At 43.0% G+C, this 1,129,232-nt stretch overlaps 2 protein-coding genes and 1 non-coding gene across 3 annotated transcripts; 2 read left to right on the top strand and 1 right to left on the bottom strand.

The window, feature by feature from the left end:
• Positions 1-32,760: 32,760 nt before the first annotated feature.
• LOC126281663 (ankyrin repeat domain-containing protein 65-like) lies at positions 32,761-106,408 on the bottom strand. Its single transcript, XM_049980812.1, has 4 exons — positions 106,296-106,408; positions 59,858-60,223; positions 50,794-51,364; positions 32,761-33,326 (listed from the first exon to the last, which is right to left on the bottom strand). The coding sequence occupies exons 2-4, from the start codon at positions 60,210-60,212 to the stop codon at positions 32,840-32,842; spliced, it is 1,413 nt and encodes a 470-aa protein (XP_049836769.1). The 5' UTR covers positions 60,213-60,223; positions 106,296-106,408; the 3' UTR covers positions 32,761-32,839.
• A 358,364-nt stretch (positions 106,409-464,772) lies between these two features.
• Positions 464,773-464,847, top strand: Trnal-caa (transfer RNA leucine (anticodon CAA)). Its single transcript has one exon. It is a non-coding gene; the product is annotated as a tRNA-Leu (tRNA).
• Positions 464,848-465,717: 870 nt separating this feature from the next.
• LOC126281940 (gonadotropin-releasing hormone receptor-like) lies at positions 465,718-1,092,156 on the top strand. The gene is made up of 5 exons (XM_049981289.1): positions 465,718-467,951; positions 954,830-955,013; positions 1,028,542-1,028,741; positions 1,072,262-1,072,389; positions 1,088,973-1,092,156. The coding sequence occupies exons 1-5, from the start codon at positions 467,436-467,438 to the stop codon at positions 1,089,193-1,089,195; spliced, it is 1,251 nt and encodes a 416-aa protein (XP_049837246.1). The 5' UTR covers positions 465,718-467,435; the 3' UTR covers positions 1,089,196-1,092,156.
• Positions 1,092,157-1,129,232: the final 37,076 nt, after the last annotated feature.

The following is a 1,129,232-nucleotide window of genomic DNA, read 5'->3' as shown; positions in this document are numbered from 1 at the left end:
GCAAGCGTGATACTTTGTTATACGGAGCATCACATACGATGGACGAGGAAGGAAATAGAATAATAGTCTAAAATTCCAAAATCGGCTGTCAACGGAAGCTACTCACTAGAGAGCTAAACCATACTGTAAAATGGATACAGAGAGATCTGTGATAATGATTAAATTTTTGAATGTTTTGTGAAGACTTGTCGGCTTCAATATTACAAGTGTTATGGTTTTGCGTTTATTAGCTATACCTGAGAAAGTATTATTGTACACATTAATGTAACTAATGTAAACAAGACACGCGTGTTGGGTTAACAAACTGTAGCGACATTATGAAGCAGCGAGTACAGGGTAACCAAAGTTATCTAAAATACTGTGAAGTGGCGTACCAAGTAGCACGTAGCATTTCAGGGCAGCAGCGGTCAGGCGGTTAAGCTACCACGACGTTGTCTGCCGTACTCTCTACGTGAAGGCCCTAGTAGATCCCCGCCTATCGGCTGCGCCGACCTGTTGTCCTTTCCAGGAAGTGCTAGCGGCAACGCGATCGTATCAACAGCGGTGGCGGCTGTCCCTCTGTTTTTCCTGCTCATTTCCACATAAACAGCTACCAGTCAGGCATTCTGCACACGCTAACACGCAGTAGATCGTGCACTTGCTGTAAAAGGGAAATGCCAGCCTTATGAAACTGATGAGGGATGAGGGTAAGTGGCTCGAGGTGGAGTGTCAAATGTCAGTGTGTCAAATGTCCAGGGGAGGTTGTACTATGTTGATTATCACTATTAATAACATGACACATTTCATTACCTAGAAGAGGAGACGGACCTACTTTGAGATGTCCTGTTGTATCCCGGGATTACAATTTCCTTAATTCTTTTTACAATTAATTACAGTACAACATAGATACAATAAAATAAAATTTCTGAAATCTTTCCTTTATTAAAAACACAATTTACAATATTTAAAACACATTTCTCGTACTGAATTACGCTTTAAACTTACGTCCTTAACTATAGCCGAAATTTTTGTATTATTGTTTACAAATTTAGAAACTTAGTGTATTATGATGCAGAAACTAAAATTTTGGGAATTTGTGGTAAGATACTATGGGACCAAACTGCTAAGGGCATCGGTCCCTAGGCTTACACACTACTTAATCTTAGACTAACTTATACTAAGGGCAACACACGCACCTATTTCCGCGGGAGGACTCGAACCTCAGACGGGGGGAGCCGCGCGAACCGTTGTTGTAACCGCAGAAAAGCCAAGTCTAAATGCAGTTGTTCTCAGACGATACACCAGAAATCATACGGGGAGATAGAGTTAACAGGGGACGCCAGGCGTGTCAGAGGGGTCACAAAAGATAACGACGCAGCCAGATAGCCGAGGCGGCGGTCCAAGCGGCCAGGCAGCTGCGCGTGATAAGCAAGGAAGCAGACTCAACTATTAAGATAAAAAGGGCGCTCTGGGCAGGTCCCTTAATAAGCAATAACTTACAGTATCAACACTCTTGGCTAGAGGGAGAAGTCTGGGAGCGGAGAGAGAAAGAAAGAGGGCCCTAGGTGGGGACCGCACTACGTCATGAGGAGCCAACGAAGGGCTCAGGACGCAGTGCGTGACCATATAGGGAGAGGCCCCTCTACCCCTCCACCCAGCTTCTGAAGAAAAGTACTGAAGTTAATACTAAAACAATCTCTAATAAGGAAAAGTTGCACTCGACGCTACGTCATGCCAAGCGCTGGCGGGGTCGAAGGGGAAGAGCTAACAAAACTCGGAGGCACGCCGCTCCGGGGATCTCTCTCTCTCGGGTTTAGGCAGCGACGGTAGTCAGCGTGAGTAGCAGCCGACTTGGGCTGAGGGTGGGCTGCAGGCAGACAGTTGGAGATAGTCGCCGATGAGCGTTTAGGCAGCGACCGCGGGACTCTGACGTAGGGTGCTAGTGTGGGCAGCAAAGTGCTGGAAAGTTCTATCAGGCACCCAGAACGGTGGAAGTCAGTCACCGTCTCTGTAGGTACAATCACTACGCAGTTAGGGTGATCTGTATTCTTTATGAATAAATTAGAACTTTTATAACGTCCATACGAGTTTACTTCTACCAACATCCTAGCCTTGTACCTTCACACCAGGGAATTTAACATCTTAGCCAGATCAAAAGTCTCCCTCTCAATTAGGTCAACCGGCTAATTCCCGTTTACGAACCGTGTCGCTCAATCCCTCGCAAAACCCACGCTTGGGACGCGACACCGTGACAAGGTGACCCTACACCGCACGGCAATCTGTAAAAAGTTCAACGAAACTATGCACTACTGAATATCCTGGTTATGCTGGGTGAACATTGCGTATACAATAGTTTTATACACAAATGATCAGTCGTTGCTCTAAGTGAGAAGAGTCACAATTCAGATAAAGTATCATGATTTCGACGATAAAGAAGAAAGGATCATAAGGAATTTTGGTGACCCCAGTGGGGAGAAGAGAGGTGGGGGGCTCATTCCGGTGGCCTCTTTCTACTCCTGTGTGAGATTTGTGTCTGTTGAAGGTAGGTGACTACTGGAAGTAGCTAAGACGTTGTTGTTGTTGTTGTTGTTGTTGTTGTGGTCTTCAGTCCTGAGACTGGTTTGATGCAGCTCTCAGTGCTACTCTATCCTGTGCAAGCTTCTTCATCTTCCAGTACCTATTGCAACCTACATCCTTCTGAATCTGCTTAGTGTATTCATCTCTTGGTCTCCCTCTACAATTTTTACCTTCCACGCTGCCCTCCAGTGCTAAATTTGTGATCTCTTGATGCCTCTGAACATGTCCTACCAACTGGTCCCTTCTTCTAGTCAAGTTGTCCCACAAACTCCTCCCCAGTCCTATTCGATACCTCCTCATTAGTTATGTGACCTGCCCATCTATCTTCAGCATTCTTCTGTAGCACCACATTTCGAAAGCTTCTATTCTCTTCTTGTCCGAACTATTTATCATCCATGTTTCACTTCCATACATGGCTACACTCCGTACAAATACTTTCAGAAACGACTTCCTAACACTTAAATCTATACTCGATGTTAACAAATTCCTCTTCTTCAGAAAGGCTTTCCTTGCCATTGCCAGTCTACATTTTATATCCTCTCTACTTCGACCATCATCAGTTATTTTGCTCACCAAATAGCAAAACTCCTTTACTGCTTTATCTAGTACCTTCCGCCGCGGAAGTCGAACAGGCGCCAGAACAAATGGATGTGGTCAGCCCATAGAGGGTTCCGCCACAGCGGCGGCTATTCCGCGCAGCGGCTCTCCCGCAGTGAGGGCGCCACCGGTAAGCCACGTGCAGACAGCGGCCAATAGTCGCTCCCTCCGGTATCGTATATAGGGTCCCACTCTGCCCTAGTCCAGCGTTCTCCGGCGGTATTCCGCAAGGTTACCATCCTTCGATTGTGCCATTTCCGCACTAATCGAAAGGCTAGGGTTTCAGGTGCCAGCCAGCCAGCCAGCCCACCAGCAGCAGCAGTGGCCCCGGTCCCGGTCTCGTTTGCGGCAGCTGCAGCAGCATTCCTGCCAGCCGTCTTCGTCTTCATCCGTCTTCGTCTTCTTCCGTCTACGTCTTTGTCTCCGTCTGTTCCCAGTTTTTTTCTTCGTCCTGTGCATTTTGTTTATCCTTGTCATCATGTCAGCCCCTACCACCACAGCCATAGTCTACACGTCCCCCTCTGCCGCCACCACCACCATTACATGGTGCGCCCAGTCTCACCCCCCTCTTTCCATCCCTCCTCTTCTCACTCTCCCTTCGCCTTTCCTCTTTGTCGCCCCCTCTCCAACTTCTTCCTCCCGCTCCTCTCCCTCTGATCCTTTCCCCTCACTCCCCCAGCCTGTCACTGCAGCTCCAGCTAGGGTGGTGGCCCGTCGGGCCACTGCCCATGCCCCACTCTCCCCATCGCCTTCGCCATCACCGCCGCCGCCGTCGCCGTCGCCTTCGCCGTCACCATCTCCGGCGCTGACTGCTGCGTCCACTCCAGGACCTGCCCCTTCCTGCCACCTCCCTATAGCTCCCGTCCCTCATATCACCACCCACCCTTCTGCCACCGTTAAGCACCCTAGTGGCACCACCACCTCCTCCACTCCCAAAAAAGGCCCTGCCCCATCCTCCTTCCCCGCCCCCAGGATGCCATGGATGTCTCCTCGCCTTGCTCTGCTCCCTGCGCCTCCTCCTCCACCTCCCCCCTCTTTATACAAATACCTCCTCTCCCGCCCCGATCCTTCCCTTCTTGAGGCCCAGAATCTCTCCCTCCTCCTCCGCCAACACTTCCCTGGTGCTCCCATCACTCTCCTCACTCCCAGATGGAATTCCTCATTTCCTCCCCCAGCGCTACCCTCCATACTGACATTCTATCGCGCCTCCGCATCACCCGTTTTCGCCCCAATGCTTCCCTCACCCCTGCTCCTTCTCCATATCCAACCTGCCAACCAGAACCCCCGCGTCGCCCTCCGACCCTCACTGCTGTGCTCACTCGGCTCAGTCCACTGATCATGGAGGATGAGGTGTTGGCGGAGCTCAAGGCGCATCCCATGCTGGAGGTGCGGGCGGTCCGCCGCATTTTCAACTCGGCCGGCCCCTTATGCGGGTTTTCTCCGAGGACACCCCCTCCATTGACCATCTCCTGAAGGAGGGTGCCCTCCTCTTCAACCAGCGCTATAATGTAGACCACTCCCATTCCCCTCCTCAATCCCTGCACTGGCAGAGGTGTCTGCGCTATAATGCACACCCAACAGCCGTGGGCCGCGAGGCCCCCACCTGCCCACATTGTAGACAAGCACACTTTCTCCGGCAGTGTCCTAACCTCCAATCCCCTCCCTCATGCAATACCTTCAGTCTCCCCCATCCCACCTACTCCCAAAAGTGTAAAGCCCGACCTCCTCCGACCACTCCTGAACTCACCGTACTTGTCCGTTCTCTGGACACCCCCACCCCTCCTGGCAATTCCCTTCGTCCCCACCCCCCACCGCTGAGGACATCATCAGGCTCCTCACCATTGTCTTACAAAACGTCCACCCTTTCCAGCGCCCTCACACCTTCCAACAGGTCTCCCTCGCCGCTCGTTCCATTTTCCACTTGAAAATGTATGCCATCTACTCCAACAATCAGGCCCATTTCACCTCCTCCGGTCTTGACACCCTTGTCTACATCCCTATCATGGCGCAACAGCACTGTATCCTTTTCAACAACATTCGCTCCCTTCCCGCAAACAAGAACCTCTTCCTGCACACCCTTGCCACCCACTGTGTGGATGCCTTCGTCCTCAATCAAACTTTCCTCCAACACCACCACACCATCCAAATGTTGCCGTACCTTCTTCACCGCTCTGATAATCCCCTCCCGATTGCGCGTGGCGGAGTTGCCATTGGTCACCACCGCCAGATCCCAGTTCAGCTTCAACCTCTCCTTCCCGACCCCACCGAACACCTCTTCTTTCCCGGCCTTACTGTCACCTGCGCCACCATCTACGTCCGCCCTAACGTCCCTATTCCCTTCGACTTCCTCTCCCACATTGACCGTACCTTCTCCTCCTACGTGATCGCCGCCGACCTCAACATCCATAGTCGTTCCGCCGCCCGGTTACGGCGGTGACATCAGTTCCTCTCCTCCCTTCAAGGCGACCTCGTTCCCATCCCCCAGCACACCCGTCCTGAATCCAACTCCACTCCCGATGTTATCCTTTCCTCCCCTAACCTCCATGTCCACATAACGGTGGATGTCCTGGAGCCTATTGGTAGCGACCATCTCCCTGTCCTCCTCACCATTTCAGACTGTCGTCGCCCCCACCCCAACCCTCGCAGTGACCCTCCCCCAAAGTATGTGAATGACTATTCCCGTGCCGACTGGAATGCCTACCAGGATACCCTTTCTACCCAGGTCGATAGCCACCCCTTCACCTACCACCACACTGATGATGTAACCCATGCCACATCCTTTCTCCAGCAGACCTTGTCTGAGGCCGTAGAGGCCCACGTCCCTACTGTCGCCATCCATCCCCACCGTCCTACCTTACCGCCACAGGCTTTCCTCCTCCTCCATGAATCCCGCCTTCTCTACTGTGCCTTCCTCCATACGCGTGACCCGGACACACTCTGATGCCACCGGCAACTCCAGCGACACAATCGAAATCTGCTCGCGGCTAAGAAACGCCGGGACTGGCGACAGACATTCACCCGTTTCAATGCTAACCTACCTATCAACTAGTCCAAGTTCTGGTCAGCCTTCCGTCACCTTACAGAAACTAAGCCCTCCCCCTACTATCCTCTTCTCCATGATGATCACCCGTTCCCTGACTCCCTTAGTAAGGCCAATCACTTTGCCTCTTACCTCTCCGATGTCTTTTCCATCTCTAATGATTCCCAGTTCCCCTCTTAACGGATGTTCGCGATCGAACTGACACCTCTGTCCCTCCACTCGTACCTGGTTTCCAGTACTTGGACAACACTGCACACACGGAACTCAATGCCCCTATCACTACACAGGATCTCATTGCTACACTCCACAAGAAACGCAACACCGCTCCTGGTCACGATCGTGTCACCTTCGTGAAGCTCCTGTCTCTTTTCTCTCCACCCTGGCCACACAACAATGTAGTCCTGTCCACCGGTTACTACCCCGACCTGTGGAAAACCTCCCGTATCCTGATGTTCCTTAAACCTGGTAAACCGCCGTCCGCCGTCTCCTCCTACCGTCCCATCAGCCTTACCTCAGTCTTCAGTGAGGTCCTGGAATCTATCCTCACCCGCGGCATCCACCAGCATCTCCGCCAGCACCGCCTCCTTCCCCTTACCCAGTGTGGCTTTCGGCCATCCTTCTCTTCTGACGACCTTCTCCTTCACCTCACTCATCTCCTTTCCGAACAGCTTAATTCCTGTCACTTCACAATCTTCCTCTCCCTGGACCTCGAATGAGCTTATGACCGCATATGGCATTCCGGTCTCCTCTTCAAGCTCCAAACCTTCGCTCTTCCCATTAGCTACGTCCGTCTGATCAGCTCCTTTCTCTCCCACCATCCTTCCTACGTCACCATCCACAACACGGATTCCTACACCTTTTTTCCCTCCGCTGGTGTGCCCCAAGGCTCCATCCTCTTCCCCCCTTCTGTACCTTTTGTATACGGCGGACATGCCGCCGCCGTCATCCCCCGTCCACCTTCTCCAGTTTGCCGATGACACCGCCATCCTTGCACTTGCCCCACCTTGCAGTGCTCCCAACACCTTCTCCAATCCCATCTTGACCAGTTCACTGCTTGGTGCAACCAGTGGTTGCCCAAGGTCAATCCCTCCAAAACCCAGGCGGTCATAGTAGGCAAAACCACCTCTTCCTTCCGCCTCCTTGATTTCTATCTCACCGTCTATGGCCGTCCTATCGCCCTCACCCCCACTCTCGATACCTTGGCGTCACCCTCGACCGTCGCCTCTCCTGGACCCCCCACCTCCGGACAATCCAAGCCAAGGCACACTTCCGACTCCATCTCCTCCAGCTCCTTTTGGCTCGTACGTGGGGTCTGGACCTATCCACCATCCTCCACACCTATAAGTTCCACATCCGCCCTATCCTTTGTTATGCCCATCTGGCCTGGATCTCCGCCTCCTCCTACCTTTTATAAATCCCGCCAAATCCTTGAACGCCATGCTCTCCACCTCGCCTTTCGCATCCGTCTCCCCTCCCCCACGCGGATCCTGTACGATCTCATTCCGTTCACCCACCTCCTCCTTTTCCTTCAAAGGATACGGATCCTGTACACCTCCCACAAACTCGACCCTCCTCACCTGCTTGTCTCGCCCATCCTTTCCTACCCCTGCCCGCTGCCACGCCTGTATTCCCACGTCCCACCCGGTCTCCATCTCTCCACCCTCCTTACCCTCTCCCAAGGTGGCTTCGGCCATGATGATGTCCTCCTCCCCTCCATCTACCCCTCCTATCAACTTTGATCCTCCCTGCCCCCACTTCCTGTGTCCTTTCCTCTTGGCACCCTCCCTCCCTTCTCCTTCCTTCTCCCCTGTCCCCTTCCTCCACCCCTCTTCCCCCAGGCTCCCCCTCCTTCCAGCCCTCTCCCTATCTCCCCTGCCCACGGCATCTGCCCCCCCCTCTCCCATTCCCCTTCTTCCTCCCCCTCTCTCGGCAGGTCCCCGGACTCGCACATGCTGAGTGAACATTCGCGCGCCGGAGATCATCGCCATCAGTGTCTCGTGTGTGTGCCTTTGTTTTTGTTCTGTGTTCTTTCGCCGTCACGCCACCACTGTTCACGTGTGCCATCGCCGTCATCCGTGTTACGTGCGCCGTGTCAACTAGTGTTAGTGATATTTCTCGTCCAGTGTGAACGGCTCCATGTTTTTTTGTTTTTTAGTGTCTACTTTTTTTGCCCACCGTTTTGATTCTTTTCTCTGTGTCTCCTATATGTCATACTTATTGTCAAACTCAAGGCTGAAGAGCGGCGTCCTCTGCTGCTGACAGCCCGCCACTGTATATGGCGATAAAATAACAATAAAGAAAAAAAGAACCCTAGTCCAGCCAGTCTGGTACTCGCTCTGGATTTCGTTTCTATCTCGGCGGTACTGCGTTCTGGTCGTTGCTCGTTGTTGACATTTGTCTGGGTCCGCTTCCGAGTTGATTTACGTTTGGTGTTGTGGTTTCCACAAGCCACCGTTGTTTATCTCTTCCTTGTTGTGTCGGTCATAGTCGGTCGTGGTCGGTTGTTGTCCATTTTCGTTGCTCTGTCGTCCGACTCGTTCTCTGTTTACCCGGTGGTGCGTGCTCCACCGCCGGCGGCTTCCCCGCCTGGCGGCTCCGATCCGCAGCCCAAGGCGTTCCTGCGGTAGTTTGTGTTTACTACACTTTAAGTGTCTCATTTCCTAATCTAATTCCCTCAGCATCACCCAACTTAATTCGACTACATTCCATTATCCTCGTTTTGCTTTTGTTGATGTTCATCTTATATCCTCCTTTCAAGACACTGTCCGTTCCGTTCAACTGCTCTTCCAAGCCTTTGCTGTCTCTGACAGAATTGCAATGTCATCGGCGAACCTTAAACATTTTATATCTTTTCCATGGATTTTAATGCCTACTCCAAATTTTTCTTTTGTTTCCTTTATTGCTTTCTCACTCCCTTCCCAACCACTGCTTCCCTTTCGTGCCCCCTCGACTCTTATGACTGCCATCTGGTTTCTGTACAAATTGTAAATAGCGTTTCCCTCCCTGTATTTTACCCCTGCCACCTTCAGAATTTGAGAGTATTCCAGTCAACATTGTCAAAAGCTTTCTCTAAGTCTGCAAATGCTAGAAGCGTAGGTTTGCCTTTCCTCAATCTTTCTTCTAAGATAAGTCGTAAGGTCAGTATTGCCTCACTTGTTCCAATATTTCTACGGAATCCAAACTGATCTTCCCCGAGGCCAGCTTCTACCAGTTTTTCCATTCGTCTGTAAAGAATACGCAGTATTTTGCATCATCATCTACATCCTCTTCCATTTCTATAACATTGCTCTCAAGTACATCACCCTTGTACAGGCCCTCCATATACTCCTTCCACCTTCCTGTTTTCCCTTCTTCGCTTAGAACTGGGTTTCCATCTGAGCTCTTGATATTCATACAAGTGGTTCTCTTTTCTGCAAAGGTCTCTTTAATTTTCCTATCTTACCCTAGTGAGATAAGCCTCTACATCCTTACATTTGTCCTCTAGCCATCCCTGCTTAGCCATTTTGCACTTCCTGTCCATCTCATTTTTGAGACGTTTGTATTCCTTTGTGCCTGCTTCATTTACTGCATTTTTATATCTTCTCCTTTCATCAACTAAATTCAATATTTCTTATGTTACCCAAGGATTTGTACTTGCCCTCGTCTTTTTACCTACTTGATGCTCTGCTGCCTTCCCTGCTTCATCCCTGAGGTAGCTAAGTCAGGCTACCAAAAAATACATACGGTGCGAAACAGAATTAAACGATAACTTTTCCGAAACCTCGTAACTGTCTCCCATTCCGACGGATAAGTTTGACATTTGGCTCAAAAATGCCTACAACCTTGCTCTGTAACGGTGCAAAACCGTGGCGCCCTGTGACGTAACACACGCTTTCGGCGACCTTTCAAACAGCAAGGTGTCGGCTCATGCGGTAAACGGTCACAGCCCAGAAGTTCATGTGAGCTTCAAGGCGTGTTAACGATGCTGCGTTAGCACAAAGTTTCACCACAAATGGCTCTGAGCACTATGCGACTTAACTTCTAAGGTCATCAGTCGCCTAGAACTTAGAACTAATTAAACCTAACTAACCTAAGGGCATCACAGGATTCGGACCTGCGACCTTAGCGGTCGCTCGGCTCCAGACTGTAGCGCCTAGAACCGCACGGCGACTCCGGCCGGCCAATTTCACCACAATTCTGATCAACGCCACCGTCGAGATGTTACAAGATGAGAATATTGTAGCAGCCTGTGTTACCCAAATTTCACCCCTTCTTCGGGCGTTTATGCAGCGGAATGCCATTCCGCGACATCCAGTGTGCAAATCACGCGTTTTTTTAGGTGGTTGAGAAAAATGTTTCAGACACACCGATTTTCCAAAGAGAATGATGTTCTTGACAACACTTGACATTGCTGACACTCTCAGACGTTTCAACCCTTCCCTAAGGACATTGTGGGGTTGCGTACCAGCTGAACGTGATGGCAGTCTTTTAGAAAGCACTGAAATCGTCATTTTTACTCTCGTGTACACGTTAGAAAACTAGGGACTGTTCAAAACGACTCGACGCTTTTACAACCCTCTTGTTTCCCTTCTTTCTGTGGCGTGTGAGTGCATCATTAAGATGTGCGTGACTAAAACGACAAAGGGTCACTCTAACACCTCTCCAATACGACAAAACCATCGGCGCCGTAATTTCGTAAGCTTTCCCTGCGTAATAAGTCTGAAAAATCTCTTCAGGTTTGCTGCCGGATCCTAAAACCAATATTCGACAATAGATCTGTTGGCCATCTTCAGGAGAACGCGGCTTCTGCTGGTGAGTCGCGCTGAGAACTGACGCCAGGCTGCTCTGACACTCGTCCAACACTTTCCCCCCTTTAGGGGAAGTATGTGCTTTTACTCCACTGTGTGCTTGTGTGTGTGTGGTTATTCGTGTAATTTTTTGGTGTATGCGTGATGTGATGAATGTTCTGTGTGTGTCTGGTACTTGCCTGAGGTTGGCGAAAAGATTGATATTATTGGGGAGAGAGGAGATCGTAATTGGGCGCTTGTGCTTATCGCGGGACATGTCATACCGACCTAGGGAGTGGATGAGGACGTTTCCTGATCTGGAAGAGCTTTCACAGAAGGCCCTTACCAGATCTTGGAAACGCTCTCTCAAGAGTGGGATTTCAGCTGCTCCGTGCAGATAATCGGTAAGGAATCCGAAGGGTAGATGCAGTGCCCTCCTGAGGGACGCCAGGCTGAAAAATCGACGTCCTATATAGGCCACCGTACCGTAGACGGCGCACGCGCTCCCCATCACAGTTGCTACCCTCCAAGACTGGACAGGCCCTAGTAGAACACCGGCGGCAACGATATATCGCACCCAGAGACGGTTTTCTAGCAGTCGGACTGGCCGGACTAAGGAACGTTCTGTTTTGATGCGGAACAGCACAGGATTCCGAGTACTGCTAAGAGGAAACCCATTTGAGACATGGTAAAAAAAGTAGGAGTCAGTCAAGTGAAGTGGAAGGAAGACAAGGATTTCTGGTAAGATGAGTATCGGGTAATATCAACAGCAGCAGAAAATGGTATAACAGGTGTAGGATTCGTTATGAATAGGAAGGTAGGGCAGAGGGTGTGTTACTGTGAACAGTTCAGTGACCGGGTTGTTCTAATCAGAATCGACAACAGACCAACACAGACAACGATAGCTCAGGTACACATGCCGACGTCGCAAGCTGATGATGAACAGATAGAGAAAGTGTTTGAGGATATTGAAAGGGTAATGCAATATGTGAAGGGGGACGAAAATCTAATAGTCATGGGCGACTGGAATGCAGTTGTAGGGGATGGATTAGAAGAAATGGTCACAGGAGAATATGGGCTTGGGACGAGGAATGAAAGAGGAGAAAGACTAACTGAGTTCTGTAACAAGTTTCAGCTAGTAAAAGCGAATACCCTGTTCAAGAATCACAAGAGGAGGAGGTATACTTGGAAAAGGCCGGGAGATACGGGAAGATTTCAATTAGATTACATCATGGTCAGACAGAGATTCGGAAATCAGATACTGGGTTGTAAGGCGTACCCAGGAGCAGATATAGACTCAGATCACAATATAGGAGTGATGAAGAATAGGCTGAAGTTCAAGACATTAGTCAGGAAGAATCAATACGCTAGGAAGTGGGATACGGAAGTTCTAAGGAATGACGAGATACGTTTGAAGTTCTCTAACGCTATAGATACAGCAATAAGGAATAGCGCAATAGGCAGCACAGTTGAAGAGGAATGGACATCTCTAAAAAGGGCCATCACAGAAGTTGGGAAGGAAAACATAGGTACAAAGAAGGTAGCTGCGAAGAAACCATGGGTAACAGAAGAAATACTTCAGTTGATTAATGAAAGGAGGAAGTACAAACATGTTCCGGGAAAATCAGGAATACAGAAATACAAGTCGCTGTGGAATGAAATAAATAGGAAGTGCAGGGAAGCTAAGACGAAATGGCTGCAGGAAAAATGTGAAGACATCGAAAAAGATATGATTGTCGGAAGGACAGACTCAGCATACAGGAAAGTCAAAACAACCTTTGGTGACATTAAAAGTAACGGTGGTAACATTAAGAGTGCAACGGGAGTTCCACTGTTAAATGCAGAGGAGAGAGCAGATAGGTGGAAAGAATACATTGAAAGCCTCTATGAGGGTGAAGATTTGACGGATGTGATAGAAGAAGAAACAGGACTGGATTTAGAAGAGATAGGGGATCCAGTATTAGAATCGGTATTTAAAAGAGCTTTGGAAGACTTACGGCCAATTCCATCAGAATTTCTAAAATCATTAGGAGAAGTGGCAACAAAACGACTATTCACGTTGGTGTGTAGAATATATGAGTCTGGCGACATACCATCTGACTTTCGGAAAAGCATCAATCACACAATTCCGAAGACGGCAAGAGCTGACAAGTGCGAGAATTATCGCACAATCAGCTTAACAGCCCATGCATCAAAGCTGCTTACAAGAATAATATACAGGAGAATGGGAAAGAAAATTGAGAATGCGCTAGGTGACGATCAGTTTGGCTTTAGGAAAAGTAAATGCACGAGAGAGGCAATTCTGACGCTACGGCTAATAATGGAAGCAATGCTAAAGGAAAATCAAGACACATTCATAGGATTTGTCAACCTGGAAAAAGCGTTCGACAATATAAAATGGTGCAAGCTGTTCAAGATTCTGAAAAAAGTAGGGGTAAGTTACAGGGAGAGACGGGTCATATACAATATGTACAACAACCCAGAGGGAATAATAAGAGTGGACGATCAAGAACGAAGTGCTCGTATTAAGAAGGGAGTAAGACAAGGCTGTAGCCTTTCACCCCTACTCTTCAATCTGTACATCGAGGAAGCAATGATGGAAATAAAAGAAAGGTTCAGGAGTGGAATTAAAATACAAGGTGGAAGGATATCAATGATACGATTCGCTGATGACATTGCTATTCTGAGTGAAACTGAAGAAGAATTAAATGATCTGCTGAACGGAATGAACAGTCTAATGAGTACACAGTATGGTTTGAGAGTAAATCGGAGAAAGACGAAGGTAATGAGAAGTAGTAGAAATAAGAACAGCGTGAAACTTAACATCAGGATTGATGGTCACGGAGTCAATGAAGTTAAGGAATTCTGCTACCTACGCAGTAAAGTAACCAATGACGGACGGAGCAAGGAGGACATCAAAAGCAGACTCGCTATGGCAAAAAAGGCATTTCTGGCCAAGAGAAATCGACTAATAGCAAGTACCGGCCTTAATTTGAGGAAGAAATTTTTGTGGATGTACGTCTGGAGTACAGAATTGTATGGTAGTGAAACATGGACTGTGGGAAAACCGGAACAGAAGAGAATCGAAGCATTTGAGATGTGGTGCTATAGACGAATGTTGAAAATTAGGTGGACTGATAAAGAATGAGGAGGTTCTAAGCAGAATCGGAGAGGAAAGGAATATGTGGAAAACACTGATAAGGAGAAGGGACAGGATGATAGGACATCTGCTAAGACATGAGGGAATGACTTCCATGGTACTAGAGGGAGCTGTAGAGGGCAAAAACTGTAGAGGAAGACAGAGATTGGAATACGTCAAGGAAATAATTGAGGACGTAGGTTGCAAGTGCTACTCTGAGATGAAGAGGTTAGCACAGGAAAGGAATTCGTGGCGGGCCGCATCAAAGCAGTCAGTAGACTGATGACCAGAAAAAAAAAGGTTGCTGTTTGAAGAGTGCGCCGCAGCGCGTTGTGTGAAGCAGACGCCCTCCGTTTCTGGCGGTGGCGCCGCTGTGGCAATCGCAGCTTTGGTGTCTCCCTCCACTGGGAAAGAGGAAAGGTTGCCTGTTCACGTGCATTTAAGGGTATGTCTGTTGTTTGGATCGAACTTCAAGGCAGAAATTGAGAGTCTTGCCACTCCGCCAGTAACAGAACTCAGCTAGTGGTCGTCCGCTCGGGGCTGAGTTCCTGCGTCTGAGTCTGCGCGTTATGCCGCCAGTGTGCTCGAGTTGCTCGGGCAACGGTCACTGGCGATATGATCGGTCGGTTGGTCGGTCGTGCACTGACACGAGATGGCTTGTCCGCCTTGAGCGTCGGCGCATGTGAGGTCCCCACGTGAGTCCAGTGGGCCGCGCCGTATAGCGAGGGGTAGTGGCTTCGCGGTTGCCACGATAGCAACAGTTGTCAACCCACTACATCAGTCTGGCCGGTGCGAGCTGCGACGCCGTGAGACGGCACATCGGCGCGCCTTCCTGCGTCCGTTGAAGCGGCTGGCAGCGGACGGTTCGGGAGAGTGTTTTGGGGGTGCTGCGCCAGGTCTTCGCCGGACTTCGCAGTTTATTAGTAGTTAAGTGATTGGAGATATGTTGTTTCATTTACTTGTTAAATTCTACTTGATTTCTTGGTGAGGTCACTAGCAGCTTTGTTTTGGGGTCGTCCCACCATTCTTCTCCGTTTGCCCACCCGCGGGAAGGTGGTTATTTGTGAATTAGGTGGTCCGTTCTTCCCTAGTGGAGTTGGAGAGGGTTAGAGCAATCTGCGGTTCGGGTTGTTCAGTAATCCCCCTGTCAATCTGCAGTGCATTAATAGCTGCCTCTGTCATGTTTGTCGCATTCGATGTTAACGAATTTACAGAATTAAGATGTAAAGGCCGAATTCCTTAAATATGTTTTTATCTTGCCTATTATCTTGCGAGGCGTTATATGTGTAATGTAGAGTATGTTGTACATTTTATGTAAAACTGAATTTCATGGGTTTAATTTAAATAGTCATTTTATACAGTTGCCACCGTTCCACCGTAAGAGCCCTTTTAAAAACAAATTTCACTTTCGGTGGCAAATAATTTCATAGTGTGAGTGTTTGTACCATTTCCATCCCTCTTACGGGGTGCATGTGTTTGTGTGAGTTGTTAAAATTTTTAGTTTAAAGTAATCTGGTGTGTTGCAGATTGCACCGGTTGTTGTGAGCGGTCGTGGCTCAAATGGTTGAAATGGCTCTCAGCACTATGGGACTTTACATCTGAGGTCATCAGTGCCCTAGAAGTTAGAACTACTTAAACCTTACTAACCTAGTGGCATCACACCCAGTCGTCACGAAGCAGAGAAAATCCCTGTCCCCGCCGGGAATCGAACGTGGGCGCGGGAAGCGAGAACGCTGCCGCACGACCACGAGCTGCGGACGTGAGCGGTCGTGACTACGGCCGTGTTGAAATGGAGTTGCAAGCTTCTCAGCCCGAAGGCTCATACTGTCAGTATTGTTCTTTCTGCCTCTAAGGAAAATTGTAACTTGATATTTCGAGGGTGCTTTTCCGCTTATAAATTTTTAATCTGTTTTGACAAGGCTTTTATGTATAAAATTCACATTTGTTCAAGGTAATTTCATTTTCATCAGTTACTCCCTGGCAACTACTTCCACGCTCACCCAGTGTGACTAAATGTGTTAATGTTCTTGATGAATCGCATGTAAATAAAGTAAATTCTTTAAGAAAAGATTTTGAAAGTAAATTCACGGTTCACCATTGTCTCAATTAAATGATCCGCCAACGTAATTTCAATTGCCTCTTTACAGACACTGTTTGAAAAACCGGAAGCGTCGGCAACTATAATAGTTCCGTCAAATTTCATACCGTCTCCCTCGTTTAAGCAATGTTCTGCTACCCCCGATTTTTCCAACTCTACGAGTTGAGCGGCCGATGTAAACCTTCCCAAACTGACACAGAGGGTTGCACAAACAGGCTTCCTAAGCTCCAAATCATCTTTCACAGAGCCGAGTAGTCTCCTAATCTTGGAAGGTGAACTGAGCACACTCTTAAAGTTAAAACTCCTTAAAATTCTTTCAATGGAGGACTTGGAGAGTATGGCTTTGGAGTCTTCGGCTTTGCAACCAACGTGCTTCTGGAGGTATGTAGATACATTTTTTCGTCTGGCCTTATGGAACGTCGTCAAGGTTCTAGTCGACCACCTCTGACCATCATAAGGAAAGATCGCTGCTTGTGCACCAAGCACGTCATAACCACTTCACATTCCTACAACATTCGGTATCATCCCACACCGATTGTCAGAGACCAGCAGCAACCGGAACTAGACAACGACACTTGCGTAGGCTACAGTTAACACAGCAACAGGGTTGTGTTTGGAGCAGTGCCGTGACAGGGAAGCAAGGAATGCTAATGAACAGCGTCGCGTTTGCGGGCTTTCTAATTAACTACGCACCCTCCGACTCAAAGTAGAAATATTAAACGTTTTGGCTGGTTTCGTTGTCTACGGGATGGGATACGTAGTTGCCGCATCACAGGCCAAAAACTGACGAGTCTACAGTATACAATAAGAAAACACACAACAATCGAAAGGTCGAAGGTTTCTATCACTCGGCAATTGCGAATTATGAATGTAACATATAAATTTATAAATGGAAGATTGCAATTAAATAAAATCTGCAGGTACTATCTTAACGACTTTAAATGAGTACGATAGTAGATGTACTTTTGAGAATGCGGTATATTTCTGCAAAACACTTATTGCTGTCGATGGTCCAGCAATTAAATAAAATATAAGTTGCATAACAGGGAAACAATTGATTCCTACTGCACATAATTACACTACTGGTCATTAAAATTGCTACACCAAGGAGAAATGCAGATGATAAACGGGTATTCATTGGACAAATATATTATACTACAACTGACATGTAATTACATTTTCACGCAATTTGGGTGCATAGATCCTGAGAAATCAGTACCCATAACAACCACCTCAGGCCGTAATAACAACCTTGATACACCTGGGCATTGAGTCAAACAGAGCTTGGATGGCGTGTACTGATACAGATGCCCATGCAGCTTCAACACGATACCGCAGTTCATCAAGAGTAGTGACTGGCGTATTGTGACGAGCCAATTGCTCGGCCACCGTTCACCAGACGTTTCCAGTTGGTGAGAAATTTGGAGAATGTGCTGGCCAGGGCAGCAGTCGAACACTTCCTGTATCCAGAAAGGCCCGTACAGGACCTGCAACATGCGGTCATGCATCATCCTGCTGAAATGTAGGGTTTCGCAGGGATCGAATGAAGGGTAGAATCACGGATCGTAATACATCTGAAATGTAACGTCCACTGTTCAAAGGGCCGTCAGTGCGAACAACAGGTGACCGAGACGTGTAACCAATAGCACCCCATACCACCACGCCGGGTGATACGCCAGAATGGCGATGAAGAATATGCGCTTCTAATGTGCGTTCACCGCGATGTTGTCAAACACGGATGCGACCATCATGATGATGTAAACAGAACCTGGATTCATCTGAAAAAATGTTTTGCCATTCATGCTCCCAGGTTCGTATTCGAGTACACCATCGCAGGCGTTCCTGTCTGTGATGCAGCGTCAAGGGTAACCGCAACCATGGTCTCCGAGCTGATAGTCCCTGCTGCTGCAAACGTCGTCGAACTGTTTGTGCAGATTGTTGTTGTCCTGCAAACGTCTCCATCTGTTGACTCAGGGATCGTGACGTGGCTGCACGATCCGTTACAGCCATGCGGATAAGATGCCTGTCATCTCGACTGCTAGTGATAGGTAGCCGTTGGGATCCAGCACGGCGTTGCGTATTACCCTTCTGAACCCACCGATTCCATATTCTGTTAACAGTCATTGGATCTCGACCAACGTGAGCAGAAATGACGCGATACGATAAACCGCAATCGCGATAGGCTACTATCAGACGTTTGTCAAAGTCGAAAACGATGGTACGCATTTCTCCTTACAAGAGGCATCACAAAAACGTTTCACGAGGCAACGCCGCTCAACTGCTGTTCGTGTATGAGAAATAGGCTGGAAAGTTTCCTCATGTCAGCACGTTGTAGGTGTCGCCACCAGCGCCAACCTTGTTTGAATGCTCTGGAAACCTAATCATTTGCGTATCACAGCATCTTCTTCCTGTGGGTTAAATTTTGCATCAGTAGCACGTTATCTTCGAGGTGTAGAAATTTTAATGGTCAGTAATGTATCATCTTCCCTTGGATGGCTCTGATGTGACCGAAGATATTACCGTGGCTGAGAGAAAATTGTTGAACATTTGAAGAAAGTGGACGTGATCTCATTTTGTTCGTCAGTGTTCGTTGTATTGTTAGGCTGTGGGTGTTATGTTGACGAGCTGCGCAACAGACTGATCTGACAAGTACGCTTTGGCTCCTGCAAGAAGCAATTTCCACTCCACACTACTACAATCAGACAAACGCTCTTAACGTACCGAAAATTTAATGCCTGAAAAACTTTCAGCTATAGGTATCTTCTGAAGTCGTTCGCTCTAAGGAAAAGACACTAAAATATTCTATTTTCTTAAGTAACTAGTGCGATACTTGGGTACTGGAGTATTGCTAGTTGGTGTAAGAAAAACATTAAACTTAAGGAAAATATTATTTATTGGAAAAAATCAAATGAAACTTTTATTTATGAACTGATACACATATTTCCAGGTTCTTTTCGGAATAGGTGGTTACCTCTTACGGATAGGAATCCTTTTAATGACATTTATACAGGGTGTTACAAAAAGGTACGGACAAACTTTCAGAAAATATTCCTCACACACAAATAAAGAACAGATGTTAGGTTGACATGTGTCCGGAAACGCTCAATGGAGCACTTTATCACGATTTCATACGGGATACTGTATCTGTGCTGATAGAACATGTGCCTTTACAAGTACAACACAACATGTGGTTCATGCATGATGGAGCTCCTGCACATTTCAGTCGAAGTTTTCGTACGCTTTTCAACAACAGATTCGGTGACCGATGGATTGGTAGAGGCGGACCAATTCCATGGCCTCCACGCTCTACTGACCTCAACCCTCTTGACTTTCATTTATGAGGGCATTTGAAAGCTCTTGTCTACGCAACCCCGGTACCAAATGTAGAGACTCTTCGTGTTCGTATTGTGAACGGCTGTGACACAATACGCCATTCTCCAGGGCTGCATCAGCGCATCAGGGATTCCATGTGACGGAGGGTGGATGCATGTATCCTCGCTAACGGAGGACATTTTGAACATTTCCTGTAACAAAGTGTTTGATGTCACGCTGGTACGTTTCTGCATCTACATCTACATCTACATCCATACTCCGCAAGCCATCTGACGGTGTGTGGCGGAGGGTACCCTGAGTACCTCTATCGGTTCTCCCTTCTATTCCAGTCTCGTATTGTACGTGGAAAGAAGGATTGTCGGTATGCTTCTGTGTGGGCTCTAATCTCTCTGATTTTATCCTCATGGTCTCTCCGCGAGATATACGTAGGAGGGAGCAATATACTGCTTGACTCTTCGGTGAAGGTATGTGCTCGAAACTTTAACAAAATCCCGTACCGAGCTACTGAGCGTCTCTCCTGCAGAGTCTTCCACTGGAGTTTATCTATCATCTCCGTAACGCTTTCGCGATTACTAAATGATCCTGTAACGAAGCGCGCTGCTCTCCGTTGGATCTTCTCTATCTCTTCTATCAACCCTATCTAGTGCGGATCCCACACTGCTGAGCAGTATTCAAGCAGTGGGCGAACAAGCGTATTGTAACCTACTTCCTTTGTTGTCGGATTGCATTTCCTTAGGATTCTTCCAATGAATCTCAGTCTGGCATCTGCTTTACTGACGATCAACTTTATATGATCATTCCATTTTAAATCACTCCTAATGCGTACTCCAAGATAATTTATGGAATTAACTGCTTCCAGTTGCTGACCTGCTATTTTGTAGCTAAATGATAAGGGACCTATCTTTCTATGTATTCGCATCACATTACACTTGTCTACATTGAGATTCAATTGCCATTCCGTGCACCATGCGTCAATTCGCTGCAGATCCTTCTGCATTTCAGTACAATTTTCCATTGTTGCAACCTCTCGATACACCACAGTATCATTTGCAAAAAGCCTCAGTGAACTTCCGATGTCATCCACCAGGTCATTTATGTATATTGTGAATAACAACGGTCCTATGACACTCCCCTGCGGCACACCTGAAATCACTCTTACTTCGGAAGACTTCTCTCCATTGAGAATGACATGCTGCGTTCTGTTATCTAGGAACTCCTCAATCCAATCACACAATTGATCTGATAGTCCGTATGCTCTTACTTCGTTCATTAAACGACTGTGGGGAACTGTGTCAAACGCCGTGCGGATGTCAAGAAACACGGCATCTACACCCGTGTCTAAGGCCCTCTGAGTCTCGTGGACGAATAGCGCGAGCTGGGTTTCACACGACCGTCTTTTTCGAAACCCATGCTGATTGCTACAGAGTAGATTTATCGTCTCCAGAAAAGACATTATACTCGAACATAATACGTGTTCCAAAATTCTACAGCTGATCGACGTTAGAGATATAGGCCTATAGTTCTGCACATCTGTTCGACGTCCCTTCTTGAAAACGGGGATGAGCTGTGCCCTTTTCCAATCCTTTGGAACGCTTCGCTCTTCTAGAGACCTACGGTACACCGCTGCAAGAAGGGGGGCAAGTTCCTTCGCGTACTCTGTGTAAAATCGAACTGGTATCCCATCAGTACCAGCGGCCTTTCCTCTTTTGAGCGATTTTAATTGTTTCTCTATCCCTCTGTCGTCTATTTCGATATCTACCATTTTGTCAACTGTGCGACAATCTAAAGCACAGTGCAGTCTTCCTCTGTGAAACAGCTTTGGAAGAAGACATTTAGTATTTCGGCCTTTAGTCTGTCATCCTCTGTTTCAGCACCATTTTGGTCACAGAGTGTCTGGACATTTTGTTTTGATCCACCTACCGCTTTGACTTAGGACCAAAATTTCTTAGGATTTTCTGCCAAGTCAGTACACAGAACTTTACTTTCGAATTCATTGAAAGCCTCTCGCATAGCCCTCCTCACACTACATTTCGCTTCGCGTAATTTTTGTTTGTCTGCAAGACTTTGGCTATGTTTATGTTTGCTGTGAAGTTCCCTTTGCTTCCGCTGCAGTTTTCTAACTCGGTTGTTGTACCACGGTGGCTCTTTTCCATCTCTTACGATCTTGCTTGGCACATACTCATCTAACGCATATTGTACGATGGTTTTGAACTTTGTCCACTGATCCTCAACACTAACTGTACTTGAGACAAAACTTTTGTGTTGAGCCGTTAGGTACTCTGTAATCTGCTTTTTGTCACTTTTGCTAAACAGAAAAATCTTCCTACCTTTTTTAATATTTCTATTTACGGCTGAAATCATCGATGCAGTAACCGCTTTATGATCGCTGATTCCCTGTTCTGCATTAACTGATTCAAATAGTTCGGGTCTGTTTGTCACCAGAAGGTCTAATATGTTATCGCCACGAGTCGGTTCTCTGTTTAACTGCTCAAGGTAGTTTTCAGATAAAGCACTTAAAAATATTTCACTGGATTCTTTGTCCCTGCCACCCGTTATGAACGTTTGAGTCTCCCAGTCTATATCCGGCAAATTAAAATCTCCACCCAGAACTATAACATGGTGGGGAAATCTACTCGAAATATTTTCCAAATTATTCTTCAGGTGCTGAGCCACAACAGCTGCTGAGCCCGGGGGCCTATAGATACAACCAATTACCATGTCTGAGCCTGCTTTAACCGTGACCTTCACCCAAATCATTTCACAATTCGAATCTCCGTCAATTTCCTTCGATACTACTGCATTTCTTATCGCTATAAACAAGCCTCCCCCTTCACTGTCCAGCCTGTTTCTGCGGTATGCATTCCAATCTGAGTTTAGGATTTCATTACTGTTTACATGTGTTTTCAGCCAACTTTCTGTCCCTAGTACTATATGGGCGTTGTGACCGTTTATTAATGAGAGCAGTTCTGGGACCTTTCTATAGACGCTTCTGCAGTTTACTATTAGCACATTAATATTGTTATTCCCTGTTGCATTTTGCCTACTCGTGCCTTGCCGCGTCTCAGGAGGCGTCTTGTCGGGCCTAGGGAGGGAATTCTCTAACCTAAAAAAAACCCATGTGCACTCCACACGTACTCCGCTACCCTCGTAGCCGCTTCCGGCGTGTAGTGCACGCCTGACCTATTCAGGGGGACCCTACATTTCTCCACCCTATAGCGGAGGTCGAGAAATTTGCACCCCAGCTCTCCGCAGAATCGTCTGAGCCTCTGGTTTAAGACTTCCATTCGGCTCCAAACCAGAGGACCACGATCGGTTCTGGGAACGATACTACAAATAGTTAGCTCTGATACCACCCCGCGAGCGAGGCTTTCCGCCTTCACCAACTCCGCCAACCGCCTGTACGAACTGAGGATGACTTCTGAACCCAGACGGCAGGAGTCATTGGTGCCGACATGAGCAACAATTTGCAGTCGGGTGCACCCAGTGCTCTCTATCGCCGCCGGTAGGGCCTGCTCCACATCTCGGATAAGACCCCCCGGCAAGCAGACAGAGTGAACACTGGCCTTCTTCCCCGACCTTTCCTCTATTTCCCTAAAGGGCTCCATCACCCGCCTAACGTTGGAGCTCCCAATAACTAATAAACCTCTCCCCCCGTGTGCCTGCTCGGACCTTGCTGAAGGAGCAGCCACATGTCCACTCACAGGCAGAGCGGGCGACGCCACACGGCCAGCCTCCACATTGACCCTCCGCCTCGTGCGCCGCTGAACCCGCCACTCCCCTTGGGGAGAGGGTGGCCCAGCCGCGCCCGGTACCCGCGAAGATGTCTCGACAGCAGGGACAGTGGGTGAAGCATGTAACACCTGCGGTGTACCTTGCGACGCACCAGACTCCCCAATGCCGCTGCCTGAAGACGGCTGACCGCTGCCATCAACACACTCAGCTGTTCGCGAAGAGTGGCCAGCTTCTCCTGCGTCCGTACACAGCAGTCACACATCCTATCCATCCTAAGGAATCAATTTACTGAAGAGACTTAATCAACTTTTAACTAGACTGCTAATTCACTAAAGGCGGCTGATTATTGACTAAACTGTGATTGCTAACCACTTCTTGTAGAAGACAGTGAAAATAGCACTACCTGTCTCTGACCTGTATTCAAAACAAACACTAGCACTATTAGCACTGTGACTGACTAAAGGGACTCTCTCTGACTCTATTCAATGTTTCCATTGCATGATTAATGTGATTTGAAGAGAAGTAATAAAATAAGCTCTAACATGGAAAGTAAGCGTTTCCAGACACATGTCCACTTAACATATTTGCCTTCTTTGCGTGTGAGGAATGTTTCCTGAAAGTTTGGCCGTACCTTTTTGTAACACCCTATATACAAAGTGTGGGAAATATCTTTTATTCCTTTTCTTTAAGAATGTTATTTACTCGTCAGAATGGTTCAGATGCGCGCCTACCCAACTTGAATAATTATCCTATTGAATTTTTCTAAGTACGGTCGAGGCTGTCCCGTGAGAAATGTAATGGAGTGACGTGAATCAAGTGTCATTTCTAATGGAGGAAAAATCGAGCTCGCCTACGCTGTAGTACGCAATACTGTGAGCTGCGACGACTGCTGCCTGCGTCGTTTGCCACTGAAAAATAACAAAACTATCTCTTTCTGGATTGACCTTCGCCAATCGAACTCTCACTATGCCTTGGTGAAGTCAAGGACTCCTATCTGCCCCTAGTCTAACTATTGGTGTGGTACACCGGTCAGATAACCAGTCCACCACGATGCCACTCAATGTTTGCTCGCAGGCACTACTACTCTGTGTTCGCACTGCACATTAAGTGTCGCGGCCAACACAGTGAACAAACACTGACTCAGTATAGAGCATCTCTCTGATTCGCTAGTGACAGAGGTGATCTCTCAGTGCAGTACTGAGTAGAGACTTTGTTCCTCGCTCTCTGCGTGCACACACGAGCGCACTCGCTCCCACTACGTGTTCCCGCTAGAAGAGCATCATCAGAAAGACTTCCCTCCACGCAAAAAGTGAAAGTGTGTATCATCCGCCGTCTTTCCCTCACTCCCCCGGCTCATTGCGTCAGAAATAGGCCACCAATCAGCGTTACTCTTACAAATGGGACAATGGCTAAGCCGACCAATCGAGAAATATATAGCACCTGCATAAGGCATTTACTGTCCACTTGTGAGAACTCTGAAACTGTGCACTAGGTCCGTTAAAAATGGATGTGCTGGGACTCTCCCAGACAATACAGCGGGTTTTGCTTTTAAGGTGAACACACAGGCCATTATCCCTTTTCTCTGGCAAAAACTGTTTTGGTCCATGGGTGGTCAGCTGGCCGGCGCAGCTGCGTGCTAACCTACCCTCTTGTGGACTTTCCAGTGGGCTGGTTGCCTCCACCGAACCAAAACTCCTGTGGCCATCGTGTCTTGAATGTTTGTATACGACAGCCTCCACTTTTTAATCTTGGTGCGCACTTGCGATTTATTTATTAGATTTGCATATAGAGTTTGGGCTCGAATGAAACGTCTTCACACATCACAATACGATGGTGAGGTCGAAATACGTAGGAAATGAAGGTCAGGAGACCGCGCCACCTTACAGTATTTGTTCGAGGCTGACGTCCCCTGATGCTTGTTCATCGTTCATCATTCATCCATTAACTCAGTTTCTTATTACAGGATGCGAGTAACCCTCTGACCGAACACGCTGAACTACCATGCTGACAACCAATCGTCAGCAGTGTCTCTCACACCAAAGCAAGGCAACCTGATAAGAAAAACAATTTCTATGCCCGTGTAGTAATCACATGATTTGTATGTGAGTACTATGGGATGCAGACACTAGGATATATGGAAGTTTGGGTCTGGTCGTCAGACGTGCATGGGTAGCAAAAGTGGTTAATTGCGAAATTCGGGTCCAAGTCCCCATCCGGCACAAATTTCCACATTTTATTAGCAAATCGTATAACTGGTGTGCAATCCTAACTGCAGTTGGCGAATACATTTCATAAATGACGGGGGGCTGTTTTAGCAAGAGTTAACAAAGGCAAAAATAAATCTCTACTCTTTACATTAAGAGTTAACGAAGACAGAACTGAAATTGTCATCCTCACGACAGGCCAAATGCAGCTACTAACTATGCACGTGAAACATTGGCATATTATACATGCAATTGATGTAATGCAACTTTTTTTGCTCCCTGTGCCTTATAACAGTTAATATTTTGCAACCACGAGGCTTGTGTGGTAGCAGAAATTATATCGAGATCTCCTCCTCTGGAGCGTCCTGTCTCGTAGTTCTCCAGCGTCATAAACTTTCCCGTATAGCTGAAAATTTTAAGTAATGAAACCGTGATTGCTGCTGAAGGCAGGTTATGTCCTCATGGGTTTATAGGCAATTAATATGAGTAAACACATGTGGAGGCACGGAACACGTAGAAGATTAATCTCAACAAATAGCTGAGGTGTCCTAGTAAATTCGTAAAAAGCTGAAACTGTGGTCGAACGTAATACAATGACAAAGTACTTGAATCCAAGTCAATATGTCTCATACATAAATACAAGTCAGCGGGCCAGGCGCCTGTAGAGTACCTCCAGGAACAATAAAGAAAAGTTTATTACGACATGTTAACATTAATGCCTCAAACATTACTTTGCGAATTGAAAAGAAAGGAAATAAGAAAAAAAACAGTGGTTCAAATGACTCTGAGCGCTATGGGACTTAACTTCTGAGGTCATCAGCCCCCTAGAACTTAGAACTACTTAAACCTAACTAACCTAAGGACATCACACACATCCATGGCCGAGGCAGGATTCGAACCTGCAACCGTAGCGGTCGCGCGGTTCCAGACTGTAGTGCCAGATCCGCTCGGCTACTCCGGCCGGCAGGAAATAAGCCTTTGCCGCCTTAGTGACCGAAATGTAATTAGATATTGATCGAATAAGTTCTAAAGAAGTTGCAAGCGTGACCAAAACGTTGCATTTCCCAAATTAAATCCTACTAGTTGGAAATTAATCGCGGAAAGAAATTTAATGCTCCATAGTTTTAAGAGCTGTGATATGTTGTCACGTAAATGCAGCGAAATGCGTATATCCGGCAGCAATCTCAGTACAATCCAGAGCGAAGTGAATCTACCCTATTCGTCATCATAAGCCAAAGTATTTACACTATAAGGCAGAATCGGCAATCGGCAATCGGCATCATCAGGATTGCAGGCAGGAGAGACGGGGGAGCGAGTGAGTGAACGTGTGTGTGTGTGTGTGTGTGTGTGTGTGTGTGTGTGTGTGTGTGTGTGTGTGCGCCCGTGCCGGCCACAATACCTCGCCAACCAGTTCTGCCGTCAAACTTTCCTACTAGTTGAGTGTCGTCAAAATTCACATTTCTCGACAAGATACAACCTACAGTTTCCATTCAGAGACGCGGTTAGATAGATGACTTCGAGAATCGCACGTACGAAACGGAGGCGTGCCAAATATTTACCAGCAGGCGCCTTTCAGCATGCTTTGGTAACATAGAAAAATAGAAACAAGTAGCAAAAGATGAATAACTTTTTTTTATCTACAAGGAAAACAGATTACATTTTCTTCAAAAATTCTACTAATTACTTTTGGTCATATATACATAAAAGGTTTCTACAGTGTCAGAAACACAGCCCAAAACGAACATGTTGTCAGTAGAAGCGCGAGCTTCAGTAGAGTACCGAGGGTAGAAGTACCTTGTGGCATGAACACAGTGCTTGTCTCTCCACACAAGCTTTGTCTGGGTATCTTAGGTCCTGACGACAAGTGCTACACGAGCAAAAATATCAGAGTTGGTGAATGCAGGAGGGAACTGTAGAAGCTTCTGTTTGCCATAGAAGCCCGTTCATCCTCTTGAAGCAGCCCGTTGGGACTGGTACTAGGGAGCCGAGTGCGTCTGGTGGAAGGAGGACAAAACGTTAGTGCTGAGCAGTATACATCAACAGAGGTGTACCTGGCATCGACCCGAAGGTATGTTGGAGCACATCAGAGCATAACAAGGTACTATGACGTTACCGTCCTCCGACCTTGGAACTGACTTGCACTGCCACCTGCAGCGTGACCTCGAGTTTAATAAGGTGCTGTTGGTTGTTTTTCAGATCAAGAAACATTCACAGAGGTGACAGAAGTGATAGGCACAAATCCTAGCACTGACCAGGGATCTATCCCGAGGCCTTTGTATTCACAGTGTGGCACTTTGCCAGGCGCCATCTTACATTTCGTATTATTTCTACCTCTTCCGTCTGCACTAACCGAACAACAGATCCACATATTCTGGCATTATTGCACGTAAACAAAATGTAACAGAAGTAGTTGCTTTTCTGACATCGATGCTATTGTTAATTTAGCCAAATTTCTGATGGTAAGATGTCGGCACAGAAGAACCTGGGCGTGAAATATGGCCCATATCCATTACCTGAGCTGCTCCATTCTACCACTGGATATATTCTTTCACCTTGATTTGTATACCGACATCTCAGGAACTCGCACGTGTCTGTTACATAGCAGTAATGGTTTGTGTGATAACATATTTATAGTAATCTCCTTATCTTCAAGGAGCATCTTAAGGCTAGACTGGTCAATTTTCGATACAAATTCTGGTAACCTCTTATACCTCCTTAAAAGTCCTCGGTGAGTGAAGTAATAGAAAATCCTTATCTCCTTATTTCGACGTATAACAAACCCTTTGCATAACTTTTTGATTGAGATTCACCCCAACAGGTATTACTAACAACATCAGGTATAGCAAAACGAAATAGTTTGAAGCTGAGGTTATAAAAAAAAAGTTAACTGCATAAATGTGTTGACGGATACTGAGAAAAATACACACTAACTGATAAAAGTGTGAGGTAGTAGAAGTCTTCTGGCGTCTGTGTAATACAACTGAATGTAGCTTCGTAACGATTGTCGACACTGTCATGAGAGAAATGGGCACATTAAAATAAATCTCTGGGCAGATAATAGCTTTCTAGTGTTGAAGTTATCCAGTCATTAGTGACAGCTTCAATCACTCTGCCACATAGGAAACCCTTGTCCGCAATGACACAAGGAAAACCCTCACACACTTGAACCGAAACTGGTAGCCCATCTCATGATGCTGCCATATAGAGGGTATCTCCCCTCTGATCACAAATTTGCGCACTTAATATTATACGTTTTATTTTTAGCTAGATTTTGCCATGAAATTCGTTTCAGACGAGTAAAACGACAGTTTCCAACTCCTAAAACAACCACCTTCTAAACACTCTCCCTCGTTTCTTGGCGCTGAGACACAGCACAACAGCCGGCCGCGGTGGCCGTGCGGTTCTAGGCACTTCAGTCCGGAACCGCGTGACTGCTACGGTCGCAGGTTCGAATCCTGCCTCAGGCACGGATGTGTGTGATGTCCTTACGTTAGTTATGTTTAAGTAGTTCTAAATTCTAGGGGACTGATGACCTCAGATGTTGAGTCCCGTAGTGCTCAGAGCCATTTGAACCATTTTGAACACAGCACAACAATTGGAAAGCTTCGAAGTAGAGGAAACTTCTGTACCTGAGTAGTGCTTCAAATACTAATTTACTAAATCTCCTTCCATCGGAAAGAAAAAGCGTATTTTAGCATCAGTTTGGTACGACTTGAATGCAAACTTAATTATGAATTTCAGCTTTCATAGAAATTTAATGTGCTATAGTATTCTACATCGTAGCTAGAGTGCATGTGGTATGTAGCCGAATTTTACTTGCTTTCATAAGTAATTGTACCCAATGAGGGCACTGCAACTATAGAATTTCGGCAGCTCATCAATGAAGAATGTATTGTCCAGTGGTATACCCTCATTTAGCCTATAAAATGTTGTACCCAGTGAGGTAAAGAAGTTAAACTATATCTATACCAATCATCGCACTATTCTGTTCTGTAACCAAGGCGGGCAACATTACGGCTTAGCGGATCTACAACGCTTGTACCACTGCTTATAAGCAATGTCTGCAAAGAATTAAAATCCATTGTTTCGTTTATTGGTAGCGAAATGAAACACCTGACTCCGGTTTTGAAAACTTTACTAAAACGTGTCAGGGGCATTGTTGCTGTGCAAGTAGATGTTCTGACACTTGAAAACGCACAAGGTTGCTACGTATTTAAAGAGGTTTCAAATTGTTTACGATTAGTTGAGATGCCGTCTGTGATGGGCAGCAGCATATTAATGATTCAAGCCATTGTCACAAAAAATGGTTCAAATGGCTCTGAGCACTATGGGACTTGACTGCTGTGGTCAGTCCCCTAGAACTTAGAACTACTTAAACCTAACTAACCTAAGGACATCACACACATCCATGCCCGAGGCAGGATTCGAACCTCCGACGGGGGAAGCCGCACGGACTGTGACAACGCTCCCGCTCCTTAGACCGCGCGGCATATTAATCTAACATAAATCAATTATTAGACTTGTTAACTAGAATTAGTTGATATATGGGGTAAAGGAGAGATTCTATTCCTTGCACTCTCGCGGTTTCAATCACCACCTAACACTTTCGTGTGTAATGTTGGGAAATGTGTGTTTTTCTCTTGGTGCATTCACAGTCAACGATATCTGACCTACTCGAAGTACAACTTATATTCTTTGGAAAGCTGTAGATGGTGACAACAAGTTTACACGAGAATATTATGAGCATAGGAATTTTATTTTTTCCTTGAGATACGTTTCATTTCTGACAATTACTGCTTCTGGTCACTTCAACTATTTTTGGCAAAAGAAATGGGTCACTGGAACAAATTCCACTGAAGACGGCTTGACTACCTCAAAATCTGCAGGTTTATGTCATATTGCCATTATATCACAGCTTGCAGTATCACATGTGCTACTGTTTATATTATATATGGTTGTAGTATAGTAGTGCTAGAAAACAATTACATCCTACACTGAAAACAACTGCCTTATGCAGTGACACTGTCCACCACACTAACTCACTAATGTTAACTAGTTGGATACATTTAACTAGGCCATGCAGTCTACTAGTAACATTATGAAATAAAGACCTACAGAACTGTTCATACTAACATACAATGAATAAAACTCATCTCCAGAATTTGGTCGCTTAACTTTCACCCAGACTGAGGACACACAAAATTTCTGTAAGTGTCTACTGCTTTCTTCCTCCACAACTTCATCGTCTGACTGCTATTTTAGTGAAGCAAATTTTTAAGCCCTAACCATGATTATAAATTTAGATTTTTAAAATCTTTCACATTAAAGAAATAGGATATGTCTGTCTGATGCATTTTCATCACATTATCATCAGATTAATTTTATATGTAGTGGAACCTTGTCTTTTGTACATTATTTTTATGTTACATGTCATAAATGCTGGAAGCTAGTAAAGTTCACAACTTCATTCTTTATGCATGTGCATTACAGAATTTTTTTACCACCACATGCAAACAATGAAATAATGTTATAAACTGCTTATGCACAGACTAATCTTTTTAAGTAATTGTGGTGGGCTCTCTAGCCATACCACCACTGAACTACAATGTTTTTGTTTATAACAAATTTCTACTTTATTTAACATTATGTCTTGAGCTAAACATGTAGGTGACTGTGTGTCAGATGGCATATCTGGCATATCATGTGTTGATAAATGGTGTCTGTAACTGTGAATATGTTTACTAATTCAATAACATTACTAAGTTTTTGTATTACAGGTGTGTTGATAGCTTCACTGGGATCGTCATTGCATTGCGTTTTATGTGAGTACATAATTTAGTTTTACATGTACTTGCACTAAGAACCTCACCATGTCAGTGTGCTGCCATCGAGTGCTTGGCTGTGTGGCATACTTGACGATGTGCTGTTCCCTGGCAGGGGTCACTTAATCAGCTGTGGCACAGCTGTCTCAATCCTCCTCATGGCATACATCTCAGCTTTCTTACACAATCACACTGCAGCTCGCCAGTTATGTGTCACTGAACCTTCACTTTTCATGATTTTTCATAAATAAAAACCACAGCTTGTAGCATTACAAGGTTGTAAGAGATGCGACAGTTATTACATAGTAGTCGGCAACAATCCCTGTTTTGATAATTGAGGCTGCTGACTGTATTGTTTTCTCATTACTGTTAGCCAATTGCAAAGTTCTTTCTATCTGCACAGTAATATTGTAAACTGTTACATCCAACATTGGCTTTTATTCTTTAGGAGTGGAGTATCAGTCATGTCTCATGTGATGTATTTTGTTCTGTGACCCGATTGTATGCAAAATTTGTAACCTTACCCCATGGACTGGTTGTCTGAGAAGTAGCTGGACAGACTTCCAGCTGAGGGTAGTGAGGGTGCTTTCAGTAGTGGTGCCTGACTGGCCAGATTTTTGCACAATGACCCACACAGGCTCTGTGCTGACCTGACTTCAGGCTGAGGGGAAATGGTGGGAAATTTGGAAAGAGGGAAAATTTACTGTAGTCCCTTGTACTGTGAGATCAAAAGTCCCATGTCACTTGATAGAAGTTAGTATGTTTTATAATAGCAATATTACAGGTATGTGTATGAGGAATCATTCTTTCATTGCCTTTAATTAAACGTAAACAAACAATATTACTGCGGATGATTGGCCCATATTGTGAAGTAAATATCACACTGCAATTATACATGAACTATTACAATATCTGCATAGCAGACACAGAAGTGAATTTCGCCTGATTTCAGAACTGAAGATGCATTCTTATCATACAGCATATATAGCAGTTATCTGGTTATGGTGTAGTTTACAATAGTTTAACATACATGGCTCTAACCAAATACTTTTCAGAAATCAAATGAGGTAGACGACTGATTTAAACAACTGACAGGAATGCAGCTGGATGTCACATCTTACAACCATTGGTATTTCGCCATTTGTGTGTCGAAAATAATTGGGTGATCACCTGTTGAACTATTGGTCGTTGTCGAAGACAGCACATGGCCGAACTCCTCTACATTGTTTAAACACTTTTTATGCAGTAGAAACTCTCGTTTGAAACAGAGAGCTGGTGTTTATCAGTACTGAAAGATTATTTTTCTATTGTTGAGTTTCCTAATAGTGTTCTGAAGAGCTTTTCAGCCTGTTTTCTCAAAAAAAGTTAATTATATTAAATTATGTGCATACCCCATCGTTACAATAGTTTAGGTGTCATTATAGCGGTTACATACGCTGTGTAATGATGGGTACAAATGAATAATAATAGGAGTAATTTGTTGTATTTACTTAAAAACAATGTCATGTAGAAAGGTTCGTTTTATCCAAGTAAGTTCATGTGACTAGCAGCTTTATGTTAGCATCTCTACAAGTTGCTGGTTGTTTTTACGTTCAGCAAAGTATTTGGGAGTGTTACCATCCTTATCACTTGCCAACCTGTCGGCTCCCGCTTCCAGCAGTGCAGCTGTGGTCTCTGTGTGGCCACGATCTGCTGCAAAGTGGAGTGGCATACACCCACAACAATTGCTGGCATTGGGGTCAGCACTAGACGCCACGAGAAACTGCACCATAGCTGTATGGCCGTTGTATGCAGCCTTGTGCAGAGGTGTCTCCTGCCATGTGTCTCTGGAATCCACCTCTGCTCCACCCTCCAACAGGCACTTCACCACCTCCACGTGTCCTTTGGCAGCTGCATAATGCAGAGCGGTCTGCCTCAGCACATTCTTGTCCCTGGATCCCACATCTGCCCCCGCAGCCAGCAGTTCCTGCAGCTCCTCCACTGTCCCCTCCTGAGCCGCTCGCATCAACCTCTTGGCTTTCTCTTCTGCAGACAAGTTCCTGCACAAAACATCAAGGCTCTTACCCTTTATAATCTCTCAGACTCTCTCAGTCACTCACTCACTAACCAAAGTTTATTTCTATGTATGTGTATGTGCATGCAAATTAGTACACGTGCATCCATCAGCAGATACATCCACTGTAACATGTATGCACACCTCCACACAGTCTCACTCTCAAACACCAAAACGCTCCCTAGCGTAGACACAGACAATCACACATGCTCATGCACTGTTTGACTACATTCTTGAGGCTGCTATGTTTGAGAATGCAGCAGAAAAGCCTGTAGGCTCTGAGTGTAAACCAATATTCCATGCACTTGTGGACTTTACCTTTACACATTCCTGTAAGCCAAGCTTGGCTTCCTGGACACACTGTATGCCTCACGCCACAGGCGTAAGTACTTCGAGGGAGAGAACTTTGCCATTGATACATGAGAATCACTGCAGTGAGCCAAAGGGACAACACCTACCCTCTGATATGTCTAATTGTGTGAAGATGTGGTGAGGAGTAAAATGCAATAAATTCTTTATAACTCAAAGACATTTGAGAAGGTAGTCGTTTTCTTATACTGCCAAGGGCGGTGGTACGTTACGTTTTTTCTATAAATATTGAATGCACATGTAGGTGGTTATGTCATAGTTTCAGTTAAAAATGAGTCTGTACAAACAAATTAAATGACCATTAGCTCATACAGTTCAAATCAAATATTAGACACTGATCATAAATCTTATTATTCTCACAATTATGTCAAATGCTTCTTGATCTTTCCTATCATAGGACAAGCTAGATAAATTCTGAACGACTCTACAGTGGCCAACCACTGCAATGGTTTTGACCACCCCTCTCACTTTCCTAGGTGTGGCGCTGGTGTAGATGTCATGCGTTTGCGTTGTTCTGCAGTGTGCACCAGTATGTACACACCCACACTATGATATGGAATACTAAAGATGACAATACTTCGTTTTAAAAACATGGAATACTGACATAGGTCGAAGTGATCTGCACAATGCTGGAAATGTGAATCAAATGCCACTTTAATTTGGAGCGAACAAGATGGTTTACATACAGGCATCTATATCTATGTCTACCATCAGGGCTTGTGATAGTATTCATGAGAGATTATCACACATCTTGGTTGGCTTCACTGCCTTCCTTCAGTGCCATGGTTCGATGTATGGTTTATAATAATTACACTAGGTATATATATATATATATATATATTAAAGAAAATACAGTTAATATGTATTGGTCTTGTTATGAAAAATACATATATTTGTAACGTGTGTGATTTATTTTAAAATTTGTGTGTAAAGTGCATCGTCGTTTATTTTGTTGCATGGGTTCAAGGATGATGGAGCAATGGCGGTGGATTTGCTATGGCAAGGCATAGTGTCAATGGAAGCTGATTACCATATGCGGCACACCACGCCAAGCTAGAACATATCGTCATAAGGACAGCGGCCTTTAATCATTATTAAAAATATGCTGATTTAGATTGTAAAAGAAAAAATGAAAACGTTTTATATGATTTCAAATCTTCATCAGTTAGTTGCCAGATTGTCTTCACTGCATTAAGTTTAAACTGATATTCTGAAGTATCAGAGTGTTATTACGATAATGGTGTGAAAATGCATTATGAAGACAAAAACTAAATAGAAGATGTTATTTATGAAGATTTCAAAACTGTGTCGGGAAATTACTTGTTTCAAGAGTGTTTGTGCTTAATGCCTATCATGATAAATGCAATATAGATAATTTTACTGAGAAGAATAATTGTTACTTGAGTGAATATGGGATGTACTAAAAATCTTCAGAGACGTGACTCATCAACTGGCTTGAATTTGTGTGTGATACTGGAACCAGTACGGGCATTCAATACGGATTCAAAAGGCAGTTACAGTCTCTCAAGTGATCTCGTGTTTTCAGACGTGGAAAGATGTCATATTTTTGACATGTACACGACGCCAGTTGTGAGATATGAAGTAAGTGACTGATCATGACTGATTAGTTGTATGCAGTGAAGTCACTGGTTGTCTTACAAGGAGAGGCCACGACGTTGGGATCGCAGATTTACTTCAGACTTTATACACCTTTAGCAGGCCATTAAAACAATATAATGTGGAAGTAGTAAGGTACACTACTCTGGAAATTCCGAGAAAATCGTTAAGAGACTTTTTACGCGTCTGTTATGTAATGGACGTGTTTACCCGTAGGTGTCCATGGTTCAGATCATCGTGGTAAAGTGGTTAGTGTTCGAGCTCCGTAAGACGAACGTCCATGAGGCGGCGGTTCGGTTTTTTCATATAGTTACACATACGAAAATTTTATGCTCTTGTGTGCCCAAATGTATGTGTCGTAGACCCTTTAGCAGTCATATGTATAATTCACCTCGTATATCCTTGCTCTCAGCAATCTGTGTGTAATTGATTTGTCCACCAAAATGTAGGATACTACTACACTTCCCATTATTATTCCCATGTATGTTTTCCCCTTGCCACATATTGCGAACATGACTATGTGTGGAGGCTCTGTAACCCTGCGACATAGATGTGGAAACCTAGAAACACTCAATTCAAATCAACAAATCAAAGCAATGAAATTCTGACAGGATGCATAAACACACTATGTAAAAATCACCTTCAGAACAATCACCGAACATCAGCCTACGAATTAAAAAAAAAGGCAGTACAACAAACAAACAAAATACAAGGAGATAATGTCTGTCACCCTATACATATCTGTTTATGTTAAATCCTGTAAATAGAATGGTTCAAATGGCTCTGTGCACTATGGGACTTAACATCTGAGGTCATCAGTCCCCTAGGACTTAGAACTACTTAAACCTAACTAACCTAAGGACATCACACACATCCATGCCCAAGGCAGGATTCGAACCTGCGGCCGGAGCGGTCACGCGCCTCCAGGCTGACGCGCCTAGAACCGCACGGCCACAACAGCCGGCCTGTAGATAAAAGTTCATATACGTTACAAATAAAGAATCTCCCGCTCAAACTTAATTTTTAATCTATATTTTTTCATCGCTGGTCATATTATTTAATTTATGTGAAATTTGAGATGTAATATAACCAAAAAACACGTATTTGCATGAAGTTTTAGTGAATTTCGTCTTATGTGAGTAGTTGATATTTTAAGTAAATTTAATTATTAGGTCAAACATATTTATAACTACCAAGTAAATTAAGAAACGCGTAGAGTTTTCCTGAAACTGTGTGCCCGTCATGATTTGCGAAATCCCTTTACATATAAATTGGTAAGGTAACCGAATCTATTTTGCACCTCGACGCTTCGAGGTGCAATCACAGAGGAAGTCCCACTTGGCAGGTGACCTGGGTAGCGGCAAGACGTTGATAACGTAGCAAGAACAAACAGCGGAAGCGCAAGTTTGAGTATCACGGAACAAGAAGTACAAAAATGAAGGTCTGAGTGGGGGTCGAACCATTGCATCAGACACGTTCATCTTACAATGCTCGGACGCCAACCACTTGGCCACCGTGAGCTCTAACTTCCGGCACCTACGCACAGATACATCAGGTACATAACATACACACAAAACTTCTCTTGTGATTTTCTCGGAATTGCCGGAATAGGGCACCTTAGTACTTGCACATTATCGTGTTTTAATGACCTATTAAAGGGGTACAAAGTTTGAAGTAAATCCGTGGTCCCAACGTCGTGGCCTCCCCTTGTTAGCCATGGACGATAATATCTGCATTTACGAAAAATGTATTAATGCTTGAAATGATATATATTTGCGGCAATTACCTAATTAGTGGCCGCTAGTCGAATTAAACAGGAGCCTGCAGTGATAAACGATTTCTTGGTAAACCCACTGACTATTGGCGTAATAGTCTACAACGATTTCGTGAAGTTACGGCCTCAGCAGACTTATTTTATGGTTAAGTTTAAGGATTAACTAGCTGCCAAGGGCATTCGAAGACCAAATCGGTCAACGTACAGAATCAGAGCTGGGAATGTCGTTGTCGATCTACTGCAATTAATTAATTAAGCAGTAGGACACGGTGAACTAAGTAGCACGTGGTCGCCACGCGTTACATGTTGTTGTAATCAACCGCAAACTCGTTTGGATCAGTGACACTGTAAGACGTTTAGCCAGACATGCACTCACTGTTAATGTGCATTTCCTTGGAGCAGCACATTAATTAGCAGCCGAGTGTTTTGTCATCGCCTGTAATGTGATAACAAGGGGTTCTTTCATTAAAAAGGGGTGAAGAGGGTAATACTGGAAGCGATTTACTCAAAGTCCATGTCCTGTATGCGGAGACTTTAATATAGGTACTTCTGTGTCTCTGTGTATTTGGCTATTAAAACAGCTCTTGAAACAGCCACATAGGCCATTTACAATGGGAGGTGGCTCTACTCTGCACGTGTCTGATTACTGAGACTGACGGTGACACCAACCCATGGTAATGTGTCCGAGGTGCAGACTGACGTCAGCTTCTCTCCTTCCGCTGAGGAGCTGCGTCACGACACTGCGTACCAAGCAGTTTGGTGAATGGCATTCCTGCCATTGATGCCAGAGGGTATGGTGGACCACTTATGTACTGGGCGATGAACAATCACATGTATGGATTTAAAGAACGTCTGTCCTACAAAGTGGTGTTGCAACCCGTCTGAAATCTAGTTTCCCTTATTTTATGTGCATTTTTGGTCAAAAACACACAAAAAAAGGTTCAAATGGCTCTGAGCACTATGGGACGTAACATCTGAGGTCATCAGTTCCCTAGAACGTAGAGCTACTTAAACCTAACTAACCTAAAGACTTCACACACATCCATGCTCGAGGGAGGATTCGAACCTGCGACCGTAGCTGTCACGCGGTTCCAGACTGAAGCGCCTAGAACCGCTCGGCCACATCGGCCGACCACACATACGACACTAATTCAATACAGATTGCTGCAGTGCCACCAAAAGTCAGCTTCTACGTATTACAGGGTTGCTCTGCCGTATATGAATTATTGTATTTACGAATTCTGAGAAAGTACGAAGGGACGGATGAAACTTATCAGTCACAGTAGTACCGAACACGATATCTAAACAAAATCGTTTTACTTCAGGTTTTTTAAGTTTATGATTCTGGAAACAAATATTACTATTCTTTCTTCAATCACTGGTGAAAAAAAATTACAGAAATCAGGTTGGTGATAACGACAGAAACAAGAAGCTAAAGTGATTGTGTCAACTACGATTATGATTTCAGGAAATATACATTACATAAACAACAATGTAAACGATATGATCGAAACACATTGAAAACGAATGAATGAATGAATGAATCTCAAATCAATGACTATGCACTGACACGAAATGTCAGTGCAGACCAGTCAGATACATTGGACCTGCAATGTAATGAACCTGTGGTGACAATTGAAAATGCCAGACCAGAACTAAAATTAGAATTCCTTGTTTCCCATTGCAATTCTCATAACCATTCTTTTTTTTTTTACATCTTTCACTGTGAGATGTAATTAAGGAGTTCCTTATTCCCACACTATTTCGTCAATCCAACCTTTTCCGTCAATCCAACCTTTTCCGTCAATCCAACCTTTTCCGTCAATCCAACCTTTCCCGTCAATCCAACCTTTCCCGTCAATCCAACCTTTCCCGTCAATCCAACCTTTTCCGTCAATCCAACCTTTTCCGTCAAACCAACCTTTTCCGTCAATCCAACCTTTTCCGTCAATCCAACCTTTTCCGTCAATCCAACCTTTTCCGTCAATACAACCTTATCCGTCAATACAACCTTATCCGTCAATCCAACCTTTTCCGTCAATCCAACCTTTTCCGTCAATCCAACCTTTTCCGTCAATCCAACCTTTTCCGTCAATCCAACCTTTTCTGTCAATTCTTGCTTAGTATAAGGATGATCTCTCCAGTTTGATTGAAGAAGGTACTTCAATTCACTGAGCGAGACGGCGCAGTGGTTAGCATACTGGACTCGCATTCGGAAGGACGATGGTTCAAACCCACGTCCGGCCATCCTGATTGAGGTTTTCCCTGATTTCTCGAAATCGCTTCAGGCAAATGCCGGGATTTTTCCTTTTATAGGTCACGGCTAACTTCTTTCCATAATCCGATGGGACCGATCGCCTTGCTGTTTGGTCCCCTACCCCAACCCCAAATCATCCTTCCACCTGCCCTTCAGTTCGATGTGCGTGGCAATTGCTCTGATAACCAGAGATATGCTTCAAAAAATGTTTCAAATGGCTCTGAGCACTATGGGACTTAACATCTATGGTCATCAGTCCCCTAAAACTTAGAACTACTTAAACCTAACTAACCTAAGGACATCACACAACACCCAGCTATCACGAGGCAGAGAAAATCCCTGACCCCGCCGGGAATCGAACCCGGGAACCCGGGCGTGGGAAGCGTGAACGCTACCACACGACCACGAGATGCGGGCAGATATGCTTCCCCAATATCTAGTTCCTTACATTCACTCTACTAAATTATAGGCGTTGCACACTTGGGCGTAATAGAAATCTATAACTTTTGTCTGATAGTAATTTTCTCCTACCAATCAGCTTTCAGTTGTGTGGTCAACACTACGTAGTCAGCATGGAATTATTTATATTACTCCTTGTTAGTAACTGGTGCCCACGTAATACCGTCAAATAAAATATAGTTAGTGATTTATCTAGCCTGCGCTGCTTGGGATGTGTTTGCTAGGGAACTCCAGTGCCACGAGACACATTTGTATACAGAATTGTGGTTGTTATGCAGCACTTTGCCTTCCATCACGTTCAGCAACATTGCTTGAACTCTAATGTCTCACTTCCTGCCGTACTACTGTTCACTGTAGCGTTGTGGTAGCAATGGCAGTCTTATTGCTGTCACATCAGACAAACCATCGTACCATACTGCCTGCGGTTGTTAGCGGAAGGAATGCTGATAAAAATATTACCATTTTGAGCTGACCAAACCACCTCGTGTTGAGAATCTTCATTACTGGAAGTGTTACCTTAATTTTATACTCCCGTCAACAGAAACCATGCTTCGTGATTATATTAAACAGAGAGGAGCTCTTACACCCATGAGCTGGGATGTTTTAATAGTTCATTTTCGCTCCTGTTACTTTGGTTTACGTTGTTAAAATTTCTTTAGTTTCTATCATATACTCCTTGTTGAAAATCATACTGATTTCATCTGGATATTCCTAACATATTGTCTTCATGACGGAAACGTCGCTAACTTATGTTTCGATACGGGTTCCTCGTCAGTTGCGTGTAACTTGGCAGACAGCGCCATCCCCATCGGATCAGGATTTCTGCTTATAATTGTGTTTGTTTACGTTGATTCTGGGGGCCTTATATCATGTTGATTAGCTTATCACACACGGGGTCGAAGGCCGCGAACGTTTGGATATGTGTAATTTGTATCTAAGATAGAAAATATATCTTTATGTTCTAGAAATAAGTCCTACATACTCGTAACTATACTGTACTACGTTAGTATGGGCCTTGTCCCTCTTTCAATAGCAGTTTTTAATCTGCTATTTACTAGGCATGCTAAAATTTGTAATCCGTCGTGAACAACGTCATCAGTCTACAATTTTAAAGTGACAGTCTTCGTTCTTCAAAATCTCTAGGAAATATTGCTTCAGCTGAAAATTTATTATACAGGGTGGTCCATTTGAAGTTTCGAATGACATTATCTCGAAAAACTACACATTCGCTGAATGATACTGTACGTGTCCCCCAGCCCCCGTGGAGCGGGGGCCAACTTTTAAATATTTAATGGAAACACCCATTTCATTGCAGATTCGGATTCTCCATTAAAAAGTATAAAGTTTTGTCTGAAACAGTTTTAAAACATTGACAGATAGAGTTGAAATCGAGAAAACTTAAAATTGGGTAAAGATTTCTTTAGAATGATCCGAGAAGGACGCATCAAATCGATACAAAATGTGCACCAATTCTTTCATTACACCAAATTAAGCTATTTTTTTTTACAAAATGTATCCTACCCACCAAAGTTTATGATGGAAGGAGGCGGAATGGTATTAAAATCTCGTTACGGAACTCTTCACAATTGCATTACTCATCCTACTGTGGCGCTATCGTGGCCAAACTGCGAACTATGGCTCAGTATAAAGGTCCCACTGGAACAGCATCACTTGAATAGTAGCATGTATATAGAAAGGAAATCCAGTACAAGGTGACTTAATGTTTTGAAAAGAGAAATAAAAGAAATAGAATCAATTAGTTTCAAATTAAAATAATAACAGATCGCAAAGTAGTGTACTTAAATATCACGGAATAGAACGAGTGAACTCAAATAATACTCTGAGGACACCGCGTAATACAGAAGAAAAAAGTCATACATTATTAAGGTGCTGCTAGCGCTTGCTGGATCAGGTCGTATCTCGACGTATGCTCTTGTACATAGGCACGGCGAGATTGTTTTTGTGCAGGTAGATCAGCAACCTTAAGTATATCATTACGTAAAGCCAAGAGAGGAAAAGATCCGAACTTGTCTTAAATTGATTATCGTAAAGGGAAGACTGAACTTTACCCCAAAGTAATAGACTGCTAGCAATTTACCGACATAACAAGTGAACACTGGTATTGTATTGTGAGAAAGTACTGAAATTTCGTTAAAGTCGCAAATGAAATCTGGATCCTGTTACAAACTTCTTGACTGAAACTTACGTAATTAAATCCACCCATCTTAGGGAAAAGTTACTTCCTTAATACAATGATAGGACGTGAATAGTATAGGATAAACCAGCATAAAGTGGATTTACTGTGTGACATTCCTTTCAGTCCATTTAATATTGTGTGTTTATCAAATATTTATTTGTGCGACGACAAAGATTAATAATGGAGCGCAGCATGCATAAATATCCTTTGCCGCGGTAGACAGTTATTGTACCTATTCGAACTATTAAGCTTACGTAAACTGAAAACTTTAGGGGAGAAGCTATTGCCGTACATGGACTGTAGCCAAAATTAATACAAGGATAGTCATTGGTGTGCAACTACGGGTAGCTGTGCTCGTACACGTCGGGGAGCATGTAATTATTTGAACTGGTCGGTATCATTAATACGCACTCGGCGTGAATACAATGCAACAGGACTTTTTTTATTTAATGTTCCCCATAAGACAATATTACAGCTAGTTAGCCGGAGCACGAATTTCATCAACGAACATTTCTTATATATCTTAAGAGCAGCAGTTACAATGTGCACAACATCGTACATCGGTAACACATTCGCAGTTATGGAGAGCATAGGCAGCACGGCTCAGTATTTCTGCAGGGGACTTCCATCGGCTTGTTGAGTCCATGCCACGAAGAGCTGCTGCACCTCGCCGAGCAACAGGAGGTCCGACACGATACTGGGAGGTGTGTCGTGGCTTTTGTCAGCGTACGGTGTTGTGTGGCAAAAGGCAGAGAAATGTGTCTTGAAATTTCTTCCTGCGTCTGACGTTGTGTTTCGTTCTTTCCTGTTAACTGTTCTACTGGTGCTTCGTTTGCGCTTTTAATTTACTGATAACGTGTAAATCCGATGTTTCTAATTACTTCCACTTACACTTGCCTCACTTGTAAAAACTATTATGCGTTTGTCTGATTAATCCTCAAAAAATTGCGTTGTTTGTGATCCATCTGTTGATACTGGCCGTGGACATAGTGGAATAATAAGGTTTTTTGCCATTCTGTGCGTTTCTTTATGAATTTGCATTAGGGTTCGTCTGATTTTGTTTTCATAAATCTAGCCACCAATGCACCCTTGTTTGGAAACGTAGAGAAAAATGTCTCAAATAGCGCTTGTGATATGCAGTGATTTGGTAAACTGCATGGCTACATTTCAGACTTTTAGTTCTACCTTCCGTCTTCCACGTCTTTTGGTTTGTTTTGTGCGAGTATTTTAATTTATTGTGCGTATATGTTTCCTAAAAGGAAGGGCACTGTCGTATCGTTGGCAGACAAAAGTCCTTGAACAATTAAACAAAGGCATAGCTAGTAAGCGGTTGCATGAGACGTTTTTCGTGGGAACATCAACAATTTGAGACATAAAAAATATCCTCAGTTTTAAGCTTTGTATCTCCTTCAGAATGAAGGTAGGAGTTCGTCGAGAAAAGGGATGACAACAGCAGAAAACAAAATGATTGAAGAGGCCATGTCCAAGTGGTTTTGCAACAGTTTGCAAGAAATCAAAACTTTTATCCCTGAAATTGCACAGTTTATCTTCATTAGCCACTGTGTGACTATAGGATTTCAAGGGTAGGCACGAGATTCATAAACCAGATTTAAGTGGTGGAGTAGACCCAAAAGTAAGAAAAAATTTTATTGAAAAATTCAAAATTAGTTGAGAATCTTATGAGAACTTCTATACAATGCAGATGAGAAAAGCCTCACTTGGAAGGCTTTACCTGACATCTGTACTTCTGAAAGGTAAACTGATGCTCCTGGCCAAAAGATTAGTAAATACCGTGTGACCATGCTGAACGTCCTAGCCTCGTATCTATTTCGAGGATCGATCAGTGGACCAGAGGCCCGGATTAATGCTGCTTTGTTTTGGAAGGGTACTATTCAGTTTTCGTATCTGAAGTAGAAAATAATACCAAGAGGCCACAGGGGCAGGAGGCAGTAAGGTGTTGTAAAATCTGTACAATGCACCCACCCATCAAACCGAAAGCTTCTTGTTAGAAACAATGGTCAATCCAGAACTTTTTTCCTGCGGCCAAACGTTAACACGCTTGCTGCACCCAATGGACGAATCTGTTATCGAAACTATGAAGCAGGATTAGAGGAGACAACTGCTGAGGAAGCTTTTGTCAGAAGATGGAAATGAAGAATGCGTTCTGGCTCATCACCAAAAACTGAATATAAAAGTCTGCTCTTACACGGTGGCAGAAGCATGGAATTTGGTAAAAACAACAACGTGCAAAACAGAGTGGAGTAATGTGAAAGGCATGTCGTCCAGACTGGTTCAGAAGACAAAGATAAATAGAAGTAGTGTGAAAAAGGAAGGGGATTAACCAGAAGATGACGAAGTATCATTTGAGGACATAAGAAAGAACTTTCTGAAAATCCATGGAGGTTCCGACTGCAGTGCAGAGGATGTATGAGTGGCTTTTTTGTGATTCTTTTGACCCTGGATTACAAATTCTCAGTCACGGTGAAATCGTACGAAACGAAAGGGAAGATACTGACAGTCAGGATGATGAAACATTCGCTGAACCAGGTGGGGGACTGTCAGCGGATGAGGCGCTGGCAAGTCTCGACACTACGCCAACATGGCGGCCGGTGTGAGACCACATAGCAGACGTTCACCGTCAGGTGGGTGCGAGGCTTGGCTGCACGAAAACGACTGAGGACAACAAAACAACTGATTCAGACCGATATGTCCAAGAACCAACGCTGTACGTGTCATTAAATTGATGTTACAGTAGAATACATATCCAAATATCGCTTTTTTAAAAACTAAATCACGAGTTTTCATGATTCATCCAATTATTTGAATTAGCCACATCAGATCCAGCGTTCTGTTGTATTTTATAGTAGTGCATTTTTAAAGGAAGTGCATATCCCATACATAGGCAAAGTATCACAGAAGATTGCAAATGTTTTCAAAAATCACAGAGTAAAAATTGGGTTTTCTACAGCTAATGAACTACAACAAAAACTAATACATAATATAAAGTGTAATCATGATCGATGTTCAGACTCTGGAATACAGAAGGTAACATGCCAGGAGTGCTCCAAGTTCTACGTAGGACAAACAGGCCAAAATTTCAACACCAGGTACACAGAGCACATTGGAGCATATACACACACAAAAAACACACTACACCAGCAATAGCAACACAAATACATACTACAGAACACCCATTTGGAAAAATAGAACAAAATGTCAAAGTACTCCACCGACTAAATAAAGGACACAAAATGGATTTACTTGAACATTACAGAAAACGTGAAAATAAAATATGAAATGAAAAACTTGAAAGTGAATCAGTGAATTTCTTCACATGTGTCGACAATATACTTAAAATAGTAAAACATAGAAATGAGCCAAATTAAGATAAATAACGTCTGTACAAAAACATATAATCTGTGGAAGACCTATAATGTTATCTCTGTGGACTACTTGTAAGAAGACCTTTGTAACTGTTTTTGTTTACATAAGATATTTTCTGTGTGTAAAGTGTTCATCAAGTTGTCTGCGATGTTTAGTGTGTGTGAGATTCTGCACAAATGAACCATTAGGAAACTGTAAGTACAAATTCTTCTAAATTTCGCCACTAGCTTCACAAAAAGAATTGATACCCAACTAAAAATTAGCGTGTTTCGTATATATTGCCGTAAAAGTCAACGAAATGAAGCAGACTCGCACACACTGACAACATCAAAAGAAATGGCTTAATACACACAAATAATGCACTTGAAAATGGGAATTATTTCTCGAAACGCGTCGTGCGAAAAGTAAAATAAAGAAAAATCGTGACTGGTAGCAGAAGATTTATTTATTAATAAACAAACCTATTGTTTCTACAGTCGCAGGCTTTCAAAAACCATTTATAAAGGATCGAATGAGATTTAAAGGAATGGACAGTAAGTTAGTACAGAGGACAATACGAAGAAAATTGAGTTAGTAGCTGGCGATTTGTGTGCTGCTTACACATGAATTTCTCGAAATCAAGAAGGCACAAAATGACTCAAAGATGGATTTACAAAGAGCAACAATCCAGACTGTATGAAGCATAGGGCTATGTACGTGTGAGTTTGTAATAAAGGATATTTGCATCCAAACATCTCATGAATTCTGAGGTTTTTAGAGATCAATTAGTGACTCCAATAGATGGCAAAGGAAAGTTCATCATCTGTGCCCTAGCACAAGGGAATGAGGTGCCATTTAATGGATGGTTGTAAGTAGAGAGACAGAAATTCTAGAAGTGGAGCACGACCAGCTATTAGCGTGGCATCTCTTGTACAGACGTTGACTGCATTGGATCCATCCAGTCAATATGTGAAGAGACGAAGTGGCTGCATTCTTTGTTCTTTTTGGGCAATTACGGGGAGATGAAGATAAGTTATTTAATTATTTTTGGGTGAGTTTACGAACTTTAACCCTCTACATGCACGAGAGTTCCAGTCAAAGGCGTAATACATCCTTCCGAGAATGTATCCAGCAATTACAATCATGTAAGTGGGAAAGAAAACAATAGTTAAAATTTTAAAAAGTTATTATCCTAAATGACGTGTATTTTTATTATCACCTTAAAATATTAAAACATTGGTTAGGCATTAAGAGACCCAATACTGAATTTCCAGAGAGTTATGAAGCCCGGGGATCCGGTAGCTGTTCCTGAAAATTGTTCTACTGCTCATTCGCAATACTGTTCGCCTGTAGTGGGTGGTTGACTAATTATTGCAACATTTGTAGGTTGTTGTTCCTGATAGAGAAGGGAACTTGAGGTGTACGCACGTGATGTACTATGGTGAGTGGTTGTAATAACTTTTTCCAAAGGCTTTTTACGTTTCTTAATATCGGAGACAAGCTGCGTAACGCTTAAATGAAACTCGGCTACCTCATCGTCATCAAATGTCTCTAAAGTTGGAACTGTCCCGCTGGAAAATGACATGCCGATTGTGTTATCTGTGTAGTGCATTAATCAGCTCTATCTAGACAGGGTCAAGGTTCCTTTTTTTTATTGCGTGGTTCTAGTACATACTTCCTTTTTGATAGTCTCATTACCACCATTTTCTTTATGCTGAGCGTCGTCAGTGACCGAAGAGGTGTCATCAGAAAGCGATCTTTCCGTAAACTAATCATTGTCAGAGTGGGAGACTGTCGGCAGTCGGACGTCCTTTGTGATTTTCTTCAAAAACTGAAACTGTTGAGTATATATATACGTTCTGGGTGGCTCCCTCTCACTGCCAAATTTTACGGATAACTTACACGTCCTCTCACTGCTGTGAACGAAATTGCAAATAATCGCCCACTTCATAATAAATTTGTCTGAAACAAGAATAGTATCTGAAGTGGTACATCATTCTACTATCCTTACAAAAAAATTTAAATGGTTTTTCAGCCTGTCTGAAATAATAGTGTCACGAAAAGCGGAAAAGTTAAATGGTCTAGTTGTATAGAACTTAATCTTTTTAGAAAACCAGTCAGTTTTGCCCTCAATTTGAAAGTACTGGAGGGCAGTAGGAGATCGAAAATTTATATTGGCACGTTATTACATACTAAGTTTCTGGTTTATTTCGCAATTTCTCCCCGAGGGCTATTTTTTCGCTCGACTCAGCATTAAGTTATATATAAAGTTGGTAATGCAATGTTTTTTATTATTTCATTTAAAAGAACGTTGTACATGTCGTAGACTTGTTTCTTTCACGAAAATATTACCGGAGATATGTCTCAATGCTGCCGGAAACCGTGGGCGCATTATGCAAAGGTGCGCTATGGGTGGAACACGTGACTATATTCCTACAAGTATTTAATTCGCGAAAGTAGAACCCTGCCACTGTTATTTGAGGACATGTACAGATGTCCATACATAGTTTCATAAATAACTGTGATGATCATGCGGGACTTCTTTCTCATTTTAGACCACTGGGCACGGAATGGTCCTAATGTAGGAACATTCACTTTATTTCTTTCGTTATTGTTTATTTTAGGTATACACTATCCACTTTTCCAGAAAGATATAAAAATTCTCTTTTATTGAACATTTATTTTTTTCCATATATGTGGCCAGTGGCTGTACGTTGACTCATCTTCATTATAGTTCCACACTTGACATCCCCACAATCAGTAAAATAGATGCGTGCCAAGCTATTTGGTCTCTACGTTATGAATGTATGCCTCTACCTACCAAAGACGACGTTGAAAATACTGCTGGAAAAGTTGAGAAAAAAGAGCATATTTTCCTCACTGCATTGGAGCTGTAGATGGAAAGGACAATTGTATCGTCCATCCATGTAACTCAACGTACTACAATTACAAAGGGTATTCATCTATAGTGTTCATGGCTGTCGCTGGCTGACTATAGATTTATCTACGTAGATGTCGGTAGTTATGACAAAATGAGTGATTCTACTATATTTAACGAATGTTCTTTGTGGAAATCACTGATGTAAAGAAAGTGGTAATTTCTGAAGGCAGGGACCTTCGTAGTACAGTAAGTCTCAAGGTATTTTATTTTTTTATTGGTGATGAAGCGTTTGGACTGCATCAAAACCTTCTATACTCCGGACACCATTTAATAGGTGCTAAAAGTGTGTCCAATTATCGTCTGCCAAGAGCGATAGAATGGGATACTGACTAATAAATGGAGAATTTTCCCAGAGCTATAAATTTAAAACCAGATTTTGCTCTTGACATTCTCAAGTTGTGTGTTGTTTTGCACAATACCATTCCTAAAACAGGAGGCTACAACCCTGAAGATACTCTGTCCATAAATGGACTTGAAAGTATAACAAAAAATGTTGTGTATGTGGGGGAATTTCTGCCAATAACGTACGAAAAATGGTGACGGATTATTTTATGACACCTGAGGGATCTGTGAAATGGCAATTATCTAAAACTTATTGTACCACTGATGTAAATTTTTTTGTATTTAACATAATACACAAAGATTTATACCTATCATAGTCGTCTGTCTTTGTCACATAGCCGCTCAAAGCCTTCATTCATTTCATTGCGAACTTCGATGCATTCATTCATGAGTACGTTTCTTTCTTTCTTTTTTCGTTTACGTCATAGTCCCGCAGCAATCGCAGGGTGAGCGCGGTTAGAACGGATCTGGCGTGTTAATGTTAAGGGGTGGCCGGATGCCCTACCTGCCGCCACCCCATGCCCCCTGGGACGGAAATAGTGTACCCCAACTGTCTGTGTCTAGTGTAATCCATGGAATAGTGTGAATGAGTTCAGACGTCTGCGAGCCGTGTAACTGAGGCGGGGGACCAGCCCGGTATTTACCTAGCGGGATGTGGGAAATCGCCTAAAAACCACATCCAGGCTTGCCGGCACACCGGCCCTCATCGTTAATCCGCCGGGCGGATTCGATCCGGGGCCGGCGTGCCTACCCGAGTCCACGAAGCAGCGCATTAGCGCTCGCGGCTACTCTGGCGGGTCATAAGTACCTGTAGTCTTGTTCCACAGAACCGGTCGTTTTCGATATCAATCTCCACCATGACACAGTAGACTAGTAATGTCCAGAACATATTAAAGCACCAACAAAGCAAAACACAACTGGCCGACAACGGTAGTTGTCGGGTAGATGTGTAGCGCTCTACTTTTCTGGATGCCCCGCAACCTGCGCCGACACAGTGGGGGCCGCCGGCATCCCACAGCCAGGGCCGGCTGTTGGCTGCCGTTTAGCCCTCTGCCGGTCTGGTGTGGAACGTCCCGTAAGCGCTTCACCCTGACAACCGGCTAGCAGGTGCCGGGTAGTCGTGAAATAAGTCTTACATCAATCTCTGCCACATAGCTTACATCTACTAACATGATGGAAGAAAATAACCTCGCAGAGAAACCTTGAAACCTGTCTTGCACTGAGATACGCCGGGGCACAACGTAATGAAGCACCAGCTCTTGTTCACATTGACATCGTTCTCATAAATAAAGGTCCCTGTATGATAGATATTACGTTTAATATCCTCCAGCTCCATGAATACTAATATAAGGTTTTCCACCATCTGCACAGGCATGTGGTAGTATCTTTTTGAAATCTGGGACTGCCATATGCTAGGTCGCTGAAGTGTGCAGAGGTCTGTCTGTCTGTCTGTCTGCCTGTGTGCCTGTATGTCAGTTCTAAGGCTGCTGGACGCTTCCTGAGTGACACGGATGTGCGACTGACGCGGGTATAGCGAAATGCTTTACTACACCTAGAAATTGCCGCAGTTCCGCCATTTACAGCTTGACAACATCTGCAAAATGCAGAGTGATACCATTTATAGGTAGCACATGAACGGCAGTATCACCAAACAGAAGGCTGTTTTATGTGAAGAGTTTCACTGTGGTGAACTGTGCCGTGCAGACAAAAAATGCTGAGCATTTGCCTAGCTGGCTACAAACTACCAATTTCACTGTGTGTGTGTGTGTGTGTGTGTGCGCGCGCTTGTTTCCGTGCTCAGCAGTGGTTGTGTCCATAACGAGAATGACTCCTGTTGAGCAGTCAATATATCCTTTATTCAGAGTCTTCATACCAAACAGAAACAATGACTGCAAAAATGGATGGTCTGCTCCAAGGTCAAAATTTTTGAAGCTTGCTCTTCAGTCATTTTTGTTAGTTAACTTATTTGCTAATAATGTTTAAATTAGAGCTCTATTGAACCTGTCATGAAAAGGGAATGGAAGCGTTGTTAGCTACCAGCAAACGTCTTTTATAGCCCACAATGGAGAATTACTTCGCAACATAATCAACACACACACGGGAAACACTGATGAATATCTTATGTTATGCTTGCCTGAATTGTGCCATCTCACCGAGAAGGCGACTCACTTCGACTGCGTCATCGGGCTGGTGGAGCACTATATCGGACCAACCCTGCGTGGCCAGCACTTCGTGGTTGGCCTTTATGAAAGCGAGGGCGTCCGCTATGAGGCTGGGACAGGAGTGCCTGACGGCGAGCACTGCTGTGGCCGCTGCGGTCTCCACTGTCAGCCGAGCGGCTAGCTGCTCCCCGCACGCCTGCTTCAACCCTGAAATGCCGTATTTGTCTGCAGCCACCAGAAGTTGTGGGGCCACGCTCGGCCGCTGTGGGGCCCGTAGGGTGTAGCAATACGAGACCAGGTGGCGCAGGACCGGGCCCTCGACGTCTGTGAGGGTGGTGTGGCCGCTGCTGGCTGCCGGCGAGTCCTGGTGGACCAGGGCGCCCAACACTGGACTCCTCGCTTGCAGGACGGCCCTGTGCGCCGCCAACCGCGTCTTCCCCGCCTCCAGGGTCACCAGGGCGCACTCCCCGGCGTCCAGCAGGGGGCCGAGGTCCAACGCCACCGTCTCCTCAGGCTCCGCAACGGGTCCCATTGAGGATGATTCTGAAAGACCGAATCTTCTGGTGAGCCCTCTGTCATTACACAACACCATCTGCCTCACGCAGATCTTCGTCAGATTTATGAACAACATGGTTGTGGACATGAAGCAGCGATTGGTATGATTAATCAATTATTCAAAAACTGTCTTAATCGCATTTATTATTATTATACCGCCAACCGGTTTCAACCACGACTGCTGGTGGTGTCACTCCTGTCTACATAGCGGCAGGAAACTACATTAAACAACAGCTGGCAAATGTTGTCAATCAAATGGTTCAAATGGCTCTGACCACTATGGGACTTAACTGCTGAGGTCATCAGTCCCCTAGATCTTACAACTACTTAACCTAACTAACCTAAGGACATCACACACATCCATGCCCGAGAGAGGATTCGAACCTGCGACCATAGCGGTCGCGCGGTTCCACACTGTAGCGCCTAGACGCGCTCGGCCACTTAGGCCGGCTGCTGTCAATCAACACTCAATTACCACTATATGGTATTCTAGGTTTGTCAAACAAATGTTGAAGATGAACAGCTACAGATTATCAAAGATACAATGGCATCGGTAGAATGAACGCAAACAAAAGCAGAACACGGGTTATGGAACGTAGTCGAATTAAATCAAGCGATGCTGAGGGAATTAGATTAGGAAATGAGACACTTAAAGTAGATGAGTTTTGCTATTTAGGGGGCAAAATAACTGATGATGATCGAAGTAGACAGGATATGAAGTGTAGACTGACGTTGGCAAGAAAACAGTTTCTGAAGAAGAGAATTTTTTTAACATCCAGTATAGATTTAAGTGCCAGGAAGCCTTTTCTGAAACTATTTGTACGGCTTGTAGTTATGTAGTGAAGTGAAACATAGACGATAAACAGTTTACACAAAAGGAGAATAGAAGTTTTTGAAATTCAGTGCTACAGAAGAACGCTGAAGATTACATCAGTAGATCACGTAACTAATGACTAAGTACTGAGTAGAATTTGGGAGAAGAGGACTTTGTGGCACAACTTGACTAGAAGAAAGGATCGGTTGGTAGGACACGTTCTGAGGCATCAAGGGATCACCAATTCAGCACTGAAACGTCCCCTTTGGAAAATTTTAAATTACTGTCCTGGTAGATCTCTTACGTTATTTGATTTTCAAACAGCCGAGCAAAACTGCACTCTTTACTTATTCTAATCATCACTAAACTGACACACAATATTTTCAGCGCAACGCAATCTGACTTTCAATAATCCCTACAAAAGAATGGCCCTGACTAACAATAACCTATACCTTTCATGAATCACTCACCTCACAAAAATCTTCGTTACTCGAACTACTGCAATACAGAGAGCGCCAATACTGCCAGCTAAATAAAAGATTCAAACTACTGAAGGCACGAACTACTAATAGGCATAGTTAGCAAATGAAAGATCTTGATAGAGAACAAACAATATATTTACCTTAATAGTGTTCAAAAGTCATAATATATATATATATATATATATATATATATATATATATATATATATATATATATATATATATATATATATATATAGCAATTCATGACATCCAGTCTTACAAATGTACTGCCTCTGATGGACACACGTCCAGATCATCCGCTCTCAAAACTCCGCCATTTCTCTCCCTCCCCACATCCACCACTGCTGGCGGCTCACCTCCAACTGCACAACGCTACGCGATGTTCACGTCCAACTGCCCAACACTACCACAGCGAATATTCTAACAATTCGAGCAGCCACAGACTGCACACAGCACAGTCAGTGATTTTCATACAGAGCGCTACGTGGCGTTACCAACATAAAAACCTAAACATACTACTTACAGTATTGGAAGGAAGCATGGAGGGGAAAAAATCGTAGAGGGAGGCCAACAGATGAATACACTAGTCAGATTCAGAAGCATGTAGGTTGCAGTAGTTATTCGGAAATTAAGAGCTTCCACAGGATACAGTAGCATGGAGAGCTGCGTCAAACCAGTTTTTCGACAGAAGACCACAACAACACAACAGCAGTATTTCCCATATTGCTCCAACACTCGTATTTTAATACATGACTTACCCTCATAAATTCTCCAAGTATTTACGTAAACAAACGATAACTTACATCTTGAATATATATTACTCTGCTCTTAACAACCAGTCCTGTATGTTGTCATGCACGAGTTGCTTCAAATAGCTCATCGACCTTTTGGTAGTAAAGCCATGTTGAGAAATGCTACCTCTGGGAAACTGCTAGTCAGACTGCAACACCTCGAATCTGCTTACAGGGCAACACCCAGCGATATGTAGCACGGAATGTTTAGACAGTCATTCACATATTTGTTTTGTTTTTGCTTTAGGGCGCAAGAAACAACTGGGGTCATACGCGCCCAAGTCAAAACTATACAGCACGAAGACAGAGAGGAGTTGAGAAACAACATACGTCAGTCCCTATTCACATAATAGAAGACAGCTAAAAGCTGGCACGTGAAAAAAGGGCTAAAACAGACACTATGCTGAAACGGAAGTCATAAACTAAAAATTAAATCGCCGTCTTCATGTTTTGCCGGATAAAAAGTAAAACGCAGTCGACAGCCCGTGCGTCATTTGCTGGAACGACCGATATCTCAGATGGCAAATCGAAATGGGGAAGTACTCGGATAAAAAATGGACATTCGATCAGGAAGAGACGTAAGTTAAAACTTGGACGCAATGTGTACAAAATGGTGGGGTACGGCCACTTATCAAATGACGATGGCTAAAAAGGCCGTGTCCAATACGCAGCCTACTTAAAATGACCTCCTCTCGGTGGGAGGGCCGAGGGTAGGTCGTCCAAGCCGCTGGGAGAGGCTCAATAATCCTGAGCTTATTCCCGTGAAGGGAGGACCATTGACGATGCCAAAGGAACACCACCTCCTGACAGATGGAAATTCAGAGAGCATCGGAAGGAACAGAGGCACTCGTGGGCTGAGATATGAGGACTGCAGCCTTGACAGCAGCGTTAGCAGCCTCGTTTCCTGGTAGACCGACATGACTGAGAAACCGCAGAAACATCACACTGGCTCCACCAAGTGTGAGCAAGTGGCAGTTTTCCAGGACCCACTGCACTAAGGAATGGGCAGTGTACAACGCACATAGACTTTGAAGGGGACTGAGTGAGTCTGAGCAGAGGACAGAATTGAAAAGGCTGTGTCCCCATATGTACTCTATGGCCTCGGCTGTAAATACTGAGAAGTTTGCCACAAGCTGATATCGAAAGATACGGGTTGCGATGATCAAGGCACACATCCGACGCCACAGTCAGTCCGAGAGGAATCAGTATATACAAAGGTACTATTGCGAAGTTCTATGTGGAGGTCGTGGAACTGAAGGCGATAGACCGAGGCTAGAGTAGTGTCCTTCGGAAGAGAATGAAGGCCATAGTTAACACGGTCAGCTTCATAAAGCCAAGGTGGTGAAGGATTCACACCCACTGGGAAAGATGCAGGTAGTATGAAGTTTAGCCGCTGTATCAAGTGCCGAAAGCGGACTCCAGGAGGTAACAGAAAAGAGGGACGCGCCACATACTGGCAATCAAAGGAATCATCGAAGAAAGAGGCATAGGATGGATGGCCACACATGGCAGACAAACGGCATGCATACCTCCTCAGGAAAAAGCCACGGCAGTTGGCCACTGGTAGTTCAGCAGCTTCAGCATACAGACTCTCAACTGGGCTAGTCTGAAAGGCGCCCATGGCCTTCGGGTGCCACGATGGTGGATAATGTTGAGATGACGTAAGAGGGATGGACCTGTGGCCTTGTAAACAAAGCACACAAGTCGAGTTTGAATGGACAAGGGACTGGTACAAACGGAGGAGGGTGGTTCGATCAGCAACCCCTGGAAATATCAATTAGGACATGTAGGACACTGAAGAACTGAGTACAGTGGGCTGCCACATAAGACATATGGGAGGAACAAGAGTGTTTCCTATCGAGCATGAGCTCCAGGAATTTCGTAGCTTCAACGAACAGAACGGCAATAGGCCCAAGATGTAGAGAAAGCACTTGCGCCGCCAGAAACACATAGACAGTTTTGTCGGTGGAAAAACGAAAGCCATTGTCGATCCTTCAGGAGCGAAGGCGATCAAGACAGCGCTGAAGAGGACGCTCAGTGAGACAGGTCCGCCGAGAACTGCAACAGATGGAAAAATCTTCAACAAAGAGGGAGCTGGAGATGCCCGGAGGGAGACAGCCATTATAGTGTTAACGGCAGTAGCAGAGAACGACGCTCAGGACGGAACCCTGAGGCGCACCATTTTCCTGGATAAAGGAGTCCGAGAAGGTAGAATCCACACGCACCTTGAAAACATGGTCTTTTAAAAATGCCTGAAGGAAACAGGGCAGATGGCCACGAAAGCCCCAAGTGTCAAGAGTATGGAGAATACCAGTTCTCCAGCAGGTGTCGTAGGCCTCCTCCAAATCGAAAAACACGGCCACAGTCTGGGATTTCCGCAGGAAATCATTCATGACATAGGTGGACAAAGTAACCAGATGCTCAACTACAGAAGGCTCTGCTCGAAATTCACACTGCGCATTCGTCAGTAAATTGCTAGAGTCACCACCAGCTGGGCATGAATCATACATTCCCACCTTGCAAACGCAGCTAGTAAGAGAGATGGGGGCGGTAGCTGGTAGGAAGGTTTTCGCCCTTACTGGGCTTAGGTGTGGGAATCACGATGGCTTCACACCAGTGTCTGGGAATGTACCCTCTGTCCAGATGCAGTTGTACGTGTTAAGCAGAAAGTGCCTGCCTGTAAGAGCAAGGTGCTGCAACATGTGGATGGCGTCTGGCCCTGCGGCAGAGGATCAGGGTGAACTGAGAGCATGATCTAGCTCCCTCACAGTAAAGGCAGCATTGTAGCACTCACGATTCGCAAGGGGGTATCGCCCGAGCCTCCTCCACTCGTTTCCAAAGAAAGAAGGCAGGTTGGAGTGTGAAGAGCTCGAAACATCCGCAAACTGGCGGCCCAAGGTGTTGGAGATATGAATAGGGTCCACGATGACATCATCAGCTAGTGTCAGGCAAGAAATTGGGGAATGTATCTTGGTTCCAGAGAGTCATTGGAGATTGGCGCACACGACACGGGAAGGTGTGGAACTGTTAAAAGAACTACTGTATGAATATGTTGACAATGTCCACTATGGACAAACATTAGTAAGTGTAATTCTGAAGAAGGTTGGGTTATCCCAATTGAAACCTAGGTAAATCTAGGTAACTCCACAACTGAGGCTGTTAATTTTGAATTTAACTGTATGAAATCCACTTGGCTCTTTTGCAATCACGAAGAACGCGATGACACTTTGCATGCATCTGTTTATAATGAATGCAGGTTGCCATCGTAGAATGGCGGTTAAAAACGCGGAGAGTACGTCACTGTGCGCAAATTGCGTCGTAGCATGCCTCAGTCCACCAAGGGACTGGGACACGACATGGTAAAGAGGGAAGTGCAGGGAATGGAATGTTCTGCAGCAGTAAGGATAAAGTTTGTGAGATAGTCCACCTGATCATGGCAACTGGGAAAATCTCGTTCTTTGAAGGTCGCCAGGGAGGAGTAAAGCTGTCAGTCAGCCTTAGAAGGCTACCATTTGGGTGTGCACTTGGATGGGGTGGAAGTCTGCAAATGGATAGCACGCAGGAAATGGTCGCTCGAGTAGGTGTCAGAAAGAACGGACCTCAGAGGGGCAAGCTGGGCACTGCAAAAGTATAGGTCCAAATTGGAATAGACATGCGAGGAGTTGGAAAGGAAAGTGCGTGCTCCAGTGTTAAGGCAGAAGAGGTTAAGTTGGTTAAAGTGGTCAGCCAGGAGGGCACCTCTCTGACAGGTCCTGGGAAAACCCAAAAGGGGACGATGCACGTTAAAGTCACTGAGTAGCAAAACGGTGGGGGTAGTTGCCCAATAAGCTGACGGAAGTCTGCCCTGGTGACAGCAAATGATGTAGGGAAAAGTCAGGTGGGGAAGGAAAAGGCGAGCTGAAACAGCTTGAAGACTGGCAGTCAGGGAGATGGGTTAACTATGAATGTCATCCCGTATGAGCAGCATGACGCCCTTATGAAATGGAATGCCGACCTCAGGGGGATGTCAAAATGAATTGGTAAGAAATGTGAAAGCTTGAAGCGGTCGTGAGGGTGCAGTTTCGTTTGCTGAAAGCAGAGTACAAGGGGACCAAGCGATGCTAAAAGCAGCTGTAAATCCTTTTTGTGGTACTGAAGGCTACAAACGTTCCATTTGAGGAGTCAAACTGAGGAAGAGACGTAGGTGTGCCACTTCGGCGGTTGCCGAGTGACAGCCGTCGTTACTACAGGACACACAGGTAGGAGTATCTGGCTCTGTGGGGTCTGTAGAAGCATCAGCATGCTTGCGCGGTCGGTCTGTGGGGTCCAACGCTGAAACACGGTTGTTGGTGGGCATCAGGATCACTGGCCAGGCTAAGGTATCACGTGGCAACACCATCAAAGAGGTGAAGGAGAAGACCGTTTGCCATTGGTGGACTTCTTCGAGCCTTCCCAGTTGGAGAGACACTCGGGTTTTGTTTGTCCAGAGGGATGGAGGATATCTTCAAAGGGGCACTCCTCCTGTCCTTTCTGGCCTGCCAGTTGTGTAGCTGGTGGCTGTGCCTCTTCAGGCGAGAGTTTAACAGCTTGTTGCACAGTTGGACGGGGGGATGGCGATGCTACCTTCACACTGGGCGATTTCACAATCTCAGATCTGAATTGGAGGCCGCTTGTCTGTGTGGCCATGTCCTTCATGGAACGAGGGGTAACAAGAACAGAACTATAGATATCAGACGGGAGAATATAGGGCTTGCTAACGATTGGGTAAGGCACCTTTTCCTTTACCTGGACCCCATGATCAGCCCGCTCATCAAGATACATAGGACAATCCCAAGATGAGGTGGCATGGCCGCCGGACTGATGCGCATCGCTACCACAGGTGACATGTGGCTAGGTGTGAACAAGACAGTCTAGTGTGGTTGAAACGATGGATCTGGGCTTCGATACGAACAGTGTCACCGTGCAGAAATGAGGCAGCAAACAGTTGTGCTTGAGAATCAGAAGTCGTCTCCAAAAGCAAGGCCATTCCATAAACGAGAACAAGATTTCACAGGGCCAGAAATTGCATCGACATCTTTCTGAATAATAAACGGATTTATCGTGGCGAAGGACTGACAGTCTTCAGTACATGAGACCACGAGGAATTGTGGGTTAGCTGGATGGGTCTTTGAATCATTAGCCTCACTACGTTTACGTTTTGCAGACATTGAGTGCGGAGACGATTGACTAATCGCATGGAAATCTCCCATGATTGCCATCGTCTTCGCTCCTTTCAACTGGGGGCTCCCTTCACATGGGGGTGCACCCGCCTTAGGTGATTGTTCACACCTGAGGTCACACCTCCCTAACACATGACAAAGGGACCAACCGGCAATTTGGGAAGGTCACAGCTCAGGCAATCACCCCTCCATAGGCCTGGCCTGCACCAATCTACTGTAAAAGCGTATCACAGATCGTAAGGGCGCAGTAAGAGACGGAAAATAATAGCTGATAATGTTAAAGAAATTCCCACCAGAAAATACAGGAATGTGCTTTGATAAAGACTCTTCTGGACAGCTTACTCTTAAATCGCACGGACAACGGATTATTGAAATGACCCTTAGAAACCACAATTTTCCACAGTTACTAAAGGGTCTGAAATGTTCGTACAAGTTAATCCTCAGGTTGTGGAAGCATAGGACAATGTTACTTGCTCTATACCGTACACAACTGACAAAGCAGAGGAATGTTGATATTTAATACACCATTGACGTAACGAATTCCACGAGAAATAATTATTAGTAATTAACGCACTGTTCCCGATAAGACCATGATCTGCATTTTTTATCGACTAGTCTATCTACAGAATAATTCCGTAGGATTAACTGAATGAAATTTGTACCCCTCGTTTGGATCTGACGTGAGTTGAAGGGGGGAACTTCAACTCTGCAGTTCAATAACCCAGCTGCCATAGGAATAAAATTCAGGGAAGCGTAAACTGTAGGTGTCTAAAGTACTGAGTTGAAGGAAACATTCATGAGGGGGTACAAACAACATAGCAGGTGCACTTTGAACTTCATGTCCTGGTGGAGCTTTGCAGGAAAACTTCATGAAGTGTAAAGTAATCTAGAAACAGTCTCGTCAGTAAAATTAACAACAGCTTCTGAGAGAACTCTCCATTCCCTGACAGTAACTGTTCAAAGTACCTTAACAATAAAAATTACATTGTATTACACACAGGTGTACTACCTCATTTTTAAAGATCTGTTTTGGTGATGGATTTTACCTTCCTCGAGCAACAAAATGGTCCTCTTTACATTGCACAAACGCGGCACCCAAAAGAACTTAGTATGCTGCAGTCTTAGTCGAGCTGCCCTTCTGCAATAGTTACATGTAAAGAGCCAACACGTCTGTGTCCGCCCCATTCTCTCACCTAGAGTTCGCTCACACTCCACTTTCAACCCAGAGACGCCGTATTTCATTGCAGCTGCCAGAAGTTGTGGGGACACGCTTGGGCGCTGTGGGGCCCGTAGGGTGTAGCAATAGGAGACCAGGTGGCGCAGGACCGGGCCTTCGACGTCTGTGAGGGTGATGTGGCCGCTGCTGACCTCCGGCGAGTCCTGGTGGACCAGGGCGCCCAACACTGGACTACTCGCTTGCAGGACGGCCCTGTGCGCCGCCAACCGCGTCTTCCCCGCCGCCAGGGTCACCATGGAGCATTCCCCGGCGTCCAGCAGGGGGCCGATGTCCAAGCCCGCCGCCTCCTCAGCCTCGGTAGCGTCTTCCATTGACGATGATTCTGAAACACGGCGTCACTGATGATTCGTCTGCCATTACACAACACCATCAATATTTGTATGATGTGCAGGCAGCAACGGCTAGTAAATGTTGTCCATCACAAATCAATCGCAACACCGCGGTATTTTATGTTTGTCAAACACAGGATACAGGTGAACAGCTACAGATTATCAATGACACAATTGCTTCAACAACCCCCCCTCCCCTCCCCTAGTATCTCTTAGTACTTAGGTAAAATCATTTACGACTTGAATCTGTACTACTCTGCTCCTGCAGAGTTGACTATGAGTTGCCGAAGTCTGGGTTGCCTCACTGAGGAACATTACCTCAGGGAAACTGCCACAGTCAGACTGCACATACTCCCAAACATACTTAACACGATAATGTCCAGCCAGTCACTCTACACAACTGCCCATTAAAATTCCTACACGACGAAGATGACACGCTACAGATGCGAAATTTAACCGACAGGAAGAAGATGCTGTCATACGCAAACGATTAGCTTTTCAGAGCATCCGCACAATGTTGGTGCCGGTGACGACACCAACAAAGTGCTGACAAGAGGAAAGTCGCCAACCGATTTCTCATACACAAACAGAAGTTGACCGGCGTTGCTTGGTGAAACGTTGTTGTGATATCTCGTGTAAGGAGGAGAAATGCGTACCATCACTTTTCCGACTTTGATAAAGGTCGGATTGTAGCCTGTCGCTATTGTGGTTCATCGTATCGCGAAATTGCTGCTCGCGTTGACCGAGATCCAATGACTGTTAGCAGAATATGGAATCGGTGGGTTCAGGAGCGTAATACGGAAAGCGGTGCTGTATCCCAACGGCCTGGTGTCACTAGCAGTCGAGATGACATGCATCTTATCTGCCTGGCTCTAACGGATCGTGCAGCCACGTCTCGATTCCTGACTCAGCAGATGGGTACGTTTGCAAGACAACAACCATTTGCACGAACAATTCGACGACGTTTACAGCAGTATGGACTATCAGCTCGGAGAATATGGCTGCGGTTACCCTTGACGCTGCATTACAGACAGGAGCGCCTGCGATGCTGTACTCAACGACGAACCTTGGTGCACGAATGGCAAAACGTCATTTTTTCGGACGAATCCAGGCTCTGTTTACAGCATCATGATGGTCGCATAGGTGTTTGGCGACATCGCGGTGAATGTACATTTCAAGCGTGTATTCGTTATTGCCATGCTGGCGTTTCACCTGGTGTGATGATATGGGGTGCCACTGGTTACACGTCTCATTCACCTCTTGTTCGATTTGACGGCACTTCGAACAGTGGACGTTACATTTCATATGTGTTACGACCCGTGGTTCTACCCTTCATTCGATCCCTGCGAAACCCTACATTTCAGCAGGATAATGCAGGTCCTGGGATACAGCAAATGTTCGACTGCTGGCCTGGCCAACACATTCTCCAAATCTCTCACCAATTGTAAATGTCTGGTCAATGGTGGCCGAGCAACTGGCTCGTCACAATACGCCGGTCACTACTCTTGATGAACTGTGTTATCGTGTTGAAGCTGCATGGGTAGCTGTACCTGTCTACGCCATCCAAGCTCTGTTTGACCCAATGCCCAGAGGTGGTGTTCTGGGTACTGATTTCTCAGGATCTATGCACCCAAATTGGGTGAAAATGTAATCACATGTCAGTTCTAGTATATTTGCCAGTGAATACCCATTTATCATCTGCATTTCTTCTTGGTGTACCAATTTTAATGGCCAGTAGTGCAATACACCGGCAATTAAGATGAGTAGTTTTGACTGAAGTGCAGTTACTGACAAAGGTCCAATGTCATACGGCAAAGAAACTTGCTCTATATTTTTATCCATTAATGCGGACCCGCTTTATGCTGGGGAAAAAATAGTTCCAATTTTGACCAGAAGGTGCAAATCTGGCACACTGAATGCAAGAAACGCGTACAGATTTCGAATGGGACGTGGGCAGAGATCGTCAAACAAGTGAGAAAGGCATTATGTTATTATTATTATTAACAGCTACTTACTCAGTTTGGTCAATTGAAAACCGAAGACGTCGACGAGATGATGTACAGCGCCAGATATGCACCAACATACCAACATTGAAACAATTTTTTTCCAGCTTAAATCGGTTTTGCATTAATGCATTTGCATCTCTACCAAGGTTCGCTTTCATACGATAATTACAGCTCACATTGGACCTCCGTAAGTAGCTGATCTTTAATTACAGTCACTCTGTACTAAGAAGTAGAGAACCGTTTTGGAACTGTTTTCACATCTGTACAGCATTTGAGATTATATTTGTAAGAGGGTATATTTCATTGACCTGACTTCAGCATCACAGTTTCCAATTCTGACTCAAGAAATTCTAATTTACGGTACATACAACGAGACAAAAAATCGATTTCCACTTATTGCACATCATTTTTTCAATAAACGTGACAAATTAAATTCCAATATGAAAAGGTATACATCTGAATGTTTATGCTGCCTCACTCCTGTCCCACACTTCCGATGGTTTATCGTAATGGTCTCCTCTGAATCAAGGACACACACATTCCTTTCATTTCTGGAGTTGGAAGGAGCGGCCAAGTACCACACAGTCTCGGTACTTTTGGTATTGGACGCGAAGACGTAAGACTAGCGCAGACTTGGTACGCCAGGGTTTTTACGCTCTCGTGCTCCTCGGCAAGAAGTCTCGAACATCGCCCGCAGCTCCCAGATGGCGTCATTGAGACCAGTTTGGGGGTGTCCGATAGGGAGGGTTTCGGGCAGAGCACCAACGGCTGACACACTGCCATCATCACACTGGGGGAGTGCTTCATCTCCTTATCTTCATCTCCATATCTGCCACCAGTAAAAAATCGCATGAAATTGTAAGTGGGCTGTTTAGGTTTTTATGTTGGTAATGTCACGTAGCGCTCTGTGTAAAAATCACTGGCTGGGCTGTGTGCAGTCTGTGGCTGGTTGGAATTGTTGGAATATTCGCTATTGTGGTGTTGGGCAGTTGGATGTGAACAGTGCGTAGCGTTGCGCAGTTGGAGGTGAGCCGCCAGCAGTGGTGGATTTGGGGAGAGAAATGGCAGAATTTTGAGAGCGGACAATCTGGACGTGTGTCCACCAGAAAAAGGAAATTTGTAAGACTTGATGTCATGAACTGATATACAGGATGATCAAAAAGCAGTATAAATTTGAAAACTTAATAAACCATAGAATAATGTAGATATAGAGGTAAATATTCACTCACATGCTTGGAATGACATAGGGTTTTATTAGAACAAAAAAAAAAAGTTCACAAAATGTCCGACAAATGGCGCTGGACAGCAAAACTGCTACAGTGACGGGTGAGAGGTACGCCGATATGTTACAGAATCGCATCATCCCCAGCCTGGCTGATAAACACCTGCTGGAACGTAAGATATTTATGCAGGATGGCGCTCCACCCCATACTGCTAGGCGCGTGAAAGATCTCTTGGGCGCGTCGTTTGGTGATGATCGTGTGCTCAGCCGCCACATTCTTCATGCTTGGCCTCCCAGGTCCCCAGGCCTCAATCCGTGCGATTATTGGGTTTTTGGTTACCTGAAGTTGTTAGTGTATCGTGATCGACCGACATCTCTAGGGATGCTGAAAGACAACATCCGACGCCAATGCCTCACCATAACTCCAGACATGTTTGACAGTGCTGTTCACAACATTATTCCTCGACTACAGCTATTGTTGACGAATGACGGAAGGAATATCGATTATTTCCTGTAAAGATCATCATCTTTACTTTGTCTTACTTCGTTATGCTAATTATTGCTATTCTGTTCAGATGAAGCGCCATCTGTCGGACATTTCTTGAACGTTTGTATTTCTTTGGTTCTAATAAAACCTTACGGCATTCCAAGCATGTGTGTCAATTTGCACCTCTCTATCGACATTATTCCGTCAGTTTTCAAATTTATACTGACTTTTTGATCATCCGGTGTATACATATAATGACTGTTGAGCATTATTAAGGTAAATATATTGTTTGTTTTCTATCAAAATCTTTAATTTGATAACTATTTCCATCAGTAGTTAGTGCCTTCAGTAGTTAGAATCTTTTATTTAGCTGGCAGTATTGGCGCTCGCTGTATTGCAGTAGTTCGAGTAACGAAGATTATTGTGAGGTAGGTGATTCATGAAAGGTATAGGTTATTGTTAGTCAGGGCCATTCTTTTGTAGGGATTATTGAAAGTCAGATTGCATTGCGCTAAAAATATATTGTGTGTCAGTTTGGTGTTTACCAGAATAGATAAAGAGCGAAATGTCTGAGTACGTTCAGTTCTGCTCAGCTGTTTGAAAATCAAATAATATAAGAGGTTTACCACGACAGTCAGTCATTCATAAATTTTTCTAAGGGGATGTTTCAAAATCAGTGGGGGGAAATCACTCCTGAGTTCCAATGTGCTACCAGAATTGCACCTGACACAATGACATTACAGAGGGAGTTACGCGTGTACTACAACAGTAGAGCAGCTTCTGATTAGCCACACATTTCTGTTGTCAATGCTAAGCGAGGCGTGGTGTGGTCTAAACATTTATGCTACGTGCAGATTTGTGGTAAATATTCTATGGGACCAAACTGCTGAGGTCATCGGTTCCGAGGCTTACACACTTCTTAATCTAGCTTAAACTAAATTATGCTAAGGACAACGCGCTCGCGCGCACACACACACAAACACACACACACACACACACACACACACACACACACACACACACACACACGAAGAACGACTCGGACCTCTCCGACGGTGGGAGCTGAGCGCACCGTGGCAAGGCGCCTCAGACCACGCGGTTATGCCACTTGCTACTAATAGACGGGAGATGAGTGCTTTCGAGTGAAGAATTTATGCTATACCCTGTGGCAATCCGATGGAAGGTTTTGGATTTACCAAGTGCGTAGAAAGGGGCCTGCTATCATCTGTAGTGCCAACTGTGGTGTTATGGTATGGCGGTGTTCCTCGTGGTTAGTGTGTAGTCCCCTTCATTGCTCTCAAGGAAACGCTAACTGGCTCTGAGCACTATGGGACTTAACATCTATGGTCATCAGTCCCCTAGAAATTAAAACTACTTAAACCTAACTAACCTAAGGACATCACACACATCCATGCCCGAGGCAGGATTCGAACCTGTGAGAAACGCTAAATGCCAGAGGATATAAAGTCGTGTGATGCGCACAGTAGACGAACAATTCGAATACCACGACTGCTTTTATCACGACGACAATGCTGCCTGCCATAAAGCAGAACCCTCTTGGCAACATTTAGAAACTACCACTGCTGAACGAGACTGGCCGTCCCACAACTCCGATCTGAGCCCCGTGGAACGTCATTCGAGAGAGTAGGTACGCCGATGTCGCTCTAGACTTCAGCGTCCATCACCAATACAGTGTCTGATGTCCGATGCTGAGGAAAAATGGAACTGCCGTACAGAAATATTCAGAAACAACTTTTCTGAAAGTGTTTACAGCAGAGTTCAACACGTCAAAGACGAAAAGTGGACACACTCCAAATTAATGAACACTGGAAAGTGTCTGGATACGTTGAATCACATGAAATATGGTACCTGACAATATACAGGGTGGTCCATTCATATTGACCGGGCCAAATACCTAACGAAATACGCGTCAAACGAAACAAGTACAAAGAACGAAACTTGTCTAGCTTGAAGGGGGAAACCAGATGGCGCTGCCATAAGTCAAACGGATATGAACTGCGTTTTTAAAAAAAATAGGAACCCCCATTTTCATTACATATTCGTGTAGTACGTAAACAAATATGAATGTTTTAGTTGTACCACTTTTTTCGCTTTGTGGTAGTACGTAAACAAATATGAATGTTTTAGTTGTACCACTTTTTTCGCTTTGTGGTAGATGGTACTGTGATAGTCACAAACGTATAAGTACGTGGTAGCACCAGTGCGGGTGGTATTTGCTTCGTGATACATTGCCCGTGTTAAAATGGACCGTTTACCAATTGCGTAAAAGGTCGATATCGTGTTGATGTATTGCTGTTGTGATCAAAATACCCAACGGCCGTGTGCTGTGTATGCTGCTCGGTATCCTGGACGACATCATCCAAGTGTCCGGACCGTTCGCCGGATAGTTACGTTATTTAAGGAAACAGGAAGTGTTCAGCCACATGTGAAACGTCAACCACGACCTGCAACAAATGATGATGACCAAGTAGGTGTTTTATCTGCTGTCGCGGCTAATCCGCACATCAGTAGCAGATTAATTGCGCGAGAATCGGGAATCTCATAAACGTCGGTGTTGAGACTGCTACAGCATCTAATGCACCCGTACCGTATTTCTGTGCACCAGGAATAGCATGGCGACGACTTTGAACGTCGTGCACAGTTCTGCCGCTGGGCACAAGAGAAATTACGGGACGATTACAGATTTTTTGCACGTGTTCTATTTAGCGGTGAAGCGTCATTCACCAGCAGCGGTAACGTAAACCGGCATAATATGCACTATTGGTCAACAGAAAATCCACGATGGCTGTGACAAGTGATACATCAGCGACCTTCGGGGGTTGATGTATGGTGCCGCATTATGAGAGGAAGGATAATTGGCCCCCATTTTATCGATGGCAATCTAAATGGTGCAATGTATGCTGATTTCCTACGTAGTGTTCTACTGATGGTACAATAAGATGTTTCACTGCATGGCAAAATAGCGATGTACTTCCAACATGATGGATGTCCAGCACATAGCTCGCTTGCGGCTGAAGCGGTTTTGAATAGCATATTTCATGACATGTTAATTGGTCGTCTAAGCACCATAGCATGGCCCGCATATTCACCGTATCTGACGTCCCAGGTTTTCTTTCTGTGGGGAAAGTTGAAGGATGTTTGCTATCGTGATCCACCGACAACGCCTGATAACGTGCGTCAGCGCATTGTCAATGCATGTGCGAACACTACAGAAGGCGAAGTACTCGCTGTTGAGAGGAATGTCGTTACACGCATTGCCAAATGCACTGAGGTTGACGGACATCATTTTGAACATTTATTTAATTGTTGTTGTGGTCTTCAGTCCTGAGACTGGTTTGATGCAGCTCTCCATGCTACTATATCCTGTGCAAGCTGTTTCATCTCCCAGTACCTACTACAACCTACATCCTTCTGAATCTGCTTGGTGTATTCATCTCTTGGTCTCCCTTTACAGTTTTGACCCTCCACGCTGCCCTCCGATACTAAATTGGTGATCCCTTGATGTCTCAGAACATGTCCTACCATCGATCCCTTCTTCTAGCCATGTTGTGCTACAAATTTCTCTTCTCCCCAATTCTAGTCAATACCTCATCATTAGTTACGTGATCTACCCATCTAATCTTCAGCATTCTTCTGTAGTACGACAATTCGAAAGCTTCTATTCTCTTCTTGTCCAAACAATTATCGTCCATGTTTCACTTCCATACATGGCTACTCTCCAATATTTTCAGAAAAGACTTCCTAACACTTAAATCTAAACTCGATGTTAACAAATTTCTCTTCTTCAGAAACGCTTTCCTTGCCATTGCCAGTCTACATTTTATATCCTCTCTACTTCGACTATCATCAGTTATTTTGCTCCCCAAATAGCAAAACTCCTTTACTACTTTAAGTGCTCATTTCCTAATCTAATACTCTTAACATCACCCGACTTAATTCGACTACATTCCATTATTCTCGTTTTTCTTTTGTTGATGTTCATCTTATATCCTCCCTTCAAGACGCCATTCATTCCGTTCAACTGCTCTTCCATGTCCTTTGCTGTCTCTGACAGAATAACAATGTCATCGGCGAACCTCAAAGTTTTTATTTCTTCTCCATGGATTTTATTACCTACACCTAATTTTTCTTTTGTTTCCTTCACTGCTTGCTCAATATACAGATTGAATAACATCGGGGTGAGGCTACAAGCCTGTCTCACTCCCTTCCCAACCACTGCTTCCCTTTCATTCCCCTCGACTCTTATAACTGCCATCTGGTTTCTGTACAAATTGTAAATAGCCTTTCGCTCCCTGTATTTTACCCCTTCCACCTTCAGAATTTGAAGGAGAGTATTCCAGTCAACATTGTCAAAAGCTTTCTCTAAGTCTACAAATGCTAGAATCGTAGGTTTGCCTTTCCTTAATCTAGCTTCCAAGATAAGCCATAGGGTCAGTATTGCCTCACGTGTTCCAATATTTCTACGGAATCCAAACTGATCTTCCCCGAGGTCGGTTCTACCAGTTTTTCCATTCGTCTGTAAAGAATTCGCGTTAGTATTTTGCAGCCGTGACTTATTAAACTGGTAGTGCGGTAGTTTTCACATCTGTCAACACCTGGTTTCTTTGGGATTAGGATTATTATATTCTTTTTGAAGTCTGAGGGAATTTCGCCTGCCTCATACATCTTGCTCACCAGATGGTATAGTTTTGTCAGGACTGGCTCTCCCAAGGCCGTCAGTAGTTCTAATGGAATGTTGTCTACTTCGGGGGCCTTGTTTCGACTCAGGTCTTTCAGTGCTCTGTAAAACTCTTCACGCAGTATCCTATCTTCCATTTCATCTTCATCTACATCGTCTTCCATTTCCATAATATTGTCCTCAAGTACATCGCCTTGTATAGACGCTATATATACTCCTTCCACCTTTCTGCTTACCCTTCTTTGCTTAGAACTGGGTTTCCATCTGAGCTCTTGATATTCATACAAGTGGTTCTCTTATCTCTAAAGGTCTCCTTAATTTTCCTGTAGGCAGTATCTACCTTACCCCTAGTGAGATAAGCCTCTAGGCATCCCTGCTTAGCCATTTTGCACTTAATTAATGTGCTTTTTACAGGTAACTACGCCGTAACAGAATGCGTTTTCAGAACTGATAAGTTCACAAAGGTACATGTATCACATTGGACAACCGTAATAATATGGTCAAACGTACCTACGTTCTGTATTTTAATTTGAAAAACCTACCTGTTACCAACTGTTCGTCTAAAAGTGTGAGCCATGTGTTTGTGACTATTACAGCGTCATCTATCACAATGCGAAAAAAGTGGTCCAACTAAAACATTCATATTTCTTTACGTACTACACGAATATGTAATTAAAAATGGGGGTTCGTATTTTAAAGAAACACAGTTGATATTCGTTTGCCCTATGGCTGTGCCATATAGCGCGCTTACCATAGCGCCATCTGGTTTCCTCCGTCAAGCTAGACAAGTTTTGTTCTTTGTAGTTTTTTCGTCTGACGCTTATTTCGTGATATATTTGGCTCGGTCACGATCAATGGACCACCCTGTATATGGTCGTATTGGTGCCTGGGGTATAAAATCACCGCTGGAGTAGTACTTTGACGCTTTATAGTAACAGACTTTTAAAAGGTTTACTTACAGGTGTCGCACTAAGTCTAAATACCTCTATTAGGTGGTATTTGAACAAAAATGAAGTTTAACACCAGTATGAGAACGATGACTTTCTGGAAATCCATTTCCTCTAATAACCGTTAGTTGTAATCCCCAAATCTAATTTATAGTTTGATATAACTAGTATTAAGATCCCATTAGATTTTTATGTTAGTCATTAAGTTTTCTCTTGCTATCCTCATGTCAATCAGGTTATATCACATTATTATACACGTTATTTGCGTGCAAACAGAATCGTCACTCTGATACGTGTTATGATGCTCTCAACCATGTGGGGAACTCGCCTTCAGCTTAGAATAGCAACACGTAAAATATAAGCTGAATTATGGGCAGCGACGTCAAGGGCGGCTACATCTGGAAAAGCTGCCTCAGCTGAGGAGGGGCGGTGTAGAGGGCTGTTTGCACCTGACGAGCGACACGACGGCCTACCCGAGTTCAAAGGAGATCGTCAACTGTAGGCTATAGCGTGTGAATTTTCTAGCTATCCACTGAACAGGCTTCCTATCTGGATTAATTTCTTTAAGGGTCCACGTGCCTAAAAATTTTATTTTCCAACAACTGCATTACTTTACATGGCACTCGTCCATCTGCCGGGCCGTTACTCAACTACCTTTATTGTTACTGTGGTATGTTATTGATGCAGCATGTTATAAAATTCCAGATACCCTTGTTTAGATTTCGTAGTTTTAATTGCACTACCTTACAATTACTTTCTCCCAAAACATTCTAAAATAAACACTATTTGCTGGTTCACGACACAATATTTTTTTAAAAATAAATGGCCTAGTCTTGGCCACAATATTTCATTACAATTGATTGGTTCCGGCTCTGCAGTCATCATCAGACCTACAAATGATAAAATATAAACATAAAATTAACAGTTTTTAACAGAGTAAACCGCCGTTTCAATGTACATTATTATATGTATCTGTTGTACCATCGAGATTTCCACTTTTAAGCCATTATCAAGTACAATGATGAAAGTTGTTAGACCACTGTAAGTCATGCGTTTTAAGGCTGTCCAAAGCAGCTAAGCAAGGCTAAAATGTCTAATATGTAACATCTTCAAGACACGTTAGCCTTGTTACCCTGCTTTGGACTGCCTTAACAGACATGACTTAATAATGTTCTAACAACTTTTATCATTGTACTTGATAACAGTATAAAAGTCAAATTTTTGATAGTACAAAAGATAAATATAATAACACACAGTCAAATGGCGGTTTACTCTTTCAAAAAATATTGAATAGCTGTGGTTCAATGCCATCTAAAGCTTTACAAACATTGCAGAAGTACCAAACAAAGTAAATCACATTAAACGTCAAAATAAAATGAGCAAGTTACATAACACACTCCTGGAAATTGAAATAAGAACACCGGGAATTCATTGTCCCAGGAAGGGGAAACTTTATTGACACATTCCTGGGGTCAGATACATCACATGATCACACTGACAGAACCACAGGCACATAGACACAAGCAACAGAGCATGCACAATGTCGGCACTAGTACAGTGTATATCCACCTTTCGCAGCAATGCAGGCTGCTATTCTCCCATGGAGACGATCGTAGAGATGCTGGATGTAGTCCTGTGGAACGGCTTGCCATGCCATTTCCACCTGGCGCCTCAGTTGGACCAGCGTTCGTGCTGGACGTGCAGACAGCGTGAGACGACGCTTCATCCAGTCCCAAACATGCTCAATGGGGGACAGATCCGGAGATCTTGCTGGCCAGGGTAGTTGACTTACACCTTCTAGAGCACGTTGGGTGGCACGGGATACATGCGGACGTGCATTGTCCTGTTGGAACAGCAAGTTCCCTTGCCGGTCTAGGAATGGTAGAACGATGGGTTCGATGACGGTTTGGATGTACCATGCACTATTCAGTGTCCCCTCGACGATCACCAAAGGTGTACGGCCAGTGTAGGAGATCGCTCCCCACACCATGATGCCGGGTGTTGGCCCTGTGTGCTTCGGTCGTATGCAGTCCTGATTGTGGCGCTCACCTGCACGGCGCCAAACACGCATACGACCATCATTGGCACCAAGGCAGAAGTGACTCTCATTGCTGAAGACGATACGTCTCCATTCGCCCCTCCATTCATGCCTGTCGCGACACCACTGGAGGCGGGCTGCACGATGTTGGGGCGTGAGCGGAAGACGGCCTAACGGTGTGCGGGACTGTAACCCAGCTTCATGGAGACGGTTGCGAATGGTCCTTGCCGATACCCCAGGAGCAACAGTGTCCCTAATTTGCTGAGAAGTGGCGGTGCGGTCCCCTACGGCACTGCGCAGGATCCTACGGTCTTGGCGTGCATCCGTGCGTCGCTGCGGTCCGGTCCCAGGTCGACGGGCACGTGCACCTTCCGCCGACCACTGGCGACAACATCGATGTACTGTGGAGACCTCACGCCCCACGTGTTGAGCAATTCGGCGGTACGTCCACCCGGCCTCCCGCATGCCCACTATACGCCCTCGCTCAAAGTCCGTTAACTGCATATACGGTTCACGTCCACGCTGTCGCGGCATGCTACCAGTGTTAAAGACTGCGATGGAGCTCAATATGCCACGGAAAACTGGCTGACACTGACGGCGGCGGTGCACAAATGCTGCGCAGCTAGCGCCATTCGACAGCCAACACCGCGGTTCCTGGTGTGTCCGCTGTGCTGTGCGTGTGATCATTGCTTGTACAGCCCTCTCGCAGTGTCCGGAGCAAGTATGGTGGGTCTGACACACCGGTGTCAATGTGTTCTTTTTTCCATTTCCAGGAGTGTATTTAGCAGCGCCAGTGCATGGAAGAGAAACCGGATGTTAACCTAGGTTTCGGCGCGGATAACCACGCCTTCTTAGGAACACACTAAAACTACAAACTGCCTAAAGAGACATGATCCAACATTAACACAGAACGCCCAAAAGGGCAAAAGACTCGCATAAGAAGTAAAATAAACCGTACGTGTGTACCATGTCAATAGCTGTATTTAAACATCAGAAGCGAGCTTCCTAACCCCAGCCAACGTTCGATGGGCCGCGGGCTCTCAGGTAAACTCAGTTTACCTGAGAGCATCAACATCAGTTGAAGATTATCACTTCTGGACACTGAGATAAAGACTCAACGGCAGTAGCGGACATTAATTGCATCACATTGGTATGTCCTTAACTGCAGGACTGCTCAGCCAGTCTTGTATAAGAAACTGGTTGAGAGAGGTTACCCCGCTCCGGATCTGTTATCTACATACATACTGCGCAATCCACCATACGGTGCGTGGCGGAGGGTACCTCGTACCACAACTAGCATCTTCTCTTCCTGTTCCACTCCCAAACAGAACTAGGGAAAAATGACTCCCTATTCCTCTGTACGAACCCTAATCTCTCGTATCTTTGTGGTCTTTCGGCGAAATGTAAATTGGCGGCAATAAAATTGTACTGCGGTCAGCCTCAAATGCTGGTTCTCTAAATTTCCTCAATAACGATTCTAGAGCAGGCTGTTCCAACCGAGCTCTAGGGAGCCGGAGCGCTCACTGAGGCAGCTCGAAGCCCCCGTGAAGGGGGAAAGCGACCTCACTGCCCCACGGCCGCATGGAGCCGCAACTGACGCAATAGCCCGTGTTCAGTGACAGCTATGACTAGCCGCGGGAGCCCTGTACCTCTATTTGAGGATACCTTTCTATTCATTGAGAGGAATTGTCATCCGCAATGTCTTGTATGTCATAAAGTATTTAATTCTGCGAAGTATAATTTGTTGTTATTGTTGTTGTTGTTGTTGTTGTGGTCTTCAGTCCTGAGGCTGGTTTGATGCAGCTCTCCATGCTACTCTATGCTGTGCAAGCTTCATCATCTTCCAGTACCTACTGCAACCTACATCCTACTGAATCTGTTTAGTGTATCCATCTCTTGGTCTCCCTCTACGATTTTTACCCTCCACGCTGATCTTCAATACTAAATTGGTGATCCTTGTTGCCTCAGAACATGTCCTACCAACCGATCCCTTCTTCTAGTTAAGTTGTGCCACAAACTTCTCTTCTCCCCAACTTTATTCAATACCTCCTCGTTAGTTATATGATCTACCCATCTAATCTTCAACATTCTTCTGTAGCACCACATTTCGTAAGCCTCTACTCTCTTTTTGTCCAAACTAGTTATCGTCCATGTTTCACTTCCATACATGGCTACGCTCCATACAAATACTTTCAGAAACGACTTCCTTAAATCTATATGTTAACAAATTTGTCTTCTTCAGAAACGCTTTCCTTGCCATTGCCAGTCTACATTTTATATCCTCTCTACTTCGACCATCATCAGTTATTTTGCTCCCCGACGACATTGTACACCTCTTCACGCACCGCACTACGATCAGGCAAGAAGGCGTTGCACGCAGAGAACTGGTAGCCAGGATTAAGAACGACAAACCAGGAGACGTAAGTTCAAAAATGGTTTCTTAATACGGAGGGTATCAAAACATGCAACACAGTCCGTGTTCTGTAATGCGTTTATAATTTTCAGGTGAATGAGAGCGGAGAAAACACTACTGAATGTGCAATTCGAGCAAGCTACAGGGTCGCTCACATCATTGCGACGAGTGGCAAGCCGTTTTCGGTGGAACCACTCGTAAAATCGTGCATGGTAGGAGTTGCAGAAAGTTTGTTTCCAAGGGAGGTGCAGACAATTGAAGGGGTCTGCCTGTCGAAACAAACAATGTCTCGTCGAATCGTGGACATGGCAGCGGATTTAGAGACACAGCTCAGGAAGAAGGCGGAGAGCTTTGTTGCATTTTCGCTAGCGCTTGACGAAAGCACCGACATATCGGACTGTGCTCAGCTTGCAGTCTCTGTGCGTGGTGTCGACATGGAGCTGCAAGTAACTGAAGAACTCTTGGATGCAGTACCACTCGATTACAGGGCAACAAGACGTGACATTTTTGAAGCTGTTTGTGAATCAGTGCACAATATGAGTTTGCCGTGGGGTAAGCACCGTTCTGTAGCGACGGACGGTGCATCACAAATGATCGGGCGTCACCAAGGTTCTGCTTCTCGCTTGAAAAATAAACTTAGGGACGAATTCGGGAAAGACATTTTGACTCTTACTTGTTTTATTCACCAAGAAGCACTGTTTGCTTAAACAGTAGAGCTATGTGGCAAATGGCTCTGAGCACTATGGGACTTAACATCTGAAGTCGTCAGCCCCTAGAACTTAGAACTACTTAAACCTAACTAACCTAAGGACATCACACAACACCCAGTCATCACGAGGCAGAGAAAATCCCTGACCTCGCCGGGAATCGAATCCGGGAACCCTGGCGTGGGAAGCGAGAACGCTACCGCACGACCACGAGATGCGGACAGTCGGGGAAAAGTTCTTGATGTTTTCTTTGCCATTCGTGAGGAAATATCCCTTTTTCTCGAAATGAAAGGCGAAGAAATGCGTTGTCTGAAAGATATCAAATGGATATCAGACCTGGCGTTCCTATCTGACGTAACTATGCATCTGAGTAATTTAAATCTGCGACTGCAGGGCAAAGGGCTGCTAATCGCTGACATGCACTACCAGGTAAGCGTTCATGGAAAAGTTACGTTTACCTGAGAGGCAGCTGAGCGATGGACATTTAACGTTCTTCAATCGTCTTGCTTCTTTAAAACTATCTGAAGGTACTACTTTCGGCGATTACCAAGCAAAGTTAAAGCAGCTCATCACGTCGTTTGAAACACGATTCGGAGACCTCACTTGTTTGGAAATGGAACTCAAGGTGTTCAGCACTCCTTTTTCAGTTTCCCCGATGAATTGTCACCGTCAATTCAATTGGAGATTATTGAATTGCAAAATTCAACTTTGTTGGAAGAGAGGTACTACAACACGTTGGATTTGTCACGATGGTATCGTTCATTTCAGCAAAAAACATTTCCCAAGCTCCACAACAATGCCGCTCAGATCATGTGCATGTTTGGATCGTATTGCAGTGAGCAGCTTCCTCAGCAATGAAAAGAGAAAAAAGTAAGGAACGATCGTTTCTTCAGGATACAACAATGAAGGCCATCCTCCGCATTAACGCTGCGAACACTTTGTAGCTTGACATTTGCTTTTCATTACGAGATCGGAAATATCAGGCGTCAGAGGCCCAATAAATTTAGTATGCAGTTTCTTGTAAAACAGTTGTTTCTTATTTATTTCCTGAACACCGTATTTCATGGTGTAGCATGTCACCACGTCTTAGCAGCTAAGAGTTGTCGTTCTTGCAAGGCGCAGCTGGCACAACAAAACTGTTGTCTTGCCGCCTGCCACGTGCGCCGTGCCGGCCCTCTTGAATGGTCACAGCGAGCGACGCGGCTCCCTGGAGCAGGGAGCGCTCCGTGGCTCACAACAGAGCCGACGAGCTGGAACAGCCTGCTTTAGAGACTCCCACCCGAGTTCCTGAAGCGTTTCCGTAACACTCGCGTGATGTTCAAACCTACCAATAACAAATCTAGCAGCCCGTCTCTGAACCGCTTCCATGTCCTCCCTCAATCCGACCTGATAGGGGTCCCAAACGCTCGAGCAGTACTCAAGAATAGTTCGTCCTTTACAGATGAACGACATCTTCCCAAAATTCTACCAATGAACCGAAGAAGACTATCCGCCTTCCCCCCAACTGCCATTACATGCTTGTCCCACTTCATATCGCTCTGCAATGTTACGCCCAAATATTTAATCGACGTGACTGTATCTAGCGCTACACTACTAATGGAGTATTCAAACGTTACGGAATTCTTTTTCCTATTCATCTCCATTAATTTACATTTATCTACATTTAGAGTTAGCTGCCTTTCTTTACACCAATCACAAATCCTGTCCAAGTCATCTTGTATCCTCCTACAGTCACTCAACGACGACACCACAGCATCATCAGCAAACAGCCGCACATTGCTATCCACCCAATCCAAAAGATTATTATGTAGATAGAAAACAACAGCGGACCTATCACACTTCCCTGGGGCACTTCGGATGATACCCTCACCTCCGATGAACACTCACCATCGAAGACAACGTACTGGGCTCTATTACTTAATAAGTCTTCGAGCTACTCACATACTTGGGAACCAATCCCAAATACTCGTACCTTAGTTAGGAGTCTGCAGTGGGACACCGAATCAAACGCTTTCCGGAAGTCAAGGAATATTGCATCCCTCTGATACCCTTCATCCATGGTTCGCAATATATCATGTGAAAAAAGGGCGAGTTGCGTTCCGCAGGAGCGATGCTTTCTAAAGCCGTGCTGATGCATGGACAGCAACTTCTCTCTCTCAAGGAAATTCATTATATTCGAACTGAGAATGTGTTCGAGAATCCTGCAAAAAACCGATGTTAAGGATATTGGTCTGTAATTTTCAGTATCCGATCTTCTACCCTTCTTATATATAGGCGTCACCTGCGCTTTTTGCCAGCGATAAATGCAAGCTAAGTAAGCAGCCAATGCAATAGAGTACTCTATGTAAAACCGAATTGGAATCCCATCAGGACCTGGTGATTTATTTATTTACAACCCATTCAGCTGCTTCTCAACCACAGGGATGTGTATCACCATTTACTCCATACGAGAATCTGTACGAGACTCAAATGGCGGTATGTTTGTACGATCCTCCTGCGTAAAAGATTTCTCAAATGCTAAATTTAAAATTTCAGCTTTCGTTTTGCTCTGGATGGAAGCCTTCGATCTGCTTACCGATTTTACGTAAGACCAGAATTTCCTTGGGTTTTCAGCAAGATCTTTTGCTATGGTATGACGGTGGTAGTGGTTGAATGCTTCGCGCATCGCTCTTTTTACAGCAGCACGAATCTCTACTAACTTTTGCCTGTCCTCATTCTCCCGATCTTTCTTGTACCGCGAGTGCAACTGCCTTTGCTTCCTGAGCATTCTCCGAATTGCGCTGTTAAACCACGGTGGGTCTTTTCCGTCCGTAGCCCACTTTTTCGGCACATACTTGTCCAATGCGTGATTTACAATATTTTTAAAAATAATTCTTCCACGTCCATCGTACCGGAAGTAAATGACGTCGATTCCTTTGCTAAGTGGGATGCTAAGAACTACTTATCTGCTCTTTCTAGTAAGAATACTCTCCTAGCCTTCTTGAGCGACTTTTTAACTTTTGTAACCATAGTCGTAATGACAACATCATGATCACTAACCCCTGTCTCAACACTGACACCGTCGATGAGGTCTGGTCTGTTCGTGGCTACCAAATCTAAAATACATTCCTGGAAATGGAAAAAAGAACACATTGACACCGGTGTGTCAGACCCACCATACTTGCTCCGGACACTGCGAGAGGGCTGTACAAGCAATGATCACATGCACGGCACAGCGGACACACCAGGAACCGCGGTGTTGGCCGTCGAATGGCGCTAGCTGCGCAGCATTTGTGCACCGCCGCCGTCAGTGTCAGCCAGTTTTCCGTGGCATATTGAGCTCCATCGCAGTCTTTAACACTGGTAGCATGCCGCGACAGCGTGGACGTGAACCGTATATGCAGTTAACGGACTTTGAGCGAGGGCGTATAGTGGGCATGCGGGAGGCCGGGTGGACGTACCGCCGAATTGCTCAACACGTGGGGCGTGAGGTCTCCACAGTACATCGATGTTGTCGCCAGTGGTCGGCGGAAGGTGCACGTGCCCGTCGACCTGGGACCGGACCGCAGCGACGCACGGATGCACGCCAAGACCGTAGGATCCTGCGCAGTGCCGTAGGGGACCGCACCGCCACTTCCCAGCAAATTAGGGACACTGTTGCTCCTGGGGTATCGGCGAGGACCATTCGCAACCGTCTCCATGAAGCTGGGCTACGGTCCCGCACACCGTTAGGCCATCTTCCGCCCACGCCCCAACATCGTGCAGCCCGCCTCCAGTGGTGTCGCGACAGGCGCGAATGGAGGGACGAATGGAGACGTGTCGTCTTCAGCGATGAGAGTCGCTTCTGCCTTGGTGCCAATGATGGTCGTAAGCGTGTTTGGCGCCGTGCAGGTGAGCGCCACAATCAGGACTGCATACGACCGAGGCACACAGGGCCAACACCCGGCGTCATGGTGTGGGGAGCGATCTCCTACACTGGCCGTACACCTCTGGTGATCGTCGAGGGGACACTGAATAGTGCACGGTACATCCAAACCGTCATCGAACCCATCGTTCTACCATTCCTAGACCGGCAAGGGAACTTGCTGTTTCAACAGGACAATGCACGTCCGCATGTATCCCGTGCCACCCAACGTGCTCTAGAAGGTGTTAGTCAGCTACCCTGGCCAGCAAGATCTCCGGATCTGTCCCCCATTGAGCATGTTTGGGACTGGATGAAGCGTCGTCTCACGCGGTCTGCACGTCCAGCACGAACGCTGGTCCAACTGATGCGCCAGGTGGAAATGGCATGGCAAGCCGTTCCACAGTACTACATCCAGCATCTCTACGATCGTCTCCATGGGAGAATAGCAGCCTGCATTGCTGCGAAAGGTGGATATACACTGTACTAGTGCCGACATTGTGCATGCTCTGTTGCCTGTGTCTATGTGCCTGTGGTTCTGTCAGTGTGATCATGTGATGTATCTGATCCCAGGAATGTGTCAATAAAGTTTCCCCTTCCTGGGACAATGAATTCACGGTGTTCTTATTTCAATTTCCAGGAGTGTATTTCCATTACGCGTTGGCTGTCGATTTAGCTGCTCTAGACAGTTTTCAGATAATGTGTTCAAAAGTAATTCACACGACGGCTTGTCTGTACCACCTGTAATGGGTCCGTAGACATCCCAGTCTATACTAGGTATGTTGAGGTCGCCTTGGACTAATATAGCATGATCCGGGTACTTCTGCGATACAGAATGTACACTCGCTTTGAATGGTTCTAGAGCTGCCACGTTGGAACCTGGTGGCCGGTAATAACACTCCACAATTAAGTTTATTTCCCCTAGCCCTGTTAAACGTGTCCAGGTAACTTCACTATCACACTCTACTTCGACCTCAGTAGACACTTGTCAACTACAATGAAGACACCACCTCCTACGGCGTCCAATCTGTCTTTCTGATACACGTTCCAAGCCTCGCTAAATATTTCAGGACTTCCTATCTCAGGGTTCAGCCAGGTCTCAGCCCCGAGAATAATTTGCGTGCCACACGCTTCCTGGAGGGCAGTAAATTCAGGAACCTTATTCCGAACACTCTGAAAATTTACTGCTAATATCTTGATAGCTGAAGTGTCTTTATACTGAGCGCATCCTGATGTCCCTACCTTCACGTCGACTGGTGAGTCTTCATCAGGACACCTCGCACTAGTGTCTAGCCTAAAAAAAAAAACCATGTGCACGCCACAAGTACTCTGTTACCGTAGTAGCTGCTTCCTTTGTGTAGTGCACCTCTGACCTATCTAGGGGCAAGTCTAGAAATATGCAGCCAAGACCGTCACAGAGTCGACGAAGCTTCTGGGTGAGACCCTCCACTCGGCTCCAAACCAACGGACCCCGATCCACTCTGGGAATGATGCTGCTTGCACCCTGCGTGCGAGGCCAGCGGTCTTCACCAAATCCGCCAGCCGCCTGGACGAACTGAGGATCGCCTCAGAACCCAAGCGACAGGCACCATTGGTGCCGACGTGAGCAACTACTTGCAGACGACTGCATCCCGTACGCTCGATAACCGCAGGCAAGGCCGCCTCCACATCTCGGATGAGGCCCCCCGGCAGACAAACCGAGTGCACGTCGGGTTTCTTTCAAGCCCTGTACGCTATTTCCCTAAGGGGCTCCATCACCCGCCTAACGTTGGAGCTCCCAATAACCAGAAAGCCTTTGCCCCCGTGTGCCTGCTCGGGCCACCTGTCCACTCACAGGATGAACGGGCGAGGCCAGCCGGCCAGCCTCCACATTGGCCCTCCGCCTCGAGCGACACGAACGCGTTACATTCCGCCACTCACCCTGAGGTGAGGGCGGCCCCAAAGCGCCGGGTACACTAGAAAGTGCCTCGGTGGCTGAGTCAGCGGGCGCAGCAAGCGACACCTGCGGTGTCTCAAGCGACGCGCCAGACCCTCCGCTGTCGCTGCACCTCTAGACAGCAGCCTGAAGACGGCTGACCGTGGCCAACAGCAGGCTCAGCTGCTCGCGAACCGCGGCCTGCTCCTCCTGCGGCCGCACATCGCACGCACACACCCTATCCATCCTACTGCTAATATCTAACGACTCCGCGAATTTATACTCTACAGCTATCAATAAGCAATATTACTTCTCTGAAATACGAGAATACGCAAGGATTTCATGCAATTAAATATGCAAGCGCACAAGCACTCGGAAAGAAATTAAGAATCAAACTACAAAACAAATAAGAAAGCTAAATATGCGACTCGCTACTGTACTGATACGCCACCAGCGGCTGCTCAAGGCTCACTCTTGTTTTCCTGCACAGTTTCGATAGGTGTAAGCATCGCTTGCTCACAGACTATTTGAAAACCACTGGCGTCCAAATTTAATATGTGAGTTGCCGAGGTCTTCATTTTCACATGACTTCGGCCCGGTTCGCAATCGGGTGCATAATTTTGTGTTTTAATTTGCGTACAGACCTGCCTTTGTACATTAAATTTTCATTATTGCTCGCCTGTGCATTTTATATCACTGTGTTACTGGCATTGTCGTACATACCGCTGCTTGTACTGTGTGTGTCCTTCAGGATTATTCTTTTACTATAAGCACATCTGTCTGTGTGCTACATTTCTCGTCTTGTTGTATGATATTTCCAATTTTGTTCTTCACCTATTTTTGTACTTATTGTATGATAAAGAGTGTCTGCACTTTCATATTTTGTCTTTTATTCTAAGATCATATGCTTATTTGCCATAATATTGTTGTATAGTGTTGTTTGTAATTCTGCTCCAATGTCATTGTTATCACTGCCCAAAAGTGTCATGGCCGGCCGGAGTGGCCGAGTGGTTCTAGGCGCGTCAGTTTGCAACCGCGCGACCGCTACGGACGCAGGTTCCAATCCTACAATGTTACTTAAAATCCGTCCTGATTGCAAATTTTTTATTCATATGACCGGTTTCAGTTCATTCAGAACCATCTTCAGATCTGATATTTCAGTTACAGGAGTAACCCGTCCAAATCCAGCAACTATCACATTCTATGTCACTTAAAGAAGAACATGTGAAAGTTGCTCTATTTGGACGAGTTACTCCTGTAACTGAAATATCAGATCTGAAGATGGTTCTGAATGAACTGAAACCGGTCATATGAATAAAAAATTTGCAATCAAGATGGATTTTAAGTAACATTATAAAATCACTGATTACTGTTATCCCATAAGACATTATGTCTGTTTTCGCTACGAATCCTACGTCGCGCGCGGATGTGTGTGATGTCCTTAGGTTAGTTAGGTTTACGTAGTTCTAAGTTCTAGGGGACTGATGACCTCAGACGTTAAGTGCCATAGTGCTCAGAGCCATTTGAACCATTCCTTTTTTTAAGTGTCATGACCCACCTACCGTTGGGGGCTGATAACGGTCCGGCGCCGTAGTGTTGAAACACTATCGTCAGCGTGGCTCACTGTTGCGGTCAGTCAACTTGGGTCTGGACATTTTGAGCACGGCTTTACTCGTATAGGTGTTTCACCAAAACAACAACAGTAGTGTTGCCGTTCTTGGAGTGTGTCGACGTTCTAAATGAATACGGACAAGTCCTGTTTCCGCACCGGTGTTAAAGAACGTGAGACAGAAGTTCGTTTACTGGCGATTTGGGAACTGCTCCTGGGAGAGACTGACGGCCAACTGCGCCACGAATTTTGAAAGAAGTTTACTGTTGCCACAGGTGAGAATACCGGACGCAGTGCGTGATCTTCAAGCAGTGCTCGATCTGTGTGACTACAGTTAAACGTTTCATGGTCCAGCTTTTCGAATGTGCGAACAATTGTGAAATGGTATCCGTAGGAACTTCCAGGCTGTCGTGGATGCAGATGGTGGTCACATTGAGCAACGTTTGTAAGCTGGAACTTAAAAATGGTCAAATGGCTCTGAGCACTATGCGACTTAACGTCTGAGGTCATCAATCGCCTAGAACTTAGACTTAATTAAACCTAACTAACCTGTAGTCTAGGGGTAGTGTCTTTGACTCATAATCAAAACGTCCTCGGTCCCGGGTTCGATCCCCGCCACTGGTAAATTTTGATAAATAACCAGCATTGGCGGCCGAAGACTTCCGGCATAAGAAGTCAGCCTCATTCTGCCAACGGCCTTGTCAAAGAGGGCGGAGGAGCGGATAGAGGTTCAGGGCACTCTCTTGTTATAGGGGTGGGAAATTGCCCCTAAAGGCGGAAGAATCAGCAATGATCAACGACATGAGGATGCAGAAGGCAATGGAAACCACTGCATTAAAGACACGTAACGTGTATCCACAGGCCTGTAGTTGAAGTGTCATGATGATCTCTCCATTGGCAAAAGATTCCGCAAAAGTCCCCCATTCGGATCTCCAGGAGGAGACTGCCAAGGAGAAGGTTACCATGAGAAAAAGATTGAATAATCAACGAAAGAATGATGTTCTACGAGTCGGGGCGTGGAATGTCAGAAGCTTGAACATGGTAGGGAAACTATAAAATATGAAAAGCGAAATGCAAAGGCTCAATCTAGATATAGTAGGGGCCAGTGAAGTGAAGTGGAAGGAAAACAAGATTTCTGGTCAGATGAGTATCGGGTAATAACAGCAGCAGAAAATGGTATAACAGGTGTAGGATTCGTTATGAATAGGAAGGTAGGGCAGAGGGTGTGTTACTGTGAACAGTTCAGTGACCGGGTTATTCTAATCAGAATCGACAGCAGACCAACACAGACAACGATAGTACAGGTATACATGCTGACGTCGCAAGCTGAAGATGAACAGATAGAGAAAGTGTATGAGGATATTGAAAGGGTAATGCAGTATGTAAAGGGGGACGAAAATCTAATACTAATGGGCGACTGGAATGCAGTTGTAGGGGAAGGAGTAGGAGAAAGGGTTACAGGAGAGTATGGGCTTGGGACAAGGAATGAAAGAGGAGAAAGACTAATTGAGTTCTGTAACAAGTTCCAGCTTGTAATAGCGAATACCCTGTTCAAGAATCACAAGAGGACGAGGTATACTTGGAAAAGGCCGGGAGATACAGGAAGATTTCAATTAGATTACATCATGGTCCGACAGAGATTGCGAAATCAGATACTGGATTGTAAGGCGTACCCAGGAGCAGATATACTCTGATCACAATATAGTAGTGATGAAGAGTAGGCTGAAGTTCAAGACATTAGTCAGGAAGAATCAATACGCTAAGAAGTGGGATACGGAAGTTCTAAGGAATGACGAGATATGTTTGAAGTTCTCTAACGCTATAGATACAGCAATAAGGAATAGCGCAGTAGGCAACACAGTTGAAGAGGAATGGACGTCTCTAAAAAGGGCCATCACAGAAGTTGGGAAGGAAAACATAGGTACAAAGAAGGTCGCTGCGAAGAAACCATGGGTAACAGAAGAAATGCTTCAGTTGATTGATGAAAGAAGGAAGTACAAACATGTTCCGGGAAAATCAGGAATACAGAAATACAAGTCGTTGAGGAATGAAATAAATAGGAAGTGCATGGAAGCTAAGACGAAATGGTTGCAGGAAAAATGTGAAGACATCGAAAAAGATATGATTGTCGGAAGGACAGACTCAGCATACAGGAAAGTCAAAACAACCTTTGGTGACATTAAAAGCAACGGTGGTAACATTAAGAGTGCAACGGGAATTCCACTGTTAAATGCAGAGGAGAGAGCAGATAGGTGGAAAGAATACATTGAAAACCTCTATGAGGGTGAGTGAAGATTTGTCTGATTTGATAGAAGAAGAAACAGGAGTCGATTTAGAAGAGATTGGGGATCCAGTAATAGAATCGGAATTTAAAAGAGCTTTGGAGGACTTACGGTTAAAGAAGGCAGAAGGGATAGATAACATTCCATCAGAATTTCTAAAATCATTAGGGGAAGTGGCAACAAAACGACTATTCACGTTGGTGTGTAGAATATATGAGTCTGGTGACATACCATCTGACTTTCGGAAAAGCATCATCAACACAATTCCGAAGACGGCAAGAGCTGACAAGTGCGAGAATTATCGCACAATCAGCTTAACAGCTCATGCATCGAAGCTGCTTACAAGAATAAGGATTTGTCGACCTGGAAAAAGCGTCCGACAATATAAAATGGTGCAAGCTGTTCGAGATTCTGAAAAAAGTAGGGGTAAACTATAGGGAGAGACGGATCATATACAATATGTACAACAACCAAGAGGGAATAATAAGAGTGGACGATCAAGAACGAAGTGCTCGTATTAAGAAGAGTGTAAGGCAAGGCTGTAGCCTTTCGCCCCTACTCTTCAATCTGTACATCGAGGAAGCAATGATGGAAATAAAAGAAAGGTTCAGGAGTGGAATTAAAATACAAGGTGAAAGGATATCAACGATACGATTCGCTGATGACATTGCTATCCTGAGTGAAAGTGAAGAAGAATTAAATGATCTGCTGACTGGAATGAACAGTCTAATGAGTACACAGTATGGTTTGAGAGTAAATCGGAGAAAGACGAAGGTAATGAGAAGTAGTAGAAATGAGAACAGCGAGAAACTTAACATCAGGACTGATGGTAACGAAGTCAATGAAGTTAAGTAATTCTGCTACCTAGGCAGAAAATAACTAATGACGGACGGAGCAAGGAGGACATCAAAAGCAGACACGCTATGGCAAAAAGGCATTTCTGGCCAACATAAGTCTACTAATATCAAATACCGGCCTTAATCTGAGGAAGAAATTTCTGTGGATGTATGTCTGAGTACAGCATTGTATGGCAGTGAAACATGGACTGTGGGAAAACCGGAACAGAAGAGAATCGAAGCATTTGAGATGTGGTGCTATAGACGAATGTTGAAAATTAGGTGGACTGATAAGGTAAGGAATGAGGAGGTTCTACGCAGAATCGGAGAGGAAAGGAATATGTGGAAAACACTGATAAGGAGAAGGGACAGTATGATAGGACATCTGCTAAGACATGAGGGAATGACTTCCATGGTACTAGAGGGAACTGTAGAGGGCAAAAACTGCAGAGGAAGACAGAGACTGGAATACGTCAAGCAAATAATTGAGGACGTAGGTTGCAAGTGCTACTCTGAGATGAAGAGGTTAGCACAGGTAAGGAATTCGTGATGACCAAAAAAAAAACATAGGGACATCACACACATCGACGCCCCAGGCAGGATTCGAACCTGCGACCGCAGCGGTCGCTCGGCTGCAGACTGTAGTGCCTAGAACCGCACGGCCACTATGGCCGGCCCCGGAACTTAAATTCGGTGCGCAATTGGAAATTAAAAAGTGTTTCTTTCAATGATTTATTCTTTGGTACACTTCCGCATGTCCTGACAAACGCTTCCAGAAAGTTTCGCGCTCCTACGATCGCTCGTTTTTAGTGGGGCCTCCAAGTACCAGAAGTTTAATTACAACCACACTGTATATAAACTGATCAAGTGATCAATTTGTCTTGCGTTTGATTACGACGACCCTGTACACAAACGCAGAACTATGTCCTCTATGGAAGAGTCGTCAGATAAAAGCGCAGAGAGCGTATCAGGCAGCGCAAAAGTCTGCCTGAGCACAGTTAAAAGGGCGCACTCCAACAGAATATGGACCACCGTCAAGGACGCCCCACAACGACAGAGGGGGATCCTCACGACACAGTAAATAACTGTGCGTGAAGCGGGTGTGGCCAATGCGGAGCCGACAAAGGACGACTGATTCCCTTCGGTTGGCTCGCATGGATGACCGCCATACAGTAGTCGTCTCCTTGATACGGCGGAGTTTGTTTGGCACGGGCAGGTTGCATCAATCAGTGTCCCATAAATCGAAAACTTTGCGGCGTAATAGTGCCCGCAAATCAGTCGCCGGGAGGCCAATCTCCAGAGATGGTGCACTAGTGGCCTCTATCGCCAGGCGGTCAACAGTTTCATTTCCGGGTATCCCAACATGGCCCGGAGTCCAAACGAAGACCACAGATCTGCCGCAACGGGCAAGAGTATGCAGGGCCTCCTGGATAGCCATCACCAGACGAGAACGAGGGAAACACTGGTCGAGAGCACGTAAACCGCTCAGGGAATCGCTACAGATAACGAAGGACTCACCTGAGCAGGAGCGGATATACTCTAGGGCACGAAAGATGGCGACCAGCTCAGCAGTGTAAACACTGCAGCCGGCCGGCAACGAACGTTGTTCAGAATGGTCCCCTAGAGTTAGTGCATAACCGACACGACCAGCAACCATCGAAACGTCGGTGTAGACAACGCCAGAGCCCTGATACGTGGCCAGGATGGAATAAAAGCGGCGTCGGACGGCCTCCGGAGGGACTGAGTCCTTCCGGCCCTGTGCCAAGTCGAGCCGAGGGCAAGGACGAGGCACACACCATGGGGGTGTACGCAGAGGGGCCCGGAAAGGAGGTGGTACTGGGAAACACCCAAGACTGTAGAGAAGCTGTTTGACGCGTACGGCGATCGGACAACCCGACCAGGGCCGACGTTCTGGCAGACGGACGACGGACTGCGGGAACAGGACACGATAATTTGGATGCCCGGGCGAGCTAAAAACATGGGCAGAATAAGCAGCCAGTAATTGTTGGCGTCGTAACCGCAGTGGAGGGACACCTACCTCCACAAGTATGCTGTCCACAGGGCTGGACCGGAAGGCACCAGTGGCAAAGCGTATCCCGCCGTGGAGGATTGGGTCCAGCACCCGCAACGCAGATGGGGATGCTGAGCCATAAGCCAGACTCCCATAGTTCAGACGGGACTGGATTAACGCCTGGTAAAGCCGTAGGAGAGTAGATCGGTCGGAGCCCCACCTGGTGTGACTCAGGCATCGCAGAGCATTTAGATGCCGCCAACACGCCTGTTTAAGCTGCCGAATATGAGGCAGCCAAGTCGACCGGGCATCAGAAACCACCCCCAAAAACCTATGTGACTCCACCACTGTAAGAAGCTCGCCGTCAAGATAAAGCCGCGGCTCCGGGTGAACAGTGCGTCGTCGGCAGAAATGCATAACGCAGGTCTTGGCTGCCGAAAACTGAAAACCATGCGCTACAGCCCGAGACTGCGCTTTGCGGATTGCGCCCTGTAGCTGACGTTCAGCAGCTACAATGCCAATAGAGCTGTAGTAAAGGCAGAAGTCGTCAGCATACAGGGAAGCGGAGACAGAATTTCCCACGGCCGCAGCGAGACCGTTAACGGCTATTAAAAACAGACAGTCACTTAGAACAGAACCCTGTGGCACACCGTTCTCCTGGACTTGGGAGGAACTATATGAGGCCGCGACGTGCACACGGAAGGTACGATACGACAGAAAATTGCGGATATAGATCGGCAGAGGGCCCCGAAGGCCCCATCCATGAAGCGTAGAAAGGATGTGATGACGCCATATCGTATCATATGCCTTCCGCATGTCGAAAAAGACAGCGACCAGATGCTGACGGCGGGCAAAGGCAGTACGGATGGCCGACTCCAGGCTCACCAGATTGTCGGCGGCGGAGCGGCCTTTACGGAACCCACCCTGAGACGGAGCCAGAAGGCCCCGAGACTCCAGTTCCCAATTCAAGCGCCGGCTCACCATCCGTTCAAGCAACTTGCAAAGAACGTTGGTGAGGCTAATGGGACGGTAGCTGTCCACCTCCAAAGGGTTCTTCCCCGGTTTCAGAATGGGGACAACAAGACTTTCCCGCCATTGCGACGGAAACTCACCCTCGACCCAAATGCGGTTGTAAAGATCGAGAAGGCGTCGCTGGCAGTCCACTGAAAGGTGTTTCAGCATCTGAGAGTTGATGCTATCTGGCCCAGGAGAGGTATCAGGACAAGCGGCAAGGGCACTTCGAAATTCCCACTCACTGAATGGAACATTGTACAATTCAGGATGGTGAGTGCGAAAAGAAAGACTCCGACGTTCTATCCGCTCCTTAATGGAGCGGAAGCCCAAGGGGTAGTTGGCAGAAGCGGAATTCAGAGCAAAGTGCTCTGCCAAGCGGTTTGCAATGACGTCGGAGTCAGTACAAATTGCTCCATTCAGTGAGGGCGCAGGGACGCTGACAGGGGTCCGATAGCCATAGAGGCGGCGAAACTTGGCCCAGATAGAGCAGCCAGGACATGCTGCGCGACATCACCATCTGGTGGAAGGTAAAGACTGCAGACGGTAACAGCCTTTGGCGTCCACACCCGAACAGCGACACCCTCTAAAGGTGTTTGGAGAGGTACAGACTCGCTGTGAAGAGAGTTCAGGACATATATGCAGACGCCACCAGACACCCTTTCATAAGCTGCCCGATTCTTATAATAACCCGGGTACCCACGGAGGGCGGGGGTTCGCATTGCCGGAAAACAAGTTTCCTGCAGAGCAATGCAGAGAAAATGGTGAAGGCTGATAAGTTGGCGCAGCTCAGCTAGATGGTGGAAGAAACCGCTGCAGTTCCACTGGAGGATGGTGTTGTCCATGGCTGAGAAAGGTGTGACGGGACTGGGAAGGGAGATTACGCCGCTGGGTCACCTGCTGCCTCCGATTTAGCACCTGTGATAGTGCTTTCCATGGCGTCTGATGGACCGGCGAGATCGAGGTCCTCAGTGGACGCCAGAATCTCCACCGCATCCTCAGACGCAGAGCTGGAAGGTTGCGGTGGGATGGCTGACACCGCGAGTTCCTTGGGCTGAGAGCTCTTCTTGGGTTTCTCACGCCGTTCCTTGGGTCCCACCGGCTGGGAGGGCTTCACCGATTCAGTCTCCGGGATGTAGGAGGATCGTGAAGCCCTACGACCCGCTGATTGCGGGCACTTACGCCACTGTCGGTCGTCAGCCTTCTCGCTGGCGGAAACCTGGGAAGGGAGGGACCCAAGGGACCCCTTGCGAGCGTGAGAAGCCGAAGAAGTTGGACACTTCTCCGGCTTAGAAGTGGGGACGGACGTCCCCGATGGGTGGGATGGTGTTGCTCCTGAGGTAGGTGGCGTAGGAGCAAACCAGTAGGTAGAGCCCCCCCACTGGCGAGGGGGCAGGAGGAGTTTTACTACTCGTCGGTCCGGCCACAATTGGAGAAACAGACGGGGCTAGCACAGGTGTTGTAGCAGCAGCGTAGGAAGATGTCATTCTCACAGGATGGAGTCGGTCATATTTCCTTTTGGCCTCAGTATAGGTTAGTCGGTCCAGGGTCTTGTATTCCATGATTTTACGCTCTTTCTGGAAAATTCGGCAGTCTGGCGAGCAACGTGAATGGTGCTCCCTGCAGTTGACACAGATGGGAGGCGGGGCACATAGAGTATTGGGATGTGATGGGCGTCCGCAATCTTGACATGTGAGGCTGGAAGTGCAGTGAGAAGACATATGGCGGAACTTCCAGCACTTAAAGCACCGCATCAGGGGAGGGATATAGGGCTTAACGTCACATCGGTAGACCATCACCTTGACCTTTTCCGGTAATGTATCCCCTTCGAAGGCCAAGATGAAGGCACCGGTAGCAATCTGATTTTCCTTCGGACCCCGATGAACGCGCCGGACGAAATGTACACCTCGGCGCTCTAAATTGGCGCGCAGCTCTTCATCAGACTGCAAAAGAAGATCCCTATGGCAAATAACTCCCTGGACCATGTTTAATCTCTTATGGGGTTTGATCGTAACGGCAACATCCCCCAACTTGTCACAAGCGAGTAACCGTCGTGACTGGGCAGAGGATGCCGTTTGTATCAGGACTGACCCAGAGCGCATTTTTGACCAGCCCTCCATCTCTCCAAACTTGTCCTCTAAATGCTCGACGAAGAACTGAGGCTTTGTGGAGAGAAAAGACTCCCCATCAGCCCTCGTACAAACTAAGTAGCGGGGCGAATAACTGCTACTGCCATCCTGAGGGGAACGTTTTCGGATCGTACTTCTGAGCGTTAAATTGAGCCCGAGGACGCTTAGAGACTGCTGGCGGCTGGCCACCAGCGAAAGACGATGTACCACGCTTCATTGCGGGTCATCCGCCCTGATGCCACCTACTCCGACCAAGGGCCCTCCCCACGGGCACCACCCAGCCACGGCAAGAGCCACCTGGCAGGTTGGCCGTAGCCGGGAGTCCCGATACCCCAGGAGGATAGGCATCTACTCCTTGGCATACGTGGGGAGTTAACGGCGCAGGCATCAGTAGAGCGATCCCTGTGTTGTCAGGGGGCTACAACCAACAGGGTACATGGCGGCCCTACCACAACGGACTGGCTACCGTGCTGGATGTTAGGTAACATGTGGTCCATGGTCGCCGTCGGTGCAGAAAGAGGCACTGCACAGTGCAAGGTGTAATCTGCACGCAGAAACAGTGTCATGCCCAAGAGATGGAGAGCGGACAGGACTGCACTTCAACGGTGTATAAGCTGGCGAAAGGTCTGATCGCAAGATGTACACAATGCACCAAGTAAGGCGCCCTTCCCCAATCGGCTCGCTCTACGGAAAATTTTGAGAGATAGAGGTCAAACCCAACAGGGGACCATCATACAAGGCCGAAAAGTTTGAGACTCGTTTTAGTCGCCTCTTACGACAGGCAGGAATACCGCGGGCCTATTCTAACCCCCGAACCCGCAGTGGGGGACTACTCTGGTAATCGGAGTTTTTGACACCAGCAAATTATTTTTAAGCTATCAGTTTTCACAATGAAGACCAAATCATCCGTCAACGATACTGTCGTGCTAGGGTGTAACAATGCGCAGAAGACAGTAGTAGAATATTGCTTGAATACTGCTCAACAGTGTGGGATCCGTACCAGATAGGGTTGATAGAAGAGATAGAGAAGATCCAAAGGAGAGCAGCGCGCTTCGTTACAGGATCATTTAGTAATCGCGAAAGCGTTACGGAGATGATAGATAAACACCAGTGGAAGACTCTGCAGGAGAGACGCTCAGTAGCTCGGCACGGGCTTTTGTTAAAGTTTCGAGAACATACCTTCACCGAAGAGTCGAGCAGTATATTGCTCCCTCCTACGTGTACCTCGCGAAGCGACCATCAGGATAAAATCAGAGAGATTAGAGCCCACACAGAAGCATACCGACGATCCTTCTTTCCACGAAGAATACGAGACTGGAATAGAAGGGAGAACCGATAGAGGTACTCAGGGTACCCTCCGCCACACACCGTCAGGTGGCTTGTGGAGTATGGATGTAGATGTAGATGTATAAAATAGGCAAATCAATCACTCTAGGGGAGCTGTGTGTAAAATGTGGTTTAATCAAATATAGAATTACGTATAATTCATTCTGCAAATATTCCGATACACGCATACTTACAAGTTGTGCGACATAAACGAAAGTTGTTAGCGTGTTTCTACATCTGCAAGATGATGTGTATTCAAATTACGCTCCAGTCACGTGAGTGGCATCAGTAGCGCCACGATGAGGATGCAAACATGTTTGCTTTGAATACACACTAGTGAGAGTTAGTTACCTTTGGCACTGGACGATGTGAGTGTGTGTTAGTCAGGAAGGCCCTAAGTGCGACAAAGACGCTTTTATTCACACCTCATTGAGTTTGAAGGAGGTCGCGTAATGTGGCCACGAGAAGTTTGATGTTCCTTCTGCGATATTGCGGGAAGACTAGGCGGGAATACAGCCACTGTACATGACTGCTGGCAACAGTGGTCACAGAACGTACGGTCGCAAGAAAGCCGGGCTCCGGACGGCCGCGTGATGCTATAGAGAGGGAAGACCACCGTGTTTGGTGAAAGGCTGTGGCGCAACGTACTGCATCAGCAGCAGCAATTTTAGCAGACGTTGGTACCACAGTAATAACAGGTTAACGAATTTCGTACCTTCCTTGCTTCCTTCCTAACTTCAAGGAAAGCTCTAAGCTGTAGCGCGCATTCCACGAGCCTCAAACCAGCGCCATTTGCGATTTCAGTGGTGTCTTGTGTTTTCTGATGAAAGCTGTTTCTGGCTAAGTGCGAGTGATCGCCGTGTGTTGGATAGGAGAAGGCCAGTTGACGACCTAGAACCAACCTGTCTGCGCTGTAGACACACTGCACCTACGCCTGGAAATACAGCGTAGGGTCCGGTTTCATGACAACGGAGCAGTCTCGTGGTTATCCCACACACCCGGAACCCTGACTGCAAATCTGTACATCAGTCCGGTGATTCGAGCTGCTGTGCTTTCTAACAGGATAACGCTCGCCCACATACCACTGAGCTTGGCCTGGTCTATCACCGGATCTGTCTCCAATACAGCACATATGGGACATCATAGGACGACAACACCAGCGCCATCCACAAACAGCATTAACTGTCCCCGTATTGACCAACCACATTGTACCTTAATACTACCTTCCCCTAAGATACTCATCATTTAAGGATCACAGTGTCCATTCTCATCTCAAAAGCGAGCCGTCTTGGAGCTGATAAGAGGGCGAACCTACCACACTTGAGGCTGCCTGCACACCACATTGAAAAAACTATTGAATGTCCGTCTCAAGATAGCTTCAGCGCTCTCCCTCAGTGGGAGTGGATTAACGCTGTCACATGGGCATAGGAAGAGAGTGCACGAAGCAATCCTAAACTACTGTAAACAGACGTCTAAATGTGAACGTGTAGCAGCACGACAAAAAGCACACAGTTATTATCTCAGTCTCCCTAACAGGGACAACGGTCAACAGCGCAGCAATGTGCTCGTTAAAGGACTATACCTCACTCCAACTCCCATTGCCATTGTCCACATTGTTTGCAGTGTGGAGCACGCTAGGTAAGCCATGTCAGTCAACGAGGCCAAAGAAATGCGCCATTAAATGTGCTGCGCGCTCATCCGGGCGCACCACCAAGTAGAGGAGGAGGAGATTAGTGTTTAACGTCCCGTCGACAACGAGGTCATCAGAGACGGAGCGCAAGCTCGGGTGAGGAAAGGATGGGGAAGGAAATCGGCGATGCCCTTTCAAACGAACCATCCCAGCATTTGCCTGAAGCGATTTAGGGAAATCACGGAAAACCTAAATGAGGATGACCGGAGACGGGATTGAACCCCACCAAATAGAGGCCATGTACGAATTCCGCGGCGGTCCAAAACTCAGCTATGCTCGGACGATTCAGCTGTGTCCTGACAGCCTCCAGTTGAACGCCACTGCGACATTGAAAAATCTGTGTCGCGATAATCATCATCGCTAGCGGGTTTCTTCAGTTTGCACGTATACAAGTAAATCGTCTTCTCTTGCTGCAACTATGGATATAAATGTTAATGTTCGTTGACAAAGGGTAAACCCGGAATAGACGGCTATATGGGAGAGATGCCCCACGCCTTAGTAATGTGAGTTATTGTTGCTGCGGATGAGACTATTTCAACTAAAATTAATTTTCATGATTTTTGTTTTCGGTATACCATGAAATTATGTAGTATGTCATAACCTTCTGATCTAAACATAACTTAGGCTGTGAGTAGCGACAGAAACTTTACTTTTACATTTGTTTATGTCTAACTGTATACTGGTATGTAATGTAGGTTTTATTTGAGTCTACAACCACGACGTCTGATGACGCGCTATGACAGTCTCTCCCGCCTGATCAGGAGACAGCATCATAGGGATATATGGCCATCCCATAAACGTGTTATTTATTAAATTTTAATTTCATAAGCCGGCCGAAGTGGCCGTGCGATTCTGGGCGCTTCAGTCTGGAACCGCCTACCCGCTACGGTCGCAGGTTCGAATCCTGCCTCGGGCATGGATGTGTGTGATGTCCTTAGGTTAGTTAGGTTTAAGTAGTTCTAAGTTCTAGGGGACTAATGACCTCAGAAGTTGAGTCCCATAGTGCTCAGAGCCATTTGAACCATTTTTTAATTTCAGTTTTTTTACAGATGCAGAATCAATACATTCGGAAAGCCAGCTCTTCTAGGCGATCGTGGAAAGATGAAGACCTTAAAAATGCTATTAATAGTTAACAAACACAGTTCTTCTCTCAGAAAGGCTTCGATAGACTTAAATATTTCGAGGAAAACTCTCGAGAGAAAATTAAAGACCGGGTGTGATTCCAAAATTCCAATGGGTCCTAGTTATTGTTCGGGTTCAGCTAATGAGTTGCAGGCCCACGGTTTTCCCTTAACGAGGGGTTGTGTATGAGGTGTAGTTTATGATTTTGCTGTGCAGTTTGGCGTATAAATTTATGAACGGAAAAGGAAATGCAGTTGACGATTGGTTACGAATGTTCTTATCTCGATATGTATATCTAGGTCTGTGGATAAATGAAGGCGTGTCTTCGGCCACAGTTCAGGGGATGAATTGTGATGAAGTCAAGGAATACGATGAAGTCAACGAACATTTCAACTTACTTTCGACCATAATGGAAGAAAATGGTTTGCTTAATAAACTAGAAAGAATGTTGTTGTGGTCTTCAGTCCTGAGACTGGTTTGATGCAGCTCTCCATGCTCCTCTATCTTGTGCAAGCCTCTTCATCTCCCAGTACCTACTGCAACCTACATCCTTCTGAATCTGCTTAGTGTAGTCATCTCTTGGTCTCCCTCTACTATTTTTACCCTCCACGCTGCCCTCTAATACTAAATTGGTGATCCCTTGATGCCTCAGAACATGTCCTACCAACCGATCCCTTCTTCAGGTCAAGTTGTGCCACAAACTTCTCTTCTCTCCAATCCTATTCAATACTTCCTCATTAGTTATTTAACATGAATGAGACAGGTCTTCAGTTAAATAGCCGACCAGGTGCTGTTGCAGCTGGGAAGGGGCAAAAAACAGTTTCTGTGATTATTTCGTCAGACAATGGAGACACTATTACATTACTTGCAGGGTGCAACCGTGAAGGGCATGTTGTCATGAAGGGAGTACATTAAAAATAAATAAAAAATAAAAATAAAAAGAGTGGGAGGACAACAAGCCACTGAGAAGTAAAGTTGTTGTGTCAAAGAACTATCTCCGTGAATGCTGAACTCCTTTTTTTGAATCGCTGATGTATCATTTTGTGTCCCGCAAACCCTTTCGAACAGTTCTGCAGAGTTTGGATGGCCATACATCACATTCTAGCTCGGCACAGATGTTGAAGTTTGTCGAGAGGAATATTAACAGTTTAGTGTGCCTTAACCGCAATACTACCCATTATCTGCAACCGCAGGACCTGTCTGTCTTCAAATCTTTAATGCTTCATTTTTGTAATGCTGTTGAAAAATGACAAAGTAACCATCCACATCCGAAGCTAGGAAGATTGAAACTTGTTGCGCTATTACAAGATTGATGCATAAAAGTTGCAACACTAGGGAACACTGTCTGGATTCAAATCACCGGGAATCTACCCATTTAATTCCGATGCAGTCCCAGGTTATGCTTTTAGATGTGATCCAGATAGACTTATGGGAAATGAAAACGTCAACGTATCTGGTCAAACACTCCACGAAAGAACCTCGTCATGTTTGTCATGTTCCCCTCTAGAGCAGATATGGTCCAGACATCTAGCCACAAACCTACTGAAAGGGTTCTGCTACTCACGCTGCAATCCACTACTGGATCCACCGAGTATTTCTGCTGACTACTGTGGCAAAAAAAAAAAAAAATCCTGAAAGAAGAGCAACGTAACCTCTACCAGGACCTTCTACAAGACCACACGTCAGGCCTTTATTTGGCTTGTGATTTCAAATGAAACGATCCAAACCACTTCTAAAAAATTTCTGAACAATATTTCACCTTTGCCAGCTGGACCTGAACATCAAACACACGTAGGCCCTGAAATATTAACGCTACAAACTTGGCGACAAAGCAAAATATTAAAAAGACAACATTGAAACTTGATGCTAAAGGGGAAAAAATTAGGCCTATTGGGAAATGTCTAGTGAAAAAGGATCGGATGAGAAAGGTCAAAGGTGGTTCAGACGGTCGAGACTCATCAGATGACTTTCATTACAAGGAAAAGTGACGAACTTATTGAAAAAGAAGACGAGTGCGTTGGATGCGGGGAAGACTACTCAAACACAAATTAAACCTGTGACTTGATTCAGTGTGTCACGTGGGTTTGCTTGTCATTGGTTACATGAACCCTGCACAATATATGTTGATGTGTGCCATCGATATGGTAACGTAGTTTTTAAAACAATAAATCAAAGTCTATAAAGTAAACATTCCTTTTCATAAATCAGGCTTAGTTCACATTCAACTACCTGAATAATTGAGGTGATATATTATTTTCTATATAAAAGTAGTATTCTCCAAAGAGATAATTAAAACTTTAAGAAATTCTAGAGTTGTAAAATGCTTTTTACAAATGAGGTTTCGTTTAAGTTATAATTTACCTGCAACTAATATCATTACACAATTTTTTTGTATCAAAAATGGTTCAAATGGCTCTGAGCACTATGGGACTTAAGAGCTGTGATCATCAGTCCCCTAGAACTTAGAACTACTTACACCTAACTAACCTAAGGACATCACACACATCCATGCCCGTGGCAGGATTCGAACCTGCGACCGTATCAGTCGCACCGTTCCGGACGGCGCGCCTAGAACCGCGAGACCACCGCGGCAAGCATTTTTTGTATCAAGAGGTTCCATAAAACATGTTTAAAATGTTCAAAGTTTTTTATGATTTTCTGATTTTAAAGTGTTTTTCCGACGGCCATCTACCCCTTCCTCCCTCCATGAACCATGGATCTTGGCGTTGGTGGGGAGGCTTCCGTGCCTCAGCGATACAGATAGCCGTACCGTAGGTGCAACCACAACGGAAGGGTATCTGTTGAGAGGCCAGACAAAAGTGTGGTTCCTGAAAAGGGGCAGCAGCCTTTTCAGTAGTTGCAGGGGCAACAGTCTGGATGATTGATCTGGCCTTGTAACACTAACCAAAATGGCCTTGCTGTGCTGGTACTGCGAACGGCTGAAAGCAAGGGGAAACTACGGCCGTAATCTTTCCCGAGGGCATGCAGCTTGGTGGTGGTGGTTAGTGTTTAGCGTCCTGTCGACAACGAGGTCATTAGAGACGGAGCGCAAGCTCGGGTTAGGGAAGGATTGGAAAGGAAATCGGCCGCGCCCTTTCAAAGGAACCATCCCGGCATTTGCCTGAAACGATTTAGGGAAATCACGGAAAACCAAAATCAGGATGGCCGGAGACGGGATTGAACCGTCGTCCTCCCGAATGCGAGTCCAGTGTGCTAACCACTGCGCCACCTCGCTCGGTGCATGCAGCTTTACTGTATGATTAAATTATGATGGCGTCCTCTTGGGTAAAATATTCCGGAGGTAAAATAGTCCCCCATTCGGATCTCCGGGCGGGGACTACTCAAGAGGGTGTCGTTATCAGGAGAAAGAAAACTGGCATTCTACGGATCGGAGCGTGGAATGTCGGATCCCTTAATCGGGCAGGTAGGTTAGAAAATTTAAAATGGGGAAACGGATAGGTTAAAGTTAGATATAGTGGGAATTAGTGAAGTTCGGTGGCAGGAGGAACAAGACTTCTGGTCAGGTGACTACAGGGTTATAAACACAAAATCAAAAAGGGGTAATGCGGGTAAGCTACTACAAACAGCATAGTGAACGCATTATTGTGGCAACGATAGATACGAAGCCCACACCTACTACAGTAGTACAAGTTTATATGCCAACTAGCTCTGCAGATGACGAAGAAATTGAAGAAATGTATGATCAAATAAAAGAAATTATTCAGATAGTGAAGGGAGATGAAAATTTAATAGTCATCGGTGACTGGAATTCGGTAGTAGGGAAAGGGAGAGAAGGAAACGTAGTAGGTGAATATGGACTGGAACAAAGAAATGAAAGAGGAAGCCGCCTGGTAGAATTTTGCACAGAGCACAACTTAATCATAGGTAACACTTGGTTCAAGAATCATAAAAGAAAGCTGTATACATGGAAGAACTCTGGAGATACTAAAAGGTATCAGATAGATTATATAATGGGAAAACAGAGATTTAGGAACCAGGTTTTAAATTGTAAGACATTTCCAGGGGCAGATGTGGACTGACCACAATCTATTGGTTATGACCTGTAGATTAAAACTGAAGAAACTGCAAAAAGGTGGGAATTTAAGGAGATGGGACCTGGATAAACTGAAAGAACCAGGTTGTACAGAGTTTCAGGGAGAGTATAAGGGAGCAATTGACAGGAATGGGGGAAAGAAATACAGTAGAAGTATGGGTAGCTTTGAGGGATAAAGTAGTGAAGGCAGCAGAGGATCAAGTAGGTAAAATTGTAGAAAGCCTTGGCTGACAGAAGAAATTTTGAATTTAATTGATGAAAGGAGAAAATATAAAAATTCAGTAAATGAAGCAGGCAAATAGAAATACAGACGTCTCAAAAATGAGATCGACAGGAAGTGGAAAATGTCTAAGCAGGGATGGCTAGAGGACAAATGTAAGGATGTAGAGGCTTCTCTCACTAGGGGTAAGATAGATACTGCCTACAGGAAAATTAAAGAGACCTTATGAGAGAAGAGAACCACTTGTATGAATATCAAGAGCTCGGATGGAAACCAAGTTCTAAGCAAAGAAGATAAAGCAGAAAGGTGGAAGGAGTATATAGAGGGTCTATACAAGAGCGATATACTTGAGGACAATATTATGGAATTGGAAGAGGATGTAGATGGAGATGAAATGGGAGATACGATACTGCGTGTAGAGTTTGACAGAGCACTGAAAGACCTGAGTCGAAACAAGGCCCCCGGAGTAGACAAAATTCCATTGGAACTACTGACGGCCTCGGGAGAGCCAGTCCTTACAAAACTCTACTATCTGGTGAGCAAGATGTATGAGACAGGCGAAACACCCTCAGACTTCAAGAAGAATATAATTCCAATCCCAAAGAAAGCAGGTGTTGACAGATGTGAAAATTACCGAACTATCAGTTTAATAAGTCACAGCTGCAAAATACTAACACGAATTCTTTACAGACGAATGGAAAAACTGGTAGAAGCTGACCACGGGGAAGATCAGTTTGGCTTCCGTAGAAATGTTGGAACACGTGAGGCAATACTGACCCTACGACTTATCTTAGAAGACAGATTAAGGAAAGGCAAACCTACGTTTCTAGCATTTGTAGACTTAGAGAAAGCTTTTGACAATGTTGACTGGAATACTCTCCTTCAAATTCTGAAGGTGGAAGGGGTAAAATACAGGGAGCGAAAGGCTATTTACAATTTGTACAGAAACCAGATGGCAGTTATAAGAGTCGAGGGGAATGAAAGGGAAGCAGTGGTTGGGAAGGGAGTGAGACAGGGTTGTAGTCTCTCCCCGATGTTATTCAATCTGTATATTGAGCAAGCAGTAAAGGAAACAAAAGAAAAATTTGGAGTAGGTATTAAAATCCATGGAGAAGAAATAAAAACTTTGAGGTTCGCCGATGACATCGTAATTCTGTCAGAGACAGCAAAGGACTTGGAAGAGCAGTTGAACGGAATGGATAGTGTCTTGAAAGGAGGATATAAAATGAACATCAACAAAAGCAAAACGAGGATAATGGAATGTAGTCGAATTAAGTCGGGTGATGTTGAGGGTATTAGATTAGGAAATGAGACATTTAAAGTAGTAAAGGAGTTTGGCTATTTGGGGAGCAAAATTACTGATGATGGTCGAAGTAGAGAGGATATAAAATGTAGACTGGCAATGACAAGGAAAGCGTTTCTGAAAAAGAGAAATTTGTTAACATCGAGTACAGATTTAAGTGTCAGGAAGTCATTTCTGAAAGTATTTGTATGGAGTGTAGCCATGCATGGAAGTGAAACATGGACGATAAATAGTTTGGACAAGAAGAGAATAGAAACTTTCGAAATGTGATGCTACAGAAGAATGCTGAAGATTAAATGGGTAGATCACATAACTAATGAGGAAGTACTGAATAGGATTGGGGAGAAGTTTGTGGCACAACTTGACCAGAAGAAGGGATCGGTTGGTAGGACATGTTCTGAGGCATCAAGGGATCACCAATTTAGTATTGGAGGGTACCGTGGAGGGTAAAAATAGTAGAGGGAGACCAAGAGATGAATACAGTAAGCAGATTCAGAAGGACGTAGGTTGCAGTAGGTACTGGGAGATGAAGAAGCTTGCTCAGGATAGAGTAGCATGGAGAGCTGCATCAAACCAGTTTCAGGACTGAAAACCACAACAACAACAACCTCTTACGTATCTTGCTATCTATCCCTGATACTCGGGTAATATGGCCAAGTAATATATTTTTTAAGGATTTTTAGTAAGTATGAAATTTGGTGTACCTTAGTAACCGAAGTCGACTTGTTTTTTTATGAACTGAAATGTCAGTTTATGGAAAGTTTCAGGTTGGTCTTGTGGATCAGGTTGCGAAACTGGAGGGAACAAATCCATGTGGGAGACATTTCGAGTGAAAGACCATGGTAGCTTTGGAACTGGGAAATGTAATTACGAAAATGCATCGTGTTCCAGATCTCAAAAGACTCTCAAGATGACTCATAACATACATGAATAGACAGTACAGTTACATTGGATTAGTCGAAAAATTCCGGGACTCCTAAATTTTTCAGAAAGGAAATCCGAATTGCGGGACTGCAACATAGGAAATTGTACCATAACTTGGAATGGGGAAAAGCCCATACAAGAACTCTTGCGAATGGATTAGCACGCAATATAGTCAAACTCTAGAGAAGGCAATGAAAATCTGCAGTAAAAATTCCCGCGTCTATAATGAAATAACAATTAAGATGCACTACGATAGAAAAAACGAGGAAGAGAGTAGTCTAACTATAAGAGAGGCATTGACAATAGATTATTTTTTCAGACTGTTCAGCACAGTCTTCCCTTAAAGCCAGCACTGTCTTCTGTTCTTACAGCTATGTTTACAGAGCAAAGAAGATTGAAATCTGCCTCATCTGTTCAGACTGGCCCCCAGATCTGTTTGCATATGTGCAGGTAATCAAATGGTAAAGAATCTTTTACTGGGTTGTCGAGCGTAATAACGAGTGAAGGCACGGTAAGGAAGCGTATTACTCTAAAAGAAGGTAACCAGCAATCGATGAACTTGTACTAAAACTATGCGGGAACGGAAATTCATACAATCTGTAACGTCAAACCTCCTAACAAACTTTTACGTCCTTTGTCTAAGGTACCTGAAACCCGTATGTGGCGTACAGACTTATTTTCTATGTCGGATTATTTTTCGTATTAGTCTGTAACATCTCTTGCAATTAATTTGAAGCGTATTGAATTTACGTTGTGGAAATTATTGTGCACTCTGATTAACAGAAGCATAATACGTTACATTTAGTCTTGTCCAAAACATATCTTGTACAAAAATCAAACCCAAACATGAAGTGTCACACAATTAATAGGATGGAGCATGTTACAAAACTAACCATTTTCATTCATTACTTCTCTGACAATGGTATGGTGTGTGGTGTGTCAGCTCCATGAGCTCACTCCTCCTGACAAACAAGTTTCGCAATGCTGATCCATCAAGAAATGCTAACCCTGCCTTAACTTTACATCAGATCACACGTATGTGCGCTGAACAAGGTTTCAACTGGACACTTAGGTCTTATCGGCTGAGCTATCCGCCCCCGCCTTACGACACAGCCTGAAACACATCTAGACCTTCACTGTTGGTGTAAAGCAAGTAACGTACGCTGCAGAGCTCACGACTCATTTTAGATTGCATTGGAGAAGTATGGGCTGATTTACACATAATAAGTTCAAGTCTCACAGTGATGGCGAACTTGGAATTCCTGTTGATACTTTTTCCAGTGAAAAAGATGGCAGGTGTGCGATACGTTTAGAAACATACCCGTTGTGAAAACGTTACCTTGACGCTGCAGTATCACAGTCCATTCCCTTTCAATTTCTACAGTTCCACATAACACACTTACCATGCACTCACAAACATAATATGCATTCAACTACAAATTAAATAAGCATAAGTAGGTAACACCAAACAACCAGCAGGCGAAATTTTAGAAAGTAAGAGTCTGGACCAGACAGACTACAAACCGTGATTCAAACTGGCTAACTGCACATGCTGTACAGCAGTGAGCGCCCTGCCCCACTGCATAACCGCACAGCCTTCTTGGTCTAGGTTAACGGCACTGGCTGACTGGTCGCTCGCAGCATCGATCGATGTTGGTTCTGTTGTCGAAGTGTACACTAGTTCCCAGCGCTATGACTCGGTGCTATTTTTAATTTTGATAAATGCTTGAGTTTGCAGGGGAATTTTATGCCGCCAAGGCTTACTCGTAAGTATGCAATGTACTTATTCTGAAGAACTTTTAGTTTTCTAACTATGGCATAACTTTTTTTTTAAATTGTAAACTGAGTATTTCCTAAATCATTATACTATACGGTTAAATGATTATGGCGACCTCTTGGGTGAAATATTCCCCGGGTAAAATATTCCCCCATTCGGATCTCCGGGCGGAGCTACTCAGGAAGACATTATTAGCAGAAAGGAAACTGGCGTTCTACGGATCGAAGCGTGGAATGTCAGACCCCTTAATCGGGCTGGTAGGATAGAAAATTTAAAATGGGAAACGGGTAGGTTAAAGTTAGATACGGTGGGAATTAGTGAAGTTCGATGGCAGGAGGAACAAGAATTCTTGTCAGATGAATACAGGGTTAGAAATACAAAATCAAATAAGTGTAATGCAGGAGTAGGTTTAATAATGAAAAAAAAATAGGAACGTGGGTAAGCTATTACAAACGGCATAGTGAGCATATTATTGTAACCAAGACAGACACGAAGCCCACGCCTACCACAGTAGTACAAGTCTATATGCCAAGTAGATCCGCAGATGAAGCAACTGAAAAAATGTACGATGCGATAAAAGAAATTATTCAGACAAATATAAGAGACGAAAATTTAATAGTCGTGAGGGACTGAAATTTGATAGTAGGAAAAGGAAGAGAAGGAAAAGTAGTAGGTGAATATGGACTGGGGATAAGGAATGAAAGAGGAAGCCACCTGGTAGAATTTTGCACAGAGCATTACTAACAATAGCTAACAGTTTAAGAATCATGAAAGAAGGTTGTACAGGTAGAAGAGGCTTGGAGACACTGGAAGGTTTCAGAGTATATAATGGTAAGACAGATTTAAGAACCAGGTTTTAAATTGTAAGACATTTCCAGGGACAGATGTGCACTTTGACCACTATTTATTGTTTATGAACTATAGACTAAAACTGAAGAAACTGCAAAAAGGTGGGAATTTAAGATGGGACCTGGATAAACTGAAAGAACCAGAGGCCATAGTGTGTTTTAGAGAGAGTTTTAGGGAACGATTAACAAGAACAGGGGAAAGAGATACAGTAGAAGAAGAATGGGTAGCTTTGAGAGATGAAATAGTGAAGGCAGCAAAGGATCAAGTACATAAAAAGACGGTTAGTAGAAATCCATGGCGAACAGAAGAGATACTGAATTTAATTGATGAAAGGACAAAATATAAAAATGCAGTAAATGAACCAGGCGAAAAGGAATACAAAAGTCTCAAAAATGAGATCAACAGGAAGTGCAGAATAGCAGAGGTGGCTAGAGGACAAGTGTAAGTTTGTAGAAGCAGTTATCATTTGGGGTAAGACAGATACTGCCTACAGGAAAATTAAAGACCTTTGGAGAAAAGAGAACCACCTATATGAATATCAAGAGCCCATATGGAAAACCGCCATAAGCAAAGAAGGGAAAGCAGAAAGGTGGAAGGAGTATATGGAGGTTCTACACAAGGATGATTTACTTGACGGCAATATTATGGAAATGGAAGAGAATGTAGAAGAAGACGAAATGGGAAGAAATTGCCAGAGCACTGAAAGATCTAAATCGAAACAAGGCCCAGGAGTACATAACATTCAATTAGAGTTACTGATAGCCTTGGGAGAGCCACTAATGACAAAACTCTATCTGGTTAGCAAGATGTATAGAGACGCAAAATACCCACGGACCTTACGAATAATATAATTCAAATCCCAAAAATACAGTTGTCGACAGGTGTGAAAATTACCGAACTATGAGTTTGGTAAGTCGCAATTGCAAAACACTAACACGAATTGTTTACAGACGAATGGAAAAACTGGTAGAAGCTGAACCCATTGAAGATCAGTTTGCATTCTGGAGAAATGTAGGTACACACGAGGCAATACAGACCCTAGGCAAACCTACTTTTCAAGCATTTGTAGACTTAGAGAAAGCTTTTGACTATGTTGATTGGAATACTCTTTCAAATTCTGAATGTGGCTGGGTTAAAATACAAGGAGCGAAAGGGTATTTACAATTTGTACAGAAACCAGATGACAGATAAACGAGTCGAAGGGCACGAAAGGGAAGCAGTGCCTGAGAAGGGAGTGAGACAGAATTGAAGCCTATCCCTGATGATGTTCAATCTGTGAACTGAATAAGAAGTAAAGGAAACAAAAGAAAAATTGGGAGAAGGAATGAAAACTTTGAGATTTGCTGATGACATTGTAATTTTGTCAGAGACAGCAAAGAACCTGGAAGATGAGTTGAACGGATTGGACAGTGTCTTGAAAGGAGGATATAAGATGAACATCAACAAAATCAAAACGAGGATAATGGAATGAAATCAGGTGATGCTGACGGAATTCGATTAGGAATTGAGACACTTGAAGCAGTGAATGAGTTTTGCTTTTGGGAGGCTAAATAACTTGATTATCAATGTGGGGAGGATATAAAATGTAGAATGCCAATGGCAAGGAAAGTGTTTCTGAAGAAAAGAAATTTGTTATCGTCGAGTATAGATTTAAGGGCCAGGAAGTCGTTTCTGGAAGTATGGAACATAGCCATGTTTGGAAGTGAAACATGGACGACAAACAGTGTACACAAGAAGAGAATAGAAGCTTTCTAAATGTGGTGCTACAGAAGAATGCTGAAGATTAGATGGGTAGATGACGTAACTAATGAGGAGGTACCGAATAGAATTGTTGAGAAGAGGAATTTTGCCCAAAAGACTAGAAAAAGGGATCGGTTGGTAGTACACGATCTAAGGCATCAAGGGATCGCCAATTTAGTATTGGGGGGAAGCGTGAAGGGAGATCAAGAGCTGAATACACTAAGCAGATTCAGAAGGATGTAGATTTCAGTAGTTATTCGGAGATACACTATACAATAGCATGGAGAGATGCATCAGACCAGTCTCTGGACTGAAGACCACAACAACAACAACCTAAAATCACTTCAAAAATTATTTATGGACTGATTTCTCGAGAGGCATTCGTCAGTGAAATTTGCCAACCATGCTTTCGGATAACAAAAACTGAAAGTCCTTTAATACTGGAAAAGATGTCCTCGCCTCTGTATGGATGCAAAATCGTTACGTCATGCCCAACTCGATAGTGTAATTCATGCCTACGTCTGCGTCTGCCCTGTGCACATTTAGATAGCACGCCAACATCAAACACGCTCTGTTCTTTGAGTTCTACTATTGAACTACAGAACTATGACATGAGGAAGCAAGAGAGAAGCGTAACACACCCAAAGCAGTTAGCACACACACACACAAACACTGGAGGCGGGCAGAAAAACTATGTAACTGGTCGGAGACGGAACAAACCGGTGTGTCATCACGGTACCTACTCGCCGCTTCCTGCTACGCATCCTGTTTTAGTAGTATGTATTTAGATATTTCACTTAATAATGTCATAAGTCTGGTCTCAGGACCAAGGAAGGTATTAAGAGTCGTGCTGACCCAGCGCTCCTACCTGCTGTAGACAGTCTCACACGCGCCTGCTCTGCCTTAGACACGAAACACAGTGCGTTCTGCTCCTCAGTTGGCTACCTACGCCACGTTTCGCGAGCGACTGTTGAACACAGTAGGCGAGGCTGCAGCTTTACCGTCACGTGACTCCCTCTCTCCGAACCCTGGCGGAGAAGGCCGAACGCGCGAGGCGTGACCTTCGCTTCATGCAGCTGTGTTTCTAGACATGAGCCAACTCCACACTTCCTGCTATGGCACGCTGCATCCCCGAGTGAATTGTTCAGTCCATTTGCCTAACGTGCGCTCACCTATCCTCAAAACAAAGCCAGTGACTTATCGTTAGCACATATTTTGACAGCCCCAGGTTGCGGTTACAGACAACTGATGCTGTGCAAAATGCGCCTTCGCTTTTTAATCAATTTCGAAATCAGCTGCACAACACCACATATTTAGGCGGAATATCTAAGTTTAACAACGCAGGCTTCAAGATTTTACCTTCATTTCCGGCATTACGCGTCGTTTTAACTCCAAATAGTTGTCCTATGTTTTTTTTCGAAATTATTATCATTCATTGTCATCTTCTCTTCCAGCACTAGACCTTTTTTTTTTCTTCACGTATTACGGTACTACCTGCTTCCTCGGAAGACCCTCTCACACATGGCTTAAATCTTCTCCCTCGGAGAGATAATTTTTATTCACTCATTCTTTACAAATATTCATTTCGGTATCTCCTATTTTCCCGTATTTTATTGCGAATGTTATTAGGTGAGTCACCTAACGTTACCGCTGGATATATTTCGTAAACCACATCAAATACTGACGAACCGATTGCACAGACCGAAGGTGAGGAGAGGGGCTAGTGTTTAATACAAACCATACAAAAATGCACGGAAGTATGTTTTTTAACACAAACTTACGTTTATCTAAATGGATCCACGTTAGTTTTGTTAGCACATCTGAACGTATAAACAAATAATCAGTGCCGTTTGTTGCATTGTAAAATGTTAATTACATCCGGAGATATTGTAACCTAAAGTTGACGCTTGAAATCTCCGACGTTCAGTTGCGTGTTGTAACAAACACGGGCATAAATTGGCCAGCCCGTTCTCCTGATCTTACACCTCTGGACTTCTTTCTGTGGGGTACGTTAAAGGAGAATGTGTACCGTGATGTGCCTACAACCCCAGAGGATATGAAACAACGTAGTGTGGCAGCCTGCGGCGACATTACACCAGATGTACTACGGCGTGTAAGACATTCATTACGCCAGAGATTGCAATTGTGTGCAGCAAATGTTGGCCACCACATTGAACATCTATTGGCCTGACATGTCGGGACACACTCTATTCCACTCCGTAATTGAAAACGCAAAACCACGTGTGTACGTGTACCTCACCCCTCATGGTAATGTACATGTGGGTCAGTGAAAAAGACCAATAAAAAGGTGTTAGCATGTGGACGTAATGTGCTGTTCCAGTCTCTTCTGTACCTAAGGTCCATCACCGTTCCCTTTGGATCCATACACAATTCGGTGCTCTCCAATACACACGATCGAACAGCGGAGGAGTGGTACTCAAGCGTCAACTTTAGGTTACAATATCTCTCGATGTAATTAACATTTTAGAATGCAACAAACGGCACTGATTACGTATTTGTTTATATGTTCAGATGTGCCAACGAAACAACCGGGGTTCCATTTAATATAAAACGTAGGTTTGTGTTAAAAAAACATACTTCCGTGCATTTTTTTATGGTTTGTATTAACCATTTACACTAGCCCCTCTCCTCACGTTCGGTCTGTGGAATCGGTTCGTCAGTATTTGATGTGGTTTACGAAATATATCCAGCGGTAATGTTAGCTGACTCACCCTGTATACCACCAAGGAACGCCAGTCCCGCCTACATCGCATCCACCTCGCTGTTTCCCCCTTGTGTGCCAAGTGATTGACACAGATGAACATCGTTTCAAATGCGGGTCGGCAAAGGACGTATGGTATTTGGTGCGTCAGATATTGGCTTTTCTCACACGCACGACTCCTGACAGGATAACTACCCGATCACTTCTTTTCCCCGATAAGATTTATTTCCCAAGAGCAAAAACGAACTCTGTGACGTGGATCAGCGGCCACGCTGTTCACTACCTCTTCGGTAATGGCGAAAAGACAGTACCCGATTTTTGGTATTACCTCAACGAACGACATTGTGCGATCGTCAAGAACCCTAAATATAGGCAATATTTTTCTAATTTCCTTTGGAGCGCATTCCATAATCCGCCTCGCAGCTGGATTATCGATGACATGAGATGATAACCATAGCACCTCTTCCCAGTTCCATTTTTTTTATGAGATTTGAACAAACAGCGGAAACAACACAGCAACGAGAAGACAGTCATCGAAAAATTCGCAGCGGGCCATAGTATGGAGCATCCTTTGTCGTAACGGGACGACTTCCTATTATTCTGTTTATGTAGCCGAAGAGGAACGGCCTTCCTTTTATACATTTGTATAAAAATAAAATGAAATAAAAGTTAAAAAAAAGCAGAAAAACAAACCTTCCAAAATCCTTTTTTCTCATTTTTGTTAAAAAAGTGGCTAGGATAGCTGGCTATTGATGGTCACGAAGTCAATGAAGTTAAGGAATTCTGCTACCTAGGCAGTAAAATAACCAATGACAGACGGCGCAAGGAGGACATCTAAAGCAGACTCGTTATGGCAAAAAAGGCATTTCTGGCCAAGAGAAGTCTACTAATATCAAATACTGGCCTTAATTTGAGGAAGAAATTTCTGAGGATGTACGTCTGGAGTACAGCATTGTATGGTAGTGAAACATGGACTGTGGGAAAACCGGAACAGAAGAGAATCGAAGCATTTGAGATGTGGTGCTATAGACGAATGTTGAAAATTAGGTGGACTGATAAGGTGCGGAGGTGCTACGCAGAATCGGAGAGGAAAGGAATATATGGAAAACACTGATAAGGAGAAGGGACAGGATGATAGGACATCTGCTAAGACATGAGGGAATGACTTCCATGGTACTAGAGGGAGCTGTAGAGGGCAAAAACTGTAGAGGGAGACAGAGATTGGAATACGTCAAGTAAATAATTGAGGACGTAGGTTGCAAGTGCTACTGTGAGATGAAGAGGTTAGCACATGAAAGGAAGTCGTGGTGGGCCGCATCAAAGCAGTCAGTAGACTGATGACAAAAAAAATAAGGTTGCTGTTTGAAGAGTGCGCCGCAGCGCGTTGTGTGAAGCAGACGCCCTCCGTTTCTGGCGGTGGCGCCGCTGTGGTAAACGCAGCTTTGGTGTCTCCCTGCAGTGGGAAAGCGGAAAGGTTGCCTGTTCACGTGCATTTAAGGGTATGTCTGTTGTTTGGATCGAACTTCAAGGCAGAAAATAAGAGTCTTGCCGCTCCGCCAGTAACAGAACTCAGCTAGTGGTCGTCCGCTCGGGGCTGAGTTCCTGCGTCTGAGTCTGCGCGTTATGCCGCCAGTGTGCTCGAATTGCTCGGGCAACGGTCACTGGGGATTGGATCGGTCGGTTGGTCGGTCGTGCACTGACACGAGATGGCTTGTCCGCCTTGAGCGTCGGCGCGTGTGAGGTCCCCACGTGAGTCCAGTGGGCCGCGCGGTATAGCGAGGGGTAGTGGCTTCGCGGTTGCCACGAGAGCAGCAGGAGTCAACCCATGACATCAGTCTGGCCGGTGCGGCTGCGACGCCGTGAGGCGGGAGATCGGCGCGCCTTCTTGCGTCCGTTGAAGCGGCTGGCAGCTTTTGTCCTTACAGGATGCTTTCCTTTAAAATACATTAATTTGAACTTTTTTCTGAATTCGTCAAATGGTGCTCTTCACACATCTTACCTAATAAAAGCATTCCCCTCTGTAGGTCATCTTCATTCTCCGTCAGTAGTGTGGCTTCGTCTGCATACATAAAGGCCATTCAAGTGGAAACATTTGTTAATGTTAATTCCCCCTTTCGAAATTACTTTCATTAATATATTAGAAATATAGTAGAGAGAAAATCAAGCAGTCGAAGAAATTTAAATATTTTGGAGAAATAATTATACCTGACGGTTCAGAAAATGCAGCTGTAGAGAGTAGCTGTTCTGAACTAGAATGTACTTTTCATCTGTGCAATGACTTATACAAAAGCAAAAGCCTGTCTTTAAACCCAAAACATTGTCATTATAACACCGTAATTAGAGCGTCAGCCTTGTATGCGTCAGAATGTTTAAACAAGACGAAGAAAGGACCACTACGAAAACTTGAACTAAAAGACCGGAAAATTTTGTGGATAATCCTTGGCCCTATCAAAGAAAACGGAGAATTCCGCCGAAGACACAACTGCGAATTATACGAAAATACAGAAGACATTGTTACCAGCACGAGGAAGCGGAGAGTGAGGTTTTTTGGTCATCTGGAAAGAAAGAACCCTCAAAGATTTACTCATCGCGTACATTCATCAATTTCAAAAACATAATTGTATTCAAAATGGGCAAGCCAAGTTAAAAAGGATTTATAGCAAGCAGAAATTTCATTTGATGACGTTCAGGATCTAGAAGTTTTGAGAGAAAAAGTCAAAATTACTAAAAACCTTATTTCGCTTACTACGCCAGTTCCACGTCCTGCTTGCAAATGGTCAAAACAGAGAAAAGAAGCACAGTCAGCCAAAATGAAAACCTACTGGCAGAAGAGGAAAAGAGAGAAGCAAATAGCTTACATGTGGGTAACTTAATTAATTCATATCAACTGTCCATTCAGATCACTGGAATATTTGAATCGACTGTTCGGCTGGGATTCGTCCAATGATTTGTAACTGCTCGCAGCAGTTGAATTTATGCGTCGGCTCCCGTGTGGTACGGTAAAATTAGTGGTTCCATCCATGTTGAGATCAGAACTTTTTTTTTGTAGTATCAGTAATTTCTTGTATCGTTCTTTAATGGTTTCTAGCAAATAGCTGTTATCTCTACTGCGACTGGACAGATCTTGCAGACGATACATTTAGATTCACCATTCTGAAGTTCTTGTGCCATATGGTGAGTTTTTTTTTTTTTTTTTTTTTTTGTTAATGAAAACTTAGGCACAGCGAAAAAGTCCATCAGAAACTCTCACTTCTCTGTACGATCTCCTTAAATACAATGGCGCAGAATGTGATTACCTCTGCAAGCGCCAGCTACTTTAACTAGGCTTTCAAGTGTAATTTCTGCAGCTTCAGACTAAGTTCAGCGCGCTGTACACTGAGGTGACAAAAGCCATGGGACACCTCCTCTTGCTCAGCGTAGTGCAGCAACTCGACCAGGCATGGGGTCAACAAATCATTGGAAGTCCCCTGCAGGAAATATCCAACCATAACTGCGAAAATATTGCCAGAGCAGGATTTTGACCACGACCTGACCACTCGATTAACTCCCGTAAGTATTCGATGAGATCTGGGTGACCAAACCATTCAGTCGAACTGCCCAGAACGTTTTCCAAACCTATCGCCAACAGTTGTGGTCCGGTGACATGGTGCTTTGTCATCTACACAAAATACACCGTTTAATGGCAGCAAATGGTCTGCGGGCAGCCGTGCATAACCATTTCCAGTCAGTGATAGGTTCAGCTGGACCAGTGGACCCAGTCCATTATAACACCATTACGGACCCACCGCCAGCTTGCGCAGTGCCTTGTTGACAACTTGGGTCGACGACTTCGTGCAGTCTGCGCCACTCTCGGATCCTACCATCATCTCTTAGCAACTGAAATCTGGACTTATCTGACCGGGCAACGATTTTCAAGTCGGCTAGCGTCCAATCGCTATGGTCACAAGCGCAGGAGAGGCGCTGCAGGCGACGTCGTGCTCTTAGTCAAGGCGCTCGCGTCCGTCGTCTGCTGCCGTAGCCTGTTAAAGCCAAATTCCGCCGCACTGCCATAACGGATACCTACGTCTCACATTGATTTCTGCGGTTGTCACGCAGTGTTGTTTGCTTGTTAGCACTGACAACTCTACGCAACTGCTCCCGGTTGTTAAGTGAAAGCCGTCGACAGCTGCGTCGTCCGTGGTGAGAAGTAATGCTTGCTGTTTGGTAGTCCTGGCACACTTTTGACTCAGTGGAACTCGGAATACTGAATCGCCTAACGATTTCCAAAATGGAGTGTCCCACGTGTCTAGCACGACTTACCATTTCGCGTTCGGAGACTGATAATGCGTGTCGTGCGCCCACAGTCGCGTCGGACGGTTTTTCTACCTGTGTCTGCTGAGGGCGAGTGACGGCTCCGTCAATGCCCTGCCCCTCTTACACCTTGTGTTCCACACACTACCGCCATCTCTACATGTGCATCCAGCTATCCTACGATTTTTCTCACTTTCGTGTAGACTGTTATTTACTACACACGACAATCGTCTGAGGTGATGTGTGAGTAGGCTCGTTTATTCCTGGCTGTGATGTTTCGAATGAGAAATACTCGGAGTATGATAATGAAGTTTTACATTAAATTGCAAAAATTTCGCTGTTCACCAGTGAAAGACTGAGCGTTACATCTTATGCTTTGACCATAAACGCCAATTATTACATGTTCTCAAGGCTCCTATGTCTATGTTGAGACACTTTTGGACTGTTAAGTCGGTTACTAAATCATCAGTAAGATGAAAGATGTCGTTAGATGTTACAGATTCACTCCCAGAAGGTACCATTTTCTTTTCGTTTTTACTTAAAAATCTGTGGCACCTGTAATATGACGGATTACCGTGTGCGGCTTTTCCATACAGAGGTGAGAGGTGCAGAATTCTAGTACGACGTAAAATGTGACGGGCGTCCTGTCGGGCAGCGAGCAGCTACTGCAGGACGAAGACGGGTGACTCTCGTCGGCATAAGCAGTGACGTCACTATTCTGGAGGTGGGGAAGAGCTCCCGTTCTGAGCTCTGGAATCATTGGCGAATGAATATAAATGATAGATAAAAATATTATTACCCAAATACAGCAGCATGAAAAGGGTAAAAAGTATATTACTGACGACGGCGCCTTTACTCCGAAACAATTATTTTATAATTTACGCTGTATGAAGGGCGCTAACATTTATATTATTTTGCTTGTGGCAAACGAGATGTTGACGAGCTCTTGTAAAGGGCAATCAATTTAGTTGCATAGAATTTGCATGCGATACCCGACATAGGAGATAGCGCGAAAGTAGAATAGTAGACTTTAATTACTTTATAGGCTATTAGAAGTAAGAAGCAGATTCAGACACCGCGGCATTCCATTTTAGGAATGTTAGAAGAACCAAATGACTCACATCTACTTAGATAAGCAGATGATAGTTATGCTAGAGTTAAATAGGCAAATCTGGAGAAAGCGGTCAAGTGTAACAGAAAACCGAGTACATATTGAGAAAAAAGAAAATTTACTTTCACAATAACTCCGAACACTTATTAACATCTTGTCACTCCCACATATTTCTTTAGTACTGTAAATTATGCAGTTCGAGAAGAATATTTAATAACATGTACGTTGGGCACCAGTCGTCGAATAATCAGCCACGAAGTCTTCATTTTATTGTTTCATTAGCAAGTGTGCGACCCCTGAGACTACATAAATGAATTACGAATAATTTAAATAATTTCCGTTATACGTGTGAGACACTTTCTGACTTCTGACGTAGACTTGTGACAGCCGAAGTCAGAGAGGCTAGTCTATGACGGAACAGGAGGTCAGGAACAGTTGCAGTGGTGGGCGTCAGTTACTTGGCGTGGGAGCAAAGTGTGAGTGGTTGTGTGAAAGGTGGTTCGTGGTTCGCGGAAGTTTGGCGGAAGTGGCGGTTCGGTTTTATATGGCAGGCACCATGCGTCTAAAAGTGGCTTGATTGGGAGGTCGACCGGTTTAATGAATACGAAAGAGTTATAGACATACTTATTGTCCTTGCGGTATCATTAGTAATTCGTTAAGCAAGCCGTGTTACATGCTTATGTGAACTGGTTTCGGTTTACAGTATAACTATTCGCACCGGGTTTCCGGTGCGCTAGCTCTGTTGTACTAATTTTTCTTATCTCAAACGAACACATAACTAGGCTTCTCTTTAATTTGACACAATAAACTTCCATTGGAACATAGGTGATTCCGTGCATCGCCTAAAGCATCTTTTTCAAAGTGCTCCGCATCTACTGATATTTCAGAGAGTTTTAGGGAACCGCTGCATACCTTCTATTAGAAGGAACAAGGTTAATACGGCGGTCCGCGAATGGCCCTAAAAGATATAGTATTTAGCGCAATTAACTCTTCCGCCGACAGTAGTAAGTTTCGTGATTTTACTGCTCGATCCGGTTAGTCAGCTCCTACGCCCCACACCGTGTAACAATGTGACATGCAAAATAGCCGGTGGAGTATCTCCCATTGCAATGCCAACAATGTTCAATCCTCGAACTTCAAGTCTGAAAATTGACTGTAGAGCAGTCATTGCGCGATCAATGTCGTGCTATGCTGCAAATACAGGATGTTCGGAAATTACCGTCGCAAACTGTAGAGGGGAGTGAGTACATAACATTTTAAAATTGGAACCCATGTCCGGAAACATCATCCAACGATGCTACAGAGCGTCGTAGTTATAGGAACCGGCGTCTTTCAAGGATGATGTGGACGGATAAATTTATCAATCTTAGATAAGGGTCCGTGATACGGAAGCGAACAAGTCGACACCTTACAAGCGAAGCTCGTTCAGATACCTCTGACGTAGGAATGCATGTAACGGCATTGTTGTTGCTAAGAATGTACTGTATATAACTCTCAGAGGTACCAAAACAAGGAAAAAATGTTTAGTAATTATGGGCTCTAAAATGGATACCTGAGTAGCTATGAGCACTTGATCATATTCGCTAGCGTGATACACAGCTCCTCTACTGAACAAATGCTCATAACTCTTAAGGTAAGCATTTTAGAGCTTATGTACATCGGACATTTTTTTCTTGTTTTGACCTCTGAAAGTTGCCTACCCAACAAACTTAGCAATAACAGCTCTAGTGCATGATTGCCATTCCAGACGTATCAGAACGATTTTCGCTAGTAACATTCTACGCGTTCGTTTCCGGCACAGGGTCCCTTACCTTAATTGATGGTCTTACTCTTCTCCGTCATCCTAAAAAGTTTGAACACCATCATAGAATCACCCATTATACAGGGTAGTCTATTGACAGTGACCGGGCCAAATATCTCACGAAATAAGCAACAAACGAAAAAACTGTAAAGAACGAAACTCGTCTAGCTTGAAGGCGAAAACCAGGTGGTTTGACCGCTAGATGGCGCTGCCATTGGTCAAACGGATATCAACTGCGTTCTTTTTTTAAAATAGGAATCCCCATTTTTATTACATATTCGTATAGTACTTATAGAAACATGAACGTTTTATTTGGACCACATTTTTCGCATTGTGACAGATGGCGCTGTAATAGTCACAAACGTATAAATAAGTACGTGGTGTCACGTAACATTCGCCAGTGCGGACGGTATTTGCTTCGTGATACATTACCCGTGTTCAAATGGACCGTTTACCCATTGCGGAAAACGTCGGTATCGTGTTGATGTATGGCTATCGTGATAAAAATGCCCAACGGGCGTGTGCTATGTATACTGCTCGGTATCCTGGACGACATCATCCAAGTGTCCGGACCGTTCGCCGGATAGTGACGTTATTTAAGGAAACAGGAAGTGTTCAGCCACATGTGAAACGTACACCACGGCCTGCAACAAATGATGATGCCCATGTAGGTGCTTTAGCTGCTGTCGCGGCTAATTCTTCACATCAGTAGCGCACAAACTGCGCGAGAATCAGGAATGTCAAAATCGTCGGTGTTGAATGCTACATCAACATCTAATGCACCCGTACCGTATTTCTATGCACCAGGAATTGCATGGCGACGACTTTGAACGTCGTGTACATTTCTGCCACTGGGCACAAGACAAATTACGAGACGATAACAGATTTTTTGCACGCATGTAGCGACGAAGCGTCATTCACCAACAGCGGTAACGTAAACCAGCGAAATATGCACTATTGGGCAACAAAAAATCCACGATGGCTGCGACAAGTGGAACATCAGCGACCTTGGAGGGTTAATGTATGGTGCGACATTATGGGAGGGAGGATAATTCGCCCCCATTTTATCGATGGCAATCTAAATGGTGCAATGTATGCTGATTTCCTACGTAATGTTCTACCGATGTTACTACAAGATGTTTCACTGCAAGACAGAATGGCGATGAACTTCCAACATGATGGATGTCCGGCACATAGCTCGCGTGCGGTTGAAGCGGTAAGAATAGCATACTCCATGACAGGTGGATTGGGCGTCGAAGCACCATATCGTGGCCCGCACGTTCACCGGATCTGATGTCCCCCGATTTCTTTCTGTGGCGAAAGTTGAAGAATATTTGCTATCGTGCGTCAGCGCATTGTCAATGTATGTGCGAACATTACGGAAGGCGAACTACTCGCTGTTGAGAGGATTGTCGTTACACGTATTGCCAAATGCATTGAGGTTTGCGGACATCATTTTGAGCATTTATCGCATTAATGTGGTATTTACAGGTAATCACGCTGCAACAACATGCGTTCTCAGAAATAAGTTCAAAAAGGTACATGTATTACATTGAAACAACGGAAATAAAATGTTCAAACGTACCCACGTTCTGTATTTTAATTTAAAAAACCTACCTGTTACCAACTGTTCGTCTAAAATTGTGAGCCATACGTTTGTGACTATTACCGTGCCATCTGTCACAAAGCGAAAAAAGTGGTCCAACTAAAACATTCATATTTCTTTAAGTGCTACACGAATACGTAATAAAAATGGGGTTTCCTATTTTTTAAAAAACCAGTTGATACCCGTTTGACCCATTGCACCGCCATCTAGCAGGCCAACAATAGCGGCATCTGGTTTCCCCCTTCAAGCTAGATAAGTTTAGTTGTTTGTAGTTTTTTCGTTTGACGCTTATTTCGTGAGATATTTGGCCCGGTCACGATCAATGGACCACCCTGTATACATACATTTAAAGGCGACGGCGCCTGTAACTCCGACGCTGTGTAGCGTCGTTGGACGTATCCTGACATTGCGTCCTACTCAAGATATCCAGTACTCACTAACCTCTACAAGTGCTAGAAGCTTGTAACCGGAATTTCCGAACGCCCTGTGTATGAACAGTGTTAACGATCGGTGCCTACAGCCGAAAGATTCCTATCATTGATGAAACACATCAGTGATAGTAGGAAATTTAACTTCTATGTTAGCTACACAATTTATATCTACTTTTTACAGAAACCTTGGTCCTTTCTCAATCGACCATTGCACAGAAAATTTAGAAACACTTACATATGTAACGTAGACCTGTGGAAGACTTGATGATAGAGAGGTTCAAAGAAAACTAGAAGCCGGCCGTTGTGACCGAGCGGTTCTAGTCATTTCAGTCTGGAACCGCGCGACCGCTACGGTCGCAGGTTCGAATCCTGCCTCGGGCATGGGTGTGTGTGACGTCCTTAGGTTAGTTAGGTTTAAGAAGGTCTAAGTTCTAGGTGACTGATGACCTCAGATGTTAAGTCCCATAGTGCTCAGAGCCTTTTGAACCATCTGATATCTAGAACAACACCGCGAGTAAGTAATGGATGCAGACTTCACTATGCCATATACAGAATGGAGTCATGCGATGAAAACTGTTTCCCGAGATAGATATTGATTGTTCAGAAGGTTATGTACGAAAATTATTTTGAACAGATAGAGAATCGACTAGCGAAAGCATCAGTGGTCATAAAGCTGTTATAGCATCACTAGCGGCTACAGGTGTATACACTCCTGGAAATGGAAAAAAGAACACATTGACACCGGTGTGTCAGACCCACCATACTTGCTCCGGACACTGCGAGAGGGCTGTACAAGCAATGATCACACGCACGGCACAGCGGCCACACCAGGATCCGCGGTGTTGGCCGTCGAATGGCGCTAGCTGCGCAGCATTTGTGCACCGCCGCCGTCAGTGTCAGCCAGTTTGCCGTGGCATACGGAGCTCCATCGCAGTCTTTAACACTGGTAGCATGCCGCGACAGCGTGGACGTGAACCGTATGTGCAGTTGACGGACTTTGAGCGAGGGCGTATAGTGGGCATGCGGGAGGCCGGGTGGACGTACCGCCGAATTGCTCAACACGTGGGGCGTGAGGTCTCCACAGTACATCGATGTTGTCGCCAGTGGTCGGCGGAAGGTGCACGTGCCCGTCGACCTGGGACCGGACCGCAGCGACGCACGGATGCACGCCAAGACCGTAGGATCCTACGCAGTGCCGTAGGGGACCGCACCGCCACTTCCCAGCAAATTAGGGACACTGTTGCTCCTGGGGTATCGGCGAGGACCATTCGCAACCGTCTCCATGAAGCTGGGCTACGGTCCCGCACACCGTTAGGCCGTCTTCCGCTCACGCCCCAACATCGTGCAGACCGCCTCCAGCGGTGTCGCGACAGGCGTGAATGGAGGGACGAATGGAGACGTGTCGTCTTCAGCGATGAGAGTCGCTTCTGCCTTGGTGCCAATGATGGTCGTATGCGTGTTTGGCGCCGTGCAGGTGAGCGCCACAATCAGGACTGCATACAACCGAGGCACACAGGGCCAACACCCGGCATCATGGTGTGGGGAGCGATCTCCTACACTGGCCGTACACCTCTGGTGATCGTCGAGGGGACACTGAATAGTGCACGGTACATCCATACCGCCATCGAACCCATCGTTCTACCATTCCTAGACCGGCAAGGGAACTTGCTGTTCCAACAGGACAATGCACGTCCGCATGTATCCCGTGCCACCCAACGTGCTGTAGAAGGTGTAAGTCAACTACCCTGTCCAACAAGATCTCCGGATCTGTCCCCAATTGAGCATGTTTGGGACTGGATGAGGCGTCGTCTCCCGCGGTCTGCACGTCCAGCACGAACGCTGGTCCAACTGAGGTGCCAGGTGGAAATGGCATGGCAAGCCGTTCCACAGGACTACATCCAGCATCTCTACGATCGTCGCCATGGGGGAATAGCAGCCTGCATTGCTGCGAAAGGTGGATATACACTGTACTAGTGCCGACATTGTGCTTGCTCTGTTGCCTGTGTCTATGTGCCTGTGGTTCTGTCAGTGTGATCATGTGATGTATCTGACCCCAGGAATGTGTCAATAAAGTTTCCCCTTCCTGGGACAATGAATTCACGGTGTTCTTATTTCAATTTCCAAGAGTGTATTATGGAAACAGCTTAGCTTAGAAACGAATTATTAAGGATCTGTGTAGACAATATCAATTATGCAGCTCTGAGAACGAAGATATGAATAGGAAATGAGCAAAATAAAAAAAATAAAAAACGTTGTACAAAGCGCCTACGTCTTGTATTGCTGAGGGATACGAAAGTCCTATAGTGGTCCAACACCCATATTACTAAATTTTCTACGAAATCGAAGAGACCTTTATCGCGGATTTAAAGGAAATATAAGTCAAGTTGACAGACAAATACAGAAATAAGCTAAAGTGAGCGTAAGTAGAACAGTGCAAGAAGCGGTCAGTGAATTCGTAAATAAAAATATGCCAACCGATCTGACTAAAGATCCCAACAAGTTTTCGTGTTACGCAGAGCCAGTAAACGATTAGAAATGATCTGCTGAGTCGCTGAATGACCCTACTGGAAACGAAACGGGAGACAACTGCGAGAAAGCCGAAAAACTGAATTCCAAAATACAGAGTTAATCTACATGATGGAGTCATTTTCAAAACTTTGTATTTATTTAAGTACAAATTCAGAACGAACAAGCTGTATCTCAATGTAAAGAGGAAGTTTCAAAGTCTTTTTTTTCATAATGTTTGATATCAATTTAATAATATGTAATAATTTGTAATTAAATAGTTTTTAATAATTATTTAATAATAAGAAATGTGATAAATGTTATAAATGTTCAATGTGGCTACCACTGGCTGCACGATAAACGTCGACGCGGTTGCCAAAGTCGTCCCACACACGCGAAAGCGTATTGCTGCTACTGAGTGCACGGCAGTACTGATCCGGTTTCACAGATCGTTCAAAGTGGCTGGTAGAGGCGAGAAATTAACAGCTTCTTTCACATAACCCCATAAGAAATAGTCGCAGCGTACGAGATCAGGAGATCTCGGTGGCCAGAAGTGCAGAGCCAGGTCCAGCGCTGAGGAAGGGTGTCATTCAAAAAGCCTCGTACGTCACGGTGTCAATGGGGCAGCGCTCCATGCTGTTGGAAAATGAGAATCTTCCATAACTTGAGGGAACAGCCATTGTTCCAATACATCCAGGTACGAGATTCCCGTTGCAGTTCTTTCCGGAAAGAAAAATGTTCCATAAACCTTTGTACGGGATACGGCACAAACACGTTGATCTTTGGTGAGTCTCTTTTGTGTTGCAACGGTGAATGTGGTTTTTCCAAATCCCATATACGAACATTGTGTCAGTTGACTTTTCCACTAAAGCTGGAATGTCGCTTCTTCGCTAAAAATTACATGCTGTAGAAATGCGTCATCCTCCATCTTTGCTATCACATAACCACAAAATGCAAGACGCTTCTCTTTGTCATTGGGGTAGAGAGCCGGCACAGGTTGTAATCGGTAGGACTTGTACATCAAACGCCGCCTCAGAACTTTCCATAGAGTTGGCTGGGGTGTTCCAAGTTCTCGGCTGGCTCTACTGGTAGACTCAATGGGACTGCGCACAATCTTTCTCGAATCCGTCGGACATCATTCTCTGCCACGTGGTAGGCCTGTGCTTTTTCCTTTGCACACACTCCCAGTCTGTTTAAATTGCTTTAACCAACGGCTAATGCTTTTGCGAGTTACTGGTTGAATACCGAATTTGGTACGAAATGCCCACTGTACTGCAATTTGCTACTCGCGAACGCAGAAAACTTCGTGCTCCACAGTCGCCATCACACTCACAACTCACAGTGAAACGGAATGATGGCGCTATTGCCGCACGAACTCTACAGCCGATCCTGAAACCATCACCGTCCGCCCGCCGCAGCCCACCAAAAACTTTAAAACTTCCTCTTTCCATTGGTATAAGGCTTGTTCATTTTGAAATTGTACTTGAATACATACGGATTTCTGAACATGGGTCCATCACTTAGAGTAACCCTGTACTTTTACAGCGGAAGATAGTAATACAGTTCCCCTTTCAGTCATCGCAGTAACGACGACATAAACGATCGCTGTTTAGAGCACCACGATGGTCGCATCCGTGTTTGGCGACATCGCTGTGAACGCACATTGGAAGCGTGTATTCGTCATCGCCATACTGGCGTATCACCCGGCGTGATGGTATGGGGTGCCATTGGTTACACGCCTCGGTCACCTCTTGTTCGCATTAACGGCACTTTGAACAGTGAACGTTACATTTCAGATGTATTACGACCCGTGGCTCTACCCTCCATTCAACCCCTGCGAAACCCTACATTTCAGCAGGATAATGCACGACCGCATGTTGCAGGTCCTGTATGGGACTTTATGGATAGAGAAAATATTCGACTGCTGCACTGGCCAGCACATTCTCCACATCTCTCACCAATTGAAAACGCCTGTCAATGGTGGTCGAGAAACTGGCTCGTCACAATACGCCAGTCACTATTATTGATGAACTGTGGTATCGTGTTGAAGCTGCATGGGCAGCTGTACCTGTACACGCCATCCAAGTTCTGTTTGATTCAATGACCAAGCGTATGAAGGCCGTTATTACGGTCGGGGGTGGTTGTTCTGGGTACTGGTTTCTCAGGATCTATGCATCCAAATTGCGTGAAAATGTAATCACATGTCAGTTCTAGTATAATGTGTTTGTCCAATGAATACATGTTTATCATCTGCATTTCTCCTTGGTGTAGAAATTTTAATGGGCAGTAGTGCACAAAGGAGGCCATATGTAGAACACTTTGGCGACCTGCTCTGTTATTCGGTATCCCCATCAGCCAAAATGTCACAGCAATTAACCAAGTCTGACTGCTAGATTTGTTACTAGTAAATTTCGATCAACGCACAAGTGTTATCGAGGTGCTTCGTGAACTCATGTGGGAATCCGTGGAAGGGAGACAGTGTTCGTTTCGCGAAACGCCAATGAGAAGAATTTGAGCATAGCCATATGCAGGTGACCGCAGAACGATTCTACTACCTTGAACATACAGTCTGTGACATAAAATCTGGCCGGGAGTCGGCCACCGCAGAGTGTACGTCCGCGCCCATCACGACAGTGTACAAATAACGTGGCCACGCTGATGATTGTCTAAGTGAGGCTGTCTGCACAGCCAGGCAACAGTTCGGACTGCAGCAGTTCCTAGAGGAAGCCTTGACTTCTTTTCCAGCTGTTACTCTACTTCTGGTCCTGTGCTCTAACAGTAAACCGTGCGTCGTCTGAATAGAGCGTCTTGGAGTCGAAACTGCTCGTTGTCTGAATTTTTATAGCGTCTTCCGTGTAACAGCAGGTCCTGAACGTGTCTAGCTTGCCTCACTTTGTGACGCCGGTAACAACAGTTCTGCGATAGTTTCTTGGCCGCATGCGCCAGAGCGCCCTGAGACCGATGTGCCGGCAATCGACAGCGGCTGCAGCGGAGGCGCTGCGCAACATCGCCCTCTATCGCAAGCGCCAGCTACCGATTACTGCTTTGGGAACTATAAAACAAGTTGCTGTTGTTAAGAGACGCTCCATAAAAAGTGTCGAAGTTTTGTGCTTCATGGTCGACAGCAATGGAGGCAGATGTTCAATGAAGAATATTGTATTACACTAATACGCAAGGCATAAGTCACTTAGACATTGCTGGCCTGGCCAGCACATTCTCCCGATCTCTCACCAATTGAAAACGTCTGGTCAATGGTGGCCAAGCAACTGGCTCGTCACAATATGCCTATGACTACTCTTGATGAACTGTGGTATCGTGTTGGAGCTGCATGGGCAGCTGTACCTGTACGCGCTATCCAAGCTCTGACTCAATGCCCAGGCGCATCAAGGCCGTTATTACGGCCAGAGGTACTGATTTCCCAGGATCTATGCACGCAAATTGCGTGAAAATGTTATCACGTGTCAGTTCTAGTATAATATATTTGTCCAATGAATTCCCGTTTATCATCTGCATTTCTTCTTGGTGTAGCAATTTTAATGGCCAGTAGCGTATTTGTCGTGCTCGTGTTACATAGTATCCTAGAGGAGGGGCCTGAGTGTGTTTGGTTTTTGTGCAGCCTTATTTCCTGTTGCATTCTTATATCTGTACTTAAGGCATTCAATTAGATCTTCTCTAGAATCCTTCATTTTTGAAGCTTCCCGTCGTGGACGTTGCCTGTTATCGCTAGTGTTCTGTAATTTCAGCGTAGAGGTAACAAAGCTAGTGATACAAGTTTGTGCATTAGCATCTCGCCAGCTTCCTCTAAGACAAAATAGGCTCCCAGCTGGGCGCTACCTTACACGCTGCGCTCTGCTAAGCAGCCAGGTGAGACACGTAATATTGACGCTACAGTTTGGTCTACATTTTCAGTTCCCAGTAAAATCGAATACGATTGCTCGTCAACTGTTCACAGGATCCAATGTGTGCTGTTCGATGTGTCAAATCCCATGTAATAGTAAGTGAACCGTTTCTAAATCTGTGAAACGCGCTGTTTTCCGTAGTCTTTCTACTAATGCAATGTCCTCATATGTAATTTTCAATTCTGCAGTTGAGTCTTTTATTAATTATCACGTAAATCCTTACCTGTCGCTTTCAGTTGTCTCATGTTGCAGGGAAATTGGATATTAATATGGTTTGATCTCATCCTTCAACACTATCATGAATTGAACTTTGTTGGGGATGCGTATCCACGGCCTTGTTTAATACAGGCTTAACGATTTGAGTGTACTTATAGCCTGTGTTTGTCTCTAAGCGGTACAGTTTTTCTGATGACCTTCGGTACCCCTGAAAATTCTACTATAATTTTGAAGCTCTTGTGCTGTGTAAATCGTTTTAAAAGTCTGACTTTAAGCACCAGATTGTACGAGGGAAAGTAATGAAACACATTTTTTCTCTGCCAATTGTGGTTGAAAATGAGGTGTTTGACGTGGGACGTAGGGAAATATTCGCGCTTCAGCCTCTCTAATTTCATGAAGCTCAGATAAGAGACGGCGCTCTACGTATCCGTCAAAATCGTGCCTGTAACTGAGGAGCGTTCCAAGCAGAGAGCTGTCATTGAGCTTGCATTTGCGGAAAAGCACAGCAAGACTGATATTCATAGGTGCGTGCAAAATATCTACAGAGACCTGGCAGTGAAGAAAAGCACGGTGAGTCGTTGGTCAAAGATTCTGTCATCATGCTAACAAAGTCGTGCAAACCAGTCCGATCTCCTGCTTGCCGGCGTCTCACACATGTGACTCATACAATGTTGGAACGTGTGGACACTCCCATTCGAAATGATCTACGGATAACAACCAAACACCTCGCTGCTCAGCCGGACATTTCTGTTGGTAGTGCTGATACACTCATCCACCAGTTGTGGTACTCAAATGACTATGCCCATTGGATCCCTCGCCGCCTCCCACAGACCATAAAGATCAAACAAACTTCTCCTTCTCCACGAGGATTCAAGGCCTCGCACAACTCTGCACACCCAAGCGGAGTTCACAGTACGGCGCTGGACTGTTCTGCCTCATTCACTTTGCAGCCTGGACCGGTACCTTCAGACTTCCATTTCTTTGGCGCAGTGAAGAGTGCACTCCGTGGTAAGCGGCACATGGATGATGGGGAGGTTGTTGGTGCAGTCGGACGTTGACCCAGCGTCCAGCAGTAGAGAAGTACCATGTGGGCACACAGGTCCTCTCAGGAACGTGGCGTAAGAGCGTTACATTGAAAGCAGATTATGTTGACAAAAAGAGTTTTATGGTCAAAAGAGTGGGGAATAATTTGGTGTATTGGAATCCTGAATAAAACCAATCTGATTTCATTATTTATTTCAACGCCACTCATATAATCTTTTCGTTCCTCCATTATTAGATCATCTCCTTAATCCTCTCCTTCAACAGTTACTTGTGCATTACGAGTCATCCATATTTTGCTGTCGAATCTGATGCTACGTATGTAGAAAAATCATGTGTATTGTCTTTTGCTTTACTGACAAGTAATGCTGCCAGTCTACTTTCTGTCTCTGTTAACGTTTCCTTTCATGACCCTTCCCCAGCATCTTCTTCTTCCCCACTTTCCGTTTTATAAATACAGTGTTCTCTTTATCGCCATCTCAGTTGTCTTGCTCTGTGTTTTCACCTTTCGCAATAGCTGCCCCAATTTTTGTAACAATTAAGAAATGCTTCTGAACTGCATCTTCAAATACGATGTAGCTTCAGGTGTTTCAGCATGGCGTGCAAATTTTCTTGTTAAGCTTCGGTCTCAATTATTTCCATTCATTAATCTGATTTTCAGTGTGTTACAATGCATTTTAAAATTTTCAGCAGCCTTTCTAATCGATAAACCTACACCAACAGCTTGTTTATTTAACTTTCGGCGTGTTCCTTGTATGTTTCCTAACCATCTGAAACATAATAAGCATACAAAAATAGGAATCATTGGGGAAATGAATGTTATTTACAGGATGACAGGTGTTATTCTCATTCATGGTTTTATTCGATAGTTAACAAACAAGTTTCAACGTGGAATACCACCTTTGGGTCTAATTCATTTCCACAGTTTAATCTTATTGGCACTGAGCTAAGAGGTATTTAACAATTTTCAGCGCCTTTTTAACCACAGCAACAGCATGTTTTACTTTTGCTTAATCTTCTACAGTTTACTTAGCTTTGTTATATGTCTTCCTTATACACTTTTCAACCCCCAGAAACATAAGAAAATATAAAAAAGTATCCAAAAGGAGCGGCGATTATTAGTTTGCAGGGTGAGTATCATTACTCTCGAGACTCTTATGGGTGTGGCAATAATGATCGGTTTACATGGTCATTGTCAGTTCCATAGTACTGCTCCTTTGGGCAATTAGGCTAACTTACAGGCTGGGGTGGTGATGGTCAACTAACAGCCCATACTACTGGGTGGGACAGCTATAAACGAGATAGGGCTTATTTTGATACCACGTAGTGAATAGTATGTCAGTATAAACAGTAAAACAGGCAACTAATTGTGAACTGCACAATGGTTTTTCTTGCAATGAACACTCCATCTCACTCGACATCCTCTATTGAGCCACATCTCTGAGAGTGGAGCGGTTCCATTCAGCCATCTTCCAGGCGGGCTGATGTCGGCGCAGTAGTTCGTTCACAGGTATTACACCACACACTCGACCCTGTCTATGTTCAAATCATTACTTCCACGAAAAAGTCACGGTAGGCACACTCGCAAAATGGTATCCTATAGTTTCCACACTAGTTGCCATGTAGTACTTTCACTTTGTACCTCGTCACAGTTTTATACATGATACACTAACAGTTCAGATTTTCGTTCCCTCGGATCTCTGAAAGAAAAACATTTACTTATTCTGCATGTTCTACTTAGAAACAACAACAGTTTTCATTATGTATGTATCTATCCTTGTCCTACACAAAAGCGTTTAATTTGTATCTGTTACATGAATTACCTCCCCCCATGAACCATGGACCTTGCCGCTGGTGGGGAGGCTTGCGTGCCTCAGCGATACAGATAGCCGTACCGTAGGTGCAACCACAACGGAGGGGTATCTGTTGAGAAGCCAGACAAACGTGAGGTTCCTGAAGAGGGGCAGCAGCCTTTTCAGTAGTTGCAGGGGCAACAGTCTGGATGACTGACTGATCTGGCCTTGTAACAATAACCAAAACGGCCTTGCTGTGCTGGTACTGCGAACGGCTGAAAGCCAGGGGAAACTACGGCCGTAATTCTTCCCGAGGGCATGCAGCTTTACTGTATGATTAAATGATGATGGCGTCCTCTTGGGTAAAATATTCCGGAGGTAAAATAGTCCCCCATTCGGATTCCGGGCGGGGACTACTCAAGAGGATGTCGTTATCAGGAGAAAGAAAACTGGCGTTCTACGGATCGGAGCGTGGAATGTCAGATCCCTTAATCGGGCAGGTAGGATAGAAAATTTAAAAAGGGAAATGGATAGGTTAAAGTTAGATATAGTGGGAATTAGTGAAGTGCGGTGGCAGGAGGAACACAACTTTTGGTCAGGTGACTACGGGGTTATAAACACAAAATCAAATAGGGGTAATGCAGGAGTAGGTTTAATAATGAATAGGAAAATAGGAATGCGGGTAAGCTACTACAAACAGCATAGTGAACGCATTATTGTGGCCAAGATAGATACGAAGCCCACACCTACTAGAGTAGTACAAGTTTATATGCCAACTAGCTCTGCAGGTGACGAAGAAATTGAAGAAATGTATGATCAAATAAAAGAAATTATTCAGATAGTGAAGGGTGACGAACATTTAATAGTCATGGGTGACTGGAATTCGGTAGTAGGAAAAGGGAGAGAAGGAAACGTAGTAGGTGAATATGGACTGGGGCAAAGAAATGAAAGAAGAAGCCGCCTGGTAGAATTTTGCACAGAGCACAACTTAATCATAGCTAACACTTGGTTCAAGAACCATAAAAGAAGGTTGTATACATGGAAGAAGCCTGGAGATACTGACAGGTTTCAGATAGATTATATGATGGTAAGACAGAGATTTAGGAACCAGGTTTTAAATTGTAAGACATTTCCAGGGGCAGATGTGGACTCTGACCACAATCTGTTAGTTATACCTGTAGATTAAAACTAAAGAAACTGCAAAAAGTTGGGAATTTAAGGAGATAGGACCAGGATAAACTAAAAGAACCAGAGGTTGTACAGAGTTTCAGGGAGAGCATAAGAGAGCAATTGACATGAAAGGGGGAAAGAAATACGGTAGAAGAAAAATGGATAGCTTTGAGGAATGAAGTAGTGAAAGCAGCAGAGGATCAAGTAGGTAAAAAGATGAAGGCTAGTAGAAATCCTTCGGTAACAGAAGAAATATTGAATTTAATTGATGAAAGGAGAAAATATAAAAATGCAGTAAATGAAGCAAGCAAAAAGGAATACAGACGTCTCAAAAATGAGATCGACAGGAAGTGCAAAATGGCTAAACAGGGATGGCTAGAGGAAAATAGTAAGGATGTAGAGGCTTATCTCACTAGGGGTAAGATAGATGCTGCCTACAGGAAAATTAAAGAGACCTTTGGAGATAAGAGAACCACTTGTATGAATATCAAGAGCTCAGATGGAAACCCAGTAAATGAGATGAAATGGGAGATACGATACTGCGTGAAGAGTTTGACAGACCACTGAAAGACCTGAGTCGAAACAAGGCCCCCGGAGTAGACAACATTCCATTGGAACTACTGACGGCCTTTGGAGAGCCAGTCCTGACAAAACTCTACCATCTGGTGAGCAAGATGTATGAGACAGGCGAAATACCCTCAGACGTCAAGAAGAATATAATAATTGCAATCCCAAAGAAAGCAGGTGTTGACAGATGTGAAAATTACCGAACTATCAGTTTAATAAGTCACAGCTGCAAAATACTAATGCGAATTCTTTACAGACGAATGGAAAAACTAGTAGAAACCCACCTCGGGGAAGATCAGTTTGGATTCCGTAGAAATGTTGGAACATGTGAGGCAATACTGTCCCTACGACTTATCTTAGAAGGTAGATTAAGGAAGGGCAAACCTACGTTTCTAGCATTTGTAGACTTAGAGAAAGCTTTTGACAATGTTGATTGGAATACTCTCTTTCAAATTCTGAAGGTAGCAGGGGCAAAACACAGGGAGCGAAAGGCTATTTACAATTTGTACAGAAACCAGATGGCAGTTATAAGAGTCGAGGGACATGAAAGGTAAGCAGTGGTTGGGAAGGGAGTGAGATAGGGTTGCAGTCTCTCCGCGATGTTATTCAATCTGTATATTGAGCAAGCAGTGAAGGAAACGAAAGAAAAATTCGGAGTAGGTATTAAAATCCATGGAGAAGAAATCAAAATGTTGAGGTTCGCCGATGACATCGTAATTCTGTCAGAGAGAGCAAAGGACTTGGAAGAGCAGTTGAACGGAATGGATAGTGTCTTGAAAGGAGGATATAAGACGAACATCAACAAAAGCAAAACGAGAATAATGGAATGTAGTCGAATAAAGTCGGGTGATGCTGAGGGAATTAGATTAGGAAATGAGACAATTAAAGTAGTAAAGGAGTTTTGCTATTTGGGGAGCAAAATAACCGATGATGGTCGAAGTAGAGAGGATATAAAATGTAGACTGACAATGGCAAGGAAAGCGTTTCTGAAGAAGAGAAATTTGTTAACATCGAGTATAGATTTAAGTGTTAGGAAGTCATTTCTGAAAGTATTTGTATGGAGTGTAGCCATGTATGGAAGTGAAACATGGACGATAACTAGTTTGGACAAGAAGAGAATAGAAGCTTTCGAAATGTGGTGCTACAGAAGAATGCTGAAGATTAGATGGGTAGATCACATAACTAATGAGGAAGTATTGAATAGGATTGGAGAGAAGAGTTGTTTGTGGCACAACTTGACCAGAAGAAGGGATCGGTTGGTAGGACATGTTCTGAGGCATCAAGGGATCACCAATTTAGTATTAGAGGGCAGCGTGGAGGCTAAAAATCGTAGAGGGAGACCAAGAGATGACTACACTAAGCAGATTCAGAAGGATGTAGGTTGCAGGAGGTACTGGGAGATGAAGAAGCTTGCACAAGATAGAGTAGCATGGAGAGCTGCATCAAACCAGTCTCAGGACTGAAGACCACAACAACAACATACATAAATTAAAGGAAAGCAAAGAACAGTCAAGCCAAGATGGTTTTTTGAATACTCATTACGATATCGACGCTATAGTATTTCAAATTCAGACATAGGGAATACCCTATATCACGCACGAAATATCTACACACGGCAGAGCAACAAAAACCGAAAACGTGTTTAAGTCACATGTGAGATAAGTTAAGACAAAGTAACGCTCTAATATGGAACATCACTGGACAGTGCCCGTCCAATTAACTTTATGAAAATTTTCGTCTACTAGATGCTAGTAGTTTCTTTCTATATAAAGCTATCAGAATACTACTTTAAATAGACTTCCAAGATTCTTGCATGGATTACCGAAGAACAAAATACATACATTTAAAATACTGCTTCAGTGAAAAATCTCTTCGGCGTCCGCCTAAAAATTCATGTCATATGTATTCATGGGCGAGTAGGACTCTAATCAGCATTGCACTACATCAGAAACATATAAAGTTACTGTACGGAATTAAATTCATATTACTCTTAAACAAAAAATCGTAATAGTTTCTAAAGATGGTGTAGTTCGTGCCTCTTTTACTTGTTCATAGAACACAGTAGTTACCTATCATTCAAATAAATTGGGAGTTTGATGTGTCCCAGTGATTCTGCATTAGTACCATGGAAATAATCAATCATTTTTACACAGGCTTTGCTTCTAGCCACTGCTAGTTTCTTGATAATGCAAACAAGCAATTAAAGTGAGATTTCTGTCTCTGAACTTACATGCATGTCTGAATCCTGTGATGATACCATGTTAGTACACATGTCTAAATAGTACTGTGTGTAGCGAATGTCTTTCATGAAAAGTATTCTGCAGTCTGAGACTTGTTCAGTGATAGCAGAAAGTTCAGTTATTTCTTGTGGCAGTGACAGCAACAACATTATCCTTGCCTTATTTATACATTATTTCAAAGTCATATTCCTAGAGAAATACTGACCATCTAGAAATTCTAAGTTTGAGTAACTTACACGTTAATAGAAAGCTAAGTGCCTGGTGATGGCAGTACCCACTGATATGTTTGCCATAAATGTAATAATTTAATTTTTTAAAGGCCCAAACGACAGCTAGAGTTTCAAGTTTGGTAACTGAATATCCATGTTCACAAGCAGACAAAGTCCTACTTTCAAAACTAATCATGCCAGTCTCAATTTTACCATTTCTCTCTGGCATTCCTGTAAAAGATGCGTCAGTGGTAACGCAAAAAAGTCTAACCTCGTGTCAGAGCAGTGTAGGATATTAGAATTCACAAGTGAATCTTTCACAGCATCAACATCTGTTTGACAACTCTCTGGCCAAAACCAAAACGTGTTCTCCTTTAGCATTCCTAAGACTGATAGAAGTTCAGTAATTGTTTGGCAACAAAATGATGAAAGAAATAACATAAACCAATTGATGCTTTTAACTGTCGCTTATGCCTGGTGTAGGAAAATTCTTGATTGCACTTATTTTTTTAGGATCTGGCACTGTACCTAATAATCCAAACAAATTTAATTTTATGTCTACGAAACTTTGACTTCTGTAGTTTAGTTGTCACTCCACTCTGTGGAAATTTGCACAAAAATTGTATCTGACAAATTCCGGTATTTTTTCCATGTGGCAGTAGCAATTAAAATGTGATCAACATATAGTGTTACCTTTGCTACCAAATTAGGTCTGAGAACAGTGTCTAGTGCTGTAATAAATACACAGGAGTTCACATTTAGACCGAAACACAAAACCCAATACTGACAGCTCCTGGCTCTTGACTCTACTATTAAAGGGATCCGCCAGAAGGAATATCTCAGATCGACACTAGAGAAATAGTGTGCACTGTGAAACTCTTGTAACTGCTCCTCCAAATCCTCATGTTGTTTACATACTGGTGTCACATCCAGTGAGCGATCTCGAAGCTTAATGACATTGGAGACTGGAGAAGGTCCATCCAGTCAGCTAACATGGAGATGGCGAACTCGGCGTTTGAAAGAGTTCTGGAACTAGGTCGGGAAATAATCGAACAAAGACAAGACCTGAATAACTACAATCTTTAATTGCTCATCTGAACTGGATAATGAATGAAAGAACACTACTAGTGATTGTAGAATACCCGGGTGGAAGTTACATGGCTGAATATGAGAGTGAATACTACAAGTCCAGGCCGTAGGCCTGACCCACACAGATACTACCCCTGGATCGCTGTCTATACTGAATTCTCCCGAGGGCTACGCCACACCTGGCTCTTATCAGTGTGGCAGGCTGCATCGTCCGCTCTACGTTGGCGCTTCCAAAAACCACCCTGCAGAGCCTCGAGTGAGCGTGTATGGTCACCACCAATGCACTTGCTGCGCTTCATGGCTCTCTCCATGAGCTCACATGATACCTCTTAAGTCTATGTAACATTTCTGGCCAATACCCAAACCAACGATCTTCTTGTGGTGTCTCTTTTGTACTCTGAGTACGTTTTAGAAAACTTATTCATTCTGGTTGCTGTTCCATTGCCTTTCAGGCGTTGCATTTTTCAAATATGCGACACCTGCCTCCTTAGGGAAAAATTTGTAGGGGCTGTCCTCAGTGATCACAATTTTTTATACAATGTTTTTCACAAATTTTATTCCATTAATGATCGAACATACACATTTGCTTAACAATGATGTTCGAAGGACACACATAATAGCTTTTCAAATGTCCGCAACAGAAATACATACAAATTCCTGTGAGAGAAAATTTACATTTTTACATTTTACACCTTGTTAGATGTTCTGAACCTGTAATAAGGATACATTTTACTTTACCATATGAGACAGTCCGACTTATCCAACCTATTTTCTTTTCTGGTAGGACCGGTATATGTACTATTTTACAATGAACTTTACAATGAATTACACTTAATACACTGATGTACACTTCATATCACAACTACAATTTTAATACTTGAAAGAGGAAACACTTCACAGTAGTTTTTTCACACTTTCTGCCAGTGCTATCATTCTTCAGCGTTTGTCCGTTTTTGCCTTAACATTTCGATAAATACCACTTGTAACTTCACTTCTAATGTGCCTACCAGGCGCTAGAGATCCGTCATGAATTATCTCTTCACTGTCTCTAGAAGTGCTTCTCGTAGGTCTGTACCTGACTATATCCCTCTCTCGGCACTGATTTACTATAGTGTTTTAACACATATTTTTCAGTAACAATCATTACCTATTGTTTTGCACACAAAGAGGTCTCACAACATTTATACTATTGCATAGACAATACAATGGTTCTATAATTTCGACAACAGAACGCATGAAACTCCAGAAAGAGAAATGACTTAACGAGAAACTGCTGAAGGGCAATTGTCACCTAGTATTTAATCTACTTTTGTAGCTCGCCCAACTTAAGTCCTGCAGCTGTTAAGTTATCTGACTCCCTAGTTGCAGGCTGCAGTGACAGTTTCAGCTTCATTTCACGTAATTATTCCTCTCATTATTCACTATACATAAATCTATTTTCACACTTAAGCTTGACGCAGTATCACTACTGCGGACATTTGTTCACCATGTCGATAGTGCCTTCGTCTACCGGGACAACAAACAGCCATTCGTTATTATTCAATGGCTTTCACAAACTTTCGCTTGACACTACTAGCTTTTGTACGCAATCCTTTGGAACTTCTCGCACTGGTTGCAGCATTTTAGCCTCACGCTTCTCGTGAGCATACATTAACCTGCTTGCATATTCTGAGGCTCTGATCTACCATCTTACACGATAACTGCTTGTTATTTAACTTCGCATCTTGAGGTTTCGAGTCATCAATTAACAGTAGCTCTTTCTCTGGGGAAATAAATATCTCATTCCGTCTACTTATGACGGTAACAGTAGTATTTTGTAAAGGTTATAAACGTCGTTATCTACTACCGGAACATTTAACATATAACTTAAGACGAATGATTCTGTTTAATTCGTACCCTCTGTTACCATAACGGGACAGGGAGCCGCTTGTCTTTGGCGTCATCTTTTATTAGTTCTAGATGCCTTGCTATCTGAACTGGATTCCTCAGGTTCGTCTCCAGAATATCTTTATAAGCGGTGACAAACGCTGATATTAACATATTGTATTTCCGTTCTAGCTCACTGAAAATGCTTGTCAGTTGTATTAGCTGTTCGTTAATGGTGATCAAAGTTACGGCACTCGGTAGCCATTTGTCAGTACTGTTCTCAAATCCTATTATGTGCCGGTAACTGTTCCATCCCGTGCATGGTGGTTTCTTCATTTTTCGCTATGGACCTTGCTGTATTATTAAAACTAGTCAAGATTGCTTCAACTATTGTCACTTGCTCCTTCCTGGAGTCGCTGATTCTATTTCCCGTTCTAGGACATTTATCTTTGTCTTGAAGTGTGTGGAGTCGTCTTCTTCTAGTATTCCGAACAGAATCTTACTGACCCCGGCCATTGAGTCCAGGTTTCCTCGTTTCTTTGTACGGGACTCACGCCGTGTAAAGTGCCCAACCAGACCCAGTGCCTACTCTGTTTTTCCTAGAGCCATTTTAACTCGCTTTCCACACTGTTTCTCTGAGTTGCGCTCATATTCAGTGCCAATCTGTCTGTACAGTATCTGATTGCTTGCCTCACGAGAACCTCAGTGCGCTCAAATTTCTCTCTCAGTTCCATTCACTTAAAATAACTCACATTTTTCCATGTCCCACCTTAAATTTTTACTTGACCCGTGCTGGGATAATACAGTACATGTGGCGACTGAAACGTTGTTACTTGCAAGTACAGTTCTTGTCTGGTATGCTCAACCCCAATGAGAAGTAGTATAACACAGACAACGATATGATATCGGCATCTGGAAACAGAAACATTCCTTCTGTCTCTTTGCATGAACTCTGAGATACTTATTTCGTTTCACACAGGGTACAACATTATGCTCCTTTGTTTGTAGTACCATGCAGGGATCTCGCCATTGTGTATCTAACTTACGTGATATGCCTGATCACATGCTCTCACCAAACAACAGGACTTTATCCCCACAACGGAATTCTTTTGGATTCTGGGTCCTAACACAGTCTTTTTTTTTTATCTTGCATTGTACATCCTGTGTTCTTGTACATCGGTGTTTCTTGCACGTACTCCTTCAGCCCTGCCACATAATCATAAAAAACTATACCTCGCTCCAGCTGGATCTTTCTGCAGTATCCCTGGAAAGTTACGTGTTCTTCCAAAGAACAATTAATGTGGCGTATAACGATGATGATGTTTGATTTGTGGGCGCTCAGCTGCGCGGTCATCAGCGTCCATACAAAGTCCCAATTTTTACACAGTCCAATTGAGCCACTGCCACGAATGATGATGATGAGGATGAAGTGATGAGAACAACACAAACACCCAGTCCCCGGGCAGGGGAAAATCCCCAACGCGGCGGGGAATCGAACCCGGGACCCCAAGATCCAGATATAGCGTATAGCCTGTCGCATTTATTTCTTCTGTCTTTTCCGACTCATCTGTGTCTTGTTTCTGGATATGCTTTTCTATATCCACGATGCAGTATTCGTATTCCCGAATGATTTCTTTCACTGTTCTCGGATCAGCTGATCCGCGTTCTGTGTCCTTGCCAGCTGTGCCAGCTGCTTGCTCGCGCCGCTGTCGTCATCTCCCTCTGGGGTGCTGACCTGCATCACAGGCCCCGTTTCTGCCGTGCCCTAACCTACGCTGCTGCCACCTCCCAGTCACGCACCAGCCATCCAGACCTCTCTCACTCGCGGGAGTGTATTGGCGACTTTATTTCGTTTGATACTTTTGTACAAGATCTGATAGTCATATTCCTCCAGCTTCTACCTAAATTGCATCAATCTGGATAACGGCTCTCATATTAATATCTACCCATGTTAGGTGTTTATGGTCAGTACATATCAGGAACTTTCTTCCAAATACATATTGTTTTAAAATATTTCACTGCCCAACAAATGGCCATCATCTCCCTCTCAATAGTATTGTACCCTCTTTCTGCCTTACCCAGTGTCCTCAAGGTGTACGCGACAGATACGTCGCTACCGTTTTTTCCCTGACTTAAAACCGCTCAAATGCGCTTTTGGCTGGCGTCTGTGGTAATTATGAAGTCCTTTTCAAAGTGCAGGTACTGTAGCGCAAGTGCTGAAAAGCATTTTCTTGTTCGACACTCCAGGTATAAGGCATTTCTTTTTTTAATATCTCATGTAGTGGAACGTCCTGGCAGATTAAAACTGTGTGCCGGACCGAGACTCGAACTCGGGACCTTTGCCTTTCGCAGGCAAGTACTCTACACAGTTTTAATTTGCCAGTAAGTTTCATATCAGCGCACACTCCGCTGCAGAGTGAAAATCTCATTCTGGAAACTCATGTAGGACTTCGCAGTTTTGCTGAAGTTCCTTAAAAACGCTGGTAGTATCCCACAAGGCCTAAATATGCCTTTAATTGCTTCGTTGTTTTGGGCTCTGGATACACTTTCATTATCGGGAGCTTCTGTGATTCTGTCAGGGTCAGTGAACCGGAGAATAAGTTTTGACAATTGCAAGAAAAGTTACAGAATTAGTGATCACAAGATTGTGTGTTAGCACGAGGAAGGAGAAGAAACTTGGACATCACACAAATTACATGAAGATTCCAAATTTTTGAAAAATAGTTCGTGCTACTGCTAATTTTCGATTTCGATCTCCTGGTTGACGAACTTCAACATATGAATGAAATGTGGAACTGTTTCCTAACACAAAACTTTTTGTTTGTAATAGGCCTTATAGGCAAATGATATTGGTACTTCGTCGATTATATCGCGTCGTGTTATTTATGGAAATGAGGCAGGTAAACATCATTTGTGCCACAACAGCCTCGCTTATCTGGAATGTGTTACAATTGTTGCAATATTAGAACGGCCTATTTCTTTCTATCTAACAGGCAGTGACAAAATATAGGTAATTACATCAAGAACCCACACTAGTTTTGGGTGCTATTCGTATTAACAGCTTTTTCGATGTTAGACAACGACATTTTGATTTTTCTTGTGGCAAAAGGTTTGACGAACTTTGATGAGGTAATAGATTATTTTGCCGAAAGGAAAGCACGCCATGTAAAGCTGTAGCAGTATTAGAGAGAAAAAAATGCTGGGACCTACGGATTGAAAAAACGTGTACTCCCTTGCATGTCTCTTGTCTTGATTGGTTCCATGCTTGATTTTATGTCACACAAAAGAGAAAGTTAATAGCTACTAGGCAATAAATAGTGCAGATTTACTGAAAAGTTCTCATTCTCTATAATCCCATTCAGTATTAACTGTGAGTTATTTAAAGAGGGTAGAATGACAAACCGACTGGGAGCAGGAGACGCACCACTGAACATTTTAATTTCCACTGTCCTGAATATAGGTTTCATGGCTTCCATTACAAAATATACACGTTTGAATTCAACAGAGCGAAATACAGTGACGTGCGATAGAAGAATACTCTGTGAAAAAATGAAAAATCTTTTTTTTTTTTTTAATTTTTGCTGTCCTATCTTAAACACTCGAAGGGAGATGGGGGGCCGCCACTATCAAGTTTTTGCCCGGATTCGGAAATAACGTAGATTCGGGTTTGCACACAGATCTGGCTACTTTACTGATGTGATAGTAGAATTTATGTGTAGCTTTCTGGAAAAGTGAATTGGATGTTTTATGTACCGTAACGTAAACGTAGTCTGATATACCGCTTCAGATAGTATTTTTGTTCGAGGCGAATTTGTTGTGAAGAAGCGGCCAAAAATTCACGATTTTCTCCAAATAAGGGAGAGGATGTTTAAGTCATCCCTAAAATCTGGGAGTGAGAGGCAGCCACTTAGAAACAATGTATGCAACCGACAACTTCAGTTTTTGGAGAAAACGACAGAAGTGCATCCGACTGTCGACAGTTTCTCGGTCACTGAGAATGTTGAGACAATGGAAAGTCCACTTTGTGATGACACTTTTTCGGTGACTGGCGACACTCAGGATACATAAAATACTTCTAATGAGACTTTTACAGAGAAAGTACACAGCTCTGAAAGACCGAATTCATGCAGTGATAAGAAAAGGGACCTTGACCCGTAGAGGTAGACCTGATTAAAGCACTGCACAGATCCAATCGGTACAGGTCTTTCTCGAGCGGGATAATTCCAATTCTGGACACATCTGATGACGATGAGGCAGTGGAGTTTGTTAAGGGTTATGCACATTGTTTCCGAAATTAAGAAACTTAAAATGTCGTCCGATAAAATTAATACTGCCGTTGATCCTAGTACATCACGTGCATACACTGAAACCTCCCCTTAGAAAAATTTATGAATTACTGTGCTGATAAACCCCTTACGTTATTTGATTTTCAAACAGCTGAGCAAAACTGAACGTGCACAGACATTTCCCTCTTTACTTATTCAGATCATCAATAAACTGACACAAAATATTTTTAGCACAACGCAATCTGACTTTCAATATTCCCTACAAAATAATGGCCCTGACTAACAATAACCTATACCTTTCATGAATCGCTTACCTCACAATAATCTTCGTTACTCGAACTACTGCCATACAGCGAACCCCAATACTGCCGGCTAAATAAAAGATTCTACTTACTGAAGGCACTAACTACTGATAGACAAAGTCAGCAAATGAAAGATGTTGATAGAGAACAAACAATGTATTTACCTTAATAGTGTTCAAAAGGCATAATATATATATCAGTTGATGACATCCAGTCTTACAAATTTACTCTCCCTAATGGACACACGTCCAGATCATCCTCTCTCAAAACTCCGCCATGCCGCGCGGGATTAGCCAAGCTATCTGAGGCGCAGCAGTCATGGAATGTGCGGCTGGTCCCGGCGGAGGTTCGAGTCCTCCCTCGGGCATGGGTGTGTTTGTTTGTCATTAGGATAATTTAGGTTAAGTAGTGTGTAAGCTTAGGGACTGATTACCTTAGCAGTTAAGTCCCAAAATATTTCACACACATCACATACATTTCAACATTTTTTGAAACTCCGCCATCTCACTCCCCACATCCACCACTGCTGGCGGGATGTTCACGTCCAACTGCCCAACACTACAATAGCGAATATTTCAGCAATTGCAACCAGCCACAGACTGCACACAGCACAGCCAGTGATTTTCACACAGAGCGCTACGTGACGTTACCAACATAAAAACCTAAACAGCCTACTTACAACACCTCGTGTTTGTCCCTTTATCAGGAACAACCAATTACAACGCAGAAGTAAATAGTCAACCACCCACTACAGTGTTACGAACAAGCAATGGGGCAGTTTTCAGGGACATGTTTCAGATCCCCCACTCCTTCACAAATCTCTGAATTCGTGTATTGTGTCATTCAGGTTTTAACCTATGTTTGATTTTTTTTAAATGATTACAGAAATGTCCTTCTTTCCGAATAACAAATTTTTTAAAAAAATATTGTTTTTCTCACTCGTCTGATTGTAATTGCCAACATTTGTATAGGCTGGAGACATCATCGGACAGATGTGTTGCAGCGCTGAATGGAACTCTTCATTCGTGCAGGTAACAAACATCTGTACAAGAGAAGCCATGCTAAAAACTGGTCGTGCTCCTTTTCTAGCCTAAAAAAACTACTGATTGAAGGAGGGCGGAGAACGGCATGCCGTGCGGCTGTCGGGTGGGTGTGAAGAGGCGTGGGTCCTGTTGTCGGTCCGCGAACAATGTCGGCTTCTCGGCTGTCGGGTTGATGTGAAGTAAGCCCTTCGACCATAAATATAATAGACTGTCCCTGACTTCATTTTCGTGGCTCCAACATCTCTGTGCTGAAGTTACGTGAATGCTGGTAAAACTTGGTTGTTTCTTGTTACGCTTATGGCTGTACTCAGCGTTTTGTCGGGGGAAATGGCATTACATTTCACGTGTGTTTCTATGATAGTGCAGATGCGTTTATTGAAATCTGCTGAAGTGACTTTTATATGTTTTTTACACTTGAAATAGAGTATCACGTAACTTAAAGTGTTGAAAGTCATTCCCGTAAAGTCAGACTCATATTACATTTTTGAAAGTATCTGTGATAATTCGGTTACAGAAGTAAGTATAACTGTTTCTCGTTCCTGCTCATAGGTTCCCTCAGGATGAAAACAGATGGCAGCTTTGGATACAAGCCCTGAAACGGAAAAACTTTAAGCCATCTGCACATACGCGCCTTTTTGTATATACAAGTGAGATCATAAAGGTAAAAGCACCTATAGTCGACACATGAAGAGAATTTTTGTCTACCTTCTAATACTATTAAATAAATGTAGGCTCCAAAATTATTTTCTAAAAATTCAAAGTCTCACCTTTGATCTAAAATATATATTTTTTTAAAACTGATAGTTTAAACTTTTGTAAAAATAGTAGGAACTGAACCTTTGAAGTGCACCTAAAATTGATACTCTAAAATGGACCTGCTCCTAAAGTCGACAATTTTGGCACCTATAGTTGACGTAATTCCCATGTCCCATTTTCTTTTATAAGTGACTAGAGCTCAAAACGTGGCGAATCCAATATTTAAAGCTTTGACACGAGCCCACTCTTGCTGTTGGTAAAAGAATTTTAACGATATTTTACTTTTATTGATAGTTTATGGTAATTTCGTCCCGCTGCCCACCAGACGGGCGTTCGATTTATTTGTTAGATTTTATAAATGGTACTGTGAACAAATCCAGGTCAAATGTAGTTCTGACATAATTTTTCGCAAATAAAAAAGTAATTTTTGTTGGAAGCGTTTGGCAGTCAATTGAGAAATGTGGGTAAAATACGAAACAAACATAGGCTGGCAGATCGCTGATTTGAAATCCCGCCACGTTTTGCCACCAGTCACGTGGTTTATGTTGGATCCACACCAGCCCTATAGCTTCTGCACAGCAAAGCCAGTCTACTAGTATCTATGGTCGAAGAGTAATCCCTACCCGCGCCGCTGGCTGTGGTTGCCGGTGACGGCGTACGGTCTCTGCGGCCTCTGCGACCCCGCGCTGCTACTGGGCACCCTCGCACCCTCTGCAGCCTGCGCCGCTATCTTTAAGTGTCGCTGCCACTGCACTGCGATCCCGCCGTGGCTGCTGGCTGCCCTCGCTCCGTCGTTCGCGTCGCTCCCCCCTCACCCCCCTACCACTGCCCGGCCGCCTTCCGGGATGTCCTTGTCTCGGGCGCTGTCCGCCCGCTGCTGCTGAGGTTGCACCATCCCTGTATCTATATGCCTTCCGGAAAGTCCTCCTTGTCCCTAGGCACCGTCTGTTGCTGGGTTGTTCCGGTCTCTTCTTCTTTCGTCGGACACCCTCTTCTACTTCTTCTCGAAAGCGAGAGAGGAACCCTGTTTCTTTTGTGTCCTGGCTCCTGGCTGAGCTGCTGGCCTGCGTACGGGTTATTCAAGTAATGCTAAACGTGTTCTCAAAGACATTCCGTCGTTTACGTGACGTCGGGCTGCGCATGTTCCATATTCCAAAGAGAGGCAACGTATTCCTCTAACTCGTGGTATGACAACTGCACGCTAGTTCCACGACCTAATCCGACACCTGACACCAGAATAAAAGAAATATCTATGTCGCGTCCAGGAAGCGGTTTTGATGCTCAGTGTAACTGGAGACTGGAGAAGATCCGTCTAGTCAGCTAATGTAGAGATGCCTAACTGGAAATTTGAAAGTTATTGGGAAATAATCGAACAAAGACGATACTTGAATAATTTTAGAAATTTGTGGTAACTTCCTATGGGACCAAATTGTTGAGGTCATCGGTCGCTAGGCTTACACACTACTTAATCTAACTTACGCTAAGTACAATACCCCCATGCGCGAGGGAGGACTCGAACCTCCGACGGGGGGAGCCGCACGAACCGTGGCAAGGCGCCTTAAACCACACGGCTACCCCGCGCGGCAATACTTGAATAACTACGATCTTTTGTCGCCCGTCTGAATAAGAATTGGACAATAACTTCAACAAAAATACACTATTCCAAACTGCGAAATCCCACAGAGGGAGTACACGGCAAAGTACGAGCGCCAGTAGAGAATAGTACAAGTCCATGCCACGGGTCTGACCTGCCAAGACTGAGACATTCCTCTTGGATCGCTGCCTGCACTGAACTCTCCCGCGGGTTAGGCCGCCACCTGCGTTTTCTCTGTGTGCCAGGCTGCCTCGCCCCTTCCACGTTGGCGCTTCCAGACACTGCCCTATGAACCCTCATGTGACTGTGTACACAAATGCACTGCCACGCCTCATGATGAACCGTGCTCTCTCCCAGCTATGCCTTTTTGTGAACTGCGCTGTCTATATGTGTTTGGTTTCCCACCCTTATCGCGGTTACGTCGTGGCTTCTACATGTGGCAGCAATGATGTTTATCGATATTTTTACGCCGAGTACCATCTTTGGTTTGGTGCATATAGTTTCCGGCAAGGGGGTCTGGAGTGAGTCGGTCAGTTGTTGCGGACGAGGAAAATTATCACTGCACGGTGCAGTCGGCTGGGGCCGCTGGCAGTCCCCGCGCAGTGTCGGAGTGTGTGGAGCTCTCCGATCGCTACAAGCGTCTTGGTTCGCCGACTCAGGACGTCGAAGTTGAGAAGTGGTTTCAACTACGTGAGCTCCGTCTATTCATGTTGTGGTGGTTCGCTTCGGTGGTTTGCTGTTGGGGAGCTTTTCCAGTGAGCAACACCGAGTGGTTGTACTACTGAGATTTAGCCGCCATGCAGTGCAATTAACTATTTTGGTCGAGTACGATTTGAGTGCACCAGTAAGATTTTCTGTCTTGTGGCCGTTAGTGCTCCAGTCACCTGCCCTGCCCACTAACGTAATTTCAGGCAGCGTGCTTTCCTCACCTTTGTCGCTGCCCAACATGGTGTGTAATTTTGACAGCTATTACGTACTCCATTGTGGATTATTGTGTTTGTAACATTGCCAGTTATGGTTCTCGTGTACTGACTGACGGGAAGCAAGTTGTTGTTTCGGGTGGTCCGTGGCTGCCCCCTCGTTGGGTTCCGACGGATCAAGTATAGTTGGGCTCACAGCTGTCTCACCTAAGTGAACGAGGGCAGACTGACCTCCCTGGAGGCCTTCTGAGTGCTACTGGTGTTTAATTATATGTTGTCAGCTATTTTAAGTTTTAGGCTTATGGTTATTTTTTGTTTCTTAAAATTTTGCAAGTTAATTTTTAAATTTATCTTTCCAGCTTAAACATTGCGGCCTTCTGTCTTTAATGATTATGGTGATATTTCGAAGTTTGATTGTGGCCCTCAGCCATTAGTATTGCACCTTTCATATGTTGTTTCTTTAAATTATTTTATTGCTATTTTAATTGGGTTTTTATCTTGTTGCTTTTTAAGGTTTCTTGTTGTTAAACATGCTGGTCTTCTGCCTTTAAAGGTCTATGGTAATACAGTCTAAAATTTTGGAAATTAATTGTGGCCCTCAGACATTTGAATTGCACTTTGCATATGTTGTTTTTGGAATTATTTTATTGCTATCTTAATTGGATTTTTATGTTGTTAAGATTTCCTGTTGGAGGCTATCAGCCGTGAAAGAGTTGCTAAATTGCAATTAGAAGCACAAACTGACTTCAAGAAGCAGAAACTGACTTCAACCCTTGGCCCTTTCCACAAGCCTATTACCTGTTCTGCACAGCGGGTTTAGCGGCCGTATCACTTGGTACCTCGTGAACCTACGTAACACACCTTATACTCCAACTGCTTTTTAGAAAACTTATTATTTCTGCCTGCTGTTCTGTTGCCTTTCAGTGTAGCAATTTTATTAATAGATGTACGTCACCATTAGGTTTCATTGCTGGTAATAAAGGACTACAATAATGACAGTATGAAGGCTCGTTAATATACGATAAAGCCTGTTGTTTTGTTAGGGGATTGGGTACGACTTTGTACAGTGTGTGTCATGCGGCGCTTCGTCCATTTGATATACGTAAGTGATTATTTTGTAAGACGTACGGAAACATGTGTGTGACTTTCCGTCTCTGACAATAATGGAATACTGATTGAGAAGAAAAAGAAACACAAGCAGGAACAGAAAAGTCAATTACTCATCCTATCTGACAGAGAGTTTCAAATTAAATCTCTGCTCTGCAGTGGGTTTGCACGCAACAAACAACTTACTTCGTCTTGCCGCTGCAACTGCGTGATCAGCAACATACCAAAATATTTCAAAAGCAATACTGCGATCCATGCACAATACACTGCATGGACTAATTGCAATAATGACTGCCATATTTTTAACCATAGAAACTGAATGATCAGGAGAGTTTCGGTCAACTAGACTTAAACAGTGTAAAAAAAATGAAAGAAACCAATAAAGTCTACAGTCTATTATATTTGCAATATGTTATTTAAACACTGACAAACTTTACACAGACTTTTAATTATTCCACAATATCTATACTCAATATACACGTTTCTGGCCGCATCAAAAGACACGAATATCACTCTCAATGTACGCATACACAAATCTGACAAAATCTCTCCAGTACGCAAGCAACCAACGACTATGGGCAGCGAATAGGCAAATTGCCAAAACTCCTCAATTAATACCCAAGTCTCCTCCGGCGCTATTAACACGATAACGGCAGGCTGCGACCTCCCATGGCGCGCGGCTTCTCTCCACCGCACGCTGCGCCCGACAACTTCCGATCCCATTCGACAACAATTCGCTCGATACTACCCGCTATAATAATATCTCAGACCCAGAGATTGTGTATGCACATAGCACAATCATAACCGTCCAACTTTCAAAGTGTTTTATTTCGCCAGTTTTTTATTGAATACATTTAAATGTGTCATTAATAATTCTTTCAAATGTTGTCGTTGTTGCTCATTTAAGATGTGGCGATTTAAGTACATCATCAAGCATACCTACGTCGTCTGTATAGTTCTTACTATAGCAAGCTGACGTGTCTTCAACAGTTGCACTCTTAGTGTTTAAAAATTGTATTGTTATTCCTTGACAGTATTTGTCAGGTTTAACTGGAACTCTTATTAAGCCGACTTCAAGATGTTCATTCTGTATGCACAACTAGCGCTTACGCTGGTAGAGATCAGTTGTTGCGTTCTTGTCCCTTAAAAACTCTATACCTATCAGACAGTCGACTATAAGACTCCTTACAATTAGGAATGCGCATAAAGTCACGCTATTACCCGTTAAAACTTTTACTTTAATTTGCCATCCTATAGGCTGCGACCTTACACCAAGAGTTCCTGTTATCTGTGTTAAAGCCGCGCGGGGTGCCGCGCGGTCTCAGGCGCATTGCCATGGTTCGCGCGGCTGCCGCCGACGGAGGTTCGAGTCCTCCCTCGAACAAGGGTGTGTGTGTGTGTGTGTGTGTGTGTGTGTGTGTGTGTGTGTGTGTGTGTGTGTGTGTGTGTGTGTTCTGCTTAGCTTAAGTTAGATTAAGTAGCGTGTAAGCCTAGGGACCCCATAGGTACTTACCAGAAATTACCAAATTTTTTCTGCATTAAAAATATGGTTCTGAATGCTGTTATTATGACTGGTTATAATACTCAAATAGCATTTACAGTCAATATTCTCACAAAATATGTGTTATTTTTGTGTAATCAAAGCTTAAAAATCATGAAATATCACAATTTGGTCACGTGATCGAAAACGCTCTGTTATTGGCTGATGCTCTGGTGACGTCACAGACTAGGAGTAAGACGAAGCTATACCTGTGTCATAGGAGTTATAACATCCCAGCTTCCTCAACCAAATTATAACGTCCCAGGACTTTCTGCACCAAATTATAACATTTCAGCTCCTCAACACCAAATTAAAACGTTGCATTAGGAGGTGTCTGCTTCGTGCAAAAGGTCTTGAGTTCATATTGACGACAACAAGTAATTCTTCATTACAGACGTTTATTTACAAACAGAACTGACAGACAGACTCAACAACTGACTCTCCGAGCTAACCGCACTGCATATCCCAACTGGCAACTGACAACTCCTAGGTGTATTAATATCTTTCCAAACAATGAGAGTCTTTAACAATGCTTTGTTTACAATACGATAGCAATTCACGACTTAAAACTAAATTAGACATTACAGAATTTTAGTACAGATTAAAGTGAGTAAAAGGATCAGTACATATAAATTCTTACAAGCATAATTTCCAAATAGATTTTATAACATTTTTCTACCAGCTTCTGGATAATCTTCACCGGATTTGTACCGACGTTTCCAGAAATGTCTTGACATTTGATTCTGGATATTTCCCGAGTGATCCAGAACAACCATCTATATGTAAAATGATTTAAATCGTGTTTCAAAACGTAAATAAATCTTTTTAGCAATATTTCTTGATACAAATCGTCTTTCGAAATTAGGTTATGAAACAGTTTCCACAAGTTTTCGTATTTTTGCGATCATAATATAGAATTTCTCCATAGAAAGTTCCAGAAGTGTGCATTAAACGTTCATTTACAGACTTTCTCTTTAGCTGGTGAGTTTTTAAAAGTATCTTGTCCATATTATACGAAATAATTTAGCTCAAAACTGATAATTTATACAATTAATCAGAGCTACAGCAAACAGTGAGTCTTTCTTTAACAAAATGAAATATAATTACAAATTTGAATGAAAATATGTTACTAACACTAATATATATTTACATTAATTCTATTTTTGTTCTTTCTGTGCAAAATGTCCTAATATTGACACAGTACAATATTTAAACATCACCAAAGTTTCCCTTTGCATTTTGCATATCTGTATCGACATCCCCTAAAAGTCTACAGTATCGAATACTTCAATATGTCCCAATATGTCCTGTAATGTTACAGAGTGTTAGCCGAAGTTACGAGGATTTTACGTACCTTTTCTGCAAACAGTTTAACTGTTTACTGACGGAATGTGCAATTGCAATTTTTAAGTAACAATGGAAAGGTATGTCGTGAACGCTGATAGTGGAAACTTAGCGGAAGTTGATGCGTTTATGCTCCACCCATTTAGAGCGGCGATATGTGGAACGACGGACATTCTTCTCCGGGCAAAATACAAAAATAACTTTGGTAAGAGCAGAATGTATCAGTTTTTTCGATGGTGGGATGTATTATATAGAGCTTCACATTAATCTTGGTCTGTGAAATGGACAACAGAAGATAAATACATTTACTCTGTAAACAAAAGATTCCCATATTTTTGGGAAGCATTGCTAGTAGTGAAGACATGTCAACAGTGCAACGAAATGTATGACGATGACGTTTTCTATCCGGAGAGATATAAAGTATGTACAGCGTGCAGATAACCAAAAATCAGTGGGTCTGTTATGTTTGTGAGTGTAAAGTAAGGCATGTCTGAAGCAGACTTACTTCATCTTTTATGTAAGGTGATGAAACTTCAAAAGTTTAACGAATAAAGGCCCTAGCTGGGCAGTACGAAGATAAAAAACATTGGTTCTAATAAAGTAAAAAACATGTGATCACATTAGCTAGAAAATATCTTTTTGAGCATTGCAAACAAAGAGTATATATACAGCAAGGAAAACACAATAATTCTCTTTTTGTGATCGGAGTGGTGATGTTTTGTAATTGTGATCTGAGTTTCATATAGGAAGACTGTTGATTCGTTTTGTAAATAAGTTAAAATATTCTTGAGAGTGGGATTCGAACCAGAGTTCTATTGGCATCATCTTATAAATTCGATGGTCTGCCACCCAACACCTGAGCGACCGGATTATTAGTGTAAAGTTGGGTGAAACTACACTAAGAGTTTAATTTCGATGAATGACGCTATCCTTCCTCGTAACAGTAGGAAAGCATATCCTGGGGGTAAATTAATGTTAACTTCACAGCGCAACACATTTTTTGTTACGTTAGTGAACTTGGTTTTGACGTGGTGGCCAATTTGTCGGTACGGTGCAACCACATTTTACGCACGGAACGCTCAAAAAACGTTTTAGGAGTTTTTATGGATGTATTTGTACAGTATGGTACTACACACTGTTTGTAACCCATTTTTCGAAACGTAAATTTCTAAACAAGACTTCACTGTAAATTGGCAATAAGGCAGTAGGAGCTGCGACCTGACCAGTGACGTCATAGGCATCACATGAATCGCATGGAGGTTTTAGCTGGCTTTCAAATGATATGAATTTCATTTCTGTTTTTATAAAAGAATACTGAAATTAAAGAGGGAAAAAAGCATTTTAGAAGCATAAAATAACATAATTAATGATTTAAGATAATTTTGCAGGAAACAATCAAATATCCTATTCTGTACCAGGTATGTTGGTCATTTGTTTACTTCCTTAATTTTATTAAATAACTTTTTGTGACATGGCATTCACAAAGGCACCTGTATTTAGGATAATCATGATAGGAATTGTTTCTACTGTAGCATTTATAGGTGCTGGCACTGTAACTTTCAATTCATTCGACTCTGTATGCTGATCACTGTACAATCCCTCTTCAACATCATTACAGTCGTTGTAGCAGAACATGTTCACCTGACTGTCAGCCTTGGCCCTGCCCTGCGACACTACTAACATCGGAGGGCTTAATGAGGGCGAATGTCCTTTGTTGAACCTTCAACGGAACGGCGGGCGATATTTACGGAATAACCGTTGTCAGGCGGACTGGGTGGTCCCTTATGACGCAGTGGATTTCATTTCACTGGTTCTGGTTTGCATTGCATGCATGCCAGTACCATTATTATTGTTCCTGTAGTTTTAGCCACTGTCATTTCCCTGGTATCCGAGATGATACCAGTTGTTATTATTGTACCTCCCATTATTATCCCTGCTCATATTCGGCGGGCACTGATTGGATCACCTCGCGTCACACCCAGATGACGTCGACTGTGACGTCAAAGGCGGATCGCGGAATCTCGTCGCCGGCGCACTATTATAGCCGCTATTGTTGTATAAACCACCTTTCCCGCCTTCGTCTAAAAGGTCAGTTGAGTCCAGAACCGATATAAAGTGTTCTAGATCGTCTTCCTGAACATGTATTAACTTTTCACGAATATTAAATGGGGATTTTGCCGTCAAAATTCTCGTCAGCTCTTTGTGTGAGATTGACTCTTTCTAGTGTTGTTTTTTATTTAAATACTTTTCGAAGTAACGATGGAGATTGCCTTGTTTAGAAATGAATTACTTATGGCTGAAAACCTGTTTCCTGTGTCCTACCTGATAACTACGATACCGATATTTTGACAAAAAGGTTCGTTTGAATTGTTCTTAAGTTTGACAGTACTCAACCGTTTGTGTTGCCCATAGCGCTTCATCTCCTTGTGTGTATCCAGTTGTGAAGCGTATCTTTTGTTGCCACGCCCTGGATGACGGTAACATATCTTGAAGGACTTAATCAATACAGTTGTATATGAAACACTGTCCTTAGCCAAAAGTACTTATTTGCTTTGCTTTATACTCGAACCCGGGTACAGCTTGGATTGAACTATACACTGCACATTAGATTTTCAACGATTTTCAGTGTCGTCCATCACACGTTCCTGGTAATCATCAGTGTATGGAGCTCTCTGCTTCCGTTCTTCAAATAACGTGTAAGCTTCAGTTTTTCAATTTTGAAAATATATTTAAACTCCCCACTTGGTGTAATTAAATGGTAGTTTCATAGCGCAAAAACTCAAAAACTATACACTATGACACTAATACTAAGAATATTTTGAATTCGTAGCTTAATAGCATATAGAACCTCTACTGTCAGTACTGAGATTGTTGCGCAGCAGTGATAAATGTTTGATATACTTACCACAACGTGTTTCGGGACAACCGTTATCCCATCAACAAGTGCTATAAATCACAGAAACAAACCAATGCATTGCAATACTACATACACCTGCAATGTAAATACTTGTATTGTCCTGTAGTACGGGGTGGTTATAATGGAAGTGCAGCTACACACGGAGGTCCAGTGTGGTCTGTAATTATCGTATGGCAGCCAAACTTGGTAGATATACTACTGCATTAATGCGAAACTGATACACATTGGAAGAAAATTAGTTCGAATTTTGGCTACCAGGTGCATTTTTGGCACTGTCCAGAATCTTGTCGATGTATCCAGTGCTCATACTGAACAAATTGTGTACGCGGCAGTTAATAATAAAATCAACATTGCGCTTTCCTCACTCTTCCGACCTTTTCTACCCACGTCCCGTTCCTAATACATTAGGCACAGACCATTCCTACTAGTCTTCCTGGCATTCATTGCGTCACATTTGCACCTGGTAGCCAAAATTGGAACTAATTTTTTTTCAGCGTAAATTGGTTCTGCATTAATGTATTAGAATGCCTACCAAGTTTCGCTGCCATGCATTAATTACAGGCCACAATGGACCTACACAAGTAGCTACACTTCGATGATAGCCACTTGATGTAACATACCTTGAAGTTTCTATGCCATTAGGAACCATAAAGCGTAAAACGCCAGCAGCAAACATCCATTGCCGGACATAAAACTCTTCCACGAACGTGCCATGTTGACGCTTAATTCTCTCACAAGCTTCAGTTGTACACTAAAGACTTTTACCTGACAAAGGCAATACTATCGTCTAACGTATATACATATGAGACCCCCAGCAACGCTACTGTCTACAGTAAAATACACTCCTGGAAATGGAAAAAAGAACACATTGACACCGGTGTGTCAGACCCACCATACTTGCTCCGGACACTGCGAGAGGGCTGTACAAGCAATGATCACACGCACGGCACAGCGGACACACCAGGAACCGCGGTGTTGGCCGTCGAATGGCGCTAGCTGCGCAGCATTTGTGCACCGCCGCCGTCAGTGTCAGCCAGTTTGCCGTGGCATACGGAGCTCCATCGCAGTCTTTAACACTGGTAGCATGCCGCGACAGCGTGGACGTGAACCGTATGTGCAGTTAACGGACTTTGAGCGAGGGCGTATAGTGGGCATGCGGGAGGCCGGGTGGACGTACCGCCGAATTGCTCAACACGTGGGGCGTGAGGTCTCCACAGTACATCGATGTTGTCGCCAGTGGTCGGCGGAAGGTGCACGTGCCCGTCGACCTGGGACCGGACCGCAGCGACGCACGGATGCACGCCAAGACCGTAGGATCCTACGCAGTGCCGTAGGGGACCGCACCGCCACTTCCCAGCAAATTAGGGACACTGTTGCTCCTGGGGTATCGGCGAGGACCATTCGCAACCGTCTCCATGAAGCTGGGCTACGGTCCCGCACACCGTTAGGCCGTCTTCCGCTCACGCCCCAACATCGTGCAGCCCGCCTCCAGTGGTGTCGCGACAGGCGTGAATGGAGGGACGAATGGAGACGTGTCGTCTTCAGCGATGAGAGTCGCTTCTGTCTTGGTGCCAATGATGGTCGTATGCGTGTTTGGCGCCGTGCAGGTGAGCGCCACAATCAGGACTGCATACGACCGAAGCACACAGGGCCAACACCCGGCATCATGGTGTGGGGAGCGATCTCCTACACTGGCCGTACAGCTCTGGTGATCGTCGAGGGGACACTGAATAGTACACGGTACATCCAAACCGTCATCGAACCCATCGTTCTACCATTCGTAGACCGGCAAGGGAACTTGCTGTTCCAACAGGACAATGCACGTCCGCATGTATCCCGTGCCACCCAACGTGCTCAAGAAGGTGTAAGTCAACTACCCTGGCCAGCAAGATCTCCGGATCTGTCCCCCATTGAGCATGTTTGGGACTGGATGAAGCATCGTCTCACGCGGTCTGCACGTCCAGCACGAACGCTGGTCCAACTGAGGCGCCAGGTGGAAATGGCATGGCAAGCCGTTCCACAGGACTACATCCAGCATCTCTACGATCGTCTCCATGGGAGAACAGCAGCCAGCATTGCTGCGAAAGGTGGATATACACTGTACTAGTGCCGACATTGTGCATGCTCTGTTGCCTGTGTCTATGTGCCTGTGGTTCTGTCAGTGTGATCATGTGATGTATCTGACCCCAGGAATGTGTCAATAAAGTTTCCCCTTCCTGGGACAATGAATTCATGGTGTTCTTATATCAATTTCCAGGAGTGTATATGAACAATATTTTCAATTCCCAGCAAATCGTACAAACCAATGCTGCAGCAATGATGCAATGTTCATCATGTAGCCACATATACAAATTAATTTGTGATTTGAATGTAAAATGGCTCGTTCTATGTCATTACGATATCCAATGAGGTTAGTTTCAGTTTTAACGTCTACAAAAATTATGTCATGCGTTAAGAATCGACAATCATAGAAATATTTAAAATGCTCATGTGCAGTTTATAGCCAGTATATTTGTAACAATAAAGGGAATAAACAAGAACAAGGCAATAAAGAGGGAGGGAGAGAGAGAGACTGGCACCATAGCACAGTTTTCATAGATTGAGAACTCGATGGAAACTCCTTTTTCTCAGAACATGAATCGCGCCCAAATTACGTTACTCTTGCTGAACCCTTTAGCGAATGCTACAACAGGCTGGCAATTGGATCAATAACTTAAGTTATTATTTCTGTGATTAATCAGTCTGTTCCAGCTCATAAAGCCTAATATATTGTTAAAAACTGCTACTAATTAACAAAGATCTTTTAGTGTTAATAAAACATTTATTGTATGTAATAAAGGCTATGTGAATTTGTTGGACCATGATCATCTTCACTGGGTCTCTTATCTGCCGCAGTCATTGTAATGTACGTGGGAGCTTATATTTTTAGTACGATATGTGTTGAGCTTTGAGCATTGTAATGTACTGTATGTGTTAAGCTTTTTTCTTTAATGCTCTTCTTGCTTTGTACTTGACTAATACTTGACTAATTATCCTATTCGCTTATATCAAGCATCTGTCCTGACTGTTTTTGTAATGTAATTTGTTCTAGAAATCTTCGCAAGAACTTCCACTTGGGCATAAGATTGCACAGTACGTGCCATTAATCCGCAGCTTGGACTTATGAAATACAATTTTGCGCCTTTCCCGGCTGAAAACTGTCGATGAACGTAGTAACAGCGTCTACCATCAGGTGCCGACTCCTCAGCAGTGGCGTCTGAGGCTTCTGTTAGTTTCACAAATACCCGCGAGGTGGAAGCACTCACCAGTAGCACTGCTGGACGGCTGATAATCTTTTTGTCCGCTAGAGGCCCACAGTGGTTTACAGAGAACCACACATAAGAGTGGCAAAGAGACACGGTCATGCTTCCCAAATTTCAAGACTTGAGTTGTAAATGTCATGCTCGAAGCTTCTCTGCATATATGTGCCATACAGTGCTCAAATACTTCAGATTTTATATACCTAAAACACAAAAGCGTTGTAAGCGGATCACAGCTGTGGGTGTTACTTGTAACTGCTAATCAAGGAGAAAAGGAAGCAATATTCAACGATTTCTATTTTTGAGAACATCGTGACGCATTTGGCAACATACAGTCCTTGCTAGGGGTTTTAGAGCTCTTAAAATACTTTCCATCTGTATTCGTATCTTTGAGTTTCCGAAGGTAAATTATTTGTTTTTCTGTTAAACAGAAAACTTCATATTCACCACTAGAAACTTCCGCAGTCATACTTACAAGATTTAGCATGACTCGTAGCAATTTTCACTCTTAAGGAATGTAGGTTTTCATTAAAATTATTACCACACTCATTAAAAAGAGCAACTTCTTTGGGATAGCACTACTGTTCTGGAAGATCAATACTCTGGCGAGTCTTTCCTTTAGACGTTATTTTACACTACGACTGCGAACAGTACCAAACAAGGGATATTGCAGCGATGTTTTGTATGCCTGTGTACACTAAAATTTGATCTGAAACTATTTTCCTGACTGCTACAGTTACTAGACTCGTGAAGTGTGAGCTCCACACATCACGTATATAAAGACAATTCATCAATTCCGGGAACCGAAAACTGGGTCAGTTGTTGCCTCTTATCAACTTTGATACTCACAAGATATCGGTCCCAATGATTCCAGGGCTTTCAAGAATGTTTTAATTTCAAGTTAGAAGTCAGACAGCGAGTGGCAAAAGAAAAATGTTTCCGCGTGATACAGTAAAAAACCAACAACTGTCTGATTTTTTTCCTTCATCTGTACTGTGAAACCTCTCTTCTTGCCACATTTCGTGATTCTAAGTCTACAGGTGCCCTACAGGTTTTGACAATTGAGTTTGCGATTATCCCACATATTTTCGTGGGGTTAATGGCCGTATTTTTTGACGTCATTGATTTAGAAACATCTTTTTTTTTTTTACATTGACAGGGGACCGTAGACCTTAATAAGTGACACAAATTTCAATTTTATACTGGTACACATTCCTGAGAAAAAGATACTGAGCAGGCGCACACGCGGACAACAAAGTAATCCTGTAAGGATTCCGTTTTTACTGACTCAGTCAGGTACACAACCATAAAAAGAGTTTAGTCGGATTATGCACTGATGTACTACGTTGCATTGACTCCAGTGACACGAGTGTTCATTCGTTTCAAATTGTAACATCATGATTCGGAAAACTATTTTTCAATATAACACAGCACGCCCCAACGAGTGTTTCTTATCGAGAAACTCGGAGAATGATCCACGTTGCAATTGTCGTCCTTCTCAAAATACAACTGGGACACATCCTGGAAGCGGAAACTTGTCTTCATTGCACTTTCAGAACTCACGAGTCTGTACAATGTGTGTACTGTTGGTGTCTGACACAGTCGAACAAAATTATTGTAAAGCATCTAGCGTGCGTGTATGAGTGAATATTTAAAAAATGAAATTAAAGCTTAGAAATAACGTTGGGCAGAGTAAATATAGATTAAACTGTTAAAAAAATTAAATGAAATAAAGTAGGAAGAAGGCTGATGCAAGGCAACAGAAGATTAAAATTACGTGTGAAACACAGTCTTTACTGTTCAGACTCCCAACAATGCGACCAATATTGTAACATCTAATCAGGTTGTTAGACAAGGTTATTACTAGTCCCGTCTAACTTACTGTGTACTTAAACGACATGGAGAATCAATGGAAGGCAAGGTATTCTTTACAGATGCCTGGGCTGTTATCGCCTTCTTTCTGTAGCTTAGTCCATCTTGAAACGAGTTCGTAATAATTATGAAAGACCTACGGAAATATGTGTGTGACATTCCGTAGCTGACAATAAAGGAATTCTGATTGATGACAAAAAGAAACTTCTCCTACGAATTATAAAGAGATCAATTGTCAATTATCTGACTGCGAGTTTTAAAATATTCTCTACGTCTCCTAACAACTCTTATGCAACTATCTTGTACGCAACAGACAACTTACTTTGTCTGTCGTCTTACCGCTGCAACTGCATGATCAGCAACATGCTACAATATTTCAAAAGCTGTACTGCCATCAGTGCAGAGTGCAATGCGTGGTGTAATTGCAACAACTATTGCCACATTTATATGAAGATAGTATCGGTTCTTTCGGACATGTCCAAAAGTACATACGCCATTGGTGACCGTGCAGCTCATTAGAATGTAATTACAATGAAATGAATAACCCTAGCTGCATATACACGTTGATATAAGTCAACGAGGTAGTTGAAAATGTGTGCCCTGATCGGGACTCGAAGCCGGGTTCTCCTGCTTACATGACAGACGCTCTATCTGTCTTTTTTTCGTTTCTTTTCTTTTTTTTTTTTTGATCTCTGTTTGTTCTATGTTGTTTGTTGAATTTGTTGGTGGCGGACGTCCGATGACATCCGTTCAGGTTGTTAGTTGATCCGTTCACTCAGTTATTTTATTGCGGAGGGGAGCTAAACCCTCTGACCGAACACGCTGAGCTACCGTGCCGACATCCACAGAGGACAGTGCGACTCAGGGAGTTACCTCTGGCACGCCTCCCGTGAGACCCACATTCCCAACTTATTGTCCCGCACTATAATCATAGTGCCCTGCCCATTATACTCATTACTCGCGGCTTTTTGCCGATTCCTTTAAGAGTTTGGGCACTGTTTGTGCATCCGCACAGAAAAACATGGTCAAATGGCCGGTGAGCCATGAAGATGATATCTGTTCTTTCGGACATGGATAGAGCGTCTGCCATGTAAGCACGATATCCCGAGCTCGAATCCCAGTCGGGGCAAATATTTTCAACTTTCCCCATTGACTAATATTGACGCCTATATCCAGTTAGGGGTATTCATTTCATTGTAATTATTGCCATATTTTTAAACATAGGTATAGTATGATCAAGAGGGATTTGGTCAACTAACTTTAAACGATGTAATGAAAAATGAGAGAAACCAATAAAGTCTATGGCCTACTGTATCTGCAATATATTATTTAAACACTGACAGACTTAACACAGACTTTTAATTATTCCAGAATGTCTAAATTCAATGAACATGTTTCTGGCCACAACAAAGATGGGAATTGTGGTGTCACCTACAGACACCACACTTGCTAGGTGGTAGTCTTTAAATCGGCCGCGGTCCGTTAGTATACGTCGGACCCGCGTGTCGCCACTATCAGTGATAGCAGACCGAGCGCCACCACACGGCAGGTCTGGAGAGACTTCCTAGCACTCGCCTCAGTTGTACAGCCGACTTTGCTAGCGATGGTTCACTGACAAAATACTCTCTCATTTTCCGAGACGATAGTTAGCATAGCCTTCAACTACGTTATTTGCTACGACCTAGCAAGGCGCCGTTATCAGTTTCTATAAGACCGACGTTCGTCATTAATAGATTAAAGTTAAGTATTCCACCAGCTACGTCCGTTGTTTCTAAATTCTAATTTCCTTGTCCTGTTCCAGACCTCTCGCCATCCTGCATGAGTTAAATCGCGTGCCTTTCGGCCTCCTCTAGTAACACGGTGTTGGGTCTCCTGCCAACCACAACATTGGCGACGAGAGTAAAAGTGTTCTTATCTAAATTGCCCTGATTTACTTGTGGAATGGCTTCGCCACAATCTCCAGATGTACTGTCCGAATTTTATCGCTTACAGAATCAGCAGACGCAGGCATTACTGGATGTTCTTGGACAGCTCGTCCAAGGTCAACGTGCGATGCAAAACGATGCGGCAACAGCCGCTTTACCGCTACCGCAGCCACAACACGCTGTTCCACCAACATGACCTATTGATGCTGCACTGGAAAGCTGGACGGAGTGGTCACGCCAATTTGAATTCCATCTCGCCGCCTACAAAATTCAAGGTGACGAGCGGCAGCCTTCTCTCCTTTCATCCGTCGGGGTACAAACGTACCGTGTGATAGTCAAATTATTTCCCCGACGCGACGTAGCAACTCTGTCCTATGAAGAAATTCTGTCTGCATTAGATGCGTATTTCAAAGACTCAGTCAATCTAGTTGCGAAAAGGTATACCTTCTTTCGTACAAAACGTACGGCAGGTCAGACTAATTGGGAGTGGGTTGCAACCTTCCAAAGCCTTTCTAGGGATTGTGCTTTTGAGTGTTAATGTGGACTCCCTTATTCAGATGCTATGGTACGTGATGCAATTGCACAGAACGTTTCTGATGTTCGTATAAGGGAACAGATTTTGAAACTAGTAAATCCCTCCCTTCAACAAGTGATGGACATATTGGATCGGCAGGACACACTTAACTTTGCTCAGGAATCATTTGAAACTTCGCCAGCAGTGTGTCAGGTTAACCGGCCCGCCGGGCGAGCTGCACGGAGCAGTAAACAGCCCTCGCGCCCGGCCGCGCCGCTGCCGCCAGACTCTCAGCCACGTGTACCGCGCAGGCAAGCAAATGCAGTGATCAAATCATGCCCGCGGTGTGCTACTAAACATTCGCGTGAGAATTGCCCGTCACGCCAAGCTATTTACTTTTATTGTAACAAAAAAGGACATGTTCAGAGTGTTTGCCAGAAAAAGCTCAGATCGGAAGCTCAAAGCCGTTCCAGGCCCTTTGCTTCACGCCGGAATCGGAATCGAACCAGGGATACTCAGTCTCGCGAAACTTCGCCCATGGAAATTCATGTAGTTCATTCCACTCCGCGCAGTGCCACTCTCTCTAACAGTGACTGTGTTCGTCACAAAAATAGAGTGCGTCGACATAGCCGGAACTCCCGTCAAGTCGCAAGTGAATATGTACCAGTGTCAGTTCACGTTGCACGAGAAGTCGCTCTTGTCAGCAGGACAATAAACGTTTTGTAGATTTGGACATTAAATGCAAAGTGATACCATTCCAGCTCGATACTGGAGCTGCAGTTTCACTGATCAATCAAGACACTTACAAACTGCTGGGCACAGCTCCGTTGCGTGCCGCAAATGTTAACTAGCTATTCAGGTCAAGATATCCCTGTGTTTGGACAGTGCAGCCTTCTTGCAACATACAAAGGACAAACAAACCTTGTGTCATTTTTGGTCCTTCGTTCTTCTTCTGCAGTGAACTTGTTTGGTTTCGATTTATTTCAGTTGTTTAACTTGTCTATGGTAAATCAGATCCTATCAGTGAACCAGACGTTGCCTTCAGACAGTGTTTCTCGTCTATGTGAAGAATTTGCAGACATTTTTGCACAGGGCCTCGGTTGCGCTAAGAACTATAAAGCACATTTGGAACTGAAAGAATACGCGCAACCGAAATTTTTCGGAGCGCGATGTTCCCCACGCATTGCGTGATGAGGTCGCAAAAACATTACACGATTTGGAATGACAAGGTGTAATTGAACATGTGCAGGCTTCTCTCTGGGCACCACCCTTAGTCATTTTGCCAAAAACTTTCCGGAAAGTTGAGACTTTGTGTGGACTTCAAGGCAACAGTGAATCCACAACTAGTGATTGCAACTTTTCTTTTACCCCGCCCGGAAGGTCTTTTTGACAAACAGTGCCCGGGTAAATATTTTTCGAAGTTGGATCTCGCAGATGCGTACTTGCAAATACCGGTGGACAAAGGATCCCAGCTCGTTTTGGTGGTTAACACGCATCTTGGGTTGTATCAATTGAAACGACTACCATTCGGGTGTGCATCCGCCCCTGCATTGTTTCAGCAATATCTGAAAACTGTTTGTGCGTCGGTCCCTACTGCAGCTAATTATCTGGACGATATTGTGATCTCCGGGAAGACGGAAGAAGAACATTTGGCCAATTTCAGAACATTATTTCAGGTCTTGCGACAAAATGGCCTTCGCTTGCGGAAGGACAAATGTGTGTTTTTTGCTCGTGACTTGCCATACTTGGGCCACGAACTCAATGCCCAAGGCATACATCCCAGTCCCACACACCTCCGTGCCATACAAGACTTGCCGTCGCCGCAGAATTTGAAGCAGCTCCAGAGTGTGCTGGGAAAAATAACTTACTACCATCGCTATATTCCGCATGCCTCTTCCATTTCAGCTCCGCTTCATCGCTTACCCCGTAAGGGTGTTCCGTTCGTCTGGACGACGGAATGCGAACGCGCCTTTCGCCGGTTGAAATCGGAGTTGCTTTCCAATACTTGCCTTATGCCATTCGATCCCCAGAAGCCCCTCTTGTTGATGGTGGATGCATCGGATTTCGGGATCGGTGCCGTGCTTGAGCACAAAGATGGATCGCACGATCGTCCTATTGCCTTTGCGTCCCAATTGCTCTCGTCTGCGCAAAGAAATTATTCCTAGATCGAGAAAGAAGCATTGGCTCTCGTATTTGGTGTTACAAAGTTTCATGATTTCTTGTATGGTCGTCACTTTACCATAATCACAGACCACAAACCTTTGACATCGCTTTTTCATCCGACCAAGCCTGTACCTCCACGTACAGCGCAGAAATTCATTCGCTGGTCTATTTTCCTCTCGCAGTACCGCTACGATATCTTGTATCGGTCCACTGCTAAGCACGGAAACGCCGATGCGTTGTCCCGTTTGTCTGTTGCTGAGGATAGGGCATTCGATTCCTCCGATTTAGCTTGCATGTTCATTGATGCGGAAACCGATGACGTGGTCGATTCGTTTCCGACTGATTTTCGTCGTGTAGCTACAGCCACAGCTGCCGACTCTGTCCTTGCTCGCGTTCTGCGTTTTGTTGCTACGCAATGGCCCTTGTCAAAGTCACGGGTCGGACAACCGTTGGTTCGCCGATTTTTTGCTCACAAGGAGAGACTTTTTGTACGACGTGGTGTTTTGCTGTTGCGTTCTGATAATGATCAGTCCAGGGTCGTGGTACCACGTTCGTTACAGTCCTCTGTCTTACAGCTTCTCCACCAAGGACATTGGGGTGTAGTGAGAACGAAACAACTTGCTCGTCAGCACTGTACTTGGTTCGGAATCGATGCCGCGATTACGAATATGTGCTCTTCTTGCATGGTGTGTGCCGAACAACAATCAGCACCACCGCGGAAATTCTTCGCATGGCCAAAAGCCACTTCCCCTTGGCAACTCTTACACATCGAGTTTGCTGGTCCATTCTGGAATGCTCGATGGTTGGTTGTGGTAGATTCATTCAGTAATTTTCCTTTTGTTGTCCGGATGTCTTCCACGACGTCATCTGCCACCATCCGCTATCTTTTGCATTAAGGTCTTCCACAGACTATTGTTTCCGAAAATGGCCCACAATTCCTGTCCGCAGAATTTCAGTCATTCTGCAAGGCCAATGGTATTCAACATCTGACGTCCGCGCCGTCTTCGTCACAGTCAAACGGTGCTGCTGAACGACTGGTCAGGACTTTCAAGTCACAGATATTGAAGTTGAAAGAGTCGCATTCTCAGGAGGACGCGTTATTGCTCTTTTTGTCCTCGTATCGCTCTCAGCCCCGAGGTGGTCGCTCACCGGCAGAGTTGCTCCACGGTCGTCATCATCGAACCTTGATGTCTTTGCTACATCCGCCGCATCAGGTTCCTGTGCAGCGGCAGACACCTGCTTTTGCTCCAGGCGACGTTGTCTACTATCGCCACTATCGAGGTTCACGGCGTTGGCTCAAAGGGCGCATCCTTCGCTGCTTCGGCAGCGCTATGTATCTGGTTTTGGGCGCCTCTGGTGAGGTATGTTGGCATCTCAATCAGCTGCGCCTCTGTCGTCGCACGGGATCTGCCGCTCGCCGTCTGCTTTCAGCGACGGTGCCGTCCGGTCAGCGCCCCGGGGACCCATCTACTGGCTCGCCTAAGCCCCAGGTACTACCGACGCTGCCTTCCATTTTACCCCATGGCGACGCGCCGCCACCTATTCTCCCGCCGGCGACGCCCGCAGTGGACGCGTCGCTGCAACCGCCGGGCGCCTCTCTGGGTCTCGCGCCGCTGATCGCATCCCGTGACCAGTTGTCCTCCGACATGGAACTCTTGCCCGCTCCGGACCATATGTCGTCTTCGCCCGTCGGGTGCCCCGGCCCGATGGAGGTCGACCCGTCGGCCCCTCCTGTCTCTCTACGGGCGCATACACCGCACGTTGGCGTGCACCCTGGAACAGGTTTTCAGGCGTTTCCTAGCTCCCCGCGGTCCGAATGGCAGGGTGCGGGTGGCACAGCCTCGCCTGTTGTTAGGCTCCCCACCTCGACGCATATGTCAACATGGGGTCCTCCCCACGGCTGGCGGAAGCCTTATGCCACAACCGTACGCCGATTTGCGGGGGAGGAATGTGGTGTCACCGCCAGACACCACACTTGCTACGTGGTAGCCTTTAAATCGGCCGCGGTCCGGTAGCATACGTCGGACCCGCGTGTCGCCACTATCAGTGATTGCAGCCCCGAGCGCCGCCACACGGCAGGTCTAGAGAGACTTCCTAGCACTCGCCCCAGTTGTACAGCCGACTTTGCTAGCGATGGTTCACTGACAAAATACTCTCTCATTTGCCGAGACGATAGTTAGCATAGCCTTCAGCTACGTTATTTGCTACGACCTAGCAAGACGCCATTATCAGTTTCTACAAGACCGACGTTCGTCATTAATGGATTAAAATTAAGTATTCCACCAGCTACGTCCGTTGTTTCTAAATTCTAATTTCCTTGTCCTCTTGCAGACCTCTCGCCAGCCTGCGTGAGCTAAATCGCGTGCCTTTCGGCCTCCTCTACTAGCACGGTGTTGGCTCTCCTGCCAACCACAACAGGAATATTACTCTCAGTGTATGCGTACACATATCAGACATTATCCCTCCAGCGCGCAAGTAACTAACAACTATGTGCGGCAAAAAAAGCAAATTGTCAAAAATCTTCTATTAATACTAAAGTCTCCTCAGGCGCTGTTAGCACGATCACGGCAGGCTATGATTCTCACGTCGCGCGGCTTCTCTCCACCGCACGCTGCGTTCGAACACATCCAACTCCTCTCGACAACTGTTCGCTCGGCTACACGTGATAGTAATATCTCAGACTAAGAGTTTGTGTATGTACACAGCAGAATCATAGAAGTCCAACTTTCAATGTGATGCATGGTACAGCCTTAATATACGAATATGAGATCTCAGAAACTAAAATCAGAGTTATGGATTGTAAAGGGAAATAAAATATAAGATCAAAAAAGTGCTTAGGCGTAGCCACTCTCTCTGTCTCTGCCTGTGTCTCTGTCTCTCTCTCTCTCTCTCTCTCTGTCTCAGAAAAAAAGGAAAAAGAAATCAAACTTCAGTTATACAGGGTGGTCGATTGATCGTGACCGGGCAAAATATATCACGAAATAAGCGTCAAACGAAAAAACTGCAAAGCACGAAACTTGTCTAGCTTGAAGGGGGAAACCAAATGGCGCTATGGTTGGCCCGCTAGATGGCGCTGCCACAGGTCAAACGGATATCAACTGCGTTTTTTTAAAGATAGGAACCCCAATTTTTTAATACATATTCGTGTAGAACGTAAAGAAATATGAATGTTTTAGTTGGACCACTTTTTTCGATTTATGAAGGATGGCGCTGTAATACACTCCTGGAAATGGAAAAAAGAACACATTGACACCGGTGTGTCAGACCCACCATACTTGCTCCGGACACTGCGAGAGGGCTGTACAAGCAATGATCACAAGCACGGCACAGCGGACACACCAGGAACCGCGGTGTTGGCCGTCGAATGGCGCTAGCTGTGCAGCATTTGTGCACCGCCGCCGTCAGTGTCAGCCAGTTTGCCGTGGCATACGGAGCTCCATCGCAGTCTTTAACACTGGTAGCATGCCGCGACAGCGTGGACGTGAACCGTATGTGCAGTTGACGGACTTTGAGCGAGGGCGTATAGTGGGCATGCGGGAGGCCGGGTGGACGTACCGCCGAATTGCTCAACACGTGGGGCGTGAGGTCTCCACAGTACATCGATGTTGTCGCCAGTGGTCGGCGGAAGGTGCACGTGCCCGTCGACCTGGGACCGGACCGCAGCGACGCACGGATCCACGCCAAGACCGTAGGATCCTACGCAGTGCCGTAGCGGACCGCACCGCCACTTCCCAGCAAATTAGGGACACTGTTGCTCCTGGGGTATCGGCGAGGACCATTCGCAACCGTCTCCATGAAGCTGGGCTACGGTCCCGCACACCGTTAGGCCATCTTCCGCTCACGCCCCAACATCGTGCAGCCCGCCTCCAGTAGCGTCGCGACAGGCGTGAATGGAGCGACGAATGGAGACGTGTCGTCTTCAGCGATGAGAGTCGCTTCTGCCTTGGTGCCAATGATGGTCGTATGCGTGTTTGGCGCCGTGCAGGTGAGCGCCACAATCAGGACTGCATACGACCGAGGCACACAGGGCCAACACCCGGCATCATGGTGTGGGGAGCGATCTCCTACACTGGCCGTACACCCTTGGTGATCGTCGAGGGGACACTGAATAGTGCACGGTACATCCAAACCGTCATCGAACCCATCGTTCTACCATTCGTAGACCGGCAAGGGAACTTGCTGTTCCAACAGGACAATGCACGTCCGCATGTATCCCGTGCCACCCAACGTGCTCTAGAAGGTGTAAGTCAACTACCCTGGCCAGCAAGATCTCCGGATCTGTCCCCCATTGAGCATGTTTGGGACTGGATGAAGCGTCGTCTCACGCGGTCTGCACGTCCAGCACGAACGCTGGTCCAACTGAGGCGCCAGGTGGAAATGGCTTGGCAAGCCGTTCCACAGGACTACATCCAGCATCTCTACGATCGTCTCCATGGGAGAATAGCAGCCTGCATTGCTGCGAAAGGTGGATATACACTGTACTAGTGCCGACATTGTGCATGCTCTGTTGCCTGTGTCTATGTGCCTGTGGTTCTGTCAGTGTGATCATGGGATGTATCTGACCCCAGGAATGTGTCAATAAAGTTTCCCCTTCCTAGGACAATAAATTCACGGTGTTCTTATTTCAATTTCCAGGAGTGTATATTTGTACCAGTGAACAAGTGTTTTTTTAATGTTTTATAAAATGAAATTGTGTTTGAAACTGTAACCTCATTTGGGTCTACGGTTTCAGTCCCTGCAGCCTTTGAGCTCTGTTTACCATTCGTTTTGGTTAAGTTTTCCCATACCACGACTATCAGAAAGTTTTGTGTTAATAGTTATGTCAGGAAAAATATTAGCTGCTAATGACCCTCTATGTTCGTCAGAAAGGCGACAGAAAATGACTGTGCGGGAGGTGGAGAGATCAATCTTCTATAGTTACACTTCACAAAATGGACATTGTCGACATTCAAGAAATGCTCACAAAAAATCATTAACTTGCACCATGAACGCCGAATGGTCACTAAAGTCCGCGCCATCAAGATCGAAGGTGAAATCCTTGGAAGTTACAAACAGTGCAAGACGTTCAGCTATGTATCCAGTCTTAAGGAATGCACATAGAACCACATTTATGTAACAGAGTGATGAGAAATGATGGCATGTAACCGACTGCGAAACAGTGTCGTGGAGCTTATCGTGAAACTGGACATTCGTTAAAGCGCTGGTGCATACAGTGCGATAAAATTCTTTATAGACACGGAAAAAACAAACATCCAGAGGCTCAAATTGTCCAGTGATTCCAGATGTTATGAATTTCAATGTCACATTCTATTCAGGAGTGATATTTTGCTCTAAATGAGAAAGATTGTTACACGCAGACCAGCAATCAAACAAAAGCAAGTTATTTTGATCGGCTATTGGCCAAAGGCAGTTCTCTTACGCCCATGTTCCAACTCTTGCTCGCTGTGACGTAAATATTGCCTTCTCACTTCGCAAGATCACATACACGAAAAAGTATCGTAGGGTGCATAGCACCTCCAACTTCTCGCAGCACAATAAATAACTTCCCAGACAATGTAACATTCGGTTTAAAAGTCACCATAATTGTATACAAATTCGGCAACTGTTGTTGTAGATATAACGCAAAGTTTGTTTTGTTTATCGTTCGCCATTGCTCTGCTACATATCAACAATACTAGCACCAGCACTCAGGCACTGAGCTTTCTCCATTTCGAAACAATAACAATCACTGGCCTACTGAAGTTGCCATCTGCCATCACTGGCGTACAGCAAACATGTAGCAGTCAGTGACACAGATGATAAGAGAAGGCTTCATATTTGTCACAGACTACCTAAATCCTACCATACAGAAGAATTTTCTTTTAGAATCTCATCTGTATCTCTGTGTGGCATATTTTTCACACTTTTACCCGATCGTACCCCACATCCGCGAATTACTAACCGTTTCTCAATGCCACTGTCTTATTCATAAGTGATATTTCGATTTATACAGGGCGGTCCATTGATCGTGGCAGGGCCAAGTATTTCACGAAAAAAGCGTCAAACGAAAAAACTACAAAGAACGAATCTAGTCTAGATTGAAGGGGGAAACCAGATGGCGCTATGTTTGGCCCGCTAGATAGCGCTGCCATAGGTCAAACGGGTATCAACTCCGGTTTTTTTATAGGAACCCCCATTTTATAATACATATTCGTGTAGTACGTAAAGAAATATGAAAGTTTAGTTGGACCACTTTCTTCGATTTGTGCTAGATGGCGCTGTAATAGTCACAGACATATGGCTCAAAATTTTAGACGAACAGTTGGTAAAAGGTAGCTTTTTAAAGTGAAATGCAGAACGTAGGTACGTTTGAACATTTTATTTCGGTTGTTCCAATGTGATACATGTACCTTTGCGAACTTATCATTTCTAATAACGAATGCTCTTACAGCCCGATTACCTGAAAATACAACATTAATGCAATAAATACTCAAAATGATGTCCGTCAACCTCAATGCATTTGGCAATACGTGTAACGAGAAGTTAGCTTTCCATAATGTTCGCACATGCATTGACAATTCGCTAACGCGTGTTGTCAGGCGTTCTCTGTGGACCACGACAGCAAATATCCTTCAACTTTCCCCAAAGAGAGACTTCCGGGGACCTCAGATCCAGTGAGCGTGTGGGCCATGGTATGGTGCTTCGACGACCAACCCACCTGTCATGAAATTTGCTATTCAATGCCTCTTCAACCGCACGCGAGCTATGTGCCGGACATCCATCATGTCGGAAGTATATCGCCATTCTATCATGCAGTGAAACATCTTGTAGTAACATCGGTAGAACATTACGTAGGAAGTCAGCATTGCCATCGATAAAATGGGGGCCAATTATCCTTCCTCCCATAATGCCGCACCATATATTAAATACAGGTGCAATCGATGTTGATGTAGCATTCTCAACACCGACGTTTTTGAGATTCCCAATTCTCGCGCAATTTGTCTGCTACTGATGTGCGGATTAGCCGCGACAGCAGCTAAAACACCTACTTGGGCATAATCATTTATTGCAGGTCGTTGTTGACGTTTCACACGTGTTTAAACACTTCCTGTTTCCTTAAATAACGTAACTATCCGGCGAACGGTCCGGACACTTGGATGATGTCGTAAAGAATATCGAGCAGCATTCATAGCACACGCCCGTTGGGCATTTTGATCACACTAGCCATACATCAACACGATATCGACCTTTTCCGCAATTGGCGAACGGTCCATCTTAACAAGGGTAATATATAAAGAAGCAAATACTGTCCGCACTGGCGGAATGTTACGTGATACTACGTACTTATACGTTTGTAACTACACTGCTGGAAATTGAAATAAGAACACCATGAATTCATTGTCCCAGTAAGGGGAAACTTTATTGACACATTCCTGGGGTCAGATACATCCCATGATCACACTGACAGAACCACAGGCACATAGACACAGGCAACAGAGCATGCACAATGTCGGCACTAGTACAGTGTATATCCACCTTTCGCAGCAATGCAGGCTGCTATTCTCCCATGGAGACGATCGTAGAGATGCTGGATGTAGTCCTGTGGAACGGCTTACCATGCCATTTCCACCTGGCGCCTCAGTTGGACCAGCGTTCGTGCTGGACGTGCAGACCGCGTGAGACGACGCTTCATCCAGTCCCAAACATGCTCAATGGGGGACAGATCCGGAGATCTTGCTGGCCAGGGTAGTTGACTTACACCTTCTAGAGCACGTTGGGTGGCACGGGATACATGCGGACGTGAATTGTCCTGTTGGAACAGCAAGTTCCCTTGCCGGTCTAGGAATGGTAGAACGATGGGTTCGATGACGGTTTGGATGTACCGTGCACTATTCAGTGTCCCCTCGACGATCACCAAAGGTGTACGGCCAGTGTAGGAGATCGCTCCCCACACCATGATGCCGGGTGTTGGCCCTGTGTGCCTCGGTCGTATGCAGTCCTGATTGTGGCGCTCACCTGCACGGCGCCAAACACGCATACGACCATCATTGGCACCAAGGCAGAAGCGACTCTCATCGCTGAAGACGACACGTCTCCATTCGTCCCTCCATTCACGCCTGTCACGACACTACTGGAGGCCGGCTGCACGATGTTGGGGCGTGAGCGGAAGATGGCCTAACGGTGTGCGGGACCGTAGCCCAGCTTCATGGAGACGGTTGCGAATGGTCCTCGCCGATACCCCAGGAGCAACAGTGTCCCTAATTTGCTGGGAAGTGGCGGTGCGGTCCGCTACGGCACTGCGTAGGATCCTACGGTCTTGGCGTGGATCCGTGTGTCGCTGCGGTCCGGTCCCAGGTCGACGGGCACGTGCACCTTCCGCCGACCACTGGCGACAACATCGATGTACTGTGGAGACCTCACGCCCCACGTGTTGAGCAATTCGGCGGTACGTCCACCCGGCCTCCCGCATGCCCACTATACGCCCTCGCTCAAAGTCCGTCAACTGCACATACGGTTCACGTCCACGCTGTCGCGGCATGCTACCAGTGTTAAAGACTGCGATGGAGCTCCGTATGCCACGGCAAACTGGCTGACACTGACGGCGGCGGTGCACAAATGCTGCGCAGCTAGCGCCATTCGACGGCCAACACCTCGGTTCCTGGTGTGTCCGCTGTGCCGTGCGTGTGATCATTGCTTGTACAGCCCTCTCGCAGTGTCCGCAGCAAGTATGGTGGGTCTGACACACCGGTGTCAATGTGTTCTTTTTTCCATTTCCAGGAGTGTATATCACAAAAAAAAAAAGTTTTAAATTCCAGGCCTGAAGGGCCGCTGAAGATTCACAACTCTAATGTCAGAATGACAACCTTAAGATTCAACATAAGGAGATAATTACGATCTGAAGGACCCAACACCTTTAATTAATTATTGACCATTACAACAAGTTACTGAGAGGAATGACTTTTTTGGACAGTCACGAATAGTGGTTGGTATTTGCAGAAGAGCTCCAACCATCATCCACAACAAAAGAGGTATAACATTAAAGATCTTGTCGACATAGCGATAAGAATTTGCTCGCCGATACCTCTGGATGCTAAATTGAGACATTTGAAGGAGTATTTTCGGAAAAATGGGTATACAGGACGGAATATAGGTAGGGGTCCTGGACGAAATAACGGAAGGCTAAAGAACAAAGATAGTACACAGCGATGAAAAACATTTTGTCTCCCATTTATTAAAATGTTGACTGATCAGATCGGAAAGATTTTACAGTGTCAGTTCGTCAGACCGCGTTTAGACCAACAAAGAAAATACACTAAGCACTCCGAGATGGGAAGGATTGACGTTCTCGTCTGTCAGCACGCGGGATGTATAAAATCTTGTGTAATTGTGGAAAAGTCTACACTGAAACTACCTGGAGAAGCCTGAATACACGGCTGATGGAATGCACAAGTCTACGGACAATGGAAAAATCAACTGTAGCACATCATACTTTTCAATAAGGAAATCATAAATTGAAATTTTCCGAAACAATTTTTGTTCTACTATGTCGAAATGTCATCCACAGCTAAATGCAGAACTTTTCATAATTTGTAACTGTGAGAATAATTTTAACAGAAACTTAGTGACATATGTAGAGTGGCTCTGTCTATAGATAAATTTTATCTTTGGCAGAAACCAATCGACACTTAAGTTTTATCTCTGACATGGTCTCTGCCAAACATGTGTAAACATTGACCACCACCCATTTCACAGAATCTATGTCGCTCTCGGATGTGCAACCCATCAAAGCATAGTGGAACCAGGAGCGTTGTGAAGATGTCCTGTGCAGCTTTGGATGAAACGTTAATAATGGAAATGTTTTATGAACTAAGGCTATAAAACTCGGCTCACCAGCAGCTAAAACTTCCCATAGTGAAAGCTTTAATTGTGTAATTCATCTTTTGCTAACCTCTTTAAGCAATGTGAACTAAAATGCCATTCTAACGAGGGTGAATTTTCGCCAGCAAAAACAGTGAAAAATTTGACGTACTGCCTTTTTCGAAGAAAATCCGCAGTTAATAGTTATAAAACAGATTATTCTGTCTGTGTAGATCGTATGCATTTTTAAAATTGTGGTTGTGTTTCTGTTCCGTACGGAACTGAAAATATAACTTTTGTTCTTTGGAGCCCACAGAGTAAAATATGTCTTTTAATGACATCGTTATTACGAATAATAGCCAGCTACACTGCTCTGTAAATTGTTTTTATTTTATATCATTCATAATGAGCCCATTTCACTATATTGCCATCATCAGGTGCTGTGTAAATACATAACTAAGGGATGGTCTTAATATAATGGCCTGTAACTATGACCAGAAAAGCTGTAATACATCGTTAGGTGTTTTTACCACACATGTAACATCGTTGCTGTCACGTCCTATCTTTTTTAGAACTTATTACTTTCTCCTAGGTGTACATTAGATTTGTATATCTGATTTTAGTTGGTTTCCATGTATGCTACTTTTCTGACAGCTTTGATGACATTGGATCAGCGATACTACGAGTTTACATAATTACCATTATAAATAAGTGATGTGTGAAATTCAGTTTTTTATTATTTTTATAGGTTTGGTTGTAATTATGTTTTTGCTTGGAGTTTATTTTCGTTTTATTTGAGATTTTTATTTTAAACTTTTAATTTTTTCGTAGTAATTTTGTTATTGTCTATGAGTTACGTTGGTGTTATATCCTTGTTTTATATTCTTTGTGTTGTTGTCACTGTTACTATGGATATGTGTTATTTAGTGTCTTATTTATTATTTTACCAGTTTTCTTGAATTATACTGTGAAGTTTTCTATGTACTTCTTGTGTTTTAGGTCGGGTTGTTTGTTCAGTATAGTTGCAGGGTTGCTGTATGCATGAGAATAATCTCTACTTCCTCAAGGAAGTTAGTGAATGTTCCCTTCTGCGTAATATGGAGGATTCCTAGTGCTTAATTTATAGGTTTTTCTGTTTTTCTGTTTGTAGATGTTGAAAAATATGGATGGTTTGTATTCAGTTTCTCTGGTGTGCTCTTTATATCTAATGTTTGAAGTCTACCGTTTTGTGCTATGTAGAATTTGTGACGTGTTTCACGAAATTTTGTAAATACTGGGATCGTTGTGTGTGGGCATTTTTAAGTTACCTTTGCCAGGTTTGTGTTTGAGGCTGTGTGTGTTTTGATATGCAAAGGTGATGTCAATTTTGTTGAATAATTTGTTAATTCTGTTCGGGATGTTTCTTAGAAAAGTTGTCATTACATGTTTTGTTTTCTTATTTTTCCCTGTGTGTATGTTTAGCGTTATTTTTTTATGTATGTTGCGCCTTTCTGGCTGTGTTTCATTTTAGTATAATTGTTTTACAATTTTGGAGTCATAATCGTTTTGCTGAGCTATGTATTCTAACATTTTTATTTCCACCTGAATTGATTCACCTTCTAGTGGTGCAGTTATTAATCTGTTAAGCTTAGTGTGGAAGAATGCGAGTCTGTGGGCTTTTGGATGACGTGAGTGTGTATTGATAAGAGAATCCATTATGGTAAGCTTTCTGTAAATTTCGAAGCAATGTTAGTTGTACGTTTTCTTAATAGATAGGTTGAGAAAGTTAATTGTTTTGTTAGTTTCCTTTCTATGGTAAATTTCATTTTTTGGTGTAATTGATTCAGTGCTTTATGTGTTTCGTGTACGTCAGTTAGGTTACCTTCTGTAAACCTTAAAGTGTCGTCTGTGTATATGTAATAGTAATGATTCTTTGATTAGTTGCGTCTTTTGTTTCGAAAAATTTTTCTTCCAAGCTGTTAAAGAATATGTGACTATGACAGCAACCGTAATGAACGAACAAACTGACCTAAAGCACAAGAAGCACATCGAAAACTTTATTCATATTATAAATCGAGAAAACGGGTAAAGTAATAAAGCACAGATGCTAAATAGCATATACACACAGTAACAGCGATAACATCATGAAGAGCATAAAACAAAGACATAACACCAGTATAACTCGTAGACAATAACAAAATTATTAAAAAAAACAACAAAAAAAGGATAATAAAAATTTCAAATAAGACTAAAACTCCAGGAAAAAACATAATTAGAACTAAACCTATAAAATATCTCTTATTTATTATGATAATTGTGTAAACATGTAATATCGCTGATCCCCTGTCATCCAAGATGTCAGAAAAATAGCACACACGGAAGCCAACTAAAATCAGATATAGATCTCCAATGTACACCTGGGAGAAAGTGATAATTCTTAAAGGACTGATCATGACACCAACAGTGTTACATGTAACGTAAAAATACCTAACACTGTATTATAGGTTTTGTGATCCTAGGTACAAGCCATTACATTAAGGCCATTGGTTACTTCTGTATTTACAGAGCACCTAAAGTTGGCAATATGGTGAAATGGGCACATCGTGAATGGTATAAAATAAAAATAATTTACAGGGCAGTGTAGCTGGTTAATATGCGTAATAACATTGTCATTAAATGAAAATATAACTTACAAGAGTAGCTCCTCCAATTCATTACAAAATTTACATGCCCTCTCACAGAAAAAAAAAATATGTATGGAATCAGCGGAGTACGTTGGGTCGTGACAGAATGGCAGGAAGCAGCTATCGTGTTTGGACATACCCATGACCACGCCCTAATGAATTCGCTGGTGTATGAACGCTGACTGTCCAACCTGTCTACACTGCAGATACACTTCACACATCAAGGAAGCTATCAGATTTACTCTGTATATTATAACAAGCTTCTACAACAACGTCCACACAATGACATGTCCACTAAACGGACTTTCGCCACTTTTCTGAAGGAAGTGTAATCGAAAGTCATGTCCACTTAATTAAAATATGATCTTTCAATTGTCTGATACCCTTGTTGTCTGCTTTTCAGGGTTATAATGCACGAGGATACTTTATATAAGATTCTCAAATTTATAGAGCTGACAGTTTACTGCCTACTGAGTAAAATACCTTCTTCATAGAATCTTCTGTATTCACAAAGTTGCAGATCACTGGCTCACAGAATATGACCCGCAAAAGGTTCCCCAGGACTGTTGTTTCAACAGCTAAACATGACTACTGTTTACATATATCTTTTCACTCAATATTGCATCATAAAAGAACTCTTCCCGCCAGGTGCAAGCAAGGAGGAGAACAAAGATTCTGTTATACATGTTACTAAACAATTTAGTCATCATCAGCGAAATCCAATGGGAATTTTAGCGTAAACTGTCTTTTAAGTATAATGAAAGTTTGCCTGAGTATTTATGTAAAATATTAACACAATTAATATATTTATGTCTTAGTCAATTTAAATTACACAGATGCTAAATACATATTGAATGAAATGATATTTCACAAGCTACAAGAAGATAGACTTTTATACAAATTTGCTATTTAAAAAGTATGCCAAGGGATATATACCTGCTGGTATCACAAATTTCATACTACGTATCGGGCTTGATTACATCACAGTACACATTTACACACACTAGACTTTCATATTTTTTGTCTGCGTCATTTTGTCTCAGAATGACATTAAATCTCTTTCACATCCTTAGGCGTCTGTAGGTGGGGGAGGTAGCAGAACTCACTCCCAACCCCTTTCCCACTGGAAGCTGGAGTACAGAGCTTTTATTCATTAACTAAATAAAAAGTGTCAGTCAAATATATGTCGTAAAATAATGTCAGTTATAGACATTCGATATTATTTTGAAGTTTGGAAACAACGGAAGTTCATTTGTTGTAAATAAATCATTTCATCATATGTCTATTGTGTTACAGATGCAGCAGAGAAATGAGATGTTAGCGATGCTTGGAAGTGTCCGTTTTGCCGTTGTATTTCTCAAGTGGTCTGAATTTTTGCCGTCACTCCAAATATTCATATGTGCAATGATAGTGTTACATATTATGATTGTCTGTAGAAATGATACAGATTCAGTTTTTTCCAATGGAAATGTCAAATTATTTCTCATCTTTTGCACTTTACCGAATTAATTTGTTTTTGCAATACCACTGGCCTTGTTAGGAGTTCCACTGCGTCGATTAAATTGCTCGTAACAAAGACAAACCGCCCGAGGGTACTCATAAATTAAACGATATTGTACTGTTGGTGGAACAATACAAAAGACAACTCAAATTAGGTTTAGTGGACTGGGCAAAATTAGAGGGTAACTTTTCATGTCATTCGAAATGTACTCAGTTCTTTGATAATGTAGCAGCGTAGAGCGAAACGGCTGACGCAGTAAAGTGGGCTGTTCATCATTCTGTGTTTATCAGAGTTTACTGGAAGGGGTGTAGAATGAAGTTTGTTTCACAATCACTCGGTGTACGGCTACAGCTTTTTTTTTTTTGGTATAGTGATGAACCGCGAGAAGAGTAAAATTTGGCGCAGTGTAATGTTTATAGTCCTACGAGGGCTGTGTGAAATAACCTGTGATTTCCCAGAAAAATGTACACAGCGATTAGCTGTTCCGCTGATTAATAGTCTTGTTTTTCATTTACAGGAGCGCCACCGGCGTATCCCGGACAGTCAGATCGTGTATACGAGTGTTAGAGCTCCAAAATATTCTTTAAAAGCGCTTTGTGCGTGGTCGGTTAACAGACATTGATGAAGACACACGCACTCGTGGAAAAAGAAAGAAAGCAATTAGTACCTCAGTCCATAGCAGCTACTAACCCCAAAGGATCATCAGTGAAATGTGAACGTCGTGCTATTGCTAAATATCACTTTTTCCATTACTGTTGATACCACGCTTTCGCATCAACGCTACAACAGACAGATTATTTTTAATGATGGAACTACTGTCGTTTGCCGTAGAACACGTTTGATACCATGACAAAGTGCCAAAAACACAATAGGCTACATCAGTAAAAGTCTTTAAATGCTGCTGCAAAATGACATAAATCACTTCACATTATTGTCACATTATCACTCAGAATCGCAGGACAGCGCCTAAATATTCCGTAGAGTGCTTATTTGATATTTCGTCTCTCGTCCTCAGGAATAATTCAAGAAAAGTTTTTTTCCAATTAGCGTCTCCCGAAAAATCAGGCTGACGAATTTCACGAGAAGTTCGCTCCACGCTTGCTCTGGGTGTATAATTTCACCTGTTAGCATATAAAAATATCCTCAAGCACATATACAAACACAAACACACACACGCGTACACACACACACGGGCACGCGTGAAAAGTTTTTCCTGCGCGGAGTAAGGTTTCAGCAAACTTGCTCTGCTTGACGGAAGGGTAAGAGGACACAAGTTTTAATCTAGAAAGCGAATTCCCAGCAACTGTAAAATCACTTCTTCGCTACTGAAATAGCTATAGACTGATCGACTGTACTCATGAAAATGAGAGAGGTGTGCGCTACGTGCATACTCTTAAATAACGTTTGCGATTTTATAGCTTTCATATTAAATTCTGGCTGCATTTCTGCGGAGTGCAGTTTTTAATCAGCTAATCGATGCGCGCACCTGCGTAGCGCGGCACAACAGAGAACGTAATTCGTATAATCGCTTTCTTCTGTGAACGTTATTGCCTCCCAATATACAAAGTACTACGCTGGCAAATACTGCAAGCTAATGTGGAAATGTAAATTTAGTTTTGCGTTACAAGCAATATATAAGCGAGGAAACTGAAATATGTTAAGTAGCGTACGTATAGAGGCCCCTTTGACTTGAAATATTACACGCGGGGAAATTTTTTTGAAGTATATTGTTGCATTTATCTTAATAACGGTTCCGTTGAAATTTCCAATATCTTCAGATGTGCTAGGAACAAACAAAAGGCATGCTAAGTTTGTTCCAACACAACCAATCGGAAACGCTAATATGGTAAGTATAAAAAGTGTATACGTTAGCAATGGTTGTGTCCAAGCAAGCCCTCAGTTCTTAGTGCAGTGTGCAGCCATCATAAGTCACTGACGTACGTAGGTTACGAAATGAGGACTATAGAGCGATGTGGGCAAAAATGTTATGTCACGTCGCCCTCTACGCGAGGCACATTGAGATGCTAAAGTCGCTGCGTCAAAACAAAATATTTGCAAAGGTGAAATAAGTTAATACCACGGTCAGTCTATAAAACTAAAACCAGACTGGAAAAGAATCTTGCAGTTCATGTACTAAACACAGTTCCTTCAGTCTCTCTTATCAGTAGGCTCCTTTTCCGAGTATTCCACTAGAGGGCGTTGTTTTCGTGGCTCGGGAAGACGTTAAGCTATAGAATGGGCCACTTCAGAAGAGACTGTAGAACTTGTCGACTTGACCACGTAAGAAATGAGGGAATAAGAGAAAGGACACAGACTCATCATAGTATTAAGGAAAAAATAGAAGAAAGATAGCTAGAATGCTTCGGGCATGTCATAAGAATAGATGAAGACAGATGGCCGAAGAGGGAAACTTCATGTTTATAATCCCTGCCTTTGCAATTTTCGTACGTTAATGACTTCTGGAGGCTGTGCGCAGCACATAAAACTGACGGGATTCCCTGCAGCTACAATGGTATCACATACACTTTATATTTATCATATATGCGTTTCAGATTAGATGCGTAAGATCAATCTTAGTACGTCTGTTATTGTTGTAATAGGTGAACAATGCAGAAATTCCAACAAAACAGATAACTATTACTAAGACAAATTCATCAGTTGTCACAGGCACGTATCTCCACTCGTAAATGTGTCACATTTTCAAAAATTACCGTATTTCGTTACGGAATGGTTGATGGGATACTTACCAATAGAACAAACACAAACAAAACAAATATTTTATTATTTAGAGATTAATAACCTACTTTGCAAACGAAATGTTACACATTTATCCCAGAATCTGACGCTTTCTGAAAAATGTAGCATGACGACATAGAAACCGCACGACTTAATTCCCGCAACAACGATTTATGGAGAGAAGTATTATGGTAGTGATTACTAATTAATAATGATTTCATAAATAGTGGTTTAATAACATAGATAAACAAGTTCGTTTTGTGATTTTTCTGTTTCATGTACGGCGCAGCCGATGAAGGGAGAAGACACCGAAAATTGTGCGTTACCTGCTAACTTAATGATTTTTAAATCTAAAAGAAAAAAACAGTAAAAGTAAGACTAAAATATGTGGTATAGTTTTTGGGCTACTTTGTAAAGAAGAAGGAAGTTCAGTTCATGTTGAGATCTGGTTACGTAGAGATCAATGTATTACATAGTATGAACTCAATTCTCCAAATGTTTTATGATGTTCTGGAAGATGTATAGTGCCTTCGAGAAGGCAAAACGGTTGAAGTGTATGGTATTTAACATGATGGTTGCTACTGATGGTTTTTCGTAATCATCAAAAGAACGAAACTTTTCCCAGGTGTGGTTTTAAGTGACTGGAGTGTGAATGATTGAGGCCGTGCGGTTCTAGGCGCTACAGTCTGGAACCACTCGACCGCAACGGTCGCAGGTTCGAATCCTGCCGCGGGCATGGATGTGTGTGATGTCCTTAGGTTAGTTAGGTTTAAGTAGTTCTAAGTTCTAGGGGACTGATGACCTCAGCAGTTAAGTCCCATAGTGCTCAGAGCCATTTGAACCATTTCTGTGAATGGATGAAAAATAATCAATTTCGAGATAAATTTCATACATACTAAAAGAAACTGATCGAAAACATACCTAACCGGATAAGAAAAGTGTTGTTAACGTTACTTTTCTCAGTTGTTCAAGAGCTGAATAGTTAGAGTGGGAAGAATACGTTAGTTCTAAGAAGGTGAAGTAAAGCTCTCCGGATTATTGATTATCTGTGATTACGGAAAAACACGCAGTCATTAGCCAGAGCATTGTCTAGAAGGAGTGAATATCATAAACAGACTGTATACGAGTGTTGCTCAGTGAGTAATGGCCACATTCTTTTACAAACGTCCTTGTTGATGCTTCACATTTGACGTTTGTTCTGTGCGAGGGTGAAGTTTCGAACCGTTCTGGCAGATGGCAGAGCTGTGGTACACCGTCAAAATGGCGTCTACATATGACTCACGTAACAAGCAGCGTGCTGTTATTGAATTATTGTGTGCAGAAAAAGAGACCGTGGTGAACATCCATAAAGGTTTGTGTGCAGTGTATAACGACGCTGCAGTTGATAGAAGTACAGTTGGGCTATGGATAAGGAAAGTTACAGCGTCAGGAAATGCAGAAACAGAGCTCCATGATCGTCCATGCTCGGGACGTCCTGGCACACCACTGCTCCAGGCATGCTGAATCGTGCGAATGCCATTATTCGTGCCGACCGGCGCATCACAACTCGACAATTCGCCCTACAGTTTTAGCATTGGAAGCACGTCTGCAATCGGATATTCAAAGAGGTGCTCACGATGGGTTCCACGAATGCTTGCAGCGGACTGCAAGATTCAAAGAAAGGCCATTTCATGTGAATTGTTGGAGACCGAAGGAGAGGCCTTTCTGTTACGGATCGTTACGGGGGACGAAAGCTGGGCGCACCACTTTGCACCGGAAACACAAAGACAGCTTTTACCGGCACGGAATACATCTTCTTCCACAACATTGGCGGGAGGTCATACAACGTGACGGAGACTACGTAGAAAAGTCGACAAGATATGTTTGTGTATATTATAATCATATTCTGACTCTTAACAAATGTCCCGAGGAAAAAAATGTGGGATATTACTTATTGAACGACCCTCGTATTTGAGTACAGTTTGTCCACTCCCTCTGTGAATTACGTGTAAAGTATTACAACAGTGATTTTGCCTAATAATTTAGAATGAATTATCTAATTGCGCTCTCCAGAGCTACGCATAGTTTATCTCTGGTAGACACATCAACTGGGATAAAGAAGATAGCTAAAAGGAGGAGACAATTTAAGAGTTATGCACTAAATCTTTACCTGCAAGATAAAAGGTGCTATCCGAACATTCCCCCCGCCAATAAAAGCGGCAGAAAGCTATATGAATCTATGACTTCGAACTTTGTGTTTAAAATGGCGTTAAATAATTTTGTGGTCGCCTGCTTGGGCTGTTGATAAAACACCTTTTCTGTCATCGAGTTACATCGGTTGGCAGCAACAGGTATATAGCAAAGTAGCACTGCATACACTTATTAAAAAAAAAAAAAAAAAAAAAAAAAAAAAAAAAAAAAAAAAACAGATGCAATTCGAAGTGCCAAAGGCGAATAACGCATGAAAGATGATTAATGCAGACACAAAAAGACTCTTTCATGGAACTACTTCTGTTGTGTAGCGCTACCACTGTTTTTCTACCTTACTGAGTGAAATAGCGACGCTGCCACAGCTGTTTTAAAGACCCACGGCATAGTCTATCATGTAGCCGACAACACTCCGTTACGTCAGATGCAGCAACGCCATCAGCCAGTTTCCACTTTGCGAGCTAGACGACTGGTCAGCAGCGCTGTAATGACACAGTGGAAAGACTGGTTACTATGTCTCCAAGACACGGGCTTGTTATTCTGACACACATGTGAAATCAGGTTTCGCAGGGGAGTGCGGATCAGGTTATGGTTGTGGAGGGGGCCGTAATCAGCTACTGTTAGTTCCACAAAACACACAAACCTTTATTTTCCTAAGAACCATCTAATTACACATTGCCTTAAAAGGATCAAATTAAACCAATCCGGCTGAAGGCCTAGATAAAAAAACTTGCTATACCTCCTGGGCTGAAGGCCCAACCTAAACCAAAAACAAGAACGTCCGAAGGCCTGAACATAAGTTATAAAAATTGCTTTGATGAATACACGTCACTGAAGGCCTTATTTAAAAAAGAAGTATTTCATGTAAATGCTTTGCTGCAGGCCACACACAAGACATTGAACAACTCAGGGCTTAGGGCCTGGCTAACAAGAATTTCAAATGGAACAAACTTTCAAAATTTAGTTTTTAAACAAATCAATCTTCAATTTTTAATTTGTCAGCTAAAGGCCTTATTTTAAAATTGAAACAAACATAATTAATAGACGCCTGAAGGCCTCACACAGTGCATCAGACTAAAATGAAACTCACAATCTAAAACTAACAGAACAGCGGTGCTCAGAAGTGTTCCAAGGAGTTAACTCTGGCATAAGGCGAGGTGAGACAGGCGGCCAAGAGTAAGGTTAAATAATCGGATGACAACCTGACCCAGGGACGGTTGGAGGACCGATCAACAACCTAATCAAGTGCCTTCCTAATCTGAGGATGAAGATACCAGCAGCATTGCATCTTCAAAATTGGCGTCTAAAAACAGCCAAGGCGCAATAACTACCCTTAAGAAAAAATATGAACTAACAACTGAAAGGCTGTCGAACTACACGACGAGCCGGACAGCATCAAAGAGGCAGGGAAAAACGCCCCGCTGGAAAACTACGCTAATGACCAGGGCAGTTAACTGGAGCGTGAACGGCCACAAGGCAGAAAATACCGCTGGCGCACTTCACTGATAAGAAACCATACAGGAAGACGGCTGTAAAATTTTGCCAACACCAACACACCACACATTGCTGCAAGCCGGAATGGCCCAGGAAGGGATGTCACGGCAGTTGAGGTCTCATAGCAGGTTAACAGATCACTCAGCTTCAGTGTCCAGGTTCGGTGGGCAACGAACTTTGCAGCTCTCGCAGCTAGCGCCTCACAGTCTGACCGCACGTGCACGCCGCCAGCGGTCCCAGCCTGATCTCGCCCTGTGGAGTCTTCCTCGCTGCTCTGTCCCGACCAACAGACTCAATCCAGCACGCAGACAGAATTAAAATAAGTGCTCAGTCAAAACCACACGAGCTGCACACAGTTCGGCGAAACACTTCCATAAACAAGTCGAACAATACTAAAACCAGTCACTGTGGAACAACTAGGAGGAATCACAAGCCAAAACACACAGAGAACTAGGAAGCGGTCTGCGACCAAATGCATGTCATCAGATGAGTCGACCGACCGGACGACCAACTAAAGTCGTCCCCGCAGACTTTGTGTGTGCCGGCAACAGTCTGGTGAGTCATGGCTGTCCGGATCTCACTGGAGTTCGTCCCCCACTGAACTCCCGACGCTCGACGATCCGGAAATACTAGCGGTAGCTCGCAAGATAGTACGACGGTGCTCGTACCGATAAGCGCTGCTCCTGTCACTCAGGGGCAGGCAAGTCAGCAGCTTAGTGACACCAGTACATCGAATAAGAAACGAGACGGGAGAACCGCCGAGACAAGATGTCAAGCAATAATGGCACGAACATGAGGCGCGCAAGGCTCAACATCTGTGAGGGAACGTGGAAGCCGGTCTTCTGGGTGACATGGTTCTACAAGCAGCCACCACAAAACTTGGCCTCCACCCACAGCGAGCCTACTGCTGGCTATTACTCCACTGCTCTGCATTTAGCTGTCGAGGCTGACTTCAGCCACCGGCAGCGTTCTGTTCTGGAAGGCCATCGCTCGAGACCAGGGTGGCGCAGCTGCTCAGTCTCCTGTGCCTGTGCGGGCTAACTTGATGTATGCCCCACTCGCAAGGGTGGACACCAACGCTGCGGGCTGTCTAACTCTACAAGAACCACTGCATGTGTCCGTGCATTTCAATGTGCCCTGTCCTGAGTTGCATAACTGCAGCTAGATGATACATGTGTACTGCCACATATTCCATACGATAGTGCTCCTCTGGCTGTAGGCATCGCAGCAGGCAGCTGGCCACCTGCTTGCATTACCGCCTCCGCATTCGCTGTGATCAGCACAGCCCCATAGGCGGCGTTCATCTACAGAGCATCACTACGAATGTTGTAGTTTCTCCTTTAATAGAATATGAGTAATAATGATGTTTCTATGAGCAGCCACCTGTTACCATCATGCCTATAACCCACCACCGTAAGCGATCCTGTCACTGTCGAGGTGATCCAACACGATCTCTACATTTTGGTGTTAAAAGCAACAGCCAGGCTGAGATGATCTGCAGCTGAACCCATCATAATATCGCAGTTGGAGCTTTTAGCATTGTGAATTAAAATGAGTTGAGTGGAGGAATTGTTTTCTTTTTCTTCGCTTTCTTTCGGGTGCAGAGACGTAAGTTCAAGGTGGAACTGTCATTGAAACTTGAAAGTAACTTTTGTGAAGTTAGTCGAACGGGCTCATGTGTCGCAATTTCGTAGCAGTACCACGGAGTGTTGTTGGCAGCCAGTAAGCTGTATGCAGCGCAACCAATTGGGTCACAATGCACCTTGTGCTGAATCTGTGTTAGTGGAGTGTTTCGCAAGCTACGGTTATGGTCATGCTGCTAGGCAATGTAGTGATCAAGTCCAAGTAGCTCATCGTTAGACGTAGCGTTTGAGTTCTTCTGTGGCTGAAAGTGTTTGAATCACTAGTTTGTCTTCGTACTTTTGGCATTAGTTATACGTGGTATGTGTTGTGGATTAATGGATGAAAGTTCTGTAATGAAAGATAATGAAAGAGTCTCACATAGAGTGTTTCTTGACAGAAGGCGGTTCAGTCATTAATAAATCAAGCAGCGCAACTGTCGGCATATAATGCAGAGATGTACTGGAAAATGGTTGCTATCAGAGGTATGTAGTCCAGTGAGACTACTCAGACCTTGGGTTCATCCGTCACTGCTTACTGATTACTTCTTTTTCTGGCAGAGGAACTGAGGACATCTTCTGCTTCCTCTATGATCTGCTAGCAGCATCAAAGATTAGGTTTTGGGTAGACATAGCTAAATCATGGATGACGGAGCAAGCGAAAGGATTTGTTATATATCATGAAGGCACTGTCATTTGCACAACTGAAGGAAAGTCTCCTGGAACACTACAAGAAGCAGAATAATGTGAGATCGCTAGTGAGCAATTGGATGAAATGTCACGGAAGCAGAATGAGTCAATGGAGGGTTTTATTGACAGGGTAAGAAAAGTCAATATGCATACTTATGAACTGACAGAGAGTGATGAAACGAACAAGATTATCCTCCAGGAAGCTGAACACTAGACGTCTTCCCGAGGGGCCGGCCACCTAATATGTATACCAGGGTTTGGGCAATACCAAAAATGGCCTAAACGTTGCCATCAGGATAGTTATGGAGCTGGAGGAAATAGAACTATCGATGGGGCTACACAGTGGTTGAAAAGCTTTCTCTTTTCACATAAGGTGTTTTTGATGTGAACATTCATCTTGTATCCAGAGGCAACGTCATCAACTACAATGTGGAAAGTATGTTGTGACTGGGCACCAGGAGTGGGATTGTAGACGTTGTTGTAACCGCAGAAAAGCCAAGTCTAAATGCAGTTGTTCTCAGACGATACACCAGAAATCATACGGGGTGATAGAGTTGACAGGGGACGCCAGGCGTGTCAGAGGGGTCACAAAAGATAACGACGCAGCCAAATAGCCGAGGCGGCGGTCCAAGCGGCCAGGCAGCTGCGCGTGATAAGCAAGGAAGCAGACTCAGCTATTAAGATAAACAGGGCGCTCTGGGCAGGTCCCTTAATAAACAATAACTTGCAGTATCAACACTCTTGGCTAGAGGGAGAAGTCTGGGAGCGGAGAGAGAAAGAAAGAGGGCCCTAGGTGGGGACCGCACTACGTCATGAGGAGCCAATGAAGGGCTCAGGACGCAGTGCGTGACCATATAGGGAGAGGCCCCTCTACCCCTCCACCCAGCTTCTGAAGAAAAGTACTGAAGTTAATACTAAAACAATCCCTAATAAGGAAAAGTTGCACTCGACGCTACGTCATGCCAAGCGCTGGCGGGGTCGAAGGGGAAGAGCTAACAAAACTCGGAGGCACGCCGCTCCGGGTATCTCTCTCTCTCGGGTTTAGGCAGCGACGGTAGTCAGCGTGAGTAGCAGCCGACTTGGGCTGAGGGCGGGCTGCAGGCAGACAGTTGGAGATAGTCGCCGATGAGCGTTTAGGCAGCGACCGCGGGACTCTGACGTAGGGTGCTAGTGTGGGCAGCAAAGTGCTGGAAAGTTCTATCAGGCAGCCCCACCGTCTCTGTAATGGGCTTGGCTATTCTGTAGGTACAATCACTACGCAGTTAGGGTGATCTGTATTCTTTATGAATAAATTAGAACTTTTATAACGTCCATACGAGTTTACTTCTACCAACATCCTAGCCTTGTACCTTCACACCAGGGAATTTAACATCTTAGCCAGATCAAAAGTCTCCCTCTCAATTAGGTCAACCGGCTAATTCCCGTTTACGAACCGTGTCGCTCAATCCCTCGCAAAACCCACGCTTGGGACGCGACAACGTGAGGGGCAGAATAGGCAGGGGCGAAGTAATTGGATGTTAAACCCAAACTGAACTACAAGTCTACCGGGTGACATTTTCAGTAAATTTAAGTGCTACAAAGAGAAAGACTAGCTTAATAGGATGTAGAGAAAACAGATTATTGTTGGACATTGGGGCGCATATGTCAGCAGCAAGTCTGGAACTTGTAGATAGAAACAGTTGAACCCATCACGCCATAGTTTGTGTGTGATGATGGTTAATGATGTGCAGCCAGTAGGTTCAGCACTTTTTAAGTTCTCATGTTGGGGTGGAATGCTTTTGGGAGTGTACTGAAGTTGTGTCTTACGTTACTGAAAGTCATTGCACAATCTTCGGGGACCCATGCAGTGGGCCCCGGTTCGATTCTGCCGGGTTGGAGATTTTCTCCGCCCGTGGACTGGGTGTTGTGTTGTCCTCATCATCACGTCATACTCATCACCGGCATGCGAGTCACCCAGTGTGGCGTCGACTGAAATAAGACTTGCACTTGGCGGCCGAACTTCCCTGGATGGGGCCTCCCAGGCTTAAACGACACACGCTCATTTCGTTTCCTTTACTGCCACATGGCTCATCTGTCATGAGGCAGAACCCATTTAAACTGTGTGCACCATCACGGAGACTTTATGTACACGAGGTAGCTGCAGAGCGCCAGGAAAATGTTTTGGGTGGCAGTGGGGGCTGGAACTGCTTCTTATACTCAGTGTAGTAGTGCCGCTAGAGGAAAGTGATGCACTTGATGTCTCACGGTCTTTTATGTGTAGGATGTTGTGTGCATATGGAAAAGAGACAATGAGAGGGCTGCACCCGTAAGTCTGGACAACTTCGTCACCAATGGGATGAAGCTAACCGAAAGATTCGACTGCGTGGTCTGCACTGATCTTTTATATTAATCTAATTTTTATGTTGAACTGCAACACCTTCTAAACTTTTCATACTAATTAAGGCCATAGAAGCATGATCTTTCCCGAATGTACTTCTGTCAAAAAAGCGATTCCTGTAGCTGCAGTCCAAGGTGTTTTGTTATCAAGCCTTCTGCATTCATTTGGTGATATTTCCATAGAAACTTTCATCTCCTAACACATATTTCTTTGTATCTAACCGAGAAGTGACATAACAACTTTCATAGATTTACATTTAAATTTTTTTAATGTAATGAGATATTTTCCTAAGAGGCTCCACCCCCCCCCCCTTTCACCCCTTTGGATGTTGAGTTTTCAAAAACACTGAAATACGCCGGCCGCGGTGGTCTCGCGGTTCTAGGCGCTCAGTCCGGGAACCGCGAGACTGCTACAGTCGCAGGTTCGAATCCTGCCTCGGGCATGGATGTGTGTGATGTCCTTAGGTTAGTTAGTTTAAGTAGTTCTAAGTTCTAGGGGACTGGTGACCACAGATGTTAAGTCCCATAGTGCTCAGAGCCATTTGAACCATTGTTTGAACTGAAACACGATATCATTTTATTTCTAACTGAAAAGGAAGATACCAGTTTTCAAAGATGTAAATTTAAAATTGGAAAGAACGCATAGAAAATGTTGTGCACAAGGCAAACCAAAGACTGTATTTTATTGGCGGAACGCGTAGAAAATGTAGCAGATCTACTAAAGAGACTGCCTACAGTAGGCTTGTCCGTCCTCTTTTGGAGTACTCCTGCTCGGTGTGGGATCCTTACCAGATAGGATCAACGGCGTACATCGAGAAAACTCAAAGAAGAGCACCAACGTTTTCTATTATCGCGAGATAGGGGCTAGAGAGTGTCTCTGCCATGATACAGAATTTGGGGTGTACATAAAACAGTGGTGTTTTTCTTTGCGGGAGGATCTGCCTGCGAAATTTCAATCACCGACGTTCTCCTCCGAATGCGAAAATATTTTGTTGGCGCAGACCTACATAAGGAGAAACTATCATCATAAAAAAATACGGGAAATCAGAGCGCGTACGGAAAGATATAGGTGTTCCTCGCACTGTTCGAAATGGGAATAATAGGGAAATATTGTGATGATGTTTCGATGAACCCTCTTCCACGCACTTAAGTGTGGCTTGCAGAGTATCCATCAAGATGAAGAAGATCAAGATGTAAAATGGTTTACTAGTTCTTTTTCAGTGATTTTAGTTTCAAAAATACTTTTCACCCACTATTTTACATATTAATGGTTGAATTTGCAGAAATGCTGAAACAAGTACTTTTTTATTTATGAGCGGAGAAACCAAACACCAGTTTTCGTAGGTCTAACTTCAAACTTGCCTTAATAATAACACATAAAAAAATTCGCCTTCGATTTCGCCCTCTAGAGGATCGAATTTCGAAAATCGATTCTTAAACGACACATAAAATATTAGATCCACATCCTCTCCAAATTTCAAGTTGGATCCTTAGCGGTTCTGAGTCACTGAGTGAGTCAGTGTGTCAGGACAGTACCTTTTAATTATAGCAGATACTTGAACTACGTTACAAACCAGGTAGCGAATGTTTAATCACAGTCGTATACTTCTATAGCTATGTGCAAATACGATCTACAATAGAATCAACGTTTCGGATGCCGAGATTCTGAGTAGTAACACATAAAATACACTCTGCACGCCGAGTACAGGTTAAGGCTGAGGGGAAGATGTGGTACTATATTATTACTACGCGTAACTGAGGAGAGGAAGAAAATTACGTATTCACCGACATGGCCAGAGGAACATAAACCGCTGGCTGTTTGTAGGAGGCAAGGATTGCGTCATTCATTGCTTTTTACAAAATCGGATAACTCTGGCCGCCAGTGTGTCTACTATTATCGGAGATTTCTGGGTTCTCTATCGTTTTGCAGCAGCTTGTATTGTTCCTTCGCAGACGAAAATGTAATTTTACAGAACGATACGGGAACTACAAGTCACTCAGAAGAATACTTTCGGTATGATTGACTCCTACTACACGCAATAGATGCACAGTATATTACATGATACATTTCACTTTGTCAGCACCCTCTCTATGTCATAACCATCCTGGTGCATCCTAGGAACTTATAGTTTTATGAAATGGGATGTTTTTCCACTTCCAGTACAAAGGTGATATCAAAAACCTGACCGTTCACATTTTAAATAAAACGATGCGAAGGTGTGTTCGAGGATACGGCGCAAATCCGATGGCTTAGCATCGTTGACACGAAGTCGCTGATAATTTGCTGGTAAGTCGTATGGACAGTTCCATTCAACTACACAAGAAATAAATCGCAAGTGACCAGTTGCCGGCAACTGTAACTGGCGTCGACAAGGAGTTTCATTTGAGTCGCTCCGTGTGCAGCGACCTAAATTTTCTGTCGTGTCACTTGTTTCATTTGACACTGACTGGTCAGTGCCGGAGTTATCCTTGCCATAATGATTGATTCTGTAATGTATCCTTCAAAGAACGAATAAGTAATAAAATGACTGAACTTTCATTCTTCGAAAGCTAATATTATTCAAAAGTGGGACACATCAGAGTGACTACAGAAACATGGATAAACAGAATTATAGTGTTAACTGGTTTTAAAAATCCTGCTTGGCTGAAGACGGCTCCATTTTCTGATTTTATTTAAAGTCGAGGGCTGAGTAATAATAGTGGATCGGAAAAGTTTGTTGACGTCGTACCGTTACAAAATGGAGCATAATGCAACAAATGGTTTGCGTTGCACAGAAATAAAAATCAGACTTCGTACTAAGAATCTCAGATTGACGGTTAGACTTGCAACAGCGCAGATGTCTATATGATCGTGCAATGATGGCGCCCAATTGACACGTCACCCTTGCACTCGCTACCAAACATAGTCAAATAGCTGAAAGACAAACAACCACTGTTTGGGCCAGTTCCCTCTAAATAGGAACGTGAATGAAATTAGACAACCTTATTATTCCACCTAAAATTACACAGAACAAGGAAATGCCTCCTTACACGAATACAGCCATGGGAGAAAAGGTAATAAGAAGGATGCTTTACGAGTCTTAATTATTCTGAAAAACATGGAACAATAAATTGCAGAAGTGATGCTAACCATCTAAACGACTGTTGTGCCATACGAAAATACGCTAGCCGGCAAAACGGTAGGTTGTTTCGTTTGCTCTCGGAGAACATTGAACGGAACTTTAACGTATAAAATATTAGTTCACTTTATTACAATATGGATATGAAGATTTGCTTAACTTTGTACTCTATTTTCACACGAATGTTCCTAATATTTACAACTGCCTTTGAACACTAAAGCATCACATGACACAGGCAGTTTTACAGACCTCTTCACTTGATGTATAACTGACATTATGTTCACGTTAAGTTCTGCCTGCGACATTTAACACACTGGAGGCCTGCCTTAGACTGTCCTATCGTCCTGAGCGTTGACTGCGAACCGAGCCGAGCGTTCGTCTGCTCAGGAGCAAGCAGACCATCGGTTGCGGCGCCGTAGCGAAGCTCTAGGAGGCGTGGTTACTTTGGCGTTTCTCATTTGTTATTGCGGGATGCAACGACTATACTCTTCTGTGAAATTACAGTGAAATCAGACCTTTAGCTGCTTGCAGTCGTTGATAAATATCAACGGGGTCAGTTGAAAGTGTGTCTTCCGACCGGGACTCAAACCCGGTATCTCCTGCTTGCATGGCAGACGTTCTATCCATCTGAGACACCAAAGACACAGACGATAGTGCGACTGCAAGGACTTATCTCTGGCACGCTCCCCGTGACACCCACATTCCCATATTGTCGGCACACTACATTTGTAGTGCCCCTGTCCTCTATACTCAATCTACCGGTTCCCGTGAGAGTTCGGGCAATGTGAGTGCGTCCACACTGAAGATCATTGGCCGGTAAAGTTCAAATGGCTCTGAGCACTATGAGACTCAATATCTGAGGTGATCAGTCCTCTAGAACTTAGAAGTACTTAAACCTAACTAACCTAAGGATTGGCGGTATTAAAGCTGTGAGGACGGGTCGTGAGTCGTGCTTGGGTAGCTCAGTTGGTAGAGCACTTGCCCGCGAAAGGCAAAGGTCCCGAGTTCGACGCCTGGTCCGGCACACAGTTTTAATCTGCCAGGAAGTTTCATATCAGCGCACACTCCGCTGCAGAGTGAATATCTCAATCTGGTAACCTAAGGACATCACACACATCCGTGCCCGAAGCAGTATTCGAACCTGTGACCGTAGCGGTCGCGCGGTTCCAGACTGTAGCGTCTAGAACCACACCGGCAGACTATCGACCGGTAAGTCTTATGCATATGAAGGTGGTATCTGTTCTTCCTAAAATGTCCGAAAGAACAGATTCGATCTTCATATACACTTCTGTGGTTTTGTTGCGAAATGCCAACCTTGCTTTTTCACCTTCTTCGGTCGCCGCGCGGGAGTAGCCGAGCGGTCTTGGTGCTGCAGTCATGGACTGTGCGGCTGATCACGGCAGAGGTTCGAGTCCTCCCTCGGGCATGGGTGCGTGTGTTTGTCCTTAGGATAATTTTGGTTAAGTAGTGTGTAAGCTTAGGGACTGATGACCTTAGCAGTTAAGTCCCATAAGATTTCACACACATTCATTCTTCGATCGACACCACAACGATACAGATTACAATTTGATCTATGGAAAAGCGAAATATATTAATTTGTTACTATTTGTAACCTCGAGATCTCGTTCTAACCACATCGCACGGCGATTCATTTGTAATTAATATATTTTAGTTGTGAAGCTGGTAATGTGCCTGGAAATATTTATGAGAAGTGGACGTGCCTCACGGAATTTATGGCAAACGTCAACTTCGAAGAACCACAGAAATCAAAACAAACACTTTCGTGAACTATCTGCGGTACGCATTTTAAGGAAATGAACTGCCGTTTGTTTCAACATGTATCATCACTAATAAATGTATCCCATGTTTGTGAGTTCACAATACATAAAGCAGTCGATAGTTGCAACGTAAGCAAGGCTTTGGTGGAGTGTAGGTATCATACGTGGTCGCTGACGTAACTATGATGCGCGTAAACTGTTAACTTTGTTTTAATTTTCCAATGCTGTATTGCAAGGTTCAATGAGTGTAACGTGCAGAGGGACGTTCTGTAGTAAATTTCTCTGCTCTGTCAATTTTGTCCGTGACTCACGTTCAGAACTGTTCGGTATTTGATATGTTTTCCCAGTTCTTGTTCTCTCATAGCAGCTCCGTGACACCAAAGATAGTGTGCTTGTCTCCGTGACCCTCTCACCGAGCAACACTAAATAGTGGCTTGCGGCCGCCTAACTGCTGTACAACAGAAACAACTTGTTCGTCTACGCCGATGAACTTGCCTATCGATACCAGTGAACTGGGAGTCGATTTTCTATAAAGTCTCCTCGTTCGCCCCTAACAAGAAACTCACCCTGTGCCTTTAACGCTAGGGCCTGAGCTTGTAACTGCTTAGTTACCTTACTACTGTCAATCAGAATGGCCTCTACGAACGAATTTGTAACTGGTTTAAAGTTGTAGAATGCTCTTGCAAACTTTACTTCAGGTCGTACCCTCTCACTGTGAGCCTCCAACTTTTCAGATAAAACTGCCTGCGGATTTGCAGCTTGTCTCTTTAATTCCCCTATTGTCTATCCTGCAGAGAGAAGGAGCGCCTGCCGATCCTCTCAGTCACTCACTCATTACTAAATGTTTTTTACTTCAAATAGAACGTGAAATAAAATCTCTCTCTTTCAAGAGACCACGGAATGAAGCTACAGTCGTCACCTATAGTATTGCCTGGCGGGAGGCACGTATCAGGCGCTTTCACCACTGGTATTCGACCAGAAATGTCTGACAGAAAATTATGCTAGGAATACGAGGTGCGACAATAAAGGAATGAGACTGATTTTCTTTGCAAGATGTGGCAACCCTGCAGGCTTACGTAGGAACACTATCTTTGCCCGTGGTCTATAAGCGGCACATCGATGCAACTGCTCAGTCGTGAGCTGTGCTGTAATAATTTAACACGTGTTTGTGTTTCTCGTCACGGAAATGGAACCGCATAACATTAAATATGCCATTTCTTTTTGCTTTAAATTGGGTGAAAACGCGACGACAATTTACGGTAAGCTTCAGAATGGTTTTGGAGCGGAGATTATGTCAAGACCATAAGTTTTTCGTTGGCATAAAATGATTAGTGAAGGCAGAACGAATGTTGAAGACGAAGACCGCAATGGGCCACGATCAGCCTCATTGGCTTGGCCAGGGTGCGTCAACTTTTACGATATGGTCGAGGATTGCCGTCCGTTGTGACCGAGCGGTTCCAGGCGCTACAGTCTGGAACCGCGCGACCGCTACGGTCGCAGGTTCGAATCCTGCCTCGGGAATGGATGTGTGTGATGTCCTTAGGTTAGTTAGGTTAAGTAGTTTTAAGTTCTAGGGGACTGATGACCTCAGAAGTTAAGCCCGATAGTGCTCAGAGCCATTTTTTGATCGAAGATTATCCGTGAACATGATTGCAGAAGAACCGATCATCAATCGAGAAACGGTTCATCTAACAATAACTGAAGATCTTGGTATGAGAAAGATTTGTGTAAAAATGGTCTCCAAAAATCTCACACCACAACAGCGAGGCCGGCCGCGGTGGTCTCGCGGTTCTAGGCGCGCAGTCCGGAACCGCGGGGCTGCTACGGTCGCAGGTTCGAATCCTGCCTCGGGCATGGATGTGTGTGATGTCCTTAGGTTAGTTAGGTTTAAGTAGTTCTAAGTTCTAGGGGACTCATGACCACAGCAGTTGAGTCCCATAGTGCTCAGAGCCATTTGAACCATTTTGAACAACAGCGAGAAACACGGAAAAATCTGGGAGCCGATCTGTTAGAGCAAATGGAAATCAATCGAGAATTGTTGAGCCGTGTTATCACTGATGATGAAACTTGGTTTTTTCAGTAAGATCCAGAGACAAAACGCCAAAGTTCATAATGGTGCTCAAAGGGATCACCGAGACCAAAAAGCTTGCATGTAAAAGTCAAAACTGAAATGCATGCTTGTGTGCTTCTTTGATTCCAAGGGAATTGTTCATAAAGAGTGGGTGCCTCGTGGACAAACAGTAAATCAGTATTACTACAAAGAAACTTTAGAAGGACTTCGTAAAAGAGTTCTTCGTGTCCGTGCATACATTGCTGATAATTGGATTCTGCATCACGATAATGCGCCATCCCATACTGCTCTGTCAGTACAGCAATTTTTAACCTTTCAGTACTACCACAGTCACCTTATTCACCAGATATCGCTCCGTGCGACTTTTTTCTATTTCCAAGAGTCAAAACAGCGATCAAGGGAGACCATTTTCAAACAACACAAGATGTCCAAAAAGCTGTGACGAGGGTCTTGGAGGATAAAACAGAAGATGAGTTCCAGAAATGTTACCATCAATGGCAGAAGCGCTGATAAAAGTGTGCGCAATCAGCAGGGAACTACTTTGGAGGAGACAACAGTAAACTTGACTGACCCGGTAAGCAACATTTTTTTTCACATCAGTCTCATTACTTTATTGTCGCATCTCGTATCGTGACAATTGCAAAGCTCCCAAACGGAGCTACTTTGCGAGTTTGGCAATTACCGTTACAGAAAGCTGATTACCCTGGTGCTTACACTGTCACCACGTCTGTATAACCAGCGGCGATGATGTAAATGAATTGAATGTGGAATGCCGATTGCGAATGTGAAGTGTAATTAGTTGAACTGTTTGCTGCTGACTCCCCACTAGCTGGAATAATTAGTCTCTCTTGCCAATATTCTGTTGCCTCGATCGTGGTGGCACAAGACTCCTCTAATAGCATGGGTTTCTGCTAGATGAATAAAAGTTTTTGATATCAATTATAAGTAATACACCAAATGAAAGATAAACACAAACAGTTTTTCCTACAATTACTCAGCGTGAACATCGAGTCGACAGGCGAAACCTCGAACAATATGTCAGATGTAAATGTTGCAATAACACTGCCCCTAAAGTGGGATAGATTAGCTGGTATCGGAGACACATACACACGATGGCGTCAGATGGTATGTGAACGTGGAGGTCATGCATAAAATACTGTGTCAACTGGCCCCTTGCACCCAATCCACCGGTCGGATGCAACGTCGTTTAACCAGCCGCTCTGAAGCACTGAAGTGGCGCCAGTTGTGTGAAGATGGAAAGGTCTCGTATATTTTCAACTCAAGGTAGTTGTGCCTTTAAATTCCGGGGGAGTTTGGCCGCCGGGTTGCAAGTCTTATTTTAGGTGGCGCAACATTGGGCCACTAGCGTGTCGGTGATGATAACAACACAACACCCAGTCCGATAGCGGAGAAAATCGAACCCGGGGCCCGCTGCATGGTAACCAGCGTATCGCGTAGCACATATCAATCAAGAAAAAGAATTTTCTCAAAATGATAAAGTTTAAAAGTCAAAGAATAAATAGCTTTTTCAAAGAGTAAGTAATTTCGCAGCTCGTGGTCTAGTGGCTAGCCTTGCTGCCTCGGGATCACGGGGTCCCAGGTTCGATTCCCGGCCAGGCTGCGGATTTTCTCTGCCTGGGGACTGGGTGTCTGTCTTGTCCTCATCATTTAATCATCATCATTCGTGACAGTGGCTAGATTGGACTCTGTAAAAATTGGGACGTTGTACGGGCGCTGATGACCGCGCAGTTGAGGATCCCACAAACCAATCATCATCATGAGATATTAAATATTTTTTCCTAATTCACGTAATATTCTCCAGACCAATAAGCATCTCGTACCACACTTCCTAAAGTAGGCTATGTTCTTCTTCAGTGATCAAGCTATCTCCTTACCAAATTTCATCGACATCGGTTAGTAATACTAAATTTTAACGTCATGCATGATGCGGCTGTTTTTCACGTATCTCGGTGTTCACGGCATCATATATCTTGAACTACGTGTCGTACATATACAATTTTGCAGGTACCTCTAGGGGTGTATGTGAAGACTGTCTGGAAAGTGTGTCGCGAATACAGTTAGTAGTAAAGAAGTAAGAAATTAAAACATCATGCCTGATGCGGAAATGAACAGTGAAAATGTAGTAAGCGACAAACTTGTTTTCCTTTCATCATTATGTGGTAGGTGTCAGCGAGCAAAAATGTCATACAGGTTTGAAATTATGTGTAAAGCTTGTTATATGTCACAGAGTGTTCTCGTTCTGAGACACTGGGTTAACAGAATCTGGGTATTTGCGCGTCGTGGCCTATTATTTTGTTTCATTCCCATCCCAATCGCTTTTATAATTAGGTGGTTCTTATCCACAGAGCGACTCTTTCCGGACAGTTTAAGTGATATATGTATCATCTTGGGTTGAAATTGGTCCAGTGGTTTCGGAGGAGTCGTGGAACATATATACAGACGTTAATGTATTGTGTATTAATATATCTTTTCCGTGATCAGATTTTTTTGAAATATAGCCTATACGGTGCCCCTAGCTACGCTGAAGTTACCAGTGAAAACCCCATAAAAATTCGTCGAGTAGTTTTGGAGATGAGAGTGTTCCGACAGATAGGCAAAAAAGTCTTAGCAAGAATTTAATCACGAAAATTTTTTTACGTGATCCGATTTTGATGAAACAAAGCCTGTACAGTGCCCCAAGCTATCCTCAGTTTACGTGCGAAAACCCCACGAAAGTTCGTCTAGTAGTTTTGGGGATTAACGTGTTTAAAGACAAGAAGACAGACACAACGGCTTTACAGTTTTGTTATTAGAATAGATAGTTTATCCGTGGCCCGGAAAATTTCTCTACTCCCAAGACGCGACAGTTCTCCCTTTAGGCAAGCGATTGGTGGTCTCAGATTTTCAGGGAAAACTGGTTTAATGTCATTTATTTATGTTTATTTTATTGCCTCTTGAATTAATAATTTGAGCAACACGTGACCGACACAAATAAATTCGTAATTTTTCACATAATATGAATGTCATAGGACATGTAAATCCAACTGTACTTAGCAACACTCTCTTTGTCAAGGGGCTGCACAGGGCTACAGTAGTTGCATCTGCATGCCTCTTTATTGTCACGGAATAGCGAAATCAATATACTAATAGATCCCACAACTAGAGTATTTTCTGCTTTAACTCCATTTGCTCATTCAGCGTGACTTTTTTCTTAGATGGTAGCTCACTAGACTGAAAACCACTACTGAATTCGCGTGCCCGCAACTGCACTCACATGTTGCAAGACAGTGGGCTCAACCACCAGAAAAGGCGTAACACTAAAAATACTGGAATGCAAGGTTGACCAGCTAGCACATGTTGCTACACTACTGGCCATTAAAATTGCTATACCACGAAGATGACTTGCTACAGACGCGAAATTTAACCGACTGGGAGAAGATGCTGTGATATGCAAATGATCAGCTTTTCAGAGCATTCACACAATCTTGGCGCCGGTGGCGACACCTACAACGTGGTGACACGAGGAAAGCCTAACCGATTTCTCATACACAAACAGCAGTTGACCGGCGTTGCCCGGTGAAATGTTGTTGTGATGCCACATGTAAGGAGGAAAAATGCGTACCATTACGTTTCCGACTTTGATAAAGGTCGACATTGCTGCTCGCGTTGGTCGAGATCCAATTACTGTTAGCAGAATATGGAATCGGTTGGTTCAGGAGGGTAATACGGAACGCCGTGCTGAATCCTAACGGCCTCGTATCACTAGCAGTCGAGATGACAGACATCTTATCCGCGTGGCTGTAACGGATCGTGCAGCCACGTCTCGATCCCTGAGTCAATAGATGGGGACGTTTACAAGGCAACAACCATCTGCACGAACACTTCTACGACGTTTGCAGCAGCAGGGACTATCAGCTCGGAGACCATGGCTGCGGTTACCCTTGATGCTGCATCACAAACAGGAGCGCCTGCGATGTTGTACTCAACGACGATCTGGGTGCACGAATGGCAAAAACGTCATTTTTTCGGATGAATCTAGGTTCCGTTTACAGCATCATAATGGTCGCAACCGTGTTTGGCTACATCGCGGTGAACGCACATTGGAAGCGTGTATTCGTCATCGCCATACTGTCGCATCACACAGCGTGATGGTATGGGGTGCAATTCGTTACACGTCTCGGTCACCTCTTGTTCGGATTGACGGCACTTTGAACAGTGGACGTTATATTTGAGATGTGTTACAACCCGTGGCTCTACCCTCCATTCAACCCCTGCGAAACACTACATTTCAGCAGGATAATCCACGACCGCATGTTGCAGGTCCTGTACGGGCCTTTCTGGATACTGAAAATGTTCGACTGCTGCCCTGGCCAGCACATTCTTTAGATCTCTCACCAACTGGAAACGTCTGGTCAATGGTGGTCGAGCAACTGGCTCGTCACAATACGCTAGTCACTACTCTTGATGAACTGTGGTATCGTGTTGAAGCTGCATGGGCAGTTGTACCTGTTCACGCCATCCAAGCTCTGTTTGACTCAATGCCCAGGCGTATCAATGCCGTTATTACGGCCAGAGGTGGTTGTTCTGGGTACTGATTTCTCAGGATCTATGCACCCAAATTGCGTGAAAATGTAATCACATATCAGTTCTAGTATAATATATTTGTCCAATAAATACCCGTTAATCATCTGCATTTCTTCTTGGTGTAGCAATTTTAATGGCCAGTAGTGTAGGTATATCGTCGGTTAGCGTATCTACAGCGGACTGCCGAAATCCTGAGTACCACCTTTTGCAGCATGGACCAGTGGAAGACGTGCAAGAAGGGAGTCAGTGGGGTTCTGTAAGGAGCGACAGGGATGTGGATCCATGCCAACTCCTCTGCCGTGGCCAGCTGCGATGGATTGCCTAGTTGAGGCTCAATGGCGCCAGTAGCTCTATCGAGGTGGTACCACTGATACTCAATCAGGTTTAAATCCGGGGAGATCGCTGGGCAGGGAGACATAGTAAACTCATCATGGTGCTCTTTGAAGCACACATGTACACTACGAGCTGTGTGACACGTTGCATTCAAATGTTCAAATCTGTGTGAAATCTTATGGGACTTAACTGCTAAGGTCATCAGTCCCTAAGCTTACACACTACTTAACCTAAATTATCCTAAGAACATACACACACACCCATGCCCGAGGGAGGACTCGAACCTCTGCCGGGATCAGCTGCACAGTCCATGACTGCAGCGCCTAAGATCGCTCGGCTAATCCCGCGCGGCACATGTTTTATTGTCCTGCAGGTAGATGTCATCTTGGCGACAAAAGGCAAACTGCATGTAGGGGAAAATATAGTTCCCAGCGATAGATGCACACTTGTGTTGACCAACTGTGTCTTCTGAAATAATGTCACCCAGGGAATGCCACTAATACATTCCCCAGGTCATAACGCTTTTTTGTTTTCAGACGTTGTACGCCGTACACGCCTACGGCCACCTGTCTGAAGGAGCATAAAACGCGATTCATATAAAAATGGAGCTGCACTGGCCTGCAAATTCCAGCCTTTGTGGCTGATAAACAGCACTTGGCATGGGTGCATGAGGAAGGCGCCTACTGCAGAGACACGTATACAGCAACGTCCGATTAACAGGCATTGAGGAGACACCATTGGCAGGCTTTTGGTTCATCTGGGCGGTTAGTTCCTCAGAAAAGAGCACATCTGTTCCCCTGAATACATCCCCGCAACCATCATTCACCGTGTAATCTATGGCCTATGGTGCACCAGAGTTGCGCCAGTTTTTAGTAACTCCATTTTGCCATGTACAGTATACGAGTACTGTAACCGTGGCGGCAAGCGAATAATTTACAAACTTAGCAGTTTCGGAAATGGTTCCACCTTTCGCCAGAAAGCCCACGATCATGCCTGCCTGGGCGCCAGGTAAATCGCTCCGTTCCCACATTTTCCGTGTACCTTGTCCCTCTGACAGCTTGTGCTGCCACCTACCTTTGATGTCGAACATAGGTAGCGGTCATGTTAATCTGAGGGGAGTGAGTAGTATCCTTACATTTTAATGTAGCGGATGACAGTCTTCACAACTCCAACATCAACTGTTGTTCGAGGCTGCTAGTCTGATCAATGCACCCATGCTCTATTTTTATTAAAAAAAGCAAAAATTAAAAAAAGCATTTCACTATCAACCGCTCCATCATACACCGACCGAAATGCCAAGCAATCTCATATCGGTCACTTCCCAAGTAGTTTTGCAAAAAGCCCCAAACAGATGCGAGCTTCTGTAGCTTCATGACGTTTAAATAATTTAATCTGACATAACTAGATAGAGCAAGCTCCTAATCCAGGCCTCGAAGGCCCAAGGAAATTCGACCAGACACCTTGCGGTATCAGACAGATGTGTGGATAGCTCTTCTGCCGACTTCCCAGACCGTGGAGCAGCCATGTTCCTTCCATGTAACTCTTCATTTGGCATCATGAGGCTGACTGCACCTCATACGAGTCCTCTCACCAAGGAAAATTCGTTGCTAGTACCAGAAATCGAACCCAGATCCTTTGCACTGCAGCTATCCACGTTGACTGCTCAATATGGAGGCGGACATAATCACATACTTTAGCATGGAACGAACCCCTTGCCTTCTGACATTTCGGCAGTTTCAGTTAAACCTAACAGTCATTCACTAAGTTACTGTAAGCTCTTGGGTATCATTGTATCTTTATGTAATGAGATTTAGTGTCGTGATTAGCTTAAAAAGAATGTATCAAGTATTTCAACAACAGTTATAATAACTAAATACGTCATGACCAGACTGTGTAACACAAGGAAAACTAAATTAATAAAATGGCCTCTCTGTGTTTCAGTGCAATTCTCATGTGAGAACGACGTGTCCAGCTAGCTCCCAACAAAATTCGTTAGGAGATAAACTGGTAAGGCGTGCGGCTTTATTCAGCGGCTGGCGCTCGTTCAAAGAAGCTTTATCAGAACTGTCCTTGATGCCTTCCTTGAATTCTACCTAGATGTCTTACCCTGCCTAGATGTCTTTATAAAGTGGTAACATGTATGCTCCTGATGTACGCAAACGTGTTCTAACAAATTGAGCTGATGCCGCCCTTGTTCCACTACTCATACACTCACGACTAACGCGCTGTGTGCTTAAGACGGCTATTTGTATCGTATGCTCTGCTCAGCTTTGTCCCACACCACAAGCTCCAGCTGTTGTCTGCTCTGAGGTCAGACGCTGAGAAGTGTATGCTCCTCAGCGACAAGCTCATTTGATAACGATTCTCTTTCGGAAAAATTATATACACGACACACTTTGAGGGTCACATTTTATAGTATTATGAGTTGTTCCTGCGTAATGTCAGTAACAATGACTACTGTAGTTGTAAAGTAGCATCGCCATACGTGATTTTGTTGGAAGTTAATGCTTAAGGGAGGATGTAACGGAAAATGTAAACATGTATTTAAAAATAATTAAGGCCATCTTTATTAATATACAAATCCAAAATTTTGCATGTGCAAAGAAAAAGAGCTCCCTTTTAACGAAAAAACATAAAAAAATATTCAGGTTGAATATTTAGCCAGAAATTTTAATTTTTTTATTGTCCTTTTTATAAAAAACCTTAACACAAAACCTAATCATGCAATTAATCTGAAATTTTTATTGTAGTGTTCTGAGAAGATTATGAGACCACGAAACTACAGTTGTTAATTTATGGTACAAATTGTATCATTAATAGAGTTTTTAATATTGCACATCCAAAATTAGCTTTTTTTCTACATACAACCATCTAAACATCAGAATGTAATAGCAGGATCTCGTATTTTTTAGTTCCAGGGAGACATCAACACGTTGCGAACATTTCCTGAAAATTTCATAGCATTAAGCATTACTTCTTGAGAAAAGGCTTCTAATATTGTAAAACAGAGAAAATGAAGTTCAAAGACTTTCTTCTCATGCTTCTACTCGTAATAAGCTTACCTCAGTTTTAAAATCCTCCATACTGATACTCCTCTCCTCTTCTAATCTGCCTGGCCTGTATCTGTAGGAAACACACCGATCTGTTAGCTTTCTTGACCCTGCTCTCGTCGATGGTGTAAAATGCTTTTGTTGTTTGTACCATCTCTCTTCAGTACACCAATTCTGCCATTATTTCCGTCATTGTTACATAAAACTGCATCATAGACACCTATTTTGAGTACTCAAGTCCACAGAATGTCCTTTTTGAGCATCTAATCCAAATTAAATTATTGAGGCTTCCATTTGCATTTTGTGTCTTTCCGTGAAGACACTTCCTCAATAAATCAGGGTTACCAAGTGCATTGATAACAGGTTGTGGTAATGAGTGTTTATGTGGATACGTCTCATTTCTGTTGTTGAAGTCACATCAATCGTCTTTCGGATACAGCTTGTCTATTGGTGTTTGATCGGTGGATAGTTTGTGGAAAAAAAATTGCCCACACAGCACGCCTCATTGCCTCTAAATTATGTGTGTTTTTCCTGATAGCTCTCCCATAAAATAACTGAAGAGAATCAGTTACTTTCAGCGTATGCCTGACTTTTCCTCCTAGTGATTTACCATCCTCAAGTACTCCATCTTTCGTCTCTTCCAGCAAGTGATGAAGCCTATCACCAAGCGTTTTATGGATATGGCCAACACATCCCAAATTTTCTATTGTTGTATTGTAAGGATTTTTATCTGTTACAGCTCTGAACGAAGAGGAGCCCCATCACCTTGGTATTTAGTATATAAAACACCATACTGGCCATCAGATCTGGAGAACATCCTTACAACTGTACCAGACTCCATGCCACCACTTGAACCACTATAATTTTTAGAGCATGCTGCTGAATGCTTTTCTTGCCACGGTTTCTCACTATCTTCATTGTTGGACATTTTCCTTGTTGCACACTGATGGCAGTATTTAGACATAATTTCTACACCTAAAACTTTTCCTGAGTCAATACAAATAACCGATGCAACTCCATACAGAGATTTGTGACCCCTTTTCATCCAGATCCCATCTACAGACAGGCACAGGTCAGTAACATTTGTAGGAGATTCACTGTCATTAATATCTACCCCCGGATCTATTTCTTTTTTGTTTATTTTCACCAATTCGTCCACTGCTTTCTTCATAGAAACTTTTGCAGTATCGCATACAGCATCTGACATTTCTTTATTCATTTGTTCATACCTTGCACAAGGTGGAGTCATTTTCAGAAACCACACAATAAATTACCTCCTTCCCTGCCCTGTCCAAGGCCTCTCAGCATATACTAACCTAAAATAGCTTTCTTAGGTACCAGTGTCAGTTTTCTGGAGGAGGAAAATGAAAATTCATAGCCACACGGGTTACAATTTAATTTAAAATCATAGAACATGAAAACTTTATAGCCTGGCAGAGAAGCTCTAAATCAACAATTCTGAATCCAGTGGAATCCATATCAACATCAATCATGCACAAAATGAGATATTCACTCTGAGTGTGCGCTGATATGAAACTTCCTAAGCCATGTCTCCACATTATACTTTCTTTCAGGAGTGCTAGTTCTGCAAGGTTCGCAGGAGAGTTTCTGTAAAGTCTGGAAGGTAGGAGACGAGATACTGGCAGAAGTAAAGCTGTGAGGACCGGGCGTGAGTCGTGCTTCGGTAGCTCAGATGGTGGCGGCACGGTAGCTCAGCGTGTTCGGTCAGAGGGTTAGCTGCCCTCTGTAATAAAAAAAACTGAGTCAATTGATCAACAACGAACATAAATGGATGTCTTACGACGTCCGCTCCGAGTAGATGCAACGAACAAAAGCGAACAAAATGAGATGCCGGCACGGTAGCTCAGCGTGTTCGGTCAGAGGGTTCGCTGCCCTTTGTAATAAAAAAAAAAAAAAAACTAGTGAATGGATCAATAACGCACTTCAACGGGCGTCAGGTGTTGCCCGCGAAAGGCAAAGGTCCCGAGTTCGAATCTCGGTCGGGCACACAGTTTTAATTTGCCAGGAAGTTTCATCATTCACGCACCTTTAGAATTCTCCTGTCTCAAGTTCCGATGCTGAAGTTGAGAGTTTATGCTCTTCATTTTGAGCTGCTACCTCTTTTTTGTTGGTAAACCGATTTCCATGAAGCCTCCGTTTGCTAAACACCGTTTTTCCACCACCCATTATGCATAAATCTTGATTTCCACATAAAAGTTTGCGAATTCAACCTTCCACTTACTAACATGTCTTAATATTGTCAAAACGTAAATAAACCACATGGAAGAAAGTTTTCAGGCAAAGATATAGATGTCAGGGAGAGGTATAGATGTCAGCCAAAAATATTGAAACAAAACAGGCTTCACACTGACAAAATTTCCGCTGAAGCAAGCAGTTTCCCAAATGTCGGAAAAGGTGGGATTGGCAGCTAGTGCAGAGTTAATCAGTTTACTGACTTAAGGGCATTTCTAAAACCACTATCACAATAAAATTCGCACATAACAAAAAATGGACTGTGTAGGTCAAGAAATGGTTCAAATGGCTCTGAGAATTATGCGATTTAACATTTGAGGTCATGAGTCCCTTAGAACTTAGAACTTCTTGAACCCAACTTACCTAAGTACATCACACACATCCATGCCCGAGGCAGGAATCGAACCTGTAACCGTATCGGTCGTGCGGTTCCAGACTGAAGCGCCTAGAACCACTCGGCCACATCGGACGGCGTAGATCAAGAAAATAATATTTTCGCAAAGTCGTTTTTTTGGATAAAAATCTATGACATTCCCCCTTAATATGCAACGTGCGCAACACAGCAGATGGTGCAGACATGAATAGAACGACACCATTGGCTGACACACCACGTGAGTTACTGCCCCTTGGTACTGTTCATCAATCCCCCACCCATCTTCTTATGTGCAAGTAACTGTAGGATGAAGCAGTTTTATCATCGAAAGATGATGACGTAACCTGTAGAGAGCTATAACTGCAGTTTAATATGGCAATCTCACAAAGCACCGTGTGAAAGATGTCCACCTGAGTGACATATGAAGATATGGGCAGAAATATGGGCTAATACTCAAATGCAACAGCTTAGAGATAAGGGTTGCCATCTGTTGCTGGGTACGGGAAATATCAAAATTGACGCTGGTCTCATCCCTAAGTGACATTTGGGGGGGGGGGGGGGGGGCAGTAACGGTTTTGAAAGTCCCCGTGCCGAGCAACAATTGCCAACCCTTATCCCTAAGGTTTTACATTTGAGCGTTAGCCCGTTTTTCGGTGCATGGCTTCATGTGTCATCAATACTCACCACGCTGCCTATAAAACATGACGTGAAGGAAAAACTAGAAGCATCCATCGGATATGAAGTGTCGCTTGAAGAAATTGACAATTCTGATGTACAGCATATAAAGGTGACGACAAACACGTCTGGGCTACTGTCATCTTACCACTTATCCAGATTTATGACCACGTCGTCGTGTTATTTTACAGAGCAACATTACTGCCTTCATCAGGATACAGTATTTACCAACCATGACGAAGGTAACTTAGATCAGTGACCGAAACGTTGGTCTATAAAACAGTATGACGACGTGATAAGTTCAATGGAAAATGACAAGAAACACATGGCAACCTGAAAAACTATAAGACACCGACAAATAAGCTGCTGAAATGTCAAGTAATCAAGAAAACATTATGGTGCTACGGGTGAGGCAATTTTTACGAAAATATCTAATCTGACAGAGGAAAGTCACTTGCCTTCCAGTCCTTCGCATTTCCTGTAGATTTTGTTTCTGAAAGCAGTCAGTCATTTTTCCGGTGTTCGTCGCCTTATCTGTAGACGTTGTCTGATGCTCCTGAATTAAGAGACGATCGAACGTTTCACTATCTACTCTGGTGCTGTATTTCTCTGACAGTACAGGAAAAATAAGACTGTTAATCAAAGTGAATAAGGTGAACGGAGGTACGTGACACAAAATCCGCCGTTTCGACTACCGACCCATTGCGGGAGATAATTGTTGTCGCATTCGTAGACGTATGAGTCACAAAAGTGCTCACATACCATTGTTATAGATTGTCACCCAACACGCCAAACAGAAAGATAACTGCCTTGCCTAATTTTGTCTGAAGCGCTTGACGGAAGGGTTTCATTTCCCCTCATTTAACTTCTATCCAGCCTCGGACAAAAGTTTCTGAGATTGATTTGCCGTCTGACCAAACAGATCCTATATTATTTTCACCATATGTAAGTCATTTCATTAATGACATTATTTAGAATGAATAGATTCATTATAAATTTACCATTGCTTGATCAAATTCGGCAATTTCAGTTAATAACACAGTTTTCCTTCAGTTGGGCCCTACCATAGATATTCCTTCCCCGCGCCTCTCTCATACATGTGGTGTCAATTATTCTCCCAACCCAACTGCTTCCTAGCGTAGCCCACTAAATTCAAGTAATCAAAGACTAATAGTAAATGTGAGGCATAACTTCATGAGGTCAACAATACATAATGTGTGACACTTTGAAAGACAAATTAATGACAATCCTACACTGATCTGCTATTTTGACCAAAAACGAAGCCGGCCGGGGTGGCCGAGCGGTTCTAGGCGCAGGTTCGAATCCTGAAATATTAGCTCACTTTATGAAATGAATGAGAAAAAGATTCAATTAAATTGATACAGTATTTTGCACAAGAGTGCTTGATAATTTACAATCGTCGTTGACTATTGGAGCATGAATTGATACAGCAATTAATAAGCTGTTCTCTTAAAGTACAGTGTTCAAGATTTGCAAAAGTACATTTCCATCTGCGACTTGAATAACTGTTTGGTTCTATTCGATGATTTTGAAGCCATTGTGACTATTTTTCGACCGTGACTGTCTCAAGAAATATGTAAAGGTTTTTTAAATTCCCGCTACCAGTCACAAACTTCATTAACTATTGTATTACTTATTTATTTAGCGCCATGTTTCGGGGGAAGAACAAAGTGAGTGACCGTTACCGAACATTTCCATGCAAACATTAGTCCAGCTTCCAAAGTGATATCGCCACTTACTAAGTTTTCTCTTCTTCCACAGGATAATCATAGCGTTTATGAAAAGACTATGTAACATCACTATGACCTTATTGTAAATTTGTTTTTGTGTAATGCCATTTAGCCTGAAGATGAGGCGTACCCTCGAAACATGCCGCTAAATAAATAAGTAATACAATAGTTAACAAAGCCTGTGACTGGTAGCGATAATTTAAAAATCCTTTACCTATTCGATGATGTTGATCATTTCGGTTGAGGTCACGAACTGGGCAGAGCGCTTCTATGCTCGGATCTGTATTGACCTCTGTGTGAGGACGCTGCAGTGCTGACAGAGAGGGTGTGTTTTGTCAGGCTCTCTCATTCGTCCTTGCGGACTGCAGAGGACGTCGCTAATGTCTGTAGTATCGAAGTGGACGTCGCTAATGTCTGTGGTATCGACTTGCAGTGCGGAGCTCTGATCTCTGGAAACAGTAACGACCAGTTAGAATGCCTTACATTAAACTGGCAGGAACCCACTTTGACATACAGGAAGAAATGCAGGTCTAAAACTCTAAAATAAAGGAATTCTTATGTAATATCTATTTATATTCTACTAATTATCCCTGCACAATTCTATGAGTGAATTATGTTTCCTACTTGACCATCTATATACTCGCAGAATCAATGCGCAAAGTAGTACAGTACTACTACTACTATTTCATGAGCACATAATTACTCTTTGTAATATTATCTCTGGTGTGTGTTGCCGAATAGCCGCAGTGAATAACTGTAATTTTGCTATCGAGATTACTGGAAGAAAGATATTGAAAATGTATGCTACTCAAGAAAATATACACTGAGCATTTACATCACAGGTGTGTAAGGAATTTCATTATATATGTATCCTCTAATTGGAAAATTTTACGGAGGTGTCGTTTCGTTTAACTTCCGATGAATTGGAAACGAATCTGCAATTATTAGATCCAAGAGGTCCATTATTTCATCGGATAATTAAACTATATCAAAGCAAACTTTCCGCTTGATCTGAGGTTTCCCGATTGACTACGCAACGCAAGAAAACCAAGACATTTTATTTACACAGGACTGCGGATCGCTTCGAATCATCGAGACTGAGGACAAGGAGGGTCATCGTCCGATTCTGATTAAACAAGTAAAGCTTAATTATAACTTTCTTGAGCGACTGTGATGGCTGTGATACGGCTGCTTATGAATGAGATCATGAATAAAATACTAATAACTAACTCTCTTCCTCATCAGCAACCAGTATAAACACAATATTAATTAAAATTATACTTACAAAATCCTAAGCGAGTGAAACGATTTTAGTCATGATGCTTACTTTAATGCTTACGACCACTTCTATTTCACTGGTGTATTTTCAGAACTTTTGTTTACTCTACAGAACATGCTTGACTGATGGGCATTCAGAAGTTTCCCACACTGCTGTATTTCATGCGGGTCCTTCCTCTCTGCCACCTACACAGTCTGGCCAGCAGTTCACGACTGAACATGCCCTTAGAATTGTTGCAGTCTTTCTTAAATTGCTGTAACCGAGTGAGGTGGCGCAGTGGTTAGCACACTGGACTCGCATTCGGGAGGACGACGGTTCAATCCGGTCTCCGGCCATCCTGATTTAGGTTTTCCGTGATTTCCCTAAATCGTTTCAGGCAAATGACGGGATGGTTCCTTTGAAACGACACGGCCGGTTTCCTTCCCTAATCCGAGCTTGCGCTCCGTCTCTAATGACCTCGTTCTCGACGGGACGTTAAACACTACCCACCACCACCATCTTAAACTGCTGTATAGAATATAACCGCAAACAAATAATTTTTAAAAGTTACTCTCCTATCGTCTAGCGATATGTTAAAACACTAATAATAAGACGAAGTTAGTAGCTGTTGCACACACAAATATAATAACGCTGGTAGATGCGGACCTCGGGGAGGATCAGTTTGGGTTCCGTCGAAATGTTGGAACACGTGAGGCAATACTGACCTTACGACTTACCTTAGAAGAAAGATTAAGAAAAGGCAAACCTACGTTTCTAGCATTTGTAGACTTAGAGAAAGCTTTTGACAATGTTGACTGGAATACTCTCTTTCAAATTCTGAAGGTGGCAGGGGTAAAATACAGGGAGCGAAAGGCTATTTACAATTTGTACAGAAACCAGATGGCAGTCATAAGAGTCGAGGGGCATGAAAGGGAAGCAGTGGTTGGGAAAGGAGTGAGACAGGGTTGTAGCCTCTCCCCGCTGTTATTCAAACTGTATATTGAGCAAGCAGTAAAGGAAACAAAAGAAAAATTTGGAGTAGGTATTAAAATTCATGGAGAAGAAATAAAAACTTTGAGGTTCGCCGATGACATTGTAATTCTGTCAGAGACGGCAAAGGACTTGGCAGAGCAGTTGAACGGAATGGACAGTGTCTTGAAAGGAGGATATAAGATGAACATCAACAAAAGCAAAACGAGGATAATGGAATGTAGTCCAATTAAATCGGGTGATGCTGAGGGAATTAGATTAGGAAATGAGACACTTAAAGTAGTAAAGGAGTTTTGCTATTTAGGAAGTAAAATAACTGATGATGGTCGAAGTAGAGAGGATATAAAATGTAGACTGGCAATGGCAAGGAAAGCGTTTCTCAAGAAGAGAAATTTGTTAACATCGAATATAGATTTATGTATCAGGAAGTCGTTTATGAAAGTATTTGTTTGGAGTGTAGCCATGTATGGAAGTGAAACATGGACGATAACTAGTTTGGACAAGAAGAGAATAGAAGCTTTCGAAATGTGGTGCTACAGAAGAATGCTGAAGATTAGATGGGTAGATCACGTAACTAATGAGGAGGTATTGAATAGGATTGGGGAGAAGAGAAGTTTGTGGCACAACTTGACTAGAAGAAGGGATCGGATGGTAGGACATGTTTTGAGGCATCAAGGGATCACAAATTTAGCATTGGAGGGCAGCGTGGAGGGTAAAAATCGTAGAGGGAGACCAAGAGATGAATACAGTAAGCAGATTCAGAAGGATGTAGGTTGCAGTAGATACTGGAAGATGATGAAGCTTGCACAAGTTAGAGTAGCATGGAGAGCTGCATCAAACCAGCCTCAGGACTGAAGACCACAACAACAACAACAACATATTATACTTCGCAGAATTAAATACTTTATGACATACAAGACATTGCGGATGACAATTCCTCTCAATGAATAGAAAGGTATCCTCCAATAGAGGTACAGGGCTCCCGCGGCTAGTCATAGCTGTCACTGAACACGGGCTATTGCGTCAGTTGCGGCTCCATGCGGCCGTGGGGCAGTGAGGTCGCTTTCCCCCTTCACGGGGGCTTCGAGCTGCCTCAGTGAGCGCTCCGGCTCCCTGGAGATCGGTTGGAACAGCCTGCTCTAGAGGAAAGGACGCGTTCTTTTCGTGAATCGCTATTGAGGAAATTTAGAGAACCAGCATTTGAGGCTGACCGCGGTACAATTTTATTGCCGCCAATTTACATTTCCCGGAAAGAGCACAAAGATAAGAGAGATTAGGGCTCGTACAGAGGCATAGGCACTCATTTTTCCCTAGTTCTGATTGGGAGTGGAACAGGAAGATAAGATGCTAGTTGTGGCACGAGGTACCCTCCGCCACGCACCGTATGGTGGATTGCGGAGTATGTATGTAGAAAACAGATGCGGAGCAGGGTAACCTCTCGCAACCAGTTTCTTATACAAGACTGGCTGAGCAGTCGTGCACTTAAGGACATACCAATGTGATGCAGTTAAGGTCCGCTTCTGCCGTTGAGTCTTTATCTCAGTGTCCAGAAGTGATAATCTTCAACTGATGTTGATGCTCTCAGGTAAACTGAGTTTACCTGAGAGCCCGCGGCCCATCGAACGTTGGCTGGGGTGAGGAAGCTCGCTTCTGATGTTTAAATACAGCTATTGACATGGTACACACGTACGGTTTATTTTACTTCTTGTGCGAGTCTTTTGCCATTTTGGGCGTTCTGTGTTAATGTTGGATCATGCCTCTTTAGGCAGTTTGTAGTTTTAGTGTGTTCCTAAGAAGGCGTGGTTATCCGCGCCGAAACCTAGGTTAACATCCGGTTTCTCTTCCATGCACTGGCGCTGCTAAATACACTCCTGGAAATGGAAAAAAGAACACATTGACACCGGTGTGTCAGACCCACCATACTTGCTCCGGACACTGCTAGAGGGCTGTACAAGCAATGATCACACGCTCGGCACAGCGGACAAACCAGGAACCGCGGTGTTGGCTGTCGAATGGCGCTAGCTGCGCAGCATTTGTGCACCGCCGCAGTCAGTGTCAGCCAGTTTGCCGTGGCACACGGAGCTCCATCGCAGTCTTTAACACTGGTAGCATGCCGCGACAGCGTGGACGTGAACCGTATGTGCAGTTAACGGACTTTGAGCGAGGGCGTATAGTGGGCATGCGGGAGGCCGGGTGGACGTACCGCCGAATTGCTCAACACGTGGGGCGTGAGGTCTCCAAAGTACATCGATGTTGTCGCCAGTGGTCGGCGGAAGGTGCACGTGCCCGTCAACCTGGGACCGGACCGCAGCGACGCACGGATGCACGCCAAGACCGTAGGATCCTACGCAGTGTCGTAGGGGACCGCACAGTCACTTCCCAGCAAATTAGGGACACTGTTGCTCCTGGGGTATCGGCGAGGACCATTCGCAACCGTCTCCATGAAGCTGGGCTACGGTCCCGCACACCGTTAGGCCTTCTTCCGCTCACGCCCCAACATCGTGCAGCCCGCCTCCAGTGGTGTCGCGACAGGCGTGAATGGAGGGACGAATGGAGACGTGTCGTCTTCAGTGATGAGAGTCGCTTCTGCCTTGGTGCCAATGATGGTCGTATGCGTGTTTGGCGCCGTGCAGAGACACTTAAAGTAGTAAAGGAGTTTTGCTATTTAGGAAGTAAAATAACTGATGATGGTCGAAGTAGAGAGGATATAAAATGTAGACTGGCAATGGCAAGGAAAGCGTTTCTCAAGAAGAGAAATTTGTTAACATCGAATATAGATTTATGTATCAGGAAGTCGTTTATGAAAGTATTTGTTTGGAGTGTAGCCATGTATGGAAGTGAAACATGGACGATAACTAGTTTGGACAAGAAGAGAATAGAAGCTTTCGAAATGTGGTGCTACAGAAGAATGCTGAAGATTAGATGGGTAGATCACGTAACTAATGAGGAGGTATTGAATAGGATTGGGGAGAAGAGAAGTTTGTGGCACAACTGGACTAGAAGAAGGGATCGGTTGGTAGGACATGTTTTGAGGCATCAAGGGATCACAAATTTAGCATTGGAGGGCAGCGTGGAGGGTAAAAATCGTAGAGGGAGACCAAGAGATGAATACAGTAAGCAGATTCAGAAGGATGTAGGTTGCAGTAGGTACTGGAAGATGAAGCAGATTGCACAGGATAGAGTAGCATGGAGAGCTGCATCAAACCAGTCTCAGGACTGAAGACAACAACAACAACACAAACATGTATTTCGGTTTAAAATATTTATAACAGATGATAAGTTTCTGTGTTTAGTTAAGATATACTCACCATACCAGACGTGTAGAGAAAGCAGTATTACGTCAGCGACTTCAGGAGGCTGAGTGCATTAAACTGGCCCTGGTAGTAACAACGCAACCATATAGCAGTTAAAGCACTTCATTAACCGACGTATTGGTTAGCCCAGGCAACACTGTAGGTTACTTTACGTCTCTGATGAGGCTGTTACGACGGCCACCAGCTTCGGCGCCACCATCCATTGTTACCTGGGCCTGTTATCAACTCCACCCGTCAGCACCTGTGTCGTCGTTGGTCCGGTGCCATCACCTTCAACATCTGCCCACAGCTGGGTAAGAACATTTATTAAATTTCTGCTGTAGCTTCAGATACACTAACACATGTTTTCATAACAAATGTCTACCAGTAAGATTCTATAATTTGGGGTTGGGGAAAGAAGGGAGGGAATTGTGATGTAATTAAATGGTTTCATGTAGGTCGATTACAGATAGTAACGGGTATAAGTGCGGATATTTTTATATGTGGTAACTAATTCCGTACACACATCTCCGTGTCGGTTGTCTTTTCTCAGTGTCGAATGGTCTTCCCACAAACAACTCTCAGGCTTCATGACCCGATGTTTTCTGCACAGCTGTACTGCACCACTAAGAGGACCCCGTCTGTCAGTATAGACTAACCGTTTTTGTGTTTATGCATCCACAGTTCAAGACCTGTAAAATCTGGTTTCGCAGGACAGAGCAGATCAGGCTGTGGGAAGGGGCGAAGGTCAATTACTTTAGTTATACAAGAACAAGTACAACTTTATTCCTTTTAAAACAACAAGGATCAATTCACGGCTAAGGCCCCAAGTAGCTTCTCCAAGATAAGTTTAAATGATTCCTTTTAAAATACCAGGATTTACAGTAAAGGCTGAAGGCCTTACTTAAGTAAAATTACAATATATTCTCGGCTAAAGGCCGAAATAATATTTCAGATCAACTCAGGAAATTCTTTAAAAGCCAAGCATTTACAAATTTCGGCTAGAGGCCATATTAAGGAAGATTCAAATTAATTCTTCGGCTGAAAACCCAATAAAACATAATAAAAGAGAGGTTTTAATGATAAGCTTTTACACAGTGCAACAGAAAAAAAATCTTAAGGAACTTGAAGTATCTTGTTGGCTGAAGGCCCAAACAATTGGTCGAGAATAATTAAAGACAACCTTAAGATAAACATTTGCAGAACACGGCTGAAAGCCGTTTCAAAATTCAAGATAATTAAAAACAAACTTTACAGACAAGGATTTACACATTAAAGCCACAGATTCTGAAACAAGCGCGGCTGCAGGCCTAAATACAGAGCAAACAAGAATTTTAATTGAAACTTGGCTGAAAGCCTAACCTTAAAATAGTTGACATGAAGTACGGCTGAAGGCCGTATACTGACATAAAGCAGACAGTATTAACACATGGCTGAAGGCCTGGCACGGCACCTGCGACCAAATAAAATGACAACCACAAACAACAAACAGTGGTACTCAGAAGTGTTGCAAGGGTCGGCCTGGGGAGGATACTCTAACAACAGTTTAGGTGAGACAAGCAGACAAGTGTTTCACTAAACAATTGTGTTGCAACGCGATCTAGGGATGGCTGAAGAACCAACCAACAACCTAATCAGTTCCCTCTGTCCCAACCGACCAACTGTCTACTCCAGTAGGCAGACAGCACATATCTGCTCAGTGGAAATACAGACGCTACGCATGGTTCCACGTAAACACACTTGCACAAGAACTCGAACAATCGTAAAAGAGATCACTGTGGAACAACAAGGACGAATCGACACACAGAGAGCTTTCCACAAGCGGTCGGCGACCAAACACACGTCGACCAACCCAGCTCGTTCCCACTGAAGTTACGTGTGTCGGCAATGGTCGGGCGGGTCTTGGCTGTCCGAAGCTGACTGCAGCTCCAACCTGACTCAACTCGCTGTCCGTTCGGAACTCGGAGAGACGGCGACCCGGGCACACTGGCCATGCAGAGGTAATTCTTGCCCATTGCCCACGACATCTCTCCACAAGGAAGAACCGACCCACGTCCGGCAAGATGACGAAATGACGAGGCCCAGAAACGGTGAAAAGACCAAAGCGGTCGGCGAGCGCTGGCTGTCCACACATCACTGACGGCTCTCCGTCCCCGACTGCTGTTTCGTGCCCGACTGAGCTACAAACTCAATTACAGACACACGACGACCCGGAAATACTAGCGGTCGCTCCAGAGACAGTAGAACGGTGCACTTACCGATAAGCGCTGCTGCTACCACTCATCGGCAAGCAAACCAGGAACCTTGTGACGCCAGTAAATCGAATTAAAAGAAAAACGAGGCCACAGAACCATAAAAACTAGATGATCAGCAATAAACGGCACCACGGCGAGCCGCGCACGGCGCAACCTGATCTGTTGCCCAGTGGACAATAAGCATTAATGGCATTCTCTTCCCAAATGCGCTTGGAGGTATTAACCAGCCTAAAAACATACGACTTGCTGTGGTTATAGTTATTAGTCTGCAAATGACATAAATACTGTCGTCATGACGTAATTCGTTGTTTGTTTGCAGGTACAGGTCAGCAACCCCAGTAAACATCAAAGTCACCCCGCCACAGCGCCGTGGCAAGTCACAAGACAAGACTAACAAAGTGGCGCAGCCCAGTAATAGACTGAAGCAGCGTGTGATAAAACGTTTTCTGTGTTCTGAGGAGAACAACATCGCAGCTAACCCATGCAGAGGTGGTAGAAATGTACGACAATAATGCACCATCATATGACACAATTGTCAGAAGGCGCAAGAGCTTTCACGGAGTTCAAACGCGCCCGAATGACGAAGAACTAAAGAAGGAAGGAAGAATGGGTTGAACGTCCCGTCGACGTTGAGGTCATTTCAGGCGGACTAACAGCTGAAGTGGCTGATTATCTACCTGTGACGAAGTGGCTCGCTCTCTCGATGCACAGTGTATTAAAATCGAGAGGATGATGTAAACAGTTAAAATCACACATGACTCAATTTTCAACTTATTGCACGAGATTAAAAACACCATAAAAGTCTCTATCTACTCCATTTCTTTTTCTCTGTGTCTCTCAGAATGCTTAAACTTCCGTTCCCTTTCGTTTTTTAGTTCTACTGTGTAAATTACGATAGTGAGCTTGAACAGTACCTGCAGTTCTGTACTCTAAAGTCGCGCGTAAAAGCAGAGCTTAGTGGTCGCTTCCCCTCTGCTGTTTGCTTCTGCAGCGTAGTTGGTCTTGCCGTGTGTGCAGGGCCAAATTGCTGCTTCTGTTCTTGCTTGCGTATTTTTCTGACGTATTTGCTTTTCCCTGGAAACGAGTCTTTGTCTTTTGTTTTCCTTAACGTTTGTAGGATTTTCAGTGTGCCAACGCTACTTCTCTTTACGACCGTAGTTACGTGTGTGTGGAACGTGGAGTCGCAATTTACAAGTAATATCTGTTTTCGGTTCAGTGATAGGTTCTGTATTTCCACTCTGAGATTATAATTTAACTTACTTTAAACACGTGATTTCTTCGTTAACAGTGAGTATTTGTGCACATATTGCCATGGTGATTGCGACTAAGGCCAAGAAGAGAATTTTTGTGGCGGAGCGGACTGATTTTCCGCACGAGACACTGTGACGTCATCTGTTCTACTTGGGTGTTCATATTCCGCCAAGTACAGTGTTGACACTCAAACTTTTCAAACGAACAATAACGCATTGTCTCTGGTGAAGTAACTGCAATACTTCTTTTTACGAAACTTTCGCAATCAACACACGTGATTGTCCACTCTCATGTTTAACAAGAATCACACCTTGCTGTAAAGCGAGGCTATGCCGACAGGCAAAGTATCGGCGCACTACAGAGTTCTTTATGCTATGCAATCAGCGATGTCAAGATGTGCGAATGAACACGCATAAAAAAAAGTTTTGCATCACCTCGTTTCCGAGAGTTCCGGAACCTGTACAGAAAATAGGAATAGAGCTCACCATAAACATCATTTTCGCCCTTTTTATTGCTCATGAAAACCACACATTGAGTGTTGTACCACCATACAGCGAGACGTTCAGAGGTGGTGGTCCAGATTTCTGTACACAGTAGCATGTCCTCTTGCATTGATGCATGCCTGTATTCGTCGTGGCATCCTATTCACAAGTTGGTCCAGATTGTCCCACTCTCGAACGGCGATTCGGCGTAGATCCCCCAGAGTAGTTGGTGGGTCACGTCGTCCACAAACAGCCCTTTTCAAACTATCCCAGGCTTGTTGATAGGGTTCATGTCTGGAGAAGATGCAGGATCCTCCAGTCGAGCGATGTCATTATCCTGGAGGAAGCCATTCACAAGATATGCACGATGGGAGCGTAAATTGTCGTCCATGAAGACGAATGCCTCGCCAATATGCTGCTGATATATGGCATACACGTATTGCATACCCGTTACGGCGCCTTCCATGATCACCAGCGGCATACGTCGGCCCCACATAATGCCCCCCAAAACAGCAGGGAACCTCCACCTTGCTGCACTCGCTGGTGTGTCTAAGGGGTTCAGCCTGGCTTGGTTTGCCGTCAAACACGTCTCCGACGATTGTCTAGTTGAAGTCGTATGTGACACTCATCGGTGAAGTGAACGAGATGCCAATCCTGAGCGGTCCGTTCGGCATGTTGGGCGCATCTGTACTGCGCTGCATGGTGTCGCGATTACAAAGATGGACCTCGTCATGGACGTCGGCCCATCATTCAGCCTACTGCGCACAGTTTGAGCCGTAACACAAACGTCCTGTGGCTGCACGAAAAGCATTTTTAAACATGGTGGCGTTGTTGTAAGGGGTCCTCCGAGCCATAATCAGCAGGTAGAGGTCATCCACTGCAGTAGTAGCCCTTCGACGGCCTGAGTGAGGCATGTCATCGACAGTTATTGTTTCTGTGCATCTCCTCCATATCCAAACAACATCGCTTTGGTTCACTCCGAGGCATCTGGATACTTCATTCGCTGAGAGAACTTCCTGGCACAAAGTAACAATGAGGACGCATGGTTGAACTTCAGACAACACGAGCTGCGTACAGTCTTAGACAGAAAAACTGACCGCCGGCCGGCCGTCACAGAGACTAAGTCACAGTCGTTCACTTAAGGTGGCCAAAAAAACTGGGCGCTCCTGACAACTCTTAAGTACGGCCATTTGCACAATCTGGCAACACTGTAAGATGAGGAAATGTCAGGAGGAAGTGTTATCTACTACCGAGATATTGTCAGATTGTGTGAGCCAGTGGTCTAGTGGTAATCGTCGTGCATTCTAAACTTATAGTTGCCTGTTCGCGTTCAACTGTATTTTTTTTAACCACTTCTCGGCCCTCGTCTACAGTTATGAGTCTGACTGAACATCGGAGATAATTCGCTTCACATTCTACCCACCAGCAATAACGAGTACTTCCAGAAACAATTCAGCAAGGACAGCTCGTGGCTGCGTCGCGATCCTAACAGCTTACTACGCTCGATCGTTTCTTCGCTCTGCACAGTCTACCACCGGCCACCGGCCAGACGCCACCCGCCGCCTGAAATCGGCGCCGCCCATCTGAACGCGGCGCGACGCTGTCAGTGTATGTATCAACTGCCATTTTCGAATCTGAAGTTCTAGTCATCATCTTGCAGTTAAGCATTGGATTTTGCATACTTGAAAATCATGAATTACGGCTAAGTATTTTTAAATTGAGTAGCAAGTGGGGAACACAGTATTTACTTTTGGTATAACAGAGGGGTGAATGCAGAGGAGGCAGCTAGAAAGATTTGAAGTGTGTGTTGAGCGAGTGATTTTGGGAAAAATACGCCACAAAAAGATATTCTTGTTTCAACAAAGATCGTTCTGGTATGAATGATTTTCCACATTAAGGAAGTTTCGACTACTGATATGTGTGATGGATTGCCATTTAACGATCATGCGACATTTGCATTCGACAGGCAAAGTTCAGAAGTCTGGTGTAGGAGTACTGCATGCTCTAATTTGAAACAACAAAAATCAACGGAGTGACTATTATTGAATGTCATCAGGTCGCTCATTGAGCATTCCTTTGCAGTACTGTTACTGGTGACGTGTTATGATGCCCTTATCGTTAACTTCCTAAGAAGAAATGAAAGGCTGAGCCCCACCAACGGACGCAAACTCGAGCGAAGAGTAGTGAGAACATAATATTTTACATCTGATATCTACAAAAGTGTGTTTTGGATACGAATTCTGCCCCAAGGGTGTGTGCATTACGGCTGGAATTTGTTGTCATTAACTGAGACACCTTTCGGTCGCAGTGCAAGAAAATCTACCGACAAAACTACGTCACCTGTGCTACTGCATGATAAAGCACTCTGTTGATTTGAGAAACAAAACAATCCAGGAGATGAATAGGAAAGTTGTCTCTCAGGCATTTGTATTGATAGGGAAGTCCTCTCTCAAGCACTTATCCCTGTCGTCATATATTCATAAAATTTTACCTTTCCCGCACTTGATCGATCAACTGCCAAAGCCATTTCTATACGAAAATACTGTTCAAACTACACTGGTTTAATGACATCGTTAGAACCAGTAGGTTTCTACGGGCGTAGAATTTGTAAACTAGCATTGTCAGATTGTTTTAGATATCGTGAAAGAAAATTCTGCTTCGGATTAATTTATCTTTGATGATTACTGTTGCGTTCAGTAAGCTAATGGAAAACGCAATTGAAATATTCACTGTACTAATACAAATTAAACTGAGCTTACTACAGAAACATCACGACGGCAGCCGCCACGATGGCAGTCTATCTTAATAACGCATTAAGTATCTGTAAGATGATTGAGCCTATTGTAACACGAATTAGTAGGATATTACTGACTTTTGACTTAGGAAAGGTCTGTATTTACTTCATTTCCTGTATCTTTTGCAAGTATTATGAAAATTTGGCATTTCATAGATAAAATTATGTATTCACAACAACAAAATATTTCGGCAGAAAACATAAGTGGTATTATGAATTTGACAGTACCATAAAGTTTTCGCTCTGACTCTAAGGGTTACTAAGAGCAGGAAGACGAATTTTGCTCGAGCGTTGTCTGAAGATTCCCTTATTGAGTTTGTATCTGCCTGCTTGTAGTCTGCTACAAAAGAGTTAAAAATCTGGCTTTCAGCGAATCTCGTAAGGCGAACAAAGGCAGCGTGCACCTGACTGGCAAGCACGTTTCCTAGGAGCTAGCGAACAGGTGGGGTGTGTTTGACTTATGTACTTATTGGCCCAGTAGCCGCTATGGCAGATAAATCGCAACATAAGAGACGAGAGTACTTGCATTTCCCTTGTGGAACAACTTTCGTTCACTCAAATGCATTAACTAATATCCTTATGTCACATCTCAAGAGAAAAGTCACTCACATTATTCAATTGAAATGACACGATAATATCAAGTGAATTTAGCAGGATAGTTCTGTGCCATAAAGAAAGTAATTTAAAAATGGCTCTGAGCACTATGGAACTTAACATCTCAGGTCATCAGTCCCCTAGAACTTAGAACTACTTCAACCTAACTAACCTAAGGACATCACACACATCCATGTGCTAGGCAGGACTCGAACCTGCGACTGTAGCGGTCGCGCGGTTCCAGACTGAAGCGCCCAGAACCGCTCGGCCACCATTGGCCGGCAAGGAAGTAATTTGTCTCACGGAGTTGACAAACATATTCTGAGCTGTTGCCAAGTGTCAGTTATACTGCCAGGAAGGATACCAGCTGATGTGTTCAGTGAGTTACATCGGAAGTGAGTAGAGCTTCGTTTCAAAATTGCGGGTGGCGAGGGCCGCAATATCCTCATTATATGTCAATGAGTCTTATTCGCATTTCTGTAACTAGGTTTAGGGGCTAGAGTGCAATTACTTGTAATACACCTATGCACTGAGTGCAAACTAAATGTCAAAAATTAATAAATGCGACAATTATTTGTGTTTTACTGCCTTAATCTTACCGAAACCTTGAAAGCGTATTCACCAGACGTGATTCACAATTTCTGAGCTTCTCCAGTGGTTGAGTTGGCAACGTATCCTTGCTGTAAAATATTGTTATTGAGATCACTCTCCAGTGGTTGAGTTGGCAACGTATCTTTGCTGTACAATATTGTTATTGAGATCACTGTCATTGGCAGATCCGCCTGAAGACAGATATGGCCTGGCTTATTGTTCTCAGAGTTTCTGACGGATATTGTGCCTTTGCTCGAAACTTAAGGTGAATTCGAATATTCCATACTGCGAAAATTTCATGTTTCTATTCTTCCAGCTCTAACAGTCAAGAAACAGTTACAATAAGCGGAAGAAAAGTGCCTGTGAACTAACAATTAATAATGCAATCATAATTAGTTGAATTTGACAAATTCCATCTGTCATCTGATAATTGTGAAAACTACTTTTTCATTTGCACAGCACCGCAGTATGAACTCAAGGCTTTCATTGGATTCCTATACTTAATTTCGTTGTGATAGTTTTCAATTACAGTAGAGGAGGAGCAAAACCATCTGACTTGAAACATACTTTTCCAGCGGGATTTGAAACTTTGGCTACAGTTGCAGTAGCACGTCCAGTGAAGTAGCAAGAATGTGAGCAATCACTCATTGCTGTAGTATAGGCTACAGCAGAAAGAAGCAAGCTTCTGGCAAAGTAAACCATGAGAGACACTATATCTAGTGAAATGAGTAGGGTGATGCAGCTCCAGTCCGGCACTATCACTGAGTTGCCAAACATTTTCCGAATAGCACTTAAGATAAAAATGTGTCTGTGTGTTTGTTCTTTCGGACATTTCTGAAAGAACAGACACTACGAATCGAAATAGACAGCCTAGTTAATCAATTAAATATCGAAGGACAGATGTACAGTCTGTCATAGGCGTTAAAATAGAATAACGGCGTCAGATGAAAATTTGTGCTAGATCAGGTTCGAACCCGGATTCGTAGTGTCTTTTCTTTCGGACATGTCCGAAAGAACAGACAGCACACATATATCCATATTTAGGGTGTTTCAAGAGGAATAGTAGATATTTTAGCAGGTGGTAGTACAGACGAAGTGCATAAATAAATTCCATATAAATGCGTCCACTTTTTATTGAGTACAATGATACAGTTATTAGTACGTAGCCCTAAAAAACTAAAAGAAAAGGCAAATGAGGACGTTCAAAGTTTATTTTCAAAAATTCCACCACCAACTTCAATGCACATTTGACTTCTCTTGATAACACCACGTGTAGCTCCTCTGAGGTCGTCTTTGCGTTCTTTTATGAGGGCTGCACTATTCATAATCCGATCAAATCGGCTCTTGGGTTTCCTTTTTCTTTCTAGTCTTTGCCTTTAACCATACCAGCAGGCAAAAATCCAAAGAGATAAGGTCTGGGGACCTTGGTGGCAAAGAAAAGTGCCCATATCTACTGATCCATCTTCCGGGAAATATTAGGCTTGGGTAATGTGTCACCTGACGACTAGAATGTGCAGGAGCCCCGTCATCCTGGAGGAACATACCCATTCTTGTAGCCATAGGAACCTCTTCCAATAACGCTGGAAGCTCATTTGCAAGGAAGTGTAGACAACTGGGTCCTGTAAGGGTCAACATACGAAACGAAAATGCATTGAACCCAGCTATATGTACTCAATTGAAATTGGACACTTGTTATATGGCATTTTTTCTGCAATTTGTCTATACTACCACCCCCTACAATACTTACTATTCTTCCTGAAACATCCCGTATAATTACTCACGTTTCGACAGGTCTTCGAAAGTTTTCAGTGCTAGACGCACGTCATCGTCCGAACCCTTGCGGGAATATAGTGTGGCCGCAAGCGAGTGGAATAATGGATAAGGGGATGGGAGGGGAGGAGGAGAGGGGGGGAGATACCGTGCATGTGGTATGCGGCAAAGATGGGCATTTGCGACTGACGAGGAGCGTGTGTAGATAGTGCCCACCGTTGGAGGTTCGAGTCCTCCCTCCGTCAAGGGTGTATGTGTTATCCATAGTGTAAGTTACTTTATGTTAGATTAAGTAGTGTCTAAGCTTAGGGACCGATGACCTAAGCAGCTTGGTCCCATAAGATCTTACCACAAATTTACAAAATTTTAAATCCAAAGGACTGCATCTCGGTTCTTATAATAGTGCAATAGGTGCTCAGTGGTTAGGTGTAACTGAAGAGAGACTCTAACTCGGATTGTGGTTAAGGGCGAATCCCAAGCGCATGGCTACGAACAATTGGGAGCGGAAACTTAAAGTCATCGGAGCCTTGTTGAAGGACCATGACATGCGATCGTTAGACCGTCTGCAGAAATTTCAGATTTATAAATACATACATACTTAGCAAAATATATCATGTCGCAGCAGTCTTACCGATACCACAAGTCATCGCACATAAAATAATAGCTGCAGCGTGTTGGTATGTGTGGAAACAAAATATCTGCAAAGTATCCTTCCACACGGCGGCTTTGCAGAGGCAATACGGAGGACCTGGAATTAAAGACGTTAAATCTAGATGTGACGTACTGTTTCTAACTCGTGCTTTTAAACTAATACATGTCACTAAGACAGGCATCACGAAACTTCTGTTCCTCTCGTTAGATCCTGGGGATAGGAATGCTCCTGTTGATATAGCACATATAGATGCCAGCCTATATTACGTCCGAAAGTACTATGTCGATTGGAGTTGTATAAGACTTCCACCAGCACAAACCAACACTAGAACCGTCTGTGATTATATTACCAGACATCGTCTTCGTAACCCAATTCAGGTAAATTAACCTACTAAAAAGTGGATGAACGTCTGGAAAAATATCAACAATAAAATTCTATGAACTGGAGTCAGTGCCGTATGGTACGACATTGTAAACGAAACCATATCCACAGCGGAACGATTGTGGAAAATCAAATTGAGACCGTCTCCATACTGCGACAAATGTCGGCTTGTAGAAACTGTAGCGCACGTGTTCTTATGTGAAAATAGAATCATAATTTGGAGCGGGACTAGGAAGAAATTAGGACTATCAACAGAACCGCAGAAAGTCATATACCGATAACTGAAGCTTTACAACCCGGCTGGAAATGTTACCCGTCCGCAAATAATAACAGTTATTCGTGGCTTTTGGGGCAGTTTGTGTTTCATGTGTTAGCCAGCAAAAGTTCGAACTTCGAAGAGTACATATTTTATATTGCACAAGAACATTTTAAGGTGAAGAAGAAAAACAAATATAAAGAATGGTTTCAAAATTTTTTTATCTATTACTTTATGTGGGCTACAAAGAGGTGGACACTTTTATTGATTAGAAGCAGAATACTATTCTTTCACTTTTTTTCATTCCTGGAATCTTCTTTTACGTTAGTTCTAAAATCACAATTGTTCTAATTTGGCAAAACCCCTCCGGTCCGAAATTTCTTTCATTTGTTGAAAAATTTATGGCTTCCTTACAGATCACATATGCATCCAGTGCATAATAAATTAAATTGTGAAAATGTTTCTGAATGAATGTTTGTTATGTATTTTTCCGTCATCCTTTTGACTGTTATAAGTTATGTTCTACAAGGAACGCACGCCATTGTAGGCGGCAATCTGTAATTTATTTACCTTAATTACTACTTCAATTTTGTTCTACAATTTAAGGCATGTATGGGAACAAATATGGAATACATGGGAATAATGCAGGTAGTCACTGACAGGTATGGGGGAGGCATTGTGGCCAGGCCTCAGATCTTCGACCCCTGCCCTCTTTGCCTCCGCCTGCCTGGTTCTGAAAGTCTTCTCAAACTTAATAAAAAATAGTGCAGTGGTCAGTACGTCTGTCTAGTAAGCAGGAAGTCCAGGTTCGAAGCCCGGTCGGTCACAAATTTTCATCTGCCGTCATTGCTGTATTTCAACGCGCTGTGACAGTATGGACGTCGGTCCTTCGATATTTAAGATGCTATGTTTTTTGGGGCAATAGAGGTGATTTGCGAACATTTGTCTTGCCGTCAATGTAACGGGACTTCAATGGCATCCAACCCTTAGTCATTGCTTTGTGACGGCGCTAACCCATGTCATATACATGCGAATCAGATTGTAGCGCATATTTAATCAAATAACGAATGGTCAGTGTATAAGTATTTACGAGCAGTAGAAGCAGGATTGCAGCGAACGGATCACTTAACCAAATGCAACATAAACTACGTGTGTAATGAGTTATTCCAGCTGCATAGCTGAGGGTAATATTTGTTAAGCAATTCACTGCAGAATTAATGTAATACCCGCACAATGATCTCTGTAGTCATACTGCATCATTAGAAGCTCTCGAATGGAGTACTATATTCGTTAAATCGGGTTACTCAAGCTGATGCCAAATAAAGAGAAGCGATGACGCCACCACACAATCTTTACGTAAGAAGGTAGTCAGCGTAAAATTATTTGCACCACCATTTACGCTACTGTAAGCAGTTTGACAACAACACCACCACAACTACTGAGAACCTGTACCATTATCATCACACAGTTGTAACTCGCAGTGATTGCAAGTTGCTGATGTTTGTCAAGAATAGTGGAAAGCGCCTCATGAATGCGAAGTAAGAATTTGAAAAATCTCATCCACTCGATGCCAACTGAGGAATTGATTGGTGCATGTGTTATTCAACGCACAGTAGTCATCACCATCACTGGAATCAATGACTGTTTGTGTGTGTGTGTGTGTGTGTGTGTGCTTGTGTTTCATCGGTTTGGCCTGGGTGATACCAGGACCAGACAGTACCAGAGGGTGTTGAGGCCTATGAAAGCAAATATTTTCATTCCAGAAAGATCTTTGTTGAATCGAGAATATCTTTTTGTGGCGTATTTTTCCCAAAAGCACCCGCTCCACACACAGTTCAAATCTTTTTAGCTGCCTCCTCTGCATTCACCCCTCTGTTGTACCAGAAGTAAATACTGTGTTGTACCTCTTTCCTGGTGGAGTGCCTGGAATTGATCGGCTGTCGGACCCCTTCCGTCTAATAGGCACTGCTCATGCATAGTTGTTTACATCTTTGTGGGGGGGGGGGGGGAGAGGGCGGACTTAGTGACATACCTGAACAGTCAAAGGGACTGTGTCTGTGATACAATACCCACAGTCAACGTCTGTCTTCACGAGTTCTGGGAACTGCAAAACTTTTTTTGATGTGTGTATTTTAGCTAAATGTTCAAATCTGAATCAGCTTCAGTGGCCCGTGCAATTTTCCTATAGTTCCGAGGAAAGTATTGAAGAAATTCTGAATCCTGAGGATCGATGGGACATCAAGATGCAGCAGAAGCGTTAAAATCTGTATTAGGGCCAATCGGAAGACGTGAAAGTGCGTCCGCATTACTGTGTTGAACTGTCGGATGATACACAATCTCGTGCTGATATTGAGAAAAGAACAAAACCCCAAAGTGAGCTTTGGGCAACACTCCTGATGCGAAAGCTACAGGCCTGTATTTATCACCAAATCTGTGCGAAAGCACTGCACCGTTTCCGTAAGAGGAAGTGTCAACTTGCAACACAACCAGTTTGTCAGGATGAAAGTGAACTAAGTATCGATCACTGAGCATTTTATCTTGAAGTTTTTGAAAAGATTCTTGGTACTCATCAGTCCAAACAAAAGGGACGTTCTTGGGACGCAAGCAATGCAATGGAACTGCGATTTGTGCAGCATTCGGTGTGAACCGGATATAATAGTTCGTTTTATCTAAGACTGACTGCAATTCTGTGGCACTGCGAGGTACGGGCAAGCCTCGCATGGTTAACAAATGAAACTGAAGAGGATGTACATCTTGACTGTATGACATGTCCCAAGATACTGCAACTCAGGTACAAATCACGAAAATTTGCAGTGTGTTCTTGAGGGGTACGACCTGCTACGAGAATATCGTCCAAATAGTTTGAACAGTTTGGTACTTGAGCAGTCGGCTGTTCCAAATATCATTGGAAAATGGCGGGTGCGAAAGCACTGCCAAAGGGCAGACGCAAATATTTAAACAAGCCCAAATGAGTGTTCACAACGCATATAGTGGTATTTGAAAGTACGTGTCGTGCGCTTAATTTGTGCATGAGATCCTCTGGGCATGGATAAGTATCAGTCACAGTTTGTGGGTTGACTTTAGACTTAAGGTCAACACAGAGGTGAATGGGAGCTGAGGGTTTGGGGATCAAAACCAGTGGATTTGCCCATTGACTAGCTTGTATGGGCGCAATATCTCCGCTATCTTGCAATTCTTAAGTTAAGCAACGATTTTTTCCCGTAATGAAATGGTCTTTCACAGTAATATGGGCAACAAAAATGTTAGCCTTGCCTAAATCTTCAGAAAAGAGTTCAGGGAATTCATTCAGCAAGTGAGCTACATTATATTTGGCACAGAATGCAGTCATTGACAACACATTGTCCTGAATTTTAAAGCCAAACGAATCAATGACAAATATCTTAGCACAATCGTGTGACTGTAGCAAAGTGAAAGTCTCAATTCGCGTATGCAAGCGATAAATGGCACGGAATGTGTTGTCCATTATAACGTGTCAGGTGCATGCTAGTTGTTGATAAGGCGTGGTGAGCCTAACAGTTCACATGTGTTACAATTCAGCAATGTAACAGAGGTACCAGTGTCCAACTGAAATTTCACTCGTGTTACACTAATATACAAATGAACAAAAAGTTTGTTGGACTGGCGTAGCACTGAAGGAACCTTTCGCTTGCTAGTTTTGCTAATTACTGCAGCGGGCTTTCAATACACGGCATTGATTACATGGGCCTGTGACTAGATTTTTGTGTGTGGGCAGAATTCTTATGGTTGCTCCGTTGCAAACATACGGATTAAACGTGGCCTTCCTTGCCACAGAGGTAACACTGTGCTTGTGTGGACGGGCAGTCTTGGCGTTTGTGATGTGAATAACACCGAGGGCATCACTTAATTCTGTTCGCCTGTTTGGAGAAATGTTTACGCATACTGTTGAATGCTGCCTAGTCGTCGAATATGGCGTGTCTAGGAAACCTGCTTTCTCGGATCGCTAGACAACAATTCAAGCAAATTGTATTAATAAATTTTATTACAAAAGGAAGTGATTACAATACTTCACTTTGTATTTATACAGATGTGTCGTAAGAAATAAGCGAAAGAGAAAATAAGCAAGTTTCTTCAGTATAGGCAATGATACATAGTAGAAGCGAAGTGACTGTCTTGATGCTATTCTTGAGCTGGGCCGTGACTAGACGTGTGCGGCACTTGTGTTCTGTTCACACAGAGGCCGCTACTGTCGCGTTGTCATCCTGGAGAGGGGTCGGTCAGCGTGCAATTGGCTGATCTTCCTCACAGCCCTCTCTTCTCTGTCGTTCCCGACTAACGTACCGGCGCTTGACTTTACGCCACAACACATACCATTAGCTCTTATAATATGGGCTATTTTCAACACTCCGTAATGGTAATGACTGGGCTACCAAAACAATTGATTTTCAATAATGGTCCACAGTTCTCCTTTCAGTTGCAATTGTTATCGGAATTCTTTCAGAGGAACTGAGTGAAGTTCTTCCGAGTGATCCCATTCCGGCCAATATGCAACGGCATCGTAGAATCCACGGTGTGAGAAAAAAGAACAATATATACTTGAAGGGAAAGACACCAATCAAGCATGCAACAACAATAGTGAGAACTCCACCACCAGCATCATCACTGCCACTACCACCACCACCACCACCACCACCACCAACTACAACAACAACGACTTAAACGACGACCAGAAAAACAATAACAACGAGAGACTACACAGAACAACACCAACGGTTCCCTCGATGGAAACTGCATTGTCAACAACTCTGTTTGAGACAACAACGTCAACAACAGCATTATTGATAACAGAAACACTAACCATAATGCACACACTACAAGGAATCGTACCTCTAGCATGGGGGCCCACTTAAAAACGGTATAACCTGTTCGTACGTAAGAGAAACAGGCATGCATACAGCTACAAAACGATGAACCTGCATTAGTGTAAGTACAACAAACCGTCGACCCAAAGATGCGCTATCGTTATAAAAATAAAATGATCGTACAGTATTGTTGGTCGGGAAACCGCACCTGCGTATTTCGGCGGTCAAGTGCAAGTTGACGCCAATTCGACGACTTGCGCGTTAATGATGTTACAGGTATGATGATGAGGACAACAAAACGCCCAGTACCCGTGGGGATAAAATCCGACCCGACCTGGAATCGCACCCGTAACCCAGTGATCTAGAGTCCAGGGCAGTGGAAAACATTTGCAGTCGATTCAGGAACCGTTCCATTTTAATACACGAAAGTCAAAACAGAGCGCATCATGAACAGAGCATAGGCTACGTCATGCCACGTCAACGCCGCTGAGCATAAGTTCAGGCGAGACAGCACCATGACAGCTGCTCCTGGGGTCTCGTCGTCTGCTATTGAGGTGCACTGATTTTCCCGCTACTGTGTGAAGGACGACGGGAAATCATCACGCTATGTCTGCTGGTACATGTACAATCATGAATCATTTCGTTGTCCTTGAATGTGGAGCGGCAGGTATCTCCAAGTCATATGGTGCATTGACGGGAATTGACGGATATGGAACGCGGAATGGTAGTTGGAGCAAAACGCATGGGCTATTCCATTTAGGAAATTTAAGGGGATTGAATATCTCGAGATCCACAGTGTGAAGATAGTGCCCAGAGTATCACATTTGAAGGATTTGGTGATAATGGGCTATGGCAGCAGACCACCGACGCCTTCGCTAATATGCACTATATCGCTTCAGAGCCACAACTGGGATAGTGACTGGAAACCCGTGGCCTGGCCATATGTTTCAGAAGGTATATCGGCTGATGGCAGGGTTGGAGTTTGGCACAGGCCACACGAGGCCATGGACCCAAGTTGCCAACAGGACACTAAGAAGGCTGGTGGTGGCTCCATAATGGCGTAAGCTTTCTTTACACGGATTGGACTGCGTCGTCTGGTCCAGCTGGTTCAGCCATTCATGGACTTTATGTTCTCAAACTACGACTGATTTTTCTTGGATGATGATGCGGCATGTCGCTGCCCCATAATTATTCGCCACTAGTTTGAAGAACATTCTCGACAATTCGAGGGAATGATTTTACCATTCTGATCGCCCAGAATGAGCCCTGTTGAATATTTATGGGACATAATCAAGAGGTCAGTTTCTGTACTAAATCCTGCACCGTCAACATTTCCGCAATTATGGGCGGCTATAGAGGCAGCAGGCCTCAATATTTCTGCTTGGGACTTCCAACAACTTGTTGAGCCCATGCCATGTTGATTTGCTGGACTACGCCGAGAGATAGGCCAGACATGATATTAGAAGGTATCTCAAGAGCTTTGGTATCACAGTGTGTATTAATAACTCATACTTTTTGCTCATGATTCAGTTATCTATGATGAATTATTGTATCAAGGAAGTACGCAAATGTTCAGTCAGATATGAGAAGATTTCGAAATGATAGAAATATTGGGTGCTTACATATTAGTTACAGAAATTCCCGTTAGGTGGCATGAGCAAATAAGTTATTTTAGGAGTCATGGTGTACAGTGTGTGCAGCTTTGAGTATGGTCTCGGAATCCAATGCCGCTACTACAGTTCACAGGCAGTTCAGGACTATACATTGCAAGCCACCATCTCTACGACAAACTGTTATTAATTGATAGAACTGTTTCACATAAAAGCCTATGTATCATGTAGGACGCAGGGTTAACTTCGCCCATCTGTCTCTGACGCAGCAATTCAACAAGTTCGGCAGTCTTACATTCGTATTTTGGCTATAATAACAAAATTTAAACAATTTATCACATTTTTTCCAACGTTACAAAATTTTATTTTGTTTATAAATCATGTTCTAAACATCATTTCCAGTACACTTCCAGTTCTCTTCAAGATCCTAAGTCCTTATAACGACGCTTTTGCTTTCGGCCGAAGCTTCTTTTATTGCTTTTCCGGCTGTGGACTCGTTGAAGATCATCTCTTTTTATCATCCAGCAGTAGTCCACTATCATGTTGACATTCTACTTCCTTGATATCTTCTTTGCATTTCTTTGATGTCTTGGTGGAATCTTTCGCCCTGCTCTTCACTTACATCATCAAAGTTTGCAGGGAAGTAGCCAAGATGTGAGTGGAGATAATGAACTTTAATGCTCATGTTTCAGCCCAGCTTCTTAAAGTTGTCGAGCATGTCTACGACGATTGTCTTGGGATATCATTTGTTTCCTAGGAAACCGGTAACAACTAATTTAAAAGATGTCCACGCTGGCTTTTCTTTTGTTTCCATTTTGTCAAAAAGTTGGGATCTGTCATTAGTCTTCTGTCTCATCCGACAAAGATTCCTGTCTCTAGCTTTGCCTCGGATAAACCAGGAAACTTCCACAATTATATCTGAAAGACTCCCCTTCTTTTGGCAATGCCTTAACAAATTCTTTCATCAGCCCCAACTTAATGTGAAGTGGTGGAGGTAGCACCTGTTTGGGGTCCGGACGCTTTTCCTCTCAACATTTGTAACCCCTACCTGTAAGGTTTTTCTCAAGGGCCAAGCTTTTCTTACGTAGTGTTGCTTTCTGTCTCTACTGTCCCATTTACAGAGAAAGCAAGGGAATTTTGTATAGCCACTTTATTGACCAAGCAGCACTGAAATCACTTTTAAATCACCACATAGTGTCCATTTGTGGTCTGAATAGCAGCGTTTACTTAAAACCAGTTCCAAGTTTTCGTGACATTCTTTTAAGTGAACTGAGTGTCCGACTGGTATTGAAGCATACTTATTGCCATTGTGTAGAAGTATTGCTTTAAGGCTTCTTTTTGAAGAATCAATAAAAAGTCTCCAACCACTAGGAGCGTATTTTATTTTTAAACGTGTTATAAGTCTAGGCACATCACTGCAAAGCACCAGGTCACCTTCTTGCGAGAAGAGAGATACTAACTACTTTTCCCTCGATCGATACCAAGGAAAGGACGTACCCGGAGACGACATATGTTTATCTTTCAATCTAGATCCTAAAACCTCTGCCGACTCTTTAGAAAGGCCTAGGTCTCTAACTAAATCGTTGTTCAGATTGTGAGAATGGAATGGGATCGGCTGTGCCAGGATCGCAGCAGTGTGTGTCTTCTTCACTAACACCTTGCTGAGCCAATGACTCGTGATCACCTATATTATCCAAAGAATCTGGAGTAGAGGTTATTGGTACTTCAGGTCCACGAGGAAGAGGTGAATGGCTGATTGAATGTTAGGGTAAGAAATATCTTTTTGTTTTTCACATTGAAACCTCGTACGTTGCAAGAACAAAAATACCAGTCATCGCTACAATTTTTGGGCTCCCTCCAAACCATTGGTATTCCAAAACGTAAGGACTGCTTTTACATTGAAACCATTGCCTCAGTTCCTCAACACATACTGAACAAATTCTGTGTGGGGCCCAAGGCTTATCTTGATCACCTAACTTTATATCAAAATAGGCGAAATATTGTTTTTTAACAAAATAAGAAATGTTTCTTTGTTGCTTTTTATTGGTAAAATTACCACAAATGTAGCAGAAGCAATCTGGAGAGTTTATACATCCTCTGGTAGCCATTGTTTCTTGTCCATAAAACAACTTTACAAGACAAGAAAACAGTCACTACTTTAAAGCACCAGTAACAACAACACGTGAACAGCACAGAGTGAAGAGGGACCGTGAACTGAAGCACAACAGCAGAGGCTCACTGCTTGGCGATGGCGGGGGAAGGGGCAGCGCGACAGACAGGCACTGACATGAAAGTACTGCTGGTTTCTCCTAATTACTCATTTTTTACGTATTTTTAGTATAAAAACGCCTAAATAACAGTTTATCGAGATCCTAAAAACCAAAATCCAAACTCAGTAGAATGCTGAAACATCAATAAAAGCTAAAACTAGACAAGCAGTTTGTGAAATAACTGTAAGTGATCGAATTGTTCACTATTTTTACCAAAGCAGCTTTTAAAACATTATAAAAAATCACTTAATAAATTTGAAATCATTTTTATGTCGCAGACCTGTGCTGTCGATACCTGGTGACCGGTGTGCTGACGCCAGTTTATGCCAGCACACTTTCATAGCCAAGTTGTCGCGTATATCCATAGGAATGTGTTGTCTTGGAGTGGACGTGGTGGAACGACACCCTGGCCACCACCATCACCTGATTAAGCACAACAGATTTCGAGGACGGGCTTACATTGCAAAAAGAGTGTGCACTGCTCCGCTTCCGGGAAACGTGGAAGAGCTGCAGCAACAAATAACACTTCAGTAGATTTGGTAGCAACCTATTACATATGGGACTATTGTCATGTTAGGAAAGATAACAACACTGAATATCTGTAAATAAAACTTCAAGGTATACAGCATACAGTGCTGTAAGTTATTTACCTCTTTCACAATTAAAAATTATTTTTGTATAACTAATTCATCAACACCCTGTATTGGCAACTTCCTTTACACATTCGTAAGGGTGGTTTTGTGCGCTTAACAACACGTAAATCGTAGTAACCTATGACTATAATATCGAAGTCTAACAGTTGCAATTGCTCGTCTGTTACAAATGTAACGAGAGAATCCCTTAATAACTGGTACATTGGGAACTACCTTTTGACATGCAGCAAAGAATGGTTCGCAGTGTGGATGTTGTCGATGTTGATACGAGGGGTGATCGAAAAGTCTCTAGGGCGAGAAGTTACCGTAATGGGATGAGAAGTTCCGCCTTATGCAAGACACCTTTATTGTTTTGTTTCACCCATACATGTTTCAGCACATTTGTGCTATCGTCAATGGGTTCAATTTTTTTTAACTGTAAAATTGTTCTTGCGTATTAACATTATGTAAATGTTCCATTTGTGATGTGAGCATTGGTTAACATACCTTACATAACGTTATTGTCCATTTATTTTGGTAGCTATTCTGCTATACAATATACAACTTGTCATCTGCAAACAGTGCAACGTAATTTATTTTTCTGTTTGTTATGCATTTACGGACAGAAATGAATCTGTATCGCATTTTTTGTTTGTAACTTACAGTTTTGAAGTTGTGGTGCGTTCTCCTGTGTTGTTGGCCAAATAAACAGGCTTACTTCTTAAACTATGGTCGCTTGGCACTGCCCATTTTTCGATTTGTCAAAACATAGACGGAGTTTTCGCTGTCATTACGTGTTGTTGTGACTGTGTGGTGTTCATTTGTTTCATACCGTGTTATGCTGGGTGAGTCGCGTTTGAATTGTATTTGGCGTCAGTGGTGTCTGGTTTGTGTGGGTTTGCTTGTGTGTGTTGAGTACTGGGGCAGAGAGAGAGAGAGAGAGAGAGAGAGAGAGAGAGAGAGAGAGAGAGAGAGAGAGAGAGAGAAATAGTTGTAGAGAGAGAAATAGTGGTAGAGAGAGAGAGAGAGAGAGAGAGAGGGAGGGAGGGAGAGGTAGAAAATTTATTTTTTATTTATTTATTTTATTTTTTCCCCCATGAGTAGTTTTGGTGTGGGTGTTATTTGTATAGTTCATCTATTGTGGCAACGAGGGTTTTGTTACAGAGTGATGTGTATTCATGGAGTACTTCCTTTCCTTGGGATTTTGATTTTTGGATGTGACCGTTTTCGTCTATAGTTAATTTTTGTTGTAGACTGGTACTAGTTTGTAGGTTGTGTAAATCAGTTTCAGTGTTTGTTGGGTGGTGATTGTGTTCTATCAGGTGGTCTGCAAATGTTGAGTGTGAGCTATTGCGTTTCAGTGCTCTGAGGTGTTCTGTATACCTGATTCTGAAATTCCTACATGTTTGGTCTACATATACAGATTGACAGCAGTTCCAAGTAAGTTGGTGAATACCAGACTGGCTATATTTGTCAGTGTTGGTGGAATTTCTTCCAAGTCTGCTTTGTATTGTGTTGTTGGTTCTGCTTGACATGTTGAGTCATTGTTTCTTTAGTAAATTACCCACCCTGTGTGTGACTTTGCTGTTGTAAGTCATTATGTGTCATTTGTTGCTTACCGTCTGCTGATCTGTTGTGTGTTGTGTTGTGTTTGTTTCTGTGTGTGTTTCATGGTTATGTGTTTTTGTATTTTGTGGCTTATTTTGTCTACTCTCTTTGCATCATATCCATTCTCCTGTGCAATTTGTTTTATTGTTTTCAGTTCTTGTGTGTAATCATGGGTATTTTATTCAGTCAGTGAAGTAAATATCTGAAGCTCGTTCCTTTGTGAGTTATGAGGTGATTCGACTGGTTATGAATAATGGTGATGGTGATTGTGGGTTTTCTGTAGATTGTGAATTCATGTTTGGCGTTTCTCTTGTGTATGCTGAGATCTAAGAAATTAAGTTTTTCATCTGTTTGTGTTTCAATGGTGAATTGTATTTGTGGGTGGATGGAGTATATGTTGTCATGAAGTTCTTTTATGTGATACTGTGGTTCATCTATTTAAGCAAATTTTGTCATCTACATATCTATACCAAAATACATGTGTGGGTGAAACAAAACAAAAAAGATGTCTTGCATAAGGCGGAACTCTCATCTCATTTTCGTAGCAGGCAGGGACACAACAAGAAGAACTGCACCACAAGGAGCCGGCCGCTGTGGCCGAGCGGTACTAGGCGCTTCAGTCCGGAACCTCGCTGCTGCTACGGTCGCGGGTTTGAAACCTGCCTCTGGGATGGATGTGTGTGATCTCCTTAGGTTAGCTAGGTTTAAGTAGTTCTAAGTTCTAGGGGACTGATGACCTTAGAAGTTAAGTCCCATAGTGCTCAGAGACATTTGAACCATTTCTTTTCTTTTTTTTTTTTTTTTTGCACCGCAAAATGATTAGTTACCGTAATTTTTCGCACAAACACCATCACCTACTTTTATAGTGACCCTTTATGGGTATGAAAGTCAAATTTCTGGCTCCAGCTTCGTTAGTTTTGCCGCTAGGGTTGCGTTGTATATCGTAATGTAAGAAAAATAGCGAATATCGAGAGAATCAAGGGATTGAATGTCTTCATTTGAAGGGAATGGCGCCCAAGGAAACTGCAGAGGACATGCGGAATACGCTTAAGAACAGTGCTCCGTCTTATGCAACAGTGGAAAACTGGGCGTCCGACTTCGGACGTAGAAGGACGGGAGTGGAAGATGTGACAGGGAGAGGAGGGCCTGACACCGTGGTCACTGACGAAGCACTGACTGGAGTCCACGATATGACTCTGCAGGACCGTCGAACAACGCTGCGGTACACTGAAACCACATTCTGAATCTCCCATGGGCGTGCTCACGATATTGTTGTGGATATTTTGTGAATGCGGGAAGTTTCATCTCGCTGGGTCCCGAAAGACCTGAATGCAGACCAGAGACGGGAGCGTGTGCAGCGTTGTGAAGAAATCGTCCGTCAGTTTGAAGCGGATGAAGACTGCTTTATTCCAAGGAATGTGCCAATGCACGAAACGTGTCTTCACCACTTTGATCCTGAGACTAAACAACAGTCACAACAATGGAAACATCCTTCATCCAAAATGAGATTTTCATTCTGCAGCGGAGTGTGCGCTGATATGAAACTTCCCGGCAGATTAAAACTGTTTGCCGGACCGAGACTCGAACTCGGGACCGTTGCCGTTCGCTGGCAAGTGCTCTACCATTCGAGTCTCGGTCGGGCACACAGTTTTAATCTGCCAGGAAGTTTCGTATCAGCGCGCACTCCGCTGCAGAGTGAAAATCTCATTCTGGAAACATCCTCCAGGCTACGGCTAAGCCATGTCTCCGCAGTATCCTTTCTTTCAGGAGTGCTAGTTCTACAAATTTCGCAGGAGAGGTTCTGTAAATTATGGAAGGTAGGAGACGAGGTACTGGCAGAAGTAAGGCTGTGAGGCCGGGGCGTGAGTCGTGCTTGGGTAGCTCGGTTGGTAGAGCACTTGCCCGCGAAAGACAAAAGTCCCGAGTTCGAGTCTCGGTCCGGCGCACAGTTTTAATCCGCCACAAAGTTTCAGCCTTCAGCTCACGCCCCAAAAAAATTCCGAGTGCAAAAATCAGCCGGTAAGGTGATGGCATTAGCCTTCTGGGATGCAGAAGCGTAATTATGGTGGGCGTAACAGACTTTTCATTCTATTGCACCTTCCTGCGCCGCTTGAGAGACGAGATAAAGAAAAAAAGGCGCAGGAGATTGGCGTCTGGAGTTCTTTTGCATCAGGACAACTCACCGGCTCATAAAGCCCTAGCAACACTGGCAGCACTGCGTGACTGCGGGTTCGAATTGCTACGTCATCCGCCATATTGCCCAGATTTGGCTCCGTCAGACTGTTTTATTTTCCCCAATTAAAAAAAAGACCTCAAACGACGACGATTCGACAATGATGATGCTGATTGGAGTCGAAATCGAAGACCTTTTATTTGAGTGGTTTGCAGAAGTTATCTGAGTGTGCCTGCAAGTGTATTAGTGTACAGCGATATTATATTGAAAAATAAATTGGTATTATGAAATTTCAGTCGTTCGTTATTTGTTATGCTATAACCTTTTCGATTCCACTCCCCCCCCCCCGCTCTCCATCGCATTTGTAAAGAGGTGGAGGATGACATCAAATCAGGCAAAAGACTGATAAGGATAACGTAGACGAAGACATATTTTTACATTTTTGTTACTTCTCAGGTGCTCGAGGATTCATCTAGATCCATAACACACCTGTTGGCGCATTTATAGAACAAAATATCAGTCCCTGGCTTTGCATGCCGCCGATGCTACGGCTTTCTGAGCAAGTAGCAATAACCTGTTCGGGGAACGGTGCAACTTTAGAAGCGCAAGCTTGAGCGCCTGTCCCTGGAGAATTCAATTACTTTCCAGCACGGCCCGTCTGCTGGGACCAGATGTCTGCTCTCCGTGATCGAGTTAGCTGCCGCCCTGTCGTCTACAATGTCCCGCTAGTTTCATCCATGAGCAGCCTCACCCTCAGATTCTACAATGTCGCCGACTAAGGTGAAGGTTCGAAGGAACTCTAAAGTACTTAGACTCGTACATCTGAGTAGGGGCCGCACACATTCCGTTTTATATAATACTTTCCTATTTGCAATAAAAATTACAACTTACTGTGGCCGAACAGGGGTTAGAAATGAACGGATGGGAGGAAGATTAGTGTTTAAAATCCTGTCGAGAACGAGGTCGTTATAGACGACCACCAGTTCGGATTAGGAAAGGATGGAGAAGGAGATCGGCCGTGCCCTTACAAAGGAAACATCCAAACATTTGCCTTAAGCGATTTAGGGACATCACTGAAAAACTAAATGTGGATGTAATGGCCGGGATGTGAACCTTCGTTCAGTCTCTTATCACAACGCCTCGGTTGAACAGTTACTTGGAACATCTACCGAGAACATGCTGTGATAGCAACTATGAGACTACGGGTTTCACAAGGAATATAAAGGTGTAGGACACAAACTCCAGAGCATCTGGGTAGTCAGCATCAAATATTCTGTGGTGAGGGACGAAGATGTGAAGCACAAAAGGAAAAAGAATCAAAAACATCGCACATGCCGGGCAAAGTGTTAAGGGACGAGTAAGCGATAAAATTCTCCGTAAATAAGGAAAACTTAATCTCAGATCCAGGAGAATTCAAAATCTAGCTGGCAAACAAAAGTAGGACGAAGCGAAAATCATGGTAAGGAGGACAATGCGAGAAGCGTTTATTGACTTTGAGAGTAAATTTTGTCAACGAACCGAGCAAAAACCCTAAGAGAATTATATCGTATGTAAAATCAGCAAGCGCTTCGAAGTCATGTATTCATTCATTCAGAGACCATACTGAAATCAAAGCGGAAGATAAGATAGAGAAGGCCGAGATGATGAATTCGGTTTCCCAAAATTGTTTCATCGCGGAGCGTCGTAACATGGTCCCTCCTTTCAGTCACCGTATTGAGATAACTGATCGCAGAGTAGAGAAATTAGTACGATCGCTTAGCGATGGAAAGACATCAGGACAAGGTGATATACCTACAGGTTTTACACAGCGCAATTCATTCCCGTGTTCAATAAGGGCCCTACGACAGTTGCACACAAGTATAGATCTACATCGCTGACGTTAATCTGTTGCAGAATTGTGGAACATTATTTACGTTCAAGAATTATGAAGTTTTCGGAGTACGAAAGTCTCCTCTGCAAAAACCGACATAGATTCCACAAACAGAGATTTTGCAAAACTCAGATCTCTCTGTTCCTCAATGAAATCCATACCGCTGCAGACAATGGCCCTCAGGTTAATGCCATGTGCCTTGACTTCGGGAAGACATTTGACAGCGTCTCGCGCTGCCATGTAGTGGAACAAGTACCAACTTAACGCGTATCGAACCAGACGTGCGACTGTATACTAGACGACCTTGCAGGTGGAACACAAAAAGTCACTCTTTACGAACCAAAATCGACATATATTGAAAGGTTTCCAGAGTACCCTAAGAACTGTGGTAAGACCGTTATTGTTTACAATGTATATAAATGATCTTGTGGAAAGAGTCGGATGATTTTTGAGACCTCTCTTAGATGAATCGCTGGTAGTTGACCCAGAATGTGAATAAATGTAAAATACTGCGCATACAGGAAAAGAAAGCCACTGCCCTTAGATGAAGCGCTGGTAGTTGACCCAGAATGTGAATGAATGTAAAATACTGCGCATACAGGAAAAGAAAGCCACTGCTCTTAGATGTAGCGCTGGTAGTTGAGCAAGAATGTGAATAAATGTAAAATACTGCGCATACAGGAAAAATAAGCCACTGCTGTACAACTATACTACACTCCTGGAAATGGAAAAAAGAACACATTGACACCGGTGTGTCAGACCCACCATACTTGCTCCGGACACTGCGAGAGGGCTGTACAAGCAATGATCACCCGCACAGCACAGCGGACACACCAGGAACCGCAGTGTTGGCCGTCGAACGGCGATAGCTGCGCAGCACTTGTGCACCGCCACAGTCAGTGTCAGCCAGTTTGCCGTGGCATACGGAGCTCCATCGCAGTCTTTAACACTGGTAGCATTCCGCGACAGCGTGGACGTGAACCGTATGTGCAGTTGACGGACTTTGAGCGAGGTCGTGTAGTGGGCATGCGGGAGGCCGGGTGGACGTACCGCCGAATTGCTCAACACGTGGGGCGTGAGGTCTCCACAGTACATCGATGTTGTCGCCAGTGGTCGGCGGAAGGTGCACGTGCCCGTCGACCTGGGACCGGACCGCAGCGACGCACGGATGCACGCCAAGACCGTAGGATCCTACGCAGTGCCGTAGGGGACCGCACCGCCATTTCCCAGCAAATTAGGGACACTGTTGCTCCTGGGGTATCGGCGAGGACCATTCGCAACCGTCTCCATGAAGCTGGGCTACGGTCCCGCACACCGTTAGGCCGTCATCCGCTCACGCTCCAACATCGTGGTGTCGCGACAGGCGTGAATGAAGGGACGAATGGAGACGTGTCGTCTCCAGCGATGAGAGTCGCTTCTGTCTTGGTGCCAATGATGGTCGTATGCGTGTTTGGCGCCGTGCAGGTGAGCGCCACAATCAGGACTGCATACGACCGAGGCACACAGGGCCAACACCCGGCATCATGGTGTTGGGAGCGATCTCCTACACTGGCCGTACACCTCTGGTGATCGTCGAGGGGACACTGAATAGTGCACGATACATCCAAACCGTCATCGAACTCATCGTTCTACCATTCCTAGACCGGCAAGGGAACTTGCTGTTCCAACAGGACAATGCACGTCCGCATGTATCCCGTGCCAGCCAACGTGCTCTAAAAAGTGTAAGTCAACTACCCTGGCCAGCAAGATCTCCGGATCTGTCCCCCATTGAGCATGTTTGGGACTAGATGAAGCGTCATCTCACGCGGTCTGCACGTCCAGCACGAACGCTGGTCCAACTGAGGCGCCAGGTGGAAACGGCATGGCAAGCCGTTCCACAGGACTACATCCAGCATCTCTACGATCGTCTCCAGAGAATAGCAGCCTGCATTGCTGCGAAAGGTGGATATACAGTGTACTAGTGCCGACATTGTGCATGCTCTGTTGCCTGTGTCTATGTGCCTGTGGTTCTGTCAGTGTGATCATGTGATGTATCTGACCCCAGGAATGTGTCAATAAAGTTTCCCCTTCCTGGGACAATGAATTCACGGTGTTCTTATTTCAATTTCCAGGAGTGTATTTTGAGAAACTGCTGGAAACAGTACCTGCTCTGAAGTATCTATGAGCAACTATCCAAAACGACCTTAAGTCGGATGACATAAAACAAACAGTACGAAAATCAAACGCCAGGCTGAGATTCATAGGAAACTGTAACTCATCCATGAAGGAAGTGGCTTATAATATGACCGATTCTTGGGTATTTTTCATCAGTATGGGATCCTTACCATGTAGGAATGATAGAAGAGATAGAGAAGATCCAACGAACAGCTGCGCGTTTCGTCACGGGATAGTTTAGACGGCGCGAGTGTGTTCCAGAGATTCTCAACAAGCATCATTGGCAGGCATTACTAGAGACGCGTTGCGCACCACGATGCGGTTTACTATTGAATTTAGAGAGAGCACTTTCCGAGAAGTATCGGACAACATATTACTTCCTCCCACATACATCCACGCGAGAAAATTTTAGAAATTAAGGCCAATACAGAGGCTTAGCGAAAATCATTAGCGAGTAGAACAGGATAGAGCGGATCAGTTATTGGTACAAGAAGTACCCCCTGCTACAAACCATGAGGTGGCTTGCGTAGTATAATGTAGATACAGGTTGAAAGCAAGGCATTGCTAATTTCTGCAATTGTTTAACGCATTGTACTTGATGGTATTTTGGGGCCTTTGCTTTCGGAGACCCAAATGATGTACATCAGTGGTTTTTCTAGTGTTAACCAACCCGTTTGACTTTGGAGGTTGTATGAGTGTATCAACACATATAAATCGAAAATTTGGAAAAAAATTGAGCAAAATTTCACCCGGTTCTGTAGCACATGCACACCCGTACAACATACATACACTTTACACATACAAAACATTTTTGTCTGGGACAACATGCTCTTCCTAGGACGATGTCTCAGAAATTAATTAATAAGTTTCCAATCTCCTATATCCGACCAAGGTTTTCGGGAGGTTTCCCTTCATGGCACGCAGAATACCAGAACTGGTAAGTCCCTTCCATTTATTCCCAATTAGTATCTCGATCTGCCCCACTATTAGCTTGTCTAATAGTTCGCTGAATAGAGACCGACACTTTAGGGGCCCAGATCTCAAGCAGCCCTCTCTAATTCTTGGAGCAGTGAAAAAACCCTGTACCACTCATTTTTATTCAAAGTAGGATAGCAAATACTATTGCCTACAACATTTACATACAATTTAGATGATCACAACAAAAAAACTAATAAAAAAAATTAGATATAGCAAAGATATGCATCGGAATATTACAGACGCACCGCCACGATTGACGAACCGTAAGGGGGACACAACGCGGAATTGCAATACTTTGACAAATACATTATAAAGTCCAAAGGTTTCAAGACAACGTATCTAATTTTAGCACAGTGTTGCGTAATGTTATACGCATACTCACATGACATTATACGTTTTTAATTATAAACAATTCACGTTTTTCCGTAAGGTAAGTGCAAATGTTTATTTTTGAAAAAAATATTAGAACGAAATTATTGTATTTTTGTTCAAATTTTGTACATCATTATTACAAATATCTGTGGAACAGAAGTTTGATATATTCTTTCGCTGGGTTTTTACAGCTCTTCAAATACTTGTGGAAAAATGCACCAGATTTTAGTGATTTTCTTTTACATAAATGCCTAAATATTGCATTAAATGAAAATGTTTCCATTGAATGTTTCACCATAATACTGACTCTTTGCATGCCAAATTCAAGTACTCTAACATCACAGATTTGTGAGGAAAATATACATAAATTTTCCAAAATTTAAGTTACGGAAACCTGAATCAAAGATATGGCAGTCTTTGTATTAGGCCTTAACTTATCTGGATGAACTAGAGCAAACCCTGTGCATCCTCCTCTTTTTCCTCAAGCTGTCTTCGCTTTGCTTGCCTTCTTTGGTTAATCTGATTTTCAAATTAAGTAGCAATAATTCCAGCTGCGGCAATTGCCCTATTATCGATATCTTTCAATAAGGACAGTGTGAAAGCGTCTGGACCAAATCCTACCCTCTGTACGGTTCGTAGTCTGCTATGGTTAGTAATTTGGAGTATTTACACTTTATTGGAATGAGGGATGCTGCAGGTTTAATAACAGATCTTCACACAACATTTGTAAAAGTCGCTCCTTTGCATCCACTTGTAAACAACACCTTAAACCAAAGAACACCCATTCAGTGGCGCTGATGTTATTTCAGAACCTTCGTGATGTACTTCATATACATTCCCTGATTTGTTAAAGGATGAAACTAGAAAAAATAAATAATATGCGGAATAAGTAATATGAGGAAATAATGAAATAGAAGGAGGTGTAGTCCTGGGAAATCTTTTGTTGATTATCATTTTGTCACTTTTAGGAACGTAATATTCATGAATTAAAGCTTCAATACCATGTGGTAAACGAAGAGGCAATAAATTTTTTTCTACAATTTTCTCGCTTTCTCGTACTGTTCTCCTTAAAGAATAGTGGCTAATGTCAGGCTGGAACTTGATGGCTGCACGTATGCTCTTTTCGCCCGAAGAATGCATACCAACAAATAAGTGATTTTACAGAAGTGGCGAGAAGAGCCTTTATTGCTTCAACCTGAGCCACACAACTCAAATAGGAATGGCGTTAAACCCTGGGAACGTGGACAAAAGGGGGTTTCTACTAGTCTTGCTCTATGCAACCCAGATAATTCCCTATTTTACAAATACTTCGCAGCTCATTTTTAGATTTAACAAAATGTAGGCAACAAAACAAAACATGATGAACGTCGATGGCTTCAGTGTCGAACTCGAAACAGCATAATGAACAAAGTAGATCGGCTTTCTGCATTATCCTTGCAACCTGATTCTAATCTGAAGCTGTGCATGTGAGGTGACGTGAGCCTAACAGAGCAGCGTGATCCGTGTTCAGAATGGTTCAAATGGCTCTGAGCACTATGGGACATAACATCTGAGGCCATCAGTCCCCTAGACTTAGAACTACTGAAACCTCACTAACCTAAGGACATCACACACGTCCATGTCCGAGGCAGGATTAGAACCTGCGACCGTAGCAGTCGCGCGGTTCCGGGCTGAAGGGCCTAGAACTGCTCGTCCAATGCGGCCGGCTCCTGATCAGTGTGACAAACTTAAAATATTGATGAGTCGGTTTTGCTCTCGATCAACAGTTCACGCGTTTGGATCTTGCGGTCTTGCTTGTTTGAAAGTACTTCATTATAAGACGTGATTATTTTCTTGTCTGGACATGTGTAGTCGTAGACGGACCCTGTGCTGTATTTCTGATGTTGAGAAGGAAGTTGCTCAAGTCTAACCACGGTTTACGCTGTTGAGCAGACACTCCAATACATTGTAAGTAGGCTGTTTAGGTTTTTTTATTGGTAACGCCGCCGCCACGTAGCGCTCTGTATGAAAATCACTGGCTGTGCCGTGTGCAGTCTGTGGCTCGTTTGCATTGTTGTCTGCCATTGTAGTGTTGGGCAGCGGCAGCTGGATGCTAACAGCGAATAGCCTAGCGCAGTTGGAGGTGAGCCACCTTCAGTGGTGGATGTGGGGAGAGAGATGGCGGAGTTTTGAAATTTGTGACTGGATGTCATGAACTGCTATATATATTATGACTAATAAGGTAAATACATTGTTTGTTCTCTATTAAAATCTTTCATTCGCTAACTATGCCTATCAGTAGTTAGTGTCTTCAGTAGTTTGAATCTTTTATTTAGTTGGCAGTAGTGGCGCTCGCTGTATTGCAGTAGTTGGAGTAACGAAGATTTTTGTGAGGTAAGTGATTTGTGAAACGTATAGGTTAATGTTAGTCAGGGCCATTCTTTTGTAGGGATGTTTGAAAGTCAGATTTCATTGCGCCAAAAGTATTGTGTGTCAGTTTAAGCACAGTCTTGTATAATTTTTCAAAGGGGACGTTTCATAAGATAAGTGTTGGGTGTGACCAATCTAGTTCATTTACTGAGTTGATTGTTAGTTTTTATTACTCGGCGCTCAGGTAGCTGGCCATGTGTTCCTGCACGGTGCGGTAGCAACTCAAAGGTGTCTCTATCAATGAACGCTTGGGAGCTGGTTATTCCACTGCTGATTCCTTTATGTAATTCCGTGCTATTATACCTTCACAAATGGTAACTTTCCCTGAAGCTTAAGATCAAATTTTCGAGGAATCAGGATAACGTATTTTAGATTATATTGCTACAGTTTATAAAGCTGAATGTAGGTTGGAATATCAGTACGGGGTCGTAAAGTCTTTCTCTTGCCTTTAGATTCAATATGTTGCACGGGAACTCTCACGTCTTATGAATTCGTTTGTCAGAACCATATTGTTCTTTGTACTCGATCTTTTTGAGGGACACGTTGATCGCCGCCATCTTGTTATGTTACGAAAATTATGTGCACCAGCCACAGTCACACTGAGAAATCGCCACTCATCGACAGGGCTATCGTTTAGAATTATAAATAATAAGTAGGATCTCTCTACATACCAGTTAGGTTTTCACCAGGCACTGTAGTGTAACGACGTACATTTTGTATAAATGATTTTCTTTTGACATATGACCATGTGCAGACTTCGTCACCTACGTGAGTTACAAAACACTTCAAAAGCACACTCCCTATGTACAACACTCCACTTCCAACTTAAAACAGACTCACCGGACACTAATATTGTTGTTTGTAGTTCTCGGTGATCAGTGTGCTGCTATGGGCTGCAGAAGTAACAGCCGTCGATGCAGCCGCTGAGATATGTACTGCGACCCGCTTCCGCAACCGGCAGGACGCTGAGTCGAACATCGGAGACGTCACTGGCTGCAACCACGCCCATCCGCACCGTAGACAGGCGAAGCCCTCAGCAACACCTCCAATACCAGCCGGAGGAACGACCGCCAGCTGGCGTACTGGGCCTGTTAGTTTAGGGAGAAAAAGGTTGTCGGGGTTTGCAGCGTTCAACTGCTGCCCAACAGATGCGCCTTCTCGTGGAATAACTGCGTGACCGTACTGCTTGGCTCCGCTCCATCAGATGCCCAAACCCGCGAAGTCACCGATGGCTGGTGAAGGCTCCACAAAGACTCGCGTTGACTTCCGAAGGACTCTTGATGTTTTGTTTCGTACCTGTGTGCCTTAGTTGCACACAAGTCCTGTTTATAAGGTTGCCACGGTGTAGTGTAACGACGTACCTTTTGTATAAATGATCTTCTTCTTTTGACATATGACCATGTGCAGACTTCGTCACCTACGTCAGTTACAAAACACTTCAAAATTATTTATATTCTTTTTAAAGTTGTCTCTGAATGGTTCTTGAACGAAACTGTACTTAAAAGATCATCATTTGAGTCGTATGCGCAGAATTGCGTCACTTAGTCCACTTGGTTTGCGCAAACTTTTTTCAATTTAGATGTCGTTTGTTTCTTCTCAGACATTATATTAATGCAAGTTATCTGCTTTAATAAATATTAAAACCACATTGAATAAACTTTTAGGACTCAAACTCGCGATGAACGTTGTCATAATTAATAACCTTGTCAAATCAATCAGTAATGCTTCTTCCTTAATATAATTCTTCATAAATATATTCTCAGGTATTTAAACTTTTGTAGTATACACTAGTTTATTATCTTCCTATATACTATATATAGACGTGAACCTGAGCCTTGAGAAAACAGAACTGAACATTTACAACATGATTAAACTTTCTATGACGTGATTGTTGTAGAAAAATTACAAATTCTTATTTTTTTCAGTTTTTAGAAGCACGACGCAACAACTCGATTTCAGGATCTTCTGTTGCTCTTTGGCTGTCCACCCGGGACGTATAGTGGCCAGCAAATGTCTCTCTGGTCCCGGCAGTGAAGATGCTGTCTCCGTTCGTTGCACCGCCCTCTCCGTACATGAAACATAAAAATAAATACAAAACTTTAGATAATTCACAACCATTACAAATATTACAAAATACATAAACAAAACAATAAATTAAACTTATATTCACCTGCAAACTGGGCTGACACTGGTGGATGGGTGACGCTTCAAATTCGCGTCCCACTACAGCAGGTCGTTGTCTGGTGAGCTGCTGCTACCAGACACTATGTTATACGAAGTTATACGAAACGAATTAAGGTTGCAAATGATCTTGCTGACTTTCTACATTCGGAATTTATGTGTGTACAACAGGGAAGAGAGCTCTACTCCACGGATAGATGCTATAAGTGGGAAGTTAACACATGTTCAAAGTAATCTATTGCATGGGCGTGACCACCGGAAGCGAACACGGGGTTTAGAACCTCCCGCTATTTTTTTAAAGCAGTTTCAATTTTTTGAGTCTTAATTGACAAAATATTACGCCATGAACCAAGGGCGCCCATAAGTAGGAGGGGGGGGGGGGGGAGGGATGAGTGGGCTGGCTAGACCAAGGGGTGTGGAGTATATTTAGGTACTTTGGTAGACAAACAACGATTTGTAAGTAGCTTTAAAATGCCAGAATGAGATTTTCACTCTGCAGCGGAGTGTGCGCTGATATGAAACTTCCTGGCAGATTAAAACTGTGTGCCGGACCGAGACTCGAACTTGGGACCTTTGCCTTTCGCGTGCAAGTGCCTACCAGCTGAACTACCCAAGTAAGACTCACGGTCTATCCTCACAGCTTTACTTCTGCCAATACCTAATCTCCTACCTTCCAAACTTTACAGAAGATCTCCTGCGAACCCTGCAGAGAAATATCCCCCAGGCTGTGGCTAAGCCATGTCTCCGCAATATCCCTTCTTTCAGGAGTGCTAGTTCTGCAAGGTTCTCAGGAGAGCTTCTGTAAAGTTTGGAAGGTAGGTGACGAGGTACTGGCAGAAGTAAAGCTGTGAGGACGAGGCGTGAGTAGTGCTTGGGTAGCTCATCTTTCAAATGCGTCCAAACATGCGTAATACCGACTTCTGAATCATTTTCTTGAAAGAAAAATACCTGACGTCCAATCCATGAACGAATATATTCAAGCTTAATTAATTATACATACTAAAAGCTCTTATGTAATAAGAATTAAAGGTTTGCAGGATTTTCTAATGCGCCTGTAAATAAAATACACTTACATTGTCCAGCTAAAAACACAGTATTCCAAGTTTTAATGAATTGTGTTGTTAGGACTACGAGTGATGAAGGACCGGCGTAGACAAACACGAATCCGTTTAGTTTTACTGTAAATCACAACGACGGATGGGCAAGAGGCCGATGCCTAACCAATGGTGTTGTTGTAATAGTAAAGTAATAGTCACTGGATATATCAAGAGGTATTGCTACGAAGAGAGTTCAAGGCAGTTTATCACTACTGTTTTCTTTTAAAAGGCAAAGGAATGATGGTAAGTAAATACATATTACAAAATGTATTCCAATTTTTTCAGTTTCACTAATGAGACGTAGAAGGACAACTAATTTATAGGAATTTATCAACTGATTTTTAAGCTGATATGCAGCCCGTCGCCTTTTATGTTCTATACATAGTATTTTCTCTTGATTCTTCATGCAAAAGGTTTATAATAAACTAGCAATTTACCCGTCGCGGAGGAGGATATTATTGTAAAGTAATAAGTTTCGAGCGGTCTCCATGTTTTGAAAGCACACGTCTATGCTGTAAATTACTAGACACTGTTTTTCTTGCGGATTATATTCACCTTCTTAAACAAACGCAGTATCTGGAAATGTAAAGGTCTTCGTCTGTTACTTTTATACTCGATAATCGCAAAATGCGTTATAATCCAGCCTTAAATTGGCACGATTTAGTCGTTTTAAGTGCTGTTGAAATACATGGTCTGAGGCGTCCACATTGGTACAAAAGGTGGTATTAGTGTTACTTACACATCTTAAAGATGCAGTCCCTTATTTCTTTTCGTTGCACTGAACTTGTGAATATGTGTGCTATGGGACAATTTTTCTACTTATTTTCGAGTCATACCGCTTTACTTTGTTCTCTGGGGAATTGAAAATGTACATTTAGCATTTCTACAAAGCATCGGGGCTTATTTGTTACTACCGATGTGAGTAAGCACAGCCTCTTTATACAAGTACATACACAGACACACAAACACACAGACGCGCACACATACACACGTACATATACATTGGAACACACATGCACGACGCGTGCACACACACACACACACACACACACACACACACACACACACACACAACTTTCGAGCTGTTCCAGTTGCACTACAAAAAGAAATCAAGAAGGTATCTTACCAGTAAACAGATGGTTTTGAAATGGGGTGTACTCTTCTTATTCACTGATAATGTACAGTTTGCATTTGTAGAAAAACTGGTCAATATTTTATCGATGACAGTGTTTAACAAAATTTTCGTTGATCTGATTGGGACAAAACACATATTCTTCACAGGGATCTATCAAAAACTGCATAGAGAGTGCATTAGTGATATACCCGTAAATGTAACGTATGTGCCGTAAGCTAAATCAAAAAACTACAAATAAGCTAAAAACATTCAGAGGATGAAAGAAAATTAACATTTAATTTGTCATTTTATCATATTTAGGAACGATTTCACAAAAAATAACCAATTTATTCAATAAGACTGAAACAAATTTCCTCTTTCAGAAGCAAGCTAAAACACTGTATACGCTAGGTAAAAGCAGGAAAGAAAGTAGTAGCATCTGGAACACAAAACATGTTACAAACGTTTTCTTTGTCCTTCACTGTCAGACAGGCAGAATCTTGTACTCACCCCTCAAAGAGGACGTGATTGCGAAGCATCTGATTCTGATAATTCTTCAATAGCTAAAACACTGCAACTGAAGGCGTACCGTAAATAACATAGATGAAAACGCAGAAGTTACCTTCTCCTTTAGACAAATTGGAATGTAGTTTACATCCTAAAGCATCTCGACGCATGCTTTATGAAAGATCTAAGTTTATCAGTCATAATTTTTTTCACCGAATTTGGACAGAATGATAGAAGATGGTTGCAACTGCTAGTTTCGTTGCTCATCCTTGACATATCTTCCGGTAGCAAAAATTCTGTTTAGATATTCTGTAATTTAAGTGTCGTCCGAATAAATAAATGAAAAACTGTGGCTATAAATGTCAGCTGAGTTCTACTTGCAGTTGTACATTCGCATCCCTTCAAACTACATTTTACAGTGATGTGAAATATGTGGTAACTCTGTAAGACTTCTGCGACAGATACAGAAACCACCAAAATCCGAGGAGTAATAAGTACATCTGCGCCTCTCCAGGCGCCCTGTTCTCTCTTATCTCGTTCTCATAACTCTTACGCGAGAAATGCAATGGTGGCAGCAAAATTGTCGTACACAAGTGCCCTAAACTTAGCCAGCAGGACTTCATGAGAACAGAGTCGCCTTGCTTCCCAAGACTACCCTTACAGTTACACATGTGTATGGATTATATAGACGTGCTATAATCTAGCAGCACATCCCTGAAATATTTCGATTTCTGCTATCACGACTAGTTAATAAAGACTCCAGACACTAGAGCAGTATTTTTGAATAAACACACAAAGATAAATTCAATTTTCACCAAACCATGTTTTCTGATAGAAGCTTACCACTTTAACATTTTGAATCTACCTATTGTAAGGTATCACACTAAATATTTTAAGTGAAGAAGGGAGTATTATATTGGAATCATATGCATTTGTCAGAAGGCTTGCATAGAAACCAGTTTTCTATGACTAAGTGGGTACGGTGGTCAGTGGCTTCACAATAGGATCCCATGTTTCTTGTTCAGATTTCAGCGAACATTTTCTAGGTATCTTCACTCTCTACTATCTGAAAGAATACCAACCGGCTGCAGCTTGCAAGAACACCCCCGCCCTCCCTCCACTCGTACTAAACCTTACCATATCTCTCAATTTGGCCACTGAGTACGTAGGTGGTGGTATAAGGGGCGTACGGTATAACTGGCCATGCTTTCGCACCCGAGTTTTGTGATAATTAAGTCAATCCGTCCTTGAACTGACTTAGTGAGCAACCGCGTAGGAATTCTTCCTATTTATTATGTGGAGATGCTTTCGTAATTTTATGTCCCCTTACAGTGCCGTCGGATTCTCTTTCAGAAAACTCTGCGCGGACGTCGTAATGTTAGAGCTTGGATTGTACAGTCGAACATTATACAGGTAGTAGGAGATGAGTATGTAGTTTTTTTTATTGATGTGAAGAAACCACACCTTGCAGTAACCACTTACGTTCATAGTAACTTTTGAAAGTGGCAACCGCCAGTCTCAACACATGCGTTATGCCGCAGTCCAATGACAGAATTGAATTCTGGGTACATAATCATTTGGACCCATAGCTTGCACGTATCGTCGTGTGGGTACAACTGTTGTTTCACAATTATTCATCGCCTGTGGCCATTGAACCTTCCATATCATGGACAGTTTTACATAATTATGTGTGGCTCAGTGTTCAGTTGCAAGTCTTTCAATTGGACACCACTTCAGCGATGATGAATGATGATGATGATGATGATGATGATGATGATGGTTTGTGGGGCGCTCCTCAGCGTCTGTACAAGTTCCTAATATTTCCATTTCCAGTCTCGCCACTTCCCGAATGGTGATGAGATGATGAGGAGAACACAAACAGCCACTCCCCGGGAGGAGAAATCTCCTGAGATCGAACTCGGGACCCAGTGGTCCAGAGGCAGCAACGCTAGCCATTACACCACGAACTGAGGACCCGCCCCTTCGGCAATTTGCTTGTTCCTAAACCACCCCAGTTATCTAACCGGAGGAAGGGGGCATACAGTATAACGTGGTATCCGAACCACGTTTCGCTTCTGGCGCAAGTTCGTATCGTTGAGAGGGGAAGGCTAAGTTAAAGGTAGATTGAAAAAAGTCCTTAGTCCGACCAGGATTCGATGCAGGACCTTTCTGATGGCAGCCACTACTAGGCCACCAGTTTCGACACAGGTAACCTCAAGGGTTTTTAATGATGAACTTTCTTCCGAACAACCAATGCCCCATCTTCAAATTCTACTCTGAGAGCCATCCCCTGTGGACAACCTTAATCTGATTAACAATCTTGAAAGGCGCTTTATGGCTCGAAAGATTCAGATCCTCGTAAGTGCATATCGAAAGTGAGAAAGTGCGTCGGGATCAGGATCGCGTCTCTTCACAACCTTCCGTTGCTCATTCACACAGATTTTCGGGAACAAAATCCTCCGGGACCACACAATAGATGCATGTCAAAAAATTCACTCCGTCTTAAACATCTCTCTCAACTCATGTATATCCTCCCTCTGGGATTACGATAGAGAATTTCTTCAAAAACGTATCACACAAGCTGCCTTTGAAGACAAGCAGTTTCACAGTAATTTTTTTCCAGCAGACTTCAAAAAATGGCACTTACGTTTATCCTCCGAGCTACTGAAGCTAGGATCACTTGTATGCAGCCAATGAAATACTTCAAAAATGGTTCAAATGGCTCTAAGCACTATGGGACTTAATATCTTAGGTCATCAGGCCCCTAGCCTTACTTAAACCTAACTAACCTAAGGACATCACACACAGCCATGCCCGAGGCAGGATTCGAACCAGCGACCATAGCAGCAGCGCGGTTCCGAACTGAAGTGTCTAAAACCGCTCGGCCACAGCGGCCAGCAAATACTTCATATGCACTGCTATGTCTGGCTATGTGCTATACAAGCTGAGACAAATATATTCAAGAATGAGGCGAAGCTACATTTGCGTTTCACTGAAGGCAAATGGAATACAGTCTAAAGGATGTTAAAACATCTGACGTGGCAGTTTTCTAAATAAGGTTCAAAATAACTTGTTTTTCGCAAGTGCTCCTATGACTGTTATTTACCCGGCCCCCTGAGTTAAAAGACACTCCACGTGAAATTGAAACACATACGTTCCTTAGTAAAACAAAGTCGTTTTATAAATTTATTTGCAATTTAAAGCCAAAGGTCAAAGGCAGAGCTAGTTAATGAGCACAATCACAGGCTGAAAGAGATCCTATTAAGAAGGGGACACGAAATGAAGATAAATAATTCATTTTACTTAAGATTCGAAGTTTCAGTGCTCTTAAATAAATGCATATTACTTCCATAATGAGACTTGGAAATGAGAATAATTATAAAGTTGGGAAATATGTAATTCTATGGATGCTATTCACTATGCGACAGTTTGTAGTTAAAAAGAACACTTAATGTGTAATTCTGCGTCTTCTACTTATTCACATTCTTCATTTAGCTAGATGAATAAGCGACCCGCCTGAGAAGTTTCTCGCAAAGAAACTTTTCGTTCCGCTCAAGCCTTGTGGTTTCACATTGTCCTTCCATCTGTCTCAATGAAACGCCATGATATTTTCTAGAAAATGCAGCTACCGATCATATGCGCGAATTTTAATAGTCTACGAGGGGGAATGACAATATTTATATTACTTATAGCGAAAGTATTGTCTAATGCACGACATACGGCGTGCGAGAACCCCCCCCCCCCCCCACCACTCGTGATAAACCTCTGCAAATGTCTCAGTTTAGTCGGTGAGTCCGTAGATGGTGGTATAAGGGGCGTACCGCATAACTGGCCACCGACTTTTGCGGTAATTAAGCCCTCCCGTCCTTGAACTGCCTTAGTGAGCCGCCGCTTAGCAGTTCTTCCTGTTATGTGGAGATGCTATCGTAGTTTTTGTTCCGCCAGATTCTGAAAGTGCAATACTACTGTCTATGTTTCACTTAATGAGGCGGGAAGAAGATTTTTGCGTGGGCTTAGGAAACACTGTAGAATGAATTTGTCCACAGTTATTACACATAACTATTAACGGCACGAGAGGACGGTCTACCGCGTGACTAGACCAAAAGGCATCCTGTTGACTATTACCGTCCTATTACGTTCCTATAAGGTAGTAAATCTTCCGTAATACCAAAGTTATTCATTTATTTATTAATATCAACGTTTCCTGGCATTGTAAAATTGCCAATAGAGAGTATTTATGACCAGTAGACTGCTCCTACCGTCAGAGTGGCAAAGGGCAACTTTTGCTAGCAAAGTACTTATTAATAACAGTTATTTGATTCGCGCCCAGAATATACCACATGTACTTTCCCTATATACCTATTTGCTGACGTCATGACCGATTACTGAGTCGGCACCTCACCCCACTGGCTCTGAAAGCGCCAGATGGCCAACCACCTTTGCCGGCCAGCGTGTGAAGCTACCGCTCGCTCGTTATTCCTTACGTGCTGCAGCGCTGGTACATTCACTTCACGTATGTGAAATAGGATGTCTTGAAATAAAGTAAAATGCTTACAAGCAGTTAATTCGCTTTAGTCCTATGAGGGATCTACTATAATTTTTTATACACGATTACACAAGTACAGAAAAATAGCGGCCAACATTAATACCAGCAATTCCAATAACATATTAGCTAACTTAAATAGTTGTGTATCTTGTGCAAAAAGATGACATTGTCCATTTTGTTCTATCTGCTTCCAAGCAAGAATCAGAGACACAAGAATTTCATAATCAGTGATTCGGCTGAAAATTATCAGGACGAGCCGACGAGCGACAATTAATGCTTGTCATTCCCTGAGACGCCAAAATTTTGTTACTTGTTAAGTGCCGAAACTGCTGTGGAGCAATTGCAGGATGCATTCCAAACGTGCCTGTTGTCATCGTTCATTGCCATATCAACGAGAAAGTAGGATTTATAGTACGCGAAATAAATTATAACAGACAGTTACTGAAGTGTAAATTGATGTGTAGCATTATAATAATACTGAGGGAGAACAACAGCAGAAAAGGAGGCTGTAAATTTCGGATTCTTTTCCTTATTTGAAGAAAGAAGAAGACATTATCAGTTCCTCAGAATTTAAGATTTTACGACCCACCACCCGCCCACACACACACACACACACACACATGTCGTCGTTTGAATGTGTGCCTCAGCGGTACAGATGCAGGGACAATGCTCTGCGCCCGCATTTCGTGGTCGTGCGGTGGCGTTCTCGCTTCCCACGCCCGGGTTCCCGGGTTCGATTCCCGGCGGGGTCAGGGATTTTCTCTACCTCGTGATGGCTGGGTGTTGTGTGATGTCCTTAGGTTAGTTAGGTTTCAGTAGTTCTAAGTTCTAGGGGACTGATGACCATAGATGTTAAGTCCCATAGTGCTCAGAGCCATTTGAACAATGCTCTGCGTGACGGACCAATGTGGCGTTGTAGCACTAGTCAACATGCCCCTTCTGTGCTGCTACTACGAACGTCTGAAAGTGTAAGTAGGCTGTTTACGTTTTCTTATTGGTAACGCCACGTAGCACTCTGTATGAAAAATCACTGGCTGTGCCGTGTGCAGTCTGTGGCTGGTTTGCATTGTTGTCTGCCATTGTTGTGTTGGGCAGCGGCAGCTGGATGCTAACAGCGCGTAGCGTTGCGCCGTTGTAGGTGAGCCACCAGCGGTGGTGGACGTGGGGAGAGAGATGGCGGAGTTTTGAAATTTGTAAGAATTGGTGTCACGAACTGATATATATATATATATTATGACTATTAAGGTAAATACATTGTTTGTTCTGTATTAAAATCTTTCATTTGCTAACTATGCCTATCAGTAGTTAGTGCCTTCAGTAGTTTGAATCTTTTATTTAGCTGGCAGTAGTGGCGCTCGCTGTATTGCAGTAGCTTGAGTAACGAAGATTTTTGTGACGTAAGTGTTTTGTGAAACGTATAGGTTAATGTGAGTCAGGGTCATTCTTTTGTAGGGATTTTTGAAAGTCAGATAACGTTGCGCTAAAAATATTGTGTGTCAGTTTAAGCACAGTCGTGTATAATTGTTCGAAGAGGACGTTTCATATGTCGACCCTTAGCCAAGGATACCTCACTGGAATCTTTTGATTTTTTCCTTGTAGTTTGTGTAATTAGTGTAGCTTTTGTTTACTGCTAGCGCGTAATCATAGAGAGAATTTCCTTTGTAGTTGCAGTCTTTCATTGTTGTACAGTAAAATAGTTATGGCATGCATGTTGTTTCGCACGAAGTATTTCGCAGCTGCGCTTGCAATTAACTAGATATTATTTTCAGTGCTATGTTAATGTGTTCTCTTATTTTTGTTTTTCAAGTTGTGTTTTTCTGTGTTGTCGTGTGAAAAATTGTGACAATAATGGCGTGTGAAAAAAGTAACACTAGGCTCCAAAGTAAACTGAGAAATGACAGTGAAGACGAAAGCAGTGTGTTAGCGTCACCATGTAATGAATTCACTAACGTTCAAAGTAGTAATTTGGTAATTGTACATAGGGAAATGGAGCGGGCTGCAAATAATGGTGTAGGCAGTGAAACAATTAGTGAACAGGGAAGCATTATCGATCGATCGGTCGGCAACAGCTCGCCTCAGGATTCCGAAATGACAGGACACAATCTTGCAAATACTGTAGATTCAGATTTTGCGTCCTCACCGTTTTCTCAAATAAATCAAGACACATTTTCTGCTTTTCAAAATGCGAATATTGCCGGTTCAAATGCACTGCCGAAAAGCACTGAGGAACATGTTTCAGACACCAGTGTACTGTTATTACAGTTAATGCAACAAATGGGACAAAGGCTACAAAAGTTAGACACAACGCTTGAACAAAATCAGAAACAAATGGGACAAAATCTTCAAAAGTTAAACACAATGGAACAAAATTTTCAAAAGTTCGACGTAATGGAACAACACCAGAGACAAACACAGCAACAGCTAGACACAATGGAACAAAATCTTCGGAAGTTAGACAGCACACTTGAACAAACACGTGACGATTTAACTACTGAGTTACATAACATTGAATCGAAATGCCAAAAAATCTGTAATGACGTAAAAACACAAATTTGTGAGCATTTTCAACCTATTTTTTCTCGGCATGAAAATGCATTACAGAATCATGAAGCAGCCATAAAAGAACTGCAAACTATTGTTCGTGAAAATCACGACACCTTGCAAGCTAAAATGGACTCAGTTGCATCCACCGATTCAGTTATGCAACTTGCAAGAACTCAGGAAAACTTAAAGGTCACAGTAGATTCGATTTCAACACAAATGGACACTCTGAAACTTGGTTCAGAAAAACACACTGAGGAAATGTGTTCACTATCGGAGAAAGTGGCCGAACTTTCAGATCAGTTCACTACCTTATCTACAAAGGTAGATGATGATCTGAATGATACAGAAGAGTGCGAACAAATTAGGAAATTCAAACAAAATCAGAATGAAATTAATACACAACACCAAAGAGAAATCCGGGAAGTGCAAGATCAGCTGACACAGGTAATACAAGAATTACGTATTTCAGACGACACTCGCGCTCCAACACGGGAAGAGGGACTTAGAAATACGGAAAAGCCACAAAATAATAACACAGGGCATTTCGGAAATTATGAAAGAAATTGGCAAGGTGCACCGAATTTTGAGATGGAACCGCCGACACGACGTAACAATGACCGATATGCTACCCGCCGACACGATGATTTTGACTATAAGCTGTTCATTACTACACGTAAATTCAAAAAATGTAAGAATTCTGGCAACGACATTCATCCACAAGCGTGGCTCCATCAATTCTCTCATTGTTTTCCTCCCAACTGGTCATTAGAGCACAGATTAGAATTTATGTGTGGCTACTTGGAGAATGAACCAGCTGTAAGAATGCGATCGGTCATTCACGATTGCCACAGTGAAGCAGAATTTTATCATGCCTTCCTCTGAGCATATTGGTCTCAAGCTACACAAGACCGAGTAAAACATAGCATTTTAATGATGAAACATTTCGAACAATCTGAATTTTCCAGTCTTGTCAAATATTTTGAAGACATGTTACATAAGAATCAGTATCTTTCAAACCCATACAGCCCCTCAGAACTCATCCGCATTTGCTTGATCAAATTACCTGAACATTTACGACAGATTATTTTAGCAGGACGATGCAAAGACGACATTGAAGCTTTTCAGGGACTGTTACAAGAACTGGAAATTGACACTGACAATCGCGGTACGCGAAAACAGGAGCACAACAATTACAGGTCACACCTGTCACAATTCCGCGATGACAGAAATAATACACGACAAGGCTATTCGTACAACGTAAATCGTGGCCAAAACAGACACCGCCTGTATGACAACCGTTGGCAGAGTAGTAATTATTACAGGGAAAGATCACCTCTCCACGGTAATGACTATCACAGAGACAATCAGAGAAACAGACAATATGGAAACCAAAATAATTATTATCAAGGGAGACAGAATAACTTCAGACGCAACGGAGCAGCGAGCAGTTACGATTCAGGGAGAAATTCTCCACCACGTGACCGACAAGAAATTAATTACAGAAATACCGACATGACGACAGACGATATGATCGTAACGACCGACCTGAATTGCATCAGAACTGGCGGCATTCAAACAGAGCAGGGCCCTCTCGGCAAGGTGAATTTGTAGAAGTTAGTCTCCTAATCCCAATAACGGCGCGCGCCAACAAAGAGACAGACAATGACTCGCACCGCAGGCAGCCACGTGCGCCGGCTGGTTCAGCGAAATACAATATAGACGCTAACCTTGAGAAAAATTTTAGCATTCCTTACCGACGTATGCAACATGATAATTGCTGTGAAGTTTAAACTCTGTCCACTAGGACAAGTAAAGGTTTACACCACATTTCACATGTAAAACCATTTATTGAAAGATAATCTGCTTTTTAACTTTGTCTTTGCCATAAAGCTGTTCACATCACGTCACAAGTTTACTTTGTCACACTAAGAATCTGTTAACATGCAACAATGTTTTGAAGTTAACTATCCAGTCTAGACCTTAGAGAACTTATTTAGACAGTATTTACGAGTGCATTGTTATAGTGAACAGACGTCACAGTGTTATTGTGTGTGTACATTCTTGCTTGTTAGTTGCACGATTACGTAACGACTATTAGGATTACATACTTAGAACATTTACCAGTACTGCTAATGAGATTTTAATGCAACATTTTGATTTACTTGAAAACACATTCTTTATTTGAAGTTCATTCGGTGAGATTAAAGATGACTTAGCATTTGGTTTCTCTAATAGCTACACGATTATATCACGACACTACTAATATGTGACACGATTGATATTGTTGCTTTTGCGGTGTATCTGTTTTATATCTGCACAGTTTTTCTGTATTATTCTGGAAAGTAAAACATGTTTTAGTAGTAACTTTTGTGGTATAGCTACAATGAGACAGCCTTTATCGTAGCACAACAATACGTTACATTATAGTACTTTCTTGATCACGGTAATGTACGTAATAACTACGATATCTATACGGAAAGCATTTCACCTTCGTTTATGATGAGGTAAGTACATTGACTTCAGCAGAACTTTGCTTACAGAGGACGATAACTACGACAGTTCCACAGAATTATCTTACAGCAAAACTACAGGGCACGCATTTGAGTGATTAATTTGGTACTTAAACCATTTATTTACCTATATTGTTGAATTAAAAAGAAAGTTTTTTGTGATACATTTCATTCCATTGCTGTAATCTGTAACACCTGAGGGTATAATTACATTAATCCTCAGGTGGGTACACGCTTACTTTGTGTACCATGTGTTTGGCAAGCACAAGGATCCCTAGCTAATATGGTATTTACTTATACAACTTTACACATCGGTACCATATTTCTCTAACACATAAATTACACAGCTATCTGATCATTTAACTGAGAGAAACAAACATTTATTATACTACATCAGTGACAGATATTTACGTAATTACACACTTGGATAACTTCACACTTACGAAATTGTATTTTGTCTGTACTTTGTGAACTGTTCATACTTTTTCGGAACCATTGTGATAATATGAGAGCTTTGAATGACATAATTGGGTATGAGATCATGATTTTTGAAGTACGTTTGAGGTAGACGACACTTTTGAGATGAGCAGAGAATTTTTTTTTAGGTTTTGAAATTATTGGAAGAAGCTACGACGAATTTGAGATTTGGCTGAGGTTTTATGATGTTATGATGACGATGTGTGTTACGCTGTTGCGGTATGTTTATGACCAATAAGCTGATGCTATATGAGTTATTTGACTATGCTACATATTTTTGTGACGAAATATTGAGGAAGTGTCGACGAATAATGTAAGGAATAATGAGTAGTGGTTAGGGACTCTGGTTTATGAAAAAGGTGGTTGGAAACCAAGAATCGTACCTTAAGAGTTATGAAATGTATGTAAATGCGTGAATGTATTAGAATGCCGACGGAACTTTTTTGGACAATGTTATATCAATAGGATTTTGTTTCTACAAATTTGTAACGCAAGTTCTTGACCTGTGAAATTTTTTATATGAGACTGCCACTGTAGCGAAACCTGGTGTCGTAAATATTTCGGTAAGATAGTCAAGTGACCACCTGCACGTAATGCGTCGTGGGCACCCAGCTGGGCGACAGCCACCGGGAAACAAGCCATTAGTGTGTGCCTTTCAGAGGCACAGGTGAAAAAAAAAGAAAGGGAGGCCATTATCCTCGCTATTGACGTTCCTTTGTAGAAAGCACCGCAAATACGACACGCTCATTTCTTGGAAACATTCTTACATCTGCACACCGGATTATGACAAGTGTCTTCCTACGAGAGTTGAGAGAACTTCTTCTGACTTATGAAATGCTACATAGCTATTGAATGATGTTTTTATTCTTTACTTTGCAGAATTGCTTATTTCAGTTGATATCTGTTTTCCAGCTGTGTTGCAACATTGGTTTTATAAAATAAAAGTAAATGCATTTGCTAATGTGAAAACTTTCTGTCAACAGATCTATTACATAGTTTTTTTATAATCCACATTCTTCGAAAAAGGAGCTCTTGGAATGGAAAGAGCAATAAGAAGCGACTAATAACAGTAACTTTATATATAATTTTCTTTTCAAGTACTTGGTAATTTGTTGTAGCATTAGTTTTTGTGGTGCACCACTTTAATTGCATAGACATTAAGATGTGAATAGACATTGTCCTTATCTGCATTGTTGTCTTTAGTGTAACATTTTTTCTGCTTGAGCTTTGTCATGTTTAGGTATAAGTTATAGCATTTGCTGCGGCTGTTTGCCATTCATAGTGCTACTGAATGTCACTTTTTATTACTAGGTTAAGCCAATTTTATTACTGATTTATTTTTCTTGTTTGCTGCGCATTGCTTTATATTAATTGTAATATTGCTGCCTTTTTTGCCAATTTCCATTTTTTTCTCATTGCTGTTTGTGTAAATTGTTTTGTGATGCTGCATTACCTCGTCCCTTAGTTAAGCATCTGAGCTCAGTAGATTTAAGTTAGCTTAAGAGGGGGTAACCTATATAAGAGAATGAGTTGCGATGAATTTGAGGAAATGCACTGAGAGGTTATATGAGAAAAGTACAGAAAGCAGGTATAGATAGGACTTTTTGGAAATAATGAAGAACGAAGGGAGATCTCCGAGAAGTAAAGAAAGTTTTGTTTGCAAAATACTGCCCTTTCCTTGTGTAATCCCACTATGTGTTTGTGTACCCTTGTGTATTTATGTTCTTCCTGTCTTTATATGTTTATCTGATAAGACTTATGTTGCAGAATTTTTCTAATACTAAGCTACATTCACTATGATGAGGAATACTGTTATCCTCAAATATAATTTGCATTAATAACATGTTATTTACTTTGTAAAGATGTTTACACATTATTTATTCTGTTTTGTTCTAATGCTCATGTGTGAAGGTGATGTTTCAAAAGTTATTCTGATCTTTTATGTATGTACTTACGTCATAATTCCTGTATCACTGATGTACATGTTTATTTCTATTCTTTTGTAAAGCCTGTTTTAATACAAATGTTATCTGTATTGTTATGTTCTTTAATAATGTATTTTGTACCTTTGTTATTGTATTCTTATGTTATAAAATTGTAATTGACACCAGTTCATCAAATTAAGTAACTTGTAAGTTACGTTTCACTGCACACGTTTCTGTTGGTCGTAGTATATGGACAATGTGTGAGGAGTAGGGACTGACTATATTTACATGTGTGTTACTAATTCAGCAAGGGACTGGTTAACAGCATTGCTGGTTCTAAGGACAATTAGAAAAAAACTTTGTGAGTGCACAAGTGGTGGTTCAAGGACTTGCGATATTATCTGCAAGACTCTTTCATGGTGTTTGTGCACCTGCACAGTCGCAACGGATGGCTGCTAGCCATGTCTACAAGAACTACAGTGGGTCTGCATCTTTGATGGCCCACCAATACCATTATTTCTACAAGGACTGCACTGGGTCTGCACCTCTGGTAGCCCACCAATACCATAATCTCTAACAAGACTACAGTGGTTTGCTCTATGATGACCTACCTAGCAATATTCTTCAAAACTTCGACTGACTCTGCTGTGGGTTTGCTCTGATGTGCCCCATTATCTGTCAGCATGTCAAGAGTCAGCACTGTCTTTCTGTTGGAAGGACAACACTACTTCTTTAAGACTGCATGGAAATCCACTACTTCCATGAGCATTTTCTTTTACTACTCAGACTTTGAGAAAAACACTGCAGTTATACTTTGATGAATGATCAGGACTGTCTTTATGGGCTGTGAGAAAATTTTAGCTTTTGACCAACAGGGTATCGGTAAGTATGTACATTTCATTTCTTTGTTATTGTAATTATGAAAAAAAAATTTCAAATCTGTATTGGACCAGGCCCAAAAAAATTTGTAAATTTTTTTTGTGGGGAGCATGGGGGCTATGTAAGTAGGCTGTTTACGTTTTCATATTGGTAACGCCACGTAGCACTCTGTATGAAAAATCACTGGCTGTGCCGTGTGCAGTCTGTGGCTGGTTTGCATTGTTGTCTGCCATTGTTGTGTTGAGCAGCGGCAGCTGGATGCTAACAGCGCATAGCGTTGCGCAGTTGGAGGTGAGCCACCAGGGGTGGTGGACGTGGGGAGAGAGATGGCGGAGTTTTGAAATTTGTAAGAATTGGTGTCACGAACTGATATATATATTATGACTATTAAGGTAAATACATTGTTTGTTCTGTATTAAAATCTTTCATTTGCTAACTATGCCTATCAGTAGTTAGTGCCTTCAGTAGTTTGAATCTTTTATTTAGCTGGCAGTAGTGGCGCTCGCTGTATTGCAGTAGCTTGAGTAACGAAGATTTTTGTGAGGTAAGTGATTTGTGAAACGTATAGGTTAATGTTAGTCAGGGCCATTCTTTCGTAGGGATTTTTGAAAGTCAGATAACGTTGCGCTAAAAATATTGTGTGTCAGTTTAAGCACAGTCGTGTATAATTGTTCAAAGAGGACGTTTCAAAAGCAACGGAACACTAACAGCCGGTACAGAATATGCAGCAAAAGCTATATTGTTAAGTGATGAGGATTTTCCGGGCTAAGAATGATTTCTGGTTTGGGACTATTGAGGACGATATAATTATAAAGAAAAGATACTGTGGTTCTATAGGTCAGAGCGTAGAATGTTAAATGGTTCAAATGGCTCTGAGCACTATGGGACTTAACATCTATGGTCATCAGCCCCCAAGAACTTAGAACTACTTAAACCTAACTAACCTAAGGACATCACACAACACCCAGCCATCACGAAGCAGAGAAAATCCCTGACCCCGCTGGGAATCGAACCCGGGAACCCGGGCATGGGAAGCGAGAACGCTACCGCACGACCACGAGATGCGGGCAGAATGTTAAATCACTTAAACAGGTAGATAGTTAGAGAATTGAAAAAGGGAAATGGACAGGTTGAAGTTAGACGTAGCGGGAATTAGTAAAGTGTGGTGATAGGTATAAGAAGCCTTCCCGTTCGGTCAGTACAGGGTTATAAGTATAAACTAAAAAGGAAGTATTGACGAAGTAGGACTAATATCGAAGTCCCCCTCAGCAGAACTGAGTAAGGCCTTCAGCTTCACACAGTTAATGCTATACTTTCTAAAAATGGTTCAAATGGCTCTGAGCACTATGGGACTTAACATCTGAGGTCATCAGTCCCCTAGAACTTAGAACTACTTAAACCTAAGTAACCTAAGGACATCACACACATCCATGCCCGAGGCAGGATTCGAACCTGCGATGTAGCGGTCGCGCGGTTACAGACTGTAGCGCCTAGAACAGCTCGGCCATTCCGACCGGCCATACATCCTAAAGCGACAATAGTCATTACCATTTTCCTTGTGCACACTGGTTACCCTTGCGCATCCTTCTCTCCAAGCGCATCTTCCTCATTTTCCTGTACTCTTAGGTGGTGCAGTCTCTTTAAACTTCGTTTCCCCAAAACTCGCTTTATCCGAAAACATCTCTTTTGTATACGTATAAAATCTTTTTATATTTACTATCAATATTGTTATTATTGTCATTATTATTATTTCGCCACAGTTTAATGGCAGCAGCAGCAGGAGCAGTGGTACAAGTACCACCACTACTAACTTTGTTAGCTATTAACTCCGTCTAAATAGGCTTGGGAAAGCCTAAACGGCAGCGACCGGCCGCCGTGTCATCCTCAGTTCACAGGCGTAACTGGATGCGGATATGGAGGGGCATGTGGTCAGCACACCGCTCTCCTGGCCGTATGTCAGTTTCTGGGACCGGAGTAGCTACTTCTCAATCAAGTAGCTCCTCAGTTTGCCCCACAAGGGCTGAGTGCACCCCGCCTGCCAACAGCGCTCGGTCGACCAGATGGTCACCCATCCAAATGCTAGCCCGGCCCGACAGCGCTGACGGGAACGGCTGCTATCACTGCGGCAAGGCCGTTGGCTACTTAGGTATTAGTCGGTATTATTTACTAACATTGCCACTACAGACACTCAAAACATTTTAATATTATTTGTCATATTATAATTGTTATCGCTTAGGTAGCTATGACGTAAAACAGGTACTGTATGTGTGGAATCCTTGTCCGATATAAGAGAGGGCCTCGTTGCTCCAATTAGTTTAAATAACAAACTATTTTAAGTTCCGGGGAACCGTAGCTGTTGAAAGTCATGATGTTAGGAAGAACTCCGCTGACAGCTGGTAAAATTGTTGTTGAGTAAAACACAACCGGTTTCGTGGTCTAAAGCCGCACCGTTAGGTGCAACATAGTGGTAAAAAGCAAAGTACTGTGTCACCACATTTTGCGGATATTAAAATGAATTAAGGAATGTCTGAAATATACTCACAGCGTTAAGAGATCATAGGCATCATCGCTCCTAGTCAAAATTAACTATAAAGTGAATATCATAAACGCTCTGGCGAGCCAAAGGTAAGAAGACGTGCGCCATTTTTTAAAATGTATCTGCATCTAAAAAAGAAAATGAAAATATTTTATGGAGAGCGGACGCTAACAGTTTTTAAAAAGGGTCCAGAATGGCTACAGAAACTTGTCACAGCTAACATAATTAGTAGCAGTACCACGCAAATTACTGTGTGGAGAGTATCAGGTGGCAGTGTGTCACCAATGTGACGTCAGGGCAGCTCGATGCAGGGCAACGAACGAGAACGAGAGACTAGCTGGCTGGCGGAACGTAAGCTGTCTTCGTAGGCAGTGTGACGACATATCCATGACTAGGAGAGCTGGGTCGTAGCTTTATTAGTGAGAGTAATACGGAATTTTATTACGTACTAACACCTAATGATAAAAGCAATCAAAATTAGGCATAATGCTCTGGCACTTTAATTGCAGTTGGTCGTGGGATACCTCCTAATATCGCAACAGACCTCCTTTTGCCCGGCGTGATGCAGAAACTCAACGTGGCGTGGACTCAAAAAGTCGTTAGGAGTCCCCTGCAGAAATACTGAGGCATGCTACCTCTATAACCGTCCATAACTACGAAAGTGTTGCCAGTGCAGAATATTGTGCACCAACTGATCTCTCTTTATGTTTAATAAATGTTTGATGGAATTCGTGACGGACGATGGGGGTGGCCAGAATGTTTTTCACATCAACAGCAAACAACTGTGGCCCGGTGTGCTGGCGCATTGTCATCCATAAAAATACCGTCGTTGTTTGGGAACATGAAGTTCATGAATCGCTGCACATCGTCTCCATGTAACCGAACACAGCCATTTCCAGTCAATGGCCGGTTCAGTTGGACCAGAGGACCCAGTCCATTCAAGGTAAACATAGCCCACATCATTCTAGAGCCACTACCAGCTTGCAAAGTGCCTTGTTGACAACTTCGGTCCTTGGCTTTTTGGGGTCAGTGCCACATTCGAATCGTACAGTGAGGTCTTACCAATTGAAATCGGGACTCTTCAGATCAGACCACAGTTTTCCAGTCGTCTATGGTCCAACCGATATGGTGAAGAGCCCAGGAGAAGCGCTTAAGGCGATGTCGTGCTGTTAACAAAGGCGCTCACGTCTCTCGTCTGCTCCCATAGCCCATTAACGCCAAATTTCGCCACACTGTCCTAACGGATACGATCGTCATACGTGTCGCATTGATTTCTTCGGTTATCTCAAGGAAAGTGTTACTTGTCTGATAGCGCTGACAAGTCTATACCAACGCCGCTGCTATTGGTCGTTGAGTGAAGACCGTCGGACACTGCGTTGTCCATGGTGACAGACAGTACTTAAAATCTAATATTCTCGGCACAATTTTGACGCTGTGGATCTAGGAATATTGAATTCCGAAGTGGAATGTCCCATGCGTTTTGCTCCAACTACCATTTCGCGTTCAAACTCTGTTAATTCCCCTCCTACGGCCGTAATCACTTGGGAAGCCTTTTCACACGAATCGCATGAGTACAAATGACAACTCCTCCAATGCACTGCCCATTTATATCTTGCACAGACGGTACTACCGCCATATGTACAGGTGCAGGACTTCTGTTACCTCAGCGTATATCAGCAACGTTTCTTATTGACCGTGTGATTAGGCGTACTGAGGTGATTGTCTCATTAGGTCACACTTTTATCCGACGAAATTTGATGGACTAGAATACGTTAGGATTCATTCAGGGTTGCTGGAGGTGTTTTCCTTACGTATAACGTGCCAACATGCTCCAAGATGCAAAGGTAGATCAGGGCCTGTACCTTGACCTCCAAGGTCACCTGACCTCAATCTGTTAATTTTTTCTTGATGCAATAATTTCCAAGAGCCGTATGCACTGTAGAAATTTATTTTCTGAACTTCTTATGTGCTACCAGTTTCGGCATTACATTGATGCCATCTTCAGGCCCCACACGTCGTAGTAGTAAAATCGCTATACACGGAAGGAGCAATATAATTGGATCCGTGAATCAAATCGTTATGCCTGGCCACCAAGAGCTGTTGCATAACGTTTTGATTCACGGATCCAATTATATGGCTCCTTCCGTGTATAGCGATTTTACTACTACGACGTTTGGGGCCTGAAGATGGCATCAACGTAATGCCGAAACTGGTAGCACATAAGAAGTTCAGAAAATAAATTTCTACAGTGCATTTGGCTCTTGGAAAATTATTGCATCAAGAAATACTTGCCAGCCGTTGTCCCATGGTCCATAATGGATCAACGAAGAGCAATCTGTTACGTTTCTCTGTGCTGAGTCATCTGAAAAGTGAAATGAACGCCGCTCTCACTGATATGGTCTCAGAAGTAGAGCAGCGAGCTATAGAACTGTCAGATTTTACGAGATGGTCCTAGCGAGTTCCAGACAATTCGTATAGCACTATTAATAAGTCTGAAGTACTGATTCTCAGTACGAGGATAACACGTGCAACTCTTCGTTTAATAGGTACGAGTGTACAGGAAATTAAAACAGGGGACAAGCTGAAATGTTGTTGCTTTTCTTGTCAAGGTAGACCACGGCTGGCATATTAGCACAATTAAATAAGGATTTAATCTAAAAGTTTACGTTTCATATACGCTTGTACTAACTAGCGAAATATTTCATATTGAAGTCAGTGGTTGCTTATAACTACACATTCGCAATTATCTTGCAAACGTCTCTCTTGTGGATCTACGTGCAACGGAAGTGTTTTGCTTCTATTATTGTTTGGTTTTACCTGTGGCAGTTTTCGTTATTAGTTATGATACAGCACATAGGAATTATGATATCACTACAGAGGAACTCATTATCTCTGCCTTCCTCTGACGCCTCCCTCTGGACCAGCTGTATACAGGGTTTTAGTTTAAACTTCAGACGACTGAATGTCTCGAAAACGAGACCAAAAAATGTCCTAGTTGAAAAGTTAATGCTAGTAAAGGAGGCATCCCCCTGTGCTAAGCCTGGCAGCCTCCTAACCACCTTTCTTACGTAGGCGGGGTCAACTTAGTATTTTCCAATGAGAAACCAAAATTTGTATTGCATATTCGGATTCAACGCCGAAAAATACGTAGAGTTTACTCAAGCCCTTGTTTTCCATTCGTAGTAGATTGCGCTGTAATCGACAAATATCATGTGTGCCTGTTTTCGCAATTAAAAACCGACACATTTGATTCTACATTTCGTTTACGACGTTCACGAATTTTTTTTGTTCTGACAGTTGACTTTATGTTCCAAATTTATTTTAATGTTTCAAAATTTGATTCTGCAGTACAATATGGTTAGCCACTTCAGTGCTTGATTAGAAACAGCATTTATCCTAATCCAGGAACAACGACGTGGATGCAATCGGTTTCAGTTCCCATCGGGATGCTTGATTTCGGTAAGTCCGATGGCCTCACACCATTGGGGTGCTTGATTTCGGGGAGTCCCCTTTCCTTTCTACATAGATACTGTGCAATGCACCGTACGGTGCGTGGCGGAGGGTACTCAGTACCACTACTTGTCATTTCCCCCCCTTTTCCACTCGCAAAAGGACGAAGGAAAGGCGACTGTCTGTACGCCTCCGTGTGGGCCCTAGTTACTCGTATCTTCGTGGTCCTTACAGGCGATGTATGTGGCCGTCAGTACAATCGTTTGGCAGTGAGCCTCAAATGCCGTTCTCTAAATTTTCTCAATAGTGTTTCTTAAAAAGAACGTCATCTTCACTCCAGGGATTCCTATTTCAGTTCCCGAAGCATCTCCGTAAAACTTACGTGTTGTTCAAACATGCCGGTAACAAAACTAACAGCTTGCCTCTGAGTTGCTTCGATGTCTTCCTTCACTCCGACCAGGTACGGATTCCAAATATTCGAGCTTTACTGAAGAATAGGTCGTACCAGTGTCCTATATGCCGTCTCCTTTACAACTGAACCATTCCTTCCTTTCCCAATAAACCGAAGTCGACCATTAGCCTTCTCTACCACAGTTCTCACATTCTTTTTCCGCCTCGTGCCGCTTTGCAACGTTACGCCCAGATATTGAAGAGACTTTACTGTATCATGCAGGGCACTAGCAATACTATATCCGAACATCACAGGTCTGTTCTTCCTACTCAACCGCAGTAAGCTACATTTTTCCACATTTAGGGCTAGCTGCCATTTATCACACCAACTAATTCGTTATGTATGTCCCTACATTCACTCAACTTCGACACCTTACTGTACACCACAGCATCATCAGCAAACAACCGCTGATTGCTGCCCACCCTGTCCGCCAAATAATTTATGTACGTTGAGAACAACAGAGGTCATATCACAGTTACATGGGGCACTCCTGACGATACTCTTGTCTCTGATCAACACTCGCCCTCGAGAACAAGATACTAGATTCTATTACTTAAGAAGTCTTCGAGCCACTCACATATCTGTGAAAATATTCCATATGCTCGTACCATCGTTAATACACTGCAGTGGGGCAATGTGTCAAATGCTTTCCGGAAATCAAAAAATATGCCGTTCATCAATGATTCTCAGTATATCGTGTGAGAGAAGGGCAAGCTGAGTTGAACACGAGCGATGCTTTCTAAAATCATGCTAATTCATGGACATAAGCTTCTTAGTTTCAAGGTGGTTTGTTATATTCGAACTGAGAATATGTTCTAGGATTCTGCAGGAACCAGAAATTAAGGATATTGGTCTGTTAATTTGCGGGTCCGTCCTTTTAGCTTTCTTATACAGGGTGTTATGAAAAGGTACCGCCAAACTTTCAGGAAACATTCCTCACACACAAAGAAAGAAAATATATTACGTAGACATGTGTCCGGAAACGCTTACTTTCCATGTTAGAGCTCATTTTATTACTTCTCTTCAAATCACATTAATCATGGAATGGAAACACACAGCCAACAAAACGTACCAGCGTGACTTCAAACTCTTTGTTACAGGAAGTGTTCAAAATGTCCTCCGTTAGCGAGGATACATGCATCCACCCTCCGTCGCATGGAATCCCTGATGCGCTGATGCAGCCCTGGAGAATGGCGTATTGTATCACAGCCGTCCACAATACGAGCACGAAGAGTCTCTACATTTGGTACCGGGGTTGCGTAGACAAGAGCTTTCAAATGCCCCCATAAATGAAAGTGAAGAGGGTTGAGGTCAGGAGAGCGTGGAGGCCGCCTCTACCAATCCGTCGGTCACCGAATCTGTTGTTGAGAAGCGTACGAACACTTCGACTGAAATGTGCAGGAGCTCCATCGTGCATGAACCACATGTTGTGTCGTACTTGTAAAGGCACATGTTCTAGCAGCACAGGTAGAGTACCGGTATGAAATCATGATAACGTGCTCCATTGAGCGTAGGTGGACGAAACTAAAATGAGCTCTAATATGGAAATTAAGCGTTTCGGGACACATGTCCGCATAACATCTTTTCTTTATTTGTGTGTGAGGAGTGTTTCCTGAAAGTTTGGCCGTACCTTTTTGTAACACCGTGTATACTGCAGTCACCTCCGCTGGGCGAGAGATCCACGATAAATGCAGGCTAAGTAAGGGCTCCAATGCCATAGAGTACTCTTTGTAAAACCGCATTGGGATTCCATCCGGACCTGCTGATTTATTTTTTTTCAAACCTTTCAGTTGCTTCTCTATGCCAGGTATGCTTATTGCTATAGGGTCCATAAGAGAGTCTGTCCGATGGCCAAATAACGGTATGTTTGTACGATTCTCCTGTGTGAACTATTTTTTGAACGTGAAATTTGAAACTTCGGCTTTCGTTTTGCTATCTTCAACTGCCACACCACACTGGTGAAGAAGGGACTGAATGGAAGCCTTAGACCCCCTTAGAGATTTTACATATGGCCAGAATTTTCTCGGATTCTCTGCCAAATCTTTTGCTGAGGTGTGACGATGGTAGTTGTTGTATGCTTCACGCACAGATCTTCTTACAGACGCACGAATCTCTACTAACAATCGCTTGTCGTCATTTGTACGTCCTCATTTGAACCTAGAGTGCAACAGCCTCTGCTTTCTCAACGTCCACCGAATATCGTTATTAAACCATCGTGGGTATTTCCCGTCCTTTTCCAACTTACTAGGCACATAACTCTCCAGACCACGATTTACAGTGTCCTTAAACGTTGCCCACAGTTCCTCTATATCCAGCTTACTGGAAGTGAATGATGCCATTTCACTGTCTAAGATGTTAAAAACTACTTATGTTCTGTACCTAGCAGAAACACTCTCCTAGCCTTCTTGAATGATTTATTAATTTTTTCGTAATCATTTCTGTACTGACACTCTGGATGAGGCCCTGCGTATTTGTAGCTGCAAGGTCTGAGGTATTTCCATTGCGTATGTGCTGCCGAGCTAGTTGCTCAAGATAAGTCTCAGAAAACGTGTTCAAAAGTATTTCGCATGACTACCTGTCTGTGCCACCTATAATGAATCCATAGACATCCCAGCCTATAGTAGGCAGGTTAAAGTCACCTCAAACTAATATTGCTTGATCTGGGTATTTACGCGCTATTGATCTTAGACTTTCTTTGAATGGCTATAACTGTCACAGTGGAATCGATTGGTTGGTAAAAACATCCAACTTTAACTTAGCTTCACCTACACCTGTTATACGCGACCTGATGACTTCACTGTCACACTCCATTTCGACCGCACCGTTAGGGTGCTTGATGTCGGTGAGTATTCGTGGCAGGTGCTTCTGCCACTATCGCTTTATGGACATTTTACCTTATTACAGCGGTTCTGGATTGTATTTCAACGGTATCCGCGTAGCGGCCAGCGGGAGCGTTACGGCGGTTGGACTGACACACAGACACACACACACACACACACACACACACACACACACACACACACACCGAAATGAGCTATCCCGATAGCGGTGTTCGAGGGCGGCCACCAAAGTCAAGCATTCTGTTTGGGGACTCACCACAATCGACACCCTAGGAAACAGAAAACTAGGTTACCAAACAAGTAGCTTATTTGCTAGGAAGGTCAATGTCGAGCCATATTATTTTTATAATCACATTCGCAACGCTCAAGTAATGATTGAATATCAGTATAAACTGTTAGAACACAAAGGTTTATGTTCAAATTGTAAATCAAATGTGTCGGTTCCCAGATGCGAAAAAAATTCAATTGGTATTGGTCGATTACAGCGCCATCTACCACGAATGGAAAACAATGGTTTCAGTAAACCGTACATACTTTTGGCTTAGAGCAATAACAGTGTGGAGTGGATAGCCAAAAATACTTGCGATACAACATGTTTTTTATTCTTGTGGCCCGACACGTGTCGAAACTGACCAACTTATTTATACTTAGGTCTCCCACGCATCTCCTACCCGGCTAAATTTCTGCGGACGCCCAAGCTTTGGAAGTTAAGCTCTCACAGATGCAGTGAGCACCTTCCTTATTGGATCAAACTCGACCAACTACATTCCGTCTTTCTTTTTAAGGTTGAATGAAATGACACTCAAACCCACCGACCTTTCCATAGTTGCATAGGACCAAGGGGCACTAACATGTTCAATAAAATTGTTTTTGGTATTAGGCCACGTGACTTCTGGAACACTAAGAGGAACCAGGAAACGAACGTATCTACAGGGATGGTCTTACGTATATATCGTCCTAGTTCTTTAGCCACATGACAATCAACGTTACCATTCTGCAACATGACTGTGGAGGAATGGTCGTACGGAAGACATAATGTGTTAACGAGGCAACAGAGAATCCTCAGTACCTTCCAGCAGCAATGCGTCGATGCAGGCAGCTCCTGAATGTAACTTGCACTGATAATCCAAAACAAAAATGGTTCAAATGGCTCTGAGCACTATGGGACTTAACATCAAAGGTCACCAGTCCCCTAGACTTAGAACTACTTAAACGTAACTAACCTAAGGACATCACACACGCATACCGGAGGCAGGATTCGAACCTGCGACCGTAGTAACAGCGCGGTTACTGACTGAAGCGCGTAAAACCGTTCGTCCACAGCGGCTGGCAATCCAAAACTTAAGGACGACCTGCTTAACAGGCTGTCGGTCCACATTTGGTGAAATACTACATAGGTCGTCGCTAGTTTTTCGGAAGTATGCGGCACCAGAGGTTTATGCACAGGTTATGAAATTCCTGAAATTACGGATCGGTGGTTTGCGGGCACATACCGGTGCCCTTTAGCGTCCATATGTGGATGTCCACCTTCGGGTTCAGGTGAATGTGCTTGCACTAGGATGTTCCTCAGACGACTGAAGCATGATTCTGTCCTCATGATATGCCATTGTACCTATAATGTAGAGGTGCAGGTGCTACACAATAGTTTTTACGCAGTCCTCACGTCTCATGATGCCTTCGACTACTGCCACAGGTAACATGGAAGCTGAAGTGAATGTGTTGGTTCTAATTAAACTTTCGCTACTCGAGAGGAACTCCATGGAAAACAAGTTATCGTAGACAGTGAAACTTTGTGGAAGCACTTGCAAGGACGGTTGCTGACGAGTAAACCATTGAAAGAAACACATTTCAACTTCGACATAAGAAGTTAATGTTTTTGCTAATTGCGCACCATGTTCACGTTCCAGTTTGCAAACGTTGCTCAGTGTGACGACCTTCTGCATCCACGAAAGCCTGAAACCGCATTACGGATTGCTGTAACGGCGAGCGTAATTTGTCAGGCGGAATGTTGGCTACCTCCCTCGCTTCAGCCTCCAACGTGTGTAAGTTACCTGTTAATAAACCCTGTGCTTCAGGTAACAACACAGCCAAAAGTCACACTGGGGATCTTGGTGGCCAAGCAATTTTGTGAAATAAAAATTGCTATGTATCATACACATAAATTTAAAAAAAAATGTTGCGAGCATTGTAAGACTGCTGCCAGAAAAGTGAGATACGGATCTGTTTATCTGTTTACTAAGGATAACCTACCACATTTGAAAGTGATAAGTGAAATAACTTTGAAGTGTGTGTTCTGAGGGTATCCAGTAAACTCCCCATCACATTATTTGACAAAGAATTTAAAAAAAATTCAGATTGCAGCTAAAAACATAATGACGACATGTGTAAAATTTAATTCAATTATCTCTCGAACAGTAAAATCGACATTACCTTATATGTGTCCTCGTATTTTCTCGTCCGTACCCCATTAAAGAAAGTGTTTGCAGTATCCCCGAATTCTTTGCAGTCTTCCATGAACGCAATGCCTGCTGCAAGAGAAGGAAGTGTAGGGGAGAGGGTGGAGCCGAATCCCTTTCTGTCCGTCTGCCCACAAAATTTTCTATGCCAACTACAATCAGCACTCAGGCGAAAATTTGTCAGTCCCAGAGGCATCACACTGCTCCGGCTCCTGGCTTTGATAACACTCAGTTCGTCAAGGGAGAAGAGTCCAAATGTTACTTCAGGTTTTCTGTACCCAAGTGAAACAACTCTTCCATTATAATACTCCAGCAGGTGTCCCGAGTGCACACCTTCCGCGATCCACTTGGCGGGCTCTCTGCCAGTGCAGTACAGCCATTACAACCTCGTAAACACGACTCCGTGTCTTGGTTACGCTACGTGGTACAGTAGTTGCTACTCGGTGTATCTAACCCTATTCTGTCAACTGATTTCACATATAACTATTGAAACAGCATTTACTACGTGTGTCCTGGTTCTCAGACTTGCGTATGGGCGTGAGTTATCGCGTGGAGCAAGATTTCTGCTGAACCTTGTCCGATCGAACACGTCGGAAACAGTTTTTGAATTTATTTAGAGTCTTCACATGTGCTTCTGAATTGATGTTCAAATGGCTCTGAGCATTATGGGACTTAACATCTATGGTCATCAGTCCCCTACAACTTAGAACTACTTAAACCTAACTAACCTAAGGACATCACACAACACCCAGCCACCACGAGGCAGAGAAAATCCCTGACCCCGCCGGGAATCGAACCCGGGAACCCGGGCGTGGGAAGCGAGAACGCTACCGCACGACAACGAGATGCGGGCATTCTGAATTGATGGTTGACTCTTTTGGCATCACATCCACGAGAATGATGCCATCACAATCCCAAAAGATGTCACCATGACTTTTCCGGCAGGGGGCGTTGTCTCGAATTTCTTCTTTTGTGGTGAATGAGGATGATGTCACTTCACAGACTGCCTATTTGTTGCCGGTGCAAAGTCTCCCGTAACGATCCGTGACAATAAGGCCTCTCCGTCGGTGTCAAAATACTCCAACAATTCAGATGAAATCGACTTTCTTTGAATCTTGTGGTCCGTTGTGAGCATTGGTGGAACCATGGTGAGCACCTCTTTGAATATCCCAGTGGCTCGATCATTGCAAATACACTTCCAATGCTGACTGACAACTGTGGAGCCAATTGTCGAGCTGTGATGCGCCGGTCGCCACGAATAATGGCATCCGCACGATTCAGCATGTCTGGAGCAGTGGCTGTGACAGGATGTCCTGAACGTGGCTGATCATGAAGCTCTGTTTCTGCATTTCCTGACGCTGTAACTTTCCTTACCCATCGCCCAACTGTACTCCTAACAACTGCAGCCGTACATCGCACTCAAACGTTTGAGAATGTTCACCACTGTTTGTTTTTCTGCGCACAATAATTCAATAACAGGACGCTGCTTGTAACGTGAGTCGTATGTAGACGGCATTTTGACGCTGTGCTACGGCTCTGCCATCTGCCAGAACGGTTCGAAATTTCACCGGCGCACATCAAATGTGAAGTAGCTACAAGGACGTTTATCTGTGTTTATTAATGGCTTTTTTTATGTGGACCATTATTTATTGAACGACCCTCTTATGTTTGGTGTTGTTATCTTCATTCCGAAAACTCGTTTAATGAATGCTATTCTATCCCCTCTTCATCTCTAGGTAACTGCTGAATTCTACATCGATTTGAACCTGAATACTGTGTTCATGGATTGGTCTTCCTCCATAATTTTAACCCTCCACGCTTTGCTCCAGTACGAAATTTACAATTGTTGTGGCCTGAGTTAATCACTTGCTGTGGTCAAGATACATCGCAGACGTTTCTTCCAGCTCGATTCAGTGCCATCTCATTAGTCGTCTGATTTCCAGCACTCTTCGGAAACACCACATTCTGAAAGCTTCTACTGCCATATTCTCTCAGCCGCTTCCAGTCCACGTTAACTGCCATACAAAGCTACACTGCGGTCAAATATCTTCCGGAAAGGTTGCTTAGACTTATCTTACACCTAAATTAGGCAACTTATATTTTTCATAATAGCTTTCCTTACTAATGCCAGTTTCGATTTTATATAGCCCCTGCTTCAAGCACGATCAGGTATTTTGGTGCCTAAACAGCCATCTGCACTTCTTATTTTAGGTGCCTCAGAGTCGTCTCATTTCATTCTACTACATTCCATTACCCTCGTATTAATTTCGTTATTATTCGTCTTAGAATCTCGTATAAAAATGCTATTCAGTCCGTTTAACTTATTTTCCAATTCTTTTACCGTCTCCGATTAAACTACAATGTCATCGGCACACTTCAACTTTTCTATCTCCTTCCCTGAACGTTAAAATTCCCTTCCTAAATTTCTCCTAGGTTTCTTTGATTGTTTGACTCTATGTGGAACCGCTATGTCAGAGGAGAGAAACCGACTAGTGTGCGAAATTTTAAGAGGCGCTCAATGGGCGACTTTAGACAGTCTCTCCATTTTTACTTTCCAGAAATGAAATAAAAAATGTGGTATTATACGACGTTATCGAAATTCTGCTCCCACCTCCACTTTCCAGATATTGCACAGCTTAATCGTGACGTCAGTGATGGTGACAGCGCGAATGCCAACTTGAATCTTAACTGACTATGTGGTAGCGTACTGCAGTTCGTCTTCTGGCTAATGTAACTACTTGCAAAAAACTTCGACAAAATTTTCATTTGACATAATGAATGGAATATCTGCTTAAATATGGATTAACATAACAAAATCCCTCTTAGAATTCAAAGAGTAGAGGAATTAAATGGTCTAACCGCTTAAAATATGTCTTAGGGAAGACGAGCAGAAGAGGCACTTTTGCTGGTAAGTTAATTGGAAAACGAAAAGCATCCGCACAGTGGCGGCTAGTGCAAAATTTTTTCCAATGTGCTACAATGTGCTGGCCTCTATACGTTTCACTTACAAGGATAGTAATCGTAAGCAAATTTAATATATTAATTTTATGTATATAAATTGAACTCTTTAAATATATGTAAATTTTATAATTAATAGATTAACGTTGCAATGAATAAATTAAAATAAAAAAATATTAGTGACTGTAGGAATGGAACTCGGGATCACAAATTGTTTATCTATACGCTAATTCACTGCTTTTTTTTTTACTTCAGAAAAAAATCTGAGGAAATATTGGGTGTCTAAGCCAGGTACTTCAGGTTCATTCGTGCTGCGTGTGTGTGCGGGGTGGGGGGGGGGGGGGGGGAGGGAGCAGTGAAACTAACCATTTTTCTATTAAAAAAACTAATATATCTTTTTTCAATGGAATTAGACTCTCTCACTGATTCTTGTAACTTTTTTTCATTATTAAATGTAGTCCGTATAAATTATAAAAACGGCGGTACATATGTACTTAAAACCCAAATCTCGTGAACCACAGCACCGATTTCACCTAACTTGGTAAAAACGCCATTTCTGTGTGGAAAGAATCACTGTGGGGATCAAAGCCAAGCAACCATCAAAAGGGTTCGGGTAGGGGAGAAAAAACAGTGTACCTAAGACTCCAGAATTCTCGTAGTTTAACTGTCGAGTATCTGAGTATTAGGTCATTTAGAGACTTCCAAGGAAATTTGCAAATAATTTCAAACGTTGACGAAATTCGCTGAACGCCCCGATGACCCCCACGTAATGACGGATAGAAGAGAGTTTGTCGTTTACTACATTTTCGCAGTTCATGTACTAAAACTGCCACATGAAGCATAGTGGTTTAGTTTATTACTTCTTTACTGGTAACTGTATTCATGACAGATTTCGCGGACAGTATTGCCACTGAATGTACGTACAACAATATAACATTGTACGACATATAGTTCAGAAGATATGATGTCAAACACTGAAATGCAGGAAAAAGCTGCCGTATTCGCCACACATTTTGCACACAGCGTCCACACATGAGGACAGTTTCCTGATTGCCAGAGACTGGGAAGGAGGAGATGGAGAGAGGGGGGGGGAAGAAAATATGGGCGGAGGATGTGGACAGAGAGAGGGGGTGGTATGATGAACAAAGAGAGGGGGGATGGATGTTCAGAGGAGAGAGGAGAAGTCGATAGAGAGAGAGTGTGTATGGGTAAAGATAGTGGGGAGGAGGAGGTGGATAGAGAGAGGGGCAAGTGGGATATGAACAGAGAGAGGGGAAAGCGGAGATGGACAGGGAGGGGATGAAGGAGGAGACGGACCGAGACTGGGAGAGAGGTGGACGGAAGAGATGAGCAGAGACAAGAGGCAAGAGGGGATGTACAAATGGAAGATTGGAATAAACAAATACTTCGGCATCCTCAGGTGTCCCAGCTAGTCATCTATAAACTTTTTCAGCGTCGCTAAACAGCTTTCAGAACCTATTCTGTGTGCATTCAGAGTAAGAAAGGTATGTCCCTACATCCATTATCTACAGGAAAGAATTAGAAAAGGCAAACAAAAAGTGATATCTGTGTTGGGCCTCTAATCCCTGGCAGAGCTAACGGATGAATCAAAGTGTAGGGGTTTCTTTCTCCAGCTCCAGATACTACAGATTCTTTGTGCTTATTTTTGAATGTCGCCGAATGCTCCCACTGAAAACGCTGTTCACTGTGGCTTCATGGCAACACAGGCTCTGCACATGGGAAGATCTTGTGCGACATTCAGGTCTGGCCCGGACTGGGGAATCTTCGGGCCCCACTCGACTGGATGCGGGCGTTGTAAATCCAGTTGGCTACCTAAATGGGAAGGAGACAGTATGACGTTGTGCAATCAGCCAGCATTTCCTGCACTGCAATGTTGCCTGTTAGATTGTCGTTAGGGACCTGTTGCCTAGTTTTCTGAAGATTGGGGGAGAAGATACATGGAAACAATATGTGGCCTCATGTATGGTAAGCGAGCCTGTCGAGACGATAAAGGTCCCTACAACATCCCCACCCTCTGGTGGTCTCAGAGGAAGGTTCTCGACTCCAGAGGAATCAAGGGCGGCAACTGGAATCAGTGTGATTCCGTAAGGTATCTCAGGATGGAAAGAGTTGTCGTCTGACTGAATCACTCCAGTGGTGGGGGTAAGGGAAGGAATTCATCTGAGCCATCGTTGGCCTGCGTCCATCGACGCTTGTGTTGGATTACTAGTGCCGGCGACTACTATGGCAATGTCACGATGTGTAACGGTAAAAGTATCGAGAGTTGTCAGGCAGCAGCTCCCCTAGTTTCTCAGTAACCTGGGAAGACATGCCTTCCGTCTGTTGTGGAACAAAGTCTACTAATGTCAACTTAGGGCATCGTTCATAACATGATTTTAAGACAACCACATTATGCGAGAAATGTGATCGGAGGTGGTCACTTTCATTAAGAGAGAGCAGGCCCCTACTTGTCCTACATGTGCAATATGAACAACATGTCTGCACACCTGTAAGTGAGAGAAGATATTCCGTTTTACACACATTTCCACCGAAGGAATGCCAATATAGCACTGCAATCGACGTGTGTGTGGAGGGGGGAGGGGGGAGGGGGGAGGAGTGACCGACCTTCTCGTTCTATGTTCCATATTTCCCATATGGGACCAGTACTTCCTTAAGGACACTGTCATTAACTTTAGGAGGAAGACTAAAACTGATAGTCCCATCTCGATGGGTGAAGGAATCTTGCGAACGATGACAAGGAATTAACCAGTCAAATGCCGGGATGGTTCCTTTCAAAGGGCACGGCCGACTTCCTTCCCCGTCCTTCCCTAATCCAATGAGACCGATGACCTCGCTGTCTGGTCTCCTTCCCCAAAACAACCAACCAATTAACCAGTCCACTTGAAGTGGATCATGCGTAGGAATGTGAACAAAAGTAAGCCGTACAAACCCATTCTGTAGTGGCCCATATTTTTTCAAAAAGCCAGATGGAATCTCCAAGGACCCACGCTGGATATGGCGTGTAGACTTGTTGAACCTGAAACTTAAGACTACCTTTACATGGAATACATTACATGTATCCGCAATTGCGAATATAGACATCCATCAACTGCGTAGTGGAATGGCGACAGCGAGAATTTGTGCCGGACCCGATTTCGAAGCCGGATTTCCCGCTTATCGCGAACGGTCGCCTTGCGATTCGTCTACCCGTGCATGACCAACTGCCAGATCCAAAGTTCCTTATGTCGTCAACAATGAGTCTACAACCTGTATTCTTACAGCCATTACGTATATTTCCGTACAGGTCAGACGTAGTACTTGACAGTCGCTTGCCCGGTGTCAGCGGATAAATACAATATTGCAGTGCCTGTGTTATTCTGAATTACGATGCAAAGTTGGGTGCATGTCCAAAGGAATTTTGCATAGCAATTCAGAGAGACAGAGGCACTGCAATATCGTTTTTACAGGGAATATTCTTGGGAAGTAAGACATACATCATGGCGCAGGTTAACGCCGCGACCTGAAGAGACACGCTGACAACAATGCTGAGACTGGACGCGGCCACGCACAGTTACAAATGCAGTTCCTCAATAATCCGTCATACCCTAATCTTGTTAATTCGCTACATGCAGTTTCAAAGAAAAAGACTGAAAGACTAACCTGGTGATGCGAGCAATGTAGCACGTGGAATGTCAGAAGCAATGACGTCACATCAGGGCGTCTGCAGTCGAAAACAGACACACACATCCCTTGTCTGAGTTGGTCGTATCGTGGTTGACCATCATTTCACGACTCGACACTGATTTCTACTTGTCGCGGAAAGAGCGTCACAAATCATGGTTTCGCCCGTTTTATTTGTATACCAAAAAAATGCATTCGAAGAGAAATGGCGTGGTTGTAGTGCGACTTCCGGATCGCATTCGAAAAGAAATGGCATATTTTTAATGCATTAGTTGCAGTGTGCTGTAGAATATTAGTGCACTATAACTGGCCGCCAGTGCATCTGTAAAGGAAGCGAGCAAGTCTATTGTTGCGATATTTGCTATTCTTATCAAGCAATCACGAGAACAGACATCCAACGGATAGAGACGCGCTGCTACGGTCGTAAATGGTCGGTATGGCTCTTGAGAAAGTGCAGCAGAAATAAAATTAAGGAGAAAAACCATGTTCTGCAAAATTCTATTTATTTTCTCATGAACCAGCTTTTGGCTTCTCAGGCCATCTTCAGGTGGCAACTGAATGTCGCAAACACAGATAAACATGATGTGGCATCATTTCAGTAAATGACTTTACTGTTGATGGCGCCTTCACAAGCACTTTTTTCACAGAGGATTAGAGCATTTACTTCTGGAAAATACGCTCGAATTTCTTCAGCCAGCCGGTGAAGAGCATGTGCTAAACAAGTTATGTGAACTGACTTGGGATAAAATACCTGCAAAGCTTTAGCAGCCTTAATCATATATGCTGCTGCATCTGTAACTATCACCAGGAGTTTTTCCTCGTTTTCTTTAGCGGGCCACAAAACGATTAATGCATCACGAACAACCCTAGCAATAGTAGAATGGTTTGTTTTTTCCAGTACTCTGGAGACAATGATATGAGGTGTTCCTGGTTCAGATAACCACACGTTTGAATCCCCAATATCATCTCTGATCTCTTGTATTACCTGTAAAGAATTATTTTATTATAAATTTGTTGAGAACAGCCATGGTAATACGGGTCTTTCTTTTTTTTTTTTGGAGGAGGAGAGTACAAGTTTAAAATGGGGGGGGGGGGGGGAGGGAGAGAGGATAAGTGCAACAAAAAATATTAAAAATGTTTCTTGATCGTAAAATCAAGGCCATACGAAATTTTACGTTTCGATTTTAAAATACTTTTGTGTCATAGATTTAAAATTCTTAAGAAAATTGGAAAGTTTTAATTAAACTTAAATTAAGGGTGGGGGATATGGGGGTAACAGACATGCAAACTAATTTCATTAAATAAATGTTTAAACTTACCTCTTCGTAAACTTTGCCAAGATAGTTTTTCCTTATTGTCGATTCATCATGAACTTCTCGTTTGGTATATTTTTCGAAGAACCCTATAAATTCTACATTATTTAATTTATTGAAAGGATGTTGGCTGAAACTAAAGCTTTGCAGAGATCTTTCGAAAAATTATCTGGATGTTGGAGGTATTTTTATTAGCAACATTTCTATGACCAGCTGTTTGTAAATGTTGTATAATCTGGAATTTTTTGTCACAGGGCACCTATAAAAATGGTATAAAAATAAAGTAAGTTTATTTTCATTAAGTAAAAAACTAGCTCGAAAATCACATTTATTTTTAACTTTGAGAAAGCAAAAACAGAACTTACGTGCTTCTCACACACTTGGCACAATACTACATTTCCATCTATTGTTAGACTAGGATTTCCATCAATCCGCTGTCGAAATAAATAAGCTTTACTGTTCTTCTCCTACGGCATTGTGGTAACATGGTCTCCTCCTGCGCACACTTCAGAAATCACGAAGAACAGCGCACTAGTTACTGATTTATAGGTAGCTGACAATGGATTTGTAAATATGACAGAGAAGTAATTCTACACAAGCCAGAGCAATAAAAGAGAAATTTGCTCAGGTCTTACTCATCTTAAACTATTGTGGCGAAATACTTGTATTTCAAAAATCATTGCTGCAAATGTAAAATATATGCATAAATATGCAAAAGTTATTTATATACGCTATAACCTCTTAAATATGCATTTACATGCACTATCATGCAAATATGCAAAAATCCTAGCTCTAATAATTACATGAACTAAAAACGGCGCAGTGTTTAGCACAGTGGACTCGCATTCGTGAGGACGACGGTTCAATCCCGTCTCCAGCCATTCTGATTTAGGTTTTCCGTGATTTCCCTAAATCGTTTCAGGTAAGTGCCGGGATGGTTCCTTTGAAAGGGCACGGCCGATTTCCTTCCCAATCCTTCCCTAACCCGAGCTTGCGATCCGTCTCTAATGACCTCGTTGTCGATGGGACGTTAAACACTAACCACCACCACCACTAAAAACGGGGGTAAACAAAGAAAGATTTTATGTGCAGATAAACGTAAAAAAATGATGAGAAACAAAATGATTTTACAGTTTGAATCTGTTTTAAACGAAAACTTTATTTAACAAAGAAGAAAATCGAAACTATTTCCGATTTTTTAGCTCTTGGCTGGCATTCTGTATCATGTGTGCATCGATTTTCATTATTTCCAGCAGGGTCATCTTGTTGCCCTTTTTTTTTTGACAGTGTGTAAAAGTTCACATTCTGCATCATATGGATGGTTCTCTGCTAGAAGATTATCAGCAAAAGACGAATCTTTCTTCTTTAATCGTCAGCTTCTCTCAAGTTCACGTGGCCTATTTGCCACAACGCTGCTATGTATATACATTTTTACAACGTTTGCAAGTGATTTTATACATACCGCTTTGCAACAAGCGTTGCATTTTATCTTTATTATTGATTAAAAATTTTGGCATTTTGTTAGAGTCATAAAATTCAGGTCTATAGTTGCGAGACTTTATTGCAAGATTGTCTGAAACGTCGCCAAGATATAGAATTCTGCACCAGGCTTCGAAACTAACGGATTATTATTGTTGGCCAGTGCACAGAAGTGGTGTTACTTCATTTCTTTTTTCTGTAGAATATTATGAATTAGGGCAGAGCTGTAGCCATCAACAAACACATGACACAGAATGCTAACCAAGTACTAAACGATCAGACTGAGTTTCCATTTTCTCCCTTGCTAAATCATGTTTTTGTTCCAAATACTGGATTCAAACTGAAAATGTATCTCCACATAAAAGATTTCCTTATTTACCTCCTTTTTTAGATAGTGTAAGTATTAAATATTTTTCTTATGCATCTTTTGTAAACACATTTTGTCACTTTTATGTTATCTATAAAAGTAATAGATGTCTAGGTCGTACATCATGTTTATCTATGTTTGCGACATTCAGTTGTTCCCTGAAGATGACCTGAGAAGCCGAAAGCCGGATCGTAAGAAAATAAATACAATTTTGCAGTACATTAGCAAGTATTTTCCTCTTTAATGTTATTGTCATGTTATACCTAGCAGCGCCGGATAATTCAGTAAAAGGCATAAAGTTTGCTAGCAATATGCAGTTAATAGTCATGTACACGAGATTACTGAAACAGAAGCTAACGGCCTCGCAACATATTTGATTCAACAAAGAGCATTTTCGTCACAACATTACTCCAAAATACATCAACATTAAATCAAAGTGTACTTCGTCAGCTGCAATGAACGCCATCAAGATCGGCGAGAGGATGTCGAGAAGAGAAGAAATGGTACAGAATCCGTCATAACCCAAGTTCACTTTTTAAAAGTTTGTCACATGCATACTACGCCCGCCACACATCCATGCAAGTTCGACAGTTTTGATCTCGATGTCTGCGAAGACGTAAATGCAATCGTCCACCAAATGTATTTACGCCAAGAAGAAAAACTGTTGCAGTTAACAGAGAATAAACATTTGACAACACGTGTTCACAATCAACAGCAAGCTGATTAAATAATGTAACAATTACTGTGGATGAGTTGGAAGTGTTAAATAAAGGTATTAAATATGCTCCATCATGCACAATTTCTGAAGAACAGAAAGGTGTGCTAAAAGTAGATCTTGAACTCTCGTTGGGTGAAGAAGTTTCTTCGATACTTGTTGTAGCTCACGATTTAAATACTGCTGTTGCTGTTAGTGACGAACTCTCAAGCAATAAAATCAGTACATTAAGCAAGTTTAAGAAGTAAAAAATCTCCAACAATGCCATCGCCACTAAAGCTGATAAATCAGACAGTTTAGTTCTTTTGAAGAAATGTGACTACGCAACAAAAGCGAACCAGTTCCTTAATAGTTCCGACCTCCAACATTTACAAGAAGATCCAACAGCAGTTTTCAATGAACAAATACAACTACCCCCAAATCACGTGAAACTATTATATCTGAAACGAACAGCCATATGCTAATTAATATGAACCCCGTGGCTCCTAGATTATATGACTTTTCCAAACTACTTAAAGATATGCCCAGTAGAGTCATACATTTCCGCTCCATGTTACCCACTAGCGAGAGAGCTTGATTGTATTATTAAAAAAAAAACCAATTTTAAACCTAAGTTTGGTATTAAAAATTCTGTGGCTCTTGTTGACAAAATTAAGGATATGAAAATCCCATACAGTTCTAAACTAGTATCGTCTGGTGTCAAGAGATTGTTTAAAAACGTTCCTACTGATGAATCCATAAACATTTTAATAGGTCTTTTGCATAAATCCCAAGTAACTCCTGTTGAATTACAGAACATAATTGATGCTACTCAAATGTGAGTAAAACATAATTATTTACGTTTTTAAAACAAGTATTATAGTTAGTCTGACGACCTAGCTATGGATTCACCTCTCAGTCTGAAACGTCCCCTTAGAAAAATTTATACACGACTGTGCTTAAACTGACATACAATATTTCTTAGTGCAACGCAATCTGACTTTCAAAAATCCCTACAAAAGAATAGCCCTGACTAACAATAACCTATACCTTTCACAAATCACTTACCTCACAAAAATCTTCGTTACTCGAACTACTGCAATACAGCGAGCGCCACTACTGCCAGCTAACTAAAAGATTCAAACTACGGAAGTCACCAACTACTGATAGGCACAGTTAGCAAATGAAAGATTTTACTAGAGAACAAACAATGTATTTACCTTTATAGTCATAATATATATATCAGTTCACGACACCAATTCTTACAAATTTCAAAACTCCGCCATCTCTCTCCCCACGTCCACCACTGTTGGCAGCTCACCTCTAACTGCGCAACGCTACGCGCTGTTAGCATCCAGCTGCCTCTGCTCAACACTACAATGGCAGACAACAATGCAAACTAAACACACACTGCGCACAGCACAGCCAGTGATTTTTCATACCGAGCGCTAAGCGGCGTTACCAATAAGAAAACCTAAACAGCCTACTTACATAGCCCCCATGCTACCCACAAAAAATTTTTACAAATTGTTTTGGGCAGTGGCCAATAATGATTTGATAAAATTTTTCATAATTACTATAACAAAGATATCAAATGCACACACTTATTTATAAAATGTTGGTCAAAAGCTAAAATTTCCTCACAGTCCATATAGACAGTCCTGATTATTCATCACAGTAAAATAGTAGTGTTTTTCTCAAAGACTGAGCAATAAAAGAAAATGCACACGGAAGTAGTGGATTTCCATGCAGTCTTGAAGAAGTAGTGTTGTCCTTCCAACAGAAAGACAGTGTTGACTCTTGACATGCAGACAGGTAATGGGCCACAACAGAGTCAGTCGATGTTGAAGACTATTGGTAGGTAGGTCATCACAGAGCAGACCCACTGTAGTCCTGGTAGAGATTATGGTATTGGTGGGCCACCAGAGGTGCAGACCCATTGCAGTCCTTGTAGAAATAATGGTATTGGTGGGTCATCAAAGGTGTAGACCCACTGTAGTCCTTGTAGAGATGGCCAGCAGCCATGTGTTTGACTGTGCAGGCGCACAATCACCATCGAAGAGTCTTGCGGATGATATAGCAAGTCCATAAACCACCACTTGTGCACTCACAAAGTTTTAGGAATTGTCCTTAGAACCAGCAATGCTGTTATCCACTCCCTTGCTGAATTATTAACACATGTGCAAAGATTATCAGTCCCTACTTCTCACATATTGTCCATATACTATGACCAACAGAAATGTGTGCAGTGAAATGTAATTTACAAGTTACTTAATTTGATGAACTGGTGTCAATTATAATTTTATAACATAAGAATACAATAACAAAGATACAAAATACATCATTGAAGAACATAATAGTACAGATAACATTTGCAGTAATACAGGCTTTACAAAAGAATCGAAATAACATATGCATCAGTGTTACAGGAATTGTGACAGGAGCACATACATAAAAAATCAGAATAAATTTCGAAATATCAACTTCACACATTAGCATTAAAACAGAACAGAATAAATAATTTCTAAACATATTTACAAAGAAAACGACATATTATTAATGCAAATTATATTTGAAGATAACAGTATTCCTCATCATAGTGAATGTAGCTGAATATTAGAAAATTCTACAACATAAGTGTTATCAGATGAACATATAAAGACAGGAAGAACATAAATACACAAGGGTACACAAACACATAGTGGGATAACACAAGGAAAGGGCAGGGTTTGTTTTACTGCAGTATTTTGCAAAGAAAACTTTCTTTACTTCGCGGAGATCTCCCTTCGTTCTCCATTATTTCCAAAAAGTCCTATCTATACCTGCTTTCTGTACTTTTCTCATATAACCTCTCAGTGCATTTCTTCAAATTCATCGCAACTCATTCTCTTATATAGGTTACCCCCTCTTAAGCTAACTTAAATCTACTGAGCTCAGATGCTTAACTAAGGGACGAGGCAATGCAGCAGCACAAAACAATTTACACAAACAACAATGATAAAAAAATGGAAATTGGCAAAAAAGGCAGCAATATTACAACTAATATAAGGCAATGCGCAGCAAACAAGAAAAATAAATCAGTAATAAAATTGGCTTAACCTAGTAATACAAAGTGACATTCAGTAGCACTATGAATGGCAAACAGCCGCAGCAAATGCTATAACTTATACCTAAACATGACAAAGCTCAAGCAGAAAAAATGTTACACTAAAGACAACAATGCAGATAAGGGCAATGTCTATTCACATCTTAATGTCTATGCAATTAAAGTGGTGCACCACAAAAACTAATGCAACAACAAATTACCAAGTACTTGAAAAGAAAATTATATATACAGTTACTGTTATTAGTCGCTTCTTATTGCTCTTTCCATTCCAAGAGCTTCTTTTTCGAAGAATGTGGATCATGAAATAATTATTTCATATATTTTTTGACAGAAAGTGTTCACATTAGCAAATGCATTTAATTTTATTTTATAAAACCAATGCTGCAACACAGCTGGAAACCAGATATCAAATGAAATAAGCAACTATGAAAGGCAAACCATAAAAATATCATTCAATAGTCATGTGACATTTCATAAGTTAGTACAAATTCTCTCAACTCTCGTAGAAAGACGCTTGTCATTGTCAGGTATGCATATGTAAGAAAATATCTTTCCAAGTAATGAGCGTGTCGTTTTTGCGATGCTTTCTACAAAGGAATTTCAATAGCGAGGGTAATGGCCTCTTTATTTTTTTCTCCACCTGTGCCTCTGAAAGGCACACACTAATGGCTTGTTTCACGGTGGCTGTCGCCCAGCTGGGTGCCCACGACGCGTTACGCGCAGGTGGTCTCTTAACTGTCTTACCGAAATATTTACGACACCAGTTTCCGCTACAGTGGCAGTCTCATATAAAAAAATTCACAGGTCAAGAATTTGCTTTACAAATCTGTAGAAACAAAATCCTGTAAATATAACAGTGTCCAAAAAATTTTCGGCGGCATTGTGGTACATTCACGCATTTACATACATTTCATCTCTTAAAGTACGATTCTTGGTTTCCAACCTCCTTTTTCACAAACCAGAGTCCCTAACCACTACTCATTATTCCTTACCTTATTACACATATACATATTCGTCCACACTTCTTCAATATTTCATCATAACAAATAAGTAGCATAATCAAATTCCTCATATAGCATCAGCTTATTGATCATAAACATGCCACAACTGCATAATACACATCGTCATCGTAATAATAACATCAAAACACCTCAGTCAAATTCTCAAAATCGTCGTAGCTTCCTCCAATAATTTCAAAACCTGAAAAAATTCTCTGTTCATGTCAAAAGTGTCATCTACCTCAAACGTACTTTAACAATCATGATCCCATACCAAACATGTCATTCAAAGCTCTCATAGTATCACAATGGCTCCGAAAAAAATATGAACATTTCACAAATCACTTACCTCACAAAAATCTTCGTTACTCGAACTACTGCAATACAGCGAGCGCCACTACTGCCAGCTAACTAAAAGATTCAAACTACGGAAGTCACCAACTACTGATAGGCACAGTTAGCAAATGAAAGATTTTACTAGAGAACAAACAATGTATTTACCTTTATAGTCATTATATATATATATATATATATATATATATATATATATATATATATATCAGTTCATGACACCAATTCTTACAAATTTCAAAACTGCGCCATCTCACTCCCCACGTCCACCACTGTTGGTGGCTCAGCTCTAACTGCGCAACGCTACGCGCTGTTAGCATCCAGCTGCCTCTGCTCAACACTACAATGGCAGACAACAATGCACGCTAAACACACACTGTGCACAGCACAGCCAGTGATTTTTCATACCGAGCGCTAAGCGGCGTTACCAATAAGAAAACCTAAACAGCCTACTTACAAGTCCTACAATATCCGAAATTTTCATGGACAATTTCGAATAAAATTTCTTACAGAAAGAGCCACTGAATTACAAAATTAAATACTACTTAAGATATGTGAATAATGTGATGTGTCTGTAGACCGGTATTAATAAACAGTTAAGTACTGTACATTACCACCGCATGTAACCTCACAACATAAGAAGATTCAGTTTGCAATGAAGCTGGGAGGCTGTTCTACAAATTTCTTGGACCTTAATATATATATATTAGTACACGAAAACACGTATTTACCTTTACAGATAACATCTAGCTACTGATATAGTAAACCCAGAAAGGTCCCAGCATCCACACAGTCACAAACATGAAGCTTTCCATACAATGGTGCATCGCCTCATGCCTGTTCCATTATCCAAATCAGCAATTCAAACAGAACTGCAAACCATCAAACAAATTGCTACCAGCAGTGGTTATAGCTCTGCCGTGATTGATAATATTGTTCGAAATCAGAAAATGAATGAAAGGACATCCATTCTGTGCACTGGCCAACAACAATCACTCGATAATTTCGAAGTCTGGTGCAAATTTCCATATCTTGGCAACATTCCAAACAATCTTGGAAAAAATACTAAAATCTGGCAACTACCCACCAATAACATATCAAAACTTTTATGCAATAGTAAAGACAAAATGCAACCCTTGTTTCAGAATGGTACACATAAAATCACTTGCAAGCCTTGTGAAAAAGTGCATATTGGTGAGTCAGGCATAGCTGTGGCAATCAGGCTACGTGAACACGAGAGAAGCTGGCGATTAAAGAAGAAAGATTCGACTATTGCTGACCATTTTCTAGCAGAGAAACATCCATATGATGTAGAATGAGAACTTTCAGATTTTGTCAAAGAAAGCAGAAAAATGATGCTCCTGGAAATAATTGAAATCAACGAACACATGACGCAGAATATTAACCAAGTACTAAACGATCAGACTCAGTTTCCATTTCCTCCCTTGCTAAATAAAGTATTCGTTAGAAATAGATTAAAAGTGGAATTTCATTTTATTTCTCATAAATTGCAATATTCATCTCCACATAATAACTTTTTTTGTTTTCCTCCGTTTCAGTAAATGTAGTTATTGTAAATTTTATGTGAAAACTTTGTTACTTTTGTCTTTTGTGTTTTCTGTAGAAATAATATCTGTGTAAGTCGCAAATGAAGTTTATCTGTGTTTGCGACTTTCAGTAGTCACCTGCAGATAGCCTAAGAATTCGAAAGCCACTATGTGAGAAAATAAATACAACTTTTCCAAACATTAGGATGTGTTTCCCTAATTACTCGTATTATCATGTTCTGCCGAGCACCGACGGAGAATTCAGTAACCGTTGTAACAGAAATGCTCTGGAATTTTAAATGGGAGTCTTTGGCTAAAAGACGAGGTAATTTTCGATAAACCTTCTTGGACTAATTTAGAGCTCTCCCATGGAAAGAATACTGAGCGACAACTATGATGCCACTATGTTATACCGCACATACGATCACAGGGATAAGGAAGTTAGAGTGACTGCGGCACGTACATAGGCACATGGGCAGTTATATTTTCCTTGTTGAATAAACGAATGGAGTAGATTGTTCTCCAGCTGCTGAATGTAGAATGAGTAGGTAGAGGTGCAGTGGTAATGTGCAGACAATTTTAGACTGAAGAAAATTATGCACACAAACTCTAAACACTTGGTGACTTTTTTCTAACTCTACTCCTTGTCATAAACATATGCTCCTCCTGCCTGGTTCTCCGAATATAAAATACACTCCTGGAAATGGAAAAAAGATCGCATTGACACCGGTGTGTCAGACCCACCATACTTGCTCCGGACACTGCGAGAAGGCTGTGGAAGCAATGATCACACGCACGGCACAGCGGACACACCAGGAACCGCGGTGTTGGCCGTCGAATGGCGCTAGCTGCGCAGCATTTGTGCACCGCCGCCGTCAGTGTCAGCCAGTTTGCCGTGGCATACGGAGCTCCATCGCAGTCTTTAACACTGGTAGCATGCCGCGACAGCGTGGACGTGAACCGTATGTGCAGTTGACGGACTTTGAGAGAGGGCGTATAGTGGGCATGCGGGAGGCCGGGTGGACGTACCGCCGAATTGCTCAACACGTGGGGCGTGAGGTCTCCACAAGACATCGATGTTGTCGCCAGTGGTCGGCGGAAGGTGCACGTGCCCGTCGACCTGGGACCGGACCGCAGCGACGCACGGATGCACGCCAAGACCGTAGGATCCTATGCGGTGCCGTAGGGGACCGCACCGTCACATCGTGCAGCCCGCCTCCAGTGGTGTCGCGACAGGCGTGAATGGAGGGACGAATGGAGACGTGTCGTCTTCAGCGATGAGAGTCGCTTCTGCCTTGGTGCCAATGATGGTCGTATGCGTGTTTGGCGCCGTGAAGGTGAGCATCACAATCAGGACTGCATACAACCGAGGCACACAGGGCCAACACCCGGCGTCATGGTGTGGGGAGCGATCTCCTACACTGGCCTTACACCTCTAGTGATCGTCGAGGGGACACTGAATAGTGTACGGTACATCCAAACCGTCATTGAACGCATCGTTCTACCATTCCTAGACCGGCAAGGGAACTTGCTGTTCCAACAGGACAATGCACGTCCGCATGTATCCCGTGCCACCCAACGTGGTCTAGAAGGTGTAAGTCAACTACGCTGGCCAGCAAGATCTCCGGATCTGTCCCCCATTGAGCATGTTTGGGACTGGATGAAGCGTCGTCTCACGCGGTCTGCACGTCCAGCACGAACGCTGGTCTAACTAAGGCGTCAGGTGGAAATGGCATGGCAAGCCGTTCCCCAGGACTAAATCCAGCATCTCTACGATCGTCTCCATGGGAGAATAGCAGCCTGCATTGCTGCGAAAGGTGGATATACACTGTACTAGTGCCGACATTGTGCATGCTCTGTTGCCTGTGTCTATGTGCCTGTGGTTCTGTCAGTGTGATCATGTGATGTATCTGACCCCAGGAATGTGTCAGTAAAGTTTCCCCTTCCTGGGACAATGAATTCACGGTGTTCTTATTTCAATTTCCAGGAGTGTATTTCTTACTCTTTCGTAGTCTATACCTTTCACAAATCACTTACCTCACAAAAATCTTCGTTACTCAAACAACTACAATACAGCGAGCGCCACTACTGCCAGCTAAATAAAAGATTCTAACTACTGAAGGCACTAACTACTGATAGGCATAGTTAGCAAATGAAAGATTTTGATAGAGAAAAAACAATGTATTTACCTTAATATTGTTCAAAAGCCATATTATATATATCAGTTCATGACATCCAGTCTTACAAATTTAGTCTCTGTCCAGATCATCCGCTCTCAAAATTCCACCATCTCTCTCCCCACATCCACCTCTGCTGGCGGCTCACCTCCTACTGCGCAACGCTACGCGCTGTTAACGTTCAGCTGCCCAACACTACAATAGCGAACAACAGTGCAAACCAATCACAGACTGCACACAGCACAGCCAGTGATTTTCATACAGAGCGCTATGTGGCGTTACCAATAAAAAAACCTAAACAGCCTACTTACAATATTAACTTATAACCTGGCGTTATGGTATGGGGTTCCACTGGTTACACGTCTCGGTCACCTCTTGTTCGCATTGACGGCACTTTGAACAGTAGGATTTACATTTCAGATGTGTTACGACCCATGGCTCTACCCTTAATTCGATCCCTGCGAAACCCTACATTTCAGCTTGATAATGCACGACTGCATTTGGCAGGTCCTGTAGGGGCCTTTCTGGATACTGAAAATGTTCGACTGCTGCCCTGGCCAGCACGTTTTCCAGATCTCTCACCAATTGAAAACGCTTGTCAATGGTGGCCGAGCAACTGGCACGTCACAATACGCCAGTCACTACTCTTTTTGAACTGTGGTATCGTGTTGAAGCTGCATGGGCAGTTGTACCTGTACACGCCATCCAAGCTCTGTTTGACTCAATGCCCAGGCGTATATACGGCCCTTATTACGGCCAGAGGGGGCTGTTCTGGGTACTGATTTCTCAGGATCTATGCACCCAAATTGCGTGAAAATGTAACCGCATGTCAGTTCTTGTATAATATATTTGTCCAATGAATACCCGTTTATAATCTGCATTTTTTCTTTGTGTAGCAGTTTTAATGGCCAGTAGTCTAGTTTGTCAGTAACTTCACAGAATTTAAAATAATTGGAGGTAGGCAGAATTAAACGACTTAGGTATTCTCGTTTTCAGTCGTTTGCATTTATTATTTTTATTCTCTCGTAAGGATAGTTTCATAAACAGGATAGTACGTCGTAAGATGCAGTGACATAAGTCAGTTATGGTGTAGGTATGTTTGATAAATGTTCATTCATTGTTTCATGTGACAGAAACGGTATCAGCGATAGCACTAATACGTTAAAAACGCTGCTTAATCAGTTGCCGTCATTTGATTCAAGTTTTTATTATTGCTTTCCGCTTTGGAAAGCAGGTCAAACTTCTTTTTTTTACGTATCTTTTTGCAGATTTACATACCGTAGATTTAATACTGTCCTTTGTTAGGCACATGAAACTTTCCATTCAGTTTTCATTTTACGAGGGGAGTTAAAAACAACTACATATTACAGTGGCAGGACAAGTAACTTTTATTGGAAGCGGCACTACACGTCACAGTGATATGGATACATGACGCTATTTTTCAACGAAGTTACCAAGTCTCTGTGAGCAACACTCGGAAAGACCTACCAGTTGTTCAGTCCCTTGGCATTAGAAACCTGCTCCTTAGCTATAGAACCATTTGAGAACTACTATGTGAACATACTCATCGTTATAAAACCTGTTTTTCCCCCATGTGCTCTTTCAGCTTAACGAAGGGTGCAAGATATGCACTTCCTGCTCACCGTTATCCACGTACCGAGAACACTGGACAAATTGCGGGCGTTGTTTCATTACGGCTGAATTTCATGATGAATCTGTGTGATTTAGGCGTTTTGCCCGTGCGAATCTGAGTGTCGCCTATTGCGATGAACCAATGAACTGCTCAACTTGTTGTGTACGCGCCGATCGTATACAGAGTGGTCCATTGGTAGAGACCGGGCCAAATATACCACGAAATAAGCATCAAACTAAAAAACTACAAAGAACGAAACTCGTCTATCTTCAAGGGAGAAACCAGATGGCGCCATGGTTGGCCCGCTAGATGGCGGTGCCATTGGTCAAGCGAATATCAACTGCATTTTTAAAAATAGAACACCCATTTTTTATTATATATTCGTGTAGTACGTAAACAAATATGATTGTTTTAGTGGGACCACTTTTTTCGCTTTGTGGTAGATGGTGCTGTAATAATCACAAATGTATAAGTACGTGGTATCACGTAACATTCCGCCAGTGCGGACGGTATTTGCTTCGTGACACATTGCCCGTGTTAAAATGGACCGTTTACCAATTGCGGAAAAGGTCGATATCGTGTTGATGTATTGCTGTTGTGATCAAAATACCCAACGGCCGTGTGCTGTGTATGCTGCTCGGTATCCTGGACGTCATCCAAGTGTCCGGACCGTTCGCCGGATAGTTACGTTATTTAAGGAAACAGGAAGTGTACAGCCACCTGTGAAACGTCAACCACGACCAGCAGCAAATGATGATGCCCAAGTAGGTGTTTTGGCAGCTGTCACGACTAATCCGTACATCAGGAGCAGACAAACTGCGCGAGAATCGGGAATCTCAAAAACGTTGGTGTTGAGAATGCTACATCAATATCGATTACACCCGTACCATATTTCTATGCACCAGGAATTGCATGGCGACGACTTTAAACGTCGTGCACAGTTCTGCCACTGGGCACAAGAGAAATTACAGGACGATGACGCGTTCTATTTAGCGACGAAGCGTCATTCAGCAACAGCGGTAACGTAAATCGGCATAATATGCACTATTGGGCAACGGAAAACCCACGATGGCTGCAACAAGTGGAACATCAGCGATCTTGGCGGGTTAATGTATGGTGCGGCATTATGGGAGGAAGGATAATTGGCCTCCATTTTATCGATGGCAGTCTAAATGGTGCAATGTATGCTGATTTCCTACGTAATGTTCTACTGATGTTACTACAAGATGTTTCACTGCATAGCAGACTGGCGATGTACTTCCAACATGTAGGATTGTCGGCACATAGCTTGCGTGCGGTTGTAGCAGTATTGAAGAGCATATTTCATGACAGGTGGATTGGTCGTCGAAGCACCATACTATGGCCCGCACGTTCGCCGGATGTGACGTCCTCGGATTTCTTTCTGTGGGGAAAGTTGAAGTGTATTTGCTATCGTGATCCACCGACAACGCCTGACAACATGCGTCAGCGCACTGTCAATGCATGTGCGAACATTACGGAAGGCGAACTACTCGCTGTTGAGAGGAATGTCGTCACACGTATTGCGAAATGAATTGAGGTTGACGGACATCATTTTGAGCATTTCGTGCACTACTGTGTATTTACAGCTGTAACAGCATGTGTTCTCAGAAATTATAAGTTCACAAAGGTACATGTATCACATTGGAACAACCGAAATAAAATGTTCAAACTACTTACGTTCTGTATTTTAATTTAAAAAGGCTACCTGTTGCCAACTGTTCGTCTGAAATTGTGAGCTATATGTTTGTGACTACTACAGCGCCATCAATCACAAAGCGAAAAAAGTGGTCCAACTAAAACATTCATATTTCTTTACGTACTACACGAATATGTAATAAAAATGGGGATTCCTATTTTTAAAAAAAACGCTGTTGATATGCGGGTTTAACCTATGGCAACGCCATCTAGTGGGCCAACGATAGCGTCACCTGGTTTCCACCTTCAAGCTAGACAAGTTTCGTTCTTTGTGGTTTTTTCGTTTGACGCTTATTTCGTGAGATATTTGTCCCCGTCACGATCAATTGACCACCCTGTATATGCTGTTTAACTCTCGAATATCAAATGGTGTTTTCTTTATAGGTCATCCTACTCTTATACGTACCGTAATGGAGGGAGGACAAAGAAAAAGGCTTGCAGGAATTACAAACTCGCTCGCGGATTTCCTTCCGTTTGTCACGATCCCTACGGCAGAGATTATTGCTATCGTAAGGTTCCGAGCGTTAAATCGTGTGATACTGCATCACATTTCACACACATCTAGCGAGTGAATAGCATCTCCTGTGTTGTTGACTGTGGAATAGGCTTAATACAGTACAGTTTGTGGGAAACGTTATAGATGTACTTCTTGTACTGTATGATGATAACGAGTGATCGAAAATTTTGAAGTGGAGTTGATTTATCATGTTAAGCGATTAGGGACATTCTGTAGGGTTTGACTGGCAGTGCTGTCTAATCTTCTCTGTTGGGGTTTTCCTAAGAAGGTGCCGTAACTCCTAGCTTTGGCCAAGTATGGAAAGAGGCGAAGGGCAGAGGTGCATGAACGACTGTGTTTTCGTTGACTCAGTTGTAACTGTTTTGCAGACATGCTTTTTCTTAGACGATTTTCCATTGACGTCGATATAAATGAATTGTTAACTATAGAGAATAAACAGGTAGGGTAATATATATAGTCCCCCAGGGGACTTCATCTAGAAGTTCGCGGGTGGCATCCATGGGGCCCCAAGCTGTCTGACATTGCTTCCACTTACTTGTGTCAGACCCCTCCTGTTTTCTTTCCTGCCGGCCTCCCTTGACCAGCTCTTGTTTTTCGACCCCAATGGTATTAGGTTTGGAGGCCTGAGGGTGTCTTTCCGTTTTCTATCTCTCTCACCCCAGTTCTGCGGGGTTTGATGCAGGACCCTAGCCCAAGGTTGTGGGTCCCCAACGGCAGCTGCGGCGGAGGAGGAGATCTCTGGTACGGTGCATATGCTTGGCGGATGGGACAACGGATCCGGAGTACCGTAGGCGACAGTAGGGCTCAACCTGAACAAGTCGGCAACTCCTGCAACCCACTCAACTCCACACGTAGTGACCCGTCACTCCTGTGGAAACAGTTGTTTGGGTCGAGAGAAAGCTATGAACGCTGGGCAAATTCGTGGCTTCTAAATACAACCCAGGCGATGCAGTGCCTGTGAAGAGGACACTCCGCCTGCGCGTGCAAAGGTGCGGATAACAACACGGGGAGTCGCAGTTACTGGTTTTAAGCCTCGCGCTGAGGGACGTGAGTGCGGGCGCCAGGGGTGACTCTCGTCGGTGGGATAGCCCACTGCGGCTAACTGACTGGTTACCGCCCGCCTCTAGCTGGGCAGCCCCCAGCCAGTAATGTACCAGCCCGTCCCCCACCTTGCGCTCTATGGGTGTATGGAGCAGCAAGCATCTCGCAGTGCTTGATACAAGGTGGGTTACTGAGGCACCTGGAAAAAACAACAATAAAGCAGCTCATATAGCAAAACCAACTATTCAATAACACGATTTGCCACCTGGAACGTGAGAACTATGTTACCCGGATATGACAATCCTACAGATGCTGCCCCTATAGTCAGAAAAACAGCCATAATTGACAGAGAACTCCTGTGTCTTCGCGTTGATGTGGCTGCATTACAGGAAACTCGTCTCACTGGGGAAGGCAGCCTGAGTGAGTATAATTACACCTTTTTCTGGAAAGGGAGAGAAACTGGAAGAAGACGTGAAGACGGAGTTGGCTTTGCAGTGCGGAACAGTCTTCTCAGCTGCTGCGAACAACCAAAATCTATGTCTGAACGATTAACAACAGCAGGCCCCGTCACATTAATCTGTGCATATGTTCCCACTATGAAAGCGCCACCTGAAGTCAGAGACATGTTCTATGAAGACCTGCGGAAATGCCTGGAGAACTTTCGTGGATCAGATAAACTCATGTTACTGGGAGACTTTAATGCCAGGGTTGGGAATAAACGGAACAACTGGACCGACTGCACTGGCCCGTACGGCATTGGAAATATGAATGAGAACGGTCAGCGGCTGCTGGAACTTTGCACCTCTCTTTCTCTCTGCACCACTAACACGTACTTCCAGAACAGAGACGTGCACAAAGTAATATGGAAACACCCACTTCCAGACCATTAGCATCAGCTCGACTTCATCATAACCAGAAGAAGCGACCTAAGTCATGTCCTTAATTCCCGCACATAGCACAGTGCTGACTGTGACACTGATCACTCTTTAGTTGTGACCAAATCACGGCCACCACCACAGAAGATTCACTCAGCTGAGAGAGTTTGCCGAAGAGTGGAGATCAACACCAAAGCCATTCAAGATGATGCGCTATACATGAAGTTCAGTGAAGAAATTGAGATAAAACTGAATCCTGAGCAATTTATAACTGCTCAGAGCGCCGAAAATATGTGGCATCTAGCTAAAGAAAATATTATGATGACAGCTATCGGAAAGCAGGGTAGGACTCAGAGTGACTGGTTTATTGAATGTTAAAGTGAGTTGCGCCCATATATAGACAAGAAACGTGTTGCTCATATACAGGTTATCAATAACCCTAAAGACCAACGAGCAATAGCTGAATACAAGGCCTGCAAAGCAGATCTGCAACGAGTTTCTCGCCATTGCGTAAATAGATATTGCACCAACCTTTCCAAGACCATTCAGATCTGCCGAGACAAAGAAGATTATAGTGGCATGTATCAAGGCATCAAAAAGGTCATTGGACCAACAAGCAGGAAGTTCGCTGCAATAAAAGATCTAAATGGAGACCCAATCAACAATAAAAACCAGCAGGTAGATAGATGGGTGCAGCACTATGCTGAACTATACTCAGAAGAGGTCAACATTTCTTCAGAAGCTTTGGGTACTTTACCAACTTACCCTGTTATGTCTGAGCTTGATGATCCTCCCACTGTTAACGAATTAAAACTCACACTTAAAAGCTAGGCAAGAGTACAGGCCGTGATAACTTACCAGCTGAAATCATCAAACTTGACTGCTTTTTGCCGATATTGTATCAAATCCTACTGCAGTGCTGGGAAGAAGGCACAGTACCTCAAGATATGCGAGATGCAAATATAGTAACAATCTATAAGGGAAAAGGCGACAGAGGTAATTGTAACAACTGTAGAGGAATATCTCTCTTGAGCATTACTGGAAAGGCGTATGCAAGGGTAATCCTGAAGAGACTGAAAACCTTGTCTGCTCGGATCTACCCTGAGTCACAGAGTGGATTTCGAACTGGCAGATCCACAAGTGACATGATATTCACCTTGCGCCAACTACAAGAGAAGTTCCGCGAACACAGAGTGCCATTATACGTATGTGGCTTTTGTTGACCTCAACAAATCCTTTGACACCGTCAGCAGGGAGGGACTCTACAGCATATTGGAAAAAAATTGGATGTCTCCCAACTTTGCTGTCTTTAATAAGATCTTTTCACGACAATATGCGTGGCTCTGTAATTTTCGATGGCTGTACATCTAAACCATTCAGTATGAACTGTGGCGTAAGACAAGGCTGTGTGTTGGCACCTACACTTTTTGGAATTTTCCTCTCGGGCCTGCTCCAAGTGGCTTTCGAGGATGGCAATGTTGGAGTACATCTGCATACTATGGAAGATGGAAGGCTTTTCAATGTCATTCTTCTGAGGAGTAAGACAAAGCGCCACGAGATAGTCGCTCGTGAACTCATGTTTGCTGATGGTGCTGCAATTGTTGCGAACTGCGCAGAAGAGCTGCAAGAGCTAGTATCAAGATATAGTCACGCATGCCACCTATTCTCGATGAGTGTAAACAGCAGTAAGACCGTAATTATGGTTCAGGGTGCTAACACAAAGCCGAATATCACACTAGATGGCACTGCTCTGCAAGTCGTAGATAACTTCTGCTATCTTGGATCTACTATAGAATCAAACACGTCTGTTGACAAGGAAATTGATGCTCGCATTGGAAGAGCTGCGAAAACTTTTGGCAAACTCTCTACAAGTGTTTGCAAAATCAACAAACTCTCTTTGAGCACCAAAATTCTTGTATAACAAACTTGCGTCCTCGGCATCCTATTGTATGCATCGGAAACATGGACTGCCCATGCCAAACAAGAACGTCGCCTTAATGTTTTCCACATGCGGTGCCTGAGATCCATCCTCGGAGTAACGTGGAAGGACCGAGTGACCAACGAAGCAGTGCTATCATAAAGTAACTGCAACAGTATTTCAGCTATCTTGAAGCAGAGACGACTCCGCTGGCTGGGACACCGTATGGATCCTGACAGATTACCACGTGAGGTGATGCTTGGAGAGATCTCTATAGCCAAAAGACCTGTAGGACGTCCTATATTGAGGTTCAAGGACTCCTGTAAACGAGATATGGAGAGCTTTTGAATCGACACAAACAGATGGGAGGCACGGGCTAGCATGAGACCAGAGTGGCGTGATGAAATATCATCTGGAATGTCGAAGCATGATGAAGGCTTGTTAGACAAATTAATTCAGAAAAAGAGCTTCGCAATGCTACCACTGCTCCTGCCTCAGCAGCCAGATACACTTGTGTCAATTGCGGATATATATATATATATATATACGTTGAAGCACCGCAGATATTGTAGAAATGGAAAGTGCTATTAACTACTTTTTTTCACGTAATGGATTAACAGTCAGGGGCTTGTATTGTTAGCCAATAGACTGTACAGTTCCTCTGCAACCAGTCTAACGATTTGCAACCAGTCAATAAAACTTTCTTGAGTTTGTGGCCGCATTGCCAACATGAAACTACCGACGTTTCGGTCACTGTTGCAAGTAACCGTCTTCAGGGCGTTTTTGTTTGCTGATGAATGAGAGAACTTTGTTTCTTATATAACTGCAGACATGACTGTTATCTAATGCTGATAGGCTGTTAAGGATGGAGGGGAGGGATGTTAGAAATTCTTCACTGGTGTTTTTATTATTTATTTTCATTGGTGGAAACCCGATGTTTTGATTGGTGTTTGCATTACTGCTTGTGACTGGTGTAAATAAGCTAGTGGAAAACCAGGCGGCAGTAGTGACGTGGCGTTGTTTTCCTGCTTTCTAGCGCCAGTTGAGAAGCATCAGTATTCCATGTACCTGCGGCCGCTGCGGTCTCCCGCGCGCCTGTGTGTATTGCTTCGCGTGAGCTGTCGTCCCGGGCCGCTGTTATTGCTGGGTGGTCGTTAAAAGTGGCGCACTAGCTAGCAGGCACCGGCTGACACGCGTTCCTCTAACAAGGGGAAGGCCTCAGACACGGCCAACGGATTCGGCTCAAATATGGCAGGTCGCTTGTGTACAACCTAAAACGAAGGAATCTAATTTATTTTGTGTCAACACCCCCGCGTTTTTGAGAAAATCACCCCTAAAGGTTGTGAAGAGCAGTCGACTCAAAATTGGAGGGATCGATAGATAATTGTAAATAGAGCGTTTTTCATCATCGGGTGTGGGGTCCGCAAACGCAAACTTTTCCAGAAATCGAGGAAAGAAACTTATATAACTGCCGCTTCTGTACCCACATGGTAAACGCTATTCGGCGACAGCGCTGATTATGCACCGGCCAAGGTAACTGGCAGGGTCTCCAAGAATGCGGGTTCGAATCTCGAAAATAGGACGCAACAAACAATAACCAGTCACTACAGCATAAACAGACGAGCTAATCACTACAAATTACATAGAGTACTCGTCATATGTTACTTACGGAACGGCACTGTATTCATTGACAAAACGTATTTGATTCGGTGAGTTAGCGATGGAAAAATCACTACATGTCTCCGCGAGGTTCTTGGCAGCCTAATGACGGAAAACAACTCTTTCAGATTGACTTCTATAAGGCTCGTGCTGGACACCTTCACGCTTCCAGGTTCACAACTATGATACGACGAACAGGCAACCGGGACAACTTAACTGTCCGCGCGTGCATTCCGTCCCGTGCTCGATGTAAACAAGCGTCGCGCGGTTGGCTGTCTGTGGTCCCTCGTGAGGAATTCGCAGCACTCTTACTCGGAGTTGTTTTCATGTGACAAGGCTTGAAAGTTTAATACTTTACTAACTCAAGGCGTTTGGGAAATTAGTTTGCCTACCTTATTATTATCATTCGTTATTCATTTACTTTCCTTATTAACCCTCCTATTCCTATCAATTGAGATATGGAAAGACACAAACGAAAAGAATAACATCCTCTAGGTTTCTTCGAGATTCGAACCCGGGTTCTTCCATTCCGAGCCAGTTACCCTGGCCATTGCGCTATCGGCGCTGTCGGCGAAAAGCTTTTTGCATGTCGGTACAGAAGCGCCAGTTGTAAAAGTTTCTTACCCCAATTTCTGGAAAAGTTGAGTTTGCGGACCCCATACCTAATGATGAAAAATGCTCTACTTACAGTTATCTATCGATCCCGTCAATTTTGTGCTGATTGCTCGTCATAACCTTTAGGGATGATATTCTCAAATCTAAGATTCCTTCATTTTAGGTTGTACACAAGCGACCTGCCAAATTTGAGCCGAATCGGTTGGCCGTGCCTCAGGCCTTCCTCTTGTAAGATTTTCTGGTGTCTCATACTGGTACGTTTGTGAATAAAGACTTCACGTCGAAGCTAGCCATCAGGTCTGTGACCGAGATAGACCTTCCTACAAAATGGGTGTAGTCCTTAACGTACGAACTTGTGTGGCTCACTAAATGTCGGAGCTTTGGAACCGGTTCTTTTTCTAGACCGAATTAATGGTTCTCACAGTCGGTCGTAAAGAAAAGGCCTCGTTATGGACCTTCGGTACACCACATTCCAATCAGCACACGATATCGCAGATTTCAGTTGCTAAAAGTTGATGGTAGAAATCGAGTGTGGCACGGACTCCACGAACCCATGGAGCCAAACTGTTAATGAGACAAACTAGTAGGGGCTCCATAATGGTGTGGGCTGTGTTTACATGGGATGGTTCAAATGGTTCAAATGGCTCTGAGCACTATGGGACTTAACATCTGAGATCATCAGTCGCCATAGACTTAGAACTACTTAAACCTAACTAACCTAAGGACATCACACACATCCATGCCCGAGGCAGGATTCGAACCTGCGGCCGTAGCGGTCGCGCGGTTCCAAACTGTAGCGCCTAGAACCAAGCGGCCACCCTAGCCGGCTTACATGGGATGTGTTGGGTCCTATGGTCCAACTGAACCGATAAATGACTGGATCATTGGAGACCATTTGCAGCCATTCATGTGCCTAAAGTATCTCCAAACAACAACATTCCACGGGGCTACAGGTGTTAGCAGTTGATTTGAAGAACATTGTGGACAATTAGAGCAAATGAGTTGGCCACCCAGATCGCCCGATATGAATATCGTCGAAAGCTTATGGATCATACTCGAGAGATCTGTTCTTGTACAAAATCCTGCACCGGCAACATTTTCGCAATTGTGAACGGCTTAAGGCAGCATGGCTAATTTTCTGCAGGAGACTTCCATCGTCTTGAAGGCTGCGGTGGTCGAGCGGTTCTAGACGCTTCAGTCCGGAACCGCGCAACTGCTACGGTCGGAGGTTCGAATAATGGCTGGGGCATGGATGTGTGTGATGTCCTTAGGTTAGTTAGGTTTAAGTAGTTCTAAGTTCTAGGGGACTGATGACCTCAGATGTTAAGTCACATAGTGCACAGAGCCATTTGAACCATCCAACGGCTTGACGAGTCTATGTTTGCTCGAATTGCTGAATTGCTGCGCTACACCAGGCAAAATGAGGTCCGACACGATGTTACAAGGTACCCCAAGAACCTTTGTCAGTTCATTGAATGTTGTAAGTGAAGTAATGTTTTTGAACGGTCCAACGCCAGCAATGCCTTAAGTTGTTTGAGGGCAGCACTCGTAACATAAGTGAGTGTGCTGGAGAATGAGGTTGGAACGGAGCAAGCTGCCCGGCCGGCACAGAATTTTCTGTTTCTCCACGTAAAAACTCTGTACATTCGAATGCAATATAAGAATTTTATTTAATGAAATAGGAAATTTTATAAACAGATCTCTGATTTTGGTAACCTATAAAACCTCTCTTAAGTGGGGCAGGTATATTCATCTTAACATAGTTTTTTGTGCTCGTAACACAAACGAAAGCTAAACGCCACTTTTCTGTGAAATGAAAAGTTTTTCTTTGAGGTTTGTGTATCTGGCGGCGACCTATGACATGGAAGTGGCTTCTTTAGCGTGCGTGTTGTAACATCCTCGTGATAAAATTTTAGCTACAGTGCGACGAAAGGAAATTATTCCTGTAACAGTTATTAACATTATCTATTCGAAATATGAAAGAAATAGTGAATTAATTATTTATATAATATTCTATGATATAATTGGACATATCGATGTGTATCATACAAAGACAAAGATAACTATAAATTCCTTTTACGATCTGCGATGGCTTTTGTAGATTCCGGACGCATATCGAACTGAGGTCTGTTAAGAAAATGTAATTATTTGTTAATTATTACTTGAAAATAGAGTTCATAATTGTTATTAACATGAGTTAATAATTATTTGTAACTGTAATTCCTCTCTCAGTAAGCATTATCTGTGTTAATTGTTTCTTTCCGCTGCAAGGAGCGCAGCCATTGATGATAGCGATTTGTATCGCGTTTTTGTCTGTGTTTTCCTTAGAAAAAAATCAAATGTTTGCTTGATGACGTCTAAATAGTGCACAATACGGAAGTAAAGTTTCTGTAAAGTTTAATAAGCAGTTAAAATACTTATTTGGTCTAACAATAGAAAGTCTCTATCAATTGTCTGACGCCATCTTAACAATTATCACAGCGGCAAATTCTAATTACGGAACTCTGCAGACATAAATGCTGAACGTAATACAAATGTGTAAAAATAAATGTGCACCGGTGGTCCCGAACTCATTTGAATGAAAATAATTCGAATCAGATTGGTTCTTTAAAAACAGTACTCATAGCACGATCGTTATTACAAACTTTTCGAGCTGATGTGTGGAGCCGAAATTAATTACGCACGAGTTGCGAGGAATATTGTTTCAGGTAACATACGTCAGTGTTGTGCGCGGCTGATATTCAGTGGTTTTAATGATCATTTTGCTGAAGATAACTGCTTCCATCTTAATCAATAGTTGTATAGAATCTGTTGTATGAACTGTGATTTAGTGACACTTACACAACTTACAGACAACACTTTAACAGGACGTTAACTTGGAGTTCTTTAGCAACTTGATCAAATCTTTAGCCGGGAGAAAAATTATTTAGTAATTGCTCAACGTAATAAAATAAGATTATCATTTCCACTTACAAATTAGTTAAATACCAAACCACTGAATAACACAGCGAACGCCACAGTGCGTTCGCGCTTTGTACCCGGCGACAGTGTTTTTCTAATGAACGAATCGAAATCAAATAAGCAACTTCCCTTATCCTGGCTAAGGACAATAACTGCAGCTTTAGGAGTGACTTGGATAAAGTAGCAGTATCAACTACATATACAAGGGTGAGTTTTGTGGAGGTCCTGCAGCGCTATGACCAGTCCACGCTTAACACTGCTCTGAACTGTGTGTCTCGAAATTTGGTAGAAAATTCGAAGAAATTCTGGTCGTATGTAAAGTACACAAGCGACAAGACGCAGTCAATACTTTCGCTGTGCACTGCCGATGGTACTGTTACCGACGACTGCGCCGCTAAAGCGGAGTTATTGAACGTAGTTTTCCGAAATTCCTTCACCAGGGAGGACGAATGGAATATTCCAGAATTTAAAACACGAACAGTTGCTAGCATGAGTTTCTTAGAAGTAGATACCTTAGGGGTTGCGAAGCAACTCAAATCACTTGATGCGGGCAAGTCTTCAGGTCCAGATTGTACACCGATTAGGTTCCTTTCAGATTACGCTGATACTGTAGCTCCCTACTTAGCAATCATATACAACCGCTCGCTCACCGATAGATCTGTACCTACAGATTGGAAAATTGCGCAGGTCGCACCAGTGTTTAAGAAGTGTAGTAGAAGTAATCCTTCGAACTACAGACCTATATCACTGACGGCGGTTTGCAGTAGGGTTTTGGAGCATGTATTGTATTCAAACATTAAGAATTACCTAGAAGGGAACGATCTATTGATACGTAATCAGCATGGTTTCAGAAAATATCGTTCTTGTGCAACGCAGCTAGCTCTTCATTCGCACGAAGTAATGGCCGCTATCGACAGGGGATCTCAAGTTATTTCCGTATTTCTAGATTTCCGGAAAGCGTTTGACACCATTCCTCACAAGCGACTTCTAATCAAGCTGCGGGCCTATCGGGTATCGTCTCAGTTGTGCGACTGGATTCGTGATTTCCTGTCAGGAAGGTCGCAGTTCGTAGTAACACACGGCAAATCATCGAGTAAAACTGAGGTGATATCAGGTGTTCCCCAGTGAAGCGTCTTGGGACCTCTGCTGTTCCTGATCTATATAAATGACCTGGGTGACAATCTGAGCAGTTCTCTTAGACTGTTCGCAGATGATGCTGTAATTTACCGTCTAGTAAGGTCACCCGCAGACCAGTATCAGTTGCAAAGCGATTTAGAAAAGATTGCTGTATGGTGTGGCAGGTGGCAGTTGACGCTGAATAACGAAAAGTGTGAGATGATCCACATGAGTTCCAAAAGAAATCCGTTGGAATTCGATTACTCGATAAATAGTACAATTCTCAAGGCTCTCAATTCAACTAAGTACCTAGGTGTTAAAATTACGAGCAACTTCAGTTGGAAAGACCATACAGATAATAGTGTGGGGAAGGCGAGCCAAAGGTTGCATTTCATTGGCAGGACACTTAGAAGATGCAACAAGTCAACTAAAGAGACAGCTTACACTACACTCGTTCGTCCTCTGTTAGAATATTGCTGCGCGGCGTGGGATCCTTACCAGGTGGGATTGACGGAGGACATCGAAAGGGTGCAAAAAAGGGCAGCTCGTTTTGTATTATCACGTAATAGGGGAGAGAGTGTAGCAGATATGATACGCGAATTGGGATGTAAGTCATTAAAGCAATCCGGCCGGAGTGGCCATGCGGTTCTAGGCGCTACAGTCTGGAGCCGAGCGACCGCTACGGTCGCAGGTTCGAATCCTGCCTCGGGCATGGATGTGTGTGATGTCCTTAGGTTAGTTAGGTTTAATTAGTTCTAAGTTCTAGGCGACTGATGACCTCAGAAGTTAAGTCGCATAGTGCTCAGAGCTAGCCATTAAAGCAAAGACGTTTTTCGCCGCGGCGTGATCTATTCACGAAATTTCAGTCACCAACTTTCTCTTCCGAATGCGAAAATATTTTGTTGAGCCTAACCTACATAGGTAGGAATGATCATCAAAATAAAAAAGAATAATCAGAGCTCGAACAGAAAGCTTTAAGTGTTCGTTTTTCCTGCGCGCTGTTCGGGAGTGGAATGGTAGAGAGATAGTATGATTGTGGTTCGATGAACCCTGTGCCAAGCACTTAAATATGAATTGCAGAGTAATCATGTAGATGTAGATAAACATTAAGTTGAACGGGTTGCTTCTGACTGAAATGACGTTTCTCATGAGTGCAGTATGTGTTGCTTTAATTTTGAGCTGGGGATATACTAGACATGGCCTGCACCTAAACAGAAGAAAGATATGTTCGCTGAGCTTCTTACAGATAATATAGCCCCCCCCCCTTCCACCAACGTACAAAGCAAGAGCCCTGTGGTTACTTCTTGTTAGTTAGAATGAGGGAGTCAGGCATCCTGTTTTAAAATAACAGAAGAGCACAGAAAAATTCGTAAAAATGCACAGAAAAGTACGGTTAGCTTATTTCATCAAAGTATTAGAGGATGGACTAATAAGGTGGAAGAGTTTTTTGGCTGTTTGGAAAATTTAGAGAGCTCTGAATAGCTAGATATTCTGTGACTCTGAGCACCACATAACCACAACTAGAGACGTTGCATATGGATGGCTACCCTACAGCAGATTACTCATACAGAACTAATATGGGAGAAGACAGAAAACAAGATCAAAAACATTGCCACAAGTTGATTTTCTAGTGATCAGAAAACAGAAGTGAGTGCTTGTCAACTAACACTGAAAAATAATTCACTGTTAATTGTAACTGTACATACTAGAAAATTTTGAAATGTTTATGAGGAATCTGGATTGCTTACTGTGCTATCGGTCAGACAGCATCAAGCAGTTATTACTCTGTGCTGACTTGAATGTAGATTTTCTGCATGATTATTATATTGTTCATCATTGTGTCAACGTCGGGGTGCGTTGAAAATTGTTATAGTATTCTGAAATATCAGCTGCTCCAATATCGCTTGTAAAATATTTTATTGATTATCTGTTTCGACAGGTCAGTGCTGTCATCATATTAACAGAAGTTAATCATTTTTACTCATTCCTGAATCACATAGTGATGATCCGCGGTTTTACAATAAAAGGCAGCAAGGAACATCAGCATATCAAACATAAAACAGCACAAATAAAAAAACATACACAATGTTGTTCAAATGTTCAAATGTGTGTAAATTCCCAAGGGACCAAACTGCTTAGGTCATCGGTCCCTACACTTACACACTACTTAATCTAACTTAAGCTAAGTACAACACACACACCCATGTCCGAGGCAGGACCCGAACGTCCGGCGGGAGGGGCCGCGCAGTCCGTGGCATGGCGCCTGAACCGCGCGGTCACTCCGCGCCGCTACATCATGTTGTGCTGATGCCCTAGCGCACGTGTTCAGTTACCACCTCAATGGCGACGCCCCAGGACACCAGCACATCATGATGTATCTTTTATATTTATGGTATTTTATGTTTGACATCCTGATGCTCCTTGTTACCTTTAACTGTGAAACGACGCAGCAGGACTACGTCACCTGCATATTTGGAAAGATTAGGGACTTCTGTTAATATATTCTAAGTGCCGATGATGACAGCACAGATTTGTCGAAACAAATAACAAATACATTGAGTTACAAGCGATCATGCCGTATCTAATGTGTCAAAGTAATAGAAAGAATTATCTGGAATCTTATTTGGATTCTACAATTTGATCTTAGTCATTAACTTTCCAAAACGGGTGGATAAATACAGTAGGATCATAGTTGATAATGTGTTCTTCGGTGAAGCTCAGAGCAAGAAAATAACTGTTTACCCAGTAACAAATGCTCTCTCTAATCAATATGGACAGTTGGTTAGAATAAATAACGAAGTGCCTTACACTATGGATACTGCTCAGTGTAAATAAGGTAGAATAGATAATGACTCCAGGAAAACCGTTTTCAGAGTAGCTTGGAAGATGTGACCTGGGATGAAATTTATAATGAATAAAATGCTAACAAAAATGTGATGTATTCTTTGATAAATTCATATTACTATTTGAAAATTGCTTACTGCATAAGCTTATCAGAAAGGACATTTAACAGGCATATAACAAACCATGGATCACTAGACGGATTAAAGTATCTTGTGAAAAGAAAAAGGAAAGCAGAAGTACTGCAGCAGTTACACACTATAAAACTATTAAAAATTACTAAGAAATGTTAATAAAAATTGAAGAACATATAAAAAATGTCATAAATCAATAGTTTCGACAACAGACGTAGGGCTGTATGGAATGTAATGAAACCAGAGATAGGAGAATTAGCCATCTTACAGGATAACATCATCATTAAACTAAATGGAAGGGCTATAAATGATGAGCCACAATAACAAATATACTTAAAAATCATTTCTTAACTGTAGTAGAAAGCATAGGGACAAACAGTTCAAGAGAAAAATCACGGTATTATGTTGAAAAAGTAACTCTCATAAAATTCAGTTACGTGAATTTATCACGAAGATCATCTTCTGATATTAAGAGAAACATAGATTCTGTCAAAAACAAAAGCTTATATGCTTTCGATTGAGTTTCCAATACAGTACTAAATATTTGTTCATATATAATAAGTCTGTCTTATCTGAAATTTGTAATGCATCCGTAACTCAAGGCATTTTTCCAGGGTGATTCAAATATGTCATTGTTAAGTCACTTCTTAAGAAAGGTGATAAGAGAGATGTCAATAGCTACCGACCTCTTTCACTGCTGACATTTTTTTTCAAAATTTTTGGGGAAGTTGCCGAGCGGAGTGGCCGCGCTATTAGAGGCACCATGTCACGCAGTCCTCACTCGGGCATGGGTGTGTGTCTTGTTCTTAGCATAAGTTAGTTTAAGTAGCTTGTAAGTCTAGGGACCTATGACCTCAGCGTTTGTTTCCTTAAGAATTCACACATATTTGAACATTTGAACATTTTGGGAAGCTGTTGCATTCTAGAATAGTATCTCACCTTAGCAACAATAGTATTATCAGAAAATCAAAGTTTAGGTTTTAGAAGAATTGCTCTACTGGCAGTGCCATTTACATGTTCCCCACCAAATCTGACAAGTATTAAATAATATAATAGTTCCGGTTGGTACTTTCTGCAACTTATGTAAAGCATTTGGGTGTACGAATCACAGCATTCTCCTAGACACACTCAAGTTTTATGAGAGTAATGGTTTAGCCTACCAATGGATAATGTGATATCTAATCAAATGAATGCAAAATGTTGTACTAGTAATTCAAGCACTGTAGTTTAGGGCCATTCTTCTGACTGGGGAGACACCACGTACAAGGATCCCCAAAGCACAATCTTAGATCCTCATATGTGTAAACGATCTTCCACACAATATACGACAAGCATAACTAGCTCTTTTTGTAGATGACACTAGTACTGTAATCAATCCAAGTATTATGTACACAACAGAAGAACTGGTACACAAGGCATTTAAAAATATCACTGACTGATTTTCTGCCAATGGTCCCACCCTCAATTTTTCAGACACAAAATATTCGGTTCTGGACATCCAGGGGTACTGAACCAATGATAAATGTGTAAGGAGGCTGTTTAGGTTTTTGCTGAGTTACTTAAAATCGAATCGAAATGTCAAAAAGTCTCTAATGACGTGAAAACACAAATTTGTGAGCATTTCCAACCTATTTTTTTAGCACCATGAAAATACATTACAGAATCACGAAGCAGCCATGAAGGAACTGCAAGCTATTGTTCATGAAAATCACGACACCTTGCAAGCTAAAATTGACTCAGTTGTATCTACCGATTCGGTTACGCAACTTGCAAAAACTCAGTAAATCTTAAAGGACACAGTAGATACGATTTCAACACAAATGGACAATCTGAAACTTCGTTCAGAAAAACACAGCGAGGAAATAAGTTCACTATCGGAGAAAATAGCCGAACTTTCGGATCAGTTCCTAACTTATCTACAAAGGTAGATGATGATATGAATGACACAAGACCCGTAGCCTTCACTGTCACAGAAGAGAATGAAAAAATTAGAACATTCAAACAAAATCAGAATCAAATCAATACACAGTACAAAAGAGAAATCCGCGAAGATCAGTCGGCACAAGTAATACAAGAATTACATATTTCAGAGGACACTCGCTCTCCAATACGGGAAGAGCGACTTAGAAATACGGAACAGCCGCAAAATAATAACAGAGGCACTTCGTAAATTATGAAAAAATTGGTAAGGTGCACCGAATTTTGAGATGGAACCGCTGACACGACGTAACAATGACATATATACGACTCGCCGACACGATGATTTTGACTATAAGCTGTTCATTACTACACGTAAATTCAAAACATGTAAGAATTCTGGCGACATTCATCCACAAGCATGGCTTCATCAATTCTCTCATTGTTTTCCTCCCAACTGCTCATTAGAGCACAGATTAGAATTTATGTGTGGCTATTTAGAGAATGAACCAGCTGTAAGAATTCGATCGGTCATTCACGATTGTCACAGTGAAGGAGAATTTTATGGGAACCAAAATAATTATTATCAAGGGCGACAGAATAACTTCAGACGCAATGGTCCACAGCCCAGTTACGACTCATGGAGAAGTTCTCCGCCACGTGATCCACGAGAAAAAAATTACAGAAACTACCGACATAAGGACAGACCTGAATTTCATCAGAACTGGCGGGATTCAAACAGGGCAGGACCCTCTCGACAAGGTGAATTAGTAGAAGTTAGGTCTCCTAATCCTAATAACGAGGCGCGCCAACAAAGAGACAGACAACGACTCGCACCGCAGGCAGCCTCGTGCGCCGGCTCGCTCAGAGAAAAGTAACATAGACGCCAACTTTGAGAAAATTTTTAGCATTACTTACCGACGTATATAACATGATTATTGCTTTGAAGTTGAAACTCTGTGTACTAGGAAGAGTAAAGGTTTACACCATATTTCAAATGTCAAACCGTTTATTGGAAGATAATCTGCTTTTTATCTTAGTCTTTGCTATAAAATTTTTACTTCACGCTACTTGTACCCTTTGTCACACTTAGAAACTGTTAACAGGCAACAATGTTTTAAATTTAACTACCCAGTCAAGAACCTAGGGAGCATATTTAGACAGTAATTACGAATGAATTTCTATAGTGAACAGATGACACAGTGTTATTGTGTGTCTACATTCTTGTTTGTTAGTTGCACGATTATTTAACGAATATATGGCTTACATACTTAGAACATATACTGCTAATGCGATTTTAATGCAACATTTTATTTACTTGAAAAGACATTCTTTATTGGAAGTTCTTTCTGTGAGAGTAAAGATAACTTAGCACCTGGTTTCTTTGAGAGCTACACGGTTATATCACGACACTACTAATGTGTGACACAATTTACATTGTTGCTTTTGCGGTGTATCTCTTTTATATCTGCACAGTTTATGTGTATTATTCTGGAATGTGAAACATGTTTTAGTAGTAACTTTTGGGATATAGCTACAATGAGACCTCCACTTTCGTAGCACAACAATATATTACATTACAGTACTTTCCTCATCACGGAACTAATCGTAATAACTACGATATCTATACTCAAAGCATTTCACTGTTGTTTAATATGAGGTAAGTACATTGACTTCTGCAGAACCTTGCTTACGGAGGACGATATCTACGACACTTCCACAGAATTATCTTACAGCAAGACGCATAGTTTAGCGCTACAGGACACGCATTTTGAGTGATTAATTATTTACTTAAAACATTTATTTTTAAAGATTTTTGAATGACAAAGAAAGTTTTCCGTAATACATTTCATTCCATTGCTGTAATCTGTAACACCTGATGGTGTAATTACATTAATCCTCAGAGGGGTACATCCTTACTTTGTGTACTATGTGTTTGGCAAGCACAAGAAGCCCTAGCTAATATGGTATTTGCTTATACAACTTTACACATCGGTACCATATTTCTGTAACACATAAATTACACAGCTATCTGATCATTTAACAGAGAAACAAACTTTTTTTACTACATCAGTGACACATGTTTACACAATTACAGAGTTGGATAACTTCACACTTGTGAAATTGTATTTTGTCTGTACTTTGTGAACTGTTCATATTTTTCAAGAACCATTGTGATATTATGAGAGCTTTGAATGATGTATTTGGTATGGGATCATGATTTTTAAAGTACATTTGAGATAGATGACACTATTGAAATGAGCAGAGAATTCTTTTTACGTTTTGAAATTATTGCAGAAAGCTACGACGTTGTTGAGATTTGACTGAGGTTTTATGATGTTATTATTACCATGACAATGTGTATTATGCTGTTGAGGTATGTTTATGATCAATAAGCTGATGCTATATGACGAATTTTATTATGCTACATATTTATTATGATGAAATATTGATTAAGTGTCGACGAATATGTATATGTGTAATAAGGTAAGGAATAACGAGTAGTGGTTAGGGACTCTGATTTGTGAAATAGGATGTTGGAAACCAAGAATCGTACTTTAAGAGTTATGAAAAGTGTGTAAATGCGTGAATGTTTCACAATGCTGACGAATATTTTTTGGCCACTGTTATATTTATAGGATTTTGTTTCTACAGATTTGTAACGCAAATTCTCGACTGTGAAATTTTTATATGAGACTGTCACTGTAGCGGAAACTGCTGTCATAAATATTTCGGTAAGAAAGTGACCTTGATGTAATGTGTTGTAGGGACCAAGCTATGTGACAGTCGCCTGGAAAAAAAAGCGGTGCCTTTCAGAGGCACAACAAAAAAAGGAGGGGCCATTAACCTTGCTATTGCCATTTCTTTGTAGAAAGCATTTTAAATAAGACACGCTCATACTTGAAACATATGATTACAGTTTTGAGCACATACTTTCTGACATTTACTGAAATGCCTAATGAAATGACGAGAAATATTTTATGTCTATACACCTGATTATGACTATTGCCTTTCTAGTTGAGAGAGTTTTTTACTGCCTTATGAAATGCCATATGGCTAGTGAATGATGTTTCATGCCTTCCTTTGTATGTATACTTGCCTATTTTGTTTAATATCTAGTTTCTAGCTGCACTGCAGCATTGGTTAATATAAAATTAGATAGATGTACTAATGTAAAAATTTTCTGTTTATAGATCCATTAAACAATAATTTCATGATCTACTTTCTTAAAAAAGGGAACTCAAATAGACATTTCCCTTCACAGGAATTGCATAAATAATTTTTTACGGTTTGGTAACTTGTATGCTAGAGTTAAGTTATCGTGGTGCATCACTCTAGTGTTAAGATGTGACATAGGTATTAAATATGGCCATTTTTAGTGTAATATTTTTTCTGCTTGAGCTTTTTCACGTTTAGGTATAAGTTATAGGATTTGCTGCTGTTGTTTGCCAGGCATTGTGCTACTAAGTTTCACTTTGTATTACTCTGTTAAGCCAGTTTTTCTACTGATTTATTTTTCTTGTTGCTGCACATTGGCTGATATTAGTTTTAATGTTTCAATTACTTTGCTAATTTAGATATGCTGCTGCTTCCTTTTCCAATTTTCATTTTTTTGCCATTGCTGTTTGTGTTAATTTTTTGTGTGTTGCTGCATTTCCTCTTCCCTTAGTATATATAGCTGAGCTCAGTAGATTTAAGTTAACTTAAGAGGGGCTAGGCTATACAGGGTGTTACAAAAAGGTACGGCCAAACCTTCAGGAAACATTCCTCACACACAAATAAAGCAAAGATGTTATGTGGACATGTGACCAAAATGCTTAATTTCCATGTTAGAGTTCACTTTAGTTTCGTCAGTATGTACTGTACTTGCTCGAATCACCGCCAGTTGGCTCAATTGAAGGCAGGTAATGTTGACTTTGGTGCTTGTGTTGACATGCGACTCATTGCTCTACAGTACTAGCATCAATCACATCAGTACGTGGCATCAACAGGTTAGTGTTCATCATGAGTGTGGTTTTGCAGTCAGTGCAATGTTTACAAATGCGGAGTTGGCAGATGCCCATTTGATGTATGGATTAGCACGGGGCAATAGCAGTGGCGCTTTACGTTTGTATCGAGACAGATTTCCAGAACGAAAGTGTCCCGACAGGAAGACGTTCGAAGCAATTGATCGGCGTCTTAGGCAGCACGGAACATTCCAGCCTATGACTCGTGACTTTGGATGTCCTACAACAACGAGGATACCTGCAGTGGACGAGGCAATTCTTCTTGCAGTTGACGATAACCCTAATGTCAGCGTCAGAGAAGTTGCTGCTGTACAAGGTAACGTTGACCACGTCACTGTATGGAGAGTGCTACAGGAGAACCAGCTGTTTCCATACCATGTACAGCTTGTGCAGGCACTATCAGCAGCTGATTGGCCTCGACGGGTACACTTCTGTGAATGCTTCATCCAACAATGTGTCAATCCTCATTTCAGTGCAAATATTCTCTTTACGGATGAGGCTTCATTCCTAAGTGATCAAATTGTAAATTTTCACAATCAACATGTGTGGGCTGATGAGAATCCGCACACAATTGTGCAATCACGTCATCACAGATTTTCTGTGAACGTTTGGGCAGGCATTGTTGGTGATGTCTTGATTAGGCCCCATGTTTTTCCACCTACGCTCAATGGAGCACATTATCATGATTTCATACACGATACTCTAATTGTGTTGCTAGAACTAGTAACTTTACAAGTACGACACAACATGTGGTTCATGCACGATGGAGCTCCTGCACATTTCAGTCGAAGTGTTCGTACACTTCTCAACAACAGATTCGGTGACCAATGGATTGGTAGAGGCGGACCAATTCCATGGTCTCCACGCTCTACGAAGGGAGATCTCCGCGAAGTAAAGAAAGTTTTCTTTGCAAAATACTGCAGTAAAACAAACCCTGCCCTTTCCTTGTGTTATCCCACTATGTGTCTGTGTACCTTGTGTATTTGTGTTCTTCCTGTCTTTATGTGTTTATCTGATAAGACTTATGTTGTAGAATTTTTCTAAACTCAGCTACATTCACTATGATGAGGAATACTGTTATCCTAAAAGATAATTTGCATTCATAATATGTCATTTACTTTGTAAAGATGTTTAGACATTATTTATTCCGTTTTGTTTTAATGCTCACGTGTGAAGCTGATGTTTCGAAAGTTATTCTGACCTTTTATGTATTTACTTATGTCATAATTCCTGTAACACTGATGTATAAGTTATTTCAATTATTTGTAAAGCCTGTATTACCACAAATGTTATCTGTAATGTTATTTCCTTGAATGATGTATTTTGTATCTTTGTAATTGTATTCTCATATCGTACATTTATAATTGTATAGACACCAGTTCGTCAAATTAAGTTTCATTTCACTGCACATGTTTCTGTTGGTTATAGTACATGCACAATATATGAGAGGTTGGGACTGTTAGTGTTTGCACATGTGTTAATAATTCAACAAGGGACTGGTTAACAACATTGCTGGTTCTAAGGACAATTCCAAATACTTTGTGAGTGCACAAGTGGTGGTTTATGGACTTACTATATTCTCCGCAAGACTCTTCGATAGTGATTGTGCACCTGCACAGTCGCAACAGATGGCTGCTGTCCGTCTCTACAAGGACTACAGTGGGTCTGCATCTTTGATGGCACACAAATACCATTATTTCTACAAGGACTGCAGTGGGTCTGCACCTGTGGTGGCCCACCAATACCATAATCTCTACCAGGACTACAGTGGGTCTGCTCTGTGATGACCTACCTACCAATACTCTTCAACTTCGACTGACTCCACCGTGGATTTGCTCTGTTGTGGACCATTACCTGTCTGCATGTCAAGAGTTAGCACTGTCTTTCCGTTGGAAGGTCAACACTACTTCTTCAAGACAGCACGGAAATCCACTACTTCTGTGTACATTTCCTTTTACTGATCAGACTTTGTGCAATGTAATTATATTGTGATGAATGATCAGGAGTGTCTTTATGAAAACAATTTTTGCTTTTGACCAACAGTGTATCAATAAGTGTGTGAATTTGATATCTTTGTTATTGTAATTATGGAAAAATTTTCAAATCTGTATTGGTCCCTGCCCAAAATAATTTGTAAAATTTTTGTGGGGAGCATAGGGACTATGTAAGTAGCCTGTTTAGGTTTTTATATTGGTAACGCCACGTAGCGTTCTGTATGAAAATCACTGGCTGTACTGTGTGCAGTCTGTGGCTGGTTGGCATTGTTGAAATACTCTCTATTGTAGTGTGCAATTGGATGTGAACAGTGCATAGCGTTGCGCAGTTGGATGTGAGCCACCAGCAGTGGTGGGTGTGGGGAGAGAGATGGCAGAGTTTTGAGAGCGGATGATCTGGAAGTGTGTCCATCAGAGACAGTAAATTTGTAAGACTGGATGTCACGAGCAGATATATATATATATATATATATATATATATATATATATATATATATATATATATATATATATATATTGTTTGTTCTCTATCAAAATCTTTCATTTGCTTAGTATGCCTATCAATCGTTAGTGCTTTCAGTAGTTAAAATTTTTTATTTAGATGGCAGTAGTGGCGCTGGCTGTATTGCAGTAGTTCGAGTAACGAAGACTTTTGTGAGGTAAGTGATTCATGAAAGGGCCATTCTTTTGTAGGGATTATTGAAAGTCAGATTGCGTTGCGCTAAAGAAAGTGTTGTGTGTCAGTTTAGTGTTGAACAGAATAGGTAAAGAGCGAAATGTCTGAGTACGTTCAGTTCTGTTCAGCTGTTTGAAAAGCACGATCATTCATTAATTTTTCTGAGGGCACGTTTCAAATGTAACACATGGTGATAAAATAATAAATAGTGTGGATATTGACGAAAAATTAGACTGGACAAAGCACATCTTGGAACTCCTGAAGCAAATTAGATCAGCCACATTTGCACTTAGAGTAATTGCAGATCTCGGGAAGACACAAATCAGTAAACTGACATAATTCGCATATTTTCATTTCGTAATGTCATACGGAATAGTGAGTTGGGCTAACTCATCTTTAAGAGAGAATGTCTTCATAGCTTAAAAACACGTTGTAAGAATAACATGTGGCGCTTACCCACGATCATCTTGTAGACATTTGTTTATGTAGTCTGACATTCTGACTATTGCTTCACATTATACTTATTCCCCCCAAAATTAGTTGTAAATAATTCTCTATGGTTTAACTGCAATTCAAAAGGAACAGAAACGTACGCAGTTACAAAACCAGAAGGAAAAATTGCCTTTATTACTCCACATTAAGACTGTCCTTGGCACAAAAAATGAAAGACAATAGTGCAATTAAAAGTTTTGATCACTTACCCGGGGAAAGGAAAAAATCTGGCAGACAGTAAAGTAACATTTGAAAACAAACTGAAAAAGTTTATCTTTGACAACTACTTCTGTCCCATAGAAGAATTTCTATTATTGTAATGCGTGGTAGGAATTGCGAACTCACAGCTGTATATCTTGAAATAGGACATTCTCGTTTGCAAAATATTTTTCATTTAAAGGAAATGACGCGTTTCGACGTTTTTGGGCATCACCAGATTGACGTCATAATGAATATGGAAGCCAAAATTTGTACATTAATGCCCAAATATGGTATATTTAAGAAAGAATATTTTGATAGCTCAAAAACATACTATAAGATTAACATCTGTTGCTCACCCACGAACATCATTAATGGACGAATGCTGGCTTTCCAAATTAATTTTCACGTCAATCTGATGATCCCCCAAAATGTCGAAATGTGTCATTTCGTGTAAATAAAAAAGATTTTGCAACCGAGACTGTCTTAATTCAAGAAATTGATAACCGGTTGCTATACCAGGCGCCCAACATGGAATGGAACCATTTTTTCACATCTATATTTCTTTTCTGTTTTTTAATAAAAATCTCAGTGATGTAGAGCATGTAACCATATTTACAATTAATTTGCGGTGTGAGTGTAAAATGACTCGTTCCGCATCTTTATGATTTGTCGTGCACAGTGATTCTTGAACATGAAAGTAACTAACTAACTAACTGTCATCACTTCCTCAGTAGCTGTTGCGATCTCGTACGGAGCTTTTTTCAATTTTTTTTGTTGTATTCGAAACATATAATTTTCTTTTGCATTGATATGGATCCTAAACAGCATTAAGTTAATTGCGAAAATAGGAACTCTTTTACTGAGTGGGCTGAACGATATCATTTTACGGTGCCTGATAGGCCTGGAACTGTTCCAGTTTGCGCCATACAAAACTGTCTCTTGTTAAAACTGCCCATTTAAAGTGACGCGACGAAAAAACTCAGAAGCAGTTTTATAAAAAAATTCTTCTGGGTAGTGAAGGTCGCCCATAAAACTCCAGGTATACCTAGCTTCTTGTGTAAAAAGCGTGGCCTAACCAGAACACTCTAGGAACAGGAAGTAAAGATCTGCCGAAGCAGCGTCCCGTGTGTGTTGGACGTTTAATAAACAGCAGAAGCCATTTTCATACTCTGAGATGGATGTTGGTAATGGCCAAGTTAAGACGTTTCATGGCTTTATGAACAAAATCAAACATTAGATACGATAAAACTGTGTCGGGCAGGTATGTCAGAAAATTTAAAAAGGAAAATGGATAGGTTGAAGTTAGATATAGTAGGAATTAGTGAAGTTCTATGACTGCAGGAACAGGACTTCTAGTCAGGTGAACACAGAGTTAGAAATTCAAAATCAAGTAAGGATAATGCAGGGGTGGGTTTAATAGTTAATACGAAAAGAGGAAAGGAAAGAATAAAGTAAGCCACTACAAACAGCATAGTGAACGAATCATCGTAACCAAGTAGTACAAGTTTACACGCCAACTAACTCCTCAGATGATACAGAGACTGAAGAAATGTAGGATGAGATAAAAGAAAGAAAGTTAAAGGAGACGAACATTTAACTATGATGGGGGGACTGGAACACGATAGCAGAGAAGGAAGTGAAATCAAAATAGCATGTGAATATGGACTTGAAGAAAGGAATGAAAGAGGAAGCAGGCTGGTAGAATTTTGCACAGAGCATAATTTAATCATCGCTAACACTTGGTTTAAGAATCATAAAAGAAGTTTGTATACGTCGAAGAGACCTGGAGACACCGGAATGTTTCAGACTGATAATTAATAGTAAGACAGAGGTTTAGGAACCAGATTTTAAATTGTAAGACATTTCTAAGGGGAGTTGTGGACTCTGGCCACAATTTGTTTGTTATGAACCTTAAGGATATGGGACCTGGATAAACTGAAAGAAGCACAAGTTGTAGAGAGTTTCAGAGGGAGCGTTAGAACACTGTTGACTAGAAAAGGGGAAAGGAATGCAGTAGAAAACGAATGGGTAGCTTTAAGAGATCAAACAGTGGAGGTAGCATAGGATCAAATACGTAAAAAGACAAGGCCTGGCAAAAATGCTTGTAGAACACAAGAAATATTGAATTTAATTGATGAAAGAAATACAAATGTTTAAAAAATTAGATTAACAGGAAGTGCAAAATGGCCAAGCAGGAACGGCTAGAGGACAAATGTAAGGATTTAGAAGCATATTTCACTAGGGGAAATGTAGATATCACCTACAGGGTAATTGAAGAAGGGTTTGAAGAAAAGAGAAGCAGCTGTGTGAATAGGAAGAGCTCAGTTAGAAAACCAGTACTACACAAAGAAGGGAAAGCAGAAAGGTGGAAGGAGTGTCTAGAGGGTCTGTACAAGGGAAATGTACTTGAGGGCAATATTTTGGAAATGGAAGGGGACGTAGATGACGAGATGAGAGATATGATATTCCCAGAAGAATTTGATAGAGCTCTGAAAGATCTAGGCCGAAACAAGGCCACGGGAGTAGACGGTATTCCGTTAGAACTACTAATAGCCTTAGCAGAGCCTGCCATGACAAAACTCTTCCATCTGGTGTGAAAGATGTGCGAGACAGGCGAAAGACATTAAGAAGAAAGTAGTAATTCCAATTATAAGCAAAGTAGGTTCTGACAGGTGTGATAATTATCGAACTATTAAATTTAACAAGTCATGGCTGCAAAATACTAACACGAATTCTTTACAGAAGAATGGAAAAACTGGCAGAAAGCGACCTCGGAGAAGATCAGTTCGGATTCCGTAAAAATGCAGGAAGATACGAGGCAATACTGACCATATGACTTACCTTAGCAGATAGATTAAGGAAAGGCAAACCTACGTTTACAGCATTTGTAGACTTAGAGAAAGGTTTTGATAATGTTGACTGGAATATTCTCTTTGAAATCTGAAGGTAGCGGGGATACATGGAATGAAAGGCTATTTACAGCTTTTGCAGAAACCAGACGGCGGTTATAAAGGTCAAGGGACGTAAAAAGGAAGCAGTGGTTGAAAAGAAAGTGAGACAGGGTTGTAGCCTATCTCCGATGTTATTCAACGTGTACACCGAACAAGCAGTAAAGGAAACAAAAGAAAAAATGGGAGTTCGAATTTAAGTTCAAGCAGAAGGAACTAAAACTATGAGGTTTGCCGACAACGTTGTAATTCTGTCAGGGACAGCAAAGGACTTCGAACAGCTCTGAATGGAATTGACAGGTCTTGAAATGAGAGTATAAGAAAAACGTCAACAAAAGCAACACATGGATAACGCAATGCAGATGAATTAAAACAGGTTATACTAGGGAACGAGGCACTTAAAACAGTAGATGACTGTCTTGAAAGGAGGATAAAAGATGAACATCAACAAAAGCAAAACATGGATCATGAAATATATTCGTTTACGAATCAAATAAGATAAAGCTGTGGGTATTGGACTATGAAAGCGACACTTAAAGTAGTACGAGAATTTTGATATTTGGACTTCAAAACAACTGATGATGGAAATGAACAGAGACTAGTAAAGAGAATCAATTATACGAATGCACGGCTACTATCATATTAGCTAATATCATCAGGCAGCCCTTTGCTAAAAACTTAACGCCACTCTGATAGAAATAATGAACAGCTTGATCAAGCTGATTAATTTTATGAGGATAAAAATGTAGACTGGTAATGGCAAGAAAAGCATTTGTGAAGAAGAGTAATTTATTATCATCAAATACTGATTTTAATGTTAGCAAGTCTTTTCCGAAAGTATTTGTGTGGCGTATAGCCATGTGTGGAAGTGAAACATCGATAATAAACAGTTTAGACAAAAAGAGAATGGAAGCTTTTGAAATGTGATGCTACAGAAGAATGTTGTGAATTACGTAACTAACATGGAGGTACTGAACAGAACTGGGGGAACAAGAAATTTGTGGCACAACTTGACCAAAAAAAGGGATCGGATAAAAGGACACATCCTGAGACGTCATAGGATCACGATTTAGTATTGGCGGGAAGTGTGGGGGGGGGGGAATGGTAGAGGGAGACGAAAAGATGAATGCAGTGAACAGATACACAAGAATGTAGGTTGTAGTAGTTATTTGGAGATGAAGAGCCTGGTACAGGACACAGCAGCATGGAGAGCTGCACCAAACCAGTGTCAGGTCTGAAGACCCCAACAAGAACAACTCTTTCAACTAACGATCAGCAAAGAACAGAGACTAGTAGAGAGAATCAATTATACGAATGCACGGCTACTATCATATTAGCTAATATCATCAGGCAGCCCTTTGTGAAAAACTTAACGCCACTCTGAAAGAAATAATGAACAGCTTGATCAACCTGATTAATTTTATGAGGTCTCTTTCTGCTCTTCAGCTCACAGAGTTCAAAGAGTTTCTATCTGAATGTGATTCAGCACATTCTAACTTAATGCAGCACTACAATGTTCATTGGCTAAGTAAACATAAAGTGACTGAATAAGTTTGTCCAACAAAGGAAGAAGTAACCTCTTTCTTAGACAACCTAGATACACAAGAAACAAGGAAGCATCTGTAGTTACTAGTAGAAAAACGCAATATGCTAACCATAGCCTTCCTGCAAGACATTCTGAAACATTTAAGTGGGCTCAGTACCGAGATGAAATGAACTGGGAAATTAATATGTGTTCTGACAGAAAGTATGTCATCTTTCCGACGCAAGCTGGACATCTTTGACGAAGACACTGAAAGTCAAGAATTTATTCGTGTCCTAAAATTTATTGAGCATAAAAGCAATTCGGAAATATACATTGCAATATTTCTAAATTTTATGTCAGATCTGAAGGTACAAATGATTTTCATCTTCAAGTGAATTAATTTTTGGTTTATGCATAGGGCTATACAATGTTCTTGTTAAATACACATAATTCTTAAGAGCCTGTAAAATTGGTGTTTCGTGAAATCACTGAATATTCGTGTGAAATTATTCTTCGGTTTCTGTAAGCCACTACACGCTCGAATAAGTCTTTGACGATGGAACACAGCGTGATGGGACACTATTGGTGGGACTGACGTGCTTCACGTACATATTCTATGGTCGGACCACAGATTACAGTGTCACATGTCCTCCCTTCATAAGATTGTTTGTAGAATATTTGTGGGTTAAGGTAGGCAAAACCCGGTCCTCACGAATCGTGAACCACATATTCTAGATTATGTAACGATGGTTCTCTCGCGAGATTGGTGGTTTGGCACAACGCCATGACTGCACTGGTGTCAACAGAATTTCGCGATCTTGGCGATGAAAGACAGTACTGTTTAAGAGTGTTTACTGAAAACGATATTATAACATATTTCGAAAAAGAATAATTGTAAAAATGTTTTGTAAAATTTAAGCACTTCCGGTACTCCTAGTTCACAGGCATGATGTGGTTTTTTTTTTTTTTTGTCGTAGGGAAACGGTAGATTGAAGTAGAGCACCATTATTATAAGCAACATGTAATTTTTGTCTCCGTTTTTACATAGTATTTCATTTAGTCATAAACGATGTTTTCTCAGTCTGTGTCAAATCCTGGAATATGTGTAGACCATTGATGATTTTTGGCAATGTCAATAACAGTCACAGAGAAGTTGTCTTACATCATAATACTGATGTCGCTATTTTGGCACCCGTCCGGAGCATTAGTGTGCCAGTACCATGTGTCCTCCAGGAAAATAGTAAAATGAAAAGTGCTTACATATATGAACGTGTGTGTCTGTGATGATTATAAACTGAAAGAAAAGGAGATGTTGATACACGAAGTTTCCTAAAATGGCTGTATGGGCTAATAACTAAATAATTATTTAAATAGCAGAAAATAGAAGCGGTACACATCTGATACATCTGACAGTGGCAATGTTGTAAGGCAAAACTGTCTGTGCTCGTCGCAAGTGTCAGGAACCATCAGAAAGATAAAATATGCTCTCCATTTCATCGATCATATAAACTAACTTAAGGCAAATATGTTTGTGGTTAATGTACGGTAATTGCATGCTGATACGGCATACTGGTCAGAATCAACCAATGAGTCGCTTTAACTGAACTTCCGCTGACTAATGATTTCAGGTGAACTCAGTCTACCAATAAACTGTCGTGTGAACGTAAGTATCCTTAGAATTATAAATCGTACGTTAAAGCTATGCGTACGTTCTATGGTAATTACTATAAATTAAATTTTACTATTAGATAGGCTCTGGCAGACAGTGAATCAATATAAAACAGTTAGTAAATCAGCTTAATTATGTGGAATAAATATTTTTGTAAAGGTAATGCAAGGTGTAACGGGGCACCCGTTAACAATCAGACATTAGTGCGCCTTCAGAAGTTTACCGGTATAGAAAGCATCTCGGTTCTTCCCACAGTACGAATTCTGTTCTTTTATTTATTACCAATGGGAAACAAAATGGCTGTGTTGTAGCAGAGACCAATGAAAAGTTTACTATGCGCTCTTCTTAAGTGCCTGAAATTTAATTTCAGTGACGCCCCCGAGAATGTGCCACAGACGGGCTCTCGGAAAGGTCCTTTATGTCGTGAATGCTCCTTCCCAGCAGCGTCGGTGAGTCCTTGAGGCGCCTGGCCCGATGCGGGGGTGGGGATTTGGGGTGGGGGTGCGGGTGGCGGGGAGGCAGCGGGAAATTAAGGCTTTGAGTCCGTCCCCGAGGCGCGGCCGGATTTCTCAATGGTACGGCTGCCGCTGCGAAAGAAAGTTGGCCGGGTTCAAATTCCGATTCAGCTCTTCGCTTCAAATTGTCACATTATGTTCAACGCTATAAACCCTACACTAAAGAGTCAGAAATCTCTTTCCAGGTTCTCACTGTTCGGCAGTCTCTAGTTCGATAGATAAGAGAGAGAGAGAGAGGGAGGGAGAAAATTATGATTTCGTGTGTTATGTGGTTAACAAAGGGAAGAAGGAGGGAGGACTAAGGTTCAACGTCCCGCCGACATGTGGCATGAAATCTACTCCTATTCGAAACAACTTTCAGATTTTTACTACAAAAATAATTCACATTCCGTGAATGTTATGCGACTTCATAAAAATAATAAAAATATCAGAAATAACTTTTTAAAACAATTTTTGATGCAAAATCCATAACAGCTTATAGCAGTTGCACAGAAAATCACAACATTGACGTCCACAAACATCACCCCTCCACGCAGCCATTCTTCTTAAGCAAAACCGCAGCGTCTCTTGAATAATTAAACTTTTTTTTTAGTATAATCGCCTATGCAACCTAAACGTACATCATCATGTACATATGCAATCGCTTTACAGCGAAACGTAGAGATTACTGGATGTCACCAACACTCTCCGCCAAGTTGAATTACAATGTCCTTAAAATGAATCGTATTTAAAATACGAGTTCTTTTTAAGACAACCTGGCTGACGTTACACTGTAAATGATTTGAATATGTACCTGATGATGACTTTAGGTTGCGGAATTGGTTGTACTCATGAAGGTTTATCCACCAGCTGTTGCGAATTTGCTTAGAAAGTTTCTTACAGCTGTGGTTGCCCACAACACAAAATGTGTTGCTCTTTATGCAACGTTACGCGCAGCTTCTAAAAGGACGCCTCAATGTGGTTTTTATCGAGGCAGAAGGTACACACTATCCAAGTAATCTTCAGTTTTCTCTGTGGCACTATTTTGTCCTATGTATCCATAGACAAAAACGTAATGATGTAAGCTGCGCTTACCTTTTCTGCCATCTGTGAGGAAACATACTATTTAGATAGTTTCAATGTCATTAAAAGTGGTCATTTATTTTGCTGAAGTTTCCATCCGTTAACCCTATGAAGCGATTTTTAAGGATTTAGCATTTAGTTAAAAATGGTTGATGAGTAAGCCACAGAATGAGATTAACGAAATGGGTCGCACGACCAACTTTGCTGTCTTTTTTCCTCTCTCTTCGACTAAACTGTGCTCGGTACTTTGACTGACGCTAGTAACTTCGTAGGCTCGTTTTCGATCCTAAAAACAAAAACCATCAGCGACTTATTTACTTCCATGTTTTCTAAACTGATGTAAGGATGCAATGAAATACAGGCTTCCATTTATGAAAAATCAATCGTTATTAAGAAGTCTTACCAACAATTAAGGCTCTTATATTAACACTGACCTGTAAACGAGTTTCTGGAATTAACTAAAGAAACAAAGAAAATCTACTGCAGCAATGTTAAGAAACATGTTTTGAGTTCAAATAATGAGCAATTAACTGAAGTGTAAAGAAAATATTAAAGAATGACTTTCAGTAAAGAAATGGCAGCAAGTACAGGAACGAATCAGGTAAGCACTTATTTCCGTTCATAAAGTCAACGCATAACTTTTTGTCAACTGAATGCTTTTTGCATACTTATTTTTGACATTTAGAACATATTTTGGTTATTTTTGTGTATTAGGGCGTGGGGACATACGTGGCGTCATGATACCTTTGACTTTTTTGGCTGAGTCGATCCCTCTTGGATTTGCTTTGCATATTCGTCGACCCTGCTATCATTTTTTTTTAATTGCAAAGGACTTTGTTCATTTCATTCTGCAAGTTCCTCGAAAACTCTTTATGAGAAAAATTTCTCTGTCATGAAATTAATTACTGAAAATGCTAAATAAGTGGTGAAACTACCTTCTGAGTGTAAGTCCAGTGAGGTGCTAACTTTGCTTATTCTTGTGTGAACAATGAACTAACTAACTCAAACCAATAAAGAAATATGCCACTAAGATTCTCCATTTTTCAAACATATCATAATTACGTGCAAACAAGCAGTGCAGCAACAACTTTACCTCATAACCATTAACCAATAAATATTCACCAAATCATATCCATAAGTCATCATTATCTGTATCTTTGTTCTCTGTAGGTTATTTCAGCCCGCTCAGTACTGTAGCCAACAGCCGACTCACTCCCTAGCTTCTCTTTGAATGCCGCCAAAACGACAATACTATACAATACTTCTCTCACCATAAGAGTAAACCTGATGTAGACAAACACAAGCGTGGTGATTGGTCAGCAGCCGTAACTCTCGTACACTCCACTCTTGGACGTAGATGCAACTTATTTATGAGATATCTTATTACTATGTCATTATAAATGAAAATTTAAGACATTCTGATGTGTTAACAGTCATGAACGATTTTCTTAATCATACTTTAGCCACCGGTACGTAATTGTTTTGTTCAAAAATCGTGTACAGTCGCTGTCGCCGTAATCGCTATTTGTGCTCTAGTTGTCTTGCTGTAAATACGTAGCGTGAAACTGATGACACTGCTTCTTGCTTCGTAGCGAAACATGCACGCTGAACATTGTTAATGGCGAGAAACAAGATGTTCTTAATGTTTTTCACAAGCTTAGACAGAAAAATCAGCTCGAGAAGCACTCTAAGTAATAGAACTTAGTCACATGTGTGGCATAATAGGTAGCGTCGATGAAGCCGGCAGGGCAGCTCAGTGTGTTCTGTCAGTGTTGTGTTAAACGATCAACTCGAAGGGATGTAAAAAAAAAAAAATGGCTCTGAACACTATGGGACTTAACATCTGAGGTCATCAGTCCATTTAGAACTACTTGAACCTAACTAACCTAAGAACATCACACACATCCATGCCCGAGGCAGGATTCGAACCTGCGACCGTAACGGTCGTGCGGTTCCATACTGAAGCGCCTAGAACCGCTCGGCGAGGGGCTGTCATATGACGTCTGCCTAGACCGAATGAGGAGAACTATAACGAACAGAATGGACCAACGACGGAAAAAAGAGTGATAATCATGTATGCTTTGGGGTGACAGTTCGGATCTCGTTGTGGTCTACAACTGTTTTTCGATCTGAAGACCTAGATCACTTAAGTATGAAATTCATCAAATATATTTCCATTAACTCATACTCAACCACCATTTTTTAAAGAATAATGCATGTCTTCTAGTTTCTAATGACGTATCGCAAGCAAAATTCTGGTTTTCATTGAAAATAAAAATTATTAAGTGGATTGGATTGGATTGTCTGGGGGAAGAGTACAAACAGCGAGATCATCGGTCTCATCGGATTAGGGAAAAACCGGGAAGGAAGTCGGCCGTGCCCTTTGAAAGGAACCATCCCGGCATTTACCTGTAGTGATTTAGGGAAATCACGGGAAACCTAAATCAGGATGGCCGGAAGCGGGATTGAGCCGCTGTCCTCCCGAATGCGAGTCCAGTGTACTAACCACTGCGCCACCTCGTTCGGTAAAATTATTAAGTATCGACATTTTCTAAAAGATTGCTGAAGTTAAGAATACATTGCACAATCAATTTTTTTTGGAGAAAAATGAAAAATCAAATACTATTTCTTTGAATACGTCCAGGAGAGTAGTGGTCTGACACTAGCCAGAGTGATAAGCGTCGTAGAAACATGCAAAACAATAATTGACACGGCGTCAAGCACACTGCGGAAATGCTAATTTTTCCAGTTGTCGGAGTACCATCGCTATCTGAACGCAGCAGAACTGATCTAGAGCCAAGTTTAGGGATTTGTCGCGAGAGATAACAAGGCACTGAAGCTGCCAAACGTGGTGGAACTAATGCAAGAAGTTTTGTGGCATGAAATGTAAAACAGTACGTCATGAAAGAGGAGAAGGAAATGTGGACGCCCCTCCCCCACCCCCTCGCGCTGCTGCTACGGTCGCAGGCTCGAATCGTGCCTCGGGCACTGCTGTGTGTGATGTCCTTAGGTTAGTAAGGTTCAAGTAGTTCTAAGTTCTGGAGGACTGATGACCTCCGATGTTAAGTCCCATAGTGCTCAGAGGCATTTGAACCATTTTAAGTCGTCGACCCCCCCCCCTCCCTCCCATGTCCATATCACTGCAGGTTAACTGCATCACTTGATTGGCAGTGCTGCTAAGTTCAATGCGCAGGTAAATCGCTGAGTTGATGTACGCGTAACGGACAGCATAGAACGTATCCTCATTACCATACATGACTGTCCTCGAGACAGCTTGGGTTCCGCTCCACGTGAACCGAAATCCAATGAGGTTGCAGCAAACGCGGAAGAATACGTAGTGTAATGTTTGCATCAGGTTTTTTTCTGATGATGAGCGGAGTATAGCAACCAAAGATCACACTGCTTGTACTCAGAACTTCAATGACATAACATACTGGCTACTGAAACCTACTGTACGAAAAATGTTTGGCGTACAGATATGAAAAATGACATATGGAATGTAAATGTAAAGCTCATACCATTTACCTTGAATCTACATCTATATTTATACTCCACAAGCCACCCAACGGTGTGTGGCGGAGGGCACTTTACGTGTCACTGTCATTACCTCCCTTTCCTGTTCCAATCGCGTATGGTTCGCGGGAAGAACGACTGCCGGAAAGCCTCCGTGCGCGCACAAATCTCTCCAATTTTACATTCGTGATCTGCTCGGGTGGTATAAGTAGGGGGAAGCAATATATTCGATACCTCATCCAGAAACGCACCCTCTCGAAACCTCGACAGCAAGCTAAACCGCGATGCAGAGCGTCTCTCTTGCAGAGTCTGCCACTTGAGTTTGCTAAACATCTCCGTAACGTCATCACGCTTACCAAATAACCCTGTGACGAAACGCGCCGCGCTTCTTTGGAACTTCTCTGTCTCATCCGTCAACCCGATCTGCTACGGATTCCACACTGATGAGCAATACTCAAGTATAGGCCGAACGAGCGTTTTGTAAGACACCTCCTTTGTTGACGGACTTCATTTTCTAAGGACTCTCCCAATGAATGTCAACCTGACATCCGCCTTACTAACAATTAATTTTATATGATCGTTACACTTCTAATCGTTCCGTACGCATACTCCCCGATATTTTACATAAGTAACTGCTACCAGTGTTTGTTCCGCTATCATATAATCATACAATAAAGAATCCTTCTTTCTATGTATTCGGAATACATTACATTTGTCTATGTTAAGAGTCAGTTGCCACACCCTGCAACAAGTGCCCATCCACTTCAGATCTTCCTGCATTCCGCTGCAAGTTTCTAATGCTGCAACTTCTCTCTATACTACAGCATCATCCGCGAAAAGCCGCATGGAACTTCCGAGACTATCTACTAGGTCATGTATATATATTGTGAAAAGCAATGGTCCCATAACACTCCCCTGTGACACGCGAGAGGTTACTTAACATCTGTAGACGTCTCTCCATTGAGAACAACATGCTGTGTTCTGTTTGCTAAAAGCTCTTCAATCCAGCCACACAGCTGGTCTGATATTCCGTATGCTCTTACTTTGTTTATCAGGCGACAGTGCGGAACTGTATCGAACGCCTTCCGGAAGTCAAGGAAAATGGCATCTACCTGGGAGCGTGTATCTAGTATTTTCTGGGTCTCAGGAACAAATATAGCGAGTTGGGTCTCACAGGACCCCTGTTTCCGGAATCCATGTTGATTCCTACAGAGTAGATTCTAGGTTTCCAGAAGTGACATGATACGCGAGCAAAAAACATGTTCTAAAATTCTACAACAGATCGATGTCATATAGGCCTATAGTTTTGGGCATCTGCTCGACGACCTTTCTTGAAAACTGGAACTACCTGTGCTCTTTTCAATCATTTTGAACCTTCCGTTCCTCTAGAGACTTGCGGTACACGTCTGTTAGAAGCGGGGCAAGTTCTTTCGCGTAGTAAACTAGAAACCTTACACTAGTATTAATGCGTAGCTCAGCCATACTCGTATTGCCCCCTTTTTATCCGCTCTGCAGTAGATTCTTTAGTGGTAGGTCTTTGTAGCAGAAAAAGCAACAGAAATAGTGCGTGAACTGAGTACCAGGGCACGTTTTGCTTTTTATACGAATTCCTATTTATATGACTGCAACAACAATATCATTATAGCGTTAAGCTGCAGTAGTCTGAATCAATGGACAAATTTCGACTTCAAAAGAACCGTTGTGATTTTATGCTACAACAATGTGCACAAATTATATGCTCCAGCAATACTATGATAAAATAGTGGCTTCATAAAATTCTCTGAAACTAAATTTGCAACATTTAGTTTCACGTTTGCGAAGCATACCAGGCTAATTAGAGATATGATTCGTGCCTTGCAGTCGAAATTGACCGATATTGACAAGAGGATTTGCCAGCAGTAATTCAGAGGGCAAATAACGAAATTACCGAACTTGCTCGGAGCGTGAAATTGCCTCTGCTGCTTACATACAAAATTTACATTCACCAACCAACCGCTGAAAATCCGTTTCGTGAGATTATATGTTATAGCAATATGATGTGCTATGAACTAAATAAAATACTTCTGATGCATAACTGTCTTTCGCAGTGTGGAAGAGGACTCTTTGTTCACTATCGCTCATTTGTAATGCCCTGTAATGTCAAAACCGTGGGTGTGAGTTTATGAATGAGTACCATTAGCTGCCTTCTCGGCAGATTTACTGCTGTCTGGATAGCTTAGTTCTGCTGTTATCGTACAGCACTCACCAGTAGTGTCTAGTTGCGATTACACCAACAGCGTTACATTCCAAACAATTCAATAACCACTATGCCACTGTTATATTCAATACTAAAGATAATTAGAGATAGCTGCGACCAGTCATTTATGATATATTTGTTTACTTCCATAAACTAGTTTTTTAGGATCGTCTTCAGATGGGGCATGCACAAGTTGCATAATTTTGGTAATGTGATAAGAACACAGGGAACACCTGAAGTATCGCCTTGATCATTGGTTGCAGAGCAGGATGCGCCGAAAAACAAATTACTTACTACGGCATTGGGGCCGATATTAGCGTTAATACTCATTTAAAAACATGGTTCTTTATTAGTGGGAAGTTGTTCAGCAGTTCGTTGGTTTGATTTTGTTGTGTCAAGTAGCTTATTTCTTACAACATGATTGTATCCGTTAATGGAGGCATTATAATTTAAGTACACACATTTCAGTCATTTTGTCTGGAATATCAAGCATGCGATGAACCATGAATCTTAAGAATGACATTTCGTGTTGGTCTGGGTGGCAAGAAGAGCGGAAATATCGGAAATGAATAATTACGCGTGGGTGACAACGCTTTTATTTAACCCTACAGGGGTTCAGGTAAGGTGCATCTGTTACATGGTTGTTTGCACTGGAAAACACTGGCGCTTTATTGCAGCAGCATGTGAGGTGGCTGAGCGGTTTGTTAATATGTAAAAAAGCTGTGAATGAGTAGGCCCGGAGAATAAGACAATCCTATTTCTGCGTAATATTTCATATAAATTTACAAATGTCTTTATACGCAAAGGCATTAATATATCTTTCACCACCAAATTGGGCACATTACATCATAACAGCAACACAAGAAAACCGCCGGCCGAAGTGGCCGAGCCGTTCTAGGGGCTACAGTCTGGAACCGCGCGAGCTATTTGAACAAGGAAACCCTTTACAGGTGTGCACAAAATTGGCAGATGTATATTTATTTCAATAAAATTGAATGTCTAGTCTGTGATTGTGTCCACCAATGTCAGACAGCTAGGTTATCTGGCATCAGATTGAAGGAAAATGTGACATCACTGAAAAGTAAATAATTCCTTATATCATTGGTATCCATCCAAACACCCTAAATAAAATACCGTATTAAAACACAAACATAAGCAGTCTGCGTGTGCGACCAAAAAGCCAAAAACCGATCACTCAACACCGTGTCAACATTCGACTGTAACCACGCTGATATTAGTTATAGTTTTCAACCGGAAGGTGATTGGTTCAATATGTACGTTGACTGTTGCAATTTGTGTTAACTGAACAGGAAATGAAACTAATAAACATTTACAATGGACTGGTTGCACAGTGCTAAGACAACTACTCATACATCAGAGTTGCGGGGGGTGGCCTCACCTGCCACCAGAATAGCGTGTGCGGGTACCTCACGTTGGAACCTTCCGGAAGCATGGGGCGAGTGGAGCCAGGAACGCAGGCTCAGCAAAACCATTACAGCGTGTACATAAAGTCCGGGAACACTCTCAGATATTTATTACACAAGAACCGTACATTAGAAGCTCTGAAAGTTTTCTTTCATGTATACCGCCACCGCGTAGCTTGGTAATTTGTCGATAGCCAGCACTAGACGCAAACATGGCGAGTTCTGGTGCGGAGCGAGCTCTCTGCGTGTTGGAGTTCGAAATGGCCTCCCCGATCACCAGATCTCACTCCGTGTGACTTTTTTCTGTGGGGACTCATCAAAGATCTAGTGCATGTACCGCCTGTACCACGTGATGTGGCAGATCTCCGGGAGAGAATACAGGAAGGACTGCCACAGTCGACGATGCCGTGCTGGGACGGGTATGGCAAGAATTTGATTACAGTATTGATATCTGCCGGGTCACTCATGGTTCGCCTATCGAATTTATGAAAAAAAAATTACGGAGTTTCTCTTCAAAATGTAATGTGTATGACATCTGTACAGTGTTTAGTTCTAGTGCAATAAATGATTGAAAGCGCTCCCGGACTTCATTTACATCCTGTAGTATTGGACGTTTCTCATACAGTAGTTTGACGGTTGCAGCCCAGGTACTAACCATGGCTAGCACCAGTGTGCGAGACCGCAAATACGGAGCAATGCGGAAACGACATAACAAATGCTGGCAGTCCAGGAGGACTTGTTGGCGCCCCGAGAATATCCGCACCGCAGCAAATGCGGCTTACGGCTGGACAGATATATCATACCCGTGGCCCAACACTGTTGATAGGGGCGTGAAGACACGAGTTGAACCCAGGACTCTTGGATACTGACTGGACTTAAATCATTTCAATTCATTATTTCTTATTTGCCCTAATTTTTACTCTCGTAATTGATAATGTAAGGATGTGTTTTAAGAAAAGAATTATCCCTTGTTCTGAACTTCTTGAGCCGCGCGGGATTAGCGGAGCGGTCACTCATGAACTGTGGGGCTGGTCTCGGCGGAGGTTCGAGTCCTCCCTCAGGCATAGGTGTGTGTGTTTGTCCTTAGGATAATTTAGGTTAAGTAGTGTGTAACTTAGGGACTGATGACCTTGGCAGTTAAGTTCCATAGGATTTCACACACTTCATTTTTCGGAACTTGAGCTTTGCAGCCCTGAGATGTGTAAGCAATTGCTCTTTAATGGACTAATGTCATTTATATCTATATATTTTTCTGTTGATTCCGTCATGAATTCACATTATTACCTTATATCCTTAGCATTTAGGTAATTTACGTTGAAATTAATATGTATTTCAGCAAAAAGCAAGCAGCATTGGCGATGAATCGTTCGGATATGAACGATCGGACGCAGCTGGCGTTCTTTTCAATTAGTGCCCAAATCCTCCCGAGTTACTTAATCCGATGATTTCGCGGCTACATGGAATATTTGCAATCAAAATTATGCGGGTCTGATTGGTTTCCATTTCCGAACAATGATGTCTGCCAGCCTATTCATTGACTGAACACCAAGCAGATCTACGAACAAGAGACACGAGGATGGACGCCTGTAAGCCAAATTTTGATATAAAGTCGTGGCCCACCACGCTGTGTGCATCTTTGTGAAATTACCCATCGTCAGTGTGTGTTGTCTAGATGTCGCCGCTGTCCTATTGTTTAGACTTGCACTATTTGCAAATTATGAAATTATTTCCGTACCTTTGAATAACCTTTAACTTTTTAACTTTTAGTTGCGACGCAAGGAGGGAAAGACACAGTGTCGAGCTGTGGCACCTAGCGGGTGGCCTGGCCTCGGCAGTACCAGTTCGAAGTAGTGAACCATCAAACCCAGTTGATGGCTCGTAGACCAGAGGTTTCACCTAGCTGATGGTGTTGCTTGATGGAGTTGTAGCTGTTATGCTGCACATCGAGTGACAACTGATGTGGAGACTGCGACGGACGAATACACGGCGCTGGTGGAGCGAAACTACCAGCTAATCTAGGAAGATGTAATACCGACCTGTCCAGGCGTGTTGTGACGTCAACTCATTTCTCATTACTATTCTGGCTGCGAAACTTCACTTTGCGCTACAGCACTAAGCAGTTCAGAAATGTTCAAATGGCTCTAAGCACCATGAGACTTAACATCTGAGGTCATCAGTCCACCAGACTCAAAACTACTTAAACCGAACTGCCCGAGGCAGGATTCGAACATGCGACCGTAGCAGCAGTGCGCTTCCGGACTGAGGCGCCTAGAACCGATCGGCCACAACAGTCGGCATAAGTAGTTCAGCCCGTCACTATGATAGACCACTGAGCTGCACCAAGATACTCTAGTATTACTGCAGCAGCCAACTACAAAATTAAGCAGAGCCAAGAAATGTACATTATAAGCGTGTGCTCATTGTTTATTACTTGTTTGGTGGCAGAATTTGAGACTTTTTGTATGAGGGTACAGCACAGTTACCTTCCAGACAACTTGCCTCATATTCCTAATAACCAGCAGACTAGAGTGTTATAGAGTATGAAACGTCCCCTTAGAAAAACTGACACACAGTATTGTTAGCACAACGCAATCTGACTTTCAAAAATCCCTACAATAGAATGGCCCTGACTAACATTAACCTATACGTTTCACAAATCACTTACCTCACCAAAATTCTTGGTTACTCGAACTACTGTAATACAGCCAGCGCCAATACTGCCAGCTAAATAAAAGAATCAAACTACTGAAGGCACTATCTACTGATAGGTATAGTTAGCAAATGAAAGATTTTGATAGAGAACAAACAATGTATTTACCTTAATAGTGTTCAAAAGTCATTATGTATATAGCAGTTCATGGCATCCAGTCTTACAAATTTCAAAACCCCGCCATCTGTCTCCCCACAGCCAACACTGCTGGTGGCTCATCTCCAACTGCGCAACGCTACGCACTGTTAACATCCAGCTGCTCAATACTACAATGGTGAGTATTACAAGAATGCAAACTAGCCACAGACTGCACACAGCACAGCCAGTGATTTTCATACAGAGCGCTATGTGGCGTTACCAATATAAAAACCTAAACAGCCTACTTACATAGCCTTCATGCTCCACACAAAAAATTTTACAAATTGTTTTGGGCAGTGGCCAATACAGATTTGAAAAAAATTTTCATGATTACAATAACAAAGAAATCAAATGCACACACTTATTGATACAATGTTGGTCAAAAGCTAAATTTTCTGACAGTCCATAAAGACAGCCCCGATCATTCATCACAGTAAAATTGCAGTGTTTTTCTCAAAGTCTGAACAGTAAAGGAAAATGCACACGGAAGTAGTGGATTTCCATACAGTCTTGAAGAAGTAGTGTTGTCCTTCCAACGGAAAGACAGTGCTGACTCTTGACATGCAGACAGGTAATGGGCCACAACAGAGCAAACTCACAGCAGAGTCAGTCGAAGTTTTGAAGAATACTGGTAGCTAGGTCATCACAGAGCAGACCCACTGTGGTCCTGGTAGAGATTGTGTTATTGGTGGGCCACCAGAGTTGCAGACCCACAGCAGTTCTTGTGGAAATAATGGTATTGGTGGGCCATCAAAGATGCACAACAATTGTAGCCCTTGTAAAAATAATGGTATTGGTGAGCCATCAAAGATGTAGACCCACTGTAGAAACTGCCAGCAGCCAACTGTTGCGACTGTGCAGCTACACAATCACCATCGAAGAGTCTTGGAGAGAATATAGCAAGTCCATAAACCACCACTTGTGTACTCACAAAGTTTTTGGAATTTTCCTTAGAACCAGCAATGCTGTTATCCAGTCCCTTGCTGAATTATTAACACACGTCCAAACACTATCAGTCCCTACTTCTCACATATTGTCCATATACTATGACCAACAGAAACGTGTGCAGTGAAATGTAACTTACAAGTTACTTAATTTGATGAACTGGTGTCAATTACAATTTTATAACATAAGAATACAATAACAAAGGTACAAAATACATCATTAAAAAACATAATAATACAGATGACATTTGTAGTAATACAGGCTTTACAAAACAATAGAAATAAACATATACATCAGTGTTACAGGAACTATGACATAAGTAAATACATAAAAGATTAGAATAACTTTTGAAACATCAACTTCACACATGAGCATTAAAACAAAACAGAATAAATAATGTCTAAACATCTTTACGAAGTAAATAACATATTATTAATGCAAATTATATTCGAGGATAACAGTATTCCTCATCATAGTGAATGTAGCTTAGTATGAGAAGAGAAAAAATTCTATGAATCAGTACACAGAGACAGGAAGAAAACAAATACACAAGGGTACACAAACACATAGTGGGATAACACAAAAGGAAAGGACAGGGTTTGTTTTCAGTGTCACATTTGGTACTGCAGTCCAACCCAAAACTTCATTTCATAGATCGTCCCTCTTATTTCAACATTTGCTCTAGCCAAAAAAAAATCCTATCCAAGCATGCTTTCTGTATTCTGTTCACATCCTCTTCCAAAAATAGTTTTTCTCCACTGTACACTACTTTCTTGGCCAAACAATTTTCTTATAGCTTCTCAATGCATTTCTTCCAATTCATCATAGTTAGTTTCTTATATAGTCTACCCCCTCTTAAGCTAACTTAAATCTACTGAGCTCAGATGCTAAACTAAGGGACAAGGCAGTGCAGTAGCACAAAACAATTAACACAAACATCAATGACAAAAAAATGAAAAAGTGGCAAAGCAAGCTACAGTTAATCTAAATTACCAAGCAATGCAACATTACAACTAATATGAGCCAATGTGCAGCAACAAGAAAAATAAATCCGTAGTAAAACTGGCTTAACAGAGTAATAAAAAGTCAAATTCAGTAACATTATGCCTGGAAAACAGCAGCAGCGAATGCAATAACTTATATATAAACATGACAAAGCTAAGCACATCTTAACACTAGAGTGATGCATCACAAAAACTTACTCTGCAAGAAAGTCACCAAGTCGTTAAAAAAATTATTTATACAATTCCTGTGAAGGGAAATGTCTATTTGTGCTCTCTTTTCTAAGAAAGTACATCATAAAATTATCCTGTATTGGGTCTGTACGTTTCTATTAGTACATCTATTAAATTTTAATTTAAACAATGTTGCGGTGCAACAAGTAACTAGATATTAAACAAAATGAGCAATCTCTCAACTGCAAAGACAATAGATGTAAAATGTTTCTCATCATTTCATTAGGCATTTTAGTAAATATCATAAATTAAGAGCTCCACAGTGTAATCATATGTTTTCAAGTTTCAGCGTGTCGTATTTGCGATGCTTTCGACAAAGAAATGTCAATAGTGAGTATAATGGCCTCTTTTTTTTCTCTCCACCTAATGGCTTTCTTTTGTCAGACGACTATGTCTCAGGTGCGCGCCCAAAACGCATTACGTGCAGGTTGTCACTTAACTTTCATACCGAAATGTTTACAGACATTTCGATTCGATTTTATGAAACTCAGTAGTTAAATCTTCACGTGTTTGTTCAAGGGTATGTTCCACTGAGTCTAACTTTTGAAGCTTTTGTTCCATTGTGTCTAACTTTTAAAGACTGTGTTCCATTGTGTCTAACTTTTGAAGATTTTGTTCCATTGTGTCTAACTGTTGCTGTGTTTGTCTCTGATTTTGTTTCATTTGTTGCATTAATTGCAAGAATAATGTATTTGTGTCTGGAATCTGTTCCTCTATGCTTTTCGGCAGTGCATTTGCACCGCCAACATTCGCATTTTGACCAACAGAAAAAGTGTCTTGACTTATTTGAGAAATCGGTGATGTCCCAAAACCTGAATCTACAGTATTTCCAAAATAGTGTCCTGTCATTTCGGAATCCTGACGCGAGTCGTTGCCGACCAATCGATCGATAATGCTTCCCTGTTCACTAATTGTTTCACTACCTACACCATTATTTGCAGCCCGCTCCATTTCCCTATGCACAATTACCAAATTACTACTTTGAACATTAGTTAATTCATTACATGGTGGCGCTAACACACTGCTTTCGTCTTCACTGTCACTTCTCAGTTTACTTTGGAGCTTAATATTACGTTTTTCACACGCCATTATTGTCACCATATTTCACACAACAACACAGAAAAACACAATTTGCAGAGCAAAAATAAGAGAACACATTAACATAGCACTGAAAATAATATCTAGTTAATTGCAAGAGCAGCTGCGAAATACTTGGTGCAAATCTACATGCATGCTAGAACTGTTTTACTGTACAACAATGAAAGACTACAACTACAAAGCAGATTCTCTCTACAATTACGCGCTAGGAATAAATAAAAGCTACACTAATTACACAAACTACAAGAAAAAATCAGAAGATTCCAGTAAGGTGTCCTCGGCTAAGGGTCGACATATGAAACGTCCCCTTAGAAAAATTATACAAGACTGTGCTTAAACTGACACACAGTATTTTTAGCGCAACGCAATCTGACTTTCAAAAACCCCTACAATAGAATGGCCCTGACTAACATTAACCTATACGTTTCACAAATCACTTACCTCACCAAAATTCTTGGTTTCTCGAACTACTGCGATACAGCCAGCGCCAATACTGCCAGCTAAATAAAAGATTCAAACTACTGAAGGCACTAACTACTGATAGGCATAGTTAGCAAGTGAAAGATTTTGATAGAGAACAAACAATGTTTTTACCTTAATAGTGTTCAAAAGTCATTATGTATATAGCAGTTCATGACATCCAGTCTTACAAATTTCAAAACCCCGCCATCTGTCTCCCCACATCCACCACTGCTGGTGGCTCATCTCCAACTGCGCAACGCTACGCGCTGTTAACATCCAGCTGCTCAATACTACAATGGCGAGTATTACAACAATGCCAACCAGCCACTGACTGCACACAGCACAGCCAGTGATTTTTCATACAGAGCGCTATGTGGCGTTACCAATATAAAAAACCTAAACAGTCTACTTACAAGTAGACGAGTTGCAGATTAAAAGTGAATAGAAAGCATTTTATAGCCATATAAGTCTACCTGTATTTCTTGAGAGAAGCACAGTATTCATCACTCCAGAGAAGTTAGGATACTAGTGAAGCAGGCTGAGGCAAGCACGCAGGGAGAAGAAGTAAGCCGCGCTTTCGCACACTGACAGGTTAGGTCCCTATTTCTCTATTTGGTTTATGGAGGTATGTGGCATTTTATATCTACGTAAATTCGCGTAAATTTTCTAACTGCATAAGTAACGGGCCGCTGATTTGCGTACGCGGTGACGGTGCCCGATAGCGATCCTGGTGGGTTACATTGGATTTACATCAGGCGAACTTGGTCGCCGAGTTCGCTGTAACGTTCCTGAAGCCACTATAGCACGGTTCTGGCTTCGAGACACGGGCAGTTATACTGCTGAAAAATGACATCGCCGTCGTGGAGGACATCAAGCACGAAAGGGTGCAGGTGGTTCGCAGCTGTCAGCGTGTCTTAGATTACCACTAAAGATCCAACGCAAATGTAGGAGAATGTCTCCCATAGCGAAATACTTCTCCAACCAGCTTGCGTCCGTGGCGCGCGGTACGTTTCGAGCCGCCGTTCACCTCCTTGCCGGCGTTTGTGGAGACGATCATCGACCTGGTGTAGTAAAAATGTGTTTCGCCCCAAGAGCCGACACATTTCCATTGGTCGACGGACGAATGCCGATGGTCCCGTGCGCAGTGCAATCTTAACTGACGATGTCACTGCGTCATCATTTGAACATTGAGGAGTGGTCTGCTGCACAGCTCCATGTTCAACAATGTATAATGAACCGTGTGCTCCGAAACATTGTTCTTTAGGCAGAGATGCGACAGATACTACTTTAAAGAACAGGCAAGCCTCCGAACCTCACCTTCTGTCAAGAGTTGTGGACGCCCAACTATTTAGCGCCTAGTGGTAATTGCACTGTTCTTCTACGTCCTTCCGTACATGCTTACGACAATGGCATGTGAACATTCAACCAGCTTCGCCGTTTTGGAGATACCGCTTCACAGGTTCTGCCTAATAATAATGTGCTCTTTGTTAAAGTCGCGTATCTCAATGGATGTCCGCCCTCGGTAGCTGAGTGGTCAGCGCCACAGAATGTCAATCCTAAGGGCCCTGGTTCGATTCCCGGCTGGGTCGGAGATTTTTCTCTGCTCAGGGACTGGGTGTTGTTTTGTCCTAGTCATAATTTCATCCCCATCAACGTGCAAGTCACCTAAGTGGCGTCAAATCTAAAGGCTTGCATCTGGCGAACGGTCTACTCGACGGGAGGCCCTAGTCACACGACATCTCAATAGATTTCCTGATTTGCAGTCCGTTTCTTCGCCTGGGCGATTCCCTGTCGCGTCACGTACCTGCAACGCCACCACGGGGTATCCAACGTCGCTGTGGGCAGTGCTCATTATGTTTTGCCTTATCAGTGTACGTTCCTGTATGAGCATCCTAACAATCAGAATCAACTCATCATTACTGAATTACGTCCAAATGTGGAATATAGCTAGTTATACATGCGTGTGTCTTGTCAGAATCGTACAATAAGTCTAACCACAATAAGAAACCATTTAGGACAAGTATGCTTAAGAGCATATCCGTGAGTAGTGACCATTCGTCCTCGGAAGCGCTGTATTTCGAGGCGTTATTAATGAGGCGGCATAGCCGGCTCAAGTCCGGTTTACGGGGCGAATTTTAGGAAAGAGTGATTCATCTGTAAAGGGGAAACCCGTTTAGGACGCTGGTGCAACATATTCTTTAGTATTGCAGAAATGTGTACCAGGTTGGATTAGAGGAAAACATCGAAACAGATCGTTACTAGTAGGTCTGAACAACACATAAGTGTTCGAATCCCTGGAGGGACAGCGACATTCTTTACGAGGAACACTTATGAGAAAATGTAATAAACTGGCATTTGAAGCTGACTGTCGACGGATTCTACTGCCATCAACATACGTTTCAGCCAAGGACCACAATATGAGACACGAGAAATTAAGGCTCATGCGGAGGTATATAGATAGTCCTTATCCCCTCGTTCTATTTTCGATGAAACGAAACGTAGTGAGCAGTCGACCTGTTGAAAAAAATCGATATTTCGACATTTTTTCCAAAATGTACATATGCATCTGCGGTATCCCCCCCCCTTTCCCGATATATCGAGTAACGATATTTATATTTTTATTACATTTTTCACAATTTTCGGAAAATATTTGAAGCTGTTCTGTTGAAATTGTAGCGGGACGTAAGTTTACTGTCACTGTGTGAAGGAGTCTGCCATTTTTTGAGCTTCACCACGCCCAATCTTGAGCCTTGACATTGTGGAGGAATCATATATGGCAGAAAGAGTAACTCCGATTCCACCGGTGGAGGGGGTGGGGGTGGGGGTGGGAGGGGGGGGGGAGTTGACCGAAAATGACAAGATTTCCGATGAGAAGAAACAGCACACCAGTTCCGTTAAAAACAATTTTTAGCACTACCAGTTGCTATATCTTCACATGGACGTTCTTCAAAAACAATTGCTGAAAATTAAACGATAATTAAATCGACACCCTAGCAGCAAACAGGCATTGATATACATCATTGGGGACATGTGGAAAATGTGTGCCGCTCTATACGTCTGAGCGTCTCCCATGTAAGCAGGAGATCCCAGGTTCGAGTCTCGGTCGCGGCATACATTTTCAACATGTGAGCGTCTGCCATGTAAGCAGATACTACCTTCATATATTGTTAAAATGATAAACAAAAATGTAAATGACAAGACTGATCGTTGAGGTGGGCGGAGACTTGTTAGGGGAAACGCTAACGTGATTGACACTCGGCGCTGCGAACAGAAACTGCAACGTTTTGCTTCACCACGCAGTTTTGAGGCTACAGGTGTTAGAAAAAAAAAATCAGGGAAGTGCGCATGAATTGTTCCAGACGAATCCGATATGTGACGAAACCGAACGATGGACGTATCAGACTAATTTTATTGTGCTACTTAAGTGCAGTTGCCATTGTTCACAAAGGGATTATTGCAAAACGTGAAAGTGCATCGCTTTCCTTTCAATTGTTGCTCTAAGGCCCGATAATGATTTTTTTAAAATTTGGCTATATCGGATTCCAGATAGTTTTAAAAATATCCTACAGGGCAGGGTAGCGCCCATAACGCACCGTGCGGTGGCTTGTATCTACGTAGATGGAGAATCTGGGCACAAAGGCTAGCTAGAAACGTGACACTGACATTTGCTCACATGTACGCAGCGTTCTTTGAGTGAGAGTAAACCAACGGGGAAGGAGGCAGAAGATTTCGAGGCACGTGCGGAACGAGCGGAAGTACTGGCAGATAGAACAATCGGAACTGCGTCCGAAATGGAGTAACGTAAGTGGCTCGCCTGTTGACTCACCGGAAGGCGAGTGCACGGGAAGAGGCAAAACAGTTCCGTTGTGTAAACAGAAAAGTTTTCCCGTGTCCCTGGGCGCGCGCGTGCGTCACTGCAGAACAATGGGCAGGTGGAGATCGGCGAATTCAGCGCGGCGGAAGGCGGCGCCGGCTGAATATTCAGCGCGCGGCCGGTGTGTGCGTGCTGAACACGGCCGGCGGCCCGCTAATGGCTTTCAGGTGTCGCTGGCGCTGCTGCGGCTCACGGCGGCGGGACAGCACGCGCTGCTGCTGCTGTTCGGATTCCGCTAAGCAGCTTTAATTGCACTGGCCGGCCCACGCCGCGCACACGTTGCGCAAACAGCACAACCAGCTGCGTGGCGCTTGTTCTTTATATATCTACACTCCTGGAAATGGAAAAAAGAACACATTGACACCGGTGTGTCAGACCAATCATACTTGCTCCGGACACTGCGAGAGGGCTGTACAAACAATGATCACACGCACGGCACAGCGGACACACCACGAACCGCTGTGTTGGCCGTCGAATGGCGCTAGCTGCGCAGCATTTGTGCACCGCCGCCGTCAGTGTCAGCCAGTTTGCCGTGGCATACGGAGCTCCGTCGCAGTCTTTAACACTGGTAGCATGCCGCGACAGCGTGGACGTGAACCGTATGTGCAGTTGACGGACTTTGAGCGAGGGCATATAGTGGGCATGCGGGAGGTCGGGTGGACGTACCGCCGAATTGCTCAACACGTGGGGCGTGAGGTCTCCACAGTACATCGATGTTGTCGCCAGTGGTCGGCGGAAGGTGCACATGCCCGTCGACCTGGGACCGGACCGCAGCGACGCACGGATGCACGCCAAGACCGTAGGATCCTACGAAGTGCCGTAGGGGACCGCACCGCCACTTCCCAGCAAATTAGGGACACTGTTGCTCCTGGGGTATCGGCGAGGACCATTCGCAACCGTCTCCATGAAGCTGGGCTACGGTCCCGCACACCGTTAGGCCGTCTTCCGCTCACGCCCCAACATCGCGCAGCCCGCCTCCAGTGGTGTCGCCACAGGCGTGAATGGAGGGACGAATGGAGACGTGTCGTCTTCAGCGATGAGAGTCGCTTCTGCCTTGGTGCCAATGATGGTCGTATGCGTGTTTGGCGCCGTGCAGGTGAGCGCCACAATCAGGACTGCATACGACCGAGGCACACAGGGCCAACATCCGGCATCGTGGTGTGGGGAGCGATCTCCTACACTGGCCGTACACCTCTGGTGATCGTCTAGGGGACACTGAATAGTGCACGGTACATCCAAACCGCCATCGAACCCATCGTTCTACCATTCCTAGACCGGCAAGGGAACTTGCTGTTCCAACAGGACAATGCACGTCCCGCATGTATCCCGTGCCAGCCAACGTGCTCTAAAAGGTGTAAGTCAACTACCCTGGCCAGCAAGATCTCCGGATCTGTCCCCCATTGAGCATGTTTGGGACTGGATGAAGCGTCGTCTCACGCGGTCTGCACGTCCAGCACGAACGCTGGTCCAACTCAGGCGCCAGGTGGAAATGGCATGGCAAGCCTTTTCACAGGACTACATCCAGCATCTCTACGATCGTCTCCATGGGAGAATAGCAGCCTGCATTGCTGCGAAAGGTGGATATACACTGTACTAGTGCCGACATTGTGCATGCTCTGTTGCCTGTGCCTATGTGCCTGTGGTTCTGTCAGTGTGATCATGTGATGTATCTGACCCCAGGAATGTGTCAATAAAGTTTCCCCTTCCTGGGACAATGAATTCACGGTGTTCTTATTTCAATTTCCGGGAGTATATATATATATATATATATATATATATATATATATATATATATATATATATATATACCAAATTGGTGATCCCTTCACGCCTCAACACACGTCCTACCAACCGATCCCTTCTTCTTGTTAAGTTGTGCCACAAACTCCTCTTCTCACCAGTTCTATTCAATACCTCCTCATTAGTTATGTGATCTACCCATCTAATCTTCAGCATTCTTCTGTAGCACCACATTTCGAAGGCTTCTATTCTCTTCTTGTCCAAACTATTTACCGTCCATGTTTCACTTCCATATATGGCTACAGTCCATACAAATACTCTCAGAAACGACTTCCTGACAGTTAAATCTATACTCGATGTTAACAAATTTCTCTTCTTCAGAAACGCTCTCCTTGCCATTGCCAGTCTACATTTTATATCCTCTCTACTTCGTCAATCATCAATTATTTTGCTCCCCAAATAGCAAATCTCCTTTACTACTTTAAGTGTCTCATTTCCTAATCTAATTCCCTCGGTATCACCCGACTTAATTCGACTACATTCCATTATCCTCGTGTTGCTTTTGTTCATGCTCATCTTATATCCTCGTTTCAAGACACTGTCCATTCTGTTCTATTGCTCTTCCAACTCCGTTCCTGTCTCTGACAGAATTACAATGTCATCGGCGAACCTCAAAATTTTTATTTCTTCTTCATGGATTTTAATACCTACTCCGAATTTTTCTTTTGTTTCGTTTACTGCTTGCTCAATATACAGCTTGAATAACATCTGGGACAGGCAACAACCTTGTCTCACTCCCTTCCCAACCGCTGCTTCCCTTTCATGCCCCTCAACTCTTATAAGTGCCATCTGGTTTCTGTACAAATTGTAAATAGCCTTTCGCTCCCTGTATTTTACCCCTGCCATCTTTATAATTTGAAAGAGAGTATTCCACTCAACATTATCGAAAGCTTTCTCTAAGTCTACAAATGCTAAAAACGTAGGTTTGCCTTTCCTCAATCTATTTTCTAAGATAAGTCGTAGGGTCAGTATTGCCTCACGTGTTCCAACATTTCTCCAGAATCCAAAACGGTCATGTTGTAAAGGTACTGTGAACGGCTGAAAGCAAGGGGAAACTGCAGCCGTAATTTTTCCCGAGGGCATGCAGCTTTACTGTATGGTTACATGATGATGGCGTCCTCTTCGGAAAAATATTACGGAGGTAAAATAGTCCCCCATTTCGATCTCTGGTCGGCGACTTCTCAAGAGGACGTCGTTATCTGGAGATAGGAAACTGGCGTTCCAAGAGGACGTCGTTATCTGGAGATAGGAAACTGGCGTTCCACGAATCGGAGCGTGGAATATCAGATCACTTAATCGGGCAGGTAGGTTAGAAAATTTAAAAAGGGAAATGGATAGGCTAAAGTTAGATAACTATATCTAACTTTAGAATTAGTGACGTTTGGTGGCAGGAGGAACAAGACTTTCGGTCAGGTGAATACAGAGTTATAAATATAAAATCAAATACGGGTAATGCAGGAGTAGGTTTAATAATGAATAAAAATAGGAGTGCGGGTAAGCTACTCCAAACAGCATAGTGAACGCATTATTGTGGCCAAGATATACACGAAGCCCATGCCTACTACAGTAATACAAATTTATATGCCAACTGGGTCTGCAGATGAAGAAGAAATTGATGAAATGTATGATGAGATAAAAGAAATTATTCAGGTAGTGAAGGGAGACGGAAATTTAATAGTCATGGGCGACTGGAATTCGAGAGTAGGAAAAGGGAGAGAAGGAAACATGGTGGGTGAATATGGATTAGAGGAGAGAAATGAGAAAGGAAGCCGTCTGGTAGAATTTTGCACCGAGCACAACTTAATCATAGCTAACATTTGTTTCTAGAATCATAAAAGATGGTTGTATACATGGAAGAATCCCGGAGATACTAGAAGGTATCAGATAGGTTACATAATGGTAAGACAGAGATTTGGGAACCAGGTTTTAAATTGTAAGACATTCCCAGAGACAGGTGTCGACTCTGACCACAATCTACTGGTTATGAACTGTAGATTAAAACTGAAAAAACTGCAAAAAATTGGGAATTTAAGGAGATGGGACCTGGACAAACTGACTAAACCAGAGGTGTACAGTGTTTCAGGGAGAGCATAAGGGAACAATTGACAGGAATGGTGGAAAGAAATACATTAGAAGAAGAATGGATAGCTCTGAAGGGATGAAGCAGTGAAGGTGGCAGAGGATCAACTAGGTAAAAAGACAAGGACTAGTAGAAATCCTTGGGTAACAGAAGAAATATTGAATTTAATTGATGAAAGGAGAAAATATAAAAACGCAGTAAATCAAGCAGACAAAAAGAAATACAAACGTCTCAAAAATGAGATTGACAGGAAGTGCAAAATGGCTAAGCAGGGATTGCTAGAGGACAAATGTAAGGATGTAGAGGCATATCTCACTAGGGGTAAGATAGATACTGCATACAGGAAAATTAAAGAGACCTTTGGAGAAAAGAGAACCACTTGTATGAATATCAAGTGTTCAGATGGAAACCCAGTGCTAAGCAAAGAAGGGAAAGCAGAAAGGTGGAAGGGGTATAAAGAGGGTCTATACAAGGGCGATGTACTTGAGGACAATATTCTGGAAATTGAAGAGGATGTAGATGAAGAGGAAATGAGAGACACGATACTGTGTGAAGAGTTTGACAGAGCACTGAAAGACCTAAGTCGAAACAAGGCCCCGGGCATAGACAACAATGGCTCTGAGCACTATGGGACTCAACTGCTGTGGTCATTAGTCCCCTAGAACTTAGAACTACTTAAACCTAACTAACCTAAGGACATCACACACATCCATACCCGAGGCAGGATTCGAACCTGGGACCGTAGCAGTCGCACGGTTCCGGACTGCGCGCCTAGAACCACGAGACCACCGCGGCCGGCCGTAGACAACATTCCATTGGAACTGTTGACAGCCTTGGGAGAGCAAGATGTACGAAACAGGTGAAATGTGCCGTTAAAGAGGTGAAACACCTTGAAAAAAACTTAGTTTAATATTTCTGAATGATACCCTCAGTGTGTGTGTGTGTGTGTGTGTGTGTGCTACAATGTTTCACCGAGATCTGTATAAAAACTAATATTTATCTACATCCCTTCAACTCCACTATTTTGTTTTTTATTTTGACATATGACTAGCCCCCCCCCATGAACCATGGACCTTGCCGTTGGTGGGGAGGCTTGCGTCCCTCAGCGATACAGATGGCTGTAGCGTAGGTGCAACCACAATGGAGGGGTATCTGTTGAGAGGCCAGACAAACGTGTGGTTCCTGAAGAGGGGCAGCAGACTTTTCAGCAGTTGCAGGGGCAACAGTCTGGATGATTGACTGATCTGGCCTTGCAACATGAACCAAAACGGCCTTGCTGTGCTGGTACTGCGAACGGCTGAAAGCAAGGGGAAACTACAGCCGTAATTTTTCCCGAGGACATGCAGCTTTACTGTATGATTAAATGATGATGGCATCCTCTTGGGTAAAATATTCCGGAGGTAAAATAGTCCCCCATTCGGATCTCCGGGCGGGGACTACTCAGGAGGATGTCGTTATCAGGAGAAAGAAAACTGGCGTTCTACGGATCGGAGCGTGGAATGTCAGATCCCTTAATCGGGCAGGTAGGTTAGAAAATTTAAAAAGGGAAATGGATAAGTTAAAGTTAGATATAGTGGGAATTAGTGAAGTTCGGTGGCAGGAGGAACAAGACTTCTGGTCAGGTGACTACAGGGTTATAAACACAAAATCAAATAGGGGTAATGCAGGACTAGGTTTAATAATGAATAGGAAAATAGGAATGCGGGTAAGCTACTACAAACAGCATATTGAACGCATTATTGTGGCCAAGATAGATACGAAGCCCACACCTACTACAGTAGTACAAGTTTATATGCCAACTAGCTCTGCAGATGATGAAGAAATTGAAGATGAATTGATGAAATAAAAGAAATTATTCAGATAGTGAAGGGAGACGAAAATTTAATAGTAATGGGTGACTGGAATTCGAGTGTAGGAAAAGGGAGAGAAGGAAACATAGTAGGTGAATATGGATTGGGGCTAAGAAATGAAAGAGGAAGCCGCCTAGTAGAATTTTGCACAGAGCACAACTTAATCATAGCTAACACTTGGTTTAAGAATCACGAAAGAAGGTTGTATACGTGGAAGAACCCTGGAGATACTAAAAGGTATCAGATAGATTATATAATGGTAAGACAGAGATTTAGGAACCAGGTTTTAAGTTGTAAGACATTTCCAGGGGCAGATGTGGACTCTGACCACACTCTATTGGTTATGACCTGTAGATTAAAACTGAAGACTGCAAAAATGTGGGAAATTAAGGAGATGGGACCTGGATAAACTGAAAGAACCAGAGGTTGTACAGTGTTTCAGAGAGAGCATAAGGGAACAATTGACAGGAATAGGGGAAAGAAATACAGTAGAAGAAGAATGGGTAGCTCTGAGGGATGTAGTAGTGAAGGCAGCAGAGGATAAAGTAGGTACAAAGACGAGGGCTGCTAGAAATCCTTGGGTAACAGAAGAAATATTGAATTTAATTGATGAAAGGAGAAAATATAAAAATACAGTAAATGAAGCAGGCAAAAAGGAATACACACGTCTCAAAAATGAGATCGACAGGAAGAGCAAAATGGCTAAACAGGGATGGCTAGAGGACAAATGTAAGGATGTAGAAGCTTATCTCACTAGGGGTAAGATAGATACTGCCTACAGGAAAATTAAAGAGACCTTTGCAGAGAAGAGAACCACGTGTATAAATATCAAGAGCTCAGATGGCAGCCCAGTTCTAAGCAAAGAAGGGAAGGCAGAAAGGTGGAAGGAGTATATAGAAGGTTTATACAAGGGCGATGTACTTGAGGACAATATTATGGAAATAGAAGAGGATGTAGATGAAGACGAAATGGGAGATATGATACTGCGTGAAGAGTTTGACAGAGCACTGAAAGACCTGAGTCGAAACAAGGCCCCCGGAGTAGACAACATTCCATTAGAACTACTGACGGCCTTGGGAGAGCCAGTCATGACAAAACTCTACCAGCTGGTGAGCAAGATGTATGAGACAGGCGAAATACCCTCAGACTTCAAGAAGAATATAATAATTCCAATCCCAAAGAAAGCAGGTGCTGACAGATGTGAAAATTACCGAACAATCAGTTTAATAAGCCACGGCTGCAAAATACTAACGCGAATTCTTTACAGACTAATGGAAAAACTGGTAGATGCAGACCTCGGGGAGGATCAGTTTGGATTCCGTCGAAATGTTGGAACACGTGAGGCAATACTGACCTTACGACTTATCTTAGAAGAAAGATTAAGAAAAGGCAAACCTACGTTTCTAGCATTTGTAGACTTAGAGAAAGCTTTTGACAATGTTGACTGGAATACTCTTTTTCAAATTCTAAAGGTGGCAGGGGTAAAATACAGGGAGCGAAAGGCTATTTACAATTTGTACAGAAACCAGATGGCAGTCATAAAAGTCGAGGGCATGAAAGGGAAGCAGTGGTTGGGAAAGGAGTGAGACAGGGTTGTAGCCTCTCCCCGATGTTATTCAATCTGTATATTGAGCAAGCAGTAAAGGAAACAAAAGAAAAATTTGGAGTAGGTATTAAAATTCATGGAGACGAAGTAAAAACTTTGAGCTTCGCCGATGACATTGTAATTCTGTCAGAGACGGCAAAGGACTTGGAAGAGCAGTTGAACGGAATGTACAGTGTCTTGAAAGGAGGATATAAGATGAACATTAACAAAAGCAAAACGAGGATAATGGAATGTAGTCAAATTAAATCGGGTGATGCTGAGGGAATTAGATTAGGAAATGAAACACTTAAAGTAGTAAAGGAGTTTTGCTATTCAGGAAGTAAAATAACTGATGATGGTCGAAGTAGAGAGGATATAAAATGTAGACTGGCAATAGCAAGGAAAGCGTTTCTGAAGAAGAGAAATTTGTTAACATCGAATATAGATTTATGTATCAGGAAGTCGTTTCTGAAAGTATTTGTTTGGAGTGTAGCCATGTATGGAAGTGAAACATGGACGGTAACTAGTTTGGACAAGAAGAGAATAGAAGCTTTCGAAATGTGCTGCTACAGAAGAATACTGAAGATAAGGTGGATAGATCACGTAACTAATGAGGAGGTATTGAATAGGATTGGGGAGAAGAGAAGTTTGTGGCACAACTTGACTAGAAGAAGGGATCGGTTGGTAGGACATGTTTTGAGGCATCAAGGGATCACAAATTTAGCATTGGAGGGCAGCGTGGAGGGTAAAAATCGTAGAGGGAGACCGAGAGATGAGTACACTAAGCAAATTCAGAAGGATGTAGGTTGCAGTAGGTACTGGGAGATGAAGCAGCTTGCGCAGCATAGAGTAGCATGGAGAGCTGCATCAAACCAGTCTCAGGACTGAAGACAACAACAACAACAACAACACAACATATGACTGGCACAATCGATAGTACCAAATTCAAGCGTATGTGATGAAGAGATCTTCCAAAGATGCATTTGTCAGAAATAAGCTAGAAATCTCTTTATATCGATGATTGCCCAATATGTGTCTGCTTCAATGTCAGTTGTCATGTTGGATTTTTAATAAGTGTTTTCCAGAGAAATGTATTCTAAATGCATATTATATGTATATTGTTCTCTCTCTCTCTCTCTCTGTCTGTCGATCTCTCTCTCTTCCCCATTTCAGTTTTATCAAATATGAGATATTATTTATGTTTTCTTTTTACACTTGGTCTCTTGTTTTATTTTCAAGTTGCAACCTTTTCAGGTTTAATTATGTTATATTTGAAACTGTTTGTGCATAATTGTACAGGCACAAAAAAATGCTGCATGCAGTGATAGAGATAATTTCTATATTATGTCAAACAAATGAGTCTTTGGAATGCCACTTCATCATATATGACTCAATTTGGTATCAACGATGCTATAAGTTTAAAAACAAGGTAATAGGTGAAAGGGGATTTTGAAGAAAAGTGAATTTTGAGAGGTGGCATGAGCCCCCTCTCATATTTCTAACTTACTCTGAGTAATTCGATTTTCCTCTCTAATTGCATGTGGTGAAAAGTTGCTATTCCTTCACATACGGACTTCCCACGGAGCATCCGTCGTCATACAGGTGGTCTGGTGACAGACGGGTTCTGCTGATCTTGAAAGGGTTAAGCTGAAGGGTGTGAGGGATTCGAGTGGATGCTTTCCAGACGCCAACATTGTCATAAGAGCGGGGGCGACACGCCCACAGGGGCCTGACTGCACGGCTGGGCTAGAGATTCCGTTACTTCGCCGAAACTTAGTGAAAACACTTTCTGGCGGGCTGCCGGCGAGGCAAATTCCCGCGTTTTCTGCAAAATCACGATTATGATTGGTTTGCTCAGGGGATAGCTCCGTGATGTAGTAAAATCGGCGCAGAAATTGGCGCCAAGTATCTCCATTGGTGGAACAGTAGTCTGTCGGCAATAGAGTGGAATTTTTCGTCGGTTTTCGAGTTGCTGATTGGAACGTTTAACCACAGTCACTGTCGTGGGGCGGGAATGTTCTGTGGTCGGCTTGTACGGATGCTCTTGAGAGAGTCGCCTCTCGCCTTTCGGTAGTGGTAGGTTACAAAACGGAGCTCTCACTGCTCTGGACAGCCTGCCTTCCGTTGGCTGTCTAATATACTTTCATTTAATTGTAGCTGTTTGACGAAGTTGCTGAAGTTTCGACTTCAACGTAACTTTCCGAGTACAGTTGGGAATCGAGCGTTCTGTGTACAAGCGGCCTATGTTGTCGGTCTTGAGCAGTTTTGACTTAAGTTGACTGTATCGGAGTTACTGTGTGACTTCGCTTGTTAAAATCAATCACTGTACCATCAGTGATTGTGTGGCGAGCCTTCTTCATCTCCCTCAGAGGCGTATTTGTATTGATAGGAAGTCTTTAGTCTGGAACAACCAGACCAGGATAATTTGTTTCGGGCTATACTTGCGACAGTATCATCACCATGACGGGACGTCGAAACAAGCAGCCATCGCATCCAGTACGCCAGATCGTGTCCTTGCAGTTTAGAAGACAGCTTGGTAATGTATGTCCGCAGTACCGGCAGATCAGGGAATTTTGCTCTGTGGTAATCAGAGCTCAGTAGAGTGCGTCTGTTCCTGTCTTTTCTTACGTGATTCTGTCCTAAGATTTGAGTTGCAAGGAATTGGCTCCACACACCACTTGGTCATAAACGTCACAAGCTACTTTATGGACAACTTCACCTTCACAGCAATTATTTGAGTATCCAATTCGACATATTGTAAATGTTTCATGTGTTTTGTTTATTATTTTAAGTTTAGTCATAATAAATCAAATTGTTATTTTGGACAGAACTTTCATTCTGTGGATCAGTAAAGCAACCCTTTCATTTCTCACTATATTAATGAAACTTTCCTTTTTCAAATTAATTTCTATCAAATTAAATTATTGCAGGTGTCAAACTCTTTTCTACTCCACTTGCAGGGCCGATTACAGTCAGTTCGCATTTCTTCTTAATGCATGTGCAACAGCAAAAGTCGGAGTTAGAAAAGGGCGGGGAGGGCTTAGAGCATCATTTCCACATGAAGATTCTAGAAGAATTTAGTGTTAAATACACTGCTAGTCCCGGCACCTCGCAATATTTCGACAAATCTCGATGCACTACTGGTACATACATTAAAAACCATAGAACTCTTATTTGAATTTTTTTCATATGTTTTAGCGTTTCAGCGGTATTATTTCACGAATATTAAACTCGATTTTTTTCAAGGGGTGTTTCACCCCCTCATCAGCACTAGGCGCACATATAAAAGGAAACTGTTAATCTTATTTCTCTATATACTACAACACACTTAAGCCAATCATAATCGAAGTGTTCTGGCGCAAGCTGTCGCCAGCACACCGGTCGGCAAAGATGTAGCACCGAGATCGATAGTAGGCACTGGATCAAGCCCGCCTATCACAAGAGTGGCAAGAGACACGAAGACAACCAACACGCCGCCAACGCCCTCTCGACAGCACGTGGTTATGCCGCCACCACTGACTGGAGGGGCACTGACTCACAGGTCCAGTTGGCGTCTGTCGTACAGACCCACCTTGCAGAGCCACCTCAGATCACGTAACGGGCTACGATAGTACATACCGACCAGGTTACTCGCAATGGCGGGGCTAGCAGTGAGAGTAAAGTTTGTAATAGCAAGATTATCGATACAGTCTGCAAGAGGGCTATTACTGATGAGCTTGTACCACAATGCGTGAGCTCTATTCAGCTAAGTAAATATCCATGTAAATAAATAACCACGTTAATACAAGTGTCCATTGTGTTGTAGAAAGAGGGTACTAGCCTCCTGTAATTACATCCTATTCCCTGCTTCCTTGGTACAAGACTCTAAACGCTAGCATAATCAGAAATTTAAGAGGCAAGCCTTATCTTAAAACAGTTCTTTAGTTACGCTGAAGTAAGAAGTTAATTTCAAATCGGCAGAAGGCCTAACACTTATAACTAATTAACATTAACTTTTTTTTTAATACGAAAGGCCTTGCGTTAAACAGTTCTTTAATTTAGGCTGAATGCCTTAGAAACAACTCAAACTCAAAATCGGCTCAAGCCCCAAGACTGAAAATTCAACAACATTAAAAATTTTTTAAATGCAAAAGGATTTAGTTGAAACAGTTCTTTGAACTAGGCACATGCCTTAAAAGCACAACAACTCATAATCGGCTCAAGGCCAACACTTAAAATTCAACAACATTAAAACCTTTAAAAATCCAACGTCTTGAGTGAAACAGTTCTTTAAACTAGGCTGAAGGCACTAAGAGCAAGACGACTCTAATCTTTAAAAAAAAATAATCGGCAAGAAGACATACGAATACAAACAACAAGTGCAAATTACGGAAAAAGTGGACAGTACACCGAAGGGCGCTCAGATGTTCGAGGGCCGGCTTGTAATTCAAACACTAACGCTCGCTTAGGTGAGACAGGCAGTCGGGGCAACCATTCACGATCCGACGACAACCCAACCGACCGACACTCAGCCGACCCACAGACAAGATAACTCCCACTTCACCCGACCAGGGCACAACAGGGAGTTCAACCGAACAACGTAGAGGATATTGGCGCCCCCAACCAATCATACATAGAACTGTCAAACTACACACCATGCTGGAGAGCAACAACACGATGGGGGAACTACACTGCTTGAAATTTACGTCAACGGACAGGGCAGGTAACCGGAACGTTAACGGCCATAAGGCAGAAGATTCCGCTGGTGCACTTCAATTCAAATAACCAAATACAGTGAAACTCCACTGGAGGGTGGCTAGAATTTTCCGACTTGAAAACCACGCTGTTGCTCGCGGAAATATCCCAACAGCCGACAACGAACTCCAAACCCACACAATGTGAACAGTCTTGACTTGCTGGTAGGTTACATCAAAACTCAACTTTCGCGTCCAGGGTCGGTGCGCCACGTACCTCGTAGCAATGGGAACAGCGCCACAAACCCTGACACCACATAGAGACCGCCAGCGGGCCCTGGCCAAACTACGCCACGCCGAGAATTCCTCGCTGCTCCACGACAACCGAACGACTGAGAGCCAGTGCGCCTACAACATTTAAAATAACTTGTCAGTGAAAATCACACAAACTACACACCGTTTCACGAACACTTGTCCGAAGAACTAGACAATGCTAACGGCAGTGACTGTACAATAACAGAGACGAATCACGATGTAACACCCACGAGATAAATTTTTGGCTACAGTGCGACGAGACCAAATTATGCCTCTAACAGTTATAAACATTATGTATTCGACGTGTGAAAGAAACAGTGAAAACTTATAAAAATTAATTATTTATATAATTTTCTATGATGTAATTAGACACATCGATGTGTATCATACAAAGACAATGATAATTGTAAATTCCTTTTATGATCTGCGTTTGTCTTCCTTTGTTTTTACCTTTTGTTGGATGGCTTTTGTAGGTTCAGCACGCAAGACGCATATCAAACTGAGGTCTGTTAAGAAATTGTAATTATTTGTTAATTATTACTTGAAAATAGAGTTCATTATTATTATAAACATGAGTGAATAATTATTTGTAACTCTAATTCCTCTCTCAGTTTAACTGTTTCTTTCCGCTGCAAGGAGCGCAGCCATTGATGATAGCGATTTGTATCGCGTTTTTGTCTGTGTTTTCATCAGAAACAAGTCAAATGTTTGCTTGATGAGGTCTAAATGCACAATATGAAAGTATAGTTTATAGAATTTAATAATCATTTCAAATACTTACTTATTTGGTCGAACAATAGAAAGTGTCTATCAATAGTCTGCCGCCATCTTAACAATTATCTCAGTGGCAAATTCAAATTACGAAACTCTGCAGACATAAATGACGAACGTAATACAAATGTGTAAAAATAAATGTGCACCGGTGGTCCCGAACTCATTTGAATGAAAATGATTCAAATCAGATTGGTTCTTGAAAAACAGTGCTCATAGCACGAACGTTATAACAAACTTTTCTAACTGAAGTATGGAGCCGAAATTAATTACGCACGAGTTGCGAAGAATATTGTTTCAGGTAACATACGTCAGTGTTGTGCGCGGCTGATATTCGGTGGTTTTAATGATTATTTTGCTGAAGAGAACGGGTTCCATCATAATCCATAGTTGCATAGAGTCCGTTGTATGAACTGTGATTTAGTGACACTTACACAACTTACAGACAACACTTTAACAGGACGTTAACTTGGAGTTCTTTAGCAACTTGATCAAATCTTTAGCCGGGAGAAAAATTATTTAGTAATTGCTCAACGTAATAAAATAAGATTATCATTTCCACTTAGACATTAGTTAAATACTAAACCACTGAATAACACAGTGAACGCCACAACGAGTCGGCACACACAGCCAACCCATAAGCGATCGCCGGCCAAATACACGCCGTCCGAGAAAACGACCGACCGACGACCAAGTCGTCCCCGCTCAAATCATGTGCGTCGGCAACCGTCGGGCGAGTCATGGCGGCCCGGACCTCACTGGTGCCGCGCCCCGACTGAACTTGTACCGCGTGCCAGGTCCGAACTCTTCTGCTGGCACGTTCCAACGAACATGACGACACACGACGACCGGGAAGTAATAGCAGTCAAGCAAAGGTAACACGGCAGTTCCTACATCGACAAGCCGTGCTGCTCCCGCTCACGGGAAGGCAACGCAGCAACTCAGTGACACCAGCAATTGACAATTAACATAACAAGGCGGTAGTACGGTAAAAACAGTGTGTTAAATAAGAGCTGGCACAAACACAAGCCATGCACTGCTCAATAGGTTTATTTATCGATTGTCATTTTTTATATGTAGCTCACTGTTGCTATTTGAGTTTACATACTGCCATTTTGTCATTTGGAGATAGTGTGTGGAGCTGCAGGCGCTGGAAAATGGAGCGCCAAGTGGTGAAATCGCAGCATTTTCAGCGTCTTCTTCTGTCTGAGTTCAGTAGAGGGGTGACAGCAACGGAAGCGGCTGTGGGGACAATGCCACTGGACAGAGCACAGCATTAACTTGTGTTTCGTACCTCCAACAAATAAAGCCTAGTTTCGTCTACGAAAACTGAATCGACAAGCAACCTGGGCTATCAGTAATCGGAATCTAACCTGCATGACACTGTGTGCGTGTTGTATGACTGCCAGTTTCACTGTCATTTAAGCTCTCAACAAAGCGTTACATGAAAAACTTAAAATTAACATTTGGATAAGCTATCTGACTGCGTATTTGAATATGAAAAACTACAGGAACAAATGAACCCGTAACAATGAATACATAACCTATCTGACTATGTATGTGAATAAGAATTTACAAGTGATACAGAATCTGACTCGTGCAACAGAATTTACTGGATTAGAGTATATGACATGTTGTGGTGTGCCAGTGTCTCTGCTTTGACATTGAAGTTTTGCCCTCACCGCTTTAGATGACTGGCTTTTTCCAAGTGATTTAGAGCAATTCGCAGCAGCATGCATCAGCAGCGGCTAAAGCTTATTGTTACTAAGAATGAATTTAGTAAAAATGAGTTTGCTTGGGTCCTGTTAACTACTGGATAATTTGTAAGAAGGGATTTCAGAAATTAAGTCTATTTAAGAACTTCAGGAATAATCATCAGAAATAGTAATGACAAAATGCCTCACAATGGCCTTATAAGTTTCAATAATGACTGAGTGCCAGATTAACAAATTACTTCAATTTGAGAGTTACATTAACATTTAATAACCTCGGCGTATTTATCAATCAGTTGTGGAGAATAATTATCATTATCTGGAGGATAAGGAGGCTTCTTTCACTGACAAACAACACATGCGATTGTTGCAAACTCGGACTTACAATCACGAGCCTCACCCTGCAGATGCGCTTTACGCTATGCTTGCGAATTTTACCTTGAATTCCATCTTCAAGCGTAGTTAAGCCATCAATATAATATAAATGAAGTAAGGCCTTGACTGTCGTAATGTCTGCCATCACCGACGTGAGTACAGCCTGACTGTCTTCTGTCTCCGAGCTCTCGACCAACACTACTGGAATTTTACTCTAGTAGCAGACATCGTCTCACAACAGTGCTTAGAATCGCGCTCCCATGTTTCGCCCTCAGATTGTTTCTATCGATAACTGAGTGCTGACTCATTTCCAAAGAGAATCGCAGAAAATTACACAATCCAAAGAATAGCCTTAAGTTGGCTCTATTGTTTTCGATAATATAATATTTAAGCAAAGTAATGGAAAGTTCTGACACACTCCTTACACATGGCTTTGTCGTTTTACGAAGGTGCGTTTTAATAGTATGACTCTTCATGTGCTATAAGATCTTCAGGGTTTGATGAAGATAGTTTAAACGCATAATCCACAATTGTCAACGTCAGTATATTCGAGAATTGGTAAATCTGATGAACTGTGATCATGGCACTATCATGCAACATTTGCATACAATGAGTAAGTTTGAAAAATCGGGTGTGTGGGTACCGCATGCTCCAAGCCAAGATCACAAAAATCAGTGTGTGGCAACATGTGCATCTCAGCTTACTCGTCGTCCGTTGGGTCGTTAACAACTCCGACCATTCCTGTCCTGTGTCTTTATTGACGAAGAGATATGGTGTCTGTGTGCCAATGTAAGGAAAAGAAGGGAATGGTTGAGCCCGAACAAAGCAGTAACTCCCCGTACAAAGATCTGCGCGCATCCAAAAAAGTAACGGTGTGATGTACTACGAATTGATTCTGCGAGGTGTAGCCGTCACTTTGACATTTATTGTCAACACCTAAAACGTACTGCAGAGGCAATCAAAGAAAACCGGCGAGGAAGCCTGTTTGAAGCTAGACTGTCAAAAAACATTGTACAGGAGTTGCGTTGGGAAATCTTCCCGCAATCACCTTACTCAACTTAGATTTTCCACTTTTCTCTATCAAAAAGCTTCTGTCAAAAGCTTTCCGGATGAAAATACGATGCGAACACAACTCGGCGATTTCAAAACCTCGTGATTTCTACGGTAGCGGAATTGAAAAGTTATCCCATGGTTGACAAACCGTTGTAAACAGTAAAGGACTAAAATATCTGTTACGTGACTCTATTAAACGTATGGAAGAAACTGAACCACCAACCTAATGATAATGTTAAAAGGTAAACAGAGCTATAATAGAAAGGAATCAACTATTGCTTGCCACAATCAGGACACTTTCTTAAGGCACGTGAATTCGGCCAACTTGAAAATTCACTGAATGTTTCTAACGAAGTAACAAACCTTAGAATTTAACCATTCTTTCCACCACGAGTTCATTGCAGGAGTTTGGTGTGAGGTTGAGGCGTTTTTTTGGGTCAGTTATTACCGCAGGTGAGCCTACCGTTGGGTGATTAATCACGACAGTGGCTTCCGCCATACGGTCGGCCATTCATCACGCCAAAACGACTCTTTGCTGGGCCTGCACTCAAGTCTTCGGCTTGCTAACCACGAAGCTAGCCAACCTGCGGTTTAACAGTTTCTGTGTAAAGTGTCGGATATATACGGGAGCAATTTCTGCATGATGTGTAAAACAGATGCATAGCGTTTATCGGAGTTCCGAACTGAACACACAAACAGATTATTCCCAGAACACAACAAACTTCTCCCATTTCTGTCAGCATTCGGCAGACATTTATCCGAAGTTGACTGTCAATTTGTAATTTTAGCTCTGTCAGTCTAAATGGTTTTCTGTGAACACCAGCTTTATGTCCTGCAGTTTCTGACTGCTTCTTTCAAATCTCAATAATTACAAAAGAAGAAACACATTTATTGATATTCTACTGGAACATACTATTTCGTTTCCTATATCAGTCCTTTAAACACATTATCACAAGAGTGTGCCTCTTTCTTTTTTGAATAATACTTTCAGATTTCACTGAGGAACTCTGGTATATTCGTTTCTCAAAGCTGATGTGTCTCCAACAGTTTTCAGTTTTAGAGACCTCGCATTCAGTTAGATAGATAGGACGTTCGAGAAAGACTCACAAGTAACCGTTATCATTCAGTAACATATTCTGTGTTTCGCAGAACATTGACAAGCAAGTCGCCTTCACAACAGTGCCGACTGAAACTGGTGCACAATTCCCAGTGTCCCCCCCCCCCCCCCCCTCTCCTCCCAGTCATAGAAACAGTTTTGAAAGCCCAAAAATATACGGCACACTTCTTCCAATGTAGGTTATTTCACTCTTTCTATACCATTCAGACGATTGCCTTTAGCGTAGCTTTCAGTGTAAGCAAAATGAAAATTGTCATTATGGACCAGATTCTATATTTCACACTTTCGACTATTTGGCAGTTTTGGTCATTACAGAACAACCTTTTAGGAACAATTTGTTGTTCCTATTAGGGATACAGTAGGAATCAAAGGGAATATCGTGTTGGTTTCTGTACCAAAAGAAATAAATAGCCAACTAGGACTTTATTTCAGAAGACACAACAACTAACTAGTCACATTCAGTTTCTAAAATAATTGCATGAGGCTGTGCAAACAACTCGGTGGCGTTATCGTGATCAAAGTATTCGCTCTCCCACAACGACGGTACTGCTAGTGTTGACACAGCATTAAATGTCAGCCAATTTTGGGCCAATATCAAAATGCGAACTGTTTACATATTGTGTCTGAAGCTTAAAAAATCATGTTAGCAAATAGTGATGACTTCGTAAATCACCGATTACCGCATCTTTTTCTCAGACCATTCTAACTCTGCCACAATGTGTTAATAATAATCCCGATATCGACGACCGTTCTAACCAGTGCGTGACGATTCTAATTGACAGTAGTTCCTGAATCTTCTGTTACGATGCTTTTGCAATGTTACTCAGGGATGGTCACCTGATCATAGCGGCGCAAAATGTATCCAAACGTCCGCCTTGCTTGATGCTTCTCCGATGTCGAGAGCGGCACTGATCTAGACAATGACGGCGGAAATTAGAGGTGTCATTGTCAGCTGAATGGTAGAGGTCAGAACGTGGACGTTGGCTTAGAATGCGCCATGCAGCTGACTGGAGTATATACAATCTGCCGCTCGCACATGTCACAGATTTCTTCGGGCACTTGACAAATGATTCCTGCGCATGTTGCACCCTCTCTGCTGAAGGTCCCGAGCGGGCGGTTTCTTAAGTACGACGTAAACTGCCAGTCTCACAGCATGTTCTGTACCACCGATTAATTGTTTTGTCTGTTTTAAGTCTTACGTTATAGGGGACACGAGATCGTCACGATTGATTGACATGTAGCAAATCATTACATACAGTCTACTGACACGCGTGTCCCCTAGCTGTGAGCTTTCCAACTACGCCATGGCGCGGATCAGGAATCGAAACTTGGCGAGATACCACATACATTTCTATACATGTCTTCTAGTCTCCGCGCAGTCGCCATCTGAAACCTTGAGGTGCTTACGAATAACACTGTAAAATGTCTCACGCAGCCAACGTTACAACAATTTCGACGAATTGTGTTAGGTGATGCCAGATGCGGTTCAATTGATGAGTTTTAGTATGCAGGTTGTGCGCAGAATTATCATTACAAACGTTAAGGACTTGTAGAGGGGAGTGAGTACATAATATTTCGAATAGGAACCCATTCCCGGAAACGTCATCCAAGGCGCTACAGAGCGTCAAAGTTACAGGCACCGGCGCCTGTAAATGTTTGTACATACGGAGTGATTCTGTCTCGATGTTACAAACTTTCTAGGATGATGGAGAAGGATAAAGGTATCAATTTGAGGTAATAGTACCAGTACCAGAACTGCACGAGTCAAAAGGTATTAGTGGAAACCGTTCTGATACCTCTGACAGTTGAATACACGCAGTAGTGTTGTTGTTGCTAAGATTCCAGGGAGGAAACTTTTTTCGCTACTGTGGAACACGTCTCCTCTATTGAGCAAGTGGTCATAAATCTTCAGGTGTGCGTTTTGGAGCCCATGTTTACAGGAAATTTTTTCTTGTTTTGGTGAGTACTACCACCTCTGAAAGCTTCCTACCATACAATTTCGACAACAACAGTACCAGCACATGTATTCCACGTATCAAAACGATTTTCGGTTATAACTTTCTACTCGATCATTTCCGGTACAGGGACCCTTACGTTAAACTGATACTTTTATCCTCCATCATCTTACAAAGTTTCTAACAACGTCACTGAATCACCTTGTATATGCACTGAGTTACAGGCGCCGGCGCCTACAACTTTGACGCTCTGTAACGTCGCTGGATGACGTTTCGGGGCATGGGTTCCTATACAAAACACTGTGCGCCCACCATCCTCTACATTTCCTAGAAGTTTGTTACGGGAATTTCCGAAAACCCTGTATGTGGGCTGTACAAAGCGAATAACACTGAGTACTGTGAGAACGAAGACTTTCGCGACGGCAATATGTAAACCATTCTCGGTCGTCTTGGCGCGTCAATTCGGGATAAAATCTCGATCTTTCGAAGATAGCCTCCATCGTCATCGTCAAGAACAACTTACTGTCTTCATTGCTGCTGTGGTGGCCTTATGTAGCCCGTGGACGGCTTCTGATTGGTGGTCTTGAGACTGGTCGGCGATTACGTACTGCTGTCGCAGAGGGTGTCAATGTCTGCGCTGGTGGCGCCACCGCTTCCGTTGGAACGTAAACACCCAAGGAATGTCTCTGGTGCTACTCTGTATCGAGCACTCGTTTCCATGCACCGCTCAAGTAATATCCGCTATCGTGGTTAAAGTTCTTCTCGCTCATTCTCATTTCAACAGACGCTCCAATAACAGAATCCCAGTATGAGGATGCATGGGACAAGTCCACCACAACAGCAGTGACGACAGTCAGTTGCTACCGACGATGACGCTGGAGGCCAAAGCCGAAGGCTCGAGATTTTATCCCAAACTGACGCGACAAGAAAACCGATCATGTTTTACATAACGCTTTCTACTGTTGACAAATAGATGCTATGGTAGTAAGAGTAGATCTAACCATCATTGATTTAGAAACATACGTCCAGCAACACAGTGGAGGTGAAGCAAGCAGTGTAAGAGCAATTACCTGAAGCAACGTCATATTCCATCACAGTGTCCTGCGAAAATTCTGTTCATTTCTTCCCCACCGAGTGAGCTGGCACAATGGTTAGCTCACTGGACTCATATTCGGGAGGACGACTTTTGAAACCCCCCATTCCAGCCATCCTGATTTAGATTTTCCGTGGTTTCCCTAAATCGCTCCAGACAAATTCTGAGATGGTTCCTTTGAAATGGCACAGCCGGTTTTCTTCTCCATCCTTCTCTCATCCGATGGGACAGAGGATCTCGCTGTTTGGTCCCCTCCCTCAACCAACCAGATCTTCTTCTCTGTTTAACGAAGATCAGTTTCGCAGAAACTACCAGAATGGTAAACAGATCCGTAAATGTTTCGTTGTATCTGCGCAAAACGTGTTTCGGCCTTACTGTGTATCTCCTCTTCCTATGGTTGATATTGCCTCACTACTGCTGCAAATGGAGTCCGTAAGAGTTCTATAAGCGGTTAAAAAGTGCTCATTAGTTTCATGAATTTCACATGCACTGCTTCCCACATAACTACAACACCGGAAATAATCATAGGCTACCGAAAAACAAATTTATGCTTCATTCAACAGTGATTTAACTACCCGAATACGTAATTTAAGTCTGTTCGAATTTTTGTGCTACTCGTGTAAATGTTCCAATTTATTGTGTTGATGGTTCAAACGGCTCTGAGCACTATGAGAGTTAACTTCTGAGGTCATCAGTCTCCTAGAACTTAGAACTACTTAAACGTAACTAACATAAGGACAGCACACACATCCACGGCCGAGGCAAGATTCGAACCTGCGACCGTAGCGGTCGCGCGGTTCCAGGCTGCAGCACCTAAAACCGGTCGGCCACCCCGAACGGCTATTGTGTTGATAGATTAAGGCATAGGTGCCAAAGTGGAACTCAAGCTAATGAGACTGGATTTATTCTCCCGCTCGCGTAGAAGAAAGTTCTCGTTTCGTTCTCTCTCTCTGTCTCTCTCTTTGTCTCATCATCCACCTGTGCACACACACACACACACACACACACACACACACACACACACACACACACACATATTCGCGCGTTCGCGAACGCACGTCTGCATACACTCACAAAAACACATACTTACGCACAGTGATAGAGGATGGGAGGGGGGGGGGGGGGGGGCGGGAGACAGTGTCTGTGAATGCGCGCTCGCACGGGTGTGTGTATGTGTGTGTGCCGCACCTGCATAGCGACTTCACTGCTATTAAAGGGCCGCCATAAGATGGATCGGCAGCTCCCACTTGACCCATCAAATGTTTGGAACAACTAGTCCCTACAACCGAACTTCTTCAAATAAGGCACATAAGTCATCCCGCACGCAGATTATTGGGGATGGCACCCACCATGACGCTGCGACTTTTAGAAGAAAGTCTGTTGAAGCATGACCAGCTCCGAATATTTCCAGTGGAAAAAGAATCTCCATGCCCGACTGTCTTTGTAAAAGCTTTAACCAGTAGCTGCTAACCGATGTACCGCTGCCCATTTACTGTTAACCCGCGCGGCCTCACACTAATGATGCGGTAGACCTTAATACTTGTCCCGCCACCCGATCGATTTTTCTGTTTCATGTTTTCCACACATTCCCTTTTTTGCCATTTCTGCGGAGAAACTGCTCATTTCTTAACCACCACTTAATTTTCAGCGTGGTGCTCCAACATACCCCAAACGTTTTTTGATTCTCTTCCTTCCTTATTTCCCCACAGTCCATGATTAGTTTCTACACCAATCTGTACAGATTCATTAGGCTATTCGTCCCACTCAACAGGTGCTATAGTTCATTCGCACTTTTACCAAGAAGAGGAATGTCACCAGCGAATCATGTCATTGAAATCGTTGCGCTATGAATTTTGACCTCACTCTTGGACCTTTCTTTTCTAATTTCCGTCATTGCTTTATCGATGTACCGGCTGAACAGTACAGTAGTAAGACGGCCTTCCTTCCTTACTCTCCTTTTAATGCGAGCATTTCGTTCTTGGTCTTCCGCTCTTATTTTTCCCAATAGATTCCTATTTATCACCCGTCTGCACCTAAAGCATATATCTACACTCCTGGAAATTGAAATAAGAACACCGTGAATTCATTGTCCCAGAAAGGGGAAACTTTATTGACACATTCCTGGGGTCAGATACATCACATGATCACACTGACAGAACCACAGGCACATAGACACAGGCAACAGAGCATGCACAATGTCGGCACTAGTACAGTGTATATCCACCTTTCGCAGCAATGCAGGCTGCTATTCTCCCATGGAGACGATCGTAGAGATGCTGGATGTAGTCCTGTGGAACGACTTGCCATGCCATTTCCACCTGGCGCCTCAGTTGGACCAGCGTTCGTGCTGGACGTGCAGACCGCGTGAGACGACGCTTCATCCAGTCCCAAACATGCTCAATGGGGGACAGATCCGGAGGTCTTGCTGGCCAAGGTAGTTGACTTACACCTTCTAGAGCACGTTGGCTGGCACGGGATACATGCGGACGTGCATTGTCCTGTTGGAACAGCAAGTTCCCTTGCCGGTCTAGGAATGGTAGAACGATGGGTTCGATGACGGTTTGGATGTACCGTATCCCCTCGACGATCACCAGAGGTGTACGGCCAGTGTAGGAGATTGCTCCCGACACCATGATGCTGGGTGTTGGCCCTGTGTGCCTCGGTCGTGTGCAGTCCTGATTGTGGCGCTCACCTGCACGGCGCCAAACACGCATACGACCATCATTGGCACCAAGGCAGAAGCGACTCTCATCGCTGAAGACGACACGTCTCCATTCGTCCCTCCATTCACGCCTGTCGCGACACCACTGGAGGCGGGCTGCACGATGTTGGGGCGTGAGCGGAAGACGGCCTAACGGCGTCGCGGGACCGTAGCCCAGCTTCATGGAGACTGTTGCGAATGGTCCTCGCCGATACCCCAGGAGCAACAGTGTCCCTAATTTGCTGGGAAGTGGCGGTGCGGTGCCCTACGACACTGCGTAGGATCCTACGGTCTTGGCGCGCACCCGTGCGTCGCTGCGGTCCGGTCCCAGGTCGACGGGCACGTGCACCTTCCGCCGACCACTGGCGACAACATCGATGTACTGTGTAGACCTCACGCCCCATGTGTTGAGCAATTCGGCGGTACGTCCACCCGGCCTCCCGCATGCCCACTATACGACCTCGCTCAAAGTCCGTCAACTGCACATACGGTTCACGTCCACGCTGTCGCGGCATGCTACCAGTGTTAAAGACTGCGATGGAGCTCCGTATGCCACGGCAAACTGGCTGACACTGACGGCGGCGGTGCACAAATGCTGCGCATCTAGCGCCATTCGACGGCCAACACCGCGGTTTCTGGTGTGTCCGCTGTGCCATGCGTGTGATCATTGCTTGTACAGCCCTCTCGCAGTGTCTGGAGCAAGTATGGTGGGTCTGACACACCGGTGTCAATGTGTTCTTTTTTCCATTTCCAGGAGTGTATTTGTCTGAGAATATTCAAACATCTTCATAATTTTCCCTTGTTGATCACATTTTTACATTGACGAATCCTATGAAGATGTCTTCCTTCCTCCAAATTCTTTCCTCAGTTATGAAGCGCAACGTCAGCACTGCATCCCCCCTGATGGTCCTTGACGCCAAACTCAGCGGTATCTAACAGACATTTAATCATCTTTTCCGTTTCCTGTATATTACAATTGGCTGAAATTTGAAAGCACGACCTCTTAAGCTGACTGTACAGCAGTCTATGCATTTATTTGCTTTTACTATCTTTGGGCCTATGTGGATGATATTCTTCCAAACGTCCAATACATTTCTCCAGTAGCACAGATTCTGCACTAAGTTGGATAACCGTCTTCTCAGATTCTATGAGTTCCCTTTTTAGAGCATTTCATTTCTCTTGCAGTACTACTTATTGCATTTTCTACATCCTCACAGAACTTAGAATGCATATAAATGTTAGTCACTATTTTAATACCCAACTTCTGTACACAACGACCATTCCTGACTATTCTCGTTACCTGCAGCTTGTAAAAAATTGAAATAACTGTAATGGAAAAACAAAACTCATAACAACATCAACAGAAATGAAAGATAGGGCGAATAGCAGAAGGGGAAACAAATTAACAAAGAGTACTTGGACTCATTTTATTTCTAAAACTGGGGTAACTTGTCTGATATTTCAAAAGAAGTTGCTCCATAGCTAAGTGTCTGCAACACAAATTGACACTCTGATTACTTGTATAATTAAGAGGTGACTGTCAGTAGTTTAAAAAGTAAATGCAGTTCCTCGAAGGTTTTTTATGTGAATGTTGCGTACTGCAACAGAGAACGAGATCTGTGATTAGTGAGAAGGCATTGGGTAAACGTAGTGTGAGTAACCCCTTTTTAAGATTTGTGTAGGCTAGAGTGTCGGTAGTTGCTGCCATTGAACCATTTTGCAGGGTGTCACAGAAGTCGAAAATAGCGATACAACCTGAGCAATTTGATTCTCGTGACTGTGTATAAAAGCATTTCATTTTTTGACGGGATAAAGAGAAGAACATATCTTCTTTTCTCATACTCTAAGTTTCATACTCTAAGTTCACATCAGCAATTCATCTAGTCTTACACCGTGATCTCATGCACTATTAACAATCCATGTGTTTTGTGCTTGTAAATATTGCAAACTGTTCATAAATTGGTGTCAGTGATCGAAAAACACGTGCACCAGATATGTTCGCTTCGTTTTGATGCACCAACTGTGAAATAATGATGACACTAAGAACGGATATGCTGCAAGGAAAAAAAAATTCCTTAATCATATTGCGCCACTCGAAGTTTTCGTGGGTATGGCCAAACATCGTGTTGACAGGAAGCGCTACCTGAGAAATCGACCTGCAAGTGACAGTGTGATGTGACCACATTCTAAACCTTGACACGAAAACATTGAGAACAGGTTCTGAGTAACACTTTGCACATAGCCGTGGCTAAATCTCGTTACTAACTACACGACGCATCAAGAAAACCGGCTGTGTGGCAAAAAGGTTCCTTGGTCCTTGGTTGTTTTGCCTGCTATGCGTACAACCGGATCTGGCTTGGAACTCAAATTGCATCCTTCTTGACCTTGACAAGCCTTCTAGACAGCCAGAAACGACGGAGACGAAAAAGACCCTCGGATGTAGATGAATTATTTCGTCAGCCAGTTTTGTGATAGAAGTTACTCTAGTTTCTGCCATTAATAACGTAGGTGCTTATCCTTGCGAGCTTCCGTCCTCCCGAAATACTTCTACTGAGACGTGCTTCAAGGAAAACTGCTGTATAAATTTGTCGGTTCCTTAATGTGCCCAATACATTTGTGACTAAATTTCTCAACACATCGTATGAAGAGACTGGTATTATCAGAGACAGACTGAGATCCACAGGTACTGAGAAAACAAAGATTAGGACGTTGTGAATGAGTGACGATATCCTCAAGTTCAAGGATGAAAGAAGAAAATATAAGAATCTTAGCAAAGGTAGGAATGCAGCAGTGTAGACATCTTCAACTTTTGCAGTCCTGTCTTTTTCATTTGCGTGTAATATTACAGTATTTTGATAATTTTTACTTATGGACCGTCTGACAGCAGCTGAATTAAACACAATTTTAGTGCCATGCGCGTTTCGCCTTTATTTTCTGCAACGCATCATCAGTGGCCCTATAGGTTCTGGTGGTTGGTATTCCCTATTAAGTAGTAATGTTTTGAACTGTACTTACAGTTGTTGCATTTTTTGTGTTGTTCTTCTTCTTATAAATGACAATTTGCTGTTTTTCCCACATTTCACACCACTATGAACTGAACACCTATTTTTATACAATGTTTTGGTTTCTGTTGCGGACTGTTAGTTGTTTTTGCCAAAGATTGAATGTTATTGCCAAATTTTCCAGTGTAATTATTGAAGTATCTGTGATCTGTTCGTGTATGCATTTGTGTGTGTAAGGTGTGTGAGTGTGAATGTGTGTGTGTGTGTGTGTGTGTGTGTGTGTCTGTGTGTGCGTGTGTGGCCAGAAGGCGAAGGGGGAACAGGTTGTTTCTTTTTTTCCTCTGGTTGTGTGAGATTGGTTTCTCTTTTTTTATCGTATCATTTCTTTTATTAAGTGTAGTAGGGAGCCGGTTCCGATGTGTGTTTCTTCATTTATCACATGTTTGTTTTCAGCGATGGCTTTCTGAATGTGGAAGTTTTCTTGCGTTTGTATAAGATGTTTGTCATTGTTGCTTATTCTCATTATTTTCATTTCTTGTTCCATGTTTGTAGGTTGGTGGTTATGTTGTTTTCAATGTTCTGCAAATGTGGAATGGTTTGTTTCGTACTTCCAAAGCTTGATACGTTCTTTGTATCGTTTTTTTAAAAATTCCTGCATTTCATGCCTATGTATACTGCATAACAACTTTGACATTCAAGTTTATATGTTGGAATTTGTTCCTCTTGTTAGCTGGTTGGCTTAGATGTGATTGGAGGGTTTGCTCAGACTTACATGCTATTTGGAAGCCCTGTATCATTAGGATGTTTGCAACTCTGTGTGTTAGTTTATGTGTGTAAGTCATAGTGTAGCATCTGGTTTTTTTCTGTGTGGTTTTGTCATTGTATGTGTTTGTTGAATGTGTCTGTAAGTTTTCAGCTTGTGAGTTCTCTTGTATTCTGGAAATGTTGTGTTTGTTTTGTATTAGTATTTTTATTTTTTTATCGAGCCTGTGTACTACATGTGTGTCATACCCATTGTTCCTAGCTATTTGTATGATTGTACTTATTTCTTTTTCATGGTTTCTCTTGTTGATATTGCACGCTACAAAAGTTGAAGATGTCAATACAAATAAGTCAAGCATTCGCTGTCAACATGTACAACAGATTGAAGAAAATACATCTGAGACTCCATAATACGATACAGCTCATAAAATTCAACAATACATGCAAAAAGAACGCTTTCATTCCAAGTTACATTAATGTAAAGGCTAAAAACAGTTCTACAGTGGCACAGAAGTCGAAATCAGTTGCAGAATGATAGTGGTCGCTAAATGAAATTAGGGTGCTATGTTCGAAAACACAGTGCCTAAACATGATGCTCAATGAGACTCATCTAGAATTGGCAAAAAGCACAGGAAACGCTACAGTTTTCATGGCACTAGTAGAAAAAACTGAACACAACGCATACACAGCAGCGAAACATTTACAAATCAAGCATTAACAGAAGATAATGAAACTAACAGTGAAAAAGACGCAAAAATACATTTACATTTTAAATGTGAAAGATAAACAAATTCCAACAATCACGAATATATAAACTTGATTGTCAAAGTTGTAATGCAATATACATGGGCATGACATGCAAAAATTTCAAAACAGGATACAAAGAACATATCAGGTGTTGGAAGTATGAAACAAATCATTCCACATTTGCAGAACATTTAAAACACCATAACCACCATCCTACAAGCATGGTACGAGAAATAAAAGTAATAAGAATAGGCAACCATGACAAACATCTTACACAAATACAAGAAAACTTCCACATTCAAAAAGCCATCGCTGAAAACAATCATATGATAAACCAACGCACACACATCAGCACCGGCTTCCTGCTACACATAACAAAGGAAATAAAACAAGAGAAACCAATCTCATACAACCAGAGGGAAGAAAAACAACCTCTTCCCCCTTCGTCTTCTGACCACACACACACACACACACACACACACACACACACACACAGCCCACAAGAAAAAAAATTATATCACACACCAAAACACATTCACACACACAAACACACACACAATCACACACACACACGCAAATGCATACACGAACAGATCACAGATACTTCAATAATTACTCAAAAGTTGGGCAATAACAGAAATACCAAATAACACAGAAAAACCAACAAGTATCAACACTCTGCAGTCAACCAAAACCCACAAAGTCGGAAAGCCAATGAGAGCTGTTATCAACTTCAAGAAAGACCCAACATAACACATAGCCAAACACCTCCAAAAGTTAGTTACAAAACACTATAAAGTAGAAAAAAAACAGAACAGTGATAAACACAGGAAACCTAATAGAAAACATACAGAATATACAGGTACCACAAACAGCATCACTCATTTCATTCGACATAGAAAATATGTATACCTCCATCCAAATCACAGAAACAATAGAAATCATAGAACAAAATCTCTCATCCCACAGCAACCACATCACAGACACAATGAAAGAAATTACAAATATGCTTACAACTGAGAACTGAACAAAAGTACTTTAAGTTTGAGAAAGAATATTATCTACAAAGTGATGGACTGCCCCTGGGATCCCCAATATCAGGAACATTAGCAAACATTTTCATCATCATCTAGAAAATCAGATATTTGAAAAGATCTCCACTACTCAAAGTTTCAAAATCGTATATTGGTACAGATATGTTGATGACATTAGTTGTCTGGCAAATGAAGCAAGTTAAAAAATAGATAAACACCATTTGGAAATGAATAAAGCTCATGAGAAGATAAGATTCACACTTGAAAAACAAAAAGAAAATCAAATAAATTTTCTAGATATTACAATAACAAAAGAAAACGGCAAACATACATTTAACATCTTTAGAATACCAACAGCCACAGACACAATAATACATTCCACATCCAGCCATCCCCACAGCCAGCAACTTGCAGCACTAAGACATATGTTACAAAGATTAAACAAAATCCCACTCACCAAGAGGAACTATGAAAAAGAAATGAGTACAATCATGCAATTAGCTAGGAACAATGGGTATGACACACATGTAGTACAGAGGCTCAATCAAAAAATAAAAACACTAATACAAAACAAACACAACATTTCCAGAATACAAGTGAACTCACAAGCTGAAAACTTGCAAACCCGCTCAACAAACACACACAATGACAACACCACACAGAAAAGAACCAGATGGTACACCATGACCTACACACATAAACTAACACACAGAGTTGCAAAAGAGACAGGGCTTCCAAATGGCATATAAGTCTGGGTAAACCATCCAATCACTCGTAAGCCAACCAGTTACCGAGAGGGACAAATTCCAACGTACAAACTTGAATGTCAAAGTTGTGATGCAGTATACACAGGCATGACATGCAGGAATTAGAAAACATAATACAAAGAACGTATCAGGTGTTGGAAGTAAGAAAAATCATTCCACGTTTGCAGAACATTTAAAACACCATTACCACCAACTTACAAACATGGAACAAGAAATGAAAATAATGAGAATAAGCAACCATGACAAACATGTTATACAAACTCAAGAAAACTTCCGCATTCAGAAAGCCATCGCTGAAAACAAACGTGATAAATGAACAAACACACATCCGAACAGGCTCCCTACTACATTTAATAAAAGAAATGATAAGATAAAAAAAGATAACCAATCAGAGGGAAAAAAAGAAACAACCTCTTCCCCCTTCACCTTCTGGACCTACACACACACACACACACACACACACACACACACACACGCACACACGCACACGCACATGCACACACACACACACACGCAGCCCAAAAAAAACATTTTTTTATCACACACCAAAACACACACAAATACATACACGAACATATCAGTACAGTATAAAACATTACTACTTAATGGGAAATACCAACCACCAGAACTTTTTACAACCTATAGGTACAGTGATCAAAATGTAAATTGAATAGCAAACTTATGTACATCTTTCGGGTCAGCAGAAATCAAAGACGAAACGCGTATGACACTAAAATTATGTTTTATTCGGTTGCTGTCGGGCAGCAGTGTAGATTGGCTTACGAATGACGTTCACTGGAAGTGCAAAAGGGTTCAATCAGAATGGATGGTAGAAGCATGTAATGATAGTAAGGGTTGCGAAAATCATCGACAAAGGGTACTGAAAGGCTATATGCAGAAGTAGAAAACGTCTATTTAACAGAGAGGTAATGGGAAACAGAGGAAACGAATACATGAAACACTTGAACTATAGGGGAATGTCCTAAAGTGTAACAGAAGAGGAAGAGGAAGAGGAAGAGGAAGAGGAAGAGGAAGAGAAGGAAGTTAATATGGTAGAGCTAGATAATTCGATTACGCAGTCAGAACTGGACTGAGGACTAAATGATATGAACTCACAAAAGTAAGGGCAGTCGATGGTGTGTAATCGGAGATATTGAAATCTGTGGCAGGTGTAGCAACTCGAACGATATTTTACTCGATGTCAGAAAACAATGAAACAAATGTTTTCCAGAAAAACATTATCCCAAAATTACGTAATAAGGCACTTATAAAGAAATGTTAATAGCATCAGATGACAATTCGCTCAAGGAACTCTTGAAAGTTGTTGACCAGAGTGACATATAGAGGAATAAAAGCGAAACTTGAGAATCTACTGTAGGAAAGTCAGTCTGGTTTCAGGAAAGGGAATGGTAACAGAGCAGCAACGCTGAAATCACGATTAAAAAAAAAGGAAACTGTACAACGATCTAGACACGTTCCCATTATCTGCTATCTTAAATAAGGCTTCTCAATGGAATGTGGGAAAAGATATTGGCAGGCCTTAGAAGCGTAGGGCTACATTACATAACAAGAAGCACTTACAAAATCATAGGGGTTGGTTACAGAACCAAAAAAGGTGTAAGGCACGGCTGAAAATCATTTTCGATCAACTTATTCCTTGTAGAAGTAATAGAAGAAGTTAAAGAAAATTCAGGAAAACAAGTTGAGGGGTAGCAGACGGCATAGCTCATCTGGCGAGAGGAGTCCTTTTTTTCCAAGAGTGCTGTTGCAGCGACGTATGCCAGAGAACTTTGGTGAAGTTCGAAAAATAGGAGAAAAGTACTACCATAAGTAAAGCTTCCAGGTTGCGTTGTGACTCCGACAACTCGGTTGATAAAGGATAATACCGGCAAAAGACAACGTTTGGACTGGGATCCCAATCTTCTAGATAGTGGCATGCAAGGAAGGTTTGGAAGATCTACTGAAAGAATTGGGCAACATATTTAAGGAAATTTGAGTGAAAGATAAACAAAGAAAAGCTGAAAGTGATAAGGAATAGTAGTGAAGGTTTAAAAGACTTGCCTAACATTAAAACAGGGAATGACGAAGTAGTAGTAGCACAAGTGAAAGAAAATTTCTTCACTCGGAGCAAGGTGGCCAAAGAACAGAAGATACGACGTGTAAATGCACATCGGCAACGAAAGCATCGTTCCGTAAAAGTGCTAACATGGTGTCATGTACTGAAAGGAAACCGAGGAATGATTTCCTGAAATTGTGTCCCTGTGGCGTAGCATCGAACGTTACCCACCTCGTTCGTATGTCTGTTAAGTCTAATTAAAGTTTGTCATTCTGTTGTTGTTCTGTTATTATCAAGTTATAGAGCTAAATACAACACAACCGATTTTTGCATTTAAATACATTCACATTTATCGTCACTAGACAATTCCGATAATTGACTGTTTTTTATTGGATTCTAGATTTCATTTTGCGGATCGATAAAGTACACATACTACAAGCGTCCTGACACAGAAATGACGTGTACACTTCCAGGATTACTGCCGAACGCTGACTGGCTGACACAAAGTGACTTTATGTGCCAACCATTTACGGCTGATGAATACTATATGATGTTTACGTTCCTAATTCTCGCCTTCGAGTGCTTATGTGTGTTTTGTGTGCGACACCTGGGTATACAGAAATTACATATCGGTTAAATACAAGATTATTACATGACAGACGCTCCCACGAAAGAAACAAATAAAAGATATAAAGGTGCAACATTCATTTAAGAAAATTAGTTGAATCTAAAGCTGTAAAATTAGAAAATGAGAAAGTAATAGGTACTACTTTATGACAGAAAAGCTTTACTGTGCACGATGATTCTCAAAGTTTGCCAAGATTACTTAAGTAAGTGAGATTTTCTGTATGAAACAACTAACAAAGTAATAGTTATTTAATTAACAATAAACATTTTTGGAATCAGCAAACCTGGGGTTAAGACACTGACCCTGAATTTCTGAAAGAATATAGTTTATAGATTTCAACATTCTTAAATATAAAACTTCCGAATGCGAATAACTCTTGAAAAATTAAATTAGAAAAACTAAGATCTTTGCTTGAAAGAGGAAAATGAGAGCCTTCAAATAAATCTAGAAACAGTTTTTAGCGGAGTGGAATTTTCTCTAGGACATAGTTCACAGCTAGAATATGTTATCATAAATATCACTTTCAACAGACAGTTTTATGAACCCGTTACACTGTTGTCGCCTGAATTATAAAATGTAGTGAAATACAGGCTAAACGAGAATTTGGTACAAACATTTACGAGTAGAGTACATACTGTGAAAGAAAAAAAAAAGAACGACGCACCAAGAAGGAATTTTCAGAATGGGAGGGAAATCGGTAGATGTGATGTACATATATAGAAACGAAGTCCCATGCTTGATGACACAGCGTAGGGAAAAGATGCGGAAGACCCGCACCGCCGTACTAGGCAAGGTCCTAAGGGAGGTGGTTTGCCGTTGCCTTCCTGTGACCGTAATGGGAATGAATGATGATGATGATGAAGACGACACAACATCATCCAGTCATCTCGGGGCAGGTGAAAGTCCCTGACCCGGCCGGGAATCGTACCCGCGACCCCGTGCTCAGGACGAGGAGGTGCAGGAGCAAGAATATACTTGACATTAAAGTTATACATAGTTATTACAGCACGGGAGGGCATTACTCTTCCATAGAGACTTTGCATTGCAGCAAACCAATCTTTAACACCTAGAGGAATAAGACTTGGAAACTTTCTCTGATTGCCCTCTGACATGCAATCTCCATATTGAAATTTCATCTCACATGTATGATTAAACAATCTGCGACAACTGCCATTGGCTCCCGAGGCTCCCTCACTAGAGTTGTATAGTACTTGTGATGTCTGACTGCTTGTTTCCTCTTCACTATTTTTGCATAACGCCGAGAGTAACGGGGTACTTTCTTCTTCTTCCTCTGACGAGCTCGAAATCGTAATACACGATCCCGCCATTTTGCTTTCCTCGTCAGCGGCCACCGCCTCCTCCTTAATAATGCGGTTCTTAAATTCACAATGAACGATATGAGATGTTGCTCGTACTACAAGCAAAACGGCTCAATAGAGCCTCATCACTTATTGACAACTCATTACTAACAAATATTACTAATCCATGATGTTCATCATCCATAGGTGGCCTCCCTTAACATTTACAGAAACTCTACGGCCCTCTAATATCCCCTTCAAAATATAACAATATGGCCGCCAAAGATCCCACTCAAATTCTTCAAACAATACTACTTTCGTGCAACCTGGCTGATATGACTGAAAACCAAATTCACTAGGAAATGGCATACATACGTCTACACCACTTAACAGAGAATCGATAAGTGTAGATTTTCCAACCACAGCGGCCCACGAATTGCTGACTGATGTATGTAGTTGTTGTTGTTGTGGTCTTCAGTCCTGAGACTGGTTTGATGCAGCTCTCCATGCCACTCTATCCTGTGCAAGCCTCTTCATCTCCCAGTACCTACTGCAACCTACATCCTTCTGAATCTGCTTAGTGTATTCATCTCTTGGTCTCCCTCTACGACTTTTACCCTCCACGCTGCCTTCCAATACTAAATTGGTGATGCCTTGATGCCTCAGAACATGTGCTACCAACCGATCCCTTCTTCTCGTCAAGTTGTGCAACTAACTTCTCTTCTCCCCAATCCTATTCAATACCTTCTCGTTAGTTATGTGATCTACCCATCTAATCTTCAGCATTCTTCTGTAGCACCACATTTCGAAAGCTTCTATTATCTTCTTGTCCAAACTATTTATTGTCCATGTTTCACTTCCATACATGGCTACACTCCATACAAATACTTTCAGAAAAGACTTCCTGACACTTATATCTATATTAGAGTTTTGTCAGCTGGCTCTCCCAAGGCAGTCAATAGTTCCAATGGAATGTTGTCTACTCCGGGGGCCTTGTTTCGACTCAGGTCTTTCAGTGCTCTGTCAAACTCTTCACGCAGCATCGTATCTCCCATTTCATCTTCATCTACATCCTCTTCCATTTCCATAATATTGTCCTCAAGTACATCGCCCTTGTATAGATCCTCTATATACTCCTTCCACTTTTCTGCTTTCCCTTCTTTGTTTAGAACTGGGTTTCCATCTGAGCTCTTGATGTTCATGTAAGGGGTTCTCTTATCTCCAAAGGTCTCTTTAATTTTCCTGTAGACACTATCTATCTTACTCCTAGTGAGATAAGCCATCCCTGCTTAGCCATTTTGCACTTCCTGTCGATATCATTTTTGAGACATGTGTATTCCTTTATTTCTGCTTGATTTACTGCATTTTTATATTTTCTCCTTTCATCAATTAAATTTAATATTTCTTCTGTTACCCAAGGATTTCTATTAGCCCTCGTCTGTTTACCTACTTGATCCTCTGCTGCCTTCACTACTTCATCCCTCAAAGCTACCCATTCTCCTTCTACTGTATTTCTTTCCCCCATTCCTTTCAATTGTTCCCTTATGCTCTCCCTGAAACTCTGTACAACCTCTGGTTCTTTCAGTTTATCCAGGTCCCATCTCCTTAAATTCCCACCTTTTTGCAGTTTCTTCAGTTTTAATCTACAGTTCATAACCAATAGATTGTGGTCAGAGTCCACATCTGCCCCTGGAAATGTCTTACAATTTAAAACCTGGTTCCTAAATCTCTGTCTTACCATAATATAATCTATCTGATACCTTTTAGTATCTAAAGCGTTCTTCCATGTATACAACCATCTTTCATGATTCTTAAATCAAGTGTTAGCTATGATTAAGTTGAGCTCTGTGCAAAATTCTACCAGGCGGCTTCCTCTTTCATTTCTTAGCCCCAATCCATATTCACCTAGTATGTTTCCTTCTCTCGCTTTTCCTACACTCGAATTCCAGTCTCCCATGACTATTAAATTTTCGTCTCCCTTCAATATCTGAATAATTTCTTTTATTTCATCATTCATTTCTTCAATTTCTTCGTCATCTGCGGAGCTAGATGGCATATAAACGTGTAATAGTGTAGTAGGTGTGGGCTTCGTATCTATCTTGGCCACAATAATGCGTTCAATATGCTGTTTGTAGTAGCTTACCCGCATTCCTATTTTCCTATTCATTATTAAACCTACTCCTGCATTACCCCTATTTGATTTTGTGTTTATAACTCTGTAGTCACCTGACCAGAAGTCTTGTTTCTCCTTCCACCGGACTTCACTAATTCCCACTATATCTAACTTTAACCTATCCATTTCCCTTTTTATATTTTCTAACCTACCTGCCCGATTAAGGGATCTGACATTCCACGCTCAGATCCGTAGAACGCCAGTTTTCTTTCTCCTGATAACGGCGTCCTCCTGAGTAGTCCCCGCCCGGAGATCCGAATGGGGCACTTTTTTACCTCCGGAATATTTTACCCAAGAGGACGCCATCATCATTTAATCGTACAGTAAAGCTGCATGCCCTCGGGAAAAATTACGGCTGTAGTTTCCCCTTGCTTTCAGCCGTTCGCAGTACCAGCACAGCAAGGCCGTTTTCGTTATTGTTACAAGGCCAGATCAGTCAATCATCCAAACTGTTGCCCTTGCAAATACTGAAAAGGCTGCTGCCCCTCTTCAGGAACCACACATTTGTCTGGCCTCTCAACAGATACCCCTCCGTTGTGGTTGTACCTACGGTACGGCTATCTGTATCGCTGAGGCACGCAAGCCTCCACATTGGTACGCCTAGGATATTCTAAGCCCCGTTTTCTTACCCTTCATGGAGAGCTATCCTGGACTTACAAAAAATGGTTCAAATGTCTCTGAGCACTATGGGACTTAACATCTGAAGTTATCAGTCCCCTAGAACTAAGAACTACTTAAACCTAAATAAACTAAGGATATCACATACAGCCACGCCCGAGGCAAGATTTGAACCTGTGACCGTAGCCGTCGTGCGGTTCCAGACTGAAGCGCCTAGAACCCCTCTGCCACAGCGACCGGCCTGGACTTAAGTTTAAGCAAGATAATGCCGACTCACACGCGACAACAGTTTCTACTGCTTGTCTTTGTGCTTACCAAACACTGCCTCTACCAGCAAGGTCGCTGCATCTGTCCCCAACTGAGAACATTTAGAGTATCATTGGCATGGCCCTCCAACCAGCTCAGGATTTTGACGATCCAACATGGCAGTTGAATTGAATTTGGCGCGATATCGCTCAGGAGAGTATCCAACAACCCTATTAATAAATACCAAGCCGAATAACTGCTATCACAAGCTGCAGAGGTAGAGCACACACCTTATCGACTTGCTCAGTTCATGAAACCCTTTCTCTTGAGCAAAACATCAATTTTTTTCAGAATTTGTAATCGTTTGTTTGTCTGTACGTACACACCACATCTAGCAATTCTGTCCCATTCTTGCAATTCCTTCTTGGTGCATCTTTTTTTTGTTTGTCTTAGAGTGTATATGACAAACGAAAAGAACTCATAAAGGAAAAACAAAAATATTGACATCAGAAGTGAGATAATATCACGTACGCTAGTTCTGCGATGCAAACATTCTAAGCAGGTGAGAAATCTGTACCATCTAGTACTCAGAGAAGAATACCCTGGAAACATCTGAAAGGCGGAATTATGAACTGAATGAGTTATAACAGGAGGAGGTAATGGCGAATGTCTATCGGAAAAGAAGTAGCTGGTGAGAGGAATATATCTGACAGTGCCTTCGCGAACAGTTAACGTGGTGTCGGAAGGAATAATTGAGAAGAATCATAATTATGTAAGACGAAGACTAGAATATGCAAAACAGATTGTAGAAAACGTTGAGTGTTATCAGTTGTATTGTAGTGTAGGAAGCGGTAGGACAAAAGGTAAAAAAACGAAAAAAACTGTAAGAAACTAGAAACATTTGTGGCAGTCAGAATCCTACACTAATGTATTTAACGTGGTAAATATAGGAATGGTCGAAGAAATGCCGGATGATTATAGAAGAATTTCCATCTGCTTGAACAAACATTTCAATAAAATAATTGGATATAAAGAGAAGCGGAAAGTTGTAACTTGTTGTTATTGTAAATGTAACTGATCTGAACTAGTTTCCTACTCTTTAGCTTTCGTGTGTGTGTGTATGTGTATGTGTGTGTGTGTGTGTGTGTGTGTGTGTGTGTGTGTGTGTATCTACAGAATGGTGCTTGGTGTGCGTGTCTGTATGTAATCCTCGACAATGTATGTGGTGTAGTTACGTAAATGCTGTCTGACAAAATGAGTTGCCAAACACTTGAAACTGTATACACTGATCGGCCAGAACATTATGATCATCTACCTCGTAGCCTGTGGCATATGTCGTGACGTGGAAGCAATGAGGTCGTGTTATGTCGCTAGAGGGAGATGGCACCACATATGCTCACACAAGTCACATAATTCCCGAAAATTCAGGCGAGGGGAGCGATGAGCTCTGACGTCACGTTCAATCACATCCCAAATGCTTTCGATCGGGTTCGGATCTGGAAAATTGGGGGCAAGCACATCAATTGGAACTCTCTACTGTTTTCCTCGAATCAGTCCATCATACACCTGACCTTATGACATGGAGTATTATCTTGTTAAAAAACACCAATGCCGCCAGGAAACATGATGGCCATGACGGGGTGTACGTCGTCTGCAACCAGTGTACAAAGCCTTGTACGAGCTCCAACGGACCCATGAATGCCCACGTGAATGTTTCCCAAAGCATAATGGAGCCGCCGCCAGCATGTCTCCGTTCTGCAATACAGCTGTCAAGAAGCTGTTCCGCTAGAAGACGCCGGATCGAGCCCAACCATCGGCATGGTGAAGAAGGTATCGGGATCCATAAGACCACGCAACGCTCTGCCACTACCCCAACGTCCGGTACCGATGGTCACGTTCCCATTTCAGCCGTAGATGCCGATGTAGTGTTAACATTGACACATGCATTGTTGGTCGGCTGTGAAGGCCCATCGTTAGGAGTGTTCGGTGCAGTGTGTGTTCAGACACACCTGTACTCTCCCCAGCATTAAAGTCTGTTGTTAGTCCCTCGACAGTTCGTCGCCTGTCGCATTGAACAGTCTGCTCAGCCTACGACGCCCAACAACTGTACGAGGGGTGCCCGCCAATCTCGCGACGTCTGGATGTGATTTCATCTTGGTTTCGCAATGTGTTAAAGACTCTCAACACAGCACTCCACGAACACCCGAGAAGTCGTGCAGTTTCCGAAATGCTCATGCCGAGCCTCCGGGCCATCACAGTCTGTCCTCGGACAAACTCACACAGATCGTGCGTCTTCTTCCTTCCACACATGCACAGCACTGTCACTGATATAACATGTACCGTGCATGTGTCTGATTAGAAGTCATTGCTCGCCAGGCGACGCTGCTATCATCTGGACGGGTTTATATGGATATTAGGTCGGTGGTCATAATGTTTGGATAATCAGTGTAAATATATACACAAGCTGCAATTAATCTCTACCAAATTTGTTAGAAAAAAAAATTGTATGCCAGAGAAACTGGACATCTTTATCGTGAAGTGCAGTGTATGACGTCACGATATGTTGCAACTTACAGTCCCTGTACACAAAATTAGCAAAATAAAAATTCTACTCAAGATTTCAAAACCAATTTTGAAAGAATAAGTGTCCAGAATGTTTCCGCAAAAATGCCCTGTAGATTCACGTATCAGTACTAACTAGAAACATTCCAAACATTAAATGAAACACATTCAAACGCTACATGATGGTCATGAAGGGGTGTACGTTGTCTACAACCAATGTACAAAACCTTGTACGAGTTCCAACGGACCCATGAATGCCTACGTGAATGTTTCCCAAAGCATAATGGAGCCGCCGCCAGTATGTCTCCGTTCTGCAATACAGCTGTCAAGAAGCTGTTCCGCTAGAAGATGCCGGATCGAGCCCTCCCATCGGCATGGTGAAGAAGGTACCGAGATGTCTGCATAAGAAATGGGATCTGAACTGAACTTCTCCTAAACCGAACCTAAATACAATTTTGACATGCAAAGCTCCACGAAGAATCTTACTATGTTCGACTGTAGAGTAAAACCGATCCCAGCAAATTTTCATAGCTTACCTGTGGCAATGGAAATTCGGTAGGGCTCGAAAGTTATCAACATAAAAATACAGTGCAGCCCCCCCCCCTAACCAGCTAAAAGGAAAGAAACTTTGCGCGGTGTAGTGCGAGGGCATGCAACTTTGCTAAGCACATTAAGCGTGAGTTTTAACCCCTGTGTTCCGTGAAGTGCAATGAGGCTACTTTGCAATTGAAAATCCAAATTTCTGTGAGAAAACGGTGGATGATATTGCATTTAATAAATGTCAAAGCATTCAATATGTATGTACAATCTCTGATACTCCAACAGTTGTAGCCACCTTCACAAAAATCATTTATATAAAAATATTACTGTGGTGTGAGTTTAGTTACTGAAGTAGGAAGGGAGTGCTGTATCTACAACACTTGGTGCAAACAATGTGGGCAGGTAACTGTTATTTAATCGCGTCTTAATAATCGAATTGACCTGAGGCCGCGCGGTATAGCTGCGCGGTCTTGGGCATCTTGTCCCGGTTCCCTCCTCATCGGAGGTTCGAGCACTCACTCGGGCATAGGTGTGTGTGTGTGTGTTGTCCTTAGCGTAAGTTAGTTTAAGTTAGATTAAGTATTGTGTAAGCTTAGGGACCGGTGACCTAAGAAGTTTGGTCCCATAAGATCTTACCACAAATTTCCAAATTTCTGACTTGAACCAATTTCGAAAAACTTGCGAACACATTATAAATCACATGCAAGCAAGTAATTCAGCAACAACATTACCTGAATATCTTCAGAATTCTCAAATGATCTTTACCAGATCATATCCCCAAATTCAGTACCATCTACATTTGTATCTCTGTGCTCTGTTAGCAATTTACAGACCGCTCAATAGTGTGACCAACACACGATTCATTCACTTCTCACAGAATGATCCTGATAACAATGCTACTGCAACCAAAGATGACAGTACTTGTTCTCGGAACCTCTATGGCCTAACATACCGACTACTGAAAATTTCCGTTTGAAAAACGTCCAGTGTACAAATTTGAAGTATGACACAACAAATGAAAATATAGAGGTCACATTACATTCATTGAATACCAAAAATAAGCTAGGAATCTTACCAGTTAGAACTACGACCTCAAAACAATAACAGAATTAACTGTAACAATTAAGCCCTGTTACAGTTGGTATAGTTACAGCAGCACTTTGCAAATGTTTTGGGAGTAATTTTGTTACAGTTGTTACCGTGGTAGTTTCTTTTATGTTCCGTCCTTGCATACTGGAGCTTGTCTGGACTGCAAGTTGGGAATGCGCGTAAGTGGGAGATAATGTGGCGTCATGGGTACTGGCCTGGTGCCGACATCACTTCTGGAACTACCACCGGGCCTGCACCAGCAGTCGATCAGCTGCAGTACAGCGTTTCTACTCTTGGCCGTGCCCTGGCTAATAGTGCATGTCGATTTCGCTCCAACATTCCAGCCAGCAATGTGGTTGCTAGTCTCCGATGCCAAATTCTGTATGTTACATGGTTGGTTTGCACCATCACTATAGCTACTATGCGTGATGTGTTCATCGTATTTTTTTATAAGCGAGACTTCCTTGGGCACCTGACCGTGTTCCCATCTCGCATACAATACGGAAGCCAAGTGGATGTTCAAGATTTCAAGACCCAGATGCACGAGATAATAACGACTGCCGACACGAGAGAAGCGCTCATCATCTTCCTGGTCACCAACCGTTGACAACCGATGGAAGTTGATCGTTTACGACTCTGATGCCGAAGGAGGTGAAATCGTTTCTCTCATCCCCACCACAGCCACCACCCATAATCTTGCAGGCCGGGCGAAACTGAACCCAGAACCCACAGATCGGATCGGGCTCAGACATCGCCGACAACTAATCCAGCCTATCATCTCGTGTAACCACAACGGGAGCCTTTGGAGGACATTCAGCCCTAGCCGACTACTGGGCACATACTTTGGTACATGCACAATAATCACAACGTTTATATTGACCGATCTAATGAGGCAAGAACATGTTTTTTTAAATGGGACGCTATAATTTTTACCATCATTCGAACTCTCTGGAAAAGACGCGTGTAGTGACGTAACGCATGTTGCTATTGTGATTCCAACTTCGCTTAAAAGGCGCTGGTAAATATTGTACGATTGAAGGTCGAGGCGGTCGGAAGCGGCTGCAGACTGTAAACACGCCTCGCCCGACCCGCAGGCCGAGTTGCCGTGCTCTTTGCAGCATGCACGGCCTACGCTACCTACGCTACGAAAGTACATCCTCATCCGCCCTCTGTTAAGCAAAGTTTGAATCACAGCAGCAACATGCGTTACATCACTATACGTCTCTTTTCCAGAGCGTTCGAATGATGGTAAAAAAAGTATAGCGTCCCATTTAAAAAACATGTACTTGCCTCATTATATAGGTCAATATAAACATTGTGATTATTGTGCACGTACCACCACAGTCCGCTATGATTCGCCGAGAACCGCATGCTGACACGTGCAATCGCCCCCGGAGTAAAGGGGGTGTTACGTCTTACGCGGCTCAGCCTGTATACTAGTGGCAGTGGCACTAAGAAACTGTGGAAATCATTAAAACTGAACATAGCCCTACGGCCCGTCACAATCCATATTAGATTCTACACCTAATTTGCGTGAGAGGTAGTCCCTCTGTTAACTACAATTTATCGTAGATCCCTGCAACAAAAGAACAGTACGGAATAGTTAGAAGATAGTATGGGTAACACCCGTCTACGAGAAGGGTAGCAGGAGTAATCTACAAAACTACCACCCAATATCCTTTACATTTGTTTGTTGTAAAACCTTAGAACATATTCAGAGCTCACCAACCAATATGGATTTCGACAACACCGAACATCTAAATCTCAGCTGTCACGTTTCTTAGAAGACATCCTGAAAAAAATAAATGGAGTGAAAATCATTTAACTCAGTACCACACGTACGCTTATTATCAAAAAGTACGGTTGTATTCGGTATGTAGTGAACTTTGTGACTGCACTGAGGGTTTTTTGGTGAGGACGGCGCAACAAGTTATCTTGGACGGATAGTCATTGACAGATATCTCATTAGATTTGGGAGTAGCCCAGGGAAGTGAGTTGGCCCCTTGCCGTTTATGTTGTGGGCTGAGTTGATAAAACTCGCGGGATACTTCCTAATATCGTCTCGTACCTCCATTCTCCGGTGTAGTGCAGCAACTCGACATGGAATTGACTCAGTAAGTCACTGGAGGTTCCCTGCATAAATACTGAGGCACGCTGCCTCTAAAGCTGTTTATAATTGTGAAAGTGTCGCAGATGTAAGAGTTATGCAGGAACTGACGTCTCCATTATGTACCATAACCGTCCGATGGGGTTCATGCCGGGTGATATGGATGGCCAAATCATTCGCGCGAACTGTCCAGAATGTTCTTCAAACCATTGAACAACTGAGGCCAACTGATACGGCACACTGCCGTGCGTAAAATTTACGTCGTTTCTTGCTGCCAGTGGTCCCCAAGTAAACGAACATAATGATCGGTTCAGCTGGACCAGAGGGCCGAGTGCACCCCGTGTAAGCACAGCCGACACCTTTACGGTGCCACCACGAGCGTGCACTCTGCTGCCTTATTGACATTTTGGGTCCACGGATTACTGGGGTCTGCGCCACACTCGAACCCTAACATCAGCTCTTACCAGCTGGAAGGTGACTCATCTCACCAGGCCATGATTTTCCAGTCGTCTAGGATCCTGGAGATACGCTACAGGCGACGTAGTGCTGTTAGCAAGGGTACTCGCTTCGATCGTCTGCTGCCATTGCCCTTTAACGCTAAATTTCGCCTTACTGTCCTAACGAATACATACGTCGCACGTCTCGCATTGCTTTCTGCTGTTTTGTCAAACATTGCTGCTTCTCTGTTAGCACTGATAACTCTACTCCAACGCCGCTGTGAAGTGAAGGCCATCGGTCACTGTCTTGTCCATCGTGAGAGATAACGCCTGAAATGTGGTGTTCTGGTCTCGGCAAACAGTTGACAAAGTTTATCTCGCAATACTGAGTTCCCCAACTATTTCCGAAATGGAATTTCCCATGGGTCTGTTAATTCCCATCGTGCGGTCATCGCCTTTTCGGAAATGTATTCACATGAATCACCTGAGTACAAATGGTAACTCCTGGAACGTACTGCCCTGTACGCGGTACTACAGCCATCGGTGTATGTGCGTATCGGTATGCCATCAGCTGCGTCACCTCAGTGTGTATTAATGATCTTCCGGGCAATATTAACAGTACCCTCAGTCTTTTTACAGATCATGCAGTCATCTGTAATGAGGTACAGTCTGGAAGAAGCTGAACAAATATTCGATGAGGCCTCGATAAGATTTTAAAGTGGTGCAAAGGTAGGCAACCTTTTACAAATAGTCAGAAATGTAAAACTGAGCATTTCACTAAAGGAAAAAAAAATACTATAACATCTGCGAGTCACAATGGGAATGGGTAAACTAATAAAAATACACTCCTGGAAATGGAAAAAAGAACACATTGACACCGGTGTGTCACACCCACCATACTTGCTCCGGACACTGCGAGAGGGCTGTACAAGCAATGATCACACGCACGGCACAGCGGACACACCAGCAACCGAGGTGTTGGCCTAGCTGCGCAGCATTTGTGCACCGCCGCCGTCAGTGTCAGCCAGTTTGCCGTGGCATACGGAGCTCCATCGCAGTCTTTAACACTGGTAGCATGCCGCGACAGCGTGGACGTGAACCGTATGTGCAGTTGACGGACTTTGAGCGAGAGCGTATAGTGGGCATGCGGTAGGCCGGGTGGATGTACCGCCGAATTGCTCAACACGTGGGGCGTGAGGTCTCCACAGTACATCGATGTTGTCGCCAGTGGTCGGTGGAAGGTGCACGTGCCCGTCGACCTGGGACCGGACCGCAGCGACGCCAAGACTGTAGGATCCTACGCAGTGCCGTAGGGGACCGCACCGCCACTTCCCAGCAAATTAGGGACACTGTTGCTCCTGGGGTATCGGCGAGGACCATTCGCAACCGTCTCCATGAAGCTGGGCTACGGTCCCGCACACCGTTAGGCCGTCTTCCGCTCACGCCCCAACATCGTGCAGCCCGCCTCCAGTGCTGTCGCGACAGGCGTGAATGGAGGGGCAAATGGAGACGTGTCGTCTTCAGCGATGAGAGTCGCTTCTGCCTTGGTGCCAATGATGGTCGTATGCGTGTTTGGCGCCGTGCAGGTGAGCGCCACAATGAGGACTGCATACGACCGAGGCACACAGGGCCAACACCCTGCATCATGGTGTCGGGAGCAATCTCCTACACTGGCCGTACACCTCTGGTGATCGTCGAGGGGACACGGTACATCCAAACCGTCATCGAACCCATCGTTCTACCATTCCTAGACCGGCAAGGGAACTTGCTGTTCCAACAGGACAATGCACGTCCGCATGTATCCCGTGCCAGCCAACGTGCTCTAGAAGGTGTAAGTCAACTACCCTGGCCAGCAAGATCTCCGGATCTGTCCCCCATTGAGCATGTTTGGCACTGGATGAAGCGTCGTCTCACGCGGTCTGCACGTCCAGCACGAACGCTGGTCCAACTGAGGCGCCAGGTGGAAATGGCATGGCAAGCCGTTCCACAGGACTACATCCAGCATCTCTACGATCGTCTCCATGGGAGAATAGCAGCCTGCATTGCTGCGAATGGTGGATATACACTGTACTAGTGCCGACATTGTGCATGCTCTGTTGCCTGTGTCTATGTGCCTGTGGTTCTGTCAGTGTGATCATGTGATGTATCTGACCCCAGGAATGTGTCAATAAAGTTTCCCCTTCCTGGGACAATGAATTCACGGTGTTCTTATTTCAATTTCCAGGAGTGTACCTATAACACTTTGTAGAACATGAAATAGAACCACCACAGAGGCTCAGTCGTTGGTGCAGAAGGTAGCAGCCTGGTAGAATACTAGGGAAATACAGTCTACAAAGGAAATTCCCTACTAATGACTCATCCCTCCTATGCTAGAATATACCCCGTACCAAATAAGAGTAACGGGAGACATTGACTTTATACACAGGAGAGCAGCACGAATTTACAGTGGTTTATTTGACACGCAGCTGATTGTCACAGAGATATTGAAAGAGCTGAAGTGGCAGACTTGAAGTTAGATGAAAACTATCACGACAAAGCCTTCCTACCAAGATTCGAGAAAGGGCTTTAAATGATGACTCTAGAAATATCCTACAACCCCGTATACACCACTCTCATAGGGATCGTGAGACAAGATTATATTAATTACAGCACAGAGGCATTTAAACAATCATTCTTCCCATCCCCGCACATGACAAGGACCTAATAACTGGTACAATGGGAAGTACCCTCTACCACGCACTTTACAGTGGCTTGCAGAGTATGGATGTAGATGGAGATGAAAAGGATAAATGTGGTACATGGTATTACATAATAATAATGAAGATGAGATTCGTAAGTCGGGCAACTAATAAAAAGAAACTGCAGTGAAAAGACCTTCGTACTACAGCATGAGCACACTCATGCTCATAAATTAAGGATAATGCTGATACATGGTGAGACAATGCTCTGGTGGGCGGTTTGCGGGTTTAAATCACCTCGGGGTATGACCATGCGGTGCATTTGACCTGCGGTCGTCGAACGGTGACGATGGCAAGTCACACATAGGCAGAGGTCTGTTGGTGCATATCAGAGTACGGTGCAGCGAGTAAGTGTGCAGACGTTTTCAGACGTGTTAATGGAGACTGTGTGTTGAAAATGGCTCAAAGAACACATATCGATGACGTTATGAGGGGTAGAATACTAGGGCGACTGGAGGATGGTCAAACACAGCAGATCGTAGCACCGGCCCTCCGTGTGCCACAAAGTGTGATCTCAAGGTTATGGCAACGAGTCCAGTAGACAGGAAACGTGTCCAGGCACTACAGTACGGGAAGTCCGCAGTGTACAACACCACGATCAGTGCCCGCAGACGGCCACGGAGAACTGCAGGTAGCCTTGTTCGGGACCTTACCGCAGCCACTGGAACAGTTCTCTCCAGACACACAGTCTACATACGACTGAACAGACATGGTTTATTCGCTCAGAGACCTCTGAGGTGCATTCTACTGACCCCTCGTCACAGGAGAGCCCGTAAAGCCTGGTGTCAAGAACTCAGTACATGGTCATTGGAACAGTGGTCACAGGCTATGATCAGGAACGAGTCGAGGTATTGTCTGAGCAGCCGGGTTTTCATTTGTCGTGAACCAGGAACCAGATACCAACCCCTTAATGTCCTTGAAAGGGACCTGAATGGAGGTCGTGGTTTGATGGTGTGGGGTGGGACTATGATTGGTGCGCGTAAACCCCTGCATGTCTTTGACGGAGTAACTGTAACAGGTCATGTGTATCGGAACGTCATTTTGCACCAGTATGTCCTCCTTTTCAGGGGTGCAGTTGGTTCCACCTTCCTCCTGATGGATGATAACGCACAGACCCATCGAGCTGCCATTGTGGAGTAGTACCTTGAAACAGAAGATATCAGGCGAATGGAGTGGCCTGCCTGTTCTCTAGACCTAAACCTCATCGAGCACCTGTGGGATGCTCTCGGTCGGCGTGTCGCTGCGCGTCTTCAAACCCGTAGGACACTTTAGGAGCTCCAACAGGCACTGGTGCAAGAATGGGAGGCTATACCCCAGCAGCTGCTCGACCACCTGATTCAGAGTATGCCAACGCGTTGTGTGGCCTGCGCACGTGTGGATGGTGATCATGTCCCACATTGATGTCGAGGTACATGCGCAGGAAACAGTGGCGTTTTGCAGCCCATGTGTTTCGGGACGGTTTTCTTAACTTACCAACAATAACGTGGACGTACAGATCTGTGTCATGTGTGTTCCCTATGTGCCTATGCAATTAGCGCCAGTTTAGTGCAGTGAAATTTTCCTTAATGTATGAGCATGAGTGTAGAAGAAAGGGTATGTTTTAGCAAACGTCTAGTTAATTTGTTAACACTGAATTTGCTGTCGAGATGGACAGAGGTGTCAGGCTTCGGTGCTTGGATGTTTTAGCTGAGTGGAAGGCAGGAGGTGGTCTTGCTCGTTCAGTGTACAGAGAAGCTACGCATGCTGACCCATACTCGAACGTCAATGGCGTTCACTTTCCTGTACATAAGAAAGCAGTCCCAATCACGTTACTATACCGGGCTAAGATTATTTCTGAGGACGATCATCTGCAGTCTGAAATTCAGCGTCTGATAAGGGTGTTCAGGGAAATTGGTCACAGCAAAGAAGAGATTGGAGAACCTTTCCGGTGTCAGCGACGGTGCTGCCTCCTGATTCGGTGGGGCAGGCCGAGCCAGCTGCATTGCTACCACTGCGCGACAACCACCAGCAAGGAAGAACCCGCGCTGCCAGGGACATGGTGTGAAACTGTATTCCAACCCCACCTCCAAGATACGAGATACGCGTCACTTTGGCCGACTCTGGAGGGTTCCAGACGTTGCTATTCCACCTTTCTATCTGTGCCACCCATGGCGGACAGTGATTTTAACTCACGATGATGACGCCGGAGACAGACACCGAAAACTACTGTGCTGATCGAAGAGATAAAGTCTGTAAGTTGAAAAGATATGTTTGAAGTATGCCACCACGAAAGACTGCGACAACAAAAGTGGTGATTACACTTCCAAATTGTTACAAAATTTATGCAACTAAAAAATAACATACTAAGCAAGTAGATGATATTCCATTTTTAGGTCCACATGTGACGATGTACCAAATCAAACCTGATCGAGATAATAACATTACGAAGCACTTGTTGGGTGAAATACTGTGTTAAGTAGGCAAGCATACAAGCAAATAAGTGTCCTGAATTACTGTCAGTAAATGGAAGAACGCAGTTAATGTTGTTCTATGCCTGAGTGAGAGTATAAAGAACAACAAATCTGAACAAGCACAATTTTAGGAAGGAAGAAGATACGGCGAACACAACGTATATACCATGTGTCACAATGTTATTTTCAAGTTTAAAATGTCCATCAATCGGACTAATAAACTTTTACGACATTTGGCTGAGGCAGACTTGAGATTATGTACGAAAAGAAAGTTTGGAGAAGGGCTACGACATTTAAGACTGAGAACTACTGTGTCAAGGCACCCTTCAGTGTTTACAGATTGTATTTCCATAATCAACACCAAATAATACCAAAAATCTAAACATCATGATGCGTAATACGAGATGTAAAACAGCGGTAGACATGCGAACTGACCTAGCCCAATTTTAAGAGTGACGAAAACGTTTTCTTGAGGTATTTATTGAACAGCAACACATAAACTGCATTTTTTCGTAATACGCTAATATGAATTGACAATACTCCGAATACTAGATGATGGAACAAGACAGAGCTGGAAGGTAGATATTCGAAAATTCGTTCTCTTCAGCAATAAATTTGTTTATCAGAATAAGAATATAAACACCCACACACCCACCCACCCACCCACCCACCCACACACACACACACACACACACACATATATATATATATATATATATATATATATATATATATATATATATATATATATATTAGTAATTTTACTTGCATATTATCATAATACACAAACACACGTATATTGCTTATCACAAACACATTGCTCACTTATTCGCGCTATTGATAAATCTTATAGGTTTAGTAGCACTTGCTGACGAGCGTGGTGAGGTAACCCTGCCACACTTGGCTAACACGGTGGACTCACGAACTAAATATTTCAACAAATATGTTGTCGGTTCTACTTACCAGAATACACAAAGACGCTAGTGAAGTAAATTTTGGGTTAGTCGATGAGCTCAAATTGTTCTTGTGCCATGTATTATGTTTATGAAATCATGAAAAAATGTATTGTATAACACTACAAAATACACATGGCTACGGTTTCTGAGTAAATTAAAACTGAAGAAACTACAAAAAGGTGGTAGTTTAAGGAAATGGGACCTTGATAAACTGACTAAACCAGATGTTGTAGAGAGTTTCAAGGAGAGCATAAGGGAACAATTGACAAGAACGGAGGAAAGAAATACAGTAGAAGAAGAATGGGTAGCTTTGAGGGATGAAGTAGTGAAGGCAGCAAAGGATCAAGTAGACGATGGCTAGTAGAAATCCTTGGGTAACAGAGGAAATATTGAATTTAATTGATGAAAGGAGAAAATATAAAAATGAAGTAAATGAAGCAGGCAAAAAGGAATACACACGTCTCAAAAATGAGATCGACAGGAAGCGCAAAATCGCTAAGCAGGGATGGCTAGCGGACAAATGTAAGGATGTAGAGGTTATCTCACTACGGGTAAGATAGATACTGCCAACAGGAAAATTAAAGAGACCTTTGCAGATAAGAGAACCACTTGTATGAACATCAAGAGCTCAGATGGCAACCCAGTTCTAAGTAAAGAAGGGAAAGCAGAAAGGTGGAAGGAGTATACAGTGGGTCTATAGAAGGGCGATGTACTTGAGGACAATATTATGGAAATGGAAGAGGATGTAGATGAAGATGAAATGGGAGATATGATACTGCGTGAAGTGTTTGACAGAGCACTGAAAGACCTGAGTCGAAACAAGGCCCCCGGAGTAGACAACATTCCATTAGAACTACTGACGGCCTTGGGAGAGCCAGTCCTGACAAAACTCTACCATCTGGTGAGCAAGATGTAAGAGACAGGCGAAATACCCTCAGACTTCAAGAAGAAATTACCGAACTATGAGTTTAATAAGTCACGGCTGCAAAATACTAACGCGAGTCATTTACAGACGAATGGAAAAGCTGGTAGAAGCCGACCTCGGGGATGATCAGTTTGGATTCCGTAGAAATATCGGAACACGTGGGGCAATACTGACCCTACGACTTATCTTAGAAGCTAGATTAAGGAAGGGCAAACCTACGTTTCTAGCATTTGTAGAAAGCTTTTGACAATGATTACTGGAATACTCTCCTTCAAATTCTGAAGGTGGCAGGCGTAAAATACAGGGAGTGAAAAGCTATTTACAATTTGTACAGAAACCAGATGGCAGTTATAAGAGTCGAGGGACATCAAAGGGAAGCAGTGGTTGGGAAGGGAGTGAGACAGTGTTGTAGCCTATCCCCGATGTTATTCAATCTGTATATTTGGCAAGCAGTGAAGGAAACAAAAGAAAAATTCGGAGTAGGTATTAAAATCCAGGGAGAAGAAATAAAAACTTTGAGGTTAGCCGATGACATTGTAATTCTGTCAGAGACAGCAAAGGACTTGGAAGAGCAGCTGAACGGAATGGACAGTGTCTTGAAAGGAGGGTATAAGATAAACATCAACAAAAGCAAAACGACGATAATGGAATGTAGTCGAATTAAGTCAGGTGATGCTGAGGGAATTAGATTAGGGAATGAGACACTTAAAGTAGTTAAGGAGTTTTGCTATTTGGGGAGTAAAATAACTGATGATGGTTGAAGTAGAGAGGACATATAATGTAGGCTGGCAATGGCAAGGAAAGCATTTCTGAAGAAGAGAAATTTGTTAACATCGAGTATAGATTTAAGTGTCAGGAAGTCGTTTCTGAAAGTATTTGTATGGAGTGTATCCATGTATGGAAGTGAAACATGGACGATAAATAGTTTGGACAAGAAGAGAATAGAAGCTTTCGAAATGTGGTGCTACAGAAGAATGCTGAAGATTAGATGGGTAGATCACATAACCAATGACGAAGTACTGAATAGGATTGGGGAGACGAGAAGTTTGTGGCACAACTTGACCAGAAGAAGGGATCGGTTGGTAGGACATGTGTTGAGGCATAAAGGGATCACCAATTTGGTATTGGAGGAGAGCGTGGAGGGTAAAAATCGTAAAGGGAGACCAAGAGATGAATACACCAAACAGATACAGAAGGATGTAGGTTGCAGTAGCTACTGGGAGATGAAGAAGCTTGCACAGGATAGAGTAGCATGGAGAGCTGCATCAAACCAGTCTGAGGACTGAAGACCACAACAACAACAACAACCGTTTCTGACCTACTTTGCAACTCAAAGTGTACTTCTCTACAAACATTACGAAAGTAAACAATGTTATTCTCACAATTTTAACACTGAGAACAACTTATCCTTGCAAAAAGCAGTTTCAACTTGTTCACCATTCTTCCATGCATCTTTTCATTCCTGGAATGAATTTAGCATAGCAGTGTGATCTGAATACCTAGCTCCAGCAATTACCTTTTGCTGATTGGTTGCCAGTGCATCACCGTTAAAGATGCCCGTTATCATCGTGTTCCCTAGTCTTGGTTTAGTCGATAAGCTAACAAGGATCTGGCTCCATCTTTTTTTCTTTTTAATCTAAGCATTTCATTCTTTAAGTAAAATTTCAGTTTGACTTACAGCATCAATAGGTGGAGGCTGAACTTCCCTGCTAAGAAACCGCGCTATCGGTCCTGTCGCATTGTAATTTTATTTATGTTTTAAATAGACAGTCACTGAAGTAGCATTCGAAATATGTGTGTATGTAAGCGAATCTAGCAAGTTTTATATTTAACAGCTTAAGAGATGGTTAAGAGCCTTGCGAACAGCACTTACTTTAGCCCTGTGGGCCTTGTCCTAAGAGAGCAAGGTGTCAGAGACGGCCACAGGACCTGTTAGCATAACAAGGACTCAATGGTCTCAATTGGTCACACAGGCGGCCGACTCGACCTACGGCCGGCGAAGGCCTGCAGGCGTGCGGTGGCGCCGTGTACCAGTGGCCGACGAGCGCCTGCAGTGGGGGCTGAGTCTGGGGTCTCGAGCTCAGCTGTAATGTCGCCCCGAGCGCTGGAACCTTTGTTTACGTCAGCTCTCTGTAACTCGCTACTGCAACATAAACGTGCGGCTTAGTGCTGTTACTCAATTTTCAGGTCATGCACATCGTGTTCGTAAAAAATGGTTCCCTAAGCACGGTGGGACTTAAAATCTGAGGTCATGTCCCCTAGACTTAGAACTACTTAAACCTAACTGACCTAAAGACTTCACACACATCCATGCGCGAGGCAGGATTCGAACCTGCGACCGTAGCAGCAGCGCGGTTCAGACTGAAACGCCTAGAACCGCTCGTCCACAGCGGGCTGCTCATCATGTTCTACCGGAGTGGATTGTACCTACGCTATTCACAACAACAGCTCACTCTTTGTTGCCTAGAGACGTTGCATTTGCAGTAGGCGCTGTCTTGCTTTGCTTCTCTGCAATCAGAGCCTTGTTGTGATCTATATTTGTTTCTTTCCTTCCTTTAGGCAAGATTTCCTCATCAAAGCTGCATTGCTGTAGGGGAACCATACCTAAGAGTGGGCAGTTAAGGAATAACCGTAAATATCTGGATTATTATCAATAGGAAAATAAAATCATTTTAGGTTTATATTTATTGACACAAAATCTACGCGCTAGGTAGCTACAGCTTAAAAGAGGTAATACATTCATTGAAATTTTGAAAAATACAAAAAACGGGAAATCCGCAGTCTTTCGTTCACCTGCGCCTTAGAGTATGTAAAACACGCCTACAGAATACACGTTAAGCAAATGTCACAAATGAACGCAATATTACCCTCAGTGAAGAGCACTATTAGTACCACCATCTCCCACACTCAGTGCACTGGATCCAGTCCTCTGGAAACGCCAAAATCTACGTTCTCTACTCACAGCTTTCATTATTTTCCTAATAGCAGACTCCTTCGTACCAAGAACAGAGGTAACCTTTGTTTGCTGCTTCCGTTTTCAGTTTAGATCAGCTTCCTGTCCGATTTTCGTAATTAATTTGAAGTCATTCAGAAGCAAAACCTATCCTTCCGACTATACAACGCCAATTTGCAGTTTTGCCCTAAAGCGAGGTGGCGCAGTGGTTAGCACATTGGACTCACATGCGGAAGGACAACGGTCCAAACCCGCGTCCGAACATCCTGATTTAAATTTTCCATGATTTCCCTAAATCGCTTCAGGCAAACGCTCTCGTATCCTTAGAAAGGGTACGGCCGATTTCCTTCTCCATCTTTCCCTACTTCGATGGGACCGATGACCTCTCTGTTTGGTGCCCTCCCCCAAATCAACCAATCAACGTACCAACCCTAAAGAGAACAAACACACTCTTGGGGGCGTTAGATGTGCGAAGCGAAGTTAATAGATGGCAGCATACGTCACATTTGCGAAACGTGTGGATGCAGTATGGTAGTTTGCGAGCCAACCTTGCAAAATGTAATCAAGGGTTAAAGGCCATTGCTCTTGTATTCTGTGTACAACTTACGCAGCACAGTGCCAGAACTACATCAAGAAAGCTGAAAAATGATTCTTACCCGCTTCACTTCGAATCACAGAATTCCTTCAAACTATTTCTATGAGGTGTTTCTGATACCAGTTGAACACAACTACGTCAGTGGCGAGCTGATCAGTTTAGCCAACTGCCAGGAACACAAGCCGTGCTCTGTTTGCAACTGCGTACTCTTTGGTTCCTTTACCTTATGTGGTTCATTACGCGCAATGCAATATACGATTTCCTTCTACGTGTAGTAACACAAGTTTAGTCTAAATTCTCTGATTTTATGGCAGCGATTCTTGTACTGAAAAGCAATAAGAACAGTATTTACAAGAAAGAGAATCATATTTTTTGAATGCATTTTGCTTTGAAAAAGCTATATAATATTTTTTGGTATATCTCCGTTTATTTGTTGAGAGTGCTTGGGAGAAATTCGCGACTGCAGAAAGCCGTATTGCATTATTAGCTGAAATGTTTTAATGATACCAATGTATGTGCAGTATTGTGAATTCAACAACTAAAAAATATGATAGAGAACAGACGCTCTGGCAAAAGGTTTAGGTGTTGTGCTACTAAACTTTCTGAGCACTATGTTACAAGGGACACTTGGCATCCGGTTGCTCGTTGCGGAGTAATAACTGAAACGTCCTCTTTAAAATAATTATGAATGACTGTGCTAATAAACTACTATGTTATTTGATACAAAGACAGTTAAGTAAAACTGAACGTAGTCAGACAGTTTTATCTTTACTTATTCTCATCATCACTAAATTGACACAGAATATTTTTAGCGCAACGCAGTCTAACTTCCTATAATCCCTACAAAAGAATGGCCTTGACCAACAAAAACCTATGCCTTTTATGAATCACTTAACTCACAAAAATCTTCGTTACTCGAGCTACTGCAATACAGCTAGCGTCAATACTACCAGCTAAATAAAAGATTCAAACTACTGAAGGCACTAACAACGGAAAGGCATAGTTAGCAAATGAAAGATTTTGCTAGAGAACAAACAATGTGTTTACCTTAATAGTGCTCAAAAGTCATCAAAAGTCTAGACATCCTTCTTTACAAACTTCCTTTTTCTGGCGGACACACGTCCAGATCGTCCGCTTATAGCAACCTCCCAAAATTGTGGCACCTCTCTCTACACATCCACCACCAACTTCACAACGCTACGTGCTGTTGACATCTAACTGCCCACCACTACACAAGCGAATATTCCAACAATGAGTCCAACCAGCCACAGACAACTCACAGCACAGTCAGTGATTTTCATATAGATTGACACGTGGCGTTACCAACATAAAAACCTAAAGAGCCTACTTACATAGCCACATGCTCCCAATAAAAGATTTTACAAATTGTTTTGTGCAGTTCCCATTACTGATTTGATTTTTTTTATGATTGCAATAACAAAGATATCAAACGCACACACTTATTGACAAAATGTTGCTCAAAAGCAAAGATTGTTGTCGCAGTCTATAAGTAGAGTAATCATCATTCATCACAGTAGTACAAAATCTGAGCAGTAAAAGAAAATGCACCCAGATGTAGTGGATTTCCATGCAGTCTTGAAGAAGCAGTGTTGTCCTCCCAGTGGAAAGACAGTGCTGACTCTTTTCATGCAGACAGGTGATGGCCCACAACACAGCAAACCCACAGCAAAGTCAGTCGAAGTTTTGAAGTATATTGGTAGATAGGTCATCACAGAGCAGACCCACTTTAGTCCTGGTAGAGATTATGGTATTGGTGGGCTACCAGAGGTGCAGACCCACTGCACTCTTTGTAGAGATACACTGGTGGGCCATCAGAGGTACAGACCCACTGTAGTCCTTGTAGAGATGGCCAGCAGCCATCTGTTGCGACTGAGCGGATGCACAATCACCATGGAAGAGTCTTGAGGACAATATAGCAAGTCCATAAACCACCATTTCCGCACTCACAAACTTTTTGGAATGTCCTTAGAACCAGCAGTGCTGTTAACCAGTCCCTTACTGAATTATCAACACACGTGCGAGCACTAACAGTCCCTCTTTTTTTAACTTCTCACGTATTGTGCATATACTATGACCAACAGAAATGTGTGCAGTGAAATTAAACTTAATGTGAAGAACTGGTGTCTACACAATTACAAATTTACAGCATAAGAATACAATTATAAAGACACAGAATATATCATTAAAGAACATAGTAATACAGATGTTATTTGCAGTAACACAGGGTTTACAAAAGAATAGAAACAAACATATACATCAGTGTTACAGGAATTATGACATAAGTAAATAAATAAAATAAAGAGAATAGTTTTCGAAACATTAACTTCACACATAAGCATTAAAACAGAACAGAATGAATAAGGCCTAAATATCTTTTCAAAGTAAATAACACATTATTAATGCAAATTATATTTGAGAATAATAGTATTCCTCATCATAGTGAATGAAGCTTAGTATTAGAAAAATTCTGTGACATAACTCTTATCAGATAAACACATAATGACAGGAAGAACACAAAGGTACACAAACACATCGCTGAATAACACAAAAGGGAAGGACAGGGTTTGTTTTCAGTGTAACATTTGCTACTGCCATCCAACCAAACCTTCATTCCATGGATCTTTCCTCTTATATCAACATTTATTCACTCAAAAAAAAACCTGTACAAGTTTGCTTTCTGTATGTATATGTTCACATATTTCTTACCTCATTATTTATTTAGCATTTTCTCACCTCAACATCTGTTTCCAAGAAAATTATACCTAAACCTGTTGTCCCTAAGCCCTATTTTTTTATTCATATCCTCTTTCAAAGTAATTATTCATCATTGTACACTACTTTTTTGGCCAAGGCTTTTTCTTATAGCTTCTCAATGCATTTCTTCCAATTCATCACAAATCATTATCCTATTATGCCTACGCCCTCCTAAGCTAACTTAAATCTACTGAGATCAGATGAATAAACTGTAAATAGGCTGTTTAGGTTTCCTTATTGGTAACGCAACATAGCGCTCTGTGTGAAAAATCACTGGCTGAGCTGTGCGCAGTCTGTGGCTAGTTTGCATTGTTGTCTGCCATTGTAGTGTTTGGCAGCTGGATGTTAACAGCTCGTAGCGTTGCGCAATTGGAGGTGAGCCGCCAGCAGTGGTGGATGTGGGGAGAGAGATGGCGGAGTTTTGAAATTTGTAAGACTGGATTTCATGAACTGCTATATACATTATGGCTTTTGAACACTATTCAGGTAAATACATTGTTTGCTCTCTATCAAAATCTTTCATTTGCTAACTATGCCTATCAGTAGTTAGTGCCTTCAGTAGTTTGAATCTTTTATTTAGCTGGCAGTAGTGGCGCTCGCTGTATTGCAGTAGTTCGAGTAACGAAGATTTTTGTGAGGTAAGTAATTTGTGAAACGTATAGGTTAATGTTATTCAGGGCCATTCTTTTGTAGGGATTTTTGAAAGTCAGATTGCGTTGAGCTAAAAATATTGTGTGTCAGTTTAAGCACAGTCTTGTATAAATTGTTCTAAGGGGACGTTTCAAAACTAAAGGACGAGGCAATGCAGCAGCACAAAACAATTAACACAAACAGCAATGGCAAAAAATGCAAATTGGGAAATCAAGCCGCGGTATATCTATATTAGCAAAGCAAATGCAATATTTCAACTAATATGAGTCAATGTGCAGCAACAAGAAAAATAAATCAGTAGTAAAACTGGCTTAACAGAGTAATACAAAGCTAAATTCAGTAGGACTTTGCCTGGCAAGCAGCAGCAGCCAATGCAATAACTTATACCTAAATATGACAAAGCTCAAGCAGATAAAATATTACACTAAGGATAGGAAATGTCTAATACCTACGTCACACCTTAACACTAGAGTGATGCATCACGATTACTTACTCTACCAAACAAGTTACCAAGTTGTTGAAAAAATTATGTATGCAATTCCTGTGAAGGGAAATGTCTATTTGTGCTCCCTCTTTTAAGAAAGTAGATCATAAATCATTATTTAATGCATCTGTAGAAAGAAAACATTTTTATTAGTACATGTATTAAATCTTATTATAACCAATGCTGCAGTGCAGCTAGAAACTAGATATCACACAAAATAGGTGAATATATACAAGGCAATGTATAAAGATGTCATTCACTGGCCATATGGCATTTCATAAGGCAGTAAAATAATCTCTCAACTAGACAGGCAGTAGACGTAAAATGTTTCTCATCATTTCATAAGGCATTTCAGTAAATATCAAAAAGTACAAGCTCCAAAGTGTAATCACATGTTTTCAAGTTTGGGTGTGTCGCATTTGTGATGCTTTCTACGAAGAAATGACAATAGCGAGGTTAATGGCCATTTTTTCTACATCTGTGACTCTGAAAGGTACACACTAATTGTTTTTTCTTCAGGCGATTGTCAGGCAGCTAGGCACCCACAATGCATTATGTCAAGGTCACCTACCTTCCTCATAGAAATATTTACGACAACAGTTATCGCTAAAAATTTCACAGGTTGAGAATTTACGTTACAAATGTGTAGAAACAAAATCCCTTAAATATAACAGTGTCCAAAAATTTCCGCCGGCATTGTGATACATTCATGCATGTACACACATTTCATAACTCTTAAAGTACAATTCTTCATTTCCAACATCCTTTTCACAAACCAGTGTTAATAACCTCTTCTCATTATTCATACACGTATAAAAACATAATTACATTTCTCATGTAACATCACCTTATTGATCATAAACACACTTCAGCAAAATACACATTGTTGTTGTAATAATATCATCATAGCACATCATTTACATCTCAAAATCGTCGTAGTTTCCTCCAATAATCTCAAAACCTAAAAAAAATCTCTGTTCATTTCAATAGTGTCATCTACCTCAAATGCACTTCAAAAATCATGATCCCATACCAAAGACATCATTCAAAGCTCTCATAGTACCACAACGGTTCCAAAAAAATTTGAACAATTCACAAAGTACAGACAAAATACAATTTCATAAGTGTGAAATTATCCAACTATGTAATTGTGCGAATATGTGTCACTGATGTAGTAAAGAAAATGTTTGTTTCTCTGTTAAATAATCAGATAGCCGTGTAATTCTGTGTTACAGAAATTTGGTACCGATGTGTAAAGTTGAATAAGCAGATATCATATTAGCTTAGGGCTCCTAGCGCTTGCCACACGCTTAGTACACGAAGTAGACGTGTACCCCATGATGATAAATGTAATCATACCCTAAGATGTTACAGATTACAGCAATCAAATGAAATACATCGCCGTAAATCTTCTTTGTATCTTCGTAATTCAAAAATCTTCCAACAAATGTTTTAAGTACAAACATTAATCACTCAATAGCGCTAAACTGTGCGTCTTACTGTAAGATAATTACTGTCATTACTTAACGGTGAAAATGTGCCAAGTATCGTAATTACCATCGTCTGTAAGCAAAGTTCTGCAAAAGTCAATGTACTTACCTCATTATAAACAAAAGTGAAATGATAGGTGTATAGATATCGTAGTTATTACGTACATTACCGTGACCAAGGAAGTACTGTACTGTAATGTAATGTTGTGTGACGAAAAATACCTATCTCATTGTAGCTACCTCACAAAAGTTACTACTAAAACATGTTTAACTTTCCAGAAGAATTCAGAAAAACTGTGCAGCTATAAAACAGATACAGCGCAAAAGCAACAATGTAAACTGTGTCACTCATTAATATCGTCATGATATAATCATGTAGCTGTCAAACAAACCAAATACTAAGTCATCTGTAATCTCACAGGAAGTACTTTAAATCTAGAACGTATTTTCAAGTAAATCAAAATGTTGCATTAAAGTCTCATTAGCAGTATATGTTCCAAATATGTAAGCCTTATAGTCATTATATAATCGTGTAACTAACAAGAAAAAATGTACACACAATAACACTGTGTCGTCTGTTCACTATAAAAATACATCCGTAATTACTGTTTAAGTGATTCCCTTGGTTCTTGACTGAATAGTTAACTTTAAAACACTGTTGCACGTTAACAGTTTCTAAGTGTGACAAAGCATACTAGTAATATGAGGTAGAAATCTTATAGCAACGACTAACTCAGAAAGCAAATTATCTCTCAATAAACGGTTTTACATGTGAAATGTGGTGTACACATTTACTCTTCCTAGTACACAGAGTTTCATCTACAACACAATTATCATGTATTATACGTCGGTAAAGAATCCTAAAATGTTTTTTTTTTCAAGGTTAGCGTCTGTGTTATTTTTCACTGAACCAGCTGGCGCACATAGCTGCCTGCGATGCGAGTCATTGTCTACTGTGTATTTGTTGTTGCGCGTTTTTATTGGGATTAGGAGACCTAACTCCTACAAATTCACCTTGCCGAGAGGGCCCTGCCCTGTTTGAACCACGCCAATTTTGGTTAAATTCTTGTCTGTCGTTATGATTATATCGTCTGTCGTCATGTCGGTAGTTTCCATAGCTTCTTTCTTGTAGGTCATGTGGTGGAGAATTTCTCCCACAATCGTAACTGCGTGGTGGCCCGTTGCGTCTGAAGTTATTCTGTCTCCCTTGATAATAATAGTTCTGGTTCCCATGTTGTCTGTTCCTATGATTGTCTCTGTGATAGTCATTACCGCGGAGAGGTGATCTTTCCCTGTAATTATTATTACTCTACCAATGGTTGTAAATTGGGTGGTGTCTTGTTTTGGTCACGACTTGCATTGTAAGAGTAGCCTTGTTGTGTCCAGTTATTATTTCTGTCGTCTTGGTATTGTGACGGGTGTGACCTGTAATTGTAGTTCCCTGGTTTCGCATCCCGAGATTGTCAGTGTCAATTTCCAATTCTTGTAAGAGTCCCTGAAAAGCTTCAATGTCTTCTTTGCAGCGTCCTGCCAATATAATATGTCGTAAATGTTCAGACAATTTGATTAAGCAAATGCGGATGAGTTCTGAGGGGCTGTATGGGTTTGACAAGTACCAATTCTTGTGCAACATGTCTTCAAAATGTTTGAAAAGACTGGAGAATTCAGATTGTTCAAAGTATTCCATCATTATGATGCTATGTTTTACGCGGTCTTGAGTAGCTTGAGATCAATATGCTGAGAGGAAGGCATGATAAAATTCTCCTTCATTGTGACAATCGCGAATGATCGAACGCATTCTTACAGCTGGTTCATTCTGTAAGTAGCCACACATAAATGCCAATCTGTGCTCTAATGGCCAGTTGGGAGGAAAAAGATGAGAGAACTGTTGAAGCCACGCTTGTGGATGAATGTCGTTGCCAGAATTCTTAAATGTTTTGAATTTACGGGTAGTAACGAACAGCTTATAGTCAAAGTCATCATGGCGGCGAGTCGCATATCGGTCATTGCTACGTCGTGTCGGCGGTTCCACCTCAAAGTTCGGTGCACCTTCCCAATTTCGTTTATAATCTCCGAAATGCCCTGTGTTGTTATTTTGTGGCGTTTCCGCATTTCTATGTCCCTCTTCCCGTATTCGAGAGCGAATGTCCTCTGAAATTTGTAATTCTTGTATTACCTGTGTCAACTGATCTTGTACTTCGCGGATTTCTCTTTTGTATTGTGTATTGATTTGATTTTGATTTTGTTCGAATTTTCTAATATGTTCATATTCTTCTGTGTCAGTGAAAGCTACGGGTCTTGAGTCATTCAGATCACCATCTACCTTTGTAGATAAGTTAGTGAACTGATCTGAAAGTTCGGCTACTTTCTCCGATATTGAACTTATTTCCCCCGTGTGTCTTTCTGAACCGAGTTTCAGAGTGTCCATTTATGTTGAAAGCGTATCTACTATGTCCTTTAAGTTTCCTTGAGTTTTTGCAAGTTGCGTAATCGAATTGGTAGACGCAAACTGAGTCAATTTTAGCTTGCAAGGTGTCGTGATTTTCATGAACAATAGTTTGCAGTTCTTTTATGGTTGCTACGTGATTCTGTAATGCATTTTCATGCTGAGAAAAATAGGTTGAAAATGCTCACGAATTTGTGTTTTCACGCCATTACAGACTTTTTGGCATTTCGATGCGATTCTAAGTAACTCAGTAGTTAAACCTTCACGTGTTTGTTGAAGTGTTTCTTTAATTTGTTTCTTATTTTGTTCCATTTTTTTGCAGTGATTGTTTTTGATTTTGTTCCATTTGTTGCAATAATTGCAATAATAATGTATTAGTGTCTGGAACATGTTCCATTGTGCATTTGCACCGGCAGAATTCGTATTTTGAAAAACAGAAAATGTGTCTTGACTTAAATGAGAAAAAGGTGAGGACGCAAAACCTGAATCGACTGTATTCACAAAATTTTGTCCTGTCATTTCGGATTCCTGAGACGAGCTCTTGCCGACCGATCGGTCAACAATGCTTCCCTGTTCATTAATTGTTTCATTGTCTCTATGCACAATTAGCAAATTACTATTCTGAATATTTGTTAATTTATTACACAGTGGCGCTAACACACTACTCTCGTCTTCACTGTCATTTCTCAGTTTACTTGAGATCCTAGTGTTAAGTTTTTAACACGTCATAATTGTCAAAGTATTTCACACGATAACACAGAAAAGCACAATTTGAAGAGAACAAATAAGAGAACACATTAACATAGCGCTGAAAATAATATCTAGTTAATTGCAAGAGCAGCTGCGAAATACTTAGTGCAAGTCTACAGGCATGCCACAACTGTTTTACAGTACAACAATGAAAAATTACAACTACGAAGGAAATTCTCTCTACAATTACGCGCTAGCAATAAACAATAACTGCACTAATTACTCAAGCTACAAGAAAACTTCAGAAGATTCCAGTGAGGTATCCTCGGCTAACGGTCGACATATGTAAGGTCCCCTTAGAAAAATTATGAAGGACTGTGCTAGTAAACTTCTACGTTATTTGATACAAAGACAGCTGAGTAAAACTTAACGACTCAGACAGTTTTATCTTTACTTACTCTGATCATCACTAAACTGACACACAATATTTTTGGCGCAACGCAGTCTCACATCCTATAATCCCTACAAATGAATGGCCTTGACTAACAATAACCTATACCTTCCATAAATCACTTACCTCACAAAAATCTTCGTTACTCCAACTACTGCAATATAGCGAGCGCCAATACTGCCAGCTAAATAAAAGATTCTAACTAGTGAAGGCACTAACAACGAATAGGCGTAGTTAGCAAATGAAAGATTTTGATAGAGAACAAACAATGTATTTACCTTACTAATGTTCAAAAGTCATCAAGACATCCATCTTTACAAATTTCCTTTTTCTGACGGACACATGTCCAGATCGTCCGCTTCTAGCAACCTCTCAAAACTCAGGCATCTCTCTCTCCAAATCCACCACTGCTGGCGGCTCACCTCCAACTGCACAACACTGCGTGCTGTTCACATCCATCCAACACTACACAAGCGAATATTCCAACAATGAGTCCAACCAGCCTCAGACTGCACACAGCACAGTCAGTGATTTTCATACAGGGAGCTACTTGGCGTTACCAACATAAAAAGCTAAACAGCCTACTTACATAATGTATTTATGATTTACTTGATTTTTTGTATTAGTTACCTTTATTTACGTGAAAATACCTTAACGTCTGTATCTGAAATCTGCATGCTGTGCATACATGACTCCAGTGAATGTGTGTGTAGTTTCCTATCAAGTTTGTGGCGCATGATCATGAGAGATTGGAGAGGATGAAATCCGTTGCTACCACATAGTGTACTCCTCTTGGGTAGCACCAAGAGGACAGCAGATTTTAATGTCGACATGTGATGGCAACACTGTGAAGAGGTCTGGATTTTAATCCAGGATATCTGGAGATCGAGAACATTAGGGCACCACCAGTACCCTCCCTGCCGCCCAAATACCAGGTACTGGTTTCGTGCCACCGCACACTGTTGCACTATCAACCTTATCTGCGGACCTAGATAGTCTTTCTAAATCGACTGTGACAAATTAGCATACAAATACGCCCATTCTTAACAATTCTGCCATCTGGCTGCCCACTTTTATTACCTCACTTTGTTCTGGGAATTCCCAATTTGACACAAGTTCCTCAACGCTTCAGTCCCATCCCCAACTCTCCTATCCACTGTCTACTTCAATCTTCTCTAGAGCTGAAACACATTACTAATTTACTGTGGCCATCACATGCAAGTCAGCTGTATCGTTGTTGCGTATTGCCCTCGCATATTTGCTTGCACAGAACTGCTTCCTGTCACAGAACGTAGTTCGCTAAAAGCCAGGAGATTGTTCAAATGATGTGCTGGAAGCGACTCTGCGACTCTCCATTCCTTGTTGCTTTGTTGTTGGCGTTATTATAGCATGCTGCTGATTTACAGCATTTGTCCTTGTCACGAGGTACGAGTTGTCGCTTGCCTGTAGCAAATAAGTGTAGTAAGTATGAAAATAATGTTGTGCTTGTGTTGACCAATGATAACGAGAGAAACTAGGGGGTAGTAGTTGGTGCTGGCTCCTCCACTACACGTTTCTAATAGCGCTAAAAGGGCCACCAAGTTCAAAGTCTCCATCCTACAGACAGATCACCAACAGTGTTACATGTCCTCACTTCCTAAGACACTACAGAGCGGTTTGGAATTTAATGCAGGACATTAGTGCAAAGATTGGTCCAGAGCACAATAAATCGTTTATTTTTAATCCAAGAATTAAAAATAATTAATTTATGGAATGTTTTTAGTTAAAGCTGTAATTTACTGTCGCTGTCATTCCTAAATGACGTCAAGATTTAGTAGCAAAGATGTTTGATCAGAAACCTTATGTCACCCCCTCTCCTCTTATTACCGGTCAAATACTGGCATTAAAAATCTCATCCATTACCATGATTCGAAGAGACATACCTTCAAGTCGAGAGCCACGTCATATGCGTAAGTTAGCGTATGTTAGCTAATTTATTTCGTCTGTTCCCGATATATCACTTCGCCATTTTTTGTTAGTTGTTCTGTGTGGATGTCACGTCACATCTTTCAAATTTCATGTATCAGAATTTCACTCAGATTTTTATTAGACAGGGTTGCCAGTCCGCTCGGTGAACGCTGCCGGCAGCTTCAAAGCAGTGTATTAGAAAACGAGCATATTAGAACATTTGTGTCTACCACGTATGGACAACTGCGGAACATTATGCTCCTGAAGCTCAGATCAGAAAGTGTGTTAAGTAGGTCTCGATGTTATTACCATTCACTATTACATCCACAGGAAGTCAAAAATTGCTAAGCACGGATGGCTAGAGGACAAATGTAAGGATGTAGTAGCAAGCATCACTCGGAGTAAGACAGACACTGCCTACAGGAAAATTAAAGAGACCTTTGGAGAAAAGAGAACCATCTGTATGAATATCAGCTCAGACAGAAAACCAGTACTAAGCAAAGAAGAGAAAACAGAAAGGCGAAAGGAATATATACAGGGTGATCCATTGATCGTGACCGGGCAAAATATCTCACGAAATAAGCGTCAAACAAAAAAACTACAAAGTACGAAACTTGTCTACCTTGAAGGGGGAAACCCGATGGCACTATGGTTGGCCCGCTAGATGGGGCTGCCTTAGGTCAAACGGACATCAACTGCGTTTTTTTTTTAAATAGGAATCCCCATATTTATTACATATTCGTGTAGTACGTAAAGAAATATGAATGTGTTAGTAGGACCACTTTTTTTGCTTTGTGATGGCGCTGAAATAGTCACAAACAATGGCTCACAATTTTAGACCGGCAGTTGGTAACAGGTAGGTTTTTTAAACTAAAATACAGAACGTAGGTACGTTTTAACATTTTATTCCGGTTATTCCAATGTGATACATGTACCTTTGTGAACTTATCAATTCTGAGAACGCATGCTGTTACAGCATGATTACCTGTAACCACATTAATGCAATAAATGCTCAAAATGATGTCCGTAAACCTCAATGCATTTGGCAATACGTGTAACGACATTCCTCTCAACAGCGAGTAGTTCGCCTTCCGTAATGTTCGCACATGCATTGACAATGCGCTGACGCATGTTGTCAGGCGTTGTCGGTGGATCACGATAGCAAATATCTTTCAACTTTCCCCACAGAAAGAAATCCAGGGACGTCAGATCCGGTGAACGTGCGTGTCATGGTACGGTGCTTCGACAACCAATCCACTTGTCATGAAATATGCTATTCAATACCGCTTCAACCGCACGCGAGCTATGTGCCGGACATCCATCATGTTGGAAGTACATCGCCTTTCTGTCATGCAGTGAATCATCTTATAGTAACATCGGTAGGACATTACGGAGGAGATGACTCGGTGGTGTGTGATGTCCTCAGGTTAGTTAGGTTTAAGTAGTTCTAAGTTCTATGGGACTTATGACCTAAAATGTTGAGTCCCATAGTGCTCAGAGCCATTTGAACCATTTGAAGTTCTTAAGTTCTAGGGTACTGATGACCATAGATGTTAAGTCCCATAGTGCTCAGAGCCAATTGAACCATTTGAATTACGTAGGAAATCAGCATACATTACACCATTTAGATTGCCATCGATAACATTGGGGCCAATTATTCTTTCTCCCATGATGCCGCACCATACATTAACCCGCCAAGGTCGCTGATGTTCCACTTGTCGCAGCCATCGTGGATTTTCCGTTGACCCGTAGTGCATATTATGCCGGTTTACGTTACCGCTGTTGGCGAATGACGCTTCTTCGCTAAACAGAGCGCCTGCAAAAAATCTGTCATCGTCCCTTAATTTCTCTTGTGCCCAGTGGCAGGACTGTGCACGACGTTCAGAGTCGTCGCCATGCAATTCCTGATGCATAGAAATATGGTACGGGTGCAATCGATGTTGATGTAGCATTCTCAACACTGACGTTTTTGAGATTCCCGATTCTCGTGCAATTTGTCTGCTACTGATATGCGGATTAGCCGCGACAGCAACTAAAACACCCACTTGGGCATCACCATTTGTTGCAGGTCGTGGTTGACATTTCACATGTTGCTGAACACTTCCCGGTTCCTTAAATAACGTAACTATCCGGCGAACGGTCCGGACACTTGGATGATGTCGCCCAGGATACCGAGCAGCATACATAGCACACGTCCGTTGGGCATTTTGATCACAATAGTCATACATCAACAGGACATCGACATTTTCTGCAACTGGTAAATGGTCCATTTTAACATGGGTTATGTATCACGAAGCAAATACCGTCCGCACTGGCGGAATGTTACGTGATACCACGTACTTATACGTTTGTGACTATTACAGTGCCATCTATCACAAAGCGAAAAAAGTGGTCCAACTAAAATATTCATATTTATTTATGTAATACACGAATATGTAATAAAATGAGGGTTCCTACTTAAGAAAAACGCAGCTGATATCCGTTTGATCTATTGCAGCGACATCTAGCGAGCCAACCATAGCGCCATCTGGTTTCCTCTTTTAAGCTAGACGAGTTTCGTTCTTTGTAGTTTTTTCGTTTGATGCTTATTTCGTGAGATATTTTGCCCGGTCACTATAAATGGACGACCCTGTAGAGGGCCTATACAAGGGCGATGTAGTTGAGGACAATATTATGGAAATGGAAGAGAATGTAGATAGAGACGAAATGGGAGATATGATATTGTGGGAAGAATTCGACAGAGCACTGAAAGACCTAAGTCGAAACAAGGCCCCGAGAGTAGACAAAATTTCATTAGACGTGCTGATAGCCTTGTGAGAGCCAGCTATGATAAAACTCTTCCATCTGGTGAGCAAGATCTATGAGACAGGTGAAATACCTTCAGACTTGAAGAAGGATACAATAATTCTAATCCCAAAGTAAGCAGGTGTTTACAGATCTGAAAATTACCGAAGTATCAGTTTAAAAGTCACGGATGCAAAATACTAACATCAATTCTTTACAGACGAATGAAAAAACTAGTAGAAGCCGACCTCGGGGAAGATCAGTTTGGATTCCTCAAAAATGTTGCAACACGTGAGGCAGTACTGACCCTACGACTTATCTCAGAAGAATGATTTAGGAAAGGCAAACCTTCATTTCTAGCATTTGTAGACTCAGAGAAAGCTTTTGACAATGGTGACTGGAAAATTCTCTTTTAAATCCTGATGGTGGCAGAGATAAAATACAGGGAGCGAAATGCTATTTACAATTTGTATAGGAACCAGATTTCAGTAATAAGAGTTGAGGCACACGAAAGGGAAGCAATGGTTGGGAAGGGAGTGACACAGTGTTTCAGCCTATCTCCGATATTATTTGATCTGTGCTTTGAACAAGCAGTAAAGCAAGCAAAAGAAAAATTTGAAGTAGAAATTAAAATCCATGTAGAAGAAATAAAAATTTCAGGTTTGCCGACGAAATTGTAATTCTGTCAGAGACAGCAAAGGACCTGGAAGAGCTGCTGAACGTAATGGATAGTGTCTTGAAAGGAGGATATATGATGAACATCGACAAAAGCAAAACGAGGAAGTGGAATGCAGTCGAACTAAATCAGGTGATGCTGAGGGAATTAGATAATGAAATGAGACACTTAAAGTAGTATATGAGTTTTGCTATCTGGGAAGCAAAATAACTGATGATTGTCGACGTAGGGAGGATATAAAATGTAGACTGGCAATGGCAAGGAAATCGTGTCTGAAGAAGAAAGCGTTTCTGAAAGTATTTGTGTAGTGTGTGGCTATGTATGGAGCAGAAATATGGACGACAACTAATTTAGACAAGAAGAGAATAGAAACTTTCGAAATGTGGTGCTGCATAAGAATGCTGAAGAGTAGATGGGTAGCGCACGTAACTAATCAGGAGGTACTGAATGGAATTTGTAGCACAACTTGACTAGAAGAAGGTAACGGTTGGTAGGAGACGTTCTGAGTCATCAAGGTATCACCAATTTAGTATTGGAGGGGAAGCGTGCAGGGTAAAAATCGTAGAGGGAGACTAAGAGATGAATACATTAAGCAGATTCAGAAGGATGTAGGTTGCAGTAGTTACTCGGAAATGAAGAAGATTGCACAGGATAGAGTAACATGGAGAGCTGCATCAAAGAAGTCTCTGGACTGAAGACCACAACAGCAACATTACATTCTGCACTGCTGGATGTTAATACCGTTGCTCCATGAGAGCGGGACGAAAGAAAAGCAAAACCGGCATGACGTGTATCATATGTTTGCATTTGCAAATGATTAGTATTTCAGCACAGCGGGACAAAACAGGTAGCCATAACGCCATACACATTGTGTATATAAGAAAATGTAACGCAGCCGGTACCTCATTTAAATGTCGCATGTTTGTGATAAGATAGTCATTCGTGTGGAGTGAGAAAGTGGAGCGTCTACCACCGCGTGTCGGAAATCTCTAGCGGCAGGATTGCCATTGCGCAACACTTCTGCTCACGTTGACCAGGAGCTCACTACTCGCATGCGAATATGGAATAGACGGGTTGATCAGGGCCATACTCAACGTCATACAAGGTCTCAACGGACCCGTGCACCTGGCACTCTAGAGGAGAGATATACTGTTCGCCCAGATGTGCGGGTTTGTACAGATGTGTTACGTACATTCAGTCAAATAGTCGACTAGTTTGCAACATGACAGGTAGCCACACGAACTGTTTCAATAGTGGCCTTTATTGCAGTGAGTGTTGATGTGGCAACAGAGGTCTGTGTCGGCGGTGATGTGCCCAAAGATAACATCGGACGCTACGTCGTGATTCAGCTGTTTCCAGTTATGTGTGTAGCTTATCCGTGTGTCCCGGCATCGAGGCAAACAAACGTAGCTAGATTGTTTTCACCGTCATAGACATACATCAACACCTATATTCCGCAGATCATACTACGAGATGTGGCAGAGGGAGCTTTCTGTACCAGTGTAATTCCCCCTTTCCTCTTCCAGATGCGAACAGTTCACGGGGAGACAGATTGTTGGTCGTCTTCTGCATGAGGTCAAATCGCTCTAATTACACTCTCACCATCTTTTCGTAATATGAATGTAGGAGGAAGAAATATATTGGTTAACTCTGCAACACATGCCTTGCAGCATCTGCGGCTGGAAGTGGCTGAGCTTACGAGTGACGCTCTCGCGCCTACTAAATGAACCTGTAACCAAACGCTCTGCTCTTCTTTGGATCTTCTTTATTCTCTCTATCAATCGAATGTGGTGTCTGTCCCAGACTAATGACAAATATTCATGCATGGGACGAACGAAGGCTTTGTAAGCTATTTCCTTTGTTGGTGGACTACACTTACTGAGGGTTCTCCAAAGAATCTGTCTGCCAAGTGCCTATATGTGATCAGTTTTAAATCGTTTCATACTGATACAACCATTGTGATTACTGGACGGCCTCTACTGATTGCTCTAGTATCGTGTTACCATATTATAATGGGTCTTTGTGCCTATTCACGCGTGATGAGTTACGTTTAATTTACGGGGGGAGCGCCTGTGGTGATGGTATGGGGTGCCGTTGGGTACGCGACACGATTACTCCTCGTTCACATAGCAGGAGTTTTTGAAAGCAATCGGTACGTTTCCACCTTGTTTAAGGTCGGTCCGTTACGCATACCTCTGATGTCTTCGTGAGGTCGCCTTTCAAGATGATAACGCAGAACCACATATGTGTGCTGTCTCGACCTCACTCAGTATAAAGAGTGCCTGGTTGTTGCCCGGGCAGCACATTCTGCACATTTCAAACCCATTGGAAACGTCTGATCATAGGTAGACGAGGGACTGGCATCCCATAAGGCGCTAGCTAGTACAGCTAACGGATTCCGAGCTAGAGACGTTAAATTTTGAAATAACGTACAGGTATGTCTGTCACTCAACCCCACTTCGAATCGATAGTCATATGCATTACGACCGATGTCACTGCCAGAGGTGGAACATGTGCCTACGCGTTATACAGGGTGCGTCAAAAAAATGTATACACGCTTTGAACTGTCATAGACAATTCATTTCCCGTTCTACAAGGTTAAATATCCGTGAGACAGTTATGTTATGTTTCTTCAACAGGTGACAGCAGAGGCAAGGGAGGAACTGCAACATGGGGGACGTGCGTTTGAGCTTTGCAGTGCGGAAGCAGATAATTAAGTGGTACTGGAAGTTTGAGAACGTAGCTGCGGTTCGAAGACATTGGAGTAGTGAGTATGGTACAGAACCACCTTTGTTGCTGTTGTTGTGGTCTTCAGTCCTGAGAATGGTTTGATGCAACTCTCCATGCTACTCTATCCTGTGCAAACTTCTTCATCTCCCATTACCTACTGCAACCTACATCCTTCTGAATCTGCTTAGTGTAGTCATCTCTTGGTCTCCCTCTACGATTTTTACCCTCCACGCTGCCCTCCAATACTAAATTGGTGATCCCTTGATGCCTCAGAACATGTTCTACCAACCGATCCCTTCTTTTGGTCAAGTTGTGCCACAAACTTCTCTTCTCCCCAATCCTATTCAATACTTCCTCATTAGTTATGTGATCTACCCATCTAATCTTCAGCATTCTTCTGTAGCACCACATTTCAAAAGCTTCTATTCTCTTCTTGTTCAAACTATTTATCGCCGATGTTTCACTTCCATACATGGCTACTCTCCATACAAATACTTTCAGAAATGACTTCCTGACACTTACATCTATACTCGATGTTAACAAATTTCTCTTCTTCAGAAACGCTTTCCTTATACCCTCCTTTCAAGACACTGTCCATTCCGTTCAACTGCTCTTCCAAGTCCTTTGCTGTCTCTGACAGAATTACAATGTCATCGGCGAACCTCAAAGTTTTTATTTCTTCTCCATGGACTTTTATACCTACTCCGAAATTCTTTTGTTTCCTTTACTGCTTGCTCAATATACAGATTGAATAACATCGGGGATAGGCTACAATCCTGTCTCACTCCCTTCCCAACCACTGCCTCCCTTTCATGCCCCTCGACTCTTATAACTGCGATCTGATTTCTGCACAAATTATAAATAGCCTTTCGCTCCCTCTATTTTACCCCTGCCACCTTCAGAATTTGCAAGAGAGTATTCCAGTCAACATTGTCAAAAGCTTTCTCTAAGTCTACAAATGCTAGAAACGTAGGTTTGCCCTTCCTTAATCTAGCCTTTTAGATAAGTCATAGGGTCAGTATTGCCTCACGTGTTCCAACATTTCTACGGGATCCGAACTGGTCTTCCCCGAGGTCGGCTTCTACTAGTTTTTCCATTAGTCTGTAAAGAATTCGCGTTAGTATTAAACTGATAGTTCGGTAATTTTCACATCTGTCAACACGTGCTCTCTTTGAGATTGGAATTATTATATTCTTCTTGAAGTCTGAGGGTATTTCGCCTGTGGCATACGTCTTGCTCACCAGATAGTAGAGTTTTGTCAGGACTGGCTCTCCCAAGGCCGTCAGTAGTTCCAATGGAATGTTGTCTACGCCGGGGGCCTTGTTTCGACTCAGGTCTTTCAGTGCTCTGTCAAACTCTTCACGCATTATCGTGTCTCCCATTTCATCTTCATCTACATCCTTTTCCATTTCCATAATATTGTCCTGAAGTACATCGCCCTTATATAGACCCTCTATATACTCCTTCCACCTTTCTGCTTTCCCTTCTTTGCTTAGAACTGGGTTTCCATCTGAGCTCTTGATGTTCATGTAAGTGGTTCTCTTATCTCCAAAGGTCTCTTTAATTGTCCTGTAGGCAGTATCTATCTTACCCCTAGTGAGATAAGTCTCAACATCCTTACATTTGTCCTCTAGCCATCCCCGCTTAGCCATTTTGCACTTCCTGTCGATCTCATTTTTGAGACGTGTGTATTCCTTTATGTCTGCTTTATTTACTGCAATTTTATATTTTCTCCTTTCATCAATTAAATTCAATATTTCTTCTGTTACCCAAGGATTTCTACTAGCCCTCTTCTTTTTACCTACTTGATCCTCTGCTGCCTTCACTACTTCATCCCTCAAAGCTACCCATTCTTCTTCTACTGTATTTCTTTGCCCCATTCCTGTCAATTGTTCCCTTATGTTCTCCCTAAAACTCTGTACAACCTCTGGTTCTTTCAGTTTATCCAGGTCCCATCTCCTTAAATTCCCACATTTTTGCAGTTTCTTCAGTTTTAATCTACAGGTCATAACCAATCGATTGTGGTCAGAGTCCACATCTGCCCCTGGAAATGTCTTACAATTTAAAACCTGGTTCCTAAATCTCTGTCTTACCATTATATAATCTTTCTGAAACCTGTCAGTATCTTCAAGGTTAACAATTACACGCCTACGAGACAAATTCGTAATTCGTGGAACAGTGTGTGATGTGCATAAAGGTCGATCAGGGCGACCTCGTACAGCTACAAGTGATGATTCCACAACTGCGGTCTTGGAACTGTTTCGGCGTTCGCCTCAAAAATCTTCATGGCAAGCGGCACGTGTGAATAATGTAAGTGCTAGCATTCTGAAGAAAGGCAAGTTTCGTGTGTTCATTCCAAGGCTGGTGCGACAGCTACGTGACGACGATCCAGATCGAGGCTTAGAATTTTGTGAATGGGTTCAGGAGATGGTGAGACGTGAACTGTGATTTATGGGTAGCATAATTTGCTCGGATGAAGCCGAATTCAAAATCAATTGAACTGTCAATAGGCACAATTGTGTGTACTGGGCTGAAGATAATCCTCACATTACAGTTGTAAAGGCTGTGAATTTGCCTGGTGTTAATGTGTGGTGTGGTTTGTCTGCAAGGGGACTCATTGGGCCTTTCCGGTTTGAAGGTACTGTTACTGGAGAAACGTAACTAACAATGCTTGCTGACTCCATATTCCCTGCCATTCGTGCATTATACAGTAATGATGAGGTTTATTTCCAACAAGATGCCTCCCACCCCCACTCGCACTATCATAGGGACGTACGAGCATACCTGGATCACAATGTGCCAGGCTAGTGAATAGGACGCAGGGGACCAATCGAGTTTCCTGCACGCTCTCCAGACCTCACGCAGCTGCATTTCTTCTTAAGGGGCACAGTAAAAGATGAGGTATACAACCGTAAATCACGTAGCCCGCATCTCGTGGTCGTGCGATAGCGTTCTCGCTTCCCGCGCCCGGGTTCCCGGATTCGGTTCCCGGCGGGGTCAGGGATTTTCTCTGCCTCGTGATGGCTGGGTGTTGTGTGTTGTCCATAGGTTAGTTAGGTTTAAGTAGTTCTAAGTTCTAGGGCACTGATGACCATAGATGTTAAGTGCCATAGTGCTCAGAGCCATTTGAACCATTTTTTCGTAAATCACGTAACCTGGACACACTTTGGAATGAGATTCAGGCGGTGTGCGCAGAAATCTCATTGGACACTTTGGGACGATGTACGGAATCAGTGGTGACTCGTACTCAGAAATATATTGATGTTGGAGGCCACCAGTTTGAACATTAATCACATTTGCAAAGTACATTTATTTTTTCAATTGGACTTTAAGCTTTCCATTTTCCAGAAATTTAACATTTTAGAACGGGAAATAAATTTTCTATGACGTTTCAAAGTGTGTACACATTTTTTGACGCACCCTGTATATCACACTGTGTATACGCTCAAAAACCCCTGCAAATATGCCTGCCACCGTAGCCGAGGTCACTAACACACGGATGTCCTGTGGCGTGTGACTCGGAAGTGAACTGGTTTGAATCCTGGTGACGGACTAAATTTCAACTGCCAGTATTTAGACGGCGATCTGTCCGCCGGATGGCGACCTTAACCTCGCCGGCCACCTTATTGCTACTAGAGAGGAGTGAAGTGTTCGCCAGTAGCAGTTTCCACCGTCTCCCGCTCCCTCTCCCTATACAAGAGAAATGTAGTACCATACTGTAAGCCGCGCTGGTTAGCCCCGTGGTATAGGGCGCCTTGTCACAGTCAGGGCGGCTCCGCCGTCGGAGGTTCGAGTCCTCCCTCGGTCATGGATGTGTCTGTTGTCCATAGCGTAAGTTAGTTGAAGTTAGATTAGGGACCGATAACCTCAGCAGTTTGGTCCCATAATACCTTACCACAAATTTACCGTACTATACAAGCAAACATTACACTCACGGAAAGCGTACAAATACACATAAGATACAACTGTCCAGTATCCGCAAAGAAAGAGGCCGTTGCATGCAGTGAACGAATGCAGTTTCGAAAAGACGGCTGAATCAACCTCTATGGGGTTCACAGCCACCAACGCCGTGGGACTTCACTTTTACCTGCAAGTATAATCATATTTCCTACATTCTGTACAGTGGGCGCCCAATAAGTAAATTTTTATTATTTGCTGTTTTTTTCTGATGATGTGGTTTTACGGGCCAGCAGTATATATTGAGTGGGAATAAAAACACTAGTGTCTATGTTCAGCACGGAAATAACATTGCAAGAAAAACTAAGACCAATGTTAATGTTTATAGAATCACAGAGGCGCAAAGACAAAATAATTGTCAGGTTACTTGAATTAGTTGAGTAGTTCCAAATTCTTGAGAGTGGCAACCAAAACTAAGAAAAAAAATGATGTAACTAACGGTAGTGCGGCTGGCAGTACGATTTATTTAAATGTCAATATAACTGACAGGTTCTTACACTAACTTTATGTGCTCTGTTATGTGAGCATAGCAAAAATCTACTTGAGTCAGATAAATATAATAGACGAAATACGCTGTTTGTACATGCAAAGTGAGCATTGGCAGTATTACTAAAGATTAACCGCATTGTTAAAATTAACGAGAAGGAGAGAAAGGCTGCGCTAAGCCACAACAAAATAGCTAGCGCAGAAAAGTGTTCCAGGTGCTGGTATAAGGCTAAAATACATCTAGACATTGTATATTTTGTTGTATATTGTTGTAACTGACACTTCGAAAGTTTTTGCAACACATCATTCATTTACGTGAGGCTACATGGAATTGACTGAATAAAAACCAAAAGTCACAATAAAGCCTGTAAGAATTCCCTACGAGAGGCAACAAAAGATAACTTCTAAGTTTCCCACAAGAGTCCGAGGAAACACACATACGCTTAATTCCAAGTCCTATTCCAATGGCGAAGACGCAGTCTTCCGAGGAGACGTCCTTGATGTCGGTATGTGGCGTGAACTGACGTCCAGTGCTGGTTCTGGCCTTAACTAATATTGGTGTAGTAATACTTCCTGCAGGCCAGCTCTAACTCCCTCTGCAGGACGTAGTACTTGGAATGTGTGTTTCCAAAACAGCCGATGTTTGCCCTTGCTTACGCCTTGGGCATAGACAACCTCGGTCCTGCGTGGGGTTAGATCTGTTGCCCGCCCATAGGGGCTACCTAGGCGACGGTGTAACATATATCATACTCATCTTTCGAAGGATAATTATAAAAGCAAGGTTGTCAGCTGGTATGTACCCACAGAAAGTTTAAGGGGCAGTCAGATGTAAACGAGACAGATGAAGAAAAAGGAAGTAACCTGTTTCTTATTTTAATCGCCGTAACTGTTGCTACATTTATCGCTCCGTGAAACAAGACAGTCAGTGCCTTCAGGGAAAAAATTTTTGCAGTTTCTACCGAAACTACGATTTTACCCAGACGTGCAGCTCTTCGCCCATAGAAAATCAATGCCCACGAATGGAGTCCTTCAGGGCTCCCAAAATACTAAAATCGCACGGGGACGGATCGGAATTGTGTCGAGGATGCGTAACGGCTTCCCAGAGTACTGAAAATAACCTGACAACGAAATTTCCAACCACCCGTTGTCAAGACTGTTTCCAGTACGCTGCAGAAGTTTCGCTCGAAAGACCTTGCACATCACTCATACTGTCCTGTTGCCTCCTCATGCGCTTTTCATATTTCTCGAGACCTGAAGAGATACATTCGTGGACGCCAATTTGCTTCGGGCGAAGAGGGTGATGCCTGGTTACAATAATAGATTTTAGGCAACTGCAAACAATTTTTCATGAAAGGACTGACGCCATTGTTTGATAGTGCGATAATTGTATTAACACTTATTGTGATTACATTTGAAATAATATACAGTTTATTTGTTTTATTTTCTCTATTGTCTCGTTTTCATTTGATTGCTCCATATAGACGAGATTCGTTGTTTCCATCTACATTCCTGGAAATTGAAATAAGAACACCGTGAATTCATTGTCCCAGGAAGGGGAAACTTTATTGACACATTCCTGGAGTCAGATACATCACATGATCACACTGACAGAACCACAGGCACATACACACAGGCAACAGAGCATGCACAATGTCGACACTAGTACAGTGTATATCCACCTTTCGCAGCAATGCAGGCTGCTATTCTCCTATGGAGACGATCGTAGAGATGCTGGATGTAGTCCTGTGGAACGGCTTGCCATGCCATTTCCATCTGGCGCCTCAGTTGGACGGGCGTTCGTGCTGGACGTGCAGACCGCGTGAGACGACGCTTCATCCAGTCCCAAACATGCTCAATCTCAATGGGGGACAGATCCAGAGATCTTGCTGGCCAGGGTAGTTGACTTACACCTTCTAGAGCACGTTGGGTGGCACGGGATACATGCGGACGTGCATTGTCCTGTTGGAACAGCAAGTTCCCTTGCCGGTCTAGGAATGGTAGAACGATGGGTTCGATGACGGTTTGGATGTACCGTGCACTATTCAGTGTCCCCTCGACGATCACCAGAGGTGTACGGCCAGTGTAGGAGATCGCTCCCCAAACCATGATGCCGGTTGTTGGCCCTGTGTGCCTTGGTCGTATGCAGTCCTGACTGTGGCGCTCACCTACACGGCGCCAAACACGCATCATTTCTCCATTCGTCCCTCCATTCACGCCTGTCGCAAGATCACTGGAGGCAGGCTGCACAATGTTGGGGCGTGAGCGGAAGACGGCCTAACGGTGTGCGGGACCGTAGCCCAGCTTCATGGAGACGGTTGCGAATGGTCCTCGCCGATACCCCAGGAGCAACAGTGTCCCTAATTTGCTGGGAAGTGGCGGTGCGGTCCCCTACGGCACTGCGTAGGATCCTACGGTCTTGGTGTGCATCCGTGCGTCGCTGCGGTCCGGTCCCAGGTCGACGGGCACGTGCACCTTCCGCCGACCACTGGCGACAACATCGATGTACTGTGGAGACCTCACGCCCCACGTGTTGAGCACTTCGGCGGTACGTCCACCCGGCCTCCCGCATGCCCACTATACGCCCTCGCTCAAAGTCCGTCAACTGCACATACGGTTCACGTCCACGCTGTCGCGGCATGCTACCAGTGTTAAAGACTGCGATGGAGCTCCGTATGCCACGGCAAACTGGCTGACACTGACGGCGGCGGTGCACAAATGCTGCGCAGCTAGCGCCATTCGACGGCCAACACTGCGGTTCCTGGTGTGTCCGCTGTGCCGTGCGTGTGATCATTGCTTGTACAGCCCTCTCGCAGTGTCCGGAGCAAGTATGGTGGGTCTGACACACCGGTGTCAATGTGTTCTTTTTTCCATTTCCAGGAGTGTATGTGGAAATATATTTTTCAGTGTTTGTTTACGTAAGTCGAAATCTGCTTTCAAATATGTAATTACTTTACAGTTCCTCAGTACACGATATTACTACTAATGTTCTTAGACAGTTCAATATTCCAGTTCTCTTGGAGGGAAACTGGAATAAATAAATTTCTCAAAACAAAGACATTATTTAGCTTTTGAAGCTGCTGGTAAATCACCAATGAGTTAATCGTTACAGACAAAAAATTATAGAAAAACAGTGAACACATGCAAAAGTAAACATTAGAGCTCAGTGACCAGATTTTCTTGCTACTCAGTTGCTTTGTAGTCGGCCAGATGCAGTTCTCACAACGGTCTAACTCAAGGACCGAAAGCTTGCTGCAGTACGTTATGTGACAAACGTCTGGAAAGTCTCGCTAGTGTCAGTTGTGGAAAGCCATTCTCCGTGACCCACAGTGGTATCCAGGCAGCTGGTTACCAGGCCGCTAGCGGCAAAGAAGCACCTGGGTACCTTGAACTGGCTTTGCACTGAAATATAATTGCTTTGGTTATTATAGTATGACCTGTGGATAGTAATTTATGTATTTGCTGTACCCATGTCATGCCGCTAGTTTTGTATTCATTTGATTTCGTTTTAGGTTATACATCATGAGATCACCGTATTTCTTTAATGTATTCTTTGAGGAAGCTATTCGGGTCAGAAAGAGAAGCCAATACTGAAAGAATAAACGGTATCACATTTGTGTGTAACATAGAAATAGCTGCAGACTTCCAAAAAGGAATCAGTGGAATGCAGCAAGTCCTATCAGACACAAAATATGGAAATTAAAGGTGAACAATAGGAGAAAGAAAGTAACACTAGAACGGAAGACATTGAAAGAAATATGAAAATTGTTGGCGTCGGAGTCGGAATTGATAAGCTAAAACAATTTTTTATCCCTGTAGTATAAACACAAAGGGCAACAGAGGCTTTATGTGAATGGAGAAAGGGATTGCATTAGCCAGAATAGCATTTATGACGGAGAAAAACATTTCACCCTAACAAATATGAACATCGATGTCACAAGAACTTTTGAAAAATTATTTTATGGGGACTACACTACGGATAAATTGGAAAGGAGTCGACTTGAAGCTGCTGAAATGTGTATATGGTGGAATATAATGACGAGCTGGACAGAAAGAAATAGCAACCGAGAAATCTTAAGGGAAGCCATCGAAGAGCGGAGAGTATTAAAAGAAATGGAAACAAGGAAAATAAAATTTATTGGAAGAGTCATCAGGCACAACACTTTCATCATTAACATTCTTGAAGGGAATGTGCTGCGAAAGAAATTAAGAAGATTGCCTAGAATAAATAATTGCAAGATACTGAGAAGACGACAGGATGTGACAATCACATGGAACTGAAACGAGCAGTCAGTGATACAGCAGAGTGGCTGCACTGACAAGGCATTAGGCTGGGCGCCAATTGAGACGCGTGTAGCGCGTGTGGCGCGACGCACCGCTGCGCGTGTTTCTGTATCATCACAGGTTCAAATGGGGCCGCGCAAATTGTGACGCGACGCGACTGGGACGCGACACGCGCCTGCGCCAGGTCGCGCGGCGTTGTGGTTGAGGCACAGTTTCTCGCGCCGCGCGTCGCGCTTGCCTCGCTGGCACCGTGGGAAATTTGAGGCGGGGAGAGGAAAAGTAGCCCGGCCATGTGCTCACATCGGAACGGCGCATATCAGCAGTGGTAGTATTGCCAATACGATAAATTTTGGCTTACTGTGTACTGAGTTTTATACCCTTTGGGCAGAGTTTCGTTTTTCGCCATTTAAACGCTCCAGCTTTCTTCGTTAGCACATCATACTTTTCTGTTACTTATATCTGCATAGTTTTGTTTCGCTTTTATTCTGTCAAGAAAAATGTATACTTCAATAACTGATGAGGCATTGGCCGCTGGAATTGCACCATATGCCTCCGTTATGTTTGCAGATCGCAAGAAGGTTCAAATGGTTCAAATGGCTCTGAGCACTATGGGACTCAACTGCTGTGGTCATTAGTCCCCTAGAACTTAGAACTACTTAAACCTAACTAACCTAAGGACATCACACACATCCATGCCCGAGGCAGGATTCGAACCTGCGACCGTAGCAGTCGCACGGTTCTGGACTGCGCGCCTAGAACCGCGAGACCACCGCGGCCGGCCGCAAGAAGGGACAGAGGGTAGTGAATAAAGAAGCAAGGAAAATTATAAAATCATGTGATTAAGAATCAAGCCAGGAAACTAAAGCAAGGTTGTATTCTCGCTGCCTAGTAAGCTAGCGTATCTGTACGATCTGTTAAAAAATTTAGAAAGGGATAATCTCCACAAGTGTGATCCCTTTGTGCTTGTAGTAAAATCCGTCGAAGATCTGAAGTACAGAAGTTTCACTGTGATTACTCTGTAATAATTTAATACAACACACTGTACTACATGCATGTGAACAACATATTTCCACTGCAAGCTAGAAACATTCGAAAAGCAGTCACAAATAACAACGTTTTAATTGGTTCGCCGTGATGAGAAAAAGCATTTCAATTGTTGCACGGACATTATCAACATTAATAAACTAATTATACAACAACAGGCAACAAAAATGAAGAAAATGGTCGGTATTATTACGAAAGTAGGAATATCCTAAAAGAGTGTTACGATTAGACATATTTAATTTGTTGAAATGTGTTGCTGACAAAGGCAGATCTACTTTCATGACAATGTTTTTCGAACTCCATCTCACAAGGCACACATGGCCAGCTTGTGAATTCCTGTCGCGCGCATTATCCTTCGCTCCTGGCAATACACAGACCATTGTGTTGTGCGACAGATCATTTGTTTATTTTTCTCAATAACAACTATTTTATTCGCGATCAAGCATTGTCAGTTTGGCAAGTCCTAGGTGAGTAAACAGTATCTGGCACGTGCCTATCATTCCGCCTGAAGGAACGCTCGTCATTATTTTAATACTGCTCACATCAAGAGAAGGAATAAAAGCCTTCGGTACGTTTCCATTCCAGTCGCTCAGTGTTAAAAATACGATGGGTTACGGGGATTCCACCAAAATTCCAACAGAATTGCCAATCTGTTTTTGTGTGAGTTGTTAACCTTTTCTCATTCGAAGAAGCATCATCATTTATGAGTAAAGGCCACATTTCTCTTGGTGACTGGTTTAATTGTACTTCCTTTGTCACAATGAAATTTGTCAAACTCATCTCACATCAGCTATTGAGAGAGAATCCCGAAACGGAGGGCCTCATTATACAAGTAATTGGCAAATCACAGAGGTCAATAGCTTACAAAAAACCTCATAGTATCGGTTTGCAGTAACATATAAGAAGAAATTTTATGTTTATTTTCATACTAGGAAACTCTTGTTCGCTAGCTGTCGATAACACTTAAAAAATCACAGTCACTGGAGTGAAATACATAAAAAAGAAGTATAACTAGTGATATATCGCCATAGATAAGAAAGTTCCGTATGTTTAATAATTGGCAGAACAGTCTCCTCCTTGTGTGCTGTCATTCGCCAAACTTTCGTTTCGATGTCTCGAGCGGTTTAGGAGATACGAGAGATGTTGCGAGTATTTCATTCTCGCGGGCGTGAGATCGGAAGTGAGCGCGCTACATGGGATCCAGAGATCGGAGGCAGATAGAGATCTCCTCTCAAGTCTAAACAAAAATTCAGCACGTTAGCTAAATTTCATACGCAGAAACATATGGTGTAATACGCACCAAACGCAAAATCATAGCGACCCCTAATTTTCGTTGCAAACTTTTTGAGTTTTGCGTAGTGTCTTACTGAAATGTGTACATTACAATAAGAATGGTCATTAGTGAGGTGATGGGCACTTCGCCACGAAACTGACATATAACGCTACAAGTAAAGGCAAAAATCATATATTTTCAGTGAATAGTTTCTGTAAAATCGTTTGAGAAAGATAACAGGTTTGCGCGCGCTTCGGTTCTGTCAGCGCAGAGCGTCTCCAGTCGGCGCGTGCGAAGTAGCAGCAAGTGGTGGACCCACGCGACCCGTGCGTGTAGCGCTGTAGTGTCGTGTCACGTCACACGTGCTATACGCTTCTCAATTTGCGCCTAGCCTAAGAGCAGGGGCGGGGACACGTTGCACGCGGCTCATGAGCACACAGCGCTGCACGTACGGCTGCCAGAAAGATGTCGAGCCAGTCAAGGTAACTGAAATGAGCCACTCACAGGATGTTCTGATCCCAGCGCCGCAAATGTACATAAGAACAAAACTACTCGTACCTTAGCGTCACTGAGAGTTTTTAGCTGTACTGATAGGTTTCTTGACCCGGTTGCACGATTTTCTCTGTATGCCACTTTCTATAAGTTCCAAAACATGAGCAAACTGGCTGAGACTTAATCTGAAATAATGTCTGAATTTCGTATCGTCATTTAAAATGTGCCTGTTAATCAAAATGTTGTAATAGCCTTCATCGCCACGTGTCGCAAAAAGACAGTGAACCTTCTTCTTTTTCCTTTTGTTGTGGAGCCACAACAACGTAACTGGGTCATCGTCTTCTTCTTGCTGTAAAATATCTAAGTACTTTAAAGCGAAGTCGAATGTGGCTCTACTTCTCTCCATCATGTCAGTGGCAGACCGCAGCTTGGAAAACACGCGCCGCTACTGACAAGTGAAGGTCAATTACAGCTGAGCGACAGATGGCATTCCCATCCATACTTATAGTATGATGTACTGTGAAGCGACAATGCGATACTCACGGGGAGTAATACTCAAACCCAGTGTCGCTATGATTTACCTACTACATCATATAAAAAATATAATTGATGGCAAGGCGATATTAAACTAATTTGAACGTTTTTTCGCTCTGTTGAAAAACGTAAATTTTTGACATTTGTTGGCTTTGTTAGGACGTTTACTTTTACTTGGGTATCCTCGTCCAGGTTCAGAAGAAAATACTAGAGACGAGTAATTTATCCTCTTCCCAAGAATGAGAAGAAAATATATTGAAGGTAGCATGTCTTTACTTTTAAGAAACCTACATTTCGTGGCATTTTAAATGAAATTGTCAAGAGCATATGGAGAAATATTAGTAACTCATACCGGAGAAATATATGACGTAAAATGGCTTCATTAGGTCCAAATCTGTCAGCGAAACAAAACAAATGCATTCTCTATCGTGTGATGACAACACGATTCACGTTGCGCGCCGACAGGACTGGCGGCCAGTCGCGACGCTCCCGGAGATATATATGAGCCCAGATCTCGGAAACGGAGATCGATATCATTCTGATCTCAACTTTAGAAATAATTTCGATATGTTAGCTTCTTTTCATCAGCAACGATGTATGACCTAACCTGAACCGTACGCAAAGTAGCCAGCGACCACATTTTTCACTGTACACAAATCAAATTTTATGCAGTAGGTTACTGGTAAGTTAAGTATCGGAATAACTGTGACGAATATCGGAAAAATAGACACCTCATTATCAAGCTGTGATGTGAAACTGTAAGATACGCAAACATAAATTTTTTGTGACTTTTACTTTCCTCACAATCGATAGAGAAGTAATACACAGCGAAAAAAAAAACACGCAAAACCGGAAGAGCTACTTTTCAATTTTTTAAAGTAAAAGGAGAATCTGTATCGAAAAACTAAGTCTGGGAGCCGATGTAACTTTGTTACATTAACATACAGTATTTTTTACAGCACGAAAATCGAAATTCTTATTTTTCTTATGTATCTGAATCCGCCGCCGCCGGCCAGAGCTTGGAAAACAGCGACGACTCCTGTAGTGTTGAGGCCGTGTCGCCGTCTGCCAGGGTGTGGAAAGAGGAGGGGAGGGGAGGGGGCAGCGTCGCAGTCGCAGCCAACTGTCGCGTCTTGCACAACGTACCTTAAGCTGCGGATGTTGATGCCGAGCGACCACTACGTAGTGAATGTTGTATTTCAAGAACAGGAAAATGCAGAGTGAAACAAGGAAACGGAGAAGTGGAGATTTGCTATCTTTTAAAAAGGAATGGGAGAATCATTTTTTCTTTGTGCAAATTCGAAATGTATAATATGTGACAGTATTCTCGCTGGTCAGCGGAAGTTTAATATTGAACGCCATTATAATAAGTTTCAATATGTTCGCGTACTTAGTGCAATAAAAGAGGAAATTCTCAAGCTATTTGCGGATATATCATACTTATCCCAAGTTTTTGAATAGTTCTCGAGACAATTTGCTGTTTCTGTAGATGATGTCCATCCCAGTTTGCAAATGGGTTTAATAGATCTACACTGTAGATTCTTGAGCGTAATTCTCGTATGAGAGACAAGTTCCTTTTGGCAAGACGTGTAATAGATTTTTATCACAACTTTCCACAGCAAGAGTTTCCTCGTCTCCATCGTGAAGCCGCGAAGATCATATGTTTCGCTCGACATACGTTTGCGAGAGATTTTTTTCTGTTATGAAAATTAATAAGTCTCGGTTAAGAGCAAACATCAGTAATGAAAATTTACGTAACTGTTTGCGTTTGTCTGTATGTTGAAATTTTGTTGCAGGCATTAAACGTATTGTAAACTATACCTGTGATAATTAAACACAACGTGTCGTAGGTAATAGGTACTCTTTCAAACCATGATTCTCTCAAGCACTCGTACTAACCTTATTCCTTCATTCAATAAAGCAGGCCAGGAAACAAAACGCATTACAGAGGAAGAAGCGGTGAGACGGTACGGTGGGGAGGGGAGAGAAGCGGGTGGCAGAGTTTATCCTTTAGAATGTGCACGTGTCTCTGTGAAATCCAACACCTGCAGGCCCTCCGTCACTGTTCCTTTTGCCTCTGACAGACTGATCCGTTGGGCTACTGGTTATCAGTGTATATAAATCTGTGAAACACGTTTCCCACATATCGTACTCATATAGTTTAATAGTCAAGAGAAGAGATAACCCTTTGTTCAGTTTGGGAAATTTATGGTTCTTGTGTTTGTATTCGACATGAGATAGGAGGCCATTTGCTATATTATCCAATAAGAATGTTCTTTATGCCTCTAACCGACTTGAACAGTTCCATTATATGTCTTTCTGTCACGATTATGTCAGATGTAGTTGAGAGGTCTTGAGAGCAACATTATTTTTTCCTTTCTTCTCAGAGGAAGTGAACCTGCTCACTGCAGCCATGTTTAAAAATGAAACCATTTTCTTTTGCTGCGATTAGTGCTTCAGTTGCAGGTACTACACTTTTTAGGATCAGTCATTCATACAGTTTGTATATGACAAAGAGAAATGCAATTGGTCTATAGCTTTGTGGGACGTATGGGTTTCTCCGTTTCAGCTGTGAAATAATGTTAGACTTTGGAAGATTAGTGGCAGTTTATTTACTTATTTATGACCCAGTTACTACAGTTTATGTCCAAAAATGGCTATCTTTCCCCTCTTTCCTTCTTCGACTTCTCTAGTCCAATTGGGTGATGTGTAAAAGGTGGGGCGTAATCCTATTGACTGAATTATCTTAATTACAGTAATTTACTATCTAAAAATAACGTCACGGCTGCCCAGATACCTTGACATTCCAGAGCATGTGTTAAATTCAAATGGTATAACATTAATCTACAAGAAAACACATCAGCACTGTACAATGTAAAATCATAACTTTCTAAAAAAGTAAAAAAATCATTTTTATTTTATGAATGAATTAAAATGCGTAGCATTGTACTTACTGACACATTATAACTTTTACAAACATGTGGTCATTGTAAGGAACCAGCTCTCCCATTGTTGTTGTTGTTGTTGTTGTTGTGGTCTTCAGTCAAGAGACTGGTTTGATGCTACTCTATCCTGTGCAAGCTTCATCTACCAGTAACTGCTGCAACCTATATCCTTCTGAATCTGCTTAGTGTATTCATCTCTTGGTCTCCCTCTACGATTTTTACCCTCCACGCTTCCATCCAATACTAAATTGGTGATCCCTTGATGCTTCAGAATATGTCCTACCAACCGATCCCTTCTTCTAATCAAGTTGCGCCACAACCTCCTTTTCTCCACATTTCTATTCAGTACCTCCTCATTAGTTATCTACCCATCTAATCTTCACCATTCTTCTGTAGCGCCACATTTCAAAAGCTTCTATTGCCTTCTTGTCTAAAATATTTATCGTCCATGTTTCACTTCTATACATGGCTACATTCCATACAAATACTTTCAGGAAAGACTTCCTGACACTTAAAACTATACTCGATGTTAACAGATTTCTCTTCTTCATACACGCTTTCCTTGCCATTGCTAGTCTACATTTTATAACCTCTCTACTTCTACCATTATCAGTTATTTTGCTTCCCAAATAGCAAAACTCGTTTACTACTTTAAGTGTATTCCTAATCTAATTCCCTCAGCATCACCTGCTTTAATTCTACTACATTCCGTTATCCTCGTTTTGCTTTTGTTGATGTTCATCTTATATCCTTCTTTCAAGACATTGACCATTCCGTTCAACTGCTCTCCCACGCACGACCTTTGCTATCTCTGCCAGAATTACAATGTCATCAGCAAACCTCAAAGTTTATATTTCTTCTCCATCTATTTTAATTCCTTCTTTTGTTTCCTTTACTGCTTGCTCAATATACAGATTGAATAACAATGGGGATAGGCTACAACCCTGTCTCAATCTAGTTCCAAGCACTATTTCCCTTTCATGCCCCTGGATTCTTATAACTATCGTCTGGTACAAATTGTAAATACCATTTCGCTCCCTGTATTTGGTCCCTGCCACCTGGAGAATTTGCAGGAGAGTATTCCAGTCAACATTGTAAAAAGGTTTCTGTAAGTCTACACATGCTAGAAACGTAAGTTTTCCTTTCCTTAATCTGTCTTCTAAGATAAGTCGTAGGGTCAGTATTGCCTTGCATGTTCCATCACTTGTACAGGTATGTTCTCCAATTATCATTCGCTAAAATACACCGCACTGCAATTAAAGACGTATTATAACTCTTTAAAAATTTAGCTAACCCTTTCTCTCATTATTGGATGTACTAAAATACTTCGTGCTGTACTTACGATGGATGATGCATGGATGGGTGGCTTCCTGTGGGCTGGAAACTTACATGAACATGAGCTATCTGTCTGACACTCCCCGTGCAGTGATTGTTCACTGGTCAACACATTGGGCAGCAGGTGTGTGCATGTGTATAGGCAGTCGATATATTAACTGTGTGGCAGCGTGTTACCTGTAGACGCGACACACACACGCTGCAGAGGTGGAGGCGCTGCCAACTCTTCACAATAATGCGTCTCTAGCAGTGGGTGGTGAGTCCCCTCATTAACGCTCACAGTCGGCACTGAGCACCTGCCCCTGGAGTTGCGAGCCCATAACCTCCTCTATGCAAGGCAGTCCAACAGGTACAGCATAACCTCATTTTATCACATAGACTATAGTTACAGCATGTCCAAATCTTCGCATACAAACTGCCATTGTGGCCTACGTAATAAAAAGGGCAAATTTTGCTGCCTGACACAATTTCTATGCATCGCAATGCAAAGGCAATATAATGCATGCATTCTGTATGTTAATGAAGCCTGACTTAGGTGTTTCGTAACAAATATTCGAAATTTATTGCCCCTGAAAAAGTTCCTGTCCTCCATCAATCCTCCATACAGTGGTTGGACTCAGTGCAATAATTTACTTACACACAAAAGAGATATATCTCGAAATTTATAGCCCCTGGTAAACTTCCTGTGCGTTATCAATCCTCTATACAACGCCTGGATTCAGAATATTGATGCAACAACACACAAAACGGTGATACACGTGTGTAAATAGAACATATGTAGTGGTTTAAATATCATCTAGTGAGGCCTTGTACTGTAAAACAGTTCTGTCAACATCCTCTTTTCCTGTTGGTTGAAAAATGGTGAGAGGTTACACTATTAGTATAGCTGGCGCCACTCATCAAGATGTTACCATGATAATAAAGTGATGTAAGGCACAGTGTCAATGTGAGAGGGAATAGACATGTTGTAGGCATGCCGTCTGTTCTTGAGTTCAATGTGTTGGTAATGTTTGAAAATCCCAAGTTTAGTGGGATGAAAGTAGTACTTTCACATTCTGAGTGGTATGTATTAAGCTCGAATTCTACAAGAATAACTGCAATGTTCAGTTCTCAAATGTCTATGGTATCCTGGACTATCATAAATATGTTTTGGAGACTACCCAAGAGCAGTGAAAATCTACAAGAATGAGAATACCGCACAGTCACATACTTTCAGGAATCTACATTTAGAAACTTGATATGTACTAGCTTGGCGATCAAGTGTGCTGATTATGAGCGTTTCAGAAGGGAGTATAAGTATGTACATGAATTTTTTGAAAACGTGTAGCATGCACTTAGAAAGCTTACCAATCAGAAACCTTCAGAGGACACTTTTGATACTAATTTCGATGGTGTGGTGCTTATGTATGGGAATATAAGATGCATCAGCATAATTACTGCTTGACATTGCTAAAGAAATACATCTGTACTTGTACTTATTTGTATAACCTAGAATTTTATCACAGATTACAAAAATTAATGGATATTTATATCTCTAATCTGTGTTTCATTGAAAAGGCAAAGACGTGCGTATGTAGGCCCTGCAAACATGTATCAATGCATGGTCATTGTAGCTCCACCAATAAGGTAGTTCCACTGAAATAAAATAGAAATGTCTGATTGCTATCGTTCCCCCAACTGGCTGCGTTATAGCGGCAGCACATTTTTATGTGACACAGAAATAAAACACCTGCAGAATTCATTAAATTTTTTTTTCAATTTCTTCCCCTTTACAATACTCACAGTACAGTTTAATAGGAGAAGATCCGTCACGTAGATATTCTCCATCCAACTGAAAATACTTATCATAGTAATTATACTTAGAAATAAATGCATGACTACGAAACTCTGAGATTACTTGTGAAATCTGCGTCTACATAAAAATGGCATCTGCTGCTAAAATTAATGATAGTTAATTGTGTACAAATTGTAGAACTCTCATAAGTTTTTACAAACATCAGGAAGCGGCTTAAACATATTTTTATATTTAAGCGAATCAAATACATGTAATAAGCATTACCTCTCTGCTCTTCCTCGTTGCTGAATCGTCATATAATCGAGGATAATGTCTTCCAGACTATTCAACAGCGATTCTCTGTGGCATGGATCTCAGAAGTCTTTGTGTAGGTTTCCAGGCGCAGATGACACCAGATGCCTACGCACAGCTAATTCATTTCCCGTAAGTAATTACCGGCCGATTGTTTGACGTTGCTGAGCTAGCACCCGATAGCGCCCGACATGTGCTCTATCGGTTTCAAATCGGGCGAAGACATCATCGTCAGTTCACTATCGTGCTCCTCAAACGACTCTAGCACGATTTTGAGATTCTGGCATGGGGCACCCGTTCGCTTATATGTTGGTGGACTAGGACACGGCCATCGACTTAGTGTAATCCTTCTTAGAGTGACCCCGTCTTGATACTACGTTTTCATGGCACACAGTCCACTCTCTAAGATTCAGTGCCTGCTGCAGTTGTAACTGACAATGCTGTTGTTTCAGACGGGAATTCTTAAATGTCGTCAGCTGCTGAGCACTGCGTTGAACAATGTGCTCAAAACATTGTGCTCCGAAACACTTGTGCCTTCAACAGACTTGTACTGTGTCGTCAGATGTGCGATGGACTGCCGGCTATGCTTCCTTAGAGAGCGAGCACAGCCACGGCCTCCACTGTCTGTGTTGAAGCGAACACCTTGTCGCCTACTCGTGGTTTCAACGTTCTCCAAGCACATTCCATAGATGCTCACGACAGCAGCCAACCAGCTTCGCCGTTTCGCCAGGCTCTGGACCATAACAATTTTCCCTTTATCAAAGCCGCTTGTCGGTGGATTTCCCATTTGTTGCCTCTACAGTGATTCTCCATTGGTCTTTTTCCCGTTTAATGTTTGTGCCTTATCGCATCACGTGCCCACAACTCCTCCAGGCTCCGTTAAATTTAACGTTGAGCAGTGGTCACAATGTTTCGGCCCATTACTAAAGACGAGCGGAAAATGCCAAATTTGCTCCTGTTTATTAAAAGACTCTGCCTGAGAAGTGGGGTGCCAGCTGCCTCTCTACGTCTTCTTCAGCACCTTTAAATACTTATCAAAAATTTTGTTATGCACACATACTCGCACTATTTTTAACATAAATCTCATCTCTCGATCCCATGAACTCGCTGACACCCCTAGTCCATAGCTGTTAGTGGCTCATACCGCCTCACTCCCACCTGTCCATTCTCTCCCACTCATTCAGCCCTCCTTGTTGTTATTGTCTCTTTGAATATCACTGCCCTCTGCTCACAGACACAGCCTCCTTCGTTCTGTCCTACTGTCTCCTCTTGCTGCCATTGTCTCTCTTTTCCTCTCTTACTACTACTGTCTCACGTATTCCTTCCCATTGCTGCTGTCACTTCTCACCGTCACTACCTTTCTCTTCCTTGCTGTCACTGTCGCAGACTTGTCTCTCATTATCACTGCTCTCACCCCCTTCACCTTTCTCCATCTCTTTATTTCTCACCCATGACTTCTACACACTATTCCTAGCACTACACTGTCACTATCAACTGTGTTTCACTGCCACTGTGTTCCTCTCTTCTTTCACACTGCCGTTGACTTTTGCGCCTTTCCTGTACAACTTTTTGTACCAGAAATGTCTTCAAACTTCCAGTACCCCACTCTCTCAGCATAGAGTATCTCAAATATGTTCCATACCAAAATTGTTGGGAAAATTTTAAAGCTGGTGAGGAACGTGGAATCAGGCACTTGGTCCCCCACATTTCAGTCAGAGTCTTTTAATAAACAGGAGCGTACACGCCCTTTTTGGGATCTGACAGAAGCATTTCTCATCGGTAGCCTTATCTTCCCTACTGTCGCAGAAAATGTTACTAATATGAAAAGAACTGTATGAATCAGGAGAATTTTGATTGCTTACATATGTGAAACTGAAGTAATGCAAAAACCATCACACCGGATTTTATGTGGACAAAAGACTTGCAGATGCTCCAGTACTACAACAGCACTGAGTTCCCAGAACACCTGTGATGATAACGGACACACTGAAATCATATTTCTCCGTGATATGTCATTTTATAAACTACGGATTCGCCTCGCACCGGATTTTACATGTACAAATATGGTGATTTTGAACCTCTGTATCTCGAAAACGGATAATGACATCAAGGAAATTTTCAAGTCTGTTCAAGATCGGGATCTTACGAATATATCGTAAATAATTCAGCCATTTGCTGTGCATAGCCGTCTTGGAATCGGCGGCTCAGATTTGGTACCTAAAAACCGCGTTTCTCGGATTTTCTCAAGAACCGCCCATGGAAATAGTGCCTCCATAAGCGCCGTAAGGCTCACTGTAAACCAAATTTAATGTAGAAAGAACCATTCTATTTTCTCCATTTGCCTAACCTGGATTAAGTGTTCAAAAATTGCTCTAAGCACTATGGGACTTAAGATCTGAGGTCATCAGTCCCCTAGGCTTAGAACTACTTAAACTAACCTAAGGACATCACACACAGCTATGCCCGAGGCAGGATTCTAATCTGCGACCATAGTAGCAGCGCGGTTTTACACTCAAGCGCCCAGTAGCGCTCGGCCACAGCGTTCGGCGGAGGAAGTGTATAAATTCAAACTTTGACCCTGTACCGTAGGATAGTTACAGTAAGACGATCCTTCTTATGGGTTTGCAAATGATCGCTGGACCACGGGCTGCCAAAAATACTTGACCACACTTTTCTGTCACCAATAGAACCAGAGGTGTGAATCTCCGAAAAATTTCGTTTTTATGCGCGGCGTTTTGAAACGTATTAGGACATTAGGTAATGCATGCCGTCGCACGCACACCAATTTTAATGCATTACAGGGTTCACTAGTATAGAGTAGCGTAGGTTCCATTTGTTGATAGTGACGCAGCTACCGAAATAAACCATGCAAAACAGATTTTTGTGATCAGGACTGTAAGTGAACTCTCCTCAATTATTTAATGGATTAAGGGAACCCTTAAAAATTAACATGCCACGTCCTTTTAACCGTCACAGCGGACCCCACAAGTCGGGATTAATACTTGGAAAGAGAGAGAGGACGTCAAATGGGCCGAGTTGGATCAGGAGAGGCACCACCGGACATTTTAATTTCCACTCTCTAGGATTTTACAAATAAATTCATAAAACTTTGTCAGCATGACCAGGAAAGATTCAGGATTTACACATAGCAGTGGAAGTTCAAAAACATGAAAAATAAATTTTTTACATGTGAAACTCCATCATTATTTCACTTACTATTGGCTGCATTTGTTGCTATAAGTACACTTCTCTTCATAAGTAAGACAGATTCTTCGATGAATTTTGCACAGCATACAAACCAAACTTACAGGTGTACGAAACTCTAGAATTTATTTCATTTATGAAAAAATGAATAAGCTACTGCAATTTAAACTTCATGTTTAGAAAAACCTCAAATTTTACAGTTAATTACCTCAGTTTTTACCACAGTTTTTAATAAATCTGGAAAATTATATAGTTTCATATACCTTTAAGTATGGTTTGTATTCCATGCAAAGTTCATCGAAGAATCTCTCTTACCTATGAAGAAAAGTGTACCTATAGCAACAACTGCAGCCAACAGTAAGTGAGAAAATGATGAAATTCAGATGTAAAGAAATATTTTGTTATGTTTTTGAACTTCCACTGCTGTGAGTGCGAATCCTGAATCCTTTTGGTCATGCTGTCAAAGTTTTATGAATTTATTTGTAAAAGTATAGACAGTGGAAATAAAATATCGGGTGGTGCCTCTCCTGCTCCAAGTCAGCCCATTTGACGTCCAACCCCTCTTAAAGGCTCTCATGAAGCCACTACCAACAACTTTCGCAACTTTTGGCTTTCGCATACGAACTTTTGGTGTTTCTTTCCCCGATTCCCTTTCATCAAGCAAAACTGAGGACTACAAGGCCACGCGTTGTGTTTGCTGATAGGTTGCCCAATTTGCAAGTGATGGTGATTTCAACCTAATGCCGGCATGACGTCTCCCCTTCAGCGCTGAGAGCGTTGCACTGCTTGCATGCGCATCGGACCGTCGCACGTGCGTCACAGAGGGCCTTGTCGTCAGACAGTGCCGCATTGGCATGCAGCTGTCGGAGGCCTAGATGTCCCACTGGCGTCAAGACCTGCAATTGTAATGGGATAGGAGACACTTTGAGGGGGTAATGGGCAATGTTTCATGCTATGAGTCGCTTATCCGTTAAGTGCATTCTCTGCTTCCCCTCTAGAGTAGGATAAAGTCGGAGGTGGTGAGGGAGTGTGCCGCCTACCACGGAAACCTGTTACGTTTCATATACAGGCAGAAACTCTATACAGAAAACGATACACGCAACAGCTAGCGAAGCGTAACTTCGTCTCGAAATGTTGGGAATAAGAGAAAAGGAGCTAAGTGCAAAGGTACATTTATGAAAAGCAGAAGTCCCTGTCGAAATGCGTTTTTGAACCTTCGTCTGTAACAGTGTTATAACAAAAGAAGCTGTAGTGTTGTGTAATGTTCCTAACGTAGTAACTGAATTTCATTTAAAATGTCTTGGTCAGTAAAGCAATAATATTAGCATCTAATTACTAAACTGCTAAAATTGTCGCCCATTCTCAGTTGCAGATTGCCTATCTGATGGGTCCCAAGGGCAGCAAAAATTTTATTTCAGGAAACTCATGGCGCATGGCTGCATTACAACAATTTATTAATTTGCTGCCGGTTCCGTCAACGCCACACAACAGGGTGTGTGCCTGACGAAGGTTGATGACGTATGGAAATTATTGTTCTGCTGTATTATCATTCGTGAAATTGAAAATTAATGCAATTCTATGGTTTATCATGATTGACATTTGCCTTGCAGTGGTTAATTTTTCGTGCCAGGTGATGGTCGTTGACCAAAACCGATAGCGAACTAATAAATTGTTCTAATGCAGCCAAGCGCCATGAGTTTCTTAAAACATTTATCCGCTGCTGCAATTGGCTTGAAGAAAACGTTCGAAAAATTTTATTTTCAGTATATCATATAATTATTCACAAAGTGCAGTAATACAAAATGTTGTCATAACCTGTTCATTAAAATGCTTACGTTAAGGGCTTAACACAATCCTTCAAGTATTAAAGTCAGCCATTCTTGATGTGTCTACAGGCAGTGTAACTCATTGCGCGCGTATTACCCAAGACTGTATTCTTCCTGTATTCGAGAATGATCGCACTTAGCAACTTACAAAAAACTTTATACATAACTTGAAATCGTCTAGAAATTTTTTCTCGAAACACCCACTACAAAATAACGAAAAGTAAACATTTTATGGCTAATGACATCTTCTCTGTTCATGCAGTAAAAGTTGAAAATCAACCATAAGATCTTAATTTATTACTTCTTTAACCACCAACTCCATTCTCAGCATATTTTGCCGACTGTTCCTAGACATACCACTGAATACACTTGCAAAATTATGCGATTCGAAGCATATATAGTTAAGGATATATGACGTCAAAAAAAAAAAAAAAAAAAAAAAATAAGACGCTTGATTTGTAAACTAGTCAGATGTTTGTAGCAGCTGCACATATCGGAATTCGCGTGGTGCGCATGTGTATGACCTTTTTGGGCATCAACTCCTTCCCACTGCAAGTATCCAAGATGTAGAGGACCAGTGGCAACAGTTATGGGCCAGCTTAGTCAGCGTAACAGCGTCACATACCCTCACAGTCTGTCGAGTCCTATTTCATTTTTTCTTCTGCTTCTGAGCGTTCCACTTTTTTCTCGGGTAGTGTATTTGCATTTGTTCCGTGAATCTTGACTGACCTTGGGTTCTTCCTTTGCTTAATGTGTAACTTCCGGAAATATACAAATAATTAAATGAACTTACGCTGTCCTAGAAATTGTTATCGTATCATATGTTTGTACGACATTCGTTCAAAAACACAGCTATTTAAGTAAACTAAATTAAGGTGGGCATGCAAGAACAAGAGCAGCACGATTGTGACCATTTTGTTTTACTCGTGGAAGAGAATCAGAGAGACAAAAAAGATCGTCATTCAGTAAACTAGAAGAAAGACAGTCAATTTCTTGTGAGAACCTAATTACAAAATATTAAGCTTCATTAAATAATATAATAATATTTTCGCTCCCATGTAGGCCGTGAACAAAAATTTGTGTTAATTACAACCGGAACAGGACTACGTAACGAGTTCTTCTTTCGATGCTCCATCCAAAAGAACCTTCACTATGTGAAACAATGTTTTCACGACCCATACACTCCCTGTTGTGACTGGACCTACCTCGCTGCCACAGTCCCCGTTTTCCCTTATCGTTTGACGTCCTTTCCTCACTAAAATTTCCCGCCGTTCACTCTGAGACGTGTTATACAAAGTGTAAACGGAAATTGTTTACGACGTACGACAGTGGTGTAGGGGAAAGTGAGATGAACAATTCGATACAAGTCTTCTGGCGTCTATTAGCCTCACGTTGTCCTACAAAATCTGTCGTTTACTACAGTTAGAAAGTTTCAATACACTCTCACTCCGGTACGCCACTGGCTTAGTCACCTATTTCACCTTCGTCATTACGAGTAATATACATAAACGAACTGGCGGGCAGGGTGAGCATCAGTCTGCGGCTGTTCGCTGATGGTGCTGTGGTGTATACGAAGATGAGTTGAGGGACTGTAGGAGGATGCAAGATGTGGTGGACAAAATTTCTAGTTACTATGATGAATGGCAGCTAAATCGAAATGTAGACAAAAAGTATGTTAATGCAGATGAGTAAGAAAAACAAAGCCATAATGTTCCAGTACAGGTGTAGAAGTGTGCTGCCCGACACAGTCAAGTCGGTTAAATATCGAGGCGTAACATAGCAAAGCAGTACGAAATGGAATCAGGATTGTAGTAGGTTTACTTTGGTTTGTTGACAGAATTTTAGGAAAGTGTGGTTCATCTGTATAGGAGACCGCATGTAGGACACTGGCGCTACCCATTGTTGAGTACCGTTTGAGTGTTTAGGGATCGCACCAGGTGAGGTTAAAGGAAGAAATCAAAGCAACTGAGTGGCTGTTTGCTAGATTTGTTCCCGGTGGGTTCGAGCAAGACGCAAGTATTATGGATATACTTCGAGAACTCAAATCGCAATCACAGGAGGAATGGCGATTTCTGCTCGAGAAGCACTAATGAGGAAATTTAAAGAAACAGCAATTGAGGCTGATCGCAGAACAATTCTACTGCAACCAACGTACATTTCGCGCACGGATTATGATGATAAAATGCGCCGGCCGCGGTGGCCGTGCGGTTCTGGCGCTGCAGTCCGGAACCGCGGGGCTGCTACGGTCGCAGGTTCGAATCCTGCCTCGGGCATGGGTGTGTGTGATGTCCTTAGGTCAGTTAGGTTTAAATAGTTCTAAGTTCTAGGGGACTTATGACCTAAGATGTTAAATCCCATAGTGCTTAGAGCCATTTGAACCATTATCCTGCTAGAATTCACAATATTTTGAGATAAAATTCATAAAACATCGATTTTACAATCTCTATGTGCAAGAAATCGTGTTTTTTTATATATCAAGGAAGATTTTAGTCACAAAAATGAATGAATTCGTATGGTGTGAATGGGCTGTTTGCTTAGGTGGCTTTTGCAGACCAATCTGACGCTGTTGCCGGAGTCGATGACCACATGCTACCCTCATCAATTTGTTCATCTCGACTTCACTTACACGACTGTGGTACGTTGTAAATTCTTGTCATTTACATTCTATACGTGTATCTTAATCTACGAATTGTTGCTATTTCTGTCTTGTCCCGCTAACTGAGCGTTTGCTCTTACAGCAGCTTTGTAGTTACTTTCTCTCTCCTTTTTATATGTTATTACATTCACTAATTTAATTTAAACTCTTACACTTGTAGTGCTTAAAAAACTGAAGTTGATTCTTTCATAACAAGGAAACCATTTGCGGACATTCTTTCTGTAATCCTCTTCAGAGAAACTTTCATTTATTTTCCGCCTGAGTGCTTTTATCCAGTCAAGTAACTTAATTTCAGATTATTTTTTTAGAGAAGCATATTTTTTGTTTACCATGATAAAAATATGTGAAATTCTTGCATCAGATTTTTCACTAGATTATTTTGGTATAATTTGTAACTACTAAAAACTGGAACTTTTGCATTTATCTAGCTACATTTATAAACCATTTCTGTACTCCTTCCAATGGAAGACAAAATTTAATGGATTAACTTAAACTCCGGACACATTACTATCGTTGAAGCCAAACGTAATGCTGAACAAATTTAGAAGGACAAATAATTTCAGTACACACATGTAAATTAATTGATAGACAGTTTTTGTGCAAAACCTCGATACCTTATTTCATTCACACTGAACAAATATATTACGGGGGGAGAGATAAAATGACTGAAGAACGCAGCATGTTTATTAGTGAAGTTATTGTCATTTGTGCAAGATTTTTTACAGTGGTAATTCAGATTGCACACAAACCTACTGTACATGCGGGGATTACTCTCAGAATAAAAATATCTTGCAGGCAATTTTATGTATTAATCAGAGTTGATTCTGGTGTTAAATTTGGTACCTATTATTGGGAATATTGTGAAATAACGAAAACGCAACCTACGTACAATAATGAGTACCACAGTAGGCAGATTAGTTGAAGGGTAAGGGACATCTTTAAAAAAGTCAATTAAAGAAGTTGGACATGTAAGGTAACTGCGAAGAAACCTTGAGCAACAGAAGAAATACGTCAAGTCATCGCTGAAAGAAGGAAATATAAAAAAAGTTCAGGAAAAGGCAGGAATACAGGAATACTAGTCCTTACGAGTAAAGCAAATGGGAAAGGTAGGAAAACCAAAGCGAAATAGCTACAGAAAAATGCGAATAAACACAAAAAAGAGTGGTCTCCGAATGACGTCGTCATTCAGAATTCAAGAAAAACTACCCTGTTAAACGCATGGAAGAGAGCGGATGGATGGAAAGAGTTCGCTGAATGTTTCTACGACGGGAAGAACTGCCTGATAACGTGACAGAAGAAGAAATGGCAGTCGATATAGAAGACACTGGAGATCTAGTATTAGACATATTTTCACAGTGCTCAAATAACGCGGAAGGTGTAGATTACAGTCCTTCAGAACTTCTAAATTCTTTTGAACAAGTGGCAAACTGACGAATATTCAAGTTGGTTTGAAGAATTTATGAGGCTGGAGCAATGGCGACAGACTTTTGGAAAAACATTATTCTCACAATTCCGTAAACGGTAAGGGTAGAAAAACCCGAATACTGTTACATAAGGAGCGCAATATCTCGCGTGTATAAGCTGCTGATGAGGATAATACACTGAAGACTGGAAAAAATACTGAATACCTGTTACATGATGATCGGCTTAGTTTTATAAAAGTTAAAGGAACCTGAGGGACGGTTCTGACATTGTGCTTGATAACACAAGTAAGACCTACGTAAAATCAACCACGTAAAATCGATCGACAATGTAACATGTTTCAATATGTTAGAAATTAACAGAGAAATTGTCACCAGTAATGGTGAGAAACTAGCAATTTACAATATACACTTGAACCAAGAGGTAATAATAAAAATGGAAGAGCAAGAACGAAATGCTCGGATAAACATGTATAACACAAGGATATAGTCTTTCACTCAGTAAAGAGATTAACGGTAAACTTAACATCCAGTATATATTTTTCTACTTTTGAAGCAAAATAAGACACGACAAACGAAATACGTAGGACATAAAAAGCAGACCTGCGAGGGCAAAAAGGGGATTTCTGGCCAAAAGAGACCTACTAGCCTCAAACATAGCCCTCAATTTGAGGAATAACTTTCTGAGTGTATATATTTGTTGTGGTAGTGAATCGTGGACTGCTTGAAAACTTGAAAAGACGAAAATCGTAGCAGTTGGGATGTGGTGCTGTTGAATGATGTTGAAAATTAGTTGGCCTGATGAGATAAGAAATGAGGAGGTTCCCCATAGAATCAGACAGGAGAGGAACACGTGAAAAAGAAGGGTCAGCATGAGAGGGCGTGAGTAAAGGCATCAGGGAATAATCTCCATGGTACTAGAGGGAACTGTAGAGAGTAAAACTGCAGGCAAGACAGAGACTAGAATATATCCAACAAGTGTTTGAGGACTTTAGGTGGAAGTACTGCTCTGCGGCGAAGAGGTTCTCCCAGGTGAAGAACTCATGGTGGGCTTCATCAAAGCAGTTACAAGGAGATCAGGAGAACTGGAACAACTGTGGAGGAAGAGTGATGCAGTGGATGTGCCTAGCGTAATAAACTTCTCCAACTAGGAATTTATATTTGCCGCTGGCGGAGAAGAAGCTACCGGAGAAGGCAATACAAACACTGAGCCACCTCTTCCGATGTAGAGGAGACTGGGATCAATTGGGCCCCACTGTTAAGATTATTTTGTGACGTGTCACCAACTTTCAACAGCGAAAGACGAGGTACTGATGACACTGGTGATGGCTGACAGATCAGCAAGTAATTCACTGTAACACTGGACACTAGCCATTGCCAGTAACATAGGAGAGGGGCTCACTTCACCGCGAGAGTTACAATCTGCCATTTATCTTCATATTCATTGTATTCCGTATCCTACCATAAATGATCTAATTAATTAATTAAATTGTGTAGCTAATGATAACTTAAGTAATTTCTTGTAATCTGTCATTTACCACTGATACATTTTTGCAAATTTTTCAGTTAGTCTGATTAAATGGATGTAAAATTTTGTTGGAAAAAGGGATAAAAATACTGTAAGGCATCCACTGTATTTCGTTTGTGCTAGTGTTCTGTAACATGTGTTGGAATTGTTACGTAACACATGCAGCCTTTTCCACACATGCAGCCACAAATAATATATAATATTTGACAAATCACAATTTTAATTTTAGATTTACTCCAACACTGGGAAGGTTATTTTCATATGTATGTACTTACTTCAATAAATAATTAGTAACACATAGCTGTTGGTTTCTGCGGCTTGTCATAGATACTGATTGCCCGAATTAAATTATTCTTTCAGTTAAATTAGAGAAGGTTGCAAATTGTTTCACGTCGTATTTAACATTGAAAGAAAAGGACGGAAATGCAATACACTCATTAATTCAGCTGTCAGTCGACACTGGGCTGAGATGTAATTACGACAGTGTCAGAAAACTCCACTCAGTCGTTAAGCTTTTTTGAATAATTAATGTACTATCTATTTAATTTCCAGATACAATAGGCCTTTTGTCTCCAGATGATAGAAAAATTTTGATAAATAGCAAAGTTCAGGAAAACAGCTAATAAAACTTTTATTGGCATCAGTAAATAGTTCGTGCCTACGAAACGGTGAACGATTGTCATTTAACCGACGCAGAAAATATGAGGACGTTCTGGCAATAGAATGATGGATTTACACATTACACTCTGATAACCGCCATAGAGTAGGAGCCGAAAGTAATAGGTATAACTATATTTTTCACGTTATTTGGTTAACCTTTTTTAATTTTGAGCCGTAATAAGCACTTGACTACTTTCAGCAGAGATAACGTAACGAATACCGTCGTTTGTTTTGATTTGTAATCATTATTTTTACAGTTAGAGACACAAAAAGGAAGGTGCTGTAGACGTTAACGAAAGAAATTTATATGTTTTTGAGTAAAGGGCAGGAACAAATTACCAACACACTCCGGTTCTCGGTAACGGAATTACGAATGAGAATTCTGAGTAAGTGAGAATAGTTACTCAACGACATGGGCAGTTCTGCTTGCTTGCATTGCCTTTTTTTCCAAATTCATTACGGAAAATTATTTTTTCTTTGAATCACCGAAATACGTGCCTGTCAATCTTACGTTCGAAACAATCTTTCCTGTTGCTTGGAGAACTATGATTGCTTAACAAGAGACGTCATAAAGTGATTGATACATAAAACCCAAGTTTCATAGAACTTATGTGCACTTATCTCACTAGGGGTAAGATAGATACTGCCTACAGGAAAGTTAAAGAGAGCTTTGGAGAAAAGAGAACCACTTGTATGAATATCAAGAGCTCAGATGGAAACCCAGTTGTAAGCAAAGAAGGGAAAGTAGAAAGGTGGAAGGAGTTTATAGAGGGTCTATACAAAGGCGATGTACTTGAGGACAATATTATGGAAATGGAAGAGGATGTAGATGAAGATGAAATGGGAGATATGATACTGCGTGAAGAGTTTGACACAGTACTGAAAGACCTGAGTCGAAACAAGGCCCCGGGACCAGACAACATTCCATTAGAACTACTGATGGCCTTGGGAGAGCCAGTTCTGACAAAACTCTACCATCTGTTCAGCAAGATGTATGACACAGGCGAAATACCCTCAGACTTCAAGAAGAATATATTTATTCCAATGCCTGAGAAAGCAGGTGTTGACAGATGTGAAAATTACCGGACTATCTGTTTAATAAGTCACAGCTGCAAAATACCAACGCGAATTCTTTACAGACGAATGGAAAATCTAGTAGAAGCTGACCTCGGGGAAGATCAGTTTGGATTCCGTAGAAATATTGGAACACGTGAGGCAATACTGACCCTACGACTTATCTTAGAACAAATATTAAGGAAAGGCAAACCTACGTTTCAAGCATTTGTAGACTTAGAGAAAGCTTTTGACAATGTTGACTGGAATACACTCTTTCAAATTCTAATTAGATTAGGAATTGAGACACTTAAAGTAGTAAAGGAGTTTTGCTATTTAGGGAGCAATTTATGATGGTCGAAGTAGAGAAGATATAAAATGTAGGCTGGCAATGGCAAGGAAAGCGTTTCTGAAGAAGAGAAATTTGTTAACATCGCGTATAGATTTAAATGTCAGGAAGTGATTTCTGAAAATATTTGTATGGAGTGTAGCCATGTATGGAAGTGAAACATGGACAATAAATAGTTTGGACAAGAAGAGAATAGAAGCTTTCGAAATGTGGTGCTACAGAAGAATGCTGAGATTATATGTGTAGATCACATAACTAACGAGGAGGTATTGAATAGGATTGGGGAGAAGAGAAGTTTGTGGCACAGCTTGACGAGAAGAAGGGATCGGTTGGTAGGACATGTTCTGAGGCACCAAGGGATCACCAATTTAGTATTGGAGGGCAGCGTGAGGGTAAAAATCGTAGAGGGAGACCAAGAGATGAATACACTAAGCAGATTCAGAAGGATGTGGGTTGCAGTAACTACTGGGAGATGGAGTAGCTTGCCCAGGATAGGGTAGCATGGAGAGCTGCATCAAACCAGTCTCAGGACTGAAGACCACAACAACAACAACATGTGTACTCGTAGTTAAATGATTTCATTCACTTATAGACATGTATACGACTCCAGTTGCATTAATCTGTAGACAACGAAATGTGTAGTCTGCTTCGCAGGTTCAAAGTGTTTAGAAAGCGGTATCATAGCAGTTGCAAAAGATGCTGTCTCAATAAAAAAATATTCATGCTGTGAAGTTTGTTATGTATCACAATTTTATATTAAGTTGGAAAAACTGTAACTCAGAGTTCACTGTGGCCTATGTTGTTACATCATGTTATTGTGTAGAATCACCATTAAAAATTTAATATGTATCGGCCGCTATGTTATGAAATTATAGAAAACTGTACATCGTGAGCTGCAAAGATAGCTGCTCTTGATAGTAAGCTTTGAACAACAACGATGGTGCCGCGCTGTGTGTGGAACAGCAGTATTCACATCTGCTACTCCTATGTCGTATTTGACTACCGTTTAAATATTCTGTTCATTGCGACATGTTCAGTACCGGTTTGCTCCTTAACTGTTAACAGATCTCAAATTTACCTTACAAACAGTGATTCTACACTGGTCAATGTCTGAAAACCTTAATAACTTCTCTTGGCACCATGTTTTATAGTTAAGAGCCCAAAACAGATGACTTGAAACCATCTCTGTGTTATAACGACAAATGAACATATTCAAAGAGAAATTTAAAAAATACATCTCCGCTATTGGCAAGATACTACACGCTGTGACTGAAAACATGACGATAGCATAGGCGCTGGTTTCTGCTTCTTCAGTAATCGTAGTTGTTGCTTAGAGGGACGTTTCCACATGTGAATAATTTTATTTTGAACGCACAGTTATCTTAAAATAAATCAATGAATGTTTAATTTCTTCATGAAGGTTCAACAGAACAATATTCATTTCTAACGCGTTTTAAGATTTTCTACAGGGTGCTAGTCTTTCAATTCGACTGAACTTTGGCGCACATTTCACCATATCTGTCACGAATTAGTGTAGCGGCCACTAAAACTATAGAACTGGCATTAATTCCGGTTGTTTTTAATTATTTTTTATGCCATCCCTTCTTACCACATCGCCATCAGTACGGGGAAAATGTCCTCATAGATAACATCCGTGAGCCCAGTCATCTCATAAACTTTAGATTCGATCCAAATTCCAATCAGATTTCTTTATTTTTGCATGTTATTACTTGTGCATCTCTAGCCCCCATTACAGCATACCCATCATCGGAACTGTCACATATGAAACAACAAACCCAATGGCTATGGATATGATATTAATATATGGTCACTTTCGATGGTTTTTCACTTTTCGTTGCCTATCTGCGGAGCAAATTTCAACCAGAATCACTCGAAATATTCAACATTATACTTTACATATTAGTCCCTTTCCCATTTCCACACCAGTCCCTACAAGTCACTTATCCTCGAGCCTGCCACTTATCAGTCTAGAATTTGACACAAATGTTTTTCAGTTTTTATCATTCGTGCATTACCCTCTTCTCAGCCCTCTGAGTGAAAAGAATTACGAATTGTCACTAATTAATCTAATCTCCACTAATAACTGTCATTTTTGATAATTTTTTTCTGTGGCACGACCTTCCAACATGTAACCTTATTCCTAGCAGCACTACGGGCTCTTAAGGTCCATTTATACTAACTAGGCCAAATATCTCACGAAATTATCATCAAACGAAAAAACTGCAAACAACGAAACTCATTTAGCTTGAAGGGGGAAACCAGATGGCGCTATGGTTGGCCTGCTAGATGGCACTGCCATAGGTCAAACGGATATCAACTGCGATTTTTAAATAGGAACCCCCGTTTTTTATTACATATTCGTGTAGTACGTAAAGAAATATGAATTATTTAGTTGGACCACGATTTTTCGCTTTGTGATAGATGGCACTGTAATAGTCACAAACGTATAAGTACGTGGTACCACGTAACATTCCGCCAGTGCGGACGGTATTTGCTTCATGATACATTACCAGTGTTAAAATGGACCGTTTACCGATTGCGGAAAAGCTAGATATCGTGTTGATGTATGGCTATTGTGATCAAAATTCTCAAGGGCGTGTGCTATGTATGCTGCTCGGTATCCTGGACGACATAATCCAAGTGTTCAGACCGTTCGCCGGATAGTTACGTTATTTAAGGAAACAGGAGGTGTTCAGCCACATGTGAAACGTCAACCACGACCTACAACAAATGATGATGCCCAAGTAGTTCTTTTATCTGCTGTCGAGGCTAATCCGCACATCAGTAGCAGACAAATTGCGCGAGAATGGGAATCTCAAAAACGGCGGTGTTGAGAATGCTACATCCACATCGATTGCACTCGTACCATATCTCTATGCGCCAGGAACTGCATGGCGACGACTCTGAACGTTGTGTACAGTTCTGCCACTGGGCATAAGAGAAATTACGGGACGATGACAGATTTTTTGCACGCATTCTATTTAGCAACGAAGCGTTATTCACAAACAGCGGTAACGTAAACCGGCATAATATGCACTATTGGGCAACGGAAAATTCACGATGGCTGCGACAAGTGGAGCATCAGCGACCTTGGCGGGTTAATGTATGGTGCGGCATCTTTGGAGGAAGGATAATTGGCCCCCGTTTTATCGATGGCAGTGTAAATGGTGCAATGTATGCTGATTTCCTACGTAATGTTCTACCGATGTTATTACAAGATGTTTTACTGCATGAGAGAATGGCGATGTACTTCGAACATGATGGATGTCCGGCACATAGCTCGCGTGCGGTTGAAGCGGTATTGAATAGCATATTTCATGACAGGTAGATTGGTCGTCGAAGCACCATACGATGCCCCGCATGTTCACCGGATCTGACGTCTCCGGATTTCTTTCTGTGGGGAAAGTTGAAGGATATTTGCTACCGTGATCCACCGACAACGCCTGACAACATGCGTCAGCGCATTGTCAATGCATGTGCGAACATTACGAAGGCGAACTACTCGCTGTTGAGAGGAATGTCGTTACACATATTGCCAAATGCATTGAGGTTGACGGACATCATTTTGAGCATTTATTGCGTTAATGTGGTATTTACAGGTAATCACGCTGTAACAGCACGCTTTCTCAGAAATGAATAGTTCACAAAGGTACATGTATCACATTGGAACAACCGAAATAAAATCTTCAAACGTAGCGACGTTCTGTATTTTAATTTAAAAAACCTACCTGTTACCAACTGTTCGTCTAAAATTGTGAGCCATATGTTTGTGACTATTAGAGTACCATCTGTGATAAAGCGTAAAACATGGTCCAACTAAAACCTTCATATTTCTTTATATACTACTCGAATATGTAATAAAAAATGGGGGTTCCTGTTTTTAAAAACCCAGCTGATATCCGTTTGACCTGCGGCAGTGCCATCTAGCGGGCCAACCATAGCGCCATGTGGTTTCCGCCTTCAAGCTAGACGAGTTTCTTTCTTTGTAGTTCTTTCGTATGACGCATATTTCATGAGATACTCGTATTTATTGTTCCCGGTCGCGATCAATTGACTACCGTATATATATATATATATATATATATATATATATATATATATATATATATATATATATATATATCCTTTGGGAGCTGAGATATGGGCAAGAAAAGAAAAAGACCCTGACATGTAAGTGGCCTGCACTACAGGTGCATTACATTGGGAGTATCCACATGTGTTCCAAGGACTATATGTTTGCATCTGCAGACAGAGGGGGTGGGATAGACAGAGGAGGGGGGAGAAAATGTGCAATAAATGTGACATGGGTGAAGAGCTATTACATGTATGCTGGGTTCAGTTTCTTTTACGGTCTGGGATTCATCATTCATCACTCCAAATCACTCATTTCCAATCATCCAGTTGTCGAGGGGCATTGCATAATCCGCACAAATCTTCTCCTTCATCCTGTCTCCTACCATTCAGTCCATTCTTGTCCCTTTTTGAAAGGTGGAAGGATTAAACTGAAAGAGTACTGTATCAGTCGTCTTTCATGTTATATGTCTCAGGAATATATTAATTACGTTCAAATAATGTAGGAGGTAAATATGTTGCTGTTTGCTTTACATAAAATGAGATGTGGGGACAGACTCTGTATGGAACCATTATAGATTAATCTGACTTCATTTTATTTCACATCAGGAATCTGTGCCGTTTTCTTACCATATTCCCCTCAAGAACAAACTGGCTGAATAGCTATATGCACATTTATTCAGATATGCAGGGCAGTTTGTTATAGTTCTTCTTTGTAGAGGCAGTGTAATTTTCAGGTAAATCTTATTTTTCACACCTGGCTGGTGAGCTGAGCTGATCAAAGGCAGTGTGCTTCCAACTCTTCTTAAAATGAATGCGCTGTGGTTGGCCAAGTTAGATATTTTACTGAGTTATGTGCTCGAATATCATCCGACAGCCTTCAATGAGAATAAGAAACAAAGGTTTTTGGATGTTTCCTGGCACCCACCCTACTGAGTGAGAGTCAGCTGTTAGACGGACGTATTTCTGATTGGCGGAAAATCTTTGTAACGACGTGCCTGTGAAGCGGCATCGGAGCTGGCTTTCTAAAATTTATGCAGGACAGAGAGCGGCTATAAACACATGGCGAATAAGACAAGTTCTTAATCAGTGCTCCTAGTTTGCTGCATTTTTGGAGAATCACTTCAGATTCTTCTTCGTGTTCGTTGCGCTTCTTTAATTCAGCCTCAAAGAGAGCTATTACTTTTTGGCAGCATGTGCAACGTAAAATATTTCTGAGATTGGGTGGCTTTCCGCTTACAAAGGATTGGTGGACTCCCTAGGATGAAGTTGTCACTGTAATGGATGATCAGATCCTTCGAAGCCAAGCGAAAAGAATACCAATATCGACATATAAATTTTTGAGTGACTTCTTTTATGAATATTCTCTCTTTTTGGTGGAATGATTTAGAGGCGTTGGCTCAATAGTAATATTACCATGCTGCAGTTTTCTCCACTAGTCTTTGACCATTATGAATGCAAGCCAGAGAAGACATTAGTGGTTTGTCGATAGGTTTTGATCATTAGAGTCTCCCCTAATATGATGAACTTAGTCCCTGAGAACTGCTTTCTTCTCCACTAATGCCAACATCCATTAATTGTGCTTCTTCCTCTTGTAGTATAGCTTGTTTAATTGACGTGAATATGAGGATACTGCAAGTATTTTGTGCTCATTTCGTTCCCGAGTTCACCAATTTTGCGATATATACTGAAATTTCACTCCTCGCCTCTTCAGGAACCATAAAGATAATTTTATTTTGTTGATGGTGTTTGCTTATTGAGTTGAGGAAAGAGAGCGCGGGTGACAGTAAATGTTAAATCTCATAGAAAAAAATCCAGTATTCTTTCTTCTCCCACATGCACTCCGCCATCTTCTCGTGCCCACTGTAAGCTCAGTCCAAATGAACGTGATTACTTTAATAGAGAAGTTCCGTCACTCCTTTCCTTGACCTGTCGTGTCAAGTAGATTCGGACACTGTTTCTATGTTTCGATACAGTGTACCGATACGTGGAACTGTTTCTTTGTTTCGAAACGGCGATGGTTCACTGTCTCGAAACAGTGATGTTTCATTCCGCTCTGTCTCGGCCGAGATTCGGGTTGGGCACAGATACTGAAACTCATTTAACACACCACTTTATGAAACACTTTCATGTCGAAATCTTTTTGACATACGACTACATGAAGCTTAAGATTTCCGAAAATAAAGCTTCATTTCTAATTGACTGCCCTGTTCCTAAATGGGCTAATATCTACTTTATAAACACTAGCCAAAGCATAAAATAACGCACACTATTCACATTCAGAATAATAAAAGTGTGAAAAACATTCAGTTAAATTACACATATTTTATAAATACACTTCTCTGTTCATGTACACTAATCATATTAAAAAACGCAAGTAAACCTACAACATTTTGAATTAAAAAAGGCGTAGAGTGGCACTTTGTAGACATACACCAGGTATAATTGCCAGCAATCTGCTTGACGGATCACTGATGGTGTAATGGTGAACGGGAAGGGCTATGATGCATGGTGGATATATAGTAATGGTTCGAAACACCTTGAGGGACAAAGGTCTTTTATATTTTGTTATTTATTCGAATTACGTGGCGTGATTTGTGAGTTTATAGCCAATGTGCCTATTCTCCACAATTATTCCTTTTATGTGCATGGAAATTAGCAGCATGGGTATATATGTGGGAATCCCAGTAGCGCATACGTTGTTTCTGCAGTTTGCTCCCGCCTCTAGGTGCGTTCGAGGCGGTTCTTCTGTCTTCAGCTATGGCGTTACGAAGCCCGGTGATGTATTATTCTATGAAGATGAATCCTAAGTGTAACTTGTGCTCGGCAGTATTGTTCCTTAAAAGTGGTTCAACCTTTTGCTTATACAGACATTTGGGACATAATTGTACAACAGTTAATTTGAGTGAAACACGTTCGAAACGAGTTTTTATGGATGTGGGCAGTGACGAAGCCAGTTCATCTTCCACTGCAACTGTTCAGGAACCTGCAATTTCACTGCCTGTGCGTCAAGATAAACAATCTGTGCAAGAAATACCCAGCACTTCCACGGGTTCAGTTCTGGGTAGGTGTGGTAGACGAGACCAGTGCCTTCATCCAAATGAGCCAAAATAGACGAACAGATTTTAACACTTGTTGTTAAAGAACGTCTTCCGTTTAATGTTGTTGAGAGCGTAGAGTTTAGAAAAATGACTTACTTATTAAATGAAAACTGCGTAGCTCCCAGCAGAAATACACTCTCCAACAGTTTACTCTGCCAAGAGTTGGACAGCACACCAGTGCCAGTAAGATCTGCAGTGCAGGCTGCATCCTACATCTGCGTTACGACTGACGGATGGACATCTGTGAAAAATGAGACATATTTCGCTGTCATTGCTTACTTCATCGACGAAAATTGCAATCTGAAGTCATATTTGCTATCTGGTTTTAAATACACTGACAAGCATACAGCCGAAAACATTTCCAGTGAATTACAAATGTGACTTAAACTTGGGGTATTATCAATAAATTTGTAGCTTACACTACAGATAATGCACCCAATGTGATGAAGGCAGTGATGATGTGCAAATGGTGGATGTACCTTGTTTTGCACTTTGCACGTACACGGGATTTAGTTGTGCAAGCAAGCCTTGAACCATTTACAGACACATGGGCAAAAGTGAAGTCAATAGTGGAATTTTTCAAAAGAAGTCCTCAAAAACTTGAGAAATTACACAATATTCAGAAGCAAATGGGCTTCCCTATTTTAACACTGAAACAAGATTGCCCTACGAGATGGAATTCCACATATGAAATGTCTGACACGCGTTTGAAAATCCAAGAGCCTTCGCAAACACCCTCTCCATCCTCAGTCTGGAGTCACAAAGAAAACTGTCCAATGATGACTGGCAAGTTATGAAAATATCCTGTGAAATAATATCTCCTTTTGAAAAAGTCACAACAGAAATTTGCAGCGAAAGAAAAGTAGCATTGTCAAAAGTTGTCTTATTAAGCTAAGGTTTACGAAGTCATTGTGTGAAACTGAAAAACTCAGATTACAGCAATGAAGCCATTAATACACTAACTGCTAAACTTGAGGATGGTATCTGTACCTGCTTAGTTCAAAAGTTTGCAGATAAAGCAATTGTTTGTGAAGCAACATTATTGGATCCTCGCTTCAGGGACCATGGATTTCAGAAAACTGGGCATCGATTAAAAGAAACAAAAAAATGTCGTAATTAAAAAGTGTTGTACAATACGACAGTAACCCACTCGGTGTTCTAGAGATAATCCACCAGCAGTTGTGGTAAGCACACTCGGCTCTAGCAGTGGCATCATTTGGGAAGATTTTGACCAAGCCGGAGGAGGGTTGATCCAAAGTGTACAAAATCCACGTGCTGCAAGTATAGTCGAGTTTGATAAGTATATGAAGATGCGACTGATACACAGATCACAAGACTCATTGCTGTGGTGGAAAGAAAATCATGTGCTGTTTCCTACGCTGTTTGAAATAATGAAACGACGCCTTTGTATCAGGCCACCTCTGTTCAATGTGAGAGCGCATTTTCTAAGCAGGGGAAATAATAACAGACAAACGATCACACTTTCAAGCGAAAAAGTAAAAAAAAAAAAACATATTTCTAAATCACAACTTAGAATAGGTACAGTAGATCTACTCAAAAGTGAAACAGTAAAACTTCAGTTGATTTTGTTCTTCTCTGGACAATGTGCACTGAATTTATATTTGACTGTATTTTGTTTAGTCCACTAAACCTTACATGTAGCTATCTTAGAAGACCATTTTTTCAAATTTGTTGCACACAGAAGACACTTAAGTTTTTGCTCCCATTCAGTGAGATTATTTTTTGAGTATGGTTAGTTATGTGTTTGAGAATAATTATCTTCTTTAGGAAGAATTGTAAGTGCTGTAGAGCCAGATCTGCCATGATGAGCGCATCACAAAGGCAATAGACTGTATGAATTGTTTTAAATTTGTATGAATTGTTTGAAACATTTTCCAGTTCTATCAAGTGTTCATATTATGAGCTGTATCCAGCTGACTTGCGAGTGATGAAAAACTGCCATACTTAACCATTGCATTATATGCTCCAGTCTCTTATGGTAATTTTTTGATCTGAGTGCGTCAGTCAAGCTGCAGCCCTTCTCTGTGTGACAAACAATGGAAAATTGAACTGTGAGTAAGAAAAGTGTGAGTGGTACACTCATAAATGTGAATTCAGTGCCTCACTTCCAATAATACTATTTCAATAAATTATACCTCATGATATGCCTTTCAAAGAGCACATACAGATTATCACTCATAAAACCTATCAAAATTAGGAGCTAGAATACAGGAAAACGAGTTTGGTAAAATCTGTTATGTCAAACATATAAACTCTGTCCTCAACCAATTGGAAAGAACCAAAGTTACATGACACGAAATCATCGCATTTGCTGCAGAAAATACGAAACTGCCAAGAACACTTAAGTGAAAGTTTCATACTTTTTGCGATATGATTGGAGCTCTAGCACTTCATCTGTGTTTATATCGAAATATTGGTACAGTAGACACTCAAGGTGATATAATGCGTAGGCCTATACGATTTCAAAACACACACTGTTTCGAAACATTACATTGTACTACATGATTTGTTTCGAAACAGCTGTGTGTTTCAGTTTGCCCATCTTTGAAGTCGAGGTTTCCATCTTCCGTTGCGCTTTCTCAAATAACGTTCCGTGCTGTATTCATTAATGATCTCACACGACACTGCACGGCAGTGGCATAAAAAAGGAAAGAAAGTGAAATCTCAAACGAGAACAGAATAGAGCCTTTTAACGTGGTGATGCCTGTAAGGATCATCAACTTCCTAGGTCTATTGAACAAGCATCTAGGAATTCCGTTTTTATGATCTGTGCAGTGATCAGCAGGTTAGGGTGTATGCGTAAAGCATACAGTTCTCACGGGCGTAGACCGAAGCGCTCCGAGACAGGAAGCTTAGGCACTATAACCCAGCTGCGAGCGGAAAGAAAAGAATAAAAATTCCAGCAAAGCGAGCAAGAACAGTACTTTCAGAACCAAGTATCTTTGTAAGACGATCCCGTGTCGACCACAGTTACAGGGTGACAAAGTCTGGACCCCAACATTCCCCATCTCTGAGAGCCAAGCAGCCCTTTGTTCCCTCTGAAACGCTTAGCCAACAGACAATGAACGTGCCTATTGCTGAGACTGAGCGGGTATCGTGGTACGTTTCCTACTCCGCAACTCTACAAACTAAGGTGGCTGGCGCCACATCTGTTGCACCTGCATTTGATTTCTTAATGTTCCAGAACTTAATTTTACAACAGTGACGAACTAAAAAAAAAAAAAAAATAGAAGGAGCGTGAGGGCACAGGGTATCGAACTGACGAAGAGCTGTGAGATGCAAAAGACACCAAGATAGGAAGGAGAATGTAGTGACAAAATTTGAAACTAGCCACATATATCTTGGAGAGGAAAGGGACCACCAAAGAAATTCCAAGGCAGCTTGCAGAAGCAAGATCAGACCTTGACACACTAAATAAGTGGCACAAAGAAGTAAATAAAAATATTTCTGAGGCAAACAGAAAGGGTTCTGAAATGACAGAGCAGCAAAATAGACTGACAGAGAGTACTGAAAACTGAATATTAATTATGGAAATTAAACTCATACTGCAAAGCAGTAGAGTACCCATTAATAACACACCGGGATGGGAAGCGATTCATGAAACCTTACATGAACAAAGCAAAGCAATTTGAATGGGGTCAGAAAGGTTGGAGTTGCTCACTGCCACAGCTGAACAGCTTTTGGTCCAGAACGACAAGGACCCTGAACGCTCCTGTCCAGGCACAGTTGGTGACGGAGCAGAGATGCAATTCTGTTACATTTCAGGCACAATCAGGCTGCAATAAATGACAGGAATAGAGAAGCATTGACCGAGCTTCAGCAGTTTCCGTCCAATGGAAAAACTGTGCCAAGTGGGAACATGAGTGATGTTAGCGCAAGCGGAATTACAGGTATGCGAACTAAATGACGAGAATTACGTGATCTGGAGGAGAAATTGTGCCAGATGCTTGAAACAACCACGGATACAGAACAGACCAAAACGTATACTTCGATTGATTTTGGTGTGGACGAGCAAGATAACACTATGTTTCAGTTCAGAAGTAAATGCTCTTTCATGACCGCGTGAGTGATTTAGATCCGTGGATGTGGACTGAGCAGTTTGAGGCAGACCGTTATTAAAAATGATGTATTTTTTGTGGACACTTGAGGAAGAAGCAGCTGGAAGAATGACGTCGGTAATGCGCGACTATGAAATGTATCAGGACTTCAAATATTGAGGTCTGGTCAAAGAGGACCAAGGATCACACAAAGTTAGGTATTTGGTTTTTCAAGGAGATGATAAAACGGAATCAATAACCAACTCTGTATGACACGACAGCGTTAGTGTGGAATCGCCTAACTAAACTGTTTCTTTGATTACAGAGGGAGGTACTCATAGTTGGGCAAAACACGAATAACGAACAAGCATCTCAGCATATTTTGGAAGAGCAAGGTTATGACAGCAATAGTGAGGCGTGAACATTAAATCCGTGAGTAAGAAATAATTCCCTTTCAAACCGCAGAGCAGAGGTTGACAGTCCCATTACTATTCTACTCTCAATTATGGGTTGTGGAACTGTGGCCACAGGAGAAGATGACGGTCTCCAGGACATAATTACAGAAGTGCGGATGATCAACCAGTGATCTAATGCCCAAGCGTGAGTGAAGCTGGAAATGCTACGAACTGACTAGAAGTGTATGGATTGGGTACTGATGTAAACAGGGAGACAAAACACGTGACGGTTTATCTAATTTTGAAGGGATAAGAGCTTTGTTGTTAGGGGAAAGAGGAATAAGCAAAGGTTGCTGGTTGCCCAGTATTGAGAATAATGGCAGGCGACAAAAAAATGTATGGCATCCCCGACACAATACTGAAGTTAGTGCTGCATTTGCAGAGAAGGCAGTAGAAGCCTGGAGGCAGATGAGAATTGATTTTACTCTCCAGCCACTTCCAGTGTGGGTGAATTTCTTAATCGTTGATTCCTTTACTATCAAAACATTACCAGGGCAGGACTACATAAACCAGTGGAGGTTGATTACGAGCTTTGATGAGAAGTATGTAATGGAAGATGTTAATGGTGAGTTCGTCAAGCTAGTTTCCGACGATTACGTAGATAAAGATGCTCTGGAAAAACATTGCTCAGTGATATTTATTACTGTGTCACAGATGGAAAACTCGACACCCTGTGTAAACAATGGGGGGATAGATTTGGCTCGAATGGTAAATGAAAATCTGAATCACACTGACACAATTGCAGATATGCATCAGCTGCAAAGGATAATTATGTCACGTGGTAGCGTAGATTCTAAAACACGTGATACCATGAAGAACTTTGAATACTGTTTTACAGTCAAGCCACATCAAAAGATGTTTATGTGACCATAATCAATCCGTTTAGTTCATAAAGTGGGGCAGCGGAAGAGATATAGACTATAGCTGCACATGGAGCTATTAAAACAGCCTCTAGTTTTCACAGCAATTCACTATTGTATTTCTGCGCAAGAAGTATGGGCCAATACATCTAGTACTTCAAACAAATCAAATAAGTACAATCGTAGAGCAAGTGTTATGCCACCCTGAAACACTAGAAGAATCGTTGCAGCGTTTCATCGTGTGCTTATAGTTACTTGGGTAGATTTACGTCAGGTTAGTGGCAGGTGGAACTGCACCCAGAGTGCCGCTAATTTACAGCCTTCCTCTGTCATGGGTGCTGCTATCAGTTTAAGAGATTACTATTTGGGGTAAATGGCTCATATCCCATGTTTATCAGTGATTTACAGATAGTAATTCCGAGGGAATAAGGGTGAAAGTGACATTATATGTTAATGATCTCGTGAACCTGGAACAATATTGGCAATACCACAACAAGTCATTATGCCATTTACTTCAAACTTCCAAAATCATGGCGTGACAGTGAACCTTGGGAAGGCAAAGTTTTGGAGCAAGGAGCTCAACTTCCTCAGGCGCGTGATAAGATCACAGCGGATTTGACCTGCCACTGAGAAGACCAAAGCCATTCAAAATTATTCTGTACCCAGGACAAAACAGCATACTCTTGTCTCTTTAAGGCTGATAAATTTTTATAAAATATTGGTCAGTATGTTTCTATAGTAATGTGTCACATCACCAACAACTTTAATCTTGGCGGCAACTTCATTATCCCACATATTTATAATGGTCACTTAAAGTGTATGGAGTATGTAAATGAGTTTAAAATGTTTTATAAATCTGCAATTATTCCTCCACACTTCACTATTATCTGCTTTCTCATACCAGTGACTTCCTTTTCCGTCTATCACCGCTACAATTCCATTCCAGCCTTCTTTTTCTCTAGCCTCTACTCATCACAAATCTTTATATTATTATTTACATACAAGGTATGGTTTTATAGATATAACGCAACACCCATAAAAAATCTAGTATTTCTCCATCAATCATCTTATCTTATATGCTACCAGTTTAGAGAATAACTAAACAACTATTGTTTTACACTTGTGTAAATAGTTTATATTGTACATTTAAATTCTTATGGAATTTCACCATTTTCTTAGCTCACATGCAAACTGTGGTGTGCATGTTAATCAAGCGCATACTCAAGCAGTTTTACAATGTGTGTTATAAGTAGTGATACACAAATTTTATTAGTACTTCAGTATGTTTTATGATTTGGATTCTGCAGGAGTTTTATCTATAGTTTTATCTATATTTGACAGATAGTAAGGATCTGAGTCCAATAATCTCATGAACTCTGGTTTTTTCCCCACCTACCACTTTGGTGACGCACCTCTTCAATCCAACCCTCCATCTCAATTCCCCACCTTCCTCGTCACCCCCAACACTGCCACCTCCATCCATTCTGAATGATGTCTTCATGTTCTGTTGGTTCCACAACTGCATCCATGTTCCTTCCCACTCCCAACCATTTTGTAATCATTGCATTGTGGTTTTCTTTGTTGATCATGCTGGCGTCAGGGAATTTGGAAGCATTTGGATACTTCTGTTGCAGTTTGTAATGAAGCACATTACTGCTCGCTTTTATAGTGCACCATGTTTTATATAATTGACTGTATTAAACAGTAGAAATTCCATGTTTTGTACAAATATGTTACTATAAGACACTTCACGATGTTTACATGTGAACTTTGATAGTAGATCTCCATGTCATATACCTTAAACACTCTTACATACCAATCTATGCAAAAATGATGCAATTATCACTCAAAATAAGCACTTCAGCTACCTTGTTCCCTAACATACCACAGATTGCATTGTGCAGACTTTGATGTCTTTCAAGCAACCTTTCGAAGATCGTTTCACCTATATGTCCAGCTACAATAGCTGGACGTATACCTGCCTATTGGTTAGCAGTTTCATATAATAGCTGGGTTACAGGGTCCAGAAATGAAAGTCTGCAATATAATTAGGTCTTCTAGAGATATTCTCACTTTTACGTATGAGAGATGTGGTTTTACTACAAGAAGTTGTATTTCATACGAGTCTGAAGTCTTTTGACATATAAGCAACGTAAAGAATCAAGGTATTTATACGCTGTTTTTCATGGTTGCTCTGTCTCTTCTTTTGTGATTTATACATTTGTTGCTTACACCAGTTTTAGCACTTGAAAATGGCCAAAGTCCGAAATCTGGATCACATAACCATAAAATAAAAATTGTTACAGCCAAATGGCAGGAGCTCAATGAAAAAAAAGCGAAAATGTAGTAAGCTTTTTTCCTTTATCATTTCGTGGGGGTCGTGATCGAGAAAAACTTTTATGAAAGACTGAAATTATGTGTCAAATTTCTTTCAAGTATCCATGTGCTCTTTTTTTCAAATACTGCTTTTTCAGCCCCATTCCCACCCTTTATAGATAGGTTATTTCTACCCCCACGGCCCTTCTTTCGAGACAGTAAATGATATGTGCACGACGTTTGGTTGAAATAAATCCAGTGGTTCAGTAGGGGATGTGGAACATACGTACTTACATACATACATCACGTACATTCATTTTTTATTATACAGGTACTTTTCTGGAAATGTTGCATGATCCAAATGTGCGTAAGAATAATGTTCCTTTGCTGAAAAGTTTTTGTAATTTTTTTTGTAACGATTTTTTGATTCATTGTTTTGCTATGAATAGTCAACCACTTATAGTGTTCCACCGCTCTTAGTATTGCTGCAGCAATTTAATCTGCTCCTATTGGCTTTATATGAAATGAGAATTGAGAGAAAGACTGCATAGGAAACCATTGTACATTAATTTGATTTCACTCCACTTCACAACAGCATCATGTGCCATTCCTTTAGCTAGATTTCTCTTCAAGAATGAGATCTGTAAAGCGTTGATGCATGAGTAATTGGGTATTTCTTTGCATTTATCAAAATAATCTTATTTTTCACATCTGTCTAGTATCCTGAGCTGGCAGTAGGGAATGTGCTTCCCACTCGTTTTAAAAATTACGCTATGTTGTTGGCCAAGTTAGTGCGTACGCTAGAAGCCGTGCAACTTCCACTCACTTTTGTGTTCGAATTTCGCCAGGTGGACTAAGCTAGGAGTAAGGCACAAAAGCTTCATTGGTTTCCTTGTGCACACCAGATTTGCTCAGGCTGTGGCACCACCTGCGCGTTTTTGTGATTGGCCAAATGCCTCCCCATCCTGTATAGATGCACCGGTCAAGTGTTGACTAAGGTGGCTTTCTAAAACTTTTGAAGAACAGAGGGAAGCTGCGACCACAAGCTGAGTAAGACATGCTCTTATGAACATTGCTAATGTAAGTCGCATATAGGCGAGTTCGATTCAGCTATTTCACAATCCGACGTAGGTGTTCATTGAGTTGCTTTAATCCAATTTCCAGCATTATTGATATTTTTGGTAGCACCTGAATGATAAATTATTTGTAAGATCGGCTGGCTTTTTGCTTGCAAGGCATGAATGTGTATCCGTGGATCAAATTTAATGAGTGATCAAATCTTCCGAAGCCGAGCACAACGAATACGACAATCGATATCTAAATTTATGAATATTTTTTGCATTTAGCAGAATGACTTAGAGGTGTTGGCTCGTTAACAATGTTGGCATGCCACAGTCTCCCACACAAGTTTTTTAACATCATGAGTGCGGACAAGGCAGAGAAGACATTAGTAGTCTGAGGATCAGTGGTGATCATTAGAATCTCCACCACTACGGTGCAATTAGTTTCTGGGCTTTGTTTCCTTCACCTGTGAAGCCAATATCCGTTAGTCGTGCCCTTGGGGTTGAGTTTTCCATGTTTAATTGCTGTGAGTAAGAGGATGCTGTGACTGTTTGGTGCTTATTTCGTTCCCGAGTTCATCCGTTTTGCCATCATTTACCAATACTCATATTCTGGTAGTTCACTCCCTGCCAACAACATAGAGAATCGTAACGATATTTTTTTTTACATTTTTGATACTTGATGATTCAGTTGAGAAAAGAGTGCCTGAAAGATGATAAATGTGGAACTTCATGGAGAGATATTCAATGATCATGTAAGCAGGAGATATCGGGTTCGAGTCCCGGTCGGGGTACACATTTTCAGCTGTCCCCATTGAGGTATATCAACAACACCTGTCGGCAGCTGAGGGTTTCAATTAATTACCATTCGGTCATTATTCCTCCCCATGTAAACTTCACCATCTTCCCACTCCAGCTGTAAGATTGTTCGAAATGGCAATGCTCGTTTGAATAGAGACGTTTGATGCAGTCCATTCCATGACCCGTCGTGTGAAATCATAAATTTCAATTTCTGTTCCGCTTTCTAATCTACGTTAATGTGATATACTCACCAGCTGTCTCGCATTGAGGCAGACGTAAAAAACAAAACAGAAAAATATCACAAACCAAAATTGGCAACGTTTTAGTACAACCAATTTATCAGTCCCAATGTGGACCACAATGAATTAATGAACGTTGTTTTTCTATCTCGTTAAGATTTTACATGCAACACCGAGTCGTTCTAGCCAGCTCCGCCTGTCGCTATGTACGAGTTCGTGCTGGAATGATAGACCAAAGTCCGAGTAGTTTACACAGCCTGCACTAACACAGAAACATAGCCCAGCATTCTTTTAATGACCAACGAGGAGGCGTTGCAGAGAGGCCATGTTACTGCCCACATTGTCTGTTTGTGGAGAAATACGTTGTTCTTCACTTAATGATCGAGAGCAGCGGTGGTTGTGTAGAGTCGTCAGTGGTAACAGATGAGCAAAACTGCACGAAATAACCTCAGAGATGAATGTGGGATGTACGAAGAACGTATCCGTCAGGACAGTGAGGCAAAATTTAGCGTTAATGGGCTATGGCAGGAGACGACGGACGCCAATGCCGTTGCTGACAGCACGACGTCACCTGCTGCCCCTCTCCAGGTCTCGTGACCACATCGGTTGAGCCCTAGACGACTGGAAAATCGTGGCCTGCACAGACGAGTCCGACTTTCAATTGGTGAGGTGGCGTAGGCCCTACGAAGCCCTAGACCCAACTTGTCAACAAGGCACTGTGCGAGCTGGTGGTGGCTCCATAATGGTGTGGGCTGTGTTTACAGGGAATGGATTGGGTTCTCTGGTCCACCTGAACCTGTGATGTCGTCAGTCAACGACCGCGAGAGATCGATCCGCTGGATGCGATTCCTCTAGATAAACGGGACAGATGAACGTCTGTGCAGGCAGAAAGAGTACACAGCCAGTCGCAGTACTCCTGCTAATTAATTGTGTTTTCCTGTTGTAGCTACCAAGCAGTCTTGGCATAGTAGAGCCCAAGTTTCCACCTACTTGTCTACGTCATATTTGCTACCTCATGTTGATGGACTCGGTCATGGTGGAAGATCGAGAGCCATCAGAACCGATCACCGAGGGGAAATACTTATATCGGTTGCTTGGAAACCATTTGCAACCACTCAGCGATGGAATTTTAATGGCTGAGAAAGTGGGTCTTAATGGGGCACAATTGCTCGTGACTGGTTTGAAGAATATTCCGGACAATTCCAGCGACTTATTTGGCCAACAACATCGCCCAACAACATCGCCCAACATGAATCCCATTGAACATTTGCAAGAAATAATCGAGAGGTCAGCTCGTGCACAAAATTCTCCACCAGGCAAACTGTCGCAGTTACGGACAGCTTAGTATTTATGCAGCGGACTTCCAACGTTTGAGTCCATCCCACGTGGAGCTGGTGCACCACGGCGGGAAAAAGCAGGTCCGACACGATGTTAAGAGGTAGCCACGATTCTTATCAAGTCTGTGCGTTTCCAAATACGCTAAGTACGAGGGTCACTCCAAAAGAAATGCACACTATTTTCGTAAAAGTGCAGTTCTCATTCTGCTTGTGTGAAAGTTTTGCAGTGTGTAGATACATCCGCTTGTTTTCAAACTTAGTTCAACCTGTTCCCGTGAGTGACGCCGTCACTGCATGTCTTCAAGATGGCTGCCACACTTGACGTTCGTCAGAAGCAACGTGCTGTCACAGAATTCCTGTGCCGTGAAAACGATACAGTGGGAAACATCCACAAGAGGTTGCAAAAGGTGTATGGAGATGCTGCCGTGGATCGCAGTACAGTTAGTCGGTGGGCAAGCAGGTTACGTGATGAAAGCGCGCACGGCAATATTGAGGATTGTCCTCGCAGCGGCAGGCCTCGCACTGTACACACACCAGGCAGTGTGCAGAGAGTTAACGAATTGGTGACTGCTGACAGGCGCATCACAGTGAACGAATTGTCGCGCCACGTTGGGATAGGGGAAGGAAGTGTTTACAGAATACTGTAAGTGTTGGCGTTAAAAATGGTTTTTGCTAGGCGGGTTCCCAGGATGTTGACAGTGGCCCACAAAGAAACAAGAAAAATAGTATGCAGCGAACTTTTGGAACAGTCCGAAAAAGGTGGGGATTAATTTCTTCGAAGAATAGAGACAGGTGACGAAACAAGGCTCCATCATTTTTCACCAGAGACGAAGAGGCAATCAATGGAGTGGCATCTTGCAAATTCACCCAAGAAAAAAAAAATCAAAACGACACATTCTGCTGGAAAAGTTACGGCTACGGTGTTTTCGATTCCAAAGGACTCTTGCTTGTGGACATCATGCCAAGTGGAACCACCATCAATTCTGATGCATATGCGACGGCACTGAAGAAACTTCAACCTCGACTGAGTCGTGTTCGACCACATCGGCAAAATCAGGATATTCTGCTGTTGCACGGCAATGCACGGCCCCATTTCAGTCAAAAAGCCATGTAAGCGATCACAAAACTCGGATGGACAACACTCAAACACCCGCCTTACATTCTTGACCTGCGTCCATGTGACTGTCATCTCTTTTGGAAACTGAAAGACTCTCTTCGTGGAACATGGTTTGAAGATGACGACTCCCTTGTGCACGCTGCCAAACAGTGGCTCCAACAGGTTGGTCCAGAATTTTACCGTGCAGGTATACAGGAGCTGCTTCCAAAATGGCGTAAGGCAGTTGAGAGGGATGGAAATTATGTGGAAAAATGAAAATATTGTTCCTAAAGGATGTGTCTACACACTGTAAAACTTGCAGACATGGAGAATAAAAGATGGAGTTTAAAAAAATAGTGTGCATTTCTTTGGGAGTGACCCTCGTACGTAGTGTTCATAGTCTGTCGCCTGATAAAGTAAGAGCCTACGGAATATCAGACCAGCTGTGTGACTGGATTGAAGAGTATTTAGCAAACAGAACACAGCATGTTGTTCTCAATGGAGAGACGTCTACAGACGTTAAAGTAACTTCAGGCGTGCCACATGGGAGTATTATGAAACCATTGCTTTTCACAATATATATAAATGACCTAGTAGAAAGTGTCGGAAGTTCCATGCGGCTTTTCACGGATGATGCTCTAGTATAGAGAGAAGTTGCAGCATTAGAAAATTGCAGCGAAATGCAGGAAGATCTGCAGCGGATAGGCACTTGGTGCAGGGAGTGGCAACTGACCCTTAACATAGACAAATGTATTGCGAATACATAGAAAGAAAGATCCTTTATTGTATAATTATATGATAGCGGAACAAACACTGGTAGCAGTTACTTCTGTAAAATATCTGGGAGTATGCCTGCGGATCGATTTGAAGTGGAATGATCATATAAAATTAATTGTTGGTAAGGCGGGTGCCAGGTTGACATTCATTGGGGGAGTCCTTACAAAATGTAGTCCATCAACAAAGGAGGTGCCCAGAATGAGATTTCCACTATGCAGCGGAGTGTGCGCTGCTATGAAACGTCCTGGCAGATTAAAACTGTGTGCCGGACTGAGACTCGAACTCGGGACCTTTGCCTTTCGAGGGCAAGTGCTATACCACCTGAGCTACCCAAGCACGACTCACGCCCCGTCCTCACAGCTGTACTTTTGCCAGTACCTCGTCTCCTGTCTTCCAAACTCTACAGAAGCTCTCCTGCGAAACTTGCAGAACTAGCACTCCTGAAAGAAAGGATATTGCGGAGACATGGCTTAACCACAGCAGGGGCATGTTTCCAGAATGAGAGCCTCCGTATGGAAGGTAGGAGAAGAGGTACTGGCAGAAGTAAAGCTGTCAGGACGGGGCGTGAGTCGTGCTTGGGTAGCTCAGTTGGTAGAGCACTTGCCCGCAAAAGGCAAAGGTCCCGAGTTCGAGTCTCGGTCCGGCACACAGTAAGTTTCAAAAAAGGAGGTGGCTTACAAAACACTCGTTCGACCTAGACTTGGATATTGCTCATCAGCGTGGGATCCGTACCAGGTCGGGTTGACAGAGGAGATAGAGAAGATCCAAAGAAGAGCTGCGCGTTTTGTCACAGGGTTATTTGGTAAGCGTGATAGCGTTACGGAGATGTTTAGCAAACTCAAGTGGCAGACTTTTCAAGAGAGGCGGTCTGCATCGCGGTGTAGCTTGCGTCCAGGTTCCGAAGGGGTGCGTTTCTGGATGAGGTATCGAATGTATTGCTTCCCCCTACTTATACCTCCCGAGGAGATCACGCATGTAAAATTAGAGAGATTCGAGCGCCCACTGAGGCTTTCCGGCAGTCGTTGGTTCTTCCCGCGAACCATACGCGACTGGAACAGGAAAGGAACGTAATGACACCACTGGGTGGCTTGCGGAGTATAAATGCAGATATAGATGTAGTCCTGACATGTGGATCGAAATAGACATTGAGAACGATTGGATGAATTTGGTGCCATATTAAGTTCACCTACTGGAGTATCATGTTTCCAGCAAGCAACACTGTTAAAGAAAGGGTAAACACTGAAGACCAACTGTGTGGTGGCGTAGTGGGATCGAGGGGAAGTGATTGACACTTGGCGGCCAGCGTGGGCGTGTCGCCCCTGAACAGGCCAGCAATCGAGAGGGCACGGGGAGGCAGCAGGTGCGGCGGACCTCCACGTCGCGAATCAGCAGCGCCTGCGTGGCGGCGCCTCTGGTGGGGACAGCGGAGGGTGGGGGAAGAGGGGAGCGGCGCCCGCGGGCGGCGGCGGCGGCGGCGGAGGCGGCGGCGGCGGGCAGTGGCTGCGCGACTGCCGGCAGACGCGACCACCGGCCACCGCGACGCGAACGGCCGGCGCAGCTCCGAGGCACGCGGCACTCTCCGGGCAAACCGTCGGCGGCGGCGACGCCCGAGGACTTTCTCCTTACCGTCCACGAGGAACACCCTAGAAAGCAATCATGAAGAACGAACAACACCTGTACGACGTTATCACAATATTACTCGATATCCCCCGATCATCTCGCTACGATAGGTCTTACAGTGTTACATCGCGACATTAATGTGTCACGACAATTTCCCGAGCTCATTCCTCTTCCGAAAACCTTTCTTTCGTATAAATGCTGGTATTTTTTACAGCGTTAGCATTCCCCGTCTGCGACCAGTCCTCGCGCTTGGGTGAACCGGCTTAAGTAAACCTGTTGGCGCCGTGTGCGGGCTCATATATCGGTACTTCCGCGTCTGCTCGTGGATGAGTCGGAGCAACGACCTGTGTCTGCGGCGGAACCTGAGGACACCCACAGCCGTGCCGGGAGTGACTGCTGGAAAGTGGCGTCTGCAGAAAAACGCACTGCTCTTCCAGCGAAACAAACTTTTCGGTTCCCAGTAGAGCGTGGGTGACTGAATGTGTAGGCTATACAACTCCTGAAACTATAAATAGTTATGTATATGCCAAAACGTGATCGTTCAGGACACTTCAGAATAATATATCTTGCTTTGCAGTGAGTGACATTGCTCGATTTTTATTTCGTTTTATCTGATGTAGTTTAGTAACTGCAGAAACAGAAGAAAACCAAAATAGATATGTAATTTAGTTACCTGCATGACGGCACGGTCAATACTATCTAAGGACTACATTAATCGTTCAGAACCATTCAGGACGTTTTAAAATAATATCCCTTTCTTTGCAGTGAGTGACATTGCCTGATTTCTGTCTGATGTAGTTTAGTAACAGCAGAAACAGGAGAAAACTAACATAGATACGTACATTTGTGTGTGAACAGCACAGTCTAAACCATCTAACGACTACATCAATCCACTATTGCAAAGTGATTTCCTTTACTTTTGTTGAGAAAAACCACCATAGAAAAGTATTATTTTTGTTACCGCTCAATTACGAGAGGGCGTCTTACGTTCAGAGACAGACGGAGACTGATAGCAATTATATGGAGGATCGCCAAAGAATGCGTGTTATAACTCAGTACAAATCGGAGGATATGTCTGAGGGCTTCTGTCTACTGTTTTTGGAGTCTTCGTGGTAACGTGTTTTTTGTCACCCTTTAGTGACCTTTCTCTTCATAAAAGACTTTGTGGCTGTCCAGACTGGTGTGTGATATCATCGTCGGCCGTTGCAGGTACTAAATAAAGCAACTGTGCGAAAGATTTTACTTCTGACATTCATTACTTGTCTGCAGTTTATCACGATGGGAGATATACACAACAGATAGCAACATCAGACGCCGTGATCACCTACAAAACTGCAGCGTTTGTACGTTCTCCCGTGACCTTGGATAGGAGATGAGAGGAATCTGATGTAAACAAACGCCTTCGCAACGACTAGAGAGAGGAAAAAATAAACGACTTTGGCGCGGCAGCACAACTGGATGTGTTTAGTAAGGAACTGAAGGGTGTCAGGAATCTTCAGTGGCCGTCGGACGAAAGTACCGTGAACCGAAACACTGATTATAAGCGAAACCAGAGCGTAGTTAAAGGAATTCACGAAGCGTAAGTGAGGTTCGGGAAGGGGCCGAGCGTGTGGCGATGGCGTTGTGCGACGGCGGCTGCGACCTGGCCAACGCGACGGCGGCGGCGGCGGCGGCGGCGGCGGGCGGCAACTGGACGTGCGAGCCGGCGCCCACGCTGACGCGCTCGTCGACGGTGCGCGCGGCCGTGCTGCTGGCGCTGGCGCTGCTCTCGTTGCTAGGCAACGCGGCCACCATCGCCAGCATCCGGCGGCGGCCGGCGCGGCAGCCCTCGGCGGTGTACGCGCTCATCCTGCACCTGTCGGCCGCCGACCTGCTGGTGACCGTCTTCTGCATCGCGGGCGAGGCCGCCTGGAGCTACGCCGTGCAGTGGCTGGCCGGCAACGCCGCCTGCAAGCTCTTCAAGTTCGCGCAGGTGTTCAGCCTCTACCTGTCCACCTTCATCCTCGTGCTCATCGGCATCGACCGCTTCGTCGCCGTGCGCTACCCCATGCGCGCGCTCGGCACCGCCAAACGCCTCAGCCGCCTCATCGCCTTCGTCTGGGTGCTCAGCATGCTGCTCAGCATCCCACAGGTAGGTCGCCGACCGCCAGCTGCTGTACGCCCGCTCTCTAGACCACCGACACTGCTCCTTCGGTACATACAGTGTGGTAACAAATGTTATGGGACACCTGCTAATGTCTCGCCAGACCATGTTTTGCTCGTTTGAAAGGTATGTGCTAAGGTCTGATCAGGGTAGCTCCAGAAAATAGTCGCTATTTGCCAACCGCAAGGTTGAACGAGTATAATATCTTCGAGTAGGAGGTTCTTTGGTGGTTAAGAGAGCCGGGCGCGTGCAGTAAAAAACCGAGGAGTCGCAGCTAGGTGCCCGGAGGAAGCAGACGTGTGGTGACAGCTGTAAGGTAGGTCGCGCTCACTGTCCCAGACCAAACGTTAGTACGTAAATGAGAGAAGATGTACAGGATGTTACAAAAAGGTACGGCCAAACTTTCAGGAAACATCCCTCACACACAAATTAAGAAAAGATGTTATGTGGACATGTGTCCGGAAACGCTTTCTAGCACCAAGCACATCAGTACGTAGCATCAACAGGTTAGTGTTCATCACGAACGTGGTTTTGCAGTCAGTGCAATGTTTACAAATCCGGAGTTGGCAGATGCCCATTTGATGTATGGATTAGCAAGGGGCAATAGTCGTGGCGCGGTACGTTTGTATCGAGACAGATTTCCAGAACGAAGGTGTCCCGAGAGGAAGACGTTCGAAGAAGTTGATCGGCGTCTTAGAGAGCACGGAACGTTCCAGCCTATCACTCGCGACTGGGGAAGACCTAGAACGACGCGGACACCTGCAATTGACGAGGCAATTCTTCGTGAAGTTGACGATAACCCTAATGTCAGCGCAATAGAAATTGCTGATGTACAAGGTAACGTTGACCACGTCACTGTATGGAGTGTGCTACGGGAGAAGCAGTTGTTTCCGTACCATGTACAGCGTGTGCAGGCACTATTAGCAGCTGATTGGCCTCTCCGGGTACACTTCTGCGAATTGTTCATCCAACAAAGTGTCAATCCTCATTTCAGTGCAAATGTTCTTTTTACGGATGTGACTTCATTCCAACGTGATCAAATTGTAAATTTTCACAATCAACATGTGTGGGCTGACGAGTATCCGCACGAAATTGTGGAATCACGTCGTCGACACAGATTTTCTGTGAACGTTTGGGCAGGCATTGTTGGTGACGGCTTGATTGGGCCCCATGTTCTTCCACCTTCGCTCAATGGAGCACGTTATCATGATTTCATACAGGATACTCAACCTGTGCTGCTAGAACATGTGCCTTTACAAGTACGACACAACATGTGGTTCATGCACGATGGAGCTCCTGCACATTTCAGTCGAAGTGTTCGTACCCTTCTCAACAACAGATTCGGTGACCGATGGATTGGTAGAGGCGGCCTCCACGCTCTCTTGACCTCAACCCTCTTGACTTTCATTTTTGGGGGCATTTGAAAGCTCTTGTTTACGCAACCCCGGTACCAAATGTAGAGACTCTTCGTGCTCGTATTATGGACGGCTGTGATACAATACGCCATTCTCCAGGGCTGCATCAGCGCATCAGGGATTCCGTGCGACGGAGGATGGATGCATGTATCCTCGCCAACAGACGACATTTTGAACATTTCCTGAAACAAAGTGAAGTCACCCTGGTACGTTCTGTTGCTGTGTTTTTCCATTCCATGATTAATGTGATCTGAAGAGGAGTAATAAAATGAGCTCTAACATTGAAAGTAAGCGTTTCCGGACACATGTCCACATAACATATTTTCTTTCTTTGTGTGTGAGGATTTTTTCCTGAAAGTTTGGCCGTACCTTTTTGTAACACACTGTATAATGAATACCAATTTGTTTTTGTTAGTTAACATTCAGAGTTAGGATTTGTATGTCCAAGGTTTGACACAATAAGTGTTTACGGTAGGTTTTGTGTATGAATTAAAATTTTATAAATGTATATATTGAGATCAACATTGTCTTTCTAACAGCCTGAATCATAATCCAAATCCTTTGCTTAAATTGAATATGAAAATGAGTAGTAGAGTGAAGTTATCCACCAATGAAAGAACCAAGTAAACATCAGGACCAAAAGTTAATTTTACAGTACCATCTTAATGCAATTGGACAAACGGCATTATTCTCTTAAATTTTATTGCCGAGTCCAATACATGTAGCATTTCTGTCAAAATGGAGGAGTGCAAGAAACAAGTTCACAGACGCAGTCAGATGCAGGTTTGCTGAATAATTAATTTAGAACAATCTCATCAGTGATACTTTCACGTTGTAGTGCAGACACTCGACGTGGCATGGGATCAGCAGTCGGTCGACATCCGCTGCGCAAATACTGGGCCATGCTGCCTCTATAGCCGCTGCGGAAGTGTTTCCAGTGCAGGTTTTTGTTCACAAGCTGTGCTCTCAGTTATGTCCAATAAATCTGTGACAGGATTTGTGTCGGGCGATCTAGGTGGTCAAATCATTCGCTCGAACAGCTCCGAATGTTCTTCAGACCAATAGTGAACATTTTTCCTCAGGTCACGTGACGCATTATCATGCATAAGAGTTCCGTAGCTGTTACGTCTCCATTTAGCTGAACTTAAGGGGGGTAGGACGTCAGACGGGCCGACTTGGAGCAGGAGAGGCACCACAGGACATTTTAATTTCCACTGTCTATACTTTTACAAATAAATTCATAAAACTTTGTCAGCATGACCAGCAAGGATTCAGGATTCATAGTCATAGCAGTTTAAGTTCAAAACGTAACAAAATAAATTTTTTGACATGTGAAATTTCATCATTTTTTTCACTTACTATTGGCTTCCTTTTTTGCTGTCTTCATAAGTAAGAGAGATTCTTCGATGAATTTTGCACAACCATACTTAAGGGTGTATGAAACTCTAGAATTTATTTAATTTATGAAAAACTGAATGAGCTGTTACATTTTAAACTTCATGTTTAGAAAAAAACTCAAATTTTACTGCAGTTTTTAATAGATTTGGAAAATTCTAGAGTTTGATACACCTGTAAGTATGGTTTGTATGCTGCGCAAATTTCACCGAAGAATCTCTCTTACTTATAAAGAGAAGTGTACCTATAGCAACAACTGCAGTCAATAGTAAGTGAAAAAATGATGAAATTTCAAATGCTAAAAAAAAATTATGTTGTTACTTTTTGAACTTTCACTGCTATGAGCATGAATTCAGAATCCTTTCTGGTCATGCTGGCAAAGTTTTATGAATTCATTTGTAAAAGTATAGACAGTGCAAATTAAAATGTCCTGTGGTGCCTCTCCTGCTCCAAGTCGGCCCGTCTCACGTCCTACCCTCCTTAAGGGGAGGTTTACTATCTTTGGCCCGAAAAAAGCATTTTCTTTGAGATTTTGTTTCCTTGGGATGTGTTTTAGATATCAATGTCAAATTTGGAAAAAAAATTTATTGATATTTCCTCTCAAACTGGATTTTTTTCGACCAGAAATGTCGAAGAGCAAAGGCGCAAGTGCCGTCTGAACGACACAAAATTTCGATGTAGACCTCCACGCGCGGTATGTTACAGGTTAGCCGGCTCGTCTGAAATCGAAATTGAATTGACGTTAGCGAAGTATATAAGATTCTTTAAAAGTTGTACCTCGCTTAAGTTATTTGGGCCATAGGAAACAAAAAATTGCAGCCATTTGAAAAAAAATAGGGTTTTTTCATCGATTATTCGACTTCGTCGGCCAAGTAAAAATATTTATAGTTTATGGATCGGAATAAAGTGGTACTACTCCTAGACAATTTATTTAGCTTCGTCGGAAACAAAGAATCATGCCAGTCGGTTCAGTAGATTTGAAGTTACCATACCGCGCGATAAAAAAAAAAGTCGTTTAGAGAGAAAAGCGTTTGAGATTTTGACTACATATAAATGCAATATAATGCAACTTACGTTCAATCTGCTTTTCCGGGTCCATAAACTAGTCCTTCCTCTTCCTCACACAGGGTGTTCTGCTCGATCTGGGCCATCCGGTGGTCGTCCGCCTGCTTGGAGAGCTGTGTCAAATAGAGTCCCAGGGTGGCGTCCATCGTTGTCATGGTCTGCAGACTTGCTCAGTACCCGTCGTTGAAGCTGCTCACTGCCAGGAAAGTCTCAATCTCCACAATCTTCGCACCAGAATGCAAATGCTTTGGGAGCTAACCTCCAAACATACCCGTTGAAACTTTCATTTGAATTCTGTGTGTTTCCTCCCAAGCACCGGTACAATAACTCGTCCTCCGAAAGAAAAAAAAAAAAAAAAAAACTGGAGCGTGAAAAAGGCCGATTTCAGGCAGGTGCATTTTTTGTTCAACCGCGGATAACAAACATTTCAGTTCCGTATTCCGAAAAACCGTTTCAGAGGTGAATTGTAAACACTTTTATGGATCCAAAAATGCAATTTAAAAAAATCGACTTTTTGAAGCAAAAAAAGAAAATCTCCCCTTATACGTGTCCATTCAACGTTCGGTTCAGCTGGACCAGAGGACCCAGTGCATACCATGTAAACGCAGCCTCTACCATTATGAAAGCACCACCAGCGTGCGGAATATCTTGTTGACAACTTGGGTCCTCAGTTGCGTGCGGTCTGTGCCCCACTCCAATCCTACCATCAGCTCCTCTCAGTGGAATTCCAGACCGGGTCACGGTTTTCCAGTCGTCCAGGGCCCAGTCGACGTGCCCAGGAGGCGCGCTGCCGGCGATGTCGTGCTGCCTGCAAAGCCCTGCCTTCGGTCCTCTGCACCGTAGTCCGACAACGCCAGGTTTCACCGCTCTGTCCTAACAGATACGCTCGTCGCACGTCCCACATTGATTTCTGCGCTTCTTTCACGCGGTGTTGCTTGTCTGTTAGCACCGATAACTCTAGGCAATCGCCGCTGCTCTTGGGAGTTAAGTCAAGGCCATCGGCCAGTGCCTGTTCCGTGGTGAGAGGTAATGCCTAAAATATGGTGTTCTTGGCACCTTGGATCTCGGAATACTCAATTCCCTAACGATTTTCGAAATGGAATGTCCCATGCGCCTAGCACCAACTACCATTCCGAGTTCAAAGTCTATTAATTCCCATCGTGTTCCCATAATCACGTCGGAAATCGCTTCACATGAATGATTTGTGTACAAATGCCGGCTGCACCAATGCACTAGCCTTTCATACACTGTGTATGCGTAACTACCGCCCTCAGAGTGTATTCACAGTGTTAATTTTAGCACTACGCCCAAGCCCAGCTCGTATCAGCTTCAAGTCGTGTAACGATATTCAATGAATTTCTCAGAGGGTATGTTAAGGGGCTAGCGGAAGAAAGTGTTAACTCACGAGAACCTTGTTTAAACACTTTGACTGCCAGCCACGTAAACCTTGTTTCCTGGAATGCCGGTCATTTTTAAGATTTGTCATTATGTCTTATTAATCTCACTACTCAAAATTTTTCATACTAACCTTCTGTCAAAGCCTGAAACTTCTTCTGCTCGATTACACATTTCCATCTTATCTGAATGTTTGGTTTTATTTTCTTATAAGGGGGCTATTCTGAAAATAAGAAACGATCGGTCGCGAAATAGAAGAAAGAGTGAAAATCCGATGAAGCTTTACACAGATGTGTCGCGCGGCGTCTCTAGCTAGCGTGAAGTCGCTCTTTACAGTTCTGATGACACAGGCGCGCGTAGAAACTCCTACAAAATAGTGTTTTCCGCCAAGTATGGGCGCTGCCCAGAGATTTTTCCTGATTTCGCGTTACCGGTCATGCAGTTTCCTCTTCATGGCAGCTCTCCGCCGCACAATGCAGGGACAATGAGGAAGCTCCTGCAGCTTTCGCGATGGGAAGTGTTTCATCGCCAACCATACAGCCCGGACTTGGCTCCCTCTGATCTTCATCTCCGCTCAACTGAACCGCTGTCTATGAAGACAACATTCTGGTACAGGCAACGAGCTGCAGACCAGTGTAGAGAACTGACGGAAAACACAGGAGGATGCCCTCTGTGACGAGGGTACTGGAAAGCTGGTACGACATTGTGAGAGGTATTTACGTCGGAGTGGCGGCTATGTAGAGAAGAAGCTGGAAGGCGTAGCTAACAGTTGCAAACAAAACAGGTTTGATTTTTCTCTGTGGTTTCCACTTTGCGACCGATCGTTGCTTACTTTCCGAATAGCCTCGTATTTTTAACGAATTTTTGGTTTCACAAGCAGAATTAATTTTACCAAAGCCAAAATAGTTTCCATTTACCTTTCTAGTTGACTTTACTACTTTTAGTAATTGAGAACTTTGAACCTATAACCGCAATTATAAACTGTTACACCTTTTTTCGTATAGTGTATTTTTTTGTCTTTACACGTCTCTTTGCCCATGACTATTCCGCTTTCACTACACTGGTATATTATGTCTTTTCCTGCAGTCCTTCCGTTTTGTCTATAACAAATTAAAAATGTTTCATGCTTCAGAAAATGAAGAAACATCGGAAAAAAAGCAAATTTTTAACGAGCTGTTTACGAAATAAAAACGAGAAATAATCACTTGAAGGTTGACGCAATTCTTTTTCATAACGTCGGGACATTAATCTAAATCGTCCGTAGTGCATCCGCACAGTCATCGTCATCAAATTCTTACTCCAGTTCACGCAAAATTTCGTATGTGTAAGCTGAACGAAAAGTCGTCGCTCTCCAGCAGATTAACTTCATACAACAAACAGCTATTTTAGAAAATTCAGGCCCCTCGCCAACACAATGAAGACCGACCGAATCATCAATATTGTGATTTCGTGTATACAAAGGGAGAAACCGAAATGTTCTCGTCCCGTCAGTTGATGTGACTGGTAGTTAAGATATTAAGTTATTGCATGTTACATGTCCGATAAACTGAATCACATGAAAATTGATAAAATAAGAACAAACAGTTCAAATAGTAGACATACTTTCTTCCAGTCACATGGAACTCTTTGTCACCCGCATACTGTCTATTCAAAAACAAAGCATATACCGCGAGCTCAAGGTGAGCGCTTTGCGATGGTTCTCTTACTTAAAACATGACTGATTGGGTTAAACTGACAGAAGTCCAGCCTACAGTTTCAGACCGCTTACATTCTCTGCAATACCAGTTCCACTAATCTGGCTCGGTTGAAGCGTCCATGAGAAGACGCTTAATTTAAAAATACCTAATTAAAGCAGCAGGACCAGTACTTTGAGTCTTACTGGGGCTATGAGTTTGCATCTGACTGCGGGTTCTCATAGACGTTCTACATTAGACAAAGTTAACTAGCTCTGCACATATAACAGCTCCAACGCATAAACAACTGTCCCTAATACACGAAAAATGGGTCAAATGGCTCTGAGCACTATGGGACTTAACTTCTGAGGTCATCAGGCCCCTAGAACTTAGAACTACTTAAACCTAACTAACCTATGGACATCACACACATCCATGCCCGAGACAGGATTCGAACCTGCGACCGTAGCGGTCGTGCGGATCCAGACTGTAGCACCTAGAACCGCTCGGCCGCATCGGCCGGCCCTAATACACGTATCAAGCCTTAACTGAAAAGTAATTTGCACTATATTTTAATAAATAAGTCACCGGACAACAGCTGCAATCCTCTCGTCATGCAAAAGAAAAGACTGTGAATAGGTGACCAAACAAGTCTTACTTAAATTCTGAAAATCACAGTTACAATCAATGTTCCTCGTGATCCTAAATGTCCTTTCCTATGCCAGTTTCAACAGAGAGCAAATTCAATTGATTATAATCGACAGACGCAACTAAAATATACACACCAAAAACGTTTTGCTTCACCCCGGTTCCCAGAACTCCTGAAGACAGACGTTGACTGTGGATAATATATCACAGACACAGTCCCTTTGACTGTTCAGAGACGTCACTAAACCCACCCAAAGATGTAAACAACCACGAATGAGCATCTCCTGTTAGACATTGTGGTCCGACAGCCGATCAGTTCCGTCATTCCACCAGGAAGGAGGTACACGGCTCGTGTTGTCTGTAGTTCATGTCTACCTGGACAATACCGCTGTTCGATCGCGTCCGCATTGTTACTTTGTGCCAAGTAGGGATCTCAACAAGGGAAGTGTCCAGGCGTCTCGCAGTGAACCAAAGCGATGCTGTTCGGACGTGGAAGAGATACAGAGACAACTGTCAATGACATGCCTCGCTCAGGCTGCGGTATGCGGGGCCGACCGTACGCCGCTGGTGTTCATGGAAGGCGCCGTAACGGCTGTACGACACGTAAGTGCCATCTTCATGGACGATAATTCGAACCCGCATCGTGCACATGTTGTGAATGTGCACATCGTGCACATCTTCTGAATACATCGCTCGGCTGAGTGGCAATCATGTTCTCCAGACATGAACCCTATCGAACATGCCTGGGTTAGATTGAAAAGCGCTGTTTGTGGACGACTTGACGCACCAGCCACTCTGAGGTTCAAATGGTTCAAATGGCTCTGAGCACTATGGGACTTAACATCAGTGGTCATCAGTCCCCTAGAACTTACAACTACTCAAACCTAACTAATCTAAGGACATCACACACATCCACGCCCGAGACAGGACTCGAACCTGCGACCGTAGCCGTCGCGCAGCTCCGGACTGAGCGCCTAGAACCGCTCGGGCATCGCGGCCGGCCACTCTGAGGGATCTACGCCGAATCGCCGATAGTATGCCACGACGAATAAAGGCATGCATCAGTGCAAGAGGAAGTGCTACTGGGTATTAGACGTAGCGGTGTGCACAGCAATCTGGACCACCACCTCTGAAGGTCTCGCTGTACGGTGGTACAGTATGCAATGTGTGGTTTTCTGTACAGGTTCCGGATCTCTCGGAACCGAGATGATGCAAAACTTTTTTTGATGTGTGTAATAAGTCTGTCAGGAAAGGTTACTATGCTAAGACTGAAGTTAATAAGTTTTTAAGGAATCTTTTAGCTCAGCCCCGTTTCACTGCATTCAATGCTATCTGGTTTATTGCTATGTTGCCCTAACTCCCGTTTTGACTCCTGCTGCCAGGATATGTACCCTGATATAGTTGGGCAGTTACAACTGTCTTCCACCGACCCCTTATATTACTCAACGATGTTAGGAAGCTGCATGGCCGTTTGATCCGGAACATATTCGTTAAAAACTGTTGCTTGTTCAGTTCCTTTATGCGTCAAAATGGAATTTAAGACGTTTGCTTTAAAATATTGCAATTTCGTTCTTCATTATCGACTTTCTGCGAAAGCTTTCGACTGTTTCAGTAATGACTTAAATAATATGGCAATGTATCAGTTCCCTTTCTTCCCAATCGTATCACAATGTGTTTCGGAAATTTATCTCCATTATAAAGTGCAGTTGAATTTTACTGCAGTGTTCTCATGTAATATCTGCGTTTATATCCATCTTTTGCGCTGCGTTAAAGCAATTTGAGGATTAATATTTTCAAATTTTCCTATTGCAGTTAAGTCCAGCATCCTAGTACAGCACTAACGCATACCCCCACAGCACTCGAAAACGGGAGATAACGTTGATCCTGACGTTTTCTTTTGAGCCGCCCTTTTATAGACTGAAATTTCCAAATTTATTTATTTAATTCAGCAGAATAGATTTAGCGTATGTTTTTAGGAAACTACATCGATTATCAGCTCAGTCCTTAGAACTTGCTCGTTAAATGAATTACATCAAACGTTTTCGCACTCTACGTGACTACGAGTGTCTGCATTACAACTTAAAAAACTACGGTTCTGCGGCTCATGACACATATTTTTCCTTCAAATCATATATTACGTTTTTTCACTAGATATATAATCACTTTTATAGAATAATGTCCCAACTATAGTTCCGATAGCAGTATAATAAACAGTAAATGAACTTTCGCGGTACATACTGGGATATATACATAGTCACACACTTTTTCACACATTGTAGTAGCAGAACGTAAACATGCCAAAGATTCTTGTTCATACAGGTGTTCTACGTCTAAATATAAACGATTTTCTTTGGCATGCAGGACATCTGTATGAACGAGAATCTTTGGCATGTTTACGTTCTTCTACTACAATGTGCGAAAAAGTGTGTGACAATGTATATACCCCACTATGTACTGCAAAATTAAAGATGTGTATTGTGTAATCCAATTGCACAACAGATGCAGACATCATACAATGTTAAACTGCGAGTTAGTTTCATATTATTAACGCTGTTAAACTTATATCTACAATATACCATGTTGTAACACAAAAATTTAATATCAGCAGGCAAACAACTAAAAAACCTGATGTAAATCACTAAAAAGGACCTGAAGATGAGCTTCCAGAGCTCGAAATGCATAGTGCAGTAAATAAACGCAGCTTGTGACTGAAGGCGGTTTGTTTTTCATGTTACGAAAAAAATGTGAGGTGCACCGCAACGGTAGTAAAAAGAACCCGTTAAGTATCAGATATGCAATAAATCACACAAATTTAAACATTTTCGATTCAACTAAATACCTACGGCTTAACGTTACGAACGGCTTAAAGTGGAACCATCACACAGAAAATGATGTGGAGAATGCGAACCGGACACTACGTTTTATTGGCAGAACTCTTAGAAGATGCAACAATTTTGCAAAACGAACTGCCTACACTACGTTTGTCCGTACTTTTCCGGGATATTGCTGTCCATAGAGATAGGACTGGTGTAGGACATTGAAAAGCTGCAGGAAGGGAATCTCGTTTTGTATTATCGCGAGATAGCGATGAGAGTGTTACGGATGTGATACGCGAATTGGCGTGGCAGTCACTAAAACAAAGGCGTTTTTGGTTGCAGCGAGATATTTTCACGAAACTTCAATCACCAAATTTCTCCTCCGATGACAGAATGCTTTACTGACTGCCTCTTATGGTCAGGAAATAAGCATCGTAAAAAAAATAAGAGAAATCAGGCCTTGCACGGGAAGATTTCGTTGTTCCTTTGCTCCACGTGCTATTTGAAAATGGAACGGCAGAGAAATGGTATGAAAGCGGTTGGATGAAGCGACTGTCAAGCACTAAAGTCGAAATGGTTCAAATGGTTCAAATGGCTCTGAGTACTATGGGACTCAACTGCTGTGGTCATTAGTCCCTAGAACTTAGAACTACTTAAACCTAACTAACCAAAGGACATCACTCACATCCATGCCCGAGGCAGGATTCGAACCTGCGACCGTAGCAGTCGCACGGTTCCGGTCTGCGCGCCTAGAACCGCGAGACCACCGCGGCCGGCCGAAATGGTTCAAATGGCTCTGAGCAGTATGGGCTTAACTTCTGAGGTCATCAGTCCCCTAGAACTTAGGACTACTTAAACCTAACTAACCTAAGTACATCACACACATCCATGCCCGAGGCAGGATTCGAACCTGTGACCGTGGCGGTCGAGCGGCTCCAGACTGTAGCGCCTAGAACCGCTCGGTCACTCCGGCCGGCACTAAAATAGTAACTGTAGAGAAGTCATGTAGATGTAGATGTAGATTATTGATATGCCTATGAGTACGTCAGGTGGCAGCTGGAACGCTGAATCTGAGACACGTGGCAGATAGTTCTGCGACCCCAAAACGAATATTCAAAATAAGTAAACCACTGTTTGCAAACACATTTCGAATTTTTAAATGTTAACCACGTTTTTGTAGAATTTATAAATTTCATAGATTATACCAATTATAGGTGTACGTAAAATGTTGAAAATATTTAACGATTCACAGAGCACGTTGACAATTGTTCGCTATAATTATCCAATACGAGACGGTTACACTGAGCACATCTAGATCTACAACACATTTACATACTTATTATGTAAAACACTGTGAAGTAGATGGCGGAGGATACTTCTCATTGTAATCTATTACATTTCTTTTATTGTATGAGGTATGTACTGGGGTTGTAAATAAATATGCAAACATGGAAAACACGACATATGACGAGGCCTACCTGCCATGAAATTCGTTGACATTCGAAATAGCTTCCAGTCGTCTCCGAGTGGATAAATACAAGTCGTACAGTGTCTTCAAGAAAATCTTACATTCTTCTAACTACAAAATAGTAGCTAGTTCAGGTAACCATGATTGAGGTGGATAGCGAACACAGGCTCTTCTCTCCAAACTAGACGACAAATTTTCAGTATCATTGAGGTCGGGTGACTGTGGCTCGCAGGGCGAATGCGAGAATTCATTCTCGTTTGCACAAAACCATTACTGGACGAAGCGAGCTCACTGAAAAAGGGCCCTGCCGTCTTAGACCACAGTATCACCATCCAGAAACGACACTCTACTATGGGATGCATCTGATCAACAAAAATGGTCACACATTCTTTGGCACTAATGCGACCTTGTAGACTAATCATGACACGCATGAAATACCACGATATGGATGTCAAAATCTTCGCCGAACCCTTGTCTTGTTTCACAATAGTGACGTAAAAACGGCCAGAAGCTGGAAAAAAGACTCATCTGAGCAAATAATCTTCTCCGTGGCTCCCTTGCCCTTGTCCAAGCTTCAGCACCTGATTTTCCTGTTACGGATACTTACAGCACTGAAGAGTGGTAACGGAATCGCAGATCGCTCTTTAGTTCTCTGCTTATGGAGGTCCGTTCGTGTTTTTAAGTCCTGACAGGATTCACGCGTGCGACATTAAGTTTCTGCAGCGACTTTCGCAGCTGTCGTTCCCTCATTTTTCTCCACCACGCCCCTATGCGCGCTATGAATCTCGATACAGGGTGTCTTGAAACACCAAACATTTCGGTTCCTTTGATTACGAAAGCACCGACCGCACGAGTAGCAACAATCTGCCCACGCTCTAACGCACTGAGCGCCGACGCAATGCACCCGCAGCTACACACAACACTTTTCTGACCGCGACTGCCAATTGAACCTGTTGAGGGCAGTGCGCGGGTGTCGTTCGTGGTCAGGTACGACCTCGCAACCTGCAGGATCGGCCAGCATCTGCGTGTATGTTCAAGCACCCTTTTCTCCCTGGGTTCCCATATTTTTGCCCAACTTCTGTACTTGGCTACGGTATTTCTAAATTTCTCACTTAATACTGGTTTTTGAATTTTTAGACCCAGACTTTCGCGGAATAGTTGATGTCTGTCCTAAATCGTCTTACAATTCAAGTTTCTCCTATTCGTATACGTTCAATATCCCCTGTTCGTCCTATTTCGCATGATTGCCACACAACTGTGCGATATTCTACGCTAGGTTTCCCGTTTTGTAAGCAATCTCCTTTCCCCACTGACTGCATGTTCCCAGCATGTTATCAATGAACCTAGACCTCCCATCTGCGTCACTGACTGCTGAGCCAATCTTATTATTCAATTTCATATCCCACACAAATAGTTAATCCAAGTGTTTTACTAACTGCAGTTGTGACCAACTTATATTATAGTTACAAGAACGAAACAATGATAAAGCTAAGGAAATTCTATGTAAATGTAGGATTCCCAGGGGCGTAAAGTCCTGACGAAATCGTCTCGGGCTTCCATCCGGGTGGCTGCGTTGAAACGACGCGACGTTTCGTTTCGATGAGAGCCATTCTGATCGTTTTGGCGAGAAGACGATGAGAGTGACACCCATCGAAACGCCACGGAATTTCAACGCAGACGTACGACTTCGTCTTTCGAAACTAGCTTTTGAATAAAGTACAGGTACTTTACAGCTACCAGGTGGCCACCAATTTTCAGATATTTTGCTTCTGTGGAGCACCACTTTCAGGAAATATATCTGCAAGTAATAGCAACGCACTGTGTCAACTACACTGAACTTAAATACGTTACTAATTTCTGAGTGATTCGGTACGAGTACCATAGTACTGTTAAGTATACTCCGCAGTAGACAGCTTTACATATTATGGAGAACGAAAAAATGTTTGAAGGAAGTCTGATCACCCCGCTCCCTCCCTTCCCTTCCTAACAGTCACCGACACGTAGCATTCAGTCTCTTTCATTACCTTTACCATGTCACTAACTGCCTTTTCGTTGCAGGTACTGGTTCTGAAGTGAATGCGTTCCCATGTTTTTATGGTATTATGTGTGGTCGGCATTTTGCGGCAAGATTCTTTCTGCTCTTGCCCTTTAGTGTCAGTTGCGGTATATTCCGTCGCCAGTCCGCAGATGTAGATCGTGCTTGGCGAGCCATTTACACCGACTTAAGACGTTTAATCACAACGAGAAAGACTGTGTATGGTCATTAGAAAGGTGGTTGCATTGGGCTGCGGAGACCATTGTGTGTGATGAAAACCTACTTGCACGATTTGCATTGCAGGAACAAGCATTGAGCGTTTTTTTTCTTTTTTTTTTCTTTTCTTTTTTTCGTGGTAGCACTGATCGCAACGTGTTGATACGTGGCCGCAGACAGTTTGCTCATGTCGCTCGTCGTCTTGATGAAGAAGAGAATGGGTAAGCGAAGTGTTTGTTCGAACATAACCTCGCCTGTCTGTGTTGTAGCCCTCCTTAAGAAATGTGCCCTCCTTTCAGAAATGTGACTGCGTTATTTATTAACTTTTGCATGAAGCAAATAATTGTGACAACATTAAAATGCGACATGGTTTGAGTGATTTAAGATCTTAATTAGTCGTATAGCGTGCGTAATTATTAAATTTAGTCTTAAACAAACGTTTATCATACGTAAGAGCCCGAAACAGCAGTTATTAAGTTATTTTCGACTGAAAGGCAACATTATGCTTATATTTTCAACTTGGGTACCTGCTTATGAGGTGCCTCACAAGTTCCAAAGCAATATCACCTGCAGGTCTGGAACAAAATGACGGAAACACGCGTTTATGCGATTTATTGTGTGGTTTAATAAAATAAGTGAAGTGACGAAAGTGGCAAGACTAATAAGCAGACTGACGGACTTGCACTGCAGTGGTCACGAAGCTGAATATCTGGTGCAGCAGGAAGCCGAAAAATCCGAACAAAATCAAACTGGGTTCATCAGGGTTCCGTAGCTCAATGTGTAAAAGCGGAACCCTTACAGGTTGAATTTGTCGTCCATATGTCTGTCTGCCTGTCTGTTTGTCTCAGGAAGTATCTGCTGGAAATTTATGTCACATATTGAGGTCTGCAGTCTCTTGACGATACGAAAAAATTGAAGTTTCTAACTCAATGCAATCAGTTCAATTTGCACTCGCAAACTCACTCAGTAAACCTACCCGACCTACAATCACGAAATTTGCCAGATAGTAAGGTTTCACGTTGAAAAAAAGAAAAAAATCTGGAAGTTCCGAATCTGAAATTGTATAAAACGAACAAAAGAGATTTTGTCATCCGTTATCGGACTATCTGTCTGTCCATCAGTCTGTTAAGTCACCTTTTTCTCACTAACGGTGGACGCATCCTATTCAAATTTATGTCACACACTTATTTGTTTAATTTAATCGTATGGCTAGGGCCCCCCATCGGGCAGACCGTTCGGCGGGCGCCGGTCTTTCAATTTGACGCCACTTCGGCGACCTGCAGCCGATAAGAATGATAGGATAACGATGAGAACACTCAGTTCCTCGGCGGAGAAAATTCCCCGACCCAACCGGGAATCGAACCCGGGCCCAGAGCATTGACAGTCCGTCACACTGACCATTCAGCTACCGGAGAGGGACAGTTCACACACTAATAACTACGAACTCTTGGCGGTATGGTTAACGTTAACTTTTAAGTAAATGAAATAACAAGATACGACCATTTAAGTAACATATTTTGATACAAACTCTTTCATCAAAACCCATAGCCTTCGGCCCCTGGATGTAGAATCATGAAATTTGGCAACATGCAAGGTTTCACTGTACACGCCAACGAAAAATTCTTAATTTGTAATTATATCACACGACTTCAAATCTGTCTTTTTTTGTCAGACTGTGTGTCTGTCCGTCCGTCTATTACGTCCCTTTTTTCTCCGGAACGGTTAGACGTATCAGCCTGAAACTTACGTCACATACAGAAGCCTACGGTCTCTCGGTGATGTAAAAAACGTTAGCTGCTAATTCAATGCAATCAAAAGTTACGGCCATAGATGTCACATACTTTGATACTGGCATACTGACTTATTAAAACTTATATGTTACGTTTTTACACTACAAGTAAAAAGGAAAAGCATGAAAAAATTTTTAAGTTCAAATTACATCATACGAAGCAATATTCCTTTTTTCATTTACTTTCCAACTTCAAACTTGAAATTAAAATATTCTTGGAAATCTTGGAATCGCTGCGACCACTGTATTGTCAGTATAAATGTTGATAGCCGGCCGCTGTGGCCGAGCGGTTCTAGGCGCTTCAGTCCGGAATCGCGCTTCTGCTACGGTCGCAAGTTCGAACCCTGCCTCGGACATGGATGTGTGTGATGTCCTTAGGATAGTTAGGTTTAGGTAGTTCTGAGTGTAGGGGACTGATGCCTTCAGATGTTAAGTCCCATAGTGCTCAAAGCTATTTGAACGATTTATAAATGTTGATAACAGGCAAAAATTGTCCACATCCTTGATTACCGGAATGGATAAACTGTCTATAGACATAATTAAGTTTCTACGGAAATCTCAGTGCGCCAGACCTACTGGCACCTGGTCAGTTTTTTATCTTTAGTTTAAGTGGTAATTTAAAAATTCTGTACGCTTTGCTTCTGCAGACGAGCGGCATCCACGCGATACACGCCAGGATCTATGTTGATGGTGGTACAACTGTACGTGACTAGCGTGCTATTAATAATTAACGTTTAAATAGACTAAAGTAATTATATATGTAGCTTGAGCAGAAGCCTGCCTATTGCTGTAGCCTACATTTCTAAATGATTTCTCTTACACCAGTCTGTTACACGTCTCTTTCTTCAAAATTTCAGTTGTTCTCTCTTTTTAGTAGTATAAAGCAACTAAAAAGCCCGTGCCATTACGTCTGAGTATCTTCCAAAAATGGTTCTAATCTCTCTCTGTACTATGGGACTTAACATCTGAGGTCATCAGTCCCCTAGAACGTAGAACTACTTAAACCTAACTAACCTAAAGACATCACACACATCTATGCCCGAGGCAGGATTCGAATCTGCGACGGTAGCGGTCGCACGGTTCCAGACTGCAGCGCCTAGAACCGCTCGATCACTGCGGGCCGCCTCAGTATCTTTGACATAATTGTTGACGTATTTGATGTTCCCAGTTCAAATATAACAAATTTCCTTAAAACTGACAAGCTCTTTTCCACAAATCAGCACAGAACTAGAAAGCGTCGTTCGTCACAAACTCAGCTGGCCCTTTTCTTACATGAAACCCTGCGAACCATGGTGAAGAACAAAGGACAGACTCCTTATTCGTAGATTTTCGGAAACTGTTTGACACAGTGACTCAACGCAGACTGTTATCGAAGGTACGATCACACGGGTTAGGTTATCAATATGTGAGCGCCTCGAAGACTTTTGCGTTGTCCTAGACGGCGAATGGCACTCAGAGACAAGGGTAGCGTCAGGAGTGCCTCAGGGAAGTGTGGTAGGGCATCTCTGGTTCTCTATGCACGTCAATAGTCTGACGGTCAAGGTGAGCATAAACCTGCCCCTTTTTACTGGTGATTTTCTGATAACGTTGCGGTGTACAGAAAGGGATCGTCGTAAAGCCACTGTAGGAGAATACAAGAAGCCTTAGACAAAATTTCTAATTTGTGTTATGAGTAGGAGCTTGGACTAAACGTAAAAAAAAGAAATGTTAATGCAGATGAGTAGGAAAAACGACCGCTTAATGTTCGAATACAGCAATTGTAGTGTGATGCTCGATAGAGCCGTGTCGATTAAATGTCTAGGCAGAGCGCTGCACAGCGATCTCTAATGGAAAGAGCACCTAAGGACGGTAGTAAGGAAGGATAGTGGTGGACTGCCTTTTATTGGGAGAATTTTGGGAAAGTGTAGCTTATCTCAAAAGGAAACGTCGTACTGAACACTATTTTGATCTATCCTTGAGGGCTGCTCGAGTGTTGGGGATCCACACCAGGTGGAATTAAAGGAAGAAATCGAAGTAAGTCAGACGCTCGATGCTAGATTTGTTACCGTTAGATTCGATCACCACGCGAGTGTCACGGAGCTGCATCGTGAGTTCAAATGGGAATCCCTGCAGGGAAGACGAGGTTGGTTTCGCGAGGCAGTATTGAGAAAATTTAGGGAACCGAAATTTGAGGCTTATTGTAGAACGACTCTACTGTCGGCGACTCACATTTCGTGTAAGGACCACAAAGTTAAGATGTGAGAAGTTAAGTTGTAATATATTGATTATTCCTTGCTACTGTAGTGTTATCTTGAAGCTGTGAGAAAGGAAGACAGTCGTTCCAAGGCGCGGAAGCAGAGACGATGCTGAGGGCAGACGAAACTAGGAGAGATATTGTTACATGAAGTAAGCCGTAAGGGGAGAGCCTTGCGACCCCCAGGGCGCTAGTTACTCTTCAAGGAATTAACAGGTAACTACATATGCCGTCTAGACGCTGTGGTAGGTTGCCATCGTAGAACTTTGTAACCAACAGGCATGTATTAGTGTATAAAGCCGGCTTGAAACGAGCCCTGAGAACAGCAACGTCAGTAGGCTCACAAAAGAAAGAGAGCGAAAACGCCAAAAAAACTGTTGACCTAGCAGTCCCTACTCCGGGGAGCCCGAGGGGTGGGGCTATAATGTTGCAAGCCTTATTTGGCAGAGCAGTTACGTTTAGCTTTCAGCTGAACAATGTTGATACCAAATACGGACTTAGTTAGTGCAACTGCATTAACATCCCCGTCTTAGGAGCAGTAGAGGGGACCTAAGTAAAACGTGACTGGCAGGGATCAGAAAGAGACCTACGGGATTCGCTGGGTGGCTTTAAAAGGGGAAAGACAGTGCACCCACGCGACTCTTTAAAACCCTTAGATTCCGCATTTTGGCAGAGTTCTCAGTCAGACGATCTGGCCGCCGAATCCACGTCAGTCGACTCCAGCCTCGGTCCAGCTCCTCGTGAGTCTGCTCTCTCTCTCTCTTGGAGTGCCTCAGTGAACAGCGTCACATTCATTATGTTTTGTTTTGCAACTAAGTTGTTGCCTTAAGGTGCTGCTAGTGTCTGCTACTGTGGTTAGCATCCACTCCTGGGACTTCTGCACTGGCTTCTGTTGTAACAGTGTTATTCATGCTTTTTCTAACCCTATAACTAGCCTCTAGTGTATTAGTTAGTCCTGTCTGGAATAGACAACTATTTCAAAACCCTGTTTGTCCAAGAGTCTCCACAACGAGTTCCCTACCTAGACTCACCACCTGCATTTCTAGTAAATGCCTGTATCAGAGTTGCCTCAGATAGAGGAAAACAATCAAATGCCTTCACTGTGAATTGTCCTTCTGCTGCTGTGCACCGCTCGGGAGCGCAGACTGACCAGTAAGCCCTCTTTCCCTCTCCCACCAATGCCAGGACATGACATAGACTCGTGCCGAAGCTTATAGTCTGTTACTTTTCCCTCGCTCAGTTTGCGAGTGGGACAGGAAAGGAAATGACTAGTAGAGGTGCATAATACTCCTCGCCACGTACTTTACGGTGGCTTGCGGAGTGTGTACGTAGACGTAGTGGAGAGAAGTCTTCCGAAGTAAGAGTCATTTCAGGTGTGCCGCAGGGGAGTGTCATAGGACCGTTGCTATTCACAATATACATAAATGACCTGGTGGATGACATCGGAAGTTCACTGAGGCTTGTTGCAGATGATGCTGTGGTGTATCGAGAGGTTGTAACAATGGAAAATTGTATCGGTACTGAAATGCAGGAGGATCTGCAAGGAATTTATGCATGGTGCAGGGAATGGCAATTGAATCTCAATGTAGACAAGTGTAAAGTGCTGCGAATACATAGAAAGAAACATCCTTTATCATTTAGCTACAATATAACAGGTCACCAACTGGAAGCAGTTAATTCCATAAATTATCTGGGAATAGGCATTAGGAGTTATTTAAAATGGAATGACCATATGAAATTAATCGACGGTAAAGCAGATGCCAGACTGAGATTCGTTGGAAGAATCCTAAGGAAATGCAATCCGAATACAAAGGAAGTAGGTTACAGTACACTTGTTCGCCCACTGCTGGAATACTGCTCAGCAGTGTGGGATTCGTACCAGATAGGGTTGATAGAAGAGATAGAGAAGATCCAATGGAGAGCAGCTCGCTTCGTTCATCATTTAGTAATCGCGAAAGCGTTACGGAGATGATAGATAAACTCCAGTGGAAGACTCTGCAGGAGAGACGCTCAGTAGCTCGGTACGAGCTTTTGTTGAAGTTTCGATAACATACCTTCACCGAGGGGTCAAGCAGTTTATTGCTCCCTCCTACGTATATCTCGCGAAGAGACAATGAGGATAATATCAGAGAGATTAGAGCCCACACAGAGGCATACCGACAATATTTCTTTCCACGAACAATACGAGACTGGAATAGAAGCAAGAACCGATAGAGGTACTGAAAAGTACCCTCCGGCACACACCATCAGGCAGCTTGGGGAGTATGAATGTAGATGTAGATGTAGATCAGAACTGCTCAGTCACTCGTGTAAGTAGGCTGTTTAGGTTTTTATATTGGTAACGCCACGTAGCGCTCTGTATGAAAATCACTGGCTGTGCTGTGTGCAGTCTGTGGCTAGTTTGCATTGTTGTGTGCCACTGTAGTGTTGGGCAGCTGCATGTTAACAGCGCGCAGCGTTGTGCAGTTGGAGGTGAGCCGCAAGCAGTGGTGGATGTGGGGAGAGAAATGGCGGAGATTTGAAATTTGTAAGACTGGATGTCTTTTGATGACTTTTGATGATATTAAGGTAAATAAATTGTTTGTTCTCTATTAAAATCTTTCATTTGGTAATTATCCCTATCAGTAGTTAGTGCCTTCCCAGGTTTGAATCTTTTATTTAGCTGGCGGTAGTGGCGCTCGCTCTATTGCAGTAGTTCGAGTAACCAAGATTTTTGTAAGTGATTTGTGAAACGTATAGGTTAATGTTAGTCAGGGCCATTCTTTGTAGCGATTACTGAAAGTCAGATCGTGTTGCGCTAAAAATATTGTGTGTCAGTTTAAGCGCCGTCTTGCACAATTTTTCTAAGGGGACGTTTCACTCGTTGTGGAACTAACGATGCGGCGATACCGTTTTTGTTACGATTGCCAAGTTCTTATTGCCGCCTGTCGCTTTCCAGCCCTGAGATCGCACGTGTAAAAATAGTTAATTTCATATTAATGAGATGTTGAGAAGAAAGTCTTGAGAAAACTGTTTACTGGTACAAATATTTTTTATTTAACACAGGCCAGAAATTACATACAATCATAATATGGGAAGAGTTCTGCTGTTTAATCGAGATCGCTCTCTCACAGAGCGTTTCCTAGTTAGACGTGAAACATAGTGTGACGGGACATTTCGTTGTCTGCTCAAGGGCTTGCTGACAGCTGGATGGTGCAATTACCTGCCCGTGACAAGTCGCCCGATAATCGGCGACGGCGAATGGTCGGCGTCGAAGCGCACACGTAGGCGGCGTCTTAAAAGTTCGTATGCAGGGTGTTCGGAGGTTACCGTTACAGACTTCTAGGACACGTAGAGGGGATTGAGTACATCATACTTTGTATAGGAACCCATGTCCAGAAAAGTACCATTTGCGTTCTACGTCGGTTTGAATTCAGATTTTAAACAGGTCGGCCGCTGCGACCGAGCGGTTCTAGGTGCTTCAGCCCGGAACCGCGCTGCTTCTGCGGTCACAGGTTCGAATGCTGCCTCGGGCATGGATGTGTGAGATATACTTAGGTTAGTTAGGTTTAAGTAGTTCTAAGTCTAGGGGACTGATGACCTCAGATGTTAAGTCCCATAGTGCTCAGAACCATTTGAACCATTTTTGTTAGACTTATGAACATCCGCTTGAGTAACTGAGTTACGCGTGACACAGTACAGTTGTTGGGTAACAAAAAATGAATCTGACCACAATGGGACTTTACAGCTGAGGTCATCAGTCCCCTAGGACTTAGAACTACTTAAACATAACTAGCCTAAGGACATCACGCACATCCGTGCCCGAGGCAGCATTCGAACCTGCCACCGTGGTGGTCGCGCGGTTCGAGACTGAAGCGCCTAGAACCGCTCGGACACCGGGGCCGGCTGTTAGGTAACTATTCGAAAAAAACATAACATAATATCCATTGATCACTCACGCACATACGTCTGTGTTAACACTTAAACATTACGTGGTTACGTTATCCCAAAACTAAAATGAGCTCAGCATATCGTACTCACAGGACAGTATAAATGCATCACGAGAGTGGCTCTATGTTGCGGCCACCAACGCTGTTACAGAGAACATGACCTTCGAAGCATGTTCTGGTACACACTTCCCACCCCAACTGGTGTTTCTTCTGTTTTAGAGCTGCGGCCAGAATTCGTGGCAGCAGATCTTCCTCTGTCTCTACAGGATTCTCGTAAATTAATCTTTGCATACGACTCAATAAGAAGCAACCCATACACGTCATCCTGTCTACCCATTTGCATATGAGGACAAGCAACTCTAAGACTTCTCTCTTTCCCTCAGCAGATGTTGACAAGTAACACATCTGAAGTGAAAACCTCTAGAACGGAAACGGTACCTTTCCGGTCATGGGTTCCTATTCAAAATATTATGTACTCACTTCCATTCACAAACCCTGAAAGTTTATAACGGGAATTTCAGGATATCTTGTTTACTTCTGACCACGGAAGATTTGGGGAAGGGGTTTATAGTTCATGGCGAAGAAATTAAAAACCGTGATGTTTCCGCCGACATCGTAATTTTGTGAGAGACGACAAAGGACTAGAAAGTGGAGCTGAACGGAATGGATAATCTCTTGGAAAGAATTTGAAAGATGAACATCAACAGATTAATACAAGGACAGTGAAATGCAGCCGAATTACATCAGGCAATCCCGAGGGATTCAGAGTCCGAAATGAAATATTACAATTAGAATATCAGTTTTGTTATTTGGGCACTAAAATAACTGATAATAATCGAACCAGAGAGAACGTTAAGAATAGGATGACAATAGAAAGAAAGAAGAATTTCTTAAAACTTAATATAAATTTAAGTTTGGTTTGAAGGAATTTGTGTGGAGTCCAGCCTTGTAAAGGGAGGAGGACAACGAGGTCATTAGGGACGGAGCAGAAGCTCGGATTAATGAAGGATGGCGAAGGGAGTGGGCCACGCCCTTTCATAGAAACCATCCCAGCATTTGCCTGAAGCGATTTAGAAAAAGCACAGAAACCCTAATCAAGATGGCTTGACGAGGGTTTGAACCGTCGTCCTGAATGCGAGGCCTATAGCCTCGTACGGAAGTGAAACATGGACTATAAGTATTTCAGACATGAAGTGAATAGAAGCTTTTGAAATATGATGTTACAGAAGAATTTTGACGATTAGATGCATAGATAGTGTAACTAATGATAATGTACTTAATCGCGTTGGTGAAAAATGAAAGTTTTGCCAAAACTTGACTAAAAATGGGCATTGGCTGACAGAACATTTCTGAGACAGCAAGGGATCACCAGTTTAGTACTGGAGAGGAGGTGCTGAGTAGGAATTGTACAGGAAGGCCAAGGGATGAATACAGATGGCAAGTTCGAATAGATGTAGGTTGGAGCCGTTACTAGCAAATGAAGAGGCTTGTCCGGAATAGACTACCATGGTGAGTTGCAACAAACCACTCTTTGGAATTAGGACCACCACCATCACGACAACTACAATATTTCGGAGCCAGTCTCAAACTCGCTTCTCGCAACCTTGTGCGCTGTTAACGACTTGCTCGTGTCTACCTGCTCGAGAGCAGTGTATGTCGAGAATGCTCAGGCAAGGCTTTCCAAGTCACCTTTTTTCCTCGACCGACCAATTTGCCGCTAGCAAGCATGTTGCTCGCAAGTGCACATTAGTGGGTACGTCCTTCTTTTGTTCTGTCGATTTCCGACAAAGCCCATTGGAGCACAGACAGTGTTAAATTACATGCCGAGCTTGACTGGAGTGCTGCCCGGGTAGTGTGTATAACTACGTGAGGCTGAAACCGAACGGTTATCGCACTTCGCCAGTAAAATATGAGGCACAATGTGTATCACTGAACTGAATTATTTATGCAGAAGCAATAAGTTATGTGACATAACGAGGTTAAAACTGTGCATTTATCTGACTAAATCGCTCCAATGTAACACGTGAAATAAAACGATCGTATGCCATTTATGGCCAGGAGCCCTCACTTTGGGAAATTCGGCCACCCAGCTGCAACTTAATTCAGTTGACGACACATTAGGCGACTTGCTTGTCGACGGCGATGAAATGATGGTGAGAACAACACAACGCCCAGTTCTCGAGCAGATAAAAACACCCACCTAACCGGTTGTCGAATCCCGGCCCGCCGCTTAGCAGTGACGAGGCTGACCACAAAGTTAAGGGGCCGGACTCCAATGTAACTCAAAATTTATAATATAAGACCTAGTTGTTTTGTTAACTTTTGCTTTTCTGATGTCCTACGTTAAGTGAAATATTGTGTTGATGGTTTTTAAGTTAAGAGTGTCTATTGTGACTGAATGAAACCAATGTTACGACACCGTCCGCCCCTGGTAATTGAGGGGTCAGCGCGACGGAATGTCATACCTAACGGCCCGGCTTCTATTCCCGGCTGCGTCGGAGATTTCCTCCCCTCGGGAACTGGGTGCTGTATTGTCCTTATCATCGTCATTTCATCCCAATCGAGAGTCAAGTCGCCAAAGTGGCGTCAACTCGAAAGAATTGCACCAGGCGAACAAAGAAATGGTATACACATAAAGATACATATATTTCACGCCGCTAGTAATGTCATTCAGAAAATAAATGGGAAAGGCGTATGTCTTGGTAACTTACAGCACTGTGTTACACACAGGTGGACATAATCTGGAAACTATCAACATAACAACATAACAAAACCTAATTGTACAGAAATGTTCAGCTGCCCCCCCCCCCCCCCCCCTCCCCGGCTGGTTTTATGCAATCAGCAATGCCTTTAAGTACCTCACGCAAGATGTTCATACACTATCGCTCGCTACGTGAAAACTGGTAATCATACAGAAAAAACAGGATCTTTTTGTATGACATTTAGGGTAGTTAAATTTTGTACTGGGATACGTTTCCGCTAGAGGCTACAGTTCTCGAATTATTTAAGAAAAGCGTGCAAGAATGACCTACAAATGCGGTTTTCTTTAATATCTCAGAAACCGTGTACTCCAGCGGAAACGTATCCCAAGAACAAAATCTGGATACATTAAATTTCCTACAAAAAGATTCTGTTAATTTTTTTCTGTAGGACTAATTGTTTGCGAGTAGCAAGTCGCGGAACATGAGAATATCACATTTGGTTGTGATGACGTTGTGGCTTGCATAACATCGAACAGCAGGGGCAGCTGAATCACCCCGCTAATTACATAAGTATAACTAATGATACCTAAGTAAAACTCACAAAATTATAAGTCCCTTTCACAGGGAAGAATGATATGGCAAAATACAGTTAGCAATGGAATACCTGCAATAGACAAGAGGTAACTTAAGAGAAAAAATTATCTATTATGTTTAAAAATGTTGAAAATGGTGTTAATTTTATCAATATCTTCTTTTATTGGTGGTTGTCCGATTAGCTCTTACACTATTGACAGGAACATATTTTTTCTTTCCTTCCGTGAGCTCCAAGTGGAGAAACCATGAGTGGCGTGGTGTGGGTTGCTGTACTGGCAAGCACCACGAACCTCTGACGTCATGGACCACGTCTACCAACATTGCCTATTCCGACTTTGCTCGGTTGTCGACGCTGCTGTGGTAAATCATTGTGCCGTGTGGGTGGTACTTGGGGAAGAAGCAGGCCCTGTGTCAGGGGCGAAACTGCAGTCAAGAGAGCCCTGTGACCATTACCTGCACTGGGGCCCGCCTCTTTTCCTTCTCCATTTCTCCATGTGAGCCCCTTTCCGTCCCCTCGCTCACCAAAATGTCACCTCCTCATCCCCCTCCCCCCTGACCCCGCAGTGCACACATAGGCAGATAAATGGGCACGGAAAGAAACCAAAAGGGAGACAAAGATTCAAATTACAGTCGACGTACATGAAGAGAGAACAGGCAAAGAACTAATAGTACTAACAGAGAAACATACGTAATTTGTTAGTTTTGCTATATTCATCTGCTTTCCCGCACGTATGACTGGATACCAAGCCAAAACGGATAAATGTGCTAAAAACAACGAAAAGCCACCCTCAAAAAAAGGGAATTTTCTTTTAAGTTGCCAGGCACGGCTCCAGGCCTGGAAACAGTTCCCAGCAATGTATCTGTCGATGAAAATTTGGAATGGAGCCGTTTTTTAATGTAAAATCCGACAACCATTGTAAGTAGGCTGTTTAGGTTTTTATGTTGGAAACGCTACGTAGCGCTTTGTATGAAAATTACTGACTGTGCTGAGTGCAGTCTGCAGCTGGTTGGACTCATAGTTGGAATATTCGTTTGTGTAGTGTTGGGCATTTGGATGTGAACAGCGCGTAGCATTATGCAGTTGGAGGTGAGCCGCCAGCAGTGGTGCATGTTGAGAGAGAGATGCCAGAGTTTTCAGCGGACGATCTGGGCGTGTGTCCGTCAGGAAAAAATTTGTTTAATTGGCTGTCACAAAATTATATATATATGTTATGACTTTTGAACGCTATTAAGGTAAATACATTGTTTGTTCTATATCGAAATCTTTCATTTGCTAAGTATGCCTATCAGTAGTTAGAATCTTTTATTTAGCTGACAATATTGGCGTTCGAAGTATTGCAGTAGTTCGAGTAACGAAGATTTTTGTAACGTAAGTGATTCATGAAAGGTATAGATTATTGTTACCCAGGGCCATTCTTTTGTAGGGATAATTGAAAGTCAGACTGCGTTGCGCTAGAAATATTGTGTATTAGTTTAGTGATGATCAGAATAAGTAAAGAGAGAAATTTCTGAGTACGATCAGTTTTGCTCAGCTGGTTGAAAATCAAATAACGTAAGAGGTTTTCCAGCACTGTAATTCATAATTTTTCTAAGGGGACGTTTCACCATTTTGACTGTAAAACTGCTTAATGAACGGTGGAGTCTGTCCCTCTGAAACTCGATACCTAGGTACTACTGTATCTAGTGATCACATAAGTTGCTCTCGTTTTTAAAGAAATGGGAGTACATACATATTCTCACATTAAATAGAAAATGGTATGAAATAACATCTTAGTACAACTTTTTAAGATTACGTAATGCTACAGTGTATTTGTGTATTTCAGTTTTAGGTGACAAGCCTGTGAGTGACTGCAGCCTTTGACCTGAGTATATATTGTCACGTTTTGGCGACGTTACAAATGTATTTCACCTTCGGTATGTGCTGTACATATCCGTATATAGACTCTTCCATGCAGCCGGGAACAGCGTGCGAACATAAAAATTCCCAGAACGCCTCCAATTTTGCAGAGCTAAAGCTCTCCATGTCCAGGGTGATCGGCAGCCGCAGCTGGCGTACGTTTGGCGTTATTGTCTGCAGGGTCTAGTCCGACCCCCGCGGGCAGTGTGTGGCCGTAGCTCTACTGCAAGAGGCGCCGACCACTGTAGTCAAGCGGAATACCGATTCCAGCCTACCCTTGCTCTCGGTTCCGATCTCTTTTGCGCGCCTTGTACGTGTGTATTCGATCCGTGCTATGCCTTTTAGAAGCGTCAGTAAGATCTCTACCGAGAGTGGTGCCTGGTGGGAGAAGCTGTCTTTAACTGCGGCATCTTTGACGACTGTGCCGTTTTCCAAAGGAGAGATGATACTACAAAATGTGTTCTGGCAGCAGCTTCACTACCTAGTACCAGTTCTGTTTGCATCACAATGCTGAGTCCGCCCTGTTACAATCGTCCCACCGTGGAAAAGTTTCTGGCTGTACAGGGAATTAACTCGGATTCTGCTCGTATAACCCAGACTCTGTGATCTATGGAGCTATGGAGGCAGTAAGCCTGCTTTATGGGCGGGAAAATATCGCAGTACCAAGAAAGAGTTGTGCGACATACACGGGACTTGGTAGGCCTGTTTATATATCTGGAAGATAACGTCTATTCAGATTTCCCACCAATCGCGCAAGAGTGTCGCTAGTATACATAAGGAGACATAGACACCACTATCAACAGATCACTGTGTTTGAACTAGGTAGTGTAATAGTGCTACGATAAGCTGGAAAGACTTAGGCCTAGCAGGGAAGTGGCCACTGCACATGACTGCTAGCAGCTACGGTGGCAATAAAGCGGGGCTCCAGAATGTCATGTGGCTCTACCGAGATGGAAGGCGACCATGTTCGGCGAATGGCTCTGTAGCACTCGCTTTGTACTGAATCTGCAGCAGCAATCTGGGCGGCAGATGGCACCACCGTGACGTAACGAACTCCGAGACACACCACTGTAGCACGCATTCCACTGACGGGTGGGGTGGCCGAACGGTTTGAGGCGCCATGTCACGGAGTGCGCGGCCCCTCCCGCCGGAGGTTCGAGTCCTCTCCCGGGCATGGGTGTATATGTTGTTATTAGCATAAATTAGTTTAAGTTAGTTTATGTTGTACGTAAGTCTAGGGACCGATGACCTCAGCAGTTTAGTCAGTAATTCACACACATTTCAATATTTGAACTGACCCCAAACCACAGCCATTTGCTACTGGTGTCAAGTGAGAGCTCATTGGAGGTGAGGGTAGATATCTGTTGTGCTTTCTGGTGAAACCTGGTTCTACCTCGGTGCCATTGATGGCCGTGCGTTGCTCAGCAGGCCAGTTGAGGGAGTGAAACCAACCTGTCTGGTCCTATATACACTGCACTTACACCTGGAGTTATGGTCTGGGTTGTGATTTAGTATGACAGCAGGAGCACTCTTGCACTTATCCATTACAACATGACTAAAAAGCTGTACGTCGCTCTGTTGATTCGAACTGTTGTGCTGCCGTTCATGAATAGCATTCCGGGGGGTATTTGCCAAATTGATAATGGTCGCCGACATACCGATGTTGCAACCCAACATGCTCCACAGAGAGTCGACATGTTGCTTTGGTCTACTCGATCACCAAATCTGTGTCCAATCGAGCACATAAACTCGAACGTCATCCACAAACAGCATTAAACATGTCTCTATTGACAGACCAAGTGCAACAAACATGGAACGACATCGCACAAACAGACATCTGGCGCCTGCTCTACACAATGCATGCACGTTTGCACGGTCGCATTCAACATTGCTGCAGCTACACCGGTTATTAATGTACCAGCATTTAACGGTTGGTATGATGCGCTTAAGTTAATCTGTGGTCTTGTAGTGTTAAGTTCTTAAATATGTTCCTAGACAAATGAATTCCCGAAATTTCGATACACTGCACTAGTTATTTCTTGTTGCCGCAATTTTGTTCCTTCAGTGTAATTCCACCAGTGGTTAAGGGATTAAAATTTTTCATAGACTGAAGCCCCGAAGGAACTGGTAACGACATGCGTCTTCAAATACAGAGATATGTAAACAGGCTGAATACGGCATTGCGTCCGGCAACGCGTCTATGAGACAAGTGCCTGGCGCAATTGTTAGATCGGTTACTGCTACAACAATGGCAGGTTGCCAAGATTTAAGTGAGTTTGAATGTGGTGTTAGAGTCGGCACACGAGCAATGGGACACAGCACCTCTGAGGTAGCGATGAAGTGGGGATTTTCCCGTAGGACCATTTGACGAGTGTACCGTGAATATCAGGAATTCGGTAAAACATCAAATCTCCGACATCACTGTGGCCAGAAAAAGATCCTGCAATAACAGGACCAACGACGATTGAAGAGAATCATTCAACGTTACAGAAGTGCAACCTTTCCGCAAATTGATGCAGATTTCAATACTACGCCATCAACAAGTTTCAGCGTGCGAACCATTCAAAATGGTTGAAATGGCTCTGAGCACTATGGGACTTAACATCAGAGGTCATCAGTCCCCTAGAACTTAAAACTACCTATGGACATCACCCACATCCATGCCCGAAGCAGGATTCGAACCTGCGACGGTATGACTGCACGAAACAAAGCTTTACGCCTCGCCTGGGTCCGTCAACACCGACATTGGACTGTTGATGACTGCAAACATGTTGCCTGAGCGGACGAATCTCGTTTCAAATTTTATGAGTCGATGGAAATGCATGGATATGGAGACAACCTCATAAATCCATGGACCCTGCATGTCAAGCTAGTGGGGGCTCTGTAATGGTGTGGGGCGTGCGTAGTTGGAGTGATGTTGGACCCCTGATATACCTAGATACCACTCTGACAGGTGACACGTACGTAAGCGTCTTGTCTGATCACCTGCTTCCATTCATGTCCGTTGCGCATTCCGACGGGCTTGGGGAATTCCAGCAGGACAATGCGACATCCAACGCGTCCAGAATTGCTACAGAGTGGCTCCAGGAACACTCGTCTGAGTTCACACATACGCTGGCCACCAAACTCCCCAGGCATAACATTATTGAGCATATCTGGAATGTCTTGCAACGTGTTGTTAAGATGATATCTCCATCCCCTTGCACTCTTACGGATATATGGATAGACCTACAGGATCCATGGTGTTAATTGCCTCCAGTGCTACTTCAGACATTAGTCGAGTCCACGCCACGTCATTTTGAGGCAGTTGAACACACGGGGGACCTATGCGACATTAGGCAGGTGTACCAGTTTCTTGGAGTCTTCAGTCACACACACACACACACACACACATATACACATAAATAGCCGGTCGGCGTGGCCGAGTGGTTCTAGGCGCTACAGTCTGGAACCGCGCAACCGCTAAGGTCGCAGGTTCGAATCCTCCCTCGGGCATGGATGTGTGTGATGTCCTTAGGTTAGTTAGGTTTAAATAGTTCTAAGTTATACGGGACTGATGACCTCAGAAGTTAAGTCCCATAGTGCTTAGAGCCATTTGAACCATTTTGAACACACACTTACACACGTCTCACACACACACGCTTTGTTCGTTAGAATCCTTGCATCTGGCAGAGTACGAATATAGTCGTCGGACTGATACAAAATATTTTACCAAAAATGCACGCATTTTTTGTTGCTTTCGTGTTCTTTCTTCCCAATGTTTTCGATACTCGCAAATGTGAACAGAAAACTGTTTAGATTCCCGACTAAATTCACTAGCTGCACAGCAAAGTGCTGATCAATATGGACGATATGAATTTGCACCCAACTGATGAAGCCTGTGGCAGAAGTCTGTGGGCGAGCAATTAGCGTGACTGTATTTTAAGTACATCATTTCTTCACACGGAAACAGGATGGTGAAGCGAGCGGATGGTGAGCTGAACGTCACGACCGCAATTTACCACAGGAAATATGTCGGATACTCATGATAGAATGCTGTCTGGAACTGCTGGCATCCTGGAAGTATTGAAACGAGGAAAAGTCCCCCCCCCCCCCCCCTATCCAGGATCGAACGCGGGTTCTGCAGAGCCGGATTCTAGTGCTGTATCACGCACCCACAACTGATTTGCTTTCTTAAAACATAAATGACAGAGAAGCATTGACTGAGACCATTAACTGAGAGTTGCTGTTAGGTCCGAGGGAGAGTATTTCACTTTTATACGAACAATCCATGTTGTACTATTTGTGTGTCAATGCGTGATGTCGTTTCCCTCAATTATGTTGCGGCATACTATTCGGGCATACGTGCAGTATTCCGCAGCCAGCAAAAAAGGCTCTTTGCAAGACATACGAACATACGAAAGCAATATCTTGTTGTAGGGAGATAACGTAAACTAGAGTTCTAACATCAGTTGCAGAACTAAAATCAGTTACTGCTACTCTGATTTAGAAACACTTTTCCAGTTATACTGAACAGTCTCAAAGGTTTCTACCGTTCTGAGTCACAGTTTGTTGCGTCGCTTTTTTACGAGGATAAATCACACATTTTGATACAGGGCAATTAGATGGCACTACAATTGTTTCTTATTCTCCGGTTATTATACTCTAATAGCTTTACAAAGAAAATACGAGTGTTTCACTGCTGCCGACTGTGAAGTGTCTCCTCTCGCCAGTAACTTTTTTATGTTATTATAGAAAATTAATTGACGTTGCAATATAATACGTTGTCGCATTGGTTCCGTATACGAAACAAGATAGCATTTGCTTTTAATTTCCCGCTGTAATTATATATTTATGGATAAACTACCGATATACCTTAGTTTCCATTCCTTGCGCAATACTGACATTCTGAGGTGAAGTGATTAATTGAGAACAGGTGTGCTTTTACAAGACTGCAGCTGGGAAAAGAATTTTTTACGCAGACAATACTAGGCCTCTCACTTCACACCCTTCCTTCTTTCACACTATGCAGTTACAGCTTGAAGAGGACCTCAGATAAAACGGTTGTTCTTTTCTTATACTAGACAAGATTCCCCTTCCTTATTCCTAAAAACAATTATCTCTCTCTTTTCATTCTTTTTTTTTGTTTGCTTATAACTTTTAATACATAATCTACATCTACATCCATACTCCGCAAGCCACCTGATGGTGTGTGGCGGAGGTTAATTTGAGTACCTCTATCGGTTCTTCCTTCTATTCCAGTCTCGTATTGTTCGTGGAAAGAAAGATTGTCGGTATGCCTCTTTGTGGGCTCTAATTTCTCTGATTTTATCCTCATAGTCTCTTCGCGAGATATACGTAGGAGAGAGCGTCTCTCCTGCGGCGTCTTCCACTGGAGTTTATCTATCATCTCCGTAACGCTTTCGCGATTACTAAATGATCCTGTAACGAAGCGTGCTGCTCTCCGTTGGATCTTCTCTATCTCTTCTGTCAACCCTATCTGGTACGGATCCCACACTGCTGAGCAGTATTCAAGCAGTGGGCGAACAAGTGTACTGTAACCTACTTTCTTTGTTTGCGGATTGCATTTCCTTAGGATTCTTCCAATGAATCCCAGTCTGGCATCTGCTTTACCGACGATCAACTTTATATGATCATTCCATTTTAAATCACTCCTAATGCGTTCTCCCAGATAATTTGTGGAATTAACTGCTTTCAGTTGCTGACCTGCTATATTGTAGCTAAATGATAAAGGATCTTTCTTTCTATGTATTCGCAGCACATTACGCTTATCTACATTGAGATTCAATTGCCATTCCCTGCACCATGCGTCAATTCGCTGCAGATCCTCCTGCATTTCAGTACATTTTCCATTGTTACAACCTCTCGATATACCACAGCATCACCCGCAAAATGCCTCAGTGAACTTCCCATGTTATCCAAAGGGTCATTTATGTATATTGTGAGTTGCAACGGTCCTACGACACTCCCCTGCTGCACACCCGAAATCACTCTCACTTCGGAAGACTTCTCTCCATTGAGATGGACATGCTTCGTTCTGTTATCTAGGTACTCTTCAATCCAATCACACAATTGGTATCATAGTCTGTATGGTCTTACTTTGTTCATTAAACGTCTGTGGGGAACTGTATCGAATGCCTTCCGGAAGAAACACGGCATCTACCTGGGAACCCGTGTCTGTGGCCCTCTAAGTCTCGTGGACGAATAGCACGAGCTGGGTTTCACACGATCATCTTTTTCGAAGCCCATGCCGATTCCTACATAGTACATTTCTAGTCTCCAGAAAAGTCATTATACTCGAACATAATACATGTTCCAATATTCTACAACTCATCGACGTTAGAGATATAGGTCTATAGTTCTGCACATCTGTTCGACGTCCCTTCTTGAAAACGGGGATGACCTGTGCCCTTTTCCAATCCTTTAGAACGCTACGCTCTTCTAGAGACCTACGGTACACCGCTGCAAGGAGGTGGGCAAGTTCCTTCGCGTACTCTGTGTGAAATCGAACTGATATCCCATCAGGTCCAGCGGCCTTTCCTCTTTTGAGCAATTTTAATTGTTTTTCTGTCCCTCTGTCGTCTATTTCTATATGTACCATTATGTATCCTCCGCTGTTCGAGAGAGAGGAAAATGACTTATTACGTGATTTTTATTCACGTCTTGTCTTTACATTCTTTCAGAAACATACTGTAGTCTGATAAGTACGTCAATTTTTTACAAACCAGTGTTGAGTATTGGTAATCATAATTACTATTAACAATATTCTTGAAACCACCAAACATGCATAAACCGTATTTTTTTATCTGTAGCTGTCCTAAATGATCGGTGCCATAACATATGGAAAATTCAATGAGGGAAATTATCAGGTAATGATAATATATTTATGTTGATAAGAAGAAAAAGTTAATTTCCAAACTGAGGTGATGAAGTTTCATGCATATGCTGTTCCTTTTATTATTGTGTGAACAAATTTAAACGAACGATTATGATCACTGAAAATTTGGCAATTCATGGTATCATGGTGCATGGATTCTATTAAGGTGTTAGGTATGTTTAATGTCCTAGGTGGCTCCAGATCATAGGTGCTCCACTAGAAACGGTTCAACATCTTTCTTGGAACAGTGGAAACTCAATGTGATGAAACTGTGGGGTCGACAAATAGCTGCAGACGAGCCGTGTGAAGTCTTTACGGCAAGGAGACATGTCTCCTATAGTCGTAACGGTGGGCTGCTTAAGATAAAAGATCACGGCAAATAGTATGGGAATGATTTCATAGGTGAAGATAGTAAGTAACCTGTGAAATTTTGGGGACTCACAAGCTACCTTTAGCATGGATTACGTAGAAATTGGTAAAGCAAATGTCTGGTGGTAAGAAATAACGAACGCGTGCCCAAGTATCGGATGTTGCGCAGGCTGCAGCCTTCGAGATGGCTCTCCACCGAACTTTTCCTCCAGATATGGGACCACCCAAGTTTCTGCTTTCGTCCTTGCGTCCAAAGAAACGAGTGGGGCACCGAAAACGAATGAACGTGTTATCAGAAATGAGAAACTGTGTCGCAAGAAATAACAGTAAACTTCTCCGGTAATTCTGCGAACAAAAGACGGACTACATCACTTTTTTAATAGGAGTTACCTGCGTTCGATCGAATAAAGCCATCTTCAGACAGGAAACTCGAATAAAAAAAAACATTATTCTTTCATGTAATTTTTTACAACACTGAACGCAGGTCAAGCACATCGTTGTGCTGTTAGAACGGCCCCAGTTCTGCATACAAGATCGTAATGGATATGCATTGAGGTGTACAATCTTCGCGGTCCGACTCTATATTTCAACGAGATGACGCTAGTTTCTATGTCGCCCGTGCTGTACTAATCTATCTCCATACAGGGGATGGTCCACTCTTGCCCTGACCAACACATCATCCAAATCTCTCATCCCATGGGTTTCCAAGGGAGCTTCAAGCCACCAATCGCCAGCCACTAAGATGCATGAACACTGACAAGGATATGAATCACTTATACCTGTCATCCAAGCACAGTACGCTTCGGTGCCTAAGTGTGCTACACCCACTCTTTCTGCCAGGGGTAACAGCTCTGGGTACTAAATGCAACTAAAAACTTAGTGACATCTTCTTTGTATCACATTTAGAAATAGCTACGTTAGTACCCAGCATTACCCAGGTATGAATTTATAGTAATCGCCTATTACTCCGCCTCTTTCTCATCCTCTCTCTGTACATCTGCTTTTCCTACCTCCGTCAATTTCCTTCTCCCACCTACCTGTGGCTATATCCTCCTTTCCTCTCTCTGTTCCTCCATCTCCTTCTTCTCCACCATTCTCTCTCCATTACCCCCAATCCGATAGTAGGCTGGTGCTTGCAGCACAACAGTATTTTTTCCAGATAGTAAGTACGAACTTTGACTGAAATTGTTCCAGGGATTTCGGAAGAGTGTTTACCCACAGCTTCAGGCACGTACGCAAATCTCACATATATTTAACATTTTTCACACGTATTTGTACACGTATTCTTCCTCTGTCTCTAGCGTATATCGTCCTGCAGTCTCGTTTTTACACAGTTCATTGTTTATGACGTCATCTCTTCTGAACCGTTTATGTTGTACAATGATATAATTTTGAAGTTACTTTCAGTGGCATACGTGGATACTGTCTGGGAAATGTGTCTCGAAGAGAATTTATAGTAAAGGAGTAATAAATTAAAACGTCGTTCCCAATGGGGAGGTATTACTGCACGAAGAGGGAGAATATACACTCCTGGAAATGGAAAAAGGAACACATTGACACCGGTGTGTCAGACCCACCATACTTGCTCCGGACACTGCGAGAGGGCTGTAGAAGCAATGATCACACGCACGGCACAGCGGACACACCAGGAACCGCGGTGTTGGTCGTCGAATGGCGCTAGCTGCGCAGCATTTGTGCACCGCCGCCGTCAGTGTCAGCCAGTTTGCCGTGGCATTCGGAGCTCCATCGCAGTCTTTAACACTGGTAGCATACCGCGACAGCGTGGACGTGAACCGTATGTGCAGCTGACGGACTTTGAGCGAGGGCGTATAGTGGGCATGCGGGAGGCCGGGTGGACGTACCGCCGAATTGCTCAACACGTGGGGCGTGAGGTCTCCACAGTACATCGATGTTGTCGCCAGTGGTCGGCGGAAAGTGCACGTGCCCGTCGACCTGGGACCGGACCACAGCGACGCACGGATGGACGCCAAGACCGTAGGATCCTACGCTGTGCCGTAGGGGACCGCACCGCCACTTCCCAGCAAATTAGGGACACTGTTGCTCCTGGGGTATCGGCGAGGACCATTCGCAACCGTCTCCATGAAGCTGGGCTACGGTCCCGCACACCGTTAGGCCGTCTTCCGCTCACGCCCCATCATCGTGCAGCCCGCCTCCAGTGGTGTCGCGACAGGCGTAAATGGAGGGACGAATGGAGACGTGTCGTCTTCAGCGATGAGAGTCGCTTCTGCCTTGGTGCCAATGATGGTCGTATGCGTGTTTGGCGCCGTGCAGGTGAGCGCCACAATCAGGACTGCATATGACCGAGGCATACAGGGCCAACACACGGCATCATGGTGTGGGGAGCGGTCTCCTACACTGGCCGTACACCTCTGGTGATCGTCGAGGAGACACTGAATAGTGCACGGTACATCCAAACCGTCATCGAACCCATCGTTCTACCATTCCTAGACCGGCAACGGAACTTGCTGATCCAACAGGACAATGCACGTCCGCATGTATCCCGTGCCACCCAACGTGCTCTAGAAGGTGTAAGTCAACTACCCTGGCCAGCAAGATCTCCGGATCTGTCCCCCATTGAGCATGTTTGGGACTGGATGAAGCGTCGTCTCACGCGGTCTGCACGTCCAGCACGAACGCTGATCCAACTGAGGCGCCAGGTGGAAATGGCATGGCAAGCCGTTCCACAGGACTACATCTAGCATCTCTACGATCATCTCCATGGGAGAATAGCAGCCTGCATTGCTGCGAAAGGTGGATATACACTGTACTAGTGCCGACATTGTGCATGCTCTGTTGCCTGTGTCTATGTGTCTGTGGTTCTGTCAGTGTGATCATGTGATGTATCTGACCCCTGGAATGTGTCAATAAAGTTTCCCCTTCCTGGGACAATGAATTCACGGTGTTCTTATTTCAATTTCCAGGAGTGTAATAATAACTGATTAAATTTAGTTCTTTCACCATTTTGTGGAGGATTTCAGCGGGAAAACGTATCGTAAGAGTTTGAAATTATGTGTGAAGTTTCTTGGTAGTGACTAAGTGCCTCATTCTCAAATATTGAGTGAATTAAGCCTGGGTATTTGCGCTTCGTATGCTGTGTTAATTTTTCTCCCGCACCCCCATCTCTCTAACAGATAGGTAGTTGCTACCTTCACAGTGCTTGTTTATAGACAGTAAATGATACGTGTAAAAAGTTTGGTTGAAATCGATACAGTAGTTTAGCAGAATATGTGGGCGTACATATATGTATACATATTTATAACATGTATGGATTACCTTTCTGAGACAATTATTGGAAACTCGAGGGACCAAATACATTGACCTCAATGTAGTTTACGTCCAGAAATACCTTTTATGGGGGTGGGGGGGGGGGTGGTGGGGTGGTGGGGGTGCTGCTGGGTTGATGGGTGTTGGAGGGGGGGGGGGGGGTTGGAACACGGTTGCCTACTGTTTTATCAGAGTTATCTGTGAAACCTTGTTTTGTTATTGTGGTCTTCAGTCTGAGGGTTGGTTTGATGCAACAGTCCATGCTACTCTATCCTGTGCAAGCCTCTTCATCTCCGAGTAACTATTGCGACCTACATCCTTCTTATTCTGCTTCCTGTATTCATCATCTTATCGTCTATCGTCTTTTTGTGTCCCTCTACGATTTTTACCCCCCCCCCCCCCCTTTCCGTCGTACTAGATTTGTGATCCATTTATATCTCACAATGTGTCCTATCAGTCCATCCCTCTTCTTCTTGGCAAGTTGCGCCACAAATTTCTTTTTTCCCTAATTCTGTTCAGTGCCTCCTCACCAGCTACGTGATCTAGCCATCCAATCGTTGCCATTCTTCTGTAGCAACCCATTTCCGAAACTTCTATTCTCTTATTGTATAAACCGTATATCGTTAACCTTTCACTCCATACAAGGTTGCACCCCATACAAATACTTTCAAAAAAGACTTCTTGACACTTAAATCTATATTCGGTATACCAAATTTCTTCAGAAACGCTTTTCTTGCCATTGCCGGTCTACATTTTACATTCTCTCTACTTTCTGATTCATCATTTATTATACTGTTGAAATAGCAAAACTCATCTACTATTTTAAGTGTAATTTCTTCAGCATAATCTGTTTTAATTCGACTACATTCCATTATCCTCGTTTTGATTTTGTTGATGTTCTTCTTATATCCTCCTTTCAAGACACAGTCCATACCGTTCAACTGCTCCACCAAGTCTTTTGTCTTTTGCGAGCGAGGAGGCGTAATGGTTACCACACTGGACTCACATTCTGGAGGACAGCGGTTAAAACCCGCGTTCGGCCGTCCTGATTTAGGTTTTCCGTGATTTCTCTCAATCGTTTCAGGCAAATGCTGTTATGGTTCCTTTGAAAGGTCGCGGCCGACCTCCTTCCCCATCCTTCCCTATTCCGATGGGATCGATGCCATCACTGTTGGTCCCCTCCCCAAAATTAGCTAACCAAGTATTTTGCTGTCTTTGACAAAATTGCAATGTCATCGGCAAACCTCAAAGTTTTTGTTCCTTCTCCTTGAATTTTAATTCTTACTCCAATTTTTCCTTCAGTGCTTCCTCAGTGTACAATGTGAATAACATTGGCGATAGGCTGCAACACTCTCTTCTCAACGACTGCTTCCCTTTCATGCCCTCGACTCGTATAACTGATTTCTGTAGAAGTTGTACACAGCCTTTCGCTTCCTGTATTTTACCCCTGATACATTCATAATTTCATATAGAGTGTTCCAATCAGCTTTGTAAAACGCTTTCTCTAAGTCTGCAAATGGTATAAACATAGGCTTGCGTTTGTTTAACCTATCCTCTAAGAGAAGTCGTAGGGTCAGTATTGCTTCGCGTTTCCTACATTTCTCCGGGATCCAAACGGATCTTCCTCTCCGCCCCCCCCCCCCCCCATCACCCATTCTTCTATAAAGAATTTGTGTTATTATTTTGCAACCATGACTTATTAAACCAATATATCCTAATATTCAAACGTGACAGCATCTGCTTTCTGTGCAGCTGGAATTACATTCTGCTTGAAGCCTGAGGGTATTTCGTCTGTCTCTTACATAGTGCACACCAGACAGAAGTTGCTGTCATTAATTCTAAAGTAATGTTGTCTACACCCGCGTCCTTGTTTCGACATGGGTGTTTAAGTGTTAAAAAAAAAAATGGTTGAAATGGCTCTCAGCACTATGGGACTTAACATTTTAGGTCATCAGTCCCCTAGAACTTAGAACTACTTAAACCTAACTAACTTAAGGAGATCCCACACATCCATGCCCGAGGCAGGACTCGAATCTGCGACCGTTGCAGCCGCGCTATTCCGGACTGAAGCGTCCAGAACCGCTCGGCTTTATCATGTCTCCAATCTCAATCTTCACCTACGTCTTCTTCTCATACAATGAAGGCTTTCACGACCGGATGTTTCAGCTGCCACGAATTCTTCTGAGTTGTATGGCCGTGGTCCATGGAACTTTTCTGTTCCTGACGTTTCGTCCAACTTTACGTTGGACATCTTCGGAGGTGCTCCTGGTTGTGCTGAATCTTGCCGACTGACGAGTCGTACGTCGAAGAGCGGCCTAAATACCGTGGAAGTGGACGTGGTCTCGATTTCACGTGACAGCAGAGATAAACCTTGTCAATTATAAAATGTAACTATCGATCATAGTACGTCAAAGATAAAAAATTCTCATCGATTCTGTAGCGCCAATGTCCATGTATAGGTGAGTTTCAAGGCTTTTTCTTTTCTGTTAAAATTATACCCATGTTTATATATTTCGATGGCTTCTATATACAGCCGTGGATAATAGTTCGTCATAGTACAAAAATTTTCAGTTTTCGAAAATTTCACTACGTAATCACCCGACTGAGGAGCATTGTCTGTTTTCCCCAGTCGACAAAGACTTTTATGTTCCCTCAACCGTGTATTCACGCTTCTGTTTGTCGTTCTAATGTACACGGAATCTTGTGTACACCACTCGCAGACAGAGGGGGACGTTTATCCTTAAAGGAACGAAGTGCTTGGCCTATTTTCCCAGTTGGTCGAACGTTATGTTTACTTAAATACTGGCGGCGAATTGATCTCCTATTTATAGGCCTTTCAAATTCCAATTTTCTTTTTCTTTGCTGAGGACTCGTTTCCCATCTAAGCTCGTGACGTTGATACAATTGCTGCAAATGGTTCAAATGGCTCCGAGCACTATGGGACTCAACTGCCGTGGTCATCAGTCCCCTAGAACTTAGAACTACTTAAACCTAACTAACCTAAGGACATCACACCCATCCATGCCCGAGGCAGGATTCGAACCTGCGACCGTAGCAGTCGCACGGTTCCGGACTGCGCGCCTAGAACCGCGAGACCACCGCGGCCGGCTACAATTGCTTCACTTGTCTCCGAAGGCCTCTTTAATTTTCTTGTAGACGGTATCTATCTTTTCCCTAGGGATATATGCTCGTAAATCCTTAGATTAGTCCTCTAGCCATTCCTGCTTAAACATTTTGAAACCTCGTACAGTCTGTAATTATATCTTACATATACTAGCTTTTAACAACGTTTTGGTAATTGCATGAGACGTTTATTCCAAGAATGTTCACTGGCATCTTCACAACATTTTCGCAACACACTATGTGGTTCGACTACATTGCTAAAGCAATGGATCTGTGAGTCTGTTTTGAATTCTAATGAGATCAAGCAGAAGCGTTTAATCTCCCGTCGAGGATGTGGTTATTGCACACGGGGCGCAAGCTTGGAGTTCAGGCGTGCTCCAAAGGAACCGTCCGGGAACGTGCCTTCAGAAACCAGGGCAAATGTAAATCTGTTTGGCCAGACGGAGGTTTGAACCGCCTTCTCCTAAATGTGAGTCTAATGTCCTGAGGCTATACCGTGTCATGTCACTAGGCTCCTCAAGAGGGTTAGTAGGTGGCCTGCGTCGCACTTAGCGGTATGATATGAATATTTTTGGTTCTTGGTCCGGAGCGTATCTGCTTGCGAATGAAATGAGTTTACCGAAGTTGAATATTCTTTAATCGCGCCCGATAGCTGACATGGCTTAGCACTTGTTCTTCCCTACGGGATGCAAACAAGTGTTTAAATGTCAATTCAATCAATCGCGTATTTGCATGCTCCTGCGCTGTCCACAACGCAGCTTGCTTCCAGCCACGTCTTTTTACAGGTCTATTGATTGTAGGAGAGTGAGCAAAACCCGCTGGCTCAACATGTATATATTTCTGGGAAACGATGTAAGGTCAGGCCAGGGAGATCCTTGCTTCTTAAATGGCAACGCCGCGCAAATGATGACACGAAGTACATTAATGTTCTCGTAACAACGTCTGTTACGAAAAATTGTTGACACTGAAGCGTATGTAACATAATTTCATCATATACGTCGTTTACAGCTGAGCCCAACGATACGGCCAATAGATGACCTTACTGTGGAATAGATTGAAGTATACGTCAGCTAAGCTGTGTAGTAAACAGACATGCGATATATGTAAACTGGGAGAATTCACGCTTTGTGTACGAATTTTAATATTTTGAGCCTCTACTATTGCCTCTGTCGTGCTTGGAAAATAATTTTTAAGGAAACGTTTCTCGACACGGTGGCTTCAGTGAGAGACCCATTGAGTTTGTGTTGCAGGAATTCACTGTTTGTACACCAATTTTAAAATCGAGAATATTTACAGTAGCTTACATCGTGCTTGGTTAATAATGATGATGCAAATATTTATCGAAATTCTAGAAATCAGTTTGAGCCCCTGTGCTTTGACAGAAATAAATTTCAGCGCAATAATGTTTCGGTAATGTAGAGGAGATGAGGTATAGCTCTGACTCAGTCAACAGACTGCCGGTCAGAGGCCTTACTGAACTCCACACTCTATAATCGAAACAACGGGAGAAGCGCAAAGGAATACGGAATTCTGATTGGTGTACAGGATGGCTGCAATAAACTAAAGAAATTGCTTGCCATGCTACAGACGAGGAGTAGGTTTAATGCCTTATTCTTCCTGTTGACCTCCGTATAAATTACAACAATTTCAAGAGAACAACGAAGAGAACAACGTTTTAAAATAACCAGTGCAAACAGTTATACAAAACAGTAACATACGAAACGACTGTAAGATCGACAAACGCGTAAGTGGAGGTTACGACACACGTCTACTGTGTGTATCGCTCACTCGAGGATGTGAGATTTCACATTCTGAAGCTTTTCCCACTGCACACATGAGCAGGTCAATGTTAAAATCAGCTCTGTTCATGAAAAGGGAGTTTATATGAAGAAAGTTCTCAATCAGGAGGAAAGGAATCAAAGAGGCAATCGTCACTGTACTGCATGAAATGCAAACAATGAAAATAATTGAAACATTTCCATGCACTTACAAGAGAGCTATTTCGCGTCCTTTCTTTTTTTGAGTCATCTGGCTGCTAATTGGTTTGATGAGGCCCACTACGAATTCCTCCCCTGTGCCAACCTCTTCATCTCAGAGTAGCACTTGCAACATACATCCTCATCTATTTACTGGATGTATTGTTCAAAATGTGTGTGAAATCTTATGGGACTTAACCGCTATGGTCATCAGTCCCTAAGCTTACACACTACTTTATCCTAAGGACAAACACACACACACACCCATGCCCGAGGGAGGACTCGAACCTCCGCCGGGACTAGCCGCACTGTCTATGAGTGCAGGCCTTAGACCGCTCGGCTGGATGTATTCCAATCTCTGTCTTCCTCTGCAGTTTTTGCCCTCTACAGTTCCCTCTAGTACCATGGAAGTCATTCCATGATGTCTTAACAGATGTCCCATATCCTTGTCAGTGTTTTCCACGTATTCCTTTCCTCTCCGATTCTGCGCAGAACCTCCTCATTTCTTACTTTATAAGTCCATCTAATTTTCAACATTCATCTGCAGCACTGCATCTCAAATGCTTCGGTTCTCTTCTGTTCCTGTTTTTCTACAGTCCATGTTGCACTACCATACAATGCTGTACTCCAGACGTGCATTCTCATAGTTTTTCCTCAAATTAAGGCCTATATTTGATACTAGTAGACTCCTCTTCGCTAGGAATGCCCTTTTTACCTTTGCTAGTCTACTTTTGTTGACCTGCTTGCTCCGTCCGTCTTTGGTTATTTTACTGGCTAGGTAGCAGAATTCCTTAACTTCATTGACTTCGTGACTATCAATGCTCATGTTAAGCTTGTCGCTGTTCTCATTTCTGATGCTTCTCTTTACTTTCTTCTTTCTTCGATTTACCCTCAATCCATATTCTGTGCTCGTTAGGCCGTTCATTCCATTCAGAAGATCACGTATGTCATATACGCAACATTGAAGAAGACTGATATACCCCTCACCGTGGCTGAGGCACTAGACACCTAGTGGGCTACCAGGCTTCATCTATCACTCTATCTCTTTTGCGATTCCCTACAGCGATTAAGACGAACACGTTTGATTGTTCCTTGGAAACGAAAGATACGGATTTGCTTCCCCGTCGTTGTCAATCCCGAGCGCGTGGTCCACATGCAATGACCTCACTGTCAACAGCAAGTTAAAACCTTATTTACCTCCCCTTTCTCAGTTAAAATTCCACATTGGTCCCACGTTAGTGTTATCACCCGAATCATTTTGCTTACCGATGAATGGACATACCACACATATTTAAGAAGACTATATATGTTATTGCTGGTCGCACAACCGAATACAGATTCATTCTCTTGTTGAGCAATTGTCTCTTTGTTAATCCTCCTTAAAACCTATTTCTGTTCAAATGGTTCAAATGGCTCTAAGCACTGTGGGACTTAACATCTGAGGTTATCAGTCCCCTAGACTTAGAACTACTTAAACCTAACTAACTGAAGGATATCACACACATCCATGCCCGAGGCAGGATTGGAACCTGCGACCGTAGCAACAGCGCGGTTCCGGACTGAAGCGCCTAGAACCGCTCGGGCACAGCAGCCGGCTCCTATTTCTGTAACTGTTATAATAATGTTACCATACTACAATTATTTACTGAGCATGATACAAAATGCTAGACTTACAATTCGTAATTCACAGAATTTAGTGACATATTGGGATGGGAGATTTTTCAGGGCACCTACAGTCCAGTTACAGCATATCAACTTTCTGTAGTTAAAATAAACTACAGCTAGTTAAATGGTATAATTTTGAGCTGTAGTTCTATGGGGCTTGGCCACGAATTTTAACAGATGATTGAAAAAGAGTTTATTAGGAAATGAAGCCATAGGATTTGGAAGAAATGACCTATATCACGATACAGCTTCTACATAATGACTTTAATTTCATCCTTATATTAAATTACAAAAAAATATTTCGCGTAAAATTCTTGGATCAGTAAGTTGTAGATTCTTCTCGCTAACTAGCTACACATAGAAGCAAACAGTTGGGTTGATGCAGTGACATACAACAATAACAGATTGACTAGATTTCTGAGAGAAAGAAGTGGGGCGCTTGTGTTTACACTTGATATCTAACTTCACTGCTACACTTATGCTCACCTTTCTTGCCAGTGTTCTCCATATTTTGAAACAGATAATGTGGTATCCCGTGCTGATAGCACCACATGGGTGTGACAAAGTTGGCAACGGAATTGCGAGCGGTCGCTTTGTGTCTGGCGGACCCAATGGTGCGCGCCCGCTGAGCCACCCCTCTAGTGGCTCCGGATGAAGGGCGCCCTCTGCCGCCGCAACGCAGGACGTTCGGCGGGGGCCACACAGCTGACTCAGACGCGGAGCCCCTTCGGTGTGTGACGCTATGCAGACTGCGCCTAGCGGCTGCTTGCACACCATTGTCCGTACATTAGTTCGGAGGGTTTCTGACTGTTGATGAGCTGGACTCTTATTTCTTGTTACATCATTTGTAATGAGTCTTCGTACTTTTGGAGAAATACAAGTTAAGCAATTCTCTGTTTACTGTCTAACTTGTTCGCTAAGCATTTCTGCTTCGGTCCAGCTTTCCTACGACGACAGTTGCTGCACCATCCAATAATCTACCTCTACTTACTGTTGTGTACGAGGTCATACACAACAGGTAATAGGCCTATGACGTTGCAGCAGCTGAAAACCCCGAAGTAGACATGCACCTTCATTTTGTGAACTGGAAAAGAACGTGTAGGTACATTACACATAAATAACATTTTTCTCTTCAGAAACAAAAAGAGTGACATACACTTTTTATTGTTATATCCTGGATATATTTTCTGCAATGTATAGTAACTTATTAGGTACTTACGTGGTGTATGTCTTTCTTTAGGAATGATACCAGTTAAACGAAATGTAGTATGTCTACAGGGGGTATTGTGAAAACATAAATCTCTATAACGTTCTATTTCTAGGACAGTAGTTTTTCAGAAGCACTTAATTAAATCAGAAATATTATTGCTCGAATTTGCCAACGGCCTTGCCGCAGTGGTAACACCGGTCCCGGCAGATCACCGAAGTTATGCGCTGTCTCTCTGCCGAGCGCTGTTGGCAAGCGGGGTGCACTCAGCCCTTGTGAGGCAAACAGAGGAGCTACTTGATTGAGAATTAGCGGCTCCGGTCTTGGAAACTGACATACGGCCGGGAGAGCGGCGTGCTGACCACATGAGCCTCCATATCCGCTTACAGTGACACCTGTGATTGAGGATGACATGGCGGCCGGTCGGTACCGTTGGACCTTCATGGTTTGTTGCTCGAATTTTGTTTCTCAATTGAAAACTGGGACCATTATGTGCCCCGAAATTGTTTCTTGGAACATAAGGGCATTTATATGAAAACCGGGACTGCCCCAGAAAAACTGAGACGTGTGGTCAGCCTAAACAATGAGCGTCAGCCACATAAAGACTTGGTCAGAGCGGCAACATCGTCGTATATACTCTAGAGATAGTGGTGAACGAGGGGTGGGTGGGAGGGGGGGGGGAAGTAGAGTCACAGTATACACTCCATATTCTTACAAGTTGAAAATTGTCACATGCTACACATCTAGCACAAACATCAAACTGACGCACTCTTTCGTGTAACAATTACCCTCGCTCATGTAGATCCTTTAATTCCAGTCTGTCCGTCAGCGAGTCACTTCTTCCGTAACTTGCGCATCTTCTACTGACGCACCCTTACCCTTTTCGTTATCAGATGCCGTCACCTTCTCGGCGACGACGGGCAATTCTTACTCCTTCTCCTCTTCAGTACATTTATTGACGTGTAAAAAGCCAGCGCAACTAGCCACAAATGTATTTTCTACTATTACCTTGAAAGCGAAAATCTAAATGTGGTATGACAATCTTTGCTGGAATATCCTACGGGGTAGGTTCAGCCATCTGCCAGAAAGAGTGTCCTTTCTGTGCTGTAGTCCGATGAACGAGGTGACAAAGGAAGGTTGGCACGTCGCAAAAAAAAAAAATACAGAACAGTGCAGTCGCTGCCTGTCTCACCGACGCATGAGCAACGCCGGCGTAGCCACGCCTCCTAAAGTTTCGCAACGCCACAACAATCGATGCTATAGTTAAGCCTCAGCAGAGGAAAGGTCGTCCCAGTTCGCAATCACCGGTCAAGAGGACAGCGGTTGGCAGACCCTCACTGTGACTTACACTGACAAGCCAAAACATTATCACCACCTGCTTAATAACGTCACCGAGTCTGCGTATCACGGATTCGAAAATTTGTTGGTAGCTTTGTGGAAGTATGTCGCACCAGAGGCCCACACACAACTCATGTAATTTTCTTAAACAGCGGGCCGCTGAATTCTGTATTCGGTAACGCCGCCTGGTAGCGACATAAATGGGCTCCATTGGATTCACATTAAGCGAATTTCCTGACCAAGGCATCAACGTGTGTAGACTCCTCGAACCACTGTAGCACAGTTCTGGCTTTAGGAGACACACAGTTATCCTGCAGGAATGGAAGACCTCAAGCATGAAGGGATGCGGGTAGCCCATAGCTGCCAGCCTGTCTTCGATCACTACCACAGGTCACATGCGAGCGCAGCAAAATGTCTCCCGTGGTATAACACAGCCAGCGTCCGTGGCGTGCAACATGTCCCGAATCGCCGTTCACGTGGATGAGTGCGTTTGCTGAGAAGCCCATCCACCTGATGTAGCAAAAATGTGATTCATCCGACTAGGCGACACGTTTCAATTGGCCCATGGTCCAATCTCGGCGATCCCGTGGCCACTGCAATCGTAACTGACGATGTCATTGGGCCAACAGGCGAACACGTAGGGGTCGTCTGGTGCGGAGCCCAATGTTCGACAATGTACGATGAGCGCTGTGTTCCGGAACACTTAGGCGTGCTCCATCATTTTGCTTTTTCGGTAGAGATGGCTCGGATCGGCAAGTATCCTGCTTTGCAAAGCAGGCAAGCCTCCAAATCCCACTTCCTGTGAACAGTCGTGGACGTCCAATAGTAGTTTCACTGTCGTTCTACCATTTTCCACAGATTCTCTCTACAGCAGCACGTGAACATTCGACCGGCCACGCAGTTTTCGAGATACTCGTTCACAGGATCGGGTAATAATAAATCGCCTTTGTCAAAGTTGCATATGGCAGTAGGTTTCCCTTTTTGTGGCCCGTGTCGTCACTAGCGTGAATCCTGTATGATCCACGTTCGGGTAACGCTACCAGGTGACATCCAACGGGCCGGCCGCAGTGGCCGAGCCGTTCTAGGCGCTACAGTCTGGAACCGCGGCTACGGTCGCAGGTTCGACTCCTGCCTCGGGCATGGATGTGTGTGATGTCCTTAGGTTAGTTAGGTTTAAGTAGTTCTAAGTTCTAGGGGACTGATGACCCCAGCAGTTAAGTCCCATAGTGCTGATAGCCATTTGAATTTTTTTTTTTTTTTTTTTTTTTTTTTTTTTTTTTTTTTTACATCCGACGTCGTCGTGGACACTGGTCATAACGTTTTGGCTTGTCAGTGCGTGCCTGGGCAGAGCGTTATGTAAACATTACGTCAGTGTACTTCAAGTGATGGGGCTAATAAATTTGTCGATATCAGGTGATACTTTAACATCCAGAGACAGGTGTAGACACTCAAAACATTCCTGTGGAAATGGATTGTACAAAGTTAATTAAATCTTCATATCTATATTGTAATAAAATTAACTAATATTTTATGTTATATTGTTCCACTCAGTCGCCTCCCAGAGTAAACCAAAGGAGCCACCTTTGTAGCGGCGAGTGTATTTTCACGCGGCAGAACACTTATTCCACACCACATTGGCCCTTTTCCAGGCTGATATGTGAGAGGCGTGTAGGTTCTGGATATGCAGAGTGTACGTGAGTCACCGTACCTGTACATGTTTTTCTTGTGTCATGATAGTGATGATGTGACAATCGGGAGGGTGAAACCCGGTGGTGGCACCTATGCTACTTCTGTCGAATAGCACCAGGCGGGCTGGTGATCTTAAAATCTCTATCCAACAGAACGATCACCATCATCAGTGTCGCATGCCATCCAGTGTCACTCCATGAAATACTGCGGAGACGTTTGGAATTTAATCCAGGACATTGTTGCAAGCAATGGTGATCGGAAACTTTACTCGGCAACCTCTCCTTCTCTTGCTGGCCAAATACTGGCAGCGAAAATTTCATTCGCCCGCAGGATACGAACAGGCTTATCTCTGAAACACTCGCCACCACACAGCAGTCCTTTTGTTAATTTGCTTTTCACCCGCATTTCCACTTTTAGCGAGCGGGCGCGTTAACGTTTTTTTTTTTTGTAGCCTTAACCTGCTTTTTTTTTAGATTATTTTATTTTTTCTAAGCAGGTCCTCTGACCAGACACACACACACACACACACACGTTCTGTCATAACTAATGGCGTAAACGCATACAGTAGAAAGTACACGATTCTAGAAGCAAAAAGTCTCAGTAAACGTGGTGTCGAAAATGCACAACTGAAGAGCTACGAGCAATTTTTCATCTTCGATATTGTGAAGCAAATCTCTTCTACTGCAAGTTCTTTGCTTTTCCTATTTTGGGAAATGGTAATGTGGACCAAAACAAGAAAAAAGTCCCTCAAACATGTGCTCTAAAACGCATACCTTAACAGTTACGAGCACTTGATCATTGGAAGAGTTGTGTTTCAAAGTAGCAAAGATGAACAAGTGCTCGTAGCTATTAACGAATGCATTTTAGAGCACATGTTTACAGGACGTTTTTTCTTGTTTTGGTCCATACCGCCACTTCCCAAAATACGAAAAGCAAAGAACTTGCAGTACAAGATATTTGTTTCACAGTATCGAACATGAACAATTGCTTGTAGCTCTTCACGTATGCATTTTCGACCCTATGTTTACTGAGACGTTTTTGCTTCTAGTATCGTGTACTTTCATCTGTATCCATTTATGGCATTAAAATATGATACACCCTACATACAGGGTGGTCCATTGATAGTGACGGAGCCAAATATCTCAGAAAATAAGCATCAAACGGAAAAACCAGAAAGAACGAAACTCGTCCAGCTTGAAGGGCAAAACCAGATGGCGCTATGGTTGGCCCGCTAGATGGCGCTACCATAGGTCAAACGGATATCAGCCTTATTTTTTTTTAATAGGATCCCCCATTTTTATTACATATTCGTGTAGCACGTAAAGAAATATGAATGTTTTACTTGGACAACTTTTTCACTTTGTGATAGATGGCGCTGTAATAGTTACAAACGTATAAGTACGTGGTATCACGTAACATTCCGCCAGTACGAACGGTATTTGCTTCGTGATACATTACCAGTGTTAAAATGGACCGTTTACCAATTTCGGAAAAGGCCGATATCGTGCTGATGTATTGTGATCAAAATGCCCAACAAACGTGTGCTATGTATGCTGCTCGGTATCCTGGACGACATCATCCAAGTGTCCGAACCTTTAGCCGAATAGTTACGTTATTTAAGGAGACAGGAAGTGTCCAGCCACATCTGAAACGTCAACCACGACGTACAACAAATGATGATGACCAAGTAGGTGTTTTAGCTGCTGTCGTGGCTAATGCGCACATCAGTAGCAGACAAATTGAGTGAGAATCGGGAATCTCAAAAACGTCGGTGTTGAGAATGCTACACAAACATCGATTGCACCCGTTCCATATTTCTAAGCACCAGGAATTGCATGCCCACGACTTTGAACGTCGTGTATAGTTCTGTCACTGAGCACAAGAGAAATTACGGGACGATGACAGATTTTTTGCACGCGTTCTATTTAGCGACGAATCGTCATTCACCAACAGCGGTAACGTAAAGCGGCATAATATGCACTAATGGGCAACGGAAAATATATGATGTCAGCGACAAGTGGAACATCAGCGACCTTGGCGGGTTAATGTGTGGTGCGGCATTATGGCTCTGAGCACTATGGGACTCAACTGCTGTGGTTATTAGTCCCCTAGAACTTAGAACTACTTAAACCTAATTAACCTAAGGACATCACACACATCCATGCCCGAAGCAGGATTCGAACCTGCGACCGTAGCAGTCGCTCGGTTCCGGACTGCGCGCCTAGAACCGCGAGGCCACCGCGGCCGGCTGCGGCATTATGGGAGGAAGGATAATTGGCCCCCATTTTATCGATGGCAGTGTAAATGGTGCAATGTATGGTGATTTCCTACGTAATGTTCTACCGATGTTACTACAAGATGTTTCACTGCATGACAGAATGGCGATGTACTTCCAACATGATGGATGTCCGGCACATAGCTCGCGTGCGGTTGAAGCGGTATTGAATAGCGTATTTCATGACAGGTGGATTGGTCGTCGAAGTACCATACCATGGCCCGCACGTTCACCGGATCTGACGTCCCTGGATTTCTTTCTGTGGGGAAAGTTGAAGGATATTTGCTATCGTGATCCACCGACAACGCCTGACAGCATGCGTCAGCGCATTGTCAACGCTTGTGTGAAAAACACGGAAGGCGAACTACTCGCTGTTGAGAGGAATGTGGCTACACGTATTGCCAAATGTATTGAGGTTAACAGACATGACTTTGAGCATTTATTGCATTAATGTGGTATTTACAGGTAATCACGCTGTAACAACATGGGTTCTAAGAAATGATAAGTTCACAAAGGTACATGTATCACATTGGAATAACAGAAAAAAAGTTCAAACTTACCTACGTTCTGTATTTTAATGGAAAAACCTACCTGTTACCAACTGTTCGTATAAAATTGTGTGTCATATGTTTTTGACTATTACAGTGCCATCTATCACAAAGCGAAAAAAGTGGTCCAATTAAAACATTCGTATTTCTTTACGTACTACACGTATATGTAATAAGAAATGGAGGTTCCTATTTAAAAAAAACGCAGTTGATATCCTTTTGACCTATGGCAGCGCCATCTAACGGGCCAAGCATAGCGCCATCTTGCTTCCCCCTTCAAGCTAGACAAGTGTCGTTCTGTGTAGTTTTTTCGTTTGACGCTTATTTCGTGAGATATTTGGCCCGGTCACGATCAGTGGACCACCCTGTATACATTAGGAAGCAGAGCAGTCAGCGTCAGGCCGGTGGAGGCAGGGTGGACAGGGGCCTAAAGCTGAGGCCTGGCCACGATGCCTCCCTCTTCCCATCCCCGAACCTCTGCCCTTCAGTATTTTATCATATGTGTATATGGTGGAGAAGAAAAGCAGGTTAAACAAACCATATTTATTCTTACAATGGTGCCCTTCTGGGGGTAAAGAAGGTAAGTAAAGAACAAAAAAATTAAAAGGCCGCCCTTCTGGTGGAACCAACATTAGACGTGACACACAGAGCTATCATCGATCGACATGTCCACACATCTTTCTAACCCATCATTCGGGCCAGGCACGTCTTTACAAAGAAGGGGTTCATATGATTCTGTCACTTGTTACGGTTCGTTCGGTATAATTCACATGCACATAAGGTTAACTTCTCATACACGCCACACCAATACCGTGGAGAGGGTCCAAGAAGACACGACCCAGATAAATAGCGAAGTATTGGCGGTAGCGCGGGTGGATCACTGCAGTCATCTGTATATGTGAATAAGGAGTCATACCTTGGTTAAAAAGGGATGTCGAAGTCATTGCTGAATGAGGGCCAGAATGAACGTCGTCAATCTCCACACCTCCATGGCGGACCCACATTCGACGGTGTTCATCTGTACCAGGTAGACGGCCCTGATGACACAACGGAGGATCGATGCGATACTGCAGTGCGTGTGTTATTCTGATTACGACGCAAAGTTCCTTTGGACATGCACGTATGTCCAAAGCAACAGGCACTGCGGTGACTACAGCCTTTACGAGAACAGTAAATGAATTCGCAATTGCGAATAAGGACAACCATCAGAAGTAGAGCGTATTTTATAACGGCTGTAGTCGCCGCAGTGCCTGTTGCTTTGGACATGCATGAAATCCAAAGAAACTTTGCATCGTAATCTCAATAAAACAGGCACTGCACTATCGTACTTATCTGCCGATACCGGACAAGCGACTTTCGAGTGCAACATCTGACCTGCACGGTAATATACATAATGCTTATACTGGTACTGGTCTTAGAAGCATGGTTGACAACATACGAAAGTTCGTGGTTAGCCACGAGTCGAACACGGATAGCCAAATGGACACACGGCCTTACGCTGTGGAGCCGTGGAAGGCCTCTCGGCCGCTCCTCCAGTGTCGCGTTTCCGGGTGTGTTCTTGTTTACCGCGCCACCGCGCTAGTGCTAAGTGTTGTAGTCACGTTCCTGACATCCGATGGCTCTTTCGTATAGGAAAGCCACGATTAAGCTGCAGTTCGACACTACTTACACTAGACTCAAGGTCCACGAAGGAGACACATTTTTACGCGACGTGATACATGTTGACCCGAACGAGCTGCTAGGTATCCACTTATCTTTTGTCTCCAGCGTTGTATATCTTAAGTTCACTGACGATGAGGCCTCTGACAAACTTGTCAGACGCTCGACGGAAGGTTATCGGTTCTGCCTCTCTGTCGGAAACGTGGGTATAGTGACGCTTGAGCGAGTTGGATTGTCCATACAAAATGTGCGCGTGTTTGAGCTACCATTTGAAGTTCCAGCGGATTTAGTCACCCTTGCTCCTCGACTCTGTGACACAGTCCTCGGCCATACGGCCGAAAAATGGAAGACCTTCGAAATTTACCCTGTCCTTAACGGGGTGCGACAGGTCCGTATTGAATCGCACCGTCATATACCTTCGTAAATCACGATCGCTGGTTGCTAGGCTATAATTATTTACGACGGTCAGCCGAGGACCAGCTTCGGATGTGGACAGGTAGGATACATGCGGACCGAATGCCTCCAACGCCAACTCCTTCAGCCGATCAGATTCAACCGTCTATGCCGATTACGTATGTTGCGGCGGCGAGACGGGAGACGCGAGCTATTACGATCCTTTTGCACTGGTGCAAGCCTTGGAGGCTCCTGCAGTAGCTCCCAAGGAGCTCCCAGTGTCTTCCAGCGCCGATGCCTCTGTTGCCCTCGCGTCGAGCCCAGGCGCACCGCTGCAACAAGTCGACGGGGCGATGGAAGCTGAAGAACAGGATGCCGCGTCCTCCCCCTGCCCTGCGCCAGACACAGACAGCGTAAACAGAAATCGCCAAAGCGCCATAAGAAACGGCACATGACAACCGACGCAGTAGAACAGCCCGAGACGGCAAAGATCGGTGATGAGGTGCGTCAGCCGATGAACCGATCCGACACGGGCGATACTAATGTATCACACGGTTCGACGTCTTCTCCCGCTACCGGTAGGTCTGCGCACTGTGGGGATGCGGGAGATCACCGAAGCGCCGGCCCCGGGGGTGAACCCACGACCAAGTCTGCTCCTGGGCATCCAGTGGTGTCGCCGTCCCTGGGAGACTGGCGATACACCAATGCCGCTGGCGGCGTCAATGTTGCGGCGACAGACGCCTAGGCCGCCATGACCCACACCCGTCGCTTCCTACCTCTGCTTCCCAATGACGCTCCACGCCACGACCACTGCCCACCTGTAAAACGAAGGACACCCCCGATGACTTGATGGAACAGGCATGCCGCCTCGCTACGATCAATGTCAAGGGCGTTACTTCTGCTGTCAAAACCAGTACGCTGCAAGATACGTTACGAGCTGCAGATCTGGATATCGTTTTTCTTCAAAAAGTATGATCAGGCCTCTGTGTCGATACGTACGGATATGACGCCAACACTATGCCTTCAGATGTGAGCGGCGGAGGTACGGCAATTCTGCTGAGGTAATGGAATATGACAACTGATATCTCCCATTTACCGTCGGCCCGGGGGGTCGCACTCACGATTGGTACAGTTCGTCTGGTGAACCTTTATGCTCTTTCCGACATCGACAGAAGGAGAGAACTGCGGTGTCACCGTCAGACTCCACACTTGCTAGGTGGTAGCCTTTAAATCGGCCGCGGTCCGTTAGTATGCGTCGGACCCGCGTGTCGCCACTATCAGTGATTGTAGACCGAGCGCCGCCACACGACAGGTCTAGTCTACAGAAACTCCCTAGCACTCGCCCCAGTTGGACAGCCGACTTTGCTAGCGATGGTTCACTGTCTACATACGTTCTCATTTGCAAAGGCGACAGTTTAGCATAGCTTTGAGCTACGTCATTTGGTACGACCTAGAAAGGCGCCATATTCAGTTTCTACGTATGTATTCTGAACAGATAAAATTGTGAATCATGTACCGTCAAGAGCGGCGTTCATCATTAATGGATTAAAGTATGAAAGTAATTACGTCCGCTTTCTGAATTCTAATTCCTTGGCATGTTACAGACCTCACGTCAGTATAGTCCTTCCCTCCTCACGCAAGCCTGTGTGAGCTAAACCGCGTGCATTTCGGTCTCCTCTCGTAACACGGTGTTGGCTCTTCTGCCAACACAACAAGAACATCGCACCTTTTTGGCGAAGACATAGCTCTGCTCTTCCAGAGCAATGCCGACCACTTGGCAGTAGGCGGAGATTTCAATCGTATGCTCAGGCCATCCGCCAGGAGCCGCCCTACACCACCTGCCCAGAACGTCAGCCACTTGTAAAGGACTTGGCTTTGTTGGACACTTGGGTCATGCAAAACGGCGACAGGAAGACATACACCTATTTTACTAGTCATTCCGCTAGCCGTTTGGCTCGAATCTACGTGACACTTGGCCTGCGGTCGGCAGTTGTCAACGCTGAGATGCGGCCGGCAGCGTTCACCGATCACGTAGCATATGTGTGTATTCTCACTCTCCCCAGCCAACGCGTCCGACGAAGTAGAGGTCCGTGGCGCCTCAATGTGGCCCTTCTTGATGAGGTAACTTGCAGACGTGAAGTTGAGTCCACATGGAGCAAATGCCACCGGTGATTAGCCGCCTAGCCAGCCGCTGTGACCGAGCGGTTCTAGGCTCTTCAGTCCGGAACGGCGCTGTTGCTGCGGTCGCAGGTTCGAATCCTGCCTCGGGCATGGATGTGTGTGATGTCGTTAGGTTAGTTAGGTTTAAGTAGTTCTAAGTCTAGGGGACTGATGATCTCAGATGTTAAGTCCCATAGCGCTTAGAGCCATTTGAACCATTACCCCCCTACGATTCCGTACTTCAGTGGTGGTTACGGTGTTTCAAACCCGCCTTGTGCCGAACATTAGCTAGCTATGGACGAGACAGACCGTGCTGGTATACTGCGACCGCTGGCTTCTGTTACACTGCACTCCGAGAGCTGGCAGTGCAACCGCTGTCGCCGGAACGACAATCGGCAGAACACCACGTCAAGCACACCTCCGCCGTGCGTCTCGCGGGTGTGCGGTTGCGAGCGAGGACAGCTGGTGATTTTGGTGGAGAACGACCTACCCTCCACCGTATCATTGGAGATAGAAGAAGACGCAAGAGGCAGCTGATTACGGAGGTCGGGACGGACGATGGACGACGAATTGACATCGTCCGGGCGTTCACACAGTCACATACTGTCAAGGATCTGACCTACCCGTCTCGCGGAACCCACAAGATGATGCTACGCTCTTGTCGGTGGTGACTTTGGACGAACTACGAGAGGCCGTGTTGCGCGGTGCTTCCCTAACGCCAGGCCCTGACGAACTCCATCTTGAATTTTACAGAAGGTTTTTCGATCTCATGGGCCCAATGTGGATCGGGATGTACAGAGAACTCCTGAACCCCGATTTTCAAGTACCATCTGAATTTGCTGAGGATCTCTTGATTCCTGTGACCAAACCCAGAGGAGCCTGTCGCCTATTAATTTTCGCCCATTGACAATGCTAAACGCCGACTACAAGCTGTTGAAGCGCATCCTCCGTGAGAGGCTCAAATCTACGGCAACGGCTCCCATTCACACTGACGAAACCTCCCTCGGAGGCGACACCAACGTGTTTACTACTTTGAGCACCTATAGAGACGTGGTGGAGCTCGTGCAAACATACCGCCTCCTTGGCTCTCTTGTTGCACTGGATTTTGACCATACTTTCGATCACGTTGAATATGGTTTCCTGGTTTCCTGCGGGCAGTTATGGAACACATCAGTATCCCGACATGACGACATCTGTTTTGGGGCGGTCATGAGGATTATGGTAATCTGCTACTTGTCAGCCCCCGTCCGTGTCAACAGGTCCGTCAACAGGGTTGTTCTCTTTCTGCCATGTTATTCGCCATTGCCCTCGAACCAGCTCTCCACGGACTGCGGAGGCTCTTCAGAGGACTTAGCCTCTGCTCCGCGGCCGATGATGTGATGTTCTTACCACGGACTGGTGACGAAATGCAAACGGCACTTTCCTGGTTCCAACAGTACGAGGCAGTGGCAGTCAGTGTGATAAACCTCCGGAAATCACGCTACATGGTGGCGGGAAGAGGCATACCTGCAGAGCTGAGTGTACCCCTGACAATGGTCCCAATGCTCATATGTTTAGGCATATCGCTCCATCGACATCTGTTGTGCTTCCTTTGATCCATGGGGTGGTCACGAGGATTAGGTATCGTAAGGTCTTACGACGACTCCGCATAGATGCTCGCCTCAATAAATACTGCTAGGGTCGCAGGTTCGAATCCTGCCTCGGGCATGGATGTGTGTGATGTCCTTAGGTTAGTTAGTTTTAAGTAGTTCTAAGTTCTAGGGGACTGATGACCGCAGATGTTAAGTCCCATAGTGCTCAGAGCCATTTGAACCATTTTCCAATAAATACCGATCGTTGGACATTTTGCAACGCGCTCAATACGTCAATGTGCATACGGCTTCTCACCTGAACTATTACGCCCATGTATTACCGATGACAGAAACGATGGCTTCCAGGCTATAGGCAGTGTTTGGACACGTGGTGAACGCTACTGCCGTCTTTAAGAACCGTTTTGTTACCCTTAACTTTGTCCTTCCACAAATTAGGTGTTGGATTCACTCACGTCAAGCACGAGGCGTTGGCGCTGTACCTTCGCTCAACGCGGCGACTCTGGCTTTCATCAACAGACAGTCTTACTGGCCTCCTAATAGCAGAGGTGGCCCTATACACGCTGCGCCCACCGGTATCTGTTGGACACTTATCGCCCTCGCTACCACATATTAGGACGTTTATCGTGGACCACAGCTATATGTTGGGGACTATACAAGAGACAAGGAATCCGACAGCAAAGACTGATTATAGTGTTGTCCAGCGCTGGAATCCGTGTAACGAAATTGTACGACGCCACACGACGGTCGGCTGGACGCGGGTTTGGAGAGCCTACCATGCGCCCTTCCTGTCAACTTCAGTGCCGTCGACATGGTACTTGGTCACCGACGAGAAATTTCGACCAGACAAAGGCTGCATGCCATTCACCTAACTGACGACCCTCTGTGCCCCCGTTGCGCGACAGTAGATTCGGACGAACACAGACTGAACTGTGGCCCCGCACGCGAGTGCTGGAAACTGGTTCACCAGATACTGGCTTTCCTGCTGCGCCGCCCCTATATTTCGATTGTGCCCCTGGACATGTTTCATCCCGACGCTATTTCCCGATGACCCGGACGAGTGCGGTCAATTGGGTACGAGCAATAGCGATACACTACATGTACCGCGACGGCGAAAAGGAAGTCCTCGATTTGTGGCAATATATGATCGACGAGTTCCTGGTCTTAACGAACAGAAAGGATTACCGGAACCTTTTTGCCAACTATTTGGAATGGTCATTCATGAACCCACCGCCTAGCTGGGGTAGGCCGGGTGCGAGAAGAAATTGACTTGCAGACGTGATGTTTCCACGATTCCACTACGGTAACAGACACAGTCTCTGACTGTGTGCGGTGAAGAAAAAAAACACTTGGTCGGCAGCCCGGGTTAACCATTTGTTTTTAATTTATTGTTCTGTTTCCGTATGCAAGAGGTAGAAGAAATGCATAATTGTTTCACCCATAAAGCAGACAAAACCTCTCCTTTTTTATTAAAGAAAAAAATCTGTTCTAAAAATAAAAAGGTCGGATACAGCGTCTGGCACAAAAAGTGAGTTCGATCAAGGGGGTTGCCGGTTCCTGTAAAATAAAAATGGTAAGGTGACCGCTCGGGATAAGTGGGAAATCTGGGTTCAACCCCCAGTCGAGCATAATTTTGATTTTCATTGTTCCATTCTACAGCTGATTGTAGTCCTTCGCAATCACGAATTCATTTAATGTACAACGGAGAATCAGCCATACGTATGGATTGGAGTCTCTGGCGATTCATATATTTGTGGTTGGCCGCCATATGCCGAGCCGCTCTGTCATCAGAATCGAGAAGAGCGCCATGCACTGAACGCCAGACCACCGACCCAGTAACCGAGGGTAGACAGCTTTCAGCCGGATTTAGGGGAAAAGGCCTCAGCTAAGGAGGCGGTGGGTACTACTTTGAATGTTTGCACTGTAAGGATGAGCATGAATTTGATCAGGAACCTGGCTGTGCATACTCTCCTGAAAGTTAGATGTCCGCTGTTTCCAGGATTACAGCTTGCTTTAGCGAGTAATACACTACTGCTTGTGAAAATCGCTCTAATGAAGCTTACGAGCGATGTTTCGGGTCAGTGAGGCAGAATATGATGTGTACGCTACTGAGGGTAGCGCGGGAGTTGACTGAGCAGTGAATATGGGGGTGCGTTCAAAAGGTGTAAAAGAATGCTGAACATCGATGGAGCAGATGCAGTGCAGTAAGCCCTTATGTCGAACAGGTTAAGAAGATCTATTTTTTATGAACGAATATGCAAACAAAAATTAGGAAGACTTATCTCTGACAGTGATAGTATTGTTTCTCTAGCGAAATAAAACAAATGAAATTTATTAGTAATTTATCTGCGACCGATATTTCCCTTGAATACTTTGCTGATAGTAATAAAAGTTGTAGATCGGAGGATGTCGAATTACATGCCACCCTATTGTGGCCTGCCTTGCCTATTGTGTGTCGTTGCCTGCCAGTGCTGAGCACTGCAAAAAAGAACGCTGCGTTTTATCAAACTTGAATAGATCCTTGTCGTAGTGTAATGGAGTCTCAACGAGGATAACTATGTCTGTTTCAGGAACAGGATATCGCTTCTTTGAAATTCATCATGGACGTGACATAACAGACGAACAGATCTATGTCCTTGGGTACGACCCGCAGATGTTTTCAGCTACAATGTCTCGTTATTACATGCTGTGCCGCATTTTACGACGTATCACATTCCCTTCTTGAATGCAACTGTGACCACTTTTATGTCAAAACTAGTAAAACTGGGTCTACATTACATTATACGAAAATAATTCCAGGTCTGATAGCTTGTAGCTTTACTGCGCGCAAGGACGAGCTCTGTTATTCTCTCTTGTATCGAACGTTGCTCCAAAGTGGTTGTACCCTTCTTGCATCTCATTCGTGACTCAAAATAAAAAAAAAGGCTCTAAGCACTATGGGACTTAACATCTGATGTCATCAGCCCCCTAGACCTAGACCTAACTAACTTAAGGACATCATACACATCCATGCCCGAGGCAGGATTCGAAACTGCGACCATAGCAGCATCGCGGTTCCGGACTGAAGCGCCTAGAACCGCACGGCAACATCGTCCGGCTCTCATTCGTGACTCTGCACGTGCTCTAAAGAAGATCTGCTCTTTGCACGTCAAACACTGCTTTCTTGCGCACATTTTCACCAAGCAGTTAGGTGGTGAAGCTGTGTCCAGTAGCAACACGCAGTTTACCAACCATCAGAGCAACCTGCGTCATCATTTTGTTATATCTGCATGTAGCCTCGGCTTACCTGTAGGTGCTCGGTATTTACTGCACTCGTGCATCTGCTTGCGACACCTGTGCCCGTTGCGTATTTGCGGGGGCCCAGTTTTAACGATTGGCAGGCCGTAGACAAAAGCGTAGTAACGCCAAAAATACAACACATTACCACGCCTCTTACTGTACGGCAATCCCGTTCACATTCAAAACAGCATCCAACCGTCTCGGAATGGCTACATACAGATCCTGCATGGTTTTCGAGGGAATTTGTTCTATTGTTCCAGCAAAATAGTTGCTCCATAGTACAGTTTTAGGGCTTTGGCACCACGTATTCTTGTTAGGGGTATTTGAATCACTGAAAGTCAAGCTGCTCTACAATTCACTGCTTCTGGAGCTCTCTCCAAGTTGTTTTGGTGCTGACAGGGTTTTCCAGAGTGACATTCACTTCTGTAATGACTTTTGAAGCTCCTGCAATCAACTTCAATGACCGTCTGTCACTATCATTCAATATACACTTTTTTCCATGCTCTGACGGATGATGTTTTCCCGCTTTCTCTGTATGACTGTGTGCGGTATAAATCTTCTATGGGGTGTGTCATGAAACACCAAACAGTTCGACTCCTCTGGAAGCACCCACAATTCGAGCAGCAACATTGTTTCGAATACGACACTTGCAACAAACTGACGACATTTCACAGGCGCCGTTCGTGATCAAATACAACACTACAACTTGCTGACTTCGCAGGATTCTGTATTTACGTTCAAACATGCATTTCTCGCAGTTTTTGCATATTTTTGTCCTACCGCTGTTGCTTCATTGCGGGTATGTTACTTGGCTGTGCAACAGATGTTAACAGCATCTCTTACTTCGAGGTTACTCGGCTATATTTACATATGAACGTCTAGTACCAATGTCAACAGGGTATAATACACTACTGGCCATTAAAATTGCTACACCACGAAGATGACGTGCTACAGACGCGAAGTTTAACCGACAGGAAGGAGATGCTGTGATATGCAAATGACTAGCTTTTCAGAGCATTCACACAAGGTTGGCGCCGTTGGTGACACCTACAACGTGCTGACATGAGGAAAGTTTCCAACCGATTTGTCATACACAAACAACACTTGACCGGCGTTGCCTGGTGAACCGTTGTTGTGATGCCTCGTGTAAGGAGGAGAAATGCGTTCCATCACGTTTCCGACTTTGATGAAGGTCGGATTGTAGCCTATCGCGATTGCAGTTTATCGTATCGCGACATTGCTTCTCGCGTTGGTCGAGATCCAATGACTGTTAGCAGAATATAGAATCGGTGGGTTCAGGAGGGTAATACGGAACACCGTGCTGGATCCCAACGACATCGTATCATTAGCAGTCGAGATGGAAAGCATCCATATGGCTGTAACGAATCGTGCAGCCACGTCTCGATTCCTCAGTCAACTGAGTGGGACGTTTGCAAGACAACAACCATCTGCACGAGCAGTTCGACGACGTTTGCAGCAGCATGGACTATCAGTTCGGAGACCATGACTGTGGTTACACTTGACGCTGCATCACAGACAGGGGCGCCTGCGATGGTGTACTCAACGACGAACCTGGGTGCACGAACGTCATTTTTTCGGATATAATCCAGGTTCTGTGTACAGCATCATGATGGTCGAATCGGTGTTTCGCGACATCGCGGTGAACGCAGATTGGAAGCGTGTATTCGTCATCGCCATACTGGCGTATCACCCGGCGTCATGGTATGGGGTGCCATTGGTTACACGTTTCGGTCACCTCTTGTTCGCGTTGACGGCACTTTAAACAGTGGACGTTACATTTCAGATGTGTTACGACCCGTGGCTCTACCCTTCATTCGATCCCTGTGAAACCCTACATTTCAGCGGTATAATGCACAACCACATGTTGCTGGTCTTGTACGGTCCTTTTTGGATACAGAAAATGCTCGACTGCTGCCCTGGCCAGCACATTCTCCAGATCTCTCACCAATTGAAAACGTCTGGTAAATGGTGGCCGAGCAACCGGCTTGTCACAATACGCCAGTCACTACTCTTGATGAACTGTGGTATCGCGTTGAAGCTGCATCCCAGCTGTACCTGTACACGCCATCCAAGCTCTGTTTGACTCAATGCCCAATCGTATCAAGGCCGTTATTACGGCCAGAGGTGATTGTTCTGGGTACTGATTTTTCAGGATCTATGCACCCAAATTGCGTGAAAATGTAATCACATGTCAGTTCTAGTAAAATATGTTTGTGCAATGAATACCCGTTTATCATCTGCATATCTTCTTGGTGTAGCAATTTTAATGGCCAGTAGTGTATGTCGTAACTATCAGACAGATCCAATTATCACTGAAAGAACGTGTTTTTCTTTATGAAAACAAACTGAATGTTTTGGGAGTTGAAAGTTAGCAGATACTTCTAAAGGACTTACACTTTTCAGTTAGAAAAGTATCTTCATTCGATTGGGCTACTTTTTCTTTCGCTTAAGTAGCTGATTTGTTCAAATTTTTCCTCCACACGAACACTTTTTGAACGTCGCAACTGCGCAGCGCTCTCGAGCGAGTTGCCGACATGTGTGCCTAGTAATTACTAACTCTTCCTGTCAGTTAGTCTACTTTCTGCACATGCTATCACACATCAATTTTGTTAATGAGGCAGCAGCCAATTATTAATTCGCGGTTCTAGGCGCCCAGTCCGGAACCGTGTGACTGCTACGGTCGCAGGTTCGAATCCTGCCTCGGGCATGGATGTGTGTGTTGTCCTTAGGTTGGTTAGGTTTAAGTAGTTCTAAGTTCTAGGGGACTGATGACCACAGCAGTTGAGTCCCATAGTGCTCAGAGCCATTTGAACCATTTTTTATTAATTCGCAGTGAAACTAATTTTATTTCCAATTACCATCAGACAACATATTTACTTTTATGAGATTTCCTGTTGTTTCATTTTCATCACTTGCCAGCGGTTACACTTCAGTATGTAGTACGAAGGAAAACACAGTCATCTTCGGCTCGAGTCGGGAGCGAGAGATTGAAATCCCCCTTTCACCACACAAAGAACAGATCGTCCGTATCTGAGAAGTCAACTACGCTGTCAAGGATAGTTTTCACCCCTTTTGTTTTGGTGTTTGAGGTCCGCCAGCTACGCAAAACGCCGTTTTTCTCAGTACCCAAACATGTTTCGGCACCACTGTGCCATCATCCGTTGGGTTTTCGTTTTTATTTATGGTCCAGAAAATTCATGCTCACCAAATGTAAAGAATAAATAAATACGAAAACTCACAGTGGTGACGAAACATGGTTGGGTACTGAGAAAAACGGTGTTTAGCGTAACTGGCGGACCTCAAATCCCCAAAAATTTGACTCCAAACACGGCCAATACAAGGAGCTGCATATCAAAAGATGGATAGTTCTTACTGTCGACAGACTGACGATAAATATATAATTACTACTATAGCTATAGCAGTATCAATGAAATCCAAAGGACGTTTTGATATTACTCAACGTGAAAGTACAGTAGTATTACTGATATATTTCATTTACGTTCTTCGTAATTCACTTTGAATTCTTTTTATGTTGGAAAAAACTATGAAAAATTTCTTCTTGAACAGTAATCGGGATTGTGTTTCTTTTTTTCAGTCTAAGTTATTAATAAATACACTATTGTTATTATATACCATCAAAAATTAAAAAAAAATACAACAGAGGATCGTACGACTAGTTGGCGAATAAATTATCACACAAAGAGCGCTGTAGATGATCTTGAGCAAGCAATATCTGGCGTACAGAGAATAATTCTTGCGTTCACGCCGCGGAAACCGGTCTGCGCAGAGGCAGGCAGCGAACTCTCTATAATTGATTTGTCCTAGAGCCCCGCCATTAATCCCTGTTATGGATGCTAATCTGCAGTTATTACTCCTGCTGCTCTCGACCTTCCCGTTTATTTTCCTTCTCAGGTCCTCGATTGTTAGGTACAAATTTTGCTTCTTTTGCGCATGTGTCACCACGAGGGGCATACTTGCCGTATTAGCATTTCTGAGGTCAGCTTTGGTATAACACGTACTTCCGCGGTCGAGTTTAATGGCAGATTTTAATATTACAGATATCAACCAGGTTCGGGGTTGCGAAAGTAGTTAACTCGCAAGATACAAATTACATTTCAATAATGATCGGTAGCTACACTTCTGGTCATTAAAACTGTAATGGCAAAAAGGATATCATATGTTAAATTTACTTACTGTACGTATAGAACATAATAGAACATACACTGAAGCACCAAAGAAACTGGTATAGGCATGCGTATTCAAATACAGAGATATGTAAACTAGCAGAAAACGGCACTAAAGCCGACAGCTACTTTATAAGACAAAAAATGTCTGTCGCAGTTGTTAGATCGGTTACTGTTGCTACAATGGCAAGTTACCAAGTGTTTGTGAGTTTGGAAGTGGTGCTATAGTCGCACTAGCGATGGGACACAGCATGTCCAAGGTGGCGATGAAGTGGCGATTTTCCCGTACGACCATTTGACGAGCCTACAGCGAATATCAGGAATCTGGCAAAACATCAAATCTCCGACACCGCTGAGGCCGAAAAAGATCCTGCAAGAACGGGACCAACGACGACTGAAAGTCGTTCAACGTGACAGAAGTGCAACCCTTCCGGAAATTGCTGCGGATTTCAATGCTGGGCCATCAACAAGTGTCAGCGTGCGAGCCATCATCGATATGGGCTTCCCGAGCCGAAGGCCCAGTCCTGTACCCTTGATGACTGCACGACACAAAGCTTTACGCCCCGCCTCGTCCCGCCAGTACCGACACTGCACTGCTGATGACTGGAAACATGATGCCTGGACGGACGAATCTCATTTCAAATTGTATGAGTGGATGGAAGTGTAGCGATGGGGAGACAAACCATGGACTCTGCACGTCAGCACGAAACTGTTTAAGCTAGTGGGGTCTCTGTATTGGTGTGGGGCGTGTGTTGTTACTGTGACGTGGGGGCCCTGATACGTCTAGACACGACTCTGACAGGTAACACGTACGTAAACATCCTATCTGATGACCTGTATCCATTCATATCCAGTGTGAATTCCGACGGACTTGGGAAATTGCAGCAGGATAATGCGACACCCCACACGTCCCGAATTGGTACAACGTAGTTCCAGGAACACTCTTCTGAGTTTAAACACTTCTACTGGCCAACAAACTCCCCAGAGATGAATATTATTGGGCTTATTTGGGATGCTTTGCAATGTGTTCTTCAGAAGAGATATCCACTCCTCCTTACTTTAAGGATAGCCCTATAGGATTCATGGTGTCACTTCCCTTCAGGACTACTTAGGACATTACCTATGCGATGTAGTGTTGCGACACATCTGCGTGCTCGCGGGGACCCTACATAATAATAGGCAGTTCTTTTTAGTGTAGTAGGGAGAATACATGTTGTAGTGGTCACCTCTCTGGTCACGAGGTCAGTGGGCGTCGAGGCTGGACGGGAGAGGCGGTGACGCTTGAATGTGCCGAGGCCGATGTCAGAGGGCTGATTGGGGTTTCAGTATTACCCCCAAAGGCGACAGAGAAAGATACTTTTTGAACTAACATTTTTTAACGTTTCTGCTACGGTCCATATTGTCGTCCCAGATGTTCAGGAAACAGCTGGGCTGCTCGGCCAGGTGTCAGCGAGAAATGCTGGACACAGCACCCAAACAGCTCTCATACTGCGCTGCAGGTCAGGCACCCTGTCTGACAGCGAAGTAGAGCGGGGGCGATCCGCGGACGCACCGTGAAGAACTAGAAGGCCTCAACAAAGTCGAAGGAGGACGCGCACGTAGACCGGATGGCGGATGTCGTCAAGGCGGAACTCCAGGGCTCTCTCAGCACGCAGCGTACAACCAGGAAGGCTGTACAAGTACTGCCTGGGAGCCGGCTCTCCTGCGCTCACCCACCAAGCAGAAGACGGCAGCTTGCAGTCGGTCGGCTCGGCCCTTCACCAAAGGAAGGCCCCATAGGTCAGCATCTTCTACCAGTCGCGGATGTGATCTATCAAGAGCGGCGGCGTGGGGGGACTAAGTCCACCTACATCCGGCAGGCTGCGGTGTCTTTGTTAGCTGAAGCCTTCAGACAGGCAGCAGGAAGTACATAATCGTTCGCCAAGAACGCCAACCTGTAACTAACGAGACTGTCAGTTCGTCAGGATTGTTATGTATACGGAATGAGCAGACACACTGAAGGTGAGCTGTCCTAATCAATAGTACTTACAAAAAAAGGTTCAAATGGCTCTGAGCGCTATGGGAGTTAACTTCTGAGGCCACCAGTCCCCTAGAACTTATAACTACTTAAATCTAACTAGCCTAAGGACATAACACATTCACGCCCGACGCAGGATTCGAACCTGCGCCGTAGGGGTCGCGCGGTTCCAAACTGCAGCGCCTAGAACCGCTTGGCCATTCCGGTCTGCCCAAGGTTATTTAAAGAGAGTTATCACGTCACTGTAGCTTGTTAGATCATTTTCTCTCACTAAAACAGAAATGTCTGCGATCCTGTCTGCACCATCATGTCTCAAGTAAGGACTGTTTCTCCTGCCTCTGTCTTTATCATCAGTATTAACGGAGGTCGAATATTGCGTGCTATTATGCCGTATTGTAGAGCTGGTAGAATGATGTTCTGAGAGTCGTCATACTAGGCCGTTTACAATCCTTGTAACACCTCTGCTCGCTATGTAGCAATGAGGAACGGACGTGTCGTAGTTTTGGAATAATGGCACACTCTACATTCTCTACATTACGGTTTTGTTGCACGATCTGACTTGACTTTGATTCTTTTAAGGCCGGCCGCTGTGGCCGAGCGGTTCTAGGCGATTCAGTCGCAACCGCGCTGCTGCTACGGTAGCAGGCTCGAATCCTGCCTCGGTCACGTGTGTGATGTCCTTAGGTTAGTTAGTTTAAGTAGTTCTAATTCTAGGGGACTGATGACCTGAGATGTTAAGTCCCATAGAGCTCAGAGCCATTTCAACCATTTGATTCTTTTAACGACTGTGTAGTGCAATAGCTTCGAATATTTGCAGTGCAGACGGAAACAGACATAGGGACCTCACTTCTTTCCGCAACAATGACTATAACAAGGTTGCGCATCTAGTTGAATTGATCGTCGATGATAGAATCAAATACATCATTCAATACTGCATCAACTCTATTCTGGCGTTCATCAGTTCTAGTGCCTGGAACTTGGTGGTGCGTCAGTCAATCGTTAACACATGACTAGTTGTTTCTAATCAGAGAGAGATCTGGACAATGTGCTGGCCCAGACAACAAACACCAAGTGTATAAATACAGACACAGAGCTGATTGTAACACGTGAGAAATGTAGGGCTTCAGTCCACACACCTCATATGTGAAGCCCCGATACAGATCGACGTGCAGGCAGTCCATCCTGCTCGAGGCGTCTTTACACTATCTGTGTGGCTCCTTGTCTTGCTGTCTCTGTGGCTACTTGCCTTGCTGCCCATGAGCCCATTTCCTGACTGAAGGTACACTTTGTGGGTGAACGATGTAGCTTGTATGAGCAGTGGATATGAATGCCCTGTCGGACACTAGTCTCATCCCTCCATTGCGATCCGTTGTGTGTGGCCCATCTAAACCCAACGATGAGGACTCTAACGGCGCAAGACGAAACACCGCAGAATGATAATCTTAGTCTCAGGAGTCTTTCGAGTACAAGAATGTACTGGTACATATGCCTTCTCCTTACACAAGTCTTAACATGGCAATTTCACAGATTCCTAACTTTGAAATGCGATTTGTGAACGTATGAACTAGAAACCCACAGCATGATCTTTTCACAAAGTGCTTGCCTACTACAGGTACACATGAGAGGGGCGAGTTGTGCAGTCGTACAGCTTCGACTGCACATCGCAGCACCACGAAGCGGCATCAAGAAGTCGCTGATCTGCGCGCCAATGGAAAGAGTGGGCAGTGCCACACCTCCAGGAAAACTGAATTCAGCGCTCCCTGTCAGTGCTGACTTAACCAGTCACCCATCGCTGGTCGGCTCGAAAATGGTTCAAATTGCTCTGAGCACTATGGGACTTAACGTCTGAGGTCATCAGTCCCCTAGAACTTAGAACTACTTAAACCTAAATAACCTAAGGACACCATACACATCCATGCCCGAAGCAGGATTCGAACCTCCGACCGTAGCGGTTGCGCGGTTCCATACTGTAGCGCCTAGAACCGCTCGGCCATTCTTGCCATCTGGTCTAGAGTATCAGTACTGAAAATCAGGAAGACGATACTTGACCTGTATTCTGCGAATAATAATAGAGAGTAAATGAAATTGCATATAGGAGGCACGTTTCCTATTAATTTGAAAGCATTATATGCAGATCATTTTGGATTCCTGCCACCGGCACTGTAGCTTTTGTCCCTACTTCCTTGTGTCTGTGCTGACTCCCACAATAGCTGAACAACACGAGTAGAGACCAGTGATGAACAAAATCCATACATATCATAAAAATGTAAGCACATATGTACGTGTGTACCGCATGTCCTCTTAAAACACTGGACTAATTTCAATCAAACTCGATACACGTATCACTTACTATCTGAAAAGAATTGCTGTGTGGGGTAGGCACCACCTACGTAATAAAGGTGTGGGGGTGGAGGTGAAAATGAAGAGTAGCCACGACGCGCGAATAGTCAGATTTTATTCATTGAGTATTTGATAATGAGTACAATTAGTGACTTGCGACAAACTCCACATGTAATTTTGAACTTTTACTCACTGGGAACACCCAAAAAATGTTGAAAGGAAAAAAGCTTAAAACTTATTACCTTTTCGCTGTTCGTGCAGCAAAACTGCCACATTAGGTATGATGTTTCAATTTGTTACTTCTTTACTACTAACTCCATTCGCTACATATTTTGCAGACGGTATTCACATGTATCACTGAAACTGCAGCAGTATTTTGGAACGTATACTGGGTTCAAAGATCAGCTCTTTATTCTCAACAAGTAATGAGTGCTATTGACAGGGGATGCCAATTTGATTCCATATTTTTAAATTTCGAGAATTCTCACAAGCGACTTTTAATCAAATTGCGTGTCGGTGTGCCATCGCTTCAGCCTGGATTCGTGATTTCCTGCCAGAAAGGTCACAGTTCATAGTTATTGACTAAAAGTCGTCGTGTAAAACAGAATTAGTATCTGACGTTCCGTAAGGAAGTGTTCAATGCCCGCTGCTGTTCCTATTATATCTAAACGATTTAGGAGACAGTCTGGGTAGCACTCTTAGATTGTTTCCAGATGGTGCCGTCTTTTACCTTCTTATAAAGTTACTGATGATAAATAAGTTTAAAACGATTTAGACAAGATGTCTGTATAGTACGAAAAGTGACAGCTGACTCTTCATAATAAAAATTGTGAATACATTCCGCTAAATTTCGGTTACACAATAACTCATACAAATACGCGGATATAAATTCAACTAAATAGTTAGGGAACGATCACTTAATTAATGTTGTGGGTGAAGTAAACCAAATACTACGATTTATTGGCACAATATTGAGAAAATGTTACAGTTCTACTAGAGAAAGTGCCTATGCTACGCTTCTACATCCTCTTCTATACAATCGACGGAGAACATCGGATAAGTTCAAAGAAGGCCAGCTTGTTTTGTGCTATCGCCAATAGGGAAGAGAGTGCCACAGATATGATACGTGAATTGGTGTGGCAATCATTAAAACGAAAACGTTTTTCGTTGAGGCAGGATCTTCGTATGAAATTTCATTCACCAACTTTCTCCTCAGAATGTGAAAATATTTTGTTGATGCCCACCTACATACTGAGGAATGACCATAACAAAGTAAGAGAAATCAGAGCTCGCACAGGAAGTTTTAAGTGTCGTTTTTACCGCGCGCTGGTCAAGCGTGGAACGGTAGAGAAATAGCTCGAAGGTGATTCGATGAACCGTCAGCCAGGCGCTTAATTGTCAATTGCAGAGTGATCATGTAGATGTAAATGTAGATTGTACGACACGCGGTTCACGAGACACCACATTATAAATACTGAGATGCACGAAAAACTGCCGCATTTTGATGGCATATAAATTTTTTACTTCTTTGCTATTAACTCTGTTTGCAACAGATCTCGCAGACAGTATCCACGTATGCTACTGGATGTACCTACTAACTCATATGGAGTTTACGACACAAAGTGCATGTGACATGACGTCATATACAGTGAGTTGCGTGAAAGTGAAACTGCGGAGCGAAATTCGCTAGAGGTACAAGTGAACTATGTAGTGTATGTGGCAAATACGTTAAATATGTGTGCAATGAATTTGACAGTTGTGTACGTGGACAAAACCATGGGTGGAAAGCTTCTCCTGAGATCATGGATCGATCTCAGGCAAAGTTGTTTCTCATATTACTTACTGTCCAGAGAGTAATAGTGAGGGAGTAAGAAACAGAATCCTCCCTTTGGGATAGGTGTGATGAAGTAGAGAGAGAGAAAGGAGAAGGAACAGATGGACAGGCAGACAGGGGGAAGGAGAAGATGGACACAGATAGGAGAGAGGGCAAGATGGACAGAGAAAGGGAAGAGTTGGTGATGTAAAGAGTGAGCAGGACGAGGAGATGGGAGATGGGAGTGAATGAAATGGACTATGGGTGTATAAGTAGGCTGTTTAGGTTTTTATATTGGCAACGCCACGTAGCGCTCTGTATGAAAATCACTGGCTGTGCTGTGTGCAGTCTGTGGCTAGTTTGCATTGTTGTCTGCCATTGTAGTGTTGGGCAGCTGGATGTTAACAGCGCGTAGGGTTGCGCAGTTGGAGGTGAGCCGCCAGCAGTGGTGGATGTGGGGAGAGAAATGGCGGAGTTTTGAAATTTGTAAGACTGGATGTCATGAACTGTTATATATATTATGACTTTTGAACACTATTAAGGTAAATACATTGTTTGTTCTGTATTAAAATCTTTCATTTGCTAACTATGCCTATCAGTAGTTAGTGCCTTCAGTGGTCAGAATCTTTTATTTAGTTGGCAGTAGTGGCGCTCGCTGCATTGCAGTAGTTCGAGTAACGAAGATTTTTGTGAGGTAAGTGATTTGTGAAACGTATAGGTTAATGTTAGTCAGGGCCATTCTTTTGTAGGGATTTTTGAAAGTCAGATTGCGTTACGCTTAAAATATTGTGTGTCAGTTTAAGCACAGTCTTGTATAATTTTTCTAAGGGGACGTTTCAGGTGATATCACATATAGATACTACCACACGGGCGTCATAAAGTTGACACCGGAATTAGAAGTTTCCGTCAGATGCCAACAGTGGTTGCGTGGGATCTGGCAGATCCAATGGTGTGCGGCCGCTTAGCCATGACTCCAGTAGCTCTGTACCACAAGCGTCCTCTGCTGCCGCAATATACGATAGCAGGAAGCAGCCACATACAGGTAGTCTTCTTGCCCTTGGAGCCACTTCCCAGTGTGACGCTACGCAGACGTCACACAGTCGCGGCCCCGATATCATCGTTATTATCATTATGCTTTTGTTCAGAGAGCCTCATCCTTGTTGATATTAAGAGCTGGACTCTATCTCTTTAAAGTTCTGTGCCATGTCAAATGTTTCTACAAGGATTTTAAGGAGAGGATTTAATTTGCTCACTGTGTGACAAGCTCGCCCATATTTTATGTAAGTGGCCAGCCAATGACAATTTCCTTTGGCATTCTTGTTACTACTTTTTCCATTCCCTTACGTTTTACTTTCTTATGTAGCATTTTCCTTCTTTTCCTGCTTTCTTTGCGTGTGTGCTTCAGTTTTATTATGTCTGTCCACATTCGTTCCTTTTAATGTGTGTCAGGGCGCCCCAACACACACACACCTCTATCTCTTTCTGCGTTATTTGTAAAGGGTCCTCTTACGCTAGAAGAAATGCAAGTTAAGTCTTCTGTTTGCTGTGTTAACTTGTTCGCTAATCATTTATGATCCTATCCAGCTTTCCTACGACAACAGTTACCATACCACTCTATAGCCCACCTCACCTTACTGAACACGAATGCTATGGAGGAGATTGATTTAGAGGGAGGGGGGGGGGGCAGATGCTGGTGGAGGAGGAGATTGTCTCTGAGTGTGAAAGGAGGATGTGGACAGAGAGAGGTCGTGGAGGAGATGGATAGAGAGGAGAAGTTGGACAAAGAGAGGGGGGTACGGTGAGATTTACTAATGCAAGATTAGTAAACATCTATACCTGGGCAACGCCGGACACTCAGGTAGTGATCCTAATAAAACTGGGTAAGGAAACTAATGGTTTCCCACAAATGACGTAAGCACAAGTGCACTCATGTTAATTTTACAGACTGTTTACATCTAAGTTCGTGCTGCAGTTTCACCGCTTGCATTTAGCTGTCAATTGGTTGAGTACGTTACCTTCTTTGGTGCGAAGCCAAGGGTGGCCTTAAATCAACCAAAGTTTCGTTCAATGCTGGAAATATCTGAGCAGCAACGCTGCACAAATAAACACAGCCTTATGTTTCACGTACAAGTTCCCGCAGTGAACAGCAAACGAAGTATGGCACATGGCAGTTTAAGCAATTGGTTCAAAAAATGGTTCAAATGGCTCTGAGCACTCTGGGTCTCAACATCTTAGGTCATAAGTCCCCTAGAACTTAGAACTACTTAAACCTAACTAACATAAGGACAGCAGAAACACCCATGCCCCAGGCAGGATTCGAATCTGCGACCGTAGCAGCACCGCGGTTCCGGACTGCAGCGCCAGAACCGCACGGCCACCGCGGCCGGCAGTTTAAGCAATTGCCACGGTTCCACACACATTGTCAAACGAAGAAATGGCTGACATACGCTTCACGTACGGCCGTCCTAATGTCAATGCACATGAAGCAGTACGGTTGTGTCACGAAGCGATCCTCAGAAACACAGCCAGAGCGTAGAGCCTTCGCTAGGTCCTATCAGCCCTGCGCAAAACCGAACCATTTGAACACAAAGTGCAACGTGCCAGTATACTGAAGAGAGCCGACATCACGGAGGGAGGAGCGTGTATTACAAAAAGTGGACGCAATGCAGAGCACAAGTTCGAGGAATGTTGCAGTAGAATGCGTTTCGTTTTTCAGCGTATGGTGGATATTATACGAGGAGTAGTCGCACGCACATCATGTGCAAAGTGTACAAGCTTTAGCAGCACCTACGTCTCCAGCCCGAGTAGCCCTCTGTCAGAGGAACCTTACACAGTGTGGGAATGATCTAGTACTTACGTTATTTACAGAGTAACTATGTTTTAAAGGATTTGATATTGTGAACTTCCACAGCCTACGCCTTTGGAGTTACGAGAGACCACAAGCAACCACTGAGACAGCGAATCAACGGAGATTTTTTGTTAGCGTTTGGGCAGGTGTTGTTGGTGATCAGTTCATAAGACCGCATTTCCTATCTGGATGACTCACTGGTCTTGATCCGAGACTCGTGATCTAGGGGCTCGCGTTGCTACCTCTGGATCACGGAATCCCAGGTTCGATTCCGTCCCTATCATCTCATCATCATCTGGGAAGTGGCGAGGTAGGAAATGGAAAGATTGGTACCTTGTACGAGCGCTGATGACCTCGATGTTGAGCGCCCCACAAACCAATATCATCACCATTGGTATTATGTACCCTCATTTCCTGCAAGATAAGCTAACCGACCGATAGATGCTCCTCTCGGTGAAAGGAGGGGTATGTGGTTCGTGCAGTAAAGCGCACCGGCTCACTTGCGAGTGCGTGAGGTTGACCAGGAATACGCAGCAGGAATCTTCGACGGCAAGTATATCTATCGTGACTCGCCAGTACCATGGCCTCCCACACCCATGGCTTGAACGCGATTTTTTTTTTTTTTTTTGCGTGGGGATATTTAGATGTTCGGTACGATATTAATAACCAACTGTGTCCATAGAGATTCAGTACACGAAGAAAGCAAACAAATCACCAAAACCGTCAAGTCGTAAGAAATTATCAAAAATAACAGCCGTGACAGTATGGGATGTACGTCACAATCTTTAAATTTTATATTGGGATACTTATTCTAATTATTGGTATGTTTACATAATTTTAAGCATTTTGTTACTGTCATACATGTCGTTATCAAGGAGCAAGTCATAAGACTTTTAACGCTCAACTTTGTTAGACTCACCGCAAGTAATCTAGAGGTAGTAGTACTTTTACTGTGCAAACAAATGCGAAACTTGGTCTCGAAACCTGGCAAAAAATCAAATGAGATTCTGGTCATGTGTAAAGTACGTTAGCAGCAAAACACAATCAATGCCTTCTCTGCGCTAAAGCAATGGAGAATCGACGACAGTGCTACCACAGCAGAGTTGCTAAACACAGCCTTCCGAAATGCCTTCACGAAATAAGGTGAAGTAAATATTTCAGAATTCGAATCAGGAACAGCTGCCAACATAAGTAACTTAGAAGTAGATATCCTCGGAGTAGTGAAACAACTTAAACCATTTAATAAAGGCAAGTCTTCCGCTCTAGGCTTTATACCAATTAGGCTCCTTTGAGAGTATCTGATGCAACAGCTCCATACTTAACAATCATATACAGCCGCTTCATAGACGAAAGATCTGCATCCAAAAACTGTAATTTGCATAAGCCACACCATTATTCAAGAAAGGCAATAGCAATAATCCACTCAATTACAGGCCCATATCATTAACGTAAATATGCAGTTGGATTTTGGAACATACATTATGTTCGAATATTATGAATTACCTCGAAGAGAAAGACCTATTGTCTAGTAGTCAACACTGATTTAGAAAATATCATTCTTGTGAAACACAAATAGCCCTTTACTCACACGAAATGTTGAGTACTATCGGCAAGGGACTGCAAATTGATTCCGTATTTCTGTATTTCCAGAAGGTTCTTGACAACGTACCTCACAAGAGGCTTATAGTCGAATTGACTGCTTGTGGAATGTCGTCTCAGACGTGCGACTGGTTTCGTGATTTCCTGTCAGACAGGCCACAGTTCGTAGCAACTGACGGAAAGTCATCGAGTAAAACAGAAGCGATTTCTGGCGTTGCACAAGGTAGTGTTATAGGTTCTCTGCAGTTCCTTACATACAGAAACTATTTAGGAGACAATTCGAGTAGCCGTCTTAGGTTGTTTGCAGATGATGTTGTTGCTTAATGTCTGGTGAAGTCACCACGAATTTAAAAGAAATGGAAAGCGATTTAGATAAGATATGTGCATGGTGCGAAAAATGGGAATACATCCTAAATAATGAAAAGTGTGAGGTCATCCACATGAGTGCTAAAATAAATCCGTCAAACTTCGGTTGCGCGAAAATCAATCGAATCTTAAGGTCATAAATACCATTTCATACCTAGGAATTGCAGCTACGAAGAACTTAAATCGGAAAGTACACACAAACAAGGTTGTGGCGAACGCGAACCAAAAACTGCGTTCTATCAACAGGACACTTACAAGGTGCAGCAGATCTACTAAAGGGACAGCCTGCACTACGCTTGTCCGTATTTCCGTCCTCTTTTGGAGTCGTTGCCAGATAGTATTAACGATGTACATCGAGAAGGTTCAAAGAATGGCAGCTCGTTTTGTATTATCGAGAAGTGGGAGAGAGAGTGTCGCGGACATGATGCAGAATTTTGGACTGACATCATTAGAACAAAGGCGTTTTTCTTCTCACGAAATTTCAATCACCAACTTTCTCCTCCGAATGTGAAAATATTTTGTTAACGCCGCTGACCTGCGTAGGGAGAAACCATCGTCATAACAAAATAAGAGAAATCAGAGCTCGTACGAATAGATATAGGTGTTAGTTTCTTTCTCGCATTGTTAGAGAGTGGAAGAACTCAGAATTATTGTGAAGATTGTTCGATGAACCCTCCGCCAGGCACTTAAGCGTGATTTGCCAAATGGGAGATCGCTTTTAGCTGACGGACAGCAAATTGCTCAAGCATATTCACGTAAACGATTCCATTTACTGTTTTCTCGATGTAGAAAAATGGCCCAACTATCATGTCTTTCATCACCTTTGACTGTTTCTGACATGTTCCAGAAAACTGTGGAGGTTTTCCTAGCTTCAGATGCTACCGTTGCACCGATTAAATTTTTCACGTTTGTGGAAGGTGGCTTCGTCATAGACAACGACGTGCCCCACCTGATAGGGGCTTTCCCCGATCCGGCCCAACATCTCTATAGCAACTAGTTTTGCTCCAGATCTTGCACAATTTGCTCTTTGATGGCCTACAAGCGAAGTTGTTCACGGAGCATCTTGTTAACTGTTGAGCTCGAGATGTTTACCTCTCGACACTTGGCGAACGGAGATTGATGGGCTTCTTTTGAAGGTTTCTGGGATATTCTCTACCATTTCATTAGATATTCATTTTCTGCCAGAAGGTGACTGTCTGTTTACACGCGCAGTGAGTAGTAGCTTCTGATACCAAATCTTAATTGTCTCAACGCCTCGTAACCTCCTCTGAAATCCTACTGGAAACTTCTTTGCACAGCTTCGTAGCACACCATCATTGGTCTCTCTCTTGGGGTGTAGCCATTTCAGGTAATCATTCAGCACCTGGAACAGAACAAAAGGAATCGTTTTGGAAAAAGCTTACACAAAACCTTTTAACTTTCTCTATATAATGCCACAAACAGCAAGTATCGGTGTATTTTTAATTGCTAATAATTTTTAATGCCACAACGGAGCGACAGTGATCGGGTTTAACAGTACAACAGAGACAGTCAGTCCACATCATAACAGTTATTTATTTATTCATTTCGTTGGCCGGTTACAGCGTGTGCGACCATGTTCAGACCAGCAGCTCTGAAATGTACAACAAAATGGGCCAAGTATGATATAGTTGTTCACCATAAAAACTAACATACAAGCAACATAGTTACAAAATTAAATGATGATGTGTAGGTTGTAATGGTACTTGAATTACGCAACCATTACGGCACCTCACCTGAACCTCTCGATACCAGCAATATTCTGCTGTATTTCTGTAAAGTAGTTGACATATTTCTGAGACAACATTCAGATGTGATTGCATTTGTGATACATCGATATGTTTATATTTGCAATGATATTATTCTTGTGTGTATTCTTTCTTTTGTCACTATGATCTTTGACGTACTTGTAACTCTGATTTTTTGGGCGCGTAAGCGATAGTTAGTTAGTTGTTGAGTTGTTAGAGAGTCGGACGTTGAGGAAGTCAAGTCGTGGACGTTATGTTGGAAAGACGAATTTTGTCGTCAGCTTATAAAATGTGAACTTTAACAGTGACTGTGAGGAAGATGTTTTCAAATATGTTTTGTATTGTGAAGTGATGTTAGAGTGTCACGTGATATTGCAATAAAAGCAATTAAAAGGAAGTATAACTTAATTTCGGAGTGCTGATTATTTTTTTTACATCACCATTGCCCATCAAAAGTGTAATTTTCAAGAATTGTTTGTGAAGCGCATTTACAAAACTTTTGAATATAGCAGAATAAAACCTAGGCCGCTTTGCATCCGAGCTTGGAATCATAACCACCTAGATTTTCAACGATTGAGCCATGATTTTACGACGTGGCCAGCGTGGGAAACACGAAAAGATGAGTGCCTACTTTTTTGATTATTACATGAAATGACTTTATTAACTGTGCTCTAATGACACCTGCCACATAATATGACTGTTGTTGCCCGAAAATGCAGTATTTAGCAGCGTGAGCAACACCACAATCGTTATTAAATGCTGACCTTTGTTGTGGTAGGGTTGTTAGAAGGTCCGGTTCATGGAGGTGCTGTGCATACCAGCAAGTAACAGTAGACAACTAATGATTTTCTAGCGAATGAGAGGTGTTGTGAATGTGTGCACGTGCACGTAAAATCTTATTGTTGACCCTCTCATAACGCTGAGCATAAGGCGGGACACACATGGGTCCATAGGCCGCCATGCAGGACAAGTTATCACTGGTATAGCAAAACTAACGAGCGTGCGTCCCCCTAGGAACCATCACGTCCCATACAGCGTAATCTTTGCTTGGCAGATCCCAAATGTTTGTGGAGAAAAGAATTACAGGAAAGAGAGGTGTGTATAGAGTACCTGATAAAGCTGTCGTGAGCCACTCTGTCTACAGGTTGACACTAACTGCTTGTAATATAGTAATAAGTGGGTAGAAATGGCACATGTAGTTAAAACCAAAGCTACGATACCTTAGGGTCTGTCAGTAGCAGAGTCCGTTTTATACGAATTACAGCCTCTTTCAACATCCGCAAAGATATATTTTGTGTGGCCCACGAAGTTACAGGCCCTAGCAGCGCCTGCTAGGCGAGATGACACTCTCCCACCGCTGCTAAATTTGCAAGTGATGCGCATCCAAGAACCAGAAACTTCTCTTCTCCCACATCTACATCTACATCTATACTCCGCAAGCCACTCGACGGTGTGTGGCGGAGGGTACCTTGAGTACCTCTATCGGTTCTCCCTTCTATTCCAGTCTCGTATTGTTCGTGAAAAGAAATATTGTCGGTATGCCTCTGTGTGGGCTCTAATCTCTCTGATTTTATCCTCATGGTTTCTTCGCGAGATATACGTAGGAGGGAGCAATATACTGCTAGACTCCTCGGTGAAGGTATGTTCTCGAAACTTCAACAAAAGCCCGTACCTAGCTACTGAGCGTCTCTCCTGCAGAGTCTTCCACTGGAGTTTATCTATCATCTCCGTAACACTTTCGCGATTACTAAATGATCCTGTAACGAAGCACGCTGCTCTCGGTTGGATCTTCTCTATCTCTTCTATCAACCCTACCTGGTACCGATCCCACACTGGTGAGGAATATTCAAGCAGTCGTTAGTACCAAATCGACTTCAGGAACTTTCCGACGGTAGTTTTTATTTCTTTCTTTATTTATTTTGTTTTTAGTAGAGACTAATTGAAGTGTGGAAAATTAAGTGAATAGGTAGAAGTCAAGATGGAGAGGGTATATGATGAAGAACCCAACCGAAAATCCTTCTGTTCAATAGGGTATGTGTTACTGGGACACTCCGTGGAGTATGTATGTATATATGTTCAAATGTGTGTGAAATCTTATGGGACTTAATACTAAGGTAATCAGTCCCTAAGCTTACACACTAAATTATCCTAAAGACAAACACACACATCCATGCCCGAGGGAGGACTCGAACCTCCGCCGGGACCAGCCGCACAATGTTTAGGTATAGTTAGATTGCCAGTCCAAAGGAAATAAGAGGGAATGTTGTGGAAGCGCACGACGATTAACAGAAAACGTCGAAGACATATTTGGAGACGATATGAATAAATAAAAAGGTGGCCCCAAGGTAGAAATGTATGGAAGACAGTACGAATCGGCTAAGCCACTGAAGACTACAACGAGGCCAGGCAGGGCACTAAAGTAAACTCGTGGTACACTCGGTAATTTATGTGTTACCAAAAGTCGTATCGTACTTATTAACAAGTCTTAGTAACAAAAACGAGTTTTTATCCCCATGGTGGCTTGGATGAAGTGTCACTTTCACTGTCGGCAGAGAGGATTGGCATTGGAGGGCCTGCAAAACGGCGGGGAACAAAGGTTCCGGACTACTTTCCGGAGAAAACGGTTCTTGATCTGCCATTGGCAGGGAACCTTAGGCCATATTTTCCGATCCGTGAGCGGCGCCTAATGCGAAAATCGATGCGGGAGCCCGGGCAGGCTGGGTCCGCTGTTAACGACAGACGGGGGCAGCAGCAGAAGCAGCAGCCTGCCCGCCGCCTATCTGGCGTTCACGCTGAGTTATTCCATTGAGGCCGACCGAGCCAGGCTAACGGCGGGGGCGACTTACGTGCCGAGCCGTCCGTCCCAGAGAAGACGCGGCGCGGCCCGGCGCTGGCTGCGGTGTGTGGGGGTTGCGGGACGCTAGGGGCAGCGCTGGCTAGTCTGGCGGCAGCAGCGTAAAGTTACAAAAGCCATAGGAAGAAAAAAGGAAGGTCGCTGAAGGATATTTTTACACTAATGTTATAAGCTGTGTTTAGATGTGGTAGCATGAAATGATCTGTTGGTAAGCTACTGATCTTAAACTGTCTGCCGGCCGCTGTGGCCGAGCGGTTCTAGGCGCTTCAGTCCGGATCCGCGCTGGTGCTACAGTGGCAGGTTCGAATCCTGCCTCGGGCATGGATGTGTGTGATGTCCTTAGGTCAGTTAGGTTTAAGTACACTACTGGCCATTAAAATTGCTACACCACCATGATGACCTGCTACAGACGCGAAATTTAACCGACAGGAAGAAGATACTGTGATATGCAAATGATTAGCTTTTCAGAGCATCCACACAAGGTTGGCGCCGGTGGCGGCACCTACAACGTGCTGACATGAGGAAAATTTCCAACCGATTTCTCATACACAACAGCGGTTGACCGGTGTTGCCTGGTGAAACGTTGTTGTGATGCATCTTGTAAGGAGGAGAAATGCGTACCGTAACGTTTCCGACTTTGATAAAGGTAGGATTGTAGCGTATCGCGATTGCGTTTTATCATATCGCGACATCGCTGCTCGCGTTGGTCGAGATCCAATGACTGTTAGCAGAATATGGATTGGTGGGTTCAGGATGGTAATACGGAACGCTGTGCTCGATCCCAACGGCCTCGTATCACTAGCAGTCGAGATGACAGGCATCTTATCCACATGGCTGTAACGGATCGTGCAGCCACGTCTCGAACCCTGAGTCGACAGATGAGGACGTTAACAAGACAACAACCATCTGCACGAACACTTCGACGACGTTTCCAGCAGCATGGACTATCAGCTCGGAGACCATGGCTGCGGTTACCCTTGACGCTGCATCGCACACAGTAGCGGCTGCGATGGTGTACTCAACGACGAACCTAGGTGCACGAATGGCAAAACTTCATTTTTTGGGATGAATACAGGTTCTGTTTACAGCATCATGATGGTCGCATCTGTGTTTTGTGACATCGCGGTGAACGCACATTTGAAGCGTGTATTCGTCATCGCCATACTGGCATATCACCCGGCGTGATGGTATGGGGTGCCATTGGTTACACGTCTCGGTCACTTCTTGTTCGCATTGACGGCACTTTGAACAGAGGGCGTTACATTTCAGATGTGTTACGACCCGTGGCTCTACTCTTCCTTCGATCCCTATGAAACCCTATATTTCAGCAGGATAATGCACGGCAGCATGTTGCAGGTCCTGTACGGGCCTTTCTGAATACAAAAAATATTCGACTGCTGCCCTGACCAGCGCATTCTCCAGATCTCTCACCAATTGAAAACGTCTGGTCAATGGTGGCCGCACAACTGGCACGTCACAATACGCCAGTCACTACTCTTGATGAACTGTGGTATCGTGTTGAAGCTGCATGGGCAGCTGTACAAGTACACGCCATACAAGCTCTGTTTGACTCAATGCCCAGGCGTATCAAGGCCGTTATTGCAGCCAGAGGTGGTTGTTTTGAGTACTGATTTCTCAGGATCTATGCACCCAAATTGTGTGAAAATGTAATCACATGTCTGTTCTAGTATAATATATTTGTGCAATGAATACCCGTTTATCATCTGCATATCTTCTTGGTGTGGCAATTTTAATGGCCAGTATTGTACTAAAAGGTAATGTACACAACTGTAGGCAGAGGGTCGGAAAGAGTTAAAGTAGGAGGAATTTGTACTCTGAAAACAAAGAAAACGATTTCTTTACCCTGATGCAACCGAATGTTTAGCCGTACCTCCTACACGCCCAGTCTGTAGCTCACCCCGTCTTCAAGTGCCACGTTCTCTCTCTTGAAGTAGTGAGAGGACGCACCGTCCGCCCAGTCATAGCAATAGCTTCCCGGCGCAACACCATGGTCCTATTGGCTAGCGTAAAAAACGCGCTATATGGGTTACTCGTGGGCCCAGAAAAACGGAAGGACTCTTCTAGGAAGATTCCGAAACTCCTTCGCAAACTTCCATCTACTAAATCAACGATTTTGGTGGGGAAGATCGTTCCACCTACGTGTCCCATACGACGTACGCCAATATGGTCCTTCTATTTTCCTTTGAATTCCACCGCTTTAGCCCTCCTTTCCTAACATCGAGGAGATCAGAAAATTCGTCTTAGTCCACAGCTAAACCAACAGAAAGGATTTAATGCAAGACAGGGGGTGTTCATGAAACAGATGCTGCTGATCGTAATGGGAAAGTTATACTCAAGTAAACGGACGTCTTTTAGTGTGATATCTTTTTTAGATCGTACAACGGTTCCTCAATAATATTGTCGTGCGGATGTCAAACTGAGAGTTGTCGATAAGTTTTTTTTTCTTTTTTAATCTATCAAGCAGACAAAACTACTGACGTCAGTATGTTGTAGAATTTTGGACATGTTTCAGACTCTTACGATATTTCTGGAGTCGGAATATCCTCAGTACACAAATCAACATGAATCCCAGAAATAACGATCGTGGGAAAACAAGCCAGCTATCTTTCCCCCCCCCCCCCCCCTCCCAGTCACTTACAGCTCGCGATCTGACCGGCGATTTAACCCCTCCAACAGATGTTGGTAGGGTTAGTTATAAACTACGGCACGTTAAGGAATTTTTTTCTTGAAGTCAGTTATTTGGGAGTAAATATCATTTCCGAAGCGAATCTCTCCCTAAAAATGCTGTTAAACCGCTGGCCAATTCCTCATAGTGTTCGCTCTGTGTAAGCCTTGTCACCAGAAACGAATTGAAATATTGTTTGGTCTAACGTTAGCCTCCCGATCTTCCCGATGGAAGTGGCATCCTCGTGGTACCAAGTTGATCATGATATTGTACCTGAGAACGTGCGACTTTTTCATATTGATGTCAACGTGACGGATCGTTGCAATCGCACATTATATCATCGGTTGATCTCCTGCAGTCATCGCCATTGGAGATGGCTTCGCCGACAACTGGCTGCTCTCCTCTGGACGTCGGAGACCGCTATCTCGGGAGAGATTCTCGTACGTCCCGATTCAACCTTCTTTCCCCGATAGAAGAACAATGCCAGCATGTGGCTTGTTGGACATTATGTCCACTACGTGATAGTGAGTGGAGATGACTCAGGTCCGTGTGCCTTTTCCCAATATATGGCCACAACCCATTGGACGTGGCTTACAATGCCACGTTTTCACTCTTTGCTTCCTTCTCTTTCTCTTAAAGCAGGGATCGCCCTTAAATGCCAATATTTTGTCCGGAACCAAGTAAAGCAAAAAAAAAAAAAAGTTTTGTTTCGTCTGTGTTCTAAATTCTTTTCAGATATTTATTATACTTGGGAGATCACGCTCTTTCCAGAATTCTACTTTGACATTATCCACACTGTTAACCACCCCAGGTCGGCTGCGGTGGCCGAGCGGTTATAGGCACTTCAGTCCGGAACCGCGTCACTGCTACGGTCGCAGGATCGAATCCTGTCTCGGGCATGGATGTGTGTGATATCCTTAGGTTAGTTAGGTTTAAGTAGTTCTAAGTTCTAGGGGACTGATGACCTCAGATGTTAAGTCTCATAGTGCTCATAGCCATTTGAACCATAACCACCCCAAAAACTCTGCGGCCAGTAATGCCACACTACTTTGAAGCGGCGTAACCAACCACAAGAAGCATGAACGTTTTCAATATTTAATTTTTTTTCCGAAATCTAAGACTTTTATATCAGAACTGCGCCTGAAACAGGCACATTAGCCGCACGCTGTTGATGAAACAAAGTCTACAGGCGTTTTTGCACGTCTGCAAACTTTCCAGCCTGGATACGTGTGCATTTCTCACCTCTTGTCCCGGATATCGAAACACTAGATCTTACCTACGTTTCATTGGCCAGTACGATGGTTAAGATAGAAAATGGGATTTTGAGATGCTTTGCGATGCTCAATTTAGGTTCACTAACACTTCTTCAGTTCTATTTACTTTTTTAGAGTGGAAAGACATCTTACTTTTAGACGAACTCATCATTTACGTATACACGAAAATTGGAAAGTACACTAAAAATGGAGATTACCCCTTCCAAAAAAGGTCCTAGTTTCACTCGTTGCGCTCGCCACCTGCTTACCCTACGTGAAGTGCCAATGGTATGTATTGTGTGACTGCTGGCCGCATTCCCTCTACTTAGGCCCCCATCACACGACGCCATCGAGAAGCGCTGCTCTGCAGCTCTCCTGCATTCGTAAGGCGCGGAGCGTCATGCCGCTACTGAGAACAGGTGCAGCTGTTGCTGTGAGCAACTTTGATGCTGCTGCTGTTTTCACTGACGTCACCTGCCGACTTCACGTAAGCGGCTAGCTGCTCCATGGCGTGTAAGCATCACCCGCGAGTAAGTGAGGAAGTGTTACGTCTTTGCCATCAATGACAGAGGCGTAGATGCAGCGGCTCCACAACATGCTTGACCTATCCTCAAGCCAGTGGAACTACTGGCCAATTTTGTCCTTGACTACCAACTTTGGAAAGCAGACACGCCCCCGCTGCTCTGAACATGTGACAAGCTGGAGATTAATAAAGGAAGATTAATGGATAATCATTAATATAATCACACTATTCACAATCGATTACGGGTACAGCTTCATCTTCAGGCAGTTGTCAGAACTTTTTCACACCTGCAGGTATGTCCTACGGTTCTACCAAACCATACTCTATGGTAAAATACACATTGCTTGGCAAAAAAGCTGACATGATCTGATGATGTAATGTCGTAGATGGACACGCCCTCGTTGGCTGTCTAAATTATAAATGTGGCAGTTCTCTGTGACAGTAAGCATAGACACCTATGTTCCTTAGTGTTGTTCATGTTTAATGTTGTTACCCGACGTGGTATAGTGTACGAGGGTTGGAACTTATTCACAACTGATACAAAAGAGTTACATGTTTGCACCTGTTACTGTCCTTCAAAGTAGTCACCAGCGTTTTGTAGAACCCGTTACCAGCGATGTGGAAGGCGTAGCAGATGGTGCGAATGGAGCGGTCTACTGCCTGTCGAATCTCCGGAACAGTTCTGAAGCAAATGCCATGAAGTGATTCCTTCATCTTCTAAATCAAATCGAAGTCACAAGAACTTATGTCCGAGAAGAATGGTGGATGGTACAGTACTTCCCAGTCCCATCGACCGAACAGAGCAGCTACAGCTTTTTGCTGTATGCGCCCGCGCATTGTTGTGCAAAATGATGGGTGGGTTGCGCAGAAAGTGTCGCCGTTTCTTTCGCAAAGGTAGTCGCAGGTGATTCTCCAAAAAGGAACAGTGATACTGTGCATTGACGGCCTGATGTGGAGGAACGTAATGCGTTATGATAACACCATCTCAGTCGTACACGAGAATGACCAAAACTTTCACCATAGCTTTCGTCATACTGGGGCTCTGACTCACGTTCAACTTTCGCGGCAACGCATAATGACGCCATTCGTTGGATTGGCGTTTCAGTTTTGGCTCGTACGATGTGGCCCACGTCTCACCCAGGGTAACGATACGGCGTAAGAAAGCCTCTCCTTCGCGCTCATAGCCCTCCCGTCAAGCCACGCGGAACCCATCGTGACGCAGTTTCTCGCATGCCCAGTCGTTCCTTCAGGATGCGAAGCACAGTAGTATGTGGTGATTCGGTTTTGTGGGCGAGGTCACACGAAACGTGTGGCGTGATCACTGTCCAGTAACGCGGCAACAGCACGCACTTCTTCTTCAGAGAGGCTACGACGACGTGCCTGATGCCCCAAGTTTGTCTCGGATTCTATAAAGATGTAGAAAATCTTCGGGTTCCTGTACTTCATCATGTAATTCAATCTACAGGCAACGAGGTCAACCAGTATTAACATAGACAAGTTAATGGTTACCGTTTATTGCTTGTTATACATGCTATGACCTTTCATGTGAAATAAGACGTATCTACTGGATAGACATTTAGGAAAAAATTCTATACTGGTGGTCTCCATTGTTAATTGTGATGTTTTTCATCACTACACGCTTCTGGCAATCCAATATTCTTAGAACATATTCCCTAGCAACATTTTCTGAGGGCGAAAATGCGATTTAGTTAAGATTACGAAATGGCAGGTAAATTTATTACCTGTTAAAGTTCTTTTTGTCAGAGGTTGTGTCTCTTATACATCGATGATCTATAACGGAAAAACTAAGAGCTAAGTAATTAATTAGTGTGAAGTAATGGAAGAAATCATCATGGATTCCAAACTTTCGCGTAATTAACTTCCTTATGCTAAACGTTGAAGTGGATGCGAGGTGGCGCAGTCGTTAGCACACGGGACTCGCGTTCGGCAGGACGACGGTTCAAACCCGCATCCGGACAGCCTGATTTAGGTTTTCCGTGGTTTCCCCAGATCGCTTCAGACAAATGCCGAGATGGTTCCTTTGAAAGGACACGGCCGATTTCCTTCCCCATCTTTCCCTAATCCGGTCTTCTACTCAGTCTCTGATGACCTCGTTGTCGACAGTAAGTTGAACGCTAATCTCCTCCTCCGTCTCCTCTTTAAAAGGCGCCCAATCAGATATCGACGGAGCTCCTGTCGGCGACGCCATTCTTCCTCAAGAAGTGATTCGTACCACAGATTCGTAATCTGCATGAAAGTCGCAATTTGCGCTGCCTATGGTCCCTGATTGTCTCTTTATGCGGTCGTCAAGCGTCAAACACTCAGCATTTACGATAAAAGAACGGGATCATTGCGTCCGATTTTTCTAAATCGGTCACCCTTCAGATTTATTCACCTCTGTGAATCCTAGAAAAGTCGTGCAATTTCGTTTCGATTCTTCATAAACGTTTTAAGAATGTTTCGCAGGAATCAGACTAGCAGAAATATTGTGCCACCAGTTTGCTAGCAAGAAGTTTTCTGTCGCTAGCACAGTAATCTTAATCTTTATTGCAACTACATTCTGTCTAATAGAGCAAAGTTCCACTAATAATATTAACAGTAAATGTAGCCTCCACGTACAGGACGTTGTAATCAAGAAAATTCTAAGCTACATCTAGCATATAAACAGCGGTAGTTTGCTGTTATAACTGTGGAGGTAGCAGCTTTTGTCAAAGTAGTACTTTCCTTTATGGTATCCTTGATTAAATTTAGACGACATATGCACGAGTATTGTTAAATTGTATAACAATAGTTCGTAGTTCATAAAGACAACGTAATAGGCTCCTACGGTTTTCTTGTGTTTTGTTAACGTTTACCTTGACTCACACCACACTCCTGATGGTTCTCCTTCTTGGTGTTATTTATGAAACGCGATGAACGAACGAAAACTGTGTACAAATGGCTCATGCCTCTTGTAAAATTCCCAGTGAAGTAGCACAATGAGTAAATTCGACAACCCAGCCTTTATTCTATGCTGTTTTATTTGTACAAGCATTAAAAAAAGGTTTCCCAGAACTCCTGAAGATAGACGTTGACTGTAGTTATTGTGTCACAGACACAGTCTCTTTGACTGTTCAGAGATGTCACTAAACCCGCCCAAAGATGTAAACAACCATGCATGAGCAACGTCTATTAGACGGAGTAGGTATGACAGCCGATCAGTTCCAGTCATTCCACCAGGAAGGAGGTACACGGCTCGTGTTGCCTGTAGTTCAACCACGCCTTGACGGTCAATACCGCGGTTCGATCGCGTCCGCATTGTTACCTTGTGCCAGGACGGGCTATCAACAAGGAAAGTGTCCAGGAGTCTCGGAGTGAACCAAAGCGATGTTGTTCGGACATGGAGGAGACGCAGAGAGACAGGGTCGATGACATGCCTCGCTTAGGCCACCCAATGGCTACTACTGCAGTGGATGACCGTTACCTACGGATTATGGGGCAGAGAAACGCTGACAGCAACGCCACCGTGGTGAATAATGCTTTTCGTGCAGCCACAGGACGTCGTGTTACGACTCAGACTGTTCGAAATAGGCCGCATGATGCGCAACTTCACTCCCGACGTCTTTGGCGAGGTTCAACCTTGCAACCACGATACCATGCAGCGCTGTACGGACTGGCTCAACTACATGCTGAACGCACCGCTCAGAATTGGCTTCACGTTCCCTTCACCGATGAGACGTATTTGACGGCAACGCGGTCAGGCTGCTGGCCTTAGACACACTGTCCAGCGAGTGCAGCAAGGTGGAGGTTCCCTGCTGTTTTGGAGTGGCATTTTGTGGGGCCGACGTATGCCTCTGGTGGTCATGGAAGACGCCGTAACGGCTGTACGACACGTGAATGCCATTCCCCGACCGATCGTGCAACCATATCGACAGCATATTGGCGAGGCATTCGTCTTCGGGGACGACAATTCGCGCCCCCATCGTCCAAATCTTGTGAATGACCTCCTTCAGGATAACAACATCGCTCGACTAAAGTGGCCAGCATGTTCTCCAGACATCGAACATGCCTGGGATAGATTGAAAAGGTCTGTTTGTGGACGACGTGACCCACCAACCACTCACAGAGATGTACGCCGAATCGCCGTTCCGGAATGGGACAATCTGGTACGTGTGGATAGTATGCCACGAGGAATTCGGGCACGCATCAATGCAAGAGGACGTCCTACTGGGTATTAGAGGTTCCGGTGTGTACAGCAATCTGGACAATCACCTCTGAAGGTGTCGCTGTATGGTGGTACAACATGCAATGTGTGGTTTTCATGAGCAATAAAAAGGGCGGGCCGGCCGGAGTGGCCGAGCGGTTCTAGGCGCTACAGTCTGGAACCGCGCAACCGTTACGGTCGCAGGTTCGAATCCTGCCTCGGGTATGGATGTGTGTGATGTCCTTAGGTTAGTTAGGTTTAAGTAGTTCTAAGTTCTAGAGGACTGATGACCATAGTAGTTAAGTCCCATAGTGCTCAGAGCCATTTGAACCATTTAAAAAGGGCGGAAATGATGATCATGTTGGTCTTTATTCCAGATTTCTGTACTGTTCCAGAACTCTCGGAACTGAGGTGATGCAAAACTTATTTTGATGTGTGTTGTTTCATGAAGTTCCTCTAGGTAGCGGCGCTATACGAAGCCTTCAAAATGGCGTTTGTAGCGGAGGTGTGTTCCAAGCAGAGAGCCGTCATTGCGGGTTTCCTTTCCCCGAAAACCAGTGCATCGCAAGTATTTATAAGCTCTTGCAGAATGTCTGTGGAGACCAGGCAGTGAACAAAAGCACGGTGAGTTGTCGGTCGAAGCGTTTTTCACCAATGCATTAAGGTCGCGTAGACTTGTCCGATCTCCCGCTTGACGGCCGGCCGCGCATTGCTGCGTCTCCTGCAATGTTGGGACGAGAGAACAGCCTCATTCAAGCTGATCGACGGATCACACTCACACACTTCGCTGCTCATCTGGACGTATCTGGGTAGCGCCGACACATTCGTCCAACAGTTGGGGTGCTCAAAGGTGTGTGGGTTCCAATGGTTCAAATGGCTCCGAGCAATATGGGGCTCAACTGCTGAGGTCATTAGTCCCCTAGGACTTAGAACTACTTAAACCTAACTAACCCCCCATATTATGTATTTCTAACTCCACCATGTGTTTAGTGCTGTTAAATATTCATACCAGTGCGTCAGGGGCATAAAATCTGCGCTGAATGTGTTTGAACAAATCTGCACGAAACTAGCTATGTCAGCTACAGGTAGCAAACATTTGCCCTCAGAAAGAAGACATTTTCCAGAAGACTTTGGTACACACTTAAATTTAGATAATGATTATAAATTTGGAATCACTTCAGTCAGTTTCACTACTTCATAAGATGCTTCTTGTAGAGTAGGCGAACAGCTTACCATACATGCTGTATCCGTGCTAGACACTTTATGAGCGGGTCCACATGACACTGGGTTACACAGACTGCAATCACATAATAAAGTATTGTTTGAAACTGTAAAATAATAGATACATCATGTACGTCAGAATCTCATCCAGATCCTGAATCTTCTGCTTCTACACTGAAGAGCGAAAGAAATTGGTACACCTGCTTAATATCGTGTAGCGTCCCCGCGAGGACGCAGAAGTGCCGCAACACGACATGGCATGGACTCGACTAATTTCTGAAGTAGTGTTGGAAGGAAATGACACCATGAATCCTGTAGGGCTGACCATAAATACGTAAGAGTACTTGCGGGTGGAGATCTCTTCTGAGCAGGTATCCCAGATAAGCTCAATAATGTTCATGTCTGGGGGCTTCGGTGACCAACGAAAGCGCTGAAACTCAGAAGAGTGTCCCTGGAACTTCTCTGTAGCAATTCTAGACGAGTGGGCTGTCGCCTTGTCCTGTTGGAAGTGCCCACGTCCGTCAGAATGCCTAATGGACATGAGTGGATGGAGGTGATAATACAGAATGTTTACGTACGTGTCACCTGTCAGAGTAGTATGTAGAAGTATCAGGCGTCCCACATCGTTCCAACAGCACACGCCTCACACCATTACAAAGCCTCCACCAGCTTGAACAGTCTCCTCCTGGCATGCGGGGTCCGTGGTTTGATGAGGCTGTCTCTTTAACCGTACACGTCCATCCGCTCGATGAAATTTTGAAACGAGACTCGCCCGACCAGGTGACATGTTTCCAGTCATCAACAGCCCATTGTCGATGATGAGGGGCCCAGGCGAGGCATAAAGCTTCGCGCCGTGCGCTCATCGAGGTACGTGAGTGGGCTTTCGGCTCCGAAGGCATGTATCGGTGATGTTTCGTTGAATGCTTCGCACTTAGACACTTGCTGATTGCCCAGCATTGAGATGTGAAGCAATTTGTGGAAGCGTTGCTCTTCTGTCACGTTGAACGATTCCCTTCAGTCGTCGTTGGTCCCGTTCTGGCAGGATCTTTTTGCTGCCACACCGATGTCGGAGATTGAATGTTTTACTGGATTCTTGATATTAACGGTACTCTTGTGAAATGGTCGTGTGGGAAAATCCTCACTTCATCGCTACCTCAGAAATGCTGTGTCCCATCGCTCATGCGCCGACTGTAACACCACGTTCAAGCTCATCTAAATTTTGATAACCCGCCGTTGTAGCAGTAGTAACCGATTTAAGAATTGCGCCAGGCATTTGTTGTCTTATGTAGGCATTGCCGATTGCAGAGTCGTATTTGGCGGTTTACATATCTCCGTATTTGAATATACATGCCTGTAACACTTTCTTTGTCGCTTCAGTATATAACCTCTTCCATTCATTACACCATCAGCCAGAACGTATTCTGTTTTGGAGCTATGCCGCCTCCACGAAGTCATTCTTACATATAAAAAAGAAATACGAATGTCAGTATGATCCCTGTAACTATAAAAATTAACAAAAACGGATAGTAGCATTCCTGCTACATTCAGGTGTGTGCATAAATTGTTTTCATCATGTTGCATATTTTCAGTAATAATCCTACATGTGCAATGTCAACGAAAAAATTTTATATCATATCAGCGGCTAACATTTTCGAGAGAATTTGGGAAATAATATTATGTGCAGTTTTCAGTCTTCATTGGAAGAAGCATTTCACAGTATGTAATCAGTGAAGCTGGATGTAATCAGGAACTAAATTCATGGTAATCTATTTGCTTTCGTGCACAGAGAGGAAGAACACTAGCTATAAATAAATTTACGAGCGACTCCCGTAGTGATTTTATACATTATGATGTAGGATACGTTACTGGGAATTAAACTTACTTTCCTTTGTATCAGAAGAGTAATTCCACAGACGACACATGTTACCTGAACACTCGAAGACGAGTGTTTCAAAGGCTGTCGGTAAATTTTCATACGATTACTCACTGGTTCGCTATTGCCTGAAGCCTACCGACTTAGAAACGTATAAATGGTTCTTATAATTATCATAGAAACTATTCTGATTACATTTATACCAGTAGTAAATAAAATTATAAAGAGCATTTAATACAAATGATATATATATATATATATATATATATATATATATATATATATATATATATATATATATATTCTTCAGTGTCGCTTGACGTGTTAATTTCTTGAATAACCTTAAAAATTGGTTCTCAGCGTGTTTTTGGAAGCACAAAGCGGTACTTTCTCGTGAATATGATGAAATCTGGGTCTTATGCCCATCTTCTAATACTATTTCTATTATTCATACTATACAAATTAGAGACTCTGTTACAACATGCTAGAAATCTTAGGTTTCACATTACCCTCCAATTTAGTATACACATATACTTACACATTTCAGTTAATGGCAATACATCCGAGAACGCTATCTATTTAAACTGTAATAATCACAGTACACAGTACAAAATTCATAACTACTCACCATAGAAATTAAAAAAAAAAGAATTATGGAAAGTGTAAGAAAAGTGTGACAAAGCGAGCTTATAGTATTGTAGGAAGTTTCGTGATGCTCTACATGTTGTAATGTACTAGGATAGAGACATAAATGAAGGAAGAGCCATCATTATTTGGGGAGATGAGCCATCAGTTTGTCGTCGACATGATGAGGCGCTTTGTATCTTTATTTGAAGCGTGCAACACAAGAAGACCTGAAACGTACCCTTAGAAAAATGTATGAATGACTGTGCTGATAAACCTCTTACATTAAGCGCAACGCAATCTGATTTTCAATAATCCCTACAAAAGAATGGCCCTGACTAATAATAACCTATACATTTCATGAATCACTTACCTCACAAACATCTTCGTTACTCAAACTGCTGCAATACAGGGTGCGCCAGTACTGCCAGCTGAATAAAAGATTCTAACTACTGAAGGCACTAACTACTGACAGATATCAATTCGTGCCATCCAGTCTTACAAATTTACTGTCTCTGATTGACACAAGTCCAGATCATACGCTCTTAAAATTCTGCCATCTCTCTCCCCACATCCACCACTGCTTGCGGCTCACCTCCAACTGCGCAACGCTATGCGCTGTTAACAGCCAACTGCCCAACAATACAATAGCATATACTCCAACAATGCAAACCAGCCACAGACTGCACACAGCACAGCCAGTGATTTTGACTACGTGGCGTTACCAATATAAAAACCTAAACACACTACTTACAGTGTAAGTGCAACCACTTGTATTCTAAGTAGGTTATACCTAGAATTTTTAAGTGCTAAATTGTGACAAGGAAGGTGCAAGAAGTTGCGATGTTTTACACAACAGAAAGGTGTCAATTCCAATTGTGCAAATTTGTTATGGAATGCTTATCATCATCATCATCAACTAGTATAATTTTTCATTCGGCATGCAGCATAGGATCCCAACAGGTTCCTCCATTCCTGCCTGTCTTGAGCTTCCCACTGCTAACTGAAACCAGTTATCTCTCGTAAGTCTGTGCCTCATGTCCAGTGGTCTTTCCCGGTCTGTTTGGATAGATTTACCTCCAGTCTAGTACTCGCTTTGACCATCTGTCATTTAGTGTTCGAGCGACATAACCAGCCCGTGGCCATTTCAAAATATTTACTCTTCGCATTACGTCACTGATGTTTGTTGTACATGTGATATTAACTGGTTTCTTCCCGTCTTCATTTGTGGACCCCAACATTGATCTTTCCATTTCTCTTTGGGTTACTGTTAGTTTTCTAACAATGGACTCACCTAATTTTAGTGACAGAATAATTTCGTTTTCGGAATTTTTTACTTAATTTATTTCTTTTTAACTTTTTTACTGGATGATGTTAAACACAGATTTGATTCATTTGAGAAAAAAGAAGAAAGCACCTATCTCGACACTTCGTGGGTGTTGAAATAATCAACCGAGAAGACTTTTCTTCTGTACCAATTAGCAGTAATGACTGCGAGTACTTTTAGAGTGATGTGGTACGGTGCTCAATAACGAACGCGCCACAGTGGGGATCTGTATGTTTTCGTGCAATTCCGTCTGCCGATTTGGATGAAACTTCTTTCTGACTTAATTTATGCTAGTCCGCATCACGCTCGACGTTATGTAACTTCAGTAGTTTTAGTATTTCAGTGTGGACCGCCAGTGTGTATGTATTATTCATATTCTGTCCGGTGAATTATGTTTCGGATGTTTTTACAAATTCCACCAGGATATTTGATAATTATTTAAATCTGCCAAATTAGTATGTTCTACTGCATATGATAAATCACAGTAATAATAATACTGAAATACTGATTACTTTCCGATAATATTTATTTGCTGCAGATAAAAATAACAACTTAATGTAGAAAATAAAGACCCTGCAAATCTGGTGTCGTACCGTAGATTGTGTCAGCATATCCTAAGGTTAACACTTCAAACGGTTGCACGGTGGATCGACTCCAACGTTACTGTCATAGGAAATAGGAAAAACATAAAATTACTATGCCAATTTTTGTGAGAAACTACGGAGCGTGGAGCTAAAAGACGCAATAAGTGTAGGTATTTTTCTCTTTATTATGACGAACATTTGTGCGAAGCTTCCTATACATCATTTACCGGCAGTTGCGAATCTCCGCTCGTGTGTTGAAATATGTCGTTACAAACTCTGGAAGAATAAGAAAACCTAGACACCATAAAAGTTGAAAAGAAAGTTAATTAATGTTATCCAATATAACGGCTTTTGACGTGAAAATAGAGCAACATTCGTGGAATACATGCTGACGTAATGGTATGTTTGCACAACGAGTGTTTGTGGCTGAACGTTTGCCTAAAGTTTCTTAATACTCGTATATTACACTGGCCAACAGTGCTCCTAATATGTGTACTAATACGGTATTTTTCACTATTTGCGTATAACCTCTGAAATGCTACCCTATAGCAACGCTTCCTTACAGACGTTACAGTATCGCATTGTTTCGTTCTTTATTAAAGTGTGCTGTTGTTTGAAAATCCCATTTACCACCCTACAGATACGACGCAACGAAAAAACAAAAGAAAAGTGGAAGAGAACAGTGAGATTCTATCTCCGAATCATTCGTTCAGCGCCATGTTTAAAGAAAAGAAGGACGACCTTTAAAGTAAAGCGAACGGGAAAAATTTCGTAATTTACTTATATACCTAATACCACAACCACTCTTTTCAAGGTAAAATTTCCAAGAAGAAACAATATTTTTAGCAAAATGGGGGCTACACTGATGTAGCCAGTAGCAAGCGCAATCATTAAAACAGATATGGAAAAATTACAACTCTGTTTACTCTGCTAATTAAATTTTTGAAGAGAGTTCATGTCGCTTGTAGCGAAAAGGTAAAGGGAAAAAGCTTGTGTGTGTGTGTGTGTGTGTGTGTGTGTGTGCGTGTGTGTGTGTGTTTTGTGTGGTGTGTGTGTGTGTGTGTGTGTGTGTGTGTGTGTGTGTGAGAGAGAGAGAGAGAGAGAGAGAGAGAGAGAGAGAGAGAGACCGAAATGATATCCTTTAACTGCATTGCCTTGTAGCTTAATAACTTGTATATCCTCAAATTGTTACCATGTTTTACCGCGTGTGACATCATGTAAACATTGTTTGCATGTTGGAATTAAAATAATTTCCAAAGTATTTCCTGGATTTTAAATGTGATTTGCGACTGTTCTCTTAAGGACTGCGGAGCTCCCAGTGATACGGCTCTTTACTTCATTAAACGTTTCATAACTGCTTGTACCTTCACAATTGAGGACGCTATATGTATTTCCTTATATCTGCTGAAGTAACTGAATTCCAGCGCTCCTTCCAAAGTGCCGGCCTCGGTGGCCGAGCGGTTCTAGGCACTTCAGTCCAGAACCGCACGACTGCTACGGTCGCAGGTTCTAATCCTGCCGCGGGCATGAATGTGTGTGATGTCCTTAGGTTAGTTAGGTTTAAGTAGTTCTAAGTGACTGATGACCTCAGATGTTAAGTCCCATAGTGGTCAGAGGTACTTTCCCAAGTAAAGGGATTACCTCGGCCGCATTACCTCAGGTGACTGAAACGCTGTTTGAAGAATTTCCCTGTTCCCAAAATAATCATAAATGCCTTAGTATATCTGCTTGTAAGACAAGAAAATCAGCGAAGTTACAAATGCGCTGAAGCCATCAGTCCAAAAAGATAACATGAAGGTAATGTTTGGTGCTGGTTTACCAGTCGGGCGATAAATCTGTACACAAAGAAACTGGATAAATTGAAAATCCCACAGTCAAACATAAACTACTGTAGCTCATAAAACCACGCGATGCTTAGGCTGCGCAGTTATCCTCAAAACTTCCGCTACCAGCTGGGAAGTCAGAAGACCCTGCCGACATGGGGCTACAGTCTCAGCGTATTCAGATGGAGGACAAATGAAACTTTTATGTTCCGATTGTCTGCATAATTCACGAGACAGCGTGGAGGAACGTGTCTCTCCTTCCTGGAGCTGACATTTCACCGGAGGTGATGAATGCAGACATACCTGACCGAGATACTACAGCAGTTCCTCAGCTCCGTATTTCAGATTCTCCTTCCTGTCACTCGGGAGACGAAATATTAATCCAAGTTGACCCCTTCATGCCGAGTGTCGCGAATTCACATCTTACCAATGCGGTGCTAATAACTGGAAAGTCAACTGTTTTTGAATCCGAGTACCGGTAGTTCCTAATTCTTCATGAAACTGCCAACGCTTGTGACAAGTGCTGGATTCTCCTGAGTGTTTCGGGTATCACGAGAGCACCAGGATTTTTAATTTTTATTTTTCATCTAGAAATTTATTTAGAAATTGTGGGGTTAATGTTCAACGGCTAGTCGCTTGGTTTCTCATCCACGTTTTCATATCTATCGGATTCAAGCTACCGCTGCATTTCTCGGGCGTTTTGAAACTCATTTTGTGACAGCGCTAACGAAATACAAGTCAGGTTCATCGGCTGAGTGGTATAATACACTCCTGGAAATGGAAAAAAGAACACATTGAAACCGGTGTGTCAGACCCACCATACTTGCTCCAGACACTGCGAGAGGGCTGTACAAGCAATGATCACACGCACGGCACAGCGGACACACCAGGAACCGCGGCGTTGACCGTCGAATGGCGCTAGCTGCGCAGCATTTGTGCACCTCCGCCGTCAGTGTCAGCCAGTTTGCCGTGGCATACGGTGCTCCATCGCAGTCTTTAACACTGGTAGCATGCCGCGACAGCGAGGACGTGAACCGTATGTGCAGTTGACGGACTTTGAGCGAGGGCGTATAGTGGGCATGCGGGAGGCCGGGTGGACGTACCGCCGAATTGCTCAACACGTGGGGCGTGAGGTCTCCACAGTACATCGATGTTGTCGCCAGTGGTCGGCGGAAGGTGCACGTGCCCGTCGATCTGGGACCGGACCGCAGCGACGCACGGATGCACGCCAAGACCGTAGGATCCTACGCAGTGCCGTAGGGGACCGCACCGCCACTTCCCAGCAAATTAGGGACACTGTTGCTCCTGGGGTATCGGCGAGGACCATTCGCAACCGTCTCCATGAAGCTGGGCTACGGTCCCGCACACCGTTAGGCCGTCTTCCGCTCACGCCCCAACATCGTGCAGCCCGCCTCCAGTGGTGTCGCGACAGGCGTGAATGGAGGGACGAATGGAGACGTGTCGTCTTCAGCGATGAGAGTCGCTTCTGCCTTGGTGTCAATGATGGTCGTATGCGTTTGGCGCCATGCAGGTGAGCGCCACAATCAGGACTGCATACGACCGAGGCACACAGGGCCAACACCCGGCATCATGGTGTGGGGAGCGATCTCCTACACTGGCCGTACATCTCTGGTGATCGTCGAGGGGACACTGAATAGTGCAAGGTACCTCCAAACCGTCATCGAATCCATCGTTCTACCATTCCTAGACCGGCAAGGGAACTTGCTGTTCCAACAGGACAATGCACGTCCGCATGTATCCCGTGCCACCCAACGTGCTCTAGAAGGTGTAAGTCAACTACCCTGGCCAGCAAGATCTCCGGATCTGTCCCCCATTGAGCATGTTTGGGACTGGATGAAGCGTCGTCTCACGCGGTCTGCACGTCCAGCACGAACGCTGGTCCAACTGAGGCGCCAGGTGGAAATGGCATGGCAAGCCGTTCCACAGGACTACGTCCAGCATCTCTACGATCGTCTCCATGGGAGAATAGCAGCCTGCATTGCTGCGAAAGGTGGATATACACTGTACTAGTGCCGACATTGTGCATGCTCTGTTGCCTGTGTCTATGTGCCTGTGGTTCTGTCAGTGTGATCATGTGATGTATCTGACCCCAGGAATGTGTCAATAAAGTTTACCCTTCCTGGGATAATGAATTCACGGTGTTCTTATTTCAATTTCCAGGAGTGTATGTTTTCCCGGATGATGTTCATCTACTTATCTGCGTTTACGTCATGCATACTAACTGAACATTTCTTCAGGAAGTAAGCACATTCTTTATGAGTAACGTTTATATTCAATGGTTATAATTGTTTCAGTTTTCACACTGATCTGAAGCGATGTTTTAGAGGATTTCTAGCGAAATGTGGTGAATCACTGAATATCAAAATGGTTCAAATGACTCTAGCTCTATGGGACTTAACATCTGAGGTCATTAGTCCCGTAGACGTAGAACTAATTAAAACTGACTAACCTAAGAATATCACACACATCCATGCCATAGGCAGGATTCGAACCTGCGACCGTAGCGGTCGCGAGGTTCCAGCCTGAAGCGCCTAGAACCGCTCAGCCACAGACGCCAGCCAAAGAATATCCAAAACGCTAAAGAAGTACTCCACTTAGTGACCATGCCCGAGTTGCACATGTACTTGAAATGCAGAATTACTGCATGTTTTTAATGAGAAATATTTTTTGAGTGTAAGTACTAAGTTTTCGCGGTTAAGCTCCAAAGACATAATGTTTATTGCATAAATACAATACTTTACTAGTGTGAGTTTGTTGTGGCCGATAATAGCAGACAGATGACAGAAGACGCCAATGATTATTTGCTGCGTCCATTCACAACAAACCACATTTTTTTTTAGTTTCCATGGACTTACGTACAACTACTTCTTACGCTGTCATCAAAATATGCTTTTTTCACTATTGTCAAGTGAAGAAAAGTGACAAGTACAGAATTAATATCAGCTAACGACGGTATGTCGAAAGTATTCGTAAACAGAATAAAATAGTGAAACTTGCTGGCAGATTAAAACAGTGTGCCGGACCGAGACTCGAACTCGGGACATTTGCATTTCGCGGGCAAGTGCTCTACCAACCTTTTTTTAAAATTTATTTTATTCTTTTTGTTCGATATAGCTCGTTGCGCTTGTTCTGGGCGGACGTCACAAGACATCCTCTCAAGTTGATCGTTAATTCCTTGACTCCGTTTTTTTTTTTTTTTTTTTTTTTTAATTACAGAGAGCGCGCAGCCCTATGACCGAACACGCTGAGCTACAGTACCAGTTTTGTTCGCTTTTTTGTTCGTTTCATCTGCTTGGGGCGGACGTGGTAGGACATGTTTAAGTTCGTTGTTGATCGATTAACTCAGTTTTTTTATTACAGAGGAGAGCTAACCCTCTGACCAAACACGCTGAGCTACCGTGCCGGCTATCTGCAGCGCTGATATGAAACTTTCTGGCAGATTAAAACCGATCGCTTGCCCGCGAAAGGCAAAGGTCTCGAGTTCGAGTCTCGGTCCGGCACACAGTTTTAATCTGCCAGGAAGTTTCATATCAGCGCACACTCCACTGCAGAGTGAAAATCTCATTCTGGAGAGTAAAATACTGTTTAATTTGCTTTCTGCGTGCTATACGCTGTCTGATCAAATTATCTGGACTCCCCTATGTAATGGGTAATTGACCGCTGGATGTCACGGGCCGCCATTGTAAAACGATGGAGCGGCTTTTGTGTTTTCAGTAGATAAGTGGTAACAGCAGTATATGTCTGTGAGGAAAGCTCAGTGATTTCGGACATGGACTAGTATTTGATGCCACCTGGGTAAGAAACCCTTCAAAAGTTGACTAAGTCTACAGTGGGGAACGTGATTGTGAAGTCGTAACTCCCAGGCTGAGCCAGTGCCAAAGCGACCCCAGGCAGACCTCACGTACTGGCGGAGGGTATCGTCGACAGTTGGCAGGATGGTTATACAGAATAGCACGGCATCAGCGGAAAGAAGCATTCATTAGTTCCAAAGTCCATCTAGCACAATGACTGTGGGGGAGCGGGGGTTAAAAAGAAACGGGGACAATGGTCGAGAAGCACATTTCCGGGGAATTGGAAAGCGACCATGGAGGCGCTGTAAAGAGCAACACCAATGAAGAATGTATGAAATAAGCAAGTGAGCCGGCCGAAGTGGCCGAGCGGTTCTAGAAGCTACAGTCTGGAATCGCGCGACTGCTACCGTCGCAGGTTCCAATCCTGTCTCGGGCATGGATGTGTGTGATGTCCTTAGGTTTAAGTAGTTCTAAGTTCTAGGGGACTGATGACCGAGCAGTTAAGTCCCATAGTGCTCAGAGCCATTTTAACCATTTAAGCAAGTGATTTGGAGTGATAAATTACGCTGTATCGTGTGGTAATCCGATGGAAGGGTTTGATCTGGGGAATGGTTGGAGAACCTGCTATCATGTGCAATGCAAAACATCGAAGTACAGGGGAGACGGTGTTACGATATAAACGTGTGGAGGATATGGTCTCCTCACTGCGCTGAAATAAATGCTAATTGTGGATGGATATGAACAAATTTCACAGCGTTTTGTACTGCGTACAGTAGAGGATCATTTTGCCGAAGGTGACTGTATAAGCATGACGCTGCAGCCTGTCATAAAGCATCATCTGTAAGGTAATCGTTTGCGGACATTAATATTCCTGAAATGGACTGGCCCGCACAGGAACCTGATCTCAATCAAATGGAGCACCTTTGGAACGCGTTGGGACGTCGACTTTGTCCGAGACCTCAGCGTCCAATGTCCCTGCCTTACGCTCTTGAAGAATGGGCTTCCATTCCTCCACAGATATTCAGAAGCACTATTGGACGTATCCCCAGCAGAATTCAAGTCGTTATGTAGGCTACGTGTGGGCGCTCCTCGCGTTAATATCCATTAGTAGGTGCCTGGACACTTTTCACCAGATGGTGTATATGAACGGATGTGCCTGTTAGGGATCGCGAGCAGCGCCCCACTGTGTGCTCGCAGGCTGTTGAGTCTTCTGCTGTTTCAGCCCCGTGTATCTGCTGATGTTTCAGAAAACTTTTATCGACGACGTGGAAATAATGGTCAAAATGGAGTCGTTAACTTGGATCGAAAACCATGAACATACCACCTCTCAGTCTCGACGATAAAACCTCAGGAACCATGCCGTAATCGACTGAAACTTTTATTCTGAGGCCACGATCATAGACATATTTTGAGATATGAGTGCATACACTGTACAAAGAGAACGTAGATAAACATCGGCAGTTCGTTGTTTCATCGAATGATAGGTACTTAAGAGATAATACTACTTGCTGTTCTTTAAGATGGAAGCAGGAGTGTGATCGACGAAATGCGCTCGATAAGATGCGTTGTATCTTTGATCGAAAAGGATCCAGAACGGATGTAACATCATGTCCCTGATAGCTCTGCAATTCCACCCGGATGTTAAGAAATTCAGGAGTGTCTTGGCGCGTTCAGAGGGAAATTTATTAGCCAAGGAAGTAAGTGACCCCGCAGGGTGGCCAAGGCGTCGGAATGGCAGTGGATTCGCATTCTGGTTCACAGAAGTTTAAAACCATGTCCAGCCATCCAGATTTACTTTTTCTGTTGTTGTACCACTTCCACACAGGCAAATTACAGCCTGAGCAAATCCTTCAGCGAGTGAGTGAAACGAATGCTACAAGACAGTGTGTGCTATTTCTAGGGTGTATGTGACATAGTTGAATGCTTCACTGTTGTGCATTTTCATACCTTCCCGGCGTATAGAGTGATTCATTAGATTTCTGGCGTTCAGCACGTCACGCCGGAAATCTAATGCTAAGTGCTACCATGTTGGAATCAAGCGACTTGGTTTTAATGTTTCATTATCGAACACGACGCTCCCCATCTCTCACTAAATTCTCACCCGAGAGCAATGAAGATTGTGAAATTTAGTTAGAAAGGGAATGAATACATGTTGGTGATGTTAAGCTTGTAACCATGTGCAATGCATACATAAAATGTGCAGTACGTTCTGTAACGCTTGAAGCTTCCCAACCACAATCTCTCACTGTTAGTGGTGCCATATATTTCACTTTACTTCACTTAGTAACGTTCCTGTAAAGTTCATGCTAGACGGCGAATTTTGTTTTACCAGAATGACGCTGATGCACAAATGGACCAACGATGACAACAATAGAAAGTTTTCGGGATTTCCGTGCTGCCTCTTCAAGAAGACAGTCTATTGCGGGACACAGAATTAGTAGAGAAGTGTGACCTGACCAGAAATCCGTGATGTATCGGGTGGAAGGAAAGATTTCTCAAATGGTTCAAATGGCTCTGAGCACTATGGGACTCAACTGCTGTGGACATCAGTCCCCTAGAACTTACAACTACTTAAACCTAACTAACCTAAGGACATCACACACATCTATGCCCGAGGCAGGATTCGAACCTGCGACCGTAGCAGTCGCACGGTACCGGACTGCGCGCCTAGAACCGCGAGACCACCGCGGCCGGCAAAAGATTTCTATTTCTGGTCGGCAAGGAGGTTGTTGTAGTAGACGAAGCACAAGATCAGTTCGGGCAAGGATGGAGAAACAACTAGGACGTGCCGTTTTGAAAGGAATAGCCGCATCAATTGTCACAAGCAATCTTAAAAAAACGTGTGACGTCGCCGGACGCCCCACTAAAAAGACGTGTGGCTTAGCCTCTCTCCCATTTCAGTCTGAGGATGGTGAGATATTTTCTTTCAACTTACTTAGATATCCTCACATCAACATTCGTATTAAACCATCATCTGTCAGATGCACTAATAGGCACTTTGCCTACGTCTTGGTTGTCGTGACACAGCTTCAACACGTTCGAGAAAGCACCAACATAGGTAACACTAGATTGTTGTTAGCTTTACATACAGGTTACTTCTGCAAAACAAGATGTTACAGAAGAAAGAAGTGGTTGTTTGATTCATTCTGAATGTGAAATAAAATAACTTACCTTCTTTTCTGAGCAGTTTCGACCGTAACCATACTACGACCTGTCAGGATTGGAAACGAGACAGAAGATAAACTTGAAGAATTTCTGTTGTTTTTAGGTTGGTATCCAACGCCAAATGGTGGCCGCATGTACACTTAGCAATGTTTGCTCCGAGACTGTGTAAGGTAGAGGAGCACCACCTGACATAACTGAAACCGATTTTCATTGACCTGGTTTTACACTTGTCTCCGTTCCCTTTCGGTTAGGATCATTTTACGAACGCTATTGTTATGACACGTTACGTGGCTGCTAATGTTGTGCCATTTCCTGATAGACATGTAAGATACTCCACGCTTGTACACTAATATGTCGTGCCGCTTTATTCACGCTGTGGTTCTGGGCAAAACAGGATAGTTCCTGTTTGACATGTTGTAACGTCTCCACCTCCACACATTCTGCTGTGCTGATTGCATACAACCAAGCGGCACTCACATATACACATCATTACCATGTCTTAGGTCAGCCTTGGAGGGTCAAATCTGGTACTATTTCTGCACGTATACAACGGTTCGATATGACAGTGTAGTCTTTGAAGGGGATGACTAATATTTTATCCGCTTAGATTATAGTTTTTTCCTTCAGAAACGATGATACAGTCACCTCTTGGCTTATATTCGTTTCCTAGCGAAACATCTGCAGTTTTACGAAGTACGCTCCCTTCGGGTAGGGACTACTTGATTTTCATTTGTGATACATATGTGGTTGAAAGAAACATGTGTGCAGTAAGTATGTTAAAATGAAATTTTTACATGTTCAATAAAATCTTATCATCTACTAAAGAGACTGCCTACATTACGCTTGTTCCTCCTCTTTAGGGGCGCTGCGGTGCGATGTGGGATTCTTACCAGACAGGGTCAATGGAGTACATCGGAAGTTCAAAGAATGGAAGCATGTCTAGCATTATCAAAAAGTAAGGGAGAGAGTGTTACAGATACGATATCGGACTTGGGACGGAAATCATAAACCAATGGCAGTTTTCCTTGTGGTAGGATCTTCTCACGAAACTTCAATCACCAAATTTCTCCTCCGAACGCTAAAATAAGTGGTTGGTGACGACCTACATAGGGAAAAACGATCATCAAAATGGTATAAGAGAAATGAGAACTCGCACGGAAAGATGTAGGTGTTGGTTTCTTACCCGCGCTGTTCGAGAGTGAGATAATAGAGGATAATTGTGTAGGTGGTTCGATGAACCTTCCGCCAGGAATTTAAGCGTGGTTTGCAGAGAAGCCATGTAGATGTAGATAACACCAGTTAATTAACAAGATATTGTGTTATTTTCCTGGGTCACGACATTATGACGTGTAAAGTGAATAAAATATCGTTTATCCTCGTGCGTTTGTTGCAGCTTAACTCTGTAACGCCTGCAGAAAGTAGCTGACGACGCCAGTTAATTGTTAAGCTTTCCTATCCTCTGGACATTATAAGTTCCAATTGTAACTTCCATATAAATATGTCCATGTAAGGGCAGTAAAACGATTATCAGAACATAAGTAATTATTTTAAAGATATCAAGAAGGTCCTAAACAGCCTTATTTGTCTAACTGGACCAGACTTGGAGTTCACTATAAGGACAGTGGCCAGCCTGGAACTTCTCAAACTATGAATTCGATACTAAGATCAGTCCTTTTCGACTATTTGGTACGTCGCTCTTTTCCTACTTCCATCCCCATTCTCAGTGATCCCGACGGAATGTCACGTCGAAAATGAGCACATCCACCACTGAAACAATGGGCACGAAATTAATATCGATGGTTTTTATCAATCCTTAGATGTTACTTCCAAGCCAAGGTCTCCACCGTCCACAGTGCTGCTACAGATGTTTTACCTCGATTATACTATTTCTCCGGCTAGAAAATTGTATGTGTACAAAGTTACCCTGAAGTCGCTTCAAGAATTCTGTCATAATCGCCACCCCTGTGGGGGCTAGAGGGATATAGCAAGTAGCAAGTAATAGCTGGACAAAATTTTCTTGAATCAACTCCAGAGAGATGCGTTGGTTATGCTGAAACACACACATATACGCAACCATATATACCTGAGAGCGAACGTTGTTATTTCGAAAGCATGACACGATATCGAAGATCACGAGGAAACGTAAATTGTGTAGATGTGGGGTAGCTAAAGGAATTGGCGAAAGAAAGTGCTAACCACCCTATTACATGTTCGGTTCGAAAACAAGAACATAAGTGCGATATGACAAAACAATTCATGTATTAGACAGTGGTTTCTAGCGATTCATAGGAGACTAGTTTCTACGAGCATGCGACAGACAGGGAAACACGAAAGAAAAACTGGTCGATGTAAGCCGTACGAAATAAAGTATTATTACTTCGTTCTCGCAACACGTTCAATTGCTTAAATGCATGCAGTAAGATGAAAATGTAGCTAACTTGGGGTGCAAAATGCAATCCTTCTGAAAAAGTAAGTAGTTCTAGCTGAAGGGAACTAAGGGCTTTGAAGCATTGCTTGAAAAATATCGTCCCGTTTTTTTTTCATTAGTTGTTCAAAGTAATTTTCTTCCACGAATGAGCAGTATTCTATTAAAAAATATTTCAAGTTGTCTACGAAAAATGTAATAAATCAACGATATCACAGAAACCAGCGTGTGGCTGAAACGAATTGGAGTAAAAAAAAAAAAAAAAAAAAAAAAAAAAAAAAAAAAAAAAAAAAAGTAAATTTGTAGATATTTGATTTTATAATTAAACATTTTAAAGAGCGATTATATTTTGTTATCATTTATAACTAATAGTTGTTCCCCGCAGTTATTAAGTTGCACATGATATGTGGTTTTTGTAATATTTATTTCATAAAAATTAGCTGCACCCGCGAGCTCAGAGGATCGTCACAAAGAGACACAATCTACAGTTCGCCTTCAGCCATTGATTTCATTCTGCCATAAGCAAAGCGCGTCCCTCAGATTATTTGGGTATCATTTAACAGTGACTTGCGATCATTCTGCACAAGCGAAAATTACGTATGATCTGGCAATTGTTTCCGAAATGTGAATCTGCTGCTCTAGCTTCTGTCAGATACAGGTCCCGTAGACGCGTGCTACGTTCGAATTACTACTACTGGTAAATAGTAAAAAATTCAGGAGCCAATTGTATTCTGAGATAATTGCATTCTTTTTAGATGCGTATGATAAGCAGTTGGAATAGTGAGCGCCACCATCAACAGTGACAGTTGCTCCATATCTCACTGAGAAATAAATTAAATTCATGTGAAAGTTGATTCTTTTACAAATTATTCTAATTTACTCAAATACTGGAGCAAAACGCGTCGGCATTCGGAAAGAAAATGTGAATTATACATTGCTCTGACGCTGTGCGCAAGTTGCAAGTTATGGCTGCAAGCACACTACAGAAAGCTTAAGACAGAATTGTTTAGCTACAAAATACGTACAGTGTTTAACGAGGTAGGCTGTGTGTAGACTACGCATATGAGAGACGTTTACCTTAATTAGGCAATGGCCAGAGTTATTGTTGGAAGTTTGGACATTTTTGTTTCACTGTGGTTGGTTGGTTTGGGGGATTAAAGGGGCCAGACTGCTATGGTCATCGGTCCCTTTTTCCAAAAAACTAAAACCACCCAAAGAGAAGAAACATGAACAACAGGAAAGACGGCATCGACACAGGACAAGAAATACTCAGACAAAGAACAGGCAAAACAAAGTAACACCACACAGAGTGTGACGGTGGTTGACCGACCATAGGGATAAAAAAGGAAAAGCTAACCACCGAGAACACATTAAAAACTCAGTTTAAAATCGTAGGCCAAAGGCCAGAATCAACACAATACACTGTGGTAGTCGTTTCTTACATACTTATAAAAGCTACCCAATCCACAGTATACCTCTACTACCATTTTTTAATGGTTGTTCTGGCGCCTAAGACCTACCTAACGTTGGTTAACGCGTTCATCCTGTGTATGTTCAGATCAGTGACTGATGATCGTAGCTGACTGGCAATACCATCCAAGTGTCGCCCTAACGTTCCCCGTCTCTTCAAACATTTTCCAAATGCGCAGCCGTTCGAAGCGGACAAGCACCCCGGTCCGTTTATAAGACGAGGATGTGGAGAACAAAGTTGTAGCGGCCCTCCCACGCATCCGCCGAGGCGTACCACGTTGTAATTAATCTTCGCATCAGACACGCCCACGAGGAGCCAAAAGTTTCCCCAATAAAGGGTGAGATTGCGCCGTAGCTCCACGTGTGGTACAAATTGAGGGGTTCGTCAAATACTAACCAGACACTATCGTACGGAGTATCTTCGCAAATACGTTGTTTGCTCGACGAATATTTGATTAATAGAATCCAGCACGTTATACTGTACGGTAAATTTTAGGCGTAAACGAAAGTACTCCTCAAGGAGACGTAGCACGAACTCCTAGTTTTCAGTATACTTAAACGATTTATCACGCACGATCGGAGGCATCGTAATGTGTTCACTGATGACTCTATGTGTTTGCAAGAAAGTATCGTGCTTAGATGATCCGATGTAGTGCAGGAAGACTGGGACAAAATTTCCACACGGGTAACACGCCGCAGCTCTCTTACATGTGGATGAACGTAAGGTAATCGTTATAACGAAGGGTTACTGGTGAACATCTTGAGCACGTCCCATCTGGCTGGTTATAATTAAATTTCAGCTACTCGCAGAAGTGCAGTGAGAGCTGTAAGTATCGTGCGGCAGCGAAGCTAGCTAGATATTCTAATGCGTTAATGGGGAACCGATTTACGGTGGAAAAAAATGAGTTCCAAATTTGGCCACCAGGGGCAGTTATGTCCCTGTAAATGCAAGAAAGACGCATAGAAACTTTTCTATACCGGGTGGTCCATTGATTGTGACCGGGCCAAATATCTCACGAAATAAGCATCAAACGAAAAAACTACTAACAACGAAACTCGTCTAGCTTGAGGGGAAAATCAGATGGCGCTATGGTCGGCCCGCTAGATGGCGCTGCCATAGGTCAAACGGATATCAGCTGCGTTTTTTAAAATAGCAATCCCGATTTTTATTACATATTCGTGTAGTACGTAAAGAAATATGCATCTTTTAGTTGGACCACTTTTTTCCCTTTGTTATAGATGGGGCTGTAATAGTCCCAAACGAAAAAGTACATGGTATCACGTGATATTCTGCCAGTGTGGACGGTATTTGTTTCGTAATACATCACCCATGATAAAACTAACCGGTTACCAATTGCGGAAATGGTCGATATCGTGTTGATGTATTGTGATCAAAATGGCGTGTGCTATGTATGCTGCTCGGTATCCTGGACGACATCATCCAAGCGTCCGGACCGTTCGCCGCATAGTTACGTTATTTAAGGAAACAGAAAGTTTTCAGCCACATGTGAAACGCCAACCACGAACTGCAACAAATCATGATGCCCAAGGAGGTGTTTCAGCTGCTGTCGTGCTAATCCGCACATCAGTAGCAGAAAAATTGCCCGGCAATCGGGAAGATCAAATACATCGTTGTTGAGAATGCTACATCAACATCTATCGCACCCGTACCATATTTCTATGTACCAGGAATTGCGTGGGGACGACTTTGAACGTCGTGTACAGTCCTGCCACTGGGCACAAGAGAAATTACGGGACGATGACAGATTTTTTGCACGCGTTCTATTTAGCGACGAAGCGTCATTCACCAACACCGGTAACGTAACCGACATAATATGCACTATTGGGCAACGGAAAATCTACGATGGCTGTGACAAGTGGAACATCAGCGAATTTGGAGGGTTAATGTATTGTGCGGCATTGTGGGAGGAAGGATAATTGGTCATCTTTTTATCGATGGCAATCTAACTGGTGCAATGTATGCTGATTTCCTGCGTAATAACGTTCTACCAATGTTACTACAAGATGTTTCACTGCATGACAGAATGACGATGTACTTCCAACATGATGGATGTCCGGCACATAGCTCGCGTGCGGTTGAAGCGGTATTGAGTAGCATATTTCGTGACAGGTGGATTGGTCGTTCACCATATCTGACGTCCCCGGATTTCTTTCTGTGTGGAAAGTTGAAGGATATTTTCTATCGTGATCCATCGACAACGTGCATTGTCAATGCATGTGCGAACATTACGGCAGGCGAACTACTTCTGTTGAGAGAAATGTCGTATTGCCAAATGCATTGAGGTTGACGGACATCATTTTGAGCACTTATTGCATTAATGTGGTATTTAAAGGTAATCACGCTGTAACCGCATGCGTTCTCGGAAATGATAAGTTCACAAAGGTACATGTATCACATTGGAATAACCGGAATAAAATGTTCAAACGTATCTACGTTCAGTAGTTTAATTTAAAAAAACCTACCTGTTTCCAACTGTTCGTCTAAAATTGTGAGCCATATGTTTTTGACTATTTCAGAGCCATCTGTCACAAAGCGAAAAAAGTGGTCCGACTAAAACATTCATATTTCTTTACGTACTACACGAGTATGTAATAAAAATGGGGGTTCCTATTTTAAAAAAAAAAGCAGTTGATATCCGTTTGACCTATGGCGGCGCCATCTAGCGGGCCTACCATAGCGCCATATAGTTTCCCCCTTCAAGTTAGACAAGTTTCGTTCTTTGTAATTTTTTCGTTTGACGCTTATTTCATGAGATATTTGGCCTGGTCACGATCAATGGACCACCCTGTATATGGTGGCTTAGGAATGGGACATAGGCACAACAGGTCTAACAAGTGAGGAAAGCATAAGGCTGTTTTCATTGTTAACCAGCGCTTACACAATTTGTTCAGCATGAGCACCAACGTCGACGAGATGCTGCATCCGTAAAACAACGTGCAGCAATGTCGCTAGTGTGTTCCCGTATACTGCCTTCAGATCAGGTGGAGTCCGAACTGGCCCCTGGCAAACGCATTCATTTAAATGTCCCCAGATCCAAGGTTGGTTGATTTGGGTGAGAGGACCAAACAGTAAAGTCATCGGTTCCATCGGATTAGGGACGCATGCGGAAGCAAGTATTCTCTTAAAAGGAAAACAGACTCAGTATAAAGTTGCCTTTGAATTCAAACAATACAGTACCAAGCGGCGAGTGTAATGGCTCTTGGTACACAATACGCGGTGTAACAGTACCACAAATTCGGCTCTTCTACATATTTACTGCATATTGTAGTGTAGACTGTGCCTCGTGAATTCATAGAATATTGCTCATAGACATGTCGTCAGCTTCGATCAGTAGCAGAAACTGAATAGTAAACTGGGAACGTTGCTGCGCATCCCGAGGTTTCAGTTGCTGCACCATCTGGATCTTGTACGGATCCCAGTGTGAAACAGACCACAAAACTTTCTGTACTGTTGACCAGGCGATTGACAGTTCTCGTGACCCTGCACGATGCGGGCTTTCAAATAAAATGATGAAATGAAATGAAGTGATGGCCCTTGATGGCCCTAACCACGTACCCTCCGACTCAGAGTTGAAACATGAAAAGTTTTGGCTGGTTTCGTTGTCTAGGGGCTGGGATACGTAGTTGCTGCATTACAAGTCAAATACTGCTGAGTCTGCAGTATACAATATGAATATACACATGAATCGAATGGTAGAAGGTTTCTATCACTCGGTAATTGCGAATGTAACGTAGAAATTTATAAATGAAAGATTGTAATTAAATAAAATCTGCAGGTACTATCTTAACGGCTTTAAATGGTGAGTTCGATAGTAGAAGTACTTTTGAGAATGTGCAAAACACTTGTTGGTGTCGATGGTCCAGCTATAAAATAAAATATAAGTTGAATAACAGGAAAACAAGATTCCTACTGCACGCAATTAGTTATGAACAACGACATAGCTTGCGAGACATTCGCTTCCAAACACATACTACGTCTTCACTGCAGAATCCACGGAAATCACACAAGAGCACAGGTCGACAATCCGAAATATTTCTATGTTTCGCGACCACACGCAAACTCCATTTTCCAAGTTTTTCCGCCTACTGTCCCTCCATCGCGCCGTCTCGTCCAGCACCTCCCATGTCCTGTGCGACTCTCCCTCCAGAACTCCCTCGTGTCCTCTCCGGAAACGATGCTCCTCCCCAACCTCCATACGTCTCTCTTAGTAATGACCGCTGTGATTGGCTAGAGCGCTCTCTCCATACCTCCAAGCCAATGTGCACACACAAACGTATTGAAACACGTAGGAAATACTGGATTTGCATTTAAATAACTTGAAATTAAATAAATATTCCTACGGCTGGACCATAAACACGGTCTAACACACATTATTAAAAACATAAACAAATTAAATAAACATATATCAAACGAATAACAACAAAAGGTAGGCCAGTAGCCTAATGTCTCTCTGATTTCTAAAACACAGTAAATATTTAACCAATTTCTTCATGAATAGTATATGTTGGATATAAACAAAGACACATATGATTGATATATTTATAAGCATGCTGCTACCGTTTCTTCGTGTAACTGTGGAGTACTTATGGCCTGACGCCATCGATAGTAATCGGCCCCTTTGACCTCCAATAACTCATGTACTATTTAAGTTACATGCCTGTAATTCATACCGATTTAAGTTCACTCTAATAGCTTTCTAAAGATACGTAGATGAACCGTTTAGATTTCGGAAATTCGTTGCTGGGTGTTACTTGTATAATTTATCGTCAGATACTAAACTTTAAACTAATAAATATATTGAAAATCTGATTACACCATCAGAATCGTGGTGCAAATAATTGTTTTTGAGGTAACGTGATCCCTCTGGCTACTATTAATTCCCAGCCACGCAGCTGAAACATGCGCCGGGGCCACCCCTCTCGTCCGGCTAACGTTCGGCACCACGTGTCTGCTGCCCGTGCGGCCTCGCTAACGCCGAACTTAGAATATTTTCAGGGCGTCACAATTCGCCCGTTACCTCGCAACGAGCACTACCTAGCATTACCCATGGCACGGGCTGCTGGCGAATTGCAGCAACAGCAAGCTCGTTAACAACTTTCTCTGAGATAGGATGCGTCCCTCTTCCAGATGCCACACAGAGCTTACCAGTGTTTTCGAATTCCCTTATCATCTTCCTTAATCCATTTAATGAAACCGGGCCTCTCCTCAGATCTTTCAGTTCCCGTACACACTACAGAGTTTCACTTACAGCCCATGGTCTCTCTCCGCGATACCCATATTGTACACTTTACGGGTTGTCAAATGACAGTATGGATATCGTACCACCATGCAACCAGGTTGCAGCGTCAGATCTGCAGCTCGTGGCCAAAACTGGAACTCATATCTTTTTCAGCGTAAATCGGTTCCGCATTATAACATTACCACATCTACCAAGAAAGGCTTGAAAGAAAGGAGACGACGTACTGGCTGAATTGTAGCTGTGAGGACGGGTCGTGAGTCGTGCTTTAGAAGGTAGCTGCCACCACGGTAGCTGAGCGTGTTCGGTCAGAGGGCTGGGTGGCCTCAGTAATAAAAAAAATAAAAAAATAAAAAGAAACCGGAGTGAAATGATCAACAGCGAACTTCAATAAATGTCTAGTGGCGTCTACTACGACCAAATACAATAACAAACAAAATGAAAAAAATACAAAAGGCCGGTAGAGAACTTCCAGCGAAAGGCAAATCCCGAGTTCGAGTCTCGGTTCGGCACACAGTTTTAATCCGTCAGGAAGTTTCATCTCAGCGCACACTTCGCTGCAGAGTGAAAATTTGATTTTGGAAAAAATCCCTCAGGCTGTGGCTAAGCCATGTCTCCGCAGTATAACTTCTTCCACGAGTGCTAGTGCTGCAAGTTTCGCTGGAGAGCTTCTGAACAGTTTGGAAGGCAGGAGACGAGGTACTGGCAGAAGTAAAGCTGTGAGTACCGGGCGTGAGCGTACTTCGGTAGCTCAGTCGATGGAGCACTTGCCCGCGAAACGCAAAGGTCTTGAGCTCGAGTTCCGGTCCGGCACACGGTTTAAATATGCCAGGAAGTTTCATATCCACTAAGTTTCGCTGTCATGCGATAATTACAGTCCACACAGAACCTCCATCACTAGCTGCACTTCAGTTGTAACCACCCATTAATGAGATATTACGCTAAAAAGCGACATGAGACCGTTCGATCACATGATATTAGTATTTAGGAACATGAGTGGGAGACCTCGATTTCTGTAAGGGTGCTGGAAAAACACAATGTATTTCTATAGGGATTCGCAAGCAAGACCAATTGTGACAAATTCTAGACTACAGTTTCAGTGTTTGGAGTCCTGAACAAGTTGCCATAACAAAAAATATAAAACGAATTCAGTGGCGGTGCAATTAGCGTCGTAACTGGTCACTATAGTCCATACGAAATTATGCTAGAGGGACAAATGAGAATCCTTGAAAGAAACATAACGTAGCTCTCATGAAACCCTGCTGGATAAATTTAGAGACCCATTCCAAGAAGAATGTGTGACGGTTATCTACGCAGGCGCCAGAAAAACATGTTGTTTCTGAAGAGGGGCAGCACTCTTTTCAGTAGTTGCAGGAGCAACTGCCTGCGTGATTCACTGAACTAGTCTTGTAACATCAGCCTTCATGATCTTGCTACGTTCCTACTACCAACGGCTCAAAACAAGTGGAAAATACAGCCGTTATTCTCCCGAGGACATGCAGCTCTGCTCTAAGGCATAATGAGGGCTTCACCCACCTCTGTAAAATATTCCGAAGGTTAAATACTCTCCCATTCGCATCTCCGGGTGGGGAATACTCAAGAACACTCATCAGGAGAAAGAAAACCTGGTATTCTTAGCGTCGGAGTGTGGAATATTAGATCCCATAGTAGGGTAGGTAGGTTGGAGAGTTCAAAGAGAGGAATGAACAGGTTGTATTTAGATATTGGGTGGATCAGTGAAGTGTGGTGGCAGGAAGGACAAGACAATTGGTTAGGTATGTACAAGGGTATCAACGTAAAATCAAATAGGGCTAATGCTAGTATTGTTTCAGTAAACGATAAGAATGCCGGTAAGCTACTATTAACAGCCTAGTCGACGCTTTAGGGTAGCCAAGAATGACACGAAGCCAGCACCCACTACATTAGTGCAAGTTTATATGACTACTAGTTGCGTAGATGATGAAAAGATTTAAAGAATAAATGGGGAAAATATATTACTGAAATAAATGAGGGAGGCAAACTCAAGGTGGCGCACGAAATGTGTTACCATTTTGTTTTTGAATATAAACTTTATTGTCAATACAATCTGAAAGGAACATATACTACAATGAAGAACCGTCCATGGATATTTGTTCTAACTCAGCACAGCTCAATATGTCCACCATTTCGTTTCCTAACTTCCCTCAAACAAGCACTGAAGTTAGTGATTACCCTACGGCAAATGTCTTCCGTAATTTCACTGCAAACTTGAAGAATGAGTCTTCTCAGCTCCATTAAATCACGTGGACGTTTCGGGACAACATTTTCCTTTAGGTACCCCCAAAGGAAAAAGTCACATGGATTGAGGTCTGGACTATTGGGGGGGCCAATCTTGTCCGTCATTGAAGCGACCTGGAAACCTGAGTGAAATGATCAGTATGTCGAAATGCTCGTGTAAAAATTGCAGTACAGTGTTTGCAGTATGTGGCCTTGCTCCATCTTGCATGAATCACTGCGTGTTGAAGGGAAAGGCAGTAGAAAGACACTGTGGAATGAAGCTATTGCAAAGCATGCTCAAATAAAGCTCGCTGTTCACAGTTTCTTCAAAGGAAAAGAGTCCAATAAGTCCGTGACTGGAAATTGCAGCAAACGCTGTAATCCTCGGAGCATAATGTTGTCATTCATGAAGCACTTGTGGGTGTTCAGTGGCCCAAAAGCGTACATCTTGAAACTTCCTGGCAGATTAAATCTGCGTGCCCGACTGAGACTCGAACTGGGACCTTTGCCTTTCGCGGGCAAGTGCTCTACCATCTGAGCTACCCAAGCACGACTCATGTCTGGTACTCACAGCTTTACTTCTGCCAGTATCTCGACTCCTACCTTCCAAACTTTACAGAAGCTCTCCTGCGAACCTTGCAGAACTAGCACTCCTGAAAGAAAGGATATAGCGGAGACATGGCTTAGCCACAGCCTGGGGGATGTTTCCAGAATGAGATTTTCACTCTGCAGCGGAGTGTGCGCTGACATGAAACTTCCTGGCAGATTAAAACTGTGTGCGCGACTGAGACTCGAACTCAGGACCTTTGCCTTTCGCGGGCAAGTGCTCTACCATCTGAGCTACCCAAGCACGACTCATGTCTGGTATTCACAGCTTTACTTCTGCCAGTATCTCGACTCCTACCTTCCAAACTTTACAGAAGCTCTCCTGAGAACCTTGCAGAACTAGCACTCTGAAAGAAAGGATATAGCGGAGACATGGCTTAGCCACAGCCTGTGGGATGTTTCCAGAATGAGAATTTCACTCTGCAGCGGAGTGTGCGCTGACATGAAACTTCCTGGCAGATTAAAACTGTGTGCCCGACCGAGACTCGAACTCGGGACCTTTTCCTGTCGCGGGCAAGTGCTCTACCATCTGAGCTACCCAAGCACAACTCATGTCTGGTACTCACAGCTTTACTTCTGCCAGTATCTCCACTCCTACCTTCCAAACTTTACAGAAGCTCTCCTGCGAACCTTGCAGAACTAGCACTCCTGAAAGAAAGGATATAGCGGAGACATGGCTTAGCCACTGCCTGAGGGATGTTTCCAGAATGAGATTTTCACTCTGCAGCGGAGTGTGCGCTGACATGAAACTTCCTGGCAGATTAAAACTGTGTGCGCGACTGAGACTCGCACTCAGGACCTTTGCCTTTCGCGGGCAAGTGCTCTACCATCTGAGCTACCCAAGCACGACTCATGTCTGGTATTCACAGCTTTACTTCTGCCAGTATCTCGACTCCTACCTTCCAAACTTTACAGAAGCTGTCCTGCGAACCTTGCAGAACTAGCACTCCTGAAAGAAAGGATATAGCGGAGACATGGCTTAGCCACTGCCTGAGGGATGTTTCCAGAATGAGATTTTCACTCTGCAGCGGAGTGTGCGCTGACATGAAACTTCCTGGCAGATTAAAACTGTGTGCCCGACCGAGACTCGAACTCGGGACCTTTTCCTGTCGCGGGCAAGTGCTCTACCATCTGAGCTACCCAAGCACGATTCATGTCTGGTACTCACAGCTTTACTTCTGCCAGTATCTCGACTCCTACCTTCCAAACTTTACAGAAGCTCTCCTGCGAACCTTGCAGAACTAGCACTCCTGAAAGAAAGGATATAGCGGAGACATGGCTTAGCCACTGCCTGAGGGATGTTTCCAGAATGAGATTTTCACTCTGCAGCGGAGTGTGCGCTGACATGAAACTTCCTGGCAGATTAAAACTGTGTGCCCGACCGAGACTCGACTTCGTGACCTTTGCCTTTCGCGGGCAAGGTTTGCAGGAGAGCTTCTGTAAAGTTTGGAAGGTAGGAGTCGAGATACTGGCAGAAGTAAAGCTGTGAGTACCAGACATGAGTCGTGCTTGGGTAGCTCAGATGGTAGAGCACTTGCCCGCGACAGGAAAAGGTCCCGAGTTCGAGTCTCGGTCGGGCACACAGTTTTAATCTGCCAGGAAGTTTCATATCAGCGCTCACTCCGCTGAAGAGTGAAAATTTCATTCTGGAAGCGTACATCTTGTTTGTTAACCATACCGTCTAAATGAAAATGCGTTTCGTCTGAAAACCACACGTTGTTGAGGGTTTCTTCCCTATCCTCCGCCCAATGAGCAAACAGTAGTCTCTGCTGCTTGTGTTATTCAGTGAGCTTCTGTGCACAGAAACTGCTGTCGGAAACGCCTCTGAGTCACAACAAGGCTTTTCGTTTAATGAAAAAGTAACATAATTGCCGATCGTTGCTTTGTCGTCAGTCTTCTATTGTCAGCCATTGCTGCTTACTATTCTCCTAGCGGCAGTATCGTGAATTACACGTCATTTCGTAACTCATTTGATTTTCCAAGCTCTGCTGGTACTGCTGTAGAGATCCCACAGGGATACCTAATGTGTGTCGTAAATTGTGAAAGAAACAACTGGTAACACCTTTCGTGCACAAATCTGTATTTTGTTCTGATGGGGACTGGAATTCGGGGCTAGGGAAAGGACGATGCGACGGTACGTGACAGCTACTGTTGAGTAGTTACCCTTTCTAACGGCATTCCGTACGGAAACCAATTGCGACATTTGTCGGTGTGTCCATTAATAAATAACCCGGAATTGTTGCTCAAGTGCACTTACGTTAAATGGGAACAGATTGTCGCTAAAACTGCTTAAACAGTTATTTATGTCCACCTGACATAAGCATCTTCTGGCATTCTTTTCTATTGCTGTGTCCGCTATTGACCTCCTTTAAATTACCACAGTTTTTTAATAGAACTTACAATCAACATTTAAATAAAGCTACTGGCAAAATAATAAACTGCTCATCAAAAAGACACAAGTATAATAATTTGTAAGGCACTGAGGTTGTGTTCATTTTCTGTGTAAATGTAGGGAATACGCTGTTCTGACAATCATTTGCATTGTGAAAAAGGTACAAATGACGTCATAGATCTGTAAATAGAATAGATACAAATACGTAGCTTTCCAGGATGATAGCCGTAGTTCAATGCTATCATCTGAGATATTGTGTGTTGAAATCGCGTGAGGCATTTACGAGTTGTTAATTCAGACGTTCATTGTATAAATGTTTATTCACTGTGACATATTAACTTTTGTAGTTTTTAAGATATTTTAATATTGTTGTGTCACTAGATGCGTCTCGTTTTCCTGGGATCGCCGTTGTATTCAAATTTCCTTTAATATTTGGTTGCAAATTATTATAGAGCTGTAAGATGGCATCTTCCAGTTTGTCTCAAAGACCGCCACTGTCGGGACGCAACGATCTACGCCTTGTCCAGATTCCCCACACCAGGATGTTCCATTTTCCAGCCACGTGCTCCTTTTCTCATCTCCGGCTGTCATGGAGCATCCGCTGCGGCCAGCTCTGAGTTCCGTGCCCTTTAGCGTTCAGCCGTTCATCATATTCATGTTACCTCGTAGCAATTCTAGTAGGCCGATTACCTTGTCTACATACGCGTAATGTTACAACCAGAAACAAAAACATTAGTACAATATGAACGGGGGGAGAGGAATTCGCCGAACACAGTATAATCATGGGTATATAAAAATCATGAACAGAAGATTGTATGTGTTAACGAGAGCTGGAGGCCCCGGGAACCTCCAAAGCTGATTCTGTTATCGTAAGACAGAGCTTTCGAAACTATATTTTAAACTGAAAAGTATTTTCAGGGGCAGGTGTGGGCTGTGACCATAATCATTTTAACGAACTGCCAATTAAAACTTAAAATATATGGGAGAACGTAGGAAATTAAGTGGGATGAACGTGGATACGTTTAAAAAACCAGAGATTGTTGAGAGTTACAAAGGGAGCACCACGGAACGATGGACTGAAGCGTTGGTAAGGGATACAACATAAAGCAGTGGACAGTAAAAAAAGTAAAAAGATATGGAGCAATAGAAACCACTAAATAACGCACGAAGTACTGATTATGATTAACAAAAGGAGAAAATAAAAAAAAAATTGAGCAATAAAATCTGGCGGAAAGGATTGTAGGAATTTAAAAAATTATATTGAGACGAGATGCAACTGGCAATGCAGGAGTGATTAGAAGAGAAAAAAATGTATATAAATAGGTTTGGGTGTTTTATCGATACTCATGTGAATGCATGTGGATATAATGGGTTGTTTACTCGTCTCGGTTGTCACTACTACCTACATTATTACTTCAGATGGTGCAGCTTTTATACCTTTCTTAAAGGAATGGTACAATATTCATGCGCCGTATCCTTTTATTTCTCAAAACACATGTTCAGTTATTATCGTATAGTTCCTTGCTAATGGACGACCACTTTTGCTCCTCAAGTTGGCTGTGGAACTTGATTGGCGATTACTAATTGACCCCTTTGTAACGTCCCCTTAGAAAAATTTAAAAATGACTGTGCTGATAAACCTCTTACGTCATTTGATTTCAAACAGCTGAGCAAAACTGGACGTACTCAAACAGTTTTCTCTTTACTTAATCTGATCATCACTAAACTGATATTTTTTTTGTTAGCTCAACGCAATCTGACTTTCAATAAGCCCTACAAAAAAAATTGGTCCTGACTAAAAATAAACTATACCTTCCATGAATCAATTACTTCACAAAAATCTTCGTTACTCGAACTACGGCAATACAGCGAGCACCACTACTGCCAGCTAAATAAAAGATTCTAACTCTGAAGGCACTAACTACTGGTAGGCATAGTTAGCAAATGAAAGATTTTGATAGAGAACAAACATTGTATTTACATCAATAGTGTTCAAAAGTTAGTTCATGACATCTAGTCTTACAAAATTCCTTTTTCTGACGGACACTCGTCCGCTCTCAAAATTCTGCCATCTCTCTCTCCACGTCCAATGCTGCTGGTCGCTCACCTCCAACTGCGCAACGCTACGCGATGTTCACATCCAACTGCCCAACACTACAACAGTGGATATTTCAACAATGCCAACCAGCCACAGACTGCACACAGCAGTCAGTGGTTTTCATACAGTGCGCTACGTGGCGTTACCTGCATAAAAACCTAAACAGCCTATTTACATCTTGTACTACTCACCTTAAACGAAAAGTGAAATTAATAACTTTAAAAAAGTCTGAAACGAAAGAAAGACAAAGGGAGGGACGGAAAAGATGAACTGTAAGTGAGAAGAAATCATCTGCTGTTAAACATGGACTGTTGTCAGAAATAGTGCCAACGTAACAAAACTTTACGTACTCACGATGGCTCCGTTTTCTGTCTAATCGTTCGAAATGGTTGCGTTCTGCTTCACTACTTAAGGATTACTCTTGATGTTATCTTTCCTACTACCCGCAACCAGTTATCGTGTTCATTGAGCGGATACCACGCATTTCAAATTCAGATTAGAAGTCCCACGCGCGTTGCATTAAACGTCACATCTACGGCCATGTCAGCACACAGCGGGCGACCGATGGTTCGCTGAAATGCGCGGCAGCCTCTTATTGGCCGGTAATCTGATTACGTCATAATTACCCGTGGGACGCAATCGGCACTGATCTGCGATCAAAGATAAATACTTAAAGATCTGTCCCTATCAATCTGGAACATTCATTCAGTTCGTTACTGGGTTTTAGCTACTGGCACGTCGAAGTAATATCTGGCGGGAGCCATCATACATATTCTCTCTCTCTCTCTCTCTCTCTCTCTCTCTCTGGGGGAACTGGCCTGGGGGAACTTGCCCGAAAAGACGGGTCGATCTCTGCCTCCAGACATTAAATATGAACGCGTCTGCCTAACGCAACGGCTTCTCATAAAAAAGAAAGCACTACGCAACTTGCGCACCACCCCAAAGTACGCCCCGTCACCCCCTAGTTAAATTTTACTTTTGTTTCAGTACGCAATTACTCTTTTTCTATAAGCAGTCTTTATGTAGTAGTAGTAGATTAAAACTGAAGAAACTGCAAAAATGTGGGAAATTAAGGAGATGGGACCTGGATAAACTGAAAGAACCAGAGGTTGTACAGAGTTTCAGAGAGAGCATAAGGGAACAATTGACAGGAATAGTGGAAAGAAATACAGTAGAAGAAGAATGGGTAGCTCTGAGGGATGTAGTAGTGAAGGCAGCAGAGGATAAAGTAGGTACAAAGACGAGGGCTGCTAGAAATCCTTGGGTAACAGAAGAAATATTGAATTTAATTGCTGAAAGGAGAAAATATAAAAATGCAGTAAATGAAGCAGGCAAAAAGGAATACAAACGTCTCAAAAATGAGATCGACAGGAAGTGCAAAATGGCTAAACAGGGATGGCTAGAGGACAAATGTAAGGATGTAGAAGCTTATCTCACTAGGGGTAAGATAGATACTGCCTACAGGAAAATTAAAGAGACCTTTGGAGAGAAGAGAACCACGTGTATGAATATCAAGAGCTCAGATGGCAGCCCAGTTCTAAGCAAAGAAGGGAAGGCAGAAAGGTAGAAGGAATATATAGAAGGTTTATACAAGGGCGATGTACTTGAGGACAATATTATGGAAATAGAAGAGGATGTAGATGAAGACGAAATGGGAGATACGACACTGCGTGAAGAGTTTGACAGAGCACTGAAAGACCTGAGTCGAAACAAGGCCCCCGGAGTAGACAACATTCCATTAGAACTACTGACGGCCTTGGGAGAGCCAGTCATGACAAAACTCTACCAGCTGGTGAGCAAGATGTATGACACAGGCGAAATACCCTCAGACTTCAAGAAGAATATAATAATTCCAATCCCAAAGAAAGCAGGTGCTGACAGATGTGAAAATTACCGAACTATCAGTTTAATAAGCCACGGCTGCAAAATACTAACGCGAATTCTTTACAGACGAATGGAAAAACTGGTAGATGCAGACCTCGGGGAGGATCAGTTTGGATTCCGTCGAAATGTTGGAACACGTGAGGCAATACTGACCTTACGACTTATCTTAGAAGAAAGATTAAGAAAAGGCAAACCTACGTTTCTAGCATTTGTAGACTTAGAGAAAGCTTTTGACAATGTTGGCTGGAATACTCTTTTTCAAATTCTAAAGGTGGCAGGGGTAAAATACAGGGAGCGAAAGGCTATTTATAATTTGTACAGAAACCAGATGGCAGTAATAAGAGTCGAGGGGCATGAAAGGGAAGCAGTGGTTGGGAAAGGAGTGAGACAGGGTTGTAGCCTCTCCCCGATGTTATTCAATCTGTATATTGAGCAAGCAGTAAAGGAAACAAAAGAAAAATTCGGAGTAGGTATTAAAATTCATGGAGACGAAGTAAAAACTTTGAGGTTCGCCGATGACATTGTGATTCTGTCGGGGACGGCAAAGGACTTGGAAGAGCAGTTGAACGGAATGGACAGTGTCTTGAAAGGAGGATATAAGATGAACATTAACAAAAGCAAAACGAGGATAATGGAGTGTAGTCTAATTAAATCGGGTGATGCTGAGGGAATTAGATTAGGAAATGAGACACTTAAAGTAGTAAAGGAGTTTTGCTATTTAGGAAGTAAAATAACTGATGATGGTCGAAGTAGAGAGGATATAAAATGTAGACTGGCAATGGCAAGGAAAGCGTTTCTGAAGAAGAGAAATTTGTTAACATCGAATATAGTTTTAAGTGTCAGTAAGTCATTTCCGAAAGTATTTGTGTGGAGTGTAGCCATGTATGGAAGTGAAACATGGACGATAACTAGTTTGGACAAGAAGAGAATAGAAGCTTTCGAAATGTGGTGCTACAGAAGAATACTGAAGATAAGGTGGATAGATCACGTAACTAATGAGGAGGTATTGAATAGGATTGGGGAGAAGAGAAGTTGTGGCACAACTTGACTAGAAGAAGGGATCGGTTGGTAGGACATGTTTTGAGGCATCAAGGGATCACAAATTTAGCATTGGAGGGCAGCGTGGAGGGTAAAAATCGTAGAGGGAGACCGAGAGATGGGTACACTAAGCAGATTCAGAAGGATGTAGGTTGCAGTAGGTACTGGGAGATGAAGCAGCTTGCACAGGATAGAGTAGCATGGAGAGCTGCATCAAACCAGTCTCAGGACTGAAGACCACAACAACAACATGTAGTAGTAGAAGTTCGGTCACATCCTGCTCAACTGAACACTTCGTTCATATCATCATACACTGCCCCATGTCTCTGATGAAGTCTACACGTATAATGAACGCGTTCTCTATATAAAATAACCATCCCTGTCGTCTGGCCGTTTGTCGTTTAAATTAATGTGCGCTTGCAATGCCCCATAAACAACAGCAACAGAAGTTGCATGTTGCACTCGCTAAAATAATAAGTGATCGCAGCAAAACAGCTCATTTTTTTACGCACAAACATTACTTACGTTCTACATACCTCTTATAAACTGGTTTAAAACTCCTCGGAATCGGAATAGATAACTTGACAACAACGTCTAACCGTTACTAATCGTCAAATATGGTGCGTACTTCGTGCAATATATTCGTATTAAGATTAGTATTTTACTCAAAACAGAACTTGACGCCGGCGCTTATCTGTCAGGCATTCCTTGCTCGTCATATGTGCAGGTTAAACATGAACATGTTTTCCATGCTGTTCCTCTTGGCGTGGAATACGATTAGCTGGCTTGGTGGATTGCTGTCAGGTCCAAACCGGAACCATCACGTGCGTAAGGAAATTAGCTAAGTTATTACACTGACAAAGTTTCTAATATCCACACTTCATTTTATTGGTAAACGTTCGACGTGCATTTATTTTACAATGTAGATATCCAAACATCTTGCATGACTGGCAGTTGTTTTCCCAATGTAAAGGTAAGTCCTATTCATTTCGTGGTCTGCTGCTAACGATGCTATAACTGGATGTATAGAGACTGTAATTCTGCGGTATGTATGAAGCAATGGCTGCGGTATGTATGAAGAGAAGTGTGAACCACGAACCGAGGAAGATAATTATCAACGAGAAAGATTCCAATAGGGCTGTTCTTGCAGCATGAAATAATCAGCTTGTGTACAAGAGCAAAGACGCAAAAAAGAATGAGAGTTGTCCTGTTAATACACATGTTAAACACACAGGAAAACACTGACAGTGACTGCTTATCTGAAGACGTAGCACTGCCGGAATGTGAAATACTTTGCATTTAACGCAACGTCGATTGAGGGAATAGGGAACACATTGCTTCTGTCTACTGAAAAACAGTGCCTCAAATGTCTGCTAAGTGTGTCATCATTTTAACTAGGTACTAGGGCATTCTGTTTGTGTTAGTCAAATAAACTTCTAGATCTGTTAAAAAGCTTTTTCAAAAATCCATTCAGAAAAGTTTTAATGCCGGCAAAGGAGACAGCTTTCAATTGTTACGCGTAACATTATTTTTATTATTACTTATTACTGAATGTGGCTTATCAACAGTGAAGACTTGACAACGTAATGTGCATCAGGTCCTCTGCAACGTAGATTAAAAAAAGACCTATTTATTTTGAGGGCCAGAGATCAAAAGCGAGCAGCCATCCTTTGTGATAGTTTTTCGATTCTCTGAATTTCAGCCGCAGCTGTATGGCGTCATTCATCGACTCGACATGCACATTACACAGCTGCTGCAGTTACTGGCGTAAGCGCATTGCCATTGGTGCTAATTTTGCCTCTAACGCATGGAGCTCAGTGGCGGTACAAGAGGTATAAAGGAACAAAGAACCCTTTCTAGGAATAAGTAATCAATCTGAAATCAGTCGACTGACTTTTATGTTCATTACTTCTGTCCTTCGCAGGCGGATGTTTTAATGCAAATGCTTTCGATATATCTGATTGTTGCATCTAGTTACGGAGTAATTGTGTACTTCGGCAGCTAGATGACATATATTGCTGTACAACTTACGCCTATTTAACGAGACCAAGAATACCTCTGTTCTAATAGCTGTCTGCGCTGCTGATGTTCGAGATAAATGACTGAAATGAGAAATGATACACAATGTGAAAATAAACCGCTATTTAGAAAACTTTGGAGAAACGTTCATCACGTGACGAGTTAATGTCCAGCTGCGTGTGGGCTGATATGAAACTTCCTGACTGATTACAACCGCGTGTCGGACCTGCACTCGAACTGGGGGCCTTTTTTTGTCGTCGGCAAGTGCACCCCGGACTGAGTTACCAAAGCATAACGTAGGACAGCCCTCACGATCCTACTTCCGCCAGTAGTGGTTTATCTTGTAGTGAAGTCGAAGTTGATACTCCGTGAAAATTGGTATGGGTGGAGGTTATACTTAACAGCCGAATTAAGTTAATAATTGGCTCCTTCTACCGACCCCCAGACTCCGATGATACAGTTGCGGAACAGTTCAGAAAAAGTTTGAGTCTCGTAACAAATAAATACCCCACTCATACGGTTATAGTTGGTGGGGACTTCAACTTGGCAAAAATACTTGTTCAAAACCGGTGGTAGGCAGAAAACGTCTTCCGAGATTGTCCTAAATGCATTCTCCGAAAATTATTTCGAGCATTTAGTCCACGAACACACGCGAATTGTAAATGGTTGCGAAAACACACTTGACCTCTTGGCCACAAACAATCCAGAGCTGATAGAGAGCATCATGACTGATACAGGGATTAGTGATCACAAGGTCATTGTAGCTAGGCTCAATACCATTTCTTCCAAATCCATCAGAAACAAACGCAAAATAATTTTATTTAAAAAAGCGGATAAAATGCCACTAGAAGCCTTCCTAAAAGACAATTTCCATTCCTTCCGAACTGACTATGCGAATGTAGACGAGATGTGGCTCAAATTCAGAGATATAGTAGCAACAGCAATTGAGATATTCATACCTCATAAATTGGTAAGAGATGGAACGGATCCCCCGTAGTACACAAAAAAGGTCCGAACGCTGTTGCAGAGGCAACGGAAAAAGCATGCGAAGTTCAGAAGAACGCGAAATCCTGAAGATGAGCTAAAATTTACAGACGCGCGAAATTTGGCACGTACTTCGATGCGAGATGCCTTTAATAGGTTCCACAACGAAACATTGTCTCGAAATTTGGTAGAAAATCCGAAGAAATTCTGGTCGTATGTAAAGTACAAAACCGGCAAGACGCAGTCAATACCTTCGCTGCGCAGTGCCGATGGTACTGTTATCGACGACTGTGCCGCTAAAGCGGAGTTATTGAACGCAGTTTTCCGAAATTCCTTCACCAGGGAAGACGAATGGAATATTCCAGAATTTGAAACACGAACATCTGCTAGCATGAGTTTCTTAGAAGTAGATACCTTAGGCGTTGCGAAGCAACTCAAATCGCTTGATACGGGCAAGTCTTCAGGTCCAGATTGTATACCGATTAGGTACCATTCAGATTACGCTGATACTATAGCTCCCTACTTAGCACTCATATACAACCGCTCGCTCACCGATAGATCTGTACCTACAGATTGGAAAATTGCGCAGGTCGCACCAATGTTCAAGAAGGGTAGTAGGAGTAATCCATTTAACTACAGACCTATATCATTGACGTCGGTTTGCAGTAGGGTTTTGGAGCATATACTGTATTCAAACATTATGAATCACCTCGAAGGGAACGATCTATTGACACGTAATCAGCATGGCTTCAGAAAACATCGCTCTTGTGCAACGCAGCTAGCTTTATATTCGCACGAAGTAATGGCCGCTATCGACAGGGGATCTCAAGTTGATTCCGTATTTCTAGATTTCCGGAAAGCTTTTGACACCGTTCCTCACAAGCGACTTCTAATCAAGCTGCTGAGCTATGGGGTATCGTCTCAGTTGTGCGACTGGATTCGTGATTTCCTGTCAGGAAGGTCGCAGTTCGTAGTAATAGACGGCAAATCATCGAGTAAAACTGAAGTGATATAAGGTGTTCCCCAGGGAAGCGTCCTGGGACCTCTACTGTTCCTGATCTATATAAATGACCTGGGTGACAATCTGAGCAGTTCTCTTAGACTGTTCGCAGATGATGCTGTAATTTACCGTCTAGTAAGGTCATCGGAAGACCAGTATCAGTTGCAAAGCGATTTAGAAAAGATTGCTGTATGGTGTGTCAGGTGGCAGTTGACGCTAAATAACGAAAAGTGTGAGATGATCCACATGAGTTCCAAAAGAAATCCGTTGGAATTCGATTACTCGATAAATAGTACAATTCTCAAGGCTGTCAATTCAACTAAGTACCTGGGTGTTAAAATTACGAACAACTTCAGTTGGAAGGACCACATAGATAATATTGTCGGGAAGGCGAGCCAAAGGTTGCGTTTCATTGGCAGGACACTTAGAAGATGCAACAAGTCCACTAAAGAGACAGCTTACACTACACTCGTTCGTCCTCTGTTAGAATATTGCTGCGCGGTGTGGAATCCTTACCAGGTGGGATTGACGGAGGACATCGAGAGGGTGCAAAGAAGGGCAGCTCGTTTTGTATTATCGCCTTATAGGGGAGAGAGTGTGGCAGATATGATACACGAGTTGGGATGGAAGTCATTACAGCATAGACGTGTTTCGTCGCGGCGAGACCTTTTTCCGAAATTTCAGTCACCAACTTTCTCTTCCGAATGCGAAAATATTTTGTTGAGCCCAACCTACATAGGTAGGAATGATCATCAAAATAAAATAAGAGAAATCAGAGCTCGAACAGAAAGGTTTAGGTGTTCGTTTTTCCCGCTCGCTGTTCGGGAGTGGAATAGTAGAGAGATAGTATGATTGTGGTTCGATGAACCCTCTGCCAAGCACTTAAATGTGAATTGCAGAGTAGTCATGTAGATGTAGATGTAGATGTAGATGTATCTCGTCTACTACCTCCCAGTCTTCACAGGAGCTATCCTCCGAAGCTTGCAAGACTAGAACTCCTACGTCTACATCTACATTTATACTCCGCAAACCACCCAACGGTGTGTGGCGGAGGGCACTTTACGTGACACTGTCAATACCTCCCTTTCCTGTTCCAGTCGCGTACGGTTCGCGGGAAGAACGACTGCCGGAAAGCCCCCGTGCGCGCTCGAATCTCTCTGATTTTACATTCGTGATCTCCTCGGGAGGAATACGTAGGGGGAAGCAATATATTCGATATCTCATCCAGAAACGCACCCTCTCGAAACCTGGACAGCCGGCTATACCGCGATGCAGAGCGCCTCTCTTGCAGAGTCTGCCACTAGAGTTTGCTAAACATCTCCGTAAAGCTATCACGCTTACCAAATAACCGTTTGACGAAACGCGCCGTTCTTCTTTGGATCTTCTCTATCTCCTCTGTCAACCCGACCTGGTACGGATCCCACACTAATGAGCAATACTCAAGTATAGGTCGAACGAGTGCTTTGTAAGCCACCTGCTTTGTTGGTGGGCTACATTTTCTAAGGACTCTCCCAATGAATCTCAACCTGGCACCCGCCTTATCAACAATTAATTTTGTAATCAAAATATCCACGGGTGTACTGCCGGTCTATAGTGTCCAACGGGCACAATATTTCGGCGATCAAACATGTCGCCATCATCAGGTGAACTGACGGACTGAGCTCCTATGAACGTGCCGGCACGGAGATCCGTACGCTATGGCTGCTCAGGGGGAACTGGGTTCGGTCGCGGCGGCGGCCGATTTAAATACCCTCTGCCCGCGGCGCGCTCCCTCTGCCGTCCGCGCCCCGCGCCACGGTAGCGCGGTGGAACAGATTGCGACGGCGTCTGAGATGACGTCGGTGTGATGGCTCTGTCCGCCGTGGTCGTCACAACTATGCGTTTGCTCGATTTACTCTTGATTAACCCAATCGCTGGTTCCCAAGCCTTGCTAAGATTATAGCCACAGTCACGGTTTATGAGGTCGTCATTGGTGCGAATTTCGATGGCCTCTCTAACAACGCTGTCCCAGTATCTCGACGTCTGTACCAGAATCCTCGTGCGGTCATACTCCATAGCGTGATTTTCCGACAAACAATGTTCAGCGACCGCCGACTTGCTCGGATACATCAGTCGAGTGTGCCTCTGGTGTTCACGGCATCTATCCTCGACGGTACGCATCGTCTGACCAATATACGACTTGCCACATTGACACGGAATCTGGTACACGCCGGCCTTCCTCAAACCGAGGTCATCTTTGGCTCTCCCCACCAGTGCACGAGTTTTATTCGGAGGACAAAACACAGTTCCGACCCGGTGTTTCTTCAGAATGCGGGCGATTTTCCCCGAGAGTGCCCCTGTGTATGGAATAAATGCAGTGCCTACCTCCTCCCTCGTGACTTCATCCATCTCAACAGGTTGTGCTGCAGTGGTTGGGCGGAGATCACGTTGGATCTGCCACTCTGAGTACCCATTTTTTCGAAACACAGTTCTCAGATGTTCCAATTCCTGGGGTAGACTCTCTGTGTCAGAGATAGTGCGCGCCCTATGTACTAGAGTTTTAAGTACCCCATTCCTCTGTGAAGGGTAGTGGCAGCTGTCTGCGTGCAAATACAGATCAGTGTGTGTTGTCTTTCGATACACCCCATGACCTAGGGTGCCGTCAGCCCTTCTCCTGACCAAGACGTCAAGGAAAGGTAATTTACCATCCGTTTCGGTCTCCATAGTGAATTTGATGTTGGGGTGTATGGAGTTTAGATGTGTAAGGAAGTCAAGGAGTTTATCCATACCATGTGGCCAGATGACGAACGTGTCGTCCACGTAACGGAAAAACCAAGTAGGTTTCCATTCGGATGACGAGAGGGCTTCCTCCTCGAAGTTCTCCATGTACAAATTCGCTACCACCGGTGAGAGTGGGCTACCCATGGCGACTCCTTCCGTTTGTTCGTAGTATTCTCCATTAAAAAGAAAATACGTGGAAGTCAAGACATGCCTAAAAAGTTCAGTGGTATTCTCGTCAAACCTCTGACCAATCAACTCTAGCGACTCTCGCAGGGGTACCCTCGTAAACAAGGAAACGACGTCAAAACTCACCATGATATCTGACTCATCCAACCTGAAGCTATCAAGGCGTTTAACAAAATCCACGGAATTGCGGATGTGATGAGGGCATTTACCCACATAAGGACTTAATATTCCTTTCAAGTATTTGGCCAACAAATATGTAGGTGCCCTGATGTTGCTGACAATGGGGCGTAATAGTACCCCCCCTTTGTGAACCTTCGGGAGTCCATATAGTCTAGTAGGCGGTACCGGACCTTGGGGTAACAATTTCTTAGCGTCACCCTCCGGTAAATCTGCGTCCTTGAGAAGAACCCTCGTCTTGTTCTCCACCTTCTTTGTAGGGTCAACGCTGATCTTCCGGTAGGAATCGTCATTTAGCAGGCTCTGCATCTTATCAGTGTAGTCCTTATGGGAGACAACAACTGTAGCATTGCCTTTGTCAGCCGGTAAGACAACAATTTCAGAGCGTTGCCTCAGATCACGAATGGCCGCCCTCTCTTTACTGCTGATATTTGACTTCATCGGCTTGCATTTCGTCAACGCACGACAAGTTTCACGACGTATTTCCTCGGCTGATTCTGGCGGAAGTCGAGCTGCAACCTGTTCAACAGCACTAACAATTTCTGCGACCGGAGTGAACTTGGGGGTGGGAGCGAAGTTGAGACCTTTCTGCAAAACCGAGACCGCATCATCACTCAACACCATGCCACTCAAATTGATGACAGTCTTGCACGGAACCTGCAGAGATGGTTTGTCAAGGAGACGTGAGAACTTAGCTGTTTGACGTCCCGTAGCCTTCTTATGGGCGGAATCAGCTGACACCCAGGTGACACCATCAATCCAATCCCAGGAAAAGGAAGTGAACTTAGTAGCCAGTTGCAAATGTAATTTGAGTAATTCCTGTGAGATAAACTCAAGGCTCCGGCGGGTGAATTGCACTCTCTCACGTACCAATGCAAGGCTGGCTCGTTTCTTGGAGCTCAGTCCGTCAGTTCACCTGATGATGGCGACATGTTTGATCGCCGAAATATTGTGCTTGTTGGACACTATAGACCGGCAGTACACCCGTGGATATTTTGATTATCAAATACGCCGGGAGAAACTCAAGAATCACAATTAATTTTGTATTATCATTCCTCCTGAGAAGAAGGATACTTTGGAGACATGGTATAGCCACAGCCACAACGAAAGCCACAGCCTCAGCATCTGCTTAACCAAAATCTCGGTCTGGCACACAGTTTTAATCTGCCAGGAAGTTTCGATTATTAAATTATTTTACTTTCATTTCATTCGGAAATAGTGTCCATCGTCAGCATTTGAGGTCTGACCTCAAATGGCTCGTATACGCTCTTCCGTTCGTTGTTGAACGGGAAGAAACAACCTATGAATATCATTTTGAAGAGTTTGTTGACATGTCTGAAATACATGTGCCAGTTCAGGAGAATTGCTGACTTGAGGCCTATAAAGTATACTTCTTTCCGTCGCATCACGTACAGCTTTGTAGGTGAGAAAAATCATGCGACCAATCAGGCCAGTGGAGGATCCGTACATTCCTTGAGGCGTTTGTGGCGTAGCTACAGTGTGGGGTCTTGCGTTATCCTCCTGGAATGTGCCACTCTGGTCATAATGTTTTGACAACACGGTTTGCCGTGCTCGCTACTGTGCATGCAATCGGCCTCCCTTCGACAATTACATAACGTGTCCCGTCATCATATCCAACAGAAACGCTCACCACGAGTGTCAAAGCTGAAAGAGCATTGGTCTCGAGAATCGCTAATTCCAGTGGACCTCCAAGAGGCTTTCTGTGCATACGTTGGTGTTGATATTACAGCCGCACACACAAGCAGGACTCATTGTTGGACACCGCAGAACGCCAGTCTACGTTGTAACTGATGCTGAGGCTACACGACGCAAATCCTCGTTGTCTGTTGTGTGGTGTTAACGGTAAACGACGCGTAGTGACTCCAGAACATCCTAGCTTCCTGCAATCTCATCCACTTAAGTCCTCATTTGCCACTTCTTCCCGATTTTCAGCTGAGCAATCAGACTATTCGTCGCAGACAGACATTGTTCTGCGATTTTCTCGCAGGGTAAGCCTTCTTCGAGGACTCTTGCTGGCACACTACTATCCTCAGTCCATCTCGTCACCACATGTACCGCAGTCACTACACTGCAGTAAACTGTATGTACGACATGTCGATACAACGCCCCATGTCATTCGTGCCAATGAGGTCCAAAATATGGCGATAAGCTACACTTGCACGTGCTGTGGGTATGGTGTATCGCTATCTCCACTGGCTATTGCCGTTATGTAAGGGTGGCTGTCTCCATCTGCAGGAAGGGCAATTTCTAATTCAGTAAATACTGAAAACGAGCTTACATGTGGATGGAAATTTAATCAATGTATCCCGAAGGCATGGATATGCTAGGGTATTCATGTGGGAGTCATCGATGAAGATGTCCATCGACGAACAGTTTCCATTTCTCGTCCGTGTAATATGACTGGCACGTCTTCATAACTCAATCTCTATAGTGGGAATCAATACTGAATGTCACATTGCTGACTATCATATCTACGGTGAGTAGGTTTTCCAGTATACTTATCCAGTGATAGTGGAGAGATGAATTTTGGTTACTTCTGTCAAAATTTATCCGATCTTTCTCGGAAAACAATCATTTCTGTAGATAAAGATCTGTATAGATAAATTTTAACTTGAAACACTAATCAGCTACAAATTAAATTAAAACTTTTTTTTTAAAATCAGAAGCAGTGCTAAGACCAGTTAAAAAATTTGTGATAGTGGCTGTTTCAGGTTATATAATGAATTCTCGTACTGCCCCCTTTTCGTCGTTATGTGCAGTATGACATTAATATTATATTCCACGACGAAATAATTGTATATGGAGGTTCCGCTTTTGTATCATGGAAATCACTATCTATACACCGTTAGTCCTATTGCGCAACAGATGTCAGCTCAATATTCCAGGCACTGCCGTTATAGTAAAAAGTTGATACGTAGCATTTGTGCAACAGCATTAACGTGACTGTTACATAGAGATAAATCTGCAACAGTTTCAAATTACACCAGCGTGTTTCACGCAGTACGCAATTAAATATACGCTCTGTGATACCCTGAACAGTAAAACAAGCTTTAACATCGTTTCCCCCATGCCCTTAATTTCAATGATTACCTTACTCAGAACTACTCGCTGGTTTCCAGCATCCGCTCATCCTCAAACGTACCTGCAAAACCTCGACAGATAAGCGTGTAATAGATGACAGTAGGTGAATGTTTCAAACTTTGGACCGGTTATGTCGTATCTATGAATGAAAGTGAGGGTCATTTACGACTAGCTACTAGTCTAAAGTCAAAATTTTTATTCGTCGCTGAAGATATCTACGAGGGTTGCCCAGAAAGTAATGGTTCAAATGGCTCTGGGCACTATGGGACTTAACATCTGAGGTCATCAGTCCCCTAGAACTTAGTACTACTTAAACCTAACTAATCTAAGGGCATCACACACAGCCATGGCCGAGGTAGGATTCGAACCTGCGACCGTAGCGCTCGCGCGGTTCCAGACTGCAGCGCCAGAACCGCTCGGCCACAGCAGCCGGCAGAAAGTAATGCTCCGCGTTATTTTCCTCAGGCGAAAAGAACGCTACGAATGCGGAACGCTACGTATGTATTATTTGAAGTCTCCTGACTGAGCGCGGCAAGTTTCCGTCACTTCCGACAGATGGCGAGCCGCAAGGCAGATTCAAAATGGCGTCTGTAGGTGATGAACGTTGCAAACAACGTGGCATCATTGAATTTCTCACTGCAGAGAAAGAAACTGCGGGGAATAGTTACAAATGTTTGTGCAAAGTCTATAGAGCATCTGCTGTTTGCAGCGGTCGGGGAAACCATCCACGAATGTCACACAAGACATGTTGCATCGAGCTGATATTGTTATTCGCGAGAACCGACGCATTACGACTCCGCAGTTGGCGCTGCGTCTGACAATCAGCCAAGGAAGTGTGGATGGAATTATCCGCACTCTTGGATATTCAAGTGTGTGCAAATGGGTGCCGCTGTGTCTAATGGTGAGTAACAAATATCGCAGAAAAAAACATTTGTCTTGATTTATTGTAACGTTTTGAAGCTGAGAGGGACGCCTTCTTGTTCCGGATTGTGACAGGTGATGAAAACTGGGTTCGCCATTTGGTGCCCGAAACAAAACGACAGTAGATGGAACCGCGCCATTCCCACTCACAACAGAAGAAAATGTTCAAAGCAACTGCTTCCGGCGGTAAAGTCATGCTCACCATGTTCTGGAAATATTAAGGTGTGATTCTCATTGATGAGATGCCAAGAGGCGGTACCACTAATTGCGAAGCATATGTCAACACATTAACAAAGACTCAAGACGCGCATCCGGCGCTTCGGCGCCACAGCAACCCAGGAGATGTTTTGCTGCAACACGATACCGCTCGACCTGAGTACTGCTGAACACATCGCATAACAAGGTTGGACAGTGTTAGCCCATGAACTGTAACGCTCCGACCTAGCCTCCTCAGACTTTCACTTGCACGCCCGGGTTCCCGGGTTCCATTTCCGGCGGGGTCAGGGATTTTCTCTGCCTCGTGATGACTGGGTGTTGTGTGCTGTCCTTAGGTTAGTTAGGTTTAAGTAGTTCTAAGTTCTAGGGGACTGGTTAACATAGACGTTAAGGCCCGTAGAGCCATCTAGACCATTTGAACTTTCACTTGTTTGAGTCGTTAAAGGATGCCATTCGTGTATGGCATACATGGCATACATTCGTGTATGGCATACACGCCTTTGTTTCTCGCTGGAGGAAGGCCATAGAACGGGATGTAGATTACGTGGAAAAACTAGGTGCGTGTAACTCTCATTACGTTCAATAAAGAATTGTTGACCAAAAAATATGCGGTTCATTTCTTTCTGGGCAACCCTCGTATCTATTCGTCATGGAGACTCGCTGAAAAACTGCTGGAGAGGTTCAGTTTCTCTAGCTTTCTGATATTCATGGCTGGACATATACTAACACAGGAGACATTTTTACTACATAGAAGGTTTACATAAACGAAAATAACGATTTTCCTGGGTCTCTTTGAAATGGTAAGCCATTTCCACAACAGATAATTCTGTAGCTCACTTTTTCTGGTCCGGGCTCCTGACACGTAAAAGTACTCTTAGTAACTGGAATATTGCTGGGGGCAGACCAGTGTGCACTCCCACCCTTAATAACTGGAACATCGCTCACTGCTCTCCAATATACAATCCGTGACGAAAAAGTGAAGCACTTAGAAGACACAACTGGATGTTAGTGTGATTTCGTACGCATACACAACATCGTCGAATACGTAGACGATAAGAGTGGCTGTTCATTGTGACATGTAGGACGGCTACCGGGCTACATTACTGTAGATCGTGTTTAGTGTGGTTACAAGACCTAGGGGCATGAGCAGCGTCACATGTTGAATGATCACTGATGGTCATGGAGAAGCTGGATCCTTACGTGAGACAGTGTTATGAGCAAGGGGCTTCACTGTGGGTCTCCATTTAGCCGGCTGGTCGAATGGTACAATGACTAGAGTTTTGTGACATTCATATGTGACAGAAGTCCGATGTTGGGGAGTACCGGAACTTGAGGGCAGACACACCCGTTATAAAGGTTCGTGTGGACGATGTCTGACCACCACCATGAATGACTGCCTTATTGTGTACCAAGCACATCTTAACCCCTTCACATCTGCCCCAGCTGTACGAAAACAAGTGATGGATCTGTTTCATCCCGCATCACTGGATGGAGGAAAGTATCAGCCAGATTGGACAATTAACCTCCCTAGGCTGCTGGTAACATGACAACACAGACAGCTGCTGCTAGGGTGGCACCGACACCAGGCAGCTTGGACTGTGGATTTATGGCGTCACATTGTGTTCAGTGACAAATCACGGTTCTGCACTACCCAGAATGCCCTCGTGGGCGAGTATGGCGGTACGGCTGTGTTACTCCTGGCGGCACGTGTTACGTCTCAGGCGACAGGACTCTTGCTCGTTCACACACGAAATGCGTCTGTATGAAAACTCTGTGCCATGTTGACATAATATGTGAACTTCAAGATACCCATACGCGTCCCTGTTAGAAATATGTGGAACCAGCTAGGAAATCAGCACCGTCCCAGAACTAGTAGCAATTACACCAGGTAACGACCAGCTTCCTTCCAGAGTGGATTTATGAGACATTTCCCAACAGAAACAGTGCTTACATCCAGGTTAGATGGTGTGCTATATGATATGAATAAGCAGCCTCAAACTGCCAAGTTCCTTGTAAATTGGTTGGCCGCTGTGGCCAAGCGGTTCTAGGCGCTTCAGTTCGGAACCACGCTGCTGCTATGGTCGCAGGTTCGAATCCTGCCTCGGGCACGGATGTGTGTAATGTCCTTAGGTTAGTGAGGTTTAAGTAGTTCTAAGTCTAAGGGACTGATGATCTCAGATGTTATGTCCCCTAGTGCGTAGACCCATTTGAACCATCTGAACCTTGTAAATTTGACTAGATTTTGCAATCACCGGAATAAGATAGCATACCCTCTCATTCAATAACGTTTCATTTCGTCTCCTCTTCCGTTTTTGGGTGCTTCACTTTTTTGTTAGGTAGTGCATTTTCATCTAATGCGGGTAACGGGTAAGTGTAAGGCAGAGTATCTTCGATATCGTTGAAGCTACGGTGGCAGACCGTTTGATCTGATGTGCCTAACAGGTCATTCTGGCGTAAGTGCGAAGCAGAGTATTTTCGATATTGTTGAACTAAGGAGGTTGAGCGGTTCGTCTAATGTGGGTAACGGGCCACTATGGCGTAAGTTACAATGAAGCAGCGAACGATTTAGCAAAACAGAGCTTTCTACGAGACAGAAGGCACATAAATATCCTGCGTGAAGCAACAGAAGAGGACAAATGCAGATGGCCTACACAACTAAACGCATCACAGCGCTATAGAGGAAAGCATTGTATCAACAGTGCATACCTACAAGACCTTTAAACTGTCGTATTAATCTTGCGAGAAGTCATTCAACAACCATTATTAGATTTCTTTTATGCCAAGAATGCTACCCAGCAAATCCATGTAAAAGCAAAGTTGTCCTCTCCCTCAAATAAGAATATCATGTGGGCAAATAAGAAGGCCTAAGACATCATTCAGAGATCTATATCTACATCTACAAAGATACTTCCCAAGCCGTCGTACGGCGCGTTGTGGAGGGTACCATCAGCTGTCACTGCCTTTCCTGTTCGACTCGTGAATAGAGAAAGGGAAAAACGACTATCTATATGCCTCCGTATGAGCCCTGATTTCTCGTATCCCACCAATTTTAACTCTCAACAAAAGAACTTATACGTTATTTATCGAAAACTGTGTTCTTCAATCTACAACTACCACCACTAGCTCCATACGGCCGTTCCAGGCGTGTATCGTGCAGTAGTTCTGTACATAAAGAATTTAGGTACTAACATATGACATAATAAATTTCAACATAAAAAGGACAAATAAGAGAAAATAAGAAGAAAATCATATAGGATGTGAGTAAGTCGAATAAGTTTCTACGTTTACTGCCCCTACATAAATGGGAAACGACTGTAAACTAAAGGAAAACATTACAGCAGAAACAGATTATATTCCTCAGTAATCTAAACTAGATTCTTGTGTGCCGATCTTAAAATTTGTGTATGACATGCCTATTCGTTAATTATAATTACCTAACGGCAACAACAGCTTTTGTTTGGGAATAGGATCCATTAAATAGTATGCAATATCTCTGTTGTCACGATACGATAACAGTTCCTCAAAGTTTATAATTGATCTCGGGTGTTGGTACGCATAGATGACGTATCGCTTAGGACATTGTCGTTGTGCCAAATTAAAGGTTTAAGTTCTTTCACGGTCATGCAGATATCGGAATAATGGAGGTAAGATGAGGCGTCAGACAGGGTATGCATGTCTGTAACTTTGTCAGCTTCATCTGTACAGTTTTTACGGTGTACGTTAAGGTGGAACGAGCGGTAAATTTTCTTTATTTAAAAATATAGTGGTGCGTGAACGTTTTCGTACGGAGAAAAATCGTATAATTTAAAGTAAATCACTTATAAAATGCATAATACCCAAAGAAACAAGCTGCTTAATTGTATGATCTGTGGAATACGTAAAACCATGGATGTTTAGTCTCTGGTGAAGTCGAGAAATTTCGAGATGCGGAAAAAGGAAATCAGTTGTTTTAGAAAAAGTGATTTTCAGTGTTACGTCCTTCGAGCATTTGCGTGGTAATAGAAGATGTGTTATGACAGGAAGAAGTGTTGGTATACACATTATTATTTTCGAAAAAGACGAAGAGAGAACCTATTCATAGTCAGCAGTGATTTGTTTTGGCAAAAAACAGCTTTACGACAAGGAAATATTAGTGGGAAAAGGTGAGGCTAGTTAGTGAAATACTGCTCAAGTGTAATTTGGAATATCGTAATTTTATGGTAACAGATGTTAAAACAAATATCAGTGCGTAGGAAATACACGGAACGCCTGTGAATGTCCCTCAACTCAGACGTAAAATGTGAATTTCGACTTTCCTGTCCTGATCTAAATTGACCAGACGTAATTTCAATCTTTCAGAATTATTGAATGTGAAAGGAGTGGTAGAAAGACTTGATTATTCCACTAGTGGTAAACATGACTTTTACACCGCTCCATGTTGATGATACAGATCCACGCATCTTGCTGAATCAGACATTGTCATTCGATTGTCCACATAAAAGACGTAGGGGTACCGTCGCTTGTTTGTTGTATGTTGGCCGGCCGCGGTGGCCGTGCGGTTCTGGCGCTGCAGTCCGGAACCGCGGGGCTGCTACGGTCGCAGGTTCGAATCCTGCCTCGGGCATGGGTGTGTGTGATGTCCTTAGGTTAGTTAGGTTTAAGTAGTTCTAAGTTCTAGGGGACTTATGACCTAAGATGTTGAGTCCCATAGTACTCAGAGCCATTTGAACCATTTTTGTTGTATGTTGGAGCTCTCCGTTTTCACAATCAATTTTGAATGAAAGGAGCTAAATCCATACAAGACAGGGCATACGCAATAAATAAGCGGAATTACTCTAGAAATAATAAACACAAAGGTTGAGTTTATTTTAAATTTCGTGATAGATGTTTGAATTCCTTGAAGCGTATATCATGGTAACATCAAAAAAGTAGAGAATCTCCCACTGGCTTAGCTGTGATCCGGAAACACTCATGACGTTTGTCGATGTTGGATATGTTGAATAGGTGTAGATCAATAACTGTAACCCATTATACACAGCAAAACAGACCCAAATTCATACTAGGCATATTTTACGTCAGGACATGTTTCTCTACACCAAAATAATGATTGAAGTAACAGTAATAATGATAATAAAGAATAGCATAAATGTCCCAATTCGGCTAAAGTCCTTGAACTGGCATTCACCTTCCACAAATTTTAAATTGAGAAGTAATGTGTCCCTTTTCGATCTTATTATGATCTGAGTTAATAGGCCGATCAGTAGGTCATATTCCTTACAGCCTACTCAAAACCTCGGGTTAAAGACTGAACTGTAAAAAGGTGGATATTATGAATTTAATGGAAGTTTTACAATGAGAAAGAAACTAACTTCTATGGCTTTAACTTTCTGCATGAAAAGATTTAAGTAAAGTCTCGAAAAATAACACTTCCGTAATTAACGAGGGAAAACCAACTGTCAGTGAAAGCTAACACGAACTTTAAAACACATTTACTGGCGTAAAAGACACACCTATGAAGTTCCAAAATGATCTTAGTACATACGTGGTCACACACGTGACACGTCACTGCGTAACAAAACTGTTGTTCTACATAGTCTACCTATTTCATGTTATTTACTTGTTTCCAAGATGAAAGAGAGTGTTGCTACCAAATACGTGTCATTTAGTCATCAGATAGTGTTGAATTACTAATGAAAAGTTCCCAGAGTCTCAACAAAATGTGGTTCTTGTTTGATCATTCTATTTGGGAAAGAATTTTGTAGATGACGACGAAAACGGAGATGTTTTGTCGAACTGATACTTAGTCTACGTAGTTGAGTACGTGACTGATGTTTTTAAAAAGATCTACAATTTCTAACCAGTGATAGTGGCCGTATCGTGCAAGGTAAGAATCGTTTAAGACTACATACTCAGTGATATCTCTACCCGCTTACAGCAACGACATTTAAATGTATCAAATAGAAACAAACGCTTTTACAGGATATCACAGCAATTTATGTTAACTACATGTTTTCGAAGTGCATTTATGTTACAATAATTCAATACGTTTTATTTCCTATGTATCAAGTACATAATTTCTGCTGCGTTTGCACTCACACGGGGAAGAAGGAATACATGTGGGCTTACGTGGCGTGAGAGTAATTGGTTTTTGGTGATTAGTCCGCGGGTTATCTGCTGAGCAAACGATTTTGGATTTAATCAGGGAACTGCATAGCTCTTGTCATGCAGTTGGCAGTGATAGGTCACTGCAGCTGTAACCACAAAAACAAATCTCCCTCATAGACTCTGTAATGAGAAGTTCGTTTTTAGAGTTCTGACGCCGATGACCCAGCTGAAAACTTTACTTTTCCCAAATCTTTATAAAACAAGAAATGGACTTCATTCTGTACATAGTGCCGGCCGGGGTGGTCGAGCGGTTCTAGGCGCTACAGTCTGGAACCGCTCGACCGCTACGGTCGCAGGTTCGGATCCTGCCTCGGGCATGGATGTGTGTGATGTCCTTAGGTTAGTTAGGTTTCAGTAGTTCTAAGTTCTGGGGGACTGAAGACCTCAGAAGTTAAGTCTCATAGTGCTCAGAGCCATTTGAACCATCTGTACATAATGTTAATTCAGACTGAAGTTACATATATGTGGCAATTCAGGATTTCCCGAAGTGTCTGCTGGATGTACTGTTCTCTGGCCTGGCGGCAGTTCAGGCTGCAACCGGCGTTGTTATTTGCCGGCAGAAATCAACTGCAAACACCTCAAGTTGTCGAACTATTGTTATGAGGAAATATTGCGGACATTACACAACGAGATACGTCTGTAGATCCCAGAAAAATATGTTAGTATCCTTAACGTGTACAGAACATAAATTATGAAGTAAAAGTTTTAAAAATTCACAATAATATTAACTTTGTCAAAAAAAACGACTACCATATACTTCCAATCTATTTGCGTGCGTTCGTAAGTATTTCTAGAGGGAGATAAATAATCTCCTGAAACACGATGGCTTGGAAAAATTATTTCTGTAGCGTTAACATCTTTTTAGAAACGATCTTGCCGGCCGAGCGGTTCTAGGCGCATCAGTCCGGAACCGCGCTGCTGCTACGGTCGCAGGATCGAATACTGCCTCGGGCATGGATGTTAGAGTAGTTAGGTTTAAGTAGTTCTCAGTCTAGGGGACTGATGACCTCAGATGTTAAGTCCCATAGTGCTTAGAGCCATTTGAATTTTTGAAACGATCTGAGAGGCTATATTTGTTTCTAAGAATTTCCTGAAAATCTAAAGATTTCCTGAAAATTCTACAGTGTTTTCCAATCAGCTCGGAGGTCCCGAAAACTATTAACATACTGATTCACACGGTATCTCTAATCACTACACCCCAGGAGGCAAAGGATATATTATTCAAATATCGTTTTTTGCATATACTGAGATATAACTGTAACGAGGTTGGTTGAACTGCGTGAATCATTGAAGATTACACAGCAACGACCCAGGCCTAAGAGAGCCTAGCAGTTTTTTTACTCGACACGTTATTTTTCCATTGAAAAAAATGGTTCAAATGGCTCTGAGCACTATGGGACTCAACTGCTGAGGTCATAAGTCCCCTAGAACTTAGAACTACTTAAACCTAACTAACCTAAGGACATCACACACATCCATGCCCGAGGCAGGATTCGAACCTGCGACCGTAGCAGTCGCGCGGCTCCGGACTGAGCGCCTAGAACCGCTAGACCACCGCGGCCGGCATTTTTCCATTGATGAGAAGTCACATGTGTGCTATGACTTATTAAGATTACGTAGAGAGTTCCCGCATATATGCTCACAAACACACCTTGTAATGTCCTTGTTGTGGTTGGCAGGAGAGCCAACACTGTGATACTAAAGGAGGCCGAAATGCACGCATTTTAGCTCACCCGGGCTGGCGTGAGGTCTGGAACATGACAAGGGAATTAGAATTGAGAAAAACGGACGTAGCTGGTGGAATACTTAACTTTAATCCATTAATGATGATCATCGCTAGTGACAGTACATGATTCACAATATCAATGGTAACTGAATATGGCGCCTTGCTAGTTCGTAGCAAATAACGTAGCTGAAGGCTGTGCTAACTATCGTCTCGGCAAATGAGAGCGTATTTTGTCAGTGAATCATCGCTGGCAAAGTCTGTTGTAACACTGTGGCGAGTGCTAGGAAGTCTCTCTAGACCTGCCGTTTGGCGGCGCTCGGGGCTGCAATCACTGATAGTGGCGACACGCGGGTCCGACGTATACTAACGGACCGCGGCCGATTTAAAGGCAACCACCTAGCAAGTGTGGTGTCTGGCGGTGACGCTAAATTCCTCCCCGCAAATCTGCGTACGGTTGTGGCGTAAGGCTCCCGCCCGCAGTGGGGAGGACCCCATGTTGACATATGCGACGAGGTGGAGAGCCTAACAACAGGTGAGGCTGTGCCACCCGCACCCTGCCATTCGGACCGCGGGGAGCTAGGAAACGCATGAAAACCTGCTCCAGGGTGCACGCCAACATGCGGTGTATGCGCCTGTAGAGAGACAGGAGGGGCCGAAGGGTCGACCTCCATCGGGCCGGGGCACCCGACGGGCAAAGACGACATATAGTTCGGAGCGGGCAAGAGTTCCATGTCGGAGGACAACTGGTCACGGGAAGCGATCGGCGGTGCGTGAGCCAGGGAGGCGCCCGGCGGTTGCAGCGACGCGTCCACTGCGGGCTGAGGCTGAGGCTGAGGCTGAGGCAAGCCAGTAAATGGGTCCCCGGGGCGCTGACCGGACCGCACCGTCGCTGAAAGCAGACGGCGAGTGGCAGATCTCGTGCGACGACAGAGGCGCAGCTGATTGAGATGCCGACGCACCTTACCAGAGGCTCCCAAAACCAGATACATAGCGCGTCCGAGGCAGCGAAGAATGTGCCCTTCGAGCCAACGCCGTGAACCTCGATAGTGGCGATAGTAGACAACGTCGCCTGGAGCAAAAGCAGGTGTCTGCCGCTGCACAGGAACCTGATGAGGCGGATGTAGCAAAGACATCAAGGTGCGATGGGGGCGACCGTGGATCAACTCAGCCGGCGAGCGACCATCTCGGGGCTGAGAGCGATACGAGGACAAAAAGAGCAATAACGCTTCCTCCCGAGAATGCGACTCTTTCAGCTTCAACATCTGTGGCTTGAAAGTCCTGACCAATCGTTCAGCGGCACCGTTGGACTGCGGCGAAAACGGCGCGGACGTCAGATGTTGAATACCATTGGCCTTGCAGAATGACTGAAATTCTGCGGACATGAATTGTGGGCCATTGTCGGAAACAATAGTCTGTGGAAGACCTTGATGCAAAAGATAGCGGATAGCGCTTGGATGGTGGCAGATGACGTCGTGGAAGACATCCGGACAACAAAAGGAAAATTACTGAATGGATCTACCACAACCAACCATCGAGCATTCCAGAATGGGCCAACAAAATCGATGTGTAAGCGTTGCCAAGGGGAAGTGGCTTTTGGCCATGCAAAGAATTTCCGCGGTGGTGCTGATTGTTGTTCGGCACACACCATGCAAGAAGAGCACATATTCGTAATCGCGGCATCGATTCCGAACCAAGTACAGTGCTGACGAGCAAGTTGTTTCGTTCTCACTATACCCCAATGTCCTGGGTGGAGAAGCTGTAAGACAGAGGACTGTAACGAACGTGGTACCACGACCCTGGACTGATCATTATCAGAACGCAACAGCAAAACACCATGTGGTACAAAAAGTCTCTCCTTGTGAGAAAAAAATCGGCGAACCAATGGGTCCTCGACCCGTGACTTTGACAAGGGCCATTGCGTAGCAACAAAACGCAGAACGGGAGCAAGGACAGGGTCGGCAGCTGTGGCTGTAGCTACACGACGAAAATCAATCGGAAACGATTCGACCACGTCATCGGTTTCCGCATCAATGAACATGCAAGCAAGTTCGGAGGAATCGAATGCCCTATCCTCAGCAACAGGCAAGCGGGACAACGCATCGGCGTTTCTGTGCTTAGCAGTGGACCGATACAAGGTATCGTAGCGGTACTGCGAGAGGAAAATTGACCAGCGAATGAGTTTCTGCGCTGTAAGTGGAGGTACAGGGTTGGTCGGTTGAAAAAGCGATGTCAAAGGTTTGTGGTCTGTGATTATGGTAAAGTGACTACCATGCAAGAAATCATGAAACTTTATAACACCAAATACGAGGGCCAATGCTTCTTTCTCGATCTAGGAATAATTTCTTTGAGCAGACGAGAGCAATTTCGACGCAAAGGCAATAGGGCGATCGTGCGATCCATCTTTGTGCGCATGCACAGCACCGATCCCGAAATCCGATGCATGCACCATCAACAAGAGGGGCTTCTGGGGATCGAATGGCGTAAGACAAGTATTGGAAAGCAACTGGCGAAAGGCGCGGTCGCATTCCGTCGTCCAGACGAACGGAACACCTTTACGGCGTAAGCGATGAAGCGGAGATGAAATGGAAGAGGTGTGTGGTATATAACGGTGATAATAATTATTTTTTCCCATCTCACTCTGTAGCTGCTTCAAATTCTGCGGCGATGGCAAGTCTTGTATGGCACGAAGGTGCGTGGGAGCGGGATGTATGCCTTGGGCATTGAGTACATGTCCCAAGTATGGCAAGTCCCGAACAAAAAACACACATTTGTCCTTCCGCAAGCGAAGACCATTTTGTCGCAAGATCTGAAATAATGTTCTGAGATTGGCCAAATGTTCGTCTGCCGTCTTTCCGAAGATCACAATATCGTCCAGATAATTAGCTGCAGTAGGGACCGATGCACAAACAGTTTTAGATATTTCTGAAACAATGCAGGGGTGGATGCACACCCGAATGGCAGTCGTTTGAATCGATACAAACCAAGATGCGTGTTAAGCACCAAAACGTGCTGGGATTCTTTGTCCACCGGTATTTGCAAGTACGCATCTGCGAGATCCAACTTCAAAAAATATTTACCCCGGCACAGTCTGTCAAAAAGATCTTCCGGGAGAGGTAAAGGAAAAGTTGCAATCACTAGTTGTGGATTCACTGTTTCCTTGAAGTCCACACAAAGTCTCAATTTGTTGGAAGGTTTTGGCAAACTTACTAAGGGTGATGTTCAGAGAGAAACCTGCACACGTTCAATTACACCTTGTGATTCCAAATCGTGTAATGTTTTTGCGACCTCATCACGCATTGCGTGGGGAACATTGCGCGCTCTGAAAAATTTCGGTTGTGCGCTTACTTTCAGTTCCAAATGTGCTTTATAGTTCTTAGCGCAACCGAGGCCCGGTGCAAAAATGTCTGCAAATTCTTCACACAGACGAGAAACACTGTCTGAAGGCACCGTCTGGTTCACTGATAGGACCTGATTGACTATAGACAAGTTAAACAACTGAAATAAATCGAAACGCAACAAGTTCACTGCAGAAGAAGAACGAAGGACGTAAAATGACACAAGTTTTTTTGTCCTTTGTATGTTGCAAGAAGGCTGCACTGTCCTAACACAGGGATCGCTTGAACGGAATAGGTAGTTAACTTAACATTTGCGGCACACAACGGAGGTGTGCCCAGCAGTTTGTAAGTGTCCTGGTTGATCAGTGAAACTGCAGCTCCTGTATCGAGCTGGAATGGTATCACTTTTGCCGTTAATGTCCAAGTCTACAAAAAGTTTGTTGTCCTGCTGACGACAAGAGCGACCGTCTCGTGCAATGTGAACTGACACTGGTACATAAGCATTTGCGACTTGACGGGAGGTCCGGCGATGTCGACGCACACTATTTTTGGGACGAACACAGTCACAGTTAGAGAGAGTGGCACTGGGCGGAGTGGAATGAACTACATGAATTTCCATGGGCGAAGTTTCGCGAGCCTGAGTACCCTTGGTTCGATTCCGATTCCGGCGCGCAGCAAAGGGCCTGGAACGGTTTTGAGCTTCCGATCTGAGCTTTTTCTGGCAAACTCTCTGAACATGTCCTTTTTTATTAAAATAATTGCAAATAGCTTGGCATGACGGGCAATTCTCACGCGAATGTTTAGTAGCACATCGCGGGCATGATTTGATCACTGCATTTGCTTGCCAGTGCGGCACACGTGGCTGAGAGCCTGGCGGCAGCGGCGCGGCTGAGTGCGAGGGCTGTTTACTGCTCCGTGCAGCTCGTCCGGCGGGCCGGTTAACCTGACACACTGCTGGCGAAGTTTCAAATGATTCCCGAGCAAAGTCAAGTGTCTCCTGCTGATCCAATATGTCCATCACTTGTTAAAGGAAGGGATTTACTAGTTTAAAATCTGTTCCTTTATACAAACATCAGAAACGTTCTGTGCAATTGCATCACGTACCATAGTATCTGAATAAGGGAGTCCACATTGACACTCAATAGCACAATCCCTAGTAAGGCCTTGCAAGGTTGCAACCCACACCCGATTAGTCTGACCTCCCGTACGTTTTGTACGAAAGAAGGTATACCGTTTTGCAACGACATTGATTCTTTGAAATATGCATCTAATGCAGACAAAATTTCTTCGTAGGACAGAGCTGCTGCGTCGCGTCGGCAAAATAATTTGACTATCACACGGTACGTTTGCACCCCGACGGACGAAAGGAGAAATGGCTGCCGCTCGTTACCTAGAATTCTGTAGGCGGCGAGATGGAATCCAAATTGGCGTGACCACTCCGTCCAGCTTTCCAGTGCAGCATCAAAAGTTCGAAAAGGGGGTGCAACAGCGTGTTGTGGCTGCGTTAGCGGTGAAGCGGCTGCTGCCGCATCATTTTGCATCGTACGTTGACCCTGGACGAGCTGTCCAAGGGCATCCAGTAAGGCCTGCGTCTGCTGATTCTATAAGCGATAAAATTCGGACAGTACATCTGGAGATTGTGACGAAGCCATTACACAAGTAAATCAGGGCAATATCGATAAGAACGCTGTTTTGCCTCGTAGCCGATGTTGTGGTTGGCAGGAGAGCCAACACTTTGATACTAAAGGAGGCCGAAATGCACGCGTTTTAGCTCACGCAGGCTGGCGTGAGGTCTGGAACATGACAAGGGAATTAGAATTGAGAAAAACGGACGTAGCTGGTGGAATACTTAACTTTAATCCATTAATGATGATCGTCGCTCGTGACAGTACATGATTCACAATATCAATGGTAACTGAATATGGCGCCTTGCTAGGTCGTAGCAGATAACGTAGCTGAAAGCTGTGCTAACTATCGTCTCGGCAAATGAGTGCGTATTTTGTCAGTGAACCATCGCTAGCAAAGTCGGTTGTACCACTGGGGCAGGTGCTAGGAAGTCTCTCTAGATCTGCCGTGTGGCGGCGCTCGGTGTAGTGTGTGGCGGTGACACCACAGTCCTCGTACTGAGGGGTGATGAAACACACTCTTACAGTAGAACTGTTTGTTAGAGTAACTAAACAAAGTACACTTGATAACTGAAAACTGTCCATCCTGAACAATGTCTCGTGGAGCAGGGACGAGATTTCGGCAGGGTCCTACGGGGAAAAGGAATTCGTAGGCAGGCACTGGCTTCCGCGGTGAAGCGGTGCCTGCTGAGCGAACGGCTGTTGGTGGCGCAGCGGCAGATGCGGCTCACAGCAAAGACGATACTACGACTCCGCGGACAGCGGGAACGGCAGCGGCAGCGAACACGGACACGGTAGGAGGCGCCCATTGCGGAGACCTGAAGCGCTTCTTGATACGTCGAGTCCGGGGCGTGTCTAGGTCTGGGCGAAGCGCGGACCTATGTAGCCGTCTGCTGAAAGACAGGGCGCTGTACCCTACGACGTGAGCATGTGGCCGTGCGGACGGCAAATGGTGCCCGCTGACCGCTGCGTTGCGTGTTGCAACTCACAAGCTACATAGTGGCGCAGTTAGCGCTCCCGAACACTGTAGAGCTGCTGGCCCTCTGAATACAACGCCTTTCCACGTCTATTCACTAACGTCCTAGTAGCGAGACAGGAGTTGTACCTAGCCCTCTAAACACAGACGGAAGTATAGAAGCAAAGTAATGATTTAAAATTTGTGCCACCCCGGGACATTCTTTTTAAATCTGCCCCTGGTAGGAGAAAGGGATCCAATAAAAGGAAGGAAAATTGTCACCGCCACTTTTGCTGTAAGTATTAAAAAAATAAGAAAAAAACAGCAACTCAGGCTTTGGCAACTATTTAATTATACTTCCAGTACGACAAACCTAGAGCTATGAGGGGGCGAGAAAGGGAAGGAAGTCGCAGAGGAGCTATGAGAATTAAACATAATTAGCTTTATTATCTTTTTTGTGTATGAGCGCCTTGAGTAGCAGGTCCTGAGTCGGCCAGCACCCTCAAACGTATCTCCTCGTTGAATGGGCGTAGAGTCGGTTAGGTTCAGTCAGCTTCAGATTATTTTTCAGCTTCTCAGGGCTCTGACGTTCTAGCTGCGAGGCGGATCATGAAAGTTGCTCCCTAAGGAATTGGAGAAGTACTGTTGATAACGTGTGTTGCGTGTTGGGACGTAGTGTCGTTCGTTGAGATAATTGCTATGCCCTAGCGCTGACGTATTGCCACAATTAAAAAGACAACGTATTGTTTGGCTACATATCCAGTTCACAGAGTGAGATTTGGTGTGGTTCAAAAGGTCCCCTCCGGGAATAAAAGTGTGTGGATGTCGATTTGAGCGCGTGTTGGCGAGTAAGATACGCTAAAATACGCCGCTCAAGAGACCAGACATCGGAGGCTGGACCGCAGTGGAAGCGGCGGTGGTCTGTGTTGTCCACTCCACAGTGGGTGTAGAGGGACGAGTCGGCTAGGTGGATGCGATGCGGTCGATGTCGGTTGACTTTTTTGCCATTCAGTGTGATACACCACGCTGATTGCAGGTCTGATTTGAGAAAGAGTGCGTCGATCGCGTTGTGTTGCCACATATACTGGGGATAATTTCGATGGGGTTGGCCAGGTGGCACTGTTGTAACACTTGGTAAACTGTTTTCGTCTGATACAAAGAAGGTTGTATACATGGAAGAACCCTGGAGATACTAAAAGGTATCAGATAGATTATATAATTTTAAGACAGAGATTTGGGAACCAGGTTTTTAATTGTATGATATTTCCAGGGGCACATGTGGACTCTGACCACAATCTATTGGTTATGACCTGTAGATTAAAACTGAAGAAACTGCAAAAATGTGGGAAATTAAGGAGATGGGACCTGGATATACTGACTAAACCAGAGGTTGTACAGAGTTTCAGGGAGAGCATAAGGGAACAATCGACAAGAATGGGGGAAAGAAATACAGTAGAAAAAGAGGGCTAATAGAAATCCTTGGGTAACAGAAGAAATATTGAATTTAATTTATGAAAAGAGAAAATATAAAAATGCAGTAAATGAAGCAGGCAAAAAGGAATACAAGCGTCTCAAAAATGAGATCGACAGGAAGTGCAAAATGGCTAAGCAGGGGTGGCTAGAGGGCAAATGTAAGGATGCAGAGGCTTATCTCACTGGGGGTAAGATAGATACTGCCTACAGGAAAATTAAAGAGACCTTTGGAGATAAGAGAACCACTTGTATGAACATCAAGAGCTCAGATGGAAACCCAGTTCTAAGCAAAGAAGGTAAAGCAGAAAGGTGGAAGGAGTATATAGAGGGTCTATACAAGGGCGATGCACTTGAGGACAATATTATGGAAATGGAAGAGGATGTAGATGAAGATGAAATGGGAGATATGATATTACGTGAAGAGTTTGACAGAGCACTGAAAGACCTGAGTGGAAACAAGGCCCCCGTAGTAGACAACATTCCATTGGAACTAATGACGTCCTTGGGAGAGCCAGTCCTGACAAAGTTCTACCATCTTGTGAGCAAGATGTATGAAACAGGCGAAATACCCTCCGACTTCAAGAAGAATATAATAATACCAATCCCAAAGAAAGCAGGTGTTGACAGATGTGAAAATTACCGAACAATCAGTTTAATAAGCCAGAGCTGCAAAATACTAACACGAGTTCTTTACAGACGAATGGAACAACTAGTAGAAACCGACCTCGGGGAAGATCAGTTTGGATTCCGTAGAAACACTGGAACACGTGAGGCAATATTCACCGTACGATTTATCTTAGAAGAAAGATTAAGGAAAGACAAAACCTACGTTTCTAGCATTTTTAGACTTAGAGAAAGCTTTTGACAATGTTGACTGGTATACTATCTTTCAAATTCTAAAGGTGGCAGCGGTAATACACGGAGCGAAAGGCTATTTACAATTTGTACAGAAACCAGATGGCAGTTATAAGAGTCGAGGGCCATGAAAGGGAAGCAGTGGTCGGGAAGGGAGTAAGACAGGGTTGTAGCCTCTCCCTGATGCTATTCAATCTGTATATTGAGCAACCAGTAAAGGAAACAAAAGAAAAATTCGGAGTAGGTATTAAAGTCCATGGAGAAGAAATAAAAACTTTGAGGTTTGCCGATGACATTCTAATTCTGTCAGAGACAGAGCAGTTGAATGGAATGGACAGTGTCTGGAAAGGAGGATATAAGATGAACATCAACAAAAGCAAAACGAGGATAATGGAATGTAGTCGAATTAAGTCGGGTGATGCTGACGGGATTAGATTAGGAAATGAGACACTTAAAGTAGTAAAGGAGTTTTGCTATTTGGGAAGCAAAATAACTGATGATGGTCGAAGTGTAGAGGGTTATAAAATGTAGACTGGCAATGGCAAGGAAAGCGTTTCTGAAGAAGAGAAATTTGTTAACATCGAGTATAGATTTAAGTGTCAGGAAGTCATTTTTGAAAGTATTTGTATGGAGTGTAGTCATGTATGGAAGTGAAACATGTACGATAAATAGTGTGGACAAGAAGAGAATAGAAGCTTTCGAAATATGGTGCTACAGAATGGGTAGATCACATAACTAATGAGGAAGTATTGAATAGGATTGGGGAGAAGAGAAGTTTGTGGCACAACTTGACTAGAAGAAGTGATCGGTTGGTAGGACATGTTCTGAGGCATCTAGGGATCACCAATTTGGTATTGGAGGGCAGCGTGGAGGGTAAAACTCGTAGAGGGAGAACAAGAGATGAATACACTAAGCAGATTCAGAAGGATGTAGGTTGCAGTAGGTACTGGGAGATGAATAAGCTTGCACAGGATAGAGTAGCATGGAGAGCTGCATCAAACCAGTCTCAGGACTGAAGAACGCAACAACAACAACAACAACAACAAACGTGTATGAAATAAAGACCATTAGAAACACCTTACGTCCAGGAAAAATCATCAGATACAATAAAAGGGGGCTGGAATGGTCGATTCCAAACTGGGCTGGACAAGGAGACCGGCAAGACGTCTTGGAATAGGAGTCCAGTGAGGCTCTTTCGGCCACGATGCCAGAGTCTTAGTTGGGAGCTGACGAGCAGCGCCTTAACTCTGGTCGGCATGCAAATTAGTCCCGCCCCACCATCGTCCCGTGGAACAGTGAGGGAGCCATACTGCACTATGAATAACATCCCTGAGCTTATAAAAGAACCCAATGCCAACAAAAAACATCGCGCCAGTAGAGTTGGGACTGATAGTACCCGAGCAATGTGTGGTATACGGGAGACATGATAGTTTTTCATATATTGAACATGATGTGTAATGTCGAGGGTTCATAGCTGGTGATCTGTAAGGCTTGCTCTGATGATCTGTACCAAACGCCTACTGTTAATAGTCGCTGAGCGGCGGGGATCGACGGTGAATTCAATGCTAAGGCATCGAATAATTGCGGCGACGCTAAAGGGGGACGATGCTTCTCTCTGGTAGGCCCTTATCAATCAGCAAAAAGCACCTTTCCAACTTGGCCAAGAAGATACAAACACGAGTGAACCTTGTGAGAAAGCTGGGAGGCGGTACATCGGGAGCAACCACATCAGTCCTCCGAGGAGCACTCCTTGCACTGGTATACTATGCTGTAGAACACTGTGCACCAGTCTGGCTCCGAAGCGCCCACGTAGCGAAAGTACACGTCGTCCAACTAAACTCAGTTATGAGAGTAGTGAGTGGTACAGTCCGGTCCACACCTACTTGCTGGCTACCAGTGCTTTCAAACATGTGTCCACCAAACCTACGTCGAAAGGCTGCTCTTTACAACCTTTGTCAGGAAGGTTCTGCAAACTACTCGATCCCTCTTCATGACGATTTGCTATCACTGCCCAGGAAACGCCTCAAATCTAGAAGACTAGCATATGGAATGGGAATCCAAATGCTACCCACAGGATTCGACCACGACCCAGAGTGGAAACGTGAGTGGCAAGCTGCAAGAAGCCGAAACCACAAACTTTTAGACAATCCAACAGTTCCAGTTCCAGGCTTCCACCAACCAAAGGAGGTGTGGATGCGGTTAAACAGATATTGGACTGAAGAGCATAGGTGCAAATGCAACACGCACAAGTGGGACTTTTCAAGTGACAGTGTGTGTGACTGTGGTGACACCCAAACAATGAGCCACATTGTGAATGAATGTCTAATCAGACGCTTCCCTGGTGGCATTGAGAAGCTCCATCAGGCCTCCCACGAGCCACTCCGCTGGATCGAGTCCATCAACATCTGAATGTAGTCTGAGCCGTTTTAAAACCTGTGTACTGTATATAATTTCACATGTTCCTTTTTATATATACACTCCTGGAAATGGAAAAAAGAACACATTGACACCGGTGTGTCAGACCCACCATACTTGCTCCGGACACTGCGGGAGGGCTGTACAAGCAATGATCACACGCACGGCACAGCGGACACACCAGGAACCGCGGTGTTGGCCGTCGAATAGCGCTAGCTGCGCGCCATTTGTGCACCGCCGCCGTCAGTGTCAGCCAGTTTGCCGTGGCATACGGAGCTCCATCGCAGTCTTTAACACTGGTAGCATGCCGCGACAGCGTGGACGTGAACCGTATGTTCAGTTGACGGACTTTGAGCGAGGGCGTATAGTGGGCATGCGGGAGGCCGGGTGGACGTACCGCCGAATTGCTCAACACGTGGGGCGTGAGGTCTCCACAGTACATCGATGTTGTCGCCAGTGGACGGCGGAAGGTGCACGTGCCCGTCGACCTGGGACCGGACCGCAGCGACGCACGGACGCACGCCAAGACCGTAGGATCCTACACAGTGCCGTAGGGGACCGCACCGCGACTTCCCAGCAAATTAGGGACACTGTTGCTCCTGGGGTATCGGCGAGGACCATTCGCAACAGTCTCCATGAAGCTGGGCTACGGTCCCGCACACCGTTAGGCCGTCTTCCGCTGACGCCCCAACATCGTGCAGCTCGCCTCCAGTGGTGTCACGACAGGCGTGAATGGAGGGACGAATGGAGACGTGTCGTCTTCAGCGATGAGAGTCGCTTCTGCCTTGGTGCCAATGATGGTCGTATGCGTGTTTGGCGCCGTGCAGGTGAGCGCCACAATCAGGACTGCATACGACCGAGGCACACAGGGCCCACACCCGGCATCATGGTGTGGGGAGCGATCTCCTACACTGGCCTTACACCTTTGGTGATCGTCGAGGGAACACTGAATAGTGCAAGGTACATCCAAACCGTCATCGAACCCATCGTTCTACCATTCCTAGACCGACAAGGGAACTTTCTGTTCCAACAGGACAATGCACGTCCGCATGTATCCCGTGCCACCCAACGTGCTCTAGAAGGTGTAAGTCAACTAGACTGGCCAGCAAGATCTCCGGATGTGTCCCCCAATGAGCATGTTTGGGACTGGATGAAGCGTCGTCTCACGCGGTCTGCATGTCCAGCACGAACGCTGGTCCAACTGAGGCGCCAGGTGGAAATGGCATGGCAAGCCGTTCCACAGGACTACATCCAGCATCTCTACGATCGTCTCCATGGGAGAATAGCAGCCTTCATTGCTGCGAAAGGTGGATATACACTGTACTAGTGCCGACATTGTGCATGCTCTGTTGCCTGTGTCTATGTGCCTGTGGTTCTGTCAGTGTGATAATGTGATGTATCTGACCCCAGGAATGTGTCAATAAAGTTTCCCCTTCCTGGGACAATGAATTAACGGTGTTCTTATTTCAATTTCCAGGAGTGTATTTCTTTGTTTTGACCCTGCATTTCGACACGTTGAGGGAGCTACCTGATGCGTCGCCCTAAGTCGCCAGCCAAGTCAGGGCTGCTCCAACTTCATACTCACTGCACAGATAAAGGACTATGTCGTCTGCATAGGCCCGTGCAACGTCATACCTTCCAAATGATGGTGCAGTCCCGGGAGCAGGCATTACAGAGAGGATGTATATAAAATCGTGGAAATGGGGCAGCCCTACCGGACAGATCGTGCTATGACTAGGAGCGACGTAAGGGGACCTTTACACATCATTCTGGAGGTCGCCTGTCTCAAAAGGTGCAAAAATATCGTGATAATGCCGCCTGAGCAGTTCATATGCTCAAGAAACACAGTCCAAGGCCTGGCTAAAGTCGAGCGATGCCAAGGTACCAGGCAGACATTGGTGGTGAGCAAATGCTATCACATCTCGGTGATGGCAAAGGACCATACAGATATTTTTGTCGCCTCCTAGGGAAGTCTGATAGCAGTGTGTGCTGTAATGTGCGACCTTCTTGCGATGCCGGCACCTGTGTAAGTATTTCATATTAATGTTGAACAACGTGATTGGTCGATCATCATGGACAGTCGATCGCTAGTGCTGGTTGCGAAAGCGGTAATGACGCAATTGAGAAAGGCTATCGCATTTTCAGTCCATGAATCATAGCATCGAGTACTTCATCTATGGTCACGTCTTCCTGGAGTAGTAAGCCGTGCAACCTATGTGATCAGTTCCATGGGATGCGATACAATCTGGTGAAATGATTGTGGAGAGCATGCGCCATGGTGTTTTGGGTCTCACGATAGTGGCCTTTCGCATCAGTAAGGACGTGGATCAGAGCCGTGTGTCGCTTTGTAGTTCCTGGAGGAGGCGGAACATCGACAGATGTTCTTGAGGTAGACCATTACAGATTCGCGATCAGGCTACAGTTGCTTCCAAGTGATGGCCTTTGTTCAGTGTACCACTGTCTGCCAGGCTGGCGAGAATGACATCGTTGCACGGTCAGGAAGACTTGAGTAATCAAAATGCAGGGTATTAGTTCACGATTTGACTTCCTTACCATAATTCATCAATGTCTTATGAAGGGTCGGCGTTGCACAGGAGAGCCACCAAGATAACGTGGAGTCACAGGCATTGCAATGATGCAGCTTTGTGCCCACGCATCCTCGACCATAAAGCGACAGTTTGGGGTGGTCAGGTCGTCGACATTGCATTTATGTAGACCACAACTATGCCACACAGCTGCTGGGCGAGAGTAACGTCGCAGAAGTATGATTCATGGTCTGAAAATGCGATGGGCCAGTCTTTTGCATGGTGGGTGCCACAATGGGGCTTTTCATTCAGTCTGTCCTGTCTCAGTGATTTTTTTCGACCCGAGTTAGTAACACACTGTCTGATCGCTTTGAGCTAGAGAACGGTGTCCCCCAGAGCAGTGTTTTAAGCCATCAACAGTATAACGTCTACAGTGATGAGTCCAGTACAGTGATTCTCATTTGTGGACGACTTTGCTGTTTTCTGTTCCTCCTCCAGTGTTTGCAATCGTGAGCCGTCAGTTGCAGCTAACAGTGCGACGGTTATAGGAGTGGGCAGCAAAGACGAGTTTTCGGTTTTCTGCCGATAAGTGTGTTTGTGTTCATTTTAATCGTTCTCGTCGTCTTTTTACTTTGCCTGCCTTGCACATGGGGGATACTGTCCTACATTTTAGAGACACAGAGCGGTTTCTGGGCCTAAGTTTTGACTCCAGGTTGACATGGCTGCCACACCAACGAGACTTGAAGGCTAGAACCGTGAAGGCACTGAACATCCTCAAGTGCCTTAGCCACGGGTCTTGGAAAGCGGACAGGGCGCGTCTCCTTCAGTTTTATCGGGCTTTTGTCCGTTCACGGCTGGACTACGGGTGTATGGATCAGCGAGGCCGTCTTATTTGCGGATCCTTGACGCTGTCCACCATGCTGGGATTCGATTGGCCACGGGTGCTTATCGGACCAGTCCCATACCCAGCCTCTGTGCTGAGGCTGGGGAACCGCCACTTACCATCCGGCGGCAGCTCCTGCTGCTGCGCCAGGCTTGTAAGTTTCTTGCAGCTCCAACCTCGCCTGCTCACCATCTTGTTGCTCAGCCACCTCTGGTCCACCTTTTCTCCCACCGTCGCCGGGCTACGTTGCCGTTTGGGATCCGAGTACAACGTGTGCTAGAGTCCCTCGGTGTGGAGTCTGTACCACCCCAAGCCCTGGGTCTTAACCGCCTGCCACCCTGGTTACTGAACAGGCCCGGAGTGATTTTAGATTTATTGCAGTACAAGAGAGATGGCACTCCTGCCACAGTTTTTAATGCAGCATTTTGTGCCATTTTATCTGAGCACCACGACTATGTAGCCGTTTTTACGGATGGGTCGAAACAGGGGGATTCCGTCGGTTGCTCTGTTTTTCCGAATCGTGTCCTTAAGGTCTGACTGCCTCAGACTTTTACTGTCTTTGATGCAGAATTGTCTGCGCTCTTGCGGGCACTGGAGCAGATGAGACATTCTTCCTGTCCTAAATTTCTTGTCTGTTCCGATTCACTAAGTGCCCTTCACTCATTGCAACGTTTGTATCCAGCAGATAAAATAGTCCAGACCATCCAGGATGGCCTCCTCCAACTACAGCGACTGGGGAAGGTGGTGGCTTTCTGCTGGGTTCCGGGGCATGTCGGCATTGCTGGGAATGAAAGGGCAGGTCTCGCAGCCAAGGAGGCGTGTCTCACCCCACAAGTATCTCAGTGTGCTATCCCCTTGCACGCACTCACCTCGCTGTTGAGCTCACGAGTCATGCGTCGGTGGGAGGATGAGTGGCTGGAAGTGACTGACAATAAGCTCCGTGTCGTCAAGCCCACAACGTGTGTGTGGTGTACTTCCTTCCAGCCCCGTCGACGGTACGAGGTTCTCCGCACTCGGCTGCTGATAGGCCACAGCCCTATGACGCATGGCTTCCTGCTCCGGCGTGAGGACCCTCCAATGTGTGGTGCTTGCGGCGTTCAGGTCTCTGTGCGCCACGTTTTATTGGACTGTGTTTTATTTTCTGACCAGCGGGCCGCGGCTGACTTGCCAGCGGACCTGCCATCTCTTTTAGGCAACACTCAGACGAATGTGGTTAAAGTTTTAATGTTCTATGCCATGTCAAATGTTTTTACGAAGATTTTAGGCAGAGGATCTTCATTTGCTCACTGTGTGACAAGTTCGCCCATATTTATGCATGTGGCCAGCCATTGACAATTTCCTGTGGCATTCTTGTTACTATATTTTCCCTTTCCTGACATTTTACTTTCTTATGTAGCATTTACCTTCTTTTCCTGCTTTCTTTGCGTCTGTTCACATTCGTTCCTTTTAATGTGTGTCAGGGCGCTGATGACCTCGACGTTGAGCGCCCATATGCCCCACACACACACACACACACACACACACACACACACACACACACACACACACACACTCCTGGTACTCTCAGCGATTTTTCCTTTGTGGGAGGTCTGTAACAGGTGGACTCGGCCTCGTGATGTTGATTGGGGACCTTCTTGAACGTGTGATAGTAGCACCAGGTATCCTAGAACGACAACTGCCGGGAGAGCGATGTGCTGCCCCCGCACTTCCATACCACATACATATGACGCCATTCAGAGAGCATGACACGGCTGGCGGTCTGCCTTGTCTGTGGTCAAAATTTTTTAGAATGGTATCATGTTCTACAGTGACCCTCAATTATCTTTAATTACTTATCTAACTTGTCGTAAATTACAGTGGCTGATGTGGCTTCTCAATAATTATATAACAGAGAAATCATCGCGTTTCAGATTTTTACTTCAAGTGGCAAATGTGAACACAATGAGCTTTAATTTACGATCGACACTAGTATTACGCAAAAAGGAGGTGTAACAGATGAGACTTCTGCAGTTCTGAGTGAAGCCTTATGCGCTCAAAAATGCGGCATCGCGTGCGTTCATTACCTTGTCGGTGTTTAGGCAGCGTCAGGGCAGCGGCGGGCAGCACAGCTCCGCTCACCTCGCCATCTCGGAAGCAACTCTTCCTAACTTCTGCTTACTACATTTACCGAAGTTGGTTAAAAAAAAAACTATCTGGCTGTATTTTCATCTGACCAATCAGGGTCTCAATGTTAACCTTAAGCTCCGCCTACAAAAAATCTGTCTATCCAATGGGAAACGTTATACTTTTCGTGGTGGGGCAATGTTTTTTAAAGTTTGCAACGTAACAGAGAAGCTAAAACGTCTCACGCTAAAACCTGTAGCTGGTGTGGTCCTTTTAGCGTTATCGTAAGATCTATACTGTTCTTCTGGAGGGCTCTATCTTTTAACATGGGCTGGAGGATGGTCCTAATGTATGAGACACGCGAAAAGGCTCACGCTAAAACTTGCGGGTGGTAGTGGTCCTTTTTGTGTTATCGTAAGATCTATACTGTTTTTCTGGAGGGCTCTAGCTTTTAACATGGGTGGTCCTTGACGTAACAGAGACGCGAAAAAGTCTCACGCTAAAACGTGCGGGTGGTAGTCTTAGCGGTAGGCTGGCGACGTGGGTGTCCAGTCCGTCCCTTATCGTAGGACCTTCTAGCTTAACACGGTTCTGCTCTCGGCTTCTTTTCTCGTTTCTCCCCTCGGAACTGCGTCTGTCTCATGGTGGGAAGGTACGACATGCATTTAGGCATTCTTGTGTTAGTCTGTGGTATTCCATTTGCTCACTCGTTACTCGTATCACTTTCGTTAATTTAATGTCACGATTTATTCGGAGCTATATGACATACTACTAGATTTGCTTATTGTGTCAGGGTTTTTATGGAAGGTGTTGGATTTGCCTGACACCTTACAATCGACTGATATGAAATTAACCAACAGCACTATTCACTTAAAAAAAAAAAAAAAAACAACGGCCGTCAACACTGACACAACGACGTAACGTATAATTAATATCAACAACAGCGTTAATTAATATTCTATTATCGAGCTCTGCTGAGCTTTAGTATACACCACTACCACTAACAAACTTTTACTACTGGTGATAACAAAACCTAGCTTTCACTGTGGCTGATTCCAGCACAATGCATTCGTCTGCTTAAACTTACGTATAGGATATGCACTCGCACAAATAAAACAACGACGTCCTTCTAGTGAAAAACCAAATTGACAAACATAAATAGCGTACTATTCCGGTTGAATGAGAGCATAGATAACCTTGTTTAACAATCGCACGGACATATTATATTTTCATGAAATATTATGTATATTTATGCTGTCAGTTTCTGATGAAGCAACGATATTAGTAACACCTCTTATTTACATCCTGTTGCGAACCAGCGACTGTGTTATTCGCAGCCTGAGAATTCATCATTTTATTTCCATGTTCCAAATCTATTGTGAACCTGTTCTTTCGTAATGTTGCTTCTTTTTAAATATTTGTACTGTCTTTTACTTTCCAAAGATTCTATCTTTTGTCACGTCCGACTCAATACTGTTATTATTATAAGGGTGAGTCAGTAACTATTGACACCAAGAATAACTCCGGAAGTATGATAGCAGCTGGAAAGTTTGTGATACAAAAGCTGCATGGAACAACTGACTCATAATATGACGTTGGTTTTTTATTGCTAAGTGGGGTCGATTCAGAGATATGGAGGTCAACGTTTTTCTTTTTTTTTGTATGCGATGCTGTAGTTTGGTACGTACGTATTTCCTTATAGCGGCTATCGAGACGAATCCAATGATGTGTAACACTAAGGTCTTTGAAAGTCAACGAAGGTCAAAAAGATGCGATGAGCGTCCATTTACAGGAGGTGTTCGAAATGATCTCCATTCTTATGATGGACTGAATGGTATTCCTTACCACATCGGCACTTATTGAAGCACATGGTCTTCAGGTGTGGTTGGAACGTCTTTATAAATAATGTCTTATACGAATCCCCACAAGAAAAAATCCAGACGCGTCAAGTCTGCCCACGACACATCTCCTCCGCTCCCAATCCAACGATTTGGGAATTGTCTCTGCAACTCATTTCTAGCCATCAGCGAAAAATGTGCCGGACACCCCCTAGTGTTGATCCCACATTCTGTTCCTAGTTCCAAAAGGTATTCCTTCCAATAACAGACCTAATGTTTCTTCCAGGAATGTGGTGTACTTTCTACCATTAAGATTTCCTTCGATGAAATAGTGGCCTATAATTCTGTCCTCCAGAGTCCCACACCATACATACACCGACCATGGTTTTAGGTATGCAACTTTCCACAGCCAACATGGATTTTCAGTTACCCAATAATGCATGTTATGCAAATTAAAATTTCGATGGTTCGTGAATGTAGCCTCGTCAATAAATAAAATCAAATGAAGAACTGTGTCATCCCTCTGAGTCTGGAGTTGAGCCCATCGGCAGAATTCAATGCGACGCATATAATCCGTACTTCTTGGTGGAGACTGGTATGGTAAGGATGATATTTATGGCGATGCAGAACACGAACACTACTACTCTGGCTCGTGCCACATTCCCTTGCGATTTGACGCGAACTAACACAAGGATCTCGAACCACAGTGGCAAGAGGATCAATTTCCGTTTTCTCGCTAGTAAGTTTCCTTTGCCGGATACGTTTCGGATGCGTTAAAGATCCAGTTGTTCTCAATTTATCATACACATATTTAAATGTACGACGTGTAGGGTTAGTACATTGAGGACATCTTTCAGCTGTCACTGAATTTCGTTGGCATTCTCCGTAAATGAGAAGCATAACGACTTGTTCTTCGAAGCAATACATCATTGACATTATCTTGACTCGACGATATTAGTCTCACCGTTCCTACTAGTGTTGTATTGCAACACCATCGAATGGTGATTACACGTAAATGGCACGTTAGATGGATACGCCGTATTCAGCGGATATTTACTATTTGCACGATATACGAAAGAGAATTGTCAGAGCATACGCTTTGATAAGTGGTTAGGAATACCATTCAACACGAGATAAGAAGATTGCAGTCCTGCATTGATACCAATGATCATCATTTCGGATACCTTCTGTGAAAAGACGTTCGTGCCACTTTTTTGACCTTCAAATGCCTTACTGTTACACATCATTCAATTCGTGTCGATAGCCGCTCTCAGAAAATAAATACCAAACTATAGCATCCCATTTAAAAAGATCAAGCTGACCTTCGTATCTCAAAGCTTCCTCACCTAGCAACAAAAAACCAACGTCCTATTGTGGTCCCCGTTGTCCCACGCAACATTTGTCCCACAAACATTACAGCTACTGTCATACTTTAGGAGTTATTCTAGGTGGCAATAGTTAGTGACTCGCCCTGTATATTTCTCAAATAACGTATAGCTAATTCTTTGGTTGCCTACGTTTACGTAATATTATATTCTTGGCCCTTGCAAATCCAATATATGGGATTAACTTTACTTTGATTAACTTTCCCTAGAGCAACTCTGAAAAAAATCATCGTTCTTTCTCTTTACTAAATGAATGAAAACTTTCTTTAGTACTTTCTCTGCACGACAAATGACGTACGCAGAACACAGTTCCAAACTTTCACATAATTAAACAACTTTATTTTTTATCTTGAAAATCTCAATGGTCACAGTTTATACTGGTTGGTTCAAGCGCTGTTTGTGACCTACCCCCCTTCGAATTGCGAAAACAAACGAAAAACAAACACGAAAAACCTAAGTGTCACCGCCACTTTGTGTTCTATTTCAAGTTTTTAGCAAAATTCAGACCACTTGAGGCGTTCACGTTCGAGTACCCACTACACCTTGAAGTTGCTACATCAATTATAGCACTTGAATTGTAAAAGATAACCATCGTTCGTCCCTCCTTTAAATGGTTCTTGATAGAATCGTTCTCTGCCCTAACTGCATCAAACTATAGAAAACATTTGGTTGTTGTTGTGGTCTTCAGTCCTGAGACTGGTTTGATGCAGCTCACCATGCTACTCTATCCTGTGCAAGCTTCTTCATCTCCCAGTACTTACTGCAACCTACATCCTTCTAAATCTGCTTAGTGTATTCATCTTTTAGTCTCCCTCTACGATTTTTACCTTCCATGCTGCCCTCCAATGCTAAATTTGTGATCCCTTGATGCCTCAGAACATGTCCTACCAACCGGTCCCTTCTTTTTGTCAAGTTGTGCGACAAACTCCTCTTCTACCCAATTCTATTCAATACCTCCTCATTAGTTATGTGATCAACCCATCTAATCTTCAGCATTCTTCTGTAGCACCACATTTCGAAAGCTTCTATTCTCTTCTTGTCCAAACTATTTATCGTCCATGTTTCACTTCCATACATGGCTACACTCCATACAAATACTTTCAGAAATGACTTCCTGACACTTAAATCTATACTCGATGTTAACAAATTTCTCTTCTTCAGAAACGCTTTCCTTGCCATTGCCAGTCTACATTTTATATCCTCTCTACTTCGACCATCATCAGTTATTTTACTCCCTAAATAGCAAAACTCCTTTACTACTTTAACTGTCTCACTTCCTAATCTAATTCCCTCAGCATCACCCGATTTAATTTTACCACATTCCATTATCCTCGTTTTGCTTTTATTGATATTCATCTTATATCCTCCTTTCCAGACACTGTCCATTCCATTCAACTGCTCTTCCAAGTTCTTTGCTGTCTCTGACAGAATTACAGTGTCATCGGCGAACCTCAAAGTTTTTATTTCTTCTCCATGAATTGTAATACCTACTCCGAATTTTTGTTTTGTTTCCTTTACTGCTTGCTCAATATACAGATTGAATAACATCGGGGAGAGGCTTCAACCCTGTCTCACTCCCTCCCCAACCACTGCTTCCCTTTGATGTCCCTAGACTCTTATAACTGCCATCTGGTTTCTATACAAATTGTAAATAGCCTTTCATTCCCTGTATTTTACCACTGCCACCTTCAGAATTTGAAAGAGGGTATTCCAGTCAACATTGTCGAAAGCTTTCTCTAAGTCTACAAATGCTATAAACGAAGGTTTGCCTTTTCTTAATCTTTCTGCTAAGATAAGTCGTAGGGTCAGTATTGCCTCACGTGTTCCAACATTTCCCCGGAATCCGAACTCCTCTTCGCCGAGGTCGGCTTCCACCGGTTTTTCCATTCCTCTGTAAAGAATTCGCTCTAGTATTTTGCAGCTGTGACTTATGAAACTGATAGTTCGGTAATTTTCACATCTCTCAACACCTGCTTTCTTTGGGATTGCAATTATTATATTCTTCTTGACGTCTGAGGGTATTTCGCCTGTCTCATACATCTTGTTCACCAGATGGTATAGTTTTGTCATGACTGGCTCTCCCAAGGCCGTCAGTAGTTCTAATGGAATGTTGCCTACTCCCAGGGCCTTGTTTCGACTCAGGTCTTTCAGTGCTCTGTCAAACTCTTCACACAGTATCCTATCTCCCATTTCGTCTTCATCTACATCCTCTTCCATTTCCATAATATTGTCCTCAATTACATCGCCCTTATATAAACCTTCTATATACTCCTTCCACCTTTCTGCTTTCCCTTTCTTTGCTTAGAACTGGGTTTCCATCTGAGCTCTTGATATTCATATAAGTGGCTCTCTTTTCTCCAAAGGTCTCTTTAATTTTCCTGTAGGCAGTATCTATCTTACCCCTAGTGAGATAAGCCTCTACATCCTTACACTTGTCCTCTAGCCATCCCTGCTTAGCCATTTTGCACTTCCTGTCGATCTCATTTTTGAGACGTTTGTATTCCTTTTTGCCTGCTTCATTTACTGCATGTTTATTTTTTCTCCTTTCATAAATTAAATTCAATGTTTCTTCTGTTACCCAAGGATTTCTATCAGCCCTCGTCTTTTTACCTACTTGATCGTCTGCTGCCTTCACTATTTCATTCCTCAGAGCTACCCATTCTTCTTCTACTGTATTTCTTTCCCCCATTCCTGTCAATTGTTCCCTTATGCTCTCCCTGAAACTCTCTCCAACCTCTGGTTTAGTCAGATTATCCAGGTCACATCTCCTTAAATTAGCACCTTTTTGTAGTTTCTTCAGTTTTAATCTACAGGTCATAACCAATAGATTGTGGTCAGAGTCCACATCTGCCCCTGGAAATGTCTTACTTTAACCTGGGTCCTAAATCTCTGTCTTAAAATTATATAATCTATCTGATACCTTTTAGTATTTGGTACAGTGTATTAAAGTACAATGACGTAAAGTTGCGCCGTCCGAACCTCAAAACTACAAGTCTCACCTCAGTAGGTGATCGTGGGGTTCTCAAGCGTTGTTCAAACACTTTAGCACACGCAATAATATTAATTGGCCGATACTCATTCCGTATTTCCTTACACCCACTATTATATCAGCTGTGTCACCTTCTACGCCATACTTCAAACTCTCCAAACTGTTGGAAAGATAATGGATGTGTTCTCCAGCATTCACATAAATCCCTAACTAAAGAAGAGAAAGCTCCGCGATATCTAATAGCCGGTACGACTAACTATTCTTCAAAATTCATCAAAAGATCTACCATATAATCGCGTACGGTATTTCTGTACTTTTAAGCCACAGTGTGTAGCGTTACACGGACGCTCACCTAGCTGTTTTCCGAATCTAAATTCTCATGCGCTCATATAGTAACCACGTTGGGCTGCCACGCAGACAGCAACACTGCTCAGTACTAATCCAATCGATTGAACTCCCGACCTCAAAACTCGCTGCCGAATCTTGAAAAACTATTTTAAATTAACTTATCGGAGTGTGTTATTACTGATGACGAACGAAAATTCAAAATCAAATCATTACACGCCAGTGTACTGTTATACGCCACTACTACCAACCGTTACCCGTCTGCGTCATAACAGCGACTACTCAGGCTTCCTTCCTCGAGGATCGAATTAAGGTCTGAGGTCATCACTGCCCTAGAACTTAGAGCTACTTAAACCTAACTAACCTAAGGACACCATACACATCCATGCCCGGGGCAGGAGTCGAACCTGCGACCGTAGCGGTGGCGCGGTTCCAGACTGAAGCGCCTAGAACCGCTCGGCCGCTGCGGCCGGCGCTAAGAACCATTTGTCGAACAATCTTAGAACGGTGATTATCCCTTGTACATGTTAAGTTCATTCTTCGTGGCATTCGGTAAGGTTTCTGGTGACCAGCTGCAGCAGTTGTAGCGTCGCTGACTCGCGCTAATACCCACTCGCTCTGGTGATGGAGCATCTCTGGTGATGGAGCATCTCTGGTTATGGAGCATCTCTGACTGTGACCTGGTTTTCATCAGCTTTTCTCGGTCTTTAGATACTATAACATGTCAAAGGAATACACATTACAACATATCTTTTACGAATTTTAAACATACATTTTCCTGCCGAGACTAAGTTTAGTCGGCTCTGTTACGTAATGCGAATCGAAAAATTTCTAAGAACGAAGAACCATGCCATTTGAGTGTAGCATCGACGCCGAAGTCATAAGAAACGGATCACAAGTTCAGTTTGGTAAAGAATGGGAAATTAGCTGTGTCATCTTCGTTGGAGCCTTCCCTGCAATTTACTTAATCAGTTTAGTGAAAGACGGAAAACTCCGACGTGGACGGGCGAATAGGAATTGTAGCCGCCGTCTCTCGAATGTATGTCCAGAGTCTTCACCACTGCGCAGCCTAGCTTCGTTTCCACGTAGTTAGTGGACACTCTTGATAAAATGTCTCATTCTAGTAATCGACAGTCTGATGGACTTGATTCGAAAAGGTTCCCACCGACAAAAAGAAAATGTGTCGTAGTAGGAATTGCCTGTCGGCTTTCAGAATTCTTCGCAATATAAGGTCATTCCCCATCGAAAAGCAAAATTATTTCCGCGCTTGTGATTTTTACATCTTTCATATGTCAGCTATACTGTACTGGGCTCAGATTATATCATGATTTTTTTATTTTATCTTTTTAATAAAAGTCGTGCGACGATGTCGGTTGGAAGACTTCCCCTACCTCCCCTACCTCCCCTCCCCCCCCCCCCCCCCTCGCCCTTTTGCCGCTATATTTAACTGTTGCTGAGTTTGGCTAATATGTTTTCAGTTGGAATCCGAGGGCGCCACATTTGGATTCTTTTGCTCTGGCTGTTGTTTTTCTCGGTAATAAATCGTGTTGATTGTGTCTCTTTTTTGAAATTGGAATTTGTGAGCAGGCTCCGATTTTAAGAAACTGATGTAGTCTCTCTAAATAAGATTCTCACTTCTCTGTGTGAGACGTTGCCTGTTATTCAGCTCCATTCTCTTTCGCTTATCTGCTTTTGTTACATCGTGTTTCCCATCTTTTTAGGAATTTCTCGAAGAATTAATGTTTAATAATTTGAGTGATCACAATCGTTTCTTTGTGTGCGGTCTAATGTTTTTGACTTCATTAATAATAATTCGTTTTCTTTTCTAACACTATGGGTTGTACATGTGTTATGATATATAGGACGTGACTTCAACTGTACGTTTTGGGCTTATGAAGTTAATTGTGGTTGATGGCGGGTGTTCTTTCTATACGTCGAGTATTTGTGTCCATTACGCAGCGAGTTGTGTAAGTTCCTTTCTGTGCTTGTTCTGTATCTCTATAGTGTGCAGTTTTATCAAATATATATCGTGTACAATATACATTTACTTAGTACGTTTATAAAATAGCATTCTAATGAGCAACCACTCTTTAAATTGTGCAGTGACTGTCATACGGCAACAAAATACGATAGCACGTAGCACTCGCCTCTTAATTTAGAAAAATAAACACAGACGTATAAATACGAAAAACGAATAAGTGTAAATAACAGATTCAGTATTCCACAGAAACAAAACACCCTCGAAAACACGATGGTGGCAACGCTGTAGGTGTATCTATGCATATAAAGAGATGTATTTAATTTTGTTCGCTTCCTGAATAATGGAAAACGAAAAAAAAAACCGACCACAAATTTGTTTCTAACTATGTTGAATCGGAAACAGCTACTGCAATGTAAAAATATAACCACATATACTTTATTCGTACTGCAAAATAACTATCTGTACGCAAATAAAATATTACGAAATCAATTACAATGTGAATTTTGCAGCATAACACTTCAGGTGATGATTGGCAGAAACATGTAAAGCGCTTTTGCTGACACTAAATGGAGAGAAAACAGGAGACTGCGGGGATTGAGTTTCTAAACTTTAGCTTTGACAAATCTAAGACTGCAGAACACAGGTATGCGACTGAAGAGAGAATATTATAGAAAAACAATGTTTCGAGCTACGTTCCACGATATTCTTCTGGCTGTCGGACATAATGAAGACACATCTCCTATGCGTATTCTTTTTGATGGAGAGGAGATACAAGTGTTGCACAATTACGTGGTGCCCATAGGTAATAATACAAATTGGTACAGTAGTTTTTACCGAATAATGCTACAAGCAAAGTGAATTAAATTTTACGTTGCAAGTGGATAGTATTAAAAACAGCATAGGTTAATAAGCAATGCATTACTAATGTTATGAGTAATAACTATTTGTCTACGTTGTCATTAGCTGCAATTTACTATTCTCGCGGTACTCATAAAGCTCTTTAGAATAATACCAGAATGTGGAATGCTCCATATTCGGCTCTTGCACGCAGCCTTCACTATGTGAGATGGGGTTCTGTCATCTAATGATGACGCTGTTGACGAAACGTTGAACTCTTACTTACCAATACCACCTTTCCGTGCCATAATAGGCTTCACAAACTACTTTTTTCTTCGTATTTCTGTCATATATGTAGGGATATCGGTTTTCTTTGAATTAACATTTGAAACAACTCACTACAGAGTATTAAGTTCATCATGCTGACAGTATGAAGAGTCCTGTTTACTAATGACGCTCCAGAACATAAAACAGCCGAAGCTGTTAAAAGCCCAGTACTATATGAATAAATCTCCTTTAATTCAGAGTGAAAGCGTTGTTGCTTATTTAAACGTTTACCTATAATGTAGTGCAGGCACGGAGCTTACAAAGTTGAAAGAGGCTCGTAAAGGTCTATATCCTTGAAACAAACAAGGACGAAAACGGCTTGGGTTTATTTACCTAAAAATTGTCTGTAGCCTGAATCGACATAACTTAACTTTGTTCAAGTTATGACATTTTACACTACAAATATCTTCAACTCGGAATGTCTGTGTGGATGCATTACAAACTGCCTTGCCAGATGTCGATGTCCAAAGCTCAGAAAGCGAATAACTTGCTTGGCATTTCGTCTCGAAATGTTTTCTGTATTAGGAGCTGAACTGAACAAAGGTTCTTCATTAACAACCAGGGGAACGTATATACGTGATGGAAGGAAATTATCATTATCTTAGTAAGAATACGTTCTCATGTACTGTATTTGTATATACGAAAATCCCAGAAATTTATAGTGCTACCTCATTCCCTTCTGTATCTCTCTCTCTCTCTCTCTCTCTCTCTCTCTCTCTCTCTGTCTCTCTCTCTCTCTCTCTCTCTCTCTCTCTCTCACACACACACACACACACACACACACACACACACACTCACCCCCTCACTCTCTCTGTCTCCCCACTAGCTGCAATAATTGTGAGGACGGCCTGTAGGATACACACTTGCACGAAATCTTATCCCCGATCTTGTTTTCGAAGTAAGAATCTTACTCGTTCGATCAGTCTCATCCGTCTCATCAAACTAGGAGACAGCCTTCTCAAAACAGAGTGGAAAATCGCCTTACATCGCGACCTGCCCGCTGATTCCTTAATGGGCTCCATCACCCGTCTATCGTTGGACAAGCCAATGACCAGCAACTCACCTTCTGTTCTTGTCCAGACCTTTGAGGAAGATCGGCCCTAGTCTCAACAGGCGAGGCATCTTCTCTGCTCTACGTCTACACTTATACTCCGCAAGCCACGTTTTGGGGTGTGTGCTAGGGTACCAATGTCATTTAAAACTGTTTCCCGTCCCAGTCGCGAATGGTTGGTGGATAAATGGTTGTTGGTAAGCCATCATGTGAGCTCCCTAATTTTATCTTCATAGTCCTTTTTGTGAGCTATACGTAGCAGGAACCGATGACGAAATATGCAGCAGTTGTTTACATTCCTTTATCAGTATTTTTTAGCTGAGATTCTAGAGTGACTACTTGATTGGACAACTCGTCTTGAGCATCCTTCCAATGAATTTTGGTATGGGATCTGCCTTGCCCGCGATTATTTTCATGTGGTCGTTCCGTTTTATCCTCTACATTAGTTTAAGTTGAGGGTCTACTGCCAATTACTACAACAAACTCTCATCCTCTCCAGATCTACTTGCATTTCGCTACAACTCTCTGGCGTTTCTGTTCCATACAACCGCATCATGTACGAAAAGTCATACGAAATTTTTCACGGTATCCACTAAATCATTTATATTTATTGTGAAAAGTAATGACCCTGTATTATTCCCTTGGGTCCAGCACGAAGTTATTAAAACGTCTGAAGATTTTTCTCCGTTAAGAATGACATGCTATATTCACTGTTTACCAGGGTCTGATCAGTGCACTCACACAGGTGGCCTGATATTCCGTGCGCTCGTACTTTGTACATCTGGGGGCCGTGCGGGATTGTACAGAAAGCCTTCTAGAAGTCAAGGAACATGACATCAATCTGGGCGCCTGTACCTACTGTTTGTGGATCTCGTGCAAGAACTGAGCGGACTGAGTTTCACTGGTTTCTACAGACGAGATTTCCGGTCTCTAAAACAGTCTCTCTCCTCCAGCGACTGCTGTTAGAAGAGGAGCAAATTCTATCGTACAGACAGTGTAGAGTCGCGTAGGTATACCATAGGTTCACTGACCTTCCCTCTGTTGAACGACTTTAGCTGATTCTTTATTCCATGGCTACTTATTTCGATATGTGTCATGCAGACGTTCTTCCGGTAGTTTAAAGGATGTGCTGCAGTACGGTCTTTCTCACTGAAACACTTTTGGAAAACAAAAGAAATATACTACAGCCTTCTCCCTGCCATCCTCCGTTTCGACGCCTTTATGTGTGTCTGCACGCATGACAGTAATCCGTTTACTGATTTAAAATCATGCCAGAACTCTGTGGGATTTTCTGACATCCGTAGATTGAATTTTATTTTTGAATTCACTAAACGCTTGACGCTTGGCTTTTTTTATGCTGATATTGGTTTCATCTACACATACATCGTTCAGGTTTTTCTGCGAGGCTATGCATTCGTTTGAATCTGACATGTTCTCTTTCCTTTCGTAGCAGCTTTCTAACAAGGCTCTTCAACCACGGCGCGTCTTCTCATCCATCACATCAGTGCTCGGCTCATATTTCTCTAATACCTGTCCCATACCTGCCTAATACTTTTCAACTTCCTTCATTTATGCCGAACGTTTTCGGTCTCAGAGATAAATGTTTGAAATTGACCGATATGGTTACCCGAATACCCCCCTTTTTTTTTGCATGCGCGAAGCAGAAATATCTCCCAGGCGTTATTTATATTCTTATTTACAGCTGAACTGAATGATGCTCTGACGGCCTTATGATCACTGATTCCTTGTTCTTCCTTAACTGAATCAAAATGTATGGGGCTATTAGTAACCATGAGATGTAAGATGTTACTACCATGAGCAGGTTCTCTGAGTAACTGATCTACATAATTTTCGGGTAGGCATTTACAACAATTTCAGTCGATTCCCTGTCAATACTACCCACCCTAACCATCTTAGTCTCCCAATCCATAGACCGTAAGTTGAAATCTCTCCCCATTCCCGTAACATGACTAGTAAATTTAAACACAACATTCTCCAAGTTTTTCCTGAATATTCCGCCACTACTGTTTCTGAGGCATGGTATCTAAAAACGGTTCCAGCTACCATGTTACATGCACCTTTAACATTTACCTTCAACCAAATTTTATCAATTTGTAGCCACTTCGCTGTAACATACACATGACCAATGGTGTACTGTAACTCTCTTAATTCTCTACTCGATAGGGGTGGTCGAAAAATCATGATGCAAGATCGCCGCAGAATCATCTGAGCCTCTCGGTTAGGCCTTGCTCTCGGCTTCAAACAAAAGGGCCATGTGAACCATACTGAAAAACGCTAGCTCTACAGCTGTCCTCACAAAAACTGCCACCTTGAGAGGTGTCAAAAAATGGTTCAAATTGCTCTGAGCACTACGCGACTTAACTTCTGAGGTCATCAGTGCCATAGAACTTAGAACTACTTAAACGTAACTAACCTAAGGACATCACACACATACATGCCTGAGGCAGGATTGGAACCTGCGACCGAGTCGGCCTCCCGGTGAGAGGTGTCAGTTGACCATTTAGCATGTCCCTGAGATACTACAGAACTGGTCCCTGGTGACCTACAGTGGTAGACGACTCTCCACAAGCTACTAAAACTAAAATAAATCAATGTGGTACATGGTCTGATTAAATTACCAGGGGTGGCCGGAGTTAAGCATGAAATAGGGTACCGCACCTCACGCAGAGATATTGGCAACGAGATGCATCAAATTACTAAAAGAAACTAAGGAACACTCTAAAACCCTGATTTACCGGTAAAAGACATCAAAAAGTTTTATTCGCAGCATCAAGAATGCAATCAATGATCAAGGGAACAACGGATTAAAAATATGTACGACAGCGTTGATGCAAACGATATAGAACTGTGCTCGTGAATATGACCAATGATTATGAAATAAATTAATGGGCAAAAGAAAAGACTCGGAAAAGCATGAAAAAACACCACTATTCGCGCGTAAGTCCATAGTGGCTGCAGATAGCTAACTGTAAGGGTTAGATCAGCAAAACGAAACCTTGCACTCACCTCGTCCCTGTCTATGCAAATATGGCTCATACTTCCCACTTTAGTCCTATACGAGAACAGAGGATGGTTGCAGTAATGGCCGAGAAGTACAGCCATGGCGTCTGAGGTCTGCTGACCAAGTGCTCGCTCTGACACCGCTCTAGTAAATGATCACTACCCTTCGCCTGGAGCAAGTGTTTTCTTTGGCACCCCTGGAGTACGTGCTTTCTTATTCTTCTGTAGAAAACTTACCCGGTTCTGCTACCACCGGAATCTCACCAGTCAACAGCAACAGACCTTGTGAGTTCGAGCCACAGATAATTTAATAAATATGTTAAGAAATTCCCTATTCTTAATGATTCTGCCGTGTTCAACAATGAAGCACATTTAAAACTTGGAGAGGGGTTGCACGTAGAAAATATCGCTCAATATATGACAGATTTATAGTTACGGCCAAATGAGAAGATGTGCATGCACGGGAACTCTCCCGAACGACTGAAATATTTGTTGAAACTTCCTGGCAGATTAAAACTGCGTTCATTCTAGGAATATCCCCCAGGCTGTGGCTAAGCCATGTCTCCGCAATATCCTTTCTTTCAGGAGTGCTAGTTCTGCAAGGTTCGCAGGAGAACTTCTGTAAAGTTTGGAAGGTAGGAGACGAGTTACTGGAGGAATTAAAGCTGTGAGGACGGGGCGTGAGTCGTGCTTGGGTAGCCCAGTCGGTACGTTCGGCGCTAGCGGCCGTGCTAAGCGGAGGTCCGATACTTCCGCCTGTGCGGCGTGCGCGAGTGTTTGTTTACTTGTGGACTTGGTCTGCGCGAGGGCTAGTAACAAGGATCATGGCGAACAAGTACAGGAAAACTACTTTACGATTCATTTTCTGCAAAGACTACGAACGACCAAAGGCTTTAGCAGTGAAACGATTCATTCGAGAGAAAGTCAAGATACCGCCAAACGATATTGTCGGAATTCACCTGTCAATCGTTGGTCCCACGGTGCATGTTAAGATGGTAAATAACGCGGCGTGTGAGAGAATTCTACAGGCGACAAAAGCAGGTCTCCGATTTTGCCACAGTGACGGGAATGTCGGCACGGTAACTGTAGAACATGCTGGTCTGGGTATACGGACAATACGAGTTTTTGAGCTGCCATTTGAGCTCCCGGCTGAAGAAGTTATCGAGGCTTTTAAGCCATACGGCACGGTACATGGTCACACGGCAGGACGCTGGACACAATTCGCCACGTACCCGTTCTTAACGAAGTACGACAGATCACTATTGATCTTCAGAAACATGTACCGTCCTATCTGACCATTGGTGGTTGTCGGGCGGTGGTGATTTACGATGGTCAACCACGTACATGTTCTGGCTGTGGCCAGGAGGGACACCTCAGGTCGAACTGTATGCAACGGCGGATTACGCAACTGCCTTCAGATGTGCGGGAGCCGTCGCCGGCAATGACAGTACTACCGATCACCTATGCCAAAGCCCTCACTGCGTCCGCTGATGACCGAAAGGACACAGCCCCGGTGGAAGATCAAGATGGCACTCTCCGAAACCTTGTCGCAGACGTCGGGATGACAGAGGATGCTGCTCCATCGAGCATACAATCTACAGCGACAACATCAGATGAGACCGAACTCCCACCAAGCACACCGATAGTACACGAAACAGTTCAAACCACTACGGATGCTGTTCCGTCTGGAACGCACTCTGAGACGACAACATTAGTTTCGACCGAACTCCCGCCAAGTACAACGATGGGACTACGGATGCTTTTCTGTCGGGCAGCCGTGATTCCCTACAATCTGAGGACACGGAAGGAAGGTCACGCAAACAACGTTCCCCGAAAAGGAGGAAACGGCGGCGTCGCACGACATCTCCTCGGGATGACTCCCCTTGCCCCGACGACGATGTGCCTGTGGACCAAGACGACACGAGAGCCTCTACGAAACAGGATGAGGCAATGGGAACTGTTCGATCAGACCCACAGCGGTCTGTCACATTGACGGTACCGGGACGTGGTGATGCTGAAGAGGAATCACAGCCAGTTGGCTCTCCAGACGCAGATACTATGGCTATGGACACGAATATATCACAGCCTGAAAAGATGTGGTATGACGATATTGAGGAGGCGCCGGACTTCATACAGAAGCAGCCGGCACTCACAAAGACGGCCTAATAATTGCTGGAGGTAAAGGGAGAGGGGCGAGAGAACGTCTTCTAACTCAGTCCCCAGCGCCGATGCAGGGAGATGTTGTTGCGCCTCGACAGAGTGGGATTCAACGCCATGCGAACCGTATTGTGACGCTAAATATAAATGACGTGCGTTCACCGGCCAAAATACACCTACCGAAGGAAACGATTTGGGCATCTGATGTGGATATTGATTTGCTGCAGGAAGTCCTCATAGCTGCACTCCCATACATCGCAGGCTACCAATCCTATTCGTCACATGGAGATCACAATGGGATTGGGGTGGCAGCTTACGTGCGAGATGGCTTCCCAGTGGAAAACGTGTCTTATCTTCCGCCGGCCAGGGGAATGGCTTTCACGACGTTTGGGACACGCATCATCAATCTTTATGCACCGTCGGGCAATAATCGGCGGCAGGAAAGAGAGCGATTTTATGCAGAAGACATTGCTCCACTATTCCATGGACGTTATGAGTGTGTAATAATTGGTGGAGATTTCAACTGTGTTCTCAACCAGAAAGACGAATGGCCGCAAGCAAACAACAGCCAGGAGTTGCGAATCGTTGTCAACGACCTTGTACTTAGTGACACGTGGGAATTACGACATGGAGATGCACTGGGATACACCTATGTGACAAGTCATTCGGCGAGCAGATTAGATCGCATTTATATCTCACGGACTCATGCAAATGATGTCCAGGACGCGGAACGCTGTCCATTGGCATTTTCCGATCGCAGCGCTTACATCTGTACGGTACTTCTTCCCCGTAGAGAGGTGTAGAACAGTAAGGCCCCGTGGAAACTAAACATTCAACATCTACATGATCCTGAATGCCGTCAACGGATCCTTGAGACATGGACGATGTGTGAGCGAAGGGTTGGAAGGTATGCGACGAAGCTTGATTGGTGGCTGACTTGTGCTAAACCGGCGCTTCGCCGCACGTTCATCTCATACAGCAGGGAGATGGCAGAATGTCGCCACCGTACGACCGACTTTTATTTTGCAGCACTGCGCGACCTGGATGATGGTCCGCCGGGACAGGACATCTGGATCTAACGCAAAAGGATAAAAGCTAAACTAGTGGCTTTAGCTCGGAAACATCTTCAGGGAACCATGGTGCGCGCCAGATGTCACGATACGATAAGGCACGAGATTCCTTCCATGCACCACGTCATGAATGAACGAAAGCACCGACGACGCGTTTTGGTACGGGAGTTAATTACCCGCGAACACCGAAGAGTGACGCGTCAAGCGGACAATGTCTCCGCATTCGTCGACCATTACCAACACATCTATCAGGAAGAAGCAGCCCCTGTCGATGACCTCGACCGTATAGCCACGCATGTCTCCCGTACACTGACGGTGGAAGCCGCGGAAACCTTACTGGATGCCATTAGCTGTGAGGAAGTACATGATGCGATCGCACAAGGTGCGTTGAATCGGTCCCCAGGCATTGATGGGCTTCCTGCTGAATTTTATCGAGAATTTCGCAACGAAATGGCACCGCGATGGACGGAAATGTACAACGAGATGTTAAATTCCGATGCGCCTATTCCACCGGCTTTTATGGAAGCCCTCCTGGTGCCAGTGCATAAGCCGAAGCCAGGAATTACGGTCAGACATTATCGCCCCATCACCCTGCTTAATGCCGACTATAAGATCTTTGCACGGTTGTTAGCGTCCCGATGTCGTATGTTAATTCGTAGCGTTCTCTCTCCAGAACAGACGACACCGGGTGGATCGGTGAATGTGCAAACAGCTACTGGCGAATGCCGTGATGTGATAGCGCTGGCGGAGAAGTGCCGGCTTAAAGCAGCGATGGTGGCGGTTGATTTTGACAGTGCTTTTGATAAGGTGCGCCACAACTATCTGTACGCTGTACTGGAGCAAATGGGATTTCCAGACCATTTTACTGGTCTGATTAGAAGGTTTTATGGGGGCGCACAATCCTTGGTACAGGTTAATGGGCGTATAGCAGGGCCCATTCAAATTCGACGACCCATTCGCCAGGGCTGCCCTCTTTCGATGCTGCTGTTCGCGATAGCGTTGGAACCATTAATTGGGAGGGTAACCAATTCTCTTTCTGGGATAAAACTACGGGGCTACACCTTCAAATGTCGTGCCTATGCGGACGACCTCCTGCTGCTCGTTCGTTCTGAGGAAGAGGTGAAGACGGTTCTTGAACTGTTGTTGGACCACAGTGTAACGGCAGGTAGTGCAGTGAACGTGAACAAATCGGCAGCAGTGCCGGTTGGAAGGGGCCTTACGCCGGAAGAAATCAGTCCGTTTCCTTATGTGCAACGATTCCGCTATCTCGGCATAGACTTTACTCCAACTGTAAAACATACTGCGGTAGTTAACTACCGACGTATTTTACAGATAACACGTACCATGGTCCGACAACATCTCCTATGGCGCCTTGATCCTTTGCAGCTTATGTGGTTTCTCGAATGGTGCATATTTCGCAGATCCTGCCCCTACCACTCACGCTCGGACGTCGACTTCAATCAGCACTAGGCTATTTTGTGATGATTGGATCGCCCCTCAATGTGCGATACGAAACGCTCACACTCCCTCGGACTTACGCTCACACTCCCTCGGACTTACGCTCACACTCCCTCGGACTTACGAATGTTCACTGCCGAGCGACGGCGCTCCTTCTAGCCACGATGTACAAGCAATGGCGTAGCGGACGTGGTTCCCTTACATCTCGCCTACTGGATCTCCTGGTTCCAGCGTCCCTCACACCTCCGGTGGCGGTGGCCAACATTACGCCACATTTTGCGCGTGTCTCAACATTTATCGTGGAACTTCGTTATGTCAGAGACGAGGTTCCGCGCACGAGACCGCCATGCGCGAAGGATTTCTATGTTTGGCTGCTACGACGGATAAGTCGTAATGTCATTGAACTCAAACACCCCAGGTTGCATTGGCCGAAGATTTGGAGACATGTGCACCAAAAATTCCTTCCTACCTTCGTTCGGGCACTGTGGTTCTCTGTCGCCTGTGGCAAGTTCAACACCAACCAACGGCTGCATGCAATTGGACTAGTGGACACTCCACTGTGCCCGAAATGTCACCAAGTGGATGACGACCATCACCGCTTAACTTGTATCGCGGTGGAGGTTGTCTGGCTCCTAGGAAGACAGATGGTGGCTTGCTACCCCCGTGTGACCCCGCAACACATTACCCCTGCTTCCTTCTTACATCCGGAGAATGACTACTTTCCGGCGACTAAATCACAGTCGATCATCTGCGTCAAAGGTTGGACGATCGCGTACCTCTGTGGGGATGCTGCCAAGTCGCGACTTGACTTTTGGTATTTCTTGCAGCAAGCCCACATTGAGGTTCATAGATGGTCACACTATCGGAAAACCTTTGCCAACTATCTTCAGGCAGTCTTCCTCGACCCCCCACGCACTTGGGATGTGCCGGGTGCAGTCGGTGTGCACATTTGACAGCTGATAATGAACCTCACGCTTCTCTCACCACTCAATATGTAATGCACATACTATACGATGAAATGATCTACATGTTCCTTTTAACAGAGTGATCTTTATTGAAAATAATTAAATAAAAACAACATCCCTGTTCCTTTAAACTCGTGATTTGTTTTAAAATGATTTTTTTTCTTTTATTTGTGCAGAAGGTGCATTTCATTTAGTGTTCGTGAACTGCCTAATTTTGTATCCAAATAAAAAAAAAGTGGTCAGTGTGCCAGAATAAAAAAATAAGATGGTAGAGCACTAAAAGAAAAGGTCGGTAGGCCCCGAGTTCGAGTCTCGGTCCGGCACACAGTTTTAATCTGCCAGGAAGTTTCATATTAGCGCACACTCGGCTGTAGAGTGAAAATTTCATTCTAATATAATTGTTAGCCGCCCCTCAGTAATCTCCTTACTGAATTTCAAACAGAAGTCCAGCTGGTCTCCTTTGTGCTTACAGCCGGGTCCTACACTAGCAGGGTAAAGTTTTCTTGTACCCTTCAGATCTTATCTATGCTAAAAGGTATTCGTTGAGCTTTCTTCACAATCAGACTCCATAGCGGCCTGCCTCACTTGCCGCTCCTGCTGCCTTCAGCACAGCGCTCTTCCAACATGCACCAGGCTCAACCACTGCTTTCAGCGGGCACAGTTTTGTGACATGTACAGTTTCCAACATGACTCAGTCCCAGACTGCAGAACATTACAAGCATTATGGTATTGCAATGACTGTGTTATTATTAAATACCATGAAAAGTTATTTCCTAAATGCATACACGTCCGAAGGAACAGGAACTGCAGCGACTACAGCGATTACGAAATACATTAAATGTATTCGCAGGCGACCGCTCGCTGTAAGTGGCAAATCCAGGTTCGAGTCGCAGTCCGGCACAAACTTTAACTGTGGTCATTCCATTCTGCAACTGCTGGTTGTCCATATTCGCAACTGCGAGTATATTTAATGTATTGCAAGCATTCGTCACCTTGCCAAGAGGAAAAGGGATAGAGCTAACTACATCCGCAGTCATTGGCATTTATTATTATTGCTAGAGGCTTTCATACAGCATTAATGATTTGATTTGAATTATAATGCGGATCTGCATACTGAATTATTGAACAGATTATGGCGCTGTTTTGGAGAGATACTGCCGCATAACAACCTGTAAGGCCCAGACAGTTGGGGTCGTTCGTGCTGATATGAGCCACAGATTGCAGCCGGGTGCCACGTGTGCGCTCTGATGCTGCTGGCAGAGCCTTCTCAACATGTTGGGCGTGACCTCTCAGCCAACAAAAACAATGGCCAGTGGCTTTCTTTTCTGAACTGCCCGCTATTTCCTTAAGTGGCTGCACCACAAGCGTAATTTTGGGGCTCCCAATAAGCAATAGTCCCACACTCTGCGTTTCTCCGAACCTTGTAGGAACGTCTGTACCTTTCTTCCATTCCCCACAGATAAGGCGTCCCGAGTTGGTTCAGGTGAGATAACTCAAACCTGTATTTAAGGCGCACGGGATATCGTGCAGCCAGTATCCAGTTTTGCCTTCCATCCACAGATTCGCATGTGGCCATTGTCCGCCACTCATACTCTCGTGGGTATTGACAAGGCTAAGCCGAGCGCATCGGAAAGCGATGCTGCATGAGGGACCTCAGGCGCTGCCGTAAGCAGCACAGGAGTCACCCCTGTATACGTGACGCCGCAGCGCCAGTGGAACCCCAGGCAAACAGGTGGAGTCCCTGTTCATCTTTAATCTGCGCTCATCTACGCAACAAAGAATATGCCACAAAACCAACCCTTCGTACTGAGGGTGGGGCAGTGATCTGCGACGCTGTTGTTACCTGTCGATCAGTTCCACACATGTTATCTCATTGAAGTCCTCTTCGAGGGCTGTTTGTAAAGTACGTAATCTGCCTTAAGGAGGGTAGGAGGTCAAAAGGGCCGACTTGGAGCAGGAGAGGCACCACAGGATATTTTAATTTCCACTGTCTATACTTTTACAAATAAATTCATAAATGTTTTTCAGCATGACCAGGAAGGATTTAGAATTCACACTCATAGGAGTGGAAGTGCGAAAACATAACGATATGATTTTTTTACAAGTGAAATTTCATCATTTTTTTCCCTTACTAATGGCAGTATTTGTTGCTATAGGTACACTTTCCTTCATAAGTAAGAGAGCTTCTTCGATGAATTTTGCACAGCATACGAATCATACTAAACGGTGTATGAAACTCTAGAATTTTCCAAATCTACTGAAAACTCTAGTAAAAGCTGAGGTAATTAACTATAAAATATTTGTTCTTTCTAAACATGAAGTTTAAAATATAACGGTTCATTCGTTATTTCATAAATTAAATAAATTCTAGAGTTTCATACACCTATGTATGCTGTGCAAAATTCATCGAAGAATCTCTCTAACTTATGAAGAAAAGTGTACATATAGCAACAAATGCAGCCATTAGTAAGTGAAAAAATGATGAAATTTCGCACGTAAAAAAATTTATTTTGTTATGTTTTCGAACTTCCACTGCAATGAGTGTGAATGCTGAATCCTTCCTGGTGTTTCTGACAAAGTTTTATGAATTTATTTGTAAAATTATAGACATTGGCAATTAAAATGTCCTGTGATGCCTCTCCTGCTCCAAGTCGGCTCAAAAAATTACGTGTCTACGTAAGTAAATTCGCAGCGCTGTACGCAATAAGTTTGCATAAATCGTATGTCGCTAAATTTTATACGTCAGACGCCATGTACGTTGCATAAACACAGAGATGAAGCGATTAGCACGGGAGAGAAGGAAACTGAGTCAGGATCTGCAGTATTGGAAAGATTGACAACGGTAAAACCATAACGGTGGTAGCTGGTACATGAAAGAAATTGTTACCATACTTATCGTTTTTCACTAAACTGTTTGACTTTTTTTAATAAATTCGTGAAAAATTTAAAGATTTTTGACTAAAGTATTTATTAGAGGACGCTGGTTAAGGAGAACCACCAGGAAAACACTTTATTTTTCAGTTTCACGTTTTTTGCAACTACAGGATGAGTCGCGTAAGACGTAACACCTGTATTATTCCGTTGGCGATTACACGTATCGACAAGTGGTGTTCAGCGAATCAAAGCCGACTATGGGGCACATGCTTTGGTACATGCACAATAATCACAACGTTTATGTTGACCGAGATAATGAGGCAAGTACATGTTTTTTAAATGGGACGCTATACTTTTGATTACCATCATTCGAACGCTCTGGAAAAGATGCGTATAGTGATGTAACGCAAGTTCCTATTGTGATTCAAACTTTGCTTAAAAGACGCTGGGAAATACTGTACGAGTGAAGGTCGAGGCGGTCTGAAGCGGCTGCAGACCTTAAACACGCCTCTCGCGACACTCGGGCTGAGATGCCGTACTCTATGCAGCATGCACGGCCTACGCTACGTAGGTAAATCCTCATCCACCCTCTTTCAAGCAAAGTTTGAATCACAATAGCAACATGCGTTACATCACTATACTCGTGTTTTTCAGAGCGTTCGAATGATGGTAAAAAAAGTATAGCGTCCCATTTAAAAACATGTACTTGCCTCATTATCTAGGTCAATATAAACATTGTGATTATTGTGCATGTACCAACGTATGCGACCCATAGTCCGCTATAATTCGCCGAAAACCGCATGCCGATACGTGCAATCGCCCCTGGAGTAAATGTTACGTCTTACGCGGCTCAGCCTGTATACTAGCCGATTCTATCTTGCCAGGAAAATAAATATTTTAGTGTGTAAATTTTCGTAATAATCAAGTTCAGCCAGTCATTTTTTTCTTCTTCTTTTTTCCTTATCGAACCCTTTTTACGAAGTCATTGACTAAGAAGTCGTTACAGCACTACAGCAGTTACTGATAGCATTCAGTTGTTTTGGGCACTGATATCCACTTCTTTACGTATATCAAGCAGTAGCCTCATCATATAACGAAGCAGGCCGCAATGTCAACCTCAACTTTACTTTCACTGGAAGTGAAAATCACTGTCTTTGTTTATGATGTCTTTTGTTTACCTTTTGTCCTTTACACACACACGGCCTAAAAGATATTCTAGTGGGATTGGGCTACGACCTTTTCTTACAAATGCTCTCTTCATTTTTTCTGCTAAATTGAAATGTTTCGGATTTCACGTTTTTCTCTTGATGTTGCCCTTTTCCGAGTTACTAGAGACTCCTGTGACAAGAAGAAGAAACAAAACGAAACTGATATGCGGATGCATACGCCGGGAGACAATTGGCAGTTCAATACTCCCACCGCGAAGTGAATACCACTTCTCTGCGCGGCTCATGATATTCTTTCCCACCTGAGGCCGTGTGGCATTTTTCGATTAGTTTCAGTCTCACACTTCACAATATTGCTGTTGTTCGTTTTTCGTATTTTGCGACATGGCTGTATTTACAGTACTTTACCTGCAATAGCAATTTTTGATTTTAAAATACGTTCAGCGTATCTCTGTTTACAAAATACAACCGTTGTGCGTTACCTGGACAAAATTTCATGCTGGCCGCGGTGGCCGAGCGGTTCTAGGCGCTTCAGTCCGGAACCGCGCTGCTGCTAGAATCGCAGATTCGAGTCCTGCCTCGGGCATGGATGTGTGTGATGTACTTAGGTTAGTTATGTTTAAGTAGTTCTAATCCTAGGGGACTGATGACCTCAGATATTATGTCCCATAATACTTAGAGCCATATAAACCATAAATTCATGTAAACGCCATTAGTCAAAGCGTACTGTGCTGATATGACAAGGAAAGGTGTGATGCGTGACACAGTTACTCTCTGGAACGTTTCTCTAAGTGTTTACTAAGTGCTCCCATAGCGGCCGTTAATGTAAACACCTGATATTAACTGTTCACTCAGTGACAGGTCTGTTATTGCTGCAATCATAATGTATCATGGAGAAACTGCAGGAACGGTTTCTTAAATGAAGTTGTTCGATTTCATGTAAATGCTGAAACATTTCACCTTGACCGCCCGCAAAGTTACCGTGGCCTCTAGCAGCGACCCACTCTTAAAATCGCCCAGAGCCGACGCACACGTAACGCCGTGCGGTGCGCGAGACACACCATGCGACATAAAAATAAAAGACGCACCATAAAGGACTGGCCCGAATGGCACGGAAATCGGTAGATGTAATGTATATGTACACACAAACACATGACAACAATTTCAGAAAAAGTGGATGATCTATTCAAGAGAGAATGGTTCACTAATGGAGCAATTTAGTAACGTGTTGGTCCACCTCTGGCCCTTGTGCAAGCAATTATTCTGCTATTCATTGACTGATAGAGTTGTTGGATGTCCTCCTGAGGGATATCCTGCCACATTCTGTCCAACTGATGCGTTAGATCGTCAAAATTTCTATACGGTTAGAGGGCCCTGCCCATAATCCTCCAACCGTTCTCAGTCTGCAAGAGGCCCCGCGAGGTTTTTGGCGAAGGTAAGGTTTGGAAAGCAGGAAGACAAACAGTGGAAACTCTCAACGTGCGCGAGCGGCAGTTATCTTCGTCAAATACACTGAAGAGCGAAAGAAACTGGCGCATGTTCCTAATACCTTTAGGGCCCCTGCGAGCACGCAAAAGTGCTGCAACACAAGGTGGCATGGACTCGACTAATATCTGAAGCAGTGCTCAAGGAAATAGACACCATGAATCCTGCAAGCGTAAGACGTGGTGGAGATCACGTCTGAGCAGCACGTTGCAATGCATCCCAGATATGCTCAATAATATTCGTGTCCGGGGAGTCTGGTGGCCAGCGGAAGTGATTAAACACGGAGGAGTGTTCCTGGAATCACTCTGTAGCAATTCTGGTCGTGTGCGGTGTCGCATTGGCGTGCTGGAAACGCCCAGATCCACCGGACTGCACAAAGGACATGAATGGGTGCAGGTGATTAGACAGGGTGCTTACGTACGTGTCACTTGTCAGAGTCATATCTAGACGTATCAGGGGTCCCATATCACTCCAACTGCACACGCCCCACACCATTACAGAGCCTCAATTAGCTTGAACAGTCCCCTGATGACATGCAGGGTTCATGGATTAGTAAGGTTGGTTCAAATGGCACTGAGCACTATGGGACTTAACATCTGAGATCATCAGTCCCCTAGAACTTAGAACTACTTAAACATAACTAACCTAAGGACATCACACACATCCACAACCGAGGCAGGATTCGAACCTGCGACCGTAGCGGTCTCGCGGTTCCAGACTGTAGCGCCTAGAACCGCTCGGCCGCTCTGGTCGGCCATGAGGATGTTTCCATACCCGTACAAGTTCATTCGCTCGATAGAATTTGAAACGATGTTCGTCCGAATCGGCAACATGTTTCCAGTCACCAACAGTGCAATGTCGGTGGTGATGGACCAAGGCGAGGCGTAAAGCTTTGTGCCGTGCTGTCATCAAGTGTACACGAGTGGCCTTCGGCTCCGAAAGCTCATATCGATTATGTTTCTTTGGATGGTTCGTATGTTGACACTTATTGATGGCGCAGCATTTAAATCTGCAGCAGTTTGCGGAACGGAAGGGTTGCACTTCCGTCATACTGAACAATTGTCTTCGGTCGTGGTTGGGCCCGTTCTTGCAGGATCTCCTTCCGGCAGCAGAGATGTCAGAGATTTGGTGTGTTACCCGATTTCTGATATTCAGGGTACACTCGTGAAACAGTCCTATGGGAAAGTCCCCACTTCATCGCTACCTCACTAGCGCCAAAGAAATTTCTATAGACATACGTATTCAAGTACAGAGACATGTAAACAGGCAGAATACGGCCCTGCAATCGGCGACGCCTATATAAGACAATAAGTGTCTGGCGTAATTGTTAAATCGGTTACTGCTGCTACGATGGCAGGTTAACAGGATGTAGCTGTTTAATGGACTCTGATGCCTAACACAGATTTCCATTAAGAGATTAGTCTAAGATACAAAAGTTAGTCCCCTTTTTTACTGGAGTATTGCTATCTGCTACTGCTCCCCACCATTAACAAGATATTCCACTAGAACTACAGTCTTCCACGGCATGTGCACACACCGTTGAACCCCTTGCTTTTGTAGTGCAGTTTGCATATAAATAATAACCAGTGCTTCAGAAGAATAATGGGACTGATGCGCAGTACATATTCCCTCATAGTTTACAGGCAAATAATTAATACCATAGGCAGTTCAATGAACCGCTTCCCGGGCGAGAAAGTGTGCCGGTCGCCGGCACGAATCCGCCCGGCGGATTAGTGTCGAGGTCCGGTGTGCCGGCCACTCTGTGGATGGTTTTTAGGCGGTTTTCCATCTGCCTCGGCGAATGTGACCTGATTCCCCTTATTCCACCTCAGTTACACTATGTCGGCGATTGCTGCGCAAAAACTTTCTCCACGTACGTGTACACCATGATTACTCTACCACGCAAACATTGGGGTTACCCTCGTCTGGTGTGAGACGTTCACAGGGGGACCGCTGGAGGCAGAATCTCACAATAACCCTGGGTTTGGCGTGGGGCAGCGGTGGGGTGAGTGGAATGTTGTGGGATTGTGAACCACTGAGGGCTACGGCCGGGACGAAGTCTCGCCGTCGTTTCTATGCCCCTGGTTCAGTACTATACAATACAATAGGCAGGCATACAGCATAGTTTCTAAGCTTTTCTCAGTCTTGATTGTTTGCAAGTTGCACTTCTATACCAGTCAGTTTTTCTGTGTCTTTATTTCTCCCAGAACACAAATTTCGGAATCAAATCTTTTGAAATCGTAGCATCAAGGTTCGTAATACCAAGATCTTAAGGGAAGGGAGATGTTACAGTCCTATCATTATTTCCAATAATATTACCGCTTTTCTGGTAGTCTTTCTCTTACACACAGAAGTCGTGGTTTCATGTTAGGTAGTATGCATCTCTTTTTTGTTAAGAACGTCAGCGAAGTCTAGCAGTACATCATATCAATAAGATCTAAACAAAGTTGACGCAATAGTCCTGGCAACTGATCTATTAGAGGCTGCGTTTTAACATCAGCCTAACTCTACTTAGTATCACTTAGGCATAGTTCGTTTATATTCGCTCGAAATGGTTTGCACTGCATTCATGTTAACTTTCTTTCCAGTACGTCTCTTGCTAATGCAGTATTGCCCACCTGTAGGGGAATGTAACAGTTTTATGTTGACACCATGCCTCTATGTGTCCCGTCTTTCCATTATTAAATTACACATGCGTGGTGTCATCCCTCTCCTACTCATAGTGCTTACAATAAAGTCCTACGCCTTATGCAACAAATTTCGATTACTCCCTCTGCATAATGCTTTTTTTTCTAACTGCTTCTGTTAATCAGTTTAGGAAAGAAAATATTATTGGTATATTACAGCTGGTTTGTTTGGTAATAAGATCAGATTTCTTCCGTGCAGTGCACATCAAAACAGCATCAAGTCACCACTTGCGTTGCAAAGTGTACATTACAGGCTGCTCCTGGCATGCTATTCCCATATTGCGAAGCAATGGTTATCAAATGTTACAGATGTTTTACCAACAGCACACTGCAAAAAACAAAACCGTGTCTTTCTAAGCGTTCGAAAGACCGTCCACGTCGACAAAGGATGGTGCTGTCTGTCAGTTCTACGTTTTTAGCACTAAAACCGTGATTTATTAATCATGACCGGTTTTTTCTTTAGAAGGAAATATTAAGATCACAATGTAATCATATTAAGAATTGAACTATCTCGCTATTATTTTTGTCTGTATACAATGACGATGTATCGTCTCTCACTTTAAAAACAGCAACAGACCTTTTGTTTGTATATGTAACTATACAATATTTATTGCTCAGTTCACCATAAGATCTCTAAATCGAAAACACGTACCTATTCTTTATGTCCGAAGTAGAGTGTAAACTACTGTGCATGTCGTGAACGCTCTCAAAACCATAATTTTTTCTGCAACTAAGTGAACAAATGACAGCTCTCCTTTAGTATGTTATCGTAAATACCAGTATCCTGCATTCCCGTTTCGTTTCAGTGCTTTTCTCATGTTTTACATCCTTTTTAATATTTTGCCGTATTTTCGAGACTTTTTCCAGTATTAAGCATGTAAATACACCAGAAAATTTGTGCTTTTATTGCTTATCCTACCTGGTTTCCTAAGCATCTAGCAGTGATTCGGATTCCTCAACAAAACCACAGAGTATCTATAAAGTCTGTGCAGGATCACACGTTCCTTTTCTTACAAATGTCAAAAAAGAAAAACCTCCATCAACACACGGTACTAACTGCCGAAATCAACCCTTATATGCCCTAAAACACATGGCTGAGATGGACTGATGAGTTTTTCTATCTCAAATACAGCTTCACATTTACTGATTCGTATGAAATATGCCTCCATGACCACCTAAGAATGATGAGATGACTTTGTACTTTCTTGTGTGTTGATAACAAAGATTACTGCACAGCCACAGCTGCGAAGCTTCATCTGTATCCTAAAGAAACAATATTAATGTAACAAATGAATTCATGTTGAGAATAGTGATTAACTGTGCAGTATAACAACTCGCTACTTAAGGAGATCCGAATTGAACAAAGGGCTTATAAACTTTTTCTTTGTATATGCCCAAATGTCGTAAGCATCCTCCTCGAATCTTTCCTACAAGAATGCAAACAACTTGAACTCATGATTTTTATGCAAGAATGACAGCTTATATATATCGCCAGCGCAGTTGTTCTATTTTGTATGTGTGTGTGTGTGTGTGTGTTAGTTTGTCATGGGGAAGGAAGACAAGATTCTATCCTAGACCTAACACGTATGGATCCACCTATGAGTAATACTGTTCCAGGCGTAACGCAAGTGTATACATCTGTGAACACTGTTCAGGATGTAACACAGGTCGAACCACCTCGGGGCATCATTTCATATGTAAAACAGACGTACGCACATACAGATACTACCACGGACCTAGCACCAGTGGATACATCTCTGAATCATACCCCAGGTGTAATGAATGTGAGTCGAAACCCAGACCTAATCCCAGATCTACCGTGGACTGTTCCCCGCAATGAAACATAGACTAGGTACACAGCAAGAGGATAATTGTTAGTATGTATTAATTATGTAACGTGGGGTGTTACTGTATTTGTTAAAATATCACACTGTGCTAATTGTTTAATGTTGGATATCGATGTATCTCTAATCGCACGAAACTGTCTGAGAGTCGTTGGCGGTGACCTCGTGATTAAGTCGTTATCTGGGGTAGAACTGTTATTGATCCGCCACTTAGGTATACCATATCGTGCGGCACATTTCCTGTGACTAAACATAGTGTCAATGTGATTTAGTACTGCAACTCTATCGAACTCGTCTTCTCTTTGCACTCTTGTGAGTTTGTATTCTGGAAACTTGAACTTAGCGTTTACCTGTGACTTTACCAATAGTGGACTCTTTTTCGTCGAAGATGCAAGTGTTGCAGTGCGAAAATAACGCGTCTCTTATTTTCAGTGGGGGCAAGTCAGAGCGCTGCCTCAGTGGCGTGAGAAGTTCCTACTTTTAAACAACGAACGACCTTGGCGATGGTTCGGTAAGACAGGAAAGCAATACCTTCGACTGAACGTACGCCTCCCTGATTCTCAGCTCTCACGCCTTCACACTTCCTCCTTTGTGAGTAGGTCGAATACAGCGAATGGTCTTTGACATCGAAAGCAAACAGCGTTCAGAACGGTAGGTCATGACAGCGTGCAACGCCTTTCGGAGCAAATATAACATTGCCTCAGAAACACTACTTATTTCGAGAGTAGGTCAAAGATAATGTTTGTCCCATATTAAACATCGAATATCAATAGGGACTGTGAGTTGTGGATTAATGAGGGTATCATTACCGTGACACATCTGTTGAAGAATACTCTCTTTTGGTCACAAAAACATTTATTGAGATGTCAATCCCAGGTTGCAATAATCTCCACATCAGCTACTGCGCAAACTAGTTTGTTCAAGGGTACTGATGTAACTGTACATGTTATGTAGTTATTAATATGCTTTAGAACATATAACTTTTCGTCGTAGCTGACGTGAAGATGGTACACTCCAGTGACTGATACAGTTTATCGATGATAGTTTTTGCACAGCAGATGGTAAGTTATTTAATTAGTTAACCTGTTGATCGTGATGAGCTGCAAGTCTTGAGAAGAATTATCAGATCACCTACATATGGCCTCTGCTTCAGATCACTGCCATATATGAGAGGAAAAAAAAACAACGAATTATTTGTGCTGCACACATAGTGCCAGTAGTTGTGCGTTTCTCCTGCTGGTTGCCTGCGTCACACACTGATTTCAATCGCTGGCTAATCGTCATCAACAAAACGGCGTTAATTTTGTCGGTTTCTATGCGCAAAGGCTCTGTCATCTTCTTTCTTATTTCGCCCCTTCTATGCCGTGAGAAAGCTTGTCTTTCATTCGAGGGAAGAGAAAAAGCCACAGGAGGAGGGGTAATAGTATGACTGAAAAACTTTATTTTTTAGGTTTGGGCGAAGATTCTCGTGACGTCATCAGTAGGGTTTTTGTGGAGGAACCAGTCTTTCGATCTCTGCAGTACAGGCCGTTCTTCGTTCCGTAGCTCAACGAACTGGTGTAACACTGAAGTTAGTAACGCTCGTTAACTGTAGAACCTAGCGGAACGGATTCAGGACGGGTTATTACGTCTACCAACAACTCATACTGTAAATTAATTTTTTGGTCTGTATTGCGAAGGTTATTTCAGCAGCCACTGTAGGGATTTTGATACGGGTTTCACTAACAGACAGATTTATCCACGAGGAAGGTTTTTGTGTATCATTTACTACCGCTAAGGCAGTCACGTTCTCCGTCTGTAGGTAATTAGAAGCCTGGGTGGACCTTTAGTGAAACACTAATAAAAATTATTTTGACGTTGATTTCGACATGTTTTGCCTTCTTCGGCCATGGTGATGAAGCCATCTTCTGCTGACTCACTCACCGTTTTATTTCTGAGCCACATTCTGGTCATAACATGATGTCTTGTTCTGTTAACAGAGAAACTTTATTTAGTGCAACCGCAAATCATCGCGTGAAGCAGTGATTACGAAAACAACATCGTGATTCAACTCACGATGACAGTTAATCAACTTATTCAAAACGGAACGTAACAGAGACACCTAGCAGACAAACAAGCATTTCCTCCCCTGCAAATGAAATCCTAGTTAATTCTTGGTCTCTCCTCGCACAGCATTTGGAGACACAAAATTAGATTCCATTGTCGAGTGTTTGATTGAATTTGTAGTGCACACTTCGCTAATAACTCGTGAAGTTTCAGCTATCGACACTAATGTTGATTTCATGCTTTTCTTAGCTTCCGCCGTTTCCTGAGCTAGTATTCTCTTCATTTTGGCAGAGCAGCTCCTTCCTGCATAATAAATCATTTTCCACTGGAACTAATATGTAGTCGCTACGCCCATGCGATTAATTCCTTCTCCGATCTGCTGGACTACGGTTTACGGAAACATGTTTCATAATAAATACCGAAAAATTCTGCCTTTGCGAGTCATGATGTTCTTCAATAGTTCTTTACAGGACGATTTCCTACATAACTGGATCAGTGCTCTTGGCATAGATTTCAATTAACACTTTTCTGCACGGAAGATCCATATTTTTGGATGTCTGTTTTAAATGTAAGCCCGTTTTTATTGGAATCCTTGCTACTGTATCTACCTTACACATTATTTCTTTATCTGTTCTCTTCAACAGTCGATTCTTAATGTTTAACGCTTAGCTTTCGTTTTCATTTTGTTTGCATGCATACTACTGCAGTCAACTGTCACACGTTCCATTTCATTAAGCATCCGACTCTTTTCGTTCCAGTTATCCGCAGCTATGTCGTAAACTAGCTATATTACGGTAATTTTATGTCCGTGAAAAATAAGTCTAATATTGAGGCAGCCCTTCACTTTCCTCATTGCCGCATCAATTTTTAAAATTAAATACACGTCGTAACAAGGATAAACCTTGCGTCCTTTCATGAGAGAGATTCATTCACCATAAATGAGCGCGTAGACAGCGTAATAGAAATTCCCCTCTGCCAGGAATTTGCAGTCCCTTGCTATGTACAGATATACATTCAGAGCTTAAGCTAATTCCTCCTTGTAAAATGAAGAGGTTTGTTGTGTTGGTTTGCGGAGAATTGACGATATTTATGGGCGTTCTATACAACGCACTGTTTTGTAGCTGCATTACAAGCTTCCGCCTTACAATAAGTCAGTTATAAAGTAAGTTAGCAGTAAAAATAAAAGTCTGTTCCTTCCGTCCATTACTGAAAATAGTTCATCTAGTAAAAGCAAGAAATAAAGGAAGTAATTGCTCGCCTATTTCCGCCTCCCTGTGTTAGGTCTGCTATCTATTCTCGCGAAAAAATGTTGCTTTTATCGCAATTACACCCGACCTCTTTATTGTACCCCCAAGCTCCTTATAATGGCGCCACCAATAACCTTGATTGTCTCACCTGATGGGCGCGGGCAGGCGCAGCCAGTAACAGGTGTTTTTATTCTGCCCGATGGCGGCCATGTGCTGAGGAAACCATTGTCCGCGAGCGAGTTACGTGCGACGGAGCTGGGTTTGGACGCGAGGACAATAGACATAGGAAGGCCGGCGTGGGAGAGAACTGTGTCGGGCTGGCGTGGACATTACTGTCCTCGTTAATATGCAGCGAGCAGGGCCGCCGCTATCCGAATGACGCCGACTGCCGGTCGCTTGCTGTGTTTGGAGAGGTTTCGCCCTCAGTACGACTGTGTCTGGCTCACCACATTCGACTGCTCTCATTTGAGCGGGCTGTGCGACATTGTTCACTCTTTCAAGAATCCCGAACATTTGCATCCACCTAAGATAACAAATATTCAGTGTTGAAGTTGTGAGAATGTACTCACAGTTAGAAAGTTCATTAATCCGTATGGGTGGAAACAACATTTAAACGTCTGATGCCAGAAAAGAGCTACAGAGGTATGAAGGTTATTAGGACACACTGCTGTGGTGTAAGCGGTGTGGTTTAACTGAGTGATGTTGCCGAAATGACCTGTCAAAAGAAATACTAAGGAAAACGTCTGCAGTGTTTTAGGCCCAAATGTTCTTCATGACGTCGTTAGAGTGTCTGATTATTATCTTGTAAAATCACTTCGTGGAAGATGTATATCACATATATTTTACAAATAGCTCGCAATAATCAAACAACGTTCCTAGAAGTAATAGTATTTTTTAGCTTGTGATTTTTTCATCCATCTACTGGAGCAAGCGTGTATTTTGAAGTATTATTATTAGCATTCGATAACGTTTGAAAAGAATACCTTGATACTATACCTACAAAGATCACGAGTGTAATTTTTCGACATAAGAATGAAATTTAAGAGAACCAGCACTGAAAAAAGAACTAACTTTATTCAGAAGATAGCTCTTCCGAGAGACTGAAACTCGAACACACAACTCCGGAAGTAGCTTGACATAGTGCCTTCTTATGGACGTCTTTCCGTAAGAAACATGTTAACTTCAGGCACATACACGAGTAACTTGGCGAGTGATAATTGCACTTCCTTTGGTGAGGTGCATAGCACGACTCACAACGTGCGACTATTGCAGTGTCTCAGTCTCAAACAATTTTTTATGAACACATTCCAACCATTCACAACATTTTCCCAGTTATAAATGAAAATAGGTCTAGTCGTCCAAGCATCCATCACAGTTTTTCGGAGATTCAGAAATTTCGCCCAAATATTCACAATTGTTCGTCTCCTGAGCCACAGTTTCACCCTATGTATGGCTGAAACAGGCAACGTTATTCAACAGTCCGCTCGACTCTCATGATTAGGTAACGAAAGGTATCTAAAAAAAGTCAATAAATAAAGAGAGCACGCGAATCAGCAGCTTCTGTGCTACAAAATACTGCATATGCTGGAGAAGATGTCTATTTACACTATACGCTCAGAAGAAAATACACGTATACTGGGGCCTGAAATTTCTTTTTGGGATCCAGTCCCTGAATTAAATTAAACATTGTCTTTTCCCCGGTTCTGGCAGATGTTTTCGGCCCGGTTCCTCGGCTTTAAGGTAAATGCCGCAACTGTAATTTCCTCCCAAATCGTTCCCACTGCCCCACTGCTACCGGCTCGCCTGATATTTGGCTGAAAAGACAGTAACTCGAACATCCTGTTGCAGCTGTAAACACCATGAATAGCAATCTGAATGAACAGATGCCAGTCCCACTTTTAGACTCTCATACGACAGCGAGTCAGTCACCTGTTCTTTCTACATAGTTCTACTCTGTGCACATGTAGTTGCAGTGCTTTACAGAGCGGCCGCCACACGATTTCCTGTCGTCATCGTTTTACATACCGCGCTGTCCTTCATCACAACACCGGCTCGATATGCTTATAATAATTCTTCAGCGGAGCTTCTTTGATTACGGTTGCTTGTCATGAAATTCTTGTACGTCGACCTATTCTTTCGTCAGAATTTCGATGTTCCTATGAATCACTTTCTTATTTGTCTGTTTAAAGTGACACTGAAAGTGGACCAAAATAGAATTCGGATACCTTCAAAGAATGAAGATTCTGTTTACTTGTAAACCACCTTCATAAAATATTTATTGAACCGGGAGTGAATGTGGATAGAAAGGCTAAACAGTATAAAAATGGATATCACTGAAGAAATATGGAAATAAAAATAAATAGAATGTAGTAGATATATCAGAATATTGAGTTTAATTCATAGATTACTAATTCGAGACGGCATTTAGTAATTTATCAATTAATATTAAATAAAACGTCGTCCTTTAGCCGTACACCGTAATAGTTTCAAATTGATTTTTAAAGAAAATACTGAAGACCTAAGCTGGGTAGCGTTACCATATCATGCTTTAGGGGATTAGTATATACAAGCTATTCCCCCACCCCCCACCCCACACACAGGACCTTTACGTCACTGCAAATATGAGATTGTTCACACTTCTGATAAATAGCAGTAATGGCGCGGATAATGTCTAAAACCAGATGGTTTAATCTGATGTCCTAAACACGTAAGTGGGAGATAGATTTTATGCATCTTGATGTTTATCAGAACAGCTGTGGGTGGTTTTACCAATACGACGAAGAAGTAGCACCGTTGCTCATTTTAGCTCTGAAGTTCGAAGACCTAAAAGAAACGGTGTCCGTCGAATTCCTTGACAGGAAACTACAACTGCTATTGTGTAAAGCTGTAGTAAACATTCCTGAAGAAGAAAAATCATGAACTTGTGTTAACGGAAACACCGTCATATCGGACCTGCACTGCAAGAAAAAATCATTCCCACGGACATCGCACTACTGTCTCTTTTCATCTAACTTCCAAACTGCTTCAGCTCAGGATCTGCAAATTTTAGATATTACGTTGTTGTTAAGTAGCTGCCAAACGCTTTGCACAACGTATTCAGGAAACTGATCGCGAATAATGTATTCCAGGGCTTTGGATACAGTTGGGAAGATGCTCATTGGTCGGTAGTCACATTTTGATTGCGCGACATCGCACTATTCTTCGTTTCGATTCAGTGCGATATTTGGCATTGACGACGAAGAATGCAATTGGTACAGTGTTGATCACGCTACTTCTAATACTGTCGTTGCTTGTTGTTTCAGAAATGATTCTAATTATTGGTTTTCTACTTGCCTTTATTGTGACACGTTGTTGGTGGAAAGTATAATACTTATTTATATAGTTTGGGGTTTCTTGTGCGTGGTAGCTCTTCGCAGACTGGATGCGTCCAGTTCTGAAAATAAATCATTCATTTCGTCAGCTGAGAGCTGAAAAACAGTTTTCGATTTTGTCTTTGCAATACGCAAGGTTTGGAGGTTTTTCCAGTGAATCGAGGACTGAATTCGCTGTAAACAAGAGAACAAGTGCATCTATTATTGGCATTACAAACGTACTGATTGCTTTTCCTTGCTTCACAGCTTTCTGTATTCTTCGTAGCGTTTAGACTTCGAATTTGACTTGGAACGTCTGTGAGCGACATTCCTGTTGTTCATAATTTGACGTAGTTCAGCTGTCAGAGTAGGAGAAGTTCTTCTTACTCGGACTGTACGCACAGAAGCATGATTGTCAAAGAGAACCGTCCACTTATCAGTAAGTTCATGAACTTTGGCACGGAACCGCATTGGAATTTCGAGAAGTCAGTTGTCAGAGCACCGCAGTGTATACGTCTACAGTTTTGTACGAATTATCTGACATGATTTGAGGTTTTGGAGATGTAAGGGATATACCAGGACGAGATAATGGACGTCCAATGATTTTCGTTGTATCTACGTCCGTGAAAGAGTAACTGTGCATCGTGAGGTGTTCCAGTTGTAATGGAGAAATGCTCCTGTTGTTTGCAACTAATAATTTGTCGTAGGCTTATTGTGGAGAGAATCTCTCTCTCTCTCTCTCTCTCTCTCTCTCCCTCTCTCTCTCTCTCCCTCTCTTCCTCCCCCCCCATTTCTCTCTCTCTCGCACTTTGTCCCCCCCCCCCCTCTCTCTCTCTCTCTCTTTCTCTCTTTATCTTTCTCTTCCTCTCTCTCTCTGGACAAACCTATGTGCATGTTATTACAGACAATGAAGCACATAAAACTTACCCTCATTATACTTTCTTTTACGCTGTTGCGTACAGGCAAACGTCGTCGTCTTTGGGGGTTTGAGTTGCCAGACCACGAAGCTGACAGAACAGGTCGCACTTTTGACTCTTACTGGCGTGCAGCAATAGAAAAGTATCGCCTTATTATGGCATTCAGGTAGAGCAGAGCTAATAGCTGTCCTGATGCATGTAAACTGTAACGCAGTGGAGACAATGACCTTAGAAATACGAGAACCACGATGTTAATAATTCCGTTGTTTGACATCCTGTTTCTGAGTAGTGGCCGTAGATTTCTCATAAGACGTCATAAACAGACATAGATTTCTCGAAACCTACTTATCAATAAGTCAGTAGCGTACTAAAACTTTTGTTTCACTGTACTTTTTCCTGATACTGTTTATCGGAAGGAAGACGTAATTGTGGTTACATTTGACCACACTGTACTGCTCTTAAATAAGGATATCACCATATACTGAAGATGGGAAATGTGCTTACATTACATGCAGTCATTAAAATGTTAGCAAATGATTTTTGGGTGCATGACAAATGATGGAGCGGAATCTGATGAACCTAGAAGTAATTTTTCACTGTCAGCTGATACATGTTGTCTTACAGTCGATTATCCTCACTGGACCTGCTGATGACGTCATCCTCCAACGTGTCTAAGTCAGAAATTATCTAAACTTTAACTTCTCTGTGTGATTTACATGCTGTTTTGAAATACTCATTTTTCAGGCATTGTGTATTAAGGCAGTCTCCGCTTCTCAAACGATAACAGTGACGAAACAAATTGTAGATTGCAATTGACAGACGATAATGTGTTTCCTCTAGGAACCAGTGCTTAACAGTAACACTTAATCCAATTTTCAGTTTTCGTGACTGCATGGAAAAGTTAACATTTCAGAATCCTTTTGCATACAGGAAAAATATTTCATTCTGTAACCCAGTGGGCAAGCCGAGCATTTCGAAGTCAGTTTCACTACGCAGAGAACGACAATTCATCTCTCCTCTGTAACTACCATAACCGCCATGCGGAGGGCGGCGCGATCAAATCAAACGCACACGAGCTACCTTTTGTTTTGCGTTATATTCTAATATAATCTTCACATGTCAAATACACACCAACAACACAAAGCAAATAGGCACAGAACGAAATACGTCAAATTTCCACAAAAGTGAAATGCGAACGTTGATTTTATTTGTACTAGAAATAATAATTTTTTTAGAGCGTTAATGCACGGGTATTATGCAATTAACTACGAATATCGCATCGTCAAATACGAAAGAACAGAAACAATAGCCGTCGCAATGATACTGTTTCACGCTTTGATACAGAAATGCGGATTGAAGCGGGTTTGCGTTTACGTTCGATTACGTGCTGCACGAAGGATTCCAGTGCGCAGATTATAACAGCTTCTATTTTTCGAGGTATAGATTGCGAGGCATTAGCAGCGGGGGAAAGTGATTTTGTGGCGACAAACAGCATTTGACCAAATATGTACCATGCACGCGATACTGGTGTCTTAACTGAAATCATAAGCATTCATCCACCCATCAAGTCCACCTGTCTCAGTGATTCTTTGTTTCTTTTCTTTTCTTTATCCACCGCTAATCGGTATAGCCCACTTTTTGTGGTCCCCAAAGACACCAGAAACCATGTCAGAGGGCTGTAAGAAATACTGAGGTTCGTTACTATTCAAGACGCCATGCATTCCCCGAATCTCTCTGGGCCGAGCTAAAACGCAACTTGATACGTGGCATACAGACATCAGTATGGTTTCAAGATGGGCTGTTCGTACTCTGAATATACAGGGTGTTTCAAAAATGACCGGTATATTTGAACGGCAATACAAACTAAACGAGCAGCGATAGAAATACACCGTTTGTTGCAATATGCTTGGGACAACAGTACATTTTCAGGCGGACAAACTTTCGAAATTACAGTAGTTACAATTGTCAACAACAGATGGCGCTGCGGTCTGGGAAACTCTATAGTACGATATTTTCCACATATCCACCATGCGGAGCAATAATATGGCGTAGTCTCTGAATGAAATTACCCGAAACCTTTGACAACGTGTCTGGCGGAATGGCTTCACATGCAGATGAGATGTACTCCCTCAGCTGTTCAATTGTTTCTGGATTCTGGCGGTACACCTGGTCTTTCAAGTGTCCCCACAGAAAGAAGTCACAGCGGTTCATGTCTGGCGAATAGGGAGGCCAATCCACGCCGCCTCCTGTATGTTTAGGATAGCCCAAAGCAATCACACGATCATCGAAATATTCATTCAGGCAATTAAAGACGTCGGCCGTGCGATGTGGCCGGGCACCATCTTGCATAAACCACGAGGTGTTCGCAGTGTCGTCTAAGGCAGTTTGTACCGCCACAAATTCACGAAGAATGTCCAGATAGCGTGATGCAGTAATCGTTTCGGATATGAAAAATGGGCCAATGATTCCTTTGGATGAAATGGCGGCCCAGACCAGTACTTTTTGAGGATGCAGGGACGATGGGACTGCAACATGGGGCTTTTCGGTTCCCCATATGCGCCAGTTCTGTTTATTGACGAAGCCGTCGAGGTAAAAATAAGTTTCGTCAGTAAACCAAATGCTGCCCACATGCATATCGCCTTCATTAATCCTGTGCACTATATCGTTAGCGAATGTCTCTTGTGCAGCAATGGTAGCGGCGCTGAGGGGTTGCCGCGTTTGAATTTTGTATGGATAGAGATGTAAACTCTGGCGCATGAGACGATATGTGGACGTTGGCGTCATTTGGACCGCAGCTGCAACACGGCGAAGGGAAACCCGAGGCCGCTGTTGGATCACCTGCTGCACTAGCTGCGCGCTGCCCTCTGTGGTTGCCGTACGCGGTCGCCCTACCTTTCCAGCACGTTCATCCGTCACGTTCCCAGTCCGTTGAAATTTTTCAAACAGATCCTTTATTGTATCGCTTTTCGGTCCTTTGGTTACATTAAACCTCCGTTGAAAACTTTGTCTTGTTGCAACAACACTGTGTTCTAGGCGGTGGAATTCCAACACCAGAAAAATTCTCTGTTCTAAGGAATAAACCATGTTGTCCACAGCACACTTGCACGTTGTGAACAGCACACGCTTACAGCAGAAAGACGACGTACAGAATGGTGCACCCACAGACTCCGTTGTCTTCTATATCTTTCACATCACTTGTAGCGCCATCTGTTGTTGACAATTGTAACTACTGTGATTTCGAAAGTTTGTCCGCCTGAAAATGTACTGTTGTCCCAAGCATATTGCAACAAACGGTGTATTTCTATCGCTGCTCGTTTAGTTTTTATTGCCGTTTCAAATATACCGGTCATTTTTGAAACACCCTGTATCTTTAGACAATACTTAAAGTTGCCAAACGCAGAGAGAAAATACATGTTACCAGTTCCATGCACAATAATGAGTATATTCCACACTGCTTCAGAAAATATCTTCAGCAAGTGGAGAAAATGACTCGGGCAAAAGAACAGGCTGATTGATGAGGAATATGATATGTTGCTCCGGCGTGTAACAGCAAGGTCCTTAGTGTAAAAACTTCATGATATCAGTATGATTAAAGGGCACGAAGAGATAAAAATTGTAACTACAGAGGAAACCAGAAATAAGGGCCTTAATTCGAGCGCGCACACACACACACACACACACACACACACACACACACACACACACAGAGTGAGAGAGAGAGAGAGAGAGAGAGAGAGAAAGAAAGAAAGAGAAAGAGAGAGAGACACACACAGACAGACAGAGAGACAGAGACACAAACAGAGAGAGAGAGAGAGAGAGAGAGAGAGAGAGACAAAATGACAAAAATAGCGTACATTATAAGAGTGAAAACTCACAGAAATAAAGAAAATTAAGGAAACGATATGACAAAATACAACAGAAAACAGTGGCTAGCAGATCACTGAAACAAAAAGGATGTGCCATCCACTGTGAAACACTTCAAGTTCGCCGTAAGCTGGACAGCTGGAACAGAGGGTAGACTACCACCAAATTCACTGTGCCTTTTTTCTAGAACATGAAATGGTATGCTATCCACGCTACGAGCTTAACAAGCAGGGGGATCGTCTCGCCAGAATCGGAAGCCAAGTGCTAGGGACAGTGACCAACTGGAAGAGGTTAAGAGTCGCTTCATCCCAGGTGATAGCTAGGAGTTCCGCCGCTACCGGATGGTTGGCTTCGCCACTTTCTGTTTGTCGTCCCTCGTTGCGAGCCACTCCTGCACCACAAAACATGTACCAATGACGCAACATTGTCATGCCAGACTGCATAGCAATGGCGCATTGTGCCCCGCCATGTTCCGTGCAGGCCTCCTTGGCAGCTCAGTCTGCCTGTTCATTCCCAAATCTCCGTGTGCCCAATATGGGTCAAATGGCTCTGAGCAGTATGGGACTGAACATCTGAGGTTATCAGTCCCCTAGAACTTAGAACTACTTAAACCTAACGAACCTAAGGACATCCTATCTAACCTAAGGACATCACATACATCCATGCCCGAGCAAGATACGAACCTGCCACCGTAGACGTCACGCGGTTCCAGAATGAAGCGCCTAGAACCGCTCGGCCACAGCGGCCGGCCGTGCCCCAATACCCAGCAGAATGATACCTGCTCCCCCTACCACCGAACGAAGTATAGTCGGCGGTGCACTAGATGGACCAGATCCTCTGCTGGGCACATGTACTGCAATGCATGTACGGCACTAGGGGAATCGAAGCAGATGAAACTGTTTGACCTGAAATGCCTTCAGGGTCACATTTACCTCCTAGTAAATACAGCGCATTCACAGGGAAGACGAATCGTAAAAACGTGGTCTGGGAGCACTACTGAACAGCTAATGGTGTGCCCTAGGCTGGATCCATTAGTTTATGAAACTAGAAAACTGTGGTCTTATTTAAAATTAAAAAAAAGAACAAAAAGCAAACGGAGGTTGAAATGAAAAACTGGAGTTGAATCTTTTTTATAATGCGTAAAGACTAAAATGGTTTTGGGCCTGTGTAAGAGCCAGGATGCAGACCTGCTCCAGCCTTGGTAGAGCTCTCAAAATAACGCCATCCGTCTCTAAAACACAATGTTTCGCACGAATACCGTAGCACAGCATCACTATTTATTGACTTTGAAAAATCCCTTCCGGGTAGTGGTACGGAACGCAGGTGTATAAGGCGTGGCCAGTGTCTTAAGATCGGTCGCATCATGATGAATCATCGTCTGGTGTGAAGCGACGCGTCGCTAACTTCAGCACGATGGCTCGGTATGAGGCTCGTTCCAAAGGTCCCAACGACCAGCCGAAATCCTCCATGGTGCAACGCATCCAACGTTTTTAAATAAGAGGGCCGAGGAAACCCATGAAACGTCTACCAATCATCGAGTGAATGAACGTCTCATCTTGTTGGTCACTAAGGTGCGCCACCTTGTTTATTTAGTCAAATGTGAACCATAGAAAGCCTACCGTGTCTGTAAAAGTAAGAAAAATGGCCTCCAATCGCAACTCAGGGAAGTTTAAACAGAAATTGAACGGTTTACAATAACGCACAGACACACACACACACACACACACACACACACGCTCCTCGGGGAGAAATTGAAACCTCTCTCTCCGCCCAATCCTGCAACAGTCGAATACTCAGTTGCAATTGACAAGTTGTTGCAAGACTCGATGAGGAGCAAAAGACAGAGAAGTGGTGAACAAACACGGAACATTTGACAGGACGTTTAACTATTGAAGTGATACTATTAACAGCTGTGGCAAAGACACTACCTTGCGGAGCGCTTTTGTCTTGCTAAAACAGGTGAGAGAGGACGTCGCCGACTTAGTATCTAAAATAGCGCGATGAGAGGAAGGAGCGTATGGAGATGGGAAGACATCCTCAAAAACCTCATTCATTGAGCCGCCCGAGGGAATCAAAGTAGTATCCATGTCAATAAATATACCTTCTACGTAATTACGGCACAGTAAAGCCTGTTGTATGTCAGGAGGGCAAAGTTATCAAAGGTCAAGTGATACGTCATGAAACCGCACTGGAAGATATTAAGACCCAGACAAGGCGGCGATTGACCGTCCGCTTAAAGGTGTTTCCGCCCAAGTAGTGAGCGCAACAGGTAACTCCTAGGGTACGTGCGGGCTTTCTCAGGCTTCAGAGTGTAATCAAAATTGCCTCTCGCCATCACCTGATGCCCAAATGAGGTTAAAAACGGCGAGGAGAGGTTCTTTGCTCCGCCCTCTTACTTGCCGCATCATAGACCCTACTACACTGCCTGCGCAAAAAGGTGTCAGTTTTTCCGAATCCTGGTAATTCTCTACCAATACGACCCATAAATCTGAAATTTTGCTCATAAGTGCAAACCTTCGTTTGAAATTCTGAAAAAGCGGGGCGCCCTGCGACATCACCTTCGGGCAGGGCGACGCTTGAAACGGTAAGATGTCACACAAGTGACAAAAGACCACAACTTAGATGTTCATGTCAGGTGTACGGTGGTTAGTGATGTCACATTGGCACCAAATTTCTTCACAATTCTACCTAAAGCCATCGCAGACGCGTCACACGGCGTGAAGGTCGTCACTATACCTCTAACCAACATATCACCCCTTCTTTTGATGCCTTGTGATCGAAGTTCGAGCCGCGACACCCACTGTTGAAATCACGCGGTTTTCTTCTGGGTGACAAAGGAAAACATTTGCGACACAACGCCGATTGGAATCGACACGAAAAGTCCTCAGGAAGTGGCATAAATGGCGTCAATGGAGGAGCTAATTTTCTCAGATGTAGCGCTTCCTGTCTCACAAGCTGTCAACGGCCGGGAGACCGTTGTTGCTAACTACATGCCCTTCCATATCCGCATTCAATGAAGCCTGTCGGCGGATGACACGGCAGTCGGTCGGTACCGTTGGTCTTTACGAGGCCTGTTCGGCTGCAATCGGTCGCAGCAGAAAACGACAGTTCACGGAGCGATCAGCAATAGGACCACGCTCTTGACGAAGACCTACACTGCTAACACACCCCGGTCGGTTCAACACTACTGTTAAGGACACCATGGGGCTGCAACGCCATTGAACACAATCTGTCCCATTTGGAGCATAGTGGAACTGTGGTTTTTGTTGCGGTATAAGGGGTGGAATCACTAGGGATCATCCGAAGCAGCAAAGAGTGTATGCTTTTTCAGGCATCGACATTTGCTGCCTCCTGTGGCGTGATCACCGTGCGGTTCAACATTGACATGGGGGTGTAGAAAACGGCAAAGGGACTCTCTAAGATACCTCGAGTTTGGAAAACACTCGGTGCTACCTATGCACCTTTGATAAGTATGTTATCAGGGACTTCGATAGCCACTCAGTTAACGGAAATGATAATTAAATCAAGACCCCAAGTTGTCGACAGGCGTTGATATACATCAACGGGAAAAGTTGAAGATGTGTACCCCGACCGGGACTTGAACCCAGGATCTCCAGCTTACATGGCAGACCCTCTATCCATCTGAGCCACTGAGGTTGCAGATGACAGTGCGACTGCAGGTATTTATCTCTTGCACGCTCCACGTGAGACCCACATTCCCAACTTAATGTCCACACACTACATTCGTAGTGTCCCTGCCCATTACACTCAATACTCGCGGCAGAGAATCTTACCGAATACCGTAAGAATTCAGGCAATGCGTGTGCATCCAGAACAGAAGAAGAAGGTCAATGGCTGGTATGTAAATGAGCCTTTGGCGTCATTGGCCGGGAGGCCCCTTGCGGGGCAGGTTCGGCCGCCATGGTGCAGGTCATATTACATTCGACGCCACATTGGGCGACCTGCTCGCCGGTTGGGGATGAACACAACACCCAGTCCCTGAGCGGAGAAAATCCCCGACCCAGGCGGGAATCGAACCCGGGCTCGTAGGATGGCAATCCGTCACGCCGACCACTCAGCTATCGGGGCGGACAATGACCGGTTAGCCTTAACTATATGATGATCGTATCTGTTCTTTCGGACAGATACCATCTTCATACACTCAGTTAACTGGTACCTCGCGACCTGTAGCGCTTGAGAGCTGGTGACTCCTAAGGGGTGTCGAAGGATTGCCTGTGTTCAGGTGCTAGAGAAGCTGCGAGCCACCACCCAGCCGAATGGGTGTCGAGGTCTCTGACATGTACATTTTTCAGGTGCTCGTCAAAGGTGCGTAAATGGCACCGAGGATGTTACCGATCTGGGGGATAAGGTACCTGCAATAATTCAAGGACTGTGGTGCAATATACGTGTTATCACAAACCACTTAACAGGATGTACGCGCTATTTGTGAAATGGCCTGTGTTTTCTCTTTCTCCAGCTACTGTGGTACGATGCGGCTCTACTAAACTACAATGTCTTTAGGTGCAAGCTGCTTGCGATCGAGAGTAGTGTAAAGCCGGTGCCAGCCTGCGCCTAGCGCCTGTTAGTCGGGGCATTTGGCGGAAAGTGTTGGACCGCGGCAGCGGGAGCGCTCCCAAAAACACAGGCCATTATGCAGAGTGGCTGTACACCTGCCCGTGACACGCCACTCGTTCAAGCCGGGCGGCGCCAGCTGGCGCAGTTCGCGCGTCGGCTTGTCACCCTCCATTAGGGAGCGGCGCTTTCTCATTGCGGGTACATCAGCCTATGACATGTGGCTGTACTCGGTTTTGTTGGTTTTGTCTGTGGGCTTTTTTCAGACTAGCGGTAATCAATTCATTTCGATGGACATACACTCTAGTGATAGTGTAATAGATAAAGGGAAACATTGTAGCCAATCTGAAATCGTTGCTACGAATTTCCCACGTCAGGCACTAAGGGTTAACTAAAGACTGTAATTCTCTGACATAAATAGGAGGAACGACCGAAGAGGATAGAGATTGTGACTGTCTTTTTCCGTGATTTGTCTGAATATACGAAGTATGTACTTAGCAGGCTGAAGTATTTAAACAATGACGATATTTCGGACGTAAATGTATTCTGAAAACAAAAGAAATAGTTTTAAAATAATTCATCGCACGTAGTGCTAGGAGGAATTGGTGAGTTTCTGTAATCGCTTCATCACCAACAACTTATACAATAGAAAAACCTAATGGAACGTCGGCCTGTTTCGCTGAGTGGTAACGTGTTTGCTTACCATGCCTCTGGCCCGCATTTTATTCATGGCCGGTTTATAGGCTTTCTCTGCTCGTGGACTGCGTGTTGTGTCGTCGTCCTCGCCATCATCGAAGCACAAGTCGCCCAATGTGGCGTCACTTGAAATAAGACTTGCAACTTCGCTGCTGAACTTCCCCGAATGGCGACTCCCGGCCAACAACGCCACAGGATCACTTCATTTTTGACAAACTGCCTATTGGCTTCTGTATCGCGTTTTTAGGCCGACGTTCATCTAATGATTTTACTGACGTTTCACCAGCACGAGTGGCTGGCATTGTCAAAGCTTCACCCTCCATCGCCGGTGGTGAAGTGGAGCCGTGCTCGCGGGCGCAGACTATATGTACCTGGCGCGCCAACGTCCGAGGGCTTCTCCGCGGTCATTTCCGGTGCGGTTCTCCTCTTGCTACCTGTGACGGTCGCTCGCTGCAGTACGGGAAGCCAGAAACCGTTTACCTTAAGGCTTTCCTCTTTCTTGTTGAAACTGTTTGTGTGTTTTCCTATTTCTACAGCTTCTACCCGTGGTCTAGGGGTAGCGTCTTTGATTCATAATCTAAAACGTCTTCGCTCCCGGGTTCGATCCACACCACTGTATAAATTTTGATAAATAACCAGCATTGGTGGCCGAAGATTTCCGGCATAAGAAGTCAGCCTCATTCTTCCAACGGCCTTGTCAAAGAGGGCGGAGGAGCGGATAGAGGTTCAGGGCACTCTCTTGTCCTAGGGGTGGGAAACTGCCCCTAAAGGCGGAAGAATCAGCAATGATCAACGACATGAGGATGCAGAAGGCAATGGAAACCACTGTATTAAAGACGCATAACGTGTATCCACAGGACATGTGGCCTGTAATTGAAGAAGTGTCATGATGATCTCTCCATTGGCAAAATATTCCGGAATAGTCCCCCATTCGGATCTCCGGGAGGGGACTGCAAAGGGAGAGGTTACCATGAGAAAAAGATTGAATAATCAACGAAAGGATAACGTTCTACGAGTTGGGGCGTGCAATGTCAGAAGCTTGAACGTGATAGGGAAACTAGAAAATCTGAAAAGGGAAATGCAAAGGCTCAATTTAGATATAGTAGGGGTGAGTGAAGTGGAAGGAAGACAAGGATTTCTGGTCAGATGAGTATCGGGTAATATCAACAGCAGCAGAAAATGGTATAACAGGTGTAAGATTCGTTATGAATAGGAATGTAGGGCAGAGGGTGTGTTACTGTGAATAGTACAGTGACAGGTTTGTTCTAATCAGAATCGACAGAAGACCAACACCGACAACGATAGTTCAGGTATACATGCCGACGTCGAAAGCTGAAGATGAACAGATAGAGAGAGTGTATGAGGATACTGAAAGGGTAATGCAGTACGTAAAGGGGGACGAAAATCTAATATTCATGGTTGACTGGAATCCAGTTGTAGGGAAGGAGTAGAAGAAAAGGTTACAGGAGAATATGGGCTTGGGACAAGGAATGAAAGAGGAGAAAGACTAATTGAGTTCTGTAACAAGTTTCAGCTAGTAATAGGGAATACCCTGTTCAAGAATCACAAGAGGAGGAGGTATACTTGGAAAAGACCGGGAGATACGGGAAGATTTCAATTAGATGCAATCTTGGTCAAACAAAGATTCAGAAATCAGATACTGGACTGTAAGACGTACCCAGGAGCAGATCACAATATAGTAGTGATGAAGAGTAGGCTGAAGTTCAAAACATTAGTCAGGAAGAATCAATACGCAAAGAAGTGGGATATGGAAGTACTAAGGAAGAGATATGCTTGAAGTTCTCTAACGCTATAGATACAGCAATAAGGTATAGCGCAGTAGGCAGTACTATTGAAGAGGAATGGACATCTCTAAAAAGGGCCATCACAGAAGTTGGGAAGGAAAACATAGGTGCAAAGAAGGTAGCTGCGAAGAAACCATGGGTAACAGAAGAAATACTCAGTTGATTGATGAAAGGAGGAAGTACAAACATGTTCCGGGAAAATCAGGAATACAGAAATACAAGTCGCTGAGGAATGAAATAAATAGGAAGTGCAGGGAAGCTAAGACGAAATGGCTGCAGGAAAAATGTGAAGACATCGAAAAAGATATGATTGTCGGGAGGACAGACTCAGCATACAGGAAAGTCAAAACAACCTTTGGTGACATTAAAAGCAACGGTGGTAACATTAAGAGTGCAACGGGAATTCCACTGTTAAATGCAGAGGAGAGAGCACATAGGTGGAAAGAATGCATTGAAAGCCTCTATGAGGGTGAAGATTTGTCTGATGTGATAGAAGAAGAAATAGAAGAGATAGGGGATCCAGTATTAGAATCGGAATTTAAAAGAGCTTTGGAGGACTTACGATCAAATAAGGCAGAACGGATAGATAACATTCCATCAGAATTTCTAAAGTCATTGGGGGAAGTGGCAACAAAACGACTATTCACGTTGGTGTGTAGAATATATGAGTCTGGCGACATACCATCTGACTTTCGGAAAAGCATCATCCACACAATTTCGAAGACGGCAAGAGCCGACAAGTGCGATAATTCTCGCACAATCAGCTTAACAGCTCATGCATCGAAGCTGCTTAGCTGGCCGGAGTGGCTGTGCGCTTCTAGGCGCTACAGTCTGGAGCCGAGCAACCGCTACGGTCGCAGGTTCGAATCCTGCCTCAGACATGGATGTGTGTAATTTCCTTAGGTTAGTTAGGTTTAATTAGTTCTAAGTTCTAGGTGACCGATGACCTCCGAAGTTAAGTCGCACAATGCTCAGAGCCATTTTTGAAGCTGCTTACAACAATAATATACAGAAGAATGGAAAAGAAAATTGAGAATGCGCTAGGTGGAGATCAGTTTGGCTTTAGAAAAAGTAAAGGCACGAGAGAGACAATTCTGAGGTTACGGCTATTAATGGAAGCAAGGCTAAAGAAAAATCAAGACACGTTTATAGGATTTGTCGACCTGGAAAAAGCGTTCGATAACATAAAATGGTGCAAGCTGTTCGAGATTCTGAAAAAAGTAGGGGTAAGCCATAGGGAGAGACGGGTCATATATAATATGTACCACAACCAAGAGGGAATAATAAGAGTGGTCGATCAAGAACGAAGTGCTCATATTAAAAAGGGTGTAAGACAAGGCTGTAGCCTTTCGCCCCTACTCTTTAATCTGTACATCGAGGAAGCGATAGAGGAAATCAAAGAAAGGTTCAGGAGTGGAATTAAAATACAAGGCGAAAGGATATCAATGATACGATTCGCTGATGAAATTGATATCCTGAGTGAAAGTGAAGAAGAATGAAATGATCTGCTGAAAGAAATGAACAGTCTAATGAGGACACAGCGTGGTTTGAGAGTAAATCGGGGAAAGACGAAGGTAATGAGAAGTAGTAGAAATGAGAACAGCGAGAAACTTAACATCAGGATTGATGGTCACGAAGTCAATGAAGTTAAGGAATTCTGCTACCTAGGCAGTAAAATAACCAATGATGGACGGAGCAAGGAGGACATCAAAAGCAGACTCGCTATGGAAAAAAAGGCATTTCTGGCCAAGAGAAGTCTACTAATATCAAATACCGGCCTTAATCTGAGGAAGAAATTTCTGAGGATGTACGTCTGGAGTACAGCATTGTATGGTAGTGAAACATGGACTGTGGGAAAACTGGAACAGAAGAGAATCGAAGCATTTGAGATGTGGTGCTATAGACGAATGTTGAAAATTAGGTGGACTGATAAGGTAAGGAATGAGGAGGTTCTACGCAGAATCGGAGAGGAAAGGAATGTGTGGAAAACACTGATGAGGAGAAGGGACAGGATGACAGGACATCTGCTAAGACATGAAGGAATGACTTCCATGGTACTAGAGGGAGCTGTAGAGGGCAAAAACTGTAGAGGAAGACAGAGATTGGAGTACGTCAAGCAAATAATTGAGGACGTAGGTTGTAAGTGCTACTCTGAGATGAAGAGGTTAGCACAGGAAAGAAATTCGTGGCGGGCCCCATCAAGCCAGTCAATAGACTGATAAATTAAAAAAAAAATACAGCTTCTCTGAACAAGCGCGTGTGATAGTGCTTCTCTACAGCCAGAATTTCCGTATCGCCGAATTTTATTACGTGGTCGGTCTCACTCAGTTCGTGCTCTGCAACGGCCGATTTCTCCACCTGCCCCAACCTGCAATGTCGCTTATGTTCTTTGATTCATTTCCTCCTCATTCCCCTTGTGATGTCTGATACATATAATTCGCATTGTAGACAACGGAATTATTTACAGCTGCTGCGAGAATGTCATGTCCCCTGACGATAAACATACCGGGTGATCAAAAAGTCAGTATAAATTTGAAAAGTTAATAAACCACGGAATAATGTAGATAGAGAGGTAAAAATTGACACACATGCTTGGAATTACATGAGGTTTTATTAGAACCAAAACAAAAAACAGAGAATTGCTAGACGCGTGAAAGACCTCTTGCGCGCGTCGTTTGGAGATGATCGTGCGCTCAGCCGCCACTTTCGTCATGCTTAGCCTCCCAGGTCCCCAGACCTCAGTCCGTGCGTTTATTGGCTTTGGGGTTACCTGAAGTGGCTCAAGTGTATCGTGATCGATCGACATCTCTAGGGATGCTGAAAGACAACATCCGACGCCAAAGCCTCACCATAACTCCGGACATGCCTTAAAGTTCTGTTCACAACATTATTCCTCGGCCACAGCTATTGTTGAGGAATGATGGTGGACATATTGAGCATTTCCTGTAAAGAACATCATCTTTGCTTTGTCTTTCTTCTTTATGCTAATTATTGCTATTCTGATCAGATGAAGAGCCATCTGTCGGACATTTTTTGAACGCTTGTATTTTTTTGGTTCTAATAAAACTACATGTCATTCCAAGCATGTGTGTCAATTTTTACCTCTCCATCTACATTATTCCGTGATTTATTCAGTTTTCAAATTTATACTGACTTTTTGAGCACCCAGTATGTTTGATAAGTCGATGACACACCCAAGTGCAACTCATTCAGAATCTCTGATTGGTATATCAAGTGAATGTTGCAAGATAATTCTCTGCCATTCTAGGAAGTAAAAAAACTATCACAGCGTTACCAGACATGTTCCACTTCGTTGTCATGACCCTATCATAGTCGTAGCAGGACCATTATGTTTCTACAGGCAATGTCTTTCTTGAGTGGTACAACAATTTAGGAGTGCATCTTTTGCATCAACGATGCTGCAGCTTAACTGCTTTTCCTAAGACGTCATGAGGAATGTTCTAGTATTTATGGTAAGTGAGAAGAATGGAAAGTTGCACAGACCAACGCGATACATACGAAAGAAAATAAACGTAATTCACTGAGCTATAGGTCCATTTCATTGACATAGACATGTAGCAGGACGTGTAAACAAATACCTTGTTCCAAAGTTATGAAATACCCCAAAATTGTTGACATCAAACTAGCATGGATTTGGAAAGCACCAATCTTGTGAGATACAGCTGGCACGTTATTCGCACAACGTATTGCATATAGGGGATTTCATACTGATTCCGTATTTATAGAGTACGCAAAAGGCCTTTGATACCATTTCTCATAAGCGTCTTCCAACCACATTGCTTTCCTACGGACTATCGTCTCAGTTGGGCGACTGAATTCGTGATTTCCTGTCTGAAAGGTCACAGTAACTGAAGGGATGTTACCTAGTGACACAGAAGTGATGGGTGTAATTCCGTAAGTAAAATGAAACAGAACTTGTGCAGTTTCTAATAGACATAAACTATTTAGTAGAAAATCAGAACATTTCTCTTAGAGTTGGGGCAGATAATGCTGCTGTCTAGTAAACTCATCCGAAGAGCAAAGCGAATTGGAAAATAATGTTTAAAATATATCTTCACGGTGCAAAACATAACAGTTTAACCCTAAACAAAGAAACTAGTGAGGTTCTTCATACGAACTTAAACAATTCCGTTAAAGTTCGCCTATACGATAAATCAACCTAAGGTTATCGATTCAGCTAAATGTCAAGGAGCTACGATCATGGACAACTTACATTGGAACTATCATATGGAAAATACAGCGGGGAAGGAAACCCAGACACCGCGTCATATGAAGAATGCGTCGCAGATGATCTCGTTTATGGGTTCGGCACAAGCAGCAGCCTAACCCTTTAAAGGAAGATGCTGCTGGTGGAGATGATGATGCTGATGCTGGTGGTGGTGATGACTCTGAACTAAGTTCTTTTTCGCACCCGAAAAAGACACCCAGCGGAAGACACTCCTGCATTAACTCTCACTAAGGAATGGAAAAATGACCTAAAAGTATGAAAGTTTACTGATATTCGTGGATGCACAGATATTTATTTATTTATTTTCTGTCATATCTATAGTTTTCCACCGAGAAGCAAATTCAAATTGATACTAGAATCGTGTAAAAAAGAGAAGAAGAAATTACGTCAATTGCTTAACGAAACAATACCTAGCAATTAAAAATTGACTATCTAAAAAACTTCAAAGTGATCTGATTATAAACGAGAATAGGTGTTTATTCACACGAAGTAATGTGAGTGATCGTCAGGGAATCTCAAATTGATTCCATATTTACAGAATTCCAGAAGCGACCTCTAATCGAATTACGTGCCTATGGAGTATCGTCGCAGTTGTGAGAATGGATACGTGCTTTTCTGTCAGAAAAATAACAGTTGGTAGTAAGTAACGGAAATGTGGTGTCACCTCCAGACACCACACTTGCTAGGTGGTAGCCTTTAAATCGGCCGCGGTCCGGTAGTACACGTCGGACCCGCGTGTCGCCACTCTCAGTGATTGCAGACCGAGCGCCACCACACGGCAGGTCTAGTCTAGACGGACTCCCTAGCACTCGCCCCCAGTTGTACAGCCGACTTTGCTAGCGATTGTTCACTGTCTGCATACGCTCTCATTTGCAGAGACAACAGTTTAGAATAGCCTTCCGCTACGTCATTTGCTAAGACCTAGCAAGGCACCATATTCAGTAATTAGAATGAATTCTGAAAAGAGAATATTGTGAATCATGTACCATCAAGAGCTACGTTCATCATTAATGGATTAAAATTAAGTATCAAACTAATTACGTCCGCTTTCTGAATTCTCATTCCTTGTCATGTTCCAGACCTCACGTCACTATAGTCCTTCCCTCCTCACGCCAGCCTGCGTGAGCTAAAACGCGTGCATTTCGGCTTCCACTAGTAACACGGTGTAGGCTCTTCTGCCAACACAACAGGAAAAGCATCGAGTAAAGCAAAAGTGATATTTGTCATTTGCCAGGGAAGTGTTATAGTCCATCTTCTATTCCTAATCTATGTAGACGATTACGGAGACAATCTAATCACGTCTCTTGTATTGTTTGCCGGTGATGCTGTCACTTACCGTCTAGTAATCATTTACCGTCTAGTAACGTCAACAGAAGATCAAATCTAACCGCTGAAAGAACTGGACAATTATCTGTACGGCGTGAAAAGTGGCAATTCACTCTGAAAAATGAAAGTGTGAGGTCATCCACATGAGTACGAAAAGGAATCCATTAAATTGCTGTTACATGAAAAAAGCCCAATATAAATCCTCTAAATTGCACTAAATACCCAGTGACTACAGTTACGAACAACTGAAATTGGAAGGATTGCAAATATAATGTTGTGAGGAAAGCGAACCAAAGACTGCGTTTCATTGGCAGAACACTTAGAATACGCAATACGTCCACTAAGGGGACTGCCCACACTACGCTTGTCCGTCCTCTTCTGGAGTATTGGTGCCGGTATGGGATCCGTAAATGAAGGAATCAACGGAGGCCATGGAAAAAACTCAAATAAGAGCAGCTCGTTTTCTGTTTACAGGAAATAAATGGGGGGGAGTGTCACAGGGACGATACGCGAGTTCACTTACTGCCATTACAAAAAAGGCGTTTTTCTTTGGGTTGAGATCTTATCACGGAATTTCAAACTCCAACTTTCTTTTCCGCATGTAAAAATTAATTGTTGACGCTACCTCAAAGAGCCAGAATTGTTCGTAGTTATAAAATAACATATAATGAGAACTCGCAACAAAAGGTTTAAGTGGCCGTTGCTTCCTCGCACTTTTCAATAGTGTCACGGTTGATAAATAGTCTGGAGGTGGTTCAATGACGATTCTGCTAGGTACTTAAGCGTGAATTTGGGGGTACTCCAGTAGATGCATGGGTAGATCCGGCTGTCAGCCCACAGTGTGTTCGTTTACCAAAGCGAAGTCTTCTGCTCCGGTTCTCTGTCACACATGGTACTGCTTCCCAGATGCGCTACCAGTCACTGTATACCACTTACGTTCCTATTCTATTATACTCACTTCCGTGTATGTATTTACAATGATATAAAATACTGAGTGTCCGGGCCAGAGGTATGCAAAAATATTTGTTTATAATTCAGTATCTATTTATCACTTTATTCATCCAGCATTGTATACAGATGATGGAACATTTTTATGCATGCTGATACTGTTCAACGTGGGCGCTTTTTGTACCTCGACAGATATAAAAACGGTACTCCACTTCTCGCCTCGTGTTCATAAGCATGACAGAGGTTACCGCCTGCACTGCGGCGTCGACCCGTTGTCTCAGTTCTCGAACCCTTGTTCTCTTAACAATGTCCTCGATAAACACCCATGCACTGAAATCCAGCAGAGTCAGATTGGGAGAGCGAGGGGGCCAGGCAATGGGATCCACCCACACCCACCCACCCCATCCGATCCAACTCTCAGGAAACGTCTCATGGAGAAATGTGGTAAAATCCTAGTGGTGTTAGGACGCGACTCCATCCTGCCCGAAAATGAGGTCGAGAGGCATCTGTGGACCCGCATAGTTCGCCAATATGTGGATGTAGGTGTGCCCTGTGACTGTGTTCATGAAATGGTGAGGATCGCATCTTGGAGACCTGGACTATCGACTGCGCATGTACCCAACAACGTAAAATGTAGTGTTCTGTCGCCATAAGAGTTTGTTTTTTATACCTTTAACCAGTTGTCTTTCACTTAATGTGGTGTTGCTATCATCTCGCCCGTAGCTGCCATCAAGAGGCGATTTCGCAGACTCTCATGTCTTTAGACGCCCTTGCAGGCTGTATCCAGACCGTGACGTCTCTATCATTTTTTCCACCTATAACCGAAAGTGGCCAGCAGAGAGTCCTACGATTATCTGCTCCCATATGCGTTGCGAATACTACTCAACCTGTTGCACAATTTTACTTAAAACTTATATAATACTTTGCCTTAACGAGACAGATATTTTTAAGTGTAACGTGCTCATTATTACCTACAGTCTATGTAGTGCAGTGGATTAAAACTGAGGAACTGTACGTGCAATATTATTCTTCAACGCACTTGAGCAGCGTGTTTCGCTTCCTATTCTGAGGTGCTACTTAATTTGTTCCCCCTACAAAGACGTGGAGCTTATAAGCTATGTCTGATATGATCTGAGTTATGTAATCCTTGCTTGTTCTCTTGGACAATATTTAAGTCGTAAAGCGTACCATTGATGTTCTTCTTGTTGCCCTAGGACCATCTCAGTTCTGCTGCCTCTGGCAGCCTGTGTCTTCTCGTAGTTGCGTCCTGTTTCGTCAGGCTTTCTAAGTCAAGGCTCAAATGGTTCAAATGGCTCTGAGCACTATGCGACTTAATATCTTAGGTCATCAGTCACCTAGAATTTAGAACTACTTAAACCTAACTAACCTAAGGAGATTAAACACATCCATGCCCGAGGCAGGACTCGAACCTGCGACCGTAGCAGTCAGGCAGTTCCGGACTGAGCGTCTTAACCGCGAGACCACCGCGGCCGGCTCTAAGTCACGTTGCGACACCTTTTCACATAATCTGTTTGATGTCTCGTATAATCGCCGCCCATACATATGCTGTAAAATACTTAATCATGGTATTCCTACGAGGGCTGGACCTTTAATAGTTGACAACTACTCATTTACAGTTCGTACAAAGCAGATACGTGCTTAAAAGTTTTAATAACCTTCCGAGTAGTCACCGGCATTGCGCATAAGCCCTTGCCAGAGATGTGAAAGTCGCAGGATACTCTTAGCAGTGCCAGTTGTGTTGACAGTTCGAGCGGCGCGGTCTATTGCCTGACGAATTTGTAGCAGTTCTGAAGCGAACGCTGTGAAGTGTTTCCTTCAGTTTATAAATCGAGTTGAACTCACGGGGGCTTAAATCCGGGGAGTGCAGTAGGTGGTATAGCACTTAGCAGTCCCATCAGTCAAACAAACCAGTAACAGCTTGCACTGTACGTGCTTGATCATTGTCCTGCAAAATGATGGTCAGGTCCCGCAGAAAGTTTCATCACTTTTGTCTCTACGCTGTTCATTTTTGGAACACAACCTTCAACCAGCTTAGAGACAGAAGTGGTGACACTTTCTGTAGAACCTGACCGTCATTTTGCAGGACAGTGCTCAAGCACATACAGTGCAAGCTGTTAGTGATTTGTTTGACTGAAGGGCCTGCTAAGTGTTATAACAACTACTGCAGTCCCCTTACTTGAGGCCTCGTCAGTTCAACTCGATTTCTAAACTGAAGGAAACACTTCAAGACATTCGCTTCAGAACTGCTAGAAATTCGTATGGCAATAGACCGCGCCGCTCCAACTGCCAACACAACTGGCACTGCTGAAGGTATTCTGCGACTTTCACATCTCTGGCAACGGGTTGTACGCAGTGATGGTGAGTACTTTGAAGGCCAGTAAAACCTTGAAACACGTATCTGTTTTGTACGAGATGTAAATAAATAGTTGCCACTATTAAAGTTCCAACCCTCGTGTGTAGATCACGGTCGAGGACAATGTGCTCAGGAATCCCCTTCACCTAAAAAATTGAAACGTCAGTTTCCCTTTTGCTTATCTTTTTCAGGCAGTTATGATATGAAACACATCCACATTTGAAGTGAACCAAACTTCTGACAAGTAAATATCACTCACTAACAACCTTTTCTCAACATCAAGAAATATTTCATAGACTCGTCTCTCGGAAGAACTGATTTTTCAGGCTTCTTGTCATTGTATTAATAGCTTATTCATTATTTCCTGCTTTCTATCGGCAGATTATCTCTAATGATTTAATTTTCGACGATGCAAAGTGGAAACATCAGAGAGACCCACCAAGTCGCCAACCGGTCACAAGAATAGCCACGAAGGTAGCATTGAGCTTAGGCTACTGCTGAACCGTGTGGCAGAATAAGTGAAGCCTATTTATTTTTAAGAAATCTGTCCGGCAGAAGAGTGAGCATTCGTGAAACGAGAGATTTCGGCTCCTAGAACACGCATTGCATGAAGCTGTCTGTGTTACATAGGGTGAACATTAATAAAACCGACAAACTGGCGCTGACGAATAACAGTTCCTCTGACCATGTGCCGTGTGTTCCTTGTGTGTTGCAGGCTGTGTTATTGCTAGTGTAAACAGCAGAACGGTCCGATATTCTTGTCGGGACAAGTAGAGATTGTGTTTGTGTACGGCCGAGCAGATAGCTACAGTCAAGAGGCAGCAAAGCTATACCGAAACAAGTACCCTCACAAACACCAACCACATTACACAACATTTCAAGCTCTTTTTGAGCGTTTGTGTGATCATAAATCCTTTCAGATAGATAAAATCTGCATTGAGGTGGTGGACTGTGCGTGCAACAGACGGGAGGACCTGGGTCTATAGGAAATTTAGACTCACCGTAGCACTAACCGATACTATCGGTATCACCTGCAATGCCGTGGAGGTCATCTGCTGTGACTCGGATACGATGCACTTGTGTACTGAGTTCAGGGAGGATTTGTTGTTGCGGCACATGTTCATGGGACATTTCTTCGAAATCCGTCGTCACTCAGTCATTTGTAACCCATTGGACCTGTTTATGACTCATCGATTTCTCATAGGTCTGAAAACTGCTACAATATACGATAACAGTGTCCACCGACGTCCATCGCTACGACATTCCAGAAACTGACTCTAGACAAGCCTTTCCATAGGAAAACAAGTCGTATAGTATAACAGACTCAGAGTTTCCGTTTAATGTACTATAGCCCTTTTAGTTTCGCAGTATGTGTGTTACAGTGCCGTACTTCATTCGTATTTTGTAGTCAGAAATCAGTCCCTTGGTTCAAATGGCTCTCAGCACAACGGGACTTAACTTCTTAGGTCATCATTCCTCTAGAACGTACAACTACTTAAACCTAACTAACATAAGGACATCACACACATCCATGCCAGAGGCAGGATTCGATCCTGCGACCGTAGCGTCGCGCGGTTCGACTGTAGCGCCTAGAACCGCTCGGCCACCCAGCCGGCCAAATCACTCCCTTTTATTACGCGTAAAGTTCTAGTGTATAAGTTGAAAATAAGAAAAATTAGCACTCTGTAGGCGTATGCATTATTTCCACAAATAATAAAGGTCATTCCAGCAGCCATTTAGCTCGCCAGGTTAGCCGAGAGTGCCAATGCGCTGCTTCCTGGACTCGCGCCGGCCCTGAATCGTATCCGCGCGCCTGACAAACGACGAGGGCGGGTGTGCCGGCCAGCCTGGATGTGGTTTTTAGGCGGTTTTCCAAAATCCACTAGGTGAATACCAGGCTGGTCCCCACGTCCCGCCTCAGTTCCTTTCCATGATTTACACTTAGATACAGACAGATGGGGTACTCTGATTCCGTCCCAGGGCGTACGGGGTGGCGGGAGGAAGGGCATCTGGCCACCTCTTCAAATTAACATGCCAAATCCGATTTAACCACACCAACCCCGCGCAAAATGCGGGACAGGGGCGCAAGCCATATTATTCTCGCAGCCATTTCGGAATATTACATTGTGCGACTGATGAAGAAGGGGCAATATATATCTGTTTCACATTCCAGTAACTCCTTCTGAGCACAAGGTGTGTAAAGAATATATTTGAATAAGACTGCTAATGAGATGAGTTGGCTTAATATGGTAGGTAAATATTGAGTGATTCCACTGGCAAACGGAACTAAAACATATCTCAGTCAAAAAGTACAACACCATGGAATCATGTATTTATGCTTATGCTTGCGTCATTATAGATGAAAACGCTGTGTCACGGAAGCGGAACCTGTAAAATAAACTGGAGTAATCCACCATAAAGCAGCAGCAAACACGCTTAGCTTAATGCAATTGTATTATGGCTGAAATAAATTACTGCATTCCCATTTACACATTTTCTACTATCTGATTTCATTATTCAAAGTGTCACTCACTAACACTGAATTATAAGCGGATACTCCTCCAAATCTTTCGAGGAATTGATTGGTTACATCTTTTTGTTTATCATAACATAAAAGCGGTTTGAAATCGACCTTTCTCTTAATTTCCAGATGATATATAGATAAATTTGCACCCGTTGTCGCAGCTATGAAAGTGGACTACTAACAACTCACATAAACGGCTGAATACTGTCACATTGAACTTTTCTTGAGACATATACATAACGCCATTAAACGATGTTGGAAGCAATAGACTAGAAGACCTCTGAATGGGTTTTTATGTTCACTTTCATACTTCTGAAAAGCAGCAAAACTGCACTGAATCGCCATGCTCCCCGCAACTTCATTGACAGTAATCCATAAAAGGGCGCCACGAAAATGGACAAAAATTATTGATTCGATGTCATCATTGAGTGGGATAGTGCCATACCAGGAATTCACAGACGGGCGTTAACATATAACGTTTGACTCGCATTGAAAAATGTTGCTTTCGTCATGGTGGGGACTACCAGAAAGTATGTACGTGGATAAGTAAAGTCCAACATATAGTGATATTGAGTCTGACTGCTGACAACTACGTCATCGAATACGCGAGGTCATAGAGTGCTTTTCAGTTACAAATATTACAATAGCTCTATTGGTACGTTCCATCCACTTAACAGAGGACTGACGAAAGAATATTGGAGTCAGATTCACTGATGTACTTTTCCAAAAAGATAGCCCCTCATTTGAGGCAGGTGCCAGATGGAGGCAATCTCTGAGAGGCACAAATACCATAGTATGGTCCTCGGTACCACTAGATTTTTTTCCGACGCATAATGCACGCCATAAACAGGTGGAAATGGGAAGTCTGGAGTCCAATATTCGGGAAATGTTTCGCGATTAAACTCAGTTACCACGCGCCTTTGGAAGTTCGTTGTGTGATGTCCGGACAACTCATTTAGAACACGTGTGGGTAACGGCAATGCCGGAGACAATGACGATATCGACTTATTGAGCTTTAATTATTATGGATTACTCACCGACATTCTACTAGTTTCATACTGTAGCTGCGTTCTGCCTATGTAGGAGATGATACAGCTGTTTACAAAATGGCGGGTGCATTAGACATAGGAAAGCACTCCTGTGGTATTCCTATGTTCGAAAGTGTCCACTGGCTTCAACTACTTGCTTTCGTGTGCAAGAATAAACGCAGGTAGTAGTTCTGTGGTAACATGAATCACGAAAACAGCGAAAGCTGGCCAATGTGGCTGCGGTTCTAGGCGCTTCAGTCTGGAACCGCATCATCGCTAAGGTCGCAGGTTCGAATCCTGCCTCGGGCATGGATGTATGTGATGTCCATAGGTTAGTTAGGTTTAAGTAGTTGTAAGTTCTAGGGGACTGATGACCTCAGGTGTTAAGTCCCATAGTGCTCAGAGCCATTTGAACCGGTTTTGAAAACAGCGAAGCTCAACTATAATTATCGGTCTTCGTTGTTGTTTCGCACTAAAGACCACTTTCTACCCGACATTAACTTGAGCAGTTTCTGCAGGAATGATTGCAGAGCATGTGTGGTTGCAGTACCTATATAAATTTTTATTTGTTGGAATAATGTGATGTTCTTAGATCAGGAATTTCAGTTTCCTTCCATTGTAGTAGCTTTTATAGAAGTATGCGGAGCTGATAAATTGCACAATGCGAGATTCGTCAAACTTAGATAAAACGAAACTGTAAGAATCTAGTTTTAATACAAGTATCTATACAACTGCATGAAAAACCTGCTTGGTTTTAGTAGAAAAAACTGTTCAAGCCTTTGCCCTGATATTTTCTTCGATTCGCCTACTAAACAGAAATAACACAAAAACGAAAGCTAAAGAATAACAACGAAATTAAAATAAGGAGCATAGCCCCTTAGAATGTCAATGAATTCATCAAACAAAGCATCCAACTTTCAGAAGGAAAGTGAAGGAAGATAATTGGTATACGCAACCTTTGTACCAGTGAATTAATTTTAAACTTCGTTAAAGTTGCGTAAGGTAGATATAACTCACCAATGAATGGTGTGTACTGGTACGCCCGTGATTAATATAAACAGGCTTTAATTTTGACGGTACCCGTGTATTTTCTCAAAGAATAAAAGAAATTTCTGGTAATGAGTAGGCAGTGCTACGCGCCGTAGGTTTCACACTACAGCTGCGAAAAGCGTTTGAGTAAAACTCAACATATTTTACGGACTCCTGAGCCACAGAATGGCGACCAACTAACACCCTTACAGCCTCAGGCCGTTCTCGTTCATGCTCCTCAAGTTCCAATTACACGCTACCGCATCCCGTCGACCAAATGCTGCCTCCCAGCGTTTTCTGCTGCTTACGCTACAGAAGCAGCCTGCCTCAGCCGTTCTACACAGGGTGGTCTACTGATAGTGACCGGGTCAAGTATCTTCCGAAATAAGCGTCAAACGAAAAAACTACAACGAACGAAACTTGTCTAACTTGAAGGGAGAAACCAATTGGCTCTATGGTTGTCCCGCTAGATGGCGCTGCCATAGGTCAAACGGATATCAACTGCGTTTTTTTAAAGTAGGAACCCCCATTTTGTATTACATATTCGTTTAGTAAGTAAAGAAATATGAATGTTTTAGATTGGCCACTTTTTTCGCTTTGTGATAGATGGCGCTGTAATTGTCACAAACATATGGCTCACAATTTTAGACGAACAGTTGGTAACAGCTAGGTATTTTGAATTAAAACACAGAACGTAGACACGTTTGCACATTTTATTTTGGTTGTTCCAATGTGATACATGTACCTTTGTGAACTTATCATTTCAGAGAACGGATGCTGTTACAGCGTGATTATCTATAAATACCATATTAATGCAATAAATGCTCAAAATGATGTCAAACTCGATGCATTTGGCAATATGTGTAACGACATTCCTCTCAACAGCGAGTAGTTCGCCTTTCGTGTTTTTCGCACATGCGTTGACAATGCGCTGACGCATGCTGTCAGGCGTTGTCGGTGGATCACGATAGCAAATATCCTTCAACGTTCCCCACAGAAAGAAATCAGGGGACGTCAGATACGGTGAACGTGCGGGCCATGGTATGGTGCTTCGACAACCAATCCACCTGTCATGAAATATGCTATTCAATACCGCTTCAACCGCACGCGAGCTATGTGCCGGACATTCATCATGTTGGAAGTACATCGCCGTTCTGTCATGCAGTGAAATCTGTTCGTAACATCGATGGAACATTACGTAGGAAATCAGCATACATTGCAGCATTTAGATTGCCATCGATAAAATGGGGGCCAATTATCCGTCCTCCCATAATGCCGCACCATAAAATAACCCGCCAAGGTCGCTGATGTTCCACTTGTCGCTGCCATCATATATTTTCCGTTGCCCAATAGTGCATATTATGCTGGTTTACGTTACCGCTGTTGGCGAATGACGCTTCGTCGCTAAATAGAACGCGTGCAAAAAATCTGTCATCGTCCCGTAAGTTCTCTTGTGCCCACTGGCAGAACTGTACGCGACGTTCAAAGTCGTCGCCACGCAATTCCTGGTGCATAGGAATATGGAACAGGTGCAATCGATGTTTATGTAGCATTCTCTACACCGAAGTTTTTGAGATTCCCGATTGTCACGCAATTTGTCTGCTACTGATGTGCGGATTATCCGCGACAGCAGCTAAAGCACCTATTTGGGCATCATCATTTGTTGCATGTCGTGGTTGACGTTCCACATGTGGCTGAACACTTCCTGTTTCCTAAATAACGTAACTATCCGTCGAACGGTCCGGACACTTGGATGATGTCGTCCAGGATTCCGAGCAGCATACATAGCACACGCCCGTTGGGCATTTTGCCGGCCGGAGTGGCCGTGCGGTTCTAGGCGCTACAGTCTGGAGCTGAGCGACCGCTACGGTCGCAGGTTCGAAATCTGCCTCGGGCATGGATGTGTGTGATGTCCTTAAGTTAGTTAGGTTTAATCAGTTCTAAGTTCTAGGCGACTGATGACCTCAGAACTTAAGTCGCATAGTGCTCAGAGCCATTTGAACCATTTCGTTGGGCATTTTGATCACAATAGCCATACATCAACACGATTTCGACCTTTTCCGCCATTGGTAAACGGTCCATTTTAATACGGGTAATGTATCACGAAGCAAATACCGTCCGCACTGGCGGAATATTACGTGATACCACGTACCTACACGATTGTGTCTATTACAGCACCATCTATCAGAAAGCGAAGAAAGTGGTCCAACTAAAACATTCATATTTCTTTACTTACTACACGAATATGTAATAAAAATGGGGGTTCCTATTTAAAATGGGCAGTTGATATCCGTTTGACCTATGACGGCGCCATCTAGCGGGCTAACCATAGCACCATATGGTTTCCCCCTTCAGTGTAGACGTGTTTCGTTCTTTGTAGTTTTTTCGTTTGACGCTTATTTCGTGAGATATTTGGCCCGGTCACTATCAATGGACCACCCTGTATATCCAAACCCGAACTTGCACAGCCAGGCACCGTGACGCCCACGATACGCTTATTTCATCTACATCTACATCTACATCCATACTCCGCAAGCCACCTGAAGGTGTGTGGCGGAGGGTACCCTGAGTACCTCTATCGGTTCGCCCTTCTATTCCAGTCTCGTATTGTACGTGGAAAGAAGGATTGTCGGTATGCTTCTGTGTGGGCTCTAATCTCTCTGATTTTATCCTCATGGTCTCTTCGCGAGATATACGTAGGAGGTAGCAATATACTGCTTGACTCTTCGGTGAAGGTATGTTCTCGGAACTTTAACAAAAGCCCGTACCGAGCTACTGAGCGTCTCTCCTGCAGAGTCTTTCACTGGAGTTTATCTATCATCTCCGTAACACTTTCGTGATTACTAAATGATCCTGTAACGAAGCGCGCTGCTCTCCGTTGGATCTTCTCTACCTCTTCTATCAACCCTATCTGGTGCGGATCCCACACTGATGAGCAGTATTCAAGCAGTGGGCGAAGAAGCGTATTGTAACCTACTTCCTTTGTTGTCGGATTGCATTTCCTTAGGATTCTTCCAATGAATCTCAGTCTGGCATCTGCTTTACCGACGATCAACTTTATTTGATCATTCCATTTTAAATCACTCCTAATGCGTACTCCCAGATAATTTATGGAATTAACTGGTGCCAGTTGCTGACCTGCTATTTTGTAGCTAAATGATAAGGGACCTATCTTTCTATGTATTCGCATCACATTACACTTGTCTACATTGAGATTCAATTGCCATTCCCTGCACCATGCGTCAATTCGCTGCAGATCCTCCTGCATTTCAGTACAATTTTCCATTGTTGCAACCTCTCGATACACCACAGCACCATCTGCAAAAAGCCTCAGTGAACTTCCGATGTCATCCACCAGGTCATTTATGTATATTGTGAATAGCAACGGTCCTATGACACTCCCCTGCGGCACACCTGAAATCACTCTTACTTCGGAAGACTTCTCTCCATTGAGCATGACATGTTGCGTTCTGTTATCTAGGAACTCCCCAATCCAATCACACAATTGATCTGATAGTCCGTATGCTCTTACTTTGTTTATTAAACGACTGTGGGGAACTGTGTCAAACGCCTTGCGGAAGTCAAGAAACACGGCATCTGCCTGTGAACCCGTGTCTAAGGCCCTCTGAGTCTCGTGGACGAATAGCACGAGCTGGGTTTCACACGACCGTCTTTTTCCAAACCCATGCTGATTCCTACAGAGTAGATTTCTAGTCTCCAGAAAAGACATTATACTCGAACATAATACGTGTTCCAAAATTCTACAACTGATCGACGTTTGAGATATAGGTCTATAGTTCTGCACATGTGTTCGACGTCCCTTCTTGAAAACGGGGATGACCTGTGCCCTTTTCCAATCCTTTGGAACGCTTCGCTCTTTTAGAGACCTACGGTACACCGCTGCTAGAAGGGGGGCAAGTTCCTTCGCGTACTCTGTGTAAAATCGAACTGGTATCCCATCAGGGCCAGCGGCCTTTCCTCTTTTGAGCGATTTTAATTGTTTCTCTATCCCTATGTCGTCTATTTCGATATCTACCATTTTGTCAACTGTGCGACAATCTAGAGAAGGAAGCACAGTGCAGTCTTCCTCTGTGAAACAGCTTTGGAAGAAGACATTTAGTATTTCGGCCTTTAGTCTGTCATCCTCTGTTTCAGTACCATTTTGGTCACAGTGTATCTGGACATTTTGTTTTGATCCACCTACCGCTTTGACATAGGACCAAAATTTCTTAGGATTTTCTGCCCAGTCAGTACATAGAACTTTACTTTCGAATTCATTGAAAGCCTCTCGCATAGCCCTCCTCACAATACATTTCGCTTCGCGTAATTTTTGTTTGTCTGCAAGGCTTTGGCTATGTTTATGTTTGCTGTGAAGTTCCCTTTGCTTCCGCAGCAGTTTTCTAACTCGGTTGTTGTACCACGGTGGCTCTTTCCCATCTCTTACGATCTTGCTTGGCACATACTCATCTAACGCATATTGTACGATGGTTTTGAACTTTGTCCACTGATCCTCAACACTATCTGTACTTGAGACAAAACTTTTGTGTTGAGCCGTCAGGTACTCTGTAATCTGCTTCTTGTCACTTTTGCTAAACAAAAAAATCTTCCTCCCTTTTTTAATATTTGTATTTACGGCTGAAATCATCGATGCAGTAACCGCTTTATGATCGCTGATTCCCTGTTCTGCATTAACTGATTCAAATAGTTCGGGTCTGTTTGTCAACAGAAGGTCTAATATGTTATCGCCACGAGTCGGTTCTCTGTTCAACTGCTCAAGATAGTTTTCAGATAAAGCACTTAAAAATATTTCACTGGATTCTTTGTCCCTGCCACCCGTTATGAACGTTTGAGCCTCCCAGTCTATATCCGGCAAATTAAAATCTCCACCCAGAACTATAACATGGTGGGGAAGTCTACTCGAAATATTTTCCAAATTATTCTTCAGCTGCTGAGCCACAACAGCTGCTGAGCCCGGGGGCCTATAGAGACATCTAATTACCATGTCTGAGCCTGCTTTAACCGTGACCTTCACCCAAATCATTTCACAATTCGAATCTCCGCCAATTTCCTTCGATACTATTGCACTTCTTATCGCTATAAACACGCCTCCCCCTTCACTGTCCAGCCTGTCTGTGCGGTATACATTCCAATCTGAGTTTAGGATTTCATTACTGTTTACATGTGGTTTCAGCCAACTTTCTGTCCCTAGTACTCTATGGGCGTTGTGACCGTTTATTAATGAGAGCAGTTCTGGGACCTTTCTATAGACGCTCCTGCAGTTTAATATTAGCACATTAATATTGTTATTCCCTGTTGCATTTTGCCTACTCCTGCTTTGCCGCGTCTCAGGAGGCGTCTTGTCGGGCCTAGGGAGGGAATTCTCTAACCTAAAAAAACCCACATGTGCACTCCACACGTACTCCGCTACCCTTGTAGCCGCTTCCGGCGTGTAGTGCACGCCTGACCTAGTCTTCATCCCAGTTCTTCCAGTTACACGATGATCTTTCTCAGCATTCTTCCATTTGCTTATATCTGAGTCTATTCTTTTTGCTTGTACATTAACAGCTAACGGTGCCAGTATCTTTCCCGTATTCGTCGCCCCACGCAGTTTTCAGTCATTTGTTTAATTTCATCGAGTAATTAGGACGTACAACATGTGGTATGTCAACCTATTTCTTCTATCAGCAGAAAACAAAAATGTTGTAAATTATCGGCCTGTTGAAGTCCAGGACACTGAAGTCTTGGCTCAGCTGTTATAGGACCGCAGAAAGAACTTATGGAATCAATCGAAAATCGATACACAATAACTGGGTGGATTTTTTACAGCCTGGTCCCAGCAAACTATTCCAGCAATCTAATCCATGAGCTCGATACTCCTTTATGCTTTGTGGACATTCTATTGAATCTTCCCTTCGTCCACGCTATCTCACACATTCTCAGTAGCTGCTTTATACTTCTATATATTGTTTCCTATCTTTCTGTGACGACATACAAAACGTCTCCTTTCCCTTCCTCTAACGTCCATGTTTTGCTTCCATCTAGCGCTGTGTTTGAAATATGTAACTTAAACTCATGTTGCACGCAGTGTACATAAATGTTGGAATGTCGCTTATATAAGCTTTTATAGCTCACGATTATTTTACATACTTAGCAGATTTCATTTACTAATTCAGCTGAATTTCCTGTAATTTTTGATACTTCCTTACTGATTGCCCAGGTTAGTATAGGCATGTTTTAAATTTGATGGTTCTTTCGAGCTTCCATTATATTCAGCCCGTTCGAAAGTTTAAACACTACATTGGTAAGGGACTCTTGAACTGACTTTCGTTCTGTACTTTCATTTAATAAGCACACATTTTTCTGTTTCAGTCGAGTTCAATACAAGTGTCCAGTTTAGCAGAAAAGGTTCGAAAGCATGCTGTTGTCTTTCGGTGTCCAACATTCATCCCACAATATTACAACAGAAGATGTCATCACATTCCAGATTTTCGTGAAATGAGATACAAGTTGCCATATGAGCCAATGTTTACGCCACATGCGACCTTTTCTATACACATAGTTACATGACATAACATTCTCAGTTTTGTGACAGACAACAATTATTTATTTGATTTACAAAAATCTGTTTAATGTCGTCTAAAATACACGTTGCCTTCATATGATTAAATACATGAGTAATAATAAAATACAAACTTCATGAAAAGTTCACTGCGCAATACATAGAAAGGAAAAATATAAAGGAGCCAGATGAAAGCGGTGCGCACGTAGTACCGAAAATAATATAGAGACAGGACGAAAGTGACTGCAAGTGTGATGTAGCAAACAATAAGTCCCATCCGGATCGCTGTACCTTCAACAATAATTATTAGTGTAGATTTGGCGAAATAAGAAGCAGAGACGAAATTTAGCTGTAGTCTCCATCGCAATCAATTAAATTTTAATACAGTATTAGAGATACTGAAGATTCTTAGACGTAGTAGCAATGCACGTTTTAGAAATAAAGGAAAGATACACCACGGACATTATTGAAATGTGTCCCTCAATGCCTTCATATTATGACGACAGTAGAAACTCTTGCCTCCCCCCATCACACCTGGCAGACGGAGGGTCCCTACCAAGTAACCATAACAAAGACGTAAACACAAGGAGACAAAATATAATCGCAATGGCCACCCATACTACACATCCCTTCTGATCATACTACAGTTTAAGTTGGGAAATGTGCGACCTGCCTTCCCCTAACATTGTCGAATTTTTAATTAGGCCGTGGTCAGAGTCACAAAAGTAACGTTGTTAGAGTTCCCCTTAAAGCATGTAAACTGTCTACCCATCTACGTGGCCCACGCTCTAATCATTTTGCCGGTATCTCAGAGGAAACACGATTCCCAAATGTAAAAGGATTGAGATGCCTTCACCGGTTGTAACACTGACAACTTACTGACACACGGCCATTGTATTTTTCTCGGCTCTCTGCTACATTTCCCTGATATTCTTGCGAGATATCTTGCTGGATAGTAGTTCTTCGATACATGATAAGTCAGCTAATGGGGATTGGGCCTACAAGTGAACATCAAGCCCACTGACGTATCCCTGTGCATCTCATGCTTAGCTGTATTAAATATGTGCATTTACTACGCCAATCTCGTCCAAGTTTGTGAGATGTAAGTGACGCTACGCAACTAATGACATGTACATATTACGCGCAACTTTGTCTGCGAATGATGTGTTTCGACGCAAGTTGTGGTGGTTGATTATTTTATTCCCAACCAAAAACAAACTCTTTGAAATCTCTGAATGTAACTGCATTGGAATTACCGGATACTAAAGCTTTTCAAGGACCAAAGGTACTAAAGCTGTCTTCAACCAATACGTCACAGCTTTTACGGTGTCAGTACTTGTACGAATCATTAGAACCTTGAAATTTATCCACGAATTTCAGGTCATACTTGTTTCCTACCCTCGAACTTGGAAACGGATCAATAGAATCGATAAACGGCTTCTTCATCTGAACCCTACTCGTTTCGATGTCAACATAAGCTTGTTTCATATCTTGTGGCGATTTGCTTACGAAACACGTGTTACACACCCAAGCCATTGTTCTGATATCCCCATCCATTCCTCCCAGATTCTGGTCTGGTTTTCTAGAATCCCAAATGTCCACCAACTGGAAAGTGATGACAATACGGAAATAACGTATGTATCATCGCCCTGGGAAGCAGAGTCTACACTGTCGGAATAAAAAATCGCAACACCAAAAAATTATTAATGTAGACTAATGAAGTTGCTGGACTACATTTGTCTAGGTCCCATACTTAAGCGACTAATATTGCAAGATCATGTTGTTGTTATTGTGGTCTTCAGTCCTGAGACTGGTTTGATGCAGCTCTCCATGCTACTCTATCCTGTGCAAGCTTCTTCATCTCCCAGTACCTACTGCAACCTACATCCTTCTGAATATGCTTAGTGTATTGATCTCTTGGTCTCCCTCTACGATTTTTACCCTCCACGCTGCCCTCCAGTGCTAAATTTGTGATCCCTTGATGCCTCAGACCATGTCCTACCAACCGATCCCTATTTTTTCTGGTCAAGTTGTGCCACAAACTTCTCTTCTCCCCAATCCTATTCAGTACTTCCTCATTAGTTATGTGATCTACCCATCTAATCTTCAGCATTATTCTGTAGCACCACATTTCGAAAGCTTCTGTTCTCTTCTTGTTCAAACTATTTATCGTCCATGTTTCACTTCCATACATGGCTACACTCAATACAAATACTTTGAGAAATGACTTCCTGACACTTAAATCTATACTCGATGTTAACAAACTTCTCTTCTTCAGAAACGCTTTCCTAGCCATTGCCAGCCTACACTTTATATCATCTCTACTTCGACCATCATCAGTTATTTTGCACCCCAAATAGCAAAACTCCTTTACTACTTTAAGTGTCTCATTTCCTAATCTAATCCCGTCAGTATCATCCGACTTAATTCGACTACATTCCATTATCCTCGTTTTGCTTTTGTTGATGTTCATCTTATATCCTCCTTTCAAGACACTGTCCATTCCATTCAACTGCTCTTACAAGTACTTTGCTGTCTCTGACGGAATTGCAATGTCATCGGCGAACCCCAAAGTTTTTATTTCTTCTCCATGGACTTTAATACCTACTCCGAAATTTTCTTTTGTTTCCTTTACTGATTGCTGAATATACAGATTGAATAACATCGGGGATAGGCTACAACCCTGTCTCACTCCCTTCCCAACCACTGCCTCCCTTTCATGCCCCTCGACTCTTATAACCGCCATATGGTTTCTGTACAAATTGTAAATAGGTAAATAGGTTATTATAAGCGCGTTACACCCTTTGCAAACGTGAAATGCTGGTACGTCAACAACCGGTGTGACTGCCACAATGTTGAATGCAAGTATGCAAACGTGAATGCATTGTGTAGTACAGGTGCCGGTTGTCAGTTTGTGAAAGGAATTCCCTGCCTGTTGCACTTGGTTGGGCACTACAGGGACGATTAATGCTGTTTGTGGATGATGCTGGAGTTGTCGTCCCATGATGCACCGTGTGTGCTCGATTGGAGACTCTCTCTAGAGCGCGTTGGGTTACGACGTCGGTATGTGAGTGAGCGTTACCACATTGCCCTGGAATGCTACCCATGAATGGCAGCACAGTTAGTTGAGTCACCAGACTGACGTACAAATTTGCTCTTTGGGGGCATGGGATAACCACGAAAGTGTTCCTGCTGTCCCTCAGACCATAACTCCCGGTGTAGATCCAGTGTGCCTAACACGCAGACAGGTTGGTTGCTGGCCCTCAAATGGCCTCTTTCTATCCAACACATGGCAATCACTGCACCGAGGTAGAACTAGCTTTCATGAGAGAACACAACAGACTACCATCCTATCCTCCAGTGAGCACTTGCGTGGCACCACTGAAGTAGCAAATGGTGGTGATATGGTGCTACTCAAGTCTGGATGTATCGTTAAGTAGGAATGGGAGTGGGAAGGCTAGTTCGGGGAATCGAGAAGTACAGGCCCCGACAGAGATGGCGGGTGGCGCGCCTCGGAATAGAGAACTCTCTCAACCCAACTACGCGCCCAAGGTACAGGGTGCAAGATCACAGTAGGGTGCGGTACATCGGAAACCAATGTCGGCTCTGCAGTGATCACAAATACAGACGTTTCTAATCTTCCCAAACCTTAAGTCGGAAGAATGCATATAAAAGGATATACCAAAATTATTGTCACTACCCAATCAATAATGATTGCACACCCACGCACACCCACACCCACCCACCCACCCACATATATACACTCCTGGAAATTGAAATAAGAACACCGTGAATTCATTGTCCCAGGAAGGGGAAACTTTATTAACACATTCCTTGGGGTCAGATACATCACACGATCACACTGACAGAACCACAGGCACATAGACACAGGTCTCCCATGGAGACGATCGTAGAGATGCTGGATGTAGTCCTGTGGAACGGCTTGCCATGCCATTTCCACCTGGCGCCTCAGTTGGACCAGCGTTCGTGCTGGACGTCCAGACCGCGTGAGACGACGCTTCATCCAGTCCCAAACATGCTCAATGGGGGACAGATCCGGAGATCTTACTCGCCAGGGTAGTTGACTTACACCTTCTAGAGCACGTTGGGTAGCACGGGATACATGCGGACGTGCATTGTCCTGTTGGAACAGCAAGTTCCCTTGCCGGTCTAGGAATGGTAGAACGATGGGTTCGATAACGGCTTGGATGTACCGTGCACTATTCAGTGTCCCCTCGACGATCACCAGAGGTGTACGGCCAGTGTAGGAGATCGCTCCCCACACCATGATGCCGGGTGTTGGCCCTGTGTGCCTCGGTCGTATGCAGTCCAGATTGTGGCGCTCACCTGCACGGCGCCAAACACGCATACGACCGTCATTGGCACCAAGGCAGAAGCGACTCTCATCGCTGAAGACGACCCGTCTCCATTCGTCCCTCCATTCACGCCTGTCGCGACACCACTGGAGGTGGGCTGCACGATGTTGGGGCGTGAGCGGAAGACGGCCTAACGGTGTGCGGGACCGTAGCTCAGCTTCATGGAGACGGTTGCGAATGGTCCTCGCCGATGCCCCAGGAGCAACAGTGTCCCTAATTTGCTTGGAAGTGGCGGAGCGGTCCCCTACGGCACTGCGTAGGATCCTACGGTCTTGGCGTGCATCCGTGCGTCGCTGCGGTCCGGTCCCAGGTCGACGGGCACGTGCACCTTCCGCCGACCACTGGCGACAACATCGATGTACTGTGGAGACCTCACGCCCCACGTGTTGAGCAATTCGGCGGTACGTCCACCCGGCCTCCCGCATGCCCACTATACGCCCTCGCTCAAAGTCCGTCAACTGCACATATGGTTCACGTCCATGCTGTCGCGGCATGCTACCAGTGTTAAAGAATGCGATGGAGCTCCGTATGCCATGGCAAACTGGCTGACACTGACGGCGGCGGTGCACAAATGCTGCGCAGCTAGCGCCATTCGACGGCCAACACCGCGGTTCCTGGTGCGTCCGCTGTGCCGTGAGTGTGATCATTGCTTGTACAGCCCTCTCTCAGTGTCCGGAGGAAGTATGGTGGGTCTGACACACCTGTGTCAATGTGTTCTTTTTTCCATTTCCAGGAGTATATATATATATATATATATATATATAGTAGGCCTACGTATATACATAATCAACCGAGCAACAAGCCCAGAATACTACAGCTGATGGTCGTAAGCTACAAGGTAAACCTGCTACAGGTAAGACTATTAAATGCCCAGAATTATTTTACCTTTTAAATATTAACAGACATAGATAAAGGACTACAACAAGATAATCGTCGAAACAACGAGTAGCAGGTGTTACCGAAAACAGTAATACTTAGTCGCCAAACCTGCTGCGACCCAGCATATACATACAATAAAAATAAGGGAGTTTAAACAGCAATATATGTATATAACTAGAACTATGTTACCTTGCTGACAACGCTAATAATCAGCCACCATATCTGCCGCGACCCAACACATATATACATAAAACGAGCTTAAACCGCAACATATATATACAACTTTGGATGCAGCCATGGGGCAATAATATCCGGACTTACTGATTCGTCTTTTACCACATATCCGTCAACTTCACCGACCAGGATTCCTATCAGCGATTAATATGGGTTCGTATACAAGAAGTGGCCCTTAAATCAAGACAACTTCAATAATTACTACATGCAATGGACAACCCTGTTGACAAAAACTGAGTTCTCTACAGGAATGCAACGAAACAGAAAGCTGAAGAACGTGACTGTGGAATATAGTAGCTGGTTTCTAATTATATGTCTTCTCGCTAAATAACTGCAAGTTGATTATGCGTTGCATAAGGCAGGGCGTTAAAATACAATCTGAGTTGAAGAGGGGCTGAGGATATACCGCTTGAGGGTGCTTTAAACTACCAATAGATTCAGAAAACATCTATGGATGTACATGTATCATTTGACAAAGGTGAAGCACTGTTACACAGATCACCATAAGGCATTCATGGGGCTCAGGAGGTACATTCTTACATTGTCTAATCATATAAAGATAATCACCAGTCAAAAGTCTGAATAACCACCTTTTCCGCCGCGGACCGCCGTGAGACGTGCAGGAGGAGAGTCAATAAGGTTGTGGAGGGCGCCGACGAGGATGTGGGTCCATGCTGCCATGCTGACGCCACTGAAGAGCCCAGTTGCACTAGGTTTCTCGGTTGACGGTTCCCGGAGCTAATAGGCAGATCGAGGTGACCCCAAAAATTCTCGATGGATTTAAATCCGAGAAGGGGGGTTTGATGGCCAAGGGTGTACGGTGGACTGATCCTGGTGTTGCTACCTTCTGGCTGATGATAGCTGTGTGCCAGTCTGAGAATCTAACTCGGGACCTTTGTGTTTTTTCGGAAAAGTGCCCTACCGACCCATTCCCAAAGTTTCATTTCCTCCAGTACTTCTTCTCCTACCTGCCAAACTTCACAGGAGCTCTCTTGTGACGGGTCGTGAGTCGTGCTTGTGTCGCACAGTACAGGTAGTGCACTTACCCGCGAAAAGCAAAAGTCCAGAGTTGAAGTTCTGCTCCTTCACACAGTTTTAATCTTTCAGGAGGTTAAATATCAGCGCACACTCTGCTGCAGAGTCAAAATTTCACTCTCGGAACATCTCCCAGTGTATGGCTATGTCTCCGCTATATCCTTTCTTCCAGGCGTGCTAGTCTTGCAAGTTTGTCAGGAGAGCTTCTGTGAAGTTCGTAAGGTGGGAGACGAGGAACTGGCTGAAGTAAAGCAGTGAGGACGGCTCGACAGTCATGACTGGGTTACTCAGTCGGTAGCAAAAGTCCCGAGTTCGAGTTCGGATCTTCACACAGTTTTAATCTGCTCCAGTATCATATTTCGTTCTGGAATCCTCCTGGTGTCCTTCGAATCACGCACGTACTCTAAGACCAGTGTGACACGTGGCATTATCCTGCTGGTACATGCCGTCCTGCAAAGGAAATACACACCGCATCCGCGCGGAGTGGTCGCGCGGTTTGAGGCGCCATGTCACAGATTGCGCGGCCCCTCCCGCTGGAGGTTCGAGTCCTCCCTCGGGCATGGGTGTGCATGTTGTCCTTGACATAAATTAGTTGAAGCAATGTGTAAGTCTAGGGACTGACGACCTCAGCAGTTTGGTCCCTTAGGAATTCACACACATTTGAACATTTTTTACATGCTGCGTGTGGGGGTGGACGTGGTCCCCGATGAAAGATACATACCTGTGCCTTCCAAAACGACGAGATCCACCAGAGAATACGGAGAAAACATTCCCCAGAGCAAAATGCATGTAGCATGTTCGCTTTCATATGTTTCACGCCGTACACGCAATGGCCGTCTGTCCGATGACCATAAAATATGATTCATTTGCAAATGACGCCTGTCGACACTCAGTGGACGTGCAAATTCCAGCTTTCATTGCCAGTGAACAACAATCAGCATGGGTGCATGAAGCAGGTGCCCACTGCAGAGGCCCATACGCCATCTGCGACCTACGGTGCACCTCAGTCGCTTCGGCCCAAATTTTTCCATGCAGCATGTTAACAGTTTACAGACTTTGGCCTTTCTCAAATACTTGCACCCCTCACCCGAAAGCCTTTTGGCCTTTTGGCCGTCAGATAAATCGCACCATTTCCGCAATACGTCAACGACTGCATTGTTTCCTGCGTTTTCCCAAAGGCACTGATACTGCTGCCACCTGTTGTCCGAGATCGGTTATCACTCGCTGACGTCGAACGTAGGCTGTGGTCATATTAATGTGAGTAGACCATGTAGAAGTAACGGTACTCTATACTCAAACTCCTCATGGACTATATTGTTCATGAACACTTGTACAAATAAACTGAAAGAGTAATTACAAATATGGAAGTTCACTCCGCTCAGCTTTTGGGATTACAGGAGTTCACTATAAGGAAGAGGTGAAAAGCACTAGAATCACTGGAATATCTTTTCATTCAAGAAAAAAATACATTAACTGCTCAACAATTTATTCTTATTCCAAGATCAAGAAAGCAATCGAGAGTGTTAGGGATGTGCATACAGTTTACGGGGACAGTTCCACACTCAAGATTCAAATCAGAATAAAAATACTTGGCTCAATTAACGAAAGGAAATAGCGATACATACAAGTAATAATTCTCCTCGGTGTAATACCCCTGTTAATCTTGTCGAATCAGAAATATCCAAAACGTTTCGACTCACAGGGTGTTAGCAGACAAAAAATGCACTGTCTCCAGAAGGTCCAGAAATATGAAAATTACATAAAATTCAAATTTATGTGTGTAGTTATTCAAAGCAGTTGTTCGTGATCTATAATTCGAACTTGATTTTTTGGCTCCAGCATTGTATCAGTGGGAATGCAATGTGTTGATCTACAAACTGACTCTAACTCTGGGAAAATCCAAAAATAGACAAGTAATGGGATTTTGTGTAGGTATTCATCTGAATCTATCCACTGTGTTTTCTATTCTGAATGACACAGCTAAGCACTAATAGCACACTGGGGGTAGCATGATAGCCAGATGGTCAAATTTACACCAACTCCATAGAAATTCAAAAGTAGATAATTAACATGAATGTCTGCCCCTTTCATCTGAATCTACACATTATGATCAAGTTTTTTAAAAGGTGCAGCTTAGCTCTAATACCACATCAAGGGAAACAGGAAGTCACATGGTCAAATTTACACTAACACTGTAAAAATGCAAAAGTAGAAAATCAATGGGAATATCGGGCCCACATAGGTGTTCGCCTGAATCTGTACACTATAAACTATTTTTTGAAGAACGCACATGTATTATTCCGAGAAAAATATGCAAAATGTTGAATTTAACAATGAAAACGCTGTGAAACGCAAAGGCAACTCATGAGAAATATTCGAGATGACGATTATCAAATTAATAACTCAGAAAGATGATATTCTCTTATCTTCTAGAAGCATACTGTGGGCACAACACCATTCAGTGGATGCACTACCGATACGAAGGGTCCCATTTTAAATTCACATCAGTATACCAAATGAAATAAATATATTGAAGAAATGTCAAATAGGAATAAAACCATGGAACATCTACCGTAAATTACAGCTGAAAGAAAATACTGGTAAAATCAGTACCTTTGTTCCACTCTACTAGTGGTTTGCAAGAACCAGCCACGCAAATCTTCAGTCGCAGCATTCGGCTCAGTGTCCATTGGCATCTGGCCTTGGACCTCTTGCCTGGTGGCCAGGTGGCGGGGGACTTCCTGCTAGCCCAGAGGCGGCGTACCAACTACTTTTGACAATGTGTTGCCCTAGCTCTCATCTCGTCACTTTTCAACCAACTGTGGGTCCCACGACGCGGTACTACCCGCCCAGGTTGGCAACACGAGCTTCCAAAGCTACAGACCCTGACCATGTATAGGTAACATCAAAGCAGCCTCTCGCACACAGGCGTTCACAAGCATACGTATGCAAGGAAAAATAGGAACAAAGAGGACTGCGCTGGTAAATGAATAAACAGAGATCACTCTTTCCTTCTACAGACATTGCGTGTGATTGCACTAGGCCGAAACTGACAGAGAACCAGACACTGCTCGCATGACATGAAATGATCTATAACCCTTGTGAAACGGATTCAGCTGCCTCGCTTCGAGTGCCCTAGCCACTGCGCAAGTTTCGGAACAAACTTCCTAAAACAATTAACCATACCCACGAACAATGTCATCTTGACATTCATAGGCAGGGGATACTCCCTAAAAGACTGTGTGTCAGGATGAACTCCTCTCCCACCGTCACTATATGTCCCTGAAACTACAAGTCTGGAAATCAGTTCGTCATATTCTCAGGTTTAACGGTCAATCGCGCATTCCTAAGACATGTGAACGCCTCTCTTAAGTATCCCATATGTTTCTCCCTGTCCTAACCAATAGTCTGTATATTGTCCAGGTTATAATACGCGGATTTGAATTGAGTATAAGGAACAACTTACTTCACAGTGAGGATAAAACTACCACGTGAGTGGCGTGGCTAAAGGGCACCGATTAAATTCGGACAGGTTCCAATCAATGGTAAACGGTCTCATGTACTTCGACCCCTCATGTAATGTAATTTTATAATATGCCTTGTTACGATCTAGTCACGTAAACACATGGTTGCCGGAAACCACCATAAATATGTATGCAAATTTGGAAATGTTATGTACCAGAGGATTATCTTCTGATTAAGTCCTTCGTTACATAATAATTGCCTGGATTTACCTGCTGGTCTTGCCATATGAAACATGTGTACAGCAAATAGCGACTTCGAAGGACGACTATTTCCTGCATAAACGTTTCAACTATTTCATATGGAGTGGCGGCAGGATATATGGTGGCCACCTCACAGGCATAGTATCAGTCAACTGAAGGCGAATTTGATTACATTGGTAAGCCCCGAGTTACAAGTCAACAAATCTTCAAATTCTTTACATCCTTGGTTTACTTGTTCCCTCAGACTCCTTAGTAAATGATCGAGTTACACTGCACCAGTTCCATGTTGCAAGGCTAGCGTTTTATTTAGAGTTATTCACACACAAGCACCAAGGGCTTTGTGTGTTAGACTTCTAGCATGGTTGTAATCATGACTGAAGATGGCGGATTTTGTATATCGGAATGATTGTAAGAACGAATGCCGTCTGTAATCCGTTATAGCCTAAACTGTGAGCGTGGATCTGGGTCTTATATCTGAAGCACCAGCGTACATTTTATTTTTTGTTCATTTTTTATATTGCACGTCGAACTGAAGAGGAGATTTCCATGAGTATGGAAATAGATCATGAATGTACCATGAGTAAAATAAAATGTAGACGAAATCCACGGAGGTGACTCACAGGAATTAATTAATTTTTTCCAGGAACTCCTTAACAGAATAGGAGTTTAGACATTAATGTGTGAGAACTACTGCTAAGCTATTTTATTTTTTGTGGTAGCTTAGTGAAAATGGAGCACTCTATTCCTTTGTGCTCAAGAATCAAGTTGGTACGGTCGTAATGCAGATTGGATCTCTGACTTTTAGTAACTGAGTGACAGCTGCTAATTCTTGGGAACAGGCTTATTGTGAACAGCAAACGATATTAAAGGAAATTAATACTGAGAAACCGCTGTCAGAATTCCCAGACTACTAACAGTGATTGAAAAGAGGTTCGCGAACTTACGCAACATATTGGCCTAACTACCCATTAATATACAGCTTATGTCATAAGCGAAAGAGAATAAACAAAGTAGACTCATTTTCGTGTTTGATCCTCATTTATTGCAGATATTCTTGTTCTAATGGTAGATATAGCAGCATTCAGTTTTTGAACAAGATCTTGAACGTAGGCTTTCAATGATAGTTTACTATCTGAAGGCCTAGAAATTTAAAAAGCTGGGCCCACTAGTCATATGCCCATTCTGTCTAATCAAAATCTATTTTAGTTGAATTGTGTGTTAGTAACTGTAAAATTTGAGTCTGATGGTGATTTAGCATCAGTTTATTTTCTGCAAGCTAAGAACATATTTCTTCTACTTCAGTATTTGATACATTGCTGATATGACAACATCCTTCATTACCGCGCTAGTGTCATCAGCAAAGAGAAATAATTTAGAATCACCTTTTACATTAGAAGGTATATCATGTAAGAAGCAGTATCGGCTCCAGCATTGATTCCTGAGGAATTTCCCTTCACTCTCTCATCCCCCCACCCCCAACTCCCAACCTCCACTTAACTGGCTCCAATCAGAAGCCATCTCATAGCCGTTTTTGTTACAGTAGAGAATGATCTTTTGCTGTCTGTTTTTAAAGCATGAGAGGAAACAGTTGCGAGATACTCCTCTTATTCCACAATGGTCCTGCTTCCCCAGTAAGAAACACACAATCAAACGCCTTAGTTAAATAAAAGAATGTGTCTACTCTTTGCATTTTTTTCTTTATTTGTCCAACGCCTCACCGAAAGAAGAGAGTATTTTCTCTGCCTCGTGATGACTGGGTGTTGTGCGCTGTCCTTAGGTTAGTTAGGTTTAAGTAGTTCTAAGTTCTAGGGGACTGATGACCGTAGATGTTAAGTCCCATAGTGTTCAGGGCCATTTGAACCATTTTGAAAGAAGAGAGTATAGCGTTATCAGCTGCTGAGCCTATCCTGGAACCAAACTGTATGTTAGGTAGCAAATCGTGTGAAATGAAATGAGCGGTTAACCTTATATACAGGTTGTATCATAATTAATGGCATAAACATATGCAGCTATTAATACACGATACTGGGAGGAAAAAAGTCTCATTGAACATGGACTCTAAAACGCATAAATTAAGAGCTACGAGCACCTCTGCATCTCGACACAGTGAATCAAATCTCTTCTACTGTACAAGTGCTTATACTTCTCAACGCATGAACTTTAAAGCCCATGTGATTCTTGAGTTTCTCCCGGCGTATTTGATAATCAAAATATCCACGGGTGTACTGCCGGTCTATAGTGTCCAACGGGCACAATATTTCGGCGATCAAACATGTCGCCATCATCAGGTGAACTGACGGACTGAGCTCCTGTGAACGCGCCGGCACGGAGATCTGTACGCTATGGCTGCTCAGGGGGAACTGCGTTCGGTCGCGGCACGCAGACAGCTGCCACCACCCTTCACAGAGGAATGGGGTACTTAAAACTTTTGTACATAGGGCGCGCACTATCTCTGACACAGAGAGTCTACCCCAGGAATTGGAACATCTGAGAACTGTATTTCGAAAAAATGGGTACTCAGAGTGGCAGATCCAACGTGCTCTCCGCCCAACCACTGCATCACAACCTGTTGAGATGGATGAAGTCACGAGGGAGGAGGTAGGCACTGCATTTATTCCATACACAGGCGCACTCTCGGGGAAAATCGCCCGCATTCTGAAGAAACACCGGGTCGGAACTGTGTTTTGTCTTCCGAATAAAACTCGTGCACTGGTTGGGAGCGCCAAAGATGACCTCGGGTTGAGGAAGGCCGGCGTGTACCAGATTCCGTGTCAATGTGGCAAGTCGTATATTGGTCAGACGATGCGTACCGTCGAGGATCGATGCCGTGAACACCACAGGCACACTCGACTAATGTATCCGAGCAAGTCGGCGGTCGCTGAACATTGTTTGTCGGAAAATCACGCTATGGAGTATGACCCCATGAGGATTCTGGTACAGACGTCGAGATACTGGGACACCGTTGTTAGAGAGGCCATCGAAATTCGCACCAATGACGACCTCATAAACCGTGACTGTGGCTATAATCTTAGCAAGGCTTGGGAACCAGCGATTGGGTTAATCAAGAGTAAATCGAGCAAACGCATAGTTGTGACGACCACGGCGGACAGAGCCATCACACCGACGTCATCTCAGACGCCGTCGCAATCTGTTCCACCGCGCTACCGTGGCGCGGGGGACGGACGGAGGAGGGAGCGCGCCGCGGGCGGAGGGTATTTAAATCGGCCGCCGCCGCGACCGAACCCAGTTCCCCCTGAGCAGCCATAGCGTACAGATCTCCGTGCCGACGCGTTCACAGGAGCTCAGTCCGTCAGTTCACCTGATGATGGCGACATGTTTGATCGCCGAAATATTGTGCCCGTTGGACACTACAGACCGGCAGTACACCCGTGGATATTTTGATTTTAAAGCCCATATTTACTGCACATTTTGTATTGTTTTGGTCCATACTACATCGTCCAAAAATTTGGAAAGCTAAGAGTTTCCAGTGGAAGAGATTTCTTTCACAGTGTCGAAGATGCAGAAGTACAGCTAGTTCTTAAGTTATGTGTTTTAGCGCCAGTGTTTGCTGAAACATATTTGCTTCTGTTATTGTGTACTATCAACTATATGCATTTACCCTATTAATTATGCTAGCGCTGGATACAGCAACATTTGCAAACACCGAAGGGGGGAAACAGGTGCAAAATAATCCACAATATCCCTTTCTGCTTTTTTAGAAAGCGTATTTACAATTGAGTACTTCAAACATTCCAGAAAGTGGCCATTCCCAAAGGATGAATTAAAAATTTGGCTATGTAGTGGACTAACATAGCCTGCACAGTGCCTTAGTATCCTGACAACTACCCCATCATATCCAAGAACGTCTCTGGTCTTCAGAGATTTAATTATTGACTCAGTTTTTCTCTTGTCAGTATCACTGTGGCATATTTAAGACAGAACGCTTCAAAGGCCATTTTCTAAGAGAGTGGTCCCATGTAGAAACTAAGTTTCACCCAGTTCCCTGCTATATTTAGAAAGGAATATCAGACTTATCTGTATCAAAAACATCTTTAATCCGTACTGACTTTATATTCTGGAAATTGCGGTGTTGGTTAGACACTTACTTCAAGACTAACCGTATGGTTTGAATTTTATTCTCGGAATTAACTATTCCATTTACATACCACATGCTTTTTGCCTTTCTAATGAAATTTTTAAGCACCTTATAGTACTGTTTATAGTGGCTAACTACAGATCTGTTGTTACTTTCCCCAACGTTTCGATGAAATTCCTACTTTGTTGTGCGTGATATCTTTATATCACTACCCAACCATGCAGGTTGCCTGTTAGTGTCAGTTTCCTGTTTTAAATGTTCTAATGAAAAGCAATCTCCAAAGATCTTGAGAAATGCGTTGAGGGAAGCATTATATTTATCGCCTATGTTACCTGCACTATAACATCATAAACGTCCTGCCACTACATCTGTGTACCTAACGGACAAATGATTTGGATGTGTTGCCGACCAGAGTGCCCCAGTGGTTCTAGGCGCTTCAGTCTGGAACCGCGCGACTGCTACGGTCGCAGGTTCGAATCATGCCTCGGGCATGGATGCGTGTGATGCCCTTAGGTTAGTTAGGTTTAAGTAGTTCTAGGGGACTGATGACCTCAGATAAGTCCCACAGTGCTCAGAGCCATTTAAAACATTTGGATGAGTTCAGGTCAGTGGATGCCTTCTCATAGAGGTTCTCTGATTTATTTCTGGTATACGAAAAGATGGATGGTTCACCTAGGAGATGCCTAATGTATGTGTTGGGAGTTCATGCTGGCTGCCATGGACCACACCTCCCATTCACGCAACACCATCGGAAGGATGACGCTCTTTTAGAGACGTAACTTTGTCCTTGTTGTTAGCCCCCCCCGCCGACCCCCTAAGGAGCGGATACAGCTGATGATAAGCAGCTACCAGAGACCCAAGATGTTGGCAAAAGGAGAACGTCGTGTTCCTTCAAAGTTGGAAGGTGAAGTTGCGAACCCCCCCCCCCTATCCCCTCCACTCTTCTCTCCCCGCTATTAAAGAGAAAGAGAAATGATGCTAGTTAGTTACCTATCTAGATGTCTGCCCAAGTAAACTGTGCTGAAGAAAGTTAATAAAGGCGACTTTTCGGCCCAGTTGTGTCCTGTTTGCTCTTCAGCTGAGACTATTCACAGAAATCGTCTTATACTGTACCCAGTAATCACTCAAGGAATGTCTAAAACTGCTGACATGAAAGAAAAGGAAGAAATCACCTACCTAGTGAATGTTTTTGTGTTCCTGTTAGACATAAACATGCGTTTCTACACAAGTCTCCTTGATTTTCACATCAAACTGACCGATTTCCGTATAAGAATGTGATTATTTTGTAAAATAACATACAGGAGAATGAGAAGAGACAAGGTATAATGTTTCAACGGTTTTCAAAGTGAGCTTGTCCCCAATCAGAAATCTGTCTTGACCATCTTAATACATCGAGGCTCAAAATCAAAGTGGAGGAAACCTTCAGTTTAATCTTCCATGTGAACACAGAAATTTGCATATATATATATATATATATATATATATATATATATATATATATATTCCAGCACACGCAAGCTGCTTGAATTGCCATCGTTAATGTTGTAAGTAGGCTATTTGGGTTTTTATGTTGGTAAAGTCATGTAGTGCTGTGTATGAAAATCGCTGACTGCGCCGTGTGCAGTCTGTGGCTGGTTGGACTCATTGTTGGAATATTCGTTTGTGTAGTGTTGAGCAGTTTCATGTGAACAAAAAAATGGTTGGAATGGCTCTCAGCACAATGGGACTTAACTTCTGAGATCATCAGTCCCCTAGAACGTAGAACTACTTAAACCTAACTAACCTATGGACATCACACACATCCATGCCCGAGGCAGGATTCGAACCTGCGACCGTAGCGGTCGCGCGGTTCCAGTCTATAACGTCTAGAACCGCTCGGTCACTCCGGCCGGCGGATGTGAACAGCGCGTAGCGCTGGGCAGTTGGAGGTGAGACGCCGGCAGTGTTGTGAATGGAGAGAGAGATGTCAGAGTTTTGAGAGGTTATTATAAGCGGACGATCTGGACGTGTGCCCGCCAGAAAAAGAAACTTTGTAAAGATGGATGTCATGCATTAATAGATATGAATATGATGACTTTTGAACATTATTAAGGAAAATATATTGTTTACTCTCTATGAAAATCTTTCACTTGCTAACTATGCCTATCAGTAGTTAGTGCCTTCAGTAGTTAGAATCTTTTATTTGGCTGGCAGTATTGGCGCTCGCTGTATTGCAGTAGTTCGAGTAACGAAGATTTTTGGGAGGCAAGTGATTCATGAAAGGTGTAGGTTAGTCAAGGCCATTCTTTTGTAGGGATTATTGAAAGACAGATTGCGTTGCGCTGAAAACTATTGTGAGTCTGTTTAGTGAGGATCAGAATAAGTAATGAGAGAACTGTCTAAGTACGTCCTGTTTTACTCAGCTGTCTTTGTATCAAATAACGTAGAAGTTTACCAGCACGGCCATTCATAATTTTTCTAAGGAGACGTTTCAATCTTTGGCCAACCACATACTGCCTGCTTAGTGTGAAACCTTCTTGCATTCACAACAGTGGCTAAGCTACTGGTTTCAAGCAAACCACGTGCTGACATGCTGTCTCGTTATTAATATCGCAACAAATGAATGAGGTGTTATGCCTCTGATGTGTCTATCTACCCCTCATACCACCGACGGCAATAATCCAGTTCAAATCCCTCGCTGTACCCTCATCATAGTGTTAACTGCTTATGTTCAACTCCTTTTTCTGCAGTGTGTAATCCAGCCTAAAGTGTCCTACGTAACCACTGAAAAAATAATTGTTGGGTCTTAAAGTTCTGTTTCAGCTCACATACCCTTCATGTATCATAGCTATACACCAACTGCGACATGATCGCGTGTACAAACAGTGATCAGATACTGTAAAATGCTTTTTTATTCCAGTATATGATCACAAATGAATTCTCTAGACGATGACCGGTTTCAGTCTGTAATGACCTTCCTCAGAACTTTTTTTTTCTAGTTGGCAATAATCACTATGTGGACGATGTGGCCTATTCTACACCATATTTTAAATCTATGTGACGATTCTATGCTGATTATATGTTTTGACGATACCATTATGGTCGGTGTAAAAAAGATCTGAAGATGATCATTATAGACTGAAACCGGTCATCATCTAAAGAATTAATTTGTGATCATAGACTGGAATAGAAAATCATTTTGCATAACTACTTCCTGTTCCCTACTCCCTCCTTAGTTAAGATATCTAAATCAGCCGATGGTACATTCTAATTTCTCAAAGTACAAGAAGGTTGAGTGGAAATTACCCGCGAACTGTCAACTGTTTGATTCCTTCCAGAATATCAGCTACTGCTTCGGCTTCCATCTCCAGAGGACAGGATGCGCATGAGACTGTGAGTATCCGGTTAACATACTTCCCAAACTGCTCTTGTTTGAGTCTTTATTGTTTAGGAAGCTGTATTATGTATTTTATTACTTACGTTATTTCACATTAACATTGGCCGTGGGCAGAGTATTGTCAATTTATTATTAACTGTTTAACATTCTATCGATACCATTGTGTTTTTGAGAAAATAGGTATGTTAATAATTTTAAGCCCATACCCGAACAACGATTAGCCGAAACTCCACTCCACGCAATCCTTTACCTGCAGTTGGTTGCGCAGTGTGGTTACAAACTGTCCCGAAGAGGTGCCCATCGCCGTAGATTTGAGAGTACTTCCGTAGGTAATCGGTGAGCCGTTGAAGGTAGGGGAGCAGGTGGATATGCATAGTGACATTGACAACGTTACGTTGACTATTATGGACACAGAATTAATGCTGCTATTTTTCGAAATTTAACGGATGTGTAACTTACAGCGTAGGGCAATTCATCATCTGAATAGAGTTAATAATTTGCTGTTTTAGGGAAGGAAGAAGAAGTCAAGCAGGGAGTGAGTGAACTACCAGGTAGTTTTGAGTGGGTAGAGGTTTTAATTAGTCGTTTATTGACTGAGTCATCCTTGTAGGGACGCAGGGTGGATACAAATTTTGTACTAGGGGACGATGTCAATCAAACAGGGCTGCTAGATATGTCAGGTCGAGAAGGCATAAAGTAGAAAACAGAGTTCGCTAAGGAATGCTGACTAATCGAGAGTCCTCAGTAGATTTAAATTTTTATACTAAATGGTGTCGCTAGGTGAGTTGAACTAAGCGTTTGAGTTAAAGGGTGTGCAAGTATTGAAGTTGTTGAATCCCCATACCTGGCTATAAGAAAAACTAGTGTCATAATGGAAAGAGAAACATCCCAAATACGCTTTAGGTCTTATGACACACAAGCAGGCGCCAACCAAGGACAACGCAAGAGAAAGCAAAATATTCATACGTTCCGCCTATACTACATTACAATCAAGCAATCACGTAAAAATTGAACAATAAATGAATAAAATCACAACAAAATCTATTTCTACTAGCAAGGAACTCCGCCATCAATTTAACTGGTGAATTTAACTACTGCTACATACAACATGGCCACCAAAGCCACCTCGTCCACAGCAGACAAATGTAAAATAATATTAGAAGAACTTTTATCAATGTACAATAGTTGAAAATGCCTTCAGCGTCATTAAAAGTAGAATACAGAGCACTCTCTTATACAACAATAAAACTTACCCTCAACGTGCACATACGACACAATGAAAAAGCTTACTCTTGTTCCCACATGGCCACGCATTGCAGTATCAGAATTTGTAGTGAACACTTATCACTTAAAACACGTACACCAGCCACTCTATCTCTTAAGCGTGCACAGCACCTGGCGAGCAATAATCTCAATCTGACGACGTGGTAGCTGTCCACCAACACTGCGAGCCACTATGGCTCATTCTACTGCTCTGTATGTTACAAGTCTGGTTTTGGCTGTCATCTTCTCTGGGCGCCTGCTAAAGACACGTTCCCCCCTCCATGTAGGCGGGGTCCATAACACCTTGGCATCACGTCACGTTGACCATTGACTGCAAAGACCGCCCGAATCCTCAGCAGACCACGTTATAGCTGAATACATGTCTCGGTTGCTCGCCACCAACCAACTGCGCTGCACTTGGCGCATTCAGCGGAGAATGACTGCCGAGAGGCTCTCAATGAAGTCCGTGCACAAAGCGAGCCCTCTGGTGGAGCACGCCATTCCCAGCCCGCCAAACCCTCTGCCCCGTCTGCGGAAAATCAAAACGTGTCACTTTGAGAGGCAGACTACGCTATGATATACTTCAGAGTTCCATAGCGCCGTAAGACTCCTGTTGAAAAAGCGTCGTGATTCAAAGGAATTCCATTCAAATTGTATATTTTATTTGTATCACATAAATACGTCTACGAATTCAGCAACTACTGTCTAACATCCATCGGGCATAAGGAAACTGTTTCCAGTGTCAATTAATATAGAATTGGCGAGGAAAAACCTGTAGATTCCGTGTTCCTAATTTTATGAAACGTGTTCGAAACCGTACCACACACTAGATTAACAAACAAAATACGATTATAAGGAGAATCGTCGCAGAAGTGGTATTAGCTCCATGAATGTTTCACTAATACAACACAATACGTTATAATGGTCAATTCGTGTTTTATAGAAGCGAAAGTAACGTCGAGTGTGCCCTTGGCGGGTATCAGACCAGTAATTTTCTGAATATACATGAACGGTGTATCAGATCGGAGACGGCAACATATTGTTTGTTGACCATGCTGTTGTATTCATGATAGTATGATTGTTGAGTGATTGTCAGAAAATTCAGAAACACTTGCACAAAATTGTCACTTGGTCCAATGTATTGCAGTTCCTGTTAAGCTGATTGAATAATGATTAGTGGTTATAAAACAGAGAAAAAAGGGATCAATGTTTGGTTAGAAGAATAGAAGTTGCGGACATGTCGAGCACGTCACACCGTATAAGTATTTAGGCGTGACACTAAGAAGCGATCTGAAAAGGAGCGTAGAATCAGTGTTAGGGAAGGCGATAGAAGACGTCGATGTGTTGGAAGCGTTGTGGGGAGTTGCAGTGTGATCAGTCATAGAGTATTATTCCAGGGATTGGAGTCCAAAGAACGTAGAGGCAGCGGCAGTGATTAAAATAATTCACAGACGTGGTGCTAAGATCATAACTATCTGTGTAGTCCATTCTGAAATGTAACAGCTATAAGAACTTAAAATGGATATATTTTGGCCGGCCGCAGTGGCTGACCGATTCTAGGCATTTCAGTCCGGAACCGCGCGACTGCTACGGTCGCAGGTTCGAATCCTGCCTCAGACATGGATGTGTATGATGTCATTAGGTTAGTTGGGTTTAAGTAGTTCTAAGTTCTAGGTGACTGATGACCTCAGATGTTAAGTCCTATAGTGCACAGAGCCATTTGAACCATTTTATATCTTTGGAAGGAAGACGAGGTACAGATCCAGTTAGTAGGCACGTATATAAGCTGGCGGCATGGATAGAATGTGCGAGTGGTATACTGCTGGTGGCGAATGGAAATGTGAAGAGTGAAGGCAGCCAGAGGTCGAGAAAGTTCTTTATTGTTAACTATATACAAACGTATGAACGTCATTGCACTGCCTATGTTGTTCCGAATTACGATGCAAAGTCACTTCCAACATGCATGCATGTCCACGTGAACAGGCACTGCGGCGATTACAGCTGTTCTGAAATACAAGAAATGTATTCGCAGTAGCGAGTATGAACAACCGTCACCTGTATAATGGAATGACAATAAAAATTTGTATCGGATAGGGACTGGATTCCCATGTCCGAAGGAAAACTGCATCGTAATTCAGAATAAAACAGGTACTGCAATGCTGATATATTCACCGACACTGGGCGAGCGACTTTCAACTAAAAAGTCACCCCTGTACGGGAATATACGTAATGGATGTACAAGTTCTAGTCGCATGGTTCACGACATACGGAACTCTGGATCTGGTCCTGTGTCGTCCTCGGATAGCCCAATAGTAAAGTGGCGCTCGCGATAAAAGGGAGAGTCGCATTGGAGTTCCGATCCGGCACAAATTTTCGTCGGGAGGACGACGGTTCAATCCCGCGTCCGGCCATCCTGATTTAGGTTTTCCGTGATTTCCCTAAATCGTTTCAGGCTAATGCCGGGATGGTTCCTTTGAAAGGGCACGCCCGATTTCCTTCCCAATCCTTCCCTAACTCGAGCTTGTGCTCCGTCTCTAATGACTTCGTTGTCGACGGGACGTTAAACACTAACCACCACCACCACCACAAATTTTCGTTGTCGCTATCCCATTATATAGCTGATAGACATAGTTGTTCATATTCGCAACTGCGAATAAATTTCTTGTAAAAACAGACATAGTGCAGCGCGCCTGCAGTAACGAGGCGGCAGGCGATGGGCGTTAAACCTTGAACCCATGTGAGGCGTTGTGGACACGCCGCTGTGAGCCTTCCTCAGACAGACCGTCCAGTGAACGGTGGTCTTTCTATCAGCACATTCCCGTAGCCGGCTGAACTGCGTCGTGGTGATGTGACAGCATCCCAGCTTCGGGTGGCCAATGCGAGGCCAGGCTTGGTAACTAGCCTAATAGGAGACGATGGCGTTGACCCGGGTGTCGAACCGTGCGCCAATGCTGCCGCTCAGCGCCTGTAAGCGGCAGATCTAGGTGTCACGGAGGTGGGACCTCGGACCTCTGACCGTGAGGTGGCGGCAGGGTGGCTGACAGGTGGTCTGTTGGAGATGACGGTAGAGCGAATGTGGCCTTTTGTCCCGGAATTGAGGTAGTGGTCGATGGCTCACAGCCCAGTTGCGACGATTGTAATGTCGTAAGAAGAGTGTCAACTACCACTAGGTAGTGACCAACACACCAAGCACTGATGCATAGCCAGGTCATGAGGATGGCCTGTTTGGCTACCTCGGGGGTTTGTTGTCGGTCAAAATGGGCCTGCTAATGCAAAAGACAAGTACCGCTGCTTACTTCAGTGTCGTCGAAAGTTCCTGAAGGCTGATCACTGCCCAGAGGACTGAGTCGCTATTGAATGCACTGCCGGTACAGTGTGCAACTCATATCGTTGATATACCACGGGGCTCCTGTCTTGTGTCGGTACACACAAATGTGTCATGCACGTGCCAGTACAACTTGAAATAAAGACATTGAGAAAAATACAGAACTTTACCGTCAATGTTCCGATTCAGAGCCTCAGAAGAAAGACAGGAGGCGATACTTTACTTCCTTCAATGTGCATCTCACATGACCCGTTTATGTAAAAGGGTTGGTTGTTTGGTTGACTTGGGAGAGAGGACCAAACAGATAGGTCATCGGTCCCATCGGATTAGGAAAGGAAATCCGCCGTGCCTAGTCAAAGGAACCATCCAGGCATTCGCCTGAATTGATTTAGGAAAATCACGGAAAACCTAAATCACGATGGCCGGAGGCGGGTTTGAACCGTCTTCATCCCGAATGCGAGTCCAGTGTGCTAACCATTGCACCACCTCGCTCGGTAACGTGAAAAAGACTAAAATGGTAGAAGCATGCGGGGTACACATCACCACAGATTACCTGGTGGTTTGTGGAATGTAAATATCATTGTAGATGTAGGACATCATACAGAAGTTCTGTGCTCACAGGCTACGTGTTTTTGGAGTCACAACGCGTTACATCAAAAACATGGTATCCTATACATATGTGTTCCTCGGGATTTGGATATTTAGAACCTTTCTACCTTCAGTGGTACTAACGGATGTGGTGCCTTGGTCAACCATCTGTCATAGTCTCACACCCCAACTACGTTCAAGGAATGATAAGGTGAGTAAAAGAGTAGAATGGATGAAAGTAATATCTTCAAGGCAAAATGAAAACCATGATATTTGAGGCAGTCTTGTGTTATCTTATTGGTACGAGGTTTGAAATGAGTGCCGCAGAAAGAATGATATATTATTTTTTTCCTTTTCCCAGTAATAGTGCTTGACGTAAAAATACCAACAGATAGGCAGTCTCACACAAGATCAGTACTGGCTTTCTTTTGATATGACGTTCCAGCTCAAACGTGTTGTTTTGAATAGTGGCACAGTGGCGTGACTAAATGAATATCGGTTTCAATGACAAAAGATTGTGTATTCCGCGAAATTCGGGTTTATGACGTGTAAATTCATGTTACACAAACAAAACGCTCCTTGGCGAAAACAGCGTCTCGTCGGCATTACCAGGTGCTTCGGAATTGTTATCTTCACAACGGGCACCCCTGTCTTATGCTGTTTAAAAGGACTGATGCATTTTGTCCCATATATCCAGGCTTAGACCGACAAAACATAAAATCGCAGTTCTGTTGGATTCTGCCTGAATGTCTGATATCACAATGCCCGAAATTAATGAGCCGCTCCTGAAGATAATGCTGCATTATTGCACTGAGGTTGGTATAGTTCTGAGCATGCAGGACCTCACCCGCATTCGAGAACTCGGCTACAGCAGTAAGCATCATAGTATAGGACCAACGCGTAGCTAAAGTTTCAGATGAACTTATACTGATGTTAGTGTTGAACTTTGTCCCTTACAGTACAGTTTGTTAATTAGTACATTATGTGATGGTTTGTTAATTCATGGAGGCGATAAATCATCCACTGCTCCTGTGCCAAACAACTGTGCCAAAGTTAAGTAAAACCTTTATTCTTTTATGTAATAAAGTGAACCAATATTTCATGTGCTCTACTTTGATGAGCCTTGTCCCAGAGCACTCAAAGAACCCACTGCTGTGGCTGGACGAAAGTAGTTTCTACTGGTCACAACAATAATCATGGATGAAAACAGAAACCAGATGAGCATCAATCCGTATTTTAATGCACATCTAGCTAGATTTCAGATATTGTATATCCATAACGAGAGCATTTAGCAGCGAGGTATAAAGAACAAGAGAGCTTGTACAAGCACATGTAGTTGAAACGACCGTAAATTGTCCATAGCTCAATTCACTTTAAGGCTGCCGTTTAAAATCCTACATCGGCAGCTACCGTGTTCGCCATAGACAGTAAAAGGCGGCCTCTATACTAGTTACAGTTTGGTTACAAAGTACATTATAAATTTACACTTAAGTCTTAATATATAATTACGAATTTTGCATTGGATAAATAAAACTGGACTGAAATAATACAGATGTGAAGTGTAGGTAACAAAGCGCTATTTGCCTAATGAGAAAAATACCAACCGAGCTTATCCATGTCTCATGCAAAATTCAAAATGGTTCAAACGGCTCTAAGCACTATGTGACTTAACATCTGACGTCATAAGTCCCTTAGACTTAGAACTACTTAAACTTAACTAATCTTAGGACATCACACACATCAATGCCCGAGGCAGGATTCGAACCTGCGACAGTAGAAGCAGCGCGGTTCCGGACTGAACATGCAAAATTAGACTGTAATTAAACCTTTTAAGAAAACAGATCTCACATATTATTTTGAAATACACTTCATTGCAAATATCAGGAAACAACAAGTATTAACAAAATCTGTAATTGCTTGGTTACATTGTCCCGCCTATTAAGATAATACGGTATGTGCTAGAGAACATAATCCTTCTCAAACGAGAACAAGTTCTCCAACGGCAAATATTATGATGATTTTCCGTTAACTCTTGGCAACAGCTTCAAATACAGTGTAATTAACATTAACATAATTCATACCTTACCAATAAAGTTGTCAATATGCTCCGGTTATATAATATTATCTTAGAAGCTGGGACACTGTAGCGCAGCAATTTTATTATGAATCTTGTTATCATGCAGTTATTTCTCTGATGTATACAGTAAGGAATATTTCAAAATAATATGTTGACCTCTTTCCTTATGACCTTTAATTATACATAACCAACACGGATTCAGAAAATATCGTTCTTGTGCAACACCGATGCTCTTTATTCCCATGAACTAATGAGTGCTGTCGACAGGGGATCTCAGATCCATTCCATATTCCTAGATTTCCAGAAGGCTTTTGATACCGTTCGTCACAAGCGACTATTAATCAAATTTCGTGAATATTGAGTATCGTCTCAGAGAGGTCACAGTCCGAAGTGATAGACGGTAAATCATCGAGTATAGCAGAAGTGATATCTCGCTTTCCTCAAGGCAGTATCATAGGTCCTCTGCTGTTCCTGAGTTACATAAATGGACTAGTTGATAATCTGAGCAGCCCCCTTAGATTGTTTGCAGAGGATGATGTAACTTACCGTCTAGTAAAATCATCAGACGATCAATTCCAATTACAAAATGATCTAGAGAGAATTTCTGTATGGTCCGAAGAGTGGCAATTGGCACTAAACAAAGAAAAGTGCGAGGACATACACATGGGTACTAAAACAAATCCGATAAATTTAGGGTATACGATAAATCGCACAAATCTAAGGGCTGTCAATTACAATTACGAGCAACTTAAATTGCAAAGACCACATAGATAATATTATGGGGAAGGCGAAACGAAGAGTGCGCTTTGTTGGCAGAACACTTAAAAGATGCGACAAACCCACTAAAGAGACAGCCTAAATTACACTTGTCCGTCCTCGACTGGAATATTCCTATGCGGTGTGGGATCCTTACCAGGTAGGATTGACGGAGGACATCGGAAAAGTGCAATGCAGGCAGCTCGTTTCGTGTTATCGCGCGATAGGGGTGAGAGTGTCACTGATATGATACGAGAGTTGGGGTGGCAGTCACTGAAACAAAGGTGGTTTTCTTTGGAGCGAGATCTATTTACGAAATTTGATTCACCAAATTTCTCTTCCGAAAGCGAAAATATTTTGTTGACACCCACTTACGTAGGGAGAAATGATAATCATAATGAAATAAGAAAAATCAGAGCTCGAACGGAAAGATTCAGGTGTTTCTTTTTCCCACGCGCCTTTCGAGAATGGAATGGTAGAGAAGTAGTATGAAAATGGTTCAATGAACCCTCTGCCATGCACTTAAGTGTGAATTGCAGAGTGACCCTGTAGATATAGATGTATAGTCTATTTCAGCATCAGGTATGGATAAGCCGAGTTCTCATTTTTCTTACTAACCAGATACCGCTATGTTACGTAGAGCTGATATCTGTATTATTCCAATCTGGTTTCATTTATTCAGTGCAAAATTTGTAATGCTTATGTATTAGGATCAGTGTACTCTTCTATCTGTACACAGGTAAATGCTTCTTGGCATAATCAGTTCAAGTGTCGGATACACAGGTTTCCTTATTCTTTTCAGCGCAGAAGAGATAACGGCCTTGTTGCAGTGGTAACGCCGGTTCAAGTCAGATCACCGAAGTTTAGCGGTCTCGCGCTGGGCTAGCAGTTGGATGGGAAACCATCCGGTCTGCCGAGAGCTGTTGGTAAGCGGGGTGCACTCAGCTCTTGTGAGGCATACTGAGGAGCTACTTGATTGAGAAGTAGCGGCTCCGATCTCCGAAACTGACATACGGCCGGGAGAGCGGTGTGCTGACCACATGCTGCTGCGTATCAGCATCCAGTGACGCCTATGAGCTGAGGATGACACGGCGGCCGTCAGTACCGTTGGACCTTCATGGCCGGTTCGGGGTTAGTTTAGTTTTCAGCACAGTTTCTTAAATCCAGCCAGATCTGCAATAAAATAATGACCGATTCGAGATAAATTTCTGTATTCGTCCTTGACTATGGTATGACTCTTTATTGCTCTTCCACTGATTTGTTTTTGTTGTACCAACCATGATACCTACTGGTGTGATAGACGCACAACTATATGAGTCAGTGGTTAAGTCCCGGAGCTCGTACATGGCTGGACGGTTGTTCAAATCTCCACTTGGTTACCTAGAATTAAACTCTCTTTGGTTTTCAGTAAACCAGTTGGGGAAAATGACGGCATGGTACCTTTGAAGCGGCACCGCTGATTTCCTTCGCAGTCCTAATTTATGACCCGTCCCTACTGGCCTCTTCGCGGATGGAACGTTAAATTCTCTTCGTTCCATTCTTTTGTGAGAATGACCCAAATAAAACCAGACTGTTGCCATTATTCATGACAACCCTGATCTTAATATCTTGTAATTAATCATCTTCATTTGGTGCTTACTTTCATATCCCTGCAATTAACAGGAAAGACTTTCCGCGTTACTATTTGCGTCATGTGTCAGTGAGAGTTTTTCGGCCTTTAAGTGAGACCAAATGCTGTGTCAAATTTCGTCTGAGTAAGGCAAGTGGGCAAGCAGAGTGCTACAGAGGAGTTGCCACACTTTGGCAGAGAGCAGACACGGCGGTGTCCAGTCACCGCTCCGTGGGAAACGACTTGTAGGAAGAAAGGTTCCGACCAGGGAACGGAACATGGAAGCCAGCGTGAACTGAGGTGAGTCCAACTCTGAAAGCTAAGCATCACTAAATGAACGTACCTGATAATGGAACAAATCGGCACCACTGTGTCAAAACTTGTCCGGCTACTTTCCAGTTGTGCAAAGTCTATCATCGTGCAGGTTAATCTCTTACACTGTACTACTAGTGCATTTTTCTTAATCATTGACACAACTCGAATTTATATGTGTAAGTGTGTGTGTATATATTTTGCTTGCAGCCAGATTTTTGCAACCATTATTACGTTCTGTCGCTTTGCTGTAGTTCTTAGCCGAACATAATGGTAATGGAAAGAAGAAAGAAAACTGTTCTAGATAGGCTGCAATAATTGCTTATTTCATAAGGCAGTTTTCTGCTTCCTACACCGTAGCAAACTGAGGGCTATCATAGGCGCACATTAAACAAGGGTCCATGCTTCTCTCTCTCTAACGACGAATTTCGAGCGACAGCTGCCACAGTCGATGTCTCTAAGGTTCACTCCAGTGACAGCAGTTGAACAAATGGCCACCGCCGACAACTGGACGACAATGCGAGCGGAAGTTGTGGCGTGAGGTTCTACCCATCATCAATTTGTCCTCCACTGCCGTGGTCTCCGTTCCAAACTACTCGACTGACTTGGCACCCTGTTCTCTCTTCTGTGCCGTTCGGAAGAAGAAGCAAAGAAAGATTACGACCAGCGGAAAAATGTTCCTATCGAAGCACAAAAAATGCGTGTATGTTCCTGTTCACTTAAAAAATTCTGACTGAAAAGTGAAGTACCAGTTGTCTCATTTTCCCCTTTTCAGCGTTGCGTCCAACGTCTTGGATACAAAGGAGGCCAGTAATAATACTGTTAGTTAGATTACTCTGAATGAGTACTACTTTACTATTTACAACAAAATTTACCTTTGCCCGCCAGGCTCGGCTGCAGCTGTGAAACTGCACACTTGGAATTGCGGTTCAGATTATTGAGCTGTGGACTGATACAAGTTCAGAATAGCCGTATTGTGGCATCACTACACTCACTAGAAACACAAGGTCGTAGGCACAGTTCACAGGAGACAGAAGTCTCTTCACACCCAGAAGGTTGACACGGGCTGTGTCACGGCGAGTAGGCATCACAGGAACGTTACCTCGGCAGGAACTTCACGGAAGCGGGCAGGATGCGACCTCGACCAGAACTGCCCTCCTGTCCTCTGGAGGCGCTGTTTCAGGGCGGAGGAGCGGCTGTGGCGCCTCGGAACTACGGGAGCCACTACGTCTTCCTGGCATCTCATTGGCGTCTCGTGACACCGGTTTCCTGTGCAGTATCTCTGCGGTGCTCGATACTTCTTGCTCCCCGCTCAATGCTGGACGATACCGCACGCACTACCTTTAAAAAACTTCCGAAAAATTTTGGCGTGAGACGATATTCACGCTCTACAACACCCACAAGCTCCCGTAACTCATTCATAACCACTAGTCCATCGCTGTAACTCGCTCATACCCGTCTACCCCCAGTTACCCATTCTCACTGCCTGATTCAACCCAGTTCATTGTCTCTGACTCTCCTTTCATTGTCCCCCTGATTAGCTGGGTGTTAACGTACTTGCCTCCCATGAAAGTGGGCCCGGGTTCGATTCCTGGCTGGGTTGGAGATCTTCTTCGCTTGTGGACTGGGTGTTGTGTTGTCCTTATCATCATTTCATCCTCATCGCTAGCACACAAATCGCCCACTGTGGCGTCGAAAGAAATAAGACTTGCACTTGGCGGCTGAACTTCCTCGGATGGGGCCTCCCAGCCAACGATGACGTACGCTCTTTTGCATTTCCATTTTCTCCTTTCATTGTATCCCGTGTCTAATCCACAGTACGCTTCGTTCTGTTTCTACTAATACAGTCTCTTCTCACTATCACCGTCTCTTTCTTGCTCTCTCTTACTCCTAAAATCTCATATCTTCCTGCCTACTGCTGCTGTCTCTGCTCTCTGTCACTATCTTTCTCTTCCTCGCTCTCATTGCCATATACGCCGTCTCTCATTATCAATGTCTCTCACCTACCTCTACTTTCTCTTTCGTTTTATTATTTTTCTCCCCCCCCCCCCCCCCCGGCAATGTCTCCTCTCTTTTTCTAGCACTTTTTCCTCACTGTCTACTACTGCATGTTCCACTCCCATTGTGTCCCTCTGCTTCTCTCACAGTGCCATTGTCTTCTTCACTCTTTCTATATTATTACAACCACTCTCTACAACTTCCAGTATTGATTACTTTTCCGTCTCTTTGCCACAGCCACTGTCTTCTTCTCTCTCAGTAGAAGAAAGCACGAATATGTTCGCATGCCAAAATTTATGAGGAAATTTTTAAAGGTTCTGAGATACGATGAAGCAGCTGAACGAAATGCGTTTGACTGTCAAGGTCGTAATGCGTGAAGCCTTCAGTGACTACGGAAGCAGAATATAGTCAAATATAGTCAAATAACCCTTTGCAAAACCCAAAGAAATTCTGGTGATACGTAAAGCCTGGTAGTGGCACCAAAGTTAGTGCCCAGTTCCTAGTGAATGAGACAGGAACTGAAATTGAGGGTGGCAAATCAAAAGCTCAAATGCTTAACTCTATTTTCAAATGTTCCTTTACAAAGGAAAATCCGGGAGGATTGCGCAATTTAATCCTCATACCACGGAAAAGATGAGTGAACTAAGTATTAATGTCAGTGGTGTTGAGAAACAGTTAATGTCGTTGAAACTGAATAAACTTTCAGGTCCCTATGGAACCCCTATCAGATTCTATACTGAATCTGCGGCTGAGGGAGACCCCGTTTTAACTATAATGTATCGTGCCCAGTTATGGGAAGAGAGCACAGGTCATACCCGCGTGCAAAAGTGTAGTAGAAGGACCCACGAAACTACATTCCAATATCCATGACATCGATTTGTTGTAGAATCTTAGAACATATTCCGTGCTCAAACATAACGAGGTGTGTCGAAGAAAATGACTTCCTCAATGCCAACCAGCATGGATTCCGAAAATATCGTTCATGTGAAACCCAACTCGCACTTTTTTCAAATGACGTACTGTCAGGTAGATTCAGTATTTATTGACTTCCGAAAAGCATTTGACTCAGTACCGCACCTACGCTTGTTATGAAAAGTAAGATCATATGGGGTATCAATTGAAATTTGTGACTGGCTTGAGAGCTTTTTGGTAAGGAAGACGCAGTATGTTGTATTGGACTCTGAGTCATCGTCAGTTATAGAAGTAACTAAGGGTGCACCCAGGGAATGTGTTGGGACTTTTTTTGTTCCTGTTGATCATTAATGACCTTGCAGATAATATTACAGGTAACCTGAGACATTTTGCAGATGATGCAGTTACCTATAATGAGGTACTGTCTGATGGAAGCTGCATAAATAGTCAGATCTCGATAAGATATCGAAGTAGTTCAAAGACTGACAACCTTTGAACCTCAAAAAACGAAAAAAAACATAGTACCTGTGTGTAACACTTCGTGGGGATATGAAGTGGAATTATCACATGGGCTGAACCATGGATAAAGCAGGTAATAGACTTCGCCTTATTGGTAGAATACTGGGGAAGTGCAATGAATCTACAAAGGAGATTGCTTACAAATCACTTGTGCTACAGGTTCTAGAATTTTGGGGAAGAGTTTGGGAGCCATGCCAAATAGGAATAACAGGTCGTACTGAAAGTATACAGAGAAGGGCAGCACGAATGGTCGCAGGTTTGTTTGATCCGTGGGACATTGTCACAGAGATACTGAAGAAACTGAATTGGCAGACTCTTGATGATAGACGTAAACTATCTCGAGAATGTCTGCTAACAAAGTTTCTAGAACCGGCTTTAAATGATGACTCTAGGAATTTACTCGAATCCCCTACGTATAGCTCACATAGGAATGGTAAGTATAAGATTAGAATAATAACAGCACATATAGAGGCATTCACGCAATCGTTCTTCCCGCGCTCCATATATGAATAGAACAGGAAGAAATCCAAATACTTTGTACAATGGGACGCACCCTCTGCGATGCACTTCACAGTAGTTTCCAGAGTAGAGATGTAGTTGCGAAATTAAAAGAACGCAAAACAAATTTTCCACGTCAGATGGGATTTTAGTTGCATAAAAACGTTGGATGTGCTCCAATATTACAGCAAAGGATTCCCAGACGACAACGGATACACTTTACAGCATACTTCTCCATGTACGTCACTTTAAAAAATACGTTTTCGCCTTACACCGGGTTTTACGTGCTTATTTTAAGTGTACATATAGAGTAAGTTTGAACCTCTGGATCTCGGAAACAGATAAAGATTTGATGAAAATTTTGAATGCCATTTGAGGTCGAGACCTTATGAATACATCGTAAAAATTACAGCCATATGCTATGCATTGATCCTCGGAATCCGCGGCTGGGCTTTGGTACCCAAACAACTATTTTCTGGACTGTGTGTTGATAGAGGTTAAGGATTTTTGGGCAACACGGAGATGGTTCTTGTAGATAAATTCCTGGAGAATAAACCGTTAAAATTTGGCCAAATTTATGTGATTATATATTATTTAGATTTCGCCTCATACCGAATTTGGTAGAAGTAGGGTAAATTTGAATCTCTGTGTCTTGGAAATGGATAAAGATATGCAGAAAATGTTCACAGTTGTTGTAGATTTGGATCTCAGAAATATATCGTCACAATTTCAGCCGTTTTGTGTGCACAGCGTCTTTTAATCCTCGATTGGGCTTTGGTCCTCTAGTGACGGCGAAAATATAGTTAAAACATTTTTTTTTGGGGGGGGGGGATTCCGAAGAGTCACCCATGAACTATATAGTGCCCTCCGCACACTATATCAAATGCAAAAAGAACCAACAGATTTGCTCAATTTCCCGAAGCAGGAGGAAATGTGTAATATTCATGCTTTGAGCTTGTACTGTAGGACAGTGACTCTAGGTATGTAGATGGTCCCTGGCCCAAAGGCTATCCAAAACACTTGTCCTTACCTTTTCACTAGCAGAACCCGAGATACGAGCACCGGAAAATCCTGTTCTGATTCACGGCGTTTTGGACGTATTGCGCACACATGCTTACGGATTTACCATACTGCGCGATACGAAACCATCTTTATTGGAGCACAGACGGAGGATGGCCTAAAAGAGAAAGTATTTGTGCTGGAACAAACGCATGTACATCAGAGTTCCGTGAGAGAACGTGTAAAGGTCCCTTGCTGCACCGGTCATATTCTTTAACCTGTAAATCTCCGCAGTCCTCCATTAGAGGTCGCTGAGTATGCCGTGCCGGTTTCTACGCTACCTTTACCTAAGTTACGCTATTCGAGAGTAATAGAGACGGTACAGTGTGTATGTGGAGAACCATTCTGTGAAGTTATTTGTCTAGTGAGGCTTCAGACAGGTTGTGAACCATGCTAATGCCCTGCGATTGGTTGAGATGAAGTTACAACGAATTATTCTTCGTGAGGTTTGTGTTGATGTAGAAGATGAATCATTCGCAGGTTTTCCGGTGTGTGAAAAACCGTGTACTGTTGTAACACTAACGCGTAATAATGATGCTAGTGATGAAAATCACTATCATCTCACTGCAAGCTTTGGTGATAACGGCAAGTTCGAGAAGAGACAAGAGAAGCAGTGAAAGTGAATTCCAACCTTTTCCTAATAAGGAGTGCATAGTCCAAAGCGTTGTCAAGAAAGGTGTTTGATGCCATCACACTAGATGATGATTATTACGTCAGAGGTTTCAACACACATCACAAGATAATGAAAAGAGGCTCTAAATTGAAGGCAAAAAGCATTATTAAAAGCTTACTGAACAACGTGACAAAGAAAACGGAAGGGAGTAAAGCAAAGGAAATCGTACGCAGCAGCTCACACTCAATATCATCAGGCTGTGTGTAACGGCCAAATTTGATGAAGCGCGAGAATGCGGTTCTTCCTTTCGTTATTGGAACCAACAACACAGGGCACTGGACGTAGCCAGAAACCTAGGGTATGCAAACGTTAGAGCCACTGGGATTTGTTACTAATTTACTGGGATCTTTTACTAATTTGAAACTACTTTCCAAGCACTAAAGGATAATGGCGACGAATAACATCTTAAACATTTGTTGCTGAAGTCAAAGCGCGTATCGCGAGAGGAAATACCAAATGGGTTCTGTATGGATTTGTGATCAGATTTAGTTCAATTACGAGCTGTCTTCTGAGAGAGCGCTGTCCATGAAAAGAGAGAGTAATATTGTCTCGACCTTGTCATCAGGTAACAGTGCAACACACAGCTAAACGATCGATGTTGCTGTATCTGGCAGATTGGCATGTAGGCTCTATAATTACGTGATTCCAAGAACAAATGGTAAATTTGAACCACGTGTGCCAAGGTAAATAGAAAAACGGTGCCCTTCGAACGTCTTCGTTGATGCGAATGTGAGCAGGAAGATGAAGGAAGAACACCTGGAGACGTTTTTTATGTCACTTTGGAATTCACATTTGACGACAAAGTCACTAGTACTTTGTGACCTCTAGACTACTGGAAGCCTCTGGAAGAGTTTTATCAGTCTCGAACCGCACGACCGCTACTGTCGCAGGTTCTAATCCTGCCTCGGGAATGAATGTGTGTGATGTCCTTAGGTTAGTTAGGTTTAAATAGTTCTAAGTTCTAGGGGACTGATGGCCTCAGATGTTAAGTCCCATAGTGCTCAGAGCCATTTGAACCATTTGAAGAGTTTTAAAAATCGCTCCACCTAAGGCTGCAAAATATATAAACCTCTTGGAGTGTATTTCCCAAGCATTGGCCAAGAGAATAACCGACTTCCTGAAACTACGTTCCAGGAACATGCAACCAGAACTGCATGCCAGATTCTTTAACATGAATAAGCATTCTATCATTTATAATCAATTATTTCCGGAAGTATATAGATCAGTAGCAGAATGAAGGCTTTCACTCCTAGACATCACAGTTGCTGATGAGTGTTCCAGGCTGCATGGCCGTGGTAGAAGAAACTTTTAGGTGCCTGACGTTTCGTCCAGAGATGCGCTGCACATCTACGGAGGTGCTCCAGGTGACATTGAGTCTTGTCGAGTGCCGGTGAACCAAGACGTTTATCTTGACATTTCAGGTGATTAACTTTACCTTCTTCTACATTGTTTGGATACTCCCACCATCCCAAAAGAGAACAGCCAGCATTCTTTCCAGATTTGAACACTGTCACACCATTTAAATGGGATGTTGCCCATCCCCGCTAGCTGAGTGGTCAGCGCTGCAGAATGTCAATCCTAAGGGCTCGGATTCGATTCCCAGCTGCGTCGGAGATTTTCTCCGCGCAGGGACTGGATGTTGTGTTGTCCTAATCATAATCATTTCATCCCCATCGAAGCGCAAGTCGCCGAAGTGGCGTCAAATCGAAAGACTTGCACCAGGCGAACGGTCTAACCGACGGGAGGCCCTAGTGACACAACATTTACATTTAATGGGTAGTTAATCGAAAAGTTTAGATTTCAAATATATTTGCAGCGTCTACTGTTTGCAACAGTCACCAGCCGCTGTGGCCGAGCGGTTCTAGGCGCTTCAGTCTGAGACCGAGTGACCGCTACGGTCGCAGGTTTGACTCTTGCCTCGGGCAGGGATGTGTGTGATGTCCTTAGGTTAGTTAGGTTTAAGTAGTTCTAAGTTCTAGGGGACTGATTACCTCAGATGTTAAGTCCCATAATGCTTAGAGCCATTTGAACCATTTCTGACTGCGATAGTATTTCATGTAGAAATCAGCGGCAGCTCGTAAGCACATATCCGCAGTTATCACGAAAACTGCTTGTCTGCTGACCCACTTGTACTGGAACGTTTATGCTTCCGTTATAGTGTAACTTCACCCGTGCCAGTTGCCGCTATTAATTATGAGGCCCCCTATATCATGAACAAATTCATACGAAACTCCACAGACGACTTCAATGGTGTACGTGAGGTGGTGAAAGAACCTAATTTTATACGACGCCGTGCTAAAAAGTAATGCCTCCGATTTTTTAAATTTGAAAACTGTTAAAGTGTTTCAAATAAAACGAACGTTATTAACATTCTACATCTTTATTCCTAGTGTCTACATATTTATTTCTCAAAATAGTCACCTTATCGAGGAAAACATCTGTCCCACTCAGAGCCCACTTTGTCGATAGCGTTACGACAGAATTTCTGACTTTCTTGACGAAGCAACAACTCACCTTTATTGGCACCGCGTCATCACTATCAAAGTGAAGTCCTCGGAAATTTGCCTCGGAAACTTGCTTAAAGTCAAGGACACAGACGAAAATTGAATGGGGCCAAGTAGCACTGCATGGAGGATGATCGAAGGCAGAGAAACCGAGGCGTCGGGCTGCCGCTGTCGTCGCAGTAGCCGTAGAGATGTGGGGCTGTCATGCAGAAGCAGTGGGTGCTCCTTGTGTGGAAGAACGCTTCGAACTCAATACTCGGTGACAGCACGTTGTTTCTCACGCACCGAGATAGTTACGTTACGCACCGCTATGTTTCATGCTACACTAGTGGCCATTAAAATTGCTGCACCACAAAGATTACGTGCTACAGACGAGAAATTTAGGCGACGGGAAGAAGATGCTGTGACATGCAAATGATTAGCCTTTCAGAGGATTCACACACGGTTGGCGCCAGTAGCGACACCTACAACGTGCTGACATGAGCACAATTTCCAACCGATTTCTCATACACAAACAGCAGTTGACCAGCGTTGCCTGGTGAAACGTTGTTGTGATGCCTCGTGTAAGGAGGAAAAATGCGTTCCGTCACGTTTCCGACTTTGATAAAGGTGGGATTGTAGGATATCGCGATTGCGGTTTATCGTATCGCGACATTGCTGCTAGCGCTGGTCGAGATCCAATGACTGTTAGCAGGATATGGAATCGGTGGGTTCAGGAGGGTAATACGGAACGCCGTGCTGGATCCCAACGGCCTCGTATGACTAGCAGTCGAGATGACAGGCATCTTATCCGCATGGCTGTAACGGATCGTGCACCCACGTCTCGATCCCTGAGTCAACAGATGGGGACGTTTGGAAGACAACAACCATCTGCACGAACAGTTCGACAACATTTGCAACAGCATGGACTATCAGCTCGTGGACCATGGCTGCGGTTAACCTTTACGGTGCATCACAGTTTATCACAGACAGGAGCGCCTGCGCTTGTGTACTCAACGATGAACCTGTGTGTAGGAATGGCAAAACGTCATTTTTTCGGATGCATCCAGGTTCTGTTTACAGCATCGTGATGGTCGCATCCGTGTTTGGCGACATCGCGGTGAAGCGTGCATTCGTCATCGCCATACTGGCGTATCACCCGGCGGGATGGTATGGGGTACCATTGGTCACACGTCTCGGTCACCTCTTGTTTCCATTAACGGCACTTTGAACAGTGTACGTTACATTTAAGATGTGTTACGACCCGTGGCTCTACCCTTCTTTCGATACCTGCGAAACCCTACATTTCAGCAGGATAATGGACGAGCGCATGTTGCAGGGCCTGCACGCGCCCTTCTGGATAAAGAAAATGTTCGACTGCTGCCCTGGTCAGCACATTCTCCAGATCTCTCACCAATGGTGGTCGAGCAACTGGCTCGTCACAATACGCCAGTCACTACTCTTGATGAACTGTGGTATCGTGTTGAAGTTGCATGGGCATTTGTACCAGTACACGCCATCCAAGCTCTGTTTGATTCAATGACCAGGCGTATCAAGTCGTTATTATGGCCATAGGTGGTTGTTCTGGGTACTGATTTTTCAGAAACTATGTACCCAAAATGTAATCAGATGTCAGTTCTAGTATAATATATTTGTCCAATGAATACCCGTTCATCAGCTGCATTTCTTCTTGGTGTAGCAATTTTAATGGCCAGTAGTGTACAATTCGGAGCCGACTAACGGCAGAGGGCAGCATGTACTGTATATAAATATGAAGAATAAAGCTGTAACGTTTTAATAACGCTCCTTTTAATTAAAAAGCTTTAATAGTTTTCACATAAAAGACTCGGAGGCAGTTCTTTTCAACAAGCCTTACAATTCACCGATATGACAAATGTCTCACGATACCTACAAGTATCGTGTGGGACATCCTTATGCCTGGCGTAGTGCAAAGTATCGTTGGAAGTCCCCTACAGAAATATTCTTCCATGCTGCCTCTACAGCCGTCAATAATTGCAACAGTATTGCCGGTACACGGTTTTGTGCACGAACTCTCATTTTAGTCCCATAATTTTTCGATGCGTGGCAAAATACTTCCCTCGAATCATCCAGAATATTCGTCAATTCAATTGCGAAGAATTGTATCTCGGTAACATGACACATAGTCATTCATAAAAATGCCATCGCCGTTCGGGAACATGAAGTCCATGAATCGCTGCAAATCGGCTCTGCCGCGCGGGATTAGCCGAACGGCCTGAGGCGCCACAGTCATGGACTGTGCAGCTGGTCGCAGCGGAGGTTCGAGTCCTCCCTCGGGCATGGGTGTGTGTGTTTGTCCTTAGCATAATTTAGGTCAAGTAGTGTGTCAGCTTAGGGACTGATGACCTTAGCAGTTAAGTCCCATAAGATTTCACACACATTTGGTCATTTTTTTGATATGGGCTGTAAGTAGCCGAACATAATCATTTCCAGTCAATGATCGGTTCAGTTGGACCAGATCACTAGTCTATTCCATGTAAACACAGCCTACACAGTGCCTTGTTGACAACCAGTGGCCATGGTTTTGTGGAGTCTGCGCCACATTCTAATACCACCAGCTCTTTCCAATTGAAATGTCCGCTCCCGATAGCTCAGTGGTCAGCGTGGCAGAATGTCAATCCTATGGGCGCTGGTTCGATTCCCGGCTAGATCTGAGACTTTCTCCACTCAGGGTGTTGTGTTGTCCTAATCATTCCCATCGACTCCCAAGACGCCAAAGTCGCGTCAAACCCGGCGAACGCTCTACTCGACAGGAGCTCTAGTCACACGGCATTCGCGTTCAGCAACTGATATCGGGAATCATATGATCAGGCCACGGTTTTATAGTAGTGTAGGGTCCGTAAGAGTCGCTCTAGGCGATGCCGTGCAGTTAGTAAAGGCACTCGCTTCGGTATCTGCTGCCATAGCCCGTTAACGCCAAATTGCGCCATGGTGTCCTAAGCGATAAGTTCGTCGTACGTCCCATAGTGATTTCTGCGGTTATTTCACGCATTGCTGCTTGTCTGTTAGCACTGTCAACTTTTCCCAACCGCCTCTTTTATCGGGCGTTAAGTGTAGGCTGTCTGCCACTGTGTTGTCCGCGGTAAGAGATAATGCCTAAAATGTAGTACTATCAACACAGTCTTGACACGGTAGATCTCGGAATATTGAATTTCCAAACGATTTGCGAGGCGGAATATCTTACGCGTCTAGCTCCAGCAGCCATTCCGCGTTAAAGTCTGTTAATTACCGTCATGCGGCCATAAACCCGCCGAAAACTTTTCCATGTGAATCGCCTGAGTACAAATGACAGCACGCCCCGTGCACTGGCCTTTTATGCCTTGTGTACACACTACTATCACCATTTTATATGTGCACAGCGCTATCCCGTGACTTTCGTCAGCTCACTGTCATATGTATCAAAATATGTGACAGATTTTTCGAAGTTTTCTTTAATTTTATAGTTTTATTAAAAAAGGATTAAACACTTTATATAAAAATCGATCAGCAGATACAGAACAAGGGAAAGAATAAAAAATTAATTTTTTGCCGTATTTTGGTATTTCTTCATTTCAGTACGAAAGAAAGAATTGCACAGTTTCCACACTACAGTAACTTTTAATGCGTAACTTAGACATGCCCTGAAGAGATGAACTTTTGGACACTTAATTTACAATAGCTTATAGTGAAATATTTAGCTTTTCTCTCAGATCAGTAACCAAGATTTGTTAGTTATCCTGATTACATTCAAGCAAATAAGATTTTTTTGTGAAAAAGTAGTGATCTCGTTGGACATTTTAATACCCCGTTTCTACAGTTCTCACTCTTTGTTTGACTATCAAAATTCGAACAAAAATCTATTATGTAATGTCTAGCATGTCTTGCTTTCGCACCTCTGAAATATTTGACCAGTGCTACGCAAATACATCACATGCTTTCGTGTATACTATGTATCCAAGAACTGCAGAAACTATTGAATTTTTCGGCTAAAAGGAAACGAATATCATACATCTGTACCGTATTCCTAATTTCAATAAACCCCTTACCATTTTAGTGGTTAGAAGGATAATCACCGGTGTTTCATTCATCAATCGATCCTCATTCGTGTACAATTCTTCACACAGCGAGGAACGACGTGTTTGTGGCACTTTGCCATATCAAGTCTGTTCCGAACCTCTCGGAGGCCGGCCTGTGTGGCCGAGCGGTTCTAGGCGCTTCAGTCCGGAACCACGCGACTGCTACGGTCGCAGGTTCGAATCCTGTCTCGGGAATGGATGTGTGTGATGTCCCTAGGTTAGTTAGGTTTAAGTAGTTCTAAGTTGGACTGACGACCTCAGATGTTAAGTGCCATTGTGCTCAGAGCCATTTGAACGAAACTCTCGGATCTTGGTCCTGAAACAATCCAGTATGAAACATAGTAGCAATGCAGTTTATTTTCCTTCCATTGTTAAAGCGCCACAGCTGCGGAAGTACTTGACAGGTACTTAGATGTGAAGCTTAGTTTGCTGTTAAGTAAAATTATCAAATAATTATTGGCAGAAGTCCTCAAACTATAATTACGGCTCCCAGTATGGGAACTTTAAATCAGATACACCTATGTAGATGATGAACCGGGGACTTTCTCGGTAACATTTGGACATACATGATACAAAATTATTTGGTACAATGTTTCAAGAAACTAACAGTTCCTTTATTAATTATGAACAATGATTATAAGCTCTAGGAGTTACGGAATGGATTGTACTCTGTTACCACTTTTTACGAACAGAACTACTGCTGCATGGAAGTAGGTGACTTGCCAGTCTTTACCTAGAAGCCAATATCTAAGTTCATAACACAGGCGGCTATCGGCTACCAGATTTCCTCATGGTGGGCGGCTTGTAACGCTTTCGGACGGGGTATCAGGCTGACCCATGAATAATTCAGAACGCTGCAGCTCCCGATCTCAGTGCAAAAGGGAACACGGATAACATCCTGTGATATGGTGAGACTAGGGTAGTTATGGCACTGGTATGAACGCTGACCGCAAGCATATAATGAGTACATATTTCTTGACCACGTTTACTTCTTCATTTTCTTTCATTACTTTGCATCTTCTTTCTTTTTCTTCAACTACTGTTATTGTTATCATTATTATTTTGAACACATTGGCCGCTAGAGAACAACGCAAAATGTCTATTCGAGGTGAGATTTTCTCAGGCACCACACTCCTTTCGTCTTCTCATAGTGCACTTTCTTCTTTTCGTCCGACAAAGTTGTTTCTTTCCTCAATTTTCTGTGTTCTTGGTTCACTTTCCACCTGAGTGCTTTGTCCTTGAATGTTCGTCTGTCTTGTAATATTAGTTTGGTGTATAGCTTCGTAGCGTTTTTCCGTAAGCTCAATAAGCCCTACAGATACACATAATACACAAATTAGTCGTCAATAAAATATTATATCCGTCACTATTAAGAACAGTTTGCCAACACTGGGGCATAGTTTCGATTCCGCGACTATAGAAATAGCGTGGTTTTGAGGCGATGAACTCGTCCAGCCATGTTCGGAGCTCATTTTCAGCCGGAAAGGAAGTTTCTTGAGGGTTGTGTGACAGAGAGCGGAAAAGGTGAAATTTGAGGACGCGAGATTAGGTGAATAAGGTGGGTGCGGAATGACTTCCAAAACCATATCCTGTCCAGTGTTTTTTTAGTCAAAGTAGCAGAACGTAGGCGTGCGTTATCGTGGACTAGCATCACTTCCGCGTCGTTGATCTTAGACTGCGTCTGCAGGACGTCTCAGTTGTTGACAGCCAATGTCAGTAGTGAATGTTACACCTCGAGCAAGCAATTCGTAGTACACCACACCATTGCGGCTCCATCACATTCACATCACTGTCTTTTGTCCATGCAGTAATACGGGGAGTTGTTGCTTCGTTTGGGCTCAGCCATTTCTTTCTTTTCCTTACATTAGCGTAAAAACACCATTTCTCGTCACCATTAACGGTACACGGTAGGCATAGTCGGTGTTGTTTACGAGCAAGCAGAGATGCAAATATGGCCACTCACAGATTTTTGCGATTTTGGCTTACAGCAAGTGGTACGCATCGACTTAATTTTTGAATATTCCCATTGCAATCAAATGTCGGACGATGGTGGAAGATCACAGTTCCAGAGTCCACTGATGTGGATCACTGTGGGGCAACGCGTTTAAAAGACCTTCATGAACCCCGAAGGCCTTCCTGACCATGGATAGCCTGTAATATGAAAAACATCCTCCTCAATACAAGAAAATAGTTTTCTTGCCGTGCTATGTCCGGTAGCATTATCACGATACATGGAGCAAGTGTTTCTGTCTGTCATCTCTTCTGTCACTCCTCTACTGAACTCAAACAGAAGAATATGTCGGAAATATTCCGATTTCTACATTTGGCACTCCATTTCCTAGCGACCAAGGCTCCACTCACGATCTCCAAATGAGAAAGTGCCGATATGTAAACTGAAATAACAACAGTGAGCTAGAAATGAAAAATGATAATCGATAAATAAACCCTTAGCAACCGGAATACCAACATGCAAAAACAATAGCATACGAACTTAGGCACCAACGTAATATATTTGAATTTGTTGCGCCAAAGTCCTTCATGTGTATTCTGACCTCCGTGTTTTACTTGTTCTTAATGCTTTCTGTGTACTGGCTGTGTAACCTAAGTTCCGTTTACTAGCTCCTGTGTCGGGCGCTGTTGATAATCTCGTAAAATTTCAGTCGTCGTTTCTTCATGTGATGCACTATGTTAGACGTGTGTTGGGTCTCCTGACTACCCCGCCGTCTGAGACCTTCATACACTATGTGATCAAAAGTATCCGGACACGTGGCTGAAAAGGACTCACAAGCTCATGGCGCCCTGCATCTGTAATTCTGGAATTCAATATGGTGTTGGCCAACCCTTAGCCATGATTAGAGCTTCCACTCTCGCAGGAATACCGTAAATCAGGTGCTGGAAGATTTCTTGGGGAAAGGTAGCCAGTTCTTCACGGAGTGCTCCACTGAGGAGAGGTATCGATGTCGGCCGATGAGGCCTGACACGAAGTCGGTGTTCAAAAACACTCCAAAGGTGTTCTATAGGATTCAGGTCAGGACTCTGTGCAGGACAGTCCGTTACAGGGATGTTATTGTCGTGTAACCACTCCGCCACAGGCATTATTAACAGCCGCTCGATCGCGTTGAAGGTGCAGTCACAGTCCCCTAATTGCTCTTCAACAGTGGGAATCAAGAAGGGGCTTAAAACATAAATGTAGGCCTGTGCTGTGATAGTTTCACGCGAAACAACAAGGGGTGGAAGCTCCCTCCATGAAAAATACGACGACACCATAACACCACCACCTCCGAATTTTATTGTTGGCACTACACAGCCTGGCAGATGACGTCCTCCGGGCTTTCGCTAAACCCACACCCTGCCAACAGATCGCCACATTGTGTACCGTGATTCGTCACCCCACACAATGTTTTTCCACTGTTCAATCGTCCAATGTTTACGCTCCTTACACCAAGCGAAGGATCGTTTGGCATTTACCGGCGCGATATGTGACTTATGAGCAACCACTCGACCATGAAAACCAAGTTTTGTTACCTCCGGCCTAACAACCATAATACTTGCAGTGGATCATGACGCAGTTTGGAATTCCTGTGATGGTCTGGATAGATTTCTCCATATTACACATTACGGCCCTCTTAAACTGTCGGCGGTCTATGTCAGTCAACAGACGAGGTCGGCCTGTACGCTTTTGTGTTGTACGTCTCCCTTCGCGTTTCCACTTCACTATCACATCCGAAATAGTGGACCTAGGCGATGTTTAGGAGTGTGGAAATCTCTCATACATACGTATGACACACGTGACACCCGATCACCCGACCAAGTTCGAAGTCCGTGAGTTCCGCGGAGCACCCCATTCTGCTCTCTCACGATGTCTAATGACTACTGAGGTTGCTGATATGGAGTACCTGGCAGTAGGGGGGATACTTTTGATCACACAGTGTATGTCGTATTGCACCTAGAGATTATTTTAGTGATTCTTCTCTCTAGTTTCCTGATATTCTATACTTTCTGACAGATGACCAACGATTCTGGTGCCTATATGATTCCTGACGCCATGGCAGTGTTAAAAACACTGATTTTTACATTCCGTGACAGAGGTGATTTATTGTTTGTGTTTCCAAACCCCCAGATTTCTCTACTTATCTTTAGATATCTCTGTTCGTGAGCTTCCTTATATGTTCTGTCCCCTGTTTTAGCTTCCCAAGATGCTTGAATTTGAGAAACTGTTTTTATCTCCTCATATTTCGTCGTGTTTTCTTTGGGTGCATCTATCTTTTTCGTTTGACATGTGATATTTTTTCTCGAATGACGTCTGTAGTTCGATCTTCATAGCATTCTCTTTCAGGATCTGGACTCTTTTCATTGAAATTACTGTATAATCTGTGAGTGGTAGCTGATGTTCAGCGAATTCCAGACAGCCTTTGGTTTTTCTTCCCTGCCTGTTTTACTTATGATGTCCGTGTATCTTCAGTTTTTTTCACGTCCCTGACAATTTATTCTAATAGTACGTTTAATGATAGTGGTGAAATATCTTCACACTGGTTCATTGCTGTTTTAATCTCGAAGGACTTTATTAACTCTGAATTGAATTTTATATTGTATTTGGTGTTTGTAATGTCATTTTGTTAAAATTCACTTTTTTATCGTCTACGTCTCCCTCATAAAGTGATGGCTATAGAGTCATAAGTCTTTTTGAAATCTGCATTGTTGCAACTGTCTGTCTGCTTCTTAACGCTTGGTATCTCAGGACTATCTTTAAACAGAGTATGTTTTCATTATAGGATCTTCCCGGACCAAAATCTGCTTGGTATTCTCCTATCATGTTTTCCAGCTGGGGCTGTGTCGTATATAACAGGCACTGTGATACAATTTTATATGTGACGGGCAGTAAGTACACCCCTCTGTGATTGTTAGCATCATTCTTACCCCCTTAATAATGAAGAGTCTGCGTAACAGCGCATTTCGCCTCTTCTGGTCGTATTTCGGTCTCCCATACGTTTTTATTTCCTCGATTGTATTCGACCCAGCTTCTGTTAACCGTTCAGCTATGATGTCGCCTCGTCCTGCTTGTGCGCCACTTTTCAGTTTTATGAGTCCTGTGTTGATCTCCAATTCTTCTGGTGTTCTTCACTCAGTATTTGTCTTGATCTGTTGGCTCTTTGGAGTCTCTCAACCAGTTCAGGACAGTCCAACCGTTCACTGAAGTACCTTTCCAGTTTTCCATCCGTTTTTTTCAGACGCACGTTTTGTAGTTGGCATCCTGTGATTCTGGTTTTAGATGTTTTGCAGAAGTCTTACGTATTATACTTTCGGAAATCCTCTTCAATTACTTTTAACTGATCCTTTTTCATATCCTCTTTTGACTCTCTTGTTCCGCGTTCTAAGTCTGTTAAACCCGTCGTGTGGCCGTAAACACGTAGGGAAGCTTTTCACAGAGTCACCTGAGTATCAACGACAGCTCCGGCAATGCACTGCCCTTCTATATTACGTGTGCCCAATACTAACGCCATCTACATATGTGCTGTGTGCTTTCTTGTCGCTACGTATCTTGCCAGCTTAACTTTTGTTTTGTCGCTGATCCATTTCTTGTATGCTATTGTCTCTTTCTTAATTGCCTTATTGCATGCGTCATTCAACCACAGATGTGTGTTTTTTACTAGAGGAATTTTCCCTTTCGCTGTTTATCATCTTGTATTTGTCCTGTGTCGTGGCTTCCATTCGCCTTTGATGCCGGATGATTTTTGTTTTATCACGTTGAACTCTGGCATCACCGCAGTCTTCTTGTTCATTCTATTTGGTGTCAGCCTGAATGCGATTCCGTTGAGCTAATGACCGAAGTCTATATTTGCTCCTCTCTTGATTTGTGCCTGCATGATATCTCTGTTGTCCTTGCGTGTAATCGCTACGTTGTATATTTGGTATTCGCGTAAGGATTTGACCGGCGATCTTAACATCTGCGTTTTTTTTTACTTTGTTCGGAAACTGAGTTAACATTATCCTCTTACTGTGTTAACAAGATAGCTCGACCAGTTTCTGAAAAACTAAAATGGTGACTTAAGATGCATAACATTATTTTCACAATTAAGATTTGTACTGCACAGAACAATTTTGACGTAGGATAAGTAAAGGTAGGACAGCTTCCACGTTGTGGCCCTGGGCGGACCAATACTGCTCGATCGATGCTTTGTCATCCTCTGCCAATGGCGTCATCGGATGCTGTATGGAGGGTCACGTGATCAGCACACCGTTCCCCAGTCCTCGGGTTTCTTGCCCACACCACTAGGGAGCCACTACCAACCTGCACAGTGCCTTGTTCACAACTTGGGTCCACGACTTCATGGGGTCTGCGCCACGCTCTAACACTACAATCAGCTCGTATCTAGGGTCCAACAGTTATAGTCACGATCCCAGGAGAGGCGCTGCATGAAATATCGTGCTGTTAGCAGAGGCATTCGGGTCGCCGTAGCCCGTTAACGCCAGCTTTCGCAGCACTGTCCTAACGGATACGATCGTCTTTCGTCCATATCGATTTCTGCAGCTATTCCACGTAGTGTTGCTTCTCTGCAAGCTCTGACAACTTTACGCCGTAGCCCTCAGTGGTTCACAATCCCACAACAGGCCACAGCAGTACACCCAGCCTACTGCCGCCCCACACCGAGCCCACAGTTATTGTGCAGTTCGGCCCCTGCCCACCCACGGTAACGTCTCATACCAGACGAGTGTAACCCCAAACGTTTGCCTGGTAGAGTAACGATCGTGTACGCGTACGTCGAAACAGTGTTTGTGCAGCAATCGCTGACACAGTGTAACTGAGGCGGAATAAGGGGGAACATCCCGCATTCACCGAAGCAGATGGAAAACCGCCTTAATAACCATCCACAGGCTGGCCAGCACACCTCAACTCGACACTAATCCGCCGTGCAGATTCGTGCCGCGGACGGGGGCGCCTTCCTGTTCGGGAAGCAACGCCTTAGACCACTCGGCTAGCTGGGCGGGCCAACTGCTCCTTACTCCAGTATATATGGAAGACTAGCTATGATAATTATGTTTGCTGGTGTGGGGGAGCAAGCAGCATCGCATGTACAGAGAGAGGCGCTTCTATGCCTGATGTTTTCAAATTTGACCATAACCCTGTTATGGCTAGTTATCTGAGCATTTTCATACGGTACAACAAGCTCCGAATTCCATTTTACTGAAACAGATATCCATCTGGAACATACCAAACGAATCACTGTTTCATAAGGCGCGATAAAAAGTTCCAGCAAGAGGGGGCGGTGCTGCAGAGTATAATGAACCTACCGAAACTCTGATGCGAGTATGTAAGCACCGACATGTTGGTAGGGGGTTATTGTGACCTTCGAACGGAAAATTTTTGACCTCCCTTACAAGTACACGTATTAAGAAGTGATAATACTGCGTTACACTCTGAGAACCAAAAAATTATTTATAATATTTAACATGCCTGATGTACACAGTGTTTTTCTGACATCTCACTACAAAGCAACATTATCCACATCAGTCCTCTCAGAAACATTGCAGCATGTCACAGCGGATGCTTCAGCAGTTTTGCAGACAGTTATGCTGGGTGCCCACCTAACTATGCCATCTCATATACTTCCGAAACGAAAGAAAATGTGAGAGATGCAATCAGCCAAGGATGCGAGCATGTCAGGGCCTCACGTAATGGGCAGGAATGCACAATCCCTACAAGTAAACAAACACAACTTTCAGTACAATGTTAGGCATTCTAAAATGGTGCAAGTATGTTTTTCTGCGGAAATGAAAACTAGATATACTGTTAGCGAGGGCAGAATTGTTTACACTGTTTCAAATTTTATATCTTCTCAAATACGTAGACTTTAAACGGTGAAAACGGCGCCACAGTTTCTGTCGTAATGCGCAGAGCAAGAGTTGCCTAACAGGAGGGTTCAGTATAGTGCACGCAACTTGCATTACGGCATTAGAGCATTTCTTCAGAAACTCTGGCACGGTTTCCATTATTTAAAGTCTAAGTATTCCACAAGGCATGATATCTTCCATCACTAATCGCACCTCTAGTTTTCATTTTGGGAAACAAAACACCTGTATTATTTTTAAAAACATAATTTTGGGTTGAAAGTGATGTTCGTTCTCTTGTAGGGCTTCGGCATTCCTGCCCATTGTGTGAGCCCCTAACATAGGTGAATTCCTGACCAATTGTATTCTTCATATTTTGTTTCATTTTTTAAGTACACACGTCAAATACAGTTTGCATCACCTCGGTTCCGAAAGTTCCGGAACCTGAATAGCAAATTGGAATAGAGATAAAAATAAACATCATTTCTGCCCTTTTTGTTGTTCATGAAAACCACACATTGCATGTTGTACTACTATACAGTGAAACCTTCAGAGGTGGGGGTCCAAGTTGTTGTACGTACCAGAACCTCTGATACCCAGTAACACGTCTTCTTGCACTGATGCATGTCTGTATTCGTCATGGCATACTAGCCACAAGTTCATCAATGTACTGTTGGTCCAGATTGTCCCACTCCTCAACGGCGATTCGCTGTAGATCCATCAGAGCGGTTGGTGGGTCACGTCGTCCATAAACAGCTCAGTTCAACCTATCCCAGGCATGCTCGATAGGGTTCATGGCTGGAGAACATGTCGTTCTCCTGAAGGAAATTCACAAGGTGTGCACGATGGGGGCGCGAAATGCCGTCCATGAAGACGAATGCCTCGACAGTATGCTACCGATATGGTTGCACTATCGTTCGGAGGATGGCATTCACGTATCGTGCAGCCTTTACGGTGTCTACCATGATCACCAGCGGCGTACGTCGACCCCACATAATGCCACCCTAAACCAGCAGCGAACCTCTACCTTGCTGCTCTCGCTGGGCGGTGTGTCTAAGGCCTGACCGGCTTGCTTCCAAACACTTCTCCGACGATTGTCTGGTTGAAGGCATATGCGACACTCATCGGTGAAGAGAACGTGATGCCAGTCCTGATCGATCCATTCGGCATCTTTATGGGCCCATCTGTACCACACTGCATGATGTCATCGTTGCAAAGATGATCGCCATGGACGATGGGAGAGAAGTTGCTCATTATACAGCCTGTTGTGCACAATTTGAGTCGTAACATGACGTCCTGTTGCTGTTCGAAAAGCATTATTCAACATAGTGGCGTTGCTGTCAGGGTTCTTCCTCCCCATAATCCGTATGTAGCGGTCATCCACTGCAGTAGTAGCCCTTGGGCGACCTGAGCGAACATGTCATCGACAGTTTCTGTCTCTCAGTATCTCCCCCATGTCCAAACAACATCGCTTTGTTTCACTCCGAGACGCCTGGACAATTCCCTTTTTGAGAGCCCTTCATGGCACAAAGCAACAATGCGAACGCGATCGAACTGCTTTAATGATCGTCTAGGCATGGTTGAACGACAGACAACACGAGCCGTGTACCTCCTTCCTGGTGGAATGACTGGAACTGATCGGCTGTCGGACCCCCTCCGTGTAATAGGCGCTGCTCATGCATGGTTGTCCACATCTTTGGGAGGGCTTAGTGACATCTCTAAACAATCAAAGTGACTGCGTCTGTGATACAGTATGCACAGTCATTGTCTATTTTCATGAGTTCTGGGAACCGGGGTGATCCTAAACTCTCTTTTTATGTGCAAATATGAGGTGACAACGTTAGGTGGGGCACCTTGTATTGTTCAAGGAGCTGCCATAAGTTTACACACAGCTGTATCTGTAGTACTGCGCTGTGGCTAGACAGGGGACTCGCATGTTGATTACCGGAGGATGGCCATTCAAGCACCACTACGGTCATTTAAATTTACCGAGCGAGGTGGCGTAGTGGTTAGCACGCTGGACTGTCATTCAGAAGTACGATGATTGAAACCAGAGTCTGGCCATCCTAATTTAGGTTTTCGGTTATTTCCTTAAATCGCTTGAGGTAAATGTCAGGATGGATCCTTTGAAAGGGCACGGCCCATTTCCCTCCCCAGTCTTCCCTGATCCGAGCTTGTGCTCCGTCTCTAATGACCTCACTGTCGACGGAACGTTAAACACTAATATCCTCCTCCTCTTCCATCGGCAATTTAAATTTGTGGTTTGCTTATATGCATCACTAAATGGCTAAATGGACCACCCAGTCACCATGTCCCAGAGCAGGTTGCCTGTCTAACGCCTACTTGTGGCAATGAAAGTTTGGTTTTCTGTATTTCATATAAATATTGACCGAATTTAAATATTTAAAATGCTCTCATAATCTGTCATTAACAGGTATGGTCTTAGGTTAAAGGTTTAATACAACAAGTCAAGAACTAAAGTTAGACTCTGTGTACATTTCTTAACACTGTGTAACTAACAGCTCGCAGATTGCCCATACCAGTTGCATCCAGTATATGAGATTGAGACGCATTAGCGAATTTCAAGTAACTTTACGCACAATGACAGACCTTTCTGAAACATTCTCTCACTAACAATCTCCCTTACCCTCCCTCCTCCACACTGCATGGAGGCTTATTTAATTAAAATGCAAATAATTTTAATTTTTGTCGCTGTTTGTCCGGTTACGCAGTCTCGTAACCGGTTGGCCCTGAATAATATTAGTACGCAATCTGACTGCATAGAATAACAACAAAGAATGAAAGGAAATTTCCGTTAACACAATTAATTAATTAAGTCCCCAGCAACTATAAAAGCTACGAAACAAGAAAGCATAAGTGTAACTGTTCTGTGTGTGGAAGTGTGAATCAACGTACACATCTGGCACGGTTCTTCCTCAATACGACAAGATACTTTAAACGCCATTTACAATGAAGTAATTAAAAAAAACCAGAAATACTATGATTGCACATAAAAACCAGAATTACAATGAAATACAAGAACACGAGCCAGATGCTTTGCTGACTGAACCTGTGACCAAGAGGCATTGTTATCTAGGACGTCTAAAATAAAAAATTTTCTTTACCTTCATATATGTTGACGAAAAATACACTTTGATCATTACAACATCCCCAATCAAATGGCTCTGAGCACTATGGGACTCAACTGCTGTGGTCATTAGTCCCCTAGAACTTAGAACTACTTAAACCTAACTAACCTAAGGACATCACACACATCCATGCCCGAGGCAGGATTCGAACCTGCGACCGTAGCAGTCGCACGGTTCCGGACTGCGCGCCTACAACCGCGAGACCACCGCGGCCGGCCCATCCTCAATCGAATAATATATGGTGTCTTGCCCAACAGAACAACTAGTACTCTATCGACGTCTCAACAAGCACAGATCACGCCTACCTCAGAACTACTACTGCCCTCAGCAACTTCTCAGCTGCAACTGCCAGTGGAGGCGGCTGAATAATACTCTGGCTCTGCGACTCAGTGTAGCCACCTTTCAACACTCAGATACATATACTATTGGATGGAAAAAAGTTTATCACTTACTAGATATTCGCTGGTATCACAGTAAAACGCAGCATGAGACATGGCGTTTTAATTACTTATTTACTACTAAATTAATTCGCAAAGCTGTTATATTATTTTATGCATTTCAGCAGTTATGATGGCATAAAATTCGATGCTTACGATAGTTTCCTTAAAACGCTTAAGAAAAATGCTGGAATGGTTCTTCTGGAATGGAGTCGATCATTGCTCTCCCCTTCCATCTTCCTAACTTATCCATGCTTGTGCTCCCTCTCTACAGACCCTGACATTGGCAGGATATCAATATAACTCTTAAGGCTTTCCCGGCGAGATTTTGATATGTGGAATAATCGGGTCTACTGCCGGATGTTTGTGTCGCTCTGGCACAACATTTCGGCCACGTAACTCGTTGCCTTCTTCAGGAACTACCTGAGAGTGGACAAGATCCTCCAATACGGCAGTCTCAGGTAGCACCTGAAGAAGGCAACGAGTTACGTGGCCGAAATATTGTGCCAGAACGACACAAACATGCGGCAGTAGACCCGATTGTTCCACATGACATGATATCAATATCTTAATTTTCTCTCTTCTTCCGCGGTACCCTGAGTGACGTGTAATTCATTGTTGATTCTAAATGAAGTCACAAACATCGTGATAATGTACTTCGGTTTTTTCACTCTCTACACTTCGGGTACAGTTTTTGAGTCAATAAGATGGTTGAAAGTTATACCTACCTGATGCCAGATGATCTGTACCAGATTTATTGGTTGCCCCTTAGAAGACCTGGTCCTTCAGTGAGGTGTTTGGGAACCTGGTGCATCGCGAAGTACTGTACTTCGACTAACAGCAGCGAGCAAATCTGCATGTGAGTGTAGAGCGTTACATTGGCGGACGACAATGGTTCTATAATCTCATAATACAACTGACCGACAATATTTGCTGTGTAAATAAGGGCTAGTGATGATAGTAGAGATTTATTAGACTGCTATACGTAAGAACTATCTGGATGGAACACAATAAAATATAACTTTTTCGCAAGCCATACGTAGGTGAACTAGACGTTTTAGGAGGATCTACAACTTGCTACAACATAACGCACATCCGTATTACAACCGAAACGACAGGAAAATCTTAAGCTTCTTAAAACATGTTCAAGTCTTGTGGCATTCTACTTGTTGTACTAGTGGGTATGCTTTCAAATAATACGTATGTGAGTCAAAGAAACGAGTTGCAAATATACCACAGAAAAAATTTACGGAAACATCTATTGTTATGTATGTTTTCCTGTATTCATTTGTAATAAACATTGTGTGTGAGAAAACTATTATTTCACTGGCAAGTCCTTATGGGATGAAGTTCCTTTGGTTTCCTGTAAAATGTGACTTACGCTACAAGGGAAGATAACGAGGACACAACAAGGAAACTACGGTACTTCAGTGCAAGGCTCATCAGATCCAAGTACGACTCTTCAGCTACAGTGTAATTTAACATACAACTGTTTTATGGGTATGCTAAAATAGATTGAGGAGTATGTCATATTATATGCAAAAGTGCTGTCTTGTTTCTTCAGTTGTACGCCTGCTGTACTGATGAACTTACTTGTCACGTGAACATCAGAATTCCAGCCAGCATTCTGTAGATGAGAGAAGACGAGTGGATTCCAATTTGTGATATGAATTCCACTAATCTCAGCAAGATCTTTGGAGATAGCACCAGAGTACCTAATACGGGACGGAGAATCTCATTTAAGATAATTGATTGAATTTTAATTACTTGATAAAAATTACTTTTTATTAAATTTTCTTTCATTTCTGACTGAATGATCTCTTACCCCTGAGGCTCCAGGAGGTACCTTTTCTTTTCAAAGTAAACGTTGTGGAATATTAGTAAAGTGTTTTTGTTTGTAGAAGATTGGATTTACGCTAAATGCACAAGTGTCGATGAATTTTTTTCCTTCTGTGACTTGATATGTCACTAGTAATTATCTTTTAATGAAGGGTATAGTGCCACGTGAGTTCTTATAAATTGGATACTTATTTCTAAACTTAAATCAATAATCATTTAGCTTCAGCATAGAGAAAGAGGACAAGAAAAACTGTGTAGACCTGTTCCTACAGCTACCCTCAAAACTGCAGTTGAGAATATTTGTTGTGAAATGCCACTATCTATCTGCTCAAACAACAAAACAAAGACCTCATAATTTTTGATAATAAGCTATGCTAACACATCATAGCAAATGCCAAAATATACAGCATTTGTACTCTACAGGGGCAAATAAAAGTACAGAACGAGAACAGTAACTTGTAAAACGTAACTTCCACGAAATATTATGGTTTTATAAGGGAAGCATAATATTTTTTGACTCCTTTCCAGTTATGGATTTTCGCCTGTGCTGCTGAAGTCTAATGAAGGCTGAAGTGTTTCTTCGGCAGTATACATAATTCGACTAAAAACAGTTTTTTTACAAGGGCTCATAGGCAACGACTTGTTAAAAAACTTGTCGAAATCTTTCGCATATGCTGTTTATGCGAGACAAAATGAAAAATAACATTCATTAATCGGTTCTGCAATGATGATTACAATTTGCGCAATGTAACATTTGGCAAGACACCAAATGAATTCAGAGACGCGATCCTAGGATCGTCACAGGTCAATATATCCTTCTCAAAATGCAGCAGAGGGTCTTGTGCAGTTTAGACGGCAATCTTTAGAAGATCTGTGACGCAGTTCTCAGTGAACCCTGCTGGATAAATCAAGAGAATCGGTGTTCCGGAGGAGTGTGTGTCAATTCTGCTATCTCCACCACACATCTCTCTAAAAGATCTTGATAATGAGTCATACAGGTTGGAAAAAATTAACGCTGAAATTGGCAAGCAAATAAATATCTGTAACAAAATTTTGATCCAGTAAATAAATTCGTTTGAAAAAGCAGGCTAGTAGCGGACTTGTAATACTATAATAAGACGTGCAGCAAGTACCATCATTCACGTCGGTGCAACAACGCTGCCCGATCATTACAGTGGGCTGGGTCTCAGGCTCGAATTTTGAGTTCGACTCTCGGTGTAATCGTATTTGTTTACATTTTCTTATGCAGTTCTACTGAATGATACGATAGTGTAACACAAACTATTTCTTAAATCGTAACTGTCATTCGTAGGAGATTACGTTTATCATTGAACATGGCCAAACAACTCAGAAATATTCACTTACACTTATTTTACCTGTCTTTGTACTCAGATCACCACAAAACTTTCTAATATGGTGAACACAATTAACACGTATACAATTTAAAATCTGCTTGTCTTGCATACTATATTCAGTACTAACGATCAGATGCAATATAGCGATTAAAATGATGCCATCTTGCGATTTTTTGACGTCCATCTACCACTTAATTACAGGTAGTTTTGTAGTGATATAACGCGAAGAATTACGTTACGAAGACTGAATTCTCGAATTTTTATTTAATTTCAATATTTAGTAACCTTTCCTATGGTCGGTGCAGAAATAGACAGGGATATAAAAACTTTATTGTTGTTATGGTATACACTCCGCCACGCACTGCGCAGTAACATGCAGAGTATATGTGTGAATACAGGTGTTAATGCAGGCAGCTACCGACAACTGACTCAGATCGGCACGTATGCCCATTTCTGGCGAAGGAGACTGTTAACTCGTTGACTGTTCCATTTCCATCGATTATCCGACCTAACTCCAATACGCCTCTGTAACAAGCTCTTGCGCCCTTTGCTCGTCGCTAACAACGTCTCAGACTTGTGTGGTTATGCAAAGGGCGTCTCTCCCCGACCTCGTTTCAGGTACGTGCCCGTTCCCTTATCTGAAAAATAACTTGTAGTAACGTGACCGTGTGCATTACTTCTGCACTGTGTCTGTGTATGGGTCGTCCTCGTTTTGGTACCTGAAGCACTGTTAAATCAGCAGGGTGATTAGCCTCGTTTTTGTTCACAACGAAAATCGTGCTCTTACGTAGTTCGTTGTAAGAAACCAGCATCGTATGGATTTGTCGGTGGGTTTCCCAGACGAACTGTAATTTTAATCCATTGATGAAACATGGTCTCGATATAATGATTTAAAGAGACTGTAATTCATTAATTTTTGCCCATGTAGAACGGGACAAGTGCCAGATGTTTGTAATTAAAATGCAGTTATTCACATAGATCCACTTTGGGCAGTAATTATCGTACGACAGCGAAATTTCGTAAATATTCTAATGGATTAATCTATAACCAGATTACGATGAAAAAAATTCTGCATTAACGCATTAGGGCATCTACCAAGTTTTGCTGCCATACAACAATAACAATCCACTCTGGATTTCCTTGAATAAATGCTCTTTAATTATAGCCAGTCGGTAGTAAAAGTTGCAAAATAAATTGTATTGGGACGAAACTGTTACGTGGCCCATAATAGAATATACATGGATCAGTCCAAGGTCAGAGGCTTGGTCGCTCTGTGTAGCAGCGAACAGCTACTCGAAATATGCACCGCGTTGAGGATGCATGACTACGGGGGCAGTAGTGTTTTATGTGGGACATTCATCCTCGCCTACGAGAGACTTCTCATAGTAATCGAAGGAAACATGACTGCTGTGGACTACGTGAACATTACAGCAGACCATCTCCACCCCTTCATGCTGATGCATTTTCCAACGGCGACGGCATTAACCAACAACTTCACTGCCTGTGTGAGAAGTCCAGAACCGTGCTACAGTGGTTCGATCTGGACTGATAGGTGAACGCACGTTGATGTTTGGGGAATAAGTTCGCCTGATCTGAACTCGAAGGAACACTTTATAAAATGACTTTTATCTTAATAATATGAATATTTATATACGAGTTTGGAGAGAGAGAGAGAGAGAAAGAGAGAGAGAGAGAGAGAGAGAGAGAGAGAGAGAGAGATTGATTTTTGATACCTGAGTTTTGGTTGCTGCCTCCTTGAATGATCAGCTTCTGCACCAGTTGGTGACGTATTACAATTTGGAGGAAGTTATTGTTCTATAATATTTAAAATACGACTCTGTTAGTTACTTGGCCGTATTGCGGATAGCTTTGAGCCCACGTTTTCGTATCTTTTCATACCTAAGGGACCACTGGTGTAGTAAGTAAGATCAAACAGCGACCTGATTTTCGTGAGAAAAGGAGATTGCTTGGCACACAAACTTCCTTCAAACTACATATCCTGCTACGTCAAAATTGGTCAGTGGAGTTCAGCACCATGCTGTTGTACAAGAACATAATCCAATTACTGTAATTAAGAGCAGCGTGGGATTGGCCTAGCGGTCTGGGGCGCTGCAGTCATGGACTGTGCGACTGGTCCTGGCAGAGGTTCGAGTCGTTCCTCGGGCATGGATGTGTGTGTTTGTCCTTAGGATAATTTAGGTTAAGTAGTGTGTAACCTTAGGGACTGATGACCTTAGCAGTTAAGTCCCATAAGATTTCACACACATTTAAACATTTTTTTGTAATTAAGAAATTATGAGAGGTTGTTATTTATTGAAAGAAAACTAAAGAGAATGCATTTCTTTTCCTGTATTTTAGTGAACTTTGTACACTTACAATTCTGTCGATTGATAGACGGCGACGCCAATGAAGTTCACTTCCTTTTCCAAAAACACGATATTTCTATTCTTCACTTCCAGAAAATTTGTGTACACAAATGTTTGGCAACTATTACTCATACTTTACTCGGTTTCATGACTAAAATATCAATTTTCATTAAATGTAACAATACGTTCTGAGCGACGTGAAACGTCCCCTTTGAAAAATTATACATGATTGTGCTTAAACTGACACACAATAGTTTTAGCGCAACGCAATCTGACTTTCAAAAATCTCTACAAATGAATGGCCCTGACTAACATTAACCTATACGTTTCACAAATCACTTACCTCACAAAAATCTTCGTTACTCGAACTACTGCAATACAGCGAGCGCCACTACTGCCAGCTAAATAAAAGATTCAAACTACTGAAGGCACTAACTACTGATAGGCATAGTTAGCAAATAAAGATTTTGATAGAGAACAAACAATGTATTTACCTCAACAGTGTTCAAAAGTGATAATATATATAGCAGTTCATGACATCCAGTCTTACAAATTTCAAAACTCCGCCATCTCTCTCCCCACGTCCACCACTGCTGGCGGCTCACCTCCAACTGCGCAACTGTACGCGCTGTTCACATCCAGCTGCCCAACACTACAATGGCAGACAACAATGCAAACTAGCCACAGACTGCACACAGCACAGCCAGTGATTTTCATACAGAGCGCTACGTGGCGTTACCAATATAAAAACCTAAACAGCCTACTTACATAGCCCCCATGCTCCTGACAAAAAATTTTACAGATCTGAAAAAAATTTTCGTAGATACAATAACAAAGATATCAAATCACACACTTATTGATACACTGTTGGTCAAAAGCTAAAATTTTCTCACAGTCCATAAAGACAGCCCTGATCATTCATCACAGTATCAATTACAATTTTACGCACAAAGTCTGAGCATTAAAAGAAAATGCACTCGGAGGTAGTGGATTTCCATGCAGTCTTGAAGAAGTAGTGCTGTCCTTCCAACGGAAACACAATGCTGACTCTTGACATGCTGACAGGTGAAGGGCCACAACAGAGCAAACCGACAGCAGAGTCAGTCGAAATTTTGAAGAACTGCTGGTAAGTAGGTCATCACAGAGCACACCCATTGTAGTCCTAGTAGAGATTACGGTATTGGTGGGCCACCAGAGGTGCAGACCCACTGCATTCCTTGTAGAAATAATGGTATTGGTGGGCTATCAAAGATGCAGACCTACTGTAGCCCTTGTAGAGATGGCCAGAAGCCATCTAATGCGACTGTGCTGGTGTACAATCACCATCGAAGAGTCTTGCGGAGAATACAACAAGTCCATAAACCACCACTTGTGCACTCACAATTTTTTTTTTTGAAATGCTGTTATCCAGTCTCTTGCTGAATTATTAACACACGTGCACACACTATCAGTCCCTACTTCTCATATATTGTCCATATACTATGGCCAACAGAAACGTGTGCAGTGAAATCTAACTTACAAGTTACTTAATTTGATGAACTGTTGTCAATTACAATTTTATAACATGATAATACAATAACAAAGGTACAAAATACATCATTAAAGATAATAACAAACAGATAACATTTGTAGCAATAGGGGCTTTACAAAAGAATAGAAATAAACATATACATCAGTGTTACAGGAATTATGAAATAAGTAAATATATAAAATAATGAGAATAGTTTTCGAAACATTAATTTCACACATGAGTATTGAAACAGAACGGAATTAATAATGTCTAAACATCTTTACAAAGAAAATAACATAGTATTTGAAAAATTCTACAACATAAATCTTATTAGCGAAACACATAAAGACAGGAAAAAGACAAATACATAAGGATACATAAACACATAGCGGAATAATACAAAAGGGAAGACAGGGTTCGTTTTCAGGGTAACATTTGGTACTGCAGTCCAACCCAAAACTTCATTCAATAGATCTCTCGTCTTATTTCAACATTTGTTTCCATAAAAAAAAATCCTATTCAAGCATGCTTTCTGTATTCTGTTCACATCCTCTTTCAAAAATAGTTTTTCTCCACTGTACAAAACTATTTTGGCCAAACCATTTTCTTATAGCTTCTCAATGCATTTCTTCCAATTCATCACAGCTCGTTCTCTTATATAGCCTACCCCATCTTAAGCTAACTTAAATCTGCTGAGCTCAGATGCTAAACTAAGGGACGAGGCAATGCAGCAGCTCAAAACAATTAATACAAACAGCAATGAGACAAAATGGAAATTGTCAAAGCAAGCAGCAAGTCAATTGGAATATTACAACTGATATAAGACAATGTGCAGCAAACAAGAAAAATAAATCTGTAGTAAAGCTGGCTTAACAGAGTAATACAAAGTCAAATTCAGTAACACTATGCCTGGAAAACAGCAGCAGCAACACTCGGGTGATGGATGACCTTAACTTACACTACTAAAAAGTTACCAGTCATTAACAAAACTTATGTACACAATTCCGGTAAAGGCAAATGTCTTTTTGTGCTCCTTTTTTTGGAAGTAGATCATAAAATCTTTATTTACTGGATCTGTAGGCATAAAATATCTATATTAGTACATCTATTAAACTTTATTTTAACCAAAATGAGCAAATTTCAACTAGAAAGATAATAGATGTAAAACGTTTCTCATCATTTCATTAGGCATTTTAGTAAATATCATAAATTAAGAGCTTCACAGTATAATCATATGTTTTAAATTTTGAGTGTGTCGCATTTGCGATGCTTCCTACAAAGGAATGTCATGAGCGAGGATAATGCCCCCCCTTTTTTTTTCTCCACCTGTGCTTCTGAAAGGCACACACTAATGGTTTTTTTTTCAAGGCGTCTGTCGCGCAGCTGGGTGCCCACGACGCATTACGTGAAGGTGGTCACTTAACTTTCTTACCGAAATATTTACGACAGCAGTTTCTGCTACAGTGACAGTCTCATATAAAAATATTTCACAGGTCAAGAATTTGTGTTACAAATCTGTAGAAACAAAATCCTATTAATATAACAGTGTCCAAAAAAAAATTTCGTCTGCATTGTAATACATTCACGCATTTACATACATTTCATAACTCATAAAGTACGATTCTTTGTTTCCAACAACCTTTTTTACAAACCAGTGTCCCTAACCACTACTCATTATTCCTTACCGTATTGTCGACACTTCTTCAATATTTCATCATAACAGATACGCAGCATAATCAAATAACTCATATAGCATCAGCTTATTGATCATAAACATACCGCAACAGCATAATACACATAGTCATCGTAATAATAACATCATAACACCTCAGTCAACTCTCAAAAACGTCGTAGCTTTCTGCAATAATTTCAAAACCTAAGAAAAATTCTCTGCTCATGTCAAAAGTGTCATCTACCTCAAACGTACTTTAAAAATACGACATTCAAAGCTCTCATAGTATCACAGTGGTTCCGAAAAAATATAAACACTTCACACAGTACAGACAAAATACAATTTCATAAGTATGAAATTATCCAACTGTGTAATTGCGTAAACATGTGTCACTGATGTAGTAAAATAAATATTTGTCTCTCTCAGTTAAATGATCACATAGCTGTGTAATTCCGTGTTAGAGAAATATGGTACCAATGTGTAAAGTTGTATAAGCAAATACCATATTAGCTACGGCTCCTTGTGCTTGCCAAACACATGGTACACAAAGTAAGCGTGTACGCCCCTGAGGATTAATGTAATTATACCCTCAGGTGTTACAGATTACAGCAATGGAATGAAATATATCACGGAATACCTTTGTATCATTGTAATTCAAAAATCATTAAAAATAAATGTTTTGAGTACAAAATTAATCACTCAAATGCATGTCCTGTAGCGCTAAACTGTGCGTCTTGTTGTAAGATAATCTCTGTGGAAGTGTCGTAGTTATCGTCCTCCGAGAGCTAAGTTCTGCAGAAGTCAATGTACTTACCTCATGATAAACAAAAGTGAAATGCTTTCCGTATAGATATCTTAGTTATTACGCTTATTGCCATGATGAAGAAAGTACTGTGCTGTAACGTATTGTTGTGCTACGGAAAAGGCTGTATCCTTGTAGCTATACCACAAAAGTTACTACTAAAACATGTTTTACTTTCCAGAAGAATTCAGAAAAGCTGTGCAGATATAAAACACACTCAGCGCAAAAGCAATAATATAAATTGTGTCACTCATTAGTAGCGTCGTGATATAATCGTGTAGCTGTCAAATAAACTAACGACTGTGTTATCTGGTATCTTGCAGAAAGTACTTTAAATCCAGAACGTATTTTCAAGTAAACCAAAATGTTGCATTAAAATCTCATTAGCAGTACCAGTATATGTTGTAAGTATGTAAGCCTTATAGTCGTTACGTAATTGTGCAACTAACATTCAATAATGTACACACACAATAACACTGTGACGCCTATTCACTATAACAATGCATTCGTAATTTCTGTTTAAATAAGTTCTCTTGGTTCTTGACTGGATATTTAACTTCAAACATTGTTGTATGTTAACAGTTTCTCAGAGTGACAAATTGTAGTAGTAGCGTGAAGTGAAAAGTTTTATGGCAAAGACTAAGTTAAACAGCAGATTATCATTCAATAAACGGTTTTACATGTGAAATGTGGTGTAAACCTTTATTCTTCCTAGTACGCAGAGTTTCAACTTCAACGCAATTATCATGTGGTATACGTCGGATTCTGTAAGGTCCATTGTAAATTAGAAAGAATTTGTGACTCAAGAGTTTCTTCTTATGTGACAATGAATGAGCTTTAATGAGAACTTTCTAACCAATATATAATTTCTTTGCATTTGCTTTACCGTGTAGTCTTCTCCTTTTGTCTGCTGCAGAATTTATATTTTTAATAGCCAAATCAATTATGTCTTTGTGTCGAAGTTGACGTGTACTCGGAAAAGATACAAGCTCTCTGATTCTGTTCGGTGGTTCTTCATTCTTCAGTACAAGAATAGGTAGTAAAGCAGTGGAGTCATGAGGCATTTCATTCAGCACGTTTTGAAATAAGTGTAAATATCTGTCCCAATGCTGGTGCTTTCTGTGACAATAAAGTCTTTCATAATCCGTTCAGACGGGTTACAATGTGGTGAGTACAATGAAATAAAAACGGGTTTGATTTTATGGTTCCGAAGCATGCATGACCAAACAACAGATCTGAATTGCGGTCTGTTGTCTGAAATGACTTTACTAACGTGTCCAACTTCACGTAAGAAATTTTTAACAAAGGCGTTGGATACAGACCGTCCACTGGCTTTACGTAACGGAGTGAAATAAACAAATTTTGAAGTAAGTTCAACAGCGAATAGAACGTACGAAAATCCATTCGATGTTCTGACAAGGGGCCCAAGAGATCAACAGCAGCAAATTCTTTTAATTTAGAAGGAATGATAGGAAACAACAGAGCACGATGTGAGATAGTAGATGGTTTAGCCTTTTGACAAAGTTTACAAATAGACAAGACTCTTTGAATTCTCTTTTCCATATTGTTAAAATAACAAGTCGTTCGAAGAATATGATAACGTTTTCGTGGACCAAAATGTGCGTAGCTGAAATGAATGTACCAAATGAGCTTATTAACAAAATCGGCTGGAATGCAAAGTACCCATAGCTTGTCATAAACAGTGCAGCGTTTGAAGTGTATGTTGTTTCTAACCAGATAATAATGCCGAATCTGAGTCTGCGGCTTTTCATGCCATTTACTTTTGATGTCTTTCCAAATCGGATCTTTATCTTGTTCATGAGCAATGTCCTTTAAAGATGTGGTGATGAAGTTTTCAAAGGCGACTTTATGAATGTGAAGAATACTGAAACTTTTCTCTAGGTTGCTTTCTGTGTTACTTTTCTCTAGCCCAGCCGGTGCGCGTAACAGTGCGTCCTCAACAATGTTCTCCTTGCCGGGAATGTAGACTATTGTGAAGTGAAATTCTTGCAGAAACAATGCCCAACGTTTTAACCTGGCATGATTTAATTTTGAAGACATAAGAAATTGTAATACAAGATGGTCACTGTATACTTTTACGTGCTTACCATAAAGAAAGAAACGGAATTTGTTAAATGCCCAAACGATAGCTAAAGCTTCTAATTCAGTAACGGAATAATTTTTTTCAGATTTTGTTAGCACTCGGCTAGCAAAAGGAATGGTTTTCTGAACAGTAATGTCATTTTCTGTGGCTTCTTGAAATAAATGGGCACCAAGACCGAATTTAGAAGAATCCGTGCTAAGGCAAAAATCTTGTGAGAGATCTGGATGAGCTAGTATTGGCGCGTTAAGTAGCGATTCTTTCAAAGAACTGAATTCCAACTGTGCTTGTTCGTCCCAGTTCCAAATACACTCCTGAAAATGGAAAAAAGAACACATTGACACCGGTGTGTCAGACCCACCATACTTGCTCCGGACACTGCGAGAGGGCTGTACAAGCAATGATAACACGCACGGCACAGCGGCCACACCAGGAACCGCGGTGTTGGCCGTCGAATGGCGCTAGCTGCGCAGCATTTGTGCACCGCCGCCGTCAGTGTCAGCCAGTTTGCTGTGGCATACGGAGCTCCATCGCAGTCTTTAACACTGGTAGCATGCCGCGACAGCGTGGACGTGAACCGTATGTGCAGTTGACGGACTTTGAGCGAGGGCGTATAGTGGGCATGCGGGAGGCCGGGTGAACGTACCGCCGAATTGCTCAACACGTGGGGCGTGAGGTCTCCACAGTACATCGATGTTGTCGCCAGTGGTCGGCGGAAGGTGCACGTGCCCGTCGACCTGGGACCGGACCGCAGCGACGCATGGATGCACGCCAAGACCGTAGGATCCTACGCAGTGCCGTAGGGGACCGCACCGCCACTTCCCAGCAAATTAGGGACACTGTTGCTCCTGGGGTATCGGCGAGGACCATTCGCAACCGTCTCCATGAAGCTGGGCTACGGTCCCGCTCACCGTTAGGCCGTCTTCCGCTCACGCCCTAACATCGTGCAGCCCGCCTCCAGTGGTGTCGCGACAGGTGTGAATGGAGGGACGAATGGAGACGTGTCGTCTTCAGCGATGAGAGTCGCTTCTGCCTTGGTGCCAATGATGGTCGTATGCGTGTTTGGCGCCGTGCAGGTGGGCGCCACAATCAGGACTGCATACGACCGAGGCACACAGGGCCAACACCCGGCATCATGGTGTGGGGAGCGATCTCCTACACTGGCCGTACACCTCTGGTGATCGTCGAGGGGACACTGAATAGTGCACGGTACATCCAAACCGTCATCGAACCCATCGTTCTACCATTCCTAGACCGGCAAGGGAACTTGCTGTTCCAACAGGACAATGCACGTCCGCATGTATCCCGTGCCACCCAACGTGCTCTAGAAGGTGTAAGTCAACTACCCTGGCCAGCAAGATCTCCGGATCTGTCCCCCATTGAGCATGTTTGGGACTGGATGAAGCGTCGTCTCACGCGGTCTGCACGTCCAGCACGAATGCTGGTCCAACTGAGGCGCCAGGTGGAAATGGCATGGCAAGCAGTTCCACAGGACTACATCCAACATCTCTACGATCATCTCTATGGGAGAATAGCTGCCTGCATTGCTGAAAAAGGTGGATATACACTGTACTAGTGCCGACATTGTGCATGCTCTGTTGCCTGTGTCTATGTGCCTGTGGTTCTGTCAGTGTGATCATGTGATGTATCTGACCCCAGGAATGTGTCAATAAAGTTTCCCCTTCCTGGGACAATGAATTAACGGTGTTCTTATTTCAATTTCCAGGAGTGTAGTATTCTTTCCAGTGAGAGGACAAAGTTTTGGTGTAACTAGAATTTGCATATTCAGAAAACGGCGGTAAAAATTGACGCGACCTAGAAAAGAGCGGACTTGCCTTTTTGCGGATGGAACTGGAATAGCTGTGATTGCTTCTAACTTTTCAGGATCCGTCTGAATGCCTTCAGAAGAAATAATATGTCCCAAAAACCCCACCTTTGAACTACCGAATTCAGACTTTTCCAAGTTAACTGTAATTCCAGATTCTGCAAAAATTCGTAGCAAACTGTTGAGGATGCGGTTATGTTGTTCCCACGAGGCTTCTGCTATTAGAATATCATCCACATATAAGGTGATGTGACGTTTTAAGAAATCAGGTAATATGGAATTTAGCCCGCGAATGAATGCTGCCGAAGAAATGTTCAAACCAAAAGGGAGTTTCCGAAATTGATAACAAACGCCGAAACAAAGAAAAGCTGTGTATTTTCTACATTCTGGATGAAGTTCGATCTGATAAAAGCTGGATCTCAGATCAATAGAAGACAACACTTTTACACCATTAAAATTTTGAAGAAGTTCTTCAATCGTTTGCGGCCTGTCTGTTTCAAGAATGATGATAGTATTGATTTGTCTCGAGTCTAAAACAAGCCTGATCGATCCATTTTTCTTCTCAACAACATGTCATGGATTGTTGTATAAGCTTACTGCGGGCTCAATGATGCCCTCGTCAAGCATAGATTGTATTTCTGTTCTAACACGGTCCCTACAATGTGCTGGAATTATGTATGGTCTAACACAAAATTTATGCTCACGAACACGAAATTGGTATTTAAATCCCTTAATTGTTCCTGTTTTGTGAATAAAAACTGTGGAATGTGCTTGTAATATCTCAAAAAAGTCCTGCCTATCAGTGTCACTACAATTCTCAATTGTCTGAATTTTATTCTGATTTATCTCATTACTGTAAAATATGCCCTCGATATCATCCCTGTCAGTGCTTGCAGAATGATTGTTAGTGTCTAGTCCCGTAGAAAATTCCGAACTGTTGTCTAATAGGAGGTAAAGCCGATTAATTTTCTCGTCATAGTTTGAGAGCCAATCTTCAAATTTCAAAGCTATTGACTTACCTTGTTTCTCTAAACTTCAGCACCTTGAAAGTTTAAGATTGCTTTGTATTCATTCAAAAAGTCTACTCCCAATATAACTTCCGTCGACATTAATGGAACAATAAGAAAGTTCATAGAGAAGCTGTGACTTTGACAAAAATATTCTAAGTTGGTTTGTTGGCGTACATCTACACTTTTTCCAACGACTGCACCTTGTAGTTTAATCTTACGTAACGGAAGTGTGGGGCAATCGTTCGATTTGTTGCATTTGCTAAAGGCTGTTTCACTAATTACTGAAATGGGACTGCCTGAGTTTTTTTACTGTAATGTGAATCACAGGATATGCAATGTTGTTATGTTTTACGTCGTGTTTCTGGAGTAAGATGTCCCTAATGATTTCCATTTTTAAGTAATTACTAGCTACGGCAGCTGCGTCGTCAGTTTCATATGTACGTATTGTGGCTGCCAGCGGTATGAGTCATTGCCTATTGTCTCTTTGTTGGCCCGCGTCGTTATTGGGATTTGGAGACCTAACTTCTACAAATTCACCTTGTCGAGAGGGCCCTGCCCTGTTTGAATCCAGCCAGTTCTGATGCAATTCAGATCTGTCGTTACGATTATATCGTCTGTCGTCATGTCGGTAGATTCCATAGTTACTTTCATGTCGGTCACGTGGTGGAGAATTTCTCCCTGAATCGTAACTGCTCGCTGGACTGTTGCGTCTAAAGTTATTCTGTCTCCCTTGATAATAATTATTTTGGTTCCCATATTGTCTGTTTCTCTGATTGTCTCTGTGATAGTCATTACTGCGGAAAGGTGATCTTTCCCTGTAATTATTACTACTCTGCCAACGGTCCAACTGAGGCGCCAGGTGGAAATGGCATGGCAAGCCGTTCCATAGGACTACATCCAACATCTCTACGATCGTCTCCATGGGAGAATAGCAGCCTGCATTGCTGCGAAAGGTGGGTGTACACTGTACTAGTGCCGACATTGTGCATGCTCTGTTGCCTGTGTCTGTGTGCCTGTGGTTCTGTCAGTGTGATCATGTGATGTATCTGACCCCAGGAATGTGTCAATAAAGTTTCCCCTTCCTGGGACAATGAATTCACAGTGTTCTTATTTCAATTTCCAGGAGTGTATATAGCTCTTCATTACATCCAGTCTTACAAATTTGAAAACTGCGCCATCTTTCTCCCCGCATCCACCACTGCTGGCGGCTCACCTCCAACTGCGCAACGTTACGTGCTGTTCACATCCACCTGCCGCTGCCCAACACTACAATGGCAGACAACAGTGCAAACTAGCCACAGACTGCACACAGCACAGCCAGTGATTTTCATACAGAGCGCTACGTGGCGTTACCAATATAATAACCTAAACAGCCTACTTACAGACGGCCTAGCAAGACGTCCTCTTCCCACAAAATACAGATTAACAGTCCTCTTTTTCTAATAAATCAAATAAATCAATTGCTTCTTTTGTCGAGTCGATACTCAAAGGTTCACAACTACTACTGTTGCGGGGATTGCGCGCTAAAGAGTTTCTTGCTGTCCAGCTGCGCTTCACTTCACTTCAAGTACTTTTTGAATCACATTTACATATACAGTATTTACATTCATTACTGAGCTTCTCAGAATAAAATCAGGCACAAATTAGTTTCTTAAAAAGGCAGTCAGGCACACATAACATTACAACGTCTGCTATGTCCCAGCGCATACAAACCACCAGCCTGTCCATAGGCGTCTACTGCTACATACTTCCGTAAACCTACGCAGGATTTGTCGAAATCCAACAACGCAGAATCGTTGGTGTACTGCGTTCCTTTGGTGCAGGTATAACCAGGTCGACACACTATTTTGCCTCATCGGTGTAGCTGGTGTAGTTCAGCCAACTGAGCAAGTATGCGCCACGATATATTGCTTCTAATATGCTAAAAAACGAAATAAAGGAAAATAAAATAAACTTGACACTTCTGGCTCAAACACGATTACATTACTTGCATCCTTATTTGAAATGAATAATTGTGGCAGCGACATCACTTTAGCTGGCGAAATTTAATTCAATCTCTAGATTAATATAACTACAGGTAGCCATTAGACGTACTGTCCGAAACATCTAAAATGTTTCGTCTTCTTCTGCACTACATGCTCAGACAAACTGTCTGCTCCGACTGCATATTAAGTTTTGTGTCGCGTCGATACTGTAGAGTCTTGCACCAGGGGAAGCCAGGAGAGAATCTCGTTCGGTGCCCGGTATCCTCTTTCTGCTACACAACTGCACTGTATTAACAAAGTTCTTTAGTTATCAGAACTCTACTCTGGTCGCTATGAGCTGCCTAGGACTGAGACTCTGATTGCGATGCGACTGGGCTGCGACCGATGACTTCACTCTGTCTGTGACTGAGTAGGACTTCTGGTCTGTTCCAACGATATAAATGCCGGCAGTCGACAGGGCGTTGATGAGGCGCTACTTTCGAGTCTTTGGTCTTTCTCCTGATTGGCTAGCTTGCTCCAGCGCCTACTACAGATCTTCTCGCAGCCTCTTTGCCGACAGACGTGCTGGCGACAGCTTGCGCCAGCACATTGAGAATAATTGTTAATTGTTCCCATCGTTTTGTCGGTCTTCCAGGATCTTTCCTTCCTTATGGCTTATGATAACTTACCTGTTTTGGTAGAATGTCTTCTTTCATTTTGTAAATATGTTCTTTTTCTGCAATTGCTCACTTTCTCCCAATTATTATGAACATTTAGTTCTATTTTCATGTTATCGTTAGGTAGTCGGTCTAAACTTGAGCACCGTTTTATCTTCCTTAAAAAAATCTTTGCCACTGTTAGCACCTTACTCTTGCCCTTCAGTGTGGACACTCAAGTCTTGCCCCCAGACGTTAAACAACGGTTGCTATTACTTGACAAATCACGATTCTGCCTTTCATGCATTGTTGCTCAAAATTCTTTTTATAATTATGTATCCATTGTAGTTCAAAACGTTGAATCTTAGATTCTGGACCTGTCTTTAATGTAACTTATGTCTGCTTCTAGAGAGGAGAAATGAGAGTTTTTTCTGTGGGTTTCCTGCTGATCTTTGTCTTTGAACGTACTGAGTATTTTCACTGAAATGGCATTACTCTAGTTTTAGGTACTGAAGTGTCTAAGACAGGTTATTTGGCAAATTATTCAAGTTCACACACATACCTTTTCTGTTTTGTATGACACTTATGTCATGTGATATCCCTGAAACATTTATTTGTTATTTATTTTGATTTCAGGATTTATTTCCATTTTCCATTCTATAACGATATGGTCAATGTTTTTGTTTGACAATGTAGATGAAATGTTACATTCTTGTCTTCGTCGTTGAATAGTTGCAAATTTAATATTTTAGTCGTTTCACTATTGATTAAAATACCAGCTGTTTAGCCGTTCTGTCTCTCTCCCTCTCTCTCCCTCCCCCCTCTCTCTCTCTACTTGATCTACCCCCACCCAATGGTGTAGTGACATCACGTGATAAGGACCCTGACATCTGTCTCCACGAAGTTCTGTCTTGGGCGACGTGACTTGCCTGCAACGAGCCCATCCAGGTAATGTTCTTAACCTTCTCTATTACCCGTAATGGTGCGCATTCTCTAGGTCTTCGTCCATCGACTTTTCCCTCTGTCATTGGTTTTTCTATTACTTCTTGCCCTCTGGCACTTTGACCAAAATATTTCAGCTGATTTTGGTTGACAAGAATCGACATTGGTATCTATGCATTAGTTAATGTGCTGTCCATAGTTTTCGTAATAATCTTGTATAGCACCATATTTGCAGAGTATCAGTCTTGTAAGGATCCACCATCCTCAACCTCCAAGTTTCTGTTCTATAGATCATGACAAGCAAGATCAGAGTGCGAACGAGGGTGAGTTCTGTTTTGGCAGTGATGGTGGTGTCGTTACAGAGGCGGGCATATGTTTATGCAGAATGTTTCGCAATCTAAATTCACCTACGGATACCACATTCGCAATCTCTAGCATCAGAGACTACAGATCGTAAATACTCAAAGCGGTTGGCGAACTCGTAAAGACATTCTTGTGATGCCCGGTCTGTTGTCGTAAGGGAGATCTTCAGCGATCACTTTGATCTTTCTAAGACACTTTGCTTCATTCGTCAACCTTCGCATGATGCTTTCCAACTGATGATCGTTTGTTGGAGTTATCAGTCGATCACTATATATGTGATTTTTCTGCCAACTGCAACGATGCCGTCATACCAGTCTTCAAGAAGTTGCCTCATACTGTACCCGTTATATGCACTGAAAAACAGTGGTGAGAGAATGCAACCTTGTCTCTCGCCGGCATCAGTGGAAAAGATGTCTGAGAAGCTGATACTGACTCTTCCTGTTGCTGCGTTCGAAAAGTAGACAGGCTGAGGATAGTCCATATGTTTGACCAATTCACCTGGTCGGAAGCGTTCCTACAATCCACAAAGCATACGAACATCTAGATACTATATTCCTATGCCTTCTTTATGAGCTACCGGATGTTTGGGATACGCTAGGGGCTCACTTGCCTGGAAAAACTCTGCTTCGTATTTTTTTTGGTATATCAATTAAATGGCAGGGTGTCCCGTGAGGCTCATACCCTCCCATAATTATTTATATGTTTACTTTATTGAAGGTTTCTTTAAGTCGATAAATGCGATCTGAGATTTTAAGATGAATTATTGATTTTTCCTCTGCTATAAGGGAGCAATTCACAGGAATGGGGGAAAGAAATACAATAGAAGAAGAATGGGTAGCTTTGAGGGATGAAGTAGTGAAGGCAGCAGAGGATCAAGTAGGTAAAAAGACGAGGGATGCTAGAAATCCTTGGATAACAGAAGAAATATTGAATTTAATTGATGATAGGAGAAAATATAAAAATGCAGGAAATGAAGCAGGCAAAAAGGAATACAAACGTCTCAAAAATGACATCGACAGGAAGTGCAAAATGGCTAAGCAGGGATGGCTAGAGGACAAATGTAAGGATGTAGATGCTTATCTCACTAGGGGTAAGATAGATACTGCCTACAGGAAAATTAAAGAAACCTTTGGAGAAAAGAGGACCACTTGTTTGAATATTAAGAGCTCAGATGGAAACCCAGTTCTAACCAAAGAAGGGTAAGCAGAAAGGTGGAAGGAGTATATAGAGGGTCTATACAAGGGCGATGTACTTGAGGACAATATTATGGAAATGGAAGAGGATGTAGATGAAGATGAAATGGGAGATACGATACTGCGTGAAGAGTTTGACAGAGCACTGAATGACCCGAGTCGAAACAAGGCCCCTGGAGTAGACAACATTCCATTGGAACTACTGACGGCCTTGGTAGAGCCAGTCCTGACAAAACTCTACCATCTGGTGAGCAAGATGTATGAGACAGGCCAAATACCCTCAGACTTCAAGAAGAATATAATAATTCCAATCCCAAAGAAAGCAGGTGTTGACATATGTGAAAATTACCGAACTATCAGTTTAATAAGTCGCAGCTGCAAAATACTAACGCGAGTTCTTTACAGACGAATGGAAAAACTAGTAGAAGCCGACCTCGGGGAAGATCAGTTTGGATTCCGTAGAAATGTTGGAACACGTGAGGCAATACTGACCCTACGACTTATCTTAGAAGCTAGATTACGGAAGGGCAAACCTACGTTTCTAGCATTTGTAGACTTAGAGAAAGCTTTTGACAATGTTGACTGGAATACTCTCTTTCAAATTCTGAAGGTGGCAGGGGTAAAATACAGGGAGCGAAAGGCTATTTACAATTTGTACAGAAATCAGATGGCAGTTATAAGAGTCGACGGACATGAAAGGGAAGCAGTGGTTGGGAAAGGAGTGAGACAGGGCTTTAGTCTATCCCCGATGTTATTCAATCTGTATATTGAGCAAGCAGTGAAGGAAACAAAAGAAAAATTCGGAGTAGGTATTAAAGTCCATGGAGAAGAAATAAAAATATAGAGGTTCGCCGATGACATCGTAAGTCTGTCAGAGACAGCAAAGGACTTGGAAGAGCAGTTGAACAGAATGGATAGTGTCTTGAAAGGAGGATATAAGATGACCATCAACAAAAGCAAAACGAGGATAATGGAATGTAGTCGAATTAAGTCGGGTGATGCTGAGGGAATTAGATTAGGAAGTGAGACACTTAAAGTAGTAAAGGAGTTTTGCTATTTGGGGAGCAAAATAACTGATGATGGTCGAAGTAGAGAGGATATAAAATGTAGACTGGCAATGGCAAGGAAAGAGTTTCTGAAGAAGAGAAGTTTGTTAACATGGAGTATAGATTTAAGTGTCAGGAAGTCATTTCTGAAAGTATTTGTAAGGAGTGTAGCCATGTATGGAAGTGAATCATGGACGATAAATAGTTTGGACAAAAAGAGAATAGAAGCTTTCGAAATGTGGTGCTACAGAAGAATGGTGAAGATTAGAGGGATAGGTCACATAACTAATGAGGAAGTATTGAATCGGATTGGGGAGAAGAGATGTTTGTGGCAGAACTTGACCAGAAGAAGGGATCGGTTGGTAGGACATGTTCTGAGCCATCAAGGGATCACCAGTTTAGTATTGGAGGGCAGCGTGGAGGGTAAAAATCGTAGAGGGAGACCAAGAGATGACTACACTAAGCAGATGCAGAAGGATGTAGGTTGCAGTAGGTACCGGGAGATGAAGAAGCTTGCACAGGATAGAGTAGCATGGAGAGGTGCATCAAACCAGTTTCAGGACTGAAGACCACAACAACAACAACATCTGTTTTAGAAGGAAGATGTTGTTTTTGAACGGTTGCTTCTAACTCCTGCTTGTTTCTTCTCTAATATTACACCAGTTATTATGGTATGCAGATTATTTATTATCGTAGCATATACTTTATATTCTGAGTTTAATAGGTTTACCCATTTCGTAGTTTTCGCAATGGTTTCTTTCAACTCCATAAGAGAGAGATATTACTTGAGAAAGAGATTAGTGTTTAACGTCCCGTCGTTAAGGAGGTCACTAGAGACGGAGAGCCTGCTCGGATTGGGGATGGCCGGACGCCGGTTTGAACCATCGTCCTCCCGAATGCGAGTGTAGTGTGCTAACCACTGCGCCACCTCGCTCGGTGAGAAGTATTACTTGAGCTTTATGCAATGACGATGGTATATCATAGTTCCCCCAACATTCGTTTATTATGTGTAAGAATCACAGTTTAAAAAACACTTCCCCATATTTGTGTTATTCACTGTTTATTCCCTCTACACCACAAGATTTTCTATTTCTTGTTTCTTTTCGTGTTTGTCTTAATTCTGCCAGTGTTATTCGGCCTGCTGCATTTAATTCGGTGTGAATGATATCTCCAACATTTTTGATCTTACACCAGTATAAACCCTCGTAGTGGTTTTCCACATTTCATAATCAATTATATTTAAACTCACTGTGTCCTTTTCTGTTGTACTAAGGTGTTTTAGTACTTTGTTCGCAGTTAATTGTCAGCCATATTTATCACATCCAGTACTGCTGATATCTGTGTCCACATCTTGTTGATAAACTATTCTAATAAGAGTTTTTGCTTCGTTTCTCTTCCTTTCATAATCTTCATGATTTTCTGGTGTATGTACTTGTAGTTTTCTATCATTGGATTTTTTCTTCTTGATTATTTCATGATTTTTTTCATTCTGTGCCTTAATGTTTTCCTTTTAGGAAAGTTTCCCTTCCTTCTATCTGAAAAATGTCTTTTGTGCGTATACCTGTTCTACAATAGGTAACTGGAATGAAGTGCGAGGGCAGTTCTTTCTATGACTGTGTAAACTTTTATTCAGAAACATCTTCACAGAAATTAAATGACAAAAGGCATTACTGGAGATGATAATGTGAAATGGACGTTTCGGAGAAATATTAGACCTTATTACTAACCTGTGGGACCGAAGAAGTGAACTGATACACGCGGTCCACCTCAAAAGCTACTGTAGGGACCAAAGTTCAGATAATCTCGTCGGAAAGCGCACAGGACATCTTCTGCAGCTCATGACAAGGCGTCGAGGGGGCGCTGTATTTGAGTTTCATTATCGTGCTTCTATCGAGAATGCTTTAACCAGAATAACGAATAGTTTCTGGGCACATATTATAAAAATTAAACCATATTGGTGTAATTATCTTCTGAATCGGGTTTCAATAGTAGTTTCTAGAAATAAAAATTTGAATTAAAAAATCTTACGTGGTTTCTGCACTATATCATTAACGTTAACATAAGAGAAACCGTTATGCATAGAGAAATTGAAAATTCGTCAGAACTCAAAATGTCATTCAATCCATATTTCACAGATGAAAAATCAAGATTATATATTGCAAACCACCAACATTTTCAACACCTTTGAAATCACTTGAAATTAATAAGATGACATACAAATCAGATTGCCGATTTTTTCAGGCTAGTTATACCAAAATATTATTCGAGCGTAATAAATTCATAATGCAGTGTCACCAGTATCATCATCAACCTTATTGTCCGATATACAGGGTCGCCAGCTAGAAGAGGAATATCTTAAATGTGGTTTCGTAGCCAGCTGACACCATGCAGTGGGTATCCGCTCTGTGTACAGAGGCTGGCACAAGGGGTTCCCCTGTTGTCCAGCAGCTGGTCGCACGTGGGCCACGCCCCCTGACCTGATAACTTGGACAAGAGGCCGCCCAACTCCAGTTCTTGCCGAGCTCTTGCCGAGTCGCCAGGTAGCTCCAGTTAACAGCAGTTGAGGATCGTGTAGTGCAGTAGCAACTTTCTCTATGAAAGTAGTACTTCAGAACTGCTTCCAAGACTTAACGTTTCTTTTCTATATACTGAACCGTTAACGTGTTTGACTTATCGTGGCTTTGCCAAGGACTTGTACACCCATGCTCATAAATTAAGGATAATGCTGATACATGGTTAAACAACGCTCTGGTGGGCGGTTTTTGGGTTTAAATCAGATCGGGGTATGCGGTGCATTTGACCTGCGATCGTCACAAGGTGGCGCTGGCAGCAGTCCACATACGCAGAGGTGAGTTGGTGCGTGTCAGAGTACGGTGAAGCGAGTAAGTGTGCATATGTTTTCAGACGTGCTAATAGTGGCTGTGTGTTGAAAGTGGCTCAAATAACACGTATTGATAACGCTATGAGGAGTAGAATACTAGGGCGACTGGAGGCTGGTCAAATGCAGCAGGTAGTAGCAAGGGCCCTCTGTGTGCCACAAAGTGTGACCTCAAGATTATGGCAACGATTCCAGCAGACTGAGAACGTGTCCAGGTGCTATAGTACGGGACGTCCACAATGTAAAACACCACAAGAAGACTGATATCTCACCATTAGTGGCCACAGACGGCCACGGAGTACTGCAGGTAGCCTTGCTCGGGACCTTACCGCAGTCACTGGAACAGTTGTCTCCAGACACACAGTCTACAGATGACTGACCAGACATTGGTTATTCACCCGGAGACCTGCAAGGTGCATTACACTGACCCCTGGTCAAGGGAGAGCCCGTAAAGTACGGTGTCAAGAACACAGTACATGGTCATTGGAATAGTGGGCTCAGGCTACGTTCACGGACGAGTATAGGTACAGTGTGAAATGTGATTCTTGTAGTGTTTTCGTCCGGTGTGAACCAGGAACCAGACACCAACTCGTTAATGTCCTTGAAGGGGACTTGTTGGAGGTCGTGGTTTGAAGGTGTCGAGTGGGATTATGATTGGTGCACGTGAACCCGTGCGCTTCTTTCACAGAGGAACTGTAACAGGTCAGGTGCATCGGGACGTCATTTTGCACCAGTATGTCCGCCTTCTTTCTGATGGATGATATCGCACGGCCCCACCGAGTTGCCATCGTGAATGAGTACCTTAGAAGATATCAGGCTAATGGAGTGGTCTGTCTGTTCTCTAGACCTAAACCCCATCGAGCACGTCTGGTATGCTCTCGGTCGACGTATCGCTGCACGTCTCCAAACCCCTACGACGTTTCAGGAGCTCCGACAGGCACTGGTGCCAGAATGGGAGGCTATATCCCAGCAGCTGCTCGGGACCTGATCCAGAGTATGCCAACCCGTTGTGCAGCCTGTGTACATGTGCATGGTGATGATATGCCATATTGATGTCTGGGTACATGTGTAGGAAACAGTGGCGTTTTTTAGCACATCTGTTTCTGGACGGTTTTCTCAACATCACCAATACTGTGGACTTACAGATCTGTGTTGTGTGTGTGCCAATGCTATTAGCTGTAGTTTTGTGTAGTACCACGTTGTGTGGAACAACATTCTGCAATTGTCCTTAATGTATGAGCTTGAGTGTATATGCATTTCAACTAGGACGGTCTCTACCAAAGTTGAGTATAAGGCAATATTTCTCTCCGTAATTGTGTTCTCTCATTCTTTTCGTATGTGCTTCAGAACCCATGCGCCGACCCAATGGGGCATTGTGGGAGGCCTATTCGGAAAGTAAAGTCCGATCAGGTGGAAATGGAAGCCACAGTTAACGTCTGATGAAGCCTTGCACAGATGTATTGGGCAGGGTCTGTGGTATTCCCATCGATCGCGTCGCGTCGCTCTCTTCAGTTCTGAGAGCACAACGAGCGTGTGAAGATGCCTAGGAAATAGTGTCTCCCACGAATTAAGAATGCCTGATGAGAGATTTCGCCTGGTGTCATGCAGCCTGCGTAACACAACTGTCATGCATATCCTTCTTGATGGCAGTTCTCAGTCGTACTCTGCAGGGGCAATGAAGATGCTCCTGTGGCGATTTCTACTGAGAAGTGTTTCATCACCCCGAGTTTCATCTCTGCTCATATAAACCGCTGGATATGAGGAAAACATTTTGGCACAGGCAACGAGCTGCAGAGCAACGTAGAGAACTGATGGAAAGCACAGGCGGCTGCTTTCTATGATGGTATTGAAAAGTTGGTACAACGCTACGGTAAGTGTACAAGTCGGACCGATGACTATTTAGAGAAGTATTTGGAAGGTGTAGCTACCTGTTGTAAATAAAACATTTTTGATTTTGACAATGGTTTCCATTTCGTGACCGATAGCACATTATTTTACTTTCCGAACAGCCCTCGTACATTTGACGACGAGACTTCCTTGGTCACTTCATTAAGGGGCTGTAATAAAATTTTATTCTGAAGTTTTTCTGGTATGGTTTCCTACTAAGTTGCCAGCGTGTGCTTTTCCACTGTCTGCATTTGATCGCAGCAGGACAGAAGCAGTTCATTCCAGGAAAAGTAGAATTCAGTATCACACTTCCCTTACTGCAATCACTGTCGAATAAACTCGCCTATCCACACCAGCATTTAGCCAACAGGGAACGTAGGAGGTCAGTCACGTGTGTCGCTGCTGGAAATTCCTGGAAGGCAGAGAGCAGTTGCGTCGCTCTCTTTTATGTTGTGATAGCCGGCATACAGACAAGAAGCTCTCTCGTACTCCAGGCTTCAGCCAGGGTGGAACGCTTCCACCCGCCGTCCACATCAACGTGAACCGCCACCTCTCCCGTTCTCCATTCCGTTCATTTCTTTGTTGAAACTCCTGGACTGGCAGTCATACACTAATCCGACTTCCATCCTCTCGAATATTTCCCAACTTCTTTAATTAACTTTTTTTTTATCTCGCCGCCTCCCTTCAGAAGCGCACCCGTCCCGCTTCGCAACTTGTATACCAGGGCCAATCATGGCGCGCCGAACCGCCACGCGGTCCTGCCCGCACTCGGCCGCTTCTGCTTTGCTCCGTCCTCCACGGAGACCCGGTACAGCACGACATTTCATTCAGTAACGCGGTGTGGCATTCTTCAGTCGGCACAACTTTCTTGAGTTCGACAGAACAGTGCTGTCGGCGCTGCGTATACTTCGCTAATTGTTCGTGATGTAAAAGATGTTCACATGTCCAGTGGTTGTTTGCACAAGACATTGTCTTCATTTATCGCGAATCTCTCGCAAAGTGTCAAGCGACTGGAAAAAATCACATTGACTCCTTTATGCAACAAGGGTAAATGAATGGACCTGCAAAATTGCAGACTAATATCCTTAACAGCGGTTTGGATGGGCCAAAGTGGCCGAGCGGTTCTAGGAGCTATAGTTTGGAACCGCGCGACCGCAACGGTCGCAGGTTCGAATACTGTCTCGGTCATGCAAGTGTGTGATGTCCTCAGGTTAGTTAGGTTTAAGTAGTTTAGGGGACTGATGACTTCAGCAGTTAAGTCCCAGCGGTTTGCTGCAGGATTCTAGAGTTGAAACGTCCCCTTAGAAAAATTGTACACGACTGTGCTTAAACTGACACACAATAGTTTTTAGCGCAACGCAATCTGACTTTCAATAATCCCTACAAAAGAATGGCCCTGACCAACATTAACCTATACGTTTCACAGATCACTTACCTCACAAAAAATCTTCGTTACTCGAACTACTGCAATACAGCGAGCACCACTACTGCTAGCTTAATGAAAGATTCAAACTACTGAAGGCAGTAACTACTGATAGGTATAGTTAGCGAATGAAAGATTTTAATAGAGTACAAACAATGTATTTACCTTAATAGTCAGAATATATATCAGTTCATGACACCAATTCTTACAAATTTCAAAACTCCGCCATCTCTCTCCCCACGTCCACCAGTGCTGGCGGCTCACCTCCAACTGCGCAACGCTACGCGCTGTTAGCATCCAGCTGCCGCTGCCCGACACTATAATGGCGAGTATTACAACAATGCCAACCAGCCACAGACTGCACACGGCACAGCCAGTGATTTTCATACAGAGCGCTACGTGGCGGCGGCGTTACCAATTAAAAAAAACCTAAACATCCTACTTACATAGCCCCCATGCTCCCCACAAAAAAATTTACAAATTGTTTTGGGCAGTGGCCAATACAGATTTGAAAAATTTTTTCATAATTACAATAACAAAGAAATGAAATGCACACACTTATCGATACAATGTTGGTCAAAAGCTAAAGTTTTCTCACAGTCCATAAAGACAGTCATGATCATTCATCAAAGTAAAATTGCAGTGTTTTTCTCAAAGTCTGAGTAGTAAAAGAAAATGCACACGGAAGTAGTGGATTTCCATGCAGTCTTGAAGAAGTAGTGTTGTCCTTCCAACGGAAAGACAGTGCTGACTCTTGACATGCAGACAGGTAATGGACCACAACAGAGCAAACCCACAGCAGAGTCAGTCAAAGTTTTAAAGAATATTGTTAGGTAGGTCGTCACAGAGTAGACCCATTGAAGTCCTGGTAGAGATTACGGTATTGGTGGGCCACCAGAAGTGCAAATCCACAGCAGTCCTTGTAGAAATAATGGTATTGGTGGGTCATCCAAGGTGTAGACCCACTGCAGTCCTTGTAGAGATGGCCAGCAGCCATCTGTTCGACTGTGCAGGCGCACAATCACCATTGAAGAGTCTTGCGGATAACATAGCAAGTCCATAACCCACCACTTCTCCACTCACAAAGTTCTTGGAATTGTCCTGTTAACCAGTCCCTTGCTGAATTATCAATACACTTGCAAACACTATCAATCCCTACTTCTCACATATTGTGCATATACTATGACCACCAGAAATGTGAGCAGTGAAATGTAATTTACAAGTTACTTAATTTGATGAACAGGTGTCAATTACAATTTTATAACACGAGAATACAATAACAAAGGTACAAATATCATTAAAGAACATAATAGTACAGATAACATTTGCAGTAATACAGGCTTTACAAAAGAATCGAAATAGCAAATACATCAGTGTTACAAAAATTACGACATAAGTACATACATAAAAGATCAGAATAAGTTTTGAAACATCAACTTCACACATCAGCATTAAAACAGAACAGAATAAATAATTTCTAAAGATATTTACAAAGAAAACGACATATTATTAATGCAAATTATACTTGAGGATAACAGTATTCCTCATCATAATGAATGTAGCTGAATATTAGAAAATTCTACAACATAAGTCTTATCAGATGAACATATAAAGACAGGAAGAACATAAATACACAAGGGTACACAAACACATAGTGGGATAACACAAAAGGAAAGGACAGGGTTTGTTTTCAGTGTAACGTTTGGGACTGCAGTATAACCCAAAACTTCATTCTGTAGATCTTTCGTCATATCTCAACATTTGTATCCACCAAAAATATCCTATCCAAGCATGCTTTCTGTATTTTGCTCACATCCTCTTTCAAAAATAGTTTTTCTCCACTGTACACTACTTTTTTGGCCAGACCATTTATTATAGCCAAACCATTTTCTTATAGCTTCTCAATGCATTTCTTCCAAATCATCATAGTTAGTTTCTTATATAGTCTACCCCCTCTTAAGCTAACTTAAATCTACTGAGCTCAGATGCTAAACTAAGGGACGAGGCAAAGCAGTGGCACAAAACAATTAATACAAACAGCAATGACAAAAAAATGCAAGTAAGCACAGCGAGCAGAAATAAATGTAATAATTTATATCTAAACATGACAAAGCTGAAACAGAAAAAATATTACAGTAAAAGTGTGTAATACCTATGTCACATCTTAACACTAGAGTGTTGCATCACTAGAACATACGCTAGAAGATAAGTTACCAAATCATTAAAAAAATTATTTTTGTAAGTCCTGTGAAGGGAAATGTCTATTTGTGCTCTCTTTTCTAAGGAAGTACATCATAAAATGATTCTTTACTGGGTCTGTAGACAGAAAGTAGTTATATTAGTACATGTATTACATTTTAATTTAAACAATGCTGCGTTGCAACAAGAAACTAGATATTAAACAAAATGAGTAAATAAATATACAAAGCAATCCATATGGCATTTCTCTCAACTAGCAAGACAATGGCCGTGTAATATTTCTCATCGTTTCATTAGGCATTTTAGTAAATATCATAAATTAAGAGCTCCATAGTATAATCATATGTTTTGAAGTTTGAGCGTGTCGTATTTGCGACGCTTTCTACAAAGAAATGTCAATAGCGAGGATAATGAGACCCTTTTTTACCTGTGCCTCTGAAAGGCACACACTAATGGCTTTTTTTTGTCAGGTGGTTGTCGCGCAGCTGGGTGCCCACGACCTATTACGTGCAGGTGGTCACTTAACTTTCTCACCGAAATATTTACGACACCAGTTTGCACTACAGTGACAGTCTCATATAAAAATTTCACAGGTCGAGAATTTGCGTTTCAAATCTGTAGAAACAAAATCCTGTAAATATAACAGCGTCCAAAAAATTTTCGTACTCATTGTAATACATTCACGCATTTCCATACATTTCATAACTCTTAAAGTACGATTCTTGGTTCCCAACAACCTTTTTCACAAACTAGAGTCCCTAAACACTACTCATTATTCCTTACCTTATTCGTCGACACTTCTTCAATATTTCATCATAACAGATACGTAGCATAATCACATAACTCTTATACCATCAGCTTATTTATCATAAACATAGCGCAACAGCATAATACACATTGTCATCGTCATAATAACATCATAAAAACTCAGCTAAATCTCAAAATCATCGTAGCTTTCTACAATAACTTCAAAACCTAAAAAATATTCTCTGCTCATTTCAATAGTGTCATCTACCTCAAACATACTTTAAAAATCATGATCCCATACCAAATACATCATTCAAAGCTCTCATATTATCACAATAGTTCCGAAAAAATTTGAACATTTCACAAAGTACAGACAAAATACAATTTCATAAGTTTGAAGTTATCCAACGGTGTAATTACGTAAACATCTGTCACTGATGTAGTAAAATAAATGTTAGTCTCTCTCAGTTCAATGATCAGATAGCTGTGTAATTCTGTGTAAGAGAAATATGGTACCGATGTGTAAAGTTGTATAAGCAAATACCATATTAGCTAGGGCTCCTTGTGCTTGCCATACACATGGTACACAAAGTAAGCGTGTACCCCCCTGAGGATTAATGTAATTATATCCTCAGGTGTTACAGATTACAGCAATGGAATGAAATGTATCACGGAAAACTTTCTTTGTAATTCAAATATGTTTAAAAATATATAGTTTAATGCGTGGCCTGTAGCGCTAAATGTGCGTCTTGCTGTAAGACAATCTCTGTGGAAGTGTCGTAGTTATTGTCCACCGAAAGCTAAGTTCTGCAGAAGTCAATGTACTTACCTCATGATAAACAAAAGTGAAATGCTTTGCGTATAGATATCGTAGTTACTACGCTTATTGCTGTGATGAAGTAAGTACTGTACTGTAACGCATTGTTGTGCTACAGAAAAGGCTGTCTCATTGTAGCTATACCACAAAGTTACTACTAAAACATGTTTTAATTTCCCGAATAATACAGAAAAACTGTGCAGATATAAAGCAGATACAGTGCAAAAGTAACATTGTAAATTGTCACTCATTAGTAGCGTCGTGATAAAATCGTGTAGCTGTCACATAAACTAACCACTGAGTCATCTGGTATCTGCCAGAAAGTACTTTAAATCCAGAATTTATTTTCAAGTAAACCAAAATGTTGCATTAAAATCTCATTAGCAGTACTGGTAACTGTTCTAAGTATGTCAGCCTTATAGTGGTTCCATAATCGTGCAACTAACAAGCAAGAATGTACACGCACAATAACACTGTGACGTCTGTTCACTATAACAATGCATTCGTAATTTCTGTTTAAATAAGTTCTCTTGGTTCTTGACTGGATATTTAACTTCAAACAAGGTTGCATGTTAACAGATTCTAAGTCTGACAAATTGTACTAGTAGTGTGAAGTGAAAAATTTTATGGCAAAGACAAAGTTACAAAGCAGATTATCTTTCAATAAACGGTTTTACATGTGAAATGTGGTGTAAAACTTTACTCTTCCTAGTTCGCAGAGTTTCAACTTCAACGCAATTATCATGTGATTGCGTCGGTAAGGAACATTGGAATTTTGCTCAAGGTTAGCTTATGTTATTTTTCTCTGAGCCAGCCGGCGCACGCGGCTGCCTGCGGTGCGAGTCATTGTCTGTTTGTTTGTTGGCGCGCGTCGTTGTTGGGATTAAGAGACCTAACTTCCACAAATTCACCTTGCCGAGAGGGCACTGCTCTTTTTGAATCCCGCCAGTTCTGATGCAATTCAGGTCTGTCGTTACGATCATATCGTCTGTCGTCATGTCGGTAATTTCTGTAATTAATTTCTTGTTGGTCACGTGGTGGAGAATTTCTCCCTGAATCGTAACTGCGCGCTGGACCGTTGCGTCTGAAGTTATTCTGACTCACTTGATAATAATTATTTTGGTTCCCGTATTCTCTGTTTCTCTGATTGTCTCTGTGATATTCATTACTACGGAAATGCGATCTTTCTCTGTAACTATTACTCTGCCAGTGGTTGTCATATGGGTGGTGTCTGTTTTGGTCACGATTTGTGTTGTGAGAGTGGCCTTGTCGTGTCCAGTTGTTATTTCTTTCATCGCGGAATTGCGACGGATGTGACCTGTAATTGTTGTGTTCCTGTTTTCGCGTTGCGCGATTGTCAATGTCAATTTCCAGTTCTTGTAACAGCCCCTGAAAAGCTTCAATGTCGTCTTTGCAACGGCCTGCCAAAATAATATGCCGTAAATGTTCAGGCAATTTGATTAAGCAAATGCGGATGAGTTCTGAGGGGCTGTATGGGTTTGACAGGTACTGATTCTTGTGCAACATGTCTTCAAAATATTTCACAAGACTGGAAAATTCAGATTGTTCGAAATGTTTCATCATCAAGATGCCATGTTTTACTCGGTCTTGTGTGGCTTGGGACCAATATGCTGAGAGGAAGGCATGGTAAAATTCTCCTTCACTGTGGCAATCGTGAATGACCGATCGCATTCTTACAGCTGGTTCATTCTCTAAGTAGCCACACATAAATTCTAATCTGTGCTCTAGTGACCAGTTGGGAGGAAAACAATGAGAGAATTGATGGAGCCACGCTTGTGGATGAATGTCGTTGCCAGAATTCGTAAATGTTTTGAATTTACGTGTAGTAATGAACAGCTTATAGTCAAAATCATCATGTCGGCGAGTCGCATGTCGGTCATTGTTACGTCGTTTCGGCGGTTCCATCTCAAAATTCGGTGTACTTTGCCAATTTCTTTCATAATCTCCAAAGTGCCCTGTGTTGTTATTTTGTGGCAGTTCCGTATTTTTATGTCCCTCTTCCTGTATTGGAGTGGTAGTGTCCTCCGAAATACGTAATTCTTGTATTACCTGTGTCAGCTGATCTTATACTTCCCGGATTTTCTTTGGTGTTGCATATTAATTTGATTCTGATTTTGTTTGAATTTCCTAATTTGTTCGAACTCTTCTGTGTCATTAAAGACTACCGGTTTCGTGTCATTCAGATTATCATCTACCTTCGTAGATAAATTATTTAGCTGATCCGAAAGTTCAACTACTTTTTCTGATAATGAATTAATGTCCTCCATGTGTCTTTCTGAACCAATTTTCAGAGTGTCTACTGTGTCCTTTAAGTTCGCTTGAGTTTTTGCAAGTTGCGTAACCGAATCGGTAGATGCAACTGAGTCAATTTTAGCTTGCAAGGTCTCATGATTTTCATGAACAATAGTTTGCAGTTCTTTTATGGCTGCTTCGTGATTCTGTAATGCATTTTCATGCCGCGAAAAAATAGGTTGGAAATGCTCACAAGTTTGTGTTTTTACGTCATTACAGACTTTTTGACATTTCGATTCGATTTTATGTAATTCAGTAGTTAAATCTTCACGTGTTTGTTCAAGTGTATGTTCCACTGAGTCTAACTTTTGAAGCTTTTGCTCCATTGCGTCTAACTTTTGAAGATTCTGTTCCATTGTGTCTAACTTTAGATGCTTTTGCTGTGTTTGTCTCTGATTTTGTTCCATTGTGTCTAACTTTTGAAGCTTTTGTCCCATTTGTTGCATTAACTGTAATAACAATGCACTGGTGTCTGAAACATGTTCCTTAGTGTTTTCGGCAGTGCATTTGAACTGGCAATATTCGCATTTTGAAAACCAGAAAATGTGTCTTGATTTATTTGAGAAAACGGTGAGGACGCAAAATCTGAATCTACAGTATTTACAAGATTGTGTCCTGTCATTTCGGAATCCTGAGGCGAGCTGTTGCCGACCGATCGATCGATAATGCTTCCCTGTTCACTAATTGTGTCACTGCCTACACCATTATTTGCAGCCCGCTCCATTTCCCTACGCGGTATTACCAAATTACTACTTTGAACGTTAGTGAATTCATTACATGGTGACGTTAACACACTGCTTTCGTCTTCACTGACATTTCTCAGTTTAGTTTGGAGCCTAGTCTTACGTTTTTCACACGCCATTATTGTCACAATTTTTCACACGACAACATAGAAAAACACAATTTGAAGAACAAAAATAAGAGAACACATTAACATAGCACTGAAAATAATATCTAGTTAATTGCAAGCGCAGCTGCGAAATACTTCGTGCAAAACTACATGCATGCCACAACTATTTTACTGTACAACAATGAAAGACTGCAACTACAAAGGAAATTCTCTCTATGATTACGCGCTAGCAATAAACAAAAGCTACACTAATTACACAAACTACAAGGAAAAAATCAGAAGATTCCAGTGAGGTATCCTTGGCTAAGGGTCGACATATGAAACGTCCCCTTAGAAAAATTGTACACGACTGTGCTTAAACTGACACACAATAGTTTTTAGCGCAACGCAATCTGACTTTCAATAATCCCTACAAAAGAATGGCCCTGCCCAACATTAACATATACCTTTCACAGATCACTTACCTCACAAAAAATCTTCGTTACTCGAACTACTGCAATACAGCGAGCACCACTACTGCCAGCTAAATGAAAGATTCAAACTACTGAAGGCACTAACTACTGATAGGCATAGTTAGCGAATGAAAGATTTTAATAGAGTACAAACAATGTATTTACCTTAATAGTCAGAATATATATCAGTTCATGACACCAATTCTTACAAATTTCAAAACTCCGCCATCTCTCTTCCCACGTCCACCACTGCTGGCGGCTCACCTCCAACTGCGCAACGCTACGCGCTGTTAGCATCCAGCTGCCGCTGCCCGACACTACAATGGCGAGTATTACAACAATGCCAACCAGCCACAGACTGCACACGGCACAGCCAGTGATTTTCATACAGAGCGCTACGTGGCGGCGGCGTTACCAATTAAAAAAAACCTAAACATCCTACTTACATAGCCCCCATGCTCCCCACAAAAAAATTTACAAATTGTTTTGGGCAGTGGCCAATACAGATTTGAAAAATTTTTTCATAATTACAATAACAAAGAAATGAAATGCACACACTTATCGATACAATGTTGGTCAAAAGCTAAAGTTTTCTCACAGTCCATAAAGACAGTCATGATCATTCATCAAAGTAAAATTGCAGTGTTTTTCTCAAAGTCTGAGTAGTAAAAGAAAATGCACACGGAAGTAGTGGATTTCCATGCAGTCTTGAAGAAGTAGTGTTGTCCTTCCAACGGAAAGACAGTGCTGACTCTTGACATGCAGACAGGTAATGGACCACAACAGAGCAAACCCACAGCAGAGTCAGTCAAAGTTTTAAAGAATATTGTTAGGTAGGTCGTCACAGAGTAGACCCATTGAAGTCCTGGTAGAGATTACGGTATTGGTGGGCCACCAGAAGTGCAAATCCACAGCAGTCCTTGTAGAAATAATGGTATTGGTGGGTCATCCAAGGTGTAGACCCACTGTAGTCCTTGTAGAGATGGCCAGCAGCCATCTGTTCGACTGTGCAGGCGCACAATCACCATTGAAGAGTCTTGCGGATAACATAGCAAGTCCATAACCCACCACTTCTCCACTCACAAAGTTCTTGGAATTGTCCTGTTAACCAGTCCCTTGCTGAATTATCAATACACTTGCAAACACTATCAATCCCTACTTCTCACATATTGTGCATATACTATGACCACCAGAAATGTGAGCAGTGAAATGTAATTTACAAGTTACTTAATTTGATGAACAGGTGTCAATTACAATTTTATAACACGAGAATACAATAACAAAGGTACAAATATCATTAAAGAACATAATAGTACAGATAACATTTGCAGTAATACAGGCTTTACAAAAGAATCGAAATAGCAAATACATCAGTGTTACAAAAATTACGACATAAGTACATACATAAAAGATCAGAATAAGTTTTGAAACATCAACTTCACACATCAGCATTAAAACAGAACAGAATAAATAATTTCTAAAGATATTTACAAAGAAAACGACATATTATTAATGCAAATTATATTTGAGGATAACAGTATTCCTCATCATAATGAATGTAGCTGAATATTAGAAAATTCTACAACATAAGTCTTATCAGATGAACATATAAAGACAGGAAGAACATAAATACACAAGGGTACACAAAAACATAGTGGGATAACACAAAAGGAAAGGACAGGGTTTGTTTTCAGTGTAACGTTTGGGACTGCAGTATAACCCAAAACTTCATTCTGTAGATCTTTCGTCATATCTCAACATTTGTATCCACCAAAAATATCCTATCCAAGCATGCTTTCTGTATTTTGCTCACATCCTCTTTCAAAAATAGTTTTTCTCCACTGTACACTACTTTTTTGGCCAGACCATTTCTTATAGCCAAACCATTTTCTTATAGCTTCTCAATGCATTTCTTCCAAATCATCATAGTTAGTTTCTTATATAGTCTACGCCCTCTTAAGCTAACTTAAATCTACTGAGCTCAGATGCTAAACTAAGGGACGAGGCAAAGCAGTGGCACAAAACAATTAATACAAACAGCAATGACAAAAAAAAAATGCAAGTAAGCACAGCGAGCAGCAATAAATGTAATAATTTATATCTAAACATGACAAAGCTGAAACAGAAAAAATATTACAGTAAAAGTGTGTAATACCTATGTCACATCTTAACACTAGAGTGTTGCATCACTAGAACATACGCTAGAAGATAAGTTACCAAATCATTAAAAAAAATTATTTTTGTAAGTCCTGTGAAGGGAAATGTCTATTTGTGCTCTCTTTTCTAAGGAAGTACATCATAAAATGATTCTTTACTGGGTCTGTAGACAGAAAGTAGTTATATTAGTACATGTATTACATTTTAATTTAAACAATGCTGCGTTGCAACAAGAAACTAGATATTAAACAAAATGAGTAAATAAATATACAAAGCAATCCATATGGCATTTCTCTCAACTAGCAAGACAATGGCCGTGTAATATTTCTCATCGTTTCATTAGGCATTTTAGTAAATATCATAAATTAAGAGCTCCATAGTATAATCATATGTTTTGAAGTTTGAGCGTGTCGTATTTGCGACGCTTTCTACAAAGAAATGTCAATAGCGAGGATAATGAGACCCTTTTTTACCTGTGCCTCTGAAAGGCACACACTAATGGCTTTTTTTTGTCAGGTGGTTGTCGCGCAGCTGGGTGCCCACGACCTATTACGTGCAGGTGGTCACTTAACTTTCTCACCGAAATATTTACGACACCAGTTTGCACTACAGTGACAGTCTCATATAAAAATTTCACAGGTCGAGAATTTGCGTTTCAAATCTGTAGAAACAAAAACCTGTAAATATAACAGCGTCCAAAAAATTTTCGTACTCATTGTAATACATTCACGCATTTCCATACATTTCATAACTCTTAAAGTACGATTCTTGGTTCCCAACAACCTTTTTCACAAACTAGAGTCCCTAAACACTACTCATTATTCCTTACCTTATTCGTCGACACTTCTTCAATATTTCATCATAACAGATACGTAGCATAATCACATAACTCTTATACCATCAGCTTATTTATCATAAACATAGCGCAACAGCATAATACACATTGTCATCGTCATAATAACATCATAAAAACTCAGCTAAATCTCAAAATCATCGTAGCTTTCTACAATAACTTCAAAACCTAAAAAATATTCTCTGCTCATTTCAATAGTGTCATCTACCTCAAACATACTTTAAAAATCATGATCCCATACCAAATACATCATTCAAAGCTCTCATATTATCACAATAGTTCCGAAAAAATTTGAACATTTCACAAAGTACAGACAAAATACAATTTCATAAGTTTGAAGTTATCCAACGGTGTAATTACGTAAACATCTGTCACTGATGTAGTAAAATAAATGTTAGTCTCTCTCAGTTCAATGATCAGATAGCTGTGTAATTCTGTGTAAGAGAAATATGGTACCGATGTGTAAAGTTGTATAAGCAAATACCATATTAGCTAGGGCTCCTTGTGCTTGCCATACACATGGTACACAAAGTAAGCGTGTACCCCCCTGAGGATTAATGTAATTATATCCTCAGGTGTTACAGATTACAGCAATGGAATGAAATGTATCACGGAAAACTTTCTTTGTAATTCAAATATGTTTAAAAATATATAGTTTAATGCGTGGCCTGTAGCGCTAAATGTGCGTCTTGCTGTAAGACAATCTCTGTGGAAGTGTCGTAGTTATTGTCCACCGAAAGCTAAGTTCTGCAGAAGTCAATGTACTTACCTCATGATAAACAAAAGTGAAATGCTTTGCGTATAGATATCGTAGTTACTACGCTTATTGCTGTGATGAAGTAAGTACTGTACTGTAACGCATTGTTGTGCTACAGAAAAGGCTGTCTCATTGTAGCTATACCACAAAGTTACTACTAAAACATGTTTTAATTTCCCGAATAATACAGAAAAACTGTGCAGATATAAAACAGATACAGTGCAAAAGCAACATTGTAAATTGTCACTCATTAGTAGCGTCGTGATAAAATCGTGTAGCTGTCACATAAACTAACCACTGAGTCATCTGGTATCTGCCAGAAAGTACTTTAAATCCAGAATTTATTTTCAAGTAAACCAAAATGTTGCATTAAAATCTCATTAGCAGTACTGGTAACTGTTCTAAGTATGTCAGCCTTATAGTGGTTCCATAATCGTGCAACTAACAAGCAAGAATGTACACGCACAATAACACTGTGACGTCTGTTCACTATAACAATGCATTCGTAATTTCTGTTTAAATAAGTTCTCTTGGTTCTTGACTGGATATTTAACTTCAAACAAGGTTGCATGTTAACAGATTCTAAGTCTGACAAATTGTACTAGTAGTGTGAAGTGAAAAATTTTATGGCAAAGACAAAGTTACAAAGCAGATTATCTTTCAATAAACGGTTTTACATGTGAAATGTGGTGTAAAACTTTACTCTTCCTAGTTCGCAGAGTTTCAACTTCAACGCAATTATCATGTGATTGCGTCGGTAAGGAACATTGGAATTTTGCTCAAGGTTAGCTTATGTTATTTTTCTCTGAGCCAGCCGGCGCACGCGGCTGCCTGCGGTGCGAGTCATTGTCTGTTTGTTTGTTGGCGCGCGTCGTTGTTGGGATTAAGAGACCTAACTTCCACAAATTCACCTTGCCGAGAGGGCACTGCTCTTTTTGAATCCCGCCAGTTCTGATGCAATTCAGGTCTGTCGTTACGATCATATCGTCTGTCGTCATGTCGGTAATTTCTGTAATTAATTTCTTGTTGGTCACGTGGTGGAGAATTTCTCCCTGAATCGTAACTGCGCGCTGGACCGTTGCGTCTGAAGTTATTCTGACTCACTTGATAATAATTATTTTGGTTCCCGTATTCTCTGTTTCTCTGATTGTCTCTGTGATATTCATTACTACGGAAATGCGATCTTTCTCTGTAACTATTACTCTGCCAGTGGTTGTCATATGGGTGGTGTCTGTTTTGGTCACGATTTGTGTTGTGAGAGTGGCCTTGTCGTGTCCAGTTGTTATTTCTTTCATCGCGGAATTGCGACGGATGTGACCTGTAATTGTTGTGTTCCTGTTTTCGCGTTGCGCGATTGTCAATGTCAATTTCCAGTTCTTGTAACAGCCCCTGAAAAGCTTCAATGTCGTCTTTGCAACGGCCTGCCAAAATAATATGCCGTAAATGTTCAGGCAATTTGATTAAGCAAATGCGGATGAGTTCTGAGGGGCTGTATGGGTTTGACAGGTACTGATTCTTGTGCAACATGTCTTCAAAATATTTCACAAGACTGGAAAATTCAGATTGTTCGAAATGTTTCATCATCAAGATGCCATGTTTTACTCGGTCTTGTGTGGCTTGGGACCAATATGCTGAGAGGAAGGCATGGTAAAATTCTCCTTCACTGTGGCAATCGTGAATGACCGATCGCATTCTTACAGCTGGTTCATTCTCTAAGTAGCCACACATAAATTCTAATCTGTGCTCTAGTGACCAGTTGGGAGGAAAACAATGAGAGAATTGATGGAGCCACGCTTGTGGATGAATGTCGTTGCCAGAATTCGTAAATGTTTTGAATTTACGTGTAGTAATGAACAGCTTATAGTCAAAATCATCATGTCGGCGAGTCGCATGTCGGTCATTGTTACGTCGTTTCGGCGGTTCCATCTCAAAATTCGGTGTACTTTGCCAATTTCTTTCATAATCTCCAAAGTGCCCTGTGTTGTTATTTTGTGGCAGTTCCGTATTTTTATGTCCCTCTTCCTGTATTGGAGTGGTAGTGTCCTCCGAAATACGTAATTCTTGTATTACCTGTGTCAGCTGATCTTATACTTCCCGGATTTTCTTTGGTGTTGCATATTAATTTGATTCTGATTTTGTTTGAATTTCCTAATTTGTTCGAACTCTTCTGTGTCATTAAAGACTACCGGTTTCGTGTCATTCAGATTATCATCTACCTTCGTAGATAAATTATTTAGCTGATCCGAAAGTTCAACTACTTTTTCTGATAATGAATTAATGTCCTCCATGTGTCTTTCTGAACCAATTTTCAGAGTGTCTACTGTGTCCTTTAAGTTCGCTTGAGTTTTTGCAAGTTGCGTAACCGAATCGGTAGATGCAACTGAGTCAATTTTAGCTTGCAAGGTCTCATGATTTTCATGAACAATAGTTTGCAGTTCTTTTATGGCTGCTTCGTGATTCTGTAATGCATTTTCATGCCGCGAAAAAATAGGTTGGAAATGCTCACAAGTTTGTGTTTTTACGTCATTACAGACTTTTTGACATTTCGATTCGATTTTATGTAATTCAGTAGTTAAATCTTCACGTGTTTGTTCAAGTGTATGTTCCACTGAGTCTAACTTTTGAAGCTTTTGCTCCATTGCGTCTAACTTTTGAAGATTCTGTTCCATTGTGTCTAACTTTAGATGCTTTTGCTGTGTTTGTCTCTGATTTTGTTCCATTGTGTCTAACTTTTGAAGCTTTTGTCCCATTTGTTGCATTAACTGTAATAACAATGCACTGGTGTCTGAAACATGTTCCTTAGTGTTTTCGGCAGTGCATTTGAACTGGCAATATTCGCATTTTGAAAACCAGAAAATGTGTCTTGATTTATTTGAGAAAACGGTGAGGACGCAAAATCTGAATCTACAGTATTTACAAGATTGTGTCCTGTCATTTCGGAATCCTGAGGCGAGCTGTTGCCGACCGATCGATCGATAATGCTTCCCTGTTCACTAATTGTGTCACTGCCTACACCATTATTTGCAGCCCGCTCCATTTCCCTACGCGGTATTACCAAATTACTACTTTGAACGTTAGTGAATTCATTACATGGTGACGTTAACACACTGCTTTCGTCTTCACTGACATTTCTCAGTTTAGTTTGGAGCCTAGTCTTACGTTTTTCACACGCCATTATTGTCACAATTTTTCACACGACAACATAGAAAAACACAATTTGAAGAACAAAAATAAGAGAACACATTAACATAGCACTGAAAATAATATCTAGTTAATTGCAAGCGCAGCTGCGAAATACTTCGTGCAAAACTACATGCATGCCACAACTATTTTACTGTACAACAATGAAAGACTGCAACTACAAAGGAAATTCTCTCTATGATTACGCGCTAGCAATAAACAAAAGCTACACTAATTACACAAACTACAAGGAAAAAATCAGAAGATTCCAGTGAGGTATCCTTGGCTAAGGGTCGACATATGAAACGTCCCCTTAGAAAAATTGTACACGACTGTGCTTAAACTGACACACAATAGTTTTTAGCGCAACGCAATCTGACTTTCAATAATCCCTACAAAAGAATGGCCCTGCCCAACATTAACATATACCTTTCACAGATCACTTACCTCACAAAAAATCTTCGTTACTCGAACTACTGCAATACAGCGAGCACCACTACTGCCAGCTAAATGAAAGATTCAAACTACTGAAGGCACTAACTACTGATAGGCATAGTTAGCGAATGAAAGATTTTAATAGAGTACAAACAATGTATTTACCTTAATAGTCAGAATATATATCAGTTCATGACACCAATTCTTACAAATTTCAAAACTCCGCCATCTCTCTTCCCACGTCCACCACTGCTGGCGGCTCACCTCCAACTGCGCAACGCTACGCGCTGTTAGCATCCAGCTGCCGCTGCCCGACACTACAATGGCGAGTATTACAACAATGCCAACCAGCCACAGACTGCACACGGCACAGCCAGTGATTTTCATACAGAGCGCTACGTGGCGGCGGCGTTACCAATTAAAAAAAAAACCTAAACATCCTACTTACAGAGTATATTCTGAATTCGCATATAATAAATATCCTAGAGATCGAAAAGCTCATATCCGTGATATGATCTTTAGAAAGCATCGCTCGTGCAGAACCCAGATTGCTCTTTTCTCACATGATATACTGCGATTTATGCATAAAGGGCAACAGGCTGAGTCCATATTTCTAGATTTCCGAAAAGCATTCGACACAGTACCCGAGTGCAGACTTTTAACGAAGGTACGTGTATATGGAATAGTTTCCCAGATATCTGACTGACTAGCTCGAAGGCTTATTAAGTGAGAGAACCCATTACGTCGTCTTCAATGACGAGTGTCCTTGCAGACTGGGCTCACATCAGGAGGCCCCAACGAAGTGCGATAGGGCCGCTATTGTTCTCTTTATATGTAAATGATTTGGCAGGCAGGATGGTCAGCAATTCCCGTTGCTCGCTGATGATGCTATGGTGTTCAGGAAGGTGTGGAAGATAAGTGGCTGTAGGTTGATACAAGGTGACCCAGACGAAATTTCTAGTTGCTTCGGTGAATGACAGCTGGCTGTTACTGTAGAAAAACGTAAGTTAATGAGGATGAGTAGGAATAACAAATCGGTAATGATTGGACACAGCCTTAATAGAGTGTCCTGCTTGACACAGCCAAGTCTCTAAGTATCTGGCCGTCACATTGCGAAGCAATATGAAATCGATAATGTTACGGTTGCGGTAGGAAAAGCAATGGTCGAATTTGGTTTATTGGGAGAATTTTAGGAAAGTGTGGTTCATTTGTAAAGAAGACTGCATATAGGACGCTAGTGCGACCTGTTCTTGAGTACTGCTCGAGTGTTTGGGATCCACACCAGATCAGATCGAAAGAAGTCACCGAAGCAGTTCAGAGACTAGCTGCTAGATTTATTACCGATAGGTTCGATCAGCATGCAAGTGTTGCAGATATGCTTTGTGAGCTCAAGTGGAAATCCATGGAGGGAAGGAGACATTCATTTCGAAGAACACTACTGAGAAAGTTTGTGGTAGAGAACCGGCATTTCAAGCAGACTGCACAACGATTCTACTGCCGCCAACATACATTTCGATTAAATTAGGCCTCATACGGAAGCATGTAGACAGTCGTTAGTCGTTACTCCCCCCCCCCCCCCCCCCCCTCTGTCTGCGAGTGGAAAAAGAAAGAAAACCACTAATTGTGGTACAGGGTACACTCCGTCACGCTCTGTTCGGTTTGTTGCGGAGTACGTGATGGCTCTCGATCTTCCACCATAACCGTGTCCATCAACATGAGGTAACAAATATGATGTAACCAAGGAGGTGGAAACTTGGGTTCTACTACGCCAAGACTGCTTTGTAGCTGCAACAGGGAAACACAATTAGTTAGCAGTAGTACAAAGTAAGAAAGTATTTATTACTTAACTTTGTGTCAGTCCATGATCTGTTGGTTTACAATTATAGAAGACGCGACTAAGTGTCTGCAGAATGACATAATTTAGATGTCAAAAACCTTGCAGTGACGAATTAATCTCTCGCAATCTTGAATGTCGAATCCGGTGAATTTGAAGACTAACTTGGAACTGGGACTGCAAAGAGTTGATGGCAGCAATGACTGAGCTGCAGATGATGACTGACTAACATCGGCGCTGGCTGACCACTGAGCGCAGCTACGAACTGCAGACTGGCACAGCAGCACTACTCGCCTCGCGGCGAGCCTAAGTACTGCGACTGGCTGTGTACTCTTTGGCTAACAAAGCCGTTCTCCTGCTCCGTTTATCGGGAGAATCGCAGCCGGCGGATCGATCTCTCAGGCGGCGGTGTGGTCGTATGACTGACATCACAGTATGTATGTGGATGTAGAAAAAGAAAATCGCTTTGCAGAAAAGATAAATTCTGACAAAAGCCTTTTTGGCTACCGTCAGGAGCGTTAAAAAGCGTTAAACAAAACACGAGGTCTTAAGAATCCATTTTGGCCTTGAAAGTATTAGAAGGATTTCTTCTAAACGTTTTAAGGGTACTACGAATGTTACATGTGTTTTGGAGAGCGTTTGCCATTTCAATTGAAAGCGCTTCTGTGCATGTGAAGATGTAACTCACTGATGTCCAGTTAATTCCTATTTTAAGGGCAAATCCTTTTACGACGAAACTGTCGAGGACGTCTACATTACTTTCCTCAGATGGAGTTTCCGTGTCTCCATAATGATGCTGCAAAAGTGCTAGAATATTTCTATCACGGTATGAGGCTAAAGACCTATTTTCATTATAAAAGTATGTAACTCACGTTTATGTGGCAACCAGAGTACGAACATCTGTCAAAGCTCTCCCTGCTTTAGCCGTAGATTGTCACAGACGGCAACTGATACAACAGTACAAGACTAAGTAGGGTAGTACCTTTTTACACACACACAAAAACTGTTTCCATTATAGACTGACGGCAAAAGCTCACAACACAAATAAGGGGAAGTGCGACATAAGGAAAGGCGTGTTTCAACATCTAAAAGATGGTTTCTGTTCAAATTTCTAGACAGTCGCATAACTTGCGCTAGTAGCGTCATTGTGGGTATGCAGATCAGGTTTGCCTTAAATGTACTGTGTAACGGTCGCGAGCGTTGAGTTACATTTGAGGTTGGACGTGTTGAGTTGACATTAGTCAAGAATACCTTTAACGCCCCCCCCCCCCCCCCCCCGCCCCATGAACCATGGACCTTGCCGCTGGTGGGGAGGCTTGCGTGCCTCAGCGATACAGATAGCCGTACCGTAGGTGAAACCACAACGGAGGGGTATCTGTTGAGAGGTCAGACAAATGTGTGGCTCCTTAAGAGGGGCAGCAGCCTTTTCAGTAGTTGCAGGGGCAACAGTCTGGATGATTGACTGATCTGGCCTTGTAACAATAACCAAAACAGCCTTGCTGTGCTGGTACTGCGAACGGCTGAAAGCAAGGGGAAACTACAGCCGTAATTTTTCCCGAGGGCATGCAGCTTTACTGTATGATAAAATGATGATGGCATCCTCTTGGGTAAAATATTCCGGAGGTAAAATAGTCCCCCATTCGGATCTCCGGGCGGGGACTACTCAAGAGGATGTCGTTATCAGGAGAAAGAAAACTGGCGTTCTACGGGATGGAGCGTGGAATGTCAGATCCCTTAATCGGGCAGGTAGGTTAGAAAATTTAAAAAGGGAAATGGATAGGTCAAAGTTAGATATAGTGGGAATTAGTGAAGTTCGGTGGCAGGAGGAACAAGACTTCTGGTCAGGTGACTACAGGGTTATAAACACAATATCAAATAGGGGTAATGCAGGAGTAGGTTTAATAATGAATAGGAAAATAGGAATGCGGGTAAGCTACTACAAACAACATAGTGAACGAATTATTGTGGCCAAGATAGATATGAAGCCCACACCTACTACAGTAGTACAAGTTTATATGCCAACTAGCTCTGCAGATGACGAAGAAATTGAAGAAATGTATGATCAAATAAAAGAAATTATTCAGATAGTGAAGGGTGCCGAAAATTTAATAGTCATGGGTGACTGGAATTCGGTAGTAGGAAAAGGGAGAGAAGGAAACGTAGTAGGTGAATATGGACTGCGGCAAAGAAATGAAAGAGGAAGCCGCCTGGTAGAATTTTGCACAGAGCACAACTTAATCATAGCTAACACTTGGTACAAGAATCATAAAAGAAGGCTGTATACATGGAAGAATCCTGGAGATACTAAAAGGTATCAGATAGATTATATAATGGTCAGACAGAGATTTAGGAACCAGGTTTTAAATTGTAAGAAATTTCCAGGGGCAGATGTGGACTCTGACCACAATCTGTTGGTTATCACCTGTAGATTAAAACTGAAGAAACTGCAGAAAGGTGGGAATTTAAGGAGATGGGATCTGGATAAACTAAAAGAACCAGAGGTTGTACGGAGTTTCAAGGAGAGCATAAGGGAGAAATTGACAGGAATGGGGGAAAGAAATACAATAGAAGAAGAATGGGTAGCTTTGAGGGATGAAGTAGTGAAGGCAGCAGAGGATCAAGTAGGTAAAAAGACGAGGGCTAGTAGAAATCCTTGGGTAACAGAAGAAATATTGAATTTAATTGATGAAAGGAGAAAATATAAAAATGCAGCAAATGAAGCAGGCAAAAAGGAATACAAACGTCTCAAAAATGACATCGACAGGAAGTGCAAAATGGCTAAGCAGGGATGGCTAGAGGACAAATGTAAGGATGTAGAGGCTTATCTCACTAGGGGTAAGATAGATAGAGCCTACAGGAAAATTAAAGAGACCTTTGGAGAAAAGAGGACCACTTGTATGAATATTAAGAGCTCAGATGGAAACCCAGTTCTAACCAAAGAAGGGAAAGCAGAAAGGTGGAAGGAGTATATAGAGGTTCTATAGAAGGGCGATGTACTTGAGGACAATATTACAGAAATGGAAGAGAATGTAGATGAAGATGAAATGGGAGCTACGATATTGCGTGAAGAGTTTGACAGAGCACTGAAAGACCTGAGTCGAAACAAGGCTCCTGGAGTAGACAACATTCCATTGGAACTACTGACGGCCTTGGGAGAGCCAGTCCTGACAAAACTCTACCATCTGGTGAGCAAGATGTATGAGACAGGCGAAATACCCTCAGACTTCAAGAAGAATATAATAATTCCAATCCCAAAGAAAGCAGGTGTTGACAGATGTGAAAATTACCGAACTATCAGTTTAATAAGTCACAGCTGCAAAATACTAACGCGAGTTCTTTACAGACGAATGGAAAAACTAGTAGAAGCCGACCTCGGGGAAGATCAATTCGGATTCCGTAGAAATGGTGGAACACGTGAGGCAATACTGACCCTATGACTCATCTTAGAAGCTAGATTAAGGAAGGGCAAACCTACGTTTCTAGCATTTGTAGACTTAGAGAAAGCTTTTGACAATGTTGACTGGAATACTCTCTTTAAAATTCTGCGGGTGGCAGGGGTAAAATACAGGGAGCGAAAGGCTATTTACAATTTGTACAGAAACCAGATGGCAGTTATAAGAGTCGAGGGACATGAAAAGGAAGCAGTGGTGGGGAAGGGAGTGAGACAGGGCTGTAGTCTATCCCCGATGTTATTCAATCTGTATATTGAGCAAGCAGTGAAGGAAACAAAAGAAAAATTCGGAGTAGGTATTAAAGTCCATGGGGAAGAAATAAAAACTTTGAGGTTCGCCGATGACATCGTAATTCTGTCAGAGACAGCAAAGGACTTGGAAGAGCAGTTGAACGGAATGGATAGTGTCTTGAAAGGAGGATATAAGATGACCATCAACAAAAGCAAAACGAGGATAATGGAATGTAGTCGAATTAAGTCGGGTGATGCTGAGGGAATTAGATTAGGAAATGAGACACTTAAAGTAGTAAAGGAGTTTTGCTATTTAGGAAGCAAAATAACTGATGATGGTCAAAGTAGAGAGGATATAAAATGTAGACTGTCAAGGGCAAGGAAAGCGTTTCTGAAGAAGAGCGATCTGTTAACATTGAGTATAGATTTAAGTGTCAGAAAGTCGTTTCTGAAAGTATTTGTTTGGAGTGTAGCCATCTATGGAAGTGAAACATGGACGATAAATAGTTTGGACAAGAAGAGAATAGAAGCTTTTGATATGTGGTGCTACAGTAGAATGCTGAAGATAAGATGGGTAGATCACATAACTAATGAGGAGGTATTGAATAGAACTGGGGAGAAGAGGAGTTTGTGGCACAGCTTGACAAAAAGAAGTGACCGGTTGGTAGGACATGTTTTGAGGCATCAAGGGATCACAAATTTAGGATTGGAGGGCAGCGTGGAGGGTAAAAATCGTAGAGGGAGACCAAGAGATGACTACACTAAGCAGATTCAGAAGGATGTAGGTGGCAGTAGGTACTGGGAGATGAAGAAGCTTGCACAGGATAGAGCAGCATGGAGAGCTGCATCAAACCAGTTTCAGGACTGAAGACCACAACAACAACAACAACCTTTAACGTGACAAAGGCACCATTATCGCCATCTCACTGAGTCTGATCGATGGCGTATAACAGGGCTATGAGGAGCTGTATATTCTACCTGCGATGTTGTAGAAAGCCTTGGCAGCAATGTAGCCACTGTACATGAGTACTGGCAAAGGTGGTCAGGAGAATGTACGGTCGCAAGAAGACAGGGCTCACCTAGGCCATTTGTCACTACCGAGAGCGATGGCCGTCGTGGTCGGCGTATGGCTTTGGCTCATCGTACTGCATCTGTAGCAGCAATCTGAGCAGCAGTTGGCGCCACAAGGACACAAAGAAGTTGTAAATCGGGTAATTCACGGACAGCTCCGAGTCAGACGCCCTGTGCACCGAAGCGCCGCCATTTTCGACTTCACTGGTGAGGAACGGGGGCTCACTGGAGGGCAGGGTGTACGTCTGTTGCGTTTTCTCATAGAAACCGGCTCTGCCTCGGTGCCAGTTATGGAGGTGTATTAGGAGGAGGACAGTTCAGGGCCTGAAACCAACAGCAGAACGCTGGGCCTCACACCGCTGCTGTAGCCAACGTAATCTTTGGAGTGTTGTCTTGGCCGAGCACATATAGGACGTAATCGGACGAAAAGTACTGACCGACCCAGTGCAGCAGGCACACAGCTCCGTCTCACAAACTGACATCCTGTCCCTCTACAACACATTCAATATTCTGGCGGTTATACCGGTTATGCAGGGTGGTCCATTGATAGTGACTGGGCGAAATATCTCACGAAATAAGCGTGAAACCATAAAACTACAAAGAACGAAACCCGTCTAGCTTGAAGAGGGAACCAGATGGCGCTAGGGTTGGCCCGCTAGATGGCGCTGCCATAAGTCGAACGGATATCAGCTGCGTTTTTTATTTTTTTTAATAGGGACCCCATTTTTTATTACATATTCGTGTAGTACGTAACGAAATATGAATGTTTTCGTTGGACCACTTTTTTCGCTTTGTGATAGATGGATCTGTAATAGTCACAAACGTAACGCAACATTCGGCCAGTGTACACGGTATTTCCTTCGTGATACATTACCCATGTTATAATGGACTGCTTACCAATTATGGAAAAGGTCGATATCGTGTTGATGTATGGCTATTGTGATCAAAATGCCCAACGCGCCTGTGGTATGTATGCTGCTCGGTATCCTGGACGACATCATCCAAGTGTCCGGACCGTTCGGCGGATAGTTATGTTATTTAAGGAAACAGGAAGTGTTCAGCCACAAGTGAAACGTCAATCACGACTTGCAAACAAATGATGAGGCCCAAGTAGGTGTTTCAGCTGCTGTCGCGGTTAATCCGCACATCAGTAGCAGACAAACTACGTGAGAATCGGGAATCTCAAAAACGTCGGTGTTAAGAATGCTACGCCAACATCGATTGCACCCGTTCCACATTTCTATGCACCAGGAATTGCACGGCGACGACTTTGAACGTAGCGTACAGTTCTGCCAGTGGGCATAAGAGAAATTACGGGACGATGACAAAGTTTTTGCACGCGTTCTATTTAGCGACGAAGCGTCATTCACCAACAGCGGTAACGTAAACCGGCATAATATGCACTAATTGGTAAACGGAAAATGTACGATGGCTGCGACAAGTGGAACATTAGTGACCTAGGGGGATTAATGTATGGTGCGGCATTATGGGGGGAAGGATAATTGGCCCCCATTTTATCGATGGCAAACTAAATGGTAAAATGTCTGCTGATTTCCTAGGTAATGTTCTACCGACGTTACTACAAGATGTTTCGCTGCATCACAGAATGGCGATGTACTCATAAGTGATAAGCTCAAACAGGTAGGTACATGTATTAGATTGGAACAACCGAAATAAAATGTTCAAATGTAGCTACGTTCTGTATTTTAATTTAAAAAAAACCTATCTGTTACCAACTGTTCGTCTAAAATTGTAAGCCTATGTTTGAGAATGTTACAGCGCCATGTATCACAAGGGGAAAAAGTGGTCCAACTAAAACATTCATATTCCTTTACGTACTACACGAATATGTAATAAAAATGGGGGTTCCTTTTTAAAAAGCGCAGTTGATATCCGATTGACCTACGGCAGCGCCATCTAGCGGGCCAACCAGAGCGCCATCTGATTTCCACCTTCAAACGAAACGAGTTTCGTTCGTTGTGGTTTTTTCGTTTGACGCTTATTTCGTCAGATATTTGGCCAGGTCACGATCAATGGACCACCCTGTAGACATACCAGCATTTCACATTTGCAATGGTTTATCTCGCGCATACGTTAACCTGTGATCTTGCAGCGTTAGTGACTTAAATATGTTACCTAGACAAATGTATTGCAGAAATTTCATTATTCTACATTAATCATGTTTTGGTGTTGCGATTTTATTCTCTCAGTGTAGTTTCTGTCACCTTTATATGGGCAACAGAAGTATTAGCTATTTCGCGATGTAGGTGATAACAAGATTGCAGCTGGCGCTGTTTGGACGGCGACGCGGAGCCCTGCTACGTAATGGCCGCGCGAGCATTAATCACGCCGCCGCGATGCTCGCTGGCCCGCTCGCCTCGTTAACCTCCGGGGCAGCAGGAGCACAGCTCAGCGCAGCAGACCGCAGCGCGCGCGGGGCTGCTGGGTACCCAGCAGCTGCGGGGGCGGCCGGCGACGAGCCGCTCTCCCTAATCTGCCTCCTGCCGCACAGCTGGCTGCCTCTAGACGAAGCAGCTTCCCCCACCGCCCCCGCCGCCCCCGCCGCCCCCAACGCCCCTGCCGCCCCCGGCGCAACCACAGTTGCGCCCCCACACCCTATACCGTTCATTTCCGCCGCAGCCTCCGAGTCACCCCGCCCTCTCTTCTAGCCGCGACTTCTGCCCTGTAAACAGCGAATCAGCCTCGTTAACTATATCTCGCCTGTGCCTCTCGTACTTCACCGAACACGCGATAAAAAACTCTCCTCTCATCGGTCGCTATATGTCCCCGCTCCGTGGCCTTTTTTCATTATTTTTTTTTACCCGTAGCATCGTGGTCGGATTTTTTCGCAGGACTCGTGACGTCGCAGGGAATAATTTGTTAGTAACAGACGCCATTGTTATTTCACCAATCAACTCTCAGTCGCCCTAAACCGTTACACAACCACGAATTATCAGCTCGAGGAAGTCAATCTGCAAACTTCGTGTCGATAGTGCGCTCACGTACTCATTCCGCAGCGGCGGGAGATTTGGACGTGGACGCCTGTATTTTGGCTGTTCAGGAAACACTGCACATTGAAAATGACATCGTCATTCTGTAAATTCCTCACAAAGAATGTAGTGGTGCAGGCAAAATTTTACAGCCGAAAGAAGCAGCATTTGTGGCTCTGTCCTCTCCAGAACAAACTGGGGCCTTGTCTCACAGCAGAAACACTTCCCTGTACAGCCTCCTGTGACGAAACCTGTCGACGACCTCCGATGTAGTCAAATGATTCAAATGGCTCTGAGCACTATGGGACTTAACATCTGAGGTCATCAGTCCTCTAGAACGTAGAACTACTTAAACCTAACTATTCTAAGGACATCACACACATCCATGCCGGAGGCAGGATTCGAACCTGCCACCGTAGCAGTCGAGCGGTTCCGGACTGAAGCGCCTAGAACCGCTCGGCCACCGCGGCCGGAAATAGTCGTCAAAAAATTTTGGTAATGTGCGTGGTGAGCAGACCAAACTACTGCGTTGGTGGATAACTTCGTAGCGTTTTAGTTTGCATTTTGCTCATCGACTTGCTATGGGTTCATTTATCCAATGTCGTTTTCCCTTCGTAGTTTACTGTTGCTGTCTGAGATTGCATGTTGTAATTTTGTAGTTTGGAGACTGTGACCGGAGGTCTGGATGCTGAAAAAAGGAGTTCCAAGTGGAGAAATCAAAACATTTTCGGTGTAGTTCTTCTGTCTGAGTTCAATAGAAGGGTGCCAGCAGCGGGGACAGCCAGAAACATTTGCACCGTGTATAGGGATAATGCCTCTGGACCAGAGCACTGCAACATGGATCTCTCGTTTCAAGGAGCGTCATTTTGGCTTTAGTGACTCTCCACAGTCAGGAAGACCTTCGAGGTCTGATGAAATCTTCAAACGCATTAATCTACTATTATCCACGTCAGTGTATTCGAGAATTGACAAATACCAGAAATTTTTGTCATTCTGCTAACATGTAGCATTTCCACGCAATGGGGAAGATTAAAAAGTTGAGTCGATGAGTACCACATCCTCTAAGCCGAAATCGTAAAAATCGACTGCGGGCCATACGTGCGTCTCTCTTTGCACCACATCAGTTGGCTCGGAAACTTTTGTAAACGATCGTCGCCTGTTTTGTAAAGGCCTAGCCGCTACTGCTGTGGACGCCGAGTTGCCACTGTTGTTACGGTAGGCTGAGGTTGTGGGTTGGTGAAACGGCTTCTGGTGCAGTACACCGCTAAGACAATTTCTTCCTGCCATTATTACACAGCTATGCCCGCGGGTCAGGTAACAGGATACAAGGACAAAGGTTCTACAACACTCCAACAAATTAGTGACAAAGTCACACAAATAAGTTAGAAGGTTTACTTTGTGTCTGGGCGAATAAGAAGTCTGCAACACTGCTTGTAATATAACACAAGAAGGCTCTCAGTGGCTAAGTGCAAGTAATCGTAGGTAAACTTCACATTACATAGCAAGTGCAATTTACAACTGTCCGTTCATTTCTAAGAACTCACTAAACAACGTTCCCTGTGTAAGGCCTGGACGATGATCTATGACCAAATGGGCAAGAGCTGCTCTTCTACCTTCCGAGAAGGCGTCTGTCCGTTGTCGGTCGGTCGCTCGCGGATGGTACTCGACCAGCAATTGGCCGAGACGAAGTCGGTATCTTCCTCCTCAGCTCCGGCCGTGGCGCTAGTGGGACTCGTGCGAGTGGCGAGTCTATGGCACCGGCACCAGCTCGCATGTTAGCGGCTGTGCTGGTTTTGCCGTGCTGTGCGGCTGGTCCCGGCGGAGGTTCGAGTCCTCCCTCGGGCATGGATGTGTGTGTTTGTCCTTAGGATAATGTAGGTTAAGCAGTGTGTAAGCTTAGGGACTGACGACCTTAGCAGTCAAGTCCCACAAGATTTCACACACATTTGAACATTTTTTTTTTGATTTAGCCGTGGATGTGTCTTGTACGGAAGACACAGCACAATCAACACTGACCATTCCTGTTTGTATCATTACTGGTGACGAGATATGGTATATTTATGCTACCAGAGCGAAAAGAAAGAAATGGTTGAGCCCAAACAAAGCAGCAACTCCCCATGGCCCTGCATCCACAAAAGCCAGTGTTATGCATCTGATGGAACAGCGACGGCGTGGCGTACTTCGAATTGCTTATTCGAGGTGTTACCACCACTGATGACATTTATTGTCAACAGCTGATACGTCTTGCAGACGCAATCTAAGAACAACGACCGAGAAGACTCCATGAAAGGAAACTACTCCACAATAATGCTCACCTACCTTCTGCTAGATTGACAAAAACAGTTATACAGGAGTTCGGTTGGGAAGTCGTTCTGCACTCTTCTTATATACCTGATCTCAGACCCTAAGTTTTTCACCTTTTCCGCTCTCTATCGAAGAACCTTCAACAGCCCTCGGTAGAGCACTTTTCCGCGATAGGAAAGGTCCCGAGTTCGAGTCTCGGTCCGGCACACAGTTTTAATCTGCCAGGAACTTTCAATCCCCATGAAATTTCCTTTCTGAGTGAAAATGCATTCAGAACGTGAGTCGACATTCTTGTCTCAAAACCATCGAAAAGCTACCCTAGCATTGCAGAGTGTTGTAAATGGCAAAATAGAATATATTATTGATGATTAAAGTCTCTGTTGTGTTTATTAAGCTTAAAGAAAAATGATACGAACGCACCTACCTGACACAATCATCCAGTCACAACTGTGGTTTCGTCGATTACATGGAGAGGTGGTACATTAAACTAGTATACATGAAATGTTAGTTCACTTTATTACACAAATAAATAAAACACTCTGACACATCTTTCTGCCATAGGATTTCTCAATAAGTTTAAAACTATTATTCACTATTAGAGCGTCACTTGACACACAGATTAACTAACTGTTCTCATGCAGAACAGTATTCAGCTTTTAAATGAACAAGTGCACCGGAAAACGTAACTATAACGTTGGTCCTATACTATGATGTTGACGCTTGAGATGAGATCACGCACTGGTGGAGGTCTTGCATGCTCGACTTTATATTAACCTCAAAATTAGGGTGGTGCTGATGCTGAGAGGGAAGTGTGGTATCGATTCGCACTGCTGATTCTGCTGTGGCACCATGATCTCTGGATAGCAGCGCAATGTGCTCCTATGACTGCTACTCCCTTACGAGTATAGTATGATATACTCGTAGTCAGTTAAGAATGCACAGTGGCAGAGCCCAAAAACTCTCACCATGAGCCTTGCCTTTGGTGGCGAACACTGTTACTTCTGCTGCTTGCTTTGCTCCTTCACATCGGGGTAAGAGCGACACAACCAGCACAGAAAACGCCCCAGGCCTTAAGCCGCAATCATACCAATCATACACAATGGTAAGGAGAGGTGGTCTACAGAGTGGTGTGCCAAATGTAGTTGCAGGAAAGCTGGACAAGAGAAGAAAATGATTAGGGAACAAGTTAATGCTGTCAACAGACGATTTACTTGTCTTTCTCTAAGTGTATCGAGGCTCAGTGCGAATAATGGAGCAAGAAGTAGAGTCCAGCTCATAAAACACAAGCTTCAAAAGTTAGACACAATGGAACAAAATCAGAGACAAACACAGCAAAAGTTAGACACAATGGAAAAAAATGTTCAAAAGTTAAACGCAATGGAACAAAAGCTTCCAAAGTTAGACTCAGTGGAACATACGCTTGAAAAAACACGAGAAGATTTAACTACTGAATTATATAAAATCGAATCGAAATGCGAAAAGGTCTGTAATGACGTAAAAACACAATTTTGTGAGCATTTCCAACCTATTTTTTGCGGCATGAAAATGCATTACAGAATCACGAAGCAGCCATAAAAGAACTGTAAACTATCGTTCATGAAAATCATGAGACCTTGCAAGCTAAAATTGACTCAGTTGCATCTACCGATTCGGTTACGCAACTTGCAAAAACTCAACTAAACTTAAAGCACACAGTAGATACTCTGTAAATTGGTTCAGAAAGACACATGGAGGAGATTAGTTCATTATCAGAGAAAATAGTTGAACTTTCGGATCAGCTAAATAATTTATGTAGGAAGGTAGATGATAATCTGAATGACACGAAACCGGTAGTCTTTAATGACACATAAGAGTGCGAACAAATTAGGAAATTCAAACAAAATCTGAATCAAATTAATATGCAACACCAAAGAGAAATCCGGGGAGTACAAGATCAGCTGACACAGGTAATACAACAATTACGTATTTCAGAGGACACTCGCGCTCCAATACGGGAAGAGGGATATAGAAATACGGAGCAGCCACAAATGGCACTTCGGAAATTATGAAAGAAATTGGCAAGGTACACCGAATTTTGAGATGGAACCGCCGAAACGACGTAACAATGACCGATATGCTACTCGCCGACATGATGATTTTGACTATAAGCTGTTCATTACTACACGTAAATTCAAAACATTTAAGAATTCTGGCAACGACATTCATCCACAAGCGTGGCTTCATCAATTCTCTCACTGTACCCCCCCCCCCCCCTCGCAACTGGTCATTGGAGCACAGATTAGAATTTATGTGTGGCTACTTAGAGAATGAACCAGCAGTAAGAACGCGATCGGTCATTCACGATTGCCACAGTGAAGAAGAATTTTACCACGCCGTCCTCTCAGCATATTGGTCTCAAGCCACACAAGACCGAATAAAACATGGCATCATAAAGATGAAACATTTCGAACAATCTGAATTTTCCAGTCTTGTGAAATACACTCCTGGAAATTGAAATAAGAACACCGAGAATTCTTTGTCCCAGGAAGGGGAAACTTTATTGACACATTCCTGGGGTCAGATACATCACATGATCACACTGACAGAACCACAGGCACATAGACACAGGCAACAGAGCATGCACAATGTCGGCACTAGTACAGTGTATATCCACCTCCCGCAGCAATGCAGGCTGCTATTCTCCCATGGAGACGATCGTAGAGATGCTGGATGTAGTCCTGTGGAACGGCTTGCCATGCCATTTCCACCTGGCACCTCAGTTGGACCAGCGTTCATGCTGGACGTGCAGACCGCGTGAGACGACGCTTCATCCAGTCCCAAACATGCTCAATGGGGGACAGATCCGGAGATCTTGCTGGCCAGGGTAGTTGACTTACACCTTCTAGAGCACGTTGGGTGGCACGGGATACATGCGGACGTGCATTGTCCTGTTGGAAGAGCAAGTTCCCTTGCCGGTCTAGGAATGGTAGTACGATGGGTTCGATGACGGTTTGGATGTGCCATGCACTATTCAGTGTCCCCTCGACGATCACCAGAGGTGTACGGCCAGTGTAGGAGATCGCTCCCCACACCATGATGCCGGGTGTTGGCCCTGTGTGCCTCGGTCGTATGCAGTCCTGATTGTGGCGCTCACCTGCACGGCGCCAAACACGCATACGACCATCATTGGCACCAAGGCAGAAGCGACTCTCATCGCTGAAGACGACACGTCTCCATTCATCCCTCCATTCACGCCTGTCGCGACACCACTGGAGGCGGGCTGCACGATGTTGGGGCGTGAGCGGAAGACGGCCTAACGGTGTGCGGGACCGTAGCCCAGCTTCATGGAGACGGTTGCGAATGGTTCTCGCCGATACCCCAGGAGCAACAGTGTCCCTAATTTGCTGGGAAGTGGCGGTGCGGTCCCCTACGGGACTGCGTAGGATCCTACGGTCTTGGCGTGCATCCGTGCGTCGCTGCGGTCCGGTCCCAGGTCGACGGGCACGTGCACCTTCCGCCGACCACTGGCGACAACATCGATGTACTGTGGAGACCTCACGCCCCACGTGTTGAGCAATTCGGCGGTACGTCCACCCGGCCTCCCGCATTCCCACTATACGCCCTCGCTCAAAGTCCGTCAACTGCACATGCGGTTCACGTCCACGCTGTCGCGGCATGCTACCAGTGTTAAAGACTGCGATGGAGGTCCGTATGCTACGGCAAACTGGCTGACACTGACGGCGGCAGTGCACAAATGCTGCGCAGCTAGCGCCATTCGACGGCCAACACCGCGGTTCCTGGTGTGTCCGCTGTGCCGTGCGTGTGATCATTGCTTGTACAGCCCTCACGCAGTGTCCGGAGCAAGTATGGTGGGTCTGACACACCGGTGTCAATGTGTTCTTTTTTCAATTTCCAGGAGTGTATTTTGAAGACATGTTGCACAAGAATCAGTACCTGTCAAACCTATGCAGCTCCTCAGAACTCATCCGTATTTGCTTAATCAAATTACCTGAGCATTTAAGGAATATTATTTTGGCAGGACGTTGCAAAGACGACATAGAAGAATTTCAGGGACTCTTACAAGAATTAGAAATTGACACTGACAATCGCGGAACGCGAAACAGGAACACAACAATTACAGGTCAGATTCGTCGCAATTCCGCGATGAAAGGAATAATAACTGGGCACGACAAGTCTATTCTCACAACACAAATCGTGACCAAAACAGACACCACCCGTATGACTACCGTTGGCAGAGTAATATTAATTACAGGGAAAGATCACCTCTTCGCGGCAATGACTATCACAGAGACAATCAGAGGAACAATCAATATGGGAACCAAAATAAATATTATCAAGGGAGACAGAATAACTTTAGACGCAACGGTACACCGCGCACTTACGATTCTGGGAGAAATTTTCCACCACATGACCAACAGGAACCATGGAAATTACCGATATGACGACAGACGATATGATCGTAACGACAGACCTGAATTTCATCAGAACTGGCGAGCTTCATACAGGGCAGAGCCTTCTTGGCAAGGTGAATTTGTAGAAGCTAGGTCTCCTAATCCCAATAACGACGTGCGCCAACAAAGAGACAGACAATGACTCGTACCGCACGCAGCCACACGCGCCGGCTGGCTCAGCGAAAAATAACAGACGCTAACCTAAAGAAAAATTTTAGCATTCCTTACCGACGTATACAACATGATAATTGCGTTGAAGTTGAAACACTGCGTACTAGGAAGAGTAAAGGTTTACACAACATTTCACATGTTGTTGTCTTCAGTGCTGAGACTGGTTTGATGCAGCTCTCCATGCCACTCTATCTTGTGCAAGCTTCTTCATCTCCCAGCACCTACTGCAAAATACATCATTCTGAATCTGCTTAGTGTAGTCATCTCTTGGTCTCCCTCTACGATTTTTACCCTCCACGCTGCCCTCCAATACTAAATTGGTGATCCCTTGATGCCTCAGAACATGTCCTACCAACCGATCCCTTCTTCTGGTCAAGTTGTGTCACAAACTTCTCTTCTCACCAATCCTATTCAATACTTCCTCATTAGTTATGTGATCTACCCATCTAATCTTCTGTAGCACCACATTTCGAAAGCTTCTATTCTCTTATTCTCCAAACTACACTCCTGGAAATTGAAATAAGAACACCGTGAATTCATTGTCCCAGGAAGGGGAAACTTTATTGACACATTCCTGGGGTCAGGTACATCACATTATCACTGACAGAACCACAGGCACACAGACACAGGCAACAGAGCATGCACAATGTCGGCACTAGTACAGTGTATATCCACCTTTCGCAGCAATGCCGGCTGCTATTCTCCCTTGGAGACGATCGTAGAGATGCTGGATGTAGTCCTGTGGAACGGCTTGCCATGCCATTTCCACCTGGCGCCTCAGTTGGACCAGCGTTCGTGCTGCACGTGCAGACCGCGTTAGACGACGCTTCATCCAGTCCCAAACATGCTCAATGGGGGACAGATCCGGAGATCTTGCTGGCCAGGGTAGTTGACTTACACCTTCTAGAGCACGTTGGGTGGCACGGGATACATGCGGACGTGCATTGTCCTGTTGGAAGAGCAAGTTCCCTTGCCGGTCTAGGAATGGTAGAACGATGGGTTCGATGACGGTTTGGATGTACCGTGCACTATTCAGTGTCCCCTCGACGATCACCAGAGGTGTACGGCCAGTGTAGGAGATCGCTCCCCACACCATGATGCCGGGTGTTGGCCCTGTGTGCCTCGGTCGTATGCAGTCCTGATTGTGGCGCTCACCTGCACGTCGCCAAACACGCATACGACCATCATTGGCACCAAGGCAGAAGCGACTCTCATCGCTGAAGACGACACGTCTCCATTCATCCCTCCATTCACGCCTGTCGCGACACCACTGGAGGCGGGCTGCACGATGTTGGGGCGTGAGCGGAAGACGGCCTAACGGTGTGCGGGACCGTAGCCCAGCTTCATGGAGACGGTTGCGAATGGTCCTCGCCGATACCCCAGGAGCAACAGTGTCCCTAATTTGCTGGGAAGTGGCGGTGCGGTCCCCTACGGCACTGCGTAGGATCCTACGGTCTTGGCGTGCATCCGTGCGTCGCTGCGGTCCGGTCCCAGGTCGACGGGCACGTGCACCTTCCGCCGACCATTGGCGACAACATCGATGTACTGTGGAGACCTCACGCCCCACGTGTTGAGCAATTCGGCGGTACGTCCACCCGGCCTCCCGCATGCCATCAATTGCACATACGGTTCACGTCCACGCTGTCGCAGCATGCTACCAGTGTTGAAGACTGCGATGGAGCTCCGTATGCCACGGCAAACTGGTTGCCACTGACGGCGGCGGTGCACAAATGCTGCGCAGCTAGCGTCATTCGACGGCCAACACCGCGGTTCCTGGTGTGTCCGCTGTGCCGTGCGTGTGATCATTGCTTGTACAGCCCTCTCGCAGTGTCCGGAGCAAGTATGGTGGGTCTGACACACCGGTGTCAATGTGTTCTTTTTTTCCATTTCCAGGAGTGTATTTATCGTCCATGTTTCACTTCCATACATGGCTACATACCCACACAAATACTTTCAGAAATGACTTCCTAACACTGAAATCTATACTCGATGTTAACAAATTTCTCTTCTTCAGAAACGCTGTCCTTGCCATTGACAGTCTACATTTTATATCCTCTCTACTTCCACCATCATCAGTTACTTTGCTCCCCAAATAGGAAAACTCCTTTACTACTTTAAGTGTCTCATTTCCTAACCTAATTCCCTCAGCATCATCCAACTTCATTCGACTACAATCCATTATCCTCGTTTTGCTTTTGTTGATGTTCATCTTATATCCTCCTTTCAAGACACTATCCATTCTGTTCAACTGCTCTTCCAAGTCCTTTGGTGTCTCTGACAGAATTACGATGTCATCGGCGAACCTCAAAGTTTTTATTTCTTCTCCATGGATTTTAATACTTACTCCGAATTTTTCTTTTGTTTCATTTACTGCTTGCTCAATATACAGATTGAATAACATTGGGGAGAGACTACAACCCTATCTCACTCCCTTCCCAACCACTGCCTCCCTTTCATGTCCCTCGACTCTTATGACTGCCATCTGGTTTCTGTACAAATTGTAAATAGCCTTTCGCTCCCTGTATTTTACCGCTGCTACCTTCAGAATTTGAAAGAGAGTATTATAGTCAACATTATAAAAAGCTTTCTCTAAGTCTACAAATGCTAGAAACGTAGGTTTGCCCTTCCTTAATCTAGCTTCTAAGATAAGTCGTAGGGACAGTATTGCCTCACGTGTTCCAACATTTCTACGGAATCCAAACTGATCTTCCCCAAGGTCAGCTACTCCTAGTTTTTCCATTCGTCTGTAAAGAAATCGCGTTAGTATTTTGCAGCTGTGACTTATTAAACTGACAGTTCGGCAATTTTCACATCTGTCAACACCTGCTTTCTTTGGGATTGGAATTATTATATTCTTCTTGAAGTCTGAGGGTATTTCGCCTGTCTCATACATCTTGCTCACCAAATGGTAGAGTTTTGTCAGGACTGGCTGTCCTAAGGCCGTCAGTAGTTGCAGTGGAATGTTGTCTACTCCGGGGGCCTTGTTCTGTCTCAGGTCTTTCTGTGCTCCATCAAACTCTTCACGCAGTATCGTATCTCCCATTTCATCTTCATCTACATCCTCTTCCATTTCCATAATAGTGTCCTCAAGTACATCGCCCTTGTATAGACCCTCTATATACTCCTTCTACCTTTCTGCTTTCCCTTCTTTGCTTAGAACTGGGTTTCCATCTGAGTTTTTGATGTTCATACAAGTGGTTCTCTTATCTCCAAAGGTCTCTTTTATTTTCCTGCAGGCAGTATCTATCTTACCCCTAGTGAGATAAGCTTCTACATCGTTACATTTGTCTTCTAGCCATCCCTGCTTAGCCATTTTGCACTTCCTGTCGATCTCATTTTTGTGATGTCTGTATTCCTTTTTGCCTGTTTCATTTACTGCATTTTTATATTTTCTCCTTTCATCAATTAAATTCAATATTTCTTCTGTTACCCAAGGATTTCTACTAGCCCTCTTCTTTTTACCTACTTGATCTTCTGCTGACTTCACTACTTCATCCCTCAAAGTTACCCATTCTTCTTCTACCGTATTCCTTTCCCCCATTCCTGACAATTGCTCCTTTATGCTCTTCCTGAATGTTCTTTTGGTTTATCCAGATCCCATCTCCTTAAATTCCTACCTTTTTGCAGTTTCTTTAGTTTTAATCTACAGGTCATAACCAATAGATTGTGGTCAGAGTCCACATCTGCCCCTGGAAATGTCTTACAATTTAAAACCTTGTTCCTAAATCTCTGTCTTACGATTATATAATCTATCTGAAACCTGTCAGTATCTCCAGGCTATTTTACATGTAAAACAGTTTATTGAAAGATAATCTGCTTTTTAACTTAGTCTTTGCCATAATTTTTTACACTTCACATTACTAGTATGCGTTGTCACACTTTGGAACTGTTGACATGCAACCATGTTTGAAGTTAAATATCCAGTCTAGAACCTAGGGAACATTTTTAAACAGAAATTACGAGTGCATTGTTATAGTGAACAGACGACACAGTGTTGTATTTGTACACTCTTGCTTGTTAGTTGCACGATTACTTAACGAGTATCAGGCTTACATACTGAGGACATATACTGGTACTGCTAATGAGATTTTAATGCAACATTTTGGTTTACTTGAAAATACATTCTGGATTTAAAGTACTTTCTGAGAGATACCAGATGACATAGTGTTTAGTTTATGTGACAGCTACACTATTTTATCACGACGCTACTAACGAGTGACAATTTACAACGTTGCTTTTGCTGTGTTTCTGTTTTATGTCTGCACAGTTATATGCATTATTCTGGAAAGTAAAACATGTTTTAGTAGTAACGTTTGTGGTATAGCTACAATGAGATAGCCTTTTCCGTAGCACAACAATACCTTACATTATAGTACTTCTTGATCACTTGAAGATATGTAATAACAACAATATCTATATGCAAAGTATTTCACTTTTGTTTATCATGAGGTAAGTACATTGACTTCTTCAGAACTTAGCTCTCGGAGGACAATAACTACGACACTTCCACAGAGATTATCTTACAACAAGACGCACAGTTTAGCGCTTCAGGACATGCATTTGTGTGATTAAATTTGTACTCCAAACATTTATTTTTAAAGATTTTTGAATTACAATGATACAAAGGTTTTCCGTGATATATTTCATTCCATTGCTGTAATCTGTAACGCCTGAGGCTATAATTACATTAATCCTCAGGGGCGTACACGCTTACTTTGTGTACCATATGTTTGGCAAGCACAAGGAGCCGTAGCTAATATGGTATTTGCTTATACAACTTTACACATTGGTATCATATTTCTCTAACACAGAATTACACAGCTATGTGATCATTTAACTGAGAGAGACAAATATTTATTTTACTACATCAGTGACACATGTTTACGCAAATACACAGTTCGATAATTGCATACTTATGAAATTGTATTTTTACTGTACTTTGTGAACTGTTCATATTTTTTTTTTTTTGAACCATTGTGATACTACGAGAGCTTTGAATGATGTATTTGGTATGGGATCATGATTTTTAAAGTACGTTTTCAGGTAGATGACACTACTGAAAGGAGCAGAGAATTTTTTTTAGGTTTTCAAATTATTGAAGGAAGCTACAACGGATTTGAGATTCAGCTGAAGTTTTATGATGCTATGATGACGATGTGTATTACACTGTTTAGGTATGTTTATGATCAATAAGCTGATGCTATATGAGGAATTTGATTATGCTATGTATTTATTTTGATGAAATATTGAAGAAGTGTCTATGAATATGTATATGCGTAATAAAGCAAGGAATAATCAGTAGTTATTAGGGACTCTGGTTTGTGAAAAAGAATGTTGGAAACCTAGAATCCTTCTTTAACATTTATGAAATGTGTGTATATGCGTGAATGTATCACTATGCTGGCGAAAATTTTTTGGACACTATTATATTTAAAGGATTTTGTTTCTACAGATTTGTAACGCAAATTCTTGACCTGTGTAATATTTTTATATGAGACTGTCACTGTAGCGGAAACTGCTGTCGTAAATATTTCGGTAAGAAAGTTAAGTGACCCCCTTCACGCAATGCATCGTGGGCACCCAGCTGCGCGACAGATGCCTGGAAAAAAGCCATTAGTGTGTGCCTTTCAGAGGCACAGGTGGAGAAAAAAAAAGGAGGCCATTATCCTCGCTATTGACATTCCTTTGTAGAAAGCATCATAAATACGACACCCTCAAACTTGAAAACATGATTACACTGTAGAGTTCTTAATTTATGACATTTACTGAAATGAAATGATGAGAAACGTTTCATGTCTATTGTCTTGCTAGTTGGAAGATTGTTTACTGCATTATGAAATGCCTTATGACTAGCGAATGACGTTTCACGTCTTGCTTTGCATACTTTGTTTAATATCTAGTTTCTAGTTGCACTGCAGCATTGGTTAACATAAAATTTAATAGATGTACTAATATAGTTATTTTATGCCTACAGATCCAGTAAAAAAAATGATATACTTCCAAGAAAACGAGGGAACAAAATAGACATTTCCCTTTACAGGAACTGCATAATTATTTTTTTTCAATTTGGTAACTTGTCTGCTAGAGTAAGTTCTCGTGATGCATGATCCTAGTGTTAAGATATGATGTAGGTATTAGACATGGCCATTTTTACTGTAATATTTTTTCTGCTTGAGCTTCGTCATGTTTAGGTATAAGTTGTTGCATTTGCTGCTGCTGTTTGTCAGGCATAGTGCTACTAAATTTCACTTTGTATTACTCTGTTAAGCCAGTTTTACTACTGATTTATTTTTCTTGTTGCTGCTCGTTGGCTCTTATTAGTTGTAATATGGCAATTTCTCTGTTAATTTACATTTACTGCTGCTTTCTTTGCCAATTTGCAATTTCTTTTGTCCTTACTGTTTGCGTTAATTTGTTATGTGCTGCTGCATTGCCTCGTCCCTTGGTATATATATATGAGCTCAGTAGATTTAAGTTAGCTTAAGAGGGGGTAGACTATATAAGAAACTAACTATGATGAGTTGAAGAAATGCATTGAGAAGCTATAAGAAAATGGTTTGGGCAAAAAAGTAGTGTACAGTGGAGAAAAACTATTTCTGAAAGAGGATGTGAACAGAATACAGAAAGCATGCTTGGATAGAATTTCTTTGGTGGAATCAAATGTTGAGATAAGACGAAAGATCTATGGAATGACGTTTTGGGTTGGACTGCAGTACCAAATGTTACACTGAAAACAAACCCTGTCCTTTCCTCCTGTGTTTATTCCGCTATGTGTTTGTGTATCCTTGTGTATTTGTCTTTTCCCTGTCTTTATGTGTTTAGCTAATAAGATTTATGTTGTAGAATTTTTCAAATACTATGTTATTTTCTTTGTAAAGATGTTTAGACATTATTTATTCTGTTCTGTTTTAATGCTCGTGTGAGAAATTAATGTTTCGAAAACTATTCTCATTATTTTATATATTAACTTATGTCATAATTTCTGCAACACTGATGTATCTGTTTATTTCTATTCTTTTGTAAAGCCTGTACCACTACATTTTTATCTGTATTGTTATGTTCCTTAATAATGTATTTTGAACCTTTGTTATTGTATTGTTATGTTATAAAATTGTAATTGACACCAGTTCATCAAATTAAGTAACTTGTAAGTTACATTTCACTGCACACGTTTCTGTTGGGTATAGTATATGGACAATATGTGAGAAGTAGGGACTGTTAGTGTTTGGACGTGTGTTAATAAGTCAGCAAGGGGCTGGATAACAGCATTTCTGGTTCTAAGTACATTAAAAAAAATTGTGAGTGCACAAGTGGTGGTTATGGACTTGCTATATTATCCGCAACACTCTTCAATGGCGATTGTGCACCTGCACAGTCAAACAGATGGCTGCTGGCCATCTCTACAAGGACTACAGTGGGCCTACACATTTGGTGACTCACCAATACCATTATTTCTACATGGACTACAGTGGGTCTGCATCTTTGATGGCACACGAATACCATACTCTATACCAGGACTACAGTGGGTCTGCTGTGTGATGACCTACCTACCAATATTCTTCAAAACTTCGACTGACTCTGCTGTGGGTTTGCTCTGTTGTGACCCATTACCTGTGTGCATGTCAGGAGTCAGCACTGTCTTTCCGTTGGAAAGACTACACTACTTCAAGATGGCATGGAATCCACTACTTCCGTGTGCATTCTTTTTTACTACTCAGACTTTGAGAAAAAAACCACTGTAATTTTACTGTGAGTAATGATCATGACTGTCTTTATGGGACTGTGAGGAAATTTTAGCTTTTGACCAACATTGTATCAATAAGTGTGTGCATTTGATAGCTTTGTTATTGCAATTATAAAAAATTTTATCAAATCATTACTGGCCACTGCCCAAAACAATTTGTAAAATTTTTGTGGGGAGCATGGGGGCTATGTAAGTAGGTTGTTTAGGTTCGCCGCCGCCACGTAGCGCTGTGTATGAAAATCACTGGCTGTGCTGTGTGCAGTCTGTGGCTGGTTTGCATTGTTGTCTGCCATTGTAGTGTTGGGCAGCGGCAGCTGGATGTGAACAGCGCGTAGCACTGCGCAGTTGGAGGCGACCCGCCAGCACTGGTGGATGTGAGGAGAGAAATGGCGGAGTCTTGAAATTTATAAGACTGGATGTCATGAACTGATATATATATATATTATGACTTTTGAACACTATTAAGGTAAATACATTGTTTGTTCTCTATCAAAATCTTTCATTTGCTAACTATGCCTGTCAGTAGTTAGTGCCTTCAGTAGTTTGAATCTTTTATTTAGATAGCAGTAGTGGCGCTCGCTGTATTGCAGTAGTTCGAGTAACCAAGATTTTTGAGAGGTAAGCGATTTGTGAAACGTATAGGTTAATGTTAGTCAGGGCCATTTTTTGTAGGGATTTTTGAAAGTGAGATTGCGTTCCGCTAAAAATATTGTGTGTCAGTTTAAGCACAGTCATGTATAATTTTTCAAAGGGGACGTTTCACTATCAAAATTTTACTGACACGTGAAGTCCATATGAGTGACATACCCTTCTGTAGCTGGGAAACGAAGGAACCAGTGGTGAAACCCTCCTATGGGAGCAGAAAGAAAGGCGAACATGTTTCTGTTTATTAAAAGAATCTCACTGAAAAGTTGGGTACGAGCTGTTCCATTCTATGTCGCTCGGCACCATTAAGACTTTTTCCAGAAATGTTTGCATGTGAACATGTTCGCGATTTTTTGTGCTGAGGGAAGAACACAGTGGCAGTAGGAAAGAGACGGAAAAGTAATAAATACCAGAAGATAGTAGAAAGGTATAGAAAGAGCTAAGACAAGGCAGTGTGAGAGAAAGAAAGAAACACAGTGGCAAGAGTACATAGTTGACAGTGACAGAATAGTTCCAGAAAAGAGTGAGGAAAACAGTGCTAGGGAGAGAGGAATAAAGAGAAGGGGAAGTGGATGAGACACAGCGACAAAGAGATGCAGAATCCATGAGAACGACAACGTGAAAGAGAGAAATACAGACAGTGAAAAAGACGATAGTAGTGCAAAGGAGTGAATGAGAGATCTGCAGTAAGAGAGAGCAAGAGAGAAACAGTGAAGGCGAAAAACGACAGTGTTAGTAGGACAGAAAAAAGGAGACTGTGGCTCTGAAAAAAGTGACAGTGACAGAGAGACACAAAAAGGTAATGACAATGAATTGGGGAGAATGGAAGAGCGAGAAAGGGCGCGTGGTAGTGGATGGGTGTGAGCGATTTACAGCGATGAGGGTAATGGGTATGAGGCAGTTGCAGTTAAGGGAGCTTGTGGGAGTGTGAGGTGAGTTTCACGTTAAAAAGAGATAGAATATTTTGAGAAACTTTAAAAGGTGCTGAGGAAGGCAGAATGAGGCATTTGGTAGTCCATTTTTCAGTCAATGTCCTTTAATAAACAGGAGGAAATTAGCCATTTCGTGTTCCGATAGGATTTTTTTCCTCTGGTATACTATGGGGAGATTCTGATTATTTGCAGTTCAGAAACTGGAGAAAAACGTCAGCCGTACTGCAGACTAAACACAGCTACACGAAAGTCGGTAGTATATTTTGTTAATGGTGTTGTGAATATTAATACGATACTCAATGTGTATCTATAGTCATGAAACATCCGACTAGAAATGGAAAGAATCTGCTGCCGTTAGGAAACCACACCAAAACATCTATAGGCGTCAAAGAAGGAAGTGATGTTTTGTTAAGACAGACAGGTATTTCTATAACTACATTAAATTTCCTAAAAAATCTTGCAAGGAGTATCAATTGGCACCGGCCTCCTGTAACTAGTTTCATGTGAACATTCCACTTTAAATCGCTGCGAAGGGTTACTTCTACATACTTCAGTTACACACTAATACGGCTGTAGTCTCTCCAATGATTTATTGCCATTAGCGTAAACGGTTACGGATCTCTCTCCCTCTCTATGTGCGTTGCGTCATTAGAGTCAACTACATTTCATTTTAAGAGTCGTCGATCCTTTGTAGGTTTTCCTACATTCCGCTACAAAAGCTTACTGTTGCATGGTTTCTACCAACAGCAGCATCGTCTGCGAACAGCCTGACCAATTTTCTGACGTTGGCCAGTAGCTTTTTTATATACTGTGGACAGTAGTGACCACTTGGCATACTTCTTAATGTGATAAAATTGAGAAACCTAAATCTAACTTCAGAACGACGACATACTAAATATAGTGGTAAAAGGAATCCTTATGGTGTAAATGATTGTTTTAGAAACTATTGTGTTTTAGGAGGAAAGTTTTCAATGTGAATATGCTTGAATGAGATCCTTTAAAATTGTTTAGCATTCTTTGTAAACCAGCGTATGAATGTCTATTTTTGGTGGAGAGAATAAATCTGTCGTTACTCCAGATCACATGCGCACATGCGTGCCGCGAGTATCCTCATGCTGAGAGAACTTGCAAATTTTGCCGCGTGGAGGAACTTTAATTACGGGAACGCTTAAGGTTCCGAGAATTGCAGTCTTTTGCATCCGCCATGTGAATGAAGAGACAGCAGTCTTGGTGCAGTTTTCGTCTTGTGGCGTGGCTTGAGGTGCTAGAGTCAAAGACATGGCACAAAAGATATCGCAAGCTCCCTAGGCTTTGTGGAGGACAGCTACAGAAAAGAACTGGATGTGTAGGTGTGTAGCAGTATCCAGGTTACGTGAAACACCTAGAAAAAAGAAAGTTTGCACAGTCCTTTTTCTATCCTACTTAGCGTAAGTAGACCACAGTTTATAATCACTATACACTGTCTGTGGCGCAGATACCGGTGGAACAAATGGTTTCCTGTAGACGATGACGGCAGAGTCCACAAAGTAAACGACTAGACAGAAACCAAGTCCATGGCGTAGCGGAAGTCATCATAAGCGTGTGCAAACGATCCAACCAGCTAACTGAACAAAAAAATATTTGTACATCCATATTTAAACTGAATGAAGGTGGAACACACCTGGTGTAATTCTGATTAAAAATGAAATTCCTCCAGCTGTAATTAAGATTTTTTTTACTTCGCTACTAGTTTCGACGTTGCGTCAACGCCATCTTCAGGTCTGTAGATTTCGAACCACACACAACTGATTTAATCAATGTGCACGGGCCTGAAGATAGCGTTGACGAAACGTCGAAAATAGTACCGAAGTAAATAAAACATCTTATAAGTACAGCTAGAGGAATTTCATTTTTAATAAAAATATTAACAAAAAAGGCATAGACATAGATTCAAACACTGCTGTACTATCACAGGCGCGTATCCAAGTTTTCAGACGATAGACAGAGCCACAGTACAAGTCTAAGAAGAAAAAAAAAAGACCTACCACGGAAGAATTTGCAGAAAAGGACGGAAATGGTTAGATGTGAAACACCGGGGTATCAGTTTCAGGAAAACTGGATGATGTATTGAAGAGAAAGGGCTTCACAAATTGAGCAACTAACACGTCGACCCCCCCTGGTTCTTATGCAAAAGTTATTTGGCTTCGGATTAACTGATAGAGTTATTGGATGTGGTCCTGAGGAATTCTGTGCACAAATTCTATCCAGATGGCGCATCAGAGCTTCAAAAACCCGAAATGGTTGGAAGGTCCTGCCCATTATTCTCCAAACGTTCTCGATTGGGGAGAGATACGGCAACCTTGCCGGTCAAGGAAGTGTTTGGTAAGCACGAAGGCAAGCAGTAGAAACTCTCACTGTGTACGGAGGGCGGCATTATCTTGCAGCGCAGGGTGGCTTGCCAGGAATGGCAACAAAACAGGGCGTAAAATATGATCAATTAACCGCTATGCTGCAAAGCTGCTGTAGATGACAACCAAAGGGATCCTGCTGTGCAAAGAAATAGCACCCCTGAGCATCAGTCCTTGTTGTACGGCCATATGGTAACCGACAGTCTCGTTGTTATTGAACCGCTGTCTCTAGACACGTCTTCTGCTTGGAATCTCACTGACTAGAGTAGAATTGTCTTCGGTGATGATTCACCCTTGGTCAACAATTTTGCCACTTCTCTCCCCAGTTCGAAAGGTAGCGTATGGAGCATTATGGGGCAGGGTCCTCCTACCATCTCGGGATTTTGACAGTCTAACGCACCAATTGGACAGAACTTGGTATGAAATCTTTCAGCAGGACATCCAACAACTCTGTCAAACAATGCCGAGCCGAATAACTGCCTGCCTAAGGTCCAGATGTGGACCAACGCGTTGTTGACCTGCTCAATTTGTGAAGCCCTTTCTCTTGAATAAATCGTCCAATTTTTCTGAAATTGTAATCATTTGTTTGCCTGTACATTGACATCTAGAGACCTCCTTAACATTAGGATAATTCTTTCGTGGTGAGTCGTTTTTTGTCGTAGGGTGTGCTCACTAGGCACTCTCGCGTCAGTCGATGCTGACGCCGAAGGCAGGGGCGGTAGAGCAGGCGGTAGCGGCGCCTTCCGTGGAACCGTGGAAGCAAGACGCAACACGATATTTTCCAACAGGCTGAAAGGTATCCGCCAGTAATGTAAGAAAATGAAGCAAAGGTTAAAGGCTACACTGCAGCCTCAGTTGCCTGAGCTCAAAGAACAGGGGGCCTTCTTGCTAGCAGAGTAATGAAATTTAGATTGTGGTCGCACGGGTAACGTGACGTTCTGTCTAAAGGTGCTTCGCTTGTTGCTAATTACACTATTTTGCCCTGGTAACTTGTGAAATATGTCACGTTGCTGGAGCAAATTATGAGATTTAACTCTCGAAATTATTCCTGTGAACAACAGCTTTTTCCCCCTTCTGAATTTTAGTTTCTCCTCTGAATAAGCGAGTGAACCATTTCCGCCCTTTGGATGTCAAGAAATGATATCGTATGCTGAAAGGTTGCCAACATTACTTTGAACCTATTCTTCAACGTATTCGATTGAAAAGGTATTGGCCTTGCTGATACGGCGAAGTAAACTTTCTCATACGTTTCTCTGGTTTGAAATTAAAGTTTCAAGTTGCCTGAGACACTATACATCTAAAGTGTCTTGGACGTGGTTCGTAACCGTTAGCTTCAGTTGTGTTTATAACTGTATTATGCTGACATTAACATAGAGTTCGCTCTGTGTCAGCTGCTCAGTGATTCAGGAAATTTCACTGCGAGATCAACAGGCAAATTTTTTTTGTCTATTATCATTACAGGAAGACTTAAAAAATCGACGTTGCACGAATAAAACAATTTCAAAATGCTGATTACTTTGCAAATTTGATAATGTGTTAAATATTTGACGTTAAGTAACAAATTTAGAAAAGGTCTGATATTATGTTTAATGTTCGTTGTACGTTGTTAAAATCCTCTCATTATGAAACACTCGATGCACATTATCTGGGTAATTTGGTCTCTGTTTCAGAAAAATCACGTTTTTCACGTATCTCAAAGTTTATGACGCCATCATATCCCCAGAAGTACGCGTCGTACAGTCATATGCACTTCTGGCCATTACAATTGCTACACCATGAAGATGACGTGCTACAGACGCGAAATTTAACCGACGATGCTGTGATATGCAAATGATTAGCTTTTCAGAGCATTCACACAAGGTTGGTGCCGGTGGCGACACCTACAACGTGCTAGCATGAGGACAGTTTCCAAGCGATTTATCATACACATACAGCAGTTGATCGGCGTTGCCTGGTGAAACATTGTGATGCCTCGTGTAAGGAGGAGAAATGCGTACCATCACGTTTCCGTCTTTGATAAAGGTCGGATTGTAGCCTATCGCGATTGTAGTTTATCGTATCGCGACATTGCTGCGCGCGTTGGTCGAGATCCGATTACTGTTAGCAGAATATGGAATAGGTGGCTTCAGGAGGATAATACGGATCCCAACGGCCTCGTATCACTAGCAGTCGAGATGACAGGCATCTTATCCGCGTGGCTGTAACGGATCGTGCAGCCACGTCTCGATCCCTGAGTCAACAGATGGGGACGTTTGGAAGACAACAACCATCTGCACGAACAGTTCGACAACATTTGCAACAGCATGGACTATCAGCTCGTGGATCATGGCTGCGGTTAACCTTGACGGTGCATCACAGTTCATCACAGACAGGAGCGCCTGCGCTGGTGTACTCAACGATGAACCTGGGTGTAGGAATGGCAATACGTCATTTTTTCGGACCAATCCAGGTTCTGTTTACAGCATCATCATGGTCGCATCCGTGTTTGGCGACATCGCGGAGAACACACATTGGAAGCGTGTATTCGTCATCGCCATACTGGCGTATTACCCGGCGTGATGGTATGGGGTGCCGTTGGTTACACGTCTCATCCACCTCTTGATCGCATTGACGGCACTTTGAACAGTGGACGTTACATTTAAGATATGTTGCGACCTGTGGCTCTACCCTTCATTCGATCCCTTTGAAACCCTACATTTCATGAGGATAATGCACGGCAGCATATTGCAGGTCCTGTACGGGCCTTTCTGGATACAGAAAATGTTCGACTACTGCCCTGGCCAGCACATTCTCCAGATCTCTCATGAGTTGAAAACGTGTGGTCAATGGTGGCCGAGCAACTGGCTCGTCACAATACGCCAGTCACTACTCTTGATGAATAATTGTGGTATCGTGTTGAAGCTGCATGGGCAGCTGTACCTGTACACGCCATCCAAGCTCTGTTTGACTCAATGCCCTGTCGCATCATGTCCGTAATTACGGGTACTTATTTCTCAGGATCTATGCACCCAAATTGCGTGAAATTGTAATAACATATCAGTTGTAGTATGATATATTTGTCTAATGAATACCCGATTATCATTTGCATTTTTTCTTGGTGTAGCAATTTTAATGGCCAATAGTGTAGTTAATACTAAAGTGGTAATAAATTTAAATGTTGTGCCTGCCGCAGAAATTTTACTGTGTGAACAGCGAAAATGTAGCAAATGATGGACGTCTGTATGCACTTCGTGTCGTGCATATTAGGGGTAAAGACAAATGGACAGAGAGAGGGGGAAAGAGCAGACTCAGAGAGAGTGAGAACTAGAGTGGTATTTGGAAATGGACGGAGAGAAGGGAAGGAGGATATGGAAAGAGAGTAAGGGTGGAGGAGATGGGCGTAGACTGGTGTGAGCGAGTTGGACAGCAAGGGGGAAAAACGAAGCTTGAAAGATAGAGGGGGAAGGTCTGAGCGACGGAGAGAGAGGAAGGAGAAGGTGGACAAATACATGATTGGAGTAAATACATAGCTGGGAAGTACGAGGTACTCAGGTAGCTACGTATATCAAAGTATCAAATATTTTTTTAATATCATTTTGTATCTGATTAACTTTCCTGGAAAGCGCAAATATTTCTTGAACGGTGTAAGTTTCTACTTCTAGTGTTAGTCCAACACTGAAATTGGATCGTAAAATTAAACCTGCAAATGTTATTATGTCTTTGATGGAATTAGGATTTGACGACATGAATTTTACTTCTCATTGGGTCATTTACATGCCTTTCCTTCACAGTAAATTATCTTTGATCTTAATTTATCCGCTTATGCTTTGAAATCGCGTAATAAACGCAACAAATCATGGACTCTCGGCTTCCTTGTATCACATGTCTCCAACATTTGATCCTTCTGAGCCGCCGGCCGGAGTGGCCGAGCGGTTCTAGGCGCTACAGTCTGGAGCCGAGCGATCGCTACGGTCGCAGGTTTGAATCCTGTCTCGGGCATGGCTGTGTGTGATGTCCTTAGGTTAGTTAGGTTTAATTAGTTTTAAGTTCTAGGCGACTGATGACCTCAGAAGTTAAGTCCGATAGTGCTCACGGCCATTTGAACGAGCCATCCTTCTGAGCCAATGGGAAAACAGATTTTAGTGTGGCTTTCTTTGCGATCTGTTCCTCGGCTATAAGTTTGCATTTCCGAAATGTGGTCGGCACTAGATTGTGTAGTGCGAGCACACCTGGAACAAAGAGCGGCTGCGATGTAGCAAAGAAGTCAAGTCAGGGAAACAGACTGCACCATAACCGAGATAATGAGACTTTGTCTCTGTCATTACTTTCTTTTATCTTTTTACGCTGTTTGCTTTAAACCGAATAGGAAGAAACAGGCCTCTTTTGAAAATGATCACTGTGCATAATTACTGAAGAGGCTATTACTAGTTTTCGATTTCAGACGTCCGGCACATCAACGACACTGTCAGCCCACCATGAGGGCATAAAATGCGATTCTTCGTCAAACGGAATAAGAGTGTGCAATGATTAACATCTTCGCATATCTGCGAAAACCATACAATAAAATGTGCTGCGGAATTGGGAAACGTGGGGAGGCGCTGGATAGAGAAACGGGCGCTGGAAGCGACAGAAGTGTTGTTAAATTCTACATGGAAAAGCGGAAGAAAGGACCTGTCTTCTAGCAACTGTCTGTTGTCCGTCGCTGGAGCAGCGGAATACCGCACACGACAAGGAAACAGCAAAGGAAAAGGGAAGTGACACTGATAAGCAGGACTGGAGACCAATGTCACTGACGTCTATGTGTTGTGTTATCGTGGAATATGTCTGCTTCTCGCCTATATGACTTTTTCGGGGACCGAAAATGTCGTGTGGAGGTTCAATGGTTCAAATTACTCTGAGCACTATGGGACTTAACATATGTCATCAGTCCCCTAGAACTTAGAAGTAACTAACTAACCCAAGGACATCACACAAATCCGTGCCCGAGGCAGGACTCGAACCTGCGATCGTAGCGGTCGCGCGGTTCCAGACTGAAGCGCCTAGAACCGCTCGGCCAGAATGGTCGGCCCATGTAGAGGAATCAAGATGCCTTCTGCTTGCAGTGGCCATGTGAGAGTTCGCTCTGTTCATGGACAGGCTGTAGACTGCACTGCCACCGTTGATATCTTCACACGATTTGTGAACTGACTTCGAGATAAACTGACGGAAGAAAATTCGTAACACGAAGAAGGAGCTGTGCGGAACAAACAAAAGTTGGTAGGCGTGTTTATACATCTGAAAGATAATGTCTATTCAAATTTCGCGGCAGTCGTATAGTAGTGGCGATAGCAGCGCCGCAATGAGAGTGCCAGTGAGGTTTGCTTTAAACACACACTGCAGCGGTCGTGAGCGTTAGTTACCTTTGAGATGAGACGTGGTGAGCTGACGCTGGTCAAGAGTGTCTGTAAGGCGATAAAGACGCCATTATCGACACCTGACCGAGTTTGAATGGGGTCTGTAATAGCTCTACGAGAAGCTGGATGTTCCTTCCGCGACACTGCAGAAAGACTTCGCAGAAATGTAGCCACCGTACATGAAGATTGGCAGCGGTGATCAAGAGAAAGTACGGTCGCAAGGAACCGGAATGTAACGGCCACGTGGCACTACAGAGAGGCAAGACCATCGGGCTGGGAGTGTGGCTCTGGCGCATCGTACTCCATCTGCAGCAGCAATTTGATCAGCAGCTGGCACCACAGTGACATAAAGAACTGATACAAATCGGTTACTTCAAAGGGAGCTGCGAGACAGACGCCCTGTAGCATGCGTTCAACTGACCCCAAACCACCACCACTCGCGAGTTCAGTGGTGTCAAGGGAGAGATCATTCGAGGACGGGGTTGAGGCCTGTTGTGTTCTCTGATGAAAGCTGGTTCTGCCTCGGTGCCAGTGATGGCCGTAATTAGTGGAGGCCAGCTGAGGGCCTGAAACAAAACTGTGTGCGTGCTATACACGCTGGACCTGCATCTGGAGTTACCGTCAGGGATCCGATGACGTATTATAGCAGCAGCACTATCGTGGTTACCGCACGCACTATAACTGAAAATTTGCTCTTCAGTCTTCCAGCGGACGTCTCCAATGGTCGCCCATGCATCGCTGCTGTAATCCAACGTACTCTTAACAAAGTTTGGAAATGTTGCGTTGGCCTGCTCGATCACCAGATCAATCTCCAATCAAGCACGTACCGCACATCATCGGACGACAACTTCAGCGTCATCCCCAAGCAGCAGTAACCGGCCCTTCATTGACCAACCACAAACTGAAATCTGGTACCTGTGCAAGACAATTCATGCACGTTTGCATTCTTGCATTCATCATTCTAGCAATTACACGCATTACTAAAGTACCAGCAATTCACATTTTCAATGCCTTACCTCGCGCTTACATTAACCTGCGATCTTGAGATGTTATTCACTTAAATACGTTACCTAGACAAATATGTTCCCGAAATATCATTACTGTGTATTAATTATGTTTCGGTGTTCCGATTTTGTTTCCTCATTGTAGTTCAGCACCCCTGCTCAGAAGATTAACTATGGGCATAGGCAATGCCATAACTCCTATTCCATAGGGCTGAAGATAAACAGAGGGGAGATATTTTTAAAATGGTTTATGGTCACGCGAAATGACGTAAAATAACTGAGTCCTGCATTCACTGACAATCTTCAGAACTGAAAACCACATTTCAGTGTCTGAAAAGTGGCATTCGGCAAATGATGGGTATTATTTATCGGTCTGGGACGCTTCAAAAGTTGGATGGACGACAGAAATACGAGCATGGGGCTTCGTCACGGGTTTATCCTGCCCGAAGCGTCGCAGGAACGTTTAACAAACTCCAACAGAAAACTCAACAAGAGGGTGAGAATTACTCTCAAAACTCAGAAAATAAAGAAAAGGCGCTTGTGTCAGTATTACGTCCGCATAATTGTTACGAAGCTAACATTACCAAAACCCCGTCGTACACAGTTGGTACCAGCAACCTGTGTACCTTTCTTCGCACCACCCATGAGCAGAAAACAATAGAGGAAATGGAGATAAATGTGGGACGTCTTGTAACCCCTAGCCGCAACAGATGGTAGCATGCAGAGTGCACATCTAAATCTGAGTGTAGACTGCAGCACTGAGAAACGAAGCATAACATATTTAATGGAAACAGTGTCTGAAAATAGCTGACATTTGGTGCAAGGCTTAGCACTTCAATGGCCGCATCATTTGCCGCACGACACACCTACAAACGATGGAACTGGTCTAACAAATTTCGTTGGACAATGAGCACACCAGACTAGATTGTCGTTGCTCCCATTGTGTTCCTAGGCAACCAACTCGCTTCTCTAGGGCAGCCCTTGGGAGCGGTTACCGGCTGCCAAAGCAGGCCTAACCGTTTCTATCCTACCTGTGTCGCTGGAACACTCTGCAGCCGGGCATTTAGTACTGCGGAGTTTTAGCCGTGACGTGCAATACGTGACGGAAAACAGAAACTCTCTGAACTCCAACAGATCGATCTAGCATTCTGCGTATCACCCTCTTTTCACCACCTCGCCGTCCGGTTCCTTTACACATCACTTAGTGACGAACTAAATCCAATCAGTAGGAATAATCTTCCAAATTATGTGTAGCCTCCAAAGTATTCTACTCGACTGTTCTTGTAAGGGGTGGTTACACAATTTTAATTCTCACCTAAAACCTACAAAGATATTTAATTACAATCAAGTGCCAGAGAAACTGGTATACGCATGCGTATTCAAATACAGAGATATGTGAACAGGCAGAATATGGCGCTGTTCTCGGCAACGCCTAAATAAGCCAATACGTGCCTGCCGCAGTTGTTAGATCGGTTACTGCTGCTACAATGGCAGGTTAACAAGATTTAAATGTCTTCGAATCTGGTGTTATAGTCGGTGCGCAAACGATGGGACACAGTGTCCCCGAGGTAGCTATGAAGTGGGGATTTTCCCGTACGACCGTTTCACGAGTGTACGGCGAGTATCAGGAACCCGGTAAAACATCAAATCTCTGACATCGCTGCCGCCGGAAAAAAGATCCTGCAAGAACGGGAGCAACGACGACTGAAGACTGACAGAAGTGCAACTCTTCCGCAAATTGCTGCAGATATCAGTACTAGACGATCAACAAGTGTCAGCGTGCGAACCATTCAACGAAACATCATCGATATGGGCTTTCGGAGTCGAAGGCCCACTCGTGTACCCTTTACGCCTGGGCCCGTCAACACCGACGTTGGACTGTAGATGACTGCAAACGTGTTGACTGGTCGGACGAGTCAAGTTACAAAATATATCGAGCGGATGGACGGATACGGGTACGGAGACCCCCCACGAATCCATAGACCCTGCATGTCGGCAGGAGACTGTTCAAGCTGGTGGAGGCTCTGTAATGGTATGAAGCATTTGCAGTACGAGTGAAATGAAGCGCTCATACTTCTAGATACGACTCTAACAGGTAACAAGTAAATAAGAATCCTGTCTGATCACCTGCATCCATACATGTCTATTGTCGATTCCGACGGGCTTGGGCAATTCCAGCAGGACAATGCGACACCCCCCACATCAAGATTTGCTAGAGAGTGGCTCCATAAACACTCTTTTGAGTTTAAACACTTATGCTGGCCACTAAACTACCCAGTCATTGGGACCGATGACCAAGCAGTTTGGTTCCTTCTCCACCCTTTTCAACCAACCATTCCCAGTCATGAACATTACTGAACATATCTGGAATGCCTTGCAACATGATGATCAGAAAAGATCTCCACCTCCACGTACTTTTACGAATTCATGGAGAGTCCAGAACGATTCATGGTGTCAATTTCCTCGAGCACTACTTCTGACATTAGTTGAGTCCATGCCACGCCTTGTTGCGGCACTTCTGCGTGCTCGTGGGTGCCCTACAAGATACACTCCTGGAAACGGAAAAAGGAACACACTGACACCGGTGTGTCAGACCCACCATACTTGCTCCGGACACTGCGAGAGGGCTGTACAAGCAATGATCACACGCACGGCACAGCGGACACTCCAGGAACCGCGGTGTTGGCCGTCGAATGGCGCTAGCTGCGCAGCATTTATGCACCGCCGCCGTCAGTGTCAGCCAGTTTGCCGTGGCATACGGAGCTCCATCGCAGTCTTTAACACTGGTAACATGCTGCGACAGCGTGGACGTGAACCGTATGTGCAGTTGACGGACTTTGAGCGAGGGCGTATAGTGGGCATGCGGGAGGCCGGGTGAACGTACCGCCGAATTGCTCAACACGTGGGGCGTGAGGTCTCCACAGTACATCGATGTTATCGCCAGTGGTCGGCGGAAGGTGCACGTGCCCGTCGACCTGGGACCGGACCGCAGCGACGCACGGATGCACGCCAAGACCGTAGGATCCTACGCAGTGCCGTAGGGGACCGCACCGCCACTTCCCAGCAAATTAGGGACACTGTTGCTCCTGGGGTATCGGCGAGGACCATTCGCAACCGTCTCCATGAAGCTGGGCTACGGTCCCGCACACCGTTAGGCCGTCTTCCGCTCACGCCCCAACATGCGTGCAGCCCGCCTCCAGTGGTGTCGCGACAGGCGTGATTGGAGGGACGAATGGAGACGTGTCGTCTTCAGCGATGAAGAGTCGCTTCTGCCTTGGTGCCAATGATGGTCGTATGCGTGTTTGGCGCCGTGCAGGTGAGCGCCACAATCAGGACTGCATACGACCGAGGCACACAGGGCCAACACCCGGCATCATGGTGTGGGGAGCGATCTCCTACACTGGCAGTACACCTCTGGTGATCGTCGAGGGGACACTGAATAGTGCACGGTACATCCAAACCGTCATCGAACCCATCGTTCTACCATTCCTAGACCGGCAAGGGAACTTGCTCTTCCAACAGGACAATGCACGTCCGCATGTATCCCGTGCCACCCAACGTGCTCTAGAAGGTGTAAGTCAACTACCCTGGCCAGCAAGATCTCCGGATCTGTCCCCCATTGAGCATGTTTGGGACTGGATGAAGCGTCATCATGTGATGTATCTGACCCCAGGAATGTGTAATAAAGTTTCCCCTTCCTGGGGCAATGAATTCACGGTGTTCTTATTTCAATTTCCAGGAGTGTATTAGGCATGTGTTCCAGTTTCTTTGGCTCATCGGTGTATTGTTTGTATGTATTTGCAACCAAATGTCTGTAATCTTCGTACTCAAGGAAATTGTCCTGCCACAGCACCGCAGTACGTTGCTTTATTTTGTTTTGCCCCTCTAGAAGCGTCATAGGGTTCCGTGGCGCGGTAAATTCGACAAATAACAACTTTACAGATGATTACAGATGATTAGCCGGCCAGGGTGGCCGAGCGGTTCTAAGCGCTACAGTCTGGAACCGCGCCACCGCCACGGTCGCATGTTCGAATCCTGCCTCGGGCATGGATGTGTGTTCTGTCCGTAGGTAATTTAGATTAAAGAAGTTCCAGGGGACTGATGACCTCAGAAGTTAAGTTCCATAGTGCTCAGAGGCATTTGAACCATTTGAACAGATGATTGCCTGCAAATGTGTAACAATAATAATTACGTAACTTCATATTTTTGAGGTGATGATTAAAAAAATTCTATGGCTAGCTAACCCTTACAAGAACTGTTGGGAACAATGCTTTGGAGATTACACGAATTTGAATTTCTTTCTTTGGGTTGTCTTTGCAAACCCTCCTACCTCTCTGAACTCGGAATTGATCAACTACTTGTGGCCGCTAATGCACTCTCGTATACTTCACAGTAATGTGTTATGGAACGAACGCCTTTGAAATGTGTATGCGTGTTGTGCATGACAAACCGACGACAATAATCGAACGAAAGCCTCATGTAAATTAATGCGTGTGAGTGCGTCGGCGTAGTTGAGTTTGGAATCGCAGTTTTTTATTAGCTGCAGCAGCAGAGTTGTAGCGCTGTTTGCGCTTATTTACGGCTGTCCAGTTGCCGGTGCGTAAATATCGGATTTCTGACCCCTCTGCCGGACGGGCAGCTCTGGCATTCGCCGGCGGACACCGCCGTGCCTTCCGGCTGGCTCATCGCCGCCTGCCGGGATGAAATATGACGTGCCACTCCATACTGCTGCGTCCGCGGCAAAATTATCTGCATATAATTCTGCTGCACGCTTCCATTCGCTTCCTCAGAGTCTAGACGCTGCACATATTTCTGGCAGCGTATTTCCAGGAAGCGTAAGGCAGTCAAATGCACAGTATTAGTACTTGCACTGCAACTAGCAAGTGGTACGTAGTCTGGGAGAGACATGTTATCGCAACTGGTGCCAGAGACAGAGAGTCGTATGACATACTTCTGAATGTCTTTGCGTAGAGGAGGGTATCCGCAACTATAAGGTTATAATAGCAACTATGATCACGCGATTTACAAGGAACATTAAGAGAGGTACGAAAATATTATTACTCAGTGAGAGTGGTAGGATACAATTGGCAGAGTATATGAATAGTCACCACAAAATATTTGATGGTGAGGACGAAGGTGTGGTGCACAGACGGAAAAAATTCAAAAGCATCGTTCAATATCCCTTAGACTAGTACGTTCCGTGCACGGTCTAACAGGACAGAAAAAGCCCACCACATTTTAATAGCAGTATTAAAAACCTGCAATGTAAACAAACAGAGTTTCGTCACAGAGTCACGAGGTATCAACTATCTGACAAACAAAAGCCGAACTAATGGTAATTCAGAGTAAAAAGAGCAATGAGAGATGCGTTCAATGACTCTGAAAGTAAAATTTAGTCAACCAATTTGGCGTAATTCATTAGGCCAAGCTAAAGTTTCCCGGGCACAAAAACGTGTAGTAAGAGTTATATGTGGTGTGAACTCAAGAACATGCTGCAGAAGCCTGTTTAGGGAACTAGGCATACTAACTACTGCTCCCCAGTATATTTATTTCTTAATGAAAATGAAATGAATGTGTCACTTTTTCAAACCAACAACTCAATTCATGGTATCAATACGAGAAACAAGAATAATCTTCACAAGGATTTAAAGTCACTTAATATTGTACAAAAAGCTGTGCATAATTCATTAACATCCATTTTGAATAACTTTCCAGCAGCCATAAAAAGCTTAACAACCTAACAACCAATGAAATTCGGTTTAAGAGAAGCCTAAAGGATTTATTGGTGGCCAACTCCTTCTACTCCATTGATGGATTTCTCAGTAGGTTTCAGTAATGTGTTCATTGTAAATAAGTATCGTAGAAGTTCTATTACATGTTTATTACCTCATAAATAAAAACCTTGTTTATTTTAAATTCAGTGCGTTATTGTTTCTAAAATGATTCTTTCATACAGTGTACATTAAAAAATGACAATCATCCCACTTGGGACCTGTGGAATGTACGTTAGCTTATTTGTTTCAGTTGTAAGAATTTGCCATGTATTATTGTTTTTCTGACATGTGCCACATCCTAGAGGAGGCCCTCACTAAGGATCAATTGGAATGAAAGTAAATATAATCTAATCTAATCTAAAAACATCAAGAAATTTTAGCACTACGTAAAATCAGTAGCTGGGTCAATATCATCATTCACTCAATGACTATAATGCTACCGAAATTGAAGATAACAGAGAGAAGACCGAAATACTGAATTCAGTCTTCCGCAACTGTTTCATCGCGAAAGATCTTAACACGTTCCCTCCTTTCGATCGGCGTATTGATGTCGAAATGGCAGATACTCAGATAAGTAATAGCGGAGTAGAAAAACAACTACAATCACTCAGTAGAGGAAAGGCATCAGGGCCAGAAATACTTTAAAGGTTTTACAAAGATTCAGTGAAAGAACTTGTCCCCTTCTTGCAGCAGTTTATCATACAACGCAGAAGCAACACAGGGAATCTACTAACTAGAAAAAAAGAGAAGGATTATTCGGTTTCTAGAAGGGCCGTAGGACAGATGTACGAAATTATAGGTCTATATCGTTGTAGACTCTGTTGTAGAGTTGTGGAACATATTTTGTGCTCAAAAAGTATAACGTTTTGGAGAACGAAAGTCCTTGTATAAATCGGATCTTGTGAAGCTCAGCTCGTTCCGTTCCTCCGTCGCGCGGCTTAGCCGCGTAGTATGAGGCGCCTTGTCACGGTCGGCGCTGCTCCCCCCGCCGGAGGTTCGAGTCCTCCCTCGGGCATAGGAGTGCGTGTGTGTTGTCCTTAGCGTAAGTTAGTTTCAGTTGGATTAAGTAGTGGGTAAGCTGAGGGACCGATGACCTCAGCAGTTTGGTCCCATAGAAACTTACAACAAATTTCCAATTTTCCATTCCTCCATGGAACCCACAGCCCTGTAGACAACGGCGCTCGGGTTGATTTCGTGTTCCTTGACTTCAGGAAGCCATCTGACACCGTCTCGCTCTAGCGGTTAGTGAAAAAAAATGAACTTATCGAGTATCTGGCTAGATTTGCGACTGGATACAAGACATCCTTGCGAATACAACTCAACACGTCGGCCTTAACGGAAGAAAATCGAAAGATGCGAAGGTAATTGCGGGAATACCCCGAGGAAGTGTGATAGGACCGTTAGTATTTAGAATGTATATGAATTACCTAGTAGAAAGCCTTGGAATTCCTTTAAGACTGTTTGCAGATGATGCAGTTGTTTACAAGAAAATAGAAAGGGCAGAAGACAGAATCCATTTGCAGAAGGACATGGAGAGGATTAATGAATGCTGCAGGTTCTGGCACTTAACCCTGACTAAACAGAGCGACCTTAAGTGGAATGAACCCGAAGAAATAGTAGCAAGAGTAGATTCATATGAAGAGTTCATAGGAAGAATCTTAAGGAAATAAAACTTCGAGTGATTCCTGCGTATTGTTCACCAATCTGAAATCCTCACTATGTAAGACTGGTAGAAGAGTGAAGAAGATCCAATGAAGATCGGCGCACTTCGTCACAGGATCGTTTGCTCGGTGTTAGAGCGTTAAAAGAAATGGTCAACAAACTCCAGTGCAGACGTTACAAGAGATGCATTGTGCATCACGGAGAGGCTTGCTATTGACATTTCGAGACAGCACTTTCCGGGAAGAGTGAGACAACATATCATTTCCTCCAACATATATCTCGAGAAACGACCACCACAAGAAAATGCTAGAAATTAGAGCTAACACTGAGGCTTACCGACAATCGTTCTTCCCTCGCGCCGTTGGTGAGAGGAACAAGCAAAGGCTCAGTTACTGGTATCAGAAATATTCTGCGCCAGACACCGTTGGCTACCTTGCGGAGTATGTTGTGCATGTAGTATCGCATGCCCATCCATTGCGGACATCTGCACGTCTGTGTGCATCTACACATATATACCGCAAGCCACATCTTTGTGTGAAAGAACGGTGCTTCCCGTACCAGTATATTAAGCCGTTGTTGCCCTGATCCACTTGCGATTGATGCGTTGAATGAACGTCCGTCGTTAAGCCATTCCTTCTTTTTCTTATTTTCTCAATTTTCTCATTTATCGAGATATGTGTCGGAGGCAACAAAACCTCACTAGGTCATGTATTAGTCGGCCCCATAAAATAGCACACTGCTCGCTTCGGCGCAATGTAGATGGTTCAATAATACCAGGTGGCCATTTAACTTCCACCACTCAAATGTCAGTTCAGTGAAGTGGTGTATATGTGGCAACGACTATTTGGTATAATCACATTAAAATGAGTGGACGAAGAATCATGAAAGAATGGAACAAAGAAATTATCATGGTAAAAGATCTTCATGATCACACTGTGCATAAATGTGCCCCATGTAGACTCATAAGAGAGCGTAAGAAATCGGAGTACTGGGTCTATGGCTGTACAATGATTCATGACCCCCTCCACTGCCAGTCACTTTCAAGGTCACAGCCCTCCCGTCCCACTCCCCTTGCCAGCTCCTCTCTCTCTCTCTCTCTCTCTCTCTCTCTCTCTCTCTCTTCTCTCTCTCTCCGTCTCCCTCTCTGTAGACCAATTGTACTGTGATTCAATCTTTATTCAGGATCTAATTTACGAGCCAATGTATTTAGTATATTGGTTGGAGGACAGTTTGTTGATGTTTATCTAGGATCCAACTTACCACTTCATCAATTATCCTCATCGCTACGACATAACCGAAATGGCAGCTTCTATATTTATGTCACAATTTTTTTTACCGCTATAATTTATAACCCTATATGTCTCCCAGGTATTATTCCAGGATAAAATTGTCTTAATTAGCATAATTATAGCTCCCAAATCAAAACATGTCTCTTAAGTTCGCCACTATGCGATTACAGTTGGCATATGTTTTTGTTGTTGTGCTCTTCAGTGCACACCCTGGCTTGATGCAGCTATCTGTGTTACTCTGTCCTTAGAAAGCCTGTTCATCTTTGCATAGCTACTGCAGTTTCCATACATTTGAGCCTTCACTGTATTCACTTCTTGCTATCCCTCTACAATTTTTAGCCCCTCCACACTTCACTCCAATTCGAAGCTGACAATCCCTTGATATCTCGGAATGTCTTCTATCAACCAATCCTTCCTTTTAGTCGACCTACCCCACAAATTGTTCCCTCCCCTGCCCCCCCCCCCCCCCCCCCCACCCACTTAAATTCTACACTTCCTCATTACTTAAAGGATCCACCCATCTAATCTTCATCGTTCGTCTATAGAAGCACGTTTCGAAAGCTTCTATTACCTTCTTGACTGAACTGTTTAAATCGAAATTTCACTTCCATACAAGCCTACACTCATGGGAAATACCTTCAGGAAAGACTTAGCGATGATGGGCATAGCCCTGTGTAAAATCGGTGTGAAAGAAAAAAAATTGGGTGAAGTAGCTTGCGTTTTTAATGGTCTGCTTATACAGTGGAGAGCAAAAGAAGTTAGCACTCTTGCCTAATATTGTGTAGGGCCCCCGCAAGCACTCAGAAGTGCCGCAACACGACGTAACATGGTCTCAACTAACGTCTGAAGTTAGAATGAAATCAATACCTTCAGCTGCTGAAGGGCGTTGACATATATCAACGGGGACAGGTGAAAATGAGTGCCCCGACCGGGACTCGAACCCAGGGTCTGCTGTTTACATGGCAGACGCTTTATCCATTTGAGCCACAGAGGACACAGACGATAGTGCGACTGCACGTACTTACCTCGTGCACGCCTCCCGCGAGACCCACATACCTTATACGTCCACAAACTACATTCGTAGTGTCCCTACCCTACACACTCATTACTCGTGGAAGACATTCTTACCAAGTCCCGTAAGAGTTCGAGTAATAAGTGTGCATCCGCACAGAAGGAGACGGGCATGGCTGGTATAGCCAGAACTATATGCTTACATGGATATGGTGTCTGTTCTTTCGGAGTCCGAAAGAATAGACACCATATCCATATAAGCTCGATCGTGTTGAAAGAAGCAATCGCCATCCCAGAATTGCTCTTCAACACTGGGAAGCAAGAAGGTGCTTTAAACATCAGTGTGAGCCTGTGCTGTGATAGTACCACGCAGAACAATTTAGGGTTTCTCCCTACTCCATGAATAACACGACCACACCGTAACACCACCGCCTCTGAATTTTGGTGTTTCGCCACTCCACACAACGTTTTCCCACTGTTCAATCGTCCAATGTTCACGCTCGTTACACCAAGCGAGGTGTCGTTTGGCATTCATCGGCGTGATGTGTAGCTTATGAGCGGCCGCTCTACTATGAAATCCAAGTTTTGTCACCTCCGATCTAGCTGTCACAATACTTGCAGTGGATCATGATGGAGTTTCGAATTCCTGAGTGACTAGGGCCTCCCGTCGGGCAGACCGTTTGCCGAGTGCAAGTCTTTCGATTTGACGCCACTTCGGCGACTTGCGCGTCGGTGGGAATAAAATGACGGTGATTAGGACAACACTACACCCACTGCCTGAGCGGAGTAAATCTCAGACTCAGTCGGGAAATCGAATCCGGGCCCGTAGGATTCAAATTCTGCCGCGCTGACCACTCCGCTACCGGGGGCGGGCTCGTGTGTGATGGCCTGGATAGATGTCTGCCTATTACACATTGCGACCCTCTTCAACTGTCGGCGGTCAGTCAAAAGACGAAGTTGGCCTGTATTCTTTTGTGCTGTACGTGTCTCTTCACGTTTACACTTCACTATTACATCGGATGTCTAGAAGTGTGGAAACCTCTGGTACAGACGTACGACGCAAGTGACATCCAACCACCCGACCACGTTCGAAGTCAGTGAATTCCGCGGAGCGCCCCATTATGCTCTCTCACGAGGTTGCTACTGAGGTCGCTGATATGGAGTACCTGGCAGTAGGTGGCAGCACAATACACCTAATACGAAAAACGTATGATTTGGGGTTGTCCGGATAGTTTTGATCACATAGTGTATTTGTTTCGTCTCATAGGCATTTGATTCATTTACCAACAGACGCTAAATCTCGTGATTCCAGTGGAAATTTTAGAAGTCACACGCTACAGGTTGTCATTTTCACCACAGGCCTGTTGTCTTAAATATACTTATATCTGATGCCGAACTGCAGATTAAAATATTGAAAGCCGTTGAAATCTGATTCAGTCTGCGGAGCAATAAGCGGGAAATCGGGATTAAAGTCCCGATCCATCACAGATTTTCGTATGTCGCTGTAGGTGTTACATCTATACCTATTACAGTTAAGTTGAATTTCAGGAATTAATTTCAGTACTTTTAATTTCAGTACTTGAATCTTTAGTTCACCAGCATTAAATATAATGGAATGTTACTGTATCACCGTGATATGTTCCCAAGACAAATCACTGAGAATATTACACTACTTCGAAAATGAAACACTTATGTTATCCATAATACCATTTATAACGCAGAGATGAGAAACGGACACTCGAATTGTACATGTGGATGTCGGAAACAACCAGAAACACTCTCAGGCTGAAGTGTATATCAAATATTCGCCAATTGTGCGTGCAGTACTACTTATAACACATCACTTTTTTATGTCACAATTTTCTTTTGAAATACCATGTGTATTTCGACCAGTAGACACATCCCTTATTAAGATCTACTGGTTGGTCTGGAGATTCTTTTCATTAGCTAGTATACACACAATGTCGACTACACCACACTCGCAGTAACTAACAAAGGAGCGAGTTTGTGGATGTGTGGTACATCCCTTATTAAGATCTACTGGTTGGTCTGGAGATTCTTTTCATTAGCTAGTATACAAACAATGTCGACTACACCACACTCGCAGTAACTAACAAAGGAGCGAGTTTGTGGATGTGTGGTACGCAAGTAGCGGGAGGCACACGCTATGCCTGTGTCTGAATGGAATGAACGAGGTAAACCCATACTGTCAAATAATACAGGGTGTATCAGATGAATCATCCGATTTACGTTGTTTGTTATTTGAGATAAGTGCGTGAACAACGTATTGTTGAAAAGAGGAAACTCTCGAGTTGTACAAGGTTCCCGCTAGGTAGCAGCAAAGTGCGCCCACTTCAGTTCTAAAAAAATGGTGTCCGGACAACAGAAAGCGTTTTGTGTTCTACGTTTTGTGCAGTGCAGGTCAGTAATAACTAGAGACCGAATTACATGCATCATAAGAACCTTAAAACATGCGTGCAAATATGCATGAAAAATGCTTAAAATGCATGAAAAGTGTCGATATATGCAAGATCAAATAATAGAAAAACGTGGTTGTTACTGCATGCATTATATCTCAAAGTCGAATCTGTGCGTATCAGTTACGAGGAAGAGCGTCGGCCACACGAAAAATCGGTGCATTCAAAACGTTGATATTTTCTGAATACATTCTGGTAGAGGTTAGGGAAGAAGCCTTTCGGGGATTATTTTCTAAAAATTTGCAAATTGGGGGACGCACACAGTGCTTCAAGAATTGTTCCTTCTTTGCTATTGTTGTCGGTAACAATCGGATCCGGTGCGAGTGAGTCGCAACAGAACAATCGACATGTACAGGACCAACTTTGAGATATATCGCACGCAGAGGAGCACGCTCAAAAAAATCCGCAATATTTTATTTAAAAAAGAACATACAATCACGAATTATCTTGAACGGCACTAACTATTAATTAATAGTATCGGACCAAAGCATCATTTACAATTTATTTTACATTTCTCTACTACTGTAAACATAAACGACCAAGTACTGTTCTTAATGTTCGGTAGTAAGGTTGTATCTTCGATCACTCAAAACATTTTTATAAGCGGAAAAGGGCCGTCCTACTTCAACTGAGGTAACTGGGCAGTAGTTCAATTTGGCTGTTATGTTGGCACTTATTGTTTCTGGTAAAAGTTCATCCATCCCATTAATAAAACTATTAATTTGATGCAAGGGTTCAAAGCCTTGGTTATTGTTTAAAATGTTTTCAAACTTTTTTTGGGAATACCTCTGCCAATGAGGAGTTCAATAGGATAATTTTTTCATTAACTGAATAAATTCATTTAACCTTGAGTTCAAGGTTTCTAATACTTGCAGGTATATGGGGAAAATGAATGCTAATCACAGCAATGCATTTTTTAATACCGGAATCATTAAAAGCTTCCTCGCACTGGCAAACTGCCAAAGCTTCTACACTATCGAAGTCGTTTACTACCCCTCTAATGACTTCGAGATGTTCATTGCAAAACAACACAACTTCGACCCGCGTACCCCAACGAGCTACCACTGGTTTGGGAGGTAAAGGCACATTTGGTAGTTTTCCTTTGTGGGTCCTGATACGAGCAGGAACCTTTAGAAACGTTTTATTTACATTCAAAAACGTGGAACGTACTTCTTGAGCAAGGCGATGTACTCCATGAGCAAAGCACATAGCATGAAACAAATTGCGATAAAATACTAGGAGAGCTATTCCTGTTTTGACCATATTGGCAATCGTAGAATAATTTACTTTTTCAAGTTCTTTGCAGGTCTCTAAATAGGAAGAAGACTCTCCTTTTGAAGCACCATCAAGTACATTTGCATTTTATGGCCACAACTGTCTGTTGTTTTGCGAACTAAATTCCAGATAATGCTGTCTTTGAGTTTATTGCGTATTTCGTCCAGAACATTTACGTAAATTGTCGGTGTGTAGTTTCTACGCAATGGTGATTTATCTGGTATATTTTTATTTTAGCAATATTTGCGTAGGAAGCCTTTAAGGGTTTGTAAGTTTGTGAAGAGGAATATTGCTTGCAATGAATGTTTCACATGGATCCATGTTAAACCGACTTTTCTGGTAACCTGTGGACGAATCCCTGCTACTGCAACTTCTCGTTGTCAGAAGTTGTTGTCGTGGTCCTTTCTTCTGCATTCCTGCGATGTAAAGACCTGTCTTGACATGCTGCTCTGTGTGAAACTTTTTTTGCACGAAACGTTATTCTCGTAAACTCGACAATACAAAACAATTCCCTCATGTGCAAATGTTCCAGGATGGTCAGCTATCAATGAAACGAGTTTTTTTTCGTTCAACTGTGCACAAGTAAATAGAAAGCTAAACTGAAACAACGGACGTCTGACTAAAAGCTTGTGTAGTTTAATTGTTGCCGACGCGTACGGTACGACAGTGGAGGGGATTAGCCGGAATCGCGGGTGCAGGAGCACTGGCTGTCTGTCTGTTGCTGACCCTCTTCTGTAATGACTTCGTTAGGTAGCGGCCTCTCGGTTGGTGACTACACACAGTTCTAGGTCGCACTCAATCTCTGAGACATAAAAACTAGATCGAGCTAGAGACCACCCGTCTAAATTTTCAAAATATCGTAAACATAGAGCGAAAATATGCATCGTCACTAGTTTATAGTTAAAACATACAACAACCGGTGAAAAGGAGTCAAATGTGCAAATGAATACGCAACATCCAAATGCATATGACCCGATCTAGTAATAACTGTTCAGCTTGACTTTCATACTACATATGTTGTGGATTCCCTTACAGCACAGAGCCTTAGACGATGGCATGAACAATTCCGAGAAGCAGGTTGTTCGTGTGAAGTGAAATCGCCGGGCCATCCATGAGTGTCTGACACAGACGTCGAACGCACCCGCCATAGTCTCACAAGGAGTCCGCAGAAATCCGTTAGCCGTGCAGCTCGACAGCTCATCATGCCCCCCCCGATGTCCGTCTGGTGTGTGTTGCGTCGACGTTTGCATATGAAACTATACAAGTTCAGCTACAGCAAGCTCTTCCTTGAAGGTGACAAACAACAATGTGTAGAGTTTTGTAATTTCGTTCTTGGCAAGATTGAAGATGACAGTTTTCTTCCATGCTTAGTGTTTAGTGATGAGGCAATATTCCATTTAAATGGAATGGTGGACCGTCATAAAGTGAAAACATGGGTTACGGACGAACCACATGAAGCTGTACAACATGACAGGGACTCTCCAAAATTTAATTTGATTTGTGGGAAAAGATGTATGGTCTTTGCCGAGAACAGTGTTACAGGTAGCACATATCGCGATATGCTTGAGAACTTTCTTTTCCCACTGACGAACGACTTCATTTACCAAGAGGGTGGTCGTCTGGAAGTGCGGGAATTTTTAAATCAAAAGAATTCTGATGGATCGGTCGCACCGGACCAAATGATTCAGCCTTACATTACTGGCCTCCAAGGTCACCGGACCTCACCGTCTGTGATTATTTCTTGTGGGGGTTCATAAAAGACTCTGTTTACGTGCCTACGTTACCAACAACAATGAATTAACTGAGACGTCACATGAAGGACTTTTTTCAATAATGGTCCATTTTTGTTCATTCTGAGATACAGAGTCCTAAAGTTAAACGAGCGCTGAAAATCTGCAGATGAGATTCCAGAAATATTCAACCATATGACTTCTTGCTAGAGATGAACCTTTCTTTCTGTTTCTTTGGATCTTTAATTTAAGAAGCTTTATAGGCAGAAAAGTGGAGGTAATGGACTTGGAGCACTTTTGAATTAAGCCATTCTCATAACAGCAGCCGTGGAAGCTGTAACTCAAGACATGATCGCTGCGTGTAGGAACAATTTTAATACCGGATTGAGATATGCCGTGGATCTCAATGGCGCCATATTTAACACCTATAAAAATGTCTGAGTTTCCTGTACATCAAAAACCAAATTCATTGTGTATGTTTACTAGCTTCAGACATATAGACGTGCCTATTCGGATGATTCTTTTTTTACACCCTGTTTTATGCTGCCATATAGGAGGGAGATGATACTGTACTTGAACAGACGAATAAAAAAAACATTCTACAATTTTCATAACATTGTAAGATAGAAAATTCAAAGATCGATCATACGTCAAAGACATATGTGGTCATTGCAGCAACTAAGCTGCAAGCAATGTGTGTTCAGGTCTATGCAGGTGAACCTTGTTAGGTATAGTATTAAGGGTGGTGGGAAAGTTATCATCTCCCTCCAGGAAGTATTACAGACGACTAAGAGGCCAGAAACCATCCAGTAGATTAGGTGAGAGCGATACCACTATAGTGGTGCACTAAGTGTGACTCCAGGTGCTCTGAACCAGGGTCCGTCGACAGATGCATGGTGGCCGTGTTGCGTAGTGGAGCGTGAGTGTTGGCAGTTGCTTCTTCAGGCTGGTGGCGCGATGGCTCAAAGACATTTATCTGCTTCTGGTGTAGTTTGGAATGATTAATGCGTTTATTGGGGTATGGCATGGTCCTTCCACTACAGTCACGTAGCGATGCTCATAGGAGCAGAGCAGAGCCACACCCCCGAGGTGGTATGGCTCCCTGCTCGCGGCCACAGGCTGGGCGATGTGGCCCCACTTGTGAAAACACTGCCAGAGCGGGTTTCGCATAGACTTTGAAAGTGGCTCTTCCTTTTTTCTTGTTTTATGTAAAGCTACAAATGTTGCTTTCTTTCTTACTACACTGGGTGTTACAATATGACTGCACAAAAAACGATCTTTAAACATGGAAGCAGTGGCTATGAGTTTCATTTGTTTATTCATCCCCTCAGTGCAACTCAGCGAAGTTTTGTGTAAGCTGGAGCGTACTATAACGTAATAATACTGAATACATGACTGGAGGGATTCAAAAACGTATCTGCATAGACAAGCCATGCAAAATGAAAACTGTCTCACACGAATGCTTTCAAATTCACACCGTCTTTGCCGTAGGCTATGTCCACTATTATGTCATAGTAGCGGCAGCAAAGTTTTGTTTCTGATAGTGATACTGGATCATAAGCTATACTAATGAACATAAAGCTATCTTGGAAACACATCATGCAGCTACATTGAGTCATGGATTATAGCGATAGCGATAGGGGTGAGGCAGGCATCTTTGATAATATATATCTCATAGTGACAAGGATGATTAAGTGTGTACTAAATTAGATCCTAAATAAACATCAACGTTTTACGTTCAGACAAAAGGATAACCCCCTAAGGTCACCAATTAAATCCCAAATAATACAGAATAACACTCCAAGTGCTCTTACACGAAGAGGGGGGGTGTTGCGGTGAGGGGGGTGGGGGAAGGGGAGGGATGTGACGCTGAAAGTGACAGATAGGGGAAAGGATCATGGAACATTGTACATATACAGAGGTTATCCCATTATTCACTGTTCGTAAAACGGTCCTAACTGACAAGAACCGCAGACAAATGTGATGCCTTGTCAATCAGATTACGTTTCGAAACCGACAAAATTTACTGTTATCACTGAATGCAGGTCAGTCTCGACAAGTATTGGAGAGAACACTGCGAATGGAACTCCATGTAATCGGCTTTTGCCGTCTGGTACCTTGTAAAAGTCCTCTGTGTGCAGAGGCAAATCTTCAGTGCGCCAAACAAGACAGGAATTGGAGAGTAATTGACTGGCGGCATGTGACGTAGTCAGACGAGTCGGGATTTTACTCCTTTTCGTAAGCAACGTGACATCTCGAGTGTGGCAAACACTCAATGGTCTGTTTAGCCTGCTGCCTGTGGACGGTCAGGGAGTGTTCTGTGATACTGAAGTGGAGTTTTTGTGGCATATCCTGCCTCACCTCGTTCAAAATACCGTGAACGTGAACCACGATGTATATCTCAGCATTCTCGGTGACTACCTCCTGCCCTTATATGTAAATCTCAACAACCGATACGCTGTGGAGACTCCTGTTTTCGAATATAGCCGTCGTCTGGCTGTTGTAGAGTAAGCACACATGTTTCTCTGTACCGAGACTTTACATAAAACGTAAGGTATTTTTTTTTTAACTGTGTAAGGGGAATTTAATTGTAGTTTCAGCCCTGATCATATCGCATGGTAATAACCACAACTTCGCATGAATATCTGCACCTTTCTTTTCGGAGACTGTTGAGAATGAACTGGTGACGAATTGTTCGAGAGTAGAACGACCGAACACGTTCTCTCGTTATCTGTTCAATATCGCTATGCAGCCTCAGCCTGAGATCGGGTTGCTGATCATTTCCTTTCATTCCTTACGTATATTTTCAACATAATAATCATGTTAGACTGATCGGTCAGTTACCTTCGAGCTATGACGTCGCAGTCGCTTCAATGACTTGATGTTAGGTGTCTCACGATATTAATAAGTAGTAACCTGATAATTATGGGAATACGTAAATTACATATTATGACAGTATCCATTAATGTAAGTGATCTATATTTTGTGCTCAGTTTTGCCATCTTTGAATGTTTCTCCGTGCCCCCACCCGTCACGCAATTGCATAATAATCAGAATTTGTATTTGCCGTGACGTACTGAGAGCAGCTTTCATACTAGTATCTCTGCCCTTTGCTTTGTCCTATAAATTCACGAGGGAAGTGCTGAAAGTGTTCGAAATGTGGCAGTCAACATATCCGCAAATTGATAGCTCTGCAAGATACAACTACCATTGAGTAGCATACCTAAAGAAACTTGTGTGTTCTTCTCCTCGCTGACTTGAGCAAGCAGTAAAAGAAACAAAAGAAAAATTCGGAGTAGGTATTAAAATCTATGGAGAATAAATAAAAACTTTGAGGTTCGCCGATGACATTGTAATTCTGTCAGAGACAGCAAAGGATTTGGAAGAGCAGTTGAACGTAATGGACGTTGTCTTGAAAGGAGTATATAAGATGACCATCAACAAAAGCAAAACGAGGATAATGGAATGTAGTCGAATTAAGTCGTCTGATGCTGAGGGAATTGGATTAGGAAATGAGACACTTAAAGTAGTAAAGGGGTTTTGATATTTGGGGAGCAAAATAACTGATGATGGTCGAAGTAGAGAAGATATAAAATGTAGACTGGCAATGGCAAGGAAAGCGTTTCTAAAGAAGAGAAATTGGTTAACATCGAGTATAGATTTAAGTGGCAGGAAGTCGTTTCTGAAAGTATTTGTATGGAGTGTAGCCATGTATGGAAGTGAAACGTGGACGACAAATAGTTTAGACAAGAAGAGAATAGAAGCTTTCGAAATGTGGTGCTACAGAAGAATGCTGAAGGTTAGATGGGTATTGAATAGAATTGAGGAGAAGAGGAGTTTGTGGCACAACTTGACGAGAAGAAGGGACCGGTTGGTAAGAGATGTTCTGAGGCATCAAGGGATCACAAATTTAGCATTGTAGGGCAGAGTGGAGGGTAAAACTCGTAGAGGGAGACCAAGAGATGAATACACTAAGCAGATTCAGAAGGATGTAGGTTGCAGTAGGTACTGGGAGACGAAGAAACTTGCACAGGATATATATATATATATATATATATATATATATATATATATATATATATATATATATATATATATATAGTGGACTGAGCTGACAGATACTTGAACATAAAGGCAAATTATCCTGTGGAACCATAACTGGAGAATCATCTTAATTTCAGGAACCTAGGAATAAAATAAAACCCCTTTCGTATCACTACTGTGGGAGTAGTGAGAGCAAGGCCAGAAAAACTGCAACGAGACGTTTTGCAATTATTCTTCCCATGGCCCCGAAGAAAATGGAATAATTCGAAGCCTTAAAAACAGAAACAGTACGAAGTAATCTCTTCCAAGTATTTCATAGTTGCCTGTGGAGGATAGCTGTAGATGTATAACCATCATGAATGGTTACAGTAATGCAGTTTTTCTTCACTGTATCATATGAAATTTCGCAAACGAATTAATCAATTTATGATCAAAGTTTATCTACTTTCGTTTGTTTACGGCGTAAATTTGTTATTTTGGGTTAATAGAACTCCTGAGAACTATATTTTGGTGAGCGAAAGCGGCGCTAAGAATAATGTTTGGAATGACACTCTTGAACACATATCTTCCGTGGTTGTAAACAGAAGTTAAAAATGTGAGCCGAACTCCGGGCTCGTCTAATGGTCCGCCTTAATAAATGCACCTAGAATCCGACTAGACAAAGAGACATACTCTGAGCAGCGACACTATGACTGTTTTCGGGGCTGAACCGAACGTTCCGTCATATACGTGCTGTCGGCGCTACAGAGTCAGTGCACTTATAAGTAGTTGCAAAAATTTTGATCTTCCCTATACCACATCACGCTGTCGACCGTGATGTGGTATATATTCCCTTCCCTTTCTTTTTAGGGTTCCGTATGCCATTGTGCAAAAATGAAACACTTATAGGACCTCTTTGTTGTCTGGCTGTCAGCCCAAGTCAGGAACGGACAGAGAAATCAAGGTGAAATTGATATCAATAACCTGGATTTACTGCCCCTTGGCGGTGTAAAACGTTAAAACTTCTAAGTCAATGAAGTCAAAAAATATGATCTTTTGGTACTCCCAAGCTCACTCGTCAAAACCCATAGGGTACTTGCCATTCACCTAGAATCAAAAAAATTTGACAAGAAGCAAGGGTTCACTGAACGAGTAAATCAAAAAATCCTGAAAGTGCTGATTTGCCCAAGTACCTATGATAATTTTCTTACCCCCACACCCATTCCACTTGCCTCACAAACAACCCGACTTTACTAAGGCTCTTGATAAGACCTTTCAACCTATATCTGAGCACGGCGCCCAAAATGACGTTCTTCATTTGAATGACAGCCTGTGCCATCTGGATCCTTCCCTTATAGCCATTAATTTTAGCTGCAATTTTGATAATATAGATTTCTTTCTCCTTCGCAGATGAACTGAGAGAGTTTTACAATTTAACATGCCATTTTGTGCAGTGTAGGTTGGCATGAAGAATTATTTGTAATTACATTTGTGGTGGCTAGTTTTCTATGACTTACAAATGCACGCTTTTCATTCACCTTTTTTATTCTTAGACCAAGAAAACTGATGCATCCTTCTGTGTGATGCTCAACAGTGAATTTGATATTGGGGTGCGTTACTCATGGCACTTGAAAATTATTCCATTTCATCTACTGTATCACTGAAGGAGATTATTGTGTCATCAACACACTATTTATAGTAAATTAGTTTATCTTTTAAAAGGCTATTGGCCCTGAAAAATTAATTTTCCAAATGTTTAATGGAAATATCAATTGAAAGGCTTGCAAGACTGCTTCCCATTGCTAGGTCATCTGGTTGCACACACATTTTCTCGCTGAATGTTAGGTTGTTATATGCTAGAGTTAATTTTAACATCTCTATGAATACATGTATCTGTGCCCTGCAAAGCTATTTGCTTTTTATTTTATTAAATTTAACTTAATTGTTTCAGTAATATTACAGACAGATATATTTGTGCACAGTTTTACAATGCCCAGAGGTGCAAATCTAGCACTTTCTAGTATGACACATCACTTGCATTAACTCTAGGGGATTTTTGGTACAGAAGATTTCTTCAAATTTGTAAAATGAGGGAATCTTTATACTTTTTAGAGATGTAATACGCAGGACTGTTCCTTGAGTTAATACTAGGATGACATTTATATATCTTTGTCTCAAATCTTAGTTCTGGAGGCAAATGAGTCATGACTATGGTATGTTGAAAGTCAGCATCTGATAAAACGTAGCTGCAATTTTTAATAAATTTCCTAAGCTTTGCTTGATATTTAGACATGGGACCAGTCTTCAGTGCCTTTGTGTTGTTTTGAAGAAAGAATTGTAGAGTTTTTTGATGTTCTCTCCGTCATATATAAGTACTGCAGTGTTACTTTTAAATGCCTTAAGAACAAGGACTTTTTATAAATGCTAGTAAGTACTGTTGACTCAGTTTTCCTAGAAATACGCGTTTGTGTAGATTTGTAGCAATAATTTGTTTGGATTTTGAACATACAGTATTTTGTACACTTGAGCTCAGGTCAGTGACTCAATGTCAATCGAATTTGTTTTCTGACAACTAATTCTTTGCTATTTTCGCCATTCACTTTTTGGTACAATGTTATGCCTGAAACTTTTATTTGACTGACAAAGGTTAGATTCATCAAGTACGTTTTCTCTTCGAGTGCAAACGTTTTCCTGTTATTAACATGATACATTTTGCACATCCCACACATTATTGTTGCTCTGTTGACGTACTTGTTCAATATTTAATGAATGATTTCTTTGTATGTTTGCTTAATGATGACCTTTCCACTATAAATAAAAACATCAAGTGTACAGCACATTATAATGCTCCACACTCATTTTAAGAATACTATGAAATGTGCCCCAGTAATTTGTATACAATATCCTTGCCATAAGAAGATCAAGAACATATACATCAAGTTAGAAAACCACATAGACCACAACAAAACCAACTGCGATCTGCTTTTATGTATGTAAGTGAACTCAACTAATTTGCATCATATGTAAAAAATGTAAGCACTCTAGCGTATATTTATTAAGAAAACAACTTATAAAGTGGCACTTAGTACTCAAATATTATTGTGCAGTGTGGAGCAAACGGTATGCTTCACCAAAACATCTGCGATCGAAAAATATTAGTCATTTGAAGATGGGCATAGTAGTCCAAAACCAGTTCGGGCACTAAAACAGAACATCTAAAATGTATCTGTTTCTGGTTGTATCATTTATAACCCATTTCGTATAAATTTTCTTAATTATGAGGAATTAAAATTAAGTTATGGGAACGATGCTATAGCCATCTAGTGAACAGTCACCAAAACTTGAGAGAGCAGAAGTGCAGTAAGTGGAATCTCATTCCCATCTGTTGTGGTGGTAAAGTGGTAGAGCGAGTGGCTGGAAACTCTCAAATATGTGAAGACACAGATTTCGAAATATGATGACAGCTTCAGACTGGCAGTTTCTGCTTCCATCAGATTAACAGCTGCATTTCACAATCTTAATTCTCTCCAAATTCTTCAGAAAATGGCACTGAGTTACTCAACTTTGAAGCATCGTAATAAATGTCACCAATAACAATAGACAACAATACGATCATGAGGCTGAGATGTGCAACTTATAATTTGAAATAATCGAATACTTTCAGCCATATTTTCCCTGAAATCGTTTGAGAACAGTTGTATAGGAATAAAAACACGCTGATCCCAAACGCGTGTTGTTTTATTCCTATGGTACAAATAAAACATTTTCGACAAACTACCTCAGCAAAGATCGGCAACTTCGCTTCGTTTGTGCACAGTGCAAAGTAGATGACTCACCTTTCAGCTTTCTTGAGTTAAACCTAGATTTTGCACTATTCTTTGCGTGTTTCCGTGCATAATTCACTATAAAGGCCCCACGACAAGGAATTGCGGCAATGAGTTTCAACACTGCGTAACTGTTCGTACTAATTTTCACAGGAGGAATGTTGTAACACGAACTAAACATGTACATCGTGCGTGTTTTTTGACATTTTTTCTTTTATGTGTCCGATCCCAGCCATCCTCTAATACATATTAAAACATTGAACGTACGTACATATATGATTTGCATTCATTAATTACACTACTTGTTAACATATATCGTACATCTTCATGTGCCCCCTTCATTCCCATGAGAGGTCATTCCAAACACCAATTAAAAGTGGAACAGATAACATTCATGTCTCCAGACAAATTTCCGGCCGTGCGCTACAAACACTGCGTAAGGTATGTGAACTTGGTGATATTCACTCACTCAACCACCTCTGAAATTATTCATAGCGCAATGAAGTGACCAGAAAACAAAATACGCTATGCTTGAAATTCGTCTGATAGTAATATTTAACGCTACCCATAAGAAGCCAGGCCTTGTCGCTGTTTGTACTGCTTGTGTCTGCTTCAGCGTTGAACTTGCCCTGTCAACTAATTATATCGTTTATGCCTTCAGATATGTTATCCAAAGTGTCTATAGTCGTACGGTGGTACTTGTTGAATTTGTCTGGGGAACTGCACAAGGTTTATCGGATTACAAACAATTGCCCTGCAGATCAGTCTTTTTATACTGTGGCACCCATATCTTTTTTTCTAATTTCCTCTTAATAACAACATTCTTCTCCAGCAGAAATCTTCACAATAAATACCACGGGGCGCATAATCGATCTGCATCGAATCGGAAAAAATACAGATACAATCTAGGTGTAACCCATAACGACGCTGGACGGCATCGCATCGCAGAGTAGGTCTACATCACCTTCGTCACAGCGCTTCTGATTCCGACAGTCGTCAGTCTCCTGCCTGCCTTGGCCTACCGGAAGAACCTGGAAACTCCGCGCACCGCTCTCCTACGCATCACTCGCTCCCCCACCACCACCTCCTGCCCCCCCCCCCCCTCTCCCTACGCCACCGCCATCCCATGCGAGCGGTGAGAAACTGTTTCCGCGCCTCGAAGCGGCGGCGAAAGCCGGACAGATTTCATTAAGGCCGCAGCTGCGTACGAAGTTCTCCGATCTTCCAGCCCGCGCCCTTAGTAGTGCTCCATTTTTGGACCTGACACCCGACTCCCAGGAACGAATCGATAAGTAATTAGGAATTTGTGAAGCGCCAGATAGCGTGATGGGCCATGGAATTTGTCTCTGGCGAAAAAGCAAATTAATGCCGTTTGTGCTCGCTGATCTCCGTGGCGTTTCCCTAAACGACCTGCCAGTGTAATTATGCAAAAGGAAACTTAACACCCCTGCTAGTTTGTAACTCCTCGAAGGAACACTTCTATTTGTGATATGAAAGACATATACATCATCTACTGTTTCTATTAGTTCGATCTGCATACAAATAAGAACTCCCCCCCCTCAACAATTTCTACAAGAATTCCACTTGTTTCTCTTATTAATTTTTGTTGCTCTGCTCAACTTCTGTCTCATGACTTTGCTTCAGATTTTGATGTTACTAGTATATCCTGCATGCCATAAAATTGTCTTTATGTCACTCCCATTTCGCGTTCTTTTCATTTCTTTTTTCACTCCGTCTCTGTACTAAATCTTCTGTTGGTTGACAAAGTGCTCTTTTCAACATACATATCTACAATCTCATCATACATTTTAAGACGAGTGACTGCAAACTTCCATCGTTTTTTCATTTCTATTCCTTTTATTCCTTTCTCTCCCTTTTTTCTTTTCTTTCATTTTCTTTCTTCCACGATTACGCATTCCTGGTGTTTATGTAGTTTGTGTTTCTCTGTGTGCCGAAATAGTAATAATTCTGAAATATTAATTATAGCGCATGTCGGAAGTGTCGTCAGATAAGTGGGTCCCACAAACAATTTCCAAAGTCTATACTTTTGACAGCTGTTAGTGTTCAGCCATCTCATGACGTTTCAAGTCCACTGGCCGCTAGTATATCTGCGCAGCAAGAGCTATGTTTATGGCAGATGAGAACATCGACAAAGTGTTCCTCATTTACAGTTAATCTACAATCAGATTAAAATTCATCTTGCAACATTGCATGGACGTGTACATAGATATCTAGCTCCACTTTTAAAATAATTCAGTGACACGATGTGTTTCATCACACATTCCACTAATAGCACACACGCGGTTGTTGACGCCTTGTTTTACAGGCAGACCAAACCGATTCATAATGACTATTTATTCATCGTAGCCGTACCTACAGGATATAGCGATAACGCTTACAGGTGTGAATATTAATGGACCATCATCACTGAAAAATACTGACACTAATTTGTTACAGAAGAACAGGGAAACTCATAGGAGCCAACATAGGGGAAGATCAGACTGGTTCTGGAGAAATGCAGGAACACTCGAGACAATACTGATCCTATGACTTATCTTAGACGATAAACTGAGGAAAGGTAAAACTAATTTTATGGTATGTATACATTTAAAGAAATCTTTTGACAATATTGGATAGAACGACAGTGGAGATATGGTATGGGCATCAAAAGACTGTCTACTACCAGATGCAGATATGATTCTAAGGCATGAAAGGGTAGCAGCAGTTGAGAAGTGACAGTGTTGCAAATTATCCCCAACCTTATTCAAACCGTATTTCAACAGGCAATAATGAGAACTAAGGAGAGATTTGGAAAGGGGATTACAGTTTGTGGAGAAAATCTAAAACTTTAAGGTCTGCCAAAGTCATTGTAGTCAGAGATAGGAAATGATTTCGAAGAACAACTGAACAGAATTTATATTGTCTTGAAAAGAGATCATTAGATGATCAAAAGAAAAAAACCAGTTAACGAATGTAGTAGGAATAACTCAGGCCATTTTGAATGCACAAAATTAGGAAAAAAGTACAAAAAGTGATAGATGAGTTTTGCTGTTTGTACTGACATAACTGATGATGGCTGAGACAGAAAGAAAGTATATAGTCAGTAAAATCTTAATAGCAAGAGAAAAATTTCAGAGAAAGAGAAAACAGTTACAGCTGCGAATAAATTTAAGAGTTAGGTAGTCGTAACTGAAGATATTTATCTTTATTACTTTGTATGGAAGTTGAACGAGGGCATAAACATTTCAGACAGAATATAGAAACTTCTGAGATGTGGTACAACAGAAGAATGTTGGAGATCAGATGGTTAGATCGAGTATCTGATGAGGTATTGATTTGAACTGCAGAGAAAGGAAATTTTTGACTCATCACGACTGAAAGAAGGCATTTCTTGAGAGAACACGTCCTAAGGTCTGAAAGAATCGTCATTTCCGTAATGGAGGGAAATATGTAAGGTAAAATTTGCATATGCAGGCCAAGGCATGAATGGCAGTTGTATATGAAATTTGATATAGGTTACTGTCGTTTTGCACAGCTGATGGACTTGTGCAGTGTGGTGTGCATCAAATCAGCCCTCAGACTGAAGACCGCAACAAGAACCACATGACAAAACAATTCGCCTAAGTAAACGTATGAAAACTTGTATATTCGACATATATCAAAGTACATAGTTTACAAGCAACAGAACAATGCATGGTTTGATTGTTCCTTTCGTCATTGCTAATTATTCCATTTCATTTTCACTAACAGATGAGTGGATTAGATTCATGACTTTCTACCAATTTTAATCTCTCTAATTTTGTTCTTATTACCCTTAAGCCAGATTAGAGTTGGAAGCTGTGGTCCTTAGACAACTTTCACCTTCAATGATATGCTGAAGATCGTGAAAGACATACAAATACATGTCGTGTCCTGTCGTACATGACTTTACAAGTCTTGCTTTGCCTAACAGTGATGTGATCACTCTTATCATTGACGTAATGGCTCTGAAGGTGATGTCTACATGATCATCATCCTGTGGCATCCCACACCATCCCCTGTGAAATGAAACCTCAAACCATAATGTTAACTCTGACAGTAGTATTGTAGCGATCATTAAAGTGAAACAGCCAGGTCCAATGTAGTCCCAGAGCTGACATCATGGACATGCCTCAAAACAGTATTTGAAAGATATTCATACGTAATTTTGCGCTCTGTTCAGTAGTATCCATTCAAAACATTATGTAATGGTGCAACTTGTAATATTTTTGCTTGTAAAATAACACACCGACACACACACACACACACACACACACACACACACACACACACACACACACACACACATGCAAAAACACGCACACACATATCTGTCAAATTACTGCGTGAAACTTGATGTTAGCCCTTGAAATACTTACCACAGTTCTATGTTCGTATCTAACTCGTTATAAATAAAATACTAAACAGGTAGTTGACATTAGACATAAGGTGATGTAGAAAAACCAACCTGATGAGGCATATAACTGCAAAAAGCATGTGTTGGCTAAATATTCCACTAATCAGCCAAGCACATAAACAAATAGACGCTCTGAAATACTGTCGGCTTCTAGAAGAAGGTAATTAACTCCATTTTTAGCCTATAGCTGGTGTAAGTACAATGGACCGTCAAATAAAATATTTCCAAATCTAAATACTTGCATTATGAATGTCAAGTGTTACAATGGTATCCCCATGGCTAAAATACAAAACGGTTGTTGCCGTTTCAACCTGTTGCCACGTTTTTGATCTTTCACACTACAAATTGTCATTATTTGAGGCTTATTCTGATTGTTCGGTAATATTTCATGTTAGCCAGCTAAAACACACAACATAGACAAACACAAATGGATTGATTAAACATAATTTTAGGAATGAGGTAAGAAGATGTTTTGTCGAGATGTTCATTATGATGCAACACTTAAACTTCATATTTTTCTAAGGATTTTCTAAGGATTTCATAATACGATATGTTCACATATTACTCAACAGAATCAGAAATGGTTATGGAAACAGACAGAGATAAAACATGACCAAAGGTAATAGTGGTAGACACCATTGAACGGTGTATATATCCCAAACTCAGTTTTTTCCCCTAAAATACAACTAATTACCATAATAAGTAATGATTTTGAGTACAAAAAACATATACACAGGTTTCTTACCATAATACACAAGTGTAGTAACAGATCTCTGATTGTGATCGAAAATTCAAAATTGGGAGCTTTCGAGCACAGCATACATGAGGCACTATTGTCATAATTTTATTGTAAGAGGAAAATTTCCCTTTAATTTGATGGACCTTGATACAACTTCGAAGCAACTGGTTCTAGTTTTTGGACAATATGTTAACTTGTTACAGTTTCAGGGCAACTTGTTACAATATTGGGCAATTCATTGCAGTTCCAGTGCAACATGTTGTAGCTTCATAATCACATGGAGAGCAACTGGTTACTGTTTTGGGGCAACTTGTTACAGTTTTAGTGTGATGTAGAGGGCAAATTATTACTGTTCTGCTGCCAGTTTGTTGCAGTTTTGCTATAACATTAAGGGCAATCCTGGAACTCCACAGTCGTTGACATATCCAGCAGATAATGTACTCAGTGGTTGACATCCACAACTGCTGACATCCACTGAACACACAAATTGTCAGCTTCTGGTGTTTCAATATAATTTTAAGATTCAGTAGCTCACAGCCATAGTCAAGTTATGACCAACACAATGTAAGTTATGAGGCTTGCTGTTACATAAAAGTGACTTATCATAACCAGTCAGATGTAGTTGGAAGTTCTCAGAACTATTTGGAGATTTCTGAAACTTCCTATCATATCATGACATGTACAGTTACCAAGCATTTGAGGCAGTGGTTGTCACCACTATTGGGGTAATGGCATCACCATGCAAAGTGACCCTCATTTTCTCACGCAGTATTCACCATTCAGGTGTCACATAGGATTAACTTCTTAAATTTTGGCTGTACATTGTTGGCAGCTTGTTGACGTTTCATTGTAATATGGGACGATTGGTTACAATATGGGTAAAGCACAGGGGCCAACCTGTGTAGCTGACACTACCAATTGCTGAAATTACATCAACTGACAAACAATGTACATACACACTCTCAGATACTGGCTTTCCAGAACAGTTTAAAATTCTAGTAGCTCAAAACCCCTTCAAGTTATGGCACATAAATCGTTTGTATGTCTTTCAAATACTATTTGAGTTCTGAATGGTTATTTGTTTGTGTCAACTGCCACTGCCTTGACTGCTCGGTGTTGTTAGCAGAAATTGACAAACGTTTTCTACTAAAAAAATAAGTTAACACATTAGCATGGAATCTCTACATTGTCTGAGTGACTCTGAAAGTGGGTAGTTGAGATTCCTCATTTCACCCCTACATGAATGTGTATTAGTGCTGTTCAACACGCTATTTCCTCAAAGTGGCATATAGAGTCCACCTTGCAGCAGCACATGTTAGCGCTACTGGCAGAAGGTGATACATTTTGTGCTGAAAAATACAGTTACCTCCTTAACGTGAGGATTACTGTAAGGTTTGGCATTATCAGCAGAAGATGACAAATGTTTTGTACTACAAGATAAAATTAATACCGTAGCATGGGGTTGCTACAATATTTGGGTGACTTTAAAAGCATAAAAACCGCAAATCGTTCCTATAAATATTTGTATCACTGGTACGTGGATTCCCTATTCGTACCACACCCATCATATCTTAGGTACCATAAAGGAGAAAGCGGGATGGAATCATGGTTGGTAGTCACAATTTATAATTAAGACAGTTTACTGACATTACGCCTTTTAAAGAATTTGACAATTACAAATTGTGGATGAGCCACTAGATACAGCTTTGTAAATAGAGTTAGAAACCCAACGTACTCTCAGTACTCAAATAAACAGTTCAAAATGGTTCAAATGTCTGTGAGCACTATCGGACTTAACATCTGAAGTCATCAGTCCCCTAGAACGTAGAACTACTTAAACCTAACTAACCTAAGGATATCACACACGTCAATGCCCAAGGCATGATTCGAAACTGCGACCGTAGCGGTCGAGCGGTTCCAGACTGAAGCGCCTAGAACCGCTCGGCTACACCGGCCGGCCAAATAAACAGTCCCTTAAGAGAAAGTTGTAAAAAAATTAATGTGCCAGGCATTTACAGAAACCTTAAGCAATTATCAATTACTTCACATAGCCACTTCACCAAACTTCTAAAAACCAGTTATTACATAAAGATGGACACACTTAACATTCTTCAGTAAAATACCCTTATAAACTTACTATTTCAATCCGTTAAAGAAGGACTTGTTGAAAGGTCAATTACAAACGTAACGTTGCCGGACACTAATACACCTCGCTTTATTTACCCGTATTAATAAAACAGAATTACTGACAAACTTCAGAAATTCAAACTCCCGTATAGGATTTCCCTCAAAATACATATAATTAAAACAGTTACCAATAAAGGGTGACTTAATGGCACTTCAACACTATTGCCAAGCTAAGATCCATTACATATCATGATAGAACCACTTACATTAAAAAAAACTGTAGCAGAAACACTGATCTTTAAAAATGAATGTTCACATGCTCAGACATGTTAATAAAAGACTACTAGAAAGAGATGCCAAGTAACTCAGCAGATGCTATGCAGTTTAAAGTTTAGCCAGTTGCCAGTCGCTAACATTTAAGGAAACAGGTTCGTATAAGAGCAGGTTACATACAACATATATTTATATATCTACCAGCTTAACCCGCCTTGGCTGAAGGAAGATAAATACTAAACTTTGGAAGGCGGTCTGTGAACAACTGCCGATAGTGGCGAGGTTTTCAAACACTGCCAGGCCTAGACCTCGGATGACATTTCAGTCCCCGTCAAGGCACTGGCACAATCAAAGGTTTTTGGCGAATCACAAAGATATTTCAATAGCTCTGAAACATAGAAACACTCGGTAGAACCTTTGACTCGATATATGAGTAAGCGTGTGAAGCAACACGTTACACTACTGACAAATTTGCAACTTTGACCTTAAGCATTTTACACATAGACAACTCCATTAATAGAGTGCAGGCTCTGAACACGCCAACGTAAAATCCTTTGATTACAAGAAACACACAGCACTACTAAAACTTCTGAGAAAACTTTCAAATAACGGCTAACATTTAACTAAGCAAACTGAACTCTTCCACACCCTCTTAAAGTTAGACTATCAAAGTCTCACCATAAGAATAAAATTTAAATGCCTCTGAGTGCGTCGGTCAGCAAAACACAATTACGGCCACTTACTTCATATCACGTTCACAACACGAAGGAGAGGGTTCCACAGCTTCACTGCTTCACTTCAAATTTTGTTCCCAGCGAAGTCACAGAACTTATATCTCCAAGCTGCCCATGTCGCCAAAACGCCCGACCAATTTCACACCACAAAATATAACGGTCATCACGCTCGTTCGACAGCCGTTGACACTCGCCTCCCAGCGAATGTCACGAGATCTCGAGACTTACCCGTCGAAGACTAACAACCAAATCGCTTAGCTCGCCAACCCGGAATATAAGACACGCGAAAAGCAAAGATAGCTTAGCTCAACCAAAATCGATCTCAACGATACATAAACAAAATAACACTGGCGCCAGCTCGCCACGGCTCAATTACTACGGTTCACTATGGTATTTAATCAAAGACATGTAGTTTCCAATGTTTGACAGCAGAAAGTGACAACACGTTGAACTGCAATACGAAGTTAATGCACTGACGTTGGATCACTATAATGTTTGTCTAACTCTGATATCGGTTGTAGAGACGAGATTTTTGACAAACTTAGATTGGCAATAACATTATTTGCTTTGCTAATTCTTAAAAAATAATGAAACGTTCTGGAATATTATGCCATGGTCAAACAGATTACAGTCAAAGGCAACGTTTCTTCTCCATTTGCATGGGACTTTTTCAGACAGAATCATAGATTTTTTGAGCGTCCAATTCACACCCTGGCTCGGTGCTGTGGCTCAGTTAGTAGCGAGCCAGAGTCTGAATCAGACACTCACAGAACCTACGACCCCACTTAAAATGTCCTCCGCAGATGGGTACGAAGCGTTGGGTTTTAATGAAGAAGCCATTCGACCCCAGCATAATAGTATGGAACATTTTATTAACTGTGACGTTTCCAGCCGTGAAAATTTACATTGTACAGTTTGGTAAATCTAGTCAACAAGTGAACTTGTCTCTTGAAATGGTGTAGTGTCAATATTTACGTAGTTTGATGAATTTAATGAGTTGTATCGGTACTTACCACTGTCCACGAACCATGGACCTTGCCATTGGTGTGGTGACTTGCGTACTTCAGTCGTACAGAAATTGTACCGCAGGTGCAACCACAACAGAGGGGTATCTACTGAGAGGCTTGACAAATATGTGCTTCCTGAAGAGGGCAGCAGGCGTTCAGTACTCGCAGGAGCAACATTCTGGATGGTTCACTGATTTGGCCAGGTGACATCAAACAAAATGGTCTTGCTGTGCTGGTACTGTGAACGGCTGAGAGCTTGTGGAAACCGCAGCCACAATTTTCCTCATGCGTATGGAGCTCTACTATATGGTTAAATATTGATATCATCTTGTGTAAAATATTTCGGAGCTAAAAATATTCCTTCATTTGGATCTCTGGCTGGGTAAGGACGTCATCATCAGGAGAATTGAAACTGGTGGTTAATGGATCGATGTGTGGAATGTTGGGCATTAATTGGACAAGTGTGATAGAAAATTTAAAAATGGAAATGGATGCGTTACAGTTAGATATTATGGGAGCTAGTGAAGTTCGTGGCAGGTGGAACAGGACTTCTGATCAGGTGGGTGCAGGGTTTCAAATACAAAAGCAAATAGTGGTAATGTAGGAATAGGTTTAATAATGAATTAGGAAACAGGAATTCAGTGAACCTGTTATGAACTGCAGAGTGAAAGCTTTGTTATAGCCATGACAGACGTGAGGCCAACACGCAATGCATTAGTATAAGTTTATATGCCAACTAGCTCTGCAGATGACAAAGAGATCGAAGAAATGTATGACAAGGTAAAAGAAATTACTCAGGTAGTTACGGGAGATGAAAAATTAATTGTCAACGGGAATGGAATTTGATAGTACGAAGAGGAAGAGGAAGAAAATTGTAGGTGATTATGTACTGGGGGAAAGATATTAAAGAGAAGTTGTCTGGTAGAATTTCGCACAGAACGTAATTAAATGATAGCTCACGTTTGGTTTACGAATCATGAAAGAAGATTGTATACGTGAAAAGAGACACAGAAGGTTTCAGATTGACTGTATCATCGTAAGACAAAGATTTCGGAAACGGATTTTAAATTATAAGACAGGGGCAGATACAGACTCTGACCATTGTATATTGGTTATGAACTGTAGATTAAAACTAGAGAAACGGGCAAAACTTAGGAAATTAAGAAGCTGAGATCTGGATAAGTTGAAAGAAGAGTTTCAGAGAGAGCGTTAGCAACGAATGACTAGAACATGGGAAAGGAATGCAGTGGAAGAAGGATGGGTAACTTAGAGAGATGAAATAATGAAGGCAGCAGATTATCAAATAAGTAAACAGAGAAGACATACCAGAAATCCTTGGATAACACAAGATGTATTGAATTTAACTGATGAAAGGACAAAACATAAACGTGGAGCAAGTGTTGCAGGCGATAGGGAATTTAAACGTCTGAAAATGAGATTGACAGAAAATGCACACTGGCTAAGCAGGAATGGTTAGAGGACAGATGTAAGGATTTCACTAGAGGAAGGCTGGTACTCCCTACAGGAAAATTAAAGAGGCCTTTGGAGACTAGAGAAGCAGACATAGTGTCTAGAGATCAGGTGGAAAACTCATCCAAAGTAAAGTATGGGTGGTGGTGGTTAGTGTTTAACGTCCCGTCGACAACGAGACCATTAGAGACGGAGCGCAAGCTCGGGTTAGAGAAGGATTGGTAAGGAAATCGGCGGTGCTCTTTCAAAGGAACCATCCCGGGATTTGCCTGAAACTGTTTAGGGAAATCACGGAAAACCTAAATCAGGATGGCTGGAGACGGGATTGAACCGTCGTCCTCGCGAATGCGAGTCCAGTGTGCTAACCACTGCGCCACCTCGCTCGGTCGCAAAGTAAAGAAGGGAATGCTGAAAGGTTGAAGGACTATAAAGACGGTATGTACCAACGGTTATTAACTTGAAGGCAGTATTATAGCAGTGGAAGAGGACGTAGATGAAGTTGAGATGGGAGGTATGATACTGCGAGAAGAATTTGACAGAGCGAGGGAAGACCTAAGTTGACACAAGACTCCGGGAGCGGACCACATTCTGCAAGAACTACTGACAGACTTGGGAGAGACAGCCGCGACAGAACTCTTCCATATCGTGTCTTAAAGGTATGAAACAGGTGAAATAACATCAGACTTCAGGGAAAATGTAATAATTCCAGTTCTAAGGAAAGCTGGTGGTGACAAGTGTGAACACTACCAAACTCTCAGTGTAATAAGTCCTGGTTGCAAAATACAAGCACATACTCCTCATAGAAAAATGAACGGCAGAAGTCGATCACAGGTAAGATTAGTTCGGCTTCCGGAGAAATGAATCAGTACACGAGGTAATAGTGACACTACGATGTATATAGGTTAAGGAAAGCCAAAGCTACGTTTATAGCATTTATAAACTCAGAGAAAACTTTTGACAATGTTGACTGGAAGACTCTCTCTGTAATTTTGAAGGTAGCAGGGGTAAAATACAGTGAGTGAAAGGCAATTTACAACTTATACAGTAACAAGACGGCGGTTGTAGATTCATAAGAGTCGAGGGGCATGACAGGGAATCAGTGTACTGGAATTAAAACAGTTGGGTGCTGAGGGAATTAGGTTAGTGTGAGCGTGCAACTACTTAAAGAAGTAGATGAGTTTATTTATTTGGGCAACAGAATAATTGATTATGACTGAAGTTGAGAGAATGTAAAATGCAGTCTGGCAGTCGGAAGAAGAACATTTCTAAAGAGGATAAATTTATTTACATCATATACAGATTTATGTGTTCAGAAGACTTACCTGGAAGTATTCGTATGTATTTGTATGGAGCGTAGGCAGTATATAAGTGGAACATGGGAGATAAATAGTTTAAACAGGAAGAGAATAGAAGCTTTTGAAATGTGGCGTTACAGTAAAATGCTGAAGAATAGGTAGGTAGATCACGTAACTAATATGAGATACTGGACAGAATTGGTGAGAAAATAAATTTGTGGCCTAACCTAACTAGAAGAAGGGAGTGGTTGATAGGAAACGTTCTAAGACATCAAGGGAACAACAATTTAGCACTGGAGCAAAGCGTGTGCAGTTGCTGGAACGGGGGAGGGGGGGGGCGGGGGGGGGGGGGGGAGGAATTGTGGAGGGAGACTAAGAGATGAATACAGCAAGTAGGTTATGAAAGACGTAGATTGCAGTAGTTATTCAGAAATGAAGAGGCTTGCACAGGATGGAGTAGCATGAAGAGTTGCATCAAACCTGAATGGGATTTTCACTCTGCAGCGGAGTGTGCGCTGGTATGAAACTTCCTGGCAGATTAAAACTGTGTGCCAAACTGAGACTTTAACTCGGGACCTTTGCCATTCGCGGGCAAGTGCTCTACCATCTGAGCTACCGAAGCACGACTCACGCCCGGTACTCACAGCTTTACTTCTGCCAGTACCTCGTCTCCTACCTTCCAAACTTTACAGAAGCTCTCCACTTACTTTGACAGAATACTGAGTAGCTCGGTTCAAATGGCTCTGACCACTATGCGACTTAACTTCTGAGGTCTAAGGACATCGCACACATCCATGCCCGAGGCAGGATTCTAACCTGCAACCGTAGTGGTCGTGCGGATCCGGACTGAAGCGTCTAAAACCGCTCAGCCAAATCGACCGGCTTTCACACCAGGCCCAGCGTCGACGAATGCGTCGATTTGTTTCCGTTTTTAAGCGAAACGGTTCTGGAATGGGAATTTTCAGTGCCCATTCGATAGAACAGGACCAGTTTAGTCTAGTGCGATATCCTGTTTACCGACAGTGAAACACGAAGAATGGTCAGTATCCCAGCAGCGACTGAGCAGCGCGCTTCTGTGCGGCGGTAGCAGTCGGAGCGGGCCGGGTTGGCGCTGTCGTTGCCAGAGCACTCGTTATCCTTCGTGTTTTGTTGTATCTGTTAATACATCTCGGTAAAACGAGTGTCGTACTAGACTAATCTGTGTCGCTCTGTCGAATGGGCACGTAAAATTCCTCCTTAAAAATCGTTTTGTTTGTAACAGCTGTAATGGTACTTGCATTACGTAACCATTACGGCAGCCCACCTGAACCTCCCGTTACCAGCAATATCCTACTTTGTTTCTGTAAAGTAGTTAACATGTTACTGAGACAACATTCAGATTTCATTTCATTAATGTAGAGGTACTTTGATACATCGATATGTTTATGTTGCAATGATATTATTCTTATGTGTATTCTTTCTTTTGTCACTATGATCTTTGACGTATTTGTAACTCTTGATTTTTGGGCGCGTAAGCGATTATTAGTTAGTTAGAGAGTCGGACGTAGAGAAAGTCATGTCTTGGACTTCATGTTGGAAAGACGCATAACGTAGTCAGTTTATAAAATGTGAACATTAACAGTGAATAAGATGTTTTCAAGTATGTTTTGTATTGTGAAGTGATGTTTTGTGTGTTACGTGATATTGCAGCAAAAGTAATAAAAAAGGAAGTGTAACTTAAATTCTGAGTGCTGATTACTTTTTTACATCACCATTGTCCTGCAAAAGTGTAATCTTCAAGAATGGTTTGTGAAATACATCTATAAAACCTTAGAATATCGCAGAATAAAAACCTAGGCCTCTTTGCATCTGAGCTTGGAATCATCACCACCTAGATTTTCGACGATTGAGCCATGATTTTACAACGAGACCAGCGTGAGAAACACGAAAAGATGAGTGCCTAGTTTATTCATTATTACATGAAATGACTTTATTAACTGTGCTCTAATGATACCTGCCACGTAATAACTTTGCTGTTGCCCAAAAATGCAGTATTTAGCAGCGAGAGCAGCACCACAACCATTATTAAATTTTGACCTTTGTTGTGGTAGAGTTGTTAGTCAGGAGACAAACCTACGCTTTCCATCGTGATCATCGCATGAAGGCCGTGATGACCAGTTATTCTTTGGCTGCCTTCAGCTACACTTTGCAATAAGAGAATTGCAGATATGTGCCAAAACTGCAGAGAAAATGCACCTGACGTCTCTTAGGAGAGACACCCTGTGTATGGAGAACAGGAATAGCTCTACTATGTCTCCCTGAGTAGCTCCTGATGCTGCTCTTGTCTCTGGTGAACATCCGACGACCGGGAGGTCGCACTGGCCTTTGTTACTCAAGAGATAAGCGACGCAATCGCCTCTTTGATAACAAATTTCGTATGCTCGGACGTATGCGAATTTACAGTTTACTACTATGTTGGACGGTATCCGGAAGTCTAAAAGTTCGGAATCTGTCGCAGAACATAATGATTGGGCAGGACGAGCTATGTTTCGAAAGAAGTCAGCTTCCTAAATGTATCCCGATCTATGCATGGAAGAGTCTCCCTCTTTAGAAAACACTTTATATTCGCGCTGGGAATATGATCAAGTATTCTATAGCAGATCAACGCCAACAGTATTGGTCTGTTATTCTGAGCATCTGTTTTTTCCTGATTTTACTTGGGAGTAACCCGCTATTTCCATCCAGATACTTGGGTTTGTTCACTGTTCGACTTGTTTACGATATATGTGACGTTTATTGCTACACAACCCTTCAGATCTTGGGCGCTTTGTATGGAAGTCACCAATGATTAAAAATTACCGTATTCAGACATTATTCAGAGGTGTATCCCCTTCCTTTGAGCTATGCAGGAAGACACTCTGTTAAATGGCGTAACAGGCATCACAACATGTAACAATGAACAGAGCTGATGAACGTGTAAATGTTGGGAACCGCGACTCTGAATGTTCGAAAACAACACTTCGAGCCAGGTAGAATAATGTCTTTGGAAGCCTTCTCTACTCTTAACGCCATTATTTTTAATTTCACCTGAAGCTATTTTGATGTTTTGAAACGTCCCCTTTGAAAAATTGTAGAAGATTGTGCTTAAACTGACACACAATATTTTTAGCGCAACGCAATCTGACTTTCAAAAATCTCTACAAAAAAAATGGCCCTGAACAACATTAACCTATACGTTTCACAAATCGCTTACCTCACAAAAATCTTGGTTACTCGAGCTACTGCAATACAGCGAGCGCCACTACCGCCAGCTAACTAAAAGATTCAAGCTACGGAAGTCACTAACTACTGAGGCACAGTTAGCAAATGAAAGATTTTAACAGAGAACGAACAATATATTTACCTTTGTAGTCATAATATATATATATATCAGTTCATACCAATTCTTACAAATTTCAAAACTCCGCCATGTCTCTCCCCACGTCCACCGCTGCTGGCGGCTCACCTCCAACTGCGCAACGCTACGCGCTGTTAGCATCCAGCTGCCGCTGCCCAATACTACAATGGCAGACAACAATGCAAACCAGCCACAGACTGCACACGGCACAGCCAGTGATTTTCATACAGAGCGCTACGTGGCGGCGGCATTACCAATAAAAAATCCTAAACAGCCTACTTACAGTTTCTAAATCATGATCAGTCGTGCCGACGTATAGTTCCTTACATTTTAGGTACCTCCTCTTCCCTTCAGTTCTTTTCACCTCCCAATAATTTTTTCCCAACTGACTTGCGCTGCTATATTCCATCCTTTTTCTGAACATTTTCTGTATTTCTTGTGTTGCCCGTGTTTTCTTCGCAGCTAAATTCCTTGTACGTACGTTCGCCAGTCCAACTTCAGTGTCCACCCATTTCAAACATTGCCATTCCCCTCGATCTAATCTTCCTACAATGGTAGTCTTAATTTCAGCATCTACTGCCTTAGAGAAGTTCAGACGCAGATCATCATTCTCAATATTTTAGTATCGACCTCCTTTCTGATGACTGTGATGATATTCTGCCTACATTTCATCTCGACTAAACTGTGGTTGTGAGTGAACATCTGCTCCTGGGTACGCCTTACCATTTAGTATCTGACTTTGAAACCTGTGTCTCATCATGGCGTAACCCAGCAGGTACTTCCAGTCTCACCAGGCCTTTATCAGGTGTACTTCCTCCTCTTGCGACCCTTTTACAGAGTTTTTGCTATTACTAGTTGAAATTTATTGATGAACTCTTTGAGTTTTTCTCCCCTCATTTCTAACATCGATCACATATTATCCCATAACTCTGTCTCCTATTCCTTCACCTAATCACCCTTATAATCATACCTTACACACAAAGTTACCCCTTCAATGCCTTCATTCACTCTGTCTTTTGCTCTTATATTTGTGACTGTCTTACATGTCTGAACAATTATTGGCTTTGACTTTGAAGAGAATAATGTTATTGCAGAACTGTCCAAAGTGACTCACTCTTTGTTCTACCTTCCTTTTCATTACGGATCCTACTCTATGAAACTTTCTCTTGCTGATCATATTATCTTTTATTCGGCAAGAATCAATGCCAATTCTTCGCCTTGTAAAGTCACTTATACTTTTTTTGTCATCGAATGAAATTGGACTTGTGTTAAACGTGATGTTTAACCAGTTACAGATACCTATCGTTACTGAATACTCTAGTCATAATACACACGTTTTATATGATGAGTGTATTTTAGGTATTTTATTTATGATTTAGTTTGTATAGGTTACATTGCTTTTTAGAATTGCCAAATAATATTAATAAATTACTGTAAACATCCTTCGTAAACAGCTATAAGGTGCGTATTAGAGTAGATATTAAGAAAGGCGCTTTATATAACTTTTATGTATTGCTCTGTGTCGATAGATATATGCCTGTAAAAAATAATCGTACCAAATTTCTCGAATTTTGCCCTCAAATCAACTGCAGCAACAAGGACAGCATCTGTTACATCCACACTTCGCTCACTCCTTTCTGGTCCACTGCTGGTAATCGTGTTGGTACAAGCGTTACAAGAAAGAAATGAGATGTCTAGAGCGACTGTTGCTTTTTTGTATGGAAAGCACATGCATCACAGGATGAGCCGCAGTAACTTATTGCCTCAGTTATCCCAATTCGGTGAGTGAAGCTCACTGTTTAATATTTATTCACATTTATTTTCACATTTCTTTCGAAACCCAGTTTCTTTGTAACCATCTAACTACATGCACTCGACCGAGTTAAGCCCCTCTACAGATTCAAAATGTAGAGTGAAGATTTTTCTCCTCTGTCTGCTGTTAACGATACACGTTATCTAACACGGAGATTCAGTCACACGATTTACGGCGGCTGGTCTCGTTCCCACTAAATTTGTCGTCACTGTCTCGAGGATGAATATTCATGACGCCAATTCGTTGTAGTAGCGTCTCCTTGGTAAGCGACCCATTTGCATGTTAACACCGTCTCGGTAACCCTGCTCTCACAGTAGATCTGCGATCTCGTTTTCAGAATTGTAGTAACAACTAGCTGTTTTCAATGTTCGTAATCTTGGAGAATGCACCATCATTGCGACCAATAAGAGAGAACCAAAAAGTCTAACAATTAAAGAAAAAAGATCCTGTGGTTTCCTCATTTTGAGAATAGTTTAAGACGGATAAAATTTTCCAGGTGTGGTTTGATATCATAAAACTGTTTCTGAACATCTTAACAATACTGTAATATATGTAGATATACTTCTTCACAGAGTGCGTGCATGGGATACGCTTTCCTACTGAATCCGAATATCATACAATTAGCGTATAATTTTGATAACAATCAAGTCATATGAAAAAAAGTGGGAAAACAGAAACGGTACTAGAGCATCAAAATATAAGGATTAGAAGTTTGCAGCAGATGGTAGCAATATGGAGACGCACATTCGAGAATATGAGACTGCATGAAAATAAGCTTAAGAGAAAAGTTGCAATAAACTGGGGACTATGCTTAACATTTAATATTTTATTGAATTCTGAAAATATGTTGTTGTCTTCAGTACTGAGACTGGTTTGCTGCAGCTCTCCATGCTACTCTATCCTGTGCAAGCTGCTTCATCTCCCAGTACCTACTGCAACCTACATCCTTCTGAATCTGCTTAGTGTACTCATCCCTCGGTCTCCCTCTACGATTTTTACCCTCCACGCTGCCCTCCAACGCTAAATTTGTGATCCCTTGATGCCTCAAAACATGTCCTTCCAACCGATCCCTTCTTCTAGTCAAGTTGTGCCACAAACTTCTCTTCTCCCCAATCCTATTCAATACCTCCTCATTAGTTACGTGATCTATCCACCTTATCTTCAGCATTCTTCTGTAGCACCACATTTCGAAAGCTTCTATTCTCTTCTTGTCCAAACTATTTATCGTCCATGTTTCACTTCCATACATGGCTACACTCCAAACAAATACTTTCAGAAACGACTTCCTGATACATAAATCTATATTCGATGTTAACAAATTTCTCTTCTTCAGAAACGCTTTCCTTGCCATTGCCAGTATACATTTTATATCCTCTCTACTTCGACCATCATCAGTTATTTTACTACCTAAATAGCAAAACTCCTTTACTACTTTAAGTGTCTCATTTCCTAATCTATTTCCCTCAGCATCACCCGACTTTATTCGACTACATTCCATTATCCTCGTTTTTCTTTTGTTAATGTTCATCTTATATCCTCCTTTCAAGACACTGTCCATTCCGTTCAACTGCTCTTCCAAGTCCTTTGCCGTCTCTGACAGAATTACAATGTCATCGGCGAACCTCAAAGTTTTTACTTCGTCTCCATGAATTTTAATACCTACTCCAAATTTTTCTTTTGTTTCCTTTACTGCTTGCTCAATATACAGATTGAATAACATCGGGGAGAGGCTACAACCCTGTCTCACTCCTTTCCCAACCACTGCTTCCCTTTCATGCCCCTCGACTCTTATGACTGCCATCTGGTTTCTGTACAAATTATAAATAGCCTTTCGCTCCCTGTATTTTACCCCTGCCACCTTTAGAATTTGAAAAAGAGTATTCCAGTCAACATTGTCAAAAGCTTTCTCCAAGTCTACAAATTCAAGAAACGTAGGTTTGCCTTTTCTTAATCTTTCTTCTAAGATAAATCGTAAGGTCAGTATTGCCTCACGTGTTCCAACATTTCGACGGAATCCAAACTGATCCTCCCTGAGGTCTGCATCTACCAGTTTTTCCATTCGTCTGTAAAGAATTCGCATTAGTAATTTGCAGCCGTGGCTTATTAAACTGATAGTTCGGAAATTTTCACATCTGTCAGCACCTGCTTTCTTTGGAATTGGAATTATTATATTCTTCTTGAAGTCTGAGGGTATTTCGCCTGTCTCATACATCTTGCTCACCAGCTGGTAGAGTTTTGTCAGGACTGGTTCTCCCAAGGCCGTCAGTAGTTCTAATGGAATGTTGTCTACTCCGGGGGCCTTGTTTCGACTCAGGTCTCTCAGTGCTCTGTCAAAGTCTTCACGCAGTATTGTATCTCCCATTTCATCTTCATCTACATCCTCTTCCATTTCCATAATATTGTTCTCAAGTACATCGCCTTTGTATAAACCCTCTATATACTCCTTCCACCTTTCTGCCTTCCCTTCTTTGCTTAGAACTGGGCTGCCATCTGAGCTCTTGATATTCACACACATGGTTCTCTTCTCTCCAAAGGTCTCTTTAATTTTCCTGTAGGCAGTATCTATCTTACCCCTAGTGAGATAAGTTTCTACATCCTTACATTTGTCCTCTAGCCATCCCTGTTTAGCCATTTTGCACATCCTGTCGATCTCATTTTTGAGACGTTTGTATTCCTTTTTGCCTGCTTCATTTACTGCATTTTTATATTTTCTCCTTTCATCAATTAAATTCAATATTTCTTCTGTTACCCAAGGATTTCTAGCAGCCCTCGTCTTTGTACCTACTTCATCCCTCAGAGCTACCCATTCTTCTTCTACTGTATTTCTTTCCCCTATTCCTGTCAATTGTCCCCTTATGCTCTCCCTGAAACTCTGTACAACCTCCGGTTCTTTCAGTTTATCCAGGTCCCATCTCCTTAATTTCCCACATTTTTGCAGTTTCTTCAGTTTTAATCTACATCTCATAACCAATGGATTGTGGTCAGAGTCCACATCTGCCCCTGGAAATGTCTTACAACTTAAAACCTGGTTCCTAAATCTCTGTCTTACCATTATATAATCTATCTGATACCTTTTAGTATCTCCAGGGTTCTTCCACGTATACAACCTTCTTTCATGATTCTTAAACCAAGTGTTAGCTATGATTAAGTTGTGCTCTGTGCAGAATTCTACCAGGCGGCTTCCTCTTTCATTTCTTAGCCCCAATCCATATTCACCTACTATGTTTCCTTCTCTCCCTTTTCCTACACTCGAATTCCAGTCACCCATTACTATCAAATTTTCGTCTCCCTTCACTATCTGAATAATTTCTTTTATTTCATCGTACATTTCTTCAATTTCTTCATCATCTGCAGAGCTAGTTGGCATGTAAACCTGTACCATTGTAGTAGGTGTGGGCTTCGTATCTATCTTGGCCACAATAATGCGTTCACTATGCTGTTTGTAGTAGCTTACCCGCATTCCTATTTTCCTATTCATTATTAAACCTACTCCTGCATTACCCCTATTTGATTTTGTGTTTATAACCCTGTAGTCACCTGACCAGAAGTCTTGTTCTCCTGCCACCGAACTTCACTAATTCCCACTATATCTAACTTTAACCTATCCCCTTTTAAATTTTCTAACCTACCTGCCCGATTAAGGGATCTGACATTCCACGCTCCGATCCGTAGAACGCCAGTTTTCTTTCTCCTGATAACGACATCCTCCTGAGTAGTCCCCGCCCGGAGATCCGAATGGGGGACTATTTTACCTCCGGAATATTTTACCCAAGAGGATGCCATCATCATTTAATCATACAGTAAAGCTGCATGTCCTCGGGAAAAATTACGGCTGTAGTTTCCCCTTGCTTTCAGCCGTTCGCAGTACCAGCACAGCAAGGCCGTTTTGGTTAATGTTGCAAGGCCAGATCAGTCAGTCATCCAGACTGTTGCCCCTGCAACTACTGAAAAGGCTGCTGCCCCTCTTCAGGAACCACACGTTTGTCTGGCCTCTCAACAGATACCCCTCCGTTGTGGTTGCACCTACGGTACGGCCATCTGTATCGCTGAGGCACGCAAGCCTCCCCACCAACGGCAAGGTCCATGGTTCATGGGGGGAAGTCTGAAAATAAATGAAGGAGAATGACAACTTGAATTTGATCTGTTTAAAGCCAGTAATAATAATAATAATAATAATAATAATAATAATAATACGTATTCTTCCCTTGCTGGCACGTAGAACTGGTATTGCACTATATGAACCATTTTTAATGCAACTATCTTTAAAAAATATTACGCTCTAATGCTTGCACTTATCAGTTGGATAGTTTCATATGCTTGTCACACAGCGACACCATCATACTTGCCTGACATGACACACACTTTTTTACCCACACAATCATTATTTTCCTTTACCGCACCTACTTTGACAGATTACTGAGTAGCTAAGTGCACCGAAACAAAGCAGAGAGTCGCAAAATACTTATATTACGCTTGGTGCAAAGACATAGTATTCACAGCAATAATTTTATTTTCTGAAGTGACAGATTTGGGTCAATGTGAAGTACTTATGTTTTTCTTAGTTATATGGGAACTATTATAGATGAGTATCTTTTTCAAGTCCTGAAATAAACCTTACGTCTCTCTGGTTTTTTTTCTGCATTAAATGTATTAAGGATTATTCCAGGTTCATTTTCTACGTGAATACTTCGCAAATTACACTTAAGTACCTGGCAGAGGGTTCGACGAACCACCTTCACAATAATTCCCTATTATTCCATTCTCCAACAGAGCACGGAGCAAACGAATACTTACACCTTTCCGTATGAGCTCTGATTTCACTTATTTTATCGTGGTGATCGTTCCTATGTAGGTCGGCAACAAAATATTTTCGCATTCGGAGGAGAAAGCTGGTTACTGAAATTTCGTGAGAAGACTCCGTCGAAACGAAAAAGTCTTTGTTTTAATGATGTCCACCCCAGATCCTGTATCATACGCGTGACAGTCTCTCTGCTATTTCTGGATAATGCAAAAGGTGCTGCTCTTCTTTGATCTTTCTCGACGTACTCTGTTAATTCTATGTGGTAAGGATCCGAGACCGCACAGCAGTACTCCAAAAGAGGACAGACAAGTGTAATGTAGGCAGTACCTTTAGTAGATCTGTTACATTTTCAAAGTGTTCTGCCAATGAAACGCTAGTCTTTGGTTTGCCTTTCCCACATTTTCTATGTGTTCTTACGAGGTAAAGTTGTTCGTAATTGTACTTCCTACGCATTTAATTAAATTTACAGCTTTTAGATTTGACTGTTTTTTCGTGAAATCGAAGTTTAACAGATTCCTTTTAGCGCTCATGTGGTTGACCTCACGCTTTTCATTATGTAGGGTCAATCGTCAATTATAGGGCGATTAAGATATCTTTGATAATTAGTTTTACAATTTGTTTTGAGCTTCTGATGACTTTACTAGACGATAAACTACAGCATCATCTGCAAACGACCTAAGATGGTTGTTCAGTGTGTCTCCTAAATCGTTTATATAGATAAGGAAAAATAGGGGACCTATAACACCACCTTGAGGAACGCCAGAAATCACTTCTGTTTTACTCGATGACTTTCGGTCATTTACTACGAACTGTGACCTCTCTGAAATGGAATCAAGAATCCAGTTACATAACTGAGACGATATTCCGTAAGCAGGCAATTTCACTAAAAGGCACTTGTGAGGTACAATGTCAAAAGCCATCTGGAAATACAGAAATACGGATTCAATTTGAAATCCCTTGTCAATAGAACTCAGTACTTCGTGTGAGTAAAGAGCTAGTTGTGTTTCACAAGAACGATATTTTCTAAATTCGTGTTGACTTTGTGTCAGCAGATCGTTCTCTTCGAGGTAGTTCATAATGTTCGAACACAATATATATGTTCCAAGCTCCTGCTACATATGGACGTTAATGATTTGGGCCTGTAATTTAGTGGATTACTCCTACTGCCTTTCTTGAATACTGGCGGACCTCTGCAACTTCCCAGTCTTTGGGTACTGATCTTTCGTCCTGAGAGTCGTTATATACGATTGTTAAGTATGAAGCTATTATGTCAGCATGCTCTGAAAGGAACGTAATTGATAAACAGTGTGGGCCGGAAAACTTTTTTTTATTAAGTTATTTATGTTGCTCCACTACTCCGAGGATATTTATTTCTAAGTTACTGATGATGGCAGATGTTCGTGTTTCGAATTTAAGAATATTTACTGTGCCTTCTTTGGTGAAGGCATTTCGGAAGGCTGTGTTTAGTAACTGTGCTTTGGCAGCACTCTCGTCGATAGTATTTACATCGCTATCGCGCAGAGAAGCCATTGATTGTGTCTTGCCGCTAGCATACATTACATAGAGCCAGAAACTTGTTGGATTTTGTGCCAGGTGTCGAGATAAAGTTTCATTGTGGAAACTGTTATAAGCATTCTCATATTGAAGTTAGAGCTAAATTTCGAACTTCTGTAAAAGATCGCCAGTCTTGAAGATTTTGTATTCGTCCAAATTTGGCATGCTTTTTTCGTTGCTTCTGCAACAATATTCTGACCCACTTTGTGTACCAAGGGGGATCCGCTCCGTCGTTGTTAATTTACTTGGTACAATTTTCTCAATTGCTATCGATACTGTTTCTTTAAATTCAAGCTAAATCTGGTCGACATGTACACTGTTAATTTGGAAGGAGTGAAGATTGTCTCTCAGGAAGACGTCAAGCGAATTTTTATCTGCTATTTTGAACATTTTATACTTTTCTGATATAGCGCGCTCTGTACATCTGCAATCCTACAATGAAACCTACTTCAGTTCTCACAATTGTAATCTTGTATGTCGAATTACTTAAATTTCCCTGTGTGATATCATGTAACATACCCTGCCACAGTGATGTGAATACAAGGGCATGTTACAGTAAAAAGTTACGCCTCCCAAATTTTTTATGTTGAAGCGTTGAAAGCTTTTTAAATAAAACAAACCTAATTCACATTCTATATCTTTATTCTTAGTTTCTACGTGTTTGTAGCCCTCTGCCGCTAGAGAACTCCTAATTCTAACGTCTAACATGGATGTGCGCAACATAATAATGTCGGTGCATGGAAGACAGCGTGCTGCAATCGAGTTTCGAATTCGAAGTGTTTGACCACATACGTAACACCCTGTCCTTCAGTATGACAATGCCAAAGCACACGCGATCGCTGCGACATTTGTAACAATCCGACTTGTTGGGTCCATTGTCATCGATCATAGTGTTGATTTGGCCTCATCCAGTTCTCCTCTGTTTTCAAATCCTAAGAACACCTTCGAGGGCTACATTTTGATAGTTCTGAAGCTGTTCAAGCACAGGTGAAGTTGTGGCTCCATCAACAAAGGCAAACATTCTACAGTGATAGTATCAAGAAATTGATCTCTATTTGGGTGTAATGTGTTCAACTATAGAGTGACTATGTTGATAAATAAATCTGTAAACAATAACAATAAAGAAGTAGAATGCTAATAATTTTTGTTTTATTTAAAAAACCTTAAGAATTTTCAAGTAAAAAATTTAGAGGGATTACTCTGCAGCACGCCATCGTATATACATTCCATAGAAAGTCACAATTTGAAATACAAATAGAAGGTTGCAGGATGATTCCCTTTTGGTATGATTCATCTAAAATTTATATTCTTTAGAAGATAAATTTGCGAAACAACGTCTTCCTCAGAACAGCATAGTGGTGGTAACGGACAGTGTACATTTGAATAGCACACATTACTCTTTCAGTATTACAGCAATCGAGCATTCAAAAGACGTAACAACACTTATCACCGTTTTGGTCAGTAGTTATGCATGTTTCTGCCCCATTAACTGATCATCTCACCACACTCTAAAACATTGGGTGCGATGTTTGATCAGTGCAACAGCCTCCCCCCTTTCGTCCAGAGGCCTCCCCGTTTACCATCACATACTTTCCGTTACACCATCTTTTTTCCATACACGAAATTTCGGTGTGTAACGGCGGATACGTCTGGGAGCGCTTTGTTTAAACCTTTCCTGTAATATTGCAGTAATCGTGTTATTCTGATGACGATGCAAGGTTGCCGCGACTACAGTCGTTATGAAGTACATTAAATTAATTCCGAATTGCAAATAATGACAACTATCGACTGTAGGACGGAATGACGACACTGAAAGTTTGTGCCGCACCGCGACACGAAACCGGATTTCTCGTTTATCGCGGGCGGTCGCTTACCATTCGGCTATTCGTGCATGTCCATGCGTGTCCAAATGGAAGTTTGAGTCTGGCGGTGGGCGGTCTTTCTGACCGGTTATGTACGATACACTAGATTTGCCAATTTCCCGTCCCTGTACAAACGATTGATAATGTGCCGATCTTCTTTCCACGCACGAAGTATTTGATATATTGAGGACGCAGAAAACTATTTGAAAGAGGATGCGGGAAATAAATGAAAGGCCGTAGATAACCTGATAATACTCACACAAGGATTCCTACTGCCTGAGATATTCAGAGCGTATGAAGTATGCAGGAAGCTAATGTCACCCGATCTTGAATGAGTAGATCAGAATCATGGAATATTTCGCGAGTGGGATGCGGTTATCTCAGAACATTCACTGAAATTTGTGTTTGGGTTTCTTGATTCAAAAATGGTTCAAATGGTTCTGAGCATTATGGGACTCAACACCTGAGGTCATCAGTCCCCTAGAACTTGTTGTTATTGTTGCGGTCTTCAGTCCTGAGACTGGTTTGATGCAGCTCTCCATGATACTCTATCCTGTGCAAGGTTCTTCATCTCCCAGTACTTACTGCAGCCTACATCCTTCAGAATCTGCTTAGTGTATTCATCTCTTGGTCTCCTTCTACGATTTTTACCCTCCACGCTGCCCTCCAATACCAAATTGGTGATCCCTTGATGCCTCAGAACATGTCCTACCAACCGATCCCTTCTTCTGGTCAAGTTGTGCCACAAACTTCTCTTCTCCCCAATCCAATTCAATACTTCCTCATTAGTTATGTGATCTACCCATCTAATCTTCAGCATTCTTCTGTAGCACCACATTTCGAAAGCTTCTATTCTCTTCTTGTCCAAACTATTTATCGTCCATGTTTCACTTCCATACATGGCTACACTCTATACAAATACTTTCAGAAATGACTTCCTGACACTTAAATCTATACTCGATGTTAACAAATTTCTCTTCTTCAGAAACGCTTTGCTTGCCATTGCCAGTCTACATTTTATATCCTCTCTACTTCGACCATTACCAGTTATTTTGCTCCCCAAATAGCAAAACTCCTTTATTACTTTAAGTATCTCATTTCCTAATCTAATTCCTTCAGCATCACTCGACTTAATTCGACTATATTCCATTATCCTCGTTTTGCTTTTGTTGATGTTCATCTTATATCCTTCTTTCAAGACACTGTCCATTGCGTTCAACTGCTCTTCCAAGTCCTTTGCTGTCTCTGACAGAATTACAGTGTCATCGGCGAACCTCAAAATTTTTATACCTACTCCGAATTTTTCTTTTGTTTCCTTTACTGCATGCTCAATATACATTTTTAGAAATTGAAAGAGAGTATTCCAGTCAACATTGTCAAAAGTTTTCTCTAAGTCTACAAATGCTAGAAACGTAGGTTTGCCATTCCTTAATCTTTCTTCTAACATAAGTCGTAGGGTCAGTATTGCCTCACGTGTTCCAGTGTTTCTACGGAATCCAAACTGATCTTCCCCGAGGTCGGCTTATACTAGTTTTTCCATTCGTCTGTAAGGAATTCGTATTTGTATTTTGCAGCTGTGGCTTATTAAACTGATTGTTCGGTAATTTTCACATCTGTCAACACCTGCTTTCTTTGGGATTGGAATTATTATATTCTTCTTGAAGTCTGAGGGTATTTCGCCTGTCTCATACATCTTGCTCACCAGATGGTAGAGTTTTGTCAGGACTGGCTCTCCCAAGGCCGTCAGTAGTTCCAATGGAATGTTGTCTACTCCGGGGGCCTTGTTTCGACTCAGGTCTTTCAGTGCTCTGTCAAACTCTTCACGCAATATCATATCTCCCATTTCATCTTCATCTACATCCTCTTCCATTTCCATAATATTGTCCTCAAGTGCATCGCCCTTGTATAGACCCTCTATAGACCCTCTATAACTTAGAACTACTTAAACCTAACTAGCCTAAGGATAGCACACACATCCATGCCCGAGGCAGGATTCGAACCTGCGACCGTAGCAGTCGCGCGGTTCCGGACTGAAGCGCCTAGAAGCGCTCGGCCACACCGGCCGGCTTTCTTGATTCATGTAGTCTGCAGTTTTAAAAGAAAGACAACAGATGTACGAGGGATATTCGGAAAGTAACGTCCGACAGGTGCCGAAATGGAAAACGCAGTGAAAATCGATAATATTATATTTGCAAATTTGCTGTACCTTCCAACTACATCTCTACATAGTTACCTCTCCGAGATGGACATTTCTTGTAGCGTTGCATCAATTTTCCTATGTCCTCGCCATAAAAGGCTTTCCGCAAGTTCTCTAAGCTGGTCTGCAATTCGTAGTCTGTGCCAAAATATTGTCTTCATAGGCACCAGTTCTTGTGAGCAGAGATGAATATCAGAGGGAACTAAGTCCGGACCGTACGGTGGGTGATCAAACACTCCCCATCGAAAACGTTGCAGAGGCATCCCCATCGTCGATGTTACGTGCGGCCGAGAATTGACATGAAGAAGGAAATGCACTTTATGTGGGGTTGCATGAAATCAAGCCAGACCTAGCAGCGTGATCCCTACTCAGCGGGGGATGGTTTTGTTCTAGGCACTTTATGTGCTCAGAACTGAAAGGAGCGGCGTGATGCGATCGACAGTCATACTAGAGACCAGCCCAACACATCCGTGCCAAGCGTCATCGCATTCTGACTGTCATTTGTATTTCGCGACCTGTCGGACCTTACTTTCCGTATAGCCCTCGTGTTATCTTATTTTTCTTCCGTTCTACTGGTGTGCTGTCCAGGATGATCTGCTTAGGGAACAGACTTGAAAACCGTAAGTAACAACGAGGAGAGGACCAAATTTTTCTACCGTTTGCAGTTCACTAAGAGCTTACATTATACGACTATAAAATATGTAGAGCACGCTATCCAACTAAGCAGATGTAGTGACATTTATTAACGAGTCAACAGCTCCAGGAAAAAACTTTTGGCTGCTCGAAAATCTATATATAGTCAACAAATTTATGCTCTTGGAGAATTTCTCGAATCGCGAGTTAAAGTGAAAAAGAAAAATTTTAGTTAGATGACGAGGAAAACACTGATTTCAAATTGGAGGAAATACCAGCCTTCAAATTTTAGAGATTGAAAACAGTCTTGATCGCAACTTTTTATTTTTATTGGAGTGACCTGTTTCGATTCTATTTAAGAACCATCTTCAGACTCTGAAAAACCATATTACCAGATAGAGGGGTCGTTATAACAGTAAGTATATATAACAAAATGTAGAACTAATAAATAAATAAACCCAGAACGATGGGTGGACTTTGTGGTGCAAGTTGCGCGAACCCTCTACGCTGGAATAACTGCTAATCGGACAAGGAGGGAACAGTTATTAAAATAGGCCACGCCCACCGTCCTGAGTGTGACGACATTGCTAGCCAATCAGAAAGACGTCTTTGATTAGGTAAGCACAAGAAGTAGATTAAAAAGTCCTTTATAGTTAGATTACATCGTAACATCATTATAAATGATTATTCGTCATAAAATATAAACTATGAAGGTTACTTGCTTTAAGATCTGCTAAAAGTATGCTGCCCTCTAACGTCTATTCTGCGAAGATGCACCAAAGGTTGTTAAATCGACAAGGCGACGCTACTAGCAAAGATACATCGAGAGTTGCCGTAGAAACGCCGATATGGCAGTCTACAGTTGTCATAGATTACAGTAGGCGAGGACCAACGGCCTGTGTCGATATAACATGTTGGAGATAACTAGCAAGTGAATTACAGTTATATTATACCGTAACATCACATAAGTCTCATTATTCGTCATGAGATACAAACTGCTACCTCCGCTAGCACCGTCTTACTATCGGTATAGCGACCTTTGGTGCATCTTTTACAGAATTGACATTAGAGGGTGACGTACTTTTAGCTGCTCTTAAATCTTAAACCTTTACAGTTTTACGATCTAATTTAACTATAACGCACTTTTTAATCTACTTCTTGTGCTTACCTAATCATAGACGTCTTTCTGATTGGCTAGCAATGTTGTCACACTCAGGATGATGGGCGTGACCAAGCCTATTTAATAACCGTTCCCTCCTTGTCCGATTAGCAGTTATTCCAGCGTCGACGGTCGGCGCAATTTACACCACTGAGTCCACCCACCGTTCTGAGTATATTTATTTATTAGTTATGCATTTTGTTATATATACTTACTTCCATAACGATCCTTCTAACTGGTAATATGTTTTTTCAGAGTCTGAAGATGGTTCTTAAACAGAATCGATACCGGTCACTCCAATAAAAATAAAAAGTTGCGATCAAGACGGGTTTTAATCTTTAAATTTTAATTTTAAAGATCGCTGATAATGTTTTCAAAAATTTTAGCAGCCTTCAAGTTACGCAAAATTTGGTACCAACACCACATTTGTCAATTACGGATTCATGCGTCACTAAGTGTAAATGATGAGGATAATGGAAGGAAACTGTGGCTGTCTTATAGAAGGCCACTCCGTACAGAAAACGAAGGAACACAGAATGCAAGGTGGGTCAACAAACTACAAAATTCAACATTTTATCTATGTGACTGTGCTTCCGACTTCTTCCTATAATTGGTAACTGAAATTACTTGATCGTTCTTACGTTCAAAACTGTTTCACAGGAACTTAAGGTTCAGTGACGTGGCAGTTTCTCCTAAACTATTCTCTTAATGGATCTCATGGCTCTTGACCAACAGTTGCGTTCTACTCCTGCTTGGTCTCCCGGGAAAGGTTCACGTTACAGACATCCTGAATGTAGCCATGCTAAAACTTCCACACAGGTCCCTTCCTAAATAAGACGGTTTATTGTGGGAAGATAATAAAAACAATTACATAAATGTCATGTTAGAACCTTTTACGTAAAAAAATGAGTGATATACGTCCTGTAACAGTGTCGGCTGCGAAGGAGCAGGTTTCATTGCTTCACATTTTACCTCCACAGTCTTATGTACGACATTTCAACGTTAATAAAGCGGGTTTATGATATCCGGACTGTTAGTGGCGTAATTCGCAGCTTTGGAGCTAAGGCTTTCCACACTGGTTTCGGGAGACCAAGGGCGCTAATTAAATGGCCAAGAACGTCGGCGAGTAACGACCTTGAACAGGCTCTAATGAGCGAGCTAGTGCTGTCTCTGAGCAACTGGAGTCGTATTTGACAGGGATTCACATACACCTTCTGCCTTCTGATATAGCTCTTGAAAGGCTATATAAATTAGTTAACACGATTGTTTGGATAGTTCCTTCTGCTATAGCTCTTCATCACAACGAGTGTTCCGTCTCTAATGATCTCGATATTCGCTGGACATTCCAACCATTTGTAGACATCATCTGAAACCTGACATAACCTTGTAGTTCACAAGTAACACATATAATGGCACTTGCTAAATGTTTCCAAAGAGGTATACCTAAGATAGAAAAGGAACTGATGTGGTACAGCAGACATGCTGTTAGATGAGAGTGATATGACTGTCATTTTTTATTAAGTCAGCAGACAGAGAGGAATCTGTGCTGTGTCTTTATGATGAGAGGACGCGAACATTTTTATCGCTTTCCTTGCTGTATAAGTTTTCTGAATACGATTATATTTTGGGTTCAAATAAATTCCATGTCGGCGTCCGTGTGCGGCTCTGCACCTTCGGTACTAATACGTCCCCTCGGTGCAGGTCGGTCCGTCATAGGCGCACCTGCTGATGGCGGGGCGGCCGACGGGGCACGCCCCATCGGACCGCGGCCGGCCGGTGCGGGCGCAGCCGTCGCCGAAGCGGCGGCCGCGCGAGCGCTGAGTAGCATGTCCTCACAGCACGACATCACTAGCTCGACTCGCGTCTAGCGGGCGCGGACCTCAGACGGAACACACGATGCGGCGCGGACCGATTAGGGAGCGCCCAGCACGAAACAGAAGTGGAAATCATAGTAACAGTCAGGAGATCTCAGACCGGGTCTGACACACCTCAGATGATAACCACATCCGTTGAGGACGGCCAGAACGGGCGCCGACGGCAGTCGGAACATCCGCTACTGGAGGGGTCCGTTGAAGCCGAGTCTGGCGGGCGCGGACCACAGATGGAACACTCGATCCGGCGCGGGCCGATTAGGGAACGCAAAGCTCCTCCCAGGCATAAATGTTGGACTCGATCGACCCAAGGACCAGCCTCAGGTAGCACCTGCAGAAGACAGCGAAGCACGCTGTTGAAATATCGTGGGAGAACGACGCGAACATCCGGCTGGATTCCAGAATATCCAAGATGTCAACAGATCGCCGGGAAAGCATGGAGAATTACAATGCAAATAAATGTTTACTGTGAGACGGTTATGAAACTGTGGCGTGCAATACAGAATCAGAACCGCAGGAAGCTGACAGATGGTACAGCTTTGATTCGTGTAGCAGTCTAATACCACGCCGATAAGAAGACACAACTCTTACACGACACTGGCTGAAGCTGGTCTGACAACCCGCCTCACACTCTCTAGCGACGTCTACCTCCTTTGGCAACTGAGAAAGTTCCATGGTGGACAAAAACTCAGCATCAATGACTATCTCAAAGAACATATTAGCATATGGCAGACAACACTGTCGGCCACATTCTATGCTAAAGGTGCGTAAACTTTTGTGCTAAGGTACGATAAGTGAATACAGAATGCTGGGAGCTATGTACAAAGATAATGTAAGATTTTTAGTTTTTTCCAGAAAATAGTTCTTTCTGTAACTGTACTCGTTTTGTTCTTATAACCACCTGAAATTTATTTTCTTCGTGCAGTTCGTATTATTCCACAGAATTCCTCACAAAACTGAATATATTACTTTCACAGTCGTGAGACGAGCTCAGCTGTTGCAGATACTACTGCGTTATTTGAGTCATGCATATTGACTGACACCTCCGTCCAGTTGTGCAGTAACATTTATTGGTATGTGTCATTGTGTAGTTCATTACTGCGAGGTCGTATTTGGTATCAGAAGCTACGATATATCGTGCAGTTTGATTCATAATCGTCTGTTCTGATAGAGGAAAACAGCCAAATTTATCAAGTGCTAGTCATTACGTCACAATACGTGACATGATATGAAGGGCTTATTTCAATAGTGGTACAATTCCATTACCTCCACTTTTCTGCCTATAATGCTTCTGCAATTAATGATCCAAACAAACATAACGAAAGGTTCGTCTCTAGCAAGAAGCCATACGCTTGGACATTTCTGGTATCTCAACTGCAGATTTTTCAGCGCTCATTTAACTAAATAGTTCAAATGGCTCTGAGCACTATACGACTCAACTTCTGAGGTCATCAGTCGCCTAGAACTTAGAACTAATTAAACCTAACTAACCTAAGTACATCACACACATCCATGCCCGAGGCAGGATTCGAACCTGCGACCGTAGCGGTCGCTCAGTTCCAGGCTGCAGAGCCTAGAACCGCACTGCCACTTCGACCGGCACTCATTTTACTTTAGGAATGTGTATCTCATAATGAACAAAAATGGACTTCAAACTTCCTGGCAGATTAAAAATATGTGCCGGACCGAGACTAGAACTCGGGACGTTTGCCTTTCGCGGGCAAGTGCTCTACCATCTTCTCATTTTGTTCGCTTTGATCGTTGCATCTGCTCGGGGCGGACGTCTTAAGACATCCGCTCAAGTTCGTTATTGATCGTTTATCTCGGTTTTTTTTTTATTACAGAGGGCTGCTAACCCTCTGACCAAACACGAGCTACCATCTGAGCCGGCATACCATCTGAGCTACCCAAGCACGACTCACGCCTTCTCCTCAAAGCTTTTCTTCTGCCAGTATCTCGTCTCCTATCTTCCAAACTTCACATACGCTCTCCTGCTAACCTTGCATAACTAGCACTCCTGGAAGAAAGGATATCCTTTCTGGTGCAGAGGAGTCCAAAAACTAAGAAATCGACGAAGGGAACATACCGTGTAAAAATTGAGGTACATATTCAAACGTGTCTATTCAAACTGAACATAAGCAGTTCTAAATTAATCGTACAAGATAAGGTTACCCATGTATTTTATACAAGCATTCACGGTTCGCTTTAGTGGTCTGGCAATTTCAATATTTTTGCAGTACTGAGCTACATCACGGTAGTACGGATTTCACAGAGTTGCAAATTGTTTAATACCTTTCCAAAACGTGTGAACAGTAAAAGGTTCCCTATATGTCGGGACAGTCTGTTCCGTGCACTTTAGATGCCCACGAAGGAGTCCCATCGCTAACGGCAGGCAAATTAAAAATGTGTTTTAGAAACAGAATTAAAATGTTTTAAATGATTTCAGTCAGTCGAGTGTACAATCTGCAATTACCAATTGCCTCAGAAGACATTTGCGTGATGGATTTCCATATAGAGATTGTAGCAACTTAGCTTATGAGAGACCCGTTAGTCACTAAAATCCGATGCCTGGTCATTAATGGTTTCTGCAGAGCTTGCTGGTGCCGAGAAAAAGTGGTGTAACTGGTCTGTGGAAGCCTGATAAGTATCATTAGACTTTCCCTTTCCTAAGCCGAGGCTGCGCAATTTTTTGCACTCTACATGTATTAAAGCAGCTGCTTACATCAGTCGTTTTTTTCTCCCGCGCCGCTTTTCAAGGGCTTACACCACACCTTCAGGTGGATCAGTGTATTACGTTACAATTTTGTTCGCTGAATGGAGCCACTTGAACTTCACTTCGTTACAAATACGGTGTACTTTGTGTCTTGTTACTGCTATATGGTACTGAAACTCTAAATTTTTAACAATAATGAAGCTACTCACAACACTTTCCAGCACGAAGGAAAATGGTTCAAATGGCTCTGAGCACTATGGGAGTTAACATCTAAGTCCATCAGTCCCCTAGAACTTAGAACTACTTAAACCTAACTAACCTAAGGACATCACACACATCCATGCCCGAGGCAGGATTCGAACCTGCGACAGCATCGGTCGCCCGGTTCCAGACTGTAGCGCCTAGAACCGCTCGGCCACACCGGCCGGCCAGCACAAAGGACCCTGAGGGTCATTACGATGACAAAAATGATATCACTAACAAGGAGTTCCAAGAGAAAGAGCCCTGAGCGTCATTGTTGTTGTTGTGGCTTGGTCTCCAGACCGAAGACTGGTTCGATGCAGCTCATGAGAATGTCATGAGCATCTCAGAATAAGCACTTCAACCTATATTGCGCACCAGGTGGAATAGTTTTGTCATGGCTGGCCCTCCGAAGGATATCAGTAGTTCTGAGAGAATGTTGTCTGCCCTAGGGGACTGTTTTGACTTAGGTCTTACAGTGCTCTGCAAAATTCTTCTCGCAGTATTACATCTCTCACCTCATCTTCATCCCATTCAAGTTCATTTCTATAGTACGTACAGGTGGTCTATATGCTCCTTCCACCTGGTTTTCAATCAGAATTCTTGATATTCATACACCTGCATCTCTTTTCACCTCAGGGCTCTTTAAATTTCGTGTAGGCGGTGCCTATCGTTCTAGTTATACGTACTTCTATAGATTTGCATTTTCCCTCTGGCCTTTCCCACTTAGGGATTTTTCACTTTATGTCAGCCTATTTCTTTGACGTATGTATTCCCTTTTCAGGCTTTATTTGCTACTCTTTTAAATCTTCTCCATTCAATAGTCAAATTCAGTATCTCCTTTGACATCCAAGGACATCTATTAGGCCTGTCTTTGAACCTATCTGATCCTCTGATGCCTTCACTGTTTTATCTCTCAGAGCTACCCGTTTGGTTTGGTGGAGGGGAAATGATTTTAGGCTAGACGTTTCATGTTGTTGCCCAAATGATGAAGACTTTTGTTGCTGTGTGCTGAACTCCTTTCTGAGCCACTGACAGATTTAATAATGGGCGATGAAGGTGATTTGTTTCTACAATGTTGTATTTGTGAATATCACTATTAATCTGAAATTGTGGTGGAGTATTTATGACGAATTTCATAGTACGCCCAACTGCTTGAAAACCTACGAGAAGATACCCATGCGTCAACACCACACATTGTTTTAATTGGTCGCTTTTGTACAATCAATAATCTCTTTCTAAATTGCCCAAAAATTGTTCCATAATTCGTTGATGAGTGAAAATGTGCAGAACACAGACATAAAAAAGTGTTCCCAGTTCTCGTGAACACTCAAGTTGAATGTATATATCGCATCAATAACACAGTCCATTAAATTGTTCATAGATGTCACTCAACTCACATGAATATGTAAACACCCATGCATGAACTGTGCTTATACCACGGAGCGGCTGAGACTTCCGATCAGTTCTAGTCATAACGCCGAGAAGGAAGAACACTACTTGTGTTATCGGTAGTGCTGCCATGCGTAGAATGTCAATTCTGAAGCTTGGTCGTATCCGAATTGTTATGTTCTATCAGGAACGACTCTCTTCAAGAGAAATGTTCAGACGTCTGAGAGTGAACCAAAGCTACGGACATAAAAAAGATACATAGATGCAAGAATTGTAGATCAATTGCTTCGCTCATGCCGCCCAAAGGCTACAGTCCATGACCGCTAATTCCGGATTTCAGATTGGGGGATTCCTGAGAGGAACACCACGAGGCTGAATAATGACTTCCGTGCAGCCACAGGACGTAGTGTTTCGACTCTGATTGCAACTTCACTCCCTACTGCGGACGTCCATGGTGAGGTTCTACTTTGACAAACAGACACTAGGCAACGCGATACAGGTGGGCACAATAACATGCTGAATGGACTCATCTATATATCCTGATCTATATAAATGACCTGGGTGACAATCTGAGCAGTTCCCTTAGACTGTTACCAGATGATGCTGTAATTTACCGTCTAGTAAGGTCATCCGAAGACCAGTATCAGTTGCAAAGCGATTTAGAAAAGATTGCTGTATGGTGTGGCAGGTGGCAGTTGACGCTAAATAACGAAAAGTGTGAGATGATCCACATGAGTTCCAAAAGAAATCCGTTGGTATTCGATTACTCGATAAATAGTACAATTCTCAAGGCTGTCAATTCAGCTAAGTACCTGGGTGTTAAAATTACGAACAACTTCAGTTGGAAGGACCACATAGATAATATTGTCGGGAAGGCGAGCCAAAGGTTGCGTTTCATTGGCAGGACACTTAGAAGATGCAACAAGTCCACTAAAGAGACAGCTTACACTACACTCGTTCGTCCTCTGTTAGAACATTGCTGCGCGGTGTGGGATCCTTACCAGGTGGGATTGACGGGGGACATCGAAAGGGTGCAAAAAAGGGCAGCTCGTTTTGTATTATCACGTTATAGGGGAGAGAGTGTGGCAGATATGATACACGAGTTGGGATGGAAGTCATTACAGCATAGACGTTTTTCGTCGCGGCGAGACCTTCTTACGAAATTTCAGTCACCAACTTTCTCTTCCGAATGCGAAAATATTTTGTTGAGCCCAACCTACATAGGTAGGAATGATCATCAAAATAAAATAAGAGAAATCAGAGCTCGAACAGAAAGGTTTAGGTGTTCGTTTTTCCCGCTCGCTGTTCTGGAGTGGAATAGTAGAGAGATAGTATGATTGTGGTTCAATGAACCCTCTGCCAAGCACTTAAATGTGAATTGCAGAGTAGTCATGTATATGTAGATGTAGATCTGAAGTGGCATCAAGATCTGTTCACAGACGAGACTCGCATACGCATTCAACCAGACAAAGATCGGAAATGGTTTTGGAGGAATCTGGTCAATCTGAACGCGTTAAATACACTGTCCAGCGAGTGCAACGAAGTGGTAGTTCCCGGATATTTTGGGGTGGCATTACGTGGGAACAACGTGCTCCACTTCTGGTCATTGAAGGCAGTCAAACGACTATACGTATAGTGCAACCGAATCGGCAACGTTTCGGAGAGGGATTCGTCATAATGGACTACAATTCTTGCGGTCATCGTGTGCGCCTTGTGAATTCATGTCTTCATGATAGCGAAATCGCTAGATTAGACTGCACAGAACGTTCTCCAGACATGGACCCTATCAAACATGCCTGGGATACACTGAAAAGGAATGGTTTTGGAAGAGATGAGCCACCAACCAATATGAGAGCTCCACGCTAAATCGTCGTTGAAGAGTGGGAGAATCTGCCTTGATCATATAGACGACTGTATGGCAAGACGACTACGGTCAGGCATCAATGTAAGAGGACGTGTTACTGGGTTTTAGAGATACTGATGTGTGTTGCAATCAGGAATACAAGTTCAAAAAGTCTGGATTATTATCGTACAACTTGCAGCTTTTGTTTTAATGGACCGTAAAATGAGCTGTAATGTTGTTTTTGTGCATCTTTATTTCACTTTTATATAAAGGGTCAGGAACTCCCACAACCACGATGATGCAACACTTTTTTTATGTGTGCGTGTCTGGGGTCGATTCACTTGCTTCCGATTAAAATTACTTGCTAGTTGACGTCTGTCACTCGTCGCTACAATGTTGCCAGATCTCTCGGTTACAAGCGATGGACATAAAAAGCGTGTCATTTCAAAAATGCTGTTAATGTGTAAGGCGGAGCAGTGTTAGAAGTGGCTGCCTCGAGATACGTCTGGAATGCGAGATGTTTTGTCGACAGTTGATTTTAAGTAACGAACGGCCACAATGCGTTTTGTAACCCTGAGTTTTAACTCGTGTTCTAAGCTAATCACATCCTTATGATGCCCAATGTATCCGCGAGAAATCGGTGGTCAACAATCTGCGGCAGAACTAAAATCATGATCGCTTTGTTCACGGCAATTAAAGTTAACCTCTAGGAGCAAACTCAAGACAGAAAAAGTTTAGTTTCAGCGTCACAAGCAAACTGTAATTTCTCGCTACCATTGGTTAACTGATGCTATCCTAACAATGACTACACGAGATGCCGCTTCACCAACTGTTGGTCGGTCCTCGTTGGCGGTTGGTAGCAGATTGAAGTCGACATAGGCAGATTCCAAACGAATAAAACAAGAAGAAGAATAATAAGAGCAAACAAAAAAGTCAATACACTGATGAAAATGACGCGGATAATAATTAGAAGTAACAGAAATTACATTTAAATGGATTAATTGAATAAAAATAAAAATCCAAGTCTTTCGATCTGATCTGGAAATAAGAAAAATGTCGCTGTATTTAAACCTACGAACGTCTACTCGCCAAATTAGTGCGCTAACCGTTACGTCACACCACAAAGTTTCGTCATGTAGTTGTATTTATAACTGTGTTGACCCAGTCGTAACGATGAACTGCAGCGTTCAAAAACTCAGCTTCACGTAATGTCGTGCGGAACGTATCTAGCGCAAGACGATATCTGTGATTATGATAACTGTATATCTGACACTGAATCGTGTCTTGAGCTGATGAATCCAGTAGTGTTTCTTTGTTGCTGTAGATGAAGTGTTTGTGTGTGTGTGTGTGTGTGTGTGTGTGTGTGTGTGTGTGTGTATGTGTGTGTGTGTGTGTGTGTGTGTGTGTGTGTGTGTACTGTTTTTGGTGGAATCATCATGTGTGATGAAATACGGAATAAAAATGGCAGACCCATGATTTGGGATACAAACACATCAAGAAAGAATGTCAGACAAGTAACTGGAAGTGTATTGACCAGTTACCGTGGCAGTTTGGCAAATGTGGATGGTTTCCAGGTGTGACACCGAGTGCTCTGATTGCAGGAAACCAGTTCCGAAGTGTGAGGTGTCATCTGTCAAGTAATTTTGCTACAGCAGTACACAAAGAGCAAAAGAAGATGACCTTAATTGTTTGACAAGCTCTGTAATATTCTTCTTCCATTTAAGGTTTTCGTGTATGCACATTAAAAAATTGACAGCATTCAGCTACATTTACTAACTCTGGTTCATCTGCTGTATCACTTATTGGTACGACTCTCTTTGTTGTACAGAAGAAAATGTAGTGTGTTTCCTAAAAATGAAGTGAGAGCCCTTTTTCAGAGAAACATTTAATTATCACGTGTAAAACATCATTAACGATTCGTCTGTTGCTTTCTCTCTAAAGGGCTTTAGTATAACAGTAGTATATGCATCAGCTTTGCTTTATCTAACAACTGCGCCACACACTTACAGTCTTATATAGGCGTTGCCGACCACAGCGCCTAATTCTGTCTGTTTACATATATCGGTATTTAAATACGCATGCCTGTACCAGTTTCTCTGCCACTTCAGTGTATTTTTGCCACTACATTTACAAAGTGATTGTTAAAGGTAGTTACAGCTTGTGAATTATCAATCAGATCATTGTCGTTTACTTAATCACTATCACATCTTTTTCACAATGTGTCTGACTTGCCTCCCGTTTGACTCTACCCCATGTAGTTTTAATCTCATCATCTGTATTATTAATTTGGGCCAGAACATAATACCTCTTGGCATTTCAGTGACTTTCTTTAAAACATTGGAAATTTATGCGAGTAAAGTCAGTTATGGACTTAGTCTGCTCTTTATATAAACTACTGTCTGCATCTTACATGGAATATTAATTCCGATGTTTATCCAGGGCTTACTTTTTATTTTTTTAATGGTTATCTGGATAACTTTTTAGGAAAGGAGCTTTCAGAACACACTCTGTATGAACACGTCTCAGGCCTATAAGGTGCTGCCTTGTTTCTTTTAGCTAATTGTGCATGATGATCACATACTCCATTAGCAATTGGGTCAACATTAACTGTTTCAGGCTGAACACTGCCTACAGAAATATTAGCAGTCACTCTCTATTTCCTGCACCCAAGTTGTAAAAGTGACTACTGACATTAGACTGAAATACCCAGATAGTGATTCCAGTTCACTTTTCCTGTCCTTATCTTTTAAGAAATCTACATTTAAATCTACACACGCTATACTGTGTGATCAAAAGTATCCGGAACTTCCAAAAACATACGTACTTCATATTAAGTGCGTTCTGCTGCCACCTACTGCCAGAGCGATCTCAGTAGTCATTAGACATCGTGAGAGAAGAGAATAAGGTGCTCACGTGATCAGATGATTGGGTGTCACTTGTGTCATACGTCTGTACACGAGATTTACACACTCCTAAAGAACCCTGTCCACTGTTTCCGATGTGACAGCGAAGTGGAAACCTGAAGGGAAACATACAGGACAAAAGCGTATAGGCCGACCTCGTCTGTTGACTGACAGAGACCGCCGACAGTAAAAGATGATCGTATTATGTAATAGGCAGACATCTATCCAGACCATCATGCAGGAATTCCAAATTGCATCAGGATCCACTGTAAGTACTATGCTACGATGCCAGTTAGTTGAGAGCTGAGAAAACTTGGATTTCATGGTCGACTGGCTACTTATAAGCCACATATCACCCCGGTAAATGTCAAACGACGCCTCGCTTGGTTTAAGGAGCGTAAGCACTGGACGACTGAACAGTGGAAAAACATCGCGCGGAGTCACGAATCACGATACACAATTTGGCGATCCGATGACAGCGTGTGGGCATGGCGAATGGCCGGTGAACGTCATCTGTCAGCGTGTGTAGTGCCAACTGTAATATTCGGAGGCGGTGGTGTTATGGTGTGGTCCTGTTTTTCTCGGAGGGGGCTCGCACCCCTTGTTGTTTTCCGTGGCGCTACCACACTTTTTAGGGATTAGCCGTGGTCTAGGGGTAGCTTCTTTGATTCATAATCAGAAACGTCTTCGGTACCGGGTTCGATTGCCGCCATTGCCTAAATTTTGATAAATAATCAGCATTGGGGGCCGAAGACTTCCGGCATAAGAAGTCAGCCTCATTCTTCCAACGGCTTTGTCAAAGAGGGCGGAGGAGCGGATAGAGGTTCAGGGCACTCTCTTGTCCTAGGGGTGGGAAATTGCCCCTAAAGGCAGAAGAATCAGCAATGATCAACGACATGAGGATGCAGAAGGCAATAGAAACCACTGCATTAAAGACACATAACGTGTATCCACAGGACATGTGGCCTGTGGTTGAAGAAGTGTTATGATGATCTCTCCATTGGAAAAAGATTCCGGAATAGTCCCCCATTCGGATCTCCGGGAGGGGACTGCCAAAGGGGAGGTTACCATGAGAAAAAGATTGAATAATCAACGAAAGGATAATGTTCTACGAGTCGGGGCGTGGAATGTCAGAAGTTTGAACGTGGTAGGGAAACTAGAAAATCTGAAAAGGGAAATGCAAAGGCTCAAACTAGATATAGTAGGGGTCAGTGAAGTGAAGTGGAAGGAAGACAAGGATTTCTGGTCAGATGAGTATCGGGTAATATCAACAGCAGCAGAAAATGGTGTAACAGGTGTAGGATTCGTTATGAATAGGAAGGTAGGGCAGAGGGTGTGTTACTGTGAACAGTTCAGTGACCGGGTTGTTGTAATCAGAATTCCTTGAAATACTTTTGCAGCTGATGGTTCTTCCCTTCATCCATAACATCACGGATCGCATTGGGAAAGTACTAGCCAAGTTTCAGGTGGAGACTATTTTCAGACCTACCAAGAAAATTAGTGAGTGCCTAAGATCGACAAAAGATGCTCGTCACCCCTAGCCACCCCAGGGGTATATAAAATTCCGTGTAGTTGTGGCAGGGTTTACATAGGAACTACAAAAAGAAGCATCAATACACGTTTGACAGAGCACAAAAGAAACTGTTGCTTGGGACATATCGACAAATCGGCAGTAGCGGAACATGTTTTTAAGGATGGAGATCACTAAATAAAATTCGGTGAGACAAGCGTGCTAGCGAGGACGTCGCATTATTATGCTCGTATGTATAGAGAGGCAATTGAAATCCACAAACATCAATACAATTTTAATCGTAAAGCAGAAGGATTAAAATTGGACAAAATATGGCGGTCGACGTTGCATCAATCACTTGACAATCGATTGCCTGCAATCGAGAGAACAGACGATAGCCAGAGATAGCTACACATCGACGCCACGTGATGTGCGGTGGCGCCCTCTACGATCTCCATATAAACGGCGGCCCCAGCTCCTAGCAGCCAGTCGTCGACTCACCTCGGAAGATGTTCTCCGTAGTTGAGAACGAAACGTCAGGGAGAAGAAGTTCTACAGATCGACCACGGCAATTTAGCCCGGAAGTGTTTACTGATGAACATGGGATGATACGAAATAACTGTTTGCTTCCAGAAGTCTTTGTGACTCAGTAGTACATATGTTGCAACTCCTGCTTTTACCATGTTAACTCTACATTAAGATGCTGCTAGTCCATAATTCCCGATATATATCCTCGACAGTCATTACAATGACCCTCATGTTTGTTTATACTGGAAAATATTGTAAGTCACCTTATTGCTTTTTATTATTCCAGTTTCATATGACGATAACAAGTGAGATATTACATTTATTTGTAGTGAAATGAAGCTGAAAACACACAGACAACTGTATATAGCATACAAGAACACGACGGAATACTCTAAACCACACAAAGATGATGGTGAATGAAAATGAAATTGAATAACACAGATAACTGTTTTTATTTACCTTTTTGACCCTTAACTGTACCAGGTTTCAAACCACAGTCCAACAAGGACGCCATAAGATTTGTTAGTGCATTCATGTGGCAGTGCACAATACAACGAGTATGCCTGATCTTGCGTTGTGTATATTTCGTTTGCTCTGTTCTTCCGTTTTCCGTATACTTCATAAAGATACTTCATAAAGTTATGATGTTCAGTTTTGGTTGAATCCTCCATTATGGCAATCTTTTTTAATGGGACCTGACATTTCAGGGTGGCATGACACAGGTGTAGATTAAACGCTGATGAGCGTGTTTGTTATAAAATCCTTTAAATATATGAGTAAATTAGAGAATTAAGGTTCAATCTTGGCCACCGTTATAACATATTGGAACAGTCCTTTTTAGAGCATCATGGTTGACATGTTTCTGGTGTATAGTGTGAAGTGATGTGTCTTTGGACGTCTGTACTCAGTGTAGTACGACAGACTATTTTATGATCTTGATAGTCATTGAAAATGCGAAAATGAAATTGTGTGGCATACGATGCGATGTTGATATTGCTGGGGTGAAACAATCTCCATAAATTCTATGCGGTGTGGGTAATTGTACGAGAATCTATACTCATGACACGTTAGAGAAAAATCTTACTAGACAGATGATACCATACATACTTACGATGAGTTATAGGTAGTACATCGCAAACAGACCTGATTCCATACATTTGTTCTGAGACATAAGATCTGTGTTTATAAAGAAACCTCTTCCGCAGTCATGGATACTCGGTACCCAAATAATCGGTTTCCATTACCATTCACTTCCTTCTGAAACATATAATCACACTAGTTTGCTTGAATAAAACAGTCAAAGATACACTTCTGCCGTATACAGCAGTCTTAAACGAACAGTATATACATAGAGCCCTACATTATGAACTTACATTGTTTATTACGACTAATTTTCCCGTGCATATGCAATACGGTATGTTGCATGGCGCTGCAAGTTGTTAGGTGGCCATTAGTTTGGAATGAGCTGAATAAATTATATACAAGTCATTGAATTTGCCCAAATTACTGTACAGGGTGGGTCCAAAACGGCTTTTCAACATTGGAATGATATGCAAATTTATTGACATAGCTTTCAGAATCTGTAGATTCGCCATTTCGTAGCAGACAACCTCAAGTTTGATTCACATAGTGCATCAGTAGTGCAATCTGCCACCAGGAGCGCCACCGTAGGTCACAGTTAAAATGGCTACTTTCATTGGTGCGGAGCCTGCTCGCTGGGTGATTTTGATTTCATGAAACGAACTTGCAACAACTGTTTGGCGTAAATTTCGCTCCGAATAAGCTGGAGAACCCGCAAGCAGGCCTACAGTTTACTCCTAGAACACGGACTTTCTTGAGACAGATTGTTCGCTGCGACATGATAAACCACCAGGTCACCAGCGTGTTGGTGATTATGTCTAAGAGGTTATGGAGAGCTTTGGCAGTAGTCCACAAAAATCTACTCGACGTCCATCTCAAGAGACTGGTATTCCACAAAAGATAGTTTGCCGAGTACTCCTTAGTCGTTTACACTTGAAACCATACAGATTCAGAATGACACTGCACACCAGTGATGAAGATAAAGATTCGACTGTCGATCAATGGAAACATGTTGGCTCTTCGGATGAAACACATTTTTGCTGTAATCGAGGTGAACGACGGCTCGAAACGTGCAGCGCACCGCGGACGCAGGCTCGTGGGAGCAGTATTGTGCTGTTGGAGACATTCTTCTGCGCTTGGATGGGACGCGCTGATAGCTGCGGACCACCTGCATCCCTTCATGCTTGATGCCTTTCAGCAGTATAAGTGTCCGTGTTTCGGTGCAGTGGTTTTACGTGCATTATAGTGGACTCACATTAATGTCTCCGAGACTAATTTCGAGTCATGTAAACCCCAAGGAACCGACCTGGGTCGCTATCGGGTATCATCGCCGCGTACGCGAATCAGCGGCCCGTTATCTACGCTAATTAAATGACGTGTTTGTGGACATCTGATGCCACAAACCTACGGACAAACCTACCGACAAACAGTCGGACCCCCTTTTTATCTCATCGGTGTACTTATTTGCATTAAAAGATGTACATTCGCTATTAGAAGGGAAAACCTTCCTATCCCTATTCCTGATTCATTGTGGGGATTACGGACAAAGACAGAACAGGTTATGAATGTGACGCACATAAGCAATAATCGATAATAAAGCGGTTGTTACCCAATCTTCCCAAAAGAGACATATAATAACGAAAAGCAGCAAGATATCAGTCTGCTAGACTAACTCAGAGTAAGCTGGGCATTACAAATGAGAGCGACATCAAAGGGGGCTGAAACAGCCACTTTCACCGTGAGTCGTGCTTTATGGTTTTATTTGAAGTACACAATATTTCTGCGTGAGGATTTACAAATTTATAAGGGCATCAGCGGTGAAATTCATTTCGTTTTGCTGAAGGTAATTAATTTAGAACGACGTTTAGTGCGAGGCCACAGTTCTCCTTCGCATATAACAACGTTTTCTGACGTCGCAGCAACCAAGCTGTGATGTTTACTGAAAAGCCGAAAATTAATTAGGGAAATCGGATTAAATTAACGCTGACTGCTCTTTCAAATTGAATTGAATTTGCGACATTCGAACGACGTCGCATTTCTGCTTTTATGCAAATTCATGTTTTGGAATGGCGATACAGCACTTCCAGAAACATCATTGGTAAGATGTACGAGCTAAGATTTAGGGTGATTTGAGACAACGTGCTGCTGTTTTGCCGTATTTTGGTTTTTCTTTTGGTTACAGAAATGATGGTATCGAGAGTTTCTCCTCAAGTAATGAGAATTTACTAATACGCGTTTTGTCTGAAATGCCTCTGAATCGTATGACAGTACAAAAAGGATGTGCATGACGACAGAATATCTTATTTCGTTATCAAAGTGATCCATTCATCGGAAGATGCCTATAACTATGTCCGTAAACTATGGGTGAAGTTCGACTTTCAAATCGAACAAGATGCTGTCGTAAAGCATTTTTGCCTGGCCGTCGAAATGTGACTCTGAGAGTTCAGGGATCAGATCATCATTTTCGCTTAATGTATTCTTGACCGCACCGATGCCACTAGTTTAATCCTACGTGGTGACTGTTCGCGAAAGGGAAAGAAGTGATCACATATGTCAGTGATATCTTAGACACCTTCCGTTACTGTTGTCTTCTGCTCAGCACTCATAGAGTGCAAACGGGTATCAAGGTGTTTCCGTTCTGGAGATTGTTACGAAAACATAGCTTTAACGACAAAGTTGTTAGTAAACAGTTACTCTAATATCAATCGCAGCCATAGTCAGCAGTCTTCTCCTAACATATGTTACAATCGCTTAGTGTTTACTGTTGTAAAACTTGTTGACATTACAGCATATAAACTGTTGACTTAATGAACAGAAAGCGTTTGAATCAATCGTAAGCAGGTAATTTGATTACTACTATTGTCCCTTGCATTTGTAATAACTGGAATATATCCATTTCTGTGGCTATTTTTCGCAATTCATAGCTCAGTATGAAGTTTACACGTTATTGCCGGCCGGGGTGGCCAAGCGGTTAAAGCCGCTACAGTCTGGAACCGAGCGACCGCTACGGTCGCAATTTCGAATCCTGCCTCGGGCATGGATGTGTGTGATGTCCTTAGGTTAGTAAGGTTTAATTAGATCTAAGTTGTAGGCGACTGATGACCTCAGAAGGTAAGTCGCATATTGCTCACAGCCATTTGAACCATTTTTACACGTTATTCCATCGCTCTGTTACATTCCATACACGACTGCCCACAACAGACGTATCTTCTATCCCTTGCTGAGTTTGACACTACGATACGCTACTCGAGAGTGTCACTCTGCCTGCTCATGTGCTCGTTATTAACACATGCCGTCTATATAGTGCAGTCAATCCACAGTTCCTTTTGGCACAACACGTACTTGGATTGATAACTACGAGGGTGAGTCAAATGAAAACCTTAAACTTGTAATAAATAATCGAAATTTTGCGCCTTTATCCTGTAAGTTGGTAAGCGTCCTACAAACAGCGTGCAGAATGGTCTGTGAGTGGCAGCATAGTTAGATGTACACATACCGTCGCAGTGTCAGCATGAAGATGGCCGCCCCACTTGCGATTTGCACCAGGGAAGAACGGCGTTCTGTTATTCGGTTTTTGCGTATTGAAGGTATGAAACCTATTGAATTTCATCGACGAATGAAGGTTCAGTACGGTGATGCACGTATGTCCCAGCAGCAAGTCTACGAATGGATTAGGAAGTTCGCAAATGGTGTGACTTCAGTGGAAGATGTTCCTCGTCTAGGTCAGGCACTGCGAGTTGTGACCCCACAGAACATTGCAGCAGTTGAAGATATAGTGAAGGAAAACCGCCGAGTGACACTGAATGATATTGCAGCATGTTTACAGATTAGTCATGGGTCAGCACACCACATCGTGCACGATGTGCTCCAGTTTCACAGAGTGTCTGCAAGATGAGCGCCACTGTAGCTGACTCCTGAAATGAGAGAACGACGTGTTGATGCTTATGGAGAACGTTTTCGGCGCTTTGAACGAGAAGGTGATGGCTTCCTTGTAAGAATCGTTACTGGGAACGAAACCTGGATTCACTTGCACCGACCAGAAACGAGGAGAACGAACAAGGAATGGCGTCATTCCTCATCACCGAAACCAAAGAATTTTCGAACAGAACCATCAACAAGGAAGGTTATGCTGACTCTCTTTTGGGACGAAAAAGGAGTCATTTTGGAGCATTACATGCCCAGAGGGACCACTGACACCAGTGTCTCATACACAGATCTCCTAAAAAATATCTGCGGCCTGCAACCAAATCAAAGCGACGTGGATTGCTGTCAGCAGGTGTCCTTTTTCAACATGACAATGCAAGGTCCCACACTGCCCGTACAACAGTTGCAACAATCACAGACCTGCAATATGATTGTCTTCCTCATCCACCATACTCACCAGACCTTACTCCAAGTGATTTACATAGATTTGGACCACTCAAAGACGCATAAAGTTCCGTTCTGATGAAGAGGCACGCCACGGGGTGTATGAGTGGTTGCGCGGACTACCAAAAGAATTTCTTTCTAAAGGAATTTATGCACTTTGTAAGCGCTGGGGGACTTGCATAGCGCGTGGGGGAGATTATGTTGAAAAGTGATACGGCTTTGTACCCCTTCTGCACAATAAATAATATTTGAAAAACATTTAAGGTTTTCATTTGTCCCACACTCGTATTTAGATACAATAAAATGACAGATGTGAAAATAATGAACACATATTGTTGTTCTTAACTGTCATCTCGTGTTTGGTTATACTTATCCTGTAACTTTTATAAATTAACTTTTTAATGACTAGTTTCGCATTGACATCTGTTATGAACTGTCAATGGCATGATCATCCTCTTCGTTCTTCTGCTTCACTACTGCTTTTCCGAATATTTAAGAAAATTTCTTTTAAGTTTTTAACGAAATCTGTACATTCTTTGTATTAGGTATGCTTGTAATTGTAGGTGTTATCCTGTTCTTCTTGCTCACCTTTTTTTCTTTGTTATTTGATAACCCCCCCATATGGGCATTAGGTGGGATGTTAGCAGGTACAATTTTCGTCACTGCACGTAGGGTATTGTGTTAAGCTGTCCGTAACTCGTTAATCACATTCTTTTAATTCGAAGTAAAACCGATATTGAATTTCCCATCGTCAGTATTCCATGTTGAGGCTGTGTAAATTCTCTTTGTGATACAAAAGTTTCTTCTGCTCGTTCATGATTCGCAGAGTATCTTAATATATCTGTTGATGTTATCTGTAAGTGTACGCTCTGCCCTGAGCTGCGCGTCCGTTCATACCCCACAGTGATGTTTTCGGTTTAGGACGTTACACTTTACAGTTATCCCAGTTCACTTCAGTGAACACATTTGGCGCTATGTATATTTTATACATTCATCTTCTTATTGCTGATACTCGGAAATAATGCGATATCTATAGCTTTCTGAGAAGGGTACTAAGTGCCCGAAATCGGTAAAGAAATTAAATTTCCTTTATGCAACTGCTTCCTTATAATTTCTTTGTATAAATTTATTTCCTTTATTTTTTTCTTCATCTGCAAAGAAAACTGCTGTAATGAGATGCCGTTTTCGCCTTTTTTGGGGATGGTAAAAGAATGTCGTGTGACTAGGGACTCCCGTCGGGTAGATCGTTCGCCGGATGCAAGTCTTTCGATTTGACGCCACTTCGGCGACTTGCGTCTCTATGGGGGTGAAATGATGATGATTAGGTTGACATAACACCCAGTACCTGACCGGAGAAAATCCGACCGAGCCAGGAATCGAACCCAGGCCCTTAGGATGGACATTCTGTAGCGCTGACCACTTTTTTTCTTTACATTCTGTCGCACTGACCACCCACTTTTTTTTAAATTTCATTTTGTTCATGGCATTCGCGCTACAAAGGGCAGCTAACCCTCACCACTCAGCTACCGAGGGCGGACTCAGAGACGGTCAATTAATGTTACCTGTGGTGATGGTGTTAAGTTCGCTTCTGCATGTTCGTTCTTAAACGCACCAAATTATCTCATCAAGGGTTAGCTTGGCAATGTCTTCTTTCTACACTGATGCGTCAAAGAAAGAGGTAGAGGCATGCATATTCAATTACAGATATATATGTAAACAGGCAGAATACGGATCTGCTGTCGGCAAGGCCTATACAGGGTTTTACAAAAAGGTAAGGCCAAACTTTCAGGAAACATTCCTCACACACAAATAAAGAAAAGATGTTATGTGGACATGCGTCCGGAAAAGCTTTGTTCCATGTTAGAGCTCATTTTAGTTTCTTCAGTATGTACTGTACTTCCTCGATTCACCTCCATGATTTCATACGGGATACTCTACCTGTGCTGCTGGTACATGTGCCTTTACAAGTACGACACAACATGTGGTTCATGCACGATGGAGCTCCTGCACATTTCAGTCGAAGTGTTCGTACGCTTTTCAGCAACAGATGCGGTGACCGATGGATCGGTAGAGGCGGACACTCTCCTGACCTCAACCCGCTTGACTTTCATTTATGGGGGCATTTGAAAGCTCTTGTCTACGCAACCCCGGTACCAAATGTAGAGACTCTTCGTGCTCGTATTGTGGACGGCTGTGATACAATACGCCATTCTCCAGGGCTGCATCAGCGCATCAGGGATTCCATGCGACGGAGGATGGATGCATGTATCGTCGCTAACCAAGGACATTTTGAACATTTCCTGTAACACAGTGTTTGAAGTCACGCTGGTAAGTTCTGTTGCTGTGTGTTTCCTTTCCATGATTAATGTGATTTGAAGAGAAATAATAAAATGAGCTCTAACATGGAAAGTAAGCGTTTCCTGATACATGTCCACATAACATATTTTCTTTCTTTGTGTGCGAGGAAGCTTTCCTGAAAGTTCGGCCGTACCTTTTTGTAACACCCTGTATAAGACAAGTGTCTGGTGCAATTCTTAGAACGGCTGCTGCTGCTACAACGGCAAGTTACCGGGATTTAAGTGAGTTTGAACTTGGTGTGATAGTCGGCGCAAGAGCGAAGGGACAAAGCGTCTCCCAGGTATCGACATAGCGGAGATTTTCCCGTACGACCATTTCAATAGTATACGGTGAATATCAGGAATCCGATAAAACATCAAATCTCTGACATCGCTGCAGCCGGAGGAAGATCCTGCAAGAACTGGACCAATGACGACTGAAGAGAATCGTTCAACGCGATAGAAATGCAACCCATTCGCAAATTTCTACAGATTTCATTGCTGAGCCATCAACAAGTGTGAGCGTGCGATCCGTTCAACGTAGCATCATCGATATGAGCTTTCGGAGCCGAGGACGCACTCGTGTACCCTTGATGGCTGCACAACACAAAGGTTTACGCCTCGCCTGGGCTCGTCAACTCTGACATTGGACTGTTGATGACTGGAAACATGTTGCCTGGTCGGACGAGCCTCGTTCCAAATTGTATCGAGTGGATGGACGTGTACGTGTTTGGAGACAACCTCATGGGCCCTGCATGTCTTCAGGGGACCGTTCAAGCTGGCGAGGCTCTGTAAAGGTGTGGGGCGTGTGCAGTTGGAATGGTATGGGACTCTGGTAAGTCTAAATACGAATCTGACAGGTGACACGTACGTAAGCATCATGTCTGATCACCTGCATCCATTTATGTCCATTGTGCATTCCGACGGACTTGGACAATTCCATTAGGATAATGCGACACCACACACGTCCATTATTACTACAGAGTGGTTCCAGAATACTCTTCTGAGTTTAAACACTTCTGATGACCACGAGACTCCCCAGACCTGAACATTATTGAGTGTGTGTGTGTTTGAGGTTTACGGGCGCTAAACAGCGTGGTCATCAGCGCCCAAGCGCATAGAAACAGGAACACAGGCGGTGAAGGGACGAAGACGGACGCCGAACAAGGAGAACGGCTAAAAGACACAGGCCTAACGCAGTTCCAAATGCGCACATACAGAGGCAAAACAAGAGGAGAAGAAACACACTAAAAAAGGAAAGGAAACACAAGGAAAAGAGAATAGATACCGAAGTGAAAGAAGGAGGTAATCGTGACTGGCGGACCTCTTACCTAAAAACTGGGTGAGCCAGTCACCCAGCAGCACATTAAAACCTTCTCCCTAAAATCCGAGGCAACAGATTGGACAGGACACAAAACCGTAAAACCTTAACCACAGTCGCTGCGTCGTCTTGCAAAATAGAGGGCAAATCCGGTGGCAAGGAAACCACCGCCCTCTGGTCAGAGAATAAAAGACAGTCAAGTAAAATGTGGCGGACAGTAATCTGGACGCCACAAGCACTGCAGATTGGGGGGTCCTCCCGCCGGAGTAAAAAACCATGCGTGAAGGGACTGTGTCCAATGCGGAGGCGAGGACCTCATCCCGCCTGTATGACTGGTAGGACGTACGCCATGGTCGCGTAGTGGCCTTTACCAGACGCAGCTTATTGTCAGAAACTGCCAACCACTCCTCTTCCCATTGATGCATAACACGAAAACGCAAAAGGGAGGTTACAGCATGGAGGGGGACGGCACATTCAACAACGTGAGGGAGGGAACATGCATCTTTGGCAGCCACATCCGCCAGTTCGTTGCCCCTAATACCCACGTGCCCCGGCACCCAGCAGAAAGAAACCTCCTTCCCCTGCCGTTGCAGGTGGAGTAGGGCATCATGGATGTTCTGGACGACCGTATCCGCTGGGTACAAGTGTTGAATGGTCTGAAGGGCACTCAGGGAGTCAGAACAGATGAGGAACTTAATACTGGGAACACATCTCATCTGCTCCAATGCCCGCAGTATTGCAAATAATTCGGCATCGAGGATGGTAAACACCGCAGGAAGCCGTAACTTGACGACTCGATCAGGGAAAACAACAGCACAACCAACAGTGTCCCCCTGTTTAGAGCCATCTGTGAATACAGGTACATGGTCCGGATGCTGATTTAAAATATCGTAAAATAAGGAGGTAAAAACAAACGCCGGAGTGCAGTTCCTCCGGTTCTCCGACAAGTCTAAAAGGATGCTGGGCCTCTGGAGCAACCAGGGAGGCAGGCGAGTAAAACCTTGTCGTTGGGGGGCCACACGCTCCACACCAAGGGACTCAAGCAAATGCTTGGCACGAATCCCAAATGGTTTTGTTGCCCTGGGACGACTGGAAAAGAGACGTTCCATAGGCGGTCGGGCAACGGTAGGGTACGCAGGGGAGGTAGGACAGGCAAGGAAATGACACACCCGTCGCACCATGAGGAGTTTCCGCCGGATGGCGAGCGGCGGTTCCCCTGCCTCAGCACACAGGCTGGGGATGGGACTGGTACGGAAAGCACCAGTGGCCAGCCTGATACCCTCATGGTGTACTGCGTCAAGGATCTTCAGATACGAAGGCCTTGCTGACCCATACACGGTGCAAGCATAGTCAAGACGCGATCGGACGAAAGCCCTATAAAACTGAAGCAGACGCGCCCGATCTGCTCCCCAGGACCGATGGCTCAGACACTTCAAAATATTCAGTGCCTTCAGGGCCCGCACCTTGAGGTCTTTAAGGTGAGGCAACCACGACAACTTGGAATCAAAAGTGAGGCCCAGGAACCTCACAGTGTCTCTAAAAGGAAGAACGGTGTCCCTCAGACGCAATTCAGGGGAGGTAAAAAGACGCCGAGAACGATTAAAATGAACACACACAGATTTGTCTGCAGAAAAGGTAAAACCCGTCTTTGCAGTCCATGCCTCTAAGCGCTTTATCGTAAGCTGTAACTGCCGACTAGCACTGACAAGACTGGAGGAAGAACAGAAAACAGCAAAATCGTCCACAAACAAGGAGCATTGGGCAGGACTCCGGGTAGTGGACGTGATACTGTTAATAGCAACGGCAAAGAGGGTGACACTTAAAACGCTGCCCTGAGGAACACCATTCTCCTGCACGTACAAATCCGATAGCACATTACCAACCCGATACCGAAAGAGGCGGTGAGAAAGAAAGGACCGAATGAAGATGGGGAGACGGCCACGAAAGCCCCACTCATGGAGTTGATTGAGGATAAGGCGGCGCCAAGTAGTGTCATACGCCTTATTAATGTCAAAGAAGACCCCTAGACAATGCTGGTTACGTAGAAAGGCCTGCTGGATGGCGGCCTCAAGCAGGGTCAAGTTGTCTATAGTGGAACGACATCTCCGAAAGCCACACTGAGAGGGGCTAAGGAGCTGCCTGGTCTCGAGCAGCCAAACCAGGCGGCGGTTGACCATGCGTTCCAACGTCTTCCCAACACAGCTCGTCAAGGCAATGCTCCGATAACTACTGGGATGCGTTCGGTCCTTCCCTGGTTTGAGGAGGGGAATCAAAATTGCCTCCCTCCACGAGTCAGGGTACGTGCCAGATAACCATATCATATTGAAACAGTTCAGGAGAACTTCCTTGGATGGCAGCGACAGGTGCCGCAGCATGCTGTACCGGATTTGATCATGACCAGGCGCAGTATCATGAGCCACAGACAGCGCAGAATCCAGTTCCCACATTGTGAAGGGGCAGTTATAGGGTTCAGAATTTAGAGACCGGAAGTCCAAGTGACCCCTTTCGACGGCAGTGCGGTAGCGGCAGAAATCTGGATCACAGTTAATAGTGGCGGTAGATTCCGCAAAATGCATGGCCAGTGTCTGGGCAATGTCTCTCGGCGCCGTGAGGAGACATCCCTGATGCAGCAAAGCCGTGACAGGTAGCTGGCTGAGTTTCCCGGAAATCCTCCTGATGGCTTCCCATACTTTCGTAGAACTAGTGGAGCGAGAGATGGAATTCAAGAACGATTGCCATGACCGTCGTTTGCTCTCTTTAATCACCCGCCGCGCTCTGGCCCTTGCCACTCGAAAGGCCACAAGATTGTCAGCTGAGGGACGGCACTTGAAGCGGCGCAGTGCTGCACGGCGGGCGCGGATGGCTGAGTGGCACTCAGTGGTCCACCAAGGGACAGGACGCCTCTTGGGATGACCGGATGACCGTGGGATGGACAATTCAGCAGCATGAGAGATCACGGCTGCAACATGGTCTACCCATTCGTGGACGCTGGCACGGTGTTCCAAAACAGCCAGTTGGCTGAAAAGTGTCCAGTCAGCTCTGCAAAGGTGCCACCGGGGCGGCACTGGTAATGCCACAGCCTCATCCAGGAGGCGAATCCAGAGGGGGAAGTGGTCACTAGAATGGAGGTCAGCTGCAGCCTCCCACAGAGCAGAATCCGCGAGTGCAGGAGAGCAAAAGGAAAGGTCAATAGCCGATGACGATCCGGAAGCAGTACAGAAATGAGTGGGAGCACCAGAGTTGAGGAGGCACAGTTCTTCAGACATCATGACGCTTTCCAGAATGCGACCCCTGGGGCAAGTAGTCGGAGAGCCCCATAAGACATTATGAGCGTTGAAGTCCCCCAGAAGAAGAAATGGGCGAGGGAGTTGGCTAATAAGGTCCGTGAGAGCCTCAGTGTCTATCGCATCCGGAGGTGGTAAATAAACAGAACAGACTGTGAGCCTCCGACCCACAAGAATGTCAACTGCAACTGCTTGCAAGTCGGTGACGAGAGGGAGCTCAGATGAGGGGTGCACATCACGGACAAAAACTGCAACACCACCCTTTGCCCTTTGCCCCGTCAGATCATCTTTTCGATATGCGGTATAGCCGCGTAAAGAAGGAAAATCAGTGGCCCGAAAATGTGTCTCTTGGAGACATAAGCACAAGGGGCACTCTCGTATGAGGAGTTGTAATTCGGCCACATGCGTCCTGAAACCATTCAGGTTCCACTGTAATATGGGAGCCAGTGATCAGGGTGGCTGAACTTTCACCCTGCCTCTGTGCTTTGGAGGAGAGACCGTACTGGCCGGAGATTTATTCCTGGGGCGAGAAGACCGCCCCCGGTCGACATCAATGTCCATAAGATCCGATGACGACCCACGGGAGATGTCAGACAGTACGATGGCATCATCATCGGACCGACGCTGACTAGTCTCCTCAGGTGGCAGAACCTTCAGCTTCTGAGGCTTTGTCTTGGGGGGCTTGGAATGCAGAGCCTTGTCAACAGTTGGAGGTTGACTCGCCTGGGCAGAAGGCGCCATATGGGGGGAGGCTGGAAGTACCTCAATGTCAGCAACCACGGCCTTGTCTGATGTAGCGGGGAGAGCCGCAGATTGCAAAACAACCGCAGCAGCACAAGTGCACTGGCAAGCGCAGGTTTTAGTGCTAACACTAGCAACCTCCGTTTGTGTAGCAACAGTGGCCAGTTGTACCGGTTTTTTGAGAGCGGAAGCGAAAGATGTGGAAAAAACAGGAGGTTGCATGGCCTTAAAGATCTTCTTGGCCTCACCATAGGGGATGCGCTTAGAGGTTTTAATCTCCTGTACCTTCCGCTCTTCGAGATAGATGGGGCAGATCCGGCTCCAGACAGGGTGACTCCCAGAGCAATTCACGCACTTCACAGGCGAGGAACAATCGGCTCCGTCATGGGCAGGCTGACCACATTTACCACACGTGGCTATTCCATTGCACCCCAACGTAGTATGCCCAAAGCGCTGACATTTAAAACAGCGCATTGGGTTGGGGAAATATGGCCGTACGGACAAACGTAAGAACCCCGCTTTAACATGCTCCGGGAGTCTCGGGCAACTGAATGTGAGAATAAACGAGTCAGATTTGACGAGGTCCCCATTGACTCGTTTCATAATGTGCTGCACGTCAACAATTCCTTCGTCAGCCCACTCAGATTTTAGCACGTCTATGGGGATATCCACCAAGTCCCTACACATCACAACACCCTTACTATAGTTCAAAGTGGAGTGGAGCTCGGTCTCGACAGCGTACTCTCCTAGACAATTTGCTTTCCGAAGGGCAGCGACTTGACGGGAACTAGAAGTTTCAACTAACAGAGTCCCATTGCGCAGTCGCTTTACAGATTTCAGCGTTCCTGCAATTCCCTCAAGACCCTTGTGGATGTAAAAGGGAGAAACCCTCTCAAAGCTACCCTCCTTCCTTTTAATAATCAAAAACACATTCTGATGATCAGCATGTGCTCCGTTACTACATTCTGTTAAATCTCTAGCAACACCAGGCGCTGGAGGACTCGCAGCGCGTAGCCGCTTTTTCGATTGGGTGTGTTTTCCAACCAGCGGCCCACCCAAGCCACTGGTAGGGGGAAAAGTAGAGGTCGAAGGGTCCATTGTGGTCCCACGAGCAGCTAGGGAACTAAAAGTCCGCTCAGACAGAGCCCCGCGTGCCTGAGTAAGCCTTATACAACTGGGGTGCGGCAGGTGCCCCAGAGGTTGCCCGCTTGCGACTGTTCCACCCCAACAGCCATGCATCTTCTAGGCGCGGAGCACACCGAAAGATTGAGGGGTTTTTATAGAGGTTGGCCTTCCTCGCAATCCAGGCGGTCAAGCCAAGATTACCATTCCCCGCAGCACACAACGTTTCACCGCCGCGCCGTACGGTGGTCGCTGAAGCATGTCCGGGGGTTACGGTGTCAGGACACTGGCGGCGCAGACCAGTCCCCAGCTCAGGACCCCGGGGTCGCCAAGCCCGTACTCAGCAAGTGAATGCTGAGCCCCTGGGGGAAACATTATTGAGCATATCTGAGATACTCTGCAATGCGCTGTTCAGAAGAGATCTCCACCCCCTCGTATTCTTACGGATTTATGGACAGTCCTGCTGTTTTCATGGTGTCTGTTCCCTCCTGCACTACTTCAGACATTAGTCGAGTCCATACCACGACGGGTTGCGTCACTAATGTGTGATCGCGAGGGGCCTACACGATATCAGGCAGATGTACCAGTTTCTTTTGCTCTTCAGTGTATATTGGGCAGCTCGATGGTAAAGTGGAATTTCGTGCCTCACGACACCTGGGGTGTACAAGATATCTTGCTAGTGTGGCCGGCATTACGTCGGGCAAGCAGTACGCACTGTGGAACAACGCACGGACCACCAGGAGAGGTTTTATCGCGTACGCTACCCTGAGAAACCTGCTTTATCGGGGCATGCTTCAGAAAACGGACACCGGACAAACTTTGACGAAAAATCCGTGGTGGCTCTCACAAACTTCTCCTGGGACTGCGTACTTAAAGAAGCCACTGAAATAAAAATCACCGATAACGCCCTAAAGAGAGGTGGCGGTCTGCAGCTCAGCACAGTGGTGGATCCAGCGATCCCCAGGTTGAAGCGGCGCATCGAACGCCGAGTCAACATGTGGCTGGTATATGGCGACGCCACAGGGGCCATTGACGTCACAGCCCACAACTAGTGTTTTAAGAGTACAGGGGGCTTACCAGCAGCGGCACCGCTTGCCAACGGCGACGCAGTGGCTGGCCGAAAGCTCGTGTAATTTTAATTACTTGATGCGGTTCGAAATCTGAAAACTTGTTATTCGATGTTACAGCCGCGAGACTCTTCAGTCTAACAGACAGTGGATTCTTGCATCTGTGTAATGACTGTCGTAATATTATTCATGAACACTTGTGAGGGACTGCACTAAATTGTTTAATTCGCTCAACTGCCACAGTTATAACATAAGGAAGATACAGAAGAATTGGAATTTATTCTTATGTGCTGTATTGCATTCCACTCCCAGAGAGAGGGACTTTATCATTCTTGCAAACGCTCTTTAGCTAGAACAAATATTATTATTTTATTTTGCGCTACCGATCGGTTTCGGTATTTGTGACATATCCTAGTGTACGTGTGTAGATATCTTCTAATCCACATGCTCTACGCTGTGCAGTAAGAGAAGAAATTGAATAAAACATTCTCGGTTTTCCAGCTGCGTCAATTCAAATAAAATGCTCGAGGTTTCGATGGCCATCTGCGCCATCGTCGTCAGGAGTTCACTGACTGCCGGGGCTGTTACGGTCTCTCGCTTATGTAGGCATGATGACATCAGCAGCAGCCAATCAGATCGATCCAATGTGGCGCGCGCGTAAGTCGACCCGGGCAGCTCGTGGCAGCACCGGTGACGTCAGGTGGCGCCAGGCGGAGGCGCCACGTTTGAAGCTGCCGCTCCCGCGTCGCGCATCTGTCTCTGCTTTCTCTCGATGTTCAACGCCCGCCCCCATGCCCTGCTGAGTATGTATCCCTGGTCTCCGTTGAAATTCTTGCTGTTTAAGCGAATCTCGGCCGCTTCCTTTATAACGGAGTCCCAATATGTAGAACCATATTTTGTATTTTCAAAGTGTATCTTATGTCCGTTTTCTAGGCAATGCTCCGCCTGCGCTCAGTACAACGCTCCTCAACCGTGCGAATTGTCTGTGCTATGTACATGCTGCCACATTCACAGAGTACACCATACACACCGGACACTCGGAGAGCAATGTCGTCCTTAACAGGGCACAACATATCTCGTACCTTAGGGGCGGGCCGGAACACTGGTCTTAGCCCATCTTTCTGAAGCAGACGTCCTGACTTTCTGCTAGTTGCTCCACAGTATGGCAGGAATACAATCCATTTGGCCTCTTCATCTGATTCACTTGCTGTCTTTCGTCGGCGGCCCTTGAAAGCGTTTGCGATGTCTTTTTGCTATATCCATTTTCCCGTTAAACACGTTTTAAGTTCTGCAATTCAGACTGTAGGTGGTCGTCGTCAGAGATAATCTTGGCTCTATGAACCAACGTGTTAAGGACAGCTTTCTTGTGCACAGGGTGGTGGAAACTATTGGCGTTCAAGTACCGATCAGTGTGTGTAGGTTTCCGATACACTGAGTGACCAAGCTGGCCTCCTGCTTTCCGCTCAACCAAAACATCGAAGAATGGTAGCTTGCTGTGCTTCTCCATCTCGACAGTAAATTTAATGTTGGGATGGACACCATTCATATGATCGACGAACTGCTGTAGTGTATCTTCACCATGAGGCCATATCAGGAATGTGTCGTCAACGAATCGTAGAAACCAAGATGGCCGTAAAGCCACAGTTTGCAGAGCCTGCTCCTCAAAGTGCTCCATGAAGAAATTTGCGATTGCTGGAGACAGTGGTGATCCCATGGCTGTGCCGTCAGTCATGTCATAATATTCATCGCAGTACAAAAAATACGTTGTCGTTAGGACGTGATGGAACAACTTAATGATTCCAGATGGAAAATGTGGGGTCAAAAGATCCAACGTATTGGCACCCTCGTAAAAAGTCATATACAGCTCTTGTTTGGATTTGTGCTCCACCAGTTAAGCAAAACACCGTTTTTCTCAGTACCACTGTGCCATCATCAGTGGGTTTTTATTTATTCTTTACATTTGGTGAGCATGAATTTTCTGGACCACTTTTGTGTTAATTATTACAGGTAGCTTGTCACGTTTTCGTGTGGCAAGCGCTTCCACTCTCCGCATCATACTGAGATGCTGTGATGCATACGTTGCTATAACAGGTATTTTCCACAAATAACCTAGTAAAACGCTTTTCACTACACCAGAACACAAGGAGCTGCAAATCAAAAAGATGGATATACAGCTCTTGTTGAAAATTGAGGAATAATTCATCGCTAGTGTAATTATTAGGGAACGAGAAGGATTCTGTAAGTTTTATCTTACTTTATATGTTGAATACATGTGTCACAGAAACAAGAGTAGGAAGATATTGCCAATCTGTATCACAAGGCAACTTGATAGCGGGTAGAAAAAACATCTTAACTGTCTAGAATTCGTGAGCTAATATTTCTGTCCTAAGGAATTGAGCCTGTCTGCCTCTCATAATAAACTACTGTCCTTAGAGCCCGTTATATGAGTCGAGCGTTATTCCGACGGGAAATCCTGCCACGACGTATTCCTCTTTATGAGATTATGAATATGTAATATGTTTACCCACTCCCCCAAATTCAAGAGTAAATACTACTAACGTAACTTCCAGCATGGTACATGCATTGTTATTACCGACGATTAATACGCAAATCTGTGTTGTCAAAATTATAATTATATAACTTCATCAAAGGAAAACGACGTGTTATGTCCAGTAAGAGTACCGAAAAGTTCCTACACTCATATGCCAAGTACATAGGAAGTCCAAAACTATAGTCATTTAAAATTCGTGATAAAATTGTCAGCGACTCCAGAAGTATTTGACACATGCCCAGCGCTCTGGAACTACGAGTGTGACTACAATTTAATCCAATACGTTTGTTTATACAAATGCTTTTAATCACAACAGGAACATACTTATAAATATGATAAATATCATAGAAAATATTCTCCGGGACATTGTCGATGTGTATGAGCGCACAGGAAGAATCTTAGCAGAATTGACAGTATACCTCTGGGTAACGATCTCACGTTTTCCTGTCGCGGAAAGATCTGGAATGGCATTCGTTTATCATCGTGAGTTCAAATGAAAAGCCTTGCAAATAAAAATGCAGCTAAGTGGTCTCAAATTGAAAGGATTGCGTTATACTTGAAGCAACTACATTTCTTCTTCTTTTAGTTTTGTTAGAAATTCGTAAGCTGATATCTGTATGGTCGCTGATTTCGACGTGAGGAAAAAATTTCAAATTTGGGGTTTCACTCGTTTCTTCCTGGTTATACCCTTCATTGGCTCTCCAAGTCATGAATCATCATCCCACAAAGCATCCGCAAGTAACTATGCGGTCTACATATTTTACTGTATTAAATTTTTTTTCATCCTTACGAAACGCTGAAGTCGTGTACTAAAAAACTGAAAGAAACACCGAAAAGTTAATGACTGTAACACGCAGGTGCTTGATAGCTGCCCCGCGTAGTAGAAATATCGTCAGCGGGAGTCTCTGAATTAACACGATAATGTAATTCTTCAGTTGTTCTCAAGTGAAGGCGAAAAAAATTATGAAAATACAACAGCAAAATCTAGGTTTGTTAAGAGGGATTTATGTGCTCGGTAAAAGTTAAAGATGTTTAGTATCCGTTTTTCTAACATGTTGCAGAATATCACAAATTTTAACAGAAGAGAATGAACATTCCACAGCTATTAACGTGCCACAAGTTCAACATAATAATACCAGTTTTTATTGTGTATAGGAAATATGCAATTCATGAATATAAAACTGAACAAAACCTACTTTTGCTAGTTCCAAATAAAAGCTACACTACGATGTGTCTGTTAGGATGATGTATAAGCGCTTATTTTCAGATAATATTCCAAGCAAACTGAACCAAATACTTTTCTTATTAACTTACTGCTTGTTGTCATTAATTTTGAATGAAATTAGTGAAATTTCAAGCATATAGTGGTTTGTACTCCAGTATCTAAGATAAACGGAAATATTCGTCGTAAAAGGGATGAATGAAGGATAGACAATCGAAGTTGATAATTCAAAATTTATACCAAAAGATGCGACGCGAAAGCACCATTTGCAAGAAATGGAAATATTTCTTGCAAAAAGACAAATAGCGGATACAAAATCGAACATGCTAATTCAAAAGTCGTACGAACAGATCCGATCCCAAAGCACGATTTGTAAGAAATGCCAAGTTCTCGTCTGGCTGTCTCTTGTTCCTATACCAATTACAAGAATACGTGAAACCGGAAAAGAGTACAGCGCTTGAAGCTTATAAATTCAAGTTTCTCTCTTCGCACACGAGAGAAGGAAAACCAAATGGCCGTCCGCCGAGGCCGAGAGGTTCTAGGCGCTTCAGTCCGGTACTACGCGGCTGCTGCGGTCGCAAGTTCGAATCCTGTCTTTGGCATGGATGTGTGTGATGTTCTTGGGTTGGTTAGTTTTAAGTCTAGGGGACTGACGACCTCAGATGATAAGTTCCCTAGTGCTTAGAGTCATATGAATTTGAAAACCAAATGCCTCTGTTGAAAATCAGTGAATGCCACAGGTATTAATAGCTGAAAACTCATAATATCAGGAAGATCTGGACAATGCTGGGATATGTAAGGCTCATTGATGACGATTACAGTTGTCTTACTGGACTTTAATACAGTTACGCATGCGTATCAAACCGAACAGCCGAATGGTTTATGGGAAAAGTATCTGTCTACAAACTAAGGCGTATCTCTCAAATTTGTTCAATACTAAAATAAATCTAAACACTCATCTAAAATTCAGTCTTGATTTAATTAAATTAATATCTGTATATAGGGTCTTAGCAATTTTTGTTCAGCGACAGAACATTACAAGCTCCATTATTATTTTCTTCTATTTCTGGAAGTAGGCGACTACATGAAAGCCTGTCTTTGTTTTGATCAATTGCATATTATCCACCTGGGAAAGGCTTGAAATTTTGAATCTTCCACTTCACGCTATCGTAATTAGGAAAACGATGCCATATGTTTTTTGAAGTGCAGAAATACTTAGAAAAGGTTTTCCCGGTTAGTGAACATTTGACCGAAACACGAAAGATTACTTGGATACGTAAGGCAATACCGGGAATTCGTCTCAGTTGTTGTTTTAGGTAGACCTACCGAAGTGAACAGAAATATTTCCCTTCTTTCTCCCACCACTTAAACAGAATTACGTTTAGCAAGACAGACAACAGCAGACATACAAAAACGAAATTGCACGGCTCAGGTAGATCCGTATATTTAATCTGGGAAGACGGAATGAATTAACGCTGCCTGCTGATTCAAATTAAACAAGAGATCTGACGTCTAAATGCTTCCGAATTCCATCTGCTGAAGAAGATCTCGGGCTTTCGAACTTAAGAATAGCTAAGTATTTAGTTACAAAGCAGAGATCAACTCCAGAATGAGAATTTCAGAGGTCAATTAATTACTAGACACGAAGACAACGAAACCAAAAATCCAAAATTAAGTAATTCTGACTGATTGTAAAACATCGTGCATAATACTCGAAACACTATGACATTCCCATCACTTTCCCTTCGACGACCGATTTTTATTAGGTAATATATATTATTATACCTTAGTCGTGGAGACACGTAAAAAATTAGTGCCTTTTAGTTCCTTATATCGTTGCTCAGCATGTGAGCATATAAAAAGAAAAAAAAACTCTTTTAGCAGCGGTGCGAAATAAAACCTCGGCGTCGTCCAAGCACAGTTCGCAGAACCGTGCAGCGTGATTACTCAAGCACAGGTCCATCAAAGTACCAACGCTTAATTAGTTTGTAATTTAACAGTGCAAGACAGTGGAAACACAGAGGAAAAAGCAGTCACATGAAGATGATGTAGAACCCATCAATATCAAAACGTGATGATGAGCTAAAAGTGAGATCTCAGAGACTCAACATTTCATTTAATCGATTCGCTAATTTTATATTGTTGGACTAGCGTGACAGTATTTGCATACATTCATAGCTTCGTGTTACCCGCAGCTACGCGCGCATGTCAGTAGTTTTGTTACGGTGAGTCATGGTACGTAAGTAAGCTACTGTACGAGTCCTTGCGATGAAGTCAGTTACTGTCACGCGTCTGCCTGTTCGGATAAGCGCAGCCAGATGAACATGTGCGCTGACTCCTCTCCATCTAAACCAGACCCTATACAGCGATGCATGTTGACGGACGTGGACAAGGTGCGCGCATAGTGCTTTTGGCGTAGCTATACAGCAGGTACATTCTGCAACAAAAATAATATTTTTTTAACGTGGTTAAAGCTCACTCAAACTATGCCTCGAAGAAAACTAGACTTCCAGCAGGTCCCAAGCCCAGATAGAGTGGGAGGGTTAACCTTTGGGCTAACCATCCAACATTGTAAAAAACTGACGGGTTCCTACACACTCACACCCAGCTTCGGACTGGAATGGATCTGACGGAAAGCGATTCAAGCTTATAAATAAAGGACTACTATTAGGTATATTGAACGTGTAAACACTACGTTGCAGGACAGACAAAGATACTTGATTGGGAACTAACACAGTACAAGATGAATATTACAGCCCTGCAGAAGATGGCATGGACAAGGTATGCACAGAGAAAAAAAAATGCTACACGATCATATTCAGCGGAAAAAAGCATGGTCACCATATATTTGGGACAGGATTTGCGGTTCATAATAAAATAATGACCACTGTGATGACACTAGAAAATGTCAATGAAAGAATATGCTACATCAGAATCAAAGTAAAATATAGAAATAGCTCATTAGTAAGTGTCCATGCCCCAACTGAGGAAAAGAAGGAAAACGAAAAGACGCCTTACATGACACCTTAGTCCAAATGTACTCCAGCTTACCACAATATGATACCAGAATTGTGCTGGGAGACTTAAATGCCGAAATAGGACAAAACAGCAATGTCAACCATATATATGGATGTTCAGCCTTTACACTGAATCTAATGATAATGGTATAAGGCTTATGAACTTCCCCAGAAACATGAAAATAGAAAGTACATCATTCTCCCATAAAGACATACATAAAGCAACATGCACCTCACCGGACGGATTAACTACGAACCCAATAGAAAATGTTTTGATAGAGAAAAAACATAGAAAGGCTATAACACATGTTAGGAAAATGAACGGGGCTGAGATAGGATCCGACCATTCTCTTGTGCTAATAAAGATGAAACCACCTAGTATGAACAACAGTGATAAAAGCACCCAAAGAGTAGATGTGAGTTGGTTAAAAGAGGAGGAGGAGAGTAAACAGTTTAAGATTAAGCTTAAAAGTAGATTCGCTGAATTAGAGAATGCCAACAATAGAAAAGATGAAGACATCAACACAAAATGGAAAACGTTGACAACGTTATGAGGGAGAGAGCGCATGAACTACTAAGAGATAATAATAATAGCAATATAAATCGCAAATCATGATTTAATGAAACATGTAGAAAAGCTGTACAGGACAGGAAGAGAGCCAGACGGGCAATGACGAACGATAACAACCCTGAAAACCAAAGAACTTACACTAAAGTCACGAAAAAATGGAGAGAACAATAAGGCCAGAGAAAAGAGAATTCATAAATAAACTGATAGAGATGACTGAGGAGATCTATAACTGCAACAATAGTATACAGTTTTACAGGACAATGAATAGCTATAGAAAAGAGTACAGAGCTACGTCTGTGATGATGAGGGACGAGAATGGAAAACTGATCACTACAAATGAAGGAAATTTAGAGAACTGGAGGAAATACTTCAAAGAACTACTGAGCAACCCGGTAGATACAAGAACTGCTGAGCAACCCAGTAGATACCTACAACAATGAAAAAAAGGCAGAAAAAAATCGGAACGTAGAACGATTAGTCGAAGAACCAACTCTGATGGAGGTGAAGGACGCAATAAAAAGACTAAAAAATTGAAAGTCCCCTGGCATAGACATGATATCAGCAGAGCTCATCAAAGAATGGGGAGAGAAGATACATGAATGGTTAGCCGAACTGATAAAACAGGTATGTAGAAAAGAAGTAATGCCAGAGGAATGGAAAACTGCTGCTGTATGTCTCATGTACAAGATAGGAGACAAAATGGTGACACACAACTACAGAGGGATATCTCTCCTATGCATATGCTATAAAGTAACCCATACATTGAGGAAATATTAGACACTGCACAAGCAGGGTTCAGAAAAAGTAAATCAAAGTTCGACCAAATATTCACACTAAGACAAATATTTGATAAGAACTGGGAGCACAATCATGATACCTTTTGCCTGTTTATAGATTTTAACAAGAGAGGAAATGTGGAGGATAATGGCAGAGTGTGCAAGTGAGACATGAACCCTGTCAAGAAAACAGAGAAAGAAACTCATCACTTTTGAAAATAAAGCACTGAGAAAAATATATGGACCAGTGAAAGAAAATGAGCAGTGCATAATAAGGAAAAACAGAGAACTCTGCCAATTATACACACCATACAAAACAAGATGGTTTGGACATGTGAGAAGGAGAAGGGAGAACAGGGTAATAAAGGCTGTAATGGATGGAGAAGCTGAAGGAAAGAGACCACTGGGACGGGCGAGAATGAGATGAAGATGGAAATGACAGGAAAGGGTGCAAGGCTGGACAGAGTGAGGCCAAAGACCGGCTGCGGTATATGTGGCCAATACAAGTAGTGAAGCTCACTGATGATAAAATAGTGTTTTATCCTCTATTTTACGCTTTTAAGTGTCGACTTTCTTTCTCCTAATGTAGCGTATGTTCTTTCTTAGGGATAAAGCTATCCCTGTACGAAATTTCAATGAAGTTGGTTCAGCTGTTTAGTTGTGAATACGTAACAGAGTTACTTTCGCATGTATTCAATTACCCTGAGCTGACGAAGGTCATGGGATACCTCCTAATGCCGTGTCGGATCTCTTTTTGCCCGGCGTAATGCTGCGACTTCACCTGGCATGGAATCAAGAAGTATTGCGAAGTCCCCTGGGGAAATATTGAGCTATGCTGCCTCTAATAGAAGTCCGTAATTTCGAAAGTTTGCCAGTGACGGATTTTGTGCACTAAATGACCTCTCGATTATGTCCCATAAATGTTCGATGAGATTCCTGTCGTGCGATCTGAGTGGACAGATCATTCGCTCTAATTTTCCAGAATGTTCTTCGAACCAAACATGAACCATTATGGCCCGGTGACATGGCCCATTGTCATCCATAAAAATTCATAGTTATTTCGGAATATGAAGTCCACCTGGTTCACCAAGGTTCGCAGGAGAGCTTCTGTAAAGTTTAGAAGGTAGGAGATGAGATACTGGCAGAAGTAAAGCTGTGAGGACTGGGCGTGAGTCGTGCTTGGGTAGCTCAGTTGATAGTTGATGCTGGCACAGAAGCTTAGCGTGTTCGGCCAGAGGGTTAGCTGCCCTCCGAAAAAAAAAAAATAACAAACTGAGTTAATCGATCAACAACGAACTTAAACGGATGTCTAAAGACATCCGACCCGACCAGATGCAACAAACGAAAGCGAACAAAACGAGTTTTAAAAAAAGCTGGTAGAGCACTTGCCCGTGAAAGGCAAAGGCCCCGAGTTCGAGTCTCTGTCCAGCTCACAGTTTTAATGTGACAGGAAGTTTGATATCAGCGGACACTCCGCTGCAGAGTGAAAATCTCATTCTGGAAAGCCTAATCTTAGTTCCTCTGTACTGCAATAATGACCGAATCCACATTCACAATTCTGACATGGAGAATTTATTTTCTTTTCCTGTGCTAAAATCTGAGACATATAATAAGTGTATTGAATGGATAGCGGCAGTTTTGCAGAATGATAGGAAAGTAATAAGATGGTTTCTAGAATGCCTGATTGATACAGCCGATTCATTTGGCCACGGGATAAAATTCAGAGGAGAGCACTACGACAAAAACAATATTTTTCAATATCGTCGTCACTCTCCTCGCAAAAAATGGGACACAATTTCGGGTAGACACGTAGGTCACATAGTGCAACTATAAAAGGTAGATGGTGAAATGGATATTTTCAATTTTCCACTTTTAGCGTTTTGCGTTATTTCGAAATGGTTTAGTGTTACCGCCAAATTACACTCGGACCGTTTTTGCGACAAATGCTCGTGTCTTACAAGCAATATTACTAGGAGTGCCTGAGCTAAAAATATCGAGATCAGTTTTAACTTTGGTTTAGATTGTCAGCCGAATCTTGCAATGTACAGCGTGTTAGGGGCGTAAGTGACCGAGGACAGTGTGCTATACAACATTATACCAGTGTTTATTTCATTTTATGTATTGTACAGTAGCTTCACACCTTTGTAAAAATAAAGTTTTAACAAAATGTGAGTTTGGTTTCCAGAAAGGATTTTCAACGGAAAATATTATATATACATTCACAAATGAAATATTAAATGCTCTGAGTAACCGGAAGTCACCCGTTGGGATTTTTTGTGATCTCTCAAAGGCTTTTTATTGTGTAGATCATGGAATACTTTTAGATACGCTCAAGTACTGTCGTAGTAATGGGACAGCGCTCAAATGGTTTAAATCATACCTAACTGGAAGAGTGCAGAAAGTTGAAATAATCGGTTCACATAATATGCAAAAAACTGGTGATTTCTCAAACTGGGTAACAATCAAGAATGGGGTGCCGCAAGGTTCGGTCTTCGGTCCTCTGTCGTTCTTAATATAGATTAATGTCTTACCATTCTATACTAACGAAGATGCAAAGCTAGTACTTTTTGCCGATGATACAAGTATAGCTATCACACCGAACAGACAATCGTAAACGATGTTTTTCAGAAAATCATCAAGTGGTTCTCTGCAAATGGGCTCTCATTAAACTTTGACAAAACATGGTATATACAGTTCCACACAGTAAATGGAATGACACCATTGATAAATGTAGATTTCGATCAGAAATCGGTAGCCAAGGTAGAATATTCAAAATATCTAGGTGTATGCATGGAAGAGGGGTTGAACTGGAAAAAATACACTGAAGATCTGCTGAAACGTTTGAGTTCAGCTACTTATGCTATTAGGTTCATTGCAAATTTTGGCGATATACATCTCAGTAAATTAGCTTACCACGCCTATTTTCATCCTTTGCTTTCGTTTGGCATCATATTCTGGGGTAACTCGTTATTGAATAAAAAATTGTTTATTACGCAAAAGCGTGTAATCAGAATAATTGGTGGAGCTCATCCAAGATCATCCTGCAGACACTTATTTAAAGAGCTAGAGATCTTCACTGTAACCTCACAATATATACATTCGCTTATAAATTTGTTATTAACAATCCGAACGAATTCAAAGGTAATAGCAGTGTACATGGCTACAACACTAGGACAAAGGATCATCTTCACTACTCAAGGTTAAACCAAACTTTGGCTCTGAAGGGGGTACATTATACTGCCACCTAATAGCATCGAAAGTCTGACAGATATCCATATAGCATTTAAAAGGAAATTACAAAAATTTCTGATAGGCAACTCCTTCTACTCATTAGGTGAATTTTTGGATATAATAAGTGGGTAATTTCCCCACCCCCCAAAAAAGTTAAAAATATTAAGTGTTATTTAATATTTTGTGTAACGTAATATCTTGGATAGACACCTTTTATTAACCTGACACTTTCTACATTCACATCGAAGTATCGTATTCATGATCTATGGAACAAGTACTAATCTAATCTGATCTAATCTTGCATGTGTTCAGATTGCTAGTATGTTCAAGCACACGCTGTAAAAGCGAGCCACAGTAATGGTTACTTTTCCCTGGGCAGCAAGTGAGGTGTTGACGTGTGGGTGGGTAGATGGAAAACGGTAAAACTACACTAACAAGTGTAGTCCACTCTGCGATGCAGTTACGACGTGCAGAGAAGATCAGGTAGCAATTTGCGTGAAATACTTGCTGGAAGACTGCTAGACACAGAGACGAAACAAAGACACTGAATTGGGCACTGTTAAGGGATCATGCTATGTGCTCTTGTACCCCTTACACCCTGTATGTCTTTACAGAGTTATCAGTCTGAAGTACATTTGCAGCCTCATATGTTTCGAATGATGTAATCTCCTTAATTTTAAATAGCGGAACTAGAAAGTGACCCTGGAAACCATCTATATCAAACCAGCAGCCAGGGTACGAACTATTCTTGACTGACCGACACGTGCTAAAATACGTATTGCAAGGATGGCAAGCTATTTCGCCAGGCACACACTCTCAGGACCAAACGAGATGAGAAATTTTGTTTCCTTATCAAGGCCGAGAAGAGCACGTACAGCAGACCAGGCGTAATAAGCTCATTACGCAGACACTGGCGACCGGAGGCTACTCTCTGTTTTGAGCCACGTGGGCGGCTTGCACCTCGGATTTTCATCACGCAGCGCTGTTTTCTGAGGATATAGGCATATCTGCCGCGTTCTATTGCTTCTTATTTCATATGACCTGATCCAGGCCCACGTTCGCTCTGGAATAATCTCTCATTTACTTATTGGAAACTACGAAAATACAATTAGCTGCCCAAGAATGTAAAACGATCAAAACAAATGTACATGCGGCTACTAAGGTCACTGCGTTTGCTAACGCAATTGTTCATAAGCGGGAAAACTGGCTGAAGGAATATTGATAACACTTGATGCAGTGCCGGCCGCGGTGGCCGTGCGGTTCTGGCGCTGCAGTCCGGAACCGTGGGACTGCTACGGTCGCAGGTTCGTATCCTGCCTCGGGCATGGATGTGTGTGATGTCCTTAGGTTAGTTAGGTTTAAGTAGTTCTAAGTTCTAGGGGACTTATGACCTAAGATGTTGAGTCCCATAGGGCTCAGAGCCATTTGAACTTGATGCAGTAGCAAAGTTCTCGGAACGGAATAGAGAAAAAGTACTTACATCACTGAAACTTTTTTTATTTTTCAGTGTAGTCTAGGTTGTAAGTTAATGCACTTGTGGTGCAACGATGTTCCAGTGCCTTGATCCCACCTCCAAAATGAGTTTCCTCCAGGACTGCCCAGAGTTCTCAACTCTGGCTATCAGTTCTTTGTTTGAAGTGAATCTTCGTTCACCAAGAAAACCTTTCAGTTTTGGGAAGAGGTGGAAGTCTGACGGAGCCATATCAGGCGAATACGGCTCGTGTGGCAATAATTCATACCTTAGTTCGTGTAATTTTGCCATGACGACGGCACATATGTGCGGGCGGACTTCAAGCCACTTTTTTTAATTTTTAATTCTTCAGTTAAAATGTGATATATCCTTTCAGGTGACATCTGGCAAGGGTGAGCAATTTCGCGCACTTTCTATCGGCGATCCTCCATGACCACCTTGTGCGCTTTTGCAATGATTTCTGGAGTGGTTACACAACTTGGCCGCCCATTGCACGGACCATCATCTAAGCCCTCCCGACCAAATTTAAATTCATATGTCCGCTTGGCAACAGTTGGATATGATGGAGTAGAGTTCAAAAGTGTATTCCGGAAATCACCGTGAATGTCCTTTGCTGTCATACCTTTTTTTACGAAGTATTCAATCACTGCTCGAATCTAGATTTTTTTTCCATCTTCGCAAATAACTACGCAGGAACAACAACAGAGCCACGTCACCGCCATAGCTCTCTTCCAAGAGCACTGAGGTGGCACGTGTTTACCGGCGGCAGTCCAATGAATATCACGTCGAATCTCATCGCGCTAGCGCTGACCTCTAGTGGTGATTCCGAGGACTTTTCAAACCACCCTCGTAATTCTTCCACTTTATTTGTGAAATTAATCTTCAAGAAGTGTATTGTGACTTTTTTCGTGCCTTGTAGCCCCAGTCTTGTCACCATGACTAAATTCATGAACAGAGAACTACGCTATATCTATTGCACTGGCAAATGATAAAAGAATAAAGGTAGGATGTCTGCACGGTCAGTAGCGTCTCCAGAAACAGAATACAGAATACTAAGTAACCACCGGGCTGATATCAACAACAGGGGGAAGCGCACTCAGCGAAAGTGGAATAACGATTGCTGTGAAACAACAAAATAAAGTAATAGGCACAAAATATGTACAAAATAGAAGGAATCCATTTTTGGCACCCACAAAGCTGATAAACTTATTTACACACTGTAAGGAAAAACGAAAAACAAAAAAAGAGAAACACCACGAAGGAAGTACGTACGAGGGTCACTCCAAAAGAAATACACACTATTTTTTAAAATCCATCTTTTATTCTACATGTTTGAAAGTTTTACAGTGTATAGATGCATCCTTTAGGGACTACATTTTCATTTCTCCACATAATTTCCATCCCTCTCAACTGCCTTACGCCATCTTGGAACCAGGGCCTCTATAACTGCACGGTAAAATTCTTGACCAACCTGTTGGAGCCACTGTTTGGCAGTGTGCAGAAACCTTGTTCCAGGAAGAGATTCTTTCAGTTTCCCAGAGAGAAGATAGTCACATGGAGCGAGGTCAGGACTGTATGGCAGGTGTTTCAATGTCGTCCATCTGAGTTTTGTGATCGCTTCCATGATTCTTTGACTGACATGTGGCAGTGCATTGTCGTGCAACATCCTGCTTTTTCCGATGTGGTCGATCACTACTCAGTCGAGCTTGAAGTTTCTTCAGTGTCTTCACATATGCATCATAATTTATGGTGGTTCCACTTGGCATGATGTACACAAGCAAAAATCCTTCCCGAATCGAAAAACACCGTAATCTTAACTTTTTCAGCAGAAGATGTGGTTTTGAATTTTTTTTTCTTGGGTGAATTTGCATGATGCCACTCCCTTGATTGCCTCTTCGTCTCTGCTGGAAACTATGGAGCCATGTTTCATCACCTGTCACAATTCTTCTAAGAAATTCATCTCCACCATTCTCGTACTGTTTAAAAAGTTCGCTGCATACCGTTTTTCTTGTTTCTTTGTGAGCCACTGTCAACATCCTGGGAACCCACCTGGCACAATCCTTTTTTAACATCAACACTTTCAGTATTCTGCAAACACTTCCTTCCCCTATCCCAACGTAGTGCGACAATTCGTTCACTGTTAGCAGTCACCAATTCATTAAATCTCTGCACATTGTCTGGAGTGTGTGCAGTACGAGGCCTGCCGCTGCGTGGACAATCCTCAATATTGCCGTGCCCGCTTTTATCACGTAACCCGCTTGTCCACCGACTAACTGTACTGCGATCGACAGCAGCATCTCCATACACCTTTTTCAACCTCTTGTGGATGTTATCCACTGACTCTTTTTCACAGCACAGGAATGCTATGAGAGCACACTCTGCTTCTGAGGAACATCAAGTGTGGCAGCCATCTTGAAGACATGCTATGACGGCGCCACTCACGGGAACAGGGTGAACTAAATTTGCAAACAAGTGGGAAGGATGTATCTACACACTGTAAAACTTTCAAACACGCGGAATGAAAACTTTATTTTTACAAAAATAGTGAGCATTTCTTTTGGAGTGACCCTCGTATATGAGACTGAAATCGCTAGATCTGATATACATCTACATAAAAAGGTTACAATTTCAGAAAAATTGGCTTATTTATGAAAGAAAAAGAGCGTCACAAATTGAGCAAGTCAATAACGCGTTGGTCCACCTGTGACTCTTATGCAAACAGTTATTCGGCTCGGCATTGATTGACTGGCTGTTCTCCCGAGGGATGTCGTGCCACATCGTAAAAATCCAGAGATCGCTGGAGGGCCCTGCCGATAATGTGCCGAACATTCTCAATTGGTCAGAGATCCAACGACCGTGCTGGCCAAGGTACGGTTTGACAAGCATGAATATAAGCAGTCGAAACTCTCTTCGTGTGCGGGCGGGTATTATCTTGGTGATACATCAGCCAACGATGTCTTCCATTAAGGGCAACAAAATGGGACGTAGAATGTCGTCAGCGTACCACAGTGCTGTAATGGGGCCGCGTATGACAACCAAAGAGGTTCTGCTGTGAAAGAAGTACCAAAACAGACCACCGCTCCTGATCGTCGGATGGTAAGGTGGGCAACAGTCAGGTTGGTAAACTACCGCTCTCTCGGGCGTCTCCAGACACGTCTACGGCCTGTAATGTCATTTACTGGAGAACGGCTGTCTTCAGTGACGACTCCCGCTTGGGAAAGAGTCGCAGTGCCCAGTGAAAGCATGTCTGGAGATGGCCCAAATAGCGGTGTGATACCAGCCTGACAGCTGCCCACAATACGGCCCGACAACCAAGAGTAATGATCTCGGTTCCCATACCTATTCATAGCAGGACCCCTTTGGTTGTGATCCGCCGTACACTCACAGCACAGCGGCACGTTAGCAACGCAAGGGTGCGACTGAAACGCCTGATCTAGCAGGCCAGAGCGGATTAGGTTGTGGAAAGGAGCCAAAATGAGTTCCTGTCAGTCGCACTCAACATACAATCGACCTCCTTTCGTCAATTTATATCGGCTGAAGGCCACATTCAAAATCCAAGACAAAATTGAAATACAATATTCTTCTGGAGGTTTCACGCAAGAATATTTACTAAATCTTCAATCTAATCGGCTGAAGGCCTTAGCAATTTAATTTTAATGGAACTAGACTGGAGGTCGCACATTAAGCAATAAGAGGAGTTTCAATCAAAAGGCAGAAGGCCTTATCTTAAAACATTTCATATAAAATAAGGAATAACAATCTCATGCCTTAAGGGCAAGACAAGGAGATTAATTTAAGAGGTATTAAAACTCGCCTGAAGGCCGCTCCTCAACAAATAATTTAACCGCTTAAGCCCTAGAAGAAGAGTTTAAATATTAAAGGGCAGAAGGCCATATCTTAAAACATTTCATATAAAATACAGAATAACAGTCTCATGCCTTAAGGACAAAACAAGGAGATATTAATACTCGGCTGAAGGCCACATATCAACAAAATATGTTTAACGGCTTAAGGCCTCGAAAGAGTTTCAATCCAAAAGGAAGAAGACCTTATCTTAAAACCTCCCCATAAAAATTCGGCTGAAGGCCCCATATAAAAATATAACAATCTTATGTCTAAAGGGCAAGACAGGAACATTAATTCAGGATATATAAAAACTCTGCTGAAGGCCACAGATCAACAAAATTACTAAAACTCAAACAGGGAAGTTACTATGTAACAGACACGGAACGACGCTCAGAAGTTTCCAAGGGTCGGCCTGGAATTGTAACACTAACGCCTGTTTAGGCGAGACAGGCAGCCTGACCAACAATCGCTTAATCGGAACGCAACCCAACCGACAGACAGCCGACGAAGCAACCAACTTCCTGATTTCCGTTACCAGCCCAAAAACACAACAACCAAAATGCCAGCGAGGCTAAGAGACTAGTAACACTTGTCTTCAAATATTGGTTTGTTAATACGACACGGCACAATAACTACTGACATGCATGAACATCGCAACGGCTGTGGAACTACACGCCGTGGCGGACAGCATCAACACGGTGAGAGAACACCCCATGGGAAGCTCTATCGCAGCCGTCCAACTGGCTACTGGAGTACGCAGACCACATTACAGCATTTAAAGCATTGCTCAGTCGAACTGACGGGGGTACACAGTGTTGCACGAAACACTGACACAAGAAATTAGAACACTCGTAAAACGAATCGCTGATGAACAACTAGAACAAATCACCGGCGGTCACACACACAAACCCGAAGGACCACAGACGACCGACCAACAACAAACCAAGGTCGTTGGCACTCAAACCATGAGCGTCCGCAGCCGTCGGGAACTGGGAGACACGACGATCCGGGCACGCTGCCTCATACCCATCATGCAGAGGTAACTCTTGCCCATTGGCCACGACGTCTTCGCACAAGAAGGAAGCGAGCCACTTCTAGCAAGATGACCCAGTGACGAGGCCCAGAAACTCTCAAAAGACCAAACGCAGGTCGCCCAAGGAGGCGACCAACAGAACGACGGACCAACGGTCGATCCCGCTGCCATCTCCTCTCCGTCGGACAGTTCATCCTGTGTCGCGAGTTGTCGGCGAGTACTGGCTGTCCGGCCCTTCATCCCCGACTGTTGCTACGTCCCGACTGCGTTCCAACTCCAGCTGCTCCAGGTCCGATCTCCCCCACGACACACCATGATCGGAAAGTGATAGCCATCCAGAAAAGATAATGCGGCAGGGCAAATATCGATACGAGCTGCTGCAGCCACTCACGGGCAGGCAAGAAAGTAATTCAGTGACACCAGTAATTGAAATTTAAAATGACTATGCGGCCGTACCGTAAAATAAGATGTTATATAATAGACGGCACGAACATGAGCCACGCACGGCTCAGCGTCTACATCGGATACCAGACGATACAAGCTGAGGAGGTATTTGTATGTGAGAAATGTTAACACGGGGTTAAGTGGTCCATCTGATTCATCTGCCATCGTCTCTCCCCGGGAAGCGGTACAAAGAACTGACGTTCAGTCGCGTGAATCCCACGACTTAACCTCATAAATATCGATATCCAACCCATTGCTCCGGAAGTCTCAGAATGGTTGTAAGAATAGCCTGTGTCGTAATTCTTGCAGGTTACCGATGTGTGGCGTCCAGGTCCGGTACATCTCAGTAGGTTCTGAAGGAAGGCACTACGCAAAAAATAATCAAAAGTTGTGAGACACTGTGTCATAATTTACACATATTTTAATTAGGTAAATTGAGTAGTCAGCACTATGACGTCACTAAACCATCTAAGAGACTTACCTGCAGCGATATAGTAGATGATCCGGCGTATGGAGAACTGAATAAAATTAAAAGGACTGCCCGAAAATTGCAGCAGACGATAAGTGTTCGCCAAAGCAAAGGTCCATGTTCTCACTGTGGCACGTACCTTTAATGACTGACGCTGCCCCTAGTGCCAGCTGCAAGTCAGGCTCATTTGGCAATTAGCTCTGCCCTCCAAGGCATAGAGTGTATAATCTGCTTGTTTGTCACCAGACATCGTAGCGTTTATTATCCAAAAAAGCGGGCAAATCAGCCAGGGGATATACGATCGTGGATGAACTCCCTGCGATTCTAAGTGTGCTTTTCAAGAAGCTGAAGATACTTAAAATATAGAAAAATTAGTCCGTATCTGTTACATACCAGCTAAGGGACATGAAATTCTGGGGCTAATGAGAATTCGAGTATATGAGATGTTAAACATCAGTAATAGATGTGGGACGTAATGAGCTATACCTTAAGCCAATATTCCGGAACAGTACAAAATTGCTCCTATCTGAGCAAAAAAAGAAAAAAAAAATGTTGCTCTTTATTTAAAAGTCTTCGAGTGAAAAGTGGGGTACTAACGTCCTCATTCTACCTTCCTCGACACCATTGAAACTGTACTCTAAATTTTTGGCGTGTCAACATATTCGCTCTCTTTTTAGCATGCTCCCCTAACTATAAGTCGCTCACACCCACTTATCCATTTCTGTAAGTCGCTCATACCCATCCACTACCACTTATTCATTCTTACTCACTCATTCAGCCCAACTCATTCTCATTAAATCTTTGCGCTTCTGTAACTGTCCCTGTCTTCTGTCTCACAGCCACAGTCTCCTTCGTTCTGTCTTACTACTGCAGTCTTCCCCCACTGTAACCGGTTCGTCCTGCTCTCTCTTACTGCTACTGTCTCAATCATTCCTTCCCACTGCTGCTCTCTCTTCTCACTGTCACTATCTCTCTCTTTCCAGTTGTCATTGTCACGGACTCTGTATCTGATTATCACTGGCTCTCTGCGATATCTACGTTTGCCTTCTCTTCATTCCTCGCCCACTGGCTCTGTCTCCTTCACCCTTTTCCTGGCACTGTTCTGTCGCTGTCAACTATGTTCCACTGTCACTGCGACCCTCTCTCTCTCTGACACTGTCATTGACTCCTTCTCTCTTCCTGTACCATAACCACTTTCTACTGTCTTCCTGTATTTAATAATTTTTCCGTCTCTTTCCCACTGCCACTATCTCCTTCCCTCGCAGCCTAAAAATTTCCAATATGTGGTATCTAACTTTTGAGTAAGAGTCCTTTAAGAGTAGGAACACGTTCGCACATCGGAGCATTCTGCGGCTGCTTCCCTACTTCTCCTTGCTGCAGCAGAACACGGCTTTCATATAAAAATAAATATATTGAGAAGTAAAATTTTGGTCATTTCCTTATGTGAAACTGAAATAATCCAAAACCAATTTGACACCTCTCGTCAGATATTACGTGCAAAACTTCTGAATGATCTTCAGTACTACAACACGGGGCTTCCACATACATTTTGGTACTAACGGGAAAGCTTTACAAAATGTTTCCTCCTGCAACTTCACTTTATAAATCACATTTCACGTGTTTGTTTCACGTGTGCAAGTAGGGCAGCCTGGAGTCTCTGTATCTCGGGAACTGATAAAGAACCAGAAAAGTTTTCTAAGTTATTTGAGACTGGGATTTTAGGAATATATCGTAAAAGTTGTTGTGCATAGCCGTCTCGTAGAACGCTGCTCGGATTTGGTATGATAAAATGGTAAAATAACGCTTTTTTCAGGTTTTATAAGAAACCGCCCATGAATTAATGATGCCTCAGTGAACCCCCAAAGACTCGTCGTACACCACCTCCAATGCAAAAGGAACCAACCAATTTGCTCCGTTTACCTAAGCTGCAGGAAATGTGCAATATTCGTACTCTGACCCTGAACTGTTGGGTAGTGACACAAAGACAATCCTTCATTTTACTTACACAAATTGTCTCTAGCCCAAGGTCTTGATCCTACCATTTTATTACCAACAGAGCCCGAGGTATTAGACCTGCCAAAATCCCGTTTGTATGAGCAGCGTTTTAGAACGCATTGGTAGGCATGCACACCGATGTATAAGGTACCTGTTTCCGGAGAGGCCTTCACTGCTGATAATGTGCTACAAATTTGAGAAACTTCCGGTAGTGACAACTATTGGATTATTACCGAACGAGCTGGAGCTGTCGTTAGCATACTGGACTCACAATCAGAAGGACACGGTTCAAATTTCCATCCACCCATCCAGCTTTACATGTATCGTGATTTTCCTATTTCACTTCACGTAAATGCCGCGATGGCTCCTTCTAAAAGAGCAACGTCGATTTCCTTCTCTATAATTTCGTCATCGGAGCTTGTTCTCTCTCTCTCTCTCTCTCTCTCTCTCTCTCTCTCTCTCTCTAACGACCGCACTCTGGACGGAGCGTTAAATGCAAATCTTCCTTACTTCTTTAAGTGGGACCACAATTATAAAGATATTCACGTGCGTAAGATTTATTCGAAAATAGTTTAATAAACTACGCATTTCTTGTTTCAAAAGACGCATTGCTCTCTCTCCATACTATTTGCCAGCTAAATCATTATAGCAATTACAAGTGACTGCAAGACTGCGTATGGACACATTGTGGATGGAACAGTGAAAGAAAACAGTAGTGGGCGTAGTAAATATATAGAGATACAGAACTTCGCCGAGAAGAATATTTGGAGGACCATATTTACCAATAGATGACAAAAATTTTCAGTGAATTAAGCACCATAGAATCGTAACCCTAACAGTTTGACCATCACTTGAATTTGCTCATTTAAATCGATGAAACATTTGTCTACCGTAGGTTTATATGTGATGTTGCAGCATATAAGTTACCTATTCCAGGTAATAGCTAGAAGAGTCTTGACATCGATGTTGTCACGAGGTATGGGTTCCTCAGACTTCCCTCTCTCTATTTGAGATGGATTGTGTGCACTAGAACTCGTGTAAATTGTATTCATATTGTCTTGTTGCTTGTTCTCAATCCGTTGTTAACACTATCTGCCCTCAAAGATTTTCGATTTGTTGCCTGCTGAGAACTAAGGAAAACTGAGGGTACACATCGGAATCATCACAAAGACATTAAATTCAAAAAATCTGAGGTATTTCGTGTTGCCCAGTCTGACGTGGCTTGTATAACACTAGCCTAAGTATTGGATCACTTGCTGTTCCCAGCATTCACTGGTTCTGCGCAACATGCAACAAACGTGTTCACCTCTATTTACAAAAATTAAAGTTTTGGGTTTTCTAGTTAACTTTTAATATTATTTGATTTCCAAAAAATTATTTGACCTAAGTCTCACCATAATGTGCACAAATAATGAGTACTGGTAGCGCGTCGATATGAGTATCTTAACTCAAATCTGTTTTTTTTCTTTTCAAATACTAACATAACAACACATTGTGTAATATATGTAAGTGCACCTTTCTTTTATAACATACACTGGAACTTATTAATAAAGCTTTGTAAGAGGGATAAATTGCTTAATTAAGTTACAGTAATGAAATACAAATATGCACACAATACTGAAGCACACGTAAATCTGTGGCGAAAGAGTTAAAGAAATTAATACAATAAGGGTGAAAGTTCCAATAAACTTTGACAATGAGTTGGTATCACATTGGTCTGATAGGGATTTCTGGAGCTAGTTTTATCGATTTTAACAGGATACAAAAGGACACGTAACTTCGTGCTGTAAGGTAAACGTATGTTCCCGAGATACGTATCACTTTCGCTCCCCATACAAAATCAGAATTTTTGAATGTTTAGTCATTTCAGTAAACCACAGTTTCATCTGTAAGGGCTGTAAATATTTCTATAAGTTGTCAAGAATTCCAGTTATTGTTTTGTCGCAGTCATCACTCAAATTCTTCTCCATCCCAGTCTTGTGTTTCTAGTTTGTCTTGGTATTCACATTTATCAATCTTATTCATCAGTATAAAATGAATGATGAGTTGCAGTCTTTAGGTTAAAGTAAATTGCCGCATTCTCGTAATTTTTACCCTGGTATTAACATAGACTGTATTGGTAAGAACTTATCTTACTCTTCATATGAACATTTTATGATCAGATTAGTGTCAATTTCGTAAATGTAGTAGAATGTAAAAGTTGCAATAAAATATGTTCAAAGAACGATATGTGTCAGATTCACAAATGAATTTAATTGTAGTCGAATCATGTAATATGCATTTGTAGCTATTATTTGTGCCAAAGCTGAATTTTGTCACGGCTGCACGTTTCAGAACAGCTCAACGCCTGAGATACTTTTTCAGAAGCCTCATCCATAATACTCAAAACAATAGCCGCCTATCGTAGTTTGTGGTCGTACACTCTTTATGTCTGGACTGTAAAGGGTTTACAGCTTTTAGAAGTACTCGGATCGTTGGCAGGGGGACATGTATTTGCTCGGACATGTGCAATTTACTACCAGGTGGTGCTCGGCGTTCTCAGTGGCACGGTACATCCGTTTTAAAGAAGCCACTGAGAGCCAGCATCAGTGGCCGGTGGTAAAGGGCTGCTACAGGCAAGGTGTCTGCCCTGTTACGGGCTTAGCACTATAGGTGTGACCATATAGGTCAAAGTCATAAGCTTCAGGAAACCACACAATTAACAGTCCAAAATTTCTGTCTTTTCTCACACCTTCAACAAACCTAACAGAGGGATTAACCTGTGATTCAATTGTTCATTGACCAGACTGTGCTTTCAGCCATAACAGACGTATTACTTAATACGCCTATCTAAAATAATCCATTTGTGGACATCCATTTCATAAGCACCTTCCCCAGTATCAGAACAGTTGTAATAAACACGTGGGTAGTAGGTCCACAAAGTTATCGACCTCATGGTCTTCAGACTCGATGTCAGTTTGGTGCAGCTATTGTCATTTACAAATGCAGATAGAGGTAGACAGACTCTGACTTTTCTCAGTCTCACAAATTGCTGAAACATGACAGTGCTTTAAGCGAAAGACTTCAAATTTATAACGTCACATTTTCATATAGTGACAAACCAATCGTCCAGTGTCTCACACTACCCTCACGCATCTGTTTTACCATTTTGCGGCTAACATATTGCTTAGTAGGGGGAGGGGGGGGGGGAGGGGGGCGTACATCGACATTAGGCAGTAGCGTTTGTCAGCATATCTCCATTTTGTATTTTCCAATGATATTTTTGCAGCAAGCTTTTCAAGAACATGCAACGGATGTATTTCTAGAAAGAAAATCGGCTTTAATGATCATCTGAATGTCGGTTCTGTTGGTCTGGGGATCGATTCCACCTTGAGCGCCGAGTGGGAAGTTTGCTGGTATACTGCCTCATCACAGCTTCACTCGTGCCCGGACAGCTTTTCCTCAGTGTTGTTTGTGTAGTCAGGTGTCACCATGTGAGAATCATGACGCAAAAGCAGCATCAACCTGACCAGATGTTTCAAGCACAATATTAGTGAGCCAGTCATGAATCTCCAGAAATTCCGACTTCACGGAACGTGTGGATTTATAGCAATTAAAGCTGACTGTAACTTTTCTCGGAATACGCTTGGAACCTATGACCGATGTTATGAGCGGACTACGCCGCTATCAACGGACATACACAACTAAAACTACGGACGAACCGCCGATCTGAACCAGATTGCTTGCGTTATTACAAGATTCAGCATTATGTTAAACGGTATCGGTGAGAACATGCAGCCTATCTTAACTCCTGTTTTCACTGCTATTGGATCTGAAAACAGACCTTGAGTTCAACCTGGCGCGTGTAGTTTTCATACATGCGCTTGACAAGAGCAATTATTTTCTTGGGAATTCCAAAAGTTTGCAGTGAACTTAATGTTTTTGTTCTAATTATACCGTCGAAGAACTTTTCAAAGTCTATAAACAGCATGCAAAGCGGCGACTGATATTCATATGAATGTTCAGCTATTGTTTTCAATGTGTTTGTCTGGTCAATGCAAGAGCGACCTTCCCTGAATTCTGATTGTTCTCTTCTTATTTTCTTGTCCACATACGCTTTTATCTTATGTTGGATTACTCGGGAGAGTATCTAGCTTGGGAATGGACAGCAGGGTGACATCTCTCACAAACCTATAGGTCTCCTTTCTTGGGGAGCTTGATGCGCACGCTTCTGTTCCAATTATTCGGTACTTTTAAACCATCGATACGGTTCAGGAGTGGATGTAAAAATGCTGCTGATACAGAGGGACTTACATTGAGTAACTCTCGTGTGTTGTTGTCTACGCCAGAAGCTTTTCTATTTTTTGTTTATGGGGCTCCTTTAACGATTTCTTCTTCGGGTGGCTGATATACGGTAATTGATTTATCTTATGGCAGTCCTTGCCAGTCCACATTCAGCTGAGTTACAGTGTCTGCTCTTCCGAGTCCTTTACTGCCTCTGACCCAATTACAGTGTCTGTAGTTTCACGGTTCAGAACGTTCTCAAAATGTTGTTTCCACCCCTTTACTTTGTCTTTTGTATTTGTGAATAGCCTTTCCTGCTTGTCCTTGGCTGACATATGACCCCAAGATTTCTTATTTGACAGTTTCCTTTTCTTGTTATATTCGGTCTTCCTTTCGCCTCTCTTATCTGCTGTCTCCGCCTTAGCTGTGAGATTATTGATGAAGGGCCTCTTATCTTTGCAGAAAGTCGTATTCACCGCCCTGTTGGACTTCTTCTTTTACTTCCCTTGTCTGCGCGCAATTTAGCCGGAGGTTTGCCTTCCTACTATGGTCAGAGATCCCTGTTCCTGTCTGCCGTGGACCGTTGTCCCAAGAATTTCTTCAGCAGTAACTCCCCAAAATTAAACTTAATCCTCTTCTGCCTCAATTTCTCTCGTGTAGGTACAGCTCTTTTTGGACAGACTGTTGCTAGCATATGGTGGTTGCCGCTACCGACATCTGCAGGTTTGAAATTATGTTCAGGTATGTTGCATGTCTCTATATGCTCTCACTCTGAAATACTGTATGAATATAGTCTGGAAATGTGCACGCGTTGATTTACGTTGCCTGAAAATATATAAACAGTTTTTGTTAACTGTCATTATTCTACACGTCTAACATATAATTTACCTTCTACTGAGTACTCTATGACTTTAAATTTTTAAATTGTATAAGAAAACAGTGAAGTGTGCAAAGTGAGTGAGATGGTCCATCTTTACATACTGCCGTGGTAATCAGTGTGAAATTGTTGAACCTGCATGATTGGAGAGAAAAACTGTTTGTATCTGAATAACAACCATTGGGAAAATGAAGCAGAAACAAGTTAAAGACTCTGAAATCTGGTTCCACATACAGGTGTGTAATGAGGAATGATAGGTTGCGACATAAAGGTATACTGGAGCAACAGATCACAGAAACTGCGTAGCTGGGACAGTTTACTAACGTATCTATCTACTCATTTGAGAGAAGTTATCCCGGCACAGGAGGTAGAGTGGAAAAAACTGCGTTCTCAAAAAGGAACGGAAAACATATATTAGGATGGTGAAACTGGGGTTTAGCTGAAAGCGGGTCCAGTTACTCAGTCGTTACATGATACTGTTTCGGAAGTCAAAGTACATACTTGTTGCCAGTACTGGCACCGTACTCTAAAAGAGAGCAACTAGAAAAAGTATATGGGTACCGGTATATGGCGCGTTGAATTACCTGAAACTACGATTACTTTCCATTTTCTCCATTTTACTCGAGTACTCAGTATCAGCTACATTTTAAAAAGGAAGAGGCATTGTTGAAATGTAGGAACACATTTTCGTCATCAAACTGAGGTATGACGTAACTTACAACTTGCAATGTAGTTCCTTTAGCGTACAGTTCTCGAACAACACAATCGCCACAAGCTTCCATAAACAACAAAGAAACAATTATTATAGACGATTATCATAAAATTGCTGCAGTTTCTACTAATGTGTATTAGTCATCCTCCCCAAAAGTATAGCTTTGCATTAATTCTTGCATAGGCACTAATTCCTAGTTATGCTTTATACGCATTTCTGCGTATGGCCGTGAGACATTAAGGTACGCGCAGAATTTGGCAAAAAGGTGGCAGGCACACATCCTGCTAAAACTCAGAATTCCTGGTGATGGATCCCAGGTCATGTGTTGCGAATTAGCTGCTAAACGAGTAGTAGAACGTTATGGAGGTTTAGTACCCAGAAGAGCGCAAAGCTGATGTAAAGGAAAATTTGTTGTACACCTTGTCGCACAACAGAAACGAAGGAGAAGTTTTTATTACATTGCGTAATTCAGTTTTAGGCCCACTGCTATTCAAATGTATCTCATTTACAGACGGAACCTGTTCCTAGGTAATATCTTACTGCAATAATGCTATGAACTTTGCTGACATTACGTACCTCTCTGACGACAAAGTGGAAATTTTATACCAGTTAAACGAAATGGACTGTAATTATGCAGGAGGACTACTAAAAGGGAAGAAAAAGCTGTAATGCACAGGAGACGACATAATGACAGCTTAGTGACTCCTAAAACGCAGGGGTTACACATTGTGGGGTATATATCGCTCCTGGGTCATAAATGGAACATGTCTCCTTCATCAATTCAAGAATTGGAATTATGTAGTTAGTACTAGAAATAATTCCTTCGTCAAGCTTTGCAGAAGTTATCAGTTGTTGCTGCAGTCTTCAGTCCGAAGACTGGTGTGATGCAGCCAGCTCTCCATGCTACTCTATCCTGTGCAAGCTTCATCTGCGAGTAACTACTCTGACCTACATCCTTCTGAATCTGCTAACTGTATTCATCTCTCGGTCTCCCATTACGATTTTTATCCCACACTCTTCACTCCAGTACTAAACTAGTGATCCCTTTGATTTCTCAGAACATGTCCCACCAAACGATCTCTTCTTTTAGTCAAGTTGTGCAACAAGTTCTCTTCTTCCCAATTCAATTCAGTACCTCATCATTAGTTAAGTGATATATCCATATAATCTTCAGCAATCTTCTGTAACACCACATTTCGAAAGCTTCTATTCTCGTCTTGTCTAAACTATTTATCGTCCTCATTTCACTTCCATTTATGGCTACACATAAATACCTCCATAAAATACTTCCTATCCCTTAACTTACATCTGATGTTAACAAATTTCTGTTCTTTAAGACAATTTACTTCCCATTGCCAGTGTACATTTTATATCCACTATACTTCGGCCGTCATTAGTTATTTTGCTGCCCAATTAACAAAACGTATCTACTACTTGAACTGTCTCGTTTTCTAATCTAATTGCTCAGCATTCCCTGATTTAATTCGACCACATTCTATTATCCTTGTTTTGCTATTTTTGAAGTTCATTTCATATCCTCCTTTCAAGACTCTGTCCATTCCGTTCAACTGCTCTTCCGAGTCCTTTACTGCCTCTGACCCAATTACAATGTCAAAGGCAAGCGTCAATGTTTTTGTTTTTTCTCTTTGAAGTTAAATTCCTTCTCCTAACTTTTCTTTGGTATCCTTTACTGGTTACTAAATGTACAGATTAAAAAACATCAGGAATTGGTTACAAATCTGCCTCATTTCCTTCTCGACCATCGCTTCCCTTCCACGCCCCTCCACTCTTATACCTGTCCCTTCCGTCAGTTTACTGTGCAAGTTGTAAATAGCCTTTAACCCATGTATTTTACTCATGATAGCTTCAGAATTTCGAAGAGAGTACTCCAGTTTACATTGGCAAAAACTTTTTGTGTGTCTACAAATGCTGTAAATGTAGATTTGCCCTTCCATAACTTATAAGGTAAGTCATAGGATTTCTCCGAAATTTAAAGTGATACTCTCTGATGTTGGTTTCTACCAGTTTTGCCATCCTTCTGAACGTAATTCGTGTTAGTAATTTGTAACCATGACTTACTGAACTGATGGTTCGGTAATATTCAGTCCTGTCAGCGCCTGCTCCCGTTGGAAATTGAATTCTTATGTTTTTCTTGAAGTCTGAGGTTATTTCCCCTGTCTCACACGTCTTGCGTCCCAGATGGAGGAATTTTGTCATGGCGGGCTCTCAGGAAGCTATCAATAGTTTAGACGGAATGTCATCTCCTCCCTGGGCCTTATTTCGACTTGGGTCTTTCATTGCTGCGTCACATTCTTGTCACACTGTCATATCTCCCATCTCGTCTTCATCTACCTTCACTTCCAGTTCTAAATATATAAGTCAAGGTAAGTAAATCATGTCAATATGTTTCATGAAATGAACGGCGTTTTAAAGGTATGAAAGAAATTTGTCCCTTCTCCAGATATCAGAATATCGATGAGGTTGGCAACGAGATTTGTCCAAATGAATCGGTACGTCGATCAGTCAGACCAACAGAGGAAGAAACAGTATTCTAAATTTGTCGATACCGCTGTCGTTTCTGTTGAACACAGTAGTTTTAAATTTTTGTTATTAACATGATTTTATTCTTTTGTGAGATTTTGGCAGTTGTCCCTATGTGTTTTATTTACAGCGAACTACACTTACTAATTTATTTTTGACTCACCTCTCCTAAGTGCTTCTTCATGGAGTACCATAGGTATGTTGATGTCATGCTTTCAGAAATTTGGCGTAAAGTGATACAGCGTACGAAACGAATTGAGGAATTGATAGCAATTAAGCATTTGAATTATTTTATGTTAAGAAATTTTGAAAACCTCTGTTGTATTTCTCATCTTTCTCGTGCTTTCTCGTGATTATGGAGTTCTAAATAGTTCTGCAACAGGTATACGATATGCAGTTGTCACAAATCCCTAGTTACGTGTATTCTCATGCGTACATTTTACTTCTACGCGACTTTTGCTATGTTTTAACAATGCGGTAACCATCAGATTCAGAGCTTGTGAACTTATTAAAATATACAAGCTGTCCATTTACGGCGTTGTTTTTGACGCTTTATTATTATAACATGTAATGAGTTGTTAAGAAGAAACGACTGTACGTGCATCTGGCAGCACTGATTCCTTGTGTTGGACATTTTACTTCTGTGGGTCGTAATAGATTTTCACTGGGGGGAGGGGGGGGGGGGGGTGGGAGTGGAGTGCATCATATAATTCGTCCATAAAGTATTGTTTCAATGTATGTAACTATTACCTTCAGATTCATCTAGTCCGCTAATGCTTCCAACTGTGGAATCATAAATATGCACAAAATCCCTTCAAATAATTCTACTTGCTTTCTTTTGCACAAAGATTACTTTTTGTTAACGAGTACAGCAATGTCATAATATTATTAGATGATGTAGATGAACTAAGTATTTTAACAGATCATATATATGGTTTTTCCAACTTAAGTTGCTATCAGTATGCACAACAAAAACTACCAACTTCTACGTTCTGGAACTTTTTGTTAACAAAATAGATTAAAGAGGGATTTGGTACGTGAAGCAGGAAAAAAATTTGTCCACAGTACTTTTTATCTTCCCCCAAAGTTTACAGCTATTCAATGTATTCAAAGCTAGACAATAACCTTCACAATTTTCCCCTCTAACGCTACTTTAGTCCGCTTCACAAAAATATTTGTAACTTTTCTTTAAATAAAATGGAAGGTCATACTTGTAGAACAAAAGCGGTAATGGATCGTTTACGCTGTAGAAGGATTGACGAATATTCTGTCATTGAAAATAATTTGGTATCCCTCTGGGAGTTATTGAAATATCCTGTCGTTCGTTTCTGCATTCTGAGCCTTAAGTCGAAACTACTAGAAACGGTTACTAAATCATGACGTAATTTTGGTGCAGCCTTAAGATGGACGCGCTATATACTATCTTCAATAAATAGATAAAATCTCAACCACTAATATTTAAAAACTGAAAGCTCTATGATTCGTTCAGTGAGTATACAAATAGCTGTATCACTGAAGCAGTACTTTTGAAATTCTAACTGCCATTTGCTACATGTACGTCCTTCATTATGTACAGGCTGGTGACACCTATTACATCCTCAAAAATTTTGCATAGCTGGTGATTTATGGGAAATACGAATTCCCTTTTATGATAGAGAAGTTGAAGAGTTGTATGTTTTAATCTGTCTGTGTAAATATCCGAAATTAATGATTGAATTACAAGACACACTCGGAATGAGCCCGATGAATTAACGGCGAAGGCCAGTTTGCCAGACTGGATGTGTTTTTTAGGAGATTTCCAACATCTGGCTAGTTTAATACCATGCTGAAACCTACGCTCATTCCCCCTCCACCCCTCCCCCACATCACAGCTACACGACTCGCAAGCTTTCCGGAAACGTTCTCATACTTCCACATGGGTTAACACTAGACGCAGAAATATAAAGTAAGCACATTTCGTTCCGGGGGCACTAACGTTACCAAATTCATATTATGCTGTAGACCCCATGATAAAACGGGGAAAGCCCAGGAAAAGAAGAATGATTGCGTTAAAAAATTTACCCAGAATATTCAGCCTCGGAGGGTTATAAAGTTTGTGTCCTACAAGAAATTTCGGTTCCATACGAACTGTTATATATGGCCTATCTTTCAGAATTCCTCCATTCTTCCAAATGTAAACGGAAAGATCTTGCTGTTTCAGACATATTCCCTACTCAATTAGTTCTTAAATGTCACTATTCAATTTTGTGCGGGATATATATTCTTCTGTTTTTTGTGACGACGTTTCTTAATAAGTTACGGAACAGTTTACATTAAGGGTTATACCCTCGTATTTATATTCATTCCGACGATATTGCTGGTGTCACATTTAGTTTTAAGGACATCCTTATACCTGTAAGGATGCACTTTTAGGATAACTGTGATAAAGTAGATACAAATTTAGTAATAAATTTGTTCATTTAAACAAACACCGAATTACCACTTTTGAAGCTTTGTTGCCGAAGTAAACACCGGTAACACATTGAATGTGACTGTTAATATATGTTACAATTTCCTTATCACAAAAAGTACATGTACGGTATTTATGTAGCTTTTTAGAATCGTATAAAATACCTCGAGGTACTGGAGCAGAGATATTTATGAATACTATTAAATGACGAGTTACTAAATCTCCTTTAGATCAAAATTTCGTTCAGATTCCTTTAATTAATTTACAAGAAGCAATGTTTTCTGAGGATTAGATTATGCAAGAGATGTTGATAGGATTTTAGCTGTTGTTCAAATAGAAAGAATGAGAAAAGATCTGACGCAAAGTTAGTGGTTGGCCCTATTGGGGCAAGAAAATTGCTTGTTCAGGTCAAAGTTGTGTATTAACTACCGGAGGCCCCAGTGCATCCCAAGAACGTCTTTGTTTCCATTTATCTTTTGTCTAGTTCCTGCGGCGAGGGGATTACATTATATTTCAGATTTTCGCATTGTCTGAATTTTCAACAGCCGTGAATCCAGGAATAACCGTATCTGTCTCCCCGCAGCACTGGTTTAATAGTGCGCAAACCATTGGTCTTGGTCGGGCTGTGTGTTCAGGTACAGACTCCAGATTGACAACTGGCTATAAAATTATTATGTTCAGACAGCTGGAGATGAGATGGGTGAGCTAAAGTGGGAGTAATCACTCTGAGAACCGGCTGTGTCAACAGATGCAGGTAGCACAATAGATTTACAATAACACGGCACTACTGCGGTACCACAAATAATGTTTGCCCAGCTGCCGGGAGCGATACGGGAAGCAGAATTTTTCATAACGTGGAGATGTTACGAGCACACACGTTCTCACGTCTCTATCACATGTGTGGGTGACGTGCTGTGCCATGAATATTCATTGGCGCGTGCGATCCGGCGCAAAGCTGCGTCGCGTTATGCGAATCCTATTGTCCGCTTACGTCGGACAACCACAGCCGTATTTACTGCTTCTGGGAGAAAGGAAATAATCCTTTCCGTCTTGGCAAACAGAAGCGCAAAATGCTACCGGAGAAAGCTCTGCCCTCACAAAATGCTTTTATTTCGTGAATCCCTTGCCGGTAGAGGTACTTGCATTCGACTCAGGTCTATCTGTGAACAGCATTAGGTAGGAGTAAACATGAAAAGTTCCTTCAGTAAAGAGTTGGCCTTAACCCTATTTAAAGGTAATAAAAGTACTGATTATAAGTATCTTCTGATTTTGTTCTCATATTACTTGTTGATGGCGAGGATGGAGGATATTGTCCGAAAATATAAGCTACAAATGGTTCAAATGGCTCTGAGCACTATGGGACTTAACATCTGAGGTTATTAGCCCCTAGAACGTAGAACTACTTAAACATAACAAACCTAAGGACATCACACACATCCATGCCCGAGGCAGCATACGAACCTGCGACCGTAGCGGTCGCGCGGTTCCAGACTGTAGCGCCTAGAACCGCTCGGCCACTCCGTCCGGCTATAAGCTACAGGTCAACCATCTGCTCATGTGGCGTTCGTGATTAATAGCTTATGTCTGGGACCGTGGATGTTAGCTGCTGCCAACTTTATTATAATAAGGAAAAGATTTGTCTCTTGCAGCAATTACCATCCTGGGTTGTAGATGGACTGCCATGGACGTTCATGTGGGTGATTAGCTCATTCCTCACATCATCTGAGCCTCAATAAGTTTTTTTTGCGCTAAAACAAAAAGAGAGAAGAAGCGAGAACGGAAATAGGACAGCCTTGATAACAAACTATAAGCCTTCCTACTTAGTTAATGTTTTTCTCTTTCCATACAGATTATACACAGCGTCCGCAATGGTTCCCTCCCAGCCCTGACAATGTCTCTCATACATCTCTTGATTGTCATTTACTGACTGTTTTCCGTAGAAATCTTCTTTCGCCCTTTATTTCTTTTGTCTCTTCATTTTTTCCTATTCCAGTCGTCTATTTTTAACATGCTCTAATAGCGACACGCCTCAACTGACTCCAGTTACTGCTTCTGCAGGTTTCATTACGGTCTACCTTTGACCACGTATCAGTGTTTAGCTCCGGGCCAACTGAATCAGAAACATCTCCCTGAACAAATAAAAGATGGAAAATCTCTAAAAATGTCTGTGATAATGTTTAACACCTACGGACAAAATTTTTGTCAAGATCGCAGTTAATTTTGTTTTGCTATTTTCCTTAGGATTTGTTTTGGTACAACCGTCATCAGATCTGTATACTAAAGGAACATGTGTGATAGTTAAACAATTGTAGTAAATTTTCTCTGAAGGGAGAGAAAGAATACCTTCAGTAGTTTTATCGTGTTTGTGGTCGAACAGTGTGGCTAATAACATTGGGCGGTTCTGTAAGTGGAGCAAGGAGTGGAAGATGAGTCAGCCCAAGTTGGGATGCGGTGGACAGATCACGAGAGAGAAAGAGAGACAGAGAGAGAGGAGGGAGAGGTAGAGAGACAGAGAGTGAGAGAAAGACGAGACAGCAAAGAAGGAACGAAGTTGCGCGAATGGTAGTCAGTTCATTCATCACTCCCTGCAAATATGAATTGATTAGTAGAAGTTACAGTGATACGAACTCTGTTAATTACTTGTTTGTATGGTAAATTATGATTATTGTTCCTTGAATATATTCTGGATGTAGCTTACAAATGAGTCTGCGATCCTTGTGAATTTTTGTGGTTGAAGCACCAACATCGTTTAATACGTTTATTTATTGTGACATTTTGGCTACTGCCATCAGAAGGTGAAAAATCAGATCTCGTAAAATAAGATTCAGTATCTGCTGCAAATAAAACTTACGCCGAACTGGAATGCCATTAGATGGTTGTATTCGCAAAAAATTAAATTAATCTTTTATCGTTACAATTGGCGTCGTCATGCCTTCCCGCATCATTTTCAAATTTATTCTCATGGAATATTTTAAAGAGCTACCAGCTGGACATAAACATGTAACCTACTGCATCATTTGAGACACTTACAACAGTTCGGGTACCAGAGACTGGCGTTAAAGATGTTGCTGGCCGACTCCTCACTAAAAGTTGATTTGTTCCTAAAAATATTTAGTTCAGCAATTAAATTGTGATCTTCATGTATCTGTACGGCATATACAATTGTAACGAAAGAGACAAAATGTAAATAATCAAATAGGTATGTATTTATGTTCATCTTCTGTCTACCAAAGACGTTGTTGTTTCCTACAATACGAGACTTCCTTTCCTTAATATAGCGTACAATAGCTTCAGGTCTCTACTCCACAAGCACACTGACACAGACATAACACGCATAATACACAGTCATTTGGATTACTGAACGGGACGACTTACAGAAATAAACTAAAACAGTTGCCGTCGCTCGGTTTCGCAGTAGTTTTCAGGTTTCCCTTGGTTGTAAGACAAAAGCAGAAACTGGTAATACTGTCCAATTTGTTCTCAGTTGGGAACCCTTCTCCCCTATTGCTGTCCAGGTATTACAGGAAAACAACCGTAGTTCTATAATAGAAAGTATCTACAACAGGAAACCGTATCTATTGCATTATGTGTTATAGAACCATGGACTTTACCGCCGGTGGGGAGGCTTGCGTGCCTGAACGATACAGATAGCCGTACATTAGGTACAACCAGAACGAAGACAACGAGACGAACATTAACAAAAGCAAAACAAGGATGAGGTAATTTGGTCGAATTAAATCAAGTGGTGCTAAGGGAATCAGAATAGGAGACGAGACACGTGAAGTAATAAATGATTTTTGCTATTTGGACAGCAAAGTAACTGTTGGTGGCCGGATTGGAGAAGATATAAAATGTAGCCTGGCAATAGCAAGGAAAGCATTTCTGAAGTAGAGAAATTTATTAACACTAAATATAGATTCAAGTGCAAGGATGTCTTTTCTGAAGGAATTTATAAGGAGTGCAGCCATGTACGGAGGTGAAACATGAAAGACAAACAAGACCTTCGAGATATGGTGATAAAGAAGAATGCTGAAAATTGGATGGGTGGATGTATTGAACAGAATTGGGGAAGCAAGATATTTGTCGCACAACTTGACAAAAAGAAGGGATTGGTTGGTAGGAGACATTCTGAGACCTCAACAGTCGTCAATTTAGTACTGGAGGTAAGTGCTGGAAGTAAAAATCATAATGAGAGAGACCAAGAGATAAATACAGTACGTATATTCAGAAGGATGTAAGTTGCTGTAGTTATTCGGAGCTGAAGAGGCTTGCAAACGATAGAATAGAATGGAGAGCTGCGTCAAACAACCTTTCGACTGTAGATCACGACAACAACAATCATAGGCTTTCTTTTGTTATCGCTGTTGCTGTGTTCCACGGGTGTCAAGCCTGTAGTCGAACCATGTTCGGTCTCACTCATCATCAGTTTTGTAGACGATCGCCGGCCATTTCCTGGTTCTGCACGTATCGGCTTCATATTTTAATTGAGAGGTTTTATCATTCACATCGTTTTCTAACATGATATCCCTGTCACGTACGGAAAGTTCTCGGCCGGCAGCAGGCCCTGGAATGCTTTTCCCTCACCTTCTGGTGCAATGACTTATTACATGACTCTTACACTACTGCTGTCTCTCACGCTGTCCTTCAACTTTTAATTTCCTTAATAAAATGGTGTTGTGTTTACTGTAGTCCAACTTTATTGAAAAAGAGCTCTTATTTTCAACAATGTGGAAACGGCCCTCTAATTTCCTTCTCGCCTTTTGATTTCCTTTTAGTTAGAAAAACCAACTACGCTGTGTATTCAGAGAAGGGTACGCAAGCCGAACGACGTCTCCGACTTCAGAAGACACGCCTTGGTAATTAGTGGAACATCAAAGAACGAGCCGTTGCTCTTGTTTCCGATGAACCATGTCTCTTGTGACACGAGGTATCTAGAATGATAATACCCTCTACGTTTCTCTCACTGTCTTGCACGTTCATACTAAGTTATGCTTATATCTCAATAAATGTCTTTTATTGTAATACTAACATTTCTAGACAGCTATTTAATGTGTAAGTTATACATCCACAATCAAATGGCCATTCGCGTTGGGCGAACGTTTCGTGAAATATCACAACGGTTGCAAAATTAAATAGATAAATAAGAAAAATTACTCTGAGCCAGCGCCCTCTGCCCAGAATGACGTCAGATGAAACTGTGCACATTCAGTAGGATTTACCAACGAATTCCGGTTCTGCTACTCCTATGGAGATGGCCTCATGCATAGAGGCTGAACCAGAAATACACCGACAGTCTTTCAGAGGTTGTGTATGGTTACCTTCTGAGTATTTTGGTGCAAGGGACACGTGGCCTCCAAGGGCTTGTTACAGAGATACTGCAATTCGTTTCGTTTCTTGCCTCATTTAAATTTGTATCTAAATTGCATTAAAAGTCATCAATGCACAGGTCTATGGCATGCGATGTTAATACTGTTTGCAAACATGTGAAGAATCTACTTTTGAGTCTCAGATCGATACTCGCAGCCACGGAAGTAGTACGTCAAACTCTCCTTATTGTTGAGCGTGTAAGATGGTCGATGGTGAGCGCTGTACACTCCGTCGTTACCATGGTGATCGAAATTTTGAACAATAACCCTAAGAGAACGGCCCTTCATTTGTTGTTGTTGTTGTTGTTGTGGTCTTCAGTCCTGAGACTGGTTTGATGCAGCTCTCCATGCCACTCTATCTTGTGCAAGCTTCTTCATCTCCCAGTACCTACTGCAACCTACATCCTTCTGAATCTGCTTAGTGTAGTCATCTCTTGGTCTCCTTCTACGATTTTTACCCTCCACGCTGCCCTCCAGTACCAGATTGGTGATCCCTTGATGCCTCAGAACATGTCCTACCAACCGATTCCTTCTTCTGGTCAAGTTGTGCCACAAACTTCTCTTCTCCCCAATCCTGTTCAATACTTCCTCATTAGTTATGTGATCTACCCATCTAATCTTCAGCATTCTTCTGTAGCACCACATTTCGAAAGCTTCTATTCTCTTCTTGTCCAAACTAGTTATCGTCCATGTTTCACTTCCATACATGGCTACACTCAATACAAATACTTTCAGAAATGACTTCCTGACACTTAAATCTATCCTCGATGTTAGCAAATTTCTCTTCTTCAGAAATGCTTTCCTTGCCATTGCCAGTCTACATTTTATATCCTCTCTACTTCGACCATCATCAGTTATTTTGCTCCCCAAATAGCAAAACTCCTTTACTACTTTAAGTGACTCATTTCCTAATCTAATTCCCTCAGCATCACCCGATTTAATTTGACTACATTCCATTATCCTAGTTTTGCTTTTGTTGATGTTCATCTTATATCCTCTTTTCAAAACACTGTCCATTCCGTTCAACTGCTCTTCCAAGTCCTTTGCCGTCTCTGACAAAATTACAATGTCATCGGCGAACCTCAAAGTTTTTACTTCTTCTCCATGAATTTTAATACCTCCTCCGAAGTTTTCTTTTGTTTCCTTTACTGCTTTGCTCAATATACAGATTGAATAACATCGGGGAGAGGCTACAACCCTGTCTCACTCCTTTCCCAACCACTGCTTCCCTTTCATGTCCCTCGACTCTTGTAACTGCTATCTCGTTTCTGTACAAATTGTAAACAGCCTTTCGCTCCCTGTAGTTTACCCCTGCTACCTTCAGAATTTGAAAGAGAGTATTCCAATCAACATTGTCAAAAGCTTTCTCTAAGTCTACAAATGCTAGAAACGTAGGTTTGCCCTTCCTTAATATAGCTTCTAAGATAAGTCGTAGGGTCAGTATTGCCTCACGTGTTCCAACATTTCTACGGAATCCAAACTGATCTTCCCCGTGGTCGGCTTCTACTAGTTTTTCCATTCGCCTGTAAAGAATTAGCGATGGTATTTTGCAGCTGCGACTTGTTAAACTGATAGTTCGGTAATTTTCACATCTGTCAACACCTGCTTTCTTTGGGATTGGAATTATTATATTCTTCTTGAAGTCTGAGGGTATTTCGCCTGTCTCATACATCTTGCTCACCAGATGGTAGAGTTTTGTCAGGACTGCCTCTCCCAAGGCCGTCAGTAGTTCTAATGGAATGTTGTTTACTCAGGGGGCATTGTTTCGACTCAGGTCTTTCAGTGCTCTGTCAAACTCTTCACGCAGTATTGTATCTCCCATTTCATCTTCATCTACATCCTCTCCCATTTCCATAATATTGTGCTCAAGTACATTGGCCTTGTATAGACCCTTTATATACTCCTTCCACCTTTCTGCTTTCCCTTCTTTGCTTAGAACTGGGTTTCCATTTGAGCCCTTGATGTTCATACAAGTGGTTCTCTTATCTCCAAAGGTCTCTTTAATTTTCCTGTAGGCAATATCTATCTTACCCCTAGTGAGATAAGCCTCTACATCCTTACATTTGTCCTCTAGCCATCCCTGCTTAGCCATTTTGTACTTCCTGTCGATCTCATTTTTGAGACGTCTGTATTCCTTTTTGCCTGCTTCATTTGCTGCATTTTTATATTTTCTCCTTTCATCAATTAAATTCAGTATTTCTTCTGTTACCCAATTATTTCTACTAGCCCTCGTCTTTATACCTACTTGATCCTTTGCTGCCTTCACTACTTCATCCCTTAAAGCTACCCATTCTTCTTCCACCGTATTTATTTCCCCCATTCCTGTCAATTGTTCCCTTACGCTCTCCCTGAAACTCTGTACAACCTCTGGTTCTTTTAGTTTATCCAGGTCCCACCTGCTTAAATTTTTGCAGTTTCTTCAGTTTTAATCTACAGGTCATAACCAATATATTTTGGTCAGAGTCCACATCTGCCCCTGGAAACGTCTTACAATTTAAAACCTGGTTCCTAAATCTCTGTCTTACCATTATATAATCTATTTGAAACTTGTCAGTATCTCCAGGCTACTTCCACGTATACAGCCTTCTTTTATGATTCTTGAACCAAGTGTTAGCTATGATTAAGTTGTGCTCTGTGCAAAATTCTACCAGGCGGCTTCGTCTTTCATTTCTTTGGCTCAGTCCATATTCACCTACTACGTTTCCTTCTCTCCCTTTTCCTACAACCGAATTCCATTCACCCATGACTATTAAATTTTCGTCACCCTTCACTATCTGAATAATTTCTTTTATTTGACCATACATTTCTTCAATTTATTCGTCATCTGCAGAGCTAGTTGGCATATGAACTTGTACTACTGAAGTAGGTGTGGGCTTCGTATCTATCTTGGCCACAATAATGCGTTCACTATGATGTTAGTAGTAGCTTACCCGCATTCCTATTTTCCAATTCATTATTAAACCTACTCCTGCATTACCCCTATTTGATATTGTGTTTATAACCCTGTATTCACCATACCAAAAGTCTTGTTCCTCCTGCCACCAAACTTCACTAATTCCCGCTATATCTAACTTTAACCTATCCATTTCCCTTTTTAAATTTTCTAAACTACCTGCCCGATTAAGGGATCTGACATTCCACTCTCCGATTCGTAGAACGCCAGTTCTCTTTCTCCTGACAACGACATCCTTTTGAGTAGTCCCCGCCTGGAGATCCGAATGGGGGACTATTTTACCTCCGGAATATTTTACCCAAGAGGACGCCATCATCATTTAATCAAACAGTAAAGCTGCATGCCCTCGGGAAAAACTACGGCCGTAGTTTCCCCTAGCTTTCAGCCGTTCGCAGTACCAGCACAGCAAGGCCGTTTTGGTTATTGTCAATCATCCAGACTGTTGCCCCTGCAACTACTGAAAAGGCTGCTGCCCATCTTCATTAACCACACGTTTCGCTGGCCTCTCAACAGATACCCCTCCGTTGTGGTTGCACCTACGGTACGGCTATCTGTATCGCTGAGGCACGCAAGCCTCCCCAACAACGGCAAGGTCCATGGTTCATGGTTCATTTATTACATGCTTTTCTGCAGACTGACAGAAGAAATTGAATACACTGTGATAAAAGTGTACGTCTTTAGTGTGAGGGTCATTGCATTACTCTGTGTTGTGTGTTGTACGTTTTGGTTATTGGATATTACAGTGAAGACCCAAGGAAACCGGTAAACCTGCCTAATATCATGAGGGCCCCCGCGAGCACGCAGAAGCGGCGCAACACGACGTGGCATGGACTCGACAGATGTGCTGGAGGGAACTGACGCCACGAATCCTGCAGGGGTGTCGATAAAGCCGTAAGGGTGCGAGAGGGCGGAGATCCCTTCTGAACAGGACGTTGCACGGCGTCCCAGATATGCTCAATAATGTTCGTGTCTGGGTAGTTAGGTGGACAGCGGAAACTCAGAAAAGTGTTCCTGGAGTCACTCTGAAGCAGTTCTGGACGTGTGGGGTGTCGCATTCTCCTGCTGGAATTTCATGAGTCCGTCGAAGTGCACATCGGACATAAATGGATGCAGGTGATCAGATGGGATGTCAGAGTCGTATCTAGACGTGTCAAGGGTCCCATATCACTCCAATCGCACACGCCCCACACCATGACACAGTCCCCTGCTGACCTGCAGGGTTTATGGATTCATGAAGTTGTCACTATATCCGTATACATTCATTCCCTCGATACAATTTTAAACGAGACCCAATCGACTATGCAACATGTTTCCAGTCATCAACAGTCCAGGCGAGGGGTAAAGCTTCGTGACGTGCAGTCATTAGGGGTTGAGAGTGGGCCTTCGGCTCCGAAAGCCCATTTCCATGATTTTTGGTTGAATGTTTCGCACGCTGACACTTGTTGATGGCCCAGCATTGAAATCTGAAGCAATTTGCGGAAGGGTTGCTCCTCTGTCACGCTGAACGATTCTCTTGCAGGGTCTTTTTTCGGGCCGCAGCGTTGTCGATGATATGATGGTTTACTGGATTCCTGATATTCACGGTATACTCGTGAAAAGGTCGCACGGAAAAATCCTCACTTCATCGCTACTTCGGAGATGCTGTACCCATTACTCGTGCGCTGACTACAGACCACGTTCAAACTCCCTTAAATCTTGATAATCTCCACATTGTAGCAGGAGTAACCGATGTAACAACTGCGTCAGACAATTTTCTTATATAGGGGATGCTGACCGCAGCGCCGTATTCTCTGTGTTTGAACAGTATACCTGTACCAGTTTCTTTTGCGCTTCAGGGTGTAAGACTCTTTTCTGTTGTGAAGGTATTTTCAGGGATATAAATGTGATTGTGATATGAGCTGTATCAGGTAGAAATTCCTGCTATCCGGTGCTGCACTTTTGTGTGCCAACACAACCACTGAATATTTTGCCAAGAATCACGCATTTTAAGAATAAATGGAACGTTTTTAAATTAACGACTGTTCTATTTAAAAAAAAAGCTCTCAAAACAACTGAAGCGTATTTGTGGGTGAAAGACGGCACATTAAAAGTCGTGGCAGGCGTTACTCGAAAAATATTATCGCCAGTAAATCTGTCAATTCTTCTGAGCGATACGAACCTACTCAATGTTACCAGAACGACTAAGAGCTCCGATGATGATGTATAGAGCTGCTTCTCCTTTTTAATAATTTCAAAATAACGTTCACGTTTTGTATTAATGACTAATGACATCCTGGTCTGTTGAATACGATGGAACATTCAAAAAGCTGATACATAATTAATAACGGCAGAAGCCATTTGTCATTCATTGCTGGATAAGTTCTGCTTTGGACTTTTTCAAGCATTCTACTCACCTTCCATCCTGTATTATCTTTCAAGCAGAGTACCTGCTAGGCCATTTTTCCACTTCTTAGTTTGGAAACACAAGTTTTCCCTCTGAATTTCACTTCTTTTCACACTCCGTGTAATTCTTTCATTCGTTTGTTTGCTACCAATAAAACGAAGGTATTTGAGGGTTTCAGGTAGCTCTTACTCCCAATTGTCTCCAATTTAGAGAGTGCTTTAGGCCTAATGTTGTTAATTTACGAATCCTCAGTTGCTATTAATATCATACTAAAGATATTTGGGTTCTGTCAGTCAATTTTCTACTGAGTAAATATACTGTTTCACTCTTTAATTTCCTTAAAGATTTAAAAACACTCTGTTGTGCGAGAAAGTACGATATTTGACTGCTTATTTAAGTCACATTGCTATATTTTGGGGAAAATTATAAACTGCAATTAGATTTTATATTTTCGCTGCAGGAGTGGTTTAACGTCCTCTACAAAAAGCAGTGATTTATCTGCTTAATTAAGAACAAAAGGCAAGAAAGTTTGATCACAGAAGTACAATAGCGCTTATCCGTGACTTGGTACAAGTCGATAAATATCAGCTTTGACACTGAGAAGTTTAGTTTTAACGTTTCGTAGCGGGAATGTTCTATGTCCTGTAAGTGAACTGTTACTGACGTTTTAAGCACATTAGAAAAATTATTAAAGGTGTTGATGAAACTGACATCGCGTAATTAGCGACAACAATGATAGGCTGTGATATCACAGAAATTTCCCATGCGATGGACATCTGTTGATGACGTATCTGTATTTGTTGTGCGGATAAAAATTATCGAAATTGTTAGAAATTAATTCGATGAGATACACAAACGTTATACGTAACTGTTTGTAGTTTGTCGTATTTTACGTTTTACTTATTGTAAAATACCACAGCGCAAAGAATTTCTGGACAAAGGCACACAGAATTATAGAGTCTGACGGAGAGAGGCAGAACATATCACAGTTCTTTAATTAAAGCTTAATAAATATACTCGACATGGCAAATATAACTGTTCATACTAGCGAGTATGAAAAGTTTTCTTTTTATATATAGTTTATGCTATGAATGATTCAGCTGTCAGCGAAACGCAGTACAATTAAAAGTGGACGTATTGGTGGTAGTGACAATGTGCTTTGTGTAAGAGCGGAACAGCAGTTTATGACCATTTAGGCAGCTGCAGCCTGGTCATATGCCTCAAGTTATATCGATGTTTGTTTGGGTCTCGTGCTACGGAGAGTAGTCGATAGTGTCGGACATATGCTAAGACTGTCAGCCAACAGTAACTGCTTAGTCTACTATCTCCGCGAGGAACGCCCTGGTCTTTGAGAGAGTTCTCCAAAGACAGATACCGCTGGAGGCACCACGTGGAACATCAAGAACTCAGCTGTAGTTGCATCAACATTGATACGTCTTATGAAAAGTGCGATTGTTTATGGCTAGATCAAATGATCGCCGCGTGGGATCAGCTGAGCGGCCTTACGCTCTGCAGTCACGGACTGTGCGGCTGGTCCCGGCGGAGGTTCGAGTCCTCCCTCGCGCATGGGTGTGTGTGTTTGTCCTTAGGATAATTTAGGTTAAGTAGTGTGTAAGCTTAGGGACTGATGACCTCAGCAGTTAAGTCTCATAAGATTTCACACTCATTTGAACATATCAAATGATCTGCTACTGTACAGATAACTTTGTTCACCGCTATCCATCGTGTTTGGAATTTTTCTCTGCCAGTGGCGTCCAGACTTACTACTATACACAGCGCTCTAATTCCTCTAAAACCAGAGCTCAATCATACCACTCTCAGAAATGCTTTACTAACACCACCTCAAATAAAGCCGCGCTCCCTTGTGTGACGTCACTGGTGCTCGCTCTAGCGCCAAAATAAGGTAATGTTTTCGTTGCGTTCCCGCAGCTCCCGCTTCACTCCTCAGAAAGTGGAGTCCGAAGCTGTGCTTATGTGCAAGCCCACGTCTTTATTGAGAGTATTGTCACAAATTTTTATGTCTATCGCTTCTTTCAGAATGCTGTCCCAGCAACTATTAGCCGTGCAATGACAGATGTCTTTTAGAATACAATACGATGTCCTTTTTTTAGAGCTTGCTTTGCTACTGCCGATTTTGCAGATTGTTGATGGTGAAGATTTTACTGTTCTGTAGTATGCACAGTCTGTTTGCTGGAGCGAGCAACAGAGACGTCACAAATGGCAGTGTACCTATATAAAGAAGGCAACATAACTACAACAACTACAACAACTAGAAGACATTCGCTGACGCTGCAGGAAACTCCTGAGAATTTTATCAATATACGGGGTATTTTCCAATGACGTTTTGAAAATTTGGGGACAGGTTCATTACTCCAAAACAAGAAAAAGATGTTCAGTAGACAAGGGCTCTTAAATGTACATCGTGAGAGCTGTGAACACTTGTTCATCTTCGATACCGTACACCACGGAACTTCTACTGCAAGCACATTGCTTCCCATACTTCGGGATGAGGTAGTATGGACCACAACAACAAAAAAGTCTAACAAACGTTGGCTCTAAAATGGATGCCTTAAGAGTTACTAGCACTTGTTCATCTTCGCTACAGTGAAACACGTATCTTCTACTGAAGGAACTCTCTTAGGTCTTAAGGTATGCATTTTAGAGGTCATTTTTAATACACATTTTTTTCTTCTTTTGGTGTAAGGAACCTGTCTCAGAGTCTTTAAAACGTGATTTTGAAACGCGCTGTCTAGTGCTGCAAATCCATATACTTGTATACCACATCAAATAAATCTGTAAACAAGGCAGTCGGGTTTAAAGAGCTAATCCTCTGCTGAAAGAGTGTGCCTTATTTAGCACATGCACACTGTACTGGCAGTGTGTCCAGAATGAGTGTTTCACTGTGCACTAGTGACGGCTGGCTATTCGCGCACAGGCTTAATCATTAAAACAATCTGCCTTCTCTAGAACATACGTCGCTGTGCCTACAATCGTTCACCATTCGGAGGCCGAACCGCACAATAACCCTGAAACAGTGGTTCGGTGTGGGGCGGCGGAGGGGTGAAGTGGACTGCGGTAGTCGTCGTGGGGTTGTGGACCACTGCGGCTGCGGCGGGGACGGAGCCTCCCCGTCGTTCCTGGGTCCCCGGTTAACATGCAGTACAATACAATGTCCTGTGTCTACATTCCTGTCAAGGGTTTCCGCAGTATCGCAGAAGAAACACGAAACTTCTTATAGCCCTATCCCCTTCTCGTTCAGACTCCGTGAGTTGTTGATAATGGCATCTTAGTCGCATTGAAAACATTCTTGATTAACGTCAGCTCACAACGTCCAATGTAAAAGGCGCGCCACTCTTATGAGATTGGTGCGAAATCTGAATGGACCTCATCTTTCAGGTGCATAAACACGCCTACCAAATTTCTTTCATATCGCATAACTCCTTTTTGATGCTACGACTTTTTTCCGTCAGTGTACATTGACTGTGCCATTTACTAGAATCACACGAAAATTTTTGCTGGACTGTGACTCGAACCCAGATTCGCCTCTTATCGCGAGCGATCACCTTAATTCCTTCAGCTATTAGAGCAAAAGCAAGAACTTATCCAAATCAACATATGTCCTAGTATCTCGTCCCGCACTGTTCGCACATTATGTGGTTCTCAGACAAGGACGGACATTGTTTTACTCTGACTTTGCTTTGGCATGAAATACAGTTATTGCAGTGTCTGTTTTTCTGTTCTTGGAGATGCTTTTGCATGACTTTCAGTTACCAGATTTACACAAATTTCTACAGCTTGCGGCTGCGGAATAAAGAATTTAAAATCAGGTAGACTGATAACGTAAGGAATTCACTGCAGACTCGGCGCGCAAAGGAACATATGGGAAACACTGACAAGAAGAGCGGACAGGATGGTAGGACGTCTATTAAGACGTCAGGGAATAACTTCCATGCCACTAGTGGGGTCTGTAGAGAGCAGAAATTATGGAGGAAGACAGAGAGTGGAACACGTCCAACGAATAACGGAGGACCTAGGCTGCCGGTGCTACCCGCTGAGACGACGAGGTTGGCGCAGGAAAGATTTTCGTGACGGGCCGCATCAAACCAGTCACAATGGTTAATTTCATCCTCACTGTTTCATCATCTGCAAATTGAAATACAGTAACTTTTGCCCTCCATCGCAGTTCCCTCTTAAGTTTGCCACCGAACAACAGAACGGTACATTATCAGTAACAAAAGACTGCAAGCTGATCGAACACACACAAATCAGCCAATCTGGTGCACACGGTTGTTACGTCATGCACTGTGTGTGCAATCATTCGTTATTCAGAACATTCTGGCAGAATGTGGCACAGAGCCGCAGAGAGAGAGGCGAAGACAGACACGGCAGGGCAGCAGAATATGGCAGAGTACGGCTGGTTAGATCGATTATTGGTGAAGAGCTAACGGGTTCATAAGGTAAAGAGGCATGCTCTGAGTTATCTGATTATGTCAAGGTTGGTTCCATGCCAGAGGAACTATAAGTAACTATATTTGCAGTTAAAAAGCAGTCAGATTTCATGCAAACCGCAGGCAGATTAAATAATATAAATAGGTATCAAATCTCCGTTTCACACAGATATATTACTACTGAGATAGTGACCACAAGCAGATTATACATGCTTCAAATTGTCAGAATTCTTTAAACAGAAATGTGCAGTTACGCACCAAAGTTACTAAAAGATACTGCTCCGCATTTGATTAGCTCCACAGTGCTGACATCCAGTAAGATAGCGACAGTGCTTGTTATGCACACCTCGGACAGAAAGATTCAGTAACAACGTTTACAACAAGTGCACCACACAGCCACTGTTCATGTGAAGGCAGTATTTAGCATGGCTCGATATAGATGCCCATTTCATTCAATAATCCCAGGCGTGTTGCAAATGCAACGAGCTAAGTTCACAAATATCTGAAAGAGAAAAGGCCAACGAGGTCAACTCAGAGGACATGGGAGCCCTCTCCACTGGTGAGCCACTACCGATACACTTGCTGTCGTAACGTTATTTTCCAGTACTTACGAATCTGTAATGAGGATAAACTCAGACCATCGCAGTTTATCACCATGTAATGTAGCCCTCACATGCGGTGATTCGAAATAAACGTAGCCGTAGACATTAATAGTGTTCTAACTTTGCCGTGACTTGAATTGCGCACATGTTGTATTGGAGAAACAATACGTTTGCGACTTACCTTTATCAGGATTATTTGCTTGCTTCGCTTTTGTTTTGTTTTGTAATACCCAAATGCCCTATATAGCGAGTAATGAGACTGAGTAGCAAGGTGATAAAGCTGTTCGCTCCTACAAAACTCAACAGAGCACGTTAAAGGGCAACGCTTGAAACACTTACAGAGAAACCTCACAGGTGCTACCACCGCGGCCGTATTATGCGTCGTCAATTCCACTTCTATGTTTACTTATAAACCACTTTGTTATTTAACCAAAGTACACCATTCAAAATGATGAGGAAAACACAAACACCTAGTCCCCGGGCAGTGTATGACACTGATGCTGCGACCGATACAAAAAAATATAACTTCGTTTACAGTAGTACGAGTTTTGCACCTACATTTTTCAAATTGTTATACATATATTCACGTATAATGATGGTGATTTCTTTGAAATTAGGCTACTCAAAGGAACGATTTTGAGATAATTTTTTATCTGTGAGAGATTTTTATCTCCGGAAGATCAGAACACATCAAAGATCTCGCGACACACCCGACATCCATTCGTGACACAACAATGTGATGCGAAACGGCGGTTGAGATAAGCTCGTCTAAACTACTGGTCCATGGACCATGAGAAAGAAGGAGAAAAAATACTTAGAGAGCTTTGAAATGTGGTGCTGGAGGAGAATGGAAAAGATCAAGTGGATAGATCGCGTAAAAATGACGATGTACTGCGAAGAGTGGAGAGAAGTATTCTGCGTACAATTCTTCAGAGAAAGGCCAACTGGATTGCACATATACTTAGACCCGAGGGACTCATACGTGATGTAATCGGAGGGAAACTCAGAGGAAACGAGGGAGAAGAAGAATTCAACATTTGGACGACATGAAAAATGGAAGGAGATAGAAGAAATACTACATCATAATAATAAACTAGTGGGTTCCGTGGGATCGTAAGAAATGGAAATATTGCTTTCAAAGATGTAGGTTTGCACATTGAGGGAGGGGAGGGGGGGGGGGGGAGGAAGAAATTTTTACACACCGATAGCAACAGTTCGCAGAAGGCTGCCAAAATTGTGCACTAAACAGGCCGTTTCAGTATTGTAGATTCCAAAATGCCACTGGATGTTGTGCTTGTGTATCACATCTGCGTACTCACTAGTTGACTTTGGAGCTCCTGTATGGCCACATCGATTACGACTGGAAGGCTGCAGAGCTATACTGCGGTGTGTGGAGAGGCGCACACACCTGGAAGAGCTCTTTGTAGTGTCTGCGGTATGTCCTACCGATAGAGTAGTGTATTATGTAGGTTAGAATATTGCCTATGGGCGGAAAATCTGAAAAGTCTATAAAATAAAAAGTGGCATCTCATCAGTGGTAATAGTCCCTACGAGAATATTTGTCTGAAATAAGGAAACGGCACTGAGAAATGTGTGTCAGGGGACTCGTCAATCCCTGCGAGTGCATAGTGTCTTACAAAATCTTACAAAAGACTGGTATAGCAGAATGAAAGATCCAGAGTTAATCTTCTACGTGGACACAGGAACATACACAGTTTGTAACAGCCCATAGATGTACACTACTGGCCATTGAATTTGCTACACCACGAAGATGACGTGCTACAGACGCGTAATTTAACCGACAGGAAAAGATGCTCTGATACGAAAATGATTGGCTTTTCAGAGCATTCACACAAGGTTGGCGCCGGTGGCGAGACCTACAACGTGCTGACATGAGGAAAGTTTCCAGCCGATTTCTCATACATACACAGCAGTTGGCCTGCGTTGCCTCGTGAAACGTTGTTGTGATGCCTCGGGTAAGGAGGGGAAATGCGTACCATCACGTTTACGACTGTGATAAAGGTCGGATTGTAGTCTACCGCGATTCCTTTCATCGTATCGCGACATTGCTGCTCGCGTTGGTCAAGATCCAGTGACTGTTAGCAGAATATCAACTCAGTGAGTTCAGGAGGGTAATACGGAACGCCGTGCTGGATCCCAACGGCCTCGTATCACTAGCAGTCGAGATGATAGGCTTCTTATCCGCATGGCTGTAACGGATCGTGCAGCCACGTCTCGATCCCTCAGTGAACAGATGGGGACGTTTGCAAGACAACAACCACCTGCACGAACAGTGCGACGATGTTTGTAGCAGCATGGACTATCAGCTCGGAGACCGTGGCTGCGGTTACCCTCGACGCTGCATCACAGATAGGAGCGCCTGCGATGGTGTACTCAACAACGAACCTGGGTGCACGAATGGCAAAACATTTTTCAGATGAATCCAGGTTCTGTTTATAGCATTATGATGGTCGCATCCGTGTTTGGTGACATCGCGGTGACGCACACTGGAAGCATGTATTCGTCATCGCCATACTGGCGTATCACCCGGCGTGATGGTATGGGGTGCCGTTGGTTACACGTCTCATCCACTTCTTGATCGCATTGACGGCACTTTGAACAGTGGACATTTCAGATATGTTGCGACCTGTGGCTCTACCCTTCATTCGATCCCTTTGAAACCCTACATTTCAGGAGAATAATGCACGACTGCTAGTTATAGATCCTGTACGGGCCTTTCTGGTTACAGAAAATGTTCGACTGCTGCCCTGGTCAGCACATTCTCCAGATCTCTCACCAATTGAAAACGTGTGGTCAATGTTGGCCGAGCAACTGTCTCGTCACTACTCTTGATGAACTGTGGTATCGTGTTGAAGCTGCATGGACAGCTGTACCTGTGTTATTACGGCCAGAGGTGGTTGTTCTGGGTACTGATTTCTCAGGATCTATGCACCCAAATTGCGTGAAAATGTAATCACGTGTCGGTTCTAGTATAATATATTTGTCCAATGAATACCCGTTTATCATCTGCATTTGTTCTTGGTGTAGCAATTTTAATGGCCAGTACTGTATATTAATTTATATACGATTGTGGACTTTCTTTAATTGCCCATTGTTACTTCTAGCTGTGCGCGATATTTTGTATTAGAGATTCGATTAGTGCTGGTACAGCTAACAGCCGGAGGGCAGAGAGTACATTAGGCATAATGGTGTCAGTACGACAAGGCACTTGGCAAGACAAGAAGTCTTTCGTGAGACAGCCACGAAACCTTAAGGTATATAGCACGTAAACAAAGTTGTAGTACATAGATCGGGTTGACTTTCCTTTCTTTAACTGCGGCGTGTTTATACACAAAATTATTTTGTTTTATTTACGAACACATTATTTTTCAATACAATGTTTTCGACACAAGTAATTTTATGGTTGCAGTTGGAACCATCACGGTTTGTTATATGCTAACACTTGTGTGCTAAAAAACCTAGAGTAGAGGTTCAAGATGATAGTCTTGATGAAATGGAAAATTAGAGAAATTACGTAAATTCAACAATCAAGAATGTTCCAGTGCACTGGAATACAAGTCTCCAGACTCACGAAGTCCGACAGCCTATAGATGAAAATTGTGCATCATCTGTTTTCACAACCTCATGGCGACTTTCCGACACAAGCTGTTACTTATAAACCCGTTTTTTAAATCAACAGTATTTTGTACTTCATTGTTTTTCGAAGATAGTCTCCACATTTGAGATGCGGAGTCTTCGAGCTAGCACCGACTTGTTGTTGATATGGTCTTCAGTCCTGAGATTGGTTTGATGCAGCTCTCCATGCTACTCTATCCTGTGCAAGCTTCTTCATCTCCCAGTACCTACTGCAGCCTACTGCTGAATCTGCTTAGTGTCTTCATCTCTTGTTCTCCCTCTACGATTTTTACCTTCAGCGCTGCCCTCCAGTACTAAATTGGTGATCGCTTGATGCCTCAGAATATCTCCTACCAACCGATCCCTTCTTCTAGTCAAGTTGTGCAACGAACTCCTCTTCTCCCCAATTCTACTCAATATGTCCTCATTAGTTATGTGATCTACCCATCTAACATCATCAGTTATTTTGCTCCGCAAATAGCAAAACTCCTTCACTACTATAAGTGTTTCATTTCCCAATCTAATCCCCTCAGCATCACCCGACTTAATTCGACTATATTCCATTATCCTCGTTTTGCTTTTGTTAATGTTCATCTTATACCCTCCTTTCAAGACACTGTCCATTCCGTTCAACTGCTCTTCCAAGTCCTTTGCTGTCTCTGACAGAATTACAATGTAATAGGCGAACCGTAATGTTTTTAATTCTTCTCAATGGATTTTAATACCTACTCTGAATTTTTCTTTTGTTTCCTTTACTGTTTGCTCAATATACAGATTGAATAGCATCGGGGAGAAGCTACAGCCCTGTCTCACTCCCTTCCCAACCACTGCTTCCCTATCATGTACCTCGACTCTTACGTCATCTGCTTTCTATACTAATTGTAAATAGCCTTTCGCTCCCTGTATTTTACCCCCGCCACCTTCAGAATTTGAAAGAGAGTACTCCCGTCAACATTGTCGAAAGCATTCTCTAAGTCTACAAATGCTAGAAACGCAGGTTTGCCCTTCCTTAATCTAGCTTCTAAGATAAGTCGTAGGGTCAGTATTGCCTCACGTGTTCCAACATTTCTACGGAATCCAAACTGATCTTACCCGAGGTCGGCTTCTACCTGTTTTTTCATTCGTCTGTAAAGAATTCGAGTATGTCTTGAGAATCAACAGGCGGTTCAGACTAGTACACCCTGCTCTGTCACTTGTGTGCCGACGTACCTGACGGGACTGCGTTCCTCTGTCCTCCTTCCAGATGGTGATCTTCCACGTGGAGAGGGGCCCGTTCTGCGAGCTGTTCTTGCAGTGCGTGACGTACGGCTTCTACACGGAGCCGTGGCAGGAGCAGCTGTACGCCGCCTTCAGCCTCATGTGCATGTTCGTGCTGCCGCTGGCCATCCTCATCGGCACATACGTTTCCACCGTCATCACCATTGCGAGTGAGTACACCTAGCTGCACACCTTCCACAGGTGTCGCATGCCCGAGCGCAGCCACCATTACAACCTGCTTTACGGATATCGCCTTGCTTTTTAGCTGCGAAGAGGTTATCCTGGCAGTGTTGCTTAGTTTGATATCGAGAATATCGAACAAAGTCGTTTGAGAAAAGTATTCGTCACATGATCAAAGAAAAAGTTTCAGTCAGCGACAAATGAAAATAGGCTATTTTACACCATCATGTTGTATGGTTGTTATTTCTGTTATAAATATCTTAATAGTGAAGGTGATAACAGTGATATGTAATAACATATTTGCGTTTTTGCTCATACACTATTTTCCAGTTTTATCTCTGAATTTAGGGAGTTTTCATTGAGATCCTAAGATTTTATCATTCATCAACATCTATATAAAATGTAGTGGGGCCGCTCTATCACTAATGGCACGTCTTCCTTGAAATTTTGTTAAATCACTTTCGCGTTCGTGAGATGTGGCACAATGGTAGATACATTTTAGGTCAACTCCGAGCACTCCAACCTTGACAACAACAATAATAACAAAACTGTTTCGGTGCAATTAAGCCCAACAAATCCAACATTACACTTGCAGAATATATTTGCGAATAGCATTTGTAGTGTTGGCAGATGAGCCAACACCGTGTTACTAGAGGAAGCTGAAATGCACGCTTTTTAACTCACGCAGGCTGGCGTGAGGAGGGAAGAACTACAGGGTGTTAAAAAAGGTACGGCCAAACTTTCAGGAAACATTCCTCACACACAAAGAAAGAAAATATATGTGGACATGTGGCCGGAAACGCTTACTTTCCATGTTAGAGCTCATTTTATTACTTCTCTTCAAATCACATTAATCATGGGATGGAAACACTCAGCAACAGAACGTACCAGCGTGACTTCACTTTGTTACAGGAAATGTTCAAAGTGTCCTCCGTTAGCGAGGGTACATGCATCCACCCTCCGTCGCATGGAATCCCTGATGTGCTTATGCAGCCCTGGAGAATGGCGTATTGTATCACAGCCGTCCACAATACGAGCACGAAGAGTCTCTACATTTGGTACCGGGATTGCGTAGACAAGAGCTTTCAAATGCCCCATAAATTAAAGTCAAGAGGGTTAAGTCAGGAGAGCGTGGAGGCTATAGAATTGGTCCGCCTCTACCAATCCATCGGTCACTGAACCTGTTGTTGAGAAGCGTACGAACACTTCGACTCAAATGTGAAGGAGCTCCATCGTGTATGAACCACATGTTGTGTCGTAAAGGCACATGTTCTAGCAGCACAGGTAGAGTATCCAGTATGAAATCATGATAACGTGCTCCATTGAGCGTAGGTGGAAGAACATACTGACGAAACTAAAATGAGTTCTAACATGGAAATTAAGCGTATCCGGACACATGTCCACATAACATCTTTTTTTTTATTGTGTGTGAGGAATATTTCCTTAAACTTTGGCCGTACCTTGTTGTAACACCCTGTATACTGACGTGAGGTCTGGAACATCACAAGGAATGAGAATTCAGAAAGCGGACTTAGTTAGTTTCATACTTAACTTTAATCCATTAATGATGAACATCGTTCTTGACGGTACATGATGTCACAATATTGTCTGTTCAGAACTGAATATGGCGCCTTGCTAGGTCGTAGCAAATGACGTAGCTGAAGGCTACGCTAAGCTGTCGTTTCTGCAAATGAGAGCGTCTGTAGTCAGTGAACCATCGCTAGCAAAGTCGGCTGTACAACTGGGGCGAGTGCTAGGGAGTCTCTCTAGACTAGACTTGCCGTGGGGCGGCACTCGGTCTGCAATCACTTATAGTGGCGACACTCGGGTCCGACGTATACTAACGGGCCGTGGCCGATTTAAAGGCTACCACTCAGCAAGTATGGTGTCTGGCGGAGACACCACAGCATTTGTCACTGTATTTTCATAAAGAGAGTAAGACTTTTAGTTTTTTTTATTTTCTCAGAATGAGGAATATCTGCTAAATCCGTTACACTCGTTGCTGTACTCAACCACCATGCTCGTGAGTAAAGTATGAAACACTTCCCGACTTCTGAAAATGAGTTCTTATCGTTTAACAATTTGCATCGCGTGTAAAACGGATATCAGTCTATTTTCACTCACCAGTCGTAATCCTTTACTACCATAATTTGCCAGTAACTTTCTATTCACTAGTTGTAATAGAAATGACGTAAAAAAATTACAGGAGAATATTTACAGTTTTTCTCCAGGCACAGTCGCAGTTAGCTGAAACAATGTAAAAATCAATAAAAGGAAGTCGTTGTGAAGGCAGCCTAAGAGATATGTTCGCCAAGATAAACAAGAGTTTGGGGTTACCTCTTTATGTCTCAACAACTACATTAGCTGTTACTAGCCATTCAAGGAGTGCTTTACATGATCTGCCAAAGCAACTGACAAGTGGTCAATTAAGTGCCTTTTGACGATAAACTGCCCGATTTCCAGTTAGTACATAGAATACAGTTCAACAGAGAACATCAGTGTATGATGAACAGCCATTTAGAACATTCCACATTCCGTAATAGAATGTACAGAGCACACAACGGAACAAACTAGGCGTGACGAAGAAATATTCATCCGCCAGAACTGAAAAAGTCCTATTTTTGCACAGAAAGAAAAGAGATATAGACAGCTATTTAATACACATTAATTCAACAAGTGAATCCCTTCTACCCTCCTCCATCTCCAAAGATAGTAATGAGGAAGGTGCATCATTGTTCCAGATTTCCTATTTCATTTAAAGCGCAGTTATATGATAGGCAGTCAAACTAGCTTTCAGAGCTCTGTTTTATGTTTCCTCTGTCGTCAAAATGACTTTCCACATACTTTAGTGACCAGACGCGGTGATTAAGAGGAGTGGCTGACCAACTGAAAACACAGAACCATCAATTTGACAGTAACATCTGGGGAAATTTGCTAAGCTGTGTTGTTCTGCAGCAAAAGAATCACTATTGTTATCTTTCAAGACGTACCTACACATTTTTGTTGTTCAGCTATTGTCTGACTAATATTCTTCGGATATATTTCAGCCCTTAGGCAGGTAGTCCATGAACGGAATACGTGTTGTCTCAGGAAACAGATGCCCTGCCTTTCTGGCCATTTTTGGACCCTCAACTTCTTAGATCGCAGCCTCCTCCAGTATCTACTCGTATGTAACTTTCATTACTATTTGATTTTAGGATTATAAAACGGGACAAAAATGTTTTGGATGACTCTACTCATGCTTCTTCCTGTTTGCTGTTCAAATATTTACCGAGAGGGGTAGTGCAGTAGTTAGCACGTTGGACTCGCATTCTGGAGGACGACGCTTCATAACCCGGTCCGGCCATCCTGATTTAGGATTTCCACCATTTCCCCAAATCGCTTAAGGCAAATGCCGGCATGGTTCCTTCGAAAGGGCACCGTCACTTCCCTTCTTCATCCTCCTTAATCTGAACTTGTACTCCGTCTCTAATGACCTCGTTGTCGACGGGACGTTAAGCACTAATCTTTTGATCCTCCTGCTCCTGTTCAAATATTTCAACATCCACATCGCTGACAGCTTTCTCATGCGTTCAATATTATTAATAATGAAATCAACAACTCTGTGGAAGATTTTAATATCTTTATTTTCTTTCTCAAAGATATTCGATGATTCTCAAGAATTAACCTAATCACATAATTGTTTGTTGACGTTATGAGCCGCTCACTTCGTATTCACTGGTGAAATGCCCAGAATTTAAACGAGAAAATCGGGTTCTGACTGTGCCGTATCTATGACACTTCTCCTTTAACAATTCTGGCATCTTAGTGTGAACATCCTTTGCAGACTTTCCCTATAGAAAAAGACACCCTATAATTCAAAGAGATGAAACTTTACAACGTTTCTACCATTTCACGATCCACTTTGAATGGTTCAAATGCCTTTGAGCACTAAGGGACTTAACATCTGAGGTTATCAGTCCTCTTGAACTTACAACTACACATCCATGCCCGAGGCAGGATTCGAACCTGTGACCGTAGCGGTCGCGCGGTTCCAGACTGAAGCGCCTAGAACCTCTCGGCGACACGGGCCGGCGATCCACTTTAACTAACAATATTTATGTCAATTGGAAACTTGTAATGTAAGGTATCAGTTACTATGGGATACTAAATTCATTTATTAATCCGAGCTGTTGGGACAATACCTGGAAATGCTGCAGACGTCCGTAAAACTGTTCGCGAAACACAATCAATCAGGCCGATGTTACACATCTATAGCACGTTCGCACATCTCAGTCATTTATAAATGAAGTGTTATTCGGCCTTAGTGAAATGCTCCATAAAATGTTGTTAGTTGTTGCGACAGTATATCCTGAATGGTTATTAGAGAAATTAAACTTGTTCCCCTTTAAATAAGGCGAATAATAAGTTGTGATGAAGTCAGTAATTATTTAAGTATTGTCCTAAGATGGGAAGTGGGTCCTTTTACGGTTTTCGGAAAGTCATTATAAGTCTCTTTAAAAATATTTCACACTTTATAATTGTAGATACTGTAATTAATACGTGTAAATGGGAAAGAACCGATGCAGATTCACGTGAGGAACAACGAATAGTGAATGTGTAGCACACGATGCTTAAAGTGGAAATGATAGCGTTTCACATTACCTGGGAATGAGACATACATTTTAACAGGGTTTCTATTTGGTGGTCTGATTTGTTAGCAGAACAGAAAACAGTGTGGGGAAAAGTTCAGGCCCGCTTGAAGACAGCTCGGGTTTAATGTATCTAAGGAACTCGTGCATAATATAACTAAGAGGGAATACGTGTTCAGTGATGTGTTTTTGTTAAAAAGATCTTATTTTCTATTACGTTTTGCCCTGAAGAATCTTTGTAGGGAAGAGGTGGAGTGCCATATAAAGCTGACAATCAATATCCACATGAAATACAAAAGACTCTCGAACCTCAGAAATACTCTGATCAGCCAGAACAGAACGGGTATCTAACAGCCGGTCTGAACGAATAAAAGTGGCGACGCGTCGTGGGATGGAAGGAATGAGGTCTTGGTAGGTTGCTGGAGGGAGCTGGTCCCACATCTGCTCACATAAGTTATCTAATTCCCGTCAATTCCGGGGAGCGGAGCAATGAACTCTGACGCCACGGTCACGTCCCGGATATGTTCGATCGGGTTCAGATTTGGCGAGTTGTGGGCCACCGCATTAATTTGAACTCACCACCATGTTCCTGTAACCACTGTGTCGCACTCCTGGCCTTGTGAGAGAAGGCGCATTATCTTGTTGAAAAATGTCGCAGCCGTCGGGAGGCACGATTGTCATGAAGGGATGTACGTGGTCAGCAACTATTGTGCGATACTCCTTGGCCGCCATGTTTCTTTGAACGAGCTCTACTGGACCTAAGGATGGGCACGTAAATATTTCCTAGAGTATAATGAAGCCGGTGCCAGCTTGTCTCCGTCCCTCAGTACAGGTGACAAGAAGCTGTTCCCCTGCAAGACGACGGACTCGCGCCTTCCGATCGTCAGGATGAAGAAGGTATCGGGGTTCATCAGACCATGCAACGCGCTGCCACTACACCTACGTCCAATGCCGGTGGACACGTACCAATTTAAGTCGTAGTGGCCGATGTCGTGCTGTTAACATCTGCACATGCAGAGGTCGTCGGCTACGGAGTCCAATCTTTATGAGAGTTCAGTGCACTGACCCACTTGCACTCTGCCCAGGATTAAAATCTGATGTTAGTTCCGCCAAAGTTTGCCACCTGTCCTGTTTTACCAGCCTACGATGTGTGACATCTGTAATGACGTCCGGACGTGGTTTCACCTCGGATTCGTCACGTGTTGAAGACACCCACCACAGAATTCCGACAAATCGTGCAGTTTGCTAAATGCTCGTGCCGAGCCTTCGGACCATCACAATCTGCGCATTCAAACTGAGACAGATCGTGCGCTAGTTGTACACACGGACAGCACGCCCACTCATGCTACGTGCACCTTGCAGTCATCCTTAGACAGGTGACGCTGATATCGCCTGGAGGGGTTTATATCGATAGTAGGTCAGTGATCGTAATGTAGCGACTGATCAGTCTATATTCCTGTTTCTAGCATACGCTGTGCACATGTAACGGGACTCACGAATTTAGAACAGAAACGCCTCAGGAAATTTATAAGAAAACAGTCGTAGATTAATTTGATGTAATTCCTCTTTTTGTCTCGCTTTGTGGTAATATTTTCATTTGTCTCAGTACCACGACAACATTTGAAGGGTGTGTTTGAAATACCTCATACTTTTCTTCTTATGAGGAACCAAATACTGACGAATCTTCGCTTTATGTATCAGCAACTAGCGCTATCATAGGAAACGAAGAGAAAAATGTACTTGATACTAAAATTATATTTTGTGATATAGCTAACTGATATTTAGTACGTTTGGTTGCTGTATTTAACATGTAACTGGTTTCTAATACTTTTAGTTATATTGCCATCCATTTTTACTTATTTCTTAATGAGGGTTCGAAACAGAAGAAAAAGACGCGAATTACGGACAGAATTTCTATTTTAGATGTGATACTTCCTTCATTTACGTCCTTTTACGATCAACAGTAACATATTGTTTTCGTCTGTGATATCTGAAGCACTACATCACGCGTCGCGTTTGTGAATAAATAAACAATAATATTTTAGTTTGCGAGCTCCTCAGCAACACCAATCGTCAATAGTTCACAACACGAAACGTGGTTGTCTTTGTTAGAGTGGACGCAGTCACAGAGGATAACCAAAAGCAGGATGGTTCTCCTCTCCGATGTAGTGTTGGCAACTCTCAGCCGTAGCCCGGGGCAGCCAGTTCCGAGAACTCTACAGTCTGTCGTGTTTAAAGTGTACACCGCAGAACTGCGCAGCTACTACCTTGTAAGTGAAGTATCTGATTACTATCAAAAGCACTTTCGGACGACTGTGCGCCAGATTTTGGGATCTAGCTGGATTCGGACTCGTGCAAATGGGCACACACTCCCACGGCAGTCATTTCCATACAGATGTATCGATCATTTTCGAATAAAGATTGTACCTGCGATGGATCCTATGAAATAACGATCGCTTCTGCGATGGAATGTTGTTGTTGTTGTTGTGGTATTCAGTCCTGAGACTGGTTTGATGCAGCTCTCCATGCTACTCTGTCCTGTGCAAGCTTCTTCATCTCCCAGTACCTAATGCAACCTGCATCGTTCTGAATCTGCTTATTGTATTCATCTCTTGGTCTCCCTCTACGATTTTTACCCTCCACGCTGCCCTCCATGCTAAATTTGTGATCCCTTGATGCCTCAAAACATGTCCTACCAACCGATCCCTTCTTCTAGTCAAGTTGTGCCACAAACTTCTCTTCTCCCCAATCCTATACAATACCTCCTCATTAGATACGTGATCTATCCACCTTATCTTCAGAATTCTTCTGTAGTACCACATTTCGAAAGCTTCTATTCTCTTCCTGTCCAAACTAGTTATCGTCTATGTTTCACTTCCATACATGGCTACACTCCAAACAAATACTTTCAGAAATGACTTCCTGACACTTAAATCTATACTCGATGTTAACAAATTTCTCTTCTTCAGAAACGCTTTCCTTGCCATTGCCAGTCTACATTTTATATCCTCTCTACTTCGACCATCATCAGTTATTTTACTTCCTAAATAGCAAAACTCCTTTACTACTTTAAGTGTCTCATTTCCTAATCTAATACCCGCAGCATCACCTGATTTAATTTGACTACATTCCATTATCCTCGTATTGCTTTTGTTGATGTTCATCTTACATCCTCCTTTCAAGACATTGTCCATTCCGATCAACTGCTCTTCCAGGTCCTTTGCTGTCTCTCACAGAATTACAATGTCATCGGCGAACCTCAAAGTTTTTAATTCTTCTCCATTAATTTTAATACCTACTCCGAAGTTTTCTTTTGTTTCCTTTACTGCTTGCTCAATACATAGATTGAATAACATCGGGGAGAGGTTACAACCCTGTCTCACTCCTTTCCCAACCACTGCTTCCCTTTCATGCCCCTCGACTCTTATGACTGCCATCTGGTATCTGTTCAAATTGTAAATAGCCTTTCGCTCCCTGTATTTTACCCCTGCCACCTTCAGAATTTGAAAGAGAGTATTCCAGTCAACATTGTCAAAAGCTTTCTCCAAGTCTACAAATGCTAGAAACATAGGTTTGCCTTTCCTTAATCTTTCACCTAAGATAAGTCGTAAGGTCGGTATTGCCTCACCTGTTCCAGTGTTTCTACGGAATCCAAACTGATCCACTCCGAGGTCCGGGTCTACCAGTTTTTCCATTCGTCTTTAAAGAATTCGCGTTAGTATTTTGCACGTGTGACTTATTAAACTGATAGTTCCATAATTTTCACATCTGTCAGCACTTGCTTTCTTTGGGATTTTAATTATTATATATTTCTTGAAGTCTGAGGGTATTTCGCCTGTCTCTTACATCTTGCTCACCAGATCGTAGAGTTTTGTCAGGACTGGCTCTCCCAAGTCTGTCAGTAGTTTTAATGGAATGTTGCCTACTCTTGGGGCCTTGTTTCGACTTAGGTCTTTCAGTGCTCTGTCAAACTCTTCACGCAATATCGTATCTCCCATTTCATCTTCATCTACATCGTCTTCCATTTCCATAATATTGTCCTCAAGTACATCACCCTTGTATAGACCCTCTTTATACTCCTTCAACCTTTCTGCTTTTCCTTCTTTGCTTAGAACTGGGTTTCCATCTGAGCTCTTGATGTTCATACAAGTGGTTCTCTTATCTCCAAAGGTCTCTTTAATTTTCCTGTAGGCAGTATCTATCTTACCCCTAGTGAGATAAGCCTCTACATCCTTACATTTGTCCTCTAGCCATCCCTACTTAGCCATTTTGCATTTCCTGTCGATCTCATTTTTGAGACGTTTGTATTCCTTTTTGCCTGCTTCGTTTTCTGCATTTTTTTATTTTCTGCTTTTATCAATTAAATTCAATATTTCTTCTGTTACCTAAGGATTTCTAGCAGCCCTCGTCTTTTTACCTACTTTATCCTCTGCTGCCTTCACTACTTCATCCCTCAGAGCTACCCTTTCTTCTTCTAGTGTGTTTCTTTCCCCCATTCCTGTCAATTGTGTTCTTATGCTCTCCTTGAAAATCTGCACAACGTCTGGTTCTTGCAGCTTATCCCATGTCCTTAAATTCCCACCTTTTTGCAGTTTATTCAGTTTTAATCTACAGGTCATAACCAATAGATTGTGGTCAGAGTCCACATCTGCCCCCGGAAATGTCTTACAATTTAAAACCTGTTTCCTAAATCTCTGTCTTACCATTATATAATCTATCTGATACCTTTTAGTATCTCCAGGATTCTTCCATGTATACAACCTTCTTTTATGATTCTTGAACCAAGTGTTAGCTATGATTAAGTTTGTTGTACAGTGAAATTATGGCATGTCCTGCAGCGGGATAGGTACAGTTATTGAGTGGTCGTTGTGGCAGAGCGGTTCTAGGCTTCTCGGTCCAGAACCGCGCTGCTGCTACGGTCGCAGGTTCCAATCCTGCTTCGGCCATGGATGTATGTGATGTCCTTAGGTTAGTTAGGTTCAAAAATGGCTCTGAGCACTATGGAACTCAACTGCTGTGGTCGTCAGTCCCCTAGAACTTAGAACTACTTAAACCTAACTAACCTAAGGACATCACGCACATCCATGCCCGAGGCAGGATTCGAACCTGCGACCGTAGCAGTCGCACGATTCCGGACTGCGGGCCTAGAACCGCGAGACCACCGCTGCCGGCGTTAGTTAGGTTTAAGTAGTTCTAAGTCTAGGGGATTGATGACCTCAGATCTTAAGTCCCAAAGTGCTTAGACCCATCTGAAACATCTATTCAGTGGTCGCTCCTGCAGAGGGTGATTAACGACTGATATTGTACTTTGATTTAGTGATGGTAGGTGATTTAGGGGTAACGGAATATTGCTCATACATATAGTAGTTGTCTCTGTGATGGATTTCGTGTAGTGAAACATGATTATCAATATACGCCAAATTTTATAGACTTAGTCTGTTGCGTCGAAACACGAGTATTCTACTGCCCCTTTCAAAAGTAAACAACTCGAAAGTGGTCACCCCTAATCAGCACAGACCAAATGCTTTGTTGTCATTCACTATGCGAGGTTGTTTCCGCCGATCGCACTGCCGATGATGCTGACACTGCTGCTTCACCATCGCTAGGCGAACTTCGCCCTATGGTCTCTTGTATCGGCGACCAGCTGTCACGTGAACGGCCTACGCACCCAGCTCTCCGATTTCCACAGGTCGAGGCCAGCTTGCAATGCAATGGGGTACAAACAGAGAAGTAGACTCATGTTGTCAATAATTTTGACCTGTTCTTCACCACCGAGGCCAACGATGTTCTGAGAGCTCCACCACCCGTCAAGCCATATTGCCACCAAAAGCAGGAGTTCATGCGCTTCCTCTGTGTATCCCCATTTGAGAGTATACTGTGGGTGATAAATAGCGACAGCTCTGGTTTTGGGACACCGTCATGACTTCTGGACCACCTGCGTAACACGATCGACTCTGTCACTGCTCCCTACGACTGACCTCTGTGCTCTGGTTGAACTGGCAGTGCTCTGGCAGTCACTATGGCCAGCCAGAAATCCCAGCTGCTATAAACCCAAATTGAATCTCTTAATGTGCCAGTGTCTACACTTCATCCCTGGCCACTTGCTATTACCACACAACCACAACCTCGCCAGCACACTCGTAACTATGGAAGTGCAGAAGACTCATCCATTACATTCTGGTATCACTGTGCTATTGCTCCAATCTCCAACACAAGCACCCAAACAGTAGCTGCATCTGCAAGTAAGCAAGCACAGGTGCTGTGCTGCCCTACACTGCTTGTTCCTCTTGGACAGAGAGACCGACCACCCTTCCATTATTGACACTGGCTCTAACGAGTGGGTTTACCCTTGCATTCTGTACCCTGGCCGGCCACCCACATCGTCATTCTGGTTGTACTTTACCAAAGTCTTGTCCATCACCAACTATGATGCCCATCTGACGCAACCGATTCTAGGTCTGCACCGTACCTTCAACTGGCAATTCATCATTGCTGACATCAAGGAACCACTTATAGTGGCTGGCGTCTTGGCACATCATCCAATCCTCCATGACATTTCTGCCTTCCATATAATCAAAAGTGGATCTTGTCGCTCAGCCATCATGATCCAATTTATCGCAGTCACACCTCGCCTGGTTCTCCGATTTTCAATAGTCCGTAACGCCTCGTGCTGGAACGACTTGCTTCAGCAAAAGCTGAATTCAATGGTATACTTCGAGGTTGCAACATTCGCCGTTCCGACAGCACCGGGTTCTCTATTGTCTGCATCTCGTACGGAAGAAGGACGCTTCCTGGTGATACTATAGCTGCTATCGAACTCTTAACGCTTGCAACGTCTACGACAGATATCGTGTCCCTACATTCGCAGCTACAACCTTTCGCTCAGGGATATTTCAGTGTTCAGCGTCCTTACAGTGCAAAAGCGTTTACACAGATACCACATTACTCACAAGATATCCCGCGGACGGTGCAAATATTTAATTAATAATATAATAAATCATACCAACAATGACGTGTTTTTACCTTCAGCCGAGATAGTAGATGCATGCGTGATCCTTTCAGTTGTTCTTTCAGTCCTACTTAATTAAAAATTGGCAGTCACTGTGGGGCTTTCACAAACTTACTTGCTTCCCCAAATGTTGTTCTGATTCTAACTTTTCACTCCAGATTCATCACCCGATTTTTGCCAAGTTGTTGATACTTTGATTCAGTTGAATCCTGTCTTGAGAATTCATGAACGTAACTGTTCTCTGATATCCGTGCACTTTGTGTTTGACTTGAAGTCCACAGGACCTGTTATTTCGTAACAATGTGTTACTAAATATGTGATGTAACATCTGACGTATCTGCGTTTATGGTCACCTGATGGGGCTTTATAGTGAACTTTCCATTCAGTAGTCTGCTGAATTTCCTATTCTCATAACATTTGTGAGTTACACCACACATTTTTCATGTGTGTTATGACCGTCCCTGTTTAGTTAATTCAGTTCATTATGTTATCCATTGTGTGAGACCTGCAACTAAATTTACGTGACCTATGTACTGGTAAGCTCACCCTGTACAGATCATTCTGACATGGACAACCGTAACTTCACATCTGCTCTCCAGAACAGTTCTGTCTACTGAAATACTAGAGACATTGTACTAGAGACATTTGGCGTGTCTCGGGAATGGATTACACGAGGTTTGCCCAGAAAGTAATGCACCACATATTTTTATTCAACAATTCTTTATTGAGCATAACGATAATTAGACACACGAAAGAATTCTGCTTTATGTAATCACCCTATTTTTCCACGTAAACTCCATCCCGTTCTATGGCCTTCCTCCAGCGCGAAACAAGGGCTTGTATGCCCTGTCGGTACCAATCCTTGTCCTGATGGTGGAGGCAGTGCTTCACTGTGTGACTCACCTTCCGAAGGAGCGCCAACTGCCGACTGGTTAACACGTCTGTCCTCGCGACTGACATCAGTCCGCCGCAACATGTCAGGTGTGACAGCCGTGGGTGGTCTCCTCTACCGCTGCAAATCGTGGAGCTCCGCCGAACCGCCTTCTGATGACCTCACCCTCCGTGCCCAGCGACTAACTGTACTCCTGTCGACAGCAGGTGCTCCTAATCGTGTGCTTCTTCCAGTATGCTGTACAAGCACAAAAACTAAAAAAAAAAAAACACACACCGCCATTGGACTGTATGTTACTGTATTTTTTCTGTATAATCCAGATTTCATCTTTCACGCCATTGTCGAGTACAATGTTCGTAAACCGTTGACATCATTTTGCTGTGTACTGTGCAGGATGGCAGACACACAGTTCAAAACATTTGCTTAACATTGATAAAAATGATACAAAAGTAACGTCTTGTAGGAATCCAGCACGTTGTCGTACAAGCACTTAAAATCTGGCAAAATCAGACGAAAGCAGATAAACGTAAGACTAGCACATGCCTTAGAGACGTGTACCTATTAAAGTAACCGATAGTTTTGCGCTCTGCACCATTGTCGGTGTTGTTACTGTAATCGCTCGCGTTGCTTTACATCTCAGAATAAATTTCACTCATAAGAAAAAAAGATGGAAAATGTAATATCTCGTATGTACTACTATATATAGAGATGCAAATATGAATTATTCCAGTGCATTTTGTTACATTATTTTACTATCTCCTCTCCTTCACGTGGTTACTCTGCTATTCACAATAAAGTGCCTGGCAGAGGGTTTAATGAACCACCTTCAGGCTGTCTCTCTACCGTTCCACTCTGGAACGGCCCGCGGCAAAACGAGCACTTATAATTTTGTGTGCGAGTCCTGATTACTCTTATTTTATCGTGATGATCATTTCTCCCTATGTAGGTGGGTGCCAACAGAATGTTTTCGCAATCAGAGGAGAAAACTGGTGATAGAAATTTCATGAGAAGATCACGTCGCAACTAAAAACGCCTTTGTTTTAATGATTCCCACTCCTATGCACGTATCATGTCAGTGACACTCTCTCCCCTATTCCGCGATAATACAAAACGAGCTGCCCTTATTTGTACTTTTTCGATGGCATCCGTCAGTCCCATCTGATACGGATCCCACACCGCACGACAATACTCCAGAATAGGAAGGACAAGCGTGGTGTAAGCACCTTCTAAGTGTTCTGCCAATGAATCGCAGTCTTTGGTTTTCTCTATCCACAATATTATCTATTTGATCGTTCCAATTTAGGTTATTTGTAATTGTAATCCCTAAGTATTTTGTTGAATTTACAGCCTTCAGATCTGTGTGACTTATCGCGTAATCGAAATTTAGTTTATTTCTTTTAGTAATCATGTGAATAACTTCACAGTTTTCTTTATTCAGGGTCAATTGCCACTTTTTTCACCATACACATATCTTATCTAAATCATTTTGCAAGTAGTTTTGATCATCTTCAAACAATCTATGACAGTTACTCATATTTTCTCCTATGTCGTTAATATAGATGCTGATGTAGGTGCGGATAACGTCCGATGTTTGGCGTAGCTGTCTGTTGTCAACAGAAATGCAGCAGTATGAGACGACTATAGTGTAATGCAGACAGACCTACAGAGAATCCGATGTGCAGTGACCGTCAGCATACGTAACTGCATTGAATTTCGCTCAGATAGGTGGAGAGGTCCATTAGTGTTCTATTATTAAGGTGATAAAACTGTAGAACCAGTAACAAGTATACAAGACGAGGGAGTAACCGCCAGGAGCTACGTGTAATGAATCCGAGCACAAAAAGACAGCTGTAGGAAATAGCAGATGCCACGCTGTCAGACATTGGAAGAATTTTAAAAGAAATGTAGTTAATTTACGAAACAGGTATCTTTGAAATATTCGATATGTCTATTCTTGGCTGTTGTTCGTCAGTCTAGAAATTTTTGCAAAAAAAAAAAAAAAAAAAAAAAAAAAAGAGAGAGAGAGAGAGAGAGAGAGAGAGAGAGAGAGAGAGAGGATCAACCGGAAAGCTATTCAGAGGCACTCAAGGGACTCTAGTGACGGACGCTACAACCGAGGAATTGTGCTACACGGAAACGTTTGCTGTCAAATTTCTCAGGGTGTATACAACAAGAATCATCAGCAGTATGTTACTTCCTTTTGCAAAAATATCAAGAAACGATGACAACACGAGATTAATAATAATAAAAAAGAAACATAGCTAATATGACCTCTCACTGGCTGTCCGTTCACAATGACACGCCGTTCGCAAATGGAACAAGAAAGGGGAGAATAGGTAATGAGAACTTTTATAAGTGGCCTCCGTCAGTATTTTAAGGTGTCTTGCGTAATGGCGATGCAGATCAATCAGAATTCTAGTGGACTTCCTGTCGTACCTGTCTTTATCTTGACCAGCCGATCGGCTGATTGGTAGCACAGGCGTCCTCTCAGCAACTGGAACGGGGTCAGCTACAGACGATCACAGGCCGGCTCTTCCCTGCAATCCTTAAGAATGATCATCAAAATCTCCACGGGTGTACTGCCGGTCTACAGTGTCCAACGGGCACAATATTTCGGCGATCATACATGTCGCCATCATCAGGTGAACTGACGGACTGAGCTCCTGTGAACGTGCTGGCACGAGGATCCGTACGCTATGGCTAATCAGGGGGAACTGGGTTCGGTCGCAGCGGGGGCCGATTTAAACACCCTCCTCCCGCGGCGGGCTCCCTCCGCTGTCTGTGCCCCGCGCCACGGTCGCGCGGTGGAAGAGACTGCAACGGCGTCTGAGATGACGTCGGTGTGATGGCTCTGTCTGCCGTCGTCGTTTTAAGAACTAATATTCCCAATTACATAGATGGCAGGAATTGATAAGTCTGAAAACTTGGAAACCATCGCAGAATACTAACACAAACTCTTTACATAGCGAAGGAAAGAGGTTAAAGCGGACATCGGTAAACATCAGTATGGGTTCGGGAAAATACGTAAAATATGCGAGGCAATGCTAACCCTAAAACTTAGACTGAAGGAATTCCGACATACATTTATAGCATTTACAAATTTAGAGAAAGATTTTGACAAAGTTGATTGGAATACGCTATTTTAAAATCAGTCATGTTTGTTGATGACACTGTAATTCAGGCAAAGGCCACCAAAGATCTCTGAGACATAGTAAACGTAATGTACAGGTTATAAGATGAAACATTACAAAAGTAGAACAAGTGTAATTTAACAAATATACGAGATTAAACTAACTGATTATGGAGGAATTAGGTTAGGGAATCGGGTATTGAAATTAGTATATGAGTCTTCCTGTTTGGGAACTACAATAAATCACGGTAAGAGAAGGAATGTGGATACGTAATGCAGATTTGCAATAGCAAGAACTTTATTTCTAAAATAGAGAAATTTGTTAGTATATAACCAACATGACAGGAATTCTTTTCTGATGTCTGGACTGTAGCCTTGTGTGGATGTGAGCCAAGGACAGTGAACATTAGAGACAAGAAAAAAGAACAGTTGAATATGTGGTGCTGCAGAATAGTGGTGAAGATTAGACGGTTAGATCGGTTAATTAACGCAAATTGGAATTGGTGACGAAAGAGATTTATGCGGAAACACGGTGAAGAGAAGCGACCAGTAACTAGGGCACATTCTGTGGCGGTGCAGATGAACATAGAGTGAAGCAATTATGCAGAGATAAAGATCTTCGCACAATGGCAGCGGTGGAACCTGAATGAAACTAGCCTTCGAGCTGGAAAAAACAACAACAAATAAGCGTTTGAAAATATTTATTGTCCATGTTGGAAAGAAAGAGCTTTTAAAATTGTGCTAATGTTGAAGGAGAAGTGCTGATGCTTTCTCGCAATTCTAAGTGGTATTGCCTAAAATAAGAAATTAGTGGTGGGATGTCACATTAAACTGAATATCAAAACTTTTAACTCGTCGGCAGCTCATGGTCTAGCGCTTAGCGTTGCTGTCTCTGGCGCACGGTGTCCCCGGTTCGATTCGCGATCTGGTTGGGGGTTTTCCCTGCCCGGGGACTGGGTGTCTGTATTGTCCACATCATTTCACCATGATTCGTGAAAGTGGCTAGACTGGACTGTGTAAAGATTGGGACTTTGTACAGGCGCTGAGCGCGTCACAAACCAAACATCATCAGCAAAACCATTAACTCTACTATTGCCTAAGTTTTATCAGATGGCTATTGAGATGCGACTTAGTGACTACACGAAATCGTAATTTGTTTTGTTAATAAAAGCTGTCAATAGCAGTCTCCCTGTCGTAGTGGGGGGGGGGGGGGGGTCTTGCTTGTAAGTGTACATAAACCGAAGTATATTTTCACAGCTCCGCATGATTCGGATATACGTACGGCTTCCGAGCCTCAGTTTAAGATTGCAACTTAACGGACGTTTAATCACGTGGCTCTCTGTCATTATATCTATGAAGTGTGAAAGCCAAATAACCTGCAGGGAGAGGAAGACGCGCTGAAACTGCATCAAACTTGGGAACCACTGAACCGCGCTAACCAAATTTCAGGAACTTCGACAGGAGCATCGCCGTGTAATTGCATTTAGTTTGTCGTCCAGCAAAGGTGGGTGCTCTGAGAGATGAGTGCGAATTTTACCTACGAAAACACCGGATCGAACATGCTTGGCAACTGTGCGCAGTTCTGTAGACGCGTAACGGGTGTCCCAGGTGCCCTGAGTATGAAATGAGTAATTACAGTATTACTTCTCTTTGAATATGACACATATTGCCTCTCTCCATTCGTTTTTTTTGTTGCAAACTGATGAATCAAAATAACAATGAATCAATAGAAAGCAACTACACACTTTCTCTTTTCAAGACAAATGTTGCCGAAATAATCTAGTGAAATTGAAGCATAAAAGCCTATACTCTGTCGTAATTATAGCTGTATAGAACACGTAACTGTTATCTGGTGCTAGGAATAGTTTCTAGTGTTCCTACACATCCGCACTTTTACAGTAGGAAAAGTTATTCCCCTGTTTCCCATGACTGGTATTACTTCGTGTAAGCATCCCAACAGTGTCAGAAAAAAGATGTCTTGCTTGGTCGAGATATTAAGACGACATGCTCATTAACAGGACAAATTTTTTTTTACCAATCATTACTTTCTGCCCTCTCACTGTTATGGCCGTACCTTTTGGGATATAAGACTGGCAGTATTTTTGCTCATATTTTGAAGAATCCGTCTTCTAAATTTGGTCGTAATCACTGTAGGGTGTAATGAGTCTATAAGTCTTTCATCGATGCAGACGTATGGGCTAAGAAATAACTTACGTGCTAAGAAATACTTTTGATTATCACATCAGTGAATCATCTGCTACTGATGTCAAATATTTGTCCTGTGGAAATACCTATCTGCCAATTGGAGATTTAAAGATCGTTCACAGTGGTAAATTCAGGAGGACTGTTAAGAGTCTCAGAATCAGTTGCATCTCTTGCTCTACTCTAAACGAAATTTCCAGGCGTACAAGAAAAAAAGAAAAAAGTAGAAAACAAGTGCGTTGCTTCAAAACAGCTTTATTCTCGTAACAGGGTCTATAAATTTCACCTTATAAAATTACACAGGTGTTAACAGTACAGGAGGATACCGAAGGAGGAAAGGTCTACTTTCTTTCAATGTCTAAAATGTGACGATCTATGAATAGAATATACTGGATACTGTTTGTAAACAGCAAGGTTAAACACACAGACTATATTTTACTAATTATAGCCTGATAGTGTGCGATGTACATCGTGGAACGGCCGATTGTGTGTTGTGCATTTTGCGTTGCGTAACTTACTCACCTTCTCCAACGATAGCTAGTCCAACAAGTAGATCTGAATATCTTCACAACGAATCACGCATAAGAAAAAAATGGTTCAAATGGCTCTTAGCACTATGACCCTTAGCATCTGAGGTCATTAGTCGCCTAGAACTCAGAACTACTTAAACCTAACTAACATAAGGACATCACACAAATCCAAGACCGAGGCAGGATTCGAAAGTGCGATCGTAGCGGTCGTGCGGTTCCAGACTGAAGCTCCTAGAACCGATTGGCCACACCGGCCTGTTCACGCATAAGAACAAGAGACAATAATCAGAGCTCACATGTAGCGTGGAAGACACAGTTACCAATTCTACAAAATGGAATCAAACTGAAGAGTCAAGACGCAAATGCATAGTGCACAGTGGGGAATTCGGAATGAACGGAGAATTGCCAACATATCGTTCCGTTCTTCAGGAAGGCACTGAAATACATATCACTTACGAAGTACTTTAAGATGTAGATAACACTAGATATTATTTTGTGCGTGATGTAATTTTCAGCGGCAATAAAGTTCAGTCATCAATTGTTTATAATTATAAAGTATAAAAATGTGTTACAGATACTTATTTAGTAAGTTTCTGTGGTTGAATTTACCCAAACAAACATTCAGAGTATTAATTTATTAAATTAATTAAAAAAGTGACTCAGAGTCATTGATGGAGGACTTTTGTGTCCAGTGGCAGTACCTGAAATCACATAATACTTCTGGAGGCAACCCGTGACAAGCAGTAGTCGATTTCTTCTCTCAAAATTTTTAACAATCAACTGAGGCTCATGCACAGGTATTCTGGCAATTTCAAATGCAAAGAGAAGCATTTAACACAGGACATAAAAGGCAGAATATAATTAGCTCAAAAACCGATTATAGGCAATGAGGAGGAATATTCAATTACGTATACGCACACAGATTGTCAACAGGGAACGTCACTTCCGTTGCAGCTGATATTACTTTTCACAGTTGTAACCCCAAGGCGGTGGGACTTTTAAAGTTCTGCACGGAAAGCTTAACAGAGCTTCTGAATTTTTAATCATATACGCTAATTTCCCCCAGGGGTGGCATAACGGAAATGAGACGCGCAGTTCCTACGAGGATGGGTCGACGTGGCTTCCGGCACCTGGGATGAGCTTCACGAGGATATGGCGCAGTTGCGTGCGCTCCGAGCGGCCGCTCCTTCGTGGCTGAGTCACATTCCAAACTACGCGTGGCGCATTCGCAGTGGTTTTAGATTAGATTAGGTTAGTACTTTTTCCATAGATCATGAGTACGACACTTCTAAATGACGTGGAACGTGTCATGTTAATAAAAGGTGTCTGTACAAGGTATTACATTAGACAAAATTTTACATGGCACTCAATAATTTTTTTGTGGAGGTTGGGAAATTACCCATTTACTATATCCAAAAATTTATCTAATGAGTAGATGGAGTTGTCATTAAGAAATTCTTTTAATTTCCTTTTAAATGCTATATGGCTATTGTTCATAACAAATTTCATAAGTGAATATATATATATTGAGAGGCTACAGTGAAGATTTCTAGCTCTTTAAACAAGTGTCTGCAGGATGATCTTGTATGCGCTCCAGCAATTATTCTGATTACACGCTTTTGTGCAATGAACACTCTTTTACTCAATGACGAGTTAACCCCAGAATATGATGCCATACGAAAGCAGAGAATGAAAATAGGCGTGGTAAGCTAATTTACTCATATATATATATATATATATATATATATATATATATATATATATATATATATATATATCGCCAAAATTTGCAATGACCCTAATAGCATAAGTAGCTGAACTGAAACGTTTCAGCAGATCCGCAGTGTGTTTTTTCCAGTTCAACCCCTCATCAATGCATACACCTAGAAATTTTGAATATTCTACCTTAGCTACCGATTTCTGATCGAAGACTATATTTATTAATGGGGTCATTCCATTTACTGTGTGGAACTATATATACTGTGTTTTGTCAAAGTTTAATGAGAGCCCATTTGCAGAGAACCACTTAATGATTTTCTGAAAAACATCGTTTACAATTTCACCAGTTAATTCTTGTCTGTCGGGAGTGATAGCTATACTTGTATCATCGGCAAAAAGTACCAGCTTTGCATCTTCGTTAGTATAGAATGGTAAGTCATTAATATATATTAAGAACAGCAGAAGACCCAAGACCGAATCTTGCGGCACCCCATTCTTGATTGTTCCCCAGTTTGAGAAATCATCAGTTTTTGGCAGATTATGTGAATTGTTTATTTCAACTTTCCGCACACTTCCAGTTTGGTATGATTTAAACCATTTGAGTACTGTCCCATTCATACCACAGTACTTGAGCTTATCTAGAAGTATTCCATGATTTATGCAATCAAAAGCCTTTGATAGATCACAAAAAAATCCCAATTGGTGATTTCCGGTTACTCAGAGCATTTAATATTTCATTAGTGAAAGTATATATAGCATTTTCCGTTGAAAATCCCTTCTGGAAACCAAACTGACATTTTGTTAAAGCTTTATTTTTACAAAGGTGTGAAGCTACTCTACAATTCATTACTTTTTCAAGAATTTTGGATAAGGCAGTCAGAAGAGCGATTGGGCAGTAGTTGTTGACATCAGACGTATCCCCTTTCTTATGCAGTGGTATAAAAATGGCATACTTCAGTCTATCTGGGAAAATATCCTGCTTCAGAAAGCTATTACATATGTGGCTAAGAATCCCACTTATTTCTTGGGAACAAGCTTATATTATCCTGCTGGAAATGCCATCAAACCCGTGTGAGCTTTTATTCTTGAGAGAGTTTATTATCTTTCTAGTTTCAGATGGAAAGGTGGGTGGAATTTCAATTGTATCAAATGGTGTGGCTAAGGCCTCTTCCATTGACTGCCTTGCTTCTTCTGATGAACATTTAAATCCTATTTTCTCTACAACATTTAAAAAATGATTATTCAAACTGTTTTCGACTTCCGGCTTGTTGTTTATCCAGTTTCCATTCGCTTTGATGGTGATGCTATTATCCTGTTCTCTTGGTTGTCCTGTCTTCCTTGTAATAATATTCCAAATTGTTTTGATTTTGTTGTCAGAGGTATTAATCTCAGACATGATGCATATGAGTCTGGACTTTTCAATAACCTTTCTTAATGTAGCACAGTAGTTTTTATAATATTTGGCTGTTTCTGGTTCATTACTCTTTCTTTTTGTTAGATACAGTTACCTTTTGTGATTACAAGATATTTTTATTCCTTTAGTAAGCCAAGGTTTTTTCCCTAGTTTCTTATAATTAGATTTAACTACTTTCTTGGTGAAACAAATTTTAAATTCTCTTACAAGTGTATCATGAAATAAGTTATATTTTAAATTAGCATCAGGTTCCTTGTACACCTCATCCTAGTCTAACTGCTGAAGATTTCCTCTGAAATTTTTAATTGTTGAGCCATTAATTGAGTGCACAACTTTGGAGGGTAGTTTTGAATTACTGAATGGAGCTATGTCATATACTGTAACTAGCTGAGCACCATGATCAGAAAGCTCATTCTCAGCAGCACAAGAATTTATTTTCTTAAACCCATCTTAGTCTATAAAAGTGTTGTCTATCAATGTGCTGCTGTCCTTTACTACCCGAGTAGGAAAATTAATGACAGATTTCAAATTGAAAGAACTGAGCAAAACTTCCAGGTTATTCTTCCTACCACACTCTTTCAATGAATCAACATTGAAGTCCCCACAAATAATAATTTGCTTTCCCCTATCTGACAGATAGCACAGCAAGGCATCCAAGTTTTCCAGGGATAAATGAAAGTTTCCTGAAGGGGACCTACATACTGTTACAATTATAAAATTGCCCTCCTTCAGTTTAAGTTGACAGGCACATGCTTCTTTATGTTGCTCTAGACAAAACTTTTTTGTATCTAAGCTTTCTACACAGTGATAACTTTTGACATATGTGGCAACTCCTCCTCCCACCTTATTCTCTCTACTCATATGTGCAGCTACTTTATAACCACTGATATTTACCTTTTCCGTATCAGACACAATGCGGTGACTCAGAATATAGTTAGATAAATGCCTCCGTCACTAAATAGATGAGTAGAAGTAAGACAAATTTTGAAAGTTATTCTCAGATGCTAAATTAGTTTGCTGAAAGTCTCGTTTTCATGCTTTTGGTGTCACACAACAAATACACGTGGAACCACTGGGTGATTCCAAAAGAATTTTATAACTTTAATTACACACAGAATTTTAGTGAGATGTCTTAGACATATGATTAAGGTTCTCATAATGTAGCAAAATGCTGCAAGTTTCATCCCATATGTCCAGTTTCACTCCAACTTCCACTTAAATTCTCATTTTGGCGGAATGTGTCTGTCATTACTCATACGGCAAAAGTCCAATTTGTAGTCAGATCCTTGGCACACCTTATTCAGCATATCCTGTGAAGCCCAGCATTTTTGGTCTGAATTTTCTGACGTTCCTAGAGACAAAATTCGTTACTATTATAATAAGTGTATGAAACTTTTGCTACAAGATGGCACCGTAACCAGACGATTTTCAATATACTGTTGTCGCTAGGACAGAATTTTGTTCTACAACAATAACTGAATGGAACTTTTACTACAGAAGGCACCTTACGGTTCTGTCTCGATAAAGTTTCTATATCTAAGTGGAACTGCAAAATCTTATTTGAATCATCAGCAGACCATAAATTCTGATGAATTTATCACTCTGTGAACATCCCGAACTTATTTTCAATGGTTTCATCCTACAATGAGGTTTTCCGTCGAAAAATTATGTTGACACTGGTCTGATCGAACATACGATTTAAGAGGGGGTATTACTGATTCGTTCAGAAGCAGAAGACCACGGTGACACTATTCCGCAAGTCGTTACTCCTATCATGCGAATGACAGATTCTTTATCTGAGCTTGCGTTCAGTATTAATATACGAAATGATCGGAGGCTGTAGGCTCCTGTCGTCTTGATGAGAGCAAGACCATAAACGCCACTGCTCATTTCAAGCGCATGAGTACACATACGCCACATAATTAAAAAATTTAGTCTGATATATCCAATTTCTCTTCCTGATAGGAGAGTAGAATGGGATGCTATAAGTGCGTACTTCACTTTCGTTCATCTTAGAATAATAAAGAATATCTAGATTTAGTTATAATTTTTCTGAAAAAAAAATTATCATTTGAGAAATCCTATCAAAAATTTAAAATAGCTGTCACAACTCCTAAAATTCGTGATCTTCTTCAATACAATAATGTTTTTTATTGAGGCTTTCCAACCAAAAAAAGACAGTATGTTATGAAAGAGTAGAAGACGGACAAGTAACCATTACTGATAATGTAGTTCGATGACGAACTTTTGCTGTCTGGAGGAATAAACGTTTATTACTGACTTTTGTTGTAAAATAACTCTCTGATATTTTTCCCATCAAAGAGATGGCTACAATCACGATAACAATGTAAGTCACCACCCGACGAATCCGTGTTTCCATATTATCGGAAGACTGTATTTCATTTCGATTCATGACACCGACATGCACGTAGTAAGTCTTTGTTCACATCACTTGGGGAAATTAGGGGATATGATTAAAAATTCAGAAACTCTGTTAAGCTTTCCGTTTGCGTAGAACGGAACATTAAAATTCCCACCGCCCCAGGTTACAACTGTGGAAAGTTATAGCAGCTGCAACGGAAGTGACGTTTTCTGTTGACAGACTGTCTGCGTATACGTAACTGAATATTCCTCCTCACTGCTAAGTGTGGGCATTTAAGCTAATGATATTCCTACCTAGAAGAAACAAAAGCATGATACTAGCTCTTGAATGATGAGAAGAAAAGTCATAAAATTGAGATACCAAAGATAAAAAGATATACAATGAATCTGAATCTCAAATGTTTTTTTACAAAAGAATATCGAAGCGTACTGAGCCAATTCTGTTCTTACACAGCTGCACAGATATCCTTGAGAGAGCATTCATAAACAGCTGCAATCGGTAAAACTGACCTAGACGCCAAGTGGCAGCTAAATCTTTGCAGACGCTACACCGAGTTAACTTCACCATTGTCAATGATAAAACTGGAGATTTCTCGAATAGTGCGCTCTGCGGTTGGGAGAAATTACAGGTCACACCTGCCTACAGGAATGGAATCAGAGCTGACCGATACAGCTGCAGTCCAAACTCAGTGACATCCGCCTGTTGTAGAATCACACAACACACTCTTAGAGCAGAAGTAATAAGGACTCTCGATCAGGATGATCTTCTCTATTCCAAACAGAAGGGTCATGAGACACTGAACCTGCGCTTTTCTATACGTGACACCCAGGAGCGCAAAGCAATTAGGTACATGATTTCTGGAACGAATTTGCAGTCAGCGAGAAAACAAAACCTTTGTGGTCAAGTGGTTCTAGGCTCTTCAGTCTGGAACCGCGCTGCAGCTACAGTCAAAGATTCGAATCGTGCCTCGGGCATGGATGTATGTGATGCCCTTCGGTTAGTTAGGTTTAAGTAGATCTAAGTATAGGGGACTGATGATCTCAATCCGCAGCGACGTATGTGAGTCGTCCCTGAAGACCACATGTGCCCTATCAGGACAGAAGCGCCCTCAGGCTGAGGTTAATATAGTACCAAGCATGTAAGCGTCCAGGACTCAGCCACAGCAGTTAACATCATCGTCTAGAACCAACGAGTAATTCCGGTTTTAGATACTGCATTGTTCTTAACGTTTAAAATTCTACCTCAAGAGAACAGTTTCTTAATTAGTTCCTCAGGTGATGCTTGGTTAGTCCATGACAGTTGTAAACTATACAGTATTTCCGTGGCGAAGACGAGTGTCAGAGTTAAGCAAATCTTATATTCATTAATGTAATAAAGTGAGCTAATATTTCATCTGTTGTAGTTAAAAATGACCCATCTGCCAGAACAATAAAAAAACGCACGCTTGTGTCCAGAAAATTGTGGTATCATCTGGTCACAGCAGTAGGTACGTCTAAATACACTGAAGCGACAAAGAAAATGGTATAGACATGCGCATTCTAATACAGAGCTATGTAGACAGGCAGAATACGGCCCTGCTGTGGGGAACGCCTATATAAGACAACAAGTGTCTGGCGCAGTTAGATAGGTTACTGCTGTTGCAATAGCAGGTTATCAAGAGTTAAGTGAGCTTCAACGTGGTGTTATAGTCGTCGCACGACCGATGGAACACAGCATCTCTGAGCAGCGATGAATTATAGATTTTCCCGTATGACCATTTCACAAGTGTACCGTGAATATCAAATCACCGCTGCGGCCTGAAAAAGATCTTGTAAGTACGGGACCAACGTCCACTGAAGAGAATCGTTCATTTTGACACAAGCCCAACGCTTCCGAAAACTGCTGAAGATTTCAATGCTGGACCATCAGCAAGTGTCAGCGTGCGAACCATTGAACCCAACATAATCGATATGGGCTTTCGGAGCCAAACATCCCCTCGTGTACCCCTGATGCCTGTACGGGACAAAGCTTTATGCCTCCCCATGGGCCCATCAACACCGACAATGGACTGTTGATGACTGGAAACATGTTGCCTTGTCGAACGAGTCTCGTTTCAAATTGTATCGAGCGGATGGAAGTGTACGGATATGGAGACAACTTCACGGTAGGGGCTCTCTGATGGTCTGAGGCGTGTCCAGTTTGAGTAATATTACACCCTTGGTACGTCTAGGTACGACTCTGACATGAGACACGTATGTAAGCATTCTGTCTAATCAGCTGCGTCCATTCATTTCCATTCTGCATTCTGACGGGCAATTCCAGCAGGACAATGCTACATCCCATACGTCCATAATTGCTACAGATTGGCTCCAGGAAGACTCTTCTGAGTTTAAACACTGCCTAGACATGAACATTATTGAACATATCTGGGATACCTCGCAACGTGCTGTTCAGAAGCCATCTCCAGCCCTCGTACTCCTACGAATTTATGGACAGCCCTGCAGTGTCAGTTCCCTCCAGCACTATTTCAGACACTAGTAGAGACCATGCCACTTCTGCGTGCTCGCGGGGGCCCTACGCAATATTAGGCAGGGGTACCCGTTTCTTTCGATCTTCAGTGTACCTTTGAAAATGAAAACGAAAACACCAGATATTTAATTTTAGACGTAACATGTTAGAGCTTTCATCATATGACCTTTACATAGCCAAAGTCATTTTGGAAATTTCAAAATATGTGAGGCATGTCGGTTTTTTTTTTTTTATAACGCTGCAATTAGTTTGTAACAGACATCGTATTTAGCAGAGGGAACAAAAACGAGGACAAAAGATTAGGAACAAGAAACATATATCCAGAAGATAACGAAGCGTACAGATTTCAGTGACATCCAAACGTCCACAGTACCGCAGCTCAAAGAAAGTAATTTAAAGTATCTCCTCAAAAAAGTGCAGAAATGGTGAGCATTATAACACTGGTAGCAACAACCCATTAAGAGAAAGATCGTCTTGAGCACTCAGTAGTTTGTGGTAAACAGTAAACATGAAGCCGCTGTTTGGGAAGATTACCAGTCCCCATGAAAGTTACGCTATAAGTAGCATGAGATGTTTACGCTGGGTGCAGCGCCTCTGATGAAGCATCCTGAAAACCGCTGGTACTGTGTGCTTGACACTGCCCGGCTCCGAGCAGAAACTGGTGCATTAGGGTAGGCAATTAATGCACTTTTAAAGTGAAGCTGACACAGTTGATGCCACACAAGACCATTTGCAACAAGTATGTCCACATTTTCTTATAACGTCGGTATTATATAAATGGTTAAATCTTGCTAAGTCAGTTTCTAAGCGGAAAGTAATTTATGAAATTAAAAAGGGGAATTTCCTACTTTAAAGTACCTGCCTCACGCCCCATTACACAACGTTTTGTGTTCAAAGTGTCCGATTTCGCCAATGGTACCCATACCTCAAAGGAAGTACTGTTGTAATAAACAGCGCTCTTTTTCCTGTATCACACAATTTATCATCTTTCTTTATCTCAATAATTGAAGAACGTATCAATTTGGAATACTTTCTTCACGATGCGTTTATTAAAAAGAAGATAAATCGACTATGAAACTGACATAGGCTACAGGGTGCAATGGTTGAGCAATCTACTTGTCTCAAATCGTCATCCGAGTTACCCTTGATTTTCAAAATTAACAAAAGGCAAAATATTCTTATGATGCAGTAGATGTGTACACGGTAGATCTTTAAGCTGTGAAAGTAGACCGGAGTTCCGTCTCCAAAGTTTTTGCTGCCTTAAAAACATCAAGATGTAATGTTTCATATATTACCATCAAACTAGTGCTTACGGACAACAAATGCGATCTCAGTGGTGAAAAATATATATCGTATTTATTACTGGATGGCACGGAAACAGTTAAACATCATTGTTATCATTTGGCTACAGTAATTCCGCGCGAATTTGCTCCTCTAGCAGCATCTCTAGGAGGTCACTCGAAATCTGAATGAAAACATTACTGCCAGAAGTACTTGGATTATAAAGAATTATCACACCAGGACTACTGTGCCAAAGAATGTAATTCACCATGGTATAGAGGCCAAGTGAAGAAGTCAGTCTATTCAAGAGGTTAACAATAAATAATAATTTCATTGTAAGCACAAGTTTTATGCTGCAATAATTATTTACTCGTAATGAAACAAGTTACGTAAGTCCCAAAGACATATACTGCTGGGGTGGCAGTACAGTCTCCAGTATCATCGGTGTCTCTCAGCCCAGCACTGCAATATGGCGACGAGCGCAAAGCACTTGTAAACAGCTGTTTACTTACCGATAAAACAGTCGTAATAGATGGGGATAAACTGATATAACGATGTTACCTTTAGAATTTTTACGTAATCGTCAATACATGAGTCGAGTTGGGCTGTAATTTTTATTACAGTAGACGGAAACTACAAGGAATGGAATATGTATCAATGCTATCATAACTCGAAGCATATTACGTATTTTTTGTGCTATACGAAACCATACATAATTATACAATAATTTGGTAGTTGAAATACAGAATTTAAATAGTTTACGGATATTTCAAGCGGGTTAATAACTCTAATATTAACAGACTTTTTAACCAGTTTCGATCAGCTTAGGTTCTTGTTCGAGCAATATGGTCATTATGAAAGTCCTCCTGTAAGCTGAATATTCTATTTGTTGTTGACAACAATTGTCTTCATACCTTTGAGCGTTACTACGAAAACTGCATTCAGCTTTAAATGTGTGTATGGCACCATTTCGGAATGTATGTGTTAAACCCTTTATTTGGTAATATTGTCCTCAAGCAACATGTTCTTTCCCGTTGTCTTGCGGACGGCGTTGACGAATACGGGACACTTCGTATCAGTGTTGCTGTCTGTTAACACTCCCTGAACACTATTCAGCACATTGTTGTTCTAATTGTTAGCAGAGAGGTGCGCAGAAATCGTTTGTTTGAGTGCATGTAACGGTTAGCTGAGAGTAAGCTGTGTAGTGTTCTTAAATGATTTAGGTGGTAGAACTTTGAAAAGGTAAGTGTATCTGCAATTTATTTGTAGCAAAATGTCTGCTATTGTAATATGAGGTGTTATTTGTGGTTTAAAGCAAATTTGAAGGATAGAGAAAAGACAAAATACATATGTTGCTTTAGAGCGACATTTCCAATAAAAATAATTGAAAAATAACATCACGACCAATAGGTACGTTTGTTTGCAGCTAAAACGAAGATGAATCTAGTGAGTTTTTATGGAAAAAGGTGCAAAGCCTTTATATTTCCTCCACTGGATCCTTTGCTTTCTGACTGCGACAATTCAAACTAGATATTCTAGCGGACAGTTCCGATGAAGATCCGGATTACCAGCCTCGAATTTCATTAAATAATCAGTTGATAATCGGAGCAGAAACTGATTATGAAAATGATGAAGTAACAACAGACGAAGTAGACACACATCACCAATGTGACGTAAGTGGCACACCGGGACGCTCCACCTCCACCAAGAATAGAGCTTCCCCATCAAGTCAGTTCAACCGGGTGAAGCAAGACCTTAAGCGTGTGTGTGTATTCAGATGTCTCTTATGAGCTACGTGAATCGTGTAGCGAAACTCCTTCACAGTATGTCAGAAAACTACGTGACTCTGAGATAATAAGACTGATTGTTGATCAGACAAAATTACATTCTGTGTAGCAGTCATCACTGAACAGCAACGTAAGTGAAATGGAGCATTTCATTGATATGATCATTTACTGGGCATAACAAATTTACTACTAATATAGAAAAAATCTCAAGTGTTATGGTTTGAAAAGATTTCAGTAACTCCGCAGATACTTCACTTCTCAAATAATGAGAATTTTTCCTTATCTAGCTACAGGATGGTGAAAAGTAGACATGTTCTGGATGCTGTAGCAAGCAAGTGTCGAAACCTTGATGCAGAAAATGAATGTTCAACCATTGAAATTATGATTCCGTATAAAGGTATCAGGGCTGGAAATCTATGTCAATATATTCAGAACAAACCCCGCAAATGGGGCTCCAAGATTTTTGTGCGATCAGGAGTGTCTGGGATTGTATACTATTATATTCCATACACCGGTAAAGATTTGATTAGGGACTATTCAGAAGATAAAAAGAAATCTGGAACTGATGGCCAAGTTGTAATTCTTCTATGTATGACAATAGCTCAGTCGCTCACCTCAGGGGTGTACTTTGGCAGTATCTTTTCACACTGGAACTCTTCATTTCCATGGACAATTAAATGAAAATAGATTGTCTGGGAACAGTACGTAGAATCGCATAAGAGGTTGCCCGTTTGAACCAGAAAATTCACTACTAAAGCGAGGTAGGGGAAGCTATGGGAATGTTCGTAGTTAGGTGGACAGACAACAAGGTAGTGTGTATAGCAAGTTCATTTTGTGGAATAGAACCAGTGAAGGCTGTGAAACGTTGGAATACTGTTCAAAAACGGGAAACAAATATGCCACTTCCGAATATTGTCAGTTTCTACATTAGGCATATGGGTGGTGCAGACCTGGCGGTAATGCTTATCGAACTACACATAGCGCCTCTGAAGTTATTTTGGCTGGTTATTGGAGCTGCGTGTCTACAACGCTTTTTTTATTTTCGCCGTGACAATTGAGATACGAAAATTTCGTTGAAATAATTTCGAGTAGATATCGCTTATGCTTTGATGGGTACCAACAAAAAGAAAGCAGGAAGACCAATAAAGGATTGGCAACCTGTAAAGATGAGAGCGAAGATTCTAGTGCCTGTACAAGGCGTGAGGTTCGACGACCTTGACCACTGGCATATTCATAGATCAAAGGATCGATGTCTTTATTGCCCAAGAGGCTACTCAGAAGTCACGTGTTCTAAGTGCAATATAGTTCTGTGTTTTGTGACTGGAAGAAATAGTTTCAAAGCTTTTCATACTAAATTAAATTGATATGTAAAACTATCCATCAACAATATCGTTTTCAGTTGTTATGTGTACCAGGTGACTGATATTGTCATGTATGAAGACAATACGCTAGGTGTGGACACATTTATAGCAAATGAACTTAATTGAAAGGGCCGACCGCTCTGGCCGAGCGGTTCTAGGTGCTTCAGTCCGGAAGCGCGCTGCTGCTACGGTCGCAGGTTCGAATCCTGCCTCGGGCATGGATGTGTGTGATATCCTTAGGTTCGTTAGGTTTAAGTAATTCTAAATCTAGGGGACTGATGAGATGAAATGTTAAGTGCTTAGAGCCATTTGAATCATTTGACGTGAAGAGGAAAGTAGATTACCTTCAAATTTCAGTATATCATTGTCACTGTTTAGCAATGTTGCTCTCAAGCAACAATCTGGATTTTTTATAGAATGAATAAATATTACAACTGAAACATTTATCATCGTTATTCTAAGCCTATATAATGAGGATAAACAAAGGAAATATTTTTCTCTACAACATTTATAATTGCCAAATAAAGGGTTAAACTCAATTAGTACGCAAATATTTGATCAAGTGCAGAACTTGATTAGATCATTTCGTAAAGCTTTGTAAAGCGGCAGAATGTGTATGTAACTGATGACATCATAACAAAAAGGCAACCATCACACATTAATCAAGAGACAAACACGACATGCTGTATGTAGACATAGACGTGAGGAACAATGTTATACCTGTTGTACCATGTTCACAGATGCGCTTGATAATGCCAAAACGCCGAGACCAGCTCGTTGTGTAACTTGTATCACTACAAGTAAGTAAGTAATGGTTCAAATGGCTCTGAGCACTATGGGACTTAACATCTGAGGTCATCAGTCCCCTAGACGTAGAACTACTTAAACCTAACTAACCTAAGGACATCACACCCATCCATGCCCGAGGCAGGATTCGGACTTGCGACCGCGGCAGCAGCGCGGTTCCGGACTGAAGTGCCTAGAACCGCTCATCACTGCACATTGTTCTACTCCAGTAAATGAGATTAAAGGCCGAGGAAATGTCTGGAGACGCCCTGGACAGCAGAGAGATACCAACGTGAGTCTAGTCTGCCGTACAGCCTGATAACCATGAGAGATGATGTCGGGCGCCGTATCTTTCTGTAGCAGGACCCCTTTGGTTGTCATCTGCGGAAGCCGTACATCACAGCTTACGTCGACGATATTAAACGCCCCATTTCGTTACTCTTCACGGCGATCCAGTCTGGGCTTTTATTTCAGGAGAATAATATCCACACAAACACGGTGAGAGTTTCTACTGCTTATCCTCGAGCTTTCCAATCCTAACTTGGCCAGATATCTCACCCTAAAAGAGAACGTTTGGACCATTAAAGGTAGGACCTTCCAACCAGCTCGGGATTTTGACGATCTAACGCAACAAATGGACATAACTTGGTACCATATCCCTTATGAGTACGTACAACAACTTAGTCTGTGCCAAGCTCAACAACTGCTTACACAAGGCTCAGAGATGGACCAATGCGTTATTAACTTGCTCCATTTGTGAAGTTCTTTCTCTTGAAAAAATCATACAGTTTTTCTGAAACTGCATCAAGTTATATATCTATACATGTAAATCACGTCAACCGATATCCATCCCATTCGGATAATTCCTTCTTGGTGCATTGTTTCGTGTGTTAGGGTGTTAATGCTGCGGTACAGAAGAAAGACATGGCATTTCGCAAGATGTATGATTTGCCTCGATAGCTAAGTGGTCAGCGTGACGGATTACATCCTACGGGTCCGAGTTCGATTCCCTGCTCCGTAGGGAATTTTCTCCGCTCAGGGACTGGTTGTTGTGTTGTCTTCATCATCATTTCATCCCCATCCGGCGCGAAAGTCGCCCAATGTGGCGTCGAATGTAATAAGACCTGTACCAAGGCGGCCGGACTTGCATCATTAGGGGCCTCTCGGCCAATGACGCCAAACGCTCATTTCTATTACGAGACGTATGTGTATGTTACTGCTAAGCTAAATTCAGACTGGTATTTTACATGAAACAGACTTGTAGCTACATGTACATAAATATCCTGCAAGCCAGCGCACGGTGTGTGGCGGAGAGTACAACTACTTGTCATTTCCTTTCCTGTTCCACTCGAAAATAGAGCGTGGGTAAAAACGACTGTTTGTATGCCTCCGTGTGAACCCTAATTCCTCTATCTTATATTTGCGGTCCTTTCTCGCAACGTATGTTGGTGGCAGTAGTATTGTTCCGCAGTCAGCTTTAAATACCGGATCTCTAAATTTTCTCAGTAATGTGTCTCGTAAAGAACGTCGCCTTCCCTCGAGGGATTCCCGTTTGAGTTCCGGAAGCATCTCTGTAAAACTTACGTGTCGTACGAACCTACCGGTAGCAAATCTAGCAGACCGCCTCTGAATTGCTTCCATGTTTACCTTCAACCAGATCTGGTACGGAACCCAAACACTCGACTAGTACTCAAGAATAGGTTGCACCAGCGTCCTATATTCGGTCTCCTTTATATGTGAACAACTCTTTCCTAAGATTCTCCCAATGAACCGAAGTAGACCATTCACCTTCCCTGCCACAGTTCTAAAATGCTCGTTCCATCTGATATCGCTTTGCAACGTTACGCCCAGGCATTTGAAAGACTTGACAGTGTTCACCATGGCACCAGCAACACTGTTACTCAATATTACAGCTTTTATGTTCGTACTCATCCACATTAACTTACATTTGACATTTAGGGCTAGCTGCAATTCATCATACCAACAAAGATTTTTGTCTAATATGTAAGTCGTTTTGTGCCTTCCTACAGCCTTAGCATACACCACGGCATCATCAGCAGGCATCATCAGCAGGAATCAACATGGATTCCGGAAACAGCGATCTCTCAATCGAGAGACGTCTACAGACGTTAAAGTAACCTTTGGCGTGCCACATTGCTTTTCACAATATATATAGTAGATAGCGTCGGAAGTTCCATGCGGCTTTTCGCGGATGATGCTGTAGTATACAGAGAAGTTGCAGCATTAGAAAATTGCAGCGAAATGTAGGAAGATCTGCAGCGGATAGGCACTTGGTGCAGGGAGTTGCAACTGACCCTTAACATAGACAAATGTAAGGATTGCGGATACACAGAAAGAAAGATCCTTTATTGTATGATTATATGATAGCGCAACAAACACTGGTAGCAGTTATTTCTGTAAAATATCTGGAAGTGTGCGTACGGAACGATTTGAAGTAGAATGATCATATAAAAGTAATTGTTGGTAAGGCCGAGATTCATTGGGAGAGTCCTTAGAAAATGTAGTCCATCAACAAAGGAGGTGGCTTACAAAATACTCGTTCAACCTATACTTGAGTATTGCTCATCAGTGTGGGATCCGTACCAGGTCGCGTTAACAGAGGAGATAGAGAAGATCCAAAGCGGCGTGTTTCGTCACAGGGTTATTTGGTAAGCGTGATAGCGTTACGGAGATGTTTAGCAAACTCAAGTGCAAGAGAGGCGCTCTGCATCGCGCTGTAGCTTGCTGTCCAGGATTTGAGAGGGTGCGTTTCTTAATGAGGTATCGAATATATTGCTTCCCCCTACTTATACCTCCCGAGGAGATCACGAATGTAAAATTGGAGAGATTCGAGCGCGCACGGAAGCTCTCCGGCAGTCGTTCTTCCCGCGAACCATACGCGACTGGAACAGGAAAGGGAGGTAATGACAGTGGCATGTAAAGTTCCCTCCGCCGCACACCGTTGGGTGGCTTGCGAAGTATAAATGCAGATGTAGAAAGAACCGCAGATTGTTGGCGGCCCTGTCTGCAAAATCATTTATGTATATAGATAACAACAGCGGTCCTATCACACTATCCTGGGGCACACCTGACGATACCTTTGTCTCTGATGAACACTCGTCGTCGAGAACAACATACTGGGTTTGTTATTTAAGAAGTCTTTGAGCCACTCACATATCTGTACTCTCGTTTATAGCAAGCAATGGGCTACAATGTCGATATCACGTGCGTAAAGGGCAAGTTCAGTGTCGCATTATCCATGGGTTCTAAAATTGTTGTAACCGCGACCGGAACGGTCGCGGTGTGGCCGAGAAGGAAGCACGGTGGGACCAAACGGAAAAAACAAGCAAACGAACAAACGAATCAACGGAATGGACGAACACGAAACAAAGATGGACGATCGTGCGAGACCTTACGACGACAACATGCAAGAAGCAACAGGGTGACAGAGACAACCAAACGAATCCAAGACGTCCACTAGTAATGAAAGCAAAGAACGGTAAACACGCTGTCTGTTGTCGACGCTATATGTCAAGAGATGCACGCGAAGATTAGATTGACTGGCTGAGCGAAATGCAGGCGATTAAGCACGTGATCGGGGGCGCCGCTTTTGTCCTCTGGGACCACGTGTTCCGTGGCGCCGTCACACTAAACATGGGCCAGGAGGCGCGCGTCGCTACAGCTTACGGCGCGATGGTGCAGAGACCTCTAGGGGTCTTCGACGTCCATGCCGTCTGGCGCGGATTCAAATTCCGCGGCGCACGGTACCAGAAAAAGCATGCTCATGAACGTAAGCTTCTCAGTCTCAAGTAATTTTGTTATATCGGAACAGAGGATATGTTCAAGGGTTCTGCAAAAAACAGAATTTTTGGATATTGTTACTTTGTTCCGTTATTTTATCCTTCTTATATACTGGAGGCAGCTGCGCTTTTTTTACAGTCGCTTGGCATTGCACACGAAGAGAGTGACGTTTGGAGATGATAGGAGTGCATTTTAGTTTTGGACACAAATTTACGTTTGATGTTTCGGTTGCCTAGAGGTACAGGGACAAGCGATGGAAGCGGGAAGCTTCGTCATGATTCACAGAACAACCCACATACCTCCGTCACCTCCAGCACAAACACACACTCACACACACACACATTTTGTTGTCTTTAGCAGAGCTCACTATTTTACCACCACCAAAAGCGAACCAATTGAACATTATGAACTCCGAGGGTGGCCATCTTTTTCTCTGCACATCCCTTGGCGCCCGAACAAAACTTCTGTTTGAAATTTTTACCCACTTGTTAATGCATAATGAACCGCCCTCCACCCCGCCGCCCCAGTTCAAACGTCACATGCTAAGTCTACGTCTAAATTGTCTCTATTAATCGTCTATCACAGTGCAGAACACACGTAGCTCACGTTATTAAGGTTTAACTAACAGATTTGGTGCACTTGAGCATACAAAGTCTAAATTCGAATACCCACATGCTCTCGGCTAGAAGAAGTTTTGCAGAGGGTGTGCACAAGGGCGGCGTCTCAATTTTGAGGGCTCCGTTATCAGGGGAAGGGTCTCCTACCATTTCATAGATTGTGTCCTTATCATCGGAATCTGAGAGATGTGTATCGATTTTAGCCGGACTAAGAGGAGTTTTTGACAAATAATACATACATTTTGGACACGTAAATAATATTGTGGTACTTCGTGTGAGGGTATGTTACGCCTGCCACAACCATACATAAATAAAACCATGATCGTGGTGTTCTGTCGTCGAACCAATTATTACGCTATTTTAATATATAACACAGAAAACTTAGATGTGGAAATATTATCATGGCACTTAATTTAAGAGTCCATTATTCCTTTCACAAAGTGGGTACATTGATGAAACAACAGCCGGGTTTTGATTTCAATAGTACCATAAACTGTAACTTGGATCAGTAACGCCAGTAACTGAGTCGGTTATTGATTGTGCATTTACGGAGTAAAACTTTATATACATGTTGCAACAGAAAAAAAGTTAATGTACAGTAATGGAATTTCAGGAATACATTTTTCTAGGTAACTTACGTAAGTGATTAGAATTGCAAGATCACAGGTTAAAGTAAGCGCGAGATAAGCCATTGCAAATGTGAAATGCTGATACATTAATAACCATTGTACCTGTAACTGCTGGAATGTTGAATGCAAGCATGCATTCGTGCAGGAATTATGTTGTGCAGATGCCGAATGTCAGTTTGTGGGGTGGAGGTCATCCCTGTCGCGCTATGGCTCTCAATGATGGACGGTTAATGTACTCGTATTTGTGCATGACGCTAGAGATGCCGCCAGATGATGGCCAGATGTGCTCGATTGAAGACATATGTGGAAATCGAGCAGGCCAAGGCAACATGTAGACATTCCGTACAGCATGTTGGGTCACAACATTGGTACGATGGCGAGCATTATCCTGTTGGAAAACACCCCCTGGAATGCAGTTCACGAATTGCTGCACAGCAGGTCGAAACACCAGATTTGCAATCAGGGAGCGTGGGATAACCAAGACAGTGCTCCCGCTGTCATTCGAAAAAGCACACAAGACCATAAATCAAGGCGTAGGTCCAGTGTGTAACACGCAGATAGGTTGGTTGCAAGCCCTCAATTTGCCTTCTTCTAACCAATACACAAGTATCACTAACACCGAGACAAAATCATCTTTCATCAGAAAACACAACAGATCTCCACGATGCCCTCCAGTGATATATCGCTCGACACCACTCTAGTGACAAGAGGCGGTGGTTTGGGGTCAGCACAATGCACGCTTCATGGCGTAGGGCTTGGAGCTGTCCTCGAAGTTATCGAACTGTAACAGTTCGTTGCGTCACTGTGACGCCAACTGCTGCTCAAATTCTTGTTACAGATGCAGAGCTATGTGCTAGAGTCATACGCCGAACGTGAGGGTCTCCCCTCTCCCTAGCACCACGTGGCCGCCTCGAGACCGGTCTCTTTGCGGTCTATCGTTCATCAGAGGAATAAAAAATAAAGTAAATGAGCTGTTAATGTGTTTGTTTAGATGCTCTCAAAAATCAGAATGAGATTGATATACTCTGTCTGTATGAACACCATGTAACTGTGGGGATGGAAAGTGTCGGTAAAAATGGGTACAATTTAGCATCTTACACTTGCATGATCTAGCATGGATGAAAGAGGAGCTTCCATTTACACAAAACAACGGTACAAGTACAAAACATTAGAAATAAGCAAATTTTGTGTCGATCAGCACTTTGAAGTTTGTGCTTGTGAACTACAGCTAGATAATGTAGTGTTGATATTAGCAACAGCATGCAGGTCCCCGTTAGGAGATTTGAAGCTATTCATAAAAAAGTTTGACTCTCTATTACGCTGTCTGTCAGAAAAAAGAATAAATTATCTGTGGTGTTTTCAATGTAAACTTTCAAAGCAATTCTGATAGGGGAATTCAACTAGAAATGTTATTAATGACATATAACTTAGAATCAGTCATCACTTTAACTACACATATAGCTTAAGATTCAAATGGCTCAAATAGCTCTGAGCTCTATGGGACTTAACAACTGAGTTCATCAGTCCCCTAGAACTTAGAACTACTTAAACCTGACTAACCTAAGGACATCACACACATCCATGCCCGAGGGAGGATTCGAACCTGCGGCCGTAACTATCGCGTGGTTCGAGACTGAAGCGCCTAGAACCGCTCGGCCACACTGGCCGGATATAACTTAACAGTAGTACTCTAATAGAGAATGTACTTGTACAGGAAGAGAATTAAAAACTGACACATGCTCTCCCTGTGATAAATGGATTATCAGACCATGGGGCACAACTGATTAACCTACAAAGTTAAGAAACCATTAAGTAAAAGTGTGAGGCTGGTCACCCAGTATCAATGGAGCATTTCAGAGAAATTGTAAGAAATGTTAATCGTGTAGATGTATATAATGAGCCAAATGCCAATGATAAATGCAACATTTTGTTTCCTCTTTTGAACACTGTTGTCCCACGAAAATTACTCACTGTAACACCGAACAGTTTTTAAAGAACCTTTGATCACTACAGGTATTAAAGAATCTTCAAAACAGGCCAAAATTGTATAAGGCAGCAAGAATTAGTTAAGACTCAGAAGTAATTTCACATTATAAAAATTATTGTAACATACTGAGAAAAGTTGGCAGAAAATGAAAAAATATGTGTATTGGAGATGAAATTAACACCTCGGCAATAAAATCAAATCAGTATGGAATGTTGTTAGGAGAGAGATAGGAAAAGTAACCGCTGGGGTAGATAGTATTACTACTAAATACCATCTTAACCAACAGTACACAAGTAGCTAATGTATTTAACAACCATTTCTTAAGGGTAGCCAGCCGCGGTGGTCTCGCGGTTCTAGGCGCGCAGTCCGGAACCGTGCGACTGCTACGGTCGCAGGTTCTAATCCTGCCTCGGGCATGGATGTGTGTGATGTCCTTAGGTTAGTTAGGCTAAAGTAGTTCTAAGTTCTAGGGGACTAATGACCACAGCAGTTGAGTCCCATAGTGCTCAGAGCCATTTGAACCATCTTAAGGGTAAGTGAAAATGTTGGTGGTAATAATTCTAAGAAAAAGCCATGCAGAATTTGTAAGAGTCAGTTTTGAGAAATCCTTGTCAGATTAATTTTCATCTAACAACCTCTTGTGAAAAAAGGAAAATGGTTAAATCTTTGAAAAATAAATGTTCTGTTGGAGTAGATAACGTTTTTGACAAGATATCAAAGCAATGTGTAGCAGTTAGAGATGTTCTGATTCACATCTGTAATGCATCGCCGGCCAGGATGGCTGAGCTGTTCTAGGCGCTACAGTCTGGAACCGCGCGACCGCTACAGTCGCAGGTTCGAATCCTGCCTCGGGCATGTGTGTGTGTGACGTCCTTAGGTTAGTTAGGTTTAAGTAGTTCTACGTTCTAGGGGACTGATGACCTCAGAAGTTAAGTTCCATAGTGATCAGAACCATTTGAACCATTTTGTAATGCATCACAAACTCAGGGTATTTTCCTAGACAGGTTAAAATATGCCACTGTCAAGCCCCTCTACAAAAATAGGGGACACCACAGATGCAATAATTACCGGCCACATCCCTTGCTCATAGCATTTTCAAAAATTGTTGAGAAAGTAATGTACTCAAGAGTTGTTAGCAATCTCAGCAGTAATGGGATACTTAATAAATCACAGTTTGGATGAGTGATTCAAGACATATCTGCAGAAGAGGTAGCAAAAAGTTTCTTTATGTGGTTTAAGTTATTTAAGGAAGTTTTCCACTTCATCTTACTGGGGTGAAATTACATTAGGTGCTCCACAGTGTTTGATCTTTGGCCCTCCTCTGTTCTTGATATATGTGAATGACCTCCCTTCTTATCTGAAACAAGAAGCTGTACTGACACTTTACTTATGATTCAAGCATTTTTATAATTCCTGTGAAGGAAACTCCGATAGAAAATGATACAAATTGTGTCTATGGAAAACCCATTGATTGGGCTTGCTCTGAACATTGAAAAAACACAGTTCATCCAAACAGATTAAAACTGTGTGCCGGATCGAGACTCGAACTCCGGACCATTGCCTTTCACGGGCAAGTGCTCTACCAACTGAGCTTCCCAAACACGACTCACACCCCGCCCTCACAGCTTTACTTCTGCCAGTACATGGGGCGAGAGTCGTGCTCCGGTAGCTGTGACGTCACTTCGATCACATCCCAGGTGTGTGAGATCCGGTTCAGATCTGGCGAGTTGGGAGGCCAGCACATCAAGTGGAACTCGCTATGTCTTCCTCTAATCACTCGTTCACACTTATGACCATTTGACATGGCGCGTTATCTTGTTGAATAACGCCACTGCCATCGGGATAAAAGATCGTCATGAATGGATGTGATCTGCAACCAGTGTACGATACTCCTTGGTTGTTATAGTGTGTTGTACGAGCTCCTCTGGACCCATGAATGTCCACTTGATTGTTCCCAGAGCATAATGGAGCCGCCGCCAAATACTCTCTGTCCTGCAGTGTAGGTGTCAAGGAGATGTTCCCCTGGAAGACGACGGACTCGCCCCGTACCATCTGCATGATTAAGAAGGTATTGGAATTCATGAGACCATGAAAGTCTCTGTCACTGCACCTGTTGTAACTGCGACCAGAACGGTCGCGGGGTAGCACTGACGAAAGGCGCGGAGGGGCCCGCGAACAACACAGCGGGAGAGGACGGACACGACCAACGTTGGACAGAACGAACACGACAAGATAGAACAACAGAGTCACAAGGAAACAAACTCGTACACGAACCAGGAAGAAAGCAGTCTATCGAAAGCAAGGTGCAAACCGATGTAAGCGAGATAAGACTGACTTGACGTGCATTTTTTTTCCTTTATTGATTTTCAATTCCCCCCGAAAGGGGCGGGCTGGCAGCAGCTAAGACGCTGCTCTACAGCCTACAGACTTTTATTTTAACAAAAACGGAAGAAGAAAAGAAACAAGAAAAACAGGCGATAAAACGGTGACGTCAAGTGTAAAATGGCGGGAAAAAATGCGGAAAGTTAAAATAGAAAGCAAAACGGGTTGACAACGTTAATAAAAGACACAGGAATCAGACAAGTAACATAGTACACACACAAGTAAAATACACGGCGACAGTCTGGTGTCTTTTGACGAGAGATAAAAAGCACACCCAGCGACAGTATGATGGCCGTTCGCAACACTTAAAAAAAAACACAACATGGATCACTCACTGTAATATACTCACTGTAGAACACTGCACGAAAGTGGCAGCACAAAGATGACACTCCCGAGCCAGAGGCAGATGGGGGGGGGGGGACCTGGAGGAGGGGGAAGAAACAGGAGGGAGGAAGGAAAAAACAGAAAAAGTGGAGGGGAAGCAAGGAGGGAGAGGAATAATAAAGGGGGAGAAGGGCGGTCGCGAGAGGGAATGAGAGGAGGCAGAGGAGGGAAATGCAAAAGGAGTCGGGGGAGAGAAGGGGGCAAAGAGAGGGGAGGTGGGGAAGAAAGAGGATGGAAGGGGGGGAGAGGGAGCCCTGGAAAAGGACAAAGGAAAGGAGGGGGAGTGAGGATCAGAGTTGGTAGGAGAGATAAATGGAGGGAGAGAGGGCATCATCCGGGAGGGGGAGTTGATGGAAGCCACCTTGGGAAAGGAGATGTAGGGTGTAGAGATGGAGGGTAGGGGGGAACACAATAGTGAAGACGTGGCAGGGGGTGAGGATGGGAGAGACTGGAGCAACCAGGGGGTGAGGGGGTTCAAGGCGGCGGGAGGTGTAGAGGATGCGGATATGTTCAAGGAATAGGAGCAGATGGGGGAAAGGAATGGGATCATAGAGGATCCGTGTGGGGGACAGGAGGCATATGCGGAAGGCGAGGCAGAGTGCGTGACGCTCAAGGATCTGGAGTGACTTATAGAATTTGGCGGGGGCAGATATCCAGGCAGGACTGGCATAACAAAGGATGGGACAGAGTAAGGATTTGTAGGTGTGGAGGATGGTAGATGGTTGCAACCACCATGTCCGGCCAGAGAGCAGTTTGAGGAGTTGGAGGCGGTTGTGGGCTTTGGATTGGATGGAGCGGAGATGAGGGATCCAGGTGAGGTGACGGTCAATGGTGAGGCCAAGGTAGATGAGGGTGGGGGTGAGGCGGACAGGACGGGCGCAGACAGTAAGGGAGAAATCCAGGAGCCAGAAGGAGCGAGTGGTACGACCTACGATGATTGCCTGGGTCTTGGAAGGATTGATTTTCAGGAGCCACTGGTTACACCATGCAGCAAAAAGGTCAAGTTGATTCTGGAGAACTTGATGTGCGAGTGGCCGCCGCTTAAGTACGCTCTCGGGGGCGCCACTATTGGCCGCTGGGACCACGTTTCCACTGGTGGCGCCCCCACACTAAAAGCGGGCCAGGAGGCGCGAGCCACCACAGCTTACGGCGCGATGGTGCAGAGACCTCTATGGTTCTTCGACGTCCATGACGTCTGGCGCGGATGCAAATTCCGCGGCGCGCGGTACCACAGCACCAACGTCCAGTGACAATGGTCATGTGTCCAAACCAACCATGGATGCCGATATCGTAGTGTTAACATTGCCAATTCATGGGTTGTCGGTGGCAGACGCCGCACTTGTACTTGCCCAGCATTAAATTCTCGTGTTAGTTCTGCCCATTTCACTGCCTGTCCTGTTTTCCAAGTCTGCCGAGCCTACGATGTGCGACATCTGTAACGAGGGGTGGCCACCCAGTGCCACGATGTTTGGACGTGGTTCCTCGTTGGTTTCGCCATGAATTGATGACATTCAGCACAGCACTGTTGAAACACTTAACAAGTTCGCATTCCGAAATGCTCGTGCTGAGCCTCACGGCCATCCTATATGCCCTCCATCATAAATCGCTCACCTTCCCTATTAAGCATACTGACAGCACGCTACATGCACTGTGTGTGTCTGACGAATACTGATCGCCCAGCAGGTGAAGCTGCTGTCGTCTGGGCGGGTTTGTGTCGGCATTAGGTCGGTGGTCGTAATGTTCTGGCTGATCAGTGTACATAGGTACATATATATGTGTTTACATTTTTATAATATGTACGCCTAAACCAATTTCGACATGGGAATAACATTGTGAAATTTAATATCAGGGTCGGGTGAGCCTTCCACCAAGCTAAGTGTAAATACAGAACAACAGTAGTGTATGGGGGACAAGTGGGGTACAGAGAAGTAAATGGCCAGCTCTGTTGTGCATACAAATTCGCCACTTCGTTTTTAATACCGGTAAAGTGCTAGGCTGTGATTGAGAGATTAAAATGAGTGCGTGCGTGTATGTGTGTGTGTGTGTTTGAGGTGGGGGGGGGGGGGGGGGGGAGTGGGAGTGTGTGTATATTACTGCTGATGTGCTGCGTACGTTCTGCGAATGCGAATAAAGCGTCCAGGTGACGCACCTTTCCTAGCCGCAGCTCTGTTCCTGCATGAAGCTAACCCACACGTCAAACGCGAATCTGTGTCCAGAGAGTAGACAGCTCACCTAGCAGAAATATACAACATGAGTAACTTAATTTAAAAACGAATGTAGTAGTAAATGTCGTTAAAGAAGGTGTTAACATTGTTAAATTCGAGGGTCGTCGGGTGCAGAGGCCACACTTCTACGGTAAGATTACGATCTTACTATTCAGGGTAAATCACCAAAAAATTCCACTGCAAATACTGCGGAAATGGAAAATAATACTGATGTGCGGGTTTCAGAGAATGTGATCACATTCTTTGCTAATAAACAGCTTGTAACAACACTTAGAAAATGTATTTTCTGTGCAGACATACACTTGTTTAAATGTAATACTGACTATTGACACTGACAAACAGAAAGCAGGGTAAATTAGAACGTCAGTGGTGAATGTTGCAGGATTGCTCTGCCAGTTGTTTACGAGATATTGTATTTTGAAAAATTTGCACAACGACACTTGTTTGTGCCATTCACCATGCGTAGTTGCTACGTACGATGTTGTTATGATTTGTTATTACAGTGTCCTTGTGTGTTCCTTGAGTGCACTGTGACTTGCTAGTCAGCTACTGTGAGTCAGTCCAAGCAGTAGGTCTTGAGACAAGGAAGGAATTTGCCAGTGCTGAAACAGTCGACATGCTCATGGTGGGTGGAGAGTGTGGTAAGACTGCAGTTCGCTATTGTATGCTGTATGCGGGCAAGATATCCCAATAGACGTCAACCGTCTCGGCAGTTATTTATCAACTTCTTCAACGAGTTACGTGAAAGTGGAAGTGTAACACCTGAACAATGTAACAGAAAGAAACAAGTGACGAGAGAAGAAGGGGAAATAAATGTTCTTGCTGCTGTTGTAGTTGACCTGCAAGTTAGATCCCGCGCGTTCGCACGAGAAAGTGGCATGTGTCAGGAAAGTGACCTGAGCATTCTCCATTGACCTACGTTCCATCCCTCTCACATCTCTCTCCGTCAATATCTGCATGTTAACGATTATGAGAATCGAGCTAACTTGTGAAATAGGCATTAAGACGGGATACTCAATATGTATTCGTTATCTTGTTTAGAAACGATACTACATCTACCATTCATGACCACGTAAACCGTCGACACATGTACTACTCGTATGTTGACAGTTCTCTTTGGCTCCGTCAGGTGGAATGTCAGCGTCCATGGCGTGTAAACGTGTGGTGTGGGATACTGAACCATTAGCTCATAGGCCCCGTTTTTCATGGTCAGAACACTGAAGGCGCCAAAATACCCCAGCCTCTCAACAGATCATGTTCCACAGATGTTCTAGAAGACGTTTCTTACAGACTAGGAGAAATCTATGGTACCCACATGACGGGTGTTCAGCTCATAGTTCGCGAAGTACTACAGAATGCCTTCCACAAATTTTTGCAAATCGTTAGGCTGAGGCAGACGACCTGTACCTTCTCCTGCCCATTCCCCGGATTTGATGCCTGTAGACTTTTTTCTGTGGGCAAAGCTGAAGGACGCTGTTTACAAGAACATACCAGCTACATCTGATTGTATGTAACGACGTAATCCTGCAAGTCTGCTCGGCCATCTCTGCTGAAATTCTAGCGGGTGTGCAGCAGTCGTTCCACACCAGACTAGAGGCATGTACTGCCGCCGGGCAGCTGCTTGTGGTGATTTGGAACACTACCTGTGGTGGTCAGTTGTCTCGGTAATGGAGAGAATCCAAATAACTGGTGTACGCCGTTGTTTTGTTCTTTAGAGTGTGCTACGTGTGTCGATGTGCGAATTTTTCAACATACACTATCTCGTAAACGATTTGCACTACAATCCTGCAACAAACGCTACTGACATTAATATCAATAGGCATTGTTCCATTTAAAAAAAGTGTATATTTGCACAAAAGATACACTTTATAAGCATTATTACAATCTGTTTATTGGCTAACAATACAAGCCCCTGACTGCCAACCCATTCTGTGAAAACCGCACATCAACAACACTTTTCCTTTCCGCAATATTTGCGGCTCAAGTTTCCGATGATTCACCCTGTATATCTAATGTCATAAACTTTTTCACTAATGCACAGACGTACTACATTATAATTTTAGTAACTCGATCTGAAGTTAGATGGAGAAACTGTGCATCAGGGACAAGTCACATCTTATAACTTCCTGTGTAGCTGTCGATGAACTGCTTTCAGTTAACTTGGCAGAAAATTTCCTAGTCATTCTTCAATCCAATCCTACTGCCATGATATCTGAAGCAATCACATAACTCTTAACCTTTCCGCTGTCTGGTATCTTTTTGCGGGGATGATTACATCGTATATTTAAATGCGAACATTTTTAGGTTAGGCTTTACCGTGACTGTTACTGACATTGAATGAAAAAACAAGTGTACTGTTACCAGTCACCCTGACTGGTAACAGTAAACTTGTTGTTTCATTACATCGTATATGCTTACGTTATCACTTTCCCGGCTTTACAGGAGGCGGAGTTTTAAAAACTCAGAAAACTGATTGGAGGCAGATTTCCAATAAAATCATTATAACCTTTCTATAAGTAAAAGTGAATTGTATGAGTGCTGACTATTGTGTTTATATACGTGACACAACACTCTCAGTAACTTTGAGCTTCCTATGTGCTATCGTCCGATTTATATCTCTCCACATATCTCCCTCAACTAGGCCCTCGACTTGTCCATTAGCGTTACAATCAATTTACTGGTAGTTAATTTAAACGAATTTGGCGAATGACAGGCATTTTTTAGAAACTGTTGAGGACCTTCATATCCCGGCATTGTATCCATTCACCGCAGTGACATGCTTTTCTGCGTATGGAAGGGTATGCTATACAGTCGTTTAAAAAAAAGGAAAGCTAAAACTCCACTGACGTGTGTAGCAGACTTAATTAAACACAATCAAAATCGCCTGTGTGATGAAACATTGCTAAACTTTGTTCGAAGCTTAAATGTCAGTTTAAAATCTGATGGGGCCAACAAGCAATCACATATGAAGCGACAAACGAATATTGGCAACGTACCAAAATCGTATGGCTCTCAGTCAGACATTCAGACACCTCCGTCTGTCCACAACAGCAATGACAAACAGTAATATTTTGCCGGATGGTAATCTGGCTAAACAAAATAAACGTGTATCGTTTCACTTTCTGTTGTCTTTGGCTCATTTCTCAAACGTTAAATAATGTATTTAATCCTACGTTAAAAGATTACCTATCGCGCGTGTAGAACTGGTTTGCAGATAGTAAAAGAAGGGCTTAGAAACACTACATAGGAAATAATACTAGACAAAAACAATCATTTCACAGTAGATACAGTACTACACAGGAAGAAGCTCAGCCATCTTCCGATAAGAATATATCCACGGTTAATTCATTCTTATGATAATTCAGAGACAAGCAAGGTTCAAAAATGGTTGAAATGGCTCTGAGCACCATGGGACTTAACTTCTGAGGTCAGCAGTCACCTAGAACTTAGAACTAGTTGAACCTAACTAACCTTAGGACATCACACACATCCATGCCCGAGGCAGGATTCGACCCTGCGACCGTAGCGGTCGCGCGGTTCCAGAATGTAGCGCCTAGAACCGCTCGGCCACTCCGGCTGGCGACGAGCAAGGATCCGTAAAAGTTCGTCCGCTGTAGGTAAGGATATCCGACATCGTCAGTTTCATATCAGACGACCCATATGAGAACAGATGAAGCAGAGTGACCTCAAGACATTGATAACAATAATCATAAAAAATGAGGTCGTGTAAAACACTATTTTCATTAAAGCGCTGTTGTAATGGGTCTTCAAATGCTTTAAATATTTTTTTGTTCATTAACAGTAATGCCGGTTCAAGTATAAGTAGTAAATATTAGTCACCAGAGATGTTAACCAACAGATTAACAGGTTTTCAAAACTAAGCCGTATATCGAAAATAATCTTTTGCCTTTTACTATTATGTCAGTCACCTTCTACTTACTGTAGTTTAATTTACAATTACTACCACGGTTTGACATAAGATAATCATCTTTCCTTGTTACTCACAGAGGAATCATCCTTTTCGCACTTAAATATTGTGACTGAACCTTCTGAAGAAGGGCACTAACTGCCAGTAACAAGTTAAGAAATTAAATGTGTTTTATGCAACTTGTTATTTAAGTATCAGCGGCGCTTCGCCATACATCCACCGCGTACTCCGTCCAGTTTTATACGTATGGGTCTTGTATAGATGGCTGGTACAAGGTCTAGCTTTAACGTTGCCCGCGGACTTTGTACTGGATACATCTACGTCTACATGACTACTGCACTGTTCGACTTAACTGCTAGGCAGAGTGTTCATCGAAACACGTTCAGGCTAATTTTCTACCGTTCCACTATGGAGTAACTTCGGGGAAAAGCAACGCCTAAACCTTTCCGTGCGGGCTCTGATTTCGCTTATTTCATTACGATGGTCATAGTCTCTCAACGTCTGCAGCGCCTCGGAGCGCAGCTTGTTAATATGCTTGCGCCACGATGGATGCCTGTCGCGCATAACACCAAGGCGGCGAGCTGTTAACGACAGATGTCGGTACGTGGTAATGCTGCAGCCACTTTTAGCTGCGTAATGGTTAATGCCTGCATTTTCGCCGGGTTAAACTCAAGCTCCCACATGGTGGCCCATCCGGTGAATTTAGGAACAGCCTGATGGACGACGTGGACGACGCAGTTGTAGTGTAATTCCGTGTCGTCGATGCGCGGCGGCAGCTACACTTACGGTTACCTGTGATAGGTCCGACGTGTAGAACGTGAACGCTAACTGACGCAACACAGATTTCTGGGACTATAGCCTGGATCTGCCGCCATTCGTTGCCTTGTCCTGTTTGGACGTGATGCTGCAGATAGCTGCAGAGAAGTCTCACATGTGACGTTGGGATTCGTTGGACAGGACACTTTTACAATAGCCGAAACTAGTGGTGATATGCTGCCTCCGTCGTTTTCTCAAAGAGCCGTGATGGCCGCTGTCTTTTCCTGTGTTCACACCGATTGCGTCAGTGTGTCAGAGAAGAAGCCGCAGGACATCGGCAGAACTGGACGCAAGCTAATAGGTGGACAGCTTAGTGCAGAGCGTTTATGTTTCCCTGGCTCTGCGACTGCAGTGACATTTGCGTGATTTCAGTCTGTCGGGTTTTGTGCTGACTACAAGATCATATTGAAGAGAACAGAGTACTCGTACATCAAACGGCTCCTCCTTGTTGCTGTTGACTGAACCGCAAATGTTGGCAGCATACTTCATTTGATGAGATTACTTAAACCATCACCATCAAGAGGCGAAACCAAAACATCATATCACGTCGTCATAGGCAAGCGATGAACGTAATATAAAGCAGCCAATAGAAAAATAATTTCGTGGCTTGTAAATATAACGATTTTTGATTTGATACTCGAATGAGATGAGTTAACAAAGAAAGCACTTATAGTCGTTTATGTGTAAATGAGGCAAAAACGATTAACGAGTCATAACGACGATTTATTTCGTGCATCGCATATAAAACACGACAGGCAAATTTGTAAACAAAACTGCTGACATCTTTGACGTGTTACTTTCGTGCATATGAACAGTTAGGGACATCTGGGGCATTTTTAAATGTAGTCTACAGTAGTTTTTTAGCGAAACATTTACGCTTTTGCAAATAATATTTTCATACAATCGCACTGAATCGAGCACATCACAGTCGGTTGCATTCACACAGTTTCTTGTTATCAGTACGGGATCAAGAACAAATTCATTGCATTGAATTTCGTTTAATGAAACCCTTCTTGAATAGACCATCTGTTTCAAATGATACAATATAAAGTAAGTGACGGAACTGCGCAGATAGATCTATACACTATTCTGTCACTGTTTTCACTCAGTTCTTTTTACAGACGTTACTTCATCTTTCAATTTCTGAATGTTGATATACGAAATTCTTCTTAAATACCCATTCTGGTTGGCTGCACTAAATTGATGTTTTCGGCAATACCGCTACCTCGAACGTGCTTTTTCTTCTGGGCGCTCTCTCTGGATGGCCCTGCAGCTGAAGACAGGCCGCTTGGGCAGATCGGAAAAGTGCCTGGCACGGCATTTCAGTCAAGCACTGGTTTTGTAGGTGGAGAAGTTATGAATTTTTCCGTCTGTGGCCGATACATTCCAGATAATTCAGCGATCTTTGAAATGATTGCGACGCACCTATAAATGAAGTAGATTATTTGTAATATATTCAAGCTAACTGATCCGGCAAATAATAATATACCTTAATTTAAAATATGCATCACTGAAGTACATGCAGAACGAAACTTACCACTGAGCAATTAGTAAGTGTCCTGGGATTGAATGGAGCCATATCTGTCTTCATATCGTTCTTAGGAAACTTGAGCACACGAACGTTGTTCCTGCTACGTAATTTCCACTAGCTTTTGGCGCGCAACACTTCGTAATCGGAATGAAGATGGAACTGCATAAACGTGTGTTACGTTGAGGTAAACTCACACGAACGCAACTTAGTAACACGCATTCCCGCCGGGGTCAGGGATTTTCTCTGCCTCCTTATGACTGGGTGTTGTGTGATGTCCTCAGGTTAGTTAGGTTTAAGTAGTTCTAAGTTCTAGGGGACTGATGACCATAGCTGTTAAGTCCCATAGTGCTCAGAGCCATTTGAACCATTTAGTAATACGCAGTGTGACTTCTGTGTATTAAATAACAATCTCTTAACAATCACATAGCACAACGAGTTTTTGTTGCCCAACACGTTTTTGATAAAATGCAAGACTGCTATTGACTTTCGCCTGTTCTCGCTGGGGTCACAAGTTCGAATTCCTCCATTTGTCTTCCCATGTAGGTGGTATTGCTTAAATAGGCTCTAGGATAACGTTCACCAATCAGAACAAAGTGTTCAGGGTCCGTGGAATCATCTATGGGCGTGAAAGTCACCGCAAAGACGTCTGACAGAGCTTCAGATTTAGCGTGAGGGTTGCAGATAACCGAATCCCGGACGTAAGGTGGTTGCTTGCATCTCAGGAAGCGACGTGTAGTCTAGTCTACCACGCCGTTCCGTTAGTGAAGCGTAGTGCGGCGACGCTACCTTCCTACTGCGGTCCTCAGTTTCCTTCCAGGTGTAGCTCCGCATTCCGTTAAGCAGCCGCCTGTTGGCACGGTTGCGCCTGAACTGCCATTCACGTCGGCCCACAAAGACGTTGTCTCAGTGCACCCCCAGCAAGGATCCAGAGTCCTACCGTAGATGCGTCTCATGCACAAGTTTTCTGCCGGCTTCCTGAAGCTACTGCACTCGCATCCGTCCTTTTAAACCGCAGGATCATGCCACTTCGCATACCCCCACATACACACAAGGACCAGAGATGCTATTAAGCGGCAAAGTTGTACCAACTGGACCTGTGGTTGGACGCTCGATTCAAGCTGGGATACAGGTGCATCAGTAGGAGCTGCACTATACAGACGTCCTTGCGAGTTTATCAAATTAAGTGCCAGGTTCCATAGTTTGTCAAGTATCTGTTGATTAGATACTTCTCCAATCATATTTCCACTGCTTCCTTCATCGTCGACTACTAGAATGATAAAGTCGATGGTACAATTTCGACTTTTTCATACCGAGTAGAGTGACAAGTGCCAATGAAGGCGTCGTGCTACAATCAAATTGCTCCGGTGTAAGAGCCGGTGAACCTTCGGTGTTATGGTAATTGCTCATTGACTATACGCATCGACATTCTGATTTATAAAAGATCACACTCGCTGGGGTCTTGTAAGCTCAAAGCCTGTGACGGAAGCCAAAGCTGTTGACGTGTTCAGTGGGTGATGAAATAGCAATTCAACTCATGCTCGTTGAGGATTCAACCTGTTTTTTTTACGACAGACCTTCCGCATATGGATGGAAAGACAGGGATTGAAATCTGTCAGCTATGTCTTCCTCATTCCGTAAGACCAAATTGGGTTTTAGCCGTAGTGCTTCCCGTATTGTCGCACAGGTAAGTAGTGGATGCCATAAACTGGATCGATAACAGTGCAAAATGATTTATCAACATTCATCATCTAAATACTACAAATTCTGAGAACCAATATTTAACAGTTTCATGCTTCAACCAAATACTCACACGTAAATTACACACCCTTGCTCATCACTTTTCATTAATACAATCAGCAAGAACGTTCAGCCCTTGGTAATAAAAGACCATCCTCAGCTCAAAGGCCATCGGTTACGTATGGCGCTGCGCCACTACCTTCAAAGCAGTACTCAAGTGGATGCTATTGGTCATCTGAGAAACAGTCCACTTTAGAACAGGCCAACAAGGCAACTTACATTCACTATACATAACTTCGTATCAAGGATGGACTGTTAAGTTCTTTCCATTTTATCAGCACATTTAAGACATATTGTCCTTTTTATTATGCGCTTGCCCAGCATTATGCTTGTAGGATAGAATATGTGTACCTCGATACCTGCGTGTAGTGTCACACATTTTAAACCTAGCGACAGTTTTCTAAATGTTTGCCAGTCGTGTAATTGAGGCGATATTTGAGTACCAGCCCAGTGTTCACATAGTGAGAGAAGCCGCACAGAAACCACATCCAAGTTTGCCAGCACACAGGTCTTCGTCGTTAATCTGCCGAGCCGATTGGATGGGGAACTAGCGAATCTCTCCATTGTGGAAGCGGGCTTCAAGACGCACGTCTATCTGGATGGGAATAGTTAGCTTTTAAAGAGCCAGTACTCTAAGTTTGGAGGTAAAAATTTAGACACGTTAGTTACCGAGAATTCTGCCGGGATATATGGTCGTAGCCCGTGGAACTCTTCTGTCCCTGACGTTTCGTGCAAAGCTACGTTGGACATCTTCGGAGGTGCTCCTGTTTGTGCTGAATCTGGCCGATCGATGAGTCGGGGTCGAAGAGCGGCCTAAATACCGTGGAAAGTGGGCGTGGTCTGGATTTCACGTGATGCATTGATGAACCTTGTCAAAGATAAAATAGAACTACCGATCACAGTGCGTCAAAGATAAAAACTTCTGATCGACTCTGTAGCGCCACTGTCCATTTGTCGCGGAGTTTCATGGCTTCTTCTTTTCTGTTAAAAAGTATCCCCATGTTTATATAGTTCGATGGCTTCTCGATATAGCAGTGGATAATAGTTCGTCATAGTACATAAAACTTCAGTTTCCGAAAATTTCACTACGTGGTCACATGACTGAAGAGCATATTCCGCCACAGCTGATTTGTCTGTTTTCCTTAGTAGGCAAAGACTTTTATGTTCCTTCAACCGTGTATTTACACTTCTCTTTGTAGTTGCAATATACACCCAGAATCTCGTATACACAACTTTCAGACAGAGGGGGACGTTTATCCTTAACGGAACAAAGTGTTTGACCTATTTCCTCAGTTGGTCTGAAAATCGGTCGAAGGTAATGTTTCCTTAAAATCTTGCCGATTGGATCCGTTACTTTTTTGATGAAGGGTATAGAAACCGTGTTCTTCCATCGCTTTGTCCTGTCGTTGTCCTTATGCCTCGTGTTATTCGGTCGCAAAACTCTATTTACTTCCTTACTACAGTACCCATTCTTCTCAAAAGCCTGGTTTAGATGATTTAACTCGGCGTCCAGGTATTCCGGAGCACAAATCCTTTTACCTCTGTCCACTAGACTTTTAATCAGACCTCTTTTCTGTTTGTATGACTCTTGGAATCCTTATGCAAGTATCTGTCGGTATGTGTAACCTTCCGAAAGACTTTTTGTTTCAAGCTACCATGAGTCTCTCTGATAACTAAGACATCCAAGAAGAATACTGCATTGTCTTTCTCCATTTCCATGGTAAACTGGAGTTTAAGATTTATACTATTTAAATAACAAAAGAATTCCTCTAAAGCTTTTTCGTCATGTGACCAAACCACAAATCTATCATCAACGTATCGATAGCATCGAAATGGTTTCTTATTAGCTTTTCCCAGAGCTAATTGTTCGAATTTTTCCATGTAAAAATTTGCGATCGTAGGACTCAATGGGTGACCCACAGCCAACCCATCGACCTGGTTATGAAACTCATCTTCCCAATGGGACTGACTAGAGGTAAGACAGTGTCTGAAAAGAGCAGTGAAATTTGCTGGGAAAACATCCGCTATGTAAACCTTAACTTAGTTAAGCGAAATCGTAGTAAATAAAGACACTACGCCAAAACTGACAAGAATATCCTCAGGAGCCAAAGTTAGTCCCTCCGGTTTCTCAATGAAATGACATGCGAGGTGGCGCAGTGGTTAGACACTGGACTCGTATTCGGGAGGACGACGGTTCAATCCCGCGTCCGGCCATCCTGATTTAGGTTTTCCGTGATTTCCCTAAATCGCTCCAGGCAAATGCCGGGATGGTTCCTTTCAAAGGGCACGGCCGACTTCCTTCTCCGTCCTTCCTTAATCCGATGAGACCGATGACCTCGCTGTCTGGTGTCCTTCCGCAAACCAACCAACCATCTTACATAAGAATCAGTTCTGCCAATATGTGGTTGCAAACAAGTTACCAAATATCTTGCTATTTCGTACGTTGGGGAATTAATAGCACTGAAAATGGGTCTCAGAGAGAGGTTAATCTTACGAACTTTATCTTCAGTCGGGTGATCACGTACTCAAATTCTCGGACACCGAAGTTTTATGTACTATGACGAACTATTATCCACGGCTATATAGAGAACCCATCGAAATATATAAACATGGGGATAATTTTAACAGAAAAGAAGAAGCCATGAAACTTAGCGATATATGGACAGTGGCGCCACAGAATCGATCAGAAGTTTTTACCTTGGACGTACTATGATCGGTAGTTATATTTTATCTTTGACAAGTTTCATCTCTGCTGTCACCCGAAATCCAGACCACGCCCTCTTTCCACGGTATTTATTCCGCTCTTCGACGTCCGACTCTTCAGTCGGCAAGACACAGCACAAACAGGAGCACCTCCGAGGACGTCTAACGTAGCTTTTGACGGAACGTCAGTGATAGAAGAGTTCCACGGTCCACGGCCATACAACCCGGAAGAATTCTCGGCAGCTGAAACATCCCATCGTTAAAGCCTACACTGTATGACACGTCAGTTAACTTGTTCAAAATTATGTCTTTATAAAAGAAACTTGGAATGCGCAGCACAGTTTAAAATACGAAAAGCTCAGAGACAGCAAGAGCTAACATACAGCCTGAGTAACAACACAATTTTTCCTTAAAATGAAAGCTTACAAAATTGTCTATCAATATAGGGCCCCACATATGTGCTGAATTAATTTTGCTTAATACAGCTCGCAGCAGGCAGAACACGTACGCAGCAAACACAAGTGGCCAAGATGCAGCTGACAACACACATACGCACACACACACCGACATCAATTACGCTAAGTGGCTATGGTAAAATCTGATGTATGCAGCACCAGCTCTCAGAGAAATTTCTGTGCCACAAGTCCAAAATCGGTGTAATCATCCTTAGCTGAGGTGCCCAGAAGAGAGAACAACCAGATTCACAGCCATACAATTACTAAGCAGATAGGTAGCGACCGAAACAGCGTACAACTCACATTCAGTAAATCACTGCGTGAGATGCATCTCTCCTCAAAGCTGTTCCCTCCTGAAACCTTACGTACTGTCGAACAGATAGACACAGGTATCGTTGAGAATCAGCTTTGCGTAGCGCATGCGCGGCTCACCGCGCTACACACGACTTCCGGGACAGCCGACGACGAACGTCGCCCTGCAAGCACGGTCGCAACTTGGCCGCCTAGACGGCAGGAGGCCAGCGAGACGACTCAACGGCGCCCCTTTTCCTTTACAGTACAATGGCACTCTCGACGCTTTCCACGCTAGTCACTTGCCGAAGTCAGCCGTTCCCCGACAGGCCAGTCTTACCAACCTCTGTCTTCGCCACGGAGTTTGGCAGCTGCACGAAGCCAAGGGTAACACGACAGCTCATCACAAAGCACATACGTCACCCAGCTGCACAGTATCCGTTGTGACTAGTATCTATTTGCTTCAAAAAGCTCTATTTAAGTGTGCAGTGACGTTCCGCAGAATGTTCTCGTCAACATCCCTGTACGCCACATGAACCAAACTTGTAAGAACACCTGTAGTTGAGAAGCGTCGTGGAAGGTATTGGTGTGTAAGTCAAAGTCGATATGAGGCGGTATGTGATTAACTGCGCTGCTCAGTTGTCCAAACATGTGTCAATAGTTGATGGTACATAATACCTAGCTTTAAACCATAGATGAGGAATTCCACTCGCCTTCAATAATGAAACGTATAAAGTGTATAACACTACCGTCCGCTACTGTTATTACCATCACCTTAAAGTTGGAGGCAGATCGTAAAATATAACTATTTTGTTAAAACAATTATGGTATAAAGCAACAGATCAATGTTACCCTCTGAAAGGAATTTTGTTGTGTTGACCGTGATATACCTAATGGAGGCGGCTTATCAGAAGTGAAAGTCAGAATTACGTAAATATTTAAACAGTAACAAACAATATTTTGCCTATCCACACTGTTCAAAGAATAAGGAAAACGGTCGGCAGCCTAATTAGGCATGAGAATGAGTAACATTCTTGTCCAAGAAACTGAAAATAAGTAACCTTAAAGGACAGACAAAGCCTATAATTTATCACAGGAGAATGCAATGACCTCTGTCACTAGCAGTTGTTCACGTTAAAGAAGGTGCTAGCAGTTATAGGAGAACAAGGCTATTTGCATAAGTACAACAGATAATTACATACATTTTTGCATTCAAGGCTTGGTCAAACTGAATGGTTTCCATAATATTGCTAATAAAGTGGACATAGGTTTAGTGTCATTTTTCAAACACTTTCGTATCTAACAAGAGATGTGAATAAAGTTCACTGCAAAATTATAAATTGGGAATAGGTTTAGTCTTTCTTTTACCAATTACTTTTCTAACTGACATGGGAATAAAAAAAAATTCACTAGAAAACTATTTCTCACTGTCCTCTGAATAATAGAAGTTACTGTCTTCATTGAAAGTGGCCTTTCTGTTAATTGTTATCTATCATGAGCACAATGTACGAACTGTGGATCCTGTTACACTATTAATATGCACTTTCCTACTAATATGCATTTTCCTAATAATATGCGCTTTCAATACACAAGAGGAACAAGCATTTTGCAAGCATGAGTATGTAACTTCCCACAGTTACAGTTCTCAACCTTTACTGCAATGGGACACAAAGTTGACATATTTACGAAATACTGACTCACCTTTTGCGATTTACAACAAGCAGCAATGTGTTCATTTACTAAGCAAAACTTTATAAGCCATAGTTTTGAGAACATACGCTTTTGAAATTGGCAATAAAATATTAATAAGCAGTTTTCATGGAAAAATTATTTTCAGCAAGCATCATTTACTATATTACTCAGTTCTGCTACATTAACTTTAACTTAGTTTCTTCTTACTATCTTCAAATGGCAATATTGAATTAATAACTGGGCTATCCTATTTTCACATAATGGACACTCGGTAAGCATTTTTGACATGGGAAAGACCCTAAGTGGTTGTGTGACTGGGGATAAAAAATCAAGGAGTATAAGTTACCTTATATTTGAACACACTAAAATATCTAATGAGCTGATCCTTCACTGTACATTACTGTAATTCTTCTCCTCCGTTACAGTGATTGCGCAATGTGGTGTCGAGTACATCTTGGCAGGTGCATTTACAGTTGGTAATGATAAAGCTCTGTCATTTTTTGGTGGTGATGATAGATACCATTTCCAAAACAGCGCTAGCTTACAAATCCATCCATCCGAGGATTTGGCACATTGGAAAATGGCACAAAAAGCCTCTCTCGGCACCAGCACAATACACGACTTTTACATAAGATGTTGGCTGTTTGGTAGCTCGTCCCCGACTGACTCTCCCTTCCACCTTTCTATCCATGCCAACCACATTTTGCGCCCGCTACGAAGTTCCGTTCCCGAAGGGAACCACACCATCTCTTATATACAAAATAACTAAAAGCCCTTAGTGAGGATCAGTCTTTACATAACAGCAAGTAGTTACTTTAAACAAAACATATCGTTTGCACATATTGGTATTTCTATAAAAAATTATTTAAACAAAATTACAATTATATAAATTAAGTTTTGTTCCCTCCAAATGAGACAAAGAATTTAACTAATAAAGACAATACATTACATATGATTACATCAGGACATCAAAATTTCTACAAAGACAATAGTACACATTTTTATACAGTACCAAATTAATCATAGAATAATTACAGAAACTCAACGATATAACATTAAACAAAATAAAAGGCAAAACAAATCAGTACAGCATTAGAGCTATTGTGTTATAAGACTGGAATGAAAACTTCGGTGGAAATTTATAGGAAAATATATTGAAAAGCGAATATAACATGTGTTGCTTCACAGACAGTACAATTTGTGAAAGAGTACCTTGCTCTAATCATGTGGAAACAAATTCCAATGGAGATTCTTTGGAATAATCATAAGGTAGTGTAATTCGTCATCATGGAACATCGTTTTCAGTGTTCTCTATGACAACTTGAAGATTATCCTTGGCTTTGAAATCCTTATCAAGTTATACTAATCGAGAACTAGCAAAGATGATCGGAAAATGTTAAGAAACTCCCTTGGGATACGTGGCAAGAAACAAGTTTTGCATCACGCACAACCTAATTTTAAAAAAAGTTCAAATTCGCGTTGAAAACACATTACTTGTTCCAAATTACATTTCACGCAATAATTTCGAAGTGAGAATTAGAGGCATTATAGCGAATACAGAGGTGGGTACAAACGATTGGGTTTCCTCTTATGTCTGTTTCAAGATGATCTAGAAATTTATTGGACCATTTAGGTAAATACTGTCCGCAATAATATTTTTTTTCAAAGTTGTGAAATGTAAATAAGTCAAGTAGATGACAAAAGAGAAAAGGGACGATTCTTCGCCATTGGTTTCATCGAAAGCCGTTGCCTATGATGTGAATTGTAGCAGCTGTAGCTGATGCTGCCATGCGCCGCCATTGTACGTAATAACACAATATGTGGGTCGGCGTTTATATAACACAGTTGTTGGTAACGACCAGTACTTGCAAACTGTGTGGAAACTAACAATTTCAGATTTGACTGTTGCTGTGACTGAGCACGTACAGGGCTGTTATTTATCTCGTTGCGTATTTATAGGATTGAACTTGCTGCTGTTTATCATGTAACGATTTGACTATCAATAAAGAAAAAAATATAAACCAATATATTTGCATATGGATGCACGAGATACGCCGTGAGTGAACATTCAGAATGAATATTAACCTTTCCGTATGCAGTCGGGTAATAAAATATTTGCGCAGTAATCAACAAAACAATTAAAATTATATTGTAAGGACACGAAATATACGATGTTAAAAATATTGGTACCACCCTCACAAAGTAAACGAGATGTATAGCTTCAAAATAGAGTGAAATCACATGTCACACCGGAACAGGAAATATAATTGTGTTGACTGCATATTAATGTTCACTTCCGGAACGTCAAGAATAATAAAGAGCGAGAATGTGTGAGTAGAAATAGGAAAATATAGTCACGTAAATTGTAGATGTGCTACCGACCAGTACATTACGTTCATTCATCTGCACATGCTGATCAAAATAAATAACGAAAAATCGTTAGCAAAAAATATGAATCTTTAGAGTGTCTGCACATAGCATAAGTTACATCCTGGAGCTTAATTTATCGGAAGGGATCAATGAACACGCTGACACAATGGTATTAAAAATCAATACGAATTCATCGCACTCTAATACAATGAACTGCTACGGAAAAATTTGTTGAAGGTATTTGTGTGATGCTACACATTTCTTTTCTAGAAATTACTCAGTTTCGTACATCACAGCTCGTATGGCTATGGAGGCTCTGGCCCTCTTTGCACTTCTAATGAGGTATTGATGTATGCAATCCCCACTGATGGCACAATCGTAGATGGCGTCCAACTGATTTTGGAAAGTGCAAGTGTTAGTTTGGGTTGTCTAAATGCCCCGAGGTCACTGATATTTCGATGATGTCAACAAGCCCTGCTGTGTTTCCCGCTCCCCTCAACCTTCTCTTCCTTCCACCTTCACCGCCCCCTCAGAGAATCACAGCATGGTAACAAATTAAGTAACCATCAAAAAATCCAAGAGAGTGGAACACACACACACACACACACACACAAAAGTTGTATGTCAATTTCCCTATCCTGATTTTATGATTCATTTGTTTTCGTATTTAAATACTGTACAGTCTCAGTAGTAAATTTCTTCTATCTCTCTCTCTCCCCGGCTTATCATACCCCACTAACGTTTATGTCAAACGCTGCATTACCTCGTCATCAGTGTAAAAGCGAGGGCATGAGAACGTAAAAAAAGAGAACACTTCATATAAAAATTTCATTTTAAGAAAACTACGTTCCAAAAAATGTTAGTTGCACACCTGGAGAAATGTGCATATTTACGTGGAACGAGAAATATTTATAACATGAATTTTACAGTTTTTTTCCTTTTTTCACATTATCTTTTACTCTACAAAATATTCTGGTATCCTTACAAGGAGTTTATTTTACAGAAACAGATCCACATTTTATGCTATCATAAACAGTGGACACATATAAATTTAACATACATTTCAATTCATTTTCGCCACTTTTGAGAATATCATCTGTTTTAATTGGTCAGGGAAAACCACAACTCCACTGGTGAAAGCGTCTTCATTTGCCTCCGACGATAAGAAGCTGCTTTGTAAAACAGAAGCGTACCCACCTAGACTTTATGGCTTACCCAATGTTCATAAACCTGCGATTCCGTCGAGGCCAATTGTCAGCGCTATAGGCGGACCAATACACGAGTTAGCTAGCCATCTTGCCTCAGTGCTTCAACATTATGTATGTAGGACGGACGGTCATATTAAAAATTCAGCTCATTTCATTGACAAATTAAAGCAAATGTGTGTGGACCCGGATGATATCCTCGTCAGTTTTGACGTTGTGTCGTTATTTACCATGATTCCGGTAAACGAAGCTATCTTATGCAGAGCGGATATTTTTCCTACCTATATTTTGGCATTATTCCGACACTGCCTCACCACAACCTACTTTCAATACTATAATAACTTTTATGAACAGATTGACGGGGTGGCTATGGGCAGTCCTCTTAGTCCTGCTGTGGCTAACGTATGGAGACTTTTGAAGAACGGGCGTTGCAGACTGCCAGTAAGAGACCAGGCAGATGGTATCGCCATGTCGATGACGCGTTAGTAGTATGGACACACGGAGCAGAGGAGATGGATGCCTTCCTGACACATTTAAACAGCATTAAACCGATAATCCAATTTACTGTGGAGACTGAAAGGAATGGGCAATTGAATTTCCTGGATGTGTCTGTGATTAAACAACGGGACGGAACGTTGGGCCATAAGGTGTATAGAGAGGCCACACATACTGATCGTTATCTACATAAAGATTCAAACCACCACCCTAGACAAAAAAGAGGTGTAATGAAAACGTTGGTAGACAGGACCTACAAAATATGTGAATCTGTTTACTTAAAAGATGAGATTCAACATCTACGGTCAACTTTCGTGAAGAATGGCTATTCTAGCACGGATATAGATCGAGCACTTCGCTCTAGGCAGAGGATCAGGAGTAACGTCAAACAACAGTCGCCCAAGGGCGAAGTTTTTCTTCTGTTCATTAGTAAGGTCACTGATCGCATTCGGAAAGTTTTAAGCAAGTATGGGGTGGAAACTATTTTCAGACCCATCAGGAAAATAAAAGAATTTTTAAGATCGGCAGAAGATGCACGACACCCTCTGGCTACACGCGGGATATATAAAATTCCTTGCGGTTGTGGACAGGTTTATATCGGTACACAAAGAGAAGTGTGAACACCCGTCTTGTTGAGCATAAGAGGGATTGCCGCCTGGATCACACGGATAAATCTGCCGTAGCGAACATGTTTACCCGGAAGGTGATCATGATATAAAATTCAGCGAGACGAGCGTCATATCAAAAACCTCGCATTATTATGCACGCTTGTATAGAGAGGCTATCGAGATTGACAAACACCGTAATAATTTTGACAGGAAAGACGAAGGTGTTAAACTGGATAGAATTTGTATGTAAGCGCTGCACCGCAAGCGTGACGATCGATTACTTTCAATCGAGAATGTTGGCATTACCAGAGACTACCTCATAGCTGACGCCACGTGATCGTCAGTGGCGCCCTCTGTACTGCCGATATAATCAGCGCTTCCTCCGAGGATGTTTCCCGCAGTCGGAATACTACTTATTCGACTAGGAACATATACGAGAAAAGGGCTGCAGAGAAAGTGTTAAATGGGGAGAGACGGTAACTAAGATGAAGCAAGTAATCAGGAGAATAATATGAGTGGAACACAGGGTGCTGCCGTAAGTAGTTAGAAACCAATTAAGCAACAAAGCGGGGGACTTTCGCAGATACAAGGAAACTATGCAGTTTATATCTTGGGTATGGGCCGACGTTACAAAGCTGGACATCGAAATCGTACCATCAAGGCCACGGCAAGTATCTGGCGAACTCAGCACTGCGGGAAGTGGTTATATCTCACCGGTAGAGCTCCTTAACCTTGTTTGGATGTTGGAATAATACCTCTTGCGCGTAATTATATCAGGCTGTCAGCCGGTGAGGGCAGACGCAAAAGAGCAGCGTTGATGAGGATAAAGGCGCCAGTCTGCTCGCCAAATATTCCCAAATATATTCTTCCAAAGTCTCCTACAGCCCCGTACCGAAAATGACTTTGAGCTTTGCCCTAACTTTCACGACCTCGTCATCTTTCATTTTTGTGCAAATTCTGAAGACGTTGACGAGCTTTGCGAGATAGAATTCTGCTCCTTCCGGATCCGATGGTACACCGTTTCCTATATTTTACAATATCGAGCGCTGTTTTGTGTTTGATATGTTAACACCTAAGGAGAATATCTGAAGCAGCGTGACAGGATTCTCCAGCTATTGCGCATATGGATAAAAAATATCTCTAATTAGTAATAGCAACTCACCACTAGAAAAAATATATGTATTTAGTGTAACGGTACATACTCCTCTAGCATTGCATTTCCTCAACAGTAGTTGTCGATACCAGTATTATTTTTCGAATTCTGGACGTCAGTATTATCTCAGTTGCTTCTCTGAAAACTTTCATATAATTTTACGCACAGTATGTTATATTTGATGGTAAACTACATGAAAATGGATTACTTTATAAAATGTTTTACTCTCGATGTTATAATCGGTAAGCACTAGTGTTGATGGTACAGTTAAAATTATTATTATTATTTTTTGACACATTTGAATTACAAATTATTGGCACACTTAAAATTTCCATTATTAATTACGCAATGCTGTACTGGTTACTATGTTTATTTCTGGATTCATTTATGAAATAATAGTCTGAACTAATAATATAATAGGAACTAGTAAAAAAGTTGTAATCCCTTTGGAATATGGTTATTTCCGCAGAGTGTGAGAGTCGTAAGTATGCCTCTGATGCGATAGGATGTAGTTTAGTATTAGGTGAGAACAACTTAATTTCGGCTTTGTTAATGTGAGAAACCAGGTGACTGTATGATACACTAAAATATGACGAAATATTTTTACGTAAAAGCAAAAATTCTGCAACAACAATATTAAAATTTATTTAGTTCAGTTTAACAGTGAGGACCTAAAATGTGAGAATTTCAGTTTCAAGAATCAGACCCCAAGACAAGAAGAACTGGAGTCAACTCAACATGACAAGCTAAGTAAATTAGAAAGTCTATTGTAATCTGCGCTCCTCCCAAATTTTCATAAAAGACTTTGATTGTTGTGGACAATAGCTGCGAGTAGGAAGGAGAGGGAGATTACATTGAGTTAGAAACAAAACAAAACTTTTGAGAGGTAGATGCTGGTTTATTTGTAACAGGTGAGTTAAATGTTAAGTCATATGATAAAATTTCGCCGGTCACGGTGGCCGAGCGGTACTAAGCGCTTTAGTCCGGAACCGCGCTGCTGCTACGGTCGCAAGTGCGAATCCTGTCTCGGGCATGGATGTGTGTGCTGTCCTTAGGTTAGTTAGGTTTAAGTAGTTCTAAGTTCTAGGGGACTGATGACCTCAGATGTTAAGTCCCTTAGTGCTCAGAGCCATTTGAACCCTTTTTGGAATACATTTCCAAAAATAATGACAAAAACTCTTCTATTCACTTTATCCAAGCCTGCCATTACTTCTTGTCTGTAGCAACGTTATTGATTTCATTCGTTTCTTGAGATCCTGCACACAGATAGATGAGGAGTGGCTTGCTCCTTTGAGCCCATCCAAGACAGTAGCGTGACAGGACTTATTTTATATGGAATAATGGAGAAGGTGATATCTTGAGACTAACGTGACCCCAACGTACTCGGGCCGTTTCAAAATCAGCTGTCGTAACTGAATAACACATAAAAGATATTCCAGTATCATAAGTGAACATTTGTTCGTTGAGTCATCAAATCCATAAGGAGTAGCCGTAGTGCCGGAAATTTTAAAAAAATGTATAAAATGCTAGTGAGGTTTGATATATGAGAAAGGAAAGTAAATCATACCCCGCTCAAACATGATGAAGAGCTAGTGCTTAGTCAGATACCTTTCTCATCTGTTGGTCGATCAGCACAGATTTTATTCGGGTAAGACAACTGAAGACAGAACCAACCTGTTAGCATAAAGTTTGCCCTAAGTAATCACTAATACACTGTAGATAGCGAAAGTAACAGGAAAAACTGAAAATCATTGTCGTAGTTATCTAACGCGTCGATAAGACGCTTGGAACATCCAGATGGCCACTCTCATGAACGCTATTACGTTATTGCGTGAGAACCTTTCGAGCTGGAGCGTATGGTTGGAGGGCTATTACCTCTCTCATCTTTTTATCGATCAGCACAGATTTTATTCGGGTAAACGACTTACAGGAATGTGCTTTCAAAATAATAGGCTCCTAGTGGTGGCCGTCCACCTTAGCGGTTATATAAATTGTATAAACTGTGTGTGTGTGTGTGTGAATTCCTAAAAAAAATGATTCAAATGGCTCTAAGCACTATGGGACTTAACTTCTGAGGTCATCAGTCCCCTAGAACTTAGAACTTAGAACTACTTAAATCTAACTACCTTAAGGACATCACACACATCCATGCCCGAGGCAGGATTCGAACCTGCGACCGTAGCGGTCTCGCGGTTCCAGTCTGTAGCGCCTAGAACCGCTCGGCCACTCCGGCCGTCTGTGAATTCCTAAGGGACCAAACAGCTGAGGTAATCGGTCCCTACACTTACACACTACTTAAACTTAAACTAACTGATCCTAAGAACAACACAGACACCCATTCCCGAGGGAGGACTCGAACCTCCGGCGGGAGAGGCCGCTCAATCCGTGACATGGCGCCTAAAACCGAGCGGCCACTCCGCGCGGCTTGCATAAAGTAAAAAACCTTTTGCATACTAGAAATAAATGAATTTACGAAAGCAGCCACATTTCACCAAAGGCACCATGAGTGGTGTCGTGGGCTGTTGCTTGGCGTTGGTTTCCTGCTATTGATTATAGCTCCAAAACACGGCACACCGACATTTTAAAATAAAATAAAAGGTGTACCTAATTCTTTAGTGGCAATTATTTTCCGCCTTTCACACGCACACTAAACTTAAACTTAACTATTTGCTACACGGGTACACTGTCTGTTTCAGAAGTTTCCATATCGTGCAAGATATTCATGTCTGTTACTTTTCCTGCTTTCTCTTCAGATATTCGTAGTTTAACTTAATCATCCAAGACACGCACATTCACTTTTCAATAACACATTTAAAATGATTATAAAGTACCTCTCTGGCCCGGAGATATGTTTGTCCATCACATAGTTTTTCTTACATGGGAGATGTACTTCAGGGAGACAGCTCATATGGAAAACCAGTCCTAAGTAATTAAGGGAAAGCAGAAAATTGGAAGAAGTATATAGAGGGTCTATAGAAGGGAGATGCACTTGGCAACAAATGATGATGGCCGAAGTAGGGAGGATATAAAATGTAGACTGACTATAGCAAGGAAAGCGTTTCTGAAGAAGAGAAATTTTTTAACATCGAGTAGAGATTTAAGCGTCAGGAAGTCCTTCCTGAAAGTATTTGTATGGAGTGTAGCCATGTATGGAAGTGTAACATGGACGATAAACAGTTTAGCAAAAAGAGAATAGAAGCTTTTGAAATGTGGTGCTACAGGAGAATGCTGAAGATAACGTAATTAATGAGGAGGTACTGAACGGAACATGGGAGAGAAGGAATTTTTCGCAAAACTTGACTAGAAGAAGGGATCGGTTGGTAGGACATATTCTGAGGCTTAGAGGTATCACCTATTTCGTACTCTATGGAAGCGTGGAGGATAAAATCGCCGAGTGAGACCGTGAAATGAATACAACAAGCACACTTAGAGGGATGTAGGTCACAATGGTGACTCGGCTTGCACAGGATAGAGTTGCATGAGAGCTGCTGCATCAAACCGATCATCGGAATGAACACAACATCAACATTACGCGTTATCGAACGCTTACGCAGCGGTTTGTGGAAGTCACAAGAAACAGTAGCAGCGTGTCGCGGCCTTGCCGAGAGATACATTTGCGGTCCGACACGTAGAGGCCGCAGAGCGATTACAATCGCAGTAGGCAATGCTGAGGAGTTGTCGAGGCCAAGCAGGAAGCAGAATTGCTGCAGCTCTGGAAAAATGTGTGCGACTCCATGAACAGTGTTTTAGTTTTTTATCCTGAAACTAGAAAGTTTGAAGTTCGCAGGTTTTTCACAGAATTATCATCGTATGTTTACTGCAGAAATTATTTTGTTCCACATAATGTTACTACTAGGAAACTAAAGTTTATAGTGCGAATATGCCCACCGTAGAGCGTTCTCGGTATTTTCGTGAATAGTTGCGTGGTGTTGTGGAAGAGGATCACAACGCTAGATGCGATCGATTACCTCCCATTTGAATACCAAACCATAGAAATAATCAGCCGGAACTTGAGTGCGATATTTGACGTAGGGTGATTCGCTTACTGTCCTACATTAGATTCATAAACCGTGTTCATGACTCTGAGCACTATGCGACTTAACTTCTGCGGTCATCAATCACCTAGAAATTAGAACTAATTAAACCTAACTAACCTAAGGACATCTCACACATCCATGCCCGAGGCAGGATTCGAACCCGCGACCGCTTGGTTCCAGAATGTGGCGCCTAGAACCGCACGGCCACTCCGTCGGCAAACCGTGTTCATGAATTCCGTGTTTGGTACTACGCAAATAACCGAAATATTTCATTGCTGCCCAACATTTCTATTCATTATAACGTTTAGCTAACGGCACCATACGGAAGTATTTATTAGCTTCGATCGTTTAGTGGAGAACTACTGGAAAACTGGGAAGCCTGATAGATTTGCGACGTGTTCTATACCAATGTCAGCTCTTGTTATAAGCCCACAAACACTCTCGTATTCGATCTAATGGAATTAAATTTTCTTGAAACACAGGAGTCTCATATCAATCTTTAATAATGATAGAAGCTGGCCGGTACGTGAACCTGGGTTTACTGCATACTAGGCAGATGTGCTAGTCGTTAGACCACCACAGTAGCATAATTAACACAGCTCCACGAACTACCGTTGTGCAACATCCTCCCTAACACAAAGTTCAGCTCACACCTTCATCCTATTTTCCCCCCTTCTTAAGAAAGGGGTGTAGCAGTATAGGTAACACAGGTGCGTAGACTACCCTTTCTTAAGAAAGGCCAAAAAACTCTGAAGGTGTGAACTGAAGTTTGTTTTAGAGAGCGCCTTGCCCTAACGTAGTCCAAGCAGGTTTCTAAGCTAATGAGCTGCGGTGGTGCAACGGCCAGGTCTTCTACCTGATTAAACAGTTCAGGTCCGGGGTAAAGCAGAAATTTCTTCACCATATATCTCTCGTATTTCTTGACTGGGTTAAAAATCTATGGGGTTTATTCTTTTACCGTTATCAGGTGTTACTGGGACAGTTTGAACACATTTTCCTGGATAGACTTCTAACAATTAGTAAACGGTGCATCCAGTAGCAGTAAAAACTCTTACAGTGGTCTGCGTGCAGGTTCGGGCTTCAGGATATGGATGTACAAGATACCGGGTGATCAAAAAGTCAGTATAAATTTGAAAACTTAATAAACCACTGAATAATGTAGATACAGAGGTAAAAATTGACACACATGCTTGGAATGACATGGGGTTTTATTAGAACAGAAAAAAAACAAAGTTCACAAAATGTCCGACAGATTGCGCTGGACAGCAAAACGTCAGTGACTGTACCAAGACGGGTGAGAGGTACGCCGATATGTTACAGAAGCGCATCATCCCCAGCCTGGCTGATAAACACCTGCTGGAACGTACGATGTTTATGCAGGATGGCGCTCCACCACATATTGCTAGACGCGTGAAAGATCTCTTGCTCGCGTCGTTTGGTGATGATCGTGTGCTGAGCCGCCACTTTCGTCATGCTTGGCCTCCCAGACCTCAGTCCGTGTGATTATTGGCTTTGGGGTTACCTGAAGTCGCAAGTGGATCATGATCGACCGACATCTCTAGGGATGCTGAAAGACAACATCCGAAGCCAATGCCTCACCACAACTCCGGACATGCTTTACAGTGCTGTCGACAACATTATTCCTCGACTACAGCTATTGTTGAGAAATGATGGTGTACATATTGAGCATTTCCTGTAATGAAAGTCATCTTTGCTTTGTCTTGCTTTGTTATGCTAATTATTGCTATTCCGATCAGATGAAGGGCCATCTGTCGGACATTTTTAGAACCTTTGTATTTGTTGGGTTCTAATTAATCCCCATGTCATTCCAAGCATGTGTGTCAATTTGTACCTCTCTACCTACATTATTCCGTGATTTATTCAGTTTTCAAATTTATACTAACTTTTTGATCATCCGGTATTTAAGCGGACGTTTCTTAACACTGTAGAAATTTCATCGTAGCAACCGGAAATGCATATGTATCAAAACACATCGATAAGCAAGTCGTCACTTAGCACAAAAAAATATTTCACGTGTCAAGGAAGGCCATCAGGTGGTGGTGCATCGATTAAGATACAGAAGTCGTTTTGGCAAAGAGTGTCTGCGTTTTATGTTTAAAGACTCGCTGAAAGATTAAAACTTAGTGTTAATCTAGAACTCGAGTAATCACCCACATCTTAATTATGAACGTTTACTACAAAAGACAAGGCCCTAAGAACTACTTAACGTCTTCTGGTCGTTAGGATCGTTTACCTATGTGGAGCTAGCTAATTAACCTAGATTATATCATAGGCTCTATGGTACAGGATATTGTTATACGTTTTAAGTGTTTGGTGCAGAACAGAATAATGCGACGAAGTAATTGTTTCTGCAGCGTATTGCCGAGGTAGGCTTCTGCCCACATTTAATTACTTCCGGAAGTACGAATACAGACAATGTCCCGAAATAATGCCTCGTATCATCAAATGCTTCCGGATGACTGTTTTGCACACTGCACGTGTACCACAGTAATGGCAGCTGTGGTATGGAATCAAACAGGATATCGATCACATGATCGCCGGCCGTTGTGGCCGTGCGGTTCTAGGCGCTTCAGTCTGGAACCGCGTGACCGCTACGGTGGCAGGTTCGAATCCTGTGTCGGGCATGGATTTGTGTGATGTCTTTGGGTTAGTTAGGTTTAAGTAGTTCTTAGTTCTAAGGAACTGATGACCACAGATGTTAAGTCCCACAGTGCTCAGAGCCATTTTTGATCGCATGATCCAGATGAATCCCAAAGTATAGAGGTAGTGTTATGCAGCTGTGAGCTCGCCTCTCACATTCGTTATTTCTTCAGAGAGCATGAATGTATTAAACGTTTAACAACTGTTGCTTGGAGCGGTAAATTGTGTGGTGGAGAGCAAGATCACGTCTGCAGGAAACTGCACGTCGGTAGCATATGATTTTATCAGCTTTGCTGGAATTTGATATAGCGCAAAAACAGAATTCAGAATCGAATACATTTGGTTTACTAATACAGACATGACAGCAGATGCTTGGTAACGTCTGAAACTCGTTCTCTTTGGATCGCGTGGCAAAATATTAGTCAGCTAGTTGAAAAAGTACACTGGCCGTTTTGGAGTGCTATGGGTAGCACTGAATTGATAACAGGAGGTTGTTTACGTGATCTTGACCGCTGGCGTAAATAATGACAGTGAAGTTGCGTTTTTGTGACTGTTGAATGAAAATAGATTAGTAAGTGAGTCAACTTGGAGACATGACAGATGTTTTGTCTGTGTCTAGACTTGTTCGGCTATGGTCGCGGGCTATCCAACACGGCTACAAGAAAAGGCATTTTATCTGCTTACAAGAAGGGCTCGCTTGAAGAATCTAACGAACAGTGAGCAGAGAGTTCCTATCGACGACACTCGGTTTTCACACCGACAGGACCTAACTGCTGGCAGTCAACGCACGTTCGTATTAAAAAAAAATTGTTCAAATGGCTCTGAGCACTATCGGACTTAACATCTATGGTCATCAGTCGCCTAGAACTTAGAACTACTTAAACCTAACTAACCTAAGGACAGCACACAACACCCAGCCATCACGAGGCAGAGAAAGGTTCGCATCACACAGTTTCCGAGTGACCATTGTGAAGGGAAGTGCTTGTAATGGGCTCTGGAGTCCGATGCTCACAAAAGGCCATTTCTCAGAGGGGAACATAAAACTGCACCTCTTTAGTTGCCCAAACAGTACAGAAGCTGGGCAGCAGCTGACTGACGGTGGGCATGCGCTGCTGTTCGGCAAGTCGTGATTATGCCTCGTGTCCAACGATATTCCCCCCTCTGTTTGTCCACTTCCTCCATCCCCCACTTTCCGTCCATCGTCTTCTGACCCTTTCTGTCAATTTGCGACTGCCCCCACTCCTCCCTCTCTCTGTTCATCTGCGTCTCTCCCCTCTTTTCATTCATCTGAGCGAAGTGGCGCAGTGTGTCCACAACGGAATCTCATTCAGGAGGACAGCTGTTCAAATCCGCGCCGGGCCATATAAGTTATAGGTTTTCATGGTTTCCCTAAATCGTTCTGTGCAGGCGACAGGATGGTCCAATTGAAAGGGAAATTAAAGGTCAAGCTTCCTTCCTTCCTCCAGTCCATTTCTTGCTCGCCCCTTTCTCAGTTTCTCTCTTACTTTTTTGCTCCGCTCTCTCTGTACATTTCCTCCGATTCCCTTTCTCTCTCCATCTCCTCCCGTCCCGTACTTATCTACATCTCCTTTAGATTCCTTTCTCGGCCCGTCTGATGCTCCCCCTCTCACTGCCCGTCAAGTCCTCTTCTCATTTTCCGTCAATTTTCCTCTCCTTCTCTCTTTGTCTACCTCCTCCTCCCTCATATCTGTGTACATATCCTCCATCCCTTCTCTGTCTCTCCATCTACGTCTACATCTACATATACATGGCTGCTCCACAAATCGCACGTGAGTGCCTGAGAGAGCGTCCATCGAACCACCATCACACAAATTATTTATTATTCCGCTGTCGAATGCACACGGAGAAAACGAACACCTATACCTTTCGATTAGACCTCTGATTTCCCTTATTGTATTTTACGATGCTCGTTTCTCCCTATGTTGGTCGGCGTCAAAAAAATAAAAACATACGTTTCTCATAGTAGGCGCATTTTGCGGCTGCCTACTGCCAGGTGCTCCATATCAGCGACCTCAGTAGTCATTAGACATCGCGATAGAGCAGAATCTGGCGCTCCGCGAAACTCACAGGCTTCGAACTTGGTCAGGTGACTGGGTATCACTTGTGTCATACGTCTGTACGCGAGATTTCCACACTCTTAAACAATCCTAGGTCCACTGTTTCCGATGTGTGAGTGAAGTGTAAACGTGAAGGGACACATACAGCACAAAAGCGTATAGGCTTACCTCGTGTGTTGAATGACAGAGACCGAAGACAGTTGAAGAGGGTTGTAGTGTGTAATAGGCAGACATCTATCCAGACCACCACACAGGAATTCCAGATTGCATCAGAATCGACTACAAGTACTATGACAGTTAGGCGGGAGGTGATTTCACTGTCGAGCCAGGTGTCCGGATACTTTTGATCATATAGTGTATTTCTGCATTCTGAGTGACACTCTCCCCTGTGCTCCTCGGCAATACAAAACGTGCTGACCTTCTTTGAACTTTCTCGATGCGCTCCGCTAACCCTGCCTGTTAAGGATCCAGTGCCGCGCAACACTACTCCGACACAGCACAGACAAATGCAGTGCCGACAGTTTCTTTCCTCCTCCATTCTCTCTCCACATTTTCATCCTCATTCCAACTTAAAGGGTCTTTTTACCACCAGCTCTGCCCAGATGCACAAATGCCACATATATTTAACATATTTCTAAAATATTTGTGATCTTGCATCTGTAATGAATTTCGCCGTAAAGCTTCGTTTCCGTGCAGCTTAATGTTTATGATATTACATCTCGTGAACTATCTGTCGTAAAATGTTCAGTTTACAGCCACATCCAGTAGAATATGTGAACGCTCTCTGCAAAATGTGTTGCGGAAAGAGTTAGTAGATTTTATAACATCTCAGTATGTGTGACGTTATATCTTCTGAAAAATATGTCGTACAGTCATACACTTTCGAGAGAACATCATTACATGTGTCGAGAGGTGATGGGGGGAGGGAGATGAGTGAGAAAAAATTCGCAGAAATTTTAAATTATTTGTGAAGTTTGTTGGAAGTCACTTAGTGCTTTAATTTCCAAATCCTGGATAAATATATTGTGGCTATATGCGAGACGTGAGCTACGCTCTTTGTTTTTACCTCCACACCCGCTATTTTGAGAGGTACGTGGTTCTTGGCCCCGCAGTGGTTCTCTCCAGACAGTTTGATTGAAATCGTTTCAGTGGTTTAAGAGGAAATGCGGAAGATAAATACATACATGTATTAATTTCGTATTATGTGTGGATTCTCAGTGATTAAGTGTTGCTGTTTCTTCTGTATCCTCGTGGTTAATATGCTGCCTGAAAGATGACAAAAGTCGAGTGCCCAGTCTTGTGCACGAACGTTCCTGTCTTCACGATTTCTGAAACACCTTATCTAAAGGATCTGATCATCAAAGAAAGTCTTTATCTGGCTTTGGCGTAATGGAAGAGGTGAAGTTCGTTCCTCTCCACTCTGTCACAGTTATCGAGGCTAGATGTTGTTACGTCCAAGTAGCAAGATGTTTCCTGTCCGGAGTGATTGCACAATGACAAAGAAAAATACTCTACCGGTACAATATTAATAATTTCTGTGATACTCCATATAAGCACTCTTCAGGCCACGAGTAGACTCTCTCTGGGAGCATCCGACCGCCGTGTCATCCTCAGACAAGGATGCGGATAGAGAGGTGTGGGGTCAGCACACCGCTCTCCCGGTCGTTATGATGGTATTCTTGACCGAAGCCGCTACTATTCGGTCGAGTAGCTCCTCAGTTGGCATCACGAGGCTGAGTGCACCCCGAAAAATGGCAACAGCGTAAGGCGGCCTCGATGGTCACCCATCCAAGTGCCGACCGCGCCCGACAGCGCTCAACTTCGGGCAGCCCACGGGAACCGGTGTATTTGTGATACTCCATAGGTCCAAATTCTCTGAATTGAATGAGTTACAGTATTCGGATGTACACCTGGCCTTCTAAGGCTCCTGTGCGTTATGCGATTGACCAAGGGCAAAAGTGTGAACCTGCGTTTCGCCAGCACAACGCGAGGCAGTTCGCAGGGTCGACCGTCTCCACCTGCTGCTATTTCTGCTGTCAGGGAGCGAGCGGGCGTTCCGGGCAGAGGTGGCCGTCGGGCTGAAGAGCGAGGTGCTGGACGCCAACCGGCGGCGACTGATCCACCGCGCCAAGACCAAGTCCATGCGCATCTCCGTCGTGATCGTGGTCGCCTTCATCGTCTGGTGGACGCCCTACTACTGCATGATGATCATCTTCCTCTTCCTGAACCCTGACAAGCACGTAAGTACCGCCACTACCAGCACCGCACCATTTGGCAACTGGGGCGGATTTTTGACATATTAATTTATCACAGTTGCTGACAGGGATCCAACATGTTAAAAATTCTTCAAATGCTCTTCAGTAGGAATCTCTTCTTGTTCGTCTCATACTCAATATGGCGAGCCTATTCCTCCAATTGGGTGCAGATTTTGTTTAGTAAGTCCATTACTGCATGGTAAATGTGCAACTGATACATAAAATCTGCTTGGTAATGTTTCGTTTACTCATGTAGTATACCAGTACAATGCAAACGTATACGGCAGTACTTCTGTGATAGCGCTAGAGCAATTCAGTCCACATTCTTGATGCTTCCTTGAAATGAATTACGAAATCTGTGTACGAAATCTTATAGCACACCCGTGAGCCAATGCTATTTCCTTCTTTCGCTAACTTCTCAGTCACTTTATTGCCGTGAATACTGCCCTGTTTTGCCCGCATGAAACAACTTCGTTGTTGACAGCATTGGACTATCTCAACGGTAATTCCTCTACAGAAAAAAATCATAGACAAAAATTTTAATAATTGCGGGAAATCATACTCGCCCTTTAATTATAACAACCAATAAGGGCACAGATTTTCCAAACGCGCAAACTATACAACTATCAGTGCGGGCATGTGCAAGTGTAGCGGCACAATAGGGCAGAAAGACTCAAGTGTGCTGTATAGAACGAAGAAAATTCACCATACCCCAGTAATCTATTATTCAAATGTATTTCCATGTAGTGTATTATAAAATTACGTTAAATACAATTATTACATGAAAAGGCACTGGAAGATAGTAACAAACTGATCAAATTTCGCTGTACTACAGAACATTGTTCAGTATCTGAAGTAAGCTATAGGGCACAAGAAGTCGTAATAACACACACACACACGCACACGCACACACACAGACAAGTACACACAAACAAACAAACACACGAGTGTGTAAATCAGTGAGGAGCCGGGGGTGGCTGTGTCCTTTCCATTTGGAAAGAATTTTTCACGAACCAAACTAGCATTCGATGACAGCAAGTAGGTATATCATTATGTGATCAGCAATCAAATTGATAGGAATTTATAATATTTTCTTATTTCATTTTTAATTGGTACTATCCACTTTATGTGTGCTTCATTCTTTTTCTGTAATTACAAGAAGTGGTGCTTCGGTAAGGTAATGTTTTTACAAATATAAAAATATTTCCTGCGGTCCCTGTTGGTGGGAAAAATCGTCCGTTCCAAAGAACAATGTAAATACAAAAAAAGTAGACTCAGTTATAACGACTACTTCTAGGCAATAACGATGGAAAAGATTTGAAAATGATAAAAACTGCAGGGTACATAGGAAAATTTCAGATAATGAAGTTAAACATTTCTCAGTTTACATTTCAGCTGTTATAGGAAACGATAACTGACTCGTCCTGTGAGCGAATAACGTTGTATAGTTATTAACCAATTCGGAAAAGTATTTACATAACAATAAATTAGAGACACTTGGGCACGAAGGGGCTCAACAACACTGACTCGAGCTCAAAATCACAGCGACATGAACCAAATCTAATCGTGAACTCAGTAAAGGGAATTGCGCTAAGATTATGCATTTGAGTACTAACTGTCTGGCACGCAATTTGCGTAATAAACAGATTCGCGCAGCGTACCATAACCGCTACTGTTAATATTTCTACTATTGCAGTACTTAAATGTTTTCTGTTAAACAAAATATGTCTTAGGACGTTTCTTGTAGTGGCCATTTTCGCAGCAGCTGTATATAAATTGCAGTTGTTTCAAAGAAAATGCCTTTTGCTTGCTGCACATCGGAATTTTTTTTATATTGATGCACCCAGACGCGTTTCGCCTTTTTTACAAGGCATCTTCAGTGAGTGTCAGGAAACTTCTAATTCACTGCATCTAAGCAAACGGCTTTTTGTCATCTGGCCGCCAGGTGGACATCTTACAGTTCACTTTCAGTTCACTGTTTTCTTTACACATCACTGTGATGTGCAACGAAAACAGTGGGTGTCAGGTAACTTCTAATTCACTGCATCTAAGCAAACCGCTTTTTCTCATATGTCCACCTGGTGGCCAGATGAGAAAAATCAATTTGCTTAGATGCAGTGAATTAGAAGTTACCTGACACCCACTCAAGATGCCTTGTAAAAAAGGCGAAACGCGTCTGGGTGCATAAATAAAAATAAAAATTCCGATGTGCAGCAAGCAAGAGGCATTTTCTTTGAAACAACTGCAATTTATGTCTCAAGAGCTTGTAACTTTAATTGAATAGCTAATGATTTACTTTTGCACAACATTGTCACGTATTTTGGATGTAAGACCATAAATTATTGACAACATAAAGAAATTAAACATTGTGATCTATAATAATCTTTAAAGACTCGGTGAAATTACTTTTTCATAGTCACTGCATATTAATACCGGTTTTTTTAACTGAAGATTTCGCTGGCTAACGAAGTTCAATACCTTAAACTGGCAGTCTCAGTTATTTTTTACTTTCACTTTTTAATCAAATTAACAAAATTAAATTAGCTCGCCAATTTTAGTCTTTTTATCTGAAACAGTGGCACTCTGTTTTTAAGTTATAATGACAGGATTTGAAGAAAGCAGTATTTGATCAATGCATTCTTCCTGTGATGACGTGTGGCTGCGAGACATGGTCACTGAACTCATTTACAAAAGGAAACTTAGGGCAGCACAGAAAGTCAGGGAGAGATCAATGCTGGGCTATACAGAAAAAGGACAGGAAAAAGGTAGATGACATCCGGTCTGTGACGAAGGTTAATGACATCTTAGTAGGTTCCTTGAAATGGCAGTGGGCTGGCCACGTCGCAAGAAGAAATGAAAACAGATGGACGAAGCTAGTACTGTAGTGGAGTCCGAGAGAGCACCGGAGGCCTAGAGGAAGACCACCAGACAGATGGGACAAAGACGTCAAGAAGATCGCTGGTAACACCTGGCAGAGAACTTCCCAAGACCGTCTCACTTGGAGAAGACTGCTGAGAGCCTACCTGAAGAGGCCACATCATTTAATGATTGAATTGGCTGATGATTATGATGACAGGATAGGACCCTACCTGGTGACTGTTCATGTTTAAGAACTTGTAACACAACGTTAAAATTAAGTTGGTAATTATTCACAAAATGAAACTACTAAGCTGGCCAGCCTTAATACACTTCTAATTATTAAAGCTGATCTGGTCTTACTTCATTGAATGGCTGCCGACAATGCATGGCAACAGGCTCTTCTTATCGTCGCCTTGAAATAAACAGTTTTGTGCCATAGCTCTCTTCTTCCATATTACTTCCTCTTCATGCCTTTTGCACTGTGGCCATCAACTCCGTAATTATGTGTAGCCATACCATACTGTTCTCCCAGTTTGGTACCTTACAATATGCCGCACCACATTCCGCTGACAACCACAACGATTGAGCGCTTCTGGTCAGACTATACTGTGCAAGAGATTGTGCCAGACACAACTGCCCAAGAAATCGCGCCCAGCGACAATGTTCACTATTTGAAATACACTCTTTGACTCTTCACAGTAGCAGATCGCCATCTCTATGCCGGCGGGTTTGCTACATGTTATTACATAATTCGTTTTTAGATACTGCATTTAAATTATATAATCATATTCATTCATAAGAAAACGCGCCACGTTAGCCGCGAGCGCTAATGCGCTGCTTCCTGGACTCGGGTAGGAGCGCCGGCCCCGAATCGAATCCGCCCGGCGGATTAACGAGGACGGGCGGTGTGCCGGCCAGCCTGGATGTGTTTTTAGGCGGTTTTCCACATCCCCCTAGATGAATACCGGGCTGGTCCCCACGTCCCGCCTCAGTTACATGGCATGCAGACATCTGGACACTTTCGCACCATTCCATGGATTACATTAGTCGCAGACATTTGGGGTGCACTAATTCCGTCCCGGTGGAGGGAGGGAGGGGGGAGGGGGGGAGAGGGGGGGGGGGTTTCGGAGTGGCTGCAGGAAGGGCATCCGGCCACTCCTGAAGCTAACATTGCCAAATCCGATTAACCGTGCCGACCCTGCGTACCTGCGGGAAAAAGGCACAAGCAAAAGAAGAAGAATAAGAAGAATTAATAAGAAAATATTTACGAAACAGTATCAAAATATATCACATAAAAAATGACTTCATTGCCCAAAATTGCAACATAAATAGTGCGAAAATTTCTTTCATTAGTCATTGTGTTGTCGTGTTACAGGTTCAATACGGTCATGTACCTAGGAACTAGTATAGTACTGAAAGTAAAATTTCTTGCAATCGAGAGATTCTTGTCAGTTCTGAGCTTAATAGACCATCTTTTACATTATTACTGCAATATACACCAGCAATAATGAAGTTAAATCAGATTAAGTAGAAGTTTTATCAAAAACCAGTTATAAGTTAAATACATCTGCAAATGGAAGCTTTTACAGACTCACACAAATTTACATGGGACAAGTCAGGCAAAATTAGTTCTAAGAATGAAATACTTAGTATTTTACATACTACATAATTCCGTAACTGCAGAAATAACAATGACTTCCAAATAGTTTTAATATCGTATACAGCACTTAAAGGTGTAACACTCGAAATGTTTACAAATGCTGCATGGAACAAAACCTCATGTCTGACAGCAACAAAAACGGTTCAAAATACCAGAAACCTTATATAGTGGTCACTAGTGTGTAGTGGTTAGTGTGATTCTAAAATCGATCACTAGAGAGAAACACCTACCAGGAAATATCAGTTTTTCATACGTACCCTATCGTTATTGTACAACACTATCCCAAAGCCAGAGTTGTGAAATCTCAACTGTGTCGTTATTCAGCACGATTAGCCGCCTCCTCAACGATTTCGCACTTTTGCGCATACCCACCCACACCCACCCACCCACACACACACACACACACACACACACACACAACCACACAGACACACACACACACACACACACGCACACACACACACACACACACACACACACAAATACACGTAGTTGCCCGCGCAGAAGCGACTATGAGTAGAAATAGTGGCACACATTTCGGAATTCTGTTACAACGTAAAAATATTCGTGTGCTTCCGAGTTAACACAATCAAGTGAATGATGGAACTGCAAGTCCCCTCATACTCATTCCCAGCTGGGGTCCACTACGACATTCCCAATGTATTCGGGACATGTGGATGAAAAGGACAAATACTACAACAGCCAGCCAGAACGACTGAAAGGGAATGAATAGTGCCATATTACCGTCGTTACTGAGCTGTATTTCAGATTCAAAATCAAAATCAGAAAAGATCAATACAAAGTACCTAAATTGAAAATTTCCCGTTCACAAAAGGATGGAGTCCAAACAGTACAACCGAAACTGTCTGTAAAGAGAGCACAAGCTCTCTCTCATCTGCAACTTTCTCTCCCTTCACGAGAGCGAATGCAGGACTTAAAAAGGAACGTAAAATGATAAACTCGTAGCCAAGATCGCATCAATACTTTTTATTCCATGATTACCCGTTTCTAAAGCCACCATCATCGGATCTAGGGAGAACAGAAAACACTATAGAAGTGGACTTGGATTCAAAAATTGTTCAAATGGCTCTGAGCAGTATGGGATTTAACTTCTGAGGTCATCTGTCCCCTACAACTACTTAAACCTAACGAACCTACGGACGTCACACACATCCATGCCCGTGGCAGGATTCGAACCTGCGACCGAAGTGGTCACGCGGTTCCAGACTGTAGCACCTAGAACCGCTCAGCCACGCCGGCCGGCGACTTGGATTCCACTTATATAACGTGTATACATATAAATTTAGTTGCATACCTTGGGACACATACAGGTTAAAACATCAAGGCAATCAATGCCGATATTAATAGTTACCTATAACACGCAGGCCTTACAAAATTGTCGTAAGTAGCACATAGGCGTCCAAGAGAGATGACATTATAAATGTTAAGTGTCTCCACCATGCCGGCCGCGGTGGTCTCGCGGTTCTAGGCGCGCAGTCCGGAACCGTGCGACTGCTACGGTCGCAGGTTCGAATCCTGCCTCGGGCATGGATGTGTGTGATGTCCTTAGGTTAGTTAGGTTTAAGTAGTTCTAAGTTCTAGGGGACTAATAACCACAGCAGTTGAGTCCCATAGTGCTCAGAGCCATTTGAACCATTTGTCTCCACCACATTCAAGCGCAAGCTTCCGTCTCCTTAAAAAGGAATGAGGGGGAGAACGAGAGGATACTCTCACTGAATTACACTCCTGGAAATGGAAAAAAGAACACATTGACACCGGTGTGTCAGACCCACCATACTTGCTCCGGACACTGCGAGAGGGCTGTACAAGCAATGATCACACGCACGGCACAGCGGACACACCAGGAACCGCGGTGTTGGCCGTCGAATGGCGCTAGCTGCGCAGCATTTGTGCACCGCCGCCGTCAGTGTCAGCCAGTTTGCCGTGGCATACGGAGCTCCATCGCACTGGTAGCATGCCGCGACAGCGTGAACGTGAACCGTATGTGCAGTTGACGGACTTTGAGCGAGGGCGTATAGTGGGCATGCGGGAGGCCGGGTGGACGTACCGCCGAATTGCTCAACACGTGGGGCGTGAGGTCTCCACAGTACATCGATGTTGTCGCCAGTGGTCGGCGGAAGGTGCACGTGCCCGTCGACCTGGGACCGGACCGCAGCGACGCACGGATGCACGCCAAGACCGTAGGATCCTACGCAGTGCCGTAGGGGACCGCACCGCCACTTGCCAGCAAATCAGGGACACTGTTGCTCCTGGGGTATCGGCGAGGACCATTCGCAACCGTCTCTTTGAAGCTGGGCTACGGTCCCGCACACCGTTAGGCCGTCTTCCGCTCACGCCCCAACATCGTGCAACCCGCCTCCAGTGGTGTCGCGACAGGCGTCAATGGAGGGACGAATGGAGACGTGTCGTCTTCAGCGATGAGAGTCGCTTCTGCCTTGGTGCCAATGATGGTCGTATGTGTGTTTGGCGCCGTGCAGGTGAGCGCCACAATCAGGACTGCATACGACCGAGGCACACAGGGCCAACACCCAGCATCATGGTGTGGGGAGCGATCTCCTACACTGGCCGTACACCTCTGGTGATCGTCGAGGGGACACTGAATAGTGCACGGTACATCCAAACCGTCATCGAACCCATCGTTCTACCATTCCTAGACCGGCAACGGAACTTGCTGTTCCAACAGGACAATGCACGTCCGCATGTATCCCGTGCCACCCAACGTGCTCTAGAAGGTGAAAGTCAACTACCCTGGCCAGTAAGATCTCCGGATCTGTCCCCCATTGAGCATGTTTGGGACTGGATGAAGCGTCGTCTCACGCGGTCTGCACGTCCAGCACGAACGCTGGTCCAACTGAGGCGCCAGGTGGAAATGGCATGGCAAGCCGATCCACAGGACTACATCCAGCATCTCTATGATCGTCTCCATGGGAGAATAGCAGTCTGCATTGCTGCGAAAGGTGGATATACACTGTACTAGTGTCGACATTGTGCATGTTCTGTTGCCTGTGTCTATGTGCCTGTGGTTCTGTCAGTGTGATCATGTGATGTATCTGACCCCAGGAATGTGTCAATAAAGTTTCCCCTTCCTGGGACAATGAATTCACGGTGTTCTTATTTCAATTTCCAGGAGTGTATATCATTAAAGATCAAATATTCCCATCATATCTTGAGCGTAAAGATAGCAAGTACTTCACGAGTACCCACTTCACCCACAGCGTGTCTGACGTTCCATTCAAGACAAGGACTGAGATACAAAGGAACGGAATATTTATGATGAGTTGTGTCATGTCATAATTCAGCAGATCCGTACTTAAATAATGCATTCCAGCACTTAGCTGTAGGGAGTTTAGCAAACAGCTGCGATTACCATTCCATGTTCAACCTCTGTTAATTCCTCTCGTGCGGCCAGAATCACGTCGGAGACCTTGTCACGTGAATCACCAGAGTTCAAATAACAGCTCCGCCAACGCACTGTCATTTTATATCTTTTGTTCGCGATCGTACCGCCACGTGTATATTTGCATATCCCTATCCCATTCGTTTTTTGCACCTCAATGTACGACCAAGCCTACAGGCCACAAGTGGCCCACCGGGACCATCGGACCGCCGTGTCATCCTCCGAGGAGGATGCGCATAGGACGGGCACAGTGCTTAACTTCGGTGATCTCACGGGAACCGGTGTAGCCACTGCAGCAAGGCCGTTGCCTCAATCAACGACGCACGAAAAAAAATTAATAAATAAAAAATTAAAAAATTTAAAAAGTGCAAATTTATTTAGGTCTTGCTGTCTTTGACTTATAAAACATTATGTGTATGTAAGGTCCTCAACCTGGAAATATTAAACAAGACTTAAATTTTTGGATTAAGTTTAACTAAAAAGTTTAAAGCATTTATGCAGTCTGATAGATAACGCGATTTTTTCAAAACTTTGAAATATAAATTAATCATGTGAATTATAATATTTAAAAATGGTGCGCATAAAGTAACGCCCTCCCCTTGGTACTGCGTGGCTTGATGTGTGGTATGAGCCGTTCAGAGAATCACAACGTGTCTATACCTAATTGATATGTGAGTAATATTCTCTAAGCGTCTTCAGTTGGAATTTTCTTTAGGCTTCATGGAATTCCGCAATCGTCTGTCTTACACTTACAAGGAGACGGCACGACAGTGGGGTCGGAGATTTGTTTGAAATTTTGTGTGGTGAAGGAGGACCCCTAACACCTCACGTGGTTAAAATATTAGGACGCATTACCCGGAAAATCCCGGGAAAAATCGATCCAAAGTTTCTTAGGTGCCGTATGAGTACAAAATGTTAGTGCATTGCCGAGGTGCCGGCTGGCCTAGATGTTTAAGGCTCGGACTCTTACGCCAGAAGTCTCGGGTTCGATTCCTCTTCCGGCACTTTTTTTCCTCCTGTTTCATTTTCTTTTGTTATTCCACCAATTATTCAGAAAGTTTCGCAAACTTACATTTTATACATAAAATAATTTTAAACGAGAACCGCAGTGGTAATTATCGTAAAAGAAATAGTTTTTGCGACGTCAACATATGAAAGCGGATTTTTTTTACAATCACAGGACGTTTCCAATAAATCTGTACAAAAACATGTCACGTTATAATTTACGAAAATGTTTTGAGTTTCTGATAATTTTCAGGCAAACCAGGAACATTGAATCATGTCTCGGAATATTGGTGACGATAATTGTTGGTGAATTATAGAATGAATTTTTATACAATCTTCCCGGGAATAAATTTCACAATTCTCCTGTAACAGTGCGCTGCCAATTTGCAAGCAACAGAAGAAAACAAAATGTGCTGGAGGAGGAATCGAACCCGTAACTTCTGGCATAAGAGTCCGAAGGCTAACCATGTAGGCCAAACGGCGGCTCTGCAATGTACTAACATTTTATACTCATACGGCACCTAAGAAACTTTGGATCGATTTTTCTAGGGATTTTCCGAGTAGTGCGTCCTAATATTTTAACCACTTGGGGCGTTAGGGGTCCTCTTTCACCACACAAAACTGCGGACAAATCCCCGTAACCACGGTCGTGCCGTCTCCTTGTTGTGGCGTCCCGTAGATCCAGAGTGCAACGGAGCCAGAAATGCAGACGTCGGAGCTGTTCCGGCCGCATGGCAGTCAAAACACGGACGGGGCCTGCCGTAGCGCCGTCCCGGGGGCCAAGGACCCCGCGACCGCAGTGATTGCTACCGCCGCATGCTTCCCGGAGCACCGGCTGTCCTTCGCAGGAGCCCACCTGGTGATGATGGTCTTCGCGACGCTGGAAACACCTGTATCTTTGCTGCCGGTTACCTCCTAGCGTTCGCCTTCGGGCTTCGGTTTCCTTTTCGACCGTGGCACCTTTCGAAACTCGAATTAGTACCGCACGAGGAATTCCTCCTTATGCAAGACACCTTCTTAGTTTTGTTTTACCCAGACATGTTTCAGCACTGTTTGTGCTATGTTCTGTGGGTTATGTTTTATTTTCTTACTGTAAAATTGTTCTTACATATTAAGATTTAGCGAAACTTTTGGTACATAATACTTATGACTGTGAATGAATAATTGTTGTAAAATACTATACATCATTTGTTCGTATTAACGACCTGATGCACTGTGTTGTTTACAACATTATATCTAAAGTTCTAGTTAAAGCTTAATTGGCAAAAGAGTGGATGTAGGGATTACTTTACGTGTCTTAGGTGATGAAATTGGACATTTATGTTAGTAGCTATTCTGCTACACCATATACAATTTCTCATCTGGAAACAGCAAAACGTAATTCTTATTTTTCTGTTTGTTATGCATTTACAAAGAGAAATGAGTATATCTCATGTTTTTTGTGTGTAACTTACGGCTTTGATGTGTTAGTGCGTTCTCATATGTTGTTGGCGAGGTGAACAGGCCGATTTCGTTACCTCTGCTCGCTTGACACTGCAATTTTTGCGATTTTTCAAAATATAGGCAGTATTTTCGTCGCCATTACGTCTTGTTGTGTCTGTGTAGTATTCATTTGTTTCATTGCGTCTTTGGCTGGGTGAGGTTCGCGAGTTTGAAGTTTATTTGGCGTTTGTCGTGTTTGATTTGTGTGAGTGTGTGTGCGTGTGTTCAGGACTGGGGCAGAGAAAGAGACAGAGAGAGAGGGAGAGGGAGAGAGAGGGAGAGAGAGAAAGCTTTCCTTTAGTAGTAGTTTTGGCCGGCCGGTGTGGCCGAGCGGTTCTAGGCGCTTCAATATGGAACCGCGCGACTGCTACGGTCGCAGGTTCGAATCCTGCCTCGGGCATGGATGTGAGTGATTTCCTTAGGTTAGTTAGGTTTAAGTAGTTCTAAGTTCTAGGGGATTGATGACCTCAGATGTCAAGTCCCATACTGCTCGGAGCCATTTGAACCATTTTAGTAGTTTTAGTGTGTGTGTTATTTGTATTGTTCTTCAATTGTGGCAAAAAGAGTCTTATTGCACAGTGATGTGTATTCATTTAGTACTTTCTTTCCTTGCGCTGTTGATTTTTGGATGTGATAGTTTTCTTCTACAGTCAATTTTTGATATAAACTGCCACTAGTTTTAAGGACGTGTACGTCAGTGTTCGTTGGCAGGTGACTGTGTGCTATCAGCTGGTCGGCGAATGTTGAGAGTGAGCCACAATTGAAGAATCATACAAATAACATCCACACCAAAACTACTTAAGGGAAAGAAAAAAATTCATTCTCTCTCTCCCTCCACCCCCCCTCCTCTCTCTCTCTATCTCTCTCTCTCTCTCTCTCTCTCTCTCTGCCCACTCTGCCCCAGTCCTGAACACACACACACACACACACACACACACATACACACACACGCGCGCGCGCGCGCGCATGCATACTCACACAAACCAAACACCACAAACGCCAAGTCAGACATGCTACGAAACAAATGAGTACTACACAGCCACAACAACACGTAACGGCGATGAAAACTGTGCCTATGTTTTGATAAATCGGAGAAAGTGCAGTGTCAAGCGAGCATAGTTCACGAAATCAGCCTGTTCCCCTCGCCAACAACATACGAGAACGCACTACAACATCAAAGCCGTACGTTAGACACAAGAAAACATCATATATACTCGTTTGCTTTTGTAAATGCATAGTAGACAGAAAAGTAAGAATTAACTTTTGCTGTTTGCAGATCAGGAGTTGTAGATTGTGTAGCAGAATAGCTACCAACATAAATGTGCAATAGCATCATGTAAGGTATGTAAACGAATGCCTGCATCAACTCTTTTACCAATTAAGCTATCACTAGAACTTTAGACATAATGTTATAAAGAACACAGAGTGCATCAGGTCGTTAATACATATCTCAACTGTGAACTATGAACAAATGATACATAGTATTTTACAACAATTATTCATCCACAATTGTAAATGTTATGTCCCAAAAGTTTCGCTAGATGTTAATATCTAACAATAATTTCACAGGAAGAAAATAAAAAATAACCCACTGAAGAGAGCACAGAAATGTGCTGCAACATGTCTGGGTAAAACAAAACGAAACTGGTGTCTTGCATAAGGCGGAATTCCTCGTCACATTCTGAATACCAATAACTTGTCAGAAATGCCGAAAGTCTCGTGACGTAAAGTGAGAACCATTATCTGATGCAATGGCCACAGGTGCTTCTTCGATGCAAAACTCAGAGCAAAGGGCTCTCATTGTACTGGCAGTCGCCATGAACTGCATGGAAACGACGTGTGGAAATTTGCTGAATGCATAAATAATGACTAGTCAACTACAGTTTCAATAAGGTTCAACACAATCAACATGTAGTCGTTGCCAAGAGCCACCTGGTCGTGTAAATTCAAAGAATTGCTGCGAAGGAGGAGACTGATGGTCCCCACATGCTTTGCAGTGGACAGTCAACTGCTTGATCTTGGTGTCCATTCATAGTCATGTACAGTCAATGGTGCCTAGGTAAATGTTTGGTGTGTGTGATTCTCCAATGACGTTGGTCGTAGTTCAAATGGCTCTGAGCACCATGTGACTTAACATCTATGGTCATTAGTCCCCTATAACTTAGAACTACTTAAACCTAACTAACCTAAGGACAACACACAACATCCAGCCATCACGAGGCAGAGAAAATCCCTGACCCCCGCCGGGAATCGAACCCAGGAACCCGGGCGTGGGAAGCGAGAACGCTACCGCACGACCACGAGATGCGGGCGTTGGTCGTAGTAGCCGTAGTATTTCGTACTGGAGCCAGTGAGGGATAAGACCCTGTGATTGGCATTTTTCTTTTAGGAATATGATGACATGATGACATCATGCCATATAGAGAGAGCATGCCACAATGCAAAATAACGGCGAATAAGGGAATTGTGAACACCATTCGTACTGTAAGGCTAAACGTTGCGGATGTATTATAATACACTGTGAGATTAGAGACCATAGCACGCTATCTGCCGAAAATTTATAGGATATCCCTGTTGTGGTTGGCAGGAGAGCCAACACTGTGTAAGTAAAGGAGGCCGAAATGCACGCGTTTTAGCTCACGCAGGCTGGCGCGAGGTATGGAACATGACAAGGGAATTAGAATTGAGAAAAACGGACGTATCTGGTGGAATACTTAACTTTAATCCATTAATGATTAACGTCGGTCTGGATGGTACATATTTCACTATATGAATAATACGGACAATGGCGCCTTGCTAGGTCGTGGCAAATAACGTAGCTGAAGGCTATGCTAACTATCGTCTCGGCAAATGAGAGCGTAATTTGTCAGTGAACCACCGCTAGCAAAGTCGGCTGTACAACTGGGGCGAGTGCTAGGAAGTCTCTCTAGACCTGCCGTGTGGCGGCGCTAGGTCTACAATCACTGATAGTGGCGACACGCGGGTCCGACGTTTATTAACGGACCGCGGCCGGTTTAAAGGCTACCACCTAGCAAGTGTGGTGTCCGCCGGTGAAATCACATTCCTCCCCCGCAAATCGGCGTACGGTTGTGGCATAAGGCTTCCGCCCGCCGTGGGGAGGACTCCTTGTTGGCGTATGCGACGAGGCGGAGAGCCGAATGACAGGCGAAGCTGTGCCACCCGCACCCTGCCATTCGGACCGCGGGGAGCTACGAAACGCCTGAAAACCTGCGCCAGGGCGCACGCCAACATGCGGTGTATGCGCCCGTAGAGAGACAGGAGGGGCCGAAGGGTCGACTTCCATCTAGCCGGTTCACCCGACGGGCGAAGCGACATATGGTCCGGAGCGGGCAAGAGTTCCATATCGGAAGACAACTGGTCACGGGAAGCGATCGGCGGCGCGTGACCCAGGGAAGCGCCCGGCGGTTGCAGCGACATGTCCACTGCGGGCGTCGCCGGCGGTAGAACAGGCGGCGGCGGCGGTGGCGACGGCGCGTCGCCATGGGGCAAAATGGAAGGCAGCGTCGGTAACACCTGGGGCTGAGGCGAGCCAGTAGATCGGTCTCCAGGGCGCTGACCGGACGGCACCGTCGCTGAAAGCAGATGGCGAGCGGCAGATCCCGTGTGACGACAGATGTGCAGCTGATTGAGAATGCGACCCACCTCATCAGAGGCCCCCAAAACCAGATACATAGCGCATCCCAGGCAGCGAAGAATGCGCCCTCCGAGCCAACGCCGTAAACCTCGGTAGTAGAGATAGTAGACAACGTCGCCTGGGGCAAAGGCAGGTGTCTGCCGCTGCACAGGAACCTGATGCGGCGGATGTAGCATAGACATCAAGGTTCGATGAGGGCGACCGTGGAGCAACTCAGCCGGCGGGCGACCATCTCGGGGCTGAGAGAGATACGAGGACAAAAAGAGCAATTACGCGTCCTCCCGAGAATGCGACTCTTTCAACTTCAACATCTGTGACTTGAAAGTCCTGACCAATCATTCAGCGGCACCGTTTGACTGTGGCGAAAACGGCGCGGACGTCAGATGTTGAATACCATTGGCCTTCCAGAATGACTGAAATGAATTATTGGCCATTGTCGGAAACAATAGTCTGTGGAACACCTTCAATGCAAAAGATAACAGATAACGCTTGGATGGTTGCAGATGACGTCGTGGAAGACATCCGGACAACAAAAGGAAAATTACTGAATGGATCTACCACAACTAACCATCGAGTATTCCAGCAGGGACCAGCAAAATCGATGTGTAAGTGTTGCCAAGGGGAAGTGGCTTTTGGCCATGCAAAGAATTTACGCGGTGGTGCTGATTGTTGTTCGGCACACACCATGCAAGAAGAGCACATATTCGTAATCACGGCATCGAGTCCGAACCAAGTACAGTGCTGACGAGCAAGTTGTTTCGTTCTCACTACACCCCAATGTCCTTGGTGGAGAAGCTGTAAGACAGAGGACTGTAACGAACGTGGTACCACGACCCTGGACTGATCATTATCAGAACGCAACAGCAAAACACCACGTCGTACAAAAAAAGTAAGCAAAAAATCGCCGAACCAACGGGTCTCCGATCCGTGACTTTGACAATCGCCATTGCGTAGCAACAAAACGCAGAACGGGAGCAAAGACAGGGTCGGCAGCTGTGGCTGTAGCTACACGACGAAAATCAATCGGAAACGATTCGACCACGTCATCGGTATCCGTATCAATGAACATGCAAGCAAGTTCGGAGGAATCGAATGTCCAGTCCTCAGCAACAGCCAAGCGGAACAACGTATCGGCGGTTCCGTGCTTAGCAGTGGACCGATTCAAGATATCGTAGCGGTACTGCGAGAGGAAAATAGACCAGAGAATGAATTTCTGCGCTGTACGTGGAGGTACAGGCTTGGTCGGATGAAAAAGCGATGTCAAATGTTTGTGGTCTGTGATTGTGGTAAAGTGACGACCATACAAGAAACCATGAAACTTTGTAACACCAAATACGAGAGCCAATGCTTCTTTCTCGATCTGTGAATAATTTTTTTGAGCAGACGAGAGCAATTTGGACGCAAAGGCAATAGGGCGATCGTGCCATCCATCTTTGTGCGTAAGCACAGCGCCGATGCGGAAATTCGATGCATCCAGCATCAACACGAGGGGCTTCTGGGGATTGAATGGTGTAAGGCCAGTATTGGAAAGCAACGCCGATTTCAACTGGCGCGTTCGCATTCCACCGTCCAGACGAACGGAACACCTTTGCGGCGTAAGCGATGAAGCGGAGCTGAAATGGAAGAGGCATGCGGAATATATTTGTTATAGTAATTTATGTTTCCCAGCACACTCTGTAGCTGCTTCAAATTCTGCGGCGACGGCATGTCTTGTATGGCACGGAGGTGTGTGGGACCTGGATGTATGCCTTGGGCATTGAGTACATGTCCCAAGTATGGTGAATCCCGAGCAAAAAACACACATTTGTCCTTCCGCAAACGAAGACCATGTTTTTGCAAGACCTGAAATAACGTTCTGAGATTGGCCAAATGTTCTTCTTCCGTCTTTCCGGAAATCACAATATCGTCCAGATAATTTGCTGCAGTAGGGACCGACGCACAATCAGTTTGTAGATATTGCTGAAACAATGCAGGGGCGGATGCACACCCGAATGGCAATCGTTTGAATCGATACAAACCAAGATGCGTGTTAACCACCAAACTTCGCTGGGATTCTTCGTCCACCGGTATTTGCAAGTAAGCATCTGCTAGGCCCAACTTCGAAAAATATTTACCCGGGCACAGTTTGTCAAAAAGATCCTCCGGGCGGGTAAAAGAAAAGTTGCAGTCACTAGTTGTGGATTCACTGTTGCCTTGAAGTCCACACAAAGTCTCAACTCTCCGGAAGGTTTCGGCAAAATTACTAAGGGTGATGCCCAGAGAGAAGCCTGCACACGTTCAGTTGCACATTGTGATTCCAAATCGTGTATTTCTTTGGCGACCTCACCACGCAATGCGTGGGGAACATTGCGCGCTCTGAAAAATTTCGGGTGCGCGTTTACTTTCAGTTCCAAATGTGCTATACAGTTATTAGCGCAACCGAGGTCTGGTGCAAAAATGTCCGCAAATTCTTCACATAGACGAGAAACACTGTCTGAAGGCACAGTCTGGATCATTGATAGGACCTTATTTACTATAGACAAGTTAAACAACTGAAATAAATCGAAACCAAACAAGTTCACTGCAGAAGAAGAACGAAGGACGTAAAATGACACAAGTTTTGTTTGTCCTTTGTATGTTGCAAGAAGGCTGCACTGTCCTAACAATGGGATACCTTGCCCTGAATAACTGCTTAATTTAACATTTCCGGCACGCAACGGAGGTTTGCCCAGCAGTTTGTAAGTGTCTTGAGTGATAAGTGAAAGTGCAGCTCCTGTATCGAGCTGGAATGGTATCACTTTGCCGTTAATGTCCAAGTCTACAAAAAGTTTTTTGTCCTGCTGACGACAAGAGCGACTGTCTCGTGCAACGTGAACTGACACTGGTACATAATCACTTGCGACTTGACGGGAGTTCCGGCGATGTCGACGCACACTATTTTTGTGACGAACACAGTCATTGTTAGAGAGAGTGGCACTGGGCGGAGTGGAATGAACTATATGAATTTCCATGGGCGAAGTTTCGCGAGCCTGAGTATCCTTGGTTCGATTCCGCTTCCGGCGCGAAGCAAAGGGCCTGGAACGGTTTTGAGCTTCCGATCTGAGCTTTTTCTGGCAAACACTCTGAACATGTCCTTTTTTATTACAATAAAAGCAAATAGCTTGGCGTGACGGGCAATTCTCACGCGAATGTTTAGTAGCACACCGCGTTCATATTTTGATCACAGCATTTGCTTGCCGGCGCGGGACACGTGGCTGAGAGCCTGGCTGCAGCGGCGCGGCCGGGCGCGAGGGCTGTTTACTGCTCCGTGCAGCTCGCCCGGCGGGCCGGTTAACCTGACACACGGCTGGCGAAGTTTCAAATGATTCCTGAGCAAAGTCAAGTGTGTCCTGCCGATCCATTATGTCCAGCACTTGTTGAAGGGACGGATTGATTAGTTTCAAAATCTGTTCCCTTATACGAACATCAGAAACGTTCTGTGCAATTGCATCACGTACCATAGTATCTGAATAAGGGAGTCCACATTGACACTCAAAAGCACAATCCCTAGTAAGGCCTTGCAAGGTTGCAACCCACTCCCGATGAGTCTGACCTGCCGTACGTTTTGTACGAAAGAAGGTATACCGTTTGGCAAATACATTGACTGAATCTTTGAAATATGCATCTAACGCAGACAAAATTTTTATGTAGGACAGAGTTGCTACGTCGCGTCGGGGAAATAATTTGACTATCACACGGTACGTGGTCACTCCTACTGAAGAAAGGAGGAAAGGCTGCCGCTCGTTACCTTGAATTCTGTAGGCGGCGAGATGGAATCCAAATTGACGTGACCACTCCATCGAGCTTTCCAGTGCAGCATCAAAAGGGCGAAAAATTGGAGCAACAGCGTGTTGTGGCTGCGTTAGAGGTGAAGCGGCTGCTGCCGCATCGTTTTGCATCGCACGTTCACCCTGGACGAGCTGTCCAAGGGCGTCCAGTAAGGCCTGCGTCTGCTGATTCTGTAAGCGATAAAATTCGAAGGCGAAGCCATTACACAAGTAAATCAGGACAATATCGATAAGAACACTTTTACTCTCGTCGCCAATTGTGTGGTTGGCAGGAGAGCCAACACTGTGTAAATGCACGCGTCTTAGCTCATGCAGACTGACGTGAGGTATGGAACATGACAAGGGAATTAGAATTGAGAAAAACGGATATATCTGGTGGAATCCTTAACTTTAGTCCATTAATGATTAACGTCGGTCTGGACGGTACATATTTCAAAATATGAATAATACGGATAATGGCTCGTTGCTAGGTCGTAGCAAATAACGTAGCTGAAGGCTATGCTAACTATCGTCTTGGCAAATGAGAGCGTAATTTGTCAGTGAACCATCGCTAGCAAAGTCGGCTGTACAACTGGGGCGAGTGCTAGGAAGTCTCTCTAGACTAGACCTGCCGTGTGGCGGCGCTCGGTCTACAATCACTGATAGTGGCGACACGCGGGTCCGACGTGTACTAACGGACCACGGCTGATTTAAAGGCTACCACCTAGCAAGTTTGGTGTCTGGCAGTGACACCACAATCTCTTTATCTTGAACGTCAGTCAGACAACACGAATCCTGTGATGAGTCAAAAGCTGAATCTTCACCTTCTGGCAACCGCTATAAAGTTTAACTACTGGAAAAAAAGCTTCTGACGACTGTGGTAGTGAATGGTCGACTTCGGTTTATTGGGAGAATTCTAGGAAAGTGTGGTTTATCTGTAAAGGAGACCGAGTACAGGACGCTGGTGCGACCAGTTCATGAGTGCTGCTCGAGTTTTAGGATCCTTACCAGGTCAGATTGAAGGAAGACATCGAAGCAGTTCAGAGGGGGGCAGCCAGATTCGTTATCGGTAGGTTCAAACAACACGTAAGAGTTACGGAGAGGCTGCGGGAACTTGGATGGGAATCCCTGGAGGGAAGGCGACGTTCTTTTCGAGGAAGACTATTGAAAAAAATTAGTGAACCAGCATTTGAAACTGAGTGCTGAACGCTTCTACTGTCGCCAACATACATCGCGCATAAAGAGCACGAAAAGAAAATAGGAGAAATTAGGCCTCACGCGGAGGCATATAGAAAGTCGTTTTTCCTGGCTCTATTTGCGCGTCGATAGGAAAAGAAATTCCTAGTTGTGGCACGAAATTTCTCCCGGATGTTATAAACACCCAGCACTGTAATGTCATTACAATTATACTCTGAAATTCTGGTCTGTGACTGATGAAGCTTGGGAGTATCCAAGAACACGTAAGTGCGTTTGTACAGAAGTGTAACCGGAGCTCCGGTAACTAAATGCAGTCGAACACTGTGATTTGTTGACCGTCTTTCAATGACCGATAACTCCTGTGACGTTTTTCTAGCAAACACTGTCCACAAAACACGCTGTTTTCAAACGGAGCGCTTGACGAACACGACACTGACATCCATTGAGGAACGCGTTCATTCTGAGCCAGATTGCCGATTGGCTTCAAGTTTTTGCAACCACGTGCATTATACATGATTTTGCTTAAGCAGAAATGATTCAAGGCATGTACAGTCATTACGTTCATAAGTAGTGAAGCACAGCGGACAACACTTGACGGTGTGTGCTGGGGCATTGTCACGCCGACACGGTGGGTGACAGTGTCTGGAACCGTACCTGGGCATGGTTTGCCGTGCTTCGTTGGATTGGTGGGGACACCCATGGTTACTTTTACTCAACGTCGGAAAAATCCACAGCTTCAGATCGACTTGCACACTTTCTGATGTGTCTTGGGACTCTATAATTTTAAACACCTTTAGGATGTCTGCTCGAATTACCACGTCTGATACTTAGTGCGTAGAGGAAATTCATAACATAGCATCTTTGTAAGACCTTCCACAAGCACGCTTCAGTGTACGGCTCCTTGTTAGACTTCTCGAATCTGCAATCCACTGTCTGTCTGACTGGGGTGTCTGTCTCGGGGGTTAGGAAAACGCGGATCTTGCAGCTGCCACGTGAATTTCCCCCTGAAAACATCCTGTTTGCCCAGTAACCGTTCATAGTTATGTTCGAGTATAATGACTTTTCTGGAGACTAGAAATCTACTCTGTAGGCATCAGCACGGGTTTCGAAAAAGACGGTCGTGTGAAATCCAGCTCGCACTATTCGTCCACGAGACTCAGAGGGCCATAGACACGGGTTCACAGGTAGATGCCGTGTTTCTTGACTTCCACAAGGCGTTCGATACAGTTCCCTACAGTCGTTTAATGAACAACGTAAAAGCATATAGACTGTCAGACCAATTGTGTGATTGGATTAAATGACCTTGTGGATGACACGAAAGTTCACTGAGGCTTTTTGCAGATGATGCTGTGGTGCATCGGGAGGTTGTAACAATGGAAAATTGTACTGAAATGCAGGAGGATCTGCAGCGAATTGACGCATGGTGCACGGAATGGCAATTGAATCCCAATGTAGAGAAGTGTCATGTGCTGCGAATATATAGAAAGATAGATGCCTTATCATTTAGCTACAAAATAGCAGGTCATCAACTGGAAGCAGTTAATTCCATAAATTATCTGGGAGTACGCAATAGGAGTGATTTAAAATCGAATGATCATATAAAATTGATCGTCCGTAAAGCAGATGCCAGACTGAATGGTTCAAATGGCTCTGAGCACTATGGCACTTAACATCTATGGTCATCAGTCCCATAGAACTTAGAACTACTTAAACCTAACTAACCTACGGACATCACACAACACCCAGTCATCACAAGGCAGAGAAAATCCCTGAACCCGCCCGGAATCGAACCCGGGAACCCGCCAAACGAGATTCATTGGAAGAATCCTAAGGAAATGCAATCCGAAAACAAAGGAAGTAGGTTACAGTACGCTTGTTCGCCCACTGCTTGAATACCGCTCAGCAGTGAGGGATCCGTACCAGATAGAATTGATAGAAGAGATAGAGAAGATCCAACGGAGAGCAGCGCGCTTCGTTACAGGATCATTTAGTAATCGCAAAAGCGTTACGGAGATGATAGATAAACTCCAGTGGAAGACTCTGCAGGAAAGACGCTCAGTAGCTCGGTACGGGCTTATGTTGAAGTTTCGAGAACATACCTTCAACGAGGAATCAAGCAGTATATTGCTCCCTCCTACGTATATCTCGCGAAGAGACCATAAGGATAAAATCAGAGGGATTAGAGGCCACACAGAAGCATACCGACAATCCTTCTTTCCACGAACAATACGAGACTGGAATGGAAGGGAGAACCGATAGAGGTACTCAGGGTACCCTCCGCCGCACACCATGGATGTAGATGTAGATAGTCAGGGTCTTATGGATGAGATCGGAAAAAGCTATGAACACAAAGGATACACGTCGCCACCAACAGTTGAGAGGCAAAGTGCTTTCTGATATTTACCGGCAATGTTATGTGCAACAAAGTCTGCCTTCAGTTGTGCACAGTACTTAGCATAGACTACCCGTTGGCCATCAGATGAACTGTGTTTGGGTACCGACACAGATATTGCATGTTATGCCGCTGCTGTCGTACATTTGAGGAGAACCAACTGATTGACGGCTTGGGACAACTATTGTAACTGCTGACGCTGCAACTGTAAAATCGAAGTTAGTGACGGTTCCCACATCGCATTAGCCATGAGGTCCAGTGACCAAAACCACACATGAAGAGATATGCTTTGATCACTGGAAACCTAAACAGTTAGTGAAAACAACAACTAGCCACAATTCACTAGAACCGGTATCATGTATGGAAATCACACACACAACGTCAATTAAGGCCCTGTAATCACTAACCACATCTGCTCGTTATCTGATTGTGTCACGGGAGCCAGCTGAAAACACAAGATTATCACTAAATTATGTGTCTTGGAGTTATACTGATGTGGGGAAGAACCTAAAAGCAGAAAGGACACAAATTATGGGTGCGCACACAGACCTCCATTGTTGAAGTATAGTTACCTTGGTACAAGATGTGTGAATGTGGTAGCTCTGGTGATAGAGCTCATATTGTAGTTGAGACCAATCCGTGATCTCTGGAGCAGTTTAAGTACAGTGGATCATCATGTACTATAAACACAGTGAATGAAGTGGCACACGAATATCAGAAAGCTGGCTCAAGAGCTAAAACAAGACTGAGTCCAGACACTTTGTGCTGTATGTAAACAGTGGCACAGACATGACAGTCTATGTGCTTCCTGAACGTGTTGCTCTCTCTTTGACCTCCCATTGGAAGCTGGAGCGCGCCAGTCGATTGCCCTCTCTGATCTGTACAGGCACTTGCTGGTGCCAATTGTTAAATCATGGCGTGGGTTTCCTAGGGTGGTGTGTGTAGAAGCTGAGGAACCACATAATTCAGAAAAGATAACTGTAGTCTTCAACACACATACAGCTCCAGTGTTGCTGGGCTATCATACAATATGCGCTTGGGTGTACCCAATAAGATTTACAATATTCAGCAACGTGAATAGTGGACAATTCACTGACTTTCAAGAATGATCGTTGAGAAATTTGGTGTGTGCTGGCTCTGTCATAGAGTGCACTGTGAGTAAGTGTGTCACATGTGGTTGTATCTGCTTGGATTGTTTGGAATTGGACGCTGCGCACTTACAAAGCTCATCCCTCGGAACAATCCAAAGGACGTTTTCGGTACTAATTTCGATGTGTGTTGTATTACTGTATGCAGTACGTATGAGACATCTGCATCATCACTACCTGACATTGCCAAAGAAATACACACATATTTGTGCTCATCTGCATACACAACAATGTAAGGCCAAATTAAAAAGAAAAAAAAATTAATGTGTATCTTTCCAAACTGTGTTTTATTTCTATTAGAATATGTTAAAACAAAAGACAAGGTGCATGTACAGTACCAAATTCTTGTGCAGTCCTATGTGTGGAGGCTTCTCAAGCGTGCGAAACCGTTGATTTGCCTTCTGCTGGTGTGAGCCTGCTCACAGTGGCCATTTGCATGCCAGAGGTGTAAGAAGGGGTGCTCGTTGATAGGGCGAATGGCTCGTACGCTGCACAAGATGCAGGTGTTTCTAAACAAGAGCAATTGTAAGGAGATATGATAACAAATTAATTACTAGTTTCTTCACCAAATGGATATATAATATTTTATTTCGTAACAGTTTTTTTGCACAACATATTTAGAGATACCTTTTTATATAATTTTTTTAGTGCAATATGGTAAAACATACTTCAACAATGAGTAGAAACTTACATATACACACATGTCTTCAGAGACATATTTTACACTAATAACAGAAAGACGAGAAACTAAAGAGAATATACGTAACACGTTTCCCATAGCAGTCTTTAAAAAAATATTATAGTTATGTTTCCTCAATATGTTTGCTACAAGATCCTTCTTACACACCATAGCTGATGGAAAACTTTTGTGATACAGTTGCTACAATTATCACTCTTGAATGTAGCTGTTGTTAATGCGTCCCTCTTTCATACTACTGTTTCTACAAAACCTTTTTTTCCATGGGAACCGAGAAATGAATTACCGAGATAATACTGACTGGGATGACCAGCAGCAGTTGAAAAAATACTCAATATATAGTACATACACACACCTTACACTATACAGATGCACACATAGTGTGCACATATACAATGTACACAAACACATGTAGTGAATACTCTAGTCTCTCTCTCTCTCTCTCTCTCTCTCTCACACACACACACACACACACACAAACACACACACACATCCATTTATACTATGAAAAATGAGCTGTACTATTCTGCATAAACAGAAGCATTTTCACTATATATGAAACAAATAAATACGTCCATCCCTTGTTTATCAAACAAGTAAACAGTGGCAGTACAGCAGGACTTCAGTTTCGTTCTCACAGGTTACTCATTTCTCTTCAATGCGCAATAGACTGACTTTCAGCAACAATGCAGTGTGTACCACACGGTCTCATGTTTGAATGGTGATTTGGCTCACCATATGCAGAGGAGGATGTGGGGTACTACCGACACCACCGATCAGCCAGTCCAAGTAATAAATTTGAGAATCATCGTGGCTCCATGATACACATCCTTTGCCTGCCTTTGGGTGGCTCCTGTATTTTTAAAATATCTGTAGATTTTCTGTCCACGGCGTACAAACTCCAAATCCACAATCTGTTCACTTCATATTTCATTAGGTCGACAACCTTATTGGTTGCAAGCGTTATGCCATTAAGTACTACTGTATAAGCCACATATCCCGATGTATCGAATGAGTTGGGGTGGCACCTTACTGCTTCATATGGATCACAGCCCTTCATCCTTATATGAAGTGTCTGCCTCTGTGTAAAGTAGCTTTAAAGTAACTCTCAATGTTCAAAGTGAGTTTTTGCAAATCCGTAATGAAACTGGTACCTGTGTAGTTTGCATAGACCCAATATACACATTCTGTCATAAACAGATTTGTGGAACTCTAACGAATGCTCAGGCATCTCCTGGGTGACAAATTCTGAATTGCAGATTGTGGCTCATTTAAAATTTGGCCTGGTGCCATAGATACCCACCCATTTTGTTCTTATATGAATTTTCCTGTGGTTTCCAAAATTCTCTATTGATGTGCCAAAAATTGCGTTATTCATAAGTTTAAAAATATATTTTTCAAACTATTACATCATGGAAAGTCTCTTTTCACTGTTGGTATCAATATACTCCTTCGACAAATAGTGCTGCTTGAAGGAGACAGCACTGTTGACCCTTCATCAGTTCATGTTCAGCTTGACACACTTCTGCGGGATTGTATAATGCATTATGTATCTCTGTTTATCGCGCAGAACAGCCATCAGCTTGGGGAAGTGCTCTGTACATAATGGCAAACTGCTGCGAGGATCATGCAAACTATTAGAGTATGTTGTTTCCATCTCCACAATATTTCCTACAAGAGAATAAGCAGCCACTTACTTGAATCAACTATTTCGGCGATTTCGTGACTGAACAGCCTTCGAAACACAGCAATTTGCAGAGACTGTTGCTTGGTGTGCCAGTAGTAGTTGTTTTCATCTACGTACAGTATGTAACTCATGTCATCGGACCCATTCACATTTTATTTTACTTGCCGTGACTATAAGTACATTGGCAAAGTCACACACGAATTACTGGATCAAGTAAGAGTGACGTGTTTACACTACTTCGGTGTTGACGCGTATGTTTCTGAGCACTGCATCCCAGGAAAGCCCTGGAACTGTCTAATAGAAGGCAGGTTCCATAGCGTATGTTTCCATGCATACACTCCGGAAATTCTCGGAAATATCTGCCAACAAGCGTACATGCATGCCAATAGAAAGCTTTGCATGCTCCCCTAAATAAGAGAAGTTGAATTCTTGCCAAACATTCTCTGCATGCACTTACTCCATATCCTTTATAAGATTACTGATGAATACAGTTATTTTGAGAAATATGGTTCGGCTCAAAAAATGGTTCAAATGGCTCTGAGCACTATGGGACTTAACATCTATGGTCATCAGTCCCTAGAACTTAGAATTACTTAAACCTAACTAACCGAAGGACATCACACAATTCCCAGTCATCACGAGGCAGAGAAAATCCCTGACCCCGCCGGGAATCGAACCCTGGAACCCGGGCTCGGGAAGCGAGAACGCTACCGCACGACCACGAACTGCAATATGGTTTCGTTGATTCTCTCCACTGAAACCAGGTATTCATATGGAAAGACACCTTTCATCGTCATGAGCTGAAATTTTGCATAATTAGTATGTGTACCATCAGTGATACGTATATCCTCCTGGCACATAGTTTCAGGATGTTTATTAAATGGTATATACAAAGAAGTAGGAAGTCCAGAAACTGCAGCATATTGTTCTTGGCGATTTGCTTGCAGAATGAAACATACACTCCTGGAAATGGAAAAAAGAACACATTGACACCGCTGTGTCAGACCCACCATACTTGCTCCGGACACTGCGAGAGGGCTGTACAAGCAATGATCACACGCACGGCACAGCGGACACACCAGGAACCGCGGTGTGCTCCCTGCCGCCGTTGGATAAGCAGCTGCTGCAGCAAGTCGTATAACCCTAGCTTACTTATTTGTTAGATAGTTTAATTAATTTCTTTGCGTGTTTTTGGGTACTTGCATTGTTTAATTCATATATTTCGGGCGTATTATAGTATTTGAGGGTTGTAGCATCGCGCCTTAGTACCTGAATAGTGTAAATTCGCGTAGTCGTCTGTCTTCTGTTTTTGTTTTGAACGGCCAGTGTCGGTTGGTCAGTCAGTCAGTGTGCTCCCTGCCGCCGTTGGATAAGCAGCTGCTGCAGCAAGTCGTATAACCCTAGCTTACTTATTTGTTAGATAGTTTAATTAATTTCTTTGCGTGTTTTTGGGTACTTGCATTGTTTAATTCATATATTTCGGGCGTATTATAGTATTTGACAGTTGTAGCATCGCGCTTTAGTGTTTACTTCGTAGATTCTTATTTAAATTGCGTGTGAGTTTCGTATAGGAGGTGCAATTTCGAGTTTTAGTTACTGTAATCGTAAATTCAGCAGATTGTAGCGCAGTCGTTAGGCATTTGTACAGGTTAGTTGATACATTCTTTGTGTGTTCCGCTTGCGTTATCTAGGCACGGACTCGTGTTTCAGTAACTGTTGTTAAACATCAATTAGAATGGACAGGGACTGCGATTGCTGTGTTCGGATGAGGGCTGACTTGGCATCCCTTCGCTCACAGCTGCAATCGGCGCTGACTTCGGTCGCGCAGCTTGAGGCTGTTGCCAATGGGCACCACTGTGGGGAGCCGGACTCGGGTATCACGGAGATGTCAACCTCATCCCGTCTGTCCCCAGATCGGTCTGCCGCTGTGGTTGCCCCGGTTGCTGCCCGCAGTGGGGCTGAGCCCTCGCCTGTGGTTGATTGGGAGGTCGTTCCAAGGCGTGGCAGGCAGCGAAAGGCGTCCCTGGAGGCTGATCAGAAAGCCTCCCCGGTGCGTCTGACAAACCGGTTTCAGGCACTGTCTCTGGCTGAGCCAGATGCAGCTGCCTGCCCTGTTTCAGAGGATCATTCTCAGCCTTCAAGGTCCGGGCAATCGCAGAGGGTGAGCTTATTGGTAGTTGGGAGCTCCAATGTTAGGCGCGTAATGGGGCCCCTTAGGGATATGGCGGCTAAGGAGGGGAAGAAATCCAGTGTGCACTCCGTGTGCATTCCGGGAGGAGTCATTCCTGATGTGGAAAGGGTCCTTCCGGATGCCATGAAGAGCACAGGGTGCAGCCAGCTGCAGGTGGTGGCACATGTCGGCACTAATGACGTGTGTCGCTTTGGATCTGAGGAAATTCTCTCTGGATTCCAGCGGCTATCTGATTTGGTGAAGGCTGCCGGTCTTGCTTACGAGATGAAGGCAGAGCTCACCATCTGCAGCATCGTTGACAGAACCGACTGCGGACCTTTGGTGCAGAGCCGGGTGGAGGGTCTGAATCAGAGGCTCAGACGGTTTTGCGACCGTGTTGGCTGCAGATTCCTTGACTTGCGCCATAGGGTGGTGGGGTTTCGGGTTCCGCTGAATAGGTCAGGAGTTCACTACACTCAGCTGGCGGCTACACGGGTAGCGGAGGCTGTGTGGCATGGACTGGGCGGTTTTTTAGGTTAGAAGGCCTCGGGAAAGTGCGGGATGGGCTGCAATGTCAAAGGGTGCTTGGCAATTACAGGACGTGCTTGGATCAAGGAACAGTCGGAATTTTAGTTGTAAATTGTTGTAGTTGCGCTGGAAAAGTCCCTGAGCTTCAAGCGCTAATAGAAAGCACAGAAGCTGATATCATTATAGGTACAGAAAGCTGGCTAAAGCCTGAAATAAGTTCTGCAGAAATTTTTACGAAGTCTCAGACGGTGTTCAGGAAAGATAGATTAGGCAGAATTGGTGGTGGAGTGTTGGTGTCTGTCAGTAGTGGTTTATCTTGTAGTGAAGTCGAAGTAGATACTCCGTGCGAATTGGTGTGGGTGGAGGTTATACTTAACAGCCGAATTAAGTTAATAATTGGCTCCTTCTACCGACCCCCAGACTCAGATGATACAGTTGCGGAACAGTTCAGAGAAAGTTTGAGTCTCGTAACAAATAAATACCCCACTCATACGGTTATAGTTGGTGGAGACTTCAACCTACCCTCGGTATGTTGACAAAAATACTTCTTCAGAACCGGTGGTAGGCAGAAAACGTCTTCCGAGATTGTCCTAAATGCATTCTCCGAAAATTATTTCGAGCAGTTAGTCCACGAACCCACGCGAATTATAAATGGCTGCGAAAACACACTTGACCTCTTGGCCACAAACAATCCAGAGCTGATAGAGAGCATCATGACTGATACAGGGATTAGTGATCACAAGGTCATTGTAGCTAGGCTCAATACCATTTCTTCCAAATCCATCAGAAACAAACGCAAAATAATTTTATTTAAAAAAGCGGATAAAGTGCCACTAGAAGCCTTCCTAAAAGACAATTTCCATTCCTTCCGAACTGACTATGCGAATGTAGACAAGATGTGGCTCAAATTCAAAGATATAGTAGCAACAGCAATTGAGATATTCATACCTCATAAATTGGTAAGAGATGGAACGGATCCCCCGTGGTACACAAAAAAGGTCCGAACGCTGTTGCAGAGGCAACGGAAAAAGCATGCAAAGTTCAGAAGAACGCGAAATCCTGAAGATGGGCTAAAATTTACAGACGCGCGAAATTTGGCACGTACTTCGATGCGAGATGCCTTTAATAGGTTCCAAAACGAAACATTGTCTCGAAATTTGGTAGAAAATCCGAAGAAATTCTGGTCGTATGTAAAGTACACAAGCGGCAAGACGCAGTCAATACCTTCGCTGCGCAGTGCCGATGGTACTGTTATCGACGACTGTGCCGCTAAAGCGGAGTTATTGAACACAGTTTTCCGAAATTCCTTCACCAGGGAAGACGAATGGAATATTCCAGAATTTGAAACACGAACATCTGCTAGCATGAGTTTCTTAGAAGTAGATACCTTAGGGGTTGCGAAGCAACTCAAATCGCTTGATACGGGCAAGTCTTCAGGTCCAGATTGTATACCGATTAGGTTCCTTTCAGATTACGCTGATACTATAGCTCCCTACTTAGCACTCATATACAACCGCTCGCTCACCGATAGATCTGTACCTACAGATTGGAAAATTGCGCAGGTCGCACCAGTGTTCAAGAAGGGTAGTAGGAGTAATCCATTTAACTACAGACCTATATCATTGACGTCGGTTTGCAGTAGGATTTTGGAGCATATACTGTATTCAAACATTATGAATCACCTCGAAGGGAACGATCTATCTATTGACACGTAATCAGCATGGCTTCAGGAAACATCGCTCTTGTGCAACGCAGCTAGCTCTTTATTCGCACGAAGTAATGGCCGCTATCGACAGGGGATCTCAAGTTGATTCCGTATTTCTAGATTTCCGGAAAGCTTTTGACACCGTTCCTCACAAGCGACTTCTAATCAAGCTGCGGAGATATGGGGTATCGTCTCAGTTGTGCGACTGGATTCGTGATTTCCTGTCAGGAAGGTCGCATTTCGTAGTAATAGACGGCAAATCATCGAGTAAAACTGAAGTGATATCAGGTGTTCCCCAGGGAAGCGTCCTGGGACCTCTACTGTTCCTGATCTATATAAATGACCTGGGTGACAATCTGAGCAGTTCTCTTAGGTTGTTCGCAGATGATGCTGTAATTTACAGTATAGTAAGGTCATCCGAAGACCAGTATCAGCTGCAAAGCGATTTAGAAAAGATTGCTGTATGGTGTGTCAGGTGGCAGTTGACGCTAAATAACGAAAAGTGTGAGATGATCCACATGACTTCGAAAAGAAATCCGTTGGAATTCGATTACTCGATAAATAGTACAATTCTCAAGGCTGTCAATTCAAGTAAGTACCTGGGTGTTAAAATTACGAACAACTTCAGTTGGAAGGACCACATAGATAATATTGTCGGGAAGGCGAGCCAAAGGTTGCGTTTCATTGGCAGGACACTTAGAAGATGCAACAAGTCCACTAAAGAGACAGCTTACACTACACTCGTTCGTCCTCTGTTAGAATATTGCTGCGCGGTGTGGGATCCTTACCAGGTGGGATTGACGGAGGACATCGAGAGGGTGCAAAGAAGGGCAGCTCGTTTTGTATTATCGCGTTATAGGGGAGAGAGTGTGGCAGATATGATACACGAGTTGGGATGGAAGTCATTACAGCATAGACGTTTTTCGTCGCGGCGAGAGCTTTTTACGAAATTTCAGTCACCAACTTTCTCTTCCGAATGCGAAAATATTTTGTTGAGCCCAACCTACATAGGTAGGAATGATCATCAAAATAAAATAAGAGAAATCAGAGCTCGAACAGAAAGGTTTAGGTGTTCGTTTTTCCCGCTCGCTGTTCGGGAGTGGAATAGTAGAGAGATAGTATGATTGTGGTTCGATGAACCCTCTGCCAAGCACTTAAATGTGAATTGCAGAGTAGTCATGTAGATGTAGATGTAGATGTAGGTGTTGGCCGTCGAATGGCGCTAGCTGCGCAGCATTTGTGCACCGCCGCCGTCAGTGTCAGCCAGTTTGCCGTGGCATACGGAGCTCCATCGCAGTCTTTAACACTGGTAGCATGCCGCGACAGCGTGACGTGAACCGTATGTGCAGTTGACGGACTTTGAGCGAGGGCGTATAGTGGGCATGCGGGAGGCCGGGTGGACGTACCGCCGAATTGCTCAACACGTGGGGCGTGAGGTCTCCACAGTACATCGATGTTGTCGCCAGTGGTCGGCGAAAGGTGCACGTGCCCGTCGACCTGGGACCGGACCGCAGCGATGCACGGATGCACGCCAAGACCGTAGGATCCTACGCAGTGCCGTAGGGGACCGCACCGCCACTTGCCAGCACTTAGGGGCACTGTTGCTCCTGGGGTATCAGCGAGGACCATTCGCAACCGTCTCCATGAACCTGGGCTACGGTCCTGCACACCGTTAGGCCGTCTTCCGCACACACCCCAACATCGTGCAGCTCGCCTCCAGTGGTGCCGCGACAGGCGTGAAAGTAGGGACGAATGGAGACGTGTCGTCTTCAGCGATGAGAGTCGCTTCTGCCTCGGTGCCAATGATGGTCGTATGCGTGTTTGGCGCCGTGTAGGTGAGCGCCACAATCAGGACTGCATACGACCGAGGCACACAGGGCCAACACCCGGCATCATGGTGTGGGGAGCGATCTCCTACACTGGCCGTACACCTCTGGTGATCGTCGAGGGGACACTGAATAGTGCACGGTACATCCAAACCGTCATCGAACCCATCGTTCTACCATTCCTAGACCGGCAAGGGAACTTGCTGTTCCAACAGGACAATGCACGTCCGCATGTATCCCGTGCCACCCAACGTGCTCTAGAAGGTGTAAGTCAACTACCCTGGCCAGCAAGATCTCCGGATCTGTCCCCCATTGAGCATGTTTGGGACTGGATGAAGCGTCGTCTCACGCGGTCTGCACGTCCAGCACGAACGCTGGTCCAACTGAGGCGCCAGGTGGAAATGGCATGGCAAGCCGTTCCACAGGACTACATCCAGCATCTCTACGATCGTCTCCATGGGAGAATAGCAGCTTGCATTGCTGCGAAAGGTGGATATACACTGTACTAGTGCCGACATTGTGCATGGTCTGTTGCCTGGGTATATGTGCCTGTGGTTCTGTCAGTGTGATCATGTGATGTATCTGACCCCAAGAATGTGTCAATAAAGTTTCCCCTTCCTGGGACAATGAATTCACGGTGTTCTTATTTCAATTTCCAGGAGTGTATTTTTTGATGCTCCTTGGGACTAACCTACTCATTTCTCAATCAATAATGACTCAAGTGTTCACCGATGTAGTGAGCGTCATAGCAGTCAACTTTGTGGAAGAAAACGAGTGTGTGTCGCAGCTGTTGCCTGTTGAAGTCGCATGTGTTGTGTGCTACGTTGTGGATCATTAGCATTAGATGATCTCTATGTGCATTTTCCTCTTCTCCGGCTAACTGCAGCCCAAAAATACGACAGCCAACTGCACTCTTGTATAATTCGTCATTTTCCTATGATATGCTCTTGTGATGTTGGTGAGATGTGTCATATCAACATATGTTGCAAGTTGTTCAAGCTCAGAGAGCAACCATCTGATAATATGATGCAGAACACTTGTGACTCGAATCGTGTGTGCCGACAACCTGGTACGTCACTGCATGTCATATGTGCCACCATATGAGAGTACCTTCACCCTGACCACAGAAGCTAGGAAAAACTCAAAGTCAGTGTATACTACAACATTCCAGTCACTCACGGGTATAGGATTTTCATATCACTGCATTACACATTCAATGTCTTCATATACATTTTCTACGTCTTCACCTTCTGACTGTGATGTAGCCATGTGTACCTCTATTATTGTTGTGGACATTGATTTGTTGTCGATTCTAATGAGAGTAATCCAATCCCTAAACTGCCCAAACTCACTCTCTGCCCTACCTTACAATTCATGACGAATCCTATACATGCTACTATATTTTGCGCCTTTTCCAATAATAGCCTGTACTTGTATGACCAGATATCTTTATTTTCGTTCCATTTGAACTCAGTGAGCATCACTGTATCCAGACTGAATCTTTACATTTTTCTTCCCAGAAATGATTACTTCCCTACCCCATTGATACTTTCGAGATTCAACACCCCAACACGTAGATTGTATTTTTCGCATACATCTCAATGCGTCGTCTTCCTCTTGGTGACCTCCCTCGTGAGTGGTAGACTGAGCCGGAATCTTTTGCCAACCAAGAGATCATCATAACATTTTTTCAATTAGGAACCACATGTCCTGTGGACACATTGTATGTGACTTTAACGCTGTGGTTTCCATTGCCTTCTCTGTCTTCGTACCGTTGACAATTGTTGACATACATCTTATGGGTATTTTCCCACCTGTCAGGCAAGGGGGTGCCGCAAATCATTGTCTCTCGTCTGCCCTCGTTACTAAGACCGTTGGCAGGGTAAAGGTCATCAGATATACTAGAAGTCTACGGCAAGCATTGTTGATAACTTTTAATCAGGATTTAAGCAGGGGCTGAGGTCGAAATCTGAACTCATAATGTTTTAATTACTAGTGAAGGATTATGCCTTTACACCGAAGGACTTTTTCTTCAGAGGAAATTACGACAAGAAAAGGGGAAGTGGATGGAGCTGAGACAGGTAACGCGACACGACCAGAAAAATTCAACTGAGCGTTGAAAGACATTCCCTGAAAATATTTGTTTTCTTGGGAGAACCAATCATGTTAAAAATTCTCCTGGCATGCAGAATATATGAGGTTGTCAATATGCCCTCAGACTTTTAGACGAATGGAATAATCCTCTTACCAATGAAGGCAGGTGTTAACAAGTGTGAGTACTCCAAATCCATATGTTTGTGTTGTTGTAAAATACTAACAGTAATAATCTTCAGAAGTATTGAACGACAAGTATAAACCGCCCTGGGAGAGAGTGGTTTGACTTCCGGAATAATGTAGGACCACAGGAGGTAAAAGTGACACTACAACTTACCCATACTTCCATGTTTAAACCTCAACCCGTATACAGTAGATCGCGGAGTGCACTTCTTATAATACAGATTGAAGGAAGGCAGACCGGTGTTTACAGTATGTGTGTATGTAGAGAAAATGATTTTGACAAAGTTGACTGAGAAACGCTCTTCGGAGTTCTTAAATCATCTGATATATTACACAGAAAGTAGTCTGCAGTTACAAGAGTCGAAGGACGTGAAAGGCAGGCAGTTGAAGTTGAGGACGAAGAAATAGTAGCACTGAGGCATGCCGAAGGGTCTGTAGTTTTTGATACTGCCTTGAACGCAGATTACGGGTAAACATCAATAACAGTGTAACAAACTTAACAGAATGCAACCACTTTACATCATTCGAAGCTGAAAGAATTAATTTATATATTAGTAAGTATTTTCTGAAAGTATTTCTGTGGTGTGAACTCTAATGTGGTATAAGATAAACAACACAGTCAAGAAGAGAACAGGAGGCTTTTAAGTGTGGAATTTTGGAAGGCAACTCCCATATTCTGGAGAAGTCAGAGACGTAGACGGCTTTCGCTTAACTTGAGCAATACAGTGAGACGACTCTTGTTTAGTGACGCAGGCAAATATTGAGACTCAAAGAGATTACCAAAGTTCACTAAAGGTGTTGAGTGGTTGCTTCATGTCAGACAAACAGGTGATACAGTGATAACGTTTGGAAAAATAAATTGCCTTGAGGAGAGGTAATTTACAGGACACCTAGGAAGACAACCTGATAAGGATAAAAGACAGTCGTATGGCGAGAAACTGGTTTTGTATGCGTTCGGGCGGTGTCCCAGAGTAATGAAGTGGAAGCAATGGCAATGCCGGCATTAGGTCATCGAAAATAGCAGGTGAATTGCGTAATGGGTAACGAAATGAAACGACAGCCTTCGAGGTATCTCATGCCGTAATTGGTGCCTGCTAGCGGAGGTTTAGGAGCAGTGAAATTGCAGGAGTGTAATGCCAGTTAAGAATGGAGACTTCGGTGGAGATCCTTGAACCTTGCGGCCTCTGTCTTGGTGGCTAGGACGCGGACCGGGTTGCAAGTCGATTGATCGGTTGTTTGAAGGTACGGGCGAGCAGACAAACACCTGTCGCTCTATGTTACGAATAATTTTGACTCTCATCCTCACGTTCCATTTTATCATACAAACAAGTGCTGACGTATTGTCAAGTAGCACGAATATGAGAACGTTTAGCAAGTCTGAATGGAACACGACTGCTTATTATGCGAACAGTTTCGTTGTACTTATTACCTTTTTCCATTCTTCTCAATTAGCGTATCGTTTACGTTGATGTCAAACATAGAAGAAGTTTTCCTTATCGTGTAAGAAAAAAGAACTGGTTTGTTGCGTGCCACTGCTTAGAGATTACCCTGACTTGACCAATATGATTCGGAAAACGTGTGGATGTCTGAAATCTTCCAACGAACCATGTTTATTATCTCGAATTGTATTGTTACCAATTCACCACATCGGTCCAATAAATATTCATTCCGATTCACCGCAGCGTTCTGACAGATATGTCAATCGCTAAACCATTTTTAACATTGTCTGTTCGTTTTACCAACTGGAGACGATCTCTCAGCAACCAAAGGAAAAAAATTCGAGAAAACCGCTCTTCAGCTGAAGGAAACTAATTTTTTTAATAGTTACAGTAAAAATTTTGTAGTAAAAATAAAGGCAACAAAAGTATTCATTTAAAATTAGATCACAAAATGAGATGACACAATTGATGGTATCTTCCCCTTCCCACTACTATATCAGTATACATCACTCACTAGCAGAACAATCGATCATGCTTTTGTAATCGATCATGCTTTTGTGGCCGTCTGCTTACATTCGTTTGACTTTTCCCACTGTAACCTTTCAATGAAAGTTACCTTCCACGGCGACGGTTCTTCAAACGATGTTTCCAGTATCAGTCATGGAACTACAAGGACACGCTCCAGTGAGACACTGACTCACTGGACGTACCGAATGCGCAGGAGCTTCGCCGGACTGCAGAACATCCTCCAAATACTTTGGAAACATATTTTGAAGGAAATCAAGATAGGGAATTCCATTAAGAAAGTTAGCTAGAATAGCTGGATTTATGAGTGAATCATCAGTAATACCGCACTATACATTCACTGAGAAACTTCGTTGAAAATTTATTTCTACAGCAACGTGCAGATTTTCATCTGCGCACACGAGAGAGTTGCGCGTGCTGTTGAGGGTAAACCTTGACTCACCAGTGAACACAATACGCCGTCCATTGGCAGTGATTCATTGACAGAACTCCGTTCGTTTGATATCATTTCCTACATGCCAATTCTGCATACTCTGCCCATGGCGTGGATGCGGACCCTGTTCATGTACTGTGCGCGTAACTCTTGTGTGTTGAATAGCAAACCGTGCAGAAATTCTTCTAGAGGTGGTAGTTGGGTTGCGTTCTACATTTCATCATCACTCATCCTGTATAGCTACGAGAACATCACTGCCGCTCATATCGCGTGCAGGTTCAATACATGCCGAGTGAAAGGAAATGATACCGTCAGAATTGCTAACTAACTACGCCGTTTTGCGTTAAAGTTATAACAACAAGAAGAAAAAGAATTAGTGAATTTTCACTTACCATGTGTGTACAGGATAGTAAGTAAAATACACGATTAAATTTGTAGGTTTCACAAGCTGCGAATTGAACAGTGACCCGAATATAGACTAAATTTGCTTTACTTCACGTCTGTTGTAACAAATTTTTTGTCATCAGGCCACGGGTTTCGGTCTATAATGACCATCTTCAGAGCTGCAGCAAAATATGGGAAAACAAAATACAGTAGCAGATTGTCTACAGCTTGAAACAATAAATAATAAGTACTAGAAACATACTTGTGGATTTGTGCGTTTTAAATATGACGAGGCAAGTATGTTTTATAGAAACATAACGTAGTATAGTGGAGCCATAGTAACATCGTCAAATGCTAAACAAAAAATCAGCGCCAGAATCGTCAGATACACATAATATAGTAGTATATACAAGTGATCTTGTCAGCAGCACTACTGTTCGCAACAAACTGCCATACAGTTGCCACAAAATGTTTGTGTTGCAAGTTCGCCCGATGTCGGCGCACACATATTCTTCAAAGATTAATTGTAGAAATGTAAAATAAAGGGGAATACAATCAGTAAAGCCTGTAATTGGCTTGTAATAGATTTTTTCCCTTTTATTGTATTTCAGTGCCCCATATGGAATAGGCTGGCAGCTGCATACGCGGTCTTCAGCCGAGAGACAGACATTAATACAGAACATGAAGACATTTAGAAAAACAACAGAAACGAGGAAATGAGGCGAAACAGACATATGAAAGGGGTAAAATAATGCATAAAAAATTGTGATTGTAAAATGGTGATAAAAAGCTAAAAACTGTACACAAAAATCCACACAATGTGATAACTAAAATAAACACAAGGCAAAACATTGCTGGAGCGTAAAATCGGCGATGGACAGCGTAGCACATAATAATGACTGACAGTAACACCCAATTAAAATCACAGCTCGACATCATGGGAGAACAACACCAAACGTAACACTGATGTAGAACACACTGATGATGATGAGCAAACTGAGAGGATCTGCCAGGGGGATGGAGATGAGGGAGAAGGGGATGGAGAGGGGAGGAGAGGGGGGGTGAGATGGGCGCTGGGAGCGCTGAAGGGACTGGAAAGGGAAGGACGTAGGAGGAGAAACAGTCGAGGAGGTGATGCAGAGACTCAGCGGTGGGGGGAGGGAAATTCACTCTGGGAGAAGGAGGGGAGAGGAAAAGGGTGGCCCTGGGGAGGGGGATGGGGGAAACAAGGCCAGTTGCTAGGAAGGGTAGATATCATGACGAAGTTCAACATCCAGGAGGGGTAGGTGCTGGAAATTTCCTTGATGAAGAAGTTGGGGTGTGTGGAGGTCGAGAGAGGGAGCGATACAGCGATAGAGGCACAGAAATTGGTGGGGACTGGAGAGGAAGGAGGAAACCAGGGGGGTAGGGAGGATCAAGCTGGCGCACAAGGTAAAGGATGTGGAGATGTTGGAGGAAAAGGAGGAGGTGGGGGAAGGGGATGAGGTCATACAGGAGTCATATGGGGAAGAAAGGCGGGTACACAAGGCAAAGTGGAACGCGTGGATTTGTTGGATGTGGAGGGCCATATAAAAGCAGAGGAGGGGGGGGGGGAGATCAAGGTAGTTCTGGCATAACAGAGAATAGGACGGATAAGGCATTTGTAGGTGTGTTGGATGGTGGAAGGATGCAATCCCTACATCTGGCCACACAGGAGTTTGAGGAGACAGAGGCGGGAAAGGACTTTCTGTTGGATGGACAGGAGATTAGGGGTCCAGGCGAGGTGACGGTTGAGGCTGAAACCAAGGCATCTCAGGGTGGAGGTGAGCTGGATGGGGCGACCATTAATGGTGAGGTAAAAATCATGGAGACAGAAGGAGTGGACAGTGGGGCCTATGACGATTGTCTGGGTTTTGAAAGAATGTGTAAGAGGCATTACAGTAATAAAAAGGAGTGAAATAAACAAGACCAAAATTAGATTGATAAAAAGAAAAAAAGTTAAGAGACAGTAACTGACATACCATACACTCAGATTACGATATTATAGATAATGAGATAAATAATAATCAGCTATCTCAGTACAAAGAATAATATGAAAATTACAAAACAAGTAGGTAACGAAGCCGAATGAATGACAACAGAACGCTGCACATAATCAGCGCCCTCTAATAACATCAACGCACACTGTCTCATAGGCGAGAAGTGATCACAGAGGCTGAGGTGTTGGCAGAACTAAATTCCCATCCCGACATTGAAATCCGCTCAGCCCATCACATCTTTAATGATGCCTGGCCGACTTACCTTTTGCGCTTATTCACAGAACCCCCCTCCTTCATCCACTGCTTCCTTAGAGACGAAGCCCTCACCTACAACAGACGTCACAAAGTTGCCCTCTCTCTCCATTTATCGTTCGTATCAACTCTGATCCTCAAATCCCCCTCCCTCCCTCTGCCCTTTTCCCAGGCCCCCTCTCCCCCCTTCCATCCTGCTTTTTCCCCACCTACCATCTCTTTATTCTCTCCCCCGAGTCCTTTTGCTTTCCCCTCCTCTGGCTTCCCCACTCCTTGCCGCATCTGCCCTGCCCCTCCCCTGTTATGTCCCCTCTCCTTCCATTTGCTCCCCCTTTTTCTTGTCCTCTCCCACCCTTTTCCCCCTCATCGGTCCAGGTCTTCCCCCTTCCCCCATCTGCCGTCGTGTTTCCTCTATGGTGCAGTTTTAAGTGAGTGTTCAGTGTTGTGCATTCCCTTTCAGTATTGCGAACAGACACCAAACTGTGGCTAGATGTGTTTTTTAACTCTTGCGAATAGAAACCAGACTGCCACTATGTTTTTTAATTATGCCTGTCTAATCACTATGTGTTTTAATCGGCATCACCAAACCTTTGTTTGTTTTGTTTTCACTTCGCAACTTTTCGCCAAGTTCCAGTTTTAACCAGTCACCGTTTTGTCGTCTCATGACGTTTTTAACTTCTGTAGGCTGCAGAGAGGCATATTACGCTGCGGCAAGCCTCGCCACCTCTGGGAGGGGAATGGAAATTCAATAAAGAAAAAATATTGTCAGATAAAGCAAAGTATGAATTGGGCACCAAGTGGCTCTAGCTATTAAGTACGTTTGTTGGCTCTTCTTTTTCCGCTTTGTGAATTTCAGGCTCATACAATACATTAAAATTCCCGCATTTTGCACCCTGTGGAGAACATGCACACTATTGTCAATGTTCCATATAGAATTTGTAAGTGGAAAATATGGTATATAGAGCTGTCACCTATGATAACAACGGATACGTCATTCTAGGCTGCTTCATCTCAATGTCAGAGTTGAGAATTCATAGATCGCAGTAACTGACCACTAGTTGCGCGTCAGTGTCTCCGCAATCCGTGGCTAGGCCTTTTCAGTGGCTAAGCGACCTGCAGAACTTGATGACAAGGCGACGCTCTGTATCGAGGTTAATCAGGAAGATACGGATAACATATGCTCGTGCATTATCCTGTTGAAATATGACGTCACGGAGACCTCAAAAATATGATGCAGAGACCGGCCTTAACAGATCAAACTAGTCAGACGTGCTGTTCAAATTACGGGTCATTTGCACCAGAGGAGATTTTATTGTGTACCCAGCCACGCTACTCGATGTCGCGACAGGTACTGAGCGCGTATGATGATGAGGAATGCAACCTGGCGACATTCGCTCCGCTCGGCGCCTCCGCACACAGATGCGACCGTCGCGGTGCTGCACGCAGAACCAGGAACCGTCTAGAGGGACGGCGCGGCTGTGCGCAGTGTTTGGCCGCGCCGCGCCACACTCCCTCTGCTGGCGCGTCAAGGAAAACCCAACAGTGGGCGCCGAGCTGGCTGTCCGCTGTGCTCCAGACGTCTTCCCGCTGTCCGCGTGGACACTTGTTCTGCCGCAGACACGGCGCCCGTATTCGACAGGTCTGTGCTAGGCTGCAAGTTTAGGTCCTCCGTTACTTCTCTAAATTGTTTAGGGCACATGCCGAGCTGGTTCTCTTGGTAGAACGGCCAATTTCCTTCCCTGCCATCGCCCAATTCAAGCTTGTCTTCCGTATTTGGAGACCTCCTCCTTGACAGGGCGTGAAATCTTTTATCTTCCCGCTATCCTTTTTGATGACGGTGCTATTGGTTAATCGTAACCTGGCCAACTGAAAGCACAGGAAAGACTACATCACTATAAGGGGCACAATAAACGGACAAGGGTAGGCCACGACGTTGGGATCACAGATCTACTTCAAACTCTGTACACATTTAGTAGGCCACTAAAGCAACATAACGACGAAATACCTTCAGGAAGAATATACTAATTCCAATCCCAAAGAAAGCAGGCATTGACAGATGTGAAAATTACAGAACTATCAGTTTAATAAGTCACAGCTACAAAATACTAACATGAATTCTTTACTCACGAATGGCGAAACTGGTAAAAGCCGACCTCAGGGAAGATCAGTTTGGATTCCGCAGAAATGTTGGAACACGTGAGGCAATACTCACCCTACGACTTACCTTAGAAAATATACTAAGGAAAGGCAAACTTACGTTTCTAGCATTTGTAGACTTAGAGGAAGCTTTTGACAATGTTGACTGGAATACTCTTTCAAATTCTGTAGGTGGCAGAGATAAAATCCAGGGAGCGAAAGGCTATTTACAATTTGTACAGAGACCAGATAGCAGTTATAAGAGTCGAGGGACATGGAAGCAGTGGTGGGGAAGGGAGTGAGACATGGTTGTAGCCTCTCACCAATGTTATTCAATATGTATATTAAGCAAGCAGTAAAGGAAACAAAAGAAAAATTTGGAGTAGGTCTCAAAATCAATGGAGAAGAAATAAAAACTTTGAGGTTTGCCGATGATATTGTAATTCTGTCAGAGACAGCAAAGGGCTTGGAAGAGCAGTTGAACGGAATGGACAGTGTCTTGAAAGGAGGATATAAGATGAACATCAGCAAAAGCAAACGAGGATAGTGGAATGTATTCGAATTAAATCAGGTGATGCTGAAGGAATTAGAATAGGGAATGAGACACTTAAAGTAGTGAAGGAGTCTTGCTATTTGGAGAGCAAAATAACTGATGATGGTCAAAGTAGAGACGATATAAAATGTAGACTAGCAATGACAAGGAAGGCGTTTCTAAAGGAGAGAGATTTCTTAACGTCTAGAATAGATTTAAGTCAGGAAGTCTTTTTTGAAAGTATTTGTACGGAGTGTAGCCATGTATGGAAGTGAAACATGGACGATAAATAGTTTGGACAAGAAGAGAATAGAAGCTTTCGAAATGTGGTGCTACAGAAGAATGCTGAAGATTAGGTGGGTAGATCACATAACTAATGAAGAGGTATTGAATAGGATTGGGGAGAAGAGAAGTTTGTGGCACAACTTGACTAGAAGAAGGGATCGGTTGCTAGGACATGTTCTGAGGCATCAAGGGATCATCAATTTAGTATTGGAGGTAAGCGTAGAGGGTAAAAATCGTAGAGGGAGACCAAGAGATGACGACACTAAGAAGATTCAGAAGGATGTAGGCTGCAGTACGTACTGGGAGATGAAGAAGCTGCACAGGATAGAGTAGCATAGGGAGCTGTATCAAACCAGTCTCAGGACTGAAGACCCCAACAACAACAACAACAATGTTCATGTAGATGCACTACTCTGACAGTCCCGAGAAAGTCGCAAGAGACGTTTTACGCATCTATTGTTCCTCATCTACGTGTGGATAGCTGCCGAATGTTAAAGAGTTGATGTTAGTTAAGTGGTTTTCATTCGAGCGTCGAAAGACGAACGTGCCTCAAACTTAATTTTTAGTCAATATTTGTTTCATCACTGCTCATATTATTTAATTTCTATGACATTTGAGAAGTAATACAACAACAAAAAAGCCGTATGTGTTTGCATGAAGTTTTAATGAATTTCATGTTGTTTGAGTACTTATAATTTCTTGTTAAATTTTATTATTAGAACAAATATATTTATAACTATCGACAAGTAATTGAAGAAACGCAAAGAGTTTTCCTGAAAATGTATGCTTACTGTGATTTTCTAAGTCTCTTACACATGTAACGTGGTCAGGTACTCCGAACTACTTTGCACCCCGATGCTTCGAGCTGCAGACACACAGCCAGGCAATATTTGGTAGTTAACTTGCGCAAAGGTGAGACGTTGCTAGTGTAGTAAGAACAAACAGTGCAAGCGCAGTTTCTTTAAATATCACAGAATTTAACCTGTACTACAGAAATGAAGATTTTAACGTGAGTCGAACCATTGTCTCAGATACATACGTCTTACGAAGTTCGAACGCTAACCACTTAACCGCCATGAACTCTAACGTTTAGTAGATATGCTCAGATACACCAGTTACCTATTTTCTCGGAATTTCCAAAGCAGTGGACCTTACTACTCGCACATTACGTTGTTTTAATGGCCTACTAAAGGTGAACAAAGTTTGAAGTAAATTTTAGTTTTTTTATTTATCAACTACGCGTTTCATCTTATTTTGGCATTTTCAGGCTGATCTTCATTTGGTATCTGTAAGGACGATCTATTAGACAGTGTAGCTGAAGGGCATCGTCGAGTGCATCAGGCAAACATCGCCTTTGTTAACCTCAATAAATAATTTCTAGATGGACGTAAGTGACTCCAAGACCTGCATGACGCGTTTTTCTGTTAAAACTTTGTCACCAGGCCATCTACAGATAGGCAGAGTCCGAAACGTGTAATGAATAAAAAATGGGCTAAGAAGTATCCTGTGATTATTATTTTGCTCCCAACCAGCTTTACAAAGCCGTTTTCATCGTTGGAACTGAGACACTTTCTTTGAAGTAGACTGTGTGAAATCCTATCGAACACTACGTAGGATCCACATGTATTTGTTCCCACCAGGACATAATAATTAGAATTTTAGGAGCCTACGAAGGTCGATAAGATGCTCCGTACGATACTAAGTGGAACATTACATTACAGCATTCACTACAGGGTGAGAAATTAGGAAGTTCATGTAAGTTGGGTTGTATGTCTTAAGGAGCATCTATCGAGGGAGTGAGTTTATGTAGGATAATATAATCGATATTGATACTGCTGTCAATTTACTAATGGGTATACGTTACAAATAGTCCTCTGTTACAGTTATTACCGACTCCTGCGTTGTCGATGTCGTCTGATTAGAAGAATAATGTCATTTTGTGTGTGTGTGTGTCTGTCGGTTTTGATTGACTGCGGGGGTGTCGGCAGTGACTGTTGTGTGCTGTTGCAGCTGAGTGAGGACCTGCAGTCGGCCATCTTCTTCTTCGGGATGTCCAACAGCCTGGTCAACCCAATCATCTACGGCGCTTTCCACCTATGGAGACCAAAACGCAGGGGTCGACTCAGCGATAGAGGGAGGTATGTGTAAACCATTTCAAAGAAGGTTATTGTTTTCTTGTAGAAATACTAAACATCCAATCAGTTGCAAAATAGAAGCCTTATTAAACTGCTTATCATGGTTTCAACGCACTAGGTGTACATTGGTAAGGAAATATCAAACGACAACTACAATGTTGTGGATGTTTTAATTATTATGAAGGGGAAATTTTATATTTGACTGACGTTAACGGGCTATATTTTAAAGTACCCCTGCTACAACATGTAATCCAGTTGTCAATATATCCTTCTGACGAAGACGTTTTTATAAACATTGAAACCTTGTTAAAGAGATTTTAATAAACCTTCCATTTTGCAACGGATTGGCTGTTTGCTATTGCTGCAAGAAACTTTCATCCTACAGTTGCTGTTCCAATTATGTACAAATTTTTTTCTTTGTTGTTGCACCTACCCAAGCTGTGCTGCTCTGTGAAAAATGTACGGTTTCCATTTCACGTTATAATACAGCGCACTTCGTGTAACGTGAACAAATTCAGTAGACGCTAATCAGTTCTAGTTGTAGAATGGTTCAAATGGCTCTGAGCACTATGGGACTTAACATCTATGGTCATCAGTCCCCTAGAACTTAGAACTTCTTAAACCTAACTAACCTAAGGACAACATACAACACCCAGCCATCACGAGGCAGAGAAAATCGCTGACCCCGCCGGGAATTGAACCCGGGAACCCGGGCGCGGGAAGCGAAAACGCTACCACACGACCACGAGATGCGGGCCCAGTTGTAGAAACTGGTATGCTAGCGGCAAGACATAATCAATGCCTTCTCTTCGCGATATCAATAGAAATAATATAGACGACAGTGCTGGCAAAGCTGAATTATTAAACAGAGCCTTCCGAAATTCCTTCACCAAAGACGCCGATATAAATATTACAGAATTCGATCAAGAACAGCTGCCAAAATGAGTATCGTAGAAGTAGATATTCGTGAAGCAAATCACTTAGCAAAAGCAAGTATTCTGGTCCAGACCGTATACCAGTTAGGTTCCTTCCAGAGTGCGCTGATACAATAGCTCCACACTTACCGTTCGTTCGACGAAAGATCCGCACCCAGACTGGGAAGTTGCACAGGTCACACCAATATTCAAATAAGGTAGTAGGACTAATCCACTAAATTACGGGCCCATATCATTAACGTCGATTTGCAGCAGGATTTTGGAACATATTTTGTGTTCGAATACTACGAATTACCTCGAAGAGAACGGTCTGTTGACACTCAATCAACACTGATTTAGAAAACAACGTTGTTGTGAAACACAACCAGCTCTTTACTCACATGATATGTTGAGTGCTATTGATACGGGATTTCAGATTGAGTTCGTATTCTAGATTTCCTGAAAGCTTGTGACACTATCACACAAGCGGTTTGTAGTGAAATTGCGTACTTGTGGAATATATGACTGTATTCGTGATTTACTGTCAGAGGTCGCGGTTCGTTTTAATTGACGGAAAGTCATCGAGTAAAACAGTTGTGATTTTTGAGGTTCCCCATACTGGTGTTATAGGCCCTTTACTGTTCCTTGAGGATATAAGATGAACATCGACAAAAGCAAAACGAGGATAATGGAATGTAGTCGAATTAAGTCGGGTGCTGCTGAGGGAATTAGATTAGGAAATGAGACACATAAAGTAGTAAAGGAGTTTTGTTATTTGGGGAGAAAAATAACTGATGATGGTCGAAGTAGAGAGGATATAAAATGTAGACTGGCAATGGGAAGGAAAGGGTTTCTGAAGAAGAGAAATTTGTTAACATCGAGTATAGATTTAAGTGTCAGGAAGTCATTTCTGAAAGTATTTGGATGGAGTGTAGCCATGTATGGAAGTGAAACATGGACGATAAATAGTTTGGACAAGAAGAGAATAGAAGTTTTCGAAATGTGGTGCTACAGAAGAATGCTGAAGATTAGATGGGTAGATCACATAACTAATGAAGTATTGAATAGGACTGGGGAGCAGAGAAGTTTGTGGCACAACTTGACCAGAAGAAGGGATCGGTTGGTAGGACATATTCTGAGGCATCAAGGGATCACCAGTTTAGTATTGGAGGGCAGTGTGGAGGGTAAAAATCGTAGAGGGAGACCAAGAGATGAATACACTAGGCAAATTCAGAAGGATGTAGATTGCAGAAGGTACTGGGAGATGAAGAAGCTTGCACAGGATACAGTAGCATGGATAGCTGCATCAAACCAGTCTCAGGACTGAAGACCACAACAACAACATATATATATATACATATATATATATATATATATATATATACAATTCACCACACAATCTGAGCAGCCGTCTTAGGTTGTTTGCAGATGATGCTGTCGTTTATCGACTAGTAAAGTAATCAGAAGATAAAAACGAATTGCAAAATGATTTAGAAAAGATATATGTATGATGCAAAAATTGGTAATTGATCCTAAATAACAAAAAGTGTGAGGTCATTCACATGAGTGGTAAAAACATTCAGTGAAACTTCGGTTACACGATAAATCAGTCAAATATATAGGCCGTAAGTTCAACCAAATACATAGTATTTACAATTACGAACAACTTAAATCGGAAGAAACACATATAAAATGTTGTGGGGTAGAGTAACCAAAGACTGCGTCTTGTTGCTAGGACACTCAGAAAATGTGACATATCTACCAAAGGGAAAGCCTACACTACATTTGTCCGTCCTCTTGCCTGCTGATGTGGCCGAGCGGTTCTAGGCGATTCAGTCAGGAACCGCGCGACCGCTACGGCTCTAGGGGACTGATGACTTCAGATGTTAAGTCTCATAGTGCTCACAGCCTTTTTCCGTCCTCTTTTTAGAACACTGCTGCGCGATGTGGGATCCTTATCAGATAGAATTGATCAGGAAATTCAAAGAAGGCAGCACGATTTGTATTATCGCGAAATAGGGGAGAGAGTGTCACTGAAATGATACAGGATTTGGGGTGTATATCATTAAAACAAAGGTGTTTTTCGTTGCGGCAGAATTTTCTCACGAAATTTCAATCACCAATTTCCCCTCCGAACGCGAAAATATTTTGTTGACGCCGACTACATAGGGAGAAACGGTTATCATAGTAAATAAAGGGTAATCAGAGCTTGCACAGAAACATACAGGCATTCGCTTTTCTTCGCGCGCTGTATGAGATTGGAACAATAGAAATTATTGCAAAGGTGATTCGACGACCCCTCTGCCAGGCACTTAACTTTGTGATTGTGATTTGAAGAGTATCCATGTAGATGTAGATGTAGAACTACGTTTTTAGTAATCGGCAGTACACAAAATGACGATTATTGCCCTGTACGGTAAATATTTGTAAGTTTTTTAATTTTATTAGGTACATTTTTAAAATCAAACTGCGTTAGATATTTGTGGAACTGTTAGAAGAACGTAAGAGCTCGCTGTGAACCACACTGACAAAAAACTCCGAAAAATTCTATCACGTGTGGGAATGAGCTCTGGCGGCACACCACAGTTTCAGCCACCCATGTATGAGACATTTTCACCTCTATAAGATTTAGATTGGCCATTCGCAGATTTACGCAGTGGTGGGGCCGAAAGGGAGGTCGTAGTGTATTTATCGCGTATGCAGAATAAATAAGATTTTATTATTCGCAAGAAACTGTGATTGGATGCAAATGGTCCCAACGAGTGAACATTAAACCTGTAGTGACCGATCTTCTGGAAGAGTTACTGTGGAAACTTTGATAACGGGCGGAAGGAGAGAACCAAAAAGTGTTACATCGTTGAAGTACGCCTGGCGGTTCAGTTCTAAAGAACAAAGTGACCGGCGTTCCTTGCGTGAATTTATACTGGATCGAGGCGAACTCCACTGACGAAATTTCAGGTCTTGCTCATGGCGATTTTCTATTTTCGTATGTAGAAACCACGACCTACAGTGGTTTGCTACAGAGTAATAGGGTAATTATGATTTATTCAGTTTTCTCACATCATTTACTTGGTTTTGTGAAAGTTCTTCACACCAGTGAAGAAGCCCGTAATGTGCAATCATGAAAAAGTATTACGCGAAATCCAGAATAGCGCAACAGCCGTCAGAAGATGCTAAAGTACAGTGATGTGGTTGCTGTCGCTACGTAGTTGTGATTCGTCGTGGCTCTATTCCACTGCACTGTATGCACCCGCACGCCAGTTGCATATCGGACAATTCTTTGGCAGTAAACATATCCCTACCGATGTATATCATTGCTAACAAACAACCAACACTGACGAAACAGCCAAAGAGTAATACTAGATTCGAGCTTGAGTGCGAAGGGTAAAGTCAGAAATAGTGCTGTCAACAGCAAACACTGTGAGTGAACGAAACAATTTTTGTCTCAGGCAGTTTTCAATAGTTGATATATGTTTCAAAAAACTCATGACACTGAACTGCATCAACTGGATTCGGCCGTAAACCATCATCTGGTACGAAAATCACTTAAAACATTTTATTTATTATGAATATTAAAACACACAAGATATTGAAATTTTAATCCACAAGAAACATGTAATAAAATACGCAATAAAAAACGCATTCATAGTGCAGCAATCGTCCTATTCATGTGAGATAAAGGCCATGAGGGTCTTTTCTCCACCGTCGACGTTCGCATCGTTGTGCAGGTATATTTAAAGCAGTACAGACACAAGAATAAGTGGAGTAAGAAATCAAATGAAATCTTGTTACTCTGTAACGAGTCACCGGAGATGACGGATCTCTGATACGAAAATACTGAGAAGGCATCTCTGAACAACCTCCGAAATTTACTAGGTGGAAGTAGGGTTCACCATTTATGTTATTCTCTGACTCATTATGTCAAAAAATTTACGCAATCGGATGAGATCATTAAGTAAATATAATACATGTCGTTCAGTAAATAGAAAAACGAAATAGGATATCCCCGTAAGTAGAATAGCTTATAATATACCAGCAAAAAATGCTTCAATCGGAACAGAAAAGAGGCTGTTATGTTCCTATTTTAAAAGACACTGGTTGAAAATTTTACTACCAGCTGACTCTTTCTACTTTCAAAACATTTCAAAAAGTTCCCATATATTCTGGCATGCGAACATTTCGCGCTCTTTTTAACATGCAGCTCATCTCTAACCCCTACGTTCGCAAGCCGAAACTATGGCGAAAATATTTGAAGTTGCTTAGGAAGGTAGAATGAGACCTTTCAGTCAGAGATTTTTAAATCAGGAGCATATTAACGTATTTTGTGCTCCGGTAGGCGCATCTTTCCCTATTTCTTTTCTTTTCCCTGTTACTACAGGGCATGGCACTCATTTGAAAAGAATATTATGGGTCACTAAATTTTTTATAATTTACTTATAAGAAACTGAAAAATGCAAAATTAGTTTCCCACCTCAGACTGGATTTTACGTGCACACAAATTCTGCACGTGCTTCAGAAGTTGAACATGGGGTTCCCAAAACCCTTATAATGATAATGGAGTCGCTTTAAAGCATATTTTTGGGTGCTACATCAATTAAAAATTACGTATTTGCTTCACACCTGATATTCATGCGTATTTTACTTGTACTATTAGGGTAACTTTGAACCCCTGCATCTCAGACACGGATAAAGTTATCAAGAAAATTTTCAATGCTGTTGAGGGTCGGGGTTTATGAACTATATCGTGAAAATTTCAGCCATTTGTTGCGCATAACTGGCTTGAAAACCGCGGCACGATTCTGACACCCAAAAACTACGGTATTCGAGTTTTCTCAGGAACCGCCCATGAACTAAACTATGCCTCCATTAGCCTCTTAAGACGCACCGAAGACCTCATCTAATACAAAAAGAACCAACCGAGTTGCTCCATTTGCGTAAGCTGGAGGAAGTGTGTAATACTGAAAGTTGGTATCTGTAATGTAAGATACATGCAGTAGGACGATCATGCAATTGGGTAGATTAGTGCAAATGGTCCCTAGCCCAAAGGCTACCCAAAACGCTTTGCCCTGTCTGTCACCAATAAAACGCTAGGTATAATAACCGGAAAAACCCCATTTCTACGCCCTGCGTTTTGCAACGTACTACGCAGCATGTGCTTTTATTCTTACGAGCAATTTGAATACAGGCTTGGTGTTTCGGAGCGTGGCATTTCTATCTCCATTGGTCGACAGAATGGGTCGACATGTGACAAACTGAAACTTTTATTCACCACCAGGGAGGACGCCAAGAATAGGATGCCAGACACGTGCGATGCCGACACATGTGTTTGCTGCCAGATAGTACGGTGTACGTGGCAAGCCATCTCCGAGGCCATGAAGGTTCTGAGCTTTTTTCCCTCTCGTCACGTCAGTGATGTGGGGGGGGGGGGGGGACATGTGCACATGGGGAATACTATCGCAGCCAGAGCAAACCGTCGTGGGAAACAACAGGTCGAAGTAATGCGGGCCGGTGACTATAGTGGATTACAGCAATTAATGGACGCAACACGCGACAGTGAACTGATACTGAAACACAGTATCTGTACATGTCAAAACCAAATACATGCTATACGGTGAAAAAGGCCTCTCCTCAGCACACGTCAGCGTAGTAAGAACTAACAGTATTGCCACTGAGTGCCCAAAGCATAGAAGAACGCTGCCTGGGCTATTGAGACGCGGTGTGCCTCAGTACAGGTTGATGACACGGTACATGCACGTCTAAGCCTCATGCAGCGATCTACTCCACTTAACAGCACACCACATTTCAGGTAAATGTTGGAGTGCTCTTATATGTGAAACAAATTATGCTTTTCAAAAGTACGGCATTTTTCGAACCAGCGAAAAATAGAGGTTCAAAATGGTTCAAATGGCTCTGAGCACTATGGGACTTAACAACTGAGGTCATCAGTCCCCTAGAACTTAGAACTAATTAAACCTAACTAACCTAAGGACATTACACACATCCATGCCCGAGTCAGGATTCGAACCTGCGACCGTAGCGGTCGTGCGGTTCCAGACTGAAGCGATTAGAACCGCTTGGCCACTACGGCCGGCCAAAAAATAGAGGAATCTTGTGTCTAGTAGTAAGCATTCAGTCATCAGTTTGCCTACAACAGTACACTAGAAACTTGTAGCTTCAACATGACAACGTACTAGCTAATTGCTCCAAATCTGTGCCAGAGTGGCTCCAAGAGCATGCGCCAATGAGCTCTTCATCTTCTTTCTTCCTTTCGACTAATAGCTGAATCGCTCAACCACTGAATCTCTCAGATGCTCCACTCTTGTAAACGAAAACAACCTTAGATTGGTTAGTAATAATCGAGGGCACATATAAAAATTCTTCTTCTTTCAGAACTTTCATATGTTCCCTGGGAAGGAAATGAAGTTATTAGGATTATTCCTAAGCGTACTTTCATTACAGTGATTTATGTTCTCAGGAACAGGGGAAAGCAAAAACTTTCACTCGCTCGATCATTCAATTTATATTTTTGTGTGAGCTTAGACGTTCGCCTACGGTAGCGCTTTAACATCTCGTCATACTGCGCCATTGGCTAGTCGGCTCGCAGCGTAAATATAACAGCACTCTCCTCATAATCTTCATTCTCTGTTTTTAAACGAATTTAAAAATTTACGGACGTAATTCAGTGGCTCCAACGCTATATCAAAAGCAGAGATTAATTTAAGTAACCCAGCCAGCACATGTAACGATACAAATAGTCGTACAGGAGGATGAAAATATTTTATTATGAATGTTATAAACCTTTCATAATTAAATGAAATTCTTAAGAAGCCCAATTGCATGTATGTAATTCTTTCGAAAGATTAAAAAATTGAGGTGTTTCCATAGCAGTTCCCTAACTTCAATTAGTTACAAGGTCACACCACTATTCCTGTCGTTACGTAGATAGCACTTCTTTTGTTGCACACAGGATATGTCAGTGTAATAGGAAAGTTCATAAGATGGAAACAAAGATGAAATTTAAATCTTCTGCAGCTTCGGTACTAAGATACGAAAAGTATATTCCAATAAAACGTAACAGTACTTCCTCAAATTGAACTAAATATTAGACGAGTCTTATGATAGCTGAATACCAAAATAAGTCAGAATCATGTAGTTGCATTCAGCGGGTACCAAAAATTATACAGCCTTCCCGAGAAATAAGATTTTTATCATATTAGGCACTTAAAATCGACCTACAGTACTGGGAAAAGAGAAAATAAGTATTTAATACGCCGCCGACGATTCTGGTATTGGAGAAATGCCTTCACAAAAAAGACGAAGTAAATATTCCAGAATTCGAATCGAGAACAGCTGTCAACATGAGTAACGTAGAAGTAAATATCCTCGGAGTAGTGAAACTGCTCAAATCACTTAATAAGAGCAAGTATTCTGGTCCAGAGTGAATACCAATTAGGTTCCTTTCGGAGTATGCTGATGCATTAGCTCCATACTTAACAATCATATACAGCCGTTCACTCGACGAAAGATCCGAACCCAAAGACTGGAAAGTTGCACGGGTCACACCAATATTTAAGAAAGGTAGTAGGAGTAATCCACTAAATTAAGGCCCATATCGTTAACGTCGATATGCAACAGGATTTTAGAACATATATTGTGTTCGAACATTATGAATTACCTCAAAGGAAACGGTCTATTGACACACAGTCAAAATGGTTTTAGAAAACATCGTTCCTGTGAAACACAACTAACTCTTTATTCACATGTAGTGCTGAGCTATTGACAAGGGATTTCAGATCGATTCCGTATTCCTGGATTTCCGGACAGCTTTTGACACTCTACCACACAAGCGACTCGTAGTAAAATTTCGTGCTAATGTAATATCGTCTCATTTGTGTGACTGGATTTACGATTTCCTGTCAGATAGATCACAGTTCGTAGTAACTGACGGAAAGTCATCGAGTAAAACAGAATTGACGTCAGGCGGTCCCCAAGATAATGTTATGTGCTCTGTGCTGCGATTTGGGAGTCAATCTGAGCAGCCGTCTTCGGTTGTTTGCACATGACGCTGTCGTTTATCGACTAATAAAGTCAGCGGAAGATCAAAACAAACTGGAAAACGATTTAGAAAAAATATCTGAATAGTGCGAAAAGTGGCATTTGACCCTAAATAACGAAAAGTGTGAGTGCTAAAAGGAACTCCTTAAACTTCAGTTACACGATAAATCAGACTAATCTAAGAGCCGTAAATTCAAATAAATACCTAGGTATTACAATTACGAACAAAGTAAATTGGAGAGAACACATAGAAAATGTTGTGGGGAAGGCTAAGCAAAGACTGCCGTTTTATTGGCAGGACACTTAGAAAATATAACAGCCCTACTAAAGAGAATGCCTACAGTACGCTTGTTCGTCCTCTTTTAGAACACTGCTGCGCGGTGTGGGATACTTATCAGGTAGGACTGAGGAAGTACATCGAACAAGTTCAAAGAGAGGCAGCACGTTTTGTATTATCTACATCTACATCTACATCCATACTCCGCAAGCCACCTGACGGTGTGTGGCGGAGGGTACCCTGAGTACCTCTATCGGTTCTCCCTTCTATTCCAGTCTCGTATCGTACGTGGAAAGAAGGATTGTCGGCATGCTTCTGTGTGGGTTCTAATGTCTCTGATTTTATGCTCATGGTCTCTTCGCGAGATATACGTAGGAGGGAGCAATATACTGCTTGACTCTTCGGTGAAGGTATGTTCTCGAAACTTTAACAAAAGCCCGTACCGGGCTACTGAGCGTCTCTCCTGCAGTCTTCCACCGGGGTTTATCTATCATCTCCGTAACGCTTTCGCGATTACTAAATGATCCTGTAACGAAGCGCGCTGCTCTCCGTTGGATCTTCTCTATCTCTTCTTTCAACCCTATCTGGTACGGATCCCTCACTGCTGAGCGGTATTCAATCAGCGGACGAATAAGCGTACTGCAACCTACTTACTTTGTTTTCGGATTGCATTTCCTTAGGATTCTTCCAATGAATCTCAGTCTGGTATCTGCTTTACCGACGATCAACTTTATATGATCATTCCATTTTAAATCACTCCTAATGCGTACTCCCAGATAATTTATGGAATTAACTGCTTACAGTTGCTGACCTGCTATTTTGTAGCTAAGTGATAATGGATCTATCTTTCTATGTATTCGCAACACATTACACTTGTCTACATTGAGATTCAATTGCCATTCCCTGCACGATGTGTCAATGCGCTGCAGATCCTCCTGCATTTCAGTACAATTTTCCATTGTTACAACCTCTCGATACACTACAGCATCATCTGCAAAGAGCCTCAGTGAACTTCCGATGTCATCCACCAGGTCATTTATGTATATTGTGAATAGCAACGGTCCTATGACACTCCCCTGCTGCACACCTGAAATCACTCTTACTTCGGAAGACTTCTCTCCATTGAGAATGACATGCTGCGTTTTGTTATCTAGGAACTCCTCAATCCAATCACACAATTGATCTGATAGTCCGTATGCTCTTACTTTGTTCATTAAACGACTGTGGGGAACTATGTCAAACGCCTTGCGGAAGTCAAGAAACACAGCATCTACCTGTGAACCCGTGTCTAAGGCCCTCTGAGTCTCGTGGACGAATAGCGCGAGCTGGGTTTCACACGACCGTCTTTTTCGAAACCCATACTGATTCCTACAGAGTAGATTTCTAGTCTCCAGAAAAGACATTATACTCGAACATACTACGTGTTCCAAAATTCTACAACTATTATCGCGAAATATGGGAGAGAGTGTCACAGAACTGATACAGGATCTGGGCTGGAAATCGTTAAAAGAAAGGCGTTTTTCGTTGTGACGGAATTTTATCACGAAATTCCAATCACCAACTTTCTCCTCCGAATGCGAAAATATTTTGTTGACACCGATCTACATAGGGAGAAACGATCACCACAATAAAATAAGGGAAATCAGAACTCGTAAGGAAAGATATAGGTGTTCATTCTTTCCACATGCTATATATATTGGAATAATAGAGAACTGTGAAGGTGGTTCGATGAACCCTCTGCCATGCACAGAAAGAGACACTCGTTTTCGCTAAGGTGTTGATCTGGCGACGCTGAAAAACGTTCGACTTAAATGCCCTCTTCGTCTCCAATGTAGCAGGAAGTGACGTTTGAGAATACGTTTTCTAGAGTGAAGTCTCCCTTTGTCACTGCCGATTCCATTGCCAGTTTAGGATTCATTTGACCTTAAAGGTTGGGGAGAACGTGCGTGTACTTTCGCTATATTGCTTTACTTTACTTATTCAATACTCTTATCAAATAATTTCCTTGTTTAACGTAAGTAAAGACTCTCATCCACTCCTCTCATCCACTTCTCTGATCCCACTATCCTTCCTACCCTTTTAACGAATGCTGAAGTTTAAAAGCTGTCTTAAAAATTTATGTTCCTAAATGTCATGCAGATTACTCTGTAGAGTATAAGTATATAATCTGCCGAAGTACTTTTGTCTTCACGTGTGCTATCTATGTTTAATGACATACATATTATTCCACACCTATAACAAACTTTGACCTCTACCTATTGTTGTATTTGGTACTGTCGACAGCGGAATGGGTATTTTACGTCACTGCTTGCTGTATGTGGCTTTAAGTTTATTTAGTTTTCTTTTGGCAGACAGTTATTTAGCGTAATTCTCTGGTTTTATAATGTTTCCGCGTCTCGCATTTTTGTCCACTGACAGTCTGAAGATGACCACTGACCGTTCGAAACCGATTACGGCGTTGACAAATGCTCTTGCGGTAGTCCCTTTTTCTCCTTCTTTCGTATAGCTCCACTCAGGACAACGACATTCATTCACTGTATACCAAATTGTTCTTTGGTCGTTCGCCCAGTAGTTGCGTATGCTATGCCTGTACTGTTCCTTTCTCTTGGTTCTTTGTTCCGCATGTCACGCACATAAGCGTCTCCCGAGATATGACCGAACTTTTAGGTCTGCAAATCTTTTATAGCTTCTCTCAGCTTTGCTGACCTTGTTTTGCTCCTTCGCCAGTACTGGAGGATATGCCTGGACAACCTGCTGGGATGTCCATACAAGGTCTGTTCTTAGCAAAGTCCATATTATTGTGCAGTATTCGTGGAGACTTTGGTTTTACCACCTTTTCATTTCGTTACTTACCAAGACTGGTTCCATAACTTCCGCATTATATTCCTCTCCTCGGTTTCAGATTTGTGCATGAGAGTATTCCTGTTGAGTACTAGACACTCGGAATTTTTAGGGGCTTCGAGGCAGGCGATTATCTACTACTGTCTTATGTCTTACAGGACAGACGCATTTCGTTATACGTACTTTGGGTCAGTTGCTATGTAATGTGCCCCTTGTTTATTCGGGTTAATGATGCTAGTTTTTCGGAAACACTGGATGTCGGATATTCTCCCAGTAATTTAAACTTGTTGGTTTTCTTGATTTCTTACCGCTCCCGATGCAGTGTGCCAGGAGAATCACAGTCTTCGTGTTGTGTTGCATTTTATTCAAGCGAAACATGTAACCCTACCTTTGCTTCTTGCACTGAGTTGATACACTGAAATTTCTATTGACTTACGTATGTGTGTCAGATGGTCGGCAAATACCATCTTCGAGTGTGCTGTACGGAGACAAAGCTTGAACGTCCTGTCCAACTAACTCGTCTCGACACTCTGTTATTACCTTTTCCAGGGCACAGTTAAAGAGGAGGCGGGAGAGACCGTCTCTCAGCCTTGATTTCAAAACTTCTTGAAAGTGGTCCTCTCGGCTTGCGCCTTGTTCTGCTGTTGGTTACCATAGGGTGAATATGATTGTGAGGCTTCTTGTCCAGTCGTAGTACCTGCAAGATGTTGATGAGAGTACGTACGTCAGTCGCTCCATACTCCTTTTTAAAACCAACAGATGCTACGACATACTTCTTACCATCTGTATTCATTTGGTCTAACACTAACTTCAGGCTTGGTATTTGTTTTGAATCCTCCCTGCTATTCTCCTAGTTATGTACCCCTTTGGGATATATGCCTGTTTCACATGGCCTTAGAGAAAATCTTTGACTGGTATCAGAGAGATCCGTTGACAGTATCAGTCATATGTCCTTGTACGTGCAAGCGATGAATCAAAGCAGAAGTCCAATCAGTAGGTAATGTTTCGCAGACCTAAAATTTTTGTTGTTTCTCTGTCAACTTGCTTACAGCACCATCTCCAGCTTGCTTCCATAGTCCAGCTACTGTTGAATCATTCCCATATGAGATTGTGTATTTTTTATTTATTTACTTAAACTAATATTTTTAAGGCCTTCACGTCTCTCTTCCTTCTTAACAGGGTTCTGCACATCCATATAATCTACGACAAAAAATACGATGCTTCACGCGGGAGTTATCCGAATGGGAGCGAAATCGGTGGATGTGAAGTACATGTACGGAAAAGTTATTACAATTTCAGAAAAGTTCGATGTTTTATTCAAGAGAAAAAGCTTAAAAAGTTTATCATGTCAGTAAACCGTTAGTCCACATGTGGCCCTTATGCAATGAGTTATTCGGCTTGGCATTGTTCGATACAGTTCTTGGATGTGTTCCTGACGGTATCATGCCAAATTAAGTCCAATTGGCATCTTAGATCCGCCCATAATGCTCGAAACGTTTTCAGATGGGAGGGATCTGACGACCTTTCTGTCCAAGGACGAATTTGGTAACCACAAAGACAAGCAGTAGAAACTCTTGCAGTATGGGGGCGCACATTATCTATCTGAAATGTAAGTCCACGGCGACTTTAACAAAGGGTAACAAAATGGAATGTAGAATATCATCGATGTGACGCTGGACTGTAAGGGTGCAGCAGATGAAAACGAAAGGCGTAATACGAGAAACAGCACGCAAACCACCACTTCTGATGGTTGGAACGTATGACGGACGACGGTCAGATTGTTATCAAAACGCTGTCTGGGGCGACTCCAAACACACCTTCGACTTGGAATTTCATTGATTGGAGGAGAATTGTCTTCAGTTATGATTCCCACTTCGAACTAAACCCCAATGACCGACGATGATGTGTCTGGAGACGGCCAGAACAGTGATGGGATATGTATCTGACTGATGCTCTGTATACTGGCAGACAATGGTCTGGGCTGTCATTTCTTATTACAGCAGGACCGTTTTACTTGCCATCCGAGGTACCCTTACATCACAGCGTTACGTTGACGATATTCTACCCCCCTTTTTGCTCTCTTCATAGCAGACCAGCCTGGGCTTACGTTTAACAAAGGTAATCGGCATGACGAGAGTTTCACCTGCTTGTCTTCGTGATTGCTGAACCAACCATTGCCCAGAAAGGTCGCCTGATCTACCCCCAATTGAGAACGTTTGGAGCATCGTGGGCAGGGCCCTCCAACTAGATCGGGGTTTTCACGATATAACTGGCCAATTGGAAGACGTTTCGGGCGGTGTCCCTCTGGAGGACACCCAACAAATCTGTCAATGATTGCCAAGCCGAATAACTCTTGAATATGGGTGAGAGGTGGACCAATGCGCTATTCACTTTCTCAACTTATCAAGCTCCTTTTCATAAATAAATCGTCCATTGTATTATGAAATTATAATAACTTGTTTGTCTGTGTATGTAGGAGGGTCACTCAAAAAGAAATGCACACTATTTTTGTAAAAATACAGTTTTCATTCTGCATGTGTGAGAGTTTTTCAGTGTGTAGATACATCTTTCCTGCCTGTTTTCGAACTTAGTTCAATCTGTTCCCGTGAGTCGCGCCGTCATAGCATGTCTTCAACATGGCTGCTACACTTGACGTTCGTCAGAAGCAACGTGCTGTCATAGAATTCCGGTGCAGTTAAAACGAGACAGTGGGAAACATCCACAAGACGTTCGAAAAGGTGTATGGAGATGCTGCTGTCGATCGCAGTACAGTTAGTCGGTGGACAAGCGGGTTACGTGATAAAAGCGGTGGGCAAGCAGGTTACGTAACGACAGTGGGCACGCCAATATTAAGGATTGTCCTCGCAGCGGCAGGCCTCGTACTGCACACACTCCAGGCAGTGTGCAGAGAGTTAACGTACTGGTGACTGCTGACAGGCGCATCACAGTGAACGAATTTTGACGCTACTTGGGGATGGGGGAGGAAGTGTTTGCAGAATACTGAAAGTGTTGGCGTTAAAAAAAGGTTGGTGCCAGGTGGATTCCCAGGATGTTGACAGAGGCTCACAAAGAAACGAGAAAAAGTGTAAGTAACGAACTTTTGGAACAGTACCAGAATGGTGGAGATCAAGTTCTTGGAAGAATTGTGACGAGTGGTGAAACATGGCTCCATCATTTTTCACCAGAGACGAAGACGCAGTCAATGGAGTGGCATCATGCAAATTTACACAAGAAAAATATTTCAAAAGCATACCTTCTGCTGGAAAAGTTATGGCTACGGTGTTTTTCGATTCTAAAGGACTCTTGCATGTGGACATCATGCCAAGTGGAACCACCATAAATTCTGAAGCATATGTGACGACACTGAAGAAACTTCAAGCTCGACTGAGTCGTGTTGGACCACATCGGCAAAAGCAGCATGTTTTGCTGTTGCACGACAATGCACGGCCCCATGTCAGTCAAGAAACCATGGAAGCGATCACAAAACTCCGATGGACAACACTGGAAAACCTGCCTTACAGTCCTGATCTGGCTCCATGTGACTATCATCTCCTTGGGAAACTGAATGACTCTCGTCGTGGAATAAGGTTTGAAGATTATGACTCCCTTGTGCACGCTGCCCAACAGTGGCTCCAACAGGTTGGTCCAGAATTTTACCGTGCGGGTATACAGGCGCTGTTTCCAAGGTGGCGTAAGGCAGTTGAGAGGGATGGAAATTACATCTACATCTATACTCCCCAAGGCACCTGACGGTGTGTGGCGGAGGGTACTTTGAGTACCTCTATCGGATCTACCTTCTATTCCAATCTCGTATTGGTCGTGGCAAGAAAGATTGTCGGTATGCCTCTGTGTGGGCTCTAATCTCCCTGATTTTATCCTCATGGTCTCTTGGCGAGATATACGTAAGAGGGAGCAATATACTGCTTGACTCCTCGGTGAAGGTATGTTCTCGAAACTTCAAACAAAAGCCCGTACCGAGCTACTGAGCGTCTCTTCTGCTAAGTCTTCCACTGGAGTTTATGTATCATCTCCATAACGCTTTCGCGATTACTAAATGATCCTGTAACGAAGCGCGCTGCTCTCCGTTGGATCTTCTCTATCTCTTCTATCAACCCTATCTGGTACGGATCCCACACTGCTGAGCAATATTCAAGCAGTGGGCGAACAAGTGTACTGTGGAGAAATGAAAATATTGTTGCTAAAAGATGTATCTACACATTGTAAAACTTTGAAACATGTGGAATAACAGATGGATTTTAAAAAAATCACTTTTGAAGTGACCCTCGTACATCATATCCACCGATTTCCGTCCCATTCGCATAACCCCTTCGTGTTGCACCGCTTTCTTTGGTCTTACAGTATATATAAATACTACGTATATCAGTCCGTTTTCAGTGTCAGTGTCCGTGTTGGCCGTAGTGTGCTGGGTAGACTGTATTTGCTTGGAGACACTTCGGTACGTGAGGCACGCTAACGCCGGCCTCGCGGTGTGCCCTCAGGGACGGCTCGACGTTCACGCAGCGCAGCCTGATGGGCAGCATGCGGCGCGTGCGGCCGCCCACGGCTGAGGAGACGACGCTGGTGGCGCTGGAGGAGGGCCCGGCCGCCGCCGCCGCCGCCGCCCCCGCAGCAGGTGCCGCCCCCGCCGCCAGCGCCAGCCGCCTCTCGGTGCGCGTCCTGCGCCGAGCGTCTCGCGCCGGCAGCTTCAAGACGGCGCTCTAACGCCGTCCCCTCGCCCGCTGCTCTGTCAGGCTGCTGCGTGATGGCGTAGGCGGTAGCGGCGCTGTCGCCGCGCCGACCATTTCTCGCCGTCCCTGCCTACAGCAACATCCCTGCCTGGGATACCAGTGCGTCTGATATCTCTCAGTATACGCCGGCAGCGTCCAGACGGTGTTCTAACAGTGGGACCATAGCCGCCATGGTGCCGGGTCACTTGCGGTGCACATCGGCCGTCGGCAGTGGCTAAAGACTCGACCGCAGTTGCCGGGCCCCAGTTTACGGCAGAACCGACGATACTGCTACCGCTGTACCCCTCTTCCAGAGCTTACACGTTGCTGCCTTGTTAGAGCTGTGACTTCCCGTTGACTGGCACTCTAAGGAACTTACTCATCCATCGCACGTCACGAGAACAGTCACGCTCCTGAGCGAAATATGGACTACTTGCGTCTTTGTCACTGAGACGCGATTTTCTTTAACAACTGTTGCGTGGTAACGCTGATCTCAAAATAAATAAGGATGTGCTTGATGTCACCCACGGTGAGTCCCTCTTGCCGATTCAGAAATTCCAAGTGTTCACCCGATAACATTATTGTCTCCTTTCCTCAGACGACATCTCACTCATATACATACCGATGTTACGACTAAGCAAACTCTTTGATATACTTATGTCTTAAATCACAAGAGCAATTCACAGATGTCGAAATACGAGATTTCCCATCACATCCTTGACATACGCTTGGAAACAGGGTAACTACAGCACTGCCTAGGTGTTCACCTTGTTATAGAATTGATAACAGAATAAGTCACTGTATATTTATGCAGTGACACGTAGTTGCGGACCTAAGGAATGTTGATAATTTTCTGAGATTATCCTTTTCATCTCTTTGTTATGTATTCATTTTAATACATGACCTTGAAACTCCTTTCTACGCGTGCAGTAACCAATTGGGACTTTCGTGTTAATACCAAAGGTAGTTTCACTTTTATTCGTTGCAAATGCTAGAGTTGAGCCAATGAGATTTTCTGGAGTTCCTGTGACAGCCTCGAACACCAGAAACTTCATATCTCACCATGAGAAGCAGTTGATAGGAGTTAAGGTATATTGTCAACCATGAGACCCTAAGTGTCAGTCACAGGATGAAGCAAAATGCCTTACAGTAGTCTTAACACATTATCTTCAAGATATGCAGACGGGTGTTATCTTGTAACCTAGTATTTATCACAGAAATTGCTTTTTGAGCACTTACACATCGTCTTGTCAGTACCACCCTGTCTTTCTCAGTCCTAAGATACGTTTACAATAGTCTTCGCAAATAAATACTTAGCCAATCCGAAGAATGTGTAAGATAAACAAACTGGGAACACATACATGCTCTGCATGTGCAATGCAGATGTTCCTTCTCTACATTTTCTTGCGGTCAGTTGGAACGTTGAGAACTTAAAGAAATATATTACTTTTACGTACTCCTACTGCAACCTTCGATGACAAAACAAGAGGAATAATTCGTGTAAATTATTCAGTAAATGTGTTTCTCACATGTGTCGGTTACGTTGAGTACTACAGTCCCATACCTATAATGTCAATCGTATAATCAGGTTAACGGGCTGCTTCTACTATTTCGGTAAGTAGAAGGCACGTATCTAGACAGCAAAATATTTCTATCACAAGATACAACGCGTACTAGGATAAACACGTCACGCGATCGTAGTCCCAAAGGAAAGTCTCTAGTTTCCTTCTTTACATACGGATCTCTCGTAGGCTACCGTCAAACGGTCCTAAGGAAATTAATTTCATTTTCTCTTTCTACTCTACGCCGCTCTCCGGTGCAGACTAGCCTAGCAGACGCCTGCAAGCTTCCGGTGCTTGTATCACTCACGTTCATTCTAGCAATTTTCATCACCAACTTGTTTAACAACGTTCTTATCTCGTACAATAACGAAGTACTGTTCCAGGCAGCACACGTGACTGCAGCGGTTCTGCCCGACATTTCACGTCATTGGAAACCACAGTACATTATTGAATTTAGTACAAAGCTATTTCTTTGGCCAAAATTCTCAGTTTTCAAGTTAGGACGACTGACTTACGCTGCCATTTAATCGACTTACAAAATGAACGTCTCTGTAGAAACGGATAGCTAAAACCACGTCTCTTCCAAGTATTTGTTATTTCATAGGTTTTCAGTTGGTGAAAAGTTCTGGACCTCTCGGAACGAACTCTCTGAACGTAGCTGAAATTATTTCCACCCATTTTTGTTTTTGAATGTTATTTGAATTACAAAAATCTTCTGTTTTATGGTATTAGTAACACTGACCTATTTCTTGATAATGCAGATTCTAAAGTAAAGATTTTCCTTAGAACTATGATATTATTGCTGTTGTCAGCTCATAAGATGACTGTAATTCCTGCTCCGAATCGGAGACAACTCAGAATAATGAAACAAGGCTAAGTTTCATCATGAAATTAGGCGGCGAATTGTTGTTCAAGTGAACAACACATCCGTGAAGCAAATTAAGTACGATGTTGGTGGCATGACAATTGTCTTCTTTACGGAAGTGTTTGTATAAACTGTGTTGTCCTGTAAGATATCAGAGCTTATTTTAAAAATCTTTTACCAAATCAGTTTGTGAAACCAATAACAGACAAATATTCTCATTACCCACTTAACCCATATGATATTTTTTAACAAGAAGTATTTAATCAACGAGGAACTCTGAATGCTTTGTAATCAGGTGTTACATTGCAGTATGCATACTCGAAGACCCTTCAATAGAGCCTATCTGCACCACACTTTGTTAAATGATTTTCAGGTCTTTTTTATGACGAAAATCATAGTCTTACACATTCAAGCACGTAGCTTTATGCATATTGTTTACTGGCACATCAGTTTCATGACACTTGGTATGGAATGTTCACTCACACTGTAAAACTTAAGAAGTCAAATAAAGTATCATATTTTGTATTTATTTTTGAATTCTGTTATTTATTCTGAAATAACAAAACTGTACTGCCTCGTGACTTTAAATGTCTATTTCTACTCAAATAACAATAGAGAAATATGTTTTTATAATAATATTATTATTTTTATAGTTACGTAAGACGTAAAACTGACAAAAGTAGACAGCGTATCCCTTCAAGCCAGCGAGAAGCTCGTAAAATTTTACTGTTAGCAAAAACTTTGTCCCATTGTACCATTCACATAAAGATGATTTATTCGATCTGCAACATTAACGGAAAACACAACGTTATATATTTTAGGATATCTAGACATGGACACTTGCATCAGAGTTACAACATATCATTATTTCGAAATGATTAAGACAAATTTTCGAACACCTCGTGCACTTTTCTAACTGTTGATACACTTAAAGATTCGTCGTATGGTAATATCCCAGATTTACTAGTGATGTACTGCTCCAGTGAAAAATCATCATATGTAAAGAAATACAATGTAAAAAAGTAATATGAGAAATTACTAAAGCAGGTTACGTAGCTAATATTTTTAGGATGATCCCTCGAACGAGGAATGGCAATTACAGTGGTATAAACGAAGGTACGGTAGATTTTCTTGTGTTAAAGGTAAGTGCAATGCAGGTAAGTGTTGTCTGCTGAGGACACTCGAAGTTGAAGTATAAGCTCATTACATCAGCATCTATGTATTAACAGCTAATTGTAATTTCTTTCATTTTAACATTGATAAATTTGCGCTGACATTCTTTTAGCTACTGATTTATTAATTAGTCTATAAATGAAATGTCTTGTTAATGATTGTATTATTTTTATCCTCAGAGTCAATGTTCGAAATAATTTCTTTATAGAGGTGAAGCGAAACTTTCTTTAATGTATGTAGTACGTACATTATGGACAAAGCTCCTCGCTCTGTTGGCCTTTGAATTTGTAAACATTTGAAAATGACTTCAAAGCTGAAACTTTGTAAACGGTCTGTTGTGTAATAAAAACAAGCAACTGTACTATCATGAGCAGTTAAGTAAAGTCCATAACTGAAGCAATACTCTACTGTGGGAATATTTATGACCCATAAAACAAGCTGGAAACGCGATCTGACCACAAAGTTTGAACGGAATAGCCAGAGACACACAATGTAGGCGTACCAGGAATGAATTTTAAATAGCTACATATTCAAACATCATGCAGTAGGTAAACATTCATCAACAACCTCCCCAGAAGTTATATAATACATAGATAAGCTTTCATCTTGCAGCCAATTACTCGTATGTATAATCACTGAAGGTAGATTTGCAATTCCTGAGTGACTGACTAATCGTTGTACAGTCCAAACCGCTAAAGGATAGAAACTTGAAGTTTGTAGAAGGGAGTTTTCGAAATTCCAACACTAAGGGGGGGGGGGGGGAAGTAGGGCGTTAAGGGTTGTTTTGAAAAATGTCGCTATTAAAGCAATTTTGACGCTATTCCTACAAAAACTGGTATTTTTTTCTCAATCAAAATAAAGAAATACGTGTTTCAGCATTTTTGGACATTTAGTTCTTTGGGAGGGAGGTAGTGTGTGAAACCTTGCTTTGAAAATATATTATTACGAAATAACTACTAAAGTATTTTTAAAGCTGCGTCCATGAACATTGGTATTTGACTTCTCGGTTACAAATAAAAAAAATACACGTTTCCATGTTTTTGGAAACTGAGCCCTTAAGGGGGTGAAATAGGGGATGAGACTTTTTATGAAGCTGTTTTATTACGAAAGCATTTTCAAAGCTAAATCTATGAAAATTTAAATTTGGCTTCTCAGTTAAAAGCAAACAAATACATGTTTCACTGTTTTTGTAAATTCAATCACTATGGGGGTGAAATGGAAGATGGAAGTTTTTATGGAAATATTTCATTGTGCAATCATGTTTGAAGCTAAATTTATGAAAATTTGTATTTGGCTTCTCTATTAAAAATGAAACTTACGTTCAAAAGAATTTCTGACGCTAAATCTTTGATAATTCGTGTTTGGCTTCTCGATTAGAGATGAAAGAATATGTTTTTCACTGTTTTACCAAATTCAAACCATAAGTGGGTGAAATAGTGCCAGATTAATTCATTGATTCATCACCGTCCAGTCCAAACCGATAACAGATACTTGATGTTTGGAGAGGTGTGGATCTTAAATTGTAGGCATCATTTACGAAGGGATTTCAGTAACTACTCTCCTAAGAAGGTGAAATTGGAATGAAAGGCTTTTTGAAAATATGTCGCTATTAAGGGAATTTTGAAGCTATAACTACGAAAAGATTGTATATGTGGAAGAGGCCTGGAGACACTGGAAGGTTTCAGATAGATTATATAATGGGAAGACAAATATTTAGGAATCAGGTTTTAAGTTATAAGACATTTCCAGGGGCAGACGTGGACACAATTTATTGGTTATAAACTCCAGACGGAAACGGAAGAATTTAGGAATTTAAGGAGATGGATACTGGGGAAACTGAAAGAACCATAGGTTGCAGAGAGTGAAGGTAAAAAGACGAGGGCTAGTAGAAATCCTTGGGTAACTGAAGATATATTGAATTTAATTGAAGAAAAAAGGAAATATAAAATTCTGTAAATGGATATAAAAATGCTGTTTATGAAGCCGGCAAAATGGAATAAAAGCGTCTCAAAAATGAGATCGATAGGAAGTGCAAAACGGCTAAGCAAGGATGGCTAGAGAACAAATGTAAGGATGTAGAGGCATATATGACTAGTGGTAAGCTAGATACTGCCTAAAGGAAAATTATGGAGACCTTTGGAAAAAAGAGAATCACTTGTATGAAAATCTAGAGCTCGATGGAAAACCGGTTCTAAGCAAAGGAGGGAAAGCAAAAGATGGAAGTAAATACAGAGGGTCTATATAAGGGCGATGTATTGGAGGGCAATATTATGAAAATGGAAGAGAACGTAGATGAAGTTTAAATGGGAGATATGATACTGCTTGACGAGTCTGACAGAGCACTGAGTCCCGAGTCGAAACAAGGCCCCGGGAGTAGACAACATTCCATTAGAACTACTGATATCCTCGGGAGAGTTAGACCTGACAAAACTGTACCATCTGGAGAGCAAGATGTATGACAGAGACGAAATACCCTCAGACTTCAGGAAAAGTATAGTAATTCCAAACCCAAAGAAAGCAGACATTGACAGGTGTGAAAATTACCGAACTATCAGTTTAATAAGTCACAGCTGCAAAATATTAACACGAATTCCTTACAGACGAATGGAAAAACGGGTAGAAGCCGACCTCGGGCAAGAAGATAGATTAAGGAAGGAAAACCTATGTTTCTAGCATTTGTAGATTTAGAGAAGGCTTTTCACAATGTTGACTGGAATACTCTCTTTCAAATTCTGAAAGTGGCAGGGGTAAAATACAGGGAGCGAAAAGCTATTTCCAATTTGCACAGAAATCAGATGGCAGTTATAAGAGTTGAGGGACATGAAAGGGAAGCAGTGGTTGGAGAGGGAGTGAGACAGGGTTGTAGCCTCTACTCGATGTTAGTCAATCTGTTTATTGAGCAAGCAGTGAAGGAAACAAAAGAAAAATTCGGTGTAGGTATTAAAATCCATGGAGAAGAAATAAAAACTTTGAGGTTCGCTTATGGCATTGTAATTCTGTGAGAGACAACAAAGGACTTGGAAGAGCAAAAGCAAAACGAGGATCATGGAATGTAGTCGAATTAAGTCGGGTGGTGCTGAGGGAATTACATTAGGAAATGAGACACTTAAAGTAGTGAAGGAGTTTTGCTATTTGGGGAGCAAAATAACTGATGATGGTCAAAGTAGAGATGATATAAAATGTAGACTCGCAATGGCAAGGAAAGCGTTTCTGAAGAAGAGAAATTTGTTAACATCGAGTATAGATTTAAGTATCAGGAAGTCGTTTCTGAAAGTATTTGTATGGAGCGTAGCGATGTATGGAAGTGGAACATGGACGATAACTAGTTTGGACAAGAAGCGAATAGAAGCTTTCGAAATGTGGTGTTACAGAAGAGTGCTGAAGATTAGAAGGATAGATAACGTAAGTAAAGAGGAGGTACTGAAGAAACTTCGGGAGATGAGGATTTTTTTGCAGAACTTGACTAGAAAAAGGGATCGCTTGGTACGACATGTTCTGAGGCATCAAGGGATCACCGATATAGTACTGGAGGGCTAGCACAGGATAAGGCAGCATGGAGAGCTGCAGCCAAACAGTCTCTGGACTGAAGACCACAAGAACAACTACGAAAACTGGTATTTGGTTTCTGAATTTCTGAAAATTCAACCACTAAGAGAGTAAAATAGTGGGCGAAAGTTTTTTTTAAATAAATAATTACTAAAGATCGGCGAAGGGATTTTTGAGGCTACATCTATGACATTTGGTGTATGACTTGTCGGTTATAAATTTAAAACCTTGTGATTCAGTGTTTCTGGAAATTCAAGTCCTAAGAAAGTGCAATAGGGAACAAAAATATTTGAGAAAATATTTACATTTAAAAGTTTTAAAGTTAAGTTTATGAAAATTGGTATCTCATTTGTCGGTTAGACGCAAAGAAATATTTGCTAGGGGACAAAATTTGCACTCTAAATATCTCCACAAGAACCTAAAAGGCATGATTAAGAAAATCTTTGGACTGCAGCAATCACGATCGCTTTATGGTCAGAAGAGACGAAGCTTTTATGGCTTTAATTAGCGTGACAAGCTTACAAGATGTTGCAGTTTGTGAACAACAGAAAAATTTAGTTGAATAAAAGCAAAACTGCAGTCTATACAGTCTACGCGAGGGAATAAGCTGGTGCTAAGCTAGTTATGATGTAACTTAAGAACAAAACCGCACATACTGTCGCAAATAGGGAGCACCCCGCCATCATGCGTTCCTGTAAAGTTCTCATTATTACACAAGAACACGGAGCATTGACTTCAGAAATCATGTCTTCCAGAACAGTATCTGCCAACGCAAACTTACCTTTGTCCACCTATTACCTAAAACCGTGCAAAGAATGGTGTAATATAGCTAATGTTCTGTAAAGTTAGCATATGATCAATTCAGTTAGTTGTTTTTGCCATGTGTAAGCACAGAAATGATGAGGCCTGGAGCAACAGGCGAGAACAGAATCATGGCATAGCGGTATGTAGCTACATTACGTGGGATAATAAATGAAATGATTTAAGTTGAACGAAATAATTCAGAGATAATATTCGAATGATGTATGAATATTGTTCTCAGAACTGTCCCGCCGACTTGGGTCCTTAATGTCGCCAGCAAGTATCTCAAAAATAGTGATGACGCTATTTATTTTCAATAAACAACTTCAAGGAAGAAAATAAATCATTTTAATACTGAAAATGATGATAAGATCGAATCCTAAACTCTTGATCCTACAGTGAGCTTCCATTTCACAAAAAGTAAGAAAACTACGAACCCCCGCTTCACCATATGGAAGAATACCACTGTATGTTCCGTACGCAGAGAAATCACAAAAAACTGTGCTAATGTTTAGAACGCATGCCTACAGTAGCTTTTCCATAGCTAATTATAAAGCAGGACAAATAACTGCAGAGTGCAGGAATTCCGAAAGAAGGAAGGAACATTGGTTTTAACGCCATCGAGGGCACTAGAGACGGAAATTCAGAACAAGCTCGCGTTCACAATTGACAAAGCAAGAACAAAGGAGACCCGATTGTCTTCTAAACTGAAAACTGGGAACAGTATGACGAAGACTCATTGGAAACTATGTCTCCTCGTAATTCCACAACCGCAAGTGATTCCCATTGGCTGATGAATTAACAGCCCTTGAAAGATAAGAAACGCATCAACGAGTCACAAAGAGTTGGTTCACAGAGCTAGTTTAGACTTCTCGAAGATGACCAGAGTGCAATCACACAAATCACTGAAAAAATAAACCCGAGAGTTAAGAAAATCAAAAATATTGCTGTAAGAAAATGTAATCCAAAATGAACTATGGAGTCTGAACTTTTAAATAATGGAAATATAAAATAACTGCACTTAATAACAGCGTGGTAAATTTTATCGTTTGAGGAGTCAAGCAGGTTCCACCGTTCATTCAAACTGAAATACTTTTACCGAAAATTAAGGGTACTAAAGTACTACTTTGAAATTGATAATAATTCCGATTAATAGGCGTCAGTTAAGAACTACGAAATAATTCGTCAGTAGTGAGAAGCTGCTGTGGTACTTGCCAGTAAAAAATTACTGAATTCAATTAAATGGAAGGAAGTATAACCTCAGACAAAATTAAATCCCTAATTTTTTCGGACTACAATTCTCGTGATGTCAATCGTTAACTATACAAAGACTATGTCTATGAATCCGCTATCATTGAGTATGTTTGAAATGAATTTGTCTCATTGTCATCAAATGAATATATACACTCCTGGAAATTGAAATAAGAACACCGTGAATTCATTGTCCCAGGAAGGGGAAACTTTATTGACACATTCCTGGGGTCAGATAAATCACATGATCACACTGACAGAACCACAGGCACATAGACACAGGCAACAGAGCATGCACAATGTCGGCACTAGTACAGTGTATATCCACCTTTCGCAGCAATGCAGGCTGCTATTCTCCCATGGAGACGATCGTAGAGATGCTGGATGTAGTCCTGTGGAACGGCTTGCCATGCCATTTCCACCTGGCGCCTCAGTTGGACCAGCGTTCGTGCTGGACGTGCAGACCGCGTGAGACGACGCTTCATCCAGTCCCAAACATGCTCAATGGGGGACAGATCCGGAGATCTTGCTGGCCAGGGTAGTTGACTTACACCTTCTAGAGCACGTTGGGTGGCACAGGATACATGCGGACGTGCATTGTCCTGTTGGAACTGCAAGTTCCCTTGCCGGTCTAGGAATGGTAGAACGATGGGTTCGATGACGGTTTGGATGTACCGCGCACTATTCAGTGTCCCCTCGACGATCACCAGAGGTGTACGGCCAGTGTAGGAGATCGCTCCCCACACCATGATGCCGGGTGTTGGCCCTGTGTGCCTCGGTCGTATGCAGTCCTGATTGTGGCGCTCACCTGCACGGCGCCAAACACGCATACGACAATCATTGGCACCAAGGCAGAAGCGACTCTCATCGCTGAAGACGACACGTCTCCATTCGTCCCTCCATTCATGCCTGTCGCGACACCACTGGAGGCGGGCTGCACGATGTTGGGGCGTGAGCGGAAGACGGCCTAACGGTGTGCGGAACCGTAGCCCAGCTTCATGGAGACGGTTGCGAATGGTCCTCGCCGATAGCCCAGGAACAACAGTGTCCCTAATTTGCTGGGAAGTGGCGGTGCGGTCCCCTACGGCACTGCGTAGGATCCTACGGTCTTGGCGTGCATCCGTGCGTCGCTGCGGTCCGGTCCGAGGTCGACGGGCACGTGCACCTTCCGCCGACCACTGGCGACAACGTCGATGTGCTGTGGAGACCTCACGCCCCACGTGTTGAGCAATTCGGCGGTACGTCCACCCGGCCTCCCGCATGCCCACTATACGCCCTCGCTCAAAGTCCGTCAACTGCACATACGGTTCACGTCCACGCTGTCGCGGCATGCTACCAGTGTTAAAGACTGCGATGGAGCTCCGTATGCCACGGCAAACTGGCTGATACTGACGGCGGCGGTGCAGAAATGCTGCGCAGCTAGCGCCATTCGACGGCCAACACCGCGGTTCCTGGTGTGTCCGCTGTGCCGTGCGTGTGATCATTGCTTGTACAGCCCTCTCGCAGTGTCCGAAGCAAGTATGGTGGGTCTGACACACCGGTGTCAATGTGTTCTTTTTTTCCATTTCCAGGAGTGTAGAAGTATTTTCTATCAGATGACATGGCGACAGTGACATGAGAAAGAACAAGAAGAACAAGGTAGTTATGATGATGGACCTCAACATCACTTTCTAGCGACTACATAAAATATCTTTGTACCTTACATAGCTGCGAAACGCCTCAAGTGCACAAGAACAAACAGCCTGAATGTGTAAAGTCGGCCTTAAAGAAAAAAAGTACAGCATGTAATACATAAAAATGGATAAATGAAGAGAAATGGCTAGCACGCTGTAGCATATTATAGGTTTGGCTAGCACATTACGGCTTTAAAAAGAAAAATACAGCTGTTTTGGAAAACTAGGTAATCATAAATACCTAAGATAACAATGTGCATTAGACAGGTAAAAGAACTCCGTTATCTCACAACTGAGTGTTTGGTTGATATCATAGTCTGTATCATGTCACTCATTTCACATCTCTCCGTCAACAATTGACGAACTGCTCAACTATAGAAGAATATCTCGTTGTTCATGTCTGTGTTCCTCGTTGTATTAGTTTGTTCGTTTGTTTTGTATCCATATACCACCACTTTTGTAGCAAGGAAAGTAAAATCTTGAAAACTTGATTGTTTCGGAATTTTTTGGTGAATTTCTTGCTGGGAACTGACAGAGTACTGCAAGATGGACAAATTTCTCTCTCTCTCCGAAACATTTCATCTGAGTCACTACTATGAGATTCGCCCACACTTGACAATGAGTGTATACTCAGCAGTAGCAGATGGGCTTATCTGAAATGAAACCAGTAGCTGGAAACACAGCGTCACGAAGTTCATAAGTGTGTCTTCTTACAATGAAGTCTCGTACGACGAAGCTTTGTTTTAAAACAGTTGCTTCGACGGGAACCGGTACGTTATTAGCATCCGGCTGAATGGATCTAACGCTAAATATTTTCGAGCTTAGAAGTGTGTCATTCCGACAGTCACTCGACTGTCGGCTGCGTTGACTTGGTTGACAACCGTCGTCTGAGTTGCCCTTGTCTTCTGCTTTGCATGCGTGCATTGCGCAATGAAGTCATTAACCAACTGCTCGCCGCTCATGCAAATCAGCTTGAATAAACGTGGGACGAAGGAGACGCGCATCGGGAGAAGTGCACGGAGAGAAGACACGGAGGCAGCACCGGGATTTGCGAATTGCCGCTGCTGCGGTAGCACGTCTCAGCTGCGTTGTACAGTAAGGTCTCCCTCGTGGCGTGCCGTCACACTTTTTCAGAGGCAAAGTAGTTATGCATCCCTAAAGCTCAGAGGAACACAATACTGTAGACTTTTATTATACAGAGATCAGTTGCTGTAGCAGTAATAAGTCACAAATACAAGAATGCAAGAACAGATGATAAAGTTTGCAGGCAGAGCCTGTCACATAGAACTTCAGTCAAAGCTTCAGTTTCTATTAAAGACCTAAACAACAGATGCATACAGTGGAAATCAGAAATCAATACCATACCGAGGAAGGTAAAAATCAGGCTTCGCTCATCATACAGTAAATTAATTTTCGTTCCTTTTGTTGTGATTCCATTCCCCTGCACCATGGGGACAAAAGATGCAATGTACACATGAGAAGGGGGAAGCAATTGGTGTTATAATATACAATAAAAGGGTAGTTCGATGAGGCACATTTACATGAAATCTATGTACATTTAAAATGGGACTCAATGAAAATGTAGCACGTTAACACTGGTGGCACGAGCAGCACCATTAAAACTGTTCACAGTGTGGGACGTCGACACTGAACACCTACAGCACTGAAGTTACATATAAGGTGAGCACCAAAGCACAACAGAACAACTGCAGTAAAACTTGAAGGGTCTGCCAAGGAAGAAGAGGTCAGAGAGGAAGGAGAGAGGAAAGAGAGGTGGGGGTTGAGGCAGGAGGGGGGCAGGAAGGGGGGGGCTAGAGGTGGAGTCGGTAGCACACCCATGGGCAGAAAATGGGAAGGGAGTGCAAGGACTGGGAAAGGAGAAGAGAGGGGAGGGAGGAAACAGCAGAGGGGGGGAAGCGAGGGAGATGTAGCTGGAGAGGAGGGGAAGAGGAGGGTCAGAGTTGGAAGGAAGGATAAATATTGGAGTGAAGCACATCATCCGGGATGGGGAGACCGTGGAAGTTCCTTTGGGAGAGGAGGTGGTGTGTGTAGTAGTAATAGTAGTAGTAGAGGTTCTGTTTGGGTGCATGGCAGCAAGGTCTGTGGGGTGTGTGGAGGTGAACAGAGGGGGGAGGGGAGTGTGTGACATTGGTAAAGGTGCAGCAGCCAGTGGGGAGTTAAGAGGACTGCTCACACCAGGGGGTAAGGAGGATTGAGATGGTAGTTGGTGTGGAGGTCACGGATGTGTTCATGGAAAAGAACGATATGTGGGAAGGAGATGGGTTATAGAGGATCCTCGCAGGGGACGGGAGATGGATATGGAAAGCTAACAAATTTTATTTGCCACTATCTGCAAGAAGTTCAGAGAGACCGATTAGGTAAAAGGTGCATATTTTATTACATTTGGCTACTGGTTTCTTCTGGGCCAGCACTCAGAACAGTTTATTACATATTTCTGTTTAACAGCCCAGCGATATTGTTATCCCAATACAAAAAAGAGGATAAAGACTGTACTTCTAGACGCACTATAGAATGTCTTCTAGACGTAAACAGCAGGACGTGTACAATATGGCGCACTCTCTTGCCTGCCACTGATGAGCGACTGCATCTGCTTCCACGACGCTGTAATCTCTGCCGCCAGGAGGCGGCATTCCCACGTTAAGCGGCTGTGTATAGAGAGCGTTAATTGCTAATCTACGTTAGAGATGTATCTCTAGTAATGGTTCCCTAGGAATTCGCCATACCACTGCCAGGTATACCACATTAGCAGCTAAAAAGAGATATTTACGCTTCTTAAATAAACACTAACGCATTTTATAGATTCTCTCGCTGAGAGGCGACAATATGTAACTCTAAATTATGGAAGGCAGTTACCGCTGAAACAACTCGCTAATTTCACTGATGATGAATCATTACTTTCTTTCGTCTCCACCGCTACAGTCAGAGCCTTTTTGTTGCTGCAAGAATGTTCAGAAAGATGTGAATTCGTAATAATGCCTTACGATTATCTTGACCTCACGTTTGCCGGCCGCGGTGGTCTGGCGGTTCTAGGCGCGCAGTCCGGAACCGTGCGACTGCTACGGTCGCAGGTTCGAATCCTGCCTCGGGCATGGATGTGTGTGATGTCCTTAGGTTAGTTAGGTTTAAGTAGTTCTAAGTTCTAGGGGACTAATGACCACAGCATTTGAGTCCCATAGTGCTCAGAGCCATTTGAACCATTTTTTTGACCTCACGTTTCTGAGCTCTGTGTTTTGTCTGACCTAAACTGATTAAAGAAAGCCGTTTCCAGGTCTCTGAAATTATTACTTCAAGTACCTACTCTCCTATCCGGCTCAAGATTCTTTCATCCTTCCTTTCCCACTTCCATATTTTCAGAGGGCAAGTTACATGACCTACATTTACTTTTCAAATCAGGTTAGAACTATTTTCTTTAAGTAAGTAACTATTTTCTTTAATTATGAAGTAACAGCTTGTAAATACCGACACTGACCAAAATGCAAAGTATTATGCAATGTGACAAGCGTGCGATATTTATGAAAGTTATCAAAGATGTTCATGACGTAAACGAGTTCACTTTCTTTCAATTCGTAACACGTCTTCATCATGAACAACAGTGAAAGGTCTGATTCACTGTTATTACCATCATTACCAATATTATGATAATATTATTCTTGTTACTGTTATTGAAAAGAGTAGAACTCCTTCAAATTCGTCTTCGATCATCTAGATCAAGCTTCTCCGCTTAAGACGCTAAGGACGAGCGCTGGGGTAGTTCGTTTGAAACATTACTGCCGATTATCTTCCTTTATCAGAGATTGCGCGCTTTAATGATATCTTTGGCGACGTAATGTTGACAGCTAATATTCTGCTTATAACTGTAGAATTTATAATGAATTTTAGGGAAGAAGGTGCACTAAAGGCAATGGCTTAGTTTGTCGCCATGCAGATGAAGTTCTGGTTGCATTGATTATAAAAATACTGGGACCAGAGGAAGTGCATAAGATTGTTGAAGAAGTAGTTTCTTGTTTACTGCAGAGTACTGAGATTAGTAAACTTTGAAGAAGTTCTCTTCTGAACTGGAACACCCACAGACAAACTCTGCTCCCTGTGTGCTGTGCATAATACGTTTTAAAGTAAGAAATCGTACGACCATCAGGTGTTACAGGAGGAACGGTGATATAAAATGAAGCACAGGAACCTCAGTGAATATCTTAATTTTAATGATGCATCTCGCATTCAATGTACCTCTATATTACGAAGACAACAGTTAAACCCGGTGCTAACAGATTTCTCTGTAGAAAAACGTAAACTTTTTTTTACATATAGTTCCTGTATCCTCCCGGCTGCAGCTGGCAAGTAGTTCCTGGTAGACTGAAAAATGGATAATAAGCTGTAGAGTTGTTCACGAACAGAGAATACTTGAAAGGGCCATTTACTATGGACGTAATGCTATCTACAGTTATGAAAACACAGTCGTACTTAACACTAAAGTTGAGGAACACCATTCTCTGACATAAAACGATTTTGTATGATTCATTAACTTGATTTCTAACGTAAGGTGAGGGGAGGAATGGCAACAAGAAAACTGGAAAACGTCCCTGGAAGCATCGTGCCTGAATGGTCCAAATGTTAGGTATGCATTGTTTGCAACAGAAAAATTATTGTACAGTCGCCTCCAATGGAATCATTTTGCCAGCGGAGGAGTAAAATCCTCTGAACCTTGACTGAAAGCCACTACGGTACTTTTAGGATTCCAACAGATTTTTTTAAATTTTGTCTCTCGTGGAACCGAAATCTGAACCTCCCCCTCATCGCAACCGCTTTATAGGCTGCAAGTAAGGGCGATGGTGGTGGTGTGGTCACTTCTCACCAGTAACTCCACGTCATGGTTACTCCTCTGGTGACTGTGTGCTGTTTTTAATCGCCACATTGTAACAGAACTGTATGCTGGATTGGAATTCTAACATGAACATGCCATTCTCAGTGCAGATACACGTTCACGTCTGTGCAATGCTTTCTAAAATTCAGAGAGACTGTCTTTAACATGTCACCTTCTTGTGTGGTAACCTACAATTTAACTGACGAAAACTTTTGTTAAAATGATTCAAATGGCTCAAATTCAAATGGTTCAAATGGCTCTAAGCACTATGGGACTTAACATCTATGGTCATCAGTCCCCTAGAACTTAGAACTACTTAAAACTAACTAACCTAAGGACATCACACAACACCCAGCCTCCACGAAGCAGAGAAAATCCCTGACCCCGCCGGGAATCGGGAATCGAACCCGGGAACACGGGCGTGAGAAGCGAGAACGTTACCGCACGACCACCAGATGCGGCAAAACTTGTGGACAGCCACAACGTATCATCTAAATATTGTTACCAACTTGCGGCTTCACAGTATGCTTCATTTTCCCACGCACCACTTTCATGACGAATAAATGTGCTTCGTCTTCACTCTTCCACAAAGTCAATTTTTGTTGTTTGTTGTTGTGGTCTTCAGTCCTGAGACTGGTTTGATGCACCTCTCCATGCTACCCTATCCTGTGCAAGCTTCTTCATCTCCCAGTACTTACTGCAACAAACATCCATTTGAATCTGGCCTCCCTCTACGATTTTTACCCTCAACGCTGCCCTCCAATGCCAAATTTGTGTTCCCTAGATGCCTCAGAACATGTCCTACTAACCGGTCCCTTCCTTTTGTCAAGTTGTGCCACATACTCCTCTTCTCTCCAATTCTATTCAATACTTCATAATTAGTTACGTGGTCTACCCATCTAATCTTCAGCATTCTTCTGTAGCACCACATTTCAAAAGCTTCTATTCTCTTCTTGTCCAAACTATTTATCGTCCAAGTTTCACTTCCATACATGGCTACACTCCATACAAATACTTTTAGAAACGACTTCCTGGCGCTTAAATCTATACTCGATGTTAACAAATTTCTCTTCTTCGGAAACGCTTTCCTTGCCATGCCAGTCTACATTTTATATCCTCCCTACTTCGACCATCATCAGTTATTTTGCTCCCCAAATAGCAAAACTCTTTTACTACTTTAAGTGCCTTATTTCCTAATCTAATTCCCTCAGCACCACCCGACTTAATTTAACTACATTCCATTACCTCGTTTTCTTTTGTTAATGCTCATCTTATATCCTCCTTTCAAGACACTGTCCATTCCGTTCAACTGCTCTTCCAAGTCCTTTGCTGTCTCTGATAGAATTACAATGTCATCGGCTAACCTCAAATTTTTATTTATTCTCCGTGGATTTTAATACCAACTCAGAATTTTTATTTTGTTTCCTTTGCTGCTTGCTCAATATACAGATTGTATAACATCGGGGAGAGGCTAAAATCCTGTCTCACTCCCTTCCCAACCACTGCTTCCCTTTAATGCCCCTCGACTCTTATAACTGCCATCTGGTTTCCGTACAAATTGCAAATAGCCTTTCGCTCCCTGTATTTTACCCCTGCCACCTTTAGAATTTGAAAGAGAGTATTCCAGTCAACATTGTCAAAAGCTTTCTCTAAGTCTACAAATGCTGGAAACGTAGGTTTGCCTTTTCTTATCTTTCGTCTAAGGTAAGTCGTAAGGTCAGTACTGCCTCACGTGTTCCACTATTTCTTCGGTATCCAAACTGATCTTCCCCGAGGTCGGCTTCTACTAGTTTTTCCATTCGTCTGTAAAGAATTCGCGTTAGTATTTGCAGCTGTGACTTATTAAACCGGTAGTTTGGTAATTTTCACATTTGTCAACACCCGCTTTATTTGGGATTGGAATTATTATATTTTTCTTGACGTCAGAGGGTATTTCGCCTGTGTCATACATCTTGCTCACCAGATGGCAGAGTCTTGTCAGGACTGGCTCTCTCAAGGCCGTCAGTAGTTATAATGGTATGTTGTCTACTCCCTGGGTCTTGTTTCGACTCAGGTCTTTGAGTGCTCTGTCAAACTGTTCACGCAGTATCGTATCTCTCATGTCATCTTCATCTACATCCTCTTCCATTTCCATAATACTGTCCTCAAGTACATCGCCGTTGTATAGAGCCTCTATATACTGTATCCACCTTTCTGCTTTTCCTTCTTGGCTTAGAACTGGGTTTCCATCTGAGCTCTTGATATTCATGCAAGTGGTTCTCTGTTCTCCAAAGGTCTCTTTAATTTTCCTGTAGGCAGTATCTATCTTACCCCTAATGAGATAAGCCTCTACATCCTTACACTTGTCCTCTAGCCATCCCTGCTTAGCCATTTTGCACTTCCTGTCGATCTCATTTTTGAGACGTCTGTATTCCTTTTTGCCTGGTTCATTTACTGCATTTTTATATTATCTCCTTTCGTCAGTTAAGTTCAATATTTCTTCTGTTACCCAAGGAGTTCTACTAGCATTCGTCTTTTTACCTACATGATTCTCTGCTGCCTTCACTATTTCATCCCTCAGAGCTACCCATTCTTCTTCTACTGTATTTCTTTCCGCCCTTCCTGTCAATTGTTCTCGTATGCTCTCCCTGAAACTCTCTACAGCCTCTGGTTTAGTCAGTTAATCCAGGTCCCATCTCCTTCAGTTTTACTCTACAGCTCATAACCAATAGTTTGTGGTCAGAATCCACATCTGCCCCTGGAAATATCTTACAATCTAAAACCTGGTTCCTAAATCTCTTTCTTACCATTATAGAATCTATCTGAAACCTTCCAGCATCTCCAGGCCTCTTCTATGTATACCACCTCCTTTCATGATTCTTGAACCAAAACTCTGTGCAAAACTCTACCAGGTGACTTTCTCTTTAATTTCTTAGCCCCAATCCATATTCACCTACTATGTTTGCTTCTCTGCCTTTTCCTACTCTAGATTTCCAGTCACCCATGACTATTAAATTTTCGTCTCCCGTCACTACCTGAATAATTTCTTTTATCTCATCATACATTTCTCCAATTTCTTCATCATCTGCAGAGCTAGTTGGCGTATAAACTTGTACTACTGTAGTAAGCGTGGGCTTCTTGTCCGTCTTGGCCACAATAATGCGTTCAATATGCTGTTTGTAGTAGCTTACCCGCACTCCTATTTTTTTATTCATTATTAAACCTACTCTTGCGTTACCCCTATTTCATTTTGTGTTTATAACTCTGTATTCACCTGACCAAAATTCTTGTTCCTCCTGCCACAGAACCTCACTAAGTCCCACTATATCTAACTTTAACCTATCCGTTTACTTCTTTAAATTTTCTCATCTACCTGCCCTATTAAGGGATCTGACGTTCTAAGCTCCGACCCCTAGAACACCAGTTTTATTTCTCCTAATAACAGCGTTCTCCTGAGTAGTCCGGGCCCGGAGTTCCGAATGGGGGACTATTTTACCTCCGGAATATTTTACCCAAGAGGACGTCATCATCATTTATCCATACAGTAAAGCTGCATGCCCTCGGGAAAAATTACGGCCGTAGTGTCCCCTTGCTTTCAGCCGTTTGCAGTACCAGCATAGCAAGGCCGTTTTGGTTAGTGTTACAAGGCCAGATCAGTCAATCATCCAGACTGTTGCTCTTGCAACTACTGAAAAGGCTACTGCCCCTCTTCAGGAACCACACGTTTGTCAGGCCTCTCAACAGATACCTCTCCGTTGTGGTTGCACCTACGGTACGGCCAACTGTATCGCTGAGGCACGCAAGCCTCCCTGCTAACCGCAAGGTCCATGGGTCAAGGGGAATTTTTATTAATTGCAGTTATATGTGTAAAATTTTTGTTATGTATTTTTATTTGTGGCCCATTTCAGGAAATCTACTCTCCTCCTTCTATTCATCTCTAGCTTTTCTTTGATTCTCTTTTTTCAAATTCTCTATTCATTATACTTCTTGGGCGAGCTCTCCCACCAGCTGCCCTAGTAAGAATATTTCTAAGATCCCATCTCCATTATTCCCTTTCCTCTGATTATCGCATCTTATTGATTTCTGAAATACGTGTCCGAATTGTTTTCGCTGCCCCTCTAGAATTTGACTCACTACCTCAGCATTACCTCTTTCCAAGTTCCGAAGCTAGTTTCCATTTTCATTGTAACTTGTAACTCCTCCCGTGTAGTTCTTGCTGGTGTTCCGAAAGGAAAAGAATTTCAGTAACAATTTACGATGAAGCAACTTATCACATTTTTGGCATAGAACCGCATGTACTAGGAAAAGATAATGCGGTACTCTACTTTTACCTTCATCATGGCACCAAGGCAACTGTTTAATTTGGCCCCAGCACCGTTAACGTAGCATCACATTCGCGCACTAATCTACTTGATTTCTGACTGCTACGATTGCCTGGATAACTGTCATCCTCTACCAAAACGGAACTTTTTCTGTCCACTTATCTCATCAGAGAGGGCTGCTGATTGCCTGGTAATCTTACACATATTCGTAGTCTTCTCGATATATCTGGCAAGAAGTCCTTACTTGGTAGTAGCAACATATACAGTTGGACAAAGGTCTTTTAAGGAGGTGTTTCTCCTTCCTCACTCCGCCTTCATCCTGTCTTTTGCCAAGCTTCGTGAGAGGGAAAGGGGGAGGGGGGCAGTCGGCAGGGAGACTGGCCTCCGAAGAAAGATGTCAGATTGGTGGGTTTAAAACGTTACATTCAATGTTATGAATGCACTCTGTCACTCACAATGCCTCCGAATGGTATGTACATGAGGCGCAAATGAGTCTGTAGAATTGGTCGAAGGGCAGTAAAGTTGTAGACATCATGGTGATTCACTGGCGAAAAATTTTTCTGTGGGACGAGCTGCAGCCATCTCATATAACAAGAGAACACCCCTCCCCCCCCCCCCCCCCCCCCCACACACACACACCCAAAGCTCTAACTCTCCCACACCCAGTAAAAATAATTTCAGAATACGGCGACATGCCGGACGTGTAACTCATCAAACGAAACGTAACAGCTGGTTGATTTTTACAACATCGTAAGAGTGGCTTTTCATGTTGTACTGGTGCTGTGCGGATGCAACAAAAATGATGTAGGAAATTCTCCTGTTGCCCGTGTCAAGTGGACGTATAGTTCCATTCCTCTCTGTTTTTTATCACTCCATTGAACCCCACATTTGCACTCCGACGATGAGCAAGGGAGAACGTACAACAAAGCAGTTTCTACTTCTGGGAATATTATTCCTCAAATACTCCAAGAGTCGACATATATTCCTTCAGGCCAATGTTTAGCTGTTGCGACGTTCTTTTAAAGAATTGTTCTTTGAGATACTTAAGTGAGTGCCTGTAAAAAATTGTTCTTTGAGATACTTAAGTGAGTGCCTGTGAACATAACAATGAAATAAATTTCCCTTAGCTCTAGAGTCGCAACAGATGTAATCTTGGTATTCTGGGCTCTCCACAGTAGGCATAGAAAATATTCAATCTTGGCACAATGAAGTGCAGTACCGGGCGTAAAACAGCGTCATACAAATAATATAAGTAGATTGGTTAATAAACGAATAACCTTGCAAATTTTCAGTGAAAATATTGGATACTGGCCTAGCACTATCCAATGCTGCCGGCACTGAAGCTGTTACAAAAATTAACACTTTTTGCTGAGCCTGGTACATTAACTTTTGTCTGACACTGATTGAAAAAACATTTCTTAAAAAAAATATTCATTGGATTTAAAGAAAGACGACATGGAGGATGATGAGGCACTGATAAGGGGACATCCTAAGAACAAAAGCTCCAGTTTGAAAATTGTGCTCAAATTAAAGTTTCTCCTTCACAAAATCTGACATGAAACATTTTACATTAACCTCAGAATCAGTGAACTTTTCAACTGTTCTACAATTCTCACTTACCGTCGTAATTAAAACACACTTGGATTGTTACATGACAAAAAGTCTGAGATCATTTGACAAAATATATTCCAAAATTTAATAACTCTGTATCAGGATTACAAAAGACACAAAATATTACCAGTCCAGTATACAAAATCAACCTACATATTAAATATGAAGGAAAATACTTGGTTCCTACACTCAAGGGTCAGCACTTTAAAATTTTGCAAAATCCAGAAATTGCGTTGCTGCATTCTTAAAACTAAATGTACAAAATCTCATTACCTTACAAATTTGTCCCAGTTGCTTTACCTCTTTTTATTTATTTATTTTTTATTTATCATTTCATTTTATAAAAACTGTATTATGCTGTGTCCATAGACAAGCAACTAAATTCCTACCGCTAACCACTAGCTTTAAGCCTTACATCCTACCTGTAAGACAGTGCAACGGCAACTGCAACCTACTTAGAATCGAGTCTGCCACTCAGGTAACAACTTTGGATCAGTGTTGTCAAAAACACAATCTCTTGTACATACGACAATCGTTTCAGGTAATTTTTCATGAATTCTATTACAAAATCGGGCTCCACGTACAAGCGGACCCTTCAAACTGTTTACGAAATACAGGTAACGTTCCACACAGGTGGTAAAAATTACATATCTTCATCTTCCAAAATTATTATAATTTTTGTTCGACTTTGGTCTTTAGTTTTGGATACTCTTCTTCTAAGGTACTCATAATGGGGTGTGCGTGAATTTATGGAGACGACTGCAATTCCATTTTAAGCACTAAAATACATCCGGTTTTCCGATTCCTAGTAGGGTGTAGTGTCTGTGAATGGTCTGAATGATAATACTGAAGTCAGTACTTCTCACGTGGGTTTCAATTGATCAGCCGCTTCCAATATCTGCTTTATTAATCCCGAAGTGTGTCCAAATAATAATGATTACTAAATGTTGGCACTGAAAAATAAGGCACCAGCCAGATACGGTTTTGTAGAATGCGAATTATATAGCGTCATTGTTGTGTAAATAGATGTACGTGCCTCAGTTACCTAGCAACGGTCAATCTATATAAGTCGTCTTCAAAGTTCCTTTCTCTAAACGCCTTGAAGTAATTTTGTTAATTAGAAAAATGACCGAGTGTGCATCGTTCATAAACTCAGTAGTTTGATTCTAGTCGTAGAAAGTGTAAGTGCGTAGCATCAGAACTTAGAATTGTTATCCCGGCTGCCCAGCAACCAGCTGGCGACTACGGCAGTGGGGAGATGCCTCTCCATGGGACATCAGCAGCTCGTGCAAGCTGTAAGTGCGCTCAAATATGAGGAAACAGAATATATTGCAATAGACCTAGAGACTAAAACTGTGAAATGTAACACAGCCAGGGAAATTTCAATGACTTAGAAATAACTGTGGCTGGAGGTAAGACATTAGCAGTGGACTAGGTAATGACAAAGACGGACAAAAGGGAACGTCAGGACAAGAACTACAGCGTAACGTATGCAAGAGCTTTACAGCAGATAATGATGTGTTGAATCGAAATTTGATTACTAACAATAATTTAATAGTTTGTACGATGTCTACTTGGAGGGATTAGACGTAAGTTTTGTAGAGGTACAGTCAATGAAGATTGACAATGTGTGCTTTGAATTCTGATACAGACACAGATACATATGTTTGAGTGGAACAACGTGTGAGGTAAGATAGTATGGACTGACGACGAGATTCTGTAGAATACTGTTTGAGACTCGGATACCCAAGTAATTAGGTTTTGAGAAAAGCAGTGTGTGTGTCGATAACCACTATATACAGGGTGATATTCCCCACAGTGTACAAACTCTAGTGATTGATGGATGATTGTATACGGAACAAAAACGACCTAATGAACTTATGCCTGGAAACGCAAGGTTTCCATGCTAGAGATCATTATTCAATCATACCTTTTTTTACAGAGACTGCTCTCAAAAATGGTTCAAATGGCTCCGAGCATTATGGGACAAAATTCCTGAGGTCACCAGGCTCTTAGAACTTAGAACCTGCCACCGTAGCGGTCGCGCAGTTCCAGACTGTACCGTCTACAACCGCTCGGCCACCCCGGCCGGCACACTGCTGTCAAGTACGTGCTATACAATGCAGCCACAGTTTCAGTATGCATGGTTTCCTCGTAGAAGGTGGTACTGTTCCTCATACGCCATGCCCTAGCGCCCTCTCCTGTCACAGTAATTGGTAATGTTGCGTCCAATTCACTTCTCTGGTAGTGGATGTGATACAGCGTTGTGCACAATGGTTCCTTATTTGAATCGAGAGCTCGCTGACATGGTGTTTACTTACAGAAAGGCAAATGGCAACGGGTGGGGGGCAGCAAGGCTGTATGAGGAGACCTATCCCCGCCGACAGCAGTCACAGCAATCGATGTTTGCAACAGTGTTTCGACGTTTCAGACAGGGCCGTTTCATAAAGCAGGAAATCTGGAAGGACGTACCCGAAATATTCGGGCATCAGACTTGGCGGAAAATGTGATAAACACTGCGGAAGGCGATCGCAGTGTCACTACCAGGTAGCTGGTCCGCCAGTACAGGGTAAGCCAGACACCGTGCGGAACATTCTCCATGGCAATTGTTAGCACTCTGATCACTTACACAGTGTGCAGGGCTTACTAGCGACACACTTTGCACATCGGGAGCAGTTTAGTCACTGTCTTCTTCACCAGGAAACCACGAATCCGGGATTTGTGCCATCCATACCATGCTCAGATGAGGTCACCTTTACGCGGAGTGGTATCTTCAACTTGCTTAACAGTCATCTGTGGGACAGTATGCAGAGTCCCCACGGTATGGTTACAGCGAATCATCAGGATCGGTGCAGCCGGAGTGTGTTGGCCGGGGTAAATGACGACCGTATTTTGGACCAGTCTTCCTTCCACGTCGCCTGCCAGGCCGGAACTATCGGCTTCTCTTGCGGGTGACTTTTCCTCCCCTGTTGGAAAAAGTGCAATTGATGATGCGAAGGGTTATGTGGCTGCTACACGATGGTGCTGCCGCCCACGTCGGCGTTAACGTCCGGACCCATCTCAGTGGTGTCTCCCCTGGTCGACGGACAGGACGAGGGGGTCCAGTTGCATGGCCTGCTCGTTCAGCGGATCTCAACCAGTGCGATTTCGGGTTACGGGGCAGTCTCAAATGTACTGCGTATGCAGAGCCTATTCAAGGTCTGGAGACACTGAAGCAGCTTATCCATGCTGCTTTTGACACTTCGGATGTGAACGTTTGAGACAGAAGACGCTACGGCGCTTACATACATTCGTTGTGGCACCTGGAAACCGTTTTCAACACATGCTGTAGCTATGGCTGTATGGCGCAGCGCGTAGTAGATCACAGCCTCTGTTAACAATGTTGTTGTTGTCTTCAGTCCTGGGACTGGTTTGATGCAGCTGTCCATGCTACTCTGTCCTGTGCAAGCTTCTTCATCTCCCAGTACCTACTGCAACCTGTATGGATGTATGCAACAATGTATGCCTGTATAAATTGTCACTTACATTGAAACGATGAATTTCCTGACAAAAGTTCTTTAGACCTTTTTTGTTCTGTATCCTCTCATCGATCGATCCCTGGAGTTTTATCAGTGGAAAAAATCACCTTGTATAGGGTGCAGCACTTTCATCATAGTGCGATGGGCAAATTGTACTATTTTTATTTATTTGGCCTTCGTAGTTGTACACTATTTAGGAATGTAAAACACCTGCTTACGTTCAATTGTATGAAAAGAATACATAAAATCACTGTTACAGCCACTGTAGCTGAAGGTGTCACAATTTTCTTCACCATAAATTATTAATAGGACGTAGATTGAAACAATTGTGATACATCAGTTCACAAAATTTTGGGAATTGTATCACAAGCAAGACGTATAAATAAAAAACGCATAGTATTGAAACATACAGACTTTTCCCAACGCTCTTAAGGAAAGTAACAATTGCTTTATAAAGTCGAAATTCTTCGGTAAATAACTCAGCCATGTCTTCAAGAAGTCCAATCTCTCACAGTCAAATTTGAGACACAGAAAAATGATTTATTCCTTTCTTTTTATCTTTTTCAATAGGTGAGTGTTTGTCAGAACATTGTATCCTCTACAATAACACAGCAACTGAATGCAGCATGAATACTTTGTATCTAAACATACTTGTGTAGTTATATAATAAATATTTCACTAGTGTTTCCAGTAACTTTATTTACGTATGACTACAATCAGTACTAAAAAACCATGGTAATTTATAGGTTGTCAATAAGACATAACTAATTGTTTACACAATATTTCTCAATATTTTGTAGCCAGATGCCATGAACCCAGATACACATGAATGGTGAAACATTCATTTTTGAATAAACTCTTATTCATATTTATTGAAAATGGTTTGAGTGTGACAGAAAATTATAACATATATTTGTTAAATATTGTTATAACACATCAGTTTAGTGAGAAATCTGATCAAGCTGAGTTCACTCATGTCTGTGGAACATAAAAACCATGTATTTTTTGTGGGGATGGGCTTCAGCTCATGGAGAAGTCAAGTTCAGCCAAGTCACGTCTGTAAAACATAAGAGCGACGTGTTTTTGGTGCAGAAGTAGGCAGTGGCGGAACGATACTGAAGAGGAGACAGAGTTTTTGAGTGGTGCACTAAAGGGAATATTTCGGGACACTTTTACATTAGATGTGGAAGGAGGCAGACCAGGCTGAAGTGATATGTGATCTTCCTTCATCTAGGTGATAGATTCTGGACGGTGAACGGCCTCTGGAAAACTTCGACTATTGAAGGGACTATCTTTCGCTTGCATTGCGGACCTGAGATTACAGAGATAAGAAGTCCTGCTCAATGCCTCTCGTGCAGTAATTGAAAAATAGTAATTCTGAACTCTGAATTATTTCGAGCTGGCGAATATTTCGTTTATAGTGTCCATGAAGTGTACTTAATTCTTTGCGTGTATTGGATGACTATTTAAATTGGGGATTCTGCTACCAATCGTATGACGTACTTAACACTACTTCTCTGCATTTTATAACGTTATTTTTCTTTCTGTGCTATGGCTGGTAATTGCAGGACCACTTTACATTTATTTGAGATGGCTACTTGCATGAACATCATTTGTCATAATTCTCTAGTGCCATCTACATCAATTACAGTCATTACAATAGAACACTTTATTTAATTATTCATTTATATTATGTTTTAATACTTATGATTATTTCATTAATGTGCAAGTCTTGTCATTGCAAAAACTGTTTGACTGCAAAATCACAGTTAGAGGTTATTATTTTAAGCGAGTTAGGTGCTGGGCATGAAAGTAAATGTTTACTGCTTGACCCTACGGTTTCACTGAAACATGCTTGCTAAACAGCCCTGTTACCCAAGATTCAAGTAACCGTAGGTAGAGATGAAGGACCTGTTATAGGAGACCTAGTGTCAAAGCTGACAGAGACAACCTGAAGTTTATTTCTTTTGTAGCAGGAAGTCCATGCTCGATAAATGCTTTCGGCTTCATGGGCAGAACTGTCATGAAGGTCATGCCTCGAATTCAAAGTTCATATTACAGTATTTGGCGCCTAATGCTCAAGGGCATTTCCCCTGCCTCCACCAGAAGGAGAATTGTGGGCTTCGAATGCATTCGTCCAAGACAGGTACGAATGGCCCTCTATTGATGAGTATCTAATTTGGAGAGATAAACCTTAGTTGCAAAGTGATACAGTAGACAACAAGAATCTGGTCGAAATGGAATAATTCCTCAGTACATGGTGAGCTGTATGTGGTCTCCCCCCCCCCCCCCCCCCCCCACACACACACATGGGTGAGTGTGCGAATTAGATTTAAACCTTTTTCACACTTACGAACAGTAGTTAGAATGTGAGGCGCCAAGATTAACTACATGTAAAATGTCAGTCCTAGGAATCGAGCTTGAGATCTTATGTTGAAAGTGTTCTTTCCGCACGTGGCACGAACATAAATGCCAACAGCATTCGATTAGTGAAAAGGCGCGATCGCTGATTTATCAGCTGAAACCTCCTTCAGATAGCCATTCGCTGATGTGCTATGGTAATGAGTAATGTCATTTTGGCTTGAAGAGAAGACTCGGCACTGGAATAAACACATACGTCGTGGATGGAGTGATCATGCACTGTAAAACCGGAGTGTCTAGAGCAGACAAGAGGGGGCTTCAAAGTGGCAAGCCTTGGGAAACAAGAAAAGTTCAGAGCAAGTACCTTTCCGTCTGACGTAGATTCATGTTTGAGCAGGCAGGGTATTGATACCATTAACCATGCGTGAAGAACACCCTAAATTGGAAATTTGTGGTAACATCCTATGGGACATCGGTTCCTAAGCTTACACACTACTTAACCTAGCTTAAACTAACTTACGCTAAGGACAACACCCATGCCCAAGGGAGGACTCGATCCTCCGACCGTGGGAGCCGAGCGAACCGTGACAAGGCCTCTCAAACTTCACAGCTACTCCGCGCGGCAAACATTCTAATTCCGCCAGCTTATCCAAGAGAACTGGTATATGTATATGATAAAAAGCTCGCTTAAAGACAACAAATGCGGCGACGACTGTTAGTTTCATTTGAATGGCTGGCTTGATAACCACAGAAATCGAATACAGATTTTCCATAGTCCCTTTTCCTTCCCTGAATCCTTATTGACTCTGAGATATCAAATCATTATGTTCAGTCCACCATTCCAATCTCCGTTATACCGTTAGTTTCAGAGTTTTTCAAACACTTGACGACAACGTGATTCGTCGGTAGTTTCAGGCCCGATCTGGATCTTCCCCAGCGCACGGGAAGTGTACTTGCCATGAAGTGGCGGGGATATGAGATAACTATATAAGAATGAAACTACGAAAAAGAATCCACTATGACTCAGGTATAAAACAGTTGAACTCTTTTATTAAGAATGCCATTGTTCAAACATGTGACTGATGGCTAGAAATACAGAGTCTACCAGGAGACAACTGTAGGTTGAGCCCTTTCATCGTCCAACTAGAAAGTTATACACAAATTCAGTCCCACCATCGTGTTAAATTCAACCCTCTACTCTAGGTGGAAATTCTGAAACGTGACGTAACGTGACACAGTGATCGGTGATCGATGTTGATGTTGTTGTTGTTGTTGTGGTCTTCAGTCCAGAGACTGGTTTGATGTAGCTCTCCATGCTGCCCTATCGCGTAGTGCACATGCTTCTTTACCTCTCAGTACCTACTGCGATCTACATCCTTCTGAATCTGTCTAGTGTATTCATCTCTTGGTCTCCCTCTACGATTTATAGCCTCCACTCTGCACTCCAAAACTAAATCGGTGATCCCTTGATTCCTCCGAATATGTCCTGCAAACAGATCCCTTCGTCAAGTTGTTCCACACATTTATCTTCTCCCCAATTCTGTTCACTACCTCCTCATTAGTTATGTGATCTACCCATCCAATGTTAACCATTCTTCTGTAGCACCACATTTCGAAAGCTTCTATTCTCTTCTTGTCTAAACTATTTATCGAGCACGTTTCCCTTCCATACATGGCTATACTCCATACAAATACTTTCAGGAATGACTTCCTGACACTTAAATCTATACTCGATGTTAACCAATTTTTCTTCTTCAGAAACGCTTTCCTTGCCATGCCAGTCTGCATTTTATATCTTCTCTACTTCGACCATCATCAGTTATTTTGCTCCCCAAATAGCAAAACTCCTTTACTACTTTAAGTGTCTCATTTCCTAATCTAATTCCCTCAGCATCACCCGACTTAATTCGATTACATTCCATTATCCTCGTTTTGCTTTTGTTGATGTTCATCTTATACCCTCCTGTCAAGACACTGTCTATTCCGTTCAACTGCTCTTCCAAGTCCTTTGCTGTCTCTGACAGAATTACAATGTCATCGGCGAACCTCAAAGTTTTTATTTCTTCTCCATGGATCTTAATACCTACTCCGAACTTTTCTTTTGTTTCCTTTACTGCTTGCTCAATATATAGATTGGTTAGCATTAGGGAGAGGCTACAACGCTGTCTCACTCCCTTCCTAACCACTGCTTCCCTTTCATGTCCCTCGACTCTTATAACTGCCATCTGCTTTCTGTACAAATTGTAAATAGCCTTTCATCCCCTGTCTTTTACCCCTGCCACCTTCAGAATATGAAAGACAGTATTCCAGTCAACATTGTCAAAAGCTTTCTCTAAGTATACAAGTGCTAGAAACGTAGGTTTGCCTTTCCTTAATCTATTTTCTAATATAAGTCGTAGGGTCAGTATTGCCTCACGTGCTCCAACATTTCTACGGAATCCAAACTGATCTTCCTCGAAGTCGGCTTGTACCAGTTTTCCCATTCGTCTGTAAGGAATTCGTGTTAGTATTTTGCAGCCGTGATTTATTACACTGAAAGTTCGGTAATTTTGAGATCTGTCAACACCCGCTTTATTTGGGATTGGAATTATTATATTCTTTTTGAAGTCTGAGGGTATTTCGCCTGTCTCATACATCTTACTCACCAGATGGTACAGTTTTGTCAGGACTGGCTCTCCTAAGGCTGTCAGTAGTTCTAATGGATTGTTGTCTACTCCCGGGGCCTTGTTACGACTTAGGTCTTTCAGTGCTCTGTCAAAGTCTACACGCAGTATCATATCTCCCATTTCATCTTTATCTACATCCTCTTCCATTTCCGTAATATTGTCCTCAATAATATTGCCCTTGTATAGACTCTCTATATATTCCTTTCACCTTTCGGCCTTCCCTTCTTTGCTTAGAATCGGGTTTCCATCTGAGCTCTTGATATTCATGCAAGTGGTTCTCTTTTCCTCAAAGGTCTCCTTAATTTTCCTGTGGGCAGTATCTATCTTATCCCTAGTGATATACGCCTCTAAATCCTTACATTTGTAAGCCATCCCTGCTTAATCATTCTGTACTTCCTGTCGATCTCATTTTTGAGACGTTTATGTTCCTTTATGCCTGCTTCATTTACTGCATTTTTGTATTCGCTCCTTTCATCAATTAAATATCTCTTCTGTTACCTAAGGATTTCTAGTAGCCCTCGTCTTTTTACCTGCTTGATCCTCTGCTGCCTTCACTATTTCATCTCTCAAAGCTACCCGTTCTTCTTCTAGTGTATTTCTTTCCCCCATTATTGTCAATCGTTCCCTAATGCTCTCCTTGAAACTCTCTACAACCTCTAGTTCTGTCAGTTTATTCAGGTCCAATCTCCTTACTTTCGCACTTTTTTTGCAGTTTCTTCAGATTTAATCTACAGTGCGTAACCAATAAATAGTTTGCGGTCAGAGTCCACATCTGCCCCTGGGAATGTCTTATGATTTGAAACCTGGTTCCTAAGTCTCTGTCCTACCATTGTAACATCTATCTCAAACCTTGCCGTATCTCCCGGCTTCTTCCATGTATATCAACCTTCTTACATGATACTTGAACCAAGTGTTAGCTATGATTAAGTTAGGCTCTGCGCAAAATTCTACCAGGCGGCTTCCTCTTTCATTCCCTACCCCCATTCCACATTCACCTACTACGTTTCCTTCTATTTCTTTTCTTACTATGGAATTCCAGTCACCCATGACTATTAAATTTTCGTCTCCCCTCACTGTCAATTTCTTTTATCTCATCATACATTTCATCAATCTCTTCGTCATCTGCGGTGCTAGTTGGCATATAAACTTGTACTACTGTGGTATGCGTGGGCTTCGTATCTATCTTGGCCACAATAATGCGTTCACTAGTTTGTAGTAGCTTACCGGCACTCCTATTTTTTTATTCGTTATTAAACCTATTCCTGCATTACCCCTATTTGATTTTGAATTTATAACCCTGTATTCACCTGACCAGAAGTCTTGTTCCTCCTGCCCATGAATTTCACTAATTCCCACTAATTCTAACCTCAACCTTCCCATTCCTCTTTTTAAATTTTCTAACCTACCTGCCAAATTAAGGGATCTGACATTTCACACTCCGACCCATAGAACGCCAGTTTTCTATCTCTTGATAATAGCGTCCTTGTGAGTAGTCCCCGCCCGGAGATCCGAATGGGGGCTATTTTACCTCCGGAATATTTTACCCAAGCGGACGCCATATTCATTTAACCATACAGTAAAGCTGCGTGCCCTCGGGAAAAATTACGGTCGTAGTTTCCCCTTGCTTTCAGCCGTTCGCAGTACCAGCAGAGCAAGGCCGTTTTGGTTAGTGTTACAAGGCCAGATTAGTCAACAGTCAATCATCCAGACTGTTGCCCCTGCAACTACTGAAAAGGCTGCTGCCCCTCTTCAGGAACAATATGTTTGTCTGGCCTCTCAACAGATACCCCTCCGTTGTGGTTGCACCAACGGTACGGCTATCTGTATTGCTGTGGCACGCAAGCCTCCCCAACAACGGCAAGGTCCATGGTTCATGCTGGCCTGGGAGGGGGGTGATCGATGTTTAAGCACAAAATTCGTTGTGGATGATTTCAGAGCCCACCACGCGACCTGAGGCTCCCTGCAGGTCGTTTGACAAGGACACAGTTACGGAAACAATTGACGAAATAACTCTACAGTCGTGCACGACAGGATAAAAACGCGAATGCGTCCACCACAGCAGCAGCATTTTTCACGGAAGTGATTGAAACTTACAAGAGCAAATATTCACTTCCACGGGTAGCTTCGCAAGCATAGATTAATGAATAAAATCGATACGAATAAAATCGATACCAGGGCAGCTGCCACACTATGATTTTAAAGAGTCATTGAGTTCTTCGCTTGAGCAACAAAAGGTACCTTACGTCTGCAGAAAGCGCAGGTCATTCTCATTTTTAAGAAAGGCCGTAAGACAGAGCCACACGATTGTAGATCTGTATCGTTGAGGTCAATTTGTTGTAGAATTTTGGAACATGTATTACTCTCAAAAATTACAACATTCTTGGAAAATGAACATCTCCTCTATAAATATCCAAATGAATTCCGCAATCAGAGATCCTGTGAAACTCAGCTCGCTTTGTTTCTCCATGCGATCCACAACGACGCCGGGTTGATTTCAGAGTGGCATTTGACACCGTCCCGCATTGCCGTTTAAGGGAAAAATTACGAGCTTACGGAGTATCGATGCAGATTTACGATTGGATTCAAGACTTTCTTGCGGATAGAACTCAACACGTTGCCTGTAATGGAACTAAACCGACACATGTACACAGAGTACCATAGGGAAGTGGGATAGGACCGTTTCTTTTTAAATATGCACTAATGACCATTAAAATTGCTATACCACGAAGATGACGTGCTACAGACATGAAATTTAACCGACAGGAAGAAGATGCTGTGATATGCAAATAATTAGCTTTACAGAGCGTTCGCACAGGGTTGACGCCGGTGGCGGCACCTACAGCGTGCTGACATGAGGAAGGTTTCCAACCGATTTCTCATACACAAACAGCAGGTGACCGGCGTTGCCTGGCGAAACGTTGTTGTGATGCCTCGCGTAAGGAGGAGAAATGCGTACCATCACGTTTCCGACTTTGATAAAGGTCGGATTGTAGCCTATCGCGATTGCGGTTTATCGTAGCGCGACATTTCTGCTCGCGTTGGTCGAGATCCAATGTCTGTTAGCAGAATATGGAATCGGTGGGGTCAGGAGGGTAGTACGGGATGCCGTGCTGGATCCCAACGGCCTCGTATCACTAGCAGTCGAGGAGACAGGCATTTTATCCGCATGACTGTAACGGATTGTGCAGCCACGACTCGATCCCTGAGTCAGCAGATGGGGACGTTTGCAAGACAACAACCATCTGCACGAACAGTTGGACGATGTTTGCAGCAGCATGGACTATCAGCTCGGAGGCCATGGCAGCGGTTACCCTTGACGCTTCATCACAGACAGGAGCGCCTGCGATGGTGTAGTCAACGACGAACCTGGGTGCACGAATGGCAAAACGTCATTTTCTCGGATGAATCCAGGTTCTGTTTACAGCATCATGATGGTCGCATCCGTGTTTGGCGACATCACGGTGAACGCAAATTGGAAGCGTGTATTCATCATCGCCATAATGGCGTATCACCCGGCGTGATGGTATGGGGCGCCATTGGTTACTCGTCTCGGTCACCTTTTGTTCACATTGACGGCTCTTTGAACAGTGGACGTAACATTTCACATGTTTTACGACCCGTGGTTCCGATGGCTCTGAGCACTATTGGACTTCTGAGGTCATCACTCCCCTAGAACTTAGAACTATTTAAACCTAACTAACCTAATGACATCACACACATCCGTGCCCTAGGCAGGATTCGAACCTGCGACCGTAGGAGTCGCGCGGTTCCATACTGTAGCGCCCAGAACCGGTCGGCCACGTCGGCCGGCTTACGACCAGTGGCTCTGCCCTTCATTCGATTTCTGCGAATCCCTACATTTCAGCAGGATAATGCACGACCGCATGTTGAAAGTCCTGTACGGGCCTTTCTGGATACTGAAAATGTTCGACTGCTGCCCTGGCCAGCACATTCTCCAGATCTCTCAGTAACTGAAAATGTCTGGTCAATGGTGGCCGAGCAACTGGCTCGTCACAATACGCCAGTCACTACTCTTGATGAACTGTTGTATCGTGTTGAAGTTGCATGAGCAGCTGTACCTGTACACACCATTCAAGCTCTGTTTCACTCAATGCCCAGGCATATCAAGGCCGTTATTATGGCCAGAGGTGGTTATTCTGGGTACTGATTTCTCAGGATCTATGCACCTACATTGCGTGAAAATGTAGTCACATGTCAGTTGTAGTATAATATATTTGTGCAATGAATACCCATTTATCATCTTCATTTCTTCTTGGTGCAGCAATTTTAATGGCCAGTAGTGTACGTGGATGATCTAGTAGAAACCTTCTCTTTCAGGTTATTCCCAGAAGATGGAGTTGTTTATACCAAAGTAGCAAGGTATAAGATAGTAAGGATTTGCAGAACGACCTGCAGAGAACTGATGAATGGTGCAGAAGCTGGCATTTGCCTTTTCCATAGGAAAAGAAATTCACTACTGTACAGCTGCACTACTGATGACAAACACCTGGAGGCAGCGCCTGCCGTAGAATATCTAGGAGTAACTTTCCAAACCGATCTTAAGTGGAATGTCAATATAAAACATAGTGGGAAGGCAGACGCCAGACTCAGATTAATCGGAAGAATCTTAAGGAAATGTAACTCATCCACGAAAGAAGTACCTTAAGAGGCACTTGTTCGCCCGATTCTTGAGTACTCTTCATCAATTTGGGATAGCTATCAGGTAGGACTGATCGAGGAGATAGAGAAGATCCAACGAAGAGCGGCGCGTTTCGTCACGGGATCGTTTGGCTGGCGAGAGAGTGTTACGGAAATACTAAACTAACTCCACTGGCAGACATTACAAGAGAGTCGTTGTGCACCACGGAGATATTTACTACTGACATTTCGGGACAGAACTTTTCAAGAGGAGTGGGGAAACGTATTGCTTACCCTCACATACATCTCGCGTATTGACCACGAGAAGAAAATTCGAGAAATTAGAGCCAATACAGAGACTTACCGACAGTCATTCTTCCCACGCACTGTTAGCGAGTGTAACAGGATTGGAGGTATCAGATAGTGGTACCGAAAGTACCCTCCACCACACACCATTAGATGGCTTGCAGAGTATGATGTAGATGAAGATTATAACACCCCAATTACAGAAACCCTAATAAACAACCCTTTGTTATAAAGGAAGTAGGAAAATTAGTCATCCTGACAGTGACGGTAGCTACTGACGGCAAAATTTACACTTGTGATAATTTGAGCAACAGGAATGTTATGTGAATAATAATATTTATCATGAAACAGAGACTGAATGAAAGAATATGATAGGATACGCAACAAAAACATCAAAGAAAGAATTGCAAAATCATTAATAACGAAGGTTAAAGCCCAGATGGTAAATTGGCCAAAGATAACATTTGCCCTAGAAGAGAGTTGCAGCCACATTGAAAAGGAAGTTCGATGTACTACAATGTACGTAACTCGGAAATCGAAATGTTAGCTTCAGTTGCTGTCTAGTCGCTCTGTAGTACTATTGCGATAGTAGCATGCATATAAGCACTACTAGATTGTCTGAAATTTTTGCGATATAGACTGAAGGACTATTCATACGTTGGATTGAAGATTCAAGACTTAATATTATTAATATTCGGCGTCCAATATCAAACCGGGAATAATGAAAAGAAGAATAATAGTTAGCCAGTTCGCGCAAGCTGAAAAGTCAGTCGTAGACTCACAACAAAAGAAAACTGGTGGTCATCATTACAGGTCAAAGGAGTCATCGCGTCATAGAGTGGTGCAATTGCCGATTTTATCAGTGAAAAAGCAAGAGCGGCTTACAAATTCTGAAGCGCTGCTCTATCGAAATATTGACATTAATCACGAAACATGGTATCTGAAATATGACCAAACCATGGGAGGACCTTGTATTTTTCTTATAGAGAGGCGTTGTCGTGAGCGACGGACGCCGTTCCACGTCATACCGACTGGGACAACCATCACCCTGTGTCAACTCTAAGGAGATGCCGACGCCACAAGATGTTCTTCAGAGAAAGTAAGAAGTAAAATATGATGTCGGTCATCGCCGGCAAGAGACGGATGATTAAGGAAAGGAATGGTGGGAGGCGCAAACGTGTTGATAAATTCCTCTGACCAGGCAGTAGTGGTAGGGAGAGGGAAAGATAGTCAGCACTTCGTAAAAGCCTTTGTATCACAGCAAATAGCTGCCATACCGGTTGCTTTATTGCTTGAAGAGGAAAACGTAATCTGATTATCATGTTTTTCCAGGAGTTTGTTATGATGCGCATTTAATTTGCATACTTTCGAGAGATTGCCCGTGATAGAATTCTGGCTACAGGTTCAATACAAGAGGGCGATTTTCAGCTTCTCGAGAGCACTCGGTATTCCACTAAAAAGCGGACTGTTGCTTCATAACACTGAACTCTTTTTTTCTTAGGAAGACTGACCCACGCTGCAAATTCCTTAGCGGTGGGTAAAGCTTGGTACACGTCTTCTTTCCGTATGTCAGGTCGCTAGTTTTCCAATGTTCGTTGAACTTGGTCCTCATATTTATCCCAATTGGCTTTCGTAATTTTCCGCTTACTCTTAGCGTAATATATTTGTAAAATATCAACGTTGGTATTGATGTGGAACTCTGTTGGGAGATGATCGGATTTCACTGAGCCTCTTAACATGTACATTCGAAGTTTCAGTGATACATGGGATGCTTGGTTCAAATGGCTTTCAGCACTATGAGGCTTAACATTTGACGTCATCAGTCCCCTAGAACTTAGAACTACTTAAACCTAACTAACCTAAGGACACCACACACATCTATGCCCGAGGCCTGATTCGGACCTGTGACCCTAGCAGCAGCGCGCTTCCGGACTGAAGCGCCTACAACCGCTCCGTCACAGCGGCCGGCTCAGTGGGTGCAAAGAGATCTACCGCAAAGTGTCTACTGAAATATGAGTATATCATAATTGACTACCACTAGGTTATTATCTACTATAACTTTGATCTAAGCCCTACCGTTTCCAGGTGTCTTGTCTCCTGCCCATAGCATACGATGACAATCCAAGTCTATTACAAAGGGAAGCTGCAGTTGGTTTATTAAGAGTGTACAGACATCTTCCTCATTATTATGGTGGGCAGCTTTATTCATCGATGCAAATGTCAAGATATTTTGAGCAGATTGCATCTGTACAGCAAGTAATTCTGTGTCCCTGTTCATTAAACTGAGTGGGTATGGCTGATGCGACAGTGAATATTTTACCAATATAGGAACACCACTCTTTCCAGCGAGACGATCCTCCCTTGCTATTAAATAATCTTTAAAATGAGCCGTCTGTTGAGACTTGAACCATGTTTCACATAAAAGACTTATCAGGCTCACTAATGAATATACAAGCTTTCTCTAATGGAGTTAGCTGACCTAGCTACACTTTTACTGGCTTCATAACTTAGGCAGAAGCAAAAAGAAATTTATCCTTTACGAGTTTCCGGATATTGGTGTCATTCATATTATTGTTATGTTGTGTATCTTGAATGACAACTTCAGAACAATTTATTAGCATTAACTGCACGCTGTCGTTGATTTTGTAGTTTGAAAGTTGATAACCTGTAAGCACCTGGATGGTAGCGAATCTGGCTTATAGGTGTGGTTAAAAGTTGCGTAGTGTATAGAATGCTGCCGCCGGTAACTTCGGCGAGCGGGGCTTGTCGGCTGAGGCTCATCCACAAATTCAATTCAGTACCTGCTCCTGTGCAATTCACCCTGAATACTTGTGGCGGACAGCTGCTGAGAAAGGTCCACGTTTTGAAGTTATGGAGCACTGAAATTTGACAAAGCAGCGATGATCGTTACAAGAATTGTTGACGTCTGACCCACCCAGGTGACGAAAGCGTAGGCTGGCATAGGAGAAATGTTCAGCGCATTAGTGAAGTCCGTAATATTGAACGCAGCTACTTCTTGGGGTCGTCGGCATACATGATATTCAGCACAGGGCCGATTCCGCCCCCCCCCCCTCCCCATCTATAAAGTGTCCAGAAATTGTAAAGGGAGAGGTACGGGATTCAACAGAATGACGCCCATTACATTTGACGCATCTCGGACAGACATTGTTTACTGATGCGGCCGTAACGGAGGCAATCACAGCACTGTCTGATAGTTGGGACATAAAGATCTACAGGACATACAGTTCCGTGTAGAGAAACAGCTTCCGGTAAAGCTTGAGACTGAAATGTTATCAGGCAGGTCTGCAATTTGGAAGTTTGTTCTTTACTATATCTCCTCGTAAGTTTGCGAACATTTATAACGTGGTAGACTGATTGCACGACTTCCAAAATCTATGCTTCTACAAGTTCAGTACGAACTTTCCTGATTACTCCTAGTTCGTGAATAATGAAGGGAGGAAGTAAGCATCTACGTTTCTGGAGTTGAATGCTCCCCTGTTTACTAAGAAATGAGCCTTGCCTGGAATTTTCAATTCAACCTCCACCTTGATTTTTCCCTACAGAAGAAATATTAATTCTGTCACACTTGAGTTACTGTGAGGACAGATGTGAGAGTTTCCCTAGAGGCACAGGATGCAGACGGCCTGTGTTTTTATCATAATTTCTCTATGAACAACGTATGCCCCACTATATGTAAATTTTTAGACGTTGGGAGACCGCTGAGTGGTAAAACTTCTCAAGGTAGGAGTGTTGGTGACAGTTTGCTGGTCGATAGTGGAAACAAGCTACTGTAGCCAAGGGGTCAGCTACATTTGAAACATTAGTTACGGTAGACACTGGCTGAGCTTCTGCAGTGAAGGTCTTTGAATTTCTGGTCCAAACAAGCCTCACTTTGTCGTTTATTTCTCGAGCCAGAGGAACAGTAGGCATTGTGTTCTTCTCTTCTTCGGGGTTTATTCTAGATTCAACCCGAAAGAATGCTAACGAGTGGCTCATAGCATCCGTTATAGTGTCCGAAGCAGTTCCTGGAGGAGATGGAAGGGAAACTGCATATTGGTGTAGCTCCTGGGCAGCCGCTAGTTAATGGTGTTGTGTTGTACAGCTGGGCCGTCGAAAGCACCAACCGTTTCACCATATACTTCACCACACGTGACTGGGCTTGACGCCACCAAAATGAAAGTGAAGTGTTAAATATTGTTTAAAGTGAAGGGGGAAGAAAGAGAAAGGAAAGGAAAGCGAAAGAGCAAATGAAATCAGGTGCATCGGAACTTATAGCAGAATCAGCAGTGATATGCATTTGCGTTAACCACTGCGCAACCTGGACACAGTGTTTATCGGAAATGCGGGGACTGTCTCGGCACGCTCCTGGCGGCACATACCCGCTGCCCTCGTCCACGCCCTCCATTCTCGCTGGTTGTAGGTTTACGCTGCAGGTCGAACGTATACGTGCATCCGCACTCAATTTTGTGAATTCGTTGCCCACAAGGCGAAAGAATTATGTGAATGCAGGCACCACGCATTCACCTAATCGAATGTTTAACTTTGTTTCATACAACAGAACCAGACGCAAAAGCAGTATTGACACTGTAATTGGAATCCCCTCACTTGTGGGCTGGACGTAATCAACTCGAGCTGTGTCATTGCGGAGTCAAGAACACGTGCGAACGTTATCGTATCTCAGGCTAAATTGAGCAAATTCTACATCTACATCCATACTCCGCAAGCCACCTGACGGTGTGTGGCGGAGGGTACCCTGAGTACCTCTATCGGTTCTCCCTTCTATTCCAGTCTCGTATTGTTCGTGGAAAGAAGGCTTGCCTTTATGCTTCTGTGTGGGCTCTAATATCTCTGATTTTATCCTCATGGTCTATTCGCGTGATA

The sequence above is a fragment of the Schistocerca gregaria genome, chromosome 7, assembly GCF_023897955.1.
Source record: "Schistocerca gregaria isolate iqSchGreg1 chromosome 7, iqSchGreg1.2, whole genome shotgun sequence".
NCBI lineage: Eukaryota > Metazoa > Arthropoda > Insecta > Orthoptera > Acrididae > Schistocerca > Schistocerca gregaria.
Note: the sequence above shows the minus strand (reverse complement) of the source record. Positions and strands in the feature narration are given on the sequence as shown.

Bases quoted from the DNA above. Each gene is read 5' to 3' on its own strand.
- LOC126281663 (XM_049980812.1), bottom strand. From the start codon at position 60,212: ATGGAAGACGCTACCGAGGCTGAGGAGGCGGCGGGCTTGGACATCGGC. The intron at 51,365-59,857 runs GTGAGAGAATGG...TCGGTCTTTCAG, and splicing joins GGAGTGTGAGCGAACTCTAG to AATCATCCTCAATGGGACCC. The intron at 33,327-50,793 runs GCAAGCATAACA...TGTTTTGTGCAG, and splicing joins GGTGAGATGGCACAATTCAG to GAACTTGTCTGCAGAAGAGA.
- LOC126281940 (XM_049981289.1), top strand. From the start codon at position 467,436: ATGGCGTTGTGCGACGGCGGCTGCGACCTGGCCAACGCGACGGCGGCG. The intron at 467,952-954,829 runs GTAGGTCGCCGA...TCCTCCTTCCAG, and splicing joins TGCTGCTCAGCATCCCACAG to ATGGTGATCTTCCACGTGGA. The intron at 1,072,390-1,088,972 runs GTATGTGTAAAC...GTGTGCCCTCAG, and splicing joins CGACTCAGCGATAGAGGGAG to GGACGGCTCGACGTTCACGC.